This window comes from Podospora bellae-mahoneyi, chromosome 4, assembly GCF_035222275.1.
Source record: "Podospora bellae-mahoneyi strain CBS 112042 chromosome 4, whole genome shotgun sequence".
NCBI lineage: Eukaryota > Fungi > Ascomycota > Sordariomycetes > Sordariales > Podosporaceae > Podospora > Podospora bellae-mahoneyi.
The window spans coordinates 1,715,433-2,745,990 of record NC_085883.1 but is presented as its reverse complement, the minus strand read 5'-3'; the positions used below and the strand labels follow the sequence as shown (position 1 = coordinate 2,745,990).

General features: G+C 52.8%; 318 protein-coding genes and 13 non-coding genes across 331 annotated transcripts; 142 read left to right on the top strand and 189 right to left on the bottom strand.

The window, feature by feature from the left end:
* Window positions 1-13,263: 13,263 nt before the first annotated feature.
* QC761_0068950 (uncharacterized protein) lies at window positions 13,264-13,810 on the top strand (the record flags this gene model as incomplete). The annotated part of the gene is made up of 2 exons (XM_062872684.1): window positions 13,264-13,443; window positions 13,775-13,810. Exons 1-2 carry the CDS (start codon window positions 13,300-13,302, stop codon window positions 13,808-13,810), a joined length of 180 nt encoding a protein of 59 aa, XP_062732521.1. The 5' UTR covers window positions 13,264-13,299.
* A 108-nt stretch (window positions 13,811-13,918) lies between these two features.
* Window positions 13,919-15,426, top strand: QC761_407250 (uncharacterized protein; the record flags this gene model as incomplete). Its single annotated transcript, XM_062879007.1, has 3 exons — window positions 13,919-14,114; window positions 14,171-14,661; window positions 14,784-15,426. The coding sequence occupies 3 exons, from the start codon at window positions 13,919-13,921 to the stop codon at window positions 14,904-14,906; spliced, it is 810 nt and encodes a 269-aa protein (XP_062732520.1). The 3' UTR covers window positions 14,907-15,426.
* A 9,019-nt stretch (window positions 15,427-24,445) lies between these two features.
* QC761_407253 (uncharacterized protein) lies at window positions 24,446-25,288 on the top strand. Its single transcript, XM_062879008.1, has 2 exons — window positions 24,446-24,595; window positions 24,653-25,288. Exons 1-2 carry the CDS (start codon window positions 24,529-24,531, stop codon window positions 25,282-25,284), a joined length of 699 nt encoding a protein of 232 aa, XP_062732519.1. The 5' UTR covers window positions 24,446-24,528; the 3' UTR covers window positions 25,285-25,288.
* A 1,936-nt stretch (window positions 25,289-27,224) lies between these two features.
* QC761_407255 (uncharacterized protein) lies at window positions 27,225-27,716 on the bottom strand (the record flags this gene model as incomplete). Its single annotated transcript, XM_062879009.1, has 1 exon — window positions 27,225-27,716. The coding sequence occupies one exon, from the start codon at window positions 27,714-27,716 to the stop codon at window positions 27,225-27,227; it is 492 nt and encodes a 163-aa protein (XP_062732518.1).
* Window positions 27,717-29,128: 1,412 nt separating this feature from the next.
* Window positions 29,129-35,614, bottom strand: MLP1 (the record flags this gene model as incomplete). Its single annotated transcript, XM_062879010.1, has 3 exons — window positions 35,086-35,614; window positions 29,764-35,022; window positions 29,129-29,703 (listed from the first exon to the last, which is right to left on the bottom strand). The coding sequence occupies exons 1-3, from the start codon at window positions 35,366-35,368 to the stop codon at window positions 29,129-29,131; spliced, it is 6,117 nt and encodes a 2,038-aa protein (XP_062732517.1). The 5' UTR covers window positions 35,369-35,614.
* Window positions 35,615-35,769: 155 nt separating this feature from the next.
* QC761_407270 (uncharacterized protein) lies at window positions 35,770-38,753 on the bottom strand. The gene is made up of 6 exons (XM_062879011.1): window positions 38,324-38,753; window positions 37,922-38,256; window positions 37,845-37,851; window positions 37,483-37,785; window positions 37,275-37,430; window positions 35,770-37,224 (listed from the first exon to the last, which is right to left on the bottom strand). The coding sequence occupies exons 1-6, from the start codon at window positions 38,441-38,443 to the stop codon at window positions 35,956-35,958; spliced, it is 2,190 nt and encodes a 729-aa protein (XP_062732516.1). The 5' UTR covers window positions 38,444-38,753; the 3' UTR covers window positions 35,770-35,955.
* Window positions 38,754-39,318: 565 nt separating this feature from the next.
* Window positions 39,319-40,082, bottom strand: QC761_407280 (uncharacterized protein; the record flags this gene model as incomplete). The annotated part of the gene is made up of 2 exons (XM_062879012.1): window positions 39,319-39,826; window positions 39,880-40,082. 2 exons carry the CDS (start codon window positions 40,080-40,082, stop codon window positions 39,427-39,429), a joined length of 603 nt encoding a protein of 200 aa, XP_062732515.1. The 3' UTR covers window positions 39,319-39,426.
* A 446-nt stretch (window positions 40,083-40,528) lies between these two features.
* Window positions 40,529-40,973, bottom strand: QC761_0068880 (uncharacterized protein; the record flags this gene model as incomplete). The annotated part of the gene is made up of 2 exons (XM_062872683.1): window positions 40,529-40,834; window positions 40,896-40,973. The coding sequence occupies 2 exons, from the start codon at window positions 40,971-40,973 to the stop codon at window positions 40,529-40,531; spliced, it is 384 nt and encodes a 127-aa protein (XP_062732514.1).
* Window positions 40,974-40,981: 8 nt separating this feature from the next.
* On the bottom strand, window positions 40,982-41,896 carry QC761_407285 (uncharacterized protein; the record flags this gene model as incomplete). Its single annotated transcript, XM_062879013.1, has 1 exon — window positions 40,982-41,896. One exon carries the CDS (start codon window positions 41,894-41,896, stop codon window positions 40,982-40,984), a length of 915 nt encoding a protein of 304 aa, XP_062732513.1.
* Window positions 41,897-42,103: 207 nt separating this feature from the next.
* QC761_407290 (uncharacterized protein) lies at window positions 42,104-44,392 on the bottom strand. Its single transcript, XM_062879014.1, has 2 exons — window positions 43,834-44,392; window positions 42,104-43,784 (listed from the first exon to the last, which is right to left on the bottom strand). Exons 1-2 carry the CDS (start codon window positions 43,951-43,953, stop codon window positions 42,738-42,740), a joined length of 1,167 nt encoding a protein of 388 aa, XP_062732512.1. The 5' UTR covers window positions 43,954-44,392; the 3' UTR covers window positions 42,104-42,737.
* Window positions 44,393-44,548: 156 nt separating this feature from the next.
* Window positions 44,549-45,964, top strand: SEC13 (GTPase-activating protein S13). Its single transcript, XM_062879015.1, has 4 exons — window positions 44,549-44,735; window positions 44,845-44,892; window positions 44,964-45,079; window positions 45,142-45,964. Exons 1-4 carry the CDS (start codon window positions 44,733-44,735, stop codon window positions 45,887-45,889), a joined length of 915 nt encoding a protein of 304 aa, XP_062732511.1. The 5' UTR covers window positions 44,549-44,732; the 3' UTR covers window positions 45,890-45,964.
* An 89-nt stretch (window positions 45,965-46,053) lies between these two features.
* QC761_407310 (uncharacterized protein) lies at window positions 46,054-48,571 on the bottom strand (the record flags this gene model as incomplete). Its single annotated transcript, XM_062879016.1, has 2 exons — window positions 47,333-48,571; window positions 46,054-47,277 (listed from the first exon to the last, which is right to left on the bottom strand). The coding sequence occupies exons 1-2, from the start codon at window positions 47,657-47,659 to the stop codon at window positions 46,054-46,056; spliced, it is 1,551 nt and encodes a 516-aa protein (XP_062732510.1). The 5' UTR covers window positions 47,660-48,571.
* A 376-nt stretch (window positions 48,572-48,947) lies between these two features.
* QC761_407320 (uncharacterized protein) lies at window positions 48,948-49,943 on the bottom strand (the record flags this gene model as incomplete). Its single annotated transcript, XM_062879017.1, has 1 exon — window positions 48,948-49,943. One exon carries the CDS (start codon window positions 49,941-49,943, stop codon window positions 48,948-48,950), a length of 996 nt encoding a protein of 331 aa, XP_062732509.1.
* Window positions 49,944-50,373: 430 nt separating this feature from the next.
* On the bottom strand, window positions 50,374-56,088 carry QC761_0068820 (uncharacterized protein). Its single transcript, XM_062872682.1, has 6 exons — window positions 55,415-56,088; window positions 53,433-55,354; window positions 52,090-52,749; window positions 51,994-52,030; window positions 51,151-51,936; window positions 50,374-51,090 (listed from the first exon to the last, which is right to left on the bottom strand). The coding sequence occupies exons 1-6, from the start codon at window positions 55,618-55,620 to the stop codon at window positions 50,799-50,801; spliced, it is 3,903 nt and encodes a 1,300-aa protein (XP_062732508.1). The 5' UTR covers window positions 55,621-56,088; the 3' UTR covers window positions 50,374-50,798.
* Window positions 56,089-56,345: 257 nt separating this feature from the next.
* Window positions 56,346-60,853, top strand: KIN2 (Serine/threonine-protein kinase). Its single transcript, XM_062879018.1, has 4 exons — window positions 56,346-56,396; window positions 56,483-58,246; window positions 58,332-58,968; window positions 59,025-60,853. Exons 2-4 carry the CDS (start codon window positions 57,839-57,841, stop codon window positions 60,485-60,487), a joined length of 2,508 nt encoding a protein of 835 aa, XP_062732507.1. The 5' UTR covers window positions 56,346-56,396; window positions 56,483-57,838; the 3' UTR covers window positions 60,488-60,853.
* Window positions 60,854-62,474: 1,621 nt separating this feature from the next.
* srs2 (ATP-dependent DNA helicase srs2) lies at window positions 62,475-65,441 on the bottom strand (the record flags this gene model as incomplete). The annotated part of the gene is made up of 1 exon (XM_062879019.1): window positions 62,475-65,441. One exon carries the CDS (start codon window positions 65,439-65,441, stop codon window positions 62,475-62,477), a length of 2,967 nt encoding a protein of 988 aa, XP_062732506.1.
* Window positions 65,442-66,601: 1,160 nt separating this feature from the next.
* On the top strand, window positions 66,602-68,359 carry QC761_407370 (uncharacterized protein; the record flags this gene model as incomplete). Its single annotated transcript, XM_062879020.1, has 1 exon — window positions 66,602-68,359. One exon carries the CDS (start codon window positions 66,602-66,604, stop codon window positions 68,357-68,359), a length of 1,758 nt encoding a protein of 585 aa, XP_062732505.1.
* Window positions 68,360-69,285: 926 nt separating this feature from the next.
* On the top strand, window positions 69,286-73,392 carry CPH2 (Clr6 histone deacetylase associated PHD protein-2 Cph2). Its single transcript, XM_062879021.1, has 2 exons — window positions 69,286-71,015; window positions 71,078-73,392. Exons 1-2 carry the CDS (start codon window positions 69,972-69,974, stop codon window positions 73,208-73,210), a joined length of 3,177 nt encoding a protein of 1,058 aa, XP_062732504.1. The 5' UTR covers window positions 69,286-69,971; the 3' UTR covers window positions 73,211-73,392.
* Window positions 73,393-74,617: 1,225 nt separating this feature from the next.
* QC761_0068770 (uncharacterized protein) lies at window positions 74,618-74,889 on the top strand (the record flags this gene model as incomplete). The annotated part of the gene is made up of 2 exons (XM_062872681.1): window positions 74,618-74,659; window positions 74,714-74,889. Exons 1-2 carry the CDS (start codon window positions 74,632-74,634, stop codon window positions 74,887-74,889), a joined length of 204 nt encoding a protein of 67 aa, XP_062732503.1. The 5' UTR covers window positions 74,618-74,631.
* An 18-nt stretch (window positions 74,890-74,907) lies between these two features.
* Window positions 74,908-75,528, top strand: QC761_0068760 (uncharacterized protein; the record flags this gene model as incomplete). The annotated part of the gene is given in 3 exon segments (XM_062872680.1): window positions 74,908-74,935; window positions 74,997-75,202; window positions 75,208-75,528. Coding segments are annotated over 3 exon segments (555 nt in total).
* A 520-nt stretch (window positions 75,529-76,048) lies between these two features.
* On the top strand, window positions 76,049-76,735 carry QC761_0068750 (uncharacterized protein; the record flags this gene model as incomplete). Its single annotated transcript, XM_062872679.1, has 2 exons — window positions 76,049-76,413; window positions 76,465-76,735. The coding sequence occupies 2 exons, from the start codon at window positions 76,049-76,051 to the stop codon at window positions 76,733-76,735; spliced, it is 636 nt and encodes a 211-aa protein (XP_062732501.1).
* Window positions 76,736-78,525: 1,790 nt separating this feature from the next.
* Window positions 78,526-79,673, bottom strand: QC761_407388 (uncharacterized protein; the record flags this gene model as incomplete). Its single annotated transcript, XM_062879022.1, has 3 exons — window positions 78,526-78,876; window positions 78,953-79,113; window positions 79,197-79,673. 3 exons carry the CDS (start codon window positions 79,671-79,673, stop codon window positions 78,753-78,755), a joined length of 762 nt encoding a protein of 253 aa, XP_062732500.1. The 3' UTR covers window positions 78,526-78,752.
* A 627-nt stretch (window positions 79,674-80,300) lies between these two features.
* On the bottom strand, window positions 80,301-81,846 carry QC761_407390 (uncharacterized protein; the record flags this gene model as incomplete). The annotated part of the gene is made up of 4 exons (XM_062879023.1): window positions 81,535-81,846; window positions 81,103-81,364; window positions 80,940-81,045; window positions 80,301-80,887 (listed from the first exon to the last, which is right to left on the bottom strand). Exons 2-4 carry the CDS (start codon window positions 81,331-81,333, stop codon window positions 80,301-80,303), a joined length of 924 nt encoding a protein of 307 aa, XP_062732499.1. The 5' UTR covers window positions 81,334-81,364; window positions 81,535-81,846.
* Window positions 81,847-82,584: 738 nt separating this feature from the next.
* Window positions 82,585-83,744, bottom strand: QC761_407400 (uncharacterized protein; the record flags this gene model as incomplete). Its single annotated transcript, XM_062879024.1, has 2 exons — window positions 82,585-83,588; window positions 83,660-83,744. 2 exons carry the CDS (start codon window positions 83,742-83,744, stop codon window positions 82,585-82,587), a joined length of 1,089 nt encoding a protein of 362 aa, XP_062732498.1.
* A 2,697-nt stretch (window positions 83,745-86,441) lies between these two features.
* QC761_0068710 lies at window positions 86,442-86,521 on the bottom strand. The gene has a single exon. It is a non-coding gene; the product is annotated as a tRNA-Asp (tRNA).
* A 152-nt stretch (window positions 86,522-86,673) lies between these two features.
* QC761_0068690 (uncharacterized protein) lies at window positions 86,674-89,796 on the top strand. The gene is made up of 4 exons (XM_062872677.1): window positions 86,674-88,113; window positions 88,163-88,207; window positions 88,261-88,291; window positions 88,342-89,796. Exons 1-4 carry the CDS (start codon window positions 87,741-87,743, stop codon window positions 89,480-89,482), a joined length of 1,590 nt encoding a protein of 529 aa, XP_062732496.1. The 5' UTR covers window positions 86,674-87,740; the 3' UTR covers window positions 89,483-89,796.
* Window positions 88,984-89,568, bottom strand: QC761_0068700 (uncharacterized protein; the record flags this gene model as incomplete). Its single annotated transcript, XM_062872678.1, has 2 exons — window positions 88,984-89,301; window positions 89,533-89,568. 2 exons carry the CDS (start codon window positions 89,566-89,568, stop codon window positions 88,984-88,986), a joined length of 354 nt encoding a protein of 117 aa, XP_062732497.1.
* Window positions 89,650-92,743, bottom strand: QC761_407420 (uncharacterized protein; the record flags this gene model as incomplete). Its single annotated transcript, XM_062879025.1, has 9 exons — window positions 92,619-92,743; window positions 91,536-92,522; window positions 91,377-91,482; window positions 91,174-91,316; window positions 90,967-91,112; window positions 90,795-90,908; window positions 90,507-90,735; window positions 89,810-90,438; window positions 89,650-89,753 (listed from the first exon to the last, which is right to left on the bottom strand). Exons 2-9 carry the CDS (start codon window positions 91,868-91,870, stop codon window positions 89,650-89,652), a joined length of 1,806 nt encoding a protein of 601 aa, XP_062732495.1. The 5' UTR covers window positions 91,871-92,522; window positions 92,619-92,743.
* A 443-nt stretch (window positions 92,744-93,186) lies between these two features.
* On the top strand, window positions 93,187-94,600 carry saf4. The gene is made up of 2 exons (XM_062879026.1): window positions 93,187-93,931; window positions 94,187-94,600. Exons 1-2 carry the CDS (start codon window positions 93,381-93,383, stop codon window positions 94,503-94,505), a joined length of 870 nt encoding a protein of 289 aa, XP_062732494.1. The 5' UTR covers window positions 93,187-93,380; the 3' UTR covers window positions 94,506-94,600.
* A 76-nt stretch (window positions 94,601-94,676) lies between these two features.
* ubc8 (ubiquitin-conjugating enzyme E2 H) lies at window positions 94,677-97,756 on the bottom strand. The gene is made up of 8 exons (XM_062879027.1): window positions 97,417-97,756; window positions 96,445-97,344; window positions 96,130-96,262; window positions 96,028-96,068; window positions 95,781-95,944; window positions 95,629-95,731; window positions 95,379-95,560; window positions 94,677-95,276 (listed from the first exon to the last, which is right to left on the bottom strand). Exons 5-8 carry the CDS (start codon window positions 95,851-95,853, stop codon window positions 95,134-95,136), a joined length of 501 nt encoding a protein of 166 aa, XP_062732493.1. The 5' UTR covers window positions 95,854-95,944; window positions 96,028-96,068; window positions 96,130-96,262; window positions 96,445-97,344; window positions 97,417-97,756; the 3' UTR covers window positions 94,677-95,133.
* Window positions 97,757-97,977: 221 nt separating this feature from the next.
* ECM31 (cell wall biogenesis and architecture protein) lies at window positions 97,978-99,619 on the top strand. The gene is made up of 2 exons (XM_062879028.1): window positions 97,978-98,690; window positions 98,750-99,619. The coding sequence occupies exons 1-2, from the start codon at window positions 98,241-98,243 to the stop codon at window positions 99,359-99,361; spliced, it is 1,062 nt and encodes a 353-aa protein (XP_062732492.1). The 5' UTR covers window positions 97,978-98,240; the 3' UTR covers window positions 99,362-99,619.
* On the bottom strand, window positions 98,038-100,809 carry atg12 (Ubiquitin-like protein). The gene is made up of 2 exons (XM_062879029.1): window positions 99,769-100,809; window positions 98,038-99,712 (listed from the first exon to the last, which is right to left on the bottom strand). Exons 1-2 carry the CDS (start codon window positions 100,159-100,161, stop codon window positions 99,650-99,652), a joined length of 456 nt encoding a protein of 151 aa, XP_062732491.1. The 5' UTR covers window positions 100,162-100,809; the 3' UTR covers window positions 98,038-99,649.
* Window positions 100,810-101,075: 266 nt separating this feature from the next.
* QC761_407470 (uncharacterized protein) lies at window positions 101,076-105,219 on the top strand. The gene is made up of 4 exons (XM_062879030.1): window positions 101,076-102,924; window positions 103,024-103,451; window positions 103,510-104,275; window positions 104,338-105,219. Exons 1-4 carry the CDS (start codon window positions 102,871-102,873, stop codon window positions 104,527-104,529), a joined length of 1,440 nt encoding a protein of 479 aa, XP_062732490.1. The 5' UTR covers window positions 101,076-102,870; the 3' UTR covers window positions 104,530-105,219.
* Window positions 105,195-107,150, bottom strand: ICP55 (aminopeptidase). Its single transcript, XM_062879031.1, has 2 exons — window positions 106,657-107,150; window positions 105,195-106,601 (listed from the first exon to the last, which is right to left on the bottom strand). The coding sequence occupies exons 1-2, from the start codon at window positions 106,871-106,873 to the stop codon at window positions 105,307-105,309; spliced, it is 1,512 nt and encodes a 503-aa protein (XP_062732489.1). The 5' UTR covers window positions 106,874-107,150; the 3' UTR covers window positions 105,195-105,306.
* Window positions 107,151-107,167: 17 nt separating this feature from the next.
* DBF4 (Cdc7p-Dbf4p kinase complex regulatory subunit) lies at window positions 107,168-110,626 on the top strand. Its single transcript, XM_062879032.1, has 3 exons — window positions 107,168-108,175; window positions 108,241-109,575; window positions 109,631-110,626. The coding sequence occupies exons 1-3, from the start codon at window positions 107,711-107,713 to the stop codon at window positions 109,757-109,759; spliced, it is 1,929 nt and encodes a 642-aa protein (XP_062732488.1). The 5' UTR covers window positions 107,168-107,710; the 3' UTR covers window positions 109,760-110,626.
* Window positions 110,627-111,243: 617 nt separating this feature from the next.
* Window positions 111,244-111,341, bottom strand: QC761_0068600. The gene has a single exon. It is a non-coding gene; the product is annotated as a tRNA-His (tRNA).
* A 5,362-nt stretch (window positions 111,342-116,703) lies between these two features.
* Window positions 116,704-119,176, bottom strand: QC761_0068590 (uncharacterized protein). Its single transcript, XM_062872676.1, has 3 exons — window positions 118,999-119,176; window positions 118,350-118,658; window positions 116,704-118,288 (listed from the first exon to the last, which is right to left on the bottom strand). The coding sequence occupies exons 2-3, from the start codon at window positions 118,468-118,470 to the stop codon at window positions 118,188-118,190; spliced, it is 222 nt and encodes a 73-aa protein (XP_062732487.1). The 5' UTR covers window positions 118,471-118,658; window positions 118,999-119,176; the 3' UTR covers window positions 116,704-118,187.
* A 3,318-nt stretch (window positions 119,177-122,494) lies between these two features.
* On the top strand, window positions 122,495-123,610 carry QC761_407500 (uncharacterized protein; the record flags this gene model as incomplete). The annotated part of the gene is made up of 1 exon (XM_062879033.1): window positions 122,495-123,610. One exon carries the CDS (start codon window positions 122,495-122,497, stop codon window positions 123,608-123,610), a length of 1,116 nt encoding a protein of 371 aa, XP_062732486.1.
* Window positions 123,611-126,657: 3,047 nt separating this feature from the next.
* On the top strand, window positions 126,658-129,444 carry QC761_407510 (uncharacterized protein; the record flags this gene model as incomplete). Its single annotated transcript, XM_062879034.1, has 7 exons — window positions 126,658-126,887; window positions 126,953-127,029; window positions 127,106-127,191; window positions 127,392-127,757; window positions 127,828-127,970; window positions 128,027-128,684; window positions 128,764-129,444. The coding sequence occupies 7 exons, from the start codon at window positions 126,658-126,660 to the stop codon at window positions 128,962-128,964; spliced, it is 1,761 nt and encodes a 586-aa protein (XP_062732485.1). The 3' UTR covers window positions 128,965-129,444.
* A 517-nt stretch (window positions 129,445-129,961) lies between these two features.
* Window positions 129,962-132,339, bottom strand: QC761_407520 (uncharacterized protein). The gene is made up of 3 exons (XM_062879035.1): window positions 131,689-132,339; window positions 130,420-131,618; window positions 129,962-130,363 (listed from the first exon to the last, which is right to left on the bottom strand). The coding sequence occupies exons 1-3, from the start codon at window positions 131,920-131,922 to the stop codon at window positions 130,198-130,200; spliced, it is 1,599 nt and encodes a 532-aa protein (XP_062732484.1). The 5' UTR covers window positions 131,923-132,339; the 3' UTR covers window positions 129,962-130,197.
* QC761_407530 (uncharacterized protein) lies at window positions 131,693-134,836 on the top strand (the record flags this gene model as incomplete). The annotated part of the gene is made up of 7 exons (XM_062879036.1): window positions 131,693-132,733; window positions 132,789-132,915; window positions 132,969-133,074; window positions 133,127-133,385; window positions 133,436-133,481; window positions 133,531-133,904; window positions 133,954-134,836. Exons 1-7 carry the CDS (start codon window positions 132,582-132,584, stop codon window positions 134,834-134,836), a joined length of 1,947 nt encoding a protein of 648 aa, XP_062732483.1. The 5' UTR covers window positions 131,693-132,581.
* Window positions 134,837-135,545: 709 nt separating this feature from the next.
* On the top strand, window positions 135,546-136,944 carry QC761_407540 (uncharacterized protein; the record flags this gene model as incomplete). Its single annotated transcript, XM_062879037.1, has 3 exons — window positions 135,546-135,929; window positions 135,990-136,178; window positions 136,237-136,944. 3 exons carry the CDS (start codon window positions 135,546-135,548, stop codon window positions 136,744-136,746), a joined length of 1,083 nt encoding a protein of 360 aa, XP_062732482.1. The 3' UTR covers window positions 136,747-136,944.
* A 264-nt stretch (window positions 136,945-137,208) lies between these two features.
* Window positions 137,209-144,569, bottom strand: QC761_407550 (uncharacterized protein). Its single transcript, XM_062879038.1, has 5 exons — window positions 144,274-144,569; window positions 142,644-144,201; window positions 140,766-142,623; window positions 139,567-140,667; window positions 137,209-139,513 (listed from the first exon to the last, which is right to left on the bottom strand). The coding sequence occupies exons 4-5, from the start codon at window positions 139,652-139,654 to the stop codon at window positions 138,375-138,377; spliced, it is 1,227 nt and encodes a 408-aa protein (XP_062732481.1). The 5' UTR covers window positions 139,655-140,667; window positions 140,766-142,623; window positions 142,644-144,201; window positions 144,274-144,569; the 3' UTR covers window positions 137,209-138,374.
* An 11,939-nt stretch (window positions 144,570-156,508) lies between these two features.
* Window positions 156,509-159,165, bottom strand: QC761_407560 (uncharacterized protein). Its single transcript, XM_062879039.1, has 3 exons — window positions 157,391-159,165; window positions 157,223-157,284; window positions 156,509-157,163 (listed from the first exon to the last, which is right to left on the bottom strand). Exons 1-3 carry the CDS (start codon window positions 158,568-158,570, stop codon window positions 156,702-156,704), a joined length of 1,704 nt encoding a protein of 567 aa, XP_062732480.1. The 5' UTR covers window positions 158,571-159,165; the 3' UTR covers window positions 156,509-156,701.
* A 2,085-nt stretch (window positions 159,166-161,250) lies between these two features.
* On the top strand, window positions 161,251-162,288 carry QC761_407570 (uncharacterized protein; the record flags this gene model as incomplete). The annotated part of the gene is made up of 1 exon (XM_062879040.1): window positions 161,251-162,288. The coding sequence occupies one exon, from the start codon at window positions 161,251-161,253 to the stop codon at window positions 162,286-162,288; it is 1,038 nt and encodes a 345-aa protein (XP_062732479.1).
* A 727-nt stretch (window positions 162,289-163,015) lies between these two features.
* Window positions 163,016-164,858, top strand: QC761_407580 (uncharacterized protein). Its single transcript, XM_062879041.1, has 2 exons — window positions 163,016-164,061; window positions 164,111-164,858. Exons 1-2 carry the CDS (start codon window positions 163,413-163,415, stop codon window positions 164,479-164,481), a joined length of 1,020 nt encoding a protein of 339 aa, XP_062732478.1. The 5' UTR covers window positions 163,016-163,412; the 3' UTR covers window positions 164,482-164,858.
* Window positions 164,859-166,296: 1,438 nt separating this feature from the next.
* On the top strand, window positions 166,297-167,259 carry QC761_407585 (uncharacterized protein; the record flags this gene model as incomplete). Its single annotated transcript, XM_062879042.1, has 1 exon — window positions 166,297-167,259. The coding sequence occupies one exon, from the start codon at window positions 166,297-166,299 to the stop codon at window positions 167,257-167,259; it is 963 nt and encodes a 320-aa protein (XP_062732477.1).
* GPI18 (ER membrane glycoprotein subunit of the GPI transamidase complex-like protein) lies at window positions 166,642-170,136 on the bottom strand. Its single transcript, XM_062879043.1, has 3 exons — window positions 168,798-170,136; window positions 168,055-168,664; window positions 166,642-167,982 (listed from the first exon to the last, which is right to left on the bottom strand). The coding sequence occupies exons 1-3, from the start codon at window positions 169,204-169,206 to the stop codon at window positions 167,592-167,594; spliced, it is 1,410 nt and encodes a 469-aa protein (XP_062732476.1). The 5' UTR covers window positions 169,207-170,136; the 3' UTR covers window positions 166,642-167,591.
* Window positions 170,137-171,507: 1,371 nt separating this feature from the next.
* On the top strand, window positions 171,508-173,556 carry QC761_407600 (uncharacterized protein; the record flags this gene model as incomplete). The annotated part of the gene is made up of 1 exon (XM_062879044.1): window positions 171,508-173,556. The coding sequence occupies one exon, from the start codon at window positions 171,508-171,510 to the stop codon at window positions 173,554-173,556; it is 2,049 nt and encodes a 682-aa protein (XP_062732475.1).
* A 1,732-nt stretch (window positions 173,557-175,288) lies between these two features.
* On the bottom strand, window positions 175,289-179,337 carry GUT1 (Glycerol kinase). Its single transcript, XM_062879045.1, has 4 exons — window positions 178,689-179,337; window positions 177,332-178,635; window positions 176,199-177,199; window positions 175,289-176,139 (listed from the first exon to the last, which is right to left on the bottom strand). Exons 2-4 carry the CDS (start codon window positions 177,670-177,672, stop codon window positions 175,709-175,711), a joined length of 1,773 nt encoding a protein of 590 aa, XP_062732474.1. The 5' UTR covers window positions 177,673-178,635; window positions 178,689-179,337; the 3' UTR covers window positions 175,289-175,708.
* Window positions 179,338-179,340: 3 nt separating this feature from the next.
* Window positions 179,341-179,427, bottom strand: QC761_0068450. The gene has a single exon. It is a non-coding gene; the product is annotated as a tRNA-Lys (tRNA).
* A 375-nt stretch (window positions 179,428-179,802) lies between these two features.
* On the top strand, window positions 179,803-182,660 carry QC761_407620 (uncharacterized protein; the record flags this gene model as incomplete). Its single annotated transcript, XM_062879046.1, has 2 exons — window positions 179,803-180,187; window positions 181,170-182,660. Exons 1-2 carry the CDS (start codon window positions 179,981-179,983, stop codon window positions 182,658-182,660), a joined length of 1,698 nt encoding a protein of 565 aa, XP_062732473.1. The 5' UTR covers window positions 179,803-179,980.
* A 1,000-nt stretch (window positions 182,661-183,660) lies between these two features.
* TUB2 (Beta-tubulin 2) lies at window positions 183,661-186,127 on the bottom strand. Its single transcript, XM_062879047.1, has 5 exons — window positions 185,934-186,127; window positions 185,705-185,728; window positions 185,612-185,637; window positions 184,530-185,541; window positions 183,661-184,463 (listed from the first exon to the last, which is right to left on the bottom strand). Exons 4-5 carry the CDS (start codon window positions 185,403-185,405, stop codon window positions 184,434-184,436), a joined length of 906 nt encoding a protein of 301 aa, XP_062732472.1. The 5' UTR covers window positions 185,406-185,541; window positions 185,612-185,637; window positions 185,705-185,728; window positions 185,934-186,127; the 3' UTR covers window positions 183,661-184,433.
* Window positions 186,128-186,597: 470 nt separating this feature from the next.
* On the bottom strand, window positions 186,598-189,360 carry GCN20 (ATP-binding cassette, regulator of translational elongation). Its single transcript, XM_062879048.1, has 2 exons — window positions 188,084-189,360; window positions 186,598-188,032 (listed from the first exon to the last, which is right to left on the bottom strand). Exons 1-2 carry the CDS (start codon window positions 189,101-189,103, stop codon window positions 186,644-186,646), a joined length of 2,409 nt encoding a protein of 802 aa, XP_062732471.1. The 5' UTR covers window positions 189,104-189,360; the 3' UTR covers window positions 186,598-186,643.
* Window positions 189,361-194,260: 4,900 nt separating this feature from the next.
* QC761_407650 (uncharacterized protein) lies at window positions 194,261-198,969 on the top strand. Its single transcript, XM_062879049.1, has 2 exons — window positions 194,261-195,076; window positions 195,187-198,969. Exons 1-2 carry the CDS (start codon window positions 195,059-195,061, stop codon window positions 198,598-198,600), a joined length of 3,432 nt encoding a protein of 1,143 aa, XP_062732470.1. The 5' UTR covers window positions 194,261-195,058; the 3' UTR covers window positions 198,601-198,969.
* A 1,907-nt stretch (window positions 198,970-200,876) lies between these two features.
* Window positions 200,877-203,335, bottom strand: GCN4 (General control protein). The gene is made up of 3 exons (XM_062879050.1): window positions 203,229-203,335; window positions 202,261-203,172; window positions 200,877-202,203 (listed from the first exon to the last, which is right to left on the bottom strand). Exons 2-3 carry the CDS (start codon window positions 202,271-202,273, stop codon window positions 201,503-201,505), a joined length of 714 nt encoding a protein of 237 aa, XP_062732469.1. The 5' UTR covers window positions 202,274-203,172; window positions 203,229-203,335; the 3' UTR covers window positions 200,877-201,502.
* A 2,079-nt stretch (window positions 203,336-205,414) lies between these two features.
* QC761_407670 (uncharacterized protein) lies at window positions 205,415-207,094 on the bottom strand (the record flags this gene model as incomplete). The annotated part of the gene is made up of 2 exons (XM_062879051.1): window positions 205,415-206,975; window positions 207,039-207,094. 2 exons carry the CDS (start codon window positions 207,092-207,094, stop codon window positions 205,415-205,417), a joined length of 1,617 nt encoding a protein of 538 aa, XP_062732468.1.
* Window positions 207,095-208,830: 1,736 nt separating this feature from the next.
* QC761_407680 (uncharacterized protein) lies at window positions 208,831-211,559 on the bottom strand (the record flags this gene model as incomplete). The annotated part of the gene is made up of 3 exons (XM_062879052.1): window positions 209,978-211,559; window positions 209,158-209,928; window positions 208,831-209,107 (listed from the first exon to the last, which is right to left on the bottom strand). Exons 1-3 carry the CDS (start codon window positions 211,102-211,104, stop codon window positions 208,831-208,833), a joined length of 2,175 nt encoding a protein of 724 aa, XP_062732467.1. The 5' UTR covers window positions 211,105-211,559.
* A 3,365-nt stretch (window positions 211,560-214,924) lies between these two features.
* On the bottom strand, window positions 214,925-216,226 carry SRP40 (jun-like transcription factor; the record flags this gene model as incomplete). The annotated part of the gene is made up of 1 exon (XM_062879053.1): window positions 214,925-216,226. The coding sequence occupies one exon, from the start codon at window positions 216,224-216,226 to the stop codon at window positions 214,925-214,927; it is 1,302 nt and encodes a 433-aa protein (XP_062732466.1).
* A 2,465-nt stretch (window positions 216,227-218,691) lies between these two features.
* SCT1 (Glycerol-3-phosphate/dihydroxyacetone phosphate acyltransferase) lies at window positions 218,692-222,170 on the bottom strand. Its single transcript, XM_062879054.1, has 2 exons — window positions 221,161-222,170; window positions 218,692-221,097 (listed from the first exon to the last, which is right to left on the bottom strand). The coding sequence occupies exons 1-2, from the start codon at window positions 221,389-221,391 to the stop codon at window positions 218,950-218,952; spliced, it is 2,379 nt and encodes a 792-aa protein (XP_062732465.1). The 5' UTR covers window positions 221,392-222,170; the 3' UTR covers window positions 218,692-218,949.
* Window positions 222,171-223,256: 1,086 nt separating this feature from the next.
* On the bottom strand, window positions 223,257-225,467 carry QC761_407710 (uncharacterized protein; the record flags this gene model as incomplete). Its single annotated transcript, XM_062879055.1, has 1 exon — window positions 223,257-225,467. The coding sequence occupies one exon, from the start codon at window positions 225,465-225,467 to the stop codon at window positions 223,257-223,259; it is 2,211 nt and encodes a 736-aa protein (XP_062732464.1).
* Window positions 225,468-226,199: 732 nt separating this feature from the next.
* HIR1 (HIR complex subunit) lies at window positions 226,200-229,528 on the top strand (the record flags this gene model as incomplete). Its single annotated transcript, XM_062879056.1, is given in 4 exon segments — window positions 226,200-226,236; window positions 226,318-227,589; window positions 227,602-229,341; window positions 229,401-229,528. 4 exon segments carry the CDS (start codon window positions 226,200-226,202, stop codon window positions 229,526-229,528), a joined length of 3,177 nt encoding a protein of 1,058 aa, XP_062732463.1.
* A 223-nt stretch (window positions 229,529-229,751) lies between these two features.
* On the bottom strand, window positions 229,752-231,988 carry MPG1 (mannose-1-phosphate guanyltransferase). Its single transcript, XM_062879057.1, has 4 exons — window positions 231,541-231,988; window positions 231,431-231,474; window positions 231,090-231,236; window positions 229,752-231,015 (listed from the first exon to the last, which is right to left on the bottom strand). Exons 1-4 carry the CDS (start codon window positions 231,545-231,547, stop codon window positions 230,119-230,121), a joined length of 1,095 nt encoding a protein of 364 aa, XP_062732462.1. The 5' UTR covers window positions 231,548-231,988; the 3' UTR covers window positions 229,752-230,118.
* A 924-nt stretch (window positions 231,989-232,912) lies between these two features.
* Window positions 232,913-234,988, bottom strand: QC761_407740 (uncharacterized protein; the record flags this gene model as incomplete). Its single annotated transcript, XM_062879058.1, has 2 exons — window positions 232,913-234,541; window positions 234,958-234,988. The coding sequence occupies 2 exons, from the start codon at window positions 234,986-234,988 to the stop codon at window positions 234,198-234,200; spliced, it is 375 nt and encodes a 124-aa protein (XP_062732461.1). The 3' UTR covers window positions 232,913-234,197.
* Window positions 234,989-235,461: 473 nt separating this feature from the next.
* On the bottom strand, window positions 235,462-236,617 carry QC761_407750 (uncharacterized protein; the record flags this gene model as incomplete). The annotated part of the gene is made up of 2 exons (XM_062879059.1): window positions 236,516-236,617; window positions 235,462-236,433 (listed from the first exon to the last, which is right to left on the bottom strand). The coding sequence occupies exon 2, from the start codon at window positions 236,062-236,064 to the stop codon at window positions 235,462-235,464; it is 603 nt and encodes a 200-aa protein (XP_062732460.1). The 5' UTR covers window positions 236,065-236,433; window positions 236,516-236,617.
* A 2,832-nt stretch (window positions 236,618-239,449) lies between these two features.
* On the bottom strand, window positions 239,450-241,763 carry RAM1 (CAAX farnesyltransferase (FTase) subunit beta). The gene is made up of 4 exons (XM_062879060.1): window positions 240,811-241,763; window positions 240,623-240,735; window positions 240,432-240,565; window positions 239,450-240,365 (listed from the first exon to the last, which is right to left on the bottom strand). The coding sequence occupies exons 1-4, from the start codon at window positions 241,498-241,500 to the stop codon at window positions 239,755-239,757; spliced, it is 1,548 nt and encodes a 515-aa protein (XP_062732459.1). The 5' UTR covers window positions 241,501-241,763; the 3' UTR covers window positions 239,450-239,754.
* A 2,189-nt stretch (window positions 241,764-243,952) lies between these two features.
* On the top strand, window positions 243,953-249,243 carry QC761_0068290 (uncharacterized protein). Its single transcript, XM_062872675.1, has 2 exons — window positions 243,953-248,146; window positions 248,204-249,243. The coding sequence occupies exons 1-2, from the start codon at window positions 245,722-245,724 to the stop codon at window positions 248,302-248,304; spliced, it is 2,526 nt and encodes an 841-aa protein (XP_062732458.1). The 5' UTR covers window positions 243,953-245,721; the 3' UTR covers window positions 248,305-249,243.
* Window positions 249,244-249,932: 689 nt separating this feature from the next.
* Window positions 249,933-250,550, bottom strand: QC761_407780 (uncharacterized protein; the record flags this gene model as incomplete). The annotated part of the gene is made up of 2 exons (XM_062879061.1): window positions 249,933-250,141; window positions 250,172-250,550. 2 exons carry the CDS (start codon window positions 250,548-250,550, stop codon window positions 249,933-249,935), a joined length of 588 nt encoding a protein of 195 aa, XP_062732457.1.
* A 1,160-nt stretch (window positions 250,551-251,710) lies between these two features.
* UBI4 (Ubiquitin) lies at window positions 251,711-255,465 on the top strand. The gene is made up of 3 exons (XM_062872674.1): window positions 251,711-252,926; window positions 252,988-254,409; window positions 254,496-255,465. The coding sequence occupies exons 1-2, from the start codon at window positions 252,905-252,907 to the stop codon at window positions 253,881-253,883; spliced, it is 918 nt and encodes a 305-aa protein (XP_062732456.1). The 5' UTR covers window positions 251,711-252,904; the 3' UTR covers window positions 253,884-254,409; window positions 254,496-255,465.
* On the bottom strand, window positions 254,427-258,206 carry QC761_407810 (uncharacterized protein). The gene is made up of 4 exons (XM_062879062.1): window positions 257,263-258,206; window positions 256,175-257,212; window positions 255,816-256,119; window positions 254,427-255,767 (listed from the first exon to the last, which is right to left on the bottom strand). Exons 1-4 carry the CDS (start codon window positions 257,941-257,943, stop codon window positions 254,650-254,652), a joined length of 3,141 nt encoding a protein of 1,046 aa, XP_062732455.1. The 5' UTR covers window positions 257,944-258,206; the 3' UTR covers window positions 254,427-254,649.
* On the top strand, window positions 258,186-262,288 carry CEL74A (Xyloglucanase). Its single transcript, XM_062879063.1, has 4 exons — window positions 258,186-259,285; window positions 259,349-260,222; window positions 260,278-260,644; window positions 260,694-262,288. The coding sequence occupies exons 1-4, from the start codon at window positions 259,047-259,049 to the stop codon at window positions 261,908-261,910; spliced, it is 2,697 nt and encodes an 898-aa protein (XP_062732454.1). The 5' UTR covers window positions 258,186-259,046; the 3' UTR covers window positions 261,911-262,288.
* Window positions 262,289-262,711: 423 nt separating this feature from the next.
* QC761_407830 (uncharacterized protein) lies at window positions 262,712-264,499 on the bottom strand (the record flags this gene model as incomplete). Its single annotated transcript, XM_062879064.1, has 1 exon — window positions 262,712-264,499. The coding sequence occupies one exon, from the start codon at window positions 264,497-264,499 to the stop codon at window positions 262,712-262,714; it is 1,788 nt and encodes a 595-aa protein (XP_062732453.1).
* Window positions 264,500-265,605: 1,106 nt separating this feature from the next.
* On the top strand, window positions 265,606-266,982 carry QC761_407840 (uncharacterized protein; the record flags this gene model as incomplete). Its single annotated transcript, XM_062879065.1, has 1 exon — window positions 265,606-266,982. The coding sequence occupies one exon, from the start codon at window positions 265,606-265,608 to the stop codon at window positions 266,980-266,982; it is 1,377 nt and encodes a 458-aa protein (XP_062732452.1).
* A 550-nt stretch (window positions 266,983-267,532) lies between these two features.
* On the top strand, window positions 267,533-272,548 carry QC761_407860 (uncharacterized protein). The gene is made up of 6 exons (XM_062879067.1): window positions 267,533-268,498; window positions 268,566-269,811; window positions 269,864-271,593; window positions 271,805-272,024; window positions 272,096-272,233; window positions 272,297-272,548. Exons 4-6 carry the CDS (start codon window positions 271,836-271,838, stop codon window positions 272,339-272,341), a joined length of 372 nt encoding a protein of 123 aa, XP_062732450.1. The 5' UTR covers window positions 267,533-268,498; window positions 268,566-269,811; window positions 269,864-271,593; window positions 271,805-271,835; the 3' UTR covers window positions 272,342-272,548.
* QC761_407850 (uncharacterized protein) lies at window positions 267,797-268,888 on the bottom strand (the record flags this gene model as incomplete). Its single annotated transcript, XM_062879066.1, has 1 exon — window positions 267,797-268,888. One exon carries the CDS (start codon window positions 268,886-268,888, stop codon window positions 267,797-267,799), a length of 1,092 nt encoding a protein of 363 aa, XP_062732451.1.
* Window positions 272,549-273,749: 1,201 nt separating the features above from the next.
* Window positions 273,750-273,968, top strand: QC761_407870 (uncharacterized protein; the record flags this gene model as incomplete). The annotated part of the gene is made up of 1 exon (XM_062879068.1): window positions 273,750-273,968. The coding sequence occupies one exon, from the start codon at window positions 273,750-273,752 to the stop codon at window positions 273,966-273,968; it is 219 nt and encodes a 72-aa protein (XP_062732449.1).
* Window positions 273,969-274,543: 575 nt separating this feature from the next.
* On the top strand, window positions 274,544-276,439 carry QC761_407880 (uncharacterized protein; the record flags this gene model as incomplete). Its single annotated transcript, XM_062879069.1, has 4 exons — window positions 274,544-275,150; window positions 275,209-275,481; window positions 275,549-275,930; window positions 275,985-276,439. Exons 1-4 carry the CDS (start codon window positions 274,893-274,895, stop codon window positions 276,437-276,439), a joined length of 1,368 nt encoding a protein of 455 aa, XP_062732448.1. The 5' UTR covers window positions 274,544-274,892.
* On the bottom strand, window positions 276,299-277,618 carry QC761_407890 (uncharacterized protein). Its single transcript, XM_062879070.1, has 2 exons — window positions 277,171-277,618; window positions 276,299-277,043 (listed from the first exon to the last, which is right to left on the bottom strand). The coding sequence occupies exons 1-2, from the start codon at window positions 277,385-277,387 to the stop codon at window positions 276,730-276,732; spliced, it is 531 nt and encodes a 176-aa protein (XP_062732446.1). The 5' UTR covers window positions 277,388-277,618; the 3' UTR covers window positions 276,299-276,729.
* On the top strand, window positions 276,603-276,707 carry QC761_0068180 (uncharacterized protein; the record flags this gene model as incomplete). Its single annotated transcript, XM_062872673.1, has 2 exons — window positions 276,603-276,642; window positions 276,700-276,707. 2 exons carry the CDS (start codon window positions 276,603-276,605, stop codon window positions 276,705-276,707), a joined length of 48 nt encoding a protein of 15 aa, XP_062732447.1.
* A 281-nt stretch (window positions 277,619-277,899) lies between the features above and the next one.
* Window positions 277,900-280,628, bottom strand: MAK5 (ATP-dependent RNA helicase; the record flags this gene model as incomplete). The annotated part of the gene is made up of 2 exons (XM_062879071.1): window positions 280,044-280,628; window positions 277,900-279,981 (listed from the first exon to the last, which is right to left on the bottom strand). The coding sequence occupies exons 1-2, from the start codon at window positions 280,281-280,283 to the stop codon at window positions 277,900-277,902; spliced, it is 2,322 nt and encodes a 773-aa protein (XP_062732445.1). The 5' UTR covers window positions 280,284-280,628.
* On the top strand, window positions 280,189-282,253 carry TRM7 (tRNA (uridine-2'-O-)-methyltransferase trm7). The gene is made up of 2 exons (XM_062879072.1): window positions 280,189-281,122; window positions 281,172-282,253. Exons 1-2 carry the CDS (start codon window positions 281,020-281,022, stop codon window positions 282,224-282,226), a joined length of 1,158 nt encoding a protein of 385 aa, XP_062732444.1. The 5' UTR covers window positions 280,189-281,019; the 3' UTR covers window positions 282,227-282,253.
* A 42-nt stretch (window positions 282,254-282,295) lies between these two features.
* On the bottom strand, window positions 282,296-284,089 carry QC761_407920 (uncharacterized protein; the record flags this gene model as incomplete). The annotated part of the gene is made up of 1 exon (XM_062879073.1): window positions 282,296-284,089. One exon carries the CDS (start codon window positions 284,087-284,089, stop codon window positions 282,296-282,298), a length of 1,794 nt encoding a protein of 597 aa, XP_062732443.1.
* A 1,542-nt stretch (window positions 284,090-285,631) lies between these two features.
* QC761_407930 (uncharacterized protein) lies at window positions 285,632-287,167 on the bottom strand (the record flags this gene model as incomplete). The annotated part of the gene is made up of 1 exon (XM_062879074.1): window positions 285,632-287,167. One exon carries the CDS (start codon window positions 287,165-287,167, stop codon window positions 285,632-285,634), a length of 1,536 nt encoding a protein of 511 aa, XP_062732442.1.
* A 294-nt stretch (window positions 287,168-287,461) lies between these two features.
* Window positions 287,462-287,845, bottom strand: QC761_0068120 (uncharacterized protein; the record flags this gene model as incomplete). The annotated part of the gene is made up of 2 exons (XM_062872672.1): window positions 287,462-287,529; window positions 287,587-287,845. 2 exons carry the CDS (start codon window positions 287,843-287,845, stop codon window positions 287,462-287,464), a joined length of 327 nt encoding a protein of 108 aa, XP_062732441.1.
* A 506-nt stretch (window positions 287,846-288,351) lies between these two features.
* On the bottom strand, window positions 288,352-289,576 carry QC761_407940 (uncharacterized protein). The gene is made up of 2 exons (XM_062879075.1): window positions 288,911-289,576; window positions 288,352-288,855 (listed from the first exon to the last, which is right to left on the bottom strand). Exons 1-2 carry the CDS (start codon window positions 289,298-289,300, stop codon window positions 288,667-288,669), a joined length of 579 nt encoding a protein of 192 aa, XP_062732440.1. The 5' UTR covers window positions 289,301-289,576; the 3' UTR covers window positions 288,352-288,666.
* A 41-nt stretch (window positions 289,577-289,617) lies between these two features.
* On the top strand, window positions 289,618-291,537 carry NDH51 (NADH dehydrogenase [ubiquinone] flavoprotein 1, mitochondrial; the record flags this gene model as incomplete). Its single annotated transcript, XM_062879076.1, has 3 exons — window positions 289,618-290,263; window positions 290,320-291,307; window positions 291,368-291,537. Exons 1-3 carry the CDS (start codon window positions 289,928-289,930, stop codon window positions 291,535-291,537), a joined length of 1,494 nt encoding a protein of 497 aa, XP_062732439.1. The 5' UTR covers window positions 289,618-289,927.
* Window positions 291,538-292,207: 670 nt separating this feature from the next.
* On the top strand, window positions 292,208-293,281 carry QC761_407960 (uncharacterized protein; the record flags this gene model as incomplete). Its single annotated transcript, XM_062879077.1, has 1 exon — window positions 292,208-293,281. The coding sequence occupies one exon, from the start codon at window positions 292,208-292,210 to the stop codon at window positions 293,279-293,281; it is 1,074 nt and encodes a 357-aa protein (XP_062732438.1).
* Window positions 293,282-293,434: 153 nt separating this feature from the next.
* QC761_407970 (uncharacterized protein) lies at window positions 293,435-294,328 on the bottom strand (the record flags this gene model as incomplete). Its single annotated transcript, XM_062879078.1, has 1 exon — window positions 293,435-294,328. One exon carries the CDS (start codon window positions 294,326-294,328, stop codon window positions 293,435-293,437), a length of 894 nt encoding a protein of 297 aa, XP_062732437.1.
* Window positions 294,329-294,664: 336 nt separating this feature from the next.
* Window positions 294,665-295,923, bottom strand: QC761_407975 (uncharacterized protein; the record flags this gene model as incomplete). Its single annotated transcript, XM_062879079.1, has 2 exons — window positions 294,665-295,773; window positions 295,827-295,923. 2 exons carry the CDS (start codon window positions 295,921-295,923, stop codon window positions 294,665-294,667), a joined length of 1,206 nt encoding a protein of 401 aa, XP_062732436.1.
* Window positions 295,924-296,252: 329 nt separating this feature from the next.
* QC761_407980 (uncharacterized protein) lies at window positions 296,253-296,756 on the bottom strand (the record flags this gene model as incomplete). Its single annotated transcript, XM_062879080.1, has 1 exon — window positions 296,253-296,756. One exon carries the CDS (start codon window positions 296,754-296,756, stop codon window positions 296,253-296,255), a length of 504 nt encoding a protein of 167 aa, XP_062732435.1.
* Window positions 296,757-297,073: 317 nt separating this feature from the next.
* On the top strand, window positions 297,074-298,009 carry QC761_407990 (uncharacterized protein; the record flags this gene model as incomplete). The annotated part of the gene is made up of 1 exon (XM_062879081.1): window positions 297,074-298,009. The coding sequence occupies one exon, from the start codon at window positions 297,074-297,076 to the stop codon at window positions 298,007-298,009; it is 936 nt and encodes a 311-aa protein (XP_062732434.1).
* A 419-nt stretch (window positions 298,010-298,428) lies between these two features.
* On the top strand, window positions 298,429-304,867 carry ACF2 (endo-1,3-beta glucanase; the record flags this gene model as incomplete). The annotated part of the gene is made up of 4 exons (XM_062872671.1): window positions 298,429-298,691; window positions 298,765-300,023; window positions 301,936-303,804; window positions 303,881-304,867. The coding sequence occupies exons 1-4, from the start codon at window positions 298,553-298,555 to the stop codon at window positions 304,865-304,867; spliced, it is 4,254 nt and encodes a 1,417-aa protein (XP_062732433.1). The 5' UTR covers window positions 298,429-298,552.
* A 166-nt stretch (window positions 304,868-305,033) lies between these two features.
* On the bottom strand, window positions 305,034-307,210 carry QC761_0068030 (uncharacterized protein; the record flags this gene model as incomplete). The annotated part of the gene is made up of 2 exons (XM_062872670.1): window positions 305,034-305,952; window positions 306,145-307,210. 2 exons carry the CDS (start codon window positions 307,208-307,210, stop codon window positions 305,234-305,236), a joined length of 1,785 nt encoding a protein of 594 aa, XP_062732432.1. The 3' UTR covers window positions 305,034-305,233.
* A 1,172-nt stretch (window positions 307,211-308,382) lies between these two features.
* Window positions 308,383-310,229, bottom strand: QC761_408030 (uncharacterized protein; the record flags this gene model as incomplete). Its single annotated transcript, XM_062879082.1, has 3 exons — window positions 309,874-310,229; window positions 309,681-309,802; window positions 308,383-309,630 (listed from the first exon to the last, which is right to left on the bottom strand). Exons 1-3 carry the CDS (start codon window positions 309,947-309,949, stop codon window positions 308,383-308,385), a joined length of 1,446 nt encoding a protein of 481 aa, XP_062732431.1. The 5' UTR covers window positions 309,950-310,229.
* Window positions 310,230-310,760: 531 nt separating this feature from the next.
* Window positions 310,761-312,197, top strand: QC761_408040 (uncharacterized protein; the record flags this gene model as incomplete). Its single annotated transcript, XM_062879083.1, has 2 exons — window positions 310,761-311,468; window positions 311,523-312,197. 2 exons carry the CDS (start codon window positions 310,761-310,763, stop codon window positions 312,195-312,197), a joined length of 1,383 nt encoding a protein of 460 aa, XP_062732430.1.
* Window positions 312,198-314,823: 2,626 nt separating this feature from the next.
* QC761_408055 (uncharacterized protein) lies at window positions 314,824-316,270 on the bottom strand. Its single transcript, XM_062879084.1, has 4 exons — window positions 316,096-316,270; window positions 315,818-315,888; window positions 315,427-315,754; window positions 314,824-315,349 (listed from the first exon to the last, which is right to left on the bottom strand). The coding sequence occupies exons 3-4, from the start codon at window positions 315,549-315,551 to the stop codon at window positions 315,064-315,066; spliced, it is 411 nt and encodes a 136-aa protein (XP_062732429.1). The 5' UTR covers window positions 315,552-315,754; window positions 315,818-315,888; window positions 316,096-316,270; the 3' UTR covers window positions 314,824-315,063.
* A 4-nt stretch (window positions 316,271-316,274) lies between these two features.
* Window positions 316,275-316,346, bottom strand: QC761_0067990. The gene has a single exon. It is a non-coding gene; the product is annotated as a tRNA-Arg (tRNA).
* A 220-nt stretch (window positions 316,347-316,566) lies between these two features.
* On the top strand, window positions 316,567-317,709 carry QC761_408060 (uncharacterized protein; the record flags this gene model as incomplete). The annotated part of the gene is made up of 1 exon (XM_062879085.1): window positions 316,567-317,709. One exon carries the CDS (start codon window positions 316,567-316,569, stop codon window positions 317,707-317,709), a length of 1,143 nt encoding a protein of 380 aa, XP_062732428.1.
* Window positions 317,710-318,808: 1,099 nt separating this feature from the next.
* QC761_408064 (uncharacterized protein) lies at window positions 318,809-319,342 on the top strand (the record flags this gene model as incomplete). The annotated part of the gene is made up of 1 exon (XM_062879086.1): window positions 318,809-319,342. One exon carries the CDS (start codon window positions 318,809-318,811, stop codon window positions 319,340-319,342), a length of 534 nt encoding a protein of 177 aa, XP_062732427.1.
* A 2,724-nt stretch (window positions 319,343-322,066) lies between these two features.
* QC761_408067 (uncharacterized protein) lies at window positions 322,067-324,440 on the top strand. Its single transcript, XM_062879087.1, has 3 exons — window positions 322,067-323,515; window positions 323,602-323,882; window positions 323,933-324,440. The coding sequence occupies exons 1-3, from the start codon at window positions 322,585-322,587 to the stop codon at window positions 324,338-324,340; spliced, it is 1,620 nt and encodes a 539-aa protein (XP_062732426.1). The 5' UTR covers window positions 322,067-322,584; the 3' UTR covers window positions 324,341-324,440.
* A 21-nt stretch (window positions 324,441-324,461) lies between these two features.
* Window positions 324,462-327,932, bottom strand: DAL81_1 (Fungal specific transcription factor; the record flags this gene model as incomplete). Its single annotated transcript, XM_062872669.1, has 3 exons — window positions 324,462-326,387; window positions 326,490-327,303; window positions 327,559-327,932. The coding sequence occupies 3 exons, from the start codon at window positions 327,930-327,932 to the stop codon at window positions 325,251-325,253; spliced, it is 2,325 nt and encodes a 774-aa protein (XP_062732425.1). The 3' UTR covers window positions 324,462-325,250.
* Window positions 327,933-328,941: 1,009 nt separating this feature from the next.
* Window positions 328,942-329,578, bottom strand: QC761_0067940 (uncharacterized protein; the record flags this gene model as incomplete). Its single annotated transcript, XM_062872668.1, has 3 exons — window positions 328,942-328,947; window positions 329,124-329,329; window positions 329,494-329,578. The coding sequence occupies 3 exons, from the start codon at window positions 329,576-329,578 to the stop codon at window positions 328,942-328,944; spliced, it is 297 nt and encodes a 98-aa protein (XP_062732424.1).
* Window positions 329,579-330,984: 1,406 nt separating this feature from the next.
* ERG27 (3-keto-steroid reductase) lies at window positions 330,985-337,347 on the top strand. Its single transcript, XM_062879089.1, has 2 exons — window positions 330,985-335,979; window positions 336,047-337,347. The coding sequence occupies exons 1-2, from the start codon at window positions 335,909-335,911 to the stop codon at window positions 337,329-337,331; spliced, it is 1,356 nt and encodes a 451-aa protein (XP_062732420.1). The 5' UTR covers window positions 330,985-335,908; the 3' UTR covers window positions 337,332-337,347.
* Window positions 331,046-332,075, bottom strand: QC761_0067930 (uncharacterized protein; the record flags this gene model as incomplete). Its single annotated transcript, XM_062872667.1, has 2 exons — window positions 331,046-331,457; window positions 331,685-332,075. 2 exons carry the CDS (start codon window positions 332,073-332,075, stop codon window positions 331,198-331,200), a joined length of 651 nt encoding a protein of 216 aa, XP_062732423.1. The 3' UTR covers window positions 331,046-331,197.
* Window positions 332,225-333,667, bottom strand: QC761_0067920 (uncharacterized protein; the record flags this gene model as incomplete). Its single annotated transcript, XM_062872666.1, has 3 exons — window positions 332,225-332,546; window positions 332,594-333,543; window positions 333,602-333,667. 3 exons carry the CDS (start codon window positions 333,665-333,667, stop codon window positions 332,225-332,227), a joined length of 1,338 nt encoding a protein of 445 aa, XP_062732422.1.
* On the bottom strand, window positions 334,048-335,178 carry QC761_408100 (uncharacterized protein; the record flags this gene model as incomplete). Its single annotated transcript, XM_062879088.1, has 1 exon — window positions 334,048-335,178. One exon carries the CDS (start codon window positions 335,176-335,178, stop codon window positions 334,048-334,050), a length of 1,131 nt encoding a protein of 376 aa, XP_062732421.1.
* Window positions 337,348-338,224: 877 nt separating the features above from the next.
* On the bottom strand, window positions 338,225-339,892 carry mns1B_1 (Mannosyl-oligosaccharide alpha-1,2-mannosidase 1B; the record flags this gene model as incomplete). Its single annotated transcript, XM_062879090.1, has 1 exon — window positions 338,225-339,892. One exon carries the CDS (start codon window positions 339,890-339,892, stop codon window positions 338,225-338,227), a length of 1,668 nt encoding a protein of 555 aa, XP_062732419.1.
* Window positions 339,893-341,842: 1,950 nt separating this feature from the next.
* On the bottom strand, window positions 341,843-343,150 carry RAD10 (ssDNA endonuclease and repair protein rad10; the record flags this gene model as incomplete). Its single annotated transcript, XM_062879091.1, has 1 exon — window positions 341,843-343,150. The coding sequence occupies one exon, from the start codon at window positions 343,148-343,150 to the stop codon at window positions 341,843-341,845; it is 1,308 nt and encodes a 435-aa protein (XP_062732418.1).
* A 357-nt stretch (window positions 343,151-343,507) lies between these two features.
* QC761_408140 (uncharacterized protein) lies at window positions 343,508-344,734 on the bottom strand (the record flags this gene model as incomplete). The annotated part of the gene is made up of 1 exon (XM_062879092.1): window positions 343,508-344,734. One exon carries the CDS (start codon window positions 344,732-344,734, stop codon window positions 343,508-343,510), a length of 1,227 nt encoding a protein of 408 aa, XP_062732417.1.
* A 1,390-nt stretch (window positions 344,735-346,124) lies between these two features.
* QC761_408150 (uncharacterized protein) lies at window positions 346,125-347,322 on the top strand. The gene is made up of 2 exons (XM_062879093.1): window positions 346,125-346,462; window positions 346,530-347,322. Exons 1-2 carry the CDS (start codon window positions 346,136-346,138, stop codon window positions 347,256-347,258), a joined length of 1,056 nt encoding a protein of 351 aa, XP_062732416.1. The 5' UTR covers window positions 346,125-346,135; the 3' UTR covers window positions 347,259-347,322.
* A 708-nt stretch (window positions 347,323-348,030) lies between these two features.
* On the top strand, window positions 348,031-351,214 carry QC761_408160 (uncharacterized protein; the record flags this gene model as incomplete). The annotated part of the gene is made up of 2 exons (XM_062879094.1): window positions 348,031-350,066; window positions 350,131-351,214. The coding sequence occupies 2 exons, from the start codon at window positions 348,031-348,033 to the stop codon at window positions 351,212-351,214; spliced, it is 3,120 nt and encodes a 1,039-aa protein (XP_062732415.1).
* A 4,815-nt stretch (window positions 351,215-356,029) lies between these two features.
* On the top strand, window positions 356,030-357,667 carry QC761_408170 (uncharacterized protein; the record flags this gene model as incomplete). The annotated part of the gene is given in 4 exon segments (XM_062879095.1): window positions 356,030-356,064; window positions 356,077-356,655; window positions 356,806-357,106; window positions 357,182-357,667. The coding sequence occupies 3 exon segments, from the start codon at window positions 356,645-356,647 to the stop codon at window positions 357,665-357,667; spliced, it is 798 nt and encodes a 265-aa protein (XP_062732414.1). The 5' UTR covers window positions 356,030-356,064; window positions 356,077-356,644.
* Window positions 357,668-358,720: 1,053 nt separating this feature from the next.
* QCR6_2 (Cytochrome b-c1 complex subunit 6, mitochondrial) lies at window positions 358,721-359,449 on the top strand (the record flags this gene model as incomplete). The annotated part of the gene is made up of 2 exons (XM_062872665.1): window positions 358,721-358,807; window positions 359,027-359,449. 2 exons carry the CDS (start codon window positions 358,721-358,723, stop codon window positions 359,447-359,449), a joined length of 510 nt encoding a protein of 169 aa, XP_062732413.1.
* A 22-nt stretch (window positions 359,450-359,471) lies between these two features.
* Window positions 359,472-359,937, top strand: QCR6_1 (Cytochrome b-c1 complex subunit 6, mitochondrial; the record flags this gene model as incomplete). The annotated part of the gene is made up of 2 exons (XM_062872664.1): window positions 359,472-359,658; window positions 359,732-359,937. 2 exons carry the CDS (start codon window positions 359,472-359,474, stop codon window positions 359,794-359,796), a joined length of 252 nt encoding a protein of 83 aa, XP_062732412.1. The 3' UTR covers window positions 359,797-359,937.
* A 1,541-nt stretch (window positions 359,938-361,478) lies between these two features.
* Window positions 361,479-363,737, top strand: QC761_408180 (uncharacterized protein; the record flags this gene model as incomplete). Its single annotated transcript, XM_062879096.1, is given in 5 exon segments — window positions 361,479-361,524; window positions 361,584-361,606; window positions 361,624-362,321; window positions 362,446-362,907; window positions 362,985-363,737. 3 exon segments carry the CDS (start codon window positions 361,983-361,985, stop codon window positions 363,735-363,737), a joined length of 1,554 nt encoding a protein of 517 aa, XP_062732411.1. The 5' UTR covers window positions 361,479-361,524; window positions 361,584-361,606; window positions 361,624-361,982.
* Window positions 363,738-365,034: 1,297 nt separating this feature from the next.
* DBP9 (ATP-dependent DNA/RNA helicase) lies at window positions 365,035-367,430 on the bottom strand. The gene is made up of 4 exons (XM_062879097.1): window positions 366,971-367,430; window positions 365,751-366,894; window positions 365,609-365,696; window positions 365,035-365,550 (listed from the first exon to the last, which is right to left on the bottom strand). Exons 1-4 carry the CDS (start codon window positions 367,298-367,300, stop codon window positions 365,259-365,261), a joined length of 1,854 nt encoding a protein of 617 aa, XP_062732410.1. The 5' UTR covers window positions 367,301-367,430; the 3' UTR covers window positions 365,035-365,258.
* Window positions 367,431-367,659: 229 nt separating this feature from the next.
* QC761_408210 (uncharacterized protein) lies at window positions 367,660-370,927 on the bottom strand. Its single transcript, XM_062879098.1, has 7 exons — window positions 370,130-370,927; window positions 369,891-370,019; window positions 369,807-369,812; window positions 369,559-369,740; window positions 369,058-369,134; window positions 368,899-368,995; window positions 367,660-368,847 (listed from the first exon to the last, which is right to left on the bottom strand). The coding sequence occupies exons 1-7, from the start codon at window positions 370,179-370,181 to the stop codon at window positions 368,431-368,433; spliced, it is 960 nt and encodes a 319-aa protein (XP_062732409.1). The 5' UTR covers window positions 370,182-370,927; the 3' UTR covers window positions 367,660-368,430.
* A 102-nt stretch (window positions 370,928-371,029) lies between these two features.
* On the bottom strand, window positions 371,030-375,506 carry TRM8_1 (tRNA (guanine-N(7)-)-methyltransferase (tRNA(m7G46)-methyltransferase); the record flags this gene model as incomplete). Its single annotated transcript, XM_062879099.1, has 2 exons — window positions 371,030-371,493; window positions 371,599-375,506. 2 exons carry the CDS (start codon window positions 375,504-375,506, stop codon window positions 371,433-371,435), a joined length of 3,969 nt encoding a protein of 1,322 aa, XP_062732408.1. The 3' UTR covers window positions 371,030-371,432.
* A 462-nt stretch (window positions 375,507-375,968) lies between these two features.
* TRM8_2 (tRNA (guanine-N(7)-)-methyltransferase (tRNA(m7G46)-methyltransferase)) lies at window positions 375,969-376,894 on the bottom strand (the record flags this gene model as incomplete). Its single annotated transcript, XM_062879100.1, has 2 exons — window positions 375,969-376,680; window positions 376,752-376,894. 2 exons carry the CDS (start codon window positions 376,892-376,894, stop codon window positions 375,969-375,971), a joined length of 855 nt encoding a protein of 284 aa, XP_062732407.1.
* A 215-nt stretch (window positions 376,895-377,109) lies between these two features.
* Window positions 377,110-378,587, top strand: HOM6 (Homoserine dehydrogenase). The gene is made up of 2 exons (XM_062879101.1): window positions 377,110-377,310; window positions 377,372-378,587. Exons 1-2 carry the CDS (start codon window positions 377,274-377,276, stop codon window positions 378,430-378,432), a joined length of 1,098 nt encoding a protein of 365 aa, XP_062732406.1. The 5' UTR covers window positions 377,110-377,273; the 3' UTR covers window positions 378,433-378,587.
* Window positions 378,564-379,486, bottom strand: QC761_0067750 (uncharacterized protein; the record flags this gene model as incomplete). Its single annotated transcript, XM_062872663.1, has 2 exons — window positions 378,825-379,486; window positions 378,564-378,776 (listed from the first exon to the last, which is right to left on the bottom strand). The coding sequence occupies exons 1-2, from the start codon at window positions 378,930-378,932 to the stop codon at window positions 378,564-378,566; spliced, it is 321 nt and encodes a 106-aa protein (XP_062732405.1). The 5' UTR covers window positions 378,933-379,486.
* A 278-nt stretch (window positions 379,487-379,764) lies between these two features.
* Window positions 379,765-380,838, top strand: QC761_408270 (uncharacterized protein; the record flags this gene model as incomplete). Its single annotated transcript, XM_062879102.1, has 1 exon — window positions 379,765-380,838. The coding sequence occupies one exon, from the start codon at window positions 379,765-379,767 to the stop codon at window positions 380,836-380,838; it is 1,074 nt and encodes a 357-aa protein (XP_062732404.1).
* A 1,025-nt stretch (window positions 380,839-381,863) lies between these two features.
* Window positions 381,864-381,937, bottom strand: QC761_0067730. The gene has a single exon. It is a non-coding gene; the product is annotated as a tRNA-Val (tRNA).
* A 208-nt stretch (window positions 381,938-382,145) lies between these two features.
* QC761_408280 (uncharacterized protein) lies at window positions 382,146-383,979 on the top strand. The gene is made up of 2 exons (XM_062879103.1): window positions 382,146-382,867; window positions 382,921-383,979. Exons 1-2 carry the CDS (start codon window positions 382,537-382,539, stop codon window positions 383,880-383,882), a joined length of 1,293 nt encoding a protein of 430 aa, XP_062732403.1. The 5' UTR covers window positions 382,146-382,536; the 3' UTR covers window positions 383,883-383,979.
* Window positions 383,980-384,198: 219 nt separating this feature from the next.
* Window positions 384,199-388,161, bottom strand: ERG13 (3-hydroxy-3-methylglutaryl coenzyme A synthase). The gene is made up of 5 exons (XM_062879104.1): window positions 386,673-388,161; window positions 386,146-386,367; window positions 385,934-386,036; window positions 384,572-385,659; window positions 384,199-384,519 (listed from the first exon to the last, which is right to left on the bottom strand). Exons 2-5 carry the CDS (start codon window positions 386,203-386,205, stop codon window positions 384,382-384,384), a joined length of 1,389 nt encoding a protein of 462 aa, XP_062732402.1. The 5' UTR covers window positions 386,206-386,367; window positions 386,673-388,161; the 3' UTR covers window positions 384,199-384,381.
* Window positions 388,162-388,651: 490 nt separating this feature from the next.
* On the bottom strand, window positions 388,652-390,871 carry QC761_408300 (uncharacterized protein; the record flags this gene model as incomplete). The annotated part of the gene is made up of 1 exon (XM_062879105.1): window positions 388,652-390,871. One exon carries the CDS (start codon window positions 390,869-390,871, stop codon window positions 388,652-388,654), a length of 2,220 nt encoding a protein of 739 aa, XP_062732401.1.
* Window positions 390,872-391,542: 671 nt separating this feature from the next.
* Window positions 391,543-392,051, bottom strand: QC761_408310 (uncharacterized protein; the record flags this gene model as incomplete). Its single annotated transcript, XM_062879106.1, has 3 exons — window positions 391,543-391,608; window positions 391,679-391,940; window positions 392,005-392,051. 3 exons carry the CDS (start codon window positions 392,049-392,051, stop codon window positions 391,543-391,545), a joined length of 375 nt encoding a protein of 124 aa, XP_062732400.1.
* A 1,616-nt stretch (window positions 392,052-393,667) lies between these two features.
* QC761_408320 (uncharacterized protein) lies at window positions 393,668-394,429 on the bottom strand (the record flags this gene model as incomplete). Its single annotated transcript, XM_062879107.1, has 1 exon — window positions 393,668-394,429. The coding sequence occupies one exon, from the start codon at window positions 394,427-394,429 to the stop codon at window positions 393,668-393,670; it is 762 nt and encodes a 253-aa protein (XP_062732399.1).
* Window positions 394,430-395,850: 1,421 nt separating this feature from the next.
* On the top strand, window positions 395,851-400,650 carry QC761_408330 (uncharacterized protein). The gene is made up of 2 exons (XM_062879108.1): window positions 395,851-398,939; window positions 398,998-400,650. The coding sequence occupies exons 1-2, from the start codon at window positions 397,744-397,746 to the stop codon at window positions 400,367-400,369; spliced, it is 2,568 nt and encodes an 855-aa protein (XP_062732397.1). The 5' UTR covers window positions 395,851-397,743; the 3' UTR covers window positions 400,370-400,650.
* Window positions 396,431-397,143, bottom strand: QC761_0067670 (uncharacterized protein; the record flags this gene model as incomplete). The annotated part of the gene is made up of 2 exons (XM_062872662.1): window positions 396,631-397,143; window positions 396,431-396,553 (listed from the first exon to the last, which is right to left on the bottom strand). The coding sequence occupies exons 1-2, from the start codon at window positions 396,868-396,870 to the stop codon at window positions 396,431-396,433; spliced, it is 363 nt and encodes a 120-aa protein (XP_062732398.1). The 5' UTR covers window positions 396,871-397,143.
* A 964-nt stretch (window positions 400,651-401,614) lies between the features above and the next one.
* QC761_408340 (uncharacterized protein) lies at window positions 401,615-403,561 on the bottom strand (the record flags this gene model as incomplete). Its single annotated transcript, XM_062879109.1, has 1 exon — window positions 401,615-403,561. The coding sequence occupies one exon, from the start codon at window positions 403,559-403,561 to the stop codon at window positions 401,615-401,617; it is 1,947 nt and encodes a 648-aa protein (XP_062732396.1).
* A 3,479-nt stretch (window positions 403,562-407,040) lies between these two features.
* Window positions 407,041-411,913, bottom strand: QC761_408350 (uncharacterized protein). The gene is made up of 5 exons (XM_062879110.1): window positions 411,507-411,913; window positions 410,504-411,485; window positions 410,295-410,421; window positions 407,727-410,230; window positions 407,041-407,667 (listed from the first exon to the last, which is right to left on the bottom strand). Exons 2-5 carry the CDS (start codon window positions 411,101-411,103, stop codon window positions 407,119-407,121), a joined length of 3,780 nt encoding a protein of 1,259 aa, XP_062732395.1. The 5' UTR covers window positions 411,104-411,485; window positions 411,507-411,913; the 3' UTR covers window positions 407,041-407,118.
* Window positions 411,914-412,423: 510 nt separating this feature from the next.
* Window positions 412,424-420,430, top strand: CDC39 (CCR4-NOT core subunit cdc39). Its single transcript, XM_062879111.1, has 4 exons — window positions 412,424-413,285; window positions 413,429-413,759; window positions 413,822-419,787; window positions 419,842-420,430. Exons 1-4 carry the CDS (start codon window positions 413,019-413,021, stop codon window positions 419,884-419,886), a joined length of 6,609 nt encoding a protein of 2,202 aa, XP_062732394.1. The 5' UTR covers window positions 412,424-413,018; the 3' UTR covers window positions 419,887-420,430.
* A 433-nt stretch (window positions 420,431-420,863) lies between these two features.
* Window positions 420,864-421,085, top strand: QC761_0067620 (uncharacterized protein; the record flags this gene model as incomplete). The annotated part of the gene is made up of 1 exon (XM_062872661.1): window positions 420,864-421,085. One exon carries the CDS (start codon window positions 420,864-420,866, stop codon window positions 421,083-421,085), a length of 222 nt encoding a protein of 73 aa, XP_062732393.1.
* Window positions 421,086-421,267: 182 nt separating this feature from the next.
* On the bottom strand, window positions 421,268-422,786 carry CCC1 (the record flags this gene model as incomplete). The annotated part of the gene is made up of 2 exons (XM_062879112.1): window positions 421,268-422,402; window positions 422,764-422,786. The coding sequence occupies 2 exons, from the start codon at window positions 422,784-422,786 to the stop codon at window positions 421,268-421,270; spliced, it is 1,158 nt and encodes a 385-aa protein (XP_062732392.1).
* Window positions 422,787-423,112: 326 nt separating this feature from the next.
* QC761_408380 (uncharacterized protein) lies at window positions 423,113-424,637 on the bottom strand (the record flags this gene model as incomplete). Its single annotated transcript, XM_062879113.1, has 2 exons — window positions 423,810-424,637; window positions 423,113-423,758 (listed from the first exon to the last, which is right to left on the bottom strand). Exons 1-2 carry the CDS (start codon window positions 423,878-423,880, stop codon window positions 423,113-423,115), a joined length of 717 nt encoding a protein of 238 aa, XP_062732391.1. The 5' UTR covers window positions 423,881-424,637.
* On the top strand, window positions 424,330-426,498 carry LGD1 (L-galactonate dehydratase). Its single transcript, XM_062879114.1, has 3 exons — window positions 424,330-424,933; window positions 424,992-426,124; window positions 426,173-426,498. The coding sequence occupies exons 1-3, from the start codon at window positions 424,772-424,774 to the stop codon at window positions 426,198-426,200; spliced, it is 1,323 nt and encodes a 440-aa protein (XP_062732390.1). The 5' UTR covers window positions 424,330-424,771; the 3' UTR covers window positions 426,201-426,498.
* Window positions 426,345-426,415, bottom strand: QC761_0067590. Its single transcript has one exon. It is a non-coding gene; the product is annotated as a tRNA-Gly (tRNA).
* Window positions 426,499-426,529: 31 nt separating the features above from the next.
* Window positions 426,530-427,645, bottom strand: QC761_408400 (uncharacterized protein; the record flags this gene model as incomplete). Its single annotated transcript, XM_062879115.1, has 1 exon — window positions 426,530-427,645. One exon carries the CDS (start codon window positions 427,643-427,645, stop codon window positions 426,530-426,532), a length of 1,116 nt encoding a protein of 371 aa, XP_062732389.1.
* Window positions 427,646-429,962: 2,317 nt separating this feature from the next.
* Window positions 429,963-433,705, top strand: QC761_408410 (uncharacterized protein). The gene is made up of 2 exons (XM_062879116.1): window positions 429,963-431,966; window positions 432,058-433,705. The coding sequence occupies exons 1-2, from the start codon at window positions 431,455-431,457 to the stop codon at window positions 432,875-432,877; spliced, it is 1,332 nt and encodes a 443-aa protein (XP_062732388.1). The 5' UTR covers window positions 429,963-431,454; the 3' UTR covers window positions 432,878-433,705.
* Window positions 433,706-434,861: 1,156 nt separating this feature from the next.
* On the bottom strand, window positions 434,862-436,241 carry QC761_408420 (uncharacterized protein; the record flags this gene model as incomplete). The annotated part of the gene is made up of 1 exon (XM_062879117.1): window positions 434,862-436,241. The coding sequence occupies one exon, from the start codon at window positions 436,239-436,241 to the stop codon at window positions 434,862-434,864; it is 1,380 nt and encodes a 459-aa protein (XP_062732387.1).
* A 424-nt stretch (window positions 436,242-436,665) lies between these two features.
* QC761_408430 (uncharacterized protein) lies at window positions 436,666-438,751 on the top strand. The gene is made up of 2 exons (XM_062879118.1): window positions 436,666-437,060; window positions 437,166-438,751. The coding sequence occupies exons 1-2, from the start codon at window positions 436,945-436,947 to the stop codon at window positions 438,721-438,723; spliced, it is 1,674 nt and encodes a 557-aa protein (XP_062732386.1). The 5' UTR covers window positions 436,666-436,944; the 3' UTR covers window positions 438,724-438,751.
* A 469-nt stretch (window positions 438,752-439,220) lies between these two features.
* On the top strand, window positions 439,221-444,009 carry HOF1 (formin-binding protein). Its single transcript, XM_062879119.1, has 5 exons — window positions 439,221-439,299; window positions 439,322-439,717; window positions 439,785-440,431; window positions 440,494-443,159; window positions 443,215-444,009. Exons 4-5 carry the CDS (start codon window positions 442,520-442,522, stop codon window positions 443,385-443,387), a joined length of 813 nt encoding a protein of 270 aa, XP_062732385.1. The 5' UTR covers window positions 439,221-439,299; window positions 439,322-439,717; window positions 439,785-440,431; window positions 440,494-442,519; the 3' UTR covers window positions 443,388-444,009.
* Window positions 444,010-444,205: 196 nt separating this feature from the next.
* QC761_408450 (uncharacterized protein) lies at window positions 444,206-446,260 on the top strand. The gene is made up of 3 exons (XM_062879120.1): window positions 444,206-444,492; window positions 444,561-444,844; window positions 444,901-446,260. The coding sequence occupies exons 1-3, from the start codon at window positions 444,490-444,492 to the stop codon at window positions 445,955-445,957; spliced, it is 1,344 nt and encodes a 447-aa protein (XP_062732384.1). The 5' UTR covers window positions 444,206-444,489; the 3' UTR covers window positions 445,958-446,260.
* A 608-nt stretch (window positions 446,261-446,868) lies between these two features.
* On the top strand, window positions 446,869-447,333 carry QC761_0067510 (uncharacterized protein; the record flags this gene model as incomplete). The annotated part of the gene is made up of 3 exons (XM_062872660.1): window positions 446,869-446,968; window positions 447,064-447,162; window positions 447,194-447,333. 3 exons carry the CDS (start codon window positions 446,869-446,871, stop codon window positions 447,331-447,333), a joined length of 339 nt encoding a protein of 112 aa, XP_062732383.1.
* Window positions 447,334-447,336: 3 nt separating this feature from the next.
* QC761_0067500 (uncharacterized protein) lies at window positions 447,337-448,056 on the top strand (the record flags this gene model as incomplete). Its single annotated transcript, XM_062872659.1, is given in 2 exon segments — window positions 447,337-447,665; window positions 447,681-448,056. The coding sequence occupies 2 exon segments, from the start codon at window positions 447,337-447,339 to the stop codon at window positions 448,054-448,056; spliced, it is 705 nt and encodes a 234-aa protein (XP_062732382.1).
* Window positions 448,057-451,218: 3,162 nt separating this feature from the next.
* On the top strand, window positions 451,219-451,809 carry QC761_408458 (uncharacterized protein; the record flags this gene model as incomplete). Its single annotated transcript, XM_062879121.1, has 1 exon — window positions 451,219-451,809. The coding sequence occupies one exon, from the start codon at window positions 451,219-451,221 to the stop codon at window positions 451,807-451,809; it is 591 nt and encodes a 196-aa protein (XP_062732381.1).
* A 2,685-nt stretch (window positions 451,810-454,494) lies between these two features.
* QC761_408460 (uncharacterized protein) lies at window positions 454,495-457,257 on the top strand (the record flags this gene model as incomplete). Its single annotated transcript, XM_062879122.1, has 1 exon — window positions 454,495-457,257. One exon carries the CDS (start codon window positions 454,495-454,497, stop codon window positions 457,255-457,257), a length of 2,763 nt encoding a protein of 920 aa, XP_062732380.1.
* An 816-nt stretch (window positions 457,258-458,073) lies between these two features.
* Window positions 458,074-458,178, bottom strand: QC761_0067470. Its single transcript has one exon. It is a non-coding gene; the product is annotated as a tRNA-Glu (tRNA).
* Window positions 458,179-458,913: 735 nt separating this feature from the next.
* On the bottom strand, window positions 458,914-459,442 carry TVP18 (Golgi apparatus membrane protein tvp18; the record flags this gene model as incomplete). The annotated part of the gene is made up of 2 exons (XM_062879123.1): window positions 458,914-459,338; window positions 459,406-459,442. 2 exons carry the CDS (start codon window positions 459,440-459,442, stop codon window positions 458,914-458,916), a joined length of 462 nt encoding a protein of 153 aa, XP_062732379.1.
* A 1,221-nt stretch (window positions 459,443-460,663) lies between these two features.
* NTF2 (Nuclear transport factor 2) lies at window positions 460,664-461,774 on the bottom strand (the record flags this gene model as incomplete). The annotated part of the gene is made up of 6 exons (XM_062879124.1): window positions 461,534-461,774; window positions 461,287-461,307; window positions 461,123-461,187; window positions 460,995-461,066; window positions 460,836-460,934; window positions 460,664-460,774 (listed from the first exon to the last, which is right to left on the bottom strand). The coding sequence occupies exons 1-6, from the start codon at window positions 461,538-461,540 to the stop codon at window positions 460,664-460,666; spliced, it is 375 nt and encodes a 124-aa protein (XP_062732378.1). The 5' UTR covers window positions 461,541-461,774.
* A 1,694-nt stretch (window positions 461,775-463,468) lies between these two features.
* On the bottom strand, window positions 463,469-465,385 carry QC761_408490 (uncharacterized protein; the record flags this gene model as incomplete). The annotated part of the gene is made up of 3 exons (XM_062879125.1): window positions 463,469-463,873; window positions 463,947-464,311; window positions 464,365-465,385. The coding sequence occupies 3 exons, from the start codon at window positions 465,383-465,385 to the stop codon at window positions 463,469-463,471; spliced, it is 1,791 nt and encodes a 596-aa protein (XP_062732377.1).
* A 1,799-nt stretch (window positions 465,386-467,184) lies between these two features.
* Window positions 467,185-471,267, bottom strand: QC761_408500 (uncharacterized protein; the record flags this gene model as incomplete). The annotated part of the gene is made up of 3 exons (XM_062879126.1): window positions 470,747-471,267; window positions 469,130-470,675; window positions 467,185-469,079 (listed from the first exon to the last, which is right to left on the bottom strand). Exons 1-3 carry the CDS (start codon window positions 471,011-471,013, stop codon window positions 467,185-467,187), a joined length of 3,708 nt encoding a protein of 1,235 aa, XP_062732376.1. The 5' UTR covers window positions 471,014-471,267.
* On the top strand, window positions 471,199-476,659 carry dna2 (DNA replication endonuclease-helicase Dna2; the record flags this gene model as incomplete). Its single annotated transcript, XM_062879127.1, has 4 exons — window positions 471,199-471,693; window positions 471,750-473,089; window positions 473,149-473,239; window positions 473,291-476,659. Exons 1-4 carry the CDS (start codon window positions 471,367-471,369, stop codon window positions 476,657-476,659), a joined length of 5,127 nt encoding a protein of 1,708 aa, XP_062732375.1. The 5' UTR covers window positions 471,199-471,366.
* A 1,283-nt stretch (window positions 476,660-477,942) lies between these two features.
* Window positions 477,943-480,579, bottom strand: QC761_408520 (uncharacterized protein; the record flags this gene model as incomplete). Its single annotated transcript, XM_062879128.1, is given in 2 exon segments — window positions 477,943-479,521; window positions 479,540-480,579. 2 exon segments carry the CDS (start codon window positions 480,577-480,579, stop codon window positions 477,943-477,945), a joined length of 2,619 nt encoding a protein of 872 aa, XP_062732374.1.
* Window positions 480,580-481,296: 717 nt separating this feature from the next.
* QC761_408523 (uncharacterized protein) lies at window positions 481,297-482,577 on the top strand (the record flags this gene model as incomplete). Its single annotated transcript, XM_062879129.1, has 1 exon — window positions 481,297-482,577. One exon carries the CDS (start codon window positions 481,297-481,299, stop codon window positions 482,575-482,577), a length of 1,281 nt encoding a protein of 426 aa, XP_062732373.1.
* Window positions 482,578-482,786: 209 nt separating this feature from the next.
* Window positions 482,787-486,550, bottom strand: QC761_408525 (uncharacterized protein; the record flags this gene model as incomplete). The annotated part of the gene is made up of 2 exons (XM_062879130.1): window positions 483,333-486,550; window positions 482,787-483,284 (listed from the first exon to the last, which is right to left on the bottom strand). The coding sequence occupies exons 1-2, from the start codon at window positions 483,639-483,641 to the stop codon at window positions 482,787-482,789; spliced, it is 807 nt and encodes a 268-aa protein (XP_062732371.1). The 5' UTR covers window positions 483,642-486,550.
* On the top strand, window positions 484,054-486,504 carry QC761_408530 (uncharacterized protein). Its single transcript, XM_062879131.1, has 2 exons — window positions 484,054-485,385; window positions 485,445-486,504. Exons 1-2 carry the CDS (start codon window positions 484,568-484,570, stop codon window positions 485,938-485,940), a joined length of 1,314 nt encoding a protein of 437 aa, XP_062732372.1. The 5' UTR covers window positions 484,054-484,567; the 3' UTR covers window positions 485,941-486,504.
* Window positions 486,551-486,878: 328 nt separating the features above from the next.
* Window positions 486,879-489,977, top strand: QC761_0067370 (uncharacterized protein; the record flags this gene model as incomplete). Its single annotated transcript, XM_062872658.1, has 3 exons — window positions 486,879-487,813; window positions 487,881-487,946; window positions 488,214-489,977. 3 exons carry the CDS (start codon window positions 486,879-486,881, stop codon window positions 489,643-489,645), a joined length of 2,433 nt encoding a protein of 810 aa, XP_062732370.1. The 3' UTR covers window positions 489,646-489,977.
* Window positions 489,978-496,565: 6,588 nt separating this feature from the next.
* PMC1_1 (plasma membrane calcium) lies at window positions 496,566-500,900 on the top strand (the record flags this gene model as incomplete). Its single annotated transcript, XM_062879132.1, has 3 exons — window positions 496,566-496,624; window positions 496,711-499,977; window positions 500,036-500,900. The coding sequence occupies 3 exons, from the start codon at window positions 496,566-496,568 to the stop codon at window positions 500,898-500,900; spliced, it is 4,191 nt and encodes a 1,396-aa protein (XP_062732369.1).
* A 1,030-nt stretch (window positions 500,901-501,930) lies between these two features.
* SIR2 (NAD-dependent histone deacetylase sir2) lies at window positions 501,931-504,640 on the bottom strand (the record flags this gene model as incomplete). The annotated part of the gene is made up of 2 exons (XM_062879133.1): window positions 503,408-504,640; window positions 501,931-503,258 (listed from the first exon to the last, which is right to left on the bottom strand). Exons 1-2 carry the CDS (start codon window positions 503,835-503,837, stop codon window positions 501,931-501,933), a joined length of 1,758 nt encoding a protein of 585 aa, XP_062732368.1. The 5' UTR covers window positions 503,838-504,640.
* Window positions 504,641-504,888: 248 nt separating this feature from the next.
* ppk32 (Protein kinase domain-containing protein ppk32) lies at window positions 504,889-508,360 on the bottom strand (the record flags this gene model as incomplete). Its single annotated transcript, XM_062879134.1, has 2 exons — window positions 504,889-506,457; window positions 506,914-508,360. 2 exons carry the CDS (start codon window positions 508,358-508,360, stop codon window positions 505,004-505,006), a joined length of 2,901 nt encoding a protein of 966 aa, XP_062732367.1. The 3' UTR covers window positions 504,889-505,003.
* A 372-nt stretch (window positions 508,361-508,732) lies between these two features.
* On the top strand, window positions 508,733-510,754 carry BAT2 (branched-chain-amino-acid transaminase bat2). Its single transcript, XM_062879135.1, has 2 exons — window positions 508,733-509,503; window positions 509,570-510,754. The coding sequence occupies exons 1-2, from the start codon at window positions 509,260-509,262 to the stop codon at window positions 510,577-510,579; spliced, it is 1,254 nt and encodes a 417-aa protein (XP_062732366.1). The 5' UTR covers window positions 508,733-509,259; the 3' UTR covers window positions 510,580-510,754.
* Window positions 510,755-511,104: 350 nt separating this feature from the next.
* On the bottom strand, window positions 511,105-511,937 carry QC761_408610 (uncharacterized protein; the record flags this gene model as incomplete). Its single annotated transcript, XM_062879136.1, has 2 exons — window positions 511,390-511,937; window positions 511,105-511,189 (listed from the first exon to the last, which is right to left on the bottom strand). Exons 1-2 carry the CDS (start codon window positions 511,650-511,652, stop codon window positions 511,105-511,107), a joined length of 348 nt encoding a protein of 115 aa, XP_062732365.1. The 5' UTR covers window positions 511,653-511,937.
* A 444-nt stretch (window positions 511,938-512,381) lies between these two features.
* QC761_408620 (uncharacterized protein) lies at window positions 512,382-515,618 on the bottom strand (the record flags this gene model as incomplete). Its single annotated transcript, XM_062879137.1, has 2 exons — window positions 512,382-515,223; window positions 515,284-515,618. The coding sequence occupies 2 exons, from the start codon at window positions 515,616-515,618 to the stop codon at window positions 512,382-512,384; spliced, it is 3,177 nt and encodes a 1,058-aa protein (XP_062732364.1).
* A 1,759-nt stretch (window positions 515,619-517,377) lies between these two features.
* Window positions 517,378-518,293, bottom strand: QC761_0067300 (uncharacterized protein). Its single transcript, XM_062872657.1, has 3 exons — window positions 517,738-518,293; window positions 517,605-517,674; window positions 517,378-517,519 (listed from the first exon to the last, which is right to left on the bottom strand). The coding sequence occupies exons 1-2, from the start codon at window positions 518,016-518,018 to the stop codon at window positions 517,647-517,649; spliced, it is 309 nt and encodes a 102-aa protein (XP_062732363.1). The 5' UTR covers window positions 518,019-518,293; the 3' UTR covers window positions 517,378-517,519; window positions 517,605-517,646.
* Window positions 518,294-523,744: 5,451 nt separating this feature from the next.
* On the bottom strand, window positions 523,745-528,049 carry QC761_408630 (uncharacterized protein). Its single transcript, XM_062879138.1, has 7 exons — window positions 526,786-528,049; window positions 526,423-526,729; window positions 525,096-526,370; window positions 524,861-525,031; window positions 524,561-524,791; window positions 523,857-524,495; window positions 523,745-523,784 (listed from the first exon to the last, which is right to left on the bottom strand). The coding sequence occupies exons 1-3, from the start codon at window positions 527,883-527,885 to the stop codon at window positions 525,957-525,959; spliced, it is 1,821 nt and encodes a 606-aa protein (XP_062732362.1). The 5' UTR covers window positions 527,886-528,049; the 3' UTR covers window positions 523,745-523,784; window positions 523,857-524,495; window positions 524,561-524,791; window positions 524,861-525,031; window positions 525,096-525,956.
* A 180-nt stretch (window positions 528,050-528,229) lies between these two features.
* On the top strand, window positions 528,230-529,141 carry OPI3 (Phosphatidyl-N-methylethanolamine N-methyltransferase; the record flags this gene model as incomplete). The annotated part of the gene is made up of 3 exons (XM_062879139.1): window positions 528,230-528,438; window positions 528,501-528,540; window positions 528,607-529,141. The coding sequence occupies exons 1-3, from the start codon at window positions 528,372-528,374 to the stop codon at window positions 529,139-529,141; spliced, it is 642 nt and encodes a 213-aa protein (XP_062732361.1). The 5' UTR covers window positions 528,230-528,371.
* Window positions 529,142-530,128: 987 nt separating this feature from the next.
* On the top strand, window positions 530,129-533,260 carry SMF3 (NRAMP-like transporter smf-3; the record flags this gene model as incomplete). Its single annotated transcript, XM_062879140.1, has 2 exons — window positions 530,129-530,444; window positions 530,500-533,260. The coding sequence occupies 2 exons, from the start codon at window positions 530,129-530,131 to the stop codon at window positions 531,927-531,929; spliced, it is 1,746 nt and encodes a 581-aa protein (XP_062732360.1). The 3' UTR covers window positions 531,930-533,260.
* Window positions 531,976-533,667, bottom strand: QC761_408660 (uncharacterized protein). Its single transcript, XM_062879141.1, has 2 exons — window positions 532,948-533,667; window positions 531,976-532,885 (listed from the first exon to the last, which is right to left on the bottom strand). The coding sequence occupies exons 1-2, from the start codon at window positions 533,012-533,014 to the stop codon at window positions 532,146-532,148; spliced, it is 807 nt and encodes a 268-aa protein (XP_062732359.1). The 5' UTR covers window positions 533,015-533,667; the 3' UTR covers window positions 531,976-532,145.
* A 609-nt stretch (window positions 533,668-534,276) lies between these two features.
* Window positions 534,277-542,425, top strand: QC761_408670 (uncharacterized protein). Its single transcript, XM_062879142.1, has 3 exons — window positions 534,277-535,455; window positions 535,582-536,213; window positions 536,261-542,425. The coding sequence occupies exons 1-3, from the start codon at window positions 535,406-535,408 to the stop codon at window positions 542,149-542,151; spliced, it is 6,573 nt and encodes a 2,190-aa protein (XP_062732358.1). The 5' UTR covers window positions 534,277-535,405; the 3' UTR covers window positions 542,152-542,425.
* A 462-nt stretch (window positions 542,426-542,887) lies between these two features.
* Window positions 542,888-543,961, bottom strand: QC761_408675 (uncharacterized protein; the record flags this gene model as incomplete). Its single annotated transcript, XM_062879143.1, has 1 exon — window positions 542,888-543,961. The coding sequence occupies one exon, from the start codon at window positions 543,959-543,961 to the stop codon at window positions 542,888-542,890; it is 1,074 nt and encodes a 357-aa protein (XP_062732357.1).
* Window positions 543,962-544,646: 685 nt separating this feature from the next.
* Window positions 544,647-545,872, bottom strand: NAG1_2 (Glucosamine-6-phosphate isomerase (Glucosamine-6-phosphate deaminase) (GNPDA) (GlcN6P deaminase); the record flags this gene model as incomplete). The annotated part of the gene is made up of 2 exons (XM_062879144.1): window positions 544,647-545,603; window positions 545,660-545,872. The coding sequence occupies 2 exons, from the start codon at window positions 545,870-545,872 to the stop codon at window positions 544,647-544,649; spliced, it is 1,170 nt and encodes a 389-aa protein (XP_062732356.1).
* A 992-nt stretch (window positions 545,873-546,864) lies between these two features.
* NAG5 (N-acetylglucosamine kinase 1) lies at window positions 546,865-548,847 on the top strand. The gene is made up of 3 exons (XM_062879145.1): window positions 546,865-547,733; window positions 547,803-548,369; window positions 548,426-548,847. Exons 1-3 carry the CDS (start codon window positions 547,144-547,146, stop codon window positions 548,799-548,801), a joined length of 1,533 nt encoding a protein of 510 aa, XP_062732355.1. The 5' UTR covers window positions 546,865-547,143; the 3' UTR covers window positions 548,802-548,847.
* Window positions 548,848-549,104: 257 nt separating this feature from the next.
* On the bottom strand, window positions 549,105-551,487 carry QC761_408710 (uncharacterized protein; the record flags this gene model as incomplete). Its single annotated transcript, XM_062879146.1, is given in 5 exon segments — window positions 549,105-549,222; window positions 549,283-549,779; window positions 549,834-550,902; window positions 550,960-551,440; window positions 551,452-551,487. 4 exon segments carry the CDS (start codon window positions 551,091-551,093, stop codon window positions 549,105-549,107), a joined length of 1,818 nt encoding a protein of 605 aa, XP_062732354.1. The 5' UTR covers window positions 551,094-551,440; window positions 551,452-551,487.
* An 896-nt stretch (window positions 551,488-552,383) lies between these two features.
* QC761_408715 (uncharacterized protein) lies at window positions 552,384-552,647 on the top strand (the record flags this gene model as incomplete). Its single annotated transcript, XM_062879147.1, has 1 exon — window positions 552,384-552,647. The coding sequence occupies one exon, from the start codon at window positions 552,384-552,386 to the stop codon at window positions 552,645-552,647; it is 264 nt and encodes an 87-aa protein (XP_062732353.1).
* A 1,279-nt stretch (window positions 552,648-553,926) lies between these two features.
* Window positions 553,927-557,333, bottom strand: QC761_408720 (uncharacterized protein). The gene is made up of 5 exons (XM_062879148.1): window positions 557,164-557,333; window positions 556,951-557,069; window positions 555,618-556,892; window positions 554,250-555,562; window positions 553,927-554,200 (listed from the first exon to the last, which is right to left on the bottom strand). The coding sequence occupies exons 1-5, from the start codon at window positions 557,211-557,213 to the stop codon at window positions 554,183-554,185; spliced, it is 2,775 nt and encodes a 924-aa protein (XP_062732352.1). The 5' UTR covers window positions 557,214-557,333; the 3' UTR covers window positions 553,927-554,182.
* Window positions 557,334-557,718: 385 nt separating this feature from the next.
* Window positions 557,719-559,544, top strand: NAG2 (N-acetyl-glucosamine-6-phosphate deacetylase). The gene is made up of 2 exons (XM_062879149.1): window positions 557,719-558,340; window positions 558,399-559,544. Exons 1-2 carry the CDS (start codon window positions 557,951-557,953, stop codon window positions 559,386-559,388), a joined length of 1,380 nt encoding a protein of 459 aa, XP_062732351.1. The 5' UTR covers window positions 557,719-557,950; the 3' UTR covers window positions 559,389-559,544.
* A 797-nt stretch (window positions 559,545-560,341) lies between these two features.
* Window positions 560,342-564,236, top strand: QC761_0067170 (uncharacterized protein). The gene is given in 7 exon segments (XM_062872656.1): window positions 560,342-560,619; window positions 560,633-561,345; window positions 561,403-561,902; window positions 562,000-562,525; window positions 562,929-562,965; window positions 563,332-563,401; window positions 563,783-564,236. 6 exon segments carry the CDS (start codon window positions 560,882-560,884, stop codon window positions 563,944-563,946), a joined length of 1,761 nt encoding a protein of 586 aa, XP_062732350.1. The 5' UTR covers window positions 560,342-560,619; window positions 560,633-560,881; the 3' UTR covers window positions 563,947-564,236.
* A 3,443-nt stretch (window positions 564,237-567,679) lies between these two features.
* ERT1 (Transcriptional regulator of nonfermentable carbon utilization) lies at window positions 567,680-572,107 on the top strand. Its single transcript, XM_062879150.1, has 3 exons — window positions 567,680-569,765; window positions 569,868-571,603; window positions 571,666-572,107. The coding sequence occupies exons 1-3, from the start codon at window positions 569,504-569,506 to the stop codon at window positions 571,708-571,710; spliced, it is 2,043 nt and encodes a 680-aa protein (XP_062732349.1). The 5' UTR covers window positions 567,680-569,503; the 3' UTR covers window positions 571,711-572,107.
* Window positions 572,108-572,167: 60 nt separating this feature from the next.
* FMN1 (riboflavin kinase) lies at window positions 572,168-572,779 on the bottom strand (the record flags this gene model as incomplete). Its single annotated transcript, XM_062879151.1, has 1 exon — window positions 572,168-572,779. The coding sequence occupies one exon, from the start codon at window positions 572,777-572,779 to the stop codon at window positions 572,168-572,170; it is 612 nt and encodes a 203-aa protein (XP_062732348.1).
* Window positions 572,780-573,370: 591 nt separating this feature from the next.
* TSR2 (rRNA accumulation-related protein) lies at window positions 573,371-575,572 on the top strand. Its single transcript, XM_062879153.1, has 2 exons — window positions 573,371-574,909; window positions 574,960-575,572. Exons 1-2 carry the CDS (start codon window positions 574,891-574,893, stop codon window positions 575,526-575,528), a joined length of 588 nt encoding a protein of 195 aa, XP_062732346.1. The 5' UTR covers window positions 573,371-574,890; the 3' UTR covers window positions 575,529-575,572.
* On the bottom strand, window positions 573,521-574,231 carry FMP52 (Protein fmp52, mitochondrial; the record flags this gene model as incomplete). Its single annotated transcript, XM_062879152.1, has 1 exon — window positions 573,521-574,231. The coding sequence occupies one exon, from the start codon at window positions 574,229-574,231 to the stop codon at window positions 573,521-573,523; it is 711 nt and encodes a 236-aa protein (XP_062732347.1).
* A 297-nt stretch (window positions 575,573-575,869) lies between the features above and the next one.
* QC761_408780 (uncharacterized protein) lies at window positions 575,870-578,148 on the bottom strand (the record flags this gene model as incomplete). Its single annotated transcript, XM_062879154.1, has 4 exons — window positions 577,685-578,148; window positions 577,104-577,620; window positions 576,309-577,011; window positions 575,870-576,249 (listed from the first exon to the last, which is right to left on the bottom strand). The coding sequence occupies exons 2-4, from the start codon at window positions 577,290-577,292 to the stop codon at window positions 575,870-575,872; spliced, it is 1,272 nt and encodes a 423-aa protein (XP_062732345.1). The 5' UTR covers window positions 577,293-577,620; window positions 577,685-578,148.
* On the top strand, window positions 577,778-581,215 carry YAP1 (DNA-binding transcription factor yap1). The gene is made up of 4 exons (XM_062879155.1): window positions 577,778-579,435; window positions 579,492-580,176; window positions 580,235-580,529; window positions 580,585-581,215. The coding sequence occupies exons 1-4, from the start codon at window positions 578,983-578,985 to the stop codon at window positions 580,805-580,807; spliced, it is 1,656 nt and encodes a 551-aa protein (XP_062732344.1). The 5' UTR covers window positions 577,778-578,982; the 3' UTR covers window positions 580,808-581,215.
* Window positions 581,216-581,604: 389 nt separating this feature from the next.
* QC761_408800 (uncharacterized protein) lies at window positions 581,605-582,417 on the bottom strand (the record flags this gene model as incomplete). The annotated part of the gene is made up of 1 exon (XM_062879156.1): window positions 581,605-582,417. One exon carries the CDS (start codon window positions 582,415-582,417, stop codon window positions 581,605-581,607), a length of 813 nt encoding a protein of 270 aa, XP_062732343.1.
* A 1,366-nt stretch (window positions 582,418-583,783) lies between these two features.
* tfa2 (transcription factor TFIIE beta subunit, TFIIEB, Tfa2) lies at window positions 583,784-584,707 on the bottom strand (the record flags this gene model as incomplete). The annotated part of the gene is made up of 1 exon (XM_062879157.1): window positions 583,784-584,707. The coding sequence occupies one exon, from the start codon at window positions 584,705-584,707 to the stop codon at window positions 583,784-583,786; it is 924 nt and encodes a 307-aa protein (XP_062732342.1).
* A 415-nt stretch (window positions 584,708-585,122) lies between these two features.
* QC761_408820 (uncharacterized protein) lies at window positions 585,123-586,445 on the bottom strand (the record flags this gene model as incomplete). Its single annotated transcript, XM_062879158.1, is given in 5 exon segments — window positions 585,123-585,534; window positions 585,550-585,774; window positions 585,790-585,999; window positions 586,073-586,199; window positions 586,330-586,445. The coding sequence occupies 3 exon segments, from the start codon at window positions 586,443-586,445 to the stop codon at window positions 585,832-585,834; spliced, it is 411 nt and encodes a 136-aa protein (XP_062732341.1). The 3' UTR covers window positions 585,123-585,534; window positions 585,550-585,774; window positions 585,790-585,831.
* Window positions 586,446-587,439: 994 nt separating this feature from the next.
* Window positions 587,440-588,917, bottom strand: CAP1 (F-actin-capping protein subunit alpha; the record flags this gene model as incomplete). The annotated part of the gene is made up of 4 exons (XM_062879159.1): window positions 587,440-587,791; window positions 587,851-587,988; window positions 588,048-588,445; window positions 588,537-588,917. The coding sequence occupies 4 exons, from the start codon at window positions 588,915-588,917 to the stop codon at window positions 587,440-587,442; spliced, it is 1,269 nt and encodes a 422-aa protein (XP_062732340.1).
* QC761_408850 (uncharacterized protein) lies at window positions 588,588-594,153 on the top strand. The gene is made up of 2 exons (XM_062879161.1): window positions 588,588-593,679; window positions 593,740-594,153. Exons 1-2 carry the CDS (start codon window positions 591,275-591,277, stop codon window positions 593,861-593,863), a joined length of 2,529 nt encoding a protein of 842 aa, XP_062732338.1. The 5' UTR covers window positions 588,588-591,274; the 3' UTR covers window positions 593,864-594,153.
* On the bottom strand, window positions 589,044-590,861 carry QC761_408840 (uncharacterized protein; the record flags this gene model as incomplete). The annotated part of the gene is made up of 2 exons (XM_062879160.1): window positions 589,133-590,861; window positions 589,044-589,081 (listed from the first exon to the last, which is right to left on the bottom strand). Exons 1-2 carry the CDS (start codon window positions 590,361-590,363, stop codon window positions 589,044-589,046), a joined length of 1,269 nt encoding a protein of 422 aa, XP_062732339.1. The 5' UTR covers window positions 590,364-590,861.
* On the bottom strand, window positions 594,123-598,292 carry QC761_408860 (uncharacterized protein). Its single transcript, XM_062879162.1, has 5 exons — window positions 597,950-598,292; window positions 596,848-597,584; window positions 596,281-596,553; window positions 595,926-596,256; window positions 594,123-595,867 (listed from the first exon to the last, which is right to left on the bottom strand). Exons 3-5 carry the CDS (start codon window positions 596,521-596,523, stop codon window positions 594,966-594,968), a joined length of 1,476 nt encoding a protein of 491 aa, XP_062732337.1. The 5' UTR covers window positions 596,524-596,553; window positions 596,848-597,584; window positions 597,950-598,292; the 3' UTR covers window positions 594,123-594,965.
* A 3,973-nt stretch (window positions 598,293-602,265) lies between these two features.
* Window positions 602,266-605,152, bottom strand: QC761_408870 (uncharacterized protein). The gene is made up of 2 exons (XM_062879163.1): window positions 604,647-605,152; window positions 602,266-604,428 (listed from the first exon to the last, which is right to left on the bottom strand). Exons 1-2 carry the CDS (start codon window positions 604,825-604,827, stop codon window positions 602,462-602,464), a joined length of 2,148 nt encoding a protein of 715 aa, XP_062732336.1. The 5' UTR covers window positions 604,828-605,152; the 3' UTR covers window positions 602,266-602,461.
* A 483-nt stretch (window positions 605,153-605,635) lies between these two features.
* QC761_408880 (uncharacterized protein) lies at window positions 605,636-607,219 on the top strand (the record flags this gene model as incomplete). Its single annotated transcript, XM_062879164.1, has 1 exon — window positions 605,636-607,219. The coding sequence occupies one exon, from the start codon at window positions 605,636-605,638 to the stop codon at window positions 607,217-607,219; it is 1,584 nt and encodes a 527-aa protein (XP_062732335.1).
* A 3,147-nt stretch (window positions 607,220-610,366) lies between these two features.
* Window positions 610,367-612,147, top strand: VCX1 (Vacuolar calcium ion transporter; the record flags this gene model as incomplete). The annotated part of the gene is made up of 3 exons (XM_062879165.1): window positions 610,367-610,933; window positions 610,999-611,210; window positions 611,269-612,147. Exons 1-3 carry the CDS (start codon window positions 610,642-610,644, stop codon window positions 612,145-612,147), a joined length of 1,383 nt encoding a protein of 460 aa, XP_062732334.1. The 5' UTR covers window positions 610,367-610,641.
* Window positions 612,148-613,000: 853 nt separating this feature from the next.
* Window positions 613,001-614,497, bottom strand: QC761_408900 (uncharacterized protein; the record flags this gene model as incomplete). Its single annotated transcript, XM_062879166.1, has 1 exon — window positions 613,001-614,497. One exon carries the CDS (start codon window positions 614,495-614,497, stop codon window positions 613,001-613,003), a length of 1,497 nt encoding a protein of 498 aa, XP_062732333.1.
* Window positions 614,498-614,725: 228 nt separating this feature from the next.
* Window positions 614,726-616,671, bottom strand: QC761_408902 (uncharacterized protein; the record flags this gene model as incomplete). Its single annotated transcript, XM_062879167.1, has 2 exons — window positions 614,726-615,740; window positions 615,845-616,671. The coding sequence occupies 2 exons, from the start codon at window positions 616,669-616,671 to the stop codon at window positions 615,026-615,028; spliced, it is 1,542 nt and encodes a 513-aa protein (XP_062732332.1). The 3' UTR covers window positions 614,726-615,025.
* Window positions 616,672-616,995: 324 nt separating this feature from the next.
* QC761_0066980 (uncharacterized protein) lies at window positions 616,996-617,889 on the bottom strand (the record flags this gene model as incomplete). Its single annotated transcript, XM_062872655.1, has 4 exons — window positions 616,996-617,126; window positions 617,169-617,276; window positions 617,413-617,562; window positions 617,796-617,889. The coding sequence occupies 4 exons, from the start codon at window positions 617,887-617,889 to the stop codon at window positions 616,996-616,998; spliced, it is 483 nt and encodes a 160-aa protein (XP_062732331.1).
* A 25-nt stretch (window positions 617,890-617,914) lies between these two features.
* PEX14 (peroxisomal membrane protein pex14) lies at window positions 617,915-619,139 on the bottom strand (the record flags this gene model as incomplete). Its single annotated transcript, XM_062879168.1, has 2 exons — window positions 617,915-619,032; window positions 619,130-619,139. 2 exons carry the CDS (start codon window positions 619,137-619,139, stop codon window positions 617,915-617,917), a joined length of 1,128 nt encoding a protein of 375 aa, XP_062732330.1.
* A 635-nt stretch (window positions 619,140-619,774) lies between these two features.
* NDC80 (kinetochore-associated Ndc80 complex subunit ndc80) lies at window positions 619,775-622,079 on the top strand (the record flags this gene model as incomplete). Its single annotated transcript, XM_062879169.1, has 2 exons — window positions 619,775-621,816; window positions 621,878-622,079. 2 exons carry the CDS (start codon window positions 619,775-619,777, stop codon window positions 622,077-622,079), a joined length of 2,244 nt encoding a protein of 747 aa, XP_062732329.1.
* A 441-nt stretch (window positions 622,080-622,520) lies between these two features.
* QC761_408930 (uncharacterized protein) lies at window positions 622,521-623,045 on the top strand (the record flags this gene model as incomplete). The annotated part of the gene is made up of 1 exon (XM_062879170.1): window positions 622,521-623,045. The coding sequence occupies one exon, from the start codon at window positions 622,521-622,523 to the stop codon at window positions 623,043-623,045; it is 525 nt and encodes a 174-aa protein (XP_062732328.1).
* Window positions 623,046-623,531: 486 nt separating this feature from the next.
* Window positions 623,532-624,530, bottom strand: QC761_408940 (uncharacterized protein; the record flags this gene model as incomplete). The annotated part of the gene is made up of 1 exon (XM_062879171.1): window positions 623,532-624,530. One exon carries the CDS (start codon window positions 624,528-624,530, stop codon window positions 623,532-623,534), a length of 999 nt encoding a protein of 332 aa, XP_062732327.1.
* Window positions 624,531-625,541: 1,011 nt separating this feature from the next.
* Window positions 625,542-628,728, bottom strand: QC761_408950 (uncharacterized protein; the record flags this gene model as incomplete). The annotated part of the gene is made up of 2 exons (XM_062879172.1): window positions 627,365-628,728; window positions 625,542-627,303 (listed from the first exon to the last, which is right to left on the bottom strand). The coding sequence occupies exons 1-2, from the start codon at window positions 627,394-627,396 to the stop codon at window positions 625,542-625,544; spliced, it is 1,794 nt and encodes a 597-aa protein (XP_062732326.1). The 5' UTR covers window positions 627,397-628,728.
* Window positions 628,729-629,693: 965 nt separating this feature from the next.
* Window positions 629,694-632,159, bottom strand: QC761_408960 (uncharacterized protein; the record flags this gene model as incomplete). The annotated part of the gene is made up of 1 exon (XM_062879173.1): window positions 629,694-632,159. One exon carries the CDS (start codon window positions 632,157-632,159, stop codon window positions 629,694-629,696), a length of 2,466 nt encoding a protein of 821 aa, XP_062732325.1.
* A 566-nt stretch (window positions 632,160-632,725) lies between these two features.
* Window positions 632,726-634,234, top strand: QC761_408970 (uncharacterized protein; the record flags this gene model as incomplete). Its single annotated transcript, XM_062879174.1, has 1 exon — window positions 632,726-634,234. The coding sequence occupies one exon, from the start codon at window positions 632,726-632,728 to the stop codon at window positions 634,232-634,234; it is 1,509 nt and encodes a 502-aa protein (XP_062732324.1).
* A 295-nt stretch (window positions 634,235-634,529) lies between these two features.
* tbp1 (TATA-binding protein (TBP)) lies at window positions 634,530-636,730 on the bottom strand (the record flags this gene model as incomplete). Its single annotated transcript, XM_062879175.1, has 4 exons — window positions 634,530-635,761; window positions 635,826-636,252; window positions 636,355-636,430; window positions 636,483-636,730. 4 exons carry the CDS (start codon window positions 636,728-636,730, stop codon window positions 635,745-635,747), a joined length of 768 nt encoding a protein of 255 aa, XP_062732323.1. The 3' UTR covers window positions 634,530-635,744.
* An 18-nt stretch (window positions 636,731-636,748) lies between these two features.
* On the bottom strand, window positions 636,749-638,007 carry QC761_0066890 (uncharacterized protein; the record flags this gene model as incomplete). Its single annotated transcript, XM_062872654.1, has 4 exons — window positions 636,749-636,791; window positions 637,205-637,440; window positions 637,562-637,767; window positions 637,956-638,007. 4 exons carry the CDS (start codon window positions 638,005-638,007, stop codon window positions 636,749-636,751), a joined length of 537 nt encoding a protein of 178 aa, XP_062732322.1.
* A 2,224-nt stretch (window positions 638,008-640,231) lies between these two features.
* Window positions 640,232-643,268, top strand: ESC4 (regulator of Ty1 Transposition). The gene is made up of 4 exons (XM_062879176.1): window positions 640,232-640,499; window positions 640,561-640,994; window positions 641,050-642,487; window positions 642,539-643,268. Exons 1-4 carry the CDS (start codon window positions 640,362-640,364, stop codon window positions 643,181-643,183), a joined length of 2,655 nt encoding a protein of 884 aa, XP_062732321.1. The 5' UTR covers window positions 640,232-640,361; the 3' UTR covers window positions 643,184-643,268.
* Window positions 643,269-643,581: 313 nt separating this feature from the next.
* Window positions 643,582-645,067, bottom strand: QC761_409000 (uncharacterized protein; the record flags this gene model as incomplete). Its single annotated transcript, XM_062879177.1, has 3 exons — window positions 644,417-645,067; window positions 644,159-644,357; window positions 643,582-644,102 (listed from the first exon to the last, which is right to left on the bottom strand). The coding sequence occupies exons 1-3, from the start codon at window positions 644,777-644,779 to the stop codon at window positions 643,582-643,584; spliced, it is 1,083 nt and encodes a 360-aa protein (XP_062732320.1). The 5' UTR covers window positions 644,780-645,067.
* Window positions 644,755-646,811, top strand: QC761_409010 (uncharacterized protein; the record flags this gene model as incomplete). The annotated part of the gene is made up of 2 exons (XM_062879178.1): window positions 644,755-645,758; window positions 645,825-646,811. The coding sequence occupies exons 1-2, from the start codon at window positions 645,600-645,602 to the stop codon at window positions 646,809-646,811; spliced, it is 1,146 nt and encodes a 381-aa protein (XP_062732319.1). The 5' UTR covers window positions 644,755-645,599.
* A 1,798-nt stretch (window positions 646,812-648,609) lies between these two features.
* Window positions 648,610-651,146, top strand: GIT2 (glycerophosphoinositol permease; the record flags this gene model as incomplete). Its single annotated transcript, XM_062879179.1, has 5 exons — window positions 648,610-648,825; window positions 648,888-649,283; window positions 649,352-650,332; window positions 650,442-651,003; window positions 651,081-651,146. The coding sequence occupies 3 exons, from the start codon at window positions 648,610-648,612 to the stop codon at window positions 650,279-650,281; spliced, it is 1,542 nt and encodes a 513-aa protein (XP_062732318.1). The 3' UTR covers window positions 650,282-650,332; window positions 650,442-651,003; window positions 651,081-651,146.
* Window positions 651,147-651,271: 125 nt separating this feature from the next.
* QC761_409030 (uncharacterized protein) lies at window positions 651,272-657,720 on the bottom strand (the record flags this gene model as incomplete). Its single annotated transcript, XM_062879180.1, has 3 exons — window positions 656,927-657,720; window positions 653,060-656,787; window positions 651,272-652,897 (listed from the first exon to the last, which is right to left on the bottom strand). The coding sequence occupies exons 1-3, from the start codon at window positions 657,030-657,032 to the stop codon at window positions 651,272-651,274; spliced, it is 5,460 nt and encodes a 1,819-aa protein (XP_062732317.1). The 5' UTR covers window positions 657,033-657,720.
* Window positions 657,721-658,447: 727 nt separating this feature from the next.
* On the bottom strand, window positions 658,448-660,876 carry QC761_409040 (uncharacterized protein; the record flags this gene model as incomplete). Its single annotated transcript, XM_062879181.1, has 4 exons — window positions 658,448-660,248; window positions 660,322-660,542; window positions 660,637-660,706; window positions 660,804-660,876. The coding sequence occupies 4 exons, from the start codon at window positions 660,874-660,876 to the stop codon at window positions 658,870-658,872; spliced, it is 1,743 nt and encodes a 580-aa protein (XP_062732316.1). The 3' UTR covers window positions 658,448-658,869.
* Window positions 660,877-660,963: 87 nt separating this feature from the next.
* Window positions 660,964-661,597, bottom strand: QC761_0066820 (uncharacterized protein; the record flags this gene model as incomplete). The annotated part of the gene is made up of 3 exons (XM_062872653.1): window positions 660,964-661,059; window positions 661,234-661,350; window positions 661,580-661,597. 3 exons carry the CDS (start codon window positions 661,595-661,597, stop codon window positions 660,964-660,966), a joined length of 231 nt encoding a protein of 76 aa, XP_062732315.1.
* Window positions 661,598-662,319: 722 nt separating this feature from the next.
* Window positions 662,320-666,423, bottom strand: SAS3 (Histone acetyltransferase; the record flags this gene model as incomplete). The annotated part of the gene is made up of 2 exons (XM_062879182.1): window positions 665,079-666,423; window positions 662,320-665,018 (listed from the first exon to the last, which is right to left on the bottom strand). The coding sequence occupies exons 1-2, from the start codon at window positions 665,752-665,754 to the stop codon at window positions 662,320-662,322; spliced, it is 3,375 nt and encodes a 1,124-aa protein (XP_062732314.1). The 5' UTR covers window positions 665,755-666,423.
* Window positions 666,369-667,545, top strand: QC761_0066800 (uncharacterized protein). Its single transcript, XM_062872652.1, has 5 exons — window positions 666,369-666,573; window positions 666,628-666,692; window positions 666,766-666,858; window positions 666,988-667,087; window positions 667,140-667,545. The coding sequence occupies exons 2-5, from the start codon at window positions 666,645-666,647 to the stop codon at window positions 667,430-667,432; spliced, it is 534 nt and encodes a 177-aa protein (XP_062732313.1). The 5' UTR covers window positions 666,369-666,573; window positions 666,628-666,644; the 3' UTR covers window positions 667,433-667,545.
* Window positions 667,287-668,498, bottom strand: CTU1 (cytosolic thiouridylase subunit Ctu1; the record flags this gene model as incomplete). Its single annotated transcript, XM_062872651.1, has 1 exon — window positions 667,287-668,498. The coding sequence occupies one exon, from the start codon at window positions 668,496-668,498 to the stop codon at window positions 667,287-667,289; it is 1,212 nt and encodes a 403-aa protein (XP_062732312.1).
* Window positions 668,499-668,710: 212 nt separating this feature from the next.
* On the top strand, window positions 668,711-670,229 carry rpl8 (60S ribosomal protein L8). Its single transcript, XM_062879183.1, has 4 exons — window positions 668,711-668,900; window positions 669,162-669,233; window positions 669,291-669,800; window positions 669,853-670,229. Exons 1-4 carry the CDS (start codon window positions 668,898-668,900, stop codon window positions 670,051-670,053), a joined length of 786 nt encoding a protein of 261 aa, XP_062732311.1. The 5' UTR covers window positions 668,711-668,897; the 3' UTR covers window positions 670,054-670,229.
* A 1,688-nt stretch (window positions 670,230-671,917) lies between these two features.
* Window positions 671,918-672,679, top strand: QC761_409090 (uncharacterized protein; the record flags this gene model as incomplete). The annotated part of the gene is made up of 1 exon (XM_062879184.1): window positions 671,918-672,679. The coding sequence occupies one exon, from the start codon at window positions 671,918-671,920 to the stop codon at window positions 672,677-672,679; it is 762 nt and encodes a 253-aa protein (XP_062732310.1).
* A 963-nt stretch (window positions 672,680-673,642) lies between these two features.
* QC761_409100 (uncharacterized protein) lies at window positions 673,643-675,046 on the top strand (the record flags this gene model as incomplete). Its single annotated transcript, XM_062879185.1, has 3 exons — window positions 673,643-673,907; window positions 673,961-674,729; window positions 674,782-675,046. The coding sequence occupies 3 exons, from the start codon at window positions 673,643-673,645 to the stop codon at window positions 675,044-675,046; spliced, it is 1,299 nt and encodes a 432-aa protein (XP_062732309.1).
* An 87-nt stretch (window positions 675,047-675,133) lies between these two features.
* On the bottom strand, window positions 675,134-677,237 carry QC761_409110 (uncharacterized protein). Its single transcript, XM_062879186.1, has 2 exons — window positions 676,829-677,237; window positions 675,134-676,579 (listed from the first exon to the last, which is right to left on the bottom strand). The coding sequence occupies exons 1-2, from the start codon at window positions 677,200-677,202 to the stop codon at window positions 675,247-675,249; spliced, it is 1,707 nt and encodes a 568-aa protein (XP_062732308.1). The 5' UTR covers window positions 677,203-677,237; the 3' UTR covers window positions 675,134-675,246.
* A 605-nt stretch (window positions 677,238-677,842) lies between these two features.
* PAN2 (poly(A)-specific ribonuclease) lies at window positions 677,843-682,003 on the bottom strand (the record flags this gene model as incomplete). Its single annotated transcript, XM_062879187.1, has 3 exons — window positions 677,843-681,313; window positions 681,369-681,620; window positions 681,983-682,003. 3 exons carry the CDS (start codon window positions 682,001-682,003, stop codon window positions 677,843-677,845), a joined length of 3,744 nt encoding a protein of 1,247 aa, XP_062732307.1.
* A 779-nt stretch (window positions 682,004-682,782) lies between these two features.
* Window positions 682,783-685,925, bottom strand: MIC33 (putative mitochondrial 2-oxoglutarate/malate carrier protein; the record flags this gene model as incomplete). Its single annotated transcript, XM_062879188.1, has 2 exons — window positions 682,899-685,925; window positions 682,783-682,831 (listed from the first exon to the last, which is right to left on the bottom strand). The coding sequence occupies exons 1-2, from the start codon at window positions 683,843-683,845 to the stop codon at window positions 682,783-682,785; spliced, it is 996 nt and encodes a 331-aa protein (XP_062732306.1). The 5' UTR covers window positions 683,846-685,925.
* A 915-nt stretch (window positions 685,926-686,840) lies between these two features.
* QC761_409140 (uncharacterized protein) lies at window positions 686,841-688,789 on the bottom strand (the record flags this gene model as incomplete). The annotated part of the gene is made up of 4 exons (XM_062879189.1): window positions 686,841-686,977; window positions 687,034-687,932; window positions 688,053-688,583; window positions 688,645-688,789. 3 exons carry the CDS (start codon window positions 688,787-688,789, stop codon window positions 687,700-687,702), a joined length of 909 nt encoding a protein of 302 aa, XP_062732305.1. The 3' UTR covers window positions 686,841-686,977; window positions 687,034-687,699.
* Window positions 688,790-689,611: 822 nt separating this feature from the next.
* Window positions 689,612-692,319, bottom strand: SUP35 (translation termination factor GTPase eRF3; the record flags this gene model as incomplete). The annotated part of the gene is made up of 3 exons (XM_062879190.1): window positions 692,069-692,319; window positions 689,714-692,000; window positions 689,612-689,656 (listed from the first exon to the last, which is right to left on the bottom strand). Exons 2-3 carry the CDS (start codon window positions 691,850-691,852, stop codon window positions 689,612-689,614), a joined length of 2,184 nt encoding a protein of 727 aa, XP_062732304.1. The 5' UTR covers window positions 691,853-692,000; window positions 692,069-692,319.
* Window positions 692,320-692,443: 124 nt separating this feature from the next.
* YRB30 (Ran-specific GTPase-activating protein 30) lies at window positions 692,444-694,636 on the top strand. Its single transcript, XM_062879191.1, has 3 exons — window positions 692,444-692,695; window positions 692,770-692,804; window positions 692,880-694,636. The coding sequence occupies exons 1-3, from the start codon at window positions 692,516-692,518 to the stop codon at window positions 694,603-694,605; spliced, it is 1,941 nt and encodes a 646-aa protein (XP_062732303.1). The 5' UTR covers window positions 692,444-692,515; the 3' UTR covers window positions 694,606-694,636.
* A 2,055-nt stretch (window positions 694,637-696,691) lies between these two features.
* Window positions 696,692-699,970, top strand: QC761_409180 (uncharacterized protein; the record flags this gene model as incomplete). The annotated part of the gene is made up of 1 exon (XM_062879192.1): window positions 696,692-699,970. The coding sequence occupies one exon, from the start codon at window positions 696,692-696,694 to the stop codon at window positions 699,968-699,970; it is 3,279 nt and encodes a 1,092-aa protein (XP_062732302.1).
* A 49-nt stretch (window positions 699,971-700,019) lies between these two features.
* Window positions 700,020-701,385, bottom strand: EFM7 (Protein N-terminal and lysine N-methyltransferase efm7). Its single transcript, XM_062879193.1, has 2 exons — window positions 700,941-701,385; window positions 700,020-700,880 (listed from the first exon to the last, which is right to left on the bottom strand). Exons 1-2 carry the CDS (start codon window positions 701,120-701,122, stop codon window positions 700,268-700,270), a joined length of 795 nt encoding a protein of 264 aa, XP_062732301.1. The 5' UTR covers window positions 701,123-701,385; the 3' UTR covers window positions 700,020-700,267.
* Window positions 701,386-701,750: 365 nt separating this feature from the next.
* QC761_409200 (uncharacterized protein) lies at window positions 701,751-705,263 on the bottom strand (the record flags this gene model as incomplete). The annotated part of the gene is made up of 3 exons (XM_062879194.1): window positions 704,215-705,263; window positions 703,178-704,162; window positions 701,751-703,128 (listed from the first exon to the last, which is right to left on the bottom strand). Exons 1-3 carry the CDS (start codon window positions 704,519-704,521, stop codon window positions 701,751-701,753), a joined length of 2,670 nt encoding a protein of 889 aa, XP_062732300.1. The 5' UTR covers window positions 704,522-705,263.
* On the bottom strand, window positions 705,232-705,303 carry QC761_0066660. The gene has a single exon. It is a non-coding gene; the product is annotated as a tRNA-Gly (tRNA).
* A 666-nt stretch (window positions 705,304-705,969) lies between these two features.
* QC761_409220 (uncharacterized protein) lies at window positions 705,970-707,734 on the top strand (the record flags this gene model as incomplete). The annotated part of the gene is made up of 3 exons (XM_062879195.1): window positions 705,970-706,372; window positions 706,426-707,122; window positions 707,190-707,734. 3 exons carry the CDS (start codon window positions 705,970-705,972, stop codon window positions 707,461-707,463), a joined length of 1,374 nt encoding a protein of 457 aa, XP_062732299.1. The 3' UTR covers window positions 707,464-707,734.
* A 159-nt stretch (window positions 707,735-707,893) lies between these two features.
* RRD1 (Serine/threonine-protein phosphatase 2A activator 1) lies at window positions 707,894-709,391 on the bottom strand (the record flags this gene model as incomplete). Its single annotated transcript, XM_062879196.1, has 2 exons — window positions 707,894-708,692; window positions 708,745-709,391. The coding sequence occupies 2 exons, from the start codon at window positions 709,389-709,391 to the stop codon at window positions 707,894-707,896; spliced, it is 1,446 nt and encodes a 481-aa protein (XP_062732298.1).
* Window positions 709,392-709,790: 399 nt separating this feature from the next.
* On the bottom strand, window positions 709,791-713,739 carry HUL5 (ubiquitin-protein ligase (E3); the record flags this gene model as incomplete). The annotated part of the gene is made up of 2 exons (XM_062879197.1): window positions 712,556-713,739; window positions 709,791-712,498 (listed from the first exon to the last, which is right to left on the bottom strand). Exons 1-2 carry the CDS (start codon window positions 713,232-713,234, stop codon window positions 709,791-709,793), a joined length of 3,387 nt encoding a protein of 1,128 aa, XP_062732297.1. The 5' UTR covers window positions 713,235-713,739.
* A 659-nt stretch (window positions 713,740-714,398) lies between these two features.
* PAB1 (Protein phosphatase PP2A regulatory subunit B) lies at window positions 714,399-718,390 on the top strand. The gene is made up of 2 exons (XM_062879198.1): window positions 714,399-717,326; window positions 717,388-718,390. The coding sequence occupies exons 1-2, from the start codon at window positions 715,051-715,053 to the stop codon at window positions 717,524-717,526; spliced, it is 2,415 nt and encodes an 804-aa protein (XP_062732296.1). The 5' UTR covers window positions 714,399-715,050; the 3' UTR covers window positions 717,527-718,390.
* A 420-nt stretch (window positions 718,391-718,810) lies between these two features.
* On the bottom strand, window positions 718,811-719,221 carry QC761_409245 (uncharacterized protein; the record flags this gene model as incomplete). The annotated part of the gene is made up of 1 exon (XM_062879199.1): window positions 718,811-719,221. One exon carries the CDS (start codon window positions 719,219-719,221, stop codon window positions 718,811-718,813), a length of 411 nt encoding a protein of 136 aa, XP_062732295.1.
* A 342-nt stretch (window positions 719,222-719,563) lies between these two features.
* QC761_409250 (uncharacterized protein) lies at window positions 719,564-720,957 on the bottom strand. The gene is made up of 2 exons (XM_062879200.1): window positions 720,735-720,957; window positions 719,564-720,665 (listed from the first exon to the last, which is right to left on the bottom strand). Exons 1-2 carry the CDS (start codon window positions 720,822-720,824, stop codon window positions 719,802-719,804), a joined length of 954 nt encoding a protein of 317 aa, XP_062732294.1. The 5' UTR covers window positions 720,825-720,957; the 3' UTR covers window positions 719,564-719,801.
* A 254-nt stretch (window positions 720,958-721,211) lies between these two features.
* Window positions 721,212-723,122, top strand: BFR2 (rRNA-processing protein bfr2; the record flags this gene model as incomplete). The annotated part of the gene is made up of 2 exons (XM_062879201.1): window positions 721,212-721,384; window positions 721,445-723,122. The coding sequence occupies 2 exons, from the start codon at window positions 721,212-721,214 to the stop codon at window positions 723,120-723,122; spliced, it is 1,851 nt and encodes a 616-aa protein (XP_062732293.1).
* Window positions 723,123-723,420: 298 nt separating this feature from the next.
* Window positions 723,421-725,086, top strand: QC761_409270 (uncharacterized protein). Its single transcript, XM_062879202.1, has 3 exons — window positions 723,421-723,613; window positions 723,677-724,446; window positions 724,500-725,086. Exons 1-3 carry the CDS (start codon window positions 723,467-723,469, stop codon window positions 724,945-724,947), a joined length of 1,365 nt encoding a protein of 454 aa, XP_062732292.1. The 5' UTR covers window positions 723,421-723,466; the 3' UTR covers window positions 724,948-725,086.
* A 161-nt stretch (window positions 725,087-725,247) lies between these two features.
* On the bottom strand, window positions 725,248-725,318 carry QC761_0066570. Its single transcript has one exon. It is a non-coding gene; the product is annotated as a tRNA-Ser (tRNA).
* Window positions 725,319-725,800: 482 nt separating this feature from the next.
* Window positions 725,801-727,708, bottom strand: QC761_409280 (uncharacterized protein; the record flags this gene model as incomplete). Its single annotated transcript, XM_062879203.1, has 2 exons — window positions 725,801-726,945; window positions 727,012-727,708. 2 exons carry the CDS (start codon window positions 727,706-727,708, stop codon window positions 725,801-725,803), a joined length of 1,842 nt encoding a protein of 613 aa, XP_062732291.1.
* A 1,639-nt stretch (window positions 727,709-729,347) lies between these two features.
* On the bottom strand, window positions 729,348-731,912 carry QC761_409290 (uncharacterized protein). Its single transcript, XM_062879204.1, has 3 exons — window positions 731,821-731,912; window positions 730,836-731,747; window positions 729,348-730,774 (listed from the first exon to the last, which is right to left on the bottom strand). Exons 2-3 carry the CDS (start codon window positions 730,964-730,966, stop codon window positions 729,541-729,543), a joined length of 1,365 nt encoding a protein of 454 aa, XP_062732290.1. The 5' UTR covers window positions 730,967-731,747; window positions 731,821-731,912; the 3' UTR covers window positions 729,348-729,540.
* Window positions 731,913-732,198: 286 nt separating this feature from the next.
* On the bottom strand, window positions 732,199-733,399 carry PEX11 (Peroxisomal membrane protein PMP27; the record flags this gene model as incomplete). The annotated part of the gene is made up of 2 exons (XM_062879205.1): window positions 732,199-732,767; window positions 732,858-733,399. The coding sequence occupies 2 exons, from the start codon at window positions 733,397-733,399 to the stop codon at window positions 732,605-732,607; spliced, it is 705 nt and encodes a 234-aa protein (XP_062732289.1). The 3' UTR covers window positions 732,199-732,604.
* A 715-nt stretch (window positions 733,400-734,114) lies between these two features.
* On the bottom strand, window positions 734,115-735,609 carry QC761_409310 (uncharacterized protein; the record flags this gene model as incomplete). Its single annotated transcript, XM_062879206.1, has 4 exons — window positions 735,269-735,609; window positions 735,181-735,206; window positions 734,747-735,126; window positions 734,115-734,658 (listed from the first exon to the last, which is right to left on the bottom strand). Exons 1-4 carry the CDS (start codon window positions 735,309-735,311, stop codon window positions 734,115-734,117), a joined length of 993 nt encoding a protein of 330 aa, XP_062732288.1. The 5' UTR covers window positions 735,312-735,609.
* A 3,745-nt stretch (window positions 735,610-739,354) lies between these two features.
* Window positions 739,355-741,539, top strand: QC761_409325 (uncharacterized protein). Its single transcript, XM_062879208.1, has 3 exons — window positions 739,355-739,850; window positions 739,905-739,964; window positions 740,035-741,539. Exons 1-3 carry the CDS (start codon window positions 739,799-739,801, stop codon window positions 740,214-740,216), a joined length of 294 nt encoding a protein of 97 aa, XP_062732287.1. The 5' UTR covers window positions 739,355-739,798; the 3' UTR covers window positions 740,217-741,539.
* A 996-nt stretch (window positions 741,540-742,535) lies between these two features.
* Window positions 742,536-744,176, top strand: QC761_409320 (uncharacterized protein). The gene is made up of 2 exons (XM_062879207.1): window positions 742,536-743,352; window positions 743,442-744,176. Exons 1-2 carry the CDS (start codon window positions 742,879-742,881, stop codon window positions 743,886-743,888), a joined length of 921 nt encoding a protein of 306 aa, XP_062732286.1. The 5' UTR covers window positions 742,536-742,878; the 3' UTR covers window positions 743,889-744,176.
* Window positions 744,177-745,366: 1,190 nt separating this feature from the next.
* QC761_409330 (uncharacterized protein) lies at window positions 745,367-747,728 on the top strand (the record flags this gene model as incomplete). The annotated part of the gene is made up of 4 exons (XM_062879209.1): window positions 745,367-745,544; window positions 745,641-746,501; window positions 746,584-747,415; window positions 747,545-747,728. The coding sequence occupies 4 exons, from the start codon at window positions 745,367-745,369 to the stop codon at window positions 747,726-747,728; spliced, it is 2,055 nt and encodes a 684-aa protein (XP_062732285.1).
* Window positions 747,729-749,181: 1,453 nt separating this feature from the next.
* On the bottom strand, window positions 749,182-750,771 carry QC761_409340 (uncharacterized protein; the record flags this gene model as incomplete). Its single annotated transcript, XM_062879210.1, has 1 exon — window positions 749,182-750,771. One exon carries the CDS (start codon window positions 750,769-750,771, stop codon window positions 749,182-749,184), a length of 1,590 nt encoding a protein of 529 aa, XP_062732284.1.
* Window positions 750,772-751,548: 777 nt separating this feature from the next.
* POT1 (3-ketoacyl-CoA thiolase with broad chain length specificity) lies at window positions 751,549-753,574 on the bottom strand. The gene is made up of 3 exons (XM_062872650.1): window positions 753,218-753,574; window positions 753,070-753,161; window positions 751,549-753,009 (listed from the first exon to the last, which is right to left on the bottom strand). Exons 1-3 carry the CDS (start codon window positions 753,222-753,224, stop codon window positions 751,849-751,851), a joined length of 1,260 nt encoding a protein of 419 aa, XP_062732283.1. The 5' UTR covers window positions 753,225-753,574; the 3' UTR covers window positions 751,549-751,848.
* An 849-nt stretch (window positions 753,575-754,423) lies between these two features.
* FBP1 (Fructose-1,6-bisphosphatase) lies at window positions 754,424-755,848 on the bottom strand. Its single transcript, XM_062879211.1, has 3 exons — window positions 755,501-755,848; window positions 754,651-755,435; window positions 754,424-754,592 (listed from the first exon to the last, which is right to left on the bottom strand). The coding sequence occupies exons 1-3, from the start codon at window positions 755,626-755,628 to the stop codon at window positions 754,462-754,464; spliced, it is 1,044 nt and encodes a 347-aa protein (XP_062732282.1). The 5' UTR covers window positions 755,629-755,848; the 3' UTR covers window positions 754,424-754,461.
* A 444-nt stretch (window positions 755,849-756,292) lies between these two features.
* QC761_409370 (uncharacterized protein) lies at window positions 756,293-759,184 on the bottom strand. Its single transcript, XM_062879212.1, has 2 exons — window positions 757,700-759,184; window positions 756,293-757,640 (listed from the first exon to the last, which is right to left on the bottom strand). The coding sequence occupies exons 1-2, from the start codon at window positions 758,827-758,829 to the stop codon at window positions 756,884-756,886; spliced, it is 1,887 nt and encodes a 628-aa protein (XP_062732281.1). The 5' UTR covers window positions 758,830-759,184; the 3' UTR covers window positions 756,293-756,883.
* QC761_409380 (uncharacterized protein) lies at window positions 759,138-761,260 on the top strand. Its single transcript, XM_062879213.1, has 3 exons — window positions 759,138-759,562; window positions 759,628-760,748; window positions 760,804-761,260. Exons 1-3 carry the CDS (start codon window positions 759,228-759,230, stop codon window positions 760,944-760,946), a joined length of 1,599 nt encoding a protein of 532 aa, XP_062732280.1. The 5' UTR covers window positions 759,138-759,227; the 3' UTR covers window positions 760,947-761,260.
* A 351-nt stretch (window positions 761,261-761,611) lies between these two features.
* Window positions 761,612-762,560, top strand: QC761_409390 (uncharacterized protein; the record flags this gene model as incomplete). Its single annotated transcript, XM_062879214.1, has 2 exons — window positions 761,612-762,005; window positions 762,082-762,560. Exons 1-2 carry the CDS (start codon window positions 761,666-761,668, stop codon window positions 762,558-762,560), a joined length of 819 nt encoding a protein of 272 aa, XP_062732279.1. The 5' UTR covers window positions 761,612-761,665.
* A 24-nt stretch (window positions 762,561-762,584) lies between these two features.
* On the bottom strand, window positions 762,585-765,176 carry QC761_409400 (uncharacterized protein; the record flags this gene model as incomplete). The annotated part of the gene is made up of 1 exon (XM_062879215.1): window positions 762,585-765,176. One exon carries the CDS (start codon window positions 765,174-765,176, stop codon window positions 762,585-762,587), a length of 2,592 nt encoding a protein of 863 aa, XP_062732278.1.
* Window positions 765,177-766,137: 961 nt separating this feature from the next.
* QC761_0066420 (uncharacterized protein) lies at window positions 766,138-766,614 on the bottom strand (the record flags this gene model as incomplete). The annotated part of the gene is made up of 1 exon (XM_062872649.1): window positions 766,138-766,614. The coding sequence occupies one exon, from the start codon at window positions 766,612-766,614 to the stop codon at window positions 766,138-766,140; it is 477 nt and encodes a 158-aa protein (XP_062732277.1).
* Window positions 766,615-767,685: 1,071 nt separating this feature from the next.
* Window positions 767,686-770,850, bottom strand: RGT1 (Glucose-responsive transcription factor; the record flags this gene model as incomplete). Its single annotated transcript, XM_062879216.1, has 4 exons — window positions 767,686-768,680; window positions 768,735-769,801; window positions 769,853-770,247; window positions 770,269-770,850. 4 exons carry the CDS (start codon window positions 770,848-770,850, stop codon window positions 767,686-767,688), a joined length of 3,039 nt encoding a protein of 1,012 aa, XP_062732276.1.
* Window positions 770,851-771,643: 793 nt separating this feature from the next.
* Window positions 771,644-776,996, bottom strand: QC761_409420 (uncharacterized protein). The gene is made up of 5 exons (XM_062879218.1): window positions 776,755-776,996; window positions 775,944-776,593; window positions 772,415-775,731; window positions 772,221-772,352; window positions 771,644-772,145 (listed from the first exon to the last, which is right to left on the bottom strand). Exons 3-5 carry the CDS (start codon window positions 775,628-775,630, stop codon window positions 772,026-772,028), a joined length of 3,468 nt encoding a protein of 1,155 aa, XP_062732275.1. The 5' UTR covers window positions 775,631-775,731; window positions 775,944-776,593; window positions 776,755-776,996; the 3' UTR covers window positions 771,644-772,025.
* A 146-nt stretch (window positions 776,997-777,142) lies between these two features.
* QC761_0066390 lies at window positions 777,143-777,253 on the bottom strand. The gene has a single exon. It is a non-coding gene; the product is annotated as a tRNA-Leu (tRNA).
* On the bottom strand, window positions 777,247-779,283 carry QC761_409430 (uncharacterized protein; the record flags this gene model as incomplete). Its single annotated transcript, XM_062879219.1, has 2 exons — window positions 777,247-778,160; window positions 778,223-779,283. 2 exons carry the CDS (start codon window positions 779,281-779,283, stop codon window positions 777,455-777,457), a joined length of 1,767 nt encoding a protein of 588 aa, XP_062732274.1. The 3' UTR covers window positions 777,247-777,454.
* A 1,155-nt stretch (window positions 779,284-780,438) lies between these two features.
* GLO1 (Lactoylglutathione lyase) lies at window positions 780,439-781,957 on the bottom strand (the record flags this gene model as incomplete). Its single annotated transcript, XM_062879220.1, has 4 exons — window positions 781,613-781,957; window positions 781,479-781,545; window positions 781,381-781,391; window positions 780,439-781,328 (listed from the first exon to the last, which is right to left on the bottom strand). Exons 1-4 carry the CDS (start codon window positions 781,689-781,691, stop codon window positions 780,439-780,441), a joined length of 1,047 nt encoding a protein of 348 aa, XP_062732273.1. The 5' UTR covers window positions 781,692-781,957.
* Window positions 781,958-782,342: 385 nt separating this feature from the next.
* On the bottom strand, window positions 782,343-785,446 carry MAM3 (cell agglutination protein Mam3). Its single transcript, XM_062879221.1, has 3 exons — window positions 784,645-785,446; window positions 784,359-784,585; window positions 782,343-784,289 (listed from the first exon to the last, which is right to left on the bottom strand). The coding sequence occupies exons 1-3, from the start codon at window positions 784,899-784,901 to the stop codon at window positions 782,455-782,457; spliced, it is 2,319 nt and encodes a 772-aa protein (XP_062732272.1). The 5' UTR covers window positions 784,902-785,446; the 3' UTR covers window positions 782,343-782,454.
* Window positions 785,447-786,193: 747 nt separating this feature from the next.
* QC761_409460 (uncharacterized protein) lies at window positions 786,194-788,851 on the top strand (the record flags this gene model as incomplete). The annotated part of the gene is made up of 2 exons (XM_062879222.1): window positions 786,194-788,536; window positions 788,561-788,851. The coding sequence occupies 2 exons, from the start codon at window positions 786,194-786,196 to the stop codon at window positions 788,849-788,851; spliced, it is 2,634 nt and encodes an 877-aa protein (XP_062732271.1).
* A 455-nt stretch (window positions 788,852-789,306) lies between these two features.
* Window positions 789,307-790,970, top strand: QC761_409465 (uncharacterized protein; the record flags this gene model as incomplete). Its single annotated transcript, XM_062879223.1, has 5 exons — window positions 789,307-789,458; window positions 789,504-789,607; window positions 789,865-790,357; window positions 790,380-790,497; window positions 790,575-790,970. 5 exons carry the CDS (start codon window positions 789,307-789,309, stop codon window positions 790,968-790,970), a joined length of 1,263 nt encoding a protein of 420 aa, XP_062732270.1.
* Window positions 790,971-791,701: 731 nt separating this feature from the next.
* QC761_409470 (uncharacterized protein) lies at window positions 791,702-794,232 on the bottom strand (the record flags this gene model as incomplete). Its single annotated transcript, XM_062879224.1, has 2 exons — window positions 792,720-794,232; window positions 791,702-792,664 (listed from the first exon to the last, which is right to left on the bottom strand). Exons 1-2 carry the CDS (start codon window positions 793,890-793,892, stop codon window positions 791,702-791,704), a joined length of 2,136 nt encoding a protein of 711 aa, XP_062732269.1. The 5' UTR covers window positions 793,893-794,232.
* A 340-nt stretch (window positions 794,233-794,572) lies between these two features.
* Window positions 794,573-795,655, bottom strand: QC761_409480 (uncharacterized protein; the record flags this gene model as incomplete). Its single annotated transcript, XM_062879225.1, has 1 exon — window positions 794,573-795,655. The coding sequence occupies one exon, from the start codon at window positions 795,653-795,655 to the stop codon at window positions 794,573-794,575; it is 1,083 nt and encodes a 360-aa protein (XP_062732268.1).
* Window positions 795,656-796,400: 745 nt separating this feature from the next.
* On the bottom strand, window positions 796,401-798,252 carry QC761_409485 (uncharacterized protein; the record flags this gene model as incomplete). Its single annotated transcript, XM_062879226.1, has 2 exons — window positions 796,401-797,208; window positions 797,290-798,252. The coding sequence occupies 2 exons, from the start codon at window positions 798,250-798,252 to the stop codon at window positions 796,705-796,707; spliced, it is 1,467 nt and encodes a 488-aa protein (XP_062732267.1). The 3' UTR covers window positions 796,401-796,704.
* Window positions 798,253-799,480: 1,228 nt separating this feature from the next.
* QC761_409490 (uncharacterized protein) lies at window positions 799,481-805,135 on the bottom strand (the record flags this gene model as incomplete). Its single annotated transcript, XM_062879227.1, has 6 exons — window positions 804,149-805,135; window positions 800,961-804,096; window positions 800,762-800,904; window positions 799,750-800,711; window positions 799,569-799,696; window positions 799,481-799,515 (listed from the first exon to the last, which is right to left on the bottom strand). Exons 2-6 carry the CDS (start codon window positions 801,034-801,036, stop codon window positions 799,481-799,483), a joined length of 1,344 nt encoding a protein of 447 aa, XP_062732265.1. The 5' UTR covers window positions 801,037-804,096; window positions 804,149-805,135.
* Window positions 803,426-804,925, top strand: QC761_409500 (uncharacterized protein; the record flags this gene model as incomplete). Its single annotated transcript, XM_062879228.1, has 3 exons — window positions 803,426-803,974; window positions 804,028-804,102; window positions 804,290-804,925. The coding sequence occupies 3 exons, from the start codon at window positions 803,426-803,428 to the stop codon at window positions 804,923-804,925; spliced, it is 1,260 nt and encodes a 419-aa protein (XP_062732266.1).
* Window positions 805,136-805,276: 141 nt separating the features above from the next.
* On the top strand, window positions 805,277-808,078 carry COX15_2 (Cytochrome c oxidase assembly protein cox15). The gene is made up of 2 exons (XM_062879229.1): window positions 805,277-805,707; window positions 805,775-808,078. Exons 1-2 carry the CDS (start codon window positions 805,355-805,357, stop codon window positions 806,910-806,912), a joined length of 1,491 nt encoding a protein of 496 aa, XP_062732264.1. The 5' UTR covers window positions 805,277-805,354; the 3' UTR covers window positions 806,913-808,078.
* Window positions 808,079-809,732: 1,654 nt separating this feature from the next.
* Window positions 809,733-810,274, top strand: QC761_0066270 (uncharacterized protein; the record flags this gene model as incomplete). Its single annotated transcript, XM_062872648.1, has 2 exons — window positions 809,733-809,988; window positions 810,056-810,274. The coding sequence occupies exons 1-2, from the start codon at window positions 809,767-809,769 to the stop codon at window positions 810,272-810,274; spliced, it is 441 nt and encodes a 146-aa protein (XP_062732263.1). The 5' UTR covers window positions 809,733-809,766.
* A 621-nt stretch (window positions 810,275-810,895) lies between these two features.
* Window positions 810,896-811,716, top strand: QC761_409415 (uncharacterized protein; the record flags this gene model as incomplete). The annotated part of the gene is given in 4 exon segments (XM_062879217.1): window positions 810,896-811,038; window positions 811,099-811,260; window positions 811,315-811,533; window positions 811,545-811,716. 2 exon segments carry the CDS (start codon window positions 810,896-810,898, stop codon window positions 811,172-811,174), a joined length of 219 nt encoding a protein of 72 aa, XP_062732262.1. The 3' UTR covers window positions 811,175-811,260; window positions 811,315-811,533; window positions 811,545-811,716.
* A 2,957-nt stretch (window positions 811,717-814,673) lies between these two features.
* Window positions 814,674-817,161, bottom strand: QC761_409520 (uncharacterized protein; the record flags this gene model as incomplete). The annotated part of the gene is made up of 3 exons (XM_062879230.1): window positions 814,674-816,570; window positions 816,638-816,796; window positions 817,086-817,161. The coding sequence occupies 3 exons, from the start codon at window positions 817,159-817,161 to the stop codon at window positions 815,486-815,488; spliced, it is 1,320 nt and encodes a 439-aa protein (XP_062732261.1). The 3' UTR covers window positions 814,674-815,485.
* A 448-nt stretch (window positions 817,162-817,609) lies between these two features.
* Window positions 817,610-818,480, bottom strand: QC761_0066240 (uncharacterized protein; the record flags this gene model as incomplete). Its single annotated transcript, XM_062872647.1, is given in 4 exon segments — window positions 817,610-817,667; window positions 817,894-818,035; window positions 818,156-818,447; window positions 818,466-818,480. The coding sequence occupies 4 exon segments, from the start codon at window positions 818,478-818,480 to the stop codon at window positions 817,610-817,612; spliced, it is 507 nt and encodes a 168-aa protein (XP_062732260.1).
* Window positions 818,481-826,980: 8,500 nt separating this feature from the next.
* On the top strand, window positions 826,981-828,274 carry QC761_409530 (uncharacterized protein; the record flags this gene model as incomplete). The annotated part of the gene is made up of 3 exons (XM_062879231.1): window positions 826,981-827,032; window positions 827,101-827,167; window positions 827,234-828,274. Exons 1-3 carry the CDS (start codon window positions 826,986-826,988, stop codon window positions 828,272-828,274), a joined length of 1,155 nt encoding a protein of 384 aa, XP_062732259.1. The 5' UTR covers window positions 826,981-826,985.
* A 2,210-nt stretch (window positions 828,275-830,484) lies between these two features.
* On the top strand, window positions 830,485-836,835 carry QC761_409540 (uncharacterized protein). Its single transcript, XM_062879232.1, has 2 exons — window positions 830,485-836,045; window positions 836,098-836,835. The coding sequence occupies exons 1-2, from the start codon at window positions 831,837-831,839 to the stop codon at window positions 836,440-836,442; spliced, it is 4,554 nt and encodes a 1,517-aa protein (XP_062732258.1). The 5' UTR covers window positions 830,485-831,836; the 3' UTR covers window positions 836,443-836,835.
* Window positions 836,836-840,735: 3,900 nt separating this feature from the next.
* QC761_409560 (uncharacterized protein) lies at window positions 840,736-841,659 on the bottom strand (the record flags this gene model as incomplete). Its single annotated transcript, XM_062879233.1, has 1 exon — window positions 840,736-841,659. One exon carries the CDS (start codon window positions 841,657-841,659, stop codon window positions 840,736-840,738), a length of 924 nt encoding a protein of 307 aa, XP_062732257.1.
* A 687-nt stretch (window positions 841,660-842,346) lies between these two features.
* On the top strand, window positions 842,347-843,531 carry QC761_0066200 (uncharacterized protein; the record flags this gene model as incomplete). The annotated part of the gene is made up of 1 exon (XM_062872646.1): window positions 842,347-843,531. The coding sequence occupies one exon, from the start codon at window positions 842,347-842,349 to the stop codon at window positions 843,529-843,531; it is 1,185 nt and encodes a 394-aa protein (XP_062732256.1).
* A 469-nt stretch (window positions 843,532-844,000) lies between these two features.
* QC761_409580 (uncharacterized protein) lies at window positions 844,001-850,313 on the bottom strand. Its single transcript, XM_062879234.1, has 6 exons — window positions 846,732-850,313; window positions 846,601-846,672; window positions 846,468-846,541; window positions 844,914-846,409; window positions 844,729-844,796; window positions 844,001-844,673 (listed from the first exon to the last, which is right to left on the bottom strand). Exons 1-6 carry the CDS (start codon window positions 846,808-846,810, stop codon window positions 844,153-844,155), a joined length of 2,310 nt encoding a protein of 769 aa, XP_062732255.1. The 5' UTR covers window positions 846,811-850,313; the 3' UTR covers window positions 844,001-844,152.
* A 684-nt stretch (window positions 850,314-850,997) lies between these two features.
* Window positions 850,998-855,619, top strand: QC761_409590 (uncharacterized protein). Its single transcript, XM_062879235.1, is given in 6 exon segments — window positions 850,998-851,397; window positions 851,410-851,765; window positions 851,832-851,927; window positions 852,250-853,443; window positions 853,496-854,439; window positions 854,496-855,619. 5 exon segments carry the CDS (start codon window positions 851,650-851,652, stop codon window positions 854,942-854,944), a joined length of 2,799 nt encoding a protein of 932 aa, XP_062732254.1. The 5' UTR covers window positions 850,998-851,397; window positions 851,410-851,649; the 3' UTR covers window positions 854,945-855,619.
* Window positions 855,620-855,850: 231 nt separating this feature from the next.
* On the bottom strand, window positions 855,851-855,922 carry QC761_0066170. The gene has a single exon. It is a non-coding gene; the product is annotated as a tRNA-Thr (tRNA).
* A 144-nt stretch (window positions 855,923-856,066) lies between these two features.
* On the bottom strand, window positions 856,067-863,832 carry QC761_409600 (uncharacterized protein). The gene is made up of 6 exons (XM_062879236.1): window positions 857,558-863,832; window positions 857,444-857,466; window positions 857,371-857,381; window positions 857,276-857,305; window positions 857,128-857,214; window positions 856,067-857,053 (listed from the first exon to the last, which is right to left on the bottom strand). The coding sequence occupies exons 1-6, from the start codon at window positions 857,604-857,606 to the stop codon at window positions 856,339-856,341; spliced, it is 915 nt and encodes a 304-aa protein (XP_062732252.1). The 5' UTR covers window positions 857,607-863,832; the 3' UTR covers window positions 856,067-856,338.
* On the top strand, window positions 858,860-863,641 carry QC761_409610 (uncharacterized protein; the record flags this gene model as incomplete). The annotated part of the gene is made up of 1 exon (XM_062879237.1): window positions 858,860-863,641. One exon carries the CDS (start codon window positions 858,860-858,862, stop codon window positions 863,639-863,641), a length of 4,782 nt encoding a protein of 1,593 aa, XP_062732253.1.
* Window positions 863,833-865,892: 2,060 nt separating the features above from the next.
* On the top strand, window positions 865,893-869,627 carry ATG13 (autophagy protein 13). Its single transcript, XM_062871979.1, has 3 exons — window positions 865,893-866,594; window positions 866,645-866,746; window positions 866,806-869,627. Exons 1-3 carry the CDS (start codon window positions 866,400-866,402, stop codon window positions 869,203-869,205), a joined length of 2,697 nt encoding a protein of 898 aa, XP_062732251.1. The 5' UTR covers window positions 865,893-866,399; the 3' UTR covers window positions 869,206-869,627.
* A 312-nt stretch (window positions 869,628-869,939) lies between these two features.
* Window positions 869,940-873,079, top strand: HSE1 (ESCRT-0 subunit protein hse1). Its single transcript, XM_062871978.1, has 6 exons — window positions 869,940-870,452; window positions 870,513-870,673; window positions 870,757-871,560; window positions 871,617-871,689; window positions 871,743-871,964; window positions 872,046-873,079. Exons 1-6 carry the CDS (start codon window positions 870,410-870,412, stop codon window positions 872,909-872,911), a joined length of 2,169 nt encoding a protein of 722 aa, XP_062732250.1. The 5' UTR covers window positions 869,940-870,409; the 3' UTR covers window positions 872,912-873,079.
* A 119-nt stretch (window positions 873,080-873,198) lies between these two features.
* QC761_0066120 lies at window positions 873,199-873,270 on the bottom strand. Its single transcript has one exon. It is a non-coding gene; the product is annotated as a tRNA-Thr (tRNA).
* Window positions 873,271-873,660: 390 nt separating this feature from the next.
* QC761_001470 (uncharacterized protein) lies at window positions 873,661-876,039 on the bottom strand (the record flags this gene model as incomplete). The annotated part of the gene is made up of 1 exon (XM_062871976.1): window positions 873,661-876,039. The coding sequence occupies one exon, from the start codon at window positions 876,037-876,039 to the stop codon at window positions 873,661-873,663; it is 2,379 nt and encodes a 792-aa protein (XP_062732249.1).
* Window positions 876,040-878,746: 2,707 nt separating this feature from the next.
* On the bottom strand, window positions 878,747-880,645 carry QC761_403120 (uncharacterized protein). The gene is made up of 3 exons (XM_062878592.1): window positions 880,533-880,645; window positions 880,181-880,474; window positions 878,747-880,123 (listed from the first exon to the last, which is right to left on the bottom strand). The coding sequence occupies exons 2-3, from the start codon at window positions 880,376-880,378 to the stop codon at window positions 878,831-878,833; spliced, it is 1,491 nt and encodes a 496-aa protein (XP_062732248.1). The 5' UTR covers window positions 880,379-880,474; window positions 880,533-880,645; the 3' UTR covers window positions 878,747-878,830.
* CDC31 (Calcium-binding component of the spindle pole body (SPB) half-bridge) lies at window positions 880,588-881,744 on the top strand. Its single transcript, XM_062878593.1, has 2 exons — window positions 880,588-881,040; window positions 881,091-881,744. The coding sequence occupies exons 1-2, from the start codon at window positions 880,936-880,938 to the stop codon at window positions 881,529-881,531; spliced, it is 546 nt and encodes a 181-aa protein (XP_062732247.1). The 5' UTR covers window positions 880,588-880,935; the 3' UTR covers window positions 881,532-881,744.
* QC761_403140 (uncharacterized protein) lies at window positions 881,547-883,034 on the bottom strand. The gene is made up of 2 exons (XM_062878594.1): window positions 882,675-883,034; window positions 881,547-882,612 (listed from the first exon to the last, which is right to left on the bottom strand). The coding sequence occupies exons 1-2, from the start codon at window positions 882,725-882,727 to the stop codon at window positions 881,754-881,756; spliced, it is 912 nt and encodes a 303-aa protein (XP_062732246.1). The 5' UTR covers window positions 882,728-883,034; the 3' UTR covers window positions 881,547-881,753.
* Window positions 883,035-883,057: 23 nt separating this feature from the next.
* QC761_0066060 (uncharacterized protein) lies at window positions 883,058-885,420 on the top strand. The gene is made up of 2 exons (XM_062872644.1): window positions 883,058-884,028; window positions 884,083-885,420. The coding sequence occupies exons 1-2, from the start codon at window positions 883,444-883,446 to the stop codon at window positions 885,058-885,060; spliced, it is 1,563 nt and encodes a 520-aa protein (XP_062732244.1). The 5' UTR covers window positions 883,058-883,443; the 3' UTR covers window positions 885,061-885,420.
* Window positions 883,552-884,055, bottom strand: QC761_0066070 (uncharacterized protein; the record flags this gene model as incomplete). The annotated part of the gene is made up of 2 exons (XM_062872645.1): window positions 883,552-883,971; window positions 884,026-884,055. The coding sequence occupies 2 exons, from the start codon at window positions 884,053-884,055 to the stop codon at window positions 883,552-883,554; spliced, it is 450 nt and encodes a 149-aa protein (XP_062732245.1).
* A 98-nt stretch (window positions 885,421-885,518) lies between the features above and the next one.
* On the bottom strand, window positions 885,519-889,528 carry PCK1 (kinase C-like protein; the record flags this gene model as incomplete). The annotated part of the gene is made up of 5 exons (XM_062878595.1): window positions 889,360-889,528; window positions 887,859-889,277; window positions 887,496-887,787; window positions 887,394-887,427; window positions 885,519-886,862 (listed from the first exon to the last, which is right to left on the bottom strand). The coding sequence occupies exons 2-5, from the start codon at window positions 888,238-888,240 to the stop codon at window positions 885,519-885,521; spliced, it is 2,052 nt and encodes a 683-aa protein (XP_062732243.1). The 5' UTR covers window positions 888,241-889,277; window positions 889,360-889,528.
* A 4,494-nt stretch (window positions 889,529-894,022) lies between these two features.
* On the bottom strand, window positions 894,023-896,959 carry QC761_403170 (uncharacterized protein). The gene is made up of 2 exons (XM_062878596.1): window positions 896,487-896,959; window positions 894,023-896,414 (listed from the first exon to the last, which is right to left on the bottom strand). The coding sequence occupies exons 1-2, from the start codon at window positions 896,528-896,530 to the stop codon at window positions 894,608-894,610; spliced, it is 1,851 nt and encodes a 616-aa protein (XP_062732242.1). The 5' UTR covers window positions 896,531-896,959; the 3' UTR covers window positions 894,023-894,607.
* Window positions 896,960-899,374: 2,415 nt separating this feature from the next.
* QC761_403175 (uncharacterized protein) lies at window positions 899,375-900,157 on the top strand (the record flags this gene model as incomplete). Its single annotated transcript, XM_062878597.1, has 1 exon — window positions 899,375-900,157. The coding sequence occupies one exon, from the start codon at window positions 899,375-899,377 to the stop codon at window positions 900,155-900,157; it is 783 nt and encodes a 260-aa protein (XP_062732241.1).
* Window positions 900,158-902,639: 2,482 nt separating this feature from the next.
* Window positions 902,640-903,569, top strand: QC761_403179 (uncharacterized protein; the record flags this gene model as incomplete). Its single annotated transcript, XM_062878598.1, has 1 exon — window positions 902,640-903,569. The coding sequence occupies one exon, from the start codon at window positions 902,640-902,642 to the stop codon at window positions 903,567-903,569; it is 930 nt and encodes a 309-aa protein (XP_062732240.1).
* Window positions 903,570-903,629: 60 nt separating this feature from the next.
* QC761_403180 (uncharacterized protein) lies at window positions 903,630-905,587 on the bottom strand (the record flags this gene model as incomplete). The annotated part of the gene is made up of 4 exons (XM_062878599.1): window positions 903,630-904,216; window positions 904,280-904,484; window positions 904,640-904,882; window positions 904,978-905,587. The coding sequence occupies 4 exons, from the start codon at window positions 905,585-905,587 to the stop codon at window positions 903,730-903,732; spliced, it is 1,545 nt and encodes a 514-aa protein (XP_062732239.1). The 3' UTR covers window positions 903,630-903,729.
* A 953-nt stretch (window positions 905,588-906,540) lies between these two features.
* QC761_403190 (uncharacterized protein) lies at window positions 906,541-908,166 on the bottom strand (the record flags this gene model as incomplete). Its single annotated transcript, XM_062878600.1, has 1 exon — window positions 906,541-908,166. Exon 1 carries the CDS (start codon window positions 907,990-907,992, stop codon window positions 906,541-906,543), a length of 1,452 nt encoding a protein of 483 aa, XP_062732238.1. The 5' UTR covers window positions 907,993-908,166.
* A 771-nt stretch (window positions 908,167-908,937) lies between these two features.
* QC761_0065990 (uncharacterized protein) lies at window positions 908,938-910,436 on the bottom strand. The gene is made up of 4 exons (XM_062872643.1): window positions 909,629-910,436; window positions 909,523-909,547; window positions 909,231-909,463; window positions 908,938-909,171 (listed from the first exon to the last, which is right to left on the bottom strand). The coding sequence occupies exons 1-4, from the start codon at window positions 909,836-909,838 to the stop codon at window positions 909,127-909,129; spliced, it is 513 nt and encodes a 170-aa protein (XP_062732237.1). The 5' UTR covers window positions 909,839-910,436; the 3' UTR covers window positions 908,938-909,126.
* Window positions 910,437-910,809: 373 nt separating this feature from the next.
* On the top strand, window positions 910,810-912,104 carry HPT1 (hypoxanthine-guanine phosphoribosyltransferase; the record flags this gene model as incomplete). Its single annotated transcript, XM_062878601.1, has 3 exons — window positions 910,810-911,358; window positions 911,453-911,878; window positions 911,934-912,104. The coding sequence occupies exons 1-3, from the start codon at window positions 911,326-911,328 to the stop codon at window positions 912,102-912,104; spliced, it is 630 nt and encodes a 209-aa protein (XP_062732236.1). The 5' UTR covers window positions 910,810-911,325.
* A 366-nt stretch (window positions 912,105-912,470) lies between these two features.
* On the bottom strand, window positions 912,471-914,060 carry QC761_403210 (uncharacterized protein). Its single transcript, XM_062878602.1, has 2 exons — window positions 913,376-914,060; window positions 912,471-913,162 (listed from the first exon to the last, which is right to left on the bottom strand). The coding sequence occupies exons 1-2, from the start codon at window positions 913,858-913,860 to the stop codon at window positions 912,691-912,693; spliced, it is 957 nt and encodes a 318-aa protein (XP_062732235.1). The 5' UTR covers window positions 913,861-914,060; the 3' UTR covers window positions 912,471-912,690.
* Window positions 914,061-914,524: 464 nt separating this feature from the next.
* Window positions 914,525-916,588, top strand: QC761_403220 (uncharacterized protein; the record flags this gene model as incomplete). Its single annotated transcript, XM_062878603.1, has 2 exons — window positions 914,525-916,292; window positions 916,349-916,588. 2 exons carry the CDS (start codon window positions 914,525-914,527, stop codon window positions 916,480-916,482), a joined length of 1,902 nt encoding a protein of 633 aa, XP_062732234.1. The 3' UTR covers window positions 916,483-916,588.
* Window positions 916,589-916,883: 295 nt separating this feature from the next.
* QC761_403230 (uncharacterized protein) lies at window positions 916,884-917,590 on the bottom strand. The gene is made up of 3 exons (XM_062878604.1): window positions 917,326-917,590; window positions 917,195-917,263; window positions 916,884-917,114 (listed from the first exon to the last, which is right to left on the bottom strand). The coding sequence occupies exons 1-3, from the start codon at window positions 917,515-917,517 to the stop codon at window positions 916,953-916,955; spliced, it is 423 nt and encodes a 140-aa protein (XP_062732233.1). The 5' UTR covers window positions 917,518-917,590; the 3' UTR covers window positions 916,884-916,952.
* Window positions 917,591-918,816: 1,226 nt separating this feature from the next.
* Window positions 918,817-922,472, bottom strand: QC761_403240 (uncharacterized protein; the record flags this gene model as incomplete). The annotated part of the gene is made up of 2 exons (XM_062878605.1): window positions 918,817-920,589; window positions 920,649-922,472. The coding sequence occupies 2 exons, from the start codon at window positions 922,470-922,472 to the stop codon at window positions 918,817-918,819; spliced, it is 3,597 nt and encodes a 1,198-aa protein (XP_062732232.1).
* A 4,408-nt stretch (window positions 922,473-926,880) lies between these two features.
* Window positions 926,881-928,008, top strand: QC761_403250 (uncharacterized protein; the record flags this gene model as incomplete). Its single annotated transcript, XM_062878606.1, has 1 exon — window positions 926,881-928,008. One exon carries the CDS (start codon window positions 926,881-926,883, stop codon window positions 928,006-928,008), a length of 1,128 nt encoding a protein of 375 aa, XP_062732231.1.
* Window positions 928,009-928,389: 381 nt separating this feature from the next.
* QC761_403260 (uncharacterized protein) lies at window positions 928,390-929,987 on the top strand (the record flags this gene model as incomplete). Its single annotated transcript, XM_062878607.1, has 3 exons — window positions 928,390-928,816; window positions 928,889-929,038; window positions 929,096-929,987. The coding sequence occupies exons 1-3, from the start codon at window positions 928,788-928,790 to the stop codon at window positions 929,985-929,987; spliced, it is 1,071 nt and encodes a 356-aa protein (XP_062732230.1). The 5' UTR covers window positions 928,390-928,787.
* Window positions 929,988-930,125: 138 nt separating this feature from the next.
* On the bottom strand, window positions 930,126-931,333 carry QC761_403270 (uncharacterized protein; the record flags this gene model as incomplete). Its single annotated transcript, XM_062878608.1, has 2 exons — window positions 930,126-930,624; window positions 930,693-931,333. 2 exons carry the CDS (start codon window positions 931,331-931,333, stop codon window positions 930,300-930,302), a joined length of 966 nt encoding a protein of 321 aa, XP_062732229.1. The 3' UTR covers window positions 930,126-930,299.
* BPL1 (biotin holocarboxylase synthetase) lies at window positions 931,128-934,565 on the top strand (the record flags this gene model as incomplete). Its single annotated transcript, XM_062878610.1, has 3 exons — window positions 931,128-932,393; window positions 932,459-933,104; window positions 933,185-934,565. The coding sequence occupies exons 1-3, from the start codon at window positions 932,348-932,350 to the stop codon at window positions 934,563-934,565; spliced, it is 2,073 nt and encodes a 690-aa protein (XP_062732227.1). The 5' UTR covers window positions 931,128-932,347.
* On the bottom strand, window positions 931,646-932,246 carry QC761_403280 (uncharacterized protein; the record flags this gene model as incomplete). Its single annotated transcript, XM_062878609.1, has 4 exons — window positions 932,036-932,246; window positions 931,944-931,975; window positions 931,766-931,830; window positions 931,646-931,714 (listed from the first exon to the last, which is right to left on the bottom strand). Exons 1-4 carry the CDS (start codon window positions 932,140-932,142, stop codon window positions 931,646-931,648), a joined length of 273 nt encoding a protein of 90 aa, XP_062732228.1. The 5' UTR covers window positions 932,143-932,246.
* A 1,303-nt stretch (window positions 934,566-935,868) lies between the features above and the next one.
* QC761_403300 (uncharacterized protein) lies at window positions 935,869-937,440 on the top strand (the record flags this gene model as incomplete). The annotated part of the gene is made up of 1 exon (XM_062878611.1): window positions 935,869-937,440. One exon carries the CDS (start codon window positions 935,869-935,871, stop codon window positions 937,438-937,440), a length of 1,572 nt encoding a protein of 523 aa, XP_062732226.1.
* A 2,234-nt stretch (window positions 937,441-939,674) lies between these two features.
* Window positions 939,675-941,270, top strand: QC761_403310 (uncharacterized protein; the record flags this gene model as incomplete). The annotated part of the gene is made up of 1 exon (XM_062878612.1): window positions 939,675-941,270. The coding sequence occupies one exon, from the start codon at window positions 939,675-939,677 to the stop codon at window positions 941,268-941,270; it is 1,596 nt and encodes a 531-aa protein (XP_062732225.1).
* A 1,368-nt stretch (window positions 941,271-942,638) lies between these two features.
* Window positions 942,639-943,968, top strand: QC761_403320 (uncharacterized protein; the record flags this gene model as incomplete). The annotated part of the gene is made up of 2 exons (XM_062878613.1): window positions 942,639-943,712; window positions 943,774-943,968. 2 exons carry the CDS (start codon window positions 942,639-942,641, stop codon window positions 943,966-943,968), a joined length of 1,269 nt encoding a protein of 422 aa, XP_062732224.1.
* An 811-nt stretch (window positions 943,969-944,779) lies between these two features.
* QC761_403330 (uncharacterized protein) lies at window positions 944,780-945,934 on the top strand (the record flags this gene model as incomplete). The annotated part of the gene is made up of 1 exon (XM_062878614.1): window positions 944,780-945,934. The coding sequence occupies one exon, from the start codon at window positions 944,780-944,782 to the stop codon at window positions 945,932-945,934; it is 1,155 nt and encodes a 384-aa protein (XP_062732223.1).
* A 724-nt stretch (window positions 945,935-946,658) lies between these two features.
* Window positions 946,659-947,322, top strand: QC761_403340 (uncharacterized protein; the record flags this gene model as incomplete). The annotated part of the gene is made up of 2 exons (XM_062878615.1): window positions 946,659-946,920; window positions 946,987-947,322. 2 exons carry the CDS (start codon window positions 946,659-946,661, stop codon window positions 947,061-947,063), a joined length of 339 nt encoding a protein of 112 aa, XP_062732222.1. The 3' UTR covers window positions 947,064-947,322.
* A 690-nt stretch (window positions 947,323-948,012) lies between these two features.
* QC761_403350 (uncharacterized protein) lies at window positions 948,013-951,143 on the top strand. Its single transcript, XM_062878616.1, has 2 exons — window positions 948,013-949,422; window positions 949,478-951,143. The coding sequence occupies exons 1-2, from the start codon at window positions 948,490-948,492 to the stop codon at window positions 950,321-950,323; spliced, it is 1,779 nt and encodes a 592-aa protein (XP_062732221.1). The 5' UTR covers window positions 948,013-948,489; the 3' UTR covers window positions 950,324-951,143.
* Window positions 951,144-951,342: 199 nt separating this feature from the next.
* Window positions 951,343-953,059, bottom strand: QC761_403360 (uncharacterized protein). The gene is made up of 3 exons (XM_062878617.1): window positions 952,283-953,059; window positions 952,132-952,221; window positions 951,343-952,076 (listed from the first exon to the last, which is right to left on the bottom strand). The coding sequence occupies exons 1-3, from the start codon at window positions 952,595-952,597 to the stop codon at window positions 951,582-951,584; spliced, it is 900 nt and encodes a 299-aa protein (XP_062732220.1). The 5' UTR covers window positions 952,598-953,059; the 3' UTR covers window positions 951,343-951,581.
* On the top strand, window positions 953,047-954,160 carry PAM16 (mitochondrial import inner membrane translocase subunit TIM16). The gene is made up of 2 exons (XM_062878618.1): window positions 953,047-953,232; window positions 953,291-954,160. The coding sequence occupies exons 1-2, from the start codon at window positions 953,230-953,232 to the stop codon at window positions 953,711-953,713; spliced, it is 426 nt and encodes a 141-aa protein (XP_062732219.1). The 5' UTR covers window positions 953,047-953,229; the 3' UTR covers window positions 953,714-954,160.
* Window positions 954,161-954,628: 468 nt separating this feature from the next.
* On the top strand, window positions 954,629-958,133 carry QC761_403380 (uncharacterized protein; the record flags this gene model as incomplete). Its single annotated transcript, XM_062878619.1, has 3 exons — window positions 954,629-956,278; window positions 956,339-957,724; window positions 957,989-958,133. Exons 1-3 carry the CDS (start codon window positions 955,818-955,820, stop codon window positions 958,131-958,133), a joined length of 1,992 nt encoding a protein of 663 aa, XP_062732218.1. The 5' UTR covers window positions 954,629-955,817.
* Window positions 958,134-958,605: 472 nt separating this feature from the next.
* On the bottom strand, window positions 958,606-958,687 carry QC761_0065790. The gene has a single exon. It is a non-coding gene; the product is annotated as a tRNA-Ser (tRNA).
* Window positions 958,688-965,044: 6,357 nt separating this feature from the next.
* Window positions 965,045-969,202, bottom strand: QC761_403390 (uncharacterized protein). The gene is made up of 2 exons (XM_062878620.1): window positions 967,033-969,202; window positions 965,045-966,780 (listed from the first exon to the last, which is right to left on the bottom strand). Exons 1-2 carry the CDS (start codon window positions 967,330-967,332, stop codon window positions 966,046-966,048), a joined length of 1,035 nt encoding a protein of 344 aa, XP_062732217.1. The 5' UTR covers window positions 967,333-969,202; the 3' UTR covers window positions 965,045-966,045.
* Window positions 969,203-975,718: 6,516 nt separating this feature from the next.
* On the bottom strand, window positions 975,719-976,393 carry QC761_403400 (uncharacterized protein; the record flags this gene model as incomplete). The annotated part of the gene is made up of 1 exon (XM_062878621.1): window positions 975,719-976,393. The coding sequence occupies one exon, from the start codon at window positions 976,391-976,393 to the stop codon at window positions 975,719-975,721; it is 675 nt and encodes a 224-aa protein (XP_062732216.1).
* On the top strand, window positions 976,386-979,864 carry QC761_403410 (uncharacterized protein). The gene is made up of 2 exons (XM_062878623.1): window positions 976,386-978,354; window positions 978,415-979,864. Exons 1-2 carry the CDS (start codon window positions 977,816-977,818, stop codon window positions 979,661-979,663), a joined length of 1,788 nt encoding a protein of 595 aa, XP_062732214.1. The 5' UTR covers window positions 976,386-977,815; the 3' UTR covers window positions 979,664-979,864.
* On the bottom strand, window positions 976,783-977,836 carry QC761_403405 (uncharacterized protein; the record flags this gene model as incomplete). The annotated part of the gene is made up of 3 exons (XM_062878622.1): window positions 977,063-977,836; window positions 976,950-977,018; window positions 976,783-976,896 (listed from the first exon to the last, which is right to left on the bottom strand). The coding sequence occupies exons 1-3, from the start codon at window positions 977,738-977,740 to the stop codon at window positions 976,783-976,785; spliced, it is 861 nt and encodes a 286-aa protein (XP_062732215.1). The 5' UTR covers window positions 977,741-977,836.
* A 7,111-nt stretch (window positions 979,865-986,975) lies between the features above and the next one.
* QC761_403418 (uncharacterized protein) lies at window positions 986,976-988,583 on the top strand (the record flags this gene model as incomplete). Its single annotated transcript, XM_062878624.1, is given in 4 exon segments — window positions 986,976-987,324; window positions 987,444-987,994; window positions 988,062-988,331; window positions 988,347-988,583. The coding sequence occupies 4 exon segments, from the start codon at window positions 987,069-987,071 to the stop codon at window positions 988,581-988,583; spliced, it is 1,314 nt and encodes a 437-aa protein (XP_062732213.1). The 5' UTR covers window positions 986,976-987,068.
* Window positions 988,584-988,986: 403 nt separating this feature from the next.
* On the top strand, window positions 988,987-991,395 carry QC761_403420 (uncharacterized protein). The gene is made up of 4 exons (XM_062878625.1): window positions 988,987-989,424; window positions 989,590-989,650; window positions 989,731-991,178; window positions 991,238-991,395. Exons 1-4 carry the CDS (start codon window positions 989,141-989,143, stop codon window positions 991,344-991,346), a joined length of 1,902 nt encoding a protein of 633 aa, XP_062732212.1. The 5' UTR covers window positions 988,987-989,140; the 3' UTR covers window positions 991,347-991,395.
* A 341-nt stretch (window positions 991,396-991,736) lies between these two features.
* On the top strand, window positions 991,737-993,859 carry QC761_403430 (uncharacterized protein). Its single transcript, XM_062878626.1, has 4 exons — window positions 991,737-992,788; window positions 992,840-992,891; window positions 992,969-993,152; window positions 993,219-993,859. Exons 1-4 carry the CDS (start codon window positions 992,662-992,664, stop codon window positions 993,369-993,371), a joined length of 516 nt encoding a protein of 171 aa, XP_062732211.1. The 5' UTR covers window positions 991,737-992,661; the 3' UTR covers window positions 993,372-993,859.
* A 644-nt stretch (window positions 993,860-994,503) lies between these two features.
* QC761_403440 (uncharacterized protein) lies at window positions 994,504-996,309 on the top strand. The gene is made up of 2 exons (XM_062878627.1): window positions 994,504-994,706; window positions 994,770-996,309. The coding sequence occupies exons 1-2, from the start codon at window positions 994,639-994,641 to the stop codon at window positions 996,082-996,084; spliced, it is 1,383 nt and encodes a 460-aa protein (XP_062732210.1). The 5' UTR covers window positions 994,504-994,638; the 3' UTR covers window positions 996,085-996,309.
* A 90-nt stretch (window positions 996,310-996,399) lies between these two features.
* QC761_0065700 (uncharacterized protein) lies at window positions 996,400-998,226 on the top strand. Its single transcript, XM_062872642.1, has 2 exons — window positions 996,400-997,120; window positions 997,178-998,226. The coding sequence occupies exons 1-2, from the start codon at window positions 997,100-997,102 to the stop codon at window positions 997,430-997,432; spliced, it is 276 nt and encodes a 91-aa protein (XP_062732209.1). The 5' UTR covers window positions 996,400-997,099; the 3' UTR covers window positions 997,433-998,226.
* Window positions 998,227-1,004,801: 6,575 nt separating this feature from the next.
* QC761_403460 (uncharacterized protein) lies at window positions 1,004,802-1,006,150 on the top strand. The gene is made up of 2 exons (XM_062878628.1): window positions 1,004,802-1,005,575; window positions 1,005,632-1,006,150. The coding sequence occupies exons 1-2, from the start codon at window positions 1,005,147-1,005,149 to the stop codon at window positions 1,006,001-1,006,003; spliced, it is 801 nt and encodes a 266-aa protein (XP_062732208.1). The 5' UTR covers window positions 1,004,802-1,005,146; the 3' UTR covers window positions 1,006,004-1,006,150.
* An 18-nt stretch (window positions 1,006,151-1,006,168) lies between these two features.
* On the bottom strand, window positions 1,006,169-1,007,308 carry QC761_403470 (uncharacterized protein; the record flags this gene model as incomplete). The annotated part of the gene is made up of 1 exon (XM_062878629.1): window positions 1,006,169-1,007,308. The coding sequence occupies one exon, from the start codon at window positions 1,007,306-1,007,308 to the stop codon at window positions 1,006,169-1,006,171; it is 1,140 nt and encodes a 379-aa protein (XP_062732207.1).
* A 670-nt stretch (window positions 1,007,309-1,007,978) lies between these two features.
* QC761_403480 (uncharacterized protein) lies at window positions 1,007,979-1,008,224 on the bottom strand (the record flags this gene model as incomplete). Its single annotated transcript, XM_062878630.1, has 1 exon — window positions 1,007,979-1,008,224. The coding sequence occupies one exon, from the start codon at window positions 1,008,222-1,008,224 to the stop codon at window positions 1,007,979-1,007,981; it is 246 nt and encodes an 81-aa protein (XP_062732206.1).
* Window positions 1,008,225-1,014,091: 5,867 nt separating this feature from the next.
* On the bottom strand, window positions 1,014,092-1,016,567 carry QC761_403485 (uncharacterized protein). The gene is made up of 2 exons (XM_062878631.1): window positions 1,015,455-1,016,567; window positions 1,014,092-1,015,392 (listed from the first exon to the last, which is right to left on the bottom strand). The coding sequence occupies exons 1-2, from the start codon at window positions 1,015,797-1,015,799 to the stop codon at window positions 1,015,039-1,015,041; spliced, it is 699 nt and encodes a 232-aa protein (XP_062732205.1). The 5' UTR covers window positions 1,015,800-1,016,567; the 3' UTR covers window positions 1,014,092-1,015,038.
* A 10,410-nt stretch (window positions 1,016,568-1,026,977) lies between these two features.
* On the bottom strand, window positions 1,026,978-1,027,400 carry QC761_403488 (uncharacterized protein; the record flags this gene model as incomplete). The annotated part of the gene is made up of 1 exon (XM_062878632.1): window positions 1,026,978-1,027,400. The coding sequence occupies one exon, from the start codon at window positions 1,027,398-1,027,400 to the stop codon at window positions 1,026,978-1,026,980; it is 423 nt and encodes a 140-aa protein (XP_062732204.1).
* Between the last annotated feature and the right edge of the window lie 3,158 nt (window positions 1,027,401-1,030,558).

Genomic DNA, 1,030,558 nt, shown 5'->3' with positions numbered 1-1,030,558 from the left:
CCGGGGTACTTCTCATCGCCTTTCTAGTCTCACTTCAAATCTTCAAATCGTCACGACAGCAAACAAGAGCATATCTCAAAACTCAAGCGCTAGCAAATTGGAATATGGGCCTAGATGAATAACCAGAACTAGACTGGAGATCAGCGCGGGCAACTGACGGAAGCTCGACATGGGAGATATCTGGTCAGGCTTCGCCTAGAGTTAAGCTCGATACCGAAGCGCAGTCTGAGGAAATGGATGTGGTTCCAACACACACAGAAGCGAGTGAAGATTCTGAGTATAAGGAGTTGGAGGTATCATCTAGGCTTGACATTATTGAGGAAGATATCAAACCGGGAGTTGAAGGACAACATCATGCTCGCGAGGATGAGAACAAACATGTGTAAATGAGTGTAGGTTCTGGATATAGGGAACTGGATAGTGTTATAGGGGGGACTGACACAAATGAGAGCTAGGTGAAGCCCCAGATGATAGGATCGAGTGAGCATGGTACTGAAGTCCAATATCGCTTCTGAGCTCAAAGGATCGTAAGTCTCGCAAGCGGTAGAAAGAGCAATATTCACAAACACAGAAAAAGGATCACGGAGAGGAGATTAAAGGATAGATACATAACTGAGATACATTACTTCCATCTTCTCGACTTAACTTAGGGAAGTATGCCATGTCTTCAACTTGATGACGCGCTCCTCAGAGCCAGGTGCCATATCAGAGGCTCAGGGGCTCAGAACGCTTGTCGTAAGCTTACGGCACCGACTTCATACATCAACATCATTCAAGACGTGGTGACTGATGAAAGTGCAAGCTAGAGCGTAGAATACAAGGTCGCCTGCATATGATATAATGGTTCCTCCGGCACCTTACCTGCTCGTCAATCTTGTGTCGTGGGATAAAACGGTCTTTGTCTTCTTGCTTTCTTGATAGAATTCATACCACAAGCTTATGGGGCCTCACCGAACTTGGCTCCCTTATGCACTTTCTTAACAGAGCAACTATACTCCCAACAGCAGCCTTACTCAAATTAACTCCCTATTTTCAGCACCATCCCCATAAGTAAGTAACGTTTCCTCCTGCAAAGCACCCTCCAACCAGTCCGAGACTCTGCGTTGCGTAACCTTCCTTGCCCAAATCTCTAAAGCAATGCCGTTGTCATCTCGAGCATGGTCACGGACTCATTTCGCCAATCTAGTTACACAACCCCAACCCCGCGTCGAAACACCACAGCCATCTAGCATTCCCGACCTTTACGACACTCCCCAAATGCCATCTTACGAAGCCTTCCCAAACTGCTTCGTAAGAACCTCATCACGCGGCTCTCCTCGCTTCTCCACACAGCCTCATCCAGTCCCCAAACCTCATCGCCAAAACGCCCGCCTCACCGCAACTTGACATTTGTCCATTTCTCCATAAGGGACGCCGTGACTCAACTCGAACCGAACCGTCTCTGTCTGCCCATCAAGCTGGGTTGGTTACATCCCCCACTGAGCCTGTCACAAGACTATAATCACCCACTCCCGGGAAACCAAAGAGCAACAAAACGGTGGACAGTAACACCGCATATATTAACCTGCAGGCTCCTTACTGCCAGCACTTTTATCTCTCTTTCTCCGTAAACCCATGCGGGATCAAAAACTCCCTACCTACCACAACAGCGACTCAGCCCTGTGTCGTGCCCTCCAGCGGGCCAGTTCTCAGTTCTCGTGGCCTGGGTCACTGCAGATTGAAGCTGGGAGAGCAAGTTGTGATGTAATGCTGTTGATGTACCCGAAAACTTGGTCATAACTTCCGAGACTATCATGGAAAATATCATGTTGACAGCGAGCGGACGAACGAGATAGCCCTGGGAGAACAAGTTGCGAGCCAGCGAACAGGATGCTTGGGAGCTCAGAGTAGGTGCATGGAAGGACATGGTGTCCATTTGGTTACACTGTTACGGTTGCGGGCTGCGAAGCTGCGATCTATCGGCGAATTTTGGGGGCTTCTCCTCCTCTTCTTTCAGCCGCTTTTCCGACCGAACTACACCGTTGCACACCTTACCTTACCCCCATACCGACTTGACGTTCTGCCCCCAAATCATTTCTGCTTTGCCTTCTTCAGCTGAGCTGATGGGGAGATCAAGATAAGATTGGGTTCTGACTGTGAGCAAACTTGGGGTTGGCGTTCCACTGCGTTGGGTCTTACGTTATCATCAGATAGATAGGTAGATATATGGGATTCTTACCTCATTTTTGTTAAAAGTCCACCTTTGAGGATATATAGAATGTTGTTCTCCTCGTAATGTCCAGCCTCATGTTTCCAGCTCGCGCTGCCAGATCAAGTCATAAAGCACGAATCCAGCGGAATCCGACAAGTCTCCGTGTCAACTTACTCCGAGGTGGGAGTGGAGCTTCTATTCCAGTTGTTCAAGTCCGAGTAGTCCGCACGTGGCGTCACCACCATACCCAAGGGGAGCAATGGGAGCGTGAAGGACCAAGAAGGGAGAAGAGGTGTAGGACAAGTGTTCGGAGAAAGGTCCGCTTCGGATCACAAAGCCGTAGCACATGGGCCCTTGGAGCGAGAGTGCCAGTCAATCTGGAGATAACGGTTGCAAAACTCCATGCCGCGTGTGCGCCCTTGGGACCCAACAGCCTGATTCTGTGAGACCGGGCTGCTCATGTGCATGTGTAACACCAGCCTCGACGCCAACTTGTACTTTTGGAACATTGGTCGAAATGTTGCTGTGGAGGAGGGCACCATGATAATCATCGGCAAAGGGGCCCTGACATCGGAAACTAGTCGCCTGCTTCCGTCCCTCCCTGATGGAAACATCCGGCGGTCTAGGAGCAATTCATCACCAACATCATCATGGTGATGGTGGTGATGGTGGTGATGGTGGTGATGGTGATAACAACTGGCGGGGGAATACGGCGAAGCTGGCATGGATGGGCTCGGAGGGGGTTACACAGAGGTTCCGGTAGCTGCGGGGTGCTCGAATATCAGATTGGTGGCTGTGACTTTTGATATCACATCTTTCTCGGCACACGGGACAGAGCGGGCGCCGCGGGGTCGGGCGAGGGGCAGCAGCCATGTGCACGTTAATTCCCGCCAGCCATGTTGACGTGAGGGTGCGTGATCAGCGGGGATAGTAGTCCGAAATGGTGGTGGTGGTCGTCGTCGTCAGGATTGCGCATTCGGAGATGGCTTGGATTGTTGCTTGGTTGTTCGGAGGGTACGGGCTGTGATCCCTGGTGGTCTTCAAAAGCGCCCTTGCAGACAGTCCGTTATGGCAACTCTGAACAAGACCCGTTTTGGTGACCGAGGGGTCAAGCCGCACTTTTCCTGATTCGAATATGTTTTCCTGATTGGGAAGTTTCAAAAAGACCTCAGGAGATTCCAAGAACACCCAAGAAAGGTGTCGAGGGCCAAGACATTGGGACGCGGAAGCAGCAGGCCCTTGGCGTGCCCCACCCCGCTGGCGCTGGCACTGGGCGTGCCGCATTCTGCAGCGATGGACAAGGGGGCCTTGGACCCCTGTCTCTCCGCCCCTTCTGCTGGAATCCCGCTCTTTCTTGGTGGACGTTGGTGTTGGTGCACCCAGAACAGGCGGGAATTGCAAAGATGCTGCGCCCCTCTGGGGAAACGCCAATGCAGACTGCAACCTGCACTGCGACATGCGACGCCCGCTTCTCTGTCTGCGATCTCCCATCGACATCAACAGAGCCAGAGCTGTGCAGCTCCAGCCCCGTGGTCCGCCTGAGCCTCGCTGTTGCCAAGCACCCGCCTGACCCTCGGCCTTTGATACAGCTCTGCCCTGTCTCTGTCGCAGGTTCAACATCCTCGCGAGTACCACCGAGATATTCGCTTGCTAATTTACCCACGAACGACCCTGGACAGCTGTTCGGCCCTACGACTCGTCGAGATACGGGACTACCCTGACTGTCCATCAACACCCCCTGTAACACGATAAGCACTCTGCCCTAGGTGCTCGGCCGACTTTCTGCCGGGTGCGTGGCCATCGGGGATTCGGACAAGTTTACCAGCGGCGGGGTAGACGCGGTCCCTCACGGCGCTTGCCTTCAACGAAGGTCACAAAAACGCCCGCTTGTGCGATGTGTTCAGGCGCTCCAGAATATTGCCAGTTGCCACAGCCAAGGCTCGCATTATTCCGTCCAGAACCATGGCCCATCAAGAACTGCCGACGACACCCTCTCCTGGTATCACGTTTCACAAGCTGTTGCACAGGTACTTCATATCCTGTCCCACGCAATAGACGCCGCTCTCCCCTCTCGTGGCGTTTGAGTTATTGACGCAGCTCTTTGCTTTCTGGGACTCAAAACAAGAACACCGGTCTCCAGTCACCGCAATACCCGGCTCTGGATGGCCAGTCTGTCGCTCTATCACACTACGAAATGCGCTCAAAACCAACGCAACCAGGAGGGTTCTTGGTCCATGGCTTGGGATTAGTGATAACTGCGTCCTGGTGTGCTGCTTCACGGGGAGGTGCGAGGGCCTGACGCCGCCCTTCCGAGGGATCGGGTACGAGAGCTGTGAGGACGGGAAAGCGGGAGAGGCACAGAAGTCGTTCTTTCTCGCCATATGATTGGCCCCAGCGCTCCAGTTCCTCGGTGGTGGAAGCTTCTTAGCATGGTGTTGCGCGCCGGATATGCTCCCAGAGGTCGGTTCAACTGCACCATCACAACCGCCCGACGGTAGACAGGCACACCGACCTTCTAATGACGCTGCCGATGCCATTGACCGCCTCGGGCGTTACTGGATATTTGGGCCTGCATCCAGGCATCAATTCACCAGCTGCACGGGTCTCGAGAAGGTCCCACTGCAGCCCATTTCAAATTCCATCACCAAGTTTGATATGGCCTCTTCATCATGATAAGCATGAACGTGATGATACTAATGATATACGACTGGCTTGCGCTAACAGCCTTACGCAGGAGGATTTCCATTTGAAATGGCAGCAAGATACGCTAGAACACGGGATTAACATGAGGCAGTCAGGTACGTCTTGGCATCCATCCTCAGTGTATGTGTAAATTGTCTGGAGGTCGCCCCGTTGGCAAGGTCCTCTTGCATCCAGTTCCTGTCATGCGGTACTGGTTACTTCATCTCAACCCTCTCATGCAACTCATGCACGGTTCTTCATGTAACACCACCCTCCATCATGAACATCCGAGTCGTTTGAGGAACACGGTATTCTTCCACACCGCCAAACCACTATCAAGCATGCCAGATCAAGTTGGAAACTGCGCTGTCCAAACGAGATCTGCACCTCGCTGTCTGTAAATTACTGAGCGCTCGACGCCTCCGTCGTTGTTATCGCCAGCCGTTCGCCAATACAGCCCAAACTGGGCATCAACCCTGGGAGCCTTCTGGGTCGGCGGAGCAGGCGAGCAATGTAACGCCGAAGAACGGTTGTCTTGGCGAGTCAAACCGCACTCGGCCGCCAGAACTCAGTCACCTTGGAGTATCAACAGCCACGGAGTGGATTTCAAATACTGATACTGCTGCCAGACACTTGTTGCGGAAGTGCATCCGCGTCGTGGGGGAGTGCAGAGCTTACACGTCAAGCTTCGTTTTGTGGAGAAGGAGGCAAAGCCACCCAGCCCTATGAAGGTGTGAGCATGGGCATGATGAGCAACCGCTGTCAGTTCCCAGTCGAGGTACCGCTACATTCTCGGTTTTGAGGTGGGGTGTTGATTGTACGGATGGTGTGCGCTTATCCCCAACCCAATGCTCCCCTCCGTTATTCATACTTGCCATTAAAGTCCTCGGTATGAGGCCATCATTCTCATGTGTTGAGACATCTGCGTTTTCTGTGGGAGGTTCCAACATTTTGTATTTGTCGGGTCTTTTCGAAGCCTTTTAGCAATTCGGAGCCTCCGGTAGGTATTGTTATCTCCCAAAACGGTGGGGCTATCTTGTTATTGCGGCGTTTCTGCATGTTTAGTTGTGGTTCAAAAGCGGTGTTACCGAAAGCGGCTATTTTGCCCTCTTTTGCTTGACGAAACGGACATGGGACTGGATTCTGGCCCTGGCTCATTTACACGAGCGAGAGGTTCTGATTGGTGGTATCTTTTGATGCGGACGAGCCCATCAAACAAAGTCTATCAGACGACAATCTGAGTTAAGGACTCTACTTATTGTCGTCTTGCTGACCGATCCCACTACCGGTACACCCTTCTAACTAAAGCTCTCGACGGTTACTCGTGGATGGCAAGGGAGTGGCGTCTTTGAGTCTGGCTTGATTTCCTTCCGTCAACGCGGGCAGCCGGGTGTCCCCGTGAAGGGTTGCTGCAGTATCATATCACGTCTTCCCCAACCTCAACGGCTTCCTCCAGTCACATGGATAATGAATTGTAGGGTAACTAGCGTCAAGCGACGACTTCAGAGGACCACGGTCACTGGGTAGCAGACGAAGAGACAATGCGGGTACCTGGACACCGGTGGGTCCCAACATGATGAGGCTCAAGAATAGCAGCGTCGGCGGCCGCAACATCCATCACGGGCTTCGTTGGGTGCTATGTATGGAAATGTATCAGTAATACATAATTCATTTCGACTCATTCACCGGATGGCTCGTGGGCCGACGAACTTTGAACTGTTACTCTGGCACAGCCGGCCCGCGACGGAAATCTTGCCTGACAAGTAGTCAGAGGTTGTTTTCGAGATGTGTTATGACTTCTAGACCTGACAGCAGGGCGTTGGAGCTGGTATGAAGCAATGGCCTTGTGGTCAAGTCGATGTCTTGTCCACCCGACAGGATGGTTGTGGCGTTTTCCCGCCAACAATATACCAGAGCAAGGTATAGCCTCTCACATGTAAACCACATCTCGGCCCAAGATGAACTGGAGCGGCCGCCCAAAGCTGGGACGACAGAAACTTCGGGTCATCCTCTTGTCTTGTCTTGCGGGGTTCGGCCTTGTTACGGTAACGTTTACCGCCGGGACTATGAACTTCCTCTTCTTTCCTCTTCCTATTGTCTATTCCCCCATGAACGCCAAGGCTAAAAACTGTGCTTCTTTCTTGGGGTTCAATTAAATCTGCATGAGGTCGAGCCCTGCAGATGCTGACTGATGCCGTCACCAAGCAGCAGGTTCCGGCTGACACGCACTCACCCACCCCTCCCACCCTCCGAGAGAGCCTTAACCGCTGCAGGCAATAAGCATATCCTTTCGGGAACAAGACCTTTGCAGACCTGGGACCTGGAGATGGTTGTGGTGGCGCAACCCCCTTTTCATTGAGCGGGAAACGGAGGGTTGTTACCCCTGACTGCCAGAACCAGTCTGTTGAACAATCCGAAACCGGTCGAGGGCGCCAACATCTATCCACAATGGGGAGGAGGGACGCGTCGAGTGTCAAGTCTTTGGTTGTTGCAGATCATCAGCCGATGCGCCGTGCCTCGGCCGGTCGAGACCACTATTTCACCGTCAACGAGAGACAAACCCAACTATCCGAACCACCCACCACGGCCTCCTTGAACCCCTGAATAGCTGGCACGTCACCCATCTAGAGGTTTGCCTTACCGCCTATCACGGGGAGTTGGTTCTAGCAAAATGCATGCTCCGTGGTTCCCAGTAAGATATCAATACTTTGTGTGTTTTCCATGCATGAGCGGGCAGATCTCATATCACACCTCTCTAGGCATCAACAATCCGGGGATGGCAGCGGCACAGCTGTTATTTTTCTGCAGAAAGTTCACCACTTGGAAAGCAGATGGAAAGTCGCTATGGTCCCCGAGGGGGTGGTTGAAGATCTTTACCTGAAACTTGGGGGCAAGAGACACCATTCTATAAATGATGGTCAAGATCTAGTGACCTTACACACTAGCCTGATCTAAAGACCGCATGATACACCCCTAATGAATTCACCTACCTAGTGGTTAACAAAAAACAAAAAAAAACCCACCCTCTCCAAAACCCAACGTGACCAGTAGCCTTCCATGAATACTAAGACATTTAGCTACCGAACATAGCCGCATTTTTATATCGCTCTCTCATTGTCTCTGCATAAAGGCAGGATACTACCCTTCTCCATACCAAACCAGACCTTCCCTCCCGCATTCTGATTTGTCGCAATAAGAGAGCTGCGGAGGGTTTGTCGCCAAGATTTTTGCACTGCTACCAATCCAAGGTGGGACCTAGGTGATCCACAGTTAATGGCCGGCGCACGAACCACCGGTTTGAACCTGGCAGCCGTTTCCCGTTTTTTTTTCCTCCACATGATTAATGAACAAACTTGAGTGGGTTCAGAGCCCAGGAGGTGAAGTGGGCTAATTTCTGGGAGCGACCCTTACCCAAGAACAAGAGCGCCTCGTTTGAGTGGGTAAATCCACTTGATCATAGGCAACGAAATTTCTTGTTTTAGGACGGTGGTGTTTGAGGGGTTTTTATGTTAGCGAGTCATAATGCCACCTTTTCTTGGAGAGATATCAGGAAGTTGATTGAAGCCAGTAGTGTATGCTCAAGTTGGTGTTGGTGGTGGTAGCTAACTAGGTATCTATGTGGAAGTTGCCGGCAATGATGGGGGGTTGAGGGGGGAGATAGTGCCAGCGGTTCCAATTACCTTAAGCATGCTTAGCTACCTATTATTTTCCCATCTAAGAAACTGATCGACACTCCTCTATCTTTAACAGAAGCAATGACAGCTGACCTATGCGCGGGCATTTGCTGCCATTGATAGTTTCAAGACATGCCACCTCCATCAGTAACACCCATACTTCCATCAAGAAGAAGCGCCCACGGCGCTACTGCGAGTTTCCGTTCCACCAACCCAACCAACACCCCCCCCCCCACCTCTCCCTGCCCTAGCGAAAAATGTCACCTCCCTCCCCATTCAAATCTAGCCCACGTCCCAAGGTTCAAACATGCCGATATGGCTCAGTACTTTTGTCTGTACGAACTCTGGACGCGTCATCCGGCGTTCTTTTGTACACTTTTCCTGATTTGGTGCTTCGAGGTATCCTTTGTCGTTTCGATGGTTGGTAGCAGGTAGGAAGTCGTGTCAAAGTACGAGGTCAATGATACCATGGCGTGGGGATTGATGAACAAAACGGCTGCTCTGCCACACCATCGGTTAGTCCAACTCGTTTCTACCGACCATGTATGTCTCCGATATCAGCACTCGTAAAACAACCCCTCCAAACTGCAACCCTAACAATTCAGGTGTCTAGCATCAGTGATGCGATCGCCAAAACACCCCCTACCCACAGACCTCCGGCAAATATGGTTCGTCCGTTCGTAAGATTTTCTTGTCCCCTACTAGTGTTGGAGCCGCAAAACCACTTACTACATTTCCCATTGCTCCGTACCCCTCCGGACCCAGCAAAGTAGATTCTGGCATAAGCACTTCAACATTCAACCCAACGGCAGCTAGCCCCCTCCCCGCGCAAAGTGCTGCTTTGTGCGACAGCCAATTGTTGTGCCTGTCCCTCGAAGACGTCGCTCTCGGTCCTTCTTTAGGAACAGTTCACATTTCGGGGGCTACGGAGTCCAAGATTTGGAAATTGGGGGTTACCTAGTGGTTGATGTTACACCCGCTCTTGTCCGCTCGCTAATAGTCGCCTAGTGCAACAAAGAGTGTATGTAACCCTTCCCTGGTGGTCGTTCGACCTCGTGAATTTCTTGCGGGGGGCGGTTGAACCGTCCCCGTTTGTTGTGACGTGCGTGTGCGCTTGTAACCGTGATATCGCCCAAGAAAAAAAGTCCGCCTCGTTTTGTCAGGCTGGTTTACGAGGCTGTCCGGTCGAGATGGTGGGAATGCCCAGGTTTTATACGATCCAAGTGAAGGCATTGGCTGCTCGTTGACATGATGTGAGAAGGTCCCCATCGTGGTGAGAAAGAAAATGGTCCAAGGCAACGAGTTAGTCAGTCGCCTAGGAGAATAAGAAGATGGCCACGTAACTGGGCTAATTCTCAAACCTAGATCGCTTTGCGAGAATGCCAAGAATGCCAGGGACTCTTGCTCGAGGCCGCAACTGGAGATATATCAACCGGTCTGAGGTTGTGACTGGCCGAAAAGGACTCGACCGTTGCTCCTGCTTCATCCCAAACAGACGTCCGCATCAAATAGATTTGCCTCAGACAGATTGATGCCCCTGTGGCTTTCCAGACGAATGGAGGTATTGGTGGGCAGGTGAAAAGGTGCCTGATGCGGTCAGCACTTTATATATGGAGCTGAAACGTGGAAAGGTATCTTCTTAGTCTTCAACGGCAGAAAAGCGGTCAAAATGATACCCGGACGATACTTTCTCTATTAGCCCTACGAGCTTCCGTTCCAAGCCGGTGGAGAGACCTAACCGTGCCCTTGCACCGCCGTACGGCTACACCCTGGGTGAGATCTGTAACCTGTCAGCACAGAATTACCCCGTACATGTGTCGTGCCTGCCAATTTCTTGGGCTCATTAGGAGACAGAGGCTCATCATCACTAGCTGGAGATGTTACGACAGCATCGCTGAAGCATTTGCCATAGATTTTGGGAACTTTCGGAAGCTATCTGCCAAAATCATTGAAGCTGCAGTGTCATATGTTGCAGATGGATGTGTTCCAGATTGTTTGAGTTTAATCATGTCTCGCTGAATGGCTTGATATCTGTTTGCTGTCGCTGAGAATAGGTAGGTAGCTTCGATATCGCCCTCGCATTAGACGGCATCTCCGCAGAACCATACTTCAGGCACAAGAGATACTACTCGCTGGAGGAGACCCTGCGTAGTCCCCGACTGAGGCACCATTATAGTCAACTCCCCGGAGAAATTAGCAATAGGAATCGGCCGAGTGGATGAGGGTTGCTACCTCTCCCGCGTGGCACAGCTTCAGCATGAGGTTCGAGCGCCCTCCAATCATATCCATCTGTGACATGCGTTCTGTATGTTCCCGGCCTGCATTTTCCCCTCAGGAAACAGGGCCGCATGAAGCTGTAACCATCTCATGAACTGTTGAAACAAGCATCCTGTGGCGTCGGAGGGTATCTTGCGAGGACGGCTAGTAACAATTGAAATGCAACGATCGGCAAGCGGGAATGGTCGGCGGCCGACCTGTGATACTTCAACGGGGTTGATCCGGATTCCTAACGTCTGGACTCGAGTTCCCTTTCTGGAAAGTGTTCCACATCTGGACTGAGCAGGATGTCTAGACACTCGGAGCCAGCCAAGAAGCCGTCGAGTCGGTGATCGGCTTGACTTGTCACTCGGGGGTCGCTAAAGGAACCATGTGATGCTATATCGGGAGAGATGAGTTCCTCCTGGGGGGAAATATGGGTGCCTGTGATCTCTAGCGTCAAGGATGTAGCAAAGTCGTCAACCTCGAGGCCCGTCAGCAAGCTGAAGCGAGGGTTGCCGAATCCTATTGTGAATAACATCACATTGAACATCGTCGCCTTGCAAACAATTGGCCAGCCACTACTCCAAACTGCATAGAGGTTCGGCGACCCCAAGGCTGAGGGCCCTGGTTTAAGGTTAGGCATCGAGACAGATGCCAAGATGAAGGTGAAGCCAAGGCTCTGGGAAAAGCGGGAGATTGCGCCGCTAGGGATGCTCCCGATTTTACGAGCCATTTAACCTGATTGGATAATGGCGCAGAAAATAGCGGGTCTCTTCAACGACCTCCCACGCTTAATCTTCTGTAAACGCGGTTTGATGGAAAACTGCAGGTGAAAGGAGCACCAAACTTGACCCAGACAGCCTTCCAAGTTGTGATGTCGTGACCAAAACGAAGGATCAAAAGAGTTGTGGACTCGCCGGCCAGCGTAGTGGCCAAGCAGTATGATCGGACGATGGACACGATCTCAAACAAATGGCTGTGAGGACGAAGGTTGAAAGGGTGATGACTGATCACGACCGCACGCGCGGGGGCCGAAGAGGAACAACACTAATGTACAGTACTTTGTAGCGGGGGTCGGTGCGGGTCCTGGTTAGTTCTCTTTAGGAAAATCAATCGTCGACGATGATTGAATGCGGGGCGACGGGAGAGAGCTTGGTGATGGAGCCAGGGCAAGATTGAAACGATGATACCCGTCTGCCGTCGAGACCATCGACACTTCAAAACCAGGCAGCAGAATTCGGCCGATCAGGACTGGCTGCACGGACGCCACATCCACTAACCTGGATGTGCCAAGAGGCCACCAGACACAAAACCTTAATCCAATTACCCCAAGTCCTCTCAGCCAATCACTGATCGACAAGGTGCTTTGTCAGGACTCTATTTCTGGGCCAGCCTCTTATCAAGCACAGGGAAGCACGTGAGTCCCGCTGAGGCCGTCAACCTCACCCTCCGAATGTAAAATGTAAAACAAGCAGTTGCAACACTGCGATACCGGCCACCTCACCTAGCCTGATGCTCCTGAGATCCTGCGACTTCATTACTGAATGCCATTTCTTGGAAGCTTGTAGAGTCGAGAAACAAGAAGATCGACTAAACCACCCTTCGACACTGGCCCAGAGAATCGGTTCCAATCACGCAACCACCGGGCCCGACATATGCACAGACGGGCCAAGATTTGTTCTCGAAGCTGGCCTGTGTCACCGAGGGTTTGCGCCGCAAAACGACAGTGTGATCCCCAGCTGCACCATGAGGCTGCAAGCCGCCCCCAGAGATGAGTTCGAGAGGAACCTCCGGGTTGTCGGCGAGGGACTCATGAGAGAACCACCGAGTCTGCGAGCCTAGTTGTAAGGCTAGATAGATTTGAATCATCCTCACTTGACATTTCTGTCACTGCCACATCTGAAGTCTCCGGGGAAGGATCGGTGGATGTTGACTGAGATGGCTGTTTCTCTAGGATTGCCCTAGAAGAGACTAGCGCATAGCAACCCAGCCCTACGGTGGTGGAGAGATCCGGGGACGTGAGCTTAGGCCAACCGGCGACGGGATCTTGACCAATAGGAACGCAAGTTTGAGGGGAAGCATTTTCGGAAGACAAGGGACAGGGCACTTGGCTTGTCATTGGTGGCCCACTCACCGCCAGGCCCCCGAAAATAACCCTGGACGCTGCTTTTGCGGTCCTTTGCAGCCACCACCCACCACAACTGGGCTAAATGCGCTATCAGGGCTAATTTTACCCACGCCAACCCACGACCCAGAGATTTATGGCTGCCTGAAAACGGGGGGGGAGGGGGCGGTGATTGCTCAAACTCCACCGTTTCTTCTCTTTTGGTGCCCGTTGCATTCCACCCAGCTGTTGAGGTGCCTCGTAAACCGGAGCGGGCATGCGGACGACCCCGCTGAACCTCTTCTTTCTCCCTTCTAGGTTCTCTTTTCTCTACATGTGAATGTGTTTCTTCAGGTATCGAGTTTAGCCCAGGATCCCTAGGTTGCAAGATGAGCATCAGGCTAGGAACAAACCGCGCTTCTCTGCCCCATGAAGCATTTCCTCTCCTCAACCTCAGAGCTCAGTACCGGCCCAGTGGACGGAATGGGGGGAAGGGGAGAGGAGGGGGTGCGCAACACCACACCAGGCTTTGGGTACGTACCTCCACGGTCATGAAATGCTCGAAGTACCCAGGTACATCTTCAACAACCAACACGCCCAGTTCCATGCATGGCCCCATATTCACCCCCGGTCCAAGACACGACGACCCATGAACCCAAGGATCCTTGCGGGTGGGTCGGTAGCGGGTACCTCACAACCAGGCTGCAGAATAACCAGCAAGAGTGTCCAAGGATACTTACCAGTCAATTTGCCGTAGACCATCCATGGAATCCCTGCATGTGGGCTTGTGAGTACCTCGACTTGGTGAATCTTCTTGGGCCAGCTCTTAAGACTGATCTCCCCCTCCCTCCGACGTAGAGATAGACGTTTGACGCCGCACCCACCAACTTGGATATATAGTTCGTCCCATCCTCTCGGATCTGGCACACGGTTCTCATCTCACCTCACCTCACCACCTTACTTCTTCTCATCCCAAACCTTACCTGGCTTTACAAGACGCCGTTCACCATGGCCAGCATGTTCCAGCTCAACCCGCACACATATACCCATTACCAGCAGGCCCCAATGGCGCCCGCAAGACAATTCTCGCACGGCACCAGCAGCGCCTTCAGCCCCTCAGCCAACCCCGACGAGGACTGGACCAAGATCTCAGACCTTGCCGAGAGGAGGAGGATACAGAACCGCATTGCCCAACGCAACTATCGTACGTAGCCTCATGGGACGACACTCCAAGTGCAAACACTAAACAGCTGGGTACAGGCAAGAAGTTGAAGAAGCGCATGGAAGAGCTGGAGCGCAAGGCCGGAGTATCAGACGAATCCCCCTCTCCCGGCAGTGAGAAGACAAGCCCAACACCCAAGCCTGCGAAGCGCGCCCCAGCGACCAAGGCACGGAAGCAATCGCCACCTGCCACCGGCAGACAGGTTGTCGCTCCTCACTTCACAACTCCATCCTATGGACAGCACGATCAGTACCTCTTCAGCCACAGCTACGAGGATGACAGAGATCGATCCACCAGCCCAGTGGGCCCCTACTACCAGACTGGCTACCCTGCTCCTCCCAGCGACGAGATGTTCACTCCCTACAACTTCCACCAAATGCCCCAAGATCCAGTCGTAACACTCGCCGAGTACTCAAACACCATTTCTCTGCCATCCATGCAAGCCTTGGATAGCTACAACAACGGCTTCTTCCCAGGGATGCCCATGCACGGAGGCCACCCTCCTCCCTTCGAGCATCTGACCCCGAATGTGAGTGCCTCTCGGAACCAAGCTACTGCACCTCCTCCACATCTTCCTCCTCTTCAAAACCTTCATCGTGGCCCGTAAAAACTCTCAAGAAGATCACCGTTGCTGATGGGTGCCTGACACAGACTCCGCCTCTGTCACACTCTCTCGAACACTCGGCGGCCTGCTCGGACTCTGGTAGCTACACCGAGTACCCGAAGACGCCGCTGTCCATGCCTGGCTCGCCTGGTTATGGTCCACAGCAATAAGCATGGATTTTTTGTTTCGCTTGGAGATTGTTTGGACACCAAGGGCAAGGGAAAATAGGGGTACAAGAGAGGGACGCCTCAAGGCAAAGGATATACACATCACATATATACGCAACCGCCAACATAAAAACAACAATCACCACACAACAACAGATTATCGGTACAACTATGCCAGTACTGGCGTGGTGGGAAAAGGTCACCACTCTCAGGAGGGGTCGGCATCCCATACGCAACGAATTGATCGGCATTTTCACGGGGTTCAGGGACTTGGGGATATCAGGGACAGCATTCATCAGGGCCAGGCTGGTTGGGAGGGACTCTCTGCTTTTTGAGGTGTTTTCTGGGAGGAAAGCACGTGCTTGCCCGCAGCGTTTTTGTGGCAGCGATTTCTACGTTGCTCTTTTCTTGTAGCCTCTTATCAGGATTTTGGATTGCAAGTCCAAGTCTTCTCACATTTTGAAGAATCAACAAATTGTTAAAATACCACACTTTCCCCCCCCCCCCAATGAGTGATGATGGATCTTGGCGGAGGAGCTGGAAGTCCAAGTTAAACTGCTGACTGTGTCAGCATTCTCTGCATCAGTGCTTACCTCTTTGCCTTGTCGTTGGGAGCTCAACGGCTACCCGCCCGCGCGGAAAAGCGGACACTAGTGTTAAGACGATGACATTTAATGAGACTAGAGTCCGAATTTCTGCCGGATTTGACAAATGGTAGATATCGTGATTATGGACGATGGTGTTGTGTTGATGACAATTCAGTTTCTGACAAATCCAACACTCACCGTTTCTATCCCACATTCGCAATCATTCATCTTTTTCCACCTCGCAAAAGTTTGCGTTCTCCCAACCATGATGCCGACGCCCAAAAGCCTACCAAAACGGCCAACTGTACCAAACGACCCACCGCCCCGGACACCCCAGACTCGTACTCCCCGCGGTGCACAAACGTCCACTTGGAGAATGCCTCCAAATCCAGTTATATCCCGTCTCTCTCTCTCTCTCAAGCCCCACAACTCAGAACTCCAGGTAGGTACTCAGCTATGCTACGCCTCTCGCACCAGGCCTTCGCCTGATCTCGCAAAGCTACCACCCTCCGGCTCTCCTGCAAAAATCACAATGAACGTGCGAAAACACCCGGTTCAGAATACCACCCTCAAGTTGTGGGGCGAATGCACCAACCAGCCTTACGAACATTCGCCCATCCAAGCCTAGCCTCGGCCGGCGCCGGCGGCAACGAAAAAGAAGCTGCGGCGCAGGCTTCACCAGTGTAGACAACCCTCAAAAGTGGGGATGGACATCAAATTCCGAGTTTGATCGGAGAGAGAGTGGGGAGAAATCTGGGTATCTTGTCTCTGCCAGCCAGCCTGCTGCCCGAAGAAGAGAATACCGAGGTACACCGGCTCCCTTCCCATCCCCTCCCCATCTCGTAAATGTTTTAAAAGCAGCACGACGACCATCTTCGATATTTGCGGCCCAAAAATACGGGCCAGGGGCTCGTCTCTCTGAGCAGAAACCCTTTTGGGAAAGGTATCAAAAAGCACCACCAACCACCCTACGGAGAAAACTCCACACGGAACAGCGAGGCTCGGCCTTCCGCTTAAATAACCCAACGGCACAGCGAGAACGGACGAAGCGGAGCGGTTTTAGGTGAGCGAGAGTGGGGGCCGACGGCGCCGAACCAGAGCTGAAGCCTTGCCGCCCGGGTTACGATTCCAAGGATATTCTATCGGGTCTTCCATTTTCGCCTGTGCCATGCCTGTGCAGTAAGTGGGTGAAAAAAGGCCGATCCTGGTTTGGATGAAAAAAGGGCGTGAAGGAAGCTAAGAAAACGGTCCAACGTTGGGACGGTCTCCTGCTCCTGGAAACGGTGCCTGATAAATGGGATCTGATAGACATCAAGATCCTCGTTGGGTAGAAAAGGGCCTTAAGACAGTCTGCTATGCTGTGCGACTTGTCAAGTATAGATAATAATATACCTGGGAAAATACCAACGAAATGCAGTTGGTCGAGTCCGAAATGGTTGTTGGTCGAGAAAAGAGGTGGAACTGGGCGTTGGGACAGTTGGAGGAGACGTTACCAGGTTCTGGAACACAAGGACTCACAGGACCCAGAACCACTGCAAAATATCTCTGTCCCCTGTGGTCCTCGGAAGTTTGCGGTTAAGTTTGAAGGGGGGGAGGGAGGGGGCGGTCCTTTGAAAGAGAACTTCTCGGCCTGGATGATACGTCGTCGTCGTCCTTCACCGTGGATTCGGCCGAGTCCAAGTTGATGTGATGTTCAAGCATGGAACGTGCTCTCTCTCGCACTGAAGACCCTTGAAGTGAAGATGAACCCTCGGACCTAACAGAGACTGGGGGCTCTGATTGGTCAAAGTTAATTCCCGTTTTGACCATCGTTTTTACGTCGCACCTCCACTCACCAATTACATGCAGCTTCGTGACCTCGAACAAACCGCAAATTGGGAAATGGATTCTGGTCCTTGAGGATATGGAAATTCCCGGTTGAACCACGTCTTTCCTGCGCCCCTCTCTCCCCATGGCCAACAACACAGCACATGAACAACACACGGTCCTGATCGCATGGTTAAGTCCGCTCGCATATCCACAGTCCACGGCCCTATCTTTCCGAGTCGATTGGCTGCGTCGTCACCCCCAAACTCCGTATGTTGCTCCCCGTCTCTGGTGCTCCCAACAACCAACACAACCATGCCCAGAATGTACCCTCTTTCTGCCAACGTGCAGCTGATCCGGCACATGTACTCGCCGTAGGTATGTATGTACCGTCGTTGCAGCTTCTGAGCTGCTGGGCGGTAGCGGCACCCGAAAAAGAGTCTCGAATGTTTCAGCCAAAATCCCAACGGCGTTTTCCACTCTGGCTTGATCCACACCGCCAAATACCGTCGGGAATGTCCTCAAACACTTCATTTGAGCAGACCTGGAGTTACTCGAATCTTGTATCTGTAACAGGACACCTTCGGCACCTCGTGCCATCCTTCCGACGGCTTGGAGAAGGATTGGCCGCGAGGCCACAGCCAGGGCCAAAGTCCGAGCGAGGTTCTTTTTCGTTCCCCGGAAAGATCTCTGCATCGCCATTTTCACCCCCTACTTGCGAAATAAATCCACTTCAGATGGCCCGGATGTGGGGACATGGCCTTCCTTCCGCGGGTCCCCAGCCGCCATTGGTCAAGGGCCTTTTCAGAGTTCTGCGATCATCACTTTATTCCGACCGTCTATGTGTGTCAAGGAGACCAGGGGGTGGTTGTCGTTGAAGGATGAAAGTCGCAACAACAAAAACAACAACTGTCACATTACACAGCCTGAGGACGACGCGTATAGTACTGTGTAACTCGTGGGTGAGTGGCATTGACGAAAGGGCAATGCAGATAACCGGATGTTGTCATTTGCATTGTTTAGGAAGGACTGCCATCGTTCGAAGCGGTGTGTCTACCAATTTCTTCTTCGTGGCCTGTTCCCTTTCGGTTTCGGTTCCAAGGTCTGAAGCTGCTTTGGCACAACATCTGCACTCCTATTCAGCAGCAATGCTTCGTCAGTCAAAGTCTTGCAACCAGTGGCTCGCTCGTATTGTGCGATCACCTTCATACCTTCCTATTACGGTCAGCTGGATGGCCTCAAATCCCAGCGGAAATCATCGCGAGGGCGGTGTTTCGTGCCTCATCTGATCAGGCACACCTCGAGGTTGTGAGCATCGTTCGGTCCCAATCCTTCATTCACCCAATACCGTGGGAGTCCTCCGATAAGCCACTGCCACAGATCTTATCGACAGTGAGATGTCAGGCCCCACATTTTGCCTGCCAAGTGCTGACATGGAGAAGCCGTTCAACGGTGCAGTCTGACACATCTTGGAACATGAGACTCAGCCCTATGAGAAGGAGAATGAGGGAATGATCCAATAGGAGAACGTACCTGGTCGACATCAGTCAAACTGACAGACGGCAAGCCCCTGTCCTGCTGAAAGACATGCTGCGGGAAGGTAATGGGGAGACGCATGTCAGACTTTTACAGCCTTGTCACATGATTTTGGCTCTTTCCTGTCTCTGACGTCGGTTGCTCTTCTGCTTTGTTCTCCTTGTATGCCCTACCCAATGAAGGCATTTCGCATTTTGGCCTGTAATATCAAGCATCAGTAGAGACCTTGAGACGCTTCCCGTGAAATGACTCGGAGGGAGCTCAAGTAGCAGATACTTCACCGTTCTGGCATCATCATGGAAGGGTTCGGTCGACAAGGCGAATGCTTACCAATGCTGAGTACGCACATGCATGAACAATGAGGAGGTGGACGGGAAAAGGAACAAGACGAATGAACGTGGATAGAGGGATGGGCGTGGGAGGACGCAAAGACATGGATGGAATGGTGGGCAAGTGGAAAGGTAGACCCGGATGGGTGTGAGTGGGCTGGCATGGATGAGGCTCACTATCAACGGGTGAGTAAACAAGCTGGACAAATCATGAAAGCGGGCAAAATTACATCTGACACGGCATCAGCATCGTCAAGGAATGGAAGGGGGTTTAGCGGATCGAGTGGAAACGGGCGGAAATGGCAAGTTCATGTCACTGAGTCACTCACAAGTCAACCTCATCAGCCCTTCAGGGGTCAAATAAGTTGGACATGGTGTCGTGACGTCGGGCGGGTAGATGGAAATCGTTTATTCGGCCGTGGGATTCGGATGGTCAGTCATGTCCGCAATCTCGGCATCCTCGAATCAGAGCAACCAAAAGAACTATGAAGCAATGCCAGTCGAACAATCTCCACATCTGATGTAGGCAGAAATATATCCGGTCGATGGTCATTCGATCTCAAGTCACCGAAACAGAAAGGAAGGTTGTGGGGGCGTTTATGAGATGGGCCGGCAGACAATGGTTCCGGGCTGGATATAGCACGAGAGCTGTTAAGTTGACATACAACTGAGTTTGACCGGTGTCGATCGGATGGAGCATTGACAGGGCGGGACTGGGCTGGCAAAAATCGTGTCAGGTCTCAATGGTAGGCACCGGCTGGCCTGGAGAACCTGTGGTAAACGCTCGTCGGGGTGGTTGGGATGTTCAAGTTGGATTTTGGACCGGACTCGTTAGGTCGTGCGTTGACAGTTGAATCTCGATGGGTGGACTCTCGGTATGGGGGCCTTAAAGATTGCAATCTTGGTGAACTTGTTGAGTCGATTCCTGGTCAAACGCTCTTTTGAACGAATGGATCCCTCAGGGTTAGTGGACTCTTTGGAAGGCCTTGATTTTGGTTCTCATGACTTGGGCATACGCTTGACCCTGATGAATGCCTGGCTTTCTGTGAGACGTGTCGATAGATGGTCGCAGGCGTAGTCACTGGTATCCATCTCGACACATCGTGGGGTGCCAATAGAATCCGGCTGGGCATCCGCGTGAGTGCAGAAATGGACGGCAAAAAAGTTGGAAACTCGCATCTGTCGCTGTATGTCTCGTGGGGGGACAAAATAACCTGGAATTCAGTTGGAAGTTGCTTTGGGCTGTCCGTGACAAGGGAAAGCTGCTCTGAACGTTGCAGGGCATTCAGGGATTGCAATGAATGGAAACACTACAGGTAAGTGCCGCAAGGCTGAAGAATGAAGCTGGCGGGACCCTGTCGTTGAGAGAATCTGGGGCTGGAGAGAGTGTGGTTCCTAGTAGGGAGCAGAAGACTTATTATACACACGCTCCCCAAATCGAGACCGGAGGTCCATGAAGGCATCATCGATCAGGAGTGCCGAGGTCCGGAGTCCGTGATTCATACGGGTGGAGCTTCAGTAAACATTTGCACAATCTCATGTAACATATCGTCAACGTGGCGCCAGAGGAGATCACGCGTACCATGGATGAGCCCTTACCTGTGGAAAGATTAGATAACGAATGACGATGTCAGAAGGAATGCGATCTGTTTTGCTTTGGTGGCTGAGAATTAATGGAGCTGAGAGGATGAGGATTGTTAAGATATCAACTCCGTTCTGATACATCCAGCACATGACAGGCATCCCAAGGAACCCATTTCTTTGGGAATGGTTCGCTGACATACCCCCTTCCATCAGCATTCTCTCAACATGTCGACCCCCTTGCAGCGGGCCAGCTTCTCATGAACCCCTTTTGATAGACTCTCATGATGAATTGCTCTGAGGAAAGCTTCCTAATGACAGTAGTTGCGTGTGAGGTCATATAGAATGCCCGGGTTCATCATATCCTCAACGATCTTAAGTCGTCATTTGTTTGTTCTTAGAGAATTGGACCGCCCATCCAACTCATGCACCGAGCCCAAAGCTGACTACCCCTCAACTTCTCTTTGCCCTAGCTCCACCACCCTCTCCCTTGTTTGTAACTCGTTGACTTGCGATCTATTCTCGGGTGACAAAATGGCACCCTCTTTTTGTTTCCGGCGACGGTAGAGCCAAACTGCGCAAATGATTGACAGTAAGAGGATGGTACCAAGGATTGAACCCGCTAAAAGGCCTGGGTTGGGGGTTGGGATTATGACGTTGCATTTCTGACATAAACCCAGTCAGCAATCGCTCATGATAGGGAATAATGGGGGTTCCTAAGCAATCTGACTTGCCTAGAAGGGACGCTGTCGTACTTGTTAGGATCTGTGTGGCCATTGTGGAGTAGGTTAACTATCGAGAGGTAGTAAATACTGGGGACGATTCCCAAATCAATGTTGGTGTGATGATGATGCTGCTGGGGCTGAGAGTAAGAACAGACTGTTTCAGCAATGGAGTACTTGTCCCACGAGCCTCGGTGTTCTAGACTTGGAGAAGCTGGTCTAGGCATGGTTCAAGGAAAGCCCTAATCTCAACATCAACGATCTCAACGTTTGGGAGAGGATACAGTTTTTGAACGCAGTCCTTGCATGTGAGGTATCCAGGTTGCCAATCCAGGGCTTTCTCATACAACTCTGTCTGGTTGTCTCGAACCATGGAGGCAGTCCTCCATGGCACCCTTGATAGTCGTTTAGCAGCGAAAGCATATCTGCAAAGGGGAAACAAAGCTATAGAAGTCAAGGGATGGCCAATTCTGACAGAAAAAGGTAGCGGCGCGCTGTCTCTTTGAGCAGAAATACCATTCTTGGTGACCACAAGTCTATAAGGATATAAGAAACATTAGCCCAGAAGTGAAACATGTATCCATCTATCACCTGAGATCAGTTTGACCTACGGGCATAGCATTAATTGTCGAGAATTGACTGATGTCCAGACTATCACAAGTCCCTGAGGTCACATGGGCAGCCTTCTTTAACGTTCACACTGGTTGGAGAAATTTAAAGAAACAAGGCATCCAGTCTAAGCGACGTAACTGGTCCTCTAAGTCTACCCGATTCCCATTAATACTGCGCCCCCAATACTGGCTTTTGCGGTTACACATAGTGCTTTGAGGCAACCTTGCACTACTCGACGCGCCTCTCAAGATTCTGTTGAAGCTCAGCAAATTTCATCTGTATCTAATTCTGTTTGTGGTCCTAGAGGAAGCGGGTACTCCTCTGGAACAGTATGATGGCTGACAAATGCGGGCTGAAATGCAAGGAGCTTAACGGCAAAGTAGACACCTATACAAAGATCATGCGTCCTTCTCCTTGTTATTATCTTTTCCTCTTCCAAAAGTCTCAGGGTTTCTAGACCCAAAGCCCTGACTCAACTCCACGTACCCAAACACCACATCCATTTCACTAGCCTCATGTCCAAGATCCATCTCTACCCTAGACCCCGGTTTCCCATCTACCTCATGTATCGGCGTTCCATCCAGCTCAGGGATGGCTAGCGAATCTACACCCATCGTTGTTTCCAGTTTCTTTTCCACGTCTAATCCTATACCGTCTTTCTGTTTTGCTTCAGCATGGTGTGACGATACCGATCGTCTACGCCTGTATTTGCACCACCACACTGCAACCAGACACTGGTTTATGATGACCGCAGCTGACGAGCCAATAATGACACTTATGAGTTGAGAGTTGGAGAGCGTCCCCAAACCGACCGCTTCGTTTTGGGTGTTAGCATGGGGACTGAGAGTCGTCGAATTTATGTCATAGTTTGGGTGTGTTGTTTGGACTTGACTGAATTCAGAGTTCATTTTCGGCAGTGAACAAGCTTTACTTTTTTTTTGCGTTGGGTTATCAAAGAAGAAAACCAGGAGGCAATTTTAAGGTCGAGGATGTGTAAAGAACCCCACGAAACTGACAATACTAGGGGCATGCTTGAGTAGAAGGTTTGAGAAGAAGGTCAGAAACTCAGCGAAAGCTATTACGATATATCAGGCTGTAGTTGCCAGCCTGCAGGATATATTACACACCAGGCGCCCCGCATCTACAAACACCAATGCCATCCCTTTCATCACTACGGAAACTTTATGATTTAAAGGTAAAATCTCGGTGACTTGATCTGTTCCGCACTTGCCACACTCACGGCAGTTACCTTCGCGTGCTTGATCTAGGTGCAGCGTGTTGTCCTAGCTCCAAGTCACATTCCTAACTGTTTAACCTTCGAAACTTCAAACCTACGTACCATCTAGCTCAGCTTTACCAGATATCTAACACAAAGCTTGCAAGCAACAAACATCAGCGGCAGCAGGCACCTGGCGGAGAAAGGTCTCCACTCACCAGTACAATGTGGAACTCTAACCCCTGACCGCGCCCTAAAGTGGGGCACAAACACCCAAAAAATTGCAAAAACATACAACACCAGGGATTCCCCAGTGGTCACCCACCTGAGTACTAGTCTGGCGATCAGTAGCTTATCTAGGGGAGAGCGGACGGGATCCCGAGCTTTCTACTGTCTGTGGTCGTATGTAATAGAGCTTGTTAGAGTTCATACCTATTACTTGATCAGAGAACAAACGGCTACGAGACACAGTTAGACCACCGATATTGAGCAGGAAGGAATCAACATCCACCTGCCTGAATAATACCACCTCGCCCTGAAAAACCTCGGGTATCCCCAGCCTCTTTGTCTGGAAAAGGGACGTGAGGTTTCTCTGTCTCGGTCACTAACCAAGGGTGTAGAGCTGTCTAAGGTATCTCGAAGCTGAACAGATGCATTTGAAGTAACGAGAATTTGGAAGAGAGAAGAGCTGCAGAATCCTCATAGACTCAGTGCTAGACCAATGTATCCAAACTTCCACATACACCGTCATTCCTTTCCTCGTCTGTAGAGTACTCCTGGCTTTTCTCACCCAGTTAACAATCTTGCAACCAGCAAGTACCATGAAGCACCGGGCACTAAACCCCTGAGAGATTCTACAGCAGCCACAGTTGTATAGTTCAGTCGGGTACTGACGTCAGCTGCCCTTCGCCCGGCTAAGCACTACCTACCTACTATATATCATTCACGATGGTGAACTTGGCCCCCAACTCTTAGATTGCAACGCAACGTCGTGCTGTTATCATTGCTACTTACCTTATTATATCTTTCCCACATGTGGCATCTAGCCTTGTCGATATGTCTTCGGTGAATGCTTCGGGCCTGAGCTTCCTCTGAAGACCGATAGAGGTCGGCTGATTCATTTGAGCTCCATGGTCCATCTGTATTCGTATGTTCAGGATTGTCCACTCGGCTTCCTAACGCCCACTCACCATCAAATCTTCTTCCTCACTCTATCTTCAAAAGCCTTTCGATATCATGAGTGATCCTAACGGTATAACATTGGAGTTCCGAGATTTGCCGCCCCCATGCTGGGAGGTCTGCAGTACGTCTTTATCCGGCAGTCGTGTTCCTCAACCCCAATTGACCAGAAAACCTACAGACAAAGCCTACCAGCAAGTCCGATTTTTCGAGACATTTCCAGAATACTGCAAACCCGAATCTTCCTACCAGATCAATTACTCGAATTGTCTGGTCTGTTGCTCAACAACTCAGACGAACGATATCCATAAAGCAGCCAACAGCATAAACGCAACGCTGGTTTCCATATTTGGAGAGTACACCAATCATTGCAATGACTTCAATGGTGTCTCTGGGACCAATGCCAACAGACCTGAACCACAATCCAGCTCCGGTTTCACTCTCGCGCATATTATTGGCACAGTTCTCGGCGTGGTGGGAGGGATACTGCTTCTAGCTTGCATCGTAACTGCGTATCGAAACCGCTCTGGAGATAAGGTCGAGCGCAGCCGCTTGTTGGAGCAAAAGGCCGAGGGCAAACGGCGGGAGTTGAGGAGGAAAGACCTCGAATCGCAATCTACCACTGCAGAGGTTGATAGGCCATCAGAAATGAAGGCAGAGGTCTTTCCTATGATACGGGAAATAGAGGGACATCCTAGAACTGAGATGGAGGTTGAGGAGAGGGCTTGCGAGTTGGACTTGGGAAGTGGCTACAGCGAGATGGATGTTCAGCCTCCCAATGACTATTCGAAACTGAACGCGGGAAACCGATGAATCTACCCTACTTTACACTGTTTTTGCTCTTTACTCTGAAAGTCTTTGCCTGTGCTTTCCTCCATTCCCGTGCCAGTCACCCCTGGTTCCACACCGCTGGCCTCGTTCCACTCAAAGAGCCCTCCAGCTCTCCATACCCACTCTCTGTACTCAATTCTACCCGTAAACTCATCTCAATGATCATCTCGCCATGACCATTATCCAAGTCCAACTCACAGACCCCCAGAGTCAATATCCATTTCTACTCTTGGCGGCGGACTGCCATTTTTCTCCATCCAAGAGCTACCGTCTAACCCAGCCAAGGTGATTGTATCCCTGATGGAACTGTCATAGACATCTACAATGATAGACTGACATTTGAGAGAGCTCTCTAGATCCTTTTCTTTTCGTTTTGCTTTGTGCTCCGAGCGTTGCCCTTGGCTTCTTCTCCGACGGCGCTGCCAGTATACCAGACAACCTACAAGAAGCGCTGCTGCTCCAGAACAGACACCTGTGACGATCATGTGATGTAAAACAAAGCCAGAACTGTTGGCTGGACTAACGCTGCTGTTGAAAAAGGTGCCGTTGGATGAAAGATCGGAGTTGGTTGGCTCGGGGAAAATGGAGCTGTCAGAAGCTGAAACAGAGGACCGAGGCCGTGGTAGAAATTTGACCGGGAAGAACTGGCTCAGTGGATTTGGATGTCGTAGTGGTAATTGTTCCGGAAATTATCTCGGTGACTGTAACGCTGCTCTGGTAGTTAAGGCAGTGTCTGTTGTAGCTACCGAAAATTTCCTCCAAATACACTTCCACATCCTTCGATTCAGCGATGTCATGGTACCGCTGGTTCATAGCGCAGCAGAGATCGCAGCTCTTGTAGTTGATTTGATATGCTGATTCTGGGTTGCATATGCTGGGGAAGTTGTCGTTGATTTGGGCTTCTTTGTATACGCTTTCTGGAAATCCTGTTATTCAGTATCTTGCTGAAAATCAATGCAATATGCCATGAACATACCGCAAACTGCCCAGCAGCCATACGGTAATTGCTGGAGATGATACCATGATATTGTATCTTTTTTCTCTTGCGACAGAGTCATAGTATTAGTGAAGTGTCCTCTCAAAAAAAAATATCTAGTTGGGCTATTTGAGCTATCTTGTTCAGCAATTGACTTCGGGCGCCGGTCTCTTAAAAGACCGAGCGGAGAGTCAAACACAATACGCCTGAAGTCCATAGTTTGGTAGACCTAGGACTCTACAAAAATAGAACCAATCGACAGACATCTCCAAAACATAGCCTCACAGGCTATGTAAAGTTTAGGAGTAAAAAGAGTGCAGCCATAGCGATAGACAACTAGGATGTAATCCATAGGGTGAGGTCCAGGTGCCCGCCGCAAATGAAATCCAAGTCTATGTAGTTAGTCTACCTCGTTTCAGTTGTAGGATTGGTTGGAAGGCCAGGCAGATTTATGCCTGCGGTGTTCGGACTCGATCATAGGTCCTGTAAAGTCCGATGTCAAAAGCCTTCTTTGCTTTCTAGATTATCCCCCTTCCTCGATATTCCTTTCTAAGTGCTGATTTCTCTCAGGATGTCTCCTCCTATATAAATGTGAATTTCATGGGGTATATCCGTCTAATGCTACCAGGTACACAACAGTCTCATTTTCACACCGAACCATCACATACGACCATAGCTAGCTGAAAATACGTGATCCCGTCCGCTCTCCCCTCATCAAGCAGTTAAGGGTCAGATCAGTACTCAGGTCGGTGACGACTGGGGAATCCATGTTGTTGTATGTCTTCATCTTTTGCCAAAATAGATGAAATCATATATATTTCTTTTTGCTACTTACTTACTTAGGCAGCCTCCCTCTTAAATTATGCTGGTTTTGTGTGTTTCTTGGAGGACAGTAAGCCTTATAAATCTCCTTGTCGCCTTTTATCTAACATTGACCTTCATGTTGTCATCTCTCGTGACTAGTCTGATATCTTATTTCTTCCACTTGGGCGATGTCAGCTGATGTCCTTTTGCTCTTCGTTGTTTGTCCTCCATTCTGATCCACCCGCTCTTCTTTCCCAACCATACCGCCCGCATCATCGGCGTTTTCCTCATCTTCCCTTTCACCTCTCTCTTTGTTACTGCTTTGTTTAATCTCTTCTCTATCCACGCTGTACCTCTCCTCTTTCTCTGACAATCTCTTCTCCATCACGTCCATCTCCCCATACCCAAACTCCACATCCAGCTCCTTATAACCCCCCTCAACATCCATCTCCGCCCTCTTCACCACCGGCGTCCCATCCAGCTCTGCAATCACCATCTCCTTGTTCTCCACTTCAACAACCCCAACATCATTCCCAATAGTAGTACTACTCCCCCCACTGCTACTCCCGCGCCTATCCTTCCCCAGAGCCTTCACCCGCCGTTTATACCTCCCCCTCAACAACAGCACCCCCATCACCGCAACCACAACCACAATCACCGCTATCAACAACCACCCCAACAATAACCCCCGTATTAACCTTCTGCCCCCCATCATCCCCCCCTTCAACCACCACCCCCACCCCCGTAGCCCTAACCCCCACAGCCTGAGTAGTAACCGTAAAAGTAGCCGTCACGGCCGCCAACTCAGTGGCCGCATACACCCTTCCCGTCGTAGCAGCACTCCCCACCGCCGCTGGATCAGGGGTAAACACCGCAAAGGCGTCCAACGCCTCACAATAGTCAAGATACGTCCCAAACTCTTCGTTCAGCGCTTTATTCGCCCGTTCGAGCGAGTCAACGTTGGACACGTAGCGGGCGCAGCACGTTTTGCAGTTGGAGTGCAGGGCTCTAAGGTCTGAGCCGGGGCTTTGGCAGAGGAGAGGTTGTTTGCCTGTTTGTTGTGTTTTGGTGTAGGCTTGGACTGGGGACAGGGTTAGCGGGGAATGGGGAGGAAGGTCCGGGGGGGGGGGTTGACGTTACGGCATGTGTCTTGACAGAGGGAGGGGATGTCTAATGCTGAAAATACTGGCTCTTGTCTTGTGTTGATATGAGGGGGTTGCTGCTTAGGGGGTTGATAGTCTAATGATCCTTTGCCCAGCCCATGGTGTTGATATATCATAGCGAGCGACAAGTAGTGAGACGAAAGCGAGAGTGAGTGAGAAACAACAACAACAACAACGATAAACATGCCCACAATGGAAACCAACACTGGAAATATTCCCCTCTTAAGTCAGTCATTCCACCAAGTTTGCCTCATTAAACGCCGTGTCCAAACCCCCCAAGCCAAGCCTCATGCTGACACCAAGCTAATGTGACCTTCTTGCTCAACCCCTGGCATTCATCACAACGTTATGCTGATATTCGCCCGCTCGTAAACTTCTTACTTGACCCAACCATCTCACATAGCTAATCACTAGCATAAATGAGCGCATCATATCTGGGATTTAGCTAATCTTCATCAAAACACTGTTGCACAGCCTACCTACGATCCCAGCCAGGAAGGCGACTTACATGATGGACTGACTCTCGCGGGTTAGGGTTAACATGCTACCCCTGACTCCTTCAACACAACAGAAAAACAAACAAATCATTACTCCAGTCATCCAAGTTAAACAATATGCAACTAAAAAAAAAAAGTTTCGCTTTTCCCTATCCTTATCAATATCACAACATCCCATTTCATAGCAAAACATGCATTAAACCATCATCACACCCCTCCACTCCTCATTCTCCCAAAATTTTCCAGGTGACTCCATTCCCATGTTAAAAAAAAGTGCAAAGAAAATGATACAGGTTTCCTTCCCCTCCCAATCCCAATCCCCAACACAAGTTCCTCAAACCCCTTCGAAGGACTCAATAATACCCCAGCCGCCCACCGCAATAATACTATTGTTGCTGGCCACCAGCGCCAGCACCACCACCAACATTCCCCCCTCCCCTAGGCCTCTTCCCCCCCCGCTCCCCACTCCCAACCTCGCTATCATTCCTCGGCCTCTTGTTACCAGCCGATGGGTTCGGGTTGAACTCTCCCGCAGCAGGGTTCAAGTGGCCAGCATTGCCAGCAGCCGCTGCGCCTCCCCTACCCTGAAACCCACCCCTTCCGCGATGACCACCTGGTCCACCACGTCCCGGAGCCTGGTAAACACCTCCCCTTCCTCCGCGGCCAGCGGCAGCGCCACCTCTGGGTAATGGGATACCAGTTCTAACTGCTGGCTGTGGGATCTGTTGTTGTTGTTGCTGTTGAGGTTGAACAGGCTGGGCTTGCGCAGCTGGAGCTGGCTGACCGAAGGGGTTGACCACAGGCAAATTGCTCGGCGCTGGAGTGGTGGTAGTTGCTTTTTGGGCAAAGGCGGGACCTGTCGATGGAGCTGGGATTGCTGAGCCAGGTGCTGGGATGCCTGTGGATGCTGGCTTGGGAATCTGAGGAGCCGGAGGTTTAGGTTTCTCCTCCGTTGGGGTGGCTACTGTGGTGTTAGCATCTTGTCTTCGCAAAACGTCGACGGCATCAATAAGAAACATACCTGCAGGAGCAGCTTGCGCCGTCGCAGATGCAGCCGCAGCCGGAGCCGCAGGGGCCGGAGTAGGCGTAGGAGCTGGCGCCGGAGGCTTCGCGTCCTTCGCAATCTCCCAGACTTCCACAACAGGACGCTGAGGTGTCTCCTTCGCAGCCGTCTCAACAATCTGAATCTTGGCCTGCGCAGTCTTGTGTTGCCTGTCGAGCATGTTAAGACGCAGAGCTGATTTCTTCTCGGTCAGCGCAGACGCCTGTTCCTTGGCGGTGGCAATCTTTTGCTCATATTCAGCCTTGAGCGAAGCCTCAGTAGCCTCCTTTGCCTTCTCCACCAATTTCTTCACATTGGACTTGACAATGTTGGCCACAACAGTATTGTTAGCAATAAAGCTGCGGACTTGGCTCTCACTAATGTTCGCAATGTCGAAGCCAGGAGTACCAACGACTGGTGTTGCTGGTGGCTGCTCACCAGCCGGCTTGACCGGTGTAGACGGAACGCCGTTTTGGGGTGGTGCCGAGGTAACCTGTTCAGCCTTGACAATAGCAATCTCCTGCTGCAACTTCAATTGGTACTCGGCCTCCAGTTTGGCTTTCTCCTCCTGAGCCTGCTTTTCCAGGTTCTCCTTGGACTCCTGCAGTTTCTTGTTAAGGGCTGTCTTCATCTTTTCGGACCGGGTGCGAACGATGGCGTCGGATTGCTCCTCCAACTCCTTGGCCTTCTGCTCGAATTCAGCAGCCTTGGCCTCGGCGGCAGCAATCTTCTCCTCCAAAGCCTTGCGCTCCTCATCAGTGAGGCTGCCAACAGGGGCCGCAGAAGGGCCGTCTTCCATTGTGACATCACCACCAGAGGCAGCAGCCCTAGCTTGATCGCGCTCAGATACAGCAGTCGCGAGCTCCGTCTGCAGTTGTTGAATTTGAGCATCGGTGGCAGCCTTGTCGGCCTTGACAGCCTCCAGTTCTGACTTGAGGCTCTCGAGCTGCTGATTGAGTTGTGCAACCAGTTCGGAATTGTCGCCGTTTTCGGTTGGCTGCGAGAATACTGAAACCGGGGCAGCAGCCACTGGTGCTGGAGCCACAGCCTTTTGCTCAAGTTCCTTCTTCTTCTCTGTCACGGTGGCCAACTCTTGTTTCGTCGTAGTAAGCTCCTGCTCGACGCCCGCCAAGCGTGCGTTGAGGCCGTCAATCGTCTCCTGCAGCACAGCCTTGTCGTTAATAGCCTCATCGCGCGCCGTCTTCATGGCCTTATAGCGTCCCTTGAAGTCCTCTGCAAACTTCTCTCTGAGGGCCTTCCACTCGTTCGACTTGGTTTCCAACGTTTGCTCGGCCTCCTTGAGCCTCTCCTGCAAAGCCTGCCCCGAAGCCTTGAGAGCGTCACGCTCCGTCTCAAGCTCCATGATCGTGACCTTGAGCTGCTCAACCTCCTGGGGATCAGACTGGCCATACTTGCTGAGAATAGACTCAATTCTCTTCTGCAGGCTATCCCGGGCTTCCTGGAGCTGCTTGATCTCTTGCTCCTTGAAGTTGCGGTCAAAGTCAAGCTCCGAGATGCGAGCCTCAAGAGGCTGGATCTTGGCCTCCAGCTCCTCAATCTTTTGTGTCTTGCGTTCAAGCTGAGCCTGGGTACGTTGGTTCTCGTTGCGCAGTGTGACATTGCTTTCGCGGATCATGTTGAGCTCAGTGAGTTTATCCATAATCTCCTTGTGCGTAGCCGAGTTGCGTGAGCTATCCGAGTTGGATCTACGCTCCTGGTCAAGCTTGAGACGTGTCTCATCGAGTTGCGATTGGGAGTAATCCAGCTGTTGCTGTAAACGTTTGGCCTCCTGCAGCTTAATGTCGTACTGCACTTCCAGAATCTCCTTTTCGCGGCGCAGGTAGTTGTTGAGCTCTCTGAGGCCTTCGGTAGCGGTGTCAGCGATCGCGCCAGCGGAGACATCACCAGCACTGTCCGCGCGGTTCTGCTGAAGGGCGGCAATCTGGGCAGTGACACTGTCGAGTTGCTGGTGTAAAAGCTTGTTCTGCGCCGCGGCGTCTTCTTTTCTAGCCTTGATCTCAGTGATCTCCTGCTCAAGCTGTACCTTGCGTTCCTCCCAGGATTGTTCGCTCTGGCGCAGGGCCAGTTTAGCCGACTCAGCTTCAGCCTTCCACTTGCCAGACTCGATCTTGAGCTCGTTGAACTTTGTCCGAATATCTTGCAGGGCCTTGGCGGCCTCAGCGTGCTTGACCAACTCGTACTCATACTCTTGTTGAGCCTTGACGGTGATCTCCTGTTGAGTGCGCAGATCCTGTTGATGATACTTGGCGATTTCCCTGTATTTCTCCTCCTCGCTCTTGAGCCGGGCAATCTCACTGTTGAGAATGCGCTCCTTCTCCTCCGATTTCCGCGCGACATCGGCTTGCGAATCGCGAAGCTTGTTAAGCTCGTTATTCGAAGCACCGAGCTCCAACGTGAGAGCCTCCACGCGTTGCTCCAACTCGGTGATTGTGCTCACCTTAGCATTCGCGTCCTTCTCCCACTCCGCCGTGAATTCCTGTTGAGTCTCGAGCAGAGTGTTCAGTTCGTCCTCAAGGGATTGGCCATGTGTCTTGTATCGCTCGGCCTCCTCCTTGGCATTCTCCAACTGCATATTGACCAAATCCAACTGGTTCTTGAGATCCTGAACCTCGTTGTCCAGCTCATCAATGCGCTCCTGAGCCTCGGCACTGATACCGCCCTGGTCGTGTATCGTCCCTGGTCTGGGAGTCGGCAGAGGACGAAGCCTCTCGGCACGCTCTTGGGCGTTCCTGACCTCAATCTCCAGCTCGCTCACACGAGCCTGAAGATGGTCGCGACTTGTCTTGAGTTGGGCATTGTCCTGCTTGACTTGTGAAATGGCGCTTAAGAGTTCGTCGATGCGCTTCTGGGCTTGTTGGGCGTCGTATTCCTTCCGCTGTTGAAGCCTGCGTCCTTCATCTGTCTCTTCTGAAAGCTTTCGCTTGGTTGTGGTAAGTTCGGCATCCAAGGCATCGATTTGACCCTGAAGTCTGCGCTTGGTTTCCGACTCGCTAAGTTCCCGTTCATTAAGCAGCGATTGCTGGTTTGACAAAAGATTGTTAAGTCTGGTCTTCTCCTGCGCAAGACTTTCGTTGTCGCCGCTAAGCCTTTCCTGAATTGTCTTCCACAATGCCTTTTCAGCCTTCAGATTGGCGTTCTCGCTCCGCAAGCTTTCGACAAGCCCGCGAGCCTCAACGAGATCCTCAGCCACCTGCTGCGTCCGCAAGTCTTGCTTGGCAGCAGACTCCGACAAAGACTGATTCCTCTTCTGGATCTCCTGCTTCTCGGTTTGAAGGGCCTTGAAGTTAGACTCAAGAATGCTATAGCGTTCGGCAGCAAGAGTAAGCTGGCTGGAGACGCGTGAAATCTCGCTCTGAAGAGAGGCCTTCTCGGAGGAGAGCTTCTGGATCTGATCTTTGAGGGCGTTTCTGTCAGCAGACTGGTCGGCCCGGTATGCGTCATACTGAGCTTGCAGATCCCTAAAGGCCTGCACAAGATTGTCGTCGGTTTGAGCAGGTTGCTCGATGCTAGCAAGCACCTCACGCCCACCGTCCCCGGCGATACCAAGGGCTTGTCTGATTTCAGCAGAGTCGGCCTTTTGCTGCAGCATCCGACGGAACATGTCACGTTCTTGAACGTAGCTCCTGGACTTGACCAAAAGCGTCTGGATCTCTTCTTGAAGTTGGCGAATGGTATTGTGCAGTTCCTGCGGGTTCTCCAGCTCCAAGGCCTCTTCCCGTGCCTTGGTATTTGCTTCCTCATCCTCCATCTTGTTGGCGAGCTCGCGAGTAATTCTGAGAAGCTCCTCGTTCTTTTGCTGGAGCTCAGCAATGTTCTTGAAGACCACAAACCTTTCTGTGATAAAGCGGTGAGTGTCGGACATATCCTCAAGTGCGTTCTCGCTGATCTCTCCACGCTGCATCCGTTCAAACTGTTCTTGTTCGTCCGGAGTCAACATATCCATGCCCTTCTCCTGGGCATGGGCGTTGAAGACAAGGACGTGAACCTGGGTGCCGAGGTCACGGACCTGAGCACGGAATATCTTGTTCTCTGCTTGGATGGATGCGACAGTAGCCTCAGCTTTACGCTGGGCCTTCTTGGCCGCCTCGGCTGTTTCCCATGCTTGTTGCGACAGTTCGGTGTACTTGTCCAAATCGGCCTTGAGCTCCTCATTTTGAGCCAAGGTCTCCTCCAACTCTGGCGCCTTGGCCTCCAGCATACCAAGCACGTCGTCGAGATCCTGCTGAAGCTTTTGGTTCTTGCGCTGTTCAGTCGTGAGTTGAGCCTTGACCTTGAGAAGTTCCTCCAGAGTATCCGTAGCACGCTTGCCGCGAACCGAGAGTGGCGTGCCGAATGGAGATCCCGGACGAACCATAAAAGAACCATTGGCCCTTGGAGTTTGCGGCGCTTCGCCATGAGACTGTTCGGATTCGACGGCGGACACGCGCAAACGATCGATCTCGGCCTGCAGGTTCTGTGTTTGCTGCTCTGCTTGGGTGAGATCTTGTTTCGCCTGCTCAAGTTCCCGGCGCACACGGCGCATCTCCTCGGCATGGTCGTCCTTGACCTGCTCCAGACGATCCGTTACCTCCTTTAGCCTTTCGCGGTGAGTCTCTGATTGCTGATCCTTGAGGTCGACGAGACGCTTCTGGGACTCAAGCTCCTGCCTGAAGCTCTCTTCGGCACGGGAATTGGACTCTTGAAGCTGCTGGACCTTGCTCAAAGCCTCCTCCGCCTTTGACTGAGCTTCATCCAACCTCTTCCGCAGCTGTTGTTCAGACCGAGTGAGCGATTCGATGGTCGAGTTCGCATCCTCGTTCATTCGTTGGAGCTCGGCAATACGAGCGCCCTTCTCCTTTCGGAACTTGAGGCTCTCAGCGGCCTTTGTCTTGAGTTCGGCATCATACCACTCGTTGTTCTTCTTAGCAAGTTCAAGCTCCTGTTTGAGTGCCTCTTCCCGGTATTTGGCCGAGTTCGCGGCTGTCTGAGCCGATTGGACAGACTGATTTAGCGAAGAGATCTCCGAGTTAAGCTTCAGAATCTTCTGATGCTGCTTCTGGAGCTCTTCAGCAAGGGTGGCATTGGCGGTTGTCTTGGAGTCGACGATGGCCAGTGTCTCGCGGTTCGATGTCTCGAGGGAAGCAATACGAGCGCGCAATGTGTCAATTTCGGACTGCGATGCTGATCCGGATGACTTCAGGGCCTGGAGCTCATTTTCGATTGATCGTCTCGAAGATTCTGATGTTTCGAATTGTCAGCCAAGCTCAGCCTATCTGGCAGCTGAACAGCGCGCAAACAAACCTTCACTCTGCAGCTTCTGTCGAAGCTCTTCCACCTCCTTCAGCGCCTTCTCCGAGGTCGCCTTGAATTGCTCGCAGCGCGATTCCGAACCCCGGATAGCGCCTTCCAGTTCAATCTCGAGCTGGAATTTCTCTTGCTCCAAGTCGCGTAGCTTGGTGAGGACAGCTTGGAGGATGGAGGTGACAAGCTCTGGGGTCGGCGCGGTGACGACTGTGTTGAGGTCGAGCTCTGGGATGCCGGCGTTGGCCGTCAAGTACCCCAAGTCCACCTCGGCCGCGGCCATGGTGTTTCCTGCTCGCGTGTTTGCCCTGGGTCTCAGCGCATAGAAGGAGCTTTGTTGGTTTAAATCCGCCCGTGGTTAAGACCGATCGAGAAAGAGGGGCCAATCGAAGGCGGCGAGTCGTAGTCGATGAAGGTCGCCGGAGGGAGATGAAGTACTCCGTAAACGAGATGGGTGTTGTTGATTCAGATATGCAAATGGAAAGGTCGCGGGTTGTGGTTGGTGACTTCTTTTTCGACTGTTTTCGGAGGAAGGCTGCTGCTGCCAGGAACCAGTCGCGCTTTAAAGTGGGGACCTAGTGGAGTGTGTGACAGCACAGCGCTTGGTATGAGTGGTCTGTGCATCGCCCGTTCGACCACAGCCAGCCTCGCCAATTCTTTGTTCAAAAACAGCGCCAAGAGCTCGATAAAAGTAGGCCGTCTTTGAATGGTTTCTCAGCAGCACTCACTTTAAAATTCAACAACCACAGTGAACCATCCCAATATTCATTATAGAATGGAATTCAACTTATCAACCCAGTTCGCTAAATATCACACACTGAAATAGTCAAAGTCTAACCTCTCCTTCCTCGCATAATTACTTAGCCCAGATCACCTCCCCCGATGATAAGCCTCCCCATCCATCTCATACGTCCCCGGCACAGGGCCCGCCTGCCACGACGCCTGTCCAGTCGGCGCCTGCGGTTGCTGTGACTGTGGCGGCACGTACCCAGTCTGATACGGCTGGAACCCTCCTCCTTGCTGCCCTTGAGGCTGCCCATACTGTCCCCCCTGCCCATGCAGCTCCTGCGTCCCCGGCGCCGCAGGAGGAGCAAACATCATCCCCTGACCCTGGAGCTCCAGCCTGTTCATATTCACATTATGCAAATGTGACCCCTGCCCCTGAAGCTCCGACATGTTCTGTGAGTGAGGTTGCCCCGGGTACATCGCCCCTTGGCCTGCAAGCTCAGGTCTATTGGCCATCGGTGCTCCTTGACCATACAGTTCCGGAGCATGTGGTGGAGGCGGCACCATGGCTCCTTGCCCTTGGAGTTCTGGTCTGTTGGCTTGGGGGGCTCCCTGGCCGTACAGTTCTGGGGCTCTTGGCTGTGCTGGGGAGTGATATGGGTTTGGCGGAGCGAGAACTGGTTGAGTGTTCTGCGATTGAAGCTCGGATGTGCCCGGCATGGGTGGGTAGAGAGAGGAAGCAACTGCTTGGCCGTGGAGTTCGGGTGCGTTTGGTGGTGAAGTTGAATTGTACGGGCTCGGTGTTTGAGCGTGAAGTTCTGAGGTGCCTGGCGTTGGCGGGAAGAGCGCGCTGTGGACCGCAGATTGGTTCTGCGGGGGTGAGTATGGCCCTGTGGTCGAGATTGGTGATACGTTATCTGTTCTTCCAGGTGAATTTACTCGCAGTGTCGAGCTCGGAGCTGGTGAGTCCACCGGCGGAGGAGCAGCAACGACGTCAGACGCAAATGTTGGCTTGTTGACGGCGGCAATGGGACTCGCAAAAGGCCGGTATGTTGGGGGAGCAAGCTTGGGTTCGACCGACGGTTGGGGTGGTGGAGCAGCCAGCGCGGCCAAACGCTCTTGTTCTCGACGGTTCCGGGAGGACTTGCAGAGACGCCAGATCAGAGCACCCAGGAGAACTATGCCTCCGATGGCACCTGCCGCAATGCCGATGATCATGCCGAGATTAGTCCTGGAGGAGTTGTTATCTGTGTTTGAATCGCCACCACTACTCCCGCCTCCTGAGCTACCCGGGCCATCTGTTGCTCTGGGGACGCCGCCAGAAACCCCAGTTGCATATGTTTGGTCAACCGAATTTGTGACTCCGGCGGCCGTCACTTTGTTCTCGGCGGCACTGCAATAGTAGTTGTAAACCTACAAATATGTTAGCGGGCTTGTCATCTGTAAAGACTTTGAAAACCTACCGAGATAGCAGAGCTAATATCCTCCGTTGCTGTCGACCTGCAATATGCCTTCACGCTTGAAGTAATCTCCCTTGAGAGCTCCAGTGTCATCCCCTCCTTTAAGCAAGCGCACGAGGCCAATGCTTTGGGGCCAGCAGGACACAGCCCTCGCGTTTGCTACCAGCCATGGTCAGCACCTGTTCTGTCTCGTCCTATCCGATCTACCTACCCCTTGGAGAGCATAGCTTAGTCCTGAGGCGGCACAGGGAGCGAGCGTCTGGAATTGCGGCAAGTCGGTGACATAATATGTCATAGCACCAGGCGGGTCTGTCGGCTTGGGGAAGTTCGAGGTTCCGTTGTTCAGGCCGCAGTAGCCAGCAAACATGGCCTGGGCAGACGACACATCGGCCGCGTTGGAGGAGCACGCTCGCCTGACTGAGGTGTTGATTTCCTGGCTCACCAAGAGTGAGTTCTGGTTCTTGAAGCACGCGCAACTCGCATAGCCTGCGTTATCTGTTGGGCATTTCCCTCTCTATTCACCGGTTATCGTTAGTATCCAACTGCGTTAGAAAGACTGTGCATTTGGCCTACCAGGTTTCTGTTCACAACGATATCAGCAAAGCATCCCCAAGCAGCACGAGGAAAGTTGAACGTGCGACGAGACTTACCGAACAGCATAGCTTAAGGCCGTCCTTGCGCATGGGGCCAAAAGATCCATCTCAGCGATATCAGTGATTGCCACAGACACGGCAGTTGGAGAAGGGAACGAAACAGGTGTTGCCTGGTTGCAGTAGGCACTCAGGACAGTCGCCGCAGAGGACTGGTCCTCGGTCGCTGTTGATCCGCATGTTAACCTGACACTAGAGGATATATCCGACGCTATAGAGGCGAAGTTGTTGTTCTTGCTGCAAACACACGATTGAAGCTCTGTCACGGCTTGCGGGCAGGCGTTCCGCGTTAGACCCTGGATGTTGTAGCTCACAGCCCATGATGCGCATGGTGCCTGTCGTGAGTCGCAGTTAATCAGATATGGTCCCTATTCATTGGGAGCTGAGATAAGATGCGCGTACAAGAGAGTTGAAGATGGTCAAGTCTGTCACGTAGACAACCGACTGTGACACCACGAGCGTGATTGTCTGAGAGAGCAAAAGGGCGAGCAGCATCGAGGCCGGGGGATATCGGCGGCCCATTTTGATAGTCGACAACAAGATAAGACAGTATATTCAAAAAGATGGAAGCTGGAGTCGCTAATGCTCTCCCAACAGAGTGCCACCAAATCCCCTCACATGCAGATGTGACTTCTGCTATGTGTGAACAGCCGAATGGGTACCACGGTTGGTAAGGTAGAAAGAAACAGAGAAAAGGAGACCGTCCAGATTAGAGAACTTTTGCCCCATCCATGTTCATGTCACGAGGGAAGCGAGCAAATGCTACAGAAAGGGTGCCGCGTGGGGACCAGGCTGCTCCCCATCTTTTCTCAAAAGGACTGCAGACAACGCAGGTACCGTGAACCGCGGAGAGGCGGTTTGGTGTTGAGACCCCTGCAAGCTGAAAAGCCCAAACCGAACTTCAAGCTCATGCTCTTGAACGAAGCCACCAATGGGAGACTAGGTCCGAAAAGGCGGCAGCCCAATGGGGGGTCGGGCGGGAAGCGATAAGACATGGGAAAATGTGTGGCTTGAGCTTTGGGCTTAACTTCTTTTCGATTGCGGATGAAAATAGTCTGTGTTCCAAGAGAAGACATCATGACATCTGGTCTCGGTGATTATTCTGTTCGAAATGAGGTTTCCACTGAGCTGTTGGGAAGGCTGCTGCTGTGTGAGTTGAGATGCCCAAAAGACCCCAGTTTCCCCGTGCATGAGCGTGTCGATCTTTGCCTGTCAGCTGCGGGGGAAATTGACGCCGATAGAAGGAATCTTTGAGAAGCCAAAGCTGGTGCAACATCGAGCGGATGGGAACTCTTCAGCAGCTGAAGAGATCGGATTTCTGCAAGAGCACAGTCGGCAATACTCGCGCTTAGAGAAATGGCAGGAGCACCGTATCTGCAAGCCCTCAACCTGCAAGCCATGGTTATTTTTGTCCCATTCCCTAAACCCTAACCCGAGATCATCATAACATAACCAACAGTCGTTCAGTTCGTCAAAATATCCAACCTCGCTCCTTACAACACCGCTTACTCCCCCTTATTACTTTCTGCTCTCTTGAATGCCGCCACCAAACTCTTGAACCTTCCCACATCAAGCGGAATCCTCTCCCCCAGCCAAATCGCCCTCTCGGTATGATTCTTCAGCTCCCTCTCCAACTCATGTGGTACGTCATCCTCGTGAGTAGTGTTGGGGTGCACCAACACGGACAGAGGCCCTCTCCAAATCGCTAGCCACGGAATGAAGGCTCCAAACTGTGCAGGAGTGAACAAGTTCACCTCAAACATAGCGACCGGATGCGGTCCCACAGGGCGGTCCCAGAAGGTATAGATACGTAGTTCTGGGAATTCATGCCGGATTCTCTGCCAGAGCTCTCTCGCATATTGGGTTTGTTGAGGGTTGTTTTGGAAGTAATAGACATGAATGTCGCTGGGGATAGTGAGTGATGTGGGTCATGGTGAGGGAACAGAAAGAGAACTTACAAACCACCCCGTCGACCGTTATCCAACGGCTCAATGAACCTTTCATATGCCACACTCTTCACACCCGTCTGGTTGTTGACATAGCTCTTGCCGTCATCGGTGCGCTCATCGGGAAGAGGAGGGGAGTTCTCATACCCCGCCAAGGGTGATGTGTAGTTCCATTCGAGTGCGTCTGCCATTTTCTGTTCTGATGTCTCTGACATTTGCAATCGAGTGTAGAGAACACGATCGATATTCTAGAAGGTCGGCAGAAGGCGGTTTTATACTGGATTTGTGAGTCGACGATGAAGCTGAGTGAGGGTAATGCGTGGACAATTGTGGAGCCCTTCCCCGTGGGATCCTAGCGAATAATGAAAGTCTGCCATGACGCAATCCGTCCAGATGTTGTGCAACAGCGTGGAGAAGGACAGTTATTTGATGTCAAGGATGCAAATTCTGGCGAGATATGCGTTGGGACCTGATTTTGTTTCTGTTGCAAAAACCCGATGGTTTGTTTTGTTCTGCGTAGCTGTTTTGATATCTCACAGAAAAGTCCCCGATGGTCGGTCCGGTCCTCCGTTGCGGAGCGGGAGCAAGCGGAGCCGATCCGCCCCGCCGGGTTGGGACCGCCAAGATGCCGGGCCGAGACACTTGTTCTACACTTCACTACCTATAGAGGTATCTCAAAATACCCATCTTCCCTCTGGTACTGTTTTATGCCGTACCTTGGGCTCTGGACCGAGAATTCTAGTATAGCCGTCACAACCGCCTCGTAGGCCTCGATGGTCTTCTCAACCATCTCCATAACCTCACCTCCATGCTCTTCTTTCGCTCTTGCTCGGAAACGAGTAGCGAGATTCCGAAACTCACAGCCCCAATGCCCATAGTCTCCCAAAATCCCCCCCACAGCACCCGCGAGATCACGGTTCCGGTCGTGCATAGCTATCGATACCAAATTCATAGCCGCGCCATCTTTCTGCTCAACATCTCATATCAGCAACCTTTTCTCGACCCATCCAAGCACCCTCTCCACTCACCAATTCCTTCTTCAACGAAAACAGCTCATTCACCCTAGCCCCAATCATTAGCCTTCCCACTCTTGATCCATCCCACATCTCAAAACTCACACAACAAAAGACTTGATAACCATCATCTCCATCCCCCTAACCTCCTCCCACCCCCAAACCTCCCCCGACAACCCCTCACCCCCATTCATCACCCGCCCCATCAAACAAAAAGCCGCCACCCCACTCGTCCCCGTCCTCCAAGCCCAAAACTCCTGCTCCCCTACTTCATCCCCTAACAACCTCAACTCGGCAACCGTTGTTCCCGACATCCTAACACGATACTCCACCAAACAACCATTCATATAACACTCCAATACCCCCCACAGCCTCCTCACATCCCCCTCCCCCCACCCATTCACCCCCCTCAACCTCCCCCCAGCACTCTTCATCAACTCACAAACCTTCGTCGGCGCGTCCGGTTCCTCCTCCTCCTCCCGAAGTAAACACCACCTCACATACCGCTTCGACACTTCCACATACTCCCTCGCGTTTATACCCCCAGAAGAGTCAGAATCAATAGCATCATCCCAAAGCACAATCCACACCACCCACACGGCCACAGTTTTCAGCTTTTCAAAATCTTCGGATCCGGCCGCAAGAGAAGGGTACAGCCCACAGACCAACAAAGCGGTGTCATACTCGATAGCCTTTTGCAGCGCTTTTGGCTGGGGGATGAGGGAGGAAAGGATGGGGTTTATGACTTCCTCTGTCAGGCGGTTGTGCAAGGGGTGAGGGGCGGGAGGAGGGAATTGGGGAGGTAATGATGATTTCCAGGTGCGGAGGAAGTGGGTTGTGGGAGGGAGGAGGAGTGTTTGACCTGATAGAGATTCCATTTTTGGTAGGTAGTGAGTGGTGGTGAGGTGAGACAGGAGCAAGTGTTGATGGAAAGGGGAGAGGGTCTCCACCACAGAGATGTTGGGCTGCAGGTGGGGCCTCACAAAAGAGCAGTTGTGAATCCCATTCTCTGTCATTCATTTCACGGCACATGGGAGTTCGAAAAGGTTTCGAGAAGTGTGATATTCCGTCGGCCATGAAGCCTATCATCTATCCCTTTATCCTGTAAGCAGCCCAGGTTCACAATCCACCCTCGTTTTTCCCCCTCTTGAGAATAAAACGCCAAAATCCATGCACCCCCCATGCCATTTCGTCTACAACACAATGCGCGCGCGAGAGAGAGAAACAAACCCAGGAGTCAAGAGAGTCGACAACAACAACAACAACATTTATCCTACCACCATCAGCAACAACCAAACCACCATGACCCCCAAACCACCACCACACCCACGACCATAACAATGTTCCCTATGCTAATGCATACACTTATCAAACCACACCACCACCGCCGCCGCCACCTCAAATGCAATATCTAGTACAATACGATGCTAATGCTCTTCTGTAATGATGCTTGCTTGGTTGCTCATCATCATCATCATGATTCCCCATCGTCATCAACAACACATGCTCATCCTCTCATCTCCTCATCTCTTCATCTCCCCATCGTAACGAATACAATAAACAGGAAGAAAAAAATACAAATGTTTGATTTGAAGAACGAAAAAAAAATATCAGGAAACAAACTATGAAAAAAAAAAGAGCAAAAGAAGCCAAAAGCATGAACTCGCCTAGAGGTAAAAAAAAACAATAACAAAAAAATCCATAGGCAAAAACGTAAAATAACACTGCTGTAAGAACTATTGTCGTCAAAAGGTCGTGGGTTGTCGTGGTGGTGGTTGGTCATGGGGTCATGTCGACAGGACGTTGTTGTATGTTGTCAGTAGATCATCAAACTTGTTGTCGAAAATAAAAAGGAAATCAGGCGCTCGCCGGAGCAGTCGGCGGCGGCGGCACATCACCACCACCGCCCACCGCACCACTCTCCCCCTTCACAGGATTGCCGTCACCGCTGCTGCCGCTGCCATTCACCGGCCCCTCAGCAACCAAATCCCCCGTCTCAATCTTCTCCCCCGTATCCGCATCGATGAAATTCTCCTCATTCACCACAATCTCACTCGCCGCAATCCGTCTCATCAACTCCAAAAAATTCGAGTGCTTGAACTTGTCCGAGTTGTTGCCACTAACAGCCCTCAGAATATCCTCGGCCGCCCGAGCCAGGTCCGCATTCTCCCTCCGACGGGCGTGTTCCTCCTGCTCGTCGGCAATCCGCTCCATCTCCGAGTTGATCGCCCCCATCTCGGCATCGGTAGGCGGAAGGGCTTTGGGTCCATGCTCGGCCATCCACTTGGCTTGCTCCTGCTCGAATTCCTGCTCCTGACGCTGGTAGTCGGTCAGCTGGTCGGCTTGCTGCTCGTACTGGTCGAATAGATCGGCAAAGGCGTCCTTGACCTCGGCGCTTTCGACTTGTACAGCGGCGGCGGCGGTGGCTTCTTGACCTGGGAGTTGGCTGTGGGTCATGGGGGCGGAGAGAGCAGGTAGGTAGCTCTGAAAGGCCATGCCAGTTTGGTAAGGGGCGAAACTGTTGACACCTGTGGTGGGGAGCATCATAGGCTGCTGAACAACAGGCACACCAGGGTGGCTCATCGCCATCCCTGGGGTTTGACCAGCTTGGACCGAACTGCCGTTCGCAATCTTCATGCTGGCAAACTCATTGATCCAGGCTTGGTTCCCGACTCCACCGGTGGCGGGCGACTCGAGGCGCATAGCTGCATGATGCTCTGCGGCCAGGCGAGCAGCCATCGGAGCAGGAGACATGGCCATAGGAGGGCGATGAAGGGCAGCCGGGTTCATATCAGGGAGCAGAGGGCCGTTCTCAAAGCCAGCGTTGACCGGACCACCCTGCTGAAAACCCTCAAAGGCTCTCTGGGCAGCGTTGCTCGGACCGGCATTCTGCGACCGGAATGACTGTCGAATGGTTAGTAAAATGTCGATAGCAGTTGATGGAGATACTCACAGCTCCGGGACCAGCCTGAGGAGCATTCACGAGCCGATCTTGGTGCAGGGTACGATCGCGGTCGGTATGCGCGAGCAGGTTCTTAGCCCCGTTGGATGGGCCGCACATGGAGTCAGCCATCTTGACGACTAGAGAGAATAGTCGCTGAGTTGAACGGTTCGGAACTCGGATTTGTTCTGGAGAAGAGCGACTGGCTTGGAGGGAGAGAGAAGGAGAATTGACGATGTGATATGGGAACCCGGGGGGCGAAAAGCAGTGGTGAGGATATTCGCAAGTTACGAAAAGAAGCCGAGGTCCCTGGATGTCTTAGGCAAAAAGGGAACCTCTCTTTGAGAGGCGGTTATTACTATTGATGCTGGGATGAATAGGAAAAAGAAAAATAAGGCATTATTCTATTGTTGTGGTTGACCAAACCGCCATTGAAAGGGACCCACTTGGTCACGAGACTCTCCCGAGGCTCTGAAGGATGAGACGAGTGTTTTGGTCCTTCCAAAGTCGGTGTTTTGTGGTGTTGCGAACTCTTCGAAGAGAAAGGTCGGTGGCTCAGTCAGCTTGTGAACGCATGCGGGAGTGGAGGGCGAATTCCCAGGCCGGGATGTGTGTGGGGTATTTCGGGTGGGGCAAGGCTGCGGTGAGACCAACGCTGAGTCAAGGTCAACAAGGCCATACCGAGCTCACCTTGATTTTCTTTGCCAGCTGGACAGTGGGACACAGGGGTAGGTTCGAGCATTACGCTATACGCAGGGCACCAGCTCCTGGGCCTCCAGCGACCGACCTGTCCTCTCGATCCCATCTGCGACCCCAAAACAACCACAACACCTCCCGCATTCCTCTCACTTAAACAATACCTGATTGGGAGAACAATAAAATACCCCGACAAACAATAATAAACCTACAAAATGGTTCGCCCGCCCTCTCCTCCGCCCACCGCCCCTCTGCTGTTCGCTTCGCCAGCCAGGGGAGAGACCCCAACCCAGTGGACAAATGCTAACCATGGCCGGAGCTATTCAGACAGCGGGCGCCCAGGTTATCAGCAACACCGGTCACGATGACATGATCGTACGTACCCCGCGATTCCTCGATTAGCTCTACCGATTACCCTTGATTCTGGAATTTGACACGCAAGGCAGCACGATGCCGTCCTGGATTACTACGGCCGAAGGTTAGCGACCTGCTCGTCGGATCGCACCATCAAGATCTTCGAGATTGAGGGCGAGTCACAACGGTTGATCGAGACACTCAAGGGGTATGTTTCCCGTCACGAGCACGGGCAGTTTCCAATTCCCGATGCTGACAGGTCGTGGTTAGGCACGAGGGCGCAGTGTGGTGCGTGTCCTGGGCGCATCCCAAGTACGGCAACATCCTCGCGAGCGCGGGCTACGACGGCAAGGTACTCATCTGGCGCGAGCAAAACGGCTCGTGGCAGCGCATCTTCGACTTTGCCCTCCACAAGGCCAGCGTGAACATTGTGTCTTGGTCCCCCCACGAGGCCGGTTGCCTCCTCGCATGCGCTTCCTCCGATGGCAACGTCAGCGTTCTCGAATTCAAGGACAACAGCTGGGAGCACAGCAGCTTCCACGCGCACGGTCTGGGTGCCAACTCGGTTTCTTGGGCGCCTGCCACCACACCCGGCAGCATCGTCAGCAGCAACCCCGGCCCAGGGTCGGCCGGCAACAGACGCTTTGTAACTGGCGGTTCCGACAACCAGCTCAAGATCTGGGCGTACGACCCGGCTACGAACAGCTATAAGCAAGAGAGAGAGCCCTTGGCGGGTCATACCGATTGGGTCAGGGATGTGGCGTGGAGCCCAACGGTGCTTCAGAAGAGCTATATTGCCTCTGCGTCACAGGACAGGACAGTGCGGATCTGGACGACTGACTCTGCCAGCCCCGGGCAGTGGAATTTCAAGGTCCTGAACTTTGATGCTGCTGTCTGGCGCGTGAGCTGGTCCCTGAGCGGGAACGTTCTTGCGGCCAGCGGGGCGGATAACAAGGTTACCTTGTGGAAGGAGAACCTTAAGGGCGAGTGGGAGTGCGTCAAGACCATTGAGGAGTAATTTTGCGTGAGATGTAATGATTATGGCGGGCGTTGTGGTGCGCGGTTTAGAAATATTATTATTTACTGGCAGTGCGTTTGAGATGACAGCAAAAGTCAGGCTTGGAACGTCGTGTCGTGTATGTCAACCATCAACAACAGAGAAGAAGGGGGGGTGTCACCCCTCTAAGCAACAATCACAAAGATCCCCCCCACAAACGACAACACAATTGTCATTCCCATCACCACCCACCCCTCTGTCCTTACTGTTCCAGCCCCCTTCACTGCAGGATTAGAAGTCTCAGCCGGCTCCTCACCATCTGTTCCTGTTCCACCATTCCCACCACCATTCCCCTCTCCATCATCATTGCCATCATCCCCCCCATAATTCACCTCCTCCCAACTTTCCTCCTCCACATCCCCCGTCTGCTCCAAAACCCAAACCTCCCCTCCATAATCATTGCTAACAAACACCCTCCCTCGACCATCCACCTGCAACCCAACAGGCCTCAGACAAATCCCATCCGGCCTGCACCGGTGCACATCCCCCGTATTCAACAAATCCCTCGCGGCATTCAAACTCTTTGCGCTATGAACTGGCTGCCCCGTCCCGGCATCCCACTCCACCTCTGCGACTTTATACCCCTCCGGCTCATCCCGATTCCAGCTCCCATGAAACGAGACGTAAGCCCTCGTCCCCTCACGGTTGAACTTGATATCCAGTGGTGCCATGTGCGCCTTGAATGTCAGCCGCGGGGGGACATACTCCCGTGCGCAAGTCTCATCGTTCAACTCGGCGGTTTGATTCAGGGAGAACTGATCCCCCGTGGTCAGAGTGTTGAGGTCGGGGAAGTCGGTTCTGTTGTACAACGGGAAACAGAACGGGTAGCCGTGGTGTCGGTTTTCTGGTAGGGACCCGTTGAGGAAGCCGTGAAAGTTGAGTTCTTCGCCTGGGTTTTCGTTGTGGATGTCCGTGCCGAGGCGGGTGGTTTGGTCGATGTTGTTTTCCACGCTGAATACACCCCCGGTGATGGGGTGCTCGGCTATTCCGACTGAGTTGCGCAGGCCGGAGCCGATTAGTAGGCCCTGGGAGGGATAGCTGTAGGGTGGGCTCGTGGAGGTGAGGTTGGAGATGTTGAAGGCGCGGATTTGGGAGATGCCGTTTTCCAAGGGGATGGATAAGGGGTCGATGTTGGAGGCGCTGCCGCGGGAGACTAAGAGGAGGTCGGGGTGGGAGGGGGAGAGGAAGAGGGTGCGGGAGACGTGGTCGGTGTTGGTCATGTTGGTGATTATCTCGCGGCGGTTGGACACCGAGGCGGTGGAGGGGTCGTAGTCCCATGCCCAGACGCTTTCGCGGGAGGAGGCGTAAAGGGTGCGGCCTGAGGGGGAGAGTTCAATGCCATGGTTGAGCTGGAGGGGCTGTTAGTGATGGTGAGGATAAAATGGGAAATATAAGGGGGCTTACTCGTTCGTCTTCGATGACGGTGGTGTTGTTGATTACGTAGGGGCAGGTGCTTGCTCTGTCGGTGACGTTGAGGTGGACGATGCCGCTTTGGGCAGAAACAACGAGGAGACCGCCTCTGCCATCAAGCTTGATGCTACGGGCGAAGCCGAGGTTTCGAGCAAGCAGATGCGCCGTCCAGCCCTTTGCTATGGTAACATCATAACTCGGCGTCAAGCTGATGGCGCATGTCTCCGACGATGACGTTTCAGTCAGCGGAGGTGGCAGCGTAGTTTGCGCTTGAACACCGCCCAGCAGCAGCAAGGCTGCGGTGGTGGATTGGAAATGCATTACAAGTAAGTGAGGCTATCACTTGATGCTCAATTGCAGAAAAGCAAGAGCGTGGGGGAGCAACAAAGATACAAGATCCATAGTTCCAGCCTTGTTCAGCTAGTGCTTATTATACTTATTCCAGATAGCAATACAAACACAACGGCAGTGGAAGCCAAGCTGTGTTTGTCTTGGTGGGTGTATGCTGTCGTCGTCAGCCACCTTGCCCATAAAAGATATGGATTACCTGCCAAGGACAGCATTGTTGGTTGAAACCTCATGGCGCCTTACGCTCCCCTCTTTTCTCGTGCATGATGAAAGGATGTGACTGGAAAGGATCCCATCTGCCACGACTGCCCAGAGTCTTGGGATCTTATAAACGTTTGTTGTTGCCCAGAGTGTCTTTCCACGTCTTGCCTCTCATGCCATCGAGGGAAGCTGCCGCATAGCCGAGTTGGCCACAACTTGTCCTCACGGCCTCCGACAGCTATTTCTTCAGCTTCTTCTTTATGCCACAAGCCAGTATGTGATTCTTTACGAAAGCCCAGTTCTAGAGTAGCTGATACGACCTCTAGTCGGCCCATGCTAGTAGTGGAATTAGTGTGGGTTCCTGGGGTAGCTAGATTATTCTTCAGACGACAAGACAATGAACAAGAAGTCGGTTTATAGCTCCGATGTCATCGGGTGCTTGGTGGTTGCTCAGCTGCTGGAGTGGGATCTGTCCCGCCTGTACCTTTTTTTTATCTCCTGGCCTCGAAGATCCATTCCTGCTAGGCTCATGATAACCTCATTTCCTAGGTGGCCCTGCAACCTCCGAGACTCGACGCATCATCTCGATTTGACTCTACTAGAGTTGCGGTCAGCACTACATGCCCAACTGGAGAATGTGACGTTGAATAGTGAAACATGATTAGAACATAGATGAGATGAATAAAATCAGGACTTGGAGTCGCAAGAGATCAAAGACAGCAGAGGAAGGGACTGCCCGGGCTGTCAAACTCGGTGTTAAGCCAATGCCGCGGGGTAGCATGCGGGGGAGTTTGGGCTGGCCCACCAAAAATTGGATTTCATTGTCTTGGCATCAGACAGGGGTGTGCTTCCTTTTGACCTTCCGAGAACTGTGCCAGTGTCTGCAGAATCCATCACACTATATCGACAGCTAGGCGACCCAATTCTTATCTTCCAATTGTAAAGCTAATTTGACCGTTTATCTATATTTCTTCTGGGCATTAAATTCCCACCCCGTACCGGTCATTTCCCATCACAAACTCCACCCAACCTCAACACCACCCCAAAATCTCTCGATGTCTCACAACCCCTTCTCAATCTCATCCAACCCCTTCAACCCCTCCCAAATCCTCTCCCTCTCCCCCTTTCCCAAAGCCTCATACGGTGCCCTCATCTTAAACCTCTCCTCCACCCCCTCCATACCCTCCTGAACAACCCCAGCCCTCACCCCCGTAAACATCCCCGCCGCCAGCTTCGTCCCCGCAACCCCTAGACTCTTCAACACCTGCTCCCCCAATGCCGCCCTCCTATGCAACACCAACGCCTCCTCTCCCCTCCCCTCCTTCCACAACCTATAAACCCGTCCAATAACCTTGGGAAAAACATTCCCAAACGCAGCAATGCACCCGGCACTTCCCACACTGAGCCCCCCAATCAAAAAATCACTCTGCCCCCCAAAAACACTAAACCTCTCCCTCCCAAACTCCGCCGCCAACCTCGTCACCTTAGCCACACTCCCACAAGTCAACTTAACCCCCACCACATTCCCACTCTCCCTCACAACTCGTGATATCATCCCAGAGTCCATATCAACCCCATTCGTCACCCCGGGAAAGTTATACACCACAACCCCCATCTCCCTCCCCCTTTCCCTTCCTAGTGTCCTCACATACTCCCCCACCTCTTTGAAAAACCCTTCCACAACAGCTGGCTTCGCCCCAAAATACGCACACGGCAAGACCAGCACGTAATCTGCCCCTGCGTCCTGAGCGTCGGAGATATACTCCTTTACCTGAGCTAGACTGTGGCCGGAAACGCCAGCCATGATGGGGAATCCCGGGGGGCAGACACTCTTTGCGAGGTGCAACAGCTGGGAGCGTTCCTCCCGGGTGAGGAGGAACGGCTCGGCGTTTGTGCCGAGGACTAAAAGGCCTGTGAGGCCGACGTGGGAAGAGGTGAGGTATTGGAAATAAAGGGATTGGGATTCTAGGTCGAGGGTGTCGTCGTTGGTGAAGATTGTTATCGAGGGGACCCAAAGGCCGGGTGGCGGTGGTGGTGGGACGGTTGCTTCCGCCATCGTGGTCTTGGACAACACACAGGAGATGAGTTGGAAAACGGAAACTTGCTGTTGGGGAGGTGCAGAATGACAGTGACATGAAAGAAGGGTCAAGGTTGGTGAGAGACTGTGTAGGTTGGAAAGATGTGATGGGCTATCTGTCAATATCAAGAAGTCAAACGTGTAAGTGAGTGGAGCACAAGCAACTCCAAGTGTCACCCTATCCCATACAGGAAGGTGCCCAATCCTGTCAACAAGTTCCCCTCTTCTTGACAGAGAAATTCTATAGCGAGAATACCGACGACACAGGAACAAATTTGAGCCGTTGGGATATTAGGCAACCCGAACAAACAGCACCGTCCCGATGCCGCATGCCGAGGGTTGTTGTATCACCGGAAACAACTCGGACATCCGCTGTCCTTCCATCCGGGTGCTTCATCCACTTACCTCTCCTTCACCACTCACCATAATCCCCAAAAGCATTGCGCTATCATAGATATTATTACCAAAAAATACACTATCGTTTTCTCGCTTTATAGGACTCACCCCATCCTCCCCTCAAACTACCTAGGTATACCTCCCATTTTCGCATTCGGGATATAAAAAGGAAAAGAAAAAAAAACAATTGTGTGTGTGTGCTGTTTCGACTCTGGGGAAAAAGAACGAAAAAGTAAAATAAAAAACCAACAGCAAACTTCATTACAAAAAAGAGAAAGAAAACAGAAAACACCACAGTAACCCGCAACCTACACTCCTCAAGAGACTAACCAAACCCAACCCATGTGTCAGCAAGTTTTTAACAGAATCATCTCCTCATCCCTCCCTGCCTCTCATCAGTTTACTGGGCGAAACACCCCCTCCTCATACACCCGGGCCTCAACGCAACCCAATCACACTCATCTCCAAAGTCCAAACCCTCCGAATCCAAACCTTCAACTTCTGCCCCTGCGGCACCCCCTCCACCCCCTCCAGCTCAACCCCCTCCCACCAGCACCTCCTCGCCGGCTTCCGCCAGAAAAGCAGCAGCTTCTGCGCCATCCCCACAGCATTATTCCCCATCTCGTTCCCCCTGATATCCGACCTCAGCCTCGCAAGCGCCAAGCTGCAGATGACCGCCTTGTTGGGCTCGCCAGCCCGATGACCCCAGTGATCATCATGGTTAAAACCACTGTACCTCATCATTAGCATAATTTCTTGATCGCTTATCAAGGGGGGGGGGGGAACACACCCGGCAGTCAACATCTCAATCAAATGCGCCTCCGTCGTCCCCGGCTCATCACTCTTCTTCAAACCGCTAAAGATCCCCCCCTGCTCCAGCAACTTCTTCGCCGCCGCCCTCTTGACATCCATCATCTCTTCCTGACCGATGTCCTGCTTGTGCGGGATCGCATAAAAGTCAAGATCCTCCCTCAAGACAATAATGCCCGCGCGCCTGCTGCTGTCGTCCCTCTGCTCTCGCGCAGCAGGATCAACACCCACCACATCGCTGCCGTCTTCGCTGGTGGTGGCAGGAATCGAAGAAGCGACACCCCGGAAAAAGTCAAGCATGTACTGCAGGGAAGCCGGGTCGTACTGTGTGTGAGTATAATGGTCAGCTATGTATATTTCTAGATTGCGGAGGACACTGCGGATGTGAGAAGCATTCTGGCTGGTGGGGGTTGCGACGACTGTGACTGCGGCACAGGGAGCGGATGCGCCTATGTGATCGTCGTCCTCGTCATATGCATTTCCTTCACCCGGCGGTGGTTGCTGTTGATATATCGGATTGGAGAGAGCGCCATCCCCATCACCGCCATCATCACCAACAACACCAGCACCGTTGCCATAATAGCCCTCGTCGTTCCCGTAGTAATAATTGGAATCGGTGGTACCCACATCAACTTGAACGGCGTCGCCTTCTTGGAAGCCGCCGCCCATGTGCCCTTCCGGGAAGAGGCCATTGGGGAAAAGCGAGAGCAGGACGAATTCAGGTAACGTCAAGAGCTCATCTCGGGACAGCGTGAAGCGGGTGCCCCTTCGCAAAAGTTAGTATTCGATGCCCATCACCCCCAATCACCATGATCAATCTCACCGCAGGTCCATCGTTATCGTCTCATCGGCATTGATGTCTACAATCCCATGTCAGCCTTCATGTTCCATCTCATTTTCTCAACCCCAAAACACCAACCTGACAGGGTATTAATCGGCGGCCCCCCTTGCTGGACCTGAGTAATAATACTCGACTCTCCTCCTGCGGCAGCCATGAGGTAGGTAAAAGAGTGGAGAGGACTGTATCCCTCCGAATAGGCTGGTGGTGGTTCTGCTTCTTCCTCCTTGCTGCGCGAAGATTCGCCTTTGCTGTCCCGTGGGAGCGCGCGTTTGGTTTCGTCTTGGAAGCGAGAGGCGACGGACGCGCTGCTTTGGGATGATTGAGCTACCTGGTTGTCGGGCGGCGCATACGCTGGGGCGGCGGCAGTGTTGGGATTGGCTTCCTCTTCGTCGCTGTCGAGGGCGGACTCCTTGTGGTTTCCCGCCTCGGGGTTGGGAAGCGCAAAGAGGGACTGGAACGAAGGTGGCGGTCGAAAGTTGGAGCCGCTGGCCGAAGCCTCTGAAGCTGGGTACTGGGGTGGCGGCGACCGTTGGCCTGATGCTAAAGCTTCGTCGGGTGCCTGTCGGTGGTGGAGGAGTTCAACGTTGACTTCGTCGGTGAAGCAAACCAAGTCTGGGTCAGCCACGGCGTCGGATAGCTTGTCAATTGCTGGCGACGGTTGGGTGGGTGAGCGGCTGGACGGCCGTGAGTCGGACGAGGTGGTGCTAGTGTTGGTGTTGACGAGGCGGTCTCGTGTCACTGCCGTGGTGTTTGCTGGCCTGTTGATATGACTGTGGGGTATTTGTGCTGCGCTCGCGCGGCTCTATGTCTTGACACGGTGCAAGGTGAGGTCCCTGGGGATGTGTGGGCGCGACCTTTGATGGAGTTCTGTCGTCGGGAGGTAGCAGTGGTTCGGTTGGGGTACCTGGTCGCCTTGCTCAGGAGAGATGGGCGGATGAATGCTGGAAATTGAATGGATGGTATGCCCAGATTGGTGGCCCGCAACTGTGTTGCTTGACAAACCAGCCGAAAGTCTTATCTAACAAGCAGACGAGAAGGACGACTCATAGGAGAGATCAATACAATGGATCAGCAGAATAATTGTTTCTCTTCGAAGTATAGAACAAAGTAAAAAAGGTCGTTTGGTAGCTGAAGGTCCCCCGTTCCATGTCAGGGATTCCCAACATTAGGCCGCTGGGGCCCCTAAATTGCTGCTAACAAATTTCCTGGCGACTGCCTTGAGCATTCACGCTGCAGGTGGGGCCCATAGCCGCCCACCAGCACTGACCAATCAATTTGCATATCTGATCACCTCAACACAGGCGACGTTCCATATTGGACCAGGATCACTGTGAATGATGGATAGCTTCAGTCCATAGCGGAACATATAACGTACAGGATTAATAGTAATAGGTCTATCTAGTCGTCTTCATCACTGTCACCAAAGATGGCCTTGAACACATCCTCTCCTGCCCTTTTCCCTTCCAGCGCTTCATTTCTGCTGGGATCTATTACCATCGCTGGCTCAGGAGCAGGAGTTGACTTGCCAGAGCCGTCACCATTGGAACTCTCTCGACTTATCCCCACACCAACACCTGTTGTCAAAATCTCAGGCCTAAAGACCGGTTGATCGGGATATACATCAAACCTTGACGAGCCGCCAGGAGCCTGTTTGGTGGAATGCTCCTCATCTGGCTGGACATGCTCCGGTGGTCTGACGTTGAATCTCTTACACAGAAGGCGTGTAGGATGAAAGTCGGTAACAGACCTCGTCATGGGTCCAAACATACCAAGCTTCGCTGCTTCTTCGGCAGGGTCCTGGGGCTTTGGCGGAGGCTTGGAGAGGATATCCTTCTGACCAGCCTCACCTCTGCTGCCTGGTTTCGTTGTTGAAGACGTGGTAAATCTGCTGGCCATGAAGCCAGTCATCGGCTTGAAGATTCGAGCGCAGTTGTAAAACTCGGTCAGCTCTCTCAGCCAGTCCTCGCTGTTCATTTTTGGAGGCTGGGTTCCTGGGGTGGGTTTGAATCCAGCCTGATACTCGAGGAAAGCAATGTATCTCGCTCGTTTCTTCTCGTCGTCCGCATATGGCGCTCCACTGCTGACTCCCCTGGAAATAGCAGCGACAGCTGTCTCCTTGTCGAGTTTCGGAACGCGACTCAGCAACTCGTTCATACGCTCCTCTTCACTCAGCGCATATTCCGCTGGGACTTCGCCCTTGGCTTGAGGGAGATCGGCTCGGCCAGTAGCAGCAACCAGCCGTTCTCGAGCGGCAGGAGACAAGAAGTCGAAAACTGACTTTCCAGGTAGTTGTTTCTCTCCGAGGATGGCTGCGCGGGACTTTGGATCAAGCGTCGAGGCCTTTGCGGCAGCTGCTGCTGATACAAATTCCGCCGGACCGCCCGCTGGGGATTTGGATTTCTTCGAAGAGACCCAGCCTGGCGGAACCTGAGGAGGCGGGTACTTGCCTTCGCTGCTGATAGCCGAGGTCAGCGCATCTGGTTCCTTGCCAAACACAAAGCCACCGAGGGGCAGTCGTCCATCGTGACATTTTCGCACACCTAGAGCGATTTTCTCTAGGGCTGTCTTTTTCGACGGCCTAAACAGGGGCGCTTTGACAGCAGGATTGATCGTGGCCGTCGCCTTTTTCTTCTTTTTATCACTCCCTACCACTCGGTTGTAGGATATCTTGGGCCCAATCTCGTAGGGATCCTCATCATCAGAGCCCGTGTCGTTCAGGATGCCTATGCCAATGCCACCTCGCGGCTTGTTGTCCTTTTTCTTCTTGCGGTCTGTCGGAAGTGTAAATCGAGGCTTTCCAAAGCCACCCATAGTTTCGTCGTCATCCTCGTCATCTGAATGACTGGCGCTGTTGTTTTTGTTGGAAGATCCAATAGGTGTCAGTCTAGCATGGCCTCCATAACCTAATCCCTTGTGATCTGTTTTGCGCACAAAGGAGATCATCGGCACATTCTCAGGAGCAAACAAATATGTCTCTCCAGGGCCGCTCGAATCGCTACGAAGCTCGAGGCGAGCTTTCCGTCTGATCTTGGGACCTATGCCTTGCCCTTCTTTCCAACCCATTTTCTTCAGTAGCTTTTCGCCCATTGTCTCCCCGGTAGCTCGGAACAGGCCCATAAGCCCTGTGGCTCTTGACGCATCATTTTCGGTGGAGCCCAGGCCAGCAAAGGCTGCTTTGGTTTGTATTCTCCGATCCTCTTCGGCATCGGCAAGATCTTCTTCGTCCATGAAGTCCTCGGGACGTTGTTGAGCGGATTTCGGGTCATCTTTCCAACGGTTCGTACGTGAAGATACAAATGTCGAGGGCGTCCACCCTTCTTTGGAGCCAACTGTATTGAAATATCTGAGAAGATGGTCGGTGCCTGTTGGGCATAAGGGAACTGGGTAAGGGCTGGACGCTTACCCTGCACTGAAGCCTCCGGTGAAGGCGCCATGGAGCCTTTTGCGCCCGCGCTCATCCCTCACCTCCTGCTTCCATATTGGCACGTAGGAGCCGTCGTCTCGCACATCGGGATCAAGTGGTGGGAGCGGAGTCCCAAAGAAGACGTATGGGGATTGCTGGGTGGTGAGGTCGGCTTCGTAAGCGGCGCGCGAACGCTTGTAGGACATGGAGATGGTGATCCTCGATTATCGTTAAATGGGGTTGACTGTCGCAATGCTGTGTGTTGTGATGGTCAATGGCTGCCGAATGTTGAATGCTGAAGGATTCGATGGTGCTTGGAGACTGGCAATAATTCGACTGTGAATGAGCACATGCTGGCCGTTGCTCTAGGCTGACTCCAAAATGATAGAGGGTCAAATATGGAAGGCGGTGAGAGCTCTCGAATAGAGATTGTGGGGCATTTACCAACTCCAGAACGCGGGGGTTTAGCGCATCCGATCTCTTGGATTCCAGTGGAACACTGATCTCCTTTATTTTTTGGTTTTCTGGAAGCCAAATCACCAAGTTCTTTTGAGTCTTTCGGTGCGGGATAATGGTCTGGCCGTCTTACAGTACTTGTGAGAAGTCTTTGAGAATCTCTGACACCAGCCACAGCATGAGCCATCGAGCACTGCTGTACCATTATCGGCATAGCGTGAGATCGGCAGATCGCTCTAACTCATATCGAGGGTTCAATATGGGACTTTTCGAACAACGTCACCGCGACAGACTGAAACATCGAACATATTATCGTGACCCCTACAGACTTTGATTGATAACGGGTGGCTCGCTTGAAATGATCGGCCTCATGATATCATCTCAAGCGGGCATCCTGCTGTGCTCAGGGCCTTCGAGGACTCCTTTCAAGGCCCCGTGTCACCTTGTGTTATCCACACGAAAATTGAAGAATCTCCGACGGAGGACCTGCATCTTATTAGACCCGGGTGATCTCTAGGTTTCACCTGTAGGCCTTGCTGCTCAATAAAAGGCCCAACCGGTCGATTCGGGTCGCCGAACACGTGCAGAAGAAGCTGACGACGGACCCGATAGGACAGGAGAAGAATTGCGTCCCCGCACATTGGTTTTGGTCTGCTGGCGCCACCGCAGCTAGTGTGCATACGTCCTTTGCCTCCACGACGCATAACCAGTTGGAAAGGCTGACCCCGGCCTTGTGCTCCTGACCAGCGATGGCCCGCAAAGGCTTCGAGAACAACGACTCGAGTAGTACCAACGTTGGCATACGTTCCTTGAGCAGGCCGACGGGGTCTCGCTTTTGCTGGTGACCCGTTGGAGACAGACTATTGGACAAGAGCCGGTCGGCGGAAGGCTGCTTGCTATGAGAGTTCCCAAGCGAGCTGTTAGTGCAGCACACACACCACCCCATCTTTGACCTCGCCAATCAGGGCCGGTCGGGCAACCTGAAAGTCAGCCCTGCAAACCAAACTGCTGAGGTGAATTAGGTTGACGGTGAGCGAGCAACCGGTACCATCAGGCTGAGCCGTTTGTTAATACCACTCGGGAGGGTTGCTTTTTGAGGTGAGGGTGGGTTGATGAACATGGAAGTGCTGAGTGGGTCGCCGCTGTCTGCCCAGACATCGCCCAGCCCCCCTCCCCCCGGAATTGACATTGGCCAGAGCGGGGACCAACAGCAAAAAGCTACCATCCATCTTGACTGTCACGGACGCTGATATCACGGGTGAGGCGAGGATAGTTACCTAGACAGTAATAGAGTAGTCGGGGGATGAGTAAAAGAAAGAAAGGAGAAAACAGAGTAACCCGGATTGTGCATAAACCGGGCTGGAGACGCAATGCAATGCCATCATGGAAATGCCAGTTCACACCTCAGCTAGGTACCCGCTAGAGAAGGGCAGCCAGCCAGTCCAGCCAGCCCAGTCGAGCCCCTGGCTCCAGCCCAAACACCGACTTGTTCCCCTCAACTCACTAAAAAAGCTGCGTCGACTGCCCAACCTTGGAACGACACGCTGCAGGCTGGACACTACGCAGCCCACGCTTCTCCAACCAAATCCCGACCCCCAATTCCCGTCTTTGTCCACCCTCGCCCTCGCCCTCCCACCGCATCTCACGATCAATCCTGTCTGTTGTCTTTTTTTGTGTTGTTTATCTATTTTGCACCGCAACAGCAGACAAGAACCTCCACCGCCCCGCTGCCTGTCTGCCTCCTGACCGATTAATCGACTGACCGAAACCGTTGCCAAATCAACCAACTAAGCAAGGCACTGGAAGCCAACCACCCACCCTGGACGACTCGACTCGACTGCTTCTCTTTGTGAAATTGTCTTTGCATCATCACCGCTTCCACCAGCGCGCCTCCCTTCTACCGACGCCCTTCCTCTTGCAAGACTCGTACTCACCGTTTTCAATTGCCCGGGCTCCGGGAGTCCGACCATGACAACCACAATGCCAGCCGCTGGCACCGAAATGCCAATCCGGTCGCAGTCTGTCCGGACACGGCGCCCGCCCACAGGCACCCGCCCCGACCCTCTGCCACGCTCCGAATCATCTACGAGAGCCGAGGCGTCGCGCCCGTCACGCACGAGAAGCCAGCGCTCGACAAATGCCCCGTCTCCTCGTCACCCCCAGCAGCCTGACGCCTCGGCTGCTCCCCCAAGCCACCACGCCGAAGAGCACCGCGGCGATGGCACTTCAACCGACCCCCGGAGGCACCACACCTCCAAACACAAATACCGTACCATGATTCCCGCCCCTTCGGGCAATTACACCTTTATCAAGACCATTGGCCAGGGCAGCATGGGCAAAGTCAAGCTGGCCAAAAAGGAGGTCACAGGCGAACTGGTCAGTTATCACGGTTTCCCCACCGCCATCCTCGGCTACATTGTGGGTCAGCCTATCTAACCTTGGATCTTTTACCTGTCAATAGGTTGCTTGCAAGATTATCGAAAGAGTGTCGCCCGACGATGGTCGCCAGAGCAGGGAGGAGAGAGAGAAGGCGGATGCTGCCAGGGAAGACCGAAATGCGCGCGAGGCTGCCATCGTCAGCCTGCTCAACCACCAGTACATCTGCGGACTCCGGGACAACCTGCGAACGAGATGGCACTGGTACATGCTTTTTGAATACGTTAATGGCGGTCAAATGCTGGACTACATCATCTCTCATGGAAAGCTCAAAGAAAAGCAGGCTCGGAAATTCGCCCGCCAGATTGCAAGCGCCGTCGACTACTGCCACCGAAACAGCATTGTCCACCGGGACCTGAAGATTGAAAACATCCTCATCAGCAAGACGGGCGACATTAAGATTATTGACTTCGGCCTCAGCAACCTTTTCTCGCCGGACGAGGACAGGAAATTGAAGACCTACTGCGGCAGTCTGTACTTTGCCGCCCCCGAGCTGCTGCAGGCGAAACCCTACACTGGCCCAGAGGTTGATGTCTGGAGTTTCGGTGTCGTGCTTTTCGTGTTGGTGTGCGGAAAGGTTCCCTTTGATGACCAGTACATGCCCGCCCTCCACCAAAAGATCAAGAAGGGTGCTGTTGACTACCCAAGCTGGCTGTCTAGTGGTGAGTTGACCTCTGTGTCTACCATGTTTCACTTCTCATGCTGATATTGTTTCTAGAATGCAAGCATCTGATCTCGCGGATGCTGGTGACGGATCCAAGACAACGTGCTACCATGCATGAGGTCATGAACCACCCCTGGATGCTCAAGGGTTACAACGGGCCACCCGAGAATTATCTCCCGCAGCGCGAACCCCTGTCGCTCCCGCTCGACAATGAAGTTATTGCAAACATGACAGGCTTTAAATTTGGCCCTCCAGAATACATTAGGGAGGAGTTGACCAAGAGAATCAAGTCTCCAAAATACCAAACGGCTGTCAGACGGCTGGAAAGGGAGAGGGAGCAACCGCAGCCCATACCCAAGGACGTCGAGAAAAGACGTGGCTTTGGGTTTGACTTTTACAAGAGGAGGAACTCAGTCACCAGCCGGGACACACTAACAACCGCCAGCTCCGAGGGTCTTCCGATTGGTGATGACCCGCTGAACGCTTTTGACCCTCTAATTTCCATCTATTATCTCGTGCGGGAGAAGCTAGAACGCGAGCGTGAGGGCCAGGCCGCCCAGGCTGGTCCACCAGCGGCGCCACCCAAGGTTCAAGTCCCGCCATCACCACAGCAGGCCCAGCCCCCACCGGTGCCCCCATCTCCAATTGTACGACCCAAGGAGAAGCACTCTCTTGCCGAGATCGTACCCCCAGCACCAGCTCACACCGACGGCGGACGTGGAACCCGAACCAGGGCTAGGTCCCACAGCGAGGAGCAAACCAGAGAACCCGTCAAGAATGGGCTCTTGTCGCCTGACATGATTCCCCAAAAGAAAGAGAGCACTGCTGCTGGCATCTTCCGACGACTCAGCACCCGCGACAGAAAGAAGGACGTCGGCGATCCTACGGGCAAGTCTATTCAAAAGTCGGTCTCTATGCGCGCCAAATCGCTCGGCCACGCCCGCAGGGAAAGCATCCAAGCGCGGCGGGCGAAGCGGGAGGCCGAGGCAGCCCGAGGCGATGCGGCGCCTGCCACCGCGCTACCTGTGCGGGAGGAAACCGACGCTGAACTGGGCGAGCTTGACAATGACCACGGCGGCGAGACAAGCGGCGGTTCCCACGAGCGTCTTGAACCAGAGGATCCCGACCTTGCCAAGCCTGTCTTCCTCAAGGGCATATTTAGCGTGTCGACTACCTCGACAAAGCCACTGGTGGAGATTAGGGCGGATATCAAGAGGGTCCTGAGGGCGCTTGGGGTGGATTACAAGGAGATCAAGGGTGGGTTTAGATGCGCGCATAGTCCTAGCATTGCCGAGCGTCAGCCTCAGTATGACCGGTCAAGGTACAGCCATCAGAGCAGTGATGAGAGGAGAGGTGGTGGAAGCAGGGGCATGGACGATGGGGAGATCAAGTTTGAGATTTTGATTGTCAAGGTCCCTATCGTGAGCTTGCATGGTGTGCAGTTCAAGAGGGTGGGCGGTGATACTTGGCAGTATAAGGCGATGGCGGAGCATATTGTGAGGGAGCTGAGGCTGTAGATGGGGGAAACATAAAACGGGGTTAGGATAGAGTAGTTTTGGGGGTATACATGGATGTGGGTGGTTTGAATGGTGTAGGAGGAACAAAACAAAGAGGAAGGAGGGGGAAATTGTATTTGGCTTTTGTTCTCTTCTTCTTTGGCATGGCATACGGTGGCTTGTGGGGAAAGCGGCGGGTAGGGACTTTTTTTCTTGGTGGCTTTTGAGAGAAAGAGAGAGAGAGAGAGAGAGAGAGAGATCCATTTACAAGTTTTCATGATTTGAGAATTTTTATTATTCTAATTACTTTTTATTAATACGAGACTTTTTTTCTTGCGCCTGTATGGGATGTCTAGGCCTGCATATAAGGTTTCTGCCCTCATTACACTCTCTTGCCCTGGCCGTCCTACCAGAACGTCACCGCCTGACCGACGTTTCTACTTCTTTCATCAGTGATTTACCATGTGAGGACAGCCATCCGCCTGATGGGGACATGCTGATAGTTACTGATGACATTCCCAGCACGCTTCAGAAAAAAGCTGTCGTGCGAAGATTCAGAGCAAAAAATTATAGTGGGAGAATGCGTTGTGAATACCCGGTGATGAGATGGTTGCAGCGGGGGACGGGGGGTGGGAAGACGGGGAGGCATTATGCTGTGATTAATCAAGGTGGTGGAAATAGATGTGCTGGGTAGGTAGGTAGGTAGATAGGTGGTGACGAAGAAGTGGAAGAAGTTGGAGGTAAAGTGGTAGATGAGTCTGAGACATCAGGGCGGGTGAGTAAACGCAATCGATTAAGCTGCGGATGTGGACTGGTGTCTGCACTGTTTAAAGTACCTTATGTTCCCAATCGTTTCATTAGCGGTGAATATCAAATGTTAAATTGTCACAGAAATCTTTGTTCATGTTCTAGTTCGTCTGGCAGATCGTTTTAGATTACGCAGATACAGGAGGTTTTACATTATCCCACTTCCCTTCTACCTTCACACCAGTCCCACCCAGCGGCCGCCCATCCAGCTCCCGCCGCCGTTCCAACTGACGATCCCCTTCAGTCTCAACCAGCAACTGCCTCTCCTTCATCTGCCTCTTCATCCGCTTCTCCCGCCTCTGTCTCCGGGGTATTCGACAAGCGCAGGCGTAAGTTGGGTCGTAAGAGCGGATGAACTGACGGTATAACGCGAGGACGAGCAAGAAGGCTAAGATAAACCGTGGGATTGGTTGGTAAGGCATGGTGCGCTTTACTGTTTGCTGTGTTCAGTTGCTCGGTAGGTCATGAGACTGGAATGACCATCCATGAAAAGTTTTGCCAGGTTGCAATCCCCTCTTTGAAATTTCTGCGTATCAGAGGTGGTTTTGGTCGGCACAGTGTTTGAAACAGCGTCGTATGCGAGTGCGGTGGCGGGTAGCTCTGCTATTTTTCTCCCCAAGTTAGCTTCAACCTCCATCCGTTTTTTGCTGCCACGTCTCGTTGTTTCAGCTGCATAATCACCTCCTCCTCGATTTGCTTCTGTAAACGAACGGTATGAACCGCTTCGAAACCGCATAACGGGATTCCCAGCATGAGCGTGATTGTAGTGAGCTTTGGATCGAGGGTCAACCTCAGGCCCCGGGTCCATTTCGAAGAAGAATAGGCCCGTATCGACGAGGGACTACTTGTGAATAGCGGTGGAAAATCCAGGAGGTGACCTGGAAGACATTTTGGGTCACAAGCCTGGTTGGAAATAACCGAGTTGCGGAGGAAATGGGCTGAGAGTGGGATACGAAACGGAGAGTCATGCTTGTTGGGTTTGATGGTAGAGTTGTCTTTCGAAATGTCCCCCGTTCACACAAAAATGAATTATTTTCAAGAGCGAAAATTCTCTTCTTAGGGCAGAGCATAAAGGGAGCATGCATGTTTCACCTGCCTGATGGAAGCGAACAAATCATGACAACTTGCACAGTGTCCAGAAACCTCAAGCCGAATTGTGAGCTCAGATCATAAGTCATAATTCATCATTATGTACATGCCCTCAAGGCCGCTTAATCGTCAATGGCTTGAACGGTTTGCGCAGTCTGTCTATCGGTGCAATAGGCGTTCTTCCCACTTTACCCACCGGACTCGGTCTTGTCAGACCTCCTGATCCTCTCCCTGCCGTCAGTAGAGTTGGTCTCGTGAAGGTTGTGCTGTGAAGGCAAGCAGCCACTCTGGTGGGCTCTGGTAGGGGCTCATCATCTTCATCTGGATCCGGTTTGATGGCGTCGGGCTTGACAGGAGAGCTGGAGAAACAGGGATAGGCCGTTCCTTTGGGATTTTCATCAGGGGCTGGAGCAGGCCGGGCAGGACGAGAAAGCAGCGTCCCTTTGGCAGGTTTGTGTGTGGCCAGGCTGGGAGGAATCGCCTGCTGGCCTGGGTTGGCCGTCACTTGCGGAGGAGCAAGGCTGGCTTGAGTTGGAAGGCCATTATGAGACGTTGGCGCTGGACTGGGGTCGATACTCGGTTTAGTTGTAGACTTCACAAAACCTAGAATGCTCTTCTGGTCTGGAGGACGTCGATTGGCAAGTTTCTTCTCCTGTTCAGCCTTTTGCCTAGTCTCGGCCGCGGCGTTTGCCGCTGTGATAGCGGCCTGGTGCATGCCAGCACTGACGAACCCAGGTAACGATGAGACTGTAAAAGAAGAAGCCCCCTCCATAGTGGTTGTGTAGTCTCTGTGCCACTTCGCGTCTTCGCCTGAGTTCTTCTGGCCAGACATATTGGAGAGCCTGGGCCGCTTTGCTCGTGGCGCATCATCAGAAGTTCGAGCCTCAGTACCGGCAGCTGGGATCTCTTGGGATTCTTCTGGGTCCACGGGAAATATGTTGTCTTCCGGGTTGAACATGGACGGCAAGGCTTTGAAGACAGCATCCTCTGGTGGTAATGTGCGACCGAGCACCTTGGCTATCTCTAGCATGACCGGTCGATCGAAACACGGCCCCTTGGGTGCAAATACTCTGTGCAAAGGCTCCACAAAAGACGATAACTGGTTGCGCTCCCCATTGCCGTTGGTGCTAAACAGGGAGCAACTCAGATAGAGTAGACTTTGGGCTCTTGTCATGGCGACATACAAGAGTCTTCGCTCCTCATCGTTGTCGTCGGACCTCATATGCGGGATCGAGCCGTTATAGACGGCAGGGACAAACACGATGGGCCACTCGAGGCCCTTGGCTGCGTGGATGGTGGATATGGTGACAAGCGGCTTGTTTCCCCCGTCGTCCCCAGTCTGGACATCGGATGCCAAAGAAACATTGGCCAAGAAACGTGGCAGAACCTCGTCCTCTTTTGCCTGCTCGAGCCCCTCGAGTTCTGGAAGGAGCTCTTCATCACTGGACTCTTTCAGATTTCGCACGAAGTCGCCCGCAAGAGTTACGAACTCTTCTACATTGGCCCATCTCCCCTCGTGCTCGTTGGGGTGCGTATCCTTCAGATACTTTTGAAAATTGAGGGCTGCCAGAAGTTGCTCAATCATTTCCACTAGTCCAAAGACCGCACCACCAGGCTTAGCAGCCTCCTCCATTTTTCGACGGATATTATCCAGAGGACGAATAAGACCGGCTGCTATTCTTTGCTCCATGGGTTTCGGAATCTTTGTCTTTGCGGTACGATCTCCTCGGCAGTGCTTAGTCAATACCGCCCAGACACTCAATGACGAGCTCTCTGCTTCCTCTAGTAAACTCTTTATGGTCACATCTCCGACTCCTCGTTTCGGTACGTTGATGATTCTGGCCAAGGCATCGTTGTTTTCCGGCTGGTAGATGACGCGCAAATAATCCAGGATGGCTTTGATCTCCAGACGCTCGTAAAATTTCTTGCCGCCCACCATCCTGTAAGCGATTCCCGATTTGCCAAGAGCAGTCTCAACATGTCTTGATAGTGAAGCTGAGCGGAGCAAGATGGAAACATCATTGAAGGTCAGCATAGATCCAGACATCATGATGACTCTCCTGATCTCGGAGACGATCCAATCTGCCTCGGCGGAAGCACTTTTCAGCCTCCGCAAAACCGGACGAGGACCTCGGCCATGGACAGGCTTCAGAGCCTTCTGATATCGCTTCTTGTCCTGCTGTATCACCAACAGGGACAATCTGAGGATGGCGTCAAACGATCGATAGTTCTGCTCCAGTGAGATCTCGTCTGTGCCGGGGAAATCCTTCAGCATTCGCCATAGATTCTGAATCTCGGCAGAACGCCATCTGTAAATGCTCTGATCCGGATCCCCCACAATGGTAATTCTCTTGTGTCGTTGAGCGAACAACTTCATGAGCTCGTACTGAACCCCGTTGGTGTCCTGATACTCATCGATGAGGACGGTCTGGATGTTGGAGACGCATGACGGAAACTCGCGGAGAAGTTCAACACAACGAACAAGCAAGTCGTCGAAATCCAGCAGGTTCGACTTCTTCAGGTGAGCCTGATACTCCTCATAGCATTCGTCGAGGTCCTTCTCTCCTGACGTTTTTGTGGCCTTCTGACCAAGTGGCTTTGTCACCACTTCATCTCCCTTGGCCTTCTTTTTGCTGATCCAGGAGCGAACGGCCACAGGATCGAGATTGACTTCTCTTCGCTTGCATATACGAGCAATGATGGAGCGCGAGTCGCCGTCGTCGGCAATGCCAAATTTCTGATTGATTCCGATTTTCCGGCCGTAGGCAGCAAGATAGCGTCGAGCTATGCTGTGGAAGTTGCCCAGAACAATTTTCTTCTCCCTACCATCTCCGAGAGCCTTTCCGATACGCTCCTTCATTTCCCGTGCAGCCTTGACGGTAAAGGTCGCGACAACGACATCCTCGGGTCGGTATCCGACTTGATCGATGAGCCATACCACTCGAGAGGTCAGAGTGTGCGTCTTGCCGCTGCCGGGTCCAGCAAGGATGGCGACAGTAGCGGCATCTGAACTTACGGCTCGGCGTTGGGCATCATTGAGGCTGTTGAGGATGGGGTGGTTTGCTAACGGTGGAGGCATGTGCTGCAGTGGATTTTCGGATGACAAGGAAGGCGATGAAATGTCCTCCAATTGGTGCAATTGACGAGATTTTACAGTTTGGCCATTTGAGGAAAGAAACTTGGTGCAATTATTAGGCTTCGAGATACAGAAGACGCGTTGATACAAAACAGAGAGCGTGTGTCGAGGTGGGGCAGTCGCGGAAGCACGTGAAGGCAGTCCACCAATCTCTTGCTTACCTAAGGGTGATGGCTTAAAGGGGTTAGGGTTAACAGAGCAGGAGCTCCTCGGAAAGCATTTGGCAGCTGCTAACACGGACATACTCGTGGCAAGCAATCAATCTGTCGGAAGCGTGGTCGATCCGTTCATGCGCCGAGAGGCGCCCACCAGCGGGCGGCACACTCAGTGACACCTGTTCCGTCACTTTATGCCCTGTGCGTGACGGGATGTGATGTTTATTCAGAGAACGGACCGAATCCACTGCTTTTCAGTGATCAGAGGCTGATCACCGATATCAGAGGTTGATATCACAGCGAGCTAGCACAGGCGCAACTTGGCTATCAAGGGGGAAATGTGAAAGTTGACGCTGCAAGTGGTGGCCCATCCTGCATTTTGGGAAACGCTACTGCAGCACCAGTTGAGGTGAACTCGCTCTCGCATGAGAATCACCAAAAAAAAACCTCCTATTCTAGCACACACCAGCGCTCTCATGGCCTGTGAGGTCTCTCATCACGGCCCAATGGCAGTGGGAGGGTGATGGGAGATGCGAGGTGGATCCCTTGACAGCCAATCAGCAGGCCAGACTTAGCGCGAGCGTCGGCTCGCTCATGCAAGTGGTTGGGCAAGACATCAACGGGAGTTGAATACAGCAACCAATCGAGGGCCTCACCTTGAGATGGATCCAATGCAGGTCCAGAGTCGGCATGGGCTGCCCCCCCGCCTCCCCATGTCGGTTCCGTCGACTCTCGTCGCAACAGGCGCTGCTATATACCGTGATTGCTGCCATTTGCACCTCCTCTTTGTCCATCTCAATCACAAAGTGTTTCGGCATGGCGGATACTACGAGGCAGCCGTAAGTAAGACAGACCCTTTGGACGACACCACCAACTGTCTATCGCCACCCGTGGCCTCGGATTGGACCTCCCTCGACCCTCCCCCGACCCTCTCCCACCCCCATCATCATGCTGTCAGCTGGTGTGTCTTCATATAACAAAGCTGCCTTCGCTCTTCTCTTTGCGACGATATCTTGGCCTTCTTTTTGCGCTGCCTTGCCTTCTATTCAACAATTGCTTCGTCGAGGTGACCTGTGGCTCGACTATTCCTCTCCCACTCCTTCCCCCGAAGACGGACCTCCGCTATCCGCCAACGCCGTCCGGGACCCGGCCTACCTCCCAATCCATATAGGTGCCATTGTGGGAGCGTATGGTTTTGCGTTGGTGATTGTAGCTATCCTGTTGCTGGCTCTCCTCAAGACCAGACGAACACATATCAGGAACGGTGAATTACCCGAGGAGGAGAGGGGACTACTGGCTTTCAACCCGTTCACACAACAATTCCTGTCCGAAGAGGAATACAAGAAACAACTCGAGCAATACCAACTTCAGGCCGAACAATACCAGGCCGGGCAACAACATCCTCAGCAGTGCCAGCAAGAACAATTCCAGCCAGAGCAGCAACAGCAGTACCTTGGTCACAACCTAGGGCAGAAGCTCTCTCTCCAGACAGACCTCCCGGCGCACACAAGAAACTATTCTCTTCCTTCGGCTTCGCCCTTGACAGCAAGAGACAGACTCGGCGGCCCACTCAGTCCAGCCAAGTCACAATTCTCCATCGCAACAGCGCACTCGCCAACTTCGACGATCCTTGCTTGCGGAATCGACCTCTCGGTTGACCAGACAGTCGTCGGTCGGGACAGAGCCATGGCGCAAAATCAGCTAGAAGAGATGTACAGGCATGTGATGGAGCAGGAAAGAGCCAAAGCGGAGGGTAGGGCATATGAGCCTCCTCCAATGCTCACCTCGCCATCCACCAAGTCCGTCAACACCATGCCGCCCACCCCCGGAAGCACCAAAAGAGAGAGGAACAAACCTTCCAACCTGAACCTCGCCCAGGACACCAAGAAGGAATCCCGAAGCTCATCACTTCTCAACTTTCTCAAGTCCCCAAGGAAGAACAAAGTCCAAGGCTCAGGAATGGTTATCTCCTCCCCCATCTTGACCCCAATGTCAGGCACCTTCCCTCGCCAAGAGGAGCAAGAACTGAACACCATCCCACCCCGTCACTACGCTCCCCTAGCCCCTCCCCCATTGCCACAAGGAAGCTCCTCCGACCTCCCCTTCCGCCGCAACAACCACGCCGGCTCTTCTAGCCCACATCTCCCCACTCCAGACATCTCCCCCGTCTCCACCCAATCAATCGACTCTCGCATCGACGCCGCCGTCGCCGCCCCCCGTCATCATCAACGCGACAACTCCAATGAAGAACCCCCCTCGGCCACCTCCTCCACCTCGGGCCTGGTTGGCCTCCCCACCTCCCCCAAACCAGGCGTCAACCGCTTCCCCTCAATGGACTCCCTCCCTGCCTCTCCCCGTCCAGGACAAACATCCTTTAACCGACCCAACCCGCCTTCTGCCGTTCGCGCGGGTGGTGCCCTGCCTTTTAGAGCCTACGAGCCAGCAGTGACTAGTCCTTCTGCTGCGTCGTTTGGCACGACGAAGCAGACTGTTTTCACGAGGCCGGACAGGGATAATGGGTTGCCGACGGGGCAGAGGACGCCATGGACGGGGGCGCCGGTGCCTTATACGCCTTATCAGCCGTTTAGCCCGGTGATTCCGGTTACGCCGAGTTTGTTGAGTAAGAAGGAGAGGAAGATGATGAGGAAGTTGGAGCCGAAGACACCGACGCTGGAGATGGTTCGGGATACGGATGATGTTTGGTAAATCGTTGAGGTGACGGTGTGATGTTACGTGATGTGTTGGGTGTTGTTTAATCTTCGTAGATATCCCGTGTTTTGTCTTTTTTATATTTTTTTTTAGCTTTGATTGGTGTGTGTACCTGGCTGTTTTCTTTTGTTGCATTGATGGAGTGGATGGGGCGATTGGCTATAATGGGAGGACGGGTTAGTTAGCCTGGAAAACTCATTTTCTCTTTCTTTTACCGTTGGTTTTTGTGTAGGAAGTGGCCAGTATTGATATCCATGACGAGCGAGCGAGAATGAATTCAGTTCGTTGGCTTGGGCCCGTCTAGAAACGTTGGATGGCAATTTCTTGTATTGGGAACACCAAATAGCTTCATGCGAGTATCTGGGAAATATGTATGACAGATATGATGAAACCTATCGGCTCCTTGGTGAGTGATGCCTGCGGGCATTGTGTGGTGATGTTTCAGAATGCGGTGAAACTGAAAGGGTTGTGCTGGGCTGCTTTAGATGCTTACGCTGGCAGGCCCCTCGCTCGTTCACGTGCTTCTTCAGTGGATAACAGGGGTCCTTCTCGTCATCAGAAATCCCTTCGTTCAAAGGCAAGCTGGAAGGAGGTAGGGATTCCATATCAAAAAGGCTCAAAGTGCCATCGATCAGACGCAACAGAATTCTGGCGGCAAACCCGACCTTGGGCCGATGTGTTCGGCAATGGTCCTGAGCCTACGGTCACCATTCGCCAGACCCCGCATCCGCCTGCATCTGCATCCGATGAAGACCTTGGGTTGGAAGCTTGGAACCAAGAAAACGGAGAGCTATTGCTATAAGGCCCTCTCCACTTGATCCAAACAAAACTTGGAAGAAAAACAGGATTTCCGACTCTTTTCTATCCACTCAGGCCAAGTCGATTGAGTGGGATGAATTACTAAGAGTTACGGTTAAGTCTGTGTGCTCTCGTCAGTCCCGCAGCTGGTGGTCGCACTGATTCAGATAGCGAGAGAGGCAGATGAGAGATGGCAATCGGGCTGCCTCTTGGTCTCGTGTTCGTGATGTGGGTTGAGTCGACTGTGGCTCTTTCTTTGGCCGCCCGAAAGAAACGACGCCTTCCTCTGCATGCTCGTCGAAATAAACTTTTCTTCTATATGGGTCCGTACAGATATCTGCAAACTACTGTGCCCGACGAAGTGGTTGAAGATGGCAAATTCAGCTTTCTGAGGCTAGCGAGGTGGGGTGGTTAGTAACGTGGCCCGTGCTTCTGTGCTGAAAGGGGGCCGCTGAGTTCCGGGCGGGAATCATTCGATTCTCTCAATCGCATCGTATGTTTTTTAAACCCACATTCCCTTCCCATCGACAATCGAGAACAGCCTCCGCAGCCATCAGCAGGCCAGGAACGCGGTCAGCACTCCCCCGATAACGAATTACTCACTCTACGCCGCGCGACACCTCCGCGCGCAATTGGTTGTCGGCATCTGCCCCGGCCGCCCAGTCTCGCCAGTCGGCCCTCGACCCAGACTCGCTGTCACTGACCTGCGGCACACGCACACTGCCGGCCAGAGAGAGAGAGAGGTCCCGCATGCAACACCTGATCGCAAGCCCAGGGAGTTCAGGGCTCTGACCCTCGCAAAAAAGGAACAATGGCCGACCCCGACGCCGACTCGCCCGTGCTCTTTGCCGACCTGGACACCTTCGACCTCGATGGCAGCCTTACTGGCAACTTGGTGAATAGTGGCCTCGGTACTCCGGATCCCAACAACAACACCACCGCCGCAACCGTTGCCTCCTCCCAACCAGGTGACACGCTTGCTGCCACGCCTGGGTCCGGCCCCAGTGGGACTCCTGTATCAGTCTCGCCTTCCATTACCAACACCCACGCCCACCCACACGCCCACCCACACCACCTCCAAACCACCCAACCTGAACAGCAGCAATTTTTCAACCCAGTGCCCTCCTGGAACTTCCAGGATACACCCCCCTACGACCTCAACGCCGGTGACAATCAGTTTACTGTTCCTCCTGTACCCCATACCTGGGATCTCCCGGTCCACGTCAACCTGGGCCAACCAGTGCTGCATCAGCATCAGCAGCAGCAGCCACAGCATCAGCCCTTGTATCTCCAGTCTCCCGCTGCCTCCAGCATCGATCCGGCCTTTGATCACACTACCGCCGCCGCCGATCCGGCCAACATCTCGCTATCACAGGCTCAGGCCCACTCCCTCTCGAACGACCAATTTCGACCTGACAATCGCAACATCCAGAATACGCTGACCCCTGCTCAGCAGGAGCGGCTCAAGAGCATCGCCATGCCGCCTCACCTTCAGTATCACTCCCCCAATAGTGCCGGGAGCCCCGACTCGAGCGTCAGCGCCGATAAGGGTGCTGGCTCGTCCCCAGATGCCCAAGGCAACTCCAAGTCCAACAGTAGAAAGAGGAAGTCGTCGGCCGAGGTCGACGACGATGACGATGATGATGAACTCGACGGACAGCACCCCGTCAAGAAGACGGCACACAACATGATCGAAAAGCGGTACCGGACCAATCTCAATGACAAGATAGCAGCTCTGCGAGATAGTGTCCCATCATTGAGGATCATGTCGAAAAGTGCTCGTGGTGAAGACACCACTGAAGATAGGGAGGAGCTACACGGCTTGACTCCTGCCCATAAGCTCAACAAGGCCACCGTATGTCCGACCTATGTCGTCGTTCAGAACAAATCTAGACTTTATACTGACTATCAATCTAGGTTCTTGCCAAGGCTACCGAGTATATCAGACACTTGGAAAAGCGGAACAATCGCCTCATTGACGAGAACAGTAGTATGCAGGCGAGGATCGCTGCTTTCGAAAAGTTGTTCATGGCTGGCGCCATGACTGGTCAATTACCCAATCCTCTCCAACAACCGCCCACACCGGTACAGTATCCGCAAGATGCTATGCCCTACATGAATACGCCAGTAGCAACCACAAGAGGACCAGACCCAGCGGGTATGATTCCAATCCCCGACGACATCAAACGCATCTTGGCTTCACAGCAGATGAATGCAGGACGCCCTTATCCAGTGCCAGGTCAACAGTTCCAGCAAAACCCTGCCATGATCCGCCAGCAACAGCTTCAGCAGCAGCAACAGCAAACTCAATCCAGCAGATGGAACCCATATCTTGGAAAGCTGATGGTGGGATCACTGGCTGGCTTGATGTTGGTCGAAGCCTATGTCGAAAAGGAACAAAACCCCGAGACCACCGAGGGTCGTGGCTTGATGGGCGTTCCAGTGCATTTCTTGGCATCCTTTATCCGATCAACTCACTTCAGCATTGGCGGCTACTACGTCTCTGCAAGCCAGATTCTATCCCAGCTCAGATTTTTCGGATTGCTGGCGGCTTTCCTCTGGGCTACCTGCGCTTCCTTATTCAATATTGATATCTTCAAGCCATCCGAGAAGCCCAAGCATGCTACCTCGGCTCCTCAAGCGGTGCCATCTCTTGCGTCGCCTATTCACGTCAGGAGGCAAGCCTGGCTCACCGCTATCCAGACCGTCTGGGTACCCCAGCACAACTTTGTCCTGGAAGCCGCCGCGCTGGTCCTAAAGTCGTCCAAGTACGCCCTCAGGAATGTGATCGGACCTCGTGGTTATCTCATGCTTGTCGGCCTCAGCGAAGAGCAAGAAGCTGCGCGGGTCAAAGCATGGTCAATTGCGTTGGATGCCCAGCTCGCCGGTGGTGACGTCGAGATTAATAAGAGCCGTCTCACGCTCACCTTGATCGCTTCGGGCACTTTGCCGGATACTCCGCTTCGTCTCATGATGAAGGCGCTGCACATCCGGGTATTGCTTTGGAGACTCAATGGGGCTTCTTGGATCACCAACTTGGTGGCTGCCAAACTTGCCAGGGCGCGTTGGAACGACGCACGGGAACTCAACCGCATTCTCAACTCACTCGGCGAGAACCACAAGTCTGCTGACGAAATGCTCCCTGAGCATCTGGCAGTGCTTCTCGAACAGGACTGTGACGAGGTGCTCAATGACGATATTATCCAGAGAGCCCATAACCTGGCCTGGAACCAGCCCACCACACACAACGTTGATGAAATCATTGATGGTATGGACGCCGTGGTTGAGGATGCTGCCGTTAGGTCGCCCATGGATGCCGTTGCGGCCTGGTACTCCAGCCTGCAACTTCACCATATTCTGTGCAACAATCTGCCCAAGACCCGTGATGAGTCCGGAAGACTGGCTCTCGAGACTGAAGACAAGCTTAACCTGGCGACCAAGGTTGCCCCCATTGGTTCCAACGCTCACGTTCGCGTCTTGGTCGCTCGTGCGGTCCTCGGTGAGCAGAAGCGTGGTGCTGCCATCGTCACTGCTATGAATGCCCTCGGCCCGTCTCTGAACCCTGACAAGCACCCCAACTACAGCAGGGGTGTGCCGCCTCTTATCGACTCTCCTGTCACCACTATCACTCCTGACCCCGACGCCCAGATGGCTCTTCGCTGCGCCATGGGTATTGCTCAGCTGCAAAGGTTCTCCGATCCTCCTCCAGCCGCTTTTACCGTCATCGACTCCATCCTTCCCGCTGGTGCCGACATTGAGGGCATGTCTCTGTTGGGTTACACCGCAGCTTACCACCTGATGGAGCGCCTCCACAGACACGCCGTCGGCCGGGAGACTTGCTCGCGTTCTCTTGAGAGGCTTGCTGGCAGTTTGAGAATATGGATTGGCAGCGAGGCGGGCAACGAGGTGGGCTTTGATGGGCCGATGAGACAAAAGATGATTGATAGGTGCTTGGCTATTACGAAGAGCGTGGTGGGTATGGAGGCTGACCCTGGGTACGCAAGCATGGAAGAAGAGTGCACTGAGGATACGGCGGGTGGTGGATGCTGAATTTTTTGCAAGTGATTGTTTTGGAGTTTTTAGTTTTTGTGACAAAGGTTTTGAGCGATGGGTTGTTTTTTACATGGTCTGTTTTTGCTATGCTATATCATCTCTGACCAGAGGCTCTCAGTTGCCATATATTCTTCTTTATCTCGATGCGATTGCGTTTGGCGCATGATACCTCTACTCCTTGTTTTTTTCCTTTTCCTTTTATAGGTTTATATAGTGTACGCTGGAAGGGGGTTGGGATGATGGAATGAGTGGAGGTGAAGCGATGATAGCATGGGAAGAGGAGGAATGAATGAATGGATGGGGTGTTTAATGGGGATGGCGTATCAGTGGAAGTTATTCTCTTTTGGTTTTTGTTATAGTTTACCGTGTGTGGAGGGAAAAGAATCGGTTATGATTTATATAGTGGCTTTTTTTCATGTCTGTTAGAGACGATTAGCCAAGGAGTAGGGGGTTAAGGGGGGATTTCGGAGAGAAGAGAGAGAGGGGTAATATTGATTTGCTCTGATTTTGTCTTGAACTGATGGAAAACTAAGAATTGCTTGCGTGTGATATCCTGATTTTCTTTGATGTGCAAGAGTGGTATATTGCATGGAATATACACTGGTACACCAAAATCTCTCACTGATGCATTTAATTCATGCCTTGGATCCCTCGTGCTGTGATACAACGGATATTGCATGAGAAGAATGCCCTGGGTGATGTGCCACGGGGGGTAGAATCGATAAAATGGTTTCATCGTTGCAGTTTGTTCATATAAAAGTTCGGTGAAGGCGGTGATCAGCGGGATGGGCAGCCTTGTCCGAGGCCAAACACTAGCCCTGCGATTCGCCTGTTGTCTTCACTGTTGGCTGGCCGCATATTCCTGAGCCCTCTATGATGGCTTCAAAGGCAGTGGTTGGCTTCAGAACGACACTGCCGGGGGTGCAGTACCTAAAGCCCTTTTTTTTTTCTTTATTTTTATTGACGGGCTTGAATACCTAGGTAGGTAGGTAATATATTAGGTATCAAACATGGGGGAGGGAGGACAAAGCTGGAGGTTAGGGGGTCATGAGGTTATTAACAAAAACTGATCAAACATGTGTTTTAACGCAGCCAGGTGAGCATACATGGCATCGATCAGAGTATGCGTTCAGATACATATATGTTCCTTGAGACAAGGTCCTAAGCATAAGCCGCCTTGATCCTGCTATTCTTTAACCATCATTACATTGAGCTGTGAAGACTTTTATTGTTCATCGGCCCTTGGACAGTGATCCGGCTGTCACGGCACATCAACAGAGGGCAGAGGTTGCGGTTCATGCGATTACAGGCACCCCTGGAACCTTCCCTGACGATACACCTGATCGCAGCTCCACCGACAGACCGAGAATTCCCGCCGATGACCTCTCACAATTACCAGGTAGCCTCAGAATTCCTTCATGTCCCGGCAGTCTTCTTCAGCCTCGAGTGAGCTCTCGACCTGAGAGGCCGATCCGAGTTTGAGTCCTAACTTGACGCAAGCTGCTCACTCAACCGAACTGTTGGGTGAAGACGACTCCGGCGATCAGACTTCTGTCCCGGGTCCTGAAAGTAGCGAGACGCTGAGCCCCAGGTCAAGCAGCATTGAAATCGATATTTCCCTTGACGAACCGCCACCGACTGGTCAACATACAAATAGGACCCTTTGGAAAGTCTGAGCCGTTGAGATCGTGTGTATGATTGTCGGCTTTGCGTCATTTATTGGTATGTTGAAGTCCAATATTTATGTGTACCGAGGCAAATGCTAACATGTTAACTCTCTTAGCAATCGTGATTGTCCTTGCCACTTTCGACCAACAACAGCTTCCAAACTGGCCCCTTAAAATCTCACTCAATACGTTCCTCGCATTCCTGACTATTGTCGCGAAAGCAGCCTTTATGTTCCCGGTCTCGGTAGCTATCAGCCAAATCTCATGGAGCTGGTCTCACACAGTCGACCAATTTACGACTTTCACCTCATTGACCAAGCAAGTAAGGGACCCCTGGGGTCCGCTCAACTTGTCTTTCGAATGCGCCACAAGCATTTCATCACTCTAGGCGCTCTTCTCAGTATAGTCAGCGTCATTACCTCCCTCATTCCACAACTTGCCATTAGCTATCCCTTACGAACGGTTGTAGGTACAGAAGAGGCTTTGGTCTCAGCGTTACAAAGTCTGAACCACCTGACGGATGACCCGGGCCACGCAACAAGCAATGCAGTGGTGGAAGCTTCAAAGAGATGCCAATACCGTACGGAGGACTTTGCCCGACAGGAAATTGCACCTTTGGTCTTTACTCTTCTCTTGTTGTCTGTATGAAAATGGCAGATGTCACGCCACATCTCATTATTCATGAATTTCAGGCACCAGGACCTGACCAAGCTCCGATAGTGATAGTCAACAGGACGATCGGTTTGGGAATGGGGACTGAAGCGTTTGCGGGAGCTACACTTTGGAATGTATCAATTCCGGACAATCTTACCTCTTTGGTACATCAAAGCCGTTTCGCAGCCGCCGTGGGGTTATTGAACGGCCAATACAGCCTCGCTTTCCGAGATGATAAAAGCCTCATGCAAACAGAATCGCCAGTTTCGTGCTCATACACACTGCCCCGGTTATTGAGGACGAAAGCCACCGATTAGAAATTCTCCAGGCAACATATGGCGGGCCGGAGCTTGCAAATACCTTCCGGGACATCGAGCACGAAGCTTTCGAGGTCATATTCCATCTCTGCGTTCAAACATACAACAGCGCTGTCCAACACGGTGTGGCAAGCACAGCATTGGTTAATGCACTGGCTAAGCCTGTCCCCAATCAAAATCCGGATTTCTCTGTGCAAATGAACTGCACTACACCCCTCGAATGTATGGTTTTCTGTCACCATGGAGATGAAACAAAATGGAATAAAACGATAACCCTTCAAGGCCAGACAGAAAGACAACGGCTTTACAGCTCAGATCTCGGTTTAATAGAGCGGATTGCAGCAGAGATGAAATTTGATCTTGCTGGCGTGGGAAGAGATGACTTTTACATGAAGGATCGGGGGGAAGAGTCTTTAGAACCGTCAGTATACATCAACGGTGTTACATCCCCAAACCTATTTTACTACGGTTTATATACGGTGGAAAAATTGACCAATGCGACGAGACGCCATGGTCAGATATTCAACATGTACCACAACATTGCCTCAGCCATCTCGTACAGGTAAAGGCCAAAGACCTCCCTATATGTCTCCCATCACTGGTTTTTCTCAAGCTATGCCTTCCACATAGAGGCTCGCGACGCAACTCCTGAACTCAAAGCCGCCCGAAGTGCCTTCAATATAACGGGCAAGGCCTTCAAGGATGAGTCATACGTCGACATCACCTGGGGCTGGATCAGCTTTCTCGCTAGTGAGCTCCTACTAGCCACAATATTGCTTCTTTTGACAATCTACGCTCAATTCAGAGAGCGCAGACGGCATGCAAAGGATGATACAGCCACGCCCATGTTCCACGACTACAAGGATGGCAGGCTAATTACCTAGCTTGAAACAAAATGAAGGTATCTCGGTGCTTACATCATATTGTTTGTACTGAAAATTGAGTAATATTTATTTATGGCGGCCTTATTTACCTATCGACATTTTTGTTTGCTGCGCCCCTGAACGTCTGAACGACCAGCCCACTCGATCAAACACCGGCAACAAACCCCGACGCCATCACCGACCTACCCTTCAAATAGTGGGAATTCTGAGAGCAAGACAACAAACGGCTCTTCTGCTGAGTTCATCTGTTTCCGTAGCCGGGGGGCTACAGCATAAAAGCCTGGGATCACAAAGCCAAGTTCATCCTCTCTACCTTACCCAGTGCTCAACACCATCTCGCTCGCTGGCTGGGTAAGTAGTACCTTAGGGAAAAAATAAAAGTTCACACATGTACCTGTCGCATTAATACCTGCAGTACCCAACGCTATCCGGCCACTTACCTCACCAAGCGCACCCAGCATCTCGCCTCACTTCTCCATCATCAAACACTGTATACCCTATTCCCTCACCCATCTATCACATACGACCACAGACAGTAGAAAGCTCGGGATCCCGTCCGCTCTCCCCTAGATAAGCTGCTGATCGCCAGACTAGTACTCAGGTGGGTGACCACTGGGGAATCCCTGGTGTTGTATGTTTTTTTCGGTGCCTTTTTTATCCCGGGGGATCCACTCTGAGACTCCAAGCTTGTGACTGGCACCGACTTTTTTTTTTCGATTAAGGTTGCTTATATTCCCTGATAAGGTTAATAGATATTTGGAAGAGTCAATTTGATCGATATCGGCAGCCTGTCTGCGATCTTTGCTTGTCTTCACGGCTCGAGGGCTTTTCATTTGGGGAAAGTAGGATAACCAGCTGACAACCATCATGCAGCAGAACTTGTGCATTCAAGACCCTCGCGAGGCCCTCTGTGCCCCGCCTTAGATGGCTTTGAGATTTGTTTATTGCCAGGGGGGAGAAAAACCCAAGAGGTTCTCCAGCTTGGCATTTCCGCTTTCTGCAGCGGAGTTTTTGTGCTGCTTGGTTCACCTTAAGAAACTCTCAAATAACTACCTTGCTGGTTCTGCTGCAGGTCCAGGGACCCAGGGGATATAAAAACATCAACGTCAGTATCTCTCTCCTACATCCCTGCAAGTAACCCGCGAAATCGGGTGATATTGGCAAAAGATAGTTCTTTGTTTACTTCAACCCCTGAACCCATGAACAAAGGTCCCGCATAGCAACAGTCACGGAGTCAACAGTGGAACCCAAAAAAAGCATAAAAACATACAACACCGAGGATTCCCCAGTGGTCACCCACCTGAGTACTAATTCGGCCCTCAGCTGCTTGACTCGGGCAGAGCGGACGGGATGCCGTATTTTCAGCTGGGTGTGGTCGTATGTGACGGTTTGGGTCAGGGGATGGGTTCATGTGTAGACAATGAGACTGAGGGAAAAAAAGCATAAAAACATACAACACCGAGGATTCCCCAGTGGTCACCCACCTGAGTACTAATTCGGCCCTCAGCTGCTTGACTCGGGCAGAGCGGACGGGATGCCGTATTTTCAGCTGGGTATGGTCGTATGTGATAGTTGAGCTTGAATTTCTGGCTTATGTTTGAAGCACAATTGAAGTTCCAGAGTGTCTTGACCAGAGACAGATATTCAGAAGAGCACAGTAGCGCATTTGGGAAATACCCTTTCGTGGAGCCTTACGCCTGTGATGTTGATGGGCAGATACTAGGGTTAATGTCCATGGGTACAGTATGATTGTTTCTTGTGATTGGCAGGTTTGATACCCGGGGGGCTTGATGGAAAGTATGGGTTTCTGAGAAACTTTGCAAGTTTAATGGAGGAAAATACCGGTAATCTTTTACAATGTGAGAAGGCTTTGGGGGCACTGCAATCCGTTCCCTTTTCTTTTCTTGTGTGCGCGAAAGATTTCTTATTTTTCGAACAATGCTACTTACCTTATACCCTACACCTGGACAACTGTGAACCATCTCCATCCCAGACTTTACGATATTCCCCTAGAGCCTCAGAATCCACTGATATTGATCTGCATCAACCTGTTGGTAATGCAAATCTCGCTGCCCTTGACTGTGTTGTCCGCTCGGAAGCAGCTGTCAAAGATCAACCCGCCCGTGCGAGCGACATCCTGGCTAGATCACATACCATATCAGCCAGCGTCCCAGAAAACAAGGAAACGAAACATCGATAAAAACAGCATGGATATACCAATTGACACTTTGCGCCGCCAAACCGCCTCTGCTGGCAACAATCTGCGCACCACCAATTCGACACATCTCAATTTCGAAGACACGCGTCCCCATAGCACAGTGTTGACCATTAGCGCCCTTGCGAGCGAGATCATTAAGGCAGGCTGCTGCGTCGGGTGCCTATATATGCAGCCAGATCCGTTAGATATCTTGGTTCTTGTGCAAGCTAAGTCAAGGAGTAGGAAAAGGTAGGGGTATCATACGGGCGCATCTGGAAATGTCGGCTGACAGTTGGCTCTCTTTTGGAGACCGCCTGCCGTGCTGACAACCTCAGTAGCATTCGCTGCCGCGATTGCTTCGGCGGGCGAGAGGGCTGTGTCCGGATTGGCGATAATATCTTCAACCCATCGAGCGAAGGAGAAGGTGGTTGAAGAAGCGTCAGCTGTGGCTGGGGCAGCTGCCACTGAGGCCACCAGAGCCAAGACGGTGACGTTAAGGGAAAAGTTGACCATTGTTACTGATAAATCGATGCTGAGGTAAATGATGATGATGATGAGATGTGAAGTCGGCCTCCCAAGCTGGTTGACGACCGAGTTTGTAGAGATATCTTGCGATAGCCCTGGACCGTGAACCTCCGAAAGACGGCAAAGGAAAGCAAAGAGGCAAAGTAAATCGATCTGCAACAGAGTCAAGCCGAATTCCAAAGGCGTTGCTCTGAATTGCAACAGCGATTCTGCCATGATGACGTTGTGGCCTTTCCAAGATACCTACCTGCCCTTCCCCAATCCTCTGACCCCGACCTGCCCCAGTATGGCAACCACGATTGATGACCTGTTACCGAGATAGATTTCCACTCTCATGTGATGTCGTACCATCTTGAATCTGGTTTGGGGGTGAAGAAAGAGCCTTTGGTAGATGCCACGCCTACCTCATTTGGTTGTCGTTGATGGAAGCAGCCGACTGCTGTAGAATGGACAATCGTCCATTCCATTGCAAGCAAGTGGAAAGGGTGCCTCGGTAGGTAGTTTATGCAGTTAAAAAGTTCGAATCAACCGAGACAAGGGTCGGCATGCACTCGAGACTCTCAAATTACGTACGTTTGGAGTTTGTCTGGCACCGGGACTCTCAAAACCGTGATTGAGAGTGACTTCCCGGTATTATTTCTGTTAGTCTGAACTGTCTTTGAAATCCTATAAGTCGCCGATACTCCAAGATGCTAATAGGTCTAAACAGCCTCACCCTCTCTGAGAGTCTGCTGCATTAGGTCGGTGCCAACACTACTGAATATTGGTTCACGAAATAGATTTGAACATGGCAAGCAGACGTTAGTTAACATTCAACACAGCACCCATATACCCACCCCAAGTTTACACCTTCACCTCCTCCTCCTCCTCCCCCTTCACCTCCCCAATCACCGGCCTCAACAGTTCCGGCACCAACAAACTCGCATCCCCCTCAAACCCAAAATCCCCCTTCCTCATCCTCCCCCAGTCCTCCTCCGTAATCTCCAAATTAACAGTCACCACACTCGTCCGCCCCTTTGTCCTCGCCCGCTCAGCATACCCCGCCGCAGGATACACCGCCGAGCTCGTCCCCACGACCAAAACCATATCCACCGGCTCTTTCTCAATCCACTCCTCAATATCATCCAACATATCCTCATCTAGCATCTCCCCAAACCACACTACCCCCGGCCTCTGCAGTTCAGTCTTACAATCCGGACAATGCGGTAATTCACTCTCCCTAATCTCGGCCAACGGCTGGGCCGGATCTAGCAAAGGAAGCGGCTTTGTCGGGTCAGGATTGGACTCTGCCGCCGGGGCAAGGGCAGGACATAATGGATCGGCGATATTGTAAGGGTCTTTCCAGGAGCAAGTGGTGCACTTGAGCGTGAAAAGCGAGCCGTGAAGCAGAGAGAGCTGATCGCTTGGGTGGTTGGCTCTGACGTGGAGGTCTTGATTGGGGTTAGGAACAGGGGACGGAAAGGGGGGAAATGGCTGACATACTATCTACATTCTGAGAAAGACATTTAAAACCAGGTCTCTTTCTCGCCAGCTCGGCCAGGGCGTAATGAGCCGGGTTGGGCTTGGCTGTCAAGGCCATGTGTCGGCGCTGTTGATAAATATCAGACCTGTACATCAAAGGAAAACGGGGATGGAAATGGAGTACGTAGGCGTAAAACAGCCAGACCAAACCGGGATCGGCGTCAAAGGCTTCGGGGGTGGCAAGGTCGACGGCGTTGTGGTTCCTCCATAGACCTCCGGCACCGCGGAAGGTGGGAAGGCCGGAGGCTGCGCTGAGGCCGGCGCCGCAGACGGCGAGGATGCGGTTGGATTTGAGAAGTTTTTCGTGAAAGAGGGGGATGGAGCTAAGGGCTGCTCGCGAGGCGGAGGAGGCCATGGTTCTTGATTTGGGGTTTGTGTGCTTGAGACTGGTAAGATTTGTTAGCTGACTGGTCTTTTTCACGTAAGGAGAAAGTATGAGATGGGCAATGTTGGGTAAAGGCTTTGTGTTATAGACGTGAAAGTATGTGAAAAAGCGGCCCCTTTTCCATCAAAGGTTTAGACAGATAGGAGATCTATTAAATAGTTCTCTACAAACCTCTCACAAGCACAACTGGTTTCCAGTTTTCGTGTCTTTGTTTCCGGGAGATGACTTCGATCCAAGCCTCTCGGCTCTGGAGTCACAGTAAAAGGTCGTACACTCCAGTTACTGATATAAACCAAGGCCTGACAAGGCAGCCTGTTGCCTTGCTTCCTGGCTCCCAGCCTTCTTTGTCCTGTGTCTGAGTAGCTGAAGGGCTAAAGGGGTTCAGGTTCAGTGAGAGGTTCCCCGCATTTTGGAGCCTCACACCCTCCTTCAATCTGAATGGAGAATAGCTGCACGAGGCCCCCAAAATCGGAAGCGGGATGACCTCATGCATCTCACCGTTTTTTGCCCGGCATCTCGGATGCATGCAACGCTGATTGGAGATCTCGCATTGCCCCTTTGACCCCTGAAAATATTTTCCGATGAGGAACCCGGAATAGAGCCACCACTTTTACCCATGCCGTCTTGGGATCATCAACACAAAACACTTGAAAAAGAGCCTCGTCAACTTCAATCCAATATGTCGTCTTTCCAATCGAATACATACGTTGAAGTCTCGGTATCTATTTACAACAAAAACGCTTCCAAGCTATCAAATAACAAGCAGTCATGCCACAACTTCTAAACACGCCAAAAAAACCATAACAACATGCTCGCTCAGTATACAGACGCGCCGCCAAAAATCTTCATCTAAAAAACATTGCCTTGTCTCATCTAACAGATACCATGACTGTTTCCCATCCGTGTCGACATATATATCTCCCGGGGACCACCGGTATTAAACTCGTATAAACATTGGGCATCGGTATTTGCTCAGCCAGCAACAAGATCCGTCAGGGCGACCGTTCTCATCACAATGTCGTGCGCACATCTCGGGAGACCACTGCTCCGCAAGGACCCAAGAGAAAGCACGCAATAGGGGGATTGCGGAAGCGTACCCCTGCTCTCATTGCCAGACGCAAATGTAAGGAGTGTGGCGAAGACGCAAAATAGCTCCGGTGACAGGAGACAAAACTTGAAACAACCTTCTATCCTCTTATCGTGTCCAAATGGCGTGTGCGTTTAGAGAACAAGGTAGCCGAGAACAGCGGCGGCACCCATGGCGGCCATGTTGCTGAGGGCAACCTTGCCGGCGGCACCGGTGGGGATGGCAGTCTCGGTCTCGGTGACCTCCTCGGTGGTGCTGGTGGGGGTGGTGGTGGCATCAGTAGTGAGGGTACCATTAGTAGCGCCGAGAGCAGTGCTAGAGGTCACGGTCTGAAGAGTGGTGGCAGAAGTGGCAGTCTTGGTGGTGGCCTTGGAGGTGACGCTGCTGCTGCTGGAAACAACACCGCTGCTCCCAATAACCTTGATGCTCTGCCAGGTGCCAGACTTGTCGCCATACTGATATTCGGTAGCCTCCTTGTGGCCACCCATGTAGTCGATGATCTTGAGGCTCTGGTAGTACCCGTCAGAGGGTCCGTTAGAGAAGTCGGCAAGACCACCAGCCCACTCGATGGTGCCCTGGGGAGCATCCTTACGACCGGCAACCCAGGTACCGAGCTTGATCTGCATGGGGGACTGAGGATAACCAGCGCAGCCCTCAATGCCGGTGTTCTTGAGCGTGCGGACGACCTGGCCATCAATGATCCAGTCGAGCTGCTCCGAGGTCCACTTGATGGTGTAGGTGTGGAAAGCGCCAATGGGGTCGGCGACGGGAGAGAATCCACCGCGGTCGTACGTCTCGGTGCAGCCCTTGCTGAAGTAGTTGTGTTGCACCTGGGCATTATCCCCACCGAGCCACTCCCAATCGATCTCATCAAGGTCGTCAGACTGGAGCACGAAGCTGGTGACGACACCGGGACCTGGGGCAGCCCTCAGAACAACATCGACCTGGCCGAAGAAGATGTAGGCGTCGCTGCCGATCGTGGGGGCCTGGTTCTCATTGGCAATGGAGAAAACAGCGCCGAGATCCTTATCGTAGGTGAGCTTGGTACCCTCGGCCTCCTTAAAGAACTTGTTCTTGCCCTGACGGAAGTCAATGTTGACGGGCTTGGACCCAACGGCCTTGCGGGCAGGGCAGTCGGCTAGATCGGGGGTGTCAGCGATACGTTCATGGCGAGATGTGGAATGTTGTCTTGAGACAGGAACTACTCACATCTCTTGGTGGGGTCACAGTCAGTGTAAGTCTGGGCAGAGACCATGGAGGCGGCGAGCGCCAGAGTGAGAAACTTGGAAAGCATGGTGTGATAGTGTTGTGAGTGTTGTGAGTGTAGGTACAGCTGAATATTCCAAGAAAGAGGAGTGTGTGTTGTTGTTGTTGTTGTTGTTGTTGTTGTTGTTGTTGTTGTTGTTGTTGTTGATTAGTAGTTGGTGGTGATGTATGCGCTGAGGCGGGTCAAGTGATGGCTGATGACTGAAAAAGAGCACGAGGCAAGTGGTGATGATGAGCGAGTGTATAAAAGAGAAAAGTGCCAGTGAGGCTGTGAACGAGAGACTGAAAGAAGCGTGGGCAACACGAGCCTTGGTGTTGGCAGTTCGTGTATGCGTGAGTTTGTCTGCTGACGATGGGGGATGGGGATGGGGAAAAACGAGAGAGGTTGACAAACGGGGACCCATCATCACTTTCAATGTTCCTTCCAGCAGCGCCGAGCCCCTTTCCCACCGGGGTCCCAACCTCTCACGCCTTTGTTGGCCGCTGGGGGCATCTGAGCCGCCGATGGCCGAAATTCAGCAATGTCACCTGCCAACCCTGCCAAGGGAGCGCATGTTGTCTCCATTGACAGGCCAATCACGCCAATCAGAGGCGCGTATGCAGGGAAGACCCCTAGATGCTGCCCAGCCAGTGGCACTGCTGAGGCACACGCCCCAGGAAGGAAAGCTAGCCTTGGCATTCAAGGGGTGTCGGACGCTACTAACCCCATGTTTTGGGATTTTGAAGTGATGGCGAGTGGCCTGCCTAGGCTAGCCCAGTCTGGGCAAGATGAAAATACGAGAGAGTTAGTCACCACCATGATCTAGAGGTATTGAGATGAAATAAGGTCTGGACTGAGGATGGCCCAGAAGAAGTGGACAAAATGTCGTGTCCCAGAGATATTGCTCTGCGTTGTGCAACCATTTTTGTGCTCACATCAGATCGTGTGCAACGTGGGCGTGCTTCCCGTGGAAAAAGTCTTGGAACCAAGCACTCCAAGATGAGGCGGCAGCGTTGCTTATGAAAATTGAAATGAGAAGGAGTTGTTGCCTACCGAATTTCCCAAAACACGAGACTCGGACCCCGACGGCGGGTGAAAAACTACCGGCCACGTACCGGCGCTATCGAATCGCCTTTTCCCAGCTGATGGGAAAGCTGAAAGCAAAAGAAGCACTTGGCCGTGTCATATCAAAACTCGATATTTTTCTTCTTGTCATTATTTCAGAGGCCGTGGGCCGCACTGGCGCAAACAAACATCAATGCCGCATGGTCGATCCGGCCCCCTTGCAATGCCCGTGCCAGAAATGTTGTCTGTCGACCAATCCAGTGGCAGTTCGTGATCGATCTCCCAGCGCTTGGTGGTGGAGGACGGTTGGGTTGACGAGGTTGGTCGCTGCCGCCCCACGTTGCCCGCATCCAGGCCCGCTCTCCGGAGACCGACGCCCCCACCGGCGCCCTCCTGCACGCCATGCAAACAACCTCAAGTCAAAGGCCAGCGGTGAGACCAACAGGAAAAGCGTTGATCCCGCCCATTGCCACTGTACCAGTCACCGAAACAACATCTCGCCCTTGTACGAAACGGTGAGCAAATCTGCGGTGGTTCTGTGGTGTTCGCATCCTGGCCGCTGAAACAGGAGAACAGCAAGGGGCATCTTCCTTCTTGTAATTTTTCCTCGCACTTTTTCCCCCGCGGCCGAACGGTTCGTACGACGTTAGCGCGCCATCTATGGCAACGGAGCCGTTATTCTGGATGTCGGATCACATCCGCCGAGTCTCCGGTTTCATGGTTTCATGGACTTTCTCTTCTTCTTTGGTGCCCGCCGAGGAAACATGATTTATTTTAGAGGCTATTTCCGTCATAGCGAAGAGGGTCAGACTGCGAGGAAGGAGGCCACTTACAACGTTGCATATCCCTTTTCTGGTACATGACAAGAAACATGTCTCACTCGCAGCATGTCACTTGGTGGCTCTAGAAGGGTTGACTGAGACACCGACTTTTGTGCTCACTCAGTCAGCAACAAATTGTCTACCGACCAGCTGTCACTCATCACGCGTTTAAAGTGTGGCAGTGCGCTTGGGTTCGCATCGAAAACCTTCTTGGATTTCTCGGCCCAACCAAAATACGATGTCGCATTCAACGCACAAGATGTCGGCAATTCCCAAGTCTGTTTTCGACTGCGCCTGTTGCTAACATGATGCTAGCTCGGAGTATGCTTTCTGCTATGATTCTCGACAAAGATTTTTTTCGAGTTGTAGAGCTCAGCCCTACGAGACGGCAAGAAATGAAATCTAGACGAGAATATGGAGATAAGAGCTCTCCCGGTTTTCTGGGCCACTACGGGATGGCCGTTGCAGCGGGTGGATAACTGCCTCGGCGGGACGTTGTGAAAACACGGACTACGAGTGAACACGGGAAGCCCAGCTCATCGCATCTCCATCTCGATAGTGTCTATTTTTGGGTTGCTTCAACAGGTTGAGTGTGGGCTGATATAGATGCCTCAGTATCATATGGTTCCAATATTTTTTATTTACCGGGTGCGGCCTCCACGCCTTCTTGTGACTGGTAAGAAGAAGATCCTGAGACACATGCCAAGATGGCAGGCGGTAGGAAGTTCTCCATGAGCCAGCCCCCGTTACTTTTGCAGCGAGCAGCACATTCGACAAATTTGGATGGATATGGGTTGTGAATTCTGCAATGGCAAAAAAGACAGAGCAAGCTAGTAAGAAGGAAAAATATTGTGGTTGACTCTCCCGCCGGGAATTGAACCCGGGTCTCGAGCGTTGTTGGATGACAAGCTCACATACTGACCACTATACTACGGAAGATTTACAGATGTGATCATCTGTCGTAGCTGGTTTGCTGGGAATGGATTGAGGATTTAACCTCTATATCAGGACTCATCCCAACAACACTAGATAGTTCACATGCATAAACTTCGGTCCCTACCCAGACTGACATCATCGTCAACGACTTCAAACTCAGGTTGTTCTCACTCACACAATGAGCTCGGCAAGCATCAACCACCCTACTTCTCTCTCACGGGTGCAACAACACTATCCAAATATCTCTCGGTACAGCCCGAAAAACCGCCTGTCATATCACCACCCCATTTTTTCCAGGCCAACCACAGGTGCGCGTCAGGTTGCCGCGATGTCACAGATATTTAAACCAAACGACTCTGGGTGCTGCAGAACTTCAAAGATGTTACGCAACGCAAGACATGCATGGAGCCTGCTGATCGATGTACTGCAGGATCACGACCGCCGCATGCAGTCTGTCGTGACCGTTTGTGTGTCACAATGACTTGCCTGATTCTCTCTGGGGAAAAAGGGCGGGGATTTGAGGGTTTGAGCGTAAGACATGGCTGGTGATATCGCTATCTTTGCTCCCTTGGGTGGGATGAAATCATCGAAGGTCGTATCGCGAAAGTTCCCCCATTCTCACCTCACGGACCGATTCGGCCGGGTCGGGAACTTGGGATCAGGTACCACAGATTCAGTGACGGATTGACATTGGCATGATTGAGCCATCTATGACCGCAGCAGTTCAAACCGTCGAAACCTTATCTTCGTCTGTCCTTTCGCCCTTGGCGGCAAGATCTGGCAGCTTGGATGATAACACTGCATCAATCTCTGTTCTCCAAGCCAGCGCACAGCTGTCAGAAGAACCAGAGATGGCAGGTGAAGGCAATTGCCTGGACGATCACCACCATCACTATGTTTGTGTCGGTCGCACACATGCAGCGGAACGCTGGGTGAGCTTGTCTTTGGATGCCAATGTGTTTGCCCGCACACTCCGACTTTCCCCTCTCTAAGGTATCTCGCTGTTGTCTGGCTGGTGGTCGTTGGTAGTTCAACGTTGGAAGACAAGCTGCTCAACCACACTGTTGACAGCTAACCCCCCACCGGCTCTTCTCTTTCATGCCTCCCTTTTTCTGCTCGCCCGTCGAATTACCCCGGGTTTCACCGTCGGAGCAACTCCGTTGAGTTGAGGAAAACCAGCCACAACACTGCCATCACCAGAAAGTACCAGGACGATATCAACATGTCCGTCGACAGAATAAGAGCAATTGACAAGATTGAAAAGTTCCCACCGCCTGTGGACGACGATGAAAATAAGCATGAGCTCGGTGTTTCTCTCCAACCTTATACTTCTAGCCAACATGGACCCAGAAACCAGGATAGACGAGGCAGCACCCTACTGGGCGACGTCATTATCGAGATCGACCCTGTTGTTGAGAAGCGGGTCAGGAGGAAGTTTGACAAGACGCTGGTCGTGCTGGTGTTTCTGGCTTATATGCTTGCCTTTCTTGATCGGTCCAATATTGGGAATGCCCAGAATGCGGGAATGGGCGATGATCTTGGGTTTGACGATGAGCACTATCAGTGGCTGCTCACCATATTCTACATACCGTATAGTAAGTGCCTTATGCTCGTTTCTTGGACTTTGTGCTGACAGCTTCTCAGTCTTGTTTGAAGGCTTTGCCCTCATGTGGAAGATCATGCCTCCTCGTATGCCTGCCTCCTATTTTTTTCCTAACACATCAGATCCTAACCCAACCCAGATATCTGGGCCACCATAACAGTAGCAACCTGGTACTCCCCCCTCACCTCCCCCCTTTCCCACCCGCTAACCGTCCCCCCAGGGGCCTCGCCTCAACCCTCCAATCCGCCGCCCCCAACTGGCAATCCCTCATGGTCTGCCGCTGGTTCCTCGCCATGGCCGAAGCCGGCTTCGCCCCCGGCGTCCCCTACCTCCTATCCTTCTTCTACCGCCGCCGCGAACTCGGCCTCCGCTGCGGCATCTTCCTCTCCGCCGCCCCCCTCGCAACAACCTTCGCCGGCGCCCTCGCCTATGCCATAACCAGCACCCCTTCCCCCCCTCTCCCGCCCTGGCGCCTCCTCTTCCTAATCGAAGGCCTCCCCACCCTCATCTTAGCCATCATCCTCTACTTCCACCTCCCCTCCTCCCCCACCACCGCCCCGGTCCTCACCCCAACCGAACTTTCCGTCGCCAAAGCCCGTTTATCCCTCCACACCCCCCAGCAGGGTCAAACCCCCACCGGCTGGCGAAGCATCTCCCCCCGGGAAATCCTCTCCACCTTTGAAAGTCTGCAAACCCTCCTTCCCTCCCTAATGTACTTCTCCCTCAACGTCTCCTTCTCCTCCTTACCTGTATTCCTCCCCTCCATCCTCTCCTCCATGTCCCTTTCCCCAAACACCTCCACCGCACAGGGTCTCACCGCCCCGCCTTATCTCCTCTCCTTTCTCATCTGCATCCTGTCCACTTACCTCGCCGACAAAACCCAGCAACGCGGCCTGACAATCATTTGTCTTTCCCTCGTCGGTGGGGCGGGGTACGTGCTACTAGCAACCCTGCCAGAACACCTCGTTTCGGTCCGGTATTTTTCTGTTTTTTTGGCTGCTGGGGGTGTCTTTCCTAGTATAGCCAATGTCCTTCCGTGGACGTTGAATAACCAGGGGAGCGACACCAAACGGGGGGTGGGAATCGCGGTGCTGAATATGGTCGGGCAGTGCGGGCCGCTGTTGGGGACGAGGCTGTTCCCCGAGGGGGACAGGCCTGGGTATACAAAGGGGATGGTGGTCTGTGCGGTGTTTATGTTTGTTAATGCCGGGCTGGCGGCGGGGTTGAGGTGGCATTTTGCAAGGAAAAATAAGAGGCTGGAGGAGAGGGAGAGGGCTCAGGTGGTATTGAGGGTGGGGGATGGAGGGAGGAGGGAAGATGGGGAGAGGGAGGGGATGGTTGGGTTTAGGTATGTTTTGTGATGAGGGGCTTGTTGGAATACCCCCAAAGGCAGTGATTGGGGTGTACTGACTTGCAAGGGAAATAATGAGATGTGATGAGTTTTCATGACGGTAGGGATGGTATTGTTTCTTTGTTTATCCAATGGTTATCTGTTTGATGACAGTGCCTATGCTTGGGAGCCCAATCCTTAGTCTCTGAACTGCCCCTGAGGCAGATACTGCCAGTTCGAGACATATGCCGGTGTCGTCCCATTTCTCCCGTTATTCGTGGCATACACGCCAAGGAGCACCCCTATTTCAGCCAGTTAGCAACACAATGATATCCCTAATCTTCCATGGAGAACCTACCAGTAAACCCCCAACTAACAGGCTCATTACTCGCATACAACAAAGTCTGCATCAAGCTCTGTCTCCCCGCTGGCCCAACACTGAAGCTGTAATGAGTCCTATTCGCAGCCTTGATTTCCAGCCTCAGTTTTCCATCTCTCCAAGCCTTGGGCACAGGGGCAATGATGGGCTTCGGAACAGGTACGTAGGATTCCCCCCTGAACCTGATCTGCGGAATCAGAGCCTCCTCTTCTTGTCCCGCGGGCTGTCCCGGCAAGAGAGTCGCAGTGCTGGCACTTGGAGGCAGCAGCACGATCCCAATGTCGAGATGGTGGTTCTGTGTCAAGAAAGCTGATACACCGGCTTCTTCTTCGATGGCTGTGGGAGAAAAGTCAAGGTCGACGGAGAAAGTGAAAAGGGTGTCTTGCTGTCGGCGCGAGATGAAGCTCTGACCACCTGGGCCGGCGTAATTCCCATTCAGAGCGGTCAGGTTGATGTTCGAAGGGTTGATTCGCAGAGTGTTTGGCTTCTCAGGCGGCGAGATGGTAAAGGAGGATGGATTGGGGTAACGCCAGTGCGTGATATGGGCTGGGAGAGCGGTATCGTTGGAGAAGGTGAGAATTTCGGGTGTCGGATGGTTGACAAATGGCCTATAGCATGAGGAAAATCAAGATTAGCTAGGCACATGACGAGCAGAAGTTGCGAATTCACAACTTACCCCACCCCTTTGATATCCAGTGCCGCAGGCGGCAGGGGCCAACTGCTCACTTCACCGCTGATGGGTGTCCAAACTGGGTACTCTCCCTCAGGCCAGGATACAGCCGTCATGATGGTTTCCCGTCCCATGGGATAGTGTATGTATTCAGGACCTGAGCGAGTGGACAAAGCAACACCCCACCAGTTTCCATTGCCATCATGAAAGAGATCCGCATGGCCTACGGTTTGGACTGTTCACGGGGGTGTAAGTCAATCGAACCACTGCTGTTATGGGTTATTCGGCGCTTACAAAGACTTGAGGTATTGGCATTGGACAAGACCGGGTTGTTCACATATGACTCGTAGGGTCCAGAAACATTCTTTGAGCGAGCCATCGTGACCATGTGGTTAACACCAGTTCCACCTAGAAGATGGTCAGCTTAGTCCACTTGGACAGAATATATGGGTTGCCGTATTCTTACCCTCTGCAGCCAGGAGATAATACCATCCATCCTTGTGGTAGATATGCGGTCCTTCAGGGGCAAGGCCGCCGGTTCCGTTCCATATGACGTTCCATTCGCCAACTTCTCCTGTGTCAAGGTTGACTTCCGCTTGTTCAATGTAAGGTCTTTAACAGCCATGGTCAGCCCACACCATTTCAAAGTTCAAATAGTTGAAGCAGTACATACCCAACTTGCCATGCATGGGCGGCGTTGATGTAAGCCTTTCCATCCACATCCCAAAAAGGCTCAGGATCGTAACCAGTAAGATTGAAGTGGATGGCATTCGACCAGGAGGCTGGGTCGTACGGATCCTTGCCCTTGAAGATAATCTGCCAAGCAGAAAAAAGATAAGCATCCTCTTCGAAGAACAGGTGGTGGGGAAGACATACGTTATCCCATCTGGTAAAATCTGCCTGAGGGCGGTCATCATCTACCAGTGTCGTGACAAGCCAAAAAGTTTCATTGTGAAATCTGATGGTTGGTGCCCAAATGCCACTTTAGGCTGTCAGCCATGATACTGTCCTCAGTTAGATCGATTCAATTCCTACCTGGTCGATCTATTCGTCTCCGCCAGCCTGGGGAGTTGCTCCTTGCGGTTCAGTACATGCCCAATCAGCTTCCAGTTCTGCAGGTCCTTGCTCGCGTGAATAGGAATTCCTGGAAAGGCATTGAAGCTCGACGAAGCACAAAAAAAGGTATCATCACACTCAGGGACAAATATACAACTTGGATCCGGATAGAAGCCCGGGAATATCGGGTTGTAGATGGTGGAGTTGGCCGCGTGCCCCAACGAAGCTGAGAGACGGGCTGACAAGCCCAGTAATAAGAGTGACTTCATGGTAACCAACTTCAACGTTGTCAATCTCTCTGAGAAATGTCTCATGCCAAAGACGATACATGGTCAATATGTAGCCGAGTCGTCACCAGCAACCTGGTAGTTGGGCCCCGCACGTGGAGGAGATCAACGTGGGATTGCCGGATAAAGGGGGTAAACAGCGGGATGGCCCATCGCCGGGTATAAAATAGGTACCGAACGTTTAGGCAGCTGGTTAAGCATAAGGACTGTTACCATGCCGATCTGTGGTGTTTTGGTAAATCTCGTCGATGTAGAGAGATTGCTGGTTGTTGAATGAGGGTACGGTTTCCAAGATGCTGCCATGGTCGGTGAAAGCTGCCAGGCATCAATAGCTCTGCCATTCAACAGAAAAAAGAATTGAAGTTTCACAGATACTCCACAACTAATTCTAGTACATGTGATGGGGTTACCCATGGAAGGGCAGGAACGTGAGAAGTCGCAGGGCCGCTGCGGGGAAGGAGCCATGCAAGGTACATCAATATGGAAAGGGAACGCCCGTCTTGGCTATGCGTCATGAACTACAGCAGATCCGGATGAAAGCTCAAATCATTGTTTTAAGAGCCTAACGTGATCCTACTGGCTGTGTCATCCGGTTAGCTTAAGTCGCGTGGTGTGTGTGAGTTGAGGTCTCACAGAAGCTCAAGCATGGAAGCTCATGACAGTGCCCAGTGCAGACGAACTCAGCCATCCCATGTCAGTAAGAGATACCTCATTCACAACTTGATGGCACATGTTCCAGGGCAGGAAATACAATGATAAGGGAGCCTTCACTTGCCAGAGAACCTGTTGGTTTTGGCCAAGCTCGCCTCACTTCTATCAAATCTCTTGCATAATACCAACCTCACCTTCGAGACCTAAGATGGGTAAAATCCTGTCAAAGTTGTCCCGGTCGGTATCCGAAATGAGCTTTGGCAAGGAAAACAAAAACTCAAACAGCAACGCCAACCACCACCCCGACTCGGACAACACCTTCGCCATCCACCATTCCGTTCCTGGCAATCTCGAGGTCAAGTCCCAGAAAGTCAAATTCCGTGGTTCATGGCCTGATGGAGGATCCGGTTGGGGTGGAGGATATAGTGGGGGTGGAGGAGACGGAGAGGATGGTGATTGAGAAACAAGCTGGACACCAGACGTTATATAGCAACTCAGGAAATTCAAATTTGGTCGAGACACGAATGTTGATGTCGAATACACTACAGACAAAGGGTTAGGGAAAGTTAACATAAGTATTCTATGCCAAGACATATCTACGCTAGAAGCCCACTAAGAACGCCACCTATGCACCCCGGCCGGCAACTGGGTGTCAAGGGTCTGTTAGCTGCGTCACTCGCTAAACTTCCGCGCTCCTCAACATGGACGAAACCTCAACCTTTGATCACAACGCGATCGCCCACCGTCGAGCGCGCTGACCATCTTGAGTATTCAACCGTCAACTAACACAATCATCGAGCCTATCCATCCATCGCGCCCTCAAATAACCCACCAGAACCCCTTTACGCACCTACTCCCTCCCATCAACCCCCCGCCCACCTTCAAAATGCAAGGCTTCAACATGGGCCGCTACGTCCCCCCAGACCTCGAAGGCCTCCTCACCTCAGGCAACCCCCTCCACAAAAAACATCCCCTCGGCCCCCGCGCCTCCAAACCCGGCCTCCTCACCGTCCGCTTCGAGATGCCCTTCCCCATCTGGTGCGCCACCTGCCCCCAACCAACCCTCATCCCCCAAGGCGTCCGCTTCAACGCCTCCAAGTCTCGCTCCGGCTCCTACCACACCACCCCAATCTACACCTTCACCCTCCGCCATCCCCCTTGCTCCGGCACCATCACCATCCAGACCGACCCCAAAAACACAGACTATGTCGTTCTCTCGGGCGCCCGGAGACAAAACGTCGCTACCTCGACTGATGATTTAGTCACGACGAGCATCAAGACGCAGAGGGAAAAGGAAGAGGAGAGGGAGACGGCGTTTGGGAAGCTGGAAAAGACGATTGCGGATAGGGAACAGGCGAGGGATGCGACGGTTAGGATAGATGAGTTGCGGGATAGTAATGAGAGGCTGTGGGAGGACCCGTTTACTGCCAACAGGAGGTTGAGGGCGGAATTCAGGGAGGGGAGGAAGAGGCGGGAACGGGAGGGGGAGAGGGATGAGGGGATAAGGGAGAGGATGGGGTTGAGGATCAAGTTGCTTCCTGAAAGGGAGGAGGATGGGTTGAGGGCGGGATTGGTTGATTTTGGGGGTGTGTCCGAGGGGAACGAGGGGATGGGGGTGGAGAGGGTTTTGGCGAGGCCGTTGTTTGAAGATGGGAAAAAGAAAGAGGGGCTTAAAAAAGAGGGAAAGGGGAGGTTGAAGAGGGAGATTAAGGCTGACAGGATGAGGGAGAGTTTGGTGGAGGAGATTAGGACAAATACCAGGGCGATGAAAGACCCGTTCTTGGTTGCTTTTGGGGACAACAAAAGCAGCAGGGACAAGGGGGGTGGTTTGCTTCCTGGGTTGAAGAAAAGGAAGCGGGGGGCAGAGGATGAGGGTGATAAACCGATACCGGCACCGGCACCGACGCAGCCAGAAGATACCCTCGCTGGAGGTGGCAAAGGGGAGCTTAAGCCGACAGCACCTGCAGGGCAGCGTGCTCTACTCGTGAGTTACGACTCTGACTCGGCTTAACTCCCGGAGGGACGCGGAAAAGGTTTGCATTTTGTTTTATTTGCATAGCATAGCGATGATACCCCATACTCAAGAAAAGATTGATTGTTTTTCACTTTCCCAATTTGTCGGTACCTAGCGGCTTTGATTACAACTGCAACTACAACTACAACTTGGGATACTATTAGTCAAGTCATACTCTGTCTTATCGGCGCTGATTGGCTGGCTGCAGCTTGCTCCAGATCTGTAGCTGCTGCCTCACTCTACAACACTAGCAGTCGTTGTAAAAGTCGCTCTATAACCTTGCTCCTGAACATATATAGTGAAGTCGCCTAAACTGTGTGCAGTCAGGTTTATAGTCTGACTGTTTCTCACACAAGCCAACCTCAAACCCTTTGTTGCCGGAAGTCCGGAGCCAAGCAAACCAAACAACACATTCACAGCCTCCGAGTGTGCATCAACCTCCAAAAGCAAAACAATGGATATCAAAACCAGGAACCAGAACCGTTAGAAAACCCTTAGTACCGTACCAAGCCATTGCAACTCCCTTATCCACCCATACCTGTAGTCCATCCATGATTTGGTCAAGACGAAAAAGCATTCAACACACCGCTGGAGTACCCGTCGGATAAAAACGACGAATCCAACCCTATACATCATCCATCTTACCAGCTGGCTGCTGTTCCTCATCGTCGTCGTCGAAACTCGCCACCGAGGACAGATCGTCGTCGTCTTCGCTTTCGGCACCGGCATCGTCGGCTGCTTCTTTGCTGGCGTATTTCTGGACGTACTCTGTCATGGGATATCGTCAGCAATTTTGTACTTGTCCATTCACGACCCGAGGATTCCGGAAAAAGCGAGTGACCGTAAAAAGAGAGCAGAAAGGCTACTCACCCTTGACCTTGATATCATAACTTTTCGGCTCCCTCATCAACAGCGCCGCCGCCTCCCCATTCAGCGGATCCGTCGGGTTCGGGTAGCGCAGCAGCTGCGGGAGGAAAACTTCGAAAATATTGATCATGTCGAACATGGGCGACCAGGTTTGGTTGATGACGTCGAGGCAGACCGATCCAGACCTATAATCCCCCAGTCGTTAGCCTCTCATTCCAATCTTGCCTATATGCTTCCGTGTGGTCAAACTTACAGCTCATCAATATTAGGGTGAAAAATCCTGTTCACGAACCCAATACTCGGCGACTTATACGGGTACTGATCAGGGAGCTCGACATGAACCTTCCAGACACCACCTTCGAAGGGAGCTGCACCGTGTTAGCTATCCCACCTCTTTTATCGAGCAGATATCACATACTCTCAGTAGGCCCCTTGAACCGCACGTAAAACTCCTGCCTATCGTTCCCACCACTCGCATCAGTCATTAAGGTTCCCATCTTGCAAACCATCGCACCGTGTGGAGTATCGGGCCGCTGTAGCCATCGTCGTGGCGTCGAGCTTGACTTACACTGCAAATTAAGCATAACCTGTTAGCATCCCACCGCATCAAGCCCCTTGCTCCACGCTGTCGGGTATATGTATGTATACGTACTATTATCATTGACCAAGGTGACCTCATAATCGCTCATGAACCTATCGTCCCATTTCCCATCAGTCCTGATTTTATATCACCCTCCCTCGCAGGTAGACGTACAGCTTCATGACATCTGTCTCGATGCGGCGACGCGGGGAAGCCATCTTTGCCGACTTGGATCGCTACGTTACCAGTCGTTTGGGATGGTGCGGCTTTCAAAGGGACACGCCCGCGTGGAGTTTTCGGCGTCGGTCTTGTCAAAATCGAGGAGTTTGAGTTAGCGGGTGGCAACTGGCAGGGCGTTCGAGGTTTGAGGGATCGGTGTTAGGAAAGGAAGAGAGGATGTAATAAGTAGCAAGCAGAGCCACAGCAGGATAGGTATGGCGTAAAAGGAGGAGATCAACCCCAAAGGTGTTCTTATTTTCGCTGGCCTACCTTGATGGTTTTCTTTTTGGAGTTGGCAGGCGTGCACTTGCGAAAGAGGCGAGCGAGGGCTGCTGCTATTAGGTGTCGACGATCGGATCGGTTGACTCAGCTGGGTGGTGGTGGTGGTGGTGGTCTTATGGTGTACTAGCAGCGGTGGGTGTAGCACGTAGTGTTAATGCGGGATGCGGGGAATGGGGGGGTCTTTTATCTGTGGTTGTTTGATGTGTTGTACCTGAATGGCGGCTTCTTGTTTCTGCCTTGTTAGGTGCCGTTTTATGCAGTTACAGAGAGAGGCGTTGAAGGGCTTGCGATTTTATTGGAAAGGGGGCAAAAGGGGAAGGGAAATGATTGCTTCATGAGGTGGTAGTCCCTTTCAAAGGTCACGACGTCAGACAGTGGAAGTCACCCGCCTGCAGCAGCCTCAAGGTGGATGCGTTGCCCGCCCGCTCTGGGCCTCTTCCAGCCGCTCGGACAATTGCCAGTTGCTCCGAGAGAGAGAGATTCGATGAGGCCACCCAAGTACAGGAGGAGCAAAACCAAGAGTATCCCGCAATGGTTGGCTTTTAGGCCATCACGCCAATTTTGTAATCAACAACCCAACTGCCCGATACTGCCGATCTCTCTTATTCCTGGATCCCATTTGGATGTATGAATGGACATTCATGAGTATTCGATGAGGTGTCAGTAATCGGTGGAGACAGATGACGCCATGCGATTGGAGGGCCCAAGCATTTGGGAAGAGTTGATGTTGGCCCGATGGCGGTCAGGTCTCAGGCACGCCTTTGTCTTCTTTCAACGGGCCCCTTAATCCGGACTGACAGTCAAGTCTCCAACATACAGAATATCCAGGCTTTGGCCTCATGTATACCGATATCTTTGTCAAAGAGACCACTTTAAAGCAACCCGGGCCTGCCGGGTAGTCCCCTCGGAGTTAAACAGACAAGTACGGCGAAGCGGGGTAGGGAACAGCCATCTCCTCACCTTTTGTAGATGGGCATACGACACTATAACCCAATGGGCGGTAGCTGAGGGCGAACGGCAATGGCACAGGCGGAGGAGTCACGCGTGCCTGGCCGGTAACATTTGATCCTCAGAGCTGACCCGGAATCGGGCATGCAAATCGACGGCTTGGCTCCGGTTTTCTGGCTTTGCTGTTGCAAGTCCAAAATGTTGGAGGGGTAAGAAATCTTTGAACTCCGCTCACAACATAGTCTTATAAAAAGACTCAATATCAAAAGTACATCTGACACCAAAGCAACCACAATGGCCCCAAGGCTGAGAGTAGATAACACAATCAATAACAAGGCTGCCACTTCAGCTGATGGATGCATGAAAGTGTTGAAAGATGTCTGATGGAAAAGCACTCGGCGAAACCACTGCCTCGGCTCCAGCGGCCCCAGTTCCAGCTCACCGTTTATGACCAATCATGTTCCACCCCGATCGCCCGAACCGCTTGCAAAGAGCCGGCCTCAACCTTTTTTTCGGGGTAAGAAACCCGCCCTGTAGTTTTACTGGGCCTTTGGGTGGAGGGGCGCCGCAACAAACAAAACTCCAGCGGATTCAAGAGAGATACTCAATTGTACGCAGCAAAAACCATCATGACCCTGCTGATTAAAAACTGCGCGAATTCGCCCCAACCATGCTCATTTTCAGATTTCCAAAAACTCTTCTCTTTCTGTTCTTTGCAGAGGAAAAAAGAGAGCTGAGAAACAACCACCACTTTTTTCCACTTTGAAACAAGACGTCACCGTGCAGCAAGACGCACACGCACACACACACCTCTTCAGTGACAACAAGTACACCCTATGTACCTATCATCACTGTCCTCAGTTGCTCGGAGGTCGGGCGCTACCCTTTCCAGGGGCACACGACCACCACCAACAACACTATCAACAACATCAACACTCAACACCACAACACCCTTTGCCTCTGTATTCCGCCAAAAACATGCATCAAATCAGCAAACCAGAAGCAGCTCCCACTCCCCTATGGGCACGCCACCCACCAACCCCCGCAAAAAGGTCACCATCGGTACCCTCCGAGCCATGCACAAGAGGGGTGAGCCTATCACCATGATCACTGCCCATGACTTCCCCAGCGCCCATGTAGCAGATGCCGCCGGCATGGACATGGTCCTCGTCGGCGACAGCCTTGCCATGGTGGCCCTCGGCATGGAAGATACATCAGAGGTTCTTCTGGAAGAGATGCTGTTACACTGTCGATCCGTTGCACGTGCCACCCGAGCTGCCTTTACTGTATGTGTTCTATTCTGGTCCCGTCTACTCTGCAATAGACTGGCTGACATTCCTCCTAGATTGGTGACCTTCCCATGGGCTCATACGAGATCGCCCCGGAACAGGCTCTCGAGACAGCCATCCGGTTTGTCAAAGAGGGCCGCATGCAAGGCATCAAGCTTGAAGGCGGCAAAGAGATGGCTCCCACCATTGCCAAAATCACCAGAGCCGGCATTCCAGTACTTGGCCATGTAGGCCTCACTCCTCAACGGCAGAATGCCCTGGGTGGTTTCAGAGTCCAAGGCAAGACGTCTGACGGTGCTATGAAGGTGCTGGAAGATGCACTCGCCATTCAAGAAGCCGGGTGCTTTGCCATGGTCCTGGAGGCAGTCCCTGCCGAGGTGGCATCCATCATCACTGATAAGCTCTCTGTTCCAACTATTGGCATTGGTGCTGGAAACGGCTGCTCTGGTCAGGTGCTTGTGCAGGTCGACATGACGGGCAACTTTCCCCCTGGAAGGTTCCTCCCCAAGTTTGTCAAGAAGTATGGCGATGTCTGGTCAGAGAGTCTCCGGGCCATTGAGACTTATCGAGACGAGGTCAAGAGTCGGCAATATCCTGCCCCTGAGCACACGTACCCGATTCCAAAGGACGAGCTCGAGGCGTTCGCGGAGACGGTCAAGGATGTGTAAAGAATATTGGAATTTGGGGGTGTTGGATGCTTCGCATGGCGTGGTTGTCCCTTTTGCACTTGGGTTCAGCGTTGTGGTTTATTGTATGCATTGGCGGTAACTGGTTTTCTGTTTGGCCATTTGATTGCATTTTGGCGGATACCATGTTGTGTTGATAGGTAGTTAGGATGCCTTTGGTGCGTTTCATCAAAGGACTCTTCAAATAATACTCAAGGATAATAGGTTCATGCTTTTGACTGGGACACATAACTTTGTCGCGGTTTCGGTCATGCCAACATGGTAGACTTACTATCCAAACGCAGGAGTAATCGAGTAGGACACATTCAGTCTGTTTTCCGAGTCTTTGAAGCACTGCAGCCCGTAGTGTTAGCAAAGTGTCATGTCAGTACAAGTCGAGTATCGCTTACCCTCCATAAGTTGCCCACTACCTCGTCTAGTGACGGGGCAAAGGTGCTATTAATGTAGAGAAACACACTGTCTGTATCCCTGACCTTGAGAGATCTCCTCAGATGGGCTACAACACTCTCAAACTTGTAGCTGCTGGAAACCTTGACCTGCGCTCGAGGTACGGCCGGGGCTGCTCCGACAGGCCGGAAACGCACGATGACTTTCTCCTGAGGGAAGGCTCCGGCAGCGGCGAGGGCAGTTGTGGCATCACGGGGCAGGGTCATTAGAACTGTGGATGCTGTCATGGTGAGGGGCAGATCCGGAGAGTCACGACCTTCCAAAACAGGGGATGCCGGTGGTGACGTATTGGTGTCGTCCGCTGTCGGGCGGGAGGGTGAAGGTGAGGATGCCATGTTGGCTAAGATATCGGTTGCTGTCCTCCGCCCTTTGGCTATTTGTTGTCAGAGATGATGGACAAAGCGGAGTGGCGGCTCAGTAACGAGCAAACGGATGAGTATCTGTGTTTTTTGTGAAAGGTTTCCCAAAAGAGGAGTCGTAAGCTTTGAGGTTGTCCAGTGTATCAGGGCAACCAGGCAGCCCCACGATCGATCATCAATCTTGGCATGTGCTACTTGTGGGGAACCCCACCCCACCATGTGCTATCTCAGGGTTAGGGTATAGGGTGAAGCTGTCAACAACCACACGCTTTGCCGTCCATTTTGACGACAATGGCTTTGGAAATGTCAGCGGGCCGGGCCGACCTTACCAGGTTGGCTGGTTTTGATGTATAAATATCAAATCCACGCTGCAATAGCTCCGCGACGCAAATGGAACGAAATGGCACGGCAATTACGGCTCCCTGTTTCCATCAGGCTGCCGAATCGCCCGACTTTACTTACCTAGCTAAGAGATCTTTGCTTTTCTTCTTCTCGCCGCTGAGTAACAAACATGCAACACAACCTTGACAGCTTCAACACCTCAGTCAAATATATATATATATATATCAAGTGGCATCCGATGCTTCCATGACTTCGAGAATATCGTTATTCGTGATGTGGCAGCCCTTGCATTTAGAGCAGGAAAATCCATAGCCCGGTGCAGGTCCAGGCGGGACCAGAACATCCAGCCATGTTCCTTGGAGTTGTCAATATCAGGGTCCAGACCCTGTCAGAACCTTTTGTCGTAGGTAAGGCTGACACCCAGCAGAGGGGTTGCAGCCAATCACAGCACGGCACCGATCGAGCTACTGCCGGCTTGGCTGGTGGAGAAGCACGCACCCGCAGCCTTCTCCAAGACAAAAAGTGGCATGATTCTGCTCTCAAATCAGCCCAAATCAAAAGAGTCTGCGTCAGAGCTCCAATCCCCCGATTGGCCTCTGGCCGCCTTCCCAAAGCTCCCCAGAGAATCCGTAAAGTGTCTGAGTGAATTTCCCAAGCCCAAAAGTCAGGCCATCTCGACAGCAACAGAGATCCAGTAGCCCAATCGGCTTCTAGCAGCAACTCCTAGCGACCTCCTGGAATACCAGGGTGCCACACCCATCGAGATCTCAACGATCCCAGGCCCCTAGAAGCCATTTGCAGTCTCACTCACTTCACGAGGAGTGTTTGTTGCTTGTGATCACTGATTTTACCCACCTCCCACACGTTATCCCGCCGCCACGCTACCAGCAAAAAAAGTTACAGCCTCCCTCTGGTGTCCATCTGTCTGTGTGTATCTTCGGCCCGGCTCAACAACACCACCATCCATTTTTACCCTCTCTGGCCGTTGCTGCCAGTTGCCGAGACCGAGATCGTCTTCCTGCAAAGTCGTCCGTTACTGTCAGTCCGCCCCTGTCTGGCTCTAATAGGAAAGGAGATTCTGCCACTGGACCGACATTCAGTCTTCCTGATGCTGCTCTTCGACACTACTCGACAAGGGCCCTAGGTACCTCCCATATTCTCCTCGAGCCCGCTTCCGACTTCCCGCGCTCTCTCTGTCTGTTTCTTGTACACTTCCTGTACATAGCTCTCTCACACATACAACCCGACAACATCACCTCGCGCTCGTCAGCTACCGGCCTCCATAAACCGCATCTGGAGCGATACCTTCCGGGCCAGGTACACAGGCACTACGCTCGAATACGGATCTCGAAGGACTCGACGCCATAGGCGCAATAGCCCCCCTTTTCACTCGTTATCGCCGCTAAGTAATACTAGACCTAGCCGGTGTCGACTCGATTGTCACCTTCGTTGTGTACTTTTTTTACCTGTCTTCTTCTTTATCACTCCCATTCCCCTGTTGGAAACCCTTTCCGGACTGCTCGCAACACGGCTACTTGCATTGCAGCATTTGTCCCACGATAATAGTTCGCTGTTCGCCACCCTGCATTTCCCTAGAACCTCCGACTGGGACCTCTTAATTCAACCTACCTGTATTTGCCATCTTGGGGTAGCTCCAACAGCCCTTGGCTAGGTGCTGCCATATCCGTCAGTGTTCGTGGTCTTACTACATCTCGTGACTATCGGCACCCGACTCCGACCCTCACCGCCGTCCGCTGCTGTGTTCAACCGCCAGCTCATGAACATCTACCCACTGCTGCGTCTCTGTGGCTGCTGATCTTCTCCTCGGAAACCACCCGCCGCGCCTCAAGCATCCAAGCCAGCCCCCGCGCTCGATTACACAACACACTCACACTCACATTCACACTCAGTCACTCAGTCACTTACCTCACCGGTGATTTCAACCAACTCATTCTGTCGGCGCCTGCACACCCTTCTTGAACTAGTCCAAAGCAAAGCAACCTTTTCAATTTAATCCAGCAATTTTGCCACTCACTTCGGTCTTGGCACAGATCGCCAAAGTCTGAACTGCGCACCTGCAAGCATCCCGTTGTTCGTCTGGAGGCCAGACAATACCAAGACCGAAACGAGGCTTGGAGTAAGACGCCTCTCGTCTCTCGATTTGGGTAGACCTTTCGGCCTTGCCATCACTTGACGGACAAGACCCCATTTCTGCCAACAAATTCCCACCAAAGAAAACCGTTGAACTTCTGGACGAAAAGTTTCAACACCAACTGGATCCCGTCCCGGCGACTTTACCCCTTTTCTCTCATCGGCCACGCCAAACGGCATGCACACGCAACCATGGACTCGGACCCGCTAAGACATCTCGAGTTCTTCTCGATGCCCAATAACCAGGTATGACTTTATGAGCACGCACAAGACACTTTGCTCATCACTCCTTCTGGACCTGACCTGGTGGGCCCTTGGCTCTCTCTTGCTGACACATGGATTCAGACGGTCAACCCGGTCGACCAGCCATTCATGACCAGCACCTCGGCTCAGCCACCACCAATATGGGACACCACCGGTATGGGCCTGGCTGGTGGCATTTCTATGTCACCTTCCACAGCACCAACCCCTCTGTCACTGGATTCCATCGCCCAGCCCTCCTCGCTCACCGGCTTCAACAGTATCTCGCCAGGCATTTCTTCCGCATCCCAAGCTTCAGCCCACAGCAGGCAGCCGCGGCCAGTATTACCAGCACGAGGCGTGCGGAGGGACGCCCACGAGCGGAAACGGTCAAGGCTCAGTATGGACGCAACGCCACTAGATTCTGTGGATTACTGGCTGGATTTCGACAAGGATGAGGGGCTGGCCAGTATTCCCGAGGGCGTTGAGGCTTCTAGACGTGAAGGAGAACTAAGACCATCTGTAAAGCGGAGGTGAGTGTCGGTTGGATGGGCGCAATAGCAGGCAGGGCACAGCGACTGACACGAATAGTTCCAGAAACACTGCGCATGCGGGGGGTAGGCTAAAACACGAGGAGACGATGGACGACAGCGCGTTGGACAATGCTCTCTCGGATGACGACGACGACGATGACGGGTTTTCTTCGATTAATCTTGCCGACCACATGTCCAAGATTGAATCTGCGCCACCACCCGAGGTTCCGCCGCGGGAAGGGCTCTACTCGACGCCGCTTAGCTGGGAACGACCGCAGCCGGGCCTGCGCATGGACTCTTTGATTGGTCTTAACAATCAGGCTTTGAACGAGGCGGAGCAGAGGAGGCTAATAGCGATTGCCATGAATCCGGGGTCGAGCATGGGAGGGTTAGGGTCGAATCTGAACTTGAATTTTACGGGGTTGAACCCGGGGATGAGCACAGCTTTTACGGCAGGGGGTTCGGGCAGTGGAAGTATGGGAATGGGCATGGGGACGAGAATGGGGATGGGAATGGGGGTGGGTGGCGGTATGGGTGGTCCAAAACCAGTGTCACCGCCCCATTCGACGACACCTCACCCGAAACCGGGATCTTTGCACCAGCCAAAACGACAGGGCAGTGTCAGTGACAGCAAGGCCAAGGAGAAGGTCAAGGCGGCAGGAGGGGACCGGACGGCGCATAACGATATCGAGAGGAAATACCGGACGAATTTGAAGGATAAGATCTCGGAGTTGAGAGATGCTGTTCCATCGCTGAGGACGATACCTGAACATGAGGAAGGGGAGGACCCGAATCAGCCGTCGAGGGCGCCTAAAGTCAGCAAGGTGGGTTTAATATCGACCATGATCAAGCTCCTGCCAATAAAACTAACCAATACTGCTTGTAGGGTGCGGTCCTGACTAAAGCAACCGAGTACATACACTGGCTCGAGCGTCGAAACAAGCAGATCGTGCAGGAACACCGCGAGCTCTCGAGACGGTTGCAGGCCTTTGAACAACTTTTGAACGCGACGGCAAGACCGCAGTACATGATGCCGACGTATAGTAGGACGCTTTTCGATCCGAGAGGGTTCTGTTGATATACAAAAACTATCGCCCCCAACATCATCACCAATCAAAGCTTTCTTTTATTTCTTCAAGAAACACATTTCTTGTATATACCACTTTTTTTTTTATTCTTGTGTTACTTAATTCCTACTCCCATCAAAAAATTGGCGGCAAAGCGGCTTTCTTTCGTCATCTGTGTGTTTGTTGATTGAAAGGGATGTGGCGTTTTGGGGTGGGAGCATTTACATTTTTTTGGAGGAGGGTTCATTTTGGAAGCATGCTTAAAAATAGGGGTTAGGGGGTTGGATGGGTTGAGAAAATTACATGTTGATGTTGGGGTTTTTGGTCGGTTTCCTTTTGGGTTGGACCGGCCAGGTCTTATTCTCGGGCTATCATTGCCTTGGGAACTTGGGTCCCATTTTCATGATACCGATAATAGTTTACTTGGGATGAATCGCCATGAAGAGAATGGAGAATTGTATCTCAACATTGGTTTCTTGGTGTCGTTGAGTCGAGCGGTATGAAAATTGTGTATGTATGCCTTGTTACTGACGGCTCATGATCGGCAAGAGCAAGAGATTAATAGCAGTAATTGGCAAACCGTCAAACAAGGCAGAGCAAGTAAAAGGGGGAGGTACTTTCTCTGGCTCTGGTGGAACAGCACCTTAACTTAGAATACCTACCCATGAATCAAATGTTAATATCAAACATGGCCTCTTTGTTTCTACAGCTTAATGTATGTGTCACCTTGCTTTTATTTACCCCCTTTTACATACCCTCATCACCTATCGTACAACAACTACACCACCCTACCTCAGCGCTTCAATATCCTCGACCTCCTTAACCGCTTCGGTCGTAAGCACATGCGGCCCCTCCTCATCCACCGCAACACTATCCTCAATCCTGACCGCCAACCCCCTAAAATGCTTGGGAAACCTCTCATCATCCGGTACATATACCCCGGGCTCCACCGTCACGCAGTGTCCCTTCTTCAACGCCACCGACCGTCCATACCCGGGAACATCATGAACATCCAACCCGACATAATGCCCGACATGATGAGGAAACAGCACATCCATCAGATCCTCCCCTCCCTGCACCGTCCACCTCTTCGTCCCCGCTGTCAAGCCCTCAAACCCCAACAACGCCAGCTGCTCCCTCAACCCATTCTCCGCCGCGCGGTGGATCTCATCCAGACTAACCCCCGCGTTCTCCCTGCACAGCGCCACGCACTGCCTCTGAACGGTAAGCACAGCATTGTAGAGGTCTTTTTGAGCAGGGGAGAATTTTCCAGACACCGGCCAGGTCCGCGTGATGTCAGTGACGTAGTACCCGTACTCACCCCCCGCATCGACCAGCACGGTGGAGTTGGCGGGCAGGTCGGACGTGTTATGCACATAGTGGATCATGCAACCTCTGCTTGCGCCAGCAACAACAGGGACATAGGCTGGCCCGCTGAGGCCGTGCTGCGTGAAGCCGTAGTCGAGGTAGGCGTGGATGTCTTTTTCTAGGGTCCAGGGGCGGCGCATGGCCGAGGTGATCACCCTGCCCGAGACCTGGCCGGCGTGGCGCATGGCAGCGACTTCGGCGGGGGATTTTATCGCGCGGAGGGTGTTGACTAGGGTTTGTAAGGGGGAGGTGGGCAGGGAGAGGGATTTGAGGAGGGGCCCGATGTTGGAAGGGGTGGTGAGCGAGGGGGGGATGTCGGTGAAGATTTTGGAGGCGCCGCGGAGGAGGGAGGGGAGGGTGGTGGAGGCGCGGGAGATGTCGTAGCTGTTGTCTGCGTTGAAGACGTCTTCTGCTGCCGAGAGGCCGGACCAGGGGCCGGACCATTGTTCTGCGCGGGGGTCTTTGGGGCGGCAGAAGAGGGAAAACAGATAGTCGTCAGGGCCGGGGCCAGTTTTGCGGATTACGGCGAGGGATTCGGGCTCGAGGAAGCCGGTGAGGTAGAGGAAGTTGGAGTCTTGACGGTAGGGGTAGAAGACGGCGCCGGAGCGGTATTTGAGGTCGGCGGCGGCGAGGAGAGCCACGCCGTCGGGAGGGAGGGAGAGGGCTAGGCGAGAGCGGCGGGAGGCGTATTCGCGGGCGGTGATGCCTTGGGTTACTGAGAGAAAAAAGTTAGTGTATATATTTGTGAGCGTGTGAGGTTGTTTACATACTTTCGCCTGGTTTGAGAATGTGAGGGTGTGTCTCATAGACGGGTTGGCCGAATTCTAGATCGGCTGCTGAGACTGAGGTGGCATAGTTGCGAAAAGGTTTTAATCTTGCACCGGTAAGGGTGAGGGATTGTTGGAATGGTCGGTATATTTGGTGTCTATTTGGGGATGAGACCAGACTCAGTTGCCGTAAGGCAGCTCTGCCTCTTGATAATCTCATGATGTCTCTTTTTTGTAGTGGTCTTGTGAGCTTTGGTGGATGAGATGAGGCTTTGATAGGCGAGAGAGAATTTAGAACATCTCAGCAAATGAAATCCACACAAAGAACGTGGGCATATCTCAAAATTCCACACCCAATGCCTTCTCACAACACGCTATTCTTCGCAACTCAAGAAATTCTCAAGAGTATCTCACAGTCCAGATAGGAAAGCTGGATCTTGAACAATGTCGTCAGATGGGCTGTGCCAAGCTTGAAGATGTCGAGGTTGGCAGTGCCGACAAGTGGCAGTGGATATGCAACTGGGGGGCGTTGCCGTGCGCGACAGAGAGGGGCAGTTGGCAGCCGCGTCGGTGGACCCAAGTTTGTTGTGCTGAACTCAAAGTGGGCTTAGTCGCGGGAAAAGCTTGGACACTGATGTTGACTTGCCGCTGCTTTTTAGATTGCGCGACCTTTTCCACACACACCGAGAAACGCCCCAGTTGCCGACACACCTTCACTTTGATAGACCTTGGTTTGAAGACTGCTTCCGGGCAATCTTTGAGCCATTGAAGGTCTGTGGTGTTTCCTCATCCATCCCTCCAGCTCCAGGGCTTCTCTCAAGTCCTCAACTCCCAACGCGTCGCCATTTTCCGGCTCCATCAGTCGACGCGTCCATTTTTGGTGTGCACGCACGTCCACACTCCAGCCCGCGTTGGACGGTCGTTGCTGCCAGCACCCAGCCCCTCCACATCCGACTCGCACTCTCGCACAAGACCGCGACCACGACCGCCCTTTTCCTTCCCATACCTCACCCAACATCAAACAGACTGCCCCTTAGCATGTTGAGTGGGCTTTCGTATGGCCGCAGTATCTCTATCGCCCGCCCCCTTCCACCAGCTCTCTGCCATGTCGACCGTCAGGAGAGTTCCTCTTTCAAATAATCCCAATGTCGCCAATTCGCCTATGCGTACCTCGGCCGCCCTCAATGGTGCCAAAAAGGTTCGCTCCCATGCTGAGCTCCTTAGGGAGGAGCCTTATGGCCAACCTCCACCAGCAAAGCGCCAGATGATCGAGCGCGGTGTCGCATCCCCCAGCCGAACGAAACCATCCCGAACTATCGTCCACAGAGGAACCACCACCCGCGCTGCTGTCACCACCTCGCAAAAGACTTCACAGGGAGCCGTTGAAAAGGCTTCTCAATTGGAGCTCGCCGAGTGGAGGGCCACCTACAGCGCTCGCTTCCCGACCTGGGTCTTTTATTTTGAGAGTGTTCCTGATGAGCAGCGGTCCAGATTGGCCAAGCGGGTCACTAACCTTGGTGCTGTAAGTGATGGTGTTTGAGACTCGGATCAGTTGAGCCTGAGAGACTAACGTGCCACTTGGAACAGCGTGAGGAAAAGTTCTTCTCGATCGATGTGACTCACGTTATCACCACCCGGCCGATCCCCCGTGCCGAAAAAAGCTCGGCCCATGATCAGGAAAATGCCGCCGAATCCCATGGCTCCGAGCAGCCAAAGACGATAGACCCATCGCTGTTAAATCGTGTTGCGGAGGCACCTCCTGTGAGGAGGAAGCTTGTGTTTGATACGAGTCGGAGGATGCCAGTCCCAGGGCAGGATGCCAAACCACAAAAGTCACGCAGCACAGACATCTTGCTCCGCGCTCAGGACATGAAAATGAAGTTATGGTCGGTCGACAAGCTCACAAGATTTCTTGAAGCATTGGAGGCGGAGCCGCACAAAAGCACCAACCATGGCCGCACAGGGACCGGCAAAACGACGGATCGATCTAACCTTCGTCAACTTCTTCAGCAGGAGCGGGTACATGGCCCGTCAGATCGTGATCCGACGGTTGCTACCAAGGAGATGCATCACTTCAAGGGCCCGTATATCTACATTTACGATATGGAAGAGAAGACGAAACCGGTCATGGCCCGCGAATATGCCAAGGTTGCCGATAAGAAGGATGGAGAGTGGCCGCAGTTCCGTGTAGCTTCTGCTGGCCGGTGCCCATTTGTGCAGGATTATGAGGTCCCAGAAAAGGAGAACCGCGAAAAGACGAAAGCAAAGGAGCGCGCCGCCAAGGCAGCTGCGGCCGAAAATGCTGCCAAACTTCAGCCTCCAGAAGTGCCAGCACCCAAGCCCGCTACAGGAAAGCGGACTCTCGCCGTGATGGAAGACGGGCAAAACAGAGGCACCCCGCCAGTCGCCGCGGCTGATGCGTTGGATCGATCTAGGGTTTCCAACCCTCCCCAGATGGAGTTCCGCACCCAGAACGCCTTTATGAGCCATGCAAAGGCAGGCCGTCTCCTTGCTGGCGAGCCCGTTGCGTCTGGTCTCCAGCAATCCGCCGTAACATCGGCCATCCGCTCCCAGATGATCTCCTCCACTAGTGGTGTGCTAGGTGCCAAGGCGGGCACCAGTAAGGAGATCCACGGGTTGCAACGTAAGGTGCTGGCGAAGGCCGGTCCCCCTGCTGTGTCCCAGGACTTGAGCTCGCGCCGCATGGCTGAGATGAGCCACGATAGCACCACGTTTGTCCGGTCTGCGAGTGCTAGCAGAGCTACACACCGCAAGCTCGAAACTGTCGATGAAGAGGAGGCGGCGAAACAGAGAGAGAAGCTGCGTAGAACCGTCAGTTTGCCCGTTGCACAAAGACAGAAGCGTGATCCCAAGCCAGGGTATTGCGAGAACTGCATGGATAAGTTTGATGATTTTGACGAGGTAAGTATTTTATTATGATGTTGTTTTGCTGTGAAGCAATGCTGACGCAACCTAGCATATTCTTACCCGCAAGCATCGCAAGTTTGCAGAAAATGACGACAACTGGGTTCAGCTCGATGCCCTCCTCGCACTTCTCAAACGCCGTCCCCGTCACAGACACGAAGTTGACAACGACGAGTGGTAATTTGGTTCATACTCCCATTTCATTCCGCGCTCCTCCTCCGCGTGATACCCATTTCTGTCTCGATCCTCTTCTTCGCATATGGCACATCTTGGGCCTTTCTTTATGGGTCTTGGGTTGGGTTTCTCTTATCTCCTTTCTTTCGACGGGCTTGTGATCAACAACTCTAGCATTTGCATGGGGCGCGCTGTCTGTCTCATCCGCAAGAGACACCATTGGTAGGAGGCAACAATAACGTTACGAGCATATCTTTCAAGAGGGGGGGGGGTGGGGGGGTATAGCAAGCCAGGGTGGGAAGGAGTGAGCGGGTGTTAGGTGGAATTTTTTTTGGCTTGTGATGTTTGACTTATCTGTAGTTGGTGTTTGGGTTGGTTGGCTGTCCCCCCTTTTTTTTCGTTTTTTTGTTATCCAACTGGTCAATTTGGTTTGATCGGTTCGCGTGGTTCGTGTCCAGCAGTTGACGGGACAGAAAAGGGGGCAATCATTATCACGGGAAGGGGAGAGGGGCGCAAGAGACCAGATGACGGGATTAACTATGGCAGGCCTTTTGCTCTGCTCATTGGGCTTGGCTTGCCGGTTGTTGGATGTATTGGGAATGAGCTTGCCCATTGTTGTTGAGCGGACAAAACAAAAAGGCAGAGGGATAGGACGGTGACGGAATAGTAAGGAAGCCAGATGATGCTGTCGATTGATGATGGGTTGACAGCGAGGAGACGAGAAAGACTTTTGGAGGCTGCGGTGGTTGCGCGGCTTGGAAAAAGGAGGTCTCGTCGAAGATGGGTTCCGCAACTTACTATCTATATATTATGCTTTGGGCATGTGTATAACTGTATGCTAGGATTATGACAAGGAATTAAAGGGATTACTGTATGTTTGGATCGTCTGAGTGCTTTGTGTGATGTGTTGGAGGTTGCGCCGCGTTGTCTTGAATCTTTCCAACTCTGAGGTAGGCATCCCTTTACATTCAAGCTATGCCATCATAGTCTAGAGACAGGCCTGAGGTCAACCAACGTTCAGTATCAACCGTCGTGTTTCGCCATCCCAAGATAGGTAGTTCACTACATTTTGTGATACCCGTCTTCGGCGGTTGGGAAAATGGGTTACCCCTTACAAGTGTCATCTAGTTGCGGTAGTTGGAAAAGTCTTTTCCATAATAAAATGATTCACCATGAAGTCTGCCGTTTTGTCCATCCGGCATGCCTTGGTTCTAGCCATCGATAGAGAACAGCATAGGAAGGTAGGATTGATCATCTTGTTCTCCAAAGCCTCTGGGCTTCCCATTCGATGCTCTTTCAGCTTCCTCCTGCTTCTGGGCTATGGAGTAAGTAAGAGTGATGTATCACCTCTCTCTTCCCGGTCGGTCCACGTTTATGGCATTGCTGAACGCAAAAGTAAAAGTTTTTCACTGATGTGAAAACAAAAATGGAGAGAGAGAGAGAGAGAAAAAAGAAAAAACGCTGATGTGAGGCAGAATTGCCAAAAGATATTGGGCGACCCCGGAATCGAACCGGGGTTTCTTCGGATCGTATGTGATGTTATTGCGAACAACCACAACGAAGCGTCCTGACCACTAGACTAGTCACCCGGTGAGGTATTACTGGTTGATGGTGGGGATGGTGGAAGATGGGCATATGTAAGGGTCCGGCTAGGGACAGGCGCATTTTTTCCCTGAAGATAGGCAGCTAGCCACATCTGGGAATAAGGCTCCACAAATGACCTTTAAACTCTCTCAAAAGTCTTTAAGCATTACTATAGCCGAAAACGTGGATAAAAACAGGTGTGTATTCTGCAATGTATCTTTTTTCCACATTTCTTTGTATTTTATTACTTACTTATGCGCTTTAAAGTAGGTAGCTTATAGTAAAGGTTGTGGTAGGGTTGTGGTAGGGTTGTGGTGAAGGTTGTAGTAAGGGTTGTGGTGAGAATTGTAATGAGATAAAGGTGGTGGTGAGGGTAGTAGTATAAGGGTTATTAATAGATGCCTTATCTTTAAAATTATAGTTTGAGTAAGCTTGCATTTCTGAGGCTAGTTTTTACAGTGTTTTTGGTTGATTTGAGCTTTTGCAAGAAAGCCTTCTATATCTAATTAGCGTGCCTGTCTTCAGGGAAAAATAATGCCTGCTCCTAGCCGCGCCCCATATGTAAGGTGTAGGTTGAGTGGGGTTTGGGGTTGAAGGTTGGGTGTGAGGTAGGGTTAAGTGTGGTGATGCAAGGTTAACGCCTCTTCATCTGCAAAAAAACATTTGACTAGTTGAATGCAATAGAAGGACTTGAGGCCTCAAAAAAACTTGTAAGAATAATTGCAACTTGGAGGGGTTGTTAGCATCGTGTTGTGGTGATAGGAGGTGTGCTCTTCCAGGTGGCTTCCGAAGTCGACTTGGTAGGTTCGCATATGAGAACTCAAGATTGTTTGGCTGACTAAAAGAAAAATCAAGGATATACTTTGGATGGGTCCGTCCATGGTAGAATTAAGGTATGAAATAATCTGCCTGTTGTTTGCTGCCGTCTTTCTTTAAATTTGTGGACATGATGACTGACTTAAAGGCCGGCAAGCCCACAGCGGTGGCAGTGACTACGGCAAGGAACACTGAGAACTTCCAAGTGGGAACTCATTACAAAAAATAAAAGAGTAGTAAAGATGATAGAGAATAATGATAAACAGATCTGTTGTACATTCGCTAGTAATTTAGGTACACCCCTAAAGTTGGTGTGCTTTGCTTGTAAAGCGACTCACCACTCACCACCTCCCACACTCCACAGCTACTTTAACCCCTTTTCACCCCTAATTCCCTTATTTATTTCGCTCTCCCCTCGGTTGCCACAGCAAGCCTCCCCAACCAATCCCAACCTTCCCCCTCTCACTAAGCCTGGTACCCACATAATTCCTTGCTCTGACCTGTCTACTTCTCTGACACTTCCTTATCCCGACCTGTCATGTTCTCACAATGTAAGACCGGGCAGAAGCAACACCCATCAGCAGATCCCCCATCCCCAACAGCACAATGATGCCGTGTCACAATTTCTCCCTTTCAAGATCGGCACTTCCCATACTTGGCCCAAACCTGGTTCCGGCAGGCTGAGTACCAAGGAAGATGCCCTAGTCACCGGGGACACAGCCAGTCACGATGACGGGACTAGACAAGAAATTGGGGGTCACCGGACCTGCAGAAATGGTTACGAGCTTATTCTCTTCAGGGGCCGGTTTTCTGGGAGGTACTTGGAGAGACTTGTCGGCTACGGTAGGTACCTGGGCAGTACTAGATGTAAGTAGTGCGGTCGTCCCACGCAAGGCTGAGGGAAGTTGTCGTCCCAACAAATGAGCCCAACTACGCTCTCGATGTAAATAGGTAGTGGGTACATCCAACCTACTACAAAGTGATGATGAAAGCCATCATCGGCGATTGACTCCCAAACCCCCTTGTCTGATGAGGTGATCATCATTCTCACCGGTGAAGAAAACTTGCTTCCCCCTTCTGCACACTCCCATGTGTGATTAGGTTGACAGGAGCCCGCACCGCAGCCTCATGATAATTCTGACAATGGGTATCTCATAGCTAAATATCAATGTCAAGTCCAAATCCCTGTCCCATACCCAGCCCTTTCTGCATTCTTGCCCGACGAGAATATTTCGAAAGAAAAAAAAATTAGCACCAACCCACGCCCCATGACGTCGGCTCCCGTCGGGCATTCCTGTCGTGACCGTGGGGGCGGTTGTCCTAGTAGCACTTCCTTGTCTGAAAACATCTGAGATTAAAAAAGCAGCAAAAAAAGACCAACTTCCTCATTAGGAATATCCCAGACTGACTGCCTTGTCTTGCTTACCCCTGAGTAAGAAAAGCGGCTACGCAAGGGGGGGTTGAAGACAGAAAAAGTCTAGCTGCCGATGTTCACTTGCATGATGCACTCTTTCACTAAAGAAAAAAAAGAAATTCACGTTTGCCGCCGCCACCAGTCTCAACTTTGACAACGGCGTTGATGAATGAATGTGCTGTAAGAAAACCCCCACACTCTGCCCAGAGAAAACTGCCGCCCCGATGCCGGTGGGCAACAAACCCGTCATTCACAGGGGTCCGGAAGACTCAGGTCCAGCCCGGGCCTGCCGTGTCCTGTCATCAAAATTTTTCTTCCATCTCCCTCTACAGTGCAAACAACTTTTCCCTCTGACCCGTAAACATTGAAAATAGGATCGGGTATTACCTAACCATTCCCCGTCATCAAATATCCCCGGCCGTCATTGCGTTAATCTTAGTCATTACCCGTCAAACTTGCGGAGGGGAAAAGGTGGGTACACTTTCGGCCCCGATTCAGCGGAGCCCCCGAGTTTATTGTCTATCCACATTCCGTGCGAAACCCGAAGCATTTGTCAACGTCAGTCGGCCTGTGGGACATTAGACGCCGAAGCGGGGCGCGGTGGGATATAGTGTATATAGACAAAGCGGGGAGCAGTTGTTTGTGACAAATTGCCTGCCGGTGGAAAGAAATTGCTGTATAAACTCGAGAAATACATCTTTCTCCTCAGCTAAACCTGCTTTTATATATGGGACCTATATCAACCGAACCAATTGAACTGCTTTCCGGACTTTCTATAGGTACAAATCGGTAAAAATTCAGCTGGTTACGCTAAAAAATCTATAAAAACTAGCTGTAAGTAAACCTATAAGTAAAAACATAAATACACTAGACTTATTTATTTTAAAATATATAAAGCTATTAATAAATGCTTAAAATAAATTTTATATTTATCAATATCACATAACTAGTAAATTATAGATTAATTTAACTAGCAAAGTAATGTTCATAATATCTTTAAAAGAATTAAGCTTTCATTATAGTCTACTACAAGTAACTTTTCTAAATAATCACTCAACTCTTATAGTTATAATTAATAATGAAATAGTGAAAAAACATACAAAACAACTACAACACCACAAATATTCCCTCAACAGGTCTCTAAATAAATGCACCTGCGTGACAGTGACTCACTCGCAAGCCGCACTTCACGTAGGACAAGGAAAAGACGCTATAGGCTCGCAGGTTACATAATAAGCACCGGATTAGCCTGATCAGAGGGCCAAAATTGCATGCACGCGTGCAAGGCACAAAATTTGAAGATATAAAAGTCGATGTCTTGTCTAAAATAGAATGCGAGAAGCAGACTGCTTTTTATACATGACACCTGAACCCCCGAATCCTCCGTGAGCCCACTTCCTTACACATACCCTTAGGCCTGTAGCTGCAACCCAAACCAATAATTACTTTGAGTTTAAATACATTTATAAATATAGTAAATATAGTGTTACTACTTAAATACTTTTTTAATTTGAAGGTTTTTAAATATTGCTTTTAATTTAAATAGAACGTTTTCAAATAAAAAAAAGATTAAAATTAGCATATAATTAAAGTTTCAGTTATTACTAACAAAGTCATTCCATTATATAATAAAATTAACAAATAATAAATAAATTTTAACTATTAGCTTAAAATGAAGAGAATTTAATAAAACAATTAGCTATGTATCAAATTAAAAAAAAAATAAATAGATAAATCTACTCATTATTTTCTATAATGTAATTTTATTTTTAAACTATTTTTCTAAAATTGTCATAATACTATTTACTAAGAATCTTATGGAAATAACTTAACTTTTAATCATAATTATTACTATTGTAACTTTCCAGTTAAAAAGTCTAGGTAAAAAGCTCTTCAAGAGGTTTCCTAAAAGGCTTTATAAGGAGAATCTCAGAAAAAAGTTTTTAAAAAGCTTTTCAAGATAATTTGCAATCTAAATACCAGAGGCATACAAGAGTAATGTTTTTTAAGAAAGTCTTTAGTAAAAGAAAATATAGAGTTGTTTGAAAGAGTTAATTTTTCTATAGAAATGATAATTAAAAAAGGTAATTAAATATATTCCGTTATTGTAAAAATATAAAATTCAGTAAACAAAATAATTATATGGTATGAAAAATAATACAAATTAAATTGTAAAGTAATTTAAAAAAAATAAGCGGCTCTAAATAATATTTTTGAAGTAAAGCTTTTTAAACTATAGTTAGTCGGACTCCTAAACTTGGTGTGATTCCCTTAACTATAGCTTAGAAGCTTATAATATTTAGCTTTAGTACTTTAGTCGTTATATATTATACTTTTAAATCTACCGGAATTAATATTTAAATTAATTAACAAGGCATTTTATTATTAAAATTTATATAAATAATCTAATTAATAAATTTAGGTAAAATTAAATATTTTTAAAGCTGTATACAACTCTACGTAGTAGTACTAAAATAATGAAAACATATTATAGTAGTAATAAGCTAAAGTATCAAGTAGGTAGCTGTAGTAGTTTAATACTAAGGAAAAGTAGAATATTGGTCTACAAAATAATAGCCCAGAAGGTAGTTTGATCGGCTCGGTTGACACAGGTCCCATATATAACAGGGGGTTTGGCCAGGGAAAAAGACATATTCCTCGAGTTTATACAGTACTACAACTAGGTAGATTTGTTGGCAGCTGGTGATACTATGACCTCAAGAGAGACAAAACCTACACATAGCAGTATAGTCCTCCGCGGAAATGCCTAGTGCTCTGATCGATCAGGGGTAAGATTCAGCAAGTTTTCCTGCCCAGCTATACGAATAGCAACAAACTACTATTGCTGGGAAAACGCAGCCGCTCCCCCGCTGAGGGGGTCAACGACATTGTATTGGAGGGTGGGAAAAAAAGAGCCGGGACTCATCGAGTGAGACAGAAGCCCCTCCCCCGCTTCTTCCCCCTCTCCTCCCTCTCCTGCAGGCCATGACAAAGTGATTCCGGATTGTGTTTAGCTCCCGCTTTCCCGCCCTCGTGAAAATGTGCGTATTAACAGACACTACTGCGATGTATCGAATAGTTGAGACGGGTTGTCCTGACAGCGTTTTGCTGCATCGCCCTGCAAACTGCACGCCGGTGGAGCCTCCATGCGAATGGCAAAATTTCTGCGCGACCCGTGACAGCAAGCTGCAGATTCCTTTTGCAGATGCATTTTGGGCTGGCTGAAAAAAAGGTCCTTGCTCTTCCCGACTCGATGACTTCCCTGAGAGGGCGTTGTAAAGAGTGGCGGTGTATCCTCGATTGTTGGCACCACATACCTAGGCACCCGCTGCTCTGTGAATCCTGCTGATTCTCTATGTCCGGACCGGTGTGTGTGTGTACAATAACCTTGGCCAAAGGCAGCTAGTGGTGTGATGCATTTGCATCAATGACCCTCGGGGAGCACCATGGGTGCGTGGCCATGGTGGAATTTCCTTGGAATGCTGATCTGATCAAGGTCAACCGTACACATGCACTGTGCAGCTCTGTAGCAGTACCCCAGAATCGCGGCATGGCTGGCAATAGGGATCAACAGGACTTGCAGCTGTCAGACATGGGAAGACTTGTGAGGTCTGTCAAGAGGGATTGGTGAACTTGCAGTTTTGCTGGCTTGACGGTGAAACCTCACGTCGCCGAACGACGTGTCACTGGCCTCCCGCTCGGTGTGCAGTCGCGTCCCAGGTTAGGCAATCCTTACATAAGTCCGGCCTGACGACCTGTCATCCATTAATGTATTCTCTGACCGGCGTGGGTAGCTGTTGGGTAATGTGCAGAAATCGAATTGACAAAGTGAATTGGGTTCAAGTGCAGTCAACCGAAGAGATCAGCCTGGATGTGACAGACGAGAGGTGTTTCTGAAAATCTTAGAGCAACAACCAGCACGCAAGAGATGCCCAGCGTCAATAACGACGTACCTGGAATAGATGCCAAGACGTAAAGAATTCAAGAAAAAGCTGAGCCATGATTCTTCAGGCGAGGCCCAACAGGGCAAAGGAAACCCAGCGTACTCCGTGCTTGATACATTACTCTCCTGAGAGGCAACTGGCCTAGGTCTCGACCATGACTGCTCCCATGACAGAATGTTCGCTCGGTCTAAAAGAACAATGTGTTTCCCGAGTCCGTTGGTAGCCCGAGATTACGATATATCAGCTGATACTTATGTTGCCGGTGGTACAAGGTCCAAATTCTTTCCGAGTGAAGTCTTGTACAACATCTGATGGTGGGTTGGGTTAGGGCTCATAGCAAGAGGCGTCCTGTCTCGGTGGTCGTCGGATACTGGCGTTCCCGATGTTCGTCGTTCTGTGATCCGGTTCGTGTAAAAACTGAGCCATCGGATGAGGGGAGGCGGGCCGCCCTGGTCAAATACTTTTTGGCCACACCAGATGTCAGCCCGGACCCAGACTGCCACGTGGAATCGAGTCTTGGTTGCAGAGGAGAGGCGGCCAAGAGGTTGAGGAATCCTACCCTGCATCACATGGGCCTCAACCTACTCTAGTTATTTTGGACATGTTTGGCTGGAGGAAGTCCAAGCCCAGAGCATTCCCCGCGTCAGCGTAGCCAATAAAGGTGAAGAAATGGCCCGTCAAGGTGTGGATGATGCCTCCTTTGACCCAGGGGCGTCCTCCATCCCAGCGGTGCTGCGGTACATGGCTCGTGCCTCTTTCTGACCTTGTGACCGAACGACTGATTCCCAGTCAGCCAATTCCATCCCTTCTAGCAACCCAAGATCGAAAAAGCTGCATACGGCTAAGCAGAGCGGGAAGACTGTCTCGGCAGGGAAGACCGATCATATTGTGTGCCCAAGGCAACAAGGTGGACAGACAAGCCATCACCAAAGTATGTATGACATTGCTCTTTTCTCCCATTGGCCTGCCGAAGACTAGTGATGCTTTGACTCCGCAAGTGAGGGTATACGCTATGAGTTGACGGTCAACGAGGGATTGGAAGCCTTTGTCGATAGGCGAAGACCAATCTCTAGTCTCTTGGAATGGACTCAAGGTCGATCCATCTCGGCAGCTTGAACTTGGTGGTTCTGGGCCACCATCGAAACAACCTAAGAAATTGATTAGCTCGTCTAACTCTTGCAATTTGATTTCTAGTTGGCGAAGGGTCGCCACAGGCAGTGTATTACGAGCCTTGCATGGCAAGGTGAGATCGGTGAGATCGTGGGGAAACCCTGACAGCCCCAGAGTTGGAAACGCCACGTCCAAAAAAAAAGGGCTGATGCATGTTCCATCGGAGGAATTTTCCCAATGTATTTGCGAACAAGAACGATTCATCTAGGAGTGCTCGAAGGGCTGCGTAACAAAAACGTAACAAAAAGAGAGCGAGGCCAACCCGCTCTTTTTCCTCGATTTCTCCTGTCGTCATGAACAAGATAGAAACAGACATACAAAACGACACGGCGTTTTGCTCCAGGTACTCGGTACTTGGTACATCACCGGGTACTGCTCCAGAATTCTGACTACCATCAGCGTAAAAGCCAGTCTGGTTAATCGGATGCTAACACATCAGAAGAATTCTTCAGCTCAAGATGGGCACAACCTGTGAGACAGGTGACCATCCAGTCTCAGTCACACCGTTATCCCAGACCGCCGGATCAACCGTCAACAATGGTGGCTTGCATCTCGAGGTGTTGGTGATGATGGTTGCCTGTCTTGGAAGGCCGCTGGATGACAGGACTTCGCGGTTGCACGACCTTGAATTGGAAGGAAGTTGGAAGTTGGTGTGTGACGCACTGTATGGATCCATCCCACGGCACAGTGGGTCATTGCTTCGGTCTGAGGGAGTGTTTAGGCGAACGTGGGGGGTCAGAACCTTCGGTCCGGGAATTTCACCCTTACGGCAATTGAACGTCAACTCATCAAGAGCCAACGCCACCACAAGCTCAATATCAGATCTCAATCGTACCTCAATCTTCTGTGCCTATATCTCAATCTTCAGATATCAAATTGTACATTCGGCGAAACAAACACTCACACCTGGCAACCCGTTCTGCAAAGCTTCAGCTTAGAAACCGATCCAACCCTAGTCACGCGATCTTCGTACCCTCGTACCCCGACTGTGTGTGGGTCCTGTCTGGCTGCATGAAATACCTCCACAGTGCAAGCTGATATTGACTTCCACACTGGCCTGGTACATTGTCTTGATGAAGGGAGGAATAGAATAATTTGCTCCACGAGTTTCGAATTGAAAAGGTATGTTGGTGCTAGCCAACATCTAGACAGCAATTGGACAGACAGACAACCGCCGGGACTCCCCACGCCGCGATTTCGGAGCGACCCCCACCAAACCGATGGCCTGCAAAGTGCCAAAGATCCAGAACCGAGCTGTTGGAACGTGGAGTTTCAGCCCAGAGCGCGGGAGGGCGAGTTGGGGGTCTTCTTTTCCGAAAAAAAACCACCCGACCACTTCCCCCACATCTTCCCCATCGACAACATCCCATCACAGTGGATATCCTGATACGTCCTCTTCCTGTCCCCCGCTTACGGCAGGTCGTTCATTCCTACTACGATCCATTGCGATTATTTGAGGATGACACCAACCAAGACCTTGCAAGACCAAAGGCAACGTCAGCCACCTGCCCTCACAGCTCTAATGCAGACCGAAGGCCCACCTCGTTGTCGAAAAAGTGTCAGGTGCCCCTCCAAGAACCCCTCACTGCCCCTCCATGGGCGCGTCGTTGCACCCCAATTGATCCAAAAACAGCCAGACGCAGCACCCGCCATTTGCTATGGACGTCGTCTGGCCGTGCCTCATTGGCGCCAGCAACGAGTCCAAGGGTTGGCCAGACCGAATGGGTCTCCCAGTGCAGACGGGCCGCTGAGTTGTCGATTGCTTTGCTCCTCAGCCAAAAGGCTACAGTTGCACCCCAGCGTGCCACCAGTGTTTATATCGCTGAGCACTCGAAAGACAGATCGCATGATTAGCCTCTTGTTGCATCCCTTGCTGCTGCTGCAAGGCTGTCCTGATGACCTCGAGCTGGACTGCCAGCCGTGATGCTGCTAACCAGTCGACATTCGCCAGCATCGTGGTCTCGCCATTTCCCAATCAGGCTTTCCGAGCGGCTCACATCCGGGAATGGCGCATCGCAAACTTGGACCTGGCAGTTGCTGTGCACCAGTTCCGTGGTTGAGCCTCTTTGGACCGCCGCCGCTGTCGTCGACAGACGCCGGTAGGTACAGTGTCGCGGGGAGGTCGAAAGGCCCGGCCCATGATATAACACCAACTACAAGGCCAGTTACTGGGTCAACGAGCCAATAGGAACCGCACCACCAAGCTTTTCCCCGATGCTCCACGATACTGTAGATGAAGGACCTCGAAGGGCAACTGGACCGCGGCAAAAGATATTGGGAAACACTTAGTCGATATCTATTCGGCAGAATTTCTGACCCATGCAGCCCACGCTGTGCTCCCAACATAACGTAGTAGATGCAATTAGCAACAGCTAGAACCTCTTCTCTATCTGGGACAGCGAGAAGTCCGCACTGCAACCTGTTGCCGCCAATGCCACACAGCGAGTGTGCACGAGGACACGGCTGTCCCCGCGTGAAATGCTACCGTGGTGCCCGTTGAAATATGGTCTCAATTGAAGGGATGATTTACATCTCGGAGCAGGTCTCGTTGTCAAGCAGCATACGTGGAATTTCACCACACAGCCACATAACTAATCAACTCGCGTTGGCAGGACAAGAATCGATCTTGCAGTGGACACCTGATCAGCCTAGAGACATCGTGTAAATGTCGTCAACAGGTCACTTTGGGATAGGATCTTACCTGGCTTTTGGCTCTTCATACTGACCTCGCTTGCTCACTTTCGGGACCCGAGGCAACAAAAGACACCGGACGAGGCTTAAAGGCGTCTGGCGCCACCCGATGTCATAGGTGCTGACAAAAGGTGTGGTTGCCCGGCAGATGCACCTCGTCCAAGTAGGAAAAGGGGTTTCTTTCTTTCTCTTCTCTTTCATCAAGTCCAGCGGTAGAGGCTCCTTTGCATAACTGCCTGTCATACACTGGCACACAGATGGATGTTCTGGAAACTAATTCTCCGCATCGATACCGGTCAGAGGGCTGTCTATCCCAAGGCCCAAGGGAAGTATTTCCCGCCTGGGACTAGCGCCTTGACCATGCCCTGACCATTTACCTGCCGAGACTCTAGTGGTACCTGGTCAGGTTTGGCAAGCTAACCCCCACACAACACCCGCAAATCATTCGCTTCTCCAGATCCTGGGACCGCCGGGCTCCAGAAACACCCCAGGTTTTGCTCCTGGGGGCAGCCCGTCAGTCCGCACTGTGCTCAGGTACATGGTCAGGCGAGCCAAGAAAAGTGACCATTGACGAGCCATCATCCTTGTCGACGACGCCGAGTGGGCGTGCCATATGTTCTTGCGCAACAAATCATAGCCCGCCAATTCGAAGTCACTTCATGGCTCAGCTTGCTCACATCCAGCGCGGTTTGGTCAACGATCAGTACCTCGGGGTTGGTGCCCTCGCAAGTAGCTAGTATTCTGGGCGTTTTCTGCAGCAGGCGTCCGAGACGACAGCCAGAGGAAGAAGAAAGCCCATAATCATCACCGCCCTGGGACATCGACCCATCCATGAGCCATCCGTCACTGGGCCCCCATTCCCTGCCTCATCTCTCTTGGCCTTGACCAGCTCTCCACCAAGCGGATCCCATTACGATCAGCCTCTACATACATATATCAGCCTCCTCCCCAAGAACCACCATCTTCCCTTTTCCATCATCCTCCCAGACTTCACCCAACCACTACCAACCAACCCTTACACACAATCATATCAAGATCTTCCCCTCATCTCTTCTCTTCTACCCTCGCTCACCATCACAACCATATCACCCCGTCATACCATCATCATATCACAGCCCCCACAATGGCTCCTCACAATGACGCACCCTCGCCCAGTGGCAGCTTCACTGCCGGCTTCAACAGAATCCCTTTCCGCCCTGTCGGGTCCTCATCCCTCATGGCAGGCCACGAGTCGCCCCTCAGTAGCTCGTACAGCACAACTTCGGAAGCATCCGACCTCCATATGACCCGACCACTTGTGCCAGGCGTCTATGTCCCAACCATGTGCTTCTTTGAGGAAGGCTCGGAAGATGTAGACACGGACACCATCGCACGCCATGCAGTGCGACTCGCCCGCGCGGGCGTCACAGGACTGGCCACTCAAGGCTCCAACGGCGAAGCGGTCCATCTCACACACGCCGAGAGACAGCTGGTTACGTCGACCACACGGAAGGCCTTGAACGACTCGGGATTCTCCCACATGCCCATCATTGTTGGCTGCGGCTCACAAAGCACACGGGAGACCATCCAGTACTGCCGGGAGGCGTGGGAGGCTGGCGGCGATTATGCTCTTGTGCTCCCGCCTTCGTACTATGCCAGCCTCTTTGCTCCGGCATCCGAGACCATCATCGAGTATTTCACTGCCGTGGCAGATGCCTCGCCCATTCCTATCATCATCTACAACTTCCCCGGCGCCGTGGGTGGGCTTGATCTCTCCTCGGACATCATCGTACAGCTTGCCGAGCACCACAACATCGTGGGCGTGAAGCTCACGTGTGGCAATACTGGCAAGCTGAACCGCGTGGCTGCGGCCACCAGGAAGATGTCCAAGACCCATGACCCCAAGAACCCAGAGTTCCTAGTCCTCGCTGGTTCTGCCGACTTTTCCATCCAGGCCTTGGTGGCTGGTGGCCACGGCATCTTGGCCGGCCTTGCGAACATCGCTCCCAAGGCCTGCACCCGCACGATCGAGCTCTTCAACCAAGGCAAGCATGCCGAGGCTCAGGAAATGCAAGAGATCGTTGCCCAGGGAGACTGGACAGCCATTCAAGGCGGAGTCGTCGGAGTCAAATCCGGTCTTCAAAGCTGGCTAGGCTATGGTGGCTACGCCAGAAGCCCTCTCCCCAAGCCAACGGCTGCCCAGGAGAAGAAGTGGAAAGAGGGATACAGAGACCTGGTCATGTTGGAGAAGTCGCTGTAAGGTACACGGCACTACCCACACAACACAGCGTCAGGGATGCGGGCATCCGCCGAGTTCAACCGGGCCAAGGCGCCCGCAGTTTCTCCCGTCTCTTTCTGTCAGACGGAGCACAGCATGTTTCTTTTTTATCACTATTTTGAGGGGCTATGAACAGGGATATACCATTACTACTGCCTCTGCTGGATACTTTTGTTGTTGGGACAGAAGTTGGCGCAGAGGAAGCCTCCTGGTATGGGATAAAGAGGCATACGCAGGCACATCAAGGCAGCTGGCGTTTTCGGGGCGAGATATTCACTTGGGACAATTGGCTACCGGAAAGAGCTGGGGAAAAGGCAAGATAGAGATCATCATCTCTCGGCGTCATAAATGCACAGGGCACTTTACAGGGGTTACTTTATGGGAACTTTTCCTTGGATATCATATTTCTTTTCATTTCTCATCACCACGATTTAGGTATTTTCTGCTATGGAAGCCAGCAAAAGTTAATTGATTGCTTTACCTGTTTCTTGATCCATCATTTTTTGCTCTTGCTTACGCCCATTGGATTGTCCCTTTTCCCCTTGTACCAACCATGAGGGCTGCAGCATGAAGAGGACGGACTCTGCCCACTCAACTTCGATCATGTCAACTCACTCCTCTCATTCCGACTTGCGAAATCTTGTTGCCTCGTTGTTCCTGATGCCAGCTTATTATTAACAGGATGCCCTTTGGTCACACCACACAGCATGTGGTGGGCAGGAAGACGCCAAGATCCGTGTCACGGGATTAGCAATCTATCTTGCACCGAGAGTGTCAGCTCATACCAAGGCGGTACAATATAACAGCACGATAAAAAAGCTGCAGGTCCCGCTGCTTTCGACCTGGTTGGACAACGGCATCCATGCTCATCACTCGCCTTCACGACATGAAAAGTGGGCAGTCGGTTTTGGACTCGGATGGTCGGCACCGAACATGGCGAGGGAGGGCTATGGACTCATGCTTAGCAGAGGAGTCTTTTTGACACCGGACACGCCCATGAGCCCCTCATTGAATATCAATCACATGGGAATTGTATGGCAGCCGATCTCTTTCTCGACCCCGCATGGCAAGTCACTCCAGTTCAAAGGTGACAAACACCCTTCTTGCTCCCCTTCAAAAGTACCACGCCTTGGGACTCCTCGGTGCTGCGCAAACTTGTAGGATCTGGGGAATTTGTCCCAGTCCCGGAAGTCAACAACAGATTGACTTGGTCGGTAGATAGATACAGGAGATATCCAGGTGTCACAGACCACGTATCTGTATACCTTGAGGCGAGCCCCCTCCTTCTCTGTCCACCCCCGGTAGGCATCAACACCCCGAATGTTGCATTCACCACAAGCAGCTAAACCCACGCGTTTTGGCCCAAAAATCACAGTACATTTGTAAGTGCATTGGGCAATTAAAGGCACAGGGGTAGGTATATTGTTTCCCTGACATTGAACCCCCGAGCTAGGCGCGGATGCCAAAGCGGGAGAGCTAGGACTTCCCCGCGTTGCGGGAAGGGAGGGGCAGATGGGGGGAAGGGGGGGAGCTGCTGCTCGACGACAACCAAATGGCGGGGCAACTTTGGGGCCCCTTTTTTTGTTTCTTGGCCTTGGGTTTAAGGCGGCTAACTAGGATTTTGACTTCGGTTCTTCATGAGGAAGGAAAGTTCAGTGCCAAGGTGAGGTAGATACAGGTCCCACAGAGACACACAGCGAGTATTGTGTCACTATGTTCGCATAATGGGCGGTGTCGTTGCTGAGAGAAGACCGAGGTGTTGTTTAAAACATTTCAGACATAGGTAGCGAACTGGAGAGGATGGACTGTTCGGTCTCAGCGGGTTTCGCCGTTGGTGACTGACTCTCATGAGAGGCTGATGAGAGAGCTGATGTGCTCCTTCCATTCCCGACTCCGCTTCAGCCTAGACTGTTGAAGAACTTGGGAAGGAGCAAGCCACACTCACGCTTTCCTGGCATTGTCGGGGAGTTGGGCTAGCACACGGCATCTGCAAAGGCATTCGTTGGGCCCCGTGTCTTCCCTTATTTTTCTTGTTCTTAAATTTAGTCATTCCCTTACCCATCATGGCGTGGCTTTCCATCGATACAGACGTACAATGACGACGGGCCGAGCCCGGACCTATGGCCTGGCACAGGAAGCAAACTTTGTCGCCGTCACCCCCACGCTGTCAGCATGGTTCATCCAGCCTAAGGAGCTATCACGGCAGATGACGCCCGACGACAAGATACCAAGACGCCGGAAACACGAGGGGGAGAGCAAGGTAGTCATGGGATGTGATAACCCGTCTTCCATGTCGCTATGCCGCAGGTCCCGCCCGCCTTCTATCCAAACACCGCCTCGACGGGAGAAACGGTCGGCCTGCTTTCGTGTTGTGCCCTCGTGGGTCAGCCGTGGCCTTATCCTGTCGGCAACCAGCAGAAGGAGTGTGATGACAGCGCCGTGCTTGTTCATTTTGAAGCGCACAAGACATAGAAAGCGATACGAGAGGCCTGCAGCCTCTGGATCAATTATCCTCTACGAAAACCCCATTGCCGCGGGACGCAGACGCCCGTCCTCCCGGGGCCTGGTTACACTACACACCCCATAAACAACAACAAACAGAGGCGACAGCGGCGAAACATCGACACAGCCTTTCTATTCTCAGACATGCTTCCCTCTATCGGACATCCCCTACTACTGCTGCTCGTGGCTACCCACCTGAAGTTCGGACAACTGAAGTTCGGACACCGGAAGAGTCACTCATCCGTATGGCATGTATGATTCAGCGAGAAGGTCCTGTGCCCAAGACCACAAAGTTGGTGATATTGTTACAGTTTTCCCTGCAGAAGCGGACCCGACAAGAACTGGCGTCGTCCAGGAGGGCGGGTTCTTCGCCACTATGATAAAGCGGAAGAGGCAGCCCGCTTTCTCTCCTGAAAGGGCTTGGCGGTATAGTTGCCGAGTTCCCGCCTTCTTCTCTTTTCACTCCCTTTTGCAGTATTTTCATGCCTGACTGAGTCATCGGTGTGGTTGTATCTCTCTTGGAAGCAATGCGGAGGACCGCTTCACTCTGCATGGTGGCCGTGGCCCTCCCATGGGCTGCGGCTCAGTCGACAACCCCGGCGTCCTCGCCCCCATCATCACCCTCATCGTCACCTGCGCTAGCCTCCGCGACCCCTATTCCTGTGATCGGCGTCAGGACGGGCATTGACAAGGTTACAGGGAAACCTCCAGCCAGACTCAATATCAATGGGCTATGGGCAAAGGGAGGGGCACAATGGTATTACCATGACACAGAAATTTTGACAGCCGGGAGTCTGGGGATCTGATTTGTCAATGGTGTAGGCATCTCTACATTCTGGCCCTATCAGAATTACAGGCGCTCAACGAGACGAACGAGTTATCGTACTTCGCGGTAGCAGGTGGGTAATACATGACACCGTCTCGGCATCACAACCTCCCAAATTCGGCAATAGCTTGCTGACGGCTTTTGCCCAGGTATTCATGGTTATCCCCACAGTGCGTGGAACGGAGTAGGGCATGTAGATGGGGCGCCTTCTAATAGGGGGTTTTGTCCTCATGGTGTATGTATGCCCAACGAGGCTTTCGGTTTAGGATTGTGGGGGGTACTGAGAGTGGTTTGCTGATCTGTGACATAAAAGGAACTTCTTTTTCAAACTTGGCATAGGCCATATGTAGCTCTGTTTGAGGTACGTTGGTGGCATTGCATTTGCCCTGCTTGATTCCTTGACCCCCACGAAACTCACATGTTTTCTCTCGGTAGCAAATATTGGTGGCTCGCGCGGTTGACATCGCGTCTAGATACCCCCCAGATCTGCTTCCCGAGTACATGGCAGCGGCAGAGTCGTTGCGGCAGCCATACTGGGACTGGGCGATGAATCCAGCGTTGCCTGTAGCAGCTACCAGGCTCAACATGACGGTGCAGGCACCAGAGGGACGAAGAGTCATACCGAACCCGCTATACACTTACAAGTTTCAACGATTAAAGGTTGAAGAGGGATTTGGTGATAGCGCCCTGACGCACTACCCGCAGACAATACGATGTTCTCGATCTGGGGGTGTGCTAAATGATGCCAACGAGTCTAACGAGGGGTTACTTTTGGCGGCGAGGGATTTGACAGGGAGTGTGGTAAGGCACCTAGCTTCAGATGGCTTGATGAACATGATTGGGTCGGCGGCTAATGGGGAAGTTGTCGTAGTATGATGTCTTTACTCGGGTCACAACCTATGACGGGATGAGCAGCTCGAGCTTTGAGAATGCCCACAACTTGATTCATCTTCGTGCAGGGTGCAATAATGGGACCATGGCCGATATTAACTGGTCGGCCTTTGAGCCGCTGTTGTGTGTTACACCCTTTTCCCTTTTTCTTTTGTTGTCTTTGGCTAACAAGTCTCTAGTATGCTACACCACTGCAACGTCGACAGGCTGGTGGCCATGTGGCAAACAATTTACTACAACAACTCGATGTTTACAAGCAGCGCTTTGTCTGGGGGGCAGTTTGGAACTCCTGCCAACACGGTGATCACGGCTGACAGCCCGCTCAAGCCCTTTTTCCGGGCTCCATCTGCCGCCACCACCAATGGCAACAGCACGCTACTAGAGTTCCACACGAGCAACACTGTCGCTAATGTCAGCGTGTTTGGGTACACGTATCCGGAACTGCCCGATTGGAGTCTCCCGGCTGAGACGAGGGCGGAGCAGGTCAGGGCAAAGGTGAATGCGCTTTACGGGGACATGGCTGGGGATGATGGGGCGACGACGCTGGAGACGGGACCGTTGAACCGGATGGGCAAGGGGACGACGAGGGATTATTGGGTGGTGGAGATGAGCGTGGAGAGGGGGGAGCTAGTGGGGAGGTTGCCGGCGACGGTGAGTTTGTTTATCAGGGGGGAGAGTATTGGACGGATGACGCTGCTGGGGATGCCCTGTGAGGGGGTGGCGAGGGAGAGCGTTCCGGTGCAGGACATTAGGGTTGGGAATGGGACTTTGAAGGATTTGGACAGGGAGAGTGTGGTTGGGTATTTGAAGAGGGAGGTGGGAGTTGGGATTAAGGGGGTGAGTAACTACCCTATACTTTTTGAGACTTGTGAGGAAAGAAGAGAAAGATGCTAACTGATGATGATGGGGGGAATAGGCGGATGGGGAGGAGGTTTCGGTGGGGAATGTGCCTAGTTTGGGGGTTGTGGTGTTGGACATGGAGTATGCGCCGCGGACGAATTTGTCGAGTTTTCCGGTGTTTAATGGGAAGGTGACGAGGTGGCCTGTGGAGGTGAGACAGGATTTGGGGGTGAATGAGACCAGAAGTTTGAGGCGAGGTGTGGTGCGGTGGAAGTGACGATGGTGGTGGTGTTGGGCTTCAATGATGAGTGGGATGAGGCGAGAATGTTGTGTTACCGGGTCGGTCTGGAAGTTTTTTGTTCTTTTTTTTTTTTTGCGGGGAGGGGAGGGCTTGGTATCACAGACTGAGAAAGAAGGTGTGGTTACGCAGGCTGTCACCCTGGTGGTGGTGGTGGGTGGTGTGGAAGGGTAGTTGCTGTTACTCATTCTTTTTTTCTATTTGCCGTTGGGGGAGGGCAAGGAAATAGGAAGAGATGAGGGTGCGAGCAGATTACCTAGTTTGGATGGTGATGGTTGTTATTGTTGTTGTGTTACAAGGTACCTAGAATTTGACGGAAGGTTTGGGGCTCTGGGTAGCATTGATGCTACTGCCATTCATTTGAACTTTGATGAGAGTAAGAGAGAGAAACTGGGTCAACCAAGGGATATGATCAGTGATTTAGTAGGTTGGGTGTTCTGAAGTGAAGTTGTGCTTCTTCTTTTTTTGAAATGCTGCAGTTTGGTGAGGTTTTAAGGCTGTTGTGGTCTTTCAACTTGCTGTAGACATTTTGAACTTGTTGCAGTCTTTTAGGCTTTCTGTAGCCTTTCAGGACTGATCAGCAAGTCAAAAATCATTTCACGTAATTAGGGCGGAAGATCCATCAAGTATCTCCTTTGACCTTGGGGTGCAGGAGGATTATTTAGTCCTTTGACTCCCAAGATAATCTGGAGGCATGGGGACCCTGTTTGGCTATTGACTTGCGGTGTTGTGAAAGATGTCCCGTCCTGAGCTCTAAAGGGAATGAATAAGGGTGCATGGTCAAAAGACCAGACAAAAAGGACCCTCGATTTCGGCGATGCTCTAGACAAACAACGGGAAATGGTATGTGACCTTGTACCTTACAATATACTGTTCCGCCTCATTGCCCTCCACTCTCTCCGTTCCCTTGTGCATCACCGCCATGGTGCCGAAACTCCCCAAACACCATCATACCAAGGGTGCGATTGTATATATATATATATATATATATATATATTGATCTTGTTGCTGTAGTTCAAGTCGTTGGTTGTGATGCTGTAAAGCTTGTATCATAATAAACAGCGGTCGTTGCGGAAAACCTCATCCCTGAATATCCTAAATCAATCTAGATATCCAACCCAACGCCGCACTCATCTTGAAAAGTGAAAGTGGTGAAAGTCGTCCTGTATATACCCAAAGATAACCTCCAAGTACGCAATGTAGAAGCCGCAATCAAATCTTCCTCCTCTTGACCTCTAACGTGGCTTCCATTGGCGGAATAACAGTGGCGCCCACCCAGTCGTTCTGCGGCCTCTTCTCTATATGTTTGATGTCGTAATTATTTAGTAAATACGCCAGGATCATCTTCAACTCATGCGCGACAAAGAACCTCCCAGGGCTATTCTGAATGTTAGTGCATGCCGATACATAATTGCCACAGGATAAAAAGCATACCATGCGTGCCTCCCATGGCTAAAGGTCAAGTGTTCCGGACTCGTAGTTACCATCCCCAGTCTCTTGATCTTCATTGCCTCCTCGGGATTCTTCGGATCGAGCTGCTCTCTCAACTTCACAAACCGGAAGGCATCATACTTCTCGGGCTCAGGAAACGCTTCTGGATCAAGATGTACTCCAGCAAGATCCAGGGTGAGAAATGACCCCTCGGGCGCGTGCCATCCCTCTGTTGGATTCGTCACTCCTTCAGGTGCAATCACCTTCCTGTGGGTCAAGCACCTGGCGAAATAACTAACGCGCATGCTTTCCTTGATAGCGCTGTCTGTAAGATGGAGATTTGCCAGGCTGTCCTTCGTCCAGTGACCATTTCCTTCGCTCAAGGCCTGGGAGGTCTCTTTGCGAATGGCGTCGATGTAGCCCAGAGATGGGTCTGAAGATGCGAGGTCGAGAAGAACATTCGAAGCTGTTAGCACCGTTGTATGAATAGCGGCAAACTCGACGGGTAGCAGGCGCTTGGAGAGCATGACCGGGCTGAGTTCTTCTGCTGCGCCTTCGGCTTTGGCCTGTCGGATGAGCCAGGTGAGCATATCTTCTGGCACCTGCACGTCGGCGCCAGAGTCTATGCGTCCCATGTCCCGGAGACGTTGCTCTATGACAGGCTTCCCGATTTCGTAGGTCTTGCGCCATGCTCGGCGGTTTGTAATGGTGACAAGAGGGCCGACAATGGGGTGGAACACCTTCGGGAAAAAGTTCATGATCAAGCCATTGCGAACGATAGCGTCAGCGAAGGCCACCTGGTTCCTGAGGAACTCTTCATTATGGCAAAGCGGATCGCCGACCAGCATTCGGTTTGTAACTCTGGAGACGATGCCAATCAAAGAGTTCCAGATATTCAGCGTCCTCCAGTTCTCTGTATCTGTCCCATACACATCGTCGATAGAGGCATGAACCTCTTTCTGGATTCCAGGTAGCAAATTGACAATATTGCGGGCGAGGTGCTTGTGTATCGTGCGAATCGGAAACTGATCGTCAACTCCAAACTGGTAGTCGTTAAATAGAGAGTCGCGATGAGCTTCTTTTGTAGAGAGCACTCGGTCTGGCTGTTCGAGCATCCACGCTGTTTGGGACTTGGGAACCACAATCTCTAGAGGGCGGCTCGGGGAATTAGGAGCAACAAAGGCACGACCCTTCTTGTTGTACTACCGCACGTCTATGTCAGTAGGACGCTGCGCAGACGCCTCGCGGTAGGGATAAGAGTAGGGTGCGCACCTTCTCATAACCATCGGCAATCCAATCATTATAGCGCGAAACATAATACACCCAGTTCTTGACAGACGCGACCAGGCCTCGACCAAATCCCACGCGAGGGAGAGAGTCTGGACAGCTGGGTAACCGGGAAATGTCGACGATGAATGAGATCACCACAAACAGGACGGAAAGAAGAACCAGGCGCCCCGGGGTTAGCAGCGACTCCAGGACCTGGGAGCTAAGAGCGACAGCCATGACTTGGGGGATCAAGCGACGCGGAAGCCCAGCGATGGAGGGACAAAAGATGCAGTGATTGGGACGGGAGTTTGGATGAAATGTAGCATGGCGATGATGGATGGGCGGGCGGGCTGCTGTTCCTTAACAGCACCGGATATGAAACGGATCGGTGCCGCCAGAGAGCCGCCAGCGATAGCCCAGGGGTTGTTGAAGATGACGCTGATGCACCGTTGGCTGCCATCCTGGGAATAGCGGGGGCGCTTGGGCCAATGTTTGCTGGCCGTTTCTCTAATATTTCATCGGACATGCGTCATGAGTGCAACGCAGTGCAATGCGAGGAGATAGGGAAATATCCCGATCTAGCAGTGTGTCTCTGGAGTAGGAAATCGTGGCAGTCCAACAGATCATCCTAAACAATCGGTGGCTTGACAGAGCACAGATGCCAAGTTGAAGACGAGGAACTTTGGAAGGCCAAGACTGCATTGGCAGGCGACACCAACGCGGGGGCGGGGCACGAGCCGTTTTTAGCTTCGATAGCTTGTGTGGGGCTGGAGCTTCAACGACGGGCATCATCCTTTCCTGTCTCACCTGGAACTGCCAGGGGACACTCAGACGGCCATTTTGGAGTAGGAAAACAATCATGAGGCAGTTCACTTCTTCAGCACGACACAGCAGTCATGTCGACCTTCAATGGATTAGTAGCCGAATTTCCGGACATCAGGGTCGACTTCTTTCGCTCCCACCCAGATCTCCGCCCTCCTCTCGCCTGCTTTCTTAGCCATATCCACAGCGACCACCTCGCTGGTCTGGAGACTTTACGGTCACCATTGTATGTTTCCCTATGAATGCGCTCTCTTGGATAATTCTAACTTGGAGATGTCTAGTGTTTATTGTTCCGCGGCCACTAAAGAGATGCTCCTTCGACTTGAACGATTTCCATGTCGCATCAACTACGCCAAGGGCATCTTAGAGACCCGAGTCCAAACATACCGTCACCTCAAGACCCTATTGGTATGAGTCTCGAGTTTGTCCACTGGGCGACACGATTACTGAGTGAACTGTAGAAGCCGCTACCTTTAGAAACACCCACTGTGTTGGAGCTCGAGCCAGGCAACTGCATTCAAGTTACCTTGTTCAATGCGAACCACTGCCCCGGCGCTGTAATGTTTCGTACGTCTGCCAGAATGCTCCGCCATCTTATTCATAATACTGACAGTCGTAGTGTTCGAAGGTGGAGGCAAGGCAGCGCTTTACACCGGTGATATCAGAAGCGAGCCGTGGTTCGTGAGTGCCATAGCAAGATCACCACCGCTAATTGAGTATTCTTGTGGGCTTAAGACATTGGATACAATTTATATTGATACGTCTTTTGTCGATGACGTCGACTTTCCTCCAAAATCTGAGGGTATTCGCGAACTGCTGGAGAAGGTCTCAAAGTACCCTAAAGACACCATCTTCCACTTTCAAGCCTGGACATACGGGTACATCTTTTGACAGGAACCAGTGTACTACCTTGCTAACTCAAGCACAGTTACGAAGACGTTTGGATCGTATTGTCCAAAGCCCTTAAAACCAAGGTACGAGCTTCTCATTGTCAGCAAAAGGCTCTTGCTGATGCTGGGACAGATTCATGTGGATGACTACAAGATGTCAATCTATCGATCTCTCGTGGCCAAGGATACCGACAACAGATTCGGGACACAGTTTCACCTCTCCCATGAAGCCCCTGCCCTTGTCGGATTCATGTGTGGAAATACCTACCACTCAGGTTGTCTCACACTCGATCAGAACGTCCGACTGCATAGCTGCGAGAAGGGAAATTACTGCCCAACTGTGCAGAAAAACCTCTCTTCTGTGGTCTGGATCCAGCCCATCGTTACGCGTCTCCCCAATGGACAAGATATTGCAGAGCTCGGTGTCGGTGGCGGCGGAGAGGACCTGGAGAGGGAGGCAGAACTAGATTACCTATTTCTGGAAGATATAGGATCTCTTATGGAAATGTGAGTCGTTCTCTTGTGCTGAGAGCCGAGTCTTGACTGACATTTGCAGACTTTGTGATACAGAGGAGGTGTCGAATTCGATGCAAGAGCAAATACGTCATTTTCTCCTGGGTGCCGTTGCGAGTGGGCGAAAAGTACCTCTTGATCTTGAACTGTCAGCTCTCGAGGACAAGGACGAAATCAAACTTGCCGATGGGCTTCATGCGATCACGAAGAAACTGAAGCCACAAAACAAACAGCATTCACTGAATGAATCGAATGCAGTGGCGCTTCCAAGAACCATCACATTCCCATACTCTCGCCACTCATCATTCCCTGAGCTCTGCGAACTGACAGATGCCTTCAAGCCCAGAGATATTTGGCCTTGTACTGTCGATTTACGGCGGTGGATTGAGGAGGACATTACCATCGAGGATCTCTTTGGGGCACAGTGTTCTGACAGTGTGTTTCGACACGACAAGGTTATCCTCGGAAAACGTGCGAAGCTAGGATGCGCCGATCAAGATATGCTGGATACACAGGCCACGACCGCTTCCACGGAAAGTTCGCAACGACATATACTGGAAGTGCCTGCTGGAGAAACAGAATTGTCAGCAGTTCATCAACAGCTTCCAGTTATGGATGCCAACGGACATTCAACTTCAGCGCTTGATATCCAACCCTCTCCTTCTGGATCAAACTCGGACGATGATGTTGTAATGGACGACGATATCATAATCAGGGAACATGCGAGCTTCGAGGATTTCGATGGAATATACCCGCACAGCTCCCAACAGTCAATAACATCTGAAAATGCACTCGAAGCTCGTATCAATGCCTTCCAGGCGATGCTGAATAACGCCCGAAAACCCGGGGGCAAGAGGATCGAACTGATATCAACGACAGACCATCATACAGTCTTGGACGAGGAACTTGGATTTGATCAAACATGAATTAACGGCTGCCTTTTATGAGGAGTTGGGGTCGGAAACTCAATCACATGGAAAATGTCGAAAAATACAAAAGCAAGAACAACTATTGGAGCGCTTGTAAGTGGTCTTGAGACTTCGTCAACACGATGATCTCCAACTGCCGACCCCCGCATTGCCGCCAGCCATAGTCAAAACCGACCCTCAAATACAACTCGACAAACCCATCGGAAAATTATTCCACGAATCCATGCGGTCCACAGTACCAAATCTGCCAAGGATTCTTTCGATACATGACGAACCGTCCATTTAACTGTGGTTCAGCGCGCAAAAAAAAGTAATTCCAGCAATCGCAAGAAGGGGGATTCGTCAGATGGGCACGCAGTCAAACCAAAGCGGGAAAAGCCGAAACAATATGGAGAGACTTTAGCCATAAGGATCGAGTCGTCCTCCTCCTCAGTAGATGATGGCTAAATGTTACCCCATCTTTTCCCCGGACCACAGATTGTGGAGAATATGCTCTATACCGCTGACGGGAACGGTTCCAGAACCACATGATGGGAAGAGATGGATGGGAGCGCTTGCCTTGAGCTCCATATAAAGACCGTGGTCCAGTCGCGGCCGGGTTCCTGCAGGTCTACATCTGATCTCACCCGGGTATCTGGGACTCTTCATGTACGCCGGTCGTTGGGTACTTGTTTCGTGGTAACACTGTACCCGCCCCACGATTACCATGGTGCAGGCAACGCCCAAGGCTCTTTGGGCACTCGCTGCTCTCCTCTTTACTTGGTCATCTCTTGCGGCAAGCATCAAGAGCCGCGGTTCTGGGGGGCTGTTTCTCGACCTTGCCGACCTTGGAGTGGATGTAACAAAGCGACAGACCAACAACCTGGCTGGTTATCTGGGCGCCTTCTTCCTTGGGGCCGACCCCTATGTCTACTTTTACCTCAGCAACGGCAACGATGCTCTCTCCTTCAGAGCGTTAAATAGAGGACAGCCAGTTATCAGGCCGACCAAGGGGACTACTGGTGTTCGAGACCCTACAATTGTTCCTGGCGGCGGGAGCGAATCAGGGAGGAAGTGGTATATCATCGGCACTGACCTTCACATTGGGAGAGTATGTTCCAGCAAATGGACACCAAGATGCAAGTGCCTCAACAGACTGACAACAAACCAGACAACCTGGGATGCGGCCCAACGAACCGGCTCCCGAGGCATTTTCGTCTGGGAAAGCACCGACCTGATCAACTGGACCAACGAGCGACTCGTCACCGTCGAAGACGCCACAGCGGGTATGGTCTGGGCCCCAGAAGCAATCTGGGATCCTGCCAAGGGGCAATACCTCGTTCATTGGGCTTCCAAATTTGTACCTTTCCCCCTTTCCTCCCAACAAAATAAACTTCATCCTCACCACTCGCTCATAGTACCCCACGTCGGACCCCCGCCACACCGGCAACCCAACCAACATCCGCATGCGCTACGCCTATACTTCCGACTTTAAAACTTTCTCGGCTCCCCAAACCCTCATCGACAAGAACCCCACCAACATCATCGACCTTAACTACCTCCCCTTATCCCCCACCTCCTTCCTCCGATTCATGAAAGACGAGACACGAAAAACGGTCTTTGTGGAGGTGTCTAACAATGGGTTATTCGGCATGTGGACCAGACCGGGGGGTGACGGGGCGATTATTCAGTCGGGGGTGGAAGGGCCGGCGAGTTATCTGGACAATGTCGACCCGAGGAAGGTGCACTTGTTGTTGGACTTTTACGGGAGCGATGGGTACAGGCCGTTTGAAAGTACGAACCCGGGGAGTAATTCGGGGTGGGTGGGGAGCAACAGGAATAACTTTCCGAAAAATTTGAGACACGGGAGTGTTTTGCCGATTAATGGGACGGTTTATGAGGCGTTGAGGCAGAGGTGGGGGGTTTGAGTTGGACGATGGATCAAAGTAATGACTTGGGGAAGAAGAGGCGGAATACGGCAGAAAATGACGGGGGCGTTGATATACGTGAAACTCTACCAATATTTGAGACTAGATGAGATATTTCCTGATGAAAATACATACAAGCCCAATGATAACGTATGTACTATCACTAGAGCAACTACTAATTCCTACTTCCAAATCCATCCCATCATACTCACATGCCAACCTGGAAACCATCAACCATCATCCCAACCCCGCCGCCACCGCCGCCGCCCCGCACCCCCGCACCTAGGTTTGACAACCCGTCAGATTTCCACGCCCCGTCAAAAACTTTAATTCAGCCTCCAAAAGCCCGGGCGCCCTCTCGTGAAATGGCTTTCTATCATGTGGGGAAAAAGGACCGAGTCCATCCAAAGCAGAAAGTCCCAGCCATCGTGACTCAGCAAAGATAGGAAAGGTTCGTACAGTATCGGTCTCGGTCGATGAGTTGGACCCTCATCTACATATCTATCTAATCGCCGTTGATAGAAGAGAAAAGCCGCATCCTAGCCGTCCAATCAGAGCTAGCCAAATTAAATCCAGCCAATCACATAACACGGTTTTTGGGGGGGTCATCCTGTGCCAAACACATCTGCATTAAGCACATATTCCGCCTTTAAAGACGTCACATCACCAGGACACCAAGCTGCGATTTCATCATATATTAGCCCCATGCATGCGGTACCATATTTCTTACGGTGATTCCACCAGGTACTATTCTTTAATACCTACCAACGCTGACTAGGTATAACCCAACATGCACAGGACAGCTTCCTCAAAACAAGAAACCTCAGCTTCGGAAGCATCATCATCTTCCTTCCCGCTACTCACTAATTACATCCCCTTGATAGCTCTCCCTCTCTTGTAAGCATAATCCTTTTTCCCTTTCCCTTTTCGCTTTCCCTTGCCACCAGAAATAACCATAACCAAATTCGCGGAGGGGTATCACTCAAAAGCCAACGACCAACCCAAACTCGCAGCTTACTCGTTTGCTTCGCTAACATGACCTTTCTCCCTCCGTTCTCGGGAAACAAGTGATCTCTCATGACTTCGTAAAAGCGGTGGGCGGAGAAAGAGTGTGAGAAAGAGGCAGAAGCGATGGTTCCGTGGCGGAAGAAGTCGAAGAATGCCATGAACAAAGTGAAGGTGTGCGATGTTGGTAGTGGTGTTGAGTAAAAGTGTAACAAGAGAAGATGAAATATGAACCCTGCAAGAAATTTACACCGTACCCCGGGGAATCGTGCTTTCTTTCCTTTGCTCTCTCCAATGCCCATTTGCTTGACCGAACCCAAGACCCAACAACCGACAAAAGAAACCGACAGAGAGGATATCGTTTGCCTTTATAACACCGAGAATTCCAGACAGCCATTCAGTAAAATAAAATTAAAAAAAGAAAGAGAAAGTCCCAGCTCAAAAGCTACACTTGCACTTTTCCCACTTCCAATCTTATATGTAGTAGAACCGTGCACTCAATTTTCTTTTCCATCCAATGCAAAGAGTCAGGGAATACAGACGCAGCGAAAGGGGGATTAGTAGGCGATATACTCGCTGCTCAGCTCCGCAGGAGCAAAAGGAAAAGCCAGGCGGGTGAGCCCTTATTTCTCAATGTCGCCAAGGTCAATACCTGGGAGTGGAAGTGACAACCCCATGTCACCATGCTGAGCCATTGGCTGCTGTGCTGAAGTTGTCTGGTAATTCATATGAGTGGGCGAGCCATAGATGTTGTGATGTGTGTTCGGGTATTGGTATGCTGAGAGGGGAGACCTTCTCGTGCCTGGAGAGAAGCTCGTGCCTGGAGAGAAGGTTGACGATGCCGAATTCGGGCCGGCAGAGTGTGGCGAGATCTGCGTGTCAAGCGGATGCAGAGGCGGGAAAGCTGCCATACTAGGGCGCATAGAGATTCCAGAGATGGCAGGCTGTGTATGCACTGGGTAGCTGGTAGTCATGGGGATGCCGTTGGAAAAGGCAGCCGACACCATGGGCTCTGGTATCGTCCTAGGGTTTGGGTTATGATGGGTGTAATAGCCGCTGTCGTAGCCGGGGTGATTGCCGGCCGAGCTGTTGTGTCGCATGCGCTTGCCGCCTCGGGGGTCATATCCAAAGTCGTAGCTTCCATTGTCGAACTCCAGAGCGCTAGTCCTTCTGCCGTGGTGCTGCTGGCCATTGGGACTCAAGTCGTGGTTTCCGCCATGCATATAACCAATCGACTGCGGCTTCATGTCAACCTGGGGCGCACCGCTGGCACCGCGCTTTCTGCTCTGAACAACCGTTCTTGAGTCCTTTCGTAACCGTAGCCGGACACCCTGGTCGCTGAAAGTCCTGGTCAGAAATGTCGATTCCTGCAATCCAGGGAAGGCCTTGTTGGCATAAACCTGGAAAGTGTCCGAAATGCAGCTGGAGAGTTGCCAGCAGTCTTTGGTCTGCGATCTGAGTTCGAAGAGGGTGAACTCGAGTCGAAAAGAGCCCTCTCTTTTCACTGACAAATCCCCAAACACAAAAAATCCACCCTGGGTATTATCGGTATCCTTGAGGTTGTAGAGAGAGGAGACCACTGTCCCGGCCAAGTCGCCACCTTTGGTTTCGGTTCGCCGTTGTTGCTCATCATTTTCGCCATCCTTGGGAACCAGTTTGGCGATGAGGATAAGGTAAGGATTCTGGAGAAACCTCTGGGTGGGATCCAACCTCGGCGAGACCTTGAGCTGGACGATTGGAGGAGGATCCAGTGGCCGGCGATCTGTCACAAAGAGTGTAAGCTGCGTGTTCAGAGCAGCGCGCAATTTTCCATACCTTTTCCTTTCGTGAGGGCCACGCAGCCTGCCTTGGGCTGTTGTCTTATTTCCAGCTGATAATCCTGGGCTGCGAGTCCTGCCATCATCTTGTCGGTGGCCGGCCTGGCTACGCTCCAGTGCGATGCAGAGACGGGGCGGGAAACTAATTGGGAGTGGTAACAACGTCGTCCCAAGGATGGGTTGTTTCTGGTCGAAACTTGGTGGTTGAGTTTGGACGGAACCACAGTCAACCCGTGTGTGCGCGAGAAAAGTGTAAGGAGCGCTACGTTTCGGTGGAGTAGGGCAAGCTATCGCAATTGTTTGAGCTTGTGATGTGGAGGGATTGGTCACGAGGGGTTTTTTTTTTTTTAGAGTTGGTAGTGGCTGATATTGTCGACGACGCGGTGTCTGAGAAACTGCTGCTACACTGTGTAAGTCGGGGCAGGAAAAAGAACAGAAGAACCACAGAAACGAAGCCACAGCTCTGTGATAACGGTTTTGAGCCTCCGACGCAGCCCAGACTGAATCAGAAAGCAGCGGTACTGTCTACAAACTGGAAGGCGGGGGTTGGCAGGAGAAAAGGAAGGAGGAGAGGGGGGGCGAGGGGAGGGGAGGAGGTATAGGTATAGGTATGGTATAAAAGACACATACGAGACGTGAAGCCAACCTGAATGCTGGGATGCTTCAGGTGTATGCAGGTGAGCTGCAGAAGGTGCAGATGGGGGGGTACTTGAACGGTTGAGAAGGTAAGGTAGGTGGTAGGTGTGAGTGGAGGAATGCGGATTGGGTGAGAATGGGTGAGTGGATGCAACCAGACGGAGTCTCGTTCAGTGTGTATGTGTGTCGTTCAGTGTATCGCTCAGTGTCGTAGCTGGCCAGGCCCTTCCGGGTTCCTTCCCTCGTTTCTTCTCGCCTGCACCCCTTCCGTCCCGTCTTGGTGGTCTCAGGCTGGGAAGTCCCTCCTGGCCTAATTCCCCGATATCCGCCTCTCCAGAGTTGTCCTGTTTTCGGATTCTGGGGCCCGTAGTCTTTATCACCTCTAGGAAATGTCCCACATGCAAGCCAAATCAAGACAAACAATCTCTTGACAATCTTTTGACTGGCGTATATGCCCCGAGACCTGGACCGGCCGAAGTTAGTATCGCTTGTGGCGGCGGCGAGGGATGTCGATGTCGTCAAGGCTGGTTTGGAGAAAACCCAAGATGGAAACACACACACCAGGTCGAGGTTCTTGGGGAGGGTGGGAGGGGGGGCGGGGGTGAATAAACTTTGAGTGTTCAACCTAGCCGAGTCGTGGATGGTCCAGCGATGCAAGTGAACAGCGGACACTTTTGAACAGATGGCAGAGTGAAAATCCGGAGAACGGGACAGGCGAAGCCAAGGTGACAATGCCGTGTGTCTGATGTGGGCTGGCATATAAGGTGAGTCCAGTGGGCAGGGGACGGTCCGGTCGAGATGGGGAATGATTTTCTGGAACCGGTCACACGATGGAGAATGATGCGATGGGACAAGATGGGAAGATGGGACGGGGGAAGGGACCGGGAGGCAGATGAAATACATATAGCTACCTATCTCGGCATGCTAAGTCGTAGCGGAGGCATGACAAGAAGATACAGGGCCGAAGTGCCACCCACTTAGAGAAGAGCAAGACGAACAAGGCCCTTGAAGCAGGCAAAGTGAGGTGGTGGTGGATGTATAGCCGGGCATCAGTGGTATTGCCCATCACTGACAGCGTGGATGACCTGGGATGCCCGTCTGGGAACATTGCTTCAGGGGGGTACCCCAGCAGTTCGTTCCCGGCTTGATCGCGGCCGTTCGAAGAACTCCCAGGCGTGCCCTGTCGCTGCCCTGTCCTGCTTGGCTGTCACCCTGGCCTGTCCGTTAGCAGGGTCTCATGGGTCTCACCACCCCAACGTAAATCGAACCTGCCATTTCTTCATCTGCCATCAACCGCTCGCCAGTCAGGCAAGCATCCAGGATCGAGTAGTTCGGCGCACGGGAACGGGAGCCCGAGCAGCGAGATAGAGCTGCACACTAAGGAAGCGACATGGCCCGGTCCCAGACAGCCATTTTAACCTCCCGTCGCGAACGAACAAGACTGCCCTGCCGATTTGTCATAATTGACCTCTGCCTGTGAATCGAACGCAAGGCCAGAGTCACAGCTTTAACCTTGGCTACCTTGCCAAAACCACCTCTAAATACCAACCTTGCCCTACCTAGGAGGAGGGTGGGAGTTGGGAGGTGGGAGGTGCAACAGTGTGTGTGTATCCACGATCCGTAACATAGACCGGGGTGTCTGATGGGCGGATGGGTCAAGATGCCAACGCCGCAGTGGTGGTTGATTGACGATGGATGGAGTGCCATCTTGGCGCCGTTTGCGGTCCTGAATCTCGTTCCCCTCTGAGATGAGCTTTTTTCCATATTTTTATTTTTTCATGTCGGTTCCTGTTTACCCCCTCCCAACTCACCACAGTCCCGGGTTCAGGTGAGCTGGCTTGCCCTCCCGTGGATGCATTGAATGTGCAGCCGCTAGTGGCTGGCAAGGAAGTAAATTATATTTTTACTTTTCCTCTTTCTTGAAGTGATGCTGTGAATGAGTCCAGGGCACGGAGCTCTGAATGCAACCTTGGCATATCTGCGGCCACCGTGGTAGCAGAGGTGCGAAGTACCGGGTACCGCCAAGAGTCCAATGACATCTGGATAAATGTGCCGAAAGTGGTCTGCGTCTGCTGGTCAGAACCCTTGGCTTGTGGTTGAAGCAAGCATTCGACATGGGGGGAGGTACAGCTTCAAAAGTTTCTTCTACCTCGCCTGTCTCTTTCATCAAACCCCGTCAAAATCTTGCAACGGCACAGCTCCCAAGCATCATCCTGTGGATTACATTCGCTTTTCTCCCTACTCTCTTGCCGGTCTGCTGCCGGTGCTGGGAACAGAATGTGACCCAAACCCCTTTGATTATTACTTGCTTTCCTTTTCTTTCATCGTCGATTCATCATGGCATTGATATATAAGCCTCGACAAAATTCCGAGGAGGCGGTCAGCCGCAAGAGGAGAGGTCTGTTTGTGCTGTGCTTTGCTTTGCTTTGCATTGCTTTGCTGTGAGCTGCTTCTCGAACAACGGCCTGTCCCAGCATTAAAAACTGCAGGATGCCCGACAGTTCCGTTCTGAGCTCTGCTGTCGTCTGTGCGTTGCAGGTTGGCATAAACACGGAGTGGGTGCTAGACTTGTTCGGGCCCCCGCAACTGGCTTCCCGCATCTTTTTAGACAGGAACAGGTTCACCAGAGTCTTGCCCTCGTCACCCTGATGATCGTTTTCGTCTGTATGTAACAATGCCGAACTCGAAGGCTGCAGTTTCGACACATGGGGTTACTGAGATGGCAGGTGAACACTGGCAATTACGGAAGGCTTCGTCGCCGGCATCACGGAATCGGGGCTCCGGACACGTTGGAGCTCTCAGCCTGTAACTCTTCGCATCAGCAGCATCTTCGCTCTCGCACAACGCCAAAGTAGGTAGCGTGATCGGCCGAGCTGTTAGTGCAGTTTATGGTGGTATTCCCCAGACGACGCCCCTCTTCATTCGCTGTAGCCAGACAGAGGCCAGGGCTGCCAGGCCCTTCGACATGCCTCCAGCCCAGGACCGGAACATACACTATGTATGTAGTGTAGCAATCCTACAGCACCCCCTCACCTTAACCGGGCATCATCATGTCATCTGAACTTGGTGAACAGCGCCAGTGAAGAGGAGGCATCGAGTTCCACGTCAACCATGTGGGTGGCTCGATCGAAAAGTCGTTGGCAAGATCGTCGCTTCTTTGCTTGGGTTGGAAAGTTAGCACGAGTCAAAGTTTTATGCCCAGCCTTCGAGAATCATCACAGAATCCTTCCTTTTGCTCCTTCTCGCTCAGACTGTCTGTCAAAGCGTCTGCATCATGGCACCGGCCTCCATAAAACACATGGCAGATTTTCAGGAACAGGCAGAGGCAGTCCGCTAATGCAGGAGCGGCACTGTTGAGGAGCGGAGGTCCAGTGTTTCGTCTCGCCTTCTGCTCCTTTTGCGGTTGTGTTGTGGTTGTGCAGTCGTCCTGTTGGACATGGCAGCAGCCATGTCTGTTCCTTGCACACCACCTCTCGGCGATGGCTTGGAGGGGGTTGGTGCAACATCAACAGCAGCCTTCCAGCCTGTAAATGGAACCAATACAAGCTCTTCGCAGGAGCTGTTATATTAATTGGTGCCGGGGCGTATCAGCGTGCATGCGACAGCTGGAGGAGGTGTTCTCGCGTCCAGCTATCAGGCTTTGAACAAGCTCAGAGGCACAGAGCATCTGCTGACTCTCGGTGAGCCAAGAGGGATCTTGGAGTTCCGCAGTGGCTTGATGATGGAATGATATGTCATCAATGCCGCCGCCGGTTCATGATTGGCGTTTTCGAATATCTCGAGGAAGCTTCGACAAGAGGGGGTCAAAGCGACGACCGTCCAGATGACATATTGCAGGGGTCGGGGACAGGTTGACAATGGCCCTGCTGGAGATGCATACGCACGCACTCGATCCTGCCGCGTCGACCGGTGTGTTCCTCCTTCTCGTTCTCCAAACGAAGCTGGTTTGCTGTTGCTATCGCAAACGGAGACGTTGTTGATGTATATCTTCTGATTGCTGCGGGTGCCGTTCAAATGTCAACCAAGGAACATCTCTGGCCGTTTTCTGGAGAAGGTTGCTGCTGCTCACAGGTTCGACCCTTCAATGCAAATCTTTGGTACCCATGTGCCAGGTCCGTCCGACTAGGGGAGTTCAAGGTGGCATCCTCCACAGCACCAACAGACGCGCGCCGTTCAGCCCGCACTGCACCAAACCACGCTGACGGCGGCAGTCAGCTGTAGCACCTCAACCGCCGGCTGCAGTCACCCGTCCGAGTGCCGACGACAGTGCTTAAATTTCCTGACAACTTTGGCAGCGCCGTTTTGCTCTCTTCGCATAAGCTAAAAGTTCCTTCGTTTTCGTGAAGACAGGCGCTCGGTGTGAAGTGATTTGATAGATAGGCACGATACAAATAGGAGATAGGTATCTGTCAACTTCATCAATCGCCCTAAGCTGTCGTCATAGAGAGGGGAAGCTTTGACCAGTTGCGGGGAGACATCTCAGACACACGCTTGCCACTTTGGGAATCTTTGAGTGAATTCAGACCTATATCTCAAGCAAAGATGACATGAGATGGCATGTCAGTGCATGTCAACTTGAAATTTCAATGGACAAGGCGTCAACACCAATGCAGTCATCGGCAACTCTCCGGGACCTCTTCCTGCCGTTCGGCATCAAATGAAGTGAGCTTTTCGGTGGGATCTAACCGAGCACCCCTCTCCGAGGCTTGCAGCCCTTCCAATCGGCAACCTCCCGCTCCCTCCATGCACGCACACCTCTATCGGACAACACACAAAAGCAACGAGGTGTAAATATTGTCTTCCAACAAGAGTCCTGCGATCTGCAGAGCTTCATGCTCATCAATCCTCCCTCCTTGAGAGCGAGGAGAGGTAGCTTGTCCTCTTGCTCGCCTCTTCCCGTCCGCTACCACCAATGGAATCATACCGAGTCCATCATACATCTTTTGGGCCCGGCTACCTGAGCCGTCCTTCTGGCCGACATCTATCGGGTTCTCATGGCAGAGACACACCACCGAAATGCACGTTGGATTCGTCAGCATACGTACGTGCGCAGAGTACAGGAATGAAGGATGAAAATCGACAACACAGCTACCCCTCCTTCCATCGTCTCCGAAATCCACCATGTTGCATTCTCTGCTCAATACAGTTGTGTGCGACGTCTTACCATGCCAAATTCGGCCTTGGGTGTGGGCTACAGGAGCCAATGGGAACGAGGGTCCTTATCCCTTGGGACCAATATCACAGCTATTAAGATCACATCAAACTTTCGAACCCGCCTCAGTCAACCCCTCCATTTGCTGGACTTAGCCGTGCCGCCCTTTCAAGCTTCCCCGGTTCATGCCTGCTCGCTCTCTGTGCCCATTCCCAAGGCATACAGGCCGACAATCGAGAGGGGGGGCGGATCCGCCGATTCCGTCGTTGAATGAAACCGCATTTGCGAGCTCCCTTCCGGTCAACAGGTGTCAGTCTGCTTTTACGTCGAGAGTAGATCGCTGAGTTTGGTGATCGTCGGCTTCCCAGGCCATTGCGGTTTCAGATGGCTGATCTGATCGCTGGAAGGCATCTAGAAGACCCGTACTGGTTACGCTGAGAGCCTCAACTCTTGGCTGGGTTGTCCCCTTCATGGCATGAGTTTTGAGCCCTAGACCACGCACACGATGGCCAGGAACTTGTCTGCTGGTGTAAATTTGTGAAGTGTAGAGTGTAAACACACACGCTCGAGTCCTTCATCAAGCTCGCCCCCCGGAACCACAACCTCCCGTGACATGTACCTTGTACATGCATTGCATATAGGGTCTCTCTTCCGAGGATGAGATGAAAACTACCGCCTCGAAATGACTTTATATCGCAAGAATTTATGGGCATTGACTAATAGTGCTGGAGAAACCGCGCTCTATATTCTATCCCTGAACGGGGCTTATGCCGGGCTTGTAACACATTACAACAGTCATTTGATCTGACAATGGAGCTAACAAAAAACAGTTGGATCCATTCTGAAAGAGTCAGTAATCCTTATTCGAACCAGGATATCCATTCCGTGGGACATACGATATACTACTAGGCACCATAGCCACGGAATGGCCTGGGATGGTGGCCATGGCAAAGACAGTCTGAATGCCTCTCCCCCGGCTTTCCTACGGAGGTGGTATCGCTCCGCACTCTAGGACTTGCTGCTGGCCGGCCTTATACTGGCCACACTCAGAGCCAAGGCCCTTCCCGCCTATATCGGGGTCACTGAGCTGTGATTCAGCAGAGCCTGGGGAAAAGAACAAAGAGTCCATCAACCATTCCTGTACCAACTTTCCCCAAAGCCGAGGTCTCTTCTCTCGCCTACGGCACAACCTTCATGCTGGGCAATCTCGTCTACCCAAGAGGTCGTCGTCCTTCGGTTGCCCACTCGACTTGCCGCTCATCTTATTGCTGGGCATTTCAAAGTCATCGAGGGTGCGTCCCCGATCTGAATGAGCGAGTGTCTGCCTCGTTGGCTGTTCATCTTGGCCTTGCTGATTCTGCTTGTGCGAGTTAATTTGCGTCCCGCGGTTCACTACCCGCCTCGCGTCCAAAATACCGCTCATCTAGGGAGCCAAAAATATCGCCATGTATAGGGGTGACGGGGCGGTCCTGCATTGCAACATCGATATATTCTTGAGGCTCTTGTGGGTATAGCTGTAAGACGACACCTTGCTTGCGTGGTGGACTTAGCAAGTGAGATACGGTGGTGGCGATTATCAGAGAGGCAAATAAGTTTTCTGGACATGGTGACCGCACCGCTGGATGTTTGCGTGTGGCCCGTCATGCTTATTCTTGAGCGCAGGGTTCCGGGCTCCATCAAAGGTCCATCTCCGTCACTATCTCGTTCTCCGGGTTGTGGATATAATGGCATATTCCAACCATGCCGCTGAAGGTGTGCCCTTCACCACATTCCCAGCACCCCTGAACTTGGCAGAGAAGGCCGCGAAGCTGATGAGGCGAAGATGCTCACTGGATCCGGGCTGGCCTTCATGCCAGTCGGTCTCATTTGGCCCGATTGTGTCATCCCAACAGCACCACAAAAGCTTCGGCGGAGCAATCTTGCACCGAAATAGCTCATCATTGGTGCCAGTTCGAGACCAATGGTCCTTCAGCAGCTTGGCCAGGCCCTCGATATCTCGGTCGACAATGGTGAACTCATCACCAGCAGCCTGACTATCATCATCTCGGACATCTCCCCGAACCCAAGTTGGCGAAGAGCTTGGGTTCTCTCGTCCATGGTCCACCACTCCACTCAGGCCCCTCACCCACATGGCTCGATCTCATCTGACAGTCGGCTATCTCTGCCGATATGTCCACTATCTTGAGTTGGTTTGTGATCAATCAGGGCGGCCTCCTCGTGCAAAGCCGGCCAGATCGTGCCGGTTATGTTGGTGGCGTTGTCTAGACCCGTGAAAGCCAGGCACAGCAGGCAAGTCGTCTATGCATTGCAGCAAAAGAGGAGGTGAAAATACAGACCATGGGATACAGAGTTTACCTCAACGTCGGTGGCAGTGCCAGATGACGGACTTGTTTACTTTTACCATTGGCCATCATCGCCCTGGAGGGGGGTTCCTGCTCAGACGTCTTCCCTCACCCCCCCTTATTCCCACTTTTGGGTTTGATCTTTGTTTGAGTTACTTGCTGTTGCACGGCACTTCTTCTTCGCTCCGTCTTCACGCTGCTCCTTTGGCTCCTTTGTGCTGGTGGTAGTTTGGACCTGAGCATGGGCTCTTCAGGGGAGACCAACCACCCACTACTCTTCTCTCCCCCAAATATTCTTGCTCCGTCACCAGGCAACCCAGAATCTTTACACACATCAACGATTTTGTGTGAAAGAGGTGTCAAATCTGATCAGCCAAGCCAAGCTTTTTTTTGGTGCTTCTTCCATCAGGGTAACATCGGAGCGATGAAGGCTTGGGGTGGAACGGTGGTGGGAAGGTGTGCGTGCGCACGTCCTTATCAGATGGATGTTATAGACTTGTCTGGACCAGTCGAATCCAGCACCCTCCAACAAAAGCAGGAAGGCGTTGCGTTTTTCCCACTCTCACACCACCCAAAACCAAGAAGAAGATTGGTCTGGTTGCGGTTCCCGCTTTTCCGGCCGGCCCTTTCGGCTGGCAGTGCCGCCTCCGCAATAGTTGTCCCTTCCTTCCCCAGAGATTACCCCCAGCAGTTACAACCATGGGAGAAGAAAAGCAGGATGCGATGACTGGGGGGCGATGAATTGCAGCGCAGCAGTTGGAGAAGCAAATATCTGGGGAATGCCTGGCCATTTGCAATCTGAACAATATGATGGAGGGTGTTTTTCAATGGTACGCATATATCAGAGTCGAATATGATGGATGTCTGCATGTCCATAGTGGATGATGACAACGTGAATGCTTGTCATTAGGTACCATGGCAGCAAATCCTCCAGCGAAGAAAAGGATTGTCAATATCATCATAACTTAGTAGTTCTAAGATATACCTACACTACACTATAGCCTCGTATCAGTCCTTGTGCATATTCTGCCTGTTTTGCTTTGCCTTCCCATCAAGCCTGCATGTTTCAGGTATCGCTCGCTGCACGAGAAGACCCGATGCAGCCACACGCCAACGGCAACGTCAACGGCTCATCAGAGATACACACGTGGTTTTTTCCTTGCTAGGGCGGCACACGCACTACACTACACCAAGTTGAGAGAGAGTATTGGAGAACAACCATCCGTGTATGTGTGTGTGTGTGTGCTTTCCGATCTTGCTGGTTTCTAGCTGCAGAATGCATGCAGATTAGACAGGTGTGTGTTGAAACGCATTAAGTGGTTGTAGTAAGCAACCTTATCGCCACTTTTCTCACAGGAGAGTGGCAGCGCTGACAAAGGCAGGTCGGTCGTTGAGAAGGGTTGCTTGCTTGCTTGCTCTGCTTCCCTACCTGTCCGGCAGCAGCAGGTTGGGCTTCGCTACCAAGTTTTTTGATATCCCCCCCCACGATGCACGCGCACAGACACACACTCTCTCTTTTCTGTCTTTTCACAGCTAATGGTGGTGGTGATGATGTATGGCGTTTTGTTATTGTACTCAGTGCCAAAGAGACAAGTCGATGATGTCTGCAAGATAGGAGGTCCGATTTAGGAATAAGGGACAGGAGTAAACGTCCAGACAGACACGCCACATGTGCAGGCCTGCATACCTACCTACCGCTCGGACCCCCCCTTACTAAGTCTTTTGGCTGTTTACGCTTCGTTACGACACGCCTTCTTTGGAGATAGCAGGAAGGATTCTGGACACTGCTAAAAAGACGTTGAAGATAGTTGGCCAGAACGCACCTCCTCTACTCAGTTCACCCCTGGCCGTACAAAAACATCTCGATCAGGCCCTGCCCTGGCAGCAACAGGGCAGACAAAACTCAGATCCCAGCCCAGCCTCATACCTAGTGCAGGTCAGAGAAACGTTATCACCGGTGAGAAGGAGATCCGGGGCTTCAGTGCCGGGCCAAAACTGGACCTGTTCCCAAGCTGTGATTGGCAAGAAATGCCAACGGGGAGCTCACCGGTCTATGACTGCAAGTTCTGCAGGGGAGGGCATCCTTCTTGCTCGGTGCCTACACTAACAATTGTATACTACCTGTGGTGAACCTGCTGCTACAACTCGCTGACCCTTGAACAGACATTCAACCCCCCACCCTTGTCTATGAGGCTACTGCAGGACAATTGCAACGTCTGGCAAAGAACGAATGGTACAGCGGTAGTGCGTGCATTTCCCGTTAAAACAAAACATTCCCCAACAAGGGTGATCTCTACACTCGGAGTTGAGAGGTACCGAAGGGGGGTGGGGATATACCGCCCTTATGGTCCCCTTTTTGGAATATTCTCGACATCCATGATTATCTCCCTCCCTCTGGACTCGGAGTTGACAGGTACCGAGCGGCATTTGCCTTTTTCTCATTTTTCGGTCTTCTTGCTGAGTATGAAACTTTTTTGCCAATTAATTTATCTAGCGCCGCTTGTCGCTTGTCCCTTCCCGTTGCCGCCCATATGAATCCTGCCAGGAATAGACGCGCACCCCCTTCCCTTCCCTTGCCCATTAGTAAAAAGTGGCGAAACGGTATTTTTGGGTTCAAGGGAGGCAGCCCAGCAGGGTTTTTTGGTGTTCAATTCATAAAAAGGATCTTGAACACATGCACACAACGAAAAAAAATGTTATGCGGGGCAATGACAGGTGAGATAGATGTTTGAATCTGGAAATTGCGGAGGTGCGGTTGGCGCTATACCGGTGTTGATATACCTTCCCATTCTGGGGTGGCCTGCCTCGCTGGTTAGGAAATGTGTCTGTCAGTCAGAGCGGCTGTCAAAAGTGCCAACTGAGGTGTCAAGAGGTGTCAGATGTCGTGAGTGTTTACGAGTTCCTTGAAGAGAAAGTTCTTTGGGGACAACGGTGTCTTCTCAGACGTCGATCGAAGAAAGATACTCAATACTCTTCGAACGTAAAAGCATTCTGAGTCTATTGATGACGTTGATTTAAGAATTGTCCCACCTTCCACTGATCTAGAGATGTGACACATGATAGAACTCGGACCAAGCGAGCTGTGCGTATCGTTACCGAGTCAGCCAGCACAGGCATGCCTACTGGCATACGAGCTCCTTTGAAAACACTGAAGAGAGGCTACTCCCTGAAGACTTTCATGACACAACAGAGACAATTACTTGTTTTCACCCTCAGGTGTGCCACCCAATCAAACCCCAAGAGCCCCGAGCCGCCCGCGGAGAGCAACAAAATGTGGGAGCCAAAAAGAGATCTTAAAGATTCTCAAGACAACCAAACATTACACTTCACTGTAACTCTCCAAATGTCAATCCACGTCTATCCCTTTCTCCCGACCCTGAAGACCATCAGTGCACAAAATCTACTTTCCAGGCTTTCCAAGGAAAAATCATACCCCAGAACCATTTTGATCCCCCAACTTCGCCACCTCCCATATTAAAAAATCCCCAAAACCACATCCATCAGGATTCAGGTCCCTCCTCTTTTTTCCCCCTTCCTCCTCCCAAACCAGAAAATAGACGATCCCAGTGCCACGTCTCGCCTCCTATTTCTGGTTTTCGACTCCTCATTTTCAATCTAAAAACCACGTGGTAATCATCACACTCTCCCATTCAAAGTAACCTGAAATCCACTGATTTGCTGGTTAATTTGGAGAGACGCACCCTTTCCACGCAGCAGAAGGCAACCAAAAGCGAGCGGATAAGAAAGCCAAAGGGGAAGGGAAAGAAGAAAAACACCGCCCAGGCTGACATCATCCCTGGATTGATGCTACACTGGAGGTGAAACTAAGCCCTTTTCTCCGCCCGTCGCGGTCCGCCGTGCTCCTGTATCGTTTGACTCTTCGTTTTCATGCCAACGGCGGAGAAAGCTAAGCCGGCATGGCTTGCATGGCCGTCACAGCGAGCCAGCAGAAATGAGGCCGAATGCCGTAAACACCGACCGAAGCACAACAGGAAGGGAAAGGACACTGGTGAAAACCTTGATGCCAAGTAAACGTCAATCGATAAACCCGTCTAGGCATGCAAAATCGGACCCTAAATATGTTGAATCTTGGGCGAGAGGTTTCGTTCCAAGCCCAATTGTTGTTGATGTGTCTCGGACCATATCACACCTGATGACGGGTGAAGTGTGGGGAGTGATCACTTCTGGTACCGAACATGGGGCAGTTGATGGTTGATGGCTGGCTTGCTGACTAGTATCGACACCAACCTGGAAAAGGCTTAGTAGACAGACGAATTAAAAAAGCCGTTGCAACGCAACGGTCAAGACAAGGGGCCAGAAAAACTAGCATCTTACCCGACCGGACCAGTTCTGGACAGGGGCCGGTACTTGGATGACGGATCGGGCTGCCTAGCTGTTAATAAACCTGTTGGTTTTCACCAGACCAGACCGGACCAACGAATGAACTCGTAGACTGTGAAAAATAGAAACAACAACAACAAGAAGAAGAAGACACCAAGAAAGAAACAGTTAACCCCCCACATCATTGCTTGCCCGTGACCTCATCACCCACTCGTCATCAAGTGCAAACACGGAACTTCCCTTGTCCTCATCCTCTCGGTCGCAGTGAAATAGGTCAGATGAACAAGAGACAAGCCTGCCGGCTCTGCCTTACTGGTTCCTCTGGGCACGGTGGAAGGCGAGGGGTTGAGGGGGCCCTAGTTCGGCAGCCGTGATTGGGTTTTTTCTGCGGTCATGACGCGATGTAACAGCGGCACACGGAGCTCGTTGAAGGTGGAGAGCTCGACCCCTGGCCGCTCTGGCGGGAGAGGAGGTTGGACCCGATGTTAACGGCACACCACACACCCCTTGCCAATCTGCCAGGTGGTGAACATCGTCTCTCCACTCTTCACTATCGGCTGTGCAGGGACCGCATGTTGAATCAGGTAAATTTAGCATCACCGTGGCCGATTGTTAACATTCGAGATGAGTGCTTGGAGCTGTATATGAAGGGATTGGAGGACACTGAGTCATGTGGCAACCCGAAATGGGATGTCCATAGATCACGTTCCTGCACATCTTCAACGGTGGAGGGCGAGCGGTGGGTGAGGAGAAGACAAGAGGGCTTGTTGGATGATAAATGAGGGGAAATACTGATGTCGTCGTGCGGAGAAAGTTGACCGGACCTGTCGGGGGGCTTTACGCAGCGGCGTGGGTGAGCAGGAACATGGCGAGGACACTGTGAGGCTCCTCGATGGCCCATCACCGACCGTCTTCTTCAAACCCTCTCGTGATGGGTCCTTCCTCAAGTGGCCGATGTCATCAAGCACTCACTGATTTGATAACTGGAAGTGGGTGTAGTAGGTGTGCGGATGAGTGCCGGTCGGCAGCCGTATGTCAGCGAAAGGATCCGGGTTTGCGCGTATCATCCCGTATCGAACCCACCAGCATCGGACCTCAATATAAAAAAACCCTGGTCATCTTTCACCAGCTGAGTTCAAGTAGCGAAACTCGTTCAATAAAGGTCCTAGAGAGATAACAAGCCGGGGTGTCGGAACCGAGCTGGCATCCGACATTGGCCCTGACTGAGGAACCGAATGTGAACATTCTTCAAAGGGCCGTGTACTCGATGGTTGACATCAGTCGTCTCTGGTCTTTTCCCCCTCGATGGGGTCGCATTCAAGGTCGCATAGACACGAGGATGTGGTAGCCGTGTGAGACGGAGGGCCGTATGCGTGTCTTCCCCGTTCCCTGCCTTGGGTAGTCTAAGCTGTTGCGTGCCGCAGTGACATCGTGGACGATGGCGAAGGCGAGCGTTACGGCGAAGGACTATCGTCTTGCCACCTCAACTATGATTTGGCGTGAGATGGGCCGAGCTCGCAGGCCTGGTGTCCCGATCTGGCTTTGGCACGCAGCCCTCGCCAGCATAAGTCCGAATTAGGACTGCTTCGAGGTCCTGAACGATGCCGAGAGTCCAAGTTGGCTACGCTCGCGTATGCAGGCACTTGAACAAGCTGCAGGCCAAACCCCGTTCAGTCTTTTGCAGCCAGTAACCAAATGTCTTCATTTGTGGTTCCTTTGTGACGGGCCAGTATTGTTTGCATCTGTCAGACTGTCAGAGTCGAGGGAGTCGAGGGAAGACAAGAGTCGTTAGGTCAGTGGCAGCCAAGACAGGGCTCGCAAGCAATCGCTATGTTTGGAGCCCGAGTGTAGGTAGGTTGGGTGAGGGCTCTGGTTCCCTTCTCCCGAGGAGGGCCTTGCAGAGACAGACTAGGAGCTGTTTGGTCTCTGATGTGGTAACTGGCAGTGTTGTAGTACTGTAGTAGTGTATAACCGGACGAGGGGAGGGTGTGAAGGGGTGGCACGGAAACAGTTGAGGTGTCAAGAAACAACAAATCGGCCAGGGCCCTGCCCCGCAGATCGGATTCGGGCGGTGTCTTCCCTTTCCAGACAGCTTCGTTCACCGTGCAACTCTTTTGGTCGGTGACGAGACTCTGAAGAGTCGTTGCCAAGCGTCGCAATGGGAGCTTGTCTCTTGACACCTGCTGGCCAGTGTCATCTCGCACAGACCGGGTGTTCATTGGCCCTCATTTCACACCCTGTCTTGGGTTGCTTCCACGTCCCCTCGAGGACACAACCCGCGCGCTTTCAGCCCTGAACCCTGCCCTAGGTTGCGCCAGTTTCAAGAAAGTGCCGTCTTGATGGGCAGTGAGAACTGGTGATTGGCAACAAGAACCGATCGATATCGTCTCGGAAATTTGTCTCAAGGAATTTGCCCGCCGCTAGGGAGCTTTCAAGAGCCGTTTGCAACACTGACCACCAGTTCGCGATGGTCAACATTTGCAACCGTGACGTGGTGACTACTGATCCATATAGAGAGTGGATGACGGGAGCATGAACTGGGTAGCATCGGAAATCAAGCTTCAAAAAGACCACAAGCGAGTGCGAGCAGCTTTGGGGGCCAAGAGCGAGCGTTGTACTGCGGAGTGCGACATGTCAATATGTGGATGAAATCTGAAAGAGGATGTCACGATCCAAGCATCAGGATCATGGCTGTACCTAGGGGACCATCATCACATGGTCGACGCATTCTATCTGGATGGCATGTCGATGAAAAGAGAGAGGGTAGATGTAGGAAAGCAATCTGACATGTGAGCTACTCATCTCATGGCTTCTTATCTCCAAAGTAAGTTGAGAGTTCTTTGATGGGTTCTGAATACAGGTCGAGAGATATACATGTCTGTTAGTCCAGATCTCTAAGCCAAATGGTCGACTTAGTTCATTCAAACCTGCTCGTCCATGACAATGACCGCGACGAAGTATCTAAGCTAGCTATAGCCGGAATTAAGACAATGAAACATAAACTATACTTCCTTCATCAAATGAATGTGTCTGTTCAAGACTATCTCTTTACGGCATTTCAAGTCCAAAATATCGGCGACTTGGGAGCTTTACCACTCATGGTGTAAAGACAACAATAGTCCCTATTATATCTAGGGTTCCTATGGCCAGACACACCCGACTTTCCATTCTGCTTGAGCCAGATACAAGTTAAAATCAAAATCAAGCTCGTTGGAAGTGCTAAACCAAAGACGGCAGTCAATACATGAAGCTTATCGACAACTCGACTTTGCAGAGTTCAAATTATTTCATATGATAAGTGGATAAAAGAAGTAATATCCGGGGCAAAGCAACTATCAGGAGGATCCTTTCTAAAGTATGCTGCAAGTATATACCAGACACCTTCTGGTGAAGGGCGAAACCTCACCTGCCTTAATCATTGATTGCTTTTAGACATACAAGACTAAATCAATCAAAAGAGTATAGGCTGCATGATCTCTCGCATCAAAATATTTCTCGCACTTGAGTCGCAGTGTGGTGTGCTGTTGTTCTTCCTTTTTCCTGTAATCATTCAGAACAGCCCCTGAAAATATAGCTTTCAAACCCAACCTTTTCTACATCGACTTCAAAGACAGCAAGGAATGTATAGTGAGAGACAAAAGAACTCAAATTAGAAAATGTAAACTAAGGAAAAAAGGCAAAAGCTCACTTGCCCCTCGAGGGCAGGTGCCGAAAACCCAGTCGTATAGGGTTTTGCGAGGAACCGAACGGTCAGCCCTAATACCCGTACCATTTAACCACAAGGATCTTTTGATGAAGGTGCTGGGGCTGATTGAAATCTATCATGGTTGACCTAATACACTAACCATCAAAAAGCTTTGCAGGCCAACCCGGTGTGTTCCCGACTCGAGCAGTACCATGTCACCATGCAACCGTACTCGGTGTTGATAAACTCGCCCCCTCTTTCAGTTTTGTGGCATTAGAAACTCACATTTTAGACTTGTCTCGACATACTCTTGGTTATTAAAGTCTTTTGGTCGTAGGTCGTGTACGCGTGGGTCCGGTCAATGATGGGGCTTTTCATGCTTGGTACCTAATAGATTTCAGGCATCTTTCCATCATTTTTCATGACATATCATTCTACAAGTTGAAAGACCATTAAATGATATGCAGTCACGTACCTTAGGGCTCAGACGTCAATAAAGAAGGACGAGAGAAAAGCTGAAGATTATTCTTGGCCAGTTTTGACCTGACAGTCTTACCGTGACCAGGTCACCACTGCAGTAATCAAAGTATATCTAGTTCTCCCGTACGCCTGATGATCTTCTTGGAATCGTACGATTGATACACTCTCAAGATGTCACAATCCTTGAGACAGACTCCGGGCCTCGCTTTTTCCTTGGCCACTGTAATCACACCATTTTCTCTCATTAGCTTGCTGATGAACTACACTTAATGGAACAGGAGATGATGGAACACGTCAGAGAAACAAAGTCTCCAACTTGATCATTTTACAGGGAGGGCAGTTGTGGCACTTTAGAAGGGTTTTTTGATATCCCGATAAACACAATGTTCTGCCTCACATAAACCAACACCTTGTATAAATCAGCGCTGTTGTTTCCCCCCAAACTATGTGTACAAGCTTTTCCACACCTCTACCGCATCCGAAATTGCCCTCTTTCTCTAAGTGGACGACTCGCGCTTCACCATAGTCCCATGGTGATAATCCTCATCCCTCTGGTAGTCCGATACCAACCTACCGCGGTGATCTTCGTCCCACCTCCGCTCCCGCTCCAAATCCATCTCATTCAACAGTTCCTGTCCAACGCTGGTTTCGATTTCCTGTCCGTCTTTGCCCACAAAAACCGGCAAGCCCTCATTGAGCGGATTTGTAACTCGACGGACTCTTCGGAACTCGAGGGGTGTGGTGCTCAACCATTCCAGTCTGAACGGCTCGCTGGTGCCCCAGGGCAGGCTCTTCATCCAACAGGGCCGTGGGATCTTCGACGACGGTGCGGTTGTCATCCGGGCGTAGCCTTGAAAGTGGCCAGACTGGTTGATCGAAAAGAACAGGATAACGTTCCTACACTGGTTGAAGGCCTCGGTAAATGTCGAGCTGTTTTTGGCCTGCGTTGTCCAAATATTCTGCATTTTGTATGGTCAGCATGGCCTCCTGAAGCCATTGGATTGGGATGGGGACCTACATCTTCCATACACTGTTCGACATTCTGCTCATTAAAAGACTTGACGATGAAGAATCGAGTATCTGTACAACACAACACCAGGTTAATCAGTCCCATGGATCAATGACCGCCAGACAAAGACCTTGCTACGATGGGGACCAGGGAATGGATGAGACATCTTCTACTAACCACCTCGACGTCCAAAGTCTAGACGTCGTGATCTTCCGTTCTCTCTGTCATGATGAGCCGAATCCCGACGTCCTTTGTAGCTATCATACCTCGACTGAGGCCGGTCATCACCATATTCCCGACGGAATGAAGGACCTCTCGGCGGGCTCCGAGAACGCTGGAAGTTGGACGGCTCCTTGTAGTTATGCCAGCAGGGGGGCGGGCGCCCAAAATCCTGCCGAGGGTGGCTAGAACGACTGTCCGCGAGCTCTAGGCGTCTGCTCTCATCCACTGGGTTGTTGTCTTCTCTCTGGACATCTTGGTGGTTAGTTCGAGGAAGCTTATCTCTTCCTTGCGTGTCAGCCCCTTCCTCAGGGTGCGCTCTCTTTGTCGCCGTGTGCATGATGCCTGAAGTCAGAAACATTGCGCTAGTAATTTCTTTGCCCTCAGGCTCGGGTTTGTTGGGGGTGATGGGAGTAGGTAAGCTTTGTCTCGTCTCTGAGACACTCTGTACGCGAGTAACCAAAGGCGCGGGTGTGGCCTTGTTCTGAGGTTGCCGTGGCCAGGAATCATTCTCAGCTTCTTCCAAAAGCTTTCGTTCCTCCTCCTCGAGTCTCTTTTTCTTGGCCGCGAGGTCTCTTAAGCGCCGAAAACGGTCCAACTTTACTGTGCGAACCTCTGTGTTGTGGTACTCGGTCATTTCAAGCCAGTCTTTGATGTCGGGAGCAAGCTCGAGTAGCTCTTGTATCGCGTGGGAAGCTGACGATGAGACTTCTACATTGCCTGTGTGTGGCTGTGAGCCGGTGGAAGACGTTGTCCGTGTGACCAGTGTCTCTTGACAGTGTGGTAGCCCATGATGGTTGCTCGTCACGGCATTCATGAATGAAAGGGGCTGTGAAGTGTTCGTATAGACCTCCTCTTGTGAGGTGTACTTGGTTGAGTTAGCAGCATGGGCCTGATGGTTTCTTGACAAGGCATCGGACGACGACGACGAGGGCTGTGGGTTATCATCGTTGACTCCAGATGTAACCCGTATCGAGGTGATCAAGTCCTGAATATCGTCATCAGTCGCACCTAACGACACCTTGCTCGACTCTTTAGAAATGGTCGTGCTGTTCTGGCGGCGACTTCGACTGAGTTTCTCTCTCAGCGCAGCGGAGCGAGCATCCAGGCTGCTCAGATCAGCCAGTTGGCCTGGCATTTCGACTGAATATCGACTTCCTTGATTCGATATGTTATATGTCGAAATAGGGGCAGCTACTACTGCGCAAGATCAGCACGTGAAGATGGGACCGTGATATTGAGATGACTGAGGATTACCGACGATATGGTGCCCAAGTCTGTGTTTTGCTGCTTTCGCCGACCAGCGCTGTCGAATACGGTTAGAACTGTAGACGATGTGCTGTAAAACTGCTGAGATATCAAGAGACCGTGAGTTGGCATCGGATGTGAGTCAAGCGTGGGCAGAGAGTGTTCAGGGAACCCAACTCGAGGTTCAAATTCTTGAACTTTCGCAGAGTGGGGCGCTACTTCCAGTCATTGGCAAAGCCAAGCACTGGTTATGACAGATTGGGTTCAACTGGGAGGAGCAATCCGGGACGCAGGCGGGAGCTCTGTCTGCTTTCCTTTTCCGCCACAATAAAAGTGAAGTTTGGATGGAAGCTGAGTGGAAGGCGCAGAGAGATGCGGGGAAACTTCATCAGGTAGGTAAGGTGTTGTGATGGATACCTATGCTGCTGTACGAGTCCGATGAGCTGCAGCTCGGGACAGCAACTGAGTCAGTGTCCAATAGATCATTCACATCTTTTCTGACTTCGAGTACAAAACAAATGGAAACCCAAAGCTTTCAAAACATGGGCAGGTCCTCCCCGTTTTGTGGTCTTCAGCATCGATATATCAATTCGACGGATCTAACCCATCTCTGAACCCTAACCCCTCACTAGAGATCAGATAATGGAGCCGCCCCGCCCCACACTTCAGCAAGGCAGTGGCACGATGTCCCCTTCTCATCTCCGTTGCTCCACACACGAAACCTCAGCAGCGGTGGTGATGCTTGAGCATGGATGGATGACTTCGGACGACAGATTCTTGGAGAACCTGTACAATATCACGCTAGGCTATGCTGCGTAACGCACCACCTCGCCCATAGGATCGCTCGCTGCGCCCAGCACGACCGCTCCGGTACTGTGCCGCCTGGCGATGCGCGTTGATGAAGTCAGCTACGGTGCCTTCACATGGACCACTACCGGTAAGGCGGCGCCGATCGACATGGCCGTGTCCTGGGAAGCTGGTACCGAATATCCGTCGAACCCCGCTTGACCGTTGAAACCAGGACGGCGGATATTGGGCATTGGCAGCCGCAGACAAGAGGCGCTTGAGTGTTTCATGTGCCAGGCCAATACAGAGAGATTGCAAGCGCTGGCTGATGAATGGCATCATCTCGCCCTGTTTGCTCTCTGTACAAATATCACGACCCTCAGCAGCAGTTCTTGATCCGAATCCCTCGCGGGCCGGCTTCCCGCAATCTGGGTCATGTCGCCGTGGCGGTCAGACAACATCCCGGTCTGTCAACGGCGGCTACTTTTGCGCCTCCATCACAATCCCTGCCACCGTTGACCAAGAGCGTCTGGAAGGGCTGCCGAATCTCGCAAGCTACGGTGACGAAGTGGTCTTCGTGGGTTGTGGTGGGGTTTCCGGCTCGAGGAGACACAAGCGAGACACTGTCCCTGTATAAGCGTTCCCCTAATTCAACAAACCGTTGCCCGCCGCCGCCCACAACCCGTATCTAGCTTTCGACGACATCGACGGCGGCATCACAACCGCCCCAACTCCCCGCTTTCGTCCCATAACCAACCTTCCCCCTTGTTTCATGCCTTGACTGCGGGATCCCAGCCGAGCCCGCCAGTGGTCCCTTGAGGTCAGATCATGCGCTGCCAACCACCACTTCTTTGGATCTACACACATCCATGCCTCACATCACTTCCCAGCTGCATGGGCACACACATGGGCTGACCCCACCACTCCCTCGAACGCCCACACCAGAGACGACGTTGACGGTGAGTATCCGCTTGAACTTACCTGAAAGTGTGAATGCCTGGGTTGTCAATGCTCCTTAAACTCCACCATGGGAGATCAGCTCCAGTCGGGATGTCTCGTTGTCAAGGGCGTCAATCCTGTTTGCTTGCCATGCCGCCCTTGGCCGTCGCTTCACATGCCGCGGGCTGGTACACAGCGCCTTCTGGACCTGGACAAGAGAAGATTCTCTGGATCTTGGGCGACGATCTGACCTTGACGATAACTGAGGTCCTAAGAGTCAAGAGAACGGAAAGAGGGGAGATCCCGCCAGGGTGGGTTGGCTAGGTAGCTAATTTTGCTGAAACAGTATGAAGACTCCTTTCTCAAGTCCATGGGTGAAGCACTCTGTTTGCCTTCGTCATCACCGTTTGGCACCGGACGCACGATGCGTCCACCATTGTGGGCTCATCCTGGTCCCGGCGCCCACCCCCTAAAGTAGGCAAGCCACCGTTCAGGGGTCTGACATCCATCTTCGAGCAGGGAAGCTCATACACAGTCATGGGATAATCTCAGGATTGATCAGGTATATAACATCTCGACTGCTTCCCTCCAGCACTCACCTTTTCTCCTCACCAGGCGCAACGCGACCTTTCTAGCAAAGCCATTCATTTTTTGAGCCATTCCTTCGTTTTCTTTCGAACTACATTCATTGTATATCTACACTCACTTCATTGACTGAAGACATTTCTTCCGATCTCTTATCATCACCAACCAACACCAAGTTACAATCCACATATCCCCGCTAGACGGACCTGCTCAACGCTTTTAGCACCACCATCCTTGCGATTCGAAATCAACCCTTCAAGATGCCTTCCTTCACCTCCAAGACTCTCCTCGCCGCTTTGGCCGGTGCCGCTGCTGTCAACGCCCACGGCCACGTCAAGAACGTTGTCGTGAATGGTGCCTCCTTCCAGGGCTACGACATCAACAGCTTCCCTTACACTCAGAACCCCCCCAAGGTTGCCGCCTGGACCGCTTCCAACACCGACAATGGCTTCGTTGGCCCCGAGTCTTTCGCCTCTAGCGACATCATCTGCCACAAGAACTCGGCCAACGCTCAAGGCCGCATCGTTGTTGCCGCGGGTGACAGCGTCTTTGTTCAGTGGGACACCTGGCCCGAGTCTCACCACGGCCCCGTCATTGACTACCTTGCCTCGTGCGGTAACACTGGCTGCGACAAGATTGAGAAGACTGCTCTCGAGTTCTTCAAGATTGCCGAGGCTGGTCTTGTCAACGGTGCCCAGGCCCCTGGCCGGTGGGCTTCCGATGTCCTCATTGACAACAACAACAGCTGGATGATCAAGATTCCCGCCAACATCCGTCCCGGCCAGTACGTCCTTCGCCACGAGATCATCGCCCTTCACTCTGGCGGCGACCTCAACGGCGCCCAGAACTACCCTCAGTGCTTCAACATTGAGGTCACTGGTTCCGGCACTGTCCTTCCCCAGGGTGTCAAGGGTACTTCCCTCTACACTCCCACCGACGCTGGTATCCGCTTCAACATTTACCGCTCCCTCGACAGCTACCCCATCCCCGGTCCCGCTCTCCCCGCCGGCTTCGCTCCCGTTGCTCAGGGATCTTCCGCTATCGTTTCCTCTGCCACCGCTATCACCGGCGTTGCCACCAACGCCCCTGCTCCTATTGCCACCACCACCGCTGTCAACGTTGTCCCCAGCCCTACCACCATCGTCACCTCTGTTGTCCAGACCTCTGCTGCTCAGACCTCTGCTGTTCAGACTGCCGTGCCTGTCCAGACCAGCACTCGTCCTATCAGCACCCGCCCCCAGCCTACCCGCTGCCCCGGTCTCGGTCGCCGCCACCTCCGCAAGGTCGCCCGCGCTTAAGCGGTCAACCTCTTTTCGAGAGAAGGAACTTTTGATTTCGATTCTTTGATGTGCATACGAAGCAAACATTTTTAAGCCTGGTGCACCACAAATTTATGGGCCCCCGGCTGATGGCTTGCTCCCATTCTTGAGGGATCAGAGGCCAGGGATCCCAAAACAAAACTACAAGTTTTATTCTCATGTATATATGGCTTTGCTACTTTCTTCTTCTTTTCGTACACTATTAGGTTTCCTCCCGGGGACTTTTATCTGGGAGGAGACAGCATATGTAGTCAACGACTGGCTCACATGGATGACCCTGGGTTAGAAAAACATGACTTTTTGTTCAAAGTCTTTTTCCTTGATGTATGGTGATTATTTCTGTGACCTCGACGACTTTTGACTCCTTCAGTGATATCATCGAAATGTCTAAAACATGTTTACTAAATATATCCACGATGGCAGACCAATTCAAAATGCCGGGAGCCATCGCCAGATTCACCCGCAAATGAACCCGCATTGCTTCTGTCAAGATGTCAGGTACCGAAACCATACCAAGAGATCCCAAATGTCCGGATGGCTATGTACTACATAGACGTAGATGCGCACCAGTCGTCTTCCGGCTAAACAGCCGCTTCTGACGCCATTACTTTGGCAGCAGATGGCTTCGGATAGATGTTAGCAAAGAGGGGCATTCCTTGGTTGATTTGACAAAAGTCACGCTCAACAGACAGATCCTTCAAAATTAAGAGTGAAAGTAACTAAGAGAAAACAACAAAAAAGAGCAGAAGAGTACACGGAACAAAGTGGAACAGCCCTATGATGCGACTAGATGGGGGATTGTAAATGTCCACCAATCACCTCCCCCGAATCTTCCCAATTCGGCATTTCTCCGACTCGACGACCTCCCTTCACCCATCTTCCGCATGCAATTCTCCAGCAAGTTGTTCGGCAGCGGTAGCATTTGATGGCCCATCCGCCAAGATAGGTAAGATTCAAGATTTTCCGCGCCTTCACAAGATCTATCTCGCATGTGATCTACGGAGTACCGGCTTGTGTCTCTATAATACCACCCCATAAACCCTCCCGTGCAAATCCCCCTCCTCTTCACCACCTCCCCTTTCCCACCTTACCCAACCGCCAAAATGCACCTCCTCCTCCTCCTCCTCCCCCTTCTCGGGCTGATCCCCTCAACGGCAGCCCAATCTCGCACCACCCCCCCATCCTCCTCCTGCATCCGCGTATCCAAGACCCCCTCAGCCCACTCGGCCCAATTCTCAACCCTCTCCTCCGCCATCACCTCCCTCTCCACAACCTCCACCTCCCCCGTCTGCATCTTCCTCTACCCTGGCACCTACCAAGAACAAGTCCTCATCCCCGCCGCCGTTAAATCCGCCATCTCCATCTACGGCTCAACCACCAACTCAGCCTCCTACACCTCAAACTCCGTAACAATAACCCAGTCCAAATCCCAAGCCAACACCGGCGCCTCCAACGACGAGACGGGCACCGTCCGTGTAAAAGCCAACAACGTCAAGATCTACAACCTCAACATCGTAAACTCCTACGGCAAGGGGTCGCAAGCCGTAGCCCTGTCCGCGTACGCCGACAGCGGCTACTACGGCTGCTCCTTCCAGGGGTATCAAGACACCGTTCTCGCCAACCGGGGGAAGCAGTACTATTCCCGCTGCGAGATCGTCGGGGTGACGGATTTTATTTTTGGACAGGAAAGCCCGGCTTGGTTTGAGAGGTGCGATATTAGAGTGCTGTCGTCTTCGGTAGGATATATTACTGGTAAGTCCCCTCCCTCACCTCCCTTGAACAGGGCTGACATCGGGGGTAGCGTCTGGGAGATCAAACTCCGCCTCGCCAAACTTCTATGTCTTCAACAACTGCAACATCGCAGCCAAGTCAGGGCAGAGCGTGAACAACGGGGCGTTTTACCTGGGTAGGCCGTGGAGGGAGTACGCCAGGGTTGTGTTTCAGAATACGGCCATGAGTGGTGTTGTCAATGGGGCGGGATGGAGGATTTGGAATGCGGGGGATGAGAGGACGTCGAACGTTTACTTTGGGGAGTATGCCAACTCGGGCCCGGGGGCGGGCGGGATGAGGGCGAGCTTTGCGAGGAGGTTGGGGGGTCCGGTGGCAATCGAGACGGTGCTGGGGGGGGATTATAAGGGGCAGGGCTGGTTTGATGGGAATTATGGAATGTGAAAAAGTCGTAAAGACGTGTTGCTGGACCTGGTTAAAAAAATGTTTCCGAGTTGGAGGGTGCTGGTTTAAACGCTTCTGTATCGTTGAAAGGCAAAGCAAGCTCGATACATATCATGTCATCATGTTGTGACAGAACGGCAAGGGACTTTGACGACTCTATCACCTACGAATTTATTAAAGAGAAGAGATAGGAGAGAATTTGTTCCCGAGGGGGGTTTGTAGTCGTCGCCAGAAAGAGGAAGGAACACGATATGGCAAAGTAGCTGCTGTTACGCAAACATCATATGCCTCCGCAGCAAGCAGTGTTTCGCCTGACCGACAGCCTACGGAAACGGCAGTGGAAAGGCATGGTGCGGTCGCACCTATTCTGCAAGGGGTTGCAACCTCTAATGACCAGGAAAGAACGGGCAAGCAGTTGAGGAAGGATGGGTGATGGTTGCGGGCTTACAGTAGAGGAAGTAACCTCACAGCAAGCTTCTCTCAAGTCAGGGGCAAAAAGACGGCCGCCCCAAAAAGGAATCGAACCCTCAACCTGCGGCATTACAGCCTCAGGAATCACTGGGATGGGGGGTGGGTTTCCGAGAGAGCAAAGCGACCGGGCAGCAGGTGTAAAGGAATCCACATTGCGTCGCGGTTGACTGATAGGCCATACTGCCTGCCCACCCACTCCTTTGCTCTCAGATATCAGGGTGCGCGAAAACCTGGGTTATGAAGGGAGGGAAGGAGCGAGGTCGCATATGGCATGATTGGCAGGCACGACCGCTGGCTCTTTCCTACATTGATGTTGTTACTAGCCGATGCCTGTCTTTCCACAATTGCTTGTTTGAGTTATTTTTTCACCTTCATTGTTGCTGTTTACCCTATTGTTTTGCCCTCCACATCTACTATCTATTTTACAGTTTAATTTCTTTGATAGTAACTTACTTGGGTAATTTATTACTTTTAAATTTAATAAAAATCAAACCCATCGTCAGTCCTCTGCTGACACATGAGTATGCTACCCCAAACTCTCAAGGATATCTGCATGTTTCTGCCACGCAAGACTTTTCGAGAAGGTGATATGATCTCTTATCATTGTTAGCTGCTACAGTCCATATTTATACCTCCCTTGGAGGATGCAGCGTGTGAGTTGGATGAGCTCCAAGATGTACTTTCTATATCCTCGCATCATCTGGTTTTGCCTGTGTGGTCTAACATAACTCTCTTCAGAACGATATTCATGACAACCCTCGAGATGGCCAAGAAACGGCACGTCCAAGACCCCTGGCGCTATCCCCAAAATAAACAGCAATGTGGATCGCTTGTCTTCATTCCAACCAATCGGCCACCGAGCGCATGAACTGGACCCTGATCAGCAACGCCCCACCGCCCAACCTTGGCGTAGCGTCGCCAACGAATGCGCAACGGCTCAACCATTCAAACTGCTCAAACGGCGCATTCATCTCAGGCAGGTTTTATGTTGTAGGGTTGGGCATTGGGTGGCCTAGGCCCCTAGTGGCTGGGGGAAATTTCGATCGAGAAAGGGATGGGTTTGGTTTCGTGGATGGGAGAGAAAGAAAGACGCGTTTGTCATTTGGCATCACTCAGTCGACCTGTTCACGGGTCTCACATCGTCGCATGACGGAGATTTTGGGACACACACCGCTCTTCATTCCTCGCTTTTCAGTTGTCTGGTAGACAACCGTCTTCAAGTATCTTTCACGATTTAAAATTTTAGTGATATGATCTAGATCTTGTTTTTATCTTTCAGTTTTCCCCCTCAAGCTCACTCACCATCGCGACTTTGACGAACTCTTTTCATCACCAACAATCACAATGACACTTCCGAACCCCTTCTCCCGCAGCTCACCACCACCACCACCACCACTACCAACATCCAACATCACCCCCCCCAAACCCGACATTGAAACTGCCATCCGCCCCATCTCCCCTCCCGATAACGCCAGCCTCCCACCAAGCACAACCATCACCCTCTCCCCTCCTGCCCTTCCCCTCCCCCCAACAAACAAGCTCACAACCCCCCAGTTCATCTACCTCTTCCTCCTCGACGGCCTCGGCGCCCTGATCCTATCAGGCGGCATCAACTTTGCAATCGCCTACGCAATGTACACCGCCCCTCAGTACACCACCAGCCCTGGCACCAACCCAGACGGAACCCCCCAGCCCCCAGACAAGATCACGCTATGGTCCTTCCCCTCGACGCTGGCGGGCGACGCGGCGGTAACCATCATCCTCCAATGTCTCGTCACCTGGCTCATTGAGCTGTTCCTCGTGAACCGTGACCTCAAGACCGGGGGTGTACCTCCCATAGGAATGTTCAGCTCTTCTTCTCTGCTCAATTACAACAGATTGGTTAGGTGGCTTTGCTCGTTACCGGCGACGGTGCCGGTGGTGTCATCTGGGGGTGATGAGAAGGGGGGTAGGGGCCGTCCGGAAGAGGTTGTCGTCTCTGTGTCGCCTTACCCATCATCGGGGGCCGGAATTCTTGGATGGGGAGAGTTCCTCTTGGGCCAGGCGGCGAGGAGCATGCTTGTGGCGGTGGTCAGTTTTTTGATCTTTTGGGGGCCGACGGTGGGGTTGTTGATTGCTGCCGGGAAGGCAAACGGAAAGGGGGACTGGGAGTATGATGCTACTTGGACGCCGCAGGTGTTTAAGCTTGTTTTGGGAGGAGTGTTGGGGTTGGTGACTACGCCGGTCATGGCCGGGGTTTGGCTTGTTAGGGCTGGGTTGGTTATGGGGGAGGGCGATAATGAGGAGGAGGAGGGCGGAGAGCAATGAATGGGTTGATAATTTGGATATTGGGATATGTGAATACATGGGACTATTGGGTACGATAAACAAGAGATGGAAGTAATGAGGGAAGAGAGGAAACGCATCCAGCTTAAAGGACATGTGAACAGAAGAGATGGAAATAATGAAGGAATAAACGAAATCCAGGCTTAGAACTGGCCGGGTACGACAACAACGGCAACAGGATAATGCTTTCGAACGAAACGCAAATATATAGACGTAGGATCAAACACAACGGGATACGAGACTGGATATGGACGGTATATACCAACTAGATAGATACATAATATAATACTGATAACTCCCCACACACAGCACGCTCATGCAGGGGGCAAAAACGAAGTAAACAACACCCCCTGAATCAAGGCATACAAAACCATAAACTTGACAATATATCCACCCACCTTCTCGCCCCGAATCAAGCTCCCGGCCACCCACCAATACCACAGCGGATACCCAGACGATATCCTCGTGATAATCTGCACATGGTACATGGCAATAGCAAGCACAGCAAGCACCACTTGAGCCGCCGCTGCAGACTGAACAAGCGACGTCAGTTGGGCCGACTCGACGGGTTTGGCGGCAATCACAGGCTGCCGAGCCGATGTGGGTTGCTCCACTCCCGATCGAACTAGGATCGCCAGCATCGGGGTGGCGAGCAAAAATAATGGGAGATTAGAAATCGTCCAGTAGCGGAGGAAGCCGACATTCCTGAACGTCAAAGGAAAAATTTGAGTAAGCAGGTGATGTTGGCGGAAAATACCGGGAGGCAAGAAAACTTACCAATAGTGCTCCTGGACAAAGGTGAAGATGCTCGGTAAGTAAGCCTCACACCATGGCCGAGGATCTACCCCGGAATCACCGGAGCAAAACTGCCCATAAGCGATGGCCTGAGGGATTATGGACCCTAGAGCTACGCAGATACCCCCGATGCCCAACGCGACAAGGCGGCGGATGGTGTCGAAAGGCTTATGCGGCAGATTCGGGAGGTGCCGCAGAACTTCCCAGGCAAATGGGATACCATTCAGAATGCCGTTGCTTCGGAAGGCTGTGGCCAGACCAAAGAAAATCCCTGCGAGCACCAAATACACATCACGAGTAAGTGCACGACTCTCAGCTTGGCTACTCAGTGCAAAGAGAAGATATCCGGTAAAGGCCAGAAAGGCGTAGGAGCTTTCCATGTAAGGCGCCGTGAGAAACATGCCAGCAGGCGAGACGATGTGCAGCAGAGCCGCAACCAAAGATAGAGTGCGGTCCCGCCACACAACCTGTCCGAGGCGGAAGAGCACAATCACCGAGAGAAAATGTGCCGTATTGGCGACAGTGACGCCAATGACAGCTTCAGGGAGAACACCCCCATCTGCTGGGGGAGCGATGCCAACATGTCTTGCACCTACCAGATTGTGAATACCATGTGTCAGCATTCCATATTGATGGAGATATAGATGAATGGAACCAACAAAGATCACCAAACGCTTTATGGCCTCTGCATTGCGGTCCCGTTGACAAGTGTCCCATCAACTTACCTTGAAGAATCCCTCTGACCACGATGGGCAGGCCAGCACCAAAGGCCCATTCCTGTTCATATATATATCCTCGTTTTGCAGAACTGAGAAAGTAAATGGCATCCCAGCTGGCAAACCGCGAGACCAGACCACCAGAAAGACCCAATGGCTGCTGAGCCGGTCGTTGGCCCGTCGTTGCCGCTTCCACGCCACCGTGCACCAAGAGGTCGGCGGACGTGTCATAGGCGTCGCCCACGAGGGTGCTTCCCAGGGCAATGGCAAACAAAACAGCTTTCCATATCAGAAATGCGGTCACCAGCGTTCTGTATGGTTGGGCACTATTGATGATGCGGGTGCTGGGCGTGGTGGCGGTGGTGGTGGTGGGAGCATGAGCACGGGGGCTCTTGAAGCTGGGGGATGAGGCTGTCATGGTCGGGTGAACTAGAATGCCGGGTTCAACGTCCAAACCCACATGGCTCCCAAGATGCAAGTCTAAAACGGAAATTTAATTTCTCCAAAGACAACGCCACAGGAAAGCAGATTGCGAGATGCTGTGCCGGTTTCTGCTCGTTGTTGTAACGGCCGGCCTTTGGCTCATGAAGGACGTTTTAGCAACTCAGGTTTCGGTTGGCAGCACTGGATGTGGGGCATGCAATTGAAACAAGGTGAGGCTGATGGTCCCACTCTGATGTTCAAAGGGTGGCTTGGTGAGGTGGCTTTCACGTTTTTCTCGAAACTTGCCAGTTGAAGATGAGCGACCCTGAGCGCCGATCATTCGTCAGCCGTTCGGATCTTGACTGCGGCCGTATTCTTCGGGTTCAATAATTCACGTCAGGCCTTCCTTGGGATATCAGTCCTTCCAACAGAATCGCAAAAATGCGGTTGGTGTCTCCCACCTCAACATCATAATTATATCATAGTCTTGGAATTCCAAAGAATCCATCTTGAATTAATCATGATTCGTGTGATCATGGGTGTTCGAGGCCTTTTCCTCCAATATCTCGGCAACATTACAAGACTGCGAACGGGTATCGGTGTCGTGAAAGCTCCGGGTCCCGGGCGGGGCGGAGTGGGGCTCCCGAGCCCGTGCCAAGCATTCTCGGCACAGGAACCCGATGAATGACTTTGCAGGTTCATCCGATGACAATGATGAGCTGGCCGGGAAAGCTGGATGTCAATAGAGTGCAAAATACTTTTGACAGGCTGTGGCAGTGTGGGTGACTTCTACTTCGTAGGAAGTCCTTAATGCTTCGGTTGTCATTCCCCAGGGGAGGGAAAGGTACTCCCGCTTCCAGATGTCACCACACCATGCCGACTTGCCAAGCCAATGCAGCAGAACAACCTCCTGTGTAACCTGGAGTAACCTTGCTTCCCACGCTGCCATCAACTTGTTCCTGGTCTCGAACCAAAGCTCAGCTTCTTGTGATCGCTTCTTCCAACGTCTTACCTGCCCAGAAACATCGACATGTTTGATTGGAAGCAGAAAAAAAACGCATTGGTTCAGCCGATGCTGCGAGAACAACGCACCTCGCCGAAGGAACCCACTTTCATCCCTAGACCGAGACCCGGCCTCTCTGGGTACTGCCCGGTCTCCCTTGGTCGAGCAGGCTGACCGCCTCGCAACCTCTTCCCAAATATGCTTCTATTTTTCTCATTGTCGCGCAGTTGATCAAGTCTTTGTCGAGGGTATTTGAAGTCTAAAGATCGGCACCTCCCGGACTGTTCAACATCAATCAATATTGAAATCGACCCGGCCGCATGGTACCGTGGCCCTTCCACACTTCCCAAATCATCGGCACCTTTTGATTGCCCCAAACCCGTTCCAGCAACCAGAATCTACCGCGCTGTGCCCCTCCACCCACTGATTTTCATGGTCCCCACGAGCTGCAAAGAGCCCACAACGGAGCCGGGAAGCACGAGGTTTTCCGCTCCTCCCACAGCTTTAGCTTCGGCCTTATTGGCCACGCGCCAAATACACTGGCAGCCGCGCCGACTGGGCGTTGGACGGCGTTCAGCTAATTAAAACCAACGCCAGCTCCTCTTGCAGCGGCTTCGTGGTTCATCAATTCGGCCTCCCTCCTCTGAGGTGAACCATTGACCGCTCAACTGCTTAACACCTTCTCCAGCTTTCTCTATTCTCAACATTCTTTCGCTACTTATTAGCAAGCAGCAGCCACGCCATCCCGAACCCACAAACAGCATTACGCTCGCTCTCTTTCAACCACCAGGCTCCCACAGACCCATAGGCTCAAGATCAATTGCGAAGCCGGCATTGACTTGTGATACTGTCAGACGGACACGACAGTGGCACCAAAAGCGACGGGCAGCACGCTACATCTCGCACCGCTCGATCGATCGATGGCAGCTGCTGTAGCTTGCCGGCTACTGTTGTGACTTGCAGATTCGCTTGCCTCGGCAGCTTGGCTTGCCGCTCGTCACTCCTCCGTCACAACCGGTTGATCCTCCAAGAAGAGGAGGCAACTTCAACCAGTGGAGTTGCCCACTCCTGACGTCGACGCCCGGTGGAGGTGCTATCGCGAGCACCGCCCCAAGGTAGCTGGAGCTGTTGGATCACAACAGCTGGAACAGCCTCCAAACCACCAACCCCACACCATCTAACGCAGGGCCGGTCCTTTGCAGCTTCCAATCCCAACTCCACGTTAATTTTCTGTTTTTGTACTTTGCGCCGTCTTTTATCCTTTTCCATGCGTGTAGGAAGTAACATATAATAATGTTTCTTCACTCGGGCGCGAGCCTCCATGGCCATGAATATTCGAATCGCCCTTCACCATCTACACCTCCAGTCGCCACCCACAACCTACGAAGCCCCTTATTACGCTCCGCCTTTGCGCCACCAAAACAACGGGTGAACGTGGATGGCGCCTCCGCCCCCATCCGCCAACGTCCGGCGTCTGATTACATCCCCCGCGCCCTTTCACCCGTTGTGCGCTTTCGCGAGGACCCCGAGGAGGACGCCCCTCCTCAAACGCCCGCCATGCCAGAACCACCATCGGATTCGGAGCTTAGTGATGTAACGAATCCGAATGCTAGTACACTAACAGCCCGGTCCACACCACGGCGACATCGCCATAGAGTCCAGCGCAAGAGCACCACTTATGGCCTTGGATATCCCACCCCGAAGCTCCTCGACAAGACCAAATATGTGCGCAAGGTGTTGCCGAGGCTTCTTCTCCAGCTTCAGTTGGTATCGGCTGATGGACGGTCAAGACCAGTGCTTGAAGTGTTTCCATCGAGCCGAATCGCCGGTCCGGTTATAGCTCCCCGGTTGGCAAAGAGGTTTCCAGGAATATTTGGGGTCAAGCATTCATTGGCTTACGATGACATTGTTTTGGTGAGGAGGGACGACGATCATGTGGAAAGCGACAGCACCGAAGGTGACAGCGACGACGCGCTCGAGAAAAGGAGACTCGTTGCCGTCTATAGCCCCTTGCGCCATTCGGACGAGGCTGAAATCGTGTTGGATGACGGGACGGTGTGGGTTGCCAGGCCACTGCCAAATGGCTCTTGGGACTTTGCGCACACCGATGATAATGGCAACACCACCACAGCCCGATGGGCTCGCAGGCACAAATCGGCGCCAACATCGCATCCGACAGAGCCGAGTACACCATCGTCTACAACAGCGCCGCAAACCCGCTTCACATTCAGCATGATCAACCCCCTCACTCGCAGGCATCCAGTCATGGCATCTCTTACGCCTTCATCTCTAAACATCCGCGACTCCTATGCTTCTGTTTCGAACCCATCCAATCGATATCAACCCCCCCGGCACGGCCGCGGCCGCTCTCTCTCCAACGTAACCTGCAGCACTGTTCCAAATTCTCCATCTCAGCAATCATCATTGTGTTTCTCCACTGACGGTGAAAGCGACTCCGGTCTTGGGATGCCGGTTTCTCTCACCCAGGAAATGGCCGAGGGACCAGTTCACCTAATCGATGAAGCGACCAAGAATCTCATTTCCGTGACAGCTCTCTGGGTGGCTCTTTCTTCAGGCTGGTCACCAGCCCACACACCCACTAACAGCGGCCCAGAATCCGCAGCGGCCACGCCATGTACAGCGGCCTCACGTGTTGGGCGCAGCCGCAGGAATACCTGGGGCAGCAGAGCCTCCAACGCATCTGACGCCGGGCAGCGATCCGAATGCGCAGAGCTCGTCATGGGGATCACCAAGCGGAACTCGCTTCCCGCGCAATGTCTGATTGAAGAATCGGACCACAACAAGCGATTGGCTACACCTACCAGTACCCCGGTTATCTCCCGCTCGTCAACGCCCGTATCGAACATGTCCACCAACAACCCCAAAGCAGCCCCCCGCAGAGCGACAAGCACAGGCGCGGCTTACATGCAGAGGCGGCTTCAAGCGAGCTCCACCTCTGAAGCTACGGTAGCTGAAGTAGCAGAGATGAACGCGGCCAGGAAGACTGCGGTTTTGTCCCAGGCCCAAGCCCACCCCGAAGCACCAGTTTCCGCGCCCCAGCCAATTGCTCCGATCCGTCCTTCACTCAAGGCTGAGGGGAGCACCGTTCATAGGAATAGCAGTATCACCATCAAGGTTGTCTCCTCACCAGATAGGGAGACGCATGGAGTGATGGTGAAGAGGAGCAGGAGTTTGTTTGGCTCTTCCAAGACAGCGAGCAAGTGCGCTGTGACGGAAAGGAACCTGGGGGAGGGGTTGGATTCCCCTGGGAAGGAGAAGAAGAGGCTGAGGGAGAGGCTGTCGAGGTGGATGTGTAGACTCGGGGGATCTTCTTCGCGCTAGAGGATTGCGAAGAGGAGGGCAAGGGGGGCGTTTAGGGGGGGCGGGGGCGGGGTTGCTGTTGGGGTTCATGCTTGTGATGTGTTGTTCTGAGAGTGGATGTCAGAGTGACAGTGTGTATGTCTTGTGTGTGCATGTGTACTGCAAAATACCCACCTTATTTTGGCTCGTGCAGGAGGGATAGAAATGAAGGAAAGGAAATTAGTGAGATACCCCCATACAGTATAAGACTGTTGAGTAGAAAATTCAATTGACTCAGGATACCTATTCATTACTGTTCTGTAGATACCGGTGCTGCTGTGCGTGTGTGTTGTTGCCCTGTAAAGACAACCAAAAATGGAAAGAAAGTAAACAAATAAAGGGGTGGGATAAGGGGGGTTAATGCCAAGACTTGACCTGGTCAGCTTTGGCAACACCACTGTCAAAATAACAACTCTTGACACTTGAAACAAGAAAAGGACCATGTCCGACTCTGTCAATCATACGAGCTTTTTATAGTCTCGATCGCCCTCTTCCCACTATAGTGCCAGGCAAACCTCACAATCGCCGGTTAAAGACACTTGTGATGCAGTGCCGCGCATGATAAATAGCACAGCACAAAGAGAACTTATCAAGACCGTCCTGCCCGGACATTGTGAGGATCTGACCAGGCAACACCGACTGTAGCTTCCTGTTTTGTTTCCTTTAATATCACGGCATAAACCATACCTGAGAGGCACATGAGAAATCTACCCGAAAGCTTTTTAGACAGACTTTTTCAACTCACTTTTTGACTATTTGACCAAGTCCTCTGCATGTAAACGTTCTTCACAAAGCCAGTGGGCATCAAGTAGGCAAATATAACTGCTTGACCACCACCTTGCTGAAGTGGGTAGGTATCCCATCCAAAAGCCCCAGCTCCGCTCGGCAGTACGTACCTGAGCCCAAAACCTCGTATCTTGGACACCTCCCGTCAAGGCTCTCTCCTCCTCCAGGGACTCACCTTTTCCTTCTACTCCTTTTCTTTCTGCTGCTCTTATTCTTTCTATTTTGTCTGCTGCCCCTTTTCGACCCTTGCTCATTTCCTATCCAACGCAGTAAATCGACGAAGCATCTTATCAATCTTATCCAGCTCTGCCTCGTCGAGGTGATCAGGTACCTCGGCTCCGTGCTCCGCAAGCGCCTTCACCGGCCCAGGCCAAATGCCAGGACCAATGCCTCTCCACAGCCCTCGCCGATGCATCGCTCATCGCTTCCCTTCTTCCGGCCCGACCAGTTCTTCTCCGTCGCCTCCTCCAGCAACACCTTCGCACAGAACCCTTCAGGATCCCATGATGCCTTTATGAAATCCACTGCGGACGCCAGTAGAAAGCCCGTCTCCGACTCGCTGCTATCCGGGGGCGTAAGCGGCGCGTCCAGCTTGATCCCGTCCCCATAATCAAGCAGGACTTTCAAAATGTCGCCAAACATTTGGAATGCCATGTTGTAATGCGTGATATCGGCAGCGGCGCAATTGCCAACAAAAGTCCATCTCGTATGTCGTGTTTCCGTCGTGGTTGTTGTCTTCCTTGCGGGGGAAGGGTTCTAAGTCTTAATCGCACAGGGTGCACGACACCATTCTCACCTGCGATTGGGTTAATCCGTGCTGGGACAAGTTTCTATATGTGGTTATCCAAGCTCAGTAATCTCACCAAGTACGCCTTCATCCCCGTCTTTGGTTGTGGAGCTGTGGCTTTTAAAATGTTTGCTCATATGGCCTTGGAAGGCTTAAGGTTTTGACGGCTGGGAGGAGACAACCCCTCTCACTGATAAGCATCAGGCATCGAACCCCAAAGTTGATTTATCGAAGCAGTACTCTTCGTTGGAACTATCTCTCAAACACCCAGTTCCTTTCAAACCCACCACTCCCGCAAGGTTATGTACGTACAAGCCACCTCCCCACCGCATAAAAATACACACCAAGCCAAAGGGTATCCACACGATCGTGATCAGTATATCCCTTTCTCTCCCTTTCCATTCCATTTCGAGTCGAAAACATCGACCCAAACCCAAACAAACCATGATGCCGTGCCGCTTAGATTCACCAACCCAGAATGCCGCCCAAATTGAAAGAAACAACGAGACCTCCGAACCCCAACTCCTGCAATAACACCTTTCGAAACATCATATCTTCCACTCACTCCTCCTCACCATCGGCAACCTCATTAACCCACCCCCTGCTCATCTCAACAGCTTGCTCCCACTTCTTGAATAGCTTCTCTGCTTGTTTCCTCTCCATATTCGGCTTGAACACCTTCCTACCGGCCTGATTCACATCCTTCAGGTCATTCAACTCCTTCCAGACACCTGTTGCCAGCCCAGCAGCAATGGCTGCACCCAAGGCTGTCGTCTCTCTCATGCCTGGACGATCAACCGGGATGCCTGTGATATCGGCCTGCGTTTGCATGCAGAGGTCAGAGTTTGACAGGCCACCATCAACCGCAAGAGACTCGAGTTTGGCATTGGAGTCCTTTTCCATGGCGTCCAAGATGGCCTTCGTCTGGAAACACGTGGCTTCCAGTGTGGCCCGAGCAATGTGACCTTTTTGGGTGTGTTGCGTGATGCCAACTAGACGCATACGTTAGCAATTAGGGGGCAATGCAGAGCGGGGAGAGAGGTGTGCTTACAAATTGTCCCCTTGGCATCATCAATCCAATAGGGGGCAAAAAGACCACTGAAAGCGGTGACAAAAACAACACCGCCGTTATCCTCGACTGATTCAGCCAGCTCAGTGATGGCGCTTGACTTGTCAACAAATCCCAAGTTGTTCATGAGGAACTTGACACCGGATCCGGCGACGGCTATGCTTCCCTCCAAGGCGTAGACGGGCTTGCGGCCACCGCCAAAGTCGTAGGCGACTGTTGCCAAAAGACCATATTTTGAAATGACCGGCTTGGTACCAACGTTGTAGAGTAAGAAGCAACCGGTGCCGTAGGTGTTTTTGGCTTGACCCGGACTGAAACCACACTGACCAACCAACGCACTAGATTGGTCTCCCAGGCACCCGGCAATCTGCACTCCCGACAATGCGCCCTTGGCAATTTTTCCAAAGCAACATGGATCTGATGATGGAACGATCTTGGGAAGGTGGATCTTGCTTCTGTCGATACCAAAGAACTTGAGCAAATTGTCGTCGTACTGGAGAGTGTGCAGATTCATAAACATGGTTCTGCTAGCATTTGTGCTATCGGTGACATGGATGGGCTTTGCCGCCTTGGCCCCGCCGTTGAGCTTATATATCAGCCATGAGTCGACTGTTCCAAAGGCGAGGCGACCCTCCTCATAGGCTTGTTTTACGGCCTCGACGTTTTCGATAAGCCACATAAGCTTGACACTGCTGGGATATGTTGATAGCGGCAGACCACAAAGGTCTGTCAATGTGTCGGCCTGATCACGGGACTTGAGGTCCCTCACCAGATCTTTGGTTCTGGTATCAGGCCAGACAATGGCGTTATAAAGGGGCTCGCCGGTGTTGTTGTCCCATACTACTGTCGTTTCTCTTTGATTGGTGATGCCAATAGACCGAATGTCTGATTTTCGGTACCCCAGATCGACAAACTTGCGCATCGCCTCATCGATGCATTCCTCCACGGAGGCGAGAAGCTCCAACGGTTCGTGCTCGTGCCATCTGTAGATCAATACTGTGTTAGCAGAGGGGTCTCCGCAATGAGCGACACATGCGGAGGTGGAGGCGGATGAGGCAGGGAAGCGGAGACCAAAGCAACGGGATGCGGGTCAGGTGGCGGGCTCTTCAACATACCCGGATTTAGGATACAGGTTCTCGAACTCGAGTTGGTGACTGGCAACTGGGTCGCCTTCTCCGTTGAATATTAGGAACCGAGATGACGTTGTTCCCTGGTCGATACTGCCCACAAACCAGTGGCGCCGCTGTTCCTCAGGCGTCTTTTCAATGCCCCGCGGCAGGTGTTTATCATGGTGCGGATGTAAATTGGGCGTCTCGAGGGTGGGAATGTGGTCGGGGTACAGAGGGGTGATGGTTGCTTCGGGCTTCTTCAGGGAGTCGAGGTTCAGTGTGGGTATGTCTATCACCATGCCGCCTTCTTCGAAGCGAATGGGGTTGAAGTCGCCAAGGTCGCCCATGCTGTGTGCTGCTGCTGCTGCTGTTGTTGTTGTTGTTGTTGTTGTTGTTGTTGTTGTTGTTGTTGTTGATGTCTTGTTCTTCCGGGGCGACCAGGCAGTAGAGTGAAAAAGTCGAAGGGGTTTCTGCTGCAGAGGATTGAGTCGAGGGGGGATGATAACAGGATATGGCGGATGAATAGGATATGAATGCGGTACCGAACGGGGCACTGTAGGGGGTGGTTCTGCCGGGACTGATAAAGGAGAGACGGCGCGGGGTTGGAGGGACGGAATGCGGGCAGGCTGACAGACCAGGAGGGGTACGTCATCTAAGGCCTGGCCCTAGCTATTCTCACAACTCTGTTTAAGCCGAGCGCGGGAGTAGTAGACGGACAGCGCCCCAATGGGAACAGTACTTCGATTGGCTTTGTTGCTGTTGTTACTACAGCTACGGCTGGTATGGCTGATACAGCTGGGACGGCTGGTCCATGACCACGACCACGACCGCGAGATTTGCTGCTGCCACATTAGGGGCGTGTGTTGTGTAGACCTGGTCAGGTAGGTAGTAGTTTTAGTCCCCGTAACGGCGTTCCGGGGGCGGTCGCAATGCAATGCGCAATGTTCGTTTCGGTTCACCCTTTTTTTCCCCTCGTTGGACAACCTGGAACTGTCGTCGCACTTTTTTCCCATGTGTGTTCTGTGTGCTCTGTGCATTTTGCAAAAGCATGTGAGCACCTCACACAGGGGTCGGCAAAGGGCTAGACCATTGGTGGAACATCTTTGCGGGGTTGTCGCGGGGATCCTGGTCGGCCCTGGCAAGCGAGAGAGGCAGCGAAAGTTGGTGATAGCTCCCCCGCAAGTCACAAATATCTTTTCACTGATGAAGGTATGCACAATGCAGAGCCAATACGAAAAGGCCCGAGTTTCGAACCTTCCCAAGTAGCTCTCTCCTTTCCTCCGGCCTGCATATCGGACACAATCTCCACCCTGGACGCACATCAGTGAAATGCAACTTTCGGAGCCGTGTCCAGCCCACATACAGCTCACCAGGAGCATGTCCGTCGCCAGGCGTTTCCTGCCACTGCATACCACCAGAAAGTTAAATCCGAGCAAATAGAGCGAAATAATAGATAAAGATCCGAGAGGCCAGGGGATAACTCGGGGCTCCTTGTTTGGACTCGCACACTCCGTCTGCTATTCTTGCTTCTCTCGGAATGCCCGGTTGCCTTCGTCGAAGCCAACTCCACGTGTTTGCGGGTTTGATCAACAACTATGATGAAAGAGATATTGTAGTCGCCAGTCTCCCTGCGATATGACTGCACTTGTTCGATGTCAACCTTGGAGCAGTGTGGCAGTGTGCCACGCGTGTTTTATGAATCTCGATCCTGAACTCTACAAGGAGACAGGAAAAGGTCACCTGATGCTCCTGGCTAGATGATCGTCGACGTTTTTGTGGAGTTTGTGTCATCGGACTAGAGAGCCGGTTTCCACGTTAAGAAGGTGTCTATGGTGTAAGAGAGCATACGGGAGTGGATAACCTTCCTGTCAGACGCAAAAGATTGATCATATGTATGGTCCAACACAACCCTGGACGGATATCTCCGAGCGTTGTGTTGTGAAATAATACACACAAGCAAGAAAAAAGAAGCTAGAGATGAATCTAGCAAAAATAATCGTCTAAGACGGGAATTGAGCCCGACGTGGGGGTCGAACCCACAACCTTGAGATTTCGGAGTACTCCTTAAGAGTCTCACGCTCTACCGATTGAGCTAGCCGGGCGGCTAGTTCCAATTGATGCTACAACTGCTGAGATTTTATTTTTCTATAGGAATATTTGCAGGCCCAAACATCCAAACTATCCTTACATAAATCCGCTTATTTTCCAGCGGCATAACCCTCCAAGGTCCTTACGACGGCATGAACCAGTTGTGTCTCAGGAAAACTTACCTCAAGCAGAACCGAGCAGACCGCAAGCTCGTCAGAGCCGAATCTGACAGACTGGAACCCTGCACGCCACCACAATGAGAACACTGTGTGGTGTGCAAGAGCCCTTCACTGACTTCACAACATTCTCACATCTCATGAAAGTCTGAGGCTAATGAAATAATGTATAGTCGTATCTATTCTTGACAGGCTCACATTCCATCATATTTTCTCATTGCTCGTATTTACCAACAGTTCTGGGAACCACTTGCCCGGCTCACAGACAGCACCCATACTGATCAAAAGCCTCGGCCAACACGTATAGCGTAGGTACTTAGTTTGGATATCTGACTTCGGGTTAAAGTTTAAGAGCCTCGTCATTTCTCGCTATAAAGAATCCGCAAGAGTCATGATGCTCAAAATTTCAACATCTCAAGGCAATCGGGGTGGAACGCCTCCGGTCAGTGGAATGGGAGAGCCAAGATATACGTTCTTTCCGACATTGTACGAGCGTTCACAGCTGCAAAATTTCAAACCAACTATATACGTGGTCATCTGTCAAAGTTTTGGGTCACCTGCCTTCTCGGTGTGTATTTCGGCAGCGAGCAGAGCCCGTGTAAGTCGAACCACATTATCTCGCACCCTAACCCTCTACCCTTTCACCGTCGTCATCCAGGCCGGAGGAAGGTGCACTCTACTCAGTACCCCTCCGATTCTGGAGCATGGCTCAGTTTAAAGTTTAAGGTGTGATTCACAGAGCTTATTTACTTTCCACGTGTGACTGTTTACTACCCCGAACTTCCAAATCGATGGCGACTACCACATCAGGACATCGGTCAGGGTAGGCGTCAGATGGACCCCACCATCAGGCACCCATGAACAGCTTCAACTGCCGCTGCCACGCATGCATTGCGGGGCGTGCCACAGGGTGACAGGCTTAGGCTGCGCCCGGGCCGTTCCTTTTGAGAAGACAGTCAGATTCCAACCCGGTACCGCGCTGGACTTCCTCACGCATCTTCCATCCGGCACCTCACTCCCTGTAGGACAACCCAGGTACGCTCCAACACTTTCATTGGTCCCCCAGGACGGCCCTACGACCCAAGCCGCATTGCGCAGCATGCTGAATCACGGCGTCCATTGGATTGGTGACATTGGCTAAGGCTGTGTGTCCTCTCCCAAAACAGTGCCAAGCGCGTGTTTAGCTGACCACTGTTGTACACACATCGGTGAGAGCGAACAGACTACTACACAAAATCTGCCCAGCGAATTCTTGTCCGCCTCCCTCCAACCCGCCTTTTCGACTTCATTCGCCAGTCCTCCCTGTTTCTTTACCAATTCTAACCGTTCAGTTTTGCCAAACCGGCCACTCCTCCTCCTGTTCGTGCACCCTCACACAAATACTGAGCGCGGCTGTCATTGCATCCCCATTTCAAATCTTTTCTCCTCCTCCTGCTGCTGCTGCTACTACTACTGCTACTACTACTGCATTTCGTCACTCCACAGACACCCACCGGACACAGGACCTGGTTGTGTCCTGCGTTGCGGAGCCTGTCACACAGGCACTTTCCATGTCGTTCGATTCGGCCAACAGTAGCCAGTCTATCACCCAGTCACAGCCTATTACGCTTGATGAGTTCCTAGACTGGCGAGACGACGAGCACTTCATCTGGGACGAGGACGGCCGTGAGACGGGCGAAGCTTGGATCCGGCCAGTGGAAAGAGCAGGGCTTGATGATAGCAAGCACAAGGTCTTCCACCATGCCAATAAGGAATATATCAGGGCCCCCCATCCGTTCATTCAGATCGGCGAGCAGCTTGGAGAATCTGGAACCACGGTCGTATACAAAGTCAACGTCCCTGAAGGATATCCATACCGGCGGCCACTTGCCTTGAAGATTATCACTTGCAAGGATAATTTACGGCCACCCGGGCCTGACAGCCACGTCAGGATGCTGGCCTTGGAGGAAGTAAGGAACATGGCCTCGATCAAACACCCCCATATCGTCGTTTACGTGGCAAGCTTTGAAGATTACTGCATCTCAACTGGGGTGAGGAGGCAGCAGAGAGCGAAGGTCAAAGCTATCAGAGTTGATCAACAAATCAAGAAGCACATACTGGGCATCGCCATGTACCCTCCAGCACAATGCAACCTCCGCTTCTTCATGAACCACATCATCAACAGTCGCGAGCCGGAACACGAGGCCGCCCTGCACACGTATTTCGGATGCTTGTCACAAGCCGTGGCATTCCTCCACAGGAGTAACATTCGAATCCGGCACAAAGATATCAAGCCCGAAAATATTGTCATTGACGATTTTCTTCTTCCCGTATTAACCGATTTTGGCTTGTCAAAGCACTTTGAGACCGGTCAGCACTCGGAAGGACCCACGCCCAAGACACTCAAGTACGCCGACCCCGAGGCCATCAACGAAACCCAGCGAGACGAGCGGTCCGATGTCTTTTCCCTTGGATGTGTGTTCCTAGAAATGGCCACCACATTGCTGGGGCGACCGCCTGATTTCGCCGAGCAGCAATTGAGGACGGACAACCTGGGTGAGTTCAAGTACTCGGAGTCCCTCGAACGTCTTGATGCCTACCTCTTCCACCTGTGCCAGATTGCGGACCGGCTCATCGACAGCAACCCCAAGAAGGCCGAATCGGCGGCTGCGATCAAGGAGATATTGCCTGTGATTCGAGCCATGATGGATGCGGATTTTACTAAAAGGCCCATGGCTCATGACTTGTATCCGTTGTTTAGACGGTTGGCGATTGCAGGGGGTGCGGGCGCTTGTGGGAATTGTGAGGCGGAGCGTAAGACTGGGAGGGCCGTACCGAGGCTGCGACGGACTCGCACGGGGAGCCCGGTTATGACGAGGACGGCGACGATGAACACGACTATTTCTCTGGTTAGGAGAGGAAGCACGATGAATGGGTTGACTGGGATGGTGGTGCATGATAGTCCTACTGATGTCCAGCACCAACATCACGGGTATGAGAATGTTTCACCGCAGAGTCAGGCGAATGGGAACGGTGTGAATGGCCAGGCCAACGGGAATGGGACGTATGTAAATGGAAGCCAGGCTCGTTGACGGGTCCGACAAATGGTTTCATGGCGTTTAGTTTTTGTTTCTGGGTCGAGATAGTGGAAGGAAGGAAAACGGTGCGCGCATTTTGGCTTCTTATAAACAGTTGTGCATAGGGGCGAGGCAAATCACTTTGGAGTTTGAAGGGGGAAGGGGATTAGGGGGGCGAATTGCATGGTGGACAACCAAAACATGAGGATATGTACCGGGATGGAAAATAATAGCATAGGTAGCCTGGGATGGGCTATGAAGGGAAAGGGGGGTGGGGGGCATGGAAAGGTGGCCAAGAAAATGTCCATGTAAATATCTTCTTAGACAGGGGGTGTATATGTATGTATTGAATAGTACCACAGAAGGATGTTGAGGATTATGGGTCTCTCACGCAAGATGGTATCCAAAAACCGTTCCTTGATAGACAGTTGATAGACCTTGAAAAGTACCGACTAAATAGACTTTGAAAGATAGCTGAGAAGTGTTTTTAAAGAGAATTAGTTTGACCATCTTTTAAGCCCCCAAGCTTTTCTCCCAGCATCTATCTCCCTCTCCAAAAAAGCGCGGCCATCAACCCAAGTGAACTGCCGGCCCGTATCTTGCACACCTACCTGAACCTCACCGCAAAACCAATGATCTCCAGTGACCCCCTTCCCCCGGACACCATAACAACCGCCCTTTTCCAAGCCACACACCCTACCGGTTTCAAGCTCCTCCCTCCTCTGGCCAGAAAGCTCAAAGCCGCTCATACTCTCTCCTACCTCCAAGTCTGTCCCATTCCCGAAGTGATACCATAAACAAGTACCACACATCCTAAGGAGGCGGTCAGAACCCATCTCGTTGGCCACCAGATGAATAACTGTAGATCTTGACTCAAAAATATACACACACCTAGCCCTCATGCTAAGGTATGTCCACGTTAGAGACCACACCCAGCAGGTCCCCAGTAATCACAAACAACATCACACAGCAAGATCACACAGGAGTAACCCAACAGGCTAAACAAGCAAAAAAACCCCAATGGTAATTACCACCATGCGTGCGCATATATTTTCTAATGTACTATGTTTGAATAAAAGGAGGCCATCCCAGACGGACCCTGCCTCCATGTCTAGTATTTTGACCGGATCAACCCCCCACCGACGAAACACCGGCTCCATCGCAATAAAGAACTGAAGGCACGGGGCAAAAAGAAAGATGTCACAGAAGCAGCTTTTTCAACGGCGGGCCCAACTGATATAATCAATAATCCATTATCCACCAACAAAAAAGGGCTACACGTCAAGAACGCTTCCAAACAGGGTTAGTCATCCTTAAGCCAATAAACGATCCGTCGACAAGCCGCCTAGTGGATGATGCTCAATATCAACGCCGGCATGATCCTGTAGGCCAGCCGCCGGTAGTAGAGGGGACACGTCGTTGGTGTTCTACTCCTCCTCAGCGGGGGCCTCCTCCTCGTACTCCTCCTCCTCCTCATCAACACCAGCATCCTGGTATTGCTGGTACTCCGAAACGAGATCGTTCATGTTGGACTCAGCCTCAGTGAACTCCATCTCGTCCATACCCTCACCAGTGTACCAATGCAAGAAAGCCTTGCGACGGAACATGGCAGTGAACTGCTCGCCAATGCGCTTGAAGAGCTCCTGGATAGCAGTAGAGTTACCGACGAAGGTCGACGACATCTTGAGGCCACGGGGAGGGATGGAGCAGAGAGCGGTCTGGACGTTGTTGGGGATCCACTCAACGAAGTAAGACGAGTTCTTGTTCTGCACGTTGCGCATCTGATCCTCAACCTCCTTCATAGAGACCTTGCCACGGCTAGAAACAGAGTCAGTATACTTTGGAACTTGCTGGTCAATTAATGAAGCCTGGTAAAACTTACAAGATGGCAGAGCAAGTGAGGTAACGACCGTTGCGGAAGTCGGAAGCAGCCATCATGTTCTTGGGGTCGAACATCTGCTGGGTCAACTCGGGAACGGACACGGCGCGGAAAGAGTGGGCGCCACGGCTGGTCAGGGGAGCAAAGCCGACCATGAAGAAGTGGAGACGAGGGAAAGGAACCATGTTGACAGCCAACTTGCGGAGATCAGAGTTGAGCTGGCCGGGGAAACGGAGAGAAACGGTCACACCGGACATGACGGCGGAGACGAGGTGGTTGAGATCACCATACGAGGGGTTAGGGAGCTTGAGGGTGCGCATGCAGATGTCGTAGAGAGCCTCGTTGTCAATGCAGAAGGTCTCGTCGGAGTTCTCAACAAGCTGATGGACGGAGAGGGTGGCGTTGTAGGGCTCAACAACGGTGTCGGAAACCTTGGGCGATGGCACGACGGAGAAGGTGGCCATCATACGGTCGGGGAACTCCTCGCGGATCTTGGAGATCAAAAGGGTACCCATACCGGCACCGGTACCACCACCAAGGGAGTGGGTGATCTGGAAACCCTGGAGGCAGTCGCAGCCTTCGGCCTCACGACGGACAACGTCGAGGACCTGGTCAACAAGCTCAGCACCCTCAGTGTAATGACCCTTGGCCCAGTTGTTGCCAGCACCGGACTGGCCGAAGACGAAGTTGTCGGGGCGGAAGAGCTGGCCGAAGGGACCGGCACGGACAGCGTCCATGGTGCCGGGCTCGAGATCGACGAGGACAGCGCGGGGAACATACTTGTTGCCGGAAGCCTGAAGGAACAAAGGTGTTAGCCATGATATGGTGATGTGACAGCGGTGAAGGCATCGTGTTGGTATGTACCTCGTTGAAGTAGACATTCATGCGCTCGAGCTGGAGTTCGGAAGTGCCGTTGTACCTATGGGAGCGGTGAGTGGTTATTCGAATGATGCGAGGCCCGACGATAACACATACACGCCATTGCTGTCCAAGCCGTGCTCGCCGGAGATAATCTGCCTTAGAAGGTGTCAGTTTCAATCACTTGTAATATTATCGACTCCCAAGTCGCAAGCGTGGTTTGACATACCAGAAGGCGGCACCAATTTGGTTACCCTGAAAGGGCAGTGTCAGTACGGTCAAGCTGTGGTGGTAGACGGATTCGAGTCGACCGGTTACTTACGCACTGACCGGTCTGAAGATGGACCTGTTGAAGAGAAGACAACGGTTAGCTATCGTCGTCATGATATTGTTTACTGCACCATCGCCATGGCAGCCCTCAGTCGACCTGAGGTCGTCCCAGGAAGCTCTGCTGCGGCGTGATCCCGAGGGTGGGGTTTTGGGTCAGGGACCAAAAAAGCCACAGGGACGTGTCTTTTGGGTTCTCGGGCATGGAGCTGGCGATAACTTACAATCTCACGCATTTTGGCGGTTTTACTGGGATGGTGGTTTACGACTTTGACGACAAAAAAGTGAAGAAGGTCGAAGGTGGACAACAGGCGACGTCGGGTCTGAAAAGCAGCCGGTGGAGATTTTGGTAGGGGAAAGGAGAGATTTGTTGATTTTTGGGGGCAAGGAAATGAAAGGCGACGACTGTTCACCGCTGCTGCCACTGCTGCCAAGTGGGGATCAGGCACCACCAATGGAACGAAGAATCGGGGAAAGTCCCAGCTGCCGGGTGGTCCCTGCGTGGTCCACTGTTTACTCTCATTCGCCAGATTTGGGAGGGGGAACCACGACGCGCTAGTCGCGTTTGGCCCAAACTAACCTCACACACCAAGCCTCTGAGAACACCTTTGACAACACATCACCAGACTGGTTTTGAGGGATATGTTATTATTGATATCAGATGCTGGCTATGTGGATAGGAATTCGCCGTCATGCATGGATATGGCCTTTATAATCCGTATCACAAGTCGAGCAGCGGAAGATGTCCCGGCCAGGAACGACTCAGTTCTTTCGCCCGAGAGCAACATGGCAAATGATTGGACCTCATAATTATTCACCCATCTCAATATTATTCATCATTATCCGTATCAAACAAACTGCCTGATATAAGGCACACAATGCTTCAAAAAAAAAAACTTCTGATGTTCATATCATTTATGCTATATAATCAAACTTAAAGGAGCTGCTTCGCAACACCAGCTGCATCGGCCTGTGCAGTAATCCTCTTCTTGTAAGCCTGGACATCACCAGGGAACTTCTCCACCGTGCCATTATCACAAACCCACAACGACGTGCACACTGTCTGCAACATCGTAACGTCGTGAGAAACCATCAGCACACCGCCCTGGAACTGCTGTAGAGCCTCGGACAAGGCATCCATGGCCTCAATATCCAAGTGATTGGAAGGTTCATCCAGAACCAAGATGTGAGGGTTGGTAAGCGCCAAACAAGCAAAAGCAACACGAGACTTTTGACCACCAGAAAGAAGTTCCATCTTTTGTAGACCAGTTGTGCCAGTGATGCCAAAGGCACCCAGCTGGCGACGGTACTCTTCATCCGTCCTGCCAGGGTAGGTCTTGGCCATGAAGGTGACGGCACTGGCATTGAGATCAAGAGCATCAACGTGATGCTGGGCAAAGAAGCCAATACGAAGACGAGGGTTCTGAGTGATGGTGCCGGATGTGGGCTGTAGCTTTCCGATGAGAAGCTTGAGAATTGTTGTCTTACCAGCACCGTTGGGTCCAACAATACCAATTCTGGAGTCGAGCTGAACATCCAAATCAACATTTCTGAGAAGAATCTTGTCTGGTGTGTAGCCAAAGGTGACCTCGGACATTTGGACGATTGGTGGGGTCATCTTTTCGACATCTGGGAACTTGAAGTGCACGCTGTACTCAGCCTCAGGAGGCTCGAGAACAGGCATCTTCTCTAACTTCTTGATACGGGATTGAGCTTCCGATGACTTGGCGGCATTGTAACGGAACTTGTCGATGAATGCTTGGAGATGGGCACGCTGTGCCATCTGGTTCTCGTACTCTCTCTTAGCCACCTTTCTCCGCTCCTCCTTGGTGGCATAGAAGGACTCGAAGTTGGCACCACGGTAGTAGTCGAGACGCATGGAGTGTTGATGAATGATGTCGGTTGCCACCTCGTTGAGGAAGGCTCTGTCGTGAGATACGACAAGAACGGTGCTGGGGTAGCCTTGAAGGTAGTTGGAAAGGAAGGTGATAGACGGAACGTCCAACATGTTGGACGGTTCGTCGAGAAGCAAAAGATCAGGCTCGCAGAAAAGAGCTCTAGCAAGAGCCAGACGCATACGCCAACCACCAGAGAATGTCTTGGTGGCAAACTGTTGTCTTTCAGGTGAGAAACCAAGACCAGCCAGAATACTGGCAGCCCTGGATTCCGCTTTATCGGATTCCATTTCGGCAAGCTTGCCCTGGATATCGCCAAGCCGGCTGTCAAGGGCTTCACGGTCCTTGTCTAATCTCGCGGCATCCGTTGCAGTGTCTGCCATACCAGAACGCTGGGCTTCGATGTCTGCCAGTTTCGTTGTGATTTCCTGTTTGCCTTGTTAGCAACTGCCCTAATAGGTTGGGAAAATTAAACATACGGCCTGTTCCTTCAACAACACCTTGCGCCAAACATCGGCATCCAACACGGCCTGCAAGGCTGGGGTATCATCACCCATAATCTCTTGCTCGACGTGCAGAATAGAGATATGAGTCGGGATAGGTACCTCTCTTCGAGACAGAGCTCTCAGAAGAGTAGATTTACCCACACCGTTGTTACCAACGAGACCGTAGCGGTGACCATAGGCAAGAGTCAAAGTGGTATCGGTCAAGATTCTGCTGCCACCAATCGAGACATCGATGTTGTCGATCTTGATATCCTTGGACTTGCCGCTCTGGGCACCACCCAGCTGCAGCGGGTTGACAGCCATGTAGAAATCCTCATACGACTGAGTGTTATCTGGTTGGTTAAGGAGGCGCGAAGCCTCATACTCGACCGTCTTGTAGGTCTTCTTGCTCTGCTTGGCGGCAATCTTCCTCTCGGCCTTCTCGAGCTTCTTCTTATCGACCTTGGACTCGACCTTCCTGACATTGGCCGACTCCAGATCAACACCACCAGTGGCGACGGCAAGAGTCGAGGACATGTTCCTTTGCGAGCTCACTTGAATGGTCTGGTCCAGACGCCGGACGGCAGGGCCTCTCCTATCGAGCTTGTCGGTGGCGGCAGCATACTTGTCCACCCACTTCTGAACGAGACCTTGGATCTTCTCTCGCTGAGCAGGGCTGGGGTTGCCAGAGGCAGAAACGAGCAGGTCGGTGATAGCACTGGCAGCCTCGTCGAGCGGAGACGGGCCGGTGGCCTCCTCGTCCCCGGACCCGGACCAAGCTGTGGAGGCATGGGTCAGGTAGCCGGCCGAGTACTCGGAAATCACGGGGTCGATGTTCGGCACGACCGATCTGATTTCGGCGTCCATGGCGGGCGGTAAATTCTGGGGTGATGCAAATGTGATTGTGGCGTTGCTTATCAGATAGGGTAAAATCACCACTTGGCGAGCTTCTGATTGATATCCTTCAGTGTCGTTTGAATCGTATGCCACTTGTGCAATCGGGTGCTGTTGCATGCTGAGAATTCTCTGGAGCGGAGATTGTCGTTGTGCTGCAGCCGCCGGTCAGCTGGCGGTCTTGGCCGCTGATTGGTCCATGTTTGACAAGGAAGAGCTGTCAGCTCGAGTTCAATCTTCCAAACTTCCAGAATGAGAGGCATCTCCGACATGATCTTACTTCTCAGTCTTCCGTGTGTTCTCTGCAAGCGAGGTTCTCTCGGTGTTCACCTCATCACAACAACCATCATCCCCCTAAGCGCCGCCGTTTGTTAACGTCGCAGACAGGGAATCTTCATCACAGCTCCAACCCCAGCTCCAACTCTAGCACAGTACATCTTACTCCCCTTGTCGACACTGTCCAACCTGCCCTGTGCCCAGCAAGGCGAGCCTTGGCTTTTCCAGAAGTGGAATGACGCGATCGGAAACGCGGCTCAGGCCGCTTCTCTTCTTTTGCGCGACTGAGCGTGTTGCACCAATCGCTGCGTGTCGTTCCAACCCAAGACCACTCTCTCTATCTACAACGACGGCCCCTCTCCATCAATTGATTCTGCCTCTCTCGCATCTCGCATTTTGACTGGCAGGATCTGAATTAGGATTTCTCCCCATGTTTTCATGTTGGTTTTGTTGGCCCGTGAACCCCCCAGAGCCTCCTTTTCGACAAAGCAACACAACTCGGCTACTTATTCTTCCAAGCTCCTTGATGACTGCAGCAAAGACCCTCTCTCAAACAAGGAAACATCATACGAATACTACTACAGTCCTCGGTGAATACCCGGCGCAGGTGAACAACCGAGCCCATATATCAGAGAACAATTAATGTTTCTTGTTCCAACCCGTAAGGCCGGGAAGCAAGCTGTGGTGGCCCGGTTTCACAACCGTCTTTCCTTCCTTTTAGCCATGATCTTTACGAGGGAGGTTTTTTTGACAACAGGAATAGGTATCTCTACCACAACGTTGAACTTCCTCTCCTCCAACAAAGCATTGCTCAAGCAGCATCAGGCGTTTCATCTCCCCTTGTCCTGCCTTGCCTGCTGGCATGCCCTGGCTTGTCAATTGTTGGATGTTGGCAAGCTCCGGGGAGGGGTTCTCTCCACAGGGCAATCTCTTGGAAGTGTCTGGGGTTGTGACTACAACAACGTCATCGGGGTTTTGGGGGTTGTATCCGTAACCTTACCTCTCCTCACGGATTGATGCCGACAATGTGCGGAAAACCGATGAACTCGATGCCCGCTCCCGCTCCGAGATAGCGGCGGAAGTAAAACAAATCGTACGTAAGGACAATGGACGGGGCTGATGATCCGAGAAGGACGGTAAGCACTGGCTGGCAGTGGAGCCCAACTAGGCATCACATCAAAAGATCCCACAAACATCGAAAAACGGTCAAAACACACTAAAATCAACTGTAATTTCGTGCGGGGCCATCCAACAACGAATATTTTAATCACCTTCCACCGCAGTAGTTAATACTACCTATAACTATCTCTAACCACTACTGTTTCCACCCTGCCCGGCCTGTGTAGTAGGTAAAGGCTTTAAGGCTCGTATTACTAGGCTAGCTGTAATTGCAAGACTAGTAGCTGTTGAATTGGCTGTTGAATTGGCTGTTGAATTGGGTGGTAGTTTTGAGTTAGATAGTGTGGTGAGGCCGTTCAAGTTGTAACCCTGCCTAAGTATGCGTTTTAATATTTCTCGAAGCTGCGATGTATATTGAAGTATTTCTTATATTGAATCTCCAGGCCTTTTCCCTTCATTTTACGCTTATTTTGGCTTATTTTGACCGACCTTTGGCCTTGCAAATGTATGTGGTTGTCCATGTGAGCTGCCACTGGTGATTTTGATGTTTTTCGATGGAAATGCCAAAGTAGGTTAGGCCCGTGACCAACAGGAGGCTACGCCGTGATGCCTAGCCAGGCTCCTGGCGATGGGTGTCCCGGCGGTAAGCCGTAGTGCTGATTAAACCCCACCTTTCACCGGACAAGGGGTATTTTACGAGAGAGAGAGAGCCGTTGCTTGTTTCAGATTTTGTCCACAACGGCCGCGTTCTTGCTTTTTCCCTTTCTTGTTGATCTTCAAGGGAGTCTGAGCGTTAACCGTAATAAGAAATTCTAGAAAATGCTCGGCGGTGGTTTGGCATTGACAGATGTTGGATCAACCTGCTGTCTGAGGTAGGTGAACACTGAGATCGGTTGTCGAGGTGATGGGGTTGTGTTTTGTATCATGTATGTGTGTGTGTGTGCTACGCCTTACAGAAGGAGGGGGTTTTCTAACAATAGCCCGGGGGAAATAAAGCCTCAATGGTACTCTGAGTTGATGATGGGTGAGGGACCCTGACCCTTGCAGTTGGGTGCTTGCATTTACCTGCCTACCTCACCTGCCGAAAGCCTACACAAGATACCCCATACATACATATTCGTCGGGCTGAAAAAGGCTGCCGCGTAGATGCAGTTCCAAGAGGCGAGGATGAGCCTTGCCCCAGTCGATTTGATGGAGGGCAACCACCACAGGCGCCGGAAGTCAGGAGATTTCTCCGGGATGGGTGGATTGGGTACTTCCATTGGGCTTCGAGAGAGAACGAGGGTTGCACCAAAGGAGATATCCGATGGAAATGGGGGATGGGATGTATCTCTGGGGCACAGAGGAAAACCAAAACAAAAGTGGTCAAGTTAAATAACTTATGTATGTACGGAGCGAAACGGGGCAATAATAGCTACATATTGAACCCCCCGAGACAAGGGAACAAATGCGTGGGAAGGAAATGATCTTGCCTGCCGCCCACACCTCTCTCCCGGGCCGAGACGGGGAGGTCAGGGAGGCGGGATCGTCGCTCACTTTGCTCGCATGGCTGGGATGTCATGTCAGCCATGAGGGTAAGATAAGAGTGAGACTAGGACTTGCTGCGTAGCACGACCACATATCACGACCGACAAGGCAAGCACTGTGCACTGTCTGATGCAAGACATATCTCACTCGAGGGAACTTTTCTTTTCTGCCTTCTTTTTTTTTCTTATTCGATCGACAAAAAAGCACTGACAAGGTCTGAGGTTAAAAAAGTCCCTTAAGGCCCCAGCCCACGTTGATCTATGTCGGTGACGGGGAAAGGGCAGCATAGGGCTCAGATCTCTTTTGTCTCAATGGGTGATCATCTGTCTGTCTCATACAGAGGGAAAAAAATTCAAGATGACATCGACTTGTTGTTGTGCGTGATACCAATACACAACCTCTAAACAGAAGGGTATCACGGAAGAAGAAGCGTACCGCCGTAACCTGCTAGCGTGGTGTTGTGCACTTCGATGCTGTGATGCCTTGTGTATTGGTCAAACCTGTGTAATAGTTTGGTGTTGTGTAAGGGCAACTTGACGGGTTCATCAACTGGCATCCACTGATTTTTCAGACACTAGACGAAGGTTGAAAAGTTCTGGGCGGACAAGAACGGAAAACGGATGGGATGACGCCCTTGTGTCATCTGTCTTTTTCAGACTTGAAATAGTACTGCATGGTTGGGACACTACTGTCCTGCACGGTATTTGGGATGGCGTCTAGTGGAGTGTGTCAATTAATCAAGTTGGTTATGCATTGGAAGATAGTCTCTTTCGGGTCTAGGATTTTGCGGGGTATCACGAACATTTCCAGAACCTCCTTTGCCAATCCATTCTTGTTCCATGTGGATGGTCCTACGTGTCAGGAGCCCGCCAGTCTGGGAACTGGGAACTTGATAAACCTAGCAGAGAGCAAAAAACGGAGTAGTGTGGAGTGTGGGAAGGAGGGGAAAGAAAGCAGATCATCCGCATGCCTGTTTTCTCATGCAAGCAATGCAGGTTTGTCTGGCTGTCGTTGGCTGGTAGTCTGATCCTTCTTGTCAAGTGGGCTGGCTCATAGATGCAGCTATTCGCTGCAGGTCGCCTGGGCGGAAGCATCATGAAATCAGTATTTGAATACAAGTAGATAATTGTTGCAGAGGTATTAAATAAAAAAAAAAAGGTGACGAGAGAGTGTTTGGTACGGCTCAATACTGGCGCACAGATAGTTGAAACCCTGCAGACGGGCGAATGGCTCTCCCATGCATGTGTTTGGCTGGCCGAGATCTGGTATTATATATTGGCTGTTTGATATACAGCAGGTCAGCACCAGCGGCAAGAAGGCGGCAGTCTCGGCTTCTGGCTCGTGTTTAGTTTCGAAGCAAAGTACCCGGGTTTTCTGCTCTGTGGTGGCGGGTAGATTGGCCAACCGGCTGTTAGATGTCGGGGTCGGGTGGACAGTTGTTAAGGACAAAAGATATGTCCAAACGTCATACAAAGTAAAAGTGGGAAAAGGAGCGCTAAACGGACGAGCCTCAGGCCAACCAAGCAGCAACTGGGCTGGATTTGCATCGGATCTTGGATCGCCTTGCCTCGGGGCCAGTGCTGTTTTGGGAGCCGTTGCTCCTCAAGTAAGCTTAGCAACGTCGTTGCGTGTGGGGGGCGTTTTATCTGTAGATGATAATATGGATTTGATGCGCGTGCCTGTGCCTGACAGTGCCTGTATGTACCTGTAAATGAGTCTGCAACTGCATGATGTTCAGGCGGTCCCGTCCCAGGTGGTCCCAGCTCTCGAGTCCCAGCATCCTCCCTGCGGCCGGTTGTGAGGCCGGACGGCGTTTCTCTGTCTCCGGTGATGTGTCTCTGCTTCAGAGGAGGTGTTCTCGTTCGTCCGTGGTGGTTGGAGGGCGTACATATAAACCTGGGAGTCTCGGCCAGTTCCGCAGGTGGTCGGATGGCCAGAAGAGGGGAAGACAGACAGACGAGAGCCATGAACCAGGTTTCCCCAGTCTCAGACGTGAGAGGATCTCTTATCCATAAGCTCCCTTGACTGGCGGTATTTGTTGTTGCATGAGGTTGGCTGGCAGTCGGCCAGTGGCTGACTGAACTGCGCAATGGCGTGCGTCTGGGGGGAGTTGGAGGATGCGCGTACCCCAAGCAACCAGAGGCCAGTAAAAAGAGTGTGTGCACATCGCTAGGCCTCTCTGAGTCGCTCGCGCCGTACGGTACCCGAGAATGCTTGAGGTAGCGTGTTGCAGCAAGGACCTGGAGCAAGCCCCCCCAGGAAGCGACAGAAACGCCCGCACTGTCCGAGGGCCCCACAGTCGCAGCCCGCCCCAGTCCCAGTTCCTGGGCATCGCAGCAACAACCTACCGTCTATTTTCTCCCCTTCCAAGGTTCTCTGCTGGCTCGGCGTTCGTTGCTGCCGTCCCCAGTACCGTCGTCGGTTGCTTGTTTTGACACGACCTTTAATCTCTCCTTACTCTCTCTCTCTACTCTACCCTATTCTTTCCTTTTCGTCTTTTGTTTTCCCTTTTCCCTGAAGGAGGAGGAATTGCGCCTGCAGCTGCGCGTGTTTGGGACGAGAGAGAAGCTAAAGGCGGTGTTGTTTTGGCAAACGGCCTTCCACTCACAGTCCTCCCTTGCCCTCACTCGGGTTGCGATAGTCTCCTCTCGACGACCACAGCAACGGCCACAATCACGACCCGGCCACGGCCCATTGCGACCCCATCCTGACGAATTCAAAGGCTGAAAGCCCTTGTCACGCTGTGCTGTGGGTCTCCTCATTGTCAGCTGCAGCCCACCCGCGTTGACTCCACGACAAACGGAGTTGTCCTCGCTCTCCCCGTGCCGGGCTCCGCAACAAGTGAAAGCGACTTCGCATTAGTTAGGAGGAGCAGCTTTCTGCGCGCCGGCTGCCTTCCTACAGGCTCGGTATTGTTTCCCCAGGTGAACAACGGCGAAGCTGTTGACGGCAAGGACGCGACAGTGCCATACCGGGCCCGCATTCCACATTCCGCATTGCTTCAGCTCAATTTCTCCGACCCCGACAATCTACTCCCGCCCTCTAATGCCCTGACGATGCGAACCACGACCCGAACTAAAGCCGACACCCTCCCCGTCCTTTTCTTCTCTCGCCACGCTTCGCCGTCGAGATAACAGTCCGTCCGCAGCCAGGATGCAGGCTGTGCCGAGTGTAAGTAATCTGGACGACGAGGAGCTCTGGCGGAAGGCAACACAAGCACATGGATGGGACTACAAACAGCTCTTGAGATGGACTTGGCAACTGACAAAATTGTGTTATAGCTTGTGGGAACCGGCACTGCCATCGCGGCCGCCGCTGCTGGTCTGGTATTTGGTCAGCCGTCAGAGTCGGAAGTGCCGCTATGGTCCAGCCCGAACCCAGGAGTATTTTCTGCCGACTACGATGCCTTCGGCTCTCAAGCCTCGAGTGCGAGGCCTAACACGAGTGCCGCAGCTCTGCAGCAACGATGCTCTTCACCAGTCCAGGAGTTTGCCTACGGCTCGTTTCGCCAGCTTGTCGACCCAACTCCAAGTCCTCTGATGTCCCCTACCACGGAAGCGGCTCAACCTCAGCGACCCGGCAGCGCCGTACCGGTCACATCACCGAGAACTACCAGCGGGAGACAGTCCTTTCTTCGCCAAGATACCAAAGAATCAGTGCCGCGGCAGGATGTAGAAAGTGTTCGCGACTCCGTGTCTTCTAGGGAATCGTGGATTCGGCGCTTCTCATTGCGCCCGATATCACAACACGGGAGCCCGAGGTCAAGCATGGGGCCCGACTCGTCATCCTTGACATTCTCACATGGCTCAGGTGTCCCGATGCTTGGGCAACAATCACTTGCCAGCTCGGCCCCCAACAAGTTGGTAAAGAGGAATGCCCCTGGTTTCGGTGAGCCACACGGATCTCACCAACGGCGGGGCTCCAAGTCGCAGGTGTTGACCCTCCGGAGACCGGCTACTAGCCACCAACGGACAGCAACCATGCAGCAACAATCACAACTGCAAGGTAACTCGGTTGACCCTCCGCCTTCCGCTGGAGCTGGGGCTGGGCCCAAGTTTTCATATGAGCCTTCGAGTGTCCCAGAAACAGAAACACCAACGACTTCATCATTTGGCGGCTCTAAGCGTTCCTCCAGAAGATGGACGTCGTTTTTTCATGCTCGGCGGGCGGCGGGCCTTGGTCGTGACGCTTCAGGACTTACGAGTGGACAGAGCGCTAAGCTCGCTTCCCTGTTCCCCAAAAGACGAGTGTCTCTAACCCCAGGCCATGTTTCTCGAGCATACCTCACCAAGGCAGATTGCATAACAGACATTCCTGTGTTTGTGGATGAAGCTGAGCAGCAGGAAGAAGATTTCGGGCACATCGAGGACCTAGAGGTTCTGCAGAGTCCAGTCAACCCCACCGACTCGCCCGAAACATCTTCCGAGAAGCGACCGAAGAGGTCAATGTCGATGCATTTTAGTTCAGCCCAAAACTGGATTGCGAGAACCTCGAGCGTTCGGCGTCCTAGAAGGAGTACCGTTGACGCCAAGGGCGGAAATGATAATCGATATGCGACCGCCGACCTGACCGGCATGCTTCGCGACCCAATGCAGTCCCCGGGCAGCCCAACCACACAAGAAATTGTTGTGCCACCCAACTACCAGCCGCAAGCACCACAGCTTGAGCCTGCACCAACCCTCTCGGATGCTCCACGGAACCGCAAGAGAAATTCACCCTCTCCTCTTCCGTCATTAAACCGTCTATCCAGCTTCAACATCGACGTTTCACGACTTGGGCTGTCAAGTTCTTCCTCTTCCACATCGCCTCCAAGATCATTCCATACCCCGATAAACTACATGAACGGCTCCCAGAACCCTCCTGCTCCTACACATAGCCGAGGTCCTTCGGGGGAACGATCAATCACGCTGGCAGGCTCCGACTTTGAGGTCCACGATGCAGATGACGAAGACACAGATGTCCGGAGTGATGCCTACGATTCCTTCCGCACCATCGCCTCTTCCAGTCGGGTTCGGTCTGTTGAGACACCGCTAGACTCGATGTTTGATGAATCGCCACCGAGCACTGCCAGCAACGGCAAAACCAAGAGGCTATCGATTCAAGAGATGCTGGGACGTGGATGGGATGGCGAAACCAAGATCACTGAAGAGGAAGACAGTGCAGCCACGCCTGTTCGGAGCACTCACCTGGATGGCACAACAAAGCCGATCAAGTTGGACGGGTTTGGCTATGGTGGTCAGGGAGGTCTGATGCTGGTACACCGAGAGTTTGCGGCCAGGTTATCTTTTGATGATGACGACGACGATGATTGGGCACGAGACGACGATAACACTTTGAGCAATCATCTTTCGCCACCGAGCTCGACGAATTCGAGACGTGTCAGTCCGACACTTCGGCATGCGCTCAAAAATTTGAGTGGGAATGGGAGCCCCGATCTGTCTCGTGATAGTATGAGCGACCGGCCGAGGAGCAGCATATTTGACTGGTCAGAACCATCGATCCATGACAAGCTCGATTCTGATACAACCCGACCCAAAACGGTTCATGGGAAGCAGGAGATGGATTTGAGGATTGGTCGTTCGACAAGTCGGAAAGCCCCGAAAGCCGGGCATGTACGGAGCCAGAGCGTTCCTGTTGTTCCAGAACCTACTGATGAATCCAAACCGCCTCCAAAGTTTGGAACATGGGGGCTGAGTACAAAGAATGCCAGCGAGGACTGGGATGATGATTTCGATTTTGACGAAACCCCGCTTGATACGACCGGAGGAAAGGACTCTAGCACGAGTTTCATGGTCGTTCCCCCGTCGATTCAAGCCAGTCAGCCGAGTGTAAAAGCCCATTCGGGTCAAATACGGGAACTTTCCTTGCTCGTCAATGACTTGAAACGACTATGCCGCCATGGCAAAGACCTCAACATTATTCACGGGCCCATACAACCAAAATGGGTCGAGGCGGAAAATATTATTGCCCTGGCATCGCCCGATGAGGACGAAGCTGATGATTTTGGTTCAGTCAAGTTGTCACTGGACTTTGATCGAGATGATCTTGATGAGATTGATGAACGTTTTATCGACGAGGGGTTTGATGGCTCCATGCTTGATGACATTAACGATCCTTTCGAGATTCCCGAGCCGCAGATGATGACCCGGACGACAGTGGTACGAGAACGAGCGACTGTCCGAAGACGGTCGGTGTTTTCACCTGACGACGATATTTTCGGCGGTCAGTGGCCACTGCCCGACGAGCCGCTTAAGCCTCCACGACCACGAACACCAGACGGTTCGGTAAGCCCCAATGGGAGTTCTGCCGTTCTGGCCACCGTGATCCAGGCAATGCAGCAACAGCGGTCTACTTCCGATCCCATCGCCGCCACTGCCACCAAGACCCAAGACACCAAGCTGTTCTTTGACACAAACAGTCTCCAAGAGCTGGTGAAGAGGGCTGGTCACCTGCGAGACTCGCTGTCGGATGCAGTACGCAAAGCTGAACTGCTTACCCAAAGCCCGGCCGCCACTCCTCGTCGTGAGCGACTTTCGCATCTCAATCTGGATGGCAGCCCAGCCTTTACGCGAGTGTTTTCGGATCCTGCTGCGTCTAGTCCACCCAGGAGGCTTCCAAAGAGCCACAGCAGCAACTCTATCTTGGGCAGGGGGTCTGCTGACTCGCCTCGGATGCAGATGATGATCGTAAGCTAGATGGATGGGAAGTTTAGCATTGCCGGGACCCGCAAACACAAACACCCACCCACTCACCCACCCACCCACACACACACACACACACACACACACACACACACACACACACACAAACACACACACACACAACATTGTTCACTACGATACCAAAACACGATACCACAATTCTAAACCCGCGGAACTCTTTTTTTCATCCCCATCCACATCAACATACCCACGAACCTTTTGTGTATATGTACGAGTATTATTGGAGACGCCATCCATTCATCCGTCGATCCATCCGTCTTGGTTGCTTAAGGGGAGATGATGGAGATGGTTTACATATTGAGTTGGGGGAAGAGGGGCAAACAGAGAGAAGGAGTAGGCACATTAGGGGGGGGGGGAGGCAACAAGAAGAGAAAGAAGAGCAGAAGAGAGAGCGAGTGGCTTCCCTTTATTTTTTTCTTCTATAAACAAAACGGTTTTATTTTATTTTACTATTTTACTACTAACTTTTTTTTCTTCTACCATTCTCTTCGTTAAAGGGGGGGAAGGGGGGGTTCTTCTTTCTGGGGGTTGGGTGTTTCTCTCTCGTTGTGGTTCGGCGGCTTTTGGTCTTCGGGGGCATTTGATTCTGCCCATTTTTGGGCACTCAAGACAGAGCAATGATTGGGTGTGTGGGAGGGGAGGTATACAAAAGGGGGGGTTTACGTTTTCGTGGTAGAGAGGAAGGAAAGAAAGAAAGTAGTTTCATGTAGTAGAGCATACTGTGAATCGGGAGCTTTATTGTTATGTGGCTATGTCCTTTTCTTGTGTTGGTTTTTTTTCTTAAGCGTGGTTGTTGGTTTGTTGTGCTTTTTGTGTATGAGTGATGGTGCACGGGGATGATGGGTTATGATTGGTGTGCTGATTGGATGGAATGAGAAAAGTAAAGAAAAGATGATGAGGGGATGGATGGGGTGGTGAAGAAGAGGGAAGAGGGGGGTGATATTATTACTTTTTCTTGAACTGGGATACGATATTGATAAAAACTATTTGTGATTAATGCTGGGCGGTTGATGATGGGGATGGGAGGGGGGAGGAGAGAAGGGGAAGGGGTTGTATGGTAGTTTGAAGATAGGGGGTTAAGATAGGAAAGGGGGGCCAGTTGGAGAATACAAAATGACATGAGGCTATGCGCTACTTTTGGGGACTGATGATATGCGTGACTTTTCAATGTGACTGTTGATATACATACAGGAACTGACAGATGGACTGGCAACTACTGGCTGGTTACGGTTTGTTGCTCGTTGCTGTTGATATGTTGACGTTTGCTGACTGGATGTTGATGATGACTCAGTTGTGAGTCTGCTGCGTGGATGCTGGCCGGCTATGTCTTTTGAAAAACTATGATGATTGTGGGCAAGTAGTAAGTCGAAACGAGTCAACTTGAAGGAGACAGCTTGGACAAAACAAGTGAACAGCGGCAACTGGAAGATGGACGACCAGGCACCCTCACCACAAAATAATTAGCACTCAAAAGTAGGTTAAATCTACATTATACTATAAACCATACCTCGAAAGATAGGCGTTAGTGCTTTAAAAATAGTTAATACGCTGTGAAAGATAGTTAATAGTCTTTAAAGACAGTTAACAAACCTTTGAAGATAGTAAAAAAAGAAAACCTATTACTTTAGGTATGGTTTACAGTATAAGGGGTTAGCTTACTTACTGTGCTAATCATTTCGTGGGGAGGGTGCCAGGTAACAAACAGCACCTTGGGAGGGCAAAATGAGATGGAATGGCCAGAAATCGTGAATGGGGAGGCGGTTGGAGCAGGTAGCGAATAAGGGGGCTGTTTGAAAAGAGAGCACTCGGAAGAAGACCATGGAGGAAAGAACAGCCACAGAAGTAACCAGAGTGTAGCAGATCAGAGCAAGGACGAGTCAATACCCAGAACAGCAGATAGCACAAGGCTGCAACAAGAGCAAGGTATGTAGAAGTAGGCAAACATACACATTGCCTTACCACCACCTCTCATAATGCTCACTCAACCCACCATTGCATTTCGGAGCAACTCACCATACATCAAAGCAATCTACCTGCCATGAAGCCTACTTTGATCCTATCATCTCTGTTTACCTCAACTACTCGTGAGACTAACCTTCCCCAACCGTCTAGAATTTCCTCATACCTTCTACGCTACCAACATCTCAATAAACACACAAAGTCTACTCTTCAATTTTGTTCATGGTCCTTCTGCTATGAGCTATTTCAACTCGCCGAACAAGTTTACATGGAGCTTACCAACCTGGGTCAGATAGCCTAGGCAACCATCTGTTTCCAAATCGGAGACATCACACCACACCACAGTTGCCTTGCGCAAAGTCCATCGGAGAAGCTACCTGGACTGGTGGAAGAACGAGGCTCATCAGGCATCTGCTTTACAGTGGAAATAGTTGGAAGCGAATGCATCAGCAACATATTCTTGAAAGCTTGTCCCGTGTCACGAAGCAGTCAGGAGACAAAAGGTGTGAGAGTATCACTTACGAGAGCAGTCACCAACAGTACCACATACTATCTCAGTCACAAAAACTTCTGTCAAAGATAGTCACGCCAGAGAAATCAGGAGCACAAGTTCATAGGGTTTAATTGAGTCTATAAGAACACAATGAACCGGAAAGGTCAAGGGGAATCGTCAAAAAACAACTAGTTATTTCCTTCCAAGGAGACCAGATACTGAACGACAAATAACATTGCCTGGTCCGCTGACAAAGCTGACGACCGGCTTCCCAAGTAAAAAACCATAGAAAAGACAGAAAAAGAAAAATGAGAATCCGATGAAATCCCCTCCCCAATGTCCATTACAATGGGGGATAATGTGCCGTACGACGAAGCCGATTGCCTATTATTTTTTTGGTTGGTTTACTCCTGAGCACCAATTTTACTCCTTTGCACCTAGTTGCAAAGCCAATTGCTTCCAATGATCACGCTCAGCAGAGAGCTTCTCAATCTTCTCCTCAAGCTCATCCAAGCGAGCGGCCTTGCGCTCCCGAGACTTGCGAGCCGCAAGAGTGTTGCGAGCACGCTTCATCGCGACTGTATCCGTGGGATCGTCGACAATGATGGGAGGAAGGGGCTTGTCGCGGCGGCGAGAGTTGACACCGGCGATGGAGGAGTGGCGGGTTGGTGGAGAAGTGCTTGACTTGCGACGATGTCCCGATGCCGGCGACTTGACTTCGAGTTCCTCGGCGGTAATTACTGGGGACTGTTCAGGCTTAGGCCCAACAAGCGCCTCCTTGGGGGCTTCTGGTTCCGTGTTGGTTGTTGGGAAAAGGGGGAACCAGTTGTCCGGGTTGGAGTCAAAATCACCACCTCCTCCAAAGTGAGGAGAGGTCTCATAGCTGTCGCAGAAATCGGGGGAACCGTTATACAGCGATGGCGAAGTCAAAGCGGTGAAAGCAGTGGAGTTGGGTGCTGACATGAAGGGCTCGTTCATCATGAGCTCTTGAGGAGAGACGGTGGCCAGGTTTTGCCCCGTGCTCGAGACGCTGGAGCTCAGATCGAAGACAGTCGGGAGAGCTGGCGACGAGTACGTGGTAGACGCACCGCCCTCAAAGGCGGTGAAGTCGTCCAAATCCAGGTCTGATCTCATGTGTGAGCCTCTGTGGCGAGCAAGGTGGTGTTGCAGAGTGAAATTACCTTGAATGTTCATCTTGCCTGGTGGCACGCCGCCGGGACCTTGTGGAAACAGAGGAACGGGTGGGCGGTGCTGGCGTTGCTTGGGAATGTTCAAAGCAACAGACGAAGATGGAGCGGACGAGGCGTAGAACTGTTGCGGCGATGGGCGCGAGTTCTGTGTAGTAAACCGATTGGTGAATGCCGATGAAGTCGTGGAGTGGCCGGTTGCCTGGATGATGTTCGCAACTCGCTGATTCTGCAGTGATGGCGATGGGATCTGCTGCGGGAAGAGCGGCTGATTACGATATTGCTGTGGTTGATTTACACCTCCGTGGGCAGAAGGTTGCGATGTAGTACGGCTACTATGTGGACGATGATTGATCGGCGAATCGAACAAGACGAAGTCCTGTTGGGGCAAGCTGAGATTCTGTGGGGGCTGTTGATGCGCGGAATGTGCCGGCAGGCTCGAGGTACTGGAGGGAGTCCATGATGACTGATGTGAATCCGTGGTGAAGACTGAAAAGTCTGGGCCGGGAATGGCGGTGGTGGGATGTGAACCGGAGCGCGAGCTGGAAAGCTGGGTGCTGTAGTTCAGTTCAACCTGTGAAGGTAGAGCTGAAGGGGGGGGTTGAGAGGGGAGATTGTTAAAATTCTTAAAAGAAGAAATGTTGACGAGGCTCAAAGAGCAGTTCCGACGAGGGGAGGGGGTGATTTAACGCATCTTGGTAGATGCCTTGGGTTGTTTTGAAAATTGGTTGTTGTGAGTGGTTTGGTGAGAGAAAGAGAAAGCAGGACGGAAAAGTGGGCGCAGAGGACGTTTTAATCAGGCAGCGAACTGCCTGGGCAAGCAAAGTGGACGCCCCACCCCGACGCCTGCCCCAGGCCGCAGAGGCTTCCAAGGCGGCAGCGCGGTGGGATCTGCCATCTGATTGGCTGCGCCGACGGTCAGCCGAAAAGGGCAAGTGTGAGTCACAAACTTGAGGACCGACCGGCTCCAAAAAAAACCGCAGCCTTGACAGCGTTGCAGACTGCGGGGTTCCAAACCGCGTAGCGTCGCTGCTAGTTTTGAAGCCCAGCTTTGGCTTCAACACATTCGCGAAAGCTGATCTCCCATTGGGTTTGTGTCGGATTCGTTAGCTGACACAAATTTCATAGGAGCCAGTCTTCCTCGCACCTTCTTCAGCTTCTCCCGACATATAGACTCCAATCAAGCCCCAAGATGGTCCATTTGAATATTCTGTACCGTGGTACACTCTGGTGTAGCACTGCCCCACAGTGGATCTCATCACAAGGCTCCCATCCAATAACACGGGACCAGTGGGATTTGGGCCCACTCTGCCTTTCCGGTTGAACTGCAGCAAAAGAGCGACGCTCGGACGGGCTTACGCCGGCGGCACGGTTCAAGGTGTCTGCCAGGCCTCCCAAGGGCGCGGTGGGCTTGACATGTCAAAAATTTGACATGGAACCCGACAGCAACAAGAAGATTCGTAGAGCACACCGATAACTAGACACATATGAGCTGTGAGAAAAGAGCCGCATGGAACTGCAATGAATTATTGCAAATCGTCCATGTGGACATGTGGGTAATTTCCATGGGGGCGCACAAGGCAGGGCTGCGTAACCGTCAAGGGACCGACTGCCCGGACGCGCAACGCCTTGCGAAGTGCTTGCATGTGTAACATCGTCCAATTGTTGAAGAGCCGCTAGGACCGCGCAGCTACGGTGGTAGTCCTATCGACTTGCGGTCCTTTCTCCCGGCTGAAGAAGAAAAGGAAACGTTTCCAGACAGATGTCCTCGAGGGCTGTGAAGATTGGGCAACAACAGCGAGGCGGTCGGTCGCACAGCATCAAGATGGAAAAACAGCAGCCCTACACTACATTCGAGGCACAAGACACGACTCCACCTCAAAGCCCACCCACATCTGGATATATTGATGATAGCACACACAAGACCTCTGCAGTTCCCTTTCTCTTACAACAAGCTCACCTCTTCTTTTTGCGCCGTCGAATCAAAACCCCCAATTGCTTTGCTGACCACTTGCAACCGTTGTGTTGAATAGCAATTGAGTTTTGTGAGTCACTCGCTTCGGCTAATTCCACCTAGCCCTGCCCTTGCAGGGTTTCGTATGCAAAATCCACCTTATCCACTTCAACCAACCAACCCCACCTTCAAAACTTTTTTGTTCAGAATCCAGCTCCAGGAAAATGGAGATGCGGGACGATGGCGCCATCGGCTGAAACTTGAGAAACTTTGCAGAGATCCCACTGTGATATCCTCAATTGTGGAGGATGGGACTGTGATTTGAGTGGAATACTCCATAAATCCCGGTGGCATTGAGGAGGCCACAGGAAGGAAAAAAAAAAAAAAAACTCCTTTGGGGAAATATCCGGTTTCTCTAACCACAACAAGCGGATGTGGGATGGGATGGATGGATTCAAAACTGCACGTCAGCACTTATCAGCCATCATCAAAAAGTGATCGACAACATGGAACCTTGCAGTGAAAAAAATGACGCTTCTGGGTTTCCAGGCATGTTCCCTAACAGCTGGAAAATCTCAAGGGAAACCTGCGGAGTTTCTTGGCCAGCGCCGAGGTGAAGATGAGGTTCTTAGCCGGCCGAGACCCGGCCGAGATCCGGCCCCACCTCCGATGTCTCCGGGTTTTGGGGGTACGGCACGGCATGCCGCGGCACGTTTTCTGCTTCCTTTGTATTCCGAGGCTGGGCTACTTTGTAAATGGTGATGAGACAATGCCGGGGAGATTCAGGGGAAGAAATGTGCTCTTGCAGGCTAGTAGGTACATCTGCCATGTGAAGAAACGGGAGCCTAGTCAGTCTTTGAAGTAGATTAGGTTCATGAAAGCTCGAGCCAACTTATACAAAGCTTGTCGCGGGGTCCCAAGCTCTCGGGATTCAAGGGCCAGGCCCGGGCTGTGCTATGGGGTTCGGATGGAACCAAACGTTAACTCCAGCGTCGACAAAAGATTGTTTCACGTTTTTTGAAGGCTAGTGCTCGTGTTCGCGATCCACGTTTGACAACATCTCATGAGAGTCCTAGTATTTTGACCCTACCCAACCTTTTTCTATGATGATGGTCACTATCCTAGATCCAAACCAATGCTACGCCCAAGGCATCATGATATTCATACAACCCAACACCCACCACACAACTTCCCTCACTCCCCCCTCACAGTCCCCCTCCTCTGCACCTCCTGCGCAGGCGCCATCTGTTCCGCATCATCTTCGGCCCCCTCCTCCCTCATAATCTCCCCCTTCCTCCTCACCGCCTTCCACCCTCTCTCCCCCTTCTCAGCCATCTTCTGCGCCTCCTCTAACCACCTCTTCCACTGCTTCGTCTTCGGCATCGCCCCGCTCCTCTTCACCCACGCCACCTGCCCCTTCGTCTCCCTGATCGCATACCACATCGTCCTCGTAAAACTAGGAATCTCATCATCCTCCAACTGATCCTTCTCCCACTTATCCTTCCCCTCCGGAAAAGCATGCGCCCCCTTTGAGTCCTCCTTGGTCACATCCCGAACGGTATACCTCCTATCCACATCCCAAAACCTCTTCTCCTCCACCAACCCCATCATCCAATACAGCCCGTTCAAACAGATATAACCCCCCCCAATCAGCACCTGACTGTTCCACCCGCAGTTCCCCAGCAACACCACGCTCACCATCAGCAGCACCATCCCCAACCCCATGTACAGCCTGTACAGATCGCTCTCCACCACATACTTGCACTCCTCCGTCCCGGAATACAGTTCCCGCGCCACTTCCTCGGTGCATTTGATCAGCAGAAACGCCCCCTCCCTCGTCCTGATCACGACATCCCCCTCGGGCACCTTGCCCGAAGTGGTCCTGTTCATGAGAACAGGCTTCCACAGTGAGGCGTAGCAAACCACCGACGAGGCCAGCGACATCAATACTATGGCCAGAATGGCCGTGCCGTCTTCCCAGAGGGCGGAGAGGATGATGATTGCCAGTGTGAGGGCAAATGAAAAAATCGAAAGTAGGTGCACGGGGGAGCATAACGTTGCCGGGACGGAGGGTCTGATGGTTGATGTTCGGTGATGGGGGAGGTGGTGGGGGTGGTTATTATCAGAGGTTGTGAGCGTGGTGGTGGAGGAGCCGCCTCGTTCGAGGTCGTCGTCTGCCGCTGCTGTGGCGAACCGAACAGTGGGTTTACAGATGGGTGGTTTTTCGGTTGGGTTGGCGTTGGCTGGGCTGAAGAAGCTTGGTCGGGAGGGGGTGAGGACTGTGGTGGTATCAGTGGTAGGTTTGATATGCGGTGCTGTTGGTTTTTGCTGCCCTCTCCAGCCTCTTCTCCACCAGTTGCTGCCCTTGGTGGAGGTGGTAAGTCTCCCCTTTTCCTCTCTTGTTTTGCCCGCTTTGATGGCTTCCAAAGCTTCCTTCGTGTGCTTGATCTCGAGGACTTTGAAGGAGAAGGGCTTCATCTCGTCGAGGGGTTGTAGGATGTTTGCGAAGAAACCTACCGTGTCGAGTACCACCCCGCTGTGTACGCCTGTCATTTTGGCGTTGGCTTCTGGGAGTCGTTGAGGCCGCACTGGTTTGAGGAGGGCTTGAGGGGCGGGAATAATACGTGGGAGGAGGCAGAGACGGGATGCTGTGAGGGTTTGGGCGTGTTCAGCGACGCTGGACTCGCCGATGATGGCGAGGAGGGTGATGACGTCGAAGCGCCAACCTGGAAGATCTTGACGGCCGTATGGGAACCTTTGTTGAAAGTTAGTTACTCTGTTAAGGTAAGTTCTGAAGGGATTCGAGGGAAATACATACCAAGCAAGCGCTCCCGTGGGAGCATCCTCATCCAGATGCAGCGGAAGGCTGGACATGGCGATGATGCTGTCCAGAATAACGTATAATACAGGCGCTCAACGTCTCCTAGATACGACTCTGAAGAGTAAGAGTAAAAGAGAACCTTGACGAGACCGACACTGTATTTGTTTACAATTATTCAGAGAGAAGGAAAAAGTTCGTCACGCGGCCACATCGTCGACGCTCGAAACACCCAGTCAGGAATGATTGAAGGCTCAGCTCTAGTTCAGCTTGGCGCAAACAATCTAGGTGCACCGTATGGTAGCTGTGCGTTACACCTGTCTCGCCAATCGGTGGGGTGAAAACAGGCAATAGAAGCGACGATTGGAAAATACGTGTGTGAGAGAAACGCCCGACGAGTAAGGCAAACTTTGAGGTTGTTCGCTGGCGGTTTCACCGACACCTAGACATAAGACAAAAAGAAAAACGCTGCTGACTTCAGTCTATGTGCTAAATGAAGAAGATGAAACGAAGGTAAGCTGTAGTGGATTTAATACCACATCTTCAACCAGGGGTTTCATATTCCTTCGTCCCTGGACATTTCAGCCTGGTCCAGCTCCACGGCAGCGGTACCCAGTGATAGTAAGATCTCAGAAGGCCCAAAAACGGGAGCGGAGCGGGTGGAAAAGGCCCCTGCATAGAATGCATTCTCTAACCATCCACCCCGAGAATGATCTTTCATGTCCTGGAAACGAAGTCGATTGTTTACCGTAGAGCCTCTGCGGCGCGCTTACAAGCCTTGATTTGGACCCAGTCTATCGCCGACCTTGTCCAATTACGCTGACACACATTCCTCAGGTGGAACAATAGTGTAGGCTTCTTGTTGTAGGAAAGGGAAATCCCCCCCCCGGTCGTTCCCCCTTCACTTTCCTGAGGGATGGTGGGATGGGAACTATGTAATGCGAGCGATGTTGCCTGAGTGGTTGAAGTCGTAACCTCGCGCACGTCTCAGCCCCCCCTCAGCCTGATGGGTGATGGATAGGTGGATGGCTTGGTCCGCAAATCCGAGCGAAGGTGCAAACATGATGCAGCCAACAGTTGTATGGCAATGTAAATGCGGGGCGGCCTAAAATGGAGACGTACCTGATTTGACGGACTGCTCATGAGGCTCTGGCAGCCTGATCGCTTTGTCGATAACAGGCGTGAGAGATCAGGTGGGAATTGAGTAAAGGTTGACAGTGACAAAGGGAAGAGGGCCGAAGAAAGGAGAAAAGTTTGATCTGTCATCTCAGTCATCCGGGTATCCCCTTGAAACTGGTTGCTGGCTGTGAGAAATGACCAAGGTGAAGTTGAGGTGAGTAATGCCATAAACTCCAAATCCATTTCCATTGTCCCCGTCAACCGTTGTTTTGCCCGTCTAACAACCCAGTGTGTAACTCGCCCAGTAAACCAGCCCAGTAAACCCATGAACCAACCCTGCCTCCTAAGAAGGACTCACGAATGTGACATGTATCGCTTCTTCCATCCCGACCCCCAAACATGGCCTCGCGGCCCGTGAGCAGAGCCTGTCATAAACAAAGAAGGCCCAGAAAATCTTAATCTGTTCCCAAACATGGTATCATCATCGTCATATACCCCCTGTGCCCTGTCCTACCGTTTAAATCCCGTTTATGACCGTGAACCATGACATGATTGCAAAACAAACCCCAACCAGACACATTGCTGTCTTTGTCATATACCTGTCATATTCTACCGCCCGAAACCTTTCTTCCTGTTTCTCCATGTCTCTACTGGCCCTGGGAGAGGCCAAGAATCATGGGCCGGGCATAGCAGCTGTCTTTTTCTCGTTTCCAGCCACCCCCAAGGTAGCCTCGCCGTCTCTTCGCTGTTGCGGTTGGTCAAATTCACCCTTGACAATCCTCAGACAAAACTTCTCCCACATGTGGAGCCAAGCGGTATGCACCTTTTCCCTCTCCTTTGCATCCATGCACGAGTGCTCAAGACTCCACTCAATCAGCTGCCGAAGTCCATGGAGCGTCATGTCTGCCTTTCCTGCCAGTACTTGGTAAAAGTCGTGTGATAATCGCGATCTAGAGCACGTCAGCATACCTGGCGAGAGACAATATCAAAGGAAACCTACCTAAATAGTGTCCCGTTGTCGGTGCTCACAGTGCAGTGGACATTATTAGCCAGCAGGTTGTACACAGAGTGCCCGCTTATTCTCGGCGTGAGTCCCAGTATCTCGTTCGATATTGGGCACACTTCCACACAGATGCTGTGTTGTTTCATCTGCTCCATAATAAAAGGATGCCGCGGCAGGGCAAACCCGTGGCCAATCCGCTTGGACCCGAGCAGGAGAGCATCAAGCAGGTTTCTGTCCGTCTCATCGCCATGATCCAGAGTCTCACCGCAGTGCAACAAAAGCGGTATGGAGGTTCCTGCTAGCCGACAGGCTTTCTGGAATCGAAGCAGCTGCTTTGTGAAATAATGTAAGGGGTGACCTTTGCCTTCTTCGCCAACCAAGTCAAAACCGGCAATGTAGTTTGAGTACTTCTCTTTGAGCTTGAACTCGAGACACTCGTGAAGCGACTCTTCCACCTGCTCGGTGTCGAATGACCGTGGCGTGCAATAGATGATCTTGAGCCCCTGAACTACTTTTCGTTGATGCTGGCGTTGGAATTTCTCGTATTGATCGATAATCAGATCTGTGATTCCTTCATTGTCAAGTTTTTTGGACCCGTCATCTTCCCATACTTGGTTTGTCGACATGAAATTCACACGGATCTCGGCGTACTGGATGTTGTCATCGGCGAACTCCTCTAAGCAATGGCGTGTATATCTTGCGTATGCACTTTTATAGTTGAAGAGGCCCTTCATCATTTGCGTTCTCGCGTTGAACTTTTCCCATGCCCTGTACTGCTGGTTAGCAATGGTTTCACAAGGAAACGGAGTCTACGTACCCTTTTGCTGTTTGAAGCAAACCGTGGGCCTCCTCTTCTTCAAAGACCAGCTTGTTTTGTAGCCATTTATCAACTCTGTCAACGTCCTCCTGGGCGTACCTCCGACGGAATTCTTCCCGAAACCTAGAGAACTGCATCACAGTCCTGTTTTGGTAAGCGGCATCAAAAATATTGCCCTCGCCTCGCTCCTTCACTGCCGCTTCGTTCATAATACTGAATTGTACCCGGCATCGATCCAAAGCGGTCCGGTCTACCTGCCCCTTGTCATTCACCAGTGGCATGTTGCACCAAATATACATGCGGGTCATCTCCTTCGCAATATCAAGTAAAAAGTTTGGTAATAGGTTAGCGTTGAAGTGAATATGAAGATGAGCACCTTTGGGCATGGCGCGGAAGAGACTGAAAAGTTGGGTTTGTTGAATTAAGTCGATGTTGGAAAGGAAATGATCTCCGTAGAAACGAGGATGCTCCTGGCCCTGAAACCCCTGCCTGGGCGGAGCTGGCGTGTAATAGCGTTCGATGTCGTCCTTTTTGAGAGCCTGAAGCTTAGCGTTGGCCTTGATCTCGAGCACCGAAGCGTTGATCCTGCAGGTATTCTCAAACGAAAGTGCATCTTCGTGGTCCTTGAGTGCCTTCCGTAGCTCGTCATACGTCGTGATAGTTCCCTCAATGTCCTTATCTGCTGCGTCAAAGAACTCTCTCGGAGCTGAGAGCGTCACATTTCTTGAAGAACTCCGTAACGACCATGGTTTTGGTTTCTTTGTTTCTTCAGACGTCCGTCCAGTGAAAGCATGAAGCTGATCTGTGAGACAGGGGCTTGATGAATCGATTTCTGGATTCCGTCTTCTTGCAGCAGCCTCCATTGGCCCAACGCAGTCATACTGAGCCATCCAGCCTTCACCTCGAGTTCCATTACCATTAGACACCCCGTTGAGCCGAGTACAGGACTCAGCGCCAGAGCCTTGAGCCTTTCTTACAGCCATGCTTCTTGCGCTAGCTTCACTCACAACGTCGGGCCTGTGGACGAACAGGTCAGCCATCGATCTTGTAAACCAGCGCCGTGTAGGTGATATTGACTGAGTGCGGGTGCGTTTCTTCGGGGACTTGCATATTATTTTTTTCAGCATCGCTGTCAGACTCGACCGTGTCTATGCTGCAAGTTATACCCATGTGGACCTCGCTTGCCACCATGAATCGCCTTGATGAGTGTTGATGAAAGAAAAGACAGTTGGTTGTGTGAATGAGGTGAGTGAGATGGCGGGGTGAGATTTGGAGAGCGAGCTGAATGAACTCACAGCCGCCAGGCGGGCACGAGGAGGATGGATGCCTTTTGGCTGATGGCGGGGGGGACCTGAGCGCGCAGGCGGTGATGTCACGCGGGGACGGCCAGACCAGGCCGGAGGGAACTGATGAAGGTATTCACAGTCACCGGGTCGGTCACCGGCATGGTGAGGGAGTTGGACGGGTTTTAGCAAAGAAGCGAAATGCTAACACCATCCGCCATCCGAGTAAATCGCCAACGGCCAACGGAATGACCAGGTTCCAACAGCCCAGAGGCGCGGGGAACTTCGCGACAGTGAGCGCGCCCTGGGTGAGAGCCCTACGGCGGCACAACCGACAAGGGTACTTTGGGTACTTGCAGTGCCACTTTCGACCCACTGTTTTCTGAAATGGACAGTCCCCATTGGCTACCGACGATAAGGCTGACTGATTGGCTCTCTCTCATGACAGAGCCAAGAGTTGTGGCCCTGTCCCTGTCCCTTTTTGTCCTTCACCCAACACATCTCAAAGCTTACCACGTGGAGAGACGCTCGTGGTCTTACAACACATGGTTGCTTCGGCTTGATCATACACTATCATTTCAATGCCTCAATCTACCATAAAATGATGTTCTCATCCCAGATGAACCGCTCTGGGAGGACGCCGTCCCATACCAGCATCAACACGGGACCCGAATCTCCAACCCAGTGCTAAATTCCGAAGGGCGGTATCTAATTCCTCCGCATTGCCTCATCGCCCTCATAACTACGGATTAGGCATTTCCACCCCATCGAGTTTGAGGAAATGGATCTTGGCAGGCTTTTCGCTAAAGCCCCTCCGTGAACGGTGCCCTCTCCTCGGGTGCATATCCCGTTTGTCATAGGACCAGGCTTCACATCTACCGCACTACGGTCAAGGAGTCATGGCCATCCCATCAGCCACACTCGGGTCTTTTTTTCCTTCACTCGTGCTAGCATCAAACTAAACTGCCGGTTCTAGGACATTTCCCCTGGTTCCAGTTCCTTGGGATATCGCCCGTGCCCGTGCCCATGTTCCATCTGGAACCGTTAAATATCGGACCAAGCCACCACGACATCCATCTGAACCGGGATCTTAGTCTGATCTCTATTCCATAAAAGGCATGTCTGGTCAATGCTTGACTGAACTTTAATATTTTTTTTTTGGAAGTTCAGGGCCTCCGATATCAACTTGCCTACACCCTGGTGACCCTCATCTCCGGAATCACGCAAGCCGGCACCGAACCAGAGTTTCAATATCGAACTCCATAAAGTCTCCGCAGCGTTCGTACCGTCACCCTAAGATCTTTCTAGGCCCATATTTCGAACATGGACATCCAAACCTCATCAATCTGCCTCGCCAGTTTCAAGCATAGCAGTTCTCCGTTCGGCCTCCGCTACCTTGATTCAGGGCCCAAGTCCCTCGGTGGTTCTCAAATCTCGTCCAGATATGGAGAACCTGTGGAGTACACCATTCGCCGCATTTCTGTTATCGAGTCTAGTCTGATGGCTTGACTGAAGGTGGCAAGACGACCAGACAGCCATTTCACCCTACCTCGACTAACGTCCTCAACACTCGGCAGACCTTGGTGGCTGTTCCAATCTGGTCACCTTATGGGGTGCCTCACCTTTTCCAACTATATTCTAGAAAATAATCGTCTTCTCACCGCCTCAAGAGCTGGCAGAGGTGTTGCTACACGGGAGATGTTCCAGGCTTCGCCTTTGCACAGATGAGCAGCCTTCACCTCCCCAGTTCCACAAAATCAAACACTTCCTCTCTAACACCGTGTCAACAGCTAACATCAATAGTTTCGATCAATAGACGTCTTCTAGTTCAACTTTCAGCCCTTCAGCTGAAAGTTATAGCAAAGGGACCTCGGGTCTCACCGCCAGATATCTGGTGGCCGAGGAGAGACCAGCATCACACCAGCATTCCCGGTTTTCCCTCGTAAAGAGCAGCCATGTCCCGTCAAGAGATTTTCGCCCAAGGCACAACTGCTCATGCCTAAACCCGAGATTGGTGACATTTTTCATTCCTAGCTTTTCAGACACTCCACCTAAAACCCCAACCCTTAAACCCGGCGAACCACTTACACACGTTCAAACTCCCTTGTTTGAAAGTTCGCGGACAGGTGCCCCGCAAAAATGGACCCCTCCTGATGTGTCCCATTGCACTGTTGTAAGTCTGTCTCTTGCTTACCGCTTTTTTGACGTGTTATTTGAGGTGACCTCGGTCGGAAAAGGCACACACCTCAAGGTGAGATAAGGTCAAGTGCTGTTGAAACGAGCCTCACCGAGGGAAAGTGTGGCTGGTTAGTTTTGCAAGTGAAACTGTGGGGAATGAGACCGAGCTGCGGGAGTATGAAATTATGAATGTGTAGCAGTCCCCAATATGGAGGTGACAGGCCGCTTTGTGTAACCGTGGGTGTGCGTTTAGGGGTTGGTGGGTGAGTTCAACGGCAAACCACGAGGCTCTGAGTATGAACATAGATAGGATGGGAAGTTCGGTTAGCCGCCTCAGCCACAATTGCTCACCTTGGGGGGTCACCTTACATACACACCTGCCCCTTTCCATTTTCAAGTTAGATGGTAGGACATCGGACTGTCTAGTGTACAATACAGGCTGTTTTGCGAGGCACTCCTGCCGCATTTTCTGTCTTAAATTCTTGAGAGGTTGAGCACTGCCCGCCTCCCTTACTCATTCAACTTTTGATGTCTTATTTCGTCCACCATTAGAAGCAGCTTTCTGTCTGTCACGAAGCCCAGCATCCAGTTTGTCCGGATTGCTTGACACAGGTTCACTGGAGAACAGGGCTTTCAAGCATTGGAGAATGATCCTCCCGAGATTGGGCACCTTCCTTTCGATTTCAAGTCCCATCGAGAGAACTGTTTATGAAACAAACTATCATTGTCCTCGTGACCACACAACGTCGATGATTCTCTCTCTTCATCCACTTGATCTAAGAAACTCTTCATATGTGGAATTGCCTATCACGTCAGTCGCCATCTATCTCTTTCCCGCCCTCGGCTTTTTGCATCTCTGCCAGCAAAACAGTGAGCTCCAGTCACCTGTGACCCCATGATCCAAGCTTCCGGAAGCATGGTCTGCTTGAACATCACGTATTCAACATGTGTGCTGCCATATCTTACATCCCCTACCTCTTTTTCTGTCAATGGAAAAAGTTGGGCTACCCATTTGATTCCAAGCTACACAGTTCGATGTACATGCCTTGGCCTTGTTTGAAAAAGCAACACGAAACCGAAACAGACAGTCGCCATTAAATGCAGATACATCAACACCTCATCAAAGCTCAATATGTGTACACAAAATAAAAACAAATGATTTCCCAACTCCTCAAAGTATGTGCCCCTAATGGATATTGAGAAAACAACACCTTTTTCTCTAGGTAACTGATATGAAAAGACAACATAAAGTGATACACTAAAACCAACATCTACCGCAAAAACACCACGCCTTATTTTGCTGGCTCGCCTACCAAACACCCAAAGCTCTATAATATCATCTCTTTATCCATCCATTTCTCTTGATAGAATTATCTGGTTGGCTTCCCATACACCTTGCCTTATGACCACTCGACCTCTCCTCTGTGCCTAATTATCAACTCCTGAAATCTTTCTGCATCTATCCATGTACCCCCCATTGCTGCCCTTAGTTTCCGTCATCGTCGAACTTGATGCCCAATTGCAGGCCAGTGTCGATCCTGCCACCCCTGTAGCTGCCCTTCTTCTTCTTGTTCTTCTCCTTTGTAAAGCCCTTGCCCCTCGTGACAATGAGGTCCTCGTGCGCCTTTCTTCCCCAGTCCTCACCCGCAAACGAGTTGTCGGCAAACTTAGGGTCAACCTTGATGTTCCGGTTGACACGGGAAAAGGGAACCTTCTCCTCTTTTACTGCAGCGCCCTTGCCGCGGTTGTTGGTCTTCACAAACGGGTCGGGAGGAAGAGGGGCGAAGGTGCTGACGGGGAAAACCTTAGGCGAGGTGCTCCCGTTGAGGGTTGCAGAGCTATTGGAGGAACCGCTCGCGGAGGTGTCACTGTTCGCCTTGGTCTTGGTGGACTTCTTTGTCTTAGTCTTGCTCTTGTCGTCGGAGTCGCTGTCCGAGTCACTATCGGAGGAGGAATCGGATGATGAATCGTCGCTGGAGTCGGGGAGGGGGACCTTAGCAGCCTCCTCGGCTACGTCTTCGGAATCGGAAGAGTCGGAGTCAGATGAATCAGAATCGGACGAGTCGGAGTCTGAAGAAGAGTCGGAGGACGATGAGTCGGAATCGGAAGAAGAATCAGAAGAGCTGCTATCGGAGCTCGAAGAAGAATCCGAAGAAGAGTCGGATGAAGACTCAGAGGAGGATGACTCGGCCTTAGCGGCGGCAGTCTTCTGCTTCTTGGCAGCTGGCTTCTCCTTCTCGGAATCAGAGCCGGAGGAATCCTCAGACGACGAGTCGCTGCTCTCGGACGTGGCCTTGCGCTTCAAAGGATTGGAAGCGGCAGGCTTCTTCTCCTCCTCACTTTCGCTCTCACTTTCACTGTCGGAGCTGTCACTGTCGGAGCTCTCAGAGCTACTGCTAGAGTCAGAGCTCTCAGAGTCGGCCGGGGCGTCGGCCATCTCGACATCATCACTGTCGCTCTCGGAGTCCGACTCCGAGTCCGAATCACTGTCGCTGCTGGAAGAGGAATCGGACTCGTTGCTGCTGCTGGAATCGTCGTCACTAGAAGCCTTGGCCTTGGAAGTCTCCCAAGCCTGGAAGACAGACTCCAGAGTGCTGTCGGTTGCCTCTCCCTTGGCCTTCTTCAAACCCTTGGCCTTGCGAGCTTTGGTGAATTCGGTGTGGGCCTCGGTGAAATCATGCTCAGAGAGAAACTTCTCTACAAGGTCGAGGAGCTGGGAAGGCAGCTGGGTAGTGGCAGGGGTCGACTTGGTGACCTTGTCGGCCTTGACCTTCTTGTCTTTGGCCATTGTGGTCTTGTCGTTCGACTTGGGAGACTGAGTTGTTGTGATTGCCGCGGAGTTGTTAGAGAAGAGCCAGAATGGAGCTGACATGGGCAGTATTTGGTGAAAAGATGGCCCAATTGGTGAGGATTGGTGAATTGGGTGACAAACCTTGAACAATCCGAAAGAAGGCGTCGCGGGGTCAGAGTGGCTGTCGCAAGAAAAAAATATGGCTACGTTCCAGGCGCGATTCAATTCACCGCCCTTTTTCTGCCGCTCTTGCTCCACAAAATTTTCAATCCCTGCAGTAGCTACCGCACTGACCACTCCTCCACAAGCACCTGTCAAGTGAATAGCACCAGGACATCCCCGCCCTTCACTTGGATAAGATGAACCGCCTTCCATTGAGCTTCGGTTTCAACCATCACTTTCCAATGTTTCTTCGATATATCTACAACATGACCAGGCTTTACTTTGTTGGAGAGAATTTCTCACTGATTTGCTCTGCAAGTGCATGCTGCCAGAGGGCTGTACCCCAAGATTCATGCAAGAGATGATGCCATGGTCATTTAACGATTGCTTTCCAAACAGATTGCACATTCAATCTCTCTATTCAATCATCTTAGGTATCTCATGGGCAATCATCACCAGCATCACACTCTTCACTTCTCGTTCTGTTGCCTAACACACGTTGCCCAGTTACACAACACATTCTCCATATCCATTATACGTGTAGTCTTCCCCCATCTTCCTCAAAGCCTTCGTTTTCCAACAAGTGCTGAAGCTCTGTGTTTCCTCTAGAGCCCATCCACAAATCCCTGGCAGATGTTGCATGCATGGGCTTGGCCCAAGCAAGACCAGCATTACTGCTGCAAACCTGTAGGTGACGCGTCCGCACCCCCCCTTTCTCACCTTTTGAGACGATATCTTTCCTCATGTTCGTCAACCGCCCACTTTTCGTCCAATCAATGAGTGTTTTTGCACGTCCAGGCATCAGAATAAACAGCATTGGCATGTCGTCAGGACCATAGGAAACGGTCGACCCCCTCATGCTTTGGTCTGGATTTGAATGCTGTGTGTAACGGTGGGGACTCAGGGGCTGGGTTCTTGTGTTGTTGGTTGTGAGCTCTCTCAGCGAACGTGACGGAGGGTGCCGGGTTGATAAAAAGAGGATATTCCCCTCGCTGCATGGGTAGAAGAATAGTTTGAGTAAACACATTCCAATTCATCAATCTTCTCTGTCCGTCATGACCACCAAACCTGGGACCGAGCCTTTAATGTCATCCCCCACCCTCTCCCCCGGATCCTCACGACCTACCTCCGCCTTCATCACCTCCTCCCCTCCCACCATCACCACCGCAGGTCTTAACTCGGCAATGGCAAGCCCTCCCCCCCTTTGTCCCTTCACCACTGCGTCCCAAGCTAACCCCCCCAGGTCTACCCACCCCCCTCCTCCTCCCACGCCGCCTCCCTCACCAGTTCCTCCCCCGATGACACCACCTCCAAACATTGCAAACTCTCCACCCCCCTCACCACCCTCCTCCGAATAATCCTCATCATCCTCACCATAGCCTCCATCGCCGTCTGGCTCGCCGACGGGTACTTCTCTGACGGCCTCCTCGTCTTCAATCACATCTGGCTCTGGTTCCTCCTCCTCTCCAACCTCCTCCACCTTCTCTTCCCTTCCCATCCCCCACACAACTATCATCACAAAATCCCCTGTCTACCAACAATCCTCCTCCAAATAGGAGACTGCAGTTGCGTATTCAACGGGCTCTGACAATGAAAAGAAGCCAAGATACGGCGTTGCCCGGGTGACGGATATCATCCTGGGCATCCCCCCCATCGTCATTGCGAGCATTGATCTGGCCGGCCCGTCTTATTATTATAGATACTCGGCTGTAAAGGTGTTGGTTCTGAGTGAAACTGTTGGGTATTTCCCCGTCCCCGCAAACAACTGATGATGAATTCTGGCTAACATGGTCGGAAACAGAGCTCTGAGCATCTTTGTTGGTCTCTTCTCCTTCCTGACGGCCAGGAAGCCAGTCATTTTCGAGATGGGGCTTCTGATTAAGGACGCTGATGAGGAAAGAGGGGGGAGGTACAGCAGGATTAGACTTCCTGTTGATGCTGATGATAGAAGGACTGCTGGGGCTGTCTCTGTTTCAGCTTAATCGGGATGATCGCATAGAACGGAAGAACCTGTCGTGAACGGAGAGAGCTGAAACCTTTGGACAGTAGACTTAGCCCGACACGAGCCAGACGTGCCGGGGAATGAATGAGACTACACAGGGAAGAATCAATAGGCAGGAATACAAACTCTGGGGTATCATCAGCTGGGAGTTTTGAGTTAATTGTCATTATTCATCATTTCTACATTAGAAGAACAGCCTTGAAGCATGTCACCCAATTCTTCATTACAAGCGTGACTCAGCATAATCATCACACAACCATCACCAGATAGAAAAACCACAAAAAGAAGTAAATACAAATACACATCAATATAAACAACTAGAACCATCTCAGATTCGAACCGCAACCACAAAAAAAAGACTAACCCATACCAGATATTTTCCTTTCTCTTCCCCCTTAACACCACCAAAGAGCGGCCACCGGCTTGCCAGCCATCCGCCTTCCTGGGGGTATCTTACTCCCAGTTACAAAGTCTCCTGAGTAACGAATAAAGACAAAAAAAATAGACAAAAGAAAACTTAACCAACCCAACCTCTCGCCCCCCGCCCCCATCTTTCTCACTGCCCCTTCCTCCGATCACCAAACTCAACCCCATCACTGCCATCCTCCTCACTAGTCCCCTCATCCCCCGTCATAAACTGCCTCGCCTGGCTCTTTCGCCGTCTCATCTCCCCCCTCTCCTTCATCGCAGCCCTAATCTTTTTGCTCGCCTCGTCAAATCCCTCGGCGCTATCCAACGTCGTGAACCCAGCCACCGGGAAACCAGCCGATCCCGGCCTGCCCCCCGAGCTGCTTGCTCGACTGTGATTAGAAGGCGTCGTCGGCCTGGTAGCAAAAATCTGCGCTTGCGCGATGTTGCTGAATGATTCGTTGTAGGGGATGTTGCGGCTGGAGGAGGTGGTGTTCCTTCTTGTGGGTGCCTGGAATGGCGGGCTGTCGCTTCCGTTGACTGAGACGCTATAGCTGGAACGGCGGTCGTAGGAAGGCCGGTTGGGTGAGATGGGCGGGCTGTTGACACCGGCTTCCCTGCGAGCTGCTGCCCGGGCGGCGGAATCAGCTGGAGCCAACAAGCGACTGTGCTCAAAGTCGGGGAACATCTCGGGACCAATCGTGTTGATGATGTCCGTCACCTGCGCCTTCAGCTCGGCGCGTCTCTCCCGCAACTTGGCCACATTGTAGCTGGACGCAGGGTTGATGCAGAGGGCAAGTGGCCGCAGCGACTTCAGAATATCCATCCCAACTTCTCCAAAGCGCAATGCGGCAAAGGTGAGTAGGATGAAAAAGATGCAGCAGGCGATGTACACAGCCCAGAAGGGTACCCATTCGGGGACCCAGCCGTAATACCGGTGCTTGTGCACCATGTAAAGCGTGATGATGGCATAGGTGTTGTAGCAGAGAGGAGCCAAAGCCAAGGCGACCAGCAGTTTCCAAGTAGCAATGACGTCCTTGCCCTGGACTTTGACCACAGAGCCAGCGAGGGCTTCCTTGGCCTTTTTGTGACTGATGACCTTGCAGGCGATGAACACGGGCGCAAAAAGCAGCAGACCCGGAATCACACCCGCAGACAAAAGAAACAATACCACAACGCGCTGGAGGAACGTTGCGACAACGGTAAACCACGAAAGCTTCGCCTTTTCAACCTGGTGGTCCCGGATGTCGAGGTACCGGAGCTGCTTATTGTACTCGGTGACCGCCTCCTTGAGCTCCTTGACGCGCGGATCTTCCTTATACTTCTCGTAGCCCAAGGCCAGCCGCCTGTTAAGTTCGACGACCACAGGAAGCGGTAGTGGCTTGCCGGTCGGGTTGTAAAGCCGTCTCGCAGCCTGAATAACCATCAAGGTGTCATAGTCGGGCACCGAAACGGTGACAGCGCTCAGGGCTTCGTATACCATGTCCAAGACCTGACCCACCGCCTCACGTCTCCCCTCCGTCCCGCCGTTCGAATACGCGTCAACCAGGTTCCGCGGAATATCCAAAGGAGCCCCAAACTCCACAACGGCTCTCGAGCGGAACTTGTGAGCGTGGAAGTAATTCATGCCCACAGGCACAATCTTGAGGCCGCAATCAGGATGATCCGCCAGTGTTCCCAGCGCCATCAGCGCCACACCCGCCTTCAAAGGCAACAGCTCAGTCCGATCATGACTGCCTCCCTCAGGGAAGATACCAACGCAACCCCCAGACGCCAAACGATCGAACACGGCCTGGAACACTTTGGACTGGTCCACATGCGGCGCGATCTTGTACTTGATGCCCTGATACCCCTCCCTGGGCTTCTTGTCCTCCTTGTTGAGAAGCTTGCCATTCGCATCCACATCATCACGGCCAGTAAGCTGTGACATGGCCAGCTTCCCCTTGGGCGGCCGCTTGATGCGAACCTCCTCGGGTCCAATAACTTCGCTGATATCCAAACTTTCTCCGCTCTGACCCTTAGCCGAAGGGAGGAAGATGATACCACCCACCTCTCCAAATTCAGTGAAATTGGTGCCGATCCCACGAACAAGCGTAGGGTCATCCACTGGGTTGGGAAGGTAAACAGTGCCCCGACCGGGCTTCGCCGAGTCCTGCGGTCGTCCTACTGGCACGCAGCCCACCTGGCGAGATGCCCATCCGATGAAGCCAGACACTGACTTTTGCGCGATAAGCAGCGAAACTCGTCTTTTGGATTCCTTCTGTAGTGTTCTCAGCAAAACGAGAGCATCGACGAACTGCACCACATAACTTGTCAGCTATTGCGATTAGCCACTTCAAGAGAATAGGGAGAAGCTCACCTGGTTGGCATGCGGGGCAGCCACGAACAGAACAGGGCCATGTTTGGGCACTCTCCAAGCACTACGCGGATGCACCTCGCGAAAGAACGTGTCCTCCAGCAGCGACATTATCCAGAGGAAGCTGTCATACTTCCAGCCCACCATCGGATAGAGCTCCTTCGCGGGCTTTGGGTTGGCGGCACTCTGGGGTGCCGCCGCTTGCTGCGTCTGCAGCTGTGTTGTTTCGGACATGCTCACTCAAGCAATCCTGTTGTTGTTGTCCCCGCGCCAGGACAATGAGTTTTTATTTCGGGTCGCCCGGGGCAGAGCACGGAGATGGGGTTGGATTGGACTCGAGATTGCGCGCCGGTCGGTGGGTGGGATGTCGGTGCAAGTTACTCGGACAAGAAACGTTTCACCTCCCCCCCGAGGTAGGTTGTGAAGTCGCCTCGTGGCTTTTGCTCGTCTGCCTTTGTGAATAATGGCGTTTAGCCGTTGGGCCTGGTAGAGCTGCCCGCGGGGTACAAGATAAAATGGAGGTTGCCCCAAGATCAATCGCTTGTTGCTCGCCCTGCTTCGAAAATAAAGTGCGCGCTTCTGTTTTCTTATCTAAATGCCAGCGCGGGGTACAGGCATTTATGACGGGAATTGTTGGGTGCCGTTGAGCAAATGTCGATGAAGCTCGGGATCGCAACTCGGGGTCCCGCAGATTAGGCCGGTCGGACGGATGGGTCCCTCTCGGTGTACGGGGTAGGGAAGGGGGAACAACAGGAAAGAGATGTAGTCGTGTCTTGGGGTATAGGGTATCAGAAGATCAAGGTATGTTGTGTGAGATTTCAGAGAGTCAACGCTACATAGGAAGAGAGGAAATGAACAAAAACAAGGGAACCGAGGGATGGCAAGATACAGGTTCGAGCGAGGGAGAGGTTCTCGAAGGTGCCCGTAGGTACACACAGGGCACACGACAGGGTGACAGCACCAGTCCGGAAGCATGTGCGAAAAAAAGAGAAAATCAGCGACCCTTCAAAACGGTGGGGCAAAAAGCCGATGTCATCCTCTTTCTGGAACAGCGTCGACAGGGGTCAGGTTGATGCTCGCTGCTGCTTTTCAGTGACATTTCAACACTAAAAAGACCCCTCTTATTGGCTGATCGGCAGCTAGAAGCTGTCACGATTGATAAGAGCTACCTATCCGTGGCCACACTTCCAACCTGCAGCGCAGCACGCCTGCATGCAGCCACCGAAAGCAAGAAGCCAGCTTTTTTATCTTTGCAGTGACATATCCGTCGTCGCAGTGGCATGCAGAAAATACAGATACCTGATTCGTACAGTAGCAATCAAGAAATATGTAAACACGAGATGAGATTGACCAGGGGCATCAACACTGCCCTCGCTTCCGATCTTTTCTTATCAACTTTGAACCCCTCCATGACGATTGCGGGGGTGTGAAACCTCCAAAAACACGTGCTTGCTGATCTTGTCCTACCCCAAATCTGTGTTTGCTACCGCAGTGCGTAACATTCCTTTAATTCCAACCTTCCCACTGTGGAAGCCCCATCAAGCCACCAAGCCACCCAACTGCCCTAAACCATTTGTTTTAACGAAAATAGCCTTGACGACCGGAGATCGAGCGGCCATACGATCGAGCAACATGTCCGAGTCGGCATGCAACCTCGCCATCTCCCCTCGGCTCTCGGCGTTACCGCCAAGCTGAGAAGCACCAAGCCAGCAGGATCTGGACCCGGTTGGGGAGCTAGGCGCTGACCGTGTAAGCCGTCCAGAGGCCAATCAACATCCCAAGCAGACGATAGTCTTTGAAGAGTCTTGCGGATGGTAATATCTTCAGAATGGGTTGCATGTGAAGACGCAAGATGTCTTGCATCACCTGTTGCTTGACAGCCAAGACATGCTTCATGCTCTGCATCACCTCAGACCGGGGACGAGACACGGCTGTCATATGGTAATTAATTGTAGAGTCAACGCTGTATTCATATTTTCTCTGATCATACAAGATGCTGGCGCCGTCTCACACCTGGTCATGCCTCGTTGCTGCCACAGGGCTGAAAGTACGACAAATGTCCAACTATGTCTACCAATCCCTGAGAAGCCCCTGAGACCCTACTTCTTATTCTTCCCCTTCTTCTTCTTCTTACTCCCCTCGGCAACTCCCACCGTCCCCTCTTCCAACTCGCCCTCCTGTAGCTGCCCCTCCTTCTCCATTTCCTTTAGCTTTTCCTGCCCACTGATAAACATGGTCAAATCGTGATTCATCTCTTTCAGCCCCTCGTTCTCCTGTCTCAACTCCTCCACCAACGCCGCATTCTTCTCCCCCTCTTTCTTCAAATGTTCAATCCTCTCCATCAACCCCTTGGTGACCTGCTTCTCCTCCTGCAAAGCCTTGCCCAAACTCCTCGCCAACTCCGCACTCTTCTGCCCCCTAGCTTTCTCCCTCGCCAAATCCTTCTCCAAACCAGGCACCGTCTCCTCCCTCAAAACCCTACACTCCTCCCTCAGTTCCCCCAACTCCCTCAACGCCTCCTTCGCCTGTCCCGCAGCCTTCTCCGCCGCCGCCGCCGCCTTGGTCGCCTTATCCGCAGCCTTATTCACCATCTCCTCAAAATACACCCTCTGACTCTCTAACTGACTAGTCAGCAAATGCGTGTACTCCAACCCGATATTCTCCAACTTCGCCCTTGGCACAACATCCATATCCTCCCCCCTCCCACTCCCAGCAGTATTAGTATTACCACTAGGCAGCTCAACCACCTTCCCATCCCCCTTATCCCTAATCAACCTGTGCACCCACATGTCACCCGCATAATCCCACACGTGCTGCGTCACCAACTCCAGACTAAAACTGTGCGCCGTCTCCTTCCAATGCTCCTTCGCATGCCCCCTCTGGTACCTCCCGCACCCAACATTGCCGCATATCAGGCAGATCCAGAGGTTGTCGGGCGCGTCGCACACACTGCACAAATTACTAACCCCGTGCCCAAACGGCTTCGCGTAGGGGTTCCCTTCATCATCAAGCTCCTGCTGCTGCTTCGTGAGCGGGTTCGTCGCCCTGCAGATAGGGCAGCCCCTCGTCTTCCATGTCTGGAGACACGTGCAGTGAAACACGTGTTGGCACAAAATCGTCATCAACCCGGCCGTGTCGTCCATTCTCTCGAGACAAACCGCGCAGGTAGGCAGCTCGACTAGACTTGGTGTTGGTGGTGGGAAAGGGCGAAGGGAATTGATCATGCCCGTGTCTCCCTTTCCCACCCCGGCGCCTTCGCTCCCTTTTCTTCCAGGTGTCTCGACAGTGATGCTCTTGATAAACGTGACATGACATATCTCGCTCTCTGCCAAGGTATCAAATGGCCGCCCGTCAAACTCTTTTCTCCATTCCGTGGCCGTCTTTTGGTCTTTGAACTTCATGAGGACCATGTACCGGTTCATCCTGCTTGTCGAGACCATTCGGTAATGGCTTACGCTTCCCCTCCAGGGCTCACCGATGAACCCCAAGAAATCCGATGGTGACATGTAGGATGGCACCGCTGGGATACACAAAACTGTTCCCTCCTCGCCAACCCCGCTGTCTTGTAGTCCTGGTGGGGGTGGTATTGGGGGTGGTGAGTTCAGCGCCGAGAACTCGTCGGCTTCCCGGTATAGATGTACGATTCCCCAACCAGCTTCCGTGTTCTTTGTGTTTACTGCTGGGATGTAACGGCCTTTGGTGTTTTGTCCCATGCCGCCTAGGTTAGGACCTAGGCTGGCCGCCGGCTGCCTGCCGTGTCCCTCCATGATAACTTCTTTCGCCTTTCCGTTGTTTGATGGGAGAGACGTGGGATTGAAGCTCTCAATGTTGATGCGCCCGAATCGCCAGTCTTTGATTGCCTTGTTGGGCCCTATCCCTTGAATTTCGGGCTTGAGAGGGATGTCGTCTGAGGTCTCTCTCTCGCGCCACTGACGCTCACTTACGTGAACAATGTTGCGTCGCTTGGTGGCGGGGTTCGCGGTGATATCTTCGTTGGGCTCTACGTTTGTTGTTCCTCGGTGGCGGCCGCAGTCGATTACCTTGCCTGACGCGTAGGAAAAGTCTGGTGGGGGAACGGAGCTTGGTCCGGCTTCGTAGAGATGGTGACTCTGATGATTCGGTCGAAATGGAAGATGTCGAGGAGAAGGTGGGCGAGCACTGCGTGGAGTGTGAGAGGGGAGATCGTCAAAGATTGTCGGGCAGGTTGGGGTGGGGACCCAAATGTCGTTGATGGTATCGGCGACGGCAGAGGTGGTGGGATCGGGCGTCGCATAGAGCTCGAAGATTAAATGATAGGAATAGGACGGCATAGTAGCCACTCGCTAGGTGATGGCTGTGCTTCGTTTGAGCCCAGCCTGGAGTGGATGGTTTGATGTGCCAGCCAGGTCCAGGAACCCAAGGGGTAAGGGCTGGGGAATGAGAGAGAATGTCGCAAGCGGTCTTTTGTCCGGATGGCAGGTGAAAGAATGACGATGTAGGATGGTGGGCCATCAAGGTGCTGTGACAAGGGAGGGTGAGGGGTGATGGCTGCTGCACCCCACGTTAAAAATAAAGTTGGCAGCAGCTCAAAGGCGCTAGCCCGTTTTGGACCATGGTTTTGGAATTCCAAGCTGTTGGAACTTGGAACGAAATCAACATCAGGGATCCATGTGGATTGTACAGCGGTTAATGAATACACCATCAGACTGGAAATGTATACTTTGTCGAACCCCATAAGGAGTTGACCTGATTAAAGTCCTACGGATGCGGAAATCCGAGAAGCTTATGGCCTACACGAGAACGGGTCTTGCAGCTCCAAATAGTGTACCCATCTTGATTGACGGTGATGCAAATGTCCGATTAGCCGAGATCTCGATAAGAAAAAACTGGCCCAGCACTCCCCTCCGCTGGGCGCGCGCCTTACGGCCTTCTAATTAGACCTGGCTAGCGGACGCGGTCCGGCGCGCGCACGCGTGCTTCTTTCAACCATCACTATCCATATCGCCAAAACTTCGTCATAAGTACATACGTCCATCCTTAGTTACTGGCACACCCAACACAACATGTACATCATCAAGCCTTCGTGGCTTCGCCATAGTGGTGAGTTTTCTCTCTTGAATTCCCTCTGCACTTGAAAACACCTCGGAATTGCTGACCATCGCTGCGCGCGGCTGCCTACAGGCGAACAGAAGGACTTTGAGGTTTACAGCTGCCACGTCTCCCAGGATGGAAAGAGACTGGCCACCGCTGGCGGAGATGGCCATGTTCGCATCTGGTCGACCGATTCAATCTACAATGGCCATGTCGAAGGCTACTCGGCCCCGCGACAGCTCTGCCACATGAGCCACCACCTGGGCACCATCCATTCCGTCCGATTCTCCCCAAATAATCGCTACCTCGCTTCCGGCGCCGACGACCGTGTCATCTGCATCTACCAGCTCGACAGCAACCCTCCATCACACGCCACCACATTCGGCACCAACGAGCCACCGCCCATCGAGAATTGGAAAACCCACAAACGCCTCGTAGGCCACGACAGCGACGTCCAGGACCTCGCCTGGTCTTACGACAACTCGATTCTCGTCTCAGTTGGTCTTGATTCGAAAGTGGTGGTATGGTCAGGACACACATTTGAAAAGCTAAAGACACTTGCTGTTCACCAAAGCCATGTCAAGGGGATCACCTTTGACCCGGCCAATAAGTTCTTTGCTACCGCTGGTGATGACCGGACCATCAAGATTTTCCGGTTTACCCCTCCGGCTCCGAATGCCACCGCCCACGATATGGTCAACAACTTTGTTCTCGAGACTACCATCAGTGCGCCGTTCAAGAGCTCCCCGCTCACCACGTACTTTCGGAGGTGTAGTTGGTCGCCAGATGGCAATCACATCGCGGCGGCGAATGCAGTAAACGGCCCGGTCAGCAGTGTGGCCATCATTGAGCGTTCAAGATGGGACAGCCAGATCAACTTGATTGGTCACGAAGGCCCAACTGAGGCGTGTATGTTCTCGCCTCGTTTGTTCCATACCCAAAACCCGGCCGAGAAGGGCGCATCCGGATCACTGGTGACAGTCATTGCCTCTGCTGGTCAGGACAAGACGTTGAGTATATGGAACACAAACACCTCTCGGCCAGTTGTGATTGTGCAGGATGTAGCATCCAAGTCCATTTCAGACTTGGCATGGGCCCCAGATGGCCAGACCTTGTTTGCCTGCAGCTTAGATGGAAACATCGTTGTGGTCCAGTTTGAAGTTGGCGAGCTGGGGTGGGTAGCAACGGCAGAGGAGAACGACAAGGCTCTCGAGAAGTACGGGGTTGCCAGAAAGGGAATGGGAACTGCAGAAGATGTTGATGGGCTACACCTTGAGAATCACAGCAAGGCTGGCGAGTTGCGAGGGGCCGAGTCCCGGATGGGGGCTCTGATGGGAGATCTGCCTGCTGCTGCTGCTGCTGCTGCTGCTTCTGCTTCGAAGAGTGACACGGCTGCCACAACAAATGGCACCAAGTCAACAAAGAACGGCGAGGCAAAGAACGGTGACGCGGTCAAGAATGGAGAGACAAATGACACTTCTGAGCCCAAGTCAGGCAAGGAGACACCGGCCGCAGAGAGTGCCGACAAGGCTGCAGAGCGCATCAACGAACTGAAGTCCCGGGTGCAGGTAACGAAGGATGGAAGGAAGAGGGTTGCACCTCTGCTAGTCTCGTCATCCGGCACTGGCTTACTGTCATTACCACAATCGCAGCTAGTGGGCGCGAAGTCCAAGACTGCGATACAAAGTGAGACGCCTCAGACGGTGATTGATCTTTCAAAACCCTCCCATGGGCTACCAAAAGGCGGTATCGCCGCCTTGTTGCTAGGCACCAAGAGAAAAGCTGTTGTGCTTGACGGGGAGGAAGAGGATGAACCCAACAAGCGGCTAGCAACAGGTCCTGTACCAATCATGGCTGACACAGTCGACGGCCTTGAGCCAGCAACCCTCACATCACCCGCTCAAGGCCTCGTCCCAACGCCAGAGTTCCTCCGCTCAGCCGTCGTAAGCCCCTCGGTATCCTTCTCCCAAGTACGACTAGCAGTTCCCAAAATCCGCTCTCACATTGTCCGTGCCCTCGAAAAGGGAGTCCTTCAAGGGGAATCCACACTCGAAGAAGCCTCCAAAATCCCAGAAAACACCATCCTCGAGGCCAAAAACCCCGCCCGCCCCCGCGAACCCTCCCATATTACCGCCACCAAGCGCGGTGCCCTCCTCTGGCAAGACTACCTCCCCCGCGCCATCATCCTCCTAACAGGCAACAAGCACTTCTGGGCAGCCGCCTGCGAAGACGGCACACTCCACACCTGGACGCCCGCCGGCCGCCGCCTCTTGAACGGCATTATACTCGAGTCCCAACCCATAATCCTCGAGTCGAGAGACCACTGGCTCTTATGCGTAACATCAGTAGGCATGTGCCACGTCTTCAACATAAAAACCATGTCCGCTGCCCACCCACCCGTATCCCTCGCCCCCATCCTCGACATTGCCATCACTTCTTTATCTCCAGACGGACCAACAGCTGCCCCGGGAGTAACCTCCGCCCACCTCAACAGTCTCGGCACAATCGTGGTAACCCTCTCCAACGGCGACGGATTCTACTACTCGCCCACATTATACACCTGGCAACGCCTCTCCGAGTCCTGGTGGGCGCTAGGATCCCAATACTGGAACAGCAACGACTCGTCGCTTACCGCCCTCTCCTCAACAGCAGTTGGCCCCTCGGCGCCGGCGAAGAAACCAAAGTCAGGTGGTGATGATAAACCCGACATTTCGGCGGGTATAATCCCCCACTTGGAGCGGCACACGACAACAGAATTCCTCGTCAAGGGACGGGCGTACACCTTGCAGCGACTGATCAAGCAACTCGTAGCCAAGGACGGGTTTGAAGGGTTCGAATCGGTTGTCTCTGTCGCCCACTTGGAGAACCGCATGGCGGGTGCTCTGGCCTTGGGGGCAAAGGAGGAGTTTAGGTTGTATCTATTCATGTACGCCAAACGGATCGGTGCCGAAGGATTGCGGTCAAAGGTGGAGGAATTACTCAACACGTTGGTAGGGGGCGTGTTGCAAGACAATAAGGATGGGGAGGGAAAGGGAAGGGGCTGGTTTGATAAGGGAGAGGTGATTTGTGGTTGGGAGAGGAAGGAGTTGCTGAAGGGGGTGGTGTTGATTCTTGGTAAGTTTTTCATCGCCTTGCTCTTTTTCATGAGAACAGGGACTGATATGACAAAATAGGCAAATTCAGGGATTTGCAGAGGACGACGGTGCAATACGCTAGGATACTGGGGTTGACGGCTGGGAATGAGGAGGATGAGGAGGATGGGGAAGAGACGAATGGGGTGGTGGACCAGATGGAGGAGTAATCACTACCTACCATCACAAGCATCATCACGACGACGGGGCTTCGCAAAGGAGTTGGGGATAAATGCCTAGGACACCTATAGCAAGGGCTTCTTTTTTGTAGAATTATTCAGCAATTATTTATGGGCTTTTATCAGCACGGGAAAGGACGGGTGGATGGGTGGGTTTGGAGAATTGGCGCAACAAGGGCGAGGTTTTGCTATCATGGACTTGTGACATAAAAAGGCGCTGGTTGCTGGTGGTGGTGGTGATATATTACCATACTATTCTTTGCTAATCCTTGCCCTCCTATTGTCACCGTCTGTATACATTGGTTCTTCAACACCCAATTACCCTTCACCAAATAGCTTGAATATATCTCAACATCAAATGTGTGTGGAGTGTTTCCATTTCTCTCTCCCTCTCTCTCTCTCTCCCTCTTTTTTTTAAAAAAAATCTTATAACATCTCAAACGAAAAAACAATTCTTCTTCTCACAAGAAAAAAAAATAACCTGGGCCCCTTTCCCACCCAACTGCTCCCAGCCCTCCCAGAATACCATGAATTACAATCCCATATAAATCCCCCATTTCTGTCCCCTCAAAACCCCGCCCTTACATAATAATAGCCGGCACATCCACATTGGCCTTGATCGTCTTGTGAGGCAGCACACTCCCCCCATTAACATAAACCTCATCACTAATCGTCACATCATCCCCCAACACCGTCACATTCTCCAACCTCGCCCACCTCCCCACCACACTGTTCCACCCCACAATCGTGCTCTTCACCCAAGCGTGATCCTTCACCTTGGCCCCCGAGAGCAGCACACACCTCTGCAGCCTCACCCCATCCCCCACCACCACATCCGGCCCAATCGTCACGTTGGGCCCTATTCTGCAGTTCTTCCCAATCTTGGCGCTCGGGTCAATCAGCACGTTCCCCCCGTACACAAACGGCTCCGTGGTCGGGGTCAGCAGCTTGCTCTGCTTCTTCGCCAGGCTCGACAGGTACAGGCACGTCCCCGTCAAGAAATCCTTTGGCTGCCCGACGTCCATCCAGAAGCCCTCCAGGTCAAAAGAGTGCAGCTGCCCGTCCTTCACCATGGCGGGGAAGGTCTCCTGCTCGATCGAGGTGGGCCTCAGCTCGATGCGGTCAAGGACCGACGTGTTGAGGATGTACATGCCCGCGTTGATCCTGTTGCCCACAAACTCGACCGGCTTCTCGACGAAGCGGTCAATCTTGGTCGGGTGCCCCGGCTTGTGAACCACGACGCCGTACTTGGAGGGCTCCTCCACCTTGGTCACGACAATGGTCCCCTCGTCGCCGTGCGACTTGTGGAAGGCGGCGAGCTCCTTGAAGGGGTAATCGCACGTCACGTCCGAGTTGAGCACGAAAAAGGGGGTGTCGTCCTTACGGAGCACCTCCTCGGCGAGCTTGAGCGGGCCGGCCGTGCCGAGGGGCTCGGATTCGATCGAGATGGTGATGTTGATGCCGAATTCTTTTTCGTACTGTGTTTTGAGAAAGAAGATGCATCTTAGTGGGCTTGTCACTTTGGTATGTAGTGGTGTGGGACTGGACAAACCTCGGCCAGGTACTTCTCCATAATCTCAGGGCGGTAGTTGACAGCCAATACAATGTCGGTAACACCAGCAGCTGCAAGGGCCTCGATCTGGTGCAGGATCATCCGCTTATTGCCGAACTCGACCAGAGGCTTGGGGAGGGTCAGAGTCTGATGAGCGATACAAAGGTTAGCTACTCGAGGTTTCCTGAACGGTGAAGTCGCAACGGTCTCTCGTAATCAATGGTGAAGGCCCGCCGGTGTGGGAAGGGAGGGGGGCTAGATCGCCGGTGTTGGTTCGTGATGTGTTGGGCACCATCGAAAGGGAGCGTGGAATGGAGGGAGGGGAGGGCAACAGAACGTACGAGAGGGCGAAGGCGAGTGCCAAAGCCGCCGACGAGAATTAGGGCTGTGAAGAAGGACAAAGTCAGCTTCCCGTCCATCTTGAATAAGTCCGTCTAGAAGAGGCACGTACCCTTCATGATTGCTTGTTGAGGGGGATAACTCGGTGTAGGTTTGCTAAACCGTGAACGATGGACTCGACGTCTGACGATTGCGTGCGCGCTCTCGGGGTAGTGCGTAAAGCGGGTAGTTGCGGTGTATTAAAAAAAAATGGTTCGACTTTTACAACGAGCGTAAGAAAGGAAGTTGGTGAACGAGAAAAGCAAGCTGGCCCCTTCGAAGTTCTTGTTGCTCCTCTCAAGAAAGCAGGTTATAATTGGGAATGACACGCTCCAACTTGGGTAGGTAGGTCACGAAGCTAAGGTCCGAGAAGAGTGGGGGTGGTGAGTTAGGCCCAGACTGCAACTTGAGAATGAATATAGTACGCGCGGATCACGAGAGACACGCACACGACGCACAATTCAAAAATTAAGGCCGAAGGAAGTTCGTGATGAAGATGTCGAAGATGATGAAGAGAGGACAGGAAGCACAAAAAAAAAAAACTAAGGACACCTACTACTACTGACTGACCATGCCACAGCTGCTGCCACAACACAACACATGGCGCCCCTCCCCCTGGCGGGCAAGCAGCTAAGACAACACAAAATGGGGCCTTTGCTGAAGGTTGGTCCGTGCTTTTCTCCTTAGCTCTGCGACCAATTGTCTGGGGTACTCCTTGGCCACATGCCAGCTGAGCAGCCAATCAAGCCGCATAATTTCCCCTGGCGAAATTGGGGGCAACATTCATCAGCTCAACCCTGTGGGAGAAATGGGGAATTCAGGGGAAGGGGGTTGAGCTCTTTTCTTCGGAGCAAGCTGAAGCTGTCAATCAGACTCTGTCTGCTCTTCGAGTGTTGCTCTCCTCTAGCTACTCCTTGCTCTCTCACATGTTATATACTCCGCTACTATGGGCGTCTTCACCACCTATCCCTCAAAAACCCATAAACCTCCCTCCCCAGCCCTGCCCTGATCTACATCATACACCCAAAAACCTGGTTCATACCTTCCCAGATCCCTCAAATCATGCACATCCCAATTCTGCACAGCCACCTTTTGTTGTACCTATGAAACAAAACGAAAGCCCATGTTTGACATAAGCTTCACCAGGAGGTCACCTGCTGCTCCCCAAGACCTTGTGACCTTGTGCAACCAACAATATAACGTGACTTTCCGTCCCAACAACATAAAAAGCCCCCTTAGCGTGCTCCGTATTCTCATTCGTCGGCCGGCTCCGGTCCCGGTCCGACACGGCGTATATACAGCTAGTAATACTGTTGCGCGGCGCCGGGTTCGGACCCCGTTCCGGACCGGTCGGATTGGAAAGGGGTTAAAATTTTGGCATCCGCCACATTACCATCACCATCGTCACCATCATCACCATCACATACTGAAAACATGCAAAGAAAATCAGGAGATTCAGCCATGTGCTCAAATCCGTGTATTCGTTTCTCCGGTGATAAATCTTTCTTCTCAAATCATCAAAATTGTCTCTGCTTTCTCTGATCAATCCACCTCTTTTTGTCATCATAAACGGTGTCGTTAAAAGGGTCATCATATTCATCATCATGTCGTAAACGTAAAAAGAAAAGAAAGAAAAAGACTAAACCACTACCATCATCATCATCATCATCATCATCATCATCACCACCACAATCATTCAAAAAGGGGGCATAGAAAAGGCGGTTCTTAATGGTGCCTCCCGCTGATGCCAGAACGTGAATTCCTCCACCTTTTTCTTTCCAGTCTTTGAAAAAACTCCTCGCAACTCCAGCGTCCAATGCCCCCTTCCGCTACATAACAACGGCCCTCTCCAGAACATACGGCCTAAAAAAGCGCCCAGTGAAATGGTTGTGAACAGGTTAGACGTTCAAAAAATCCTCTGTCCTCCTCCTTGTGTGAAATAGGAATCCGGCATTGACAGAGAGAGGCTGAGCCCAGGGTGCGAACAAGGAAACCGAGTGTGCAACAAAAAAAAAGAGTAGAAAACTCCAGACCAAATCGTAAGCCAGATCCCTGGTCCAAGAGTAATAATCCATCCAGAGGCAAGAAAACTCGATATGTTTGCTGCCCAGTGAGGTGTTTGCGGCCACCCAGAGTTGCCCCCAAGTGTCCAGTTAGCTCAGACCTTCTCCCACAAACCCAACCGGCTGGTCCTGTCATACCCAGCTGGAAAAGTGTGTGAAGAAAAAAGTGTCTCCGTGTCTTTTGTAAATGAAGCGAAAGTCATCAAAACAGAAATCCAAAATATGCACCGTGGATATGATCAGGGAAGCCAAAGCCGGAACCAGGCAGGCTCGGGATGGGGTAAAAAAAGGTCGCTAAAGCTCGAGCTTGTCTATGTCGTCGTAAATATCGTTTCGTCATTTCGTGAGAATGCAAGAGTGGTTTTTTTTGTGGAAAATTCCATCAAGTCCGCTGTGCCGCTGACCAATTCAACGATCCCGGATGAAAACTGGACAGTACCATCCAGGTATCATCTGCGGGTCTCGCTCACTGTGTTTCGCTGTGAAGCCTTCTCCGATTTTAATTGGGGGAATAACAGTCCAATGTCCAGGTGGTAGTGGTCGCCCGGGATCTGTTCCACAAGCTGGGCAATGGTTCGGTCCAAAAGGGGGCAGGCAGACATGGCGATTCAGCGAATCCCAACGTCCACCCTGCTCCCACCACGCGGAAACGTGGCTCCTCTGGCAATCACTCCAAAGAGGTGGTCGAACTGCTGCTGGAGTGGTGTCCAGACCTGCGGTGGCTTGTAGACGGGTGGTGCCGGCTGCTCTTCCGAGACTTGCGAACGCTGCTGTCGTCGGCAGGCAGCCCCTGGACGATCCCGTTGCGGGCAAGCATGCCACCATTGACTGAAAAATTCCGGCAAACCATAAAAGCACGCATGGCTGCGTTTTCCTGGGCCAGGTTCCCGGATTCGTATGCAAGGTCCGTCTGGTACTCACGGCCATTCACCAGAACCAGGCAAGTGTAGCCGCTGCTGTCGCGGTAGCACTCGTAGCTGGGGTCGTGCCATCCACGCCGGCGGCAAAGACCTGCAAATCATCCTCGATTAGCACGGCCCTGGAACGATCCCATACTCAGCCGTTGGGCATTGTCGTTTCCTACAGGGGGGAGAGTATTGGAGGAGGGGGAGGTGGTAGCAAGAACGGCCTGGCATGAAGTGATCTGCATGACAGCCCAACCTGAACCCCCTCAGCCCTATGGGGTGCAGCAGGTATACATGGTGTGCCAGATCGAGGGATGAATGACCAGGGGGTGGATGGATGCTGTGCCAGGGGATCTGAAGTCTGAAGCAGGAACATAGGTAAGGTGTGTGTATGTTGTGGGAAGATGTCGTGCAGGGGGGGTGGTCAACAACGACATGCCACCACAACAGAAACAATGCGGGAACGGTGTTTAGACGGCAAGGCCAGAAAGAGAGCTTCCAGAAAGTCAATGAAGAACTTACTCTCCAGGTACTGCATGTAGAAGCCAACCATGGTGACAAATTTGCTCGTAATGAGACCCCAATGTGACAAGCACGGCAGGTTCAAGACGTGGAACAGACGTCTGGCAGGTCCCGGGAAGCCAAAAAAGAAAATATGGGCGATGCAATAAAGCAAGAATGGACGGCAAGGCTGGATCCGGGACTCGGTGCGATATGCGATGCAGTCGAGCCCAACTTGGCTGGGGGTGGAAGTGGTATAGAGAGAGGGAGGTAGGAGAGTAAGAGGCCGGAGGTGGAAGCTTGTCCTACAGACGAGAGGGTGGTGTGAGTTTGGGTGGTGAGAGAAGTCAGGGCTGATAGATATGCTACGTATCAAGGCTCGGACGCAGGAAGGGAAGTCGTGGACCAGAAACGGCGAGACATGTGTGCTTTATTGCAGTGACGGACGGTGGTGGTGCGGGGCACGGGGGGGGATGGCAAAAGTCCAGATACAGACACCAGACGCAGCAGGGAAAGGTCGGAAAGCTAGACGGACAGAGTGGAAGGGTTGTCGAATGCATGTCGACAAAAGATGCGGCTCAAAGTGTGACCCTCTTGATGTGTTGGCGTGTGTCGTTGCCAGTTGATACAACCGCTGAGACCGGACCAACTCCACCCCATCAACATGGGGGGATGCATCGACTTGGAGGGGAAGATCTCCTCTGATAAGTCCGACCAGTGTGGTATGGGGAAAGGATATGGGTCCTGTTGGCTCATGATGCACTTGCTCATGCTCGATGTTGCTATTCTTCTCTCAGGCTTGGCCCTGCTCCGGCCTCCACTCCCGCGCCTGTCCAACCCCCCTCCGCTCTTCCCTTTTGTTTTGGTCCGATCTGGGCGGGCCCGCAGGCCTTTTTTTGGGTAAAAGGCGCGTTTGTATGCAGACATGGCCTTCTCAGAAGGTGGCAAAAATGGAACCGCCGAAGGCCAATGTCTCTGCTTCTGCAGGTAGACCGGAAGGGGAAACGGACAGGACGACTCGTCCACCTCGGCGGCACTCTGGGGGATATCGCCGCTGGGCTGGTGCCGCCGGGGGCATCCAGACAGACAACGGTGCCCTGTAGCTTCTGGAGGGAAATGCCGGCTCATCAGAGCACCGCAGTGACGGACTGGGACACAAGGAGGGACGAAGGGAGACTTCTCCGAGATCCATATGCGCGGCCACTAATGCAGCTGCAGTCGAATCGACCAAGTAGCGGTTGGTAGTGTACACAGGAACAGCGTTGGCCGTGGACAAGCTCTCCGAAGAGCACCTACAGATAGATACATTGCAGGGGGTCAAGCATCTGTGACGATATCTCGATGTGATGATGCCAGGTATCCGTAGCCGTCGCTGGCCGTCACCCGGGCCATGGCGATTCGCCCACGGCAGGTTTCCGTCATCGTCAGCAGAGAAAACAAAAGTTTTTTTTTTTTATTTGATGCGGCGCCGAAGAGTGGTGGTTCGAGAAACAGTTTCTGTGGGGCCGCGTGTTAGTGCACGGTAGGACGGACGAATCAGGGACGGGCAATTGGATCTTTGGGACGACAGTTCACAAACAAGGTCGGTAAGAAATGAACGGCGGCGCTTCGAAGAAGAGAAGAGGACATTGGAAGTCGGTGAGGGAGGGAATGAGGTGCATGAACAGTGGCTGGGGGGGCCGGCAAACCCTTGCATCGCCTGCGTCTGTCTGCGTCTGGCCCTAACGACAACTCGGCCTTTTGAGTGGTCAGCGACGTCGCAAGGCAACTAGGCACTGGCCGACCTTGACACTCATGCAATGATGAGTTGGCAATGCTTCTTGATATTAAACAAGAAGCCAAGTATGGGTCGGGGCGCCGAGGGGGCAACCGACGAACGAATCGATACCGGCGACAACAACAGCGTGCAGCATGAACATGGCTCGTACAGAAGCGGGGGAGTTGTGAGAAGGAATGGAAGGTGAGTGTTTTTTTTATGAGTTATTCTAGGGAAAAGATGTACCTGTCTGACAGGATAGGAAAGAGAGCATTAATAGGTAACCACAGCCTTATCCTTATCGTACCTTCCATTAGCCACGGGCAGCCAGACGAGGAAGGCAGGACAGGGCTTGTTCGACTGCCCACCATATTCAAGGCAAGAACTCAAGAGCCTGGAGCAACCAATTGGGAAGGCTGGATGGGTACCTATTCAATAACATGAAATGAATCCAATGTCTTCACCACAAACCCAACCCCAATCCGGACAACCGAGACCCATGTGCGAGATGAAACTGAATGGTGTGCATCTCCAAGCCGAACGAGACGGATGGCCAATTGGGATAATTCTGGAACTTCCAGCCTTCGGCACAGAAGGCAACGGCCACACATCCAACATCCAGCACCGCGGTCCTCATATTGTGCCGGCGGAATCACCACGGCCGGGTCCGTGTTTGACAAATTGGGAGACAAGACCTGAGCAGGAGGAGGAGGGGTCCTTTCACACCCCGCAGTAATCAAGGGAAAAAAAAAAGATGTTGGTGAGGGGGAGGGGCAAAGCTGACCCCTCATCCTTCATGGAACGTCCCAGCAAACGTCATCTCGCAACAGCGCAGCCTTTGCCGGCTCTATGTACCAGACGGCGTATTGACAGCCCCTCCTTTGCTTGGTCTTTTTCTCATGGCGATATCTGGGCTGGGCCTTCATTCGGGCTGCATACTGGGTCTGGGTCCGGCTCGACGTGACAGCGAAGGTGAGTCCTTCTGTTTTTCTCTGCTCACATAATAACCAAAACAGATTACACAACAGAATCTGAACGTCCGAATGCATGAGAGGCCCTGCCATGCAACCTTTTTTTTTTTTCGTTGTTCTTGTTCCCCCTCGGGCGACTGGTAGCCATCAACTGATATCGTCCGGGACCCATCTGGGGGAGGGCCCATTATCGAAGCCCATGGACAGATCCAGCAAATCGACAGGTCTGGGACGCCGGGAGAAAGAAATGCCAGCAAGGACAATCCTCCTCTCTTTCTCCTGCTTCCCCCGGAAGAGCTGATGTTAGACACCGCTAAACGTTGGGCTCTCAGCTGGATTCCAAACGGGCATCCATCTGCCCACGCCCAGCATCCAACTTGGGTCTGCAGATGAAGGGAGTCACGATGAGCGACCACTCACTTCAACTCTCAACACTAAATCATTGACCCACAACCTGAACATCCTTCTCTTCGTTTCCAATGCCGGGCTTCCACGTCAGGCGTCGTCAAAACATGGGCAATGGAACCAACCAACCATCTGATTCCAGAAACCGAATCACGATGAGATCTTAGACACCCAAGCCGGTGTGGATGCTTCAATCCCAGCTTTTCTCACTTCCCCGGGCTTCGCTGACCATCCCTCTGAGCCGATCCCATGGGAACATCAAAAGAGGGGGAGGTACTACCAGTACCAGTCGGGCGCGGAGAGGGTGGTAAGACACATTCCTTCTGTTCCCATTTGTTTGACACGACTGGACGAGGAAAGAAGCAAGAAGCCCATCTGTCTGTCCGGGGCGTCGTGCATGAGATAGACATGCAATGGTACTATTGGGTGCGCCTCAGGATTGCCACGTCTGTCCATCGCTCGCTCATCTTGACCGTTTCTTGCTCTTTCTAGGTTTCAGATTTGCCGGCATCGATGGGATAATGAGAAGGCTAGAGATAGATGGGCCTGCAGTGGCGATGTCTATCTATCTTGCTATCTCATGATTCCTAACATCGTCCATCAGCCTCTGGATCTGGACACAGAGTAGGACAGATAGCATGAGCACGTGTGACAGTTCTGTAGGCTTCACCGTCAGTTCCAGATCCAGAGTCGGGGGCAGATTGGTAGATGCAGGTCATCCAACAGGCAATACACGGCTACCATGGCTCGGGATCTTTACAAAGTAAAGCATTGGGGGAACACCAGTGACACCATCACCTCCTCCGCTGCCGGCAGAAGAAAGAAGCCGAAACATGAGTAAACCTCCGAGGTCTCCTTTTTGCCTCTGATAGCTAGCTGCAAAATGCACCACCTATGTCATACGTGCATTGTGCATGTCCCCCGGCCCCAGATGGGAAGGCACGAGAAGTCAGGAAATACCTGCATGTTATTTTCATTCTAGACTTGAAGTGAAATCGTGACTGCTCATTTCTCATCTGACCATCATGGCAACAGGTTGCTGTTGCCATCCGTATTCGTCCGGCGAGCTAACGATTCTCACATGTACAGAGAGGCCATGAAACAGCCAATCAAGTACCCTTGTTTTACCGGATTTGGACATCCTCTCTTGCTTTGAGAGCGGTTGGTTTGGGGTGGTCACGGCGGAATAGATGTGATTAGACACGTGATATCTGCTCTGCTCTTCTCTTCTCTTCCTCGCCAGACTGAAGGTCAACTGCAAGCAACTTTAGATTTCACTGCACTCGAAAACTCTTTGATTTCCTTCCACATTCTCTTGGAATTTTGACGTCCCCTACTTTGCAACATATCATCAACCTTGTTTGCAACAGGTTGCCGATGGACAATCCAAAGAACGTTTCCACTCCGAAGCTAACAACAAGCAATCCACAATTTTATCTGCCCTCGCCATGACAACATGCGCGTTGTTTCTCGACAGCATTTTATTCTCATTCCTCTGTTCAGTGACCACAAGCAAAAAGCAACTAAAATAACTTTGTGACACCGTGTTATCCCATTTGCAAACGTTTATCCCAGTGGCCCAACGACCTACACCAAACATGCACATATCCTTATTTATTCCCGTACAAACCCTTCCAGACTCAACACACATATATCTTCCAACCACATCATCACCAAACACAAGACTCAGTTAAACCCCCCCTTCTCCCTAAAATACCCCCTCATCGCCCTCACCGCCCCTTGCGGGATCACATAAACAGGATGCACCGGCCTCACCCGATCCGCATTCTCAAAAACCTGCTCCCCTTCCAAATAAGGCAGCACTATCCACTCCTCGTCTTCCAACACCCACTGATGCATCCCCGCGCTCAAACCACTCAGCACATAACAGCTATGATACGCGTCACTCATCTTGCCCGGCTTATCCCTCAGCCCCCCCCTCTTAGTCTCATCCTGACAACAGTTCAGAATATAACGTATCAATCCCTCCCGACTGAACAAACTGTCATTCACCGGAGTTGGGGAATTGGCCAGAGCGGCCTCGATCAAGGGGAAGCACGCCCCAACCCAGTGGGAATAACACCCGTCAACGAGCTTGTTGGTCCGCCCCGAGAAACCTCCTTCGGGGGCGTACTGCCGGCTAGAGAGCCATGACAGAAGGGAGGGGAGGTTGAGGGTTTGGGGCATGGTGATACTCGGGGGGCCGAGGAGGGAGAGGCACCCCAATGCGCAAAAGGCGTAGGCGCCGTGGGCTTCGGCGGAGGGGGAGGAGGATATCCCGCCTTCGTAGGTTTGGCCTAGCAAAATGATGTTGGTAAATTCGTGTGGGAGAGTGGGGGAGGCTAGAACAAAAGAACACTCACATCGTCGAACGTAGTCAGCTACTCCAGACAGGAGGTTAAAACTCGGGTCGTCGGGTTTATATGCGGGCGATTCGGGAGTTAGATCGAGTGGCAGATCGAGCAGCGTGATGATAACAGCTGCACAGTACGCCCCTCTGTATCCATCATCAGCCCTTTACCCCTAATCCATTCCCAGCATAGCAACAACGTACCTAATGTCCTCCTCCCCCCCCCTACAGACCTCAAACCCACCATCCCTCTGCTTCAACCCCCCCAGCCACCTCCACATCTGCCTCCTATCAATAACCTCAAAGCCTTCCTCTCCCTATTTTTTTTAAAAAAAAGTTTTTTCATCATCAGCAAACAAACACTCTTTAATTTTTTATTCAGTAAAACTCACCCCAACAATCGCCAACGCCAGCACCACCGCATAAGACGTAGCAAGATGACTCAGCTGCCCACCCCCACCACCAAACCCCCCACTCCCATTCTGCATCGACCTCGCCGTCTCTTTTACACTATCCCTATACCGGCTCACGTCCTCCCCCAACATGGCCAACCCGCTAAGACACCAGTACAAAAACCAGGGCCTGCTCGCGTCCGCGGCGACAAACTTCCCTGGCAACCTACCGAGCGAGGCATGAAGAAAGGCAATGTGAGCCTCCCGGCGGAGGGAGGGGACGTTGTAGGCGTTGTAGGTGAAGAGATCGGGGGGGAGGGGGGAGGAGGAGAGGAAGGGGAGGATGTCGGATAGGGTCTCGTCTTGGAGGGTGGAGGTTGGGGTGATGAGGGGGTCGTGGAGGGGGGGTGGGGTTGTGAAGAGGCTGTCTATCATCATTGTGGTCACGGAAGGGGGGAGATTGGGGGTGGAAAAGGGGATTTCCGAGTCGATGGAGGAGTAGTCGCTGTTGTTGTCGTCGGTTACGACTTCGAGGTCGTCGGGTTGTGATGAGGTGGTGACTTGGGGTGGTGGTTGATGGGAAGGGCCCGGTGGTGATGATTGTGAGGTTGACATTGTGGTCGAGGTAGTCTTCTTTTCCTTGTTCTTCCAGTTGAATAATACTCTTTTTTGTTGCGATGGGGGGCTCATTTGTGAGTGAGAGCCCGGTTGTTGTGAGTGAGAGTCTTTGTTGTGAAAGCGTGGTTTTCAGGGGTGTGCTCAAGTCGAATAGCGGGGTGAGCGAGGTGATGAACAATCGTCTGTGCCGGTAATATTGTTCACCAAAAAAAACTACACCGCTTTTGAATTCATCACCGGCCGCATAATGAAAAGCCACTGATCGTTTGCGGCGTTCTCGCACAACGGTCGACTGGGTATGTAGGTTCAATGTGTGTGAGGTTTTGCCTTGTGGCTGCCAGATGCCAAGAACGTCAAAGTTGGGGATGGAGAAAAGCGGGTCATTCTTGTCACTTGATCACTTGGAGAGCTTGGTATCTGTGAACGGCTGAGAATAAACGTCTTCGCCTTCGTCTGGTAGATCTTCTGATTGTTTGAGTTATGTTTGAGCCAACTGACTGAAACGTATCCAATGCTGTTTGGACCTTATTTTCTCTCTTGGATCTTGGGGCTGTCCCACCGGTCAAGGTGTGCCAAGACCACCGAGCCGAACAAGCTGGTAGTCCCGGCCCAAGGCCAGCCGGAGCGGAGGGGAGCTCCGGTGCTTAGCAGTCAACTCCGCCAAACGCCGGCCGCAAGCTCCGGGTAGCTTCTCTCTCCATCTTCGATCTTTACATTTTATTCAACATGGCCTGGTATTCCGCCCATCTCTTATAAGGTAAATATCCGATGTTCGTTACAGTACAAACCGTCCAAATATCACATCAAGTTAATCTTTTACAGCACCTAATCTTTTGGTGGAGACCGAAAACAATCTCTACCACCGTCTACTTAACTGAAGCCATCGGGGTTGTTGCTAGGGAGACCCGGAATTAACCAGCAGCAGATCATCAACTGAGCTGAACACATCGGAGCTATCTTGTGTGATCGCCAACCTCTCCAGAGTTTGTCCGGCTACGAAAGCCAACTAGTGGGTAGTTCCGCCACCATAGACCAACTGTCGGCGTTTTCAGTCAGTCAGTCAGTCTTCTTCCCATCACCCGTACCATCAACCGACGAACGACACGAATTCCCGCCAGCAAAGCATGCGAACAACACCACGAAAGTGGCGAGGAAAACCCCGGTGCCCGGACGACTTCAGACACAAAGAAAAAGTCTTCATCGAGTACGAACAAGCTAGGACGAAAACGACAACGTCTTGGCCTTCAGTGGAGTCATGTCGTGTTCTTGACTTCAACCGTCCTTGGAAGACATCCCGGCAGGGTTAGCAAAACAAGCATCGCGTCCGGCCGATGGCACAGATCCGGATAGATCGGTCAGGGGTGACCCGGGTGTCCCTCCGGTAGACAGTTGCCGGCCGTCAAACACCCACACCTTTGCTGCAACCCTTCCTTTTGGAAGCACAAGAAACAATAGGGGGATTTCCTGATTTGGATCAAGATGCACCATTAGCATCGACTTCGCCCCTCGAAAAGATCTTGGGTGCCTGTGGGACAGAACAAGCGCTTGCTCGGCGTCTCGTGGTCGGAGTCGTGTGGGAGTGTGGCTGATCCTCTTCCTATCGCTTGTCCAGAACCGGCGGGCCATGTGGCCAGGGTGCGGTTTCCCCTTTCTAGACGCATATGTATGTGTTGGACAGGAGTTGTGGCGGATATGGCACATGAATCTCATGAGCACTGATCCCAAGCCTCAGCGGTCAAAGGATGTCCATTGTCTCCTGTGTCGGAGTTGACTTCAGCGTAACTCTACAGGAGAGCACGGAGCAGGTCACTGGATATCAGTGGAAAGAATTCCGAACCAGAACCCCCTTCCGGAGTTGTTCGGTTCGTGGGGGTTGGTGTGGAGTTCAGAAAGAGGAGGAGGTTCTCGACCGAGTGTGGGTTTTATTTTCTTTTTAAGACAAAGCATGGGCGATCGTCAGAAACGTGGCTTGAACTTGTCGTTTCTGCTGCCTTTGTATGGAGTGATGAGGTCGCGAGCCGGCCTCGTTCAACGCCTCTTCCGATAACCCTGGGCCGGATGCTGATCCCCGGCGTCGAGGTGAGGATGTTTGACGAGAGGGGCCCATGTCGCTGACCGGGATAGCAAAGGGGTTGACGAGGGTTCTGGCGAGAAGGAACTGTTATCCCCTGTTTGGAATGTTTGTTGAATATTCCCAAAGTCCATGTTGGCACAGGATTGTTTGGGGTATCACGATCCAATCCCTTTTGAACTTTTGATATCAAAGCCCCCAACGGCCTTGAAGTCAATTCAGGGTCCAAGGTGTTTGAGAGAAGAGCTGGGGGCCCCGCGCCCGCACTGGGCAGATCAGATAAGCGCGGGGAAACGGCGTGGATCAACGATTGGCCCCTGCAAGGACTTCGCTGTGCCCTGACCAGCAACCCTCATGACCGTCCACCATCCATCATCAATTCAACACTCGCCATCAGAGCCGAATGCTACCATTGGGCCCGAATCGCGCCGCAGTGCTGCATACGACACGGGACCGACTTCTCACTGTGTCTGTACTTCCTGTGGGATATCTCTGGCAGCTGGCAATTGGCATGGCCGCGGACTTGTGGTTGTGCCTCGTGGTGTCCTCATGCTGCGAGATGTTGTACAAAACTATTAGGAGCCACGCACCACCTTGGACATGACGAGGCGCATGCCAACGATAAGTAATCGCCCACTGCCTGCTGCACTCCCCTCTTCCCTTGCGTCCAGGGGCTCATCGGACTCGCTTCGCCTGGAAATCCAGCAGTTTTATGCCAGTCCAGTGAACTGACATGGAAGCCTGAGAATGTCTCAATGGGCCGGCGGCGGGCGCGGGGTCTCACCGATGACATGAAACAACCATGCTGGGAAGACGAGCAAGAGAATTCAGCCAAAGCCGGGCGAAGGGTATGACGAGGCGGATGGCAGCATGAAAGCCATCTGGAATGCTCTCATATGGCAGCACAGCGCCGGGGAGAAAGAGAGCAGCCGCCAGTCCGGGCCATCAAGGAGAGAATTGATTCGGTAGAAGCCGAGATAGCACGTTTGCATCGTTACTTGCCACCACTGCTTGTTGCAGTGCATAGGGTCGTGATGCTGTGCTGGAGCCCTGCCTTGCTGATGAGCGTCCGAAGGCTGTCTGTCAGTGACAGGTTGTTCGACGTCCATGGCAGATGGCTCAACGGGCCAAGCCGCCGGGCCCACAAGACCATATGGGCGACACCTGATGCTGGAAAGCTGGTCTTGTCGATAGTGCAAGCACCAAAAGAAAATTCCGACCTGGATATCGACTGGTTCGGCTGGGCACCTGGGCAGCCAGCCTCTTGGGATCTGCGAGAGCAAACTGATCATCAATATCAATGGCTGTGCTGGCGTACGGGATATGTATGTCTTGCTTTCCTCTCGATATCGTGAGCGTCATCTCCTAGGCATAGGGTGGTCAGCATGGTCCATACGCTTAGCTATCCCGTCCCGTTCCCCGTCCCTTCGATCCCTTCAGGGTTCTGTAGACCTCGCACCATCTTGGACAAACTCTGAGATGTCTGGAGCTGGCAGCTGGGTGAGGGGTTGGGGATCCAGGCTCTCGGCAAGGCGAGGAGGTCCCTGTACAGTGCGGGAAGGGGTTGACAGGACGGAGTGGTGCTGGCAGCAGCCCACTGTCAACCAGGTTTAGCGCCTCAATGATTGGCCGGCACTTGAACTTGTACCCACCTTATCCGTGCACGACCCACCCAATTAGCATCGCCGACGGGACCGGGGGTCGATGCATGCTCACCGCCTCTTCAACGGACTGCTGTGGAGCGGGTTGTGTGGGAAGAGAAGTGAGAAGAGGGAGAACGAGCCACTGGTCTTGTCTTGGTGGTGGTCCCTCCTCTTCCTGCAACTCCCCAAAGACAACCACCGACAAACACCCTCTGGCTCCCAAGGACAGGACAGGACTGGACCCAAAGGACGACAAGGCCGTGCAGCACTCATACTCGGCCTTGACAAGCTTCTCGTCCTCTACCAGCCTCACCTCTCATCTTTGTCACGACGTTACGACTGGGAGTCTTCGAGAGACCACGAGTACAGCAGAGGAACGACAAGCCGCGCTTGATGCTTGTTATGACATGAACCTTTCCTGACCGACAAATATCGATACGCCCCAAAAGAAAGAGCGGTGGCGGTCTGTCCACGCCCGCCCCTGGCACTCACGCTACAATTCCATCCGAACAACAATCCCCTCTTTGCCAACCTCTCTCTAACAATTCTGGTTCCGGGTTCCGCTTCTGATTAGCCACCATGAACTTCGAGTTCAACGACACTGTTGGGGGGGACCCTTTGCTGGAGCAGCTCAGATATGATCATCGCGACCGCTACTCCTATACCACTGCCGTCTCCTCCTCCGCTCCTCTCCAGAACATCACCTCCACCGCCTTGACAACCATGTCCCAGTCAAGTCGTCAAAGCCTGAGCCCAGTTACGAGCTGGCTTCCACTTGACCTCACCGGCACCATGAGCGCGCCTGTGTCGGTTCACTCTCCCAACTCTGCCAGTGGAGCAGCTTCATCGCCCGATGACCACAGTGCCCATTCACCGACTCACCAAAGCGCCATGTCGAGCCCTCTTCAACAGCAGCACTCCCCATACCACACAGCTGCCCACCAGAACCCAACAGGTCTCATCTCGGACTGGCCTCTTCCCACCCAGCAAGCGACTACTGATCTTTCTCAGTTTATCCAGGACTCGGCCTTGATGCACTTCAACCCTTTCATGACCGGCTTTCAGCAGGGCGCCATCGAGTATCTTCCAGCGACCACTCAGGGCTTGGAGAATCAAGGGTTACAGTTGGAGCCCGCGTTTGCCATTTCACCAGTCGACGACGGCTCCCAGGCATTGCAGTGGGGGACCTCTGGCATGGCAAACTGGCAGGATTTTGAGCCCATTGGTTTCCACCCCGACGGTCTTCCACGGGGTGTGACAAGCAGTCTGGGAAGCCATTCGCCCACGGGGACATACTTGGAGGTTTTGTCGCTTGGTGGCAGCAGCGACAACGGGTGGACAACAGTTGACCCGATGTTTCCGAACTACACCCAAAACGCTGCAATTTTCAACCCAAGTCAAACCCTGCACTTGCGCAGCGAGTCGGGGTCATCTACATCAGACAGGAACTCTCTCGAGTTTGGCAGCTACGAAGAGGTCTCCTTCCCACCATATTCCCCTTACTCGCCTGGTTCCGACAGCTATGTAGACCCATCATCGAACCACCGAAACTGTCCCCCTGGTGACCACCACCATCATCATCAGCACAACCACCAGCACAGCCACCAGCAACATCACCCTCATCAGTCCACATCAACCGAACTGATCAGTCCAGCCGCTGCTGTTGCCCCCATGTCTATCAAGACCGTCGCCGCCACCAGCAGACCAGTTGCCAGCGGTAGCGGGGCTGGGTCCGTCTCACCTCCCGCCAGAAGAAACTCTGGGACGAGAAAGAGCCCCATTGCCAAGGCCACCAAGTCGGTAATTCGGAGGACGTCAACCGGCAAGAAGGATGGGACGGGCGAGAAGAAGGTTGGCAGGCGTCGTGGGCCTTTGCTTCCTGAGCAACGCAAGCAGGCCAGTGAAATTAGGAAGCTTCGCGCTTGCCTTCGCTGCAAGTTCCTCAAGAAGACCTGTGACAAGGGCGAACCTTGTGCTGGTTGCCAGCCATCTCACGCGCGTCTCTGGCAAGTTCCTTGCACTCGTATTGACATCAAGGATATCGGCTATTTCATGAAGGACTGGAAGGCTGATTACGAGCGTCATCTTGGCCGTGGAATGTCGGTTTTCAACGTCAAGGGTTTCGCTCAAAAGGAGACCCTCATGTGGATCACCCACGGCTATGGCTTTGCTCTTCCGGTTATGGTCCGCGAGGTGTATGTGGCTGATGACAGCTGCTTCCAGGTTGACTGGGTTGAGTCGACTTTGACCGATCAAGAACCTATTGAGTTTGACATCCGCACGGAGCACCTTGATGTTGGCCAGGAGGGTATCTCGTCCGAGGCTCTCTCTGAATACCTTGACAAGCACATTGACGAGGGCTTCGAAAGATTCATTGACGACCACTTTGAGGGCACTCCTTTCATCACCGACATCTTCAAGACCGCATACCGCTACTACGCCAAGGAAAGGTCGCCGGTCATTCGCAAGGCTCTCAAGCTTGTTGTGGCTTACAACCTCACCCTTCACATCACCATGATCGAGCAACCACAAACCGAGGCTGCTATGGAGGGCCAGATTGATGACGAGGACTCAAAGTACTATGGAAAGGTTGTGGCCCCTGTCATGATCAACTTCCAGATCAAGTGCGCCATGGCCGATTTGTGGCGTGAGCTTCAGAAAGATGTTCTGGAGGAACTCTCTGCGCTTTATTCTAGCGTGTACAGTGGTGAGCGCTTGAAGAACTGGCCAACCATCTTCATGCTCGCTTCCATCCTTCTTGCCGTCTGGGAGGAGATCCAGTTCGACTGCCACTACCGCGTGCCGGATCCAGTTGCCGTTGAGAAGTTCTGTACCGACATGGAGACTGTCCCAGTGGGTGTCATTGTTGGTCTTTTCCACGCCATCTCCCAGAAGCTTCCATCATTCACTGAGTGGGACACCCGGAGACACGGTCAGCTCTTGAACAACAACCCTGCGGTCTGTGACGCCATGACCGAAGTCAGACAGCACGTCATCAAGCATGGTGAGAATACCCCTATCATTTATATCCGTTACACAGAAGACTAACTTGATTCCACAGAGTCTTACCTCCGGACGCGTGCGGACTCCAAGTTTGACCGTTATGACTTTGATTCATTATCAAACAAGCTCCTCTCAAAGCTCGTCATCCGTGCCAACTAAGTGACGCTCTGCCTTTTGAACACGCACAAAAACGTTCCAGCATCGTCTCAGCATGGACAAAAGCGTCCCATCACGCCATCACGATACCAACATCTGCGGTGGTTGATCCGGATCTTACATGTGGTTTTTTGCTTTTGGTGTTGTTTCTCCTGATTTTTCATCTGATGATTTTCTTTGGGGTTTCTTCTCAAGCTAAGCGACGGCGTTTATTGCTTTTTTTGTACTGGCTTTCTGTTATCTCATGTCAACAACACCCTTACGCTTCCAACTATTTTTTCACGACGGCACGGGCAAAACGACGTTACTCTCACTCACGAACGAAACTTTCTTCACAAAACTTCTTTACTGTCTTTTAGAGAAAGGCCCTGCGGATGCGGAAACGAACACAACGCAATGCGATCACGACTCTCTACATCTTTTTTTTTCTTTTCAATTTTTTATAACGGAAATGACTCCTCAATGCGATCGAATTAAGTTAATCACAACAACAACATTCAATACGACAGGGCGCACATCATGAACCAATTGTGATGAGTTTCCCCCCCCCCCTTCCCCAACAATGACATGCTTGCAAGCGAGCACAAGAGCGAACTGTTATTACTGGGAGGAAGAGAAGAAGAAAATGGGCAGGTAGGGGAGGGAGTTTGGGAGTTTCAAGGGGGGTTCCAAAGGGGGCGGTTGGATAGTTGATGGAAGTTTGGGAGGAAGAGGGTGAAGATATGTAGCTGATGTTTTTTCAAAAGAGGAGATGATGAATGGAAAGATAAGAGGTTTAATTTTTGGTACCAAGATTTGCTTCGCGCAAGTGAGGTAGATGGGGTGAGATGTGCTGCTGGGGATGATAAGCCATATAGAGATGAAGATGTGATGTGATGTGGTATGTGAAATGGGACAATGGGACAATGGGAATTTTGGTATTGATCAAACTATTTCCATGCGGTCTTGGTGATGTTGGTGACTTGAAGGCGGTGTTCAGCATAAAAGGGCCTGAAGCCAACGCTGCCCCCGATTTTACTCATTTGGGGGGGTGGTCGAGGGGGAGGAATAGGTAAGAGCGAGGCACACTCATTCACTGACTGAGCAGTGGCACGTTGTCGTATCTACCTCACCCCTCCGAACCTTTTTAGCCTCGCCGTCCATCCCGCCTTACTGTACAACATACACTAGCAGGATCCCACCGCCGCATCCACGCCTGCAAAATGACGGGTGAGGCTTGAAGTATTGGCAAAACGTTAGTAATCGCCCGATCATGCTGCAGAAACTGGGCTTGGGACCAGAATTTATCTCGGCCATTGTGTGTTTCCGATTCAGGAGACCGAAACTGAGGGTCTTGATGGGTGTGGGTGAGGTTGAACCAAAGGGGGTTCAGAGGGGGGTGTTTAATGGGGGGTTAGGGTTCGTGGGCAGGTAAGGTAGCTGATGTCAAGGCATAGTTGCGTGCCATGCATAGACATGATCAGGTTCACACAAACTGTAAACAAACAATGTCGAGAGGGTAAAGGAGCGTGTTATTCAGCCTATCCAGCTATCCAGTACTGGGTACCAGCCCTAGTACGGTTCATACCAATCCCCCAATCCACCCTTTACTTCAACCCCCACCTCAACTATCAACCACATTAACTTAAAGCTTAAGCATTCGTCCCCCGTCCTCTCCCGGCCCCCTGCCCCTGCGCACCACCCCTGCCCTGTCCTCCATCCCCCCTTCCAGCACCACCAGAGGGAGCGACATAATCCGGATCCGGGCTCCCGATAGCATCCGCCTCGGAATCAGTCTCGCCGATAGCGTCCGCCTCTGAATCTGTCTCGCCGATAGCGTCCGCCTCTGAATCTGTCTCGCCGATGGCATCTGCCTCGGAATCTGTCTCACCAATGGCATCCGCCTCAGAATCTGTCTCGCCAATGGCGTCGGCTTCTGAATCCGTCTCGCCCTCGGCGTCCATATCGGAATCATGTTGCGGCTGCTGAGGGGAGGGAGAGCGGTCGCTCCCCGAGTCGACCTGCATGGGTGAAGAACGGGGGGAAGACCCATCAGAAAGGGGCCCGGCCGGTTGTTGATATGTGGGATCGGCGGCTTCCGAGGAGCCGCGTTGGGCGCGCTTGGAGAGGGAAGGGGTGATGTGCCTGGGATGAGCAGGGGCGCCGGAGCGGCGGTTGATACTGGAGTGGGAAGACGGGACGGGGGTGGCGACTGAAAAGGAAGCGAGGGAGAGGGCGAGGGTGAGGAGGAGGGGGGTGTTGGTCTTCATTTTGTTGGGTTGGATAAGGGAGGTGTTGGTTATGGTGGGCTGGGTAACCTGTTACCGGAAGATGGATAGTGTGCTGATACTGTTTTTGCTTGAAGGAGTGCGTGATGATGAAGTGGTTTGCCAGAAACCCAAAGAGAAATTAAGATGAAGGAATGCTGAATTGAAAGACACTTGACCGGCAAGTGGATGAGTTGAGAAGGAATGTTGTGATGATGAGAGAAAATCTTCCACTTGAAAGGGGGTGCTGGATGCCCTTTATAGAGATTTTGAGGCTGTTCGGGAGTCTTCATCTTGCCTTATTCTCAAGGGCTTCAGAATATGCTAACGGAACTCAAGATCCGAAACAGCATGGCACGCCGAATACTGGCCGCTACGGAAGCTATCAAACATGGTTGAATCGGAGATGATTGTCTCAAGAGCTGGTTAGTGGGAGCAGGGCGCTGATAGATGTGTAGCAATTTTGTAGCTGTCCTAGCCCGTTATCTACCGAACATCTGGTGATCATCATGGTTGCGACTGGCTTCTGAAATCTGGGGTATCGGAGATAAAAGCGACCTAAGCCTGACTTTGGTAGCTACCCCGAGAGGACTACGGCAACGGTCTTGTCAAGGCTGCAGGAGGCTTGGGCCACAGAGCCGCCCAAAGGCAGTAAGTGACCGGGATCACTAGGAACTGGCTTTGCTTTCTACAAAACGTTACTACATTGAAGTCGTCAACATCAGTTTGGTTGAGAGAAGGGTATATCACAGCAAACCATGTCGAAACACCGAAAGCTCTTGAAACAAGATCTGGTTTACCGGCATAAACAATTAGTCTCGAGTAATAAATTATTCGGAGGTCTGGTAAAAATAGTGTTTCATGTAGCCTTGTGGCCAGCTCCTTTGACGTTTTTGGTCATGTTGGCGAAGGAAGTGTTGTTAGCTGACCCCTGTCGATCTGGCGTTGTGGGTCGAGGCACTGGTGGAGCGGAAAGAGGGTCCCGGCCGATGACGTCGTTGGAGACAACTGATGATGGTGACATTTCGCTCTCTCATTGCAAGTTGATGATGCTATTTTTCGAAGGTTTTTTGGGAAGGACTTTTCGGCATGAAATTCGGGTACTGGAAACTACAACTGTCACTTGGACTATGCCTTAAAGTTTCACAAGACGTCGGGCGTTCTGGTAGCCTCTCTGTGTCAAGAGTTGGAGCGGCTGTTGTGTTGGAGTTGGTGGAGCAGGGCGGGCGATCGCCAGTGGATATGCATAAGAAGGCTGAGGTTGTGTGTCGACTTACAAGAAGTCGAAAGCCTTCTCATCTGCTCATAGCCCGCACCATGTGAAGCAAAAAGCTGCAGGGAGTAGGCGATGTTCGATATGACGGGCACTGTATCTCTCCAGATCCGGCAGAGGGCCGAACCTCTTGTGATCTGGCCACCAAGCACGGCAAGGCCCGGGTTGCACGCTCACCGCCTGCCCCGCTTTTCGGGAAGGTCGGGGGTCGGCCCCAGCTGACCAACATTCAGTGATGGGAAGTTTACAGATATTCCTCAAGAGGCTTTACATGATTCTACTTACTCAAAATCTGGAGGAATAGCTGATTTCGACAGTTCGATAGCTATAACAGCAGTAATTCTCAAAGGCATCTGTTTGTCCTTCTGTTGCAGGTCAGTCGTCATGATGCTATGCCAGTTGGATGTACCAACTCGTCCACGTCACAAGGCCCCTGGTCTTATCGGTAAATGCGGGGGAGGGCCCAGCAGCAAGGTTGGAAGGGCTTGGCAAAACTGAGGACGAAGAGTGTTGGTCACGAAGGGCAAAGACCCAAAGGCGTCAACCATGTGGAATTGAGACAAACAAAAGGCGAAACAGAAAACCGTGACCATCACGGACTCATTTGCTGCACAAGTCCGCAAAAGTCGGCTGGAACTTCCAGTGCTTATTCATCAACTCCGGTTGTGGCAAGAGCTGCGCGGCGAGGCTGGTGTTATCAGACGGACCTGATTGCCCCCCTTGTTCGCCCCACAGCAACAAACCACCGAACTGGCTCTGACTGGCCCGTTCTGGCGCCTTCCCTGCACTTCGCTGCCTCTGCCTGGGCCAGAAGGTGGCTCCTGCCCCGGTCTGACACATGAGCTCAGCCACCCCGCGCCCGCCTGCTTTGAACCGGCAGCCCTACTCTCTCTCTATCCTGTTTGCTCATTGACCGACCGACCGACCTATTTAACTTCCGCCCGCTCCCATCCTCCATATCTTTCCCTTTTTCCTAAAACCACCACACAACTCACCCTCTTGAACCAGCCATCAAGAAAGGCCATCTCCCTCCATCAACGATATCAACTCTCATCACACAAGAAGCGAACCATCAGTCGCCACGATGCAGATCTTCGTCAAGACTCGTAAGTTGCCTTCTCCGCCCTGTCTTTGACGACCCCGCGGTCACTAACTCATCTCCCACAGTCACTGGCAAGACCATCACCCTCGAGGTCGAGTCGTCGGATACCATCGACAATGTAAAGGCCAAGATCCAGGATAAGGAGGGCATTCCACCTGACCAGCAGCGCTTGATCTTTGCCGGCAAGCAGCTCGAGGATGGCCGCACCCTCTCCGATTATAATATCCAGAAGGAGTCTACGCTCCACCTCGTCCTCCGTCTCCGCGGTGGTATGCAAATCTTCGTCAAGACACTGACCGGCAAGACCATCACCCTTGAGGTGGAATCTTCCGACACCATCGACAACGTCAAGGCGAAAATCCAGGACAAAGAGGGTATCCCACCCGACCAGCAACGTCTTATCTTTGCCGGCAAGCAACTTGAGGATGGTCGCACCCTCTCTGACTACAACATTCAGAAGGAGTCCACCCTTCACCTTGTCCTTCGCCTCCGCGGTGGTATGCAGATCTTTGTCAAGACTCTGACCGGAAAGACCATTACCTTGGAAGTGGAGTCGTCAGACACCATTGACAACGTGAAGGCAAAGATCCAAGACAAAGAGGGCATCCCGCCTGACCAACAGCGCCTCATTTTCGCTGGCAAGCAGTTGGAGGACGGCCGGACTCTGTCTGACTACAACATTCAAAAGGAGAGCACCCTGCACTTGGTGTTGAGACTTCGTGGTGGCATGCAGATTTTCGTCAAGACCCTCACGGGAAAGACGATCACATTGGAGGTCGAGTCTTCGGATACGATTGATAATGTGAAGGCCAAGATTCAGGACAAGGAGGGTATTCCTCCTGACCAGCAGCGCCTGATTTTTGCTGGCAAGCAGTTGGAGGACGGCCGGACTTTGTCCGATTACAACATCCAGAAGGAGAGCACACTCCATCTGGTGCTCCGTCTCCGCGGTGGACAGTAAGCGGGTTTATGGTTATGCATCTGGGATATGAATGAGGCGTTCAGCGTTATGGGTGGTTGACCGACATGGCAGCCAATGGTTTTTTTGGGTTCATCTAAGCACATGACCATCACAATCCCTGCCTCAAAAGAAGGCTGTGTTGCAATAAATCATGTTTTGGTTTATTACCTTTTGGCCCGATTGCAAGTGAGAATGCCTATGCATAATTGAAATTGTGTCCAGACTTGTCCTTTGATCCCTTCGCGACGATTGCTGTTGGGCAGCACGTTTGTTCTTGGAGTCGCTACGTGTGTCTCAGCTGATCCATTTTGCCACCGATGACTGACGACAACCTCCCTCTAATCTCCACACCACTGAGCTCCATCATTGTTCCATGATGCTATGATGCTATGATGCTTCGATGCTTCAGTCGAGAAGTTGGCTTCCAATGGGTCCCGGTCGTGAAGCGAGCTTGGAGAGATTACCCATAATAACACCCATCACGGCGAAAGGCAAGTAAAAAGAATGGCGATAACAAGCGACGCAGGTGAGCGGTCGATGGGTGCTGGCCATGATGGTGAACAACATTGGGGCAAGGGCTCCATAGATTGGATCAAAGGCTGACCTAGACAGACATTTCGACACACATGTACCTAAAGGACTTTGATAAGACTAAACAAGGAATAAATCAACATCTCCCCAATCAAATACCTTCGCCCCCCTTTCATCTTGAACCATAGACACTAAAGATAACCACCCTTCACCAGCACATATCCCTCCAACCACCTCAGTACAGCAAAACCTCCATCTCATATTCCTTCCCAGCCTCAAGGGTATACTCCCTCAACGTCTCGGGCCCACAACTCCCAGTCCCCAACCCGTGATGCCACCAATCCAAATGCACCACCGTCTCCCCTTCCTTCCCCTTATCCTCCAACTCAAAAGGATGCTTCGCCTCGTCCAGCTCCCTTGTCGAATACCTCAACGCGCTAAAATCCCCCATCTCCCTTCCTCCCTTCTGGGCCTGCCAATTCTGCCAATCCACACTCAACAAACTCTTGTTCTCCTTGTTCCTAAACCTGACCCATCTCACATCCGTCCTGTTCCCCGTCTCCTGCGGGAATTCATAATCCGTCATCAGCTCCCCCACCTTCGCACCCCACCACCCAACCAGCTGGCTCATCTTCTTGTCTCTGTACCCCTCCCCTGGGCCCCGTCCAAACCACTCCACACTCTCAACCCCCTTGAGCTTCGTCACCAGTCCCAGTCGCCCCCATGCTCTGGGGAGCAGGGCCCCTGTAGGCTTCGCCTCCACCTTGATAGCAACATCATGCCCGCCCAACATGTACGTAATCTTCAACTCCAAAGCCCAGTTCAACACCGGAGGCGCCATCCGTCCCTTGACCACAATCTCCGTCGCTGCTCCCTCATGCAACTCCTTCCACGTCGCCTCCACTAAATGAAACTTTGCTTGGTGCAACCGTCTGTTAAACCAGTTCCTGCCAAAGTCGCATCCCCGATCATTGTCCGTCATGGCGCGATAAATCTCAAACCCCAGCGGCTCGGCCAGGATATTCTCATCAGACTGCTTCGGATTTTTCCAGCTCACCAGTTGACCGATAGTAAGGTCAAAATCCCACGAGATCCCACCCGACCCAACGATGGAGAGCAGTGACGGGTTGATCAAACTAGTCTTGACAGCCCCAATCCGCTTCATTTTCAGAGGCAGTGTCTGCAACTGCTTTGGAGGGTGAACCGCAACTTGACCTGTGGCAACAAGATGACCGGCATCTCCCCACATGCCCGTTGGCGCGGCCAGTCGAAACTCCAGTGTCAAATGAGATAATGGCCGTGTAGATGAGGGGAGTTCAATGCGAATGATGCCTTCAGAATGGGGTTTGATGCCTGATGACAGTCAGCTTGATTCGCCACCATACAACCAGAACTACTCACCTTTTGGAACTTCTACCATGCCGAGGTTATAGGAGCCCGAGCCGTCTACCCACGACAAATGGCATATCAAATGATCAAGGGTAAGGAAATCGTATCGGTTGACAATTCGGACGAGACCACCCTTCTCAATGCCCAATGTTTGAACAGGTTCGATGGCTTTCTTGTACTCAATGAGACCGGGGGTCGGAGTATGGTTAGAGAAACAGAGTCCGTCAAGAACAAAGTTGTAGTCGTTGGGGTCGTCACCAAAGTCACCGCCGTATCCCATGTACTCCTTGCCGTCCTTGGTCTTGGTTCTCAGACCCTGTGTGGATGTTAGGTGTTTGTGAAGAAACATACCAAACCAGGACTGCACTCACATGGTTAGCCCACTCCCACACAAAACCGCCCATGAGTCTCGGGTACTTGTAGAACAAGTCAATGTACTCCTTGATAGCACCTGGCCCATTTCCCATCGCATGAATGTACTCGCACAGAACAACAGGCTTGTCCCACGAGCGGTCCTTTGCATACTTCTCCGTGTCTTGTATGGAGTGATACATTCTGCTGATAACATCTGCGGACTCGGCTCTCCAATCACCTTCGTAGTGGATAAGCCTACTCTTGTCAAGGCTCTTGATGAACTTGTACATTGCCCTGTGATTGCGGCCATAGCCAGACTCGTTGCCCAGAGACCAGAGGATGATGCTTGGGCGGTTGAAGTCCCGCATGACCATCTGGCGAGCACGATCAATGTAGGCTTCCTCCCAATCCGGATTGTCGGATGTGAGCTTGTTACCATCCACACCCACAACAAACAAGCCATGACACTCGAGGTCACACTCGTCCAAGATCCACAAGCCAAGCTCATCTGCCAGTTCGTACAGCCGGGGGTCATTGATGTAATGAGAAGTTCGGATGGCGTTGATGTTGTGCCTCTTCATGAGCAGGAGGTCCTCCTTCAAAAAGTCAAAGGGAACTGCCCGTCCATGATCAGGATGATGTTCATGTCTGTTGACACCGCGGAGCTTGATAGGTTGTCCGTTGACACAAAAGACTCCATCAATGAGTTCAACTTTGCGGAAGCCAACCCGTTCAGCAAGGGAACAACCAGGCATCGAAAGAGCGAGCTGGTACAAATAGGGGGTTTCGGCCGTCCATTTGTGGGGATTCTTGACATGGACATCAAAGTGTATCATTCCCTCGCCGGCCTTTGTCTTTCTCGCAATCTCGACATTGTCCGCATCCAAGAGACTCAGGGTGACATTGGCGTCGGAGTTAACTTTGACCCCCACATGGAGTGTTGCATCTTTGTACTTGTTGTGTAACTCAGTCTGGATCTGAACGTCCTCAAAGTGCGTCTTGGGAAATTTGTGCAGCCAAACATCTCGAAAGATGCCACTGAGCCACCATTGATCCTGTGGAGGGGTTAGATCACAGATTTGGGAGAGATATAGGGACGACTGACTTGGTCTTCGATGTAGCTCCCGTCACACCGTTGGTAAACCTCGACCGAGAGAACATTGATGTCTTCAAAACGGACAAATTGTGTGATATCAAATTCACTTGGATTCCTGGAGCCCTGGGAGTAGCCAACCTGTTGGTGGTTGACCCAGACGGTAAAGGCAGCATCGACGCCTTCAAAACGTAGCCTAAGCTGATGGCCCTTATCCTGTTGGTCAAGCGAGAATTGGGTTACATAGCGGCCACATTCATTGTCATCAATTGGTACGTGAGGAACATTGACAGGCCAGGGAAAGTTCAGGTTGGTGTACTGTGGCCCTTTGCCGTGGCCTTGGAGCTGCCACATTCCGGGTACAGCGACGGGTACCCATTCGGGTGTGCCTGCCAGCTGCACGGGAGACTGCTTGTGGAAGTCGACAGGACCCTGCAGTGGTGACCTGGCAAGATTGAAGAGCCATTTTCCGGACAGGAGCTGTGCTTTGGAGAGAGAGACATCGCGAGATAAGGCATCCCAGGCGTTTTGGTACAAGAAGAAGTGGGCTCTGGGCGGCAGGGTGTTCCGGTGGATGATCCTGAGGTTATTCCAGTCCGGAGTAGACGGCGGGAGTTTGCGGTCTTGGTTTGGCCCCAGGCCGGAGGAGGGTGCCTCTCCCAGGGGCACGGAGGGGACGTTTCCATGAGACATCGGAGCAATTGCCTCGTCAAGATGCACCGGGCATTCGATGTGGGGGATGGAAGCCAAGGAACAGTGGACGTTGAGTATCTTATGGAGTCATGCAAAAGGAGAGCAAAGAGACGATGGCAAAGGACTCAGTTGAATGACGACAGAGGGGAACGGAGGTCACATCTCGAGCTTATCACTGGAAGAAGCTGTTGTCCTCCAACGGGTTTGTCCGAGGAAGGAAGCACGATTCAGGTCACCTGGCACCTGCAACCATTGCCCCACACCTTGATCAATCTGGGGAAGCAGCAAATGCGGGGGATGCTTCATGTGAACCACAGTCTTGGCGGCCATGGCCTGCGGGTTAGGGTTGTGCGTTTCTCCCTCATTCAACCATCATCACCACCAATCGCAAACTTCCTTCATCTTAGATGTACTCTGTCATCTCAAAGTGTCCTTGATTTCTGGGCCTATTTTACATGTGTACTGCGGCTTGATATTTCGATCTGTTTCATACAAACTGCTCGCCGATATTGCCTCCCATCCATCGCATGTGTTGTCGAAAACCGTACATTTTGCAACACCAGACCTCTCTTATTTCACGCTCCCCCGGATCTAGATCCAGCTGCTTTGTCCGCTCACCGTCTCTCGGCCAGATGATCTCGATCAGGCACCGTCCGCCACCGTTGTACCGCAGATTCTCGCCGCTGCACCAGGGCACCCTAGAAACACGGAGGGAGATGCTCCTGGTGCGCCTAAAGCAGCGTCGTATCGACGGCAACTCGGGAGTGGTAGACGACAACGTCCATTTCCAGGTTCGATCTTGACTGGCGAGCGGGACTAGCTGGGGTTGGTTGATATTTTTGGCCTCTCCACCACAAACCATGGTCCTGGACCACAGCTTCAATTTGCACCAAGTGGTACGTCCTGTCGGAATGTCGACGGGAAGACGGCCAGAGCCCTCGGATGGTCCTCGATGGACCGCCAAGTGGCCCCATATCCCTCGGATGGAGGGCAAGAAAGTGTTGATATATTAACTGCCATGCATCCCGCCTCTGTTGACGTGCTTGGGGCTCTGCTCGGTGCGCGCCTGCAACACTTCTTCAACCGACGTCCTCTCTGCGGCCATGAAGGTCTCGTCGCTCGTCCACCTGCTTGTGGCTGCTGTGGCTGCTCCTGCTGCCGCCGAGTTCTCGTGGAAGAATGTCAACATTGGTGGCGGTGGTGGCTTCGTCCCCGGCATCGTCTTTCACCCGACTACCCCTGGGGTGGCTTATGCCAGGACCGACATTGGTGGTCTTTACAGGCTGAACCCTGACGACTCCTGGACTCCCATCACCGATAGCCTTGGCACTGATGAAAGATGGTAGGTTGTCTTCCGGGACCGAGTGTTTTTAGAGTCGGAAATATCTGACATCTCGTGAGATAGGGGCCATTGGGGCATCGATGCTGTCGCCCTGGACCCTCAGGAGCCAAACAGAGTCTATGCGGCGGTGGGCATGTACACCACAAACTGGGATCCCAACCCAGGCGCCATCATCCGCAGTGACGACAAGGGAGCCACGTGGGTGTCCACCGACCTGCCTTTCAAGGTGGGCGGCAACATGCCTGGCCGTGGTATGGGCGAGAGGTTGGCTGTCGATCCCGCCAACTCCAACATCATCTACTTTGGTGCTCGCAGTGGAAATGGTCTGTGGAAGAGTACCGACGGTGGTGCCACCTTCTCCAAGGTGACCTCTTTCACCAATGCGGGATCCTACATCGTGGACCCCAGCGACCTCTATGGTTATAACGGAGACAGGATCGGTCTCACCTTTGTCACCTTCGATTCGACCTCGAGCGTCAGAAATGGCGCCACCTCGCGCATCTTCGTCGGTACTGCTGACAACACCACTGCTTCCGTCTATGTTTCCGACGATGCTGGTGCCACCTGGGCCCCAGTCGCCGGCCAGCCTACGAAGTACTTCCCTCACAAGTGCAAGCTTCAGCCAACCGAGAAGGCTTTATACTTCACTTACAGCGACGGAGCTGGTCCGTATGATGGTACTTCTGGCGGTGTGCACCGCTACGACCTCACCACTGGCACCTGGAAGGACATCACCCCCGTCTCTGGCGGTGATCTCTTCTACGGCTTTGGCGGCTTGGGTCTTGACATGAAGAAGCCCGGCACGCTTGTCGTGGCTAGCTTGAACTCCTGGTGGCCGGACGCCCAACTTTTCCGTTCTACCGACTCTGGTGAGACCTGGTCTCCTCTCTGGGAGTGGGCTGGGTATCCCGACATGAACCTGTACTATAGCATTCATGTGAGCTTATGCGTCTTTTTTTAAACCCATTGGCCTCGGACTAATAATCCTCCAGACTGATAAAGCACCCTGGATCAACACCGGCTTTCTCTCTCAGGACAGCAAGCGCCTGGGATGGATGATTGAGGCCCTCGAGATCAACCCCCATGACAGCGACCACTGGCTGTACGGCACTGGTTTGACCCTTTTCGGTGGCCACGATTTGACCAAGTGGGATACCACCCGCAACATCACCATCCACTCTCTTGCTGCCGGTATCGAGGAGATGGCTGTCCTTGGCCTTGCATCTGCCCCCGGCGGTTCCGAGCTTCTTGCCGCTGTTGGTGACAACAACGGTTTTACCTTTAAGGAGGCCGCCGATCTCTTGACTTCTCCTCAAACCCCCTGGATGAACCCCATGTGGACCAGTGCCACTGACGTTGGTAAGTGGCAGAGACCATCCATACAGGAGCTTCACTAACAAGTAAGCAGACTACGCCGGCAACAAGCCCAACCAAGTCGTCCGCGTGGGCAACTCCCCTGGCTCTCCCCAGATCGCCATCTCCACCGACGGCGGCCTCACCTGGTCCCCCCACTACGGCGCCAGCAACACCGACCACAGCGGCACCCTCGCCTACTCGGCCGATGCCTCCACCGTCCTCTGGTCCTCTGGAAACGCCGGCGTCCTCCGCTTCCACACCTCCACCGCAACCACCTACAACCCCGGCTCTGTCGTCCCCTCGGCTGACTCGGCCGAGGGCGTCTTCACGCCCGTCGACTCCCTCCCCTCGGGCGCCGTCATCGCAGCCGACAAGCGGAATAACTCCATCTTCTACGCCGGCTTCGAAGGGACCCTCTACCGCAGCTTGGACGGCGGCGCCACGTTCTTGACAGTTGCCGTCGACCCCAGAAGCAGCACCACATCCATGACTGTCGTGGCCATCAAGGATATGGTCGCCCACCCCGTCGTTGCTGGTGAAGTCTGGGTTTCCACCAACATCGGTCTCCTCCGCAGCACTGACTACGGCCTCAACTACGCCCAGGTTGGAGAGGGCAGCATCACCAACACGGAGCAGTTCGCCTTCGGTCTCGGTGAGGGAGGGTCGAAGTGGAATATTTATGCTTTCGGCTACGGCTTGAATGGACCGAGGTTGTATGCCAGCTCAGATAATGGAGAGTCGTGGGTTGATATCCAGGGGCTGCAAGGATTTGGGGCTATCAGTGCGAATAGGGTTGTGGGAAGTGCCAGTGTGGAGGGGCAGGTTTATGTGGGTACCAATGGGAGGGGTGTGATGTTTGCAAAGGGGGTTGTGGAGGGTGGTGACCCGGGTAACGGAGGTGGGGAGGATAGCGACGATGATGAGGAGGAGTGGTGTGATGCTACTACGACGACGAGTGCTGTGCCGACGACTTCGTCCGTGGTGATCCCCGCCACTACAAGCACGACGTTGGTTACTAGTGTCAGGCCTACGACTGTCTCTACCTCTTCGAGGGTTACCACTGCCAGCACGTCTTCCACCTCGACCAGAATCAGCACCACCAGCACTTCCACCAGATTCACCACCACCAGCTCGGCGCCCATCACTCAACCGACTGAGCGTGCGAAGAGGTGGGGACAGTGCGGCGGGATCAACTGGACTGGACCGAAGGAGTGCGAGGCCCCATGGACGTGCCAGAAGCTTAATGATTGGTACTTTCAGTGCTTGTAAACACTGAGTCGTTGTCATCATGAGGGAAGTTTTCCGCATTTAGCAGTAAAAAGAGTGAGTAGCAATGGTGAGATGCAATGAAATATAACATCTCAATTGCAGTATTTTGGGAGTCTGATCTGATGAATGACGTGAGCGGGGATGAAAGATAAGTCGAACATTGGAGATGGGATGGCAGCTGCACGCCAAGGCCCGGCCCGATCTGCAACAGGGGTTCCCCAGATTGATGCCAAGAATGACGTTTGTGGGGGGGGGGGAGAAGAGTAGATTGAAGGGATATCAAGTGCAGGAAACTAGACATGTAGGAGACAGTAGCGTGCAGATGGATGTCAGCTAAGGGGATATATATATACATGATCGAAGGGAGTAGAAGGCTCGATTAAAATATAGAAGATGAATTGTAGGTAAGGAGCTGTGCTCCATGATAAGCTCTGTGTTGAGGTCACCAAGGGACTTTTGTTCCATATCACGCTTTACTAGATTCCCGCCGCAAGGTAACACATCTTCAACCTAGAAGTGGTTTCTCATTACTGTTATCTACCATCCAAAAACCAAACCAACAAGATATCCAGCGACATAAAGTCGTTAATCCCCCACTATCCTCCGCTGTATGCTGTGATGTACCTAAGGCATATGAACTATAGTACTCTATAAGATGCAAGTTATTCGTCCAATGTTACTTCCCTCTCCGTGTATATATATCCAAAAATGCTGTTGCTCTCGTGTGATCTTGCACACAATCAATCCCATCACGGCGGGTGACCGGCCACGTGTATGTATGTACACGTGTGTGCCACCCTATCATTTATCCCAAGAATACAACTTGTAAAAAAACTCGTCTTTTTCCTCCTCAGGGGTATCCTCATAATCCTTTCTCCAGCTCTCAGGCAAGATCTCCCCCCACCACGTCGCAAACTCCATCCTCTGCCCCGGCGGCATTCTTGTATTCGCCCAGTTATTCCCACTCTTCCCCGCCCTCTTCCCCCCAACGCGCAGGACTTGCATCTCTCTCACACCGCAAAACAACCCCGGCCTCCCAATGCGAGTAACAACCTCCCAGTCCTTTCCGTTCCAAATCTCCTCCTCGAAGGTCTCCCCTGGCTGCACCGTCCTCCAAGGGTTCTGCGCCACCGGCTCAAACAGCCTGGTCTGAAGGTCATAAATGATCCTGATCAGCTTCTCCCACACCCTCACGACATGAATCATCTTAAACACCCCCTCCTCATACGCCACACGAATATAAGGATTGACATAAATCCCGCTCTCACTCCCCTTCATCGCCCCAGCCGGTAAATCCCCCTGCCTCTTCGCCGCCTCGGTCAAATCTGCCGAAAACAAACAACACTCACACGCATCATAATACGCCCCGGGCTCATGCCTGAACCTCACCGGTCCGGTCACAGCAGCATCAGCATCAGCATCAGCACGGGTATGATTCCCCGGATCAATCGCATGTCCCGCCACCACCCCCTCCTCCCACGCTTTTCCTCTTGGTTTTTCCTCCTCCACATTCTGAACATACCTCCCCTGCATAGCCATCATGCCCCCCCAGCAACTCTTCACTCGCACCGCATCCTTACTCTCGAGAACATCCTTCCGGGACAGCCCCCTCCCCCTCTCCCCAAAAAAGGGATAGATGGCCTGGTAGCTCGCGTACCCGTCCGCGTCGCGCATGGCGTAGATGTCGTACATTCTATGTCCGAACCAGAAATCCATCGCGCACGCGGCGACATAGGCCGCCCGCCCAGTTTGTTTGTCTACATTCGTCCCGAACAGCAAATTCGCCGCGTCAATGGGGTCAAAAACGATGTCGTTCAAAAACAGAACCTTGTCAAACTTTCTGACCCCGTTGATCCTATCCTCCTTTGTCCTCTGATCCAGCGGTCTCAGGGCCCGGTTTCGAAGTTCGGCTAGGTAGGCGACCCGCTTTACTCGGGGTGTGCCGTCGGGGAGGAGGACGGTGGGGAAGTTATCCAGGGAAACGTGGTCGTCGGATGTGACGGCGTGTTTGCAGGGTACCCGGGATTTGAGCTCCTCGAGCGCGGCTTTGCCCTTTGGGCCGGAGTCGTTTTCGTAGATTGACAGGAACACGTTGTCGGGGCCGAGGATGCGGATGAGGCGGAGGAGGCGGTCGGAGAAGGGGCCTGAGGCGAGCTTGCCGTTTTTGTCGTACAGGATTGTGGCGATGAAGACTTGCTCGTTGAAGAGGTTTGCGCAGCCTTCGCGGGGGGAGGTGCCGCGGCAGGCGTGGAGGGTTTGGGAGTAGTGTATTGGGGGGTTGTTGTAGGACGGCAGAAAGATGGGGGTGAGGATGAGGATCGAGGTGAGGAAGAGGAGGAGGGATTTGAGGAGGAGGATGAGGGGTCGGGGGGTCGCGCGCCAGGCTGTTCGGCGGAGGAGGCGGAGGCGGGAGAGGAAGCGTTGGGCTTTGAGGAGGTAGGGTTTGGTGGGGGTGATGTATTTGGTGTGGAGGTGGGTTAGGTTGCGGTGGTGGTCGTCCCAGCTGGAGCGGCGGAGGAATTCGTGGGTTTCATGGTCGTCTGAGTCGGTGTCGTAGAGACAGTGGTCGTAGTTGATGGGGTCTTTCATTTTTTTTGCTTTTGTGTCTACTGGGTGAGGGAGAGTAACGAGGGCATGTCGTTGGACATGGGAGGCGGGGGGACGAGGGGGAGGGGGCCAAAAATATTTACAGAACAAAAAATAGAGACTCTTATAGAATCGAGTCGAGGTAAGGGAGAAAGAGGAAATGCGGCGGTGGAAAAGGGAACGGGTCCTTTTTCGGCGGCTGTACAACGGGGGACAGCCTTGTCCAATTGATCGCCAGCTGAGTCGGTTTTGAAGGTGAGGGGAGCACAAGGCGGACGAGATGGACTATATAGTAACTTGGGCGCATCACACCGCTTGGCCACCACCACCCAGCCAGGCCTGCCCAGTGGAGGATCTCGTGAGAAGAATTGGCATCACTTTCCGACATCCGATCATCCCCCCAGTTGTGGTTACACGTTGGGCAGGACGCGTAGCCGTTGTTTCTCCACAAAGAACCAACATCTGGAAAACCGGCACTCTCTTCTTTTCAACATTTGGCAATTGGAGCATTTTCCTTGCACTGCCGCCGGGTACGCCACTCTCTTCCTTGGCCGGTGTCTTGGCATCAGCCGAAACATCCAACAGTTTGCAGCACCGGATCCCCTTGTCGGGGAGAGACAGCGCTATTCCCTTCTGGAACTAGCCGAGAGAATGCTAAGCTCATGCGGAAGCACGGGCCACAGAAGCTTTGGATGGACCCTTGTGGCTGGTCTGGATTGGCCTATGCTAGATGGGTAAATTATGAAGTGGCTCCAGAGGGTAAACGACGGGGACCAGGTACAACATTTGTTTTCTTTTCCAGTTGAGCAATCACAAAGGCGCGCGGCCATGGAGCGCCAGATGAGCATCTCGCGATAGCTTTCCAGAGCTGGTCCTCAGTCTTTTTTTCTGTCTTGTCGTTCCCTCTCTCCGTCATTCTCCGCCAGTTCTCGGCAGATCGATATATACCCCTTCGCTACCGGGTGACCGCCAATTACGATTATATACCACTCCTCCCGACGACGACGACGACGACAACTACAACGACGACAGTTCCCTCACAACAAAACCAGGAAAAAAAAAATCCCCCCCCCAAAAATCCTCAAATCCCAACCTCCTGACCCATCGAAATGCTCTTCCCCCCATTAACACGCCCCCGTGGCCCCCTCCGCACCCTCCTAACCCGCCTCCACCCCTACCGCATCCCCCTCACCCTCCTCCTCCTCGCCCTCCTCACCGAAGTCTACCTCCACAACTCCTACTACACCATCCACCACCCCGCCCGCGACCTCGACGTCCCCTTTTACACCTCATGCCAAGAACCCGACCTCTCCCCCTCGGCGCCCCGCGAAGCCGCAGCAATAGTAATGCTCGCCCGCAACCACGAAGTCGAAAAAGCCCTTCGCACCGTAATCTCGATAGAAAAACACTTCAACCGCTGGTTCCACTACCCCATCGTCTTCCTCAACGACGAGGACTGGGACCCGGAATTTGTCTCAACCATGAACGAGACTGTCTCGGGCGGCGCAAAGTTCGAGGTCATACCCAAGGAAGAATGGGGCTTCCCCGCGAATATAAACCAAGACCGCGCTCGAGAGGCGATCAACAGGCAGGGCCAACAGGGGGTGTTGTACGGTGGGCTGGAATCATACCACCACATGTGCAGGTTTTATTCGGGCAAGTTTTACACGCTAAAGGCGCTGAGGGAGTACAAATGGTACTGGCGGATTGAACCGGACGTGGAATTCTACTGCGCGCTGACGTACGACCCGTTTGTGGAGATGGCCAAGCATGAAAAGGTGTACGGGTTTACCGTCGCGCTGCCTAAGGAGCCGGCGACGTGCCCGGGGTTGTTTCGGGCGGTGGCTGACTGGAAGGAGGAGCAGGATTATCGGACCACCGAGCTGTGGAAGGCGATGGTGAGCCCGAGCTGGCTGCCTTGGCCGATCAGGAAAATGATGAGCGGGTTGGGGCATAGGGACGGGCGTGGGGACGGGTGGAATTTGTGCCATTACTGGAGCAATTTTGAGATTGCGAGTTTGGACTTTTTCAGGAGTAATGCTTATCAGGATTTGTTTGAGAGGTTGGACGAGAGGGGGGGGTTTTATGAGGAGAGGGTGAGTACCCTAACCCCCTTTTTCCGACTTGGAAAGAATTTGATGCTGATCATGAGAAAACAGTGGGGAGATGCACCGGTGCATTCGCTCGCGCTGGCGATGCTGCTTGATTCGCACAAGGTTCACCACTTTGAGGATATTGGGTATAGGCATGATTGGTACTTCCAATGTCCTGCCAACGCTCCGGGAGGACAGTTACCGCAGAGCGAAGTCCTGGGGGGGCCGGCGTTTGAAGTCCGAGAAGAGAGGGAGGATGGGATTGGGTGTCGGTGTGAGTGCGATGGCAGCCGGACGAGGAACCATGCGAGTTATTGCCTGAACCGGTTGACGCAGCCAAACAAGAGCAGGAGGTTGGGTACGTTGGGGTGGGTGAGGAGTTGGTGGGCCTAGGGGGAGGGGGGGGTGGGGTTGAGAGGTAAATATTGTGCTAATGTTTGATGTACATGAGAGAGAGCATGGTGGTTTCTTTTTATCGTTGAAAAGCGATAGCGAGGAGTTTCTGGCGTTGAAGCAAGGGATGGGGGGCATGGACGAGGAGATGTAATATAAAGGAGGCCAAAGATCTCATATACCAAAAAAAAGATCAAATCCTGTAATTTTAGATAATACCCAGAAAAGAAACCGCCAATCGCCCATACCTTCGGCCGATTTGATCATACGGATATTTTCTCGGACTTGTACCCTACCTACCCATCAACCCACACAAGTACCATGCATAACCAACCTCAAGCCTACACAAGTTTTCCCATCACTCCAATAGGGGTCAGAACAAGAAACACTCCCATCTTGGCACAGGCCTCAACCTACTTGTTCCTTCTTTGTCAAAATATTATATCATTATCATTTGTGTATATGTGCTCTCTCTTTCAAAATGTACAAAAACCAAAAAAAAAAAAAAAAAAAAAAAAAAAGACCAAATAAACGAACGAAACAGTTCAATGCCATACTGTATATAAAACCGTCGGAGGGTCTATAGACGCGCGAGATAAACCTGGGGTATCTTTATCAAGATTCAAAAAGAGAAAAGAAACGGAAGAAAAAACCAACCGCTACCATGCTCCTTTGTCCCAATGTCCAACACCGCCACTTCCCATCGTCATCAGCCATTAACAATACTCTTCTTCCTCCTTTGCCAAATCGCTCACCTCCTAAAAAAGACCAAAAACGCCGTTTCATGATATACACAAACACCTCCTCAACCCCATCATACATCATCCTCCAAAAACCTCCTCATCAACAAATTAAACCTCGTATCCCTGCCCCGCACCACCTCGGGCGTCAACTCCCTCAAATACCTCTCCCAGGCCATCTGACTCCAGGCATGATACGCCAGCTGGTTCGTAAACAAGCTGCCCCCATGCCTCTCAATCTCGCCCTCCCAGTACTTTGCCTTTTCCTTGTCCAACCTCTCATGCATCCAGTCAATATGCCTCCACGTCCATGTCGGCCAGAAAAACGCATCGGGCGCCAGGGCGCAAACCTCGCTTGGGTGCTCCTCGGCGAGCTCCTTTGGCAGAATCACAGAGTGGTAATTCCATTCCTTGGAGAGGTCGGTGTTGTTATAGGATTCTAGCCATCTGGTGAGGAAAGTCGAGTTGGGCCGGGCGGCGATGACGGCGTTGCAGAGACCCCAGCGGTTTCCGCCTTCTGCGCCGAGGATTACATCATGGGGTGAGGGGTTGGCGAGGATGTGGTCAAAGGGACGGAGGGCAAAGGCGTCGATGTCAAGGTAGATGCCTCCGTCTGTCAGGAGGGCTTTGAGGCGCAATGTGTCCGAGACGTGAGCGTAGTGGTCGGATGAGGAGGTGGGTGGGTGGTGGATTAACGTGATGTCTTTTGACAACCGACGAATCCAAGGATTGGTTAATGGGTCGGCGTTGGGGTCCGGCGAGGGTGGTTCGGAGAGGTAGGTATAGTGAAGATATACAGCGTCCGGTTTGAGAGATACGATGGCTGACCTGACTGCGAGGTAGCTGAGGAAATCAAAGTGACCTGCGCCGGGGTTGTACAGTGGGTTCTTCAGCCCGTAGTTGAAGTGGACAATGTTTGGTATTGGTTCGGAATCGTCGGTGGTATGGTGGTTGTGATGGTGTTCAAACGAGGAAGACTGGCCGTTGAGGCATGCCAGCTCGGCTTCGGTCGGGACGAAGGCTTGCTCGATCCATTTCTGACCCGAAAATGGGTTGGTCTGTCTCACATGGTCCCCGAATCGGTAGAGGTAGGGCGCGGATATGTAGATGACTATGCAGCCGTAGACGATAGCGACGAGACGGTAGGCATTGCGCGACACGATCATCTTCTCGGTTCTTGGATCGCGTCGTCGATGTTAGAGGTCGTCGAGTGAGGAATTGGTCGGAGCCGCAAAAACGTTATGTTGGCGGCGGTGGCAGCTTTTTGCAACCCCGACGTTCGAATGGTTGGGAAGGTCAAAGCCGAGACCGAAGAAAATATTAGGTATGAGGAATACAGGGGGGGGGAAGCTGAGGTGTCAGGCAAGGCTAAAAGGGGCTAGGTCATGTCTCGTGGTGGGCTGTTTGTTGCAACCGCATGTGCCGAAGTGAAGAACAGGAGGAGTCGATGATGCTGTAGGTTGAAAGTTTGGATGTTGTCGGGACTTGGTTGGAGTGGGAATGGTGGAGGCCTGGAGGGGCAAGGTTTTATTGATTCTGGCCATTCGCCAATTCTTCGCGAAAGCACTTCTTCTTCAGACAGCCAGGAGGTGGTCAAGTTTTCTGGGCAAGGCATCGCAAGGCACAAGGCAAAGCTCCCGTCATCTGTGACAGCAAGAGCTGGGGCCAAGTACCTTGGTACCCAGTCCGAGCTTGAACCAGGAACCAATGCAAGCCCAAGTAAGCCCCCGGCAGGCTGGACCCACCAACTCCCTTCCCCGCCAATCCCGTCAAAAGAACAAGGCTTGGCGCTGTGCGGTGTAAGGCGCGGGCGGCGGCCCACTCCTCGAGCCTGCATCTCGATGCCCAAAACAGCAACACAAGAATGCGGTGCTGTCATCCAAACTGTTTCATCGCCCAGGATTTCTTCTAGATCTTTTTTTTTCAAGAGTCATTGGCGTCTCAAAACAAAACACCACGGCAGCCAGCCTGGGCTGTCGACTCTCCACCGTCACTCCAAGCCCCATGTGGCATCGAGTACAACCTGGAACTAAATATCGCACGAGTGCGAGTGTCGTTTGGTCCGTGGCTCGGAGATATTGGACCGGCTGTAACTATTATGCTGCAATACCTACCTTTGTCCTAGCGCTGACGAGGCTCAGAAACAGGAAATAGACCATAGCCAAGAGCGGCTGGAAATCGGCATACTACAGCACGTCGGACAGTGACATTCTGCCTCGGTAGTACAACGACACCACCAGAACTGGGACTATGCATTGCGTGCTGCGCAGTTGGGTCGCTGAGAGCGTGGCTATGCTCTTGTGCTGTTCTGATGCAGCAACTCGTACGGCTGAAGCCAGTATAGCCTCCTAGCGTAGCAACAGTGCTATGTAACTCGCGCATTACAAAAGGACCTCGAGAGTCGTGTGATGTCTGAAGATCTCTTGTCGGATTGGGATTGGGATTGGGATGCGTGTGATGCGAGTGTGCAGAGTATTGATAGGTAGAGCCCAGAGATGTGACGTGCCGGGATGCCGAACCCCGCCTCCAACACCACCTTGGGAGAAATATTGAGTGTTGGGCGAAGAACAAAAAGAAAATTGGATAGAATGTTGGTGGGTTTTCCTGTTGCCTGCTGTCTTATAGCTTGAGGTTACGCGGCAGGCTACGTAACGCAGACTTGTGTCTGCTGGCACACATTTTCACATCTCACGGCCGTTGAAACACTGACACGCTTAGTGATCGAAATCTGCACCCTGGCCATCTGCACGGAAAGCTGCCACCCTCGAATTCGCGTGGGGGATATGACTGAAACAGACATTCGGCAGTTTTGAATTTGATATTAATCAGAGTTGTGATCAAAATATGCATCTCCTCCGCATCATGCCAAGCTCGGACACTGAAGCTCTGATCGAGCTCTGAATAGCTTCAACCGCCAAGTACCACCCTAAATGCGGGGTGACCAAACGGCGTTGTGGCTGGCCGCTCCCGAAGGTGGGTGGTGGGTCCGATCTCCACAGCGGTTGACCCACGCGTCATGGCGTGCATTCCCAACTCACAAGTTGACAGACGCAGGGAAAGTCAAAGTTGGAAAAAACAAACAACTCAATCTCCTTCTTCCTACGATTTTTGGAAATTTTGGGTCACCCGCCATCGAGTTTCGTCTTGACAACCTCAAGATGCTCATGAACGTCACCACTTCAGTTTAGGCGGCCTCAACGTCCTGTACCACGAAGCCAGTCCACCATGGTCGATTGAACGCCCGCCCGGAATGCTGCAACTGGCCCAGAGAGTCGGGCAGAGCCTGGACTCTTGATCCTGTCTCTCTCTCGGCGGGGGCGCTGTCTCGTCGATCGCCACGTGTTTCTGCTCCTTGGAACAATATCGTCAGCAGACCTCTCTCCATCTTCCTCTTCAGCAGGCGCGCGGCAATGCCGAGCAGCACTCGAGCAGCAGCACAGCATCCGGCAGGCGGGCGAGATCCACTGGTTTGGACAGCTTAACCCAGGGCGGCTCTCTTTGTTTATGCCCTAATCAGCAAAGCCGGCGCTCTAAACACACGATGGAAGCCCAGTGGTACTGTCTGACCCCTGAACGCTGGAGATTGGAGGTTGGAGAGATTGCTGGGTCGGTACGGAGTAGCGGTTGCGGCAGAAAACACAAAAAAATGATAATGGAGGTGTGAGTGGTGTGTGGTGTTCTGCTTGCTCACCCACCGCACCCCAACCCCGTTGTTTTTGTGCCGCCCACCTTTTGTTTTCCTTGCGACATTTCGACTTTTGGCCCTTCCTATCGTTTGCCCTAGACAAGTCTCTATCTCCTCTTTTACGCCATTTTGCTTCATTCGCTGCGCTGCGCAAGTTCGTCGCGTTTTTGCTGTCCAATTTTCCACGTAAGTTGGGCTGCCCGAACAGTTTGCGCCGCGAGAAAAGCTGAGAGCTGCTGCCCGCGCATGTGGTCTGCCCGCGCATGTGGTCTGCCCGCGCATGTGGTCTGCCGAGCGCATCGTGCAATTTTTGCTGCTTTCGCGTCGCATACACACAGTTGAAGCTCTCGCGGGATCGCGCTTCACTTGTGTATCCATACTGACTTTTTTGGAGCAGATAATCACAGGTTAATTCCACATTATCAGCCATGGCTCGTGAAGGAACCCGTTCGTCCACCGGCAACTCCAAGCCGCGTGTCTTTCAGACTGTCGACACCGCTCCTGCCGTGAAGAGGACCACCAAGCCCAAGGCTGCGAAGGGGGAGACCAAGGGCGCCAAACCCACCGGTGTAACCAAGAAGAAGGCCGCCCCCAAGAAGGAGACCGTTGCGAAGAAGGTATGTCGGCTGCGCCTCAGGTTGTGTGGAGGATATATCAGGCACAACCGGGCTAACTCTCTGACTTTCAGGCCAAGGCTGCTATCAAGAAGGCCGCGCCCAAGAAGGCAGCCGAGAAGGCGGAAAAGACGGAGAAGGCCGACAAGCCCGAGAAGGCTGAGAAGGCTGAAAAGGCCGAGAAGGTTGAGAAGGTCGAGAAAGCTGAGAAGGTGAGACAACTCTCTCTCCTCCTGGCATAACCCAAGACACAACTAACCATATCTTCCTGATAGCCCAAGACAACAACCAAGAAGAAGGAGGCTGCTGCTGCCAAATAAACGGTAAACCGGCGTGTCCCATCTCTCTTCCTCTTCCCCGTGCAAAGCTACATCAACACACGGGAACTCTTCAGTGCACATTCTTTGGATGTCAGGGTCTCTTATCTTTCCCGAGTATTTAATCCCCTTGCCTCTATATATAGTAACTGGCTTTTTCTCTGTGTGTAAGGAGCGTCTTGGTTATATATTTCGGTTCTTTTTCATTTGGTTTCTTATTTTGTAGTGTAAAGGAGTGTGGTTTGAAGAATAGGCAACAGAGCTGTCTTTTCTTTATCTTAAACTTGGCATCCTGTGCTGATGTTATGGTTGACAATTGTTCCTAGAGCTTGCTCATGTCAGATATTGACGATTGTGAAGAAGACCTCCATCAAGAAGCAGTCAGGTGGGGATCGAATCCATCACGATAGCTGAACTTTGCTTGGCCCAGGCTTCAGAGACGAGCTGTCATTGGAGCTGTCTCGGCACAGACGAGATTATCACCCATCGAAAGACGTATTTCGTCAAGATACAGACCCCCCCGGATCTACAACCGATGACAGCATTAGTTAACTTACCACCGCCCAATTTTCTCCTCAGTTAGTAGGTCTGGTCTATTTTCTATCGAGAAATGTTTCTTTCCCTTGATACGTAAAATGGTCAGTCAGGAGCTCTGCACGAACGGCACGCTGTTGACCACATTCAAGCCATGTCTCCATAAGTAAGTTATACGAAGGAGATAAGCCTTGCGGCGTCTGGAACGTCATGGAACTTTCAAAAGGTTTGGTATGTGGCTTGAAGCATGTCTAATCATCACGTCAGTTGGAGTGTGGGGTGAGATGGGAGGCAAAAGCCATGGATCGAGACTCGGAGAGAAATGAATGTGGATAACCTACCCCCAGAAAACCAATAACCGGTTGCTGGAAACCTAGTTTTGCGACATGTCACTGCGTCTGACCCAGTGTGCAGAGAGAGGTGAAATCACGGCGTTGATGATACCAAGAAGGATCATGGTATGCGGGGCACTTTCAGATGGGGTATAGAGTTCGGGAAGGGCAGAGAGGTGATATGAGAGGGCTGAACAGAATTACGGCTACTTGCGTTACGGAGCGAGCTGTTGAGTGTTTTGTGGTAAACCCTCGAACCTGCGAAAAGTTTGAAAAAAATGGGTCATCGATTATCTGACCTTTGTGGTGGAGGGTAAGCTCAAAAAGCAACTGGTCAACCCCCTCCGTTGATTTCTGCCCCTCCTCTCCATGTGGAAGTCAGATGGATGGATATGGCATGGAGCACGACAGAAATAAGCGGGCAGCGGACCGCGACAACCACATAAAATTGCTACCCTCCCCTCTTTTCTTTGCTTCTTCTCTGCCCTACCGTCTGACACTCGATCCGATCTCTTCTGGACCGGGGTCTGGAACAGGGTCGTGACATGGCAGTTGCAAGCTTTCCCCGCCTTGGTGTGGCTCGCGTGGTTTGCTGGGTAGGGTTGCAGGGCAGAATTGTGAGGTTGCAGTTCCTGTTTACCCATGATTATGTGATTGAACCTGTGAGAGAGATGGATGTCAACGTCGAAAATAGACACACTGCGTGGGATGTTGAACAGCGTGGACAAAAGGGACACGCCACCTTCTCAGGCCGGTCAAGATGAGCCAGTCATGGAGAAGGCTCTTGATCGGGTAGAGCTGGAATGTGCCATACATTATACATATGCAAGGAAGCACGACCTGCGCACCTATAGCATATCTCTTCTTGAGGCAGCGGAGGAGGTGTGATCCCGTGGGCATCCCGTGTCCATCCCTTCCGAAGGATCAGATCAGCCGGCAACATACAGACCGAGTCTCGGATAGTGTGCACCCAAGTGTTTAAAGATGTAGAAAACAGAAAGAACTTGGACCAATCCAATAACACGATAGCCGAGAGCATGACTCTTTTATTATCCAGATGAAGAAAGTTACACACACGTCTAGGTGGTAGACGACTCGAGGGTTGCTATCAGGGACGGCGAGCAGGTGCATGATGGTTACACAGGAGGCTCCGCGTGTGTGTGCGTGCGTGCTGTCGTCAACGCTGCTGCCCATTGCCTTGCCGGTGGGCGAGTGGGTGAGTGCATCGTGTTTGCTGTCGAGGGGAGCCTATCATGTTGGAGATAGTGAGACGTCATGTGGTGGTGGTGATGCCGTTCCACCATGTCGCCCCTCCCCCATCCGACTCACTCGCGCCTGCCTCTAAAAGATAAAACGGCGGCCTTTCATCCTTGGGGAACCGGAGGTGTTTGGGGGGAAAGCTGGACATGTCAAGCCTCACATCATCACATGCTTTCTCGTGCCTGCGGCCTGCCTGGCGCCATCTCGTGCCAACCTAAAAAGAGGACCCCGGGGCGTCTCGTGTATACTGGTCGTGGCTTCCTTATCTTGGTCGCCAGCGTCACACATCGCCATCATTAAGGTTTCTTGTGTGGGGAGGCCCACCACAAAAAACTACCATTGTTCTTTCCCCCCTCCTCCCACTCTCTGCTCTGCTCTGCTCTCGCTGCCCTCTGCCCTCTGTCATCTGGAAACATCGGACAGCAGCCATGGAGCGCTCTGATTGCCTGATCCCCAGATGGGACGAGAACAGAACTGAATTTGACAAGTTCGAGCTCAACTTCAAAGGATGGTGCTACCTTAGGCCTGACAAGGTTTACTCCGCCACGACAATGCTCGCCGACTACTTCATAAATGCAACTTGGACTCCGAGTGTCGACTGGGAGATCACCGTTCAGGAACCCACCCCCGAGACCCCAATTTCGCCCCTGCCTGGTCGAGAAGGCCTGGCCTATGTGGCCCTCAACGTAAGTCTCAAACCCCTCAAACTCTGTCGAGCAAAACGCAGACCTGATATCCTGTCAGCTTCTCTTTACAACCACCGACGGCGGCTCCGAAAAGCTCGCAAGCGAGAGCAATTGCCGCTCATACTTCAACGAGCTATCGAAACAGCTTTTATGGCCCTGTCTTGATGCATCTCGCAACAAGATTCAGATTGACTTTGTGACGTGGAAGTTGGAACCCAGTTGGGGCTATTCCACTGCCTTCTCACGGTACTGGCTCAAGGGTTGGTCGCATAAGCCCACCCAGGAGCAGATGGAGCTCCCAGCTTACAACATCAGTTACGTTCTGCGCGATGTAAGTCGATCTTCTTATGCTCTATGCTAGTTCTGTATGCTATGCTGATATTCGATCCTCACCCCAGCTCACCAACCTCGAGGGCCTTCGTAAAGGGGATACTTGTCACGATTCTTGTCCCAAGGGGGCCGTGGTGGAGTGCACCAAGCACCTCTTGCGCCAGGCTCAGCAGGAGCTCGCCGAGGTCCGCAAAACTGCCAGCGGCGCATTGAGGCAGCCGTTTGGTGCAGAGGAAGAGGAGAACGTGGAGGCTCTGATTGAGGAGAACATCCGTCATGCACTTGCCACCAACAACTCAATTAGAGCCATCCTCAACATTCTGAATCGGAATGTTGGCCTGGGTCGCAGCCGCTTTTTATTCATGCGGATCCTCCGTCGAATCCTCAACCGGCCCAAGTACTTGAACATGGTCATAACCGACAAGACCTTCGGGAGCAAGAAAGAGTCCAGTAAGTCCGCCTCCAAAAGGAGCATGTGAAGCTGTACTGACTCGTATCACCCAGTGTCTGGTGATGTTAATTTCTTCGAATGCATAGCCAGGACTATGGCTGGCCACATTCGTTTGAGGAGTGCCGCTACTCGTCACAAGCTCCGAGGCCATGTTCAAGAGGCCGTCTCGGGAACCCTGGAGGAAACACAACTTGTCGGCTACTTTGGCCTGGTGGCTGCGAAGGTCGGTCAGCAGGCTCATCATGATGCCGCTCTCGACAAAGTCGGCCAGCATTACTTCGACGCATTTTGGGATGTTGAAGCGGATATTAAGGCCCTTATTCAGATTCTGGACAATGAGTATGCCGCGAATGGCGAGAAAATGTTCAGAAAGAAGAGAAAGGCTGTCCCGAAGGGCACACCCAGGTGTCTGTTGGAAAAGGCTGCTCTGAATGAGAAGCTGGACAAGCTGGAGAACGACTCGGACTCGGAGCTGGAGATGGACGAGGAGTATGTTGAGAAGTACTGATTTTGGGGTAGCGATCTCTGGTGACATGAAACGGAGTTTATTTACCGGGCTAGCTTTGCGTTGATATGCTGCCGAGCGGCCAAGGGGCAGCTTGAGGAAGCCTGGTGCTCGTGCTGAAGATATTGGGCGAGGTCATGTTGGTTGCTATTAATCTCAATTCAAGATGGGCGGCCACGCTGGCAATGTTGTTCGTTATTTGACAAGTAAGTTTGCAAATTCGAGACAGGTAACATTTTGTTTACTCATCAAGCTCACGCAAGATTACTGATTGTTTTTGGTGCACTATCATCTCAGTGATCTGGTGCCTGGAAGGTGTTTCCGCCACCGACTCTCTCCATGCAGATTAGCTTTCCTGTGCCGGTCTCCCTCACGTCTTGTGCCCCGAGGGTGTGTTTGTAGAGCTTGGCAGCTTCCTCGTCTCGGGTAAAGAGGAGTAAGCGTCTTAGGTGCTCGTCCCATTCGGAGACTATCTCGTCCAGACAGGACATCATGAATCTGGCCAGTCCTTTACCTTGGTGGGAGGGGAGGACGTAGACGTCTGTGACGTAGGCGAAGGTGAGTCGGTCGGTTATCAGGCGGCCGAAGCCTATTAATTCTTTTTCTTCTATATAAATACAAATGGTGTCAGTTTGTGTAAGTCTCTTTTTTCTTTCGTTTTTTATTATTTAATTTTTATTTTTTTCATAAAAAAAAACAAAACTTGGGATTGTGAGGTGATTTTGGGGTACTACCATCATAGAGACCGAGGCAAAGTGAGTTTTGGACTAGAGTCTGGAGATGGGCGTGGGTGAGGGGTTTGGACCAGTAGATGAAGTCTGAGTTGAAGGCTGCGGAGAGGGCATCGAGGGAGATGAGGGTGGGATCGGTGGAGACTGTGCATGTGAGGCTCTTGCTGCTTGTGGTGACGACAGTCTTCGTCCATGATTTGTGCTCAGTTGGTTGAGACATCTTGGAGGTCGGTGAAGCTGATGAGACGGGATGAACAATGAGATGGGATGAGTGGGGATGGAAAGTTCAGAGTGATGAGAGAGTCAACTGTTGAAATGAGATAAGACCAAAAGTCTTTGTTAGTTGAAATTCCAAAGCTTTTATAGTTGCAGATATCAAGCTGGAAGGAGTCATATATTCATCACGCCCTAACATTGACAAGGAAGGTGGGAGGGTAGCGAATCTACAAAGTATGGACCTGCATTCATGCATGATAAAGCCTTGGTTGTTCTAGAAGTATTCCACATTCCCGTTAACCCGCCGGGACGAGCCTTGGTGACTCACCCTGAACACCTGGCATCGGGCCGGGGTCTTGGCAGGATTTGCCGGAGACAGTGATGTTGATGAGGCTTGACTTGAGGTAAGAGGCAACTCTTGGGAAAATATCCACAATTTTCAAAATTAATTCCAGAACCACTTTGCTATTTGATTAAAGGACACATTATTTTTCAACCCCCCCACAAAAAAAAACATCAAAGCCCCAACCCCTCCACCTGCCCCAAAAACTCACTCCTCACCCCCCTCAGCAACCCCTCCACATCAACCCCATTCAGATACTTCTCACTAACCCCCGTGTTCACCCGCTTCTTCAGCAATTCCTTCAACTCCCACCTCCACTTCTGCACCTCCTGCTTCCCCACCGCCCTCGCCTGCTTCTCCTGCTGCTTCTTCCCGCTCCCCTTCCCCTTCCAGCTGCCCACCTTCTCAAACTCATCCTCGTCCAGCTCGATCCCCAGCTCCTCCGCCGCGTTCTTCAGCCAGTCATCCTCCTTTGCGCCCTTCTCCTTGGCAATCGTCGTCTCGGTGATCTTCTTGGAGAGCGTCACGCGGGGTTTGAGGTGGGATACCAGCCGCCTGTCGATGTCAATGGTCTGGACTCCCAAGAGGTCCTTCTTGGGCTTGCCGCTGGAGGCAGCAGTGGAGGCGTGGACCTTGGTGATGAGGCGCTGGGTGGGGATGTCCTCCTTGGGGCCGCAGAGCATGATCGACACGCCGGATTGAGTCGCACGAGCGGTACGACCGGAGCGATGGACGTAGTCGTCTGCGCTGCGGGGGACGTGGTAATGGATTACGAGGTCGACGTTGGGGATGTCGAGACCGCGGGCGGCGACGTCGGTTGCTACCAGGATGGGAGCCTGAACGGAGGAGCCGGGGTTGGCGTTCTTGGGTGGGTCGGCCTTGAACTTTTCGAGGGAGCGGAGACGGGCTTTTTGCTCCATGTCGGAGTGGAGAGAGATGGCGGGGAGACCGAGGTTTTGGAGGAAGGGGGTGAGGCGGCGGACGGTGTTGATCGCATTGGTAAAGACGAGGGCACGGCGGGTGGGTTGGAGGAGGAGGACGGCGTAGAGGTAGAGGTCCTTCTCGAGATCACCGCAGTGGATGAGACCTTCTTTCAGCTTGTCGGCCATCTGGGAGACGGGGTTCGCATCGATGAACTTGGGCTTGGTCTCCCGGAAGTTGAGCTTCTTGAGCAAGTGCTCGAGGGACTCAGCTTCTCCCATGAGGTTGTAGCGGGCCTTGCCGGCGAGCTTCTGCTGGAGGGCCTTGTTGAAGGTGGCAGAAAAGACCAGGGTCTGGCGGTGGTGTTTGGGCGTAGGCTCTTCGTCGGAATCCGAATCTTCCTCAGCCTCCTCACCGGGACGCGTCCGGTCCAAGGCCTTGATGATGTCCTCTGCTTCCTTGAACTGGCCATCCTTGAGCAGGCGGTCAGCCTCATCCACCACGAGGAAGTCGATCTGCCTGATCGAGTTCATTACGGCAATTTCTGTGCTGATGACCTCCCACAGACGACCAGGTGTTCCGATGATGATATCTGCCTTCTCCAACTGCCTCAGCTGCTTCTGAATAGCCAAACCACCAGTGACTGAGCAGATGTAAGGCGACTCGGTAAGGCCATCGCAAAGCTTCTTCAAGTGATCCGAAATCTGATGAGCCAATTCTCTTGTTGGTGAAAGGATCATGGCGATTGGGTGTTTCTTCTCGTCCTCCTTTCCCTCTGCCTGCTTCGCAAGCCACTTTTCCACGATGGGAATCCCAAAGGCCAAGGTCTTGCCGGAACCCGTGGACGCTTTACCGATAACATCGTGACCGTTGATTATTTCTGGAATAGCGCGTGCCTGAATCGGTGTTGGCTTGCCGAATCTGAGGTTTCCAATCGCTGCTACCAGGTCAGGCGACAGCTCAAGTGGCGCCCATTCGGATGTATCAACGTCTTCCTCTGGTTCGATATCGGGTAAGGTGTCGAGGCTGGTGAACAGATTCGACTCCAATTCGGGATCTTCCGTAGGTTGTGGCGCTGGTTTCTTTTGCTTCTTGGCGTCTTTCTTTCCATCTTTCTTTGCCTCCTTTGGCTCCTTCTTTTGGTCCTTGGCGTCCTTCTTCTTGGTCTTGGGTTCCTTCTTTTGGTCACCGGCCTTGGTCTCTACTGGAGTTGACTCCTCCTCAGGTGTGTCGTCGAAGCCTTCGAATTCATCTTCATTGCCCTCCATTTTTTGGTCCTCAGCCTTCTTGTCATCCTTCTTCTTGCCAGCTTTGCCTTTAGGCACAGCAGCCACCTAAATGAGCGTGAGTAAGACCTCTTATGAGCCTCAAGATGAACCAGGCCATTGAAACTCACAAATTTGACAACATCGCCCTCTCTGACGACATCAACACCCTGGATTTCCTCCAGGCCGTAAAACCCTTCGGCGTCATCAAACATCTCAGGAACTTCGACAGTCTGCCATGGCAACTCATCGACGGGGACAAAGTGTTTCTCCGTATTTTGCGTCTTTTGGCGTTTTGGGCCGCCTTTCGATTGCGAGCGCTTGGCCTGCGTTTGCTCGCCGGAGTGCTTTCTCTTCTTGTCGAACGCCATTGTATGAGACTGGCAGAATCGGTAGCGCGGGAGTCGGGCAAAGTTGAGAGAGGGCCTCGATAAAGATTGGAGCTGCTGTGCGATGTTTTGCTTACATCAACAGAATAAGAGCGCCTTGATGATATGTGAGCGACCGTAACGTACTTATCGATGTGTTTTGAGATGTGATGTCGAAGGTGAAGTAAATATCCCTGCAAGAAAAGTGAAAAATCGATGGGAAACTTACAATTGGCGGACCCACTTTTTAGGAAGTTCAGTTCAGCTGCCGAAGAGAAGGATGGCTCTCAGCCCGGCAGTACAAAATGGTCATCAGTGGAGAGCATTGCATTCTCATCCAAACTGCTGGAAGATTCACTTATGAGATCTTCAGTCTCGACATGAGCATTTATATGCCGTGGCTGACAACTTGCAACTGTCATGCTAGAACCCTAACCCTTGTATTCCCTCACCGCCTGCCGGAAACAGCTAGCCAGAATTTCAGTTACACCACTACCTGCCCCGCGATGCACTGAATTTGGCATCAAAAAAGTTCAAGCTTCATGTAAGCCTGCATTAAACACTCACATTCCAACCGGCTACTTCGTGAGGTCCCAAATCGAATCTCACTCGACTTTCCAATTCTGCTCACAAGATATTATTCTGGATCTATCTCCAATTTCCTGGAATCTATTACCTTACTTAAACGAAAACTCACCTTCGGTAACACACACATTGCGGGGTTCATATTTCTGCCAGAATGGGAAAATCGTCAAAAGACAAGCGCGACGCCTACTACCGGCTCGCCAAAGAGCAAGGATGGCGCGCCAGAAGTGCTTTCAAGCTCCTCCAGTTGGATGAGGGTATGTTCAACGACTTGATACCCAAACTCATAACTAACTTGTGTTTCAGAATTCAACCTCTTCGAAAATGTCACCAGAGTTGTAGACCTGTGTGCTGCCCCGGGCAGTTGGTCTCAAGTTCTCTCCAGAGTCCTGATCAAAAATGAAAAATTCGGCCGCTGTGCCTGGGAAGACCGTGAAGCCCAGTTCCGTCAGAGGATGCTCAACTTAATCCCATCAGCGTCCTCCCAAGAGGACAGCCAGCAAGAAACGAAGCAAGACGTTGGAATGGCCAACACACAAGATGAAACCACCGCCAGGCCAGACGTCAAGATCGTCTCCATCGATCTCCAGCCCATCAGCCCCCTCCCGGGCGTCATCACCCTCCGAGCCGACATCACCCACCCCGCCACCGTCCCCCTTCTCCTCAAAGCGCTGGACCCATCTTACGACCCCGAAACATCCACCAACCAACAAGCCCAACACCCAGTCGACCTCGTCATCAGCGACGGTGCTCCTGATGTCACCGGTCTACACGACCTCGACATCTACGTCCAATCCCAGCTCCTCTTCGCCGCCCTCAACCTCGCCCTCTGCGTGTTAAAACCAGGCGGGAAGTTTGTCGCCAAAATTTTCCGCGGCCGCAACGTGGACCTCCTCTACGCCCAGCTCAAGGTCTTCTTCGAGAAAGTCCACGTGGCCAAGCCAAGGTCTTCCCGTGCGAGCAGTGTGGAGGCGTTCATCGTCTGCATCAACTTTCAGCCGCCAGAGGGTTTCAAGGCCAGCTTGGAGGAGCCCTTGGGCGTGGGTAGCCGGCTGGCTGAGTTGCAAGAGCAACAGCAAGACCCCATCTCGCAGGCTGAGCCATCAAAAGCGGATGATGATGGTATCACTGAGGTTATCCTCGAGGACCTTTCCGGAAGCGATAACAAGAACAGATGGATAGCCCCTTTCATCGCCTGCGGTGACCTTTCGGCTTTCGATTCTGATGCCTCTTATAAGCTCGCAGCCGGTCACGTTTCTCTGCCTCCTGTGCAACCACCTACTGCGCCGCCTTACAAACGGGCTATTGAGTTGAGAAGGCAGAATGGAGGTGCCTATGGGAAGCCGGTAGTTGCCAAATAGTCAGCCACAAAAGCATCACATGCCAAGACCAACTCATGAGCTTCGAATGACTTGTCCTATTCTTTTACTTCAAAGAGCCTTGATCTTCATCCACTCCGTAGTACCCAGGCCCAAGTTCAAGCCGTTCTCCGCCCACCATCTCCTGACCTTTGTCTGGTCGCCAAGAGAATCTTCCAGCGCCTCTTCCACATCCATGGTCTTGTATTCCACCCTCCTGCCCTTCTTCCCATTCATCCCCGGCAGCTCCCCATGAGCATACTTCCTCCACCACTCCAGCACATGAATATGCGCATGATACGTCGCCTCCATCAAGATCTGATTATCAAACTCCAGCTTGTCATCCCCCCTCAGCCGCCTCCAACACTCCAGCACCTCCACCTGCCCCCACCGACTCGCCATCTTGCAAACCGCCTCGTGATGTCCCGTCGGTATACCGCTCTCTTCCCACCACCTAATCACGTCCACCATCCCCCACTGCGCCGCCCCCAGCAACGCCTTCCCCGGCTTCAGCGCCACGGCCGAGTTCTGCAGGCTCGCCTCCCTCCACCACTCCAAAACATGAATGTGCCCCTTCGAACTCGCCCCCTCAAACGCAGCCTCGCTATACTTGAGCGGCAGCCCGCTCCTCCTCCACCACTCCAGCACGTGCACGAACCCCCTCATCGACGCCTTATCCACCGCCTCGCAATCATACTGCTTCTCCAAAAAGCTCGGGCTTTTCCTCCACCACTCCAAAATATCCGTCCTCCCATAGTAAGCCGACGCCTTTGTCGGTATCGTCTTTCCGTCAAAACACTTGAACAAATGAGGTGAATTCCCCTCGATCCAAGTCAAGACCCCCGTCAAGGAAAACTTGAAGATGAGGTGCACAGCCAACGCGCTCAAATCACAAAATCCCGCCGGAGCCTTTGCCAGCTTCCTACAGATCTCCTCCGTATCCGCGCCCAGAAGCGTCCACTCCAACTCATGCATAAAAACGCCCACCAGATCCCCCTTATCCCTCGGCTCCCTCCTCCACCCCTCCCCCGTGGGCACCTCGAGGGTAGTATAAACCCCCAAACTCGTCGCCAACTCCCAATCCCCCAAAAACTCAAAAATCATACTCCACAGCTCCGGAGGAAGCTGGCTCCTTGCCTTCTTCTGTTTCCCCTTCTTCACCACCACCACCGGCAAACTACCACCCCCAACATCAACATTAAACCCCACCTTCAACAAATCCGCCTGGTTCTTGATGATCCCAAGCAGCTCGTTAAACCCCTCCCACTCCACCACCCTCTTCCCACTTCCATCCCCGGCATACGACCACAACACCGGCGGCAGCACCCTCACCCACCCCCACTTCCGATGCAGCTTCCCCATCTGCCGCCTCGTAACCGGGCTCTCCCACATCTGCTTCGTCATCCCGGGCACCATCAGCACCCTCTTACTCGCGTCCCACCCCCTCAGCACCTGCAACAATAAATTGTCCGCAATTCCCACCATCATCTTCGCCAGTGTATCAGCATCTATCGGTGCCAACACCAGCAAATCCGCCCATTCGATCAGTTCCGAAGCTTGCTGCTCATTCGTGGCAAGGGAGGCGGGTTTGTTTTGGTGAACCATGATCTCCTGCGCCAACCGATGCGTCAAATCGTCGACGATGGCGCGGGTGGTGATTTGGGTTTCTTTGGAGAGTCGGACGGCGATGGTCTGGGCGTAGGCCACGTCGCGGGGGCCGTTGGAGGCGACGAGCAGGTGGAGGGAGCGGGGGCGGGGGTTGAGGTCTGCGATGATGGGGGTGTCGTCGAGGTGGTGGTGGTGTCCCAAGCGGCGGGAGGTGTAGTAAGGGGACGGGGAGGGGGTGGAGGGGTAGGCTTCGGACATTTTGACCGTCTGTCTCTGTTCGTCGACTGTGATCAATCCCCCTTGTGATGTCCCAATCCCAAATCGAGTAAATAAACCTCCCTCCTCCTCCTTCTCCTGTGGAAAGTTGAATTTGTTCTTGGCGAACTGTTCCCCAGACCTGGGTTCTGTCGTTCTGCGCTTTCCGTTCGAATACAATTTCCTCTCTCTCTCTCTCTCTCTTCTCTCTCTCTCTCTCTCTCTCTCTCTCTCTCTCTCTCTCTCTCTCTCTCTCTCTCTCCTCTCTCTCTCTCTCTCTCTCTCTCTCTCTCTCTCTCTCTCTCTCTCTCTCTCTCTCTCTCTCTCTCTGGTCCCAAGTTGGAAATAACTTTGTCGGCTGCAGTTGATCAAACGTAATAATCGTCGGCCTGAACAAACATCCTCTTGTTCAACACAAAAACCTCTTGTCAATAAACAAACAAATCTTTCAAAAAGTCGAAAAAGTGAAATCAGCGCTGGGATGGGATGGAATTCTTAAACCTGACGTCTATCTTACCCCATCACCACTCAACAGGGATCTCCCAAAAAACCAATCATATTCATCCAAGTGGGGTATACCCCAGATAAATAAGTGGGGTCACTGAGGCGAAAACCCCCATCGGGACGGCTTGGCTCTTTCTTTCCAGGTGGTGACATAACCAACCCCCACCTAGCCTACAAAGTAATCGAAGACACCAGACAAATCAAAAAGCGGCACTAACACAAAAACCATCGATTTTAACCTACAATATATCATCTATATCACTACCAAACCCCCTGAAGATTTTCAATAGAAGTACTTCCAAAAGCCTTTGATAATTGATCTTATTTTCGACTTTATAATGCTAGTATTTGGGGAGAAAGTTGTGTATTAAAGGTGCTCTGTAGTTATTTGCATGTCTCGATTAATTTTTGGGCCGGTTGTCCTCCACCTGCCTACACTTCCCCAGCCGGTGTCTTTGCTCCGGGACGCAGGGGCCCTACCAAACAATACATGTTAAACTTTAGGGCCTGCCTCAAGACTCTTCATAAAGCTCAAACCTTCATGAAATCTATGATCCCATGAAACCCTCGCAGCAAAGTATATTCCTACCTTCCCCGATCCAGCCATGGCCTCATCAATATGCTCATCCATTGCCCGATCCCGAAGCCTGACCATAGCTGCCTAGTCTACCACAAGAACCCCCCAATCTCGGACCTCCTTCCCACTATCAACTGGCCCTCTGTCCGTCTAGCTGCCTACATAATTTTTCCCCTCTTTCCCGCTCATTCACGTGCTCCCACATTGATTACCTCCCCTACTCCATGTCAACACATCACCCATCACAACCCTCACAATCACTGGCCAAAAGCTGCAACCTCAAACATAAAAAACAAATCAAAACTTTTTTTTTCATCAACTCACGCTGATGAATACTCTCTCAAACCGCTATTTTCCCTCCCCCACAAACCCTCCAACCCACGCTTTCAACAACCTCCCCAAACACACTATATTCACACCACCTCTCACTTACAAAACTCCCTTGCCGTTAATCTCTCCAACCTTCAGATAGACTTCTTCCTACTCCTATCATCCTTCAGACCCTTAGACCCAGCAGGCCCTGCAACCCCCAACCCATAAGAAACCTTCTCCCCCATGCTAGCTATCTTCCCAATCCAGCTCTTGCTCTTAGTAAGCTTTGGCCGACAAGACCTGCTCCCCTCCTTCGCCTCGGCCGCCTTCCGCTTATTCTTATCCTCAGCGTTCTTGACAGCCTCTTCCTCCTCATCCCCCCCAACAGTTTCCTCAATCTTCCGGTTCGGCACCCCTACCCTCCCATGATAGGCAGCCTGATCCCATCTGGCCATCTCATCATCGCCCCCCTCCAATAAACCCAACAACCCAGGCGGACAAGGCGTGTCCTTCGCCTCCATCTCGGGCGGCGCAATCCTTGGTGTATACGTTTCAGGGGCCTGCCAAAAACCCTCCTTTCCCTCCTGCTCTCCACCCCCCTCTCCTTCATTCCGCTCCCCGCTCCCGCTCCCCTCCTTATCCTTCCTCCTCGGGCTCAGCTTCAACGAATCCAACAACCCCTCCACCGCCTTCCTTCCCTCCCTCTCCTTCCTTCTCTCCTCCTTCTCCCTCTTCTTCTCCTCTCGCCTCGCCTTGCCCTCCACCACCAAATTCTTCTTCATCGCCTCAAAACCAGACACCTCATTCGTGTACCCCCCCTTCCTCGAAATCGCCGCCAGCCTCTTCCACAACTTGTGACAAATCCCCTCCCCAATCACCGGCGCGCGCACCAACTTCTGACACTCCTCTGTCCCCTCCTTCTCGTCCAAATTCCCCAGCTTCAGCAGGTCCGTCCATGTCTTTTCGCACTTGATGGTGATGTGCTCCCTCTCTTCCTCGGACAGCTCCTCGTCTTCTTCAAACACGACAGAGTGGATGAATGCTCGTGCGCGCTCGACGGGGAGAAGTTTCTGGAAGGCGGGTGTCTGTTCAATGGGCATGGAACCCGAGGGGGTTGGGGGAAGGGACGAGGATCTGCTGCCAGACATGGTGGTGACGTAGAAGTGGTTGTTGGTGTGGGAATGCTCGGTGGAGTAGTAGTGGTGGTGGTGGTGAGGTGTGGAGAAGGGGCTTGGGTGGCTGTCGTTGGAGGGCGTGATGATATTCTGTTGTTGTTCTAGGTAAAGGTAAGGCGAGAGTGGAATGGTGCAAGAGTCGGATAGCTGGGTGGTTGTGTTGAAATGTGCTGCTAGCTGTAGGCTGGAACAAGAGAGGGTGTCGTCAGAGAGTCTCCAGATAAGTTGGCTGCTGGTGGTGGTGGTGGTGGAGGAAGATCGTCGGCTGGTGGGTCGAGAGTGAGGCAACGACCGAGGGGGAGGAGGAGAAGTTGGATCTCGGTGTTGGTGGGAGGATGAAGATGCAAAAGATGTGCTCGGTGGTGGTGAGGGTTGTGGTTGCTGCTCGGTAAACGCAGATAACAAAATTGACTTTATGAATATTTTCTTGAAAGGCTTCTTGATGAGCTGTCTGGTTCGTGCTCTTCTGTGGCCTGACAGAAAAGCCCAGCTTTGGTTTGGGGTAGAAGCCATCGTTTTCAAAGCGTGCGGTGGTCTGAGCCGGCGGCTGGACGAGGGGAGACAGCAGTGGTTTCCGCTGGGTCTGTTCCGCTCTTGCTAGTGTCCCGACCGAGGGTGAGGGGACTGATGGATGAGGAAGGCGTGTGGTGGTGAGCTGGTACCTATGGAAGCAACGGCGACCGAGAACATGCCGGTATTATAGCAACAGTCCCGCAGTCTCATACGAGTGCTGGGCTGCCCCGTCCCTGTTTGCTTCCAATGCCCTTTCATGCTGACTTCTTCTGTTTTCCGACATTTCCATGCTCTCTATGTCGTGGTTTGCCTCCATAGTGAGTGTCTGGAGGTGAGGTCAAAAGAGCCGATTAGATCGGGGTCTGAAGAGATGATGTGCATGAGCAGGGCGGTAGGGCTGACAGTGCCTTTACACTTACTTGGGTTCTGGCCCCCCTGCAAGGGAATCGCACCCGAATGGTTGAGGATTGTGCATGATGGGCCAGATTGCATGCCCCGGTGCCTTTCGAGACGGCTCCCAGCAGCTGCGAGCTGCAATGTCTCTTGCGGAAGCTTGTTCCGACGGAAGTCGGCCGGGGAAGGCAGCTGTCCTTCCGGGACCGGCCACAGATGCCAAAGGCCGAGACTGACTGGTTTTTCCTTCTCCCACAGCGACTGAGAAGTGAAGAAACCCACCATGACAAAGACTGTCCGGATGGAAACTTGCACGATTTGTGAAAACTGACACAACTCCAGCTCTGGTCCCAGATTCTAATCAAACATGTGATGTAAGTGGGTACAGGCATGATTTCTGTTATGGAGACAGGTACAACCTGGGGGAGAGAGCAATCGGGCTGTTGCCAAAGTCGATTTGCTTCTTGGTCCCACCTGCCAACCCAGATACCTACCTAGGTCGTGAACGGTAAGAGATATAGGCCTTCGCCTGTCTGTTCTAAGACACGCGGTCAATGTGAAACGTTGCGAGCTACACCTAACCCTGATGAAGGCATGATGAAGCCCTGATCCTGTTGCCAGAACGAGGCCGGCAAGTAGACCATACTAAAATAAAATAATCAGTCAAGACTTTTCTTGGGCTCCAAAAAACCATGGGATTGTGGGATGAGAAAGTTGATTTGCCCCTGGAGACCAAAGTAATTCGTTCATTTTTCATCACACCAAACAACATCAACAAGAGGCTATGATCTCCAAGTGATCGAGGTGGTGTCGTGCCCTATACACCTTATCTATTCCACTTCCGGACCTCCGTGAAAAGTAGCCGAGTCAAAACACTGCTCGTTTCGATAAAAGGGCAATTCCATCGCACTCAGGGCTGCCTTGTCTTTTCTTCTCTTGGGTGGCCTTCTTTTTGGTTTCTTTCAAGGTCGTGAAAATAATGCGCCCAAAGACAGAAGCTGAATGCGAACGGGCATTCTCCATTTCCATAATCATCACAACGGGTATTGTACCCTAGTAAAAAGAAAAAAAAACCTCATCATGTATAACAACAAAAAAAAAAGTAATCAGGCAAACTTGGCCGGATTAGTGGGTATCATCCTCCTCAGCACATCAATCTGCCTCGCCTGCCCCTTGTTCTTCAGGTCTGCCACCCCTCGCTTGTCTATCCTCCTCATTCCGTTGGAATAGATGACTGTGAAATCGGGGATGACCTCGCCGGCTGGGACTTCGGTGTGGGGGGTTAGGGTGCAATGCTGGTTTGCCTGTCAGCATCTCCTTTGTGTCTACCTGTGGGAAGATGAAACAAACCTTTCCTATTACCGCGCCCGCCCCAACTTTTGAGCCAACTCCAACTGTGGTTCCCTCCCCGATGATGGTATTACCAGCTTCGATGGAGGCGGCCACTTCGACCGTCGCGTAGTCTCCGAGGGTCACGGCTTGTTCGGTTACTTTGCCCGATGTTCCGATGGCACCGATCATGGTGCGCTCGTGAACCACACAGCGACGGCCAATGGTGATGCGCCCGGCGAGAGAGTCGAGTTTGGCGCGGGGATGGATGACGGACTCGGAAGAGATGGTGATGAGGTTTGTACCGGTGAGGAGGGCCGATTCAGCGATGGTGATGGAGGAGGAGAAGTGGACTGGTGGTTTAGGGCCTGCTGAGACGGCGGGGAGGATGGAGTGGCGTTTGGAAGACATCTTTGCTAAAAGTCGAGAGTTTTGTTTTGTGATGATGTTTGGTGGTGTTGATCACTGGCTAAGGCTGACACTGCTAGATTGTCGAGAGCTTGGGCGCATGGCACAGTATACGTAGTTGCAAGGAAGGGAGTGGTAGCTGGACAAAAACAATATAGCATTGACTGATAACTAGAGCCACACGCAGCTCCTCGTCCCGAGGGCGTTGTGGGCGGACGGTCGAGGCTGGAGCGCAAGGTTGACGATGGTTTGTCGAGACAAAGAAATGGTGTTGTTCAGGGAACTTTTTGTTGAAGCTCTCGGAGCTCTTCAGCGAACAGCTTCCCCCACACTGCGTCAGCGATCTTGGCAACTCTCGCCACAGGCGGCCCAAGTGCCTGCCCGCCACATCCCGGTAAATTTCAGCCAATCATCGACGTTGCGAAACCAAATCTCAAAGAAGCCGCTCACAATCGCTCAATTGAGCCACAGGCCAACCTCAACCTCCCTCGTCGTGGTCGTCCCCAGGAACGAACGAACCCCTCGACGACCTCTTCTCCCTCTTCTCAACCCACCACCCCCCCGGCCCCGGCCCACTGGCATTCCGCCTCCCTCTGTCTCTGCCGAGCAGAGACACGAATATATACCAACATGTTGTCCCGCACTGCTGCGCCCACCAAGGCGTCGGCCAAGACCCTTACAAACGCTGTCGCGGCCGCCACGACGCAACAACAATGCCGTTCGTTCGCTACCGTCCAGGACGGCGCTGCCCCTAGCCGTACCTATGGTGGCCTTCGCGACCAGGACCGCATCTTCCAGAACCTCTACGGCCGCTTCCCCCCCGACCTCAAGAGCGCCAAGAAGATGGGCGACTGGCACAAGACCAAGGAGATCCTCCTCAAGGGCCACGACTGGATCATTGGCGAGATCAAGGCCTCCGGCCTCCGCGGACGTGGTGGTGCTGGTTTCCCCTCGGGTCTGAAATGGGTGCGTTTGGAGCTTTGGACGACAGAAGACGTAAGCTTACTAACGCTGTTATGCAGTCGTTCATGAACTTCAAGGACTGGGACAAGGACAACAAACCGAGATACCTGGTTGTCAACGCCGATGAGGGTGAGCCGGGAACCTGCAAGGATCGCGAGATTATGCGCAAGGACCCCCACAAGCTGGTGGAGGGCTGCTTGGTCGCTGGCCGTGCCATGAACGCTTCGGCTGCTTACATCTACATTCGTGGAGAGTTTATCCACGAGGCTGCCGTTCTCCAAAACGCCATCAACGAGGCTTATGCCGACGGTCTTATTGGCAAGAACGCCTGCGGTTCCGGTTATGACTTTGATGTCTACGTTCACCGTGGTGGCGGTGCCTACGTCTGCGGTGAGGAGACCAGCTTGATCGAGTCTCTTGAGGGCAAGCCTGGCAAGCCCCGCTTGAAGCCTCCTTTCCCTGCCGCTGTCGGTCTTTTCGGTTGCCCTTCCACTGTTGCCAACGTCGAGACTGTTGCTGTTGCCCCTACCATCTGCCGTCGCGGTGGCAGCTGGTTCGCCGGCTTCGGCCGTGAGCGCAACCAGGGCACCAAGCTCTTCTGCATCAGCGGTCACGTCAACAACCCCTGCACAGTCGAGGAGGAGATGAGCATTCCTCTCCGGGAGCTTATTGACAAGCACTGCGGCGGTGTCCGTGGCGGCTGGGACAACCTCCTGGCTGTCATCCCCGGTGGTTCTTCCACCCCTATCCTGCCTAAGCACGTCTGCGACGACCAGCTCATGGATTTCGATGCCCTGAAGGACAGCCAGTCCGGTCTCGGCACCGCTGCTGTCATCGTCATGGACAAGAGCACCGATGTTGTCCGCGCCATCTCCCGTCTCAGCCACTTCTACCGCCACGAGTCTTGCGGCCAGTGCACCCCTTGCCGTGAAGGCAGCAAGTGGACCGAGCAGATCATGCAAAGATTCGAGAAGGGCCAGGGTCGCGAGCGTGAGATTGACATGTTGCAGGAGCTGACCAAGCAGGTGGAGGGTCACACCATTTGCGGTATGTTTCTTCCCTTCTCCTGATTGATAAATAACTACTTTTTGCTGACCCAATTCTTAGCTTTGGGTGAGGCTTTTGCCTGGCCTATCCAGGGTCTTATCCGCCACTTCAGGCCAGAGCTTGAGGCGCGCATGCAAAAGTTTGCTCAGGAGAACGGTGGCGAGGCGCTTGCTGGTGGGTGGAAGCGTGACTCTAGGGAGAAGGGTGTGCTTGTCTCTCCTGGTATGTAAGGGTATAGAGTGTACAGCTCGTGGGAGGCCTTAGATAAAAGGAGGCATGAAGTTTGGAATTGAGAGAGAATTTGTTGCAGCCATTGTGTACATGTGCATCATTCTCTCGCTGGGCGGTGTTGTATTTACTTGAAGATTAGGGGGCATATGGAAGGCAACGAATACATGTGGTGTTTGAACATTTGCGTGTGTTTATCCCTTGCCACAGGAGTCAGGGGCTGATTCGAGGGAGCTGAACGGATGCGCGCTAGGAGATGCACCAACCATAAACAGCAAAAACCAGCCACCCAATGGAGCGACATTTGTGCCTGAAACCCGACAGCTCATCTCACGATTTGTCGATTTTGTTTTTCACCGACGCGATTCTTGAGACCCGAGCATCTTTTCATCTCAACTTTACTTTTGATACCGACTTTAAGACGACCGTTTAGTTCTTGCAAGGACACGCATACTTCTCATGAGTGAACAGCTTGCCCGACCCATCTCGCCCTCGTAAAAAGATACACCGCCAAGACATTGAATCACCCACACTTCACGTCTCACTCTCACCACCATCAGAGCAACATCTCACAACAACCACGTCCAAAACAAGCCATCACAATATTCACGCGACACAACACAACCGATTCTTACCGCCCACCCTCGTGACGATCCCCTCCCTTCCCTCAAAATGTCACAAAACACCTTCCACCAATTCATCAAATTCTCCACCGACGCCTACGGCCTAGAACGCACCCTCCGCTTCCTCCAATCCCTCACCCAGCTTTTAATTTCTTACCCCTCCCTCCCCCTGGCCCTCCTCCCCTTCCTCGGCTTCCCCGCCGAGAAAATCCCCCGCACCCTCTCCCCTCGAAAGAAACTCACCCTCACCGAACTCAAATCCCGGCTCTCCCTGGGGCGGCGCTACTTCCGCCTCTTCCGCTTCCTAGAGTCCTTCTCCCAAGCCTTTGATAAATACATCGAGGCCTCGGCAAAGTCGAAAGCGGAAGGGAAGCCACCATCCTCGGGCGCAGAAAAGGCCAAAGCCGGGCTGGCAGTCGGCCTCCTCCTAGGCGGCGTCGGCATCGAGAAATGGCTAGAGATACTGAGCAAATCCTTCAACGGGGTCTATTACTGTGCTGAGACGGCCACGTTCGTTGACGAGCTCAAGGTCGACGGGCTGGGGGTCTGGGGCAGGGAGCTTGCAAGGAAGGTGATGAAGGAAGGGAACAGGATGTGGTTTTTTGCGTTGATTCTGGCTGTTCTCGCCGGGGGTTGGAAGGTCGGCAGGTTGGGGGCCGAGATTGCGCAGACGAGGAGGGAGGTGAGGCATCTTGAGAAGGAGGTGAGGAGGGAAAGAGGTGCCGCAGGGCCAACGCTGGTGAAGCCCCCTCCTCCCCAGACGAGTAGCAGGTCGAAGGGGGGGCACGGGGGGTGGGAGGAGCAGCAGCAGCAGTGGAGGGAGCAGGAGACGAGGTTGGAGCGGGTGAGGGTTGGGGAGGAAAAGTTGGAGGAGTTACGGACAAAGTTGGACAAGTTGTTGGACACGAGGTATAAGGCGGGGAGGCGGGCGGTGGCGGATGCGTTGGATATGGCTGTGCCGGGGAAGGCGGTGGGGTGGGTGCCGTTTTCGACGGGGGTGGTGTCGGCGTTGATGTTGGCGAGTACGTGGTTGACGGGGTTGGAGGTTTGGGAGAAGTGCGGGGAGAGTGTTGCCAAGTCGGAGGCGAAGGGGGAGGCGAAGGCTAAGCCCAAGAGTGAGTGAGTGAGTGGAGGTGGTGGAAGGGATGATGTATCTATATATATATATATATATATAAATGTGGGCAGCGTAATCACAGGGAGGTCACAAGGGGGTGGTAGCATAAAGCAGCAGGATACAGACATCATGGTCGAACATAATCAAGCACCAAAACTTTCAAACAGCCATCATCACCCTCAACCCCAATATTTCTTTGCAAAGATACCACAACCCAACCACAACCCCCACCCCCACCCCAACATTCCTCAACGCCCCCAATATATACCTCCTCGCCAACCTCCTCTCATGCCCAACCCACCCCTTGGCAGCATTAACATGAGGAAACTCCTCCTTCGGAACCTCCTTTTCCAAAAACTCGCAAAGCCGCCCCCACCCATCCTCCACGCTCCACTCCAGCAGCCTCTCCTTGGGTACCAACCCTCGAACCATGGCGTAATGTTCCCTAGCCACCCACCTCCCATTTCCTTTGACACCCCTTTCCACATTCCCGTCCAAACACCTAAACAAACCGGGCCACATGAAACGGAGATAGACGTGCCAGCTCCAGAAACAGGGTCCCGAAGTCCAGGACATGAGCCAGAGGTGCCAGAGGGACTCGCCGCGGGCGATGGTGGTGGAGATGCTGTTGTGCCAGGCGTCTTCGTCCGGGCGGTGGTTGAGGATTACTTTTGCGGAGGGGTAGGCTTGGATGAGCTCGGCGGCGAAGACGGAGGCGGCGGCATCGGTGAGGGCGGTGGAGTGGCCGATGAGGGGGTCAAAGTCGAGGGGGGTGAAGGTTGTGCGGCCGGAAGGGGGGCCGAACCATTTCTTGCGGCAGAGCTTGACCCATTCTTGGGCGTAGTTCGGTTCTTCGTAGATGATGTCCCAGCCGTGGTAGGTGTGGTCGTAGCCGAGGGTGAGGAGGGCGTGCTGGAGGGATTCGGTGCCGCTTCTGGGGAGGCCGACGCAGATTACTTCTAGGGGTTTTGTGCGGATGCGAGGGGGGGGAGGGGGGAGGGCGTAGATGTAGTTTTCGAGGATGTACCAGATTGGGCTGCTTAGGGGTACCATGTTGGTGGCGGTAATGAACTGGGAGATGGTGGGATTTGAGAATAATGGGTAGGAGGAGCGGGGTGCTCAGGATATATGAGAGAGGAAATGTGGCTGTGAGGATCATGAGGTGTGAGAATGTGGTTGGACGAGTCGGTCTTGAGTTTCTGGCTGGCCAATCGTTTCTCGCGGATATGGTACTTTTGATGATGGTTGTATCATTGTATTGTGTTGGTGCTGACTGCCTGCCAAGTTGGTTGGGTAGATCAGTCACAATCAAATATGTAAGCAGGAACATGTTCCTTGCATAGATACCTTATGGTATCTCGATGCTTTTTGGAATCAAGAACTCGAAACTCACTGCCCATCTTCTACAACATACATCAGACTTATCCCCATCACCGGCGCCAACCCTCCCCCGTGTACCATCGGCGCGTGCTTCGTAAAGTCATAGTTCGCCTCGACAGTCCACTCGTCTCCCTTCTCGATCCGGCCTGGGAGGGTGCAAGTGCTGATACTGGAGATGTGAAGACCCTGTCTCGGAGGAGTGGAAAGCTCCTCGTCACCATCATCATAATCAGGCACTGTCCCCTTGTCTTTTCCCTTTTTCTTCCCCCTGCTCTTCCCTTTCCCTAGAGCTCTCCACTGCCTTCTATCAACACGACCATCATCTCTATACCCGTAGCCTCCTGAATGACCTTCGTCAGAGATATACCCCTCCGTCTCCCCATACTTCGCCCTCCCATCACAAACAACCCCCCCATTCCTCCTCACCTCCAACCCCGTCCCCCCATCGTGGACATGCCCTACGACATACACAATATCCCCACTTATATCACTCCTCCAAGCCGGCTCCATCTCCAGACTAAACCTCTCCCCTACCCCCCTCGGCACCGTGACAGCTCCCGCATCAGGCGAGCAAGTCCCGTCTACATCCAGCCATACCGGCGTGACCTTCTTCATCCCAGCCTCAACAGACAGATCGGACAGAGGAACAAACTCATAATCAACCGCAATGACCGCTTCCTGTGTGATGTGGGCTGTGTTCATCAGTTCAGGCAAGAGGAACAACAGATCGTGGGGGTTGATGTAATACCCCGCGGATACCGTCCCATCAAGCGAGATCTTTGCCTCGGTCCTCTCATTCCCGCTCGCGAATACGATTTCTGCTCCGTCTGGGCAGGTGGTGGAGGACTGGACTAGGTTCATGATTGCTACGTGGTGCAGCCAGAGGGAGGTGTTTGTGTTGGCAGTTGTGCCGTTGGGGTACTGGAGGGTGGCTTTGATGGCGGTGAGGTAGCAGTCGTAGCATGGGGGGTTGGTGCGGAAGTAGGTTTTGAAATGGCCGTTGTTCTCGTGAGATGGGGGGGTGGTGAAGGGGCCGTAGGAGATTCGGAGGCGTTCAGACTCCAGCTCAGGGAAGAATCGTGGTTCGAGAGAAGAGACGTCGTAGCAGTAATCCCCAGCTTAGGTGTGGAGATTAGCGGTTGTTTGAAATTTGTGAAGTGAGGGCACTTACTGCATGGTTGATAATGATATGGCTCAGGATCACGGGCTACCAGGGCTGTGGTGGTTGCCGCCCATAGTAGTGTTTGCGTATGCCACGATGCCTTCATTCTGACGATAACCACACATCAGAAAACAACAGCATTGCAGGAATAGACAAAAAGGTGGTGAAACGCGGTTTATATATAGTATCGTTCCTCTCTGATCTCGACGTGGTGGGTGGGTACATCAAAAGTGAGACTGGTATGCAGCCGTGGTGATATTGCTTCCCCCATGCCAACACCGAGGCGTGAGACTGAGACCTGTCTCGTCATTGTTTGTTTGAAATGCGGGACAGTTCCGGGTCCATTGTTTATGATTCCCATGCTAGGAAGAAGAAATAGCCCGCAAGTCTGATTGGGGAGATAGCTGGTCTGAGTATAAGTCCTTGTTGGCCCGGTCAGCTTTTGATATGTCCGGCCGTGGCAACCTCGAGGATATCCTTCTCGAAGCCCTCAACGGCAACAACTTGAATGCCTGCATCTTGGAGACTCTTCTTGCCCGTGTTCTCGGCGACAAAGGTCTCGGGCTCCAAAATACCGACATGGACTGTCTTGATACAACCCGCCAGCCTCTTGACTCTTTCCACACAGGGGAGGTTTCCGCTCAGCCGCTTGGAGCATGGCTCGACTGTGGTGTACAAGGCCAGGTTTGTCGGCAAGACATCTCCCAAATTCTCTTCAGAGACACCATGTTTCTCGGCCAGTTTCAAGAGACAGCACTGTTCGGCATGGGTGTTACCCGGAAGCTCCAAGGTGTAACCAGTTGCGAGGATCTCGTTGGAGGCTGTATCCACGATGACAGCACCAACCCGGTAGTTTGTGGGTTTTGGTGGTGATTTCTTGGCTTGCTCCAGCGCGAGCTGCATGTAGCCTTTGTGGTCAGCGGGCTGGATGTAGGTCATGTTGAGGCTACTGAATTGATTTTTTTTTCTGGCTGGCAAGAGAGGCTGGGAGGAGGAGATGCTCCGTGATAGCTTCCAGCTTGTCAGTGTAAGAGTGGGGAAGATACCAGGTAGCTTAGAGGGGCACCTGAGATCTAGCTTGGCAGCGGCAGATGTTACAGTGCAGATAGCATGTGCGACACCGTGTACATCCCACTACCGACAGCTGACGCGACGCGACGTGTGCTGGGAATCCATTAAACATTCCACCATCAGGAGCAGGACAACCCGAATTCAAGACATCGCAATAGTTCTTTGTCTCCCATCCCAAATTCAAAATGCCCCGCCCAAAACGCCCAGTCCTCCCCTCCGACTCCGAGTCCGACGACGAGAGAGTTGACGACCTCACCACCGACGAGCCCCCAACCATTGACCCCTATGAAGTCCTCTCCCTCGAGCGCAATGCCACCCTCGATCAAATAAAGTCTGCCTATCGAAAATCAGCCCTCAAGCACCACCCAGACAAAGCCACTCCCGAGAATCAATCCTCTGCCAAGGAAAAGTTCCACAAAGTCGCCTTCGCCTACGCCATCCTCTCCGACCCCGTCCGTCGGAAGCGCTATGATGAAACCGGCTCGACCTCTGAAGCAGTCGTAGACTCGGAAGGCTTCAGCTGGACAGAGTTCTACGCCGCACAATACCAAGATGCCATCTCCGAAGAGGCCATCGAGGCGTTCCGCGAGAAATACAAGGGGAGCGAAGAGGAGAAGGAGGATTTACTAGCGGCATACGAGGATTTTGAGGGTGATATGGACGGGGTGTATGAGAGTGTGATGCTGAGCGATGTTATCGAGGATGATGAGAGGTTCAGGAAGATAATTGACGAGGCGATCGAACAAGGGAAGGTGGAGGCTTATAAGAACTATACCAGGGAGACGAAAAAGTCACGACAGCAAAGGCAGAAGAATGCGAAGAAGGAAGAAAAGGAGGCGGATGAACTGGCGAAGGAATTGGGCGTGTATGATAAACTGAGGGGGACCGGGAAGGGGAAGAAGGGCGGGAAGAAGGAGGATGATCAGGCAGGGCTGGCAGCGCTGATTCAGAGGAATCAGAAAAATAGGATGAACATGTTTGATCAGTTGGCGGAGAAGTATGGGGCGAAGCCAGAGAAGAAAGGGAAGAAGAGGGTGGTGGAGGAGCCGGATGTCGATGAGGAGGCGTTTCAGAAGCTGCAGGCGGATATGATGAAGAAGGCCAAGAAGAGGAAGGCTTAGTTGCTTGATGCGATTCGCCAGGAAGGATGGAACATGGGAACTGGACGTCTAATGATCATCGGGTATGGGTATGCTATTCAGGACATGAGCAAGGCGTTCACATGTAGGTTATTGTATGGGAACAATCAACATCAGCCGCAGAACACTGCGATGCCTTTTTTCTTTCAACGCGGTCCTGCACACGAGACCACTTCCCCAGACTTCGGGCCGATCTCGCCAGTCCCATGACGTTGGATCTCTCATGTATGTATGTCTTGAATTTCTTTAATCAAGGAGGGCATCGTCAGTCGATCATCTGGTAGATATGCTGCGCCAGGGCAAGTGGTGGGTTGTGATTGGCCAGGTAGCGTCACCTTGGCAACCAATCTGGGCTTGGCAAATGTTGGTTTCTGGCCTGCGGCGCGCTCCTGGAAAATGGCACGCGTCCTGCCGGCATTGAACAATGACGTTGGGCGTGCCGTATCAACCTCCTTTTGATCAGGCACGGGTCAAGGGATAGTGCGAGACGGGGTGAAGCCATCTACATCTTTTACCACATCGACCATGGCCAACTCAGGCAGCGCGTCACCAGAGTTGGAGTTCTACCCACAGTTCTGCTTCCACCTGTCGCCAACAGCAGGTCGTTGGTGTCACTTGCAGGCAACAGACATTGCAGCCTTGACATTCAACCCGGGTTTCGAAGGTGTGTACCAATTGTCGCAAACAATTGCAGCCAGCAGCCTCCTCGTACCGTCGCTTACCCACTTCCCCTCCAGGCCAAGATGTCTACTTCTACCTCAACCATCCCATAAAATGGGCGCGCATTGCCGGCGTCGTGGTCGCCATACAAGAATTTTCCCACAGGATAATCTACACCATTGACGACAGCAGCGGTGCGACCATTGAATGTGTTGTCGCAACCCCGCCCCAGTACCCAGCCGTTACCAACTACAAAAACCCTAAAGACCCCGATACCTCAGCCGATGGGAAGCCTCTTCCTAAAACCGATGGGCCAATTGATATCGGCCACGTAATCGACATCAAAGGTGGTATATCCGTCTTCCGCGATGTGAGGCAAATTCGCGCCGAGAAGATCACCCATCTACGTACGACAGAGCAGGAGGCGGTATTTTGGCAGAAGATTGCCTTGCTAAGGAAGGAGGTCTTGTGCCGACCATGGGTGGTTGATCCGAAGGAGGTCAGGAAGCTCAGGAGGGAAGAAGAAGGAAGAGTCAAGAAATCGAAGCTGACGGGGCTCGAGCGGGAAAGCAAGAGGAGGAAGCTCGAGGAAGACACAGTGGTGGAGGGAGAGGGTAGGCCATCACGGGTCTCTCGCAAGACCGGTTTGGAAAATGGCACGAAGAGCGGTGGTGTGCTGGTGGCGGAGGTGGCGACGGATGGCCGCCACTCTCACCACCACCGGACAGGACTCGAGCGGCGAGCAACGACGAGGGCGGAAGTGCTGCATCACGAGTCCGGCAGCCCTGACCGTCGTCGGCGGAAGACGGGATTGGAACCGCGGCGTCCGTCGGTTGGTGATGGAGGACGGCCGACAGCCCGGCTTAGGCAACCGCTGGAGCGACCAGATCTTGATGAGACGATGTCTGGAAGTCACAGTCAGCTTAGAACTGGACTGGAACGACGAAGCACTCGGTCAAAAGCACAGGATCCGATACCTAGCAGTCTTCGATCCCGCCAGACTGGCCCGGAGAAGACAAGCATCTTGGAGGTTGCTGACCATGATACAGCTCTGAGCACAAGCCGGCTGACTGGTCTCGAAAGACGCAGCTTATTGAGGAAAGCAGAGCTCGGGCCAGCAGTCCGTGAAATCAAACACCGAAAGACTGGGCTGGAGAAATCAAGCATATTGGAGGCCACAGACGACACGACGCTGAGCACAACATGGCCAACTGGTCTTGAAAAGAAGAGCTCCCGAACGATCGAACAGGCGCCTGCATCTGCTTGTCGGTCCCATAAGACCGGCCTGGAAAGGACGAGCAGGCCGAAGAGGCAAGAAATGACAGAAGACGCCACTGTGATATCAACCGGCAGCCGCCTTTATAAAACTGGCCTCGAGAGAGCAGCAAGTCAACGCACAGGAGACCTTGGTCACAAGACTGGTCCTGAAAGACAACGTAGCAGAGACCTGGAGAAACAGCCAAATACCCATTATCGCGCCGCTGGACTAGAACCACGGAAACAGGGCCAGCACAGCTCTGATCCCAGTCAGGCCCGAATCACAGGTTTGGAAAGGCAGGGTTCTAGGAGAGCTCTCGTGGAGAAAAGCTCCCAAAATTCCCAAAATTCCCAGTCTGACCAGCAGCTGCAAGAAGACAAGTGTGAGCCTGGGACTACCACACTGCGCTCGAGCAGCATTAAAAGGCCCGAGAGCCCGGTTTTGGTGAGGGGAAAGATAAGGTTAACTGGGTTGGAGAGGGTGACAAAGCCTATCACAAGGAGCTCTCCTGTGACAAGCAAATACAACTCTATGGGTCGGTAAAAGAGTGAGAGCTCACAATGTACAAGACACTGCAACAATAGCATTGCATCGTTCCAGACAGCTCGGCTGCACTGTTGGTATCCCTTACCCCATGACTCGGGAGATATTACTGCTAGAGGAAGCTTACCGCCACCAGCCTGACCCCTCGTTGATCCTATGAATGTCACCAGCAACACGCACATGTTTTTTGCACCCTTCTTCTTCCATCTCATCACCATCAACACTCGAGATGGACGTGACCATCCAGCATTCCGGCCCCAACCTTTTTTTTCCTTGGGAGGTGATTACTTGAAATGTTCTCTCTCTCTCTCTCTCGGAATCCTGGGCATTGGAGGCTTGGCGTCTGGGCTAGGCCTTAGTCATTATGTTTTCCGAAGGAGTGATCTGGTGAAGAATCTGATTTTTCTTATTCATTTCGCCGTCTGAAGTCGTGATACCAACCTCCCACATGGCAGCTGTTGCAGCTTGAATCCCTGACGTATCCGCATCCCCACCGGCTCGGGAATCGCCTGACAGGGACGTCCTTCCTCGCGAATCTACAAATAGTAGCTCCACTCCAGGCCCGGTGAGAGAGAAGGCACCAAGAGCACGCAAAGAAGAAGTTCCACTCCCGCTCGGGGGATGACTGAAATGCTACCTTTCATCTGCAAATCATCATTGACTGCCGCAACTCTATTTTGTTGACCGTGTTTACAATAATCTAGCTCTGGACAACCGTCATCCTTCAGCATCACTACACGCCGCCACCTCCCACAGCGCCACCTAAAACCCTCGAAATACCTGGATCACTCGAATTTCATCATCTACAACCGCCCACGACGCCCTCATCCTTCTGAATCGAGTCATTGTCGCCCTTCTAGAGCTGTCTCGCTGGCCAGCTGAAACCCAGGACCTTGCCTCCAGCCATTCCGTTGACTCTCGGTTCCACCGCGAAGCATTCCAGCCTCACAGTTCAACGATTACACGCAAACATAGAGACTCCATATATATATATATATATAACGAATAGGTATGAGGTCCAATGTCTCATTTTTTTCTGGGTCCTCCTCCACAAAGACACCACACTCACTATCCCGCACCATCATCACATCATCTCGCTTGTATCATATCTGTCTCTCTCTGTACATACCAGTGACGGAGAGACCGCTTGTTACTATTTCTTGTTTTGGGTCTTCCAGCCCAAGTGACGCACATGGAAGACATCTCCAGACGGGAAAGCATCCTTCTTATTATTATTACTGCTACTTTTTGTTTTCTCCATCATTTATAGCCAGGTTGGGACTCTGCTGTCAACCACCACTGGCTTTTTCGAGGGCTATTTCCTCTTCTTTCCCTCTCTCTTTTTTCCAACATATCCGACATCTCCATTCTTTCACAACCGATGGTGGAGCGGATGGATACCACCAAGATGAGGTTTTTCTTGTTCGCGTGGCTGACCTTACTTCAGGTCGTCCTAGCTGTCCCACCACCAGACGGCCGGAAGTACCCACGACCTTGGTTCCCGATCTGGAGGACGGTTACCGTCACTGCTCAGGGTCAACCGGCAGCTGCTACTGGTGCTTGCGTGGCGGTGACAGGAGATTCGAGCTCTTCTACCGCCAGCAAGAGGAGCCACTCTATCCCCTTTGGATCGCCTGGGTGGACAACGGAACGTCCTTCGGTCATCATCAGCACACGTTCTGATTCGGGATCGGAGGCGGAGCAGACTATCCAGGCCGTTTCCGAGGAGAGTCCTGACGGGGACACGACTCTCTTTTCGGACGAGACGAGTCCCGCTTCTGGTCAACAACCTGCTAGCAGCACCGGCTCGGGCGAGGTCGCCCCTGAAGTGACACCAACCCCTGAGGTTGTCACACAGCCAGCTTCTCCTACCAGCAGCACGCAACCAACATCGACAACTGACCTCAGTGACACCAACACTGTCAGTGTCATCACCAGTGTCAACCCCTCGGGAACGCTTCAGATCCTGCCCACGGACGTTCCTATCGAGTCGACCAACACGGGCACCATTCCTACCGACGCTCCGTCGAGCGGGTATCCTACCTCTCAACCGCTTATTACTTCCCCTATCCCGTCTCCGACAGAGCTCATCTCTGCCACGGCGTCGGTTCCGACCGATCAGCCGTCCGCACCCTCAGAAACGGTCAGCATGATTGTCCCCAACATTTTCGCGGCGCCGATTTCTACGGACCCGCCCCCGTCTCAGATCCCCCAGAGGAAGGACCACCCCGCCCCTAGGATCGGCATCAAGTCGGCTGGTCCCATTGGGACGAACAAGTTTTACAATAATTTCTTCTTGGGGAATCAGACCTCGCCTAGTTACCTGTTTCCCTACAGTGTCACCTGGGCGAGGGGAGGTGGTGCCTCGGGGACGTGGGGCATGGCCATTTCGCATGTCGATGCTAGCCAGAGGGTGTATGGGCAGAACGACCCTAGTTCGGGAGCGGCGAGGTATTACATTAATCCTATTGGGATCCACTCGGTGTGCTTGAGCGCGAAGGAGCTCGGGCCGGGGACGGTGTTGACTAGTGACAACCTGACGGACTTTTCGAGCCTGGTGAGCTTGAGGGCGCGAGAGGGGGGCCAGGCGGTGATCCAGTTCCCGCTGGTTCAGGGGGCGGGGTTCGTGACGGGGGTGTACAACGGGGGCCAGCCGGTGGTTCAGACGGGGATCTTCTTCAAGACCGTGACGAGGGCGTCCAAGGAGGCGAAGGAGGGGGTGGTCAAGTATAGACTGCATTTGGAGGACGGGACGACGTGGTTAATGTATGCTTATCACACGAAAGGGGAGGGGTTGAACTTGCAGGTTGTGAACAATGGAAGGGCGGAGTCGACGGGGCCGTTTTATGGCATCGTTCAGGTTGCCAAGGCGAGCGATGGGGAGTCGGAAAAGGTTTACGACCAGGCTTGTGGGACGTATGCGGTGGGGGTTGACCTGAGCGGGGGGGTGAATGGGAAGACGGGGACGTATCGATTTGGGTTTAGGAAGCAGGGGATGTATCAGAGTCCTGTCGCGCAGTTTGCGCTGCCGCATCATCTGAGTTCTTTCGATGATGGGACAAGGGGGAAGGTGACGGGGGTGAAGCTGCAGACGCCGACGAAGGGGGTGGCGTATCTGGTGCTGGCGGACAGCTGGACCATGGTGGAGACGGAGCTGCCAACGGGGGTTGGGTTTTTGCCTTGGAGCCCCGAGGCGGGGGAGGTGAAGGGGTTGAGCGAGGGGGTTAGGAGTTTTGTGAAGGGGGTTGCGTTGCAGGAGGTGAGCCAGGATATGCTGCAGCAAAGCGATCAGAATTCGATGTATTTCAGTGGGAAGGTGAGGTTTTTTTTTTTTCCCTTCTTTTTTCCGATACTGGCTGGTGAAGAGGAAGGGGTGCTAACGAGTGAAATAGGCGTTGGCCAAGTTTGCTAGCATCATCTTGGTTATTCGGGACATGCTTGGTGACGAGGCGCTGGCGTTGACGGCGCTGAACCAGCTCAAGCAGGCGTTCGCGCGGTTCGCCGAGAACAGGCAGCAGTTCCCGCTTGTGTACGAGGGCGGTTGGGGAGGCATCGTCTCTTCGGCGAGCTACGTCACGGGCAACTCTGGCGCCGACTTTGGCAACTCCTACTACAACGACCACCACTTCCACTACGGGTACTTCATCCTCACCGCCGCGATCATTGGACATCTCGATCCTTCCTGGATCCCGGCCAACAAGGCCTACGTCAACACGCTGGTCCGGGACGTGGCCAACCCGAGCGCGGCGGACCAGTACTTCCCCGTGTGGAGGAACTTTGACTGGTACCACGGCCACAGCTGGGCCCATGGGCTGTTCGACACGCTCGACGGCAAGGACCAGGAGTCGAGCTCGGAGGACACGATGGCGTCGTACGCGCTCAAGATGTGGGGGACGGTGAGCGGTGACCAGAACCTGGCGGCGAGGGGGAATCTGATGCTGGCTGTGCAGGCGAGGTCGCTGAACTCGTATTACCTGTACACCGAGAGCAACACGGTGCAGCCGAAGAATTTTATTGGGAACAAGGTTGCGGGGATTTTGTTTGAGAACAAGGTGGATCACACGACGTATTTTGGGACGAATATTGAGTATGTGCAGGGGATTCACATGCTGCCTCTGTTGCCGCACACGCCCATGGTGAGGAGGAAGGAGTTTGTGAGGGAAGAGTGGGATGCGTACTTTTCGGGAGGGAGGGCGGAGCAGGTCACTGGGGGGTGGAAGGGGATTTTGATGGGGAATTATGGGACGATTGATCCGAGGGGGGGGTATGACTTTTTTAGCGGGGGAGGAAGGGGAGGGGAATTTAAGGGGGAGTGGTTGGACGGGGGGGCGAGTTTGACTTGGTATCTGGCCTATTGTGCGGCGCTTGGGGGGTTGTGAGTGATGGGATGGAAGTGAATGTGAGATGTGAGGGATGAGGGATGAGAGATGAAGAGATGAGGCGAAGGGAGTTTAGTTTTGTTGCTACTTTTTTTCGCTTGGTGGTTTGAAGGATACACAAACATCATTGTTGGATTGGGATGGGAGTTTGGGTTTTGCTTTTGTGTCTTGGACAAAGTATATATTACTTATTCTCATGTATTTTATTTTGTTGGGGGGGGGGTATGGACAGAAGTATATACAATATGAATATGTCGAATATTATTATCGAGTTGGATTGGTGGCTGTGATGTGGGTATCATAGATACATGTTCATCATGGTAGACAAGCCATAATGCTTGTCTTTTGTCTATGTGGTGGGTGGTTCTAGTGAGCAGGAACAACCACGGCGCTCTTTTCTCCTGCTCCTCCCTCTGAATCATCCGCTGCCTTGGCTCTATGCCGTTGAATCTTTTTCCAACTCAGACCACACGCCGCCACAAAGGCACCACAGGCGCAACCAACGGCGATGTAATACGTGTTTCTCAACCCCTGGAGGTAGGCGTTCAAGACGATATTCACATCATCTGGTCTCCCCAGCCCAGCGGGGGGAGGGGCGGAGACCACCTGGCTGACCTGAGAGGCGCCAATATTGAGAAACAGTTCCGCTGGCAGGCCAGGCGCGTCTTTAGCCAAGGTGTCAATGAGGCCGTTCTGGAAGACTGCCTGCGCAACGGCGATGAAGATGGCGCCGCCGATGGACTGGAAGAACTGGATGCAGGCCGTGGCGACGGGGATCCACTCGAGGGGCATGACGTTTTGGACTACCAGAACCCCGGTCTGGAAGCCGACGCCGATCCCGAGGCCGGCGAGGACCTGGTAGCCGAACCAGGCGCTGAAGGGGGTGGTGAGGGAGAAGGTGGTGATCATGCCCGCGCCGGTGGCGAAGAGGACCATGCAGGGGAGGATGAAGGGGTTGTAGTAGCCGACGACGGTGACGAGGCCGCCGGTTGCGACGGAAGTGATGACGACTGAGATGAGGAGGGGGAGGAGTTTGATGCCGGCTGTTACGGCGGTGTCGCCTTGGACGGCTTGGAAGTAGAGGGCTTGATTGACATGGAGAGTTAGCCCCCTGAGCCCCTGAATAGATGTAGGTAATGTCACAACAACAACAACACAAGATAAAAAAATAATGTAAAAAAATAAAAAAAAAAAAATATAAAAAAATAAAAAAGAATATCAGTAAAACCCCCCCCAAAAAACAAGACAAAGAAAACAAAAAAAAAATGGAAACTTACCAAGATAATAAACCAAAGGAAAAAACCCCGCCCCAAAGAAAAACGCAAACAACATCGCGCAGACAACATCCCTATTCTTGAACAACCTCGGCGGCAACGTCCCCCTATCCCCCTTCCAAACCTGAATCACAGCAAAAGCCCCAATCATCAGCGCAAACCCGACAAACAGCCCAATAATCACCGAGCTGTTCCAGGCGTGCTCGGTCCCGCCCCACTGCAGGGCGAGCAACAAGCAGATAACAGCCGGGATGAGCATCGCCGTCCCCGCCAGATCAAGCCTCAAGATCCTTTCCAGAAACGTGAGCCCCTCAGGGTTATCAACCCGGTTGATCTTGAGGAAGAAGAATATCGCCGCCATGGCGAACGCTCCGATGGGGAGGTTGATGTAGAAACACCACCTCCACCCCGGGTTGGGCGCATCACTGAACGCCCCCCCCAGCAACGGACCGGCGACGGAGCTGATCCCCCACATCCCTCCTATCAACCCGAACGCGGCCGGCCGTTTCCTCAGTGGCAAGGTGTAGCTCAAAATCACAATCGATCCCGAAAACAGACCCGCGGTGCCCATACCGGCAACGGCCCTCCCAGCGATAAAGGCGGTGGAGGTGGGGGCGACGGCGCAGATGAGCGAGCCGATTTCAAAGATGAAGACGGCGACGAGGTAGGTGTACTTGACGGAGAACATGCGGTAGAGGGAGCCGTAGCAGGGCTGGAGGGCGGTGGTGGTGAGGAGGTAGCCGGCGCCGTACCAGCCAATATCCCTCACGGAAGAGAACTCGGTCGTGATGGCGCCGAGGGCGGGGGCGATGATTGTTTGGTCGAGGGCTACCAGGAAGACGGAGAGGCAGAGGGAGGAGATGATCAGGTAGAGTTTTAGGCCGGTGGGGTAGACCATGTTGGAGTCGTCTCGGGGTGGTGTTGGGGGCTTTTCGGCATCTGAGGGGAGGGCGGCGGCGGTGTCTTGGATAGGGGTTGGGGAGGGGGCTCGGTCAGGGGATTTTGAGGTGGAGGGTGGCTGGGTGGAGGATGTGGTGATGGCATCTTTTTCTTTGTCTTTGTCGGCCATTTTGAGATTTGATGGAAGATATCGAGGGGGTATGGTGATGTTGAAGTCAAAGGTGAAGACGAGCCTTCCAAGGCTGTCAGTTGGGTTGAGATGAGAGTTCAGCTGTTGCTGTGTCGGCACGCTTGCATACGCAATGCTGGAGTATCGTCAATCTGATTCCTTGTCGTAAAGCAAACCGAGTAACTCTAAATCGAAGTCTCAAGTCCAATCGTCTCAAGTCGTGCCAAGGATCGTGATGCTCACACCACCATCAACCAATGGTGTTTTGCTGGTCTCGCGTCTATAAACGCTCTAATCAGAGTTGACAAAAAAAAACACTCGCAATTCGAAAACGTCACAATCTTTTCGTCAAAGACGGGAGTATATTCTATGACTTGTTCCTAAGCAGATAATAAAAAAAAACCCAAAAAAAACCCGGGCGTGTCGAGATCTTTATTCTTTATCCCTTCCCCCTGTCAACCGTGACCTGACGTGCACGTCAGATGTCCAGGCGGGCGGCAAACGCCAAGGCCAATTGCGGTAGGCACTTCGCCGGCTTAGCGCAGTAGCAGCAGCAGCAGTGTTGTATTCGGGTGTCCTCCCTGTCGGGTTCTAGATCTGTGCCGAGAGATCCAGATGAGATTTCCGGGAAAGGGAAATCATAGTCGTCAAGGTCGAGGAGATACTGGAGTGCTGATGTCCCTTGATCTGAAGCCCAAAGCTCTGAGCTTTTCGTCCCTCCCCGAGTCCATGACGAACAGAGTCGAGAGAGAAAGAAATCGGCACAAAACGACCTCCGAGTGCCGAATGCTGCAGCCACTCAGCAGTCACTCAACTCATTCAGCCGTCCCAAGTCGGAGTGATGCATCGTGCAGTACTAATTCGGATGCGGCTCGAGCGAGGGCGGGTGGACCAGGGTGGCCACGAGCCCCCGTCAGCCAATGACATGATTTCTCGATCGTGGTGACAGCTGCGTGGAGACGTGAATCAGTGTTCCTGTGTCTCCCTTCCAGAAGTTCCCAGCGTCGTGGTGAGCCAAAAATAAAATAAAAAGCTCCATTCAAAATATTTCCCTCCTGGTATCGTACCTAGTTAGCCATGATATAAAACCCATCATTCCCATCAATCCAGATGTTCTGTATGTACACCAACCAAACAACCTGACCAAAATATCAAACAAACAACAGACAAGTCTACTTCCTGTTCCTCGTCTTCTTTTGTGTCGTGCCAACATCCTCTTCCACTTCGTCCTCTCCCTTCTTCAAGTCTTCTGTCAGGCCCCACTCCTCCTTGTCGTACCAGTCTTCCCCGTCCGACATGTGGTTGTTTGGTCCGCAGTGCGCCTCTGCCTTGGCCCACATCAACACCTGTTTCCGCAGCCTGTCTGCACGAAGGAGCTGTTCATAAAGCTTCTTTGCACCCCGACACACTTCTTCCTGTTTTTGCACATATGCTTGTAGCCATCGCCGCAGCTCTTCTGCCTCGTGCTCGGCCAGTCCCATGTTGCGATCCTGGCGAACTTCTCGAGGAGCGATAAACATGGGATGTATAAAAGGGGCGTCTGGGCCGAACGGGTCGCTTGTGGGCGCCACGGCTGGTGTACCATTGCTGCGCGGCGGTTCTAGTCGAATATCTGGTCGGTTCAGAATATCTCGTCTTTTTGGCGCCTCGGCCATGACCACGTCTTCGTCGTCTTCTTCATCCTTGGTGGTGTCGCCCGAATGCGCCTCCTCCGCTGGTCTTTCATCTGGTCTGCTGTCGCCATTCACTAGTGGAGGCTCTTTCGGGCACTCTGCTGGCTTCGGCGCCTCTGTATTTGTTTCGCCGTTTGTAACAACTGGGGCATCTGGTAATGTTTCTCCATCGACTGTGTCTTCCGAAGCTGGAGCACTTGGCCCCGAAAGAACGCCCTCGATCCTTTCACGTACAGCCGACTCGGCAAATGTGCCTTCATGAGCCGACATTACCCCATTCGTAAGGGCCGCAACAGGGGGCGCTGCTGGGCGAAGACGCTGCCGGTCGGGGCGATTGAAAAACCTTGTAGGATCTGTAAAGAGGAAAGCGTCGCTGGGACCGCTCATAAGTCCACATGGAACCCAAGTATTATCCCCAACCAGCTTGGTCAACAGAGGCTTGACTTTCCAAAGCGCCTTATTTTCGCTCTGCATGATGATGCGCGCCTGGTCAACCAATTCGGTAAGGGCTTTCGAAGTGAAGGGTTTCGACATGGCCGGATGTGTAGGCAGGTCGGTAACCGAGGTTAATGGGGCAAAGATCTGTTCGAGGTGAACATCAGAGTACGGGTTGTCATCCATGGCGCTCGCGATGGCCTCCTGAACCTCCTGTTCATCGTCGTCGCTCGTGATATCGTAGCCGTCCTCGTCAATCAGCGGCGGGTTGTGGTTAATGATGGCTCTTTGGTAGCCTGCGTGCTCGGCGATCTGTATCCAGTCAGCCTTGGGTTGCCAGGGCTTCGTCCCGTGGTGCGCACTTCTTTATATGCAGCGGGGCCCGCGGAGCCGGTAAGCCTCCCTCGCGCGACGAATCTCGACCTCTTTTTGAGTTTGTTTCCGCGGTTAGTGGGTTGGTCAATTGAGGAGTCGGAGTCGGAGTCTGTCGACACGATGCTGTTAGCACATTGTGACAGCAGCAGAAGGAGTGTCACTCGGAGGGAGGGGGCGTACCGTAGGATTTCCTCTTAAGCTTTTTCTGGATGCCTATTATGGTCTCCATGACCAAAGCTTGCTGCTGGTTTGACATTTTGGCGGTTTCTGGCCTGGGGCGCCCTCCTTTGCGGATTTCCGGTTCCTGTTGGCCGAAGCTCCCTGGGACCTGGGCGCAAGCAGTGTATGGGGAGAAGATGTTGGTATTAAATGAGATATTGTCGCGCGGTTTCAATTTCTTTTGTTTTATTCAAGAAAAGGGCTTTGGGTGTGGTGACGAGCGTGGCTGGCGAAGCTCAAATGCTGTCGCGAAAATGATGGCGACTGGCGACGACGTGAACGGGGATACCCAGAACCCCAGCTTTGGCGCTTGTTCCTGGAACTGATGGCGGGCAGCCACGGCAGAAAGTGGGGAAAGACCTGTGCCGAGCTCACCGCCTTTGGATGGGAATCTAGGGTTAGGGTACTCAGCTTTTGTGGTCATTTATCCACCAACCCTGAGCCTTCACCAATACTGACAACCCTGACGAGTATTAACCGCACCATCCAAGGGAGATCGAGAGACATCACAGGAACCGCGGGCGGTTTTGTTCGCTTCTTGCACATATATATCACCATCAATTTTATTTCCCGTTCATATTTTCTTTCCAGGAGATCCGTGTCGTTGACCAACCAGAAACTCCAAACCCGCAACGTCACAGCCTCTCACCTCTTTGCCGTGCCTTCAATATCCAAGCCGGGTAATTGACCACCACCACCACCACCGCCACGTCTACAATTTTCGTAAAGGCCACTTGTTTTGTTTGACCATTCGGTCATCTCTACCATCACATATAGTCATCTTTCATCATCCTAGTTGATGACACTCAGCCCTCATCCTCAGTCTCACCAATGTCAACCCCCCCAAAATGTCCTCCATCTACACCCTCAACCTAACCGCCCTCCTCGCCCTCAACGCCGCCCTCTTCTACACCCGCCAAAAAGCCCACCCCACCCCATCAACATCAAAACCCTCCCCCAAACCCAACCCCAAACCCCAAAATGCCTCGCCCCTCCAATCCCTCCTCACCTCCCCTCTAACCCCCTTCCTAACAGTCTACACCCTCACCATGACTTCCGACTGGCTCCAAGGACCCTACCTCTACCCCCTCTACACCTCAACCCACCTCCTCTCACCCTCCTCCCTCCCCCCCCTCTTCACAACCGGCTTCCTCTCGGGCGCCATCTCGGGCTCCTTCATCGGCTCCCTAGCCGACACCTACGGCCGCAAGAAAGCCTGCCTCGCCTTCTGCCTCATCTACGCCCTTTCCTGTCTCTTAACAATCATCTCCCCTTCTTTACCAGTCCTCTTTCTCGGGAGGGTACTAGGAGGGCTAGGAACAAGTCTCTTGTTCACCGTCTTTGAAAGTTTCTTGGTTTCGGATTTTAAAAACAGGGGGTTGGAGGGGAGGTTAGGCGAGACGTTTGGGGTGATGAGCACGTTGAATAGTATGGTGGCGATAGCGAGCGGGATCGGGGGAGAGTGGCTTGTGGCGGGGACGGGGACGAATAAAGCGCCGTTTTGGCTGGCGGCGGGGGTGTTGATGGTTGCGGGAGGGGTGATGAAGATGACTTGGGTAAGCTGCCTGTTTTTGTGGTTGTGGCATGGAATTGTGCTGACCTGATAGCAGAAGGAGAACTATGCCCTGAACGAGGGGCCAGATAAAAAGAGAGATGAAGAAGCCAAGGAAGAGAAGTCGTTGTTCAAGACGCTGTCTGACCCGAAGATACTGGCTCTGGGGCTGTCGACTACCGTGTTTGAAGGGTCGATGTATCTGTTTGTCTTCTTCTGGGCTCCCGCGTTGCAGTCGTCCTCCTCCTCCTCCTCTTCATCAGGGACGTCACTGCCTTATGGTGTCATTTTCGCGGCGTTTATGGCTTCGACGCTGGCGTCTTCATTGATCTTTGGCAAGATCACAGAGAGACTGCCGTTTGGCTCGCTGTTGTCCTCCCTTTTAGGGGTGTCATCGCTTTGCTTTTTCTTAGCGGCGTCGTACACGTCCTCTTCGCAGTTCACCTTCTGGGTGTTTTGTCTGTTTGAGGCTTGCGTGGGGATGTATTTCCCTACTATGGGGTTTTTAAAGGGGAAGTTGATCGATGATGGGGTAAGGAGCCAGGTGTACGGGTTTCTGAGGATACCGCTCAACGTTTTTGTGGTGGTGGCTTTGCTGGTTACGGGGAGGATGGAGAGCGACAAGGCGTTTGTGGGGGTGTTTCGGGTGTGCTCTGGCTTGCTTTTGCTGGCGGCGGGAGGGTTCTGGGGGTTGGTGGTGAGGAAAAGCGGAGGTGATGTGCAGGTAGAGTGACTGATAAGGGGGGTTGAACAAGCCGTTGACATGAAGACTTTTTCAACTCAAGTCTCCAGGGACGAGTATGTCTCACTCCTCGATATCTGCCTCCAGCTTGATGACCTCTGACGATCTCAACGACTGAGCTTCCTCCGGGGTGATAGTCAAAAACTTGACAAAATCTCCCCGTCCCGCCCATCCCCAGAGGTATCAAGAACACTGCAAAGGGAATCAAGCGTCCAGCCCCCGTTGAGCAGTTTCGTCCACGTCTCCAAGGCAGCCAAAAGTTGCTTCGGGGCTGTCAGAACGGCTTCGTACCATCGAGAAAAATCTTGAAAAAGCGCAAGCAGTCACTCGGCGCTTTGGAAAGCATTTGGCAAATTACGGTATGCCGGTACAGAGCCGAAAGACTGTCCGAGGTAAGCAAGGCGGTTACATCTCCCAGGCCTGCTGCCTTCCTAAGTGCTGAAAAGTGCTGCTGCGGCCATTTCAAAACCTGGCAAACGCGCATTTCTATCTCGTCGATGGTAAGGTATTTGCCCTCACGCTCCAGAGGGCTTATGCTCGCCGCTCTTTGGCTGGTGGACAGCCGTGGAGAGTCGCTCAGGTGCGGCCGGAGGGAGGAGTTTGGTGGGCAGAAATGACCTTTCACTGAAGAAGTCCATGGGGTCCCCAGAGAGGTGGCAGCGCAGCGCGGGCAATATCATACTGAGTGCCTAGCTTGGCAATAGCAGACAGGCTCTTGATCACAAAAGGGGTGGTTGCGGAGAGTTCAAGGGTTCGTAGTGGCGCTGAAGACTTCCCGGTGGCGGTTTGTTGAAGCTCAAGATTTCTCAAGCAATATGCTGCAGCATCCAATTCCTTGATCGAACGCCCCAGCTTGGATTTGAGACGAATGGAAGCCTGTAATCTCCAGCACCAAATCATCGGTCAGTGGGTTTGGTCCGCTAGCCAGCAGACGCAACTCTTCGATAGAGCCAGTAAGCTTCGCAGAACCATCTTTGCTGACAACGGCAAGGTCCTGGGAGAAAATCTGTGTCTTGACGAGGTCTCCATCGTGAAAAGTCTCGACAAGCTTGGGAGATAAACGTCCGAAGCTGCGGAAGATCTGCAGAGCTTCGTGGTGGGACTTATTGAAAGGGAACACTAAGAAGGGTACAGCTGCTGAGATATCACCTTGTCATACACAAACTAGTCGGTGTTGCCCGTGTCACGATAGGTTGGAACTGCCTATGCATCACCATGGCACACGATGTCTGTAGGGATTGAGAGCTGCCAGCTAGCGACCTGGAATTTGGTCGGAGAGTCCTTGTTGGCTTGGTAGCGGATATGTGATTCCAGAACCTCGTTGACGAGACTGATGTGAGGTATCTTTGTCCGAGAATCGGCACATGTAAGTTCGAGAGATATCACATCTCGTCTTCTGTTTGCATAGTATGTCGAATTTAGTGGGCTCCTGCTTCAGGTTGCCCATCATGTCTGCAAAGTAGGCTGACAGGCTATTTTGGTGGTGGCAAATCTCACACGCACCGCCCTCCATGAGGAAGAGATCTGTGAGATTCTGCCGAGCATGGAGGCCCCCTTCCATTGTCATTCTGGGTTCGAATATGTCGTTCCCAACACCCAACCCAAAGGCTGGACGGCGCGGAAACTGGGGGCGAGCCTCCATTGTGTCCATCCACAAGTGCTGGTTCTGGCTGCTTATTTGCTGTGCTGAATCATGTATTTTCCCGATCCAGCAATCATCGTCTCTGGAGGAACTGTTTCCTTGCCATTTTGACGGCTCAAGCAGAGCAGCTTTGGACACTTTGGAAAGAAAGGTACCGGAGTTGATGAAAAAGCTGTACGGCGCAGGTAAAGTCGAGTCTGAGGTTCACCGAAGCCGGTGCTGTCTGTTTGTGTTCGGCAGCCACAGCTCTAGAAAACAGATCGGGATCCCCAAAGTGCATACCCCGGCCTGGCGGGATGCAAGGCTCGCCGAGAAGCCAAGCGGCAAACTTAGCACAGGTAACGGTCACGCCAGATGGTGTAAGTTCTTCGTCGGCGTTCCATCTCATCAGCGCTTGGAGAGAAAAGAAGGGTTCTGCTTCGAGATTCTTCTGAGAGAGCCTTGCCCTCCCGAAGAATCGAGTCTACCAGTCTGACGGCAGTATCGAGTGTGCCGTCTTTGTCAACCTGGCCGAGATGACGGTCATAAACAGCATGAAGGTTGTTGGTTGCCATGAAGCCGGTTGGCGTGTGTCTCCAACAGACTTGGGGGGTTCCAAAGATGGTAGAAAGAGGGTATGAAACGGAAGTGTTTGTTGATGCTTGTTCAAAGAGCTTGGGTTTGAAGGAGTGTGGATATCAGGCAGGCAACAGTACACTCACCCCACACATACATAGCACCCATCTCAACTGAAAACATGTTGGTGAGGTGGGAGCATGCCACATCGAGCATTGGGAAATCGATAGTGCTCATGAGAATGTCAGGATGTGACTAGCACCTTCCTCCCACCTAGGTACACTGCCCAAAGTGCAAGAAGGTGAGGTGTACCAAAACACTGTATGGACATAAATAACCGCGCTGTATATTTTCTGGCTGGTGGTTGCTTGGCAATCAACCTCGTCAAGTTGAGAGCAATGAAAAGAGGACAGCGACAATGCCCGAGCATCAAAGAGTCGATTTTAACGAGTGTGTGGGGTAGTCTGGGCTGCAGTTCCCGAGACCACACCTTGACCTAAGTGAAAAAAGGTACATGAGGTACCTAGGTGGTTATTCTACCAATCTCCCCCATCGGCGACTCGACAACAAGGTTCCCGATGACCCCCAAAGCCGTACAAAACCAAGCACCACAGCTACTTGATCGAAGCACCCCTTCCTCTCATTCACTTTCGTCACCAACTAGCATGTGACTCTGAAACTCCAAAACTCCCATCCGGCCCAGCAAAGAAGGCCAGTGGTGGTGGTGGAAACGACAGTGCCAGGATTGCAGTTGGTCGACGAATAGAAGGTAACAGTGGCCGAGGAACCACTCCACAAAGCACGTCTGAAAAGTTGGGCGGCGCCAGAACCGTGGGTGTAGCACTGGCCGCTGTTAGGGTTGGTGATGACTTGACCGGCAGTTCCTGTGCATGTTGTAGAGGATGAGGTCCAGGTACTGAGGGAGCCGGAACAGGTGGCCCGCTTACTGTGCGTGCCGGATATCTGGTCAGTTACGTGTATTCTTCGGGGAGAAATCTGGGAGGAGGGAGGGCGGAATCCTACGCAAGCAATTCGTCAACCACGGTGGTGTTGCTGATGGTAGGGTACTCGGGTTCAGGGGTCGGGGAGGCGATGCTGGGCCCGCTCAAGACCAAGAGGACCGGGGCGATAACGCTGAGAAACTTCATGATGGCAGAGCTTTGGGTGTCTGTGTTGTCGTTGTTGTATCTGGTGTGTGCTGATGATGAAAATGAGACATGTTGGGGAGGACCATTTCTTCTATTTATGCTTCTCCTGGCACAGCAAAAAGCTCAAAGACAATCCCGAAGTAGTTATTTGGCTCAACTAGGTATTAGAACCAATTCTGCACTTCCCTTTTGACTGCAAGACGCTGAATCATTGAGATGTTTGTTTAGTCAACATATAAACACGCACACGATGCCGACATAGGTACCTAGATGGTTCATGAACCTCGCTGTCCTTGAAGGCAAGTAGGCTTGCAAGAGCAATGTCTTCCCTAAGTTGCTATCCATTGATCAGTATTCATGCTCTAGCTTGGATTAGTGACGCTGCAGTGCCATGTCCTTAGTATCGCCCAACTTATGCGGCCACCGTATATTAGAGCGCTGCATGTCATCAACAAATGCAATATGAACACCAAAGCGAAACGCTTGATGTCATAACCAGGCTGAGGATGGTACTCCGACGAGTACTAGTGCAAGCTACACTTACTCAGCGTATGACTTCCGAGACAAGGGGTCCACACACAAGACACAGATCATTTTCATCCACCACATCTCCTGAAGAGACAAAAAGGAGATCTTTCTGGTGGTGTCAATATCCAGACACAAATGTATATATATGTAAAGAAGATGCAAAAGTGATAGCTGATACCAGCTTGGATCAGTTTGCACCCGACGTGGGACTCGAACCCACAGCCTTAAGATTAGAAGTCTTACGCGCTACCATTGCGCTAGCCGGGCTGAACAATTGCTCCTTGTTGGAGGTTAGTACGCTGGAGATAGAGTACTTAGTGGAATCAAATAGGTGATGATCGGCTAGATCTGAGAAGCTTGGGCCACTTTACCGACGTCAGACCAGATCTCGGTGGGGGCTGGAAGCTTGGAGCTCTCAAGAGCTCTACCTTGCATCATCAAATTGATTCAAGCAACTTCACTCAAATTTACTCACCGAAACTACAAAATGCCTCTACCAGACGACTCGGTGGCCGACATGGGCTCTTCAGACGATAACAACCAATTCGACATGGGCGATGGCACCCCAACCAAGCCGTTGCTCGACAAGAATGGCATGCCAAGGATAGTCATGACACCCGAGGAAAGGCATCGCATCCTCCGACAGCTTAGCTTCCCCGTCGAGAACCTCACGGCCCCGTTCTGGGTGAAGAGCGGCGGCGACAACTCTCTTTTGGCCAAGCAGATCTCCGTCTCACTCAACATTGCTCACATCATGGCAAAACGCCCTCTGAGAACCGACGAGGCCAACGCTGTTGCCAACTTCAGAACCACATATGTCAACACCATGGAGCTCGAGACACCTGTATGGATTGCCACCACCATTGCCCTTGAACGCCGGGGCCGTGACAAGCTCCGTTTTCCTCATTACACCCCAAGCCCGGAAAAGTACAACATCAATGCCTTCCCATCTCTGGCCAATCCCAAGTGGACAGGTGAGGCTGCCGTTCGAGCTTGGCGCCTGGCCCGTCTGGCTGCGTACGGTTTTGTGGTCAACATCTGGACCACTGTTTTGTTCGCAAGCTTCGCCAATACCTCCTACAGCGTCAAGCTGTTGAGAATGTTCAAGGAGTCAGACGAGCAGCAAAAGCACCGCCCGGAGATGGGTGATCTTTACGGGCAGGACCGTGCGCCACAGCAAGACTATCAACGAGGGCAACAGCAAGAAGAGACACCACAGCAGCCAGCCCAGTATCAACGACCAAAGTGGGCACAACAGGCGGCCCAGGCAGCGTCGAAGCCTGAGCCCCCACAGAGCTGGGAGGACGACGATGGCTTCCTCTTTGACGATGCCTCACCTGTTGCACCTGTTCAAAGAGATGGCGCTCGTTCATCAACGGGTGGAAATACTGGCCATTCCCCTCCGAAGCTGAGCAACTCGTGGGACAAGATCAGAGAGGCGGCAAAGTCGGGTGAGAATCCTGCCTCGTGGGGCAAGGACAATCAAGCAGCGCCGGTGCGCAAGTCAGAGTCGTATACTTATACGGAGAATGAGAAGGACTATGCGAAGAATCAGGCGCAGAAGGAGTTTGATGCCATGTTGGAGCGTGAGAGGAGCGGTAAGGCAGATACTGGGAATCGAAGGTACTGAGGGGCGCTGAGGGTGGTCGAGTAAGGGAGGCTGTACAATATCATGGTCAACAGTTATTTAGGCAGTTGCTTTTCTTGATGTCGGCTGGCATCCACATAGCACTCTGAACAAAACGTAGAGGCATTTCTTGGAGAAATCTCAAAGCGATCAAAACAAAGTTTCTGCTCAACCCTTATAACTGTCAAAAAAGCCATTTGATGTGATAGGTCAGACTGGTATGAAACAACGAATGGCACTTCACCTCTACACTTTGAGCACTGGCTAGATCTGCTGATTTTTGCCGAGAGATTGAAGAGTAAGGGAGATGCGCCAGGTGCTCACCTAGACAAAGATGACGGCTGCAAAGTCCCCGTTCCAGGAGCATTGGGCTCAAGCTTGAAGAAAAAAGAATCCTGCGAATAATGTTGTTATTGAGCATAACAATGCGGTTGTGTTTGACTAGTTGTGGTTGAGAAACTCTAGGGGATGCTTTTGAATCAGCCGTAGACTGTATCCTCGCTGTATCAACATAAGGTGAAAACAAGAAGTAGACTCGGTGTATAGCACAGGCTGGTTGTGGAAGAGATGTATTGTCAGGTTAATCTGAATTAGTTGAGTTCAAACCACTACTACAATCAGTGAAGACCGGCATAGATAAGGTGCTGAGTCTACACTTGAGGTATTGTGATCCAACAGAGCCAGTGTATATCAATATAAACCAGTTGTGGTCAACACACACTCGCCTTGTTCCGCTCATGAGAACCTCATCACCATGGTCTGTTTAATCAGGCTTCATCCTCAACAGCCTCAAGAAGACCTTTCCTTTCCTCATCGGACTCCCATCATCCACACTCACACATCACCAAAACAACACTCACCACCACCACCACCACCACTCCCACCATTCACCAAGATGGATTCCACAACCCCCAACAACACCCGTGAGATTCTCACCCTATTCTCCCAACTCGTGGCTCACACCCACGACCCCAAGGTCACCATCAACCGCCCGATCGTCAACTGCCACCTCTGCCTCGAAGACCCCGAGATCCTCACCCCTTTCACCCCCGCTCATCTCTGAGCCACCACCCTCCCGGGCGTGGTTCTCCTCTGCGGCCACATGGTCTGCAAGCCCTGCTTCAAGGGCTGGCACGACTCCATCCGCAACCGCCAAACAAACGCTACCCCCGCCAACTTCACCCCCTCCCCTGGGGCCGCCCTCCCACAGATCCCCGCACCCCCCGTGGTGCCCTGCCCCATCTGCCGTCGTTCCCTCTCCCTCCTCAACTCCTCCCACTGCAGGCACCTCCTCTCCCCAGTACCCCTCCTCCCAATCTTCGCCGTGCCGCGCATGCTGCCGGACGGGGGGCCGGCCCCGAAAATCTGCTCCGACTGCTGGTTGCTCCGGGGGAGGAAGCTAGGGGAGCTGGTCTGCACTTTCAAGGAGTTGAACGTTCAGGCTGACGAAATCGAGACGGAGGTCAGGCTTTGTTTTCCACACGTTGTCAACAGCCGGGATCCGGCGGGTCATACGATGGGAGTTATTAGAGGGAGGATGGTACAAGAGGAGCTAGCAAGAAAGACTTGGGCTGGGAGCAGTTGGCAGGCGATGGGGAGGGATTTTGGGGAGGCGAGGGGGGAGTATATGAAGTAAGGAGGTAATCGTGTAAATAATGTACATCTTTCGCTTGTCATTGTGATGGCGGAGGAAACAACATGCATGATGATGACTCTCTCATCATAGTCTCATTGGGATAGGGAGGAAGTAGGTTGGATTGGAAAGAATGGTAATGTTCGGTAGATGATATTAGGAAATGGTTTTATGATCACCAAAAAAAGAAAAAAAAGAAAAAAAGAAAAAAAAGAAAAAAAGAAAAGGAAAAAAACAACAACAATAGAAACATTCACAATCTCAAAGATGTTTTTTTGTACTCCTTTGGGAGGGTTTTTTTTGGTTTCGGGGTTCGTGTTGTTCAGTGGATAGGACAACGGGACAGCAGAGCAATGGCTTTGTGTGAGACTGAAGCTGATTGGATCGCTCACTTATCCCCTGAGCTCTCGACAGGACTTACCCAGTCTCTTCCAACTACCTCTCGCTACTCACCACCACCTTCCTTAGTTGCCTCAAAGCTTCAAAGCATGAGCGACCACCAGGGTAGCACTGGGTACCTAGGTATATATATCCATCGGGTAGGTGCCAAACAAAACCATGTCTCCAGTGAGATCGATCCCCTACCCCCATTCCATGTGCCTACTACCTACCTGTCCAAATCCATACTCCTGTTTCCCTCCTCTTCATCAACCCAACCCTCATCCTCCAGGTCTCAGAACTAACACAGCATCTCTGACAAAGGCAAGGTGCGCATGCCAGGACTGACCCAAGTACTCAGAATCAACCGTTGTCTCACATAATACCTAAAATCACCATCAACAATCACATACGACCATAACCAGTTGGAAACTCGGGATCCCGTCCGCTTTCCCCTAGATAAGCAGTTGAGTGCCACTAGTACTCAGGTGAGTGCTAGACCAGTACTCAGGTAGGTAACCACCAGGGAATCCCTGGTGGTATATATTTTTCCCCTGAAGGTTTTGCTCCACTATACTCCCTCTGCTTAGGTGTTACGACCTTGGCGAGAAGCCCGGAAAAAGTAACCAACTGGAGTAAGGAAAAGACTAGCTAATTAAAAGGGATTATTGAATTATAGAGATAATTTAACGATCCGGATTTTTAAGAAATAAGAAAGATCTAGAATACAGATTATTAAATTTTTGAAAACGATCTAATAATCTGGATAGGAGATCACTAAGGGAGTATAATAATTCTAGTAAAGCTATAGTCTATATATACAGAAGAACTAAGTACCTTATAAATAGTTCCGTAGTATATAATACTTATAACTTATATTTACAATGTCTCAAGTATTTATATAAGATATTTCATTATATATTATTTAACTATATCGATGTATTATGTAAAAATTTGGCTTTTACCGGTATTTCTTTTTAAAGATTCTAAATAGGAGATCGTTATATTAAAGTACTATGACGAACCTCTATCCAGAACCTCTGAAAAGGATACTCTGGTTCGGTACAGCTAAACAGTGTACAACAAAATGGCTTGTCTCAATCACAACAGTCTAGATACCAACGATTGTGAGTTGAATTGCATACTGCGGAATTGTCTATCTACACCAGCCAGTTCCTCCGTATATATAGACTTCCATCCTCCAGGTACCTCCGTACCAAGCTCACCGGCTCACTTTGCTAATAGGTGAGCGCCCCATCACCCTGCAGCCCCGCCGTTACATTTTCCTTGATTGGCTACCACGGCCTGCTGCAGTTCCCACTCGTTCTTCCTATATGGTTGGTCAGTGACAAATTAAGATAAGTCATTTATTGTACACTATTTCGCTATACCGAACTAGGATTGTTCAGAAGTGCCTTCGACTAGTATCCCTTTCAGAGGTTCTAGATAAGAGTTCGTTACAAGAAGCGATTTACTATAAAAAGCTCGCTGCTTAAAGCGGACCAGATATCTAACTTTCTATCTCTTCGGAATTAGTAAACTTACCGGAGTAGTTACGCTGGAGGTAGGACTAACGCTAAAGATATAACTAATACTAACTATATTTAATCATAAGCCGGCCAAGAGCTATTAGCGCGATCTACACATCTAGAACACCTTTCACCTACTTTAACACCGCGGTATGGGCGTATCTATATTTTCTAATCTATAACGGTTAAGACGGGCCAAGCCTGTCCGTTCACGAACCGTTTAGCGGTACCCTTTCTTCCACATGTTGAAGTAAACAATATATCCTTTTTAGAGTCGCTCATCCTCGCAGTCATGCTACATGACCGCCGAACTAGTACTCAGGTGAGTGACCACTGGGTAATTCTCAGTGTTGGATGTTTTTGGCGGGATTCTTTAACTTTGGGTTCCACAGCTGATTCCCGTCCATGTTGACTGACGTCTTGGCATTGCCCCCCTTTTTGCCCCTATTCTCACCACTCATGCTGTGACTAAGAAACGGGAACTCAAAAGATGACCAACAGGCCCTCATAAGAGTGCAGAGATATTCGGAAGAGCTAACTAATTACGAAAGCCATTCTTAGGAACCTCAACCCGCAGTCTCCGTTTCCTTAGTTTGACAGCTACCGTTGGGCGTTCGACGAGATGCCGTCATTACCACAGTTCCGTGGTTCATTCCTCTATGCGTGAGACATTTTCTCTAGTGTACCTTGCAGTAAGATGGCGATCCGAGACATAGGGTGGCTATCATCTGAATGGTGAAGCTCAGGTGAAGCTGACTGGCTGGCTGGCTCGATACCTACCTGGTCGTTTCTTCTTTAATGTTGTTGAATTGTTGTTGCGGGAGTGAGGGTGATACAATGGGAGCAGTTTTGTATTGTATACCAATTTCCCTGACGTGCCTGTTCCTGCATATTTCCATACCTCCTGACCAGCATAGTTCAGGAATGCTGGACAGAAAGTCGGGCCGCAGCTCACATGCTGAACAGTCGGCAAGATCTGCAGGGATGAAAAGTTGGAAGAGTGGAAAGTGAGGTTGGTCACCGAATTCCACGGCATATTATACGGTCCGTTGGTCCACCCCTGAACCGATTCTCCATCGTGAGCTCGATGGCCCAGTAACCACGAGAGATATGGGATTCTGGATAGTGGCTGGTCGCTAGCTTGAGTGAGGTTGGTTGTATCGTGTACTCTGCGGTCATGATCATGATGCCAACCATTCCGTAACCGTGATAGAATAGTCGGAGAATAAAACCCATACCTTCTTTCCTTCCTCCTCGTTGATGTAATTTTCCTCTCCTGTGTTGTCATCGGTCATCCTTTTCTCTTCCTGACCGAGCCCCGGGCTCTCACTCTTCACAATGAAGTCCCTCACCCTCCTTTCCCTCCTCTCCTCCCTCACCGGCGCCCACGCAGCCGTAGCCTCGGAAGCCAACACGGCAGAGATCGCCGCCGACGCCATCGCCCTCAACACCTTCAAAGACGCCATCTGGTCGGCCGAATCCCTCCCCACCCCCCTCCGAGGACCAGGCTATAGACCCCTCATTCCTCCCTCGTACGAACGCTGCGCCGTCGACCCAAACGGGCCTCGCGACTTCACCTACCTCACCCCCAACGGCCTCGCCGTTACTCGCGACCGGCGCACCAGCCGCGCCATCGAGGAGACCGATCCCGACGACCAATTCCAAGGTCTCGTCTTCGAACCCCCCAACAACGTCTTCTCCCCCAGAGGCGTCTTTGACGTCCGCCTCCCCGGCCGGGGCGACAGACCATCCCGCTACCTTGCCATCTTCAAAAACGGGGAAGTAGGCTGGGTCCTCCGCAGCACAAACGGGCAGACCGCCCTCCGCGATGAACGGGGCCAGCCCTACGTCACCACAGTCTTCTCCGTCCAGTGCGACGGTCTTTCCACTGCGGGTGTGATCAACGGGCTAGAGTTTGAGTTTGCCGTCAAGGACGGCAAGCTTTACGCTCGAGGTATCTCCCCTACCAAGAAGCACTCCCACGTCTTTTCCAAGCAGCAGGAGAACGGTGGTATCCAGATTGCCGAGAGCAGCGGGGGTCGGCCGAGCATCACGGTGGGATTGTACGTCCTCCCACGACTCCCAGACGGCATCGCCGACCCCCCCGTCACCAAGACTTGCCCCAAAGGCGCAGACTACACCACCCGCGACCCCGCTCCCCCGGTGACGTCCAACGGATGCGGCCCGACAGATTGGTGGAGGTGGTATTTCGCGCCAAAGCTGCACGAGACGTTTGAAGATGCCTGCAACTGGGTGGATGTCTGCTGGAGTGAGTCTTTTTCACCCCTTTTCTCTCTCCCCCCTTCCCCCCCCCCTTCCTTTGTGTTCGAGATAATTAACCCACCCACCTGACAGCCGACTGCACCCAAACCTTCACCACTTGCAACTCGGGCTTCGCCGCCCGCCTCCTCGACCGCTGCAATGAGCGCTTTCGCACCGAGTCCTCCCTCTCCTCCTGCCGCAACCTAGCCTCCGCCTACGTGGCCTACTACAGCATGGCCAACGCCGCTCTCACCTACGAGGGCGTCAAGGACAAGTACTGCGGCTGCCAGTGCGCCGATCCCGAGCAGCACCTCTGCGGTGACGTCTGCGTCTACAAGAACGACCCCAACAACTGCGGTCGCTGCAATAAAGTAGTACGTCTTACCCCCTTCCCCTTCCCAATCCCCTTACCAACCCTATATAGTGCCCCTCCGGCTGCATAAACGGCGTCTGCGCTTCCACCTGCCAAAACCCCTGGTCCTGCAACACCCCGGGCGACCTCTGCTCCGCCGACGGCGCAACCCCCAACCCGGAAACCATCGACGACTACACCGACCTCTGCCTCTGCGCCGAGGCCGCCGAGTCGGCAGGCAACGTCTGCGCCTGGGCCGGCGACGTCTGCGGCGCAAAGGGCTGCGCCGTCAACTCCGACTGCGAGTACGGCTCCGCCTGCATCCTGCTGTCCTGCTGCCGCGGCACGCCCGGTGTCTGCATCAGCGTGAGGGACGACTACTGCAACAACCCTGCGCTGCCCAGGAACGGGCTGTTGAGGAGTCCGCCTGAGGGGAACAGGCTTTTTGAGGGTGCGTTCGCGAAAAAGGTTGTGGGTTGAGAGAAAAGAAGGGGAAGAAGCTATGGATGGGTAGGTAGGTAGGTAGGTAGGTAGGTAGGTAGGTAGGTAGTAAGTTAGTTAGTCTAGCACGTAAGCAAACATCTTTGTTTTCCTTTGGAGTAGGAAAATAAATCAACACTGTAACAATAACACGACTGACTCTCTATTCTATTCCAATCTCTCTTTCATAAAAATCTAAACATCGTTGCCATAACATCATGCCAGTCAGTCTATCCTAATCCTTCCTACCTATCATATCAAGTTATATCAATCTTTACCATCCCCTCCCTTGCCATGATACCCTTCGGAAAAAAAAAAAAAAAAAGAAAAATTCCTACCCGCAACCTTCTATAAAAACATATAGAACTCGGGTATCAAAAAGAGAATCATAACATGTGTTTCATCAAATCATCCAAGAAAAGAAAAAGAAAAAGCCCTCCCTTACTCTCTCATGTGATGGTGACAGTTCCCCTCACACTTAATGCACCTAGGGTCCTCCCCCCAAAAAAAAAGAAAAATGACGCTATTACCTGCTGGCACATGACATTCCCCACAAACCCTGTTGGTACAGAAAAAGTAGAACACGTAGAAAGCGGGTAGATCGCGTGCTCCCCATCGCGCAATCTTTGCATCTCCGCGGAAGTTTTGAGGGGATCAAATAAAGGCAGTTTCCAGCTCTCTGACTGCATCGTCAAGCTGAAAATCTGCCAATATTGTGTGTTCCCAAATGGGAAGTCATGGCGACTGCCACCTCTGCACCACCACTCTCCACTTCCTTCTTCCCCGTATGGCAGGGAAATTCCCGTCTTGAACCCGAGCTCCCCCATATAAAGCAGAGCGCAACTCAAAAATCCACACACGAAACCCCCGTCTGACCTCTCCCCCCCCAGTTCAAAACCGTCAAGCAGGCTCAGTTCCCAACCGAATAACTCCCATACCCCCCCCCTTCCCCTTCCCCCTCCCCCTCCCCATCATCCTCACTGTCCATCTCCTCCCCCTCCTCCTCCCCAATATCACTCCTGGGACTCTGCATCCCCAAACTAAACCCCCCTCCCGTCCCCCCCCTCCCACCGCCCCCAGCCATGCTGTTCAAACTCGCCGAACTCCCCCCCGCATGCCCCAAGGCAAACAAGCTGCTCCTCCTCACTTGATCCACCCCCCCTGGCCCTCCAAACCCAACCTCACTCCCGCTCCGACTCAACAACGGCTTCTCCGGCAGCTTCTTCAACAACCCCGTGCTGATATCCAGCATCCCCATCGCAAACTCGGTCAACCCCTTGCTCGTCCCCTCCCCCGGCTTGCTTGACACGCTCAGCGTCCACCTGTACTCGCCCAGCCGCCGTCTATACCACTCAGCCTCCTCCCTCCCCGGGCTCGTCCCCCACAGCAAACTCCCAAACGTCCCGATCAGCGCAAAGTTTGTCTTGGAGGCAAAGTACCAAAACGCCCTCAGGTGGGACGGAGTGAGCCGGTTGACAAAATCCATTGCGGAGATGAGTCTGGCCTTGGCGGCCGAGCGGCAAATGTGCTGGATGTAAGGGTCGATGGACGGCGTGTTGGCATTGTTGTCCTCCGGAAGGGTGGACATGGACCTGATGATGCGGCGATGGAGCGTGATCTCGGTTGCAAAGTAGGCCAGGTGCAGATAGCCGATCGGGGAGAACCTGCTCCCCGAAGAGGACGAGGGTGTGGTCTGAAAGGTCGAGTCCATCCTGACGAGGGCCGGGAGGGCGGAATACCACTCCTTGAGCTTGAGCTGGATGGGCTTGGCGAGGGACAAGACGAGCTGAGTGCCCTGCGGGCCGGCGTTGGCGATCTGAGAGGTTGCCTGCAAAGTGTAAAACGTGTCCAGGATTTCGGCCAGGATTCGGGAAAGCTGGACCATTTGCCTGAAAAGGACCCGACCCCTCTCAAGCTCGAGCCGTTCCTCGGAGTCGGTCTCGTCGAATTCAATGTCGGGAAAGTCGTTGGGGTTGAGCGGCTGGACGGCCCAGTTGGACGCAAAGATGTGGGAAGGTCGGCCGTGGACGAGGGCGCCCCATTTATCCTGGACAAAACAAGTCAATATCATACAAGTCATACACTACGAGAATGAAAAAAAAATTGAAAAAGAAAAAAATGAGGAAAAAAAAAAAAAAAAAAAACTAACCTGCAAATACAGAGCCCAAGCCAGCCTCTTCCTCAACCCCCTCTCCCAAGGCGGAATCTTCCAGTTCGTGCAGTCCAAATGCAACCCCAGCTCCTGTCCCACCGCCACAAGCTGCGCAGTTGGCGCCCACTGATCCCCCTCCGGCCTCTGGCTCAACAGCAGCCCCGCCTGTATCGTCGACAGCTTCGGCCTGTACATGGCATCCGCCAACGTGGTCCTCACCAACCTCTCCAGCTCCCTCACATTCGGCTTCGGCAACCCCGCCAGCTCCTCCTCGTGCTCCCACCAGTTGATGGCCAGGATATACACGGCCGCCAGCAACGGCGGCGAAAACTCGCGATGGCTCCTCTCGTACTTTTCATAAAACACACTCCGTTGAATGATGGGAAAGCCCGGGTGCACTACCCGAAAGTAGAGGTCGATCAGCCTCCTCCCGTGCGGCGCCACAATGTTCTCAATCTCGTCCGCGTCCTCGACGATGTGATCATACCCTGGCGTGTTGTTGTCCGGCAGCAACAAGAACGTGTCGTTGTCGCTCACCCTCCTCAACGTCCCCCTCGCGAGCAGACTCTCATCTTGCGGGTCGAATGATGACAGGTTGATGAGCGAGGGTTCAAAGTCAGTGGTGGGCCCAATGTACTGGCAGTACCGATCCGCCTGCAGCCCCAACGTGCGCTTAAGCAGCGTGGGCCCGCCAAAGTTGGCCATGTCTTCGATTAGGGAGCTGCTGGTCGTGGTGCACGAGACGCTGGGTTGCTGGTGGTGCTGGTTCTGCCGCCGACGCTGCGATCTGTTATCAGACCGTCCTGGGGAACTATTGACCAATCAACATGTCAGGTAAGTCCTGGTAGAGACACAAGATCTCGATGGCCTATCTTGGCCTTTGGTGGGGGTGGGCATAGGTAGGTAAGAAGTAGAAAAGAAAACAGAAAGGAATATGATGAAGAAGAAGCAGAAGAAGAGAGCCATTCACATAAAACGTGGCCCCCACCCCTCCCATCCTGTCATCAGCAAAAAGAACAAAAAAAGAAATTTTTTTTTTTTTTAAAAAAAAATTGTTCTGTCTCACCTCCTCTTACTCCTCCCCTCCTCCGCCCCATCCCCTCCATTCAACTTCCTCTTCCTCGCCCCCAAAGGGCTGCTACTCCCACTGCTCTCCACCAACGAGCACTCGGTCCCACTATACTGACAAGCCACGCAGTGCTCCTCAGTATCCTCACCCATAACGCACTCACTCCTCCTGTTCCGGCAAGCCTCGCACGGCGGCGTGTTCAAGCTCAGCACCGACCCCGAATCAGGCGAGTTGAACCCGCTCCCGTAAGAGTCAAAGTTGTGGCCGTGGTGGTGCACACTGCCCTGTCGACTCGGTGGGAAGCGTGCCGCGGGGGGTTTTGGCGCGATAGCTATTGGGGCCGTCCTTGGGACGGCGATCGAGGTGGACATGGCTGCTTGTTAAAAAGGGACGTCTATGTTCGGGAACTCCCGAATGTTCAAAAAAAAAAATTAAGTCCGGGCAGCCCCCAAAATCAAAACTTGCGTGTTCCAACAGTTCCGAGGAAAAAAGACGGACGGGAGGGGGTGGTGGTATCGCAAGCCGTGTCTGGTTGGAATATGCACGAAAATGACCTCTCCTTCCGCTGTCAGCCTCTCAGAGAGATGGATGGACAAGAAGACAGTATTTTCCCCCGCGGAATATCTAGTCAATGACGGCGGCCCAGAGAATAGACCACACTACTCACAACTCCACTTTCCTATAGTCAAATCCTTCAGCCCAGAAAAGGATGATCAGACGGTATGTCACCACCCCGCGTGGAGAACCAAACAGATTGATCGAGCTTTGACCGAATTCCTTAAGCCGAGAGAGAGAGAACAGGGTCCGCGCCTGTGGTCGTCACGAGATGGAATCACACACACCCCAACGAGGAAAACCGTTATGTCAGCAGTTTCTCAAAGAGGCAGGCTGGTAAAAGGTGTTGCTGGTTGGTGGTTGGGCCGAAGTCGATAACTGATAAGAGATGTGTAATGAACAACAGGGCCTTTGAAGATAAGGTTGCCTTGCCTTGCCTGCTGCTCGGTTTCGGCACAGTTATCGCAGGGGGGCTATAGGTACTCGGAAAGTTTCCCTATCTCTCTATCAAGAAAGAAGCACTTGGGTGGATTGGTTGAGCTGTTGCCGCTGCTGTTGATGACACAACACAGGGGCGTACTGTAAACACAGAGGGGGGGGCGTGTTGATGACCGAATAGTCGTCCCGATGTAAGAAAAAAGCCGTTGAATATGTGAGCTTATCTCTCGCCAGTTGATTCCAAGGTTTTCCCGTGTTCCCGTCCGTCCCCAGACGACGTTCACCTCGGTATGGGGGTGGTTGGCGGTGTAGTAGTACTTCCGTCCGTATGTATGCGGTGGTGAATGATGATGTCTCGGGAAAGATAAAGAAAGAAAACACGGCCACCTAGCCCTGTAAATGAGGCAGGAATATCAGAGATGTGGTGTTGTCTTCAAATTGATGTGGGGGATAAGGATAAGAAGGGGGGGAAGGGGAGGATCTAGGTGATGATCGAGACTAGGGCGAGATAAGCCAGGCTTATCTGCGTCATTTGCGTAGTCGTCGAAGAATGGTTCAAACGTACACACACGCGTGGGAATCCGTTTTGAAAGTGATGTGGGCAGGGGTCCCAGTTTGAACGTCGTAATTAATAAAACGTTGTGGTTTTCTCGTTGTTGTTGTCGTTGTTGTTGTTGTTGATTGTTGCTGTTTGTTTTTTCCGGGCTGGTGGTGATGGTGGTGATGGTGGTGATGGTGGTGGTGGTGGCTGCTTGTGACGTTGGAGTCCTCCCCACTGATGGATAATGTAAGGAACAACGAACGGGCGGTCTGTTCTGGAGCCAGGCCAATGGGTAATAAGGAATGGCTCAGACAGCAGCAAGATGGAAGCTCGAGATGTCCCAGAATGTGTGAGGTAACGAAACGCAGAAAGTGGACTGTCAGAACTGGTGCCCAGACATTCGGAGACGATGAAGGCGGAATTAGCGATGGACCTCTGTGGACCAGGATCCGCTGCGGTGGTTCTTGGTGATGGAAACGTCATTCACTAACACCTACACTACAGTGTACGACGGGAAGAGCACCCACCCCCTCCTTTGAAGACTGGGCTTCCCGTGAGATAGGTAGATGCCGCCTGTAATAGGTGGCAGATAGGTAGGTAGGTAGGGTGATAGTGTAGGTGTGTCCATCACCCATCTATTCCCGTTTCTGTGGTCGCTTGTGCTTGTGTCCTCTGGCTGTTTGATGATATGCATGTCCAACCGATAGCGAAACGAAACAAACAGCCTTATCACAGGCCCCCTCTCCGAGATTCAATTGCGAGAAACATAATTGTAAGCCGGCGATAACGGTCGCGTGTGTACGTACCCCTGGGGAAAAACACTCGCTGCAGCCCGCTGTGGGGCGGCCAACGGTAAGCCCAGATCGAAAAAGAGCCGGGCCTGATGACTGCCCGGCGCCGGAACCTGGAATGTCTTCCGCATGTAGCTGCGGGGCCCCCTGCTGCTGTCCGCCCGTTTGGGAATACTTGTAACGTAATGGTTCGAGTCAGTCACTCGCTCTCTCCTCCAGAAAAACAAAAACAAAATAAAAATGCCGACTTGTGCTGCTATCGCAGCCAAATGCACGACACACACGACACCGACACCACACCAGTTTTGAATCGGAAAAGGCGGTCATGAAACGAACTTGGCAAGCGCTTGGGGATTTCTTGGATGGCATGGCCCTCTGCCGATTTTTGCTGATTTGACGAGGCTGGTGTTACCATCCGACTCTTTTTCGTTGTGGTGTTCCATTTGTTGTCTGCGTAGTTCTGTTCGTCAAGCATTTGCTGTCAGTCCCGTCTCTATCATCATCATCATCATCAGTCTTCCCCCACAGAACATCATGTCACAACCCCCTCCGAAAATTTTGACACCGCCATGTTGCCTGCCGGAATCTAAAAAACAATTGGATGAACAACAATCCGTTGTGGTGTGAAAGAAAATTGACGAGCATTCGATATGCCATGTGCCACCCTTCCCTTCCCACTCATCATCATCATTCCGCTGAACCCCTCCATCCATCCATCCATTCATCCATCCTGCCCCCCCCTCCCCCACCCCGCAATGCGGAGAGGAGACATCCACAGGGTCCCCCCCCCCGGCTGCTTTGTGCGGTTGCACGCACACGGCAGGGCCGCGGGGGTTCTAATTCTGGGGTTGAACAGGAGGTCTTGTTCAACCCCAAGGCTGAATCTCAAAAGAGGTCAAGTGATGCAGAACATATAACCCGTCCTGATCCTCTACTGTCGTGCGACACATGTGTCGGGTGGAACCTTGTTTCTCTTTTGTTGAAGGAACAGACCCTATATTGGAGAACTCGTTGTTGGAGTCCAAAAGCACGTGTCGAGGGTGGAAATCCGGGGTTGTTTTCCCCAGGATGAAGCCCGTCATCAGGGTGTGTGTGGGGGGGGGGGCGGGTTAGTTAGCAGCCAGCAGCCAGCAACCGTTGCCTTGATCCGGATCTAGTGTAAGTGTATCAGTTGGAATCTTCTTTTTGTTCAACGCTTTCTGAAATTGGCCAATCCGAGGCCGGATAATATCTTTGCTACTATCGACTATAATGTATGACCGACATTGGGAAAGGACCGATTCGTTGTGTGTGTTAGTCGGCCGGGAATTGCTATCTTTGGCCAGAAGGGTACCATATCATGCACACCTCCTTGTAAACCACCCTCTCTGTCTCTTGCCGGCCCGGAATTTGCATTTCGAAACTATCGATAGCATGGAATCCAAGTCGTTGATAAATGGAGACAGCCACATCGGTGCTCTCCAGGTAGACCGCCAGGTTGTCCTCCTCGGCCAGCTCCAACACCTTCCGAGTCAACTGCGTACCTATCCCTCTACCCTGATATTCAGGATCCGCACAGACAAAACTCAATCCTAACCCGTACAGTCGATTAGCTTTGCCTGATAACATCGGAGGAGGCGGCCCGACCCGGGTGACGATTATCATGAAAACGGACGTAAACAAGGCTCCCCTCGGACGTTCTCGGAGCCAGATATTGATGACGGCATTGCAACTTCCCCAGACTTTGCATATCTGTCTAGGATACACCCGCGCCGCCAAGCAACGCCAGCACGGGATAAGATGGTGGGAGCACACTTACGGTAGCAAGGCGGCTCATCTCGCATCGATCTCTCCTTGGCTTGCTCGGCGAGCGAAGCGTATTCATCCAAAAATCGACGGCAGCATCCATCCAGGTGGACAATATCGCCCCTTTCAAGCTTGACATCCTGGGGATGGGATGGGGAGGTCCATTTCACGAACCCAGTCACCGGTCCATCTGGGCCATCCCGCGAGACCAAAACACCAGACACTGCGTCGCGAATCTCGTCGAGCGTCTCGGCCTCGAGAAAGCGGCGAAGCGCCTGGAGACCTTCTGGCGTGGGAAACTGTGCATGCAGGAGTGGGTTCGAACCCATGGCGGAGATGTGGATTTCTGCGATGCGCCCAGCATCAGCCTCGGAAGGGCGGGAGATGACGATATCGTGACCCATTGCGGCGGTACACACACACACACACACACACACACACACAACGTTGGTCGTTGAGGTTGTGGTGGAGCGGTGGGTGACCGACTGGTCTCAGGCTGAGATGGTCCAGTTTGCCCAGAGAAATCATGTGACATAGGGCACTGTGTAGCCACTCATGGATCGTCGAGTCCTGAATGGCTCCAGGTTGGCAGGGGTGAAGCCGAGGCGATGCTGGTAGCAGAGGACCGGGTGTTGAGTTTGTCCTCCTCCAAAGACTCCCGCAACATTTGACATGGCTTCTCCAACCAGGCCGACCACTCTGGGCCGAGCTGGTTGAGGTGAATGGCAACCGACGTCAACAGAAACTGGCCCGAGTTTCCAATCAGCCAGATGTCACGACAGAAATGCAGGGCGACATAAAAGTAGGCGAGTATGGCCAGCGCTTCAGGCTTGCCTACCTCGACAGCATCGACAAAGGGTCTAGGAATCATCACACTGCTAAAGTCAGTCGTCGTCTCACGATTCGTGCGAAGTCAACTTACGCAAAACTGCACAACATATGAGCTCGGCTGCGATAGTTGGGCGTGGCATCAAACACCCACTGGAGATACTTGAGGACCTTGAAAAACGCCTCCCGCTGCCCATCATCCAGATCTGGGGATTCCCGAACTCGTTGTTTGATGTCGTCGCAATCCGAGCCGCCGTCATTATCACTGATCTCATACCAACGAGGGACGATGTGGTCAAAGAGGATGCTAAGCTCCGTCTTCTTGAGATCTTCCCAGTGGCCTTCCATGACTGAAAGAATGCCTCGATGGAGACGAAAGTATCCTGTAAGCCTGGCCAGGTTGGAGGGATAGGTGTCGTCTTGGTACGCCAGCATGTCGCACAAGGCATGAAAGCCTAGGATCGCAGAGAACAGGAAGACGGGCACTCGTCGCTCGATCGACTGGGCAAAATACTCGACATCGAAGCTGTTGAATAGAGACAATGCTTGCGTCTGAAGCTCAATGGCAAGGTCGTGGTAATAGGCCGTGTTGCCGGTTCCGGTCATACTCAGATGCCGGCTTGCCATTGCGAGGATCGAGTGCAAAAGAAACGGCTCTTGGAGGGCAACTTCGACAATGATGCGTTTCAGTCCACCATCGTAATCGACAAACGGATAGATGTCCGAGTGGTTGGTCACATAGTGATAAAACAGCTGCATGTGCACGATGTCGACTTTGCCGTTCATGTCCCCAGTGTGAGGAAAAGTTCGCATGTCCAGCATAGGTGGTGCCGGTGCCTCCGGCGAGAGAGCCGGAGCGGGCATGCTGTGGTCCGAGGCCGCCACCGAGGCAGGGGTCGAGACGGAGCCTGGGAAGGGCGTCTGTTGAGATACCGGCGCGGGACTCCCTGAGGTCTCGGAAGGTGATTGGTATCCAGGGGTCGAGTACTGGCACTCCCTCTCCACAGTCGTGCAGTTGATGCACCGTGGCCGGGTTTCATCGCACTGCAAACCGTTGTCGGCGGTTGAACATGTTTCTGTATAGTGACCGAGCACAACTCACCTTGATATGCCGCTTCTTGCACTCCAGACATCCCCGGCGTGATTTCTTGTGGCGTCTGCGCATCATTTTTGAAAGCTTTCTGCCAAGGTAGACCTTGTAGGCGGGATTAAAGGTGGTCACGACTTTGCTGTGTTTGTTTGAGGCGATTGAGCTTCGTCACGAATGCTTCTATCGTTATATGTCAACGGAAGCCAATCCCTGTGGACCAAAGCCGCGTAGTCGTAATTTCCCCTCTGACGCGGAGGCCACGCAAAGCATGTTCGAAGAGTCCATTCACAGCCACGGGAGGGTCTCAGCAGCTGGACCGTGCCGCCAAGACCGGCGTTGACAGGGGTATGCGCGCCCAGCAAATGGAACCACCTCCGGCGGCCGTCGATATCGTCAAGAGCTTTCGATGACAACACCGCACAGACAGGAAATGCCTTACTGTATTCCAGGGTAGAAGCCTAAGGCAGCTGGCTATCGTCGTCTGGTGGTCGTTCCCAACGACGCTTGGGGTTGGCCGGCTTGTTCTTGGACTTGCCCTGGTGCCGGGCACCACTACCGACAAAGTTCAGAACCCAATCTCGAACCTGGCGTGTCTTGTCCAGCTGGGGATGCCGATTGGTGGTGGACGCCAGATCCGATGCTGCGTAGTGGCCGCCGCTCTCTTGGGAGTCGAGTTTCACGCGGTAGAGAAGGTGGACCTTGGAGAGATCCTTGCGGAGACTGGACCCATAGACCTTTTTCAGAAAAACATTCAGCCCAATGTTCTGCATTAGGACAATGTCTCCGGGCCGCAGTCCGGCAAGGCAGCTTTTCTCAACATCATCTGATGGTAGCCAGTAGGTAACGGTGAAACCAGCTCTGGTCTCATCACCAACCAAAATCTCTACCAGATGCTTTGAGCCCCATCGGGTGTTGACAACTCGAGGCCGGGCAACCGAGATGATGCCTGCAATCAAGTTGACGCTCGCGGTCTGCGGCATGATCTTGGTAAGACACGAGGCTGGTGGGATATCTTTCAGGTCGGTGAGGTGAGAATCTCCCCGAAAAGGCAACGGCCCCCTCGCAGGCTCGTGTTGGCTGGGGCCATCAGACAGAAAAGAGGTAGTCTCGTTGCTGACACAAGAGTCTGACTGGTCGCTTTGGCTGTGGTGATTGACAAGGTGGGAAGAGGGCATTTCCTGATGGATTGCTATTGAGTGCTCGTAGAGCTGTGACAACGCATGGTTCTGGGACTCGGCCCGAGACTGAAACTGAGATTGAGATTCTCCGTTTCTGGTCGATACGAAAGAGGCAGTATATACTGTTGTGAAGAAGTCGGTTCCCGTCCCTGGAAGAAAGTCTGCTGATTCATCGTAGCAGGGGTCAAGAGCGACCTGCTTCTGGCGGTCGTGTGGGATATCAGTCCTCTCCAGTGTCAACGACCTCCAGGCAGCGTGATCCTCGATTGCTGGACGAGGCTGTTGGCTGTCTGTTGTGATTCCTGCAAACCGGGCAATCGGATCGGAAAAGGCTGACAGCAGCCCGGATTCCCAATCAAGCGTGCTACTCTCGGGAGCGCCAGTAAAGATCAGGACTTTTGACGGCATCATGTCGATTGGATGTTGTTGTCAAGATGTCAGATGTCAGTCTTCAGTCTTGTTAGATTGGGGGCACAAAGTTAAAGTGGGGATGGCACGGGTGGTGCCGCTGAGTTAACAGGGTGTGATGGGAAAGTGGGGACAACAAAAGTCCAGCTACACCAGATGCCGATTATCGAGGAATTGTCGAGTAATTGTCGAGGAGTTGTCCATGCGGCCGGTCAGACAAAACCTGACTGTCTGCTCAGATGGTCTCGGGCGGTCTCAAAGCTCTTTGACTGTCTTGATCAGGGAATGTTGCTCGGTTGCTTGATCCATCGAGTGATCCGTGCTCTAAGCTGAAAAGTCCGAAAAGAGAACACTCTGGGTTAGACTGATGATGTCCGCCTTACCTTGCTCCAGCTGCTGATCGATCCACCGGGAAATTTGGCAGTTGGGATATCAACAGCTCCACCGACTCGGCCAGCAAACTAAACTTTGTTTTGTACTGTACCACCACCACTGCTGACCTGACGACGTATCACCAAGGCAAAAAGAAGTCATAGCTTTGCTGTCACGGCGGCATAATATTAATACATCATTCTGGACCAGTGGTTTTCAGCCACCAACCTACTCCAAATACCGGATTCTCTCCACCTTGTACCGGATCCAAAAAGGCAGCCCGACCAGCTCTTATAGCTCAGCGGGCCCCCCGATACTTCTTCGACCACGCTTCAAACACTGTTCATCTTTAATCGACACCATGGTACCACCACCTTGGGACCGAGCTCCTGAAAAGGACACTTTATTTGTCCTGGTGACAGGTGCCAACAGGTAAGTCCCAATCCATCCCATCTCGAACATTTAAGCTCCCAGCGGCCCCTGACATCTGTCCCAACAGCGGCATCGGCTTCGGCATCTGTCAACGCCTCATCGACGATTACCTCTCCACCCGCTCTCTGACCTCCCACCTCATCCTCATTCCCACCACCCGCTCGGCCAAAAAGTCCCAAGAAACCGTCACCGCCCTCCGCGCCCACACCCAACAGTTCGCCGAGTCCTCCCCCGCCCTCCGCTCCCGCACCGGCCAAAACTACGACCCCCACCAAGCCACCCGCCGCATTCACATCCTCTCGGTCCAACTCGACCTCTGCAACCTCCCCACCATCACCGCCGCCGCCGACCAGCTCCTCCATGGCACCTTCTCCTCCTCCCCCTCCACATCCCCCGACTTTGAATCCCTGGAAGACGTCAAGATCCCCCGGTTGGACTCCATAATCTTCAACGCCGGCATCGGCAGCTGGTACGGTCTCAACTGGGGAAAAGTCGCCCACAACATCCTCACCAAGGGCATCGTCTCAGCAACAACATGGCCGACCTTCAAGGGGGGCAACTCGGGCCAAACCATCGCCCCCGTCCCGGGGAGCAAGGAGACAATGGGAGAAGTCTTTTGCGCAAACGTCTTTGGCCACTACCTCTTTGCGCAGAAACTGGTCCCCTTGCTCTCCCGCCCCAAGCCATCCGCCCTGCCCCCCGGAAGAATCATCTGGGAGAGCAGCATCGACGCAGACTGGGACACCTTTTCCCTGGAAGATTTTCAAGCCCTTAAAACCGAGGCCGCCTACGAGTCGACCAAACGACTGACTGACGTTTTGGCGCTGACGTCGTCCCTCCCGACGTCGAAACCGTACGTTGATCAATATTTTTCTGTGGCGGAAGACGAGACGCCACCCAAGATGTACCTAGCGCATCCGGGCATCGTCCAGACGACGCTTTTTCCGCTCAACGCATTCATGTTTTTTTGGTATCAGGTTGTGCTTTATCTGGTAAGGTGGCTGGGTTCGCCGTGGCATCCGATCACGGGGTACAACGGGAGTATGGCGCCTGCTTGGCTGGCGCTGCAGGAGCAGGAGGTGTTGGATAGTGAGCGGGCCGAGAGGGTCAAGTGGGGGAGTGCGGCGGATCGGTGGGGGAATGTGTATGTCAGGAAGACGGAGGTGGATGGGTGGGGGTGGGAGGGGAGGGTGGAAGATGTTGAAGAGTTGAAGGAGAAGGGGTTATTGAGTGGACGGAAGGGGGGGATGGAGATGGTCAAAGAGGAGAGGTTGGTGGAATTCAAGGAGTTGGGTGGAAGGGTGTGGAAGAGGTTGGAGGAGTTGAGGGGGGAGTGGGAGAGGAAGGTTTGATAGTTGATGAGTGATGGGTGCAGGGGAGGGAGGGAGGGTTATTTTTCTCGGATATTTACTTTGTAATAGTAATGATGAGCCGGTTCTTGGTGGTTGCCGAGCAAATCTTTCCGGTCAAGACGCGCTCCAATATTGTTTTTTTGACGAGGTATGATGTACCTTTGATGAGGTGTGCTATCAGAGCGCGTCTTGACCGAAAAGACTTGCTCGGCAATCATTGGTAACCGGTGTTGTGGAGGTGATGGTGATGTTTTCTGTTCTGATAATTATGAGAAGGAAGGGGGTTGTTGGAATATATGAATGACTATCAAGATGGATGCAAGACAGCGGCATCCTCACTGCAAAACAGTTGATACACACAAGTAGGTTGACCCCATGTCATGTTGTAAAACTATGACTTCAACGATGGTCATTACGCCTTTTAAAGATAGTGGTAGTAGGGGGGGATGGGTATATGCCCGGTATGGGACATTGTACCGACTAGGTAAGGTACGCCAATGACTGGTGTAACCTAATAAAGAAATGCGGCCAAGATGGATGGAAAACTGGGTTGGGGAAATGTTGCTGAAGAGAAGAATGGGAGAGAATTTTTTTTTAAATGGGTGAGGGGGGGTTTTGTTATCAAGTAAAGCAAATCCTAAAACGCCTTTCCTTTATTATTTGAACGGCGCCGGAATTGTCTACCTAGAGCAGGACTGGTGCCTCCTCTTGTAAACTTTATACTCCACCATCTCGTCCGCACTCACTCACACTCACCACCCCCCCACGATCCAGCATCACCCCTTCTTGCCTATCTATATATCCCTTGTTGACATAACAGTCTCGTTCAACCCAATCTATACCTCCCCACCCCCCCCAACCCTACCTATCCCTCCCCCCTCTTCTCCCTCCCCTTACCCCCTCCACCCCCCATACTTCTCTGTTCCGCCCGCGACCCTGATCGGATGCGCCTCGGTATTAAACACAAACCGATTCTCAAGCCCGGCCTTCACCTGCCACGGCGCCTCCTCCGCAAAGACCAAATAAGCATACTTCATCACCTCCGCAAACCAAAAACTCTCCTGAAAATCCGTCCACCCACCCCCCTCCGGCAAGTTGACATCCATCAAACTACTATACCCGCTCCCGACCCTGCACGTGGCATTCACAGCCAAAAACGCCTCCCAAACCCACTCCTGATATTTCTGATGGCCAGTCGCCCGGTAGGCGTAGTAATAGCTCTCAATCACCTCAGGACGCAGCTGATACCCCCCGTTCGTAACCCAGAACCCAGCCCGGCTGTACATGAGTTTCTGATGGGCCGGGGGAGGGGAGTTGTTGCTTGCGTTCAGGGGGGCGGTGTTATCCTGCCATTGGAAGATTTCCGGTCCTATTCCCGTGAGGGTGCCGGTATAGGTTGCTCTGCACCCGGCGACGAGGTCGAGGCCGAGGCCGAGGTAGGCTGGGGAGTCGAGGGTCAGGCCGCCGAGGATGAAGTTTCCCCCGCTGAAGCAGGCGAGGTGCTCGGAGAAGTAGTGCAGGGTGCGGTTGCGCCACATGGCGAGGAAGGTTAGGTCGGGCCGGGTGGTGGGGTGGGATGTCAGATACCGGATGGAGCTGTCGGCCGCCAACACCCAGCGGTCGCGATAGACGGAAAAGCGGGAGGGGTCGTAGACGTACATCTTGATGAGGTATTCGTAGAAGCTATCTGTGCCGCCGCCCCAGCCGCCGGCACCGTCTTCAAAGAGGCCGGTGTCGAGGTTGAGGGAGGAGCCGAGGAGGCCGGGGAAGGGTTCCCCCATGGCTGGGTTTTTGGGGTGGAGGAGGTACTTTTCTGCCTTTTGGGCCAGGCGGGCGTATTGAGGGTCACCGGTGAGGTCGGAGAGGCGGGTCCATTCGAGGACCAGGGTTCCGGCTGTGGCGAGGCCGTTGGAGGTTGAGCCCTTTTTGCGAGGGGGGGAAAAGAAGAGGTCGTTGTCGGGGATTCCGGTCGGGGTGTCGAAGGCGACTTTGAGGTTGTCGGCCAGGCGGACAGCCTGGTGGAGGATGAGGGAGGTTTGGTGGGTGCTGTAGTCGAAACGGGGTTTCAGGGGGCCGGTGAGGAGGTCGTAGGCAGATAACAGCCCACCTAGATATCGAATCGTCGTCTCAAACAACGACACCTCACTGTCGGTGTGGTTGAAGTTGATGTCGGGGATGTAGCGCAAGATCTGGTCAATGATCTTGTGTTCCCCCATGATCAACGCCGTGCTGAAGGCGTCGACAGCACTGGCTCCCCATCCGTTCCTGTCATCCTCGAACGAATTCGACACGGGCCTCAGCGAATCATGAGGAAACGCATGCTTGTAGTAACCATCCCACGAAATCCTGAAAGCCTGCTTGACAGCATTCGCCCTCTTGCGGTCAGGGCGGTACTTTGGGTGCCGATAAGATGGGAGCTTCTGGTTTGCTGATGCTGGCTCCGTTGAGGGCCAGGCCATATATTGTCGTTGTTGTGGTGTTTCTGCAGCAGCCACCACCACCACCACCACAACGGAGTGGCTTGCCGCCAGAAAGGCGGCCACTCCATAGAGGATACGCATAGCTGTTTATGCTTATTCCTCTCTGGGTTCTGTGAAAGGAAAGGTGACAGTTCAAAAAGGAGGGAGGGATGTCCGTCTGGCCAAGGGCGAGAAGGCGAAGGTAGGTATAAACCGCCAATATAGCCTCATGAAGCACTGATAACAAAAAACAAAACGACGAGGCTCAATCAGCAAAACCAAAACCTAAAGCGAGAGGAGTGCAGTATGATATAATAACCCACCACCGCAAGAAACACACCCATCCAAAATCCCCGGTTGGCAATGATGAGACAAGAGAACAAGACCCAAAATTTGGGAAGGAAAAGGAAAAGATGGTGGTCAGGAATGCCACCCCGGGGCAAGACATCATTAAAACCAGAATCAAACCACTCACTCCCCCCTCCTGCCCCTACCTTACTCAAGGCAGGCAGACGCATGGTTACCTACCTCCCCTACTCATGGTAGTAAGCAACCTGACAAAAAAGTAGATCGCCCATCCCATCCCATCTCACCCAACCTCCTTCTCCTCCTCCTCCAAAGCACCCACGCACACACACACATGCTGGCGAGTCGGACGACATATGCGGACCAACCACCGTCCTGCAATGCAAGAGTGGTTGACCCATTGCTCGCATGCAGCAGGTAGGAGGCCGTTACACACTCCACCACACGAAGAGCCAAGGTGAAGCGTCAAAGTTAAAAAAAAAACTGCTGTCCGGAAAATATCATGTGTGTGTTTCGGTCGAATCTTTTGGCGGCTCGTCGATGTTGTCGTTGACGATGATGGTCTGGCTCCGTGTAAGCCAAAATAAAATGCCGAAGGGTGTAAGAGTATAGCTCAATGGAAATAGATCATGATTGGTCAATCCTTCTCAGACCTGCCTAATCCAGCAGGAGCTCAAAGAGTGAGTGAGACACAAGCAAGCATACACGATAGAATTCGAATGGTAGCACTGAGTGGTAAATGATGATGATGATGATGAGATAGTCTTCTGACCTAGCCCATATGACGAGATTGCGCCGTCCGATTTACCAGACGAACTCGATGAGATGACCAAAACTTGAATCCCCCGGTGCCTGACTAGACAGCTAGGTCCCATCCCCTTCGGATGGTGTTTTTTTTTTTTTTTCGGATTGATTTGACAGGACCTTGCTGAGATCCAAGTACCGCAGCAAAACAAGCATTTCAGGTATCAAACCTCGCCTGGGATAGAACATGTGAACAACCCCCATCCAGCCGTGTCACCCTGCGTGATAGATTGCTGATCAGTCCCCCCCCAAAAGAACGTGCTTATATTCCAGAGTTGTATGACTGACAACATCACCCTGCACCTTTCCTCCTTCTTTAAACCCGCCTCCCCGCAGCAGGAATCCGACGTGAGCTTCATGCATGAACAGCGTCACAGGGCGTCAACCATGTGGACCACCCTCTCGATACTACTGCAGCCACCCGCAAGCCCTTCCCGTCCAAACTGGTACTGGGCAGATGATCAAAGTCTCTTTTCCAAGACTCATGAACTCTCCCGAGGCAAACCCAAATCCATTCAAAAAAAAAAAAAAAAACCAATGTTTGCCGTCTGAACCTGATACTGTCCATTCCTTGAGCAACACCAAAAACCCCATATGTATCCCAGCATAGTTCCCAATCTCACATATCCACGTAGCTGATCTCAGCTTTGGGACATGATTACTCCAAGATGGGCAAACCGCCGATACGGGACCTCCCACGGCAGGTCCGACCTGAAGAATAACCCAACCTACTTTGGTTGTTCAACAGGCACCGCACCAAAGCAGAGAAACCTGAAAAGCACTACCATGCCCCTGACTAGCAAAAATGCCGAACAACACATTTCGGTGCTAGCAGCATGCTGTGTCGAGGTGTACAAGCCCAGGGTTCCGCCTGGTGCTGTGACGTGCAGTGCTGTTGTCACCGAGGATGTTCCAACCCGAAGCCACCCGAAGCTCGCCCATCTAACCATTGTTCCTGAGCTTTGCCAACGCAGCAGCAATCCCCTCACTGAGCTCAGGCTCCTTCCTCTTCGCAGCAGGAGCCGGAGCCGGAGCCGGAGCAGAATTCGAACTCGCCGCAGCCTGACTCACCCCTTGCTGCCCCCACTCCCCCCCCTCAACCACCCTCATAGCCTCCTCCCCCTCCTCATCCTCATCCTCATCCTCATCCTCATCACTCCCAAACCTCACCTCCCCCACCACCTCCAAGCTCTTCCCCACCCTCCTCACCGCCCCCCCACTCGTCTTCCTTGCCCCTCCCCCCCGAGCCCCCCTCACCCCTTGCGTCCCCCTTCCAGCACCACCACCACTCGGCACCCCCCCGATAGAAACCGCCCCCCTCAACACCCCCTTTCCTCCCTCCCTCTTCCTCCCCCTGAACGGAGCCTCCACCGCCCTCCTCCAAGCCTTAACCTTCCTCTCACCCCACCCCCCCACAGTCCCCAGCGTATCCCCATCAGCATTAACCGCTCCCCTCAAACTCCCAAACGTCCCCACCAGCGCCACCGCATCCGCCTTGTTCACCACCCTTGGCACAGTCACAAACTCCACCAACCTCTCCGCATACCCCGTCGCCTGCTGCCCCTTTATCCCCGCCGCGCTCGCATGCTCATAGCTTTTATACAGCTCGAGATACCGCCCCGCCTCGGCTGCCGACCAACATAAAATAACAGTGACGTTATTCACAAGGGAAGTCTTGGAGAGCTCGCGGAGGGAGTCCTCGTGGTTGGGAATGTCGACAAGCACCAACAAGATCCGGAGGAGGAACCTTTGTTGGAGGAGGCGGATGCGGGTGTAGATGTATTCTGGGTGGAGGCGGTGGTATTTAAGGCTCAGGAAAAGGGCGCAGGTGGTCGCCCCGAGGGCATAGTCGGCTGGTATGTCTGAGTACTCCCACGGTATGGACTTTATGCAGGCTAGCACTGGGTTTCCTTTTTGCCGCGGGGATACGAGGATTGAAGACCCCGAGCCGCTGGCTCGGGAGGGGAGGGGTTGGGGGGTTGGTTGGACTATTTTTGGGGGACCTGACGTGGCGGAGGCGTGCCGTTGCGGTGGTGGTGGTTTTTCTACTCGCTGGGGGGTGGGTTGTTGGATTTTGGGTGGGAGAAAGGCGGGCGGGCCCGGGGGTCGCTGTTGCTGCGGTGGCGGTGGTAGTGGTGGTGGTGGTAGTGGTTGTTTGTTGGGTTTGTTGCTATTCAAAGAAGTGATGGCATCGGCTGAGGAAGCCAGGGCATCCAAAAACTCGGCGTCGGCGCCAAAATCGTCGTCCATTTTTGTGGTGGTAGTGGTTGGTGGTGTTCTCTCTGTCTGGCGATGGACGATGGCTTCGTTCGTTCAGTGACGCGCCGGGTGGGGCTTGGAAAGCCGCGCTAACACGTGCCAAGGATCGGGGCTCGGCAGTTGGCCGAGCGAGAGTGGAGACGACGTCACAGCAGTCGCTAAAAGCGGGGGGTTGAAGGTGCGGGGGCCATGAGAATCATCACCAGTGTCACTCTCGAGATATTGAAGGGCAGTTGATATCATAGCAGAATATTTGTGCTTGTGATGTGATAGAAGCATGCCAAAAACGCCTCGATATCCAACCATTCCCAGGGCATCACTTTCCAGTTCTAATCCAGGTCCTCCGTCTCAAAGCTCCTCCCCATAATCGCTCTCGCTATATCGATCACCCCCCGTCAAATTATCATGTATCGAATACAACGCCCTCAACCAAAAGTTCAACATGCCCTCCAACGCACCGTACTCCTCGCACCCCAGCCCAGCACTCCCCAACTGATCCCTCAGCCGTTCATAAGCCTCAATCATAACCCAAACCTGCAGCGCCGATGTCTCCGAATTAGTCCTGCTAGGCCGACTAGCCAGCGCAGAAGCCAAATCCCTCGTAAGCAAATCCAGACATATCTGCAGACTCAGATTATCAGGCGCCGGCGCATTTGCGATGCTGCCGGGCGGTGGTCGGGGTGATGGTTCCGGGGAGAAGGACACAGGCTTAAAGTACACCGTCTCCTCCTCGAAGCTCACCAGCGTCCCATCGTCTGATATCGGTGAGCCAGAAGCCGTATCCACCCGGCGGGGGGCTCTCGATTCATCCCGCAAATGGTCTGAACTTTGTCGGCGTCGGATGGATAACCGCCTTTCTTGGCGAGATGGAGGTGGTTCTGAATGGGATTCGGAATGTGACACCTCACGAGCTGCGTTGTCTGATACCAAAAGGGCCCGGTATTGTTCTGCGATGTGTTCAACGGTCGATGCCCTGGCCAGCGCGTTGCTTGGTCTGGGAATTCCCTCCAGCTGTCCTATTGAGAATATGGGTGTCTTGGCTCGCCGTCTCATGGCCGTCCTGGGACTTGCTGGGGCTTCCGAGTTGGAGCACATTGACATTCGCTTCTGGGCGTCACTGTCGCTGATGACGAGGTGCGAAAGTTCGGGAACAATCTGGCCTTCGTGTAGGGTATCTCGTGATTCTGCTGGCTGCAAGGCCTTCGAGGGCTCTGAGAGCGAGGGTTTTGTAGCCTCCGGGGACTGTGAAGGCTTCGAAGACTTCAATGACACCGAAGTCTGCGATATCTGCGCGGGTTTCACGGATTCATCCTGTGGATAAAAGCATCCCCCATTCTTGAAGAACTCTGACCATTTTGGATCGCTCAGGTCAGGAGATGGCAACGACAAGACCGGCGGCTTGTCTGCGGTTTCGGATTGATCATTCTTGGTGGATGCTGAGCTCGAGAAGCCGAGCCGCCAGGAAACGGTGCTTCGTTGTTTTGACACGCTCTTTCTGAGCTTCTTTCTGAGTTTCGACCCGGTATGTCCTCCGGCGGGTGAGGCGACCAACAAACCGCCCTTGAGTTGCTCCATTGCTGATCAGAAGGAATTTCCAGTTTTAGGCAGTAGAAAACGTGAAGAATGCGGGTTGGTATCAAGGTAAGTGTGTGAGACACGGGTAGAACTTCCAGAATGACGGGTCAAGATAAAGGCTCATCTGTGACTTATAAACTTGGACGGGAGTGTGGTGGGATTCGCATATGACGTCCACACCAGCCCGGGGTCCAGCCCACCGACCCACTCATCAAGTGGTCTACTCGGGACTTGGGGCCCGATCTGGATTCTTGGAACACTGGACGAGCAGCCAACACCAAAACAGGATGCAGGCATAGTCCCTGCAAATCATCATGAGATTGAATCGTGGAATTATTCCTGTTGGACCCCCCAGAGCGTCTGAGAAAAAGCCAAGACCCCGCATCATGGGCAGGTGGCCTTGCCGCTGGAGGAGCGATCATGGTAGAAGAGTAGCCTGCACAAGGGCGTCCACTTAGCCGCTGCAGACTGTCGGCCGAGATCTTAATAGTTTCCTTTCTGAGCCTTATAGGGCGGGACGCGACCCTCAACCCGCAGTGGAAGGGTGGGGGGGGTGATGCGTAGGTGGATGGTGGCAGGAAACGTTAGAGCCATCCATATATGGTCTCGCGAGAGGCTAGGGATCTGAGTCGAGGAAAATGGCACCGCCGATGTTTTCTGCCGTCCACGAGACACTTTCTGAAAAGGGACGAAGGCTGGGGAGCCCATCGGAATATGTCGTTAGATCTTTGAAGAGGAATGCCCTCTGGAAGCCTTCAGTTCTTCTTCGGGTCTCAGGGTTCTATTCGCTTTAACACTGCAGGGCTCAAAATGCGGGGAAAGAGAAACCTCTTGATGGAAAACAATGGTTGGAGCCAATGCCGGCCATTTGCTGAAACGCGGAGTGCATGCATGCATTTTACCAAACTTGGGATTTCAAGGGCTGGTGATGGATAGCTTGTTGTTGACCCTAACCCTACGACTACACTTGTGCAATGTCGCTCAAGGGGCTGACAAAGGAAGAAAGAGACCGATTCGGTGCCGGGCATCCCGATGTCTCGCCCGGCAGTGACGTCTTGTACCGCTTGTGGATTTCTGTCAGCACCTTACTGACCGCAAATGTCAAGACTGACCCCGGAGTTCCCGATAATCCACTTTACGCTTCAACATCCGACTCGAATTCCTAGACATCAGACTGTTTTCAACACCAACCTAAGGAAAACACATAACCCCGCCCCCGCCAAAAGGCTGGCCACCGGGACCAGCTGAAGGCCAGCCGCATACCGGGCACCCTTACCTCCGAAAGTCCGACCCGCCGCCGCCGCCGGGAGCTCACACCCTTGGCGCCTGTCACCCTTAGCTCATGCTTGACTAGCTTCTTTGTTCGTTATTCCAACAGCTTCGCTACGGTCAACAGACACGATGGCGAGCGGCATCAAATCACTCATCAACAGCGCCAAGGCCCTCTACATAGGCAACTCGGGCAGCAAGGCCGAGCTCCCGGACCTTTTTCCCGTCGTGGACAAGGAGATCGACGGCGAGGATTGCGACCGCGACTGCAGCAATTGCGTTGTCCAGTACCCAAAATCATTCAAGATTGACGAAACCGATGCGCTCTACGGCTTTGTGAAAGGATGGAGCACGCATGTTCTGGTTGCGACGGGCAAATCAGACTGGGTGCGCGATGTTGCGGATGAAAAGGGGAGCATCATGCAGGCCATCTCGCATGCCAAAGCTCCCAGCAATGGTGTACGCTCCCGATGGCTTCTGTCAGCTGATGGACAAACTTACTGACACGCATGTGACCACCTTCCAGCGCCTCATGGTCTCTGCCTCCAACATTCCCACACCGCATCGGACCACCTCGTACTCTGAACCGACGACCGTCCTCGTACTGCCTGCCTTCGCCGTCGTCGAAAACGTCACACCTGCTACTGTGCCTACATTGGTGTCCATAATCAACGATTCACCTACCAGCACCTCGCCACTCGAGCCAATTTCCATCCCCCCATCCATGACAGCCCATCTTCCAGAACCAACGCCTGCCATGCTGAAGGACATCACAACACGGCCGTCACCACATCGCGCTCTTATCCTGCTCTGCTCTCAAAAGACCCGCGATGCACGCTGCGGCCAGAGCGCGCCTCTTCTCCGAAAAGAATTCCAGAGGCACCTAGCACCACTAGGTCTCTACCGCGATTTAGACGATGAACGACCAGGGGGCGTGGGCATCTACTTTATCAGTCACGTCGGAGGACACAAGTACAGCGCCAATGTGATGATTTATCGAAGACCAGACGCATTCGGTTTGGACGAGGTGGAGCTGGGCAAGCTGACCGAGGAGGAGAGGCAGCGCGTGGTGCCAATCAAGCCACAGGAGGGCGAGGACGACTTGGGCGCAGCGCAATGCATCTGGCTGGCGAGAGTGAAGCCAGAAGACTGCGAAGGCATCGTCAAATTTACGGTTTTGCAGGGCAAGGTGGTGAAACCACAAAGCCAGTTGCGAGGAGGGTTCGATAGAGGAAGAGGGTTAATGAGTTGGTAGTAGAGCTTGTAGATGGATGGTGTTTGTTTACTTTTGGTGCTTGTCTAGAGCGGTGGTCCCTGTCTGTTAATCCAAGTTTTGTTGTTGATTTGCTTTGTGGCCAAAGGGTACAAGGGAACAAAACCATGGTGGGGTCAAATCGCGGGGCATGTACTCTGTATCTATCTTATCAAACGGCCTCGGCACGTCCAAGCGGTTCCGGTGTTTCGGGCCTTGATTTCGAGGCGCAATCACCCTGGCAACGGGGCGACCCCGGTAAACAAGCACACAACCACCCTCATTGGGCCTACCAGAAGCCGGAACTGGGAAACTTCCAGCCAACCTGAGCGCAGGAAACATCCCTACTTTGTCCACACCCACTTCACCCACTCACTCTCCACGCGCGCGTTCGACGTCACCCGAAGCAACACGCAGCAGCAGCAGCAGCAGCAGCAGCAGCAGCAGAAGCGCAAAGCATGGCATAACTTTACGACCACGACCAGCACCGACACACCACACGACACGACGAGAGTATTTTTTGTCTTTTCTTTTTGTGTGCATTTTTTCTAGTTGTCGTCGTCGCCGGAGAGAGAAATTACCATTTTTGCATCGCGAGCGACCTAAACCGGGTGTGTTTTCAAGTCAAGCCCAGTTCAAGTCGAGTCGGTATTTCACTACCTACCAAGCATTTCTTTTCCATCTCAACGAAACGCGGGCTTTCAGGGAGAAGGATACAGCATTCCGAGGAACGACCTTGAGTTGATTGAGAGAGACAATTGGGCATCTCCATACCATGGTGCCCCCGCCGCTGGACAACAACAACAACAACAACAGCAGCAGCAGGGGAGAGGCATATGATGCTGCTGCTTACCCTTCCTCCCAACACCACCACCATCACCAGCGCAACAAATCCTCCGTCTTCCGCTCCTTCATCAGCGGCAACAGCAACAGCCACAGCACTCCTACCCCCCCCGTCCACGGCCACCACCATCACAAGCGCAACAACTCCGACGGCACAACCACCCTCCCCCCACCAAACATAGCCACCAACCCAGGCTTTTACGCCTCGGAGCAAAACCTCGCCGCCATCAACCGCGCCGGAGTGTACCACGTAGGCTGGGAACCGCCCACCTCCCCGGTCATGCCGCCGACAAACCCAATCAGCACAAGCCGTTACCCCCCCATAACCCGGCACGGGTACGCCCTGGAGGAATTGGTTCAGAACCGTCAGGATAACACCCGCTCCCCCGCTGCTGAACGTCCACCCCCCGTTCCAAGAGGGCGGTTCGACCCGCAATACACCTCCAACAACCCCCCGCCATCCTCGCCGACAAAACTCTCTTCTTTTTCTACCCTCAAGACGCTGGGGACTTCCAAACCGCCCAAATCATCATCCTCGCCGGTTAAGCCGAAAAAGGCGAAATCAGCCACCAATCTTGGGGGGTTGCTCCTCCGGCCGAAGAGTTATAAGAACCTCAAGAACGGGGAGGATGAGAGCGGGCAGGGGAAGGACAAGGAGAACCGCTCACCGGGGGGAGTGGAGAGTCCACCCCCGATCTACGCCCAGTTTGCGAGCGGCGGGTTGAGCACCAGTCCGCCGGTGGAGTTGCCTATCAGGAACAGCAGCTCGGGGACTCATTCTGTGATTCCAGGTGGTGGGGATAAAGGAGGAGGGAAAGGGGAAAGGGGGGGGGATGGGGTCTCGAGACCGCCGATCACGACGAGGCCGGGGGGGATGGGGGTTAGGCCTCGGCCGAAGAGCTTCACGAGTTATGTTACGGGGAGTGGGCTGAGGGATAAGAGTAGGGAACGGGGGGAGGAAGAGCGGGTGAGGGAGAGGGAGAGGGAGAGGGAGAAAGGGGTGGGGATCAGTTTCAAGAGGTTGACTTGGGGACGGGGGGGGGATAAGAACAAGGATTCTGGGGGAGTGGTGGTGGGGGAGAGGCCGCCGGCTGGTTTGAATAACCATTTGGGTGGAGGGTCGGGGAGTTCAAACAGGAGCAAGAGCACCACGCGGGTTCCCAATGGCGGGAGCGGCGGGAGACCCAGGGGACGAGCGGGGAGCAATACTGCCGACTTACCGGCTATTGAGCCGCAGGATATTGACAGGCATCTGGAGGCTATGCTTGACAGGAGGAACATCCCTGAGAATCAGCGGTACAAGATGAGAAATTTGTCCGACACGGTGAAGATGGAGTTTATTCGTCAGGATTGGGCCGAGATGGTGGCCAAGAAGAATGAGGAGGTGGGGATGGAGGGGAGGCAGAGTGTGAATCTCGCGCGGGGGTCGATAGATGTTGGAGCGAGGGGACGGCCGACGGAGAGGGAACTGGATGAGGCAGCGGCCGGGGATAAGTCGACAAAGAAGAAGAAGCACGGGAGGGGGTTGTCTTTGACGCTTGGGAGGGGGGGAGGTGGGAAAGGGGATGGGAGTGGTGGTGGTGGTGGGGAGAAGAGCCCGACGAAGAAGAAGGGGGATAGTAGTCTCGGGAGGCATTTTAGAGGGAAGAGTAGCAGTGAGAGTTTGGTTGGGGGTGGGGAGAGTGGGGGGGAGGGACAGCAGGGGGGAGGCGGGGATGGGCAGCAGCTGACGGGCGGGGGGCTGTATACTGGCTTCATAGCCAAGGTGAAGGGCCAGCAGCTGCCGGGGGACTTTGTGAGTTATTTGCGCAAGGTTCAGAAGCCGGAGCTGGTGGAGGTGGGGAAGCTGCACAAGTTGAGGTTGTTGTTGAGGAATGAGACGGTGGCGTGGATCGAGGAGTTTATCAGGCAGTGCGGGATGGAGGAGATTGTGGATTTGCTGAAGAGGATCATGGCGTTGGAGTGGAGGTTTGTTTTCCCCTTATTTCCCGCCCCTCTCGGTCGTGTTACTAACACTTTTTTGACTCGCAAGAGAGGAACACGAAGACGCGCTCCTCCACGAAGTCCTCCTTTGCCTCAAGGCGCTCTGCACCACCTCGCTGGCGCTGAAATACCTCCACACCATCCACGCGACCCTCTTCCCCTCTTTGTTGCATCTCATCTTTGACCCCGAAAAGAAGGGGCCGTCCGAGTTCACCACGAGGAACATTATCACTTCCATCCTATTCACTTACATCCAGCACGCGCCCTCTCCCGGCGAGAAAATCACCCGCGCCAGCACCGTCCTGTCTTTTCTCCGCGACCCTGACCCGATAAAAACAAGCCAGACAATCGAGTTCATCGCCCAGATGCAGAAACCGCGACCTTACCGGGTCTGGAACAAGGAGGTGGTCAACGTCACCAAGGAAGTCTTTTGGATCTTTTTGCACAACCTCAACATTGTGGCCTTGCCCCCTCCACGGGATGAGACCTCGCCTGAGATTGTGTTTACTCACGAGGGGTACATGGAGCGACATTTCCCACAGGAACGACCTCCCGTTCCGGCGGCGCCCTACGTCGGGGGTGTGGAGTGGGACGCGACGAATTATTTGGCTTCTCATTTGGACCTGCTGAACGCGATTATAGCGTGTACGGGGCCGACGAGAGAGGAGAGGAATCAACTGAGGGAAGAGCTGAGGGTTAGCGGGTGGGAGAAGGCGATGGGGGGCACGATGAGGATGTGCAAGGAAAAGTTTTATGGGGGCGTTCACGATGGGCTGAGGACGTGGGTCAAGGCGGCGGTGGAGGACGGGTGGGATGTGAGGGATGTGAGGTTTGGTCCGCCGGTGGAGGCCAAGTCGAGGGGGGCGAGCCCGGCCAAGAAGCAACAGCCGCCTGTCCAGCCGCCGAGGTTGGAGATGCCCAGGTTTGACTTTGGGCCGTTGCCGCAGGTTGTTCCGGCTGTTGTTGGGGATGGTGGTAGTGGGAGTCAAGGGGTTGGGTTGGGGATTAATACTTCTGTTGCGCATGTTGGTAACGGTGGTGGAGGTGGAGGTGGTGGTGGAGGGATGACACCAAAGATTGGGACGCCCAGGGTGGGGGGGGTGGTGAAGGCGGATGATTTTTGGTTGTCTTGAGGGGGCGTTTGTACAAAAAGTTGTATGAAACCGAGGGTTAGGGGTGTGAGATCAAGAAAGGGTTAGGGTGGGATGACCTAGTGTTGGAACAGCAAGGAGGAGGGTTAGGGGTTGGACATGAAAGACCAGGAGATGGACAGAGACGAGGAGGAACAGCACCACACACACATCCGCATCTCACATCACGAAACGACATGTACATGAACTGGAGTAAGGCTAGGGAACTTTTTGCTTTTTTTTGTTAGGATTAATTCAAACCGGTTTATTGCCAACCTTATGCTGGCTTGGTATGGACTTGTCTGTAGAACTGGGCTCCGTGTGTTGGCCAGCATGTGAATGGGCAGGTTTGCTCGTCCTCTTACTGTCACTGCTGTTGTTGTTATTGCTGCAGTCGTGGCTGTGGTTGTTGTTGTTGCAGCTGTGGCAGCGGTGCTGAGTTGTCTTGACCTCGCCTACAATTTCATGATTTCTTTTTTTTTTTTACCTTCTCGCCCCTCTCTACCCCCTTCGGCAAACATTCGCCTCCCAAGACGTGCGTCTCAAGGCATCTCCCGTATGCTCGCCACGGAAAAAGAGACACGGCTCCTGTTTGATCTAGGCATCAAGGCCCATCATATCATACATGATCCCAAAACGGGAAGGGGTATCGAGCCGTTTGCGTACGGGATTTGTGTCGTCTGGGTGGTGGGTGGCTGACACAGACCGCTGCTTGTCTACGCCACAATCGATGTCCTTGTGTATTTTTGAAGAAGTCCTAGAGGAGGGGCGAGATGGCAAGGACGGCAGACCTCCCCGCTGCTAGGCTCCCAAGTCAGCAGTATTGTCCGCTCTATGGGGTTGCTTCCGGCTATGGGGCACGAAGGCTGGAAGGTGTGGGCCACAGTAGGCTCTGGGGCGAGAACATAAAAAGGAGATTGCGCATTCATCGGGGATGACTATGACTGGATTGACCTTGTTTCCTTCCCCACACACCCCCTCCCTGATCTCCAGATGCCGGGGATGTTTCTCTGTGTCATCGATATGATCATGGTTGGGAGTTCGGAGAGGCGTGTTTGGCTAATGAAGCTCTCGTCATGACTGTATGGTTGATTGAAAATTCATCATGTATTTACCACAAGAACCATTTTACCGAGACTCATCAGTACAACGTGCTCACCTGCCTCTTTCGATGCTCTTTGATCCGCTTTCCAGGAGGATGGGCCCAAGAAGCTGACCTGCCTGTCGAGGAATCCACATATTATGCTCTTGAGCTGGTGTCCGGGATAGCCGATATTCGAGTGTCCATAGGTCGCTAACGGCCTCGTCGGGGAGCAGGGACAACCGCCACATGCATTGACAGGGAGGTCGGTGGGGAGGAGATTCTGTAGGTGCCCAAAGACCCAGCCGGGTGTTTCGACCCCCTTCTGAGAGTCAGCTGAGCCGACAACAGACTGCTCTTGCTGGCCCGCAGGTGCTCCCTTCGCCATGATGCCCAATCACACCGGCAGGTCGTATGGACGGGAGTAGAGAGGGTGTGCTTGCGATTCCAATCAGTGTCTGCCTGGGGTGAGTTCGGTATCACCAACTCGAACCACCATCCCCCTGTTGCCCATGTCTGCCCGACGCTATAGGCTGTCTTGACCCTTGGCAGCCGGGAGAAGGGCCGGAGAAAAGGCAGGCCTTCTGGGGATAGAAGTGACTGATCACCCCCTCCTGTGGGAAGCCGAGCTGGCTTGCAGCTGTCGGAGAAAGATGTCCTGACTGAGGCGAGTTCTTGACAACGGCAATGCTTCCCGAGAGTCCCCTATACTTTCAGGCAGCATCGATCCCAGGCACAAACATGCCCCAGCTTCTCTTTGTGCTGCTCCCTCTGACAGCGGCAGGTACGGAAACCACTTGACTCCCGATGACTCGAGACAGACAGGATCTCCGCGGCTATCTTCTGTCGAATGCGTGCCAGCTCAGTAAATCTGTTCAGCCGCCGCTTATCAATCTCGGAGAGTGTTGTCCTTGAAAATCCTCTGGACGCAGTAGATTGTTCTCGCCCGTCTTGGGGGACCACGCACCCTCTTATAAGGAGAGGGATCCCGAAACGAGGCGTCTCTTCTGATGACCAATACATCCCGATAGGGAAACACACCAGGAGAAACGGCTGTCGGGCTGCGCGGTCCTGTGTAGCGGATGTGTAGTGTGCAGGCACAGTTACGCAAGGATCCGCCTCCCGACAGCCCCAGAGCTAAGAGGCGATGTGCTGAAGATCAGGTCTGTGTTACTGTCAGGAACGGTCAACATCACGCTCTACTACTGCCGCATAACACTTAGCCACGAGTCTTACCGCCCGAACAACAAGATCGTTCCAGGGGGGTGTCGACAAGCAGTCCGGACGACCGCAGTCCGGCTTTCCACATTTGGGGGGGTGAGCTGGTGAGTCTGACGATGAACGAACGTGACCAAGCCGTCAAGATGCAGCCATGTACAGCACGGTCGTTTCTCGAAGCACCGAGGCAGGTTCTCGCAAAAGCGGTAGGAAGACGTTGGTGCATGAGCTTGGCAGCGGGTCTCCCCTGAATATGATGAGGCTGTGGAAAACCTGACGAACAGCGTCTAGGGCACCCGGAGACGTCGCACTGGCGGCCATCATTGGAGTACAGAGGATGCAGGTTGGGTGATCCTGCGCAAATCTCAGGAACCATGTCAGACTGGAGAGGCCGAACTTGCGAGGCGGATGAGCAGTGAGGTGTGTCGTCGAGCGATGCGACATGAGGCGCCGGCTGATTGCATCTTCTAGCCTGTACCCGGGGATAAAAGTGGCTCGAGTGTGGTACGAAAAAGAAAAGCAATGACAAAATCATGCCCGGAGAAGCACTAGAAAGTTTTTCATCTTGGACCCAGAGACGATCACTGACAGCAGGGCTGAGATCTCCAGACACCTCAACACACATTGTCGTCAAAAGCGTGGAAAGAAGAACATGATCGGCCGGAAGGCTGCTGTCGTCCTGCTGCAGGAGAAGAGAGAAAATCTGTACGTGTGTAAGTGGCACGGTGTTAGAACCGCGGTAGTTCATTGACCCGGGCCAAGGGCCCCAGACTAGGTATCTATTGGTCCGAGCTATGCTCAGTTGTTGTAACGGTGGTGGGCAGGACGTGGGCGAGACCAGACGGGTCCCCGGTTGGAAAGACAAAAAGACGTCATGCTTCAATGGGCAGGCAGGCAGTCGGCATGAATGATGAAGAAGAGGTGATCGGGAAACCCCCTGGAGTGCCCCACCAAAGGTACCGACGTCGTCGTCGGAGCTGGCCCCTTGTGGGCCTCATGGCAACCGTTTCACTGGCTGGTGATTCGGGCGGTGAGCCTTCCATTGGGTTGGAGAAGGCCGGGCCCTTCGGGAAAGCGCCCTGCGGCCCCTGATACTCGGTGAGAGATCCGCAGTCTTGATAGGTGGCAAGGCGAGGCAAGCAGGGACACCAGCGAGCCCAGCTAGTTGGTACTTACTTGGCAATGCTAGCCCTAACGCAAGGTCTGCCAGGTCTGCCCTTGGCGGTGGCATGGTATGTACTCCGTACTGCAAAATGTACTCCGTACCGGGACAACAGAACAGCCCGGGGCAGCGACGCTGGATATTTGACGAGAGGGTGCAGAGGTCACAGCAGAACAGAGCATTGACAAGTGGCTCCCCTCCCGCGGACTTGCAGATTGGGGGTTCTGGTCCAGATATGGGACAAGACGGAAAGGGGGTGCCCACCATTCCCGTCACCCCCGCGGCGCACCAAGAGGCTGGCCCGTGTGGGCGTCCCGGCAGCCAGGGACAGGGGTGCCTGTGCAGCTCTATCAGAGATCTGTTTCGGTACAGTATTTTTGGACGACCACCACCTCTCTTCTTGGGGCTTGGCCCTGGATTGTTTGTAGTAGCTGTCGAACTGACCATTTGACCACTGCCTGGAGAAAGAAACGACAAGAGGCTCAAACAGCAGTGAATTCCCAACGGTCGCCGGGGACAGGATGGGAACGGGAGAGATGATGGAGGCTCCATTACAAAACTCAATTGACGATAAGCAGGGGGACGACTGGGAGTGAGGTTACATTCCAACAGCAGAGAGGCGGCGTGTACGAATAACGACGGGCGAAGTTTCGTCGAGCGCGGGGAGCATGAGCAGGGCACCTCCAGTCTGACTTGCTTCTCCTGCCCCTAGCAGCCGGTACTCTATTAGCTGGGAATTAGCTGGGACCCCCAAAGAGGGGAGTTGACCTGCACGTCGCGCGTCGCCGGCTGTCTGTACATACATAGATGGGCAGGTAGTAGTGTAGTAGTAGTTCGCTGGCCGGCAGATGGCGTTCTTGCTTGGGTTCGTGGCCATCGTGCGACAAGAAAAAAGCATGGAACTTGCAGGTCTGAGATTGGACTGATCAAAGAGAGCATTGCCTATTCTAAGGCAGATACCGTAGGTAGATATCAGACCAGCAGCCTGGATGGAATGCTCCTGCCTCCAGCGTGGGTAGGGTAGGTGCCCTTGGTGATGGGAAGGTGGGTTGAGAGAATGACGTGGGCAATGCAAGGTTGACTATATCCCGCCTTCCTTCCATTTTTATCACCGATTGTCAAATCAGAGAGGGATCTAATGGCTTGAGCCTGAAACGAAATCATGAGATTCCAGCCGGGCCTCTGACAGGTTGATAAATGGCTGTAGTGCTGTGGTGTACTGTAGGTACTGTATCATCGGTTTGTTGCGGTCAGGCTGAAGGTGAGAGGTCCCACTGGTTCCCGCCGCATTGGCCAGCGCGGGGTTCTAGTGTAGTGTACCCAGCGGGCGGACGGTTTTGTCTTTTCCATGCCGCGCCTCACATGAGACCCTAATACTACCAGGTATTGTAGGTAGTTGTGTAGGAAAGCTCCGTTGTATCATCGCCATCCGCCTTCTCGGGAAGATTTATCAAACACCGCCCCCTACCTTTTTTAGCTCCCGCCTCCTGAAGCCGATCTGATCTGGCAGCATTTTTGCCATCACTGGGCCGGCTGACTGCCTCTGACCTCTCTCGTCTTCCCGTCTGGCGACAGCTCACCTCACCTTGACCACCCACCTACATACACCCATCCATCTGCCAGGTTGGCTTGCCGAGGTGCATCGCAGCATCAAGTCGAGGAAAGAAAGCATAGGCTAGCAGCACCTACAACAGGCTGGGCCCGGTCCACTCAAAAATACCACGGCAGCCGTACAGTAATATTCTTTGACACCATCCATATAGGTAGCTTACCAGATCGAAGCCGCTAGTTACCATTAACTGTGTAAACCCTGCTGCCTGCTAGCGACCCAAAGCAACGAATCGAGACCGAGCCCCATCGAGCTCTCTGCCCCCCCCCCCTACCTTGGACCTGGTGTGGGACGCACCCAAGACCACCATCTCTGCGGGTAGCGGGCCATCTGCAGCCGACTAACCACACCCGCCTCCTCATCATGTCAATAAAGTAAGTGTGCTTTGCCCTTCTGACCTGAATCAAGCCCTCCTCATGTCTTCTACTCTTCACCTACCTTCTCCCCCTGCCGCGCCCCCTTACCACCTCCCTCTCACTCATCCATGACACCGCTGCCGTCTCCTTCCCACCTGTCGTGAACAGTTTTAAGCCAGTTCCTCGCCAACCCCACATCCAATACACATTCTTTTCTTCTCGCCTAATGGATCAGGCCTTGGCCGAGCAGCATCAATGGACCATCTTGCGATATTCTCGGTCTAACGATGAGGACAGCTGGGTCATGCTGACCCGTGACGGCGAGATTGTGCCTATCCCCGGGGAGAAAATCCTGCACACCTCACGGCCACGAGTCTCGCTGGAGATCACGACACCGAAAGAGCTCAATATCGCCAACCCATACACTCTCAAAGTCGATAATGGCATTGCCTACATTACCAACGAGCGGGTAAGACCATCCATCCCACCGCCCCCTCTCCTTGTTAGGAAGTTGCTCAGAGCTCACCGGTCCCCCCTCTCACAGGTGATATATCTCCCTATTAGACCTAGCGAGAATTTCAAATCGTTCTTTGCGCCCGCCTTGAACTTTACCGACACCCATGTACAGTCGTCATGGATTGGCCCCTGGAGCTGGGGTGGCACCGTCAGGCCTGTCCCCGGCGGCGGCATCCCCATGCACATCCCCCGGATCGAGGTCAAGTTTGTCTTCAGGGATGGGGGTCACAGCGACTTCCAGAACAAGTACGAGTGGCTCAAGGAACGTCTTCACCATGCCCGGGAAATGGGGCTGAACCCCGGTTCGAACTTGGAGCCTCCTCCGCCCTACGAGGACAACGCGCCCGGACCTTCCTCCGGCCCGGCCGGCAGTGCCCCGGCCGGCACTTCTGATCAGCCTCAGCCGTTTCCACCCGTTCCCGACGAGCCGCCCCCGGACTATGTCGAGGCGCAGACTCAGGCTATTTCGACGCAGTACGAGGAGCGAGTGAGGCAGGATGCAGAGCGGCAATGAATTTGAGCTGGGGAGTAGCAAAGGGACAGGTGGGAAAACGTGGTGAAAATGGGACAACTTCTTTGGACCGCATTCATGCTTTCTTTTTCTTCTTGTATTTCTTCTTCTTGTTCTTCTTCTTGTTCTTCTTCTTGTTCTTCTTCACCTGCGTGTTTTTTTTTGGTCAAGCCCTGCTGAATAACGCAATCCCTCTTCAACCTTTTCTCGATACCAACAGTTTACGGATACTCAGATTCTTTGGTGGTCTTGTAGGGTTTTTATTCTAATGTGTGATTGCTTTGTTTTGGTGCTTGATGATTGGGGGAGTGAGTGGGTATAGGAGTGTGGAACAGAAACAACACGGAAGGTTTTTTTTTATCTGCATTGCGTTGGGCGTGTTATCCTGTCTTTTTGTCTTTTTTAGTTTGATGATTTTTGCATCTACTTTTCTTTTCCCCTAAAACAAAGAGGCCTCTGGTGGATGGAGGGGGGACGTGGAGGATTTGGTATGTAAGCTGGAGTCGGAAGAAGAAAACATTGCTTTTTCCAATCAACTCAGAGATCCGGGAAACCTGCGGCTTACTCGCTTGGAGATTGCGTCGTGTGACTTGAGAGACAAACTGGGTTATTCCCGTTTGGTATTTGTACATCGTCTTCGGTACAGCAAAGGTATGAATGAGGTAAGAGAGGGCTGTGTAAGGTAGGCTGTGCCTTTTGCTGTCACGGAGTCACAGTTACAATTACGAGATCCTTCAGGCTTCCCATGGGTTGGTTGCCTTGCTGATGATGGATCTGATCAGGAGGGCCTCTCTCTGCTGTGCTCTATCTTGTCATTAAAGGTCACAAATAATTACCTCAGCATTTCACGTGATTGGGCGGAAGTAGCCGGGTGCAGCTCGTCACTCCTCCTCGGGCGGGCGGCCAATCAAAATCCCGCAATTGCAAGCCCGGCCGGTTTTCGATGCGGCCGATTTTTGCGAGCTTCCAACGTCGCGCGATACCTTGGAGGAGGCACTTGACTGCTCACGCCCATTCTTGCCATTGACTATCCACCAAAGGCCCCGGCTTGCAACAATGGGTTTCTGGGATACCATCACTGACCTCGTCGAGGCTGCCACCCCTTGGTCGGTGGCCGAGGCCGAGGCTCCCGCTCACGAAACGGTATGCGCCCTTTCTCCTTGAGCCCTGAAGGTTAGCTGTTTTCCAGCTGCCCACCACCTCCGGGGGGTTGCTGGCTAACCCCGGGTGATATGGACCGACAACAACACTTTCATGTCATGCTAGAGAGGATCGAAAGCTCTGGAAGCTATATATTTATTTTTATTGTTGCTTGTTTGAAACAGTTGACTGACTAGCGGGATAATTCGACGACGTATACAGACCGAGGAGACCACCGCCGAGACTACCCAGGAGGACACCAAGACCAAGGCCGAGGCTGCTGCCGCTGAGGAGGAGCCCGCCGCTGAGGAGGAGCCCGCCGCTGAGGAGGAGGAGGATGAAGAGGAAGAGGAGGAGGAGGAGGAGGAGCTCCAAGATCCCAAGGATGTTTTCGAGGAAGGTGGGTACATCGCTGCTGCTACCCCCGTCGCCGTCGCCGCCTATGCCGTCACCAACAAATCACCACACACCACCACCACCACCACCACCACCACCACCACCACCCAAACATGCACACCACGGAGCCGCCAGCAGCAGCGAGCTATGGTTGTCGAGGAGGAGGAGCAAGAGATGTGGCGTGCTGCCATGTCGCTCTGCGAGCTGAGCGGGCAGGCGTGGGCCCGCAGTGGCCGACCGACTCGATGACACATCTGCCGCTTCTGCTGGCATGCTGTTGTGCCCTTGCTTTTTTGTGAGAACAACTGCTGACGCTGGGGGTTGTTTTTTGATGTATACAGAGTGCCGGAACTCCAAGGAGTGCGCCCCTGCCAAGCACCACTTTGACGAGTGCGTCGAGCGTGTCACCGCTGCCCAGTCCGAGGAGGGCGGCGCCAAGGAGGACTGCGTTGAGGAGTGTAAGTTATATGTCTTGATTGTCCATGAGTTCTACATGTCCACGGCACTGACTTGGCTGGTTACACAAAACAGTCTTTCACCTTGCCCACTGCGCTACCGCCTGCGCCGCGCCCAAGCTCTGGTCCGTCCTCAAATAAATTCACACAAATTTATCAACCCTTCTCGATGGACCCCCCGTCTCTGTTTACCAACCACCAATCACGGACCCGGCTTTCTTCTTCTAGACTCTTAGGATACGGATGGGGCGCCCTTTTTTTCTCGGCACATTGCATGCATGGCTTTGATAGAATGGGTTACGGTGTTCCGATAGACAAATGCGAGAGAGAGGAAGGGAGGGGGGGGAAGGGGGGAGGCACGAGAAGGGGGGAATTTGGGCCTGGAAAAAATGGCTGGGTGGAGGGGAGGGAATTCTCTCTTTCTCCCTCTCTCTCTTCACTGTATAATCGAATGAGGTGTGTGTACCTTGGGGGGATAGGTGGAAACTGCTCCAGCTGTTTGTTTGTATCATAACTATCTCTCTCTCTCTCTCCCTCCCGACATTGTCACTTTACCATGACTCACACACCTTGTAACGAAAAACGGAAAACGCATTAGATTTTTGGGGGTAAATGATTGTTTTATGAGTGTTTTTGCAGGTATTGGCAGTGTTGATGGTCTTTACTGGACCGCTTACATAGCGCATACGACAGCCAAAATCGGCCAAGCAGCCCAAGTTCAGGATACAAGCAGAGAGCACACCTGCTGTCATCGATTGGGAAGAGCAATGCCGACTACCTAAAAGACAACTGCTATCATGGCCCGAAGGACTGGACCAAAAAAACTCATCAGGGAACATATGCAGTGTCGCACACATATTTGTCCGGTTTGTGCTGTTGACCGGATCTGACGTGCTCTGTGAGATGAGATGAGGGGACCCCCGCGGTTTTGGGATGTACCTACGCGCATGTGTTTGCTGGTACCACAAGGCTTTGAACAATTGAGCAATGGATGAGGCCACTGTTGACGCAGTCAGCACCTGGGCTGTCACTATCACTTGAAGTGAGACATAGATGGTCCCGGACATGTACATTCGACCACATGACTTTTACATCCGCTCTGGGGTTTACCCTGATGGGGTTTTGTGAGGTTGTAATGATCTGCTTGTGGTTACACGGGTGCGGTTACACGGGGGCTAGACATGATGATGGTTGCACGGTTACGGTGTTTGGATGAGCATGACGGGATCGTGGAGGTTGTTTGTGCAGCGGTGGCGGAGTGGGTGAGTTAACCAAGACCCTGGGAAAGCTGGGAGTTGGGATGAGAGCCATCGCTCTGTTCAGTTGGGGTTTTTCCATCTCATCTTCAACTCGGATCGAACAGGGAGCAAGCTGTTTAAAATCAGAGAGCTTTTCGTCTCATCATGGTAGTGAGCAGCACTGACTTTGTATGTAAGATCTCGTTGTGTGCTTTCGTCAATTGATTTGAGAACTTTACTTCTATTATCATTAATTAACAACTGAGCAGTGAAGCAAGAGAGGGACACTGCCACATGAAGCGTACTTTGCCTCTTCTCTTGCCCCTTGCAGCATCTCAAAGTCTACCGCACGTGGTTTCACATTTTACATTTTGAAGGCTTTTGGGGTCCCATTGGTGGATATCTTGGAGGTGGAATCTCAAGACCATACATATACACACTTGTACCACAAACCACATGAAACTACCCGCAGTTCACTCATGCTCAAAACATCCCAGCCAATCACCACCCCCTTATAGAACCACCTACATACTTGATAAATAAACCGTGATTTCTGTTACTATTGAGGATATCACCCCGTCTCAGGTGGTGACCACCCCCCTCCTTTGACCTCCTACGTCGAACAAAGAAGGTTAGACACTCCCCTCCGTCTCCAATGTCACCCTTCCTTCTTTACACACAATCCCTCAGCTCAACCTGGTTTAGTCGCCAAGACATTTACCCCAGAGAGAGGTTTCCCCCTCCCCTTTCATCACCTGCGCACCTTTCCCATGTGCAAGGAAGCGACGTCGAGGAGGGGAAAAACAGCCGTCTCATCTCCTCCGATCTGTATCTATTTCCCTTCTCCTTCTCCAACCTCTCTCGCGCCTTTTTTTGACCAGACTGAAACCCCACGCACCCCGCGGACAGCGACTGAGCCCAAACACATTCGCAAATTTACCGACCCCAGCCAGTCAGAGCGCAGGAACACGGTCGTGTGCCGCGGCCGCCGTTTCCATCCTGCTGTGCCTTGCATACCGTACACTACCAACTTATTGTTGGGCCATACATTTGGCGATATAAGGGTCGCGCGTGCCCTTCTTTTTCGTAATGGCGAGGAAGGGGGATGGATTGACATCGCCGACCACACAATCGACGGCGGATGAGAAAGAGGTTTTGACACCAAACAACGACGCGATGAACACCACTGGGACTGGGTGGCAAAAGCTATCAGAGGGGGATGAACGACGAGGGGCTGCATCAGGGGAGGAGATGCAGATTGAACTAAACGAAACTGTCGCGACAACAAGGGACACAGCAGAAAAGGCGGATGCCGGTTCGGGGGGCGCGAGTGTGAGCGCGGCGGAGATGGTCGAGTACAAAGTCTACAGGAGGAGGTGGTTTGGGCTGGTGCAGTTGACGTTGCTGAATGTGATTGTTAGTTGGGATGTAAGCCTATCTACCTCGTCGGGGCCAGATCTGACCGTGTCGTGACCTTGAAATTGAATCCCGCCGTTGGGTTGGACCAAGCATGTCCTGAGCTGGGTAGAGTGGGTTGCTAACATGTCACCAGTGGCTCACCTTCTCCCCCGTCGCCAGCCACGCAGCTCGGTATTTTTCCACAGACGAGAACACCATCAACTGGCTCAGCACGGCGTTTTTGTTTGCTTTTACGGCCATCACCCCGCTGGTGATTTATGTGTTACATCTCGGGCCGAAGCCGTCGATTGTCACCTCGGCGGCCTTGATTCTCGTGGGCAACTGGATCCGCTATGCGGGGTGTCGCTCTGGTGAAAAGGGGTTGTTTGGGGTGGTGATGTTTGGCCAGATCCTTACCGGTCTTGCTCAGCCTTTTGTCCTTGCGGCTCCGGCGCGGTATTCGGACTTGTGGTTCACCAACCGGGGGCGGGTGGCGGCTACGGCCTTGACCTCGCTTGCGAACCCGTTTGGGGCTGCGCTGGGGCAGCTGATTATTCCGTTCTGGGTTGAGGGTCCGGGGGATGTTTCGAGGATGGTGTTGTATGTTTCTGTGATTGTGAGTTCCACCTTTGTATCCTCCCTCCCCCCCGCCGCCGTTTGCCTGTTTATATCTCTAACCCTGAGGTGGCAAAGTCGACGGTCTGCGCGCTTCCCGCCTTTTTTATTCCTGCCCGCCCCCCTACACCGGTGGCACCTTCTTCACAAACACCGAAACTGTCGTTGATATCGTCGGCCAAGTTCCTGCTTCGCCAAACGGAATTTTATCTCTTGTTCGTCCCTTTTGCGATTTATGTCGGTTTGTTCAATAGTATCTCGTCTCTCCTCAACCAAATCTTGCTGCCACACGGTTACAACGATGAGGAAGCCGGTGTTGCTGGGGCACTGCTCATCGTCGTCGGCCTTGTTGCTTCGGCCATCACATCGCCTTTGATCGACAAGTATAAATCATACCTCTTGGCCGTCCGGTTCGCTGTCCCCATTGTTGGACTTTGTTACTTGGTTTTCATCTGGATGCCTGGGACTAGGGACAGCGGGGGGGTGGCAGGGCCGTATGTGGTCATGGCTGTGATGGGGGCGGCGAGCTTCAGTCTCGTGCCGGTGGTGGTGGAGTTTTTGGTTGAGCTGACGCATCCGATCAGTCCCGAGGTTACGAGCACGTTAGCCTGGAGCGGGGGACAGGTATTGGGGGGGATATTCATTGTTGTGAGTGGTGCGCTGAAGGGAGAAGGAGGAAAGATGGAGAGGGCGTTGGTTTTTCATGCGGTTTTGGCCTTGGTTGCGGTGCCGTTGCCGCTTTGTCTGGGGTGCTTTGGACGGGGGGAGAAGTTGGTTTTGAGGAGGGTGAGGATTGATGAGGTTGAGGGGAGAAGAGGGGCTGAGGCGTAGAGTGAGTGGGTGTGGGTGTGGGTGTGGGTGTTGTGGTTTGTGAAGATGAGCGTGTACTTGTTGATGATGATACCCCCTATCTTATGATATGACTTATTCTTTTATGCTTCAATTCCTGTTTGGTTTCGCGGAGTATAGAAGATGTGGGATGGTGATGGTGATGATGATGACGATGCAAAAGAGACGTAAACATTCATGATGAAACATAACCTTTATCTATATCCCCTTTCACTGCCCCCTGCCCACCGTTCTCCTCCCTTTTTCCCTCCCCCCTTTTTCACTGAGCACCCTGCACCGAAACAATTGACAACACACACACAAAATCAGTTGGCTCATATTTTATTGCGGACCATACCTTGAAGAATGACTACCAGACTTTCAACGATAGTTAATAGGCCTTTAAAGATAACTCAAAGGCCTATTGACTTTCTCTAAAGGTCTTGTACTACATTATTATACTAAAGGTATGCTCGGTATGGGCGGGATGTTGTACCCGACTATGCGAATGACTGGTGTAAGCTGAAGGAAGCGTGGCCACGGCTGATGGAGACTGGATTGGCGAAATGTTGCCGGAGAGAAGAATGGGAGAGAAAATCTTCAAAAGGGTGAAGAAGGGCTTTCATCAAGAGAGAACTTTTACAGAGCCCCTTACATGTCTTACCAGCGCCCCCCTCCCCCCAACCCCCACTACCTATTTACCTACCCATCCTCCTCTCGGTGGCACTCCAAAGGGCACAAGCATCGGTACCAATTCAATGCCCAGTACACCCGCCACTCAGCCTACCTCTCAGCCTGTCTCGACTTGCATCAATGGCCACGCCATCTCCGCCCTTACCACGATTCTCAACACGGATAGCGGTTTGCAGAAAGTGCATGGTGAGGTCGTGATAAAAGGCAATCAATGAGGACCCGTTAGCTCCTGTGGAATGAACTGAAGCCGTCTTCACGTGTTCCGAGGTTGGCCTTGTTGTTGGGACATCCCCCTTCTGGAGGTGTTGATCAAAGGAAGGCTGGTGGTTGGTTTGGGTCGGGTGACGCTGGAAATGATGGTGGTGGTGGTGGTGGATTGAGGAGTGGGGGGTAGTGGGATTGGTAGGCTCGTTGAGGGGGGTCATGGTATTCTTGGTTTGATGATGGTGGCATTGTGTTGAGTGGTGAGAGCGAACTTTCTGATCTGGTTTGATGTGTTTGTTCTGGCCCCGAGTCAACTCAGGTGAGATTGTGATTGATGGTTTGATCCGATCCATCCATGAGATGAAAGAGTATCAAGTTCAAGTCCAAGCAAAAAGAAATGATTCAAAGAACAGACGTCTTATACGTCCCCTCGGACTTCTGTGCCAAACTTACCATACCCCTCAAAGCCGAATGAAATCTGTCACAAAATCTGTCTTGATCCTGTCAGAAAACAAGAGAAATTCCCATTATACACAGAACCCAACAAAATGCCACATGGTATAAACTCATCTCTTTTTTAACCACATAGCCCTCAGCCTCACCCACTCGCTCGTGTCCTCGTGCTCATCACTTTTTCCTCCTGACCTTGAACGTCTTCAACGGATCCCCCTTCCTCCCCCCACCAACCTTGAACGACCTCCCCTTCCCCTTCGCCCCAAACTTGCCCCTGTGCTTCTTGTCCTTGTCCACCTTCTTAAACGGCACAAACCCGACCGACCCCTTCGTGATCTCCTTCTTTGCCTCCTTGGGCAAAAGATAATCAGGGACGTGCTTCAGATGGGCCTGCTGTCTCGCCTTGTGGCCCAGCTCGCCGTCGTGACGGAGGTGGGAGAGCTCGGCGGGGTTTTCCTCAAAGTATCTATCAACAGAAAATTAGCAATTGCTACTGATTGGGGGCGCAAAGGGGCAATACATACCTCTTCAAAGTCTCACTCCTCAACAGCTCCTGCCTCAGTTCCCTCGTCCTCGCTTCTCTGATCGCCACCTTTGTTACCGCGCGGAGGGCTAGATAATGTCAGTGTGACGACTTTAGTTAGAGCAGAAAGAGGGCAAACACACCATCGTTCATCCGATACCTAAACGCCTCCATCTGCTCCTTGCTGAAATTATACGGCTCCAACTTCCGATTCATCTTCCCCTGCGCCCTCACAATCTTGGCCAGCACTTTCTCATCCTTCTCGCAGCTCTTTATCGACGTCGGCTTGTGCTTCCCAAACAACTCCTTCGGCACCACGAACGACATCGCAATCCCCGTCCTCCCCGCTCTCGCCGTCCTCCCAATCCTGTGGGTATATGATGACGCAGACGTGGGCAGGTCAAAGTTGACAACTGCAGCCACATTCTTGAAGTCGATGCCTCTCGAAACACCATACTCCTCATCCCTCTTCCCCTTCCTCCCCCCCTTCTTCTTTCCCTTCTTCTCCTCCCCTTCCCCTTCTTCCTTCGTCTCCTCCTCCTTCTCATCCCCAAAAACCTCACTCCTCTCATCGCTAGCAATAATAATATCATAAATCCCCTTGTTAAACTCCTCAATCACCTTGATCCTCGTGTTGACTGGCAGCTCCGAGTTGAGGATACAGCTCCTGATAGAAAACTGCTCAAAAAACAGCTTCAGCCGATAACTCCTGTCAATATCCGCCACAAAAATCAAGCAAGGCCCCTTGATCAGCTGCAGCTTAAAGATCAAGTAGCTAATCAGCCACTTGTCATCCTCCCCGGTCCTGACATAATACTGCGTCAACTTCTCATCCTCCTCCCCAAACTCCTCCTTCAAATCCAGCAGCGTCGGGTTCCTGCAGAAAATCCCCTTCAGCGTGTCCAGCTCCGCCGACAAAAGCGTCGCAGACATCATGGTAGTCTGCACCCCCTTCGGCATCGACCTCGCCAGATTCTCCATGTCCTCATCATACCCATAAGACAATACAAGATCTGCCTCGTCAAGCACAAGGTACTGAAGATTCGCGACCGAAAGCGCGCCCGAGTCGACACTCTTCCACGCCCGGGCAGGCGTGGAAACAACCACATCCGGCACGTTGGCCAACAAGCTCCTCTGAACAGCATCAGAAACATTCTCCGTCAGCTTCGCCGCCGTCACATCCTTTGCGCAAAAGGCCGAAAACTCCTCGATCGCCTTGTGGACTTGGTCGGCGAGTTCGCGCGTCGGTACGAGGATCAGGCCCGCCGTGGTGGGTGTGTTATCGGTCTATCATCCACCCCCACCCCCCCAAGATTAGCATTCCCTTCCAATCCCTCCTCCCCTTTCCCCCGAGAAAACGTACCTTCTTCCTCCCCAAAATCCCCTGCAACACAGGCAGCACATACGCCGCCGTCTTCCCACTCCCCGTCTTGGCCTTGCAGAGAACATCCTCCCCCTTGAGCGCAAGCGGGATCGCTTTCCTCTGCACCAAGGTCGGCTTCTCAAACCCGAGCTTCGCAACCGCCTGGACCAATCTGGGATCTAGTCCCAGCTCGGCGAAGCTCAGCTCTTTTTCTTCCTCGACCGCCTTCTTTTCTTTCTTTTCCTTTTTTTCCTTTTTCTTTTCTGGTTCGGCAACGGCGGCCGCATCGGTCGCTGGTGGCTCGTCGTCTTGGTTGAGTTTGCGCTTCATGGTTGCGTTGTGAGGGAGTTAGTGTTATGGATGGGATTTTGTTTGCGATGCACTGCAAAGAACGTTTTTTTTGGGGGGGGAGGAGGGAGGGAAGTGTTCCAGCAGCAGCGCGCAGGCATTCGCCAACCAGAGGGGCCCCGAAAATTTTGGAGCTGTCAGTCCGCTGAATTTCTCTTATCGCGCCTGGCCGATAAGATAAGATTACACAGTTGACCCACTAAAGTGCATACGGTCCAAGCCTGTTCCCCGCAAAGCTTAATTAACCCCCTGTCAGCTGGCCACCAGGGTCCTCACTTACAATGGACTGCACGGCTGATGATGGTCTAATCGACTACAGAACATGTATATAAATATACATGAGGATATCGAATCACTGACGATCACTGCTGTCACTACTATCACAGCGCAAAAGTGAAAACTACAAAATCAATTGAAAACTACCGAAACCCATCGCCTAAGCGTACATGAAAGACCGGGACGAATCCCATCAAAACTATCATTACCACACGTTGCCGCGTTGCGTTTCCGATAACTCCACCGTCGTCCAGCTGGTCCCGATCCAGACCAAGGAAAGTCGAGGGTAACACGAACAGTGTGTGACCACAAGAGAAGCCATCGCCGATAATACTTTTCAAAGACCGACCAAGAGAAAGACTCCCACAATAACAAACTGATCCAGAGCTCAACCGTGCAACGCCTTCCGAATAACAACAGAGAGCTTCTGAGCCGAAACTCGCCCAATTGTGCCGTCTCTGGCCCAAGCCAAAACCATCCAATCCAATCATGACTGCTGCCGAAAGAGCTGCAAACCACTGACCAAAACAACATGCTCCATACAATTGCTCAACAAGACTTCAAGGAGAGATATCACCGGGAGGAGTTCCGACTTTTGGAAACTCAGATCTGATTGTCAAAGATTCAGATCCAGATGACCGAGGACTGCGTCGAGGGCTATGTCGAGACGAGACAGGCGACATAGGCTTCTTCAGAGGCACCTTGGGCTTATCCCGAGGTGGGCTATACTGAGGGTTCAGGGGACCTATATCCATGCTGGCAAGAACCTACATCGAAATGTTTAGACCTATCGCGAGGTGATGTAGGGTCCATGGAAGCTGATGTGACGGCGTCGCCTAATAACGCCGATCATACTCCCGAGGGTAGGGCTCCCGGACATAAGGGTCCCGCGGAGCAAAGTCCCGAGGAGGAGGAGGACGATCATAGGGCCGTCCGCCGCCATTCATGTACGGGTCAGGAGGAGGGTAGTCCCGGGGCGGCCCACGATAGGGGTCATCGTAGCGGCGCGCCGGCGGGTAGTCATCCATTGGGGGTCCACGGCGGGGAGGGGAGCGGTAGGGCCTGGCACGGTCCTCGTAGTAATCGCGCCGAGGAACAGGGGACCGGTCGCGGTAATCAGGCCTGTAGTCCCCGTTGCGGTGGGGACTGTATGCGCGAGGCGGACCCCGGCGATCGTAGTCATTCATGCGGCCCGGCCCGCGACGAGGTGACATGGATCGCCCGCGGTCTCCACGGGGAATGTCAGCCTGAGTCTGTGTTTGTTAGCAACCAGCGCAAACTCGGCCAGCGGCAAGGCTACATACGTTGGCAGTGCAAGTGACGCGAACACCTTTGAAGTCGCGCTCGTTCAGCTTCTCGACAGCTGTGCGGAGGTCGGCAGCCGTCTCGAACTCGACAAATCTGCACGTCGCGTTAGTCACTTGCATTTTGCATGATGTGTGCGACGCATCGGAATGACATACCCTTCGCTGCTGCCGTTGCGCCCCGTTTCACTGTAGACGACATCAAGGCCGGGTGTGCGAGCAAAGTCTTTGAGATCCTATAGAGCCAGTCCCATGTAAGTGGAAGTCCAGGTAGGTGCGTGCCGGGATTTGTCAGGTTCGACGCGGAAAGACGAAGTCCAGAAAGCCCGGTGCCGCCAGCCCCGGTTTGATCGTAGCTTTGGAGCTCTATGCCATCCCAACCGCAAAACAGACATTGCAAATAAAAACAAGAGTGCTCGGGCAGTGAGTGCATATCCTTGTGATGCAAGGACGGGGGGCTGGCCGAATGGGAACATCACCATCCAGGAGACGGAACCATGCCAGGGGGAGGGACCAAGCGGGGGAGGAGGGGCAGAAAATGCACTTCGAGTCCAATGCTGACCAAACCGGTAAACTGAGGGGCAGAGGAGTCCTTCATGGCCAGAATTTTCGGCCCGGTCCAAATGTGTCCAAAGGGGGAGCAGGAGAGAGGTAACAGACCTGCCAGCTGGTGTCTGGGGGAAGTCCCGAAATCTGCAAGCGGTGCGGTGTGCGGCGCGGTCGGGGGGCACTGCTGCGGTCGTTGTTGAATCCGCCGCCGCCGCCGCCGCCATTGTTTTCGCGGTGTCGGTTACCACGGGCGAATTGGACAGTCAAGCGCTCGCCAAGGAAGGTCGAACCATCTTGCACATTATCGTCGTTAGCCACAGCAGTACGAGGGTCAGTGGGAGGGGTAATGGTGAACATACGGAATGCTAGAAGCACGCGCAAGACGTCAGCATGATGTTTACGACTAGGTAGAATAACCTTGGGCGAGGGTGTGGGTAGCTTACCTGGAACAACATCGCGTGCATCCATGGGATCCTTGTACTCGATGAAGCCGAAGCCGTTCATGAGCTTGATCTCAGCAATGTCACCGGTGCCATGGGTGGAGAAGTGAGCTTCGATATCGGCTTTGGTAGCTGTCATGAGCAAAAGTGTCAGCAAAGCACGCCCAGGTGGCCACCTCGCGAGCAGCTCGCTGCGCCGCTCGAGTTTGTCGAGGAGGAGCGCGACGCGAAAGCAAACTTACCATTCCGAGGCAGATTGCCCAGGTAAAGACGAGTAGCCGATACCTCAGTCATTGTCGCTGATGAACGACCGGTCGCGTGCCAAGGTGAAAGCTATTCGACAGAGAGAGAAAGAGAGAGTTGAGATGAACGAGCAAGAGGAGGGAGGAAGCTCTTGGAGCGTGGAGTGATACGGAGGTCTTGTGCCTGTGTGTCAAAGGGAAGGCTCCGTCCAGCGGGTGGGGTTGACCTGGCCTGGTGCCCGGTGGTGTCCTTCTGGCTGGCTGAAGTGTAAATAAATGCGCCCAGAACCAATTCCTCCCAGCACCTGGTAGCTTTCGGGGTGACTGGGTGGGCGGGCGATGCGGGCAGGCTACAAACAAAAAAACGAGGCGCGCGTGGGGAGAGACGCGATGAAAAGGTAGGTACGGGCACGATGGATGGGGGGGTGGTGAACGATGATGCGCAAATGTGGAGGGGAGAGAGTGGCGATGACAGGCCTGGGGAAAAAAGAGATGGAGAAAAGCTCCAGCTGATGGAGAGGAGATGGGTGGATGGAGGGCGGAGATGGAGCGAAGTGGAAAAGAAGAAAAATTGGCTCGAGCACGAGCATGAATCGCTTGAGAATGACGGGGGGTATTTGGGGGGGGGCTACGCAAGACCTCACATGCCCCCCCACCCCCAACTTCCAAACGCACACCACTCGACACACTGTGTGGGAGCCAATCACATGGCCGAATCCCTCCAGAGCCTGCGCCAAGTCCTTCGCTCACCCAACGGGAGGCTCGCCGCGAAAGATCCCTGACACAAAGCTCCCGTCTGGATGGATGATCCAAGCGATGCAGAAGACTCCTTTCACTTCTTTCTGCCTTCTTGCCCATAAGATGCTGTTTTTGTTATTGAAGGGTGCCACGGCATAATCTGGTCCGTACAACAGTTTCTAGAGAAGCAGCCTTTGTGGCACGATCAACACTTGGCTGTATCACTTCTCACACGGTACAAAAAACACTGGCTGGTATGCATCTCACTCAGGACACAGTTTCTCCAGCCTCGAGTCTCAGATCTGCGTCTCACCTGAATTTTGTCTGATAAAGTCTTTGTACAGTTTTGTCTGCCGCGTTTCCCGTGGCGTGTGTTATGGAGATAGATATCTACCCTCTACTATGAAGCAATCGACAACATCATAGCCGCCAAAATAGTAAAACGCCATTTGGCTATGCAACTAAGTCGGAAATCCCCAAGGCCGCATGACCTCTCCTGACCTGACCAGTCCATTACTACTAGTGTAATAAATCATATGCAGGACATAAACCATGTTCTCAAGTCCTAGGCTCTTTCGAAAAGGATGTCGATGATCTCGTCCAGAAAGGTAAATGCCAGATGCGCGCTACAAGAAGCAGAATGCATGTTAACATAGGGTACTCATTCCTCAGCCTCGTCCATGCATGGGCTGCAGCCTTCCACCCAAAAACACTAGAAAAAGAAAACTTACTTCAACCTCCCATTATTCAACGTAGCAAAAACCCTCCTGCTTGCCGCCTGCGCATTCAATCTGCCCACCACACTCCCCGCCAAATCCGGCACCAGCGTCGCCAGCATCAAGCTCGCCTCCGTCCTCGTCTTCAACTTCTCCTGTTTCGTCCTCGGAACCTTGTCCCTCACCATCTCCCCTCCAGGCCACATCACCCCCTTGACCATATCCACATACCGCAGTATCTGCTCCTCCCCCACCAGCATCTTGACATTGTCCCTCAGCTTCCTCTCAATTGTGCCGCCCAGCAACTGATGCAGCACCACCACCACCGCTCTCCCCCTCAGCCAGTTGTTCCCCTTGTTCAACTCAAACACCTCCAAAAAGATGTCGCAGATGGGCTTGACGAACGGTTCCAGTTCCTTCCCTGCCCCAGTGCCATTCTCAAAAGCGTTCAGTTCCGCCTCTGCTTCTGCAGCATTGAGCACCACCCCTGTGCCCGAAACCGTCTCGTCGTTCAGAGGCAGCTGTGACAGTTGGCTCGTAGCAGCAGCAATGAGGTTCTGTCCCGCAAGACTGAGCTGGTCCAGAACCGGAATACTCCCTAAAATATCCTCCATCCCATCCGCCACACTGTCATATAACCTACTGATCATATCCTTCCTGCTCCCCTCCCCATTACTCCCCCCATCAATCACCCTCTGGCTCAGAAACGCCCTCAAGTCCCTGCTCCTGCAAACATCCGGCAGCAACAACAACTCGCTCAGATACCTCTCCAACCCCGCCCTCCTCTTCTGCAAAAACCCCTGCTCCAGCTTCATCACCATCCTCCGCCTCGGAAACTCCAACCCCCTCACGCTCGGGTACCCCCCCCTCAGCTTCTGATGCAGCTCCAAAAACTCGCTATACCTCCTCTTCACCACCCACCTCGCCGCCGGCATCTTCTCCCCCGCGTTCCTCGACACCTCCACCGCATAAACCGCAAACTCCTTCCCCTCCTCGTCCCTCCCCACCTCAATCTCCCTCAGGATCCTCACCGTCGACCTCCCATACAAGCTATTATCGCTCTCCTGAATCACATACTGCCTCCTCTGCAGCTCTTTTCGTCTCAGCTCCCTCTGCAGCGACGCCTTGCTCTTTCTCAAGATCCTCAGCTCCGCCGTATTATTCGTCAACTCCGCCTTCCTCAGCAACGAATCCACCACCGCCTCCTGCGTGACCAGCTTGTCAATCTCATTCGTCAGACTGGTGATCGCCTCCGCCAGGCCCAAATCCCCCGGAGCGGCCAGGTGAACAGCAGCAACGTCATCCTCCGAGTCTTTAGCTTCGTCAACGTCCGAGGGCTCGTCCGACAAGAACCTGTTCTCGTCACCAAACAAGTCGTCATCCACAAACACCCCTATCCTTGACGCTGCCGACACCAGACCCAACGATGCGAGTGACGGTTTCTCCATCTTCTTGTTGTTGTTGTTGTTGTTATTTGTAGTAATAGTAATAGTAGTAGTAGTAGTAGGAGTAGCAGTAGTAGTAGTAGTTGTCATGTCCAACGACCCACGTGATGATCGGGTAGCCAAGTCCATACTCCCACGCTTGTTAGCGGCAGACCTATCGTCTGACGGAGCCCGCTGTTTCCCTGCTGCGGTGGTAGAAGTTGTTCCGAATAAACCCCCGTCCATGTTGCCGTTGTCGGCGTCTTCGTCCCCAAATAAACCGCCATGTAGGTCCTCCACCTTTAGTGGTGTCTGCTGGCTGTCCTCAAGAATATTATTCAGCGCCCTCTCCATCGCTTGCACGACTTTTGTGTCTGGCACATTGTTGTTACTGCCGCTGTCTTGGTCCAGGCTCGCGATCGAGTCCGCCATGGGGTCGTTATCCCCTGTTCCTCCTACTTCGTCGTCAAATAAGGGGTTGGGTGAATAAGACCCCCGACCCTCGTCCAATGAACCTGACCGGCGGATGTCGCGGAGGTCAGGGACCGAGCTCATCAAAGGGCCGAGGTCGCTCCCTCCGTTAGAGTTGAAGGAAATGGCCCGGAGATCGGTTGCCGAGCCCGCTCGTCGGTTGTTGTTTTGGGGGTTATTGTTGGTTTGTAGCCTGGGGGCTAGGCGAGACACGGGGTGTGGTTTTGATGATGATGATGATGATGGGGCGGCATATGAGGCCGCTCGGGGAAGTGCTGTGGTGGGAACAGAGGCGGTAGTGCGTCTTGAGGCCTCCTCTGCAGCGAGGGCCTTGTAAAAGATCTCGGACTTGCGGAAGTTTTGAAAGTGTTTGACGCGCATCTCTTCCAGAACCGCGCTCTGAGCCCGTAGAATCTCACGACGAGCGCGGTAGTATTGCTCAGGCGTGGCCCGCTTCCCAGCCTTGAGGAAGTCGGAAATGATCCTCTTGCTAGAGTCGGGGACCTTGAGCTCAGGCCGGCTGAGGTAGGCAGCATCAATCTGTGCAAGATCAAGGCGATCCGACTCTGTCCATGGCGGTAGCTGCAGCGGCAGCTGTTCCCCCTCAAGCCCATCATCCTCGAGCGGATTTCGAAACCCATCCACCACGAGCCAGAACTGGACCAGCGGCATCAACCGCTGCCTATCCATATACTCCATGAAATAAGACAACCCCGACGGGTCCCTCAACAAATCCGTCAGAGAAGCCTTCTCCAGCTTGGAATCACTAGGCACGACATTGCTCCCCCCCTGCTGCGGCTGGAACCCCCTCCTATCCCCAGGAGTAGCCAAATGCTGCACCTTCTGATCCAACAACCTCTTCCCCATTTCCAGCCGTCTCATATAAACCTGATCCACCCCCTCCTGTTGTGAATCCCTCTTCAACTGACTAGCAACCTCGCTCCTAAACCTCCTCGCATCCGAAAGGTTATTCACCTTCCTGATCGCCCTCACAAACTTCTCAAACCGTCTCTCGCTATCCCCCACCCCCAGCCTCGGAAACGCAACCACCTGCTTCCCTCCCGTCTTCGGCGCAGGAGAAGCATGCTGATCCAACGCCGCCCTCAGCTTCCTCACAGTCGACCTATCCTGCAGCATACTCCTCCCATACCCCTCCATCAACTGATTCCACGTATCCGGCTCCGCCAACAACCCCATCACCGGCCCCAACACCGCACAAGCCACAATCTCCCTAACCACAATCCCCACCGCCCTCGACCCCAACACCTCCCTCCCCAGCACCTTTGGCAAAACCCGTCCCATCAACCCCCTCAAATAATCCTGCTGCGCCGTCTTGACATCACTAAACCCCAACCCCACCGCCGGATGCAGCCTCCCCTCCCGGTACTTACTCGCAATCGCCAAATCCAACTCCTCCGTCTCCGTCACACTCCTGTTCAGCTTCCTCCCCCTCACCGACTTCTCCGCCTCCGCAAAGTCCCTCAAATGCGCCGTCAAAATCGGCACCAACCTCATCGTCACCACCCCCGCCAAATCAACCTCTGCCAAACGATCCCTAACCCTCAGCAGCGCCCCCCTGATCGCCCTGTCAACCTCATTCTCAAACACCGGGTTCGAACTGATACCCCCGTACCAAACCCGGATGAAATCCCTAATCACAAACCCCAGCACCTCATCCACCGCCGCCGCCACCTTGGGACTGTCAGGGCAAAGCGAGGCTTTCTCATAGCCCTGTCGTTGTCTAAGAGCCGCAACTTCCCTCCTCCAGTTCTCTCGTCCAGTGAATAAAGCGCCATTCGGTCGGCTGGTGATACTCCGCAGTTTTCGCAACTGGTACCCGCTCCGGGATGTCAGCACCGTCAGGGCAAGCAGTGCCGCGAGTGATAGTGTGATGCCAGCGATGAAGGCATACCCGGCCCATCGCAAGGCAGGGAGGAGGTCGACTGCGTACCCCCAGGCGACGAAGCTCGCTGTGGCGGCGAGGGCTAGCTGTTTCTTCTTGTCGATGCCGTAGTAAAGGGCTGCCATGGCCGATGTGAAGACTCGAGAGGGACAGAACCAGGCATGTGTATTGCAGTGGTGTTATCGTCGTCGGCGCATCGTATGTTGTTTTCGTTGGATGCTTGTTCGAGGGGTGGTGGTGGGAGAGAGAGGGGGGAGGGAGCTATCGATAGCAGCGGGCAGGAAAGCGGGTATCGCGTCAGTGGTTGTCAGTAGCTCCATGCAGGGTAGCAGTGACAGGGGTCACCTTGTACCACAGGTCGTTGTGGCTACTCTGACATCAGATGTTAACCCTAACCCTTGGATCATGCTAGACGATCGGGAAAAGGAACATACGACCAAGTTATAGATGGCCTATATGTCCCGTCCAGGGCAGTATGTTCCATGAAATGATGAATTGCCTGTCCACAATGTACAGCCATCCAATCAACACCCCCAAGTCACTCATTATTGGGTATCAAAACAAGCCTTCTTCTGTTCTATCCCTTCCTAAAACACAGGATCCTCCAACCTCCTAAACAACGCCACAAACTTCTCCCCCTTATTCCTCTCCACCTTCTTCCCCTCCTCCGTCGCATTCCTCATAATCTCTACACACGGATCCCCCTCCTGCTCCTCCACCCCAACCCTCTCAAACATCGGATGCGCCTCAAAATGCTGCACCATCCACCCATGCAAATCCGGCACGTCCGTAATCGTGTACACAACCCCCCCCGGCCTCACCGCATAAGCATACTCCGAATTCAGCGTCGTGCTCACAATCCTCTGCTTGTGCTTCCTCGCCTTGAAGTGCGGGTCGGGAAAACAGATGAAAATCTTGGACAGCTGCCCCTGCCTGAAAAAGTTGGGCAAGAACTTCATCGTGTTGGCGCGGAGAACAGACACGTTTTGGTAGGCTTTGCTTTCTTCGTTTTGCCGACGGAGGACCTTGATTCTGTCCTCGACGAACTGGGTGACGCTCACGCGGATCTCGAGGCCGAGGACGAGGGTCTGGGGCATAACGGGGGCGAGGGCGATGAGGAGGCCGCCGAAGCCGCAGCCTATGTCGGCTACTTCGACGTCTTGGGTGAGCTTTTTTACTTTGACTGGTGCCGAGAGGTCTTCTGTTGTTGATGATGGGGTGGCTTCTGGCTGTGACTCTTCTTGGGCGACATAGGCTGGATAGAGGGTGGACCAGTCCATTTGATCAGGGTGTGGTGGGCTGGTTGTATGTTAGTATTGAAATCTCAATTTTTAATTTTTTATTGTTTTTACAAGGTAGGAATGGCTCACTAGACTAATTGATGGTCGGAGAAGGGGTTGGCGTGGGCTCTTTGGCGGTAAAACTTCTTGCGAGGCATGGTGAGGACATCGTCCTGCTTCATGGCGGCGCGATAGTCCTCGCGCTTTTGCTTCTTGTTCTTTTTGGCGGCCATTTTGACTAATGTTTGAGTCTGGTTGAGTTTGGGGATTCGTTCAATAACAGATCTCAAGGGTGCTGTGTCTTGTCGTCGGCGATATCTTGACTTGATAGTGTCGCTGTATGAGTTTGATGCAGAGCGCAAACTTGTGAAGCCAATGACCAGGAACCAGCACCTAAAAGTTCAACAGTGGGGCGCCATCCCACCTCCAGGGCTCCACCCGGCGCCATGCAAGGATCACGCCCCGCGAGTCCGCTATCGGGCCAGAGCTGCATGGCGACATTTTAAAGTACCCCGCGATGCAGTGTGAGCAATTGTTGTCGTATTTTGGGTCCCGGCCTGTAGAATTCCATCTTTAATCCCAAGAACCATCCCGTTCCTCGCTCAATTCACAATGGCTGCCGCGAAACAGGTCAACATTGCCATCATTGGTATGTGTACTCTCTGTCCAGTGTTACTCCTGACCTGATGCTTACAGCTGTGACCCTTCAGGCGCTGGCGGGGTAGGAAAGTGCTTCCTCGGCCAGCTCGAGACGCTCGCCCAGCGCAGACCCAGCCCCAAGCTCGTCCTCACCTACATCAGCACCAGCAAGAAGGCTATCTACAACTCGGACTATGCCGCTATCACCATCAACGATGTCTTCTCCAAGCTCGCCTCCTCCTCCCAGGCTCCCCTCGCCCCTCCCAAGTTGATCGAGTACCTGAAGTCCTCCGGCTCCAAGACCGTCCTCGTCGACAACACCAGCTCCCAAGACGTCGCCGACGCCTACCCACTCTTCCTTGGCAATGGCATCAGCATCGTCACTCCCAACAAGAAGGCCTTCTCTGGCTCCTACAAGCTTTGGCAGGAGATCTTCAGCGCTGCCGAGCAGTCTGGCGCCAAGGTCTACCACGAGTCCTCCGTCGGTGCCGGTCTCCCTGTCATCTCGACCCTCAACGACCTTGTCAACACCGGTGACGAGGTCACCAAGATCGAGGGTGTCTTCAGCGGCACCATGTCCTTCCTCTTCAACTCTTTCGCCCCCACCTCCGGCAAGGGCGGCCAATGGTCCGCCGAGGTCAGGAAGGCCAAGGAGCTCGGTTACACTGAGCCCGACCCGCGTGACGATCTCAACGGCTTGGACGTTGCCCGGAAGCTCACCATCCTCGCCCGCCATGCCGGTCTCGAGGTTGAGTCTCCCACCTCGTTCCCCGTCCAGAGCTTGATCCCCAAGGAGCTCGAGTCTGTTGCCACCGGTGATGAGTTCCTCGAGAAGCTCCCCGCCTTTGACTCTCAGATGGAGGAGACAAAGGCGGCGGCTGAGAAGGAGGGCAAGGTGGTTCGGTTTGTGGGCAGCATCGACGTCGCCTCAAAGCAGGTCAAGGTTGGACTCGAGAAGTTCGATCTCTCCCACCCCATTGCGGCGCTGAAGGGCAGCGATAACATCATTAGCTTCTATACTAAGCGGTACGGAAGCAACCCCTTGATCATCCAGGGCGCGGGCGCCGGTGGTGAAGTCACGGCCATGGGCGTCACCAGCGACCTCATCAAGGTGCTCTCTCAGGTCGCTTGAGCAAAATTCCAGCACAATATTTCAAGCCACATGGCTGTCGAAAAAACAAGGTTGTTTTGTGCTTTCTCTGGCTATGCTGTGTCTCCTCCTCTGCCCCCTTATCCCGCCCTATCCAATTACTTGGGCCCTTGTTACTGTGTCTTTTCGGACGGTGCATGACCATTGGGAGTCGATCCATTCCCGTTTATAGGTAGTTTCGATTGTTGTGGTTGGGTAGCTTGGCGAGCTCGCAGCGCGTTCGTAAATGTTTCGCAGGCAGAACCGGTGAGTCTGAATACGTAGAGGGTGATGTCGTAGATGACGAGGCAGATGATTGGTACGATGAAGAGAGAACCAAGGGTCATCTGGAACAGGTTAGTATGGTACGAAGGTCCAGCGGTCCCTGTACTTACAAAGAAGCCAGAAATGCCATGTAAGAAAGGATGAAACTGCGACGGGATCCAGCTCGGCTCCGTCATGGCGTAGTAGATCCAAGCCATTACCTCCAAAAGGCCAGCCATCGCGGATGTGTTCCTAAGACTGGTGATGGAGATGAGGCAGATAACACGGAGGTCCGAGTAGGTAAGGGGGTAAGCAATGGGGTATCGTAGTAGCAATGGACGCTCGAATGCCGGTCGCGTTGTCAAGAGGATGAGCTATGCAGCAGGGGCATATCTAGTGTATTATATCGTAAAAGGAGCGTAATCGTATCGAGATTTAGGAGGAGCAATGCGTAGGTAGGGAACTAGCTGTTGGGATATGTGCCGATGGTGTTCTTTCCTCGGTCGCGATCCACTTCCATCAGGGCCACCTATGTCAAGCTTATAAAAGAGAAAGGGAAGAATGAAAAAAGGAGTGGGCAGCGCGTGGGGGTTAACGAAGGGAGGCCACGAGGCACCAGGGTTTATGCGGGTTAGATACCGTGCCGTTCTCTTGGGTCTAGTCTGCGCAGTTACTAGGGATGAAAGATGGCGTGCCGGTGCCAAAGTCAAGTCCGGACGACGGTGGAAGAAGAGCTCCGAGCCGAAGCATGCTTGTGCGAGGTGGCCGAGATGCATGACGACGGAATGTCAGGCGCACGCTGGGTGAAAGGTGCCAAGATGCGCCAGCAGTGCTAGCACCCCTGTTTTAGTGCCAGATCCACTGTCTGGGGAAGCTGACGGGAGCTGGGCGCGCACTGTGCGATCTCACTTCATCTGAAGATTCACTTTGACATAGCTCACCTCATCAACTCATCAACATCTTTCTGCTCCGACAACTGACGATTCAACTCATACAGTTGCTCACCAAATAAACACCCACCTCTCACACCGTTCTCACCACTATCAGTCACGTTTTTACACCACCACAACCATGCCCCGTCCCCAAGACCCTCACTTATACGGCCAACCACCCCCCAAAAAACAAAAGATATCCTCCCCCACCGACCTCTCCGGCTCCCTCGCCTTCACCTCCCAACTCACCTCCCTCCTCGCCTCGTCCTCATCCACCCCGTCCACCGGCCGCCCCCGCCCCTCCAAATCCAAAACCGAAGACCTCTTCAAATCAGTCAAAATCAAACGCAAAAACCGCCCAAAAGACCAAGATGAAAAACTCACCCTCAAATCCCCCACCACCACCACCTCCTCCTCCTCCGCCGAACTCGAAGACTTAGCCCGCTCCCGTCAACGCCTAGAATCCAAATCCCGCCTCTACGCCGCCATGCAAAGAGGCGACTACATAGGCAAAGAATACGGCCTCGTAGATTTCGACCGTAAATGGGCAGAATCCAACCCCGGCCCCCCAGAAGACCTTTCCTCCTCCTCCTCTTCCGAACCAGAAGAAGAAGAAGAAGCCACAATCGAATACACCGACACCTACGGCCGAACCCGCCTCCTAACCCCCTCCCAAAAAGCAGCCCTCGACCGCGCGGCCGCCTCGGAAATCGACCTGGAGAAAATGGCCGGCCGCCCTGTCGCTGTGCCCTCTGATCTTATCTTTGGGGATACCATCCAGGCTCGGGCGTTTGAGGAGACGAATCAGATGGAGGAGTTGGCGAGGAAGAGGGATAGGAGCGCTACGCCGCCGCCGGAGACGCATTATGATGCTAATTGGGAGATACGGACCAAGGGAGTGGGGTTCTACAAGTTTAGTCAGGATGGGGAGACGAGGCAGAAGGAGATGGAGGGGTTGGAGGAGGAAAGGAAACGGACGGAGAGGGAGAGGGAGGGGAGGGAAAGGGAGAAGCTGAGGAGGAGGGAGGAGATGGAAAGGAGGAGGAGGGAGATTGAGGGGAGGAGGAGGGAGATGGGGGTGAAGAAAGCGGAGAGGGAGGCCAGCAGGTTTTTGGAGGAGTTGGGGGATGTTCTTGTGGGAGGGGGTGGTGATGATGGGAGTAGTAGTGTGACGGAGAAGAAGAAGGAGGCGGAAAAGGAAGGGCAGGTTTAAGCAAGAGGCTTGATTCAAGGCTTGGGAAAAAAGAACTGTGCAGTCTAGGCTGTTTAAGCGAGTAAATGAACAAGCAAGCAATTATCATATCGACGATGTGAGTGTTGATACTTATTTGAACAATTGGAGACTTTTGTATGTGGCTTTTCCTGTGGACAAATGGATCAAACAAGAGTGAGATTGAAAACACCACACGTGGACATTGCAAGTCAGTAGAACAACAACACCAGAACTGTAAACTACTACAGCAAGAGAGGTGACTCTCTAATAACCAGGTCGGATAGCTTGATATTTTGATATGAAGAGCAGGTGCATGCAACTCTTCTCCTCTCTCCCTGTGCCTCCAACATCTCGACATTCAACTTCACATACAGCTTCACAAGCAATAACCACCTACAGACACCAACCCAATCTTCCTCATGGCCCAACAAAAGTCAAGTCCATAACGAAAAAAATAAAAATAAAAAAAAACACAAAAAAAAATAAAAAAACAAATAATAATAATAAAATTGATCTCTCTTCAAAGGAGGAAAAAGCCAACAGAAATTATAGCCTTGAAATACACCCTTCCCAAAGGTCAGAGCAATTCAATAACGACCCCCAATCTGAAAGGGAAAAGGACAGAAAGAGCAGATGGGGTAAAAAAAAAAAACAAAGAAAGAAAGAAACCAGTATCATCATGCAACGCCCAAGAACGTTCTTGATCTCCTTGGGTTGCCGGCCAGTAAATCTGCTGCAGGATACCCCTGGTATATGAGGACAAAAGGAGAAAAGAGAAGGGTGTGGGAGGGTGTTGAAGAGGAAGGAGCGAGAGGGTTGAAGAGGAAGGCGTGAGGGTGTCACAGAGGAAGGCGTGAGGACGTTAAAGAGGAAGGACGGGGGAGGGGAGGAGCCAAGGTATAGGTGGAACAACTACAGTTTGGAAGGAATAGCAAAATCGAGAGTCAGAATCATCTCACGCTGGCTGGCAGGCAAAAGGAAAAGACTGGTCTCCTATGTAGAGAGGAGGCAAAAGACATGTGGTTTGATTCCGTCCAGGCTCGAACTGGAGACCTTCAGTGTGTTAGACTGACGTGATAACCAACTACACCACGGAACCTCATAACTGATTGAAAACCGATGACGGCTTTTCAATTCAAGTCTGTGCTATCCTTGCTGTGCACTACTCTCAAAGCTTTGAGGAACAAAACACTCCCAACTGACAAAGCAAACCCATCGGCTTCACAAGTCAAGTCCCTTCTGCCCGTTTTCCGGGCCCGGTCCCGTTGCCGAGCGGAATTTAAATCCGGGGAAGCGGCCGTGGGTCTTGGTTTTCCCGCGGGGCGTTGCATGCCTCGGCACTTTCCCATCTGGGGTCTCCCCAAGCGAACCTCACTGTTGGTCGGCACCTATAACAGCCTGCCTTGCATTGATGCATCTCAACCTCACATGAGCTTCATATGAGAGAGAGATACGGAATTCGCGGGTCGATGGAATCATATATCAATTGAATCTCTCTTGTGATTTTACGACTGCCAACCAGTACATAAAACCACCCTCTCTCACTCGCGTAGACTGCCGTCCACCTTGACCAAGCCACATAACCGAACTAAACTGAACGGGTAAACTGATCCTTGACTTACATATGCAACCTCACATCTCACAAACTCACCCTTCACTTCTTCTCATTGTTCACTTCCAACCCAGCCAACCGCCAAAATGGCCTCTTCATTCCTGATCAAGAACCATACCATCGAATCCCAACACATCCGCGAATACCCCCACGCCACCGCCCACTCCCAAGAAGAACCCCTCCTCCTCGCCGTCAAACAATACATCCCCCTCAACAACCTCACCCCCTCCCCCGGCGACGTCTCCATCATCGCCGCCCACGCAAATGGCTTCCCCAAAGAACTCTACGAGCCCCTTTGGGAAGACCTCCTATCCCTCCTCAACAGCCGCGGCGTCCAAATCCGCGGCATCTGGATAGCAGACGTAACCCACCAAGGCCAATCCGGCATCCTCAACGAAGCCAACCTAGGCAACGACCGTATGCCCACACTTCCACCCAATCCATTGTTCATGGTGCTAACAATCGCATAGCCTCGTGGATAGATCACACCCGCGACCTCCTCCACCTGACCAATCACTTCCGCCACTCCCTCCCCCGCCCCCTCATCGGTGTCGGGCACTCCTTCGGCGCAAACATCATAGTCAACCTCTCCCTCCTCCATCCCCGCCTCCTCTCCTCCCTCATTCTTTTGGACCCGGTCCTCTCCAGGTTCCAATCCAAAGGCCCCAAATACGGCTTCGCCCCCATGAAAGCCTCCGCCTTCCGCCGCGACATCTGGCCCTCCCTCGCCGCCGCCAAATCAGCCTTCCAATCCAACCCCTTCTACCGCACTTGGGACCCCCGCGTGTTCAACTCCTGGCTCGAACACGGCCTCCGACCAACCCCTACAAGAATCTACCCCGATGCCCCTGCTGGCTCAGTCACACTGTTGACAACCAAACACATGGAGAGTTTCACCTACTACCGCCCCATCCGTCAGAAGTTGATGGGAGGGGGTAAACACGAACTTGACTGGGATCTCATCCCCGACGCAGACGAAGTCGTGCATAAAAACCCCGACTTCCCCTTCTACCGTCCCGAAGGCGGCCCAGCAACGGCGAACAAGCTCCCCCACCTCCGGCCGGGCTGCATCTGGATTTTCGGCTCAGAGTCAAACGTCAACCCGCCCGACATCCGGCAGGAGAAGCTCGACCTGACCGGAGTCGGTCCGGGCGGTTCTGGAGGCGCGAAGAACGGAAGGGTGAAAGCTGTCACCATCGAGGGGTATGGCCACCTTGTCCCAATGGAGAGGACGACCGAGGTCGCCACCTACGCCGCTGACTTCCTCGTCGAGGACCTCGAGCACTGGAAGAGGGAGCAGGAAGAGTTTGAGCGGTGGGCCAAGAAGAGAGACGAGGAAAAGTGGGTGATTAGTGAGGAGTTTGAGGGGTGGATGGGGGGACGGCCGGTGAGGAAGCCCAAGAAGGAAGGGGGAGACAAGTCAAAGTTGTAGTAGATATCAGAGGACAAAGAGGTTTAATGTTCCCATTTCCATAGAACAACTCACAATAGATATCAGGACACTTCAAACATACAACCGTTCCATCCCATCGTCCATCGACACGACACCCGATCCTGACCGTACATTCAACAATATCCAGCAACACCAAACGTCCAGCCGCCCCACCACCACCCCCTGAACGCCGGCTCAAACCTCAGGCAACAAAACACTCATGATACACCAACAACCGCAAGAATGAAATCATGGTATTAAACGCTCTATTACGTCCTCCCACCCCACCTTTCCTATCCCGTCCCGTCCCGTCCAACCCGTATCCCAGTACCATTCCCAATATAATATCCGACTACCGGCATCCGGCCGGTCCTCCAGTCGTCGTCTATGGGTATGTAATGCCGCCTCCTGTCTTTTGTCTTTGAACACAAAATATTACGTCCTCCTCTCTTGGTATATATTCATCATCCATGCTTTTTGTTTCGTTTTACTCCTTGGTTTACTCCTTGACGGCGTAGAACCTCTTGAACATGTCGTCGACCTTCTCGAGGTAGTAGGTGCCGGGGGCAATGGTGGACACCTCGCCGGTGGGGACGTAGTCCTTCTGGAGATGGGCCTTCTTGCGGAGGTCGCACATCTGAGACAAGTTAGCAATAGTTACCTGACAGTCAAAAGGTGAGGAGACATACCGAGTCGTAGGTCTCTGGGGGGACGGCGCGGCGAGCGACAAGTCTCTGGGGAATGTCAAGAGTCTTGGAAATGGTCTCGGTGCTGCCGTTGATGCGGAAAGAGAAGAAGGAGGCGGCAAGACCGGAGCCGTAGGAGAAGAGGGCGATGCGCTTGCCCTGGAGGTTGGCGCTGTCGACGTGGCCGATCAAGCTGGCAAGACCGCCCCAGACGCTGGCGCAGTACATGTTACCGCAAAGAGTAGCAACCTGGATGGCGGGGTTGACGCGCTCCTGGAAGCGCTTCTTGGTGAGGGTCATGAAGGTCTTCTCGACAACCTTGTCGGTCAGAGACTTCTTGTAGTCCATGTCGCGGATGTCGGCGGGAACCTCGGCGAAAGCCTTGTGCTCAGGGTCGGCAAGGTAGTCGTGGTAGAGGAGGCGGGCATACGACTTTTGCACGAGCTTGCAGGTAGGGGCGTGGAAAGCCATGTAGTCGAAGCGGTCAAGGGGAGTCTTGAGGATGTCGTCTGTTACGCCGTTGGCGTTGCCGTTGGCATGGCCGTTGACGCCCTTGGTGAGCTGGGCCTCGCGCTTGCAGTAGGCGCGGTAAGCACCGTCGAGGGCCTCGGAGTAGCAGTTGATGGAGTAGTGGCCATCAACATAGGGGTACTCGGAGGTGAGGTCGGGCTTGTAGAAGTCATAGGCGTGCTGCATGTAGCTGCCACGCATGCCGGGCTCGAAAACGATGGGCGCATCAGGACCAATCAAGAGCGCAACGGCACCGGCACCACCAGTCGGGCGGGCATTGCCCTTGGCGTAGAGGGCAATATCACCGGCAACAACAATGGCATCGCGGCCATCCCAGGCAGAAGACTCGATCCAGTTGACAGAGTTGAAAACGGCGTTGGTGCCGCCGTAGCAGGCGTTTACTGTGTCGACACCCTCAATGTTGGTGTTGTCGCCAAACAGCTGCATCAACACCGACTTGACCGACTTGGACTTGTCGAGGATGGTCTCGGTACCGACCTCGAGACGGCCGATCGAGTTGGTGTCGATGTTGTACTTCTTGAGGAGGTTGGACACGACAGTCAAGCTGAACGAGTAGATATCTAGAAAGGCGGGGCCCGCATGTCAGCCCCTGAATACCACACCACAACACAACGAGCCCCCACTGCCATGGATACCCCACTGTCCGACGCCTGCCGCCCAGGGGCTGGGGAACAGGAACCCGGTGGTGGCGCAACGTAATAAAGACAAGGCACCACACATTACAGCAGGGGGTAAAATTCTCTGTGTAACGATGGGGTGTTGTTGAATTTTGTTGGGGAGGCAAAAGTGAAGTGAAGTGTTGTGCTGTTAGAGATGGAGATAATAAACACATACCCTCACGGTCGTCGCAGAAGCTCATCTTAGTCTGGCCGAGACCAATTGTATACTTGCCCGTGCTAACGCCATCGAACTTTTCAAGCTCGGTTTGCTCCACATACTATGCCCGTGACAGCTGTCAGCGATGTTGGGTCCAAAGCCAGAGCCAGAACCAGAACCAGAACCAGAACAGTTTGTTGACTCGTCGTCTCTCAGTAGCGTAAACTGACCTGGCTGGGGAAGTAGATTTCGATGGCCTTGATGCCAATGTTCTGGGGACGGGAGGCCATGGTGCTGAGAGGAGGTGCTGGGAGGTAACTGGAAGGTGCTGGAGGGTGCTGGAGGGTGCAATTGGGTTCGGCGAGCGTTTGTTTGTTGGGGGGGGGGAGTCGTGTCGTAAAAAAAAGGGACGAGGAGATGGGACGTGAGGCGGGAGACGGAGGGTCTTTAGACTTTTGGAGGGGTAGTCAGCTAGCGCTCAAAGTGGGCTCATCTAATGTTTTGCTGGAGCTGTCCTGGTCACCGCCTTTTGTTGCCCATTGAGGAACGAGGAACCACCTAAGCAGACCCCACTATCTCTTGCCCCAGCAGTCTTCCAATATCTGTCCAATATTGGCTATCGATTTTTTAGGAATGGAACAACAGATGGCGGTGATGTGGTAGATCTGCATATTCGACAAACCAGAGTGTCACGAATGTCTGTGGCTGTCTGAGGTGACAGGAACAAAAAAAAAAAAAAGAGTGGGGGCAACTGTACCTGTCTCTCGTCTTATCTCTGTTTTTCCTCTGTTGGGGTTGGGAATGTTGGAGAAGGGTATGTATACAACAACACAGCACCAGGAACTAGGATTTCGAGAAAGAATAAAAATAATAGGGAACACAAGAGACAAGGCACAACACCGACAGAAAGAGGATGCGGGAGGTTCAAATACTTTGACCACAGCGGGGACGGCGACGCGGACAACGGCGGGTGACAACGGGGGGTGGACAACGGGAGGTGGACAACGGACAGGGAACAATACCTCCTGCCGGGTTCCAACACAATACTAGCAAGGACGTACGTGGGCATCTCCCCGCCAGACACGCCATACGATATTTCTTGGGACGATGTCGGACGCGCAACCACCACACTCATGTCGTCTCGAGTGCCTCACCAGTCACCACCAACCCTCGACTCTCTCGTGGTCCCTCTCTCGGCCTTCTCCCCCCGCTGTGGGTTTCCTTCGTCGGCCTTGCGCGGATCTAATCTCTGAAGTGGAGGTTTCATGCAAGATTGATAAAGAGAAATCCCCACCAGCCAGCCCAGTTTGACGGAGTTGAACCCACTGCCCAGTCCGACGACGTTGGAGCTTGCGGTCGTTTTCGATGTTGGAGAGGCTTGTGACTGACAAGCCTCGCCGGTGACTACTAAAAGAGTCTCTAATTACTAGATACCCATCTTTGCTCTGGTGATACACTGACCGGACAGGTCGAAGAGCACAGCAGCTGATCCGGTGTCGTACTCCAAAACCATCGACAGCCGTTGAGGTTCACGCCGTCGATATCCCTCTCTGGAAATCCCTCCTTCGGGAACTGCAACGGAGAAAATAGCCGGAGACAACCCAGAACGGGCCCACCATCACCATGTCCCAGTCGTCCGGGTCTTGAGTTTTCGTGCTGGAGCATCAAAGAGGGAATAAAAAAAAATCTCATTGTACGTACGTATGTACAAGGTCCCTCGGGTCGTGGCAACGGTAACCGCGACAAGAGCCCCTTGTGCCCGCCCCTCGACCAACTTTTCCTTGTGATTCAGGGTCTTACAAAAAAAATACTACAAAACCCTCCAATTCGCCAGATCGACACGGCCACCCCCCATCATCGTGTCGTTCGCCTCTGCAGGAACAACCCAGCCCGCGTCCCCCGATGCATCCCACCATCCCCTCCCTTCAGGTGGCTGAGTTGGAACCGAACCGGTCAAGTTCCCATTTGGGAGAATACCCGCCGTCTCGATCACCATCATCAGAGAGATATTCACCGAGCATTTCGAGTTTCCATGATGATGATGATGATGCGTCTCTCCTACGTCCTCACTGTGGCTTGGCAAGGTCAACCTTCATCAACCCCACTATTTATCGTATCGATCTTGAGGCAGCAAAGGCGGGCACGAGCCTTTTCTTATTGCAACCACCCTCGCGAGGCGGTGGAGCTGATTGCGTGACATGATGGTGGTTCCCTGGCAGAGATACTCTTATCAATCTACAGGGGGGGTACCGATCACGGAGGGTCTTCCAGGTAGCCCTCATTTTCATTTTCGTCAGAGACTGTCACACACAAGTGTCACTTGGTCATTCACACTCACTATACACTCTTGACATTTACAACCCTCTCTCACACACTCATCATCTCTCATTCCACTGATCCTCTTACACACTCACACACTTTTCATCCTCTCACTGCCCTCTCACAACCTCTTACACGCTCAGCACACTTTTCGAAACTCATGCTCACAAAAACATATCACTCACTCACGATTGATCTCCACCATCCATTGAATCATTTTCATTTTTGTTCGTAATCTTCCAGCTCTTCTAGTAGAATGCTCAACACTCGACGCACGTAAACGTAGTATGTATGTAGTATGCTAAGAAACGCCCCCTAGATGCACATGAAAAGCCCAAGGCAAAATAAAGCCTTCCTTCCTTACCCATCCCATATCACAACCCATATTATATCATACACCATCCTCCCTCACGTTTCTCAAGCAACCACCTCAACGGGAGCAACAGCATCCCTCTCAGCAGCAGTAGCACCATACCCCGAATCTCCCGACACCTGCGCCCTTTCCACCTCCTCCTCATTAGCCTTTTTTGTATCAATCGTCATCGCCTTCGCCGGAGGAGCAGCAACAACAACAGCAGCAGCGGGCTTCTCATCCAGCTTGAGTCCAGGCACGGCCACCTTGTCGGCTTCAGAGCCGCTCGGAGGGGGTGTATCAACCCTAACCTCCACCGCCAGCTTCTTCTCCTTTTCCTTCCCCTTCTTCTTCTTCTCAGTCCTCTTCCCCTCCTTATTCTTCTTTTTCGTCTTCTCCTCCTCACTCTCGCTCCCCTCACTATCACTCTCCTCCGCCTCACTCCCGCTCTCACTGTCCGTCCCGTCCTCACTCTCAGTGGTATCATCCCCCCTCCTCTTCTTCCCCCTCGCCTTCCTCTTCGCAGCCTTCTTCTTTGCCTTTTTCGCAGCCTTCTTCGCCGCCTTCTTCGCCTCCTCCTCCTTCTTCTTGGCCTGTTCCACCTCTCTTTCTTTCTGCTCCTTCCTCGCAACAACAAGCCACTCCTCCACCCCCTCGACGGCCTTTTCAGGGTTGCGTTTATTTTTCAGGAGAAAACCCTGGATCTCGGCAGGGGAGAACTCCATGGTGGGGATTTTGGAGGCGAATTCTTTTGCTAGGGCGTCGACTTTGTTCAAGACCTCTTGTTTTTTCTCGTCCTTTTCTTTCCGGGAGGCGTCGGAACGGGGGTTGAGTCTTTTCTCGAGCGCGGCAAGAGCAGGGGATTGAGATGAAGATAGCGGGGCGGGGGCGGTGTCTTCTTCAAGGGGGGCGTAGATGGCGCGGAAGATGGCGGCAACCATGGAGGTGTCCGCCTTGTCGAATTTGACTTGCATGTCTACCCTGCCGGGGCGGATGAGGGCCTTGTCGAGTTTCTCGAGGTGGTTGGTCGTCATTATCAACACGCGGCCTTCCTGGCTGGCGACGCCGTCGAGGATGTTGAGGAGGCCTGAGAGGGAGAGGCGGCCGGGGAGGGGAGTGGGTTTACTTTTCGGGTCTGGGACTGGGGGGGCGGCGAGGAGGAGGGGGGGTTCGCCGCCGGGGGAGGAGGAATCAGGTTGGGAAGCAGGGTCGCGGGTGTGGGTCAAACCGGCCGTGTCAATGTCCTCCAGCAGCACGACGCACCGCCGGGGGAGTTCAGCGAAGAGGGAGGCGAGGTTTTCTTCTGTGGCGGTCATGGACGACAAAGAGACGATGTAGATTCTCATTTTGAAGAAGCCTGCCAACGCGAGGGAGAGGGATGACTTCCCTGTGCCTGGGGGGCCCCAGAGGAGATACCCGCGGCGGTAGGGGATGCCTCGGTTGGCGTACCACCTCCTCGTGGCAGGGTTGAGGTAATCAGTCACATCGTCGATGAGCTTCTTCTTTACGTCCTCATTGAGGATGACAGTGGAGAAGGGGCGGGAGGTGCGCGCCATGCAACGTTGCCAGGTGGGCTCCAACCCGGTCCCCTTAAGTGCGCCGCGGTAAATGAGAGTTTTGGCCTCGTCGCGCTTGAGGTACATGCTTCTCGCTTCGTTGAGTAACTCCTTCAACACCCAGGGGTTTCTCCCAAAGCAAGAAATGGAGATCTCTTCCCTCTCGCTGGCGGTGTAAAAAGGGCTTTGTGTCGCGGGCTGCTGGCGCTTGAAGATGAGCAGGCGGCGCTTGTAGATAAACCAGTGACTCCCAAACGTGGGCGTGTAAGCCAGAGCCTTTTTCTTCTTCTTGGTGACCACACAGCCGGATTCGTCAATCTCGGCTCCGTCATCTTCGTCGTCGTCGTCGTTGGACCCCCACATCCACCAGTACATCCTCGAGTTGAGGTTGGTGTTTGCCACGAACCGCCGGGCGCCTTGGGAGAAGGTCTGCTGGGCGACCCAACCCATGAGCATGTTGTAGATTTCGTCGTCGGTGCGGATGTCGACGACAGACATGAGATAGGATTCCATCAGGTCGTTGAGGTATGACGACAGATAGCGCCATGCGGCGGCGACGAAGGAAAAGGACATAATAACGGGGATGTAGAGGTTGAGGTTGATGCCGAGGTGGGATTGCAGAAAGTTGGCGAGGAGAGTGAAGCCGGGGAAGAGGTAGTCCAACATGGCAATGGGGCTTAGGGTGGCGGACTCGCCGCCGATCCCCGGCGGGATGAGAGTTTCGTTCATGGTGGTTACAGTGTTGAGTGGGAAGATGGGAGTGGTGACAACAAAGATGAAGGGAGGAGAAAAAAAGGAGGGAAACAACGGTAAGATATAGACAATCAATTCGACACCACAAGGGGGAACGCTTGATAAGGTGTTGTGCGTGTGGTGTGTCAAAACAGAACAACGTGAAGACTTGAATCTTGCAGATGAAAGAAAATAAGACTTGTCCTGTAGAACTCAAGAACTTGTGTGAAGTGAAAAGAACATAAAAAGCACCATCTTATATATAGCTAATCAATCCCCCCTTCATGCCCCCCTGTCCTGTCCAGACCAGAGCCTCATCATTGTAGATCCCCAGTCGACTCACAAGGCAGCACAGCCAGGCCGGCAAGGCACGCCTACGTATGTTGAGCATGCGTATGATACCTCTCCAAAGGTGCAACTTTAATCCCTGCACTGTTCAATGCTTGTCAAAAGAGGCATCCGCCATGTGCATCGTCAACCCTCCATTGGCTCACCACCTCCATGCAGCTTACTTTTCTCTCGGTACAGGTCCCAGGAAGGTGAACTAGGTAGGTTGCCAGGCTGGCGGCCTTGCGAGGAGAGAGAGAGGGAGCGAGGGGCGCAGGCGGGGTAGCCCAAACCCGTAGGATTGGAAGGCTACAACCAACAACAAGTGAGGACGAAAAAGACTACCTAGCATCCATCACGGTCTGTCTGTCTGTCTGTCTGTCTGTCTCTGCCCTACGGCCCGCGCCCTGTAGGGAGATCCACTCATGGTTTCAACACATCGAATTGGGACTAAGAACCAGTTGCCAAGATAGGTACCTTGAGTTCGACACCACCAACAACAAACTTGTTGTTGGTAACGCCGTTGACATGTTCCACTCCCTCGCACTTGAAAACATTTTCCTGGAGCTTTCTCTCATCCTGTGTCTCCCTTCCCTGTCTTATGGCAAAGCGTTCGTTGGCTGTCTTACCAAATCCCCGGACTGGAGTTGTCCTCAGATCTAAACAAAGCCACCTACCCAGCCAGATGTGTAACACGCCGGGATATACATAGACTGGTAGTATCCACAAGGCATCAGTGCTATTCACGGCGTCAGTCACCGGCAAGAAGAGTATAGCACAAGAGTTTGGGCTATAATACCTACAAACGGCGGTATCCCAACAAACAGCATTCGAACAACCAATGGTCCATGTTTGCGAGGACAAATGCTTGGTATGCTTGGTATGCTTGGGTGAGCGAGAGGTAGCTGAGTGTTAGTGAGAATTATAACTCAGCCTCCTCCCCCACGTACCTAGTTACGCTGGTTGCAAATCAAACAAGACGTCACTTCCAACCAAGAGGACTGGAAAACAACGCCCTCGAAATCGCCTTGCCGCAATGTGCAAGAAGTCAAATCAATGTTGGGAAAAAAAGAAGATAAAGTTCTATTTCAACCCATGTCACGCTGGGAACCTTGTCAGATCCGGCCATTGCTGTAGTTAAAGTCTTTCTGGTAAGTCTGGCTTTTGCGCAGCTGTCAGGCATCAACTGTGCTGACGGTTGAATTGGGCAGATTTTCTGGTTTTAGATAGCTTTGCAGAGAAGACGAGTTGGTTGATAATCTCAGGGGAATACCTACCTACTTACCTGTTCACCTACAGAAGCTGCCATCAAGGTATCCCGCCAAGAGCGGGTGTAACAACATCACAATGTCTCGCACACGCCAGCCCAGAACGTGGAGCCAGCCGCCCCTGTTGCTGTGCAACAACTCACTCTTCCACATCTAGTTCGGTGCCTGCTTGTGAATGAAGAACAGTGAAAATCCTCGTGCAAGTGCGGGAAGGACGTGAAACCATAGCTTTACCCCGCCATAGAAGATCGATGCCTGTGAAAGATGGTAGTAGACTTATCTTGAAATGCAGGCACTTTCACCTGTCTGCCTAGAGAATCGAGACCGTGGTGTACTTCAACGGCGGTTGCGGGGTAGCTGCTAGTCTTTGGTCCGCGAACTGCGGACGAATGCGGGGCACACCACTTCCTGTGAGGGTGGTGGTGAATGAATTGGTGTGTGGCTTACTACCGCAGCATCTCCAGATGGTTGGCTACCTACTCGGATGAACCGGTCAGTGGCCGTCGCAAAAGTTCAGATCATCAGCAGCTGCCGGCTACACCGACAGTGCCCCTCCTGCACAGTCATTAACTCTCGGGATGCACCCTGAAGCAGTGCCTCAATGGCTGCCTCATCACTTTGAGTGAAGTGAATGATTCCGTGACGCAAAGTCCCTCAATTGGAACCGTGGTGATGCTACAGCGTAAGCGCTGTGATGATTGGCCACATGCGTATAACCCCTTGAAGCCTTGGATGGCGCTTATGAGATGCTTGAATGTGATATCGTAAAACTGCAGAACACTGGTGTCGTGTTGGTATCCTGAGAGATTAGGTGAGCTGTCAGGGTTAGGGCTCAGTGATGAGAGCATCAGGATGTCATACAAGACAATGAGCAACGGTAACGGAGCGCAAAAGAAGTAACTTCATAGTGCATCAGAGACAATAATCGTTAACCATAAATAGGTATGCTCCAAGTGTCCAACCGTCGTCCCCTCCCCTTCAACTCCAGAAACGCCATGAAAACAGCACCCGGCCTTTTTTTTCTGAATCCAATTCTGAGATTTGGTCTTCGAAACCAAGTACGTCCGTCCTGTTGTCCAGACCAACCTGTGATGTGATGTTACCAGACACCTAAACGCCGTTTCATAACTCATATTCCATGCTTGTAAATGCCTTCCCTGTCACGTTGATCACCACCTCCCGAAAAGGTAAGAGATCCTTAGTGACCGCCTGGGAAAGGTCCAGGATGACCAGCTCCTGGAGGTGGAGGGGGCATCCCCATTCCTATCGGGGGTCTGAATCCTTGCGGAGGCGGCATACCATGTGCTGGGGGAGGCATCTGCGGATGAGGGGAAGGTCGCGGCATTCCGGCAAAGCCTGGTGGAAATCCTCCAGGTGGAGGACCCGGAGGACCGCCCATCGGAGGGGGGGCGCCCATCATGGGAGGGCGACCCATTGGAGAAGGACCCCCATTGGGCATTCCCATCCTCATTGGACCTGGAGGTTGGGCAAAGGGGCCGGGTTGCTGATGCCCATACTCAGACTCACTGCTGTCGCTGCTGCTCCCGTCGTCTGAATCGGAATCATCATCCCCGTTGGCATCCCGAACACTGGCGTTTCTGGCCCAGGCAGCTGTGGCACTCGGCTGGGAGACTCTGCCACTTGGCCTTGACTTGGTGTTTTTGCTTTGCTCTGGGTACTCAGCGTAGTAGAGCCCCTTGGACTCGACGAGATAGTATTCGACATTGCTGCGGTTGCTGGTCCACGAGGACCACATGGAACTGTATGAGCCGTTGCTTCGAGTCTCAAAATCATCGTCGTAATAGTAGGCCCGGACGCCCTTGACTTTCCTGGGATCCCGCCCAGTGAACCATATCAGAGTGTTGACAGCTGGGGTTTTCGGAAGCATCCGCTGCTTCATCCGTCGCGAGCTCGAGCTCGAGCCGGCGCTGGAGCTAGAGCTGGAGCTGGATCGAGGCATGGCGAGGGGGCGAACTAAAATATATGTGACCGAAACGTAGAGGGGGGGGGCAGCTAGGAGCCTTGCTGCCTAGATTTGATGTGTGGAGAGTAGGACAACAACTGTCCTACACCGAATAGATGAGCCAAGCAGTAAGATAGGCAAACTTGGGCAGCCTAGAGTGAGGGCATCACCGCCAATGGGGAGCGTCAAGAGAGTTCGAGGTGGAAGAGAGTTTGAAGTTGGCAATTGGATTTTCCAAGAGAACGGGAGATCGACGGAAGAGACGGGCGTAGAAGTAAATAGGAGACGTTCGGGGAGCTTACTCCCCCGAGAGCATAGGCGCGTGTCTAGGGGTGAGAAAGAGACTATGGGTGACACTCACATACGAGGTGGTGCTGCACATTCCTCTCTCTTGGAGTCTCTCCTGCAGCTGAGTTGGGCAAAGCGTGTGCTCGAGGCTGCAGAAGTGCATGGTCTCACACATAGAAACCGGGCCCAGGTGGGAGGATGCTGAGCTACTCAGCGCTGGACCAACAGGTAACCAACCCTGTGGGAGGCCGGATCCGACTGGTCTGATCTGTCCCAAAGCCATGGAGCCTCAGAGTCGTCCAGCTGTGATAGGCTGTGGCAGATCGGAAAGCTACAGCTGGCGCACAAGCCGGGCAACGATGAAGTGGCGATCCATCTGTAGAGCGGAATGCTGGGTGTGTCTCGTACATGTTGGATTCCAGCAGGCGGGTGCCCCGGTTTGCAGGTGAAGTGTTGTGACAGGCTGGGTGCGGGCATAGAGTGCTCTGGTTGGTGTTCACACTGCATCACAGCTTGGCGGTCAGGCTGCGGCTATCCGTCGAACTTGCTTCTCTCACCTCAGTCAGCTTGGGCGAGGTCGTGAGGGGCAGGAGAGTGAGGGGCAGGAGAGTGAGGGGCAGGAGAGTGAGGGACAGGTCATGTCGTGTTCGGTTTCGAAAGTAGAGGAGAGCACTTTGGGCATCAAGGAGCCTCTCGGAGCCTCTCGTCTTATTAGAAGCCAGCAAACATGTTGATCAATTTTGAGCCGCACCACACACAGGCTAAGAGGTTAAGAGTGATCCTTTGGTTGAGGTTATGGTGATGGTGCAAAGCCGGGCGTATCCAACGACGGGAGCGGGGCAAGATGGGTTGCTGACAACCACCAACCATCCAATGCCAGTTCTGGACACAGAGTCGGAAGGGTGCAGATGATCCTCTCGGCCATAATTGCCCTCAATGGACCTGGCGGGCCCAGGGCCTCGCTTCCTTGATCAGAGATTCTGCCATCTGCCTTTCTAAACAACTGTACCACGACGATGTGTTTCGTAGAGAGCTCCTGCATTCGCCCGAGATGTGGACGAAGTACAGCAGATGCAGCAAGACAGAATGGTTCGATTTTGACACTCGTAGAGGTGATGTAGGTCGGGATTGTTGATAAGGCTGTCAGACCAAGGCCAGCACCGTCCCAGAGATCGAGGCCATTCCGTGTCACGATGACTCGGGGATGAGAACCCGGTGATAAAATTGTGCGGTTAACATCCAAGGCTGTTTTTGAATCCGACTACCCCACATTTCCGCTGGTCGTGGAATAACAAACTACTGTGTAGTGTAGAACGATTCGCAATTGAGGGCGGTAGTTTGTCGAGATTGTCGTGATGACCCATCAATACTAATGAGACTCTCCCACCATGGCCGCCACTGCTTTTCTCATGAGGGTAGTCTTCAAATATCAACAATATACTGGCTGTCAAGATGCAATATCTGATGCTGTTGGCGGGGACAAGACACTAGAAGCAACCGGCAATCGTGGCACCCCTGCCAGCCGACAGGGGAGTGGTAACTGCCGCGGGCTATGTGCCATAACCGTGCAACGGCCCGGCAAGCCCACACTACCACACGATCGAGCTTGGCCGCAAAGAGGCAAGCTTCCAACGTTGATAATTGACCTTCCTGTCTGGATGTCTCTCGGTTTATTTACAAGAGAACGCTCCAGACCTTTTTCCCCCCCATTTAATTATAGCAGCCACCTGCCACCTCCTGCCTTCTCTCCTGCGGCCTGCGCATATCAACCGAACGAACGCTCTGCATCAGATGCTCCGCTCCGGCAGCACGAACTACTGCGTACACAGGTACCTAGCTCCTAACACTAGCATCGTCTCGGATCCGGAGTGGCCTCCCCATTGGGCATGGACAGCCAGGAACAAGCTCACGATGTCATCTCTCCTGATCTCTTCTCGTGGCTTTGCGCAATGCCAAACGTTTCCTTCACACTTCATTTCGCCATAGCACAAATCTGACCAGCCGTCTCGCTTGTCCCACACTGTCCGGTGTTGCGTCCAGCTTGGGAATACTACCCACAGGCTCAAATCATCCAGGCGAATCCCGATGCTGCGAGATATTGCCCTCTCTGCGGCCTGTAGATTGCAATGTCTACCCCAGATTTTTTCCATTTCTCTTGCGAAAACGGCGGTTATTCACTGACATGACCAGTCAGTCCCAGGAATGGATGGGATGATGCCCCAGGGATACCCAGGACTGGCATCAGGAATTGGATGACTGTCTTCGGGAAAGCGGCAAGCTTTGGCCTTTTGGATGCTCCAGACGAACTGAGAGTCGCTTGAGTTCGTCCGACGACCGGTTTTTGCTTGGGCACTCGAGACGAAAACGGCTCTGCCAGGACGCTTGTTATAGCTGCAGCCAGACACTGCCGGACCGTGAGGTTCCTTGGTTTGTCCGATGAAGTGATGAGGAACGGGCGAGATCCAAAGTCCCAGCCAATGGCCATGGTTCACTCTGCACATCCCTGCCGCACACAGCAGCTTGCCAAGCACCTTGATGCTCCCGCCAGCGCAAATCCGCCCCGGAAGGCCCTGGGGGGTGCCAGGGCATGTCCCCCGTGAACAGCCGACCAATGACAACATGCGCCTACGTGCCCCCCATATTGAGTCCGAAACGGTGCCAGTCTGTCTTGTTCCTGGCCAGTCCGACAACCTTTGGATTCTTGCGCGCTGTGAGTCCGGCTGTTGACCAAGGAGTGGCTGGACCTCTTGCTGCAGAAGCGCACCTCTGATCCTGCTTGTCCCTTTTCAGCCGGAGGACTGGAACCTCACCTGCCAATCACCCTTGCAACTATCAAACAACCAACATCACCTCTGTCTACAAACCTTGAACGCCACATCCTAGGACGATCCGAGAACCAAAGGAGTCGATGACTCCGCTGGTCACCCTCGCCAGTCAATGAATAGTTGACGGTGCTGGCAAGCGGTTCATCTAACTCTTAGACCCGGAACAGCGCCAGTCATCGAGATACAGAACCCGAAACCATGGATCTTCCACCAAACAAGACTGATGAGCTGGAGAGGAGGTTATCGACGAGGAACTCGCTGAGGATATCAGTCATTAGTGCGGATGAGGATCCAGAGTTGGCCGCCATGGGAATGGTGGCAGATGGGTTCAGACCAGTCAACTCCGGCCCCGAGATCCAACCACCATCGACGCCATCACTCGCCTCCGGATCCAGCACACTTCTTGGCGATGGAAGTCCAGAGTCGGCACGAATAGGTCGCTCTCCCAGCATATCGAAGCCACCCAGGCCACGAGATGCATCGTCGACACGGCAAGATGGAGGGCCAGAACAGGCTGACGAATCCTCGAGTTTGAGCAGGCAATTGAGCGGGTCTACCGAATCCACAGCCTATCTAGCACCCGAGAGCCCGTACAGGGGACCGTCTGGACCATCGCATCCCTACCAGATGTATCCGCAGAACGTAAGGATGGCAAGGACAATGAGCACAACGACGACCTCGTCGACGCTACCGGCGTCAGAATTGTTGTACACTGGGCCTCGTGGACCAAGTCATCCGTATGGTCTCTATCCTCAGAGCGACGGGGTCGAAACGGGCGCTATGCCAGACACCGTTCCACTAGGTTTTCACGGTCTTCCCGATCAGTACCGGCGACGAGTTGGCGCAGACGGGGAGGAAGCTGGCGACATCATCGGCCCAGACGGCCATACCGAACAGCTTCCGCCATACACGCGATATCCGGATGAGGCATATGCTCGCAAGGTAGCGGCTGCCGATGTCTCGACCCCAACTGGAGTAGCACAAGCAACGACGAATACGCCAAATACAGCGGCAGCCGCGGTAACCGCACCACCGTCCATCACAACGTCCGGTTCCACCATTGTCGGTGCGGGAGGGCTTGGGCTAGCCACACGAAATCCCGAATTTGATTCAACAGACGATCTCGGGTCTCCCCAGTCCCGCCACTCGTCGCGAAGTTTCACCTCGGACAGCACCAATCGGGTCATTAAGCCGTATGAAGAGGTTGTCAACGAAAAGGGGCAATTGCCAAAGGGGTGGAAACTGTGGATGAGGCGGAAGCTATGTGGTATCGTCCCATATTGGGTTATATGCCTGACGTTTCTGATATTATTGGTGGTGGGAGCAATTTTGGGCTCAGTTATCGGCACATTCTTGTCCAAACAAAAGCAGCCAATGCGCAAGGATGGCACATGGTGAGCATCTCAACAAGATGTGAGTAATCGTGGTTTGGTTTGTTAACTCGGTCTATAGGTCACCATTCAACTCTCCAGCCCCTGTACCAACGTTTGGTGCCGTTCCAATACCAAAACCAGCCGATCTTCAGCCACTACCGGTGGGCACCTTCAGCATGCCACTTACAACGAACCGCGGGTCCAATACTTGCTTTCAAGACCCGACTCTCTCGCAAGCATGGAACTGTTTTCTCGTCATCGCCGGCTTGCATCTAACAATAGCTGAGAATCACGGCGAACACAGCATGATGCTCAACTTTAACCATTCGTTCACGTTGATGAATAACGTATACTCGTATGGTGAACAGCCACCACTGGTAGAAAAACCGGTTCCTCTGACACTGGTCAACGACACCTTTGAGCCAACACGGGGCCCGGCATTCTACAACATGCTGACCTACGACAAGACGGTCATTCTCCCCGAAGCTGCCCTCTCACCGACGACTCCTTCTGTGACAAGAAGAAACATTCGCAACCTGGCCGGCATGACCGACTTTAAGCGCAAGAATATCGCCAAGGTCGGGGACAAGCCGTGGGTGTGCAGATGGCCAGACACGTACCTCGAGATGTTCATCTATCCCCATCAAAACTCAAGCTGGTCTGGGATCCCGCCACTGTCAGCAGGGGGCCCGGGCGGTGGCCCGGGAAGTCCAGGGCGAGGGCCATATCAGTCCTTTCTCACCTCGACAACAACATCAACATTTTTCGAATCCTCTTCCGCCACACTATTGGCACAGACATCACCGCCAGGTGAAACCCCACCACCACAGACATCAACACTACCAGGCCCCATCGGCGGTGAGAATCCCAACAACCAACCTCCTGCCCCTGAGGGAAACCAATCACCACCACCACCACCAAGCGAAGGCCCCTCCCCAACAAACATCAACAAACCAAAGGGTTACTGGCCTGAACCACGAGACTCGAAGACGCTTGAGTTCCCCCCCTTTCCCACATCAACAGGGGGGTTCGGGTCAGGGTCAGGATGGGGACCGATAGATGAGAATTTTACGCCGCCACCACCGGGGTATCCAAGAGTTATCAAACTAGCAGAGAGGAGAGTTCCAACCATAACCACAGGAACGGCGGTGGCGAGAGTGCCGGAGTGCACCCAGATGGAGATTACGGGTTATGCGCAAGAGGCGAAAGTGGTGGTGGACGGGAAGGGGAAGGCGGTGACGATTAGGATTGTGGAGAATGAGCAGACTGTTGTTGGGCCTTTTGGCAGCGCCAGCCGGCCGGGGGGGCAGAAGAGGAGGAGGAAGAGGGAAGGAGAGGAGCGAGCGGGGCGTGAGGGCGGCGGGACGGAGGAGGGGGTCTTTACTCAACAGGGAGGAGGACCACCGGCTGCGGATATGAGTCCTTGTGGGTGTATGTGGTTTGTCACCTAATCAAGTCGGCTTTGGATATTTTTGGCGGACGGGGCACCCCCTATCGTTTTCATGAAGCATTGTGGCCTAATGGCGGTTTATTATTTCAACTGTCGTTTTTTTGTACTTTTGTATCGGCATCAAAAAACGGCATTTTCTTTCCCACCAAGGCGGTTGGGTTGGTTTGGGTTGGGTTGATGGCGTTTTATATCGGGGAAATTCCGTGGTGGATATCTGGGACAAATATATAAAGGATATCATGGACATTTATGGGGAGGATATGGGACAAGTCGGCGGGAAGGAAAGGCAAGGGGGGGGGGGTTCAAAGACAACTCTCAACTGTCGCTTTTGGATCTGTTGATTATACAAGATTTTTGGCATATGCTCTATTTCTCTCTCTCTCTCTCTCTCTTAGTTGGAGAAGCTCTTATGGCAATGTTTTCTTTTTGCTATTTGAAAATAGTTTTTTCTTTTCAACTCGTGGATACCAAATTACTTTTTCATCTTTTCTCTTGATACGAAAGACACTTTAGCAGAGGGCAAAATTGTTTACACATACACGCACGCACTATCTCATTCCACAACCTGTGACTTGAGCGTGGTGATCGAAACGGAACATTTCACTTCAGCCCTCTTCTGGTTGACGAGTTTATTTACAAGAGAACCTTTACGGAGCCCCCTGTTTATCTTGCAAACACCCCCCTTTGGTATAGAATTGACTATACTTCAAAGGGTGAATATTAAGGGTTAAAAGATATTTAATAGGCTTTAAAAGATAGTTCAAGGACGTTAAAGGATAGTCAAAAGGCTTTAGAAAACGATTCACAAGGCTTGAAAGATAGTCCAAGGGTCTTAAAAGATAGGTAAAAGGTCTCTTATTATAGTATAGGAAAGGTAAATAAATCGGTGGATAGGGAGGGGGGTGGGCGCTGGTAAGGCAAATAGGGGGCCCCGTATAGGCCCTCTTTTATTTACCTACCTACCCACGTTCACAGTTGTTACATGTTGAAATGTATTCAGTTTCTTCTATCCTTCACTTGATCAACACCTATCAGCATGCACCAACCCCCAGAAAACACTAATGACCCAAAAAAGAAAGCTTTTGTAAAGGCCATGCCCGCCAATGGAAAAAAACATATAATACATCATTTCAACCCTTCAGTCTAGATATAACCTTTTTATATTCAACTAACAGACCTCCTCCCCTTCCCGCCCCCCCTTCGCACCCCTCCACTCAACCCCTCTTCTCAACCCCAAGAGCAACCCCTAAGTCATATAGTACTTCGGCCCCTCACCCCCCTGCGGCACCTGCCAATTAATATCCTGCTTTGGCGCCTTAATATCACAGGTCTTGCAGTGAATGCAATTCTGCGCATTGATCTGAAACCTCACCCCCTCCTCCTTCCCCTCGTCCTCCACATACTCGTACACCCCCGCCGGGCAGAACCTATTCTCCAACCCCTTCCACCTCGGCCACGTCTCCCTCGTGTGCTTCTCCCAGTCCTTGACCTGCAGATGCACTGGCTGGTCCTCCTCATGGTTCGTCCCCGTCCTGCTCACACTGGTCAAGATGTCAAACGTAATTTCCCCATCGGGCTTGGGGTACTCAATCTTGCTGCAGTCCTTCGCGTCCTTGGTCGCGGCGTGGTCCTGCGTCTTGTGCTTCAGCGTCCAGGGAACACGTCCCTTCAGAACAAACGCCTCGAGGCCGGAATACAGAATCCCGCCGTAGATTCCCAGAGGAGAATGAAAACTAGGGCGCATGTTCCTCACTTCTTTCAGCTCCTTCCAGATGCTCGACTTCCTCAGGGCATCCTCGTAGTCATAGAGGAAAATGGAGTTGTTATCCGGAACCTGCAGCGCGTTCCACGCCGCTTCAGCAGCCAACATACCACTCTTCATGGCATTATGCGTCCCCTTCACCTTGGGCACGTTAACAAACCCAGCCGTATCCCCAATCAGCGCCCCTCCCGGAAAAGCCACCTTGGGAATCGACTGAAACCCCCCCTCCACCAACGCCCTAGCACCATAGGAGATACACTTCCCCCCCTCCAGCACACTCCTGTAAAGCGGGTGCTGCTTCAGCTTCTGAAACTCCCCATACGGCGACAGCCACGGGTTGTTATAATCCAACGCAACCACCTGCCCAACCGAAACAAGATTATCCCCAAAATGATACATCCACGCACCCCCATACGTATCCATCGGCAGCGGATACCCCATACTATGCACAATTTTCCCCTTCTCAAACTTCTCCGGCTTCACCTCCCACACCTCCTTAATCCCCAGCCCATAAGTCTGCGGCTGCGACTCGGACCTCAAATCAAACTTCTTAATCACCTGTTTGGTCAACGACCCATGACACCCCTCCCCAAAAAGCGTAACCCTAGCATGAAACTCCATCCCCCTCTCAAAACTATCCTTTGGCTTCCCATTCCTCCCAATCCCCAGATCATTCGTCGCGACACCCTTGACCGACCCATCAGCCTTGTAAAGAACCTCGCTAGCCGCAAAACCGGGATAAACCTCCACCCCGACCTCCTCCGCCCGCTCCCCTAGCCACTTGGTGAATTCGTTAAGGGAAACGATGTAATTCCCGTCGTTATGCATCTGAGGCGGAGTAGGGCAGGGAATGGCCCATTTTTTGGTCAGGAAGCTCATCGAGTCCTTCCCCGCGGGTGTGGCGCCGGTGAAGCGGTTTTCATTGTCTTCGGAAAGCCAATCGGGGATGAGCTCGTCAATAGCGGTGGGTTGGATGACGGCTCCGGAGAGGATGTGGGCGCCGATCTCGCCGGCTTTTTCGAGGAGGAGGACGCGGAAGTCGTCGTTGCCAGCGGCGTTGGCAAGTTGCTTGAGGCGGATTGCGGCGGAGAGGCCTGCGGGGCCGCCGCCGATGATACAGACGTCTACTTCGTCGGATTCGCGGTCGATGGAGGCTGGGTCGAAGGAGTCTTCTTCTGCGGAGGTGGAGGAGTATAGACGGGTTGAGGGGAGCGTAGGGAGGGTGGTGGCTGTCCTTTGGAGGGGATAGGTTGGGCGGGAGAGGGTGGGAGGTCGTAACCTGTTGGGGGTTGTGGATGATATGCCCCTAATCCCGCGCGCGAGCTGTGGTGTCTGTACCCTTGTCGTCGAGGTAGCTGTGAGAGAGGGGGGGGTTGCAGTTGCGGCTGCCCGCCGGCAGAGGGTCGAGGTGAGTCTTGAAGAGGCCGACATGATGACTGTGTCTTTTGGTCTATCCTATTCAAATACAGTGTCTGTCTCGGTCGTCGAAGCGGGGGGGGGGGGCAAGGGAACAATTTCGGCCGAGAGAGTATAGGTCTATGACCACATACGGCGTTCTTTCAGTCAGTCTCCCCAAGAAAATTCCACAGCCGCGGGCAAACAAGAAACAAACAAGACAGCAGCAGAAAAGACGAGGGAAAGGATTGAACAGTCAGGGGAGGAGAAAAGAATCGGACTTGGTCACTCCGGCTTCCTCTCACACACAATTCAACCCGCTTGTCTTGTTCCAGCACTCACTCCACTCTCCACTTCGTCTCGAGGGCCGGCTCTGATTTCATTTTTCGGCCAAGAAAGCAGCCGTTCAAATGACGTCCCGCCCGAGGTGCAGCCACTCAAGCCTCTGACATTTGAAAACAGGGTGGGGCATCATTTTCGTGGGGTAAGGGACCCGCCCTAACCCCGCTCAGCCGAGGAAAGCCGCACATGGGAATTGAGGGCATTTGACGGCCAGGTCAAAAAGCTGAAAAGCAAAAACATACAACAGCAGGGGTTCCCCAGTGGTCACCCACCTGAGCACTAATCTGCCGATCATGTAGTATGACTGCGAGGATAGGCAACTCTAAAAAGGATATGTCATTTACTTCAACCTGTGGAAAAAAGCGTGCCGCTAAACGGTTCGTAAACTATGACGAATCCTGATCCGGAACCTCTGAAAGTGATACTCAATTAAAGGTACTTTTAGACAATGGTTCAATAGTAGCTAATCAGTGCACAATAATAGCTTATCTTATTTATATTAGTCTTTAATACTAGCGAATAGAATTTACATTATATATTGCGAAAAAAATTTCTGTATATATAAACTATTACTCTTTTAAGTTATTATCTTTTCCTAAGATTTTTTTAAAGCTAAATCGTGAGATTACGATAACGATCTTACAATTTTTTTTCTAAATTATACTTTTAACTTAAATTTTTTTAATAAATGTATTTTCAATTTGTCTAATTAATTATTTCATTTTTTTCTAATTAGCTGATATTACTAAAAGTTTGTATTTAAAACTTAATATATTTCCCTTTTTTTTTAAAAAAAAAATCGACGCCCCAATAACTTTAATTAAATTTTAACTAATAACTATTTTTTCGGTTTTTTTTTATAGATCCCTTTTTTTCTATTTTTTTTTCTTTTTGTAATATTTAACTATATAAATAATTAGAAATATCTTAAAATGCTAAGCTAGTAAAGCTTTATTATTACAATGCTGTCCAAAGACTAAAGTAAGTATTTTATTAGTGCGCAGAGAAGAGAAAAAGCGGAGCGAAGCTCTCGCCAAAGCAGTAAATAAATATAAGTCCAAGCGCCATTGCCTAACTAGTGCTCTACTACCGCGACGCTAGCGTATCGCTTTCATACCGTAATAGTACCCTTTTTTTTTAAACTGTAATTATTTTTAAATTACTTTTAAATTGATCTTCTAGCTAGCCGAACGTCCGTACTACACTACTTTACTATCTATAACGAACTCCTATCCAGAATCTCTGAAAAAGATACTAGTTAAAGGCACTTCTAAATAATCCTGGTTCGGTACAGTTAAATAGTGTACAACAAACAGCTTGTTTCAATCACAACAGTCTAGATACTAATGATTGTGACTTACATTGCATACTACGGAACTATCTATCCACACTAGCCAGTTCTTCCGTATATATTGAATGGTGAGAAAACCCACAAAACAACTACAACACCACAAATATACCCTCAGCAGGTCTCTGAATGAACACACCTGCGTGAGAGTGGCTCGCTCGCATGCCGCACTTCACGTAGGACAAAGAAAAGACTCTGTGGGCTTGCAGGCCACACAATAAGCACCGGATTGGCCTGATCAGAGGGCCAGAATTGCCTGCACACGTGCAAGGAACAGAATAAAAAGAAAATAAAAGTCGATGTTTTGTCTAAAATAGAATGTCTAAAGCAGACTGCTTATATACATGATCCCTGAACCCCCGAATCCTCTGAGAGCCCTACTTCCTCACTTATATCCCCCGGGCCTGTAGCTGCACTTCAAACTAATACTGTAATTAAAGTTTTCTTCGCTTTTAGTATACTGTGATGACAGCTATTTGAGTTTATATCCCACAAGCCTCAATAGCACCTATTTTAACATACCTTAAACCTCGCTTATATTTCCTTAATTAAAGATTAAATAAGTAACAACGTTAATAAAAATATAATTATAAAAACTTTTTTAGTATTCAGCAAAAGAGTTTAGGTAATTAATACAGAATTATACATTATCAAGATTAAGATAAGTTATAATATATTTTTAGTTACGAATACTTTATTAGATATAAACCGTTAAATATAGTACTTCGTTTATAAGTTTCATCGTTATTAAAGTCGGGTATAAATTTTTTCGACTTTAAAGTTAAATTCATACGGATAAAAAAAAACTACGTCAGTAGCTTAAGAGCTCTATTAAGCGCAATAACGTTTAGCGTCTTTAATTAACTATTGTAGAGGCAGCGTAAGTCTTAGAAGTAGCGCAAGTCGTAGGAGCAGCGTAAGTTGTGGGTGTTGAAAGGGCGTAAAGACGACGAGCAGGCAGAAGCGGGAAAATAGAGTATTAATTGGGGCGTGTATGGACGACGATAGGTAAGAGCGGAAAAAATAAGTAATGCTAGGCAAATAATAGGTAAAAATACTATACTACTTTATATCGGGCCTAAAATATACCGGCTATAATAGGCAGCTTGTCACGGTTTTGGAAGACAGTGGGGCACACTGGACCAATCAGAGCTGGACCGAGCGATCGAGCGGGGCTCACGGTCCAGTCGGACGGAATGGACCAGTAAGATGGGGACCGGGGACCGCGGTGGGTCTCACGGTCCACGGTCCAGTATCAGCCAATCAGGAGGGGACCGAGGACCGTCTGTAAGTCAACGGTCCACGGTCCACTGGTCTATATATACGGAGGAGCTGGCTGGTGTAGATAGACAGTTCCGCAGTATGCAATTCAAGTCACAATCGTTGGTATCTAGACTGTTGTGATTGAGACAAGCCATTGTTGTACACTGTTTAGCTGTACAGAACCAGGATTGTTCAGAAGTGCCTTCAACCAGTATCCCTTTCAGAGGTTCTGGATAGGGGTTCGTTATACAGCTGCAACATAAAAGTAAAAGAAATAAAGCTAATAAGACAGTAAACTCCGTTTTAATTGTAGAAAATAGTACTGTTAAGTCTTTTGCGGAAATTAATACGTTTAGATACTAACTTAGCGAAAAAGTAGGCCTAAAGTTATCCTAGAAAATAACATTACGATTAACTATTTGACTGGGGGAGAGCGGACGGGATCCCGTATTTTCGGTTATCTATGGTCGTATGTGATAGTGCGGTGCTGAAAATGGCCCTATATGAGGCGTTGGTAATACCTTCTGTCAAGACCCTAGTCGCACAGGCCTTGAAGATTTGTTGAAGGCATTTCTGTGAATGTATTATTTTGGATTACCATTACCTATCTCTATCCATCTCTTCATAATCATCATACATATCACCCCCTCAACGTCCTCCTATTCTGCTCCGGAATCTGATACCTAATCTTCCTCTGATTCTCCTTCACCTTGTCCCAAAAATCATACATCCCATCCTTATCCCACGCGGTCTGCTTCTCCACATACTTCCTCTTCTTCTCCTGTCTCCTCCTCCGTTTCTTCTCCTTCCTCCACATCGGCTCCAGCTTCTGGGTATACCCCTTTTTAACCTTCTTATAGCCCCCCCTTATAATCTTGTATATCCCCTTAAACCCTCTCTGGACTCTCCAGCTGAATGCTGCAACCAGCGAAAAAATGATTAGGAGGATCGAGGTAGGCAGGGAGATCCAGCCGACTTGCTCGAGGTCGGGCATGTGTTCTTCTTGCCAGTTGGTAACGTTCATACCGAATAGTCCGGTAAAAAAGGTGAGCGGGAGGAAGATGACGGTGAAGGTGGTGAAGATCATGACCGAGAGGTTTTGGGACGAGGCGAGCTCGGCTTGGAGGCGTGACCAGCGGACCTCGTCGACTTGGGCTTGGCGTTGGACCATTTCGAGCATTTTTTCATACTTCACATTATTCGTCAGCTTACTGTTTGGTCACGGTGTTTGAGTAGGGGAGAACTCACATCATTCCTCGTCGTATTAACCCTTTCAATCATCTCATTCACCGTCCCCTTAAAATCATCCAAATACTCCAACGCATCATCCAGCGGCTCCTGCCAATTCTTCCTTGTCTCCTTGCAATGGATCTCGTAGAAATCCTTCATTTGCTTGACGGTTGACTCCTGGTTCTTAAACAGGGTCTGTAGTACCGTTAATTCATCCTTGAGATCTGCCAGTTCGAGTAGAGCAGACGTGTTCTCTCTGTTTTCCCTCTCGGACCTTTCAAGCTCTTTTCTGTGCCGTTTTTTGATCGAGGCTGGGCTCTCCCCTTCCCAGTCAGAGTAGTCGGTGCCCTCGTCGTCTTCGTCATCGTCCATGCTGAGAGATTGGAGCCGGAATTGTTTCATATTAAGCGTCATCCTTTCGGCCAACATGCCAATGGCTTCGTCAAAGAGACGGAAGATCTCCAGGTCTGGGTGGGTGGAACGGTCGAGGAAGACGATGACAGCGTGGTAGACTATCAAAGCAGCCAGGTCGAGAGCGTTTTCGGTACGGCCGGTGAGGTCACCGTTCAGCTCGTTGTATACGCTGTTCCGTAGGTCGGCCTGGTGAAACAGGGTGCCCTCTGTTGGGGTCGAGTACCGGCGAGGGAAGAAGGTGGTGAGGGTGGTCTTATCAATGGACCAGAGCCAGAGCTGGTCAACCATCAGTACGTAACCGTCTCGAAGCTCGGCCTCGGTTTCTTCCTCGTATTCATCGTCGTCATTGTGGGAGCCGGCGTTGCTCCCATTGGAACCTTTGTTTGAATACATCGAGCTTCCAGCCGGCCCAGCCTGGGACTTGGTAGCAACACCATTGAGCTGTTTCGTCAGGGAGAAGGCATCCTTTTTGGTGAGCTTGTACAGCATTTGGTCATCATCGCGGGAGTTGGTGTCTCTGAGGGAATGGTGGCCGAACTGGTCCAAGGTCCTACGACAATTGAGAGGAGGATCGAAGCCAATGTACTCCCAGATCATCTTGAGCTCAAGGCAGTCCTCATCAGCCACATGCTTCGGAACAGGTTTCGCCCTGCCACGCTCCCGGCGCTCTCTGATGATCTTCCGGCGCCTGATCATGCTTCGGTAGGTGTCAAAATGAAGGTATGGCATGTAGACAAACAGGCAGTTCGGTGTCAAGAACGATGAAGATGGTCCAACAAGAGGGGTAGGGCGTGGCGAGGTTATGCCTGTATTGGTCAGGTACTTGCAGGTTGGTTTGAGGAATGCTGGCTGAGATTCGGAATGGCGGTTCTGAATGTGCTTCGATTGCCAGTTGTCATAGTCAAAAAGCTTGGAAAAATCGTGCCCTTGGATGTCGGAAAGAACATTAAAGATCTCCTTAACCCAGACCGGGTTGTTGAAAGGCATATGAATCCACGTGAACTTTTTGAGTTGGGGATTCGGCCGGGAAAAGCCAGCAGACGCCCCGAGTTCATGCTCCTTGAGCATAATTTCTGCTTGTTGCCTGGCCAGCAAATCCACGGTCAAGGGCCCATCTCCTGCAAAGTCCTTCCCTTGAATGAACAACGGGTCCGACGCCGTGGTTGATACACTGGCCAAGCTCTCGGGGCTTGGAGGCCGTAGCTCAGGCATAGTTCGAGCTGGAACCCTTAACAGAGCCGGTCTTTCGAGAGCGACAGGTGAACCTCCACTGATGATGATTTCTGGGCCGATCCCAGCACCGCCCTGATGTCCAACATCGAGCTGGCCCTGCGTGATACCGAGGACGTTGGCATCAGCTGTAGTTTCCTGAGGCAACTGAGGTGGCCGCAAGTCTGTCCGCCCGCCAGCCCGATTCGGGCTTCGTACTCTTCTCCTCTTCCATTGCGATCGATCATGTAACCGTTCAGACAGGCACTTCTCTGGGCCTTTCTTCAAGAAGTCCTTGTAGGGGTATTTGGTGGCATACAAGCGTATGATAGAGCCCGATTCGACACTCGCGTCCGACCCTTGACCAGCATACCGCTGTGTAGCAGCCATCCAGCCATCTGGATCCTCATAGAACCCAATGACTTCGACTTGGACATGGCTCTTGAGGTATAGTGGGTGGTGAACATGATCCCGGCTAAGCTCTGCCGCTTTCAGGACGGCGCCTGCCAAGTCCCCAAGATATGAATGCAAAATCTCCTCATTATCGGGACCAAAAGCAGCGAGATGCGCGTGGTCACTTTCGACGCCAAAGATATCTTCTTGCCAGATTTCGAGTATAGCAGATTTCACCGAAACCAAAGGGGCAGTAAACTGTACTTCGTTTGTGAACTGGGCACCAGATCCGGAAAGCAAACACTCCCGAGTCTCGTAGAAGGACCAAAGACGGAGCTCGCTGGCAATGTCCACGAATTGCTCGTGCAGCTGTTTTAGCTTCGGATTATTGACGAGGATTTCATCTGTAAGGGACCTGGGGAGTGGCGATTCAAGCTGAAGAAGGTCTTGAATAGAGTCCTTGAGGTTGGGCATCGACATGTAGCTTGAGCCGCGATGTGGTGTTCCTGTTGCTTTGTCAGCCTGGTTTTACCAAACGCCACAATATCAACATCATCACAAGAAGCCTACCAAAAAATGTGACACCATGACAGTCGTCCATTATATCCTGGTACTTTGTTTTCTGGCTAGCTTTCACCAAGGCACTCTTAACGACCAGCCCGCCAATGCTATGCGCAATGAAAAACAAGGGCCGAGACTATGAGATATTCATAATCAGCATCTGATTTTTGGGAAATACACACACGGCAGAAACGAGACAGAAAGATGCATGCACTTACAGATCCCTTGCGAATGTCCTGCACTTGTTCAAGGAGATCATTCGCCAACGACTTCAAATTCATTCCCTCCTCAAGATGCCGGTGCCTGTACAAGAATACCCGAGCAATGTTGACGCGCTCCCGCAGCCTCAAAGTGACCCACGGGCTTGACCTGCGAAGAGAACTCTGGGAGCTGCGGGTGCTCTGGTTGCTGCGGGTGATGTGCGATCCAACCTCGACATGATAGTTGGATTCGGCACTGCTGGAATCGCTGTCGTAGATCCATGTCTGGATCGGATCCGCCCCAGGACAGGGAATGGCAATGATATCTACCTCGGTCTCATCGTAGCCATGGCCGCCCACATCACCCCTATACTCTGCAAATCCAGCGCCAAGGTTGATACGGGGCGGGCTGGGGCTGCGTCCTTTGCTGATGCTTCGGCCGCGTTCCGTAAAATCTCTGGAAGACCGACTGGGAAGGGAATCTTTGAACTGAATCCGTGTTGGTAGCACTTCGAGGGCTATGACCTCTTCGGCCTCGTCTTTCTCCTGACGTTTCTCCGCCCCCCTGTCGATGTCAGCCTTGTCTGTGGGGTTGTTTGCATCAGTGTTTCCGTCCATCGCTCTGTTGACCCTGAAAGATGCCGAGATGGGCTCAAGACGCGAGAGGGAGCTGGTCCAGCGTCCAGTCGGGGTGGTGAAAGTCACTAAACCATGGATCACCAGAAAGATGAAAAGAACAAGAGCATGGGAGAAGCGAGAAGTGATTAAAAGCCTGCCAAGGGCTCCGCCAAGCACGGGCAGGCTGATGAGGGGACAACGGCCAACAACGCTACATATTTGAAATGGACCTTGCCATCCATGAACATCGAGACCGAGCCTGGAAGTCTGTGCCGGACGAAACAGACGAGGGATCTCCCGCTTCTAACTATTGGGCCTGGCTGGCCATTGTTGCTACGCAGCGAGGGCAATGCCATTGGTTGCTGTACCACACCATGCAGCCGGGGGGTGACAGAATTCTGGGGGCGCTAGGAACAAAAGAAGCAGCTCATGAGCCGCCTGTAAGTGGGTTATTCTGCAACACTGGACCAACAGCCATGTCGCAATTATGGTAGACTGGGTTGGATATAGCGGCGTGTGGCAGTGCGAAATGGATAGGATCATGCGTGTAACTGTGCTGTGCTGTGTATTGTGAACCAAAGACAAGCATTCTGATCAAATCAACTGGCGCAAAAACAAAAGAAAGCTTGACAGGACGACTGGATGTCCTGTGGAAACCAAGAAACGAGGAAGAAAGCTTGACCTGTCAGGGGGCATAGTCGGAGGACCCACTAAAGTTGGGTATCAGCACAGTATGATGCGGTGAGCACAGGAACTTTGCAGGTTGCAGATATTGAGTGAAGCCGTCTGCCATAAAACCCGACTAGACCATACATTTTGAGATGGAGATTGAGGAGGGATGAAGTGGATGGGTATGGGTCAGCAACTTTTATGCAATGCCTTTCTCAACCGGGCACACACCCTCACCACAAAATAGTTGACTCACAAAAGTAAGTTAACCCATGTTACGCTGTAAACTATGCCTCGAAGTAAATTAATAGGCCTTTAAACGATCTCTCAAGGCCTATTAACTATGTCTAAAAGCCTACAGACTATCCTTCAAGGCATGTCGACCTACTTTAGTGTCTTAATTATTGATTCAAGTGACCCTACCTTTGCAAATGAACCCTCACTATACGATTTACACCTCGTGCAAATGCGTCTCTTCCAAGAGATGTGTCATGTCGAATTAGCATCTGCCACAACTGTATATCAGGCTCGCCCAAGTGTAAACAAGGCCATTGGACATTAGTCTAGGCCTATCTACCTTGGCATTAGAACATACCTTTGACTGCCTTGCAAATGCCCTTTTAACACAATCTTATTCCTCACACTATGGACAGGCCTCTTGAACGGACTGACATAACCATTGTAGGCCTCGGGTGAATCCGATGCGTGCAGCCGCCTAATTCCTCAGGCATCCAACGGTCGGAGCCTTGTCACCCCACATTTTGCTCAGTGTCTCCAGGTACACTCTCACGTGATCACGCCGGTTCCGTAGCTACGATTGGCCGTGGGTGCCAAGCATCTCAGCGCCCCAAACTCAAAGGGATACCTAGCTCGGCAAGCAACACTTGCCATTCAACAACGTCGTAAAAAAGCGACTTTCGATCTTCCATCACCATCCCTATCTCACCCACCACCGTCCCTGGCCCCCTGCCGAGAGCCTGCTGCCAATACCATCCACGATATTACCAGACCGCGACCAACGTCACAGGCCTTACAAGCAGCAGCCCTCGTTACTTCGTTACCCCAGCAGAGATCCGCAAAGAGACGGGAGAGAGAGAGACCCCTCTGCCGTACCACACACGTCTACAGAATACCTAGTAGCGCCTCGCGCTCCCCCCTTCACCACCAAAAAAAGAGTCGCTCTGTCCCGCCTTGCCCTGGATAGCAGCACCGGCGATTCCACACATAAATTCCTACCTGGTAATCCATGGTCCCCCACTCCAAGAAGGGAACCTTCACACCCAATCCCAATTCTGCCTCCCAGCCCCTCCACACTGGCCTCGCCCACTCGCAGAGTCCCTCCCATCATCACGGTGCGCTGAGTTCGGGTGCCAACCCCAGTACCAGCAGCCCCACTGGCTCCAGCTCCCTGGCCAAGATTGCAGTTGCCCAGGTTCTCCTGCTCCTGAGCACCATCAAAGAGGACAAGGGCGATCCGAGAAGGTGGAAGTCACAGACTGACGCTTTGCAAAAGGTGCGGTGCCAATCGCCCTTGATGCCGCTGTCAGCCTTCTGTCCTCCGCTGCCCCTTCTGCCCCACTGTCAACTGCCATATCCCATACCTACTCCTGCACCCTATTGACCGACTGCTAACCTGCTGTTATGGCTTCTCCCCAGCTTATCCATGAGCACGGCATGGATGTCTATTCGAGATACTTCACGCGCCTGGTGGCCTCCAATGCCTCTCAGATCTTCCCCGGCGCGGGGCGGCCAGTAGCGAATTCCAACAATAACAACATGCAACTCCTTGTTGCCGAAATGGAGCTGCTTGCCAGAGACTTCAGCCAAGCGAGGAAGATCGCCGAGTCGATCGAGACCGGCACCGAAGATATATTCCACACTTTTGACTTGTCGACTTTTATGGAACACTTCCAACTCGATGCCCTCGAAAAGACACTGTTGGCCCTGGCCTTCAAACTAGGTAGCAGGGTTGACCTGAAGACCAAAGGTAAGACGCCCTTGCGCAGCGTGCCTACTCCCTCTATTACTGACATGGTTTCACTGTCGCAGCGGATGCCATTTTGTCTACCAACTACCCAACCTTTGTGAATATCTTGAGTCGACCGACTGGGGAACACATGGACATGCCCGCCGAATTCGTTGCCGAACTGCTCGACCGATTCATACAACTTCACCCGCCAAACTTCAATGCTGCCGCCAAGAAGGAGTTGGAGTACAAGGTGTCGATGCGGTATTCACAAGGAGGAGACGGAAAGCCGCCCCCCTCTCAGGTTCTGGCGGCCCTGGACCTGATTCGCCTCCTCGCCGACAGGCCACCGAATGCACTGGCCCTCTACATATACCGTGTCGGGTCAGCCTTCACCAAGGACGAGGAGACATGCGTGACTTACCTCCAGAACCGACCTTCCAACATCCAACTGTCCGAAGAACAAGTATCTGCCGCGCTTCTTTACACCACCATCAGCCAGACCCCGCCACACAAACCCTCGATTCTCGTTGCGGCCCTGAGGCGGATACTGCCCGACAGCTTCCAGTGGCAGGATGTCGTTTCGTATTTCGACCATGCGAATGCACGCGTAACTTCGGCGCAGTTTCTGCGGTTATACAATGCATTATTACCCATCGCGCTCGAGCATCTCGACAGGTTCAACATTCAACGGCTGTGGGGCGGAGAATGGGAGAATCCCGAAACCCAGCTGTCCTTCATTTGCGCCTATGCCTCACTCACCCCGGAGCAACTGGATGCCACAACCATCCCAGGCCTCAAGCCGACGTTTACGGTGGACGAATACGTACAATCCGACCGGGCAATTCAGGAAATAGCTGCCCTCGCTGTTAGACACCCACTGGTATCCGAGGCTGCTTTGTCTGCTGTCTTCAATGTGGCTCTGCACTCGATGCATGCCTCACAGAGCACAGAGGCGAAGCGCCTGTTTCAAGACGTCGTTGTGCCTAATCTACATGTCTTTGTCACCTCAGCCTTTGGGGTTCCTAAGCCGTGGCCCACAATGGCCGAAGAGACGCTGGCATCGCTATTTGAGGGGTTTCTGATCAACAAGACACCGACCTCCGACTTTGTGATGGAAAGCCTCTGGAGACGGGACAAGGTGTGGGTCATGCAGCGGCTGGAAGAACAGCATGCTCTCAAGCCTATTGTCTTGCCAACCATCTTCGAGTTTGCGGTGAGGCACAAGTGGCTCCAGGAGCTGGTTTTCCTTCCCACTGGCTTCGGGCTTGATCTCGTTGCCTATGCGCATGCGCAAGGTTTTCTGAACTTGGAGCAGTGGGCAAGCCAGAACGCTGAGCGACCCGGCGAGATGGCCAGGGCCATAAATCAGTTTCTGTTGATAAAAACGAACCTGGAGCAGACGTATCAGCGGAGCGGAGACAATGGACAAGCCCACACACCCTTGCAGGTCAAAACAGTCTATATGATGCTCGACATTTTGGACAGGTTCAACCTGAAAGCCCCTGTTGTGGATCTGATTAATGTTCAGAGACACTGCATAACAGCTTACCCCCGCCTGATTAACTATGGGGAAGGTTACGACGACATCATCGATGACAATGGGCGGGGCGGGAATATGCTTGCACCAGCAGCCACGACCAGGATGGAAGAACACTACAAGAAAATGTACGGCGATGAATTGCAGGTTCGCAGTGTGGTCGAGGTTCTCGAACACTACAAGCATTCGCGTGTGCCGCTGGAGCAGGACATTTTTGCGTGCATGATTCACGGTCTGTTTGACGAATACGCCCATTATGTCGACTATCCTCTCGAGGCCCTCGCCACTACAGCAGTGCTCTTCGGTGGGATAATCTCTCACAAGTTGATATCGAGACTCCCCCTCAAAATTGGTTTGGGTATGATCTTGCAGGCCGTCAAGGAGAATCGTCCCGAGGAGCCCATGTACAAGTTCGGTCTTCAGGCCCTCATGCAGCTCTTTGGCCGGCTGCGGGAATGGCCTGCGTTCTGCAAGGACTTGATCCTGATACCTGGACTACAGGGAACGGAGGCGTACAGGAAGGCGGAAGAGGTGGTTCGAGAGCATGACGAGGAGTTGGCCCGAACCCTTCGCAACGGTCTTCCAGCCATCGCCGGCAGTGACAAGCAACTGACCAATGGCGGTCTGGAGGACAGTCTCAGCTCGGAACAGCACCCTCCCCCGTTCCTGTCCATCAATGTTGGCCCACCTCCCGCCGGGATCAACTACGAAGACCCCACGCCCGATGCCCAAGGCAAAATCCAGTTTGCTCTCAATAACGCCACCGACACGACCCTGCAGTCAATATTCAAGGAGCTCCAGAAGATGCTGGATGTCAAGCACCAGCAGTGGTTCGCCAGTCACCTGGTGGAGGAGCGCGCCAAGATGCAGCCGAACTACCACCATGTCTACCTCGAGCTGGTGAAGCAGTTTGAGGATAGGCTGCTGTGGACCGAAGTTCTGAGGGAGACCTATGTCAGCGTCCAGCGCATGCTCAACTCTGAGCAGACGCAGTCGAATTCGACCGAGAGGACTCACCTCAAGAATCTGGGTGGCTGGCTTGGCCTGTTGACCCTTGCTCGTGACAAGCCTATCAAGCACAGCAACATTGCCTTCAGGCAACTGCTGATCGAAGCCCTCGATACCAAGCGTCTCATTGTCGTCATCCCCTTTGTCTGCAAGGTCTTGACCCAGGCAGCCAACTCGAACGTGTTCAGACCGCCGAACCCCTGGCTCATGGACATTATCCACCTCCTAATTGAACTCTATCACAACGCCGAGCTCAAGCTCAATCTCAAGTTTGAGATCGAGGTGCTCTGCAAGTGTCTCGATCTCGATCATGAGGCGATCGAGCCATCTGGTGAGATCTTGAACCGGCCTCCTCTCGAGGACGTGGGTGACTTGGTTGGGCCAGATAATCTCGACAGTTTTGAGAGCCTATCCCTCAACGGCATGACGGGAGTGAACAGCTCACTTGTCTCGCACCCGGCTCTTGCCATCCCCGACTTGGGGCCCAACCTGAGCGTCCCGTCCACCGAGGTTGTCAGCGCCGCGAAGCTGCACGACATTGTCCGTCAAGCTCTCACGCGCGCGCTGCAAGAGATCATCCAGCCTGTTGTGGATAGGTCTGTGACCATTGCCGCCATCTCTACGCAGCAAATGATCCGCAAGGACTTCGCAACCGAGGGCGACCCGGACAGGGTTCGGATGGCTGCCGTCAACATGGTCAAGTCTACTGCTGGGAGCTTGGCACTTGTAACCTCCAAGGAGCCATTGCGCGCCAACTTCACCAACTATCTCCGCCAGCTCGCCTCGGAGCTTCATCAGGGTCTCCCAGAAGGTATCATCATGCTGTGTGTCAACTCCAACATGGAGCTGGCTTCCAGCATCATCGAAAAGTCGGCCGAGGAGCGCGGTGTCCCCGAGATTGAGGACTTGCTCGCAGAAGATCTCGAGGCGCGCCGCCATCACCGCATCAACCGACCCAACGACCCATTCATGGATCCCCGCCTGAACCGCTGGGCCTGGACTATCCCCGCTCCTTTCAAGCTGCAGCCCAGCTTGAGCGGCCTCAATGATGAGCAAATGGCCATCTACGATGATTTTGCTCGGCAATCAAGGGTAACTGCTGCTGCGGCTGCTGCCGCCGCCGCCGCCGCCGCCGCCGCCTCTGTTACGCCTTCGCACGTTCCTTCATCGTCGGATGCGAGATCAATTGCAAACGAAGTCCTCGGTGACCAGTACAACTCGGTGTCCACCATTCCTACCCCTGCTGAAACCCCATCGCTTCCCCACATGGGCGTCCAACCTCAGCATTACCCTCCTGTTCATGCTGGCATGGTAAATGGCCGACAACCTGGCATCAGCCCTGTCGACGCTCGGAACGTGGCGGAACGGGTGAACAGCTTGTTGGAAAAGCTGGCGACTGCCGTCAGCAACACGGCCGAGGAGCACTTTGAGGACCTCCCTCGGACCCATGAAGTTATCAACATTCATGACGCCGTCGTCCAGCTTACAATCAAGACTCAACAGACATCTGATGAATTTGCAGTCTATGTGGCGACCCAAATCTCCGGGCTTCTCTTCCGCCCGCAGCCCGAACCCACTTCCCTCCTCTTGGAGACTCTGGTTCACGTGCTGGAGACGCTGCGAAAGGTTGCGGGCCCGGCGACGAGTCAACAGATCCGCTGGCTGTTTTACCAGCAGTCAGGTAGTACTTTTTTGAATCTGCCCCTGATCTCGGCGCTGCTCAGAACGGACCTCATTGATTGGCACAGCATCGATGCAGCCATGGCCAAGGCGTTGAATGAACGGAGCAGCGGTTCCATTGAGTTTCTGGAGTCCTTGATGGATCTTACGCTGTTCAGCGAGGCCCCTGTCAATCTCTATACCGATTTCGTTCAGAGCTTGGAGGAAGCCTGGGCGTGGATAACTGAAGAGCCTGAAGTGCCAGGTGGCCAGCGGTTCAAGGCCAAGGTGCTGGGGCCTTCGCCCGAGATTCATCCTGACCGAACCCCCGAGGCTCAGTTCGAGCAGTTTGACTACATCTTTGAGGAATGGGTGCAGCTATGCAACAACGACTGCGCCTCGGAAAAGGCTGCCACAAAGTTTGTGCAACAGTTGAACTGGCGGCGGCACATTGTCACCAAGGAGGACTTTTTCGTCTTTGCGAGGCAAGCAATCGACAAATCCGTCGACCGTGCTGAGCAAAGTGCCCACCTAGGTGAAGGCTTCAGCGACGAGAGCTTCCAGGCAGTTGACGCTCTCGTCAAGATGATCCTCATCTTCACTCAGTCCCACGACGCTCCTGGCACCAGCGAATCATCGCGTGTCGCCTTCCTGGACTCTGTCCTTGCTCTTGGTGTGCTTGTGTTGAACAACCACCACGTTAGACGCGGGGACGCTTTCAACCCACGCGTGTTCTTCCGCTTCTTCTCCAATCTCTTCCACCAGATCATGAACCTGACGGAAAGATTCTCAGACAGTGAAAGCGAAAAGATAGTGCTCAACTTTGCGGCACGTCTATGGGACCTTCGGCCGGTTGTGTACCCTGGCTTCTTGTTTCAATGGATGGGTCTCTTGGCTCACCGCGCCTTTCTCCCAGCGATCATGCGCATGCCCAACCAGGCAGGCTGGGAGCCCTTCACCAAGCTCCTCACCCATCTCTTCTCTTATCTCTGCAACATGCTGAAAGCTTTCGAAGTGTCCCTTGCCGCTAAGGACCTGTACTCGGGCACGGTGAAGCTTGTGGCTGTGCTTTTCCACGACTTCCCGGAGTATCTTTCTGCCTACCATGTGCAGCTATGCCAGTGCCTGCCCTCGCATGCCACACAGCTCATCAACATGATCTTGTCGGCGTCCACGACGCCGTTCGACAAGGTGCCCGATCCCTTTCGGCCGGGACTCAAGATTGATCGGATCCCCGAGATGAAGGACCCGGTGGTGAGCCTTTATGACTGCGCCGGCCAGCTCAAGGAACTAGGGCTCTATGACATCCTGGAGCAGTCATTGCAAAACGGACCCTCGGAGGACGCCATCGCCCAAATTACGCACGCGATGCACCACGCCGATACCGACCTGACCACGTTTGGCTTTGTGCCTGTCAATGTCGACCGCCGAGTTGTCGACGCCGTGGTTTCCCACATCGCCAACGCGGCCTCCCAACGCGCTGTTAACAACAGTGACGCGCCCGTGTTCGTGTCCGGGGCTCCCGACGTCAAGACTCTGCACATGCTGGTCACCGAGGTGCCGGCCGAGACACGGTACTATCTTCTCAGCAGCATGGTCAACGAACTCCGGTTCGCCAACGCGTCGACAAACTATTTCAGCCATGCCATCGTCGAAATTTTTGGTCACGATCTTGACGACCCGGAGGAGACAGAGATTCGGCAGCAGATTGTGCGAGTTCTCTTGGAGCGCATGGTTGGGTACTGGCCCCAGCCATGGGGTCTCGTGGTCACGATCCTCGAGTTGCTCAAGAATGAAAAGTTTCATTTCTTTGAGCTGCCGTTTATCAAGGCGGCTCCTGAGGTACGTCATCCTTTTTTCTCCTCTCTTGAATCTCTTCTAACATGGGTTTTCTAGGTTGCCGCCCGCTTCGAGGCTATCCTCCGCCCCGTTGTGGCGTAGAACGTTGTAATGTAGTACACAACTCCGGCTTCTCAAACCTTGACGAAGGAGGAACCTCGTGCTTCTGCACGGCCAAGGCAGAGTTGCATTGCACGGCTGGGAGGGAGATTTTCCAAGAAACACCCAGGCGGGTACCGGAGGGAGTTGTTACTTGCATAATGACATGGCGTAATATTTTTTTTTTCATCACGGATGCGCGCGTTTATGGTCATTTTGGGGCGTGTCTTAGATACGTGAATCATGGATTGGGGCGTTTGGGTTGGAAGAAATGTTTAAGGGCGGGGAGTTTGTTGTGGCTGTGTAGTATTAGGCTTTAGGGTTGAGCGCTCATATAAGCGGGGTGTTTGCGTTGAGGTTTTGAGGGGTTGTGCTTGTAGAATTATGCCATGAGAGGGAAAAGCGAGTGAGAATAAATAGTCTTGTGCTGTGCTGGAGTGTCGGGTGGTGTGACTGATGATGTGAGGACATGATGGCTTTGTTGAGATGCTCTATATTCAAGTAAGTGGTGTAGGTAGTCTTTTGAATCTTCCTTGAAGGGGGTTGAAGGTGAGGTTGAGACTCGACGAACAAAACCAAGCCCACCACCCACCATTTTAATTCCCATCTCCGCGAAAAAAGAGACGACACTCGAGTGTTCTTGGATATAGCCTCTACCCAAGTGAGGAACTTGACATGACAAACAGTTCTACCCAACAACCTGCTGTGGAATTCTGGTTTTGGTCCCTGAAAATGCGGGATCACCCGCTATAACCCACCCCCCTCGGAGTCATCTTCAGCGCTCCGTCCCAATGCTCAGTTGGGCAATTACGCACACTGTACGCCACCTTTTGCCACCAGCTCTCCCTCACAAAGAGCTATAAGAAGACTTCACAACTCACCACGGCTTTCACAACACATCATCCATCCATCACACAATACACAAACTATCTGCTACCTCTTTTCTCAAAACATTACAAACAACCAAATAAAGAAACGTCATGTCCGACAAAATCACCTCCTCCACCTCCTCGGCCCCGTCCAACAACCCCTCCTCCTCCTCCAACATCAACCCCCAGCAAACCTCCAACGTCCCCACCGGCGCTGGCGTCAACACTGGCGCTGGTGTCACCCGCCCAAAGACCGAAGCCGAAAAGGAGGCAGACAGGAAATACGAAGAGGCAATGGAGGAGGAGTACGCCAAGCGGGAGGGTGGTGCCTAAGCTTTCCCTCGTCACCATATCACAACCCTGGAGAGAGGTCACACATGTGTAGGATATGCAGGTGTAAATGAAATTCACACAAACGCCTTGATAACAAAAGAATAACCCCTTTTTAAAACCCACTTTATATCTCTGTACTGACTGTCTATATGAGCTCTTCCGATTTTGTTTTCTCTCGTACATCATGACCCAAACGTCCCAACCCCTTCAAACACTTTGACTAAACCCATAGCAGCCCCGGCCGCCATCCCCCCTACAATCACCATCTGCACACCCCCTAGCACACTCTTCTTTGCGTTCTGCCTTCCAAACCCAACCACCACAGCCGTCTTGACATAGCCAAACGTGAACAACGCTACCCCCATGACTCCGATCGAGATGTACAGCCCCGCCATCAACTTTCCGATATGTCCGGCCACGAAAAAGTACGGTATAAGCGGTAGGAGCCCACCGAGGAAATACCCGGCCGCTATTGTGACGGCCGATTGCATTGCTCTCGTCCTGCTGTCATCTCTCTGTCTCCTTCTCCTCCGTTTCTCCTCGGCCTTTTGGTCATGGCTTTTCGTACAGTCGTCGTCGGTACATGTTGAAGGAAGGGAAATGCCCTGTAACCTCAACAGTAACCCCACCCATTCTTCACTCTCGCCCTCGATAAGCTGGTGTTTCAGGTCCAGTCTGTGTACCTGCAGAGGAAACAAGGCTTGCTGCAACGCCTCAATGACAGCGTCTTGGCCGGCGGTGATGGCGGACTTGGTAGGCGGCCCAGGTTCTTGCAGGAGCGTCATCAGCCTAGAGTGTGACTCTTCGTATGCTGCCAATTCTCCCCTTGCTCCAAGATAACCTCCTAGTCCCATTGAGATGGCGCCTGCTATCAGTTCTGCCAGACCACCATAGATGACTGTGCGGGTGTCTCCTAGCGCGGTAAGTCCTGCTGTGAGAGCAAAGGGGACAGTGAGGCCGTCTGAGAGACCGATTGTAGCGTCGGATATAAGACGGGGGTTGATCAATGGCTTGTGAGCGTCGGGCCCCTGGGCATCATCTATAATCGCAGAAGCGGGAAGCTGAAGCTCTATATCCGTCGAGACATTGTCAAGACTCGGTGGTGGTGGTGGTGTTGATGACTTGGTCGATGTTGCCAGCTTACGCCTATTTTCCCTTATCTTTCTGAATTCCTCTATCGGCACGGCGAACATTTTGGTCTGAGTCTCGAAAAATATCAAACCGAGAACGGGAGGACAATCTTTCACTTTGGGGACTTTGGAGGCATACTTGAATACCGACCTGACATGGCCAGCGTCGACTGCTAACCCATGGAGTCTTGGGTTATGGGGAGTGTGCAACTTGCGTACTTTCGAACAGGACAACGGGATTGCCAGAGCTGAACAAACGACGTGAAGATATTGAGGCTTCCCGAACTGTGGGGGTTACTGTTGAGCAGCGTAAAACAGAGCACGGTATATGGCAATCTCTGTGGCTCGGTAGATGGGGTGGACGTGTGTACGGCAAGACGAAGTACGTGTCCTGGTGGTTCAGGTGGAACCTGTCAGTTCTGAGATGAGGATTGGCCAATCCTGCTCGAGATCGGTGTCTGGAATCGATCAACCGCTTGCTGGTGAGAGCGTAAAAAGGGACATGCCAGGTTTGAAGTGTGATGAAATTTTTCGTTCGGACGACGTACCGTTGTACGTGGACGACTGTCATGGCTTTCACGATATGACGCGAAGATGGGATAGCCGAGTGCACCGTTCAACGAACATAGTGATAAATGTTGGATTCGTTCAACGAACATGGTGATAAATGTTGGATTGTGGTGAAGGGGCATGCGGCAGCCTTGGATGTGGGAAGGGAGAAAGGTTTTGAGAGAGTGTGATCCGATCAGTCGTGACTATTTGAGCGAGTGGAACGTGACATCAGCCCTCAGCTGCTCCTTCTCCCATTGCCTAACTATCGTCATGTGATACCTCCACAGCAAAGCACGGAAGCTAACACGAAGTCCTGAAGCAAACAAGCCCAAAACGTCCAGAAGATCACAGCTTCCAATCCACATCCTTGTAATCAACGTCTCTCACGGGAACGCCTCCCACCCTGGCCATGAACTCAACCAAGGAATCCTCCTCTGTAAGCGACTTCCCACCCCAAACCTCCCTCTGAAAGGCCGCCACCATATCCGTCCCATTCAGCAGAGCTCCACTCGTCCACAACTTGCCATCGCTCGCCCAGCGTTTCTCAATCCAGTTCGTTCCTGGTGCCAGCTGTCTCAGAATATCCAACATAAATCTCGGTCCCGTGGCAGTCTTGCCCTCCAAGATGCCAGCTCTCAAGGGGACCTCAATGCCGCCGCAGATGGTCATAAAGGCAGAGCAGTTTTCGTACGCCTTGCGGACATAAGCCAACTCTGCCTCAGTCGGGTTATACCCAGCGTGGTAGGCTCCGATGAGAACAACGTCCAAGAGAGGACAGGTTGCAAAGGAGTCGGTCGGCACGATGGTTGTGCGCGCGGTAAGGTTGCTGACTGAAGGGGTTTTGCCTGTCTCAGTCACCCAGTGAAATTCCATGTCTATGGCTTGTTGCAAGAGATGGGCCGGAAGGAAAGCGCTTGACAAGGTTTGAAGAAACCTGGGCGTGAGGCTGTTGAAGAGGTCGACAGGTGCCACGTCGAGGAATTCGGTGAGACTGATACGATCTTGTCAGTGTCAGATTCTAGAACTGTTACAAGGGACGTACCCGCCGAGAAGGATCACACCGACTTGCACAGTTCGGTCTGGCTTGGAGAGGTTGAAGGTCTTGGAAGACATCTTGAAGTAGGTTTGTGCAGTGAGTAGTGTGATCTTGATGCGGTAATGAGGTGAGTGACGGGCATCTTAGAAAGGAGATGATGGGACTATTTAATCTTATTCTCGTCGAAATATCACTGCCTACATTATCATCTGGCCAAAGATCGTCGGAACTCGACCAGCATTGTCTCTGACCAGGACGCTCCGATCTGAACACGGCTTATACACAAAGTCCGAGGGTCCGCGCGTCCACCCTCGCAATATTTTACTACCACCAGCAAAAGAAGCTGTGGTTCATCTCAGAGAAGTTTGCTTTCCTGCCCTTGTAGGAGCTCAAGTTTTCCACTCGTTTGTCCCGAGTCGCCTTCGGAACTTAGCCTACTGGTGTTGCATCAGCAGCAGCAGCCCCTTTTGACCAAAATAAACTCCGTAAATATGTCGGACTCTACTTTTGCTCACTTGGGGTAGAAGCAGCCGTCCATCCACGTGCTATTCGGTAGGATACCAAGATCACGCTTGGGACTTACTACCCCTGAATTGAAAAGGGGCAATCCACAATCACAACCTCGTAATCAATTGACCCAACCCCCAGTCAACGGTTATGTCATGGAGCAGAGTACCAACCCCCCACGATTTATCCGTCAATCAAACGGCGCTCCTTCAACTGGTGTTTCCCCAGTTCACCCCACTGTTCCCCTCACAAACCCGAGCTATCCCCAAGCTGCCCCGCGTTCCTGGATCAGAGCTGTATTATGATGAGTTTCTGAATATGCTTACTTGGCTTTCTTCTAACTTTTCAAGAATACGCTCTTTTAGACCTTACATCCTAGCCACCATCTCACAGCCTCGTACACAGCTCAAAACCGCACACTCAAAGAGCCGGATATAGGATACAATCTACACCCCCCCAAGATGGCCCCCAAAGAAATAACCATAACCTCCTTCTCAACCCGCGATGTCCGCTTCCCCACCTCCCTAGACAAAACCGGCTCCGACGCCATGAACGCGGCAGGAGACTACTCAGCCGCCTACTGCATCCTCGAGACCGACTCCGACCTCACCGGCCATGGCATGGTCCGCTCCCCCCCCCCTTCCCCTTGTAAGCCACCCTTATTGCTAACCCCCATCACAGACCTTCACCATCGGCCGCGGAAACGACCTCGTCTGCGCCGCCATCTCCTACCTCGCCCCCCGCATCCTCCATACCCCCCTCTCCTCCCTCGTCGGCACAAACTTTGGCGCCACCTGGCGGCACCTAGTCAACGACTCCCAGCTCCGCTGGATAGGCCCAGAAAAAGGAGTCATCCACCTCGCCCTAGGCGCGGTAGTCAACGCGTTGTGGGATCTATGGGCCAAAACCCTCAACAAACCCGTCTGGAGGGTAGTAGCAGACATGACCCCAGAAGAATTCGTCGCCTGCATCGACTTCCGTTACATCATCGACGCCATCACCCCAGAGGAAGCCCTCTCCCTTCTGCAGTCAATGCAAGAGGGTAAGCCCGAACGAATCGCCCAGGCGGAAAGAAACGAAGCTGTACCCGCGTACACCACCTCCGCGGGCTGGCTTGGTTACGACGAATCCAAAATGAGGAGATTGCTCCAGGAAACAGTCGCACAGGGGTACAGGCACTTCAAGCTCAAAGTAGGCGGGTCACTACAGGAAGACATCAAACGGTTGACCATCGCCCGTCAAGTCCTCGACTCATCTCCCACCCCGGGAGAGAAAATCCTCATGGTGGACGCCAACCAGATCTGGAGCGTGCCCGAGGCGATCGAGTACATGAAATCCCTTGCGGATTTCAAACCTTGGTTTATTGAAGAGCCGACTTCTCCTGATGATGTCCTGGGGCATCTGGCTATAAGAACTGCGCTGAAACCCTACGGCATCAAGGTCGCCACGGGGGAGATGTGCCAGAACAGGGTCATGTTCAAGCAGTTCCTCATGTCGGGCGCCATAGACGTTTGCCAGATTGACGCCTGTCGGCTGGGTGGTGTCAATGAGGTTCTTGCGGTGATGCTGATGGCGAAGAAGTTTGGGGTTCCAATCGTGCCGCATAGTGGTGGGGTCGGGTTGCCGGAGTATACGCAGCACTTGTCGACGATTGACTATGTGGTGGTGAGCGGGCAGAAGTCGGTGTTGGAGTATGTGGATCATTTGCATGAGCATTTTGTCTGGCCGAGTGTCATTGAAAAGGGGTATTATGTCACGCCTACGCAGCCGGGGTATTCGGTTCAGATGCGGGGGGAGAGTATGGAGCGGTTTGGGTATCCGGGGGAGGAGGGGAAGAGTTGGTGGAGGGGGGGGGAGGCGAGGGGGATTTTGGAGGGGGAGAAGATTTGACGGTGAGGTTTTGTCGTCAAGAGGGATCAAGGGTGGGATTTGTGGTGTGGTTGAAATAAAAGAAAAAGAAGGTGAGGAAATAAATGCCCCTGAAGGAGCGTAGATGAGAGAGAGGCAGGAAAAAATGCAAAAGAGAAGTTGAGTTGCATCAGCCGTGAATCGAACACGGGGCCCATCGATGGCAACGATGGATTTTACCACTAAACCACTGATGCTGTTACTTGATTTGTTGCAGAGATTGCTCGGAAGGTGGGTTCATGTGTGGAGGTATGCGGAACACACCCTACTCGCACCAAGAAAAGGGGCAAGGTACGGGGGATGATTGAAGTTCACCTGGGGGAAGATTTGACATAAGGTATAAAGGCCTTGAAAGATGTTGCAAGACGTCCAACTAGTAGTAATAGTCCTGTTGAATTATACATGCCGAGCTCTCTTGGAGGGCCTCTCGTCCGGATCATGATCTTCCAACCACTTGCGCACCTTTTCGCCTTGTCCCTTATAGGCTTTCTCTCCCAGAACCACTCGTCTTTGATCGGCTCATACTTTTCTAACTCCTTCTCCGAGCCGAACTTGTCAATAAACCACTCGTTTGCCAACTCCTCGTTCTTTTCCCAGGCCTCTGGGAGCCAACGACCGAAAGGATCGAGGAAGCATTTAGACCAGTATCTCTCATTCGGAGACCTCATCGGCCTCATCTCCGCCGCTGGCACGCCTGAGTCCCACCGCCCATCATAGATCTGGTTTGGGTGATCCTCCGTCTCGTCAAGATAGCGGTACACCTTTGCCTCTCTAAAAGTGATGAACTTGACGGATCCGTCGTTGCAGACAAAGATATTCGCCGTATTGAGCCTCGATTTGCAAGGTGTAATGCTAATTTCGACGTTCCACATCATCCTGATTTCGGTTTCGATGATTTGTTTCATGATGGAGAGACGGTCTGCTTCGGGGGGAGTTTGACCGTAGTCGAGGAGGGTGTTTGGTTCGCTGTAGTCGTCGTCGTCGTCGTCGTCGTCCTTGGGTATGACTTGTTTGCCCATGATTTTATCCATCACTTCCCCTTCACAATGCTCCATCAGCACCATCCTCACCCACCGAGGCTTGACAGCCTGATGCGTCGGCAGGGCAAACGTCCAACTGCCATGGTACGTCGGAACGATGTGCTTGAATTTCTTGTTCCCAGGCGCAGAATAACCCTCATAAACAGCTGGTTCCATCGCGTAGTCCAGATCTGCGCGCGCTGTGCAACCCGTACACTTGATGCATGTTTCCCGGGGGCGGAGGTCACAGTTTGGATCACCCATCAAAGGGTGATCCAAAGCGTCGAATATTTTGGCCATGCGCTTGATTGTTGGGTCGTCATCCGAGTAGCATGTGACTACACGGGGGCCTCCTTTACGCTCGACATTTTTGAAGTCGCGGGTGCTCAGGTCGCCGGTGATGGTCATGACGGCCTCACCAGGAGTCTGGGGGGGGGTTCGGTTACCAACGGGGGGTTGTGAAGGACAAAGTTGACACGGCCCTTGAAAGTAAATTCGTCATCGTCTGGGCGGCCAGAGCCTCGACATATTTCGCGCCTGGGGAGTAGTCCCCTGTAATCGAGCAAAACGGCTCAGGGGCGCGATGTTTGTGGAGCTTGAATCTGGTTCCCGCAGCGTAACGCTCATGCGAACCAAGGTTCGCAGTTGCGATTGAACTATGGCGATGGATTGATGTCGGAGGATGCTGTGTTAGTCGCGCCCTATTTATTGTGTGTGCGTGTAGGGTCGAAACACTTGATCAGATATCGGTTCCCTTGTTGGATGTGGAGCAGGAGACGATTCGATAGAGAGAGAATGGCAAGATCGAGGTTTATATAAAGGAAGTGACTGTTTACAAAGTTGTTCTTTCAAAGTTTACAGACTCTGCAAGCCCAAATTTCCACATCCGAGTCGTGAACCAAACTTAATGTAGAAGCCATCCAGAAGAAACTTTGAGTCTTTCCCGGCACGTGCAGGCAGACGGGATTTGTTCAGTCAGCCCAGTTCAGAAAAGAAGACGTATAAACCTGGAACCCAGATTTCATGACAACCTCAACATGACAGTTCAATGGCTGTAAGTCAGAACGACGCTGGCGTCACCTAATTCTCATGAGTACTTGGGTGTCACATCTCCCAAATGTTTTCCTGTCATCATGGGTTTCCCTTTGGGGGGCTTTTGCCTGGCATTTTGTGCTTCAAGCGTGCTAATAACTTCCAGAGCGAGGCTTCAGACTCAGACATGAGAACTGATGTTCCAAGGTTGTGGCCCTACGCGGGATGTCTGGTGTTATCTCGACCACAAGTCTGACACACAGGCGCTTCTGAAGTGTAAGTTGTGAAGACTTGCATAGACAACCTTACTTGAATGTATAAGTCAAGTGCCGTGTGAGCCGTTGGCTGGGGACAAGATGCAGCAAAGCCAAGACCACACATGAGCCTCCGGCTTTCCCTCTCCAACACTTGCCAAAATGAACCATCGCTTGCAAACTATCATGATATTATCTCTGCCGCTACAAGCGACTCAAATATCTTGTCCTGTTTTGTTTACTTCCTCGCTGTCCTCTCCCCGATCACATGAATCCAGACCGTTGGAGTTCATACTGCCACGACTACCCACATGCGCATACTACTTTAACCGACCCTTATTTAGCTAAAGATACTTAACCCTAGCATTAGCGCTTAAACAAGGAAAAAAAGACCGGATTGTTGTCATGCACCAACTAGCCCAATCGTCTTGTAAGGCGGTGAGCGAAGGTGGTGTGAAACTTGATCGATGTGTGGAAGCGGGATGGATGGTGAGGGGAAACCCAAAAAAAAAAAGATGGATGAGGGGGAGGGGAAAAAGGTCCAGTTCCCAAAGGCGGTGAGTTTCCGAGAAAACCCCAAATTTGTTTCGAGTTCGGTGTAATGTAAATTCCTAACCAATATTTGGTCGGGTTGATTGGTTCCCCGAAGCCGGGACGGGCTGAGAAGAAGAATTCGGGGTGCAGTGTCGCGTGTAGTTTGCTGCTGTGACTGGCTGGGTAAAAAAAAAGAAAAAGTTGGGGTTGCCATGCTCTCCGTTCGTAGGTGTAAGTGAGTGAGCGGCACACTACTGCCAGCCATCTCTTTTCTCTCTCAGCTAAAGTGATCAATTTATGAGATCGTTCGTGTAGGGGATTGGAATGGGCTAATTGGGCTCAAGAGATGAGCGAGAGACAGTGTTTGATGTGGGTATCCTTGAAGGTGGGTTACAGCTGGGACGCTCTGGGTCAGACTTGCATCTGTTGCATCTGATTGCTCAATCTTGTCTATCGGCAACAGACATATTCACATTGATTAATTGATCAACTGGTCGAGACTCTGACTTGGAGTTTAGGGATCTCGGGGTCTCTCCTCTTTCTGAATCAGGGTCGAACATCTGGGACGGCAGTGGGAAATGTCTCATGATGGACGTAAGGGTGGTGGTCGGGTCTCACGTAACGACATCGGCGGTGGTCGGTGCGTTGAAAATCTGAGCGGGGTATGATTGGTGCCCCGCGGCCAAAGAGGAAATCCAGTCCAATAGACATGCCGTGATTGGCCAGATCTAATTTTCTCGCCGTTCTCTAGCCGGACCCACTTACCGCAAGAAGCGCCATGGCGAAGGTGGGGGTCTGGGTGTGTGTAAAAGTGGGGGGGAAGCTGTTAATAAACTGTGGTCCGTGGCAACCAGGCAAACGAACGGTTGACTGGGGGAAGAGGGTTGGTTACCAAAAACTTTGGCGCGGCTGGCGCAGTATATGCCACCAAGTTTATCAAAAATACATATATATATATATAAATTAAAAAAAGAGTCATCCGGGGAAGGCTGGTGGTGCTTGTTGCCTGCTGGTGTGACCGAGTACGGCGTTGGAACCGGTGCTGTGCTGCGGACAAATCGTCGCGGCAGAATAATGGAGCGCCGTTGAAGAGGCTCGGTGATGGGATGGAATTGTTTGCGCTTCGCGTGGTCACGACAACCAGAGTGAGCGAGCCCGGTCTAGTCGGCTTCTGGGACATTCGTTTTGTGGAGAAAGTCTGGGATATTGCATCAGGGGCGAAGGGAACACTGACAAGGACAAAATCCACCTGCCATCCACTCCGATGCGGCCTTTTCGTCAGTTGTTGGACCCCGAAAAAGTCTTATCATTATCAATCATTCATCTGTCCACCCGGGTCCCGGACGCGAAACACACGACAGCACGTGAGACTCTCGCGAGATTTTGGTCGAGGCTGCTTGTTGTTTGGTCTGTCGTGATGGTTCTGCCGGTGCTCTTTGTTGATGGCGGGGTCTTGATGTCACAGATCAACGCCAACAACAGGCTATGTATGCAATATGTCCACTGATGCTCTGATGACGGAGCAATTCTGCCTGCCATCGTTCGCCGTGCCTCGGATGAGCGAGAACAGGGTCCTTTTTTGTTTCGACGGGGGGCGATCAGAACTGCCTTTCCTGGTTAACTGCCTCATCTTATTGGCGGGTGTCCATTTTCGGCGTGACTGCCCCTCGGAGGCCATGCGATTTCCCCGCGATAACCAACAAACCCAGTCGACCAGAGTTGGTGGTGGTGAGCTCTGACATCGCGAGGGAACACAGGATTCGTGACAGTCAGAAAAATTATGTGGGCCCGCGCAGCTGGATGATGAGGAAGAGCGCAGTCGAGCGCAGCATTGCAGGCAAGAAAGTGCATGCGACTGCAGGTTTTTGCGCACGTCGGGGAGCTTCTTCTTTTTTTTACCCCACCTCTAGCGCCGATTCCCTAGCCCATACCGCCTTTTTAGACGGATTGTGATACCATCCCTGCCGTATCCTGCTGTGGCCCCCCTGTCGCAGCGGTCGTCTGGGGACTTGGCTGCCACTCGCTGGGGTCGCATCGACTGCCGTTGCCCCTTCCATCATCCAAACAGAGCCGGGGAGTCCCACCAACTTTTTTTTTCTGCCGTTTTCAATGAAGGGTTCATCCACCACATCCACCACCTCCACCACCTTCCGAACCCTCCGCCTCTCTCCGCCCGCCCATTTTGTTGTCTTGTCTTCCCTTGCTCTTGTCTTGTTCCAACAAGTGACGGAACGGGTATTTCGTGCTTCCTACAGGTAACAAAGTGTGAAGCGCGGTTGCAACAAAAAAAGAAAAGAAAAAGAAAAAGAAGGTTTGGTCTGGAGATAGCCTAGTATCTACTACCTACCCACTTCAAACCCTCTCGTTATCTTTTTTAAAGTCTCGCTGTTGCCCCCGATGGCCCCAACCACAATCATGCGCCCCGAGCGTTCGGAGCGTCCATACAACACTCGTCGCAAGTCGTTGTCGTTGCACTCGTTGGGAATCCACGTTCCCGTAACTCACGCTGCCCGCGCCGCCGCTGCTGCCAGCCGAGCTTCTTCTTCCTCCAACAACAACAACTCTTCTACTCAGTCAAGTATGGCTTCATCAAATACAAAGGAAGCCCCCTCCAGGAGGCTAAAACGCGCGCACACTCAGGATGACGATGATGCGCACACCTCAGAGCCGCTGCCCAAGAGGCGCGATAGCCAGACAGTCAAGTTCGAAGACACTCCCCCGCCATCCCCTCCTGCTGCCCAACAGTCCATCGAGATGGACGAGGAGGACTCGAAATCAATCGACATGGACGCCATCAACGATGAGATCGTCGAGGCTGTCATCGTTCAGCTCCAAAACACGGGCAACAGACCACACTTGGTGAAGGAGCTCGCTGCTGTCCTCATGCAGCAGCTCAAGATCGTTCAACAGTATGTTTCCCCCCTCTCTCTTTCTCTGAGCCGTTTAGAGTTTCGGTCTCCCCCACCTCAGAGTCACTCTTGCTCACCATTTTCCTCTCAGGTCCGCCAACCCGTGCGCCATCATTTCATCAAGGTTAGCCACCTACTTGAAGCGCAGCGGCTGGTCAGCTCAGTCGCCTTGCCCGCTGGCCAAGGAGCTCGAGTCTGTCCACCCAAGGCGCACATACTTTTACCTCACCACCTGCCCGCACCAGCCGCTCCCGGACCCGGCGCAAGCGGCCACTTTGAGCCACCTTGCGCACAGTCGCACCATCATCTCTCCCTCTCTGTCCAGTGGAGCTTCCAACTCTGAGGACGCCGACTCCGACGCCATTCGGCGCCGCGAGCTGTCGCCCAGCCCGGAGGTGGATCTCTCAAGCCCAGAGTTTGATGATATGGATGACGAAATGCCGAGCACGCCTATCGGCTCTTATTCGCTTCCCGGCTTCTGCCTGCCCCCAACCTCTCGCTTCATTGCCCACCACGGCAATGGCCGCAGCAGCAGCCGTCGTGCGGCCTCGCCTCCTCTCGAAAAGGACGAGAAGGAGTTCACTCAGACGGCTACTGGCCTGCAAAAGAGGAAACTCAATGGCGATCTGCTCAGGGCCAACCCGCCTACCATTGTCGAGCCATTGCCCGTCTTGGATCTTGAAAAAGAAGAGGGATCGCTCTTTGGCGGGAACAACACAACCAGCAATAACAATGCGACCAATCTGTCGTTTGTTTCAAGTCCCGCGATCCGGTCTACAATGTACTTCCCCGTCAGCAGGAAAGACCTCGAGACCGAAAGCTGGAATAAATGGGACAGCATGCTGGAGTGGGACCGGAGCCCTGAAAATATTGAGCTTGACGAGCTTGATGGGCTATTGAGCGATTACTGAGCGCGAAGACGCGCAAGGCTCCGGTTTGGTGTACGTATGACAGGATGGGAGCATGCATGACGTTGTGTACGATCTGGGGGTTGGCAGTATTGGCTGTATCCGGGTGATTGCCGGCAGCATTTCCTTTGGGTCACATGTGGCCTATTACGACTTGTCCGCGATGCTTTTACGTTTTTTACCTTTTCATTATTTCTTTCTTGTTTTGTCTCTCTTGGGCGGTTGGTCGGGAACGGACGGCAAAAATGGGCCAGGTCTCCCCATAGACGAAGCTATGTCGTTTGGAACGGTACCATCATGGCGATATTGCATGGCATGGCGTTTTATGACTACTTAGCTGATGTGGGTTGCATATGGCGTTACAGGGGATTTTTATTATCTTGGCTTTTAGTTGGGGTTGGCTTTGCGATCGGTTTCTTTATATCCGGCGTTTATTGTTGGCTTTTTGACGTGTGCTTATGCAGTTTCGACTCTACTCTTTCTGCTCAATCTGGTACCACAAAAGGGGGCGATGGGATCAAAAAAGGAGGGTTTTGTTACGGAGCAGGAAAGGGAGATAGAAGAAGCTCTTGATCCCGAACTCAGCTCTCTCCGTTATTTTGTATTATTATTCAGCCCTCCGAGCAGGACGATGGTGATGGAGTCGTTTTCGGAGGCAGTTGCTAGATACCACCTACTGGCTATAGACGACAGAGGACGGGAGTGCACGGATCCTTTCTATTCATTGGAGTGATGATGATAGAAAGGAGAAGAAGTGAGACCTAGATGTCCGGCTTGGCTAGAGGCCGTTGGTGCCAAGGGAATGAGGGCGTTAGAAATACAATATAGTCTCCTATCACTTTATCGTTCTCTCAATGACGTCCTTTGGTCGGAAGCAGTACTGCTACCTATCGTTGGAGAGTCCCCTTCCAATCTCCGACGGGCCTTATTCTTGCTGTCCATTTTGTTATAGGTCTCTTTAACATGAGGCCCATCAACTGTACTCTGCTTTCTTTTCCAACTCTATAACAGGGTATGGAGCACCCAAGCAAGACTTGAACAAACAAGTTTGGTTGCATTTTGAAATTAGACGGGCATCTTTAGAGTCGGAGTTGATGACTGGGCACGTCAATGATATTGCCCACAAGCATGTTGACCAGAATTGTTTGGATCATTAACAACTAAAGCATAACCAACCCACCACCTTTGCAGATTACAAACGGCTTGTTTGATGACTCGAAAACTATGTCCCGTCTGAGAAATCCATACTTGACAGCGCCAGCGGGGACAAAACTCCCGCGCGCCTGCGAACGCTGATCGAACAGGAGCTGTTTGTGAGTGTTCTGTGGCCTCCGGATCCAGATGGACGCAACTAGCTACAACGGGACCAACTCACCCACCTCAATTGGACTCTATTCTCCGAGGATCCTACCGTGATGCAACGAAAGATAACTAGCACGTTCGCTCTCCAACCAGCACTGCCCTAGACTACGAGTTGAGGGCTTTTACAACTATGGCAGATTCACTGTCCGGGACGTAGTAACAGGAATAACCATGCACATCCTGGGAGGATTCTTGATGATGTGTGCTTCGTCCATGGCATGGAGGCCAAACTTGAAAGGGTGGTGCGGCGCAGCAACCAAGGTGAGGCGGAGGCGTGGACCTAGAGAGTGTGTCATGTGGGGGTCAGAGATGCCTGATCCCCTTTCACGACGACAGTTGCTTGGTAGCTCGGATGGTGGAAAAGCGTCGCTGAGATGGGGGATCTTGGGCTGCTGTTTGGTGGATGGTACGGGTTTGCGGGTGGTTTTGGTGGATAACTTTGGTTGGAATGAGATGGTGATATATAGGGGATTTTATCCGGTTTTTTGATTTTGTCTAGCTCAGAAAACTTTGGATCGTTTGTCTATTTGCCAGTGATACAAATACACGAGAGTACTCCATCACACATATCTGCCTTTTATTATTCAGATCGTACACATTTGCTGATCACTCCCAATCCTACACATCACTTCCCCTCCCCCTCCTCCTTTACCCTCAACTCCAACACCACCGTCGTACCCGCATGATACCAAGGCCTATCCATCCTCACCACCTCCAACCTCCCCCCCAGCTCCTCACTCGCCCCCTTCACCAACCCCTCAATATCCCTATTCCACCAACACCCAAACTTCTGAAAATGCCCCGGCGCGTACTTGTCTAGCAGTCCATTAATCCACCCAAACCAACCCCTCCCATGCTCCAGCAACAAAATCCTCCCCGTCCCGGGCACCACCCTCCCCGCCATCTTCACCAGCAACCCCTGTGGATCCTTCACCGAACAAAGCCCGAAACTCTGAATAACCGTATCATACCTCTCCCTCCCCCTTGGCAGTCCCGCCTCTGCATCCCCAAGCAGTAACTGAACCCTCCCATCCAGCGCAGCAACCACCGGCACGACCTCCTCAGGGTTCGTCAGTTTTGGGTAGGGCTCAACCCTCTTCTTAGCCATCACCTGCCTCAACCCCGGCACCGACTCCCTTAGTCGATTGCGTGCAACAGACAACATCTCAGGCGAGACATCCACCGCCGTATATGACAAAACCTCACCCTCCATCCCCCCCACCCTCCTCTCACCAGCCGTAACCTTGGACTTTGTCCCATACCCCCACGAACTCCCCCTTTTAATATCCAATATCTTCGCCATCCTACTCTTCGCCTTGGCGAGCTGCTCCTCGGGGGAGTATTCCTCGAACGGGTGAACTACATACTCCCAGCTGTAATACGGCAGATTTCTCCCCGTGCCACAAGCTACTTCCAAGACGTGGCCTTTGGCGCGGCTGGCGAGGTAGGTTCTGTTGGCGGTGATACGGGAGAGACTTTCGGAGGTGTTGAGTGAGGTGTCGAATTCGAGGGCGGAGACGGGGGTTAATGAGGGGGGTAGGCCAGTTGGGGGGCAGCAGGAGGGGTGGGGTTGGGGGAGGGATGGGCCGAGGGGGGTGAGGTCGGAGACGGGGGGTTTTTTGAAGGTGTTTGTTACTACTGCCGAGATGTACAAGGAGGCGAGGAAGGCGACTGCGAGGGCGCCGTAGAGGGGTATTTTGCGGTGGCGTTGGATGTTTTCTTCTAGGGTGAGGGGGGGTTTTGAGGTGGGGGTGTCGTCGCGGTAGAGGGAGAGTTTTGGTTTTGGGGGGACGAAGTTGTTCGGTGGGGGAAGGGGGGACTTTTTGGAGCGGATGGGGCTTTGGGGTGGCGAGGGTGGTGAGGATGGGTATGGTTTTCGTTTGGCGTATTGGAGGGCTGAAGAGAGGCTTAATTGGCGGGAGTAGCTGGGCAGGTTGGAAGGTGAATAGAGGTGAGGGTGTAATGAGAAGGGTGTCCTTGAGGACAGCCTTAGTCGAGAGGCCATGGTTGTGGTGTGAGAGAGGGGTGATGAGTGTTGCCCAGGTCTCATATAAGTCCGGGTACGGGATCCGGTGGTGGCCTGGGTGGGTGTGGTGTGAGCTCTCACTCACCCTTGATGGTCACTTGTGAAGCTTGAGTGAGCCAGAGCTTTCCAGCCAATCAGACTCTTGTTGAGTGTCAAATGTGGAAATTACATAATCAACGCTCACCGCGGTGAAGGCCCACCTTGTCAGGTCATGGACACAATCATTAATGCCTTGAAAGATAATCAACAGACCTTAGAAGATGGTTAGCATGCCTCCTGACTGTCTTTCAAGGCCTCTCAACTCTATTGAAATGCCTGTTAATATCTTCGAAGGCCTATTAATATGGTTAGAAGGCCTTTTTAATATATTTTCAACGCCTTTTGATACGTGTTCAGGCCCTATCAACTATCCCTAAAGGCCTTTTAATTATGTTTGAAGGCCTGTTGTTGTCTTTCAAGGCCTTGCTATCTTGTTGCAGTCTTTGTCAACGATGCCACCCCCCCACCTTCCCGCACACGGCTCCACAGGTGCCTAGAGTCCCCACACAAAGCTAGCCAGGGGTATCCTGATTCGCCCCTTCTCCTGGCACTCACACGCAACCATCACTTCGTCTTTACGACATTTCTCACGAAGACGTCTACCGGCCTCATCGTTTTCCAAGCAGTCAGTCACATTGCAAAGATGGCTACCCAACAGGATCTCCAAGACCTCATACGGCTCATGACCGTCACAAGAAAAATACCCATGCTCCAAGCTATGACATCAATCAAAGCCCTCCAGGCAGTTGATCTCAGGAGGTGAGCTATCGGCTTGATTTTGAGCCTCGACCTCATATTCCACTGGGAATATACGACTTTATCGACATCTATACCGATTCAATATCAACTAACAAGTCAAAACAGCATCAAACAAATATCCGAGGCGTCCCTCCCCACCGTTCAGGAAGCTCTCAAAGACGACAAGGTCGCACGCGCTCTCCAAAACGCCTGCAAAGCCGTCATCAAGAGAAATGCCACACAGTCTTCATCACCACCCTCTGGCGGCGGTGTTCTCAAGCGTGGATCATCAATATCATCCACATCACCGGTATCCAAACGCGCCAAAAGCGACGTTTTCATGACTGGCCCTGTTGAAATGAACCCCCAGGAATTGGAGGCTTCCCTGGAGCTGCCAATATGCACAGACGAGGATACTATAAAGGAGACGGTCATCGAAACTAACCGGGCGCCACTCGTACTTGCCTTTGCGGTGGAGATGCTTAGATATACCATGCCTGAGCAGCCGTTATCGAGTAGACTCAGCCTCGGTCAGGCGGTGGTGAGCGCCAACTCTCGGTCCAAGGCTGTGAGTTTGGGACTGGACAAAGGCCCCAGTGCGGATCAAGAGGGGTATGGGGAAGGTCAGCCGAGGGTGAAGGTAATGGGTAGGGAGGTTGCGGTTCTCAAAAGGAGTGGGTATGAGTGGAAAGGTGAGGAAAGGTCCGGCGACGAAAAAAAGGATGGAGCGGGAGGGTCACAGGCAACGAGTGCAACGACAGCCTCGACGCTGGACCCGGCGCCTACACCTACGGCTACTTGGTCTACGAGCCCGCCGATTATTATGAAGGACTCCAAGTTTGTGGCGAGGGCCATTCATTTAACGTCACCGTCGCAGAGGAAGTACTTGATGGAGAGCTTGATGCATAATCACCCTGAGTTGAGGAGTGCAACGCATAATGCCTGGGCTTTCCGGCTGAAGCCGCCAGAGAATGCGAATTGGCTCACTCAGAGGACCATGAGGGAGGAGTCGTTTGATGATGGGGAGACTGGGTGTGGGGATCTCATGCTGAAGGTTATGCGGGAGGCTGGGGCGGTCGATACACTCGTCGTTCTCACCCGTTGGTTCGGAGGGACGATGTTAGGGCCGGACAGGTGGAGGTTGATGAGAACTGCGGTTACGTCTGCGCTCGGTGAACGAATGCGAAAGACGGGAGGAAGTATTTCACTCGGAGGCGAGGCTCTTTGGGGCCTGGATCTTGAGGCCATGAGAAAAGCCCAGCCTGGGACCACAGTTGGAGGTTACGGGTCAGGCAAGCAGCTGCAGCCGCTAACCCATGTGGTGGGGATGCATATTCACCGGCCCGAGGCGGCCAGATCGTATCTGCTGAGGAGTTTTGGGAAGCCATCACCACCGCCAGCCGACGAAACAGCGATGAGCCCTTCAAAGAAAAAAGCGGTGCATAAAACGGCCAAAGTACTGGAGGCGGAGAGGGAGGAGAATTTGGGGTTGTTGCTTGGGGCGTTGAGATTGCTTTTTGATAGCTGGGCGGATCATCTTGATGTGGCAGAACTCGATAGGAGGACGTGGGCTTGGTACTGCGCCATTCGTCCAGAGGTGGATAGTGGCCCAAATGGCTGGGGTGGGAAGGGGTCGGTGAAGTTGGTGGATCTTTTAAAGTTGAGACGAGGGGATCAGTCATGAATTTTGAGATCAGGAAAGAGAATCCCAACTTGAGGTTTGACCATACTGTGTAATTGTATTGAGTTTTGGCAGAGCCCCCACCTCATATCCTGAAGATTTCATGATCTGATCAACCATACACATCCCAAATCAATGTCCAAAGCGCCTCTCTCTATAATCCAAACATCTCTTAAACTAAACTGGACAAGTCATCCCGAGCCCTTCAAAGCCATACTGTACTAAGTCTTAAGCTTTCTTCATATAAGTAGTAAACAAGGCTGAATGGGAGAGTACGGTGTTTTTACGGCCTTGACCAGGATGATTTGGGGGAAAGAACGAACGAAGGGTCACTTTGGGGAAGGAACGAACAAGGTCGTATTTAAAGGAAGGAGCGCACTGTGAAAAGCCAAAAGCAAACAAAGAAATGCAGTCGTTCTCCTCCCTCTTTTCGTATTCTGCAGCTATCACGATTAACAATCGCCCGCAAGCCCGAAATTCCTCGCCCGCAAGCCCAAGATGATGCTGTTGGGGGGTGCGTTGACCCGATTGTTAAAGGCCTGGGCGACTGCGGCAAGAGACGACATAGTGGGCTTGGGGGCGAGAGATCTTGAGCTTGCAGGCGAGGGATCTTTTGCCATCCGCCCAAGCACCCATAAGCCGAGCGACTTGGTTGCTGCGACTCAACTACCAGTGATGTTGATTGAGCTGGAACCCGAGCGATAGACGTTTAGGACCCGTCAATACCTAAAGAAGCACAATTCTGACCTTGGATAATGTGCCCCTTTCCAAAGAGAAGGCGGATCTGAGCACCACGTTGTTAGCGCAGGACAACCAACGAATAGGGAGCAATCGAGCAAGGCTTTCCCAGCCCCTCCTTAACACATCATCAGCTTGTGAGGGTCTTCCCACTTTTCTGTCTGACCCACGACAATTCCCTCTCGAGAAACCATCCTCAATCTTGACAAAAGGCCTTGAGATTGGTTTACCATCGCCAAAACACCACAAAACCAAGAAAGTGAGTAAAAGTCCCCCGCTAACCATCATTTCTTCAATGGTGGGGGAGGGCTGATCATGCAAGTCAGAGCGGCTCGGCGCTTGTGCAGTGTGGTTGCCCCTCGCGACCAATCCATCCAACCCGGCGTCAGCGGCAAAGGAAGTCAACACTTGTGCAGCAGGAAACCAAGAACTGTTGCTCTCTTTCCCTTTCTTCAACACCTATTATACATTCCAGATCCCACCCCCCCTTCTTAACTCACCCGGCATATTGAAACTGTCTTTACCAGCCCTTTTACCGCAGCGGCAATCTTCCTTTTGTGTGTCTTGTCTCGCTGGCCGACTTTCCGCGCGGGTTTTCCATATCGATTTTTACAACACTATATCAGATTGAAGAGCACATTGCCCGCGACGCTGCGGCGGCAAAGCAAAATTTCCTAGTGTTTTCCGGGGATTTTCACTTGAAGCAGAAAGGAGAAAAAACTAGGTCAATCTCAGTTTCGCTTCTCCGTCAGGCGCCATGACGGCCGATTACAACGATGGGCCGGCCGTCGCCCTTTCTTGTAAGTTTGATGGAGCTGGACAGCTTCCGAAGGGGGATTCAACGACTGACTTTTTCCGATAATAATAGTCGCCAACAACTTCTGGGGTAAAGACGATGCCGGTGTCGGACCCCTGCTCGAGCGCATGGCAAACGCCAAGCTCACATGCGATGAACTCAAGAACTTCTACAGCGGTGAGTTTCTCTCCTTTTCAGGCCAGGTGAGAATCGACTGACAGTCAGGAAAAAAAAAACAGCTCGCGCATCTATCGAAGACGATTACGCCCGAAAACTACTCTCGCTATGCCGCAAGAACCTGGGTTCGCAGGAGACGGGAACTTTGAGACAGTCGCTGGATATTGTCCGGGCTGAAGTCGAGTCGATGGGCAAACAGCATCAGCATATCGCGCAGCAAATGAAGAGCGAACTCGAGGAACCCCTGGCTGCGTTTGCTGGTGGGATGAAGGAGCGACGAAAGATTGTGCAGAACACGGTGGAGAAGCTGCTCAAGACCAAGGTGCAGCAGACGCAGATGGTCAACAAGACGAGAGACAAGTACGAACAGGAGTGTCTCAAGATCAAGGGCTACCTCGCGCAAGGGCACATGGTCATGGGCCAAGAGGAGAGAAAGAATAAGGCGAAGTTAGAGAAGACACAGATCAGCTTGGCTGCCTCCAACGCCGAGTACGAGGCTGCGGTCAGGGCGCTGGAGGAGACAACGGCGAGGTGGAACAGGGAGTGGAAGGCGGCGGCTGACAAGTTCCAGGATTTAGAGGAGGAGCGCTTGGATTTCACCAAGAGCAGCCTCTGGCAGTTTGCGAATATTGCGTCGACTGTCTGCGTTAGTGACGACTCTTCCTGCGAAAAGATCAGGCTGTCCCTGGAACATATGGAGGTGGAGAAGGACATAATAACATTCATCACCGAGAAGGGGACTGGTCAGGAGATTCCGGATGCGCCAAAGTACATCAACTTTTGCCGGGGGGATATGGATTCCCAGTCGGAGGTGTCGGACGATGATAATTATTCGGTCGCGCAGTTTTCGAGGAGTATAAACCCGGCTTTCCGCTCTTCGTCGCCACAACCCTCGACTTTTGAGTCTCATCACGATCCGAACTCGGCATTGGCACGGAAGCTTCATGGTGATCCTGAGCCGGCACGAGGCCAAGCGGCGGCGTTACCTCAGAAGGCGATTGCTGCTGCGGTCCCGGTTATTCCCCAGCAAGACTTGAAACAAGATCAACGGAGGGCAGCGCCTAGAGGCTATCAGTCTCCTCAAGCCAGCAACATGGACTACGACCCCAACGAGTTCGCGCCTGTTCCTCACGATCCCTACCCAATGGATGGCATGACCATGCTCTGCCGGCCCACAGCTTCAGACCTCAGCACGGCGCCATCTGCCACATCAGCCCGACCCTCTAGCAGAGGCTCCCACAGCGAGACGTCCTTCTCTAGTCAAGAACCGCCCCAGCAAGCCATGGCGCCCGTCAAACAGCAGCAGCAGCAGCAGCAGCCACTAGCCCAACAGCGCCAACCCCCTGTCCAACAACAGCAACAGCAACCACCTCAACAACTCCAACAACAGCAACAGCCCCAACAAGGCAGTGAGTCCCCCGACAAAAAGGTCCTTAAGAAGAAGAGCGGGTTCTTTGGAAACAACAGTCCCTTCCGCAGAAAGAGCACCAAGGAAGTCGCCCCCAACAGCAGAAACACCTGGCACCCCAGCAACAACCAGCGTCCCCAGCTCACGGGGGCTTTTAACAAGAGCAACGACCAGGTCATCACCCCCGACCGAAGCGTCAGTCCCGATCCCATTGCTGCCAATGCTAGCCTCGCACTCAACGTGGGAGGAAACGTCTTCCAGGTTGACGACACTGCTCGTCAAAAACAGCAAGCTTCGCCGGCTACACCAGAAGACGACCCAATTGCTATGGCGCTTGCGGAGCTGAAGGGGGTGACGTCGGGGAGTAACAAGATGAATGGTAGCGGTGGGGGAAGGGTGTCGGCAGATCACTATCATGGTATTGCCACGCCCGCTCCTGGAGGGAGGTCGGGGGCGATGAGTGCAAGCGGAAACAGCGCTGTTGTTGCTGCCATGAGGGGGACGCCGCCGCCAAGTTATGATCAGCAGGTTCAGGTTCAGCGGTTGGGGGTGCCGCCGCCGGCGGTTACGTCCAAGGCGATGAAGGCGGCTTCGGAGAAGTTTCAAACGCAGACGAGGAGCTTGTTTGATGGGGGACGGCCGGGGTCTGGTGGGGGTGGTGGGGGGATTACGCTAGGAGTATGTCGAGGCCCGGGACGAGGGGGAATGATACGGTCAGGGCGGCGAGTCCGGCGCCGACGAGGAGTGCTAGTCCTAGGCCGGGGTCGAGGGCTAGTCCCAGTGTCGGGTATGGGAATGGGAGTGCGAGTCCGAATATGTTTTCGAGTTCGACGGGGAGTCAGCATCAGAGTCAGCAGCATCGGGGGTCTGTGTCGTCGCAGCAGCAAAGGGGGAGTTATTCTGGTCGGTATGAGCAGCCCGGGAGGGGGTCGCCGAGCGTGATGGGTGATGGGAGGAGTGCGAGCCCGGCGCCGTATAGTCAGCGGCCGGCGAGTAGTATGTCGGGACACCAGAATCATTCGATGGCGCTTTCGGTGGCGGGGTCGATCCCGACGGGTGGTGGTGGGGATGAGGGGAGTTTGTATGGGGGGAGTCAGAGGGGGAGGCATGGGAGGAGCAATACGGCCGGGAACGTCAGGGCGGGGAGCAGTGGGAATGTGGTGGCGAGCAATATGAGTTTGTATGAGGGGAGTGGTGGGAATGGAGGGGCGAGCAGGGCGAGGAGCAAGAGTGTTGCTGCTGGGGGGGCTGGGGGGAGGGATAGGCAGGTGGGGGATCCGGGGACGTATACTAGGGATGGGAGGGCTATTATGCATTTTGGTGAGTTTAACGGTGACAAGTTCATTTGGGGGATGTTGGCTAACGTTGGTTGTAGCTCGAGCACTGTATATGTACCAAGCGGCGATTCCGGAGGAGCTGGGGTTTGCAAAGGGGGATGTTTTGGCTGTGTTGAGGCATCAGGATGATGGGTGGTGGGAGGCGACGGTGCAGGGTGGGAATGGGCAGGTTGGGTTGGTACCCAGTAACTATTTGCAGCCTCTGAGTTAGGGGAGTTGCAACAGGGCAAAGGGGATATGATGGGGAAAGGAGAAGATGGCGAGAGGAGGATAGTAGGAGGTTATAGGATGGAGGTGGAAAAGAAGATGTGGGAAAGGGGTGAATCCCTCCGACTTCTTCACGGCGGTATGGTTGGGGTTGGGTTGGGTTGGTGGATCTGTCATGATTTGTTTTATAATGATGGGGGATACCAAGGGCTTGGGTTGGACTTAGGAGGGGATAGCGACGATTTGGGATGTCTGAAATGTGTACACGGAACGATGGGGTTTGTATTGAGGATTTTTGCTCGAGCGAGCTTGTTCTGATTTTGATCGATGGATTCTTTTTTACTTTTTTTATTTTTCAGCTTGTTTTCTTCTGCTTTGATCATTTTCCGGTTACTGCTACTACGACTACCCCATTGCTATGTTGTTGTTTAGTTTTAAGACAGAGATGGAAATAAACGTGGTCTACCCAGTTGCATGTGCGTCGGGAGAGATATTTATCTTTCCTGCTGCCAGGCCGGTAGTAGTTCGTACCATCGGAGTCATCAGTTGTTGACAGATGGGCGTTTACGCCATCTGCTTCTGTTCTTTAAACACACTCAGACGACCATGTTCCAGTTACGCCTTCATCCAGCCACACCAAAGGTTACCGCAAGGACGTGAAGTTATTCGCAAGACCCAAGTAGTGGATATCGGATATCGGATGCCAAGACCCATGTGAAGCGCTAAGTTGGGATGACATCAGGCGCTGCAGGGATGCCAAAAAGTGGGTGGGGGAGGGGGGGTGAAAGCTCCTGGTCCCTAGCTCTTCCCCCAAACAGCCAGCTGCAATTTCGCACTTCACATGCCAATGAGAATGCGCCTGACATTTTTCGTGTGTGAGTGAAGTTACCTCAGTTGGGCAGGAACCACGGAACGGACACGGTATGTGGTAATAAAGAGAGGGCAGCGAATTCCTCCAGACGATTTCAGCATCACATCTTAATATTACATCCGGAGAATGGACCACGTTTGGTAGAGAGAGCGACAAAAACCACAAGCTGGAGATACGCTAGGTTTTTTTTTTTTTGATCCACGCGAGGCCATTGGATCCAGGTAATTGTGACAAGATGGTACGCATCACCCTCCCTTGAGTTTCATAAGTTCTCTATCTGGATCGCTAACCTTTTGATGTGGCCAGGCCCAACGCAACACTGTTGCCGCCGGCGAAGACGACGAATTTGCCCTCCTATCCCACCAATGGAGCCAGATCACGACCGGGCTCCGCGCGTTGTTGAGGGAGACGAAGAAGGGGGTTGTTTACCTGTTGACGTCTAGGACTGTTCAGAGGAGTTTGATATGGTCGATTTTGCTACTCACCGCGGCGGTCATACTATATCTTGTTGCTGTGGTGGTCTACGTGGCCTCTTACTATGTTTACCTGCCCAAACAGGTGCATGAGCAGGAGGTTTATCTGCATTATGGGTGTGCTCTCCCGCCTCTGTTTTTCTTAAAAGTCTGCGGCTGACTGTTGATGGCAGATACGGCCAAAACCCGGTCGCGTTAACAAGCCTGAAGCTCCTCCCTGACCAACCGTACGATATATCGGTTTCGTTGACGCTGCCTCTGACGCCGGAGAATACAAAGAGGGGGAATTTCATGGTGCTGATCCACTTGCTGGATACGGACCTGACGGAGCACACACCTGCTGGGGGGGCGGGATTGTATAATCCTGTTGTGTTAATGGATAAGACGACTGGGCAGACGGATTTGGTGACGAGTCTCAGTTTGGGGCCGTTGATGAAGACCTCGACGGTGTTATTGACAAGTGCGAGGCCGGCAATTATTCCTTATACTGATCCGTTGGTTTCGTTGGCGAAGAGAATATTGTTTTTGCCGTATCACGTGTTGTTTACGCAACGGGCGGATGCGACGACGTTGGAGGTGAAGATGGTGGAGGGGGTGGCTTTTGGGAGTGGGAGGGGTGACTCTTGGTTGAGAAAGGGGCAGGGACAGGGGGAGAAGATGCCAAGGAGTATGGTGGTGGAGGTGCAGGCTGGGCAGGGATTGGGGGTATATGAGTGCCGGGTCGAAATTGTGGCCAGGTTGAGGGGATTGAGGTGGGTGATGTATGAATGGCGTATCCTGTCGTTTTTTGGAATCACGGGGCTGTTTTGGGCGGTGGAGATGGGGTGTTTGGTGTTAGGGATTCTGCTTCTCGGGGGTATTCGTGCTAGCGATCAACAAAAGCAGATTGAAGACTGGGAACCGAGGCAGGAACCGACGCTGGAACAGAGTCTGATTAAGGAGGAAGATGAGATGTCGGATACGGAAAGAACATTTCCTACTGGGACGGGAGAACCGCCGTTGAGGTATGAGAGTTCGTCGGGGCTGGAGGGGAAGATTAAGAAGGAGGAAGGCGAGGAGGGATTGGACCTCTTAATGACCAAATTGCCAGATTTTGGTGAACTTGGGGATGATGAGGAGGATGGGGAGGGGAGCGATTGGAAGGACTCGGGCATTGGTACGAGTACGAATTATAGTGATGCTGCAAAGGGGGAGGCAGGGCCGAGGAGGAGAAGGGTGAGTAAGTCATAATGGGGGCTTATCATCTTCATTCATGGAAGATTAGGGGAGGTTGGAGCTTTACGGTCAGACCTATACACAGCCATACGAAGTATAGCGATACTCTTCACATAGCGATACGATCGGCCAAACGGTGGTTCAGTGTGTGGCCAGAGCGATATTCTGGGCATTCAGAGAGTCGTTAGTTTTTAGTGCCAAGCCCTCATAATGATTTATCTTGGTTTAATTGAAGAGGTAAAGAACTAGGTGGCCTGCCGAAGTGTCCGCCGCTTATTTATACACTGGGATACTAAATGGCAAACGAAACGAAGCCCATAAAGTTACAGGTGTTTGCAAAATCATGTAGGTTTATCAGTCTAATTCTAACACATTCTAGCATCTAAGCTTAAGACAACAGTGCGGCAAACCAAGCTATCTATTCCACCACTGAAGGTTTTCTCTCTTCCTTAGACTTTGATTCTGTGTTGAACTTTCTCATGTGCTGGACTTTCCATAGTGGCTTTGAAGTCTTTTGCTCTCTGTAGAGTTTAGCAAATCTATAAAGCCACCCTTCCTCACACCCAGCCCACATTTTTCCTTCTTACCCGACACATCACACTTAGCTGCCTCTCTCAACTGCCAATCTTTTCCATACCTGACATCTTCCCACACTATCTATCAACAAGACAAACCCGTCCGTCACCATGAGCACAGACAACACCATCACCACCACCTCGCCCGACCGCCTTGGTCCACATGGACGCTACCGCCCCGGCCGCGCCCTCACCCTCTTCAAACATCGAGCACCCTGACCATGGAGTACACAATACAATAGGGAACCTCCCCGTCGTTACCCTCACGTCGGCCACAACCACCAGCAGCACCCCGGCCCCAAAAGCAGCTCCCTCACCGACCGTATCAACTTTGCGCTTGACAACCCCCCCATGGAGACAAAACCTATCGACTTTGGGGATATCTACGAGATCACCATCCCTCAAGACATCGCCACCCGCAACTTTAACGATTTGGAAAACGAAGGGGGCTGTACGTGGTGATTTGCTACATGAACAACAAACCCAACAACACGTTCGTCGCGAAGATATATGACGGGGTGGATTATCCACCCCATGGCAACCCAGGGTGTGATCTTCGGATGGAGGGGAAGGCGTGCTACGAGTATCTGGACTGCATGGCGAGGGCGGAGCTTGATTACGCTACCGAGACGCACGCGTACAATTGTTTTTCGTCTTTTTTTTTTTTTTGGAAGAGGGTGGGGGGGAGGAAAGGGTCTGAAGGTTATTGTCCCCCAGTTTAATGGGAATTTTACTTTTGAGGTGGAGACGCACGTCCCGGAGAGGACGGCGAAGTGGGTGAGGATGGTGTTGATGGATCATTACAAGGGGGCGTAGACGATGGAGGAGAAGATTGAGAGGGCTCGTACCATTGATGGGACGGTGGATCATGGTATGCTTCCTGATGAGAAGACTCGGTTGGATATTCTACGGAAGGTGTCGGAGGCGAGTAATAAAATGTGGTGGAATGTTGAGATTGGGATCAATGTTCTTGGCCCGGGCAAGGTGTTGATTCTGAGTGATGGGAATGTCAAGGTGTTTGGGTTTACTTGTGCGCTTGTGTGCAGATGGGTGGACCAGGATGTTTTTGCTCATCCTAATCACCGTGGGGATAGGGCGATGATGGGCCTACCTGCGGAGAGGTTGAAGCCTGAGTCGCCGATTATTCGGTGCTGACCTGATAGGGGGACAGGTGCCCTCGGTCCGGAAGGTGCACTCCGGCGGTGGGTTCCCGAGAGGTGGCTTGGGAATGTGAATTTGGCTGCCGGATGGTTGTTGAATACGTTTTCTGACTTGAAGGGGGAGGGTTTTATGCCGCTGCCTCCTTGGCTTTTCCCTGCGGAAGTCTCACAACGTGGGATTGGCGAGGTGGTGAGGAAGCGGGTGGAGGGGATAAAAGGGAAGCAAATGCCACGGGCTAGTTTCCCTTCGCCTAGCACCAGGGACGTTGACGAGTCTGCTGAACGGCTGGCACGGCTGGAACGGCTGGAACGGATGGCGGAGGAGGATGGGCAGTACGAGGAGCGTATGGCTCGCGAGTGTGGATATGGGGGTAACTAGGAGGGCGGCTCTGACTAGGGATTATAAAGAGGACTGGTATCTGGGAAGGAGCACGCCCCAGATAATATCAGCAGTGCTGCAAGTTAGCAGATGTACTTAGATGGGCGATCGACTTACGCCTCCTTACGATACAGATAGGCTTGTTTACTATCATTTAATCGTTATTATTTATTGTTGAATGCATCCTCAAGACACGGATAGGCATGTCCACTATCTTTGAATGGCTATCACTTATTATTCAAGGTCTATAAACTATCTTGAAAAAGCTATACACTATCTCTGGGGGAGTTTTGGCCAACCTTTGTCACGCAATCTAGAGGACGATGACATGTCAACTTACTTTGCCACCCCAGTCTTTACATCCAGAGTATTGCAGGTCAAGTTTGACATGTTGACGATCCCCCTTCTCTTTCTCATGCTGCCCAGAACGTATAAACAATCGGCATTCCCGTGAACTCATAAGGCAGACTTGGTCCATAACACACATTCAAGTGCACATCCTCTTCACCCCCAGAATACGAGTTACCCTTTCTGATTCTATCACCACAAAATCATCAGTCGGTATTCCCTGACAGCAACCGGAGTTTACCAAAACAGCGTATTCCCTCCATACACCTTCTTCTCTTCGCTTCTAAAAGCATCGAGATCAACCCATTCATTGCTCCCCTTCTCCGCAACGTTGCGGCCTCAGCTCGAAAGATATACCCCAAATCGGGCTGTAGAAAGCCAAGGCCAGGCTACAATACAACCTTCGTGTGATGCCGTCAGCCAATTCAACGCCAACCGCCGTAGAGATGAGTAAGCTCGCGGGCAGATAAATGTAAGGATGAATCATATCTGCATTTCAAACACCCATGTCCTGTAGAGAGTTTCTAAATCGCGTTGAAAAAGTTCGTGTATATTGTTGTTGATGTCTTGGTTGTTGGCTTTCTGTTGGCTCGCCGCCTTGTTCCTTGTTTCCAGTCTTGCCCCATCCCCCCAAGTGATATCAAGTCCTGACCGTATACCTCGCCGCCTTCGGACTTCGCCCCCCTAACTAACCCAATACCCCAAGAAACACCACCCATGAATAAGAAACACGCCTCTTGATCCTCCCGTCGACCCAATGAAACGGGCCATGCATGTCTGCTACCACCGCACTTTCCAGGAGGAACCGGACCACCTGTGACGGTGATAATACCCGTCTCCGCCGCAGAAGCGTCCTAGAGTCTCCCTCCCATCTTTTGCTTCTAGAAGTAGTTAGAATTTACCAACCCCCCCCCCTCCCCCCCTCCAACACACACACACACACTCCGCCCTTCCCTTTGCCGCCGCTCAACCCCACCGGAATTGATCCTTCCCGTGATGATTCTTGCTCCATCCGGCCACGAGATTCGAAGAGTTTTGGCGAGAAATGTGTGTGATTGTGGTGAGTTTCGTGATGGTGATATCCAAACCATTGGACCCTCTTCAGTCATCCTCCCCCAATTTGGATTAGGCCCTGTCCCAAAATCAAAGAAACAATTCCAACTGGAGAGTAACTCCCACCCTGAAACCTATAACCAAGTGCCAAAAAACCGCCCCATAAAGACCCAAAAAAGAACCTTGCCTAAGCGAATGAATTAGTCCCAGTACATCACTACTGCTGACTTCTACTTGATTCAAAACGCAGCAGAGACACAAAGCGTAGGGCTCAATTGATGACATGCAGCAAAAGATAGACTTTCTCTGCAGTGTAGGCCGCATCGAGTGGTCACATCTCTGGCAGTCATGATTGGGTTCTGCCACGCACCGGAAAGAAAATGAGATTCGATTAGGTACTGCCAAGTATGCCGTCATCTGTCCACACCCGCTGGTGCTATAGCCCTACGGACGGGAAGAGGATGTCACTTGTGAGGAGGAACCCGGTGAGCTGGATGACCCCGGTGGCGTCGAATAGAAGCTTCGGGCGTAGTTACTCAGATGGTTCTGCAGATAGGTCTCTTGAGATGTAGGGGCTTCATTGCAGGCGGAGAGAAACACGATGCCGAGTGGTGAAGCTGGTGAGGATACCCATTGCTGCTGTGAGAGTGATGGCCGAGATGAACCAGAGGAGTTTGTGGTTTGGTCAGTACTGCCGCTCATTGTGGTGTCGCGACGAGTGGGTGGCTCCCGGGTAGTAGCGGGCGTGGTGGTATGATGATGCTGATGCTGGCTGCGCTCGATGTGATGCCTCTCGATGTTCTATTATCAGAAACTTGCAATTCGATTTCCAAACAAGGGAACAAGTCGGCAAAGTATCTCGTTACTCATCCCATCAGATCCCAGGAGCAACGCCCTTTTAGTACTACTGCCCTTGTCACCCATTCTCAAAATGCTCCATTTTGAGACTAACATCTCGGACTTTGGTAGTGTCCACAGCTCGGATTATAAGCCGGCTGCAGGCTAGTGAAGGGTGCTGCGGTAATGCGAGGTTGCTTAGGTGCGAACGAGACCAACCAATGTGACCCTTTTCCGCTGGCGGCCAAGCGTCCAATCAGATGTCATTTCCGCGGTACTGAAAGCTCAAGGCGTAGTCCTAGAAGCTTTCTCCATCTTCAATATCAGGGGTTCAAGGTCAACAGAGGAGAAGTGGATATATATGCAGAATGCTTCTAAAGCTGCCCAAGACGCATAGCCTGTCAGGGAATCATCTTCTCTTTTCCTATTTGAATCGAGCGTCCCTCGCCCTACCAGCAAACTCGTCAGCGTATTAGTCACTTACACCGAACCCGAAATCATGACAGGTCCGAGTCAAAGAATGCATTGTTTGGTACTTGACCGGAAAAAAGAACTATCCGAAGTGCGTTGATGCTGATGTTTCCGACTCCAAATTGCTACCTGGGCTAACACTGAATTGATGACAGGCTCTTGAGATCACAGATGACTGGACTGGAGTAACTGATCCGGCAGAGCGTAGGCGTCGTCAGAATCGGCTTCATCAGCGGGCATGGCGTAAGTCTTCAGAGTGGTGGTCCTAACTCGAGGACAACCCATATGCTTTGAGTGACTGACACAAGGCTTTTGATATGTTGTGCAGGCAAGCGTAAGGCAGCCGCAAAACAAAAAGACCAGGACCAGACAGGGGTACCACGCGAGGAGACGGCTGCAGAATATCCATTGCCGGCAGATGCGTCCGATTTCTTCGTTGCACCAACGGCCCCGATGACTAGTCCAACCGCATTCTCCGACTTCAACCCATCCTCTATCGCCGAATTCATGCCATTTCCGGCCACCTGCATCCCGTCAAGCAGCAGAGCCCCAGTTCAGGCGGCACCAACAAACATCTACAATGCGTCGTTCCCTTGGTCTTCGTCGGTCTCTCCTGACTCCTTCCCGCTTGCAGACTCTGATTTGGCGGACCGTTCCTGGATACCGCTGGATCAATATAACTCGTCGAGGGTGTATATGACCGACGTGGTCGTGAGCGTCTTTCTCATACCCTTAAATATGGACCGAAGCTCCCTGCGGCCGACATCATTGCAGAAAAGCGTTCCACACAAGAGTTGGATCGACTCGGTGCCTTTTCCCAAGCTTCGAGATAACCTGATCATGTACCAAGACGTGTATAACACGACTGAATTTTACAATGACATCGCGAACGGCGGGTCTCAGGGGTGTCAGGATGACGAGGTAGATATGGTGCTGTGTGATCCGTGGGGCGAGGAGGGATGGGAGATGAGTGAAGGCTTTGTAAGAAAATGGGGCCCCCTACTGGAAGGCTGTGAAATGTTGGTGAGGGTGACACAAGTATAGACTGTCAGATGAGGTGGGATGTAATGGATGGTATCTGATTTTAAAACGCAGAAAAGATGGAGATGCACTTGCATCGTCTGAGGTGACCCTGCAATATCTGATAACTAATCAAGCCTTGATCTCAGTTGCCGTAAGTGGTGATGCTCCTTGAGCGTGTAAGTGAGATGGTCCGTGCATTCCTTCTAGAAGGATAGAAATAAATCCCGGGCAGGTGCAAGGATGGTGGTTGGTGGTTGAATGAACCGCTCCCTGTGTGACATCAGGAGGACATCCCACTCGGGCTGCTGCTGTTGTGTTCCCAAGGTCCTGCAGGATATCAACAATGTGTCGTTTCTGTTGCTAATCGTGTTGCCACAGAGTACAGTATACGGCGTGGGCAACGGCTGCCACGAGCACAACGAGGATTGCGTCATGAATCTGCTGAGCTGCTTGGATTGACGGGTGCGGTATTTCTTGGCACGTTAGACTGCAGTTCTCCGCAGGGACTCGAAGGAGCACGAAGGAACAGGAGAAGACCCGGTCGGCCCTACGAATATCGTCGTCAGTTCGATGAGATCTGGGTGGAGTTTCGATTTTTTTCGACCTGCTGAAAACGCCCAGGCTGGATAGGAACGCCAAGCGGACTGGCTTGGATGCCGGCCGGTTTGTGAAGGCCTAAAAAAGATGCTGGAAAAAAATGGTGTTGTATCATGGAAAAGGCGGTCACCGGGGGACGAGGCCGTGGGGTTGCCGTGATTGGCAGGAGTTGGAAGAATTCTCTGATTTTGCATTAGCAGACTGCAATATTATCAAAATAGTAGGCAACAATGCAATATGCCACAAAGATGATGGATGGATGGCCCGGAGTTTTTCGTGTCTTCGTCTCGAGGGAGGCATCATCACACGTGGATCTCAGAGCGGGCCAATCACATCACGTGAATATCCAAGCTCGATCGTCCAGCGGGCCCCGCACGTCAGTGAAAGATTCAGATACCCCACCATTCTGGAGAAGCGGTCCTCAACAGGCTTTTTTCCAACGGTGTATCTGCTATGCTAGAGGGAACAGCTCATCGATCAATCGAGCAGGTCTCGTCGGTGAGAGGAAATCTCTTCTGGTCATTTGCATATTTGGGCAATTCCAGAACTTCTGTCCGCCATCTTGGCCAGCACGCCAGGTGGATGCCCATCGCGAGGTGGAGAAATGGTGGGGAAGAAATGACAGACCTCAGCCCAGATGCCAGGGGAAAAGAGCACCTGGGTCCGTGCTGCTAGACTGTGTACCTAGATGTCTTTTGGCAATCTGGATTATTATTCGATGTTTATTGTGTTCAAGTCGTGATTGTAGTCTATTATGCTGTGTCTCGAAAGCAAGCAAAGGAAACAAGCCAGCTCACCATCCAGATTTAAACTTGCGGGATCAAAGACGTTGGCGGGACGAGAGACTATGATCGGGCGAGGAGAGCTGAACTCTAACATCGCCTCAAACGACGTGGCTGCTTCAAGGTACGAGGTGGTACGTACATGTACATACAGGTCTCTGCTGTTGACTCCTGAGGAGAAACAGGAGTAGTCACTGGGTCGAATCAATTGCGGACTTGCTAGCCGGTTGAAGCGGACAAAACAGACCACGAGATCCCGGTGGTGCAAGCGTCTGCCGCTTTGGAATTTGGAGAGCTTCTCTCGTAACACAGTACGAACTCGAGTCCCGCACCCCACAGCTGGAGACCGGATTTGTACCAAATGACGAAGAAGGCATCCAAGTAGCGATATAAGTGGCCCGCCAGCGCCGCCCGGTTTGAGAGCACAACAAGTTTCACGTTCTCATTCAACACCGCTGTGATTCTCATAAATCATTCAATTTGCATTTCTGTTCTCTTTTTAATCAACGGCAACCTCACCGCCGACCTCCTTCAAAGTAAGTATTGACTCGCGGCCTTTCCCCACCACCTATGAGGCAGCTCCTTGCCCCTCCATCAGCCCCTTTTCTCCCAGTCAGATAGATGCAAGCGGTCTGCCAAACCACCATGTGCCCAGTTGGGGATGGACGAGTCGTTGGTCTCCCATTGTGCGACATCGTGGGCCATTCCGGCTGTTTCCTTGGTTGCAGCAGGTCTGAGGCACACTTATATCCGCGATAGCAGCATGCCGCTTCTCCAGCTCGCTCTGTAACACGGAGCCACATCTTCCTGCCATGTAACCGCATTAGCTAGAAGCTGTTTTTTTCTCTCCTCACTATCTCTACCTGCCTCGCTTCTTATCGACCCACCATTCGTTTCGGTCTGGCGGTGACTCGTTATCTGCAGGCACAAGGCTGCGCGGCTCATGTACCGTGTTATCACGGCTGTCTGGGGGGCGGTCGAACATCTTGGGTCGGATTGTCGAGAGCTTCAACCGTTGGGCGCGCTTATCTCGCATCTGCTCCAAGCCTTCTCTCTACACACTCACCGATCCTCCTGCTGCATGTGCTAACCTAGTCTCTGCCGTTGTTCCAGACGAGCTACCCTAGTGTACTTCCCCAGACACCACACACAGGACTGTCTTCGTGGTACCGCACTCCGCACGAACCCGATCCTACCCATCCTCTCCGTCTTGCCTGCTCGTTCTCCCTCTTTCCGCTATCGCAACCGAGCCACCAACGACACCTCCCTTGACACCACCACGGCACAACATATCTACCAGCCCGACCCTCCGCCGAGCTTGCCCACCATGTCCGCTACAACGGCTCAGCAACCTCCTGTCATACCCCCGAGACCCTCGAGGAGTCAAGAGAGAGCACCCCTTCCAATGGTCCCTCCACGCCCTGCCAACCGGCGCTTCCAGCGCTCAATAAGTCCCAACCCGGACCGATTTGCTCCCTCGCCGCTCAACGAGAGCCCCCTCGTCAAGTCCAAGTCCCTCCATCCTGGCAGCCGCACGCATGGCGATCCCATTCCCCGTTCCACCTCCGTCGACCTCCCCTCTCTCGGCGAAGAGGGTGCCGAGTATGCCAACCTGGCCCAAGAATCGAGCCCTTTCAATGAGGAGAGCACCAATCCCGAACACACCCGCACCGTCGGCGAGGATGTCAAGCTTCATGCGCCCAAGCCATCTCTGCCTGCCGCCAGCGCCAAGCAGCGCGTGATGGCGGTTACCCGTACCGACAGCGACCGTGCTGCCGCCTTTGGCATTGGCAGACCCAGCAGCAACGACGATTCCGCCGGCGCCTTGCCCTCGAACCGAAGCCTCAAGAAGAAGGCCAGCACAACCAGTCAGCTGTCCGCCAAGAGTGATATCGATGACGAGCATGGCATTCCCGAGATTGGTATCCAGGTTCCCATGCTCAAGCATGCCGGTGATGTCCAGGCTCCTTCACCTGCTCCTTCCACCGTCGAGAAGAAGCACCACAGTCGTCGGTCGTCCAGTCGTGGCAACCTGCCCCCTGGTAGCTACGGCTTGCACGGCCATGGTGTTGGTCCACAGGACAAGCTCGACAAGGCCTACTTCGAGAAGCACCCCGAGCTTCTCAAGAAGGAGCATGTACTCCACCACTATGATCGTGTCAAGGACTTTTCCATGAGCAGTGAGGAGCTGAACAAGATCGTCCGTGAGACCATCACTCGTGGTTCTGGTCTTGGCGTCAAGAACTACTCTGGCACCCCCACCGATCAGGTCGCCTGGCAAGCCCTGGAAGAGTCGACCTCCCGTGTCGCCTCGCCTGGCCCTGCTTCTCCCAAGAAGCCCTCTTCAGTGATCTCCGACTCAGACAAGGACAAGGAACCCCGTCGTCCTTCTTCCATCAGTGACGTCATTCACGTCGAGGAGCCCAACCGCCGGAGGTCTGTGATGTTCAGCGACAACGAGTCGCCCGCTGTTGAGGAGGAGGCTTACGAGGCGCCCATCCTGGCCGAGGACGAGGTTGCCAAGGACCCGTCACCCTATGTTCACCAGCCTGCTGTTGAGCTTCCCAACGAAGATCAGCCTACTAGCCGCCCCACCAGCAGGCCTGCCAGCATCTACAAGGAGCATTCCTTTGAGCACCGCTCCACTCCCCTTGAGGATGTTGAGGAGTACGAGCCCCTTTTTGAGGACGATGACAAGTTTGTCAAGAAGGAGCCCGTCAAGGAGGAGAAGCCCAAGAGCGTCAAGAAGCAGCGTTTCCCTAGCGCGGATATCTGGGAGGACGCACCCAGCTCCGTCTACTACACGGCTGAGGTGTCTACCCCGGATCTCTTTGAAGGCGAAGACAAGTCAGAAAATGCCGCCAGCATTGTTCCTCCCACCAGAGATGGAGAGACTCCCGCTCAGGCATTTGCCCGCCACCAGGAGGAACTGGCCGAGAAGGAGGTCAGGGAACGTGGAGCCGATGGCTTCATCCCCGGCCGGAGCGCGAAGCCACTCTGGGTCAAGCACCAGCCCCATCTTGCCAGCGAAACCAAGGCTGCGGGCCGTCCCGGTATGCACAACCGCTTCCCTAGTCGGGACGTTTGGGAGGATACCCCAGAGTCCCTCCAGCTCGAGACCACTGTCTCCACTCCCCAGCAAGACGACTCTGTTCCTTCGCCAGTTGAAACCTCTTCTCCTACCACTGCCGCCAAGAAGCCCGAGATCCCCGCTCGCCCCAAGCCCAAGGTCTCCGGTGACGACAACAAGCCCGCCATCCCTGAGCGTCCCAAACCGGCGATTCCTGTCCGCCCCGTCAAGGCCGGCCCTACCTCTGGCGGGCTAGAACCTGCTGAGGCGGCTGCGCCCCCAAAGCAAAAGCCTGCTGTCCCAGCTAGACCAGTTGGTGGCAAGATCGCGGCGTTGCAGGCCGGGTTTATGAATGATCTTAATAGACGTCTGCAGCTCGGCCCTCAGGCGCCGGTGAAGAAGGAGGAGCCGGCGGAGGAGAAGGAAGAGGAAGAGAAGAAGGAGAAGGCGCCGCTTGTTGATGCGAGAAAGGGGAGGGCTAGGGGTCCGCAGAGACGGGCACCCAGTGCCAAGCAGGAGCCTCCCAAGGAAGCGCCTAAACCTACTGTCATCTTTGGTGTGTCATCGGCGTTTACTTTCTTTGAGATTGATCCTGAAGAGGGTGAGCTCAGTGTTGGTGGTGGGCATCCCAGTCTTGGAGACCCTGAGTCGCCGGTTGAGAAGACGGTGGAGGAGCAGGTTCTTGTTGAGGAGAAGAGGGAGGAGACTCCTGCTGCAGAGGAGAAGAAGGAGCCAGAACCGGTGCCAGAAGCCAAGGTTGAGGAGACCAAGGCCGAGGAACCTAAGGCTGAGGAGCCCAAGGAGGAGCCCAAGGTTAAAGAATCCAAGGAAGAACTGGAGGAGAAACCAAAACCCAAGGCGGAGCCTGAAAAGGAAGAAGAACCCGCCTCGAAACCGGGCATCATCGAGACGGTCAAGTCTCTGGTCACCAACATGGCTGGGGAGACGATTGTCCAGGAGAAGGTGGAGCAGGATGAGGAGAAGAAGACGGTTGAGTCTGCTACTGCTGAGGAGAAGTGATTTCTTCTGGCAGATGATTTGTGACGACTTTGTGATTTTTGAAAGCTGTTGAAATCCACTCCTTTGATTGCTTTTGTTTTGTTGTTTTACTCTGAGCTTTAGCGTCGAGTGGTATTTGGTTGTTTTAGGGAGGGGATTTTGAGAGAAAAGAAAGGCTTCGGTCGCTGATTTGTGTGGGGGTGCGGTATAAAAAGTTGATATAATCAAGATTATTCGTTCTTTTGTGAGACATCAACTCTTGTTTGTTCTCTGTGTTATATGTGTGATGTGTGAGTTGCTTATGATGGGGCTGGGGGTGTGGGATGGGACTGGATAAGCTGTTAGGCTAGGCATGAAATGTCGGAGTATTTGGATCGATGAGATTTGGTCTTGAACCTTGGAACAAGCCTTGCTTGCTGCGCCCGGTCTTAAAACGTTGATATTGCTGAAAAGTATATGTATTGCCCACACAGTAAGGTAGATACGTCTGAATCTCTTTCACCCCTGGCCTTCAACATTGCCACTGATGAATCCACTCTCCAATCTCAAAGCAACATCGAGCTACCCACCGTGCCGTCTTCCCTCACACCTGTGATCGTTTTGCCATTTCGCAGATTTCTTTAGCAGTCTTTTCCCCTCCCAAATGGCCCAAACTCGCCGGTAATGGCTCCCAACACCCCTTACCCAGGGAAGAACCCCCCCTTCCTTCCTTCCCTTCCTTTTCCCCACCACCCAGGCAGCCAGCCTTCTCTTCCTTCCCTCCCTCCCTCAACAACCCCATATAATCCAATCCTCCTCACCTCCTTCCATCCCAAAACCAAGAAGAAGGCCGCAGAGTCCCATATGGTGTAGTGGTCAGCATATCAGGCTTTCAGTCCTCCTTGAAATTATCTCAGGATCTGATACTCCCTGAAGTCCCGGGTTCAATTCCCGGTGTGGGAAATTCATTTTTTATTTATTATTTTTTATTTTTTATTGCTTTTCTTTTCTCCCCCCATCGTTTATGCTTTGCGGGGTTGAGGGATAGGTTATGAAATGTGCCAAGATAGATAGATATACTCACTATGTAAGCTGTGACCAAATGATTCCCAGACACAGATAGATCAATATATACGCCTGAAAACTGGCTGGATTGGCAAGTCCCTTGCTAGATATTATTGGGTGGGCATTGAACTCTGATAGACTCGTTGAACAGATCCAGCTGAAATATCACATCTTCAAACACAGTACCTGGCAGAAGGTAATAAGAAAAATGCTCCCCCATTACCCCTAAATAAAAAAGCGAAGGTATTACCCAAACCGTACAAAAAACAACTCAACTCAAAACAAGAAACAAAAACACGAAAACAAAAAGCCGGCGCCAAAAACACTAATATTCGTTGGTTCCCTCTTTTTTTTTTCCTTGCCTAGCGAAAAAAATAATCCATATTTGAGGTTCTGTCTCTGCTTCTTCTTCGTCTTCTTCTTCATCTTCATCTTCTTCTTCTTCTTCTTCTTCCCTCACAACTAAGCATCTCGATAGTAGTAGCAATAACAATAAAAGACAAGGAGCGGCTCCTTCATCAACATCACTTTACCATCCCCGTCCCCTCTTCTCATCTAACTCCCCTTTAGTAATCATATTGAACTTTCCGGCCCAGCCAGCTTCTTCCCCTCCCCCATCATCCTTCAACAACCTCACACAATCATCTGCGCCACCCCCTGCCCGCCAAGCGTCTTACTCCCAACAAAAGCCTGTCCCTTCGCCCCCGCCAACCCATAACATGCCCCCGTCAAGGTCAAGAACACCGCCGCAGCGATCAAGCTCGTCCGGGTGCTGATGCAACTCAGCCAGATCACCAGCGCCATAACCCCGTACGCGCCCGCACGCATGTAGTTTGTCGAGATCTTGCGGATTGCCGCGTCAAAGGAGGAGGAAGTAGGACAGATGCGGAGGAGGAGGGGGACTTCGACGAAGAGGATAACAAAGGAGAAAACCATGGCGAGGATGGAGAAGGCGATGATGACGATGTTGAGGGAGAAGATGGAGGAGATCATGTTGGAGAGGCCGAGGGCGAAGCAGAGGATCATGGAGAGGATTCCTAGCCATTGGCCGTAGATGCCTACACGGGGGGGGGAGGGTCAGTAAATTGGGGAAAGGGGGGGATACTGGGAGGGGAAGGGACGGACTGAAGTTGCGGGTTTGGAATTCTTCTTTTAGGGTCATTTTGACGGCTGTTGGATCACCGGGTGGTGATGTTGAGGATTGTGGTGGTGGATAGTGGTGCTCCTTAGCGGTTCGAAGCTCGGTAGCTTGCTTGCTTTGGCGGGTAGTTGCAGTAGCTATTCACGAACTATTCTTGTCCTGTGTTTTTTAATCCGCCTATCCCTTTTCCTGTCGATACAAATCGTGCAGTTGATTATCCCTCCTGAGAACGTATCTATGCCCTTTGTCGCTGCTGGCGGTGGTAGTGGATTCGTGTTGCGACGGGCGACGGCAACAATTGACGACTCGTTCGATTGCGCCTCAATCCAGAAGAAATATCGATGGGATAATTAAAACGTGGCTTCGTTGATCGCGTTTGTTCGGTCGTTGAGGGGGGGGAAACTGCTCTCCTTTGTCTGTCTAGCAGAGGGAGTGAGCCAGTGTTCTAATGGTAGGTAGGTAGTAGAGCTAGAAAGAGAGAGAGAGAGAGCTATTGTCGTACGTAACAAACACCTTCACACTTTCTGAAGCGAAAGCACTGACACACACACACCGTTGGTCTTTTCGGATTCCCGGTACGCAAGAAGAGGTCCAAAGTGGGGCTAATGGTGAGGTTCTGCAAGCGCTGATTGGATAATCTGTGGCTGTAACACTGGTGACAGCAGGCCTGACAGGGATCGGTGCAATGCTGCCGCGTCTTCTTTTTCTGTTGAGAACGGAGACGGAGGGAGCTTCTATTCTTCAGAGGTATTGATGAAATAGTGGTGTGCTGTTTGGTTTGGCTGTTGGTATTTATTCCACAGTGTTCTCTGAGGAATGCTGGCCCTGACAGCGAGCCAACTGACAACATCCTTTTCGCAGACCAGACCAAATGGCCAGCTTTTAATAAGTGGCCGCCAAACAGGCACCCGATTTCCGAGGTCCCCTGCTGACGTACCTACCTGGCCATGAGGCTCAAGAGGCTGCGCGGCATAGCTCCATCAATGCGAATTCACCTCTTGACGTTTAAAAGGTTTAATTAACCCCAAGGTGTAGCTACTGCTGCTTAATGCTGGCGAAAAAATCAAAATCCCCTCCCTCTTTCCCGTCAGTCCATCTCCAGACGCCGCCCACAGCAAACGTTCAGATGCCGCCGCTTCCTTTTCTGGTATCTTCACGTGTTTTTGGTGTATTTGGCTATGATATGCTCAAGGCTCCGTCTAAGTGGTGTAAATAGCGCTCCATCATACTCGTCACAACCGCTTAACCGAAAACGAGCTTGAAGATATCGTTGAAAACGAACCACTGGCCCTGAGGATCCTGAACGAGCTGGAAAGCCTGGGAGAACTTGAGAGGGTTGGCCTCTTCGTCAACCTGTGTGAGAAATTCGTATCAGTATTCAGCCTCGCTTCTACATATCATGTTTGAAGCATACCAAGAGCTGGCCGGTGACCAAGATCACAATACCACCAGTGGCGGTGGGCTGGGCATCAGCAGTGTCGAAGTGGTGCTTAACCTTCTGGAATGGGAGGTTCTGTAACAAATCGAGTCAACGACCGTCCTCATCGTGTCGCGTGATCAGAGCATCTCTTACGGTGAGCTTCTCAGCAATGTTGGCGGTACCGAGGGCTTGCGTAGACTCAAAGGTCAACATGGAGTTCTCTCTCTGTTTACTCCATTAGTCACCAATTCCCCCGACAGCTCGCTCGATCGAGAACATACGTAGAGACCAGCCAGGGCCTTGCGGTCGGTATCAAAGGTGGTGTAGTAGTGGGTGACGAATTGCGCTGTTGCGGGGGGAACACAAAAACAGCGCGCGTTAGCTTCTCTTCTCGCGATCGTATGTAACTGGCTTCATAGGAGCTCTGGTGGTGGTGGAAACTCACTAGCAATTCCCTGGAAATCGACTGTTTACCATTTTGTTAGCTTTTGCCTCATTTAAACCTGTAAACAAGTTTGCGCGCGCAAAGAGGAGGGCATCGCAAACACATCCGCCCTCTCCTCCTCGATAGCGCGATGGCGGGGTAACCCGAATATCTTCGATTTCCCAACCCCTCCTCCAGCTCTCCTTTTGCGCGCGCGCACAACACAGCCTTGTCATATTTCCAGAGGGGAAGTCGGTATAAAACTTACAATCCATCTTGACGGTATTAGATTGCTTCGTAGCAGACTTCAACCTTGGGATTTTTTGTGATAATGTAGTTGGCGAGTAAAGAAAAAAAAAGGCGGCAAGTTTCTCAGGAGGGGGGAGGAGATATCAGAAGATCACTTTCGAACCAGGCACCCGGCCAGCAGCAGGAGCCCAGTCCCACCGCCCGCCGCAGCCCAAGTTCAAAAGTGGGGTTTCCTGTGTCACTCACAAAGTGAATCTGACAGCCTTATTGATCAGGCACCGATCGAATAAAAAAAAAGAGGATTAAGCTTGGTCACCCCTCCTCCCCGGTCCCCCCAGTCCGCACTTTTCCATTGGATATAAATTTCAACTCCAATTTTTTTTGGAGACACTTTCTTCCTCTCTCTTTCCTTTCTTTTCACGCACCCGCATCTTGAATGGTAAGACAGCACCCTGTTTCCTTTGCCTTTGCAACAAACAAACACCATTTACCATGATGACAAAAACTGCTCTTAAGAACGGCCAACAGAATAAATCATGTTGATTAAAAAAAATCATCAAACTCAACAGTCTGACATTATACCCAACACACACTACACAGTTCACTGTTTTCACATTGAAAACAGTAGCGCTAACAATTGGATCATTAGATCGCATATACTTCGGCATCTTGACACCGCCGGTCTGGATTGGGACTTTGAGCAAGGCAGGAGTTGGGTTTTGGAGGAAAGAGGCAGTCGAACCAGCCCAACAACCAACCGCCGCGTTGGGCCGGCCCATTCATCAGCTTGTGAAACCCTTCACTCGCGTGGGGTGGACATCCAAGTCAGCCTTGGTTTTTCAAGGTGGAAGGGGGTGTCCATTTGCTTGTTTTTTTGGGCTTAATCGCTGCGGGTTGGAATTTTTCACTGGCTGGTGGTGGGCTGGATTGGCGTGTCGGTGTTGGGCAAGTTCGATGCTCTCCCGCTCGTGTGCTACACCATGGATAATAATAAACCAAATCTTTCCACACTTCCATGTCTTGTTCGCTTTGCCTGGCCGTGATATTGTTCTCTTGTGCAGCCCAACGGCCAAAGGCATGCCTGTATTACTGATTTTGGAATCTCGGATGAGGTGTTCAGGCCCATGGTACATCGGCCTGGTCAAGCTCAAGCACCCATCAAGGCCCTCGTAAAACTGATTACGGCACTCTTGATCATGCTTCAGGAATCTCACTCGCTTCCTTCCCTTCCTAGTCTCCGGTCCTCAACCTTTCTCGATACAAGAGGTTGAAACACCTCTCCAGGATAGCAAGCCTCTGTGCTTACAAGATGGTGTCGAGTTCCAAATTAACCAAAGTTTCTAGTCATGAGAGCCAGCATATCTTCCACACATCACGAGTAGCTACATCACCAATGACATTCAACCCCCCCTTGATATTCCCTTTTACACACACAACAGACTACTCTACATAAACCCAATTCCCTCCCCATTTATCAGCCCAACCCCTTCCCAAATCCCCAAACCGCAAGAAAAGAAAAAACCGCTATGCCTTTCCCCCCAAACATACACACCTCGACCAACCAACCACCACCACCATCAAAGCAATTTCCCAGCATAGCATAGCAACCCTCCCAACTCCTCCCAAACTCCTGTCCTTGCAACATCAGCTTATTCTTATCTCAAAATAATATCTCCTAATCAGTTTGCGATATAACCTCAACCCCCACCCCCCCTCCTCTCCCCCTTCCCCCACCCCCCCTCATGTATTTTCAATTTCCTTCCACTTTATCACACACACCCGACTGTCGTAATATATGCTCTCAAGAAAAAACTGAGATTCGCTGGGTCGTCTTCTTTTATATCTTGTTTTTCCTTTCCTAGTTTGTCCCCCCCCTCCCCCGCCCCCCCGCCCCAACCCCCACGCAGACAGAACGTACACACACTCGCTTACAACCACAAATGCTCATATCCACTCAAAGCTCCTCCTCCTCCTCCATCAACATAGGCGGCGGCTGCGCTACCTGCCCCGCCGCAACCCCCGTTTGACCCTTGCTTGCCTGAGCAGCCTCAGCCTTGGCGAGTATATCACCGAGCGCAGACGTGAACCCTGCTCCGCTTGTCGTCCCTGGGCTTCCACTCCCCCCCAGCCCCCCTTTTAACTCCCCGATATCCCCCAGACTAGGCCTCGCCTTCTTCATCGGGCTCCCAATAATATTCGTGTCATCTGGCAGACTCTTCCCAAACATGGCCGCCAACCCCGTAGCCATGCTACCAGCGCCAGCAGAACCAACGCCAGTTCCGTCCGGAGGGGTTGCGGCTCCCGTGTTGGGTAATTTGCTGGGGCTTGAGGCGGCGTCTGGTTCGGCCGAGTGGGCTCTCTTGAGCTATTTTGCGGAGAATAAGTTAGTAGAGTGCAAGAAAGGAAAATGCAACAGAGTGGGAAAAACATACCCTGATCCTGTTTACACCATCCGCCAGCTCGCCCGTAAACTTGGCGTCCTCCGGGCCCAACTTTGACTTGTCATACTTGGTGTCAACATCCTCCATCTTGCCCAGGATCTGCTCGCTCAAGTCCTCGTCGTCGTCATCGTCATCGCTGTCGGCATCTATGCTCATACCCCCGTTGCTCTTCGTCCTCGACTTCTTCGGTCTTGCTGGTTGAGAGTCCCTGTCCCGGAACGCGGAAAAGCCCACAGTGCCGCTTGTCTTCAAGGGCCCAAGGCCAGAAAAATCGAGCTGGCCAGAGCGTCTCTTGAGGTTGGGCGAAGTGACTTGGGGCTTTGGAGGGGCGAGGACTCCCATCTTTTGTAGTTGACCTGTTTCAGCGTCAGCGCCACGACCATACAAGTCAGAACAGTCAAATACTTACGTTCGCCTCTGTAAAAGAAAGTGAAGACCGCAAAAGGCTTATCCGGCCCGTCGATACCGGTCACGGTCTGAGTACTAATAGTCTTCGGATCAAGTGTCTTCGGCTTCGCGAAACTAGTCGTGTGCTCAACATCGGCATCGACCCCATTGTTGTTCCCCTTGCCCTCCTCTTCCGAGTCGTCGTGAGCATCAAACTGAGGAGAATACTCCCCCTTCTTGATCTCGCCCGACGCAATCACCCTAAACATGGCCACCTTGATCTGGCCAGTAGCCTCGGGCGGCTCATCATCCGAATCACTAGACGAAAGAGAGTCGTCGACAGCCTCCAGCGGGGCCTTATCATCAGCGCCATACCTAAGGGCAGCACCACGAGACCCATGGTAGGAAGAACCCGCCTCCTCCTCGAGCTTCTTTTGGCGTCTTCTGCGCTTCTCAAACTTCTGCCTTCTGCGCTCCAGCTTCTCAGCAGCATCATGTCCCTGAAGATCAAGACCATTCAGCCAGCGCTCAAGGCCAACCTCGCGGAACAAAAACTCCCGTTCAGCCAGCCCGCCGCCTTCCGACTCAGGAACTTGGACCCATCTGCTGTTCACCCACGTTTCCTCACCGGGGCGAAGAAGCGTAGCGACCTCCTCCTTGGCACGACCATCAAAGTATATATAGGCGGCAATTGTCTCATTCTCGCTCTGAGTCATAGGAATGTAGGGAGCCACGATGCCGTGGAACTTGCCCCGCTCCCCGGTGCTCGAGGGGAGAGCGCCGACATATTGCGGCTTCGGGTACGGGTTACTTTCGGTGGCTTTGGGGGCAGAGTAGGGTATCGCGAGGCCGGGGGTCAGGAGGGTAATGGAAATGGCGAACTTGGCCGGCTCAGGCTTGTTATTCTCTGGGTTGACCTGGGGCTGCGGGACCGGGATGTAAGTGTTGATACGTGACAGCCGAGACTGTTTTTGGATGCCGTATTCGGGCACCGGGGCACCATTTGCATGGATGCTCACCGCGATGCCCTTGTAGCAGGGCATGTTTGCGGTGGTAAAGGTGGCGACTCTTGTAGAAGAAGACGAATGAGGCCCCGAAATCCGGAGCTGGTTACTTTGGTAGTAGGTAGGTAGGTATTGGCTATGAACCCCGCACACGATCTGGTGGTCGGAATGGTCGGGAGAGAGTCGCCCTGGTATTCTATGGTCCGACTCTTGCTAAATTGGTTTTGTCCTGTCTATGATTTCCTCTAATTTGTGTGCTTGCCCGTGGGAAAGCGGTGACGCTATCGTACAGTCTGGGCGTAGCGAGGGGTAAGGGGAAGCGGTCGGTCGTCGATCGAGGGGTAGGCTGGATCTGTTTTGTTGTCTGTAGTAGTCGGTCGCCGAGCAAGAGTGGCTCTGCCGACGATTAATCGAAGCGGGTCGCCGAGAGAGAGAGAGAGACGGTGTAGGAAGTAGAAGAGGGGGGGATATGCTCAAGCTGAACCAAAAGTCGGCCGAATGAGATCAAATTTCGGAAGAATGGTCGCCAGCAGAAGAAAATAGGACCTGGCAGGTGCACGGTGCCGAAACTGGATCTGGCGGGGGTCTGCGTTGGCAGTAATTGAGGGCGGTTGGGCTGGCTGCTGCAGGCAAGGCGAGCTGGATATGGTGACCTGGAGGGGATGGCGGATGGTACCTGAGCAAGCCGAGGAATTGATACGACGGTGTTTCTGATATCTTGTCGATCCAGAGACCAACCACATCTCCGATGTCGCGATTCAGTTGACAATTTCTCTCTTCCTGTCGTTGCCAGGTTGAGGGGTGTCCAGATGAGGCTGACTACTCAAGCAGCGGAAAATAAGAGCCCGGAGTGGTGACGCCTGCGGCTTGGGTTGCGCTGTGTTTCTCGCTGGCCGTGCGTTGGCTCTCACACAGGTAGCAGTAGCGGCTGTTAGCGGCAACGCACGGCCCACCAGTGAATGTCTGGCCCTGTGTTTGTTGGCATTCAGGCACTGTCAATCACCTACCTGTTAAGGTGTTATTGTCATTCACATTTGGGCAATATCTCATGTCCACAAATTGCTATTGTGGAAGAGTAAATGGAAATTGCCAGCGGATGACTCCCTTTGAGGTGGTGGAATTGGAATATGTTTCGAGAACTCCATGTTTAATTACGGTTGAAAGAACGATGAGCATGTGGCAGTGTGGATAGCATCTTGTTGTTTCTCACCTGCAAACAGCAACAATTTGTGAGAACTGATTCCTGAAAAAAAAGATACTGGTCTGGTGTACCAGCTACACATCCAAAGTACTAAGGGGTTATTCAGGGGTATAATTTTGGCTGGTGTGGATAGATATGCATGGACATTTCTAAACTCACAGGGCATGATGAATTACGTCTACAATTACATATCGCGTAGAGGACTAAATAAAAGAGACCTTGACCTAATCTGAAGACCTCAAGATCTCATAAACATGCCTCCTAATTGTCCTAAAACACCTGTCAGTTGTGTTGTAAGGCCTATTGATTATTTTGAATGGCCTATTAACTATCTTTTGAAGCCTATCAATCATGTCTAAAGGCCTCTTGATGATTTTTAAAGGTCTATCACTTATTTATATCGAAAGGCGTGTTGATCATGTTGAAAGGCATATCAATCATGTTAAAAGGCCATATTAAACATATTGAAAGGCCTCTTAACTACACTTCAGGCATCCATTCCACATAGCAGTTTCACTTCCGTGCCCACAACCTGCTACGCAATATCTACGTCTACAAATCTCACTAACATGTCATTCATAGGTATCTCAAACTAGCACAAAACCAAACATCTACACCATCACTCTCTCTAACCCCCTTACTCCCCCTTCCCATCCCCCCCCTCCACCTCCCCCCGTCCCGGAATCCAAACCTCCACACCCCCCTCCTTCGTCCCCCTAACCCCCTCACCCCCGGGCACAACCCTCAGCACCTTCTGATAATACTTATCCCTAACCACCAACCCAACACCCACCCACCTCCCCACCTCCCCCAAATCATCAAACGGCACCAACCTATACTCCACCCCCCTCCTCTGCACAGGCAACAAGCTCAGACTAGTCTGCTTCGGCCCCGAAAACGCAAACTCGTCACTTGGCTCCATCGTCAGCCCAAACGTCAACAGATGATTCGACGCATTCTCAATATACACCGTCAAGACCACCAACGGGTGCGGTGTAAACATATGCGATACCGTCGCCAAAACCCGCGGTTCTGTACCAAACAGATTGAACCGTGGCACTGGTAAAGTAGTGCTGTTGATTTGATCCGAGACCTCCGGACGGGACCATTTGATGACGAGGGAGACGTCCAATGGTGATGGACCTCGCTCGTCGAGGGAGGCCTTTTGGGCTTTGAGCTCAAAGGCTGCTTCCTCGATGGTTTTGGGGGCGACTAGTCGGCCTTCGCCCGAGGAGGGGAGATTGTTGTGCTTGATTGCGTGGCATCTGACTGATGGGAGGGAAGACAGCACCACGTCGATGTCTACCACCCGTAGTGGCTCTGATGCAAAGGAGGCATAACGAGTCAACAGACACCAGGACTGAGATAGACCCTTGAAGGCTAAAGGAACGTCATCGTCTGGAGCGGCACTCCGGACACCATCCGCATCAAACAAGCTTGGCCATGGATCTGGGTGAACCCGCGGCAGGAGATCATAGTTTGCTTCAAACGGGTTGACAATGTTGAGTTGAAACGTCGTAGTTTGGGTGATCGGCGTACCAGGGTTGGTAGGGAGAAAGTAAGTGACCTTCAAGGTGAGGTCGTACTGGCTGGAGCGATCAACTGGTGGAAGTCGAAGTTGAACTGATGAGGTCTTGGAGCTTTCAATGGTGCCCAGGGGTGCCCCTATCAGTTTGCTCTCTTCGCTGCGGGAACTGGATGATGTCTGAGACTCATGGCCTGCAATATCAACAGTGAACGCTGGGGGATTTTCGCCAAAGAGTGTAGCATCAAGTTTGGCCAGCGCCTCGATATCTTCGCCATTGGTGAGCTGGAATTCGAGGACGATGGCCTCATCCGTATAGTACTGATCCTTCCAGACCGGGCACTTGATCTCCAGCTTGGGTGGCCTAGGCTGCACCCTGATCGCGAGTGGATTCGGACGCGCAATGAGTTTCGTGGCAGAGCCAGAAAGATACCAAAAGTTGGTTTTTGGCGTTTGATGAAACTTCAGCTCATGGTGCAAGTCGAACTCCTCAGTGTCCAGGTTCACCACCAATGACTGAGCTTCCGTCTCGCCTGGTTCCCGTAATGGAATTTCAAGGTTGAATACCCAAGTCTGGCCAGGGGCAAGCGTCAGGTCAGCAGCGCCATGAAGTATGACGCTTTTGCTGGCAGCGCCCAGGTCTGTGACTTCGGCCTCGGCATCATCGCGCGTTAGCGGGACCGCAGATATTGATGTGTTGCCCCTCTTTTCCTGTACCGCAGCAGCATCATCATGCTCTATAACTACCCGGTCCAAGCTGCCGCTGAAGTTGAGGTAGAGACTGGTCAGAGAGACAGGAGTGGACCCCTGATGCGCATTGGACTTGATCGTGAGCTGACTTCGCACGTTCTGGCCCGCTTTGCCTTCCTCTTCTCGGAAAAGAAAAGACGTCCAGATGAAGGGGAGTACTTGACCGTCGGCTAGAGACACTATTGGCTTGGACTCGGTATCGATTTGGTCAAGAGCTTTGGTAATGTCATACTCCCAGTTGGGACGTTTTTGGAAAGCTGCAACAAAGTCAGCACAACGTAAACGTGAACCTGCCGTAAGAACGTACCCTGGTTCAACAGCTCCCAATCAATAGTCACCACCAACTCAGCATCGTCAAGTTCCACTGCGGCAGCCCGGAGATTCCAGCTCAACAATTCCGCAATTGTGGTCCAACCCTCACTTCTGAATGGCAAGTCTTTCCACAACGGACGCAGCAGCTTGACAATACCGGACCACTCCTCAGCCAGGCCGAGTTCTCGGGCACATTCCAGGGACACTTCTGCGGCCAGACGTACTTGTTCCCGCTTGAGAAACTCCGAACGTGCCTTCATCAACCTCTCCACCACAAACCGGCCGTGATCAAAGCCACCACGATGTAGAGGATACTCTTCAAAAGGATCCGGACACATGTAAGTGTCATAAGTAAACGCTGATTTGGCCACAAAAGACGCCGGCGACATGCTTGGAGACCTCCTATCGTCTTCGGGTATCGCATGTGCAAAGTCCCTCCTAGCTTGCATGTGCTTTGCCGACAGACGATACCAATATCCCGTGTGATGCAGAAATTCCCATGGCTGCAACCGCTCTCCCATCACATTCTTCTCCGGCTGGAGGTACAGCTTGTGGGTCACCGGAGCCAACTCGGGGATGCTGGCCTTTTCCATCAGATTGGCCATGAGAAGCGCCCATCGAGATTCCCAAGCTTCCCATCCATAGTTTCCGGTGCCCCGACCTCGACGGTCGAGAAAGTCGGCTATCCTCTCCCGGTGGGACTGCCATCGTCGAGCAGCCGCGCTGTGCTGACCGTTCCACAACAGACATCGAAGACAGCGCACAGCCAAGACATCGGCGAGAAACCTAGCCTCGTTCCACCGTGGACTCCAACTTGGAATCACTTCCATCAGCTCCGAGCTGAGCAGGTTCTCGTAGGCCTGCTCATATGATCTTAGGGCAACATCCATCTCCTGCCGATATTCCGCGAATACGGCGCTTTTGAAGTCATAGCGCACATTCCATCCCGCCAGCGAGAGTGTTTGTGATGTGCCCGAGGTCGGTGGTACCGTCGGCTGCGGTGCCACTCCCCTGCCCCTTTTCTTCCGTGAATGCCTCCCAAGGTCCCGGTAGTAGTCCAGTGAGGCTGTGTAAAGCGTTGTCAGCATGTTCTCAGCCATGCGCTCAAGCTCCTCCTTCGAATCACCGGGCGGCACAAGAAACAAAGATTTTGCATCTATGCCACATCCTCTTCGGAGACTCTCCAATCGGTCCTGCACATGATCGCCTGAGGCAGATGTCTTGTCACTCAAGAGCACAACAGCCAAGCGCGTTTTATAGCCGGACTGGCTGAGAAGGGCCCTGATGTTGTTCACGTCCGTCTTGATTTTGTTGTCATTAAGCGTCGCAAGCGTTGGGTCGGAAGTAAGGGTATAGAAGCACAGTAACACACTGGGGACGAGGTCCTGGTGTTTGCGAATCCACTGCGTATCGATCAGACCGTCGGGGTATAATGGTGAGATGGGACTCAGGGGAGAGTAGGGAGAGTGTAGCACAGCAGTCGGTGAGGGCATGTCGATGCCATCTGGGAGGCGCGCGCGGCGAGGCGGTAGGAGTATTGACTAGGTATGCACATAAACATCAGGTCCCTATCTTGGACAAGATAGACATTTGCGCGGAATCGTCCACCTACCCTCTCGGCCGTCTTGACGTGGAATCGGTGCTTCTTTGGCGCATCTCGGCCATTACAGGGCAGGTTTGACGCATCGCGGTTCTGGATATATCGCAAGAGGGCATGCGCCTGGTCTGAATCGAGAGGTGGGAGCTCGGAACGGATCAGGATGGCCTGTTCCTTGAGGACTGCACTCAGGCCTGACTGGTAAGTTGGATCGCCAGATGTGCCGAGTGTGAGCAGGAACGGAACACTATGGTCCAGACTCCCAGCTGGGTATTCGTCCATGGTGTAGTGCTGTCGTTTGGTGCGCGAAACGAGGTTGACTAGAGTGGAGGTTTGGTACTTCCCCTCAACATGGAACCCCTCAAATTCGCCCACGAGAAATGACCCTAGAAGCTCGGCGATGCAAGTCTGGTGGGTTTCATCGGTAGCGTTTGACGTTTGCAATGTGTCCCAGATTTTCTGGTAACCTTCAGCAGCCACTGTCTTCAGCCATCTTCAAAATAGAGGAACCTTGAGGGGTTGGTGGTGCACACGGGGCAACTGTCCCTGCCAGCTTCTGTGGAGTTTCCAGGGACCCCTGGTATTTGCTTATCTTATCAGTGGCATTATACCTGGCCAAATGTTAGAGGGGCAGCATGGCAGCACGTCAACACACGCGACCCCGACGCGTACCGTCTAAGTGCGTCGTCGAAAAAGGCACTTCCTTCCCCCGGTCTCCAGGCCACCAGGACAAGACACAGACAGGTCCCGTCGACTCAATTGCTAGATACTTTGAACCTGGCTTTGCTCCATACACTTTTGCATCTCGAATTTGGTCCTCCATTCGTTTTGTCTTGCCCACTTCTGCACTGTGTTTTTTTCTGGTCTTTATTTATATCATCCATGTTGTGACGCCCCTACCACACGATACCATGCCTCCACTACAGAAGTCCTATTCGGACAGCAACAAGTTACCCTCCAAGGTTGGTCTTCCATCCCAACCGCACATGATTGCAGATGGTAACTAACAGGTGAATAGCGATCGCAATGGCAAAGATCGAAGACGGACCCCAACCCTGCTCCACCCAAACCTGCCCTCCGGGTCTCCTCCAAAACAAAGACCAAGCTCAAGGCATTTCAGTTTGATGCCAAAGACTGCGAGTCAGCCGCCGAGTCCGATTCTACCGTCGACTTCCTCAAGAAAGAAGAGATCGTCGACTCGATTCCACAAGTAGCTCCTCAGTCCTCGCCTTCCCTGGATGACGTCCCAAAAGCCGCCCCAAAAGCCGACCAAGAGGACTCCCCTAGCGAACGGCTGATGTGGGCAAACGACATTAACCCCCACGAATCTGGAATATCGACTATACTGCTCTATCAAAATCGGAAAAGGCGTGCTAGAAGCTCGTCACCAGTCTCTTCGCCCATTACCAAGGGTACCACACCCGCCGCTGGTGTCAGGAAGACCTACCAAGGCCTCGGGCCTCTTCGTGACGACCCAACATCAGCGCTCTGGGGTTCCTACAACATTATTGGGACAGACGCTAGTCCATCTCGCCTTGCGAATCCATCACCTGCCGATCTGATGGTGTCTTCGTCTCCTCGCCCCGCCCGGGATGGGATGGCACCTGGCAGCCAACGGTCTTTGAGGAAAACACTCAGTCTGGGTCGGAACTGGCCCAAGAGACGGAAGCTTGGGGGACTGGACGAAACAGAGCTTGGCACCCGAACGAACGCCTCACAGTCCAAATCGGTCATGGTTGAAGAAATGTTGAAAACCGTTGGTGGTGAGCTTAGTAGATCATTCGAGGTCCAAGCCCGAAAGTCGTCCTCACAAGGATCGCAAACTGTCGACACCAGCAGAAGCCGATCTCCTTCACGAGAACCTCCTGCAAGTTCTCCACTCGCCCAGAAGCTCTCCAGAGTCGCCCCGGACGCAGCCCCCGCAAGAAGTAAGACTTCCTCGGACTACGGCGATGACGATTTCGACGATGATACTCTCATGGAGCTTGACGCTACAATACTTCCTACGAAAGAGGTCGACCCTCCAAGGGAGGAAGTCCCAAGCGCCAAACCACAGCCGAAATCCGCAGCTGACAAATTCGACGACGACGAGTTTGATGATTTTGATGTGGATTTTTTGGAGGGTGCAGAAAATCTCATTACACAAATAGAAGCACAACATGCTTCCCAAAGTCAAGCCCCAGCGCAGCAGCAAGCCCAGCCCTTTCTTGATGACGGTGGGGGGGATGATGATGATGATGCATATGGGGGTGGCTTTGATGACGATGATTTTGATGATGCCGACTTTGATGCGATGGAGCTAGCCGCCACACAAGGGGCATCTGCCCACACCCTGCCAACACATGTACGTATCATACGGTAGCCAATATCAAAACACCGCGACGAGGTATGCTAAGACTTTCTTTGGTGTAGCCAAGCCAAAAGCCAAAAGCTATCCAGAGGTATTTGATTACAAATGTGCTGGAGAGCTCCTATGTCGATGACCGTGGACGTGAATCCGAAGAAAAGGTATGCCATGTGCTCAGAAAAGGTGATTATATGCCGCTAAGACAACAATAGGTCCTTTGGGTAGAGCATGAGGGCACCAAGACGACATACATGGTCCATCTCAGGGGTGACTGGGTTGATACGCAGGCTAACCCCAAAGCCTATGTTCATATCATCGGTGATTTTGAGCCTTCTCGCCGATGCATCATCGACAACAACCACAACATCATCATTTTGCACCCAGACCAGCTCATTTCCTCCACAGTGATTGCGGATTCTTTCACGTGCATGCGACGTGCTGTCCTCCAGGATCGCGTCAAGGCAACCAGCGAAGCGACGCCTGCTCTGGTCTATGGTACCATTCTCCACGAGGTGTTTCAGGCGGCTCTGATGGCCAACGAATGGACTATGGACTATCTGCGGGATGTCATCGACAAGACGCTCCAGAAGCACATGGAGGATATCTACGTCATCAAGGTCAGCATGGACGATGCCCGCAATCATCTTGTTTCGAAGATGCCGGAGCTCAGGTCCTGGGCCCAGGCATTTGTTTCTGCGGCACCCCAGGCGAATGCCAACGTTCAAGGACGAAACGGCGAAAAGATCAACATGTGTGTCAGCAAGCTCTTGGATGTTGAGGAGCATGTCTGGTCTCCCATGTATGGCCTCAAAGGCAACATTGATGCGACAGTGCAGGTCACAATGCGCGAAGGCAATGTCTCACAGACGTTGACTGTACCTTTTGAGGTCAAGACCGGAAAGAACGCCACGGCCAACCATCAGGCTCAAACTGTCTTGTACAATCTGTTGCTGTCGGATCGATACGATATTGAAATCGCCTACGGTATTCTGTACTATATGGAGACGTCGCAGACTCTCCGAATTCCCGCCATCAGACATGAGCTTCGGCATATGATTATGCAGCGCAACGCGCTGGCCTGTTATATCCGCGAAAGAAGTGTTCAGCTACCGCCCATGAAGAGAAGCAAGAATGCTTGCGAAAGATGTTATGCTCAGACGTCCTGTTTCATCTACCATAAGCTTGCCGATGGTGGAAATGGCGACACGAGTGGGCTGAACGAGAAATTCGAGGCTGCCGTTCAACATCTTTCTCCGAGGCATCAAGAGTTCTTTTTGAAGTGGGAGGATCTCTTGACCAAGGAAGAAAAGGAAAGTCAGAAACTCCGCCGCGAGCTTTGGACTATGGTCAGCACCGAACGCGAGAAGGTCGGTCGATGTTTTGCTAACGTCATCATCGAGGAGGGCTCGGCGTTTGAGGATGAGAACCAGGCCAAGATTAACCGGTTCACGTACACGTTTATTAAGGAGAGTCCGGCGGCTGGGTTTTCTTTCATGGACTCGCAGCTTCAGGTTGGAGAGCCGATTGTTGTGTCTGACGAGCAGGGGCATTTCGCGCTTGCGTTGGGGTACGTTACGGCTGTGAGGAAGCAAAGGATTAGCGTGGCGGTTGACAGGAGATTACATAATGCCCGCATTCGACAGCCTGGGTTCGACGAGGTGCATAATCAGGTGTTTGCGAGTATCATGGAGGTGGCGCCCGAGGGGGCAGCTCCGGCACAAAGTCAGGGGAAGATCAAAGAGCCCCCTATTCGGTACAGACTCGACAAGGACGAGTTCAGCAACGGAATGGCGACGGTGCGGAATAATCTTGTTCAGATCATGACGAATGGTCCTCAGGGCTTTCAGCGGATACGTCAGCTTGTGGTCGATTTGATACCCCCCAGCTTCAAGTCTGCTCCCACTCAGTATTCCGTTCCGGGCAAGAACAGCTTGAACGTCGACCAAAAGGCAGCCGTGGAGAAGGTGATGAGTGCCAAGGACTACGCTTTGGTTCTGGGCATGCCCGGTACGGGCAAAACCACTACCATCGCGCACATCATCCGGGCTCTCATCGGTCAAGGCAAGACGCTTCTTCTGACGTCGTACACCCACACCGCTGTGGACAATATTCTCCTTAAGCTGAAAGACGATAAAATCCCCATTCTGCGTCTGGGAGCGCCAGCCAAGGTTCACCCCGAGGTTCGCGACTTTGTTACTCTCGCCAGTCAACCCATGTCCTCGTTTGACGAGATCCGCAGAGCCTGGCATGGCACCCCTGTGGTGGCCACCACCTGTCTAGGCGTCAACCATCCCGTCTTCAACGAGCGGGTATTCGACTATTGTATTGTGGACGAAGCATCTCAGATCACCCTGCCCATCTGCCTTGGCCCGATCAGAATGGCCCGCACTTTTGTTCTCGTCGGTGATCACAACCAACTCCCGCCTCTGGTCCAAAACAACGAGGCCCGGATTGGTGGTCTTGATGTCTCCCTCTTCAAACTCCTCTCCGACGCCCACCCATCCTCAGTGGTCAATCTCGAGCATCAATACCGCATGTCAGAAGACATCATGACCCTTTCCAACACGCTCATCTACAAAGGCAGACTCAAATGCGGGACTGAATCCCTCCGCAACGCGGAACTTCACGTTCCTCATATCGAAACCTTGAAGCAGCGGCATCATGACGCGGAGACCTTCTCTCAGAAACCCCCCGCCGGCACCCACTGCTGCCCTGCGCCAAAACCAAACAGCTGCTGGCTACACGATCTCATCACACCCACCACCCGCGTCAAGTTTATCAACACTGATCTCCTCCCCGATAGCCAGGAGCAAGCAAAAGGCAACCGCATCGTCAACCCCACCGAAGCCAAAATCATCACCCAGCTGGTCGATTCCCTTGTTTTGTGCGGTGTCCCCGCGGAAGAAATCGGAGTAATGACTCACTACCGCTCTCAACTCGCGCTACTGAAGTACCACCTGAGGGGAAGCACCGGGGGGAGAGATGTCGAGATGCACACCGCCGATCGTTTTCAAGGTCGGGACAAGTCTGTTATTTTACTTTCTCTCGTCCGCAGCAATGACTCTGGCTCCATTGGCGAGTTGTTGAAGGATTGGAGGAGGATCAATGTTGCGTTTACCAGGGCGAAGGTCAAGTTATTGGTGGTAGGGAGTAAGAAGACGCTTTTGGGGGAGGGGTCAGAGCAACAACAGGGACAAGAAGGGGAGAAGGACATGATCAAGCGGTTTGTGGAGTTGATGGTGCAGAGGCAGTGGGTGTATGATTTGGGGAGGGAGCAGTTTGAGGGGCATTATTTTTCGTTTGTGGAGGATTATTTGAGTCCGGCGAAGGGGAGGACGCCGGTGAGGAGGTCGGCGGTGGTGAAGAAGATGGTGGAGGAGAGTCCGTTGAAGGGGAGGAAGTTGATGGAGAGGTTTGTTGCTGGGGGGGTGGGGGGGAATAGGGTCGGGGATAGGAATAAGGAGAATGTTAGGGGGGGGGTGTCGAAGCAGCCGACGATGGGGAGGAAGAGGATTGGGGAGCGGATGTTGACTAAGGGGGGGCCGGTGGTGAGGGATATTTTGAATGAGTTGATGGGTTAGGATTATGGGTATGGTTTGGGGAGGGGGTTTGTTAGGGTATACTGTTGTTCAGGTTTGGTAATCATTATTGGGGATACAGTCTAGGATGGAGGTTATCAGGTTAGAGTTTTGTATTATATAGGGGTGTTTGGGTATCATTGGCAACAAGGCAAGGGAAACAGGTATAGCAAGCGGTCTCATGGGATATACTAGAGCATGACAGCATGACAGCATGGCATGAGCGTGGAGGAAGCATACACTGGCATGAGAATACCCTCATATATCGGAAGCATTGTGGTGTATAGTGAGCATACCTTAGGAAATGCATCATCAGCTTTCGAGAGCCCACGTATGTCTTTGTTCGATGTCTATACCTACTAGGTATTTTCCTTTACAGATACTTTTCAAATAAATACGGCCTTGGTTTTACAGGTACCCCGCAGAAAGTCAACATCGTCATCACCATACAGAGAGCTTGGAAGAACACCGAGTCTTACCCCAACTTCTCCAAGTAGGTACATCATGGCACAGTGCGATGAAGCAACCAATCATTACGCTGAATTGAGGAGGAGGAAAAATCCAACTGACCTTGTGACCACTCTCACATGATGTTGAGAGGGGAGTTCAATGCTGTGGGAGAGGACTGGGAGCTGGATAGAAATGCAGATTAGACCCCCACGGATGACGTTGGTGCCTGCACGTGTACCTGGCGAAGTATAGAGAAGTCAACAGGTTGTCACTTTTCCTGAGTAAGTCACCATGCTGCGGATAGAAAAGAAATAGACCTTTACTAGCCAGTATGCCTGAAAAAGATCGTCAACAGGACTTGAAGACAACATGATAGGTATTCAGTAATAGTTAATAGACCTTTACAGATTGTCGAAAGGCATTAAAAAGAGAGCCCAAAAGCCTTGAAAAGATAGTCGAATATATTTTCTATCATCTTTTAAGCCCTTCGTTATGCGTTGCAGTCTGTATTATTTTGTCCACGACGTGGGGTCACCAAGCAAACCTCACGTCACAGAAGTCATAGTTGAGCACTCAAGTAAACAATTCACAGAAAACATCATCAACGCTTCCACACTCTGCTTTATACTTCAAAGCTCTACCAAACAATGCTTGGACCATGCAAATCCCCAACATCAAAAAGCTCAAACGCCATGCCAACCACATGCAAAGTCGTAATATACAAACAAATGTACCCAACCCCAAAACCCAGAATAACGGCCCATGGATGCGCTGTGTATCTACTCTGTGTGTGTTGCTGTATCATAAACATCTTTTTCTACCCCCCTTCCTCTCTTTCACTTGACAATAATCAAATCATCGTCATCATCATCATCCAACATCACACGCCTCCTGCTCCTGCTCAACACACTCGCCGCTGGCAAAGCTGTCCCACTGCCAACCGAAACCCCCAACCCTTCTCCCAAACTATCCCTCCCCGCCTCTCGTATCCCCTTCTCCGTTACAAATCTCGTCTTTTTTCTGACTGGGGATTTGTCGTCTCTCGCTGCCCTGGAAGCAGCAATCAACGTTTCCACTTCCATTTTTCTCCCATCAAGGCGTTCCCCCTCCCTCATCCTCCCCAACTTCGTCGTCAACCCCGATCCCCATCCCAACGCCACCTTTGGCTGTGCCTTCTCCGCCACCCCCTGGACACTCGCACTCATAGTACTAACCGTCGAGCTACTGGCCGAAGACACCGGTCTCTTCCTCTTGACAGGACCCAGCTCCACCTTCGGCGCGCCCTGCCCTCTCCTCCCCGTCAACCCTAACGCGGCAGCATCATACCTCCTCTCCCTCTGCTGACTCCCCATCACAGCCCCCCCATCCCAACTCCCAAAACTCGTCCCCACCGTCGACCCAAAGCTCCCACTCCCATTCACCGAGCTCCCCGTTTGCGGTTGTGTTTGTGAAGACCCAACAGTCGAACTAGTAAAACTCCCCCCTCCTTGCCCCCCCTTTCCAGCGGCCCTACTCATGTAATCCTTCCCCGCCCCACCCCCCCAACTCCCCAACTGTCTCGCAATATCCCTCTCCTTCTCCCTCTGCAACAACCTCCTCTTCAGCGCCTCCTGCCTCTCCACCCGATCCGCCATCCCCATCTCATCCCTATCATCCCCATCCGCCGTCCCCCTACTGACAAAATACTTTGTCCCCGTAAACCTATCATACCCCTGGTTCACATCCTTTTCCTTCTTCCCATACCACTCCCTCGAATTAGCCTTCTTCGCCCCATCCATCCCGCTCCCAACAGTATTGTTCAACTCCATCCTCCCCCCCCTAGCCTTCCTAACCGCCTCGTTCGTATGAAATTCACAATACTCCGTCCTCCTCCCATTCACCCACCCATTACAAAGCTGCCCATCCTTCTTCACCGACTTGCAGTACCCCAAATCCCTCGCCTTCCCCACCTCCAAGATCGTATCCTCATCACTATTAATCACCAGCCCAAACCTCCCCGTATCCTCCCTCCCCTTCGGCGGCGGCAAAACACTCGGGTTCAGAATCGCCACCACCGTCCCGGGCGTTAGTTTGTAGAACCGGTCAAACCCGCTGTTGAAGAGAAACAGCTCGACCTCAAACTGCAAATCAACCAGCGTGAGCACCATGTACTTCCCCCTATCAGACTGCGTCCCGCTCGGTCCGGGCCGGTGAGACCTCGGGTCGGATTTCGATGCCAAAATCGCAAACACGACAATATCCGACTCTATATCCGGCAGACTCCAATCAGGGGCCTTGACGTGCTTGAGTAGGTCTTTAAGCTGGTATATCTTCTTTGACGAAACCGCCCTCGCCAAAACAGGGTGGGGTAATATCCGTTTAGAGAGGTGAAAGCTAGAAAAGATCTCGAAAGACGAGTCACTCGCGTTGTTGTAGTTGTTGTTGTTGTCATTGTTGTTGTTCGCCGGGGCAGAAAACGACGAGCTGACTGATGACGGGCCAAGAAACAAGTCTGACGAGTCCGCATTTGGGTTCTTCGTGGTGATGGTGTTGCGCAAGTCAGAAGCAGTCCGACTTCTCCTCAGGTATCCCGTCGGTGCACTGGTAGGCGCAGTGGCAGTGCTGTTTGTTCTCCCAAGCGCAGACAACAGCTGATCTCGCGAGAGCTCATCCGGCTGATACGGCACCTCTGGCAAGTCCTCCGCTTTGGCTTTATACTCTTCCATTTCCTGCCTGCCAATGCTGAACGCTGTGCTCCTCGCTTTTTGGACTCTCTTCGCTTGTTCCTGACGGGTGGCTTCCTCTGTCCTGGCTGAAGCAAGACGCTCGTTGAAACTGAGAGGGCGGGCGGCTTCTGGTGATTTCGCGCGCCGGGGAAAGTTGGACATGCCGCTCCCGCTCAGGGTCTGCTGGTGGTTGTTGGTTCCCAACTGCCTCTGACTTGCCGGTCGCTTCAGTGACATCTCGGTTGCTTTTCGTCCCTTGTCAATACCTAGCAGAACTCGTTTCGGAGAGGCGTCCAGATTCGACATTGTCGCCGACTTCCGGACTGGCGAGGCTGGAACTTCAACAGGGGCTTGTGTTGGTGGTCTTTCTATCCTTTCCCGGGCCAATGCCAGTCTTGACTGAAAGGGAATCTCTCTTGTAACGCCTGCTCCAACTGCTCCTCCATTTTGTGGCCCAGGTTCTGCCAGGGAAGACGCTTTTTTGTGTGCCCTTGCCGCCTGGAGCTTCTTCAGTTTCAGCTTTGCCTGGATCGCCTGAAGCTTGAGCTGCAACATCTCCTCATCCTCCTCGTCGTCGTCCAGGTCCATTGCGCCGTCGTACATTGGTTGTTCGCCCATTCCCAGGGATGGTTGCGATCGCGAGTTTCGGAGTTTGGAGGGTGATGGTGAGGGAGAGGAGCGGTCAGCCAAGCGACGCAGTTTTTCTCGTCCGCCGGGAGTGCTGAGGAGGGCTTTGTGGGGCGATCTCGGGGGCCACTGGGCGGCCATAACTTTGGGGGGGTGATAGTCGCACGCCGGACTGCGTCAAGGGCTGCCTTGGTGTGGATTTCGATGTGCGCAAATAACCAACTATTCCTTGGGACTTGGTCGGGAGAGGGTGGGTGAGGTGAACTTGGGCTTGTTTATTCGGGACAGATGTATGTAGTAGGTAGTATGCAGGAGCAAGCGCATATGCAGGAAGAGTTGTTCTCTGCCAGCTCCTGCTGTGCCAGGGTTACTGCCCGCTATATCGACCAATTACTGTGGGACATGAACGACATGGCCGGCGGGCTGCAGAAGATCATGTACCCAGGCGATAATCTGTTTTCAGGATTGTGTTATGTTGTTTACTTTCCAATAGAGGTATCGAAAAAGCCGCTGTAGAAAACCGATAAGCCCAATGGCTGGGTCGATAAGGTGTGTGTTCTGGGTACGTTGTGTGGTGTGGGATGTCCGGCGGGTGTGATGCCAGTGGGAGGAATTCGCGAAAAGCTGGCTTAGCTTTAGTGCGCCCGCTTGACAGGGGGTGGAAGCACTATAGCGCGACGCGCCTTAAAACGGCCGAGACGCGTCTTCTCTTTTAATTGCAGGGATTGCGCTTAAGCAGTTACTCTTCTCCGTACACTATATTACAACAAATCTACCTGCGGCACATATCTTGGACCAATGCGATAGGTATAGAAGGGCGATTTTGGATTTTGGACTTCACATTCATTCAACCGTACTATGGCGCGAACACGATCAAAAGGCGGCCCTGCCTCGACGAGCGCCGATAAAACCGCTTCGACAACAGCCAAAGCCGCCTCAACATCAACATTTACTCTGCCCGCCGAGTCATCCAACCCACCGAAGCTCTTCGTCCTCCCCAAGAACACCTCCTCCTCAGTACGCATCATCACCCTCGAGAACCCTCGATATGGCAATCCAACCCGATATCTCGTCTGCCCAGAAACCGGCTCCTTCTACGAGTTCACCAAAGCCGCACCCCCAAACAAATCCACCCCCCGAAGCTGGCTGCTCTCAAGCGAGAAATCCGAAAAGGAGCCCGCTCTAGAATCTCAAACCATTCAATCCCCCGATCTCTACCTCGCAACCCCCTACGACCCCTTATTCCTCCTCCTCCCAGCCCTCTTCAAGTCCTCCAACTCCAAATCCGACAACCAACAACGTCAATACCTCTCCCTAGACGACTACCTAGACCTAATCCCTAACACAGACCGGCACTTCTCCGAGATCCTCACCCTCCCCAACAGCCTCATCGAAAAAGTCCTCGAAGCCCGTCTAGCCAGCGTATGCGACCTTGTCGAAATGGGCGACGACACAATGTACCGCCCCAACGAATCCAAACTCTCCGCCATCATCCTCTCCAAAGCCAGCAAAATGGCCGAGAACCTCCCCCCAAGCATGGAAGAGAAGTTTATCAAAAAGGCGTTGGAGGCGCCAGTCATGGGGGTAGTCAAAGACCAACCACCACCACCACCACCAACCTCCACCTCTTCCCCAGAAGAAACCGCCTCCCCATCCGCCTCAGAGTCCCAATCTACCGTCACCACCAGCAGTGGTACAACCCCCTCAACAGCCGTCACAACCCCAGCCACCGAAGAAGCCCCCGAACCAACTTTTGCCCCAGCAATAACCGCCTCCTCAGCCACCATCTCCCTCCAACGACTGCGCACATCCCTCAACTTTATTCTTTCGTCCTACCTCCCCCCTTTCCTCTCCAAAACCGTGCTATCATCCCTTCCATCTGAAACGTTCACAGAATTGGAGGAGTATCTGACAAAACTGTCCAAACTCCGGACCGAAGCGGCTGCTTCGAGAAATATTGACATTAATGGAGGGAAACGCGCCAGAGACGAGGACGATGATGAGAGGCTGGAGAAGAAGCGCAAGATGGAGCAGGAGGAAAAGGTGAAGAAGGCGAATACGAGCAGGGGGGTAAAGCAGCTGGCCAAGGTTAATACCGCGGGGATGATGAAGTTGTCTGCGTTTTTTAAGAAGGCTTAGGTTGTATGATGTGTGTAGAGGATCAGGTGTATTTGTTCGGTAACTGTACTGGATAAGGCGTTTGGACAGGATTGATTTATTTTTATTTTTATTTTTGGAGGGGGGGCGCGAAGGGGTAAAATCCGGTGTTGAAATTTGTCAACCTGATCAAAATAATATTATTCCAATTTTATATTCTTCCTCAACATTTAGGTGTGATATGACCTCGATCAAGTCTCCTTCTTAGCCCCCCTCGTCCCGGGCGCCGCAACCCGCCCATACCCAAAACCCCCCCTCCCAATCCCACTCGTCCCTCTTGAGGAGGTACTACTCCCCCCCCTGGCAATCCCAGTTCCTGTTGTAGTCCTCCCAGCAGAAGAGGTGCTCCTAACCAACCCGGCCCCCCTCCCTCTTCCCGTCGTGGTCCCCCTAGCGAACCCCCTCCCCCTTGTCGTCCCACTACCTGCTGACACCGTCCCAGCAGCGCGCTTTCTTTCTTCCTCCTCAGCCTTCCTCCTCGCCTCCTCCCTCCTCCTCTCTGCCTCTCTTGCTCTGCGCTCCTCTTCTTGCTGTTTGAGGAGGGCTTCGTGCTCCATGTCGGCTATGTCGCCTGATGCGCCTTTCCAGTTTGGGTTGAGGATCAGGCGTTGGTTGTGTTCGGTTTGGGAGAGGATGCGGGTCCAGGTGTTGAGGAGGGTGGAGGCGTTGGTGACGGTTTGGGAGACGGTCTGTCGGAAGTTAGCCTTGTGGGTTTGACCTAGGTAAGGGGTACATACACCCATGTTGCCTTTTGCTCGCTCGAGCGTTGAGATTATGGATTCGATGGCTGTGTTGATTGCGCGGACGCCTTGGAGTTCGCGTTGGAGGGTTGCTTCTTTTGTTTCCGGGTCGTACGGGGATGAGGGGGCGGCATTGTGGGTGATGGGGGTTTTTGGTTTGGAGGGGGGGTATTGGGATTGGGATTGCTGGCGGGAAGAAGGGGGTGGACGGGAGGGGGTGGTGGATTGGACTTCGGAGAAGGAGAATTCATCGTCTGAGGAGGGGGGTAGTTTGGGGGAGGAGGGATAGCGGTGGTGGGAGGGCATGGTGATGTTTGGTTTGTGTGTGGGGTTGTATGTTCTTGTGCTGTGGTGGTGGTGGTGGTGGTGGTGGTGGACAAGGCTGAGGCTGTCAATTGTATGTCTCTATTTCAGCGTGTGGCATCCATAAGGCTGGACTATGTCTCGGTTTTGATAGTGATTGACGGCGGGCAGGTCTGATTTTGGTAAGGCTCATGGATGACGTTGATGTTTTTGCTGCAGGTCCAGTTCGACCACCCCCCACAAATGCGCTGTTACAGCGGTATTGGCTAGCCAAAGTGGTGGGGGCTGGCCGCTGGGGTTCCATTGGGCAGGCAGGGCTGCAAAAAACGCGAGACTGACGCGTCGAGAACGCGTCTTAAGAGAGAGGACAGGGATGGAATGGATATTATTGTCCAATCAATCCTCATCATGGGCTCCCAGTCCCACTTGTCCCAGCCCCTTCTTTGCATCCGCCCGTTTTCCTGCTCCAACCTCTCCATCCAGCATCACAATTTTCCAATCGTGTCAAACCCTGAGACTTGCCAAACGCTTCAGTCCTCCTCCATAACCCTCCCATATTTTATTTTACTAGGGAATCCTAGGAGTTGCTGTGTTTGTTGCCCCGGTGCGAGTCGCTTGTTTGACCTGTCAACATCAACACGATCACCTGCTACCTTGCGCGATTTGTTGATTTGAACATCGCTGTCGCTGTCACGCAACCTCACCTCGCCGTCCAACCTCTCACCTTGCGACTCTTGGGCTCTTGCGACTCTCTTTGATCCGTACCACCACCCGCCGCCGACCACGCATTTTCATCCCGCCTGGGAGCACCTTCACTTCGTGCCCACTCCATTCTGCGCCCTCACAATAACAACAACAACGATAATAGTCACCTGCTCCCCACTGCCAATTCAATTGACGTTTGTCTCTTTATTCAAAGCAATCGAACAATGGCGGAAATCATGGAACCACCCTACCCGGCGACTCCTTCTCCCAGCTCCAGAGTCAGAACTCCTCCTGCCCCTCACCTGGGCTACTCCGACTCCTACGAGCCTTACACTCCTCGCAAGTCATCCCGTATTGCCAACCGCGCTGCCAACCGTACTCCCTCTCCCAGAGTTCCATCATCGCGTCGCCAACATCAGCAACATTCCGACCGGCCCGAGGAAACTTCAGAGGGTTCTCCCAAGTCAATCAACCAAAAGAAGAAGTCGACCATGGGTACACCAAGCGTTTCCCCTCAAAAGAAGCGTATCGCCGCCATGGATTCTCCTCGTCGCACCCTCACCGCCGCCAGTGTTTCCGATGCCGCTTCTGCCCTTGGCTTCACCAAGAAGTCAGCCGGCCTTCTTGCGCCTCGCACCACTGTCGCCAGCAGCAGCACCGGGATGCTAATCACCCCCGCCAAGACCCCCCAGAAGCCTCCTACCGAGGAGTCCAAGGCCAAGGTGGAAGCGTTTGCCCGCACCCTGTTCCGCGCTGAGGATGAGGTCATGCCCTCCCCTAGAAGGGCCCGCACCCAGGCCCACACCTTGGACAGCTTCACTGAGCAAGGCTCGGATGAGTCGTTCCATATTCACGTCGACTCGCATGAGCGCATTCCCGAGGTCGACCGCAGCATTGACAACCCCTTCTATGTCGAGCCCTCAAGGGCCGCTGCCCCCTCGGCTCCTCGTCGCAGCCAGCGCCAGATGGTCAGTGTTCCCGGCGAAGGCCAGATCACAATTGAAGAGGCCATTCAGCGCGAGGATGGTTTGGTCACCGTATTGTAAGTCGTCGGTCCCTGTTTGTGTTCTCATCAGTGCACTCGGCTAACACAAGAAACAGCCGTGGCAAGAAGCAATTCCACCTTTTCAAGAAGCGCGCCTCAGAGAATATCGAGGGTGGTTTGGAAAGTGCTGTCGAGGCGCCCGTGAGAAGACTCACCCGCGCCAGTGTCAAGCCCAGACTCCTCTTCCCTGTTGCCAAGCCCGATGTGCCCGCCATCTCGATTGAAGATGAAGAGGCGGAGACCGACATCGAGGACCACGTGGTTGAGGAAGCCGCCCAAACTCTCCCAATCACCCCAGCCGAAGCAGTTGAGAAGGTTCCCGGTACGCCCGAGGCCCCGCGTTTTGCTCCAGCCTCGCCGCCCACCACAGTGCGTGCCACTCGCAAGAAGGCCACGCCAACAGCGGCGTCGAGGGGCAAGCAAGCTAGCAAGCAAGCCACCATTAAGGGCTGGCGCCAAACCAAGGCTGGCGTTTCCCCCACGACCACCAGCCAGAAACGGTCTGCAGAGCCTCTGCCTGTGGCCGGCCCATCAAAGCGTGCTAGGATTTGATTTGGCTTAGGTGTTGTTGGCGCAGGTTTTCGGCAGAAAAAACTCCCATCTGAATATTCGACGACAAAGTTTGGCGACATTGGTTCGGAGTTTGGCAAATGCAATTACGGGTTATCTTGTTTTGGGTTCTTTCTTTTCGGCACAGGTTAACAGCATGCATTCTACATTCTCGTTATTATTCTTCAGCTGGGTTGTGAAGCCATATTAAGCTCACGACATAAGAGTTTTATTGCCCTTTTTTTCGTTTCTTTTTTTTTCCTGTCCTTTCTTCACGACGACGACGGGGATAACCTTGATGACACTAGTACGTAAGGGTATCGAAAGGGGATGGGGGGAGTCCTTGAACACACTTGGTTGCTATCACACTTGAGGGTTTTGGGCTTGTCTAATCGTGGGACATGGGGAGTCTATGAAGGGATGGATGGGATTAATTGATTGTTGGGTCATGTCAGAATTAGGAAGAATCGGGTAGCTGGGAATGCGCTACGTCAATATTTGTAGATTAGTTGAAGCACAGCAACAGAAGCACAGGCAAGCCAATCAAGAACATTTTTGTTGTTGTCACTTGTACTCACTCGACTTGACTTTGATCCCCACTCGGGCGTAATCGATTATGAGTGACCCCACCCCCGCACTTCTCCTTGGGCTTGTCAACGAACAACGCTGCCCAGTCGACCCGACATGACCGGGCTAAAAAAAAACGTCAATGGAGGGGCAGCTTTCGTGTTGCTGTTAAGTAAACCTGACAAACCATTAGATAAAAGGCCGAGTTTCTTTTCTTCTCTTTGTTCACCTTTTTTTTTTCTTAACTGAGCTTTTCTTATCAAAAGAACTGTATACTGCTTGTTATCTCTCTGGCCCTCTTGCTCGTTTCCCGTTTGTAACCCCTCAACACCAATCTCGAGTTTCAACGATAGCAAACAAGCAAGCAAAGAAAAATGCACATCCTAGTCACCAACGACGACGGGCCTCCCTCTCCTCACTCGTCCCCCTACGTCCACTCCCTTGTCCGAACCCTCCAGGACTACGGACATACTGTCAGCGTCTGCCTCCCGCACACCCAACGCTCATGGATAGGCAAAGCGCACATGATCGGCCAGACGGTCAAGCCGCTCTACTACCGGCCCCCCCCCCTCTCCGAGCCGGCCGCGGGGTTGGTCCACGAGGACGAACGGAACGACAGCCACGGCACCACGCACACGAGACCGTCGTCCGTCCCTGGGACGGAGGAGTGGATCCTCGTCGACGGGACGCCTGCGTCGTGCGTCCAGATTGGACTGTACCACTTTTTTCAAGACCGCGGTCCGGTGGATTTGGTGGTTTCGGGACCGAACTACGGGAGGAACTCCACGGCTGTTTTTGCATTGAGCAGTGGGACGTTGGGGGGAGCGTTGGAGGCGGCGGTTTGTAAGCGCAGGGCGGTGGCGTTGAGTTATGCCTTTTTCACGAGAAATCATGATACGGAGATTATTTTGAAGGCGTCGAGGCAGAGTGTGAGGGTGATTGAGGCGCTTTGGAAGCAGTGGCCGGAGGATGGGAGTGTGGATTTGTATAGTGTTAATGTGCCGTTGGTGGAGGGGTTGGAGGGGGGGAGGGTGCTCTGGACGGGGATGTTGCAGAATTATTGGGGGGAGGGGAGTTGTTTTACCGAGGTGGATGGGAGTGTGGATGGGGAGGTGGAGGATGAGGAGAGGATTAGGGAAGGGGAGAAGAGTCCTGAGAAGGAGGGGGAGGAAGGGGGGATGTTGGTGAAGGGGGGGGTGCATACGCATAAGCATTTCAAGTGGAGTCCGAGGTTTACGGATGTTTACAAGAGTGTGGATGAGGCGGGGCCGGGGAATGATGGGTGGGCTGTTAAGGAGGGGCATACGAGGTATGGTTTTTTTTTTTTTAATGGGTTGTGATGGGTGTGGATGGAAAGCTAACTTTGATGATGATAGTATTACTCCCCTGAAAGCCAACTTCTTCCAGGCTGCTACCCACCTTCATGGCGGAGAGTTGCAACTGTAAGTGAACATACCCTGGTTTGTTGAAGCACGCAAAAGAAAGAGACAGAGCAAAAGAGAAAGAGACAGGACAGATGAAGAGTCGGATATGAACAGTACGGCAGCAAATGAGGGATGTTTACACGCCAAACACAACGCCATAATGATAATCAGATAGAGCATAGAGGCATTCTATCCAATAGAAAAGACTCAAACCAACCGCTCTGTCCTTTGCTTTGCTTTGGAGTTTTCGTAAAAGACTATATTCTTACCATTTCTTTTGTTCAGGGGTCCATCTAGAAGCTCAACTTTTGGTGTCACCGCCGCCAATGAGCAGGAGTCAACCAACAACACCAAGACTGAGGCAGAGTCGACCAAAACCGAGGATGCCCCCCCTACGACGACGACAACTCTCCCGATCCACCCTTCCGAGGACGCCAAACCGCCAGTCTACGCCCTCATCAACTACGGCGACACCTACGTCCAACCACTCATCACCTCGGCCCTCTCCTCCCTCCTCCCGGAGGGGTCACTGACATACCTCCCCACCCCGTCCACCTGGGACGCCAACACCAACCCGGACATCTCCCTCCCTTCGCTGCTTCCTTTTCCCGAGGCCAAAGTCCTGCAGATTATGCCATATGAATCTCTTGATTTTGACTACATCTCCTCCCACCCTGCCACTTCTCTTGTTAATAGTTACATGATCCGCAAGGCGCTCATCAGGAAGCATTACCTGGCCAAGACAGTGGAGAACTATCTCGTCAAGAACCCGGACTCGGTGCTAAAGGATCATGTCCAGAGATCTGAGGCATTTGAGGTAGATTTTGCCGAGTTTTTGGACGATGCCTTGGTTGAAGCGTGGGATTTGAACGAGAGTATGGAGAGGAACGCGGAGAAGGAGGAAGAAGAGGAGAGGGAGTGGTGGATTTTGAAGCCGGGGATGAGTGATAGGGGGCAGGGGATCAGGCTGTTTAGCACGATGGAGGAGCTGCAGGGGATTTTTGATGGGTGGGAGCCCGAGTCTGATGACGAGGGGGAGGAAGGGGGTGGTGAGGGGGGGGAAGAGGAGGGGGATGGGATCATGACGAGCCATCTGAGGCACTTCATCGCCCAGCCGTACATCCACCCCCCTTTGCTCCTCCCTAGCATGGGAAACAGGAAGTTTCACCTCCGGGTGTATGCTCTGACCGTCGGGGCGATGAGGGTTTATGTTTACAGGGATGTGCTGGCGCTTTTTGCGAGCAAGGGGTATTCTTTTCCTCCTGAGATGGGGGTGGAGGGTCTGGAGGGGCATTTGACGAATACGTGTTTGCAGGGCGAGCCGGAGTATAATGATTCTGTGCGTCGGTTTTGGGATCTGAGTGTTGATGATTTGCCGGATGGGCAGAAGGAGAGGATTTGGGAGCAGGTTAGGAGTGTGACGGGGGAGGTGTTTGAGGCGGCGGCGAGGGAGATGATGGTTCACTTTCAGCCGCTGGAGCAGGGGTTTGAGGTTTGGGGGGTTGATTTTTTGGTGGATGGGAAGGAAAATGTGTGGTTGTTGGAGGTGAATAGTTTTCCGGATTTTAAGCAGACGGGGAGGTTAACGGGGGTAGTGGAGGGGTTTTGGAGGGGGGTGGTTGATAGGGCTGTTAGGCCGTTTGTGACGGGGGAGGAGGGGGAGGAGGTGAAGGGGATGGAGTTGGTTAGGGAGGTGGATTTGGGGAGGAGGTTTTAGAGTTGGGGGGCAAGGTGAGGGTGAAAACGAGGTCATAAGGGGTTTTAACGGTCAGGTAAAAGTTTGCTTTTTTTGGGTGGGAAGCTACGGCTCTTCGGTCTTGGGGAAAATATAAGTAGTGAAGGTTATCCGAGTTGGAAGGCATGTTGAAAGTATAAGGTATCAACAGAGAGGCCTGAGAAGGCACTGTTCTCATGCACTCACATGCCTGCGAGATTGTGGTTATCGTGTTGTTGCGACGAAGATGCGGAGAGATGTGACGTTCCAAGAGAAAGACGATCAGAGAAGAGAAGAAAGTCAGGTGAGATGATCATTTCGACGCGATTTATATACAGAATGAGAAAAAAGTATATTCATGATATTTCAGCCACCAGAACTCTCTGCGTCCCAGGTTCTATCAGCGGTATAACAGATTTCAAGACACTCTATTGTCGCAGAGTGGTAGATGGAAATGACTTCAACTCACAATCCAATGGTACCTGCAGCCCAGTCAAAATAGCAAAAAGGCTAAAACCGACGCCTCAAAAGATGGAAATATATGTACGCCTTTGAAGATATCAAGTAGGCCCGAAAGACAATAAGTAGGCCCTAAAAAATAACAAGTAGGCCTTGACAAAACATAACAACTAGGTCTTAAATGATGAAGGCCTTAAACTACAATCTTTAGACCCCAAAAGATAATAGGGGTGCCTCTCAGGCATGATATTATTCTTTGATGCTTCCACGCCTTTCCTTCAGCACCGGCTAATCATCACTGTATAACCCAAAGCATTACTTGCAGAGTGTCACGACGATGTCCACAACAGTTCCAATCCTACGGGGCACCAACCAAGGTCTTTGTGGCCGGTAGACCTCAGACTTCCTCGTCTGCTGCCAGGAGGCCGAGTTGCCGATACTCAGCCATCACGCCATGAGATATTTAGTTAACCCAAACGCCTCATGAATATGGATGTCTCCTAACACGAGGGTCGCGATTGCACAGACATTGAGTCCAATTAGATACTCCCCTTTTGGCCTATTTTGTATAATCCAAACGCCACAAAGAAACTTCACATGTATTTCCATTTCTTCAAAATTATGTTTTCTTCCCAAAAGAGCAAACTTTTCACTGACCGTTAAAAATCTTAGATATATGCCTACCCAAAAAACACATCCCTCAAAATAACCGACAGGACATGAAAAGGATAGGTATCTAGGTATCCAGCTCAAAGCTCATCATCATGACCCGGCGGCAAACCCACAAGTAGAGACAATTCATGTACCAGGTTTGTGGGACGCATGCCAGGCAAACCAGATATTGTGTTGCAGGAATGGGTTGCTTGAAATACTGGCTGGGATATCTCTTCCTAGTCTGCCTGTCAACATCCACGATCGAGATGTCTGCCCGTCAACCGATGCACTCAGAGGCTGTGCCATTAACCGCGCCGATCTCCAAGGCGTTTCGACAGGCAGACTGAGAATTTCCATACAGTCAAGACCTGTCATGCTATGGACAGGAAAACAGAGACTGCGATGAACTATCAAGGGTGTAGGAGATAGTCCATACGCCTTTCGAGTAACTTTCATGGCCTTCGATTATGTTCGAGGGCCTTAGCTTCACGTTACTATCTCCACTAACCCGTCCACAACATGCGTGTGTATTCAATATTCCTCAAGCCTACACCACGACAGTGATCTCCAGAAAAGACGGCTCGGCCAACACCTCAAACCACTGCTACCTACCCTCCCCTACCATCTATCTCCAAGCCAGACCACGCAAACCCAGGCTGTGCAAAACCCATCTTCTCATCCTCCTCATCGTATGCCAGTCACACCTTCCCATCTTCTCTTGGCCCAGTGGAGAGATCCCCGGATGTTAACACCACCCCGAAGCGCCCATCACAATCCAGCAGCCAGGGACCCCTCTTCTTCCTCGACAGCAAACAATTGACATTTCATTCAGGTACCTATTGAACGAGGCAATTTCCATCACCAAAACGGCAGTGCCAACTACATTCCCCCCTCATCCCAGCCACATTGCTCCATTCCATCACCCCTTCGCCAAGATAGAGTTGAGCTCGTCACCGGGCATCGAAGCGGGTACGCAAGAACACCTACCCTGCCCAAGGCCAAGGTAGACTACCACCAAAAGGAAGAGGCAGTGCAAGAGATGATCTCCGAGCTCTTGCATAAAAAAAATACCAAGCCAGTAAGGCAGTTGGATATTGCAAAGTTTGAGCTTTCTCTTGGCTACGGTGACAGTGACCGGCGGGCGGCGTGGTGGTTTGTGTTATCACCCCACCCTGGTGGTCAGGAAGAATGTGAGGTCTGCTATCAGCTGCCTTTTGAGTAGGTAACGCATTGTCTTTGAGGTGGCAGCACTCTCTAATACAATAGAGATATCAAGGTTTGACCGTTCAAGGGTTTGGGTGAGTTGTGCTTGAGGTAACTGCGTTCTGATATCGACATGGTGTGTGTTTGACAGGGTGCCCTTCAACAAGTGTCTCGACCTCCGCTTCCCATAACCTATCATCAAGCGGTCGGAACACACACACACACACACACACAGAGAGAAAGAGAGAGAGGCAAGAGGGCAATGCAAATTAGACATAGTTCATCATGAACCAAAGGAGTTGTCGCACACAGGTCAGGTTGTCAAGTCCCCCCGGCAAAGAACGAACGCGTGGCGTCTTACTCTCTCCTCCTTCTCCTCCTCCCCAACCAGCCCAAACTTGCGCCGACCTCGACACGTGGAAGATGGCAAAAGTGAACAAGAGAAACAGCATTGGCATCGTGGCTTAGACTTTTTCTCTCCCCCCTCATCTCATTCCCAACCGGTTGTTCGGGACTTCCGGTTTTGGCAGTCCAGTCCAGAGCACTTACAAGGAGCCGGAGGATTAAGTTGAGTGATCCGAGACGGTGGAGATCGATAGCCGGGATCGGGTCCGAGATACTGATTGTTGGACATTGACAGTTGTAACATGCAATGCTGGTTTTGGTCTAGACTTCCCTTCCCAAGAACTTGAGCGCAGTTGTCCTGGTCAGGAACCACGTTACACAAAAAACCCACTCTGTGGGACAGTTCTGCATGAGGACTAGATTGCCTGCCGCCGCTGGTTGATGTTATGTGATCTTGAGTTGATATTCTCATCTTCTTGTTGGTGCTCTACTCTCCCCAATCCCCACGTGTCTCTCCCTAGCTAGCTCCCGAGTACGAACACCACCATCTTCGCTGTCAGCCAACATCACGACGAACAACACCCCATCCATCTTTTCCACATCTCATCATCATCAGACATGCCGCCATCAATCTCTCCAGATTTCCGCCCATCATGCCATGCTTTCACAGTTCCATTCCAGCGGCTGTTGGCATTCGTGTGCCAAGAAATCCCCTTTCAAGTTGTTTGGTGGTGGTGAGCGGAGCTCGAAACTCTTGTCTGCATTTGCACAGCCCCCTTCGGTTGCGAGCGCGGCGTTTGTCTTTTGCCTCTTCTGGCCAAAACTCAGAGAGAAAAAATTCGCCGTTCCCGCTGAGGGAATTTGAAGTTGCAAAGTCCGAGAGGGCTGGTGAAATGGAGACCCCCCGTTTTCTCCATCGCGCCCGGCGGTGAGTGAGTGTATGTGATAGCTTTAGGAGACGATGGTGAGAAAGTTAAAGTCCGATATTTGATATGTATACATGTGTGAGGGTCTCCTTACACCTGCAGTGGTGATCGCCTGACTGACTGCCGATGTCTATCCCATCGGATGGCTGTGCCAATCAGGAAGCTCGTGTGGATTTGTATGCCTTGCCTTGGGAGAGACTGACGTCTACTAGTAAAGTGATAAACCTTGCATCGCAAACGCTGCGCTCTCCGTTTGACCGGGAGATTCCCCGAGAATACACATGTAATAAAAATGATCGGTACGTTCCGGACATTGAGCTTATCGCTGTTGTTGGAACATCTCGATCGTCTAAGCCTCAGGCGGCGACTTGCCTGTTGAGGCAGCTCGTCTTCGATGTTGTTGTCGGAATCAAAGAATTAATGTGTGTCTGCAACCTTCTAGAAGGAGCATGAGTCAAGCTTATTCTAGACCACACGTGCCTGGATGGCCAGTAACCATTGTTCAGCAGAGTTGCATCATATGCCTTGGAGACTGTCTCGGCAGATATGCCTCAGTCATTCAAGCTTTTCCCGGTTTCCCAGCCCCGCCTGCCTGAGGAAGTGCCTTGATGATTCTTTGGGTGGTTCAAAACTTCTTTGTCAGTGCCAACGGGCGGGGTGCTCCTTTATAGTCAATTGGGGATGCCTGGTGCCTTCACCAGCAAGGCGGACCTGGTATGAGGCTTGGATTTCGAGCACGCGCATTATTGTAAGATATCTTGAAGATGCTCCGCAGTGCCGCCCCATAGCTGCCTTGCCTATGGAGTATCTGGACGGTTTGGAATTTGAGACGGCTCAGCCATCAAAGCCGCTTGGATTACCGTTTCGCCCACCTCGGAACGGTCGAGAGCCGGTAAACTCGATGGTCTGGATGGGACCAAACCTGGCGCTAGAGTTCCAATCGAATATCCAACCCGTCTCGGTCTGGGAGGGAGGTGTTGGATGTTGACGGTATGAGACTGTCAATGGTGATCGAGAAGCTGTGCCGTCATCTTGCTTTGAAGCCTTGCGTTGTGCCCCGCGTTTCATTCTCAGGCTTTGGAAAAGTGATGCTATTGGGCGATGGTTGATAGCCAGATATCGACATCTAAAGTTTGGAAATGCCGACGACACAAATATTGATAGGCCTGGCAATATCGGGCCACCTACATTTGCTGGCAGCGCAGACAGATTTGGGGGGGTGGGCTGTCGGGTTGGGCCCACAAGGCCAAGCGGCCGTCATTGTGCATGATGGAGGGCACCCATATGATGGTTGGCTTTGTTGTTTGCTGTCAAAGCCAAAGATGTAGTCTGTCATGGGATAGCTCCTGTCTATGATCTGCTGTCAGTTGATGGGGAGTAGGATGTTTGTCGAGGCGTCAGGTGCTGGCCAATCGGTAGTGAGAAAGGGGAAGTCTTGTTTCATGCTCTCCTTGAGAGCAAGTCGAGCCGATTTCTGCATATTCAAGTTCAGACGAACCCCTCACTCAGCCAAGAATATCGGATGCCCCGTCTGTGCAAGATGTAACAATTCGGAACATGGTGAGACGGGCATCGATGGTTCTGCAGAAAAAGCTGGCGGTTGTGCTGGTCGAGTGTTGCTTGGACCGAGCGCATGCATGTGTGCATGTTTCTGTGACGATCACCCCCGGACTGTGGGGTTGGTACCAGACTTGGGAGCTTGTTTCTGCTGGCTGTGTCTCTGGAAGGTAGAACCCACAGTATGGCTGAGGGCGTGACAGGAGTGCTTGGTTGTTAGAAAATAGTAGTAGTTATTATTCAAATTATGTTTCAACTCTTGTTGCTATGATCGAGCTATGATCAAGCTGTGATGTTGTACCACCGATGCAAAGGGGAAATGTTCAAGGACGATGCAGCGGGCACGCTAGCATCAGGTCCACCAGCCAAATTACACGTCAGGGAACGTAACTGACAACACACCGTTTTGTTGGAGATGTTGAGATTCGCGAGACGGGACTCCTCTCATGATGCAACCAGATGAGCCTGGTCGTGGCTAGTGTAGAAGGTGCCAACTGTCCAAATTCCAAGTCGATTTCGATGCTGGTAGCCCATGCATGGGTGGTGGCAGGTGCAACGGAGCTTCTTTTTGTATAATTGATGGAAAGCACTGTGCGAAACGGCGGTCTCGGCAGATTTGCGCACGGGGCAACCGTCCAAAGGGTGGCATCTCAGAGCGGCTGATGCATAACGGCGGCACAGTTTTACTTTTTAACTTAGTGGACTGGGGTTTTGGATATCACCCTCCTTGGGCTCAGGAGCACAGGAGTTGAGAAGTGCTCGCCCTGCTGTCGTGGTAGGTACATACTGCGGTACTCCCCGAAGGTCAAGCACTGCCCGGTAGTGGTGGTGACACAGATAGAGGCAGGTAACCTCCCACCAACATGATCCCTCCGAACAAGGTGATCTCCCAGGGAGAGTAGCAGCATGCCCTTCTGCCGCAACGCATTGGAATGAGTCGCCGTGGTGAAATGGCCCATTGAGCTTGTCGTGCTTGGCATTCTGTTTTCACCCCACACTGTAGGGAATGGGGAAAATTGTACGCAGGTGCTAAAGTGACATGGCAAATCCACGCTGCCTCTGATTCGTCTGGCGCTGCACAGCCTCTCTTGGCACCTTTTGGGTCCCAACAACAGGGGAAAACACAGCTCCCATCTCATCCCAGGCCATCCCGTCTCCAGGTCAGGTCAGGTCCAATTTCGTAGCCGCTGTGTCGTCAGTGGTTCTACGCGGCTTCACTTTCCCTGCTGCTTCCTGCTTTGTTTCGTCCCATTTCCCATTCATCACGCTCCTTTTGCTCTTTTGTTGGAGTGCGACCTTGGTAACTGCACGCGCCAGACATCTTGGACCTCGAAACAAGTGTTATAGCGTTGCTTGCACCGCCTCACCCTCAAAAAACTCCATAACAACCGTCCAACTACCGCTCTGGACCCAGGGGACCTCCCCGATTGCCTCACCGACTCTGCCTCATTAATCCAATTCCAATTCTCAATTCTTTTACCTTTTCCCCAAGGGAGGCCTGCAGATAGCACCCCGCAGATCGAGACCTGGCGACCTCAACTCACCTCACACTCCATGAGTCTCCGTTCCTGAGACCCGTTTGTGTTTGCCGACCCAAGTGTGGCAGTACACACAAGGCAGAGAACTCAGAGCTGACGACCTAACCGTACATCTGCGCAACACCACCCCTTCGCGTCTCCCATCGCCACTAGGAGAGGCTTTCTAGACCTCGTGTCACCGTAGGCGCAGCTCACATCCGTCGCCCTCGCTGACGACTGTGACCCGCACCATCAGCTGGACATGGCGGAACCACAGGATGGTCCCAAGGAGGGAGACTTCGCCTCTGGACGCCGAAGAGCGTATGTATTCCCCTTCCTGTCTGCTCACAACGTCGTGGGAGCCGCAACTGCTCTCTCACAACCATCCACCTAACAATGTCATACAGACCAACAATTAACATCGACACGACGGCCGTGAGCCCGAGTCCTGTCACGAACGAGCCAGAGGTGGACGCCAACTCACCAATATCACCCGGCACCACACCAGAACCATCAACAAATTCTCACAAGAGGAGTCTCTCTGGAGAGAGCAGGCCGACAAGTCCTCACAATGTGTCAAACCCCTTTGCTTCCTTCCGCGGTCCAAATCCGGGACTGCTCACCGTCCCTGGCGCCCCAAGACCTCGCCAGGACTCTGTCAACTCTGACGATGACCGCTCCATCACCTCGTCCATTGGCGACACCACGGTAGCAGGGGGTTCTACGTTGGGGGAGAAGGCCAGCCGAGGTGCTGCCGACAACGACAGCATCAAGAACGATCCGGATGCTTTGAAGCCCGACCAGGGCAAGGAGGCCGATTTCCAGGTCAACGACAACCCCTTCGCCTTTGCGCCTGGCCAACTGAACAAGATGTTCGACCCCAAGAGCTTGTCTGCCTTCTACAAGCTGGGTGGCCTCGCCGGTATCGAGAAGGGATTGCGATCCAACCGGTCGACTGGTCTTGGCGCCGACGAGGCTACTCTTCCTGGGCGCGTCACGTTTGAGGAGGCCACCGCTCACGTCGGCTCGGCCGACACCAAGCTTGCCCAGACTGATAGCCATGCGACGGCTTCCGGCAGGCAGGACTCGGGGGCTTTCTCCTCGAGAAAGCGCGTCTTTAGCGACAACCGGCTTCCTGCCAAGAAGGGCAAGAATCTTCTCCAGCTCATGTGGATCACGTATAACGACAAGGTCCTGATCCTGCTGTCCGTTGCCGCCGTCATTTCTCTGGCCATTGGCTTGTATCAAACATTCGGTCAGGAGCACGACGCCACAAACCCCGGTGTAGAATGGATCGAGGGTGTTGCCATTATTGCCGCCATCACCATCGTGGTTATTGTTGGATCTTTGAACGACTTCCAGAAGGAACGCCAATTCGCCAAGCTGAACAAGAAGAAGCAGGATCGTGTGGTTCGCGTTGTTCGATCCGGAAAGACTGTGGAAATCTCGGTTTTTGACGTTCTGGTTGGCGACGTCATGCACTTGGAGCCCGGCGATTTGATCCCCGTTGATGGTGTTCTCATTGAGGGTTTCAACGTCAAGTGCGACGAGTCTCAGGCCACTGGTGAATCCGACATTATCAAGAAGCGTGCCTCCGATGAGGTCTTTGCGGCAATCGAGAATGGCGAGAACCTGAAGAAGATGGACCCCTTTATCCAGTCTGGCGCCCGCGTCATGGAGGGTGTCGGTACATTCATGGTTACCTCGACCGGTGTCTACTCCAGCTATGGCAAGACGCTCATGTCGCTCAACGAAGACCCCGAGATCACCCCCTTGCAGTCGAAGCTCAATGTCATTGCCGAGTCCATCGCCAAGCTCGGCGGTGCCATCGCCCTCCTCCTCTTCCTGATTCTGTTCATCATCTTCCTGGTCAAGCTTCCCCGTCAATTCGCTCCGCTCACCCCCGCGCAAAAGGGCCAGCAGTTTATCGATATCTTCATCATGGTCGTCACAATCGTGGTCGTCGCTATTCCTGAAGGCCTTCCGTTGGCTGTCACTTTGGCCCTCGCTTTTGCCACGACTCGCATGCTCAAGGACAACAACCTGGTCCGCCACCTCAAGGCTTGCGAAGTCATGGGCAATGCCACCACCATCTGCTCTGACAAGACGGGTACTTTGACTCAGAACAAGATGCAAGTTGTTGCTGGCACCATCGGCACAAGCCACCGCTTTGGTACTTCCACCATCCCGGGCGAGAGCCCTCGGAGCGAGAAGGATGTGGAGGTCCAGGAAGTGGTGAGGATGCTCAGCCCCGAGGCTAAGGATCTGCTGCTCAAGTCTATCGCGCTCAACTCGACTGCCTTCGAGGGGGATGTCGATGGCGAGCACACCTTCATCGGCTCCAAGACGGAGACCGCCATGCTTATTCTGGCTCGCGAGCACCTTGCCATGGGCCCCGTTGCTGAACTGCGCTCCGGCAGCAAGACCCTTCACCTCATTCCTTTCGACTCTGGACGCAAGTGCATGGGTGTCGTGGTTCAGCTGGAGAATGGCAAGGCTCGTCTTTATGTCAAGGGTGCGTCCGAAATCATGTTGGAGAAGTGCACCCAGATCCTCCGCGATCCTTCTCAGGGCTTGGCCTCGGCTACTCTCCACGAGGAAAACCGCGAGACCATCAAGCATCTGATTGAGACTTACGCCCGCAACTCGCTCCGTACCATCGGCCTGATCTACCGCGACTTTGACAAGTGGCCCCCCAAGCCAGCCCGCCGCGTCGATGCCGAGAAGGACGAGATTGTCTTTGAGGATATTTGCCGCAACATGGTCTTTGTTGGTATGGTTGGCATCAAGGATCCTCTTCGCCCTGGTGTGCCCGAGGCTGTGAGAGACTGCCAGCGGGCCGGTGTCGTTGTGCGCATGGTTACTGGTGATAACAGGTTGACTGCCGAGGCTATTGCCCGCGATTGCGGCATTCTCCAGCCGAACAGCGTGGTTCTCGAAGGCCCCGAGTTCCGCAACATGACCAAGGCTCAGCAAGATGAGATCATTCCCCGCCTCCACGTTCTCGCACGGTCCAGCCCCGAAGACAAGCGCATCTTGGTTAAGCGGTTGAAGGACAAGGGCGAAACCGTTGCCGTGACCGGTGACGGCACCAACGACGCCCCGGCGCTCAAGACGGCTGATATTGGCTTTTCGATGGGCATCGCCGGCACCGAGGTGGCCAAGGAGGCTTCCGCCATTATCCTCATGGACGACAACTTCAACTCGATCGTCAAGGCTTTGAAATGGGGTCGTGCCGTCAACGATGCCGTCAAGCGTTTCCTCCAGTTCCAGCTCACCGTCAACGTCACGGCTGTCGTTTTGACCTTTGTCTCCGCCATCTACTCTGCCGTTACCCAGTCGCATCCCGAGGAAAAGGCTACCGCTGTGCTCACCGCCGTCCAGCTTCTCTGGGTCAACCTCATCATGGACACTCTTGCTGCCTTGGCTCTGGCTACCGACCCCCCTCAGGACAGTGTGCTGAACCGCAAGCCCGAGCGCAAGGGTTCCTCGATCATCTCACCTACTATGTGGAAGATGATCCTCGGACAGGCCGTGTTCCAGCTTCTCATCTGCTTCCTGCTCTATTTCGGAAAGTCTTCCGTGTACCCTGGACCCGAGATCATTCCCGACAGCCAGATCAACACCTTGGTCTTCAACACTTTTGTGTGGATGCAGATCTTCAACCAGTGGAAGTAAGTCGTGCCCTTCCACAAATTGCCCGTGGGCGGATCGTTTACTAACAGCAACTAGCAACCGGCGTCTTGACAACCAGTTCAACATCTTGGAGGGTCTCACCAAGAACTGGCTGTTCATTGGCATCAGCGCCGTCATGTGCGGCGGTCAAGTCCTCATTGTCATGGTTGGCGGTACAGCTTTCCGCATTGCCGATGAGGGCCAGTCACCGACCATGTGGGCGACTGCCATCGTTCTTGGTCTCCTTTCCATCCCCGTTGGCGTCATCATCCGCCTCATCCCCGATGAGATCATCGTCGCCTTGGTCCCCGGCGTTCTCAAGCGCAAGCACAGCTCCAAGGTTCCCGGCATCAACGTCTCCGACGACGAAGAGCGCTTCACCGCCTACCCCGCGCCCCTCGCCGACATTCACGAGGAGCTCGCCTGGCTCAAGCGCGTCAAGGGCGGCCGTCTCAACAACCTCAAATTCGCCATGAAGCACCCCCGCGAAACCTTCCTCAACCGCAGCCCCGTCCCGAGCAGGGAGCACTCCCGATCCAACTCGATCCACCGCCTCCCCCAGACCCCTGTCCGCGAGGACAGCTATGGGTCTACCGCTCCTACTCCTGAGTCCCGCCGCCGCAGCAGAAGCAACCGCTCCCGCTCCAACAGCGTGTTGGGCGCGGCGACGGTCATGACTGGTATTGTTGCTGGTTCTATTGCGGCGGGGTGGTCACCGATTGAGAAGAGGGGCGAGCCGGATTTTGGCCAGTTCCCGCCCAAGCCGTCGCCTCTTGGTCAGGAGATTGGCGAGGATGACCAGGCGGGGAGGGTGTCGACGGATGAGAGGAGGGAGGTTGAGGGGTCGTCTTCATCCAGTGCCCAAGATGTTCCGATTATTAATGTGCCCAAGCCAAAGTCGCCTTCTACCCCTACTCCTTGAGTAGGTAGAGAGGAAAACAGATAAAATGTATTATTAATGCCTGTGGAAGTGTGTATAACAAAATCACAGTGTCAGCCCTGCTGCTGTAGGGCGTTTTCATTTCTTTTTTCTATCGTTAATATTTCCTCTTTTGAGTCAACATGTCTGTTTTTCTTTTTAAGGCGTTTTTGGTGGTGGTGGTGGTGGTGGTGGTATTGCTGTCATGTATCTCTCTTTTTCCTTAATCATGGGGGCGTTTGAGCGAAGAAAGTGATAGATGAAATTTGGGCGTTTTTTATCTTTTCCGCTGTCGTTCGTTACAAATCTTAGATTACAGTATCATCATCATCATAGTGCGCGCGCACGAGTGTTATACATACATATATATATATATATATATATATATATATGTATATCTGCGCCAAAAAAGTTGGGAGTGTGGTTGGTGGATGGGGGATAAGAAGAATACAAAAGATGTTATGTGTGTGGACTTGTGCTATTTACTGTGCGCCTTGGTGTTTGAGTATTTTGACTAAAATCGGTCGTTATGTTCCCGCTAGTTTGTTCACCACGAACCATCACGTAAAGTTAAAAGGATTTACAGAAAATGGGTAATCCAACATTATCTAAAATACCTCTTCTTCCCGGAATGAAAGCAGAAGAAGAGAGAGAGGTAACCCCCCCCCCCCCAAAAAAAAAAAAAAAAAAAATTAATACTGTTTTTTTTTTTTTTTTAACCGAAAAAAAAAGGGAAAAAGAACAGCAAAAAGCTAAGACTAAAAGAGGTAGTAGATGAAAAAAAAACCCGGGTATCATGTCTGTCCCCTCTCTGCTTTTTTGTCTGGAAAAGAAGAAAAAAGACACCTTCGCCCAAAATGTTGTCAAGCTTCCTTCCTCCCAGTCAATTCGTAGCATGTTTGCCTTACCAACCCAACCCAACCATCCAGACAGACAGTCCCAACCGTCCATTCACCAACTCCACCCTATGCATTTCTTCTACCGGACCATAATAAACCTGCCATACCCTATCTCAAGTCCCACCCACCCCAATTTACTTCTTTCCCCCGCCGCCATTCTTCCCCCTCTTCTCCTTCCCACTCTCCCCATTCTTCTTCATCTCATCCTTCACCCCATCCTTCACCCCATCCTCCTTATCCCCTTCCTTCACCTCCTTAAAAACCCACCTGCTCCCCCATCCCTCCACAGCCTTAACCTCAACCACCTGCCCCTCCGGCACCATCTCATGCCCCAACTCCCACCCCGCCCTCCTGCACAGCTCCGCCACAACAACATCACAATCCCCCAACAAGTCAATGTCAAAATTATTGTGCCCAATCGCCTCCCGACTGATGTAAATCTGCGGTATGTGGCTCGGCAGGTACGGCACCACCTCGCTCACCGGCGCAACCTTCAAGCTCGTCCCAATGACAATCACCAAGTCCACCCTGTCGACATCGTGCTGCGTCAGCCTCTGACTAAACTCATCCGGGAGCGGCTCCCCGAAAAAAATAATATCCGGCTTCATCACCCCCGCTGATGAAGAGACAAGATCAAATTCCGAGTCGGAATTGCTGTCCCGGTCGAAATCCCGGCGCCGTTTCGAGTTGGAAGAGTTGGCCGTCTTTCTCTTTCGTGATTGAGATCGAGACTGCCCAGAAGGACACTTCCTGCACCGAGGAATCTTCCCCGCCTTGATCTCCGCAAAAATACTGTCGCCCACAACCTTCTCCCCACACTTGACACAACTCGCCGTGGCAAAACTCCCATGACACTGAACCAGCTTCTCGGGCAAAATCCCCGCCTTGGACTCCAAGTTGTCAATGTTCTGCGTGTAATTCGTCAACAGCTTCCCCCGCTCCTGAAGCATCCTGATAAACTGATGCGTCGGCGTGTACCGGTCCTCGCTCGGCAGGATATCCTTCGCCACCGAGTAAAAAATCGTCGGGTCTTGTCTAAAGACCGACAGATCAAACACTTCCTGCGGATCGTTCAGTCCCAAATGGGCGAGTTTGCTGTAGAGGCCCGTGCCGGCCGAGCGGAAGTCGGGGATGCCGAGCGAGGTGGAGATGCCCGCGCCCGTGAGGACGATGATGTTCTTCTTTTCTTTGAGGAGGGCGACGGCGTCGTCGACCGTGTTGTACCGTGTCAGTTTGGCGCGCTTTTTGAGCTCCCTCGTGAACGCATAGCTCAGGAGAGAAAAGTAGGCATCGTCGTCTTGGCCTTCCAAAAAGTCCGGTGGGCGGACGCCAAAAGCTGTGAGAAGCTTCTTGGCTGTGATGCGGCCGGCATCGACGGTGCGCTGGACAAAGATCTCAGGACCCAAAGCGCGGAGCATCTGGCGGTATTGGATTGCCTCTTCTGGGGTGCAGGCTTCGGCGTCTGGAGGGGAGTTAGCATCTTGATCGTCATCATCGGTAGAGTTTTCCTCATCATCTTCATCCTCCCCGGCCCTGGGAGAGGAGGGCCTCGGGAGAAGATAGTATTTCCTGGAGTGAAGCAGCCGGGGTAGTAGGCAGGGTTTGACAAACCATCGGTGAAGAACCTATCCTCGTGAACATCGCCAAGAATGTCGTTCAGCAGAGACTCCGTCTCCCACGAGTCGCCCAAATCCTGGACGCGCTCCTCGAGCTCAGTGAGGCCACTGCCGTTGCCAGAGTTGTGAGCAGTCTTGACAGCAGCGCTGCCGTTGCTGCCATTCTGGTGAGCAGAGGGGGGGGACTGCCGGCGGGGAGGAGGAGGGGGGACAACAGGATCGCTGTCTAAGCCGACAAAAGCCCTCTTTTCGTCGTAGTCGACAACATTCCTGACACGAGTGCTCGACTTTCTGGCGATTTCAGATGATGCGCCGTTGGAAGTGGTGGTGGTGGTGGTGGGCGACTTGGGCGACTTGCTGCGACCCTTGACCTTCTTTTTCTGACCGCCGCCATCAGAGAGGGCGGTGCGACTTGTGGCCTCCATTCTGGGCGCGATAAAAGTCGCTGACGGGTGGGTTGTTCTAATGGCAAAGAACAGAAAAAATAGTCGGAAAGTGAGTGGAAGCTAAGTGAGAAAAGGCAAAAGCGGAAAATGCGAGTTAAAACACAAATAATGACAACAACATATGCAGCCAGTCAACCGTGGCGACGATAAGTCGCAAAAAGTTGTAAGGTGTTCAAAGAAAAAAGACCGGGGTCGGCAAAAAAGACAGGTGATTTGTTGTTGTTGAAGTGCGTCCCAAACGCGGCTGATGTTGTTGTTACAGAGTGAGGTTTGCCAGAGTTGACGAGAGAGAGAGAGAGAGAGAGAGAGAGAGAGAGAGAGAGAGAGAGAGAGAGAGAGCAAGAGGAAGTGAGAGACAAGAAAGTCGAGGAGGAAGCTAGGGAGTTCCAAGGTGGGTCTTGGCAAAAAAGACCCCAAGATGGATGGTTGTTCAAAGTGAAGTGAAGTGAGTTGCGTGGCAATCGATTTGACAAGTATGCGAGGGTCCCAATTTCCAAAGTCGCGCACGCGCACAAGGTTGTCGGTCGGGCAGCCGGTTCCGGGTTTTGTCAGAAGAAAAAGCTCGAGTTTCGGGAAGAGAGTGGGTTGTTGACGGCAATGCCGGATTTCGAGGGTGGCCTGACCGGGCGCGCGCGAGAGAGAGCGAGCAAAAAAGAGTCGATCTACCTTATTCTTATGCGCAAGCAAACTCGAACAAAACGTTGCAGCAGCGCCGCTGCCCCGGATGTACGTGGGTTGCGGAGGCGACAAGAAACGGCAGGCACCGGAAGTGAGTGTTTCGGGCTCTTAAAAGGTCCACCAGAACCGGTAGCTATAGCTGGGTTGCAGCTCTTCGAAATCACTCAAAAATTTGAAAGGCAGTGTGAGACAAGAAAGGGGGAAAAGGATCACCGGCAAGGAGAGCTTCACAGAGTAACGCACGAGCCAAGCGACACAGGGGGCCCATACTTTGTTGATGTCACTCACACCACGCAAATCTCTAACAAGCCGCCAGCTGATGACGTTTAGCCAGGCCAACATGTCTGTTAGTTATTAGAAGATCAACGCCTTTCGAGGTTGATAAGTGTTTTCAGGGAACCTCGACAGACAAGGTTCAATGATTCGCTATGGGTATATATATAATGACTACACCCCTGGAAAAACAACTACAATAGGCTTTCATACTTATCCAAACCCCCCTTCGGCTGCTGTTGAGGCGGTTTCTGCTGCTGGCTCATGCCTCCCATCATGCTGTTCATGCTCATTCCCATGCCTGTGCCGGTCCTGTTGGCAACCCCAAGTGATGCCAGACTATTCATATTGCTCGTTCCGCCCAGGCCTGAAGTCGTGAAGGATGTTCCTGGTGGCCGGGGCAGACTGAAGCCCGAATTTCCCGAGCTAGCGCTAGGCGCGCCAGGTGGCGGAGGCAGGGCGAAAGAAGAGGATGTTGTTGGCTGCGGACGCTGTTGCTGCTGCTGATTCAAGCTTAGAGAACTAAAGGCCGACGTGGATGGTTGAGAGGCCCAGGCATTCGGATTGGGCTGGGTTGTAGATGATGCCCATACATTGGAAGTGGGTTGGGCACTGGCGGAGGGGGTCGCCCAGATATTACTGGGCGTGGTTGCGCTGCTGGCACCGGACCAGTTGAATGACGCCGGCTGCGGCTGCGGCTGCGTTGATGTTGTGTTCGATTGTGGTTGCAAAGGCTGTGAGAACTGGGTGATTGTTGGGGCCATGGGCTGGATGGCCGCTAGGTCTGGGGTTACCGTTCTGAAGCCTCCGGTCTGAGCTTTGAGGTGTGAGGTGGCTACCGGTGAGGATACCGGTGGTGTAGACCAAGAAAACGTGGGCGTGGGTGTGGAATTTCTCACACTGGAGGAAGACGCTGCTGATGGCTTCGTGTCCCAGCTGTCCAGTGGGTTGGTGTTGGTCGTACTTGCCCTGCCTTTGACCAGCGCCTCAAAATCCGTCTCCGATGTCCCGTTCGCCTCAAGAGAAGACCCCGCAATCGCCCCAAACGACAGAAAATCGTCCTTGAGGCCGGGCGATGTGACAGCGCCGCCGGTGAGCTCTTGTAGTTTCTTTGTCTGTTCGTCCTCCACTCTGCTTGATAGTGATTTGATAAGCTCCATGAAGGCCTGGAATTCCCGCAAGTTCAACTGAGGGTTCAACGACATGCTCCAAAGCAGTGGAAGCATCTCCAGTGCCACGAAATCCCCATCAGCCACCCTGCCGACGACCTTCAGAACGTTCAGGGCAGCCATCATGACGGCTGGTTCCCTGGTTTTAATGGCCTTGATTAGAGGAATGATTTTTTCTTGCATGGTGAACTTGTCGAGGGCCGTGGAGGATGTGGCCTTCTTCTGTTCTGTAGCGAGCCCGTCCAAGCCATCGTCACCGCTGCCAGTACCTCCACAAAGTGTGACAAAGGCTTCTAAACCACGGACCTTGATGGCCAGACTGTTGGTTTTACTGAAAATTGTAGCAATGACTGGAAAAAGCTCTCCCTTGATGGTGCTGAAGTCCAACACAGGCAGGACCACTGGTAAACTGGTCAGGGCGGCGTTGATCAGGGACGGGGTGGGTGATTCGAGGGCCGTGTAAAATATGGGTAGGATATCTAAAAAAGACATAAGTTAGCACATATAGGGGGTCAGAAGATAGTTACAAGGCATCTGAAGACAGTGAGAAGATGTAAAAGATAGTGATAAGGCGACTAAATGAAAACACAAGGCCTATCACTATCCGAATCAGGGGTAAAAATATGGTAACAAGAGGTAGAAAGATAGTAATAAGGAGTTCGAGAGAAAGAAAAAGGCCTTTAACTATCCAATCAAGGGGTATGAGGATGGTAACGAAGCGTCCAAAGCAATTGGTCGTATATCTCAAATATCTCAAAAGAGGTATAACAATCACCAAGGCCTTTAAAATAGGGATACGGCATTGAATGATGATAGTTATGCGTCTCAGCCATGGTAGAAGGCCTTCACAGATAATGGCAAGGCACACAAAGATAGTGATGAGGCTTTTGGGGTGCCAAATAGGGCCTTAAAATGATAAAATAAGAGGTACTTACCATCCTTGAACTCCTTCCCATTGCAGTTGCTAGCTATAACAGACAGCTGCTCGATGACAATCATCAAACCGGCATCACGATTGGCATCCTTTTCCTGAGGTTGTTTGGCGTTGGTAACAAAGATTTCCTTCAATTTAGGTCTGACTTTTTCGTTGAAAGCCCTCCTCCCCGCTGGAAGAAGACCGACAATCTTGAAGGCGTTGTGGAGGATTAACGATATCAGCTCCTTATCCTTCAGCTCCTCCAGGAGGGCCGGTAGAAGCTTCTTTTCCATGACAGCCTTTGGAAAGTTCGGAAGCACTTTGATCAGCCCTCTCAGGAATTGCTGCTTCTCATTGGGCGTCTTGGCGGGGAAGCCCTCGAGGAAGCGGATGGTAGAGATGAGGACGTTGTTGAAGTATTCGCTCTCTTGGAACTCCTTCGCTGTCATGCGTTGGGCCGGCCGGCGTGTAAGCAGTCTGGGTAGCACATGTTGACCGAGTTCCTTGGGTAATGGCCGGGAGGACAGGTAGTTGTTGGTAGCGGTTGGGACGCTTTGTGACGATTGGAACACCCGCTTATAAGCTGAGATACTGGTATTGCACTCGATTGGCGACCGGTGTGGGGAGTTGTACAAGGCGATACAGAGCAGGCCCAGAGAAAACATATCGGCAAAGGTCGTCAGGTTGTTATCCAGGACGAAATCTGGCGATGCGTAATCCAGATTCAGCTGTACAGTCCTTGGTATTCTAGGATCTGGATTCAAGACCTCGCCCAGGATGATCGGTTGAATAGTCGTGGGGATCGTTGATGGCTCTGGGGGGCTGCAGAACGCCAGGCCGCTCAGCTTCCAATCCGATTTTGCATTGACTAAAATGGCATCCGGCGTCAGATTTCCATGTACTAGCCCGGCGTTGTCGTGCAAGAACTCCAGTGCCTTACTGACTTGCAGCAGACCCTTTTGGATTTCTAGTTCGTCAATCTCGAGCTCTCGCCGTCGCCGTGTGCCGTTCGCGTCCTCGGTAACATATCGGCTCGACCTGCCTCCAAACCCTCCGCCCCGTTCCTGGTCATCCTTTTCTTGCAAAAGACCCGAGAGCGAGGCCGTCACAGGCTCGGCGACAAATTGCAGTCCTCCTCCCCTCGTTTCTTCGACCGGTTCGACCAATTCTAGCACTCCCGGATGCCGTAGCCTCGCCAGAGATGATGCCTCCTTCTTCAGCCTTTCCACCACCTCCTCCACCACTCTCTTTTGCGACGAAGCCGACTGTCTCCCTCCCAAACCATTGTTTCCTGCATCGAGGGTCTTTTTATCGAATACAAAGACGGAATATTCTTTGCCCGTGGCCTTTCGTTTCGCCGAATAGATCTTCCATGGCCCAGCGGTGGCTGTCAAGGTGGAGGAAATCGAATAGTTGGTGTTGATATTGCTGGAGGCGCCTATCGATTTCAAAGCGTTGGCGAACATGGTTGCACGGCTCTAGCTGTCATCGCGGGGCTATTCGGTGGACGTGGGAGGTGTAATATGCTCAATTAAGGCGTACTATTGTCAAACAGACACCTATCTTTTGCAATTCAAGGGCTGAGGAGATGCGCGCAAGGCGTAACTGTCGATCATGGATGCGTTGGGTTGGCGCAACAAGGTGTTAGCTTCGGCATGTCTGGGCGCTGGCCAAGCACTGACGCAGCTTGAATAAGGCTGGCTGATTAGATAAGATTTTGATATCTACTTATGCCAAGCCTTACAACCGCAACGGACGTGGCTCAAAGGTTGTTTGCCATTGGACTTGAGAAGATCATAAGATGGCATCTTCAACTCGAACCATAACTGAATGATGCTGTCAAATTGTCAGTATCTCTGCAGCATTGGTCCAGTCTCTCGGGCTGGTCTAACTTCCCACGTCGATGCCAGACATGCAGCAGCAAATTGTTAAGAGATACCTGCCCCCACAGCATACCCGCACAGATCTCGACGAACTCGTTATCTGCCGGGTCCACCCGCGACGCCGTTGCAAGCCGCTCCTTGATCAACGGCCAGGGTCCAGAGCTGGCTCAACAGGGGCGCCCTGATTGGTCAACTGCTGTCCAGCGACCATGCAACCTCCGATCCAACTCCGAGACGAGAGAGCATCCAGGGCTCCAGCTGCAATTACTCGCCAGCGTGGTGTGCCCGTTGTATGAGTCTTTGCGCCTTGCTCTCTGTTTAAAATCTGGGGTTTGCCATTCGCCATTGCGCGCCTTCGCGTCCAGGAGTCCGTCTGTGCCGTTGCCGTGGCTTACAAAATCCAATTGCTGCTTTTCGGTGTTTCCTCAGTCATTATCAGATTTCATCTTTTACTACACCGGCACACACACGCAACCTCCAAAATGATGCGCCGCCTTCTCCCAAGATGCGCTCCCAGGGCAGCCTTCAACGCCCAGCGCTCCGCAGGCCTGGGTGCTGCTATCCAAGCCCAGTCTGCTGTCCAGCGTCGTCAATATAGCATCAACCCCCAGTCCTCCACCTCCCAGCTCCTCGACATCGACCCCTCCAAGCTCGTCGTTGAGAAGACCTCCAAGCCTAAGGACCTCCTCCCCTCCAAAGATCTCGTCTTTGGCCGCAACTTCACCGGTCCGTCTCCCTCCCCTTTCCTCCTCATCTTATCTCCAGTCCCCCCCAGCTAACCTGCCCCCCTAGACCACATGCTCACCATAGAATGGACCCAAGAATCCGGCTGGTCCGCCCCCAAAATCCTCCCCTACCAAAACCTTTCCCTCGACCCCGCCACCTGCGTCTTCCACTACGCCTTCGAATGCTTCGAAGGCATGAAAGCCTACAAAGACACCAAAGGCCAAATCCGCCTCTTCCGCCCAGACAAAAACATGGCCCGCTTCAACAAATCCGCCGCCCGCATCGCCCTCCCAACCTTTTCCCCTGAAGCCCTCACCTCCCTCATCGCCCAGTTTGCCAAGCTCGAATCAAGGTTCATCCCCTCGGAACGCGGCTACTCGCTCTACCTCAGACCAACCATGATCGGCACCCAAAAAACCCTCGGCGTCGGCCCCCCTGGCTCCGCCTTGCTCTACGTCATCGCCTCCCCCGTTGGCCCTTATTACCCAACCGGCTTCAAGGCCGTCAGTCTCGAAGCAACCGATTACGCCGTCCGCGCCTGGCCAGGAGGTGTGGGCGACAAGAAGCTCGGCGCCAACTACGCGCCTTGCATCGTGCCGCAGAAGGAGGCCATGTCCCGGGGCTTTCAGCAGAATCTCTGGTTGTTTGGGGAGGAGGAGTACGTCACCGAGGTCGGCACGATGAACTTTTTCGTCGCGATCAAGAACAAGCAGACCGGTCAGAAGGAGCTCATCACCGCTCCGCTGGACGGTACTATTCTCGAGGGCGTGACAAGAGATAGTGTTCTTGCGCTGGCGAGGGAGAGACTGGCGCCGGAAGGGTGGAAGATTGAGGAGAGAAAGTACACCATGGGCGAGCTTGCTGAGGCGTCTGCTGAAGGGAGATTGATTGAGGCTTTTGGCGCGGGAACTGCGGCGATTGTGTCTCCTGTCAGGGCGATCAGCTGGAAGGGACAGCTGGTCAACTGTGGGTTGAAGGATAATGAGGAGAGCGGGGAGATTGCCATGAAGATGAAGGAGTGGATGGAGGCGAGGCAGTATGGTGATGAGGAGAGTGATTGGAGCTATGTCTGCTAGTTTTTTGTTTCTAATGGGTTTGTGGAGACAGACAGACAGGGAGAGAGAGAGAGAGAGAGAGAGAGAGGTGTGTGTGTCTTTTGGGTTGGGTATATAGGATATAGGTGGGGAGCAAGGCGAATGGTAAAAGCAAAAAGTTTATACCCACTGAATTTCGATGTCAGCGTTCACCCTGTGAATATAGATCTTGCGAACAAACACATCGTTACACCTTGGGCTCTCTCTCTCTGTCCAAGTTACGTCATATCTCCAAAACACTGAAAAAAGAATAGAATTTCCCACCCCCGTCTAATTCTTGTTTGGTTGGTTGGTTGGTTGGTTGGGTGGTCTGTGAAATTGATCCTCCTCTATCGATCGCCCTGTTCTCTCCCGTCTGCCCGTCTGTATTTACATATATCCCACGCCCATCTCCCAGCTTTTTTTTTCGGTTCAAGTTGCTGTCCCTTGTTGCTATGCCCTCTTGTTGCTGCCAAGTCGTAGTCGTTGTTTGCTTGGAGTTTCGAGTTGACCGATCAGAAAAACATCCTAGTTCTTCTTGTGGTCGGGATCCTCAAGGATGCCCTCGGCTTCTAATCTCCTCCTCGCCTCTTCGAGAGCCCAGGTTTGGATGCTGTGTGAGCGTTAGCGAATCTTTCGTGTCTTTGTTTATCCCCCACTAGTTCTTTTCCACCACTACTCCCTCTCGTGCTCATTCCGCCCACCCACCACCCCTTCCACTCTGATCTTCCCTTGCCTATTCCTTTCCCCCCTCCCCCATCCAGCAGAGTGTGCTAAAAATAGCAGGATTCAAAGAGATAGATGATGACCTACGAGGTATCGGGCTTCCAAGCATAAGCAACCCCGAAAACAACAAAACTCCCCAAAAACCCATAAAAGTACAGATTCTCCCACCCCTCGTTGACATACTTCTCCCCAGGCTTCACACCGAAAAGCCACCCCGTCGGCGGGTCGTACTGGGGGCTGTGGCCCCCCTTCTTTGCCGCCGTCGCGGAGAACGCCCGCTTGCTTGTAGTCGTCGCCAATCCCGCCGCCCTGCGGGTCAGGGGGAGGAGGGTGGTGCGAAGAGCTGACATTGTAGATCGTTCGAGGTTGTCGTGTTAATTGGTGGTGGTGGTGGAAAAGAGTCAGAGTTGACCACCGCAAGCAAGGTAGGTAGGTAGGTAGGTGAGGTTCGTCGTCGGTCGTTCGTCACACGTAGTAGTGGAGTCCGAGAGAAGGCCAAAAACGCCCGCAAAGCGGCGACAGGGCAAAATGCCAAGAGAGAGTGACTGCTCCTTGGCGGGGTGTGGTGGTCAAAGCTCGGCTTTTGGGAAAGGTCACGTGATGCCCTTTTGGCACACTCAGACAGCACAGGGGGGATGGGATTGATGTCAAGAGAGTGGGTTTACGTTTGATCGGAGGTCAAATTGTCTGGTTATATGACCCCTGATTTCAGACCAGAGGGGAAATGATAATGTGTATCGAGGTGGGCAATTGGAGACATCAACATCATACCACCACCAAACATCACCATCAAGCGACGAGTATACCATCATCAAGTCAATTCATGATAAAATAAGACTACATCCCATCCCTATCCGCTACCACGCTGCCCACCCGCAAAGCCACCAAAAGCACCACCCTCGTACCTTGCCAAGAAATGCTAGCAAGCCAGAGGACAGCGATTTCAAAGACTATGTGAATAACCGGCTTGGTCTACATCCAACCCACAAACCCCACTGAAGGGAAAAGATGAAAAAAAAAAGAAGTGACATGTCGCACGAAAATGTCCCAGATATCCCCTGCCTCTTCAACATCCACGCTCAAATGTAGTACATGGAATTCTCCAAGCTCGGGTGCACCTTCCTGCTTCCAACCGTGTTTCGTGCCCCGGAGGCAATGGTGCTGGAGTCATCGAAAAGCTCGTGCTTATGGATCCGAGCCCGATCACAGACCAAGTCTGCGTAGAACGCCGGGGGGCAGATACTAACTGCCTTCGTGGCCCGACCATACAGGTAACACATATCATGCGTTACTTGCTCGAGGTTGTTCGCCGCCTGAGCACCATATGAAGGCCGGAAAATCTCATCGATCAACACCGTGTAGTGGGCCGGACGAGCGGTGCCCTGCAGCGAGGCGTGGGCTTGGAGGAAGAAGTCCCAGTATCGCACATTGGTCACTCCGCGGTCAACAACGGTGCCCTCCTTGGGGCTCTTCGACCTGACGTGCGTTTGCTGGGGATCAGTCGGGTAGAATCGAGTCTGGTGGCGCTTGACTGACACGATAAGGGTGATGCGTGGTTGCTGCTTGCCATACATCTGGCTACAAGCCGTCCGGATGTGCGGCAGCTCTGACGTCAGAACCATGTTGAACTGCCCTTCACTTACACCATCGCGGTAAATGAGGATATTTTCAGGTAGTTTGGCACCGTTGTGCTTCTGCCACAGACGCAGCCGAGACTTGAAGTTCTCAACCAGCTTGACGTCAAGCTGCTCCACACGAGCCGGGTTCTGCCAAGCGATAGCAGGCCACTGTCCGAGATCCGAGTCGATGCTGGCTACAAGACCGACCAGACTGGGCGCGTTCTCTCCACCACCTGTTGGAAGATTGGTAGGATGTGTCACATCGTAACCCACCACCATGGTCTTGCCACCCTTCAGCAGAGGATGAGCGTTCTGCAGTTTGTGGTTGACGCCGCCAAACTTGAGGTTGACCTTGAGCGCGACGTTGGTAAAGTATCCCTTATTGTTCGTTATCTTGTTCCTCACCACGCACACCGTATGAATGCCGAACTCGACATCGCCTAGCTTCTTCACCGTGTTGTATACGTTGGCGTTCTGGTCGCCAAGCACAACGATCACCAGATCGGGCTTGGGCTTCATCCCCTGAAAAGCGGCTCTCAAGTCTTGCTCACCCATGGAAGCGACCTCATAGCCACTTGCCGGTGTGGCATTCTTATTGATAGCCATGCCCATGCTCTGCGCCATGAATACCGCAAACTGGCCCATGGTGGCCTTGACATGCTGATCAGCCTGGCCTTGTACTTCCAAGAGCGTCCAGTTCTTGATCATCCTACCAGGCTTTGAAACCCTGACACCCTTGAGCAGCCAGCCGCCATCTTGGGGCTTGATTATCTCCACCAAATTCTCCTTGGGGTACGCCATGGCCGGGGGTGGAAGCATACGACCCTTGACTGTGATGAGCTGCTTATCGACACTCACTCCGAACTTATCCAGGAGTTTGTTGTTGTCCAGTGCAAGAACAGCTCTGGCATTGGTGGTAACGGATACAGCGTTCAAGAATGGCTTTCGGCATGCAAACTGTATCATGCTCTGAGACTCGCTGGCACTGAGCTTAGCCTTGATAGGCTGTCCCGGTAAAAGGGAGCACCACTCAGCCAGCAGGTAAATGGGCCTAGCTGGACTGCCCGCGTTGATCAATGGGAAAGTCTCGACCTTGCGCACCCCGTGGGAGTCGCTGTATTTGGCAATGTGATAGTCAGACACCAATACCATGGTGTCATACTTGAGCCCCTTGGGTGCCGGTCTCGGCTCTTTGGGCGATCGAAGAAAAAACTTGACGTTGGTAGGCTTGCCGAAGTACTCGTTGGGTTCCAAAAACTCGGGCCTCCGTTCCTCGCCGCTGCCATCTCTAACCCCGCCGAATCCTGCCATAGAGCGCTCAACCTTCACCCACTCACCAGGTTTCTCGGTGGGAACCCGGCACTGGATTCTCGATTTGGCCAAGAGCCCATGCAAGCGCTTGAGTGTATTCATGTTGAGGTTACCAACCCTCTGAAACAGGTCAGGCAAGGGCATCGGCGACCGGAAGACACCGTGGGTAACGTTGACGTTCAAAAGCAGACGACCGGTGGCCAACCGCACACTCTGAACGTAACCGCGAAGGATATCGATCATACTGCCTGGCGATACGGGGCCGACTTCGGAACGATTGGCGTCGAAAGCAAAAAAGCGACTCTTGCCAACGGCAGCGGTGTTGGGGTTGCTTCGTGCGGTGTGGCCGAGCACAACGCCCAGCGCATCAGCTTCGGCCGCGAACTTGGGAAAGACAGACTCGTTACCCTTGTCTTCAAAGTTCTCAATGTACTGCTTGAGGCGTCCAATATCTAGCGAGACAGGGTCGTTGAACTTAATATCCCAGCGCTCCTCACCACCATTGGACCTGGGGATGCCCACAGTAATAACTGAGTTGGGGGGCAGAGGAAGCTTCGCCTTGGAGACGACGCTCATCTTCAGCTCGGTTGCAACAACGACGGTAGGCGGGAGTGTGTCGAGCGCAGCCTTGATGATCTTGGCAAGTTTGGTACCCTTGGCTTCTTTGGTCTTGGACTCCTTGGGCTTTCCCTTGCCCTTGCCCTTAGCAGAGCTCGGTTCGGCCTCTTTCTTCTCGCTAGATTCCTCCGGGGCCACCAGCACATTGTAACTGAATAGTGAGGCTGTGTTGACGTTCAGTTCAAAGTAGTTGGCCCACAGTACAACCGGAGCACCACCAGTGCCAAAGCCAGGCCGGTGTGGGAAAAAGCTGGACCCATCATTGAGGGAAAGCTTGCTCAACTGTCCCAACGCAGAGTTTTGTTGCTGGACGACGCGGTCTTCCAGAGCTGTGATATCGGGATTTGGCGGGGGGATGACGTTGTTTGGTCCTCTTGATTTGATGTTAGCGCATGTCATTCATCATGACAATGTACGGTGCCGTGATACTTACGTGTAAACATCTGGACCACCAGCATAACCACCACCACCACCACCACCTCCTCCTCCTCCTCCTCCTCCTCGACCTCCACCATAGCCACCTCCACCTCTGCGCCCACGATCATTGAAGCCGCCACGACCACCTCGGAAGCCGCCGCGGGGGTCACCACGACCGCCTTGATCACCATTGCCACCGCGGCCTCCACCACCGCCTCCTCCACCGCCACGGCCGCCTCTATCCCCAAAACCACCTCCGCCTCGGCCGCCTTTATCTTCAAACCCACCGCGGCCATGTCCCCCGCGGCCACGTCCCCGGCGGCCTATGCCACGACCCTGAACGTCGGACATTGTAAATGTTGGGCATCAATATGCCGGTAGGTGTTGGAAGGTGAGACCTCAGCAATACTGCTGCGGACTACTTTCAATCCCTTCCAAACACCACTTGATGGGTTGGCAGAGAAACAGAAGCTCAAAGGAGAGCTCCGGGATAGAAGGAGGAAGGAGTGAGATAGCTGTGGATTCGGTGGACACTGGGCTGAAGGGTACCACGCATTAGTTTAAATGGCGGGGTGGGCTGCTGGGCTGGTTGCTTTGTTGTCTTGAGGGGTGAGAACAGCAGATGGCAACGTGAAGATACAACAACAGGATAAAAGAGTGGGGAGTATATATAGTAGAAATTTAAATGAGTGATTGCCCAACGTCAGGCAGCGACAAGAGCTGCATGCCAGATGCTGTTTTCTTGTAGCCTCAATGCAGTAAGTGGGCAACAAATATCATTGACGTCGCAATAAACGATAAATGGTGTGTGGTCTGTGCGTCAACGTAGGAGCGTATCTTGTGTACCAGCTTATTATTGAATTAAGCTTAACGGTTGAAAATGCCCCCCAATCTTGGCACACTCGAGTGGTGGATTCGGGAGTTACCACAAGGTCGCTCGTTGCGTCAAGAAAATCCCTATCTTCTACCGTGGAGGGACGAGTCCCAGCAGGGCCTTGCATTCTGTAGAGAAGGCTGTCTTCTGATGCTGGTATGGGTATGGAATGAATAAATATATCATAAAACTTACTAATTGCATACAAATCAATACAAGCTGAATGTTGACCTCCATATGATTCCAGGGCGGTCTTGAGCGAGTGTAATGCCAGTCCCCTGTGAAGCATCTTACAGCTACCTAGGTGACTGTTGGCTGAAGAAATAGACGCAAGAAAAAGGGGTAGATGTCTGAAGAGATGAAGAGCTGAAGGGGTGACGTTGAAATGGGATCTTACTCATCCAGACTGTATAGGCAGACAAAAAAGTTCTTATCGTGACACACTAAACTTAATTCCTTCCACAACCTTTTTTCTACTCTGGCCGGGTGTATTCGAGTTTCTGTGATCGCAATATGCGTCATCATCAGCCCTCCTTCTTTGAATGCTATCCAATTGACATCAAGCTTCACACAGGGTGGGCAGTAAGTCAAGTCAAGTCAAACCAAGTAAGACTCCAAACTTGGCTTGACTTGACTTACTGCCCACCCTGACTCCACATGACCTTCGATGGGTGTCGGCAGCGGCGGCTCAGTTGGTTTTCATCATTCTGCCACTTCGTCATGTTCAGGGGAGGTCGGACAACGAGGGTGAAATATCGTGGCGGTGATCATCTTCCGGACCCACTTCGGGCCCGACGACCGGTCATCCGCCGGTTCTCTTTGGTGTTCAATAATAGAGTGTCGTTTGTTGCGGTGGATGCTAGGGGTCGCCATGGTGAGAGCTTTGTGGCTGTGACATTCTAGGGATGGGTTGAGAGATATGATATGGTTCCCCGAAGATTTGGAGTCATATCAAGACAAGCTGGGATTGTCGTCTTGTAGTACTGTGCTGTGGAAGCAAAGGAAAGAAAGAAGGGGAAAGAAGGGGAAAGAAGGGAAGAATCTCAAAATCTTAAGTCTAAGTGTTTTTCTCGAGTGGCTTGGCAAGTATTGTAGGATATAAACGTGTAGTGGAGAAGGGGGTTAAAGATTCCCACTTGTCTAAGTTTGACAGGTTTAACTTGTTAAAGGTATAAACCCTAGTTTCTGAGTGTCTAGGTTCAAAAGTAAGGGCACTCGAGAGAGAATTGAAAGATAGGCATATCGTACACTCTCCCATTTCCTATCCTACCTACACTGTCCCACTCAAACCGTACATTCACTCAACATTTCCACCTAGTGCCCTATCGTACTGGTTCTTCCGGTGATTACGAATCGACTTGTAGTTGGTTACCATAATCTAAGAATATATCCCAAGAACCGTTAATGAAATCTGTGCTGTGATTTTACTCAAAAGTCAGAACCGAGTCTTTTTTGCCACCCACCAGGCTCTGACCACAGACTGGACCCTCGTGACCAACAGCAACTCAACGATCTTCATGATTTAGTGGTTTTCTATGACAGCGTCAGATGTAATTCCTTCTACGCGAAGAATCAAGACATTAATTCTGCACCTACCTATCCTTCTCGCGGAAGTCGTCCATGAGACAGCGTGGTCGAACAACGCCGGTATCCCAATCCTTCTTCCAAACCAGCGGACGTCCGGTATGTCGCCAGTTACGCTGGTAAAAGGTCGGGGGATTGACGGTGCTGCCGTTCGGAAGCGAAGTTGACGTGATGGCCATCGTGACCGTGGCCATGCGTTTATTAATTGCTTCGCATCCATCCCTCCCACACTGGCAGCGTGGCTGATGATCTTCTGAGACGGACATGGATATTTGATCATGGAGATCATCCATCAAGTTGCGGGGTCGGACAACACCGGTTTCCCAGTCCTTCTTCTAGCGGACCGGGCGACCGGTGTGTTTCCAGTCGTGGGCGTAGAAGCCGGGAGGGACCAGCGTCGCGCCGTTGGGTAGGAAGGCCGAGGCAACGGCCATCGCGATCTTGGCCATTCTCCGATTTCGTTCTTCACACTCGGTTCTGCCGCATTGGCAGCGGAGCTTGTGGTCCTCGGTGGTGTTCGCGGTCATTTTTGGGGCTACCTTATGTGGGTGAAGCAACTGAAGTTGCGTCAGGAAGTGTGGTTGCAAGCACCAGTGTGATTGCCGATGGGAATAGTTCTTTTGCACTAACAAGTGGAGGGATTAATAAAAAAAGGAAGAGTGCTCAGATGAAATATTGACCGGAAGCAACAACCGAGCAATCTAGACGCAACGATGCACGTGCTGACAGACCAACAGCAATTCCTACGCGGATGTTAGCAGTCCGGTACAGGTCTTTGGAGACCTGGCCCCCGGCGTAACAGTAGAATGATAAACAAATGCTCAGTCACAGTTATGAATGATGACTCGACAAACCATATGAGACGTCTAGTCAAGCTCTCGAATCTGAAGCAAACCACATAAGACGTCTAGTCAAGCTCTCAAATCTGAAGAATCCCGATGTCTCTATCCTTTCAGTCATAGCTAGTTTCACGCTGTGATGTGTGAATAAACAAATTGAAGTCATTGTTTACTTTGGACTCTCGAGGTCCTCGTCATTGAAGTTATCTAAAGTCAAAGTCTTCTACCTGTCTTCTCCAAGTGATCCAGCGAACAGGACATCCAATGCCTATGCTGCCAATCATGTCTCCAAAAGCCAAGGTGAGGTGGGCAGGTCCCCCTCGGAACTTGTGAAAGTGAGAATGGCGTCCGACGATAAGCGCTGCCCAAAGACACATTTTCAGTCTCTTCTTCTATGTCCCAGGTTTTCGTGGTCCTAGACTCCTTCGGCATCTCCTTGATTTTCTCGATAGTGACGACTTTGCTCGTAAGAGAAACTGAAGGTACCTTAGGCGGGCTGAAGCTGGGTTGCATCCATCTCTTATAGCTGCGCGGTAATGGTGGCCGTGGTGAACAGGGCTCGAGATGATCCATGCGATTGTCTGTTCTGGACATGTCGAGCAGACCGCACTTTTAGGATTGTGCGTACCTTACGGAGAGGGCAAAATAGAAGAAACAGGGGACTGTTGGCGGGTTGATGTAGTTATGAAATGCAAGGCCGGTGTAAGGTAGGTAGGCAATGTCGCACACTCATTCTACAATACAAATTTCGCAAAATGGAAAATACAACATGCTGGGTGCTGTTATCAAATGCTCTCTTGCTCTCAACTCCCAGACTCCTCCTCGAGCTCCTTTTTGAAAACAACCTGAAGCTCATGCCTCTATGCAGTTGATTCAGCGTGGTAGTTCAATTCTACATATTATGGTTAGGAAATATGCTCAATGAAAGTTTAATTGCTTATTAAATTGAGGCGATACGTACGTAGAAAATGATTTGGTGACACTTTTGGTGGCTTAATATCCGCAACTTCGCGTTGCCGCCGCTCCGAATAACCCAAATGGAAAATAATCTGATCATTCGTCACTAGCCTCTGATACTCGGCCCTCAACCGATAGTTTCTGATGATGTTGACTTACCAGAGGTCCGAATTCACTCCTGCTTATCCCAGAGGTCGTCCATCAGACATCGTCTGCGAATCACCCCAGTGTCCCAGTCCTTGATCCAACGGACGGGTCATCCGATGTGTAGCCAGTCGCGCGTGGAAAAACTGGGGAGAGTGACGGTAGAGCCATTAGGCTTATGAAGTGATGAAATCGTCATCATTAGTATCGCAAGGCGTCGCAGATTTCTTTCACACTCATCACGGTCACACTGGCAGCGGCGCAGGTGCGTGGGGTTGTCGGTAGTTAAGGCCATGTTGTGATGAAATCTGTATTTGTGTGTAGTCGAATTGGAGTTTTCTTTGCGTGGTTGGAGGTCTTGGTGACAGTCGCGAGGAAACGGACAGAAGGGGATAAGAGCTGCTCAAGAGCACTGCTGGACGGAGGGAATTGTGGGGACAGGAGCAAGCCCGCAGGACAAAATTCACTTGACATCGGACCCAAAATAGGATCCATTCCCTTGAATACCTATTTATATGCCTGTTGCGATAACAAGCAGTTCAGACTAGATACATTGGACGCAAGTTGAAACCAAAGCCAAGAACGCCGCCAAAACTAATATCAGGTGGCAGTGGTTTGTGGGTATCTTCAAAAGAGAGGTGATGTACTTGCTGTTCTGATGTTAAGTCGCTCTTCCTTTGATATTACTGTCAGTTTACTTCACAATCCGCTGCATCAATAGCTTGCTTACCTTGTGGTTATTGAACTTTGGTGGTAGTTTTGAAGGAATAGAGATATAAACTCTCGCTGGCAATAAGTTTGCTTTGCACTAACAAAACTTCGTCCGGGAGTCTCACAACTGAGATACAGGTACCTTCCCAAGTAAGAAGGATCTAGTATATTTGAGAAAGGAGCTCATAGACATATACCTATACCTCCCCATCCTATTTCTACCTGGAGTATGTTTCCCTGTGTCAACACATTGATAGAGGGTGCTCAAGATCTAATTTCATAGACCAGAGTTAAGACGTCACACGAATGCAGCAGACAGCCCCCCACCAAGGCTCAGACTTATTCTAGAAGTTAGCTTTAAGCCGCAAATATACCATGCATAATTGAAGGTCCGAGGACTTGTGCAACACATGCCTATCTGGATACTCAAGGCTACTATCAAGCAGCTTACCTCTATTGCAGTCATCCTTTTGTATATGTCCTTCTTCATTGTCAAAGTGACATCCTCGACGACTCTTGGTTTCTCAATGACCTTGTCTAGTAGGATCGCTCTATCAACTACGTCGATTCTCATGTCCAAGCAATCGGCCAGCTAAAACAAAAGCATCCAAGCTTACCGGTACCTTCACACCTTGTGAGAATCGTCTAACGACCTCCTGGGCCTGTCTCCCGGTCCTTGATCCACGGTATGGGGCGCGAGTGTCGATTCAACCTCGTCGTGTACCAGGGAGGAGAGAGGGTACAATGATTTTCGTCTTGCCTTGGCCCCTTGGATTTCCCATCTGGAGTCGAATACGACAATCTTCCTTCGACACGATTCAGTGTGAGAAGGGGATGAGATATGCGGTTTGGATCATGACCATAGAGTGACGTGGGGAGGTGCCGTGGGGTAAGGGAACGGCAATCGAACTTGGGACTGAGGCCAGAAACAGTTGTCAGGTTACATAGAGGTAAGCCAGGTAGGTATGGAGCACAATCGCCTCTATAACGAGCTGCTTCACTGTGTTAATATACCCCATTATTATGCGCGTAGATAGTATATAAGGTCAATAAGAACTGTAAGGACTAGACCTTTAGAGGTGCAGCAAAATAAAAAAAAAGGCGACGATATGCAAATTTTCAAATTGCTTGCTGGGATGAAAGAAAAGCCGTCGGGCTGCCCGTACTGTGAAACCTGGTTGCGTGGCCTTTAGATTTCGCGCCCTGCACCCATTTCTTTTGAAATCTAGTCTTTTGACCAGGCCGAAATCCCTGAGGCCACTTCGGCCAGCATTTGACCCAACGGAGTTCCCATTGCATGCCTTCCCAAGGCATTCAAGAGACTACTGAGGCTTTTTATTCAGGATCGTAATGTCCATCGGGGTAACCAGATTATATACATGCACATGCTGAAATTCAACATCCCCAAGTCACCCGACTCAAATTCGTCTCGTCTCGCTGCTCCGTTGGCCTCCAGCGTGGGTAGGCGCAGAAGATTTGTTGCTCCTTCCTTCCCGCACCTATTGAGCCCCGAGGTAGGTTCAGACGAAATAGTGATTTTTCTGGCGACGAGCTGTGAACGATATGTGCCATTGGACACCCTGTCCACAATGCTGGAATCTTTATGAAAAGGAAGAGAATGATAGTTGATGGCAACAATCCCATTGATAACGGCCGGATCTTAATGCTGACGAGGGCAATGACGAAGAGAGCTTGGATGATCACCTTGAAGTTCTTAAACTTCCTTCTAAAGAAACAAAAATTTATTTAAATCCTTCTCTTGGTTTAAAGAGTAATCTGACTCGAAATATTCTGCTTCCTTCCTCTTAACCTTTCGCTTAATAGACAAAACCCTGATCCCAATGATTTCAAAACATTCCTTCTATCACCCTCGCTGTCTCGTACAGTAACCTAACCCAACCATTAACGCCTTGGCACTCAGGGGAAATAAGGGGCAATGTCAACATTGACTTGGCACAGCCAACAGAAAACTTACAAGTGTTAAAAACAAACCCAAAATACGACATTCAGCGGGAATCGTGGCATCCCAGGTAGCACACCAAGCAGTAAAATGTGTCCAAATATCTGTAATCAATCCATGTTGGCCCTGCGACATGGGGTTGTAATGAGCTTGCCAGCGCCAATGACCTGATGACTGCCGACAACTTGCTGCAGGAGCTGCGTCCACAAGCTGCTGACTTCACTGTCCTCATCGAGACTTGCAACCAACTGCTATCCAAAATAAGATGTAAATGGGTGGATGGACTACCTCAAAGTAGTAGTGCACTACCTCGGCTTTCTGACCTTTGCCCAAGACTCCAGAGCAAGAACTAGGTTGTTGGGCAACGGCCTAGGAAAGTCGTTGCCGGCGAAAGTGAGGTCAGGAAAGCAAGAAATTGATCAACAAAATTGGTATTACAGAGTTGTTCTTAGTTAGAGTTCTGAGTGTAAAAGGTAAACAGGAAAACAGCCTTAAAGCAAACACCAGGTGTGGTGTCTGGTGAAAGGTGGGCCTTGCAGGTGCCCCCCACATAGGTAGGTACGTATGTCGTTCTTGTCACTGTGTCAACCAGCACTCTTGGTTATGATTCCAGTCGGCGGTGCGCATCAAGGATCTTGCCCTATTTCAAGTCAGTACGAAAGTGAACTCGCGCGACCAAAAAAGCTTCACGTACTAGGAGCTGCCAAGATATGACAGCAACTCGGACGTCGGAAAGGTTTCTCAGACTTTCCACGTAGACACTTTGCTTCATGCCCAGGGTAGGTATGGAAAGGCCAGGTAGGTGGTTCTGCGGCCCGCGCCTTGAATCTTGAACTCGGTGTCCAAGAATAGGTAGTTATGAGACCCAGACTGCTTAATGTCCATGGGTAGGCTGAAGCACAGAGAAAGCTCATCCAAATCTGGCATGGTTACCAGTATGTGTTTGTTCTTGGATGGGGTTTACGTGCCCGTAGCCGTGTTGGTTCCACTTTGTCCTTCCACGCTCAGTGCGACGGCACTGCGGAGGCTATAATTGCAGGTAGGTAGGTGTAGGTCAGGTTCGTGTTTCGGTTCCAAGTGGCGGGGCCTGACAGGTTGGGCATGATCACGTATGTGGCGGCCAGGTATGCCTTTGTGTAGGTAGGTAGGGTGAAGACAAAAGTAAAGTGTGCTCCAACGAGGCAAGTGAAATGAAATCAGGATAAGTATAAAAGAATCCGGAACTGAACAAGAATCTCATTATCCATCAGTCCCCAGGTCCGTGTCAGAGGAAGTCTTTTGGCCATCAGCTCCTCTGTCGGAAATGTGTCTCGATAAAACACGTAGTTGGTAAATTAGTTGCCACGACTCTGGAAAAGTTCCGCCAAAGGGTCCTGTTGAGCCTGGGAGCATATCCTGACAGAGTGCATCGTACAGCCTGTGTATCGGGCTCTTGTTACCGGTTCTTTCTTTGAAGGCAAGCGGCACTGCAACTAAGGGAAGGTAGATAGGAATAAATGAATGGGAAAGAAAAGCCTCCCCCGCATGTAATGGGCCCCAGACTCAACAAGAAATACAACTTCTTCCTGGTTCTTGGTAAGACGATGTCTTGCCGACCAGAGGTTGACCCATTCAACCAGGGGAACGACATCTCCCGATGGTTCTGTTTCAAGTAGTTACCTGACATCCTGAAGCAGATCTTGGTGCTGGGAAAAGTTGAACACTCGGTGCTTGGTGGAGGATATCCGCAGAGGTGGCATCGGTGGAAGCGGTTGGCTTGTATGGTAGGAAAGATAAGGTAAGACGGTATGGATGTTGGTGGTTACTGGAGACCGTCAGAGTGCGAATACCATTTGACATAGGGAAAAGGGGGTTCTACATAGGCACTGATGTGTGTTGATGGTGAAATAAGGTAAGTTGTGAAATCCCCGAGAAGCAAAAGTGGTGCCGTTGGGCTTGCCCAGTGACGAGATAGTCGTCATGAGAATTGCAAGTTGTCGGAGGTTTCTTTCGTAGTCATCACGACCGCGCTTGAAACGATACAGGTGTATGGTGTATGATTCAGAGACTGGAGGGAGGCTGGTCCTGGTAAAGGCTAAGTCTGCCAGATTCAGAGTCGTCGGAGTAGACACTCGTGCGGCATTATTCTGCAGTGGAGACGATCCTGTATAGCAAGACCTCTTCTGTTGGCGAGTAAGTAGGTGGAACAAAAATGAAGAAGATCAATATATACAGGTAGCCATACTTCGTTTGGTGCTAACTGTGGCGTCAAATACGCTGGTTGGTAGGTTGAACGCAGACAAAGGCGGCCTGAATTTTGCGGACGGAGCTGCAATTCTGAAGATGTCGAATGCGGTGTGCTTGTTTAGTTGGTAAGATGTCTGATAGCTCAAGCCAAGGACCAACAACGATGTGCACAGCGTTGCTCCGAAGGCGCATTCCATTAGCCAGTACGTATTCGTCCAGTCATCCCGCCCTAACCCATTATTAGCCCCCCAACCACCACAACTAACGCGCTCATCACAACTCTGCTAGAATCACATACTGGTACTCAAATGCAGAGCTGACGGGCTAGGTATATGGCCTTGGATTTGGATCGGTATTGTGGCTGCTAGGTGACGCCTCATCCTGAGCCTGCTGCACTGGATAAAGTCTAGCCGAGGTGAAGGATGATATGATAGCCTCCTGGCTCTCAGACCAACTCCATACCAGAGCTCTGACACATTCCAGGCAAGTTAGCAAAGTTTGTAGGTTAGTAACGCACCATTCGGTTTACACACCCTAATTGAACTCCTGTCCCTAGTTCCTCCTTGGCCTATTCTCCTTTGCTGATTGACGGATGCTCGGGGTCCAGTCGTGTAAGGTGAATTGTTGTTGGGTGGAAGGTGAGGTGAGGTGGCTAGGCAAGGTGAGGTGGGATCTGGTGGATGAGGTAGATGTCTGTGTTGTTGAGATGTGAATTTATCTAAAACTTCGAGCCAGCATAATCAATTGGTCGATAAATCGAGGGGATGAGAAGGGTATCTGATTTGGCCAACTCTGTTCAGGATGCAGTGGATGGATGGATTGAGCGGGGGCAGCTGGGGGATTATATGCTCTTTACCGGGGGCCCAGGCGGTGTCTGCTTTACGTCACCACTTCCTAACAAGCGTTGATTGATTGCTGGCAACAGGGTGAAAGCGTACGGTGTGCCATGAGAGTTTGGCATTGGAACTTGTTTGGTGGCAGCGTTTGTGGTGAGCTGCAATTGGCAGAATGATGGCGCTTTGATAGAAACCTCTTTGTCAGGTGGAAACTGAGCTGCTGGCTGGGAGAAACAGTAGTGAGTTTGGCGACACGGGACCACATAGCTCCTGACCAGGAGAGAAGCAGCTGCAAAGCGAGCTAGCTGATCTTTCAGTCCGCTGGCAAGACGTTGGGGAATCATAGACAAGCATGAAAGGATTGCTCAACCCGACGATATCCAACAATGTTCCAATAGTTACATACCCAACAAACGAAGAACGCCCCAACGCCCCTCAGTTCAGCTTCGCCAAACTGACCAAACGCACAACATCCAAAGCCAGCACGGTGACAAAACAGAAATTACCTCCCCAAATCCCTTTTACACAGAATTTACAACAAATATCCTCGACCAACACTCACCACTCCTCCCAAACCGCATCCGGCAACACAGTTCTCATAATGCCCCAGTGCCCCATGGCACTGCTTTCATGCCACTTGACCAATCTCTCGGTATCATTCGCCCTCAACACTCCCTCAGCCTCTCCCTCAGCCTTGACAAAGTCCTCCTCTTTGACTTCATGCTGAGGATACAAGAACGCTTGTCTCGACGGGCTGTTTAGCAGGTCTCTGTTGTTAGGATGCCTGAACTTGACTTCTCCAGAAGGATCCTTGGTGCAGAACATGACCATGTTGGTGAAGTCCCTCTGGTTCTTGGTGAAATCCTCCATGTCGCGCGGGTGCTCACGGAAGGCACGGCAAGCGGGGAAGACAGAGCGGATAGTGTTGGTGACGATGCGGGGTGGGGGGAGGGCGAAGTCTCCGGCGTAGTTCTGCCATGGTGTTAGCAAGTTAGCAAGAGTAAAATAAGAATGTGTTACGTACGATGGCAATGACTCCGTTTGGCTTGAGCAGCGCGTTCAGGTTCTGGAGGAACTCGAGAGTAAAGAGGGGAATGGGTTCAGCGCCACCGGTGAAGACGTCATGGACGATGTAATCGAAGCGCTGCCCTTTTTCGTCAGCTGCCAGACGGGAGGTGTAAGTGACCGCATCCTCAATGACAGCGGTATGGTTCTTGGGGAGCTGGAAATATTCGAGGGCAAATTCGTGCACCACAGGATCGATTTCGACGACAGTGGTGTCGATGCCATGTGCCACAAGAGCAGCGGGGGTGGTGCCGATGCCGAGACCGCTGATGAATGTTAGCTTTCCACCGTCCATGGAGCCACAGACAGCAACATCACTTACATGACGAGAGCTTTCGCCTCATGATCCTTGATCTTCTGAGGGGTCTTGACCAATCTCACTGCCTCGAGCATGGCAAAAACACCATAAATAGGCTCAGCAACCTGGTTGCCCTTGAACTGTCCCTGGTTCAAGAACTTGACCCACTCACCACCCAACAAAGAGTGATCACATCTCATGACCCTGTATCCCTCCTTCGGGCTGTCCACAACCGAGACGTATCCCGTCAAGCTCTCCTTCCTGTCCAAAACCACATAACCAACGCTTTCCAAACCCTTGTTCAAGTTAGCAAGCGCATTTCCAGTAGGAAGATGTGTGTTCAGCAGCGCAGTATGCAAAAGGGCTGGCAAAGCAAAAACCAGCAACTTTGATGGCGCCAAAGCCGCATAGCTTCCGGCCAATGCCAGCTCCATGCCCACTCTTGTGTTTAACACTGACTGTCCAATATGCTCCTCGGCCAACCCGCCCAGAATCTTTTCTGAAAGCTTGTAAAACCCATAACTGCCCAGTCCTGGCAAGGCGTCCCGAATCCAACTTGGCAAGAACCCGGGCAAATCTGCACCCTCGAGGTAGGTAGCCACACAAGCCGCACTGATTGTCACCAGTGGTAATAGCGTCAGTCCCTCCGTGATCAAAGGTCCCCAGTGTGCCGTCAGTGTTGAGCTGACCTTCCCCAAGAAGAACTGGACGATGGGGACATAAACGGCCAGCAGGGACAATAGCTTCTCGGGCTTGAACGGCAAGACCCGGTTGAGAGTGAGGTTAGTTGACCAACCAGCGAAACACCCGGCCATGATAAGCTTGGAGTGCCATTTTGATGATGGAATGGAGCCGTAAGTTGGGGAGAGATTGAGCTGAGAGACGGTGGAGTACAACGCAATGAGGGAGAGCAAGGCGGCTGATTTGAGATAGATGATGGATTGCTCTGTCAAGTAATGCAAGGTTGTCTCAGACTGTGCTTTTTGAGCGAGAGACTCGAGTTCCTTCTCGAAAGATTCGGGGGTGAAGGAACTGTTGGGGTCGATATGGGGGATGGCTTTTGCGGGGGAGGACCCCGAAGCTGAGGAGGACCCTGGGGTGGGTTTACGTTGTTTAGGCGCCATGGCTTGTGGTCATCAAGGTCTCATCGAAGCACGACAGTAAACAAAGACAAGACGAGAAAAAAGAACGAGTGAGGTTATTCCATGATGTTCAATCGATGAGTGAAGCGCAATCTGGTCTCATTATGTCCAAGACTTGGAATGATTGGCTGGTGGTTGGTTTTGAGATGCGACATCAAGGAGCTCTTGGTCCCGCCGCGCCAGGTTGGGAACAGCGGGGTCGGACCGCTGTAGCTACCCCTGTCATTTGGGCGTTTGCCTGCCGCGGGGAAGAGTGTGGGGGGGACGATGACGCTTTGAGAAGTTTTTGTGGAGCAAACAGCATCACACAATTTTTAACGGGGACAGCCCGGTTAGCTTCTTTCTGCCCGTGTCCATCCACATCCACCTGTGATCTGTGCCGCTCGTGATCACAAGCTTCTTTTTACTTGTTCTTTTCCCTCTGCAAATTCCATCTTGTTGAGAATACCACTGCCAGATCTGCCCATCATGTCTATCCCTCAGCTTCTCACCGAGTTCGTCAACTACGTTGACTTCAACCAGCGCAGCTTCTTCAGTATGTTCATGCGCTTGTGCCAAATAGCTATGCCGGACAATCATCTCTGACCGCTGCGATAGTCTCTGCTGCTGCCATTGCCTTCAACCCTACCTTCTGGAAGTGAGCTCTCTCCTCCCTTTGGATCCAACGCCATCCGACTGCTGCTAACAGCTCAACTCCGAACAGCATCGTTGCCCGCAAGGAGTACCGTGACCACTTCATCACTCGTGCCTTTGGCAGCGCCCAAAAAGGATGCTACGCTCTCGCCGCCACCATCTTCTCTCTCGGCCTCGTCCGCGACTTCCTCTACGAGCGTGCCCTCCGTGACCAGCCATCGCACCCCGCCCTCGAGGGCGAGAATGTCACCTACGCTGCCTACGCTCTCTTGGCTCTTGGAAACATCTTGGTAATCTCTTCGACATGGCAGCTTGGCATCACTGGCACCTTCCTGGGTGACTACTTTGGCATCCTGATGGACAAGATGGTCACCGGTTTCCCCTTCAACATCACCAGCGCCCCCATGTACTACGGTTCCACCATGAGTTTCCTCGGCAGCGCTCTGCTCTACGGAAAGCCCGCCGGTATCCTTCTGACTCTCCACGTCCTCATCGTCTACATTATCGCCATCCAGTTCGAGAACCCCTTCACCTCCGGTATCTATGCCAAGCGCGAGCGCGAGAGGGCCAAGGCCGGTGGCTACGAGGAGAAGAAGGAGCTCTAAGCTTGCTGCTGCCACGGCGGAAGCAGCCCAGGTGTACTAGACGCGGGAGAAGCGCTGGGCTTCGGAACAGATCCGACAGCCGGCAGGGCACGCCGTCTGCATTCTCGACGCTTTTGATGACGCATTTTGCAGACGGCCCTTGCGGCCCAGCGAGCAGGAATTATTTAATGCCAGGTTATTTGGCAGAAATGATATGGATAAGGGATCTCTCCCCTCAACGATGGTGGTTGTGGTGCAGGAGCACCCGACAGAGGACCGGCCATTCCGAGGGTTACTTACCTACGAGGAGGGCCGGCCCGATGTCGCTGGTCATCAACTGGCCCAACGAAACCAAACCAGACAAGTTAGATATTCAGATAGATTGAACATGATCTATTTGCCCATATCTTTTTTGTCTCAACCATTCTATGCCGGTAAATGTCCGACATATGCAGGGCCTCGGACACAGCAGCATCACAGGACACAAGGTTTGCGCTACACGGACCCTGTTGACGACACTGCAGTTGGACATGTTTGCTAAATCGTTAGCTTTGGGGCATGACGGCATCATTTTGGAGGCTTCCCCAGGTGACAATTTTGTTTCTTGATCCCCATCTGGTGGCTGTGGCTGACTGTTGGAGGCTTGACTTTCGTCTTCTAGCTCCGAATCCGGAAGTGTGATGAGCGAGAGCCGCATGTTGCACACCTATCCGAGTGTACTCAGTCGTCCCTTCTCTGTTTGGGGAAAATAGCGAGGGGGTTGAGTGGCTCGGGGAAAACTCCGCGGTTGGGTGAGCGGGTGTCCGCCTTGCTCTTGATTTTCGTCCCTTCTCGTGATCTTTTTGACTGGAACATCAGGAAGGTGCGCTTTTTGTCTGCTGCCTTTGACGCTGTACAATCGTCGACTGCGACATCGCGAACGCCGACGACGAACTTGGACGATAGTAGCTGCCATCACGAACCATCATCCCACGACAGCAATCTCGCACAGAACAGAGATAGGCCACAATGGCCACCGCCGCCGTTCCCGATGACCCCGGAGGCGGAAGCCCGGCTGTCTCTACCCCAGTCATCAGCACCGCAGACGACCCTACCCCCAATAACACCAGCAAAACGACCCTCCCCAACCCCGAAGGCGACGCCCTACCCCTAATCCGCTCCCTCCACCAGCGCCTTTGCACCGCGCCCCCGCCATCCCTCTCACCACCAACAACAATAACAACAACCTCCTCCTCTTTCAAGTCCAAAATGTCCAACCTCAAAAAAGCGGTTGTTACCTTTGCAAAGTTTGTCGGCCCAGGGTTCATGGTTGCTGTTGCTTATAGTAAGCCCCGTCCCCCTTTCCGTTTCATCAGCATGTTAACAACCCCGGAATGTAGTCGACCCAGGCAACTACGCAACCGACATCGCAGCCGGCTCCTCCTACCAGTTCAAGCTCCTCTTCATCGTCTTGCTCAGCAACATCTTTGCCATATTCCTCCAAGCCCTCTCCATCAAACTCGGCACCGTCTCCGGCCTCAACCTAGCCGAGGCCTGCCGGGCCTTTTTGCCGTGGTGGTTAAACATACCCCTCTACCTCCTCGCCGAAGGCGCAATCATTGCCACCGACATCGCCGAGGTTATCGGGACAGCTATAGCGATCAATTTATTGATTCCGCAGATTCCCCTCGTGGCGGGGTGTGCGCTTAGCATAACAGAGGTGTTGCTTATACTGATTTGGTACGCACCGGAAAAGGGGATGAGGGGGCTGAGAACGTTTGAGTATTTCGTCGTGGGGTTGGTGGTGGCGGTGGTGGTGTGTTTTTGTTTGCAGTTGGGAATGGTCAAGGGGGTGGAGGTGGGGGAGGTGTTCAGGGGGTATGTACCGTCAAGGGAGCTGGTGGAGAGGAGGGCGATGTATCAGGCTTGTGGGATCTTGGGGGCGACGGTGATGCCGCATAGTTTGTATTTGGGGAGTGGGGTTGTGCAGGCTAGGTTGTGGGAGTTTGACAAGAGGATGGGGTTGGTGCCGGCAACGAGGGAGGGGGAAAGGGAAGAGGAGGATGGGTTGAAGGGGTATATACCCAGCCTTGAGGCGATTCGACACTCGATGAAGTACTCTGTTGCGGAGCTGGCGCTGGCACTGTTTAGTTTTGCGCTTTTTGTGAATAGCGCTATTTTGATTGTGGCTGGGGCGGCGTTGTATGGGGAGGCGGTGGATGCGGATTTGTTTGGGATACATGATTTGTTGTCTAGGAGCATCGCGCCGGTGGCGGGGACGGTTTTTGCGTTGGCATTGTTGTTTTCGGGGGTGAGTGCCGGGATCGTTTGTACTATAGCTGGGCAGATGGTTAGCGAGGGGGCGTTGAGGTGGAGGATGAGGCCTTGGTTGAGGAGGTTGGTGACGAGGGGGATTAGTGTTGTGCCTAGTATTGTCATCGCGGCGGCGGTGGGGAGGGAGGGGTTGGATGCTGCGTTGAATGGGAGCCAGGTGGCGCTGAGTGTGGTTTTGCCTTTTATTACGGCGCCGTTGATTTATTTTACGGGGAGGGATAGGTATATGATGGTCAGGCCGGGGATGGCGAGGTTTGGGGGGCATTTTGGGGGGGAGGGGGGGGAGGTTGCTGGGGAGGTGGAGGAGGAGGAGGAGGAGGGAGTTAAGGGCCGGCTGAGGAGGTTCTTGAGGAGGGGAGGTGGGCAGAGGGAGGGGGGGGTGGTGAGGATGGGGAATAGTTGGTGGATCACGGGGTTTGGGGTGTTGGTTTGGTTGATTATTACGGTGATGAATGTGGCGAATTTGGTGTTGCTTGGGAAGGATGATGGGGAATAGATCGGGGGTTAGAGGGGTTTAGACGTGGTCACTTTTGACGGAGGGATGCATTTGAGAGGTCTATCATTGGGTGGGTTGTTTGAATGTTGTTTATTCACGCTTCATCGTGTTGGCATACAAGGATACCGGAAGCTCAGGAGTTCCTTCTCTTTTTCATCATCAAATACTTCCTTGACTCATAAACAAGCATAAAACTTTTCCATTTTTCACCACAGCTCAGTTATCATCCTGCTTCTTCTTCTCTGGAGCCAAGTTTTTCACCGCTGCGAGCTCAGCATACTCCTTTGCGTCTTGGTTCACCTCTTTCCTCCACTCCACCAACGTCTTTGGCACCTTCTCTGCCAGATTATACTCTGCCACCTTTGGCTCCCCAAGCACAGTGTACACCGGGACCGTCCCAACCCACACCTTCTCTCTCACCTCCTCATTCTCCAAATCACCCTTGTCATCTTTCGGCGGCCCGGTCCTCACCTTGGCGCTGCCGGTATCAATCTTGACTTTCATCACCGCCGTGGCAGCCATCTCGCCGACCGTCGGCGGTGTCCGGGCCTCGTTCCACCGGTTTGGAACCACCTTATTCGTGATGAGCTCCATTGCGTAAAGCTTTTCTGCCGGGTCTGTCACGACGGTGGCGTGTCCGAACAGGACGGCGGAGCGGAAGTTGTACCCGTGGGAGAAGGGGGTGAGGGAGAGGAGGAGGCCGTCGACTGTGGAGGCGGAGACGGTGATGGGGAGGCCCGAGGGTGTGCGGGTGAGGTTGGTGAGGCGGGCCGAGATGTAGCCGTGGATGTAGAGGTCTAGGACGTCGCCTAGGTCGGCTGAGGGGCGGTCGAAGGAGCCCATTTGGCCGATCATGGGGATTGTGGCTGGGTAGGGGGTGTTGGGGGTGTTGAAGGAGATGTGGAGGAGGGGGGTGGAGTTGATTATGGAGTGGATTGTTCGGAGGGAGTATTCAGCTGGGGGGATGGTTAGTTTGTTGGTGTTGGTTGGAGGGAAAAAAAAAAAAAGGGGAACTGACCTAGGTGATTGTAGCGCTTCACGGTGTTATGAGCTTCTTTTGGGTATTCGAGGTCTTGACGAGGCATGTCGGCGGTAGTGTGAGGGACCTTGAGGGAGACAAGGGGTTGTGAGATGATTGGGATGGGTATAAACAGGCTCGTGAGTAGGAGAGGATGACGAGAGTCTTATACGTGATCCTAATGCTTATGAGACAGACGTGTGGTTACAATGAGTCACGGAATACAGTCATTTATCCCCGTCGGTGTTGGTGATGTGTAGATGTGATACGAGATTTGTTGGTCTGATGCCAACTCGGTTACCTCGAGACTAACACGGACGGTTAGCATCACCGAGACAGGTAAATACTAAGCAAATGACACAGTGGCTCAAGATGTATTTGTTGTGGGTATCTATTTTATCTTCAAGCATGAGATAACATCATTCATAGAGATGTAGGAACTGGAAATGGCGATAAAATGATTGGTCCCGGATGCGAACCCCTCCTCGGGAGCCATCGGCTGCTCCGTGGACCGCTGCTTTCCGAGAACACGGCGTTGAGATGCCGATGGGGCTGGCCTACATATCGGTACGCCTTTCTGATGACTGCGGGGTGGTGGTGGGATATGTGGCCAGAATTGAGCCTTTGTCATGACTTTGCCGTCGGCATACAGGTCATCGGATTGGCCTACCGGTCCGGGCCGTTGGATCGTCGACATAATGAGACTCGGGATGAAATAGGCCTTGTAGTTTACTCGGGTCACCTCCTTTTACGAAGTAGGTATTCCAGATAGCTACGACTTGGAGCCTCAACCCCTCATTGTTACCCCTCACTCATGACAGGACTACGAGGGACACTGTGTGAGGGTTGCTGTTTCGTTTCGTTAAAAGACGTAGTCAAGGCTGATAATTGTACGCGGCTGTTGTGACCTTGATGTGTTCATGTTTGAGATCTCGTCGGCGAATGAATCTCGTGCCAGGCAAGAGCGGTTAAATCATGACACACTCCATCTTGAGGCTATTGGAACACCTTGGCTTTGAACGGCAGGCGGCCGGTGACTAAATGATAAGTTGGGGGTTAAATTCTTGGTGACTGAGAATAATCCTTGGAAGCTGTATACTGAGATCAATGAATAACACTGATCGGAATTGCAAGGCGAAAAGTTCAAGTTTCTAAAGCCTTAGGATGTTGTTGACTTGGATGTCAAGAGATAGTCACTGAAGCTTATCAGTTATCCACAGCTTCCTTATCAGTGCAAGCAGCAGAAGGTCCGTGCACTGCTTCGATAAGCTCTCTGTTAACGACCGGGAGGGGTGGTCCCGCTGCTTAGACGCGTCCAACATCGTGCACCAGAAGGCTCACCTCAGTCATATACATGAGCCTTTGAGTAGGCCCTCGGATGGATTCTGGAGATACACAGCATATCACTCCAAACAAAGACCAACCCAGGGTGCGTTGCAAATGTGTTCCATTCCCGCCAACTCGGCCACGGGCGATGACGAAGAAATTATCCTATCAACGCTCATAGACAGACACACACATCGTCACATCATCCAGCGCCTGATGGCTGTTTCGCCGCCCTTTTACAGTTAGCTATCCTCGTCACAAGTCACAGCGTCTACCCATCCAAGTGGCATCCTCCTCCCAGCTGCTTGGGCACACGGACAGCCCGTTCGGGACGACAGACTGGGCATCCCAAGCTCTGGAGAAAAGAAGCGACGACGACAGGGTCTCCCCTCTTTTTACTCTTTTTTTATCGCTACTGCCAGATGCTGAAGTTTCTGCAATGAGTCTGTGCGAGATGCGACATCTCAGGTTTCAAGTGAAACACCAAGGACGGGGTTACGATGCAACCGCCGAGCATTGGCCTTGTCAGCCTCGCCTCTCGTCCAATGCCTGCCCATGCCTCGCGCCAGCATGAACAACAGATGGCGAGACTGGGCTTAGCTCCCGTTTACCAGAGGAAACGATTTTGCAAGCGAAGTCCAGACGGAACTTTTCGCCGCGGGCCTTGACTGGATGGCGATTAGGGGGGGCTCTGTAACAAGCGCGACAAGCTCTGCCTTGGCAGCCTCTCTGCTACCTCCTCTCATCAACCCCTTCTCCACTGTCCCATGTCCGCCATCCCACCCCGCGAGGAACCCAGCTGATCCGGGGGCGTTGACCGTCAAGCGTTGCACCAGCAGCCCCGGCCGGGACTCTCTTCGAGAACCGCCTCTCTTTTCTCTTTTCCTTTGCCTTTTGCTCTCCTTCTGTTTGTTTGGCACGACACGGCATGGGCCCTGACATGTCTGCCTGTCATTGACACTATTCACAACATCGACGCCGTGACGTGCGGGAAACGATCACTATGAGACGCTCATTCAATTAACATTCTATTCTATTCTTACCTTAATACTTTTGCCCCCCATTGATTGGGCCTTTTGAGTTTCTCTCTGTACTCGTTCTGTCTCGTTTATACTGCTAATCATCGTCCATCATGGCGAACAACGGTACCACCACGCAAGCCCTCATTGGGGCCTTTACCTTGTCAGTTCTCTCGCCACTCTATGTGTCCTGTCCCGAGTCGAGGTGTTGTGTGTTGTGGGCGGTGGTGAAGAAGACAAAGGATGAGGATGGACATCGTGAAGGAGGTTAGCTAACATACTGGTATAGCGGAAGCGTTGTCTATGCTGCCTCGGCGGCTCTCGTTCTTTACATCAACGGCCATGGTGCTGCGGTATTCCGCGACAGCCAGAGGCTGGTCCTCGTATTATTTCTTATTTCTTCGGCCCTATGGGCTGCCATCGATTTTGCTACGACGCTTATCGATACCACAGGCTCATCGATGCCATGTCAAATCGGTGTTATTTTCGCTTCTATTTTCGACCAGTTGGCGAGATTCTCGATCGAACAGTTCTTGCTGTGGGCTTTGAATTCTAACAAGGGGGGCAAGCTTTCGGTGGTGCAGTTGCTACCCCAGATTCTCGTTTTGGCCCGGTTCCTCGCCGGTGCCGTGTTTGTCGGCTTCACTCGACCTCAGACCGACGACTATTGCCTCGCGACGACCTCGGCTCTCCCTGTCGGCGTTTCTGTGCTGGCTCTGGATGCTATCATCATTGTTCTTCTGATCCAGAAGGCCTACTCGAGTGGCGGTGCTGCGAAGACAAACTCCAGGTCTCTCACCTCAGTTTTGCTAGGTCTGATTTGCTGGACAGCTGCCAGCATTGTGATGCTGCTCGGCATCACCACCATCCCATCTGCCGCTAGGACAGCTCTCCCTGCCGGCGGACTGTTGGTGCTGATCGGTAAGTTGTACACTGCCCTGCTGGTTCCTTCAACTGACAACCTCTAGTTTTCATTACGGCTGGCGCCATGACTTTGATCTCGTCTAGGAAATCCGACTCTGGGCTTCCCGAGGCCCCTTCACCGAGACGCATCAACATCAGCCGTGATATTTCGACCGCTGACTCGGAATATCCCCCAAGCCGGTTTGAGGATTTGAAGGAGGCCAACATCCGCTCATCGAGGAGCTTCGTCAACCCTAGAGAGGTGCCAAATACCAAGGATGAGACCAGTGCTGGGTTCCCCTTCGCCATGAGCGTCGCTACCCAAGGAGTACCAGCGATGCCGCCACCAGTGAGCTCCGAATATGTCCGCCAGTTGGAGAGATCGGCTTCTCAGAAGAAGGGCATGTGGGGCGATTTTGGAAAGAGGACATCTTCCACAGGGGGAAGGCCAGTGATTGGCAAGCCAGTCCTCCAGTCTAATGAGGACGGTAACCCATTAAACAAGATCACGGTTATTGATCTTCAGTCGGCGATCATGGCGGATAAGGAAAGGAGACAGACCAGGATTGAGGAGGAGGGAAGCCTATCGGTGCCGCACCGGTCCGTCATGCAGTCGATGCATTTGACTCCCGAGGAGGGCGTCAAGCGGGCTGCCAGCATGAAGAGAAAGGAGGTGGCTTCAGTTTCATCCCGTCAGAGTGCCTTCCCTGGAGGTCTGCAAGCCGACAGCTCTGCCTCCACGACCTCGGCCCAGCTTTCTCCTGCCAGTGATGAGACTCGTCGTAGATCACCACGCCAGCCAGAGCCAGAGGAGCAACGGCCCTGGACCCCTGAGAAGCTGACTCCTGCCCCTCAACCTGCGAGGGCATCCCAAAATGACGTTCGTCCAATAACAGTGTTGCTGCAAGCCAACGTCCCTCAGCCGATCCAAAGACCTGGCATCCGCCCGTCGCGACAGCTGCCTCCCTCGCCCGACACCCCTCCTCAGGAAGCAGCCAAGACGCCGCTCCAGAGAAGACCCACGATTGGTCTCCCAACCAACCCAAGAGCTCGCGGCATCCAGGTTGGCAAGGAGATGGGTGCTTCGTCGCAGCACAAGACCATCATGTTCATCAACAACATCGAGTATCACGACCCGGTTGCTGTTGGAAATATCATGAGCAGGGCAAACACTCTGCCCTCGAAGCCAGCCCCAACTTCCAAGGCTCCGGCCAGGGTTGCTTCAGTCGTCAACCGTCCGCGACCTATCCCACGCAAGCCGGATAACATTGCTTCTCCCAGCCATCGCAGAAGCAAGTCTGCCAGCTCTCTTTTGGGAAGGAAGTCCATTTTGGATGCGACTTCTGGCAGCCCTACTCAGCTCCCCCCGCTCCCACCTGCTCCCAGAAGCGTGGGATTGCCTACGAGGCCACAACCCAACAACACCAAGAGCATGACCTTTGACGAGAAGATGACTCTCCTCTTCCCCGCTCCACCAAGGTCAAAGTCCGTTAGACGTAGATCCTCCTCCGTGCCCGAGCTCCCCAGAATTCCCATGTCCTACCTGGATACTACTTCCTCTACCAGTGAAGCCGACAATCAGACGGTGTCCAACCGCACCACCAAGACATCTGTACGGACTGATAGCATCCTCGAAGTGGACGAGATTCCGCGGAAAGAGTCAAATGTCCAAGCCACGGACGAAACAAGCAAGGCATGGATTAGTGCCTTTGAGGCTGGCAAGCAAGAAGACAAGCGCAAGTCTTCGCCAGTCATTCCTGCAATCCGAGCCTCAGCTTGGACCGAGACTACTGTGGACGATTTGGGAACAGCCACAAACTGGAGCTCCATGAATTCTCCAGAGTACGCCATGCCCATGGCCATCATGCCGGCTCAGGGTCTCCCTGCCGCTGTTCGGATGCCTGCTAAGCAGGTTGCTGAAGAGCCCAAGGAGAAGACCAGGGTTGTCGAGTCTCGAAACAGCGATGACGTGCCTTTCATGCTCGACACGTCTACCTTTTCCAAGTTCGGTATGCGGAAATCCTGGCTCGTGGACGATGAAGTAACCATTCCGGCCCCCGAGGAGCCTGAGCCTGAACCAGTCCCCGAGCCTGCCTCTGCGCCCAAGCCTGCACCTCAGAGCCAGTGGCACAGGCGTGTTGGTGACGAGTGCCCTGCGTTTTCCAAGGACTGCTTGAGCAAGAAGGGATGCAGAAAGACACCCCCTACTCCCCTTTCGCTTCGCACCCCCAACAAGAAGACCGTCATCGTTCACGCTGAGCCTTCCCCTCTGGAGTCGCCAGAACACGCTCTGCAGCAGATTCAGGCCCAGCTCAAGAAGCTGGAGGAGCCTGAAGTCAATGCTGACACGCCTTCTCAGCGTTTGGCCCTGCTTGAAATGATGGAAAAGGAAATGGGCATGCAGGTTGATCACTGGAAGGAGATGAAGCACGACATCGGTCGTGACTCTCTCTCGAGCGTCCAGACCAGCTCGCCCGCCGTCAAGCGTGACTCTGTCGCCAGCGTTGCCAACATTGTCCCCGAGACCGCCAACACCAGAGTGAGCATCGGATCTGACCGCAGGGCTTCCCGCATTGCTCGCCTGTCCAAGCACAGCAGCATGTCCAAGATTGAGGAGCAACCTTCGGTCCGCAACTCTGGCAGCGCTCAGATGAGCAAGTGGCAGAAGCGCTTGACTGAGGCGCAGATGGAGTACATGGACGCCCGTCTCCTCCGCGAGAGCAGCGTCAACTTCTTGCAGCTCACCAGAGCTCAGCTTGCGAGCCCAACTCCCCCGGAGTCTGACGCATCCTCCATCAATCTTCCGGAAGAGGAAGAGGTTCCCCCTGTCCCAGAGCTCCCGGCGAAGTGCCTCGAGCAGACTCCCGAGCCCTCTCCGGAGCAGCCCAAGGCCGAGTGGCTCTGGACCCCGCCAAGCAGGTCTTCCGCCCCTGCTGGTCTTTTGTGGACTGCTCCCATCAAGGTTGCCGAGACCGAGGTTGTCCTCCCCAGCCTTTCTGTCCGCCCCATGGCCAGAAAGGAGCCGGAGCCCCTCCAGATTCACAGCACCCACCTCTGGCGCAAGCCTTACACCAACACCAGCCGGTCCACCACCGGACTCTGGAAGCCCGTCTGGGCCTCAGCTGCTCCCCCAGCTGAGCCAGTCAAGCGTGTCTCACAGGTTGCGGCGCCTCAGCCCCAGAAGGCTCCTCGTCCGGTGACACAGCGCCCGCCTCGTCGCAACAAGCGCGTCACTCTTCTCCCTGATATCATCGAGAACCCCGAGCCCTTACCTAACAAGAGGGGCACTCTCGGCATCTTCCAGTTCCCCTGGGGAGAAAAGTCCGACACGGCCTCCGTCCAGGCTCGCCCTCCTGTCTTGATGGCCATGCCTGGTACCATGGCCTCTGGTGCACCTGTCCGTTCCCAGCAGACTGAGCTCAACGAATACTCTTCTTCGTTCTTTGATGATTACGATGACGACGATGACGTCGTTGACGGCATGAATTCTGATGAAGATGGTAGCGACGATGGCTTCGATGAGACCACCCTCTGGGAGATTGCCAGCCTACTCAAGGTTGACAACGTCCCCTCTAGAAGCAGCTTGGTTCCCTCTGAGGACTCTGTTTTGGGTGACTATGTTGAAGAGCTCGAGTCCGATGATGAGGACCAATCTTCCCGCGAGCAATCCATTGTCATTGGCCTTGCTGAGCCCAGCGAGCTTGTTGTTAGCCGCAAGCGTGATTCTGCCACCCTCGAGAGCGATGCCCTTACGATCCTCAACGATGCCGTCTATGAGCCCGAGCCCCAAGTTCAGAAGAAGCCCGTGTCCAAGCCTGTTGCCAGGATTGGCCTGCCTTCCAACCCCCGCCCAGCTCCGCCCGCCCCCGTCGCCGAGTCGCAAGTGCCGGCTGCCCCGGCCTCGGCACCCAAGCAACCCCAGTTTCCTCGCCACCCCATCAAATCCACCCAGGCCGAGACCGCTGTCAAGCAGGTCTCTGCAGGTCTGTGGAGCCCACCCGTCACATTGGATAAAGATTCTTCGCGGGGTGGGTTGTTCGCCGTTGACTCGAACCGCACCGTATATCGCACTACCACCGAGGAGCCTGCTGCTCAGTACATGAGCCGCAGCCCCCGTCCGGCTGAGCGCAAGTCTCTCGACAGTTTGGTATCGACTTCCCTCTGGACTGCTCAGACTGAGGCTCGCAAGACCGAGCGCAACTGGATTCAGAACAAGACAGTCTCTGCTGGCTTGTGGACCCCACCTGTCACTGATAGATCTTCCTCGCGGGGAGGTCTGTTTGTGGTTGACCCCAGCCGCACTGTCTTCCGGACCACCACTGAGGAACCTGCTGCTCAGTACATGAGCAGAAGCCCTCGCCCGGCTGACCACAAGCCCCTCGACAAGCTTGCCTCGACCTCTCTTTGGACTGTTGAGGCTGTCGTCAAAACTGAGCGCAACTGGATTCAATCCAAGCCAGTGTCGGTTGTTACTGGTGTGTGGAGCCCGCCTGGCGTTTGCAGATCTTCTTCGCCTCAAGGTCTCTTTACCGTCGACCCCAGCCGTACCGTCTACCGCACCACCACTGAGGAGCCCGCTGCTCGTTCCATGAGCCGTAGCCCCCGTCCTGTTGAGCGCAAGCCACTTGAGCAGCTCAAGTCGACTTCTCTTTGGACCCTCGAGGCTGTCACCAAGACTGAACGCAACTGGATTCAGGGACAGGCCAAGCCCAAGAAGACCACCCACCCTGAGTTCAGCCTTGCCGATTGGCGCGCCGCTTTGAACGAGGCCGTTGCCGCTAGCTACCCAAAGGTTACTCGCACCGCTGCCACCGCCGCCGAGTGGGACGCCGCTCTTGAAGAGGCCCTCGCCCTTTCTTATCCTGCCAAGTTTGACTCCTCGGTCCGCCACCCCGTCTTCGCGGCCAAGCGCTTGATCACTCGCTCCGAGTGGTTCCACCCCGCTGCCACTGGTTACACCTACGACGTAGCCAACGTTCACCCCGTCTTCTTTGGCTCTCTGGCCATCACCTGCCCTCTTGAGTCTGTCCACCCAGCTATCTCTTCCTACGCCGCCAAGAAGCTCCGTCGTCAGGCTTCCAAGACCAAACGTGAGCGTTCGGCCTCTACATCTACCCGCAGCAGGAGGGACACGATCCAAGCCCAGATTGAAGCTTTGGAGCAAGAGAGGTTATTCGCCCAGCAGTTTGCCCAGGCTGAATACCGCCGCCGCAACACCTCCATCTCCGCCCCCTTCCCACCACCTCCCCCCATCCCAACAGAGGAGCCCACCATGGCGACGACAACGTTTGAGACGGTGCAGGACATTCAGCGCCGGTTGAGCCATCGCATCCGCGAGTCCCTCGTTATTTCTCGCCAGACCACGCCTGAGCAAACCCCCGTGTCCACCCCTGCTAGGACTCACTCCCGCCCCAAGACTTCTGTTTCCAGATCTCACAAGTCGAGCAGGTCGAAGGTCCCCGCTGTTGTCCCTACCAAGCCGACTGCCACCCTCTGGGCGCCCCCTGCTGCTGTGGCTGTGATCCCGCCGCAGCAGATGTGGGGGTTGGCTAAGGGTGTTAACACCCCTACTGCTGACGGCGCTGTTGAAGATGCTGAGAGCGCTCCTAGGAGGCAAAAGGGAAGGAAGACGATTCAGAAGAAGGCGAGGAAGGTGGAGATTTTGGGGCAGATTAGGGCTGTGAAGAGGGGGGAGGATCCTTTTGAGAGGTTTGAGGGGCAGGGGTTGTGGGCGGCTGTGCCAGCGGTTGAGAAGAAGAGTGAGGTTGACTGGTTGCACAAGGTTTGTGTTGCGAAGCCGGTTGTGGAGATGAAGGTTGGGAGGGAGAGGAGGAGGACGAGTGTTAGTTTGGTGCCGATTCCGGAGAGGAGGGAGGTTGTGAGCGAGGAGGAGAGTTGGAGGGCGGGGCATGGGAGGGGGGAGAGTAAGGGGAGCAAGGTTGTGTTGAGGTATTAGCTGGGTGGATGATGAAGGGGTAATTTTCTTTTTTTTTTTTTTGTTCGGACAGGAGGGGGGATAACAACATCCGCCGCTGAGACTTTTTTGTACTTGATTTTGGAGATATTTTTTTTTATTTTTTTTTCGGGTACGTATATTTTTGTTGTTTATGTAGCCTTTTTGCGCGAGGGACAATACCTATCCTGTGGAATGATGGATGGGGGGTGCTCGCTGTGTTTAGCTATGGAAAAGGATCGATGGATTGGAATGAAAACTCATGATCTTTGGAGAGAGCTTTTTGTGTGTGCACTGATGGTGATGTGATTTGTGATGATTTTGTGAGGGCTCTGTCTAGGTGAAGAGTGAATAGGCCGAGGAGAATGGGCGTTGGAGAGATGGGGCTGAGAGATGGGATGGAGAGATGGGATACGGAGATAGGATGGACGGAGATAACACATGGGATGACCCCTGAAACCAGCCCGCATTTCCCCCAGACAAACCATCCGAACGTTGAGGTGTTGTTCCTGCATCAAGCATTGGCGTCAATGGCATTTCGGCCTGTTTTTTGGTGGGGATTGCCACTGTCATCCGTTCAAGTCGATGCGCTTTATCACGCATTCAAGCAATGATACATGGAATAGTTTGGCTCACCATCCTCTCACCAAGAAATGCTTCCAAGATAGTAATACAAACCTAAAGAGCCCTTCCCATCCACTCTTCACTACCTAACCATGACATTAAGGCACCTGAAGAATTAAAAGTTCTGCGAAACCGAAAACCTCCTACTACTCCTCACCAACAACCTCTCCCTTTCCTTCCCCTTCTCCCCGTCAAAACTCTGCCTTGGTATCCCCAACCCCACCCCCAGCCCCAACCCCAGCCCAGGCCTCTCCCACTTGGACGCTGCTGCCCTCTGTTCATCTGGGTGGTTGTATTCCAACCTCGTCACTAACACCGTATTCTTCTCCCTTTCCCTCTGGCGCATCTCCGGCTGGGAAGTTGACTGCGTCAAGCACCGCTCTTTCGACAGACTTGCTTGAACGCTATGGTGCGGCTGCTGCCTCATCTCTGGCTGCGAGGCTGATTGTGTCAAGCTTCGTAGCTGAGCGTAACCATGCTGAGGGGGTGGTTGGAGCGCTTGGTTGGGGTAGGTGTTCCGATTGGGAGCTCTGTACGGTCGCGGAGGGGGGATTAGAGACCTGGTGTTGTTTGGTCTCTGGGAAGTTGGGCTAGGTAGTGGTGGTGGTGGTGATAATACCACTTCCGACGGCACTCGTGGTACTGGTGGGCTGGGAGGAGGTAGTGGTCCGAAGTTCGCCCAGACCAGCGCGTTCGTCAATTCCCCTCCCACTCCAAAACCAGAAGATATACCCTCCGGCATCCCCATTCCCATCCCCATCCCCATCTCCCCCTGCAGTGGTGTAGTCTCTCGTTCTCTGCGTACCAACTTCAGTGGCGGCGGCGGCAACTCCTTATCCTCAGTCCTCCCCCCCTGCTTCACCACCTCTCTTCTCCCCTGTTCCTCTTGTTGTTGTGTCTTCATCGTCACACTACCACCCCTCTCACTCCCACTCTCACTATCCACCCACCACTTCCCCCCCTTCTTATCCCCCCCCTCCTCCGCCAGCGCGTACTTCCTCCTCCAAAAAAACAACACCATCCCCATCAACGTCCCCAAAACAATCAACCCAAGCACCGTAACCGCAGGAACGACAATATGAAGCTGGAGCATCGACTCTGGCAAAACACCACCACCACCAGCCTCCGCCGCCGCTGTACCATTCAAACACGCAGCTGTGACAAGCGTCTCATTACAAAGGAGCTCCATTGTTCAAAAAAAAAAAAAAAAACCATTTGGTTTTTCATCAAAATGAGAGATCGAGAAAACCTGCTGAGGAATGTGTTATTGAGCCGGCTGGGTAGTTAGAGTACAAAAAGTCCATGACCACCACACCACACCCACCCACCACCTAGACCACGCCCCATCACAATACCCTTTTGTTCGCATAATCACCACAAACGGCCACAAAAGTTGCCTGCGTGTGACCATGGCTTATACTTACCGACTATGGGCAAGACTGAGGCCAGCTGTGGTGGTGCCTAGTGAGGCAGTGGGCAAGCCACAGTGCAAATCAGCTGGCAATGCTTGATGTTTGATATGGCTCTCCGACGACGGCCATCTTTCCAATCGTTAAGGTGGGCTGCCAATTGTGCCCTCAGACCACAGCAAGGCGGCCGAGTGCAAAGTTGGGGGTCGTGGGGGCCGAATCTTCACTTTCAGGGGCACACCAAAGAAAGCGATGATATGCGGCGCGGCCCGCCGACTACCAGGCTTCCATCCACACTCATGCATTTGAGCCTCAATACTCGGAAAAAGAGCTATTTGAAGTGCATTTTTAGGGCAGTAGACAAAACTTAAAAGTCACCTCACAAACCAGAACCCGCGGCAGCGGCGGTTGCAACTCCGACCCCAGATGCCCAACTCCCCGTGACTGACCCAGTTACCATTCGTTTTAGTCTGTTGTGCCGCTGTGGCCATCTTTGTGGTCTTGCAGTTGTAGCGGCAAAATAAAACGCCATAGGCTGTCGGAATCAGGCGCCCGATCATGGTCGGAGTGATCAGCCTTGTCACTCTTGAGCCGACTGGACATGGCATCAAAGCGCGGTGAAGGGCATCGTTCGTCTTTCTTGATTCGAGCCGACATGGAGTCTAATCTGGGAGAAGGGCAACCGGACTCGACCGTGTACGCCGACTCGCCAAATAATTCCGCTTTCGTGGGGATTCGCATCCTGAACCGAACAGGGGTCTGCGCTGGGGACGGTGGTGTATCATGAAGCGTGGGCACATGACTGGTGCTGATTTTGAGAGGCAGGCCTTGCTCAAGGCCATTGGATCGAGCAACCTGCTCAATACTCTTGAAGTACTTGACCGTCTTTACCTGCAGCTCCAGTGTGGCGTCCTCGTCGCACACAATCAGAGGATATGGATGCAACTGCAAGGCAGACAAGGTCCACATGTGATTCACCCCTTGCTCGATGCAGTGTTGGAGAGCAATGGCCTTCCGGGCACCGATGACGAGGGCAACCACTTCGCGGGAGTCGAGAATAGTCTGAACTCCAACAGTCAAGGCCATCTTGGGTACCTTTCCCACGTCATTAGCAAAGAAGCGGCTGTTGGCGAGGATGGTGTCGTAGGTAAGTGTCTTGACGCGAGTACGAGAGGCCAAGCTTGAGCCGGGCTCGTTGAAGGCGATGTGGCCATCTTCACCAATGCCCGCCAGGAAGAGGTTGATTCCTCCCAGAGCCTTGATCTTGGCTTCGTAGTCGGAACAATGGGCCTCTAGGTCGGAGGCGTTGCCATCAAGCATGTTGATGTTGTCCGGATTGATATCAATGTGCGAGAAGAAGTGTTTGTGCATAAACGAGTGGTAGCTCTCGGGATGGTCTCGTGGGAGTCCAATGTACTCGTCCTGGAGGTGATGGTAATCAGCCACGCGATCCGGTATAGAGAGAAAGGTCGGCTTACCATGTTGAAAGTCACAACATTTTGAAACGAGACCTTGCCGGCACGATGCTTCTCGACAAGAATTCGGTATACGATCTCAGGACTGGATCCGGTAGGAAGACCTAGTACAAAGGGATTCGTTGGGCCAGGGCGGAAGATGTTGATTCTCTCGACAATGTAGTTGGCGGCGTATCGGCTGGCAGCCTCTCCGTTGTCTCTGATGATGAGTCTCATTTCGGCCTCTATTGGAGCTTCAGAGCACAGCAAGGCGTTGCGGGTAGGTTGGAGGGCAGAGAGTTCTTAGGATTGCGGAGGCTGATGACTGATGGCCCAGAACAACACTTGTGATATTCCACGCCGAGTATGTCCGGGATTCGGAGGGCTCAGTCACTTGAGCAATGTGATACCTGTGATGAACTGTCAACGGTAGTGGTAATTGGTAATGATGGCAGTGGATGAAACGTTTATCATAGGACCGGGGACTTGAGGAGCAGTGGTGGCACAAGTTGCAGGTTGCGATGGACCTGTGCCCCGATCGCCCGTCATCCACTACTCCCTCCATGGCAAGTATGATGCCCCAACGCCTTCCCTTTTCAACCTGTCCCTGGGTTGTGCTTGCTGTTTGTGGACGGGAGGGAGGTTAGAGTTCATGTGGCCCGTGCTATCACGAGATTCCCACGGTGCCCAGCCATACCGCCCACACTGTGTGTTCCTCTGTCCAGGTTACAACGGCCACGAACGGCCTGCTGATGATGTGATGGCCCCCGTTGGACAGGGCTTTGGCGAATGATTGAAGTCAAATCTACGAAACCCAATCGTCTTGACAGACTTCAGTTGCGGCTCCCTCCAGGGTTACTCTCCGCTGACAGCCTCCCCCAGCCAAGGAAGGCATGGAACGTTACTTTCCCACCCACCTCCCTAAACCGACAACGAGACGAGGAAATGTTCTGCAATATTCAGCTCCAAGCAGCCGTGCCAGTCAATCTCCAAGATCCCTCCGTCATTGGTCCCCCACGACTTTGCCATTCCTCACCCACTACCGGCCATGCTTCTCGTCTTGAATAGATTGGTCGTTGGAGGCTCAAAGGTCTTTCCCGCCAGTTTTGCTGGCGGCAATCTACCGACGCAACCGCTGGAGTTGGATGCCTGTTAGGTCGAGACAACAGGTGGCTAACAAGAACCTCATCTTTCGCCCAAGTACATTATTCGTTTCTATTAAACAATCTCCAGACTTTGCGTAGTCGTGGTTTCTTGGAGAGCGATACACCAAGAACAACTCCCACAAGCCCGTTGCTGCGCGGTATCGAGTAATGTCGTGCACGAGTCAAAAGTAGCGAGCTAACAGCCATGCCAGTCCAGGAAGGTAGCTCTGATCGCCAGCCTTATTCCACCTCATATGGGACCTCGTATTGAAATTTGGATGTCTGCTTTTTCATCAGCGTCCCATAAGTAATAGAGACAGGTCCCCAACAGGGACCTCTTTCTTGCATTCGTTCATTTTCGCCATGGCATCTCTGCGTGACTTACTCCTGGCCGTCATCAAATCGCTTTTCCGAGGCCGATCATTTCTCCAAGCTTTGTTAGCTTTCTGGACAACCTCGACTGAGTCCTCACCAACCCTACGTGAACCACCCAGCAAGGATGGCTCAACCTCTATCAGCGATTTCCTCGCAAAAGCCGAGAGTTTGCTTTTGGATCCTACTCAACCAGACAAGCGTAGAGCTCTGTCACAAAAGCTGAAGCTTGAGTTTCGTGAGGGCCTCCTCTCAAATCCGGCTTGCATGCTTCCCTCGTACCATACCGAGCTTCCCACGGGAGATGAGTCGGGTCAATATCTGGCTGTTGACGTTGGGGGCTCAACCTTGCGAGTTGCTCTGGTGGACCTCAAGGGCAGGGGTTCTTCAGGAGGTCCAGAGAGCGTCATCGTCAGCATTGACACCTTCAATATCGACAATGATATCAGAGCATTGAAGGGCAGAGCCTTTTTTGACTGGATGGCTGAGAAAATCTACCAAACTGTGGCAAAAGACAGCAGGCAGGGTCACTGTGCTGATGACCCGTTATTGCTTGGGCTGTCGTGGAGCTTTCCAATTGAGTATGCCATTCCTCCTCGTATAATGTCTATCCATCCTCTCAAACACACCCAATGCTAACATCCACGCAGAGAACCCGCCCCCCAAACCTACCTCCTCCGCCCCATGGGAAAATCCTTCCACGCCGCCGACGGCCTCTTGAACCAAAACCTCTACTCCATACTCCAAACCTCTTGCCTCCACCACAACCTACACGTCTCCCTTTCAGCCATAGTAAACGACTCCTCCGCCACGCTCCTCTCCGCAGCTTACTCCCATCCCTCAACCACAACCTTCGGTCTAATCCTCGGCACAGGCGTCAACATCGCCGCCTACCTCCCCGTCACCACCATCAGCCCCTCCAAACTCCCCCCCCGTCCCCAAACCCTCGCCACTCACGTAATAGTAAACACAGAACTCGGTATGTTCGGCGGCCCCTCCCTCCCCTCAACAAAATGGGACAAGGCCCTCAAAGCCTCCCACCCAAGACCAGACTTTCAGCCCCTGGAGCATCTCGTCAGCGGGTTCTACCTCGGCGAGGTGGCCAGGTTGATTTTGGTCGATGCAATCCACGAAACGGGGGCATTCGGCGGGGTTGTCCCGGATTCTTTAGCGAGGGAATACACCCTCGATGCAAAGACTCTATCTCTTCTCGAAAGGTGCTTCCCGTCCCCTGTCCCTCTCTGATGCATCATGTTCACTAACACCCCCCCAGTGACCCCCTCCACTTCCAAACCCTCCACCCTTCCCCCTACCCCCCCTCCCAAACCGACCTCTCCCTCCTCACCTCAATCGCCTCCCTCATAACCCAACGCTCAGCCTCCATCCTCGCCGCCTCCCTCCACGCACTTCACGAAATAAACCTCGAAGCTTCTTCCCCTCAAAAACAACCCCAGAAGACAACAACAATAGCCTACACCGGCTCTGTGATAGAGCACTACCCCCATTACCTCTTCCACTTGCAATCCTACCTCGACCAACTAACACTCAACACACCCACCACCTTTAAGCTCGTCCCCGCAAAACAAAGTTCAGTTTTGGGTGCAGCAGTGGCGTTGGCTTGTGTGGACAAGCAAAGCACGAGATCCTGAAAAGCCAAAAAGGCCACAATACAAAAAGCTGATGATTAACGCCCCCCGTCCCCTGAGTGTGATGTTGTCGTACAATAATACATCATTCCCCCCCTGAAACGCCCAGCCAAAATTCCGTACCACAAACACCAAAAAACTTGCACAGACATCCATCCCAGGCCGTGCCATCATTCACCATTCTCCCATATACTTCACATCGCCCCATCTCCTTCGCAGTAACTGTCCCTGGTATATATAACTCTACATCCTCCACCCTCTTCAACATGCAACCTAAATCCCATCATGGCCCCCCTCTTCTTGACCTCAGTCAGCAGCGAAATACCTCTTTCCCTTACTCCTCAGTTGCTGCGCCTTCACCTCAGGCGGCACAATAGTATGATGAACCACATGCGGTCGATAAATCGCATCCACCGGCGGCATCCTATGATTCCGTCAACACTTTCTCTCCCCTCTACTCCCATCTCTCCAGGCACAGACTTACCAGTCATCCACACTCAATGGAAAATACTCATACAACATATCCACCTCCGTCTGATCCTGCGGACTGTTAAGCTGCTGCGCACCCCCACTCTCAGTCCTCTGGCTCTTGTGTCCCAAACCCGGCCTGCTATTCCCCGCTTTTGACGATGACGACATGGAAAAGTGCTGCTGTGGGCTTTGAGACGATTCGCCACCCGAGGAATTAGATCGATTCAAGTTTGGTGGGCTGCGCTCATCTTCTGAGAGGGAGAGGTTGATAGGGAGGTTGTTGGACTGGGAAGTAGAATGTAGTCCGCGGGTTGGCTTCAAAAGGTTGCTAGTGTGTTGTAATTGTTTGCCGGTTGGCAATGGAGTTGCTAATGTGGCATCTATTGGCACCCAGGGCGGTACTGGCGGCCGGTTGAGACTTGGAGAGGACAAAGCTAGCTTCTTACTGGCGTGCTGTTGCTGGGGGTTTGGTGAGAGGAACGGTCGAGGAGTTGACCAATCTGTCGTGGACTGCGTGATTGTCAGCGTGTGAAACAAAGAACTTGATCGGACTTGGAGGCATACCGGTAAACTTCCCATCCCCTGATATCTATGAAGAAAACCTTGCCCAAAATCTTGACTCTGGGGCTGGCTCTGTGGAGTTCCCGTATGTTGCTGCTGTTGCTTCGTAGTCGTAGAGCCCGAACTCAACCCCTCGATGCTTTTCCTCTCCAGTAGCCTCTTGTCTCCTGATAGAGGCACGTCTTTCCTACTGTCAAAATTCCTGGGACTTCTGCCTCGCACAATGACCGGTCCCGACTGAACTTCGGCAACCTTGACATACTCTCCACCCTTCCCCTTAACCAGCAAATTTATCTGCACCACGTAATGCTGCTGGAGTCCCTTCCTCCGCCCATTGTTCGCGGTGGCATGCTTAAACTGCAGTCTCTTCCACGACACCCCCACCGTCACTCTGTTCGTCCCATCAATCTCCTGGCCCGACCCCAAGTCCAACACAGTTATCGCTGGCGCCCCTGCGGACTTTGTCGATTCCTCAGTCACTCCTCCTAGAGCAGGATTGTTACTCTTCCACGGGATGGAAATGATCTCCGTTTGTTTCCCTTCAATACTCTCGAGCGCCGTGATAGATGCCGCTAATTCCACCACTGGCATCCGTTGCTGCCCATCGGCCACAGCATATTGCGCCACTTGTCTCGGGAGAGTAATCTGCCCCGAACACTGCCATAGATTCCTCCTGTAGCAAGTCAACTCCATCGGACGTCGGTTATCGCCGCCGTTATCTGCCCCAAAGACGTCCTCGGCGACAAAGAACATGCCGTATAACTCTGCGCTCATCATAGGTTCGATAAACTGTCCCAAGGGGTCGATCAGGGTGGCTTTGCCTGGGACAACCGCGCCGAAGCCGAGGAGTTTGTTGTCGAGTTCTTGTGGGGAGGATGACCCCTCGGCGCCACCGTGGTTGCCATTGTAGCAGCTTTCTGGGTCGACGCCTAGCCCTCCCAAATTTCCCATGAAAGCGGTGTTGGCGACATCGTTACCGAACGGTCTGGCTGGGTAGGAGAACGGGTCTTCAAATGTTGTGCTAAGGGTGTCAAAATCGTATGCGGCTGTCGGGGTAAATGGGAGGTTGTGGCTGTAAGAAGATGAGATGATTAGTTCTCAGTTGAGCTCCCGCGATTGTGATACTCACAGCAACGGGTCGTCAAATGTCATACTGTGCGGATCAAAGCCGTCGATGCCGAGCGATTGCTGGCCTTGATGTCCCAGGGCGTCAGGACCCGTGGCGCCGGAGGACATGGCCGGCATGCCATTGTAGCTGGCCATATTTCATGGCCGATCACTCACGGTTCATGCAGGGACTCGGCGGTACTGCACTCGGGACTCGGGACGGGTCGCAGGTTGTACTTGTAAAGGGGCCACAGGATTGAAGAATGTCGAGATGGAATCCGATCCGACAGACTGGATGACATGTGAGACGTGGAGAAGAAGAAGAGTAAGATTAAAGTGAGGTGGCCCCGTCAGTTGCCCGCTCGGTGTGACCCTGTGGTTGCTCCTTCCCAATCGACTCTGGCGAGATCTTGTGCCCGCGGCCGAATGCAGATCGCAGGTGACCCTGCAGAACACGCCTGCCGATATTAAGTGCATTTCTTCTTCTTCTTCTTCTTCTTCTTCTTCTTCTTTTCTGGACACATCAGATAGCAATACATTTCCGTTTCTCTCTCAATGTCATGGACTCATCAAGCCTAGACTCACCTTGCCCGGAAGCCAAGCCGCCCAGCCGCTACGGAGGTTTACCCCAGACGGCATCTCTTCTTCAACGGCCCTTTCCGGGGTATCTAGTGGCGCCGCTGCAGGGGACTTTCAAAGCTTGGCTTTTGTCCAGGCACCACAGTCCACCATCAGTAATGGCGTTGAGAAGCGTGGAAGCTTCAGTCATGTGTGGATGAGAATGTGCACACTTAATACACGGTGCCAAAGTCAGGTAACGTCGATAATTCATCCATCTACACATACTCATCATGGATGCTTAAAAGGTCATGTCTCCCAACGACGCCCTAGGGCGATACCCCCTCGGCACGACACTGAAGATTCATCCACACACATCGCCCATGCCATTCGGCCGTGAGTATGAAGTAAAGATAGGACAGTTACGGTGACAACCACCTTCATGGTACCTATGCGGTTCAGACTCCATCGAGCTCGCCCTCAATTTTCCTCCCATGGATATCGAACCCTTCGACCCAAGCGAGGACACGGCAAGGGTACTCACCATCACCGGCGACAAAAGTAGCCACGCATTCAAAGATGTGAACGACAGTGAGTGAGGTGACGGAGGACCCCACGTGATGACTTGCCACCTCGAAGACGACCCCTCGATGGAGTATATTGCCAAGATCTACAATGGCGTCGACTACAACTTCTTGAGCACTGCGGAATGTGAATTTAGATGCGTAGATCCCTGTGTAAAATTGCGTTGACTGCATGGCATGTGCAGAGCGCGACTATGCACTCGAGGCCCGCGCCTACATGGCCCTGCAAGACACACCCGAGGAGGGATCCTGGACTTTCCCGCTCGAGACAGATCACCCAGAGAAGCCCGTCCGCTGGGTCCGCATGATCCTCTTAGAGCGTGGGGAAGGAGAAACCATGCAAGAACTGCTATCGCGAGGGGAGCTAGCAGACGAACCAGTTCGTCTCGCCGTTCTCAAGCAGCTTCTGGAAGCTGTCACCAAGTTCGATAGGTATTCAAAGATTCGTAGCATAAGCAACGGCGCTATGTTTCCTCCGGGGAATATTTTTGTCAACAGCAAGAACGAGAGTATGAAGTTAATCAGTTTTAAGGATGTCGAGTTATTGGGCTACTTCGAGGGATTTTAAGAGTCAGATGACGACGATGACCCTGGCCCATATTGGATTCTGAAGGCTTGGGCTGAGAAGCAGCATTTGGCAGCCAGGTGGCTGATCGACACGTTTGTCGATTCCCCCGACTATAGGCCGCCAACCAACTATTACCGTTTTTAGGAATACTGGTACAACCGTGCAGATGGCACTGAGCGCTTCTGGCTGAACTACTGATGTCGTTGCTGAGGATGAAGATAGTGGCGTCGCAGACTCCAAGAAGGATACTACCAGCGAAGACAAGGACACGAAGACTGTCTCCGGAAAGAAGCGCAGTATCGAGGAACAAGAGGAAGATGGCAGCCCCTCTCGCAAGAAGCAATGCGTTTCAAGTCCTAAAGAATGAGGACTGTCTACCAGGTAGAAAGGAGGGCATTATCGGTCGGAGGGCAATCTCACAGCGGGATTTGTCAACTGTAGTCTGGGACTAGCTAGGCAGTTATAAGTGTTAATTTTACTGTCTACCTCATACATCCTGATGATTCTAGCCCACTTTAGCCCACAAGTCACGATCATGCCGCGAAACCATAAGTATACATGACTGACCATTGACCCTGGTACCTCTTAGTTGCACGGAACCCCCTGTATTTTCTCTTGGAAAATCTTGCTCCTACCCCCCACACCTCTCAGAAAGAAGCACCTGCTCACATACTCTCATGTACCTATCTAGCCACCATCCACTCCACACTCCACACCAGGAGAGAAACACCCCGCTCCATCAGCTTACCAATGGAGTTTAGGGACCGGACTTTGAGCACGAAATAATCCGGAAGGTTCGAAAAGTCCCAGGGATGGCTCAGCCCCATTGCAAGCGGCCGAGTCTGGTTGCAGAGAGAAAAGAGAAAACAGAGAAAACGTAAAGAATCAACGAGACCTCTCCCATCCTCGGGATCTGTGTAACTACTCTCCTTCACAGTTTCACAGGTGGTGTCCTTCTCATGTGGAAGAGACTACCATCCCTGAAGCGTTGAGTTGTGTAAAAACTCTGAAAAAGAATTAAAAGCCTCTCTGCCTCTTTGCCTCTTCTTGTTTTTGTATGTCCACAAGCATCCAAACTCTACACTGTTTCCCCAGCCTCCCGAGCATCGCCCTGTTCTTGGATCATCCGCGCCATACACCACACTCCAGCCGTCATTGCCGCACAGCTTCGTCGGTGGTTTAGTGTCAGATTTAATCTCGTAGGCAAAAGGGCCAATGTGTCTATACATCAGCGCACGGCGGCGGGAAAAGAAGGCATCTCTGGTCCCGATTGTAATCGTTCTGGTCAAAGTTACTGTCTGAATAACACCACTTCACAAAGTAGAATGACAAAATCACAGTCCAACGATCTTGGAATACACGCAATAGGATACAAACGAAGCAAACCCCAGACCCTCTTCGCCCCAAACTGACCCTCCCAAGCTGACCTCTCGAACTGACCTCTTAAACTGACCCCTTAAACTGACCCCTTAAACTGACCCCTTAAACTGATCCCTTAAACTGGCCCCCTTCCAGCACCTCGACGCTCAAATCCCCTAAGCAAGATCCTGCCACTATTCAACATCAGCAACACATCTCAACTCACCCCTCAAGAAAACTCACATTCTCAACTGAATTAGTAAACTCCTCCCACCCCTCCAACACCTCCCACCCCATCGCCCCCAACCCCTCCATCCCTTCCTCCCCCACCCAGCTCAACACGCTCCTCCCAGACTTGTGCGCCTTGTTCTGCCTCAACCCCATCAATGCGAGCCCCTGAATCACCAACAGATCCCCATTCCCAGGCGCCACAACCGGCGCAATGATCCCCCCAACCAACACCTCCTCCCCCCCCTGCAAAGCCGGCACATAACCCGCAACCGGACTCCCAGGACTACAAATAACCACCGTCCCCACCAGCCCTCCCCTCTGGCACTTGGCCCTAACAACCCCACACGACTTTGTCTCCTGCAACGCCAAACGGTACAGCTCAAACACCTCCGGGTTCGCATTCCCGGCTACATGCGCAAGCACCGTCTCGGCGTTCTCCAACCCATGAATAAGATCAAAGCTCATGTTCGCCCGTTGGATGCTCTGCAGCAGACCCTCTGGTGCGCTCCAGCTGCTCAAGTCAGCGATCACCATGTTGGCCAACCGTCGCGGAAACTGCAAGTCCCAACCGCTGTTGGAAAACCACGTCTTGAGCCCGCCGTCGTCTGTCGGGATGCCCAGAAACACACCTGGGAAACATATTCCCAGCTGTATCTTCTTTGTGCCCCTCTTCTGAATCAACGCTCGGAGGGCCCGGCGATGGAGAGAACGCCCAATGGCAACGTTGCGCTTCGTAGGGTCCACGAAGATCGCTCCGATTATGCCGGTCCCTTGGGTGTGATACGTCGCGCAGAATCCGTACAGCGCCTGCGTGCTGCTGTTGCGAACCACAAAGTGCGACTCCTCAATGTTTGGGTTGAAAATCTCAAACGAGTGTGCCGTTGTTGTGGTCAGAAACCGATGGTTCGGGGCAGCAGCACGAGCAAGAGCGCTCAAAAGATCGTTGAGACCGTTGGAGTCGCGGTCCCTGTCATAGGGCTCAACAAGCCAGTGCTGCCTCGACTTCACGGCCTTTCTGCTTTTTCTCAGAGTCCCCGGCAGCGTCCCGCGTGCTCTCGAGCTTCCGCAGAGAGCGCGCACAAGAGCTGCCATGGCCATTTCCGTAAAGTCAAAGGTGCAGATACAGGTCCCAATCGACTTGTCCATGGCGAAATCATAGGGCGAGCTGACGGCCACCACGACCAGGGATTTCTTCTGGCCACTTGCCCTCAACATTGAGCACATCATTGAGACATGCTTGGTGAACCCGGCCTGGTACAGGTTTCGATTGGCATCGGCCGTCACAATAACGATACAGGACGCCCGATGTATCAAGTTTTCATGTACTACCCCATGTTAGTCATTGTATTCTCTCCCATCACAGCTGCCCAAAGCACTCACCCGGCCTAACACCATTTGCAGTGTAAGAGGTATGTAGCAGCTTGCCACGTCGAGCGCGGGCAAGTGACCTCCCAAGCTCCCGAAACACCCCCTCGCCACTCATTATGACGCCCCGATCCCGGTGTATCCATTTGTCGTGTTCCGACGGCGCGCTATCGGACTTGTTCTTTGCCTCGAGGATATTTTTGGTCAAAGACGAGGCTGGCAAAGGCTTGACCAACGGGGTGAGGAGTAGCAACTCTTCCTCCTGATGCATCGACTCATTCAAGGGCAGAAGCTTTTCGTTATCCCTAATAACTGTGATGGAGTCATCATATGCCTTGATTGAGAGGTTGAGATGACTCGGGTGAATCTTGGACAACAGAGAAATTCCTGGCGGGTTCAGCGCTTTAGCCCAGGACGTGCACGCGTTCTTCATCCTGAGAACACGGCGGAGAGAAGTGTAAATACGCTCCTTGGTGAGCAGCTCGTTTTCCACACCAAGCTTGAGGCCAGCTATGGCTTCGAGCTGCACGTCGTAGGCCCGACACAGCAGAACCAAGTCACAGCCGGCTTCTACCGCCATGACCGTGCCAGTCTTGACTCCGATTTCACTTCGAAGAGCTTCCATCTCCAAGCATTCCGATATGGCAACACCCGTGAAACCAAGTTCGTTTCTGAGAAGGTCATCAACCACCTGATCGGAGAGGCAGGCGTGGTTCACATTCATGGACGGGTTTGTGATGCCACAGCCGCCAACGAACATGGCATCCAACTTTCCAGTAGCAATAGCATTCCGAAAAGGCACGAGGGCGCTCAGGGACAACTCCTCCAAGGTTTGGGTGATGATGGGAACATCCAAGCTGGACCCGAGAAAGTCGAGATTCCCATAAGAAGGAAAGTGTTTTCCACAAGTGGCGACCCCAGCATCCTTGTAGCCGTTCATAGCCGCGATGCCATATTGTGAGACCTCTTGTGGATCGTCCCCGACAGCGCGGACACCGAGCGGCTGGTAACGAGCGTTTGTCAGAACGTCGAGCACGGGTCCGAGAATCAGATTGACCCCCACGGCCGAGACCTCGGTGGCTGTAGCTTTGGCTACTTTGTATGCGAGATCAGCATTACCAGCGGCAGCTTGGCCCATGGCGCTGGGAAACTGGCAAATGTAGTCCTCATCGTACAGGCTGTTGACGCCGCCATTTTCCTGGTCCAAGGCAATCAACAGCGGTTGAAGATGGCCGGCTTGGTGAGCAATCGTCTGAAGCTCCTGCACGAGCTTGGCCGTCTGGTGGGCAGCTGCATTGACGAGTTAGCATCCATTGCACCCGCGCACCTCTCTCGGACCGAAAAACACATTTGAGATTCTTTGCCGTAAGAAGGATGGAGCCGAGATGGTGTTCCTCGATGAGATGACGAATCTGCGGAGTGACTTCGGTGCCATCCCATCCCATAATCACCATCTGCCCTATGGCCCTGAGAGAGAGAGAGAGACAAGACAGTCAGCGAATGAGGAACTCAGAACGACGACAACAAACAGCATGGCAAAAAGCAAAGGAGAAACGGTTACCAGTCGAGATCTTGCCATAGTGGGTCTAAGTCACCGTCCAACTTGACCATGTTGCCGGTGCCGGATGCCAGTGGGCTCTTGGGGAACGGGATACGGGATACGGCGGGGAGAATTGTCACGTTATGGAAGGCGACATATTGAGGGATGGTTGGGGAGCGAGCAGCCGGACGGGACGTGTAACCTACAAACCTCAGCACCACCATACAGGCTCCTTCCGGCCGGCAGAAGAAGCACTGCTGTTGTCGCTGTCACTGTTGCTCGGGCCAATCACATGGAGGAAGACGTCTGGAAAGGGGCCATTTAACGGTCCGCTAGCCGAAACAGGCAGGCAACCGTTCAGGCTTTGGTTAGCCCCAAGCAGGAACGTTACATCTGCTCCCTCCCAGGAACTTTTGAACATTTGAAAGTCCACCTACGTTTACTCGATCGTGAATGATAGTAGCCATCTTTGACGGTGCAACATGACCTGAGACATCATGAAACCACACACTCGCTGTTCACTATCATCATGACAGCGACGGCACCGATAACCGGGCCTCCAATGACATCGCCGTGGATAGCCACGGGTTTGGCTTGCTTGCTTACCTCCGCCCGAAGCCGCCAGATGTGCCTTCTTAGAATGACTGATGAAGTCTATTTGGCAAGCACGATGTTCATGATGGAGGTTTATGGCTCGTGGATAGCCGCCGCAAACCGCATTTCAACCTTTCCAAGTCCTCTTCCCGAGCAGTATCTTCTAAGGTAGCCAACCTATGTCCTAGAATCAGCCGCCAGCACGAATATCAACATGTCAGCCCTGCGCCCGTCGTTCTCGAGTACTCCATCCTCGAGAGCGCAGGATCATGGAGAGCCTGAGATCATCCAGTTCGTCAACTGCCGCCTACTCCGAGACGGCAAGCTCGTCAAGGGAGATCTCTGGATAAACACCAAGAATGGCACCATTGGCTCTTCCAAACGAACCTCAGATGCTGTCCGTGACCTCCAAGGATGCATCATAGCCCCAGGCTTCATCGACTGCCAGATAAACGGTGCTATTGGATTCAACTTCTCAACCATCCCCGACGACATCTCCGACTATCCTAAGCAACTTACCAAAGTCAACAAATGGCTTGTCCAGACAGGAGTGACATCTTACCTGCCCACCCTCACGAGCCAGCACAGCGAGGTCTATCATAAGGTGCGAAACCATTTACGATCCCCGTCGTTACCAATCTCACTCCGTCTGACAAGCCTAGGCTATCCCATTCCTCACCCCCACACCCCGATCATCCCCAGACCGCGGCGCCTCAGTCTTAGGAGCCCACCTCGAAGGCCCATTTCTAAACCCACGCAAATGCGGCGTCCACGACCGCTCCGTCCTCCGCACGGCCCAATCCTACCAAGACCTCGACACGGTCTATAACCTCTCCCGAGCCCCTCCCCACTCTGTCAAGATGGTTACCCTAGCCCCTGAAGTCCTCCTACAGGAAGGACCGGAAATCATCTCGACACTCACGGGTGACGGCATCGTCGTCTCGTTGGGACACACGGCAGCCTCGTACGAGAAAGCCCGTGAGGCACTCGCTGCTGGCGCGAGAATGGTGACACACTTCTTCAATGCCATGCCCCCTTTTGGTCACCGCGAGTCGGAGCTTAGTATCGCCAACATCATTATCCCGGCGGGGAATGAAGAAGCTCCCAGTTATGGCATTATTGCTGATGGGGTTCACAACCACAAGTCAGCGGTTATGCTGGCGCACTCGGTGCATCCAGAGGGGCTGATCTTGGTGACGGATGCGATGCATGTGCTGGGGTTGGGGGACGGGACGTATCCGTGGCGGAATGGGACCGAGAAATCGAGTGTTGTCAAGTCTAGGGGGAGGGTGATGGCTCCGAAGATGGATGAGGAAAAGAGAGAGAGGATGGTGTTGGCGGGGAGTGCGGTGACGTTGTTGGAGTGTGTGAATAATTTTCTGGGGTATATTGATACGACGAGTGTTGGTTTGGAAGGGGAAGAGGGGGAGAATGAGCATATTGTTTCGGCATTGATGGCGGTGACGGAGCGGCCGGCGAGGTTGTTGGGTTTGGAGGGGAGCATTGGGACTTTGGAGGATGGGACGGATGGGGATATTGTTGTTTTGGAGAGGGTTACGGGGGAGGGGGATGGGGGGATTGTGCTGAAGTTGAGGGAGGTGTGGAAGCAGGGGAGGATGGTTTTTGAGGGGGAGAATTGGGGTGGTGTCTGACGGCTTTAGGGATGGGGGTTTTGGTTGATCGGCATTGTAGGATAGATTGATGGGTTTTGAAGAGTAAATTACTGGGCTTTGGAGGACACTCGATAGGCCTTGAGAACATTTTAAAGAGGCCTGGAATCCCATACAGACTGTTTCTAAGGCTATGCGGGATATTGCAAACCCCTTTTCTTGTTCTCTTTCGCGACATGGTCAGTTTACTCAAAAGGAGCGCCGAAAAGGCCGGTAAGCACCGTGTTTCACCGGAGCCGACATATCCTGCCCTGCCCCTCCGGCCGGCCGGGAGCTGACGGCGGTCGATGCACGAACGGAGGGACGGACGGACCCATGTCAGGTTTTAAATGCCGGGAAGTAAGATCTGCAAAGGTGAGATCTGAAACATTTTATTTTTCTCTTGTCCTGTCGCGTGGCTAGGGGGAATTTCGGCATTTGACCGACGACACTCCTCCGGGAAGGTGTGGTTTCACCGGCTTTGGGTGAAAATGGTTCTTTGACGGAAATAAGCACCTAAACTACCTGGGCTTATGCTATCATTTCCTAACCCCGGGGGCGACGAGCCGAAAGCGCGAAGGGGTGTGTGTGCCTTGCCCATTGTCATTGGGCTTGTGACAAAGGGTAGCGGCCATGGCATGGCAGGGCCGAAGGAAGGAAAGGAAGAGCTCTGCCGGGTGGTGGTCGGGGTGACCCTCCGCTTTTTGCTCCGCTTTTTAGGGGCCGGGGGCCCGGTTTGGTTGGTTGTTGGGCTGGGGTGGTGTCGATGACGGCAGTTTTTTACTGGGGGGGAGAGTGTTTTTCCATGATGTCCATGATCATTTATTCCCATGAGGGAGGGTTTTCTTTGTTTGGGTTTGTGGTACTGGGGATGGAGGATGGAGGTTTCGGGGGATGATGGGGGGGGGGAGGGTGGGTGCTGACAGATGTGGTGGGGATGGGGATTATGACTATTGGGAACCTGAGCAAAAGGGAAGGAAAAACGATACTTCATACACAAATTTTTGCAAGACAGGTTGATGACTGACGGGAGGGATGGGATGCCCCCAATGCCGGTATTCGGCATCTTCTTGTGTGTGTTTGCTGGGGAAGTGGAGGGGGCAAGGCAATTTAATCATATCCATCGTGACTGCTCGAAGGGTCCTAGTTCGTCCCAAGAAGGGTTAAGATGAAGCTGGGTCCCTCCCCGCGTAGGCCAAAACAACTCTCTGTTGCATCATTTTATTTTATTTTATTTTGTTTTGGTGTTTTTTTTTTAAAAAAAAAAACTTTTATTACTGAGTGGTCTTGGTTGTTTGCTGTTGTTGTTTTGTTTGTCATCATCAGACGAAAGGGTTCCATCGTCGAGCAGCGGTGACGACTGCCGAGGTCGACTAGTAAAGGGTAGTGATCCCTGACGAGTGACTGACTGTAACGACCGTGATTCAACATCACCTTTACACCTTTTCAGTATCTCACAGTCGCGGAATTATTGCCGGGAGGAAAGGAATTCAACAATGGCGACAACAACAACAACAACACCAACGACAACGACAACAACAACAGACGAAAAGACTGCCAGATATGAGAGGACAGACGATGAAGACAGGTCATCATCGCGGGACTCATTGTCCTCTTCAATCAAAGGCCCAACGCTAGAACCCATCCGTCCCGCATCCCGAATCAGTCGGAAAAGTCACGCCAGCCAGAACAGATTGTCGCTTCACCGGGAGAGGTCGAATAACGGGTATGGGGTTGATGATTTGGTAGACCGCTCATCGGAGGAAGATGGTGTTGCTGGTGGTGGTGGTGGTGGTGACATTGAGGCTGTTTCTTCTCAGGTTGATGCCCCGGACGCGTTGACTGATCCGTACGAGGTTACGTGGGATGGGGGGGATAACGACCCGATGTGTCCAAGGAGTATGCCGCAGTGGAGGAAGTGGTTAGTGATTTTTATCACCTCGGTGGGATCGTTTTGTGTGTGCGTTTTGCTCTCCTGGGGCAAGTTTTGGGTGGATGGCTGACGATTGGGATTTAGAACGAATGGTTCGGCGGTTTACACCGCTTCTTATGCGGACATGATGTCCGAGTTCAACAGCAGCCGGATTGTTGTCACGCTTGGGTTGTCGTTTTATGTCCTGGGGATTGCTCTCGGTCCGTTTTGGTCGCCGCTGGCCGAGTTTTATGGCCGACGACCCATCTACCTCGCGTCATTTTTGTTCTTCATGATCTTTCTGATTCCTTCGGCGCTGGCGAAGAATATCCAGACCATGATCGTCTCGAGATTCTTCCAGGGTTTGGCTGGGAGTGCGTTCTTGTCTGTGTCTGGGGGTACGGTTAGCGACATGTTCACCCACGACAAGATGCTCATGCCCATGGCGATTTTCTCACTCTCACCATTTGTTGGACCGTCGACTGGGCCGCTGATTGGAGGTGTGATGGTGATGTTTGTTCAGTGGAGGTGGATGCATTATTATCTGCTTATTTTGAGCGGGGCCTTGTTTTTGAGCATTGCGTTGCTTGTGCCGGAGACGTACCGTATGTTTTTTTTAACTCCGGTCTCCCCCCCTTTTTTGGCCTCAATCCCCCTTTTTTTTTTTTTTTTTTTTCTGACAAAAGATTGCATATGACTTAGATCCCGTTCTGTTGAAGAGAAAGGCAGCGAGAATCAGAAAGGAGACGGGTGACGAGAGGTATTATGCGCCGATTGAGCGGTCGACAAAGTCGATTCCAAAGACTGTTGGTCTTTCGCTGTTGCGACCGTTCCAGATCCTGATGTTTGAGCCCATGGCTTTGATCTTGAATATATACACTGCCATGCTCTTGGGCCTGCTGTATCTCTTCTTTGGAGCGTTTCCACTGATCTTTACGACGAATCATGACTTCAACCTGTGGCAGGTTGGGTTGACGTTTACGGGGTTGTTGGTGGCCATGATTATTGCCTGCTGCGTCACGCCGCTGTGGAACAACTTTCGGCATACGTTGAAGGAGAGGAGGAGGAGGAGGACGGGGGTGCTGAAGGATGAGCCTGAGGATCAACTGCCGCAGGTTATTGTGGGCGCGCCGCTCATTACGGGGGGGTTGTTTTGGTTTGGGTTTACGAGCACGCCCGAGATTCATTGGATTGTGCCGTTGATTGGGTCGGGGGTTTTTGGACTTGGGTGAGTGTTTTCATCCCATTCATCATTTTGCTTTCATGGAGAGGGAGAGGTTGGGATCTGCTTGAGGCGGCTTGGAGGCGGTCTCTCTGCATTCTGTTCTTCTTTTTTCAACCCCACGGGCGGAGAAAAAAGAAGGCAGAGACATGGAGGAGGCGGGAGACGCGTCTTTGCAGGAAGCAAGGCCCCCAGGAAGGGGAAAGAAAGGGCTGCAGGTCTCTCGGTTCTGTACGCCCTTACGCAAGCCTGGCTTTGGGCTTGAGGTTTAGTCATGGCTTTGTCAAGATGGGGTTTCCTGATGGCAGTTGGATTTGGAAGAAAGGGGGGGGGAGGGGTTGTTATGTGTTGGTTGTGTTTTTTGGCATGCAAGGAGTTCAAGCGGCTAACTGGGCTTTTTGCGTCGTAGGATGTCGTTCGCTTTTACGGGGGTATTTACCTTTCTGGTGAGTCTTGATCTTCTTTCCATTTCATGGCACCTACCCCTTGTTCTTCCCCAAACTTTTAGGCAAGTTCAACCAAGAGAGGGGGAGAGTTATAAGTGTTATTGACGTTTGCCTGGCTGCCTGCCTGCCTGCCTGCCCTGACGACGGAGCTCAGCCCGGAGTATAGGCAGCTAGGTGGTGGTGATTTTTTGAGGCTGCACCAAAAAGCAGGGCCCTGCCAGCTGCACTCCCCCTCTTTCAACTCCCCACCCCCCCCTCCCCTTACCCTGGTTTGGAGAAAATGTATTGGACAAAATGCGAAAAAGAAGAGAGTGAAAGAAATAGGTATGCTGATACGAGACGGTGGCGTTTGGTTTTGTTACATAGGTCGCAGCCTACCCGCGGTACGCAGCCAGTGCTTTGGCATCTAATGCTTTGGTGCGGTGTTCATTTGCTGGTAAGCAAATTCTTTCTTTCTTTCTTTCATTTTCTCTTCTTTCTCTTCTTTCTCTTCTTTCTCTTCTTTCTCTTCTTTCTCTTCTTTCTTATCGTTCATTCCCCTTGGATGGGGGGTTTTTTATTTATTTGGTTGGTACCACGACATTTGAGGACCGGCCGGGATGATATCTCTATCTATCGATGGCAGGGGAGAGAGCTGTTGTCCTCTGCTGTCTGGTCAGGCGATTCTCTTGGTTTTATGATTCTTTTTTGTTACTTGCTGGGGTTGGATTACCAGGGAGGATCAGATAAACTACCATGTTTTGGGGCGTTGTTCCATGTACCTTGATGGCCTGGGAATGACTGGACGATTGCTAACGACACTGGTGGGGGGAAATAGCCGCCTTTCCGTTGTTTGGGTACCAGATGTATGAGGCGCTGGGGTTCCAGTGGGCGACGGGGTTGTTGGCCTTTATTACTTTGGGATTGATGCCTTTTCCGTATATATTTTTCAGGTATGGGAGAAGGATTAGGGAGAGGAGTCGGTTTGCTAGTGCTACGTAGGGGTTTGGGGGGTTAAAAGGGGGGATGGGATATAGACTATTGCCTGTGTTTAATGGATGATGTAGACATTGTGGTGTAATGGCAGATATTAGATGAGCGACCTTTTATTGAGAGATGGATTGGACGAGTGATGTTTTGGTCGCTGTGGGGGTTGGGAAAGTCCTGGCTGGCTGGCTGGCTTGTTGCCCAGACGAAAAAAGAAGGTGGTTGATGGGAGCTCCCGCCCGTTTCTGAGACATTTCACTGACACTAGTTGAGAGCTAAGAGATTAATTTCCCCCGCGAAGAGAAAAGCTTGTTGTTGGTGGTTTGTGATTGATTTTGTCTTGGCCAAGTTTTTGAGTGGGGTGTTGCTTTGGGGACGAATGGGTTATTGATATGTGAGAGACTTGAACCGGGCCGGGCAGGGGGAGGGATAGGGACGGGAAGAGGTTGGATCGGCAGAGGCGACTAGTGAAATGCGGGATTTGGCGATGGGGGACTTGATCGAGTCGGAATCAGGCAGTGGATATTCACGAAAGACAGGTTTGTTTGAGGACATGGGTCTGGCCTAGGTTGCTTGTGGACGACGTGAGAAGCTGGAGTGGTCTGACTATGACGATCGTGCGGGCTGGGCTCTGGGACTTGATGGATGCTGTGTCCGGGGACCTTACCTACTTGGACTGCGAAGAAGGGGAGGGAGATATGTGGCCCGCATGTTGATCTGGGGGAGTGACAAGCTGGGTAGGTAGGTGGTGAGTGACATCAACCAAGGGGCAAAAGAGTGAGAGGGAGAGAGAAAACCTCAAGCATGGCTTATTGTTCTTGTCACACCTAGGGTATGTATGTTGCCAACTAATCTTCAACTCGTGATCGAGAGCACCAATGACTGTGTGAGATAGATTGTGGGGAGGTGGGAAGGGAGGGCAGGGAAGTGGGAGGGACGGGTGATCAGAGGCTGGTGGTGGCAAGGAGGTAAGTATATGGCCAATAAAGCGGCGATGGTCAAGTGCAAGAAAAGAGCAAGGTATTGACCATGGTGTTTGTTGGTGAGAATATACATGTGTGCTGGGAGAAATGGTGGGTAAGCAATAAGAGTACACGCAGGTTCTCTCTATTGGTACCTGGATCGATACGGATGGGTGCGTGAGCTGCTGGTCAAGACGACGAGTTTGAAGGCGGTGAAAGTTGGGGAAACACACGCTTGAACTGTACATGTAAACCGTAGGCAGGTGTGTGTTTCGTGGTGTGGGTGCCCGTCATGGAGGGAAGCAGGTGCCGCCGCCTCCCCGTGATACCGGGTTTTTGGGACGGTATTGGTTGAGGGTCTTTACCCGCTGCACATGGCTTGCTGGATGTTGGTGTGGGTGGGTGATCAAGATCTGGTTAGGGGATTTTTGTGATCGTTTGGGCCCATCACCAGGGATGGCTGTGGGGAGAGGGCGGGCAGCCCACAACATGTTGTGGGAGTTAAAGTGCTGACAGCGTTATAGTGTTGGCGGTCACGTTAGCTGTTTGGACTACGTGGGATGGTGTGGAGGTGGGCCAATGATGAGGTTTCAGCATGTCAAGCACATGAAATGTATACACCTTGCTGACATGGGCCTTGGTCCTGTGCAAGGTAATCTATCCGAGGCGTCATGGACCAGCGATGATGTAAAGGCTGTGTGGGCTTGGATGAACGTGCAGTAGACACGTATGGTCCACTCGCGAGCAGCTCCCGGAACAGCAGCTGAAGAAGGAAAAAAGTAAACCAAACACACTGTCTACATCTGCTGTGCAGTTTCGTTCCAAGCTGATGTGTGTAGATCTGATCTGATCTAGCGTAGCATTTGATGCCCAACACACTGCTCTTCACGGTGTGCTCTGCATGTTTGTGCATACGGTACCCCTGAGGGGCTGGCTGGCTGGCTGGCTGGCTGGCTGGCTGGCTGGCTGTTGCTGGCTGTGGTCGCCTGCCTTGCCCTTTGCCGACGATGTGATAATGTGAGGTGACGATACCCGGAAGCCGGGCAGATATGGGGAGGACCAAGGGCGTGGGCAGATCGATCTAAAGGTGCGTCTAACCACATCTATCGTTTCGGTCCGCGAATGGTAGTGGGTAGCAGTGATGGATGAAGCCGGGGAGAAAGTGGATAGTATGTGATAGAATAACGGACACTTTCATCCGATTCGGACGCTTTGCCTGTTTACGTGCAGGTTGTAATATGCTGCAAATGTGACCATGTCAATTTACGTAGGGCAATGGAGGCGGGCACCAGTACCGGCTTTTTCTTTGCTTCTTCTGCTCGTTGGTGCCAAGTCACAAACTTCAGGTCCTATCCTCAGCCAGCCATCCCATGTGGGATTTGTTGGATAACGCTCAATAGATCCACGGAGAATTATCCCAACATGGCCGGCCATGAGGCAGATATGGGCTGATCAACGGCCATCACACGCGCCTGGCTGGGCAGCAAAGGCCTAGCCAGAGAGCGAAAGAGGGACGGCACGTTCAGCCTTGAAGATATATGGTGTTAGATCGAAATATCCTATCATCGTGATGGAGGAGGGCGGATGTGAAAGACATGCGTCCCCGGACGGGCCGATCGATAGTGATCAAGATTTGATGTTCATCGTTCACGTTTTCAGCACCAGCCCATACCGCCACTTGATGCCAACAACAACAACAACAACAACAACAACAACTAGTTAGGGGTTGTGTGAAGGGATCTGCAGATGGCCGAGATGTAGGCTGGCTTGCGTGCTCTCAGCACTTTTCTTTTCTGGCAGTCTTTTCTGCATGGGGAGAGTGGATGGATTTTGACAGATTGCCATCTCGTTGTTGATTGCTGGCCAACCCGGTGTGGCGCGGCATCGTGGCAGGCGGGATGAGGGGGCCATGAGGTGGGCGGCGGCGGGCTGGCGTTGAAAGGTGTTGAAGTTTCCTGTGATCAAGCTGGTGTGCTGTTCCTCTCCGTAACAAGAAGGAGGTTGAGGCTGCTGTGTGCGCAGTGAGGTTGCTTGTCAATATCTGCGTGCATTGCCCTGCCTGCCTGGCTTGGCGGTGTGAAGAGTTGAAGATTGGTGTCTGAGAGTGGGATTGGGTGGATGAAGAGGAGATAGACAACAGGAGAGAGCTGAGACATTGATCTTCGGTGAAGAGAGTGAGACAGACATGTGTCGAAGAAGAAATGAAGAAGTCCCTCAGGAAAAGAGAAAAGAAGAAAAAACAATGAAGCCAACTCCGGTGACGCGATGCGCGCCAGCCGCTGTCAAGATTGGGCTAGAAACAATATCTTGTTGACTAGTCTCCCAACTGTGCTTTGCAATGGCTTTCTAATGATCTGGATTAGGGATAGCTCAAGGTAGCTGCCGGTCTGGATGGGAGGTTGCCCCTGCGTGGTGCTTGATGTCGACGATGGTACCTATTCAGTTCAGATGTCGTTGCTCGTAAATTATTACTCCTAGGTGCTTGGTGTAACTGTTACTTTCTCTCTGGAGATGATCCACGGTTCCCGGGCTGCGGTCCGCGCGGGCCAGTGGGGAGATTTTGGTGTATGTAGGTAGGTAAGAGGGGCGGAGAATTGAGAATTGGCAGGGACCACATGCTAAAGCTGTGCGGTCGATTAGCTAAACCTCGTCGGGTATCGTCTTAGGTCCCTGGTACCTGGTCGAGGCGGGGGCTGCAGTGTCCAATGGGAGTCCGGTGTAGTGTCTGCCAGGTACCGAGTACCCGCAGCCAAGGCCTGATGGGACGAAGGTCGGCAAAGTTGAGAGAGCAAAGGATCTCCCTTCCATTCGAGCTTGTGAGCCATCCGTGACTCCTACTTTACACATAGCAACAAGCAACAGTTCCTATTTCGAGTATTCATCATCAGATATACCGTCCATTAGGTAAACAGGGCCGGTTCCATTCAGCGATACGTGATCGATACGCCCTCGCAGCAAGCCAGCCGCGGCCAGCCACTGGGAGCCAAGAGCAAACTCGAGTTTTTCACGGTCAACTCCAACATCTGCCATGCCAGCAAATACCGGCCTCGACTGGGTACACCTGTCTGGGAACGGCTGCAAGGACGGGCGATTGGAAAGTGACTGATTTGCACCCCACTTGCCCGCATCGCGCCTTCGATTCCAAGCCCCGAGGCTCCTCACCGTCCACTGTCCAGCCTTTTGCGCAATTGATACTTGACCAGACTCCCTTTTTTTCCCAGTTTGGCCGCCTTAACCACACACCTTACACCCATCCCGCGCCGACAGTTCCAGAAGAAACACCAAACCCCGGCCCTTGCGAATTGCGAATTGCGACTCGACAACGGCGCTTTCCGTCTTGCGACAAATACCCAAAGGATCTGCCCTAGCCACGGCGGGCCACGGGCTGGACCGTTTTGTTTTCTTTTTCCTGAGGAGGCGCCAGGAATCGAAAGGTTGGCAGTAGAAGGAAGAAAGGTCCTGGGCCGAGCCCCCACCCAAAAAAAAAAAAAAAAAAAAAAACGACGAGTAGGAAACGAGAGGGGGGTTAATCTCAAGTCTCAGTCAGTGAAAGAGAAACAGCTGGAGATCGATTCGCTTCGAACGAGGACCGAGTCACTGGAGAGTCCCGCATCCGCCGCACCGAGTTGCCCTGCTTTGAATCCATACTGTACGGTACGGTACCTCGAACCTAGAACCTATCATAACCAGGTCCAGGCTGCTGCGAGGCGGCGCCAAGGGCTCATACAAGCATAAGTGACGGATAGCTGCACCTGAATGCCTTCCTATCACTGCGGTGCAACGTGCACGACCCAGCGCTCGAGAGCTTCCCCAGACGACATCAGAGTGCTTTATCCGCCCCTCCGCCTGTAGCTGCCGCTGCCGCTGCCGCGTGACCAGGACCAAGAGCCTTCCCCTCTGTCGCCATCAACACCAAGCTTTCCTCTGGCTTGCTCCACCGCCGGCGCCTCGATCCGGCCAGTCTTGCCTTCGTGGTACAAGGACGCCATCTGCCAGCCGGCCCCGAGCTCATTGGCAGGAAGCCCTCCAGAAACTGCTGCTCGTAGAATACGAGACAGCCCGCGGTTGTTGTGTATCAGGCCTCGTCAGCTGGCGCAGGTGCCCCCTTTTCTATCTGGGAAGGACGATCAGCATCCCATATTACGGGAGGCCACAGGGCCAAAAAGTAGAGAGCCTGAGGGGAGAGAGTGTGTGAAATCAGGAACGAGACGAGAGAGAGAGAGCGTCTGTTTGATGCCACATCCGGTCTCGCAAGTAGCCAACTAGCCTGCTCTGCTGCCGCCTCATTGCCGCTCACCGCGCTTTAATTAGACGGCTTGCTGGGGTTCGCCACGCACATACCACACTCACGCAGTACCTGCTGCCCTTCCTCTCCCGTCAACTTGCCGGACATTTCTTTTGTCAACAGGAGCGCCGTGCAGCGCCAATCACTTTTGGGGTGGGTGATACTGCCGTGGGGACTCCTGCAGGAGGGCTTTCAGACCCCCTGACCCCCATCTCGGAGTACGTCCTTTCCCTGGCTGTGAGCTGCGGTCTGGCAGAGATTGGGGTCCTGCATTGCCGTCCCGTCCAGATAGAGACCTGGTCAAGTATAAGAAGCTCGAGGCACAATGCCGGAAGACGGTGGGCCTTTCGGATCAGAGGCAGCAGAAGCCTCGGGTGCCATGTCTGAGACCGAGAACGAGTACGACGACCACGAACCGCATCATAAAGACGAAGACGACAGGATGTCTGAACAAAACACGACTCCAGATGGCGTCGACGCCGGCGGTGAGGTCAAGAAGAAGTATGATCCAAAAGACCCATTACGTCCTCGGCGGAAAAAGGCCAGGAGAGCCTGCTATGCCTGCCAGAGAGCCCATCTCACATGTGGTAAGTCTTTTGTCGTTCTTCACAGCCGTTGCAGTTGTTTTTCTCTTGAATACCCGAGGGGGCAGAGGGCGGCGTTGTTCGTCGGCTGACGCTGTCGTCTAGGTGATGAAAGACCATGTCAACGCTGTATAAAGCGCGGATTGCAAGATAGCTGTCAAGATGGGGTCAGGAAAAAGGCCAAATATCTCCACGACGCACCACCAGAAGCCTTGAGGCCAGTTTTGGGCCCCAACTACAACCCCAACGCGCCAAGTTCACGACACGGCGGCCAGAGGCACCACAGCGTCTCGACGGACGCATCTACCGTCAGGACATTTTTCTCACATTCAAACGCTTCGCAGTATCCTGTCTACTCATCGACACAGAGCATCCCGCATGGTCTGACGGAGAGTTTACCGTTCAACAGTCAACAGTCACCTGTCTCCCCAACATTCCAGCAGACCTCGAGCAACCCTCCTATTAGTGGAATGGTGGCGCCTCCAGTTTCGAGTCCAATGACACCCTTCGGGCTACCCTTCGACCCAAGCGACCCCAACATCTTCAACTTCAACATCGATGGTTTGAACTTTGGGAGTCACTACGGAGCGATGGAGTTTGGAATGCTGGGCCACATGTCATCAAGCGCTGCCGATACCCCACCGCAAGAGTCTGGCATGGGTCAACAGCCAGGCGATGTGCATTTTGGGGCCGGGTTGTTTGGGAGCCATTTCGACAGCCGCATGCTGCCGGAGTTTCTGGGTCTGGATGCAGGCGCCAACGGCATTTACTCGCAAGGGAACCTGCAACATGGTCTCCCTCACGCCTACGCGATACCAGCTGGCCCAACTAGTCTTCAAAGTCCCAGCACCGAGAACAACAGCCCACAACCTACCACCTTTGGCTTTGACGACCGACCATCACCGACCATGTCACAATACCCCAACGCTCCCGGAGCCAAGAGCTCATCAAACAGCCGTCCGTCAAAGCTGAGAAAGCTCGACAAGGTGGCCATTCTGCAAAAACGCCAGCGCGACCCGTCGTACATTTATGACACGGTCAAGAAGTCGTTTGACTATGTTGGCAGCTTCCACAAACTCTTTGAAGTTTTGTCCAGTCGGTTTTCCCAACCTCATGCTGCTCGCATAGCCAAGTCGTTAGCTGCCATCCGACCAGCCCTCCTCGCGTCCACACGAAACTTGACGACGCAAGACCTCATCTTTATGGAGCAGTGCTTCCAACGAACGCTATTCGAGTACGAAGACTTCATGACGCAGTCTTCAAGTCCCACCCTTGCCTGTCGGCGCACGGGCGAGATCGCGGGCGTGAACAAGGAGTTCACTGCCCTGACAGGGTGGACCAAGGACGTCCTGCTGGGGAAGGAACCAAACCGCAACACCAACCTCGGCGGGACAGGGGTGCGGACCACCCCGCGGCTCAAGAGCCTCAACGAGAGCAGCGCAGAGAACGGCGGCGCCGCGAGCGGTCCGAGACCGGTGTTTCTTGCTGAGCTGATGGACCACGAGAGCGCGGTGGAGTTTTACGAGGATTACTCGCAACTTGCGTTTGGGGACAGCAGAGGGAGGATGACGAGGAAGTGCAGGTTGCTCAAGTACCGGACTGATAAGCCGGCTGCAGGTGGCGGTGGTGGTGCGGGGGAGGAGGAGAGGAAGCCGGATCCGAGCGCCGCGCCGCCGCAGCAGGAAAAGGACTCGAGGCATAGTATTTTGAGCAACAGGGTGGCGAAAATTGATGGGGAACATGGGATTTCGAAGCTGGAGAGGGATGGGAAGCTGGAGTGCAGTTATACTTGGACGATTAAGAGGGATATGTTTGATATGCCGATGTTGTTTGTTATTAACGTGAGTTTTTTTTTTTTTTTTTACGACTACTATGGAAGAAGGCATTGCTAACGGGATTCTAGTTTTTACCATGTTACTACCGGAATCATAACCAATTGGCGGTTTAAAGAAGAGGCGAAAGCGCAAGCGTGAAAAAAAAAAAAGGTGGGGGAAGAAGGGGGGTAATATGAAGACTAGTTTATATATTTCTTGGGTAAGGAAAGGGATACGTATTGGATGGGTATATTCAAAAAGCGTGACTGGGTGGAAGAAGCGGTAGGGAAGGCGGTGGGGGGAAGGTTGGCATTTGGATGGTGTTGCTTTTTCGTTTCTGCGTTTCGTTTCTTTTCGCTAAACGAAGTTTGGATTCAACAAGTTTTGGATATGTTGATGGTTGGGTATATAAAAGAGAAGAAGTGATTTATATACATTTGTTTTTCTGTCTCGTGATCTATACCTATTACACAACTCGCGGAAAACTGTTCATAATTTTTTGGGAGAGAGAGGAAAGGGAAGGGGGGGGGGGGGTTGAATGCTCAATTATTGAATCGCTTGCTTTTTTAAGTCTATAAAAACGCTTATTCCTTATAAACTCGCCTTCTCGTCTTCTTGCTCAACCAGCCAACCGCCCTCAAACTGGCCCCCATCCCCTAATTCTTTGACTCTCCACCCTGGTCTCGAGAGGGACTGTCGAGCGACCCGACAGTCAAAGGTGATGTCCTCGACCAGGTCGTCAAGCCCCTTGTAGTCCTTTTCGTCGCGGATGTAGCCCATGATGAGGAGGCGCATGTCTGTGCCGTAGAAGTCTGCCTGGAACTCATGCAACACGTGGACTTCCGCGGAGCGGGTGTCGTTTTTGTAGAAGGGGTTGTAGCCTATGGACATGACCATTGGAAACATGCTCCAGTTGGTGTTGGAGGCTGGGCTGTAGTTCGGGTGGCTGGGGGGTAAGAGAAGAGACGCCCAACCAAAGTAAACGCCCGATGGGATGGAGGAGATCCAGGGGGTGAGGGAGTTATCAACGGGGAGGTTGGCGGTGGGAATCCCGAGTTCTTTGGAGCCGCGGCCGAAGCCGGAGATCACGGGGCCGGACATGCGGTACGGGTATGGAGGTTCGGGACCGGAGCTGGGGCCGATGAGGAGGGGGCGGAGGCCCGAGGCGGCGGTGGTGCCGGTTGGTATCTCTTCTTTGGACATCTTTTTGGTGTGGTGGTGGTGGTGGTGGTGGTTGGTCAAAGTGAGTGAGTGAGTGAGTGAGTGAGTTGTTTGTGTGGTGATGAGTCAATATCAACTCACCCCCTCTGGCAAAAAATGAGAGAAAGTATAAAGGTGTATATATGAGACAAATCAGTCTGCGTGAGTGAGTGAGTGATTGATTGATTGAGTGAGTGAGTGAGTGAGTGAGTGAATGGCTGTGGAATCACACTAAAATGTCTCGATAGACCAGATAGATAGATAACCGGAGCGGGTGCCGCGGCGTGGGTGGTGGCGGGGTAGTGGGGCAGCTTGGTACGTTTCCCGCTCTCACACCATCCGTTCAGGGGGAATGGTTGACAGCGGCCAATATGGGATGAGATGAATAATAATATAATGGTCCAACGATTACCCGATAGGAGGGGGACCACGGACGTGGATTTAAGCTTGTTTTCTAGTCTTGCTTGGCTTGGTGTGATTATCGGGGTGACACAGCGTGGTGGTGTAATTACGAATTACGCTGTACTGTGAGATAGTCTGGGAGATATGATTGACCTCGAATTATAGTAGAAAAGAATTATTCCTATAGGATACCCAGCACGATACAATCTTCACCGGTTCCAGTTAAAACACAGCAGCCCGGACCCGAACGCCACATCCATCCAGTACAACAGTTAGCCCGCCCACACCTATATCATCTCCCCTATCTTACCTCCTCTCCCCATCCACATCGCTTCCCTCCCCTTACTTCGTCTCCCCCTTCCACTCCTCCCTCCCCAACCTCACAATATCATTCTGCTCCAAAATCCAGTATTTACTCGGCGCCCTCCCCCCCTCAATCATCTCCACCGCCTTCACCGCCGCCCGCGCAATAACCTCCCCCTCCTGCGCAAACCTGTCCACCACCCCCCTCCCAAACCACCGCCCAATCGCCTTGACCACCCCCTGCGCCTGCCCCTCCCCAAGCCTAGCCTGCTCCCTCTCCCCCAGTATCAACCCCGGCCTGAGTATCACCGCGTGCTCAAAACCCAACTCCTTGATCGTATCCTCCACCCCAATCTTCATCTTACTGTACGGCACATAATTGCTGAACAAACCCCTCGTCCCACCGCTAGACACAAAAACAAAGGTTTTGGTTCCAGAATCTTTCGCTGCTCTGGCCAGGGCGACGTTGAGGTCGTGGTCGATTTTCCACTGGTTTGCTATGCCGCCTGCGGCGGTGCGGGTGGTGCCGAGGGCGGAGATGACTGTTTTGGGCGGGGGGGCGAGTGAGGAAAGGGAGGAGGTCCAGAGGTCGGTGTTGGATTCGATGATGGGGGTGAGGGTTGGGCCGGGGGTTTTGGGGGGGCGGCGGGAGATTGTGGTGACGGGGACGGAGGAGGAGAGGAGGGTGGAGAGGATGTGGGAGCCTACTAGGCCTGTTGAGCCGATTAGGAGTGTTGGTTGTTGGGACATTTTGTGGTGGTGAGGTGGTGAGATGATATCAGGTCTCCCGGATTATTGTGGTGAGGAAGAGACGTTCAAATAGGCGTCGGGACAGATACGCAACGAGGGACGGGGGAATCACGGCAGTCCACGGTGCACCACGGAGCTCTTGATTGATGGACGTTGGAAACGGCCAGAACAAATGCGAGCCCCTGTCGTCGCACTGTTAACCGATGCCGTCATTGCGTCTTGGCATATTTGACGCTCAGCCGAGCTGTCATGGCAGCAAATTGAAGGATTTCGGGACAATGACAGTGAACAGAAATTCGGGATAATATATTACATGGCCGGCGCAATCAAGATCTTTAAACCCGTCTCAACCATGGGCTAAACCTAAATCCAAGTAAAAGTCCGGTGGCACAAGATCAGTCACACCCAACCCTAACCCAGAACAGATCCATCAAGGTGCTGTCGCAAACTGAGAAAAATGGCGGGGCAACCCGCAGCAGTGCGCAAGTAAACTTGGGCGCTCCAAAGAAAAAAAATCCTAGAGTGAACCCCTCCATGAACCAGCATACAACTATCACCACCACCATCACCACCACCGCCGCCGCCAATTCCCGTCGTATCATCTTCTCCCGCTTCTTTCCAGAGTCGCATATTCTTTCTTCACATCAAAATTACCCAAAATGGAGGCCCCATCACCAGGTACTTACCCTCCCCCCTCCTTTGCGTACCAGATGCTAACTCCCCCCCAGCGCAAACCCAAACCACCTTCGAGCGCGGCATCTCCCTCCTCCTCAACCTCTGGCCAGCCCTTACCCTCGCCGTGCAAAACAACTGGGGCGGCCCCGACTCCTCCGACAAACGCGACTGGTTCGCCGGCGCCGTCTCCGAGCTCTTCCCCCCCCTTACTACCTCCACCTCCACCTCCACCTCCCCATCTGCCCCCTCAGAAGAACCAGACGCCGAATACATTGAAGAATTCCTCCTCAATGTCATGCTCGACGAGTTCGAAGTCAACGTCGACGACGACTCCGCCTTCGAGGTAGCCGAGAGCATCATCAGGATCAGGAAGGACTGTCTAAAGGGCAAGTTTGACGAGGTGGAGCAGCTGGGGAGGCGGTATACCGAAAAGAAGGGAAGTAAAGTGGTTTTTGCAAAGGGGGAGGACCAAGAGGAAGAAGGGGAGTGGGATACGGATGATGATGAGGAGGATGAAGATATGGAGGATGCGCCTGCGTTGGTGCAGGCTCCAAGAAGGGAAAAGCAGGAGCCCGAGGTGGATGAGGATGGGTTTCAGACTGTCACGAGGAAGAAGAGGTAATGGTAATAGAGTGGAAGGGAAAAAAACAAAAAGGGGGGGGGGGGCAAAGAGGGAGGGGTGAAATAAAAAGCGAGATACCCAGTTAAGAACCTCTGTTGAAGGTCTGCTCCAAGGGGGTTGCTATGGAAAGGAGAGCTTTTAAACGTTGAAGAAACTATAACAGAATTTCCGGACAAGCAACAAAATATTCTGGCTCCTTGATGTTGCAGAGTGAAAATACCCATTATAAACTCCGCCAACTAGCAAAGCGATAAACCCAAAAGTTATTCAACAAATCAAACGCCGTCCACCCATGTTTCCCGCTGTGATATCTCTCAAATGCTGACTCCCAATCTGGCTTCCTACTCCCAATCCTCCTCATCACTGCCATCACTGTCATCGAGCTTCTTCGCGTCCTTGGGACTGTTGGGCGCCTGACTGGGTACACCAGACGCGGCGCCGACAACATCGTAGCTGGTGTCACTATCCGCCATCGATTTCCTGTCGTCAGACTTGCGAGGCTCTGCCGGCTTGGCAGCAGTGGTAGTAGGGTTGATCGTGGAGGCAGAGTTTGAAGAACCAGGGCGCTTGGCCTCAGCAGTAGGCACAGGTTTGGCAATGGCGGGTTTGGCGGGGGCCGACTCCTCCTCATCACTGGACTCCTCCTCGCTGGAATCCTCCTCCTCCTCTTCTTCTTCGGAAGAGTCCTCGTCCCAGCCAACTTCCTCTTCAGCCGAGGCAGCTGGTTCATGTTAGCATAGGTACAAGTTTCCAAGTGGACAGGTGGGCTCATAATCTTACCCTTGAGCAAGTCCCTACGCCTGGCCTCAGCAGTCTCAATACCGTGTCTGAGGAAGTAGTACCTCTTCCAGAAATCCGCATAGGGAACCGTGTCGGGAACCAGCTTCTCCATTGTCGTTCTCAACTTGGGGTACTTGGCGAGATCAGCAGCGATGTCCTCCGTCTTCTTATCGACATCAAACTCCTTGGCCCAGGTCTCATACTCGGCGCCAGTGCCATCCTTGATGAAGTTGTCCGTGGTGGTGTGGATGACGTGAAGCTGCGCATCGAACCGCGAGGTGTGGATCACCCTCTTCCCAGCGGCATCCTTGCTTTCGAACAAAACGGTGTTGCCCTGGTTGTCTCCCTGATCGTTGGTGGGTGGTGCGATTTGGATGGCGTCGCGGAAGAAGTCGCGGAGGTTGGAACCGAACCTGAGGAGAGCTTCGTCGGCGGCGTCTTCGGCTTTCTGGAGATCCTTTAGGCGTTTGGCGGCTTCTTCTTTGAGACGGGTGAGTACGGATTCGGATTCGGCGAGGGCTTCTTCTGATGAGAGGGCTTTGGCGCGGGTGGGGGTGGTCTGGTCGCCTGTGTCCTGAGAGGAGGAACCGGCGTCGGCTGGTGGTGAGGTATTCAAGGAGAGCGATCGGGTGCGGTTGATGATAGTCTGGCGCAGGTCGGTGAAGCCGCGGGTCGCATCTTGGCTTACGGCGGAGAGCTCTTGCTGGGCTTCATGATAGATAGTCTCACCCTGGGAACAAACACCGTCAGTCGAGCTGTGCCGAGGTTGACCACCCGAGAGAGAGAAACACACACCTGCTTCACCACGCTACCAAAGAAACCTCCAATCCTAGCGCCCCAAGGACTGTTGGAAAAGGCGCGGTAAGCATCCTGGAGATCCTCGTTCAAGCTCGCCTGTGGAGCGGCGGGCTGGTTCTGTCTGTTCTGGGACTCGCTCTTGTCCTCGAAGTTGGACTCGAGGATGTGGTCGTAGGCGATGTCCATGAGGGACTGTACGTGGGGGTTATCGTTGAGATTACTGGATCTGATATGCTACCAAGTGGTCACTTTTGCTAGAGGTGGTTTGTCTTGGATACGGCTGGCCGGCAAGTGATTGCTCTGTCGTCACCTGGCGTTACACAAGGCTGATGGCATGATGTCGCCAATCCCACTGCCGTGAGCGGACGGAGCAGGCACAAACTGCGCGCGGGGCTCCGCTGCTTGCGCCTAAAACGGGGGACAAGCTGCACGGGCCCTCCACTGCACTGTCATCGCCACGCATGCGTCCAGGCCATCCAGAGCTTTACACTAGAGAGCGGAGATGTATACATTCCTGCAGTGAAGTGGGACTATTAGGTCGATGGATGTACAACTGACACTTGATATCGGAAACATACCCCAGATGAGATGCTTCATGGTAGCTCACGGCATATCGACATATTGCACAAGGACTTATGCCTCGGTCATGAATATTATCTCCGAGGGTTTCTACTGTAGGAACCAGGGCATGCGGTGAGAACAGCTGCCTGGAGATAATGATTCAGAAACAATCAGTTCCACTTCCCCTTTTATTGAATAGTCACCCGTGTCGCTTGAAAGGCGCAGGCAGTCCTCTATGCCCACATACCCCTCGGTCCTATGAGACAGCGCTGTTGGGTTGACTCAGCACCTTGTAACATGCTCGTCGCTACCAACAGAACCGGATATTAAACGGCCAGAGGTAAATCTATGGCATATAGAATCCCATCACCCAAAATGCAAAAATGGCGTGTGCTTGCTGATCTCTTGTCTATTGTCCGTTGTCTACACGGGTCTACCGCAGTAGGGTCCCCAAGATAGAGGGGCTGGGCTGACCACCCACAACCCGATCGGGGTCAACAAGGTGGGGCAATCATGGCCGACCTGGGCCGCTGTTGAAGAAGACCACACGCCGAAGGACCCCTGTCGGTTCGCGCTCGCTCGGACCAGCTTCCGTCCAACATCTTCCATTGACGGCTGACAAATTGATGGAGCTCACCAGACCAAGGGCCCCCTCGACCTGTAGTCTTGCTCCCAGTTTCGCCCATCGGTCTGACTCTTCGTCCTTTTTCTCGTTTCTCCCATCCGTAGAAAGTCCTTACGTACTCGTACATACCATACCATACATACCGAGATACTGCTGCCAGCTGTCCATCCAATTCCAGTCCAGGCATCCAGAAGAACACGGCGAGGCAAGCATTCGAGTTCCGCCGACTCCGAATTCCCGACCCGTTTTCCACTGCCCTGCTGCTGCGAGCCCTGCGTCGCACTCGAGTGGCCTGCGCCTAAACCTCTTCCCCCAGTCTTGGGAGGCGAACTCTATGGTCTCTCTTCGTCGTGGCCCCGACCTGTCCCAGACACCCCATCTCCATCTTTTACGCCGTCTGTCACCAAGGGTTCAGTGATTCATCAATCTGAACCAGCCTTTAGACTAGTGGAGAAACACTCTGCGCTGTCCCTGCGCTCGTCTTTGTCTTCAACGTCAGATACCCCGCTGTCCGCCGTTGGGTGGGCGGAGATAAGCAGCCCAATCATCACTGCTCCCGCCACCTACGTCTCCGACAGCAATCGCATTTGGCATTGGGGCCTGTCTAATCTGAACTTCTCGAGGGAAAGGCCCAAGCCTTAATTTTCTTCAATTAGTTGTCCAAAACGTCACGCGAGTCAAGCAGACACAATGACGTCGACACGCAATCCCGTTCAGGACCTCATCCTCACGCCGCAACAGCAGAATTTGTTGTATGCCGCCCTCAATTCCAACCGCAAAGGAAACACTCCGGTTAATTCGACCATGACCGTGTCTCCTCTCCAGTTCAATGGGTCTCCGCTTCAGGAAAACTTCGGTAGCTTCCAAGGCAGCCCCGACTTCGATTACGACTACGATTTTGCCGGGGCCGATTCAACTCTCGACTTCTCCTTCAACGACGGCAATCAGCCCAAGATGATTCCCGACTTGCCCGGTACTTCAGATGGCGGCAAGTCCGAATCTCCCGACGATACAGAGTCTCCCGACAAGCGCAGCCATCCAGACGATGAAGAGGATGAAGCCCGTGGAGCCAAGAGGCGAGAGAGTGAGGATAGGGTTGCCAAGAAGCCGGGAAGAAAGCCACTGACGACAGAACCAAGCTCAGTAAGTAAATACAACCCTTGAGCGAACCACGTTGGATTCTAACTGTTTCGCAACAGAAGCGCAAGGCCCAGAACCGCGCTGCCCAACGGGCTTTCAGAGAGCGCAAGGAAAAGCATCTGAAAGAGTTGGAAACCAAGGTCGAGGAGTTGGAGAAGGCCTCTGAAACCCACAACAAGGAGAAGCAGGCTCTCCGCGCGCAGGTCGACAAGATGACGGTTGAGTTGAACGAATATAAAAAGCGTCTGTCAGCTCTCTCAAACGGTCGCCCAAATTACCAAGGACCCACGAAGCTATTCGGCGCTCCTTTCCTTCAAAACATGAACGATGTCAACTTTCAATTCGAGTTTCCCAAGTTCGGCACCCTGCCTGGGCCCAACGTTACCAATGACACCAAGAAGTCTTCCACATCGACCGCAGCATCAATACCGCCGAAGCGGAACAATTCAGATACACGGAGCCCGTTGGACAAGTCGAATAGCGGCTTCAGCCCTGATCACTCGAGCACATACAGCCCCCTCGGCCTGAACTCGCACAATCTGGACTCGCAGTTCAACTTGAACGGCCCGACAACGACAAGCTCGCCGTCAGCCTCATCAAATTCCAACATGGGTGGGCCGAACTCGTCGTGCGGGACATCACCCGAACCGTTTACGCAGTCGCCCATGGGCTTCAAACCCGTGGACACGCTGGCCACCATCGGGGAGGAGCAGTCTGGTTTCAACGTGAACGGCTCATCACAGGGTGAGAATTGCAGTGCAATATCGCGGTTTTCGGTTCGATAATGCTGACAAGCTTGCAGACTTTAGTCATTTCGGTGATGCAAATGACTTCAACTGGCTGCCCCAGACAGACTTTCAGTTTGAGCCTCAGTTGTTTGGGGACTATCGCGAGCCACAGGAGAACATCCTTTCTAATGGCTTCGATGACAGTTTCTTCAACGACGCCCTTGATGCTGACTTCATCACCCCATACAACCTGCCACTAACCACCGAAGTACCAGCGCCAAAGCCCGACCTCCTCGCCCAAATCGATGCCGCCAAAGAAGCCGATCAAGTTACGCCCAATGGGCAGCTACTGACCTGCACCAGTATATGGTGAGTTACATGCAACTCCTGCTTCGGTGACGGGGGTAACTGACAGGCAAAACAGGGAGAAACTGCAAACGTGTCCCAAGGTGCAAAACGGCGACTTTGATCTGGATGGCTTGTGCTCGGACCTTCAGAAGAAGGCCAAGTGCTCTGGCGGCGGCGCTGTCGTGGCTAAGGAGGATTTTGAGCAGGTCATGAACAAGTATCTACCTTGCAAGGACAGGGCCGGGCAGGCCGATCTCGAGGCGGCTGTGAAGGAGGCGACGGGCAGCACCAAGATTTGATTCGGCATTGTTAGACGTCGATGTATACCACAGCTGTACAACACCAATCACCACCCGGCAGATAAAAAGCAGGCAGGTGTTGGCCCAGAGGGCCGGGGCGGTTCGGAACCACAGGTTTAGGGAATGCACCTAATCAAGAGGAGGAAAGACGGAAAATTGGGAGGAAAGTTTATAGGGGAAGGAAAGGGAATATCTTTGAGGGTTTTAAGGCAAGGAGTTTTTACAAGATATACCACACCAGGCGGGGCCATCTGAATGTGAAAAAAAGGGGCACGTCGTTTATTTGATGTTTCATTTCTTTGGCCAGATATGGGTGGAATAGGGAATGGCGCTTAGTTAGTTTTTCACTATCTGGGGTTCTTGACTGGGAGAATCTCATCTATTTATTGTTGATTTGTTTGGGGGTTTTGATGTTGCTGATTTGTCTCGCATCGTGCGTTGGTTTTGAGGTTTAATGATGTATGATCAGGTCGATAGTTTGAAGATGATGTATTGGGAAAGTCTGGTATACTTGCTGTGATGGAAATGAATGCGTGAGTGTTTGGGAGAGTTGAATAAACCCCTCATCCCTTTTTCAACAGCCCCTGACTCTTGTCCAAGAGGCTGCGTATGTAAGTCCATCCTCTTTGAGCATTAGCCACAGCATGTCGGGGTCTACCTCGACCCCATTATCTGTGCTGTTCGGTTGATGCCAGACCATCATAACCAACACTGTAACAGTCTCTCTCTCGCTCTCTCTCTCTCTCTCTTTTTTTTCTTTCTCCCAATTGCCACCTCCCCACTTGTTTGCTCCCCCCCTATGTGTCATTTTCGACAGCAACAACCCTACAATTTCCCCCGTGCTCCTCCCTCCTCCCAAGCTGCTCCCCCTTTTGTTCACCACCACCCTGCAGCTGTAATGTGGGCTGTCGCATGATCTTGTCAAACAAAGACAGCCACACGACCGGGTCTTGCATCCCCCCCACTACGTACTTTTTGTTGACGACATAGCTTGGTACCGCCCTGACGCCTATTTCTCGCTTGGCTTTTTCGCATTCTTTGTCGACCTCCTCCCCTAGAGCCCCCGAGTCCAACCATTCCAACCCTTTGTCTACCGTCCCGAACAGTCCTGCCTCCACCCCTAGTTCGGCGAGGGTTTGTCTGGAGGAGATGTCGCGGCCGCGTTGGAAGCTGGCTTGGTAGAGGCGCGACATGAAGCGTTGGAGGTTTTGCTGGGAGGGGGATGCTTGAAAGCGGGATTGTGCCAATAGGATCAGCCGGTGCGAGTCCCTGCTGTTGCCGGTCCTCCCCTCCCAGTTGAACTTGATGTTGTAGGTGCTGGCCAGATTGTCGAGGTGGGTGAGGATGGAGGTTGTGCGGGTGTGGGAGGAGTAAATGTATGTGAGTGCGGCGCCGAGTTTGCGGGAGGAGGGGCGGGAGTTGGGGTAGAGGATGTAGGGGTGGTAGGTTAGGGAGAAGGTCACCGGGGTCGGGGGGGAGAAGGAGGAGACGGCGGTGGTAAGGGAGAGGAAGCCGAGGTGGGAGAAGGGGCAGACTGTGTCGGTGTAGATGTCGAGTTTGAAGTGGAAGGGTTGGGGGGTCGTCGTGATTGTGGTTGGGGAGGGGGGCATGGTGGTTAGGGCTCAAAATTAGAGACGGTTTTGGTAGAATAGAGTGAGTGAGTTGGTTGTCTATCTCGGGTTGTCTCTTGAGGCTTGGCCTCTGGTAGATACGTTGGGCCTCGCTCTGATGGAGTGAGCTGCTTCGTCGTTGCGTTGACCGGCAAGGCAACAACCAGCCACTTTCTTTCCGTCTTTCTTGTCTGTTTGTTGCTAGTGACCCCGTATCCCGTGCTGTAGCTGGTCATGTCGAGACGAGAACAGCGGGCAAGTGGCCCTACTGTCTGGTTGGTGATGAAGACGAAAGACGATGAAAACTCAAATCAATCAAATCAAGAAAGAATGAAAAGAAAACAAGAACAAACACCCCCGAGACCTCCCACGTGCCCACCACCTTCCATCCACCACCTTAATCAAATACCAGGAGACGCACACCACTTGCATCAAGGAGGTCCGGGTCCATAGCCCCCTTCCACTTCCAGCCCTACGCTACCTACCTTCACCCACTGCCCGACCTCGGCAACCACGCGCCACCTCACTCTCGGCCCATACTTTCTCTCTGTCCAAAGCCGTAAGGGTTTTCTCGTAACTGCTATACGCAGCAGAAACAAAGACAGAAAAAACCTGCCGCTACCCATTCAATCCGTCTCCACTTTCTAGGTCAGCAAGGCGGGCTCCCAACATCATGATTACTGATCACGACAAATACACAATTCGAGTCGAGAGGCGTTACATAAACACCTCCCACAATGACGGCGAGTGATTAACCCTTGTTCTTACAACTTGTCTTGAAGACAAGGCATAACTTGTGTTGCCCGCTTTCCTCAAGCAAGACAGGTAGCTTTGATTCGACATGGGAGTCCCGCCATTGAAAGCTGGACTTACGAGCACTAATACCACCAAGAAACCATGATTTTTGGCATAAAGCCTCATTTGGTTATTATCGCTATCCTGCCCTCTGCCAAATCCGTCCTTGATAATAGCAACGGCTCCCCCAACCTCCAAAACAGCATCTCTCCTGATAAAACAAAAACACTGTAGACTTTTTTTTGGTCTGTCGTAAAATATATATCAAGAGCCCCCCCCAACGCCAAACGCTTAATGCAATGTTCCATCCCCCATCCTCCTCTCTTCTCATATCAATTTTTCGTCCCCATTGTCGTTCATCTCCCCGTCTTGTCGTCCCGTCCCCCCATCTAGTATGTGCCCCATTCTGAAACTCATAACCCCCCTCCTGAAAAAAATCTAATCATCCCTCCCAAAAACCAAGCCCCAAATCCACAAAACGCCATCCCAATGCTTGATATACCCCTTTTCCCCAGTCCACCTCTTCCCCCCCTTCACACACACATCTTGCCAGCCAACCCAGAACCCCCATCTACCTCTTCATGTGACTATAATCCTTCAACAAATGCTCCATATGCGTATTCGTGCTCTTGGTCCCCTTCCTCGCCGCCCTCTTCTTCTTCTTCTCCACCTTCGGCATCTTCTCCGCCTTCAACCTCGGATCCTCACTCGCCGGCTTCTGCCCCGCCTGTATCAGCTTCTGCGCAATGACATCCAGCGCCGGCAGCTCAACCCTGCTCCACGCCCTCACCAGATCCGGCTCCACCTCGTGAAACAAACTCGGATCGTCCAGCCAAACCATCCTTGCCGCCCCGTCCTTCTTGGCTCTAATCACCAGCACCTTATGCTCCCTCTCGAGCTCCGTAATCGCCGGCTCGCAATCCGGCCAGCCGTCCTTCAAGTCCTTGACGCTCACCCCAGACGCATCGGTTTTCTTTTGCAGGTACGCAATCAACTGCGTCTTGTTCCTCACGTTGGGGATGGTGGGCCGGTGCATATACGTCCCCGTCTTCCACGTCTGCTCGCTCAGATTCGGGTCCGGGATCCATTGAATCTGCGGATGGCGACGCATCTGTTCCACAAAAAACTCCTGCTCTGAATCTGACCGGCCCGTGGCGCTGAGGTACGAGAGGACGTCGTGGTAGGTCTGCGGCTCGTCCTTGCTCCTAAGCCAGGTGACGGCGTAGGCCATTTGGGAGATGACGCTGTCGCCTGTTCCCGTGACGGCGGGTTGCGAGTACACAATGTTCGCGCCGGGGAGCTCGCGGTCGCGGCGGGAGGGGGTGCCCACCGCCGCCGAGGTGGTTGATCCGACAGAGGGGGATGGCGAGGGGGGTGCGAGGTTGCGCTTCACGGCCGAGGACATGGCCGAGGTGCCAGTGGTGCCCGTGAGCTTGGAGGCTGCCGCGGCCATGGAGGCGCGGAAGGCGTCGGCTTCGCGGTCGAGGCGCGACATGGTGATTGATCTGCTGTTGTGCAATTATCTCGGGGAGGGGGTTCGGTTCGGTGGGTTGATTTGTGAGAGTGGCGATGGGGTTTGTTGTCGAGGTTTTGCAAAGGTTAAGTTTGTCGCAGGAAGAAGAGGTCGAAAAAGAATGACGGAGGTTGCGGCGCTGAAAAGAGACGACCGGGGTTGTAAAGCGGATACTTTTGGTGCGGCCGCGCTGAAAGTGAATTGAGGCTGAGAGCCAGGCGGGCGCTTTGTGGTTGCCAGCTGGAGGGAGGCAGCCGACCGGCAGAACGAAGCAGGCCACAATTTATTTTCATGGTTATTTATTGTATTCACTCCAAGTACAACGATGCTCTTGTTGCTTCAAGCAGCTCTCCTAGATTGCAAGATGTATCCAAAAACAAAAAACAAAAAACAAAAGGCCAAGATGTGTCAAACTTCAGAGTGGAATTCCACCGTCGCTTATCGAACCCAGCCTCGATATACGGGTTTCAACCAACAACGCCTCAACACATCAGACGAAACGAAAGATTCAAAATTACAAGTCTATTAAACTATGTGCCCAATTCCAGCCAGCATTGCAATGCCTCCAGACCACCAAAGAGATAGCTTGCTTGCCTGCTTGTTGCCCCCCTCTCGCTTGCAATATAGAAAAGATAATAACACATCACACACCCCGGTATATCATTCATCGTCCACGAAACCCGCCAACGCATTCACATTTCGTTTTGTGTCCTGTGTACGTGTTGAATCGAATCCCGGTCTGGGAAAAAAGCAGAGTGTTATTGCAAAGATATGCAATGCCACGCTCCTCCCCCCACTACCACCACCACCACCACTACCACCATCATCATCCTTTCAGGATGTGGATCGCATCTCGACCTCTTGTGTGTTGGGCAGCGGCTGGAAAGCGGTGTGGACCCCCATCCCACCCGCTCCCAAATGGCACAAAGGAAGGATCCCAGACCCTGACCCTGAAACTCCTTGCCTGTACCTCCCCATTCTTTTCCCGTCTCGTGTCTTGTCATGTCAAACCCAGCAAAAAAAAAAAAAAAAACTAAAAAAAAAAAAAGCTAAAAAAAAAGAACGCCCCCAGTGTTGAACCATTTTTCCCCCGTGGCTGTGGTTGCTTAAGCCTGCTGGTTCTGTTGTTGCTGGAGGTACTGGTAGGCACCGAAAGCAACGAGACCGCCGAGAAGGACGACGGCGTAGAGACCGACGCCGAGACCGGCGCTGGAGTTGTTGGCGGCGGGAGAGACGGCACCGGGGAGGGGAGTCTTGGGCTTGGGGTCGCCGGGCTGTAAAAAAATCGCGTCAGCAATCCAGTTCGGGTTATCACGCCGATACAAGAGCACAGGGGTATAAACTCACGTTGCGCTTCAGGGTGCCGACAAGAAGGGGCTCAAGAGCCTCGCGGGCCTCGTCACTGTGACCAACATCCTCGAAAGCCTCGGTGGAATCCTGACCGGCAACATCGAGAAGGACCTCCTCGCCACCACTATATATCATCCCTTGTCAGCCATTCTGTGTTTGTTTGCGGAACCTGCATCTGTCCATGCGGGGAGAAGAGGGGGAGGGCAGAGTCCGATCTCGATAAGACGCGATCTACTCTTTGGGTCAAAACTCACGGGTGCTCATCAACGAACTTGGTGATGTCGTAGATCTTGTCGTGGATCACAACATAGAGGTCCTTCTTGGTGTTGTGCTCAGCAACATCTTGGTAAGTGAGCTCCTGGAGGGCCATTTTGACTGATCGTGCGTGGGTTGGGTTGATTTGTCGGTGGTGGATGTGTTCTATCAAAAAGTACCAAAAAAAAGAACAGCTTTCGGTTAGCAAAAGATACACCGATAAGCGCCATACTTTGGGGTAACCGGTCGCGCAACACAGGAAAAGTGCAATTGACCCCGGGGTAGTTGCAAACTTACAAACGAGAGGCTCAAGTACGCAAAGCAATAGAGGCTGGCAGTAGTCCGGAGACGGTGTTTGTGTGGTGGAAAAGGGGGGGGGGGTGAAGAAGAAGAAGAAGGGAAAGAAAAAGTCCCAAAGTCTCGGCTCCGGCTATGGAGAAATCTCCCACGTTTCTCAACAAGACCGGACACGACAGACGGCACTGTGCCACTGGGCCTTGCTTCAACAACAGGCAGCTCCCCAGAAACCCTGGACGGGGGGACCATCAACAGATTTGCGCTTGACAGCCCCCCAGATACCTCAGCAGCCAATCGGAAGAGGTCAAAATTATGCAACGCCTCCTCTGATTCGCCGGACCCCGGGCTCGTTCGATTCGGAACAACGATATCCACGAAACCCCGAGTAAGGAAAATTGGGGCCGAAAACTGGGCTCTTCGCTGCAAACTTGGCCAGTCTCCCAGGTTGTTGAAAACCGCAACTGATCAATCGGTCATATAATAAATATGCACGAGCTGCTGTGGCATCTGGATGCGAGCATGCCTGGCGGTCACCGTTATCCGAAAATCTGCGAGTGAAACGGCCTTGAGTCGGGGCTTATCGGGCATCATGTCGGGGCAAAGTGGGCGGGAGCTCCCTTCAACAACCCCACCCCCCTCTCACCCACCGGCCTTCTCATTCGGGAGGGACATGCACCTTGATAACCGTCTGATCTTGACCCCTCCTCTTTCCCTCATTCATGTGAATATCGACATGTGTTCTCTTTTAAAGAGACATACATTATTGCTCTAGACACTTGTAGGCACCACACTCGCTCATATCAACAACACCCCTATCTCCTCACAGAACCCCCCCCAATATCCTGCCCCAACCTATAACTGGCCACCTTGTCCCACTCAATCTTCTGCCTCGTCACTGGCAACTGCCTCCTCAGCGCCTTAAACGCCCCCTCACTCAGCTGCGTAAAACTCCTGTTCAGATCCTCCTGGTACTTCTTCTCCGCCGTGGAAATCTCCCTCGCGATCCCATCCGCAGCCCGGCCGGCAGACACAGAAGCATTCACCTTCTTGTCCGTCAGCAGCCTCACGTTTCCATCCTCATAGTAGTGCACATCAACCTTGATGGATCCCTCCAAAGAGTTTGACGAAGGATCATAAATGTAAAACGAGCGCCAGCGGCCGTTCCTATTTCTTCTGTTAGCATGCCGTGCCGTAAGGGGATTGGGGGGCTGAGAGGGCCATACCAAAAGTTATGAGGACTATACTTATTAGCCACAATCACCACCGCGACCTTGTTGTCGTTCTCGATCGGGTAAGCCCCGTACGCAGCGTTGGGGTAGTGCTCCTTGACGTAGGTGCCCACAGTGTTGAGGGTTGATTTCCTAATCATCACCACACATCAGCACCCATCCCCTCCCCTCTCCAACCTAGGAGTACTCACACCAACGAGGCTTGCTCCCCCTCCAGAACATGACTCTGCACATTCGCCGCCTTGCCCGTCGAGTGATCAAACTCAAACGAGCTCTGGCTCTCCGAATCAAAGTACCTCCCCTCCCCCAGCGCGCTAAACTCGCTGATGATCACCTGGCTGCTTCCACCCGGGAGCTTCGCGGTGATGAACTGCTCTTCGTTGTACTTTTGGAACGCAGGAGAGAGGTTCTTGATGAGGTTGGGGTCTGGACCGGTGATAGCTTTGATGTCTACTCGCACAGTTAGTCGAGTCGTTCTGGACCAACATGGGTGAAGATCAAGGGCAGAAGAAGGTGTCGCTCGTTTCGGTAGAATCGGGAGTTCGGGGACCGGTTGTAGCAAGAGACGAGTGCAGAAGAAAAGACATGCCTTCGATAACATTTGCGAGCTACATGTATCCAACAAAATCGTTAGCAACGGAATACAGCTGACATGGCGGGTTGGGCATCGAGGTACTCACCTCTCCTGGCGGAGCTCCCTCCACAAAGGAGGAGATGATGGCCGTGTTGGAGGACATGACTGTGTCTGTGAATCGCCAATCGAAGCTTGGCCAAAGACGAAGCTCTTGCAGGCGAGAATCGTCGTCAAATGCTTTACTGCAGGCGAAATGATGGAAAGCAAGCAAGCCGTCGTCAGTTGGCGGGCCCCTGGGCAAGCAAGCTGGCACTGCTGGCTGGCAGTTTGATGAAACCCCAAAGATGCGGGGCACGCTGTGGAAAATGCGCCGGCCGCCAAGACCAGGGATGTTGCCTGCCGACAGACAAGTGGCAGGCTCCATTTGAGATGACCCTCCATGCTTTTGATATCGAGACTTTATTTCATGGTTTTCCTTCGTCGTCATATGCCACTAACCAAAGACCTCTAGATACCTACCACAGATATATATACACATCACGGCCTTTCAATGGCCACACGCCCAACGCCACGCTTGCTCCTTATGCTTGACCCTCCAGGCTCAATATCCACCTCAGAATCCCAACACCTTCTTGATATTGTCATATATCCCTAGGTAACAATGTCAGCTTCCCTCTTTCAACTTCGTCAGAGTCAACTTACTAGCAACATCCGGAGCATTAAACTGCTCGTACAACAACGGCGTATGAATACTCCACCCAGCCACCCTCGCAACCGGCGCCTCCAACCTCACAAACGTCTCGGCATCCTCCTGAATCACCGCCGCCACCTCGGCTCCCACACCCGCATTCACCATCGCCTCGTGCACCACCACGCACCGCCCCGTCTTCCTCACGCTCTTGAGCACCGTCTCCTTATCCCAAGGGTAGATCGTCCTCAAATCAATCAACTCCACCCCTACCCCAAGATCCCTCTCCGCCTGCTCCAACGCAGCCATGCACTTGTACAACGGCTGCCCATAACTCACAACCGTCACATCATCCCCCTTCTTCAACACCTCCGCCTTCGACAGCGGCAGCTCATAACTCCCAGCAGGCACCTGCTCCACCGCCGCCCGGTACAAAATCTTTGGCTCCATAAAAACAACCGGATCATTGCTCCGTATCGCCGCCAACAACAACCCCTTTGCCTGCAACGGCGACCGCGGCATAACCACCCTCAACCCAGGAATATGCGTAAACAAACTTTCCGGGCTCTGGGAATGATACAACGCCCCGTGTCCCACACCTCCGCAAGGCATTCGTACCGTCAACCCCCCCGCGCTCCTCCCGCACGCCCCGTCGCGATACCGGTACTTGGCCGCCTCGTTGACAAGCTGGTCAAAAGCAGGGTAGACGTAATCGGCAAACTGAATCTCGGCCACGGGCCTCATCCCCTCGGCCGCGGCCCCGATGGCGAAACCCATGATTCCTTGTTCTGTCAAGGGGGTGTTGAACACGCGGTCTGCGCCGTACGTCTCGGCGAGCTTGCCGGTGCAGCGGAAGACACCCCCAAAGGCGACGTCCTCGCCAAAGATGAGGACTGATTCGTCTTCTGCAAGGGCGGTGGCGAGGGCGTCATTGACGGCTTGGAAGAGGTTCATGCGCTTGGTGGTGCCGTTGCGGGTTTCGGGGGGGAGCTCGGGGTTGGTGAGGGCTGTGGTGGTGGTGTGGCAGAGGAGGGGGGTGGTGGAGTAATCGGTGGGAAGGTTGAGTTTGGCGTTTGGGGGGTGGGTTGAGTAGGTTCTTTTTGGTGTGTTCAGAGGAGAAGAGGTCAAGAGAGCGGCTAGTAGTTGTTGTCCGCGAGTGGTGAATAGCGCGCGATGATGATGATGAAGATGATGAGGGCGGCGTGTAAGTGCCCGCGATAGCGATAAGGCGGATGGGCCCCTCATGGTTGGTTAGGTGAGTTTATCAACAAAAAAGACACACAAGCAGATGGAGAGGACTATGTTGGGAATAAGCTCAGTCGCATTGTGAGAGAACATATGCAAATCAACAGAGCCATCTGTGTAAAACAGGAGGTCATGAGGAGGAGGAGGTAGAAGGGATGACGGGCGTGTCGGCTTGCGGCGGCTTTGGCTGCCACCGCCCAGCCCACCAGGCCTGTCCTTTTCGCGGGGTCCCCGCCTTTTGGGGGGAGAGCTGCCGCACGGACGTCACACGCTGCAGGGCACTTTAGGTACCGGCCGGTAGGCACTGGAGGGTGTTCGACAGCACGCTAGCCCGTTTTCCCGAGGGCCCACGCTCAGGTGCTGGAGCATCATCATTTGGACCGATTATCAAAAAAGCTCCGGTTGGAGGCAATTGACGCGCTGAAATTGGATTCCCATCGGGGTGGAAGACCCCTCCCAATTTGATCGAAGCTCACACTCGATCCAATCTCTCAGAAGTAAACCAATGACGTAGCATTGGCGCCCAGGCGGAGCCTCACTCAACCAATCCCTTTTGTGTAGACAAGCAAGGATAAGGTTACCCAGCCAACTATCAAGCCATCTTTACAACAATTAGCGTTTAGGAAGCTGGGCTGGGCCGGGCTGGGCTGCGCCTTGGATGTGGGCTGGGGAGGAGCGCACACAAGCGTCGCATCCAGTCGCAGTGGGATCCTGATGCCAGGTTTTTTGGATGCTGGGCTCCTGGGCATGAAACTGATTTCACATTTGAGCGCGCAAAAAAAAAGAAAGAAAAAAAATAATGTGTTTACTTTTTGTCTCGTTTGTATTCCAACGTCGCCAATTGAATCTGTACACACACCGCCGGAATGCCATTTTCTTGACCGCCTAACCACCAGCACCACCACAGCAAAATGCCCCGTGATCCCTCCACCGACCGCGAAGCCCGCGGGGAACGTCGCAGGAGCACCCACCACGGACACCACCGCAACCGCTCCTCCGCCAAACACGGCCGAGATGGAGATGGAGATCGCGAAACTGACGCCGAAAGGGAGGAACGTCGTCGCAAGCGCAGGAGTCAAAGTAGACGACCCACCAGCACGCCACGTGGGGCAGGAGGAGGGAATGAATCCGATGCGCCATCTTCCTCCCAGGGACTATCAGCAGCGGCATTGGCGCAGTTGAATAAAGCCAATGCGAAAGACAAGGCAAAGTCGCGATCGCGACCTACTTCGCGGCAGCCGGAGCAAAGGAGGAGGTCATCACGCGCTCCGGCAACAGAACCGGAAATTAGAGACGCGAGAGATTTGGCGTTGGAGTGGGAGAGGTCGAGAGGGAAAGGAAGATTTGCGCCGCCGGAAGACAGCGAGGATGCTGAGCGAGAGGCAAGGAGGGCTGCCAGGCGAGCAGCGAGGACGAGGGAAAGGAGCAGAGCTGCTGGTTATGAGAGTGTTGGGCAGGGAGGCTATGAGAGCGGTGAGCCGCCTGAACGGGAAAGGAGGAGGGGGCGGAAGGGGTACGAAAAGGTTGATGGGGGAGGGGGGGGGCTGGCTCCCAAGGTGATCACCGTAGCGGGACCCTCCGGCGAACGATACGAGCGGGACCGCACCACCAAAGGCGGGAGGCGAGTCGTCAGCGGGGCTCAGCTGGAGGAGGGTATCGAAAATGTCCAGAGCCGCAAACCGCACCGCTCTGGCCTCCGCGGCGGCGGGTTTATGGGGATGAACTTTGGTGTCAGCAGTGAAGACAGCATGCTCCGCGCGAAACCCCAGGAAACAGAATCTGAGCTTTGGAGAGGGAAGCCCCGGCCGTGGTACAAGCAGAAGAAGAAGCTCTGGTGGCTGGTTGGAATTTGCACCGTCCTCTTGATCATCATCATCATCGTTGCCGCGGTGGTGGTCCCCAACTCGGGCAAAGACGAAAACAAACGTGACGACGGCAGCGGAGGAGGAGGAGGCGGTGGGAAGAGTAACCTGGGGTCTATATCCCCCGACAGTATCCCCAAAGACGCCCCCTCCTACCTCAACCCCTTCGTCTGGGCCTCCACCGACGACTTCAACCTAACCTACACAGCCGAAACCGTCGGTGACCTCCCCCTCATGGGGCTGTTCACCTCCTGGGACGACTCCGCCCGCGCAAACGACAAGGTTCCCCCGCTAAACAAACCCTGGGGCGACTACACCAAACGCCCCGCCCGAGGCGTCAACGTAGGCGGCTGGCTGTCACTCGAACCGTTCATCACCCCCAGCCTTTTTGACTATGACTCCCGCTTCGGCATCGTAGACGAGTACACCCTCTGCTCCTACCTCGCCTCCCGCTGCGCTTCCGTGCTGGAAGCCCACTACGCCAGTTTCGTGACAGAGTCCACCTTCCGCGACATCGCCGCCGCAGGGCTCGACCACGTCCGCATCCCCTTTTCCTACTGGGCAGTCCAGACTTACGAAGGCGACCCCTACCTCTTCCGGACCAGCTGGCGGTATCTCCTCCGCGCAATCGAATACTGCCGCAAGTACGGCCTGCGCGTGAACCTCGACCCGCACGGGCTACCAGGGTCGCAGAACGGGTGGAATCACTCCGGTCGGTTGGGGGCAATCAACTGGCTAAACGGAACAGAAGGCGACCTCAACGCGAGGCGATCCCTCGAATTCCACGACCGGCTCAGTCGATTTTTCTCCCAGCCTCGCTACCGCAATGTAATCTCCCACTACGGCCTCGCCAACGAGCCAAAGATGACGGAGCTCAGCGTTCCCGCCGTGCTAGAGTGGACAGCCCAAGCCAGTTCCATGATCCGAAAAAACGGCATCCCTGAGGACGTCATTCTCGTCTTTGGGGACGGGTTCAGAGGGCTGGGGAACTGGCAGGGCGAACTTCAGTCCCTCCCCAACGCGGCACTGGATGTGCATCAATATGTCATTTTTAACGAAGAACAGATCGCGTACAACCACTCCCAGAAGATACGGTTTGCATGCGAGGGGTGGGCACGGCAGACGAGGGAGAGCATGGATAGATCGACGGGGTTTGGACCTACGCTCGTGGCCGAGTGGAGCCAGGCGGATACTGACTGCGCGAAGCATTTGACAAACGTCGGTTGGGGGAACCGCTGGACTGGCACACTCGGGCCGGGGGGGACGAGGCCGAAGGACGTGAGGCCGAGGTGTCCTGCGCTGGACAGGACGTGTAGCTGTGAGGAGGCGAATGCGGGTCCGGAGAGGTGGAGTGATGGGTACAAAAGGTTTTTGAGAATGTTTGCGGAGGCGCAGATGGATTCGTTCGAAAAGGGGTGGGGGTGGTTTTATTGGGTTTGGGATACGGAGGATGCGTAAGTTTTTTTTCTCTCGGACGAAAAGGGGGTTGTGATGCTGACTGACAGTAAAAACAGAGCGCAATGGAGCTACAAAAAGGGCATGGCGGCCGGTGTCCTGCCCCAAAAGGCCTACGAGAGGGAGTTCAACTGCGATTTGAGCAAGATTCCTAGCTTTTCCGACTTGCCAGAGACGTACTAGATCATGTATGACGAGCATAAAAGGGGGGGAAGATTGTAGATTTGACGAGATGTATATATATATACACATGTATATGGGACACGGGAGTTTTGGTGTTTCGGGTTTGGTTGGTTAGTACCTAAAGGTGAGAGACAGAGGCTTGGATATCATTGCCGGTCGAGCACGAGGCAGTATGTTTTGGACACATAAAAGAGCCCGATAATACGGCACAGTAAATCACATATAAATACACATCACAGCACATCATCAAACACCTCTATTCAACCCTCAAAACAAAACCCCACAATTTTATTCGCATGCTACCGCGTTCGTTGCACACTATAAATAAACCCATCCACCCACCCACACACAGACCCCATTTCTTTTTCACCCCATTTTGACTTTTCCCCCTTTCCGCTGGAGAAAACTACATGACTGAGCGCCATAAAACTGACAGAATAATAAAAGACGAACCAATCCATTTCGTGATACCAGTCTAATAGTGAGGGAGAAAAAAGAAAGAAGAAAAACCGACGGAGAAAGAGAGAAACTTTGTGTTGCATTCGTGATCGACCTTGTGTTTGTTGCTGGCCTGCCTAATGGGTCCCCGAGAGAGAGAAAAGAAAAAGTGCCAACCACCCCAAAGCACGCCGAAAAGAAGAGCAGTTGAATAAAGCCCGCCCACTATGATTAAAGTAGTTCACGCCGGTCCTGACCGTCTTTATTATAGAAACACACAGAGATATAATAAGCCTCCCAGCCCTCCCGTGACGCATGCACACCCGTATAAGAAGATTTTGCCAATCCAGTCCAGATATACGTCGGCAAGTTATTAGGTACGGCTCGTGAGCCAGTAGAGTTGAGATAGGGTGGGCCGAGCGGTCTGGTAGTCATCCACAAGGCCCAAAGTCCTGAGCTGTCGCTTCAGAACAGGCTGTTACTGATAGTCCCAGTGAGCCGGGTCAAGTCCCGCACCGGTGTCCCCATCAGTTTCCACCTTGACAGGATGCCCATAATAAGCATCGAGCTCCGAGAGCGAGGCGGAGGGGGTAAAAGCAGTCTCGGGGGAGGCGGTCTCGGACGAGCTGGTATCCGGTCGAGTGGGATTGTGGTGGGCTTCGACCTACTGACCCGTCCACATCTCACTTGGCCGCTGTCCTGGCTCCGTGCTCCCGGGCCGACGACCCTGTGTCGCAGCGCTGGCATAGTATATCTGGCCCATCTGAGCCGTGTTCTGATACGATGGTTCGGGGTCCGGATAGACCGACGCACCCTGGCCGTGGCTCTCGGTAGGGGACCCAACAGGACCGGGGGAAGCCCAGCCGACACTGCCAATGTGAGGGCTGCCACTCGCGCTACCGGGCCCTTGCTGAAACTGATCGAGACTGGGCTCCAAAGGCGGGGGGGGAGCATACCCGCCGCTTGGGTGCGATGTGGGACGCATCCCGTTATTGTAACCAGAGGAGGCAGTAGAAACGGGACTTCCTCCGTGGACATCACCACGAATGTGGGGTGGGAGCGAGGTGTTGGTCAGATACTGCTGCATGTTGTTAATGTTGGCGAGATCTTCGTTGGGAGACATGGACATGGGACGCTGAGCGGGAGAGGGTGTCGTGATGGGCGACTCCTGGTTGGACGCCTGTTCGCTATCTCCGCGCTTGTTCCTAATAGCAGCGGCGGCCAAGGCGGTGTTGGAGCCTTGCGCCAGAGCCTCGTTGCGAGCCCGCTGCGAGTCTTCCACTGTCCCGGTGTGGTGGTTCTGATGCCTGGTCAAGGTTGTACGGCGCGTAAAGGTCTTTTGGCAGTCAACATAAGGGCACTTGTATGGCCGCTTCCCCGAGTGAATTCGACGATGACGCGCTAGAGAGCTGCTGTCACTGAAGGGCTTTCCGCAACGCTCGCACTGGTGGGGTTTCTCGCCGGTATGCACACGTTGGTGGACGGTCAGGGCAGATCGCTGGATGAACTGTTTCCCACATCCCGGGTAATCGCAAACGTGGGGACGGATTCCGCTATGAATGCGCTCTGTTCAAACATCGTCAGTAAGCAAGCCTCGTCTCAACTCACATGAGTTGTTACTCACCATGGCGCGCAAGATCGCTCCGCCTGGCAAAGCCCTTCCCACACGTCTGGCAAGGGTACGCCTTTGGGGGCGGTTGCTGAGGAGCGGGAGTAGGTTCGGTCTTGAACCCGGGGTGCATGACAGGAATCATGGACTGTGGCATGGGCTGCTGCATGGTTTGTTGCATGGGAATGCCCATGGGCGCAGGGGCCATGTTCGCGGGCGGCAATGGCGCGCCCCCCATCGCGGTTGGGGAGGGATATGTGTATCCAGAATGCTCGGAACCATGCGGCGAGTTTGGTCTGTTCATGGGAACCTGCTGTGGAATGGTCTGACCTTGTTGGTGTTGCTGCTGCTGCTGAACTTGTTGTTGAACCTGCTGCTGAACCTGTTGAAGCGGTTGCTGGGCCTGTTGAAGCTGTTGAGCCTGCTGGACCTGTTGAGCCTGCTGCTGGACTTGCTGTTGGACCTGTTGAACTTGCTGCTGAAGCTGCTGCTGGACTTGCTGGTCGACAGGCATGGCTCCGGCTTGTTGGAGAGCTTGGGCGGCGGCGGCACCTTTATTGTTCAGCACACTGCCAATTCCCATCGCACCAGAGGCTGATGGAGATTGTGACATGTTTGCCCTGTGGGTTCAAGGGTCAAGAGTCTAGCTTTAACGGTCAGCAAAACTCGCGACGAACTAGAGGCGGTGAGGCGACTCGAAACAGGTGACCAGGCTGCCTATCAAAGAAGACGAGGTCGCGACAAACGCGCGATTTCCGATAGGCAAGCCACGACATGGGTAGGTTCTTATTTACTCTGCGACCACAGAGGTTACGTTGAATCAAACGATGGGCACAAAGGTTCGGGTGTAGGCGGCAGGCCATGAGATGGAACGGCGAGGACAAGGATTTTAGGAGGAAAACCCGTGCGGGGTCGGCTCGTGCAGATTTTTTCTTACCTCAGTTGAATCCCTCAGGATGAGCCTGACGGAGGCTGACACGTCAAAAAAGACGAATCTTGATGCCTTTATTCCCGATATATAGCGGCACCGACAGCTGGTGATGGCCGCTTGATGTCGCTTGCGAGGGTGGTGAAGGCACGGTTCAGGTGCACGGTTCAAGTGTGGGCTTTTGTTGCTGAGCAGAGGAACTGCAAACGCGCCTTGGCCACAACGCGGTAGTGACTTAAACTTTGGGGTCGGTTGGGATTACGTCGCTCGACTGCTGCTCGACTGCTCGACTTGCGCCACTGTCTGGTAGCTGCACCACGACGATGGGATGGGATGTGGTGTGGGCAGGAGGATTCGGATTCCGGTCTGCTCTTGTTTTTTGTTGTGTGAAGGGGAAAAAAAACAAAAACAAAAAAAAAAAAAGGTCTACAGCCGGCCGCGACGGAAATTTCTGTTGTGGAAAGAGTTGCGGTGCGGACTGCGGTCTGGCTGGAAAGAAATTCCACGTCTATCGCTCCTTGCTCCAGTGGGTCCCGATCTGAATCACCCAGCTAAGGTACGGAGCAAGGTATTGGCACCTTGATGTCAGAATCTCGCCTGAATTTGCGATGACCAGTCACAATTCACCCCCTCGCTATGCCAAAGAGCTGCCGGATGCCTGTCCGCAGCCTTCAAAGAAGTCGTCAATGGCGCGGTAGGGACAAAAAAGTAAGTCGTCGGAGGGAGGGAGTCGTCGTCAAACGGACCTGCAGTATGCCAACCGACTGTCAGCTTCTTCAAATCACAACGCAACAAGAAGTGTAACGCAAAGCCAAATGATCCAACAGATGAGGTGTTTTGTACAACGGAGGGAGCTCGAGGTGGGATCGCCATCTTGAACATGTCGATTTCAAGAGAAGAAAAAGTGGGAGAAAAGCCGAGAGCGACCAGAGACCAATGCTCCCATCTCTCCAGCACCAGCACCAGCACCAGCAGAAGCACAAGCACCGGCGAGAGGAGGAAACAATGGCGGTGGGTTGAGCCGTCGTGTGGTTTGGTGGTAGCACGTCCCCTCCACCTCAGCACTGGTGTTTATGAGATCCGTGTGTTGTACGGTTGCTTGGTTACGTACCGTGAGGTGGCTTGACAGGTGTGGGATCGCAGAGAATCTTGTTTGAAGACGTATCTGATGTGACGAAATGAGATGTGGGAGATGTTCCTTTTGTGAAGGGAGAGAGAATGGAACAGAAGGATGAAAGACAGATCAGATCAACCAGATCCCGTGACAGAGGTTCTGACGGCGGGAGAGAGAGAGAGGGTGAGGGTTCAGGATCAAAAAATAATGGCAAAAAGAAAATAACGTGGCTCGGCACGCAGGTGAGGATCCTTGCGTGGATTGGGGACTTCCAGGCTGGAGAAGTGTGCAGGGGCGAGTTGAAACGAACGGTGAACAGCACAAGGGTGGGCTCCTGGTGGGTTCGCTGTGGGCTGCTGCCAAGCCCGCGTAGCAATCGCCTTATTTTGTCCCGGTCGTGCAGGGTACTTCGGCTGCCCCAGCCTGTGCCACCAGAACATCATGTACCACGCTAGCCCTCGAAGCTTCAACGCAAAATGATCACCTGCACTGGCCCCTTTCAGTCATGATTCCCGTCATTCTATTCGATGCCATTGAGATTGACGATTAAACCTGTTCTCGATGAAAAACAGATGCCCCAACACAGCCCACAGTTGGAAATGAGATGGATGTCCCTCATTTAGACTGACAAAAACACCCTACCCAACACCCAACCCAGAGGCAAAACGGCGGCGCCGTGACGATTCAGGGACGGGAAAAGCTGCTCGCTCTCCAAAGGGTACCATCTGCCCACCGCTTCCACCCCCTCACAACTCCCTCAGCTGGCCGCCTTCGAGCCAAACCCGTCGGCTCCCCGCAACCTGGCCGTGTCAGCTAGAATGCTATGGTGTTGTAATTTGTGCCATGGTGGGCGCTCGGACTCGTCAATGATGATGCTCTCCTACCCCGGCATCCCACCTCGCTCAGCCTTGGAAGCCCTGGCCTCTGACGTTGGCCCTGGTACCAGATATACTAAAGGCGATCAGTGCGAAACCACAGCAAAAGCGGCAAAGAAGAACAAGCTTCCTCAGAACCTTCGATCGCCCCACGGTGGTGGGCAACACAAGAAAAGGCTTCGTGCAACCTCGATATTCTGGTTCCTTTGTCCCCTGAAATCAGCCGCCGCCGACTTGCCATTTACTATCTTGTCACCTTTATCTACCGGTACCGTAGAGCGGGCCATTCAGTAAAGGGCTTGATCATTACACTGCACACACACGGAGAGGGCCCACGAGGAACGATACGGCAGAATCCGAACAGGGGCTTCCTCCGAAGTGTTGGGAGCTGCAGTCAGGCACGCTTTTTGTTGATCGAGCACCCAACTGTAAGGATCAGAGGGAATGACGAGCCAAGCAACGGTCCCCCAGGACAACGATCTGCATCCAGAAATTCGGGCCGGCCACCTCATCGCGATCACCAACAGGAGGAGGGGAAAAAGCTCGATGGGGACTTCCTTAGATGACTTGCAACTCGGACCATCCACCTCACCACTGGCCGCACAGGCCACCCTGCCTGCACCCAGCGATCAATTCAATCAATAAATAGCCAATCAGACTACACAAATTTCTCGGGCGCGCACACACTAACAATCAATCAATCAATCAATTGGGACTCACCCGCATCACAAGCTATTGAAACGCATGCAAGTGCAATTGGCTTTCCCAGCAGTAAAAAATGCTTAGATTCAATACCACTTTTTACATATTTATGTGGCGGTGTCGTGCCTTTAATTTTGAAACTATGGCTTGTGTGGTGAACTTCATGCTCAAACTCCAAAAATCTGGGCTGCGGTGCTTGTCAAACGCCCTGTTGGGCCTAGTGCTAAAAATCAAACTTGGCCTGATTGGGTGTGTGGTCAGGTGACTTGCCTTATATCATATATGGGGAGGGTGGTCATAGTTGCAAGTCATTTAGGAAAGTCTCTCGATAGGGGGGCTCGCTCACAAACATCGAAGCGGTGCCGGAAGCAACGGCGAGATTGGTTATGGTCTTTTGAAATTGGAGATTTCCAAGAATAACGCCGCCAGGGACACACTGTGCTCGTGGAGTTGCCGATGGTCAATGCATGGGCAGCCAGCCCATTTCGGAGCCCCTGTTTTGGGGTGGGACGCTGTGGGAACCCCCCCCCCCCTTTGCGGTTGTGAGCAGGGGAGTGGCACCTGAAGCTGACGCTATCCTGCTTGGGGAAGGATTCTGGAATCCTTCTAGAATGCTTTTGGCCTTCCAAGCCGCCAGCTCAGCGCTTGGCGGGCCGGGGGTGGAGGTCTGGGAAATGCAACCACCTCCAAACCTCCTGTACCACACCGCACACCCCCTCGCCAAGCCAATGCATTCGCTGCTCAGAGGGCAAGGATTTGCATAGCTGAACGGCCCTCTTTGGCTTCTATTGGCTGTTTGTCAGTCCCTTTAACGAGCAGAGCCGAAGGGGCTCTCTTTGCGTGTGCGTGGCATGCAAAGATGGCAGACGGCTTGCTTCACAGTCTGGAATCTGAATCGCTCATGGCGGATGCTACTCCGGCAGAAGGTCCTATGACTCCACCTTTGACATATATCTGCTGACTGCTCACTGACAAATGGTAGGAAAGTGGTGTGAAGCTGGTCCAAGAAGAAGACGAGAAGAAAACTGAGCATCCCAAGGGCGGTGGTGGAAATTCATGTGGCACGTTCACGACGGGCGCTTGGACACTTCATCAAAAGCTTCCACCATCGTTCTCTGAAGCTTCTCCCGCAAGCCCTGTGGATCCTGGACCCTGACGGCGACCGGGGGCGTGATGAAGTGTGCCAGGGCCATGACAGGCTGACGCCCAGTCCACATCGCTTCGCTTCGCAGACGTCGGTCCAGGGGGCTTTTGTTGCTCAACAACACGAAGCATTTGCTACAGAAAACGTTGGCCAACCTTTTCTCTCATCAAGGCAGGCAGAAAGGCATCGTGCAGCTTCTTCGAGTTTCATATCCACCGACAATGGGCGGTCGAATGCTGGCATTGGTCAGTGAATTTCGGTCGCCTGCATGCAATTGCTTGATGGCTGCCGCCGCCCGGTTCCTTTGGGGTTGCTCCGCCGCTTACCCTATGTCAGGGGGTGATAGTGCGAAGCCTGGTTTCCTCCCGGTGTTGATTCCCAGGCAAAAGGAGAGGTTGGGCAACGGGGAGTTTCTTTCTGCAGCAGGATACATTGTTGCTCTGAAACGCCGGGCACAAATGTTTGCCCGAGTCGTTCGACCTCTCTTCCCAACGTCTTTCTCTCACGAGCACGAATCTCCCCCGTAAAATCCCACGGAAATATCCGCCATATCCATTCGGCAGCGAAGCCACTCCGAAGCTGTATTGATGACGTCCGTTTTCATACTGAACAAGATGTCCGGTGGATGCCTAGCAGCTGTCAATATGGAGAATGGTTTAATTTCCTTCTCGGTTCCATCAGCCGAACCAAGATGGAGTTGAGATCTGGGAATAAACTGGAGCTACCTCCCTTGGCCAAGATAAGCGGCCTCATCCTCGCTCTGTCGGTATGGCCGGAGAGGAAGAGGTTGATAACGAAGTGCATTTTGAAAGATGGCGAGAAGCTAACTTTGTACTGTAAGTTGCATATTCTCCAGGTGACTCACCAACAAGATGCTTACATATGTTTGGTGTTCTTCGAGGTATGTCGATCTGAGGTCTCTCGCACACAAGTCTCATTAACGGTTTCCTCGGGATGATTACATCGCCTCCTGGTCATTCCACCCCTTGTTCGGTCAATCAATCCCGTGGACCCCCCCCCCCCCCACTCCCTCTTTCCTTCATCGGCGGGAGCTTCTCCCCGGGTTTTGACAGCCGGTCCCTGGCTGGCGGGTGGGGCCGGTAGTTTGATAAAGGGAAGCATGCAACGTTTGTTTGAGATGCTGGTTCGTGATGGATAGATGAGACCTGCTGTTGGGAAAGGGTCGTTATGCTTGGGAGTGGTGAAACACGTGGAAGCTTAGCACCCACTCGCTGACTTGGAGCTTGGAGCAGAGTTTGGAAAACGTTGGGAGCATCCGAGACTGGTGAGGGCTTGTGTGGGTAGTAGCTTCTCTAGAGGTCTGAGGAACTGGTTCTAATAGTATACACTGACGGCGCAACTTAGGAGTTTCGATGACGACTTGGTAGCACACTTGCTGTTCGCTAGCGTCCAGCTCCAAAATACTTTTGCGTTCAACCCAGTTCGAGAGTTATACATCTCTGAACTCACATCTCAGCATGCCCTCGGTTGGTCTTGAGGGTTTCATGTAGACTTGCGTGAACTTAAGAATGAAGTGCTTGTATAGGTAGGTGTTGGAGTATGTTTCTGATCTACCTAATGGAGGTTATTTATTATCCTTGTGGTGGATTTCTTTACTTGGGTAAAAACATATATACCCTTGGCCTATGGCCTACCTTCAAAGGCCCCTTTCGCATATATTTAAAGCCTGTCAATCATACCTAGGCCCCTTTCTATCATCTTCAAACGCATAAGTTACGCAGTAAAAGGCGTCAAATCATCAACATATCATCTCCCAAACCCCCTTCCTCAAAGCCTAATCCCCCTCAACTCCTCCACCACCCTCTCGGTAAACGCCTCCTGCAGCACCAAATCCCCATCAACACCCAACAGCCCATCCGCCACACCAAACCCCCTCTCCCCATGAGCCCACAAGCACCTCTCCACCACCCTCGCGTACCTCTCCCCTACCAACCCCCCCAACTCCGCCAGAGGGTTGATCTCAAACGGCGCCCCCTCTTCCCTGACACCCAAAAGCCAATCCCTCACGTTTTTGCTCTCCTCCAAACTAACACTGGGATACCCCTTTTCTTCCTCGCCCTCGACCACCTTGGCTTTCCTCCCCTTCCCCAACCCCATAAGAACATGGAGTTTCTCCCAGTGCGCCACCTCCAACAACACCAACCCCAGAGAATAAAGATCATATGTCTTTTTCGAATTCCTCTCCGTAGGCCGCTGCCGCTGTATCCCCGGCCACCGATACAAATCCCACACTATATCCGTATCCCTCGCCGTCGTAGCCGTCCCATCGGGACGAGAAAACTCAAATCCCGAGAGGATGGGCGAGGTAGGGTCGTACGCCACCCGCCCGTCATCAAGGCAGAAAAGCACATTTTCCGAGAATATCCCCTTGTGCAACCAGTTGACCGCATGTATGGTGAGGACGGTAGAACAAAGTTTTTCAGCCAGGACCACCCGCTGTGACAGAGACGGGCGGTAGGTCCTGTTGCCGAGGAGGGAATAAAGTGATACAATCCGGGTGTCGTAGTCAGAGCCCTCGGGGAATTTGAATATCCAGGCGTACCGCTCCGTGTCGTTGTAAGCCCTGTCGTCAAAGTACCCGACGCAGGTGGGTAGCGAGCCGGGCTTGGGGAGGTGAAGCATCTCGGCCAGGGCGACGGTGCGAAGGGCGGATTGCTTGTCTTGGAGGGAATTGGGTTTGAAGGCCCCAATCGATTTCCACTCTATCCACACTGGAATGTCGCCGTGGGGGGTGGTGAGGATGCCGCGGGGCCGGGGGAGGTATTCGGGGTGGGCGGTTTCGTCTTCGTTCCAGCCGAAGGAGGTGTCGAGGGCGGCGGGGGTGTACTCGGGAACCGTGATTGTGATGATGTCGGAGAGGGAGGAGAACTTGAGGGGTTGGTTGTCGTCGTGGAGCTGGGAGAGGATGGCGTCTGAAGTGCGGGAGAGCTTTTTAAGTTGGACAAGGTCTTGCAGGGTTTTGTCGTTGTGGTTTGGGGCGGCAGCGGTGGCATGGTTGCGGGAGGAGGTGGCAACAAGGCCGGAGACGGCGTCAAACATGTCACGGAGGTCTTGGATGTCGTTGCGGGTAAGGATCATCTCCCGGTAGGTCTTTGCGGTGATGTCGTCGATGCGCTTGTCACGGTGGTCTCTTATGAGCTCATGGAGACGCTCGGTCAGGAAGTGGAGGTCTTCGAGGAGCTTTTTGAACTCCTCGCCGTCCATGACGAGCCACCGCACTCGGCCGGGGTGTGTGAGCATGTCTTTGGTGTGGTAACCCGCCTTGGAGAGGAAGCCTCTGATATGGTTGGTTCCCTTGAGGTGCCTGCGCTCCTTCTTCTCTTTTTCATATGACACCGCCAAAGCCGAGACATCCTTCACAATGTCAGCATCTGCGGCCGAGGTTGTATCCGTTTCGTCAATAGACGCTCGCTTCTCCTCGTCTCGCTCCAAGCCCCTGATTTCTTTTGCTATTCGCTTGCCATCCTCGTCATAGACGTATGGGTTGAGCTCATTGCCGTACCGGGCATTGTAGTCGCGGAACTCAGAGAGCAGCCACTGTATACGGGCGAGTACAGCTGCAAGCTCGATACCTTCGGCTCCCAGTACGGTACCCAGAGTCGAGCCTTCAGGCACATCGATGAGGCCGGCCGCCTTACCCCAGGCCAGGACGCGGTTGTATTCGATGACCAACTGCAGCCTGTATTTCTCGCAGTCTCTTGGCATCTCAACCATGGCCGTGAGGAACCGGAATACTAGGCCTTTGTTAGTTTTGCTGATGCGTGTGGTTTGGAGAAAACAAGGCCTGGTCGTCATGCCAATAGGTCTATACGCTATCCAACCACGTGTTTCAATGATCCAAAGCCACTTGAGCTTCATAGTATTAGGCCTATTTGCATGACGAACAGGCCCCTATAATATTCCAAAGAGGTGTGTTTGTTAGTCAACTAAAGAGGCATGAACGTGTACACACCTCTGATGGTGCTGTCGAAGACGTCCCAGGTGAGGGAGATGATCCCCCCTGCGACTTCCATGGTTGCAGTTGACAATGCCTTCCAAGCAAGGTAGGCCTTTGGAAAGAGCAAGGAGGCCTTTGGAAAGTAAAAAAGCCTCCAGCAAAAGTAAAAAGGCTTTGAAAGATCAAAGGAAGGCATGCGTCTTGAAGGGCTGAAGTGACAGGCCTGCTCCACTGGCTCAGGCAGCAGCGCTGATTTGCTGGTGCTAGCAACTGCTGTTGTGGTCGTTCATTCGGTCGTCGAAATGCGCCCAATCAGTTTCCTGCATCTTGATCCCCAAGAACTTCAAACTGTCAATCTGCCTGAACGAGGCACTGCTCAGAGTCAGTCTGTATACAGCAGCGTTACACTGCATACTCGCATTTTGAAGCACAGCTTTATCGATATTACAAGAGCACGTCTAGGCTCTTCTCGTTCCTGCAGGTCTCCTCAGTCAACATTTCACCTGACTTTACCCACTTCGTGAGTCACCTACACGTCTTCTTAGCAAGCCGCCAGTTTCCGATATCATTGTCAGTATCACTACTGCACAACACACCCACGTGAGGCCCTCTTCTCGCGGCGAATGACATCTCTGCACATCTGAGCCTTGCCAAGCCTCGCCACGGCTTGCACTGGGACACCCGGAGCACACCTCGTCCGGTGAGTCCAGAAGAGACCACACACGACCACACACACAACCAACAGCCGAGGGCCTCCAGAACGAGAGCGTGGGAAGCGTGGGAGCCACCGCGGCGTGGCTGGTTTGAGGCTGGCCCCGGAGTGTCAGCAGGCCGGGCCATGCCTTGGTAATCACACCAGAATCATCTTGGGCGTTCCTCAGCCCGCCTAACGTCATTGAAATACCACTGTTTTTCTCACCGAAGCAATCTTCCACTTCTTCAACAACCTCTTGCCACAGCGCGAGCTACCAAAGAACAGAGTGTGTGACTCTTTCGCTCTCGAGATGACAGACGTCGTCAGCGCTCCTCAAGAGGAAGACGAGCCACGTCCTCCGTTACCAAGAAAGGTGTCGTCGCTCCGAACCAGGCCGGCCGCACGTCGAGTCCCCACCGCGAACCGCGTCACGATAGCCATCCCGAAACCTTCCCCCATCAGCGATGTCACCAGCGCCCGCTCCGCTTCTGGGGCCGGTATCCAGTCGCCCGAACTTAATGTCACATCCACGCCATGGTCCAAAAAGCTTATTCTGACCCTCGACGGCGGCGGCATCAAGGGGTACTCGTCTCTGATAGTTCTGCAGGCGCTGATGCAGGAGATTGCGCGGGTTGAGCAAGACCTTGACCCGCGCGCCTCATCGAGCGCCCAGACTGAGCGGATACCCCGCGATCAAATCCCCGAAGACGTCTTCAGGGAAGATCAATATCTACCGTGCCACTATTTTGACTACATCGCGGGTACCAGTATCGGAGGTTTGATCGCCATCATGCTGGGAATGCTTGGGAAGAGCGTCGATGAATGCATCAGTGAATTCCACCGCCAGAACAAGAACATACCTCTAACCACGGACCTTGCCGGCGGTGCCACGATCGATTTTCCACTGCTTTATCGCCGGAGCACCTGGCCGACCAAGCGCACCCGCGCCTTTTTCGATACGTTTGCCAAGTTCAGCGTCAGCTCTACAACCAGGAACAAGGCCGCCGTCGCTGCCACTCTCCCAACACCGGTCTCTTCGAGATCATCCACCCACTCGAATGAGTCGACCGGCTTCCGGAAGGATGCCTTTCAATGTCAGACCCTGGCGTGGTGTACCGAAGTCGAGCGTCACCAACCGCGCCGTCCATACGCTTTCTGCACGTACAAAGAAGAGGAGGAAGATGACGCCGGCAGTCTGGTCTCGATTCCCGAAGTCGCAAAGGCCATAACGGCGCCGTCGTCGTATTCCTTCAAGCCGTTCAAGCTAGGCTCGGGGTCGTTTGTGGACGGCAGCAAGCAGATTCGCGACCCTACTCTTGAAGTGCTGAAGGAAATCTCATCGCTGCTCGACGACGGCGAGCCCTCTATTGATTTGCTGCTGAGCCTGGGGACGGACGAGCACCAAGCCTGGTTTTATGAGAAGTTTCGGGCTTTTACCTCGTCTGCGTCTACGCCTCTTTCTGCGAACTCCACCGCTTCGAGGGAGAGTCTTTTGGATCAGGAAAGGGGGAAAAAGTACAAGACTTATTACCGGTTTGAGGCGCCTGATGTCAAGCTGGGGATGAGGAAGAAGTACTACTTGAGCGAGATTGAGGAGGCCACGCGGGAGTGGTTGAGTTCCAAGGAGCAAAAGGAGCAGATTGCGAGGTATGCCCAGTGGCTGGTTCAAAGAAGGAGGGAGAGGGCGAGGACGACGAGGTGGGAGGGTTTTGCGCTGGGGGTGAGATATGTCTGTCATCATGGGGACTGCAAGATGCCGGAGAGGGTGTGGGAGTCGAGGGGGGATTATTATGATCATTTGGAACGGAGGCATGGGGTTGGGAGGTTGAGGGCGGAGGAGAGAGAGGGGGAGTTGGATAAGGGGAGGAGGTTTGGTGTTGGGGATGGACTTTGAGCTTTGCGATTCCCATTTGATTTTGGGGTTTTGGTTTTTTTTTTTTTTCTTGCTCTTGGATTGGGAGCATCAAAAGGAGGTTTGAAGCAAGCATGGAGTTTTGGAGTTGAATACCTAGGGGGGGAATATCCGGTACTGGATAGGTATCAGGGATTATTACGTTATGAGTTAGGATGGTATGATTATGGGGTATGAATATGATGGTATTGTTTATTTGATGAAGATATGGGATTTGGAGTGTGAGATTATGATGTGAAAGGGGGGCAAGTGAGTGTTGCAGCATGCTGACAGTTTGCAGACTGAAAGAGAGACAACTTGGATAGGGTGAGGGGAGTAGAAGAGGTCTGGATTTACGCGAGCGTGGTTGGTCATGACACAGGCACCGTATATTCTTTCTTTGTAGACTGATTGTTGCATGTGTAGGTCTTGCAGTTGATCGTATACAGTCTCGGGCATCCATGCCGATTTTTAACACAACGTTGTCTTTGACATTGTAGACATGACCACACCGAATACCCGGTTTTGCTTTAACAATTACCGAAATGGGTCTTGATCTGTCATACAGGAATAAATGGAGGGGCAGACGTGCTCTTCCTCCCCTTTGCCCCTGGATTTGATCCGAAGGCTAGACTCTAGGTGCTAATGATAGCCGTTACTTGCCCGTATTTAGTGGCTTGCTTCCCGAGTTTTGCGAATGCAAATGCCTGGTATAGCGATAAACTTAACTGAGAGCGTTGGTTCTCTCACAGCGGGCGTCGATGATTTCTTCCTCCACCACGAGCTGATAGTCTCAAACGGCGAGCCATCTTAAACTATTGTCAAGCGCATCGACTTACCTATCTTACCTACCATGGACAGTAGTCCCACAAAAGATATAATCACCATACTCCATGCCGTACCGCCCACCCCCCGAAACCCCGTTCCACAACAACAACAACAACAACAACAACAACAACAACAACAACTAGGGCAAAATTCTAGGCTCTCGAGTACCCTGTGTCATCGGAATCGGAAGATCGGGTAGAAGTAAGGAGGCAGCCTACGCCCTTCTGGGAACGGAGAGATCGGAGACCTACTGCACCAACCCAACTCAAATCCTCTCTCTCTCTCTCTCACACACACACACACACAACAACAACGCACACACACGACCACACACACACACACACACACACACACAACAACACACACAACAACACGCACACAAGACAAACTGCGCCTCAAAGCTTGCGTGCGGTGAAAGTCTTGTTTTTCAAAAAGGTGAGAGAGGTTGAAATTTGATAAAGGTCACACAGACCAACTGATGAGAATGTTCTCAATAAGTGGGGGTCAGTTTCAGTGCTTACCCTTAACCCATGTGCTCACGTCACATTATCATTTCTTGCCAAGCAAGAGAAATCACGGAGGCCTCCTTTGCGCACGGGTCAGTTGTGGCCTGTGCCTTTTGGTGTAACATGTTGGTACAAAGTTGGTGAATAGGATGAACGGGGAAATGTGGAAAGTCAATTGGAATTTGTTGAACAGCGTGTGGCCGTTTTGAAGAGCGTTTTGCTGAGGGATTTTGCCTGCCGGTGATTCGCTTCTCGGACTGTGAAGAGGAAAGGAAAGCGAGGCGCGAAGGGAAAACGCGATAGGATGGATGTCTTGTCGAGATTGGGCCTCATCAAACGGTTGATGGGGTGACGTTGGATGATACCTGCATTTATTTAAAAAGTGAAATGGAAATGGGAAGTTTGGGATCCTTCCTTTGGGGGGTCCTTCTTGCTGTTGACGGTATTGTAAGATCTTGGAAGGAGGGTTGTGAGAGTTTCCAAGACAATTGTCGATCTCTTTTGAAGATGGCAATTGCGTCGAGACACATTCGTCGAGCCAGGATCATGACGCAACCAGAAACGTCCAAAAAGCCAGGGTGTTCGCTTATCGATAGCCCGGGCAAGGCAGACCCCTAAAGGCATTCTCCACGTTTCTCCACAGGCTAGACAGGGGCAGCTCAAGCTTTTGGAGCTAGGAGCTTGTTCTCAGCTGCCCTGGTTACGTCGTTGATGCTGTGCCCAGTTTGTGTTGTCTTGGAGGAGGCCGTTGAGGTTGCCAATTTGTTGGCAAGAGTTTTTGGTATAACTTGCCAGGCGGTGAATCGCTCAGTTGAGCAAGGTAGGTCCGACTAACTGTAGTGGAAACAACATCCCATCTATACTCAGCATCAAAAGTTTCAAAATCGGGCGGCTACACTCGAGGCCCGCATCGGCACGGCAGGCGTTGAACGGCACGGACCAAGATCAAGAAGTTGGTACCAAAATAATTCTCAGGGGCACAACATACCGTACCTGTCTGTCGACGTCAACAGCAGAGCAGATTCCTCGTCTCTTCTCCAACATCGCGGGGTTATGTTACCAGCTTTCTTCCCGTCGTTCGTTCTCCAGCACAGCAAAGCAAAATCCACATCGGAGCTTCCCTCTACGCAATAAACTTCTTCACAGCCACGCTTGGCAGAGGACTCGATTCGTTCGCCAAACCGCAGACCGCTCCGACTCCGAAAAAGACGTTGCCATCCGAGAGTCTAGGGACAGTCCCGGCACCTGCGGGAAACAGAGACAAGTGTGTTAGTGTGGTAGTGTGGTAAAAAGTGTGACGTGGTACGTTCCTTTTCCCTTTTGCTCTCTGTCCAAGAAGGGACATTCGTAATGTTGATTCGGGATATTGGAATTCCTCGATGTCGGGCGGTGGTTGACAAAGGGGACCACCTGCTTGGGGCAAGCTGCAGGTTGCAAACTAACGCAGGGCAAAACGGAGTGGTGTTTTGACAAGTGGTGGAAAGTTGGGATGGCATTGGACTGACGGTTGGTTTCCAGGGACGCAACACACAGAGAGAGATTCTCATACCTCGAGATCGCTGTTCTTGGGTGCGTTTGGCGGTTCAGCAGACAGCGTTTGGCCGGGCGGAGACTTTGTCTTTGTATCCCGAACCGGCTTAGGGGCAACCCCACCTTTGTTCCAGCGGTCCCAGCCAGTCCCAGTCTGCCGTTCGCCCCATTTTCGCTGCCGAGTCCAGGGCCCCCCAACTGTTCCCGATTCCCCCTGGTGACTGCGACGTGAAAACGCTCTCGCGCCGCCATCCATCATGTCCTGTAAGTACATACATCTTGCCAAGTCACTCCTACCTTTTATCATCCTTCACACCACTCCCGTCTGTCTTCTTGGACAGCTATGAACCGCTCCCTTTCTCGACTGTGACACCGACCAGTCGCTCCCCTACTTACCTACCTTACCTTACCTTACCTTACCTACCTTCATCCTCCTGGAGAGGTAATTTGTCTTCTTGTCAGCTCTCTCTCCTACCGCTACTGTCCGCGCATCGCCATGAGAGTCAGTGACCGCGGCGACACCAGACAGCAGCATCTCACTCTCCAATCTCACCCATCATCATGGGCAAGGGCTTGATCAATTACTTATCAAGCTTGACAGTTCACGTTCAAACCCGCCAGATCTTGCGCCGAGTAACCACCGGCAAAGCACCTCACGAAACAGGCTCGCCCAGCATGGATGACGAGGAGAGCCCCCTCTTGGGCCATAGGATCGCTAATGGCGGCTCCGAAGCCAACTTTTGGAAACACCTTCTTCTTGATCGCACCAGCAGCCCTGGAACCAAGAGTCCCAACGCTCTGGTCCGGCTGCCGGCGCATTTCTTCAATGTCTTCAAGATCACATTGCTCAGCTGTAAGCACCTACCTAGCTTGACATTGAGCCATATCATGGAGGTTTATCTAACAGCGGCACACCAGCTTGGATAAACGTTCTCCTTGTTTTTGTTCCCTTTGGGCTCATCGCCGGCACGTACGAGTGGAACCCAACATTGGTTTTCACCCTCAACTTCTTCGCCATCATCCCCCTCGCCGCCATCCTCTCCTTTGCGACGGAGGAGATTGCTGCTCGGCTTGGCGAGACTCTCGGTGGCTTGGTCAACGCCACGTTGGGCAATGCCGTCGAACTTATTGTATGTCCTTTCAGCACTATGCTGTTCATCCAGCCGGCGCGTGCTGACGTCTGAGCAGGTCAGTATCGTGGCCTTGAGGGCCAACCAGGTGGAAATCGTCCAGGCCTCCATGCTGGGCTCAATCCTCTCGAACCTTTTGCTTGTCCTGGGCATGTGCTTCTTCCTCGGTGGCCTCACCAACATGCGCGACGCCGACGGAAACGCGATTGAGCAGAGCTTCTCTGCGGGCACGGCCCAGACGACATGCTCTCTCATGACGCTTGCATCGGCAACCATGATTCTGCCGGCCGCTCTGTACGGCGTCCTGGACAGCGGCTCGGACAAGGAGGAGGTGGCCCTGCTTCTTTCTCGCTGCTCGTCGGTCGTTTTGCTCTTTCTCTACGTCATGTACCTGATCTTCTCTCTCCGTTCACATAAGCGCCTGTTCGAGTCCGAGGCTGGACCCAACGCTGGAGAGGAGGAGGAGCACGACCCGCTCCTTGGCCCCTGGTCGGCTGGTATCGTGCTGTTGCTCACCACCCTGGTCATCAGCTTTTGCGCCGACCACATGGTCAACAGCATCGACGCCGTGGCTGAAAGTGGTGCCCTCAACAAGACGTTTATCGGCTTGATTCTCATCCCGATTGTCGGCAACGCGGCGGAGCATGTTACTGCCTGTGTGGTGGCTGTGAAGAACAAGATGGATCTGGCCATGGGTGTTGCGATTGGGTCTAGCATCCAGATTTCGCTGCTGGTGACTCCGTCGTTGGTTCTGCTTGGCTGGGCGATAGGTGTGCCCATGACACTCAGATTCGAGACATTCCAGACGGTGGCTTTTGCTGTGTCGGTGCTCGTGGTGACATACACAGTGCAGGACGGCAAGTCAAACTACCTGGAGGGAGCCATGTTGCTGGGGCTTTACATGATTATTGCCTTGGCTTTCTGGGCGAGTGGGTAAACTCGACTGGACGCGCACTGAGATCTGGACATGGAGTGTCACAACCGACTCTTGGCAGAGTTTTTGGGGAACGAAGCGCAAACACACCACGAGGAACTCCCACGAAAAAGAACACCACACCATATCCCCGTGGATACACAACATATGATGGACATCACGTTGGTGATGGAACCACATCGAAGGACCAATACCACACTGTTGGGAACGATTATCAACAATTACATTTAACATACCTCAAGTCCTGACGGACATTTTTTTTTTTTGTTTTTTCCCTCTCGGTATCTTCTCTGGAGGCGGTGGGCTTTGACTGTTTGGTCGAAAAGATTATTTTGTTTTTACGTTCTTGTCTATATCATTTGAGCGCTCTGGCGACTGTTCGGCCTACCTATTCTTACGTTTTAGCTACGAAGGGGAGGGGTGAGCGCGGACAACCAAGAACAATTTGTACGATAGGCGGCAGAGGTGGATGAGAGGAGTGGGTGGTTATCTATTATGCTTGTCTTTTTTTTTTTTTTTTTTTTTTTTTTTTTTTTTTTGGCTTTTTTTGGTGCCTAGGGGCGTGTTTTGAGTATTTTCGTTTGTGTTTTTGTTTTCGTTAGGCTAGTCTGGGGTCCGAAAAGGGGGTGAACGAGAGGAGTGAGAGAAATACAAGGAGTAAACTCATATGTGTGTCTTGACTGAGGTTGCTGTTTGTGACAGGGAGTTGTATGAAGAATCAAAAGTGCTGCTTGGCCGGTTTATGTTGTCTGAATGATACAAAGTAGGATTGTCTTACATTATCCATACCCATTCTAGTCACGTATATTTATTATCTATCTATACAATATCAACACACACTCCCACCCATCACCGCTCACTCCTCCCCCTTCCACTTCCAGGCCGCATTCCGATGCAGGAAATAATCCTTGCTCTGAATACTCTTCCAAATACCATAAAACCCCCCCAGCGGCACCTGCCTCTTGAGCCAGTGCCTCTTCTTGTTCCCGGCCGCCTCGGGGTCAACGTGGACCTTGTCCCAGACGCTCGGCAGGTGGCCGGCGTTGTACTTTTCCCTCAGCTCGTCATACCACCCCCTGCCGTTGTACATGTCCCAAAACTCGTCCGGGGCGTAATACGTGTGCGCATACAGCCACTTCATGCCCCCCAGCTCCCTGACTTTTGCCTCCAACTCCCTGTTCTTTTCGACAAACCTTGCCGGTTCGTCCGGCCCCCATCCCCAAACGCCCACATTGAGCATCATGTCTTCTTCTTCCCTGACGACCCCCTCCGGAACAGTGGTAAAAGGGTGAAACGTCGGCGGAGCCCTCCGCCTGAGCGGACACAGCCAAAGAGGCCAGATGTTCAGCGACTCGGCGGTGTAATCCACAAACGCCTCGGTGGTCTCGAACGGCATGGCGACATCCTGCACAACAAACCTCGCGCTCTCGCCCGACCCGTGCAACGCGCGGTACATCATCCTGGTGTGCAAAAAGTCATCCAGAAACCAGCGGAAGAACCTGGTAAAGGGGACGAATTTGAAGTACTCAAAGGCCGCGGCGCCGACCCAGAAGCCGCCGCGGTCGTACCGGAAGAGGTATTCCGCCAGGGGGATGTACTCCTCGGACTGTTGTTGGTTCTGAGCGTGGAGGTAAAACCACTCGTCCCACGCGCGGGAAAACGTCCGTGGTTCTGCCGCCCGGGGCTTGACATCGGTGAGCTCGCCCGTGACGACCACGCCGTGGTCCCTGCTGAAGAGGATGCCGTCCACGTAATCGTTGTCGTCGTTCCTGACCTCCCGCCTGATCACCTCGACCGCCTCGGCCACGCTCCTGGCACGGTGGTATCTCGTCTTGACATACTTTTTCGCGTCCATCAGCCGAATCTCCAGACACGTCGTGACCCCCAGCGTGCCCACCGCACCGGCCGCTGCGCGGAACAAGTCCCCTTTTTCTTCGTCGTCAGGTCCGAACCGTACGATCTTCCCGTCTCCGAGAACCATCTCCACTTGTCTGACTGTGTCGTCGAAGAAGCCGTGCTTGAAGCTGGAGGATTCCCCTGCTGTGCCCGCGAATCCGCCGCCGGCGGTGATGCCTGGGAACTCCATCACTACCGGGGGGATCAGGCCGTGGGGAAGGGTAGCTTCGACCAGCTTGTCCATTGGGACGTTTGGTTCCACGAGGGCGGTTTTGGTTGCTTTGTTGACGGATAAGACGTTGTTCAGGCTGGAAATGTCGACTGTTGCTGTGCCGGAGGAAGGGCGTGGGCGGGTGGAGTTTGTTGAGCCGTGGTTGATGCGGTAGGGGGTGCGGGTTTGGTGGAGGGTGGTGAGGGTTTTGGAGAGGGAGTGGAGGGTTTTGAGGTGCTTGTCCATTTTGGGCCGAGTTGGGGGCCACACCGGAGGTGGGAAGGGGGGATGGGGAGTGGTGGGTGAAGGTGAAGGTGAAGGGTGAGAGATGGGAAAGGTGAGAGTGAGATGCAAAAGAGTGTTGCCAAGAAATGATACCATGTGGGTCCCGGCTCATGGTGGGATTTTGGGATTCTTTCTGGGGAAGGGCCCCTGTCGAACGGTTGAGGAGAATGTAAGTGAGGGAAGAGAGAGAGAGAGAGAGCGGGTGAATGTAGAGATGGTTAGCCTGGTTGACTGGTTGCTGGCGCTTTCCAGTTAGCCGACAGAGTAAACCTGAACTGGCTTGGATGTATCAGTACAGATTCAAGCCACCAGCCAAGATGAAAAGACACCAAGATATCTGCCTACTAGGAGCTATCGGATTATACATTATTATAATGCAGGTATTTTTTTTTTTCCTTCCATGTACGTCAAAAAATCCCCAATCCCCAACCCCCAAACCAAAACGCCCGCTTCCACTTTTCCAAAACTCCCAGATCATCAAACCCCCTCTCACAACTTCGCAACCGCCTCCGGCCCTCCCCTCAACATCCCCTCCATCCTCTTCCTGATCACCTCCCCCCTCATCTGACTAACCTCCTCCCCCTTCCTCTCCACCTCCTCCAGAGTCCCCGCCCTAACAGTCAAAAACCTACTCCCCCTCTCCCCACTTCCCTCAACAACCTCCTTAATAAACCCCCCCCACCCCGAAAAACACCTCCTCGCCTCCTTCAAGCCCGGGAAAATCAACCCAAAACAGTGGGGCATGCCCTCGTACTCCTCCAACCTAACCCTCACCCCGTCCTCTTCCCACATCTTTTTCGCGAGATACTTATCCTCATCCGCGAGCAGCTCCCAGCCTGTACAGATGTAAACCGGCGGCGCTCCCTCCCAGCTCTTTGCCAGAACCACCGACACCAGCGGGTGGGTCATCAATTCGTCAGAGACATAAATGTGGCGACGTTTGGGGGTAGAAGGCCAGATGGAGCAAGCAGGGCGTTTGGATTCTGCAGAGTGGAGAACAGATGGTTCGGGTAGGTAATCAAACGGTGCGTTTGACACACAAGACGGGGAGGAGTGGGTGACGTCCGTCCAGGGGGAGTTCAACGCCAGGCCTGCCGGGATTGGGATGTCGACTGTTCTGCCGTTGTACAGCACTTCCTTCCGGCCTGATCTGTGAAGGTGGAGGATGAGCTGCAACAGCGACAAGCAGAGATTGCCACCAGCACTAGAATAGGGGGAAAAGGGAAAAAAAACGTTAGTGATATGTGGGAGAAGGGGGAAAAAAGAGAAAAAAAAAGGGGGGGGGGTGGGAAGGGAAGAGGTACCTACCTATCACCCGCAAAAACAATCTCCTCCGCCGGAACAGCAGCGTGAAAAGCCCCCTCTTCCGGGTATAAAAGCCCCAGGTAAGCCACTAACCCGTCCATCACCGCCGCCGGAAACGGGTCCTCTGGCGCGAGACGGTACCGCACACTGAAGCACCTCCCCCCGGTGACTTTGGCCAGTGTTTTTGTTGTGGGGCGGTGAGTGGCTGGGTCCATGAGCCAGTAGGCGCCGCCGTGGAAGTAGAGGATTGTTGACTTGCCGGTTGCTTCCTTCATCATTTCGCTGTACAGCTCCCCCTGTGACAAACCCTCCGGGAGACGGCTGGAGGAAGTGGCGTTGGCGCGGTAGCCCGTCCATTCACCTTCCACACTCCTCACCTCGGGCATTGACGGCAGATGAGTTTTTCCATCGTGGGAGAGGGCGGTGATGGCGCTGGCAAAGAGGGATTGGATGGCGGTTTGGGTTTCTGGGGTGGGGGTTGGGATGGAGTAGGTGGCGACCCAGATCTTGCCTTTAATGCTGGGGAAGCGGTTGAGGAAGTGTTTGGTTTCGGAGATGGTCTTTGGGTTGGGGGGGTTGATGTAGGCGCGGAGGACGCTGACGATGAGGGCGGTTTTGAGGTCTAGGTAGGGGGACTGGGGGGAGAGGCGGAGGAGGTGGAGGACGGCGGTGCGGAGGATCAAGGGGAGGTGGGGGAGCATGGCCTTGAGGAATTTGTAGGTTGATGGGTCCGAGGTTGGTGGTTGGGTTGGGGAGACGGTGGGGGGGACATCGCCGCCTGCCAGGGAGGCGGCGGTGAGGGTTTCTTCTTGGAGTGTGGTGGTGGTCATTGTGGTGGTGAGGTAAGATGAAGAGAACTGAAGGAAAAGGGGGGGGGGCGGCTGTATCAAAATGATATTGACCAAAAAGAAAAAGAGGCAGAGTGGCCAGACAGACTGAAGAAGATAGAATAATGGTTGAGAAACCGAGGGATGAAAAAAGCAGCGAGGTCGAAATATATCAATACATCCTCCGTCAACGGCGTTGTAGTGGTAGTAGAGTTAGTCGCTCTGACAGGGGTTCTTTTCTTTCAGATCTGGCCCACCACCCACCAACCCATCCATCCCACTCGCAAGCAAATCCCACTTTGTACAAGTTCCCTTCCACCCCCTCCATCATCCAATGATTCCCCTCCCATCCCAAAACACTCCCACTACCCCAGGCAGACATGGCGAGATCCGCACGTCATGGTGAAACCCAGCAGCCATGTCAACATTGCTATGCCCGCCAAGAACCTTCTTCCTGCCTGTCTATCAACGAAAAAAGTTGGGATGAAAGAGAGACATACCACCACTACCACCGTCACCACCAACAACCACCAACACCACCACCAAAAACCTGTACCTCGGCTTCCACCCCCCTCTCCCCGCCCCGGCATTGGCAACCTTTGTTTTCGCTAGTACAGCTTTGTCAGCCTACTGCACCTCCCGCTTCCCGCAATGCCAATGTGGTGCCATTTGTCTCCCCCCGAAACCTAATCAGCACATGCCAAACTTATGTAGCCCTCGACATGGGAAAGTTCATACACTTACCGTTCGCTCCCCACACCTGTCCAAACTGTCGGGTCAAATGCTTCCCTCCTCCGTTTGTTTGTTTGTTGATGTCGAGTCGATCGGGGGGGGACACCCGCACTCTTATAACAGCCCGCGAGTCCGGAGAAGAAGCCAGAGAACCATACCAACCTGCATAAGTCAAAACAGCACTATCCATCACAATTGCCCCAACATGAATCACATCTCATGAGATGACCAGATGCTTAAAAAACCTGATAATGCCCGCTGCAAAATATTTGCGACACAATGTTGGAGCGAAAAAAAAACACTCCAATGCTGTAATATAATGTTACTGGTACAAAAGCCACAACCCCCCCATAACACTACCCCGCTGACCGGTACACATTAATCATATATCCAACTGTTGATCCTCCTCATCACATGCTGCCAGCGACATGTCGCCGGCTCTTCCTCCTCCTTCTTCTCCTCCTCCTCCTCCACTTCCTCTTGTGGCATCCACCCCAGCACCCTATAGCCCCCCCTATGAGCTCGCAGCAGGGGTATCAGTGCTGTTCCCACTGCTCCCCGCCGCCGCCTCACCACCCTCCGTCGACGACGACGACGACGGCCCCGCCGCCGCAGCAGCAGCACCCTTCTTCGAAGCCATCATTTGCCAAGCCGGAATCGACGCCTTGGCCGTCATCCCGCTGTTAAAAGGCGACGAGGCAGAAGCGGAACCGGTCCGGTTGTGGTTACCAGTCAAATAATCCGAATACGTCGTAGTCTTGGGAGCCTCATCCCCATTCTCAACCGTAGCCGGGGCCACGGGCGTCACAGCAGCCGGGCTAGCAGCAGGAGTGGTTCCGCCGGTGGACGGGCGAAGATAATTATTCACACTGGTCGAAGTGGCAGTCGGGTTCATCCGCTGCGTGATCAACGTCTTCAAGCTCTTGAGCTCAGCATTGACCTCCCTCAGCCTGGTGTCAGTGAGGTCCTTTTGGTTGTTCAACGCGCGGGGGATCGAGTCCTTGAGGCTCTGGACGTCATCCCTAACCCGCTGCGCCTCGTCGTCGCGGCGGCGGTTGGCCGACTTGAGGTCTCCGATAACCGTCTCGAGTTCGTTGAGGGCCGTGTCGAGCTTTTCGGTGCGTTCCGTCTCGGCGGCCTTGAGGGCTTCCGTGTCTTTGGCCAGCTGCTCCACCAAAGCAAACGTCTTTTCGAATTGCTCGTCGATGGATTTCTTGTCTCGCTCCAGCCGTTCGGGGGTTGGGGGGGCGATGAGGGGGTAGACGTAGCGCTTCCCTAGGGAGAAGAGGCCGTAGGAGACGCCGCTGACGACGGTAGCCATTATGAACCAGTCACGCCAATCACGCCGAGGTGGGACAGTTTGCTGCTGTGGTTGTGGTTGCCATCCGTATGGGGGGTATTGCTGCTGTGGGGGGTATTGCTGCCCGTAGTACTGTTGGGGTGGTTGGTGTTGTTGTTGTTGTTGCTGTTGTGCTGGGACTACGGCCTGGGATGTGTATGCTTGTGGCGGCGCTACGCCAGCACCGACGCGAGCGAGGGCAGCGTTTACCTCTTCCTGGGTCAGGTTCTTTGCTTGCAGGAAGGCGACCTTCTTCTCGATCGGGGACGCGGCGACGCTGGGGTCTTGCAGGACTAGATGACAGTGGAAATCAGCATGCATCCGGATGTCTCGATCCTGGGTCGGTCTAGGTCAACCTACACGTCGCTGCCGAAGCGACAAGCTCCTCACGAATAGCCATATTCATATATGTCGTATCTCCCTCCTCTTGAGATCAAGCCCCTTTTCTGTGGAAGAGCAGGAATTGATGAAACTGGAGGACGCGTTTGGGGCTGAAGAAGACCAAAAAGTAGTAGCTGATGACGACCGTTTGGGAAATGCAATGGCGCGCGGGAAGCCGAGGTTCATGCCGGCCCGTGCCCCTTGTTTCCTCTTTCAGCGGAACTCTTGCCACTGGTGCTTTCCCCCCGGATTTGCATGGCCGGCGTCACGTGTCACCTGCCAAGCCCTTTCAGAGCAGCGGAGGGCGGGGCCGGCCAATGAACTGCCCCGCCCGCATGTTTTGTTTACCACAGCAACTGAGCGCTGTACAGCAAAGTGTCGCTCTCGCCAGTTGTCGCAACGCTCCTGTCGCCGCTGTTGCCCGGCGACTTGCCAAAACGACCTTGCTGCGAACCTCGACGACAAACCTCTCGATACCTCGACGAAAGTACCGACTCACCCCTCGTTTGCGCATATCCCTCGGGCCAAGCAACCATCCCGCGATACACCGGCGTACTGGGCAAACTCACCGTGCAAAACAACAGGAGGGGCGTGTGTGAGCGACAGGGGGGGACCAGCCCTCTAGCCCAAATTTTTTTTTTAACATCACCAACCATGTCGAGCCGTCGACCGCGCGAGACCCTCGGGGGTCTCAACCTCAACTCTGCCATCCCCCAGCCCCCCTCCGCCATGAAGCGACAATCCCACATTGGCAGCATCGGCGGCCCAGCCAGCCATGCGCGCTCCATGTCCGGCTCGCGCCACTCCCTGGCCCTGCAACGTCCAAACCAGCCCATGTTCCAGCGTTCCTCCTCCGGTACCAACCTCGCCGACGTAGGTCTCTCCTCGGTCAAGCGCGCCTCGGTATCGGCCTACACCGGCGGCGGCAGCAACACCACCTCCCTAAAACCGTCCTACCACACCGCCGGCGGAGGACCCTCGAGCAGTCAAGACAACGACCGCCGCAGCAGCAGCGTCTACCGGGCCCGTCCCTCAGGCGTCGGCGGCCCGAGCAGCAGCGGGATGGGCATCCCAACGGGCGGCCACCAAAGCTTCTTCCAACAAGCCCCCCAAGCAGCCGGCGTCCCCCGCGACCCCCGTCCCCTCCGAGACCGGTCCTACCAGAACCGACTGGGCCAGGAACTCGTCGAATACCTCGCCCAAAACAACTTTGAGATGGAAATGAGCCACAAGCTTTCGGACAACTTCATCAAGTCCCCCACCCAAAAAGACTTCAATTTCATGTTCCAGTGGCTCTACAGGCGCATCGACCCCAGCTATCGCTTCCAGAAGAACATTGACCAAGAAGTGCCCCCCCTCCTGAAGCAAATGCGCTACCCATACGAGAAGAGCATCACGAAATCCCAAATCGCGGCCGTGGGAGGACAGAACTGGAGCACGTTTCTGGGTTTGCTGCACTGGATGATGCAGCTGGCGCAGATGCTCGATCGGTATGCTCACAACCAGTATGATGAGGCTTGTCTGGAGGCTGGGGTCGACGTCACGGGGGACACCATCATTTTCAACTTCTTGACGCGAGCATACCAGAACTGGCTCAACATGGATGATGACGCGGGGGATGAGGATGTCGAGGCCGCGCTGGCGCCGCATGTGGAGAGGATGGCGGCCGAGTTTCACGACGGGAATGCAAAGTACTATGAGGAGCTCAAGATGCTGGAGGCGGAGAACGAGAGGTTGCAGAAAGAGATTGAGGAGCTGGAGAAGAGCACGCCTGACCCGGCGGTGCTGGACAATCACTTCAAGATCATGCAGGAGGACAGGGCCAAGTTTGAGGAGTACAACACGTTGGTTTCGGAAAAGTCCGACAGGTACGAGGCGAAGAATCGGATTCTGCAGCAGGAGTTGGAGAAGCTGGTCGACGAGGTGAGGGAGGCGGAGGAGGAGAGGAGGAGGCTGCAGAGGGCGGTGGATGAGCAGGGGATCAGCATGCAGGATATCGACCGGATGACCGGGAACCGGGAGCGTCTGCAGAGGGAGATAGAGTCTGCCAATCTGCGGCTGGAGGACGTGAAGCGGAAGGTGCTGGATCGGGAGCTGGAGGCGAGCAGGAGACTGGAGGAGCTGGAGAGGGCGGTGGACAAGTTCAACACGGTGGCCTATCAGATCGGGCTGATACCGGCCACTGCGGTTAACGCCAAGGGGAAGGAGTACGAGCTGCAGGTTACGGTGAATGATGGGCCGTCGGACTTTTCGTCGTCGCTGGGGCCGTCGTCGTCGGCCGCGGCGGGACAGGGGGGGGGAGGGGATAGGCTTCTGCAGGACTCGACGACGGGGTATCAGCCGGCACATATCTTGAACTTGGACCTGCGCGGGGAGGTTAAGAACAGCTTCTTGGTGCTGAGGAAGGAGGTGTCGGAACGGAGAAAACAGGCGCTGGACGTGATGATGGAGGATCATGACCTGCTGGACCGGGCCAAGGAGGCGATTGAGGACAAGAGGAACGAGGTGGAGGCGCTGCAGCACCGGGTGAGGGCGGCGGAGGAGGAGTATGAGAAGACCAAGGAGTCGACGAGCGCGCAAAAGATGGCGAGCGACGCGCAGATTGAGAAGATGGAGAAGGAACTGGCCAAGATGAGGGCGCAGCTGACCGAGAGCGTGCAGCTGATGGAGCAGAGGGAGATGAATACGAACATTGAGTGAGTTTTGACCCCAACACCAAACCAACCCTACAGAGATCGTTTTGCTGACTATCAACAGGTACGAACAGTTGACGCTGCGGGCGAACGCGCTCAGGGAGGAGCTGCATACCGAGACGATGCGCATGCTGAACGACGTGATCAAGTTCAAGATGCACGTGCAGAAGAACTTGGAGGAGTACGAGAGCTTCGTGGCGGACGAGCTGGAGAAGGAGTTGGGGAGTGACGAGATGAGAGATGATACCCAGGCTATTGACATGTAGTTTTTTGTGTGTTTTTTTTTTTTTTTTTTTGGTCGAGTTTTATTTTACGGATGTTGTTGGTCTATGGGTTAGGAGTAGGATATGGTTAGGGATCAGGATATACCGTGTGGGATTTTTATTTTTTATTATTTTTTTTACTTTTGTTATCCTGATGATGAATATCAAAAGTCTACCTACTGCTGCTTACGACAAGCTTTTCCCATCTTCATGATGTGAACCTTGACGGTCCAGTCAGAAGAACCACAACCCCGGCATGCAAGGCACAAGGTCTTGGCACTCTTTACTCCATCCATCCAACCCCACCACCACTTTCACACCAACCCATCCCATATACATTTCCCATCTCATCAACAACCAACCTCACCCATTCCCTTTTTCCTTTACACTCATCTAACCAATCCAAACCAGGACTTATTTACAGCAGCCAAACACCTTCCCATCATGACCACCAACCCCCCAGCAGCAGCAGCAGCAGCAGCAACAGCAGCATTCCCCTTCCCAAAAGAGCACTCCTTCCCCCCCTTCTTCACCCCCCAAATCAACCTCTCGACCCGGCACGCCCAGCTCTCCAAGTGGTCTTCCCTCATCTTGGCCTATTGTCGACACCACAAGCTCTACCGCATCTCCCTCTCCGATGCGACCACTTCCCCTGCATCGGTTATCTACCCCCTCTTCAACAACGAAACAATCAACCGGCGGCTGGAAGTCTCTTACATGAGGGAGATAATCGATTTTATGAAACGACAAGGGAGGGCGGAGTGGTATGGAGGCAAAGAAGGGGATCTGGTCTGGGTGTACTGGAGAACGCCGGAGGAGTGGGCGGGGTTGTTGGAGCGGTGGGCTGACGAGACGGGGAATAAGGGGGGGGTGGTGACTGTTTATGAGTTGGCTGAGGGGGAGGGGACGAGGGGGTCCGGTGAGTTTCTGATGATGGGTAGCAAAAAGGGGTCGTGGCTGACAGCGTGACAGAGTTCTGGGGTTTGGATCAGGAGTTGCTGGTCAAGGCGGTGGGCGTGCTGGTCAAAAAGGGGAGGGCGCAGACGTTGGGGGGGGAGGAGAATTTGGGTGTCAAGTTTTTGTAAGGCCTCAGTTGGGATTTAAAAGGCATAGTGGGGGAGGGCGAGGGAAGGGCAACTTTTACGTGCTGGCTGCATTTTGGGAGGCGTTAATTCATTTTGATAGGCATGGAGTGGAGCTTGGGAGGGAAGAAGGGTGTGAATGTTAATCTTATGTGTGTGATTTGGAGTTTTGGGAGGCATATGATTGATATTGAACCTGGGAAGTGTGGCGGAAACATTGGGGACATGATGAACCCTTGGTAGGTCGAATAATACTGCTATGCATGTAATGGGATTTCCATGTTGCCCTGCGCAAAAAGGGATGCACGGTACCGGTATCGAACTGCCCAACAGAGAGCGACAAAAGCCATCACAAAAGACAGCCTCCCCACTTTCAACTCCCCCCAAACCTCTCCCTAACCAACCCTCTCAGCCCCTCCATCACCCTCTCCTCCCTTTCCTTATACCCCCTCACCCGTTCCTCCCTCTCCTGCCGTCTCAGCATCTCCTCCTCCTCCCTCCGACTCTGCCTCTGATTCTGCCTCTCCTCTCTCAACTTCTTCATCCTCTTGAGTTCCTCGATCGCATCATCACCACCCATCAGATCCCCTTCGTTCACCTCCTCCACCCCCTGCTCCTTGTCCTGTCCGAACCCCTTCAGCTTCTCAGTCACTTCCCTCTTCCTCTCCAGCTTCCGTTCCCTCGACCCCGGGTCCGCCTTTGGAACAAGCTCGTCAAGCTGTTCCCTGTGGAGTTTCCTAAAAGTTTTCCTCTCGTACCGGTGGTCATCAAGAGAGCGCCCCCTTTCCGTCTCCAACAGTTCGTCGCGGTGGGTGAGGTCATCTCTTGTTGGGATTGCTGGGCCATGGCGACCATGTTGCTGCGCTTGATTTTGGTTTGGTAAAGGAGGGATGTACTCATCGTCATCGTCGGATTTGTTGGTGCCGGGGTTCAGTTCTGGGATTGAAGGGGCAGGGGAGAAGGAAGGGGTGTGTATCTTTGATGATGGTGGTGGTAAAGAAGGGTGGTTATACCACTCCTCGCTCAACTCCCCCCGGTTCCATTTTCCAGTAAAACTCTTCCAGCGGCCTTTTGCCTCCGTTTCCGAGAGGGAGCCCAAAGACAAATTCTTGACGGTGGAGAGGTAGGATTGAAAGAGCTGGGTGTGGGAGTGCAGTGAGGTTTTGGTTAATGGGGCGCGGTGGAAGGGCAATGTTGGTGGTGACGAGTGATGGTAACGGGAGGGGTGGAGGTGAGAGCGGTGTCCATCTCCCCGATCGCGGCTCCTCTCTCTGCAACGCTCCCTCTCACGCCTCCTTTCCCTGTCTCTGTCACCATCTCGTCGTGATGGTGAGCGAGCAGGTGATCTTGATCGTGTTCTCGAGTTGAGCATCTTGTCCTCTTTTTGTAGTTGTCTTCCCAATCTGGTTCCGAAATAACACAAGTGAAATAGCTGAAATACCGAGTACAAAAGCCCAGCTTCTTTAAAAACTCTATTCCTCTTCTATATTTTTTTGCGATGGCCAAGTCGTTGGTATATACTGCCCGGAGACTCTCACTCACCGCGCGCCAAATTGTCACTGCGCCCTTCCACATCCTCCCCCAAAAGAAATGTTAACGCTCCCCCCCAACCCCACTGTTGGCGCCGTCTCTCCCCCGTTTCCAATTATGCACCGCCAAGACCCTGTGCAACAAAATCTCCGTTTCCCCCTACCCCGACCCACCATTCTTATCTCCGACACCTCAGACAGCTGCCTGACGGAGATGCTGCCATCCACCTCAACCAGAGCCACACCTTTCCCATCCACGGTCCAACAAGCATAACTACCCAAGCCCCCTACCCGAACTGTTCGTAATCGAGGTAAGTTCAGTTAGCATCTTGTGTCCCCATCAAACTCAAATACTCTCACGGCACATCATCAAGCCACACTGATAAAATCTATTGACAATCAACAGTGTCAACCCATCTCCATTTTGCCTATCGTGCCTATCTCTCAAGCCGTGTAACAACCCCTCAACACAATTCATAGCTCTATTCACAGCGCTACCCACCTTGCCCAACCCCTTCACTGTAGGTTATCAACTTCTTGATACAGCTGCCAATGCCCGCCCTCCTCTCGCTGTCATCAATCCTGTGATGAAGCTGGCAAATGTCCACTGTAGGGTATCACCTCCTCAACACAGCCACAAATGCCCACCCCCCCTTTTCCTGTCACCAATCTCGAAATCAACCCCTACCCCCCCCCTTTCTTGCCTGTGTTACCTTTCCCCTCTGAAAATGAGCATTGACAACCAGCCCATGGGTATCTCGAAATAGAGTGATAGCCAAGGAAAGAAAAAAACAAAAACAAAATGCCAACCCAAACTCAACACACGATAAACCACCCATCCCTGAAACAAAAACCTAAGAGAATCCCCCATCCCCCTGAGGGAATCCCGCAGTGTTATGCACCAAACACCCCACACACTCGCAAGACTCGTCGCAAGGGCACATGTCCAACGCCCCCACGCACAAAGCCGAAATGGGCAAGTGGACAAAATAGTAATCCAGCGCCGTCAGCTCCTCCTCGTTCGACAGAGCCGGCGATCCCTCGTTCGGCGGAGTGGGTGCGTTCGACGAGCCATCAGACTCGTTCGCGTTCGGCCTTGGTGGTGGCTGCGGTTGTGTCTGGTGTGATGGCGGCAGCTCCGGCCCGCTGGGAATCTCCACAGGACTCGCTAGGTTCAAAGGGTTCGCGCTGGGACTGGCATTGGCGCTGGAATCCGCGCTCCCGCTGTTGCCGTGGCTGCTGTTGGGGCTGTAGGCGTTCTGCACATACTGAAGCATTTGCGAATTGAACGGATGAGCCAGGCAGCCAACACACTGGCAGCCCTCACCACAGCCGCACTCGTGAGAGTTCCCGCCCACGGTCCCGTTGTTGCCGTTGGGAGCAGTGGCAGAAATAGGCGTCTCGTGTTGCTGCTGCATGGGCGGCCGCGAGACAACTTGCTGCCAGATGGCTGGGTTGATGGGCATCTGCCATGAGCCATACTCGGCGGGATAGGTGAACACAGTCTGACCGGGAAATTGGAATGGCTGATGGTGGTGCATGTTTTCCATCTTGATATCGATCGGAGTCTGATACTGGGGCATGAATCCCTGACCAAAACCCGGCTGAGGGGGTGCCTGCATAACGTTGGGGCTCATCTGGGGCATGGGGGGTGGCTGCGAAGATTTGCTGCTGCAACAGCTGCCGCCTCCGCCTGACGGGGCGTTCTGTGGTTGGCGTGGTGGCATTGTGTTCGGCATCTGCTGCTGAGGAGGGGTAGGAAGAGGAGCCGGCACTGGAGGAGGCGCCTGAATGGGGGGTGCCTTCTTGCCACCACCACAGCAGCCCCCGCCTCCCGAACCTCCCTTCGGCTTGGACATGGCCGATGGTTCGAGAACAGGATTGGGAGGTGGTGGCGGCGGCGGCCCGTTGAATGCCTGCATTCCCTGTGGGTGAGGGCCATCGACAAAGGCGGGAATGGGCACTGGCGAGACAAAAGTCCCGTTCAGCATCGGGACGAATCCGCCATTTTCCGTCTTGATATGTTGCGGGATCTGAATATGCGGGGGATAGTGAGGCGGTGGCATGTGTGGCGGCATGTTTGGGGGCATGTTGTATCCCATTGGGCCACCAAAATCCGGTGGTGGTGCAGGCACAAAAGACTCCCGAGGTCCCATGGGTACCATCCCCATCGGATGTCCAAACGTCGCGTCCCTTGGGCTCACCATGGCCGTGATTCCAATCATTCCATTTCCATTGGGCGACGGGATCAGGTTGATGGAGTTGGGATCCATCCTCTCCAAGTTCGCAAGCGCAAGCGATTGCCTTCGGCTGGCTGACTTGGACCCCGAACCTGACTTGGTGACTCGATTCGAAGAGGTGCGTGATGCTGGTGAGATGGGTGTGTCAACTGGCGAAGGGTCGAACTCGGAGCTGGTAGCACTGTCGACAGTCCCAGCTGGACAATGGCACTTTTGCTTCTTCGGAATGGCAACTCTAACGCCGCCGCATACACATGGTTTCCCAGGTGGGCAGGGGCAGGTGCTCAGGGGGCGACCAGGCTTCCTCACCGGCACCATCACCCGCTCGTTATAGTGGTTGCATTTCGTAGAGCGATGCCCGCGAATGCATGGCCCGCTATGTCAAGGCATGAGCGTCAGCAAGGAAACCTCGGGACAAACAGAAAAGCAAGACATACCAGGCCATTTTTTGCCCGTTTATGATGGGCATCTTGTGTGTTTGTTTGAGAGGGAGATGAGGGGGAAAAGCCTGTTCTGTTTCTTGCTCAGCAAGGTTTTCTGAGGCGTTCAAGGTTTCGGACAGAGCCTGTGTCCCAGCCGCTGCTGGAGACAATGTTGTGAGTAGGATAAGCAAGACCGAGCTCGCAGCTCATACCGCCGCAGGCAGTGACAAGGCTGGCGAGCAATGCGTCGAATGGAGAGAGGTTATCGCCAGTGCTTTGGCTGAAGCAACCGAGAGCTTCTGTGTGGTCGGATGGTACAAGACTTGTCGGATGCTGCCGAGGTCTGGTTCAGGAGAGCGGAATTTCCTGTTTATAACGCGCGCTGTATCGCCACAGGTGAAGAGACCGAAAAGATCGACACCGTGTGCTTGAGGCTCTCTCAACGTTCTAGACACCCCAAGAGCTGAAACCGACAGACCCTCGAGGCCAGCAAGCGGTGGGACGAAGATGAAGAAGACCGTCCGTGAGAATGTCGAGACGGATAATAAGACGAACTGTCAAGCCGTCGACGGTTGAGGTTGACAAGAGTCAGTCAGGACTCTGGACGAATCTTGTACAGGCGACTCGGCGGACCTGGAGAGAGAGAGAGAAAGGACGTCCACAGATTTGTGCAAAGTCCGAGCGGGTTTAGTCTGTCCCGTCAGCAGCTCCAACATTCAGAGGTCCCCCTCCAACCGGCACGCGATGTCAGCGGCGCTGGCCCGCAGCTTAGGCACAGGCACGGGGCTTTTTGCTTGTTGGGTTTTGGCGGTGGAAGGTGGACGAGGTACCAGAGCTGGCTCGGCACTTAGAGTTGAGCCGAAGGGACGGAACGGTGGTCGATGGTAGCAGAGCCGACAAAGAGAAGAAGCATAAAATAAAATAAAAAGAAGAACAAATCCAGGTCCCAGGGTCACGCCATTCTAGGGCTAGCGCCGGTGGTTCTGCTGGAGCTTGTGTCTCTTGCAAAGGTGAGTGAGAGATGGAATATGCCGGTGAGCTATCGAGGTAGTAGGTAGCACACACAGCTTTGCTCGGAGCTGCTGCTGGACCTGGGGCGAGGGGAGGGCCGGGCCGGAACTGAGCGAGGCAGGGCGGAGATGGAGACTGCTACCACTGGGCTGCCGGGCTTGGATTGTGACTGTGCTGTGTAGAGGTGGTGTAGGTTGCAACAAGCTGGAGTCGGTTGAGTTTCCTGAGGAAGAGGCACGGGTGGAGAATGCCGGAAACAACTGGGCTTGGAAGGCTTTCGTCTCGACATTCATCACAACTGTCACCTGTCACAGCTCGGAATTCTCCAAGGTAGCATTTGTAGCCATCGCTACTCCAGGCCACAGCACATCCTTTCTTGGAGGTCAGGGGCCTTTCCCCGGGTCTTGATGAAAAACAACCTTCGCTCTTGCAGATATGGGTGGGTAGGTGGGTGGCCATGGCTTGAGATGGGAAGGTGCCAAAAGTGGGGTGCGCAAGTTTTTAGTCAGCAATATAACCACCACCCACGTTGGTCCAGCCTCGTAGCCAAGGGACACTTTTATGTACCGTGTAATAAAGCTGGTGACTACGCTCGGGTCTTTTGAGATAGGTATGTACACACACAAAACCATCTCCGCCGCGTTCATCATCAAAGAAAATAATAAACTCGAGATAACTACGCCCGACACTCTCATGTGCACCACAATCATCCACACCACAAGATGGGATGGCAACGCCGCATGACAGGTGCGCAACATACCTTAGACCCTAAGCTAGACAAACTTTTTACTATCTTCTCTCCAACATGGCGTGCATGGCTTGATGGAATGCAACCCAACAGCCAAGGAGCGGGCAGGTTGGGGGACTGCGCGGGATCTGCTATACGCATTTAGTAATTGGCCCTTTTGGGAGACGCCCTCTGGCTGTCGACTACTACCTTGCCATGCTTGCTGTGATTGCCTCCCTCCAAACTCGTTCACCTATTCGTAGACTTGCGTGACTTGGTGCTTGGTGTGAGCCGAACGCATGAACCCAACCTCAATAGTGCCGTTCCTCTGCCGCCCATTCCTGTCCCAACCCCGTGGATAGCGCATGCCTCGCATAATGTTACGCGAGACGTGGGTGGGTAGCACCGCCCAGTACCGCCGAGCATTGTCTATTTTCCCTTTGCCCTTTGCCCTTTGCATTCACGCTTGAGACCTGACGATGTGATGTGGGTGGCGTGGCGGCGGCGGCTGTTATGGATATAGGGGCCAAGTCAAAAGGGCACTTTGATCTCTTGGCGATCTAATCTTATCTTCCCCAGATACGCCTCCGTTTCTCAGGTGGCCGTCTAATCAGAGTCAGACCCCGCAAACATGTCCACTGCACGCATCCGCTTCTTCACTGGCGCAGCCTTCGCCGCCGACATGGAAAAGCCTCCTATGATCTTGGTTTCCACCTTATCTGCTGGTGGCTCTGTCGTTGTCGGTTGCGGCATGCTCACATCTCCGCTGACCCCATTCTCGTCGTCGTCGTCGTCGTCATATGGGACACCGTCGAGGTCCAGGTCAGAGAACTCATCCAGCACCGAGGTGTAGTACATGTAGGGTGACTGGAGCTCGACATCACCATCACGAGATTCCAAAACATCCTCCAAGTAGTGGCCATTTTCGTCGTCCTGGTCAGTCGATAGCTTGGTCGAGATCGGCAAAAAGCCGTTGTCCTTCTCTTTTGCGCCAGCTTCTGTCTCCACTGGCTTCCATTTGCCCGCCTTTTGCTCTGTTCCGCCAACATCCACCGGCTTCTTCAGAGTTGGTGGGTTGTTGAAACTGTTGACGAAATATTCGTGGGTTTCAACCGGAAACACGCACCAACTCTCCCAGAGGCTTAGCACCAGTTCTACGGCGCGCTTCCACCTGTCGGCCCGGATCCGTCCCCAGCCTAGCTTATCCACCACCATTCCCAGCTTCTCAAACGTCTTGTGGGCTCGAAGCGCGTTCTCGAATAATTGACGATACCGCCATGCATGGCGGATGCCGCTGGTGGATGAAGAGGACAAAATGTCACTGACCACATAAAGGCCGAGAAGTGACGCTGCGCTAGTGTCAAGTCCATCGGATCCAAGTTTGCCGTCTGGAGCAGGGGAGGCATCGCGCGAGCCCTCGTCCTTCTCTTTCCCATCACGTTTGTAGTCTGGATTGGCCGAGGTATATGCGAATGGTTGCTCGATGTTGGACACAATCAGTTCGACAACTTCATCGGCTCCTCGGCTGGCGTGCGTGATGGCAAATGTTGCTATGCGCGCAATGTCTCCTTTCCTGATCTTGGTTGTTGTTGTTGGTAGTCGAGACAACAAGTGAGACAGCTTTGACTTTTCAATGGGGTTTAAGAATGTATCCTCCTGCTCGTTGTGCTCGCCCTGTCGACCCTGCTCGTCATCGAAATCCTCATCTTCAGAAGAATCATACTCGGGCTCTGAGACAAACTCATCGACACCTGTGACATATTCGTAGGCAAGCCGTTGTGCTGGTGCTTTCCAGGCATGGCTTCCCTCAAACAATGGCCAATACTTGACCTTGTCTGTGGACTGCAAACCCGTCACAATTTCCCACAACCTCCAGCGGTACCAGATACCACCCTCACTGCGCGCATCCCATAGCCATGCCCACTTTTCCTCTTGTTGCACATCCGGGCGAGACATAAGGAGGGCCTCCAGCTGTGGCCCATGCTCCAGGACCGACTCGATGACTTTGTGTATCATGCGAAGTTGTTTGATATCCCGTGGCGGGCTGACAGGAACGTGGAGGATCCCACTTCGGTTGACGGAACCACCCATGGGAGGGCCATAGTGGGTAGGGGGCGCATAGCCGCGGTGGGAGCTCACCGAATGTGAGCCATGCGGCCTCGAAATTTCGTCGACCTTCTTCGCCCCAAATGGGTGTGATACCACTGAGGTCGAAGGGTGCAGAGCTGTAAACCCTGACGCAATGGCGGCCGAGGAGAGATGTCTGTGCAAAGAAAGAAAAAAACCGAAGCCTAGATAGCGATTCTGCAGCGCGCTGACTGCGGCATCAATTTCAGCAGCAGGGGTTTCCTTTGACAGCGTAACTATCGCTGATACCGACTTTCTCTCCGTGTCACGGTCAGCACCGGTCGGTCCCGCTGGTGGCACGATCTTGACATCCTCCACAGTCAAGTTTGCCGGTATCAGAGACTTGATGAATGCCGGTGATCTGCCTGGTGGCAAGTTGGACAAACGTAGGGTAGGTCTTGAAGCCGCCTTCTCCTCGGCACGGCCGGAAACAGCCGTTGCCTCCCCTTCATCATCACTGGCCTCGAAAGCCTTGGACACGGTCAAGGATCCCGCCTCTCGATCTTCGAAGCCCGACCTATCCCAGTTTCGTCCCCTCTCTCGATCTCGGTCCTGCTGAAACCCATCAAACGTTCGCTTCTTGCCGTATGATGGCGGAGGAGGTCCCAAACTCCCAGGACCGCTCTTCAACGAGGGCCCCGAAGGAAGGCCGAAATGTCGCTTGCCTGCACCACCTCCAAAAGGTGACGGGCTGTTGAAAGCTGGTCGAGTGGGTGGGCCATTCCCAAATCTCGATGTCTGGTGAGAGCCTCGAGGAAGCTTATCCTCTTCATCGTCGCCTCCAAATTCCTTTTGGAATTCGGCAAGGGCAGCTGCCGTCTCGGCCTCTTCGCGCAGGCGCTTCGCCTCGATCTCTGCTTTTTGTCTCTCGAATGCTGACTTTTCCTTTGGCTGCTGGAGTTTGGCCTGAACATCAGGAAATTCGGCAATGTTGTTGTTCGACATGTTTCGCGTTTTGCTCAAGCATTGCTGTTTGACGAAAGACAGTTGTTTGCGAAGACAAAGACGGCGGCACCTTGACGGCAACGGTCATAGCGTTCCTGGCTTGGCGTTGCTTGGCCCGTGCACAAACTCTAAGCACCTTGAAGGTTGGTTTGTAACACATCGTGCCCTCGCTGGAGCAGACCGGTTATTGGGCATCAAGATAAGACCAAAACATCATGAGGGTGGAATCATGGAAGTGGAGGACCAGTATAAAGGCCGTAGTCTAACCGCATGTGGCAACTTACGGAGAACCATGTCAAGATATCAAATCCCGAGATAAACCGCAGCGGGGTCAAGAGAGTTCAACAAAAGATACATCTATGCCCAAAGAGCATGGCTTTTCCCTTTCTATCTGAATACTTAAATCCTCAGTGAATCGATTTAGGTCGGCATCCCTTTCCCTACCTCTGTGGACAGCCCAGCCCTTGCTCTCGAAAAGAGTCTCGTGCACGTGTTGCCAGCTGTCTCGGCTGCGTAAGTAAAGTTTGGGTTCGCTTCAACTTTGTCACGGTTATTATTCTCCCGCCATGACTTCTTCCCTTCCTCAACATTCTTCCTCTTCCACTACCACCACCACCACCACCACCAGCAACAACAACAACAACAACACGAACCTCCCGTCCTCCATTCTCATTGTTGGCTCGGGTCTTTTTGGCCTCTCCACAGCCTATGCTCTCACTCGTCGCCATGAGTTCATCAACACCTCCATAACTGTCATTGACAGGTCCGACCCCTCTTCTCAGTCTACCTTCCCATCCCCCGATGCCGCGTCCATTGACACGAGCCGCATTGTCAGGGCAGACTACGCCGACCACGCGTATGCCGCTCTGTGCGATGAAGCTCAGCTGATATGGCGCCAACAAGACAAGCCCACAGATCTCGGCGCCCAGGGTCGTTACCACGAAACAGGTCTCCTCGTCGTCGGCGATGCCACCTCTGCCGCGCCAGTCGCGGACCCTCCCGTAGAGGGTGGCGCAAGTGAGTCTTCCCACAAGAAGCTAACCGGCATGGATTATGCCCGCAAGAGCTGGGAGAACGTTTCATCTCTGGCCTCTCGTGACCCAATGCTCGCCGAGCGCATCCGAGAGCTCCCGAACGCCGACGCGATCTGCGAGGTTCTCGGGACCGGTGGCAGCTCTGGAGCTTGGGGATACATCAACTACAACAGCGGCTGGACAGACGCCGGCGCGTCGATGGCATGGCTCTACGAGCAAGTCAGACAAACCGGACGCGTCAACTTCATTGCTGGCACAGTGGAGTCTCTGGAGCACGATGACACCGGTGTGACAGGAGTGAGGCTACAAGACCAACGCGTCTTGACCGCGGACCTGGTCATGGTGGCAGCAGGGGCATGGACAGGAAGCTTTGTCGACCTTGACGGCCAGGCTGTCGCCACGGGCCAAGTCTTGGGGTACCTCAACATCACCGAAGAGGAGCAAGAGATCCTCGGCAAGATGCCCGTCATCCTCAACCTCTCCAGCGGTCTCTTCATCATTCCACCAACCAACCGGGTCCTCAAGGTAGCTCGCCATGCCTACGGTTATACCAACCCACAAACTGTACATTTCCCTCCCCTTCCCGTCTCGCCAACTGCCACAAGCAACTGCCTCGTCTCGATCCCCCGGACATCGTTGCATGACCCCGACCTCGTCATCCCAGCAGAGGGGGATGCCGACCTTCGCGCTGCTCTCCGAGAGATGACGCCGCTGCCTGGGTTGGTAGACCGTCCCTTCACCAAGACGAGACTATGCTGGTATTCTGATACCCGGACGGCCGACTTCCTCATCGACTACCATCCTCACTGGAAGAATCTCTTTGTCGCGACAGGAGACAGTGGCCACGCCTTCAAGTTCCTCCCCGTCATTGGCGATAAGATTGTGGACTGCATCCAGCGAAACTGTCCACCCGAGTTCAAGGAAAAGTGGGCTTGGAAGGAAGGGGAGGGAACCAAAGCATTGTTTACAGAGGACGGCAGCAGAGGGGGAAAGCCTGGGCTGATTCTGGAAGAGGAGCTCCTCAAGGCTCTGTCTGTGTGAGGGGTATTGATGCGATGGAGGGGTAAAATTAGAGACACCACAGGGGCGTGAGGCCTTGAAAGGGGCACAGCTGGATACACAACATGGAACAAGATACGGAAGGAGGTAAATCGATCAAACCGTGCATGTCGCAACAGGTAGGGCAAGGCAAAGCAGGGCACACTACAACACAGTGCGGCGTGGTAAAACTCATGTCTGTCAAATAAGACGATGGTATTGATAGCCTTGTTGCAAAAAAAAAAAAAAAAAAAAACGAAACCACAACTAAAAAAACGCCGAAGCGAGCTTTCCATCTTTCACCCAGATGAAATTATTGCTCTCCAGTTGTCCATTCTCACCCAATTTGCGAAAGGTTGCCCAAAGGATCTCACCATCCTTGATGTTCTCCCCTCGCTCAAGGCTTGAAATACCGGAAAGCTTTTTGTTTCCTTGCGGATAAAGAAAGCTCAAGGCAGTCCTGTAATGTGTGCGGCTGTCGTTTTTCTTGTTTCTTGCAAAAGAGCCCACCACCAATCGTCTTTCTTTTCTTGTTTGTGTGTGTGTGTGGTGCAAACCGCAGTGGCCGTCGCTTTGCTTGCGCCAACAACAACACACCTCGAGTAGTTTGAGGGGGTCATGTGTTCTTCATCTTGCAGGTTGTGCCTCTTTTTTCGTCGTCGTGTCCGAGAACCAGACAACAACAAACAGACAAAATCAGCAAACCAGCTTTTGTTCCGCGTGATTAAAAAAAACAAAAAAAGAAGAACCATGATGTCAGGTTTGCCGGATCATGTCCCAGATCCCACCCGTAAAATCCCCCAAATCTCACTCTCTCTTCTCTTTTTCTTTTCTCATTCCCACCATTGGAAAAAAAAAATCTTGAGATGATCGACAAACACCCAGAGATTGAGGTGAGCCGTGCGGCGTGGAAATTCCTTTCTCGCTCCTCTTTTTTTGTGATTGTTTCGCACATTCATGTCGTTCCCACCGCCTCATTGGTAACCCGCTCAAATCCCAGTTGCCATCATCCCGAGCCATTAAAACAACGACGGTGGCAGGAGAAAAAAAAGAGCCAGATCCCCCTTGTGCGCTGCGCAAAAATAAACCAGGCCCCCAGTTCCTCTTCGCCGATCCGTCGAGTTGTTGCGCGCGCCATCTCCAGAAAAAATCTATGTACTATAACCCGAATTCAGGTAGAAGTCAAATCCGCGCGTGGATCCTTTATCGTCTGTCCCCCGATTGTTGATTCCCCCGGAACGCCATTGCAATGCTGACAAAAAAAGAGAAAACAAAAACAGCAAAAATACAAGTTTGGGTGACCGAAAAAGGCGAAACCGATGGGCGGTTTTGTGCTAGTCGCCGACGGTCGGTGATCAAGTGCTTTTTGGGAGGGGTATGATATTCGTAATACTCATTCGCGGCCAGAGGGTTTTCGGTAAGGGTGAAGTGGGGGGTAATGTACAAGTCGTTCACATGGGTGCCCAAAGTGGGATGGAAAGTCCACGTGCCAGGCGCAGTGATGAGACGAAATCTACATCTTGCGGAAATCTGGCGGGCAAAGTTAGTACAATGACGTCATCATGGAAACTGGCAATCACATGGCAAAACATACCCTGCAGCACGGGATAAATCATCTCGAAAGCTTGATAGATCTCCTCGCGAACTTTCGCGCCTGTGAGAACAATCTTGCCGCTGACGAATATGAGGAGCACAATCTTGGGCTTGATCATGCGGTAGATGAGACCGGGGAACAACTCGGGCTCGTAGGAGCTGAAGTTGTGATGCTTGGAAGCAAGACCCTCCAGACGGATGGGGAACTTGATGTCGCAAGAACCCACAATGTTCTGGATCTTGAAGTCGGTGAACTTGGCGTTGAAGCCGAGCTTCTGAATGATACGGGCATACTTGCGGGAAGCAAGCTTGGAGTCATCTTCCGACTTGGCGCCAGTGACGACCATCTTGCCCGAAGCAAAGATCAAAGCGGTGGTCTTGGGCTCACGGATACGCATGATAACAGCGGCGAAACGCTTGGGGTTGTACTACAGCATGTTAGACCTGGCTTGGCAAAATTGTTGACGATAAGGTCATGGAGCAAAGTCGCTCAAAAGAGCTGTCTGCCCAGACCAGATCGCAACACGTACCTCAGCATTGCGAGCGTGCAGCGCAATTGTCTTCAGGTCCAGACGGCAGTCAAGATTGACAGTCGCGACAATGTTCCTTTGGAGGTCAGCCTACATTTATTTGCAAAGCAATGCAAAGGTGTTCCTACTGAAGAGTGGGTGTGATACCACTGGGTCCAGCTGAAGCGGCGCCCGGCGTCGCAGCGGGGGTCGCGGGAGTCACCCCAGCACCGTTGGTGGTTTGGACGCCCGACTGCTGTGCGCCATTGGCGACAGTGCCATTGCCCGCGACCGACTGGTTCAGATCGGCATGTCCGGTGGGGAAGGAGAGAGAACCGGGGGCAGTGAAGGCTTTGGCCTGGGCAGCGCTCGTGGGGTGGGTTTGAATCGCATCCATGATTGCGGTTGTGAGATCTCAAAGCGACTTTTTAGATGACTTTGTCTGCGCGCGAACTAATCTGCGGGGTAGAGCTGTTAGATGACTTCCTGAAGCGTGCAGATTGTGATAATGCGCAAATAAAGAGTGCTTTGTAGTCGCAGAGTGAAATGGCAATTTACGATCTCGCGGTGTTGTTTGGCGTAAAAGACGGAGGGGGGTCAGAAGCGGCCAATTTATAGTTGCGCCGTTGAGGGAAAGTGGGCCCGAGCGTTGTGGTGGTGAATTGGCAGTTTGCTCTGTTGTCGGCGGCGGGGTTGTCGAGGCAGCAGCGAGAGCAACTCGCAAGAGTGCGGGAGTGAATGGAAGCAGAGAGGTGAGTTTCTTACCGGAAGATGGGAGATAAACAACCTAATGTCTCCCCCTCAACTACTGTTCGCCGACACAAGCACCTGAAACCCGTCAAGACCTCTCGACCGTCGACCAAATATTTACTCGATGAGATGACGAAGTCGTGGCTGTTCTGGCGACGACGAGAACGAGAACGAGTTGATGCGATGATGTATCGAGGTGGTCCACACTTTCAAGCACACGGCAGAGAGAGAGGGGTCTTGTCTTGTCTTGGGTTTTGCACTGTGACCTGTGCAAATGATCTTGATCTTTTCTTTTTGATTAAGGTGGTCTTGGTCGACGACGACGGAATCGATCGGGTTCCTGTATCGACCGGGAGTCTAAATGAGAGTATTTGGCTGTGCGTTGTGGCTACACAAGGCAGAGGCAGCGAGGAGTGAAAAGAAAAATGGGAAGTTATCACGACAGCGAAGTTCGTCGGGGTTGGCGACGGTTGCTTACGCTATGGTGCGGGAAGTGTGGCTGGAGGAGAATATGTGGGGCGGCAGAACCGAGCAACTTCTTCCAAAGGGCGAGCAAGGTGGGCGATGGTGCCTTCTTAAATATTTTTTGTCTGCCAGCCGTGTCTGCTTGCCTCAGGCCAACAAGAAAACTCAACCAGCGAATCAGCGGGCGGGGACGGCACACACGGGCCTCCTTGATGCCCCCTAAGTAGCGGTACTTGGCACATCCCCACAACTCTAAAACACGCCCCCCTTGTCACTGCGCCGTCACGAAGGGCCCTTTTGCTCTTGCATTTATCAACCAAAAATATTGATGATGGCAGCATTCTTTTCCTCTTTCCTCTAACAACAGCGATGTAACAATATTCAACAAGCACCGCAACAACTCTCACCACCATGTCCGGCCTCGCCCAGCGCCATCATGTCCACACTGCTCTCAGCCATGGCGAGCCTGACTGAACCAACTTGGCACGCAGCAAAAACTTTTCAACAAGACCCTTAGAATGACGATGAGGACATGATCGCCACTGCCAAATCCAAGCCATGAAACCTCTGTCGCCTCTGTCCATCACAGCCCAACCACCAGAGCCTGACGCCCTTTTGCCCACGCCGGAACACATGGCTATCGTACACGGACAATGGCCTTTCAATACGAGCAAGCTTTTCATCGCAGGAGCCACAAACCCATCACGCGAGCCAAATCAAAGAGCCACAGCGGCCTTTTGGCTCAACTTTACTCCTCTCTTGTTGAGTCCAGGCGGTTACACCTCGGTTGACGATGACGCGTATCGACCTCTTTGCGGCGACAGACTTTGTTGTAACTTTCAAGGCCACCCCGAGAGCGCTCTCAAGCTTACACCCACCAACCCAGGTATGCACATCACGGCTCGATCAACGCCAGCGACATCATGGCATACCGAAACCCCAACAATTGCACGGACTCGAGGTTCGACATTTGATGTTGCACATCTTGACAGCTTTGTCCAAACCGAGTCCCAGTCCAAACAAACGGCTGTAGCTCACATCCCGGCACAGGGCTCGGGCGCAATCGCTGTCCGGCATCTTGCCTGAAGTACTGGTACATGTCCCACCCTCACCCAAGCCACTGGTGGGCCGCCCTGTTCAAGTGATGACTCACACAACAACATCTTGCGCAAACAGAGGAACTTTTGACCCCGATGCGAACAAACACCATGGCGATAACACCGACTTGTTGCTGGTGATCATTTTTTGTCCTTTTGTTTTGCATCTTTTTGAAGCTTTTCCTTTTCATTTTCGTGCAGCGACATCACTCATCCATCCTCATTTCATTTTTAGGATCGACACATGCACCGAGGTGGCCAAGGGGGGCCTAAAATTCAGCTGCGGGTCAATTGCGCCACCCACTCACGTTCAACCAAAGAGAGCCCGACCACAACCCAACTCCTTCTGGCCTCTTCCTCCTGGTTCTCTCTCACATGGCAGCGTTGTGTCGACACCGACTTGAGGACGAAAGCCATGGATGCACACGATCCGAAAAGGCGGGATCCATCAGGCTACAGGCTGCCCGCATGGAGGTCCTTGAGAAAAGCTGAGATGGTTGGCACGACTCATTGGTTCTTGATTGTTGCTTTTTTACACTATCTTGCGTCTGTCCGGCATCCAGCATCAACGATTCGTCGCGATAAGGGGATGGGCTTTCCTGTCGGGCTGTTTGTTAAAGCTACCCCGCCGTGGCTGAGAGAGTCCGAGGCACGGGGGGTGATAGGGCGCTGATTGGCTGCATCGTGATTTCGCAATTTTGGCGTTTTCACATTTGCGGCGCGCGTAGGGGCAGCGCGTCACGATTGCAACACCATAATTTCCCCCATCACCAAGCTCGGAGGACACAGAATATCGACGATGTGGGTGTGCTCATTATGATGATGGCTCTGTGCAGATGTCATTTTAGCTTTAAGCCGGACCCGGTGTCACGGCACGGGGTTAGGTGGGTCGTACAATAGTCGGTCTGGTTTGACTGTTATCACTGGCGTTAGGCTTATTGAGTTTGTTCAAGAGGAGTCATTCTTCGATCCGGAGGCTTTGGCTTTGGCAAATCAATAATCCACAGAAAATCGACTCTGATAGGTGGCATTTGACTTGTGCAATACTCCGGCCATGAACCATGAGCCATAGCCATGGTTGGTATGGGCGTTGGCTAAAATCTACCAAGTCCGGCATTTATGCCAGATATGCTGATTTATCGGCATGTAGTTTGCTTTAGCAACTAGATACCTTGAATAAACATATGTATCGTCTGACATTTAAATGTAATGGAATTGTTTGTTTCGGCGGAGAAGGTGCTTCGAGACCATCTCTTCGTTTTGACTGCAGACAGAGTCTGTGATAGATTTCCTCTTGTCCAGTCTGACCTTCTGGCGGCGACCATAACTTGCAAATGCTATTGAAAGACTTCCAACACAGCTCACACATCTATCCCTAGCTCTCTCTATGCTTGTGCCAAAGCAGTGCTTCTCCAAGACAGGAAGTAGAAGGCCATGCCGCATCTTGTGTCAGCACCTGGCGGAAATATCTTGATCTTCGATGTCATCAAACACCTCAGCTCAGTGACGGCCCCACTTTACGGCCAGGGTTTAAATGGGAAGCAAGCTGCTTGGTGGGTCATGTGAGTCGCGGTTGTCTCGCGTCTCTCCTTGTCCTGGTGGATTTTCGAGACGCGTCTCGGCCACCCACACACCCACACAAGCCACAAAGCACCACCACAACCTACCACTATCCGTACCAGCTTGGGCAAACAGACTTCGACGGTCCACCACTTGATGCATACCATCACCGACACGCGCATGCGACAGCCTGCTTTCAACATGGCGGAACAGCATGAGAAGGCCCCATTGCTCGCCGACTGCGCTATCGCTTTCGTGCAAAGCAAGCAGCTCTCGAGCCAGCTAATCTCCATTGTTCGTCCCGTTTGTTGTCCAGCTTCGTCTGAAGAACCCAAGCAACTTACTCAGCTCGTAGCTATCCGATGTCGCAAGAGAACACGGCGCCGAAGTGCTAGAGCCAGATCGCCAGGGAAAGATCCGGTGGAAGAAAGCCACCCACATTATTTCGAACACGATTGACTTTGAAGAATACACCGAGTCGCTGGCCGCCATGGTGCCCGTGGTCAAGTCGGACTGGATCAGAGTCAGCATTCATCGCAGAAAGCTGGCGCAGTTACGGCCCTACTCGCCAGATCCCCGCATGATCTTCTCAAGCGTGACCGTCACTTGCGCCGACATCCCAACCCTAGACAGGGAGGCAATCTGTGGTGGCGTTTTGGCCCTCGGGGGCATGGAGTCCAAGGATCTAAACAAGTTAACCACCCACATTTGCGCTCTCACACTGGAACACCCAAAATGTCAGGAGGCGCTCGAGAAGAAGTTGAAGGCCAAGATTGTCCTTCCTCATTGGTGGGTTTTGGTGTGCAACTGTTGGCACGGGCACCTTCTAATCATACATCTTTAGGTTCGACGACTGCTTCCGTCTGGGCAAACGAATCGACGAAGGTCCATATCTCCTCCCCGACCCGGAAGTCTTGCGCACTGCCTCCGAAGAACCGGTGAAAATCCCAAGTAGCCAGCAACTTGAGGGTGCTAGCTCTGCTGTCCCCAGTGGCCCATACGAACCGCAGGGGGGGGAGAAGCTCGTGGTGTTTTCGCAGAAGAAGGTTCTGTTGGGCGACGACCTCCCCATCAACGACTCGACCCGTAAGACCATTGGCGAGAAGATTGCAAGAGGTGGAGGCGAGGTTGTGGGGACGGTTGAAGAGTGCAATACCTTTGTCGGTCACTACCGTGATGGCGAGCAATATGTCAGGGCTTCGCAAATGGGCAAAGACGTCGGCAACTTGGCGTGGCTCTACTATTTGATTGTGTACAACGAGTGGACTTCGCCGCTTCGGCGCTTGCTTCATTACCCAGTTCCAAGAGAACCTCTGCCAGGATTTAAGGACCTAAAGATCACACTCTCCAACTACGGTGGTGAGGCCCGTATCTACCTGGAGAACCTCGTCACGGCTGCCGGTGCTACATATACCCGAACGATGAAGGCAGAGAATACACATCTCATCACGGCTCGCCTGCATAGCGAGAAGTGTGAAGCCGCCAAGGACTGGAACATCGAGATCGTCAACCACCTCTGGATCGAGGAGAGCTATGTTGCCTGCCAGGCTCTGGCTCTCAACGACGACAAGTACAAAGCATGGCCTCGGCGAACGAATCTTGGCGAAGTTATTGGCAAAACCTTCCTCGACGAGACTGTGCTCCGCAATCTGTACTACCCAGGAGGAGAGGAACACATGGATGCGGCAGCAAAGAAGAAGAAGAGAGTGGCCGCAGCGGCGCAAAAGAACGCGCTCACCATGAACCTGGACAAGGACTTTGGCACCATGCAAGACTCGTTCATGACGGATTCGAGCCCAGCGCCTGCTGCACCGGCAACGGCGAAGAAGGGGCGAAAGCCAAAGGCGGCGGCTGCTGCCGCCCCAACCGCGCCCAACCTTGTCACGCCAGCCAAGGGTCGTCATCTTCGCACAGGGAAGGAGAATGATACCCCCTCCGTCCTGTCAAGCGGCAGCCGGAATGCCAAAGCAGCTGCGCTCTCCAAGCTTCAGGACATTGCTCCGGATCTGGCGTTGTATGAGAAGGAAAAGAGGAGGCCATTGAAGGATGGGGTTTGGGGTGGTAAGAGGGCGATGGATCAGATTGACAAGGAGAGAAGCACGAGAAGCTCTAGTCCGGACGGCCATGCTGATGCGGATGATGATGAAGAGGAAGAGGAGACCGGTGAGAAGAGCAGGCCGTCCAAGAGGCCGAGGTTGTCGCTGCCGAATGTCGCGATGAGGATTTGCGCGACGGGGTACAAGAGATGGGTAGGGAATAAGAACTTGGAGGATTCGGACCGGGTAAGCTTGCTTCCCACATCTCTTTATCGAGCATTGCTAACACCTCCGCAGAAGAAACTGCGCAACCTCGGCGTCACCCTGGTGCAAGACACCCAACCGTGCGACTACCTCGCCGCCCCCAAAGTCGTCCGCACGATGAAATTCCTCAAGTGCCTAGCCAAGGGCGCGGAAATAATCAACACTTCGTTCCTCGACGCCTGCCTCGAGACGAACAAGCGTCCGCCAGTGGAGGACCACTTTTTGGTTGACGAGGAAAACGAAAAGAAGTTCAACATCAACCTCGGGACGTCTGTCGGGCGCGCGCGCGCGAATAAAGGGAAGCTCCTGTGGAATGTGCCGATTTATTGCACGGCGGACATCAAGAACGGGGTGGAGAATTTTAAAGCCATTGCGGAGGCGAACGGGGCGATATTCAAGATTTATAGGGCGAGGAGCGGGACGACGATCAAGCCGACGACGGCGGAGGAGGATGGGGGGGCGGACCCGGACCCGGTGTATTTGCTGAGCGGGACCACGCCGGGGGAGAAGGCGCTGTGGCCCAAGTTTGAGGAGATGGCGGTTAATGGGCACTGCGAGCCGAGGGTGGTGAATGGGGATTGGTTGTTGGATGTGGCGATGAGGCAGGAGTTGACGTTTGATAAGAAGTATCTTTGGAAGGGGCAGGAGGAGGCCGGGAGGGGGGACGTGATGGATTGATTTATCATTGAGCGAGTTATGGTGAGGCGTTTTTGGTGTTGTTAGCCGTTAGGTTAAGTTCAAAGTTATTGTTTTTGGGTGGGTTACAAAAGAAGAAGGAGAAGAGGGTAGTAAGTGGATGTACATTTAGGGATTCGAAAAGGAATGAAAGCGTAACACATAGATGTTGATATTATTATGTGCATGTCTCATCGTGCTTGATTAAACCCAGTATATATATATATATATATATATATATACTTGGGTAGTATGTGTTTGATAATACACAAGAAGAGCTGTGATGTGGGCTCTCTACAACACCAAAACGGTGTTTTTGTTCAAAATACCAACCCATAACGCCTGAACCATCGCACCATGCCCGCTAATCAAGAAAAAGAAAACCACTAGAACAAAAGAAACTAAACCTGTCCATCCCGCAAACTTGGCGGTCTGCTGGAATATACTGGTGGGTGCTCCGGCGCCCTCCACCCATCAGATACAAGATAGGAATCAGGATCAACAGACGACACGGTCTCCATTGACGCTCGAGCTCTGACCGACGGCGCTGACCTGTAGCTTGGGGGACGGCCGGCTTCTGTTGCTCCGGAGCTGGATCGGGAACGGTACGACGGCGGTGGTGATGGGCCCCTGGATGATGAGGAGACAGGAGACTGGGAACGGGATGGCTCGGCAGCTGGCGGGATGATCATCGTGCCCTGCTCGATGTCGACCGCACCCTCCTCCTTGGGGTAGACCTCGACCTGTTGCTGGTTGGTGGCGCGGCGGATGTTGCAAGTGGTGGCGATGATGGAGGCGATGTGAGACAAGGCGGGGATGGCGCCGAGGGTGAAGATTGAGTCGAGGAGGGCGCAGGTTAGGTAGCGTTCTTTGTTAAATTGGCCTTTGCCAAGGTAGGTGAGGATGCCTTGGTTTTCGTAGTCTATGTAGGTGTTGGTGGGTTGTGATATGTTGGCGTGGCGGGGGGGGAGGACTTACCAAACTTGCGGGGGACATCGTAGCAGTAGTTGGTGTAAGAAGGATGCAAGACTCGGAGGATGTGAAGGAGGGACCATGCCATGAGCAGATCACCGAAGAAGGTGTGGATGCCGAAGAGGCGCCACTTTTTGGGGTCGAGGTTGCGGAACATGAGGGAGAAGATAAAGGTTATGAGGATGTAGATTAGGTTAAGGAGAGACTTGGAGAGAGGTGTTAGTTCATGGTGCACACCAAGGATGTACAATGGCATGAACCTACCAATGCCCGCGCCCAGCGCATGCCGGCTTTTGATCGCTCATCGTCACCTGGGGAGGCGTACCATGCCCACATGCCATTGTAATAGCCAGTCTGGTCGAACAAGAAGACTACGGCGTGGAGATGGGCAAAGTAGGCCAGTTGACAGGTACGGATGGCGGTCAGCCAGAGAAATGGCCAGTTGCGACGACGGCGGCCTGACTTGTTGCAGCATGAGGTGGTGCTACGTTTCTCATTCTCGTTGTTGCTTTGGAGAGTGTCAGTAGCCATTTCGTTGGTTGTGGCGGCGGCCTGAAGAATAGTTTCTTCTTCTTCTTCTTCTTCTTTCTTCTTGCAATAGAGACGAAAGTAGAGAATGGCGACCATTATCAACACGCCGGAGGCCGCCGCGTGGACAGTTACAGAGAGGTAAAGTTGTTTGTTGGGATCTAGGCAGCAATAAGATGGAATGCGGCTCTCTGAGAGAATCTCACAGTTGCTGGCAGTTGTTTTTCCAGTGAATAACTGAATGAAGGGAAAGGGGGGTGGCCAATCACCGAGGGGCTTGGCAGCAATTGGGAGGCTGTGTGGCTGTGTTGGGATGACGCGTCTCCTCAAGTGGGGAGACTCTCTCTCTTTTCCTCTTATTCACTTGTACGAAGAAGATAAGATGGCGCCCAGAGATGCATCTCTCATCAGAAAGCCTCGCGACGGCAATAATTACCACGAAGCTACTACCATGACCTGAAACACACCTTCTCTCCCGAACCGGAGCTCGTCCAGTCACGACAACATCATGGAGATGCTCGTGTTCCACCGCAGATCAATCTCATTGGGTAGCAATTGGTGAAGATTCCCTGCTTGCTTGCATGGAAAAGGAAGAAGAGCTCGCAACAAGCTGGTGCCGTAGTGCCGCAGATGTGGTTCTTTTCGATGGCCGCTGAATGGCTGCAACCCTGCTGCCAACCCATCGCCAACCTCTCCTCACAGCGTCCCCCGAATAGGGCAGATGTGCCCAGGGTACACAGCCCCTCTCTCGTTTCTCAGCTCTGGACTGGACATCCACATGGGATGACGGTCTTTTTTGTTTTCTATTTTTTTTTGTCCGAATGCTCTGGCATTGCAGTTGTTCTTTTGCAGAAAGAACCTCGCTTGTTAGGTTTATTCTGCCTTGTCCACCACCATAGTTTGGTTGGTGAAGGAATCAATGATGGGTTGGGGGTCATCTTCAAGATGGCTTGCCATCGCCCGAACACTGCAGCTTGCTGCGGCTTTAGTATCGACCGCTCTACATGGCTTCAACACCATATGGATTCATGTCAAGAAGCTCGGTATGACACAGCACATGGTCATCCTTGAGCTGTTGGTATGTTTCCTTCTGTCTCCAATTGTCCCACCGACCTAGCTCGAGTTAAGGCTGACACCTTGTCAGATCGTCCTCATCACCGTGTACACCACCATCGCCATTTTGGTTCAACACTACAACTGGCGTTCCATAACGGAGCCATGGCTGGTTGCTTTTGTGGTTCTCGACTTGATCTTTTGCGCCATGACGATGGCCATCATATCCTTGCTTGCCTGGAATGGCCTTCCTGTCAGCTGTGTCGGCCTCACGCGGCCAAAGGAGTATCTGGCCGGCGATGCCCCGAACGGGTACCCAAACGGGTTCTCGACTAATGGCTTCACTGACGGGAACCAAAACATGCCCGGGGAACTAGACAAGTTCTGCCCTCTGGAGCGCGCATATTTTGGGTTCGCCCACGCTTTGGTCTTCTTTTACATTGCGACCATTGTCCTCAACGTCGTCCGCATCTTGGAGCTCAAGTATATCAAGATTGGCAATTCGGGGGAGGACGAGGAGGTAAATCTTAAGGCGGTCAAGGACCTCGAGGCGCCATCACCCATCTCCAGCACCGCAAGAGTCGATCTGGCGCCACCAGCACCACCAAGCGAAGGCATCGTTTCACGCACTGCTTCTCTTCGAAGCACCACGACGGCCTCAACATCGCGCCCCACTTACTCGGCGGTTCATGCTCGGGCTCACACAGCCGCCATCCCACGGCGACCCGTGGGAGCAGGCGGTGCGGTGCCATCGCCACACCGACGGCCGCAGTCGGATGCTCTCAACCGAGTCTCTTTGGACGAAGATAGCGATAATGCCGAAGCAGCGTTGGTTTCAGACGGCATGAGGCATCAGCACCGGCAACCACCTTCGAGAGACTACGTCCCTCACCCACCACATCAACAGCAGTACCCGCACCCACACAATCACCACCGGATGCCCAGTTTGCTCGAGGAGGACCAGATGACGACCACGTCTGATATGGACCACGCGTTGGTGTCGGATGGGATGAGGCCATCAGCACCCATGCTTCCACCGTATGAACCGGGCAATAGACGGACCAGTATAGGTGGTTAGGGTGGTATTCTGAAAGAACGGTCAAAAATGGATGAATTGATGATACCAATTTGCTTTTTGGGTTTTGGTGTTTTGGCGTTGGGGAAGGGATGGGATTGACTGGTCGGGATGTGATGAGCACAGCATGTCGTGCGCGGGATCACACGAGGAGGAGTGCGGCCCGTGGAGAAAACATGGGACACATGTCTAATTTCAGCTTGATTCAATGCTTCACTTATACAGAGGGGGTCACACTGTGTGTAATGGGGGATTCGTGGCCTCTGAAGATAGTCGAGCGACGCTTTCGAGACAATCGAGGGGTCTAAAAAGATAGTCAAGGGGCATGCCCATCATTTTTAAGACATTGACACTTTTGTACCTGCTCCAACCTCTCCCGCGCTCTCCGTCCCTATGCCAACTGTCGCTTTGGCCTCCTCAGATATTTCCGCAATACTTTCCCAAGCTTCTCACGTGCCGGGGTATGAAGAAAGAACCGGTCCAACTTTTTATATCCCGCAGGTAGCCACATGTCTCGACCAGCCATCCGACAGCCTCTTCCTGATCCTGAATAAACCTCTGCGGGATGTAATCGGTGTATTTGGACCTGGGCCCAAATATATATACCCTTCCAGAGGGGCTCCAAAATGAAGATCTTGAACAGAAACGTAGGAACCATCCAACAAGACCAAATCCGAGAAGCAGAGTCCAAAACATGACGCCTCACTAGTCAGCCTGTCCCCCCACCTCCCGCCCAGAGTCTCTCAGCTGTTTAGGTACATGTGCAGTACATTGTCACCATCATGAAGGCGCTATTGGTTTGTGTTTGAGGCCTGTCTGTTGGTTTGTGTTAAAGATCATCTTTAATAGAGCAATCAAATGCCGGGATGCATGCCGAGCCGGACGGTGCTGCGGGCCGTTTGACTCGCAAAGCTTGCTTTACCCCCGAGCTTTCTATTAGTGCATGTGACCCCGACGTCACCTGCTTTCCTTCAACATCTCGAAGGCAGGCATCATGTAGAGCAACACCAGAAGCACACCGCCGATTAGCGGAGAGAGCGAGACATGGGACACAAACAAGGATGTCGGTATCGGATATAATGTTGGAAAGACAAGGTATAAAAAAAACCTGTGCTTACTGAGGGCAGCACGGTCAGAGAGAGGTATACTTGGAGGGGGGAGCGCCTCGACCTTGAACAGAATCAAATAACACGCCTACGAAATATGAGAGACCCATTGGTTTTATCTTTTCGACACTTTCTTTCCAAGTAACGTGTTCCTATCTGAACTGAAGGAGAATACGTGCTCCCTTCCACCGCTCCTGCCTCATGCATTCTCTGCCACTTGCAGCCCACTGGCACGACAGCCCCCCAGCTTAACCAAGCAACTCCTGTGGCTTCTCCTAACCTAGCAACCGTTATTCTCACCGAGTCCTACTTCACAGCCCATTCTCGATTCTGTTGACTCGACTTTCCCCAGTTGACCTTTCGACTCAGCACACATTTATTACGTAGGTGAGTCCGCGCTCATATACACCGAATCAATCTTTTTATATATTTGATTATTCTAACAACACACCCTCATCTAACTGACAACCATCTAACCTACCCTAGCGTAAGTCAAGGGCCTTTCAGCCTCCGCGACCCATCACACCGGAAGCTCACAAGCCACGCCGACCGTTCGGCCGGCCGGCGTGCAGCAACGTCGCAGCGCTCTCCCACTTTCCCCCTTTTTCATTCAAATTTTTTTCTTCTTTTTTTCATCCTTCACTTCTTCTTCTCCGTCCCCAAAGCCAATCCCCGATTGAGAACGCAGAGAAAGAATGAAGGAAGAAAGCGCCGACTCGGGCGCCAGCTCGGACCAAAACCCTCCTCCGAAAATCCCCCTCTCCTCGTCAAGCCCACCGACTCATACCCAAAACGAGAACCCCCTCGCCGCCAGCAGCAGAGAAGCTCCAAATGACAAAACCCTCTGGCAAAAGCTCCTCCCCGTTGTCGCCTGCGGAGCAGGGTTGTTTTCTGACGGGTATATCAACAACGTAACCTCTCCCCCTTTCCCTACCTTTCCCCACCAGTCAGTTACTAACCCGCAAGGGGAAAGGTGATCGGCTCCGTCATAACCGTCCTCGCAATCCAGTACGGCCCCCTCTGGTCCACCTCCACAGCCAAATCCTACCTCAGCGCCATCGCCTTCGCCGGAACGGTGGTGGGGCAGTTGCTGTTTGGGTATCTGAGTGATAAGTGGTCGAGGACAAACTCACTGTTGCTGTCGACGCTGATCCTGATCTTGTTCACGGCGTTGAGCACGGGGAGTTACTACAAAGGGGACGCGGTGGGAATGTTCAACGTGCTGACGGCGTGGAGGTTTTTTGTCGGGATCGGGATCGGGGGGGAGTACCCTGCGGGAAGCGTCGCGGCGGCCGAGTCGTCGGGTGAGCTGAGGAAGGGGACGAGGAATATGTGGTTCATTTTGTTTACGAACAGCATGATTGACTGGGTGAGTTTTACCTCTGCTACAACAAAAGAGATGGGGGGGGGGGGAGGGGTGTGCTGACAAAGGGATAGGGCTTCGTGATGGGGGCTTTTGTCCCCTGGCTTGTGGCGGCCGCGTGCCACAACACCAACCTGGAAGTTATTTGGAGGACGAGTCTCGGGATCGGGGTGGTGTTTCCGCTCAGCCTGTTTGTCCTGAGGTTTTTCCTCAAGGAGCCAGAGGAGTTCCAGAAGCACTCGATGAAGCACGCGTGCACGCCGTACAGGCTTGTGTTTAGGTTTTATGGCTGGAGGCTGTTTGTCGTCAGTTCTATCTGGTTTCTGTACGACTTTTCGGCGTACTCGTTTTCGATCTACTCGAGCACGATCCTGGCGAACATTTTTGACCGGGACTCTGCGCCGCTGACGACGGTTTTTGGGTGGAACACGGTGATCAACCTGTTTTACATCCCGGGCACGATGCTGGGCGCTCCGGTGTCTGACTTGTTGGGTCCTAAGAGGGCGCTTGCGGTTGGGGTTTTGCTCCAGGGTGTTGTTGGGTTTGTGATGGCGGGTTGTTACCCCTATCTGGCGAGGCCGGAGGTGGTGGGAGGGTTTGCGGTGGTGTTTGGGATCTTTCAGAGCCTGGGGGAGCTGGGGCCGGGGAACAATATTGGGGTTTTGGCTGCGAAGACTTGTGCTACGGGGGTGAGGGGGCAGTATTATGGGGTTGCGGCTGCGGTTGGGAAGCTGGGGGCTTTTGTGGGGACCTATGTGTTTCCGTATATTGTCAAGGCTGGGGGGAGCGAGGTGCTGTCGGCCCAGTATCCGTTTTATGTGTCGAGCGCGGGGTGTGTTTTGAGTGCGGTGCTGTGCTGGGTTTGGGTGCCGAGGGTGGAGCAGGACATGATCAGGGATGAGGATGAGAGGTTCAGGGGGTTTTTGGAGGAGAATGGGTATGATACTGGGCAGCTGGGGTTGAGGAAGGATGGGGCGGCGGTTTTGGTTGAGGAGGGGAAGTGATTGTTCGAGTTGAGAGCTCGGGGGTATGGGGGGAACGATTCAGGAATCGGGGTATGTGTATATATATATCAGTAACGGATTTGATCTATACAAGTCGGCTTGGTCGAGAGCGTGAGTTGCTGTGTCATGTGTTTGAGTGTATGTATGGTATCCATGGTAGGTAGGTATCCTTCATGGACATGCCAGAGAGGATGTTTCTGCTTCAAAAATCGGCATGTTGTGCATATCACTTCTGGAGCTTGCTCCCTCGCAAGCCCCTCTAATATCGTACACACCATTTGTGTATCAACCGGTGGGGAAAGCCTTAGGAGAGACACTGGACCAGGTGCCTGCCTACCTATCGATAAACATCAGAGGACTTGTCGACAGGAGGAAACACATGGGACCTTTATGTCTGCAATTGTATTCGACAAGCCTGTCTGTCCACCCTCGACATCCAAGTTACAACGATCTAGATGAAATAACTGGCACCGCAAAAGCAAGCCAAGGCAGACCATATTCCGAACCATGCCTCAAAGGAACGTCAGTAGGCCTCTTGACCATCTTGCGAGCCATGTCAACTGTCTGGCAAGGCCTATAACCATCTTTCGAGGCCTATCCCCTTTGCAAAGAGACCCAAGTTGACAATCATGATATATTGTGTCCCTATATTTCACCGAGCTTGTCATTCTGTGGGAAGGGTGATTCCTCACAGGATCACAACACAAGAAGACACACCACAAGTTAGAATCATCCACCCCCTTGATTGATTCAGCTACCTATACTAATCTGACTAACCCCCCTCCCCCCTCCCTCAAAAGTAAACCCGCTACTCATCACTAAATGCTCACAAACAAAACCAATATCGCTCCCCCCGTTTTTCCCCAAGTAACAAAAATCCCATTAATCCCTACACACTACTGATAATACAAAAACAAAAAAAAAAACAAAAAAAAAGACCAAATTAAACCCCCTTTTCCCTTCGTTCCTATTTTCCCTGGCAAAATCAACTCACATCTCCCCCAACACCTCCGCCCTCCTATACCGCCCCGCAACATCCCTCGGCAGCAACCCATAGAGCCTCGCCTCCCCCCCCCTAACCCGAATCAACTCCTCCGCCATGTCCGCAATCGCAGCCTCCTGCCTCAAATCCCCCCTCGCCATCCCCCTCAGCGAAACCAACCCATCAAATAGCCTCTCCTCCATCTCATCTAGTTTGCTCTTCTTTTTCCCCTTCTCCAGCCTAACCAAGGGGTAAAGCAAATACACCACCGCCGCCCTGTCCCAGTCCGAAATATTCCTCTTCACCTTGAACAGCAGCTGCGCATACGTCGCCAGCTTCTTGTACTCCCTCCCAATAACCAGATCCGGCCCGACCTTTGTAACAAAAGCCCTGTTCGCCTCGGCAAAGTTTTTCGCCCAGACCAGCGCGAGAAACTCCTGGTGGGTTTCTCCCCTAGCCCTATAATCCAGCGCCTTCGCCTCCCAGATCCATGGTTCTGGGACTCCAAACTTCTTGAGCTCACTGAACGCACTGCCCGGGTTCCTCGGCGCACCAATAAAACTGGCGTGCCTCCCAAGGTGATCCCTAACAGCCTTCTCCCTCGCCTCCCTCTCGCTCAGCTGCAGCAGCACAAACGCCGCAGGCACCCAATCCCCCATCCCCGTCAACGCCCCCGCAAACCCAACACTCGCCCTGTCCAGCCTCCCGACATCATCCTCCCCGAACCCAACCTTGCCGCTCGCATGAATAGCCCTCGTCATCAACCACCCCAACCGCCCATCATTCCAGTCAAACTCCTGGTTCGCAAACGCCTTCAACAAACTCCACATCTGACTCCCCGGCTCCGGCTCCCTGTCCTGCTCGACATCCATCTGAAAACTCTTGATCGCCCCCTTCACGTTCGGCGCCCCGTCCTCGGCGGCAGAATAAAACAGCCTCAGCCCAAAAGCCTGCTCCCAAGTCAATCCGAACCGCTGAGAAATGGTAAAGGAACTAACCCTACTTTCAATCGGCGCGTCCTTGACCCCGTCACAAACACAGGCATTGCCGGCCAGAAGTTCATAAACCGCGCGGACGGGCTCGGAAATCTCAGAGAGAACATTCGACTCCCTCCAGTCCCTCAACTGAGCCTTGATATCCGCCTGCTGACTCCCGATCCCAGCAACCAGCACAGCAAGTCTCATATCCCTCCCCTTGACAAGCTGCGCACACGCCTCCGGGACCAAATTCCCAGCCAAACAAATGATGGCCTTCTCCTCCGGCGACTCAGCTCTCGCAAGCGCAGTCTTGGTCGATTCCAGCACCAGTTGCCGCCAGAAACCAGTCAGTCCAACGCCGTTCTCGTCAAAAAGCAGCGACGCCAGCTCCCAAACGGCATCACCCTGCGCCACCTTCTTAAACTCCGGGCCCGAATCTCCCTGATAGCCAGAAACGCTATCGATATACTGCTGAAGCTGAGCCAGAATCTTGGGGTTGACCTGCGCCTCCCCACCAGGAGTGATCGTGCCGTCAACAGCCTGCAGGCTGGCCTCGCCGTCGTGAGCCGTCACGAGAACCCCGTCAGGGCCCCAAGTGGGACGAGGGACCGACTGAGTCTCGTCGTCTTCAACCTTGGAACGCGTCTGGTATGGCCACTGTAACACAAGAAAAAAAATTGTCAGAAAATGTTTCAATTCATTATACGTAGAATTACAAAACCGGGTGTTGATGCAATTTTGGGTACTGAGACAAAGAATGTGTGTGTGTGTGTGTGTTGTGTGCAAAAAGAAAAACTAGGAGACAAGCGGGAGACCGACCTTCACGAACCCCTTCGCGGGCGATGCCTGCGAGGACTGAGTCGGCCCGCCTTTCGTTTGCTGAAACAGCGACTTCATCAAGTCCAGACTGGTCGCAAACCCGTCGTCGTTATTATTCACCGCCACGTCCTTGGGCGCGGGGCTCCCGCGATCCTTCATATCCCAAACCGCCCCCGTCTCGTTGAGTTCCCGAAGCGTGGCCCGATCCACCGTCCTGGGCGCCCGCACGCTCGCCTGCAAAATCTGAGTCCAATCATCACCACCGGCCACCTCAATCTTGGTCGGGGCTGTCGACTTCTTGAGCGCCCGCATCCGTGCTCTCACAATGCCGGCAGGGAGTCGCTCAGCGTTGTCGTCGTAACGGGAGAGCTGGAACTCATCCTGAGCGCCGTCGACTGACCCTTGTTCGTACGAGTCGTCATAGGCTTCGAGCTGGAAGTCATCGGGTCCGTCAGCCATGCTTTCATCTTCAGGCCACTCCCGTGATGGTATGGGGGTGTCAGCGTCCAGGGGCTCATGAGGTGGCGTACCCTGGTGAGAGATATCAGAGTCCTCTTCTTCATCGAACATGGCGGCTTCATCGTCGTTGAAGGCGCCAGGCAGAGTGCGGCGGCTGCGCTTGAACTCAAAGGTGTCATCGGGGTCAACAGGAGACGTGGACGAGGCCTCGACAACCGGGCTCGGGATCTGTTCAACGTGCTGAGCACGCTTGGCAGCTTGCATAGGCTGGATGGCTTCCTCCTCAAACTCTTCATCGTCGGAGTCATCATCATCCAGACCATAGGTAGTGAAGTGCTCTACAGAAAACTGCCAGACGCCAGTCTCCGGGTCGTAGTCTTCAAAGGTCGTGTCGGGGATAGCCTTGAGCTTCTGAATGTGCTTTTCAAGACGGCGGCCACTGACGTCCCTGCCACCACGGGGCCATGAATGCTCGAGCGAGATCAGCGCAGGAACGTTCAGGCCCTTGCCAACGGGCGGCTTTTTGGCCGCAACCGGGTACACGGTGGCTGAGCGGGGAACCAGGATGACGATATTGTCAATGATTTCATCCACGTTGATGTTGCTGAGATCGACAGGAACCTTGAACTGGACATTACCCACGTGGACGCGACCAACAGTAAAGTCGACAACCTTTTGGCGCTGCGTCCTGTTCATGGCACGGATGTCCTCGAGCGACGGGCTCATCCAATACTCACCAGCCTCCTCAGAACCAGCGGATGGGGAGGCGGGAGCTTTGGCAGCAAGCGTAACCCGAGCGGCGGCAGGAGATTCTTCCTCATGGACGATGGCAAGCTCATTGCCCTTGACTTGTGTCATCTCGGGAGCGGCAGAGGCCGGAGAAGCCTTGCTACCGTTGGCGCCGTTGTTGGTGGAACGAATGGAAGGCCTGAGATAGCCAAGATCATTCTCGCTGCCATCCGTAATCGCAGCGACCTCGTCGTTGCTGGGACTATCAGCTGTGCTGGTATCGAAGCTCACTCTCTTGGCCAACTTGCGAGCACCGCTCGCATCTTCCTGAGCTTGCTTCTTATCACTGCTACTGAACAGATCGCTCCGCATGTCCTTATTGATAATCAGCTTCTTGTTGCTGCTAGCGCTGCCAAGAAGACGCATGCTCGAGTTGGCCGAGAAGGCACCTGGCTGCAGGATACTATCTTCAACGTTGAAGCTGCGGCGCAGGTTGCTGGCAGAAATGCTCTTGCTCAAACCACGGTTGACACTGCTGGCCAAAAGACTCTGTCCAAAGCCGCCGGGGGTGCTCGAGATGCTGGAAGGCGTAGCAGGCGACCCATAGGCGCTGTACGAAAAACCGTAGCCTCTCTTCTGCGGGGTGACGAAGCGGGAAGCGTTCGCGGGGCTGAGCTTGTACATGGGCAAAATCGACCGGCTCTTAACCTTGGGCTTGCCACCTAGAGGAGTGGCCAGGGGCCCAGGATTGACGATCTTGTCATCACTGAGACCTGAGAACAAGGTAGCGGCACCATAAGCGGAAAGGTCATTGATGCTAGTAGACAAACCCTGCTGCTGCTGCTGTTGTTGGGAAGCACCAAGCAGAGAGTTGCCCAAGCCGAGCTGGGGCTGCGTCTGAGAAGCGCCGAATAGCGAACCGCCCTGCTGTTGTGCCGGCTGGCTAAAGAGACCGCCACCAGTGGTGGTGTTGCCAAAAAGAGGCTTTTGCTGGTTATTCTGGCCCAGGCCGGCGCCGAATCCTGTGGCAGCAGGCTGTTGTTGAGCATTCCCGAAGAGACCACCGCCGGTCGCGGCAGGCGTCGTGGTTGTACCGAAGAGCCCGCCAGTTGCCGGCTTCGCCCCGAAGAGACTCCCGCCCGCTGCGGGCTGGGCGGCAGCTCCGCCGAATCCTGTGTTTGTTGTCGTTCCAGTCGCACCGAACAAAGAGCCGCCCGTCGCCGGTTGAGCGGTTGTGGTGGCAGTTCCAAACAGACCAGTGGCAGGCTTGGCTGGTGCGGTTCCAAAGATACCTCCTGTGGCAGCGGGTTGGGCCGCGGTTTGGCCAAAGCCGCCAAAGCCCGACGTGGCAGGTTGCTGTTGTTGCTGAGTGCCGAAAAGCCCGCCGCCGGTGGCGGCAGGTTGTTGTGTAGCGGCTCCAAAGAGTCCAGTGCCGGTGCCAGCAGTGGCGGTGCCTCCAAAGCCGGTATTAGTAGTCGCAGTGCCACCGGTTCCAAAGCTGAAGCCGGAGGCGGGTTTCGCGGCAGTTGCGGTGTTGGTGCCGAAGAGACTAGTACCGGTCGTGGCAGCTCCACCGCCGAAGCCACCAGTAGTTGTTCCCGTGGTGCCGAAACCACCTCCACCACCTCCAAAGAGACTGCCACCCGTAGCGGCAGGTTGCGCGGGGGTGCCTCCAAACATGCCAGTGGTTGCTGTTGCAGGCTTAGCACCGAAGAGACTGCTGCCGCCGAAGCCACCGGTATTGGCAGCTGGAGTAGTTGTTGCTGCTCCGAATCCTCCGCTTGTTCCACCGCCACCAAACAAGCTTGATCCCGTGGTGGCACCGCCACCGAAGCCAGTATTAGTTGTTGTTGTCCCGGTAGCGCCAAAGCCTCCAAAGTTGGTGCTTCCAAACGTCGACCCGGTAGCCCCTCCAGATTTCCGACCCTGGTTGTAGTCGACCAATCTAAGCTCCTCAGGAGACCAGCGCTTGTAGGCGTCCATGAAGCATACGTTCTGGAATGAGTTGCTCTGAGACACATTGTTGGGCTCCTTTTCTACCAGGGGGTTGAAAGCAACAACAGCTGTCCCTGGAGCTTCGCCAGTCGCGGTGCCGATCCCGGGGTTGGTCGTCGCACCGAAGCCGGTCCCCGTGGTACTTGTGCCTCCACCGCCGAAAAGGCTGCCGCCAGTCGCCCCGGCGCCGAAGCCCGTGCCTGTCCCGCCAAAGCCGGTTGTGGCAGGCTTGGCTGCGCCGAACAGTGATGATCCACCGCCGCCACCAAAGGGTGTTGACGTGGCAGCAGTGTTGGCAGTGTTGCCAAAGCCGAACCCGGTGCCGCCGGCGGTGGCAGTTGTGCTCCCAAAAAGGCCTCCACCGCTTGTGCTGGCTGGCGTGCCGAATGCTGGCTTCGCGGCGCCGAAACCACCACCTCCAAAAGCACCTCCAGTGGTGTTAGTACCAAAGCCGCCAGTAGTACCGCCGCCGCCGAAGAGACTGCCGCCAGTGGTGCCGGGGGCAGCATTGTTGGTTGCTCCAAAGCCTGTGCCTGTGCCAAACCCTAGGTCATCAGTCAGTAATCACTCGCGGTCTCGAAAAAGTTCATCGTCGGTAGCAGTGGTGATCACCCAATGAGACCGTCGATCGATGTCGCAATGGAAAGTCGTCCTCGAACAAACCGAAAAGTCGTTGACACGTACCTGAAGATGTGTTGTTTGTAGCACCAAAGCCGCCGAATGTCGAGCCGGTGGTGTTATTATTCTGGCCGAAACCGCCGCCGCCGCCGCCAAAACCGCCGAACGCCATCGTCTGGGTGATGATCGATGTCGCGCAGTGGCAGGCAGACGAAAATGCTGGTGATGTAGTTGCTTGTTTGTCGTCAGTCGCGCTCGGTGACGAGGCAAGCGGGTGTTGTTGATGATTGGCCGCCTCGTTGTTGTCGGCTCAGATGGTTATCTTGGACAACGAAGTCGGGGGAAAAAAATCGCGAGGCAGGGACTGATGTCTTCTCGATCTGCGCGCGTAACGTGATGGATGTTATTTTTCCCCCGAAAAGAAAAATAAAATTCAATGAGATAAAAGGAAAGTTCAAATAAGGGCAGGTTTCAGATGTTGGCCTGCGCTGTTCGGGGATAGAGAGAGGGAAGGTAAGGTAAAGAAAATGGGCGACCTTGCTTTCCTTGACCCTTGTTCGTTGTGGTCGTGACAGGCGCGATGGGGAATCGAGTTGGCAAGCTCACGAAAGTTCCGCTATTATTTCCTCTCTGTCTCTTCTCTCTCCAGCCCTGGCCCGTTTCTCTTCCCTAGCCCAATGCTTGGGTGGGGCGAAAAAAGAGCTCAAGTGACCAATCAGATAAAGAAGAGTCCTGGGTGAGCCGTGCGTCACCTGCGAAAAGAGTGGCCAGGGTCACAGCTTTTTTGACAGAACACACGGACCAATTATCAAGCACCCAAGCAGCATCATGCTCCTGTTTGGTCTTTCAAGGTCAACTTTTTGCTCTGAAGAACAAGACATCTGGAACACCAGCGCAGTCTCTCCCCCTACATATTTATGGCTCCTCTCATCCGACCGCTCGATTTTAAGTTCATCAGCCATCATCCTCAAATCCTTCACGTGCCCAGCCCAACCTGCCAGCCAACGCCCAATTCCCCCCTCTGATTGGCCCACAGGCTACAGCTTAGTAATTCTACAAGTCTGCCTTGCAAGCTTGACGTACTTGACGCACTTGACAACTGCAAATCATAGACCGTTCCCAGCAAAATATTGGACACCTTGCTATTTCTCAGTTTTAGACCTTTACCCCTGATGAATCACACAGCTGCCTGCTTCCAGGAAAGACTATAAATCCCCCAGACACACCAAACCTTTGTTCCGTTTGTCTACTGTCTTTTCGTAAAGCATGCCACAATTCCACACCTCACAGTTGACAACTCGGTGTGAAATAGGTAGGTTCGTTGTGAAATCGGGCAGTGACCAAAATCATATGAGACTTGTCCATGTACAATAAAACAGCCCACCTCAAGGGTTTCTGCTATAAATATATATGGTTGTCACCCTTCACTTTTCAACATATCCATATTCCACCTCTCTCACATATCACATTGCTCTCCCTCTTACTGCCCTTTCAAAGCCAACCAGCCTTGACACAACAGAGCCGTCCACCCAAACTTTCTAACATGGACTTTTGACCTACCTGCCTATACCTTTACGTCACGATAAACTTCACACAAGACACAAAAACATCACCATTTGTATCACACAAACACTCAAACTCTGAAGCTCAATGTTCCGAATGATAGAAGAAGAAAAAGAAAAGGACAAAAAAAATAGGTTGCTTAAGTAAATCAATCCATCCATCATCACCACCACCACCACCATCACCACCACTTCACCACGTCAACATCCACATCAAGCATCCACAACTCTCAAACTTCTTTCTTCCAACCCCTATCCTACCCCTTTCCCACTCCTCTTTTCTGTTCCCTCAAACCCACCAAAACCAACTTAACAAATACCGTCCCCGTCGAAACTATACTCAACCGCCCCCCCACCCCTATTACTCCACCCTCCCCTTGCTTCTCTCTCATCATCCTCACTCTTCAGACTCTTCATTCTCTCCCTTCTACCCCCTCTTCACCCCCCTTAAAACTGAATCAAATCCCCCTGCTGCTGTTGCTGTCCTCCACTCCTCTGCGCAAAAGGGTTGTTCGCCCCTCCCCCCACCCCACCAAACGCCCCAGGCCCCGTCTGCTGCTGCTGTCCCCCACCACCATAACTAACCGTCGGCATCCCCGTGAACTGCTGCCTCAAGAACGGATTACTCCCCGTTTGATCAGCCGTCATCCTTCCCAACCCAGCCCCCGCACTGTTAACAAACACCCCCGGAGCCGTATGCTGCGCCGGAATCCTCAGGTTACCCGTGTTACCAAACGTATCCAAACCCTCGCCCGTACTCAATAGCGCGTTCAGTCTCGCCTCGTGCTCCGTCATCTCCCTCTGGGGCTGCTGCTGCTGCTGCTGCTGCTGCTGAGGTGGCTGCAGTTGGAACGAGGGCTGAGACTGGAACTGAGGCTGGGACTGCGATGCTGGCTGCGATGTGAAGGAGCTAAAGGTTGAAAGCGTCTTTTGCTCTGGGAGGCTACCCAGCGAGGAGGTGGCCTTGAATGCGGAGGATGGTCGCTGGGCAAATGGGTTGTTTGAACCTGTGGGCGTGGGCTTCATGGCCTGAAGACCGGTGCTGTGGTTGCTGGCCCAGGGGTTATTGCTACCTGGCTGGAGAGTGTTCTCTTGAACCTGTGGTGTCAGGAACTGCTGGGATGTTTGCTGCTGCTGGAACGGCTGCTGCTGTTGCTGCTGAAGGTAAGGGTTGTAACCCGTCGGCTGGGGCTGGAAAGCCTGCTGTTGTTGCTGCTGTTGACCGTACGGGTCAAAAGCATTTGGCTGCTGGCCAAACCCGTTCTGGAAGCCATTCTGATAGCCAGTTGGCTGCGGCTGCTGAACCCCGTACCCGGTAAACGCGTTCTGTACATAGCCCGTTGGCTGCATCTGCATCTGGCTCTGATCAATCGGGTTGGCAAAAAAGTCAACCGCGCTCCCCTGCTGATAGCCCTGGTTGAACCCGGTGAACTGAGGCTGAGCCGTTGGCGTCGGTGCGTCATCAAACAGAGCAGCAGCATTGGTCGACTCCAGTTCCCGTCGCCGTCTTTCCTCTTCCTCCTTGCTGAGCTTGATCGCCTTGGCCAGATCGTCATCATCCTCATCCACGTTCCGGCTCTCGCGCTTTCTCCTATCCTCCTCCTCTTGGGCCTTGCTGGCCTCGATCGCCAGCCTGTACTCGGTGTCCTCCTCATCGGTCGGCTGTCGTCGCTCGCGGCGGGGTTGCCGCTCTTCCCTGCTCTGCTGGGGGGCGTATTCCTCGAGGCCATTGACACGAGACTTCCAGATCCTCCTATCGGCTCGCTCAGCTCTCAGTCTCTCCTCGTCAGCGATCAGCGCAGACAGCTCCTTTGCGGCAATGCGAACTATCCAAAATCAAAGTCAGTCAGCCAACCCATCCCCGGCAAAAACGACAGAAGCATTTCCAACGCCACCCACCATTCGCTCCCACATCCTTGCCCTCCTCATCAATGTAGATAAACTCGCGCAGCGTCTTGATGATAAAGATATTCTGCTTGGCCCACGTCACAACCAGCTCGGAGCCCTCGTGCAGGCAATAGTCCATAACCTTGAGCGCCTTGAGCACGTGTCGCCAGTTCTTGCCCTTGTCATTGAGCCGCTTGTCGAGCATGTCCATAATCTCGTAAAACTCGGTCGACCTGTCGGGGGTTGTGTCAGCAAAATTGGTGGTTGGAGACACCTTGTGCTAGCACAGCCAGCGGCCGGCACCGGTGAGGTTGCGTATGCACTCACGAATTGTACGTCAACTGAGCGATCTCGCTCATCTGTGTTCCTGTCGGTCCCCATGGGTCATTGCTGGTCGCTGCATTGCCAGAAGATTAGCTAACGGGCCGGGTTCGATTTGCGCGCATGATACGGCGCAGTTTGGGACGACGTTGACGAGGGAAGAGGGAACCCACCTTCGCGCACCTTGACCTGGACGCTGGAGTAACCCTTGGTGACATTCTTGACGCTGCGAATGACTTTCGACATGTTGGGCGTCGGTGTGTGAAGAAGAAGACCCGGCGGTAGCGGATGTCGAGAGAGTGGGAGGCCGGTAATGTCGCAGAGGGAAGAAAGCTAGGAAACTGAGAAGTGGTGGTGGTAAGTAGCAGCAAGCAGTGGGTGGTGCGTGTCGCCGGCCGGGGGAGGGATGCTGGGTGGTGCCGACGGGAGCTTGGCAGCCGATTGTGTGAGCAGTAACCTCTAAAAGGACGCGCCACCAACCTTCCAAGTTCAGGGGATAGTAGGTCTTGGTAAGGCGAAGAGCGTCAGTTGGTACGCTGCGATGATAGGAGACAGTAGGGACCTGCGATCGTGTCGGTAGCAACAAGTAATCGTGCAACCCACGTTAAGCTTTTTCGCCTTCTCCTTCAGCCCCTGATTCGCACTGTTTAGGTAGGTTAGGTACCGTATGTTGGGAGTGGCGCGCGCTCGGTGGTTGGAGCTGCGTGTGGTGTGTGAGACCTGATTGATGTATGTGAAGAGGGGGAGAGCTTGTTCCAACTGCTTAAAAAAAAAGAAAAGAAAAAGAAGAAAAGCCACTGACTACCTGGAAACTCAATTGCAATTGGCACTGTATCCTCTGCCACTTCAAACATTCATCAGCGGCACAAGGAAAAGATGAGAAAAGATGAAATTGTATCTCGCGCTTTCCAATTTCAAGATTGGAGAGATGACAATAGAGTGGATATACAGGAGATCTGTCGGCCATTTACCGAGATTCCAGCATAACACAAGTTCAACGCCAACCTTTGCGCCTCGGAAAACTAGACAAGCCCTCACCAGGTCTTCATCAGACCTTAACTCGGACCTTTCTGCCTCCAACAAAACTCTATATGAAGCTGACAGGCAGTTGACAACAACAAAAATGGCTTCAAGTGCAAGTGGCGGCTGCTGCAGTGTTGAAGCATGCCAAGACATTCCAGAAAGCCTCCAGCCTGCGCTAGACTATTCTGGGCAGCACATCATAGAGGAACCACCTGAAGGTGGACGGCCATGACGTAAATGTTGCTATCTCGAATGCCACACGATCTGTGACCGTGGCATGGCCACGTCGTGGAGGGCAGGTACCTGAGAGACATCTATGTAGTGGACAGCCATTATTCTTGTTCAAACGCTCTTGTCTAACCTGCTGTTCACAACCTTTCAGCTTCCTCAAATATCTTATAAGAAAAGAACCTCTACCACACAACCCTCGAACAAAAGTGGTTAAAAGTACAATTGTGCAAATAGTTCAAAGCAATACTCACGCACACAGGCCTTCCTTCCACCCAGCTCCCCCCCCCCTCCTGAAAAGAAAACGAACCCAAACACCAAATGTATAACAATAATATTCCCTCGCTTCAAACAAAAAAACGCCGTGGTATCAATAACCCCCATCCCTCCCCTGCCCTTACCCTTCCCAGATAATACCAATGCTTAACCCCCCCCCAATCACTCCTCCCCTTCCCCCGCCCCCCCATCAACAACCACATCACTCATCACCAAATCGATCTCCTCTTTCCCCTTCCCCCCAGGACTCTGCACCTGCACCGTATCCATCACCCCCTCCCCACCCTCCTTCTGCCGCTCCGCAATCCACCCCGGCGGCAACCCCGGCCCACTATCCGCATTCCCATAATCACTCTTCTTCGTCCCCTTGGGCCACCTTCCCGGCCCCCTGCCCGTACCACCCGGCTTCCTCTTATTATTCGCACTCGAGCTAGCCCTCGGCCTAGCAGCAGCAGGACGTCTCGCACTTCCCCCTGACCGTTTTGGCCTTGGCCTCGCAGCGCTGCTTGCCGTCCTGACAACCGGGGGCCGGGAGACCACAGCTCTAGAACGGTCTGTTCGTCTGGGGTTGAGCGGTGGGACGACTTCGAATCGAGAGGGAGGAATGCCAATGTATTGGGACATCCAACCGCTAGGATCTTGTTTGGGTTCGGAGTCTTGCTCTTGTTGCGTGCCTTCTTCCACATCGGCTTTGGCCTGTTGGGGGTTCTCGTCGTAGTAGCCAGGGAAGTTCTTGTTATCTTCGCTTTGTGGTTCATCCTCCAACTCCCCGTTTGCATCTTCTGCAGGCTTGACCTCGGCAGAACCATTCGACTCCCCCGTCGACGACTCCGTAGACTCAAGAACATGACCTTCAACCGGCGGCGGCTTGACATCTTGTCCCGGCCCCGCTTCCGACTGCGTAGTAAACGACCCATTCCCATTGACCAAACCGTCCCCAGCAACAATCGGTTTCTGCCCCTGGTGGTCCTCCTCCTCCCTCGGCGCAATAGCCGTCAACGCCGGCCCCAGCTCAAAATTCGTCGCATTGCTCCTCCCCATCACATACGGCGTCCAAGTCAGCGCCTTCTCGTTCAACTGCACATACCCCTTCCCCTCCCACTTCTCCACATACTCCCTACAAAACCCCAAATCAACTCTAAACGCATAAAGTCCCGTCACCGGATCCTTAACCAAACACCTCAACCCCTCCAACGCCGAAACAACATCATCCGCCGTCAGCCCTGTATCATCCGAAATCTTCTTGATGCTCAACCCCTTCTCCTCCCGCTGCTGCACAAAATACTTGCACATGATCAACCTCCAATAATTCCTATACGACACCAACCCCATGTCCGAAAGCGGCTTCTCCGGTGACCCCGTCTTTTGCTCAACCCTCGTCAAAAGATACGAAAAGTCAATCAGCAAATTCCCATACCCCTTCCGCTGGTGAATCGGCAGCGTCAGAATGCAAGAAACATTGTTCTGACTGCTCGCCCGCTTCTCCTTTGAAAAGTACCCCACAAAATGATACCCCAAATCATCATACTCGCAGAGGACATAAAACAAAAACGGCTCCACGTCGTAGTAAAGCGTCTTGGATCCCAAAAACAGCTTGGCGAGCAGGCAGAGGTTTTGGCAGTAAACCGGATTCTTGCGTCCATCAACCTCAAAGACTGAAATTGACCCGTGCCGGTAAATTTCATCCCCAGGAGGGTGCTTCGCCGGACACTTGAGCTTGTGCCTCGAGGTGACATAGTCCGAGTTCATGTACTTGAGGCAAAACTGACAGATGTAAAGAATCCGGTTCCTGCTGTACTCCTCGGGATACGGCGCCGCGTACCACGTATCGATCTCCCAGCCTCCAAACTGGATGCACTCGATCTGGCTGGCCGGGCCCGACGCCTTCTTAGACTTTTTGCTCGGCACTTCAGTCTCGGCTTGCACCTGCAGCAGCCTCTGTCTCCATTCTTCTTCGGCCTTTTGCTTTGCCTCGTCGAAGCGACGTCGGTCTTCGGGTGTCGGCATCGTTTTGGACGTGTCGGCTTCGGGTTCGGTCAAGATGCCACCATATGGTTTTCCCTTTAGCTCGTCCGTCTCCCTATCGTAGAAAGAGTAAAATGGCTGAGAGTAGCTCGTGCTAGTAAACGGAGTGGCTATTGGGACTTGGACCGCCCCAGCACCGCGAGGCCCGTCATTTCTAGATGGTCGCCTTGCCGATCTTCCCGATCTCCCCGACCTCTTAGATCTATTAGGTCGTTTCTTAAGGCCCTTGGGCTTTTCAGATGAGATCCGAGCGAGTTCCACCGCATTCACGCGCATCTTGACGATGATGCTGTTCCGTGTCTTCTTCGTGACAGAAGCAGGACCGGAGCTCTGTAAAATCTTGAGCCGTAAAGATCGGGACACTGGTCTAGATGATCCTTCCCTGCTGGCTGAGGCTTCCTCGTTGCTCGCCTCCTCTGTTGTCCGACGCCTCTTTCGCAGGGCCATAACGTGCTCGTCAGGCTCGATCGATGATGTTTTCCGCTTTCTAAGCACGCGCGATCCGTCCATAGGATCCTCGTCGAGGACGAGTTGGTTGAAGACAGAGTGTGATTCTGGCTTGACAGCGCCCTTTTGTGACGGAAGCAGGTCCCTCGCTAGTTTTGGCGCATGTGCACGCCGGGCAGATGGAGGAGCACTGGTGTCAGTGATGCCATCCATCTCGACATCTTCTTCGTTATGGGCGTCGGATTCTGATTCAGTGTCTGCGCACTTGGGGCACTTCCAGCTCTCAGGACCTGCAGCTGTTGTCAGCACGGTTCTATACGATGTATTCGTAGACCACCTACTCGTTTCGCCATCCAATGCCTTGCTGTCACGGGCACATTGTTGGTGAGCTGTACAACTGGTTGTCAGTAGATGGCAAACAACGACTCATAGCCAGGGAGTTCACCGACCGTTGTCCTGACACCTGGTGCAAGCCAAATATACCTCAAACTCTTCTGCCGGATCGTTTTCTTCACTCTGCTTACAGAAGATGCAGTGTCCGTCATCAGTCTCATCCTCATCCTCCTCCGCTTCATCATTATTCGCGGGCTCCCACTCCTCCTCGGCACCAGCATCAGAGTCATTGTCACTGACACTGGCAGAATCCGCAGAGTGGGCACTATCCGACTCATCATCTGTCTCGCCAGGCTTGATCTTGACCGCCCCGACACCCTCATCATCTTCCTCGTCCTCGTCCTCTTCAGCATCCTCATCCCTTGTTGTCCTCCCCTTGCTCCCTCGTCGCGACTGACGGCCTCTGGCAGGAACAATCTCATTATCCTCTTCCTCCTCGGCATCCTCCTCGAAAACCCCATCCTCTTCCTGCTCCGAGTCGCTGTGTTGGGCACTGCTGTGATCGTCGTGTTCCTCCCCGCCGTCGTCAGGCTCCCCATCGGCATCCATATCCATCTCCGCATCCTCGTAATGCTCACCCGCCAGACTCCCAACGTCAATCTGACTCTGAGAAGCGGCCGCACTGATATCCTCCCCCATGATCACATCCCCATCTGCGGCGAATTCAGCCTCACGCTCTGACTGCATGACGCTCAGTTGTAGCTGCTCCTGCATGAGCTGAGCCTCGGCCATTATGATCCCGTCTCTTATTTATTCCCCTCGGTTGATCTCAGGCTCCTGCTTCCCCTAAACAAGGGATCTCGGTGAAGCCCACGCCCGCCAAGTTGTATTCACAACCCGCGGCGCATGCCAGCCAGCCAGGTCACCTCGGTCTTTTGCGTGATGATTCCGATCTTCGGCGGCTATAACACCCGGCGCATCGTTCGGGGGGAACAATCACTACCGACTGGTATCTCGCAGGGAATATATCTCGGTTTTATATGCGCCGCGCCGCAAAACACGCAAAAACAAAAAACAAAAAAGTTGAGTTCGATTCGTGGGTCAAGGCTTTGGGGTGTTGAACGCGCGGAGGAAGGTGGAATTCGGTAGGAATATGATTATTTTTGGCTTCTATGGAGACGCTCTGGGGTAGAGACGCGTGAAAATGGCAGTTTCTGGCCGTCAATGGTTGTGGATGTGGTTCTGGAGCGAGTCGAAGTTTTGCCTGGGTTGATCGCGAAAGTGTTCAGGTTGCTGGCTACTGGAGTTGGACCCCCCCGGTTTGCTGCAATGCAAGGTTGCATTTGGACTGATTAGTCAGTGAATTTGAAGGTGGGTCTGGTGCTTGGCAGCCTTGAAGAGGTGATCCGAGCTTTCGAGGGAATTGGTTGGGTGCCTGAGGCAAGAAAGTGAAATCATCCACTCAGAGCTTCGCCAATTGGAATTGGGGAGAGCCACAGTCCAAGTACCGCTATCGCCGTGACGAGAGACCTGGACCTTGGGCTTTGCGCTTCGAGGTTGCGCAGTTACAGACACCACACCACCACCACATAGATTGGACAGAGGCTTCGGGTATGCTCCCTTGTTTTGTATTTGCTGTGACATTATCACTAACTCAATTGACAGGCCGCACAACCGTCACGATGCCCGTTCCCTTCGAGACTCTCATTCCCTATGTCATCATCACTGCCGTAAGAGCTCCTCGAATTCATGCGCCCACCAAACATGAGGAAGGATCATAGATGCTGATGGGCGGGGGGACAGATGTTTGGCGTGACTGGCGCTGGGCTGAGCGGAATCAGACACTACGCCGGTGGCGGAAAGAAGCACAGATGGTCCCTTGATACCTGGGACAGGGTATGTTCGCCTTGTTTAGCTGGATTTTGGTTCTCGAGCTAACATGTTTCTCTTAACAACAGCAAAGTATGAAGCAATATTTCTCTACAAAGAGGTCCCGCTCTTGAACCTATACTAACGATATATGAACGCAGTGATGGACCGCGACAGACGACTTACAGGAGTCTTGCGAGGGCAAACAGACAATGCCATAGCCCCGCCAGGCTTCGAAGTCAATCAGCCTTGGAGAGTACGTGCTTCCTCAACAATCATCTTTCTCGCAAAAAGCTTACAATTTCTAGGGCGAGAAACGCTTCTCCTAATCAACAAGGATGGAGGCGGCGTAAAGAAGAAGGCACTGGTGTCGAAAGAAGAGGGCGCACATATGATAGACCGCGAACGACCTCATTCTCATGATCCTCTTCGACACCATGGTGGTGTACAAAATGTTAAATCTGTATCTGGGGCCGGTTCTTGTTCAGCCCCTCCAGGAGCGTGCATGCTTGACATATCTCCTGGCTTGACATGTACCCGCAGCGCTTACACTGTCCTAGAACCTGTCGTCCTCCCTTTGATGGAGCACTGGAAGTTCTGATGGGTAGTTCCTTTTGTGTCTCCTTCTCTCCTTGCTTTGGCTTGGGTATTGTCTTTGTGACGTCGACCTCTAGCTCTGCGTACTCTTCGTTCTCCCTGAGCTGCTTATCCAAGGCGGCCATTTCACCTCCTGGAGTGCGGCCGTTTGTTGACCCGCAACCACCTATGCCCTCTTCCACAGCAGTGGCCACATGTGCTTGCGCTTTCTGTCCTTTGCACCCGCAAGATGATGGTGACTCTCCGGGCACCAATCTTGCCATGTCCTCTCCACTTCGTACAATATCCAGGATAGCGCTTGGTCGTACTTTTTCCAGCTGCTTGATGAGACCCCGGGCGCTTCCACGGAAGGCCTCGGGACTGTAGATACACTCAGTGCTGAAGTACTCGAGCTTCTTGTGGAAGGCATACAGCACAATCTCCTTCTCGTATGCGTACTTGAGTGGCTTGCTTCTCTTCACCTCAGACCTGTTGTCTCCTGTCACAATACTGGTGCTTCGCGAGAGACGCGACAGGTCCGCGCGCAGCAGGTTCATCATGACCGTCTCGGCCACATCGTCTGCATTGTGCCCGGTGACAACATGCTTGATCCCTAACATCTTTGCGCCCCTGTCGAGAGCCTGCCGTCGAAAGACACCGCAGTAGGTGCAGTTCCCCTTTTTGCCGATGGTCTGGACGACCTCGTCCATGGTCCAGTCGTATAGCTCTTTGTATCCGACTATTGTCAAGGGCATGCCGTATTGGACGGCATTGTTCTTGACTGTTTGGAGAGAGTCGTCTCGGTAGCCGGTGATGCCCTCGTCTATGCTCAGTAAGACAAGATCTAGTCCGTATCCATATCGTTCGTTGAGTGTCTTGAGAACGGAGGCCAAGACTGTCGAATCCTTGCCACCGGAGGCTCCAATGGCAACTTTCTCTCCGGGGTAGAATAATTTGGATGATGTGATGGTGTGGTGGATTTCGTCCTCGAAGACTCTGATGAAGCACTCTCGGCAGAGCTTTGCGTGGTTCTTGGGTCGCTTGATGTATGCCCTTTCGGTCTTGCAGATGGCACATAGTGATGGCGCCATGCTGGGCTTTGTCTGGTTTCTGTTGAACTGGAAGGGTTCCTAAAGTATTGTGCTCTAGTATTGAGTGGCTAGTCCTTCAAGAACTGAATATGTGAATGTCGAACATGGGGTATCAAACTCATACTACAAGTTCTCACTCCAACCTTGAGTCAAAGGCCCGAACTTGATGCCAAGGTCAGTCTACGGGTGGGGTGAGCCTAGATCTTCCACCAGCTGCCCCACACTTGGTTGGCGCACTGGCTCTCAGCAATTCTGCCCCACTGAACCCTACTGGTGGCCCGAGCTTTTTTCATCAATCCACAATCCTCTTTTTCTATTGCAAGCTCCGCCAAAATTTCTTTTCTCCAGACTTCTTCTCATCGACAAGCTCCCGGTACAGAGCCAACGCCCAACGACAAAATGGTAAGCATATTTGCTGGTTAAGATATAGGCATGGCGGTGCCATCTTCGGATGCGCACCTGCTACTGCTATCAATTCTGCGCTCGACTTATCGAGTCGCATGGATATTTCCGCCTGTTGGTCGCAAGACCGCAGGTGATGATATGGCTTGAGCTGGATCGTGGTGTTTGGCTGGGAACGCCTCTCGCCCGTCCGCTCTTTAGAGTTCTAGAAGACCACCAGTCAATGTCGAACATTAGCTGATGTCTTCTTCTCAATGATAGCCTCCCAAGTCTGGAAAGAGAACCGCCCCCGCCCCCTTCCCCCAGGGAAAGGCTGGCAAGAAGGCCCCCAAGGTTAGTCCCGTCTTCTTGATCGATCGCAACCTGTTGAACGCGCTGACACGCAGTTAGAACCCTCTCCTTGAGAAGCGTTCTCGCAACTTCGGTATCGGCCAGGACATCCAGCCCAAGCGCAACCTCTCGCGCATGGTCAAGTGGCCCGAGTACATCCGTCTCCAGCGCCAGAAGAAGATCCTCAACCTCCGCCTGAAGGTCCCCCCTGCGATCGCCCAGTTCCAGCAGGTTCTCGACAAGAACACCGCTGCCCAGGCTTTCAAGCTCCTCAACAAGTACCGCCCTGAGACCAAGGTCGAGAAGAAGGAGCGTCTCCTCAAGGAGGCCACCGCCATCAAGGAGGGCAAGAAGAAGGAGGACGTCTCCAAAAAGCCCTACGCCGTCAAGTACGGTCTCAACCACGTCGTCGGCCTCATTGAGAACAAGAAGGCTTCTCTTGTCCTCATCCCCAACGATGTCGACCCCATTGAGCTCGTCATCTTCCTCCCCGCCCTCTGCCGCAAGATGGGTGTCCCCTATGCCATTATCAAGGGCAAGGCCAGACTCGGCACTGTCGTCCACAAGAAGGTATGTTTTCTGTTTTTTTTTTTCACCAAACTCTTTTCTGACTGCTATTTAGACCGCTGCCGTCCTCGCCCTTACCGAGGTCCGCTCCGAGGACAAGAACGAGTTCTCCAAGCTCGTCTCCGCCATCAAGGAGGGTTACCTCGAGAAGAACGAGGATGCCCGCAAGAAGTGGGGTGGTGGCATCATGGGTTACAAGGCCCAGCAGCGTATCGCCAAGCGCGAGAAGGCTCTTGCCAACGCCATCAAGGTTTAAGGAAGCATAAAGGGTCGATTGGGCGTTGTTGCACTTACGAATGGCGTACGGGACTACCAAAACCAGATCAGGGTGAAATAAACAGCCTTGCTTCCGCCAAGATGCGGATAATGAATTGTTTCTTCGGATGGGACACGAATGGATTGCTTGATACCCCCCTTAATGCGAAAGTCTTCTAAACACTGTTCACTGTGCTGGGTCCTTGGTGGTGAAGGGGGTGAATGAGCTCCTGGTGCCGCAGATGTGGGGGAGCACAGAGTTGGGTACTAGTAACGTCCCGGCTGTGACTGCTCTCGGCGGCAGGATTGGCTCAGTGTTTGGTGTTTCGAAGACTTGGCCGTGATAGCTGTGTATGTTATGCAACACCAGTGAAGGATCGACAGACCCGGGAAGAAAGTTTCCATGGAACTGACCCCCGCGGGATGAACTCCGTGTCTCACCGCGTCCATCATTCTGTTTTTGGCCGTGACATGTCCGGCTGCACGGCAGGTTCAGCCAGCCTTTCTTATTGTGCTTCGGCTAACAGTTGATAGGGATAGAGTTTCAGCGCGTTGTGTCCAATCAGTTGCTGTAGATATCTCTAGACCTCGACTAAAACTGTCAAAATTCACCCCGTCCTGTTCCCGGAAGCTTGGAAATGCTTGGAGTGATGAAGGAGCTGACGGCTGGGGAATGGATAGCTTAGACTCTTTGACTGCAGCTTCATGTTTCAACTTTGCAGGGGAGGGGGAATTGGCGATAAAGAAGGAGATGCTGTTGTTGTGCTTTGCCCATGATGGAGGACATGGCAGAGTTTCATGTTCGATTTCAGATTCGGAGGGGAGGAGGTTAAGCTTGACAGTGCCAAGAGGGGGTCTGTTCGAACTGATCGGGACTTGTTTGCAACCCCCGCGGGATGGCGGAGTGAGGCTTGTCTGGCCATGGGATGGTTGCACTCAACCATTTTTTGGTCTGTGCGGCGTATCCCCTATCCCCGGATCGGTCGGTTACCTACAAGGCTGGTTTGTTGGTGAACGTGGGATGGAGCTACGCTGGCGGAGAGAAGGAGGGGGAGCTGAAAGGGAGCGATGACACACTGGGAAGGATGGTTTTATTGGGGGGAACAAGGTCAGCAGGAGGGAGCTGGCGCCAGATGCGGTTGAAACCTGGGGGTATTGCTTTGCTTGGAAAATCCTCCCCTTCCCCTTTCCTTTTGCAAGGTTGGGATGAACCGAGCCAGGGGGGAAAAGGCAGGCGAGCTGTGACCTCGAGTTGCGGGTGCGGCTGCTAAAGCTGGCGACACGATCACACGGACTTTTGGGAGGGGGAGAGGGGAAAGGGGGATCTGAGTTCGGTCCATCCCGACGAAGAGAGGGAAGCTAATCCGAGTTAGGAGGCAGGGGGACTGATTCGAGGGAGAGGGGGAAGTGGTAAGGTTATACTTGACGGTTGGCTACATATAAAAATACCGGGTGGGAAGGCCTTTGCTTTCCCTCCCCCTCCCCCCCTCATTCCATCGTCTGACTTGAACCTGACTTCCCTGACTTGGACCTTTCACTCTCAGCCCACCCCCTCAAACATACACTTTGTGTACCTGACCACAATCCCCGGACGACCCGACTTACACGCCAAAAATCGCGCGCTGCCAACTGGACTCTTGTTTTATATTCTGGGAACCATCCTTCCTGATTTTTAGGTTTCGACTTGTTTTCTCCAGTCTCTCTCTCTGAGCAGTAGCACAGCAGGAGCTACCTACCTTACTTCGTACATCACCGACTTACTTACTTACATCACTTACGTATATCTTCAACGAATAAAACGATGGAGGGTAAGCGAAACCTCGTTGATATTCCCTTTTCATATCCTTGAAAAGCAGCCAACTAACATGCCCCTCCACCCAGACGACCACTTCCTCTACGCCCTCAGCTCCAACAACGCCTGGGCCGGGTACAAATCCCACCAAAACCCCCACTTCTTTCCCAAGCTCGCAGACGGGCAAACACCCCAGATCCGTAAGCCATTTTCCCCTTTCTCAAACAGTCCTCAAGCTAACAGACTCCCACCAGTCTGGCTAGGCTGCTCCGACTCCCGCTGCCCGGAAACCACAATCCTAGGTCTCCAACCCGGCGACGTCTTCGTCCACCGCAACATAGCCAACATCATCGCCCCAACCGACATCAACACCTCGGCCGTGATCGAATACGCGGTTGCCCACCTCAAGGTCAAGCATGTCGTTTTATGCGGGCACACTTCCTGCGGCGGTGCCGCTGCTGCCCTGGGCGACTCCAGGGTTGGGGGGGTGCTGGATACATGGCTTGCACCGTTGAGGGCGGTGAGGTATGCTAATAAGGAGGTGCTGGATGCGATGAAGGATGAGAGGGCTAGGGCGACCAAGATTGCGGAGTTGAATGTTGAGGCGGGGGTCAATGTCTTAATGGCGAATGTAACGGTGAGGGAGGCGATCGAGGAGCGGGGGTTGCAGGTGCATGGGTGTTTGTTTGAGATTGGGTGTGGGAGGATTAGGGATTTGGGGTTGGGGACGAAGGGGAGGGGGGGACTGGGGTTGGATGGGCAGGAAGATGTGGTCAGGGGTAGGCATGCACAGATTGTTTTTAGGGGGGGGAGGGGGGAGATGAGTGTTAAATGAGGTGTTTGGTGGTGTTTAGTTTGCTTTTAGGTCTCTGGGGGCGTCGTTCATGGCGGTGTTTGGTTTTTTTTTTTTTTTTTTTTTTTTCTTTTTTGTTTATTTGGTTCATTGGTATTGGGAGTTGAAAAGGAGTTGGCACTGGGATGGGATGGACTGCATTGCTAGGACGGTAGCTTCATTTGATATTGTTATATGCATTGCTTTTTGTCAGTTTAGCTGCTTTTATGGTTTTTAGTATCCGTTGATGGGATAGTTATCATGCGTCTTGCGTCGAGCTCTTGAATTTGCTGTTGATTTGACTGCTTGGGACCAACTTCAAGTCGATCTGGCTGCTAATAACTGATGCCCCTTGCAGAATACCGCCCTGACATGCCCGAGCCCGAGCCCGAGTCTGAGCTCGTAGCACCCGCTTCTGCCGTCTGATTATTGCTAGTTTCCCAACTGAAGATGACGAGCAGCTTCTTTCAAGGAGGTGACGTCGGAAACAACTTGTGGGGAAAGCGGGAACGGGAAGAAGTGGGGATTGTGTGTGGTTGACATGAGGACGAAGGCGCGGGAGGATGGTGGTATTGCATTTATGCAGTTGGGGTTTTTCTTTTTGCTTTGATATCATCATCATCATCATCATCACTTGCCCAATCGGCTCTGATACTGCGCCAAAACACTCAAACTCAACCACAATTCATCGAGAGATTCCACTCCTCTACGAGAGCCAGAGCCACGCTTTCTGTCAAAGGGCGCCAAGACCTCCGCTTGTACCTGGTCGAGCCGGCTCTATCCCTCCACCGACCAAGTTCACTTGCAGCCTTTTCTCCCAAGCGAGACTTTTGCTCCGGACACACCGACGCCGGGAGCTTCGGGGTTTCAGAATAGTTGGGTTTGAGTTTCCAAGAATAGCAGTTGATCGACAGACACCGAGAGAGAGAGAGAGAGAGAGAGAGAGAGAGAGAGAGAGAGAAAGAAATGACTCTCACCGTGTTAACCGACGACCAGATCTCGGGGCTGGTCTCCAACTTGACCAAGGAAGAGCTCCAGAGGTTTATGGGGGTTTTGAGAGGGGCGTTGCACGAGTATTCGACCTCCACGACTGTCCCCTCTAAAGAAAATGCTGCCGTCACCGCCGCCCCGGAGATCCACCAGCCGGAGAGGACGGCGATAAACAGCAAGGCCACCGGGGCTACGACGTTGTTCATGCCGAGTTCTAGCTCTGTCGGGACGGGGATGAAAGGTATTCCAGCCCCTGGTTCTACTTGTCAGGGGGGTTATGCTAATGCGATGTAGTCGTCACGTTGACCTCCCCTTCTGCCGAAGGGGATGAAGACGCACGCCCAAAGGAAAACATCAAACCCACCGGCGCGATAACGTTGTTCTCACCTCACGGCACGCCCCTTGGATTCCTCCACGCCTCTACTCTGACGGCCTTTCGCACCGCGTTGGCTTCCCTGCTGCTCATCTCGAAGCGAGACCCCTCGTCCCATTTGAAAACCATTACCGTTTTTGGGACTGGCGCCCAGGCGTACTGGCATATCCGGCTCTCTTTGCTTTTGCTGGGGCAGCATATCCACCAGGTCAACATTTTGTCCCGGTCGTTCTCGCCGCCGGTGTCCTCCCTCCTCAAGTCGTTTTTGACATGTCCAAACAGGGAGAAGGAAGGCTGGGAAAACACCCAGTTTTCGGTTTTGACGCCGGCGCATAATGAGTATGAGAGGTTGCTGAAGGAGCAATTGCTGGAGTCAGATGTGATTATCTGTTGTACTCCGAGCACGAAACCGCTGTGGGATGGGGGGATTCTGACCAGTCATGAGGGGAGGCAGAAGGGGAGGTTGATTGTGGCTATTGGGAGTTACAAGCCGGATATGCAGGAGATTCCGCAGGAGGTGATACAGCAGGCGTTGAAGAGGCATCATCACGGGGTGGGGGGGAAGCATCACTGGCATTGGCATAAGCATGCCGAGGAGGGGGGGGTTGTGGTTGTTGATACGTTGGATGGGGCGTTGAAGGAGGCGGGGGAGTTGATTCGGGCGGGGTGCAGGCCCGAGATGTTGGTTGAGTATGTTTGTTTTTTTGTTTGTCATCGCTGAGCACTGCTAATGTGGTAATAGGTTGGGCGAGCTGGTGATGCTTAATGATTATCACGAGCACCGTCACCATCGGCATCACAGGGATGAGAAGGAGAATAACAAACAAGAGGTTGGGGAGAAGGGCGAGGAGCAGGATAAGGATCACTGGAAACTGGCCAAGTGGCTTGCGGAAGGGAATGTCATTTACAAGAGTGTGGGCTTGGGGCTGATGGATTTGAGTGTGGGGATGGAGATTGTGAGGTTTGCTGGGGAGAAGGGCGTGGGGAGTCGGATCGAGGGGTTCTAGGGGGGCTTTTTGAGGCCTGGTTCGCTGCGGTTTTAGACACCTCATCGCTTTCAGGAAGGAATGGATTAGTTGGGGGAAACAGAACATGGGTTTGTTGTGGGGGGTGGAGTGAATTTGTAGTTACTTGAAAGGTACATGCATGACACATTGTCTGGTTAGTAAGGGCTCTCTTTTCTGTCCACAGCGTGGCGGTATACCCATCACCTACTCGTCTTGTCTGTTGCTCCAAAATCTCCAAACTTTCTCTCATCCCTCACGCTCACCTTGACCATCACCCTCTCCTTGGGCTCCAGGATATGCACCGGCAGCACCCCGTCCTCCTTCTCCGGGAGCTTCCCGCCTACAACCTCGATATCAAACTTGGTCACCACCATGGCAATCAACAACCTGACAACAGCAAGGGCAAAATTCCTCCCCGGACAGAGCGTCTGCCCCCCACCAAAAGCCCTAAAGTTCTTGAAGCTGACCCCCTTCAAGAACCTCTCCGGTTTGAATTCCGTTGCGTCCTCCCCCCAGTTTTCCTTGGAGGCATGTATCGTCCCCCCCGAAATCTGCACCACCGCGCCCCCCTGGAACCAGTACTCTTTTCCTTTGACTTCAACCTCGACCCCCTCCTTTGGGACCACCACCCTCGTGGAGTAAGTGTCGCTCCCAAGCCTCAAACACTCGTTCACCACCGCCTCCAAGAGCAGCTTGACATCCCTCAACCTTGCATCGATCGTCTTGCTGTTGGGATCAACAGCCAACTCTGCCCTTAATCCCCCCAGGAGTTTTGGGTCGTTGAACGTCTGCAGTACACCCCAGAAGCTCGTCGTGGCGGTGTTGACGATCCCGGCGAATAGGAAGCTCACTTCGGACCTGGCTACCTCTTGTAGCTCCCACCCGTGTTTCGCGGCCATGGCTACCCGGTTGGCGATGATGGGTGCCACGTCTGCCTCTTTGTGTTTTCCGTTTCGGAGCCAGGCCGCAAAAGACTGGACCAGTTTCTCCCTTCCGCGGTAGGCCTTCCTCGCCGTCACCTGGGGCCAGATACCGACCAGTAGCCCGCCGAGGCCGTGGTCGAATTCCCAGAATGACCCCTCTAATCCCTCAAGGGGGTTTGACGCGCCGTAGAGGGTGCGGGCTGTGGCCAGGGCGACGAGGTTCCTTGTCCAAGCGAGGAGATCGACTTCCCGTTGGGAGGGAGGGGGGGGGACGTAAGCATTCAGTAGCGATTTGAGTTCGTGCTCCATTCTGGAGAGGAGAGCGCTCATTTCTTCTCCGGGGGCGAGGGTTGATTTTACCAGGTCGGCCATGTCGGCTAGGAAGCCTATGTGCTGTCCTGGGAGGGGGTCCATAGCCTGGCTGATGACGTCGACGGTGTGGGGGTTTAGACCGAGGACTCGCTTGGTTATGCTCGGGATGAGGGGGGTGAAGGAGAGGGTGGAGGGGGGGAGGCGTTGGAGGGGGAGGGCGAGGGTGGGCGAGGTGATGATGTAGATGCGGGAGAGGGGGATGGGGAGGGTGAAGATTGGGTGGTGGGGGTTTTGGAGGCTGGAAGGGAGCGGCAAGGGTTAGTATGTATCAGACGGTTGTAAGGACAGAGATGTTGAAAGTACAAAAAGGGGAGAACGGTAGGTGGACCTGGGGGTTGGAAGATGGCTGCTGAGAGGCGATCCGTCCTCAGAACAGACCACTGGGTGTCTGGACTATTATTCAGTGCTTTAGGCAATCTTGCGAGGCTTATGCCAAAATAGCACAGTCTCGTCGGTTTTCTCAGAACCTAGAAAACACCACACTCACCCCAAATTCTTCACATATCTGCCCCCCTGAAACAGCATCCCAAGCACATGGCCCAGAAATGGGATCCTTGACGGGATGATGGGCGGTTCATTCTTTGACAGTGGAATCGTCTGAGCAAAGTATAGAATCGCATAGGTCGTAAAGAGAATGGCAAGAGCAGTAACGGACAGAGACTCGACGAGATTCCCTAAAAAGGGGACCTGTAGAGACGAGGCCGTCACGGTGGAGGTGTGGTTCCATACCATTTTGACGTTGAGTTGGTGAATGGTTAGGTGACTTCTTTTGCTGCGCCGTATCAACAATGGCAATGCTGGCACGACGTGAAAATGCGTTGATGTCAACCGAAAACCCCCATCACGAGCTCGAAAGCTCATTTTGAAAAGGAAAGATGACCTTTAATAAATTTCCAAAACGTCTTACCGCAGAAGCCACCCCAGCCTTCACCTCCAAATTAAACCGTCTTGAATTCCCAGCGAATCACATCTCATACTTCTCCCCTTGCCCACCACCTGCAGCAGATGCCGTTGACCTATCAGATGTCACAGGCCATCTTATTGAAAATGCAACCATAGGTTCGCATGAATGATACCTCAAAGGAGAGATGCAATTCACAGCCATATCGGATCTCAACCACTACACAGTCACACAGACTACCCTCCGAGTTTAATGCACAAACGCTTACATCAATTCAACTCGCTCGTCTACCTAACCTGTGACTGTCGCCCAATCTACTCCAACTTCTGAACCATCAGAAGACAACCCGCTTTGAAGAGCATTCGTCCTCCGTCTCAGTATCCTCACTCGCTTGTAATCATCGTCAGAGAACCCACTCCCAAGAGTGCTCTCCCTCCGTCTCCGTATCCTCACCCCCCTATACAGATTTCCAACACCGCTCTCCTCCTCCTCCGGACCGCTCTCCTCCTCCTCTGAAGCGTTCTCCTCCTCCTTCGGACCGCTCTCCTCCACCTCCGGACCACCCGCCTCTCCCTCCTTCCCTTCATCGCCCAGTGTCGCCTATCTCCTAGGCGACCCAGTACTGCCCCCCTTCGTAGGCGTAAAAGCACCACCGCCACCACCACTACTCCCGAACCCTCCCGATCCCACCATCCCAACACTCCCCGCCGTCCCCAACACCGCCGCCTTACGGACAGGCGTCGTCGGCCCAGCCACCCCATCCGCCGCCCCAACAGCCCCCCCAACTGGAGGCGTATCCGTCCTCTTCACCATCCCTCCCCCTCCCATGATACCATCCCCCGACCCTTCAAACTTGGCATTGAACCCGATAGCCTTACACCTCAAGTAAATCTGCTCAATCTCCCTCTCCCACAATCCGGCATCCACGTACTCCTGATGCTTTTTATACAACCTCAACGCAGCCTGCGCATCCTCCACGGAATCATGCTGCCCCTGCTGAATCTTCTGCTTGAGCACCACCCTCGACAGCACACTCAAGCTCAGTACCCTCCTCCAGGCCGACAAGTGATAGATGACGGCCGTGTCAATCACCTGCGCCCTCGGCACATGGATATTCATCACCCTGAAATCCTGCCTCAACCCATGCCCCAGGAACGTCACCCCCAGGTTCAGCAACGTCCAAATCTTCCTGTACGCCGTCTTGAGCGTCACAAGCGTGTGCTTGCTCGTCCTGCTGTCCAGATCCCCGGCCGTGATGCCAGAGTACTGTGTCAGATAATCGTGCACCGGCTCCCTGATGGTGATCCAGTCGTCAATAAACGCCTCCCCCTCCCTCTCCCCCCGCGCCCTGATCACGCTCACCCGACCCAGCGCCAGCCACATCGGCCGAAGCATCTCCTTCTCCCCGTTGGAGTTGATCTGGATCTCCTGGTCCTTCAGCGAGACATACTCCGTGTCCAACCCCACAATCGTCCCCGGCCCCGGCCTCTCCGTCGCCTCGTCCAGCAGCCGATACGTCTTTTTCTCGTCCGAATGCTGCTGCTGCTGCTGCTGCGGCGGCGGCCCGAGGTCCTTGTACAGAATCGACGTATCCAGCCTCGTCCTCCACTCCATGTTGCTCTTATTGTTCGCCTGTTTGATCTGGTACATCAACACGCTCGGCAGCTTCCACGCCGCGTTGAACGTCAGCGCCTCGGCGCTCGACACCCTCCTGACGGAAAAGTCATTGAACAAGTGCCACTTGCTCTCCGCCGGCGCTGTCGGCTCCGAGTGCGCCACGTTGACCATGGCTACCAGGTGCGGCTTCTGCGGTGGCGGGTGCTCAATGTTCACCACCATGCCCATCAGCGAGTACACCGTGATCTCGTGCGCGCCCCGTTGCAAGTGAACTCTCAGGTCCTCGCCTTCGTAGCAGAAAAACTGCCCGCCGCTCACTATGACGCCGATTTCCTCCGGCAGCCACCCCGGCGTGGCCCAGAGCTTGCGGTTCTCCTGCACAATCATAGTGTTGATGGTCAGAACCGCCGGAACGCTCTCGACAGTCTTGCGCAGCTGCAAACTCTGGTACCGCTTGCAGTTGCCGCACCAGCCCTTAGTGCCCAGCTCCTTTTCCACCCCCATCTTGAGCACCTGGGAGAACGTCGTCCGAGGCGCCCTGGCATTCCTAATCGCCGTTCTTGGAGGGGGGTAAATAAGATCAATGACTTGAGCATCTCCCGACCTTGCTGTTTCCGTCCGGCAGTTTGTGCAGTTGATTCTGACAACCGCAGAGGTGGTTAGTAGTTTTGACGTCAATTCCTTCGGGCTCGGAGGGTCAGGCAGCTTCAACAGCGTCCGCTCCAACGCGGTGGAGATGGGCTGAATGCTCTGGTACTCAACCGTTGTCTTGTCCATGAGAAACCTGCACAAGTTCTGTACCCTCGTATGGGGGGCAGGACCTGGCTGAGCTCCGCCCGTGGTCGAAGATACCCGGTGGCTGTGAAGATCTTCTTCGAGAAGGTCCAGAGGCTGTGATTCGCTTCTACCAGTAATAGTTTTGAAAAGATTCGTGGCATGACACGTCAGGCCGTCTGCCTTTTGGAGCATGTCAAAGACAAATCCAAGCTCGCACAGGAGGCAGAGGTCTGTGACGCACGAGGTGGCGACGTGCTGAAGGGCCATGTTGCGGATAAGAGGGGTGTAGTTCATGACCTGCAGCAAAGAATTGGCGTACGAGTTCGGGATTTGATTCTCGAGACCGGCATATTTTGTCTTGTTGAAGAAGCCAAAGTCGAAATCGTCAACGCCAAACCGGCTGTACTTGATCTCCAGTGTGCCGTAAATGGGTGGCGGTTCCGGCTTCAGGCTCTCTGCGGCATCTTGGGCCAATGTTTCCTGATCAACATGACTGTCTGTCACCGGGCCATCTCTTGCTCTTTCGCTCAAGAACTTTGGTGCTTGCAACTTGTTGGATGCTTTGGAAGCCCGCGTGTCTTCGATCTGATTGCGTCGAAGACCTGTTTTGTTGGGACCAAAGTATCCAAACTCTGTCTTGTTCAAGGTGGCGAGCAAGGCTGGGTCAACCTGTGGTGGTGGAGCGCCAGCATCTGATATGATGTCGGCCGGCCAGGCAGAGAACAGCATTGTCCCGTAGTAATATGGCATTCCCACGGTGCTCAAAGGAGCATCAACACTCCAGTCAACATGCGGCGCCGGCTCCTCGGGTTCAGGAAACGTGATCGGCGCCCCGATGTTAGTAAACTGTATCCCGTCCGATGGCGACCCCCAAAGCGCAATATTCCTGTCATTGTCCGCAATGACCAGCGCTCTCCCTGACGACGCGATCTCGAACAGGTTGATCGACGCCTGCAGATGCGCATACCTGATATTCGTGGTGTTTGGATTCATAATATCCACCACATGCATCTGCCCCTGTTGCGACGAAACAATAGTCGTTGTCAGCATCCTCGGATGCAGCCGCACATATGCGGCCAAGGGAGGGAATGGCATCGGTTGTATCGACGTCATGTTCCTCAAGTCATACACATTGACATAAGGATCTGGCACCCTGCTTGACGAACCCGGCCCTTGCTGCTTGTATGATCCCCCACAAGTGACGATATAATCCCCTGACGCATCCATATCGTTGATGTAGCTTTGATGCGCCTGCCACTCCTTCTCAACCTTGAACGTCGTCGGGTTCACAATGTCGATCCGCCCCGTCTCGGTCGCAGCACAGATATACCTTCCCCTCTTCATGATTTTGTAGTGGTGTGGCGCCGGCACTTGTTTTGTGACCTCTCCCTTGACCACGTCGATAACAAACATGGTGTCCTGCCACCCGGCCACCAGAATCTCGCTCGCCCCTTTGCTCGTAAAGCTCATGCAGCGCAAGTCCTTCATCCCCTCATGCCGTATATTCCACAGGACCGGGCCTCTCCTCATAGCCATATGCACCACCCTCCTCCCAAGCACAATCACCCCCTTTTCGTGAAACAGAAACTGCTGTACTGGGCCCTCGGTCGGATCGATCTGAATCTTGAAGGCCGTATATCGTCGGAGCTCTCGGTTCGCAAAAGAAGTCACCCGTCCCTATCCCAGCCGTCAGCCTCTTCCCCCCTCTATTTCCCTTCCGGCATAAACCTACCTTCCAATCCCCAGCCCACAACAACTCAGCCTGGGGATCAAACGCCAGCGCCGTAGCAGGCTGCAAACCAACCACCCCAACACCCCCTACAATCCCCCCTCCACCTATCCCCGGCGGAGGCCCCCCTCCATAACCCTGACCGACAACCCCCTGATGTAAACCTCCATGATGCGAATGCGGATGCGCCGACGGATGGGTGGTGGGATGCCTGAAATCATTCGGCATCGGCACCGGGTAGGTGATGCGGTTGACCTGTGGCGTCCAGTCGGAAAAGTAATTAGCCATCTGGTCCCTTTCTCTCTCAATCCCCAAACATATTCTCTTCCCCCGTCGCGTAAAAGTGCAGGTCGCGAGAGTCGAGTCGTGATTCCTCCCCCCCAGCCAGCCAGCCAGCCAGCAACAACTTCATGGCGGGGCATCATCCACACTCAACTCCACTCTTCCCTTTCCTTCTTTCAACCCATATCCCAGCTCAGTATCAAAAGACAACAACAAGAACACCAACAAGAAGAACAACAACAAGAAGAACAACAACAAGAAGAACAACAACAAAGACACACACTCTCTCTCTCTCACGCAACAACAAGAGAGAAAAAAAAGAAAAAAAAACTCACCTCGTTCCAATCTGGATCCATAACTTAGGTTTTTTGCTTTGCTGCTTGCTTGCTTGCTTGCTTGCTTGCTTGCTGGCTTGCTTGCTTTCCCTCAAGCTCACATTTTCTGCTTCAAAACTGTCACTCAACAAAAGAATAAAAGAACTGCCTGCCAAATCAATGCTTAAGCCCGCCAAAATCATAAAAGAAAGAAAGAAGCAAATCCGAACGTGGAAATGTGCAGGCAAAAAAAGGAACAAAAACCACCCAAACTTATTCATGGAGGGAGTAGCAGCTTCGCTCGGTTGGAGATTCCCCACAGTTGCACCTCCTGCCCCCGATCATCAAAGAAGCCCGTGCACGTCCCGTCCCTGCATTTCCTTATCCAATCAACTCCGATGTTTTACCGGCAAAGAATTTGGCTCGAATAAGGGAACGTGACCCGTGCACTATCTATCAATCTCCAATCTCACCATACCCCATCACCAACAACATCTCTCGTAATTTTCATACACCAGCTCAATCTCGGATTGTGAATAATAGCCAACTATATACAGCCTTGTCTCTCTCACACTCACACCCAAGGCCTATGGTATACCTAAGTATAAAAACAGAAAAGAAAGAAAAAAAAAAGAACCCCCCCAAAAAAACTGATACCCTCCTAAACAAGAAAACCAACATGAAAATTCCAAGCAACGCCAGAGACAAAAAAAAGAAAACTCTTGATGCACCCTGACAATGATTTTATAGGAAACCAACGCAACCAACACCCACAACCGCATCCCCCATTATCCATCTCCCATCACCCATCACCCTCCCTCTTATTTGGTCAGCCACCCAAGGTAATCAGCCACAATCAAAGTGACCATCCTATATAACACACCAGTCAGCATCGTCTCAAAAGACCGTCATCTTCACCCAGGGACGAATCACTTACGCATGCGGCGCAATCCTCACATAATACGTCCCAAACCCTCTATAAAACCTCATCACCCCCTCCTGCTTCGCCACCTTGGCAAAGCAATCCACCATGCTCTTGTAAGGCAGCTTCCCATCCGGCCCCCTCGACTGCTTCTGCAACCTCGTCTTGACAAAGTCAAACGGCAACGAGAAAAACGAAGCAAAGAACCCAGCCACTGCGCTGGCCGTCAGAGTCTGAGCATTGGCCGACCACTGCGTCCGCTGCTTCAGCTGCGCCTTGGCCTCGCTGAAGAAAGCCAGCTGCCCAAAGTTGAGCGCCATGGCACGCACCACCGTCGGAGCCGCACCGGCCCAAAGAGCACCAACGCCCTCGCTCTTCGCAATCGAAGTGAGGGCATCAATCACAGACTTGTAATTCTTCCTTTCGGCCACCGGCTTCAACCCATCACTCTGCATGCGGATCAACGCCAGATCGGCCGGGTTGCCCAGCATGGCAGCCAGACCACCGGCCGACAAACCAGCAGTGGCACGCTCCGAAAAGCCAACCTGCTTTCCGTTCGCCTTGGCCCGGGCTGACAGGCTGCCCATAAAGGTGTCGAAAAACCCAATGCGGGCGGTCGTGTACACGGCCTGTCTGAGCAGACCGGCCGAGAGTCCGGTATACAAATCGAGCGCCTTTCCGCTGGCCAAGATGTCGCGAGTCACCGAGATGGGCGTCGGCTTCGGTCCACCAGCCACACCCTCGCCCGCAAGCTGGATGCGCACCTTGATCATGTCGACGGGCTGAATCACCGTCGTGGCAACCATCCCGCTGAGGCCGCCATTGATAAAGGGAAGCGCCGCCCGGACGAGGGGCGTGTGGAGGAAATCGCTGGCGGCGGGGAGGTTGTCGTTCTTCATTGATCCCATTGCTTCGGGTCCCCTAGTCCGACCAACTTCAGCTTCTTGCTTGAATGAGGACATGACGGGCGGCCGGCGTTGTTGTATTCAAAAACGACAAAAAGACCAAAAACAGGCAAATATAAACCAAAACAATGGGGAGGGAGTGGTTGAGGAAAGGGGAGGAGAAAAAAAGGGTTGCTGACCAGCTCTTGTTTTTGCTTTCCAAGTTGAAACCTTTTACCCCAACTTATTATATCACAAAGCAAGTGGTAGAGCAAGCAGCTCGCGATTCGGTAAACGTACACGGTCGAATAGGCAGTCCTTTCAAAGCGCGAAGCACAACAACACACTCTTCACACACATCAAGTTAGCCGACCTGGTTTGTTCTTCTTTTTGGTAAGATGTGCAGAAAATCCACCCGGGCAACAATCCGGCAATCAACTCGTCCCCCGGACGCATGGGGGGAAGGGGGAGTGACCAGCCGACGTCAGTGCCGTCATGGTGGTTTTGGTTCCAGTGAGTTGTTGACGGCGCCAAGAAGGGGAGCGGGGCCCCCCCCTGCCCCCGGTTTTGGTCGGCAACAAGCGCTCGGCGTGGTGGGCATGCGGTCGCGGGCTTGCGGTCGCGGGCTTTTCGTCACTTTGTTTGGTTCGAGTTGGCCAGAGTCTCGGAAAACGAAGGGGGGACTGTCCGGCATCAAGCCCCGGGAAACTTTAGAGCCGTCTCCGGGCCGCGGGTTTGGTGGAGCTCGATCCCATGTATAAGTGCGGGAGTAGGGGTCGGCAATATATCCCAGGGTCCCAACCAGTCTTGTATAAGATGCCATGTGAAGAAAGCAATAACCTACCTGGAGATGAAAGGTACAGTAAGTATCGGTATAATTCCCCTAGAAAAACAGAACGTTGTGATCTTCGGTCGCTAGAAAGTCCCGTGACGACAAGAAAGCAGAAGCTTTCGGTCTGATGGTAGCTCGGTTCGTCCTGTGACAGCTGCGAAGCTAGGGTAGCAGAGGTACAACAAGCTCGTAGTGTTAGGTACTAGAATGGGAGCTAAGGTAGAAGCGGCGGGGTCGTCGCGTGTGTGCACGCTAGAAACGGGACGCCGGCCGTACGGACTTGGTGGTTAGGATGATGGGGTTTTCTTTTGTTGGGATAACCGGGAATGCCGTGGCCAAGGAGACCGCACACGTCGCGGTGAAATGGAAATGGGGGTCAAGAGTTTCTAATGTGTGTAGCAATTGATAGGATAAAAGGAGGCCAAGTTTCTTAGGATAGTCAAAAATTGAAGTTTGATCTGGGAGTTGTGTGTGTATGTGTGTTCCTTATTTGTCGTGTTCGGGCAAAAAGGAGTCAAGAACAAAGGATGGGGGGATGCTGCGGGCTGAAGGGGGGGGATATTCAGTCGAGCTTTTTTAAAAAGAAAAAGATATGGCCGGTTCCCGCTGGTAGGTCGGTCGGTCGGTCGCAATTTGTATTTATGGAATGAAATGGCAGCAGCAGCGACGACGGAATGTAAACGGTGTGTGGTGTGGTGTGGCCTGTCTGGGCTGCAACAAGGCGTCCCTCCCGTCGGCGGCGGTCCGGATGTGCTTGTGTCAGGGAAGAGTGAGGAGGAGCTTCTTGCCAGTCAGTGTAAGTGAGGGGGTCCTTGGGTTTTGTGTTTGACGGTGGCTTCCTGGTCGACCTATTTCTCAGATTTAAACTTTGGCACCAGGTACCTTTCCATTATTCATTGCCTCAGGTACACACGTTCTGTATGGAAAGAAGAGAAGACTGTGATATCTGTGACCTCTCTTCTGGCGCGGTGCTTGGGCCCGTTTCGAGGTGACCATATCCTGATGCCGTGCCTTTCTCACAGGCTGGCTGGCTGGCTGGCTTGTGAGAGAGTGTGCATTCGCGTCCACCATTATATTCAAGAGCGGGGTTTCTCGGTATTTATCTGGTACATATGGCAGCACCCGTCTCTAGATATCTCTTCTGTTCGTATCAAATATTTTGTGGTGGTTGATGTCAATCTGATACGCCCCCGTCATCGGACTCCCCAACGTCATTCCATTCATCGGAGCTTACACAAACTCCCATCTTATCCGGATGAGAAAGTTTGTGGAATCAAAAAAGAGTATACATACACTGAATGCCCGATTTGGGGAACCGGGAGTTGGTAGGACAACAGCTCTCCCTCGAGATGGAGGGCAGAAGAGGGGAAGAATGGGCAGGTCGGCAGGCAGGAGGACACCACCATTTGAAGATGAATGGTTCCTGTTCCTGCCGACTGCCATGGCGTTTACCCCTCCTTTCTCATCTTCAGATGTTTGACGACAACCCATTGAGCAGCGAGCTCCCCCTCTGCTGATCAGCACTTTCGATGTTGACGTCTTCCTCCTCTGGCACATGCAACCCCACCAACATAAGACTCAACTACCCACGACCACCACGCTATAACTATCAAACCGGCCAGTGGATATCTCCCACAAAGCCACTAGAACACCCTCAATTATAAACCTTCCGCAAATCTCTTATTCAGAACCTCAACAGTGGACCCTTTTGATAATAGTCACCCGCATCTCCGGACCCTCCCACACTGCCGGGGTCGTCTCCATCAGATACACACACACACACACAAAAACGCGGGGCCCCGAATCGCCGGGAGTGAGGTGGGTCCCCGCTCGGTTGGTTTCCCTTGCGGGCAGATTGCGGAGTCCTTCCTGTCTAGCGCTTCGCCATTTCGCGCCTCGTGCTTGATCGATAAGGATGTCCATCCTGCCAAACGCAACGGGATCACTTACCCGTTCCCCCGTCGCGCGAAATCTCCTAACTCCTATCGTATTTCCTTCCAGGAGCTCCTTTGATACCAAAAGCCCATTGTTTGTTGGCCCAGTTCTTATCGGGTCGGTTTGGCTCTCAACCTTTTACACCAGAAACGGCGTTTCATCCATCGGCTTACCTAATAGGGTGTGACGTCACCCGCAAAAGCTGACCCATATTTTCTGTACTTCTAGCGCACAGGGCAGGAGGCGGTCTGTGGGTTTCGGTTGAAGACTGGTAGGGTCCCCAAGAATCTTCAACAAAAAAATAACACCGGGAATTGTATTGTGATGGCTAAGATGAGAAGGTTCAACAACAGAACAAACCACCGCGACCGGACCTCTAGACCGAACTTCCCGGACAACCCACCCTGAGTGATGTTGAACATTGGGGAGTATATACATCAAGACTATGAATGTCTCTCGTCAGCTCCGGGCTCCGGCCCAAGAAAAAAAAAAACCCTACCAAAATATGCATAAAAGAAGGGACTCTGAAAAGCTTGTGCTACCGGACTACATTTCCCCCCCCTGAGAGGTGAGGCTTCTTCGGCGGGTACAATTCTCAACAGTTATATGAGTAGGTATTTAGTACATCTACACCACACAGCAGTACCCAAAAAGAGGCACAAGATTCGTCACCGGGTGTCCGATTATGCCGGTGATGGGTAGGTGTCCGGTCAGCCGGGCAGGGCGGGGATAGAACGGGAGCGGAGATCTAACGGGAGGGAAGAAGATCAACGGTTCAGGGGTCCACGACATCACCCAAGTTACATGCGAACCCCTATCTTGATTGGGCTGTGTAGCCGTAGGGCTGACGTTGGTGTCTTCGAGGGGAGGGCGGGGCGTGAAAGCTGTGTGGAAAACTGTGCATATGTAAAGACGCTGAGACATATTCTCACTATCTTGCTTTGCTCATCACCTGAGTTGTGTAACAGCGAGCTTGAACCACATACCTCAACTACAGATTTGGGGGCAAGGCTTTGAAAGACAGTTTTTGAGACCAATTCAAGCAGAGTCCCACCATCTAGTCTTCTCATGACAATAGACGCTCCCACCACCATCACCTACCTACCCACATATATACCCCAGAGTTCTGTCAACATGCACCCACGACACCCCCCGAGGTATCCCCCTAATACCCAGCACTGGGAAAAGTCCCCAACCTCCCCCCATCAACCAAAACCACATTCCCATTACAATACGCCCCCGCCCTCGAAGCCAAATACAAAATCTGCCCCGCCATATCCTTCTCATCTCCCATCCTCCCCAAAGGAACAACGCTCTTATCCAGGGGAATCACCCCACCCCCCGTCATCGACCCCCCAGCCGCTTCCACAATCGGCGCCGCCATCTCACTCGGGAACACTATTTCCTGTCAGCGGCCCAATCTCCCCAACACCAGGTGGCCAAGGTAAAACTCACACCCCGGACAAATAACATTGGCCCTCATCCCCCACTCAGTAACCAACCCACTCAACATCTTACCCACATGCGTAGCCGCCGCCTTGCTCGCCCCATACGCCCAACCCCCGGGTGCCTTTTTATTAAACCCAGCAATTGAACTCACAACAATAATCTGAGAGCTCACACCCCCCTTTCCCCATTCCGTATGATTCCCTTTTTCCAACAGCGACAAGAACCCCATGGCCGTGAACCACACCCCTGTCACGTTTGCCCTCATTGTTTCCTCCCAGCCAGCCACGGTGTCCATCTGCTGTTGTTGGAACTCTTCCAGGGAGTTCGGGGTGGTGGAAGAAAGGAGGACTTGCGGGCCGCCGATGCCAGCGTTGCAGATCAGGAGGTTGATGTAGCCTAGGTCGGAGGAGATGACAGAAACGGTGGACGAGATGGAGATGCGGGAGGTGATGTCGCAGTATAGAGGGATTACTACATTCTTGCCGACGAGGGCGTTGACAGACGTCGCGGCGGATTGAAGAACGGGAAGCCGGCGGCCGAGGATGTAGATCCTTGATGCGCCCCCGAGGGCGAGGGTGCGGGTGAGGATGAGGCCGATTCCTATGAGGGTTGGTTAATACATGGTCACATGAATAAGGGAGGGTGGAGATAGGTAGGATACCGGTGCCGCCTCCTGTGATGAGGGCTACGATGCCTTTGACGGAGAAGAGTTGGGATACTGGGTCTGGGTTGGCGGCGGCAGCGGCATTCGGTGCCGTCGTTGCTGCTGGGGCCGCCGGAGCTGGGGGTGGTGTGGTGGGTGACATTGTGAAATGACAATCTATGAGCTTTTGAATGTAAGTAAAGTCCACAAACAAAAGTGTCATAAAAACAAGCGTCAAGTTGAGATATTGATGGATGATGAGGTTCGCCAAGCGGGGTTTAAGTCCTACCGTCATGCCTACCTCCAGTCCAAACCAGGCAGGCAGATATCTATCTATCCTAGTGACTCACTCACCTTTCGGTTCCCCTTTTCCGTTCTCCTTTTCAAAAACCTCAGGGATCAGTTTCTGATTTCCAATCCTCTTGCCACTTTTTCCTTTAAGTGCAGTCGTCAATATGCAATGCACAAGCACCCCGAGTCCACACCCGAGATGGGACGAGCCCCGCCTTCAAACATACCTCACATACACACCATTGCCCCGCGCTCTGCACGATGGCCACTCAACAAAGTGCATTAGAAAAGAATCCATATTGCCTGCCTTATATATATCTCTGTAACCCTAACATGTAACAACCCTCCAGCTGTATCGACATCCTTAGCATTAATCATCAATACCATCATACCAACAGAACAACCCCTGCTTCGTCTTCCACGCTAGATCCCTATCCCTATCCCGCATGCCCGTCTATATCCCTTCATAAAAAACATGCGGCAGTCTCGCACACAGTTGAGCATATATGATCAAACAAAAGCACTTTTCGCATTCCCAAAAAAAAAGCAAAAGGCCAAATCTATCATAGAAGCTAGCCTTGACATAATTCATAGAGGATACCACGAACCCAAAACCAGCATCCACTACGCCCTGCTCACAACAAGACAGGATTCATCCATATTTTTCTTTTCGTTCCCAGTTTAAGCAGTATCCTCAGTAATGAGCTTGGTGATCTTGCCAATGGCAATGGTTTGACCCTATAGACATATCAGCGACAGTTAAACACCGTATAATCAGAAGGGCTCAAAAACATACCTGATCACGCAGAGTGAAACGACCCATCTGGGGGTAATCCTCAAACCTCTCCACGCACACCGACCCAGCACCGCCAGTCACCTGCAGACGGGCAATGATGCTGTCACCCTTCTTGGCATGGGATGGCGGCAGCTTGCTCTTCCTGTTGGTACCCTTCTGCAGCTTGTGCAGCAGAGCCGCAAAAGTGACCTCCTCAATGGCAGCGTGGACGTGCAACACACAGTTGAAGCCGGCAGTGAGAATGCTCTTGAGGTCAAGAATGCGGATTTGGGCCTCGAACTGGGCAACGTTATGCACCAAGCGCTTGGGCGAGCAGAGGACGAAACCGGGCATGATCTCTTCCTCTTCAATGCCGCGGAGACGGAGACGAACCTGGTCACCACACTGGGCGAGGTTCACTTCGTCTTCCGTCTCGCCGTAGACGGCCGCAATGTCGACCGACTGCCTGTTGGGCATCATGGTGACGCTCATGCCCTTCTTGACCACACCGGCCTCGATCTTACCCTCGATCATGGTGCCCATGTCACGGTACTTGCCGGCAACGGCCATCATGAAAGGCGCGTTGATCTTGCGCTCCAGAGCCTTCATGCCATCAAGGTACTCGAGAAGCGAGGGCCCGTCATACCAGGGGCAGACGTCCTTCGGCACGCGGTCCTTGATACCCATGGTCTGCTGAGCAGCAATGGGCATGAAAAAGACATCCGTCTTAAGGTTGTAGCCAGTGCCCTTCAAGAATTGCTGGAGCTTGGTGGTGCACTCGAGGTAACGCTCGTGGGACCAGTTGACAGTAGGGTCGTCCATCTTGTTGATGGCAACAATGAGCTTGTTCACACCCTGAGTCTTGGCCAACATGGCGTGCTCTCTGGTCTGACCGCCCTTCTCGAAACCGGTCTCGTACTCACCCTTGCGGGCAGAAATGACGAGAATACCAACATCGGCCTGCGAAGCACCACCGATCATGTTGGGGACATAGGTCTTGTGGCCGGGAGCATCCAAGATACTGTATCTGCGCTTGTCTGTCTCGAAGAAACCACGGCCAACCTCGACGGTCTTGCCCTTGGAACGTTCCTCGTTGGTCAGATCAAGAGCCCAGGAGAGATACCAGGTCTCACGGCCCATCTCCTTGGCGTCTCTCTTATACTTGTCGAGTGTTCTCTGGTCAACCATGCCGGTGACGTAGAGAATGGCACCACCAAGAGTACTCTTGCCAGCATCGACGTGACCGATGAAGATGATGTTGACGTGCTCCTTTCCGTAGACTTCCTTGAGAGTCTCGTCATCGACATCGGCGCTCTGCTCCTTCTCGACAGCATCGGCGTCGCGAGCAGCAGCCTTGGCGGCCGCGGCGCGGGACGGGCTGGAACGGCCAGAAGAGGGAGCTGGCGAAGTCTTTCCGCTGGCCGCCTGAGAATCTGTCTTCTCTACCGCCTTGGCCGCAGCAACCTTCTGAGCCGCCTGGGCGGTGCCCTCATTCTTCGCCTCCTGCTTCTTCGTCTCCTCCGTCTTGGGCTCCTCCTTCGCGGGCGCAGGGTTGCCAATCGAAAGCACCTTGGCCTTGGGCGCCTCGTCTTTAGCGGGCGCAGGATTGCCGATCGAGAGTACCTTGGCCTTGGGCTTCGCGTCGCCTCCAATGCTCAATACCTTTGCACCAATGTCCTTGGCGGGCGCTGGCTTGGAAGCTTCGCCCAGGGCTGGCTGAGCTGGCCTCTTTACGATGGTGGGAGTAGGCTTGGGGGCCTGTTGCTGGTTCTGCTGTTGCTGAGGCTGGTACTGGTATTGTTGTTGCTGCTGTTGCTGCTGGTAGCCTTGCCATTGACCGTAACCTTGTCCCTGGTTGTAGCCGCCCTGGTTTTGACCGTAAACACCACCGTACCCCTGCCCGTAGCCTTGCCCTTGCTGGCCATATTGACCATAGTAGCCCTGGCCTTGGCCGCCATAGTATTGCTGCTGCTGGTTATACTGGTTGTAACCACCGTAGCCCTGGCCAGGCTGGAAGGTCTGGGCTGTTGGCTGGAAAGAGGCAGCACCGGGGCGGAAACCACCCTGCTGGTTGAGGTTCATTTGCTGAGTCTGGCGCGCCAGGTTCTCGTCGTGGGCGGAGGCATCATCCTCCCACGATTCTTGAACGTTGTTGGACATTTTGACCGTGGTTCAGCGGTGTTCTACGAAAGGGCTTCTGGGTCTCGTGGTGTCTAGGGAGATTGGCGGGGTCGCGGGCGCCAACTTTTTTAAACTGCGACAAAATGCGAATTCGGACTGCGCTGGGCTCTGCGACAACGCCTCGTGACTAGAACCGAGTTAGCTTCTGGATTCTCTGATGAGTCATCTCGAGAACAAGATGGGCTTGCGCCGTACCTGATGGGACACCTGTGAGTCAAGAAGGCTTCTTCAGGTGATCGAAGGAGAAGAAGTCGGGAAGATTTGCTGGTCGCTGCCCCACCATTGCCTGGTTGATTGTGGCGGCCACGGCGGGGAAGAGGGTTCGAGTTAGGTGGACAGTGAGATGGCTGATCGCTCGCACTGTTAGCCCCACTCTTATCGGCATTGTCCTTGCGGTTCCTGAGCCTTATCCCCAAAGATTGGAACTGGTTACAGGGGGCTTTTCCAGCAACATCCGCACAGTGCGACTAAACAGCAATTCTAAGCGGCAGACGGTTCACCGTAGCCAGAAGAGTAAAACAAGCTGCCTGACGGGGCCTTCTGGAGTTCTGCCTGACCAGAACATGGATCGAGTCTAGTAGCAGCCATAGAAATAATTAATGTGTACTTCTTTCAAATTGAAGCAATGGACAGTGAGAGACGATGGACGCACTTTTAACCAACCTCGGATACCAGACGGTCAACTTCGCCATCAAATCAGGGATTGCCCTCACGTCCAAGTATGCCGTCCAGCAATGCGCCCGCCTGCTCAAGACGGTCGATGATAAGCCGGTCTATGCAGAGCTCAAATCTCTACAAAAGCTCCTCAGCACAAAAATCAAGGTTGGATCTCCCAGGCACCTCTCTCTCTATCTCTCTGTTACACAAGACTAGTTTGACTGATATTCGACTCACAGATTGTGTCCCCTGCCATCGACCTGATCCTTCTCAAGTACGTCAGCCAAGAGATCCTCCCTTACTCAAGGAGTCACTTTCACACGTGCCCTCACTAATACCCTATCGCCAGGTCTGGCCGTGGAAACTCATTTCTCGATGCAGCCCAACCATTAGCATCTTCGTTACACCGAGAGATTGTCCGTCTTGGGAAGCGTCTTCAGAATGCCGCCGCCGAGGAGGAAGCCTCTGGGGACGGCCGCCGTCCTCGGATGACAGAGGCTCACCATGCTGAACTGACCATGATACTCAGCGATATCAAACGCCTACTGGACAGGATCGACCGAGATATTCCCTTCATCCAGCTGGCCATCACTGCCTCTGGTGAGAATATGTCGACACCCATGAACCCTCGCGAAGCTACCTTTTCTCCATCGAGACTCATGCAAGCTAGCACCTTGGTTTCTTTTGGGGATTTGCACTTTAACGGGACGCAGCCGATTCAGGTTGGTCCGTCGTTCACACTGACCTTGTACATGCTCTTTGTCGGCCACTCCCAAGTTGAAACACAGAACGATAAGCACCAGGAGCGGAATGGAAACGTGGCCAAGAATGGCTCGCCTTCGGCCCTACAACTTGTCGAATCCTCAGGAAGTAGATCAACCGATGGGGGAAATGGCACAGAAAACACAAATGAGGTTCCCTACGGGATAGGAGAGTCCGACAGGAAGCCAATCTGGCAAGAAGTCATGCACAAGGCCAGGGTACGTCTCTTGCGGACACCCATGGGCTGTACATTTGATTCCCTGCATGGGTACTGCACCCTGAATGGCCATAACCACAAGGCAGGGTTTAATGGACCGGCCAATGGATACAGTTACCACTTGGAGATCATTGAAGATCTGGACGATGGACGTATGCACGACGACAAGGAACATGGCTTCAAGCCTAAGGAGTTTGAGGGTTTAAGGATGGCAGGCATTCGCGAGGCCATACCGATCCATCAGTTCTCCAAGATTTTCTACACAGACACCGGGGTCATACTTAACATCGGCGACGCACAGAATGGATACAACAATCCAGTCTTGTTGCTGAAACGAGACCTCAGCATGGTCTCCCCGCACGAAATGCCGCAGCAAGCGTCTGCTCAGTCAGGCATCGTCAACCATGGGTATTCGGATGACGAGTCTGACGACCAAGACGAGATTGATCGTCAGTTGTGGGAAGAGAGCCATCTGTCACCAGATCGGTCTGACGGTCAACATCACCCAAACTCGACGAATTTACCGCCTCATCTTGACCCGGAGTGGTTGGCTCTGGAGGTCTACATGGACGACGACGGCGATGATTCGGGCTCAGAGACAGCAGACGAAGAAGACAGCAGTATTGGCTCGCCCCAAAGAGGTCTCTCAGCCGACAACCACCACCTTGCCAACAACAGCCTCTCGGCCGACACCAACCTGATGCGGCAGTTTAGACAAATCTCGCTCCACTCTGACTCCCCGGCCGGATCTCCCATCCGCCAAACAAGTCGCGATATTGAGAGAAGAAACCCATCATCACAACAACAAGATATGCCAAGGTCTCCGTTTGACGCCGTCACGTCTTCCCTGTCGCTGCTAGAGATGCTGATACGGCTCACGAGCCTCCAAGAGTCCCAGCAGGTCTCCCACTTGGCGATCCCGGATGATTTTACGATGCATTTCTTGCAAAACACCACCACCACTGGCTATGTGGGTGAGATGGCGCGGAGGATAAAGGATCAGGCAAAGAGGAGGATGGGGTTTGATCCGTATGATGATGGGGATGTCGAGTCGGAGCCTGGGAAGGAGTTGGGGGTTAAGAGGATGGGTAGGTAGATGAAATACAAAGCACGATTACTACATAAGACAAGACAGCGGTGAATTGCGGAATGAGAAGTGGAGGTGATCCATTTTCTACAAATAGGTTGCACCGCAAAGTATGGAAAACAGACTATTGCTCTTTCCATCTACCTTTACAAGACTTGCTTTTCGTTCCTCTTTGACAACTCTCCCCATTCTCTCTTGCGTCGATTCGACAAAACCGGCAAAATAGACACATAGGTAGACGGCTGAGCAAAAGTAAAGGATCAAAACATAAGGTAGTCGATCTTTGGAAGATAACGAAACAGCCAAGCTCACCAGGCAACCCCGACATTATTCTGAGGAAGGTGACCTGGCTACGAAAACCCTCGCGTTTTACTTCGAATCGAACTCGGGGCTTTGAGGCGTGGGTAGGTGGCAGCACCAATACCCTTACTACTTGACCATGAGGGTGTTGTGCGAGGGTACTGGGGCTGTTGAGAAGTATATGGCAGATCTAATACATACACCTCGTTAAGCAGGAGACAGATGTTCTGCTGGCCTCATTGATATGGCAAGCGTGAGTCCTACCTATGATGTTTCGCAACCAATTTTAACCGTGATAGACGACTTCTTCTCTTGCTGCTAGGGCAGGCAACCTCTCATAAATACTTAACGCCGGCTGGGCACGGTATTCCCAATCTTACGGCTCTTCTTCTGCTACAACCACATCTCGTTGCTCAAGAGACCCTGTTGACCACCAATCCTTTTACACATGTTTTACAATTATGAAAGGCTTAGGAAGATACATGAAATGCAAGGAGCACCTAACTTTTCAGAGACATTTCGCAGTTCACAAAAGCACAACTCACGGCGGTGGGGGAAGGGAGGATAGAGTTTGTAGGTAGAAGCCTTCACTTTTCTCTTGGCATTATACTCTAGTATTCTTTCTTTCCTACTTTTATTCTGATAGCTGCTTGTTCTAGATTCCATCTTATGGCAGTTTCCTCTTCTTGTCACCTTCACCGCCCAGCTCAACGCTCCAATATCCTTTCGGACAGACGAAACCATTTCTTCCAACCCCCGCGGGCCCTGAACCCATCTCCCATGGTTGTCTTCTATGTAGGAATATGGCTTCCTCAGTTTCTCATAAGAGAACTGAACTTGGTAGGCACGAAGGTTACCTAGCCATTATGAACAGTAAAAGCAGAGACTCCGACATGGAGCAAGGGCTTTTGAAAATATAGAACGTGCCCTTTCAACTATTCTTCGAACCCTAATGGCCATTTTCCAAGGCCAACTGAATATCATCAGATGCCTTGGTATTGACAAAGTTACAAAGATGTAATCCGTTGAAGGGGGAAATATGGCTGCCGAGCGTGCGCCTTACCTTTCTAAACCATGAGGTTTCGCCTACCAAACACCGCTTTGCGGATTTCATGTTCTGAAGCTGCAAGATCAGTCGATTTTTGACACTGAGGTTACCTGCCACTGCCTGCCAGGAACACCGCCTCAAAAGCTGTCACTCATACAAGTGACTGATAGAGGGTTAGGGTTGAAATTACCAACCCCTGAATGGCGGGGTTGTTTGACAGAAATGCGGGGTGCCGTGGTTGCCTTGGTGCCCAGTTCCAAATTCGTCCTCGCAGTAAACAGGCAACAAAGCTCCCAATTACCCCATATCGCCGCGACTCGGAGCGCGTCACAATTTAGGCTCTGACACTTCCCTTCCCCACAACCTTTGGGTCTCGACATATTTTGGACATTGTTCCTACTGGCCCCCCTCCCCCGTGTCCTGGCGGGCTTTCGATGAGGTACCTTACCACTTCTCCCTACTCCAAACCCACTGGTGGCAAACAAAATTGAGCAGCCGATAACCAGAGACCACTTTGCGACAGAAACCTGAGCTCCAACTCAGCGGTCCGCCAACAAAACAAACCCGCGCCCGAGACTGACAGCAGCCCGGGCGAGACTACAACTGCGGCTGCCGACCAAAAAAAAGACACGAGCAGAGCTCAGGCAAAGCTTTTACGACCTGATCCAGCCAGCAACAATCAGCTATTCCCCTTCACCAACCACCACAACAACAACTACAACCCTCACCACCAACTTGACCGCAAAAATGGTCCGCCCCGCAAGAAAAGCGTCCTTCAGCGACGACGACCTCGAGTTCCTCAGCTCCCAAGCAGCAAACATGTCCATCGGCCCAACCGAAACCCCCGCCCGCCGGCCCCAACCAACCTTTGGTACCAACACCTTCAACACTCCCGTCCGACGACCCGCCGGTGGTCAATCCGCCTTCGCAAACAGCAACAACAACAACTTCAACACCCCCGGCACAGTAATCGACCTAACCGACAGCCCCGCCGCGCCCGCAGCCCCAACCCCAGTCCCGACCTTTGGCCACCCAACCCAGCTCCCCTCCCGCTTCGGCCCCAAAAACAAGAACTCAGACCACCTCTTCATCCAACGCAAAACCCGGCCCGAATTCCACGCGGATCTGTATAGGAACTCTGGTCCGCTCAAACCAAAAAATGTGCCCCCCAAGAAGCCGGAGCTGCCAATGTTTAGCTCGCTGAGTGAAGAGGCTCAGCCGGTGTATCAATACACCAAGCCCGGCGGCGGTGGTGGTTATGGGGACACGACATTTTATACCGATCCCGCCAAGGCGAATGCCGATCTCAAGGCTTTGCTAGAGGGGGGGATGGAGGATGAGGAAGAGGAAGATGATGCCCCTCCTAAAAACAAGGAGGAAAAGAAGACAGCAGGGCCAGAAGAAAAAGAAACTGAAGAGGGAGTCCAGGAAGATGGTACCCTGGCCGGTATTAAAGTCAAGCTCTTACCTCATCAGGTTGTTGGTGTCAAATGGATGAAGAACCGGGAACTGGGACCGCTGAAGAAGGGACGGGTGCCAAAGGGGGGGATTCTAGCGGATGATATGGGGTTGGGGAAGACGCTGCAGAGCATATCGCTCATTGTGTCAAACCCCATGCCGGAAGAAGGAGGGAAGGGGTGGAAGAAGCATTTTTCCGAGGTGAAGAGGGGGACGCTGGTGGTGGCGCCGCTGGCGTTGATTAGGCAGTGGGAGGCCGAGATCAAGGAAAAGGTTGACGGGGAGGTGTTGGGGTTGAAGGTTTGTGTGCACCATGGGCCGAACAGGACCAAGGATGCGAAACAACTGGCAAAGTTTGACGTGGTGATTACGACGTATCAGATTTTGGTGTCGGAGCACGGGAACAGCCACCCGGATCCGGCCAAGAGCCCGCAGGTGGGGTGTTTTGGGGTGTATTGGTATCGCGTTATTCTGGATGAGGCGCACAGCATCAAGAATAGGAATGCAAAGGCGACCAAGGCGTGCTGTGGGTTGAAGGCGGAGTACAGGTGGTGCTTGACGGGGACGCCAATGCAGAATAATCTTGATGAGCTGCAGAGCTTGGTGCACTTTTTGAGGGTGCCGCCTTATGATGAGCTGGGGGAGTGGAGGAAGGATATTGATGGGCCGATGAAGCAGGGGAAGGGGCATGTGGCGATCAAGAGGTTGCATAATCTGCTGAGGTGTTTTATGAAGAGGAGGACGAAGGAGATTTTGAAGGAGGAGGGGGCGTTGGTTGCTGGGGGGAAGAAGGCGTTGGATGCTATGAAGGCGAAGATGGAGGAGGAGAGGGGGGGGGATGGGGAGGAGAGGGAGATGCCGAAGCCGGCGTTCAAGATCACAGAAAGGAAAGTTGTGACGGTGGAGACCAAGTTTTCCGAGGCGGAGAGGGAGTTTTATGATGCGTTAGAGGCGAGGGCGGATAAGAGTTTGGAGAAGATGATGAAGGGGAGGATTGACTATGCGAATGCGTTGGTGTTGCTTTTGAGGCTGAGGCAGGCTTGCAATCATCCTAGGTTGACGGACACGAAGCTGGAGAAGGATCAGGAGGCGCTGGCGGTGGATTCGACTGCTCAGCCGAAGGGGAAGGCTGGGGATGACTTGGATGATTTGGCGGATGCGTTTGGGGGGATGGGGATTCGGACGAGGAAGTGCGAGATGTGTCTCAGTGAGTTGAGCAAGAAGGAGATGGGGAGCGGGCAGGTGAAGTGCTCGGATTGCATTGATAGTATGCAAAAGGTTATCAGTGTGAGTCCGAGCAAGAAGAAAAAGAAGTATGGGAGGAGGGTCAGTGTGGTGAAGGAGGAGATCAAGATCGAGAAGGTGGCGGCGAGCAAGAAAAGATCAAAAGCGAGGAGGATTGTTGAGGACAGCGACGAGGAAGAGGAGGGGAGCTGGTTGGTGGGTGAGGATCAACAGGGTGCTTTGAGACTTGGGAAGTGCGGAGGTTCAGAGGATGAGGATGCCGAGGGCGGTGGCGACGATATCGCTTCCGAGGACTCTGAGCACTCGTCTGAAGAAGATGACGATGACGAGAGCCAGCTCGACAGCTTCATTGTCAAGGATGACTCTCAGGCTGACTTCCACGGATCCGGGTCAGAATCTGATTCCGGCTCGGAAGAGGATGAATCGTTTGTGTCGGTGTCTAGGGTATCGCAGTCACAAGTCGCATCCCAGGATACTGAAGGTTCTGGCGAAGACGAGGAAGAGATCTCCGCTTCTGAGTTGATCTCTTCGGACCCGGACGACGACTCAGACGATGACCTTCCCATCCGAAGACGATCCCGCCGTCCTGGCCAACAAGAACCAGAGCGGAAGAAGAAATCCAAGTCGGCCAAAAGTTCCGGAGGCATTACTCAATCCGCCAAGATTCGGGAGCTGCTCTCCATCCTGCGCAAGGAAGCCCACGAGCACAAGTTCATTGTCTTTTCGCAGTTCACCTCCATGCTCGACCTCATCGAGCCGTTTTTGCGCTCTCAGCCAGGCATGAAAGCCGTCCGCTACGACGGCAAGATGCCCAATGACGCTCGCGAAGCTGCCCTCAAGGCCCTCCGCACCGACCCTCACACCCGCATCCTGCTCTGCTCTCTCAAGTGCGGCTCCCTCGGCCTCAATTTGACGGCCGCCACCCGCGTCATCATTGTTGAGCCGTTCTGGAACCCGTTTGTGGAGGAGCAGGCTATCGATCGAGTCCACAGACTGACGCAGACGGTGGACGTGATTGTGTATAAACTTACTGTTCAGGATACAGTCGAGGCTAGGATACTGGAGCTGCAGAACAAGAAGAGGATGCTGGCGGAGGCGACGATTGAGGGTGGGATGAGGAAGAAGGGGAAGAACCAGCTGAAACTGGGCTTGCAGGAGATTTTGGATCTGTTCAAGCATGATGCTCGGGCGAGCTTGGGGGTGGATGGGTTGGAGGGGAATGATGGGAGGAATGTGGTGAGGGATGTGGGCGAGTTTGTTGGTGGGAAGCACGGGGTGAGGAGGCCGAGGAAGGAGCATGATGTTTATGGGAGGAGGTGGTAGGTGGAGGGGATGGGAAATGGGCAAATGTGTATGGGTTGGATTGGGGGGCATGGAATGGAAAGGGTTATGATGAATGAATTTGTGCGCATAGCTATGAGTGTTGATATATACATTGTATGTGTCTTGTTCACCCCGTTGGGGTTGGTCACATATTGTTGACCCAAGAATTGTCTTGATGTATGTGGTATTCATGATCCTCACACGTCCTACCCCTCTCTCACTCGGCCTGTCATTCAATTATTTATTTTTTGATTTTTCCAACTATACCACTTGCACCCTCTTCATTTTCTCATCCCCTCACGCAACCCACTCCTTCTCAGGCCAACTAACTACCCACCCCGTAACCGTCTTGAGGATCTCTTCGTCCCCCGGATCCTCCTCAAAAAGCTTCTTGTCCATCTTCTTTTCCAAGATTTGTTCCACCTCGAACCCATCCTCCCTGCACAGGTCAAAAAACTTGAGATCCTTCTCCCTCAGCCAGGGGCGGTAGCTGCAAAAGACGACATAGGCTTTTGCTTCTCTTGTGCGCTTGAGAGTCTCCCTGATGGTCTTGATCATATTGCCGTGCTCAGAGTGTCTGAAGAGCAAATCGGCGAGGATGAGGACGTCGAACCCGTTAGGGGAGTGACGGAGGAGGGTGGAAGGGGAGGCGCCCCAGACAAAACCGTCAGCGACGATGTTGAGCTCGTCGTTGTCGTGGGGGAGGAGGTGGCACCCGTCAATGTTTTTTTGTATGGTGGCGATGAGGTCCGGGTCGGGAAAGTCAGTGCAGACGACGAGGGAAGCGCCCAGCATGGAGGCCACGAGGGAGGGGAGGCCGGCGCCGGCGCCGAGTTCGCAGACTGTGCGGTTTTTCACCGTGGTGGTGGGGGTTGATTCGAAAAGTTGGGATATGACTCTTGAGCCATTCCTAGGTGAACCAAGTGTCAGAAATGGTTTGTGTGAATGAGAACAAGGGAGGGGGGGTTACCATAGGTGGTGGGCTTCGAGGGGGGAGTGCCCGACGAGGTGGAGGGTTATGATCTCCCCCGTCGCGGTGGTGTAAGTCTCTGTTGTTGGTGGGGGGGAGGGAGGGTAGTAATCTGTTGGTTCGGAAAACAACCCAAGCTCTCCGCCGCCGCCTGACTCGTTGTCTGAGTCGTGGGTTGACATTTTTGTTTTGGTCTGTGGTTGGTGAATGTGAAAAAAAAAAAGAAAAAGAAAAAGAAAAAAGAAAAAAAAAAGAGTGGTGATGATATATCTTGGTGTTGAGGGGTAGTAAGTTTTTTGATGAAGGAGGGGTAGAAAAATGTCCCGTCTCACACAAAAAACTTTGCCAATGTTGCGCAGGGTGAGATATTGTGAGCTATCACTCAAAAAACGAGGGATTGCAGAATTGTGAAACTTATTCTCATAGCAAAAAGTTTGAGCATGAAATCATGGATTTTGTAATACATAAAATTAGGCAAAAAAACTGCTGGCTTGGAGAGATGGAGCACATCATGTGACCACCCGATTGTCACCACTTTCCTGGGGTCTCTTGATTATCTCGAAAGGCCTGTTGATATGTTTTCAAAGCCTCAAATATGTGTTTAAGGCCTATTAAAGCTGTTCTGGGCTCTGTTGATATGTGTTTGATGCCTGGTGATATGCATTTAAGGTCTGGTGATATGTGTATAAGGCCTATCGAAGCGTTTTTAGTCACCGACACCTTGAAGATGCACTTCACTTATACCTCTAGCATTTATTTCTTCTGCTGCCCTATATACATCCCCAACACCAAAACCACAAGAAAAAAAAACTATCTCCCCCTCCTCCCCGCCTGCCTCTCCTCCTCCTCCGCATCCACCCCCTCCACCCCCTTATTCCCATCCCAATCCCCAAAATCCTCATCACTGTACCAACTAGGCGGCCTACCCTCCTCCCCCCTCCCCCACTCCTTCCCTTCCTCCTCGCCCACCACAAACTCGAGGATGCCCCCCTTGATAAAAAACTCATGCGTGATCCAGTTCCTGGTGTATCTCCTCCCGTTTAGGGTGGCAGATTGGATGTATATCCTCCTCCCCTCCGGATCAAAGTTCTTGACCCTGATCACCGCCCACTTGTTCCCCCCCGACTTCGCCTTGATCTTTACCTCCCTAAAAAAGGGGGGCGTGAGCAGGTAGACGTCTTGTCCTGCAACGGGGAAAAACCCCATCATTGCAAACGCCGAGAATGCACCCATGGCACAGTCGTCGTTACCCGGGATGCCGTTTACTGAACTGTTGAACAGCGAAGGGATGTAAGAGCGCACCCAGTAAGAAGATATCGCCGGTCGCCCGGCATAATGGAATTGAAAAACAGGTAAAAAACCCTGTTCATTCCCCATGTACGAAATCCCGCTCGTGTGGAAGTAATTCAACCTCTCCACAAACGCGTCCGGCCCCCCCATAAGCGTGATCAAGCTGTCCATGTCTTGCGGGACAAAGAATGAGTACAGCCACGGTGAGCCCTCGTAGGAGCTGAGATGAGTGTCGTAATAGCAGATGTGCATGTTGTGCACCGGGGAGCAAGCTCGGGTGTTTTCATAGCGGAACGAGCCGTCTAGTTTGCGCGGTTGCATGAACCCCTTGAACTTTGTCTTGAGCACCGGACCATCTGGGTCTTCCCGGTAGAGGTCAGCCTGTTCCGGGTTCCAGTAGTTTCTCCAGTTGGAGCCACGCTGGTGGTATTTTTTGGCGTCTGCGTCGTGGCCAAGGCCGGAGGCGAGGAGGGAGATGGCAAAGTCATCGTAGGCGTATTCCACACCGCGGGAAATGGAGCGGGACATTGGGCCTGTGCCGTTGGTGTCGATGTCATCCCAGGGGATGTACCCCAGTTTATGCCAGCTTTCCAAGTTGCCTCTGCCCTCGACACCCCACATTTGAGGCTCTTCTTCCGCGTCGGAGAGGACAGCTTTGTAGGCGGTGTCCCAGTCGATATTGTCGGTGAGGTTCTTGACAAAGGCGTCGGCGAGGACGATGTCGGCGTTGCTGCCGCCTTGGGTGTAGCCTTTGCTGAAGGACATGCGGCAGTCGGGGAGTTTTCCTTCGTGGCGGTAGATGTCGATAAGGGCGCGGATCATGTCTGTCTGGGCTGGGGGGTCGATGATGGTCAGAAGGGGGTGCTGGGCTCGGAAGGAGTCCCAGATGCAGTAGAATCTACGGCATGTTAGTTGTCCTGCATCTGCTGTCTTGGGCAAAGACTTACGAGTCAAAGTATGGCTCGGTGGAATTATTCCACAGCTGATTCTCCCCCGTATAATTCTGTGGCGACAGCAATGTCCTGTACAACCCCGACCAGAAAGTGGTCAGCATATCCTCACTCACTCCCGTCCCATCCACCTCAACCACCTCCAGCTTCTTTCTCCACTCCTTTCTCGCCTGGCTCTCCACCCTCTCAAAGTTGTAGTCCGCAATCTCTCTCTCAGCATTGTCACAAGCTTGATCCACGCTGATAAAAGACACGCCCACCCTAGCCATAATCTCATGATTATTCTCAACCGGTTTTTCAAACTGAATCCAGGCACCGGCCGAGCCAGAGGGGATGTAGAAGCCATTACCGACCCCGTCCAGAAAGTTGACTCCTTCAGTGGCATTATTACTGATAAACGTCCCCGTCTTTCTAATGGCAGCACCTTTGAAGTCGGCACAGAAAAAGGCGTTGTATCTTCCTGCTCCAAAAGAAGGCTGATACTGTCCTTCACCGACGATACGTCCAGACTGATTGTACACCTGGATCCCGCCCGTTGACCTGCTGTTCATCAGATCAACCAAATCAACAAGGATAATAGGCGAGTAAGTGATATCGACATCCTTCTTCCTGAGCGGGTCGTCGCTCTTCAACGTGAGGGTGTCGTTTCCTGGGAAGGAAAAGCGGTACAGAGCTGTGTGTTCAGTGACTGTCATCTCTGCGCGCACATGGTTGGTGAGGTTGAGGCTGAAATATCCTGGGGCGGCAAAGGCGGAGCCGTTGACTCTGGCGATGGGGCGGTCCATGAGGGAGTAGACGCATTGCTTGTGATCATCCTCTGGGCAGCCTGCATGGACGAAAAGGGGAAAGTTACCCATGGATGGCTGGCCGCCTGTCCCAGAGTCGTGCATATGTGAGAAGCCGAGGATCTCGCTGTTGTCGGACACGAAGCCGGCGGCGTTTTCAGCGTGACTGTTTGTGTCGGCGACTGCTTTGGCCATGCCTAGAGCTGGTGTTAATTATGGGGCCTAGGAAAGATGAGAAGAAGGGCTAACCATAGGGCAATGATGCTCCAGGAAAAACATGACCACCATTCGTCGTCCCGATCAAGGGATCAACATATCGCAAGATATCAACCTTGTGTCCAACCCCATAAGGTCCAGCAGCCTCAGGAGATATCAAGAAAAACAACAATGTCCCACCCATACCCAAGTGCATCCTCGGTATCAGATACAAGAAACTGATAAATACCAACGCATACACCAAAAAGCGACTCCTCCGGGGCATCCCCCTAAAACGTAACGGAGCAGCCGCCATGCTGAACGGCTTGCGAAATGGTGAGCTCTCTTCAGCTCTCCTCATCTTGGTTCCATAAAGATGCCGCAACCTATTAACTCCCCCTTGATATCCTGAAATCGAGTTGGTAAGCAATCAATGCCGCGAGCACATCGTGTTGTTTGTCGTTGACATCAAGGCAGCGTCATAGTCAGATGAGAAAAGGCCGAAACAAAACAAACAGAGACGGTCCCCATGATACACTCATGATGGCAAGCTCAAGAAAAAGACCCTTCAAAAGGCCACTTGACAAGAGTCCAAGAGTCTGCTTTGCAGGAGCTTGTCCTCCCGCCTCTCAACCCCCCCCAAGACCCCAGACAGTGGCAGCCAAGCCAATACAGGGGACGCCCTGCAGATTATCCGATGCCAAGTTCTGCAAGGATGCCGATAATCCGCCGTCCAGAACGAGCCGCCCCTGGAAAATGCACGGAAGATTTCCCGTGGGATGATGCGGGGTTGATCATGGCATTTGTTCTTGAAAGAGGGGAGGGGAGAGCTGTCAATTGTGGCGCGTATCGAGTGCTCTTGTGGAACAAAAAAAAGTAGGAAAATGGGTCGAAAATATGTGTAGATGCAAGAAAATGGAGGGGTTCTCTGTACCAAAGCAACATGTCATCTCAACCTTGAATCTCGCCGCCAAGCCATCCCAAAATCATCCAAAATGGTAAGGGGCCAAGCAAACAAAAGTTACTGGTAACTCCTCACACTGTGCTTGACAGCAGAGGAGTGTCTTTGAATGCGGCCATCGGGAATCGAACCCGACTCTAATGCTTGGAAGGCATTAATGCTAACCACTACACCATGGCCGCTTGTTGTTGGATGCAAGTAAGAGTGGAATCTGGCTTGACGTGTCCACCCACTATGCCTCAACGGCCACGCTGTCGGCCTGCAGGAACACATGTCAGTGACAGTGTGTTTTTGTGCGGTTAAACACAGTGCAACATATTCCCCTCCACCATCTTTTCTTCAGCTTCCCCAAACCAGGTGCTCTCCCGCAAAGCCAAGAGGTTCTCCATTCAGCCAGATCTTTTTCCGCTGTCATGTCGTCCACGGAACGCAACTGCCGCCCGCTGCAGAGCTAAATTGGGGTCTATGTCTCTGAAAATATCCTAATACTCTAGATGATGTTCCCTTGCCTAACCTGGGCATTCTTATCATTGACATTTATGCTAGTCCACCCCCAAGTGTGGCTCACGCGAATGTTCAAGTGAACATGTCTTTTTTTATCGTCTGTTTGGCCCAAGATGAGGGCATCTATTCTCTTAGTTCATACTCTTGCTGTGCTTGCCCAAGCTCAACCACCCAGAGCTCAGCTCACCCTTGAACCAGAACCTCGAAGTTGCCCCGATTACTCTGCCTATTCCTCCACCCATCATGAACCAAAGTCAACAGGTCGTTACAAGCTCTCTTATCAAAGACCACGACCATCATGTCGAACCTTTACCCTCCCAGAGGTGGAAGATACCATCATCTCCATGAAACAAGTCATCAAAGACCCAGACTTGTTCCGTCTGTTTGAGAATTGCTTCCCCAACACCCTCGACACAGCCATAACCTGGAAGGGACTCAGCTGGAGGAATGCCTCCAGCTATCTCCCCACAGACATCAACAGCCCAGACCCAACACCCAAGCCGACAGGAAACAACGACCCAGAAGAAGAACTCACCTTCATAACCACCGGCGACATCCCCGCCATGTGGCTCCGCGACTCAGCCCACCAACTAACCTCCTATTCCCCCCTCCTCACCCCCTCCAACTCCACCTCCTCCCTCGCCTCCCTCTACCGCGGCCTCATCAACCTCCAAGCCCGCTACATCCTCACAGCCCCCCACTGCAACGCCTTCCTCGCCCCCCAGAATCCCTCATCCCCCCTCCCCAGTCAGACGACTCCCCAACCGATCACATCTACCCACCCCTCCCCTCCTCCCCAGGCTCCCCCAAAACCATCCACGAATGTAAATACGAACTCGACTCCCTGGCCTCCTTCCTCTCCCTCATCCACACCTACCTCACCCAAACCTCCGACACCCCCTTCCTCACCACCTCCCTCAACCTCCTCCCCGCCCTCAAGAGAATCCTCTCCATCACCACCGACCTCCAAACCGGAACTTACTCCCGCACCGGCACGGTGTCCTACGCCCCCTACCAATTCCAACGCCTAACCACAACCTCAACCGAAACTCTCCCCAACGCCGGCTCCGGTCCGCCTTTTCACCCTGGTACCAACCTAGTCAGGAGTGCCTTCCGCCCTAGCGATGACGCGTGTACCTACCAGGGTTTCATCCCCGGAAACATGATGTTCTCCTCCTACCTCTCCCTTCTATCCCCTTACATCTCCCCCATCTCCCCCTCAACATCCAAAAAAATATCCAAGTTGGCGGCGGAGATCAGAGCCGGGATAGAGGATCACGGGAGGATAGATCACAGACTGTACGGCAGGATCTACGCCTACGAAGTCGACGGCTACGGCTCCCACAGCCTGATGGACGACGCCAACATCCCCAGTTTACTCTCCGCCCCTTTGCTAGGCGGCTACCTCGACCGAAGAGACGAGACGTACCAGCGGACGAGGAGATTTGCGCTGAGTAAGATGAACCCTTACTACATGTTTGGGCCGGTTTTGAATGCGTGAGTGTGCATATGAATCTCTGCTCCGGCGGTGTGACAGTTTTGGGGCTGACGAAACGAAAAACAGAACGGGAGGGCCACATATCGGTCCGGGGATGGCATGGCCCATGGGTCTCATCGTCCAGGCTCTCACCAGTGATGATGACGAGGAGATTTACAGCTGTATCAAACAGCTCCTGTCGTCGACAGACGGGTTGGGTCTCATGCACGAGAGCGTTAACACTCACAGCGTCAGCGTCTGGACTCGTCACTGGTTTTCCTGGGCGAATGGGCTGTTTGGTCAGTTGATTCTTGATGTCAACAAACGGAAGCCGCATTTGCTAGCGAGGAGTTATCAATAACTTGTACATATTTAGAGAGAACCTACACGGAGCCCCCTATTTATCTTACCATCACCCCCCCCCTCCCACCCAACCCTCCACTTAATATAGGATTTAACTATATTGCAAAGAATAAATATTTAGAGTTGAAAGGTATATAGTAGGCTCCAAACGATAATTAAAAGACGATAAAAGATGGTTATGAGGCCTTAAAAGATAGCTGAAGGGCTCTAAAAGATAGTTTGAAGGCTATTCAAAATAATTTAAAGGCCCTTGAAGACGAATCAAACGCTTATTATTTTTCTTTTAAGGCTTTTAACTATATTATAGGAAAGGTAAGTTAGTAGGTAGGGTGGGGGTACTGATAAGATAAATAAGAGGCTCCGTAAGGTTCTCTCCATATTTAATCGGGTATCTCGTATACAGCATAACAAAACAACCTCTTTCATGCTCAGTCCTTTGCCCAAGGAGCCTTGGTGACACTAAACTGATTCCCCCCAACCCTATCATGCATCCCCCCTCCCCGGGGAAAATTTGTCTGCTCCATCGGTCCTGTATTCGGTATCCCGCCCCTCGGCGTCCCCATCCCAGGTTGCCGCCCCGGAAACCCCGTCGGCGCCATCACCCCCCCATCCATCGGCCTAGGCATACTCACCTGCCCGCCAGACATGCCCCCCATAGCCCCCCTCGCCCACGGAGCCTTCGTCCCCCCCTCCCCTCCGCCCTGCCCCAAACTCTGTGCTTGATTTTGCACCGGCTGACTCTGCAAATGCACACTCCTCTCCCCGGCCATCTCCGGGTCCACCTCCCACGCCCACAACCCCCCAAACCCAAAATGCTGCACCACCGGAAACTTCCCCAGCACCTCGGCCCGATACATCTTCACCATCCCCTTATTAATCTTCCCCCACCCATCCTTAATCCCACTAATATCAAACAGCATCGGGCTATGCTCCCAAAAAGGCCCCCTCTTCACATCGTAGATGAACCCAATCGCCCCAAAGTACATATTACTCCCCCTGTAATCCTCCACCGTCTGTTTATCAACCGCACTCGCCGGCTTCGGCGCCCCCGGACATGACCCCTCCACCGGCGTAGCCTCCGTCCTACTCCCCAAAATCGGTTTCGTAAACTGCGCCGACCCAAAAATATAAGGCACAAAACTGTGGTCATCCAACCCCCACACCCCATGCGATCCCGCCGGTTCAAGCGTGTAAGTCGTTATCAACTTCCTCACCACCTCCAAATACCTATTTCACGTTAGCCTCTCCTGCCGTTCCCATCCTCAAGACAAAAACATACATCTCGACAACCCCAATCACAACCTCCCTCTCCCTCTCCCCTTCTTTTTCCTCTCCCCCCCCGAAAAACCCCACCTTCCACAACCCGCCCAGAAACGCCAAAAAGCTCAGCTCATGGCCCGTTCCATAGTCAAGTCGTCCTTTATCCCCCCAAGCACCCATGAAATACCCCCTCAACTCCTCCTTCACCCCCCCATCTACCACCAAACCCAACCCATCAATCCACCCCTGAATCCTCTCCCCCAATTTCCCATGCCAGACCCTACAAGCCCCATTCCCAAACCTTCTGTTCTTGTTCTCCTCGGGCGGCGCCTCCAAAATCAACTCCTCGCACCCCCTCAACATTTCCCTTAACCTTCTCACCGGCTCGCTCCACCCTCTTCTCCCCGGTTCCAGTGGAAAACACACCGGTCTCGCAGTATCGGGCGACAGTCTCGGAATAAGCGAGTGATTCAACTGCATAATCCACACCATCAACTCTTTATACGCCCTCGACGTCAGGAAAAACGACACGTCAGCCCCAGAGTTGATCCTCTTTTGCAGGGGGCCAAATGCTTTCTTGGAGAGCTCGTCAGAGGTGAGGATGGGTAGCCTGGGGAGGGAGACTGCTCCCGTAGCTGAGGGAGGAGGGGGTGGTGGTGGTTCCATTTTTTGTCGTCGGTTGTTGAAAAGTTTTGTCTAAATATTAAATAAAACAGAGTGTCAAGTCGCCCGACAGAAGTTTTGTTATGTTCCAGTTTGAATGTCAAGCTAGGAAAGGAATAAAAGTCGGGCTGATACATGCAAGCAGCAAGCGGCGAGCGGAAGCAAAAGGTGGGGTCAATAGGGGACTACCCCGCTGTCGTCATTGGTGGAGCCTATCAACCGCTGCGCAAGGTGGGGCACATCCCATAGCTAGTATCAAGTTCCGTCACTCAGGGGCTCACGCACCTCCATGATATCCTCATATACAACCTCATGCCATTCCCACAATATTCTAACAATCCTCTAAATATATCCGCTTCCAGCCCCTCCCCCCCCCTCCTCCTTCCCCATCGCTCAACTCAGTCAACTCAAATCAAACCCCGCCCCACTCTTCACCGCATACAACAACTTCTCCCTCAACACCCCCTTCCGACTATACCTCGGCAGCTTCAACAAATTGATACACGTACTCGCGCTCGGCAGCCTGTCCTCATCCTGCCCCCCATACCCAATCGTAAACCTCGGAAAAAGCTGGCTGAATCCCAGCAGCGGCGCCCTCGGCGTGCTCGTCACATACTGCAGCACTTCCCTCCTCTCCTCGTCCCCAAACTCCTCCATTACCTCCCAAAACAGCTTCACCGTCTCGTGCTCCTGCCCGTCGTCCCCAATCTGGTAAGGCCCGCTGTACACCGTGTTCCTCCTCAAATCATCCACATCGATCGCTCCGCTGTCCCCGCCCACCAGCCGCTGAAGCTCGTTCTGGTTGAACATGCTCAGCCACCCCGGCTCTATCACCATCTTGAGACCCTTGAGGAAAGCCTGCGTCTGCGCAAAAGGTTGCAGGGCGAGCTTGTACTTGGCCAGCTGGACAATGTACTTTAACCTGTTTCCCTTCGTGACGGGAATGTTATTGCCATTGGGGCAGAGCGGTCGAGAGACAATATTGGGCTGCTTATCCTCTGGCGTTGAAATGTCGACATCCAGGGAAAAGTTCAAGCCCATGTCGTCCACCTGGTCTTCGTTGTTCTTCAAGAACAGCAATCCCCGGTAGAGCTCTTCGTCCAGCTCTCTCAGATCATTCAGGCTGGCTTGTTTGGTATCCGCTGTCGTCCACTTGAGCAGGAAGAAACCGGCAAAAACGACATTGATGAGGATCCCCTCATACATGCATTTTCCAATGAGCCGTCCGGCGAACTCATACTGTCTGAGCAACTTGGTCCTGGTCTCGGACTCACTGAGACCACGCTTCCTCGCCAAAGCCAACCACTGCTCGACTATCAGAGGGTTTGGGTAATATGCGTTCTTGCTGTTGGCGACGAACAAGCTGGTGTCGGACAGCATCTCGGCAATCACACTTGTCAAGAACTCTTTCGTCACTCCGCCCCCGTCAATCCCCGCCTCCTGCATCCCCCATTGATCCAGAAAAGTAATCTGCACCGGCTCCTTGATTGCCTCTTCCAGTGGGTACAGACTTCCCTGCGCATCCCGGAACAAGCTCCCTCGCCTGATCAGGGCTTGGTGCCTCGCCAACAAGTTCCTGGTGGGATCAGCCTCCAGCATCATCATGCGCCAGCTGTCCGGGTCCGCATGGCCACTTCTCCTCCGCAGCTTGTCAAGAGTGATAAACTGCCGAAAGATCATCACCCGCTGGTCAAACGGAACCACAAACGGAAGATTCTTCAGAACCTCCAGTTTCGGTGCCACCTTGGCCCGGGCCTGTTCCCTCGCGGCTAGCTTCTGTCGCGCCTCAAGCAGCGCTTGTCGACCCACAGTCCGATGTGGTCCATGCCGCCAATCCCGTTCCTCTGGCTCATGCTCCTCCTCCTCACCCATCCCCTCATCTTCCTCCCCCTCAGCATGCCCAAGCGCCCTCTGCCGCTCCGCCTCCACCACGACCGCCTCCTTGAACCCAGCCATATCAAACTTCTCCGTCATCAACCAGTGGTCCTTGGGCAGAAAGGGTCTCCGAGAATCCCGCTCGTACAACCCCCTCATAGCCGCCAGGACCAACCCCCTCACCTTATCCAAACCCACCCCCGCCGTCACCACAAACATCGACGGCCTACTCAAACCCCTCAAATTCCTTGACGAAGCCCACGAAGCCAACAACTCAGCCATGTTGTAATAAAGCACGAACCCCAAGTGCTTCAGAAACAACGTCAGCTTCTTGACACTCTCCATGTCCAAGCCACTCGACCTCGTCCTCGGCAAATCCTCCCCAGCCGTTCCATTCCCCGGCTTGTCACCCTCCAGTATCGCAAAGAAGTCGGCATCATCCGTCACCTTGAGCACAAACACATAAAGCTCCAAAAACAGCAAAATCGTCCTCCACTGCTGATGCCACGAATCATTTTCCCCATGCCGATTCGATGTCTGCGGCGCCGACTTGAGAATCCCCAACGCGGCTTCCGACTCGGACGCGATGCTTCTAAACACCGCCGTCCGCTTCATCACCTGCCACAAATATTCCAACGCAGGCACCCTACCCGTCCTTGTCGGAACATTCGAGTAAAACAGACGCATGCGAATTTCTTCGCCCGCGTTGGGGAAGCAGGATAGCAATGTCAGAACATAGCCAGCATAGGGACTAGCATCGCCGAGTGAGCTTGACTCGTGGCCCAGGGAAAATGGAGCAGAAGTCTCGAGTAGCCCAGTAATGGCCCTCGACGTTGTCAGCAAGGCCAGCTTACCCGAGACATACGCCGGCAGGGTCCCCTGAGCCACGTCATCCTCACTATCAAGCCCAGCATCGGCAACCGGTTCCGCTGCAAGCTGAATCTGGTCTGAAAGGACGGATAAAAGGGAGCAGAGGACGCCAAGGTAGCTGGCATGTACGTTTTGCTGCTGCTTTGCCTCTTGAAGTGCAATCAAGTGCGCCAAAAGCCATAGCAATCTAGCTCTGGGTACGTCTAACTGTGTGGCCTCAAACTTCTCAGAGGCGAGCGTATCCGAGAGGCGGTCTAGGTCGATATCGGCACAAAATAGGTTGAGGTTGTTCTCAAATATGTTCAAGTCTGGTGTTGCCAAGAAGTCAAAAGCAAAGGCATGATAGGCTTTGCTCAGGAATGCTTCTAGACGATTGTCAGTCAATCAGAATCGTGTTCTCAAGAGAATGTGTAGCTTCTTACCTGGGAAGGTCCCCACTGATAGGGGTTTTGTGACCGCCTGGCTGAGCAGCGTAAACGGCTGCTGCAAGCTCGAGGCAAGGTTACAGTAGTTAGCCATCACTCTGTAATATTGATCGAGAACATGCCCAATAGCTTGTGGTCGAAGGTCCATAACTTCCAGAAGTACGGAGAGCACAACGTGGATATCAGGGCCCAGATTTAATTCTTTCTGCAGTGCGCCTGTGAGCTTCCGAACAAGCCTGTCAAGTTGAAATCCTTCCGCTCCCTGGGACCGGAACAAATGGAGGCTCGAGTTGCAAAGATCGCGACAGAGCCACACCATTCGTCGACGGTCATTGTGGTTCTTACTTTGGAAGGACCTCAGCAGTAAGGGAAGTGCTTTGGCGGATCTCCTTTCGAGGTCGTTCTGGTTATGGTGGTACAGGTCGTCGATGGCGGCGCGATCTTGGGCCCTGAGATGTTGCCTAATCTGACTGCCCCGCCATACTCTCTGGATACGCTCAGCAGCCCTGAGCTTCTCCTTTTCTCTCTGCCTCTTTTCGCGTTCGGCTGCCGCTCTTGATACGGTGGTGGAGGCACCTAGTGTTGCCGGAGCGGCCCATGGATTATGTGCTGTGTTTCCACTGAGGTTGACGTTACGACGTCTCCCGGTCGACTGACCGGTGAAGGTAGAAAACATGGTTGTTGATGTTGCCCGAGACGGGGAGATCGAAGGAATGATGGGTGTATCGATCGGTTATTCAGCATAAAGGAGGGATGATGGGGTAGATGTCGGGCAACAGTCGTGGTGGGTTTGGTTTGTTGGAGAAAATTAGTAGATTAGATAACTGCTATGCCGCTTCTCACGTCTTGGGAGCTCCAAATAAGCGCAGGTGCAGCGAGAAGTATGTGGTGTTGGTGAATAGGGATGCCGCCCCAGAGCTTCGAGAACGTTCCCACTCCGACCTGGAAATGCCGTTAAGGCACCACTAGGAGGCGGTCCTTGAGCGCCGAGCTGCATCGACCGGAGATAACTAAATAGGTAGGCTGTGGCTGCAGGATCGACCAGTGGGAACTGGAGGGGAGTCTCAGCCTCGGGCAGCCCAGAGGTCTTTGAAAATGATCAAGATTCAGGTACCTACTCAAGTGCAGCGGGGTTGAGTGAAGCCGGAGCTGATGTCACTGCTTCCTAGCTGCTGCCCCCGGCAGACCCTGGATTACTCATGCTGCATTCTCAGAGGGCAGGAGCGCTGCTGCAGTGTGCATCTGCAACAGCGACGGGACCCTGATCGGATTTTTAACACCTACCTAGATATGCACGGGCAAGGGAATGGAATACACTTCTACGGCGCACAGTATCTTGTAGCTTCTATTTTGCAGACACAGCATGACCTAGTTGCGCAAGACTGCCCTGCACAAGCCCCCGAGCTGTCAAGCCATCAAAATGGAAGGTGGGGGATGAGGCGTCCACCTACGAAATGCTGATTGAAGAGCCCCACTGATAACGATAAGGCGACAAGCCCCGCCACTTCTGTGAGAAAGAAAGTTTGAAGTGAAGTTTGAAGTTTGAAGTTTTGCGCTAGCGGCGGTGTGCTGCGACCCGATATAGGGATACCTTAGATATACATATCCTATCCTCTTCGGAGACCGCATCCAGCGTTTCTGAGCCATAGGATGCTTAGTAGCTACCTTAAGTCAGTCATTGAGTTGCCTGCTCTCTATTGTGTTGGCACCTTAGCATTGTTGACAGGCTGGCTGTCAGTTGCTGTCTTTGTTGGCAGGTGAATAGCTGGCAGGTGAAAGTGGCCTCTAAAAGCGGGGTGGCATTCGGTTAGGGCGATATTTGCGGTTTGTGGGCAGAAACCATGACCCCGAATTGGCAGAAAAAATCTGTCTCCGCAGGAGCCATCGAAGCCCTCTTTTCCCTTTCTTCATCAATCGATCAAAAACCTTTATCTCTGGATTCTTTCCACAACACCACCAGAAAAAGGAGCGAGACCAGTACGACACCACGTATGTTCTTGTCTACTTCTTTTCTGAGCCTCCCATAAAACAGCCAAAAAAAAATTTGAAAAAACCAATAAAAGTAGCCCCTACGACACCACCACGACCCAAAACCAGACAGAAAAAAAAAGAAAAAAAAGAAAGCCCATCCTCTTCCGCCGCCCCGCCGACCATCCGACGACCGCGTCCGACTTCTCTCGCGACCTACTCGTCCACCTCCGCAGGAAAGGAACCATCTTCTTTGTCTACCGTCGCTACACTTTGCGTACGGTAACTTATTTGCAGGAACACCTCATTCCAAGCATCAGGTACGTTTTAGACTCGCGGACAAACGACTAACTTTCCCACACACTTTTGCCTCGAACTTTGAGACAGCAGAGGACTGGAGTTAGAGTTTACTGCAGGCAGCAGTGTTGCCTACAAAAGCCCTCTTTCTTTCAAAGTGCGAGAGTCACCACATTGCCCTTCTTCTATCCATCCATCATCACGTTTGAACATTTTGGAACCTCGAGATGATCGTCCACCCACCACCACCATCGCCAGCGACCCCTCCGCTGGCACCCCCACCACCCAGCACGCGAACAACAAATTCTCCACAAAGACACAGCTCCCACAGATCACTGACCGTGTCCACTCATCTTCTAGACCCAGCTATCATAATGGCCGCTCCCGTTGCCCCTGGCGCTGTCGACCAGCTTGCCGCTGATCTCGGTAACACTAGCCTCAACGGCGGTGAGAACCGCAATGCCCCCGCTATCGATACCAACGTGGCTGCTGGCCAGTTCCAGAACGAGGACCAGGAGGGCGCCGGCCCTACCCCCAACTCGGCCGCTCCTCACCCCCAGTCCTCGGCCTCCCTCTACGTCGGCGAGCTGGACCCGTCTGTGACTGAGGCCATGCTCTTCGAGCTCTTCTCCCAGATCGGCTCCGTTGCCTCGATTCGTGTCTGCCGCGACGCCGTCACTCGTCGCTCTCTCGGCTATGCCTATGTGAACTACAATGCCACTGCCGACGGCGAGAAGGCCCTCGAGGACCTCAACTACACTCTCATCAAGGGACGCCCCTGCCGCATCATGTGGTCTCAGCGTGACCCTGCTCTGCGCAAGACTGGCCAGGGCAACGTCTTTATTAAGAACCTTGATGTCGCCATCGACAACAAGGCGCTTCACGACACCTTCGCTGCTTTCGGTAACATCCTGAGCTGCAAGGTCGCCCAGGACGAGAACGGCAACTCCAAGGGTTACGGGTTCGTTCACTACGAGACCGACGAGGCTGCCGCCAACGCCATCAAGCACGTCAACGGCATGCTTCTCAACGAGAAGAAGGTCTATGTCGGCTACCACATCCCCAAGAAGGATCGCCAGAGCAAGTTTGAGGAGATGAAGGCCAACTTCACCAACGTCTACGTCAAGAACATCCCCGCCGAGGTCACCGACGAGGAGTTCCGTGAGCTCTTCGCCAAGTACGGCGATGTCACCTCCTCCTCCCTTGCCCGCTCTGACGAAGGCAAGAGCCGTGGCTTTGGCTTTGTCAACTTCACTACTCACGAAGCTGCTTCCAAGGCTGTTGAGGAGCTCAACGGCAAGGATTTCCGTGGTCAGGAGCTGTATGTCGGCCGTGCCCAGAAGAAGCACGAGCGCGAGGAGGAGCTCCGCAGGTCTTATGAGGCTGCTCGCCAGGAGAAGGCTAACAAATACCAAGGCGTCAACCTCTACATCAAGAACCTCGGAGATGATGTTGATGATGACAAGCTCCGCCAGATGTTCTCCGAGTACGGCCCCATCACCTCGGCCAAGGTCATGCGCGACAGCGTAGTTGAGTCCGCCGCTGAGGATGAGAAGGACAAGGAAAACAAGAAGGAGGGCGAGGAGGAGAAGGAGGGCGAAACCGCCGAGAAGAAGGCCGAGACCAAGGAGAAGCGCAAGCTCGGCAAGAGCAAGGGCTTCGGTTTCGTCTGCTTCAGCAACCCCGACGATGCCACCAAGGCCGTCACCGAGATGAACCAGCGCATGATTGACAACAAGCCCCTCTACGTCGCTCTCGCTCAGCGCAAGGATGTTCGCAAGAGCCAGCTCGAGGCCAGCATCCAGGCCCGCAACCAGCTCCGCATGCAGCAGGCTGCCGCCCAGGCTGGTATTCCTCAGCAGTTTATGCAACAGCCAGTTTACTATGCTCCCGGTCAGCAGCCTGGCTTTATGCCCCCCACCGGCGGCCGTGGCATGCCCTTCGCTCAGGGAGCTATGGGCATCCCTCCCCAGGGTGGTCGTCCCGGCCAGTACCCTCCCTATGCTGGTCAGCAGGGCGGCCGTGGCGGCATGCCTCCCCAGCAGATGCCCATCTACCCAATGGGTGCTTTCCCTCCCAACTTTGCCCAGCCCAATAACCCTCAGTTCCTTGCTGCCATGCAGCAGATCCAGGCTGCTGCTATCCAAGGTGGCCGTGGCGGTCCTGGCCCTCGTGGCGTGCAGGGCATGCCTCCTCAGATCCCCGGTGGTCCCGTCGCCGGCTTCCCTCCCAACGGCAGATCCCAGAACGGCATGGGCCGTGGTGCCGGTGGCAACCGTGGTGGCTTTGCCGGCGGCCGTGGCGGTGCTCCCTCCGCTGGTCCCGCCGATGTGAACATCGCCGCTGTTCTCCACACCCAGCTCGCCGCTGCCGCTTCTCCTGCCCAGCAGAAGCAGATCCTCGGCGAGAGCCTCTTCCCCAAGATCCAGGCCATCCAGCCCGAGCTTGCTGGCAAGATCACCGGCATGCTCTTGGAGATGGAGAACCAGGAGCTCATCAACCTGTAAGCTCTTCCGCTTGTTTCTGTGTCATTGAAGAACATTGTGCTAACCTTTTGACTCTAGCATTGAGGATGAGGCTGCTCTCAACGCCAAGGTCGGCGAGGCCATGAACGTCTATGACGAGTACGTCAAGACTCAAGCCACTGGCGAGGCCAAGGGTGAGGAGCCCAAGGCCGAGGAGAAGGCCGAGGAGAAGGCTTAGATGCGGCGACACGAATACGAATGATTCACACAGCAAGCCCGACTTTTTTCCTTTGGGGATGCGCTTTCTTATCTGTTTCCTTTCGGTTCTTCTCGGTCGATCTTGCGCAAGGGGGTCGGGAAAAGTTTTTGATACCAGCTTTAGCAGCGCAACATGATGTTCTTCTCGTCCAACGTGCCCGGTCGAGGAGGTTCGGCATCGGAAGGGATTTTTCTTTCGGGAGGTTATGAAACGAGGGCGCACAGCTAACGAGATGATTATCGTGGCATTTGCTATGACATTGATACGTTATGGTCATGTAACTTGCGGTAGACTTGCTTATGATTTGGCTGGTGGGAGTTTTTTTTAGTATGGGAGGGAGGGGAAGGAAGGAACATTTTTTTTTCCTTTTTCTCTTTTGTATGTTTGCAAAATGGCGCGGCCATCTTTGCAGACTATCACCACTACTACTCACTCACCAGCAACATCAACAACAACAACAACAAGGATTTGGGGCAGGGGGACGGGATAATTGTGTTTTTTTATTTGTTTTTATCTCATCAACCGACTCTCGGGACTGGCGTTCTACGGTTGTTTTTCCTGGGGTGGTTGGGAATTTTTCGGGAGCTGTTATGGGCTCGGATGACAAAGACAAAAATGGCATCACACAATCACCAAATACCCCCCTCTCGGTCGGTTCTTCTCTCTGTGTATCAGTGCGGTTCTCTGGTGATGGTGTGGAGGACTGGCTCTTGGTGGATGAGAAGGAAAACTCAGTGTTCTGGAACTTATGTCAAGTATGAAGATAGGACAAGATTGTATTTTTATGATGATTGCGTTCTCGGGTGCTTGATGTGTTGTTGTTATTGGGTAGGGGATTGGTAGGGCATAGAGAGGTTTGTATCTGATGTTTATGGTGATGTATTGTGACACCACTCGGCGCCAGTGTCTCATGATTTTATCTTTCTAGATGTCTGTGATGGTGAGGCGTTGATCTCGGAAGCTAAAGTTGCACAACATGTCTCTGCCGTGCCACAACTTTGCATTTTCCACGACGGGACAGTCTTTCGACCTGGGGTAGAATAAGAAGGAAACCTTTGACTCGGTAAAAGGTGTGTGACGTGCCGTCTTGCACTTTTTTTTTTCTTTTCTTTTCTTTTTCTTTTTTTTTTTTTGGAATAAACAGCGTGTCTACCAACCATCTTTGAAGACCTGTTTGCCTACCCTTTCAACCCCATCACCTATCTTTCATCCACAACCAAGAACCCCGTCCTGTCAAGTCACTTTCACCGTATCATTGATGTCTCACCCCAGCCCAAAAACCCCACTCCCGACCAGCGAAACTAGACAAAAGACATGAACCCAAAAGTGCACCACCGGTCCCCCCAGGACTTTCTCTTCGCTTTCCTTCCTCCCTTGTACGAGGTTGAGCCGGGCATAAGCCCGGTAGATAGGCCAGATGTGGTAACTTCCCAGTGACAGCGCCACAAGCGCAGACAAAGAGTCGAAGTTTGGTCGGAGCAGGAAGATGAGGGTGATTAGGTTGGTCGAGAGGAGGAGGCCGCCATAGTTTTGGAGGATGAGGAGGGCTTGGGGGGATGCGGAGGGGAGTTGGGAATGGGGGAAGAACAAAAAGGAGAGGGAGGCGGGGGTTTCGGTCAGGAGGTGAAGGAGGAGGGAGAGTTTAAGGAGGGGAGTAGGGACGGGGGTTGTCATTGAGGAGGGGGGGCGGACTGACAAAGGTTAGTGAGGGGGGTGGAGTGATGAAATGGAAAACTTACAGTATCTCCTGGATTAGTGCTGCGGAAAAGTAGGCTTGTGGTGGTGGTGAGAAATGTGGAAGAAAAGCCGGTGGAAAGGTTGGTGTTTACTTTGGTGAGATTTAACTGTGTTTGCCAAGATACACACATATATATATGGGGAAATGGTTTGACAGGGGATGGGATAAAACTGGGGTTTTATGTAACACATCCCCGAAAATTGGATTGCTCGTAAAAAAAAAAAAAACAATGTTAGATGAGAGTAAGGAAAAGGATAAGGTGATCAGTGTCACCATCTTGTGGTACCTAGATTACCTTTTACATAGTTGCTCGCAAGTCTCAAAAGGTGTCTCTGTACGTATCTTTGAGGTTTGAGGAGCCTGTTTCTTAGTTGCCTGGTAGAATAGATGAGGTTTTCGGTCTGGACATAACCATTTCACAGACACCAACCAATCTCACAGCGTCTGTCTCCTTTATCAGTCACTTATACAATATTATACACCCCTCATCCAGTCACATATCCTATATCCCCGCCCTCACGCTTTGACTCCCATCACCTCGTCCCCCCCCCCTCCCAACCCAATCTTCTCCCCCAACCTTCTCGCAACATCCATAAACACCCCCGCCCTCTCCGACTCCGGCTCCGCCACCACCGTCGGCTTCCCTCTGCTCGCATCCTCCCCGATATTAGGATGGAGCGGTACATCCCCCAAAAATTCCATACCATAATCCTCACACATCTTCTTCACCCCCTCCGTCCCCCCAAACACAGGTGTCTTTGTGCTGCAACAGGGACAAGTAAACAAACTCATATTCTGCACCAACCCCAAAACAGGTACATCCACCTTTTCAAACATCTCCACCCCCTTCACAGCGTCCTTGACAGCCAGCGTGTGCGGCGTCGTGACGATAACCGCCCCCGATAGGGGTATCTGCTGCGTGATCGACAATTGAATATCACCCGTCCCAGGCGGTAGGTCAAGAACTAAAACATCCAACCCAGGCGACCAGTCCACGTCGTGTAGGAGTTGTTGTATAGCCTTTAGAAGCATGGGTCCTCGCCAGACGATGGGGGCGGATTCGGAGCCGATGAGGTACCCTATTGACATTGTCTTGACGCCGTAGTTGGTCAGGGGGATGAGCTGGTTTTTGGGGGTGAGGTTCGGGGGGGAGTTGAGGGAGAAGAGGGTTGGTACGGAGGGGCCGAAGAGGTCGGTGTCGAGGAGGCCGGTGCGGTGGCCTAGGCGGGTGAAGGCGAGGGAGAGGTTGGCTGCGATGGTGGATTTGCCTACGCCGCCTTTGGCGGAGGAGATGGCGATGATGTGGGCGACGGAGGGGATGGGGCGTTTGGCTGGGAGGCCGCGTTGGAAGCGGGGGATGGTGCCTTTTTGGGGGAGACCCTGGGAGTTTGTTAGTGGGATGGTGAAGAGAGAGAGGAGAGGTGTGGTTTGGCTTGAGGGTTGACTTACAAGGGGGTTCTCATGGCTATGTTTTGGCGTGGTTGATGAGAAGAACCTCCTGGGGACCAACAGGGTCGAGGGGGGGAGTTTTGTTGGCATTGTCAAAGGGTTTTGGAAGTTATGTGGTTATCATGGCGGGTTCGACTGCTAATTTTTGAAGAATTTTAAATATTAAGTCGCCAAAATTATGTCGTGATACCCATCATGTTGTTCCCATACGAATTTACCTACATCAACCAAATGCTCAAACCAAGAGCTCTCACCCCTGCACCTCTTCCCAGTGCGCGCACAGTAACCTCCACACAGTGACCCCACTCCCCTACATGCAGCAAATTCTGCCTTTTTCCACCGCCAAAATATTCTCGATCTGCTCTACCAAAAATTTACTTGCAAGTGGATGCACTGCTTGCGCATTGCAGATTCAGATCCCCAAAAGCTGCAACTTTTTCCCAGGTAACAAGCAGTGTGCCTACCAATCAGCAAACAATGGCGCCAGTAGCAAAGAAAGTAAAGCCCTCGAAGCGGTTCGCGCAGTTCGACGAGAAGGTTATCGCAAGGGATTTCGACATTGAGAACGAGCCTCAATCCGAAGATGAGCGCAGTGGGAGCGACGAGTCGGAGGATGAGCTGGCGGGGACGGAGCACTATGTTACTGTCGGGTATGTTAATTGGAAACCGAGTGTTTGGCTGCGCAAATGCTGACGGTGGTTATGGAATAGCAAGAGTAAACTCCGCGAGAAAGAAGGCATCATGCTCGGCCCTGAATACCGCGGCGCGCGGGTGAGTCGAGCGGCGCTGGAACAGAGTAGTGATGAGTATGATGTTGAAGAGGATGAAGAGGATGAAGAGGAAGAAGAGTTTGACGATCCCTCCATGGCCGACCTCGAGCGCGATCAGAACTTTGACGACGACTTCGAGATTGTTAGCGACAATGCACTTGGCGAAAGTGATGAGGAAAGATTCAGGGACTATGTCTTCCGTGCTAGCTCTAAGCCTAAGTTAGAGAAGGCGAAGGCGAATGGGAAGGCGAAAGAGGAGCTGAAGACCAAGGGGAGGATTTCCAAAAGGCCGACGGCTGCTGATTTCATGACTTCTTCGGGTGAGGAGAATGAAGGCGAGGAAGAAGATGAGGACTCTGAGGAGGAAGATGAAGAGGAGGACTCTGAGGAATATGACTCTGAGGAATACGACTCGGTGGCGGATGGAAACGAGATGTTTGACTTGGAGGCGGGAGAGGGGTCTGACGACTCAGAGGAGGATAGCGAAGAGGGTGAGAAGGGCAATGACGACGAGGATGAAGATGAGGAGGAGGAGGAGGACGAGGACGAGGACGACCAAGACGACTTCCGCAGGGCCCTCAAGAACGACAAAAAGTTCAACGAAGACCCCGACAGTTCCAAGCTTCGCGAAGCCCTCAAGGAAGACAAAAAGTCGATTGTCTCTGCCATGTCCCAGGCTGCCAAAGCAGACGCTGACAAGGGGATGGCCGTCCGCGTCCAGCGCCGCGCCTTTGACTCCATCCTCAACCTCCGCATTCGCCTCCAAAAAGCTCTGGTTGCCTCCAACACCTTCAACGAGGTGGAAAACAACCAAGAAATCTCCAACAAGCCGTACCAAGCAGCCGAGGAGGCCGCTGTCAAGCTCTGGAATACAATCGATAGTGTCCGCACCAGCTTCCTGCCCGAACAGGCCCGTGCCAAGGTTGGCGAGAAGAGAAAGAGGGATACCATCGATGTCGACACTTCCAGCCAAGAGATATGGGAGAATATGCTTGCCACCGAGGAAGTCGCCCTTGCTCACAGACGCAAGGTCCTAGAGAAGTGGTCCGAAAGAGTCAAGAAGAACACGACCACCGGCGCCGCAACCCGCAACCTCGTCAAGAACGAATCTCAAACTCTTCTTTCCGCCCTCGACAGTCAGCTTGTCTCCTCGGATCGTCTTGTCAAGCGCGCCCGTATCCCCCGCTCCTGCGCTCCTGCCCAAGCCGCCAAGAAGGTGGAAGAAGACGTCGAGATCTACGACGATGCCGACTTTTACCAATTGCTGCTCAAGGAGTTGGTTGACCAGCGCTCTGCGGACACTGGTGCTCCAGGAGAGTCGGTCACTACTGTGAGATGGGCTGCCTTGAAGGAGGCCAAGGTACGGAAGCAGGTGGATAGAAAGGCTAGCAAGGGGAGAAAGCTGCGGTATACAGTGCATGAGAAGCTCCAAAACTTCATGGCGCCCGAGGACAGGAGACAATGGGAAGAGCATGCTATTGATCGGTTGTTTGGGGCACTGTTTGGGCAAAAGCTTGCACTCAAGGAGGAGGATGACAAGGAAGAAGAGGAGGAGGACGACGAGGAGATGGGTGGTGTTAGCCTTGAGGAGGCGGGGTTGAAGTTATTTAGGAGCTGAGCAAACTTTAGAGGTATATAATGCGCGCTGGAAAGAATGGAAGATATAATGGAGATGCCTCCTTGTGGATAAACTACATTGGTTCGTGAACTGTCTTTTTTCAAGCTGTGTTTGCTTTGGCTCACCTGTACTTTGCCTCAATCTGGAAATCTTTCTTTCTACTGGAGCTGTCTCAGTCTGCCTCTTTAAATAGCCACAGCTTTATGCCGTACTTTTCAGGATAATTCTTGAGACAGGAGACTTTTGCCTGTCCACGATAGTGCGAGCACCGTGCGAAAACCCAGTTCAAGTGAATCTAGAAATGGTCCGTGCGTTTACTATTCTGGTCTCCCATCCTGGGTTGAATGAGCATCACGCGCCCCGCCAACTTTTCAACCGTCATCCTTCGACACGACTGCAAAGTATCCATCGACTTTGGATCTTCGCACGTGCAAAACACAGTCAACATGAGCGCTGAACTAGAAGCCGAGAGACAAGAGTACGAGAATCAGGTATGTGCAACCCCTACCCATCCCCTGCTGCTTGAACCGTGTCACTAAGCCGACTGAATCCAGCTTGAACTCGTCGTCACATCGCTCAAAGATGATCCCGATAACGCCGAACTCCAGACCCTCAAGGGTGACCTTGAGGGCATGATTCAGATGATCAATGATTCCATCGCTGAGTTGAAGCCTAAATCCGCGCCCGCGCCGCCGAAGCGACAGGCCTCCCCACCGCCAGCGCCAAAGGAGAAGTGGTCGCGAGAGAACCACCCAGCCTTCAAGAAAGCCGGCCCCGAAGCGGCCGAGGAGAAGGAGTCGGACGTCGTTGTAAACTACCAAGTCAACGACACAGTGATGGCCAAATGGGCGACAGGTGACAAGGGCTTCTACCCGGCGAGAATCACGTCAGTTACCGGCTCCAAGACCGCGCCGATTTACACTGTCAAGTTCAAGAGCTATGATACGGTTGAGACGTTGAGAGCGAAGGATATAAAGCCCATGCCTGCCCAGAAGCGCAAAGCTGACGGGATCAGCACAGCGCCTACAGCCGGCCCATCTTCTTCATCATCTACCCCAGCCTACGGTTCGGGTTCTGCGACGCCAACAGTGAACAATGGGATCGTCAAGTCTGCTCCTGCTGACATGTACCCCCAGGCGCAGGCCGCGGCGGAGAACAACCCAGACGAGAAGCCGAAACCGAAGTTCAAGAAGATAAAGGCGACGAAGGAGCTGGAGGCGGGGAAGAATAAGTGGCAGGAGTTTACTCAAAAGGGAAAGTTTGGGAAGGCTGCGAAGAAGGAGAGCATGTTCCGCACGCCGGAGGGTGTCAAGGGAAGAGGTATGTCTTGTCTGATGTCCACTTGCATGGGAAACCGATTGCTAACTTGCTGCATAGTCGGGTTTACTGGCTCTGGCCAGACCATGCGCAAAGACCCTACCCGCAGTCGGCACATCTACCAACCCAACGAAGATCTGGATTGAGCAATTCTTCAAAAGAGTCTTGGACTAACTTGGGTTGTTTTCTACTTTCAGAACCTTTTTCCGGCCCCCCATGGGAGACTATTCATTCTCGTCCCGGCGTTCATAGCGGCATCATCATTCGACACATCATCAGCAAGGAGGACATGACGGCTAGCGTTGGGATCAACTGGCTGAGATCACTGGGAGGGAATTTGGCGTTTATGGTCTTGCTATCATTCGCTCGGGTTGCTCCCTGGTTTGCCCTGCTCTTGATTCTGTTTCTAATTTTGAGAAGAAGATGGATGGCTAACAGTGGTGCTCCGCAATATGTGACCAAACCAGCTACTTCACCAATAGAGGCTCAGTTGGCCGACCTTTGTTGAGTATCTTGCGCATAATCACGGGGCAAGGGGCTAATGGAAGGCTGTACATAGATTCGATTGGCCTGGGAGATGGCGGGTCATTGGGGCTGCCATCTCACTTGTTGCAGTTCTGTAGTAATAAGATACCCTACGCTATCCATCTTGTTGAGTCCTGCTGTTTTGGGGCCACGGGAGCGTTGGGGGTTGAAACTCCACACATGTCACCGCCAACACCCTCATTGTCTGGCACTACTCCACGCCACAACCAAACTTTGCAGTCTGCCTAGGCATTTGATTTTGAATTTCTGGCAGTGTTTTCGTGGCGCGGTAGTATAGCGGTCATTACAGTCCCGAGTTTGAGCGAAGACCCAGGTTCGACTCCTGGCCCGCCACGCAACGTTTGTCTTTCCAGCGTTTGCTTTTTTTTTTCTTTTTTTTCTTCTTTTTTTTTCTTCATAACATTGCTCAGCAATCGGGTTGCTGTTTTGGATGATATCGGATATCTTTGTACTGTTCTACCTTGTATATGCTAGACTGAAACCTGCACTGTCCCTGTTTGTCCCTGAAAGAAAGAAATGAACAAGACGCCATCCATCATCACCACACGCGCCGCCTCCAGCCCAGGGGTATGTTTGTTTGTAATGTAGAAGATGAAAGAGAACTCCCGGATAGCCGAAAAATCAGAAATGATAGCAAGGAAGATGTCTCCCAGATCCAAACAAAAAAAAATAAAAAAAAAAAAAAAAAAAAAAAACCATGTTAGTTACCCTGACCAAAGAAGTCCCATTGCCAAATATCACCACTGGTATCAAGCATGTCCGAATTTCCCAAACAAAAAGAAAGAAAAAATAGAAAGCCCCCCCCCAAAACCCCTTTACACATCCCCAATCTCAACAATCGTCTTATGGCCCCCAGCCCCTGACCCACCTCCATAAAGCATCTCCATCACCCTCCCCTTCTGCCGGCTCCTCACCCCCTCAAGATACCCCCCCGCCTCCTCCAACCCCCTCACTTGCTCCTCCAGCGTCAGGGTGCTAGAGTTGATACTCCTCACCAGCGGACTGACAAGCTTCCTCCTCAGCGCCTCCAGACTAGCCTTGAGAGCCAACAACTTCTGGTTATGCTCCACCAGCACACCCTTATTTCTCACCGTCTTCTCCCTCACATCCTTCAGCAGTTCCCGATTCTTCTCAAACTTTGCTAGTTCCCCCTTTTTAGCGCCTAGGAGACGGACCCAGAGGGAAGAGAGGAGGTCGTTGTGGAGGGACTCCTGATTTGATGACTCGCGCGTTACGGTTCGGGTCAGGGTTAGGAACTGGGAGTCTATTGAAGAGAAGAGTCGAAACAGGGATAAGGAGTGGGAGAGTTCGGATTCTACCGCCTCTTCGAGCACGTTCAGTAGTTCGTTGAATGTGCGTTGGAGGGTTCGCTGTGTCCGCTGGGGGTGGGTCGGGCCGAAGATGGAGGGGATGAAAGGGAGGGATAAGATGTTGTTGATGAGGGGAGACGGGGGGGGTGAGGAGGAGAGGGTGGAGAGTTCGCGACGGGCCCAGGACATGGTGATCAGAATCCCGTCAATGTCCCCGTCGACGTTGGCGAAGAATTTGGTCAGCTCCAACGACAAAATCTGGAGGGAGTCGGCCAGGTCGTCGAGGGTGGAGACGATTAGGGGGGCCGAGGTGAGGTTACTTGTTCTGATGGATTCGGACAGGTCCCAGACAGCGACCGAGGTGGCTTGGAGGGATGTCACTTGGGCTGCGCCGTTTTCGGAGTAGTAAATCAATGGCTCGAGCGAGCGGGCGACGGAGGCGACTTTGACGAGGTCGGGGACTGGAGGAGGGGTGAGGGGGTGGGTGAGGTGACGCGTCACGATGAAAGAGAGGAGGGCAATGAGGAGGGAGGTGAAGAGAGAGGTTTTGGACCGTGTGACGGATTGGGAGACGCGCCGGAAAAAGTTGATGGTGGCATCGATGGGTTCGGTGCGGTGTTGGACTTCGGCGCGGACGGCGAAGCGAATGTCTGAAGACACGGCATGAGATTTGCGTTGTGCGGTGATGGGAGAGAGGAAATAAGAGCAAAACTCACAGTTATCAGCAATTTCTTCTTCTGGTTTTGGCGTCGTCACGGGTCCATCCCGAACTGGCGAAAATTCTGGAATCGCACTCAAAGCCACCCCTCTTCCTTGCTGCTGCTCCTCCTCCTCCCAGTCCTCCTGTTTAATCTTGATGGTGGTCTCGTCGATGCTCCCCAGCTTCTTATGCTCCTGCTGCTGGTTCTTTCCGTATATTTGATGATTCTTCCAGTAGTTGTCCTCCAACTCTGGACTCCTCTCCTTCTCCGGGGACACACTCTCCGGCAACCTCGTCCTGATCGCCTCCTGCAAGATCTCATCATTCAACCAGTGTGCATCCTCCCCCCTTTGCCCACAACCCCATCCATACCCCGCCAGCCTATCCATCACACTATCGGGACTATCCTCCCTCATCGACCTCCCCAGCAAATCATACTGCCTGTTAAACTCATCCCGCTGGCCGTCACTCCTGATCACCGTCTGGGGCTGCCAGAAGCCGCTGCTGCGACCTCCGTCTCCCAGCCGTCTCCACGCCGGAGGAGAATATCCGCCCCCAGAAACCTCCAGATCCTCTAGATCGCTGTCCCCCTCCCCTATCTCTGTCTCGCTCAGCGGATCGGTCGCGGCCGAGTGGTACCCGTACGACGGTTGCAACGACTTGGGTTGTTTGTTGCTGCCGTAGTAATCTGCCATCTTTGCCGTGTCCACCATCACCGTCGCTGCCGTCTCTTTCCCTACTATCCCGTTCCTTATCCCTCGACGACCGCTTCTCACTCTTACTCCCGCTCCTGATCTTCAACAGCGACGACGACGTCCTCTTCTCCTTTTCCCTCCTCCGTTCGCTCCCCCAGCCAAGTTCCCCGATAAGCTCCCTCCCGGGCAACAACCCCGGCCTCAGATCCTCAATCTCCTGCTTCCTCTTCTTGATCCTCCGCCTCCGTTCGTACTCCCTCTGCTCCTCCCTCTCCTCCGCGTCAGGCTCCTCGATAATGGGCTGGAGCACCGTCTTTTGAAACTCGCCGTCTTCCTCCTCGGAGTAGAACGGGCCCCGCAGAGAAAAAAACTGCTTGATCCGGTAGAAGAAATTGGCCCTTGACGCGGGCGTGGATGATTTGATTATAGGCGGGAGGTAGAGCAAGGCGAAGAAAAGTGAGACGACTAGGGACGCGATCCAGGCTGAGGGCGCGATGGTGATGCTGATTAGGGAGACGTTATTGTTGATTGTGAAGAGTGAGGGCATTAGAGATGAATGAAGTGAATGAAATGATTCGGTCAGGAAAAAAAAGGGGGAGGATATGGATGACCGAAGCGGAGCTAGGGAGATAAGTAGGTAGACTGGTGGTGTGGTAGGGATGAGAGGAGGAGGGGTGAGGAGGGGTGTGCGGGCGTTTGGTTTGGCTATCAGTTCCAGGCAGCGGTGTGGTAGTGTTCTTGGTAGTGTTCGTTTGGGCTATCAGACAAGCTGAAATAAAACGAGCGATGCGAAAAGGCCTGCTTTACTTTTGCGTTCTGTATATGTTCTGTGTTGTTGTTTGTATTTCCCAAGAAGAAGATGAAAATGAAAATGAAAATAAAAATGAAAATAGAAATAAAAATAAAAATAAAAATAAAAAATCTAGAAAACACAAATCTGGAATGAGAGACCCCATTCAATAATTCCCTTTTGGTCTCCCCTCTCAGCTGTGACTCTCACCCATCCCTCAGTCCACACAACGCACACTGCGAACGTCCCTCATCCCTCAGGCCGCGCGCGCACGGCCAGCTCATAAAACCCCACCAATATCATCGCGTGGTAATAAACCTATCCCCCCAACACCCCGCTCTGCCCTAAAAAAAATAAGAGGCTGGGATCCATCCATTGCCTCCTTCTTCGGCACTCAAACCAACGCCCTGTACACGAGTTGTCAGACACCTCTCACAAACCAATCATCTTCCTCGCGCAACGCGCTTTGAACAAGGTCGGTGCCGTTTCAGGTTGTGTAACCGTCGGTCCAAACAAACTTTTATGGGCGTACTTCTCTGGTTGGTTAAACGTCTTGACTTGTTGTTTGAAGAGCACGCGCGCTGCTGTACAAAAAGCCGGTGAAGGTAAAGAGGGCGGGGGGGGGGGAACCGTGTGCCTAAAGGGATGGTGGAACTATAGTGGGGAAAATGGTTCTTATCACCCCGCGTTTGGTCGTTATCAGTTTAATTGATTTTGGCTCCACACCGTTCGATGACCTGGTCAGCATCATGGGTTCAGGAAAACAAAAAGGCCAGGATTTGGAAATGAGGGTGAGATGAGTGAGTGAGAGCGGCGATTAGTTAGAAGAGAGAAGCTCCATTTCAATGTGCCTGTGCCATATATCACCGGGAATCAGGAAAAGAAAGATTGATATATGGTATCTGTTGGGAAAATATACATATCTAGCCCAAGGCCCGTAGGTACTCCCCCCCCCAATAGTCGGCCGCTGGTCCCCAAGTGAGGTCGCCATACGACTCGTTTCATGCCGCCCGCGGTTCAACACACCACATATATACACCCCCTTTCCTCACCACCCTCCTCAGTCCAGCTCTACACTCTCCAACGCCTTAGCTATAAACGCCTCCTCCTCGCTCCCCTTCTTCTCCTCCTCACTCACCTCACTCCCATTCTTCTCCTCCTCGCTCAACTCACGCCCCCCCTCCCCATCCTCACTACTCTCCGTCTCCGGCGGCGTCTCCATCCCCTTCCTTCCCCCTTCCGTCCTGCTCAGATTCCTCCTCAACAGACACATCTCCACCGTGATCCCCGGCCCAAAAGCACAACCCACAACCAACTCCCTCGCCCCCCTCCCCCCCGGAGCCACCCCATCCATCTCCTTCCCCCTCAACCGATTCAGCACGCTAAAAATCGTCGCCGAGCTCGAGTTTCCATGATTGACATACGTATCATAGCTCGCCCTCATATGTTCCGGCTGTATCCCCAGCACCTTCTCGGCCCCCGTCAGAATCGTCGCTCCCCCCGGGTGCATCGCCCAGTCAAAGTCCTTTGGCGAGCCATACCCCTCCGGGAGCTTCTTTCCCGACATTAACGAGTTATACGTCGGTTCCAAGACCGACGCTGTGAGGTTCGGGACGCGAGGGGAAAGAACTACTTTCCAGCCTTGGGGGTGCGTGTCAAAGCCGAGGTCTTGTTCCGTGTCGGGGACGGTTTGGTGCCTCCAGTCGAGAAGACTATAGACTGGTGGCGGTAGCGGTTCGGTTGGTGAAAAGGGGATGTCGTTTGAGACGACTACCGCCGAGGCGCAGTCGCTGAACAAACAAACCCCAATTCTCGTCTCCTGATTGCTATGTATGGATTCCAGCTCCGAGCGGACTAACGTCGTGGAGATCTCCAACGTAACAACCAATATCCTCGCGGGCAATCCCCTCATGCTATGGCCTAGGCAGAGATTGGCTGCTGTTCTCAGCGCTGCCAAGCCACCTGAGCAACCAACGCCATGAAGCAGAGTTTTCTCAACGAATGGAGAGAGACCGAGGGCTTTGGCGACGTAGTGGTCGTATCCTGGGTTGGCAGAATCAGTGCAGGTTGCTGAGACCATGTGGGTGATTTGTGATACGTCGTTGATGTGCGCTTCGGCAAGTGCTTCTTTCGAGGCCGAGATGGCGAGGGGGACACCGTCGGACATGAAGACATCGTGGAGTTGGGCGATCGTTGGTGGTTCGGGTTGGTTTACGAGCCAGTGGTCCGGTCGGCCTATGGAGGAGCGCTTGTCGATGCCGGTGAAGCGGTTGATGGCGAGGACTTTTTGCATGCTGTGAGGGAGCAGTCAGCCAATGGTCTCGAGAGTAGGAAAGTGTGAGGGACGACACATACGCTGGTGTTTCCGGATAGTAGCGCTTGCTCAGTTCCTCGACCGCGCGGGAGTCAAGAGTATAAGGAGGGTATCGGGTTCCCAGGCCCAGGATGGAGAGACCCAGCTCTCTGGCTTCCGTCGAGACAGACATCTTCGAGGTTGGAGGTAAAAGCAGGAGAGTTGACGGATTGTCGGGGCGTCAGTTGGTGGTAAGTGAGGCCGAATGGGGTATTAAAATGATGCTGTTCGCGCTCCGGGTCAAATATGTGCCGCGGGGAGGCCTGGAGGGGCAAACACGGTATTGTTGGGAGGCAGATATGCAGGTTTCCAACCTCGGTTCTGTTATTGCCCGTAGGTACTCGTCCAGAGGACAAGCGAATGATTACTGAGCACGTGTCAAGTCACAAGTGAAGCTATCACGATGCTCAGATCCTCAACAGTGCCAATCCTCAGCAGAGGTTTTTGTTGAAGGGCCCAAGCTCAGTGGCAGCAGTTCCGGTTGCGGTTAGGGAGGGTCGTCAATATGAGATGGTCGTCAATATGAGAGGGGCTGGGTGGCGGCGGGACCAAAACTGGACGAATGCGGGACGGGACACAAGAGAAGGAGGGAGGAACTCTTTCGTAGGACCAAAGTTTCCCCAAGATATAGATCAGGAAGCATTCAGCGCCAGGCACACCAACCAGCAACCTGGGAACTGTAAGCGGGGTGCTAGCCAACTTGAAATACGAATACAAAACGTCACGACTGGATCTAGCCGCCGCCAGAATGGAACCTCAGCCCGGCCGCCGTTGAAACCGAGAGGATCTGAAGAAGGTGCCGAGGGGTTGGCTCCCCTGATGAAACAGGCATTTTGAATAAACCCCGTCATCCCGCTGCTGCTGGGAATCTGTCTGGAAGCGTCTTGGCTCGATCACTGACCGATTGCTTGGGCCTGTCGCATCGCAGATGTGAGTTGTAGGATCCCAGCATCGTCATCCAACTTTGGCGGGGTTGAAGTCACCGACATGGCTGGAAATGTGGCACGTGGTGACACCTATGCAAAGCTGTCTACGCTCTTCGTGATATCTCAGGCTCTCAACATATTTGCGACATCAGCATCATGCCATCTCATTTGTTAAAGGCATTAAGAGTGACACCGGACGTTGCTGTCGCATTTGATAAGAAGTTTAGCAGGGGGGTTTGGGTTGGGGGGAGGGGTCGGCGTTCACTGTCTCGTCCAAGCTTCCGCAACGAACCCCACCAAACTCCGGCAGCTTGGGGTTCGGTGTCCACACGCCCGGGACCGAAATGGAGTCATCGGCTTTCGGACAAGGATTAACACTTCCAGCCAAGGGTTCTCACGAGGGGTTCAATTCTCTCAAATCATGGAGGGGTTCAATAAGTGCTACCGTGAATGGAAATTGCATTGCAAGACAGCTACCTGCGTAAAATAAATCAAGCCTGAAACAGCTTCACCAAAGCATTCTAAACATTACCCATCGACCTCATCCAAAACCATGCAAACACAACAAGCTGAACTTCCAAAGCTGACATGTGAAAGAGCTACCACGAGTTACACGTACAACTACAGCAACGAAAAACCACCAAACACAACTCTGAATCTCAAAAAAGAGAAAAGGTATCCAAACACCGCTCGTCCTACCAACTCATCCACCTCCTGCCAAGACACATCTGCAACCATCGTCTGTCCATTGCTGTTCCGCCAGCCAGCAACCCCCATTCTGTAAATTTTGTCGGTTTCCCCGTCCCCTCTCCCAATCCCCCTCAATCATCCCGAAACCTGACTTCCTAGGCGGTCTTGTTCCACTGCGAGTACACACCCAGCAAGCTGCTGACGGTACCAGCCAAACCAACAATGCCATCATCAAAGTTGACCCAGGCCAGAGCAGAAAGAGGAACAGTAATGTCGCAGAGATCCGAAGTAAGCTGCAACCTGCTAGCCGCACGTTCCCTATTCCCATCGTTAGCATCATCATCATCATCATCATCATCGTCATCATCATCATCCTCGTCGCCCATCCACCCCTTTTCAAAAACATACTTGGCAATCCTCTTCCCCTCCACCACCCCCTCCCCCTCCTTCCGATCAACCTTCTCCTCCCTCTTCTTCAACTGCCAAAGCGTATACAGCTGCCCAACAATACTAAACGTAATCCCCGCCGCCCAAAACCTATACGCCTCCTGCTGCAGCCTCTTCGCGTTAGGGCTCTTCTTGATCCCCGTCGCATCGAGCAACGTCAGCAGATCCATCGAGAGATACCCCGCGTAACCGAGCTGTCTCCCCACGGCAGTGTATCTCAGCACGGGGTCCATCGTCTTGTTGTCCGCCGCCAGCGCGGCAGCCTTGAAGTGCTCAACGTTTTTGCCCGCGCGGAGGACCTTGCGGACGAGGCCGAACTGCTTCTTCATGGTCTCCCATGGTTGGATGGCCGTCTTGGTCGCGTTGGTGCGGAGGAGGTACCAGGCGTAGAAACGGGCAAAGTACTGGAGCGTGCGGAGGAGCTTGTCGCGGCCGACGGTGGTGCCGACGAACTTGAGGTAGTGGGTGATGGTGGGGTGGTAGATTACTGCGTCGGCGACCATTTTGTCTGACTGTCTTCTGGAGCTTGTCGCGGCTTGCGATTTCTAGATGGTTCGGTTGTCGTTGCTGCGAGTGCGGTTGTGAGCGAGCGCAATTTACGTCGGTAGGTACTTAGCTGGCTTGCAGTCGCAATGACGGAGAAACAGAAAAAAGAAGAGAAAAAAGAGAAGAAAGATTTTGGTCACGAGAGCTCGGAAAAGGAAGGGAGAGGAAGAGAAGAAGGTTAGTGTCGCCTCTTGATGAAAGAAAGACACAGGTGAGAGGGATGACCCCTGGCCTTGGAATCCCACGGGCTTGCGGGATGGGTTCCAAGTTGCGCTGCGCGCCGAATGGCGTTTGCCGGGGGAAGAAAGCACAGCCGAGGTCGGGTTTGGGGGGGCACATGAAGAGGTGGGGTTGGGTCGGTAGTTGGAGCTAACGACTCGCTAAAACGACGCTTCCAACGGTCGGGGGTTAGGGTATTCTAGGAACCTTCGTCTCGCAACCCCCTCTATGACCACAGAGCTAACTATGAATGAACATGGCATATTGAACATGATGTGTCATGATCTTCATGCTGACCATGAAGATCATTCTCGTCCTATTATCCAGAAGTCATAGTTCTGTCATACAAGATGCCATCAAGACAAGACAAACAAGCAACCTGCTAACGATTCATGGCAACCTCCCAGAAAATGCACCGCCTTTTACTCTAAAAGTACAGTCGCAAAACATGCTCTATAGCTTAGGCGCCGGCTTAACCAACGCAAGTCGCTCCTTGAGAGTATCCTCGGCCTCCTTCTCGATTCTCGCAACCAGGTCCTTGCAGGTCGGGATGTCGTTGATGAGACCGATAACCTGACCAGCAGTCCAGACACCGTACTCTGGGTCTCCGTTGATGAACACCTCTCTGCCGCGCTTTCCGCTGACATAGGGAGCAATCTCGGAGAACTCGCCCGTCTTGCTCTCCTGCTCAACCTTGAGCGCCTGTTCCGTCACCTTGTTCTTGTACAGACGGGTGGTGTTGCGCCACCGGCGGAGGACGAGCGTGGTGTCGGTCTCCTGCGCCTTGACAATCTGCTCCTTGATGTTGTGGTGGATAGGGGACTCGACCGTGCACAGGAACCGGGTGCCCATGTTGACGCCGCAGGCACCGAGGCACAGGGCGGCGGCCAGACCTTGGCCATCAGCAAAGCCACCAGAGGCGATGAAGGGCACCTTGAGGGTCTGGCGCGCCTTGCTGAGGAGGATAAAGTTGGTGATGTCTGATTCACCAACGTGGCTGTGACGTCTGTTAGCGCCTGCTCGGCAGGGGAAGGATAGACCATGGTGGGAAAATCCGGGGAAGTGGAGTTTGTCTGAACACGTACCCAGCGCACTCGAAACCATCAATGCTCAAAAAGTCAACACCGAGCTTAACGGCGGACTGGGCATGCCTGATCGTTGTGCACTTGTGGAGGACAATGCAGCCGGCCTTCTTGAGCTTGGAAATCACAGGCCCGGGAGAGTTGCCGGCAGTCTCGACGATCTTGACGCCCTCGTCAATGATGACCTGGGCGTAGGCCTCGTAATTTGGGGGGACGAGAGCAGGCAGGAGAGTGATGTTGACACCGAATGGCTTGCTGGTCAGCTTCCGGCACTTCCGGATCTCCTGGCGGAGGCCCTCGGGCTCTGGGAAGATGAGGGCAGTAATAATGCCCAAGCCGCCGGCGTTGGACACAGCGCTCGCCATCTCAGCGTATCCAACATGCTGGCCACTGTATTAGCAACCATATTTACATGGCAAACTGGAGGTGTGATTTACCTGCATGCCACCCTGAACAACAGGGACTGTAGAAGGTGAAATGTCAGTTTGATTTTGTCCATCACCATGTCGAGTGAGGGATACGTACCAGCGATGCCGAGCCGGCGGGTCAGCTCCGTGTCGAAAGGCATCTTCAAATACGGCGTGACAAAAGTTTCAGAGTAAATTACGGGAGCGGATCTGGGCTGCGATGGTACAAGAGAGAAGGCCAGGTCGGACAGGAGGTCGGGGAGATGCTGAGGGACGGGTGATGATATTCATATCACCGGCAGTGGCCAGTCAGATGAGACACAGCCATGTCCTGGCGACGTCGTGCTAGGCCGTTGCTGGGCAGGGTCCAGCCGAGGCACAAAGTCAGGAGGGTGGTCAAAGCCGAGCGGTTTTGGGAGTTGGAGAAGCATGTGTAATAATTACGCGCTAAACAGAGGGATTACGGGTTGGGGTAGGCGTTTTCGGCGAGAAAAGGCAGGATTGGTGCTGGTAATTACAGCCCCAGGATTTCAGCTGCGCGTGGGGTGGGACGGCTGTGGGTCAGATGACGACAGCTGACATGCCTCGCATTTTTGGGGATTCTAGGACCAGGAATCAACTCCAACTTCAGCTCCATCCAACGGCAACGTTCGATTTCGCAACGGTCGAGCTTCTTCTTACTTGGATGTACCTTGTTCAATCCGTAAGTTTTCAATGATTCTCGCTTGATATTTGATAAAATCAATTCCTGGGCCTCTCTGCTTTCCACCTCATCGCTTTCCTTGCTTTCTATACCTATCCATCGCGCCCATGGGATTTTCGTACAGCTGTTGGTGAGAAACAGCCCCCACCAACGATGATCCCAACTTTTAGTAACAGCCAATAGCATAACACCAAACTTCAAGGCTCCTTAGGGCGGCTCTCTGCGATGACACTGACACGGCGCTGCAGTGACACGCTCTGCTGTGTCACGAACTCTGGATGTTTGAATGCTCGTCCTCACTCACCAGCCCGACATGATGGCTACCGCGATATGGGTGTAGGCCTGGAGAAACATCGCACAAGCAATGAGCCACAGGGCCGGCCAATCACTTGTTCTCTTATTCATATTGATGTGCCTCAGTCAAGGCTTCAGATGTCGATTCGCTCGCCTGCCATTTCACGGCAGCGGCCCGTGGTGGCTGCAACGAAATGACTTCATCTCGTCAACATCTATCGATTCCTAATGGCAAAAGAGGACAGTATGCCGTCAATGCATAGACACCCAACCACGGCAGTTGCAGGCCCGCCTCTCCAGTTCCTGGTGCCAACAGTCGAGAATGCGATGCCCAAGCGGCGATGTTTGCAGCCGCAACGCATGGTAGTGTGCCACATCTCTGTCTTGAGTCGCCGCCATTTTCCCGAAGAGCCTCATGGCGATATATGGCAGCTGCTCCTCGACTGGCTGCCTCTGTCCACATTTAAACCCTCGTCATCCTTTGAAGTTCAAGACTCGTTCTTCAACCATACTGTGTTGCTTGTCACATCTCCCGGGGCTCTTTGCAGGCTCTGTCGGTCCCCCGGGTGACAGAGCACTCTCACGGGATGCCAATTCTTTTCCCCGACCAATCCAGGGCTGTACAGGAACGGGTCACAACAGGTGTCGCCCTCCTTTTGAAACATCTTTGACCTTACCGCATATATGTGGCACTATGCTTCTCCGGCTTTCTCTCTCGCCGGTCTTCAATTATTCATCATTTGTACCCTGCAGTGCCTCCACGCCGTTTATACCCAAACGAGGAGCTGTTTGTACACCGCATCTACTGCCGTGGCACAAATATGGTCCACTCAGCGCTTCTCATTGGTTGATATCGACTCACTGGCCAAGCGCCGGCCGCATATGGTTCGCTGTTCCACTCCCCTATTTGGCCTGACAAGTCTGGCTGACTTCGTAGCATCTCTCGATCTGATCTGGACGCTTCACCTTTACTTTGCACATCTGAGCACATCGCGCCCTTTTGCCCAGCTTGCAACCGATGCGGGAGTAAACCGCATGCCACACGAACCCAACGCTGCGGGCTGGCCAGACACTCTGTCTTCACTAGACTGTAAGGCTTGACCGAGACACTCGACGGGGGACAAGGCGTACGCGGGACGACGCCACGATTCCCGGTTTAGGCTTCGGCACATTTGATGGACATCCCGAATGGTGCCATGTACCCGTCGTCCTGGTTCGCTTCTGTGTAACAATGGTTCGTGAGCCAGGGGGGCCGCTGTCACCATCTGCCGCGCCCATCTCGACCGTCTGAGATCTGATCAAGAGCCATGGCTCTTGTCTCTTTTTCGGAACCACCGATGATATACCAAAAGCCTGAAGCACGATGAGTCTCCAGCAACAGTATGCCATCTGGCGAGCAAAGAGCGAGATCTCTGCCCGAACGGCTCGTGGAATTTACACACCAACGGCCTTGTTCCACGATACCAGAAGATGCTGCAAAGATGCCGTTCTATGACATCGGCGAGGAGGGCGAAAACGGGGACGTTTTGGTTGCCCAAAGCATGGACTTGGGCTTTCTCCATTTCCCCAAGTTCCCCAGCCTGCGAGAATGAGGCTCAACAAAGCGGGTAACATCCTTGGATTCAGAGTTCGAGGACATCAGGGGTTTCAGGGCAGGCGGCTTTCGTGATTCGGCGGTATTGGCTGTACCTCCACAGGTGCACTAGCCGTCGCAAGTTCATTCCTTCCAGAACCCGAAGGATACTCCGGCTGCGTAACATACCTAGTTTCCGACGGGCCGGTAGCGACGTCCCAAGTCCCTTGATGTACTTGCCGCTCGACAAGGCACCTGTTTGCAAAATCAGGGCGTCTCGGAGTGTCCCGGCTGTTTGGTACCCGTCATTTATGAAGACCCCGGCTGCAGACCAGCATCAACAAATGTCTATAGCCGGAAACAAACACACAGGTATCCGATCGTAGCGATTGATTGCTCAAGACCGGCGAGATTCAACGGCAACATTCGGCGAACAGAGATCTGAAGTTCCTCTGGAGAGAGATTAGCACCACTCCGCCTGTCCAATCACAGACCGACAAGCCAGAGAGCAGCTAGAACCCGTTCCCGCAACGCACCTGATGCTTTGGTACCTAGTGGTTCAAGGTGAAGCACAATTGCCCCCACTTACTGAGGGGCTCTACCAGCATCAACGATGCTCGGATGTGCTTGATTTAGATATGGGGATCCATTTCCACATTGACAACTCAGAAACCAAGCTCAAAAGCTCTATGCTTGGCACCCGAAGATGATGGTATTTCAGCCCAGCCCGAACTGCTGTTTCTGCACATTTTGATGCACCATCTGGTGTTGATGAGGATGTTGCCATCGACCACCAGCTCACCTTCGGAATCCCCTGCCATTCCCCAGCGTTAGTACGTTTTTGGTAGCTTTTGGCAATCTTTGGCGTTTGTGTGGGCTTGACAACGCAGCAAGCAGCCACTTTTCGAGCCGTCTGGTTCCTATGCTCCATGGCTGGAGCATGGAAACATTGCTTTCCCCCCCTTGACCTGTTTCTCAGCATTCTCATCACGATCTGGAAAGGGAACGCCAGTGGTGACTGAGATTTTCGAACACTGCGCTCGACAAATTTGTCTCTACACCCAGTGTACAATGTGTAGCCCACTGACGTTTGTGTTTTGTTATACTCGGCTGGGGTGCCCTCTAGCTTCTGCAGCCTGTGTTGCTTCCTTCACACCGCAGTCCCAACTTGGGGCCATGCTCTTTTCTACCTTGGTCTGCTGGATTGCCCACAGTCCCAAATTTTTTGTGGAAGTGTGGATTCGGTCCCGAGTGGCATCGGGTTCTGATCATCAAGGATTGATGACCTGGCAGCACAGAACCGCAGAGGCACGCAACACAAAAAGAAAAGACATACCGAGGAGAGAAAGTGAAGAAGGGTTTACTTGCTATCCACCACCTTGAACAGGCCCAAAAAGGAACAGAAGGACTACGTAGTTCGTAAATCCGGCCAGTCCTCAAGGTGGACATGTCAAATACCCTTTGGGTATTTTGGTGTCACTGGTCTTTTCTTTCCATCTCCCGGCTTGACCACTTGTTTCTGCCAGCAAAGAAGCTTTGCAAAAGCATCCTTCCTCTGTTGATTCTGCCTATCTGGCTGTGTTATTCGGATGATGCAGCTGTCCGCTTCTTTCCTCTAACGTCACTCGCCGAGTTTCTCTCACAGTCAAACAGGCCCATATCCACGCCCCTTCAACCGGGGAAGACAGCACAGACCTGACGGGCCAGGGCAGCCTGCATTTTTTTTTCTTAATTAAGCATCAAATCTTCTCGAATCTGGTTCGGACACGACATTCTTTTGCTTCTAGCCTCTGTCACAGTCTCTGGGAGCGTATCCAGCTTCTCCTCGCCGGACCGTTCCGGACTATAAAACCAGACCGCCTGAGCCTATTTCTTCCCCCACATTCATCTCAACACCTCACCCTTCACCGTTCGAAACAAAACAATTTTCATCCAAACAGCACATTTGACGACACGATACGAATACAAATATACTCGACTCACACCTGATACAACACAGCCCATTCGAAAATCACCACTTCCTCTTCGCAAACTATCACACTACCGACCGTTTCACTTCAAGTCCGGTCCTCCGCAAAATGGCGCCCAAGGCCAACACTAGCAAGACTCCCTGGCAGGATTCCCTGGAGAGTGAGCTCCCCCAAATACAGAATGTCTGCTTCATGTAGCTAATGACGCCGTCAGGTACTTGCCACGACCTTCAAATTGCCGCGCCGGTTTTCCAAATTGTGTCTGACCGACGAGGTATGTGAATTTCTTTTTTTTTTTGTCCGGGAGTATGTCTTGCGAAATTTGAATGCTGACCGGAATACAGGTGGACGTACAGCATGGTCCAGCAGGGTTACCGTTTACGGAGTGACTCACGATGCCCGATTTTGGTACGATGGCAAGAACGTCAACAACGCCAAAGAAGATGCTGCTGAGGTTGCTTACAAATGGTTGAACGGCGCCTCTTCGAACCCCAGCTCACCCTCCACCACCCGAAGCGCATGGTAATTCGTTGGCTTGACAGCAAGTTGATGACGGGACGAAGATTGATGGTTCGGCTGCGGAACAGTCAGACGGCCGTCCGGGACCACTTTAGGATCCCGTGATGAGTGCTGCTTGGAGATTCCGAGTCAAATTGTCTCGAAACCCCGTTTTGGTCTTGCGTTTCAACACACACCTACCATTCACCGCCACCGCTTACACGATCACGGCTACTTTTCACGACACACGGATTCTCGGGCTACACTTTCGGATTACTTATATTTAACGACACAAACCATTCCTCTTCGTTGTACAATAACGACCCACACAACACACGCCGTGCTTAATACTTTCGACCGACGTACACAAGAGGAGTTTTTGGAGGGAAATCGACATTGCCACACGGCACACAACGGAAACTCTTATCATGACCTGGCGCAGACTTGCTTTGTTTTGATGTTCTTTTTGGCTTATGAAACAGATTGACTATGGTTTTGGCTTTTGTTTTTGTTTTTGTTTTCGGTTTCTTTATTTACTTGGGAGGACACTTATCAAAGGCACATCTGACGATGATGTACGTCTACTTGGGAGTTCGCTGATGGCCAGATACCACTGGGAGGCATTGCTGAGTGGGTGGTTCTTTGGGCTGGAAGGCTTGTCTTTTTCAGCACATGAACGGACACATGGCTTTAACTCGAGAGGATCTGGAGTCTTGGTGGAACTCACTGGCGGCTCGAAATTGTTGAACTTTTATGGAAAATGGGAATTGTAAAATATTGGGGCTTTTGGGTGGTTGTTCTGGCTGCTTGGTTTCTTTGTCTTTTCCTTGGCTGGCTTCGAGTTTCTCTCTTGTTTGGATTTGACGGTGGGGGGCGGAATGAGGATGCTTGGGAGGCGGTATGGAGGGCGGGTTGGTTGGTCTTTTACTGCGATGTCTACTTCTCTTGTGGTCTTGGTCGGTTACAACTCCGTGACCTTGAGCTTGGCCCGGGTGGGATGGATGTAGCGGTGTTGGATCGCACTACCGAAGCACCATACTGTTGAACAAAGTATTCGACATGTCACCTATCGTCAAGTCGAAAAGCAAGGGAAAGATTACCGGGCCGATATCGACGACAACGGATCGAGCTTCAGCACACCGCTTCGGAACAACCCAACGGAGAACGGTTTTAAAAACAATTAAAAAAGGTGGAACTGGGCTGGGATATAATGCAAGGAGGCTGGGAACAACTTTTTTTTATTGGTAAATGGTGGAGGATATGTTGGAATTTGCTTTCATCTATCTCTAATTTTTTCACGTTGATATCCGAGTTGTTTTCTGTTTTTTCTTTTGGTTTTCTTGATGACATGAGATTGGAAAAGAATTTTGTTGTTCTAGACTGTTAATATTTACTGGTTTTTTTTCTTTCTTTTTTGGTTTATTTGAACTCTTGTCTGTATGTATGTATGTATGTATGTATGTTTGTGTGCTTGTATGCTTGTATGCTTGCTGGTATTTATAGATATTGAAACTTACTAACATCTTCACAAGAAAGCAAAGAGTGGAGGAGGAGGTAAGGGCGGTTTGTGGGAGGTCATTCGTGGCCAGGATAGGAAATGCCAAGCTTCTGACTTACACCGCTTCAAACCAAGGCTTTTTTCCCGTGTTGTCGGGTCTGGACTAGGGGACGTGAGGGATCTTCGGGCCAATCAAGGTTGTTGAGGTGGGGGGTGTGCTGGGCTGGAGAGGGTTGGATTTTGGGGAGATTTTCGGTGACGTGGTGGAGGAATGGGGGAGGTGGTCCCGTGATGGTGGTGAGAGTGGTGGGAGTGGGAGAGGAGGGGTTTTTTTTTTAATGTTTTGGGCTAACTTGATGGGAGAAGTGTGTACATGAATGCATGCAGATATATATATAAACACCGATGTTGTGATTTGAGTGTCATTCTTGTGTGTCTGATAGAGAGGATTCGGCTTCCTGTGAGATGTATCTACCTACAATTAGGAAAGGTGTAGCTGAGGCAGCATCTCTGGACGTTCAACAACTAGATGCCATGAGGAGAAGGGGTCAGCTAAGGAGGGTAGACCTGGGCTCACCTGTTCATGGGAATGACGGTAATTGGTCTCTGCAACTCCCACTGCAATCACAACAACCACACAACATATGCGGTGTCACAAGACTCGAAGAGAAGAAAAAGAAAAAGCTCGGATGGGGGACAGTATGGGGAAACTTGGAGGAACTGTTGCTCCCGTGACCCGATGCCCCTCCCGCTGTTGCACGTCCAACCCACCTGTGAACCACTCATTTTCACCAGTGTCGTTGGCCGGTTCGTGGGGGTCACACACACACACACACACAACTTTGCTGTGTGGCTGGATGGCAAATAACGCTAGTCTTCGGAGGTTGTTGATGTTTGGCGGGAAGGGGGGGGTTGTGAAGTTGATGGGTTTTGGGGTTATTACAAAAGTCAAAAAGCACAGACCAGCTTTCGAGAAGCTGTAACTTGCCCCACTACTCCAAACCCAAGACCGGGAAAACACCGGGATAGTTTTCATTTTTTCGAGAACGGCGCGAGAGGGACAAGGCGAATTGGGTGGGTGAAAGCTTCCGGGTTTGCGATTTGACGAGACGACGACGACAACAACCCTCCCGCTCCGTCGTCGACGACCATCCCACCCCCCACCACACACAAAACCGCGCATACAGCAACGATGCCCCCAAGGCTGAACCTCGCCTCGGCCTTCCGAGCCCTTTCTCTCCGGACCACCACCCCCGCCAGCCAGCAGCCGTTATTATCACAAAAGATTGCCGCCGCGGTACCAAAGCTTGCCACGGTCCCAGTAGCGAGACGGTTTTATTCCAACAACCTCACCCCCGAGAACAACAACAATAACAACGAAGATCAAGCACCCTCTTCCGAGCTAGCCCCCCCCAGATCAGAGGAGGAGGAAGTGGTCAGTCTCAGCCAACAACAACATAAAGAAGACAACCTCTATGCTCTGAACAGGCTGGAGCTGGTGGCGTATGGACTCAAACCATTTGACGCCGAGGAGGAGGGGCACAAGTACGGGTTGCCCAGCCTGCCGCTGCCGAGCGAGCTGCACAAGGATCATCGGTATGATGATGTGATGGGGCAGATCACGAGGTTGTTGATGAAGGATGGGAAGTTGTCCAAGGCTCAAAGAGTTCGTTTCTCCATCCCACGTCGGTTTGATATATATATATATATATATATATATATACATATATATATATGCTGATATTTCTGTTCTAGGACATGGCAATGATCCTCAACCACCTCCGAACCTCCCCCCCACCAAAACTGAACCCTGCCCGTCCGTTGATTCCTGGTGCCCCGGCCCCGAATTTTCTTCCCCTCGATCCGGTGACTTACCTTCGTGTTGCGATTGATTCTGTCGCGCCGCTGGTGAAGATTAGGGGGTTTAGGGGTCTAGCGGGTGGTGGTAGGAATCTGGAGGTTCCTGCACCGTTGGCGGCCAGGCAGAGGAGGAGGACGGCGTTTGTGTGGATTTTGGACGCGGTGCAGAAGAGGAAGAGTAAGGGGTCGGGGAGGAAGATGTTTCCGACGAGGGTGGCCGAGGAGATTATTGCGGTTGTGGAGGGGAGGAGCGGGGTTTGGGACAAGAGGGCGCAGGTGCACAAGCTGGGGACGGCGACGAGAGCTAATTTGATGAATAATCAGATTAAGAACTTTTTGTAGGTTCTTGGGTGAGGCACAGGGAGGGAGGAGATGGGGGAGACTTCTACATGCATGAAAGGGGTCACATATGGATGGGTTGGTAGGTTGGGTGGTGGAAGGAGAGTGTACATTATTTTGTATCATGCAAATTACAAGACAGGTCCCGAGCATATGGGATACGCATTTTGAAAGGATGGGTCAGGAACTGTTCCAGAAAGATCGATCGATTGGACTAGACACTAAGGGTGGTATATATGCAAGTGAAAGTCAAAGTCAAAGTCAGATGGGGATCGTATGTATAAGGGTGAGATGACAGGTTGAGTTTCGATAGACTTTGGCCAGTAGCCTTGCGCCGTTTTCTAAACGTTTGACGACTCGACTCAGATGCTCGGCGGTATGGCGCAGCAGCCGCGTAGTCTCTCGGCTCCTATTCGTGGGGTTGTTGCGGGGGGAGGGGAGGGAGGCAGTGCTATCATGCGGGTGGATTTGTCTATGGAAAATTGTAGTGTCTGACGTCTTTGTTACACTGGGATGGGAGGTCTTTACTACTGTGAACGATCAGACTGGGCATAGGATGTTAAGAAAGGCTGTGTCCACTCAACGCGGGGTCATCCTCTCGTGCCAATACCAGCCGAAGACGAAGAAAAAAAACAAGATTCCAGTTACACAGCCCAGAGTCTTGGTTTTCATTGGCTTTGGGAAGGAAGCTCTCGTGAGGTGATCCAAGACGGCGCCTCCAGACCCCACGCTCGGCGAACAGCAAGTTTGGACTTTGGTCGGCGGCGGCAAAACCACAAGGTTCCGCTGCCACTTCGTCAGAGCTTCCCAGAGCTCTCTCTCCCTTCCCACCCCGCACATCGTCATTCAATCAGGCCACAGGGCACGAGATGCTATAGCCCGCTGACTCTGCGCTCTCACCGCCCAGACACGAGGGCATGTATTCACTTGATAGTAGATCTGGCAGTGGGGTGATAAGGAACAGCTGCAAAAGAGAGAGGGAAAAAACGACGGTTATCACTTGAACAAGCAAGGATTTCATAAACTGCACCTCTTTGGGGCAATGGCCGCAAGCTATATCCACAGACATTCTGCAGCTGGTGAGGTAGCTTGGGTCTTGGCGCTCTGGGCCGAGTCGTAACTCCTCTTCGGAGGCGTCTTGGCAGCGTCCTCAGCGGGACGACGCCCCGCCATCTGATGTTGGTTTTACCGTTTGACAAAGACCAAATATCGTGTCGGATTTCTTGCCCTTCTCCCGTTGACACCGACCGACTCGACCAACTTTTTTTTCTTTTTCACTATTTTGTTGCCTGCCTGTTTGACAACGCTACACACTACGAATAAACACGCAACTCTGCGTTCTTTTCAATCTGATCTCGAAGAAAGCCGTGACCCCTTGATTTGAAACTGCTGCCACCCACTCGTTGTATATATACCTTACAGACCACACTTCGAACAAACAGTACACCAGAACAAAAAACCACCAGCAACTGTCACTCATTATGGCTAGGCACCAACCAATGTCGATGGAGGCGATGCTCGACGAAGAGCGGAGGGAAGTGCTTGCGCTGCTCGAGGGGCCCCAAGCATCACGACCAAGCAGAGCCCCAAGCAGCATAGGAGGCCGGTCGCCATCTCCCTTCACGCCGCGATCCCCAGTGCGGTCCATGTTAGACATTGGTGACGACGCTCCTTCTCCTGGCCTCCTCTATCCTCCTTCCCCTCCCTCTACCCGCTCCACGTCGAGTTATCATACTAAGACCTCCTCTCCTATAGCGCCTGTTAGAAGCATGCTCGATGTCGACACCCCTCCTCCCGCGCCAGTACGAAGCATGTTGGATGTGGACTCCCCACCAAGCCAGAAGCATGTCCTTAGCACACCCTCTTCGCCAATCGAACACACCGGCTCTCGAAGCCTTCTTGCCCCAGCCCCGTCTGGGCACCCCCGGAGCATGTCCGATGCCGCCATGAGACCCGCCGACTTTGGCCCCCGGGCCAACCCTCGACACGACCCAACACTCGACTACCAGTTTGGAGGAATCATCACAAACCATGCAGGCGCCGCCATGCCGAAAAGAGTGACGATGGGCGGGAAGCGCTCCAGCGCCATGGCAGAAGTTATGAGAGGCAACGATGTGTCGGGGCTTGTTCTCCCTGGCGACCGTGGCCGTCACTCGATTACTGGACCGGCGTACAGCAGCCGAAAAGCCGGGAATAAATCCAAGTCTCCCACCAACAGACTAGGGGTGCGCTCTCACTCGCCTGCCTTGCTCGGGCGAAATCTCAGCCCGGCCGGGCGCGCCATGCTTGGGGATAACCAGACTGTCGACTACAACAATGCGTACCGCCGCTTATCAGATGCCGCCTTGGCTAGGTCCGGGGGCTCGCTGGGTGAGCTCGGAAGAAGGAAGAAGTCGGATGATAGCTCGAGTAACGGCAGACTCGCTAAGGACTATCTGGGACCTGATGGGGAGTTTGTCGAGGAAAGCAGTGACGATAGCGGAGGAAACTCTTCGGAGGAAGATGAGCGGGGTAGGAAGGCCGCTCGAAGCTTTGATAAGAAGCCGCAGGGCAGCTCAGAATCACCGGAGGCTAAGAGGCAGGTGCGGAGCTTGCTTGCGGCTGCGGAGGAGGAACGTAGGTCGTTTGCTGATATCCACCTGTTAGTTTGACTGGATACTGGGATTCCGTTGACTAACTTGAATTCGGTATACCATAGGGATCCATGTTGCCTCTTCCCAGCCGGCTCACAAATACAGGTCTTTGCTGGACGAACCTTCAATTACTGTTACGAATCCATCCGGCGAGAAGGAACGGGTCAAACACAGCAGCAAGAACGTCATTCACCCAGCAACCAGCTTCGACACGCCGCCTAGCGGGACGCACACGCCAATGTATACCGACACGGAAGAGGACATCTCGGACATCAAGAGGGCGCAAAAGATGTCCTTTGCCATGACGCAGGTGATGGAAACGCCCGAGTCCCACAGGACGATCCAGATTATTACCAGAGGCGACTATGCTAAGCTTGTCAAGGACGCCGAGGAGGAACACCGACCTGCGAGGAAGTATTTGGTTGCTACCGATATGAGTGACGAGTCTACCCATGCGCTCGAGTGGGCTATTGGGACTGTGCTCCGGGATGGCGACACGCTGCTTGCGATTTACTGCGTGGACGAGGATGCTGGGATTGAGGCGAATCCGAACTCGGTGGTGCCGGATGAGTCCAAGGCGATGAAGGAGCAAGCGGCTGCCATCACGGCCGTGACGAACAATACCAGGCAGCCTGCTACACCGGGGGGGACTGCACTGCCTCTTAGGATCTCTTCGCTGGGTCACCAGGCGAGCGAGGCTAGTTTGAGCCCTGCGCCGTCGAGCATGGAGAGGAGCAAAGCGGAGGAGGAGAGGTATAGGGCGGTGAAGGATATTGGGGACAGAGCGATGAAGCTGCTGAGGAAGACGCGGTTGCAGGTCAGGGTGATTGTGGAGGTGCTGCACTGCAAGAACCCGAAGCATTTGATCACGGAGGTGATTGATTTGGTGAACCCGACGTTGGTGATTTTGGGGAGCAGGGGGAGGAGTGCTCTCAAGGGGCAAGTTTTTTCCCTTTTTTTTTTTTTTTTTTATGTTGTTGTTCTCGCCTGATGAAAAGAAGAATGTTGCTAATATGGGGAAAACAGAGTGATACTTGGCTCCTTTTCGAACTATTTGGTAACTAAGAGTTCGGTTCCGGTCATGGTGGCGAGGAAGAAGCTTAGGAAGCAGAGCAAGTACAAGAAGATTGCCGCCGGGGCGAGCCAGCACCAGGTGAACAATATTAACAACCCCACGGCGAGGAGTTTGGCGCAGGCCAAGATTGATTAGAAATCATGGCCTTGGAGGGATGATCAGTATTGAGAGAGGGGCTAGGAGTTGGGGTTCGGGGTATGGAGGGGGGAATGTACAGGAATTAGCGGACTTGCTGTTGTTTTATTAACCTGTGACTGTTGTGGGCATTTTGGTAATGACGTTGATGATCAAAGCAAGCGGTTTTTGTTTCTTGTTACAAGAAACAAAGTATATATTATCAGTCTTCTCTGTTTGGGCTTTCATTTCTTTTCTGCTGGGCGGGGGAGGGGGCTTCTTGAGGAGACAGTGGAAGTTGGGTGTTGTGAGTTTTGAGAGGCAAAGCGGGTGATGTTTTTTTTTTGGGGGGGGGGGGAAGCGGAGGGGGAAGTTAAGGAGGGTAATGGGCTGGAGGAGAGTAAATATGAATATACTATGGTTCTCTCTCTCTCTTGTGGTGTGCTGTGATGAAGTGTGATGAATGGTATGTATGATGACTTTGCGAGGTGGACAGAAAAACATGAAGCCCGTCACACATCAATGTCCCCATCAACTCGAGTGATCACTTGAAGCTTGGGACATACCAAAAAGAACATCACGAAAAGAAAAAAGAGACACTGCTCAAAGCAAAGTGGTGGTCATAATCAACTTTCGCTCCTTTCACCCTTATAGGCATCTATCTATATATACAGCCTGACCTGCCCATCACGCAGTGTCGTTAATCCCACACCAAGAATTCTTAAGGCCAAAAAAAAAAAAAAAAAATCATATTTCATTCCCAATTCCATGTTCGCTGTCAAAAAAACACAAAAGCAACACCCCCAAATAAACTCGAAAGAATCACTCGCTATCCTCCCCATCAACCTAAAAACTATCCCACCCACCCACACTCACCCCCCATAACATCCTCAAGGGGCTTGTGGGAGATATCTCTAAACACCCGACAAAGGCCTCTCAACCAGCAAATCCTTCGGGGGCTCCGCATTAGAGAGCCCCCCCCCCTCCTCCTCCTCGACAGTCTCTAAGTTGCAAACCGACAACCCCGACCCCCTTGGCTGTTGAGATGATGACCCCCGTGATGCAACCAATGTCTCCTCCCGCTCAGCCACGGCTCTCTATTCCTGGCTCGCGCTCAAATCCATGCTCTGATTCCACATCATCTCCAGCTGCGCCCTCGTCGCGGCATCGTTCCCGCCGTCCACCAGACTGGCACCGCTCAGTCTCCCCTTTCCACCACCACCTCCGTTACCACCACCCAACCCATCATCAGTCCCCAAACTGCTTGCCGCGCTCTCTCCAACCCTCAACCCGCTGGCCGCTCTACTCGGTGGCCTAGTGCCCCCTCCTTCAACAGCCAACCTCCCCAAATCTCCTCTTCTAGTGCTCGCAGCCCGACTAGGCGGCGGGATCCTCTGTGCCTTGATCTCCATCCCAGGCAGCTGCCAAATCCTCGCCACCGACCTCGCAATCGGGTTTTGATGCCGTCTGACGCTCAAATACTGCATCCCCGTCTTCTCCAAAATCTTCCCATGCTTCGGGTTCGCCGTCCCATAATTCGAAACAACCCCCCACCACCCCCGGCAGCTCCCATGAGCAGGCTTGGTGCACCTCCACCACCAACAGGCACCATCGCCTGCCCCGAAGCAGTCGGCTCCAATCCCGAGCTGGCCCGTTGCAGATTCAGCTTCTGCTGCGTCCGGTTCATATCCCGCGGCACTACATAGCCGTTTCCATTGCGCCTTGTCCTCGCCCCATTAGACTGGTGTTGAACCCCTTCCTCTTCGTCAGTATGTTGCTGTTGATCATATCTCCCCCCATTAAGCTGCTCATGTGCATGCGACAGACTCCCCATCGACCGCGGCCGACGCGGGATACCAGCATCCGCCTTGCCGCCCAGCGCAGCTCGAGAAACACCCCCCTTGTTCGCAGCAGCAGCAACGATAAAAGAGTCAGCCGCTATGCCCGAGCCGGGCTCCTGGCTGCTCCCACCCACAAACCTCGACGTGAGCAGCTCCGCCCTCCCGCTGCTCCCAGGTCTGGGTCCCACCCCTCCCGCCAACTGCATCAGACTCGCCTCCCCGGGCGACATCCTCTGTGACGAACCCGGCCGTGTAGGCGGAGCAGACGGCAGTCTCGGCGCCGGCGGCCTAGGCGCAACAGCAATCTCGGTCGACATCTTTGGCGCAGCACCCTGAGAAGGAGCCCTGGACAATATCCGTGAAGTAATCGTATTAGCAAGCGTAGCGTTCCGGGTAAAACTACTGTCTGCACTATGCAGTCCGCTCCCACTCTCGGGCGGCGCCTGTTGTTTACTCGGAATATCTCTATGCGACGTGGGAGACGGAGGCGACGCTACAACCGTAGGTAGTTGCTTATTCTGTATTTCGTTTGTCGGGGGAGGAGGAGGAGGATTCGGATTCGTCGGCTGTCCGTTCCCACCAATAGTAGAACCTCGTCTCGAAAGCAACGGTGAAGCAGAAGTGCTAGCATCAACCCATTCCCCGTCGTCCTGACTATCGTCTTCCTGCTCGTCGTCTCCCAGATTAAAATGAACCTTGGAACCCCCCCGCGAAGATTTGAGTTTGTTCACGTTTGGATTCGAGACGGTATGTCGATGCAGACTCGTCGTAGACTTGCTCTTCTTCCCCACATCCGCCTGGGACCGATTGCGCTTCAGGTTCGTCTGCGACACGTTCTTTTGTATGTGATTGGATGACGTGGTAGCATCCCCGGTGAGCTTCAGCTCCGAGGTTGCTCGGCGATGGTGGTGACGTTTCGACACCAAAGTCAGTCCCTCCCCGTCTTTATCTGGTGAAATCGAGCCGCTGCCGTGTTGTCGGTGGTGGTTGTTCAGTTTGGTCGTCGAGGCTGTTGCACCACCGTGGTGCTTGTGAAGACCCTTGGAAGACGGCACTCGCGCATGCAGCCGTGAGCCACCACCCACGATGTGCTTTTGGCTCTTGACACGGTGATGCGGTTGCACCGCGGTGTGTTGCTGTGTTTGATCGCTGCTGTCGAAATGAATCATGGATGACCGTTTTGATTGGCCGGCACCTGGCGCCTCATTATTCTCTCTCGCCATGACAGGCCCTTTTGCAGTGCCCTATTTCGACCTAACGTCCCCTTTTTTTTTCTGTCCTTCCGAGACAGTTTCCTGCACCACCTGCCGCGGGGCACTTCAAAGAAACCTGTCCGGCTCTGAAAAGACGCACTGTGAACAACACCTTCTTCCCTAGGCCGTTCACAGCCTTGCTAGCTCTAAAGCCTGTGTGTGGTCAACAAAGCCGATAACGGCGTAGTGCCAATGTATATTTCTCCCCCTCCAACCTTCAATTCGTCATAGAGCACCCGAGTACGAGTAACGGGGGAGTATGCGGGGTTTCGAAACTTGCAGGGCTCGCAAAACCGCAATCGGATTTATCTCAAATATCGAATCGTGAATATCGGGGCGTGTAACCAATCGAACGCCGAGAATCCTAGACCTTGCACCGTGAACCGCAGGACCGGGAAGCTTTGGGAACCGGAGGGTACCGGGATAGAAATCGATGCCGAGGATTTGATGGGTTTTCCGTGAACGCTGCAGAAATGTCGAGGTTGCAAAATACTAGACAAATGGAGATGTTGAACTCCACGAAAAGGTCCGGAAGCGACTGGGCTGGCCTTCTAGTAATTCCAATTGAGAAAGAGGACTCACATCCCAGAGCAGTGACGGCAACCCAGAACAATACAAGGCTTCTGATTGGCCAGATTTCAAGCCATCCCCACTACATCTCCTACCCCACACAGTAATTATCCACCATTTGTCAGTTACTTCTTGACTTCTCGAGGCCAATGAACTTGCTCCTGATAAATTCACATGCAGAAAACACAACGCTCCAAAAGATAATGCCTTGTAACTGTGTGTATTTGTCCAAGCACACAGTTGAACTCTTGCCCGTCCCATACTGTAGCTACCTAAGGTATAACCAACTCTGTTCCCTGTTCCTTTGAAATTGCCCTCTAGAGTTACACAGCCAGACGAACGTGACGACACGACGGCCTCCTCTCATTAATCGAGTAATACAAAAAGGAAAAAATTATCATGAAAAATGCCCAAAACGATTTCGCTTGCCAAACCAAAAAAGAATGATGATTTTGTTCAATCCTTTCCTTCTTCCACTTACTCGGCAACCCAGACAGCAGCCATACCCATACCAGTACCAATGCACATGGAAGTGACACCAATCTTCTGGTTTGTCCTCTTGAGCTCATAGAGGAGGGTAGACACCTGTCTGGCACCGGTGCAGCCGAGGGGGTGGCCGAAAGCAATGGCACCACCCTTGGGGTTGATCTTCTCAGCAGGGATGCCAAGCTCGTTGGCGCAGAAGAGGCACTGAGAGGCGAAAGCCTCGTTGATCTCAAAGATGTCAACGTCCTCCTTGGTGATGCCAGTGAGCTCGAACACCTTGGGGATGGCCTTCCAGGGGCCGAGACCCATGAGAAGAGGGGGCACACCAACGATGGAAGCGTTGACGTACTTGCCGAGGATGGTCTGGCCGAGCTTCTCGGCGGTGGAGCGCTTCATGAGGAGAACGGCGGCGGCACCGTCGGAAACCTGGGAGGCGTTGCCGGCGTGGATGCTGCCGTCCTTGGCGAAGGCAGCACGGATCTTGCCGAGGGACTCGACGGTGACACCCTCACGGATGCCATCGTCCTTGTCGACGACAATCTCCTTGGTCTCGCCGGACTTTGGGTCCTCGTACTTGACCTTGAGGGGAGCGATCTCCTCCTTGAAGAGACCAGCCTTCTGGGCCTTGACGGCCTTCTGGAAGGAGGCGGCAGCGAACTGATCCTGGACGGCACGGGTGACGCCCTTGGCCTTGGCCATCTGCTCAGAGAGGACACCCATGGGGACCTTGCAGTTGGCAGCCTCGGGGTGGCTCTCGAGGAGCTCGGAGAACTCGGTCACGGCGCCGGGGCCATACTGAGTAGACATGGACTCGACACCGGCGCCGATGCCGACCTCGATCTGGCCGGAGCGGATGGCGTTGGCAATGTCAACGCAGGCCTGGAGACCGGAAGAGCACTGGCGATTGAGGGTGTGGACGGCGGTGGAGTCGGGGAAGCCGGCAACGAGAGCGGCAGCGCGCATCTCGGTGGCGCCACCACCGGGGGCGAGGACAGTGCCGACAACGATATCCTCGACCAGGGCGGGGTTGATCTTGGAGCGCTCGATGATGGACTTGAGGGCACCAGCCATCAGGTCGGCGGCGGCTGTGTCCTTGAAGCTACCCTTTCCACCTCTTGTGATGGCCGTCCGGAGGGCAGCGGTAACGACGATCTGTTGAACAAGGCATGTCAGTTATGCGCCGCGGTTGTCATGTGTCCAGGTCAAACTCACATCATCGGGGTTCTTCTCCAGGAGCTTGGCCTTGCCGCCTGCGGAGGCGCCGCCGGAGATCTGGTTGCCCAGCTGAGAAAGTCTGTCGAGAGCTTCACCACGGAATGTCAGCCGTCATGCGCCGGTCATCGGTAGGAAGTCTACTCACCACCCATTGTTGCGGTTTGTAGATCTTGTAACGAGCCAAGGGACTTGAAAAAGTGGTGGAACAAGGAGTTATACAGGGTCAGAAGTTGTAGGACACAACAAATAGAAGGGAAGGATAGTTTTTAAAAGGTAGTGGCACGACAAACAGAGAAACGGATGGACGGGGGCGGGGGTTGGAGATGGTTATAATTCAAAAAGATACCTCGGAGTAGCGGTTGTTTCCCTCGCTGAACACAACAGCCAAGGTCGAAAAGCGCATTCCACAGCGAAACTGTCCACCCACGGCGCCCGCGTGAGGCGAGGTTTCGCTGCCGTGTGCTCCGTGGCCAACCGCGGGTCCAGGTGATGTCAGAAAAAGGCCGAGGCATAGCCAAATGCGGCCTAGTGCGACCCGGGGTGCGTTTTCCTCTGATGCATCCAGCTCCTTTCACATGCAAGATGTTTTCCGCCGCCTGGGCCATCCCCGGTTCCCCGACTTTTTTTGGTTTGTCTGTTCAAAAAAAGAATCTCCATGGATTCTATAATCATGGGGTAGTAAGAAACTCTGGGGAAGAAACAAAAATAGCCCAATTGGCATGTGAGATATCCCTCAAACCCTCTCTCTGCTAAGGTCTTGTCGATCGCCCATGCCCGCTGCAACTCCAAAACCGGACTTACTCAGTCACCATAAACAGCCACCCTTGCCACAAGATAATTGGGGATACTTAAAGTATGTTAACATGCCCCTACAGGATAGTCCATAGGCCTTGAAAGATGGTTTATAGGCCTTTAAAGATAGTTAATAGGCCTTTTAACTATCTTTGAAAGCCTATGAACTATTCTTTTAGGCATGTGAACATACTTTTTGTGTGTCAACTATTTCGTGGTGAGGGAGACAGCCTCAACATCGACAAATAACGGTCAGGAAGTTGTTTTGCTTTAGGTTCAAGCGATTGACTCTAATGGTCAAATAGTACCTGCATACACACACACCACTTGTTGCAGAACGGTTTCACCGCGGGGGCCGGTGTCGAGTCCGATTACATGTTCTCAGAAGAACACGAGACATTACACATCAAACATCAAGGAACATTCTCATGATATCGAATTCATTCATTGAAAGATTACCAAAAAGAAAAAAAAAGAAAAAAAAAGAAAAAAAAACACCTCGTGGTGAATGCATGTAAAATGAGAAAGAAAAAAAAAGAAATACCCAAACTTGACTTCTATCGCTTCAATCATCTCATGATGTTCTTGTCATACCCCTCATTTGTGGAAGGACTTGACCTTCTCAATCTCATCCCAGCTGCCCATGAAAATTCCACTCTTGTCGTGAATATGCTCCGGCACCACCTCCATTAATCTCCTCATCTGGCTGTCAACCGCCTGGCCACCAGCTATAATCACTGTCAGCATCATATCTCCCTTGCCCATAGATCCATGTGTGAAACTCACCGTTCTCAAAAACCATCGCCATCGGCGCACACTCATACAAAATCCTCAACTTCCCCTTCGGACTCTTCTTGTCCGCCGGGTAGGCAAACACCCCCCCATAAAGCAACGTCCTGTACGCATCCGCCACCATGCTCCCGATATACCTGGCACTATACGGCTTCCCCCCCTCCTCCTTCGCCTCCTTCAGACTATTAAAATACTCCTTCACATTATCCTCCCAATACAAACTATTCCCCTCATTCACACTGTAAATACTCCTCTTCTTCGGCAGCCTCATGTCCGGATGCGTCAGAATGAACTCCCCCACCCCGTTATCCAGCGTAAACCCGTTCACGCTCCCCCCCTTCATCGTAATCACCAGCTGGGCGGACGCACCGTACATGGTGAACCCCGCCGCGACAAGCTCCGTCCCGGGCTTGAGGATGTCTTCTTTTGTTCCCGTCGACCCCTCAGCCAGCTTGTGAATCGCAAAGATTGTCCCGACGGAAACACCAGCGTCGAGGTTGGAGGAGCCGTCGATTGGATCGCAGGCTACGGCGTAGCGCGCGTCTTTGGCGTCTTTGAAGTAGATTACTTCCTCCTCTTCTTCCGACACTAGCAAGGCGCATTTACCTGACGAGCGCATGGCCTCGATGAAGAGGTCGTTGGAGATGACGTCGAGCTTTTTTTGGTCGTCGCCTGTCGTGTTGGAGCTGCCGGCGAGGCCGGTGAGGTTGACGAGGGTGGCGCGGCGGATGTAGTAGGCGATGGACTTGAAGGAGAATTGGAGGGCGTGGCAGAGGAGCCTGAAGACATGAGATTGTTAGAGGTGAATGAATATGGGGGAGGGAATTGGTAAGAAGAAACGTACGTAAAGTCACCGGTGGCCTCCTTGTGCTTGACTTGCTCTTCAGTCAAGAACCGGGTGAGCGTCACAATGTTGGTGTTGATCTTCTCCGTCTCGCCCTCGGAGCCGTTGCTGGTGTATGCTGAAACCATCTTGACGGTAGTTGTTATGTTTTGCTGTTTGTGAGAGAAGAAAACAGCTATGTGAAAGTTGTGATGATGATGTTGGTGGTGGTAGACCTGGAAGTAGTGTATAAGTCAAAGCGGGATCTACTTTATGACGCCGTCAAACCAATCGGGTGAATGGAAACCGAAGCTTGACTTATACACACACAAGCAAGCAAGGTGGGTATCAAGGGCTCTTGCTGGTGATGATGCCGTCAAACAAGATAACAAGATATGACGAAGTGGATTCGAGTATGAGTGGAACAACCAGGTATAACGGGGAGAAGAAAAAGAACAGGAACAACAATGAAAGTTCGAAACGGCCAGAACAGCCAACTTATCTATTTTCCTCGACCGCGCCCCCAGGCCAGCAAAAGACACACTCCCCCCCGCCCCCCTTGGAGCCAAAAACACCCGACCCGACGGCACAAGGCACCGGTATCTGTGATTGTGTGTCTAACGAAACGTATTATCCCACGTTAATTCCGCCCGTCCTTACCCATCCGTCCACCCAGGGATCACCACCCCCCCCCGGGGGTGTGTGTGTGTGTGTGAGCTTGTACCTTGTTGAACTCATCTGCAGGAGGTTTGTCACTTTTGTACGGGGCCGTGCCCCTCGACCGGCCGCCGTCGGCAGAAGCACGGCTATGGCGGGGTAATGTCTGACATCACATTTGATCATTTCAAGCCTGGGCTTCTTCGCTCTTTATAAATCCCCCAAACCACGCCTTCTTCCCCAATTCTCCCCTTGCAGACCTGTCTCAGGTTGGTTCGATGCTGTGTTGGTCCCAACTCTGTATGTAAATACTGTCTAACATCTCCAAAAAGATAACATCCCAAATAAACGATACTCCAAATGTCTGATGTATTCCCGACAAGATGATTTCCCGGGTCGCAAGTGCATGCACGTCCGTCCCTCGTCCCGAGCACGACCCACCCCATCCGTTCAGATCCGGCAATCCCAGAGAAGTCTCGGCATTTGTCTTAGCCTTTTTCAGCCCAGCTTTGACGTAGCCAACCAATCGGGTCACCCCATTTCCCCAGTTGTTAGCTAAGCCGCACCATCCCGGCCGTTTTCTCCAGGTTCAACCACTGTTCATCTGACCTGGTCAGCTGGGGAACAGAGGCTTCTCAGCATGCTGTTCCTGACATGGAAACACGAAATGTTGGGATGTTGGCTGTTTTGGAATGCTTCAGGGGAATGGTCCCGTGATATGTCCAGTTTTCTATCCCTGAGGTATGGTCAACCCCACACAAAGTCCCCCCTTGTCTGATAGTTCATATCGAGTCGGTGATACTTGGAGAGCTTCAGTATCGGGCCAGACCAGCTCGGAGGACCACCACAGTCCTGCAGCCTGGGAAGCAGTATCGGTCTGTCGTTGTGCTTGTATGCATAACCGTCCCCAATCTCCATAAGAGCCGGCGAGACCTGTCTGCTCATGTACCCGCTGCCATCTGCCGCACGTCCTCTCCAATCTGGGAATCCAAAATTAGGGTCGGTAGTGGGTCGGTCCGGTGGGTAGTTGTTTGGACACGGTTCCAGATTGGCTTCGATAACTCCACCCGAAATGCCAATGTAAAAGTTGGGCGAGATGTCTGACCCTCGGGCAAGCGACCAGATGCTGGCGCTGCTGTTGATCAGCGACCTGGAAAGGTAAAACTTGGCGTTCGGTCGATAGTAGATGTGTTTTGAGAGCTCGTGGTACTGGCACGCTCGTCCTTGCTTGCACCTTTCATTGCCGAGATTTGACTTTGTAGGACTTTTCAAGAACGCTTGCGAGGGTCCTGGGAATGGCGAAGAGTTCAGACACGGAAGACCTGAGGTGTGATGGTAGGGTCGTTCCCAGCGAAAGTCGAATATCTTGACGGTGAGGCCATCCCCGCCTCCGGCAACGAAGCGCTCTGTGCCGTATGTCATGAGGGCCTCAGCATCAACCCATGGATCAACATTGTCTTGATAGACAGCGTCAAACGGTGATGGTGTGCGTAAGTCTTGTAACCTACAGACGGTGTTAGTACCATGGCCAGACGCAGTTCGGAAGTTGTTAGGCTGACGCACCTGATAGTCCCATCTCGCCACGCGCTGAGAAGTAGACTGGTTCTGCAGCCTCCAGTCCGACAAACAGGTTCTAGAGAATTGGGACAGATATTTCCATTGTCCTTGAGCTCAAACTGAGCCCCGATTGATGCATTCTTGGCAGCTGTGTGATGAGTGATGCCCGTTGGTGTCAGGGAGAGGTAACGGAGAGGATCGGGAGAGCCACTCAAAGCCAATGCAATGGTTTCGCCCTGTTCCATCCATTTGGCACGACTGAGTCTCGAGGTGTTCAGGGAGAATATCTCTGTTTTGAGATCAAATGTAGCAGATGGTTCTAGTTCGGTTGCGGCGTCCGCAGGAAGGTCGAATACGGCCAGGCCATTCCTCGTGGCAGCCGCTATTCTTGAGCTGGAGCCGTGTTGGAGAACATCCAACGAACTGAGATTTTCCGGTTCTGAGCCGTTGTTTGTTTCAGATGTTTCTGGAGGACCGAACTTGAACTCCGAGATGGGCTGGCCAAAGCGATCTGGTTCCGCTGATATGAGCGACAGCGTTCCATTGTGCCTTCCAGTGACAACAGCTCGTCCGGTGTGGTGATTGACGATCTTTACCGAGTTGACATCATCGTAAGCCGCTCTGAAGCCCAGTTCCTTGCCATTAACGCTGTGCCACGAAGACTTGGACGGCTTGTCCGGTCCCTGGCGCTCCCTATACCGGCCAACGATGTCTTCTCCGGCACCCCATACAACGAGTTCTTCATGGGTGGCTGGGTCGAAATGAGCATCAACAACAGAGTGGAATAGACCTCTCCCCCTCGCATTCCCTCGATGCCGTCTCACCTCATCGCCGTGTGGTGAGTGTAGTAGAACTTGGAATTGCAGAGCTCGCCGGTCCCAGCATCGACTTTGCCAGGTGAGTGATTCGGCAAGTTGTTCCCAGGTGTGGCGATTTCCGTTTGGAATGGGAATAGACAGAGAGGGAAAACTGCGTTCCACGAAACGTCGCCATCCATCGTTGTTGACAGCGCTATGCAGCTTCTTGCAAGTCAAGGCAAGCGCTCGAAGGTCGCGTGCACAGTCAAAGTTGGCGAAAACCAGGAACTGGATTTCCAGCGGAAGGTCGATGAAGCTTCTGGGCACCGAGGACCCCATTGCTTCTGAAACTAAGAGCGGCCAATGAAATATACGCAGTTTGCTGTTTGTAAAGCAAAGGTTGTATCAAGATGAAGAGACGTTGTTGTTGAATATCAACCGTCTGCTGCTTGCTTTTGACTTGGTTGACAGGAACCAATGACACAACACTGGATGGAACTTCTGAAGTGGATTCCGAGGGTCATCTATGAATGCCGTGACTCAACTGCCGCACTAGCCACAAACGGACTAGCGTAAAAGTTTTGACCAATAAGACATTTGCGCGAGTCTCAATCGGGCAGCCAGATTACCCGGCCAAGGCCAATTGACTCCCAACCTGTCTGCAGTCATCAATCTTTCATGCACGTTGAAAGCGAGCCTGCATCAAAAGGAAAAAGTCAGAGACGTTTTGGAAGCCTATGAAGATGGCTGGTGGCTTCACAGGGCTGAGTTGCGCCGCAGCCGCCTTGTTTGCTTTTCTGACATATCGTTTCATCTTTTGGCCTGCATTGTTATCCCCTCTTGCGCGCATTCCCAACGCTCACTGGTCCGTCCCGTTTTCCCGCCTCTGGATCCTGCGGATTCGATTCACCCATCGAGAAAATAAAACACTCTTTGCCGTCCACCGCCGTCACGGTCCCATAGTCCGAGTTGGGCCCAGCGAACTGAGCATCGATGACGTGGACTGTGTCCGCACTGTTTACCAGGGTGGATTTGAGAAGACTTCGTGGTATTCTGTTTTTGACAACTATGGGTATGGCACGCACAGACAGCAATCAATCGTCTTGCTTTCTACTTGTGCTTACACACTTTCTAAAGCGCTGTCTGCATGTTTTCGGCAAGACCTTCTGCCGAGCACTCGGCACGGAAGCGGTTGATATCCCATGTCTACTCCAAGTCATACATACAGTCAAGTCCGGCGGCTTCAGCCCAAGGGCACGCCATTCTTTCCGAGAGGATTCTGCCGATTCTTGAACGGTCCGCCAAAGATACCCAACTTCCCCATGGCATCGATATCTATTCGGTGTTTATGGCGGCAACGATGGATTTTATCGCCGGCTACCTCTTTGGGCTGAGGAATGGAACCGACTTTCTAGGCGACAAGGCCTACAGAGAGCACTTTCTCGAGCTATACAGGGCCCGCCAGGGTTATGGATATTACGATCAAGAGATGCCACAGTTCACCAGATTCTGCCGCAAGATTGGCATTCCCTTTTGCCCCAAGTGGGTGGATGCAGCCAATAAGGAGCTTGGCGACTGGTGTCTACGGCTCTGTGATCAGATATCCGCCTCTCCCGACACAACTAACACTGACCCAAGGGATGAGCCTGTAGTATGGAAAAGTCTAGTTGGTGGGCTTCGGACAGATGAAACTACGAAGGGCAAGGACTCGCTCCTGTATCCGGCTGTGTCCAACTTCCGGCTGTCAGTTGCATCAGAGCTTTTCGACCATGTGCTGGCAGGCCAGGAAACGGCTGGCTTGGCCCTTACATATCTAACCTGGAGGCTATCACAGTCATTGGAACTGCAAGAGAAGCTGAGAACTGAACTTCTGGGCATGACACCAAACATGCGACAGCGCCCAGATGGAACGATTGATATGCCGGATCCCAAAAAGTTGGACAGTCTCCCTCTACTTCACGCCGTACTGACAGAAACACTACGCCTTCACGCGCCAATCCCTGGGCCACAACCACGTCAAACTCCTGAGGCGGGCTGTCGTCTAGGCTCGTACCATGTACCGGGTGGCGTGAGGGTGGCAGCTTTGGCCTATACTCTCCATCGTGACGAGGTAGTCTTTCCAGATGCTGAGAAATGGGACCACACTCGGTGGCTGCCGGGGACGGGAACAGAAGACGAAAGGAAACTGCAGAACAGGCAATTCTGGGCTTTCGGCTCAGGCGGTAGGATGTGTATTGGGTCCAACTTTGCAATGAATGGTGAGTTGTGCTCATGCTTTTGATGGCATCTCTGCCTGTCTGACGTTTTCAACAGAGATGAAACTCATGATCGCGGCCATCTACTCCAACTACACCAGCCACATTGTGGATGATGAGGGTGTAGCGAATCAGTCAGATGGGTACACCTCACGTCCTGCAAACGAGCAGCTGTATCTCCGGTTCGAGAAGGTTGTATGACGCCGAGCGCGCGAGCATTGTCTTCCGTTACACCATCCCCGAAACAACAAAGCCCAATATACAACAATCTGGATAGCCTCTTCGCCCAAGACTAATTTCCAGTCTTGGGCCAGACCCGACTGTACGATAGCGATAGCATTTCCAAGACATTGTCGTCTGCGAAGTCGACTTGTACATACACCTACGTCGTGGACATAATAACTGGCACTGCAAAATACTGAACCAATCTTCGAAAAATATTTGGTAGCTCTTAAAAGATAACTAATAGCCTTCCTAGCTATCTTTTTAAGTCTGTTCACTATCCTCTTAGGCCTCTTTAACTATCTTTTTAAGGCCTAACAATACATAGTTAGGACTTATCAATATACAAGGCATTTAAGACGTATTTACCATGCCTCAAAGCCTTGGTTTTACCTCATGATCTCTGTTATTTGGTCTATGTGTGCTCACTTATAGCCATCACAGATCGGATCATTGCATTTTATTTATTTTATTTTCTTTATTTTTTTTAATTTTTTTTTAATTTTTTATTTTTGTTCAGGAACCTGGAAATGTCAGCTTGTCCCAGAGTCTGAAGATTGTTGCAATGTCGCAAGCCCGGCAAAACTTCGCACTGACCACTTCAACTTAGACTTCTCATTTCCATCTCACAACCTGCTTCACACCCACAGAAGCAACTCTCATCCACCAACCACTTCCAAAGACATTATATCACCACCATGTCAGAAACCCGAAAAAGAAAACACCCCGCCAACGAGTCCAGTATAAAAAGGACCAAATCGAGTAAAATGCCGAAAGAAACACCACCCTCAAAACCGCCATCACAACCCACGCCATCACAACCCACGCTATCCACCACTCCCAGCAACGACGACCCCTTTCCCGTAAACTGGCCCAAATCCCTCCCTTATCTCACTACCCCCGCCTACTCCCCTCAAATAACACCCTCCCAACTCTCTCTCCTCCGCACCCTGGATCCCGACCTCCCCACCATCCCGGGATCTTTCCCCCTCGGGCCAGCACCTCACGTCAAAATAACCCCCATCACTGATCCAAAACGTATGTCGCGTCCCCCACCCCCCCACTTCCTCTTCACCCTCCCCCATTTTTATTCCCTCTTCTAAACCCCATTTAGATCCCGCCCACGGCCAATCCGGCCTCTTCGCAACCCAACACCTCCCCCCAGACACCCTCATCCTCCCCTACCTAGGCCACTACCACCTCGGTTCCGGCCCCGGCCTCCAAGACGAAGATTACGACTACACCAAATCAGACTATGACCTCTGGCTAGATCGCGACGCAGATGTCGCCGTCGACGCAGCCAGAGCTGGCAACGAGGCTAGGTTCGTGAACGATTACCGCGGTATACCCTTCACCCCCCCGGAGCCAGTCCCCGGGCAGAAGAAACCACCAAAGCAACAAAAGGGGAAGCCAAACGCCGAGTTCAAAGTCGCGTGGGATGAGAGGACGGGACAAAAGGTGATGAGCGTGTGGGTTTTGCCTAGGGGGAAAAAAGGGTTGAATACCGGGATCGAGAGGGGGGAGGAGGTGATGGTGAGTTATGGGAGGGGGTTTTGGGAGGGACGGAAGCAGGAGGGGGAGGGTGAGAATTGAAATCTGGGATTGAAAAAAAAAAGGCTATTCTATCACGAAGCCGCCGCCTTCTTCTTCTTCTTCTTCTTCTACCATGAACCCACCCCCTCCCCCTTCGTCATCGCTGTCGAGGTTGGTGGATGGGAAGAAACCACCCCTTCCGGCTGAGTCTTCATCTTCGTCATCGTGAAAGGGGGTGGCGGTGTCGTCGAAATCAGGCATGTCTACCTCTTTGCCTTTACCCTTGTCTTCTTGCTTTCTGGCCTCGGCTTCCGCCTCAGCCTCCTCATCCACCCCATCCATGATCCTCTGCCTAATCCTCAACCCCTTCAACATTCTTCTCCAGACGGCGAGCAACATCCTCGTTTTTCTCTCCTGCTCCTCCTCCACCTCCATATCTTCTAGTCCTTGAATAACCGCCTCCATCGCCCCCTTATACTCAGCCGCAACCACAACGCCCCTCAACACCGCCGTCCCCTGCCTCCCCCTAAACTCAAACCCCGTCAACGCCGGCGCAGCATCGATCCCCAGTACGAACGCCGCCCTCCTCGCCCTCTCATGAGGTAGATGCACCCCCCCCCGTGGAACCATACTCGGCACATAGACATCCACATTCCCAAACCTATTCCTCGGCACCCTCCCCCCCACCACCGGAGGCGGCACATACACCTCCGTCTGACTCTCAATAAAAACCGGATTCCCTGCCCCTTGCTCCCCCTCCTCATCATCATCACCATCACCCAACCGCCCCTTTTTCTTCCTTTTCATCTTTGGCAGCACCTTCACCGGCACCTCCCCACCCTTCACCACCCTCCCCAACCTAAACCACCTCTCCCTCGTCCTCGCCACCTTGACATCCCTCCGTCTGTAAATCCTCTCCAACCCCCCCCTCCCCCCCGCACTACCAACCGTCCCGCTAACCTGCGCCCCTGGCACCAAAACCTCATTCCTCCTGAGATGCCTCTCCAAAGCATAAACAGGATGATCCCTAAAATCCATCACATTCCTCGGCATAGGCTCCTTCAGCTCGGCCGCTTTCAGCTCGTTGAGTTCAATCTGCAGTAAGTCCGTCACGGACGGGGGCTGGTACCTCCTCAGCGCGGCCCTCAGCCAGCGTTCCCCTTTCAGGCCGTTGCGTGACGAAACTAAGCCGTCGATTCTCCACCGTCTGGTTTTTGAGTTGTACGCTTTTGCGTAACGGCGGGTTACGTCGAGACAGGAAGAGTCGGGGTTGAAAGCCACGGCGTAGGTGAGGGAGTTGAGGAGGTCAGAAGAGGGGGGTTCGTAGACCTTGGGATTGAACTGGGAAAAGGTGACTAGAGGATCGACGGGGTGGTATTTCTGGTGGGCGTGGTCGAGGATTTCGACCCAGCAGATTGGAAAGGGGGATTCGCCTTTGATTTTTTTGACTTGGGTTTTAGGGGTGGGTAAAGGAGGGGAGGTAGAAGGAGAAGGGGCGAGGAGGGAGGGGATTTGGTAGGATGTTGCGTCTGGGTGGCCTAGACGGGAGCGGGGGATTGTGCCAGGGGTGGTGGGGGTGAATTTTGTTTCGTGTTTGGCCACGGCTGCTAAGTATTGCTCTGCTTTGGAGGGTTGTGTAGCTTTCGGCATGGTTTTGGATGATGGCTTGGGCATGGTCGGCGCCCCTGCAACGCAGGCGAGGGGTTGGAGGGAGCAGACCAGACGGGCTTCTACTCCTACCGAGCGGAGGAGGGCGCAAAAGAGCTGGGCGCCGACGTCGCGGGAGCCGCGGAGGGTTTGGGCTGCTTTGAGAAAGTCGGCTTTGTTGCGGGTGGTTTCCGCGTCTGGGGGTGGTTTGTAATCTTTCAGTTGGTCCAGATTTTCCGCCCAGAGGGCTCTCTGTAGCCCTCGCTCGGTGATCTCAAACCTGGTTCTGAACACCTCCTTGGCCTCGGAGATACCCCTTCTCAGTGATTCAGTCCGGCTGAATTGGTTCAGACTTGCCCTAGGACGCAAAAATCCTACTGTTTTCCGAGACAGCAGCGGACGAAGAGCATCTTGAACCTCGGGGTCGTTGCACCACCGGTTCCTCAACTCTACATGAGCCAGCAGACAGAGAAGATGAACCTTGTGTGTCTCTATACGACGGTCCTTTTCCTCCCTCCCCAATGCCTTGCGACGGTCTCCTTTTTTCGGAGCCAACGAGGTCATATAAGCAGTGAGATCAAGATCCAACGTCTTCGGCCCTTCATATCTTGTGTTTGCTTGAGCACCGTTGATATTGATGTCCTCAAACTGGATATCATCGTCATCGTCATCGTCATCCTCCTCGTCATCCGTGTCTCTAACCATGGTCTGGATGGTCGGAGCAGGTATTGGAACATCTTCAAACTCAGTCTCCTCATCATTGCCGTCATTCCCAGCGTCATTCTCCTTGGATGGCTTGGCGGGTTTCTCTCCGGGTCGTTTCCGCTTTCGTGGCGGTTCTGTTGGAGTGTCTTCATTTTCTGCGGCAGCTTGTTTCGCTTTCCTCACTTCAACCACCATTTCTTTGACCACATCGGGAATAACATCATTGTCATTTTTGGCAGCTGTCCTGCGAGCGCTGGAGCGGGTGGCGCGGGTGGTCCGTGGGCTGGGGTTGTCGATCGGGGCGCTTCGTTTCCTTCCAGGCATGATGCGAACAGCAGCGCTCACATGGGATCTGTGATCAGATCAAAGTCAGGAGGCTGAGATGCACGCTGATGAGTCTGCCTGTCGCGAATGGCCGTTTGGTTGCGTGGCACGGAATATCGCGAAATCACGTGTGTCTTCTCAGTAAGGAACTGAGTGGTATGACGTAGCTGACAAATGTCTTGACGGATGCTCGCAGACCGGTGGCCAACTGCCAAGCTGAAAGGGGGACTCACACACCAGCTCTTTCCTTCTTCGACGACATGTCTTGTTGTATGCGTGGTATCAGTTGATGGCTCTTGCTAGTCTACGGCACGAAAGTGATTGATTTAAATTTGAATCGGAGTTCACAAAACCCCAAACCGTTCTTCTACAACACTCCTTACAACCGATACCTCCCGCTTCCCATTTCTTAACCACTGAGTTTGATCTACATCCAGTCTGGTTTTTGGGCGGTTTTCTTCTTGTGTTATTTATAAGAGGCCCTGGACATCTCCTAGCGAGTGTTTATCATTTCGGAACCAACATTTGGTCCGTGTACGGATTTAATCTTTGGATTTCATCCCAATGCTTGGAACTGTTTCCTAGGCTGGACCTGTCAGCAAATATAACAGGTCTTCAGAAAGCGGTCTGACTCACCATTTGCGACATTCCTTCTCCTGGCTACTCATATCCCTCGGCTAGCCATATCTCAGCGGCTTGGGAGAACGGGCTGCCTTTCATCCCTCGACCCGCCACCGTTGTCTTCCTTTGACTAGCCATGACAAGCATGAGGCTTCTCTGCCCCACACCCTCTCGAACCATTCTGCAATGTTCCCGGAGCCATCTGATCGCCAAGTTGCTAGCTATAGAGACAACAACGCTGATATGAGGGTTGTAAATGCCAGGCATCTTCTCCATCGACGCTTCGACAACCCTCAAACTTTGATCGGCCTGTCAACCGCATTCAACTCATCCTGCGGTTTCATCCACCGCCACCCCTCCCTCTCTGTCGCTTAGCCTTCGGTTCATCCTCCTCCCCCCCTTCATGTTTCCGTTTATGGCTCTCCAGAGCTTTCGCAGCCTTATTATCAACCTGCTTCTCCAGCTGCCGCCTTTCTCTCTCCCTTCTCCTCGCCAACTTGAGCGCTTCCTCCTCCTGCTTTCTCTTCGCATCCTCTGCCCTCCTCCTAGCCTCAATCTGAAGCCTTTTGATCTGCGCAACACGCTCTTCCTCCGCCCTCCTAGCGCGCAGCTCCATCTCCCTTCTCACCCTCTCGGCCTCGCGGGCGGCAGGGTTGGGGTCTTTTCTCTTGCAGTCTGCGCAGATATCTTGCACGTGCACCTCGTCATGGTCGCCGCCAGCACCAAAGCAGCCGTGGCCGAGCCTGGCGCAAGGCTCGAAGCGAAAAAAGGCGCGGTGATTGCACTCTAACCAGACTTTGTCTTTCTGCATGCACATAATTTTTCCCTTGGGTTGGTTTGGTTGGTGGATTTTTTGTTTGCCTGGAACGGGCAAGCAAGAGGGAGGCAGGGTGGGGTGTGTAATAATAGGGTGTGTGGAGATGGTACAATGTACGCTCCGTCGCCTCGGATTTCTTGTGCTAGCTTGGGGAGGTGATGGTGCCATCAAAAAAATGTCATGCAAGGTGAGTTTTTTGTTTGCGTCGGGGAATATATATACATATATATTCTGTTGTTTGGTAAATATATGCTGTTGTTTGAACTTGTCTTTTTTGGTGATGGATGCGGATCAGGAGATTTGGGGAGGCCCAGGCAACTGAAACGACTAGGGAGGAGTTGGGGTTTAATTGGAGCTTTTCGAACAGAGAGAACAGAAGAGCTATTTTCTCTCGCCGTTGTCTCAATGCCTGGTTTCTTGGAATGGAACTAAATGGGATTTGTTGGCCCCCCTGGTCTCTAACATTACTCGGGGGGATTGGTGACAAGTTGTCATTGGCTTTTTTTGTCGCGGTGGGAAAAGCTTATTTGGACGACGTCCGCTTCTTGAGGTGGGATGGGGAATCCGGGTGGGATTGGGGGAGTTTAGGGGTGGTGTTGCCGCTGGGGGGGTTATCTCGCCTGGTTTGCTACAGCTTTTGGTTGCACCGATAATACTGTCATGATCATTTTCTGGGGTAGGTAGGGTCGCTCAATGATAAAAGAATGCGACTGATATCTTGAAAAGGTAACCTTAAACTGAAAGCAGCTTCCAACTTACCTCCTTACAGTCCCTTGCGAATCAGACCAACAGATACACGACGGGGTTCAAGTGGGGACATCATCAATGATGATCCTCATCCCCATACGACCCAGCATCTTCCCATCATTCAACAAGACCAACAGTAAAAACACAAACAAAAGGGTATGATGTATTCTCCTAACCTACACTCACCACCGCGCCCCGGCGCTATCCCTCGCTCTTGGTATATATACTTTTCACCAACCGCCGCCCCCTCCGCAATGACTAAACATTCATATTATACCAGAAACTCCAATCCACTACCTCTGCCCCACCAGCATCATTACCATCCTAAACAGCCGCCGGTGGTGGAGCCACCCCCAACGCCATCTGCAGTCCCAACCCAATATCCGCTCCTTGATGCCCTCCTTCTACCTGCGGGTGAGATTGTAACTGCTGCTCTTCCGTCTTAGACACACTACCTTCCCCAACCGGAGCAGGAATCGTCTCCGCCTCGCCAGCAGCAGACAAGCCAGCACTGTTGATAGCAGCAACAGCCGCAACAGCAGCAGCATGAGCAGCTCTCTCCTCATCCTCCTGCGCTCGTTGTGCCTGCCCAGGATCCGGCTCATCATGCATGACCACATCCTCCTGCTGTCCTTGCTGGGCCTCCTGTAGTGGGGCCACGGGCTGCTGTACCTCCCCATGGTGCTGCTGCTCCTCCTGCTGACCATGCCCCTCTGCCTCTTCTACACGACCCTCCTCATCACTCCTCTCCCAAAAAGATAAATACCCTTCCCCCAACACCCTCCCCATCTCCCCTCTCCCCTGCCCATCCCCCGTAGCCAACTCCGCCAACCGCCTCAACCCCTTCCCCCTCCTCACCCCTTCCAACCCTCTCCTAACCTCTTCATTCCAACTCGAAGCCGCAATCCTATACTCCAACAGATACCCCACCAACTCCCCTGCCTCCCCTTCCGTTTCCTTTACCCTTCCCAGCTCCACAAGCGCCACTCCTACCAGTCCCAAAAAGTGATGCGTCAAAGGACAAACAACCTCGTGACTATTCGCCAGCAGCGATACCTGGCTCTTACACGCCTCCAAAATCCGCAACGGTACGCGAGAGGCACCCACCAGCTGCCGTAAGATTTGAACATGCCAATAGGCCATTTGCACCACAGGGCCAGTGCTAACCGCCCCCGTTGGAAACGCCAGCCTCACCATCTCCGCTGCCATAAGGGCATAGTTCTCCGTCATGACGAGTGATGCCGAAGCCGCAAAGGGATCGAGAGAGCTTCTCATTGTGGAGATCGTAGGGATTAAGAAGCCCAGCACGTGTGAGAGTCCTGTCCACATGTTAGTCCATAACCCACCTCAAGAAACGGCACAGTGCAACTCACTTATAAGCTCCCACACCCCCTCCCCAACCACCGCCTTCAACCCAGGCAACACAACAACCGTGTCATTCGGCATAAACGTCGGCCTCCCCCTCCCCGCCGCATCCCACCTGTCCAACGTAACCAGCACCCACCACGCCCTCAACCCAACATTATCATCACTGTTCGGATCAAACCCCTCCTCCTCCACCTCTGGCACCCGCCTCGTATGCAACCCCATCGCCCATCCCAGACCAACCGCTTGTCCGAAGACCCCATTCTTCCATTTTGCAGTTCCAGCTGACACACCCTGGCAGTCAGAAGCAATAATCAACATTATTAACCCCTGCAACGTAAGTAAATCCTCTGGCGGTGACCTCCCCCCTTGAGCGAGTTCGGCGGAAAGAAGCCGACTGGCTACCATCAAATCCCCTCCTGGAACTTCTGGTGAGAAAGGCCGTATCATTGCAAAGAAAGCCTGGTGGAAGGCATTTTGTAATGGAAAACTCGCTTGCCAGAGTAATGACTGTACACGAGCCTTTGTAGAAGCCAAAACAGGAAACGTAGGGTGAATAGACTCGAGATATTTATCAAAGGTCGCGTCATCGATTTCGGGAAGTTGCTGCTGCTGCTGCTGCTGCTGCTGCTGCTGCTGGTGGTGGTCAGGTTGATGACTTTGATCAGTGGTTCCATTGGGTGATATTGAATCCATCAACCCATCTGCTGTCTGAGACTGTAGACCTAGCTCGTTGCCCGAAGGAAAGGTAGGCAAAGGGGGCATAGTCTTCAGCGCCAAATCATTCGCGCTGGCTGGATTCGGCGGCCTAAAGTCTGGGTGAACATAGGGTAATATTGGCCTGTGTTCGGTACCATATGTGGTTGGGATACGATTTGGAGAAGCAGCCGTAGCGTAGGGATCGGCTGAGATGCTCGAAAACGGACGCTTCCGACCGTCGTCACCCAGGACTGGGGAGGCAAAGGCATCAGAGGATGACCTGCGGGTGGTATCTTCCAACCCGTCAGCAGCCACGTTGCTGTTGAGCTTCCCTTCGATGGAGTTGATCCTGTCGGCCAGTTCTTTGATGTACCTACTACATGTCAGCCTTGTCCATGTATCCTGATTAGTATGACGGATTACTTACCCTTTACTCGGACCACGCTTCTGAGGGACCCGACTGAACAGACACTGAGCACTAGACCTTCGACAATTCGAACACGCTTGTTCACTCGCTTCCGACTGCGCATCACACTTGATCTTCTTCCTCCTACACTCATCACAGGCCCGAGATACCTTGGATCGCTTCCTTGGCGGAGTATTATCCGGCATCTGATATGTCGGGTGCACACTGGGCATGTGCTCCATAGACAAATGCGTCGGGAGATGTGGCGGCGGCGGCGGATTCTGAGGAAAATGGTGCTGTGTCTGAGTCTGCTCATGATGCGGCATCACATTCTCAACCTGAAGACCATGGTTCTGCAGCTCATGGTTATGAGCCTGGAGTTCATGTTCATGGCCCTGGAGCTCGTGGTTGTGATCCTGGAGCTCGTGGTTGTGATCCTGGAGCTCATGCTCATGGTTCTGGTTCTGAAGATTATGATTTTGGTTTTGCAGTTCCCGCTCGTGATTCTGAAGCGAGGCCTCGAGCTGCTCCTGAAGGTTCGGCACCGATGGAGCTTGCACCTCCGCTTGCTGCTGCTGATGCTGCTGATGCTCCTCCCCCAGCTGCTGCGGCAACGGTTGCTGTTCCTGCACCTCGCTCTCCACAGTCGCCATATCAGCCGGCGCCATCATCTGGTTCATCCCCTGCGTCAAGCCCTGCGTCAACTGAGCCGCAAGCTGAAGCTCATCCGCGCTGACCTGTGGCCTCGAATCATGCTGCGGTGTAGGTGGCTCCTGCAGCTCTTGAAGCTCATGCAAATCGTGATGTTCCTCGTGCTCATGATGCTCCTGATGCGCCGCCAAGTTCGGCAATCCATCCGGCACCTCCTGCCCCCCTTGATGAGCAGCCATCTGCCCATCGTGTCCGCGGTGGTTGGCAAGCTGGTAGTACTGGGCATCGGCGCTGTCGACCATAGGCGAGGGATAACTCTGTTGCATGACGACACCCTCGGCATCCGGGTCTGGTTTTGTGACGTCCATCGCGGTGGGCTGGTCGTAGTGCCCCAAAAGCGCCGTCCTACACCAAAGCTGAAGAAACCTATCCGAGCCTCCTTCCACAATCCATACAGTAGAAAACTCTGCTCGGTGTGCTCTAATGGTCGTCGTGGTCTAATCGGAGCATGTGACGCTTGGTATAAAAAAGAACAGGCTAGTCAATAGGGGTCATCAGTACTCGAAAGAAATCAGTGCATAAAAGTACAATGGCTCAATTGAGGCTTGCTATCGCGTCTCGGTATACGACTACATGATGCTGGCTCGCGGAGACAAGAAGACGACAACATGAACAAGACAGAAAAAAGTATGCTATGCCGTGACGGCGACAGCAATGCCCCAAAAAGATGGGTTTGCGGCATTGCGTGGCAGGTATTGAGGCTGGTGCTATGGCGATGTGGTAGCGGGAAAAGGATATGGCTTGAAACATACCTTGATTCGTCAAAGGAAACTATTCCAAGTCGGATGCGATTTCGTCGCTGCGGAAGAACTGACAGCTCCGAGAGGAACGGAAGGAGTTTTCACCGCGTTGGCAGACCCGAATTATTTTTTGGGGCATGCCGAAAATTTTGCACCACCCCACCACCACCCACCAGCCTCGGCTCAACCGAGCTTCTGCTGGGCTGTGGCTGGAGCTGGGGCTGACTAACAAATCAGGGGGGCTGTTCCATCGATGATGACTTCACCTCACTGTCCTACAGCATTGCATTAAAGCCAAAAGATGTTGTATGTGTGTGTGTGTGTGTCTGTGCATGATCAGTGTAGCCAGTCTACAAAATAATAGATACAAGAGACAAACTCCCGTATTAGGTAGGCCCCCCTTCGACTTCCTGCCTTGAACAATACCTCACCTTCTTCCCCCATTTCCTTCCAGCATCCAAACATCATCTCCTCTTGGCAACAACAACAACAGCCGGCATGTCCCCATCACCAAAAAGAAACCCGCCCACAAGCATAAAAAGCCGAAGGGTATAAAATAGCAACTAGCTGAATGCGAATGTACACAACGATCGGGCAGCCTTCCTGACCTCGGCCGCCCCCCCGCCGTCCGCTGGAGAACCCTCCTCATTACAAACTTTCCCAGCTGCCGCCCATCGCTGGAGCAGCCGGCTATAGCAACAACAGATAAAATCACAAAGAACCACAAGCCGAGCACCGTCCGACTAGGCTGATGACGCCTGTGGCACGCCGTCCGTGATGGACTGGAGGATTCGCTGGTTCGACTTGGCAATGTCGTCGTCCAGCTCGGCAAGCTGGCTGATTCCCGCCTGGGCTTTAGCGATCTGCATCACCCGTCCTGCGTTAGCCAGTCTCAGCCCAAGAAAGAGAGGGTTAGAGAAAATATTGGTAGCTCGCACCGAAGCTAGCGCCGCCGAAGAGTTGTCCAGCTCAGGCTCACCTTCCGCTGCGGGTACTCCATTGCTCCCATTCTCCTCCGCCGGTTGCGCAAACCGGCTCGCCGCGAGGCCCTTGGCGGGTTCGCCCTTGGTCTGCAAATCGCCATCCACGTTAGTGACTAGAACCATGGACCCCGTGGTAAGACAGCTTGTACCTTGACCTCTGCAAGCTCGGCCTCCCGGATCTTGAGCTGCGCCGTGAGCTCTGCAACCTCCTTGTCGGCCTCGGATACCCGCTGCTCCGCCTCAGAGAGCCGCTGTTCCACCTCGGATAGACGCTTCTCCAGCTCGGCCTTGTCGTTCTCCAGAGCCGTCTTGCTGTTGCCATGTTCCACAAAGATATCGTGGAGATCCTTGTAGTCGGCCTTGCCAACCTCGACCTTCTTCTCTGCTTCCTCGAGATCCTTTTGAACAGCAGCAAGCTCCTGCTCGAGAGCGGCAACCTCAGCACTGGCCTTGCTGGCAGCTTCCTGCGCCTTGGCCACATCCGCGTCGTAGCGTGCCTGGAAAAAGCTGACCTGCTCGCGGAGGCCATTAATCTCACTTGTATCTTGTTTGGCATTCTTGACAGCGTCCAATTCCGCCTGGGCAGTGAACTTTTCCATCTTTTCCATGGCAAGCTGGCCACCCATCTCATCCACCTCTTGCTGCAGCTTGACGTTCTCCGCCCTCAGAGCTTCAGCGGCCGCCTCAGCATCCGCTTTGGCCTGTTGCTCCTTCTCCAAGCCCTTGAGCTGGGCCTCGGAATCAGCGGCATACTTGGCTTTGATCTCGGCAAGGAGGCTGTCGTGACGAGCATTGACGGCTTCCAACTCGAGATTGTGCTTGGTCACAGACTCGGCGTTCTTTGCCTCGAGTTCGGCATTTTTCGCTTGAATTTCCTTGACCGATGCCTCCAGTTCAGCAAACTTGGCTTGAAGCTTGGCCATTTCTTCCTCGCGGTAGTCAATCAAGGCCTTGGCCTCAGCCCGTTGCCCCTCGCTGTCCTTCAGCACCGCTTCCAGCTCCTCAGCCATGGCTTGGGCAGCTTGCAAGTCGCCTGTCAGCTTGGCAACCTCCTCCGCATGCTTGGCCCGGACCTCTTGCAGCGCCTGCTCCAACTGCTCAGCGTGCTTGGCCTCGACTTCCCTCTCGAATTGCTCCATTCGGGTTTGGAGGCTGACATCTCCAGCGGACCGAACGGCATCGAGTTCGGCGGCGTGGCCTGCTTCAAGATCCTCGAGCGCCTTGGCCAAACTGGCTTTGCTCTCCTCCTTCAATATCTCAATCTGCTTGCTGTGGCTCTCCTTGAGAGAATGAATCTCCTCCTCGCCCGCCTCCTGGGCCTGCCTTGTGACGCTCTTGGCGCCTTCCAGCTCTTCGGCATGGCTCGCACGCAGAGCATCCAAAGCTTGTTGATGTTCTTCCTCCTTGGCCTTCAGCGCGTTGATGGCATTGTCGCGTTCGGCTTTGGCAGCCTCAAGAGCTTGTGCGTGACCTGCTACGGCCTGCTCGTGAGCCTGAACAAGCTCGGCATGCTTGGCCTCCAATTCTTCAAACTTTCTCTTGAAAAAGGCATCCCCACGGAGATCCTCAATCTCCTTTTCGTAGTCCTGGCTGATCTGTTTGAGTTGTTCATTGTGGTGGTCGGTTTGACTGGCGTGAGCAGCTGTCAGCTTGGCATGATCCTCTGTCAACTGGGCATGCTCTTCCTTGAGCTTGGAAAAAGCAGCCTCTTTGGCAGCAGCCTCCTCCTTCAAGCCGGCCATAATCTTCTCGAGCTCAGCGTGAGCACTCTGGGCCTTGCTGAGCCCGTCCCGAACGGCGGAGAGTTCAGACTCGAGCTCAGAGTTACGCGTCTGCAAGGCAACGACTATTTCGTTCTTGCCCGCGATCTCAGCCTTGATAACATTTCCCGCCTCCTCGGCAGCTACGAGCGCTTCCCTAAGTCGCGCAACCTCATCCTGCACCTCCTTGTCCAAACGCTTATTCTTCTCACGCAACTCCTCGAGCATTTCGTTTCCTCTCTCCACCAGTTCCTTCTGAGTACCGGCAGATTCGAGCTTGACCTGCTGGATTTCCTCCTGATGCTTCTCCTTCAATGCGTGAACATTTGCCTCGTACTGTTCACTCAAGGATTTTCGTAGTGCCTCCAGCTTAGCAGTATTCTCCTCTTCCGATCCCGAGAGGCTCTCCTTGGCGTTCTTGAGCTCAGCCTCGTGGTCCGCCTGCCGTCTCTCGAGTTTCTGCTTGAGGCTAGCAATCTCGGCCTCGGCCGTTTCCTTGGCGCTTGCGGCAGCAGCAAGCTCACTTTGCTTGGCGGTAAGCTCGGCCTGGACGGAGGCCAGCTGTTCTTCGGTTTCTGTGACCTTCTTGTTCAATTCCTCGATCACGGCGGCATGCTCTGTCTTGAGAGCTTCCAAGACATCCTGATCGATGGCGGACTCGGGAGCTTCCTGCTTCGCTTGCTGGGCGGCACTCAATTGCTCTGTGAGCTCGTCAATCTTGGCCTGGCGAGAAGCAATCTGAGCCTCGAGCTCCGCGATTTCGGCCTCACTAGACGACAGCTTGACCTTGAGCTCCTCGGTCTCCTTGGCAGACTCGGCAGCCGCAGCGGCGGCTGTGGCAGATGTGCCCGAGGCCAACGAGGGACGAGCAGCATGTCGGGGAGCGGCACCAGCAGTGGAGACTCCGACCGTCGACAATCTCTTCTTAGCATCGGCAACGGCGCCGGTGGTCGGTGGTCTGGTGGCAGTGCGTGTGGTAGTCGGGGGAGCCGAGCCGGTCGTGGCTGTTGTTCGAACCGTGCCAGAAGCTGACCGGGATGCCGTGGTGGTGCCGGCGGCCGCAGGCTTTCTGGCGGCGGCAGTGCTACCGGCAATGGTACTTGTTCTGCTGGCCTTACCCGGAGAGTCAGCGGCACCGCCGGGCAGGATCGAGGTGCGGCGTGTCGCCGAAGCTGTGGGCCTTTTCTTCTCATCTTCGGACTGGGAAGGCTGGGAGCGATGGGACACAGAGGAAGCGGCGGTGCCTGGGCGCTTGGGAACCGTAGAACCAGCGGCCGTCCGTGTCGTCGAGGGTCTAGTCAAGCCACCTGCGGTGCCTATTCGTGTTGCGGTTCCAGCAGCTGGCTTGCCAGTGGCACTGCTAGTCCCGGTTGGACGGCGGACACCAGCGGTAGAGGTCGAAGCGGTACGTTTCTTTGCAGCGGCGGCTTCTGCTCCTGCTCCAGCTTTCGCCTTGGGAGAGGTATCGGACCCAGACGGCGGTGCTGGGGGAGGTGTCGGGGTGGCCTCTTCTCTTGGAGCCGCTTGCTGCTCCTCCTGCTCCTCCTGCTCCTCCTGCTGCTGCTCAGGGGCAGGAATCTGATCTTTGATCTCGACGTCTGACATGATGGATGGATGGATGGATGGTGTAGACAGGACGGCAATGGATGCTGTTCTGAAAGAACAGGAAGGGGTAGGTACTAGTAGTTAAGAGATGGCCGTGTCAACTGTCGGTCGAGCTTGGTGTCAGTACGTAAAAGTGGTGGTGGGGACCAAAAGAGATTATGTGCAATTAAAAGACTCTGGCTTAAAGAACAGGAGAGAACCATAAAGGGATGCCAAAAGTAAACAAGACGATGGAAGAGGTCAGAGTCAACCTGGCAGCTTGAAGTTGACCTTCTTATGAAAAAAGCATGTGGAAACAACAAGAGAGACTCACCTGTAATTGCTCTCTTCTCAAGTCGCAATCGATGTTGAATTGGCTGTTGCCGCGCAGGCCGCAGGAACAGGAAGCTTTGGCCCCAACTGCCGCCGCGATGGAATCGGACGATGGCGGATAACACAACAGATGAGGTACAAGGTAAGGCAGGAGCACAGCACGCACCGTACCTGAAAGAGGCCAGGCGCGAGAATGAAAGTATCCGTACCTGCTGGGCGATTCGTCTTGGAAGGTTCAACAAATGCTGTGAGGAGGACGAGGAAAAAAATGAGGAGCTCAGTGACTGGTCACTCGCTTCCAGAATGCCTCAGATGCTGTTGCCCGCGCCCCCAGAAAGGGAAAGGCGCGGGTCCAAAGTGGGCGACCCCGGGGGAGCGGTGGAGCGGTGGGCAACAGCCAGTGGACCCGTGGAGAATCAGCAAGGAGGGACCGAACAGGGGTAGCTCCCTTTTCTCACCTCCTCTTGAACCTGTTCCAACCGTTCAGAGTTTCCATGTGAGCATCCCACCTGCTGGATGCATGACAAGTGACTGGCGCGGTTATTCTGATCCATTCAACGGCGGCAGTTCACATGGTAGTACTAGAGTACTTCAGATTCCAACGTTTCGATGATGACTCGGAACCTGTCCTGCAATGCGCGGCTGAGGCACCTGCGGATGTGTCAGAATGGTGCTACCCAGCCGGGATTTTCGTGGTGATGCTTTTTGTCAGTTTTTGCCATCAGACCGGGAAACCTGTTGCCCCCTTTGCACGACACTCAAACACACTTCGCCATTCCACAACAGAAAAAGGAGAATAAGGGATCACGAACTATCGCGCACGCCAATCACCCATCCTGGCCACACCAGTCCGAATCGGTGCCATTCTACGCGCAAGCTTCCCAGCTCCCCGGGTCGGCACGGACAGGTCCAAGTGGGTTCATCAGGGACGAAGCGAAGTAGTCAACAGAGAGCCCTGTGAAGATCAAAGTCGAAGATGAGATGAATATGAGCATCGTTCTGGCCTCGCTGAACCCAAACGTGAGATCAAGAATATTTGCAACATTTGCTAGGTTCTGAGTCTTGATGAAACAGTCATGTGAAGATGAGGGGTGGAACTCATCCCTATCAGTATCATTTTCCTGGCTGATGCGCCGCCACCTTTCTCGATCTCGACGATCATAAGTGCAACGACCAGTCTAGATCTTCAACAAATCATACGGTGAGATGGCCGAGCGGTCTAAGGCGCCACGTTAAGGTCTTCCTTAATCAACATCTTGTACAAAGATTCCGTGGTCCGAAAGGGCGTGGGTTCGAATCCCACTCTCATCATTATCTTTTGCCAAATTTCTCAAGTATGCATATGAATCTTTTTGGTTTCCACTCTGAGCCTTATCAAGAACATCTTATCATTTGTGGAGGATCTCCAATCTTGACCTCAAGGTGAGACCTGTTTCAGCCTGCCACTGCTTGTTGAAAACAAATTGGTACCTTCAGAGAACTATATGGATACAGAGGATAGCAGCAAAAACCCTACAATCTCACCACACTTACATCCAGGATACCTTCAGCCTTGCCCAGCTCTTCAAGCAGCTCACCAGTCACGTCTCCTCCTACTCCCAAAATCATGAGTGCCTCCTTCAACCCGTTCTCCGTATTAACCGGTCCATCAACAACAGCCCGCCTTGCCTCTTGATTCAGTCCCGCAACCTGCATGAAAGTGATGTTGATCCCATGCCTACCCAAAACCATACCGACATTCCCAATCTTGCCTGGCTCGTCATAGTTGTGCAAGATCAGCAGCGTCCCTTCTGGCTGGAAGTTGGCCGCAAACTTGTCCAGCTTGGAGATGAAGACAGCGTTCCCACTGACATAGCCCTCAATGATCTGCTCTCCCCCGCTGGCCCCGTCTGTGCTGATGCTTCTGAGAGTGACAGCACTGGCGTAGGTGCTTGGAGCCGAGGACCCCTCGTCACGAACATGCCTCTCATCAATGGCGATGCCCCTTTCTTTGGCAATGATTGTAGCGTTGACAATATTCACATCTCGTCCACCGGCGTCACTGATGGAACTGACAAGACCCTTGACCAGGGCGGCAAAGAGCGGACGGGTGTTGCTCACGCTGGCAAGATCGCCATGGTAGACGAGTTCGAAGCGCCGGCCGCCAATCATGCCCCCTTTCTTGTCGCCTGCGTTGGTGGCGTAATGTTGGGTGTAGAGACTGCCAATCTTCTCGACCCTATCATACCGTCAGTTTCCGACGGGATGTTGGTAATGGGATAAAAGGGGGTCAAAACTCACAGCTTCACAAACGGCTGCAACCTCCTGTACTCCTCGGGCAAGATCAGCGGGGCGTTTACTGCTGCTGTCGGGAGGCCACCACCTAGGATTACAACCACCTGCTTACACACATCGATCGAGACGTTCTCCTGTGCTTCAACCGTGCTGGCCCCCAAATGCGGCGTGCTCACAACCTTTGGATGCTGCGCCAACCTCGACGGCACACTCCCCTCCTTTGGCGGCTCCTGAGTGAAAACATCTATCCCCGCCCCCGCAATCCAACCCTCATCCAGCGCCTTCAACAACGCCTCCTCATTATACACCCCACCCCTCGCCACATTCAACACCCGTGCAGTCTTCTTCATCTTCCCAAACTGCTCCTCCCCCAGCAGATTCAACGTGCTAGCCAACAGCGGCGTGTGAACAGTCAAGAAATCCACCTGAGGCAACAGCTCCTCCAAACTCCCCACCAACGTCACCCCCGCAGCCTTGGCCACATCAGCCGAAGCATACGGATCAAGACCCAAGACCTTCATCCCCAACCCCCCGCTCGCAACACGTGCTACTTTGAGCCCTACCTTCCCCAACCCAACCACACCGAGCGTCTTCCCCCCTACTTCCACACCCACGAGCTTTCCCCTCTCCCACTTTCCTTGCTTGAGCGTCCCGTCTCCGCGGGGGACGTTTCTCGCCGTGGCCATGAGAAGAGCAATGGTGTGCTCGGCCGCGGCAAGGATGTTGCCGCTGGGGGAGTTGACAACGATGATGCCCTGCTCAGTTGCGGCCTTGACATCGATATTGTCAACCCCCACCCCAGCCCTGGCGACAACTTTCAGCTTGGAGCCAGCTGCCAGCAGGGCAGCCGTGACTTTCGTCTCGGACCTCACGATAAGCGCTTGGTACGACCCGATCCTGGCCGCGATGTCCGCTGCGGAGAGGGACCCGGGGCAAGGGTTGTCAATTATGAAGCCCGAAGAGGACAGGAGGGAGAGGCCTTCGGGGGAGAGCTTTTCCGGGACGAGGATACGGGGGGTGTTGTTGTTGGGGGAGGAGGAGACGGGTTCTATGGCGGAGGGGGCCATGATGGTGGTTAGGTGTGGCAAATGCCCAAGAGATGTTATGCTTTTGGAATAAAAGACGAATGGAGCTGGTGGGTGATTATTAGCAATAGTTTAACACACAAGACAAGAAATGGGGAACAAGAAAGGGACAAGGTCGACGTTATATACACCACACCTAGCTACCTTACCTACCACAGCCAGCCAGCCAGGACAAGTTGCGGGGTTCTAGACAACCCTCGCCTCGTCCCCCTCCCCTTCCCCCCTCTCTCTCATACACACAACAGCAAAGCGAGGTAGGTAAGCACCGTTTCACGGTCCGGCCCTTTCTGATCTCAAAGTCACGACATATGCGGGATACCCAAAACAGGACCTCTTCGCGTAGGTGCCCTGCAGGACCAAGTCGTGAAAGCCAATGGATGGATTGTACCGATGACCGACATACATCTCATCTCCAAAGGAGAATGTGACAGGACGGGATGAGACGGGGGGGAGGAAGATGGGGGTCGGTGTCGGATGTGTGTCTCCCTCTGCCTGCCGAGAAAATGAGAGCATAAAGAACCAACCCGGGAGTGAAGTGAGGGGCCTTTACACGACACCATATTGCCCAGTCTGTAACATGACAAAGACACCTCCTCGCCCGGTTCTTGAGAAGCTTCTGATCAAGAGCTGTTATTGGTGTGTGACCCATCAGTTATCCAACCTGTCCAGTAATAGTCTTGGAATAATTCATGTTATTCGCCAGTCTCAATCAGCAAGTTCAAAATGCTTCTCATAGCTCCTCCTTTACACATGGAAGGAGTGGAACCCCTCACTTTGCCCTTTCCCACCCATTTCCCCCACGTTTGGCTAATGCAAGCACTACTGCACATGTTCCCCGTCGAATAAGCTGTCAGTATCATGATCCTAGATGTCTGGGGAAGTCCCCACTGCTACCTTGCCGGCTCACAGCCACACATGTCACGTATACACTGTGCTGTTCTCGGTCTTCTCGGTACATCTGCATCTCACATCTCTGATGAGGGGGGACCAAAACACACAGAGAGTGGGAGAAGACATCTTACTGGCTACCATTTCAACCCGGAATCGCCCCTTCCACCAAAACGTATAGATCTACCCATCACGCGCTCAAACAACCTGCATATCCGCCCTTCCCCTCATACCACCAACTTCCTCCCCTCAAAAGTTAGCCTTATCCGCAAACCTCTCATTCTGCACAATCTCGACCCAATACCCATCCGGATCCAACACAAAAGCCACATTCTTCATCCTCCCATCCGTCAACCTCTTCTTCCAGCTCACCCCCAACCCCTCAAACCTCTCACACGCCTTCTCCAAGCTATCAACCGAAACACAAATATGCCCAAACCCCTGCGGCCCCTTGTTCCCATCATGGTAACTAAACCCCTCCTCCTTCTCCGTCCCGTAATTCCAAGTCAGCTCCAACAACCCCTCCCTCTTCGCCGTATCACCACCCTCAACAACAGCCCCCTGTTCCCCTTCATACCCCAAGAAATAAAGGTTGAACCCGGCCTCCTTCGCCTCATGAGTCCTAAAAAGCTTCATCCCCATAACCTTCTGGTAAAACTCAAGCGACCTCTCCGCATCCTTGACCCGAATCATGGTGTGATTCATCCTATACGTCCCCAAATCCGTCTCCCTCACCCCCTCCGTCTCCTCCACCGGCCTCTGTCCAATAATCTCAACCCAGTACCCATCCGGATCAAGCGCAAAGGCAATATGCCTCATCTTTCCATCCGTGAGCTTTTTCTGGAACTTGTAGCCCGCGTCCTCGATCCTCTGGCAGGCAGCCTGGATATTGTCGACGCTGATGCAAGTATGTCCGAAACCACGGTAGGGCTCAACATTGCCATTGTTGATCTTGTACTCGGGGTCGTTTTCGGTGCCGTAGTTGTGCGTCAGCTCGATGAGGCCTTCCCTGTCCCAGAGATTCTTCCCGTGGGAGACGGCGCCGGGGGCGTCGTAGCCGAGGAAGTAGAGGTCGAATTTTGCGTCGGGGAAGGAGAGCTTCTTGAGGAGGGAGAGGCCGAGGTGGTTGTAGAACTTGACTAGGGGGGATGTTAGTGGTTGTTGAGGATAGAGAGGTGAGTAGATAGTGACGAGCCAGACTCCTTGGGGTCCTTCACACGAATCCTATTTTCTTGTGTCAGTTCCCAGCGCTTATTGCCATCTTGGGATGGGAGAAGGTAGGTACTCACATCGTGTGATTCAACTTGAAGTTCTTGACATCAGTAGTCGACGCCATGGTTGCGAATCCTCGGAAGACTAAATTCTCATTCATTAGCAAATGTTATTCTTCAATCTCGCATTGTATTCTCGAGCTACCACCTACTTGGTGGGACAAACGACGGCTTCTTTTGCAGTGACGGAACAAGAAATCTCAACCGCTGCGACGCCCGCAACGAGTTCATATGTTGAGCGAAAAAGGGGTTTTTATCGGGCAATCAACTTGTAAACGTGAGACAAAAGTCCAAGCGGGGGAAATTGGGGAAGAGGAGGAGGGGCTGTTGAAGCTATCGGCAAATGGGGTGGGGAGCTATATAATAGCTGATAGTGACAAGTTGTAATTACGTGAAATCGGCGTAAGCTATAGATCCCGAATAATAGCTCCATAGAGGGTAGGTCGGTGAATTTGGCAGCTCCAAGTAATTCTGTCATGTGTATGATAATGATTGCGAGATCCAAACGTTTGGAGATAGCTTCACAGCCCCTCCCCGACCGAATCTATCCTGTCAACCAATCTCACCTAACTCGTATCATTATGAAAATACATAGTGGGGATAAGCATTAAAAGAGCTCGACGACCCCACCAACCATCGTCACGAATGCTGACGTCAACGCTTCACAGCTCCCCAAACCAGCACTATACACCCAAAGCACGAGAGCAATGCCAATACGGTTCAACCTTGATAAACAAACTCCAGCTAAACTATCGCTACATTACAGCCAACCCCAACCGACGCCTGTAAACAATGCAACACACCCCCTTTAATTCCCAACCCCTCCAAAAAAAAAAAATATTAACATGCCTTGCCCCCCGCCCCCCCCCTTTTGGTTCCCAGATATGCTAATTTCATTCCCACCTATTCCATTAACACATACCTCAAGAATCCTCCTCCGCTTCCCCATTGAACACTACTAGTACACAGAAAAGTACTCGACCAGCCCGTCAACCTACGACTTGCCGCCCTTGCGCTTCTTGCGTCTGTTCTTCTTCTTCGCCCCTCCCCCACCACTACTTGGCCCACCGGCCGCCGTCCCTGGAGCACCGTTCCCCTTAGCAACATCGGCCCCCTTGCTCGTCCCTTCCTCCCCAGTCTCTGGTGATAAAAGCTCCTCCTCCTCCTCCTCCTCCTCCCCAGCACCCTCATTCTTAGTGGAGGCATCCGTCCTCCCAAATAACCCAAACGTACTCCTGCTCTTGGGCTGCTCCGGAGAAGTACCAATTACGGCAAACTCATCCTCGTCATTGGAACTAGTAGTTTCAAGAACCACCTTCCTGACTCCTCTAGACTCAACGATGTTCTCCGTGATGCTTCCGCTGCGGACGTAGGGCTTGGCGGGAACCAGGTTGCCAACATCGTTCCGTGCGCTGTGGGTACTATCCCCGCTAGAGACGGACCGATGGCCAGCAGAGGTGGATTCTGTTGGACTCTGCTTTGTGTTTTGCATACTGGACTTGTCGGCTTGATCTGGTGTTTCGAGCGTAAGAGTAGGTACACCGTTGATGGGCGAAGCGAGCTGCACGGTTACGGGGCTGGTGGCACCATAGGTTTGCTGCAGAGCCTGAATGCCGTCCTTGCCAGTAACTTGGGGGTTCAGCAGACTCGTCGTCTCGTCTCCTTCCTCCTCCTCGGCATGCTCACGCACATGTTCCAGCGGCGACTCTTCAATCGCACCCTCGGCGACAGAAGAAGAACGGCCGGCCGTGTGTAACAGACCGGTGCCAGGCTTGATCTTGACCGTGGTGGACTTTGTGTCTCTGGGGTTTGTAGCAGGATTGGAGGGGCCAAGATGCTTCAGATGTTGTCTGATGTCTTCAAAGTTGGCCCGAACAGGAACTGTCATGTGGTGCCCTTCTCTGCCAGCTGAACTTCTGCGCATCATGAGAGTGGCGAGCTTTGGGCTGCTAGACAGCACGGGTGAGTCGAAAGATGTTGTGCCAGTAGTGTCAAACTGAATCAAGTCGCCGCCGTGATCTGCGAGTCCATTATGTTCCGCAAAGCGGCCTGCTTGGTCTTCAGACTGGCGACGTTGGACGCGCGCCTTGGGAGCAGGCTGAAGACGGCGAATGGCCTTGTGCACGTCAATGTACACATCGGACTCGTCGATGATTTCCTCTCCAATGAGTTCCTCAATAACGTCTTCAAGGGTAACGACACCCAATGCGCCGTGGTCCTCACCAGGGTATTCCGAAACGAGAACCATGTGGGACTTGCCTTCCTGGAAGAAGTTGACAATATCCAAACAGCTGGTCTCGGGCCGGGTCTCGGGCAGGGTAGCGAGTGGGAAATCCTTGACAAGCTTGGCATCCTCGGGGTCGTAGGTGATCAGAATCTTGACCAAAAGCATACCGACGAAATTGGTAGGGTTCCCAGTTTCGTGGATGGGAATGCGCGAGTAGCCTGCCGAAAGAATCATGTCCATGGTCTTCTCATCCAAAACAGTGTCCTCTGCCATGACAAAAACGTCCGCCATGGGGGTCATGACATTGGCCACTGGCTTCTCCTTCAGATCCAACACGGCGCTGATGATGGTGACCTCGTCCTGGTTCAAACGCTGAGACATATCGCCCAGATTCTTGTGCAGGGTCACCAGGGTCTTCAACCCACTCTTCTTGTATACGGTGCCATGATCCTTTCCGAGGATCTTGTCGAGAAGGATGGCGATCGGCCAGGAGATGGGGGCGGTAAGGTACATCATCGCAAGGACGGGTTTGGACATGTAACCTCCAATCTGGAGGCCATAGCGAACACAGACAGACTGAGGAACAACCTCACCGAAGATCACTGTCACGTGTGCGCGTTAGCAGTGAGTATTTCGAGAGCCATGCTGTCTGGCTCGAGATGAGCACGTACCAATGAGAACGGTCGAGCCGATGACGGCAGCAATGCCGCCTCCGAGACATCGGTCGAGTACGACGGGAAGGGTCTCGTTCACGATAACGTTGGCCAAGAGCAGTGTGACCAAGACCCAGTGCTTTCCCTTTTCGAGAAGGTGGTAGACCCGTTTGGCATTTTTTTGCTGAGGTTCGGTGGCATCGCCGGCCATCACTTGGAGGTAGATGCTATCCTGCCCCATCAAACTGGTCCTTGTCAGCAAAACCACAGGCTGGGATTTGTTTGTGATCCAGAAAGGGCTTACGCAATCGTCAAACCAGCAAATGCGCCGCCGGACAAGACGAGGATCGCAGAAGCCAAATAGAGCATACCCAGGCTTGCGCCTCCAGCGTCTGGCTCGTCATTGCCACCGCCGCCATGTCCCAGGCTGACTATCGGCGCAGCATAGGCTGTTGAGAGTGTCAAGGAGAGAATTCGCGCGAGGCCGACGAAGCCTGATCGAAGCGCAAAGAGTGAGTTGGGGCGTGCTGCTGTCACGCCATGTTGTCGCATTGTCGTCATTTACAGATGATGACGATGATGACGATGACGTTCCCGGGCGCTACGCGGGCGCGGGTTCCGAGTTTTTTTTTTTTTTTTTTTTTTGAATTACTGTAGAAAAGGATAGGCCGTAGTGTGTGTCGGTAGAAAAGTGTCAGTTCATTGTCGTCGGGTACGGTTTGGGAGCGAAGAAGGGCTGCTGGCGTCGCAATGGGGCAGCAAAGAGACGAGAGATTCGGTGGGTTGAAAGGCCGAGTGTGTGGACCTGCATTTAGATTTTAAACAGTGGATGAAGCTCCCCCAAGCTTTGATGGGGCTTTCGAGGTTGGAGCTCCCCCAGTAGCGTCTTGGACGGTAGGCTCCGATATGCCCGATGACGGCCGGTTGCCACTGCAGACGGACAAATGATTGGAGGGTTACAGCAGGTGCAGCAGCCAGCGTCTCAGTGAGAACCTCGATGTCCTTGGGACTGACCTGGTGGTTACACGTATCAGCCACTATTGATGTCCTGCTGAAGACCGCGGAATGAAGTGTGACCCTCTTCCGATATTATATAGTCTTCAAACCGACCTCTGGAAGCACTTCAATTATCTCTCATCCGACATGATTTTTCAGTGGAAGCTGTGCTGTCTGTCCAGTGCCCGACTCAAGAAGGAAGGCGAAGCTGAAGTCCAACCGAGAGCCCTGCTAGCGGCGTCATCCCCGCCCACAATAGCCCTGCCGAGGCCCTTATCATCCTTGGGAGGCTAGAAAACTTTTTCTAGTTGGTAACTCCATTTTGATGCCACCAGATATTCTTTAGAGAGAGCCACTTACTGTTTAGATTAGGCATGTTTTACAGACAACCTACCCGTTGCAGGAGCACTTTTGTTTCCTATTTTTCCCGTTGCGACGGTTGACCAGAGAAGGAACGAAGAAACGCCTCAACCCGGTCAACAACGTCATGTTTCACTCCCCCATCAGCCACCAGCACCAGCGGCCCCCCGCGTTGGCCCTACCGGCGTGGCACGGATCTGGAACCTTGGCGATCAGAAGCTCTAGTGTGGCAACAGGGAGGGAGCTTGGGCCACATAAAACCCCACTGGCCAATTCTGCATCTCCAAAAGTGCTTGAGGGGCTTCACCTCACGTGTCTTCGCGTTTCTGCGCGTGGCTGAACCATCGACCGGACTTGGGAGTGCAAACAAAGCAAAGCCCCGGTTGCCGTCACCAATTTTCTCCAATCTTGATTCTGTTCCTTTTGCTTTCTTTTGACCTGGTGTTCAAGTAACTCTCGCTCTATGACCACGACTACGGTATCCAGGGTGCTCAATCATGGTCCAAACGCGAAGCAGGGTCGCTGCTTCGCGCAAGGCCGTTGCCGCTGAACCTGAAGAAAGCAGCTCGGATTCTGACAGCGATGCATCCATCCCGGCTAACCCTCGCCCTTCTAACATCAAAAGCCCAGTCACCTTGCGCCCCAGCAAGGCGTCTTTGCCTGAACTGAACAATGGGGTCAACAAAAAGAAGCGGAATGCCAGTCCAAGCCTGGAGACGCCAGCCAGGAAGAGAGCCAGGGCCCATGAGCCCACCGATCCGGAGGACGATGAGGGGGTAGACGAGACCGCCATGCATGTCATCAACGCGTTTAGCAACCGCCAGACGCCGAATCCGAAGCAAAAGGGTATTGAAGTCCTGCTTCGAAGCGGCGGCAAGCCTGCTCGACGAAAACGGGACGGGACCAGTATTGAAGATACGATTGACGAGACGCCTGAGTCCGTCAGGAATAACCGAGGGCCGGCGCCCGTTGTCGAAGAACCTGAGCCTGCGGAAGAAGGATTGGTCGAGGGGGAAGATTCTGACCATGATGAGGTCCATCGAAGAGTCGCCAGGGAGAATGGTAGCCCAGAGCTTGACTCTTCGCCCCCAAAACCCAAACAACCACAGCAAAGCCGACGTGTGGCATCTCGAACCCTACAACCAGTCGCGACTGCTTTAGCCGCACCTCTTCGACCTGCTACTATCAACAATTTGAAACCCCCGGCCCCGCCCAGACAATTGGGCGAAGAACAAAGCTCCAGCTCGAGTCACAACATTCTGCCCACCGTCGAAGCAGAAGATGAATTGTTTGTGGATCAAGCCAATACTAGGCAGGCAGACTTGGAAGAGGAAGCGGAATCGGACGATGTAGATGAGCAGGATCGGCGCGAGGAAGAATGGGAAGAGCTCGAAGAAGTTGGGGCACCAGATAATGGGGTTCAACTTGCCGTTATGGAGGACCCATATGATGTGTTCGAAGACGAGGATGAGGACGACACCGCACTTCACCCAGCCATCCATATTCTAGTGCCGGAAGTAGTGGACAAACGATCAATCGTAACTCTGGACAGCGAGCACCTGGACACGCTACGCGGGATGATGGGCAAGGAACAGTGGTCCGACTTGGGCAAGTTTTGGGAACTCCAAATCTATAGTGCAGATGGCTTCCGCTTCGACTCTGAGTCACCAGCCACCACGCCTGGAAATCGTTGTCTAAGAGCACTCTACGCCTTTAGAGAATGCCTCGTTGGCTTAAAGTGTCCCCGTGATCTCAGCAGACAGAACAAGCATCTGGTTCGCGTGCATCGCCAACTGAATGAAGAGCTTACCAACGTGGCAAGGAAAATCGTCAGGGTCCGCAACTCGCTGAAGCAACAGACAGGAAACTACAAGCAGCAGGTCTCAGCTGATATCCAGCAGTTTATCATTCCGACATTGATCCTCACTCTACGGGACCTGTTTTTGCTCGGCACTCTGGGTTATAAAGCGCCACGGCACCAAACGCTTCCCCCCCTCCCCAAATCAGGCCAGTTTACATGCGTCACCGTGCAATACGTTAGCTCGATCACGAAGCGACTTTCATTCTTGATCCGGGATCTCATGCAACACTGCGAGAATGAGGTTGCAAAAAAACAGTTGGGATGGAATGATTTCTCTCAGGTCTTTGATGAATGGAAGTTTGAACTACAAGAAAAGATTAGTGCCGTCAACGAGGAGATAAGCCGTCAAGAGAAGATTGATCGGGATAAAGCAATCAAGCAGAGGAGGAGACAACTGCTGGAGATTGAAGCTGCCAAGGCTACTGAACAGTGGAACAGAATGGCGGTGTCGACGCAGCGCTTGAGGCACCAACCTAGTCCGATGGCGGAAAAGCAGCGTTTGGCGGACAAGTATATCTCGCCTCCTCAGGATCCGATTTCTCCGCCTCGGCCGCGCCCCGATAGCAGCAGCCGACCGTACAGCAGCTACATCGAGACTGTCCACACAGTTCCCTCCACATTGCAACGACCGCGGGTGAATGCCTCCCAAACACGAACTCCAGTAATACGAGCACCATGGCCTCAATCACGGCGCCGTCTAGGGTTGGTTCAGTCTGATCAAGCTTCATCGGCGTCATCGATGATGCAGTCTTCTGCGGTAAAGCGCCCCACGAATCAGCCTCTGATAAGCCAACCTTGGCCTTTGCTGAGACAGGCTCCACCGCAGTCAAGTCCAGTCCGGCATCAGAAGAAGGATGTTATGGTCATTGATTCTTCGCCGGAGCCGGAAGTCTTTGCTGTCCCGGATCACATTGATACCCCTAGCAGGCAAGCGAAGCCGCGGGTCGAATTAGAGGTTGAAGAAGTTGAGGGGGCAGAGGTAGAGGAAGAGGAGGAGGAGGAGGAAGAAGAAGAAGAAAAAGAAGAAGAAGAAGAAGAAGAAGAAGAAGAAGAAGAAGAAGTGCGTGAAGATGTTGAAGAAGATGAGGACGATGAAGAAGAGGAAGCATTTGGCAAAGTCTGGGATAATGGGGAGAGGGCGTTTCTTGTTGAACAACTTGAGGAAGCGGCGGTAGAGGGAATTACCAGGGAGAACTTGGAGGAGTGGGCTGAGTGCTTTGAGTGTTCTGTTCCAGAGGTTCGGCAGCAGATATCGAGCTTGCAAAGGGAAGGATTGTGGCGGGGGTCGCTGTGACAAGAGATTTCGTTGATCCGGGTTCTCATTGCTAGCTATTGGGAGTTGGAGGAAAAGGCAGCGGGGTCGCGATCTTGCTTGTTCAATTATTGATACCCTTGGGAGAACGAACGTTGATACCCACCCGTTGCGGGTTTGCAGTTGACAGCTCGGGAAACATATATTTTGGCTGGGTAGGTAGCGTAGTTAGTGTGTCGGCTGAACAAGAATCTTGAAGTTCTTTTGATGACTGGGTTCGCACCTGGTTATCACTTTGAACATGGCATTGACAGTGCGCGCAGTGACATGAATGAGTATGAGTAAGAGCAGATTCACAGGGCTCCTGACTGTTCAGTCAACAAGTCAACATACCTATATCACTCCTATCCTATTCCCGCCCGCTTTCTCAACAAACAATTTGGTTTGGACTACGTTTGCGGATCTCTCAAGCCTACGACCTTCTGGCCGCAAACACAATGACACGTCCCGAAACAGCTACGGATCCCAAGACAGCTACCAATGGTCATACCAAAACAACCCCCGATACCGAGACGGCATGGGATGAGCTCAATGAGCCGTACGCCGACCCTCTGTATACCTGGCCCTGCGGGCATCAGAACACTATCGAGTGGGACGACTATTAGGATGAGAAGGGGAGAGATGATGGTAGTAGGGAGGATCAAAAGGCTGCCGCTGGTGAGGCTGGTAGTGGTGGTAGGGGAGAGAATGGAAATAACAGCAAGAAGAGAAACAGCAAAGATAATAAGGGGATGAAGTGTAGGACTAGGTGTAATATAGTTTGAGTAGACAAGACAGCCGTATCTATCTCTTTTCGTTGTAGTAAGTCGTGGTCAGGGTTGGGGGTCCAAAAGCACCCCTGTCACTTACCCCAAAAAGCCCGTGCATCATCACCCCAGACCCACCGATTATCGATAAGTTCCCGAGAGCCCGGGAAGCTTGACACAACCTCTCTCCTGGCTACCCTCTCTCATCAGCTCTGACGTCCGCCGCATAATCCACTTCCCCCAAATCAGCCTGCCTTCCCCGCTACCAACCACACCTTGAGGGATTCAACGGATACACACCAACCGAAAACAAAGTTTATTCCCACTTGCCAATTGCGATTCCAACCACCCACCATCGCGACATCGCGGCCACCTTCGATATCAACCCCCATCGCAACACCTCAACCCCCCCCCTCTCGAGCCAACAATGTCCAAACCCTCCCCCCCTCCTCCCCCCCACCACCCCCCTCCTCCTAACAAAACGCGTCACCGCCTTTCTCCGCGCCAATTTATCCCCCTCCATAACAGCAGCAATCCTCACAACACCAACCGGCTCTCTCCTCTCCCACGCCTCCTCCCTCCCCGCCTCCGCCCTAAGAAGGCAATGCGCCGTCGCAGCCTCGATCTGGGCCGTCCAGTCCTCTTCCTCCGCCTCCTCCCAATCCTCCCCGCAACACACCCATAAAACCCGAAAACACAAATCCACCCCCTCCCTCACTGTCCAGCTTGACTCTGGCCTGGTGTTTGTAATCCGAAAGCTAAAGTGCGGTATGCTGTTTATTTGCATGGGTGGTCAAGCTCAAGGTCAAGCTCAAGGTCAAGCTCAAGGTCAAGCTCAAGGTCAAGCTCAAGGTCAAGCTCAAGGTCAAGCTCAAGGTCAAGGTCAAGTTCAAGTTCAGGGTCAGGGTCAGGGTCAGGGTCAGGGTCAAGGTCAAGTTCAAGTTCAAGTTCAAGGTCAGGGTCAGGGTCAAGGTCAGGGTCAGGATCAGGGTCAGGGTCAGGGTCAGGATCAGGATCAGGGTCAGGGTCAGGGTCAAAATCAGGGTCAGGAGCAGCAGCAACAACAACCGGAGGAGGGGAATGGGGAAGGGATGGAGGGGAAAACACCAGTCGGGTCACCATCCGCAAATTCAGAAGTGGGAAGGGCGTCCGTCATGAGCGGCGGGACGACATCGGGGCAGACGGTCACGTCCCAAACAAGCGCGAGCTCGGCGGGGGTGGTGATGATGAGGAGGCAGGTGGAGGAACTAGCTAGGTGGTTGGACGAGAAGCTGGCGGGGTTGTGCATACCGGAGGAGGGGATCGGGTTGGAGAATCTGAGGAGGGCGGGAGGGGAGCAGCTGGAGATGAGGTAGGCGGTTAGGACAGCTGGGAGAGGGGAAGGGGGTGGTGAAATAATGATGAGGATGGATACGTCTGCACGGAAAAAGAGGGAGGAAAGCAGCAGTACTTTTCCGGCACGGAGAGGAAATGTTGGTGAGACAGAGGGAAGGGGAATTATACCACCAACGGTGGAAAGCGAGTAATTATTTAATAAGGCCTTTTTATTTTACTTTTGTTCTTTAAAAGATATATCCCAATTGCGAAACGAATCTTTCAGACAAAGCTCAAATCTGCTGCTGGATATGTTCAACCTGTTGTTGTTGTTGTTTTGTATATTTATAATACCCAAAATTATTTATATACGACCCAATCTTCTGTTGGTCCAGCACCACCACCACCAGCACCAGCACCACCATCCCCATCCCATCCCACTGCATTTATATGCTTATGCTCCGACGCCCTAAACACCTTTTGAAAAAAAAAAAAACCCTCCCTGGACCAAGAAAATGAGCATGTACGCTTATAGCTTTGTGTGTGTGTGTTCCAACCCCTATTCATCCGCTTTGATATGACCGCACCCCCCTCCTTCCCATATATGGTATGATTGTTCATTTGTCGTCACGGTTGGTTCCCCAACACCCCCAAATGCAAATGCTTAAAAACTCCCCCTGCGCAAAACCAAAAAGAGAGCATATGTGTATGATGATGACGGTCGTTGCTGTGAATCGTCCGCTTGCTTGCTTGCTCCCCATCTTCCCTCCCCTCACTCAATACTCAACCTAGTAATCCCATCGTTAGTATCCACCATCCCCTGCAACCCAACCCTCCCCCTCTTATTATTACTCCCCGCCATCCCATTATTCCCACCCTCGCCACCACCACCAACGCTACTCCCCGGCCTCGACCCTCCTCCCCCTTGCCCTTGCCCTTGCCCCTGCCCCTGTTGTCCCACCGTAGTAGTAATCGCAGGCCCCAAACTCAACGCCCCCCACCCTTGCTCCCCGCCCCTCTGCAGCGGACTCTGCAAGACCGGGCTCCCGTGCGCGCTCATCCCCGGGCTCACCGCCCTCCGCTTGATACTGATCGGATCATTAAAATCATCATCCCCCCTCCTCCTCTTACTATTAATCCGTCTCGTAATCTCGGCCGCGCTCGGCATGCTCCCCCCAGGAGGCTGGTGCGGCGTCCCGTTCCCCGAGCTGCTCGTCCCCGTCGTCAGAGGCAGCACGAACGGGTTCTGACTCTGCGAGTTAGAGCTCGGCGAGTCCATATTCACATCATCCAACGACACCCCTGAGCTCGAAGCCCTCGTTACAAATGATGGTGGCGGTGGGGTGGTTGTCCTTGGTCCCGCGCCGCCGTTGGAGCTGCTTTCCGAAAAGGTATCCCAAAACACCTTCCCCTTGGAGTTTTTCAGCACTTGTTGCTTGAATGTTGCCGGGGAGAGACCGAGGGCGTTGTTAGTCGGGTTGTGAGACGCAACCGGTCCCTCGATCATCATGGCGTCGTCGGGCATCATCTCGTCAGGGTGGACTTGGGAGTCAAGGTTGGGGCTGGACAAGGCTGTCGTCGCAGCCGAAGGGGCCGGTGGCAGTCGAGGTTCGAGGTCCATGTCGCTCTCACGGACTTGTCGTACCACCTCGGCTTCGCGGCGGAACTCGGTTTCTATGGGAGCGCCCTCTTCAGCGAGGGCGGCGCGGATACGGGCGAAACCTTTTGTTTTCGGCTATGCATGATCGTCAGCAAAGGTCGCAGATGTCAACAAGGCAACAAAAACGCACAAGAAGATTCCCCCTCCTCGTCACAGCCCGTCGTACGATGCTCGGCCGTGACGGGCTGTCAAGTCCCTCCAGCTGTCCATCGCTCTCGTTGCCCGAAATGTGCAGCTGATTCGCAGCCCAGCTGATGCTCTCCCTCCTAGTGTGAGGCAGGTCGCGGGAGTTGATCAGGTTGTTGGGGGGCGACTTGGAGATGGCGCCGGAGGCTGCGGGCGAGTGGAACCCCAGTCCCAGAGGTCCCCGCATTTTCTTTTTTGTTGATTGTTTGCGTTGTCGCTGGCGTTGTTGGAAGCTGAGAAAGTTGCTGACCGCTGGCGACCCGGGCATCCATCCGGGCGCCGATGGCCCCCCGGCCATGTGACCCATGCCCGTCCTAGAAGCTTGAGGTGTCATGATGTAGGCCTCCTCCATGTCCTCGTCCATGTAGTCGTCCTCGTCAGAGTCGGACGAGCTTTCGGACAGCACATGGTTAGTGCTGCCGAGGGAGCTCGAGATCTGCATGCGCTCCTGGTGGTGGTGTCCCATGGTGCCCCAGTGAGACGAGGCAGCATGGTCGACGCCGGCGTGGTCGCCACTGCGCCGGTTGGGAATGTTCATGGCGCGGGACCCGATGGTGGGCGAAGAGTCGGGATCGGCCTGGTTGGCGAGGGTGGAGTGATGCAGGCTCGTGGCGGCTCGGGAAAAGTCAAGGCCGCGAGATCGACGCGGCAGAATGTTGGTGGGTGAGGCATAGATGTGTGAATGGTCCAATTTGGGCGAGAGCGGGGCCTGCTTGACGTAGCCAGCAGCTTGCGGCTGAGGGGCCGGTGAGGATGGTTCAGTCGGGGCCATCTGGAGAGAAAGGCCTCTCGTGGGGAACCCAGCTCGGATGGGAGTTGACGGCGGCAGTCGGAGGGCTGCACTGTCGGTGTCTTTGTCGCGTATGGCAATGTCGTCTTGGCTCTGCCGGCGGCTGGCCTCGACTATGCAAGGCGAAGGTGAGAGTTTGGGCGCGCCTCCACCGTCCGATAAGGACCTGGACTTGGATAAGGGGGACCGAAAGGCACTTGGACCTTCTCTGCTTTCTGTTGTTGCTGCTGCCCCTACCATCCCTGGCCGTCTCCTGTTGGTCGAGGGAGTAGCGTCCATGATGGCAAAATCGCTTTCCATGTCCGACATCCTCGACAGGTCGTCCATGCTTGCTGCGCTGCTTGCTGCTGTCACCTGGACGTCTGGAGCCGCGCGCAGCGGGGGACTCTGTATTTTGAACGCGGCGCGTACTCATTCGATCGCGACTAAAAATATTGGCTTGTTTTTGGCAGATCCGTGCATACGTCAAGCTGTTGTGGGTGCGCAAGGTCAACAGAGACAGGGCCAGGACGTCTAGATCTTTTGACGAAAGAGCCGTATAGGCACGCGCTGGGCGCAAACAAGCTGAAGATGAACAGTTGAAGAGATCAAATTCACCTGTCGTCAAAACTGATTGCAACCCTTTGGTGCGGGCTACACCCTGGTTAGACGCCCGGGCCATCTCCACGCATCCCGCCCGCGTGGACCCGGCACAGGATCCCTGTCGCTATTCCCGGTTCTTGACCAGACCCCGCTTTTGTTTTTCTGGAAGCGCCATCGCACCGGCTGAGCAGCCGCTTGCATAGATTTGCATTCCAGCGATTGTCCATAGTTTATGGCCAACAGCTTTCTTTCATTGTACTCGCCAACACTCACATATACTTTGGAGGGCAAAGAGGGGACAAAGACATGGCGGGCCAACAATTGACCAATCATAGTAATTCATCTTTCACGGTTGCAAGTCGTTCGTTCAATTATCTACTGCTACACTATAGATGCGATTGCTCTTCACTCTCTCTGTCCACCACCTATTTCCCCGCAAACGCCTTGTCGAAGCCCGTCAGAGTAAACCGGTACTTGACATTACCCTCCTTGACCTTTTCCACAGCCTCCTTGCATCCCTCCTCCGAAATCTGAACCGTCTGGACAACCGGCCTGACACCCTTCTCCGCCGCCAGCTTGAGCATGGCATCCATCTCCTGATGGTTGCCCAAATGGCTTCCCGTAAGCTTCACACCGTTCTGCACAAACGCCATCGCAGTCATCTCAGGAAGCGGCTCGTTGGGAATGCCCACCATGTGAAACTCCCCACCAACCTTGAGCGTGCCAAAGTAATCCGCCATGTTGAACTTGTGCGTCGCATCAGCGCAGTTCAACAGCATGTCGAACTTGAACTTGTTCTTATCCGCCCAGCCCTCCTCCGTGGTGACAATGACGTCCTTGGCTCCGAGCTTCTTCGCATCATCAACCTTGTGAGCCGAGTGAGTGAGAGCATAAGTCTCAGCACCAAGAGCCTTTGCCCACTGCAGTGCCAAATGTCCCAAGCCACCGATACCAATAACACCCACCACCTTCCCAGGGCCAATATCCGCCCTCACAAGCGGTGAGTAAGTCGTGATACCGGCGCAGAGCAGTGGTGCAGCCTCGGCAGAGGGGATCTCATCTGGGATCTTGAAAGTGAAATACTCATGCGCCCGGATGTAATTCGCCCAACCTCCATGAGCGTCACTGCCATCCTCGTACTTGGCGTTGTAGGTGTCGACCATGTGAGGGCAGTAGTTTTCGTTTTTGGACTTGCAGACGTCACACTTGAGGCAGGACCAGACCTGAGCGCCGACACCGACGCGGTCGCCCTTCTTGATGCCCTTTACGGCCTTGCCGACGTTGACGGCCTTCCCGACGACCTCGTGGCCGACGCAGAGGGGGCCTTCGAATTCACCCCAGCCGCCGGTTACCGTGTGGACGTCGGAGCCGCAGACGCCGCAGCATTCGATCTCGACGTCGACGTCGTTGTCGCCGAAGGGCTTGGGCTTGAGGTTGGCGAGGTGGTATTGGTTCCACGTCTTGGGGGAGTCGACACAGAAGCCGGTGAAGGTTTCGGGGTAGCCCATTTTGAAATGTATGCAGTTGAGTGAGTTGTAATTCCAGGGGTGGGTTGGTAGGTCGATCAGACGAGACAAGAATCAGATGAGTCGAGATGATGGGATTGGGTGTGAATTTGCTTCAGATTAAAACTGCTCTAGAGAAAAACTACGGGAATGGTTCTTATACTTGTTCGAAGTCGTTCCTGATAAACGCTGCTAAACCGAGGCATTGGGACAGACTGCCGCCAGCGTGGAAGGGGCGAGTCGGGTCATCGCCATGGTCATGACGTCTTTGACTCCACTCAACCTCAACCAGCAGAGTTGTCATTGATCGAAACAAGATGTTGGTTGGCCTTCTTTGTGATCAGAGCTGCGCAAACAAAATCGGGCAGCTGGGAGGGAATACCGTTTTTATGACGGCATTGGAAAGTTCGTTTAGAGTTTTGGAGGTGTGCTGTTGGCAAGCTCCGTGGCAACGGGTGTTGGCGATGTTTTGGGAAGAGGTTGCGTTACCCTAACCCTGGCCACTTACACCTGGTGATTACCAGGGGAGATCACACTGTCACAGTGCTGCTTCACTCCTGACTGGTCACAAGCTTGATGGATCACAGTGGCATGAGCCTCGATGGATGATAACGATGGATTTCGGACCTCCAACTCATCCAAGTATAACAGGTTTGGCACAAGCAAGGCACGAGCAACGGGTCCTTCAATACTCATACCATCTGTCAGGACCACGTTTCAACAACCCCAGTACCCTATCCATATGGCCCTCTGATCCAGTGGTAAGTGTACTGGAGTTGCTCCAAATTGAAGGATTGGGTCCAACAGCCTTCTCGATGGAATCCTATCCGGAGCAAAACCCACGGCTTTTTCGGAGCCGAGTCACCCTTCTCAACATAGAAACGAGAAAGGTTGGCCGGTGAGCTTTTTGCTTGTTTTTTTATCACTGTGTATTTTCAACAAAGACAGAATTCTGATTCTAAGCAAGCAAATGATTGACTGACTCCCTACTCCCCCCTCCCCCTCCCATTCCATTGAACCCTACCAAAACAAAAAGACAAACCCAAGAAAACCTAGATAGCCACATTCGGGTTGAGGTTTCTCCTGACCTGATAAGCCATATTATTCGTCCACTCAGGCACCTCGCCATTGATCTTCTCCTGGTTCTGCCTCCTGAACAGAATATCCTCATAAATATCCCGATACGCCTGTCCATCCTCGGTCGTGCGAGTCCACGTTTCATACCCCTTCCACGCCGCCTCCATAGCCTCGCTCGCCGACCAAGTCACCTCCCGGTTGCACCTCAACAACGCACCCACGACCTGCTTGAGCTCAGTCGTGTAGCCAGTGTTGTTGAAGCATCGTCTGATGTCGGTATCCGGCCGAGGACACCCATCGGTACAGCCCGGAAGCTTCTCAGCTTCCTCATCCTTCTCAGGACCATCGAACAAATGGATGCACCCGCAACCTTTGACAGGACACTCTTCAGGGTTGACCATCTGTGTGCCCATCATCATGTGGTAGAGGATCGCTCCTACAGAAAAGAGGTCGTTGCCGGCGGTGTATGGTCTTTCAGTCTGCCATCTTGTTAACCCCCGTCCCCCCCCCTCCCCACCTTCTCCATTCCGAACATCAAGTCAAAAGAAAAAAAAACATACCTTATCAGTCGTTGCCGCATCCTTCCACCACCCCACCATCCTCTTCCTCAGCTCCCCAATCCCATTGATGTACGCCCCCCCATCCTTCTCAACATACCTCCCCAACTCCTGCACCCTCTCCGGCGCCACAACAGGAACCTTATCCAACCCAAACCCCCCCTCACTGACCACCGTCCCGCTAACAGCACAATACCTTAAATCCCCCAGCTTGACCATCCCGTACGTCTCCGTGCCGAGAGGGTGTTGAAGAAAAATCTTACTAGCCCTGATATCCCTATGCAAAACAGGAAACCAATCATCATCCCTCCTCGCCCTCTTCCACCCCCCGTTCTCCCCCTTTTCCGGGATCGGAAGCGTCATCCGATTGACAATCCTCAGCCTCCCCGCCCTCCCCCTCTGCCCCGGATGTTCCACATATCCCATCCCATACCCCTCCCTGTCCAGCTCCACAACCCCATACGTCTCCCTAATCCCCTGGTGCAACCACTGCAACGCCCTGAGAACACTGGTGAGAACATGCCAGCAGAAACTCTCAGGCATGAACTCCCCCCCGTTCTGCACCTCGGAGATATCAATCTCCTTCTCGCTCTGTTCCAAGAACTGTTCTAGACTTCCCCCATCGCACCAGTCCCATAAAAGGAGGACCTGCTTGGCTTGGACGGGCTTACCGTTCACTTTCAGAGGAACCCAGTTCGCGGCCTCGCCGCGCAAGGAAACCAAGTTTTCGTGGTTGAGCACTGCGGCGGCGCCGGCGCCGGCGCCGCGCTGGACGAGGGTGTGGACGGGGGAGGTGCTGGGTTGGTAGTATTCTGTCCAGTAGTGGCCCAGCAGAGGGAGACCGTCGTTGTTGCGGCGGAGGAGGAAGCGGTCGTTGCCGAGGGATTTGATGAGGGTGTAGTCCGGGGAGGGGAGGGACAGGAGGGATCCCCGGGTGGGGGCGCTGATGATTTTGTGGGGGGGCATCTTGAGGGTTTGGGGGTGGTTGGTGATGTCGTGGTTTGATGGTAAACCGCCTGGGGGTAAACACTGAAGCCAGGATTCAAGCTGAAATCAACAAGAGGAGCCCTGGTGAGAAAAAATACCTTGTGGTGTTGTGTTGAAAACAACTGAAATATGTGATAGTAGTCAGAGAGGTGAGAAGAGAAAATGCTTTGTTCTTTGTCTTTGAGTAAGGATTCCTAATCCGGTATGTCAACAGGCCCGACCCTCCACCACCCACCCTTTGTTTCTCGCTCCTACCGCCCAACCAAGTCTTTGTTGTTCCCACAGTTGACCGAATTAGATAAAACAGACTCACCACATTGTTTCCTCGATGTAAGCAGCTCCTTTTCCATCTCAGGGGTTGTTTCCACCCACCTCACCCAGTTTTAACACCCTTTGTCTGCCAAGTCCATGTACACAAGCAGTCAATTGTTTAATCATACACTACATCCCTCCAGTCAAGTCCTCACTTCCCGTTTAAATTTCAAACGCCCAATGTCCGCTTAGATGATATAAACGCCCAACTTCCACAGGATCAGAACCTCCCCCTATCCATCTATCCACCCCCAAGCAAAAATGGCAACCATAATAGTGATATAAGATATAGTAGTCATAGGCTCGAAACACCAAAAATAATTTCTACTGAACCAAGAAATTGACTTTGATTTCCCCCCTCCCCTTTTTCCCTTCTTCAGCGCTAAAAAAAAGGAAGAGAGGGGGCTCGGCCCAAAAGAAAAAAAAAGAAAAAAAAGGAATGATTACAAGACAAATGGTATATAATGCGCCCCTCCGTCAAAGTGACTATTGCTGTAGTAAAAGATTAATGAGAGTATATATAATATTAGTCACACTTTGGTATCATTCGTTTGCCCTGTGAATCCTCATCCCTTGTTGTTGTTTTTTTCTGGTCGTGGTAAGGTAGTGTGGGTGGTGGGTGTGTTTGGTAGGTAGGTGATTTGGTGTGGTCTGGCCTTCTCATGAATGATGATGCGATCGGTAAAAGTCGGCGGAAACCTCGTCTTTTTCTGGTCGTGTGTGTGTGTGCCCGGCACAAAAGTTGATATTCGAGGAAATTGGTAAAGAATGTCTTTCGTGTCACGCGCCATTTCTATTTCATCCCCTCTTCCTTACTCTGATTTCGTTGTGGTCGTGACATCGTGGGTCGGTCGTGGTCTTATCATACACTGTCTCGCTGGTTCTGCGTGTTCGTTTAGGCAAATGCACCGACAACGGACATGCCGGCAGCTACAAGACAGTCAGCATCAAACAAGAAATGAGAATATGCTCTGATTTCTTACCTCCCAGTAAAACCCACAAGAAGGCGTCCCTCTTCTGCTTCTTGGTCAAGGTCCTGTCCGCCTCCTCGGACAAGAAATCCTCAGCCAACAGATCGACAAGAGAAGCGTACAAAAGAAGACCAGACGAGCTACGGTATGCGGGTTAGTGTTCGAAATGCTACTTGGAAACAACGGCACTCACATGGCATTGAAAACACCAACAATAATCAACCCGAATGCACTGTTGGGATCATATGAATCCTTCACCATCAAGCCAATAGCCTGCCCAATTGGGCAAGTGCAACCAAAAGCAAGCACCAGCATCCAAGGCCTAAGACTGCCCTGCTTGTAGGGGACAGCAGCAATTCTGGAACCAAGACCGAGACCCTCAAACATCTGGTGGAATAGGATAGCCACCAGGAGAATAATAAAGCCGTCGATGGTGATGCTGATGGTCATACCGACAAAGACCGAATGAAACAAGATACCGCCCTCCAACAAGGTAATATTCATCGACATCTTCTTGAACACGGCCGGATCGACAGGCTTGCCAGTCTCGACATCGATATACGGGGAATCGGCAAGGGACGGGGGAGGCGCAAGCATGCTCATGCGTTTCTCAGCTTCGGCGTATTGATGTTGTTGTTCCTTTCTCAGGGCCGCATGGCTCGACTTGATCATGTTGACCATCTCCAACCGCTGGCGGACATACTGCTCGTAAAAGACCACAAACCAAGGCGGCATCTCGGAGCGAACCTCCAATTCGTTGATGTCGTCAAAGGGGTTGTCGCTGCGCGGGTAGGTGTTCATCTTCTCGCCGTACAGCTTCTGTGCCATTCTCTTCTCGTAGTCCATATCCTCAATCTCGAACTCGCTGTAAGCGGTGTATCTCGGCGGACGAGACGGAGCTCTCTTGTGGTCGGGTGCGTGTGTGTGTTGGTAGGCCGGCTTGGACTCTGGCTGTGGAAGGGCCGGCCCAGAAGCCTCGAATCCCATCGCACCTCCGTGGGAATGGCCACCCATCTTGGCATTGAGATACATCTCCAGAACAAAAAGACAGAACATCGATCCCATCATGATGACACCAGGCATGGCGGGATACTGAGTGGTGAACAAATCCGGAAGACATGGGTCTGTCAGGTTACCGAACGCAACAGGGAGAAGCTGTGGTCTGTCAGAAAACGCTATTTTCATGAGGCCACAGAACCACTTACATGAACGAACGCTGTGGCGATCAGAACACCAGTACCAAAATGCTTGCAAGCGAAGAACACCGAGGTAGGCACCTTTACCCACTTTACCTTCTTGGCCACCACTGGGAAACCGGCACCAAAGATCGAGGCAGCCAGCACCATGACTGGAAGACAAGTCAGCCTATGCATCCGTTAAATCTCACTTGGACACAGAACTTACAAAGACCCGCGACGTGAAGCGGGAGGTCATACTCTCCGACCTCCTCACCGCTCCCACACTGCGGCTTTTCATCCATTTTTCTTATTTTTTTTCCGCGTCAAGCGGTTTCGGTATACCAGTACCTCGTGTGTTAAAGACAGAACGACTCCAGGTCTATCCCAAAGAGAAGATGAAATCAAGAGTGTACGTAGAAGAAACCGCCCGGCAGCTGAGAAGAAGAGAAAGGAGACTAGGAAAGGAAAAGGGGCGGGTTGGGTGCGAAATGCACCATCACCGGGTTGAGGCGATAACGATGCAAAAAGAAGAGAAAGAAGGAGAAGAGAGAAAAAGTAAACAAAAAGCGGTAGCGATAGAAAGAAAGGCTTATGTCCTCCTGAGGACCAAAAGACGTGACAAGGGTGGGAAAAGAGCCAAGAGTCCAGAATCCAAGTTCGAGATACTGCCGTTGCTCTTTAGTAAGTACGATTTCCAAGACCGCACTGTGGATCAATGGGGTAACACCACGGCAAGATCTGCCGCGACTCATGCCCCGAGAGAGCAGCAGCCGAAGAACCGAAAGGCGACATGGGAATCCACGCCCAAGTCTGTCACAGACAAGAAGGCCAAGACGAACCAATAGACTGGCTCTGTGATCAAAGATTGCTGGGATGAACGAGTCCATGCAACTGTCGCTCCCAGGTTTCTGACGACCGTGAGACTCTGGCTCAAGCTGATCGTTGCACCAAGCAATCCAGCCTAGACTTCAGCTGGAAACCAAGTCGTAGTCCTCTCGACGAGCATCTAGAGCCAAACAAGGGAGACAGGGAGGCCATGTCCGTGTAGCAATGGTCAAGCTCAAACTGGAGCCTCGGTTTGAGCTTGGCAAAACCTAAAACGGATTCGCAGAGGGGAGTCGTCGAAGAGCCTAGATCTGATTACTGGTAGCCAGTGATAGCCAGTGATAGCCAGAGGAAGGGAGCATTGTTTTGTTCGAAGAAGGGAACAGAAGACGGTGTGAAACAGGTTCCACCTTCTCCTGGCGACTGTTGAAGCGTTCAAGATTAAGAGTGACACTCGGGCATTTTTTTTTCAATATATCAAGAGTCCATGATGTCTCGGTATGCTGCCGAATCTGTGGCGTGGCAGTGCAATCGCAAACACTCGAGAGCCGCAGATCTCCAAGGAGACGGTGCAACTCTTGGGTGCAACTCTGGCAACTCTGTGCCAGTCATCATCTTTCTCAAAACGCCCAATGGACGCTGATTTGGCCCTTCACTGGAACCATCGTTGAGCTGCTTTAGGCAAGTCGCCAAAACCTGCCCTCTCACCCCAGAGTTGGGGCAACAAGAGCCGAAAGAGAGGGGTTCAGGCACTGACCGCTTGGCAAGGAACCCCTGGAGACAGGGGTTCTCTGCAGGGTGCTGCGACAAGACGGGGAGATCCGTGCAATCGTGGGGTTTTGCTCCTTGGCCCAAGTCTAACACTGGCCCTGCGCGAGAGATCATGAAGGATTGCTATATAAAAATACAGTTGGTCGTGTTCAGTCCAGGTTGAAGTTTTGGCCGGGAAGCTCGAGTATCTAGCTGTTGTTCAATTGCTCTCTGTAGTATACGTCCAGGCAACATCTGGAGAAGGTGGCAACTGTAACTGGTGAAGCGGAGATCTTGCTAGATGGTGGTGCATTAACCGTTAGGGGTTTCCGGCTTCCGCCCGGTTGAAACATTCCACCAGCCAACGGCGACGGGGGACTCTGGTGTAGTGGCGCTTTTGGTCCCGATGTCACCTTGTCAAGTGACTTCGTGGCCCGTCCATGGAATATTCAGAGGGCCTAGGCTAGAGCTCGGAGCTTGTACCGTGGAACCCAAAAACTGGATGCTCGGCACAGAGCTTGGTCTTGGAGGAGGTGGTGGTCTCAAGAGACTAGCTCCCGCTTGATCTTTCCCGCACTAGACCAACAAGTTGCTTTCTCGGCTACGCATGCTGTAAACAGTACAAGCTTGAGCACCAGCCGCTCCAAAACTCATAAGGGGTACATAATCTCAGGTGGCTGTGCCGTTTTCGATACAGTAGTGTCTGTGGTGATGTGATGGTGATGTGAATGGAATTGTAAACTTGACCCTTTCTTGCCCAAATCAGGAATGGGTTGGATGTAGGTTGCAAATGTGACATGGTGAAATCCCGCTTGGTGGATTGAGGCCGCTCTCCTGAGTTGTGAAGTGGCTGGTTGCTCAGTCCTATAATACTGTCGCCGTCTCTGGCGCATCTCTTGATAGTTCCTGCCATAGGATTTCGATTGTAATTCAAGCTTGTCGAACCCAACCGTCCCACTTCAGACCCAAGATCGACAGTCCAATGGCAGCCCAGGGCACTTCAGATGATGGCTGGCCGGCAGGTACGTACCCATCTGAACCTCGAAATCATGCTGCAAACAGGCTTGTCTTGTCAAGTCGTAGGCTTGAACATCATGAAGCTTGGGAGTCTAACACATGGTAACAGGAGTCAGCCCCCCTGAAAATGCACCAGCTTCCACCTCCCCCGAGATCCAGTCGGATGCCCAGCCCGGAGCAGATCCAGCCAGTACAGCAGCTGAGAAAGAAGTCGCCATTCCAGCCGGTCCAACCAGACAAGCCACGACAACCTCGCTCGCGGATCCTCTCGATATTGCTAGGCACCGTCGTGAGAACATCAGTCAGAAGCAGATGAAGATTGAGCATCCTAAAGGCAACAAGCGGAGACTCAAGAAGTACTATGCCCAGCAGAATGCTCTTATTGACGACTTCCTGGGTGCCGATGATGAAGAGCAGGTTGCCATTGAGAAAGATGCGAAATATGCCCCCAAGATCAAGTTTGCCATCAGGGGCTCCTTTATCATCAACTTTTGCCTGTTCATCATTCAGCTGTATGCCGCCATCTCGACCGGATCTTTGGCTCTCTTCGCCACCACGGCCGATGCTTTCATGGATCTTGTTTCGTCGTTCGTGATGTTGATAGCCTCGTGGCTTGCTGCGAGGCCCAGCGTGTACAAGTATCCTGTGGTAAGTTGACGTGGTGGTCCCTGATGCAGAGAATTGTAGCTGACAATAGGCAGGGCCGTACAAGAATAGAAGCCATGGCCATCATTCTGTTTTGTGCATTGATGACTACTGTTGCTATCCAGCTGTTGGTGAGTTAGCATCTTGAAACAAAGTGTCAGGCCACAATATCCTTACAATGTCGTAGATTGAGTCTGGCCGAACACTAGGGGCCGGAGCGCCAACAGAATCCGAGGAGCTTCACATCGTCCCACTGGTCTTCATCGGTGTTGCCAGTATGTACATCGCATTCGGTCAGGTCATGAGTGGTACTGACAGCTCATAGTCTTTGCCAAGGGTAGCATGATGGTGTACTGCTTGATGTATCGCAGGTTCCCAACCGTGTTCATCTTCTACATCGACCACCGCAACGACATTGCCATCAACAGCTTCGGTTTGATCATGGCGGTCGTTGGCGAAAAGATTGCGTGGTACCTGGACCCCATCGGCGCCATCCTCGTTGCGTTGATCATCCTGTTTTCGTGGGTGTCCAACGCCTTTGAGCACATCTGGCTGCTGGTGGGCAAGTCGGCGCCCAAGGAGTTCATCTCCAAGCTCATCTACATGGGCGTGACACACGACGACAGGATCCTCAAGGTCGACACATGCCGAGCGTACCATGCCGGCCACAAGTACTTTGTCGAGATGGACATTGTCATGGACGAGGGGCTGCCACTAAAGGTGACGCATGACGTGGGCCAGGACCTGCAGCGTAAGCTCGAGGGTCTGGCTGATGTTGAGAGGGCGTTTGTGCACGTCGACTATGACCACCAACACGACGTCAACGAGGAGCACAAGCCCTTGTTTGCGCCTAAGAGCAACGTCAAGCGAAGCCTGAAAGATATCATCCTGTTCAGGAAACCGAAGATGGCCGCTTCCGGAGACTCGTCAAGCGAGACGACCGCCACTCAATGAGGCTCGTAGGTGATTGTAGGATACACACGATGGGATTGCATTTAGGCTGGCGTTCAGGGCGGGTGTATAATAAACGATATATAAATGTGTGCTTCAGTCTCTCAGTCTCTCAAGATGTAGCGAGAGAGTTTGATGTTTCAAAATTCAAAATTGAAATGAATTGATCAAATATTTCGGTGTGTGCTCAGCTCAACTGAGGTTCATCCGCTCTTTCCCTTGATGTTTCTCAGGGAAGGTCCACCCCTGATGGCCAAGCTGTGGAGCTGTGGTGGGCAAGGCACAGGCCTTCATCTGGCCAGTGCTTTTCAACGGTGGGCTGATTATCAAGCCAATGGAGAGAATCGTGATTCCAACGTTTCTCAGGTGAGCTCAGCAAAGCAAAGAACAGCTCCAGATCAGCTCCGCCATTGCCGGCGCAAAGGCATAGCCATGTCCCTCTTTCAGCTCGGGCTGCGTAGAGCAGCTACCCAGCTATCCAAATCTTCATTCGCTTGCGGTCAATGTCTATGTCAACAGGCATCACCTCCCCCGCCATCCCACATTCTCAAGCTCGTGGCGGCCAGAGCTCCGGCGATCCGTAGCTATGCCACCAAGACCAAGTCCCCCATAGCCTCCCTCAGCAAGAATATCCAAAACGAAAAGACTTCGAATAAAACCTCTGAAAAGAAATCCTCATTCCCCGCAACCAATGCCAAATCCGTTGGGTACTGGCTTCTTGGTAGCGCCGCTAGTGTCTTTGGTATTGTCGTCTTTGGTGGACTTACACGGTTGACCGAGTCTGGGTATGTCGTCTGGCTGCGTACTTGGCTGTCCCCGGAGACACCAGGCTGACATATAGTTCCGCTGTAGTCTGAGTATCACAGAATGGAGACCCCTCACGGGCTCACTGCCGCCCATGTCCGCCGAGGACTGGGACTCTGAATTCGACAAGTATCGCGCCTCCCCGGAATACAAGCTCATCAACCCCCACATGGACCTTGACGAGTTCAAGAAGATCTACTTTATGGAATGGACACATCGCCTCTGGGGCCGCTTCATCGGCCTCTCCTTCGTGATCCCGACTATCTACTTCATCGCTCGCCGCAAAGTCACCCCACGGATGGCTGCCAACCTGGTCGGAATTTCTGCTCTTATCGGATTTCAAGGCTTTATTGGTTGGTGGATGGTCAAGTCTGGCTTGAAGGATGATCTCTTTGCTCCCGGCTCGCACCCCCGTGTCAGCCAGTACCGCCTCGCCACTCACCTTGCCGCCGCCTTTGCCTGCTACTCCTGGATGCTTCTCGCCGGTCTCAGCGTCTTCCGCACCCACCGTGCTCTCGGCAACCCCGCGTATTATACCGAACACTTTTCCGCTCTGAAGAACCCGGCCCTCAACATCCTCAGGCGCTCCGTTCTCGGCCTCACTGCTCTTATCTTTACCACGGTCCTTTCGGGCGCTCTTGTCGCTGGCCTCGATGCCGGTCTTATCTACAACGAGTTTCCCAAGATGGGCACGGGCTACATGCCGCCCAAGGCCGAACTTCTCGACAAGTTCTACTCCCGCAAGGAAGACGGCTCCGATATCTGGTGGCGCAACATGCTCGAGAACCCTTCATTTGTTCAGCTCGACCACCGCATTCTCGCCATGACCACTTTTACTGCTGTTCTCGCCCTGTTCGCCTACTCCCGCACCGGCCGTGTCCAGGCCGCCATGCCTCCCAACGTCCGAAAGGGTGTTTTGGGACTCGTTCACTTGGTTTCTCTCCAGGTCGCTCTCGGAATTACCACGCTTATCTACATTGTGCCTATCCATTTGGCAGCCACCCACCAGGCAGGTGCTCTTGCACTCCTTTCGGGTGCCCTCGTTTTGGGTCAACGGCTCAGAATCCCCAAGAATACTGTGGCGCTGGTTCAGAGGCAATTGAAGCAGGGTGCTCAGCCCTTGAAGACACAGGCGTTGAGCCAGAAGATGCAGGAGGTCGCAAAGAATGCTGCCACCAAGGCATAAAAAGGATTTTGGAAAAAAGAAGTCGTGTATAAAGATGTAAGACTATATATGACACGAGATACCCCCCCCCCCACAACTACATGATGACAGACAGGAGATAGGAGTCCATAGTTGTATTATATTTGTGCAAAATAGGAAGATAGAAAAGGGAAAGGAAATTCAACTCTGGTTTAAATCACGGATATCTTCACGTGTGCCTTTTGGGCAGTCGGGGTGTTTTACCATTTCATAGTTGTTTAGGGGATGTTTGTCCAGTCAGCGTATCTTGTGGATGTCTCTGGTTCCTTGTTGTCTGAGCCGATATGCTGTGTCACGTTGTTGGTGCCGGCGGATATGGAAAGGCAAAAGGACATTTAAAAAAGAGAGATGATAGGGGTGCATCCCCCCTCCGGATCGCGGTGCAGTTCCCCCCAGTGGGGTTAGGGCTATATGCTATATATGGCCCCTGAATCTGACATGACATTCTCCGACGCCTTTTCCCCATCACTACCATCATTAACGACCATAACTGCCACGATATTGAACTATTATGTCTCTGTAAAAGCTAGTAGGTGTGTATTGCCCTTTCATTCCCATTGCTGATGGTCTTCCGACACCTGGCTGGTCACGCTCGTAGGTGTGAAAGCGAAGAGGTGGGCATGTTGATAAACCATAAATGCTAGATAAGGCTCTGTTTTCACGCCGAATTCGCTAGATTGAGATGAGACTTCTGATCCCATGGTATTTGCTCGAGGGTGGGGAGCGTTAGGAGGCATGTCATCCAGGTGTTCATTAGAGGGAGTGCGGGTTGGTGGAGTTCTTCTTGTGATCTTCAAATCTGGTGTTCAGCATGGCTGAGAGACAGATCTCCGAATCTTTCTACACAGAAGATGATATGCGGGGTAATAAGGGGGTCTGGGACAAAACAAAGGGAGCTTACTGAGTATTGTACTGTGTGGCGGAAGCTGATCTGGGATTGGGGTCACTAGAGAAAAGAGGAAGTCTGTTTGCTGGGCATTGCCTTCCGTTGACAAAAGTTATCTACTCAGGTTTGGAAGAGAGCTATTATTTAGGTACTGTGATGCTCAGATAATACTTCCACATGAAACTCTGCTGAATTGAGTTGTTTCTACAGATTCTCAGGCGCATTCGACGACAACTCAGCAAATTTATCGGCGGGGATTGCTGCTGAATGGTCTACGTAGCTAGGAGTATCAGAACCTAGAATGCAAGTGAACATAGATCAGGTGGTTTATGCTTAATTCCCGGTGCCACAACGGTTTCTACGTACAACACCTCCGCTCCTGGAGCCTGCGGCCGTTGACATGAGCATGGAGTAGCCTTCCGTGTTGACGGCGGGACGGGAGCGACCTTGTTGCCCTGGCATTTGACAGTATGTATTCTCGGCGTTGAGACTGTTTCTATTTTGAAATGAGGCATATGGGATCTGGCGTGAGTTTCAAGGGTCTTGTATGCACAGTCCAAGACATTCGAGGGTCTATACGAGGCATGCGGCATGAAGAGCAATTGTTTGTCCATGATGACCCTGATTGTTAGAGGATCCTCAGATAGTCCAAGCACACCCTAGTCACGGTTGACTGCTTGAAGGCGGCGACAGACATGAAGAGGCGACCGATAGACACGCGAACTACTGTGTTTTGGCATGTCAGTTCACGCGGAGCTGAAGACATTGAGGCTACCTGCAGCATCAGTGCGCTGTTGTGCGACAGGCAGTGGTAGCAGGTCAATATCCTCCGTTATACACAACCTGACCTTCCCTTGAGCCCAGTACCATGGACAGGCAACGGGATGAAGTCGGGTCTATCGGCAAGTCAGTGGAACGAGTCACAGAGACTACTTTATTTGCCGGTCAGTCAGTGTGACTAAAGGGGAGGGAAAACGGTATTTGGCTAAAACCCACATGTTCTCCGTCTCCCCGAAAGCAGAATGCTGTTTTGGGGGAGATGGGCAAGCTGGGCGAATTGTTGAGGTGTGACAGGGTCCAAGACAGCAGCTTCCCTCCCTCTTGTCCCTTCAGTTTCAGCGCCACTGTAGTCGGTGTCTGCTTTGGTGGCGGATAGCTGAGGCTTGAGCCAAGTCACAAAGTGTTTGACAGTTGACACATGACCCTGAAGTAGGAGGCTGACGGCAACACGCAAGTAGTGGAGGCGAGAGGCGACTTTAGTCGTTTCCGCCTGAAAATGGTCAGCTCTAGTGACACCGAGGAGATGGGCTTGCGGTTCACATGACTGATCTTGAGGTTTTGTGGCCTGATGCAGCGTGTTGTCTACGTGAGCATCTGAGTATGTGAGAGAATCGAATCCAGAGGTCTAATGAAAGGGAGTGAAAGTGGGAAGTCAGACCACCGAAACCATGGTGAGCCGAGCCGTGGTCTCGAATTTGTAGGAGTCTCTTTGTTCGAGTACCTGCTCTTGACCACACTCCCAGGGTCCTTCTTACATAAACCGAGGGTCTGGTCCCATGGAAACGGGAAGCGGGAGGCGAGGAATTTTGATGAATCTGCGAAACTGGCAAAGGTACCCGAGGCGCTGGGCTGGGATGAAGTGAGACGGGATGAAAAAGTGAGACGGGACGGGAGGGAGGGAAGGAAGCGGGAAGGCTTGCTGAGATAAGTCAACATACGACCTTCTTTCTTGTGATTCATATCTCATCGACGTTCTTGGTGGAGAATAGGTAGAGCTGATGGCTCCTTATTTCGCTGCTTTCTATCTTGGTTGGTCAATGCATCATAGATTGTAGGCAGCGGTGAGCCAAGAGGAAGGAACATGGGAGCAGGCAGGCTCGAGGCAGGTTGGCTGCAGTCTGCATCTTCAATCGAGCTTAGCTTCTGCATAGCATTCTTTCAGACAATTTCATGATCCGACGTGGACCTCTCAGAGCGAGTCTCGCACAACATCACAGCCTCAAGCGGATGACTGCATTTTCGTCAGAGCCGCCAATTGTCATCGCAAAGTTGTTTGCTCCAAGAACTCGAGGTTCCCCGCAGCAGGCCTCGGTCAGCTGCACCGACAAAGACATCCATGATCACGACCGGGTTACGTCAACCCGGAGGCCACCTCAGAACTTGAGGCAAAAGGTCTGGACCATCCGGTCTTCTTGCTGCTGTACATACGTTAGCGCGGCACAAACTGATTGGCATGCAGGTCCGGCCCTTGAGTTGTGATGTTTTGTTGCTCTATACCCTCCCCAGATTTCCTGGCAAACACCACGTTTTCCCTGTTACATATGCGCGCCTCTTTTCTCTTCGGCCGACGGAAGCACCAAGGGATATCCAAGCCTTGTCGAGATATCATCCAAATGTGAGGCATCACTTCCCTATCTCAGTGATACGAGAGAGACTTTGCATATTGTCAAATCACTAGTGGGCAAGCAGCCTTGTAACTTGTCTTACATGTCTCTACATGCACCAGTGCGCATCGTCTACACTCGACTTCCCGCTGGAGACACTTCGGAGGGATGCGTGTGTTACGCAGGAGCCCTGGCTTACACATTTCTGTGACCTTGTCCCTGTTATCAATGTCTTGGTGTCCCCCTCTCCTTCTGTCTCGTTTTTCTCTTCAACAACATCAGAGTTGTCTCTGTACCCTGCTACCTCGCAGTATCCTCACGAAAACATTGCTACTGACTGCCTCTCGCAATTGGGTTCTAGATTCCCCTGTCGACAAGAGACGATGTTAGTCGTCTTGGCTCCGTGAGCTACGGTTTCCCGGCCGCTGAAGAGCACTGCTGTTATTAGACAGCCCTTCTTGCGTTGCCTCTGAAGAGTGCCATCACCGCCTACGTTTATAAATACCTGTTACCAACTTTGAAGCTGGTCGCCATCATCACTCCATTGTCTGCAGCACACTTTGCTCATCCAAAGACAGCTAGCCGACGACTCTCGGTCATACCTCCTACTCCGCTCTTCTCCGAGCACCACCACTGAGGCAACAGTTACATATCCCTTCGCCTTCAACACAGCCAAACCCAGAACATAGTCATAAATGTGTGTGCAATCTGACTGGGTGTTTACCTGCGGCCACCGGGCCTTTGCCAAGTTCGACAACTGTCCCAAGTTTGGTCGTGGTTGTTTTGGTCAAAACGGAATACATCAAGATGTGTATGTGCAAGATATATGCAGTGACTGGTAGGCTATCCCAAGCAAGCGAGCACTTGCGGTGGCGGTTGACAAATAATTTCTTGTTAGCAAACTTCGACCACTTGATCCCAACCCGCAGGCCGTGTCGAACGACCCGTACAGGAAGAAGAGAAAGATCAGGTGAACATGCCGCTGTTGGCATGTTTGTAGCGAGTCATTGTTGCCTGACGTTGGGGTATATGAGGGTACATAGTGGGATGCATAGATATCGTAGGTGATTTTCACTCTTCACAAGACCGAAGGCTTGCTAACATGATGGGTTAGGTAAATAAGTGAGCACATGGTGTTATGATGATGCTGATGATATAAGGGGTGGTTCAATTTGTCTTTGGAGTCAGGCGAGAATTATAATGAGAAGCCCTTGCCAACTAGGTACTGTCCGCCTTGTCGACTTATCCGCCGTGACTTTGGCTGTGTCCATCATCTGCTAGCTCTTCCCAAGAGAGACCATACCTGGCATTCCTCGGCGTTACACTCCCCCTTTTTTTTCTCTTTTTTTTGGTGCGTTCTGCTGACTTGTTTGCTCACAGGGTGACTTGTGGCTTGCATTCGAGGTTCCCAACCACCAACACTACTGGCCTCGAGTTGCTTTCAGTGAGGGTCGTTTGTTGTTGGACGAGATCATACAAACCATCCCCCTGTTTCTTCAACTAAACCAACTTAGCCAGAATGATGGTGATGCCGAGTCCGAAATATGATCATACGGAGGTGGTTAGCAAGACTTGACACAGTTGGTGAAAGATATTTACGTTAAAAGACTTTATTATCACGACACCAGCTGGTGGTGGACATGAAGAATAAATATATAATGGTTATCATTTCCTCTCCAAGAGGTGAGATGTCTTGATATCACTACCGCCGCAGACACACACACACACACACGCGCGCGCGCGCAACTGCAAAAAAGCAACAAAACATTTCAAGTGAATACAATAACTACCCAGGAGCTACACTGTGCATCCAATACAACTCGCTATTTACCCTGCGGCTACCGCGTCTTCCGCCAGTTGGACAACTGCGCAAACTTTGGCAGAGGCTGCTCTGGTCAAACGGAGGCCATCAGGATGTGCATGTTCAAGATATCTGCGATGACTGCAAGATAAAGCCTTTGGATCCGAACCCGGAGCTGAACCCTGATCCGTATGAGGAGAGTAAGGAGAGGGCTAGGAGGAGGAATAAGAAGGCTTAAGCGGGGGAGATGTAGCCTTTTGGAAGATGAGTGATCATCAGTGGGTTGTTAAGCTTCGCAGTTACGCAGCTCTTTGTTGTTGTTGATGATAGTTAGGGTGTTTAGGAGGCAGAAAGCTGGAGAGGTTATCTAGGTACTTAGATGATAGCTCTGTTCTCTTGACAAATCAACCATCTTTCGCCGCACGTGTGTGTTCGTCGCCGATATCTTTACTATTGATCCAGGGCAGGATAACCTCGTCACTTCGACCCGGAGATATTGTGATGATGATGCAAAGAGAATGAACACAATGTAGGTGCCTTGGGTGATCACTGGACGGTCTCAGCTTCAGTTCACATGTCAGGGGTAAATGTCTTTAAACTGTCTTCTACTCTCAACCGCTTGTTTCTTATCTGCTTTATAAAGCCAGCCCAACTCCGACTCAGGGGCAACCTACCTAGGGGGTGGCTTTGTTGTTGTTGTTGTTGTTGTTGTTGTTGTGGCTGACTGTGGCTAGGGGTTAGGGACTATCTCACCCCCTCCCTTTATATAAGCACCAGCAGTCATGCTGATCCCCAGATCTGCCGCGGAGTATAACTTATCATGACACTATCCATCAACCCCCCCTACGCCCCCCCTAATTATCCCTTTTCTCTGTGAAAAAGAAAGTAGATATAGGGGTTAGGGTTGGAACTACATTCACCCGGTTGGTTCTGTGGTCTCGGTCTTGACCCGGAGTTCTTCCTCCTCCCACTGGAATATTGTGGATCTCGGCGCCAAGGCTGAACAAAACCTCAGATCACAATCCGGTAGTTTATCAAAAGTGGCGAAGTCATGAATTCAGGGTCCTGCCCCTTTTTCTCTGTCTTGGTTCCTTTTCTTTTTTGGCCCTGGCCGGAGGCCCGGCCAGGGCGGAGCTGCTCGTCGGATCCGGGCAACTCGGGGGAACAGTCGCCTGCCACCTTCTCTCTCCGACCGGGACTGTTTGTTGTATCGGACCATGACACGATGTTTCCTTCCTGGTATCTAACCAAGGCGCGACTAGCGAACGGGATATTAAACAGGTCGGCGATCATCCAGAGGCTACACTTGTAGGCAAATGGAATGGCTTTATTTTGTTTGTTTGTGAGGATGCCCTTTCGGAGAGGGCTCGGGCAATGCAATGCGCCGCCCGCCGCCGCCGCCGGCTTTGACTGCAACGGAGGGGGCGGGGGCGGCTACGGAAAGAGTGGATTCGGCACACCATCGAAACCTTGGCTTCTCTTCCCCTCCCCCCAATCGATGACGAGAGCGGGCACGTGGAAGGGGAGGCGGATGCGCTACGAAAATGTTCAAGATGGCAACGACATTTGTCGATTCGAAGGGGGTGGTGTTGACCATGTTGACTCCGCTTTGTGGGAGGGATTGGCTTGGGTTGTGTTGTTTGATAGCCAGACAGGCGAGTTGAGGTAAGTGGGGATTTTTTGTCCAAGAGGTTTACATTTCTGCTTTTTTTTAATTTTTCTTTTTTAGATTTTGGCGATGTTGTGTTCGGCAACGGCGGCTCATCATGTATGTATCTTCTCTTGCTGTATGTATGTCACGGTGCCAATATCAGCCATCGGTTGTTCTTGAATCTTTCATGCGTGCATCGTCGCGCGCCGAACAAGAGGGAAAAAAATGGCACTTATGCAAATGCAAGATGCAAGTGTACCTGAGCTATCGTATCGGTTGTTGTGGATCGGTTTCTTTTTTTCTTTTTTTTTTTTCCACCGTCCGGAAAGTGGGAGGCAGGGGGGAGGGTGAGGTGGGGGGGGATGGATTTTGTCAAGGGAAAGGGTAGAAGGATGTTCGGGCCGAGGAAAGGGTTTCCCTTCCTCGCTTTCGTCCTTCGGGCTTTGGGGTTCCGCAGAACCGCCTTCAGGTCTCTTATCTGATCGCGATGGACAGGGAATGTCGACCGAGGGTTTAAGGGTTTTCTCCATTCTTCAGCCCCTGGAGCAACAACAAGATCGAAGACGGGCCAGTGAAACAATAACGGCGACGGGGGAAAGCGCGGCAATGGGGAGGTAGGTATAGGAATGCTGGATCTTTGGACAGATGTGTCATGTAATACGACCAAGACGGCCAGATACTTACTTGCCTGTGAACTCCGGGCAAAAGAGCTGTGTGTCGTAAAACGTACCTACCACTTGGCATTACACAGTTGACGCGAGGCCGTTGACCACGTCAAAGCAACTCTTTCCTTCTCCCGTATTCTCTTCCAGGACAGGGCATGTTGGCTATCTCTGCCCAGGTTAGTTGGGCAAACCATGACCTAAATGTCATGCCATGTTCCAGACTATCAGACCTGCCGGGCTTGGCTTGATAGAGTATCGGAGGAGGCTGGCACTTGGGAACCCTGGAAACTATTTGTGAGAAACGCAAAAGACGCCGGCGGATTCGCTTGCTCGTTTGTGACAAAATAGGACGGGCATTGATGGGTATCCAAACTAATATGCACAAGAAAAGACAAGGCAAAATATGAACAGAGTCGAATAGCCAAAAAGGTCTTGTTTCAAATATATACTCGAGAAGTGAAGTAAAAACAACGTGATGATGCGCGTAATGAAGTCCTCACAGACAGGTATTTCCAACGTTGAAAAAAAAAAAGCACAAAATTGACCGCCCTCCAAGTCTTCAATGTAAAACGTAAAAAGCAAATTGTGCCTGCCACCAAGAACTTTTTTATCGTCTCTTTTAAATGCCATGTCAAAAACACCCAACCAAAAAACCAGTTTGAAAATGCAACTTGTGCTGTCAAAAAACCACCAACCACCACCAGGGAGAAAAACAGCCCGAATAAAAACCAAAAGCCAAAGAGCGGGTAGAAGAGAAAGAAAAAAAAGTATTTGCACCTTGTAGATCATGATCCTGCCAGAGAAATGCATTCATGTCATCTTTTGTGTTTCTTTCATGCCCAAACAAGAAAACAAAAAAATCCCACCAGCGCCTGCCGTGAAAGAACAAGACTTCCAGAGCCGCCCCCATTCAACGAGAGTATAGAGTATGTGTGAAAACCGATATAAAAGAGCCCGACATGCAAAAGGAAATTCTCGAAACACAAAATTCGCCGCCGCGTTGAAACCATCGCTCCCTGCCAAATCTATAAGCGTTTGGGGTATCCGAGCAAGGCAAGAAATCCGTCGCAACGTTTCGTCGTCATCTAACCGAAAAGTCGTCGTCGTGTACTGAAAGTCCGAGTGCGTGTGCTTATTCGTGTGCGTATGCGTATGCGTCACTCGTTTGTCATTGGGCCTCCGCCCAGAAAGGCCCGAGGTTGTTCTCGGTGGGGGAGTCCGTCATGTTGGGAAGTCCGTGGTAGTCGTTCATCCAAAAGGCGTCGTCCTCGAGCGCGAAGCCACCGAAGCCCGAAGCGGCGCCGGCCAGAAGGGTCGGGTCATCTCCGGCCATGGACGAGGTGGCGTTCATAAACTTGGCGCTAGTCTTCTTCATGAAGCCTAGTTCGTCAAACTCGACACTGCCGAGATCCGCACTGCCCATCATGCTGTGGGTGTGCCCGAGAAATCCACCCGTGGGGAAAGGGCTTCGGAAAGTCTCAAAGTCATCCAACGGGTTGGTGAAGAAGTCCTCGACCTCGGAAACCTCGCCCGAGTTGGACGTGGTCGTCGTCATGGTGAGCTGCTCCGACCCACCGAAGTCAAATCCACCGTAGCTTTGTGGTTGGCTGTAGCTAGAGGGGGCGAAATCGTGGTTGTTTTCGCGGGCAAACTCCAAGCCCTCATAGTTGTTCCAGTCGACCGAGGCCGCACTCAAGCCGGCGCTGAAAATAGGCTGCTCGTGGTCCGACATGTTGCCAAAGAACTCGGCGTGGTTGGCGACGTATGGCTGATACTTGCTGATCTGCGAGAGGTCAAGCGGCGGAAGCTGGGCAAAAGACTGCGAGCCTGTCATCAGGGGGGAGGCAGCTTCCGACCGGCTGTGCTGCGATGGCGGCATGCTGTCGCCGCTGATGCTTCCGGTCGCGGACGCGGTGCCACAGCCTTCGACATCTCCAAGGAAGCCGTCCAACGAATGGTCGCCCAAGCTTCCCGTGCTGTGCATCGAGTTGACCCTGCTGAGCTGGTAGGGGCCGCATTTCTGCGAGACCTTGTTGTGCTTGTACGTCGGTTTGGGGTGGCCGTTGACTTCAAAGGCAAGCATGCCGTCCGAGCTGGTGGTGTTGGCGCGGCGACGAACTCGCGAGCTCAGCTTGGAGATCTTGTTCTGCGCGGCAGCAGCGCTGTCCGAATCCGACTCGGGGACGGTCTCGAGTCCAGGCTCCTTCTTGTGGCAGCAGGTGCAGCGGCCGCCATGGTTACAGCAGCAGCTCTCTGTAGGAAAGATGATACGAGTCAGAGGGAGCAAAGGCCTGGATCAGTCAGACGTGACAATGCTCACCCTTGTGACCCTCCACCACCGGTCTCAAGTGAATACACTTGTGTGTCTTCTCGCCGCAGTCGCACTTGACATGGGATGAGCGGGACTTGCGCATGGCCCGGCAGTGCTGGCATTGCGACACCGGCCGGCCCTTCTTGTTGATGTGCTGGAGTGGGCGCTCTGTTGTCGCACACCTAGCCGTTAGCAACTGGGCTGTTGGAGATGAGATGAGGGACGGGTGTTTGGAAAGTTGGAGTAGGTGAGGGGCAACCGCCCCCCAACCACCGCTCAGGGGCTACCATCCAAGCTTCCGTTGCTGCGAGATGTTCCGGTGACCCTCGGCAGCAACCGGGCTCAGCCAAGCAGTACAATACGTAGTTGTGCATGTGCATGCAGAGCAGCAGCAGATAGCATCTGCACCGACGTCGAAAGAAGAACAGGAAAAAGAAACAAGGCAAAATTGACTCACCGTGATGCTGGCAGTTGCTGACCCGATGGCCCCGCACGCAGGCTTCGCAAGCCCACTTCTCGCCGTCGATGATCATGGTGGTGATCTGATCTATCTGATGTTTGATGTGATCCTTGGGAGTTCGAAGTCCAGTCCAGTCCAGGTGCAGCCGGAAGTTCGGTGCTGTGCTAGGAGACAGGTATGAAGCAGGTCAGTTGGGGGAGGAGGAGCTGACGGTCCGTGATCCGGAGCGATATGGCCAATCCAGGAGCTGCACGGAAGCTGTTGCTGCGGTGCGCTTGGGAAGGCGGGCTGCAGCAAGCGAGCAGCGAGGTCGACTGTTGGTGGTTGGTGGTTGGTGGTTGGTGGATGGTGGTTGTTGCTGTGTACTCGAGTTAGAGACTCATCGCTCGGGGCATGCTGGGTTCATATGTAAACATCTGAGGAAGATGCCGAAGACTCCGAGTCGATTTTGGGCAAGGCGACTCGGTCGAGGGGTCGAGGGAGGGTTGAGAGGATCCCAGAGACCAGGGAATGAAATAAATTTATGTGGGCTGGGTGGAGCCGGTTTGTTGAGAGAACAGCTGGAGGCGCCACTGGAAGCTGAGGCCGTGTAAGTGTGTGTGAATATCCAGGTGTACCTAGCTTGCAAAGCCTCGGTGGTGGCTCAAAATTGGGCTGCAGAGGGCACAGGGTAGAGGGCAGAGGGCAGAGGGCAGAGGGCAGAGGGCAAGGGGTGGGGTTCCTTTCAGGGCAGAGACCGGGACGGGATGACTTTGTCGGAACGAGACAGGACAAGGTTGGGTACCTTTTGGACTTGGAACCTCACTCCGTAACGGTAACCCAGAATTCAACAACCGAATCTGCGAATCCAACAAACTCCTTTTTTCCTCTGACAGCTTCAGCTTCGGACACGGTCGGCGTCAGGGCGTCCCAAGGTGAGGTAAAGTGACGGGTCTCAGCTAGCTTAGCTTTGCTATGGGCTGGCTAGCTGCGGGCTCCAGCATGACGTGCAGCAACAGCAGCACAGAGAAAAAAAAGAACAACAGCTCGGTATCTGGTATATCCAGGTCCCAAGGTCCAGGGCAAACGTAATGCCGGCGGTCTGAGTAAGGTGATGGACGGAAACGCAGCGGGCGTCGGCGGCTGACGGGGCGCAACAATGGACGATGGATAGGCCTCTTGTCTACCGAGGGCAGAAACAGGAAGTCGGACTGGACAGCTTGTGAAGCGGTGCAGAGGCAATACGAAACCAAAGTCGTCTGAGAGCAAGATCCGGAGCAGCACCTCGAAGGGGGTGGGCTCCTTTAATGTGCTTTGGTTGTTCGGCCGCGGCTGGCGTGGGTTGTTGGAATACCCAAGGCCCAAGGTAAAGCCCGTCAACTAGTAGACACAGTCCACACTTCCCTGGCCCATGTGGGACTCACCATTCCATTTTCCCCCCTCGCCGGATGTGTGGATGGATGGAGGGGGGATGAACGCCAGACTTGTTTCCTGCCCTGAACCCAGCGTGCCCAGAGGTGACGATTGACAGGCCGCAGTGGCTGCTACAAAGTACCTTTTCGTACATGCAGAGAGGTACTTGGAGGGACAAGTGCAAAGTCTCATATGCGTCTCTTGGTAGGCGAAAGACGGGTCGCGGGATGGCCTGAATGGGAATTAGCTGGGTCTGCTGCACATGCCTGTCGAAGAAGCATCAGCAAAGTTGGGGAGCAGGGGCCCCAGCAACGTGAGGGTTGCAAGGTGCGGGTGGTTGCGGAGAGGGGGGGCAGAGCCTGGGGGCGTGGGCGTGGGCGGCGTGATAGGATTGTCCTCTGGGTGTCCTATTCAATAATGGAATTTAGCATCAGGTAATCGTCCTTGATTCCACTGGCCAGCAGCTTGCCCGGTTATGCTAACCTCAGTCTATCAGTTAGGGTAGTCGACTTGATCCTCGAATTTCCTTCTCCCTTGCCCTCGATCTGATCTATTCTAAGACGAGACGACCTTCCTCACTGGGCCAGCAAGAAGTGTTATTCATCAAGTAAGGAAGTTCTTGTAACCTTCCACCTTGATGTGCCTGAGGTGCCCTGGTTTGGCGCTGTTCTACTCTGGGAAGCTCGTTCAGCCTGGAGAGGGGCCGTACTCGATTTCTCGATCAGGTACTTTGCATCCACTCCACGGTTCATCCTCCATCGCACGTCACAGGTCGGAGCAGAGCACAAGAGTCTTGGGGTCTTGGTTGGTTGGACCCCAACGAGTGTCCCCCAGCCTCTTTTCCTTTGCCCATCCACCACCGGTATGTACGTACAGAACCCCAGTGACCTCCCTCTTCGATTCTCGCAGAGTCATGGAGAGAGTCTGCAAGTTCCTGATATCGGCCCCATCGGCCTCCCCCGGCGGTACTCTGGTTTTCTGGGAATTGCACACGACCTCTTTTGCGCCGAGCAGCGCCCGAAGGTGCAGTTGCCGGAGGGTTCACGGCCAGACTGCCGTCTCTGCCTACTTCTGCGACAACAAGGGGTGAGCATCTCCATCTCCATTTGGCTGTTAGATCCGCGGCCTGGGGGGCGGATCGGCTGTGAACGACCGAGTTCCTCCCGCGATCACGGCTTCTTCTCTCCAAAGCCCTCCAACATAAAAAGCTCGGCGCGCATCTTTGGACGGGCTCACGGGCGCAAGTGGCATCGCAGTGGCATCCACGGGAAGCTCTGCGACGTCAGCTCCAGCAGCAGAGTGGGGTGTCGCATTCCCCACGCCGGCGCTTCTCGAGGATATGGGTAAAAGCCCCAATCAAAGGGAAAACAAAAAAGGCAGTCCCCGGTCAATTTCGACCTAGCCTGCCGCAAAAAATGGAATATGTAATTACCTACTACCTTATGAGAAACCAACTGGACTCCTTTCGGCTGCTACACTCTCGGTCTCTTGCTCTCGCTCACACTCTCCATCTCCCCTCGCTGATATCTCTATCCCCAACCACTGCCCTGTTCCCACCCGAGCCGCCCCCCAGGACGGCCGTGGAGGGGTTCGCTTCTTCCATCACTAGCGTCCGATGCGGCGTTGACCATGACGCGCTTCTCTCCGAAAACCCTTGCGAGGGTTCGACCGATGTTGCAGGGCTAGCACAGCAATAACCAGACTACCGCAGTACACACTCCACCACACCGAGCAAGAAACGGGCATCCACTCACACCTCATCTCACTTCACTTTCACTTGACTTCAAATGACAAAGACTCTGTGGCTTACTACCTAGAAGACGCTCTCTGAGCTGTCACTTCCGTATCGTCCATGCCCTCTGCATGCAGTTCCTAGGCAGCTTCTTGTTGGGGACGACATACACGTGCTGCTTTACTTATACATGGCATAGCCGGTGCTTCCACTTACACCGCCGACAGCCGAAACTCAACAACGACGGATAATCTGCAATATCTGTACGGCGAATGCGCAAGAGGCCACGACAGGCCGACCGGCCGCTTTACGGACATTTCTCTTCTGCCATGCTCTGAGAGAGTGTACGGCTCGAGAAAGCTGCTGAGACTACCGAAATCGCTTGTGTTGGGCCATGTCTGCTGCGATGTTCGCTGTCCCACGGCCGCACCCAATTTGGGCCTTCGACATCCCGCGCCAGCCAGCCGACATAAGCCTATTTTTCCAGTCTGCGGTGCGTACAGCCTCACGAGAGCCGGGGGGGGGCACCATTCGTGCGAGATGATGCCCCGCGGAACGTCTGCCCTGGCGAGCCTTCTCAGACCATCTTGGCAAGCAGCAGACCCGGCTAGCGAGGGCGCTTGAGCTCTCCGTTTCCGCCGGCACGCTGAATGATGGACGATTACGGAGTATTAGAGGCAGAATGCAGACTTGATATCCATAGGTAATTGCCAGCCTCTATCCGCCGAGCCGCGATGATCGCCCTTGTCTCAGAGGCAGGTAAGAAACGAGTCTCTGACCACATACAACGTGTCATGACGATTTGAATGTTGTCCGCCAGCTCTCGGCCGCAATAGCCCACGGCTATCGGGATCGTCGCTGGAATATGAGACCGCCAAGTGCATGGGACTTCGGACAGGAGAGAGCACAAAAGTGGCTTCTTGTGGTGTCGTTACCTAACCACCTACTAACCAGCAAGTGTGAACCTTCTGCTGCCAGGTTGTTTTGGTCGGCGATGCGGGCCAGGGCATGCGGCCCACTGTTGAAGAGAGTGGAGACCCCACTGCTGGAAAAACCCCCGGTCCTCGAATCGGCCCTAGCGGTCGTTGACGTCCAGTAGCGCACAGGGCAGCTGCAGCAGAATTTTTTTTTTTAGGCCACCCACACCAATTACTGCCAATTCACACAGTCCCAACCATCCATTCATTCCTCCAGCAGAAAACACTTCTCAAATTTGATGCCATCACATCCATCCATCCTATTTCATCCTATTGCATTTGCAGTCACAGCCATCCATCATTACCACCACCTCGACCACTCACTTCTCTCTCTTTGCCCCAACCGGCTTCGCCATCTGCTGGCGACTCACTGCCTTGCTTCATTAGCCCATCCAAAGATGGCCTTCTGCAGCCGGTCATCACGCACTCGACATATACACTACAGACACATCATGACGGCCTCCATTTACTGTCCGTGGAAAGGATAAACAGCCCCAAGATCGGCAACCAAGTCTTTTCATCCATCCTTCCCCCCTCTTCTGTCTCTACACAGACACCCCCACGTTTCTCTTCAGAGACACCGGCAGGGCAGGGCAGGGCATGGCATGGATGATGGATGGCTGCGAGACAACAGAAGCCATCAGGTCCTGTTCCTGTTCTCTGTCTTCACCTTTCCACCAACCAACGGCTTCGGCGGGAGTTGCGGTGTCAGACCGCCAGCTCTAAGCAGCCGAAATAGGAGCCAATATGGCTTTCGGCTGCTGCACCTGACCCCGACTGTGTCGTACTGTCAGCGCTCTCTTTTCTCAACAAGGCCCGGCAGCAAAATGGCGGCCATATCAAGATCCGGGCAGCGGAAATATTCGGTTTCCTTTGCGACCCAACGCCACGGGCCCAAGACCCGGCAGGTAGTTTTGACTTTGTCCTACCATCCATCACTCAGCGCCGCCATCTGGCTGCCGTCATTTGCCAGGTTCGTCAGTCACTTGCGGTACATCGCCCGGCCGCACGGTTAAAATCACGAGGACGCATTGGCCCTCGTTCCTGATATGTCACTTCTGGCATTCGGCAACACTCTTCAAACTAACGACATTTGATCGATATCGATCGTGTGCACCGCCGAGACTTGACTACTGTTGCCCTCGGGTGTTCTCTCTCTCCATGCGGTATTCCTATCGGACAGGCGGAACGCCTGCGCTGCAACCACCACCCTCACGAACACCTTCGCAGGTGGTGGCGCTCAGTTCGAGGTTCTCGAAGACGACGAGCTGGGGTGGGCTGATACTCCCCTTCCCCCAAGCATGTCTCATTCGGCCCTTGCTGAAGAGCTCAGAGTCGATCTGTTTGTGCAACCAAACAGCCGGCTTCGGTCAACGTTCTAGAAGCATATCCCCGCAGCTTCCATTGGGGTTGCGGGTTTCCGGGAATTTATCGGACCTCACACCTTGCCCAAGAGCAATTCTTGCGCGGCCAAGTCCTCTGACCAATTTCACTCGCGACCCTCGCGACAAGTTCATCACGAAGATGCATCTCCGCCGAGGGATTACCAGTACCCCAACCCTCCAAAGGACCCTTGCACGTTTACGACTCGGGGGATTTTTGCGGTAGTGGAAACCATCGAACCACTTCATGCTGTGCTTGATTAGTCTTGTTTGGACGATCACGGCTGCCCGGTTCTCGGCTATCGCAACGCCTGGGCGCGTTCTTGGTGCGCGGGGTTTGCCTTTCCCCAGTGGTGATGGGTTCTGAACATGGCCAGCGTCACTCGTCGAGTGTTGCCCTGCAGGTGGTGTTGGTGCCAGGCATTAGAGCATGGAGCTCTCCGAGCTTACCTGGTGGTGGGAGACGGTCGGACTAAGCCGATTGCCAGTGTTGGTGATTGGTAGGTATGTCGGTGAGAGAAAGATTATTGGTCGACAGCCCTGCAGCTCAAGCGAGTATCGGGCGCTGAACTTCTGTCAATGACCCCTCATCCTGATTTTACACACGCTTTCATTTTTTCTTTATCGCCCCCACGCCCCGAGCCTCCCACGTTCGTTTTGAATGTGGGCAGACCCCCATGGGCAGCACCGCCATGTCGTGGACGAGCCTCGATGGCTCTTCTTTCTCGGTATTAGATGGGTATGCTTGGCTTGGGCTGGTCGCATGTCGCAATGGGGGTCACACGTGAGGCCCGGCCTCGCCGTCTGCTGTGTGAGAAGATGATAGGGGCAGCGTCGTTTGGCGGTCGGTGATGGACTGGCTTCCGTGGTGCGATCGAGGTCAGCCAGCTCCTTCAAGCATGTGTCCTACATCGGCAGGAGCTGAGTTCAGGAGATGCTGCAAGATGCCGACTTGGCTAGAACCCTGGTGACATGGGGAAGCAGCCTCTTGTCCTGTGTACATGGAGGTACTTGGCCGCTGAGCCTTTGAATATTACCCATGTTTCATGATGGCGTCGACTTGTGTGCATGCAAGATGCAGGTCAAGACGTAAGTGGAAGTCTATCTGTTTTGTCCGAGTAGTTTCTGCTCTCAATGTTCTTGCCTTCGTACACTTTTGCCCTGGCAGGATCTCGCTTTTTTGCGTTTTCTTACACCGCAGTCACTACCCCATTGACTCGGCTGGATGCCACAGGGCATAGATGAAACATTTTGACCCATTGCTGGGCGCCCGCGTTGAGAAGACGTTTTGCTCTTTAAGGATATTCGGGAATCAGTAGAGGTTACATTTTATTTTGCTTTCTTTTTCATGGCATTGTGTGCATTACCGGGCATGAATGAGGATGGGTACGAGAAAGGAAGTTCGAGAGAGTTTGCATCACCCACACTTCGTTAGTTTTGTCTGCAGGAGGCTGCAGTGTATGACGAGGAGGTTATCCAGTTGCCCTGGGAGCTGTCCCACACCCTCGGCCGATCCAGTGTGGGATAGTTTTCCGAGTGCCTTTGCGACAGGGGTGTCATGGAAGACTCCTGCGACGCTGTTGAAGCTCTGACCACATCGGAGAGGAGCGGCTGTGATAGCTACTCGTCGAGGAAGGGCTCTGGATGTCGGATATGACCGTCAGCGATGTTGTGGCAGACGGGGAAACTTGAACAAAAGGGGAAAGTCGTTGCTATCATAGAAAGCTTAACCAAAAAGCAGGCGGAACCGGCACGCATGTATCACTCTGCAGACGGCCGACGTCAACGATCGGAAACACAACGGTTTCTGGTTGGCAGGTTGGGATGGTAGAGCTTGTTGTTTAACCCCCTTATGCTTGGGGATATGCGAAGGCGGAATTCGTAACGTTCAGGTAGGTTGGGTAGCAGTAGCGGTAGGCCATATGTAGCACACATCACAATCGCAAGATAAGCAGCAAGACAATCCTGTCGGTTTTGTATATGTTGCACAGGATGGATACCCCGCGCAGTTGTGACAGCCATCTGGGACCGATACGCGACGCTTGTTGACGTCGCACAGCTGCATGTGTGTGTGTGTGTGAAGTGCGGTTGTGTTGGATGCGAAGCTTGTGTATACATGAACAACGTCGTTCGAGGGGCAAGCTGACGGAGGGGAGCTGGCGTCATGTGTGCGAGGGCGATGCACATGGTTCAAGTCCGCCGTTCGATTTGCCAGCGAGAAAGCTGGTAGGTAATAATCCAAGAGGAACTGATGACCTCTGTGTCTGTGGACTGGACCCGATGCAGTGGGAGAGACAGAGAGGGTGGTGGGGGGGGAGGAGGGGCGGGGAGGGGGGAAGCTTTTGAGGGTTGCGTTGCTGTGTTGGACAACAGCTGTGGGTGGTTCGTTCTCTTTCGGTTTTGTATGTCTTTTTGACTTGGAGTTTGGTACCAAGTGGATGGTGGCTTGAGTTTGCTCCAGACAAGTACCCAGTACCTTACAATGAGTACCCTTTTTTTTTTCGTTTTGGGCCATTGTGCGTGTGTGTCTCTGTGTGTGTATGTGTGTGGGCATGCCACTTTTTGCTTTTTCTTATGGAGAGGGCTGACTGGCTTATGGGGTTGAAAGAAATTCGGGGTCCTTCAGGCCGAGGCGGCGAGGATGGGGAGTACACGTTGTTTTACTATATGGGATGGTGATGAAGTTGTTATTTCCGGTGATAATGGGCGGGGGGATATAACTTTTTGTTTGCATGGGAGGGAGGTTGACCTGGTGGGTGAGAAGACAGTGTTTGGGTGGTTGTTGTTGTTGTTGTTGTTGTTGTTGTTGTTGTTGTTGTTTCTGATGTTGTTGTTTTTGCCGATGTTATAGGTGATACACATATATATATATATATGATTGTATAAGTAGAGGTTGTCCTCGCCCTGCCCAGACATCGCCAAGCCGGGCATCTAAGGGGACTGCCGCTCGCACAGTTGAGGAAAAAAGAATGGAAACTTTTTTTACGGACCAGTTCTTTCTCCATGATGCTGGCCGCGTTCGGCACCGGTTCCGTTGGGTTGGTTCGCATCGTCCATTCCATCCTATCCATTGTTTGTTCGTGTGTGTGTGTGTGTTGCTGACCTCCCTCCTCTCCTCCCCCACTTTTTCCCTTCAAACTTCCCCGCAGTTCTCCCTCGGAGGGAAAGCAGTTTTCTTGGCGATGAACCGAACCGCGGTTTCTCCACACCACCACTTTAGTGACGCCATTCACGCCAACCACACCACACCTTTCTCTCTCCTTTCCCAACGACCGACTGACTGCTGCCCTCCATCCCATCTTGTATGCGGAGTTTTGCGTGACGTGATCAATCAGCATCTGTTTTGTTTTCGCCGCTGGTGGTCAAGGTTGATTGATGCTCATTGCTTTTTTTCTTCTTCCTGTTTTGCTTCTGACCACTAAATTTCCGAAGAGAGGGAAGCGGGTCTAAACTCCAATCGGCGACCGATCAACTACTACACCGAGACTTGTGGGAGAGACGTGGGGGATTGGATTGGATTGGGACGCTTATACAAGACTAAGGGTAGCCACAAACCACCGAGGGCTTGAAAGACGTCGGTTTACGAAGGAGAAAGTGTTTTAATTCCGCGAGCGAGCGAGAGGTGTGAGGTTGTCAGAAATCAGATTACGGAGAGGAAATCATTGAGGGAGTCCTGGTCAAGAAAGTTTGGGGGATTAAGAGAGCCGGGGTTGAGAGAGTTTTGGTTTGCGGACGGGCGAGAGATACATGAGCCGGCTTCTTTGAGGCAAAGGGTTTCTCAAACGGGACCATCATACTACAGAACGAGGCGGGCTATCACGGCAAGTGTTCCCGGTTGACTACACTTACTTGACACAGCTTGGGTTGGTAAAAACAACACCAAGGCCAGTCAGCAGTAAGGACAAGAAGGACGGTGTCAGCAACAAAACACAGAGAATTAGTCTCATAGAGAATTGAGCACAACACGCACTTCGGGTCTAACGGCAGCGCATATTACGAGGTGAGGGATAAACAACCCTCATCATCAACAACAACAACAGCAGCAGCAAAATCCTACTCGGAAAATCAGGTTTTCGACAGTTGGGCAAAAACCAACGATAGCAACAGTTCGGGAAGCTTTTGCTTTTACGGATTTATCTGCTGAAGGGAAGTAAGGGGCTGTTGACCTGAAGAGAACCGACAGACGGGAAAGGGTATACACGGCTGAACGGCAAAGGGAACACCAGAGGCAATACGCCGGGATTCCCGTCGGTTATACAGCAGACAGGGAAAGAAGAGGTAGGGTCAGGAGAGAGGGGGTTACATACATACTGTTCGGGAGTGAAGAGAGATAAGGCGGGCTTTGGGTTGTTGCACGGCAGTATTTTGCATTTCCGAGGTCGTTATTTGTTTTTTGAGTGAGTGAGGGAGGATAATGAGTGGGTTATATCGTGCTCCGAAGGCGGGGGAGGATCCGGATAGGTGAGTTTCCTGGGGGAATATCAGGGTTGAAAGGTGAGGGAGGTAAGCTGACCGTGTGCTGGGAATAGGCCAGTGAATGTTGTTTTTGTTGGGGCTGGTGCGGTTGGTTGTTTTTATGCTTCGAGGTTGCATCATGTGAGTTTTTTTGGGGTTTGTCTTCATATGAGAGAGAAGGGTGTTTACTGATGATTTCGGGGAAAGCCTGATCATAATATTCACGTGTCTCTTATCGCACGCTCAAACTACCGCGCCTTGGAGGAGTCGGGGGTCAAGCTCCAGACTCACACGTTTGGGGATTACACCTTTTGCCCTGCGGCTGTTTACCCTTCACCGGATGCTGCGTCCAAGGGAGCAGTGAAGCAGTGGGACTACATCATCGTCACGACGAAGGCCCTCCCAGATGTGTCAGACGACTCGGCTCTTATTGCCCCGTTGGTGTCGGAGGGGTCGTGTATAGTCCTCATCCAAAACGGGGTCGGGGTGGAGGAGCCGTATCGACTGCGCTTTCCTGCCAACCCGATTGTGTCTGGGGTGACTGTCATCTCGGCGGAGCAGATCTCCCCTGGGGTGATCCGGCAGAACCGCTGGACACGCCTTCACCTTGGGCCGTACTCTGATAGTGCGAACTCGACTAGCAACAGCGTCGAAACGGGTGACGGCACAACGGGGGCTTTGGTGCCCCCTTCCCCGACCCCAACCCCGGATTCTGACTCTGACTCTTTGAACGAGACTCTCCTCTCTGTCGGCCTGGATCACTGCGACAGGCTGGGCCACTATTGGACTGCCTTTGGCTCGATTCCTGACATTACCGTGTCGAGTGAGATCGACCTGCAACTCATCCGCTGGCACAAGCTGACTATCAACGCGGCGTTCAACCCGTCTTCTGTCTTGTCGGGCGGGTTGGGGAACGCGGATATGGTGCGGGATCCGGAGCTGAGGCGGCATTTGTACGGGGTGATGAAGGAGATTTGGGACGCGGCGCCGAAGATACTTGGGAGGGGGTTTCCGGGGGAGCTGGCGGGGCCGGAGAAGATATTGAAGAGCACGGAGAGGAATGTGGGGAGCAAGCCGAGCATGTTGCTTGACTGGGAGGCGGGGAGGCGGATGGAGCTGGAGGTTATATTGGGGAATCCGGTCAGGTTGGGGAGGCGGAGGGGGGTGGAGTTGAGAAGGATGGGGACGCTTTATGCTTTGTTGAGGAGTATGCAGATGGTGAGAGAGGGGAGGAAGGCTAGGTTGTGAGGGAAGGCATGTATATATATATATATATATATATATTGCTGGTGATGTGGACGTTGAAGAATGAATCTTCTTTTTTTGTTTTGCTGAAGTTACGTGATGGGTGTGTTGACTTGACAAGTGGTTCATTGTAGGTATCTAGTTGGCAATCACATCTGTATGTGCGCGAGGAGCTTCACTTGCAGGGCCCTTGTCGTCGCGATTCTCTTCATAACTCTTGCTCATACCTTGACATCTCTTGCATGAAGTGTATTACTTCCAGACATGACTCAACCGATGGCTTTTGGAAGCGCAAATATCTTGCCAAGCGGTCTTTGTCTGAATAGGCACATCTGTTTTCAGCTCTCTTTTTACATCCCTCCGCTTTGTGTATGATGTAGGGCGGGGGGGCCTACATTGCGAATTGAAGATAGTACTCGGTGGAAACTTGTATCGCAAGGTCCTGGGTCCCTTGGGAGGTTTGTGAAAGATAGCTTCTGACCAAGGTAGGTAGGTAGGTGTCTTGAGAGCCCTCTCGATGAACTTCAGAGGTCTGTTGATATAAATTTGGATGTATATATCTTGGATGTATTACGTGTTCTTAACGCCCTTTTTCCACTCTTTCTTTTCGGCACCCTCGTTTCGAGTACTTTTGGCAGACTCCAAGTTTATTGTGCACAGCATTCTGGAAGACTTTTGGCATGGGACAGTAGGTGGTTTGGCTTACGCTGATACAAACCGCGTGTAAAAAAGATGTTGCTGGAGTCTCATCGTGGGTATCGGGAAGGTAGGTTGTTGAGGAAAGAGTTTATCATCGGGTAGTTTTATAGGTTATTGCTTAACATCTTTGGAGACGTGTTTCAAACATGGAAACATTATTCTTGGATTTCACGGCAGCGAGGGAAAGGTAGTTTTGAAAGAAAAAAGCGAAAAAAACTTTCATTTTGAACCCTGATGGGTTGAAGGGGTTTCCTGTATTTTTGTTAGTAGTAAAATGGGGGAGAGGGACTTACCTGAAGACTAAGTGCTCTACTCAAGAGGATGCTGCCGCTTGTTTTTCCTGTTATTTTGTTGGTGGTTTGAAGGCGGGGGGTGAATGACTTACCTGGATGTTCTGTAAGTTAGATACCTATGGGTTAGTTGTCCTTGAGTTGGGTAGATCTGAATGTTAGTATTGTATCGACCTCTCGATAAAGAGGCTGGAAACGGGGTTCCCTCGAAATCGCGGATCCGCGGAGGCGGGAGAGATCTGTTGTGTTAGCGATATTCATATACACTTGTTATCATCCTGGGATGTATGTCGTGTCAAGCATCATGGTTAGATATTCGGAGAAGTTCTTTCGGGGTTCGGTATCGGCACGGACGATGGTGATCGGTTTGATATCGGTGTGGTGTTCCTGGAAGATGCCTGACCTTGGTCAGTAAATGGTTAGCAGTGCTCGGCTTGACATTGACATGACAGGCTCTTCATGTAAGACCTTGAAGTTAATGCATGGGTTTGAAGAAGAGGGTACGTAAGGCTTCGAAGCCAAGACGTGAGCTCAGATATTGAAAATTAGGGGATTACATGATGGAATGAGAGAATGCCTGTCAATCCAGTGATGTGTAGTAAGGATCGAGTCATAGAGAGAGTGCCGCGGCGCGGCGTATATACTCCGTTGGAGATCAAAGAAGAGATCGGATGGCAGGGGCCCCGGGGCTGTGTTGTTCACATGTCACAAAGGGCATTGTCTCGATATATGGCCAAGTTCGAGATGAATGCTACTGTTAGAGTTCTTGTTCCCATCGAAGCCATTATCTGCCGAGAATAGAGGCTGCATCTGACAAAGAAATTGGTGTCCGATCAAGCCCCTGTCTTAACAGATCTTGGCCTGTTAACGCCAGATCTAACCATCGCCGCTTGGCCGTGCTCAGCTTAGCTCCGGGGTCGAGATTACGTTTTGAGCTGCAAGTGAGGCCCATCGAGAGGTCTCTTGGCAGAAAGAAAAATGCTTGTCAGGTTCAGACGAACGGGATAATCCGTTATGCCCGAGACACCACTGAAGAATTGCTCCTCTCTGCCCCTCCATGTGCCCCTCATCACCTCCCAATAGCCTTAACCAGCCATTCCTGTGTAGCCCGGAGCATTTTGTCCACATCCCCTGTGATTGGCTGAAGGGCAAGCAGCCATGCTACGTCATGCGTCTCGGTTCTGTGTGCTAGGAAATGACGTCAATGTCAGATAATAAATCCCTAGAGGGATGAGGATATTGAGGTTTCGGGGCAACTTTCTCAGGGTCTCGGGGCTGGGTTTACTACTTGATATTTATGGAATCAGACACCACCAAGCAAACGGTTTCCTGCAGGAGTTTTGGATCGGACTGTGGAGCCGATCTTCAGCGGGGCCGATGAAACAGGCCCCGCTTGTTTCTTCTGGAAACCTGAATTGGGCGATTGGGAGCACACCGGGAGCTCCAAGGTTTTTGTTGAAGCCAACAGCTTCACAGCTGTATGTAAGAAATTGGGGGGTAGATCTGGGCTGGGATGGGATGTCTCGGCAGGTAACCTTACCTACTCCAAAAACGTTACCTAGCTGCGCTATGATACGATGCAGGAAGCAACGCCGTTTTAACCGCACGAGGTGCGATGCTCACCCATGGGCCATGGACCACCATTCATCATCAGTTAGGCACTTCTGCGGGCTCTTGGAACGTCTTGGCGGAGACTATTCCATTTGATGAGACAGAGAGAGGGAAAAGTCCTCGGAAAAACATCCGCCACTCGGGGGTCCTCATTCATCTGTTCTTTTTGCGCTTACTTGCCACCCAGCGTGTCGACCGAGCCCCCAGTCCCCTCTCTCCCGTCGTCAAACACTCCTCTCTCCCACATCCAGCTCCCTTGGGACGCACACTTGAGCGGGAGGCGCTTTCCCGGCGGGTGCCCCCTCTACACTTGTCACTAGAGCTCTAGGTTCTAGCTTCAGACCAGGCCGACACCTCGACAGTCTCCATCGGTCTTTTGCACTTGCGGCACCCATCGACACGTGAATCGCACCGCCCGCGGCACCGAAACGAACCTGGCGATTGACAACAAACGACCATTTTGTCCCCTCTGTTCCCCCTAGTCCTCCTGTTACCATCCCACCGTCCTATATTCCCTCCTCCCACAGCCGACCTGATCAACATCCGACAGTGGCTCAACTGGCTGCAAACCGACCTTGGAACGATCAGAAAACCTACACTTACGTACTGTGCTCTCTTTTGCCCCGCTACTCGCCCAAAGATCTGCAAAGCCAGGGGCCAAGATCAACCACACCACCCTGACCTGGTGTGCGACCCGCCTCTACTCACCTGCCCGCCCTGTGATCAGGTTTTGACATCCATTTGTCACAATCCCATCCCCCGTTGCTGGACCCTCTTAATTACGTCTCGTGAATTGGAGGGCCAAGGTGCTTCGCTTCGTAGGTCCCTCGGTCAAAGCTGCCATCCCGCACAACACAACTACACGACAAAACACACTCCGGTCTTGCTTGACACGCCACACAGCTAGAAGGAGTCTGACAAATATTTTTTGGCGACGGTATAATTGATCGAGCCGTGGTGTCTTGATGTCCGAGGGGAATGATTGTATAACTCGGTCTGCCGCGGAAGCTGGTCCTAACGACGAGGCTACTAGGTCTCGCGACGACGTCTTTCCCGGCATGGATCCAAAAGGATGTGCCCAAGAGGATGGGAAACCGACACTTGACAGAATCGCCACCGACGTGGGCGACAAAGAGGAGGTATGCACCGAGTCATCGACAACTGGAACCACCCATGTTGACACAGGCACTTCCATCCCAAGTGATGTTACGCATTCGCCGACGGCCATGTCGACCGCCGTGTCATCATGGAGTGCGTCTGAAGATCGCCAGCTCGGCCAGGGGACCGCTCAGGATCCCACAGATCGCGTCTTTCCCATCCGATCCGTCATCAGTGTTGGGGAGCCTGGGCCGATGGGGAGAAAGTCGAGCGAGCAGGAACCGCGACGGAAGATGTCGCTTTCAGAGCCAGGACACACGCCAATCCCTCCGACCCCAGGTTTCGGCAATGGGAAACAATTGGAGCTACATTCGGAGCGTACTCCATTTGCACGGGGCCGGTCTGCAGTTGCGGCTTCGCTGCCTGTGACTCCGGCAGCCGCTCCGTGGTCGCCGCCCGCTCCCACTGCCCGAGAGCGTCGACAACAGACTGTGTCAGGGTCGCTCTCCAGCATTCAAGCGGACGCAGAAAGATACGGCAATCCCATGCCGCTCTCTCTGGCCGATTCATCCGACGAGGAGCAGGCCGTAACCGAAACATTGAGTCGCGCCGAGGAAACCCTATCAGAGCGAAAATCCTCCATCGCCCCGTCGATTCCCGACTCGCTCTACACAACTCGCTTCACGCATGTCATGACGGATGAGGGACACGCCGTCATCACGGGGCGGGACGGAAAACTGCAGCGGTGCGAAGATGAGCCCATTCATACCCCTGGCGCGGTCCAAGGGTTTGGCATGCTTCTGACCCTGCGTGAAGACGCCGAGGGCCGGTTGCAAGTACGGCACGTCAGTGAAAACTCACAAAAAATCATTGGGTACCGACCTCAGGAGCTGTTCGCACTCGGCGATTTTCTGGATATCCTCAGCGACGAGCAGGCCGATAATCTGCTGGACCATGTCGACTTCATTAGAGACGAGGATGCAGATCCAGCAACCAACGGTCCCGAGGTCTTCAGTCTGTCTCTCCGCCCGCCAAATCATGACAAGTCTGTCAAGCTGTGGTGTGCCATTCACACTAACCCGGCACATCCCAATCTCATCGTGTGCGAATTTGAGTTGGACAATGACCTTCAAAATCCATTACGCCCTGTCGATGAAGACACGCTTAATCTGCCAGAGGATACACTGCAGTCGAACCCGACCTTGGAAGAGCTCACCGAGTCCACCGAGATTTTGAGCAAACCGTTGCGGGTGTTGAGGAGCGCGCGAAAACGTAGGGGAGAGGCCGGCGCCATGCAGGTGTTCGACATTATGAGCCAAGTGCAGGAACAGCTCGCCAACGCGCCAAATCTAGAGATCTTTCTTAAAATTCTGGTGGGCATCGTCAAAGAGTTGACAGGTTTTCATCGCGTCATGATTTACCAGTTCGATTCCATGTTTAACGGCAAGGTGGTCACGGAGCTTGTCGACCCAGCACTCACCAGGGATCTGTACAAGGGACTGCATTTTCCTGCCTCTGACATTCCGAAACAGGCGCGTGAACTGTACAAGCTCAACAAAGTTCGCCTTCTCTATGATCGAGACCTCGAAACGGCCAGAATTGTGTGCCGGTCGACAGAGGACCTCGAAGTGCCCCTGGACATGACCCATTCCTATCTCCGGGCCATGTCACCAATTCATCTCAAATACCTCGCCAACATGGCTGTTCGCTCCTCCATGTCGATATCGACTAATGCCTTTGGTGACCTGTGGGGGCTGATTGCCTGCCACTCGTATGGCCCCAAGGGCATGCGAGTCTCGTTTCCCATCAGAAAGATGTGCCGGCTGGTCGGCGACACAGTTTCGCGCAACATTGAACGCCTCTCCTACGCATCGCGTCTGCAAGCTCGCAAACTGATCAACACAGTGCCCACCGAACACAACCCGTCGGGCTACATCATTGCCTCCTCCGACGACTTGCTCAAGCTCTTCGATGCCGATTTTGGAATGCTTTCTATTCGAGAAGAGACCAAGATTCTAGGAAAGGTTGAGCATTCTCAGGAGGCCCTGGCAATGCTCGAGTATCTCCGGCTTCGGAAATTCACCTCCGTCCTCACCACGCAAGACGTCAAGGTTGACTTTCCCGATTTGCATTACCCGCCCGGGTTTCAGGTCATCGCTGGCCTGCTATACGTCCCCTTGAGCATCGGCGGCAATGATTTCATCGTTTTCTTCCGCAGGGGCCAGGTCAAGGAAGTCAAGTGGGCGGGAAATCCGTACGAGAAAACCTTTAAAGAAGGGACAGAGGCCTACCTCCAGCCGCGGACGAGTTTCAAGGTGTGGAACGAGACCGTGGTGGGCAAGAGCCGAGACTGGTCTGAGGAACAGGTCGAGACGGCCGCAGTGCTGTGCTTGGTCTACGGCAAGTTCATCGAGGTCTGGCGGCAGAAGGAGGCGGCGCTGCAGAGCAGCCGGCTCACAAGACTCTTGCTGGCAAACTCGGCCCACGAAGTGCGCACGCCGCTCAACGCCATCATTAACTACCTCGAGATCGCGCTGGAAGGCTCTCTGGATCAGGAAACCAGAGACAATCTGTCACGCTCCCACTCGGCGTCAAAGTCGTTGATTTATGTCATCAATGACCTGCTGGATCTCACCAAAACCGAGGAGGGCCAGGAGCTCGTCAAGGACGAGATTTTTGACCTGCCAGCCTGCGTCCGGGAAGGGACGGAGCCCTTCAAAAACGACGCCAGGCGGAAGGGCATCGAATACGAGTTCATCGAGCATCCCGGGCTTCCAAAGTTCGTGTATGGGGACCAACGTCGCGTCCGACAGGCAGTTGCCAACGTGACAGCGAATGCCGTGCAGCACACATCGGCCGGTCATGTCAGGGTCGAGCTGTACCTGGCCGAACTTCTTGAGCGTCGAGTTCGGGTCGAGATCGTGGTGCAGGACACGGGCTCGGGTATGAGCAATACCCAGCTCGATGCCTTGTTTAGAGATCTCGAACAAGTCTCTACGGATGAGGGTGGCGATATGTTCAGTCCGCTCGAGGGCGTCCGCGATAAGGAAAAGCCGGAAAAGGACAGAACTCTTGGGTTGGGGCTGGCAGTAGTGGCGCGTATCTTGCGAAACATGGACGGCCAACTTCGGCTCAAATCTGAGCCGGGCAAAGGATCTCGCTTTGTTATGCAGTTGCCGTTTGAGCTTCCCGAGGATGCCGCCTCGGCAGACGGGACAGCGACAGCCTCGGGTGCCCTGTCAGAGACTTCCAGAACTGGATCCGTCGCGGCAGCGTCGACACCTCGACCCACCGACGGAGAGGTCATCGTCGTCAACAGGGGAAGCGGCGGATCCACCCATACCAACCAGTCGATATCAGCAAAGAAAAGCTTTGATGACTCCAAAAGCACGCACAGCCACCGTAGCATAGCCAGCAAGAGCAGTGTCAAGAGTGGGATGAGCGACGCCGAACGGTTAATCGATGCTATCCAAACACCCATCACCTGGGGCGAGTTGGATCCTGAATTAGCCAAACGACGACGGAGCTCCCGAGGCGCATATTACAATCCACCAGCACCAGGTACCAAAGACGGCCATGCAACACGCTCTCTGAGCCCTACAAGGCGGGTCAGGCCATCTGAACCTACTCGGTCAGGCTCTTCTCCCACCAACATCAAACAGCAGTCACAACCTCTCACCGAACCCCCTGCCTCTCACGAAAGCCCACCGGGAGTGCGGTTCATCAACGACTCCAGGACCCCGCTGAAACCTGTACGCATACCAGACGAGTACCATGACAAGCCATCGCTGCCTCAGCAGAGCGAGACGTCGGGTATCCTTTTTGAAATACCGCCCACCCCTGACGTTCGAGAGGACACCCGGGAGGTTGCCGCCTCGACGAGTGCGGGCGAGGTTGTTGCCACGCCAGGCTTGGAAGTCCTCGTTGCCGAGGACGATCCGATCAACCTCAAGGTTTTGAGGAAGCGGTTGGAAAAGGCTGGGCACAAGGTTTCCCATGCGCTGAACGGCGAAGATTGCGCGACAATGTATGGGGAGAAACCTAGGGGCTATGATGTGGTGCTCATGGATATGCAGGTATGTTTCTCTCATCTTGCCTTGGTCGCAACCCTTTGCTAATAACGAGCAGATGCCCATCGTGGACGGCCTTACTAGCACCAAGATGATCAGGACATTCGAGACATCGAGCAGCCGCCCCCAGCCCCCCGAACTGTCCGCCATTGCGCAGAACCATGGGAGAATACCAATCATTGCGGTCTCGGCGAGCTTGGTGGAGAGGGAAAAGGACACGTATGTTGATGCGGGATTTGACGGGTGGATTCTGAAGCCCATCGACTTCAAGAGGTTGGAGGAGCTGTTGAAGGGGATTGTGGATGATGGGGTGAGGGAGAGGGCGTTGTATGTGCCGGGAGAGTGGGAGAGGGGGGGCTGGTTTGCTGCGAGGAGTGGGCAGCAGGAGGCGATGGTGAATTAGGGGGTCACTACTGCGAAGAGTAGAAGGGGGAGTGGGTACTTTGTCTGGGATTGAGAAAGGTTACGGCTGGTGGGATAAAGGGTGTGCTCGGAAGAACGATGTTGTTTGTTGTGTGACCTGAATCATGAGACCCGCTGCCACACTTGGAGGGTAGAAGAACAATGTTTGGAACAGTCTTGGCTTTAGAGGAGGGGAGCGGGAAGCGAGACGTTTTTTCTTTTGTGTGTGTGTGTGTGTCTGTTTCGAGGATAGGTCACAATAAGGAAGGGAGGGAGGAGTTGGGAAGGATGAAATTGGATTGGGGCTGTTGCTTTTGCCCGATTCAAAAGGCTGATGATACCATTCATATATATTAGCTGATTAAAACCATAAACCTATTACCTACCTATGTGGCCGTGTCTTGTCCAAGAATCTGGGGTTAGTGAAGATTGTCGGAAGATAAAACTGCGGATGGAGTGTAGACACTTGGGCTATTAGATGACAACTTTATGGTGTGGAAGGTGAGACTGTTGGTTACGGCTGTTTGATGCTCATTCAGTAATCCCCATCTCCCAAATGTTTCCTTTTCCACTAGGACCTTAACCATATCACGTCTCTGAAGTCGTATGCTCTCCCTACCCATTATTTTTTCCCCTCTGAAACTTTCACATCCCAACATACCGTCTTCGGTACCTCTCAGCTCCTTCCCTCCTCATCATCAGGGCACCGCAAGACAGCGGACAAAACCCCGATTATTTTTCGGCCGGCAGCGGCCTGGACATTCGATATTTTCCGCCTTCTCCCATCTCCACCTCCACGGCCTTGGCTCTGGATTCATCCATCTTTGTCAACTCGGTCGGCTCCTCCCTGAACCGGGCGGCGTCTAGTTTTTTTTTTTTTTCTTGTTCGGGGATGAGTTTTCTTTCTGTGGTGGTTGGTTTATTAGTTGAAACGTGAATGGGAAAGAGAGGTAGACTATTTGCAGAGTCATTTCCAAGCTGCTGGGAGGTGGTGAGTGCCTGTTTGTTTGCCCCTGAGAGTGGGGTGTGATTCATTGTATTGTTGTAGGCTTGGAAGGATGTAACGAGTTGTGTCATGTTGCTAGCATAATCCATAATCAGGTATTCTTGGGGGGAAAGTAAGACGGTGAAGAGGCAATTCATCAAAAGAAGGGAATCTATGATACCCAGCAGACACGTATCTGACCTGACAGTCAGAAGGGTGACTGAGAGCTGAAGAGAATACCAGTACTCTCTCTCCTCGTGTTTGGGATCTGTCACAGCCTCCCTCCTTTCTGTACCAGTAGCAGCAAACTTCATTGAGCCCTAGAAAGTGAACTAACTGACGTATGCAGGTTGCGTGACAGCTGCAGTTCTGAACACGACACAGAGCTATGACTTGATGTCAAGGCGGTGCAGTGCCTCCTCCTCCTCAAACAAAATATTGTCAAAAAACGCGTCCCAACACGAACACGGGCGGGAATCAATTGAACTCGAAACACCACCAACCAAACCAATCCCATCGCCCCAAACCACCCCAAGGTGGGGGCGGACAAGGGGGGTTATGCTTATCCCTCACACTGGAACTTGGCTTTGGCAGCTTTGCCCCCCGTTTCAGAATATCAGCGGTCTGGACCACCGGCAGAAGCTGGACCCCTTCTGCAGCATCAGGACCCCGAAGGGTGCTGCTATTCATGCTTGATATATATATATATATATAGCGAGAGAGAGAGAGAGAGAGAGAGAGAGAGAGAGAGAGAGAGAGAGAGTGAGAGGGAGAGGGAATATCATGTTAACCGCCCGTCATCCTAATATTTGGCAATCTAATATCACCTGCGCCCGCCGTTGAAGTTGCAGTTGCATCGAGATCGTCGCTAGCCCGTCGCATCCAAAAGGCAAGCCTTCGTATTTTCGTGGGATGCATTTTGACATTTCGCTTAGGCCTTTTTTGGTACCTTTTTGTGATTCCGTCACCAGGGATTTTGTGGTTGTAATCTGCATGCTAATAACATTGAAGCTTTCCCTCTGACAAACCACACTTTGCATCATTGCCCACCTGGGTGTCGTGACCCTCCCGTTCAACAAAAAATATCAGTGTGTGTGTGAGAAAGAGAAAGAGAGAGAGAGAGAGAGAGAGAGAGAGAGACAGGCCATCCATGGGAACCCATGTCTGTCCGATTGCGGGGAAAGTGGATTTTCCTCTTTCACAGATGTGGTGGAAGCTTTTGGCCTGTCTCAGACTGTGGCATGTGTACCACTGAACAGAGAGAACCCGGAGCTGTGAATTGGCTGTCAAACTTGTCCCCGCGCCCTGCCTTCATCAGATAGGTGCATTGGGGGGTCGGTGCCACAGACCCGGGTGATTCTTCAAGGTCCTAGTAGGGAGACATACCAAAGCAGGTCCGAAACTTGATAGAACCTGACGGCCTTGTTGATGGGGGTATCCTATTGTTGTTATATGTGTGGTGGTTGTGGTTGTCTGATGAGGCGCGGCGGCGCGGGCCACGATGATCCGCTTTTTTAAGGGTCACACCCGCCTCACATAATAAACCTTGACATTACTCTCCAGCCGCCTTTTTCCCCTTTTCTTCCTTCTTTCCTTCTCTTCCTCTCCTCCCAGCTTGCTGCAACCACGGAAGTTTTTCTGTTCCACTGCTTCTTCTTCTTCTTCTTCTTCTTCTTCTTCTTCTTCTTCTTCTTCTCTCCTCTCTTCCACACACGAGCACGACAACGCCCCAGCCAGCTTTGCGACAACGCAGCAGCTTTCCTTCATCTTCAACAATAACTGGACCAGCATCGTTAGCTGATACTCATCAACCACCGCCATCATGCCTGGAATCCGTAAGTTTCCCCATCACATTGGCTTTATCTCCTCGATCATCCATCGCGACGGCCTTGTTTGTCCACCTCGGCCATTTTGATGGCGTTGCCTCGTGTGCGACTATGCTCGGAAGCCATGTGTCGCGTCGGACAAGGCAAGAGAAGCGAGAAGCGAGAAGCGGCTGGAAAAGAGGAATATCGTGAGCTAACCGCTTTTGGCGCATAAACAGCATTCGGCGCTCTCGACAACCTGAAGGGCAAGCTCAAGGCTGCCTTCAAGAGCCGGGCCGAGAAGAAGGCGAAGAAGGACGCGGAGAAGGCCAAGAAGGACGAGGCGGCCCCGGCTGCTGCTACTGGTGAGAGCAGCACTGCTGCTCCCGCCGCGGCCGCTGGTACCGCTGCCACTGCTGGCACCGAGGCCACCAAGACCGAGACGGCCCCTGCGGCTGCCCCTGTTGAGACTCCGGCTGGTGAGTTGTGTCTGATTTCGGAAGTCAGAGGAACCTTGGAAAAAAACTAACAAATAATAGCTGCTACTGAAGCTGCTCCCGCTGCTGCTGCCGAGGAGAAGAAGGAGGAGGCTCCCGCCCCAGCTGGTTCGTATCTTTGTGACGGTAAAAAGAAAAACAAAAGTTGAGATGTGCTAACATTAAGGTTTAGCTGCCCCCGCTGCTGAGACCACCGCCGCGGCTGCTGCTCCGACAGCTGCCACCGAGCCGACCCCCGCTCCTGCTCCGGCCCCAGTCGCTGCTGAGCCGGCTCCTGCTCCCGCCGTGGAGACCCCTGCTCCCGCTCCCGCTCCCGCTCCCGCTCCGGCTGTCGAGGAGAAGAAGGAGGAGACGGCTGCTGCTCCGGCTGTCGAGGCCACTCCTGCCTCGGCTGCTGCTCCTGCTGCGGCTACCACCACCACTACTGCCTAAGTGCCCATCACCCCGGCTTCCATAACGAAACGAACGAAGTCGACGGTATAACGAAATACGAAAATGACCATGCCTTTGGTTGCGCGGGAAGCTTGGCGATATTGAGTCGAGTTGGGGTTGAATCTGTTGTCCCTTTTTTTTTATTTTTCTTTTTTTTTTTGTGTTGCGGGGCGCTTTTGTTGCTTGGGAAAGGGAAACCAACGGTAATGAATTGCCGAACGAGATACCAATTGCCTTTTTGTTGTTTTTATACTTTTGCTGTTGAAGCAAGGAGGGAGGGGAACCAGGTAGCTGAGACGGTTATGTGTGTGTGCTGCTTCGATACCCGCCACCTGCCGGCCGTTAATAATAAATGTGATGGAGTGAGTTGGCGTGAGAGCCGCCGCGGTTTTCTCGAAGTTATTCTAGATGAGCCAAAAGAGCAGCTGTGCGTATTCCATGGTTGGCACATCTTGCTGAATCACGGACTGAAGTCCAAAAAAACAGCCGTCCGAGCAGCTCATTCTCATAGTTCGAGAAACTAGGGGCGATATCCATACGCTGCACTTAAAAAAACTAGATTATATCCCTCCTTTTCAGCCGACAAGCGAGTAGCCAACCTCTCCAGCAGCCCTCCCCATCTCGACCAACCTCCTCCTCATCCCCTCCGCCGTCTTTCTTTCTTCCCCCTCCCCCAAACAAGAAAAATCGGCCCGCTCAACCCAGCTCCCAACCCCGTGCTGCAGCACATTCCTCGCCCGCTTCTTCATCCCCTCCCCCCCACCATCCGCCCTCCCAACCGACCCGTGGAGCGTCACCCGTTGCTTACCCCCCGAATACACCCCCCGATGGAGGATGTTGTTATCGTAAAACACCAAATCGCCCGCCTTCAGCTCCACCACCACTTGCCCCTCCAAATCACCCCCATGAGGATCAGCCTCTCGCTCCGCTGCCGTCCGCGGCCGCGAATGCGACCCCGGCACCAAAACCAAACTGCTGTCGTCATACAACGGCAAATTCCACTGCGTGTGAGAGTACACCTCCCCCGGTTTACACACCCTCTCCCGTTCCTCCTCCTCCGTCGCCGAGGCGGGAATGTCGTCCCTATGCCAGGAGAGCTCGAACCCTTTCCCGTCGCTGGGCTCACACAGCAGGTTGAACAGTTCCATCACCAGGCCGTCAGGCGGAGGGAGGGAGAGGATTTCCCGGGAGAGGGAGAGCAGCGCGGGGGAGAAGTAGAGCTTGACAAAAGCCTCGCGTTGGGAGGGGGGGAGGGGGAGGGAAGGGTGGAGGAGGTGTTGGACGCCCCAGATGCCGGCCGAGTGTGGGACTAGGGAGGGGTCCCAGGGGGGGAATTGTTTGCCTGTGGTGCGGACGTGGGGCCATTGGCCGGCAGAGGAGAGGGAGATGAGAGTGGATGAGGCGGTGCGGAGGGCGGAGAGAGTGGAGGGGGGTAGGAAGGAGGGGATTATCACGTAGCCGTGGGTTGTTAGCCGGGTTAGGGGGGAGGGGTTGGTCATGGTGAGGATGGGAGAGGCGAACAGTGATTGGAAAAGGGGTGGGATAGCAGGGATGGGGTTGTCAAGCGGGATGGATGGCTGAGGATGCGGGTTAGGTGAGGTTAGAAAGCAGAGTTGGAGATGCGCGGGGGAGGCTGGGGGTTGGGGAAGTTCTTAAGAAGAGAAAGTGTGGGGTAGGTAATGCGCGATGATGCAGGACGAGAATTGCTTGTCAGGAAATGTTCAAAGAAAGAAGGAAAGAGAGAAAGCTTTTTGTGTGGGACTATCCGGGGGCTGTTTGGGGTAGTTTCTGGGGAAGATCCACGCACAAAAGATCCTCGACGGGGCGTACGTATGTATGCTCCAAGGGTGGCTTTCCCATAGCTGCGATGCTACCCTGAAGCATCCAGTGTCTTCACTTTGATGAAGCACATAGATTTGTAGCTCGACATCTCTGGTCGGTGATGGTAAAGGAGGGGCAAGTGTTATAGACGACATAATCCAATTAAAGAAGAGGCACGTGCTTTCGCGACACAGAACACAGAACACGGCACTGCCATGACATCTCCGCTCGTCTGGAATATTCCTCGGATCGCGAACGTCATCGAGCAACCGTCACAAAGATCAGCTCTTGTTTGGAGAGAAATTGACCCCTAGATCGATTGGCCCTCACAACCCTCATTCGGTTCTTTCTCAAATCATTTCAGAATGGTCGGCCGAAAACGCAAATCTGCCGCTGCTGCCGCAGTGGAAGAGCCAGTATCAACGTCAAGGCCCCAGCGCGCAGCGTCATCATCCACAGGCAAAACCAGCAAATACTTTGACCCCTCCCCTTCAGACTCCGAATCACCAGACCCCCTCGCCAAAGCCAAGCCAACCGCCCCAAAAAGACGCGGCAGAGGCCGTCCAGCAAAGAAAGCCAAGAAGCAGCTCGAACCTGAATCTGATCCAGACGACGACAACGAGTTCAAAGACAACCCCCAAGAGGAAGCCAAACCAGAATCAGACTCCGACTCCGACTCCGACGCCCCCCCAAAAGTGACATACACCCCCCTCCCTACCCTCCGACCCGAAGGTACCACCCCCTACCGTCCCCACGCCCTCCACCCCAACACCCTCCTCTTTCTCTCGGACCTCAAAGCCAACAACAAGCGCTCCTGGCTCAAGCTCCACGACAAGGAGTACCGCCGCGCTCTCGCCGACTGGGAGTCTTACGTCACCTGCTTAACCGAAAAAATCACCTCGCTCGACCCTACCGTGCCTGAGCTCCCTTTTAAGGACGTCAACTTTAGAATTTACCGGGATGTTCGTTTCAGTAACGACCCCACACCTTACAAGCCTCACTTCTCGGCTGCGTTCAGCAGGACAGGTCGTAAGGGCCCCTATGCGTGTTATTATGTTCACGTGGAACCTGATGGGAACAGTTTTGTGGGTGGGGGGCTGTGGCATCCTGACGGGGCCGCTTTGGGGAGGCTGAGGGCTAGTGTTGATGAGCGGCCTGATCGATGGAGGAGGGCGCTCACCGAACCGGCCTTTAGGCGGATTTTCCTCCTGCAAGGGGAAAAGAAGGGCAGGGGAAAGGGGAAGAAAAATCGGGAAGAGGAGGAACAAGACGCAATGGCGGCGTACGCCGAGATGAACAGAGGGAACGCGCTCAAGACCAGGCCGAAGGGGTTTCATCCCGAGCATAGGGATATGCGGCTGCTCAAGTTGAGGAATCATACTGTTTGGAAGAAGGTGGATGATGGGGTTTGGACGAGGGAGGGGGGCTTGGAAGGGGAGGTGATGGATGTAGTGGGGGGGATGGTTGGGTTTGTGACGCATTTGAACAGGATTGTGATGCCTGATCCGGGGGATGAGGATGATAGTGAGGACGAGGAGGAGGAGGAGTGAGTTCTGCTGGAGGGTCGGTTGGGAAAGCAACTGGCTCTGGGTTTGTTGTCTGTATACTATTGTCACGGCACCATAGCGAGGCTCAGAGGAGAACAGGGTGTGGGGCTCGGGAGGAGCAGCGCCGCTTCGGCTGTATTTAGACACCGCTTCATAGTGAGCTTTGCTCCCCTTTTCCTTGCCCTCGCGCATTAACAAGACACTTACCCTTGTCCTTGGTCGGCACGGTGACAACTATTTCATTTATTTATTGATTTTTTATTTTTGTTTATTTATTGATTTTTTATTTTTGTTTATTTATTTATTGATTTTTGTATATTTTTTTAATTTTTTTTATATTTTGTTTTTCACTGCTTGAGTTGCTGTTCTGGATATTTTTCGGCTGGTGATTTAGAAGGATACCCAGCTTGATACACGCGCAGCTTACTGTTTTTGGTTTCTGGCACTTCTGTTCTACAAGCAGAATCAGGGTTGGGAAAAGTCAGCATGATGTATTCCAATTTATGTCATCCAACTCCAGCATCATCAAACTTACCTCCCACACCCAGCTCCAGCGTTGAAAATCTACCTCCCTTGACCAACCCCTCGACCCCTAACCCCCCCCCTACATGATCTCTATGCAAACTAAGCCCTATAAACCCCAACATTACTCGCAAAAGTGTTCCTGTTCTCCGCCCACCCACTGCCCCCCACCATCCCCCCATCCCTCGTCACCATCTCCCTCGTCCCGATCGTGTTGAGGTTATAAACCGCCACATTCTCCGCCCTCCCCTCCACGCTCGTGATCCTCTGCTGGCACGTCTGCCCCGCATCAAACGTGCTGCAAGCCGTGGAGTAATTATCAAAGAAAGAATACAACCCCGCTCCGTAAACCAACACATTCCTACTGCTCATCACCCTCAATCCCCACGCCGCCGGGCAGTTCCCCGCGATCCCCACACACTGAGCGCGGTAGTCGGGGTCGGAGTACTTCGCCACGGGCGGGAACGGAACAAGGGAGTTGGGAACGGGAGCGAAATAGGGCGACTCGGTCTGGATCTGGCCGAGGAAGATGTCCGAGGTGGAGGTGAGCTGGTATTGGTAGAGGACGTGATGTTCTGAGCCTGTCCCCCAGAGCCAAAGGGGGCCGGTGGTGGATTCGATTACTTTTTTGTTGTCAGCAACACACCATCCAACAGCGTACAGATGAGGAGACCTTACGTAGTCCACGACCAGTATAAATCGTAATCTGAGTGTTCAACTGCTCATCGATATCGTGATCCGCCGTCCTATCATCATCGCCATCTCAGTCAGCATTTCATCGCCCCTTGACGGTAGGAAGGTAGGTGGGTAGGTAGGTAGGTAGGTGGGTGGGTGGGTGGGTGGGTGGGTAGGTGTGTGCTCACCACAGCCAAACATTCTCCATGTACAACCCCCTCGCCCCCTTGGTGACATGCATCGCCATGAACGCCACAACACAGTTCCGATCGACACTCCCATTCCCCGGCTTCTTCAAACACTGCCCAATCTGCTGCTGTGTGCCCGTAAACCCTCCAATCCGCACGTGCACATCCCATATGCCACTCGGCTGGCCCCCGTTGGTGGCAAGGTTATACTCTATGCAAATCGCCCCAGCCTGCGCATTCTGCGTGGCGACGATGAAATCACTCAGCTCGACATACCCCTGCTGACCAGACGTCGTCCCCACCTGAACAACGGGCCGGGGGTTGCTCATGTCGTTAAAGTAACCACCAGAAGATAAAATAACAGGGTAGGCCTCCCCGACGATCTTGGCAGAAGGAGGGATGACGATGGTGGAAGTGACGCGGTAGAGGCCGTGGTCGAGAAGCAAAATCTTGTTTTGGGCAACAGCCGTGTTGATTGCGTTTTGGAGAGCGGATGTGTCGTCGGCTGCCGCGTCGCCTCTGGCGCCAAAGGCGCGGACCGAGAGGAACGACGAGGCGGGGACGGATTCGTATTGGGGTTTGGACCGGACGTAGTACCGCCCGTCGGAGGTCAGGAGGGAGGCAGGGCGTGGGTTGGGGTTGATCGGTCCCGAGAAACGGGGGGCGTTGGTGCCGCGGTCGAGGAGGTGGCCTAGGGCCCAGGCTGGGATCGTGGTTGAGCCTGATGTGCCGCCGAGCATGGTCCCGCTTGGGCCTTGGACTGCGACGGCGACGTTGTTGAGTTGGATGTTCTCGATGACGAGACTCCCCCCAGTTGGGGGGTTGGCGGAGGGTGTCCAGGCCGTCTTGATGGCGACCGGGGTGTTGCTGAAGGTGCTGTCAAAGAGGGTGACGGAGCCAACGTTGATGTTGCTTGGACCGCCGGCAGAAAGGTCAAGACCGACACCGCAGTTGTTTATGGACAGCCCATGGTATGTCCAGCCCCAGTTCCAGATCTGGATGATGGCCGTCTTGCAATTGTTGAATTTCATGTTCCGCATCGTGTATTGCTGGTTGCCCATGCTGGCACCGGTAGCGCCGCCGTTGAAAGTGAGATCGGCCATCATGCCTCCGCTACCCTCCTCGATAAACAGACCAACGTGGACGACGTCGGGCGTGGATGGCATGTTGAACACGATGTTCTGCAGACTGGTCGCCTGAGAGGTAGGCCAGTGCATGCCTGTTGCTGCCCTCCCCGGGGCGATGGCAGTGGTGTCGATGACAAAGTTACGGACCTGGCGGAAGAAGACATTGACCGCCTTCCAGTTGAGAACCTCGGTGTAGTACGGGTTGCCGTCGATCAGCCCGAACCCCTGGAAGTTGGCCGTGGCCTTGAGGGTAGGTGGAGCGGAAGCATCGCCGACAAGATGGGTGAAGTACGCTGGCAGGATCGAGGAAGAGATGAGGTAGGTGCCTGCCGGGAAGTAAACGATTGCAGGAGTTGTGGTAGTGGATGCCTTTCTTGTGTGTTAGCATTGCTTCCTCGGAGCGTAGGCCCGCAACAGTTCGACATACACATCCCCTGTTGCAAGGATTCCCAGCATTGATGGCAGCATTGATAGCAGCAGTATCGTCAGTTATTCCATCACCTGTTGTTAACAGCACGAATTAGCTTTCCGTCTTTTCTGGCAACTTCAAGATGTCTTACCCCTGGCGCCATAGTCCCTCACATTGCGGAAGACTGGATAGTTTGGCTGAGCAAACGGCGCAATGCCTCGATCTGCCTCGCACGTTAGCAGCCGTCCTCAACCTGATCAGAGCAGATAAAGAGAAGCTCACGAGGAATATCTCCAAGCCAAAAAGCCTGCACCGCCGAAGCAGCAGTGGCAACAGCCACCAACAACGAGCTGGAACGCATGACAAGCAACAGCACCTATCGTCCGCCGGTGCGTGGAGGAGAAGCGGAAAAGAAAAGTCTGTCCTGCCCTTACTTCCGACTGACTTTTGTATGTGTCCGCAGAGGCTGAGTGCCGTGGTTGACAAAAGTGAAACCTTGTTTCTCGTCATTCCCCGGTTGGCCAGTCTCAGGGGTAATCATACCTTCAGCATTCCGGGGAGCCAGGACAAGACACAACAACCTGGCCTTGCTGAGCCCGTGAAACAAAACACCAACGCACACGTGCATGGTTCTGAGATGGTGGGGAAGAGGAGAAAGTGACGATGTTGTGTTCCAATACCAAAGCCCTCGGGGCCAGCCACCTCAGCCATGGATGGATGGTGATGACGCTAGTCAATGCCACACGGTTCCGGGCAAAAGCAACATGTGTCTGTGATTTTCCGTGTAGTTTGTTCCCGAGAGCCCTCGATGACTGTCTCATGTAACCATCACCTCCGGCAAGCCAAGCTTCAGTCCTGCCATCAACTGAGATGTGAGGTTACCGCCAGGCCACCGCCCGACCCCGAATGAACACGTACGCGGGCGCCATACCGGTGTATATCCCAAAAACAACCTTCAACCCCGATTAAGTCTGTCGATTGATGTCTGAGGAACTTTGATACTGGCACTTGTTCCATCGAGGGAGCATGAACGAAGTCAAATCATTGGACGGAATTCCTGGCCATGATCCAGCCCGTCGTCGGTTGCTCCGCCCGCATTACCCGAGTACATAATCGATACTCCCGCGTGAACAAGCCATTTTCGATTGCTGAGCATGTTTCCATGTTTCTTCATGATAGAAACAGAGGTAAAAAGCGATAGCTCACTCGAGTACGGCATGCCTCACGGCTGAGGGTGTTGGGAATAACGGCAGGTGAGCGAGCTCAAAGGCGTCCTGTGATGTTGGTCCGTCTCGATCCAGATGCAGTCTCCTCGGGACTTCCCAAGACAAGGCGCGGCAAAATGCGGAAAGAAGCGAATGGTCTGGGGTTAAGAAATGGATATGATGGGAAACGTTCAACTAGATGAAGGGGTCAACTACAACCCCTGGTCCGGGCCGCAGCATTTGATTCGCTCGGCCGGCCGAACTTCCCAGCTAGAGACGAAGGTGAATGCAAGAAATAAGGCCGGATACTACCAGCCAGAAGGCCCCGGGTGACCTGAACAGACATGTGGGGAGTCGATCAAAAACCCCTTCTCGAGAGCTAAGGGGTTCTGTTCTGGTTACGTCTGACCTGTCAAGGTAGCTTACCAAGTTAGTAAGGTAGCACGATGTGTAGGTAAAGTTACTTGGGAGTGTTACACCAAATGATCACTACCTGTCAGCTTTTGCTGCAAAAAGATTCCTGCAGAGTAGGAGGTGTAGATGCCCAAATGACCTCGATGATCTCCTGAGACAGGAAATCTCAGGTTCGCGGCGGGAATAGGTCCAGTGGCTTTATCATCCCCCACTGTTACGGACCGTCGTCGGCGTATTTTTTTATTTTTATTTTTCAGCCTGAGGCTCACATTTCGATCCGAGGCTCTGCGACATTTTCACATGGCTCTTTCTTGCTTAGCAAAATGCTCATGGCCGATGAGGTTATCGGCCGAAGCCTTCTCCCCTCCTCGTCCGGAGATCATCCAGCTGTCTTAACCAGAGATACTTGCAAACCCCTGGTCATTGCAGGACTAATGTCTCCTGATAATCCAAACGAACCGAGCAACAGGCCGTGGGTGCTGAATAGCCATGTTGGGCTTGTTGAAATCATGGGTAGTCAACGACATATGACGAGTCCAGCTTCGGATAACCCTAATCGCATCCCCGGATCAGGCTTGCCGCGTGACGGAAATAAACACCGAGATGTATGCATCATCTCATCTATGGGAAGAGGGGGAATGTGGTCAGGCCGTCCCGAGATGGTGTTGTGCGTGATGTTGACTCCATTGCATAGGTCGGTAGTTAGCGTGCTTCCCCTCTCTCTCTCTCTCTTGCTCTCTCTCTCTCTCTCTCTCAACCCATGAGCTTGGGCATCAACCTATGATCAACGAGCACCCCTCAGGCCCTGGATGCCGAGCAAGCCGTGGGGGAAAGAGGAGGTCTGTGTTCTCAGAGGTGTCACACGCTCTGAGAAGGGGCTGTTTTTTCATGGATACACCACCAGTGAGGCCGGGAAGTTATCATCCACCTGGCGATATTCGGCTCACGACCGGCGGCGGCAGGCAGACAGTCTTGGGTCTCCAGACGCAGTGCATTTTGCCTATTTTCAAAGACGCAGGCGACATATTGGATGCGATAGTAGGCTCAATACCTGGGGAAGACGACGGGTGTAGGCGAGGTGTTACTATCGGTGCAGATTCCCCATGCTTCTCCAACCCACACACGCCGCGAACACTTTTGTTACCGCCGTCAAGATAGTCCAGTACGTAGTCTGTCCAGGTATCTATACTCACATGCGTCTTGCTGATCTGAACCTCTTGAACCTGCCGCCCCTGGCTGCTCCAGCTGTTCGGCGCGGTCAAGGTCCGGGACGGGCAACCGGCCATATCATAATGTCCAAGAGTTTTCAGGGTCGGAAGAAAGGATGTTTTTCGTTGTTAACAGAGAGAGGCCAGTGACGAGATGAGCGACGGTATTTCATGTTCCGCACCACAATCAGACGTGAAGGGCGAAGGGCGGTGAAGTTGATGAGGGCTTCATCCCGCCAGGCCAGGCACGTCCAAGTTTCTCTCCCGTTTCTCCGCATTTTGCGAGCGGATTTCGCGGGGCCCCGCACTAATAATCCGGAGCGAACAGGGGGGTTGAATTCTCCAAGCGTTTTCCCCAAAGTGGCGCCCGCCTCCACACCTCCAACACCTGCTGACGTCGAGACTAAGGCACTCCGCGTTTGTGAACGTTGGGATCCTCCGAGAGAGATTTGTTTGGGGATCTTGGGATATCATGTGAAAGTTGACTTGATGATTCTCGTGTTCGAGATAGTTCGCCATACCTTGGTATGTCTCTATCGTTTAGCAGCTCCGCTGGATCTACAATCCTGACTTAGACATCCCCACGACCCCGGACAAGACTGGTAAAGTTTGAGCTCCGAAAACTGACCAGCAGGAGGTTGGAAAACGGTTCCTCGGTTCCGTGGCTTTCAGATGTTTGGTGCTTTGGTTGAGATGCACCCCGCTTTCTAGTGTAACACCCACAGAGCTCGGCTCTTTCCCCCGTCGATGGTACCGTCAATGGGACTGTCATGATGCGCTTTGTTGCGGGTGGTTCGCTGCAAGATGACCAGGCAAAGCCTGCTTTCATCGACAAGACTGGGAACAGGGCAGCGGTTCGTTGGGAAAGATTGACGTAGGCATAATGCAGAGTTCGAGTCCGGAGAGAAGGAGGTCTGAGCCCTGGGAGACGCGACAGAAAAGAGACTGAAAAGCAATGATACAAAGAGTATCGACAAATAAAAACGATGGGAATACCGGTGTGCTATCCTCAATAGATCCCCTCAGCTGTGTTCGAGAACAATTTTTTTGGGGGTGGATTGGGTGAGAAGATGAGATGAGATGGCGTCGCGGGGCTACAGCGGGTCAGAAATCTTGGCAGCTGTTGAATGCGGAGATGAGAGAGAGCACAGACCACTCAGTGCACCAAACACCCACATTTCCCCAGATTTCTCTTTGAGTCCCGCAAAACAACTTCCAGCTGGGCTGAAGGTGCCGTCATCCTGAGCAATCAGCTACCTAGATACTCATGCTATCTGTTGCTGTTAGGTGGTTGTATCTATCTGTAGATAAGCATTGAGCTGGCTAGCTATAGCTGAAATCATGCCATGTCATGTACTGTCAATTCCCATCAGATGCTGCTTTGACATGTCCACCTAGTGTAGGTCATCTCTGTCACAGACGGTTGGAGCCCAGAAAAGGGAAGCTGGTCGCGCCGCCGCCGTTCTCCTCTTTGCGGCTTCTTTTTGCAGCTCCTCTTTGCAGCTCCTCCCCACACTCCGTTTCTTCCGACTACCGAAGTCCCTCTTTTTCCCCGCCTCCGCGTTTTGTTGGCGCTGGAAACGCACCTCTCCCGCCCCCCTGCCTCGCTTGTTGCTTGTGTGCCTGGACCTGATCTTCCATCGTTGTTTTGTGTCTTTTTTCTCCGCTTCTGTGTCTCTCTCCACGTCTCTCCATCTCACTCAGAAGACCTTACCCATCCATTCATCCATCCAAACCCTCCAAGCAGCTACAGCAATCTTGACATTCACCTTTATCCAATCCAGGATTGCGCCACAGGAGTAGGAGAAACGGTACACCCACGAGCGAGTCAGGCCCACCGCTCCCGCACACCGTCTCAGTTCCCAGTTCGACTTCTCGCCCACCCCCGCAATCTCTGCGGAACTGTTTCCTTGTCGTCATCTGACGTCGGGCTGCTCCAAGGCCTGCTTTATCTTTGAAGATTGAAGCGTGGTGATTTCTCAGGGATCAGAGAGGGGTGACGTCCAGCCAGCAAGCAAGCAACCAGTTAGGATTCAGGGGAGAGCATCTGGCTGATATCCTACCGACACCACACAACACACAAGCAACAGGACCAAGCATGTCTTGTGCTGCTTGATCCAGATCCAGATCCAGATCCAGATCCAGATCCAGATCCGGCCAACACATTCCTGTCCCTCCCTCACGCCGACACAGACACGGCACCAGCACCCCGCAAACCTCGCAGTCTAATTATTTGGCCCCAGCTCCCCCTTCCCACCGCCCCCCTCTTCTTCCCCCTTTCCCCCTCCCCCACACTCTCCAGCCTTTGTGGCTTTCTCCTCCCTCTCCACCGGGCCTGCTGTATACAGTACAAGCTGTCTGTACCTTCACGCCATGCGCCCCCTACAATCCATCGAGACTCCCGCCCCAGCCACTGCCGACGAGAATGGGGAAACCCGGCAGCAGAAGCCCAAGACGCTGCCGTGCAAGTACTGTAGCAAATGCTTCAGGTCGGTACCGCTTTACCTGGGACCTAACAAGTGTCGCATATTGACTTACGTTACCTTCTGTATTAGGCGCGTGGAACATGTTCAGAGGCACGAAAGGACTCACACCAAGGAAAAACCCTTTTCCTGCGAGTGGCCTAGGTGTGGAAAGCACTTTGGACGACGGTAAGCTGCTCACTATCTTTTATCCCACTATTCAGAACCCCTCAGTTTGGCTGCTTGGTAGCTTCTGCTGGGCCGCTGTCCTGGTGACCTCGCTCGTATGCTTCTGTTGCCGCAACTGCATGCGTTTGGCGCGCATGGGACGTGGGTTCACACTACCCCCTCAGCACCCCCGTGCCCCATGCCCCATGCCCCATGCCCCATGCCCTATGCCCTTCAGGTCACCTCCCAGTCTCAACATCACCGCATCGTGTCTGCCCCGTCGGCGTCGCACCGACCTGCCTCCCGTCTTCGAGAAAGCATAGCATACTGACATGGACATCAGAGATTTGCTCTCCCGTCACCATAAGCTTGTCCATTCCAACGAGGCGGGTAGCAACAAAGATGGCGGTGGCCACAGACCGCGGAAGCCCTCGACGGCGGGCGCTGGCATGGGACCTGTTGATGACCATGGTGATGTCAAGATGCTCGGTATGCAACCACAACCGCAGCAGCAGCAGCAGCAGCAGCAACCGCAACCACCACCGCATCAAATGTATCGACAGGAAGTCTTGCAGCCTACCGTTGTCTCGCCGATCGCCCCTGACCCGCGCATGTCAGCGCGGGCGCCAGCCTGCAATCTCGACCTCTTATCTGACGCAGCTACGCATCTTGCTTCGGCCGGCGAAGTCAGCAACATGCAGCCATCCATGATGTCCGGCATCTCGGACCACCAGCCGCCTCCGCCGCCGCTTGCTCCGGTGAAAACGTATCACGACAGTAACCCTTACGGGGATCGTGTTCGGGAGCAGGACCCGGGTGTCATGTCTGGTGTATACCAGACCCAGCCGGCCCCTTTTGAGGATTACAATTTGTTTTTGGATGATTATGGGACGCAGCATTTCCTCCCACCAGGGCTTGAAATGGACCAAGGTTTCGGATCGTGGTCTCGTCTAGGGGGCGACATGCGTGGGCCGTCGAAGCCTGCTTCTGCCTTCCCGTCTCGATTCCCGTCACTGCAGCCTGATGCCCGAGATCCAAATGACGGTTCAAGGATGCATGAAGATGGGATGCAGGCTCCCAACTGGAGAATTGCCGGAGCGAATCATATCGCCGTCAAAAACAGGCTGGATGAGTTTTCGTCGGTGCTTCCCAACGACTTTGTGTTTCCATCTCGACATACTCTCAACAGGTTTCTCGACGGATACATCAGTGGGTTCCACGAACACCTACCTTTTCTCCATTTACCAAGCCTGGCACCCATAGATTTGGCACCCGAGCTCTTGCTGGCCGTCCTCGCGGTGGGAGCTCAGTACCGTTTTGAAACAAACCGCGGCCATGCCCTGTGGTATGCTGCAAAGGCTGTGGCCATGGAACAGATTCGCCGAAGACATAGCCATGAGGTACATGGATTGCTTCCGACACCAGCCGCCTACAGCCCACACTCGACTCGACCCTCCCCAAGCTCCGGTTTCAGGCACTCGTTTCCGTCGGTACATCAAGACCGCCCCATGACTCAGGAGACGCACAGAGAGCCTTAGTAATGATCCCTTCCCTGCATCTGGTCTGAAGTTTGCTAACAAACACTCCAGTTCTCCAAACACTCCACACGCCCGTCTTGAGACCATCCAAGCCATCCTTTTGCTGTTTTCGGTTGGGCTCTGGGGCCCCAAAGCCATCCTCCAGGAAGCCCTTGGCTTGCAGAGCCAACTCGCTGTGCTAGTCCGGGAGGAGGGACTGGTCGGGGAGTCTAACCAACAGACAGTTGACCACGAGACCTGGGTCCGACATGAATCGGCCACTCGCACGAAGCTTGTCGCATTTTGCTTCTTCAATCTCTGCAGCATCGCTTACAACACCCCGCCAATGTTACTAACATCCGATGTTCACCTCTTCCTGCCCAGCCCGTCTCGACTATGGAGGGCAGAGACAAGCTGGCAGTGGCAAGAAGCACGCCAGACTTGCCAATTTGTCGACATCACCCTGCAAGACGCGTTTATGAGGCTTCTCAACCGCTCGTCTCAAGTTCCACCTCCACCGCTTACCTCGCTCGGAAACTATGTTCTCATCCACGCCCTCATTCAGCATATCTTCCTTCTCAAGCAGACATCGTTTACCAGCCTCTCGCCGTACGACTTTCGACGGGGGATGAAACCGGAAGATGTCGAAGACGTTACTCACGCTTTGCGGGTGTGGCAGACCGGAGTAGAGCAGCATCGGCAGATCAGGGCGAATGAATCAGGAGGACCAGCATCGGCAGACAACTTTTTTGGCGGACCAGTGGCTTTCAACTCGGCAGCGCTGTTGAGGCTGGCGTACATCAGGCTTTACACCGACCTGAGCCCCAGCCGGAGTCTGGAGACGAGGGATCATGTTTTGATTGCGTCAGCGTTCAGTGACGCACCGCTGTTGGTGAGAAACAAGAGGCTGAACGGAGCGGTGGTACCGGCTGTGCATGCGCTGGCCCATTTGGTGAAGGTAGGGGTGAACTATGTGGCGAGGACGAAGAGTTTGGAGTGGAGTATGCAGCATTCTTGTAGGTGTTTCTTCGGTTTGACTCTGATATGAAGTGGTACTAACCGAGTGGAATAGTGTGCAACCTCGAATGCGCCATCCTTCTTTCCAAGTGGCTCTTGACGCTCTCCGCCATAGGCCCGGCCGACCAACCTCTGTCAGTGGAGGAGAAACATGTTTTGGAAATGGTTTGCCGGATGCTCGACGAGACAGAATTCGCCGTGCCGATTGATCCTTCGTTGGGTGGCGGGAATGGGGGAGCTTCGTCGTCGGCTAACCACCACGGCGGGGGCCATCACCAGTCCCGTTCGATCGACATGAATGCTTCTGCTTCGACGGATAGCACAAAGCTTCGACAGCTAGCTTGTGCGGTAGTGAGGCTGTGGGCGGAAACGTTCAAGGGGGCGCATATGTTTGAGATTTTGAGGATTATGGCGGCGGGGCTGGACGGGTATGGGGATCTGATTGAGAAACCGAGGGATCGGACACCGTTGGGAAAGTTTGTGGGTGGTCAGGGCTTGGGGTGAGAGGATAGGAGGGGTGGATGAGTGTTGAAGGGACGCCACGTTGGGGATTAACCAGGAGGAAGCCGCCCGTTGGAGGAGGCGAAGCCGAGCCGGGTCTGTCAGATTTCCAACAAAGACGCATTTACCGGTAATGTGGAAGTCGAGAAATGGTTGAATGTGGCCAAGCTGGATGGCGACGAGATATCGGGCCCTATCGCCCTCCATGGCACGACCTTTTTGGCATTGCTGCTACACCGTCTTTGCCTAGTGGAAGGGGGCATGCTGGAGCCGGTTGTGGAGGACTTTCGGCAGGGAGTAAACGGACTTGGTTGATGCCGATTCGGGAGAAGGCGAGAATTGTGAAGACGTGGGAGAGATGACAGGGAACAATGGCTTGGTGTAGTGCGAGAGCTCGCTGAGTTGCTGATACCACTGCTGTTGTTTCGAGGAGACTGACATTCGAATCGCGATGGCTAATGGGCATATGCCTGTTTGTCGTTCAAGCACTTTGCACACATATCCATCCTATTATCTATATACCATGAATTCAAATCTTGGGAAGACGCATTTTGTTACATTCCGATTGAGAAGGCCGAGGCTCAACCAAGGTGGGAAATCCACTGGGCTGGTTGTCAACCCTATCTTGATCGATGCCATTACGGAGATGCCCCTTCTTCAGTCAATTGCAATTTTCTTTACAATTTTTGCTCAACACCCCTGTGCCTTGTCCTTCCAGGGTGAGTTCCCCACCACAGACACCAAAACCATCAAACTGACAAACAGTAAAAACAACAACAACAATAACAACAAGGTGGTTCCTTTACCTGTTCTCCTACGATTGTCTGTTCGAACAATGAAAAAAGAATTTGGCACTAGCGAGATAGGGGTAACCGCCGGAGAGAGTCTTCATCAAATCACCAAACAAAAGCCCGCATGGCTCAGTGGTAGAGCGCATCACTAGTAATGATGAGGTCGTCAGTTCGATTCTGGCTGTGGGCATTATAACTCCATCCTTTGACTGGGAAGTCACACATTTCTTTTGCTCAGAATGACACTTGTTCTGATCAATTTTACCCCCCCTTCTTTTTCATTCCTTTATATAGCATAACATTCTCACGGAAAACATTATTGCAATGATCACAGCATTGCAAAACATACGATTTTGTCTACGCAAAATATCAAAATTCAAACCCCCTTTTTGGGTGTGCTTTCTAGCCTCTCTGTGTGAATCTGTATCTCTAGATGTATTGTGTATGTACAGGAAAATTGTATGGAAAATATGGGCAGTTGGTAAAAACTATTGCGCCCGCCACCACTGTTTGCCGCTTGCCGCCCTGGGGGTATCTATCATCCCTTTTTCATTCTCCGTTTTCTGAACTCATAGCGCTGCGTGCGTGCTTCACAAAAAGAGCAGTTTAAAGACCCTTGGCCTCCCTCATGTTGCGGAAAAAGTCCATCACCCCGGTGTACACGACCAGGAGGATACCGCCGCCAGGGCCGAGACGGAGAACCTTGGGAACAAAGCCCTTGTACAGAGCGCCGAACCCTTCCTCCTTGGCGATGGTGGCGACGCCGGGCCAGGCCCAGTTGTACTTTGGCGTCTGGCCAGCGACCTTGACGGTGTTTTGGATCCTGGACTTGACGACGTCCATGGGGGTGTTGAGGATGGTGCCGACGGTGCCGCCGACGGAGCCGGCGATGATGTCGTTTGTCATCTGGCCCTGCTTCGTCTCAGCCTTTGGGATGAGCTGGCGGACCTGGAAGATGCAGCCAAAGTAGCCGGCGTTCCAGAGGATGTGGCGCCAGAGTGTGGACTCGAGGCCGTTGTACATGGCGAGGATGCCCTCGTTGCGGACCGTCTTCATGACGACGTCGATCATGCCGTTGTACCGGCCGGCTGAGGCCTTGTCTTGGAGGCGGATCTTGACGAGCTCGAAGGGGACGACGACGAAGGACTCGGTGGCGCCGGCAGAGGCGCCGGTGAGGACGGAGAGGGATTGGGTCATTTGGGTTTGGCCGAAGAGCTCACGGTAGAACTTGCCCCACTTGTCGTTGGCGGCGAACTTGGTGGCGCGCTTGGGGGCCTCCATGAGGATGGGGGCGGTGATGCCGCGGTAGAGGCGGGAGAAGCTGGGGAGAGGGGGGAGTGTTAACGGGGTCTGGTCATGGTGTCTTCTCATTATGAAAAAAAACTTGGCGCATACCCCTCGTTGCGGATGATCTTGGAGAAGCAGTCGAACATGCCATTGTAGGTGTCGGCGCCGGCGGCGGCCTTGCCGGTTTGGAGTTGTCTGATTCTCTCTTGTCAGCTTGCCGGGCAGGATTGGTGTATATGTGTATGCTTGGTCTTACACTCTGGTCTTGACAACGTCAAGGGGGTACCTGGGGAAGTAGGGCGGCGGTTAGCATCGTGGGGCACGTGAGCAGCAGGCGTCAGAGCAACTTACATGACCAAAATCTATGTGTGCTTGCATGTTAGCAGGCCAATTGACTAGAGTATGGTTTGTTACAACAACTTGCCTCCGACACGCCGGCGATGGCGCCTGTGGTAGGCAGTCATGGTCAGCATCTCTCGGTCTTGGGTCTTGGCTGAGTTGTTTTTGGCGGATGGGCCGGACGGCAGCAGCAACTCACCAGCCATGAAGGTGTAGACAAACGGGAGGGGGGCCTTTTCGGACGCCATTGTGCAGATGTGTTGGGGGTGGACGGTGGTGCGGGAACGGCTGCAGGCTGGCTACGAGTGAAAGGGAAAAAAATAAAAAAAGGGTATCACGAAGAAAATGTGAAGCGAAAAAAAAAGGTGTCGTTGACTGCTCCTACAACCCGAACTCAGTAACCGACCGGAGAGCGCTACACGCAACGCCGAAGTGTGGTTCTGGATGCGGCGGGCTGCCACCCCACATTTTCACAGCCAAACCCACGCGGGGGGAACGACATCGGAGGCTCATCCCAGCCTCACATCGCGACAGGGGGGTTTGGATGTTTGGTGGGATTACCTAATGTTGAACTGTTTTCGAGTGACCTATATAACCTCATCTATGTTTTGACTACCGGCATAGAATAATGTCATATATCTCTAAGCTATCGTCAAGGGAAGAGGCTGAATGCATCGGATCGTCTGCATTTCTCTGCTGCATCCAGTGACACCGCAGGGCTGGGACATCCATCAGCCATTGGATTGGATCAGCCATCAGCACAGACCTCATCACCCAAAGCTCCCCCAGCTCCCACAAGCGCCATCAAGAATGCCCCGCCAGACTAGATCTTGACATGCATGGACAAGAACCGACAAGTTGTGTGGACCAGCCGCACGTTTCCAATGCTACAGACCGACAGGCATAGGTTAGTACCAGCAATGATTACCTATTGTAGCGGTTGCAGGCTCTTGATGGCGAGAGCTTGGAACATACCCCTGAAGCATGGCACCCGATTGGCTGGATAGCGGCGCATTCCCGACCAGGGGGCTGCCCGGCACTGGCGCGGGGTTATCAAGATGATGGTTGCGCACACGATTCACGGAGGCATTATTCCTCAGCAATTTGCCATTTGTCATCTCCTTTTCCTAGACACCTCGTAGCCACCGCGTCGCCGGCTCCTATTTTCGACCAGACACTCACCGAATTCGAGAGACACTGCACCAGACATCGACATACTCGACTCTTATCGCACCCGCGCGTCCCATATCTGACCGAGCTCCCAAAGTATCCGCGTCATTACGCCGAAGTTGCCACTTGCAACGAAATTCTCACTCTGCATTGTGTTTCTGACGAGGGCCATTGACCGAGACATCAACGCACGTTTCCGGGGGACGTCTTTCTTGCGCTTCTACACAGCACCTTTAAAAAAGCCGTGATCCACAGAGACCACAGCGAGGTGCGCAAACTTCGAAGCGCCTGGAGGACTCTCGCGGCCGGCCTCAGCCATCATCCACTGCTAATGACTCATCTCTTGTGGAAATCCTACTGGGAAGACGATGTCGACAGGTTTCGACGCCTCCTCTCACCCGCCGGCCAGGGCGCTCAGAATGCCGCGCGGAGTTCGAACATAGGGGCTGCGGGGAGTCCTGGCCATGGCCATGGCACGCCACCGAGACCGACTCCAAAGTCGCGCAAGACTCAGGGGCATGGGAATGGATCGCTTGGTCGGAACGAAGTCAACAGCCGTGACCATGCCGGTCTGACGATATTGCTGCGCGCAGCCTCCTCGACCGCCGAAAACGCCGTTTCTTTTGTCGAAGCTCTGCTCGGGCACCCCGCCATTGACATCTACGCCCAGGACCCGGAGAGTGGCTGGAATGCGCTCCACAGGGCTCTGTATGCGGGCAACATTTCCATTGCGAGGATGCTTCTTGAAAAGGAACGCGCCGACTTGACAGGGCACATGGTTTCGGTGAACCGAGTGGGACAGCTTATCAAGACGAAGGACCACGAAGGCAACAGTCCGTTTGACTTGTACAACTCGACCATTGGAGAACGTAATTTGAAGGATTGGGATAGTGCCCAAGTGGCTGACGATGGGTCGGATAGTGATGACCCGGAGGAAACTGTTGAGAGCATCACAGCCGCGAGTCACCGGAACGGCATCGGAGAGGACTTGTATGCCTTTGGAAGCAACAGAAACCTATCCTTGGGCTTTGGGGACGAGGACGATCGTCAGTTTCCCGAGCGAGTGTTTCTGAACCGCCCAGACCACCTCCTGCAACGATTTTACAATGAGTATCTCGAAGAAATCGGCGCCCAACGACCGGCGTCACAGGATCTGTCCAAGATTCCTGCTTTGGTCCTGAACCGGCCATTGATGATGCAGGATGTCGTGCTCTCCAAGCTCCACAGTGCAGTTCTAACAACAGATCCGGTTTCTAACCTTTACATCTGCGGTGTTGGACGTGGTGGCCGGCTGGGTCTCGGTGATGAGAACACGCGCTTCACCTACGTTCCTGTGCAGGGCCCTTTTGTCGATCGCAGGGTTGTCCAGGTGGCTCTGGGACAAAATCACACCATGGCTGTTGATGACACGGGTGCTTTGTGGACCTGGGGCAGCAATGCCCAGTCACAACTAGGGTATGCGCTTCCCGCTCCGGCGAGGAAGGACGAGGAGCCCATCAGCACCATACCTCGTCAAGTTTTTGGTGCCTTGAAAAAGGAGGTTGTTCTTGGCGTCGCTGCCTCATCGGTACACTCGGTTGCTCACACGGGTGCATCGCTTTACTGCTGGGGCAAGAATCTTGGCCAGCTGGCCTTGATGGATGCTGACTCGAGATCGCTGGAACACCAGCAAACCCCTAGAAAGGTGGCCGCGTCCCTTTTCTCGTCGCCGATTGTCATGGTCAGCGCCATTGACAAGGCGACAACTATCCTGCTGCAGAACCACACAGTATGCATCTTCACGGGCTATGGTTATCATATTGTCAAATTCCCATTCGCGAGCTTTGACTACATCGGCAACCTCAGATTGTCAAATCGGCATGAAGTAGGTTGGAATCAGGTCAGCTACATCACCTCGGGCGGAGAAACCATTGCGGCGTTGACGAAACGGGGTGATTTGTTCACCATGAATCTGGATCACAAAATGGAAACGAACCCACCGGCCACATCGACGACGAACCCTTCCAAGCTCAAGGGCGCCGTGACGGCACCTCAACGGATCTGGAATGCCAGTAAGGACGGGGTCTGTTCGGTTGGTGTCGGGGAAAATGGTTCGGTGATTCTCAGCACCAAGTCTGGAGCTGTGTGGCGAAGGATCAAGCGTGTAAAAGGCAAGGGCGCTTCTTCCGCCAACAACATTTCGGAATCGAAGAGGAATTTCAAGTTCCAGCGCGTCCCTTATATCACCAAGGTTGCTACTGTTCGGGCCTCTGCGTATGGGGCTTTTGCTGCTATCCGGGAGGACTCGGAGGTGATGAAGCAGCAGCTGGCCGTGGATGAGCAGGCTCTGTGGGATGATGTGGCGCCGTTGAACTGTCTGGAGGGGTTTGAGGCTTCTGAGGATGGGGAATCCACGCAAGAAAGCCGGAAGTTTTGGGAGAACCCTGATCTTGAGGCACGACTTGGGGATATCGCTTATGAAATCTTGAGGTCCCCGGATCTGGAGAGAGACTTGGCTCAGCACCTGGCCACGTGGGGATGCCGAAACGAACCATTGGACACGGTCGTTTGCGTGTCGTCCGCCCCTGAGCTCAAAATTCCTGTGCACAGCTGGTTACTCTCTGCGCGCAGCTCGGTACTCCGACGAGCGTTGTCAGAGTTTCGGGCGACGGGCAGCTACGCACATGAGTTGTTCACCGTTCACAAGGAGGACGACGACGGCAGCAAAACGGTCGTTTGCCTCCAGGGCTTGGACCTGCTCACGCTGTTGAACCTGGTGCTTTTTGCCTACCGGGACCGGGTGGTTCCGGTGTGGAACTATACGCGGCATGCTCCTGCGCTGGCATATCGGTACCGTCAGGTGCGGTTGGAGGTCATGAGACTGGCCGCGCGACTCGAAATGCACAACCTTGAGGCTGCAGCGAGGCTGCAGGTGGAACCGCAGAGGTGCATGGATGAGGACTTTCGGGCTGCGCTCAACGGGGACAGGAGGCGGTTTTTTGAGGATGGGGATGCGCTGCTCGAGCTTGATGGGACGGAGGTGGCTGTTCACAGCAGGTTTTTGTGCAGGCGGTGTCCGTGGTTTGAGGGCTTGTTCTTTGGGCGGTCCGGGGGGGCGTGGCTTGCTGGTCGTAGGCAGCAGGAGGAGAGGATCATCAGGCTTGATATGAAGCACATGGACTCTACGGCGTTTGGGTATGTGTTGCAGTATCTTTACGCAGATGCGGGGGTTGAGCTGTTTGACTCGGCGGTTTGCGACACGTTTGATGACTTTTTGGATCTGGTCATGGAGGTCATGTCGACTGCGAACTATTTGATGCTGGACCGACTGGCACAGATATGCCAGAAGGTCATGGGACGGTTTGCGAATATTCGGAATATTGCGCATTTTCTCAATGCGATTGGGCCGTGTTCGGTTACCGAGTTCAAGGACGCGGGGTTGGAGTATATTTGTCTTCAGCTGGAGACGATGCTGGAGAATCACTTGCTTGACGAGCTGGATGAAGACTTGTTGCTGGAGCTGGATGCTGTGGTGAGGGATAACCAGCTGGCGCATTATCCTTATCTGGCGAGTTATCGGGCGCAGCTGAGCAGTCAGTTGGATGATGCGGGGTTGGCGGAGGATGTACTCGAGGAGAGGCAGGTTAGGGTTAGGGAAATGGGGTTCAAGGTGCAGAAGGAAGAGGAGAGGAAGATGGGTGTTGTGAGTGGGAGGACCAAGTTTGGGAGTCTGGAGGAGGGGAGTTTGTTCACGCCTACGCCTGATAGGGTCAGGAAGGGGAGGAATGAGCCTTTTAGTCCGGATTTGAAGGCGAAGGGGGAGCAGGGGGATATGATGTTTGACATGGAGGGGGAGGAGGAAGATGATTCCTCGCCTATCAACAGTCCCTCCCTGCGACCCCGAAAGACTGGTGAAGTACCCGCGGAGGACAAGATCGCACCGCTGGGGAGCTCGGTGAAGGGGAAGGGGAAGAAAGTCTGGATCAGCTTTGAGCAGTCGTCGCCTCCGGTCAGCCCGTATTCCGCGCCTAGTCCTGCAAAACCTACACTTGCTGCTACCCGTCCCGTGGATGTAGGTGGTACTACTCCAGTCAAGACGGGGACTCCGTGGGGTGGTGCGGCTGCTGTGTTGACGGAGAAGCTTGACCTGAGAGGCATCATCCAGTCGGAGAGCCCCAAGTCGGCGCTGTCGGCGGGGTTGGCGGCGCAGAAGGTGAAGGAGGGGGGTGCCCCACGGCCTGCTCAAGGAAAGATGAGCCAGAAGGAGAAGAAGAGGCAGCAGCAGGTGGAAAAGGACGCTCAGTTGGCGATGGCGGCATCGAAGGCGGAGCAGCAGTCGAAGAATGCGTGGGAACGAGCCAAAGATGAGTCCGCGTCCGCGGCACCGTGGAAGCTGGCTACTATCAAAGGCCGGGGTGGACCTAAACCTCCTGCTCAGCCATCACCACAACTCCTCCCTCCCGCCGTCAAACCGGTACAGACAATAAGGAACGCCTCCCCCGACACGAGGTTTGCGGGTCAGCGTTCTACTCCTTCATCCAGCGCTCCCAAACCTGCTGTCCCTGCAAAGAAGGAAGAGCCCCTGGTGCCGCACTCGAAAAATTACATTGTGCCTGCGCACAAGCTGGAGAGGGACTTGATGGCGGGCTTCACGATGGAGGATATCATGCAGCAAGAGATTAGAGTCAAAGAGAGCGTGAAGGAGGCGGCGGCGAAGAGGAGCTTGGAGGAGATTCAGCAGGAGCAGGCGTTTCAAGAGTGGTGGGATGCGGAGGAGAAGAGGATGAGGGAGGAGGAGGAGAGGAGGTTGGGTGGTGTTGGGGCGGGGGGGAGTAAAAAGGAGGGTGGTAACAAGAGGGGACGGGGGGGGAGGAGAGGTGGGGGTGGTGGTGGTGAGGGTGAGAGGAGGGATAAAGCTAGGGGGGTTGGTGAGAGGAATGCTAGGGGGGGAGGAGGAGGGAGAGAAAAGAGAGGTGGTGGTGGTGGGGGTGAAGGTGGAAAGGGGGAGAAAGGGGGTGGTGATGCTGGCCCGTCGAGGGAGAATAGAGGGAGGGGAAGGGGGAGAGGCGGGAGGAGGGAGCAGTCGGGTACGTCAGGGCCGGCGGCTGCTGTAGCTGTTGGTGAGGGGAGCTGAGGGGTGTCACGAGTTGAGTGTTTGGTTCTGAATGCACAACAGCAACGCATAAGTGGAGTTTTGGGAGCGTGGCAACTAGCACTTGAGTATTTGTACATGGTTTGATTACTCTGCTCTGGCTCCATTTTTCGCTTGTATATATATATATCTTGGTTTGGGGAAGAGAGGTATGTGGCAGATTGATGGGTGGCCACGTTGGTACGTACATACTATGGAGAGATACCTATGCAGCACATACACACATTTGAGTTATACATTTCCACATGGTGAGCAAATCAGCAAGTAATTGGTCGCGAGATCTGACCTGGTTGAGAGATCCGTTTGATACCTGCCTATCGTGGTTTCAATGGCCTTTCAGTTGGTGGGCCGTCGATGTATGGCTAGGTACCTAGGTGGTCGCGGTGTTCATTGGCGATGGAGAATTGCGCCGTCTTTGAGGACATCTTATCTACACTTGCACTCTGTGGATGGTGGGTGACTTGTCCTCTCTGAGATAGGCACCGTGGGTATGCAATTGTTGGTCAATTGCGCGGTAGTGTAACATGGTTTGCTTTGAGACTTGACTTCAGTGGAAAATCTAGCATTATACCACGCACATCCCAACACATACCTACCTATGCATATTCTCTTGCTGTCCGAAACCATCTTCCTTACCTTACCTACATATGAGGCTTAGCTATCAAACGCTAGGTCTGCGAGGTTGATCTGTCCAATGTCTACCTAGGCTGGTTCTCCCGAATGCCAATTGTTGGTCAATTGCCACTCAGGGTTTGGACAATCCCACGTTGTGGTGCATTGCATATCTTTGTTTTTTTTTGCATGAGAGAAGGCTGGCATGTGATGGGTTGCTGTGTGTGTGTTTGTGTGTATGTATGTATGGACAACTAAGCAGGAGGTATGCAGACGGACAGCCTCGGATCGGATTGAGGTCCTATTTGCTGGGTGTGGGCTATTTTTGCCGAGGGTAAAAAGTGCAAGTTGTTTGAGAAGTGTGAGTGGCTAAGTAAGACCTGGTTCATCTCCCTTATTGCCGATGGGTGGTTCTCTATGTTCTGTATGACAAGAGAAGAGTGACGTGTGACATGGGAAGTAATTAACATTGTGGTGTGGAAAGGCTTGGTTGAGTCCATTGACCAGTGGTTCGGGGAGGCAGGTGTGTCTTGTGTCCAATGCAGTGCGAGGTTGATCCAGAGACTGACACAGGCACACCATACGGAGGCTGAAAGGGGTAATCCGGTGGGGATGCTTTTGGGGTTTCGAGGTCTGAGAGTTTTTGTTGTATGCCTGGAGAAAAGAGAGCACAGAGAATGGATATCGTGATAAGACTGGGAGAGGCTCAACTTGTTGTGTGGTCATTGGTGAGTTCGGAATGAGAGGAGGCAACAGGTTACTGGTGACCAGGCAACTTCTTAGACCGTAAGACTGCAAGCCGTTGGAGGCTGATACCTAGACTTAAATGCCACACGTTGGACTGTGGAGAGAACCAGTGGTGACTGAAGTTTCTTGTGAATGAGTTCCCAGCCATCGATATTTATCTGTCAGCGGAGAACGGCGCAGGACCAAGATTGCAGAAATATATGCAAATGATCTAGGCATCTCAATGTTTTTAAAGTCAAAACAAGAGAATTAGCTCTAGGCAGGTGGTGAGCGGGAGGCTGGCAGCGAGGTGCATTTGCCTGCCGATGAGCGATGATACGAGATAAGGAAATCAACCCAGTTACATTGCATCATCGCTCGTCCTGGTCGTGCTTGGCGGTTTTGCGTGATGTGATGACGAAAGAGAGGCTTGCACTATGTACATACCAGCACACCAGTTTCAACGGTCACGGGGAAGGGGGGGCGGCACTTGTCTCTTTTTGTTGAGTTCTCTCTGAAAAGAAAGTCGATGATGGACTGATGACTGAAAGATGGTGGTGGTGGTAGACCAAAACTGCCAGCTGTAAGCTCCCCGTTATGCCGGCACTTGACAGACGACTGCCAGTCTTGTAGCGCCCGTTTTGGGCTAAGCTTCCTGCCAAAGAACCCTTGTTCCTTGACCACGAGGTGCCTGCTTACGTTAGTCGATGCAGCCAGGAACAAGTGAGGGAGTCAATCCTTATCTCGATCGCCTGGCGCATCGACCATGTTAACCGTGGGTTCTCTTCCGACATCGCCGTCTGTTTATGACTTTGAGGTGACTGACGTGACTGTCGTTATCGGGAGAAGAGCGCACGACATTCTCTGTAAAAAAAGACAGACAGTTTCGTGCCTCTCTAGCTGCAGCTGCACGCTCCCGTTGCCTACTACGTGGAAGCACACTGGGGGAGCCCTAGAGCCTCAGCCGGCCGTCTGCCTTGGGACTGGGACTTGACCACTTATCACTTTGTCGCCGTCGCCGTCACCGTCACCGTCACCGCCAACCAGCATCCTCCCTCCCCCCTCCCCCTGAGATCCGCCTTGGGCCATCATCCCCTCTTTCTCAAACTTCCCATCCTGACCTATCTCGCCGCCTAAAACGATGGATGCAAACACCCGCTGGAACCCTCCCACCTAAACATCCACCCATCCACCATCCATTATCCACCTCCACATCTGTCCCGATCCGAACTTCTTGACAAACAACACTCGACACTACTTGCTTGACCTTGACTTGTTTCTCGATAGCCATCCTGCAACATTACAACACATTAACAACCTACCTACCTACCTACTACACAATATCCCCGTACCGATGTAAAGGCCATTGTCCCGACCCCAACCTCCATCCTTAGCCGCAGCAATGCATCAACAATCCCGTCACCCGCCCCGGGTGTCCTCCCCGGCATCTTCTCCCCAGACAAACCCCACACGTACCAACAACCCGAGGGACCGCATCCGCACCGGCTCGGACGCCGCAGCCCCGGGCAGTCCTCCGGCATCTTCTGGCGCCGATACTCCCCGGGAGACCATCAAGAAGCTGGACCAGATCATCCAGGTACGTGGGTGTGGAAAGGGGAGGACAGGACAAGGCTGACATCATGACAGAACGTCTACCTCAAAGCCGCTGTGCTCATTCTAGGGTCTCGCGTGAACCTTGGGCCGACTTCCCGCCGGAACGCCGATGGGACCAAGGTGGTGAACAAATGGGTAAGTTACGGCCGGACAGGTTGTTTTGCATGTGATATACTCCCGCTGACAGCAACCAGTTTTCTCTAGACACCGACGATACCGATGATTTTCGGCATGAACTTCGAGTATACAAGACGTCCGGCTCTTTCGAGAGCCCTCCGCCGCCCCTAGTCATCGAGACGTACATCGATGCCTCCAGCTTAAATAGCAGCCAGAGCCTGGTGCTCATCGACGACAACGGAAAGAGGTGGGATGTTTTGGAAGCCCTGAATCCTTCAGAAACAAGTGACGATGGATTTGGAAGCCGACGACCGCGAGCGCAGAATACCGAGGTCGTCCTGGAGCGGTGGGCGATTGAGCTCAAAGATTTATCAACAAACGGCCTTGGCGATTTTGCCCCAACATTACCGACATTATACAAGAGGGCCATCATGTTCTTTCGCACACTTTTTGTGGCAACACGCGTCACGCCCTGCTGGAAGTACTCGCAACAAGCGCTCGCCAAGGGAGTCCATCCGGCACTTCAAGTCAAGTGTCGGGTGTCGACTGCAGAGCCCGAGTATCTCACCACATATGACCCATTACGACAGCCACTCCGCGAGGGAGATGGGAGGGAGGCGGTGACCACATATGATTTTGGAGATCTTGACATCCCCGTGGGCCGATTTTCCGCCTCGGTCACTTATCGAAACGATTGCAACTTTCGGGTAGACGCTTCAGAATCGTTGCTGAGCTCGCGCTTCATGGTGGAGGAGAACTTCTTTAGGCCAACCATCCAGCACCTGTCACGCAGGCATGGAAGATCGGACACGTATGCCGAGCCGGGCTCACTCCCAGCTCACAGGCTCGGTCGTGAAACGCCGGGTCCCCAGCAGACGTATGGCAGTCTGTCCACCTTCCATGGCGAAGGGGCGCTGGGAACAAGCCCCATCACTGCACTGAGACAGGTCCGCCCTATTGGATCCGACACGAGCTCCCCATCAGAGTCTACTTCAGCCAGCGTGGAGCGGCCAAGTGCGCCACATTCATTACCTATCCGTGGCGCTCTGACCCGACCTCCGTTGAGAACTGGGGAGGAAGGCTCTCGGAGGCCATCCGTTTCTTTCCAGCCGTTCAAAGCTGGCTCAGTTTCAGGCTCTCCCAGACTTGCGGATGCAGACGTGCCACCGTCCCCGCAATCACTATCGCGCCCGTCAGGACTCAGCCAGTTTAGTCGGTCTGGCAATCGATCATCGCTGACAGCCGGAATGGCTGCATCATTGCGGGGTCCCTCTGTACCTCCACAGGATGTGCCTGTGGTGTCGGGATCGCCCAAGCCTGGGAACCGGTACAGCAGCAGCTTTACTCACCGACGAGGGCGCCTTTCATTTGGCGGGCAGAGCAGGGGCGATGACGATCAGGCCAGCAGCGGGAAGCAGAGCTTGTCATCATCCGCTCAACCTGGATCGGGCCTTCTGACCGAAGCCGGAGGTATCGCCAGCTCGGGTTCTTTTGTGACTGATGACGATAACATCTCGGAATTTCTCAAGGCCCTGGACAGCCACAAGACGCTCAAAAGCTTCGAAGTCAACAGCAAGGGCGAGTCCTCGGCCTCCAAGAGGACGGCCAACCAGCTGTCCAAGTATCAGATGATGCGGGAAACGAACAATGCCCTGACAGACTCGATGGCGTCGTCGATGCATCTGCAGCGTTCTTCCAGCACGTCAAGCCGCCAACTCGGCAACGTGCCCAGCATGGCAAACCCGGCTTCCATGTCGACGTCTACCTCTCCTGGCAAGCCACTCTCGCCACACACCCCTCACACGCCAGCGATTCCGTCTCGGCTGAGTGAGAATTCTATTATTGATTATCAAGCTCCGGGGCAGGTGACCCGCCGTGCTGGTAGGAGTTCTGGTGTCACTGTTGCCGAGGAAGACGAAGCCGAAGATATGGAGACTCCTGTCGCGCAGGAGGGCGGGCGAGGCACGGGTGCTATTGACATTCCGCTATCGCCCAGGTTGTACCATGTAGGCAACCCGAACCGGCGATCTAGCTCGGTGGTGCAGCAGCACCGTTCACTGGCGGCTGATGTGGATTCGTATCCTGGCCAGCGCAGCGCCAGTGTTGAGGCGGGTGCAGACAAGGATGTACCGACATTGAGCACGCTGCTTGCCTATCAGGGAGGTGCAGGCGGGCAGAGTTCTACTGCGGCAGAAGGCAGTAGCGCGGGAAACAAGGATGGGAGTGAGAGTCTAGGAGATGTGCCGCCGGCGGCTATCGCCAGTCCTTTCGGTGGTCGGGGCGTGCGATATCCCGTCAGGACGAATAGGCCAAACTCATTTTCATCGGCGAGGCTGGGCACCAGTGTGGATGGCCCGGCGGAAGAGCCGTTGCTCTTTGAACTGAGTGAATTGGGACCTGGGAGGAGGAGCCTAGAGGACGGAAGTAATGAACGGGAACCGGGGTTGCGAGGAGTTTTGAGGAAAGGATGGTCATGATCTTTTCCTGAGTTGTTTGATTGGTCATGTCAACTGTGGGCTACCTTTTTGTTTCTCTGGCGTTGCAAAGTGGATTGTATGTTATGGGGGACTTAGGGGGGGGATCAGGACAGGAACAACAGCGAGCGATTGCTTTTTAACATGGGGTTTGGTTTGTTTGAGTTATGTCTCCAGAAAGAATGAGATGCTAGGGATATTAGGGATTGGTGAGGTTGGGATGGGTGGGTGGCAAAGAGATTGTGAAAACCAAACAAACAGCAAGAAGAGGAACGGCATAGCATCGGAGCGAGCACATGGATGTTTGGAAGCGATAGAGATGGAGGATGCATGGAGCATCAGCATGAGGTGTATTTACAAATGGCATTTGTATACACCATATATTTCTATTATTGTATTGTATATGATCTGGTGGGGGGTGTGTGGACATAGCTCCCAATTTTTCGTTGTTCCTCATGGTTCATCTGATCTGATATTGTTGCTTCCTTGATTATGTATGAGTGATAGAGAATGGTAGGAGTCTGGCTTTTGGCCAAGACACCTCGAGAGGAAATCTGCCATGTGCTAGCTTGACATGTCCAAGAGCTGTCGGCCAAGATGGAGTTTTCTTTTCGTGGCTGCGCAAGCTGCATACGCAATGGGGGGGCGGCAAGTTGAAGCGGCGGCTGTTGTTACGGCTTTTACTGTATATTACATGTGATGCTGCTGGTTAGCGCGCAGTGCGCGGCAGTATTTACGTAACTATACCATTCTCTTGGTGGGAGGCCTGACCAACCACGCGGCACATGCGCACTGCCCACTTGACCTTGAACCTTGCCCTTTGATCATCATCGATACCAACCTTGTGCAATCAACACACCTCACCTAGAGAGGATATCCTCCGTTTGAGATATCAGTCTTTCCAGCAAAAAGCAATACTATCCAGTTCCTGGCGAGACAGAAAGAACAGCGACGAACTGACGGGCGGGAAGCGGGGGAGCTTATCCATCCCCGTACCTTGAGCAAGCAATCGAACGCCGACGTCAGAGCTTCCTTTCCGGAACCCCTCACCACCACCTACCAGCAACGCCGAAACCGCCAACCCTAGACAAAAAACTGCGCATCTTCTCTGCCGAAGGGTCGGGATAGCACAAGAGTTTTCTTTTTGATCGAGTCGCATCGGCCTTTTCTGCCAGGGATAGCAAGCTTAGCAACACATTCGCCCAGCATGTTCCGAGCGGCGGCGGCCGGGCCGTATGATGAGGCCATTAGTATGTCTTTCTCTTCTGTCCATGATTGATGAAATGGGATGCTGACCAAGTGAACAATAGACAAAGCCACGGATGAGAATCTTACTTCCGAGGACTGGGGAGCCATCATGGAGGTTTGCGACCGGGTAGCGAGCGATGCCAATGGGAGCAAGGATGCGGTGCAGAGCATGATTAAGAGGCTGGCTCATCGGAATGCGAATGTGCAGTTGTATACTCTTGAGGTGGGTTATCATTTTGCTTCTGTTACTTGCACATACACACACACTTGGCCCCTTTGCTAACAAGTAATGATTTACCTGTGCAGGTCGCAAACGCTCTCTCCCAAAACTGTGGAAAGAACATGCACCGCGAGCTCTCCTCCCGTGCGTTTACCGATGCCCTTCTCAAACTGGCCAACGACCGGAACACGCACAATCAAGTCAAGGCGAAGATTCTGGAGAGGATGAAGGACTGGAGCGACATGTTCAAGTCTGATCCGGATCTGGGGATCATGTACGATGCTTACTATCGCCTGAAGCAGAGCAACCCCACGCTGCACCCTCCTAGCGCGCCGCAGAAGAATAGCTTGACCGAGGTGGATAGGCAGAAAGAGGAGGAGGAGTTGCAGATGGCGCTCAAGCTGAGCTTGCAGGAGGAGGAGAGGAAGAAGGGGAAGGGAGTTGGTGGGAGTAGTTCGGCTGCTGCTGGCCCCAGTGGGAGTGCCGGTGCGGGTCAGCAACAACAACAGCAGCAGCAGCAGCAGGAGGAGGCGGCAGCGCCGATCCAGCCGGTTGCTTCTGGGACTACGGCGGCGACGGTGTCGAGGGTGAGGGCTTTGTACGATTTCTTGCCGTCGGAGCCGGGGGAGTTGGAGTTCAAGAAGGGGGATGTGATTGCCGTGTTGGAGAGTGTGTATAAGGATTGGTGGAGGGGTTCGTTGAAGGGGAAAACGGGCATTTTCCCCTTGAATTATGTGGAGAAGTTGACCGATCCCACGCCGGATGAGCTGCAGAGGGAGGCGCAGATGGAGGCGGAGGTGTTTGCTGAGATCAAGAATGTGGAGAAGTTGTTGACGTTGTTGAGTGCGAGCAATACTGGGCCGAGGGAGGAGGATAACGAGGAGATATCGGTATGTTGGGCTGGATTTTGGAGGGTGGAGAGTGGAAGGCTGACTTTGCGACACAGAAGCTCTATCACCAGACGTTGGCCATTCGGCCTAAGCTTATCAAGCTGATTGAGAAGTACTCTCAGAAGAAAGGTATGGCATTCCAGGAGGGTGTTCGAATGGGGATTGGCTAACTGGGTGTGCAGATGACTTTACGCAGCTGAATGAAAAGTTCATCAAGGCTAGGAGAGACTACGAGGCTCTGCTTGAGTCGTCCATGTCTCACCCTCCTGGTCCCACGTATCACCAATACGCGATGCGCCCCCAGATTCCTGGAGGCTATCCTCCTGCCGGCCAGGGCTACGCTCCTGGTCCATCTGGTCCTCAAGACCCGCAGAGATTCTACACTCCTGCCCCTGCTCAACAAGGTACGGCATTGGCCAAGTTTGGCGCTTAGGAGGGATTGCGAACCTAGAACTGAGCAACAGCTGATTTGTATATACGAGTAGAATCATCTCAATACCCATCATCCTCACCTTCTCCCAACTTCCAGCGTCCTCCTCAGACGGGAACTCCTGCGCCGGTGTATTTCGCGGGTGCGGAGATTCCATCCCAGCCAAATCAAGCACCACCACAGGCGCCTCAGCAACAGGCACCACCACAACCTCCTCAGCAGCAGCAAGCGCCACAACAGCAGCAGGGATACCCTCAACGTCCGAACGAACAGAGGGTGCCGTCTAGCGGGCAGCAGCCGGCCCCGATCCAGACTTCTGTGTCGCCTCCTCCTCAGGGGCAGTACGCGGCTTATCAGTCCCCGTCAACAGGGGGCCCGGGTGGTAACCCTCGTCCGCAAAGTTATGGGGGGCCGCAGGAGTTGTCCACCTCGGTTTATGACTCGCCTGTTGCGGCGCATCATAATCCGAGCGGGTCGTACGCTTCGTTTTATAGCGCCAACAACAACGACGATCCTTATGCGGCTGCCAGCCCAAGTGCGCCGAGTGCTCCGGGTGCTCCCCCGCTGGCTGTTCCCGGGGGAGTGCAGACCAATCCTTATTATGCTGCTGCTGCGAATGCGGGTGGGCAGTATGGAGGTGAGGGATATGGTGGTGCGCCGGATAGTCCGTACATGTCAAAGCCGGCGGTGCCGGTGACCACGATGTCGCCCCCGCCGTTGAAGCCGAGCGGGCCGGCGTTTGATGCTCGGCAGGGGTTACCTAGTCGGATTGGGGAGGGTGCTGCTGGTGCTGGTGGTGGTGCCGCTGCTGGGGGAGGGGGAGGGGAGGGGAGGTATAAAGCTTATGTTCCGCCTAGTGCGCAGGTTGCTGGAGGTGGGGATGATGCGGCGGGGAATTATTATAGGGGGACTGGGTATTAGGAGGGATGTGTATTCAATTTTTGTGTGATGTGGGTTGAGGGTCTGGTACGTAACTGATGGTGAATGTATGCGTTGCGTTGTGATTTTTGTGTGAGCTGGTAGTATGTGGTGTTGCTGTGAGGGAAGGCGGTGGTGCGGGAGCTATGGTGGGTCGGAGGAATGAACGCGGAGGGCAAAAGGGGGGAGGTAAAGGGGGGAGGTATAGGGGTGGTGGAGCAAAGGATGGAGGAATGGTTACAATGATAAGGCGTGGGTGGGGTGGGTAATACAACAGCAACAACCAATAGGCCCGCATGGCTCAGTGGTAGAGCGCATCACTAGTAATGATGAGGTCGTCAGTTCGATTCTGGCTGTGGGCACATGTGATATTTCATATCTTTTTCCATTCACGTTTAACTTGAATTGTTTTGCTTGTCTTTACTTTTTTATACTCGAAACAAAATGATTTGTTACTCACGATAATAGCAGAATATTTGTAAATCAACGCATTTTTGTTATTGGCAAAACCCCGTTAGATAATATAAACTAATTACATGAACTCCGCCCAAATAAATGACCTATAAATCCCACGAAATTTCAACGTTAACTCCCATCCCACGCAGCATACATGATATAACACCCCATTTGCCCCTATTTGGCACATGATATCCCGTTAAATGCAACGTCTCCTATATGAAGCAACAAATCAACGCATATCAAGATGAAAATCAGTCCCATTCCTACCGATTTACGCCCTTTTCAACTCCCATTTATTCATTCCTCGCCCTCTTACTGGGGCTACCCTCGTCCTCACCCCCTGCATCATCGAGCCCCCGCTTCTTGCGTGAGCTAGGAGGTGGTGTTCTGAGCTGGTTCGCATCGGGTGTGTCCTCCTCCTCGTTGTCGGAATCGGCGTCACTATCGCTGGAGATGACACTGTCCTTGTCATCGTCGGTGTCCTCGTCGTTTTGCTCGGTCAAATCCACGATTTCGGAGGCGTCGTCGTCCCGGGTGAGATCGATCTGCTCCCCTGACCTAGAGGGGTGGATTATGGGGACGAGGGTGGATGACTCCCGCTTTATGGAGGGTGTTGATGGTGCCAGGCGGGGAGGAGTGGGAGCGGAGGGGCGAGGGGTGACGAAGAGCCCGCCGCTGGGGGGTTGGGCGATGCCAGGGGGCAAGGCTGCCATTGAGGGGGTTCTTGGGGGAGCTTGAGGAGTTGGTGTGCTGGAGTTTTTGATAAGAGGGGTGTTGTAGCCGCTGACGAAGAGGGAGGAAGTGGTGGTGGAGCGTCTTGGGGCTGTTGAATGGGGGGGTTGCATGCTACCTTGAGCAGAGGGGCTGGCGGGGGGGAGGTCGTCTAGCATGGCTCGTAAGCGCTCTCCGTCGGCGGCTTCGGTGGTTCTGTTGAAGGACATGGGCCTCGAGTCTAGGATGACCAGCTCGCTGTCGTCATCTGAGCTGCCTACAAAGAGCGGCGAGTTGGCCCTGGAGTGGGCAATCGAGGGAGGGCGAGCAAGGTTTGAAGAGTTGGAGTGGAGTTGTGAGAGCCTGGATGACAGGTTTGAGATCCTGGTGGATAGGTTCGATGTGTAGCCTGTAGTGGTTGTGTGCGTTGCAACGCTCCCTGAACGCCTCCCTCTAGTCATTCTACCTCTTCTTCTTCCTCCACACCTGCTGCTTCCCAGCGCGAAGCTGGCCACATCGGCATCATACTCCTTACTTCCTCCCTCTCTGAGCTCATCGTACGAGCACCGGCCGTTCTCCAGACTGTAGGTATCCCTCACGAGCTCCCAGTCTTTCTCGGGTGGCTTCCACTGGCCCTGGCTCGCACGAGCTCCGCCACCACCGCCATCACTCCCACCACCATTCCCTACTCCTCCTTCTCCTCCTCCTCCTCCTCCTCCACCATCACCCCTATCGCCATCCTTCTCATCATCCCCAAATGAACCCCTTCCAACCAGCCTCCTCAGCTTCTCTAACCGACTCCCCTCGGCCCTAATTGGCACCTTGGGCATGGCGACCACAGTCTCAATATCCCTCTCAAAACTCCAATCCTCCACCTCGTGCCTCACCCCACCACCCGAACGGACCGTCTTGTTCAAATCATACCACTTCACCCGCTCCATCCCCCTGAGCTGGTAAATATAATCCACCCCCTGAACCGTCCTCAAAGCCCTATTCATCCTGTAATTAGGCTGCCCCTTGGTCTTGTTCCCCAGCAGCCCCTTCATAGCCGGGTGCTCCGTCCCCCTCCGCATACAACTCTTCTGCGACTCATTGATATGCACCACCAGGGTCTTCAACCTCTTCATATCAACCAGCCAGCTCAACGCGTGAGTCCTCCGCGAGAACGGCATCATGGGCGCGCCAACCTCCTCGCCATTCGCCGCCACCCGCCTGTATGTCGGTGCCGTGAGGTGCTGGTTGCCCGTCCAGACAATCTCAACATGCTGGATCCTCTCCACCCTCGCAACCCCGCTCCCCTGACAGAAGCGATGAAACTCGCCCAGGGATGAAAAGGCGAAGGTGTTGAGCCCGTAGAAGACGTGCGTGCCCAGAAAGAGGAACCGTTTGGAGACTTGGAGTAAAGCGAGCACCTCGGCGGGTTCGTGGCCGTCGGTGTTGACGCAGCAGTCTTTTTCCGGACCCCAGAAGAAGAAGTGCCGCAGTCCAGACCGTCGCTTCAGCTCTTCCTCGGGGGGGAAGGTGGAAGGGGGGTGGAAGGCGTCCAGTCGGGAGACGCAGTGGATCAGCTGACCGTCTTTGAAGAGGACTTTCTTGAAGATGTCAAGCTGGATGAACCCCGGGAGCTTCTCAAAGGGGAAGGGCTTGGCGTACTTGACGACAACCTGGTGAGGGGTGCGTGTCAATATGCCCATCAGGGGGTCCAGCATTGCTCCTGGCAGCTCGTTGTCATCATCACCTCCTTCCCCCTCCTCACTCTCCTCCTCCTCCTCCTCCTCCTCACCCTCTCCCTCCTCACTCCCACTCTCACTCCCCTCCTCACCACTCTCCTCCTCACCACTCTCCTCCTCACTCTCCTCCTCCACCACCGCCCGCACCCCCGGCACAAACCTCAAATCAGGATGTCTCCAAGTAACCAGCGTACTCATGTTCTCCTCCTTGGCACTCTGCTTAAAAACCATCCGATACGTCAACCCCGGCACACCACTGAGAAAGTCCCTGAGCAAGCCCTGCCACGTCTGTATTCATTGTTGGTTAGCCCCTGGATTTCCCCCTGAATCAAAGCAAACTTACCCGCTCAGTATGCAACCCCCCCGGCCCCAACCTCGTCTCCAACACCCTCACTCTCTCCCTCAACTTCTCCTTCTCGGCCCTCTCACCCGCAAGCTCCTCCCTCGCCTCCCTCAGCTCCCCGTGCAACCGCTCGTTTTCCCTCTGCAGGAGTAGCCTTCTCTGAGCCTGCCGCTGGTTACAGCCTGGCATGACGCAGTACCTACCCCCAGGTGCCTCTCCTCCCCCTGCATCACCACCACCACTATTATTGTCGTTATTATCCATTGTTAGGCCTCTTTCAAAGATGAAAAAGACCTACACCATAAACAAATCAGGCCTGAATTGCAAGTTGATACGCCTCGGTTAATAACCCTGATGTCTTGTTGGATCCGTCGATACGCGTGTGGTTGATGGTTTAGGTGGGTAGGTAGACCCAGACAGAGAGATCGAGTTGAAGAGATGGCAAAGGGAGCTGAGTAGGCCTCGCTCAGTTGAAAGCAATAGAAGGAAGTAATAAGACTTTTGAGAGAAGAAATGTGGGTTAGTAGATGGTCGTGAGATCAGTCCAGAGGCTGAGGAACGATAACAAAGCTGGAGGGAAGAAAACGGGAGATTCTACTGATATGAGAGCCCCTCCTGCCTGTTGTTGCGATAGTGATGGGCAGGATTTTTGTCGTTGGGAACTGCTTTGGAGGATGATGTTTCAGGGGGCAGGAGCAAGGTGAGAGATTGGATGGCGATGAGAGAGGGTTGTCGAGATGAAGACTGATGGAGTAGGTCAGAGACTGGACCTCGCTGTGGAGGTAGGTCGGCAAAAGTTATGGAAGTAGGTTACCTACGAAAGTCGGTTGTGGGAGTCGATAGGGAGTGTGAGTAGAGATAAAATTGAGGAACGAGGATGGAAAGGTAGAGTGTAAAGATAGGCCACAGAAGCCCGCGGTGGTTCAGACTGTCTCGCGATCTAGGACCCAAGGCTGTTTGTGTGAGAAACTTGAGATGGGACGGAGAGAGGAAGTATTTGTAAGGCGGTGGGAGAAGAAAGAGTTTGGCATCAAGCCTGAAAATAGATTGGGAATTCAACTGGCATGAGGAAAGTGCGATTCTGCCTAACTGGGTGATAAGAGGAAGGGGGTAAGTAGTTGGTTGTTCAGACTGTTTGAACGAGAGCACAAGATGAGAGGTGGGAAGAGGAAGTATTTGTAGATATGTGGAAGAGGAGAGATTCCGGCATCAAGCTTGAGAAGAGACTGCCAATCTTCATGACGAGAGAAAGTCTTTGTAGGTGGGTGGAAGAAGAATGAACTTCAGCATCTATTGAGAGAGACTGCAAATTTGACTGATCTGAGGAAGGTGCAATTTGAATATGGCCCAGTGACGAGAGGAAGTCCTATTTACATTAACCTGTGACCCAGAAGTGCTTCGGACTGGCAGGAACGGCTGCTTCAGTGGAAGGTTTGAATCTGAGAGGCAATTCAGATAGTCAAGCAGAAGGTTCTATTTGAAATGGGCATTTAGCTCAATTTGTCAGTATCTTGTATTTGGATCCCCAGCTGCCATGGAGCCCCTTTTCAAAAGAGACCTTGTGCAGATTCTGGCAAAGCTTAGGGAACTGAGTGAGTCTTACACCTCAAGACAAGGATCCAAGCACCTGCTGACCTTCTGTATATCAAGTCTTTAGAAGTCGTGACTGGAAAAACTTCTCATCTGATATATGCAAATTCAAAATCTGGGAGAGAACGACTGTCGCGCAACATGAACATCCTACAGTACCTTGAATCTAGAAAATAACATAAAGCGATGCATGGGTCATATACCAGCTAAATTACACATTAGCGTTACCTATTAACTGTTGGAGAATAGGTGATTTGTGCAAAGTCATAGGGAGAGTCTTCCTGCCACTCCACCCCCTATGTACCCCTATTTTCGTCGTTAAAGTAATAAATCCCTTTCCTCTAAATCCTATAATCCTCTTAACTATATTAATAATATAACATATACTTACCATACCTTACTTATATTTTAAAATCATTTTATTTCTGACTTACTTTAATTTTAAATAATTTCTATAAGTATTTTAGCCACGAATTTTTTTTCAGTTGGCTATAATTAATAGGCCTTTTGCTTTAAATATATTTAATCATCCTTAAACATAGATTAGTACGCCTCTACAGATATCCAACAGGCCTTCGTACCTCATTACCAGACACACTCTGCCTGGCATTTTCAAATATCCCTTCTCATAGCGCACAGTGTGCTTAGACACCTACCTACCTAAGATCTCCCTATCCTCGATACTTAAGCTACCGGGGAAAAAAGGGGGGTCTAGGGGAGCCAGCGTTTGTTAGCTCATTTTAAATGAACTATATACGTCAGGCTTATTGATAAAAGAGACTCAAATAATGAAGCGTCTGTAACTCCGCGCCCTTTATCGAGCGAAAGCCTATTGATATCACACTCAACAGCTCTCAAATATTTCCCAAGGTCTGTGGACTGCCTAACGAAGCCCACATGCACGCGAGGGCAAACCTGACACTTGATGAGGGGCGTTTGGGACAGCAAGATTTATACTTGCTTCTTAGTTCAGTGGTACACCCATAGCTAACATCAAGACCGACTTGATTCATGATTACTTCCGTCCCTTTCTGATCGTGAGCGACAGCAACCTGCAGGCTACCTCTCATCAGAACAATCCAACAAAACTTAGTCAAAAGTGATCTTCTTCCCCTCAAACGGAGCAGTAAGCTTCTCCTTCTCCTTGGCCAACCTCCTCGCCTCCCAACTGGGATGCAACGTGCCAAGATCATCTCTCTTCCTATCCTTCTTCGGCGGCTCCTCCTCCTTCTTGACAGCCGCATCGTTCGCACCCGTAGCCTTGAAGGGGTTCTTGATACCCTTCTTCCACGGCTTGTTGTCTCCATCCACAGCACCCCTCTTCAGATCCCAGCCCGAATCCCGCTTTTCCTGCTGCTTTTTAAGGTGCTTGGCCTGTTCCTTAAACTTCTTTTCCCAGATGGCCTGTCTCGCCCGCTGACCACGGCGGTTCTTGCGGGTGGGAGCGAGGTCGACGTCCGAGGCTGATTCCGAGCCCGAAATGTAACCTCCCATTAGGGACGGCAGAAAGGTTGAGCCGTTTACTTCGACCTTGGCGGCTCTTTTGCTCTTCTTTGGCGGCGGAGACTGTGCCGATGACGAGGCGTCGCTTTGTTGGTCTTCCTCTTCCTTTTCTTCTTCACTGTCGCTGTCACTGGCTGAGCTTTGGTTGGAATCACTGAAGCCGCCAAATTCGTCCTCGCTTTCTTCATTGTCGTTTTCTTCGTCGGCCTCATCGTCGGTTATTTGCATCGGGTCGAGGTCGTCATCGGAATCGTCGTCGGAATCTGCCTCGTCGCCACCTTCTTCGTCGGACGTGATTTCCATTGGATCCAGCTCTTTTGGTAGTGCTTTCTTTGTTTTGGTTTGGCGTTTTGCGAGCTTCATCTTCTCTTCTTCGTCGTCTTCGTCTTCTGAGCTTGAGCCGAGGAGGTCGGCCATGCGGGAGACGACAGTTTCGTCTACATATTCTCCGTAGTTGATATCCTCGTCCTCTCCCTCGCTGTCATCTGCTACTGGGAGGTCCTTGACCTTATCCTGTTTGGTATCCTTCTCTTTCTTTTCCTTCCTGTCGCTCTTCGCCTTCTTCGGCTCTGACGTTTCTTTTACTCCCTCCTTCCCTTCAAGCCTCTCCTTCTTCCCCCTGCCCTTCTTCTCCGGAACGGAAACACACAGCGCCTTGCAGACATCTTCCAGCGCCTTAGCCACCGCCTCTTTCACGCCCGCATGACTGTACAGCGCGCTGGTGACATTGTGCAACGCCGCTCTTTCCTCCTCGGTGAGCTCAGGTTTTGGTACACCGCTTTTGATCTCGTTTGGTAGCTTCTCATGTTCGGCGATACTCTTGACTCGGAGGAGGGACGAGCAAAGGTGGGCATGGGCGGTTTGGTGAAGGTCCAGGGACTATACTTGCATCAGTATCATGTATCGCCTCTCACAAGAATATCTATCAAAACCCACGTTAAGAACAACAATCTCCTTCTCTATCCTCGCCTTCTTATCCGGGGTCGACCTCGCATCCTTCAACCGTTTGCTCTGTCGCTGGCGCTCGCGGCCTTTGGCGTTCTTGATGGCGCGGAAGACCTCGTCGCGATGCTTGAAAAACACAGCAGAGACATTGAGAGAGGAGTCGTCATCGCCGCGTTTTCGTTTAACCATTTTTCTTTTTTTTACTGATTCTATCGTTGGTAGTTTTTATGTTCTGGCGCAATTCATGTTGTTTTTGCTTCAAGCTGCGAAGCTTCTCGATGGATCCTTAAAGTAAATTTCAGCGGGGCTCCCACAGCATGGCGGCTTGGCATAAATCACTGACCGGGGGTTTGTGCGAACGCGTAAAGTGGGCAACGCGCGCGCGTGCGTGTGTGCCCAAGCAACAAACCGTTCCGTTTCTTTGTTCTCCATCTCCAATTCTCCATCACATTTTTGACGAACCCAACGAACCGTTGTGGAATTCTAGACCAAAAGCAAAGCTCGAAAGCTTATAGTACCGAAAAGGGAACATCGGGATAACCCGCTTTCAGCTACACCGAGAGACGACAGCATTCTTCCCTCCCTTTCGCCTCGCTAGCTACACCAGAGAGCTCTCTCTTGTCTTTAGCGAACCCAAACAACCTTCTTTTGTAACAATTGTTTAGTTTTGTTCAAACACCCCGGCGCACAACCCAACCTGTCCTCCGCTTTTCCCATCCAACCCCCAAAAAAAAAAAACGGCAGCAATGGCCTCCTCCAACCCCGGCCGCGGCGCAATCCAATACGCCACCCCCTCAAGAGAAGACTACAACAAGCTCTCCGACGAGCAAAAAACACGCGTCAGCGAAGCCGTACTTCCCCCTTCCCCCCATCCATCCCCTCCTATACTAATTCCCCACAGTTCGACCTCTTCGACTCGAACAAAGACTCCTACCTCTCCTACGAAGAGTTCCGCTTCGTCCTCCGCGCCCTCGGCTTCGAGCTCCCCAAAGCCCAGACCTTCGACCTCCTCATCCGCCACGGCCAGAAACCCCCCTCCTGGACCCACGACCAGGACTGCCCCCCCATCTACCGCCTCTTCAGCCTCCCCGTCGTCCAGGCCATCGCCGGCACGCTAATACGGCAGCGAGATCCCCGGGAAGAGCTGAGAAGAGCGTTCAGACTGTTTGACGTGGACGGAAAGGGCATGATCACACAAGATGACCTGAGACGAGTGAGCAAACAAGTCGGGAACAACATACCGGACGCGGACATCATCGCCATGGTGGAGGAGTTTGACGCGAGTGGCAAGGGGGGTGTGGACGAGGATGAGTTTTTGAGGTTGATGATGTCCAAGAAGTGATTTTCTTTTTTTCTGTGCTTTTTGTCATATTGATGCTTTTGGATTGCATGGGCTGTAAGATGCATCTATGTATGTATGTTGTTGATACCCAAGAACTGAATTATGCCCCGGTTGGCCAGCCATCATGGCTTTGTAAACTCGGGCCATCTACGATCAACCCTCCCAATATATGATGTCTACTGCCCAATACTCACACCATCCCTATCCTACAACCCTTTCTCCCTACTCTTGACTCCCCTTCCTCGTAACAATAATCCAATTGACATACCCCACCCCAGGAATAAACCTCTCCGTCCCACTCCTAACCTCCCACTTCCTTATTTCCCCCTCCCCCAACCCGCAACTCCCCATTAAATCTTTCACCTCCCCCACCGTCCTCGTCCTGAGACTAGACATCCACCCATCAAAAACCAAGACCGCCGGCAGCGCCGGCACCAGATACGTCCACACCAGCGCCAACGGAGCCCCCCACAAAAAAGCATAGTAAGGCGCCATGACCATCGCCCCAAGACCGAACAAACAGCACGCCAAAAACCCCGACAGAGACCGGTCCTGCAGTTCAAAGATGCCAAACCCGTCGCTGGTCTCGAGCGTGTTTCGGAGGATTTTTCTCGCGAGGGTGTCGTCAAAGTGGTGAAAGGCAAGGTTGAACAATCTGAAAACCTTCTTCCCTTTTTGCTTCTGGTCATTGATCAAGTGCTGGGGGACGTTGCTCGCGTCGACAGAAGACGAGACATAAGACAGGTTAGGGGAGGCAGAGGCGGCGGCGGACCAGAGGGCCGGGTGGGGGTGGAGGTCGGTGAGGATGAATTGGACCGGTGGGGGGGCGGTGGCTGCTTCGGCGTAGGAGGGGGGGGAGGTGGAAATGGAGGCGTTGAGGTGTTTCTCTATTGAGGGGGTTGGGCCGCCGGCACCGGCGCAAAAGTCGATGAAGGTGTAGTTGTGAATAGAGGGGCCGAGGTGGTGGGAGAGGAGACGGGCGACGATGCGGGCGGGGGAGGAGGATTGGAGGAGGGGGATGTGGGTTGTCCAGGCTGCTGTTAGGGCGGCTTGCATGTGGGTGCGGAGGAATTGGGGGAACCTGGATAGTTGTTAGATCGATGTTGTGTGTGAGAGAGCGAGGGAGGAAGGGGATGATGATACCATTCTTGGTCTGCTATCTCAAAGACCTGCATTCGGGGTAGGAGAGGTGCCATGGTGGGCTGGTTGGTGGGCTGGCTGGTTGGTTGGTGTAGGTTAGTTGGAGATGGTTGGACGTTGAAGGGATTCGAATGTTTTGGGACCGGGTCGGGAATGGTAGGTATCACAATGGGAATGAGGAATTCCTTCCGAGGACCAATCGACGTTTTTTTTCGTGGTTGGACAAGAATAGGTAGCTCAAGCTGTGGTGGAAGAGTCAATCATGGCCCTAGCTCCCTTGTATGACGTTATGGATGAGAGTGGTGGAAAAGGAGCAACACCTCCAAGCTTTCTGCAGTGAATGCATCCTGCTTTGAGCCCTGGGCCACCCCCTGTCTGCCCCCAACCCGTGCAAATCTTCCTGCAAGCGATGGCAGTTCGTGCGACCTTGCCAAGCCTGATGTCAACCGCCCGTTAAGATCCCACACCCTACAGATGGACAACCATCCAAAGTCGACCTTCAACTTAACACGATACCCGGGATCAATTGGACAGTTCAGATCGGATTTTCTGTGCAGCCACGTTTGCTATCGAGATTCATTACCGCTGCCGCAATTGGCTCGCCTAAACACCTTGCATAACCTTTGTCTTATAAGTCCAAGGGCGGGTTTGGTGAGAGCAACGTCAGCACTGTTGGTTTACTGAGACACCGTCATAACCTAAGAACTCCTCCTTAGGTTCCCTCAACACACACACTCGCACTCTATGCGTCCCAGGTAGCCATATCCTCACAATGGGCCTCTTTCTAGGTTCGGCGCATTACCTCCTCGCGGGGGTAGTCTTTGCGCTGCTAGTCCGCGCACTCCTAGGAAAGAAAGCCATACGACGCAACGGGGAGCCTCTACGGAACCCACCCGACACCCTCCCCCTCGTGGGTAACGGCATACAATTCCTCCAACCCCGCTGGAACCTCCTCAGCTGGTTCGACAAATGCCAGCGCCAATTCGGCTACGAGACCCTCGCCCTCACAGTCCCAACCCTCCCCCCAGGCGTGCTCATCCACGATCCCAAAAACCTCGACTACGTCTTCAAGCACGAAGGTCTCTTCACCAAAGGCAACTTTGTCAAAACCCGCTCCTGGGACCTTTTCGGGAATGGCATCATCAATGCGGATGGTGACTTTTGGAAACTCCAGCGCAAAGCCGGCCTGAGCTTTCTCAACACGGCCAACCTGCGGGTCTTGACCGATGTGGCTCTCCCGCAGTATTTGTCTGAGAGCGTCAAGGAGCTCGAGACGGCCAAGCCAGACCAGGTGGTGGATCTGCAGGATGTTTTTCATGAGATTACCACCAAGCTTATGGGGAAGATGGCTTACAATGTACCCCCTCATTCCTCCCCTTTCCATGTTCGTGGTGACTGACCTCCCGTCCAGATGGAAATGCACTTCTCCTCCCCCTTCTCCTCCTCCTTCGACCACGCCTCGGGCTGCACAGCCCAGCGCTTCCAAAACCCCCTATACCCCCTAACCGAGTTCTTTTTTGGCCACAAGTTCCGCCAATCCATTTCCACCGTCAAAAAATTCGGCCTCGAAATTGTGTCCCGCGCCATGCGAGACGCCAAATCCATTTCCTGTTCCCCCCCGCCTTCCACCTCGCCCGATAGCGAGAAACTAGACTCCATCTCAGGATCACTAATCCAATCCCTCTTGTCCGCAATCCCCGACTCCCCCTCCACCGTCGCCGACGCGGCCTTGACGTACCTCTCCGCAGGCCGTGACACCACAGGCCAGGCACTAACCTGGACGTTTTACTTGCTGCTCTCTCACCCAGAAGTTTTGGCCAAAATCCGAGACGAGGTCAGGGGTGTTCTTGCTAGAGAACAAGCCCCGCTTGACACCACCTCCTCCTCCCTTCCCTTTTCCCCCGCAGTCCTGACCCCCCTTTCAGCACCGTACTCTCTCGCAGTCTTTTACGAATCTCTTCGCCTTTACCCCCCCATCCCATTTGAGATTCGCCAAGCCCAGGCAGCTACCACACTCCCAGACGGGACGTTTCTCCCAAAGGACAGCGTGCTGGTGTGGTGTCTCTGGGCTATGCAGAGGAGCAGGCTGACCTGGGGGGAGGACGCGGATCAGTTTAGACCGGAGAGGTGGCTGGATGAAAATGGGACAATCAAACACAAGGGCGCGGCCGAGTTTCCGGTTTTTTACGGGGGGGCGAGGAGTTGTTTGGGAAGAAAAATGGCCGAGGGGATTGCGGTGCAGGTTATTCCTGTTGTGGCTTGGGGGTGGGAGTTTGAGGGGGCTTGGGAAGGAGGACAAGAGAGGAGGAGTGGGGATAGCTTGACGCTGCCTATGGAGGGGGGGTTGCCTGTTTTTGTTAGGAGGAGGGGGGAGACGACGGGGAGATAGATGGATGGATAGGGGTGAAATTTTATTTGGTTTTTTGGATAAAGTTGTCTGTTGTGGGTATATGATGTGAAACGGAATCACCAGGAATAAAAGCTCACAATCACATCACACACAACGGTCAAAAAGTGTTCCGAACTGACTTGATTACTTCAACACACTATATATATAAACAGAAAAGGCCTCACAAGAGCGCCCCTGGTCCAGTAATGACTGACCCCTTCTCTCATCTAATCCCCTTTTTTCCTAAACCAAAACGAGAAAAAAGTGTTCTCATATCAAACATGTAATTCCCATCATCTCGCCGCGTACTGCGCGACAAAAAAAAACCAGGCTGGCGTCGAAAGAGAAAAGAAAAAAAAAGCCATATGAAAGAAAGGGGAAAAAAACCCATGCTTATATCCAAAGCAGTCTCAAAAAAAAACGCCATCTCATGCTGGTAATGCTTTCCCGCCCCAAACTTAAACAACCGGCGCAGCAGCCCTCACATCATCCGTTGCCTCGCTCTCATACTTTTTGAAATTCTCCAAGAAAAGCCCACCAAGCTTGGTAACCTCAGCCTTGAAGCTGTCGGCCCCCGCAGTCCAGGCATTCTGAGGATTCAACAGCTCGTCCGGCACGCCGGGGCAAGTCTTGGGAACCTGCAGGTTGAAAACACCATAGTTCTCATACTCCACCTTGGCCAGCTCGCCAGAGTGGATCGCGTCGAGGATGGCGCGTGTGTACTTGAGCGGGCAGCGCTTGCCGCCCTGGGAGAAACCGGCGCCCACCCAGCCGGTGTTGAGCAGCCAGGCGTTGGCGCCGTGGGCCTCGATCTTTTGCGCGAGCATCTTTGCGTAGCGCATGGGATGCAGAGCGAGGAAGGGCTGGGCGAAGCAAGACGAGAAAGTCGCCTGGGGCTCGAGGATGCCGTCTTCGGTGCCGGCCATCTTGGAGGTGTAACCGGAAATGAAGTGGAACATTGTCTGGGCCGAGTTGAGCTTGGAGATGGGCGGGAGGACGCCGCGGGCATCGCAGGTCAGGAGGATGATGTTCTTGGGGTGGTTGTTGGACAGGCAGGGGATCTTGGCGTTGTTGATGTACTCGATCGGGTAGGCACAGCGCGTGTTCTCGGTCAGAGTGACGTCGTCGTAGTCGACGATCCTGGTCTCGGGGTCAAAGATGACGTTCTCGAGGACAGAGCCGTACTTGATGGCGTTGTAGATATCCGGCTCCTTCTCGGCCGACAGACCGACCGTCTTGGCGTAGCAGCCGCCCTCGATGTTGAAGACACCGGTGTCGGACCAGACGTGCTCGTCGTCACCGATGAGGGCGCGGTTGGGGTCGGCAGAGAGGGTGGTCTTGCCGGTACCGGAGAGACCGAAGAAGAGGGTGACGTCGCCGTCCTTGCCCTCGTTGGCCGAGGAGTGGAGGGTCAGGATGTTGTGCTTGACGGGGCCCTCGTAGAACATGACGGTGAAGATACCCTTCTTCATCTCGCCCGCGTACTCGGTACCGAGGATGACCATCTCCTTCTCGGCAAAGTTGATGGCGACCGAGGTGCCCGAGGTCATACCCTCAGTGTAGCGGTTGGCGGGGAAGGAACCGGCATTGTAGATGGTGTAGTCGGGGTGGAAGTGCTCGAGCTCCTCGCGCGCGGGGCGGATGAGCATGTTGCGCATGAAGAGGGCATGGTAGGCGCGGGCGCAGACAACGCGGACCTTGATGCGGTACTTCTCGTCCCAGCCGGCATAGCCGTCAACGACGTAGATGCGATTTCTGGTGTTGAGGTAGTCGATGGCACGCTCACGGTTGATCTTCCAGACCTATTTGGGCAAAGGGTGGTTAGCATTGGGGTGTCCACGTGATGGTCATCCGGAGCTGGTGGAGAATGAGGAAAAGGAAAAAGGTGGGGTCTGGATCGGCCCTCGGGAGCGGGGTGCATTTGGGGATTGCCAGGGTATGACGAAAACGACATGGGGCTGTCAAGGCTGCAATGACGCTGCCGCCCGCCAAAATTGCCGAGAAACTGAGCATCGTCGTCTTCCGGGCACCCGAAAAAGAAACAAAGAAAGAAAAAGCCATTGTGGATGCGCTCATCGCCAAGGACAATGACGTCCATGGTGAATTGACATCAGACTTTTGGTCTCATAGGACGCCGAGGCGCGCAGCAGACATCACGCTGGGGCGTGCTCGTAATGTCGGCCACATGTCGAATGTCAAATGTTGCATGTCGCCTGTCGCATGTCGTATGGCCGCATGTTTGGCGCCGCCCCCTTGGGGTCCGGGTGCCATCGGCTGAAGAAACATAAAAGAGAGAAAGAAAAAATAATAAAGGAAAGGAGCAAAAGTCTCACCTCAGGAGTCATGGGCTTGTTGACAGGGCCCCACCTATCGGATGCGTTAGCGGACTGTGTTCAGATGTTGTCTCAACAAGACAGTCGAAGAGTAAAACATACCAGATTTCGTTCTCGGAAGATGGTTCCTTGACGACACGCTTGTCTGATGGAGAGCGGCCAGTCTTCTTGCCGGAGTAGGCGGTAAGAGCACCGCTGGAGGTGATGGCAGTGCCGGTCTCGTAGACCAAAGCATCCTCGTAGAGGGCGGCCACTGATGGGTTGGCGATGATGGCAACACGGTTGTAGTCGATGTGAGCCTTCTCGTGGAGCTCCTCCTCGAGCTCGGTGTGCTCCTGGTGAGGAACGACACCGCCGGGATGGAGGCCGGTCTTGTTTACTGTGTTGACGAGCACTGTGTGGGTGAAAAGAACGCCATGGTCAGCCACAGAAAGCCTGAAAGGGGGAGCAGAGGAGAATACTGACTGTCGGATGGTTTGGTCGAGGGACGTTGGGAAGAGAGAAGATGGCTGCGAGGGCCTTTGACGGATGGATCAGTGTAGGGAGATGCGGTTCTGGCAACGGGGTCGTTCATGGTTCTTAAGTGCTTTTCGCGGCCGTCGTGTTGGCTTAGGTTTGGGCTGAGCGTCGACAGGGAACACGGGAGCTGGGACGAGCTTGACGATGGGGGCTTGTGGGCAATCCACTTTCTGCAGGGTTGACAACCGGAGTGTATGGAGCGTATGGGGTATGCGGCAGGTGTTGACCGGGAAGTGCTGATAAGACAGACCCGAGGCAGAGGAGTGAGAATATATAAAGACGTGGGGCCCTTAAACAGGGCAGATCCAATGAGGCGTGACGACAGCATTCCAACTTGTAGAACTTGGCGATTTACGGCTCCAAGCCCGGGACTGAACCGGGTGCGAGTGGGTGCTGCTTCGGGCTCACAATGATTGGGCCGCTGGGCCACGAATTGTTTCCGGAGAGTCTGAAGGAAGCCCCTGTCGCTGCGTGTCGCCTTTCGGGACGGAGAGGCGGCGATGCATCGATTCCTCTCTCTGGGGCCGTTCCGCCGGGTGGATTTGTGATTTGTTTGGTGCGACAAAGATACATCCCAATCCGGAAGCAGGCGGCCCTGTTTCACACAAACCTGAACCTACCTACCTCTTCTGCTTGTCTGCTGTGCAGCCGTCTTGCCTGGACCACTTGGGCCACCTCCTATCTGCTTTCCGTTTTACCTTCCTCTCCGAGACTCGGACTTGTACCGAGTATTCTCTATTAAATCGCACCGTAAGGCAAGATATCCTCGGGTAAAGTAGGAAGGGATTCGTTTCAAGGTCTTGCTGGTTACCTGCCTTGTCACTCCGTACTGTCAACAACTCTTCCCCGGAGGGGTGGGGCTTGCCTCACTTCAGAGGCTGAGACCCCGTCCAGCCTGGCACATGACGCTCCTCCGCAGATGGCGGCCCCAGCCAACACGGCGCGGCGTCATGGATACGGCTGTTTTGTTTTGCTAAAAACGGTGTCGTGGATATGAGCGGACAGGGCTGAAAGGGGCTCTACCTGGGCCCGCAGCCATTGGACGGCAGCAGCAGACGGCTGTGGGACGACGAAAAGTCTGGGGCATGAGCGTGCCGAGCCCTTGGCAACCTGTTTCTCCCGGGCTGAACCTGTTCTCGAACAGTCAACGCCGTCAACCCTTACCCCGCGGTTCCTCCTCTCTCTCCCACAACGAGCCCGCCGAGTGACATGCATGGTGCCGGGGAACACCACGAGGTCAACAGAGACTTTACAGGGCCCTCCTCTCATGACGCGCGCCGTTGAGGATTGAGGGTGGTCCCAAAGGGCGAAGGGCGGTATGAAGCGGTCGACCGTCCTGTTGGTCTCCGTTGGCCCGGCGCATCTCTGTTGATCAATTCAGTCACATTCTTTCGACAAGCAAGTATCTGTTTTGGATGAACTGCTGCTGCACTTGCAGTGAACCTACAGCATCTGATGCTGCCGAGAGCCACGAGCCCACAACGGATGCCCCGCTATGACACAAAATGCCATTCTGCTTTGCCGACCACATTCCGTCATCGTACCGGGCGGGCATTAGTATCGGCGGGGCCCTTCCGCAAATCAAAGGTCACAAACCGCAGTTCCGACTCTTCCCGACCGCATTTTTGACTTTTCTATTTTCTTGCCGTTTTCGCACATCTTCCAACAGGTTGTGATCGTGATGGTATGGTTGGTGCCTTGGTGCTACTACGAAAGCAAAAACTTTTCTCAATTCCGTTGTCCAGGGGTTGGCCGTTGAAAGCCCGGGCTTGATTTGGTGCCTTGTTTGGTCTTGAATTTTCTGGGGTAAGAGAGCTTGTGTCTTACGTAACTTTCCGCCAACGTGACCTGGGGCCTGGCTCCGAAGCCTCGCCCATGTGATTCCGGCAAATCCGTATTGTGCTATTGGCCACACCCCTCTGCTGAAAAGCGAAAGAGAACTAATAGCATTTTTTTCCAACTGAAGAGAACTTCAACAAGTCACGAGGACGGAAAGGAGCGGTAAAGACCCCTGGGAAACATTTCGGTGTACCGAATAGAATTTTTCAAGTTTGCAGTCTTCGGGCGAATTACCTAAGCCACGGCAAACCCAACAGCTTGGATGCTGCAGCAAAATGGCAATAATACGTCAGCCATGACAGCAATTGACACTTATCGTGACTGGCCGATGGGGGACCCCAGAAGCTCGCCAAGCTGCCACGGGCGACGCAGGCCAAGTCCATCGCCAAAATGCTGTGAAACGGCTGTACCAGAATTTCAAGAAGCCAAGAAGGCCATCATCGCGGGAACCAAGGGTGTGTGTGTGTGTGTGTGTGTGACCCTGGCCCAGCGGGTAGGAACAACCCCTGCATCACCAATCTGCACGTTCTAGAACCTGTCCCGGTTTTACCCATCGCTCTTTTCCTTTTCCGCCGGCAATCAGCTTCGGCCCCCCGGGGGCGCCGGCCATTTCGAAGAACTTCACTCACACACAACACCTGCCGATCCTCCGACATCCGCCGACTCGGGGGACTTTTCTTGGCAGCCCGCCCGTTGTACGCCAAAACATTCACCAACGGGGGAAAAACCTCACCCGATGCTGGCCGAATGCTACACTTTCAAAAGTTGATATCACGATTTTTCTTCCTCTGCTTCCCTATGTTTCGAGGCCTCCAATATCAACCCCTTGCTGCTTGCTTGCCTATATCATGCTGATGATGTGCTTGGCGATTTAGCATAATCAGTTCCGCCTTCTCACCCGGCTATGTCGGATCGGGCTGGGAAACAAGAGATACAACCACCATTTCGGCTACTTTCCGCAACAGTTGTCCAACGGACGGAAATAGGTAGGGGGCTGTAGCCGACCCTGTGAACTCTTGTCATTTGAATTGCTCGAGGATGGCATGGATGGTGAGCAATAAATATACAGAGATTAAAAAAAAAATCCGGATATCGAACATTTCTCGGTAGAAGTGCCCAGACGGGTGAACCCGCTAGATCTAATCCACCACAAGCCACTTGTGACAGAATTGGCATCTCTGTTCACCTTCCCCCGTGGCGGTGGGCGGCGGTGTCCACACAGATCAGATTTATTGCCCATAGGTGCCAAGAGATGGATGGTTCGCTGAACACGGGAGTGTATCATCATCACTTCGGGAGTCCCCCCCAGTCAGCGGAGACAGGATCTGAGTGATTCGTTCCAACAAGAACCCCCTGGCCAGTGGCCACCAGCACCAAAGATCTCACGCGCCGAGATCTCGGTCCCCTGTTTTGTCGTTTCGTCAGGCGTGACCAGAATTACACTATTTTCTCCCTGTTTTGTTGCCGAGGAAGGCTCCTCTTCTCTCAGATCGAACAAGTGCCGGGTCGGACCGACCACCTATCGGACCTGTTTCCTCCGGGACGCTGTATACTAGAAACTTGCTGGTCTCACAAGGGAAGGGGAGAGGAAGGTACTTGACCTCTTTGAGAAACGATCATCCTTTTTCTATTTTATCACCAGCAAAAGCGGGATCGCACCGGCCCGGTTGGTTGGTGGTGGGGGCGTGTGTATAAATGTCTGGTGTGATGCCGCTTACTGCTGGCGGCCCGTATCCCATCCGACATTCGCCGATCGTTGTTGCACGGGAAGGGTGGTATGGGAAGGGAAAAGCTTCGCTATGAAATTCTTTTTTTTTTTTTGGTTCGTGTGACGGTGGTGTTCTCCGAGGGTGATCATTTGTTGGAGGTATACGAGATGGAGAATTTCAAGTCTATCTTGCACTTGGAGATCGACGTTCGGCAGTTAGGGGTGAGCAAGATACACTGTTTCGAGGCTCTGGGGACATGAGAGGGAACTTGGAGCTATTTACAGAGTTGTTTGCTTCTCCAGGGTTGTTCTTGCGAGGGACAATAGGAAACGGGTAGGTAGCCCCGTTTGGGAGAGGTCACTGGTGAGGTATATGCCAATGTCTCGAGTCGGCAGTCACTCGCGTGCCGTTGTCTAACCGATCGACGATGCTTCTGTAACGTGCTCAGCGGACACGGGATATGGACGGCTTGATATCACTCAAAGCTTGACCAGAAAGCTTGACTTTGCTTGTTTTGTTGCCTGCATGCTTCTGTTTTGATCGATAGGCAGTTTCCGGGCTCGGCAATGGATGCTGAGGATGGGAGATGGTAGCCAAGTGGTGCGGAACAGGATACTCCAAGAGGAGAATGCGAGACGAGATATCGAGCCGCCGTCGGTGAACGGCAATGCAGGTGATGAGGTCGATGAGACCGAAACATGGACTCTGGACTGGAGGTACGACAGCTAACCCGAGGCTCTCTGCGGAGATCAACGCCAAGGTAGAGAGACTTGAGCAAGTCGTGGGGTAGAAAACTTGAGGCCGCAAATGTAAGAATCAGGACCTGAAAGTATTACTAGAAACGCGCCTAACAATATTACAAACCTTCTCGCCTATCTTGGAAGCCCATCAATCATTTCAACAGCTCTCATTCCTAGAAGCAGTCTCTATTCTTTGCCCATAAGGTGATGAGCAGCGCCGTTACCATAGCAACTGTTCAGGGGGTGAAAAAGGGGGTTCTTGGCGACCGAGAGTTCTCTGGATGCTCATTGGTTTATTCTTATGTCGGGAGCATTTCCTCCTTTTTCCCGAGATACATGGTGGCCCTTGGGCCCGTGGAGGAGGAGCTTCGCTCCTGCCTGTTGTGGGTGCCGTAGGCAACCATAGTCAAGGTATCTTGTATTTGGCAATATCTCAATAGGTATGTTTACACATGGGCAAATAACAGGAAGTGATTAAAACATGCTGACACAACTCTTCCATCATCCCTTCAAGCTCTTCTCTTCCAGTCGTCTCTGTGACGCTTTCGAGGCCGTAAGATTGACTAAGTTTATGATTGGTGCAATCCCTTGTTTAGTTCTGCCGACGGAGAATGGACTTAACTAGCTGTAGTAATACACTATTATAGATATCCCAGGTAGCCTGATTTGGGTACTGGAGGTCTGATTAAGTAGGACTCATTGACCACCGCGCCGTGCTGTACGAGCCGTTCTAAGAGGAGAACCTAGCACCGTTCGATGAGGGCTCATTCATCGGTACAAACCAGAGGGATCTGTGACATGGCGTTAGCTGCTCGGACTTGCCGACTTGGAATTCAATGCCAGCTTCCTTCGGCCATCAGTTAACACTCCGAGCTGGAACAAAAGGAGGCCTCGAAGGCAGCGAGCTCACTGTTCACTGTCCAGAGCGTTTGACCGGCCGGCCGGCAATCAGATTCATAAAAATGTAGCTGTGAATTTCGTTCATTTCTCGTGGTGTAAATTGACCGTATCTTAGAAAAGGCTATCGATCTAACGTCTACTTATTTCTGGTTCGTCAACCAACACTACATTACTGGTTCATACTCTAGACATACTCCTTCCGCTATATCATCGCCTTAACTCACACCACTCATGCCATATCCTTCGCACAAACAAAAACAAAGTAGCTCAGCGACTGATTCGTTTCCTTAACCCTTTCCACTAAAATAGGTAGCCATAATCAAAAAGCCTTCTCAGTCCTGCTCTATGTTTCTCTCTTATCACCCACAACCTGGTAAACGTTATAGTAAGCTTGGGTACTTTATCTGCATAGGTAATACCCGTAACACAAAAAGCATGTGTCTAGTCCGCCATGATTGAAAATCCCCCTTTTTTCCCGCCCCGCAAAAGATTCCGTTTTCTTGCCTCAATTTATAACAGTCTACCCAGGGTGTAGTCGCTTGTCCTGGATTACGCTTTGTACTGGGATAGCTCAATATCGGGGCATTTATATGATTAATTGCCTGTATGTAATATTTTGGGCAGGCGGGTAAGCAGCCAGTGCATGATTAAGTCCAGACTTATATAACCAACAGTCAACTTCTATGGGTGAAGGATATTCAGTCGAAAAGCCTTTGGCTGTACTGAGCTTTCTCTAGGAGGATGTCTTGTTGGGTTTTGGGATAGGGTGGAAAGAACAGACGACAGTGTGTATTCTGCTCATAAAACTGGAGAGACTGCTATCCGGATGGGGGTTCGAACAGGTGGTTGATAGGTGTTCAAGGAAAAATTTGGACAATTATAAATATTTTTAACATGCCTTGATCATGTCTCGGAAGGCTTTTGAACATTGTATCAAGTTCTCATGACATTAAATTAGTTTAATTTGTCTGCGCAACAAAATGCCCAAACGTGCTAACGTGGCTGGTATGGTAGGGGAAGGGGGTATCCGTGAAAATCTCGAGCAATACACATCTGTGAAAAAGAGAAAGAGAAAAACATAAACAACCGCTGGCTAGGCCAAACCCTCGTTCTCATCCTGTCATATTCCCCAGCCGACCTCCTATCCACAAGCCTGATGATCCAATCTCCGTGACTACCGCCGCAGTGTCAAATCCCCGCCCCAACCCCCACCCGATGAAGAATGTGAAAAAGATCCAGCTCAGATGTCTTCCTAGATTACAACCATTATATCTCAAAGATTGAAAGGCATGCGTCATCACCACCTCCAGCTTTGACCTGTCCTCCAGACCCTCTCTTCCGCCTCGACCTGTTTGACCAGCTCATTCAAGGCATCGAGACCCTCGCTTTCCCTTTCCTTGTCCCGCACATTTTCCTTCCTCTCGACCTCCTTCTTCTTTTTCTTCTTCCCATTAGTTCTCTGGTCACCCTCATCCAAGATATCTTGCAGGGAAAGCAGAGACGTCTCCTAGACAGGCCTCATGCTAATCCCCTTTCCGCCCTCCCTCACCTCAAAAACTCCCGTGCCGCCCTCGCTGTCCCCAATGAACAAGAAGCCGCCATCGGCAGAAAAACACATCTCCGTCACCTTGCTCAAATTCGCCAACTGGCTGAACCCAGCCATCATATCAACGTCCGCAGCAGTGGCATCCGGGTCCGGCCAGCACCACAGCTGCTTCCCCGTCATGGCATCCAGCACCGCCAAGCATCCTCTCGCTCCCGAGTCAACCCCCCTAGAGTCACAGTAGGCGATAAATCTGCAATCCGGGCTGACGCACGACATGGCGTTGGGGATGCGGAAGGTCTTCGTGGATGACGCAGAAAAGTCCCATACAAGGACATACCGGAAGGGGACCGAGGCGGGGGCGAGGTTGTACCCGTTGCCGCCTCTCGCGGCCGGGACGGGGATGGCACGGTAGGAGGCGGGGATCCAGATTGATACGGCGACTGAACCGTAGGTGGCGAGACCAGATGGGAGGGCGGTGTCCAGCTCGGCATGCTGCCATGGTGTCACGACCTTGTACGGTGTTGTCATTTCGGCGCCGTTGTGGATCTCCCAGGCTATGAGGAGCGTCTCTCTCTCGGGAGGAGGGTGCCCTAGTCTGGGTGGCCGAGGCCCGGAGGCGGTGATCAGGAGGGGTCCAGTGGCGGAGAAGGCGAGTTCGGGATACTTTGGCAACACCGGGAGACCCGCCCTGGCGAGCTCAATCACGCGCGTCTTCTTGAATGGCTTCTTGGAGTATGTCGCTTCCCACAGCTCGATGGTGTCGTTGTCTCCTCTGTAGGTGACAAGGGGGCACCATCCGGCTTCCATAACGTTGGAGCGAACGGCGGCCCAACGGTCTGCTTTGTCCATGGACTGCAGCTTCTTCTTCTTGCCCCAGTCCCAAATCTCGAGCGAGTCACCGAAGCCGGTGGCAATGGCTATCATGTTGGAGGGCTCGGAAAGAATGGCATGGCTACGGACGAAATACTCGCGCGACCGAGGCTGGGCGGTTGTGTAGCAAGAGATTTTGATCTGGCTCTGGACCTCGCCTGAGCCGACAGACCACACCTTAATGATGTTGTTGCCATGTTTGCTGGCCAGGGTGGCAGACGTTGTTGAAATGTCAAAGAAGTAGACGGATGGATCCTTGGGGGCCTTTTCCTGGTGTGTGAGAGATTTCCAGGGCACAACAGTCACAGCCTTGGATTGTGATTCCTGCCGTGTCCGATATTCCTCGGGCACGGGAGGGATAGCCACGAAATGCGCATTGGTGTGTGGAGACGTTGGTGTTCCGTTCGTGGGCACTCGCTCGAGCCCACAACCCCTGGTGGAATCCGAGTATCTCGAAGTCTCGCCCGATGCGACTGAGCTGCTGTCAAAGGAGCCCTGGGATGAGATGCGGCGTGCAGATTTGTTGGAGGGAAGCGCGGGCAGCGGCTGCTTCGGCGGTGGCGGACGGGCTGCGGGGTACAGGCTGAAACCGGCGGACGAGCCTCTCGAGGGCCTTCGGTCCGATGTATGCGAGTCTTTTCGGAAAAGTGACGACTTGCTCCTCGACACCGGACGCTGCAGCGGCAATGCGGCAGCGTGCCGCTGGCCAAGCTCATAATTCGGGACTCGAAAAAGGTCATCGGTGGGACTCCATTGCGACTCGGGAGTCGGTGGCAGCGGGTAGCCGCTCGAGGGGGGTCGTAGTCGGGGATCGTAGGCGTCATAGGACCGCCCGTCGAGCAATGGGGCCGAGTCACCATGCCGCGAGTCCGCTGTGCTTAATCGGTTCAACTTTTCTCTGTTCCCAGCCGTTAGCAACCATTTGGTGAACTGAGCGGTTCAACGGCGGTGTGGCGGGTGTCTAGCTTACGCCATCTCATCCAACCCTTCGGCAGGGTATGCATAGGGTTCCATCTTTGATCGATTGTAACGAGGTCGCGATCGTAAAGGAGATGATGTTCGTATCTGAAGGAGGAAAGCTGTGTGGGAAACGCCGGGCAGATCCAAGCCTCGGATGATCGCAAATCCGGCTACCAGGTCGGCGGGCCCTGGGTCTCAGAGAGCAATGGGAGCAATGGGAGCAATGGGAGCAATGGGGGTGGGAGTGAAGACGGAGGTGAAGCGGAAAAGAGGACGACAGGGTCGTATCGCAGGAGGTCGGAGAGGGGACAGTCGCTGGGGGAGGGTCATCTTGTATCATGGGGAAATGGGGATCCCTTCATGACCTGCAGGATGGATACCCCTGGGGGGGACAGCTCCCGGCTGCTCCCCGAGGCCCCCCTCCCCTCATTCCCCACGAGCCAATGGTCGCGATAATGGAGCACTCCTCCACAAGCTGACAGGCCATCCCAGTGGGGGAGTGGACCCAAACCGACAATAGCGTGATTCCCCACCGACCACGCCCACCTCTCTCCCGTCAAAGCTTTTTTTTGCTTTCTGTTTTATCAACCTTTCCTTTGTGAGCCTCTCAAGTCTCCCCGTTCACCGTGAAACGCAGGGCTGCCACGTTTGTTTGATCCCCTACCGTCTCGTCCGTGCCTGGTTCCCATCTGGCTGCTCAAAGGGCGCTCTCTTGGCACGGACATGGCTCCCTGTTTTCAACCTGCAGCCAACAGTGTTGCCGCTCGACTGCATCTATCCCGTCCGTCATCCGCGCGAAATGGGCAATCAATCCATACCCCGCTCAAGACTGAAAGCTGGTCCTTGCCCTCGTCATATCTCAAAATGGACAAAAAGACCCGGGGTTGTGGTTGATCTACCTAGCGGATGGATGGTATGCTACTACACCATGTAGCAGTCATGAGAGAGACGGCCCGATGGCCTTCCTCTTATGCATCGACACACCCTTTCGGAGCCAGCTCCGGTATCACGTCGGCGCACTCGGATACGGCTACAGGTCTGGGAGATTGTCGGCTCTTGGATCAAACTGAGCAAACTAAAACGCCATAACGAAACACGAAGCGAAGAATCCGACACTGTCAACCGGCTAATAGCGCTTGTGGACTCGGCCGTGTGAAGCTAAACAAGCCTTCTCCACCACAAAATTCTTGGGAACTTTTAGTTACATTGCACTGTTCCAGCTCCAGACTGCTACACCTCTTGGCTGTACTTTCGGGCCATGCTTCGGGCCCAGCTTCGGTTGCTCGGCTGTGAAATCTGACCACTTGTGACTGGCACCGCACAGATGATTCGCCCCATCTTGCCCTTTATGGATGTTCTCTTCAGCTGGTGAAGATACCTATACCGCTCATTCATGATCAGGAGAAGGGAGAAGGCAGAAAACTATCTACAGAGTATATCTCGCGAAGTCGACATTGTTACACGTCTCGATCTCGATTGGGAAGGAGAAACAGTGGCGTTGAGAAAAGAAGAAAAGAAAGCTGCAGCACATCCAATCAACCTGGTCAACGGCCCGTGCCCAAGCCGTGTCTTGTCTCAAACTCCCTGCAAGAGCTGAGAATTCAAGATCAGAATGTCTTGGTCCTAGAACCCCTATTTTTTGCATCCTAACAATGATATACATACTGTACATACGCCGCACCTCTGCAGCAAAATGATGCAATAATGCCATGCAGTACACCCCTCTGACAGGTGCTGACTTGTCTCGCCAAGCTGCCCTCGCGAATGCACGAAGATCCGGATGGACGCGAGCGGACCGTGCTTGTCACTTTGCCTTTCCCGTTGTAGCCGAGCAGATCATTTTGCTTCTTTTCTATCCACTAGGGATGGGCAGACCTCATGCTCACATAGCATTCATATGTTGATAGAATAGTCTTGCAGGCTTGTGGGGGATGGTCGCAATACTCAGAGTTATTAATCAGTGCTCTTTCATACGTGAGACAAGTTGAATCCTGTCTCACCTAGTAGGCCTGCTGCCGTGAGGGAGCAGAAAAGGAAAGACTACAACAAATTTAAGGCCTGAAGAGATAGCGGATACCCCTTTTAACATGCTTGAGATGCCTTTCCGCATAAGCAAAATATCTTGAAGATTGTCAAGAGATATTCAAAGCTGCGTAACTTCATGACGTGTGGATTAAGGTGTCATAAACTCAGTTGTAGCAGCTTCTGAAACGATTACGGCTTCTCTCACCAGTATTACGACTCAACGACTTTCAAACATGACAGTTCTTTCTACACACATATATTGACTGGATGGAACGTCACTGACCCATAACATCACGGTAACTTGATCGACAAACGATTCATCGACTGGTCAAGCACGCCATTATTCAAAGATGTGGATGTCACAATAGCGTTTGTCTCCAGACAAATAGAGCTAACGAGTTGCAAAGTGACTTATTGTGATTCATTCAACTCATGTCATATAATCTTGGACTGTTATTATCTACCTCAGAGCTCTACAAAAAGGCCTACCTGGGGCAGTATGTTTGACCTTTCAGTATCTACCCGGCTCTCACAGGATTCCCTACTTCGCAATTGAATAACCATCATGCACAGATCTTCCAAAACATACCCAGTGCCGAATGAAACATCATAGCCTGCAGTCCCTTATGCCCTATGCGGGGGAAAGAGCACATTGTTTTGTGCGTATCTGTGCTTGTTCTGGCAGATTCAAATGTTTGACTCACCGCTCCAGGTAGGTAAGGTAGTCGATGGAGCACCAGCTATCGGCCATTTGCACTGCGACTTTTTCACCTTACTGTCACCTTCCCGCTGGCAAGAGATCCGTTTCTTTTCCCTGTACAGCACATACTATTACCACCCGCGTACCCTCAAATCCCCGCAAACGTCGCAGACATGCCCTCCTCGGCAGAACAACCCTCCTCCAAGAAAAGGAAGTTGAGCCCCGAGCTTGAGAACCACAACCCAACAACCACAACAAAAGCGACTACAGCCGCATCTTTATCGACCGACAACCTCCAAGACACAACACCGCCCGACGATACAAATCTCGTTCAAGGCCCAAACAATGAACCAAGCGACACTCAAAGTCGACGAGAAGTGTTTGAGTGTCTAATCGACTTCTACAACGAAGGCGACCTCTACGACGACGACGACGACGACAAAGACAAAACCCGTAGAACTTACTCCCTCCCCCCACCACCAGGTTCCGCCCCGACAGAGGAACTGCTGTGGGAAGCCTTCCTGGCAAAAGTGGAGGAGGCCGACGACCAGCTTATCGAGCACATCCGCTGCCACCGTGAGCAGCGTATTCAGATGACTGTCTTGGAGGAGCAGAGACAGACGGACCAGAGACGGATGGGGGAGTTGGCGGTGAGAAATGGAGAGTTGATCACGCAGTTAAGGGAGCAGGGCGATCGGGATGGGAAAAGGATTGAGGAGCTGGAGGAAGGGATTAGGGAGGAGAAGAAGGAAAGGGAGGGGGATTGGAAGTGGATTAAGGAGTTGGAGGGGCAGTATATGAGGGATCGGAGACGGATAGGGGAGTTGGAGGCCGAGATTAGGGAGTTGAGGGCGGGAGGGAGAAAGAGGGGGAAGTCGAGGGTATTTTTGCCGAGGGTTGGATCTGGGGGGACGGTCGAGATTGAACCGGAGGAGTGGAGGGGTGGTGGTTGTTGATAAGGGGGTGGTGGAGGTTTTGAGGGGGGCTTTTGGGATGGGTAAGTAGGATGAGGAGGGGGGTTCGAGGGGGCAGCTACCTAGTGAGGTGTACCTTAGTTTCTACGTCAAGAAGGCGGAGGGAAGGGAACTGCGTTGGCTATATATTTAGTGGATTTATCTGACTGTAATCTGAGGAAAACCTTTGCTTTGGCTTTGTGTTGCTTCCTGCTATTTCTGTCATCCAAAGACTTTCTCTTATCGTGAGATTCACTCTGTCGTGGGCGACTAGCACCACCCACCGATTTCTCACTACAACTATTCTTCCCCTTGGCTCGGTTTTCAATTCTTCAGTTCACCGCCATCACGCTTCCCACTGGTACAAGCTAAAAATTATCAGTCTTTCTCTTATAACTCGAGATCATATCGGTAAGTGGCCAATTCATTCCCGTCAAAAACGAGAACCCGAGTTGTGTGACCAACCAACATGCCAACCTTTATTACCAGCAGAAGTCAAGCCATCCTACCTCAACTTATTTTCCCACATGTCTCGAAAGCAAGACGGCAGCATGCCCCGCTACGACAGAATGCCCAATCGCAAGCCCAGCCCATTCGGAAACTTCGAGCTTAAAGCTCGACTTTACAGCTCTTTCGACTGCAATACCGGCCCCACCTCCTACTACCTACAGCCGATCCTCTCTGATCCTATTGGCACCGAGGCTGAGGTTATGATCCTCAAAGATATCGAAGAGCGCCTGACTGGGAGCGGCTGAAAGTGCCCGGATCCTCCACGATCATTCCAGACCGCACCATAGTTACGTTTTCTGGAGCCGACATCGTGGCGATTGGAAAGGCCCTAGATGTTGACTTCGCTCCGGACACAAGAAAAGGCTTTGTGCGCTCAAAATCTCCTGACAAGTATTTACCCAGGGATAGCGCCTGTGGTGAAATTGACAGCCCCTCTGTCACACCAAGAGAGGTCCCGTCGAGCAGCTCTGTCATGACGGACTGGAGACGGCTGTTGGGACAGCTCGAGCCGTGGCCTGAACAGAGGGTGTTTCGGGATTTTGGCAAACGGAGAAGGCCGCCCGGTGGATGGGGGTGGGGGTGTTGATTGGTAGAGCACGGAGATAATCTTCCACAGGGGGATATACGGTGGTTCTTTATGGTTGTGTTCCTTCAGAAAGGCGTCTGACATTTTGTTGATAATTTCACAAGAGCTAATGGGATCTCTTTGACACCTACCCAACTACATGCTTTGATTTCCGTACCTCATGGATGCCCGCAACTGCAGTTTCTCGACGCTATTTTGCTATTTACATTCCTTCATTGCCTTAATATCTTCTTTGACTATCTTCACACCTTGTGTAAGTAACTGGTATTTCTCCACCACATGTCTAAGCTCTCCCCAAATTGCCTTCTTCCCGACTTAGATTCCACATCCACCGTTCACTTTAACCTCACAACCGACTCTTCAGGCACATCTTACAAAGGCCGAATATTCCATCGGGAATCTACTAGTAGTGTCATCTTGTTTTGCCATTCCCTCGCTTTCATCGAGTTGCTGCTCCAATGACATCTTCTTCTCTCGATTTGCTCTGCATATACAAAACCTTACCCTCAATCTTCCTCAGTGCATTGGAGCGTTTGCACAGTCTCCCCGACAACCTGCATTCCAATCCAAACTCCACACCTCGACAGAATTCTTCAAACCTCGCCTTTCATCCAACAGACCCAGCATGAATGCCATCCGCCTTATCTCCAGCCTTTTTTTGGGACTTTCAGCGCTTTCTCGAAAATCGGTGGACCGCGAAAATATAAAAACTCCGCACCCGGGTTGCGATCGGCTATGACTTGGAAGAGCAAGAGGAGGGAGTACTTCCATCTCATTCCATCAACTCCGTCCCTGAAATCACAAATACCGAGCCCTCCTGGATCTTTCGAAAAGGCAACATCAGGGTTTGGGAGATGATGTGGATGGGTAATTCCGGGTCAGTTACATCGTCTTTGAGATGCAATGGGATAATGAGGTTGACGCTGGCCTATAATGATTGTTTGGTTGCCGTGTTGTGAGCTCTGGTGCGATGTTATGCTGTGACCTCCGGCTGGATGACTATTATTCGCTGCTGAATGGTGGATGTTGTGTGCCATTTTTGCATTTTTGAATACCATTGAGTGTTTGATGTCACAGTGAAAGGATGTCAAAGAAACAATCCCAAGAGCCAGCCAGTAGTTGGTGATCATGGACTTGAAACATGCATGTGAAAAGAGTAAGGTACCTACCTACCTATGCACGTTCCCTTAATCAAGCAACAAACGCTGTATGCAAAGTTTCAAGTATACCGATCTAGATCAATCACTATGACGTAGAGCTCTCTGACCATATGCTATACCTATCCAAAACAAAAACGCAGGCACTGAATTTTTCACTCAAAACTCAACACTCCATTCAGGAAAACTTTCCCAATCCCACTCTCATCAACCTACCATTGGCACCAGCGTCATGGCAACTTCCAACCGCAAATCTACACCAGCGGTACCATCACCACCGCCATACCCACCAGTCCCCCAAACATTCCCCTCCTCAAGCCCCTTCTCTTGCGCCCCCCTCACAACGGCACTGAACCGCATCCGCATTCTTGAAGCACAAGTCAATTCCAACAAACCAACCATCGACGCTCTCAAAGCCCAGAATCACCAAAACCAGCAGTATATCAACTGCCTAGAAAAGCGGCTTGCAGATTTGCGAGATGACATGGGGAAAAGCAGTTCGTCATCATCACCACACGAGTCTTTCTTCACCATTGCCTTGCCATCCACAGAGTTATCCATCTGCATTCCGCCCGACGATGGCGACATTGTGGTTGTGTCGAAATCCGCGGTGGAAGTCATGGCCAAAACCTTTGGTCTTCGAAGCGGGACAAGCAATGGCATGAATGCCCCCATGTGTGGTGGTGATAGTACCTCCGAAGCCAATGACAGCTCCCAACTTAGTAATGCCACCTCCCAAACCAATACCATGCCCCGAACGGATGTTGCCTCCTCGCCCCCATCTTCCGCAGGGTTGCCAACACCTGCCTCATCATATTCAAACGGGGTGCGAACCCCTGCATCATCATCAGACTGGGAAACAGCTTTCTTCCCCACCCCCACGCCCGCATTATCAAACACAGCAGAATCTGGAGAAGCAACAACACCACCGGCCCTGAGTGAACACTGCTGTGAATGTGGCCAGTACATTCAGCATGTCTTTGTACGGCAACCATCAGCATACCGCCTTTGTGCAGAGTGCGAGATGGGAAGGTCAATGGTGGACGAGTTCCCGCTGGTAGGAGTCCCAGCCCAAGCGTATGAGGCAGGACCGTGCTCTAGTTCTTATCAGAGTGAACACCTTCCTGTTTCCTGGGGCGAGTCGGCGATTCGTAGATACTGAGGCTTCAGTTCACTATCTCCGTGTTCGGTTGGGCAGAGAGTGTTGGTGTGTGTAATGTAATCAGCATGATGAATAATATACTTTGATTTCATCACCTATTTACACAGTTCCGGTGGCACTTGCCGTATTTCATTTCCAGATGGATAGGCCCCTCATGTCGTCATGGTTCATCAGACCCAGGACCCCCTCCTGCCTGCAGCGGTTTCCTAGCATAGATGACATGAAAAGTAAAATACGCATGCACCTTTGGATCCATCAACGCCTTCCTCACATTGACCAACACCATCTCGATCTGCAGCGGCGTCCACCCCAACGCCGCCATGGGCCTCTGGCTCACACCCCTCAGCCCATCCATCATCGCCGTCCTCAAAAACAACCCGCAAAGTCGTAACCTCTTGTCCTTGGGCCACATCCCTATGGGCGCTTTGTGTTTGGATTTCTTGATGTCTTCGAAGCCAGCCGCTTCGAGCTCATCGGGTAGTTTGTGGACGGCGTGCATGTGCGATCCCAGGGCTGCGAGCCCGGCGGCCATGTATTTTAGAAAATCCCGTAGGGCGTAGGGGGTCGTGGGGGTGAGGGTGTCGTCGTCGGAGAGGGGGGTGATGTCTAGGTCTTGGATTTCGATGTAGCCTCCTGGTTTGAGGTGGCTAACAGGGGTGGGTTAGACGCAGATAGATGGTGGAAGGTGGGAGGGGGGGATCCAAGCTTACCGCATCACCCGCGAAAGCAGCGCTTTTGTATCCGTTACGGAGTGCATCACATTTCGGATGTGGATAAAGTCGTACTTGTCGTCCGGGTCGACCCATTCTTCGTCAAAGTCGTCGACGAAGAAGTGGACGTTCTCGGGGACGTAGTTTGGCTGGATGGGGGAGAGGTCGATGCCGGTGACTGTGGTGTTTGGGTATTTGTCGCCGACTAGAGAAAGTCAGTTGTCAGCAGTGTTTTCGGAGGTGATTGATGCGGTTGCCCTTGTCATGTGAGTATGCTTCTCCAGTGTGCACTCATCGACAACTACCGTTCCTGCAAGTCTCCGCACCGATGAATCAAAGGAAACTTTTTGAGCCACTTACCTTCTATTGCCCATATGCCCGTTCCGGTACCTGCCGTAACACACAGCTTGGTCAGCTTCGAGATTTTCTTTTTTTTGCACTTTCGTGAAACATAACTGGTCGCAACGACGGACAGGAAAAATTGGTTGCTTGACTGCCCACAGCGGGCATCATGAATGAACGACATGAATCTGGAGCCGGCTGGCCACGAATTGTCTGATTTTGCTTCCTTGTTGAAGCAGCCGCTGACTTCCTGGAGCGTAACTCTCCCCTTTGCATCCCTCCAGCCCGCCTGCCTTTGCCATTTCGACCGAGGTCATGTCGTACATGAATTGATTCCCGAAACGAAAAAAACTCACCCAGATCCAACACCTCGGCCCCCTCCTCCAACCTCTCCTTAACCGGCGCATAAAAAAACTCGCCCTGCATCAACAACAAACTCATCGAGTGCTTCATATCATCCCGGTTCTGCTCAATCTCATCATTCGGAAAAGCGTACTTCCCGCTCTTGTACGCGTGATATCTCAACCCCCCCTCATACACATGAGCCTTGATCGAGCTCGTCATCGAAGCCGGGTAGCTATCCGAATTGACGCTGTCGATATCCTCTATCGCCAGGTTGGCGGCCGAGTCAGTCGGGCTTTCATTGAGGCTGCCTCGTGGGCTGATTTGGGATGATGGGGCTGAGTCGTTTGATGTTGTCGTCGTCGTCGTCGTCGCCCTCGCTTTTCCTTTTTCCAATGTCGCTGCTGCTAGTAGCGAGAATCCTGTTGTTGAGTCGGTGCATACCGCCGCCAGCAGCTCGTCTTCATCTTGCGAGAGGAGTGTTTCAATTGTCATTTTTGATGATGTGGAGGGCCTGAAGGGAGGGGGGCTTCGGTTTGGCTGTACTGGTGATAATGGTTTTGTTTTTGTCTTTGGCGTTGTTGGTGACATGGCGACGTCGGGTTTGGGTATGGCACCCGTCATGGTGGTGGTGACAGATGATGCGTGTGTGGTGGGAGAAGCCAACCAACTCGTGAGTGTGAGAGAGGGACTAGATCGAAATACTCGGTAAGGGACGGACCCGAGAGAGTGGTAAGCTGGAAAAAAAAACCTAGAAAATCAGATGGCCGGGGTAGGGGTAGGGGGGCGGTTCCTCTTTCTTTTACCAGACCTCTGGTGCAATGTTGCAGCCGCGATGGGGTCAGGGTGTGAGTTGGTCCCAAAGCGGGAGTGGAGCGGTACATATTGGCCACCAGGGGGTCCTTGGCATGGCATTTAATAGCAGCCCAGACTATGCACTTTTCGGAAATGAATGGTGAGGTCAGTCGGAGGTGTTGTCCCGGTGAAGATGGACCATTGCTTGCCCTGTGCCCTTGACAAAAGCAGGCAGCAGGTCAAAAGGTCAGATGGCAACGGATGGCGGTGAGTTTCCCCCTCTGTCCCAGCAGTTTGGTTAAGTGCTTTTTGTCTTGGCAAGGGTAGTGCCGCTTTGAAGAGAGTGGGGCAGCCAGCCCGAGATGGACCCAGGTCCACATGCTCGGCTCCCGGCTGCGGGAATCCCGGCGCATCATCCCTGTGTGTGCCGGACCCGGGCGCCTGGAGCGATGCATATCATCATCGAGGACAGTCGAGGACAGAACGGCGGGAAACGGGGAAACTGGCAATTTATTTCTATCCCACAGCAGTCAACAGCAAACTCGATGTGAGGGAAAATGCTCAATGGGGCAGCCAGATCGAGTGGGGTTGGCCCAATGGGGCCAGGTAATGATCATCGCCAATCTCATATTCCCGTGTTATCTCCATGGACAAAGCATAGATCTCGTGCAACCCAAGCGCTCCAATCTCGGACGATACATAATTAGACCCTCTTCACAGATGCCGATTCCAATTCACACCATGATGTATCTGCCTGAAGTGAAGTGGCCATCTATGATCACTCAACTCAGCCTCCCCTTGAACCTCTTCTTCAGCCTTTCCTCCGTAATCCTAAAGATGTCCGGAAACCACTTTTTCAGCTCCTCCTCCTCCGTCCCTCTCATCATCTTCACCAAAGCATCCGCACACATCCAGCACAGCACCATCCCATGTCCCTGAAAGCTGGTGCTCACCCATAGCCCTTTCTGGTTCGGAACCTCCCCTACAAACGGAAACCCATCCGGGCTGAACCCCATAATCCCAGTCCACTCCTGTCTTATCCGACCCTCAGCATCATCATCCCCCCAATCCCTCCCAAAATACCTCGCTGTCGTCTCTCTCAAATACTCACTTATCCCCTGATTCAACCCCGAATCATCACTCACCCCAAACTCCCTCAACCCATCCTCCGCCTCCCCCCTCACCAACCCCCCTCCCATGATGACATCCCCTTCCAGCTCACTCCCCTCCGGCCTCGTAATCATGTACTCATACCCCCCCTCATAAATAAAACTATACGTCGTGTCCAAACACCCCTTCTTCGCCATCTTACTCCCAGGTCTGTGCGCCGTGATCTGCCCCCTCAACGGCACAACCACCCCCTGAAACACCTCCGGCATCACCCCCGCAGCATACCCATTCGTAGCCAGCACCACCCTCCCCGCCCTCACCTCCCCCCTCCCCGTCTTCACCACCCATCCGCCCCCTTCCCCATCCCTCTTTACCTCGCTAACCCCCGTCTCGGCCTGAACATTCAACCCCTTCCCCTCCATTGACCTCAACAACCCCATAACAAACTTATACGCCGACAACCCCCCGGCCGCATACCTCACCCCCCCTCTCACCTCCTCTTTTTTCCCCTCATAATCATAATCATGAACAAAGTAGTCCCTTTCCAGCTCCTCCTTCCCTAGCAAAATATACCGTCCCACTGGATCATCCCCAGGGAAAACTTCCCTCATTTTGTGCACCGCTTCTTTTGCCTCGTCCCATTGCGCCGTGTCGTAGATGATGTCTGTTGTATCCCCTTCAAACAGATCACATTGGATATTGTTGGTCTTGGCGAATGAATGCACTGCCTTGATGTTGTTGTGCTCTAACCTCGCGATTTTGATCGCTTGGTCTAGACCGAGGGAGGAGATGTGGGAGAGGAAGGTGCGGTAGGAGGCTGCTTTGGTGTGTCCTCCGTTTCGGCCTGTGGCGCCGGAGCAGAGGGTGCGGGCTTCGAGCAGGAGGATATTTGGTGGGGAGGTTGTTGTTGTTGTTGTTGTATTATGGGATTGGAGAAGGTTGTAAGCTATTGCTGCGCCTGAGATGCCTGAGCCGATGATTACTGTGTCGCATCGAGACGGGAGATCTGGGGTTGAGCGGTGGGTGGGTGATAGGGTGAGGGGAGGTGGGGTTAGGGTGTGCCAGTAGGAGGTGGTTGGGTTGGGGACTGGGAGGGAGACGGGGAGGGAGGCTCTTTCGTCCATGGTGAAATGAGAAAAGACTGTGATGCGGGGTGTTGAGGATAATGTTGAAGAGAGATTGTTTGTGAGATGTGTAAAGTTGGAGAGTGGAGGGGAGCTTGGTCATAGTAGGTGGGGTAACGTAGGGTGAGGTAACACAGGTGGGGGTACGACGGTACATCTACATGGTGAGATACGTTCGCATTTAAAGGTTTCATGCGTTTACCATATGCATTACTTCTAAGGATGCATGTTGGAGCAGCCTCAGCTGTGGAGCTATGAATGCTTCCTGATAACTTACCAAAAATCATAAGAGAGGTGCCGACTAATCCTGATAACGCAACCAACATAGTATATGAAATTTGAGCAGAAGCATACCACAATGTGACATGTCACTAGGTAAAAAGGCCTCTTACCATAACAGAATGCCTGTCTGTCCAGTCAGTCAGGGGCCTGTTCCTTATCTCCGACAGCATGTGAAGATTGCAGAGGCATTTTCAACATTGTCGAGAGGAGTGTTCGTTATTCTTCGATGCCTGCGAAACTGCGGGAGATATTGTTTGAAAGGATCGAGAGGTATGCTTATTATTTTAAGACTTGGCAGAAAATAAGGATACCTCTGGAAGCGGTAGAGAGTTGTGCTCATGATGTTTAACCCTTTATGGATAGCAGGATACCTACTAGGAAGACCGAGAGGCATATTTGATATCCTCGGTGCTTTGGAAGATAGTAGCAATGCGCTACAAAGTGATAGCCAAGAGGTAATGTTCACTATCATTAGGGCCTAAAAAGATAGCTGCTAGATATGTTATATAATGTTGATGCTGGGATTAAAATTGCTAAATGCTTGGATTGTAACATTCATTGCTAGGATTGTGACATTCAGTGCTGGAACTCTGACATTCAAGGCTGGGATTGCGACATTTAATGCTGGTATCATGTCCATTTAGTGTCCATACAATGCTTAGATGGTGTTTGAGAAATGCTGGGATTATAGGTACCTTAACTACTTAGTGTTACCTTCTTCACTACAGTGAAGTTTCTGCTGGGCATCTGGGGGTTCTCATAATTCCATCTAAACGCGCTCCTAATTCCATATAAATGCACCGCCACAGCGGAGAGGCCAATCAAAATATGGAATATCTGATGCGATGCCCCCTAGAAATCAAATATTCCGGGCTTCCATCTTTCCGGGAAACGAGTCTAGAAACACGTGACGGTGAGTAACTCGTCGGCTCGCCTGTTACACAGGGGCAGCTTACGATGTAGAACACAACGCCGATCAGGACGATACCTTCCTCGATGTAGTAGTGTCTCAACCCAGCCTGCTTATCAAGTTGGTGATATGGGAAGATGACAGCAGCGTGAGTTATTGGAGCAAGGGCCGAGAAACCAGTGACTACGAAGCTCATGGTTCTCAAAATCCGATATCTCGGTGACTGTGAAGATACGGATTCACCAAGATGAATCCTGTGACAACCGATAAACCGGCAATCTGTTGTGGGCCAGGGTAATCAGCCTCAGCCCTCCGATGAGTGAAGAAGGAACTCATACTATTGACCAATAGACCGTCTGCAGCCTCACAATAATACCCCAGATAAATACCCGACACAAACGACACCAGAATCTGGACAAGAATGGCGAGGTAGTCTATATGTACCATAGATCGTGGTAAGAACGCGAGTGGCAGAGCAAAGTGTGGTACAGAGAAGAGATTGTGAAGCAAATGACTGAACTTGACGGAATGAGTGACGGGGCGGTGGGCGCTGAAAATGAAGGAGTCGGTGTACCAGTCTGGTACCTCTACGTTGGTGAGAAATTGCCTTGATGTTGCGTCGGTTGTGGCTGCCGGTGTTGATGGAGCCGCCATTGTTAATGGGGGCTACGACTGAGTCTATCGTGAGTTGTTTGATGGTGTTGCCATGTTGGGGCCAAGGAGAGTGGCACTCGGGATGATATTCAGAAGTTGTGAGGCGTAGGAAAGCAACTCGATGGATAGATTTAGCTGTAGAGAAATGGCGTGCAATAGTGCACTGTTATCTACTAACCCCTCTGGACTTTAAACATGACTTCAGATCAAAATGTGCTTTGAAATCTACACATCGTCATGGCCCTCTCATCCGCTTATGATCTTCTGCCACTTACCCATGTTGGCGACATCAAGCTTTCTCGACTGACATGGAAGGAGAGCTCGTACTCATGCATTGCAACACTGCTGTATGCATCAGTACACATTACGGGATGGAACTATTCCTTCCTACTCATCTCGAACAACGTCTTTGGCGTATCTCGAGTTCTTCTCTCATTGACATAACTGTGCTTTTCTGGTTCGTTGAGACTCTGGTCAAAGGATACTGGACTGGTGCTATCGAACTGAGTTTTATGCTCCTTTTTCTTGTGGAAAAGAAGTCGCCGGGGAATGAGTTGGCTGTTCTGTCCGACGCGGAAAACGGTAGAGTGAAAAGATGTTACCATCACCATCATATGTCAAGACTGAAACAGAGGTCATCGGCGAACTCCGCTTACCCACTCAGCTGCCGCTGAAACGCTGAAGCTCTATATCGACGGTCTACGGATTATATTTTTGTGGTCTCTAACCTATTGGGGAAATGCAGCGCGATATCAAACACCACCACCACCCCCTCACCACTACACCTTCACCGCCGTAATATCAAGACCCTCACTCAAAACCTTCAAAAATCTAACTCAGCATCGATTTCTAGGAACGACTGGCACTGTCTTACAGTCATACAAGCTGCACGCAAATTTACCTGCGGTTTGCATTGTGGGGAGAAACGGGTAAAATCTGCAACGTTGAACCTAACGAGGTTAGAACGCCGTGAAAGTATAATCTGGAGGCCGTAAATATAGAGGTCCCGCTGAAACCCACCTGCCGCTTCCCGTTAGCGCATTCTGGAACATCGTCATCTGGGGACCCCTGGCCTGGGCTCAAGCAACCACGAAAAAAAGGCGCGCGGGATGGCGGACGGGGGAAAGCCGTTTTGGACGACTGCGGGGTTCCAGAATTTTTTTGGAACAATCCCATTCCCTGGTGGGGTGGGGTTCAACTGATTTTCAGATCCAAACTTTTTTTCTTGCATGCTTTCTGACTGATAATTTCTTACTTTCTCCCTCTCCCTTCTTTTGAAAACTGTGAACATTATCCCCCTCGTGTGAATTCCCACGTCCCGAAAGAGAGAAGAGCATTCGCTTATCGGGTATCATCGCAGCGTCGTAAACAACCCCGCCTGAAACCGCAACTTATAAAACCCCCCCACCATTGCCTTCCAAGTATCCGACGAGGACCCTCATCAACGGTCAAACACCGACACAAAAAACCCAAGAAAACCAGTCAAGATGGTCGAGAAGCTCTACGTCACGTACAACGATGTTAGTCTACCCGTTCTTTTACCCGCCCACCTACCTTGTGTTCCCAGTCCACCACACTACCCCACACCATCACTAACATGCCCTCCTCCAAAAGGTACACAAACTCTGCCAAGAGTCCGCCATCCCCATCCTCTCCGAGTTCAAGCCCGACCTCATGATCGCCATCGGCGGAGGCGGCTACGTCCCCGCCCGCATCCTCCGCTCCTTCCTCAAGCAGCCCGGCAGCCCAAACATCCCGATCCAGGCCATCGGTCTGTCCCTGTACGAGCAGCTCCCCAACGCGGCCGACCAGGTTGTCGAGCAGGTCGGCCACAAGGTCACACGCACCCAGTGGCTCGACCTCACGGCGCTGGGCTCCATGAAGAACCTGGTCGGGAAGCGCATCTTGATCGTGGACGAGGTGGACGACACGAGGACCACGCTCGAGTACGCCGTCAAGGAGCTCCAGAAGGATGTCGAGGAGGTGAGGGCCAAGCTTGGTGTGGATGAGAAGACTGAGTTTGGAATTTTTGTGCTTCATGTAAGGTTTCCCTTTGACTGAGAAGTGAAGTGAATGGTGACTGACAGAAAAATAGAACAAGGACAAGCAAAAGCGTGGCACCCTCCCCGAGGATGTCACCAACGGCCGCTACTGGGCCGCGAGGACGGTCGGCGACGAGTGGATCTGCTACCCCTGGGAGGCCATTGACATTGACGAGCACGATGCCAATGCTGCTGCTGCCTTGGCCAAGAAGTCTCAGGCCTAAATACGGGGATGATAGCAACCTAACAACATAAAAAAAAAAGAGAGAAAATACCCGAAAAACAGAAATAGCATTGTGTTCCCGTGATGATACCTACGGAGTAACGGAAGAATGGGGAAAGCCAGCGGGAGTTTCCTGAGCATTACTTGGAGATTTTGACAGAAGGGGACATGGCGTCTGGGGATGATTACACGGGGACGGAGAGGTCATAGATGGGGTGTTGATCCTATGACATTGGTTCGAGGAGTTGGAGGACAGCAGCCAGTTCAGGGAAAGCCTTGGATATATATAAACATACTTGCGACATCAGCCTCCCATGGACATACATAGCAACCCGTTTCAAGAATCACGATGAACTGAGGCCACAAAACTGAAAGACGCGCAACCCGCGTCAATATAAAAATTACCCATACCTCCCACCGCAACTTGGCCATGAGATCTACAACAGTTCGCAACTTCCATGGGTATTCAACAAACAAAAACCACCGCCACCACCAATAACAAAGGGACTCTCTCCAGAAGGGTGGACAAAAGGAGGAAAAAACAGTTCCTGATATCGCACAGCATCCTCACACGTCTACCCACAATCTTAACCCCCCAAAGTCCCCTCCCGAGCATGCTTCTCCTTCAACTTCTTCTCCTGCTTCATAAACTCCCTAATCCCCACCGGCACGTTCTTATACAGCTCCTCATCCCAAAGATCTCTAGTTGTTTTCCCATCCGCATCCCAATTCGCGACCGAGCCACCGCCATCATCCTCTATAGTAGTACTAGTAGTATTTGTGCTTTCTATACTGTCCTGCGTAACCCCCCCCTGTTCTCCCACTTCTGTCGCAGCCTCCATCCTCGCTTCCGCAAGTTTGGACTTTGCAGCCCAATCCTCCATCTCGTCACGAAACCGATCCCAGACGCAGTTTACACACCCGCTCATGCAGCAATTGTCTGGTTCTTCTGGTTTTGGGGGCACGAGGACACCGTTGATGAGGCGGGATTCGGATTTTATGCGGGCGAGGCGTTCGGCGCGCTCGGCGGGGCCGGCGAGGGAGGAGCCAAAGATTACTCTTGCGCGTTGGGAGTTCTGTTCGGAGGCCGTGTTAGAAGGGAGTTCTTCTTTCGAGGAGGAGGTTGGCGGTTGGTCGGAGGGGAGGAGGATAGCGGGGTTGGGGCCGGATTTGGGGTTTGGAGGAATTGTGGTGGATGATGAAGAGGAAGAAAGTGGTGATTCTTGGGCAGAACAAACAGCAGAAGAAGAATGGGGGGAGGAATCAACGGACTTGGTTCCGGTGCTTCGTGGCTTGCGGGTGCGCTTCAACGGCTTCTTTTCCTCGGCGATGGGGGCCTCGACTGGCTTTTCTTCCTCGACGGCGGCGGCTTTGGGGGAGGGCTTTGGCTTCTCCTCCTTAGGGGGAGCGGGGGCGGGTTTGGTGGAGGGTTTCTCCTCGGCGGCGGGGGCTTGCTTCTCGGTCGGCTCCTCCTTTTCGGCGGGGGGCTTTTCGGCCGGGGCCGGGGCGGGATCGGGCATGGACTTGGGGTTGGATTGGGAGGTGACAGGGGGCTCTTCCGGCTTGACCTTGGGGAAGGGACCGGAGGGGGTGCGGAGGACGGATTCGTAAAAGGGACCGATCGGGTGAGCTTGCTCCTTGGAGGGCTCAATGGGGGTCGCGGGGGTGGAAGCGAATGCACGGCGGGTGGGCTGGTTGCTCAGGGCCCGGCTCATAGCGCGCGCGGCGGGCTGCGCAGTGAAGATGGATCTCCGCATTTTTTTGGGGGAGTTTGAAGTGTGGGTGCGAGTTTAGAGTTTGGGGAAGGCTGCAGCAAGCGGAGGAAAAGAAGCGTTGGCGGTTGGGAGAGGCACCCGGGGACTTTGGGGGAGAAAACGGTTACTTATCGGACGAGATTTCAATTGTGGTCGAGGCAGGGGTCCATTGCTCTGCGGGACACCGGATTTCAAGAATTTGTGCCGAGGACATGCCGCTAACGTCATGGAAAGCACGGATCACCTGTCAAGAGCAAATCATCCACCTTGACGACTGCACGTGTCAGATCACGTGAAGTCTGAGAGGTTCAACATCAGTGTTTACATTGCCATGGCGGCCATTGCGATATGGTAATTGAAGAGAGCGTCAATTGACCTGAGGCATACAGCACTTCATATTCTCTCAGTAGCCTCTATATTGTTAGAAACAGTAGGCCTTTTCATCACATCTTCAACCCGTGATACAGTAGCTGTACATTTAGTCCATCAGACAGCCTTTTGGCCTGGTCTTGGCAATTTTCCAGCACAGCAGCGCAAAGCAACATCCCGACAACATCAACCCAGCGCGCAAGCACAACACAGCAGATTTGACGTGTCCGCAACTGTCTTCTCGCGCCAAACCTGTATGCGACCATGATTAGATAGACAACATCTGAATTACGCCACCATGGAAACTTCAGCGCCCAAGAGAAGGAGAACCTCACCTCGAACCGCTGTTCAGATACAGCCCGAGTCGCAAGTATCACCAAATGCGCCTCTGTCCGCCGAGACCCCCGATAGCACCGGGGGCTTAACACGAGCGCTTAGAAAGCAGCTCGATCTACGGTCCGCGAAACGGGATGCGGCATCAGCAGAGGAGAGGGGTCAGAACACCGGAGCCAACGTAGGCGAGGAGGATAAGGGCCTCCGTTCACCAGCAAGACGACCGAAAGCGAAAAGCGCACTTCCAAGACCCGTACCACGACCACTCCCACCCCCGGCACCCGAGGAGGCTGCCGAAGCAATCAACCCCTTTGCTCGCCGAGGTCTCCGGCGATCACCACCCCTCGGCGTGCTCCCCGAGGTTGTAGTTCCCGAACCAGAGCTCCCGCCAACCCCCGAACGACCCGATCCCGTAGTCAGCACGCCTCCATCAGGCATACACAACACCCCGTCTAGAAGACCAAAACGAAGCAAAGCCCTAGCGGAGAGAATCAAGAGCTCATCCCCCCTCAAACAGCCCCCCCTTCGACCAGCAGAACCAGGCCAGCTCGACGATCCCACCCAACAACCGCCCCCATCCCCCGGCAAAAAGGGCCAGCAAAGCTCCCCTCCAGCACCCCCTGAGCCCACAACCGCCGAACTACGAGGCCTAAGACCCATCGACCCCGACGCAGACAAGAAGAACCTCCTCAACTCCCTCCACGCAGAACTCGCCTCCCTAGAAAAGGACCTCTCCCTCACCACAGCAGAAAACGAGCGCCTAAGACAAAGTCGTCTTGCCAAAAAGGAAGCCTCCCCACCACCAAACCCAGAAGAAATCCTCTCCCTCCTCCGGCGGCACGCCCTCCCCCCAGAGAAAGAACCCCTCCCCACCCCAGCAGACGACTGGCTCGCCTCGGCGCTCAACCCTATCTCCTTCCTCCCGTTCAGCAAGCCTCTTTCTTCTTCTCCTCCCGAACAGGCACCGGATAACCTGGACAAACCGATCATATCCCACCACCCTCTCCCCATGTCAGCAGCTGAATCCCTCCCTTTTCTCCGGGCGTTCACACCATTAAGTTTTACGTCTCAAATATTCCCTTTGCCGTGGGAAGAAGAAGGGAAGCCGCTGGTGCAGCAGCATTTTATCACTGTTGCTTCGGCTAAGCCTTGTAGGGGGTTGTTCACTGCGAGGATTGAGATGAGTGTTAATACCAAGACTTTGGGGGTGACGGGGATTGCGGTGCCGAGGATGGATCCGGCTGGGGCCGAGGGGGAGTTGGGGCCGTTTGTGAGGAGGATTGTTGACGGGCTGGGGGATGGCGGGGTGGCGAGTAGTGGGTTGGGGAACAATATTAGTGTGTTGACTTGGGCGATGGGGGAGTGGGTGAGGGTGGGGGTGGAGAGGGCCAAGGTTTGGAGGATTTTGGAGCGGGAGGTGGGGGATAAGAGGCGGTTGGGGGGGATGGTGAGGAAGTTGAGGGAGAGGAAGAAGAGGAATAGGGTAAGGAAGATGGGGGGCGAGGAGGAGGAGGAGGAGGGGGAGGGGGAGGAGGAAGAGGAGAGGTATGATACTGGGGAGCTGCTTCCGTATATGGGGAAGACGTGCTTGGATCTTGAGGTTCCGGTGTTGAATGGAAAGGGGGAGGGGGAGGGGGAGGTGTCGGGGTTGAGGGTGATGTGGAAGATTGAGTTCGACTGGACGGGGGAGGCGAGGAGTGATATTGGGGTTTTGGTGGGGATGCCGGGGAAGTGTGAGTTCTCTTTTTTCTTCTGCGAATGTCGACTAGTGACTGACAAAAAATCACAGGGCGTAAACATGACGAAAGGGGGCAATTGTCTGGGATACCGAGGCTGTTTGACGAGCTTGTACAGGGAGGTGAAGATCCTCTTATCGCTGTACGGACGGTGGTGTCTCTGCTTGCTGGGGAGCAGACATCATGAGAGCAGGAGACAGCACCAGAGCTGTGTAGGTTCCAGAAACACACATGTATTTATCAGCATCTTGTAGCATGAAATGATAGCTCGTGACATGCCTTATCTGCGACGCTCCTTCCGCTATAACAGCTGCTCCCACGGTATAAGTACTAGCGCCCCGCACCTTCCCCCACCGAACAAGACTCCCAACCCGGCTCTCGCCAAATGGCGTAGCAGTATTGGGAGTCGCGGCGCCGACCTAGGTAAGGCCTTACAATGTAGCTACCAAGGGGCGTTCGTTCGAGTCTTTGTCAAAGTAAAACCTTTCGGGGTTTTTCGTAACCAAGCCCGGGAGGGAGGCTTGGTGAGCTTTTTGCCTTCTTGGATCTCAATACTTTTTGTATTATAATCTTTTTCATTTTCCTACCTCTTTCCATCCGCGCCCCCCCCCCTCCCCCCTCAAACACCCGTATCCTTTTATCTGTAGTCGCCACATTTTAATCAACATCCACCCCCCTAACCCTCAAATCCGCCTTGGCCAGCTTAATCTCCTCCATCAACTCGTCGTACGCCTCGGGCGTGTCCTTGAAGGTGAGCATGCCCCATCCCAGCCGGAAGAGCAGCCAGGCGCCAAACGTGACGAGGGACCAGAAGGGGAGCTTGTTATTTACTTTGTTAACCCACCACCACCACCACCCACCGCACATTATAACCCCCAAAAGGGGTGGGGGGGACTCACCACAGGGATAATCTCGTCCTGAACAACAGCTGGTAAGGGGATCAAGCCCAAGTAGAGGGAGAGGTAGAGCTATTCCACCACACAATTTATCAGCAATCGTTTGTGGAACTGGCAAGGTCGTGGGAGCGTACCGAAGTCACCAACAAGGCGAGGGAGATGGTCTGCTGGGCGCGCGTCATTGTTTTCGTTTTGAAAGGAAAGTTGTTGCTTGATGGTTGGTGGAAACTCGTAAGATAAAGGAGGGTAGAAAATGGAAATCTGGAATTAGAGAGGGAACTGTTAGTTGATTGGAATTGGGAGGATTGATTGGAACGGGGAGACATGCCAAAATGAGCGCGCGGGTTGGGGTGGTGGTGATTGTCTGTCGTCGTTGAATTGCAAAGGGACACTTTGGAGGCTGGTGGTCCGTCCGGCGCGCAAGCAGTTGCACACCGTGGCGCGTCAGGGGTGATACAAGGGTGCACCGACCAGGGGGTAATTTCTGTGGGGCCAGGTTTAGAACTTGGGGAAGGGGGAAAGTGTGGGGGTTAGGGTTATGTGTCATGCTCTTCTTATACACGGCCGTTGAATAAACGGTACTCCAGAGAAGAGCAATAGAATAGAGGGAGGATGACGTGAATATTAAATGCTTGAAGACGGGGAAGGACATTTGGCTTGTACTCCATCCTGTATTTTTGCTACCAAAACTACCTCGTATTTTCAGCACCTTCTAAGCGGTATCACTTCAAGCATCTTCTCGGGTGTTGGCAGTCCCATCGTCCCGTTAATCTCGTCGCTGCCGTCATTGCCTCCAAATCCCTCAAATTGTTTCCCCCCCCTCCCTTGACCCTCTCTTCGCCTCTCGCCTCTCCCTAAAATGTTGAGAAATCTTTCCTGTCAAGAACCAAACCAGTAGGCCGCCAACAGCAGCCCCTACCGCAACCCCGACCATGTCTTTGGGTTCCATCATGTTTTCAGCTAGGGATGATTGTCGTCCTGGTGATAGGTCTCATGTTCTAGCGGTAAGCCTCGTCTCGTGTCGGGTCTCAATGGCCGTTGTCAAATTTGCAAAACTACTGAAAAGAAAAGAAAAGAAAAAGACAAAAAATCTCAAATCATCACAACCCGCCTCTGCCCAAACCCAAACCCAAACCCAAACCCCGGCGCCGCCATCCCATGTCACGAGCAAAGCCACGAGCTGATTTTAAGAAACAAGATTTCACAAAGCTTTTCGACAATGTTGAAAATGCCTCGTTGCCCTCCTGCCCTACCCTACCCTACCCTACGTACACGTCACATCAGATAAGGCACGCCTCAGCCCCCTTCAAGCCGGGTAGACAAGCCAGACAAACCAGCCCAGACAGAAGATAATGATACACAATTAAATACACTCCCTACACACCGCCATCACCCAGTAGAAACAACCCCCAAGAAATGGTATCAAACATACTCGGCCCCAGAAAAAAAAGAGAGCCCTAGCAAATGATAACCTACAAGAAACAGCAAACCGCGAGTGAGAAGCGAAGAAACAAGACAAACCTCGCAGCCCACAGTTAAAAATAATATCCCACCAAACCCCCCACCGGAAAAAACACCCCCATCAGAAACCACACAACAGAAAACCACCTGAACCCTCCAAACAGTCAATCAACCTCCTCCCCCGCCCCCTCCCCCCTAGCCGCCTCCCCCATCTCCGCAACCGGCACCCGCCCCCTCAACCACCGCAGCGTAGCCTCCGTCCCCCTCTCCAGCACACTCCACTTCGGCACCCTAAACCGATTCCCGCTCACCTCCAACCTCTCCAGCACACCCCCCAGCAACCCAATCCTCGGATTCAAATGCGCAATATCATTATTACTAGCATCCACAACCCTCATCCCCCTAATCGACTCCGGCTCCAGCTCCACCAGGTGATTATTCGAAATGTGCAGCACCACCAACTCGGGAAACGCATCCCTCAGCGTCGTCCCCGGCGGCAGACACGAGATCCGGTTGAAGCTCACATCGACCTTTTCCAGATTCGGCGCCATCAGATGGGCCACCAGTGGGCCCAAACCGGTAATGTGGTTGTGCGAGAGGTTGAGTTCCTTCAGAGCTGGGAGCTCAATCTTTTCGTTGCCGCTGGCGCCGCCCAGGTAGGATTCCCGGACCAGCTGGTTGTGAGCCAGCGACAGCGCAGTCATCGTCTCGGCAAAAAAGGTCAGGGATTCCGGGAGGCAGGTAAACAGGTTGTGGTGGAGCTGGATTTCCTTGACTTGGTTGCTGGCCGCAACCTTGGAGCTGATGAGGGGGTGCAGAGAGGATGACTCGGTGTTGGACCGGTCCAAAACGCCGCCGGGCTTAACGGGCCACATTTGTCTGGTGATGGTTTGAGATCGTGATCGAGCAGGAGACGTCGGCGCGGACGTTGGCGGGGTCGCAAAATCGTCCATATCGGAGCGACTGTCGTCAGCGTCGTCGTGGGAGGCAACAGGCCCCGTCACCTGGGGGACAGGCGTCTCTTCTGCACCATCAGTTTGAGCTGGCTGGGCTTGGGGTTCAACCCGAGGTGCGGCTTGGAGTTCAGGTTGAGGTTCGATTTGAGGTTCAGGCTGAAGTTCAGGTTGACCCTCGGCTGGGGGTTCAGGTTGAGCTTCGACGTGGGATTCGGGCTGTGGTTCAAGCTGAGGTTCGGGCTGCGTCTCAAAATCTGCGGGTGGCTCGAGTCTCTGAGCAAGTATCTCCTTCATCTCCTCGGTGCTCATGGTACTGAACTTCTTCTCTCGCAAAGGGTTACCACTCAGCCGAAGCATGGCAAGACTCTCCATTTGGCCAATCTCGGCAGGGATGACCCGAATGTCATTGCTAGAAAAGTCAACAGAGCGAAGCTGAGACAGCTTGGTGAATCCTTCAGGGATAGCATTGATGCTGTTCTCGTCAGCCGCAATGGTATGCAAAGCGGCCCAGTTCCCAATGTCGGGAAGCGACTGTAGGCGATTCATCGAAACACACAGCTGGTGTAAAGCAGGCATGGCAATCGAGCGACCCGTCGAGCAAATATGCGCCAGTTGGTTGGAGGAAACATCCAATATCTGGAGGGTTGGAAGCGATTGCACCGGCTCTTCCACGAGTGTGCCGCGCAGCTGGTTCTTGCGTGCAATTAGCTCTGTCAGGGGCAAGGCCGCAAGCGTCTCGAAAGGCAGAGTCTCGAACCCGTTCTCGCCAATGTTGAGAATCCTAAGACGAGAAAGGCTGCCAAAGTTGGTAGGCAATGATGCAATGTTGTTGCCATGAAGATCCAAAATTTCAAGGTACTTCAAGTCGGAGAAGCAAGGTTCAAGTGGCCCGTACAAAAGGTTGCCACCGAGTTTCAGGTCGCGCAGAGAGGTGATCTGAGATATAACCTTGAGCGAGTTGTTCGCCAGTCGGTTGACAGACTTTGAATGGTCGTCAGCAAAGGACCAAGTGATATCTCGACTGCATTGTGCAAACTTACCAGATTGAGCGAAGTGAGCAATGATAGGCGTCTCAACCCCATCGGCAAGGAAATGAGCATGTTTCCATGCAAGTCCAGTGTCTCCAGTCCCAAAAAGATATTTCCTTGGCTATCCTCATCATCCGCAAATTCCTGGGGGTCGACATCTGGGAACACAGATTCGGCAATCATCTCCAGCTCGTTGTCAGCAGCAACAAACCTGGTGAGATCAACACTCTCGGCCCAGGCACCGCCAGATTGTCCAACCAACTCAAGATTGTACATGTTGAGAACGTCAGCTGGGATTTTTCGAAGACCCATGGCGGCAATGTTGAGCCGACCACTGGTCCTCGCTGTCTCCAGCCGGCTTCGCAGCACCTTTTCCTGCGATTTATCATCACGGTGCTGATGGAAGGGGTCATGGTGTAAGCCAAAGTCAAAGCTGTTGTCAGTCGGCACCAGAGGAGGCTCCTCAGGTAGACTACTTCCAAGCTCAGAAAATGCTTGCTGTGAAGCAGCAGCTCGCTTCGCCGCCTTTGCCTTGGCGATTTGCTCACGCAGAGCGGACGAAGCTTTGCGGTATGCTTGTCCGGGGGTGGAATCTCCAGAATCTGCTGTGAGTGCAGTGCTTCCTGATACAACCGAGCCGCCAGACGGGTGCGTCCCCTCGTTTGAAGTGGCCGAAGACATTTGCGATGCTGGAGAGGCTTTTCTAGTTGTCTCAGTTGGCGGCTGTTTGCGGAGTGCAGGTGTGGACGGTTTCTTCATCAGCCCATTCACTGATTGCCGTTTCCTCAAACCAGTAGCCACGGTCTTTGCGCCAAACCGTGATACTGCAACATCCGGGGCCTGCTTCTCAGGGCTGGGCGTGCGAGTGCGAGGGAAGGAAATGGTGGATGGGGACTTTATTTCATAAACCGAAGTCCGGACACCCTTTGATGGTGTCTTGACAGAGTGTAGCTGGAATGATTGAATGCTTCTCCTGCCACGTAGGGGTATGTTCTCAACAGTGGAGACGGTCGTCTGATAGGTGGCAATTCGTGATCCGAAGGTTGATGTTACCGGAGAATCCAAGCCCACGCGAGAGCCTGGTCTGCTGCCGCGTGAATGGCCATTTGAACCCTCAGACTGGTGACTCGATCCGGGCCGAGAGGACCGACTCCCAGGTCGTGACGGCGACTGTCTGCCGTTACCAGTGACATCGAAGAAGGATGCCGCAGCTTTTCCTTTGACCGAGGGCGAGGAGGGTAGACGAGACAAGGTTTCCATGGTTCTCTCGGAAAGCGAAGGTCGTAGCTTTGCTGAATCGGGGGGAGACTCCAACTCCACATCATTTCCAACATATTCCACAGTTACAGTATGTTCGGGTTCCTCGATCAGCGGCTCGTCGACCGTAGCGGCAGAAATCCACTGCTGAGAAGGCTGACGTTTCGGGGCACGGGAAGTTGAGGTCGAGCGTGTGGACTGGTTCGCGGGCTGTCCTCCTGGTTTCAGCAGCCTCATGGGCTGGGGGGTGAAGCCTGGGTTGGCCTTGTTCGCGGCATTCCTAGCATTTCCAGACGTGTGGGAAAGCGATGTCCTGGTATGGGGTGATGATACGGAGCGAACCGGAACAGGTGAGCTGGCTGCCGTCGCCAATTGATCGCGAGAGGCGGCGGTCCTGAGCTTTGGATTGCGTAGTTGTCCGGTGGTGGTACTGGGTTTCAGGGATTCCCGCGAGGGCGATGTTCGTACAGAATTAGATCGCGGTACAGGAAGCTTGGATGTGGATGTTGTTTGGCCAGAAACAGGTATTTTGGAGAGCCTAGGAATGCCGGTCGGCTTGGTCTGTCGTGGCTCCTCCATGGCGAGGTGTGTGTGGTGCTGTTGAAACTTGGAGCTTGCTTGGCCGCTGGGGTGGGTATCGGAAAAGTCAATGGCAGGAATGACGGGACAAGCACCGAACCGTCAACGCACAGGTTCCCGCTGGTGGTGTCTTGTGTGTCAATGCAAGTTGGGAGCCGGCGTGTTGACGGCGCAAAGTTAGATACCACGACCCATGCAAGAGTTGGCGAGATAGGGGCAATTGGTAAGCAGAAGCGATGGGCAGCAAATGAAGGTGGAAGAAGAAATCGGGAGATTAGAAAAATGTGTGTGTAGTAGGTAGCAACTCTCGTCTTTTGCAGAACAGAAAAGAAAGAAGAGAAAATTAAACGGCGCTGGCAAGATGCGGGTCAGCAACAAGATTGCTCTGGAATCGCCTGAAGAAGAATCCCAGAAAATGCATGAGCGGGAAGTCGGGAACCAGTTCACGCGGCCCCCCTTCCGGAGGCTCGTGCACCGCGTCTCGCCTCATTTAGCGCGAACCCGATGCTGCGGTTGCCAAGTGCTGTCAGGGGCTGGGTGGGGAAAACAAATTCGTAAATCAAATCTCCCCTGAATTAAATCCGAATATCGTGATTATGTAATGCGACGTCATTACCTACTGCACCGGACACCTAAGATTGACATCCCGACGAGCCTGAGGAATATCTTTTCGAGGCTAGACATGTTCAATGTGATGAGTATGTGCCTAGTTAATGAAGCTTGCCCGGATATCATGACCACATGGCTCATCGAGGACTGCCACTGTCACAACACCGCCAACACCACCTCGCTCTGCTGCCGGCTCGGTCGACATCAACACAGCACAACATCACATGACATGCTGCCCTCCCACGCTAGCCCAGCAATCACAACAGACACCAACTGCCAACAGACCCTTTATGTATAAGGTCCCGCATGTAGCAGGTATCAAATAGCAGAGACAACTACCAGTCTAGTAGTGTATTGGTACCCTTTCTTTATCCTGTGGAAAAGGTGCTCACCACTCGGTACCGGTGGCTAAATTGGTACCACTCTCTGGGTTTGACTCCCAGTGGTACCGTTCAAAGTAAAACTTGAACGAGTTCAATAAGGAAAGCAACAAATAAGCCTTGAAGCCTCACTAGTAAGAGCTGGTCCGGCTAGGTGGAAAGGAGGGAGTAAAAAGGCTAAGAAGCAAAACCTCAACCGCAGGTAGGAGTTGTCAGTCCGAATCCGACGTGACTGGTTGTTCTCTCATATCTTTTTTGAGATTTTGTGGTGGTGGTGAGGTTGGGTGGTGATGGTTGGCTTTTGGTGTTTTGGTATTGTTGCTCCTGCTGCTGCTGCTACTGTCTGTCTCGGCCTGCCAGACCAGCCCGTCATCCGCCGTCACTGGAGATTTGTCGACAGTGAGGCTGAAGGCTGAGTCACGATGATTGATGATGCTCTGGTGTTGCTGCTGTTGCGTTCTATTTGTTGATGATCATCACTCCTAGGACAACTCCATCATCACCACCAACACCACTACACTATCACAATCACCACCACAACATCCATCACTATCATCACTATCATCCACTACTATCGTCATCACCAACCCCACAATTCACATTACTATCTCTAGATTTTCAGAAATAAATCATATTAGTGTTGTGTAAGTATATATCCTCTGTAGATATAGTTGCAAGGCAGGGATGCACCCCTTGGCCTGCATCTGAGTTGCTATATATGTTGCATTCTACGAAAATGTCAGCATCGCTATTGATGAGGTTGGGAATGCCTTCAAAACCAGGAGGGCAGCAAAATCACATGACCTGACTGAAAACATGCACCGTAGTTGTTTACACTATGTGATATGTCATCTCCGTTCTCAAATCGGGCTGCGATCCGCTACCATGTGAAGCAAGCTAACAAGACAATGAAGATCCGCCGGTAGAGAACTCCCCGTAAAGAGCGGCCAGGTGGGGCACCCAAGAAAATGATTAAGTCATATTCTGAGGGCGCATGTTGGTGAGATATAAATTCCCAAACATATAACACAACAGTAGTACCGTCATAAGGTGGGAAGTTGCCGCTAATCACATCTATTATGTCACCAGATATCTCCAAAGAGGGCGCCGAAACTAGAATTCGCCTCAAGCGTGGAGAGCAAAGCCGAGACTCTTCTTAAAAGACGATGGCATATCGTGAAGTAGGTAAGAGTTCCAACAGATACTGTTTCATGAGGTACCGTACGCCAGTGTGTGGAGGCCATTACAGGAGCTTGCTGTAAGCCACATGCCCTTAGCTCTTTGCGACTGTCGTTCCCCGCAGGGAGATGATCTGGTCCCGTCCGACATCGTCTATCCTCATCTGGAGCTTGAGGCGTCCGAATCATGGTACAATGCCGACCAGCTTTGGTACTACTTAAAGGACCAGATGATCAACAAAGTATTTTTGATCATGAACGTGGATTCCGGTCGTCGACACGTATGCCTAACAGGGGAACAGCCAGCGCAAAAGTCGTTGCTAACGGGAACCCTGCTCAAAGGATGTCCTCTGTAATATCAACTTGTGAATCAATTTCCTTGCCTTTCTTGGCCCTCACTTTTCGCGGGCAGTGACTTTACTAGGCCACCGCCCTACAGTTGTTCCTGTTCAGTATGGGCTTTGTTACACCTACCAATAGGTACATGATCTGTGGTGCCCCCGGTTCTAAGGACATGTCATAGTGGATGACTCCCAATCCCATGATCATTACCTTAGAATAGAGTGCTTGCGTGTCTTTTCTCTTCTTTCGCGATATTACAAATGTTAGTGCCTTAGTTACCCATAGCCGTGCAGGTTTGCCTCTTCTGACCAATATCTTCAGTGTAGAAGAGCCGCCGATATTGTATTTCCTCTATACGTTCTATACGAAACGTCGTTTATAACCGTACATTTTTGCTACCGAATTAGAACTATCTGACTCGCTACTGAATTGCTATAAAACCGAGGATCGATAATTCCCTAAAAATAACCTATAATAGACTATATATAATATTTTTTATAATCTCTAAAACTATAATAATCTTTTTTCTATTATAATTTAATATGTAATAATATTTAATATTATGTCACAGCTAAGCCAACAGGCAAGTTGAACAGTATGCGGGGCACGGGGTGTGCCTTGCTAATCGTTAGAGAAACCAATAGGAAGTGGAGCGACTGGGAGCGCCAGAGGCGAGGTGATCCAAGTGATTCTAAAGTGACAGAAGTGATCCAGAATTACTCTTGGCACCGTGATCCATGGTGAGCCTACGCTGGAGGAAAAGATCCGCGATCACACTTGGCATAATGATCCAGGTAATCTACTAGTCTATATATACAGAAGAACTGGCCGGTGTCAAACAAACAGTTCCGCAGTATGTAATTCAAGTCACATTCGTTGGTATCTTTGACTATTCTGATTGAGACAAGCTATTGTTGTACATTGTTTAGCTGTACCAAACTAGAATTGTTCAGAAACGCCTTTGACTAGTATCCTTTTCAAAGGTTTTAGATAGGAGTTCGTCACATTAATTAAACTTAAGAACCGTATGTAATTTATAACCTAGGGTAAAAGTAAGAGAAACAACGGTATAACTTGCCTTTAAACTAGAATATAGATATATAAGTATTGAAGTTGATATTATAGTAAAAATTACTTAAAAAAATATATAATAATAGCTTTATAATAATATGGTAAATTAATAAAAGTAATTAAAACAAAATATCATGGTATTTTAATTTCCATATAAAAGTAATGGAAAGTTAAATAATTACAGATCTTTGGCAAAAACGCACGGTTACAAACGACGTTTCGTATACAACGCACAGCTGATAATGTATGTGATCAACAAGCCGCGGCACTGTCCGCAAAGTGCGGGCGGAAGTGGACGGGAAAAGAACCGGTGGTGAGGAACCACTCACACCTCCCCAACTGCAGAAGCTGGTTGTAGCCTGCAGCAATGCAATGAAACCCAGTTGGTTCCCGCCATTGGACAGGTGCCCCTTGGCGAACTCCCAAAACCCCTTGTTGACCCTCGCAACCCTGGAGCGGATTCCCAAAACCGAGTAAGTGGTGCCTGCATTCACGTTTCCAGAGTCCGCTAGTGGGGTGTTATCGGTTCCAGTGCAGCAGGAAAAAGCACCTTGATGGTCCAGAGTCTGCAACAGATCATATTACCCACTCCACTGCTTCCTATTTCCGTAACCACTTCGGTGCTGTTGCGCAGTAGCGTGGGGTTGCGTTTACGACCCAAGGGCTGGGAGAAGGGGGCCTGCAATGAGGCAACGGACCCTCGGTCTTCCACCGGCGATGGGGCGAATACGGAAGATGGGCGACTATGAATAGAGAGGTTGTCCTCTCAGGTTGCTTGCTGTCCCAGTCCCATTTTCCATACATCCAAACAATTCCCACACGATCAAAATGGCCACCGAAAGGATCCTCCTGACCGGCGCGACAGGTTATGTCGGCGGCACGTTCATCGATCGGTTCGTCAAGAGCGAAGAACCCATCCTCAAGGCCATCACCATCGACGCCCTCACCCGCACCGACGACGTCGAACAGAAACTGAAGGAAACCTATGGCGACCGCGTCAATACCATTCGCTGGCCTGGCCTGAGCGACCTCGAGTTTATCGAACAGAGAGCAGCCAACTACGACATTGTTGTCAATGTTGGTTCAGGCTTCTTTGCTGACGGCGCAAAGGCTTTTGTCAAAGGCCTTGCTCGTCGAGTGAAGCCCAAGGCACCTGCTCCATGGATCCTCCATATCTCGGGCTGCACCAACCTCGGCGACAGGCCTCTCACCGGAGTGGCGCATCCCGGACGTGTATTCGACGACGCCAACAGCAGAGCCACCTATGATTGGTGTAAGGAGGAGGACGAGAGAAGACCATGGCCGCAGCGGACAACCGAGATTGGCGTTCTCACGCTGGCTGACGAGCTGGGTGTGAACGCTGTAAGTCTCAACGCACCGGCCATCTTTGGTGAAGGGACAGGTCTCTTCAACAAGCAGGGTATCATCGTTCCCGTTCTGATGCGTTATACCGTGATGAACGGGTACGGCTTCAAGCTGAATGACACCGCCAATTTCGACTGGGTTCACGTTGAGGACCTGGCCGATGCCTACATTCTCCTGGTCAAGATCATTCTGGAACGGTATGACCGCGGGATTGGGTACATTCCGTCGGGCAAGGACGGTATCATCCACCCTTCGGTCGGGCGGGTGCTTCACACCGAGATTTTCGAAAGGTGTCTGGATGTTTGCTTTGCTGAGGGGGTACTGCCTCGGGAGGACACACCCAAGGAAAAGAAAATTGTTCTCAAGAGCCTTCAGGAGATCACTGACGATGTTGGGTCGGGTATGGTGGACCTGGCCGAGTTAGGATGGGCTGGAAACAAGGCGATGACGGGAACGGTGCTGCCGAGGCTGGGGTGGAAGCCCAGGCATCGTGAGGAGGCGTGGGCCCAGGATTTCTATGACGAGTTGAAGGCGTCCAGGGAAGGCAGGAGAGGGTATGTATTTGACAGCTGTATTGGCCGCAAGGCGTAGAGCGGTGTACACTAGAGTGCCCCTTGCATCTGGCGACGCGTTGATGACGATGGAGATGGATATGTGGTTGGGCCTGTCAGTGCCGCGTCACTCATAGCATGACCATACTAGGCAGCAATAGAACATGTAATGATCTAAATATGATATTTTCCGGTCGAGACAGATAGATGCGTGAGATGTTGAAGATAATAGCTCGAGCATTCCAGCCACGATAAGACATGGATCAGCTGAACGGGAGGCTGGAGTCTGTGTCTTCCAGTGCCGGACAGACGCGGCTTTAGCGTGGTCGACCCCGCATTACGTCGTTGCTTATCGGCCTTATCGGGCATTTGGGATGCACCGAATAGTGGGGTTCTCTGCATTTACCTCTCCCGTTAGCACCTCGAAAAGTCGAAAGGACACCAACTGTAAGGTAGCAGCTGGTCTGCTGAGCTGTTCCAGCTAGGTACCTTATGTATGCTCCATGTCTGAGGTGGCCTCGTGCTGCCCGACAGGCTGCCCGTGCCGCTAGCTGATCACCGCCTTGTTCGGGCCTCATGTTATCAGGTCGGGTCCCGTCATCTCTTTATTAACTTCAACTCTACCCACTTTTCGGCGCCTTCGCCTTCTCTATTGTTCCCCTTTTCTCACGTCCAAACCCCCGCGACACCAACTTCCCCCAAGACAGCCGCCGGATCAAAGGGTGATCGCCAACATACCGGATCAGTCCGTCTTTCGGAATCAAGATCAAACGCAGCGACTGTGATTTGCGCCGAGATCTGTTGTAATACTCACCCAGGATGTTTGACATATTTGCCAAGCTCCTCTCGTACGTCATTGCTCTCTCTGCCAAACAAATCTGAACATGGCACTCTAATCAGTGCTTCTCGATCCGAAACAGCTCTATAGCATCCTTCCTCTTCCCGTTATTCGCCAGCTATAAAGCCCTCAAGACATCCGACCCAGCCCAACTTACACCATGGCTCATATACTGGGTTGTCCTCGCCTGCGCGCTCCTCGTTGAGTCCTGGACCGAGTGGTTTCTCTGCTGGTACGCCCACCCTCTTGACCCCCAACTCAACCATCCCCTAACAACCATCCCAAACAGGATCCCCTTCTACGCCTACCTCCGCTTCTTCTTCCTCCTCTACCTCGTCCTCCCCCAAACCCAAGGCGCCCGGTACATCTACGAGGAATACGTCCATCCGAGACTCGAAGAAAACGAAACCGCCATCGAGGAACTGATCGCCTCGGCCCACGACCGTCTCAAAGCAGCAGGTGTCGCCTACCTCAAGCAAGCGATTGAATACCTCAAAACCAACATCCTCGGCTTCCCCCCTTCCCCCGACGCTGCCTCCTCCGCTTCCGCCTCTCAACCTACCCAACCTCAAACTCCGCAGTCATACACCCAATCCCTCCTCGCGAAATTCACCCTCCCCTCCGCCCGCTGGGGCAGCACAGCAGACGCAACACCCCCTTCTCACACCGCCAGCCTCGGCTCGGATTTTTACTCTTTCCTCGCCTCGGCCGTGTCCGCTGCTGCCTCGGCCTCTGCTGCTCCCTCAACCCCGACACCGCAGCAACAGCGACCAGACTCATGGTCAAGCATCATCCCCCCTTCTGTCCGTGGAGCGGGCGCCTCAGCTCGCATGTCGTTTATTCAAGCTCAGCGAGAGAGACTCAACATTGTCATGTCGGCGCTTGACCGGGAGGAACAGGCAGCTTTGCATGATAACCGGCCGGGGTCGGTGTCGCAGGATGGGTCCCCCGGGTCGGCCAGCGGTTTGTCCAAGAGCCGGTCAGAGCAGGATTTTGAAAAGCTAGAGGCCGAGAGTGGGGAGGAGGATGAGCCGAGGGTCCACAGGAGGCAGGTGCCGGAGAGGGGTACTTCGACGGGGGGTTGGATGCCGTGGGCTTGGGGACAGGGGGGAAATACTGCCGGTGCTGGTGGGAAGAAGGAGGAGCAGGGGAGGAGCTCGGGGTTTGATGGGGGACAATAGACGTGAGATGGTCTTTTTAACAGCAGCATCAACAACAAGATTTCCATATCATTGGTTATGATTAGGTTGGAGTGCTGCGTTTTGTTGGATTTTTTGGTTATTTTCAAGACAAATACACTACAGAGGTAGATCTGAGGAGCTTCGCTGCGAGGAAAAAACGGGACTTGGTCTCTCTGTTCTCCATGAATACATGGTGTATAGCGTGATTGGTATAATATGAACATCGACTTCAAACCAAAACATCGATGTGCCATGCAGCTGTCTATCGTTTACAAACCCATCCATATCTTACAATTCTTCTTTCGGTCTGTTTTATACCACCGGCCCAAGATCATCCCTTCTTGCTGATGAACTCGATGTCGTTGCACCCCCCTTGGAGACCTTGTAAGGATACATGGGCTCGCCGTCCTTTCTCGTCCAGACTTTTCTTTTTTTTCCGTTAACGACGTGCTCGACCCAGATCTCGTGGCAGTGCTTCTTTTTGAACTCGCGGATGAACCTCGGGTCCCAGAGCTCCGAGGCGATGCCGAGGTCTTTGCAGCAGCGCATGAGGGCGTTGGACTTGCAGCCCTCGCCGGCGGTGGGGATGTTGTCTTCGCCAAAGTATTGGCATTCTCCGCGGGCTTGGGCGACGAATCTTTTTTTTTTTTCCATTTCATATCAGCACAGTATTTCTTTTGTTTGGGGAGGGGAAGGGGGGCTTACCGGCCGTGCACGACGAGGGCGTATTCCCGCGTTACTACCTTTTCGCCTACCACGAGTTCGCCGCGGGGCGCGAGGCCCCAGGCGCCGGGACCGAAGGCTCGGTTGAGGATGCGGCGGTATTTGATTTCGGGGAGGTAGATTATCCCGTCTGGCTTCATTTCGACGTCTATCGGGTCGAGGGGGGCCATGAGGATGGAGGAGGTTTCGGGGGAGAAGGCGATGGTGCTGAGGCCGTGGAAGGAGGAGGACCAGTCGATTCCTGAGTCGGAGGGGGGGAAGGGGCGGGAGGGGGAAGAGATGGCGGTGGTGAAGGTTTGGGAGGGGGGGGATGCGGAGGGGTTGTGGATAGGGGGGTTGAAGGAGGGGTCGAGGTCGTGGGTTTGGGGGGCTTCGGGAATGAGGGGTTCTTCTTCGGCGGTGGGAGCGGGGGAGGGTGTTTGTGGGAGGGTTTTGGAGGTGAGGGGTTTGGAGATGGGTTTGCGGATGTAGGGGTTTGGTCTTGGGGGGGTGGTGGTTGAGGAGGCTTGTCGGGTGGTGGTTGATGGGGGGAGGAGGCGGGAGGTGGTTGATGGGCGGGTGAGGGATTGGACGCCTTTTCGGTAGGCTTGGAGGGCGGTGGTGCGCATTGTGGGTGGTCGCATAGGCGATGCGCGGGGAGGGAGGAGGAGGAGAGGTGATTGTTTTGGTGGTGATGGTGGTGGTGTTGACACGATGATGGTAGAGTGGAAATTTTGGCTGGCAGGTTTGCGCAGAAGCTTGGGCCTTTGAGCGAGCGCTGAGCAAACGGTTGCAGGGGGTGTTGGACAGGGCAATTCAGCCTTCCAGTCTTTTCTCAGTGGCCACAGCAGTTATTCTTCATGAATCGGGCCAAAATAAATCATGAGAGAGAGGTTAATATCATGATACATAATGTCAAGGTTGCGTCCAGGTGAAATGGCCATGTCTTGTCGTTATCAGACATCTTTGCTATCAGTCCGCTTATCGTTGCCCTGCATCTTCCAACACTGCTTGAACATCTCCATCTGTGTCTTGTAAGTCTCGAGATCACTCAATATTACTGATTGATAACATACCTCTTCCTTGCATTGCCTCCAGTCCTTCTTTTCGTAGTAACAGTCGGTCAACTTTTCATTTTCCTCTGTGTTCAAGCACATCAGCGGCGGGTCATCCTCAACCAGGTCCGTCCAGCAATCACCGGGATAACGACATCAAACCCCAAATCACACTCTCTCCAAAAAGACCAAAACGTACCTGCGCAGCCGGTGCTGAAAATACGCTTGTCCCTGCATGGTTGCCGCAGTCAGTCATCAGTATCAACCGCTTCTCAACTTTGAGAGACTCACCACTCGTCAGGCTCATCATCCTCCTGCTCCGCCGCCGCCGCCGCCGGCGGTGTCGGCTGCTCAACCGTCGGTCTCTTGTCGTCGTCCTTGGAAGGTGCTGAGCCCATTGTATCTTTTCGGATCGGCCGAGCCTGTGTTGCACCAACAAAAATATTTTGTTTTTTTTTGTTTATTTTTCAGACTATTTGACAGAGTAAAAAGGCTTGGACACATATCCGCCACTACCTTTATCGTTATTTTTTGCTCCAGTCCCGAGCTGCCGCCGAGTCACACCCCTGCAGCAGCAGCAACAACACACTCACAACAGCTGAAATGACTTCACGAAAGCTCAACAAGCTCAATGTCTTGGTCTACACAGGTGCGGATTTTTAATCGTCCCTTTAGAATAACAACCTTCAACTAACAATGTCTACATCTCCAAAGGCACGGGCTCAACCCTCGAGTCAGTCCGCCACTGCATCTACTCCCTCCGCCGGCTGCTCTCCCCCAACTACGCCGTGATCCCCATCACAGAAACTGCCATTCTCAAAGAGCCATGGGCACCTACCTGCGTTCTGCTTGTTTTCCCTGGCGGTGCTGATCTAGGGTACTGCCGTGTTCTCAACGGCCCTGGAAACCGCAATATCGCTCAGTATGTCCGTCGCGGGGGGGCGTATTTGGGCTTTTGTGCAGGTGGTTACTATGGAAGTCAGAGGTGTGAGTTTGAGGTTGAAAATGCGTCAATGGAGGTTGTGGGGAGCAGGGAGTTGGGTTTTTACCCTGGGATTTGTAGGGGTGGTGCGTTCAAGGGGTTTGAGTATCATAGTGAGCGTGGGGCAAGAGCTGCTGATGTGAGGGTGAGGAAGGAGGGATTTGATGGGGATCGGGAGCTTCCGGAGGTGTTTAAATGCTACTATAATGGTGGTGGTGTTTTTGTTGATGCTGAGAAGCTTGCGGGTGAGGGGGCCGAGGTTGATATTTTGGCTGAGTATGAGGGGGATTTGGATGTGGAATCGGGGGAGGTAAAGGCTGCGATGGTGTACTGCAAGGTTGGGGAGGGAGCGGCGATTTTGACTGGGCCTCATCCTGAGTGGGTGCTTTTTTCCTCTTTCTTTTTTTTCTTTTTTTTTTTTTTTTTGGTCTCTAGGATGATGGACTGATATGTGCCAGGTTCGACGCCGTCAATCTCGGCAGACACTCCGACCTGCCCGAGTATGAGAAGCTCATTGAGGAGCTCGCTGCAGACGAACCATCTAGGACAACGTTCCTCAAGGCCTGTCTAACCAAACTAGGACTGGAAGTAAGCAGAGGGACAGCCATTCCCAGTCTTTCCAAACTTCACGTGTCCTCCATCCATCACAACGAAGTAGGGGAGCTCCTCCATTCGCTTGACGACATCATCACAAAAGAAGACGGCGAGGAGTACATCAAAGGCGAGAACGACCTCTTCCACCTCGAAAAGCCAGAATCCCGCTGGGACCTGACATCCCTCAGCCGAGCCCTCCAGAGTGAGCTGGAAAGACCAAGAATAAGCCCCAGCCGGGGCTCCCCAGACCCAACAACAAACTACAGCCACATCCCCAAGCGCATCGTATCTCATGAAACAGCCTGGCCGGAACCCAAGGAGACGCCTTACTTCAACCACGCGGTTTACTACTCTAGTCTTCGCCAATCCCGCGAGCAAAACCCCGGGGCGGAGGAATGGGGCGATGTGCTCATGTACGGCGAGGTAGTGACAAGCACAAACACCCTCCTCGAGAAAAACCACAAGCTCCTCTCCCACCTCTCCACGGGTTTCACCCTCGCAGCAACAACCCAAGTCGCTGGCCGAGGGCGCGGGTCAAATGTTTGGGTTGCCCCTCCGGGGTCGTTGATTATGTCGACAGTCATCAACCACCCTGCTCACCTCGCCAGTACCAGACCAATAGTCTTTATCCAATACCTCGCCGCCATCGCCATCGTGGAAGCGATCAAAACGTACGACGTGGGCTACGAGGATTTTCCTGTCAAAGTGAAATGGCCCAATGACGTCTATGTACGCGATCCTAACAACCCTGACTCTGTCACGTATGTCAAAGTTGCTGGGATTTTGGCAAATTGCAGTTACACGGGAGGGAACTACCAGGTTGTTCTGGGGATAGGAATTAACACGAATAATGCGAGACCAACTACCTCGCTTGATGCGGTTATCCCGCTCATGTCGAACAAAGACAGCCTTCAACCGTTCAAAATAGAGAGGTTGCTCGCCAGACTGTTGGCAAGGTTGGAGGTGTTGTATGGGGAGTTTGTGAAAGGGGGTTTTAGCAAGGAGCTGGAGGAGAAGTATTACCGGTATTGGCTGCATAGCAACCAGGTTGTGACTCTGGAGGCGGAAGGGGGTGTGAGGGCGAGGGTGGTGGGCATCACGAGGGATTGGGGGATGTTGAAGGCGGAGGAGGTGACGGAGGGGGGGATCAACGGGGCGTTGAGGGGGACGGGGAGGGTTTGGGCACTGCAGAGTGATGAGAACAGTTTTGACTTTTGGAGGGGGTTGGTGAAGAGGAAGATTTGAGGCTGGGGCGGGTGGCGGGTGAGGGTTGATGGGGAGATGGGGGGAGGGTATGACGATATCCCAAGGTCGTTGTGCCTTGAGGAACGGTTGGAGATGTCAAAGACGGGTTGACAGATCGGTAGTTGTCTTCCTCCACAAACGCACTGCTGGGTGAGGGTTGCATTTAGCTGGGAGAGGCCCGCGCGTGGGTTCTCGATGAGCCAGGCCGGGCAGTTGACCTATGCCGTTTGGTCTGCCGAAGGACAACAGATTGTCGAGTTCCGGTGGGGTGATGTTGGAGATGGCCAAGTTTCATGAAGAACTGGGCTGAGGTGCGTGTTGGAGAGGTAATAGATCCATGCATCTCTTCCTTTTCCTAACTTTTGGTTTCTCTCATAAAATAGACATTTTTGTTTCTGGCATTGGATAGACAACGGATTGGAGACAAAAAGTTGGTGTTTCCTAGTACAACCGAGCCATGGCTGGCCATGTCAAAGCAACCGTCTGCGAACATCCGGCAATTGACCATCTGGCCTTGCGTGCTTCAGCACACACCATGGCGAAATCGGCCCGTGGCCGCCTTTCCCGCCTGTTAATATCGACAGCTCGACGGCAGTAACGGGACATGGCTTTATTCTCTTGATTGATGACCAGAACAGGGAGAGAGTGAACGGACGAGGTGGGATCTGCCTCCACCCCCGCAGTTTTTGTCTGCGCTCTTGCATATGCAGGTCAATTCTGCCGTTCATGATTGCCGAGTTGCACTGTTTGCAGTCAGCCAATGGGGAGGGGAATTTGGAGTTGGGGGAGAACGGAGAGGGTGCATGCTGCCGTCGGGTTAGGGTGCATGGCAGATTCCTGATATAGGTTTTGTTCTTCTTCCGTGATCCAGTGCAACGAAGACGGGAGAGGCTTGGTTTGGGGATGGGCCGGACTGTCTGGGTGGTGAGTCCGTGTGGGTGGTGTACCGGATCTCTCTGTCGCTTGGTGGTCGGTCATGTATGTCTCGTATGTACAATGCGAGGGAGCGAGGAGGGTGGTGGTGGTTGAGAGGATCGGACAGTGCAGATCTAGGGATGCGGACGGGTGTTGTTATATGACACCGTTGCCCTCGATTTAGTTATTGCCTGGTTGCTGTTTGTTCCTTTTTGTGTTTTTTGTGCGACGGAAGGGATGGATGCGAATTGTGAGCAGTGAGAGAGGATTTAAAAAGGAACGCACATTGAAAGATCACAGATCACAGCAAGGCCGAACCGATGATGATGTCCGCCAGCCACTCATGACACCAACTCGAGAATCCTAAACACTCACCACCGCCGCCATCATGGCCGCACAAATAGGCCTGACCGAACCAGGCCACACCAAATTCAACCTCACCTTCCCCTTACTCCAGCCCTCTAGCAACATCACACCCCCATCCACAACTGACGATGCATCTTCACCTTCTCCCCCCCAAAACATCATCCCCGGCATCCTCTTCGGCATCCTAACCCCCCACATAATCGGCACCCTCTTCCTTCTCTCCCGGCTCTTCTCCCGGTTGTTCCTCCTCAAAAAATGGTTCTGGTGGGAAGACACGCTCATCCTGTCGTCCTTCCTCTTCTCAACAGCAGTCTGCGCAATCTACACCATCACCACAACAACCACCTCCTTCCCCACCACCCATCACGACCGCCATTATACGCTACGAACCTACCTCGCCCTCATCTTCTATCAACTCTCCCTCTGCCTGACCAAACTCTCGATTCTGTCCTTTTACCTCAGGATCTTCTCCTCCTGCGCCTCCACCCGCCGGTTGCGACTCCTCACCGTTCTGACCATCACCGCTGTGATGTGCTATGGCATCCCACTATTATTCATCACAATCTTCCAATGCCACCCCCTTCCCGGCCTGTTTTTCAACTCCCCCACCGCCGTCCCGCATTGTTTCGACTTCAAACCCCTGCTCATCGCCAGCACGAGTTTACACACCGCCACCGACGTCTGGCTCATCATGCTTATCATTCCCGTTATCCTCCGTCTTCGAATCCCCCCCCGCGAGCGGGCCATTCTCGGCGTGGTCCTCAGTCTAGGCGTCTTCGTCGCTGTGGCTAGCCTGACAAGACTGCAACTCAGTCTCAAAGCCGGCGGCTACATCCACACCCATCACACCGGTGGCGACGACGAGGAGGATGAAGGTGTCGAGGTGGCGAACACGCTCGCGTTTTTTGTCATGACGGTGCTGGAGTTGGATGTGGCGGTTATTTGTGCCTGTGCGCCTGGGGTGGGGGTGTTGATCAGGAGGGTCTGGCCTGGGTTTTTGGGAGGCGGGGGGAGGGGGGGTACAGACACCAGCGACAACGAAGGGGGGAGCTTGGACTTGGGAACGCTGAGGGTCGTCGATGGGGAAGGGGGGAAGAGCGTCACCGAGTTGTATTTTGCGGGCGAGAATGGGGAGGTGAGGGAGCCGCCGGCGTTGTTGATTTCGAATCATAGGACGCCGCATACGACCACTTTGAGCTTGAGGAGCTTCATCAGTGGGCTGGGGCCGCCGAGGTCGAGAGGGAAGGGGGTGGAAGGTCGGGGGGAGGGGAGGGGGTTGTTGTTGAGGGAGGATTTTACGACGTACGATGACATGGGGACGCCGACGACGACGAGGATGAGTGAGGTTGGGTTGGAGGGGTGTTGTGATCAGTATCGTGTTGGGTTTGATCGAGGTCAGCCACCCGCAGCTGGGGAGCAGATGACGCCTGAGAAGAAGAGGGGGGATGGTGTGAGGCGTTATAGTGGGAGGTGGGGGGATAGTCAAGAGAGTTTCGTGCTGGGACTGAATGATCCCAACAGCCCAAGCCGGCTAACACCGGTCGACCGGGTTAGGAAAGGGGAGGGCAACCGACAAGGAGAAAAGAAGGCATAGAGACAAGATTTGTTCAATCTTGCCTGTTCCATTTTTCAGAGATGTCCGGCTCAGTTTCACCTTCACCAACCTTCACAATTTGTGGGTCGCCCCCTGCCCTTCGGCACCAGCTTCCTTTCCCCAAATAATTCTATGCGGGGGTGATCGTACGACCCCGAACTGTCAAGCTGGTAGGGCAACCAATAAGTGATGATTGGGACCTTTCCAAGAAGTTTTAGGTGCCTTTTCAAGGGTCGTGATGCTGGGAGGGCTGCATATGTCAAACGGTTGGAGCTACGACGCCACGCAGTACATATAGCCCATCCTGTCACCATCAACAACGAGCTGCCTGTTTTGCATATGCTCGACATCACAGGCCAGACAGTCACGCAGTATTACCAGGGTCTAGACAAGAGAGCCGAGGCATCTCCGAGAGATAAATCAAAGCGGAATTCAAGCCATTTCCACGAGTCAGGTGTTGAAAGTGAATGTTTGTGACTCAAAAGAATTTGTTTTCTCTGCCGTATCTCCGGATATCTGGAAGGTGAAAATTGTTTGCTCGGTCAGAGGGGAACTCCAGGCTGAATTCTGGCAATGTGTTGAGAGCTGCCTTTTTGCCTCGGGCCGATTCCCGAGCCCACCTCCTGGCAGAGCTATTCAGACGAGTTTGCATATGTCAAGCTAGTGTTAGGGACGGTGGAGACATGTTTGCGGTAAAGGCTGACCAGCAGATCCTAAGCAAAAAAAAAAGGGAAAAAAAGGAAAAAACAGATAGTAATGTTGCGTTGCCTCTGAGATGATCAAGGCCTTCCACGTGTTCATAGATGGACAGGCCTTTGAACTATGTAACAAGCTTTCTGAGATTTCAATAAGTGATTTCCAGATGTTTGAGATCTACCACCCTACCTAGGTGCTCAGCATGATTCAGGCGATGATATTGCGTTGCAATTCTCTATCATGAGCGGTGTACTGGTTCTTGCACCTGCTCTTCGTTTCACAAGGAAGGCGGTGGGTGGGTTTGGGTGACGTTGTCCAAGAGTCATAGAACATCGTGAGAGACTTGCCAATACTAAAAAATCCAGGCGCAAATAGGGGAGAGGCGGCAACGGGCGGCAAAAGTTCCCACCAACCCAGGCCGGCGTCGGACTGGTCCCACTTGGCGAGAATTACCCAACAGCCAGAAGTTTGACCAGTGAAAATTTGGAAATTGGAGATGCCCAGAGGAGACTAACGGGGGACAAAGACTTATCCATTTGGGATGCGGGGGTTTGATGCTGGCTTTGGCGCTGACGCAGCTTTGACTACAATGAGAAGAGTCTCCATAAGTTTATCGGCAGTGAGTTGGATGCCACTCTTTATGGATATCAGAATGGAGCAGCTATCACAAAGACACCAATCGTGTCAATGGTGAAAAAGTAAAGTGGACCATCAAAAGTTGGGGTAGTTGGAGTCTGGTGGAGATGGCGTGGATGGTTCTTCAACCCCGCGGGGTCACTCTCCACCTCCTCCGCATTTCGAAGTTCCATGATCCATGTCTCTGGGGGAGTTGGTGGTGAGGCAAGGACAGCCCGGCCACGGTTGGGCGCGTTGGCAGTGGTGGGCAACTTCAGCTTCAAGCAAATGCAGAAACATGCTAATCGCAAAACGGCAACATGACCGGCCAGCGTGCATCCTTCGGACTGCACTAGTTCCCCAGGTCCAGAAGCACACCGGCGGTGGAACCAGTTGGCCATCCGCGGTAATGCCCCCCCCCCCCCCCCCCAACCAACCAAACCCCGGCCTGGCCTCCCACAGTCCGGAGCTGGTCCCCCGCATCGATAGGCAGTTGCTGGCCACTCACCGCACCAGAACACTCAGTTGGAGGAGTTGGGGATTGCCGACTTTCATTGCCGTTCACTTAAAGTTTGCGTGCGGCTCCCACCGGATCGTCTTGGAAGCCGTCGAGGCTACCTTGGCTTGTCGTGTAGGGCCCCAAGTTCCCCAGAAATGTCCTGGATCTGTGACATCTCCACCCGTCGGATAGTGTACGGGGCCAACGGGGTCACCGCATCGTGAAGACATCCATCCCCACGGGTGGAAAATCCCACATGGCAAAACGTCATCCACTCCTACCTTGACATGGGCCAGAGACTTTTGGATAAAGAGCAGCTCTTCGTCCCCCCTTCCTGCCGTTCTGTTAGAGGACCTCCTCCCCATCCCCTCTTGCCCACTTCCAACGGACTTGACCTGATCGCCTCCCCCCTCAAACAGCAACCATGGGTGAACAGAGAGCTATTACCCCCGAGGCCAGCTCGTCTTCGGACGAGAAGGCCGTCACCCACCACGCCGAGGGTCACGGAGAGAACCACGCCGCTGCCACAGACGAGTATGTTTTTTCCACATTGCATTGCACCATGGATAGAGCCAGCACCGTGCTAACCCAGCGTGACAGATATGGCAACACCCTCATTCACATCGATCCTGAGGCTGAACGCAGGCTTCGGTGGAAGTTGGATCTCATGATCGTTCCCACTGTTGCCTTGCTCTACCTTTTCTGCTTCATTGACAGAGCAAACATCGGCAACGCCAGGATTGCTGGTCTCGAGACGGATCTCAACCTTACCGGCTACGACTACAACGGTCTCCTCTCCGTCTTCTACATCTCCTACATTGTTTTCGAGATCCCATCCAACATCGGCTGCAAGTACTTTGGCCCCGGCTGGTTCATCCCCACCATCTCCCTCGGCTTCGGTGGTCTTTCCATCGCCATGGCTTTCGTCAACAACTTCGCCCAGGCCGCCGGCGTTCGCTTCCTCCTCGGTGCTTTCGAGGCTGGTATGCTTCCCGGCATCGCCTACTATCTCTCGAGATGGTACCGCCGTTCCGAGCTCACCTTCCGTCTCGGTCTCTACATCGTCATGGCTCCCATGGCCGGTGCCTTCGGTGGTCTCCTCGCCTCCGGCATCCTCCAGCTCGAGAGCTTTGGCAGCCTGACCACTTGGCGCATGATTTTCGCCATTGAGGGCATCATCACCTGCGTTCTTGCTCTCATTTCCTACGTCACCCTCACTGACCGTCCCGAGACGGCTCGCTGGCTCACCCAGGCGGAGAAGGACCTTGCCATTCTCCGCATCAAGTCTGAGCGCGTCGGCACCACCGAGGTCCTCGACAAGATGGACGTCAAGAAGCTCATGCGCGGCATCCTCAACCCTGTGACGCTCAGCACCTCCTTCATTTTCCTGCTCAACAACATCACCGTCCAGGGCGTCAGCTTCTTCGCCCCCACCATCGTCCGCTCCATCTACCCCGGCAAGTCCACCGTCATGACCCAGCTCCTGACTGTGCCCCCGTATGTCGTCGGTGGATTCTTCACTCTCCTTCTGCCCGCCATCAGCTGGAAGATGGACCGTCGCCAGATCATCATCATGTCTTGCACACCCCTCGTCATTGTCGGCTTCATCATCTTCCTTGCCACCACCAACACCGAGGCCCGCTATGCCGCCATCTTTTTGCTCTCGTCGTCCATCTTTGCGCTTGGTCCCATGACCAACTCGCAGGTCAGCGCCAACGTTGTTTCGGACACGGCTCGCAGCAGCGCCATCGGCATGAACGTCATGTGCGGAAACATTGGTGGGTTGGTGAGCACTTGGTCTTTTCTGCCTACTGATGGGCCGAACTATCCTATCGGTAACGGCCTGAACCTGGCGGCCATTTCGACCATCTTGATTGTTGCTACTGCGATGCTGTTCTGGATGAAGAAGGATAATAAGAGGAGGGAGGCGTTGAGCGTGGAGGAGGAGCTGGCGGGGATGAGCAGGGAGGAGGTACAGGATTTGGATTGGAAGCACCCTGCTTTCCGGTGGAAGCCTTAGATGGTTTCTTTCAACCAGGATGGGGAATGGGAATGTGTAGTTTGTCATAAGTTACTGGCAAGTTTTTTTTATTTTTTTTATTGGGAATTTGGTTTTTAATGATGTGGGTTTTTTTTTTTCTTTTTTTGTGTATCATGGAATGGACATGGATCATGATGATGTATAGATGATACCCCCTGCTGCTTGCTATTGAAGAGCGCCGTTGGGATGTAGCGGGTGAAATATTTATTTGAATGTTTAAAGAAATACTCTTCTCTGGTTTGTGACCTGTTGGTCCATTATCAAATTGGTTGTCATTATCACCCGGTCAAGTTCCCCTGCCAAGACCTCCTCTCCTACACCTTTGTGAGCACGACGTAAATTAAGTGCCCTCGGGGCGAGCACTTGGGGCCTTTTGGTCAGATATCTTTAAGCGCGTCATGTGTGTGTAACGGCTTGGTTTGCTGATGTCCTCCATCAGCAGTGCTCGTGAACCCAGAGGGTTTTGGTCGAGGAAGTTCGTCTGATGCTTGGGCTAGGGTGTTGTGTCCCTATTATGCGATACAACGCTGGGATGCACCCTCCCCAAGACTTTCTTTTATGCCGCTATACCCGCCAATGCCTGCTGTTGGTGGAGTGGTACTCGTCTTACCAAATGTTCTCGGGACGGGAGGACGGGGAGGGACAGGCAAACACGGGCGGTTTTCAACTCCCATTTTACTTTGTTGATGTTTTTTCTTCAACCATGCCTCGTCGGTTGTCAATTGTGTCGATCGTGATGTTCGCTCTGCGCGATTGAGTTCACATGGTAGGTAGGGTGTTGACGCTGCTGTTGTTTTGTCGATATCTTTTGACAGCGGACAGACAAACAGACAGTGGGCAATTCCCCGCACCTCACCGGACGCCGGTCCGCAGACAGCCCCCCCATCCGCGAAGATGGTTCTTGATCGGCGAATGCGCCGGCTCCTGCTTGTCACTGTCGTGTTTTTCTTTTTTTTCTTCTTGTTGAAGCCGCCGTCTGCGCGACGATCGTTTTACAGGCCTGTTCCCGACGACTTACCACCACCACCACCACCACCATCACCACCACACTCCCAAACCTCACCACATCCTCCCCACCAAGACACCCCTTCCCGATCACCCGCCAAACCCGTCAAAGAACCATTACGTCCCCTCCATCCAGTTCAGTTCTTTTTTCCACCAGGCTACCGCCCAAATAACATCTCTCTCTCCCGCCGCGCCGCCGTCAAGTCCGCCTTCCTAAAGTCATGGACGGCTTACAAACTCCATGCTTATCCCTCAGACGAACTCGCTCCTGTGTCAGGGAGAGGAAAAACGACGTTGGGCTGGGCGGGGACGCTGGTGGATAGTTTGGATGTGTTGTGGGTCATGGATTTGAAGGAGGAGTTTTATGATGCTGTGGAGGAGGTTTGCAAGATTGATTTCGCGGGGGGGAAGGGGGGGGTGGATATGGGGAGGTATCTGGGGGGGTTGATTGCTGGGTATGATTTGTCGGGGGAGTGGGGGTTGTTGGAGAGGGCGGGGGAGTTGGGGGGTTTGTTGATGGAAAAGGGGAAGGGGCGAGAGGGAATGAGGACGGGGGCTTGGTTGGAGTTTACACGGTTGGGACAGCTGATCGGTGATAAAAAGTATTGTGATACTGCGAGGGGGGAGGTGGATGTTTTGGAGGAGGGGCAGGAGAGGACGAAGTTGAGGGGGTTGTGGCCTGTGAAAGGGGCTGAAGGTGATGAGGTTTTTGGCCTGGAGAAGGGGGCGGAGGGCGTTTATGGCAATCTACTCAAGACGGCGGCTTTGCTCGGAAGGAGGAGAGAGGGGAGGTTGGAGAGGATGTGGAAAGAAGCCATGGGGGTGGCGGAGGATTGGTTGCTCTTCCGGCCCATGCTCGCGGAGGAGGATAGGGATGAGATGGGGGATAGGAGGGATGTACTGTTGGTTGGTGAGGCGAGGATGAACGGGGATGAAGTAGAAACGGCGCCAAACGTTCAGCATTTGGGCTGCTATGCGGGGGGGATGTTTGGGCTGGGAGGGAAGCTGTTTGGAAACGAGGAATATGTCAAGATTGGGGAGCAGCTCACCCGGGGTTGTGCGTGGGCTTACGGGGCGTTTCCCACGGGTTTGATGCCAGAGGTGCTCGAGGCAGTTCCTTGCGAGGGCGACTGGAGGGACGGGCCGTGCAAGTTTGATGAGGACAAGTGGCGGAAAGAGGGCAGCAAGAAGCTGAGGAAGCCGTTCAAGTCGGTGAAAGACCCAAAGTACCTACTCAGACCGGAGGCTATCGAGAGCTTGTTCGTCATGTTCAGAATTACGGGAAACAAGGAGTACCAGGAACTGGCATGGGAGATGTTTCAGAGCGTGGTCGGGGCTACCGAGACGGAGCTGGCGTTTTCTGCAATCAGCGATGTCACTGTTCATGGCCTACTGAAGAAGCTGGATTCGATGGAGGTAAGCGCCACTCAATCTCAAGGCTTGCCACTGATTACTGACATATCCTGATCATGTTCAGAGCTTCTGGCTAGCCGAAACACTCAAGTACTACTACCTCATCTTCTCACCACCAGACCTCATCAGCCTGGACGAATGGGTCCTCAGCCCAGGAGCACATCCCTTCCGCCGAGACAGCAGTGGGTTCATCACCCGAGGCTTCGACGAACCCCCACGCCCAAAAAAGAAGAAGAAAAAGAAACCAGGAGTACCATGAATGCCAACCTGGTCTACAGGGAACTATTACAACAATAAATCTTCAGGGTCCACGGGCAGGCCCGTCCACATGGATGGGTTGAGATATTTGTCGGGAGTGGACCTGAGTTCTTTTTTCACGAGAAGCCTAGCAGGAAGGGTGTCCCTGGACGAAGGACGTCCATTACGAAGGGTTCGGGTCCGGCTTACCTTGGCTGTGCCATATAGCCGGACGTGAGGAAGTTGCTGGACGGCCTCTCTCACTGCGTCCAATACTAGGTACATAATTCGAGCGTTGGACAACCCGAAAGACTGGCGACGGAGATGATGACAGACGCGTGGAACAAATTTCCAATTACAAAAACACAATGAGAAGGCGCATCTACGGAGTTTCGTTGGGAGTTCAAATGGCTTGCGGGTCTGAGAATGAATCTTGGAAGAGGAGAGGATTGGGCTTGGTTCAAAGCTCCGGATACCCTTGGGTTTGTGGTTTCTTTTTGGCACTGGATGACCTAGGCGCTTGGGCGGGATAGGCAATGTACGGTAGTTGTACGGGCAGACCAAGATGGCAGATGGTGGACAAGAACACTGCCAATCAGAGATAAAGAGTTTCATATTCCTGCTTCATCGGCAGTCTCCAAGGCTGGTTGGTTGAAGTCCCGTCGAGAATATGCGAACGAGACATACCATTGTCTACCCTAACCCTGGGCCAAGCAAGTCTGTGATGGCTGAAAATTCCACTTTGAGCTCGACGCTGCTAACCACTGCAGTTCATTTCACGACTCACACCTCACCCCATCTCACACACGAACTCACACAGAAACTTTCTCACTATGCATTACATAAAACTACTGCGACCACCAGTGGTCGAGTTCGTCGGATCAGAACGATGCCTCCGATTAGTACTCGCCGTCACCACCGACCTCGGGGACTCGTTCTTCTCACCCAAAGACCCAGTTGAGCTCCTTGTGGTCGGCGCTTACACGACGACAAAAGATGGAAAAGAGCAACTGGTACCAGTTATCCTCACACAACGAAATATGCCAAAATGGAAGGCTGGGATGAGAGTTCTCAAACTGGATCTTCCACTGCCTCCACACCCCATCAAAACGATCCAGATTCGGCCGGCAGACCGCCAACTTACAGCTCTTGGAACGACAGACATCTACCCACCAACGGGCCAGGGACTCATTCTAGCGGCATTCTCTGATGTCTCGCTGGACAGGAACACAGCAGTACCTCCTGTGTGCTTTCGGAGTTTGAGGCTGCCAACAGCCGATAACCAGACGCTCCAAGTGGAGGAGGATATGGGGGATAGCATAGCCCGGCACATCTGGGACTCTGGGATTGCCACTGTGTCTCTCCTGGCCGACATGTTTCTGAGCACCAGCCCGAAGGGAAACCCAATGCCCGCCTTGAAGCAGCTCCTTCAACAAGACCGGGACAGGCCACTGAACATCCTCGAAGTAGGCTGCGGCATCGGGACACTAGGCATAGGGGTGGCCCGGCTGCTTGCTTTGAAGAAGGCTCCCAGACAGACGACAACTCGTATCCTCATGACTGATCTCCCCGAGGCTGAAGAACGAGCCAGAGCGAATATCGCCCGGCAAGCGGAAGCTCTCAGCCAAGCACCAGCACCCTCGCTAGACTTTGAGAGCCTCGACTGGATAGACGGGCAGAATGGCGTGTTTGGAGCGCAGGTCCAGGATAATACTTGGGATCTGATTGTCGTGAGTGACTGCACCTACAACACGGATACTTTGTCACCGTTGGTGCAGACGCTTTCGGCTCTTCATGGCCATTCCGGCGAGCAGTCGGTCAGGCCAAAGGTCTTTTTGTCGACAAAGTCAAGACACTCGTCCGAGAGAGAGTTCTGGGATCTAATGGCTGCTGATGGGTGGAGTATTGAGGAGGAGGCTACACTGCCGCTTCCTCATATTGATGGGGGTGGGAATCCTGTTGAGTTGTATCTCTTTGAGAAGAAATGAAGAGATGTTGAGTCTTCTGTCCTCGCGGTTGTATCCTGCCAGTCCAAGCCCATCATGTCACAAAGGGCAGCACCCCGATGACTTCAATAAGGTAGATATAGGTCCGACCACAGCTCGCGGTACCTGCATCAACCGTCCTGGTGGATGACCGCATGTGTGACCACACTGGCCAAGAACATCGTGACATCCCAACTCAACAAACAATGGACCTCCCAGTCACCAAAATACTTGTCGCCTGACAAATCTCCAGATCTTCCACCCGAGTCATCCCATCTTGTAGTACACCTTTCCACCAATGGCATCATCTCAAAATAGAATATCGAAGCGGATCTTCAAGATGGACAGTTCTCGACCCATCTCGACCGTTGGAAAGCCGTTGCAGATTGCCCAGCGATGTGAAATACCTCTTCTCTGATTGGTCGACAGGAGGTGTAAGCAGCCAATCAGCTCCGGCCAATGACCCAATCAGGTGGTTCCTGACCAAGCCTCGCCCCGCAGGTCTCAGCTTGCGGAACAGCCTTACGGACCAACTGCCAGTTGATGTCAGGTCGGCAGTTGGATACTGAACTTGTATAAGAGAGGCGGTCCTTTGATTGTCTTCCATTCAATATCACACATCACACAATTAACAGTCGGCAACTTATTTGAACTATAGTTCTCACCAACCAAGTACTCTTCTCTCAACAACAACCACCATCACCGCACTACTTACACCACCACAAAAATGACCGCCCCAACAACCTGCTGCCGCTCCTCCAACAACAACGCCTCCTCGGCCGAGTGCGTCTGCGCCAAGCAAGCGACCTGCTCCTGCGGGAAGCAATCCGCCCTCCACTGTTCCTGCTCCGCCGCCGCGACGGAGAACACGGTCGCCGGACCGAGATGCAGCTGCCGTGCTAGACCCGCGGGCCAGTGCACTTGCGAGCGTGCCGCTTCGGAGAATGTGACGCCTGTGAAGGCTTGTGCTTGTGGTTCAAGACCTGCTGGTAAGTTTTGGATGAGAGAGAGAGAGAGAGATTGGGAAAATGGATTGTGGCTAATGAGAGGAATAGATGCTTGCACCTGTGAGAAGGCTGCTGATGGGGGGTTCAACCCGGAGGATGAGATTGATTTTACTACCAAGAAATAAGTTTACTGAACTTGTCTCTATGGGAAGGTCTTTCTGGGTTGGGGTCTGAGGAACAGCATTGCATGGCGTTTGGGGGTTTGTTATGGGAATTTGACATGACCGGGACAATATCTCGACAGAGGCCGGGACGGACAGGACGGAAGGGGCATGGAAGGGTTATGAAGACCTGGTTGTCTGAACTGGGCCATCAAACTGGGTTGGGTAAAAAGAGAAATAGGGATATGATAATAAAAAATGCTTATCGACGATTCGACTTTGACAGGAATCGTGGACCTTTGCTCGGATGCGCTTGAGTGTGGGGAAACTGGTGGCTGTCTTTGAAGACAGCTCCTGTTGCTGACCAGTTAGGCGTTATCAAAAGCCTTCGCAACTGTCCTTGAAAGTATCAGGTTTCAGAGTCTTTGTCGAACTCCCCAATTCTTGATTTAATGCTCACAGCTGCCAACTTGGTCCCTACCGCAAAGCAAGAATACGTGGGGTTACAGAGAGGGGTAGTAGGGGTGTTTGTTGGACCATTGATAAGAAGATCATGATGCTATCGAGAGAAAGAAATCGAGTGGCGGGTGAGTTCTGCAATGCAGGCCATCAGATCGGGAACAGTGTTTGCAACGTGTCAGCTCCAGCGACGCACCGGGCAGCGTGATGCCAGCCTTCAGGTGCTGATGGATAGCGCCGTATTGCTATCAGATCTGGTGATATCTTGGAGTTGATCATCAGATGAGGGGACTCCTCTCCTCACCCTGGCAACTGATGTCGTCGCGAACTGGCGCGCAAAGGAAATCACCGAGGCAAGGGAAGCTCGCCTCTGACCGCCCGGCAGAATCTCCCCAAAGCTCTTCAGGGGGCCGGCGCCACTGTTGCATTGGCTGACAGGGGTTCATTAAGAATTCTCACGGAGCACGTCCCTTATGAGCTCATCGAATTGGAAAGGTCGAGCTGCTGACAGAGTCAACAAAAGCGACGACAGCAGCAAGGGAAATAAAAGTACCAATTGTATAATGGTATTGTTGGCAAGGTTACAATTGATCTCGATGGGGCAGTAGAGTAGGCAAACACGATCAATAAGGGCACAATTGAAGAATAATAGGGCGCACCATATTGCGGGCCCCATTGTGGAAGACCAACCCCCCTGCAAAAACAAGAAAAATAGCGGGAACCCATCCAACCCGAGCCCAAAAAAGTCGTGCGCGCCGGCCCAAAATTCCTCCCTCGAACCCTTAACCCTCTCACACCTCGACACCCCGATCCATCGACTGTCAACAAAGACACCAAAAAAAAGGTCGCGACTCTACCACCATCTTGTCCCTGTTGAGCCTCACAAGCACCATCTTTGCCCTCTCCACGTCTTTCTCACAGCCCTCTTTACCTCTCCCTCACAAAGCGCCTACTCAGGACATCACAGACCATCGCGTCAACAACACGAGCCATGCCTCCCAAAAGAGCTGCCGCGACAGCCGCGAGCGCTGCGACCAAAAAGACGGCTGTCGCTACCACCACCACCAAGAAGACCACTGCCACGACGGCTACCAAGAAGACTACTACTGCTGCGGCGACCAAGAAGACTGTCGCTACCACCAAGAAGGCTGCTGCCGCGCCCAAGAAGGCCGCCGCTGCTCCCACGAAGGCCGCGCCCAAGAAGGCCGCGCCCAAGAAGAAGACTGTCGCTGAGGTTGCCCCCGAGTCTGATAAGGAAAACACGGAGGAGCCTGAGAAGAAGGTAGTTACCACCAAGAGAAAACGCACCCGGGATGACGAGGAGCAAGCCCCAGTCGCGTCGAGTTCCGAGGACGAGATTGCCCAGGAGCCTGTCGACGCGCAGGCGCAACCGGCCAAGAAGAGAAAGGTCGCCGCTCCTAAAGCCCCCGCTGCGAAGCGCCCTGCCCGCGTCCTGAAGGCCATCAACGAGAAGCCCGAGCGTGTTCTCGACATGTTTGTGTTTGGCGAGGGCACCGCTGGCGAGCTCGGTCTTGGCAGCGTCAAGGTGGACGGCAAGAAGCCCATCGATGTCAAGCGTCCCCGCCTGAACCCCAATGTCTCCAATGTTGTTCAGATTGCTTGCGGTGGCATGCACGTTGCTGCTCTTACCAAGGACAACAAGATCTTCACCTGGGGTGTCAACGACCAGGGCGCTCTCGGACGCGACACCACGTGGGATGGTGGGCTCAGAGATGTTGAGGATGAGGACGATGACAGTGATGACGAGGACGACACTGGCATGAACCCCAAGGAGAGCACTCCTGCCGAGATTGACACGAGCGGCCTCCCCGAGGGTATTGAGTGGGTTCAGGTTGTTGCCAGCGACAGCGCGACTTTTGCTCTCACCACCACTGGCCAGGTCTATGGATGGGGTACATTCAGGGTAAGACACAACAACTCTCTGTACGACGCGATCTTGTTCTAACATTTGCCTCCAGAGCAACGAGGGTGTACTGGGCTTCAGTCGTAGTGTTGGCATTCAGAGGACCCCAGCCCACGTCCCCGAGCTGTCCAAGATCAAGCAGCTTGCTGCCGGTCTCAACCACATCCTCGCCCTCGACGAGAAGAATAAGATCTACGCCTGGGGCGCCGGCCAACAAGCCCAGCTTGCTCGCCGTCTCCTCGAGCGCGACGACACCGCTGCCCTCTACCCTGCCGGCGTTGGTTCTCTCCCCGGCCGCGCCAAGGCCGTCAAGCTTGCCTGCGGTTCTTACCACTGCTTCGTCATTGACACCAAGGGCCGTGTCATCAGCTGGGGTCTCAACAACTACGCCGAGTGCGGCCACGAGGACTCTGTCGGCGTCGACGGCGGCTACGTCATGCGTCCCCAGATTGTCGAGTCGCTCAGCGGTTACGAGATTGCCGACATTGCCGGCGGCGAGCACCACTCTTTGGCATGCACCACCGATGGCAAGCTCCTCACCTGGGGCCGGATTGATGGCCACCAGGTCGGTCAGCCAACCGGTTCGTTCACCGAGGACAATACTATTTATGACGACCGCCAGAAGCCAAGAATCCTCGTCGTCCCTACCGAGATCCCCGAGGTCAAGGATGTTGTCCAGGTCGCCGCTGGCACCGACCACAGCTTTGCTGTCACCAAGGATGGCAAGGTTTACAGCTGGGGTTTCTCGGCCAACTACCAGACTGGCCAGGGGACTACGGATGATATCGAGTCGCCAACACTTATTGACAACACCGCCATCAGGGACAGGAAGATCGTCTTTGCTGGTGCGGGCGGGCAATACGGTATTGTTGCTGCCGAGAAGGAGGAGGCTCAGAATTAGGCGGCTTCTGATGAGGATGAGGAGACTGCCCCTGAAGATGAGGGTGTTAGTCCTCCTCTTCCTGAAGATGAGGGTGCCACTGCTTCTGATGAAGAAGCTGAAGGGGGTTGCTCCTGATGGGAGTCCCTTCTGATGATGACGATGAGGGGCAGTGTTTCTTCTGGAGGGTCAGGATCAAGAAAGAGGAAGAGAGACAGCGACTCGGAGGATGAGGAGGATAGTGCCCGTCCACCGACCACGAAAGAAAAGAGCGAGGGATGTGCTGCGCTCGTAGGACGATGCGGAGGATGAGTTTGCGAGGGATGAATTGACGAATTGAGGAGACTACCGTGAGCTAGGAAGAGGTTGAGAATTCTCGAGATTTTTGGACGAGATTTGAAGGGGCATGTCGTCTTTGTTGTCTGTAACGGTCCAATGGGTCATGACGGCCTGTTGTGTGGTCAGCGAGGAGAAAAAGGGGGGAGGGGGTTGTTTGTTCAATATATTAGGGGTGTTTTTTTCTTTCCTCGGGCTGGGTTTCCATCACGGCACGGGGGATTCTTCATACATGGTGTTTTCGGTGGGCGGTGGGGAGGGGAGAGGGGGCAAATGGTTTTTTTCAGATGGGTCGGGCTCGTTGTATTTGACGTTTTCACTTTTTGCCGCTCTCGGGTCTCGTGCTACAAAGCATAGAATATAATGGTGGAACAAGAAAAGGGGGGGGGGTCGTGGCAGGATAACTACCACACAGACTTGCGGACTGGACATGAAAGCATTTGCATTAGCGGAATCAAATCAAAAGAGAGAGCCTGAATAAAAATTTCAAAAGCGGGAACGTGTTTTTATAATATATATATTCTGTTTTTCGCACTGTGGTGTTTGGCTTGGGAGGTACTAAAGGCATTCAGATAACAGGTGCTTCTGTAGATGGAGAAAGGACTTGGGATGACGAATGAAGATTTAACCAATATGCAAACCCATAACCTCTTGGCCATAGTTCAACGTGATCAAAAGCAGCACAACTAGCAGCTGGACGTGTCAACTTGGCCAATATTCTTCCATCAATACAGCGCTCTCATCCCATCTGATATTCAATATCATCTGTCATTATACTAATACACCAAAATAAACCCCTCTCCCCAACTCCATCACACCGCCCCCATTTTTAGCAATAATCATAATAATATCAACATAATCACCGCGCTATATTTCTTCCCACTCCCCAGCCTCTTCCCCATCTCACCAAATTCAACCCTGCATCCTACCCCGTCTTCCCTTCCTACACCTTCCCTGCCTTCCCCCCCCTGCTACTAAAAACGCCCATGATCCCAAACCCGACATAAAACAATGCCAACGGATACGCCACCAAAAACCTCTGCCTGTTCATCCCCCCCACCGAGCAAAAGATTCCACTGGCGGCATAACTGCTCCATAACACCGCCAAGGTAGTCAAGAAAATCCCGAGGGGTGTCGCCATGGGCATGACGATTCCGACTAGGGAGGTGGCTACCAGTGGGAGGAGACAGTACCCTAGTACCGAGGCGGATCGGGCAAACGTCAATGTGGTCGTGGCACCGGATTGGGACTGGGAGTGGTGGTGGACGGGCGCGCCGGGGTAGGATGATTGACCGGGGGCGGAAGGAACGGCGGTGGAGGGGTCGACGGGGGGTGCCATGAGGGAGAGGATTGTGTGGAGGGATACTGAGCCGAGGACGGCGAGGCCGTAGATGAAGCCGAAGTGGACGGAGCCGGAGAGCATGAGGAAGGTTCCGAACTGGGAGAAACAGGTTAGAAAAGGATGAGGGGGGTGAAAAGGAGGGGGGACGTACAAGGAAAAAGAAGAGGACGGGACCGGCGAGGTCGGAGTCGTCCATTAGGTGTTGGTCTACGCGGGAGAAAGGGTTTAGGACGGCGAAGGTCTGGGGAGTAAATATGTTAGTTTGATCATGCCTGAGAGATGGTGAGTTGTGGGCTACTGACCTTGCGCTGGATCTTTGTGAATGATACCCCCAACTCCTCCAATAAGGGCGGCTCCCCGTCGTACCCCTCTGTTGAAAAGGCGGCGAGCCAGCCTGTTCTTAGCCCACCTTGCTCGTCCATGCGGCCTGATACTCCTGGGGCGCCGGCGAAGCCAGAGGTGAAGCTGCTGCCGAAGCCGCCGGAGGAGGGACCGCCATAGCCGTAGGATGCTTGTGATGGGGTCGCGTGGCCAGATACTGGTTGTGCGTAGTTGGACTGGTAGAACTGGAGGCCAGGGTTTGGCTGGGCGGGGCCGCCGCCGTAGTAATTTGACATTTTTGGGGGCTTCGAGTGTTCGCGATGTGGTGATCTGGTGTCCCTGTTCGTATGTCGTGTTCAGGGGATCGTCGACGGGGGAGCTGTATGCATGCAAGTTACTCGGTCGTGGAGGTCACTCGAGGTTGTCGAGTTGGATGCTGATTGTCGACTCGTAAGTCTTTGAAGCTCTCGGTATCGCTCGTGATGTGTCAGTAAAGAGCGTGGTGGTGGACAATTGCGTGGACAATGACCAGGATTGTTAACTGACAAAGTTGCGATGTTGCATCTTTCAGATGTCAAGCTCCCTGCGCCAGCACTGGCCAGGCGGCGTCACCAAGCCGCTTGGCGGGACGGGCCAAGCGTGAAGGGTGCCAAGACGGGCTGTTGCCAACTGTTGGCTACGATTTAAACAGCTGTCACAACAGCTTGCCGGCAATCGGCGGCGCGGCATCTCGAAGGCGGACAATTTTTCGAAGCATGGGTTCGGTCATGTTGCTGTCGCTTCTGTGAATTTCCACACCACTACCACCACCACCACCACCCACTGCCGCCGACGACCACACAATCTCACCGCCACCTTCCCTCCTCCCTTACTCTCACCCAACACAAGGAAGGCTTGCAAGGTCGCCGACGCCTGCTTGTAGTTCAAAATGGTAAGCATCGGCATACCTTGTTCTCACCACCCTTGCAACTAACCAACACCCCGCCCAGGCCTACCGCCTCATAACCCAAGTCGTCCTCATCGGCACCCGCGTTCTCGGCCGCTCCTTCGCCGAAGCCTACAAGCAAGCCGCCGCCTCCTCGGCCTACCAACGCGCCCAGGCCCAATCCGGCAATGGCACCGCCGGCCGCGCCAGCCTCAGCAGCGGCATGACCCTCGACGAAGCCTGCAAGATCCTCAACGTCAAGCCACCACAAAAGGGGGAAGCCAATATGGAGGAGGTCATGGAGCGATTCAAGCGCTTGTTTGACAACAACGACCCCAAAAAGGGCGGTTCATTCTACCTGCAGAGCAAGATCCTGCGCGCGAGGGAAAGGATCGAGGCCGAGGTGCGCCCACATATGGAGAAGGCGGAGCAAGAGGCCGAGATAAAAGAGGGGTGGAATCCAAAGCTGTACAAGGATAAGAAATAAGACGTTTTCTTTCTCCAGGGGGAACGACATATCGAGCGAATGGGTGACAGGTTGGGCCAAGACGACTGACAACGACTGCTCGAAGACGGTATCGAAAGACGACACTTGCACCACAGCCTGGCCATCGACCGCATTGTATACAACATCTTCACTCGACTTTTGTTTTTTTTTAAAAAAAAATGGGGCAGGCAGGCGGGCGTGCATGCGGCGGGCAGGCCAGGCGTTATGAGGGATATTTTTGGGTAGAATTTGGGCGGCGAGGAGCATTTCATCAGCTATGCATTGGGTTAGAACTGCCACGGCCCCGCCTTGTGTTTTTAATACTGTACATTATGTAGGTAGCGGGTATGGTGATGAGCTACGAACTGGAGGGGCGCATCCCTGGACGAGGTCTAGTGGACGGCTTTTGTGGTGGGGAGGGAAAAGCAAATCCGAATCAGGTTCACAAACTCGGTCCGATTTATAATGTGGTTTTATTGCAGAGAATGAGTTTGGGAGTTCTAGAAGCTTGCTGACATCATGCAATAGTCTGGTCGTGTTGGCGTTGGTACCCTTCCGGGGACTCGGGACCTTGTCTGATCTTCGTCGATCACGCAGTCGCTCAGCATCACGGCTTGAGAACTATCAGCACAAGGACTTGAAGTTCCCTGCCATAGCAACGGTACTAAACTGTGCCTGACAGCAAGGTTAACTTGGAGTAGACCTTTTGCTTGGCTAGGTCCGTTGTCTCGACATCGTCATTGTCGGCAAGGTGACTGGCGGCATATTGGCTCAGGAAAAGCTCAACAATTGAAAGTGCTCAAATCGAGCACGAGAAAGGTGCTCTTAGTGCTATCTCACCCGTGTGACTCGGACGGCGTGTCATGCCAGTTATGCCCTCATTGAGCGTGAACCGAGATAAACGTATCCTCGCTCGCCAAGGAACTCAGGGGAGTAGCTTTCTCGACAACTTGGAGATCCCGTGGACAAACTTTGCTCTTTTTATTTACTGTCCAACAAGAAGGCAAAACACACCGACAAGCCGCTTTCTGACCTCGACAGGGATCAGGAAGTATACAATCGGATCCGATGCACCCGGCCCCCCGCATGAACCGCAACACCTGCAGCTGCGAGATCTGACCGCATGTCATCTCATCACCATCGCTATATGCCGGCACCCGCCGGTCAAGAGCGCTCAGACGACAGCTCCACTCCAAGATGACATCCACACAAGTGGTTCACTTGCAAACCTGCGAGAGAATGCACAAACATTGAAGATGCATATGCGGCCAGCAGATGGCCTGGGATCATGACAGCTCCTATCAACGTCGCGATGTCATCAGTCGCAGCTTCTCGATATTCACTCTGTCAGGGCGAAGATATCGATACCAGTGACAGGCCTGGGCTGTCACCTATGCATAGCAATAGATGGGATGTCTAGGTCAACCACACCTGGCCATCCCATCTATCGACCACCACCCCATTGATCTCATTCATACAGCAGCGGCTCGAACCCCAGCATTAATAGGCTTCCCCGTTCATCAAGCTTCCAGAAGCTTTCGAGGCTTCGGATGCCGGTCAGAGCCTGACCACAAGAAGGCTGGTTCAGTGCCATCCAAGGCTCCCACTGGCTGCTCCGACCACGAATCTGTGGTACCAGATCACTGTGGCTCCGCGATCGCCCTCACACATCATGCCTTGGCTACCCAGCTTCAGTTGCACGTCGTTCTTGAGCTTCGGTCGACAGCTTGGCGTCATTTCGGATCAAGGAAGCAGTCTCTTCCCATCTTTTTCTATCGTTCTGAGATCAACACCTGATGCGGAGTGCAGAGTGCAAGGCACCATCGCGACGGTTCCGCTACCGTGGGAAACACCTATCCTCCACGCCATATCCCCCACACTCCCCGGAATGTTCCTATTTTCTCTTTCGCCCTATCTCATCAAGTCGATCTATCTCGTTCTCCCCACACGAGGCTTGATGTCCGTTCATTGCGTTTCTTTCTGACCACAGTCGATATTTATCCAGGCCGGCACTGACCAGCAAGGCTTCCACTCTTTTTCATTTCCTTCTAGCTTCTAGGAGCTTCACCTCTTCAGCACAAGGTACTCGGGCCCATAATGCCATATGTTGATGTTGAAAACCTTGGGCAGCCTCGTCCTGGGACTCACAACTGCGGCGCTTGGGAATACTCAACGGCTCTCAGGTCCCTCATCTGAGCTAGTTCTTGGTGATATACGAATAAAAGCACACAGTTTGGTAGATGGCGAGACAAAGCATCAAAGAGCTATGGGGAGAATTGGGCAATTGGGAGACAGTTACACGAGGCCAACGGATATTTGTAGGTCCCTCAGCGAGAAAACTACAGAATCTTCATCAAGACGACCAAGGAGAAGGAGACAAAACACAAAAGATACAACAGGTGATGCAGATTCGACACGGGCTGTGTGTCAAGGCAAAAATGGCACAACAATCGACTGCCTGGAAGAGATTGGATGCTGCATGTTGCCGACTGGAGAAGCAGCATGCTGTTCAGCGGCCGGTGTCACATGTGACGAGAGTGACTGTGTTCAGACAACTGCTTCGATGTAAGTTACTTCCCGCAACTAATATCCAGGCTGGCAGTTGAAGACTAACAACGACAGCAGACCGCTGCCGGCAGCATCCAGTTTGGCCATTATCACCGTCACACAAACCATCACCAGCACGGTCACCTCCTTTGCAGAGACCAGACTTGCTATTATTACCAGCACCCAGCTTCTCACTTTTATTAATCCAACACAGCGTACAGCTACTTCGACGGTTACTGTAACGTCTTTCGTAAGGAGGGCAAAACGAACCTTTGGAAGCCTTGTTGAGATTACGCCGGTTCAAACGCGTCTTGTCCTGGCGCCCACTAGCAGTCCGGAACCCCGTACAACCCCAATACCGAGTAGAGAGTATATGGGAGTCAGAGCTGCGGTCGGGAAACGGCAAGAGGCAACGCTCACTTCCACGGTCGTGATCAGAACGACGGTCTTTGTTCCTGGTGTCACGACAAGAACACTTACCAATATCGTTTTCTCAACCACGCTGGCGGCTCCCAACGCAGCTACCACAGTCTTCGTCACCACAACCGTCTTTAGACCTTTGTCCTCGAGCACAACGACCGTACCGGAGGCTACAGTACCGATGGACCAGTCCCCAATAGGACCCACACCCTCCTCAACGACCGGTTCCGAGTCAGCTACTTCTCTCACACCAACAGACTCAACAGAGACCACACACCCAATTGAGCCCACGGAACCACTCCCCACCGATTCTCCGGCTCTAAGTTCAGCCACCCCCTCTTCACCGGCGCCAACCACTTTGGCATCTTTTACTGATGTCACCACCACCACCACCATCACAACCTTCCCGTCATCAGAAACCACCACCACTTCCGTGATGGAACCAACAGGAATGGAAACAATGTCCCTCTCCCCAACTCCCACAGCGGGCCCCAACACCCCCCTCACACCCCAACAACCAACCCTCACCCCCGCCCAAATAGCCGCTCTAGTCCTAGGCATCATCCTCGCCCTCTTGCTATTCATAGCCCTCGCGTTCATCCTCCGCCGTCTGGTCATCAAAAGAAGACAAGCCCAAGCAAAGATCCGGCAGCATCTCTCCCCTTCCCCTCCGCCCCTCATGTCTGGCGGGGGGCCATCAGCACCAGCACCCACAGTCCCAACCGGCCCCTCCTCCAACAGCTCCTACAGCGGGTTGGCAGGCGAAGGGGAAGTCAGAATCGTCATCCGCCCCGCACCCAAAAGAAGAACGCAATCGAGTGGGATTGGGTATGGGCAGGGGATGGTGTGGCCTTTGCCGCCTGGGAGATTGTCCGCTCAGTCAGGGGAAGGGGGGGGGGAGTATTCTATTTTTGTGGATTCCCCTTCGGAAAGGGGAAGGGAGAAGGAGAGGGAGTGGAGTATTGCTTCTGAGAGGGGGAGTTTGGGGGATGATAATGGGCAGCAAAGGGGGGGGAGTATGTTGAGTGGGGCTGCTAGTTCGGGGTATGGGTATGGGTATGGGTATGGGTATGGGTATGGGGGGTATGGGAGTGTGAGGGGGGAGTCGTACCCTGGGTTGGGGACGCTGTTGACGCCGCCGCCGCCGCCGTTGACGTTGGCGGAGAGGAGGGAGATGGAATTGGAGAGGGAGCGGGAGGTTAGGGGGTTTAGGACGGGTTTGTTGGGGGGGCGGGATACGGATGAGAGCGCGGGGGAGGGGGGTAGTGGGAAGGGGAAGAGGCCTGTGACAAGGGGGACGGAGGATAGTGGGTTTAGGGGGGATGAGAGTGGGAATGGGGGGAGTAGCAATGATAGTCCTGAGTCGAAGAAGAGTGGGCAGAGTGGAAATGGAGGAGGCCGAGGGGCCACGCTGGGGAAGAAGGGAAGCTTTGGGGTGGGAAAAGCTTGGTGACGGTTGTACGGCCCAGCTGGGGGGTAGTAGGGCCAGTGTTGGAAGAGAATTAGGCGGGTTTAGGGGGTCCAGCTGGCTGTTGACTGAACCTGCTGGCACGGGGGGGCTGATGGTTGTCATGGAGCTACATACATACCCAGGGAAAAGTGGCTTCTGAGGAAAGGAAGCAGGTACGAAATGGAAGCATTGTTGGATAATTCTGGGCTGGAGAAATAATGGAACATCAACTTGGAGAGAACAGCTCCAAGGTCAGGGGTCTGGAGTGTGTATAGAAAGTGGTGCAGCTGTGTGCTCAGGTGCGCAAATAGATACCCCTCATACCCTGGTTGAAGAGATGAAGAAGACGAGCGTTTAGATGCCGTTGGCTATGGAAAGCAGTGCAGATTTTCTGCTTCGAGCAAAAGAAGTGTATCATCCGGGCGCCGTCCCAACATAACTCCCATCTCCGGCACCCATTTCACTCAAGTTCAAAGGCGTGGTGGCGGAGTGGTCTAACGCGCAAGACTAGAAATCTTGTTCCTTCGGGAGCGTCTGTTCGAATCAGGCCCACGTCGAGTGACATTACATTTTTGTCTCGTTTGGTTGTGTGGTGGAGTGAGGTTTTTTTTTTTATCGCTCATGATAGTGTCAGAATAGTCAATGAGGCCCACTACTAAGGAATTAATATCTTGGCAGTAGGATATGAGCTGCCTGGGTCGGTTTTATAGAGGCTCCTGGGCAACTCTCCCACGTATAATACCATAATTGACACTTCTGACGACCCCATTACCTGATTTGATAGATGGCAGGGGCTGAGATAACGGTGATAACGCCATCGCTATCCGTACGTAGCTCGCTTCACTCATATCTTGAACAGCGGTTTTGTAACAGTAGAGTTTGTTGGTATTTCTGGAGTCGACAGCGTATCTCTCATTGCACCGAAGCATCTAGCTCTTTGTCTGTTGTCACGATGTAGTAGTAGATAACTCCTCATGTACCACTCAGGGGCGAGTACATGGAACGGACAAAAGCAAGGGTTAGGGTCCTGGGCTACTCCGGTTAGCTGCGGGGTTTGGCGATCTCCGTTGCATGCTGCACGTCTGCCCCTCCCCCGCGATCAAGACCCAACCCCGCCCTCCATGATCTTGAAGTTTTTTTACTCGCCAAACGCGTCTATTCTTGCCGAACTTGATCAGAATCAGGACTTTTTCGATCAGAAATTAAAGCAAAGGGTTCGTTTTCTTTGACGTAATAAATCTCCTGACTGGGCAGCGAAATCAATCCAGGTGTGGGGAGATGGAGTGTTGGACAGGGTAACCTCACGACGTCATGCAGCAAGCGCCGGACGAACTGTTGCATGCCCAGAAGAGCCGTTAAGAGATGCCCAGTGTTTGCCATCAGCTGAGCAGTTATGGTGGCTTCGAGGTTGGGCTCTGAGCGAGGTGCTGGGCAGCAGTAGAAGAAGTACGATTTTGTGAGCTTGGGTGAGGCGCCTGAACTTTCCTACTTACCTTGCCTGCGGGACACTGCATGCAGTTCGTGGTTCATGAATCTTAATTTCTGGCAAGTTCCCGCTGAGCACGGCATATCACATCGGCCCTCGATCCGGTCAGTCTGCAATATCATCGGCCATCAGCTGCAACGTGAGAATGAGACAAGTGCTGCCGGCACCCGTTGAGAACTCTCTCGGTGCTCGGTCTGCTGGTGAATCCGGCAACAAAAGGAGTGAAGGCCGAGTAATTATTAGGAGGCAGGTCAGCATCGTAACCGAGACATCCGCCAGAAGCGGTAAAGAGGCAACATATTATCATCTTTCTGTGGAGGTCAACCCCAAAGAGGACAGCACCGTGTGTGAAAAACAGTACGCTGCCATACATTCACGATGGGGGAATACTTTCCTTTTCTCCAACCAGAGTACGGAGTTGGACGTCCGCGCACGCCTTCACCTTGGAGAGAGGAGGGGGAATGTTGGAAGGGGGGGTGTACATACTGACCCCTCCTTCAACGATCGCGCTTCCATTGCAACGCTGCTACTGCACTGCGCCTAGCCCAACAGCAGCACCCGGTAAGCCTGTGGTTGAGAAGACACCGTCATACTGACTAAACCCAGATCTTGTGTCTCGCCCACACCTAAAAATACATAAGCAGGCCAGTTTCTCTGCACAATTCCTGACATGCAGTCTTGAAGGCATGCTCGTGGATAGGTTGCCTAGAGTTGTGTGTGGCTGTTTTTCCCTTCTAGAAGGGTTATGTAAGTGTGAGCACGAGATGGCGGTGCTGGGACTGCGATGTTCCAAGTTTCGGGTTTCATCGTGTGGGTGTGAAGAGGGAAGGAAGCCTGGAGATGGGATGATTCAGCAAACTTGAACTTCACCTTTCCCCAGGTTACCTTGAAGATATTGTCAATCATCCGTGAGGTGAATAACACCGTAGACATGGCAAGGAAGCGCAGCATGACAACCCCCAAATCTGGATCTCACAAGAGTCACCATCACCAACACCCCTTCACCTCACTGGCAACATAGACGCGCACGCATCATCACCACCCCAATCTATCACCCACCCTAAAATACCCAGGAATGGAAAGAGAAGTTTTTTGCGCAACAGCAAAAAAAGAATGGTGTGAACACCCATCACGGCGAATCACAGGCAGATCACAGTCACACGGCCTCGCTGATTGGCTCTGTTCCACGAGAGTGCAGCAAAGTTGGATATGCACGACATTTTTGGCGGCACTAATTTGGGGCGATGCTGAGGGTTTTGGTTCAAGGTTAGCCGCCCGCTGAACACACACTGTCAGCAAGCACTATATGTGTGGGTGTGGTGCGTGGGTAGTTCTTGCACCAAACATGGGCGGTTGAGGTGATGATCATAGGGATGAGATTATCACAAGGCTGGGATTGTGCGATAGTGCTTGTAGTGAACTTTGGGTATGTTCGGTGAGTCAACTTGGGCGCTTTACACTTTGGCGATGGCTTCCAGAAGGCTGTGTGAGATGGTGCAAAGTTGGTATGAGAGAATGTCTTGGGGTCGAAGGGTGACGCCGTGAAGGAGGACACCAGAGCTTGAGTATGGTAAAATGTGTGCACATCGGATAGGATCGCGGTGCAGTATTGATTGTCAGATGCTTCTGATCAAGCTTGGAGTCCGTCCAGATAGGTAGGTCAGGCAAGGTAGGATGAAGAGGCTCTGCTGAGGCTACTTCTGCCCCATAAGCAAACCCGCACATCTCACGGACCAGGACTGCCGTCAATATTTACCTGCTTCCAGCAGATTAGGGGTCGTAGCTAGCCTTCAGCTCATCTTTTGTTTCTCTAGTCTAGGTACCTCGGTTCTCGAACCTTACTTGACCCGGAGTGACCTCAACGTTATACTTTAGCTGGACCCCAAGCAGCACCTTCTATGGGGAAGACAGAATCCCATCTACAGCTCTACACTCAGGTATCTCAGCCACAATCTGATATCTGATCCTCACATCCATCAAGAAACATGAAACAATCCCCCAAAGACTCACCTAACGCCACCACCGATCCCATAAGGCTGAAGCTGAACCTTTCCCTTCTGCTCAGCCTCGATCCCCCAAACCTCCCCCAAACGCCCCATATTCATCAGTGGAAGCCACCTGCGGGCCATCCCATGGATTCCCCAGGCCAGATAATGCACCTTCCCAATTGTTTCCTTTCCCCCTCCCACGGGACAGTCGGCAGCCACATCCTCGGACCAGGTGGTGTGGGCATGTGAGAGGCCACGGATGCAGGTCGACACGGCTGAAGAGCATAACCAGACAGAGAAAGGAAGGCTTCCAATGCAACCCCTTTCAACGTGCAATCCCACCCAGCCACGCCAGGCCACAGTGATGGAAGGGCTGCCAACTCGTCTTTACCCGAATAACCCCAACCGAAGCCGGAGCGAGCATCAATGGCACTCTGCTCGGAAGGCTTGGGGTCTTCCCGTCTCTAGTTTCCAGCCAAAACTTCAGAAGATGGAGGACAGCAAAGGCATCATACCCAAACAGAAGATGAAAGCCAACCAAAATAACACTTACCACCCCCAACACCATCAAGAATACAAGGCTCTGGCCCAAACATACCTGCCACGAGGGCAAACCTGCACCCCCAAAACCCACCGAGAATTGGTGATCATGGTAGGTAGGGTAGTATGGCACTACCAATAAAACCACTGGCATATATAGTCCCCCAGCGTTACCTTTTCTGAGCCGCCGTCCGCGTCCCCCCCAAGACCAAGCAAAGCATGAGGCGTGGGTGTGCGCCTAACTTTTCCATCTTCTCACGCGACACAACATGCTGTGCCTGTGGGCAACAACCACTGGCTGGTAGCACACTGTTGCAGCCTTGCTTTCATTCACCATTCATCCAATCCATCGTGCCAGAACCACTACAGCTCAACAGTCAAAACATCATCATCCAAGGTAGCTGCGTTAAACCCAAAATCCCTTGGTCCCAAGTCTGCGCCAGAAAGTATATAGGACCAAGCACCGTCATCTTCGGCCCTTTCCTCACCAGCGAGAGTGGTACAAACAACCACCCCCGTGCCCCAAAATAGGGGTCTGGAAAATTCTGACCTGCTGTAGTAGCCACACACAACTTCCGCCGCCGCTGGGAAAGAACGTGGTAAAGATGCTGTGCCGCAGGGGCAGAGAGCATGAGTGTGGTGAGCAAGATTGAGGCGCAGTTTTGTCGTTCACACCCGGAAAAGAGAAAGAAAGAAAGAAAGCCACACCACGAGGATTTACTGCAAGAGATGGATGCACGATTGGGATGGGACGGGACGGGGTTACCGACCACCGGCGTCATCCTTCTCGGGGTTGGAGCTGACAGGAGGGTTCGGTGATGTACATGTTCCGGCACCGAGCAGAAAATCCGGTGGAAATGTTTGACGCCGTCAAGGTGTGATAGTGATTGTTTGTTCAGGAAAGGGCAGACAACTTTGCCCAAACCCCCACTTCGCACTTTCACTCGGCCGGCGGCTGGAAGAGGCTGTGAAAGGTGAAGTTCGTTGGGTTGGTTGGGTTGGGCAGAGGGCAAACCCACTTGTAGGGCTGGATAAGTCCACCCACCACTCATTCATGCGGTGATGGAGTTGTGCAGTCTGAAGCCAGAGCCAAACCTTTTCTCAACGTCCAACGCCCGGATCACCATGTGCCCTCCTCTAACCTTACTTGCTGTGGCCCAAGCGCACACTGCTGCAGGGAGAGAGCCGGTCGGTCGCGATAGTTTCACCCCGGCAGATCTCTCATGAGATGTTTCAGTCCCATCACCGTCATCCGTAGCCCGAAAGAAAAGAACAAACATACGCCCCCCCAAACCGCGCCTCATCCCTAGGTAGGTAGCTATCATCTGCCGGTTTTTATTCTTCCCAGATGTTTCAACTCTGCACAGTGCACCTCGACGCATTGGGGGCTAGATCTTGACTTGTCCCTTTTACACGCCCAATACCTAGCTAGGTGTTCAAGTTAGAGGATCAGATAACAGGTTAATCCTTCTCCCATCCTTCACACGGGAAAAACTCATCGGCGTGGACAGACAATCCCAAACCCACCGACCTCTTTTTTTTTTTTTTTTTTTTTTTTTTCCTTTCCCTCCAGCAAAATCGCAACCGCGTCCCGTCGCACGGGTTGGAATATTCCCCGAGAATCTGTCCGACTGCGCCTCCCAAAGAAGGTCAGATCAGGAGTCACCAATGAGAGACCAATGTCGTAAACTTCGTAAAAGGAACATGGGCAGGCAGGAAGGTGAGATGTTGTCGGCCGTGGTTTATACACGGATACCGGCTGTATAATGACACCCAACCTCCCGATGACCCGTCAATAACTGTGCGCTCGACTTTGTGCGACGAGTTGTGTCGTGTTGAGTTCGCAGCTTCTGTCGCTACCCGTGTCCAGGAACAGGAGGTGATCACATCATCGGGAGGTGACTTGCATATCGGGTTTGAGAGTTTTTCAGCTTCTGATAGATCGGCCTCTGGAGCTGATCAGAAGCAAAGATGTTTCTACAGTGTGCGAGGGAGAAAAGAGTTTAATCGAAAAAAAAAAAAAGAAATCTCGGCTGAGAAAAAAGAACGGAAGGAGGCGAACCGGCAAGATGGAAAAAAATGGCGGCCGATGCGGTCCGAATTCTTCTGTTTATCTGACCGGATGGAGAGAACGGAGGGACGTTCCTGCCATCGAATTGGTGATGCCCGCCTGGTGACACCCAAGAAGTTGTCACACTGTGCTTTTGCCTTATGTCTCCAAGCATACCCCGTCACTGTCATTAAAGTTGGGAGTGGATTCCTTGTTATGTTGACAAGTTCAGACGAACCGTCCAGGAAATAAAAGTTGGAACTGCCATCCTGACAGTGGAGGTCCCAAACTCCGCAGATGACATTTGATAGGTAGCCCTACTGATGGAGTCTTTTGTGAAGATTCTTGAAAAGCGGCATGTTCATCATGGATCCCTTGGATTAGTTCAGTTCCAATTCCAGCATCAAACTTTCATCTCATTTTCCAAAGCCAGGGGGAAAGGAAATTCATGTCATGAATCCAGATGATTGACATCCATCATCCCCTGCCACTTGGTAGTTACAAGGCAGACGTGTGTCCGACACAAGCCATCTCATTATTTTCCCTCAACCTCCCCTTTTTCCATGACATTTTGTGCGAGTGTGATGAACAAAAATCTGAGCGGCGCAAGTGAAATGTCAAAATATTGAGAGGCACAGACAAAGGAGATCCCGATGCCCTGGTGAGACTGGAACTTGCCAATAACACACTCGCATACGCGCACATACCACAAAGTGTTAGGGCTCGGATTTAGGGTTCCTTTTTATCCCCATTTTATTGGCACAATGTTTTCCAGCTGTGAGACATTACAAAATATTTTGTGATTTTTAACATGTTCTACATTCATTTATGGGCGAAAATGAGGAATGTGGTGAGATTCCCAAAAAAAATGTTGAGGCACACAAATCACAAGAGGCATGAAAAATTATTATTCAATAAGTGAGAGGGGAAAACAAAATAGTTGAGCTGTGAACTAAAATCCATATTATATCTCAAAACGTCGAACCCGAAATATTTCCTTCTAATAATTGCTAAACCGCTATTCTATTTGACCCTCGCTGCTGTCGCCCTGCCAGATATCTTGTCACAACAACAAAAACAAAAAAAATACTAAATAGAAAATGGGTATATCCATCTCGTGGGAAAGAATAAAAAAAGGTAAAGAAATGAAAGGAAATAGGGCGCGTGTAAAAAAATTCGAGGCGCCCTTGATGACAGTGTAAATGATCGAGGCTTCTTGGACGCCCAGCGATGCCGACCACCCCAAACCAAAGAGACAAAAAACAAGACAACCATTACATGGCGACATACCGCCCCGCCCCACGCCAACAGACTTGATAGTAAAAAAAAAAAAAACAAATATCCTCCGAGATCCAAAGACCTGCCCCGTGATCCATCCAAGTAGAAAACCAAAAAACCACCGGTACTTTTTGTTATCCGTGTCCCTCTCTCTCTTGTATAAAAAAACAAGTCGGCAGCTCTTCTGTTGCTGCGTTTCAATAGTAGTAATAATAATAGTAAATAATCATGTCCGATCCTGCCTCGTTTGCACATTGGGTATTGGGTATCGCTGTGGAAAGACCGGAAAAAGACGACAACACGACGCTAGGGGGAGTGATCCCCGCCCGTGTTTTATAAAGACCCCGGATGACCAAAAGAGTTGGAAAGAGACCTAATCGTACAACCTGGCTCCTGTAAATCCTTTTCGGGTTTTGTTTGTTTTGGTGTTGTGTTGTTGTCATGGCGTGATAACCATATGTGATGTGATGTGATGTGATGTGTGTGTATGTGTGTGTGTGTGTGTGTATGTGTGTATGATGTGGGAGGGGAGCTGACGCGGGAGGAAGAGGAGAAACCATGATGGCAATAATTTTACACGGTCGGGCTCCGGAGGATCTCCTCACAGTTGGTGTCGAAGCGCAGGTTCCAGAGGCGGACGGAATGCATAAAGCGCTCAGTCTTCTCTAGCTCACGCTCACGGCCGAAGAGGGTCTCGACAAACTCTACACCGGCATTCTTTCCGAGCTGGGGATCCTTCTTCTGGGTGGTCTTGACGCGAAGCATGGGGGCCTCGCACGCCTTGAGGAGCTTGCGGAGCTTGTCGGTGAGGCGGTCGCCGGCCTCGATGAAGTCCTCAACCATCTGCTTGTTCTCCAGGGCACGGATCTTGGGAACGGACTCCTCGGCACGCTTGATCTTTCCGGCCAGCTGGATCAGAAGAAGCCAAAGCTCTCCGGCCATGTCCGAAATGGGGGTGGAGGGTCCATGGTGGTAGACGGTCCAGTCATAGATCCACTTTCCAAGGGAGTTGGCATCGAAAACACTACCCAGCAGCATGATAGGCTCCTCAGTGGGATCCCAGTTCTTGAGAGAGTATCCGGGCGGGATCTTGTGCCGCTTGGCATCCGCCTCCGTGGCAGCACGGGCGGCAGGTGGTGGTGGTGGCTTCTTGTGGGGGTTGGCGGTGGGTCGGGCAGTCTGAGGTCTCTGGGGAACCGATGTTGAGCTGCGGCGAGCATGGCCGCTGATGGGAGCTGTACGGCGCTGTTCCTCAAAGCGCGGCGACGCGAACCCCGCCTCTCTCTCTCTGTCGAAAAAGGGACCGCCCTGCTTGTAGTAGTGGTAATCAGTTGCATGCCCTCTCCCAGCGTTGACAGTGAAGAAGTCCTTGCTGCGCTTCGACTTGGATGACCTCCCCGGCAGCAGGTAGGTGACACCATCGATCTCGATGAGCTCGTCCTCGTCCGACTCTCCATGCGCGTCCACGACCGGATAATAGGAAAAAGAGGTGCTGCGACGCTCCCTCCTGGGAGGCGATGCCGAGAAACTTGGCTTGCGTGAAGACCGCGATTGACTCACATTCACATTGGCAGTGGCGTACTGGCCTTCGCTATTGTACCGAGGCGAGAACGAGGGCGTCCGAGGACTGGGGAACTCGTGCCTGAATGAGGCGCCAGTGGTGCTCGGAGTGCGGAAGTGGGCGCGGGTGGCCGGTCTTTGGACCGGAGGAGGCCCATAGTAGCCGGGTCCCCGGGGTGATGGTGTCGGAGAAGGGCTGGGAAACTTGTTGTCGTCGTAGAAAAACTCCGCGGTGCGTGCGGACGCATAGGGTGAATAGCTAGCCATCGTCTCCGGCTCTTGTGATGTCCTTCGAGACATCAAATCCTATCAAAAAGAAAAACCTCTTTCTCTCTCTCTCTCAAATACCCCCTCGCCGGATGCCAAGGCTGTTGTTTGAGTCGCTTCTGCTGGGTTTTGTCGTCGAATCCGTTTGCTGTGTTGGGCGCTGAAGGGGACCAATTCACCTTGGTCTGTGGTCGGTAGGAAGAAGAGGGATGCACTGTCTTCTGATTTCTGACATATCAAGGGATCTAGCGGATGGTTTTATGCGCTGTCCTGATGGGAGCCACGGTCACCAAAGTTGCGAAGAACTCTGGTGGTTGCGAGAAGGAACTGGACGCTTCGTGGAGGTCCAGTGTTCGGCTGCTTTGTAATCGAGTGTCGGATCTCGAAGACTGTGACTTGTGAATTATTTCATGAGAGGGTTTTTTGGCGAAGCCAAAGGTGCTAAAGCAGGACGACGAGTTTTCGGGTGTGGGTGACCTTTATAAAAATGGTGGGCAGTTCCACTTGCGCACCGAAAAACAGGGGCAAGGTCTGTTCTCAGTGACCTTGAGAACTTTTCCGCTCGAGGGCTGGGGGCTGATGTGATGGTGGGGGCGTGTGCGTAAATGGGATGTGGCAGGGGGAAATGTCTCAGGGGGCCGTCTATAATCACTCCTCCCCTGCCTGACCAGGATCGCAATGTATCCTGCCCAGTCCCAATTGAATTTTCCAAACACTGTGTCTTTCTCCAGCGCAAGCACGGCCCGTCTTGCGGCCAATGGATTTCCGGATAGAGAGAGAGGAATTTCTCTGCTTCTCTTGCGTAACGCTCTCTGCGATGTTGAGATGAATCACGGGTGAATCACTCAACAAGAGTCTTCCATTTCTCTGACAGGTCCCAGGTCCTGGATTTGCGAAATTTGCGAACGGATTGCAAAACGGGAAGGCGTGCGATGTTCCCCTTCTAAGCGAAATTGGTCCACACAATGACTGGGAATATTTCAAGGTCTCTGTCCAACGTCGCGTCGAGCCCAGGCTTCATTTCAAATTCCCAACGGCCCGTGAAAATTTTCAAGAGGCGTCGACGCGGCTGTTCTGCCTGAGTGGTGTAAACGAGGCCGGGGGCGCAGGGGACAGGAAGGCTGGGAATCCGGAACAGCGGCTTGGGCCACCCTGGCCTATCTGACCACGAGAAATGTCGTGGCCTTGTGGACGAGGCTGCAAACAAAGTCGCTTAGCGCTTCGTATCAATTGCGTTTCGGGGTATATGTTGCCGCCGGATAATACTCCGTGCCTGCTGAGCTGTGAGCAATCTTGGGAGAGATGATTGTGAACCGTCGTCAGCAGATAGGTGCCTTCAACCATGTGTGATGGTGATGATCAACGGCGGCGTTGGGCTTCATCATCGAGGAGGTGCAAGATGGGATGGGCGCGTAGAGACAAGAGTCATAGTTGACGGAGTGCTCGGAAGCAGGCGAGAGGCTTGATTATGAAGGCGCCAGTTCGGTGACGTTTGCTTGCCTTCTTTCGCCCCTCTAGTGTATGAATGATCCGCCAGATTGGGATGGTGAAATGCGGGGTTGCATGTGTGAAGCTGTGACATGTTGATGATGCACACAGCGGCATCACCACCCAGATAACGTATGTAGGTCCAAGGTCCAGATGACCGTCATGTGGTTGCTGGCCACCACGTCCCTTTCCCCAACCTGGATCCCGCAGATAGCCTGGCCGGAGATCATCGGAGCCCGCCAAGCGGGAACGGTTGTCAGCGTCGTCCGGCACGGGGGACCGATTGTTCGGCGCAGGAGTGCAGGCGTTTGTAGTTCACGTGTCCCAGATGCACCAACCTGCAGGCCCGTTTGAGGTGGGGGAGATCTGGCGGGACTTGCATGCGGCCGCCTCGAGGGCCAATCACGAATTTCCATGGAATATTCCACCCCTCCACTTGCCTTCTTTTTAAATCATGGAATTTCTAATCTTTCGACATCTCCTTCGATATCCCATCCACACGTTTCTCGTTTTGGCCACCATCCACCGCTTCATATCGACCGTTGTGCGATGTTCAGCAAAATTCCAGCATCTTAAACGGAAAATTAACGTGCGACCTCGTGTACGAAGACGATCTGGAGCACGAGCTTTTCTGTCCTCACAAACAACACCAACCGCCAATCATTCTTGATTCTGCCGGTACCGAGATCATATCGCCTGAATAGAAACACTGTCACAAATCCAAGCAGCTCTGCCGTGTGTGCGTCGGAGGACGAGCGGACGGACGGCCTGGAAGATACCCATGGCATACGACCAGACCGCCCAAAAGGCTAGCAAACATTTACAATATCGCTGCCGCACCTCGCCTATCACGGTTTTTCTCAACAAGACAACAGCTTACCCAAGCCTTCGGCACGGCATCCCTTTGATCCCACTTGATGACACATCTCCGCTCACCGTGTCCTTCGCCAAAAACACCCCGTAGCATCCACAGTGAGGACACAGTATCACGGCACGGTCAAGAACAGCCGCGGGCCAATCCGTCAAATCAAGAAGCCCTGCCCATCATGCACGAAGCAACACACCATCACACGGCCTTGGTATCCTAGCGCCGTCAATGGAGCGCACACCTCCCTTCACCTTCATTTTTCGTCTCGTCTTGGCAGGCTTGGCAGTCGTACTGCCCAGTGGTGAATCCGGGCACGCTTTGTTTTTTTCTAGAAGAAGCACACCCCTACCTTGCTCGCGTCTTAACCCCCGGTCGAGGTGCACGGCACCGACCCCCGTCCATCATTTTCTTTTCTGATTGATTTGCTCCCTTTTGGCTCACCGTAAAAAATTTTCTTCCCCGAACCAATGCGATTTTCCTTTGACCCCTGGACCAGCGCCGTCGGCGAAAGGGGCGAAGCGAAAGCGACAAGTGTCGAGGGAGGACGGGGAGACGGCGAGAGACATGAGATGAGCGGCATCCAACAAAAAGCACACTTTTCCTCCCCTTCGGTGGGTGCCATCTGCCCTATGGCAACTGGTGAGTCACGATATCTAGTATACGGGGGAGTGTGGGAGTGGCATGTACGGTTTATGCTTCGCTGCCCTAATGGTTGCTGGACCCATTGTCTGATGCGTTGATGTCCAATATCAGCAGGCTGTTTGGGTGCAGACCGCTGAATGGCCAATGGGCCTGCGTCGGCACCTTCAGGATGCAGATGCACCCGGCCCCCGATTGGATTCTCGTGGATCCGCTGAGCACTGACTGGTCCATCCAAAAGCACACCCCATCACCAAACAGGTTGCCTGGTGAAGAATGTATCGATCCTCGCAGCCGGCCTCTCGATCACCTCGTCAAGAATAGGCAACTTTGAAGCGGCTATGGGACATCACCAACCGATGCTGCAGAGTTTGTCCCTCACCGACACTTCTCGACGATGGCGAGCATCCAGAAAGCGGCCGGGGTGGCATGGAAAGATTCCTCGCCGTACATATTTCATGCCGGGAGGGGGGTGTAGAATGTGCGAAAGCGTCTTATACGCCGAGGAGCCGGTGTGATCCTGGACGCCGGCCTTTGACGTAGCCCATGCCCACAAAACTTTTGAGAATTTTGCAAAAAAAAAAAAAAAGAAAAAAAAAGTCAATATCTCTGTCCAATGCCGCTCTCTGCCAACCGCGATTGCAGGAGAAAAAGATAGGAACGAAGGGTCGAACACTCAAGAGCAGTCAGGCGGACGGAAGCAGGAACGTTGCAAAGCAGGGACTGCCGTCCCTTATCCGGTCCCTGTTGCGATCGCCGTGGGCTACCGAAGGCGGATTCTAGATAGGCGGAACACCAACAATGGCAACGGCCTTGAGGTGGATCAGGCATCACTAGCATCGACCGACCTCGACCGCAGCCCTCGCGTGCCCTCACACACAATGTACGAATCGTCTGGCACCACACCCGTTTTCTTTGACAGAAACCCTCCCGACAACCCAACATCCAGTGAGATGACCAAGGCGCTGTTGACCCGCCTCACTTCTCACTCGTCCCGCAGAAGTTTGTGTCACCAAACCACGTCTGTCTTGTCCCTATAATCGAATAGGGGCTACGGAACACTTATCAGGTGTCCCACCTCTTTGAATGCCACTCCTGCCAGTGATGTAAAACAACAACGTTGCGATGAATATCGGCAATCAGGCGGCCGCGCATTTTCAATCAGCTGCCTTTGAACACAGCACTCCTTGGCCAGTCCCGCCGTGCTCGCTCTCCGAAGACACCGGCACCCCGGGTGGGAGGCCTTCCAGGTTTGGAAGCCGGAGCCAATGACAAGCCGAGCGCAAACGGGCCTCGTCAGCGGTGAGCATCGAATGCTGTCTCGCTGGCCTTGCTTGCCCAGTCCGCCAATCCCAGAGCTTTGATAGCAACGGGGACGTCACGCAGGCGCTGTGGTTTTGTTTTTACCCTTGATGAATGTCTTGCAGACGGAGAGAATGGCTCTTCTGCACCTTGCCTTTTTCCTTCACAGTGTTGCGACGCTTCAGGGGCGAGAGGAGGTTAGCGCAAACGCAGCAACTTAGACACTTTCTGTTTCACATGGCATCGCAGCGCAGGCTGTTCCAGCAAATGCACAGGCCACAGGGCAATCACCGCCAAGAGCTGAGCTTGCCTGAGGTTGCTTTGAGGCAAACGACACACCAGGGAAGACGGGGTTAGAGTCGGTGGAGCACTCAGCTCTGAAGAGTTGTTTCTTTTTTTCCTCCGTCTCGACTTTCACATGCATCACAGCAGCCAGGTACGGTTGGACAGAGTGTGACAAAGTACAAAAAACCCGAGTGTCTGGGACCAGCTTCTCTCGAGCCACATGGTGGCGTAGCTGGCTGGAAAGATCTTCGTGATCTGGTTTGGTTCGTCTGATTGGCTGTTTTACCTCTTCGGAACATCCCGGCTCCTCGTGCTGTGGCGAGTGCATCCCTAGCATTAGCCATCCCGGGACTGTGGCACGCCCGGTGGAAACTGTGGATGGTGCCTGGGTGCTGACAAACGCACGGTCCAGCACTCTCTTCCGACTTCTTCTGCCGGCATCAGGCCGAGATGGAACTTCAAGACCCAATTCTTGCCCAACTTCCTTCCAACTTCTCTTCCTTTCTGTTAACGAATGCGACGATTTCGAGGCCTCGATTATTCCATTTCGCCTCAGAGGTAACCTGCCTACGTCAGAATTCCTTTTTCATTTGTCATCCGTCGGATATCGACACACCCCAGCCAGCACTCTTCATCTGTCGACCTCAGGCCTCAATATCCCACACTTTTCTCTGCTGCCCTGCCCTGTGGCTGAGGCAATCTACGTATCCCTATTGCATGGCAGTTGGCATAGTCGGCAAGTTTCAGCAGATGGCAAACTGAAGCGGTAGCTACAATGGAATTGAGTCACTGGTGAATCAGCTACAGGTCGAGTGTGCAGCTATCGTCGATGCTACGGTCACGGGGCCAACCACATGAGCTTTCGATATCCGCCCCCATATGTGAGGTATCGTCCACTTCAACGGCCATCCCACGCTCTAAACTCGCGGTCCCTCTCACGGCGATACACGACTGGGGCTCTTGCAACTGTTTTATCACTTTTCATTCAGCATCCCACGCTTTGGTCGTCCGTGGTTTACCCACTCCCGACTGCCTCGGGCCTCTCACATATCCTGCTCACTCACACGCCTCCCGTACGTCTTGGGCGAAGGGCCGATACTCCGCCCACACTTCCGACAGCCTCGGCGGTAAGCTGTATATCAGCTACCTTCACACTTGGAGCACGCCGGGCGAAGGCTATTCACTTAGCTCATCTGTTGTCAAGGTGAACGGGCATGGCAAGCTACACAAGCGCGTACACGAAAACCTGCGATCTGCAATCTGGCACTTTTATATCTTTTCTGTCGTGTTTCTGCGATCCGCGTTCGCCACTTTGGGCACTGTGTTGGACCGAAAGGGGCAGTGCCATATCGTTTTTGCGTTGTCTCTTCGCGATGCCACACCACTGGCTACGTCAAACCTTTCTCCTCTTTTTTCCGGACAAGCGGAGACGGAAGACTGGCAGTGGTGAGATCGGTCTTATTATCTGGGTAATATTACACACATGCTATGGGTCGTGGACAGGCGTGGTCACAGATGATCAGCACGGGGCATCATTTTGAGCGTTTTGTGGGAAGCACCGGGACCCCAGTGGGGAAGAAGGCTTTTGCAACCCAACGATGGGTGCCCGGATCTTGTTCCTGCAGCAGGGACGCCGTGGTTGAGAGCCTGTTTGTGGCTTTGCTCTTGTTTATTATTCATGAATCTGGACTGCTCGATGAACGCGAGTGCATCCCATTACATTACATCGTCTCGATTGATGGTCCTCTCAGGTCGCAGTGGATCGGGTTCCGGCATATTTTTCTGGCAGACTGAGACCAGTTGATCATGGGTTGATTCCCTCTGGTGCTGCCACTTTGCCCGGCAGGCAATGCTGCTGAGCCTTGGGCATAGTGCTTAGTGTCGGGTCAGTTGGGTTGAGAGATCAGACCTGGGGTGAGTCCAGGTCCTGGGCGACACACCAGCTCTTTGCTTTGTCGTCTTCACTGGCGTCACTTTTGATCTCGAAGAGTTTCGAGATCGACATCATGTGTCCCCAGAGTGTTTTGTGTAACAAGGTTGACTGTATTCTGGAAGGGCCCTACGGAAAAGCAGGGTCGGTTCCCACCTGATATGTTGGACACGAGTTGGGAATCAGAATGATCGTCAAGTGACGTTATTTCCCGGCAGCGGTTATCTGCTGTGTATCGTGCGTCGGCCATGTCAGTGGGCGTTTCTCGGTGGGAGGGGGGAGGGCGTGTGGGATATGGGCAGAGCCTCGTTGACTCGACTTTCTTGAGTCGAGTCGAGTCGAGTCACGGCTAGCCACACCCCTCTGCGTCCTTTCTCTCTTCCCTAAATGCAACGCTCTCGAGGTCGGGTTCGGAAAAGGCTTGATATGAGAGGCCAACTTGCGCAGACAGTGTTGTTCACTGTGGCATTTTTGGGTTGTGTACATTTGCTATCGTCACTGCATGTGTAACAGGTTTGATAGGTTTGCTTGATATGACAAGTCCAAGTTCTGGGGGGATATGGTGCTAGTCATAGGACCTATGCTTCCTTACTCTTCATTTGTCTCACGACGACGAAAGCAAAGGACGAGGCTTCCTGTCACACAGACGTCCGCGGCACGAAGGAGGTAAGCAAACGTTGAATTAAGCTTCTTCATAGGCTGATCTGATGTCTGTTTCTTCCTCACACATGCGGTAATTGATGAGTCTTGTGGGCATGGGGTCGCCAAGCGCCGAGGGGTGTAGGTACCCCTGTTTCACGGCGTCAAGGACGGGCATAGTGTACAGAGCTTGCGTCATGTCTTTTTTTCGGAGGGGAAATTCTCGCTTGTTTTGAGGCTCATCCTTCTTGTTATCTTATATTCTTCACTCATCTCGGACGCCTTTTTGGCGGAAGGGTGTTTGGGCCAATTATATGTGGCTTGGGGGAGATGTGAGTCACCGTACCACACCTTGGTTGATGGTTGGTGTTTATTGGATGATGGGGGTTGATAGGTCTGTGAGGCGGCCCTTGCTAGGCAGCAGGCGGTTGAGGGACATAAAAGTCAAAAGTTGATTCCTGTGGTTGTTGTTGGAGAAGAAGCTGGAGGTAGGTCGTGTAAGTGGCGGTTGGTAATCACGGTGCATTGCATAGAACTGCCGGCCAAGCACGCACGTCTTCCGGAGCCTCATGGGAGATCTTGGATATAGAGGTATTAACGTGTGAACAAGGTCAAGGGGTTGATGCAGCATCGGGATTTTTTTCTTCTTGGATGTCTCGGACATGGGTGGGGAGTGATGAGGCTTATTTCTTGTGATACTATCGCAGTGCTATGCTTTTTGGGTGTCTTTGGTTTGGGGTAGTTATTGCCTAGAAGCTAATTATCTGGTCGAGCAACTCGCCCGCAACCCTTCATTTTGCCGTGATGTTCTCGAGAAGGATTGGTGAGAGTTGACGAGGAAGGTGATAGGGGTTACACCAGGTAATCGGCCCATGTGTTGTTCATCGGGACGATGTTTAGGAGTGAGACAGGCGATAAGATGATGCACGTTGTTATGGTTAAGAGGTAGCTTCTTCGCCAGGATAATTTGTATTTGAGACATCATGGAGTAGATGTAGTAATCTTTTGTCCAAGGTAGACTGAGGATCGTTTGAGCATGTCATGCTTGCCCCATGGTCAAATCTGCGAGCGGACAGCGAGGGTAATCCCATATAACGGCATGGAAAAAAAGAGTGAAGTCAATTTTGACAGGGTATCGTTGAAACCTGGAAAAAGCAGCCGAAAACAAAAGGAAAAGTGAAAAGCCCCTCCAAAAGAAAAACCGTCCATCATGATGACAACCAACTTGTCCCGTCTCCTCACCTCCTTTCCCAGCAGCCATCTCCCCTTTACTTCCAAACACTCTCACTCCCCACACCCTCCGCCTTGCCCTTCTGGTACGTCTCACTGAGCGCGTCATATAACCCCTTTAGCCTCTTGACCTCCCCCCTGAAGTACTCCCTCTCCTTCTCATCCTCCACCTCCTCGATCAGCTCCCCTAGACTCTTGCTCTTGAAGAACTTGTTGTTCTTGTTATACAACCCCCGCCTCTTAAACTCACCCTCCCCCTCATTTTCTCCCCTTACTTTGAACACCTCCTCCAGAATGTCAATGTCATACGGGATATTGAACGCGTCTCTTGAGTCCTCGTAGGTGAACAAATAGTAGAACTCATTGAACCCAGCCCAGGTGATTCCAGACAGACAGAGGGAGCAGGGCTCGTGTGTGGCGAAAAAGATGCAGGAAGAAGGGGAGGGGCGAGAAGAGGGGGGGATGGTGGTGAAGAATTGCTGGATGCAGTTTATTTCGCCGTGGAGGAGGGGGGAGAGGGCTTCGTTGTTTGTGGCTGCTGTTATGGGGGACAGGGTGTCGCGGGAGAGGATGGAGGCGCCGAAGAGTTTTGAGCCGGAGGAGACGCCGGTGGTGGTGAGGGGGATTATGGTGGACTCGGTGAGCGTGAGGAGGGTGGTGAGGAGAGTTGAGGGGGGGTGCGGGTTGAGGGGGGTGTTGGCGTTGGTGGACATGGTGGTGGTGATGATGTTGTTGTGGTTGGATGTTATGGTGTTGGGTGATGATGTGATCTGTTGTAGAGCACCGGTGTCCTTTTATCAATCGCCGTGTTGGGCTCTCCGGGGCCGGTGACGGCGACGGCCGAGGGCGCGCCAAGCATTCTCGGCGGCTCCCGGAGGGGTCCGGGGCGGGGATCGGAGGTGCCTATCGGCGGTGGCAGGACTATTGATAATTTGCATGTTTGATGGAAATTGAGCTAATGCAGAATTATTTCGGTGGAGAAATGCTTTCCAGCAAGGATGATGCTATTGAAACAAAATGTTGTGCAGTGGATGACAAGCTCGGGGACCCCTAACCCAGCGCCCTTCTGTTCAACCCCACATGCTCTGTCCAGCCACAGACCTCAAATCTGGCAAGCTTCAACATCCCATGCGTAATTTTCCTCTTCAATCATGACTTTCCCGTCGTCACTACCGCGATAACCACTCCACTTCTTTTGGTCCTTTTCTCGCAATGGCTGACACGGTGTTAGCACCTGGTTCACGTTCGGCGTTCGTCCATGGCACTCACCCAGAGTCTACTGTACTTGATGTAGACGCCACCAAAGAACAACACTTTCTTCTCGCCTTCCTGGAAATACTTCGTCAATGAGCGGCTCTGGAGCTTCAATGAGGGTGTCCTACCTCAGCCTGTGGCTTATGCCACTCCGTAGCAGTCTCACCAACATAAAACTCAGTCGAAGCATCAATCTTCGCAACATTATCAATCTCAGCTGAGGCCCCAATGACAACCGATGTGCCCTTGGTGGTCCAAGTGGTGATCCGGATATCCCTCGCCGCTATGGTCGATGTGATAACATAAAAACCGCCGTTCTTCTTGATGTCAGGGAACCTCCTCAGGAGATCCTTGGCATTCTTATTCGCCCATGTGCTGAAGGGGTCTTTGACCCCAAACGATCTCTTCTCGACCGGATCATTGCACAGGAGAACCGCCCCAAACTCCCCCTTAAGCTCATATCTGTAGGCAGAGGAGAAGGTGGCAGGAATGTTGGCTTGAGTTGCGGCAGATGTTGAGATCGCAACCCTGCTGACGGTTTCCGTTATCCTGGGACCCCATTTGGAGCTTTCTCGCCGCTTTTCCCACGTTCGTCCTACGAAGGGGCTTAGGCCAAAGGCTTTGAGTTCTTGCGGCTTGGTCACGTCGACGATTCTCTGCCAGTCGCCCCTGTCGTCGATGAAGCCGCAGACACCGGGGTAGGCGTCGATATCGGAGGCTGGGTTGAGCAAGGCATGGCCGAAGCCAGACTTTCGCATCCCATAGGCGTAGTCCTCGAACTGGAAGGATTCTGCTTTTATGGTCATGGTTGAGGTGATGTCCGCCGCTTGACTGTGGTGAGGTAAAGGTGCATGAGGTGAAAGTATCTGTCATTGGGCTGCATGGAAACCTTGGAAGTGACGTTAAGGATACTTGAGGGGCTTTTGGGACCAATGGATAACAGGCGCAGATGTTTGAACCACACAGGGAACAGACCCCTCGATTGGGCTCCGTGCCCAGCAACGGAGCAGCCCAACCTTGGAACACCATGTCGCCCAATTTGCGGCCGGCATTCTGCTTCTCTACACTCCACAACACAGTGTATGATGGGTCAACAACAGTATCAGAATGTCTTGGGGCTGTTCCTCGCCTGGGAAGAAGATGGAGGAGAGCATGCATCTACGGGGGAGAACCCGTTTCACACGCAACTGGAGGAGTTTGTCCACACTCTTCAGCTGGGATACAACTATGACATTGAGCAGTGGCTCATTCCGTCAGAAAAATATCCTCGTGCCTTGGACAAGAAACTCAACGAGACTGTCGAGCGGATCAATGAATGCAGTAACAAGGAGGAGGGCGCATTGGACCTGCTCATCATCTACTACGGTGGTCATGCGGTGGCCAACCCCTACGAACCCGATAATGACCTGTTATTAGTTCCGTAAGTCTCCCGAACTTCTTTCTCGAACGAGCTAGCTGCCTTCGCTAACTTGACGACAAGATGCCCAAAAAGCAAGGACGTATCCGTTTCTTGGGCGACGGACGTTTTATCAAGAATCCAATATGTAGAGGGTGCTGATATCCTGATTCTCTTGGACTGCTGCTACGCGCAGAGAGGCCAACATGCGATAGATCACATGCATCGGCCACCGCCGAGACCAATGGTCACTCTCGCGGCTGTTGACATTGATGGCAAGGCTATCCAAGATGGGGACTATACGTTCACTCAAAACCTATGCGCACAACTTGAGGAGTTTGGAAACAATACGGAGACTTTCAGTATCAGCCAGTTTCATCGAGCCCTTCGACGAAGGACCGCTAGTTGGAGACGACGTCAACCCGACGGCAAGATTCCAGATCCTCTGATGTCCTCCAACACAACTCATGAGTTTGGGTTGCTGGGACCGCTTGAGCCGCAAGTAGACCCGGCTGAGACGTCGACCGTGGGAAGAGCTATATCCGCCAAACCAGCTGGGCATGCCAAAGAGGAACGGTGCCCCGTAATCGCAGAGAGGTGTTCATCTGCCCTTGCCGCCTCTCAGCTCAAACCTTCAAGTCCTCGAGCCATCAGCGCGGGAACCCATTCACCAGCTTCTCTCAAGAATTCATCGTGGGAGGACAATATCAGTTTCTGCATAGAATTCCATGATGTGGATGAGGCACGCCCTCCTAGTGCGCCCTCTTCAGTTCTCAGCTCCCGTTCCCTTTCGCCAGCCTATTCAACAACCTCTCAAAACGGGCGTCTACGAACCGGAAGTCCTGATACTCGCCCTTGGGTTCCTAGCATCGTCGATATGCCCGCAACCTCACCCCACGACAACCTCAACATCTATGTCAGTCCACCTGACGTGGAAGCAGTTATGCCCACCGCTCCGATGAGTTGTTCCCCTGCTGCTTCATCGAGCTCCTCACAAGAGTCAATTCTGCCGCCAAGAAACAAGAGAGATCACCAAAAGTGTTATGATGTGCGACTGTCACCTTCTGCTCCGTATGAGCGTCCCAGGATAACCCCACGGGGAAGCAAAGAAAGGACAGACAACATGCCATACCCTCGACATTCGCAGACAGTCATGCCAATGTTGCAAAATCGAAGGTCACAAACATTTGACAATGCTGATTTTGGCCGGGCAAGGGATGGCTATGGAGGTCCGCGTTGGCAGGCGCAGGCTGACTCTGACTCCGAGGATGAATTTTGGCCCCCGGTACACTCGGGACCTCGTCATCAGTTGTATGGTGGTTATCGGCGGTGAAAGGGGAGGTTGACAGTTCAGAGGTAGCGTGATTGTTGGTTTGTTATGACTCCGTAGGATCCGTGTTGCGGACAGTGACTGAGCACAACGGAGGAATGTTTCTGACAGATGTCTTGATGTATTTAAGCTGGAACAATATCTGGTTTCTTCATACTTTTAGATGAACAAGACAATATAGATACACGTATTGAACACCATTCTTCCAAGCTACCTCCATCGACACACTCTCTAGCTGTAAACCACCATCCAAAACCACCTTGATCCCCACAGCAACCCCCAGACTCTTCCCAGATCCCCACAAACACCCCTTCGTAACACCAATGACCTCAGCACTTGTATAACACTCGACCTATCGGGACCAATATCCCTAGGTCTTTCCTTCCCTACCACCCACGAGAGGTGGGGGATGGGTGTGTGATTGTCATCACAGGTCTTGTTGCATGAAAAGAAAAAATACTACACAAAGTTATCTCCCAGAGTGAAAAGCCTCAGACCTCAGACTTTGATGCTTGACCTGTGAGAAAAGAAACAACAGGTCACCCTCCCGTGAGAGAAAGAAAAAAATGGATAAAGACCTCAGACTTGGAATACTCGATCTGTGGAAGAAAACAAGACAAGTCTCACTCCCGCGTGAGAAAAAACAAAACAATGTGGGGGTGATTATCATCATTGGTCTCTGATAGTATCGGTGTCAAAAGGAGAAAAACGTTGTGAAAGCCTAGAGAAGGACAAGAGGGAAGGGTAGTGTAGACAAGAAAATGTGAAAAAGAAGGAAGGGTAAGGACAGCAGAAATGAAGGAAAAAAAAGACAAATAAAGGTAGAAGCAAAAGTGTGGTTGTTTGACGAAGCCCTCTCCAAACGTGAGCAACGACCAGGCGAAAATGACGACCTCAAACTGTGTGTGGCACTAGACCTTCGAGAAAACAAACAGGTCTCTCTCCCGCGAGAGACGAAACGACGGGAGGGATGTGTGTGCATATGTCATCATCGGTCTGTGAAACTCTTCGTGTTTGGGTGAAAATGGCTGCGCTAAGACGCATGAAAGAGGTGTGGTGTTGTAAGATAAAACGGGGAACGGGAAAGAGAAAAGTAAAGACGACAGAGAAGGGTAAGAAGAGCAGAGAAATGCGAACAGGGGAGGAAAAGGATAAAAGCAAAGAGAAAAGAGGTGAAGAACGATTGAAACAAGGCAACGAAGGGTAGGGAAGAAAAAGTAGGAAAGGAAACAAAAGCGGACATGAGAAATAAAAATGGTCCTGATATCCACCACCAACCCCACGTGTATTCTTCAAATCCGTACGCCCTGTATGTCGGGCAACTGCGCAAGACCTCAGACTAGGAAACCAAGCCCTGTATAGGTCTGCCATTGTCATCGGTGCCATATCTCACAGTCGAACGTCACTGACAAAAGCCAGTCTGAGAAAAAGACGAAGAATTGTACTTGCCTAGAGAAAAAAACAAGCAGGCAGCCAAAGTGATCCCCCAGGGCCCACAGAGAAAAGTGAAAAACCTCAGAGTCTCGGCGAGACACTTTCATCATTGGTCTTGTTGAGCGTCGGTGTTGAGCTTCGGTAGTTCATGGAAAAATATAACGTAAGAAAAGCAGCCTGGAACAGGCATAAAAAAACTAAGAGGGGAGAGTAGGTGAGAAAAGAAAGAGCCTCAGATGTCTAGCCATGGCTGACAAACTCATCATGGGCTACATGATGAAAATGCAGGAACTGAAGAGAAAAATGAGGGAAAATCTGGAAAGAAAACAAGAAAAGAAAACAGAATAAAAGCGGGAATAAAAACTGAAAAGAAAGAGAGAAAAATGAAGGAAACAAAAGGTAAGAAAAGATAAAAAAAAAAAAAAAAAACAGGCCAAAACAGAAGGAAAAGCGAAAAGAAAACAAAAGAAAAAAAGAAACGGAGCCTCAGATGTCCCAACCGTTTGGCCGACATATTCAACACAGGCAGCAGTGAAGGAAACGCAAAACCGCAGGGGCAGAAAAGGGAAATAGAAAAGAAAATAAGAAGCAAGATAGAAAAGAAAGGCCAAAAAGAAGCGGAAAAAAACAGAATGAAAAGAAAAAAAAAGGAAGTAAGCCTCAGAAGTCTGTCAGCCTCTTGACTAACATATCCGTCACAGGCCAAACAAGGGGAAAGGCAAAAACAGGAGGTGTGTGAAAGGAAAAGACAAGAGAAGAAAAACGGTTGGAAAAGACAGGAAAAAAGGCTGAAAAGGAGAGGAAAGAAAACAAAAGAAGTAGAAAGAAAAGATGGTCTCAGAAGTCTAGTCAGTGGCAGACATTCTCATCATCGACCAGAGAAAAGAAAGACTGAAAAACGGCAGGGGAATAAAAGGAATCACCCCAGCAACATTCATCGCCAAATCCAGATGCAGAAGACTGAGAAGAGAGACTCATCTGCTCCAGGAGAAGCCCTCAGGATAGACAGATTGTTGCGTTTGCAGAGCAGAATGTCGTGTCATCATTGGGCCAGAAGGCAGGTAAAGGAACACCCCGAACAACACCCCGACTGACAACACCAACTGAATAGGGGCAGATAGAGTGAAACCCCAACCGACAACACCAACTGCAAACAGGGGCCCGAATGAAAAGAAACATCCCAACAACAACCGACAAAAAAGAAGAAACACCAAGCCCAACTAGCAACAACGACGGGGAAATAGAGAAAGAAAAGCAACACCCCAACAACTCTCGGGGAAAGGGGGAATAGAAAGAAAAAGAAAACCCCCCCAACAAACTTTGACAGGCGCGAGACAGACCTCGGAAAGCCAGCCGACATTGTCAAGCAAGTGATTTCGTCCTCAGTCTTAACCTCCGCGCTAGTGATAGCCCCGAGACGCAAAGCACCATGCATGTGGCGATCTTGATGGTGTTGTCCACCCATTGACCACCAGCCAACAGACGAGAATCCATCCGGGGTGAAGATCTTCCAACCCGTCTGATACACACTGTACTGCGCTCGCAAGGTCGAGGGAAAACCGAGTTTCGAAATGATATCCGAGTTCAACGCTCCCTCAAGCGAACCAGAGAGTGCTCCGGCGAACGAACCTGATGATGCCCCCGAGCGCGTGCCTGATTGCCACCCAGTTAGGCTCCTTGATCGCGTCTCAGTATGAGAACACATCAAGCCTTTCCACGCACACAGTCGTTTCCTCGCGCCGGCAAAGCGCTACAGAACGATGGGTAAAAATCTGCCCTCAGCACGTGCAACAGTACTCCCCCGCGTCTGCAAAGGAGCTTGCCCACCTCATCATTATGAGGGCAGAAAGAAATGGAAATGTGGGCTCCAGGGACCCAGGAGGATGACCTACGCGGGGCGAAGCGAGCCCGACAACGAACCCACGTCCTCAGCCACCCCCCCTCAAAGAAAACAACTCCGAAAACGTGGTACAGTAACCCGAGTTGCGGCCAGGAAGGGGAAGCCCACGCGTCGGGTGTACCGTCCTGGCTTCCCCTTGGCCCTCAGAAACAGGGCTATCAATGCCGTGCCAAGAGTAAAGACAGGGGTCCTGTTGTGCCATCATTGGGCCGGTGGGTGGTGATGGTGATGGTGATGGTGATGGTTGGGAAGGGGATGGGGGAAGAGAGGCAACGCTGGCTACCGGTGGTGAGAAAAAGGGTGGCAACATGAAGGGAATGAAGAAAAGACAGGAAAAGTGTGATCGAGGAAGGATGGACGGGAAAGGAAGGCTCGGTGGCAGCGATGTCAAAGAGCCGGCTGTGTGGTTGGAAGCACAATGCTCAGGGGCTTGGCAGCAAAGACAGCTCGCTGAGCAAGAGCTGCGTCAACTGCCGAAAAGCCATGGCCGCACAAGCAGCTGGTCTTGAACCTTAGGGAAGATGAATCAAGGAGGATAAACGAAGCTGGGTAAACGAATGAAGACGAACAGAGGAGGAGTGTCGAGAGGACAACAGGAGAGTGTTGCAAAGCTGAAGAGGAGATGTTGTGAAATTGTGACCCTGATAGTGCAAAACCAGACAAGTCAGCAAATGAAAAGCAACGTGGTGAAGTGAAAGAGATGACATACCAATTGCAATAGAGTAGGCAGTCGATGACCTAGTCGTTTCTGCAGTTAACCGGAAATAATGTCAGTAATGTGGACAGAATACTCCAGAAGGAAAGGTTGATGTGGATCGTAAAGGCCAAATCAGATCTGTGCTCTGTAGTCCCATTTTTAACGATATTCGAGTCGAATCAATTCGTTGTGTCATCATACCCATTGGGCTGGGGAAGAAGTGGAATAGAAGGAATGAACATACCAATAGCAGCCGAACGGGCTTGATTGAAAGAAGGTTGATGGTAAGTGAAGCAGCCGAGGGGCATGCCGTGGTGAGGTATCAAACCAGTGTCCAGGTTGCTGCGGCAGTTCGAAGATGAGGTGGGCTCTTGGCTGTGAATAGACTGACGACCTTGAAGAGAACAAATGGTTAGCACATTATACCATAAAAATGCAGAGGTATAAAAGGCAAGGAATGAGGAAAGGCAAATTAGATTAATGCCAAGAGGTGGCTTTCATTATCATTCAAGCACAGCATTGTCATCATGCGTAATTGGAGTGGGATGAGGTGTCAAATGAAGAGTGTACATACCGCTTGTGAACATGGCCAGTGGCCTAGAATCAGCAAAAAGAAGAAGTTGAACTGTGAAGCCCTGGAAACACCGTTGACGACAGGAGGTTGGGGCCGAGAACATGTCGGGTTGATCAAGCTGGCATATGCCTTGATGGACCTGATATGCACATGAAGTCAGCGACCGCAAGGAATCCCGGAAAATATAAGTGTCAATGGAAAAGTACCTCTCAGATCGACGAGTCAAGCATCTTCTTTCTTTTTTTCATAAGTGGCATCAAAAAATAGAAGAAGGATCATCATGCGGGTTGTGTGCTTGGGAGATGTCAAGACGTACCAAGAAGAGGCTCCAGTCCGCTGGAAGGAAGATGGTAGACCGGCTTGATCTAGTCATCGAATGTCAATAGTTAGCGATGTCCGCGAATCTGAAGTGGATCAAGAGAAACAAGAGAAGGATATGAGGGCAGTGTCAGAACAACAACACGTTGATTCTCATTGGAAATCAAGTAATCGAGCTTGGGTATAATCATGGAAGCCTGGATGAGAATGGGGGGGAAATGACGAGGGGAATACGTACCAGTCAAATAGGTGACCCAGAGCGCAACGGCTGATATGGGCAAAATGCGCTGTCGGACTCGAGTAGATGACTAGAGGTAGATAATGGTGATTGGTGAAGAAGACGAAGAAGAAGACGAAGAAGAAGACGAAGAAGAAGACGAAGAAGAAGACGAAGAAGAAGACGAAAAAGAAGACAAAGAAGAGGACAAAGAAGAAGAAGAAGAAGAAGGCGAAAAAGAGAAAGGGGAAAACTAAGAATAGGTAGATGAAAAAGAGGAACAAAAGGAAGAAGCCCGAGCATAAGTAGATCGGCTTGGTGGAATAAGCTTGAGGAGGAAGATAGAAAAAGACGAAAGTGGAAGAGATGAAGAAGACGAAGGTAAAGAAGAATAGAGGCAGAAGAAGTAAAGAAGACGAGTGTTGTGAGGTTGAGGGAATCAAAAGGTAGAAGCAGGAAAAGATGAGAAGGCTGAGGGCAACGGTCAGAAGAGGTAGAAGAAGAGAATAGTGCGGGGTAATGTGTGAAATAATATTGACAGTGTGTGGTTTGTGCGCGACTCGAAGGGGAAGAGTGCAAGGAACGATGCCATAGAACAGCATCGAAGTCAGTCGCCTGAGCCTTCAAAGTGCGTCATCAGGGTAAGAACGCGCCAGAACGCGTCAAACTGGTCCCTGAAGCACATCCGACTCGAAGGTTCGACCTGTGAGGAAAGTATTGGAGGGCGTGCGTCGACTGCTTGGTAACCCAAGATGAAGAAGAGGGTTGATTTGCGGCTACTGAGTCGACCTGAAGGACTTTGAAGTCGAGTAGATGTGAGGATTTGATAGAGCAGAGTATATCGGTGGTCGATAGAGTGACAGTAGTAGTAATAGATGATGGGAAGGATGAGAAGATAGGTAATGCTATGGAAAAAGAAAGGGCAGAGAGGAGAAGAAATGGCAGAGAGAGAGAAGTGCGAGGGCAGAGATGATATGAAAGTTGTGATTGTGGGAGAAAGACTGACAGGCTGGTCGGTGACGAGTACAGCACACCTTGATGGCTACTTGGGCGGTGAAAATTGGCGAGATGCCACAGGACATCCTAAGAGACTTCTAGGTTGATGGGGAGATTGAGGGTTCCCTTCGAATGATAGGAGTCGAGTAAGCAGCTCATCGGCTCCCTGACGATGAGTGAAGCCTGGTAACGAAGCTGGAGCTGAAGAAAGTCGGAATATCAAGAGATAACGAGGGTGATGATGAGAAGAAGTCAACGAGGGCAAGGTGGTGGAGGACATGAGAGTTGCTCTGAACAAGCAGTCGTTAATACAGTGCGGATAAACAAAAGGGGGCGCTCGGGCCATGTCAACAATCATCACCTTTGGGCAAGGAAGGGGCAATTGATATTGATGGTGAAGTCGCTGCAACTGGCGTTGTTGAGGCCCTATGTCGTCATCAAATTAAAAATTGTTTATCCACACTCTAAGATATTCCTATGGTGATCTTGTCTGTTGCGTTATTATCAAGAGCCGGGGACCTACATATGGTGAATGCTTCAATGTGCAAGTTTTGATACTTACAGTGTGTCCGTCTGATGAATATCAATACCCGGCATCTTAAAGCTGGCCAGGACTGAACTGCATGCTGAACTACAGACCACAGCACGTCGCAGACGGTAGACAACACCACAGAACTACCATATTTACCGGAAACCACGTCACATATCATTACTTCAGAGATTACCCTGCAAACATGCATTGACACTCTGGATTAGAAGTCCACACAGACAACCATTCAGTTGTAGGACAACGCCTGCGGATCACCACGGGGAGTAGCAGGTGTTTTGAAAGGAAAAGTTGATAAAGGAACCACTGCGTACCCCTTCCCCCTGAAGTCAGAGTTCCCGGTGACGGACAGCTCGGCGTTTGCCCTGAATCGGCCGGGGAACCAACCGGCCGAAAGTAAACAAAGACCGGAGCCTTTGAGCACTGACCGGACCGGAGACCGGACGTTGACATTGAACACAGAAGTGATCCAACCCCGGCTCCATCAGAACATGGTGGATGCCGGTTATTTTACACAAAAAATAACCGCATGCTACCTGTGATCCACCGGGGCAGCCCGCCAATGCCAAGACCTACAGGCGAAGAGGGGGCCGGGAATGGATTTCGTCACCCAAGAAATGCATTCTCATTCACCTGCAATCCCGATATTGAAAGCTGTTCACGCGCATCTCAACATCATCCATCTTGCAGAAGTTCCTGCACGTTCTCTTGCGCCATGCTGCAGAATGCAGACATACTGGGGGCAGGCAGTGGGGGGCCAAGGTGAGCAGCCACACTCCGACGGGGAGCCAGTCCTGCCCACCACCATCCTACCTGGGCTTGAACTCCTCAACTCAGCTGCCAAACAATCCCAGTGCGGGGGTGTGATGAATATTTCATCTATTCCATCCTCGGGAGCCGCTTACCTTGCCTTCCTTTTTCTATGGGTGTGGTGGTGTGGGCGCACAGCAGCCATCCCACATCGACAAGGACCCTGGGCGGGTAAGCCAATATTTCAACGTGTCTTTTTCCCCCTTCACGATCTCTCCCATCTCGTCAGAACAACACCTCTTGATTTTCTAGCAAAACAATAATAACAGAACAAACTTCACAAATCACAGGCCAAAAAGCGGTGACAGGCGCAAAAGAAATCCCCACTCAGGCTTCACCGCATACCCACTTGGTAGGCCACAACTGGGTCCAACTGGAACCACTACAGAGACCACACCTCAGCACTGCATCTGGCGCTTGTCCAGGATTAGCTGGCCTGGGTGGGCCAACCCCTCCCATTTTCTTGCCAGTCACCTCACTTTTGACCATCGTGAGCGCCACTTTCACGAGGGGTTTGTCTCTCTCATTATCATTTTCCTTTTGGGCTGGATGTGCGAAGACGCGAACCCGCTGGTCGGACAGTTGCACATTTTCTTTGGAGCGGGAGAAGGGCAGAAGGACACACACGACGGTATCCATCTGGTCCCATCTACGGCAGTTGAAAGGATTTTCAAAGGACGACATCAACCACACCGCCCCGGACGCTGCTGCTGCATACAATACATCATTCAAGACCACAGCCATACCATGCCCCGCAACAAAGGTGACATTCTGGTATCTAAGCGCTAGGACAAGAGGAATTCCCCGAGAACCCAACTTCTTTTGTATAGACAAAAACCAGGTATGTCTCACCCCTCTGCCCTGTATTTACTTGACCATTTTCAAACAAATCTCTTACATCCTTTTAGAGACATAGTTTTTTTCCTGAAAGCAAGGACAAAAGCAGACACGCGATGCCCAACCTCTCACCCCCCAACACCCTCCCCCTCGCTCAGCTCCTCACCACCTTCCTCTCCTCCCTCACCGACCTCTACCACATGTTCCTTGCCTCCCTCCAAAAGCGCTTCAATCCCCACGCCGCCCTCGCCGGAGATGAGGATCATCTCCTAAACGGCATCTGGTTCTTTCTTTTGTTATTGGAGGCCCTGATCGTGCTCGGGGTGCTGTTGCAGGCTGTCGTAAGAGGATTGAAGTGGAGGATCAAAAGGAGGAGGGCGATGGTGATGAGCCGGCCGGGGAGTTCATATCAGTGGGAGGGGCGGGGTGGTAGTGGGCAGGGGTGGATGGTGCCGTCTACGCCGTCGAGGGAGAAGGGTTTTGTGAGGAGGGATAGTAATGCTAGGTGGGAGCAGGATGGGTGGTGGCAAGAGGGGGGAGGGCACGGGCTTGAGAGGGATTATGGTGTTGGCGGGCACGACAAGGGGTATTGAGGGATGGGAAGTGGATGACGAAGTTATGAGTGATGGACATTTGATACCACTATGATGGAATGTGACTTTGGGGGGCAAGCATTGTGGCGTTTTGGGCGGGCAAAGATTTGATGCATTTTAGCGGCGCTTCTGGGATTGTTTTTAGAAAAAGCTTTGCATAGCTAGCACTTTGATTTTAGAATCAATATCGGTTCAAATTCAGGCATACATGTCCCACAGATTGGTGTTGCTTGATAGTGCGCAAGTCTGGGTCAGGGTTGGTCTGCTTGATACCCAAGGTGCGAGGTGGCGGTTACACAGGCCATTTTTGAGTTGTAACCTCTTCATGTGTGATCGCTAAGCCGCCTATCACATGCAACTGAGTGAAACCTACGACAGAAAGGGGTTTCAAAGGACGGGTCATGCACATGTAGTGCGACGACGGACCTCCGGGCAGCTTCGCGACTCGGGTACGTGCTATCCCGGCATCAAGCTTGCATGTGGCCTTTTCCCACGTCCACCAGGATGCTCTTCTCGCTTCCCTATTGTGAACACCATAAACAAAAGTATTGAGCATCATGACCCTTACCGCCCCCAAGCCAGACAATCATTCCGGCACCGAAGCCAAGTCCACTTCGGCCACCCAACACCGCGATTACAGCTCCCTCCCCGACGTCACAACCCACGACCGCACCTCCTTCCCCTACATCCTTTCCAAGAATGTATCCGTCCCCGTGTCCGGCCTGGCCACTGGCCCCGGCCTGATCCGGTGCAACATCTACCGCCCTCACGACTCCGACACGAACCCCGTCCCGGTGTTGGTAACTTACGGCCCATACGGGAAGGATATTTCCTATAGCGAGTGAGTTGCCCCGCACCAGCGATGGTCATATCGATCGTGATTCCCTATCGGGAAAAAACCACCTGGTATTGTTTCACTTCGTCAGAGGTGGGATACAACCCGGTCCGGGCCATGACCAAGTTCATCCAAGCATGATTCTCGGCTAAACACTCGTACTATCTACAGGTTCAACCCCAAATCCTTTTCCGAAGTCAACCCAGCCCACAAATCCGTTCACTCTTGCTGGGTAAGCCTTCTCCCATCCCCCCTCCCCCCTGCCGCCCTTCCTTGGTCCCAGCCCCTGATTCACAAACCTCCTTTCCCCAGGAAACCCCCGACCCCTCATTCTGGACCGCCCACTCCTACGCCCTCCTCCGCGCAGACGAGCTCGGAACAGGGCAGTCCCCAGGCTTTCTGGATACAATGTCCCGCTCCACCTCGGAAGCCTTCGCCATTCTGATAACCTGGGCCTCGTCCCAGCCCTGGTCCACGGGAAAGGTAGGCTTGCTAGGCGTGTCTTACTACGCCGGCTCCCAATGGCGAGTAGCTGCCCGCCAACCGACAGGTCTAGCAGCCATTATCCCGTGGGAGGGAATGAGCGATTACTACCGTGACCGGTGCCGGCACGGGGGGATATACAGTGATGGGTTCGTCAGGTGGTGGTGGGAGAGGCAGGTTGTTGGTAACCAGTACGGACTCGCGAACAGAAGGGGGGGGAAGACGGTGGATGAGAATGGGGAGAAGGAAAAGGGGGAGTTGGAGAGGGAGAGGAGGGATCAGACGGTTGATAACCGAGAGAACAGGTACCGGGATGAGGGGTACTATCGGGAAAAGGAGTACGATATGGGGGATATTACCGTCCCGGTTTTGAGCGTGGGAAACTGGGGTGGGATTTTGCTGCATTTGAGGGGGAACATACAGGGGTATCTACATGCGGGGAGCGAAAAGAAATTTTTGAGGATGATCACCGGGAGGCATGACCTGCCGTTTTATTATGATGAGGAGGTGGAGGTGCAGAGGAGCTTTTTGGATGCGTTTCTCAAGGGGGAGGATGGAGGGGGTTGGACTGATGGGAGGAGGGCGAGGGTTGATTTGGTGATACGGAAAGGGGATGCGGGCGTTAATGATGCCCAGCGGGAGAGGGACACGTTTGAGAGGAGAGAGGAGGAGGAGTGGCCGATTGAGAGGACGGAGTATGCGAGGTTTTATCTTTCAGGGGACATGGCCATGACCAGAATGGACAACTGGGTTCACGAAGGGGGGCAAAAAAAGCTGGGATATCGGGCCTTGGGGACGATTGATGAATCTCAGGGGCTGACGTTCAAGACTGTCCCTTCTGACATGGGTCCAGGGCAAGAGATGGAGATTACAGGGCACATTGTCGCCCATCTCAACGTTTCTGTCTCCCCTGATGTGGGCGGACCAACGCCGTCGGATATCGACTTGTTCCTGACGCTTCGCCATATTGGCAAGGATGGCAAGGAGATCTTTTACACGGGCACGGCGGGCGATCCTGTTCCTTTAACCAAGGGGTGGCTCAGGGTATCACTGAGAAAGGTCAACGAGAAACACCCAAAGCATCAGCCGTGGCTGCCGCATCGGGATTACACCAGCAGGGATGTACTCCCCGTGATTCAAGGCGAAGTCTACGCTGTTGACGTGGAGATGTGGCCGACTTGCGTTGTTCTTCAAGAAGGGGAGAGCTTGGCTTTGGAGGTGGCGTCGGGGGATACCCAGGGGTCTGGGATATTCTTACACAATGATGCTGTGGACAGGTATGGATGTTTTGTTTTCTTGAGGGGCTTGATGACAGCTGATTGCTAATAAGCGGCAGATCTCCGGATATCTTCCAAGGCACAAATTACGTCCATATTTCGAAGCAGTATGCGAACTATCTGCTGTTGCCGGTAATACCCAGAAAAGAGGATGTAGGGCATGTTTGAGTAGGTACCCAGGCTCGTAGATAGTCAGTGAATCGATAATTGTGAAGCAAAAGCGGACCACCGTGCACCCGGAGGTCAATCAATGGCCGGCGTTTGATCCGTTTTATGCACTAACAAGGGGCCATATGCACTTGGGAACTTTATCCCAGCTCACGACGTCAACAGTGGAGCCAGCTTGACTGCCCGACCTCCTGACACATCTAGACTGCAACGAACTGAAGTATATCGAAGAGGGGGAGAGAGCTTCCCCGCTCTTTGACGAAATTCCTGTTACACAACCACCGGTGCTGTGCCTGAGTTGAGGGGTTGATGCATTGGCACAAGGGCTGATCAATCGGGTAAAACAGGACCTTTGATATCTCCCCTCCCGAGCTTCAGCTTCCCCCTCTTCCCAGCTCTGAGCTTGATGCTGCTGATGAGGCGATGAGCGAGGCTTCCAGGTGGATGCTTCATCAATGCTGTGGCCCCTCGGAGGATCTGGATGTCTTTTTCGTGACATGCCCTGACAGCTGGGATGAACCATGACCAGAGGTGAAGGCCATCCCCGCGGAGGCCAGCCCCACATTGCTGCGCCCCACCTGAACCACGGCTGGCTTTGTGTCGGGTGGGACGGGACCGGGCAGCTTCGAAGAGCTTCTCATCAGACAAAGGTTCGAAGAGGGGGAGCTGTTAACGGCCATGTCACTCGAGCTCCACAGCCGGTGTTTGGGAGGGGATATCATCACAACAGACACTTGCAAAAACAATGCAACTTCTCCCACTGTCTTTCCAAGCGCCTTCTCAATGCCGGATTGTGTTTCTTGTGTTTTGATCTCCAAGTGTGAGGTCGAAACTGGGCATGTCAGCAGTGGGTCTCTGGCCCTGCTACCCCGGATTTTCCCCAGATTCCTTTGAACCTCCCCCCCCTGCTGACGGCTGTTAGCGTGCTGCAAGACGCTTGGGCCAGGTACCTTTCCTTGTTTGGACAGCGCTGGGGTGAGCCTGCTGTGTCGTTCCATGATGATGTACTCGTCACGCGATGCTGTGATTTGGTCAACGTGATCACTCGACTGACATTTACCCCGCCCGGTCTGACGAAACAGTCGAGCCAGGCACCATACGAGCGGCAGCAGATCACAGAACAGCTATATACCCCTTGATTTCCCCGCCTGAGCCTGCTCCCGTTCCTCCTCCTCCTTCTCCTCTCTCCCTCTTCTTTCTTTGTCCACATCGACATCATCCTGCAAAACAACCATCATCAGCAACCTACCAGGACAACATCAATCTTGTCCCTACCATCTCCAACAAGCCAGCTAGCTTATCAGCAACACCAAACATGTCCGGCGAACCACTCACCAAGGTTGACTCTGCCGTCCAGGGCCTCGGCACCTCCCCACCCAAGGAGACCAAGCACAGGAGAGCATCCTCCAGCGCTGCTGGTGTGATGAACATCAATGACCTGGGTAGGTTTCCCAATTTTTTTTCTGCAAGCCCCTGGCTGACACCAATGGCAGAGGCCCAGGGCATTGAGCTCCAAATTGCAAAGGAGACGCAAAAGACGGGGTGGTAAGTGTTGGATCCTTGATGATCTTTGTTGATAAACCCCTCCTTTCCCCGCTTCCTCGGAGCTAACAGCCTCGTAGGAAGATCAACACTTCGCCAAGCACAATAGAGGAGAAGGACACGCTCAAGAAGCTGCTCACCACCCCCCCAGTCAAGAAGATTGACCTGCACTTCCCATTGGGACTCGAAGTAACGGCAAGGAACCTCAAGGGTGTCACCATCAAGGATGCGCTGGACGCTATCCACAAGCAATTCAAGAAGAGGGTATGTTGACCTTTGTCCATCAGTTAGCTGTTTATCCCCGTAACTAACACGTCTCCCCTGCACCAGGCTGACGATGAGCTCGATGAACCATACCTCAAGGGCTTCGAGTGGGACAAGGAGGAGTCATGGACCAAGCTCATTGTCCACCTGTCCAAGGATGCCGGTGTAGCGCCCGGCGGCGGCTCCAAGAAGAAGAAGAAGCAGGCTGCTGACGAGTAATGAAGAGACACGCCCCCATAGCGCAGTTACTCTCAAACGACGCCGAGAGCATCCTGAAGGTTGCATCTCGAGACTGGGCTATTGCCGCAGACTGCACGCCGCGCACCCTGGGAAAGGGTGGCAGGCGACGGGCGATCTGAAACATTTGCCTTCTTGGTGTAGTTGGTGGCTATTAGCAGGCCATTGCTATTGTTTTGACTTGATGGTGGCCTTTTGCGAAAGGTGTACCCTTTTTTTTGACAGGATGGCGAGGGAGGATCACCATGGGACCAGTCCATAGCCTGCTCGTCAATGAAACATGTCACCCAGTTTGTTTTGTTCCTATTTGTAGTTGATATCTGTGTCTGATGTCTGTGGTTGTGATATCTGTGACTAGAATACTGTGATCACGATTCAAGTCCGAGTCCTTCGACTGTGATGTCCTGCAACCTCAGCACTGGTGAGTGGTGGCTTTCCAAGACTCACCAAGCCAATGCCATGACTCCAATTGAGCGGTACCTGGATTATCCCCGATCATTGTCATCATATGGGCCGGAGATCTCGGGGTTTGGTGACGTGTGGTGGTGCGGTGGTGCGGTGGTCCGGTGGTCCGGTGGTGCGGGACATGTGCGGGGCTGGAGCTCTGGAAGCTGTCGAGAGTGGCCTGACCTGGCTGAGCTGCTGAAGGTTTGGTGGTGTGGTGTCGGTGTTCATGCCACCAAAAATAACAAAACCCCTGCCAAGAGATGAGCCGTTTGCATATAGCTCCGGGATGTCGCAACCTTTTCTTCTCTTCATCACTCTCACCCCCACACCTGTCTCGATGATGTCTTCTTGGAAGCACAATTGATGGTCGTCAATAGTGGGGACTTTGCTCATGCCGTTGGCAGCGGGTCCGATCCACTCCGCTGGGCAGGGGAGCACGGTCCACTTGTCACACAGAAGCCGAAAGGTCCACTGCGAACGGTGGTTCGCTATGCCGGTGACGGTTCGAGCGCATATTCTCGGCTAGGGACGGCTCCGAAACGGCTCTGACGACCGCGGAATTGAACCTGAAGCGTTCGTACCTGCCTTTTTGCTGAGTTCCGATCTGATCTACAGGCCGAACTTTGACGGGAGATGACGCGGTGGGTATTAACGGCGGGGAGGTATTAATGGGTGTGGTTCGCCCGGCTTTTGGGGGGAGGGGGGAAGGGAAGGTTGAGGTTGTTTGGTTGTGTTTACTTGACCTAGAGTAAGGAATACTGTTTGTTGCTTGTTACGCGATTGATCAAGAGATATCGACACAATGCCAGTCACAAACTTCTCCATCCCGGAGAAGTACGAGTACCTGGTTGGGTTTGACTCTTATCACCAGTTTGTCTCTCCTTTGCTTCCCGTCATCTCTTGAGATTGGTTGACTGACTTGTGCGTCAACAGAAGCGAAGCCCACCCCTGCGCCCTCCCCCTCGCCCAAAACTCCCCCCAGAAACCACCTCTCGGCTTGTACGCCGAAAAGCTCTCGGGCACAGCCTTCACCGCGCCCCGGCATGAAAACAAGCAGACGTGGCTGTACCGCATCCTGCCTTCGTGCGCTCACCCGGCGTTCGAGCCGGTGACTGCCCACAACGAGGCGGTGGAGACGCAGCATGAGAAGAAGCATTACATCCCTAACCAACTCCGTTGGGACCCTTTTGACCATGACGAGCACGCCGAGCATGATTTTGTCGATGGGTTGAAACTGGTTGCCGGGGCGGGGGATCCAACGCTCAAGCAAGGGATTGGCATTTATGTCTATGCCTGCGGACGGGATATGAAGGAGAAGGAGGCGTATTATTCTGCTGATGGGGACTTGTTGTTGGTTCCGCAGGAGGGGGGGTTAGATGTTAGGACTGAGTTTGGGAGGATGCTGGTTAGGCCGATGGAGATTGCGGTTTTGCCTAGGGGGGTGAAGTACAGGGTCGAGATTGTGGGGGATGGCAAAAAGGCGAGGGGGTACGCGTTGGAGCTGTATCAGGGACATTTCCAACTTCCTGAGCTGGGACCGATTGGATCAAACGGTCTTGCGAATGCGAGGGATTTTCAGGCGCCCAAGGCGGACTTTGAGGAGGATTATGGTGCTACGGCGCAAGAGGGAAAGAATGAGTGGAGGATCAAGGTCAAGTTTAATAATGGGCTCTATGAGACGGTGCAGAGGCATAGTCCGTTTGATGTGGTGGCTTGGCATGGGAACTACTACCCTTTCAAGTATGATCTTGGGAGGTTCAATACCATTGGGACGATTAGCTATGATCATCCCGATCCGAGTATTTTCACCGTGTTGACGGCGCCGAGTGAGAAGGTGGGGACGGCGGTGGCGGACTTTGTGATTTTCCCGCCGAGATGGTTGGTGGGGGAGGATACGTTTAGGCCGCCGTGGTATCATAGGAATACGATGAGCGAGTTTATGGGGTTGATTCAGGGGGGTTATGATGCGAAGAAGGGCGGGAAAGGGGGGTTTGTACCGGGGGGAGCGAGTTTGCATAATGTTATGAGTGGGCATGGGCCGGATAGGGATAGCTATGAGGGGGCTAGGCAGGCTGAGCTGAAGCCGCAGAAGGTTGGGGAGGGGAGCTGCGCGTTTATGTTTGAGAGCTGTTTGATGGTGGGTGTGACGGAGTGGGGGTTGAGGAGGTGTAGGAAGGTGCAGGGGGGGTATAATAAGCATAGCTGGGAGGGGGTGGAGGTTCATTGGAAGGGGAGGAATAGCCAGTGAGTTGGGGAAGAGTAGAAGAGTGTAGAAGAGTGAACAGCAGAAAGTGCTTCTTGATGTGTTTCATCCGTCTTTGCATCCCCTGCTAACCATGGTCCATGATCAGACTGCCTGGCTTCGCTCCCGTCTTGCCCCTGTGCCAGCTGACCTGTCAGCTCTGGCCGCCTGGCTCCTCAAGTCTGTTCCGCTGACTCCTCAATTCCGCTTCTTCCAGCAATTCCACACTGGGCATTTAACATTCATGAATCCTTGAGCGTGCCAGACATTTGGCTCGGCTTTCCTGGTATTTCACTGATGAACAATTTGTCTCTTGCAGGAATACCGTCGACGCCGTCACACTCCAGAATTGCACGAGGATCATGGGTTGAAGACATAGAGGCGGGATCTTGGTTCCTGCTGATATGTCGCTCATAAGCAGACTGATAACCCAATACCCACGCGATCTGCCTTGGCTTCTGGATCTGACGATCGACGAGGCTGCCGAGGGCCTCCGGTCACGGCCGATTCACGACTCTGGGCCTCACCAGAGCATGCCTGGCGAGAATCAACGAAGCTACTAAGTTCAAGGCTGGGTTGCAGATCAATCCAGATGCTCTATCGGTGGCCCAGGAACTAGACAATGAGCGGAAGCAATAGAGAAGCAGGGGCTAAGCTGAACCAGCGAATCGCCGGTTAGATTCGTCATCGCTGACAATGTCTATCAGGTCCTCTCCACGGTATTCCGATTCTCGTGAAGGATAACATAGTTACGAGCGACAGATTGGACGTATCTGCTGGTTGGTTCGCACTTTTGGGGGCGAAGCCCTCAGCCGAGTCCTCAGTCATCGGAAAACAGCGAGAGGCCGGAGTTTCGGATCCTAGGCAAGACGAACATGTCTGAGTGGCCAACCTGAGAGGGTTAAATATCAGTTCTGGATGGAGCCCCCGGGGTGGCCAAACGTCGGCTGCATATTATTCCAATTCTACACCTGAGGGTAGCAGTTCTGGCTCAGCAGTTGCAGCTGCCCTAGGATTGTCAATGGCTGCCATTGGTACGGAGGTCAGTGGCTCCTGTCCGTGCTAGTTATTGCATCAGAACCACTGACACCACCTACAGACGTTTGGCAGCATTCTGGAACCGGCCGAGCTCAACAACGTCATCGGACTGAAACCCAGCCGCGGCCTGATTGCGAACGATGGAACTATACCTATATCGGCGCGTCAGGACGTCATGGGAACGCTCACTAGAACAGTGAGCGACGCGGCGCACCTGCTTACAACGATGGCAGGTCGAAGCGAGAACGATGAGGTTACCTGGAATATCCCTTTGCAGTCCCCGACTTCACCACCTATTGCAAAGACACGGATCTAAGTGGGATCACCATAGATGTCCCGCGCAGCACCTTCACTGCCGACTCTACATCACCCATAATGATATCTTTAGAGTCCGCGCTCGAGACCCTACACCGGGCTGGAGCAAAGGTGGTTGACAATGCCGACTTCCCGGATGTCGAGGAGTTCATGAAGCTCAACCAGCAGATTCGTGACATTGTACGGGCTTCAGAGTTCAAGAGAGATATAGTTCGATATCTTCAGACCCTCGAGGCCAACCCAAATCACATCCACTCTGCTGAGGACATCATCGGGTTCACAAAGTCTTTTGCGGGCGAGGAGCATCCAGACCGCGGTATTGGAAAGTTTTTGTGGACCTAAGCTGAGGGAATCGACGTCAACACCGATAAGTACAGAGAGATGGTTAGCCAAGGGCAGTTCTACGGGGGCGAAGTTGGGATCCTCGGCGCGATGGAGAAACACGGTCTTGACCTCCTCACCGTCCCTTCTTCAATGGGCATCACAAAAGACTTGGCCGAACCTGGTCAGGGTTGCGCCTGAGATTCCGTATGGCATCTACGCTGTCGCTGTTTGAAGTCATCAAGAGGTTGCTGAGTTTTGTCTTTGCAGTTACTCATCGGCTCCAATCTCCAAGGCTTTCTCGGATAAGATCCTGATTCGAGTAGCCTATGCATTTAAGCAACCCAGTGGGGTGCGTCGGAACGGGCCATTACCGTGGAAGGTGCCATCTACCGAGCCTGGGGATGTTTGAGTGATCAAGGGTCAAATGTTTGTTACCTAAGGTACTTTATCTTCAAAAGTCACGGTATTCTCTGGATGGATTGATACGGTAGTATTCTTCTCGTGAACCGCTCAAACCAAAGCAACGCTTTCAGCAGTCCTGGCGCTAGGCCGCCTCTGGTAGCTGCTTCCAAAACTGAAATGAACCCTCCTATGCTTTGCCAAACAGCCTGCTGTTCCGTTCAACCCCCTCCAAAATTGACACTGGGAATTTTGACGTTTGTCTTCCTTTCTCCATCTATACCGACCATAAACACTACCGCCTGACTGACATGCCGTCTTCCTACCTAATAACCATACTTCTTTCTCGAATGGCTCTCTGAATAGCCACAACCACGGCTTCCATTCTTACGGCTGCGACTCTCATCCCCCGAGTCTCCTAATAGTCTCGGCTCCCACTCGCACTCTCCGTGCTCCCGCCACTTTTAGGCCAATCAGTGCGAGTCCCAAACTTGCATTGATGAGGAGGGCATCTTCCACATTTTCTTGATTGAGCCCCTGAAACTCCCATGGTCTTTGCATAAGCTTTTCCCAAAAGAAACCTGATATTCGAAAGCCAACTGTCGACAGGGGTCTTCCATGTTGAAGTGCACTTTGATCACCGTGATTGAGCAACACCTCAAAGGTACTGCGTGTGCTACCGATAGTCTGGACGACATCAAACATGGGAAAGTAGGTCATACCATCTATCTATTATCATGAGCTGAATTGGTTGTCAATACCGCCCCGTCTCTTGTTAGTAAACAGACCCTTGAGAACACACCCCCTTTATATGCCGATCCATCACCACCAAGGTCACATCACTAGTTACAACGACAGCCAGACCAAGCGGCTAAGGTAAGGTATTCAAATCGCATATATTGTATTAAGGATCTCGCATTGGCCACCCGTCAATCGAAGCGGTTTTCATGACGACTGCCACGTACCTAGGTGGATGTTGACAGTGATGTCACCAGGGGGTGTCCCACCGGGTACGTACTTAAATTACTGGGTGCTCAGCCAACTGGGTGAGTGGGAGCATCATCCATTGCCTTTTACGCGTCTACAGGCACTGGGACCCAATGTACAATATCGGCCTTATGCTCCAGTACCATATTGCCCTGCTGTGGTAGGTATAGGTGGGTAGGTAGCAGGTTTGGTACGAGGTAAACCTTGATCTGGGAGCTCGAAAATGATACCATGTGGAACCTATCTTTCTTTGCTGGACCCCTACACCTGCCTTCGTCAGATATGAAACTCGAGCATTAAATCCATCCCTGACTCATACAATGGGCTCAATTAGCGCCTTTGGATGCCTCTCCTTCCCTCACAACACCGAACCTTGGAAGGGACAAAACTGGCTTCTATCATCAAACCGGCAGTTGGCGCATGTGCTCTGAATTTGAACGAAACCGCGTGTCCATGACGATACGTTCTGTAAAAGGCCCGAAGCCTCCGCTGCAACGCGTGCATGGTGTCGGGGGCAACTTGCCCGCGGGTTTGCAACACTAGGGCCGTAATGTTGCTTGGTCTCTCATCAGTTGTAAACGACTTACCCGTGAGAGTCTCTGACAACCATGGGCAATAAAAGCTGAGATAAATGACATATAAGGGATCGATAGTGAACATCCAGACTATCATTTCGAGGGAAATCTAATGCTGATTCCGGAAGACATACTGCCAAAATCTGAGGAAGGTTTCTTTCCTCGTTTCTACATTCACTCCCCTCCACATTAATTAAATTGTAAACTAAAGAAGAAAAGAAGAAAGTAAATAAAGGTCTAGCTACGAATGGGTCTTTTATAGTAGCTGCAAGCCATGACCTGTAAAAGCTATCCTAATCGGGCGTAGTGCCTTTCCTTATCGTATCTCTTCATAACACTAAGCCCCACATAGCGAAAATCCACACTTCCTCTTCTGGTACAAGACATGGACGGCGTACCGAGCAGAGATGCTCCAGTGCACAACCACCCACAGAGGCAATATTTCTTACTATCTAGGAGGGAAATCGCCGTCGGATAAAGAATACTGGACTCCGAACGTCGAGGCCGTTTGGGCAATAATTGGGTTCGTAATAATTACGGGCCGACTCGACGCGAACCAACCGTAGCAGGCTAACTAAAATACCTAACTGGCCAACCACCACTCTCCACCGACCCTATACCTATCACCTCGTGCCACGGATAGCAGGCACCGCTTCAGCCGCCGAAGATAGGACGTTGAACACTTGAGGAACCGACTTTAAACTAGCCTACTAACAATCCTACTCACCTATAAGAACCCGTAGAGAAATGGTAAAACAGAGGGCATAAGCTAGAATGGACTTTACCTGGGGTTTAGGGAGATCAGGGTATGTCTTGGGGAATGTATGCTTCAATTAGTAGTAGCTGCCCTTTAGGTTTACCCGCCGGGCGATAATATATTGATTGATTGATGGGTTAATTGATTGATTGATTTATTGATTGATTGATTGATTTATATGTCGGGTGCCAGCTGTTATAGTGCCGACTAAGGACTAGGTAAGGCTTCTTGTTATTGCATGAAGGAGAGAGAAAGAGGAGCGAAGTGGGACGACCCCCTGATCAGAACCTCTGAAAGGGATATATAATTGAAGGCGACTTCTGAGTAATGGTTCGGTGTAGCTAAATAGTGTACAACAAGACTGTCCGAATGTAAACATAAGCTTCCGTGAATACAAATTGTTATTGCATACTGCGGAACTATCTACAAACTATCTAGTTCCTCCGTATATATAGACCTCCTGCTAAGACTCCTATCATCCTGGATCGAGACTTATACTCCTGGATCCAGTATCCTTTCCCCTGGATCGATGCCATCCTTCATCGATCTATATTTGATTGGATAATCCCTATTGGCTCTCCGTTCCCTAGGACCTATATTTATTTCCTGGGTCGTGATATGTTGTTATATAATTTACTATTAGAAACGGCGTTCTGGTTAAAACGACTTTTAACGAAGGAACTATAAAATAGTTGTCGATAGGGAAGTACTAGTCTTTTAACTATCGTAGCCCCTTTATTGTTACACGGTAAAAGCTATATACCTGTAACTATAACTAATAACACTGTCGATACTACCGTAAGGAGGGGTAACTGTAAGTTGTAAGCCTTTCGTTCAAAGTGAGGTAGATAATCGGAGGTATAGCGGTTATCTAAGGAAGCCCACTGGCCCAGTAGGATATTGAAGGACTTAGCGATGGCCTGAGGCTAACTAAGGCACGGGCTACGCGAGGGAGGATAAAATACGCGTTTGGAAACACCAAAACTATATCTCTTCTTCTTCTTTTCAGTATCACGCTCTTCGAGGCCATCAAAGATTATTAGCCTAAATTGAACTATAAGTTCCAAGCCCTGATATTACAGCCCTTGTTACATCTATAGATAGCCCAGTACGACCCTTCTAGGCTAGCAGGTGATGCACGGGAACCGAGTAGCCTTTAGTACGTTAATTTAAGTTAAATAGTCGAAATAAAGCTTATTATCCGCTAGAGAAATGCGGAATAAGGTTCGGGCCTCTTAAAGACGTAGGGACGCTATGCTTGGAATGCGGATTAGCCAGACTTGTAGGCCCCGCCCTTAAATGAAACCCTCGTAAAGGCTAAAGTGGAAGGAATGAGGGTATTCCTATGTGGAAAAATTATACCTACGGTAAGAACCCGAGGCCTACGGCCCGGGGCACTTAAGCCTCTTATTTATAATAGCCGTTAAGGATTAATAACTGGTATTTGCCCTTTGTACGAGATATTATATGGAAATAGAAGTACCGAATCTAATCTATACCTTTCTCATTGGTAGTCTATCTATTTTCGGTTATTGCAATACGCCAGGTAGCTAGTAAGTTACACTTTTAATACTAATTAGCAAGGTAATATTTGTAAGGGCAGCGTATCACACAAGGCAAGGTGTTACGACCTAAGTGATAATTGTGGATTCTAGGAGTCGAGAGATAATAAGGCTCGAAGACGCTCCCGTCCTGTCGTGTGGAACAGGCTAATTAGGATGAAGAAAGGATCGTTAATAGAGAATAACCATTCAGCATAGGATCGTTGGTAAAGAATAGCGATCCAGCACAGGATCGTTGGTAGAGAATAGCGATCTAGTATAGGATCGTGGAATCTTGGCTACGAGCCGAGGAGGACTATGATTTATATATATACGGAAGAACTGGCCAGTATAGATAGTTCTGCAGTAAGTAATATAAATTTAAATTATTAAAACCGAGACAATTGTTCTATCTTATTATATACCTTTTACTTACACCGAACCGTTATTTATAAGCAGCCTTTAACCCAGTAAACCTCTCAGAGGTTCTAATTAAAGGCTCGTCACACTTAGGGCTTAACGTCTCATTTAATTATATTGAAAGTAAAAAGATAGCCTACTCTGCTGGACGGGGGGCTATAATAAAACCCTACTTAAAACCTCTAAATGTGATTCATAGTGAAATGCAATTTCTGAATAATGGTTGGGTACTGCTAAGAAGGGCCTAATAAGTAGTCTTAATGTAAATACAAGATGCTGTAAATATGTTGCCATTGAGTACTGCGGAACTATCTACAAGCCGTCTAGTTTCTCCGTATATATACACCATGGATTTTTCTGAATCGTTGCCAAGCCGTAATGATCCAGTACCAGGATCGATGGATTATTGTGATAATCCCACGATCCTATTAATGTCATTTACATAATTTCTCAGTACTCGCCTTTTATAGTTTCTTAGTAAACTCCCATAATTGACATTAATAATAGCAAAGAGAGTGGGGTGCCACTTGTTATTGCGATACCCCATAAGCGAGCCCGAAAACGGCAAAACATTTTCCTCGACTGGAAAGAACAGCTCGTAAATACGGAAACATGACAGCGGGATAGACCGTCCCCATAGCTGAGATCATATTAGATGTGACTTCTACTTTTTTGAGTTACCCAGCAGCATTCAAGGAGGGAAGAAACCACTTCCAAACTCTATACCAATTGCAAAATTTCGCCGTGGCTGATGTTACCAGACTTTGATGGTTTCACCAGACCTCCCGTAAAAAGTGAACAAAACCTTCACCGTTGAAATCTCTTGATCCTGTATACGTATTAAGTAAGTTCCAACAACGGCAGTAACTTTCTCTTCTCATTCAGAAATCTCTTTCCCTTATCATCACAGTCAGATCTTGACTCGATTGCACCCGCCACCAACACCAACACATCATTCCTCGCCCCCCGGCCCTCAACCAAAATGGACACCCCGGTCAAGACCAAGTTCCTCATCCTCTCTGACACCCACTGCTGCAAACCCACAAAGCACACCATCCCAAACGTACCCATCGACGTCGCCATCCACTGCAGCAACCTCACCGAGAATTCTCGACTCACCGAACTCACCCACGCCCTCTCCCACCTCCGCACCATCAACGCCTCCCCTCAAACTTTTCATCGCCGGCAACCAAGACTTCACCCTCAACCTCCTAGCCTTCCTCCCCAAGACCACCTCCAGCCAAGGCGTTTTCGAAGCCCGGCGGGAGCAGCCACCTCCCTCCTTGAATCCGCCTCCTCAGAAAAAATTTTTTTCTTGACGAAGGCACTCGTACTCTTGCCCTCGCAAACGGCGCCCTGCTGACGGTGTATGCAAGCCCTTACTCCCCCTCAAGGAACAGCTCCAAGGCGTTCACTCACAACCGGAAGAAAGGTCATACATTCAAAATCCCGAAGGAGGTGGATGTGGTGATCACCCACTCCCCACCGCGTGGCATCCTCGGTAAAGACCCCAACAGCAAGCAAGCCGGATGGGACTGCATCTACGATGCCATCGCGACAGCTAGGCCAAAGCTGCACTGTTTTGGGCATATACATGAGGGCTGGGGGGGCTGAGGTCATTTCCTGGACTGGGGACAAGTCACCGGTCAAGATTGAAAGTTTATCTACTTTACTTTCAACCAACAAAGACCTGCTAGCCGTTACCCAAAAAAAAAATCAAAAAAAGGAGGGGCGGCTGAGGGAGTTGAGGGATAAGGGGTCGAGACGAGGCACTGTCATGGTGATGAGCATGAGATTGTGCGGGGGAGGAACACCCTTTTTGTGAACGCGACGGTCATGCCTTATGGGGAAGGGAGGGAGAGGCAGTTGCCTTGGGTGGTGGAGATGGAGTTGCCTGCTGCTGCGGAGGGGGGCGACGGAGGTGAGGAGATCTAGGAGCGCAGTGAGGAACATGCGGAGGACGAGACAGGGTTTGTTGAGGTGGGCTTGGAAGGGCTGGAGGCGAACACCTCTCAGACGATGGCTGATTTAAGGGACATGACGGCTCAGCTGTCCATCACATCGGCAGCTTGTTTCTCAGTTTTCTGGTTATTTCAAGAGCGGTATATCGATAGGTTTCCCTTATGATTTATTGGTGGGTAGGCGGTGTCCTATTCCAGATATATCAAATAATCCCATTGGTTCTCCCAGGCACACATGCATCGGCCGCCGCTCGTGCGTCGGGACCGAGATGCACAAGTGAAACACTGGTCCGCGTAAGCTTCCTTCCCAAACTTTCATCATCCCTACCACACCTAACCCATCTGTTAGTTAACTTCGGGACCGTCCCCCCCACCAACGGCCGTTCTCAACCGTCCACCCGTTCCTGACCGTAGTTCCTGAACTGAGACCCACCCAAACGCCAGCGGACCATTCAAGAATGGATTGATCAGCTTGAAAAAATGCCGGCATCGGTCACTTCTCCCAACCGCCGCCCGAACCCGTTGCCCCAGTAGCTATTGCATCTCACAACATGATACCATGCCGAGTTATTCGTCAGCACCACTCCGCGTAATACATGCTTGTCTCGGCGATTGATATAACGCAACCTTGCATTTCTTGATCTTGTTATTTCTGGAGACCTCTACCTTGCCCCCTTCCAGCCCCTTAAACCCCTCGTGAACTTTTGTGGACTACTCCTTTTTCTGTCCCACCCCTCCATCCATCCCCACAATGTCAAGGATACCAGCCGTGAATGCAAAACCAAACCCCCTCGTCCTCAGCAGTCTCGTGCTAGGGATAGCCTCCACCGCCTCCGCCCAAAATTACTATGGCTCTCCCGGCAACCCTTATACCAGCGGCGGCAGCTCCAACGGTGATGGCTCATCTTCCTCCGGGTTCAACAACTTCAACGCCGGGGCTGGCTTCGACATAAACGCTGCCATGCGCACCCGCGCTATTCACGGTATCCTCGCTGCTTTGGCCATGGCGATCTTGTTTCCTTCCGGCTCGATCCTCATGCGTGTTATACCAGGCCGGTTCGCAATCTGGGCGCACGGAATCTCGCAGGCTGTTGCGCTGGTGGTGTATATCGCTGCTGTCGGACTGGGTCTTCATCTTGTGAGGGAGGTCGGTAGGGCGAGGGGGAACAATGGTGACATGGTTTGTCCTCCCGTCACTTTGGTCTGACTGTTTGAACACAGCTAACAAAAGAACAGTTCTCCGATCCGAACAGAAGCTACCACCCCATCATTGGCATCGTCGTGTTGGTCTGCCTGCTCTTGCAGCCAATCTTCGGGTTCATCCACCACGCCAAGTTCAAAAGACTCAAAACGAGGCAGATGTGGTCATACCTCCACTTGTTCAACGGTCGTGTCTTCATCACGCTCGGTATGGCGAACGGTGGGCTCGGGCTGTGGATGGCGGGCGCGAGCAAGGAGCTCAAGACGGCGTATGTCGCTGTGGCGGCCGTGATGTGGGTTCTCTGGATGTTGGCGGCTGCGTATGGAGAGTGGAAGAGGTGGAAGGCGAACCGTCTGGGATATCCGCCGAGGAATAAGAAATTCCATGACGGCGAAGTTCCGTTCTAAGATTGCGCTTACTAGGAACATGTCTGTTGGATTGGAGGTATGTTGAGACGGGTGTAAACGGCGCATGTAGAGGTTTTGGATCTGTTGAGAATTGAGATACCATGCTTTTTTTGTCGATTGGGATAAAGTCTGGAGGTAACAATGAATAATCCAAAAGGCATTGATTCAATTGGGCACTTGTACGTTGACGTTCAAACCGTTCAACCGCATGTACTCCAGCTTGGCCGCTAGTTCGGCCTCGACACCCCGCCATGTCCTCCCTTTGAGGTGCCGGAGACACAGATGCTTCCCTTCGTCCGGGTAATACAGCCAACAAGCCCACTTGTTCCATTTTCCTTGCTTCATCTCGTCCCTTGCCAGATGACCGACGGTGTCCTCGATGAAGGCGCCCCTCTGGATGGCGATTCGGCTGTAAAAGACTTGGTTGAGGTAGTGGCTGGTGGAGGCTAGGTGTGGCTTGTCGTGCCAGAGAAACAGAGGCGTGAGAGGAACCCTCGAGGTGACGGCTGTCCCGTCCTCCGACTCCGACTGAACGGTAAAGTTTTGTTTGTGAAGCTGGGTCAACGCGCGAAGAGCAGGGTAGAGCATGACATGGTCTGAGGTGGCGTACTCCATCATCCGTATCGACGGGAAGCAGACATATTCAACCGGAGGTCGAACAGCTTCCGGCAATATTTCGTTATTCTCTTTGTCCTCCTGCTCTGCTGAAGGCGGGGCCTTGTGCTGCTGCATGATCTGCAACAGCGGCCCAAGAGGAATGTCCGTCACCAGCGCCCAGTCATGCTGCTGAATCCAGACATACGGCGTAACCGTCATCCTCAACGCCGACCGAACCGCCAGCCCAAATCCCAACCGCTGCACCGGCTCAACAAACGTGACGCGCCCGTCTTTGGTCGTCGTGATGTTCATCACCACCGCATTGTCCTGCGATGCATAAGCTGCCGCCCCGGAGCCAAACTCGGCCTTCTCCTGCGCCTTGACCAAATCGCCAGTGCCGTAGGGCCGTTCGGTAGAGGAGTACTCCTTGAGAATGAGCCTCTTGGCGTTGGCCTTGTAGTCGGCATACTTTGCTGCGCTGTCGGGTGTGACATGGCCCTTTTTCAGTCGCGGCTTCTTACTGACGTGATCGTAGGTGTCGAGGACGACAATGACACGGCAGTGAATCAGAGAGGCGCAGTGCTTTCTGAAAGAGGCGGCAATCTGCTCCAAGAGCTCGGTGGATGGCGCAGAAGGCGTGGGAGAGGTTGTGATGATGACTGTGACCAGCTCTTCCGGGGCTGGTCTTGTGGGAGATGCCATCGTCATCAAGTGACGAGAATGGTAGGTGTTACCTCAGGGAGAAGGCCATGGGTCATGAATGACAGCGCTGCTGTGATTTGGTGCCGTGGAGTTGATTTCTTTGAAAATTGAAACCGAGCATGAGTGGCCAGTCGTCGTTGGACCGGACCCACACAGTGCGTTGCTGGCTCCAACTGTTGCCTGTCACTGTGCCACTCTTGTCAGTCACGGTTATTAGCCCTTGATTCTTGATTACTGCTGGTTGTCTCATGCATACTGGATAACCTGATGCTACCGCTCATCATCAAATATCAATGTCCCCACACAAGCCAAGTTCTCCATATCCCAGTTTCCCGGTCCATTCACTCCATATCTGTCCGCTTGCGCCCCGGTCATTCCCACTAGCCTGTCCTGTTTCTGAAGCACTGCGTCAATATCATTCAGCAGTTCAAGACGGGCGGAAATCTTACCAACACAGTCACAGTCTCTCAAAAACTGGATATGTCGCGTTCGATCTCAGGCCGTGTCTCGAAAGCATGTGGTATATCCACGCCGGCTCGTTGGGGAACCATTGTTCAACCTGGCGTGCCTGGGTACAGGCAAGGGAACTGGTGTACATTGGCCAGACAGTGAGTCTCGCTTTTCAGAGGGAGACTGCAAACATAGCAGAAACACCAGAGGCCAACTCTCCGCATGATTACCCTCCAGTTGTTTGCTTGATTAATTGGTCGTATGTTGTGGGCCTGTTGCAGTGCCTGATGAGAGTCCCGAACAAACGTGCCTTTGCATTGCTGGCGGGGAAATGGCATCTGCCACGACGGCTGGGTCGAAGATTGAGAAAAGGGAACGCCCTTTCCATTACTGTAGGCCGGGTGTCAGTTGCATATTTGCTTGTTGTGATTTCTTCTTCTCGGAGCACGGGACCGGGATGGGGGTTGGCCATCTTGATTGAATGATGGCTGGGCTGCTGTGTTGGTGTGTAATTCTGCTGGTGCTGTGGTACATACCCCTTTCGATAATGTAGTCACGTTGTAGTGCTGTTGGTGGTTTTGATCAGTGTAAAATGTTGAAGGGAGAGGACAAAAAAATTGGAAAAGCACCGACATAGCACGGCGCCGCGTACTTGCCTGGGCAGCTGACCATCATTCTTTTAGCTTTTGGTAAAGGGGCAGATTCAGGCGTGAATTATAGCAGCAGACCTGTGCACCATACGTGCCACCAGCCATAAAACTATGATATTTACAGGCAGTAGAATGAAAGACCAAACATCCCGGTCCGTTAAAAGAACATGTCCCCTTTGACCATCTCAACACCGCAGTAAAAGACGCAACGTACAAGCAAACAAAGTAAAATACATTAATATACAATATCCCCATAATCAATCACTACCCCACATGAACCGATAGATTTACAGAAGTTCATTACAATAGTACAGTACATACTCTCCCTCTACCACTGAATACTCCCACACCTAAAATATCCCATTTACCCCCAACCAAAGGCAATAAAATCTCCCCGGTATAGACAAACGTCAATAAACACCAAAAATCTAAGTCATCGCGCAATTAACCAAGATTATTCCCAAAGATTGTCCTCAAATTTTTCCCTCAAGTCACCCATGTCGGTCGAGTATCTTTGTCCAAAGAAAAGACCTTGGAGGGGCTCAACCACGCTTTTCCTGCATCTTGCGACGCTCGATTTCGACGACCAACTCTGCCCTGCTGTGATAGGTTGGCAGGTTCGAATCAATCAACGAGGGTTCCATATCCGGGCTTCTGATGATTGTAGGTGTCTTTACCGGGATATTATGCGGTCTGGCCGGGACGGTCTCGACATCTGTTGTCTTGGCATTGTTATTGGCCACACGATCTTCGACCAGATCCAGCAGGTGAGCGGGATAGGGATCGAAGGACAGATTGGGCTATCTGGATGTGCTGGGCAGAGGGAGGAGGCCGGATGTGATGACGGTGGTGGCTATGCACCGAAAGAGGCCATGGAGCTGGGGAAATCTAATGAAGCCAGTTCAGTTTGAGTCCGAGCTAATATTGATAGGGAGAATGCCTACAATCTGGTGTGTGACAGATTGGTGGTTTGAATATTGATGTGTGTTAGGCCCGTTTTCAATTTCTTGTCATGCCAAGCCTGATGAACAGAACCCGGAGGACGTTCATGTGTGCCAATTTGGTGTTGTGGTCCGTTGGCATGAGTTTGATCACCAGGCAATATATCATCAAAATTGAGGAGGAAAAAGCGGTTTATATTTTTGTTAAGAAAAGGAATCACCCTCCAAAGCTCAGCAAAGCCTATAAAAATACCGTCCTCCACTATCCCCACTTATCGCCCCACAGTGTCTTCGTTTCGCCCATCTTGTCGCGAAGTCTCGGAGACAAAATGTTCCATCTGGATATAAAATTCGGCAAAAATATCGAGACCGGAGTTCATCTAAGCTTGACGACCATTTAGGGCCGCCAGCCGGGCCTGGTCCATCTCCAGGCGGACCGCCGAAGCCGTGGCTGCTATAGTACTCGTAGTCTGTGAAATTAATGTTAGTGAAAAAAAGTCGAAAATGATTGAATGCCAAGTACCTCAAGTTGTCGACCGGACTTAGCGAGAGATTCCTACTCTTCTTATTGACTCGGATGATAATGGTAAGGCTTGTCAGTTAAAGTGACGGTGAAAAAGGATCGGCATAATAGAGGAGAACAAAATAAAAACAAAAGGACTTACACGGTAGGTCACTACGGTCAGGGTAAATTGCCATTGAGCACAGGGCAGTACTCTGGGTAGTGAGCAAGGCGTTGCAGTGTAAGATAATGGTGCTAAGTTGCGTGCCTGGGCTGTTTAGATCCTAACCTACTGGGTGTTTGGACATGTAGAAACCGCACTCCATGTTGTCATTACACACGGAGGCAAGTGTGTGTAAGTTAACAGGTTACGCCAACAATGATATTATATACGAAGCAAAAGTATAACGAGAAACCCTCCAGGCAACAGCCAGCCGGCACTGATTCGTTAAAACAAACCAGTAAAGGGCAAAAATGTCAGATTAAAAAAGCGAAATCCAAAAAAAAGCTTTATTATAGTGCAGATACCCTATGTTTATAAACATAACATCAAAGGTAAAGTTACTTCAAAATCCATCTATAAAGTCTCAAAACACAAAGACAGCATTATCCGAGAATCGAAGATCTAAATACTAAAAGAACACTCGAAATGACTCCTAAAGTAGGTAGAGTCCCTAGGACCCCCAGCTGTCATTAGAATAAGGCTAGTTATCCAGAAGGCCTTGCTGCTAAATTATATGGCAAAGCTGAGTTTAGTAAGCTCCTTGAGGCTGGGTATACCTTACCATGCTCTTCTACAGCCTAGGAGTTGCTTTCTTGCGGCTAGTGACATTCTGCCACTGATGATGAATAAAGACCGCGATCTTTTCGAAAAGTCATTGAATCGATTCGGATGGATTTTCCTGATGAACTTACATTCTCCTTAGACTTATTTTCACAAGGCTGTTCTCTCTTAGTCATCTGTCTATGGTGCATCACCTTTAACCCAAAGGCCTCGGAAAGATGCCTGATATAGTTGCCTTACACCCAGTGTTCTAAATATAAACAATGACACAAGGAACAGCTGTCTCTTGAGTTTCTTGTGGGATCAGAAGTCGAATAACGCTTTTCCCAGTTCTATCCATAGGCTATGTTAGCTTAAACCAATTTTGAGCTGCAAACAACTTCGGCATACTTTGGTGGTCTGTCCTGGGCTTTTTTTTACGAGCAATAGTTTTGTAACCCCTCGCGCACTACATTATGGCAAGCTGGACAGAGCCATGGCCTTTCATATGGGGATTTTCCATAATACTGTCCATTCCGACATACCTACCAGCATATCCCTGCCCTTTTAACAGCTTAAGGTGTCAGCTTCGGTGACATATTACCATCGTAGGTATCTCAGCTGTTACAAACATCACTGTTCCACTATGATCCATAGTTAAGAAAACTTAGAAGTAAGGTTATTCATAGATATTTAGCGTAAAAGTCTTATACCTTTTTCTTTTTTGAAAAAAGAAAGGCGTAGTGTGGGCAAAAGACATATGATCTGGTTAGGGATATATGTGGCTAAGGGGGTCCCAAAATCGATTTGGAGGGTCCCAAAACTATTGCTCTTCTTCACCACCTTCGACCCTCGGGTGGGCTTGTTGGCCCAGGGGAGGCTGTCCGTCCCCAGGTTTGTGTTTCATTGTTTGACATCTAGTCAACCTGCTTGCCCAACGGGCCAACGCTAACCGAGGTCGACAATTGTGAAATCAACGCCTCCTAACACAAAGCTACATCGAACTTTTTGCGCAAGACAGTAGTCATCTCTGCTCAAAGCCTCAAACTAACATTCCGGGGCAGAGTCTGATCATCTGATCCCTGGCAGCGACGGCGATGGTGATAACTTTAGCACCAAGCCATCCTCAGAGCCGTCTCAAAGAATGCTGAAGCCCCCCATCGTCACACTACCACTGTGGAACAAGCGCCGTAGAAAAAACGAGGAGGATAAGTATGCCCATTCTATCTCTCTCTTGTTATTTTTGAAGCTGTGGCTGACTGTTTCTGCAAAACCAACAACATCGGAACGGTACATATATAAGCCTTCGGTCGATGCTCAGGGAAACAAGGTTTGCAAGAGAGAATGAGGATTGATGTCTTCTGGCCTGTTGTTTATGTTAATAATAGCTGACACGTCGTCCGGTGTTTGATTCATGACCCTCTATGTGGTAGTGGTCAAGAGATATGACCAGAAGGCTGCCACACTTGGATTGCGAAGAGATGAATCACCTTGAAAGAAGTAAAAGGATATATAACGTATTTGATAAGCGAGCGGATCGGACAAGCGAGTGGATCGATTTCTACTACCCTATTACAACCATAATTAATTGCAAAATAATAATATTATCAAGTTACTATAATTACATTAGAAATAGCTAAATCGGACTCTTTTGTAACCTCCTAGCACGTACGGATATTATAGCTAGGCTTACCGCACATACTATAGTACTAAACCTTTATACGACCCCTCCCTATACTACTACTACCCTACTCCTTTCCTTACACCACTTCTCCACCTATAGCCTTTTAGTCTAGTAAATCCTATATATTTTATATAGTAAGTAATCCTCCGAGCTATACGTATATTTTCTTTGCTCTCCGGCGTTTATTTAGTACCTCATTTGTTTTACGAAGTTATAGGCCTAGCGTTTACTAATAGAAGGCGCGTCGTATATACGTAATAATTAACTAACTTTTTTTTTATGCTACTTAGTTTAAGTAAAAATATACGTATAGATAGCTTAAGAACGTACTAAACTATTGTCTTTTCCTTTAGATCCGTTAAATTACGTAAATTAGTTAAAATATCGCGTTATATAAGTTTATTAGCGCGCCGGCGATAGAGGGTAGTATAAGGCATAGAATAGAGCCTCGCTGTAGCTTTAAGGCTTAGCTTAAGGTCATTTTTAACGGCTTTAAGTGTAAGAATAACTTTTACTTTAACTAGAATCGAAGATATCTTAGTATGATGGAGGAAATTAATGTTGCAGGTAGAGAGCTGTATCGCGTGCGAAATCGATCCACTCGCTTATCCGATCCGCTCGCTTATCAAATACGTTAACAGGCCGACAATGTTTCCCAGCAATGAGTATAACACCGTTTTGAAAATTAAACTCTCCACCAATCTATGCAAGTTCATACACAATAATTCCACAGATCCATCAATGCTAATGAATTTCTTGGTTCAAGCGCTCGTGGGCAGACAATTGGGTGTCTTCGGGCGACGGTGGGATGCCATCAGATTCCAGATGGCCATCGACCTCAGCACCAGCCCTGAAGTACTCCACAGGGTACTCGGTTCCCCAAGGAACCACCTTCATCGCGGCATTGGCGAAGGGGTGGGCAGGATCCTCCGGTAAGAGACGCATGGCGGCAGCCTTGCGCCACTCACCATATACTCTTCCGAATCGGAACGTTCATCGGGTAAGTCCCAGGGAGCGGGAGGGGTTCCGGCCGTCTTAGTGGCAACCCAAGTTGGCGGCGGGTGGGGGGGAACTGGGCGCAGGCAGTACTGGCGATCTGGTGGGGGTCAGCTATATTTCCCTAGTCTTCATTCCTCCTTGATACAACTTACTTGTTACTTGTACAATTTTCTCACACCAGTTCTTGAACCCCGGCTTCATCTCAGAGGCGGAAGCATTCAACAACTAAGCCCATGCTTTCATGGGGCAATCTCATGCTGAGGCAAATCCGGATTGATATGACTGTCCGGGATTCTTCCTATAACAATGTCGCCATTCTCAGAGCCGTCCCCGCCCAGGATTATCTGAGGATCGTATGGGTCTTCAACTGGCGACACCGCGCCTGGAACCGCTGCTTGAGCCGGGCCCTGCGTTTGTGTGAGGGGCCACAAGGGGTATGGCTCGAAGTAGTCGCTGTTGGTAGGCCACCAGCTCCGGCGGCATACCCTGCGACCGGGTTGGCTCCATGCATGTGAGGTGGATTCGGGGCATGGTGAACATGAGGGATACCCTCTTCCCTTGGGAAAGCCGGTGGAGGGTGGTGTATGACATCACTGTCCAATCGCCGTGCAGCTGGGACGGACGAATTTGTATGGTCCCTGTGAGCTTCACATTGTCCGGGGCCGGAAGAGAACGCGGAAGAGAGTCGGCGGCCCTAACAACTCTTGGTGGCTCCAGGAGCTGCTCTAATAGAGAACGCTGTGTTTGGTTAGATGAGTGTGCTGGAAGGTAAAATACGATGGTGTTAGAAAGAAACTAACCCGGGGGACTCTCTTCCGTATTCTTCGTTCGCGGGAAGGATCTTTGGCACCCTTCGGCTCTTCAAGTCGGTTCTCCACTGTCCCAGTTTTCTTGGTTCTCGGCCGTGACAGCTGACGTGGTGTCGTCGAACATTGGTTCGCCGTTTCTAGATTCTTTGGCGATAGAATTGACAGCGGTACACCTACTTCCCATCCTCCTCCATCTCGGGTTCCCCTTGGTCGTCGGGATTTTCCCAGTTGTGATTTTGCCGGGTTGGTAGTGCGAACCATCCTAGCCTGGGGGTGGTGGCCCACCACCCCCAGGCCCCCGGCTCGAGATGTCATGATCGCCGTGGATTCCATCGTTTTGGTATCGGAGTATGCCGAATGGTGATGGTTACAGTTATGGTTGTGGTTGGCTGGAACTGTGGCAGGGCTTTGGCTGCGATGAGAGAAAAGAAAAAACTTCCAAGACGGTCGGAAATGGGATAGTGGGGGATGTAAACAAACAGCGGAGGGGGCCAGGGCAGAAATACGCGCTTGACCACGCTCATATTGAGCTCAGGGCCGTCAACGAACTTGGCCACTTGCGATTGTTCAATTGGCACCCCCTATCGTAATGTGGTGCTGTCCACCATTTTTAGGAGTTTGTTCAGTGCTTTGGCATAGGGACTGGGAGTCGATAAAATGAAAACCAGCATGGGACCAGGCATGGCTCGAAAAGCAAAATGTCCAGAAGGGACCGTTAATCCTCCTTTACAGTCCACCACATGTGATATACCACATTAATCCTACAACTATTCTCCCTTATGACTGAGTGACTGACCGACCCGTTTCATTCCCTTCACCCTAAACCCCAATATCTTGATACACCTCATTCAATATCGTACAGTGATAAACATTGTTCTGGCGTCTTGATAACACACCAGGCAAACTTAACAACTGGGCCCTGGACGTGGGGGCGCACTCTAGTGCACTGGAAGGGTCGGGTCGACCAAGTGATACGGGATCGAGCCCCGGCTCATGTCGTTGTTGTGATCGGTTGACAGGGGACCCTCTTCCAAGGAAGCCTCATTCAGGCGTTCCTCCTCTTCATAGCCTTGTCCATATCCATGGGCTTGTGACACCCAATCTGGTACCTCAACAACTGCGCCATGCCTCTCGAGAGGCCACAAGGGGTACTGGCTCTCAAAATGGTCGGTGGCATACATCACATGCTGTTGCTGAGCTGGGATGAACGGCGGCGCGGCTGGAAGCGCTGTCTCGGCGGCTTGCAAACGGTTGGGTGGCTCAGCGGTCGGTTGCTGCTCGGCTAGTGAACGCTGTTGATACCAGTTAGTTTAGATGACTTTGCAAAGTTGAATGAAAAAAGATCGAAGCTTACACTTGAGGCATCCCGAGGAGCTCTGGCCTTGCGAGGCTTCCGGACCTTTCTGGGACGACCTTGGCCATTTCCAACGTCGATGGCCCATTGATGGCGGTTCCGGTGGTCACGGCCATGACAGATGATGTGATGTCTTTTTGTGTTTGTCCGGCGACCTTTGATGGCCTGTTGGCAAAAACGGCAGCGGTAGTAGATGTCCCCATTTTCGTATTCGGTCTCCTCCTCTTCTTCAGGGTCGTCCCAGTTGTAGTATGGCCCAGGATCGTAGCGATTCCCGCGGCGGCCGCCTCCAGAGGGAGGGGCATCACCGCCTGGGGCACCAGCTTGCATAAACATGGTCGCCATTTTGTTGGGCTTGGCGGGGCTGGCTGGTGTTTTTGCTTGAAAAAATGGGACGTTGTGAAAAAGGTGAGAAAAGAGAAGAGTCACAAAGAGAAGGGAGCAAAGTTGAAGGGAGGAGAGAAGAGAGGCACAAGGAGAAGAGAAAAAGGTTGTAAGGTGCTCGGAAAGAAAAAGGCCAAGTTAAAGGTAAACAAGCAGTGGAGGGGCAGCGCAAAATATTTGCGCGCTGCTTGACCTTTCTGTGGCAGCCCACAGTCGACGAGCACTGGACCCCCTTGTTATTGTTGATTTCACTCCTGGTGTCGCATACCATTGTGTTATTCACTTGACCAAGCTCTGCTTCTTCCCCCACTACTAGCGGGTCCAGTTGGGTTACCATTTTGAAGAAGATGATGAAGGATGGTGGTCCCTTTGGGAACGAGGTACATTGCGTAAAAGCGGCAAGGAGTTGTGGGCTTCAAGAGGAGGCTTGTGTAGGTAAAAAGTAAACAATCAATGGAAGAAGTGATGAGAATATCTGTATGTCGGTTGACCGTATTTCTATTGCTCAGACCTTGGGCTCTCTTGTTGTTATGGTCCTTTACCCCTATCACCAACTGCTTTATTTACCGAAAGACCACAGGTAACATAAACGGTCGGTCCTCTCGACGATTTTGGCAACCAGGGGCCAGACATTTTGACCATGGCTGGAGGAGTGAAACGGTAGGACGCAAAGCCGATTTGAGATGGACTGACAGGGCAGGTGAGAAGCTACATCGTGAGGGGTTCACGGTGGCGGAAGAACTACCCACAAAGTGAAAGTTCATGGGTCCAGGATTTGCTGTGAGATTTAAAGTCGAATGTCTCCTGGGCCGTTGTCATAATTGTAGTCACCTCTGCAGTCATCAAAAAATAAGCCTCAAGCATTGTGCTCCTCTGATCACTTTGACTCAGAGATCTGTAACTGTTCCCAGAATACACGTAGAGTATTCGCTGTCACCGCCTGTCACTGTCCGTCATCGCCTGGTTGAAGTGGAGGACACCAAGACCTCAGTGACTCCAGTCAGAATAAGCACCATCTGGGAAATGCAAAGATCACCTCTGTTACCGGGGTGGGATGATGGATCTTCGAAATCACTCATGTCTTGCCACAATGACTTGACGCAATTGACAACCTCATATAGCCGTGATGAAGATATAACCACGCAATCCTATTATACATACTCTACAAGACAAATCCTTTTTTTCTTTTGTCCGGTATCCTTCCTCCTTCCCAACCCCAAACTCAGAAGGTGCTCCTCCAATCCGGCACTTCTTCTCTCCAATATCCCGAAGCCACCTATTTCCTCCTGTCAAGCCCAGGCGACGTTGTTGAAAGGTCGGACCGTACCTTCCCGGATGATATCGATGCGAAAGAGTCCCTACCCGTACTTGGCCGTCGGCCGTTCCTCAGCGGACCACATTCCCGCACCCATCTAGTAATTCAGAGCGATCGGTTTCCCAAAAGCCGACCGTCACAACCCTGGCACCCTCTAATTTAGAATGCAGCTATAACCCCAGCTCCTAGGGGCCCGGCCGATGATATTGTCGAGCTATGAGGTGTTTATGTACCAAGTGTACCTATCGGCATCGACACAGAAGAGTCGTTTCGTACTCGGCAAATTGCCATTCCAAAGCCGACCACATTCCCGCATCCATCTGGTCTCAAGCAGTTGGTCACCCAAAAACCCGAACGCCAAAACTCCCCGATTCTCTCCAAATTCCATCTGCTAGCCATCTGAGCCTTCAACCTTCCCCGTTGAATTTCGTTCGGTCTTGAAGTTGCCGGCCCTGGGTAATGACCAAAGATCTTTCTTCGATATCCCACAAGTCTTTTGTGAAGATGTGTCCTTGTGAATATGTAATGCTGTTGATAGACCCCTCAATGTTCCCTGCCTGCTTAGCGATGGAATGGCTGAACTCTTGATGCTCGGTATGATATCCGCAGTGTGAGCAAAGCTCATTCGTGTTGATAACTCTGCTCAGTGCTGGCTGGGGCGATTAATCTTGATGTTGTATGCTGACATAACGAGCCTGTGAGGTGCCCGGTTTGATGTTGGTACAATGTTGATAAATGTGACGCGGACAATGTCAGTCGTAATTGATGAAGGGGTTCGAAAGATCCTCTTCATCGCCCTCCCTCGCTCTTGCGCAGACCCTGGTTAGCTCCCGCGGAGGGGTGCGCTTGCCGCTGTGGCTCGCTTTGGCCTGGCTGATTGAGCTTGGATGACCACCCACGGTGCTGAGGGCTGGATCCATGGGAATTGGAATCTGAGCTTGGGGAGATGGCCCAATGTTGAACTCGCCCCTTGAGACATAAGGGTTCCAGTTGTTCACATCTTGCATCGGGCCATAAACTTCTTGATCCAATCGATCATATGCAGACAATTGGCGAGTTTCCGCGGACGACGGCATAGCGTTGGGAATGCAGATTTTGAGCACCATGGAACATCTGAGGGTATGATAGGTGCCTGCATGTGGAGATTAGTAAGTTGGATGACAAGGAAGTGGGCCACATATGGATGTGGCCCAGGTAGGTTTGAACTACCCAAGCCATCTACCCACATTAAACCCTCCACAACCCTGGACCTCCGAAGGCCCCCCGATATTGATACATACTGAAATGGTGAGAAAACACACAAAGCAACCACAACACCACAAATATACCCTCAACAGGGCTCTGAATGAACACACCTGCGTGACAGTGGCTCGCTCGCAGGCCGCACTTCACGTAGGACAAACAAAAGACTCTGTGGGCTCGCAGGCCACACAGTAAGCACCGGATTGGCCTGATCAGAGGGCCAGAACTGCCTGCACGCATGCAAAGCGCAAAAATACGAAGAAATAGAAGTCGATGATCTGTCTAAAATAGAATGTCCAAAGCAGACCGCTTATATACATGACCCCTGAACCCCCGAATCCTCAGAGAGCCCCACTTCCTTACTCATACCCTCAGGCCTGTGGCCGCACCCCAAACCAATATAAGCTAGCGAAAAGCGTTAATAAGTATAGGATTCTGATCTCTACCCGAAAGTACCGTATTAATGGTACTTTACTAGGGAACCTTACCTAAAAAAACTAATAGCGATTGTTTTACGGTTAAAAAACTTCATTATTTAATAGATTTTTCGTTAAAAAAGTTTTAATTACGTTTTTACCTATATTAATATAAAAGCTTTAACAGCTAGTTTATTAAGTAAATGAAATAGTGTTAACCCCTTTATTAAGTATTAAAAAATAAATTTAAAAAGAAATTAATTATATTAAAATTAACAAAATTACTTTAAAAAATATTAATCAATTCTTTAATTTATAATTTACCGTTAATTGAATTAAATTAAAGGATAAATATAATTATAATAAAGTGAGTATAATAAAAAGCTAAAGAAAAAATAATTTATTCATTAAACTTTTAAAATAAAATAAAAACTCTATATATATTATAAAAAACGGAAAGAGAATTTAAATTATTATATTTCAATGTATTTTATAAAATAGGAAAGTTCTTTCCCTTAGGGTTATTTTTAAAAGTAAAGACTTTTAAAGGTAATAGTTTAAAGATTAATTAAATAAAGATTAATATATAGTTATAATGAAAAATAATTAAACTAATAATAATTTTATTATTAATTAGTTTAAAGAAGTTTTTATACTAGTAACTAGAATTAAAGATTTATTAAAATCTTATTTATTTATTTATAGTAATTTAGTTTATATATTATTAGCGATTTTGTAATCCGGTATTATAAGAGTAATATTTATTTTCTTTTTTTACTCCTTTATTACTTTTACGTCCTTTTACTTTTCTATATTAATTATTCTTTTAATATGAACAATATATAAAAAGTTTATAATTATGAATAACGTTTTTATTAATTATATATTTAATAATAAAGTCGATTTGATCCGGATATATAACTTTACCCGTAAATAAAGCTTTAAGAAAGAAAATATTATTAGCGGTTAGTGCCTGATAGGATTATAGTTTATACGTAGCTGTAAACCGCTTTTTCTAAGTTAAATAGTAATCCCTATAGTACCGTTAAATCTTTCTTTAAAAATACTTATTTTTTATACCGTAAGGGATTCCTAGGTAATTAAAAAGGTTAGGGACTTACTTAAGAACTATATACCGGCCGGAAAACGGTTTTTAATAAAGACTTTTATTAGTATTATATTTATATTAAAATCAAAGGTATTTATCTATAAAGCTAATACGGTAAGGTACTAATAAAACGTTTAGAAGGCCTGGGAAGTAAAAACAAGGCGTAAGTTAGATAAAAAGACTCGAATTCTAAGTGTGTAAGGCTCTGTAAACTGGAAGAGGCCTACATTGAAGGGAGGGTGGTGGAGGAAGAAGTGGTAGCTAAGGAGGATGTGGAGCAGCCAGAGCTAGCCCAGCCTGTGCGGCGTAGCCCACGTCATCGGGTTCAAACCAGACGCAAACGAGAAGCAGATGCAATGTCTGACTCTGACAGTGAGTGAGCTACATTCTGGTATAACTCCCATAGAAATTTACCCAATATTAGTCTTGTTGTGGCCAGTGTGAGCATTCAGGGGTAATCTCAACAAGGTTGTGTGGCTGGTGTGGTGGTGGTGGACCAGATCCACATGCGGTCCATTTCCTGGTCATCCAACCTACCCATTCCCACACACAACCCCCTTCTCATGTCGGTGCTCACAGTAAACCTTTGGGGTCTTAACCCCACCATCAGCTTGGGCGGACTTTGCTATTTCTTTCTCGTTTGTTAGCGGTGGCTTGGCTGACAAACGGGCGGGGGGGTTGCGACTTTGAAGCTTTTTTTTCGCGGGCGCGGGCAAGGTTTCCGAGACAGAAATCGGTGAGCGAGAGAATGCCGGGGACTGAGCCCTGGCAGGAAACACGCCTTTGACTGTGGGTGAGTTTGTCGGGCTTGCTAGAAAATGAAATCAGTAATGAGATTTCGATAGTGCTTGGGAGCTTGGGAGGTTTGAAAAGCTGACGGAGGGGTACGTAGCTTGGAGGCGGAAGCTGTAGGCAGAATGAAGCCGTGGTGGGTGCTGCCCTGTGCTTAGTTGATTTTATCTTGAGAAAGTCGCACGCTTGGTGTCTTCAACGGTGATGCTGACAGGTGTGTATAACAGAGCTATGAAGGAAACACTTGACGTTTGTCTGTTGCGGTGACATTGTCGACGGCGAGACCATACAATGATGGCATGATGATAGATAGCGGATCTAGATCACGTTTCTGATGAACCTCGGCTTCTGCTTATATCCAGGTTGATATCTCTGACTGGATGTACTGTTTGTGTTAAAGGTTTTGTGGCTGTGCAACACGCGTCGTCTTTAGATACCCATACTCAGCTATTTCCCAGAGTAGTCAAAGGGCCTCGAAGAGCCTCAGAACATCAGTTGAATGGTTTCTGAACTGCTTGCTCTTTTCACCCCACCACCATACCCAACCCCCAGCTTACAAGTTGATATCCATCACCCCTCCGTCACCGACCATCCTCCATAAGCCCTCCATCGTAACCCCTCCTCCATCACCCCTCCTCCAACGGACCATCATCACATGTGCCACCATCACCAGTTCAGAAACTTTCCAAACAAAAAAAATATATACGTATACACCTGGGCTATCTTTACACTAAAGTACCATGAATAACTGCCTATCGAGCCCCTTTGGAGCCTCATGCTTCATGCCAGGGCTTGTGTCCAGGCTTGAAAGTGGCGATATATGTGGGAATATTGCCCTAAGTGTTGGATGCCATCATGTATATACTATATAGCCACCACGGCCCCAACCTATCTTCAGATAGGATCTACGTGTTCAGCAAGCCGGGCGGGCCAATAAACGTTACACACACACACACATCAGGGCTTGTGTCTCTCTGTCAATCATCTCAGAATACATAGGAAACCTTCACATTCCTAATAACTGCATCCCTGAGAAAGTCCTTTCCCTCATAAACAACCACCATGTCCCTAGTCAACTCCATTATCCTCAAAATCACCGTGCCCCTCCTGATACTGACTGATGTTGACAAATATGATACACTCCCATCCTCATTGGCAAATCCATGCTCCCGATAACTCCTCCATATTGCTGAACAGCAAATTCTCTCATTCCGCCGATAAACAAATTCTGCTCCGCTGATATCATCCATACACCTTGTTCTGACCGTACAATACACCCCCCTCATCAAAATTCCTCCAAAAAGAAAACTCTGAAAAGAAGCTCTGTGAGAATTCCTTGGACCTGAGTCAAAGCCAGGGAGAAACTGGACTGCAGCTTGGATGTAGCTCACTCCTTTTTCTCGGAGTCTTCGCCACCATTATCCTCGTCATCCCCATTATTGCTCTCGTCATTCTAAACGGCAGCACCATCCCCCCTCATTGCTCTCAGAATTCTAAACAGTGGCACCATCCACATCGTGGCTCTCTCGGTAATCAACCGTCCCCATCGCTGTTCTCAGCATTCTGAATGGCAGCACCACACCCACTGTTGACCAGAGACTCACCGGCCTCGTTTCGCGTTGGAGAAGGACTGGTGACTCTGGGCCGGGTCAACAGTCGGGGATCGACAAGTTCGTCGCCTGCTCGACGCTTCCGGAATCGCATCTGGGGGACCGCTCGAGTTGGAGAGAGGCTCAGGATTCCTGAGCTGAGGCGTCCAGCAGGAGGTTCGTTGGTCCCAGCGGCACTGTCGTTGATGAGGTGACCGTAGGCATTGGCGTGTTCGGCATTTCTCACCGTGCGCCCAGCCTGTTGGGGTCATTGAGGTAACACCATTTATTGATGTACACGCTATGCGGCAAGTTGTCCGTCCTTTGGTTGCTGAGAGTCACCTGGACGGAGGCTTGATGGCTCTTGTAGCTGGAACAAGGGGAGGTTTGATGGTGGCTCATCGGGCCAGCATTCCAAGTTCCTGCCGGTGTACCCGCTATTCGAGATGTTGGCCATGACTCGGTTGTTGTGGTTGATTCCGTATGGAGCTTGGTGGTTAAGCGGATCAGCAGCGTACCGAGAAGGCGCGGAAGCTGGACGTTGACTAACCAGAGCATTGTCTTGGGTATACCTGCTACTCGGCAGGTTCCCCGACCCCTGACTGTTGGCATTCAAGCCATAGCGGGTTTGATGGTTCGCCGCATAGACGGATTAGGCGGAATGAGCGGACGTGGGGCGTGGGCTCATCACGCCAGTGCTGTTGCCGATGTACCCAGTACTCGGGAGATTTTCTCCGTGGCTGTTGACATTCATGCCGTATGGGCTTGATCGTGGGCCGGATTATATATAGGGTATCCAGAGGGGGCGGCAGACGAATGGGCCAGAGCAGGAGTAACACCGGGAAGTTCAGCAGTGTTCACTGCGGCCGGCTTGTGCCAGGACCTGAGGCACAATTCCGGAAGACCCAACAGTTTTCCCCGTGGCCTGTGTTGCGAACTGATGCGGTACGGGGTTTGCAGCAGCAGATTGGCTTTGCTCGGCTTCCAAGGCCTCCTGCTGTACTCGGCGGCGCGCAAAGAACCAACTGTCTTGGGGCTTGTCAGGCCCGGGCCGGCCATGGAACTTCCTCTGATGTCGACGACGATTTCGTGTCTCGGGCGTAAGGGTGGGGCTTGTCGCAAAACTCGCATAAAAATGGCGGTCCATCTTCATCAGATTGGTAGTTTAACCAATCGAAGTCTTCCACAACAGTTGGTGGGATTCTAAGTGACCGATCTATTAACCGAAGTTAGAATAGTTCAGAATAAAAGTCAAAATTGTAGCAAAAGTATGATAAGACCGGATCGAAGCCGCTAGATATCATGGAAGCATCTCTCGGGGTGGTGAGCGAAGGAAGGAGTCCTTACTTGACGACTTCTTGCTGCAGAAAAGCCCAATTGAGCGATTTGCGTGATGATAGCAACACCGGAGGTCAAGTAGGAGGTAGATGTCGAGCAATGAACTAAGATGTCCAAGTAGGAAGTGAGTGCCTTGTAGGTAAAAATCGCGATCAAAACCGAAAGGCTATGTATGTGGGATGAGAAGGCTTCCGTAGGATCAGACGACAAAGGTTGCGACGGATGAAGAAAGCTGTGTGAGCTACGACGATGGTGAAGAGTAAAATAACTGGGCCAAACAGGCAAGAAACATTTTATATGGGCCTCACACAGGTGAATACTGTTGCCGCCGAGCTGAGTATTGTCATCGACAAGATGGATACTGTCGACAAATGTGGGACCAGCTAGCACAGGGCTAGGGCTTATTAGCAAGACAGAGGGGAGCGCAGGGGACAGAGACTTGCTCCGATGATGACCGGCACGGAGGCTGATGGTGTCTATGCTCCATGAAGAGCGAAGTAATTCGAACAAGATATGGGCCTGAAGTCTGATTAACAAGAAGGTGTATATAAAGCATGCCTAATCTCCCCATCAGCCACTGCCACTGGTAGAAAGTTCCCAAGTCGCTGATGCTTTGGATGGTAATAAACCTTTTACCGGGCTGGACACTGCTATTTCTCCTTTGTGGGCTGATATTTGACAAGAAGTAGAACAATTTCGACAAGGACATAATGTCAGGGAAACGTTGAAGATCCTGTGCTCTGCCATGACAGTCCACACATATAGCCAACCATCTTATGACAACTTCCTTGTGTTTATTTTCCTCACCGAAAACCTTCTGTGAGCAATAATAATATGGACCAGTACTGATCTGTCACGGCCATCAATGGAGCATGACAGGCTCTGTAGCATGCCAAAGACCAAGTACCAAGGGATGCTCATCACAGCCGGAACTGTAAACCTTGAACAGGCAAACATTATGTATTCATAGTATCACCTGGACAACCCACGAGGGCAAGGAGTTCACAGCCCTGAATCATTCACAAGTTGCTATTCATACTTCCATTGCCGTACTCAACCGAGTCCCGCTACTGAGACCCTGTCTTTTCAGACCTATGTATCACCGTAATTCCCATCGTCCTTCAGGAAAAGGGTTGGACCACCTCATGAGGGCGAGAAATACTCATCTAAACTTGACGACCCCTCAGCTCTATCATCTCTCTTCCTTCACATACAACATCCACCTCAGTCCCAGTCCTCCTCTTCGTCATCGCTACATACCCGACGTCGCGGCCGAAGCCCTCTCCCAGCCGGCCCTTCATTTTCAAGCTGCCGCGCCAGGTTGTCAATAATGAAGGCCTCCCTCTTCACCCTACGCACGTTCAAGACGTGGCGCCACCCCAGGGGAAAAAAACTCGATCTTGTCCGGGTGGTAGTACCCCCCATCCACAAACCACTGCCGAAGCCTATCCGCCCCCAATTTCTCTGGTTGTTAATCGACGTCAACATTCTCTTCGCCCTTGACTCGCTGCAGTCGTTGCAATGTCGCGGGATGGGGACCATCAGCTCCTCCTCAGTCCTCCTAAGCCAATCCGGAAGCGGCATGGGCCTATGGTGAGACAGAGTTTTGGGGATGTTGTAGTACGGAATCTCACGACCGATGCCATAGACTGTGAGGGGGTGTCTGCAGTATTTGTCGTCGAGAAAGGACGGCTAGTGGCGGCAGATTGGGCAGAGCACGACGATGGGGGGGTAAGGGTCGTCGATGTCTGGAAATGTGCTGTACCCTTCGATAGCATTCCAAGTTGAGACCTTTTCCCTTGTGAAGAGCGCACGGGGGGGAATGGTGGTGACTTTGGCTGGAAACCGCGGAGCGTTTTAGTCAAGGTAAGTATACCAAGGTCGAGTATACACCTCGACTATGAGACAGCACGAAGTCGGAATCATGGCCGTATGCAGATACTGAGTATAGACGTAGACCGCCCTTTTTTCATGTAAGTTGGATTCTTTCGTTCTGTTTTTCTCTTCATGCTATCATCGTATTCTCATCTGGCATATATGTCCGCTTCTGCCGAGGGTGGACTTGCATAAGAGGAGACAATGGCATTGTCGGAAACCGAAGATTGACACCAATATGCCCTATGAGTCTTTGCTGTAGCATCCGAAAGCCAAGATTTCTCGCGCTCAAACCGTGGGCTTTGACCCGAAGACAAAGAACCACTTTCCTCAGTGCCGGGCTGGAGGAAGAGCTGTAAATCAAATGAGAATCAGTGACAAGTTGTATCTACCGACGAATTGAGGGTAGGTAGGTCAGCTTCCAAACTCATTTTCAAAAACTGCCCAGCACAGCTCTCATACATCAGGTGCCTCGTCGAGGCTGTTTAACACCCCCAAGCTCGAGACGTTGTAATGAGCAGTCGAATAGTCCAGGGCGTTATCTTAAAAGAGGAGAGTCGTAGATGCTTGCGGTTGGCGGATCTGTGGATCGGAACCTAGTACAGCATGTCCGCCAGTTTTTCGATGATGTCATCGCAAACAAAAGTATAACATCTTTCTTAAGTGCGACATCAGAGTCAAGTGCAGCATCAGGAAGATTTCAGGCCACATCCAGGAACCAAGCGACTCCACCGTCACATACAAGCAATCACCTTCCTACCTTAGCTAGAAGATGGCAGTTACCCGGTCGCTCCTGCCTCCTTGATGAGGTTCTTTATCTGTTGAGCTTGCTTAATAATGGAAAGGATCTACCAGCGTCTCGGTAGACCCAGAATTGGAAGGAGGTGACTGAAATACTCTCCCAGCCCCAGCAGCCATACATGGAGGTTTCAAGCAGGGTGTGGAAATTCAAGCGGTCAGTCAGCTTGGGCAGAGAAAGATGGGTGTCTAGAGCGAAGGGGAGGGGTAGTGGTGGTGAGAACATGGAGGGTTTGAGATCCAATCAACAAGTACCTAGTGGCTTCCCTTTGGATGTGGTGTTGTTCGAGGGCATATTGATGGAGATGAACTGGAGTTGATGGTGGTGATGCTGGTTCGGCAAAGTCTAGTTTGGAATACAGGGCTAGTCTGTGTTTTGATGCGTTAGACCTTGGTTCAGTAGGTTCATGAGGATCACAGAGTTTGACATGCTCTCGGAGACTTAACGAATTACTTGGATACTCTTCTGAAGAAAAGGCCACAAAATACTTCTGCCAGGCATTTAAGGATGGCTTCTCCGCCCACAGCCTGTTCCTCAACACCCAAAAGTCGATTCCCCTGCTTTTATCAGCTTGTTTCCATGACAGCCCCGCCAATCATTACACCTCCTCCTAAACACAAGACCATCCTTCTCCTATCAATCTCGCTCCATCGCTTCTCCGCCTCTCAAACCCACCCCTCAAACCCCCTCACCCCTTGCTTAACTGTCTCAATCCCCACCATGACATTCCCCTCCACCGCAAAGAAAACCCCCATCTTGACTCTCTCAACCCCCCTAAGCAGCAGGTCAAACTCCCCCCTCGACTCCACAGCAGGTCGTGTCAGCGCCGACGCACCCCAGCCTCCCCAGCCATATTCTTGAGCCCGTTGCCGCTCCTGCTCTTGTTGCGTCCTGACATCGTGCTCCAGCTTCATGATCCATGCTTTGGCGATGTTCAACATCTTGTTTACCCTTGAAACGATGAAATCGTAGGTCTTGGCGTCGTCCTCAAAGTTGGAGTAGTCGGGTCGGAGCACGAGGTCGCGGAGGGAGGCGACTTGGGTGGTGAGGTCAAGGAGCATTTCTTCGAGTTCGTCGGAAGGGGACATGTTTTCGGTTTTGGGTTCGTGATGGGATGTGGTATTCTGGTGGTTGATTTTGGAGAAAAACAAAAAGTTAAGCCGCGGAGAAAAAGATTGGCTGGATGACTGTTTAGGATTGAGTCTTGCACTTAAGGTTGACTTGACTGCCAAACTGCCAGAAGCCTGCCCTCACTCCAAAAATGAAGCCCCAGAATCAGATGAATGAGAATGGTAGGCCTGGGTAAAGCTACGGGGTTACCCGCCCCGGCTGCGCACTCCAACCTCTACACAGGACGTCGATTCTAGTAGTCCCGTCAATGATGCTAAGCTGTGTCCTTTACGCCTAGGGTCGTCATTTTCAACTCATCACCCAGATAATGCATGTACCGCCCAAGGTACCTTAAATTTCAATTGAAGCTTAAAGACATGCTGCCTGAAAACCGAGGGTTGAGGACGACTTCTCTCGACTGACAGCGTCATACTAGGTAGGCTGGTATTGTATGTAGGTAGGTAACTAATGGGAAGTTGATTCTCGAGGTATTGCCGCTGGGTGGTTCAGGTCAACGTAGTCGGCTCCAGTCTGTTCGTGAGTACCAGCTCTGTCGTATCATTCTGATGTTTGTTTTGCACCATGTTACAACCCTCGTTCCTACCTGGGATAACACAGCAGGTGGTATGTTTAGGACACCCAGTGATCCAGGCCGATCACAGCTCGTGCCTGGGAGTACACCTTCATCAATCCGAGCCGATCTCAGGTCTTGCAGCTGCTCAAGGTAGCAGAGGTCAGTTGATCCAGCACTTCACTCGAATTCCAGACTGGATCCATCCCCGCTTCCCCAGCTCTATCCGCGAGCCTGCTGGCGACATTTGCCCATCCCACCAACGATAGCCAACACTTGAATTTGAATCCCACCAGCTATGGCGCCTACTACGTGTATCTGCCCCGCATGTCTCAACCTAGACTTTGCCAGTTTTGATGCAAGCCCGGACGGCAGTATTGACGAAAGGCTCTAAGTTCTTGCCGCTGCCGCGCTACCGGGTGATTTCTTTGGAAATGGTCACGGATGCTGCCGAAAACGGATGCGGTATCTGTTGGGTTTTGGAGCAGGGTATATCCCATTTTTGGAGCGATATGTATGGGGATGAGCATGAGGATGAGCATGAAGATGAGGATGAGGGTGAGGGTAAGGATCCATATCATGACAACACCGTGGCCGGCGGGGAGCTGACTCGCAATAATTCTGGGGGCTCAACCGATGGTCCTGCTTCACAAGACGGAGAACACTAAGCACAGCCGCTAGAAAAGAGCGCTGGCAGACGGGAAGCGTCGCCTCCATGTCTGGCGCGAATTACGACCGGGGAGAAACCTTCAAATGACGCGGGTAGGTCCTCGACCCCGCCATAACATGCAAAGAGTGGTCAGGCCTCGGCTGGACCTTTTTGATGAGCCCAGCACCTATCCAGCCCGGGCAACGGGATGTCAAGAGTATGTCTGCGGCCTGGTTTTTTGGATTCCTTTGGGAAGGCATCCATCGTGCCGGGAGTGACTGATCTCGAAGACAGCAGCAGAGTGAGACAACGGTGGTTAGACGGGTGTAAAGATTACCCTGTCTGCTCCGAAAGGTCGGGGTATCTGCCGACGCGCCTTTTTGATGTCTCGAATTCGACACCAAGGTTTGATGGAGACTGCCAACCTGGCTGGCTCGGCGGCTCTGCGTTAAATCACATTGAGCCGCTGTTGGGGCAAACCAGGCTTGGACGCACCTCCGCTGCGCACGACGAAAGAGACGTACAAATCAACAGAGGGCATCGAGTGATCCGACATCCCTGTTTTGTTCCGGGATAGCATCTCTCTGGCGCGCGTGCTCGGTTGTTACTTTCTCCGGATTGATTCACTTTGTATTATCCAGGACGACATGGACGACTGGCTCACAAAATCTGCCGAGATGGCCGATATTTACGCCAATGGCTATTTCAACATTGCAGCTGCAGCTGCTACAAATTCTTCGGAAAGCCTATTTAGTGAGCAGCACCAGTTTGTATGACAAAAAAGGGAATGTGAATGTGCTGGGCTCCTCTACAAACCTCTGGCTGCCCATACCATAAACTTCCGATCAGACGGGCAAGAATCCACCGCGGAAATCCACGTCCAACCCTCACACTCGGTCACCCAAAGTTGTGTTTTAGGGACTTGCTCTATCGGTAAGAAGACCGTGAGCCCATTGTTTTACTGGGCGTGGGTGTTTCAGGAGAGAATGCTCTCACCCCGCATCGTTTATTTTTCGAAATCCGAGCTTCTCTGGCGGTGCAGACATACCATGCATTTCGAGTGCGGCGACATGGACAACATCTCAACGAACTTGACGCAAATCGAAAGGCTGCATGTGGCGATGAGAAGGCAAGAGGATGGTTTCAGGCCCCCCAGCTACATGAATTGGGCTCGACGTTGGAGGACCACAACTAACAATGAATACGGCAGCATTCACCGAAAATTTGCCGAGATGGCAGAAGGGAAGTGCTCTTTGCAACGGGCGCGTGACTTTTGGCTAGAGGCCATGTCAGAGTACTCAAGCATGGCGCCCACGCATGAGTCGGATCGGCCCTACTCTCGTGCCGGCATTGCGCGCCGGGTTCACCAAGTGACGGGCGACAGGTATCTTGCCGGGCTGTGGTTGGAGGACTTGGCTCGAGGTTTACTTTGGGTGGGCATTGCACATCCAATCATCAGGAATACCTCGAGAATACCTGGAATTCCGTCGGGCTCCTGGATGTCATTGACAAACCCTGTTACCAAATCAACTTCCGCCCACTTCTGCATCTCTAATTTGCAAATGGATTCACGTTTGAGCATTTGTCGGGGAAGAACCTTTGCGCTGACGAAGGCTGATGACAACTTCGGGGCTGTTTTGGATGGCCAAATACATCTCGTTGCCCCGGTGCGCGGCGCCGTGGTACACGAGGACGTCCACGGTCATCTCTTCTTTCATAATAAAGACGAACACGTACCAGTGTAAATGGATTGCCCACAGGACAAAACGGAGCCAGTCAGTGGTCGAGATGTTTTATATTGCTATTGATCGGAACCGGGGACCCCTCTTGGCAAGGCGCGTCAATTAAGGGCTTTTGAGTGCTGCGGGCTATCGAAGGGGAAGATTCGGTCTATCGCCGCGTGGGGGTGGGCTTAA

What these genes read in the sequence shown, in the direction of transcription:
- QC761_407253 (XM_062879008.1), top strand. Translation starts at nt 24,529, where the DNA reads ATGAGTGATCCTAACGGTATAACATTGGAGTTCCGAGATTTGCCGCCC. An exon ending in CCCATGCTGGGAGGTCTGCA is followed by an intron (nt 24,596 to 24,652) that starts GTACGTCTTTAT and finishes GAAAACCTACAG; the next exon opens with ACAAAGCCTACCAGCAAGTC.
- QC761_407270 (XM_062879011.1), bottom strand. Translation starts at nt 38,443, where the DNA reads ATGGGCCGCCGATATCCCCCGGCCTCGATGCTGCTCGCCCTTTTGCTC. An exon ending in TAAGCTATGCTCTCCAAGGG is followed by an intron (nt 37,431 to 37,482) that starts GTAGGTAGATCG and finishes CATGGCTGGTAG; the next exon opens with CAAACGCGAGGGCTGTGTCC. An exon ending in ATATTAGCTCTGCTATCTCG is followed by an intron (nt 37,225 to 37,274) that starts GTAGGTTTTCAA and finishes ACATATTTGTAG; the next exon opens with GTTTACAACTACTATTGCAG.
- QC761_407290 (XM_062879014.1), bottom strand. Translation starts at nt 43,953, where the DNA reads ATGGCTGACTCCATGTGCGGCCCATCCAACGGGGCTAAGAACCTGCTC. An exon ending in CTCAGGCTGGTCCCGGAGCT is followed by an intron (nt 43,785 to 43,833) that starts GTGAGTATCTCC and finishes ACCATTCGACAG; the next exon opens with TCATTCCGGTCGCAGAATGC.
- SEC13 (XM_062879015.1), top strand. An exon ending in CCGGTCACGATGACATGATC is followed by an intron (nt 44,893 to 44,963) that starts GTACGTACCCCG and finishes CACGCAAGGCAG; the next exon opens with CACGATGCCGTCCTGGATTA. An exon ending in TTGATCGAGACACTCAAGGG is followed by an intron (nt 45,080 to 45,141) that starts GTATGTTTCCCG and finishes GGTCGTGGTTAG; the next exon opens with GCACGAGGGCGCAGTGTGGT.
- QC761_0068820 (XM_062872682.1), bottom strand. Translation starts at nt 55,620, where the DNA reads ATGTCCTACAAGCGTTCGCGCGCCGCTTACGAAGCCGACCTCACCACC. An exon ending in TGTGTTCAAGGCCATCTTTG is followed by an intron (nt 52,750 to 53,432) that starts GTGACAGTGATG and finishes ACACCACGGCAG; the next exon opens with TGACACGAGACCGCCTCGTC. An exon ending in GCCGATTAATACCCTGTCAG is followed by an intron (nt 52,031 to 52,089) that starts GTTGGTGTTTTG and finishes ATGGGATTGTAG; the next exon opens with ACATCAATGCCGATGAGACG.
- KIN2 (XM_062879018.1), top strand. Translation starts at nt 57,839, where the DNA reads ATGACAACCACAATGCCAGCCGCTGGCACCGAAATGCCAATCCGGTCG. An exon ending in AGGAGGTCACAGGCGAACTG is followed by an intron (nt 58,247 to 58,331) that starts GTCAGTTATCAC and finishes ACCTGTCAATAG; the next exon opens with GTTGCTTGCAAGATTATCGA. An exon ending in CCCAAGCTGGCTGTCTAGTG is followed by an intron (nt 58,969 to 59,024) that starts GTGAGTTGACCT and finishes TATTGTTTCTAG; the next exon opens with AATGCAAGCATCTGATCTCG.
- CPH2 (XM_062879021.1), top strand. Translation starts at nt 69,972, where the DNA reads ATGGCCGACCCCGACGCCGACTCGCCCGTGCTCTTTGCCGACCTGGAC. An exon ending in ATAAGCTCAACAAGGCCACC is followed by an intron (nt 71,016 to 71,077) that starts GTATGTCCGACC and finishes CTATCAATCTAG; the next exon opens with GTTCTTGCCAAGGCTACCGA.
- QC761_0068690 (XM_062872677.1), top strand. Translation starts at nt 87,741, where the DNA reads ATGTCCGTCGACAGAATAAGAGCAATTGACAAGATTGAAAAGTTCCCA. An exon ending in GTGGAAGATCATGCCTCCTC is followed by an intron (nt 88,208 to 88,260) that starts GTATGCCTGCCT and finishes AACCCAACCCAG; the next exon opens with ATATCTGGGCCACCATAACA. An exon ending in ACCATAACAGTAGCAACCTG is followed by an intron (nt 88,292 to 88,341) that starts GTACTCCCCCCT and finishes CCGTCCCCCCAG; the next exon opens with GGGCCTCGCCTCAACCCTCC.
- saf4 (XM_062879026.1), top strand. Translation starts at nt 93,381, where the DNA reads ATGCAAGGCTTCAACATGGGCCGCTACGTCCCCCCAGACCTCGAAGGC. An exon ending in CCGTTTACTGCCAACAGGAG is followed by an intron (nt 93,932 to 94,186) that starts GTTGAGGGCGGA and finishes GGGAAAGGGGAG; the next exon opens with GTTGAAGAGGGAGATTAAGG.
- ubc8 (XM_062879027.1), bottom strand. Translation starts at nt 95,853, where the DNA reads ATGCGAGTGGTGGGAACGATAGGCAGGAGTTTTACGTGCGGTTCAAGG. An exon ending in CACCCTAATATTGATGAGCT is followed by an intron (nt 95,561 to 95,628) that starts GTAAGTTTGACC and finishes GGGGGATTATAG; the next exon opens with GTCTGGATCGGTCTGCCTCG. An exon ending in TTATGATATCAAGGTCAAGG is followed by an intron (nt 95,277 to 95,378) that starts GTGAGTAGCCTT and finishes ATCCCATGACAG; the next exon opens with AGTACGTCCAGAAATACGCC.
- ECM31 (XM_062879028.1), top strand. Translation starts at nt 98,241, where the DNA reads ATGTACCTATCATCACTGTCCTCAGTTGCTCGGAGGTCGGGCGCTACC. An exon ending in CCACCCGAGCTGCCTTTACT is followed by an intron (nt 98,691 to 98,749) that starts GTATGTGTTCTA and finishes CATTCCTCCTAG; the next exon opens with ATTGGTGACCTTCCCATGGG.
- atg12 (XM_062879029.1), bottom strand. Translation starts at nt 100,161, where the DNA reads ATGGCATCCTCACCTTCACCCTCCCGCCCGACAGCGGACGACACCAAT. An exon ending in TAGTGGGCAACTTATGGAGG is followed by an intron (nt 99,713 to 99,768) that starts GTAAGCGATACT and finishes TACGGGCTGCAG; the next exon opens with TGCTTCAAAGACTCGGAAAA.
- QC761_407470 (XM_062879030.1), top strand. Translation starts at nt 102,871, where the DNA reads ATGGACTCGGACCCGCTAAGACATCTCGAGTTCTTCTCGATGCCCAAT. An exon ending in TCTCGATGCCCAATAACCAG is followed by an intron (nt 102,925 to 103,023) that starts GTATGACTTTAT and finishes ACATGGATTCAG; the next exon opens with ACGGTCAACCCGGTCGACCA. An exon ending in GGGCGCCTAAAGTCAGCAAG is followed by an intron (nt 104,276 to 104,337) that starts GTGGGTTTAATA and finishes TACTGCTTGTAG; the next exon opens with GGTGCGGTCCTGACTAAAGC.
- ICP55 (XM_062879031.1), bottom strand. Translation starts at nt 106,873, where the DNA reads ATGAGATTATCAAGAGGCAGAGCTGCCTTACGGCAACTGAGTCTGGTC. An exon ending in CATTCTCAAACCAGGCGAAA is followed by an intron (nt 106,602 to 106,656) that starts GTATGTAAACAA and finishes TTTTTCTCTCAG; the next exon opens with TAACCCAAGGCATCACCGCC.
- DBF4 (XM_062879032.1), top strand. Translation starts at nt 107,711, where the DNA reads ATGGCCGCAGTATCTCTATCGCCCGCCCCCTTCCACCAGCTCTCTGCC. An exon ending in GGGTCACTAACCTTGGTGCT is followed by an intron (nt 108,176 to 108,240) that starts GTAAGTGATGGT and finishes CACTTGGAACAG; the next exon opens with CGTGAGGAAAAGTTCTTCTC. An exon ending in AGTTTGATGATTTTGACGAG is followed by an intron (nt 109,576 to 109,630) that starts GTAAGTATTTTA and finishes GACGCAACCTAG; the next exon opens with CATATTCTTACCCGCAAGCA.
- QC761_0068590 (XM_062872676.1), bottom strand. Translation starts at nt 118,470, where the DNA reads ATGGGAGAAAAGAGCAATGTCATACATACTTTGGTGATGGCTTGTCTG. An exon ending in TCTTCCCGCTCTGCTTAGCC is followed by an intron (nt 118,289 to 118,349) that starts GTATGCAGCTTT and finishes ACTGGGAATCAG; the next exon opens with TCGTTCGGTCACAAGGTCAG.
- QC761_407520 (XM_062879035.1), bottom strand. Translation starts at nt 131,922, where the DNA reads ATGGCTGTCGCTCTTAGCTCCCAGGTCCTGGAGTCGCTGCTAACCCCG. An exon ending in TTGCCGATGGTTATGAGAAG is followed by an intron (nt 131,619 to 131,688) that starts GTGCGCACCCTA and finishes GACGTGCGGTAG; the next exon opens with TACAACAAGAAGGGTCGTGC. An exon ending in AGCCATGGGAGGCACGCATG is followed by an intron (nt 130,364 to 130,419) that starts GTATGCTTTTTA and finishes CATTCAGAATAG; the next exon opens with CCCTGGGAGGTTCTTTGTCG.
- QC761_407550 (XM_062879038.1), bottom strand. Translation starts at nt 139,654, where the DNA reads ATGATGGCAGGACTCGCAGCCCAGGATTATCAGCTGGAAATAAGACAA. An exon ending in GGCCCTCACGAAAGGAAAAG is followed by an intron (nt 139,514 to 139,566) that starts GTATGGAAAATT and finishes TCTTTGTGACAG; the next exon opens with ATCGCCGGCCACTGGATCCT.
- QC761_407560 (XM_062879039.1), bottom strand. Translation starts at nt 158,570, where the DNA reads ATGCCAGGCCAACTGGCTGATCTGAGCAGCCTGGATGCTCGCTCCGCT. An exon ending in AGACTTTGGACGTCGAGGTG is followed by an intron (nt 157,285 to 157,390) that starts GTTAGTAGAAGA and finishes TGTGTTGTACAG; the next exon opens with ATACTCGATTCTTCATCGTC. An exon ending in TCGAACAGTGTATGGAAGAT is followed by an intron (nt 157,164 to 157,222) that starts GTAGGTCCCCAT and finishes TACAAAATGCAG; the next exon opens with AATATTTGGACAACGCAGGC.
- QC761_407580 (XM_062879041.1), top strand. Translation starts at nt 163,413, where the DNA reads ATGCACCTCCTCCTCCTCCTCCTCCCCCTTCTCGGGCTGATCCCCTCA. An exon ending in TTCGGTAGGATATATTACTG is followed by an intron (nt 164,062 to 164,110) that starts GTAAGTCCCCTC and finishes CATCGGGGGTAG; the next exon opens with CGTCTGGGAGATCAAACTCC.
- GPI18 (XM_062879043.1), bottom strand. Translation starts at nt 169,206, where the DNA reads ATGACAGCCTCATCCCCCAGCTTCAAGAGCCCCCGTGCTCATGCTCCC. An exon ending in GGTCAGAGGGATTCTTCAAG is followed by an intron (nt 168,665 to 168,797) that starts GTAAGTTGATGG and finishes ACAATCTGGTAG; the next exon opens with GTGCAAGACATGTTGGCATC. An exon ending in TTTGTCCAGGAGCACTATTG is followed by an intron (nt 167,983 to 168,054) that starts GTAAGTTTTCTT and finishes TTTGACGTTCAG; the next exon opens with GAATGTCGGCTTCCTCCGCT.
- GUT1 (XM_062879045.1), bottom strand. Translation starts at nt 177,672, where the DNA reads ATGGGCGACCTTGGCGACTTCAACCCCATTCGCTTCGAAGAAGGCGGC. An exon ending in AACCTGTATCCTAAATCCGG is followed by an intron (nt 177,200 to 177,331) that starts GTATGTTGAAGA and finishes ATTGATCTACAG; the next exon opens with ATGGCACGAGCACGAACCGT. An exon ending in TGATGCCAAGGGGACAATTT is followed by an intron (nt 176,140 to 176,198) that starts GTAAGCACACCT and finishes GTATGCGTCTAG; the next exon opens with TTGGCATCACGCAACACACC.
- TUB2 (XM_062879047.1), bottom strand. Translation starts at nt 185,405, where the DNA reads ATGTCTACTTCAACGAGGTACATACCAACACGATGCCTTCACCGCTGT. An exon ending in ACCTCACTTGCTCTGCCATC is followed by an intron (nt 184,464 to 184,529) that starts TTGTAAGTTTTA and finishes CTCTGTTTCTAG; the next exon opens with CCGTGGCAAGGTCTCTATGA.
- GCN20 (XM_062879048.1), bottom strand. Translation starts at nt 189,103, where the DNA reads ATGCAACAGCACCCGATTGCACAAGTGGCATACGATTCAAACGACACT. An exon ending in TGTTGTTGAAGGAACAGGCC is followed by an intron (nt 188,033 to 188,083) that starts GTATGTTTAATT and finishes CAAGGCAAACAG; the next exon opens with GAAATCACAACGAAACTGGC.
- SCT1 (XM_062879054.1), bottom strand. Translation starts at nt 221,391, where the DNA reads ATGTCCGAAACAACACAGCTGCAGACGCAGCAAGCGGCGGCACCCCAG. An exon ending in CTGCCCCGCATGCCAACCAG is followed by an intron (nt 221,098 to 221,160) that starts GTGAGCTTCTCC and finishes TATGTGGTGCAG; the next exon opens with TTCGTCGATGCTCTCGTTTT.
- MPG1 (XM_062879057.1), bottom strand. An exon ending in GCACTCGCCTTCGCCCTCTC is followed by an intron (nt 231,237 to 231,430) that starts GTACGTTCTGTT and finishes ATCGCTCATCAG; the next exon opens with ACTCTGACCCTCCCCAAGCC. An exon ending in TGGAGAAGTACCTGGCCGAG is followed by an intron (nt 231,016 to 231,089) that starts GTTTGTCCAGTC and finishes CTCAAAACACAG; the next exon opens with TACGAAAAAGAATTCGGCAT.
- RAM1 (XM_062879060.1), bottom strand. Translation starts at nt 241,500, where the DNA reads ATGAGCCCCCCATCGCAACAAAAAAGAGTATTATTCAACTGGAAGAAC. An exon ending in TGGCGTTGGCGATTGTTGGG is followed by an intron (nt 240,736 to 240,810) that starts GTGAGTTTTACT and finishes TAAAAAAAATAG; the next exon opens with GGAGAGGAAGGCTTTGAGGT. An exon ending in GGGGGGGAGGAGGACATTAG is followed by an intron (nt 240,566 to 240,622) that starts GTACGTTGTTGC and finishes TGATGGATACAG; the next exon opens with AGGGGCGTACTGTGCAGCTG.
- QC761_0068290 (XM_062872675.1), top strand. Translation starts at nt 245,722, where the DNA reads ATGAACTTCGAGTTCAACGACACTGTTGGGGGGGACCCTTTGCTGGAG. An exon ending in ACAGCACGTCATCAAGCATG is followed by an intron (nt 248,147 to 248,203) that starts GTGAGAATACCC and finishes TTGATTCCACAG; the next exon opens with AGTCTTACCTCCGGACGCGT.
- UBI4 (XM_062872674.1), top strand. Translation starts at nt 252,905, where the DNA reads ATGCAGATCTTCGTCAAGACTC. An exon ending in GCAGATCTTCGTCAAGACTC is followed by an intron (nt 252,927 to 252,987) that starts GTAAGTTGCCTT and finishes CATCTCCCACAG; the next exon opens with TCACTGGCAAGACCATCACC.
- QC761_407810 (XM_062879062.1), bottom strand. Translation starts at nt 257,943, where the DNA reads ATGTCTCATGGAAACGTCCCCTCCGTGCCCCTGGGAGAGGCACCCTCC. An exon ending in GGAGCTACATCGAAGACCAA is followed by an intron (nt 257,213 to 257,262) that starts GTCAGTCGTCCC and finishes ACCCCTCCACAG; the next exon opens with GATCAATGGTGGCTCAGTGG. An exon ending in CATGGTAGAAGTTCCAAAAG is followed by an intron (nt 255,768 to 255,815) that starts GTGAGTAGTTCT and finishes GACTGTCATCAG; the next exon opens with GCATCAAACCCCATTCTGAA.
- CEL74A (XM_062879063.1), top strand. Translation starts at nt 259,047, where the DNA reads ATGAAGGTCTCGTCGCTCGTCCACCTGCTTGTGGCTGCTGTGGCTGCT. An exon ending in CTTGGCACTGATGAAAGATG is followed by an intron (nt 259,286 to 259,348) that starts GTAGGTTGTCTT and finishes CTCGTGAGATAG; the next exon opens with GGGCCATTGGGGCATCGATG. An exon ending in GACCAGTGCCACTGACGTTG is followed by an intron (nt 260,645 to 260,693) that starts GTAAGTGGCAGA and finishes ACAAGTAAGCAG; the next exon opens with ACTACGCCGGCAACAAGCCC.
- QC761_407860 (XM_062879067.1), top strand. Translation starts at nt 271,836, where the DNA reads ATGGCTCGTGAAGGAACCCGTTCGTCCACCGGCAACTCCAAGCCGCGT. An exon ending in AGGAGACCGTTGCGAAGAAG is followed by an intron (nt 272,025 to 272,095) that starts GTATGTCGGCTG and finishes TCTGACTTTCAG; the next exon opens with GCCAAGGCTGCTATCAAGAA. An exon ending in AGGTCGAGAAAGCTGAGAAG is followed by an intron (nt 272,234 to 272,296) that starts GTGAGACAACTC and finishes TCTTCCTGATAG; the next exon opens with CCCAAGACAACAACCAAGAA.
- QC761_407890 (XM_062879070.1), bottom strand. Translation starts at nt 277,387, where the DNA reads ATGTCTCAACCAACTGAGCACAAATCATGGACGAAGACTGTCGTCACC. An exon ending in TTGCCTCGGTCTCTATGATG is followed by an intron (nt 277,044 to 277,170) that starts GTAGTACCCCAA and finishes GTATTTATATAG; the next exon opens with AAGAAAAAGAATTAATAGGC.
- TRM7 (XM_062879072.1), top strand. Translation starts at nt 281,020, where the DNA reads ATGGGAAAATCGTCAAAAGACAAGCGCGACGCCTACTACCGGCTCGCC. An exon ending in GCTCCTCCAGTTGGATGAGG is followed by an intron (nt 281,123 to 281,171) that starts GTATGTTCAACG and finishes CTTGTGTTTCAG; the next exon opens with AATTCAACCTCTTCGAAAAT.
- QC761_407940 (XM_062879075.1), bottom strand. Translation starts at nt 289,300, where the DNA reads ATGTCTTCCAAACGCCACTCCATCCTCCCCGCCGTCTCAGCAGGCCCT. An exon ending in CGGGCGCGGTAATAGGAAAG is followed by an intron (nt 288,856 to 288,910) that starts GTTTGTTTCATC and finishes CAGGCAAACCAG; the next exon opens with CATTGCACCCTAACCCCCCA.
- QC761_408055 (XM_062879084.1), bottom strand. Translation starts at nt 315,551, where the DNA reads ATGAAGTTTCTCAGCGTTATCGCCCCGGTCCTCTTGGTCTTGAGCGGG. An exon ending in GTGGTTGACGAATTGCTTGC is followed by an intron (nt 315,350 to 315,426) that starts GTAGGATTCCGC and finishes CGGCACGCACAG; the next exon opens with TAAGCGGGCCACCTGTTCCG.
- QC761_408067 (XM_062879087.1), top strand. Translation starts at nt 322,585, where the DNA reads ATGAAGTCCCTCACCCTCCTTTCCCTCCTCTCCTCCCTCACCGGCGCC. An exon ending in CTGGGTGGATGTCTGCTGGA is followed by an intron (nt 323,516 to 323,601) that starts GTGAGTCTTTTT and finishes CCCACCTGACAG; the next exon opens with CCGACTGCACCCAAACCTTC. An exon ending in GCGGTCGCTGCAATAAAGTA is followed by an intron (nt 323,883 to 323,932) that starts GTACGTCTTACC and finishes AACCCTATATAG; the next exon opens with TGCCCCTCCGGCTGCATAAA.
- ERG27 (XM_062879089.1), top strand. Translation starts at nt 335,909, where the DNA reads ATGGTACCACCACCTTGGGACCGAGCTCCTGAAAAGGACACTTTATTT. An exon ending in CTGGTGACAGGTGCCAACAG is followed by an intron (nt 335,980 to 336,046) that starts GTAAGTCCCAAT and finishes CTGTCCCAACAG; the next exon opens with CGGCATCGGCTTCGGCATCT.
- QC761_408150 (XM_062879093.1), top strand. Translation starts at nt 346,136, where the DNA reads ATGGCGAGCGGCATCAAATCACTCATCAACAGCGCCAAGGCCCTCTAC. An exon ending in CCAAAGCTCCCAGCAATGGT is followed by an intron (nt 346,463 to 346,529) that starts GTACGCTCCCGA and finishes ACCACCTTCCAG; the next exon opens with CGCCTCATGGTCTCTGCCTC.
- DBP9 (XM_062879097.1), bottom strand. Translation starts at nt 367,300, where the DNA reads ATGAAGCGCAAACTCAACCAAGACGACGAGCCACCAGCGACCGATGCG. An exon ending in TAGGTATCGGATGAACGATG is followed by an intron (nt 365,697 to 365,750) that starts GTGTGTTTGCCC and finishes GACATTATCTAG; the next exon opens with CCCTCCGCGCGGTAACAAAG. An exon ending in AGGAGTGAGACTTTGAAGAG is followed by an intron (nt 365,551 to 365,608) that starts GTATGTATTGCC and finishes TTCTGTTGATAG; the next exon opens with ATACTTTGAGGAAAACCCCG.
- QC761_408210 (XM_062879098.1), bottom strand. Translation starts at nt 370,181, where the DNA reads ATGACTGAGGTATCGGCTACTCGTCTTTACCTGGGCAATCTGCCTCGG. An exon ending in GGGCAATCTGCCTCGGAATG is followed by an intron (nt 370,020 to 370,129) that starts GTAAGTTTGCTT and finishes TGCTCATGACAG; the next exon opens with CTACCAAAGCCGATATCGAA. An exon ending in CGCAACGGCAGCAGCGAAGG is followed by an intron (nt 368,996 to 369,057) that starts GTATGTCATTCC and finishes CGCGACGTGCAG; the next exon opens with ATTTGTCGAGTTCGAGACGG.
- HOM6 (XM_062879101.1), top strand. Translation starts at nt 377,274, where the DNA reads ATGGCTGCCGCGAAACAGGTCAACATTGCCATCATTG. An exon ending in GGTCAACATTGCCATCATTG is followed by an intron (nt 377,311 to 377,371) that starts GTATGTGTACTC and finishes GTGACCCTTCAG; the next exon opens with GCGCTGGCGGGGTAGGAAAG.
- QC761_408280 (XM_062879103.1), top strand. Translation starts at nt 382,537, where the DNA reads ATGGCCTCTTCATTCCTGATCAAGAACCATACCATCGAATCCCAACAC. An exon ending in AGCCAACCTAGGCAACGACC is followed by an intron (nt 382,868 to 382,920) that starts GTATGCCCACAC and finishes ACAATCGCATAG; the next exon opens with CCTCGTGGATAGATCACACC.
- ERG13 (XM_062879104.1), bottom strand. Translation starts at nt 386,205, where the DNA reads ATGGCCTCCCGTCCCCAGAACATTGGCATCAAGGCCATCGAAATCTAC. An exon ending in AAATCTACTTCCCCAGCCAG is followed by an intron (nt 386,037 to 386,145) that starts GTCAGTTTACGC and finishes TCACGGGCATAG; the next exon opens with TATGTGGAGCAAACCGAGCT. An exon ending in CCCCAGAGACCTACGACTCG is followed by an intron (nt 384,520 to 384,571) that starts GTATGTCTCCTC and finishes AACTTGTCTCAG; the next exon opens with ATGTGCGACCTCCGCAAGAA.
- QC761_408330 (XM_062879108.1), top strand. Translation starts at nt 397,744, where the DNA reads ATGGATCTTCCACCAAACAAGACTGATGAGCTGGAGAGGAGGTTATCG. An exon ending in ATGCGCAAGGATGGCACATG is followed by an intron (nt 398,940 to 398,997) that starts GTGAGCATCTCA and finishes CTCGGTCTATAG; the next exon opens with GTCACCATTCAACTCTCCAG.
- QC761_408350 (XM_062879110.1), bottom strand. Translation starts at nt 411,103, where the DNA reads ATGGACGGAAACACTGATGCAAACAACCCCACAGACAAGGCTGACATC. An exon ending in TCATGGTGTCACATTTTTTG is followed by an intron (nt 410,231 to 410,294) that starts GTAGGCTTCTTG and finishes ACAAAGCAACAG; the next exon opens with GAACACCACATCGCGGCTCA. An exon ending in TTAATACGACGAGGAATGAT is followed by an intron (nt 407,668 to 407,726) that starts GTGAGTTCTCCC and finishes AATAATGTGAAG; the next exon opens with TATGAAAAAATGCTCGAAAT.
- CDC39 (XM_062879111.1), top strand. Translation starts at nt 413,019, where the DNA reads ATGGTCCCCCACTCCAAGAAGGGAACCTTCACACCCAATCCCAATTCT. An exon ending in AGACTGACGCTTTGCAAAAG is followed by an intron (nt 413,286 to 413,428) that starts GTGCGGTGCCAA and finishes GCTTCTCCCCAG; the next exon opens with CTTATCCATGAGCACGGCAT. An exon ending in GGTTGACCTGAAGACCAAAG is followed by an intron (nt 413,760 to 413,821) that starts GTAAGACGCCCT and finishes TCACTGTCGCAG; the next exon opens with CGGATGCCATTTTGTCTACC.
- LGD1 (XM_062879114.1), top strand. Translation starts at nt 424,772, where the DNA reads ATGGCCCCCAAAGAAATAACCATAACCTCCTTCTCAACCCGCGATGTC. An exon ending in ACCTCACCGGCCATGGCATG is followed by an intron (nt 424,934 to 424,991) that starts GTCCGCTCCCCC and finishes CCCCCATCACAG; the next exon opens with ACCTTCACCATCGGCCGCGG. An exon ending in GAGAGTATGGAGCGGTTTGG is followed by an intron (nt 426,125 to 426,172) that starts GTATCCGGGGGA and finishes GGGGGAGGCGAG; the next exon opens with GGGGATTTTGGAGGGGGAGA.
- QC761_408410 (XM_062879116.1), top strand. Translation starts at nt 431,455, where the DNA reads ATGGCCCCAACCACAATCATGCGCCCCGAGCGTTCGGAGCGTCCATAC. An exon ending in CAGCTCAAGATCGTTCAACA is followed by an intron (nt 431,967 to 432,057) that starts GTATGTTTCCCC and finishes TTTTCCTCTCAG; the next exon opens with GTCCGCCAACCCGTGCGCCA.
- QC761_408430 (XM_062879118.1), top strand. Translation starts at nt 436,945, where the DNA reads ATGGCTACCCAACAGGATCTCCAAGACCTCATACGGCTCATGACCGTC. An exon ending in CAGGCAGTTGATCTCAGGAG is followed by an intron (nt 437,061 to 437,165) that starts GTGAGCTATCGG and finishes AAGTCAAAACAG; the next exon opens with CATCAAACAAATATCCGAGG.
- HOF1 (XM_062879119.1), top strand. Translation starts at nt 442,520, where the DNA reads ATGTCGAGGCCCGGGACGAGGGGGAATGATACGGTCAGGGCGGCGAGT. An exon ending in GAGGGCTATTATGCATTTTG is followed by an intron (nt 443,160 to 443,214) that starts GTGAGTTTAACG and finishes CGTTGGTTGTAG; the next exon opens with CTCGAGCACTGTATATGTAC.
- QC761_408450 (XM_062879120.1), top strand. An exon ending in GAGGTTTATCTGCATTATGG is followed by an intron (nt 444,845 to 444,900) that starts GTGTGCTCTCCC and finishes TGTTGATGGCAG; the next exon opens with ATACGGCCAAAACCCGGTCG.
- QC761_408530 (XM_062879131.1), top strand. Translation starts at nt 484,568, where the DNA reads ATGGCGGAAATCATGGAACCACCCTACCCGGCGACTCCTTCTCCCAGC. An exon ending in GATGGTTTGGTCACCGTATT is followed by an intron (nt 485,386 to 485,444) that starts GTAAGTCGTCGG and finishes CACAAGAAACAG; the next exon opens with CCGTGGCAAGAAGCAATTCC.
- BAT2 (XM_062879135.1), top strand. Translation starts at nt 509,260, where the DNA reads ATGATGCGCCGCCTTCTCCCAAGATGCGCTCCCAGGGCAGCCTTCAAC. An exon ending in CTTTGGCCGCAACTTCACCG is followed by an intron (nt 509,504 to 509,569) that starts GTCCGTCTCCCT and finishes CTGCCCCCCTAG; the next exon opens with ACCACATGCTCACCATAGAA.
- QC761_0067300 (XM_062872657.1), bottom strand. Translation starts at nt 518,018, where the DNA reads ATGGATGATCTCCATGATCAAATATCCATGTCCGTCTCAGAAGATCAT. An exon ending in GACTTCCGCGAGAAGGATAG is followed by an intron (nt 517,675 to 517,737) that starts GTAGGTGCAGAA and finishes ACGCTGTCATAG; the next exon opens with AAAACCACTAAATCATGAAG.
- QC761_408630 (XM_062879138.1), bottom strand. Translation starts at nt 527,885, where the DNA reads ATGGCGCCTAAACAACGTAAACCCACCCCAGGGTCCTCCTCAGCTTCG. An exon ending in GAGGCGAAAGCTCTCGTCAT is followed by an intron (nt 526,730 to 526,785) that starts GTAAGTGATGTT and finishes AACATTCATCAG; the next exon opens with CGGTCTCGGCATCGGCACCA. An exon ending in CAAACGGAGTCATTGCCATC is followed by an intron (nt 526,371 to 526,422) that starts GTACGTAACACA and finishes ACACCATGGCAG; the next exon opens with AACTACGCCGGAGACTTCGC.
- QC761_408660 (XM_062879141.1), bottom strand. Translation starts at nt 533,014, where the DNA reads ATGCCTCGTCAAGACCTCGAATACCCAAAAGAAGCTCATAACACCGTG. An exon ending in GAAGCGCTACAATCACCTAG is followed by an intron (nt 532,886 to 532,947) that starts GTCAGTTCCCCT and finishes CCATCCCCCCAG; the next exon opens with CTGAATACTCCCTCCGAACA.
- QC761_408670 (XM_062879142.1), top strand. Translation starts at nt 535,406, where the DNA reads ATGGCGAACAACGGTACCACCACGCAAGCCCTCATTGGGGCCTTTACC. An exon ending in CTCATTGGGGCCTTTACCTT is followed by an intron (nt 535,456 to 535,581) that starts GTCAGTTCTCTC and finishes ATACTGGTATAG; the next exon opens with CGGAAGCGTTGTCTATGCTG. An exon ending in CGGACTGTTGGTGCTGATCG is followed by an intron (nt 536,214 to 536,260) that starts GTAAGTTGTACA and finishes GACAACCTCTAG; the next exon opens with TTTTCATTACGGCTGGCGCC.
- NAG5 (XM_062879145.1), top strand. Translation starts at nt 547,144, where the DNA reads ATGGCATCTCTGCGTGACTTACTCCTGGCCGTCATCAAATCGCTTTTC. An exon ending in TCGTGGAGCTTTCCAATTGA is followed by an intron (nt 547,734 to 547,802) that starts GTATGCCATTCC and finishes ACATCCACGCAG; the next exon opens with AGAACCCGCCCCCCAAACCT. An exon ending in ACTCTATCTCTTCTCGAAAG is followed by an intron (nt 548,370 to 548,425) that starts GTGCTTCCCGTC and finishes ACACCCCCCCAG; the next exon opens with TGACCCCCTCCACTTCCAAA.
- QC761_408720 (XM_062879148.1), bottom strand. Translation starts at nt 557,213, where the DNA reads ATGGTCAAGTTGGACGGTGACTTAGACCCACTATGGCAAGATCTCGAC. An exon ending in CTATGGCAAGATCTCGACTG is followed by an intron (nt 557,070 to 557,163) that starts GTAACCGTTTCT and finishes TCTCTCTCTCAG; the next exon opens with GGCCATAGGGCAGATGGTGA. An exon ending in TGCAAATGGTGTTAGGCCGG is followed by an intron (nt 555,563 to 555,617) that starts GTGAGTGCTTTG and finishes AACATGGGGTAG; the next exon opens with TACATGAAAACTTGATACAT.
- NAG2 (XM_062879149.1), top strand. Translation starts at nt 557,951, where the DNA reads ATGTCAGCCCTGCGCCCGTCGTTCTCGAGTACTCCATCCTCGAGAGCG. An exon ending in ACAGCGAGGTCTATCATAAG is followed by an intron (nt 558,341 to 558,398) that starts GTGCGAAACCAT and finishes TGACAAGCCTAG; the next exon opens with GCTATCCCATTCCTCACCCC.
- QC761_0067170 (XM_062872656.1), top strand. Translation starts at nt 560,882, where the DNA reads ATGGCGACAACAACAACAACAACACCAACGACAACGACAACAACAACA. An exon ending in TCGGGGGTTTTTGGACTTGG is followed by an intron (nt 562,526 to 562,928) that starts GTGAGTGTTTTC and finishes TTTGCGTCGTAG; the next exon opens with GATGTCGTTCGCTTTTACGG. An exon ending in CGGGGGTATTTACCTTTCTG is followed by an intron (nt 562,966 to 563,331) that starts GTGAGTCTTGAT and finishes TTTGTTACATAG; the next exon opens with GTCGCAGCCTACCCGCGGTA.
- ERT1 (XM_062879150.1), top strand. Translation starts at nt 569,504, where the DNA reads ATGCCGGAAGACGGTGGGCCTTTCGGATCAGAGGCAGCAGAAGCCTCG. An exon ending in GAGAGCCCATCTCACATGTG is followed by an intron (nt 569,766 to 569,867) that starts GTAAGTCTTTTG and finishes GCTGTCGTCTAG; the next exon opens with GTGATGAAAGACCATGTCAA. An exon ending in CGATGTTGTTTGTTATTAAC is followed by an intron (nt 571,604 to 571,665) that starts GTGAGTTTTTTT and finishes ACGGGATTCTAG; the next exon opens with TTTTTACCATGTTACTACCG.
- YAP1 (XM_062879155.1), top strand. Translation starts at nt 578,983, where the DNA reads ATGACGTCGACACGCAATCCCGTTCAGGACCTCATCCTCACGCCGCAA. An exon ending in TGACGACAGAACCAAGCTCA is followed by an intron (nt 579,436 to 579,491) that starts GTAAGTAAATAC and finishes GTTTCGCAACAG; the next exon opens with AAGCGCAAGGCCCAGAACCG. An exon ending in CTGACCTGCACCAGTATATG is followed by an intron (nt 580,530 to 580,584) that starts GTGAGTTACATG and finishes CAGGCAAAACAG; the next exon opens with GGAGAAACTGCAAACGTGTC.
- QC761_408850 (XM_062879161.1), top strand. Translation starts at nt 591,275, where the DNA reads ATGCCCCGTGATCCCTCCACCGACCGCGAAGCCCGCGGGGAACGTCGC. An exon ending in GTTTGGGATACGGAGGATGC is followed by an intron (nt 593,680 to 593,739) that starts GTAAGTTTTTTT and finishes CAGTAAAAACAG; the next exon opens with AGCGCAATGGAGCTACAAAA.
- QC761_408860 (XM_062879162.1), bottom strand. Translation starts at nt 596,523, where the DNA reads ATGTCACAATCTCCATCAGCCTCTGGTGCGATGGGAATTGGCAGTGTG. An exon ending in TTCAACAGGTTCAGCAGCAG is followed by an intron (nt 596,257 to 596,280) that starts GTTCAACAACAA and finishes GTTCAGCAGCAG; the next exon opens with CAGCAACACCAACAAGGTCA. An exon ending in GAGCGATCTTGCGCGCCATG is followed by an intron (nt 595,868 to 595,925) that starts GTGAGTAACAAC and finishes ATGTTTGAACAG; the next exon opens with AGCGCATTCATAGCGGAATC.
- QC761_408870 (XM_062879163.1), bottom strand. Translation starts at nt 604,827, where the DNA reads ATGCCTTCCTTTGATCTTTCAAAGCCTTTTTACTTTTGCTGGAGGCTT. An exon ending in CTTCGACAGCACCATCAGAG is followed by an intron (nt 604,429 to 604,646) that starts GTGTGTACACGT and finishes ACAAAGGCCTAG; the next exon opens with TATTCCGGTTCCTCACGGCC.
- ESC4 (XM_062879176.1), top strand. Translation starts at nt 640,362, where the DNA reads ATGCATACCATCACCGACACGCGCATGCGACAGCCTGCTTTCAACATG. An exon ending in AAGATTGTCCTTCCTCATTG is followed by an intron (nt 640,995 to 641,049) that starts GTGGGTTTTGGT and finishes ATACATCTTTAG; the next exon opens with GTTCGACGACTGCTTCCGTC. An exon ending in ACTTGGAGGATTCGGACCGG is followed by an intron (nt 642,488 to 642,538) that starts GTAAGCTTGCTT and finishes ACACCTCCGCAG; the next exon opens with AAGAAACTGCGCAACCTCGG.
- QC761_0066800 (XM_062872652.1), top strand. Translation starts at nt 666,645, where the DNA reads ATGCCCGTTCCCTTCGAGACTCTCATTCCCTATGTCATCATCACTGCC. An exon ending in CCTATGTCATCATCACTGCC is followed by an intron (nt 666,693 to 666,765) that starts GTAAGAGCTCCT and finishes GCGGGGGGACAG; the next exon opens with ATGTTTGGCGTGACTGGCGC. An exon ending in CCCTTGATACCTGGGACAGG is followed by an intron (nt 666,859 to 666,987) that starts GTATGTTCGCCT and finishes ACGATATATGAA; the next exon opens with CGCAGTGATGGACCGCGACA.
- rpl8 (XM_062879183.1), top strand. An exon ending in CTGGCAAGAAGGCCCCCAAG is followed by an intron (nt 669,234 to 669,290) that starts GTTAGTCCCGTC and finishes ACACGCAGTTAG; the next exon opens with AACCCTCTCCTTGAGAAGCG. An exon ending in GCACTGTCGTCCACAAGAAG is followed by an intron (nt 669,801 to 669,852) that starts GTATGTTTTCTG and finishes ACTGCTATTTAG; the next exon opens with ACCGCTGCCGTCCTCGCCCT.
- QC761_409110 (XM_062879186.1), bottom strand. Translation starts at nt 677,202, where the DNA reads ATGAGCTTTCGAGCTCGTGATGGGGGTTTTCGGTTGACATCAACGCAT. An exon ending in AGATATGTGAAGAATTTGGG is followed by an intron (nt 676,580 to 676,828) that starts GTGAGTGTGGTG and finishes GCTCCCTTCCAG; the next exon opens with CCTCCAAAACCCCCACCACC.
- YRB30 (XM_062879191.1), top strand. Translation starts at nt 692,516, where the DNA reads ATGGACGCACTTTTAACCAACCTCGGATACCAGACGGTCAACTTCGCC. An exon ending in TCCTCAGCACAAAAATCAAG is followed by an intron (nt 692,696 to 692,769) that starts GTTGGATCTCCC and finishes TTCGACTCACAG; the next exon opens with ATTGTGTCCCCTGCCATCGA. An exon ending in ATCGACCTGATCCTTCTCAA is followed by an intron (nt 692,805 to 692,879) that starts GTACGTCAGCCA and finishes CCCTATCGCCAG; the next exon opens with GTCTGGCCGTGGAAACTCAT.
- EFM7 (XM_062879193.1), bottom strand. Translation starts at nt 701,122, where the DNA reads ATGTCAACCCACGACTCAGACAACGAGTCAGGCGGCGGCGGAGAGCTT. An exon ending in CTCGAAGCCCACCACCTATG is followed by an intron (nt 700,881 to 700,940) that starts GTAACCCCCCCT and finishes TGGTTCACCTAG; the next exon opens with GAATGGCTCAAGAGTCATAT.
- PAB1 (XM_062879198.1), top strand. Translation starts at nt 715,051, where the DNA reads ATGATCGTCCACCCACCACCACCATCGCCAGCGACCCCTCCGCTGGCA. An exon ending in AACCAGGAGCTCATCAACCT is followed by an intron (nt 717,327 to 717,387) that starts GTAAGCTCTTCC and finishes TTTTGACTCTAG; the next exon opens with CATTGAGGATGAGGCTGCTC.
- QC761_409250 (XM_062879200.1), bottom strand. Translation starts at nt 720,824, where the DNA reads ATGCCAACAAAACTCCCCCCCTCGACCCTGTTGGTCCCCAGGAGGTTC. An exon ending in ATAGCCATGAGAACCCCCTT is followed by an intron (nt 720,666 to 720,734) that starts GTAAGTCAACCC and finishes ACAAACTCCCAG; the next exon opens with GGTCTCCCCCAAAAAGGCAC.
- QC761_409270 (XM_062879202.1), top strand. Translation starts at nt 723,467, where the DNA reads ATGAGCATCACGCGCCCCGCCAACTTTTCAACCGTCATCCTTCGACAC. An exon ending in GACAAGAGTACGAGAATCAG is followed by an intron (nt 723,614 to 723,676) that starts GTATGTGCAACC and finishes GACTGAATCCAG; the next exon opens with CTTGAACTCGTCGTCACATC. An exon ending in GGTGTCAAGGGAAGAGGTAT is followed by an intron (nt 724,447 to 724,499) that starts GTCTTGTCTGAT and finishes CTTGCTGCATAG; the next exon opens with TCGGGTTTACTGGCTCTGGC.
- QC761_409290 (XM_062879204.1), bottom strand. Translation starts at nt 730,966, where the DNA reads ATGTCTGTCTCGACGGAAGCCAGAGAGCTGGGTCTCTCCATCCTGGGC. An exon ending in TACTATCCGGAAACACCAGC is followed by an intron (nt 730,775 to 730,835) that starts GTATGTGTCGTC and finishes GCTCCCTCACAG; the next exon opens with CATGCAAAAAGTCCTCGCCA.
- QC761_409325 (XM_062879208.1), top strand. Translation starts at nt 739,799, where the DNA reads ATGGCGCCCAAGGCCAACACTAGCAAGACTCCCTGGCAGGATTCCCTG. An exon ending in CTGGCAGGATTCCCTGGAGA is followed by an intron (nt 739,851 to 739,904) that starts GTGAGCTCCCCC and finishes TGACGCCGTCAG; the next exon opens with GTACTTGCCACGACCTTCAA. An exon ending in AATTGTGTCTGACCGACGAG is followed by an intron (nt 739,965 to 740,034) that starts GTATGTGAATTT and finishes ACCGGAATACAG; the next exon opens with GTGGACGTACAGCATGGTCC.
- QC761_409320 (XM_062879207.1), top strand. Translation starts at nt 742,879, where the DNA reads ATGCCCCCAAGGCTGAACCTCGCCTCGGCCTTCCGAGCCCTTTCTCTC. An exon ending in AGTTGTCCAAGGCTCAAAGA is followed by an intron (nt 743,353 to 743,441) that starts GTTCGTTTCTCC and finishes TTTCTGTTCTAG; the next exon opens with GACATGGCAATGATCCTCAA.
- POT1 (XM_062872650.1), bottom strand. An exon ending in TGGAGAAGAACCCCGATGAT is followed by an intron (nt 753,010 to 753,069) that starts GTGAGTTTGACC and finishes CTTGTTCAACAG; the next exon opens with ATCGTCGTTACCGCTGCCCT.
- FBP1 (XM_062879211.1), bottom strand. Translation starts at nt 755,628, where the DNA reads ATGGTTTCAGCATACACCAGCAACGGCTCCGAGGGCGAGACGGAGAAG. An exon ending in GAGGCCACCGGTGACTTTAC is followed by an intron (nt 755,436 to 755,500) that starts GTACGTTTCTTC and finishes TCATGTCTTCAG; the next exon opens with GCTCCTCTGCCACGCCCTCC. An exon ending in GGCGATGGTTTTTGAGAACG is followed by an intron (nt 754,593 to 754,650) that starts GTGAGTTTCACA and finishes CAGTGATTATAG; the next exon opens with CTGGTGGCCAGGCGGTTGAC.
- QC761_409370 (XM_062879212.1), bottom strand. Translation starts at nt 758,829, where the DNA reads ATGGGGTCCTCGGTGCCCAGAAGCTTCATCGACCTTCCGCTGGAAATC. An exon ending in TGGCGAGATGGGACTATCAG is followed by an intron (nt 757,641 to 757,699) that starts GTGCGTCAGCCT and finishes CACCGTCTGTAG; the next exon opens with GTTACAAGACTTACGCACAC.
- QC761_409380 (XM_062879213.1), top strand. Translation starts at nt 759,228, where the DNA reads ATGAAGATGGCTGGTGGCTTCACAGGGCTGAGTTGCGCCGCAGCCGCC. An exon ending in TCTGTTTTTGACAACTATGG is followed by an intron (nt 759,563 to 759,627) that starts GTATGGCACGCA and finishes CACTTTCTAAAG; the next exon opens with CGCTGTCTGCATGTTTTCGG. An exon ending in GTCCAACTTTGCAATGAATG is followed by an intron (nt 760,749 to 760,803) that starts GTGAGTTGTGCT and finishes CGTTTTCAACAG; the next exon opens with AGATGAAACTCATGATCGCG.
- QC761_409420 (XM_062879218.1), bottom strand. Translation starts at nt 775,630, where the DNA reads ATGTCAGACGTCGAGATCAAAGATCAGATTCCTGCCCCTGAGCAGCAG. An exon ending in CCGAGCTTGCAGAGGTCAAG is followed by an intron (nt 772,353 to 772,414) that starts GTACAAGCTGTC and finishes GGCGATTTGCAG; the next exon opens with ACCAAGGGCGAACCCGCCAA. An exon ending in CTTCGGCGGCGCTAGCTTCG is followed by an intron (nt 772,146 to 772,220) that starts GTGCGAGCTACC and finishes CGGGTGATGCAG; the next exon opens with ATCGCTAAAGCCCAGGCGGG.
- MAM3 (XM_062879221.1), bottom strand. Translation starts at nt 784,901, where the DNA reads ATGACGACAATGCGACAACATGGCGTGACAGCAGCACGCCCCAACTCA. An exon ending in TTTGCTGGTTTGACGATTGC is followed by an intron (nt 784,586 to 784,644) that starts GTAAGCCCTTTC and finishes GACAAGGACCAG; the next exon opens with TTTGATGGGGCAGGATAGCA. An exon ending in CGGCTCGACCGTTCTCATTG is followed by an intron (nt 784,290 to 784,358) that starts GTACGTGCTCAT and finishes CACACGTGACAG; the next exon opens with TGATCTTCGGTGAGGTTGTT.
- COX15_2 (XM_062879229.1), top strand. Translation starts at nt 805,355, where the DNA reads ATGTCCCTCTTTCAGCTCGGGCTGCGTAGAGCAGCTACCCAGCTATCC. An exon ending in ACACGGTTGACCGAGTCTGG is followed by an intron (nt 805,708 to 805,774) that starts GTATGTCGTCTG and finishes GTTCCGCTGTAG; the next exon opens with TCTGAGTATCACAGAATGGA.
- QC761_409540 (XM_062879232.1), top strand. Translation starts at nt 831,837, where the DNA reads ATGTCCGAGGGGAATGATTGTATAACTCGGTCTGCCGCGGAAGCTGGT. An exon ending in TGGTGCTCATGGATATGCAG is followed by an intron (nt 836,046 to 836,097) that starts GTATGTTTCTCT and finishes AATAACGAGCAG; the next exon opens with ATGCCCATCGTGGACGGCCT.
- QC761_409580 (XM_062879234.1), bottom strand. Translation starts at nt 846,810, where the DNA reads ATGCGTTCCAGCTCGTTGTTGGTGGCTGTTGCCACTGCTGCTTCGGCG. An exon ending in ATGGAGAATGTTTGGCTGTG is followed by an intron (nt 844,797 to 844,913) that starts GTGAGCACACAC and finishes CGATGATGATAG; the next exon opens with GACGGCGGATCACGATATCG. An exon ending in TTATACTGGTCGTGGACTAC is followed by an intron (nt 844,674 to 844,728) that starts GTAAGGTCTCCT and finishes ACAACAAAAAAG; the next exon opens with TAATCGAATCCACCACCGGC.
- QC761_409590 (XM_062879235.1), top strand. Translation starts at nt 851,650, where the DNA reads ATGCGCCCCCTACAATCCATCGAGACTCCCGCCCCAGCCACTGCCGAC. An exon ending in TACTGTAGCAAATGCTTCAG is followed by an intron (nt 851,766 to 851,831) that starts GTCGGTACCGCT and finishes CTTCTGTATTAG; the next exon opens with GCGCGTGGAACATGTTCAGA. An exon ending in GAGACGCACAGAGAGCCTTA is followed by an intron (nt 853,444 to 853,495) that starts GTAATGATCCCT and finishes CAAACACTCCAG; the next exon opens with TTCTCCAAACACTCCACACG.
- QC761_409600 (XM_062879236.1), bottom strand. Translation starts at nt 857,606, where the DNA reads ATGGCGTCCGAAAAGGCCCCCCTCCCGTTTGTCTACACCTTCATGGCT. An exon ending in GACGTTGTCAAGACCAGAGT is followed by an intron (nt 857,215 to 857,275) that starts GTAAGACCAAGC and finishes AGAGAGAATCAG; the next exon opens with ACAACTCCAAACCGGCAAGG. An exon ending in AAGATCATCCGCAACGAGGG is followed by an intron (nt 857,054 to 857,127) that starts GTATGCGCCAAG and finishes CCCTCTCCCCAG; the next exon opens with CTTCTCCCGCCTCTACCGCG.
- ATG13 (XM_062871979.1), top strand. Translation starts at nt 866,400, where the DNA reads ATGCATCAACAATCCCGTCACCCGCCCCGGGTGTCCTCCCCGGCATCT. An exon ending in AGCTGGACCAGATCATCCAG is followed by an intron (nt 866,595 to 866,644) that starts GTACGTGGGTGT and finishes ACATCATGACAG; the next exon opens with AACGTCTACCTCAAAGCCGC. An exon ending in CCAAGGTGGTGAACAAATGG is followed by an intron (nt 866,747 to 866,805) that starts GTAAGTTACGGC and finishes GACAGCAACCAG; the next exon opens with TTTTCTCTAGACACCGACGA.
- HSE1 (XM_062871978.1), top strand. Translation starts at nt 870,410, where the DNA reads ATGTTCCGAGCGGCGGCGGCCGGGCCGTATGATGAGGCCATTA. An exon ending in AGGATAACGAGGAGATATCG is followed by an intron (nt 871,561 to 871,616) that starts GTATGTTGGGCT and finishes TTTGCGACACAG; the next exon opens with AAGCTCTATCACCAGACGTT. An exon ending in GAAGTACTCTCAGAAGAAAG is followed by an intron (nt 871,690 to 871,742) that starts GTATGGCATTCC and finishes CTGGGTGTGCAG; the next exon opens with ATGACTTTACGCAGCTGAAT.
- QC761_403120 (XM_062878592.1), bottom strand. Translation starts at nt 880,378, where the DNA reads ATGGTTAAACGAAAACGCGGCGATGACGACTCCTCTCTCAATGTCTCT. An exon ending in AGGAGATTGTTGTTCTTAAC is followed by an intron (nt 880,124 to 880,180) that starts GTGGGTTTTGAT and finishes ATGCAAGTATAG; the next exon opens with TCCCTGGACCTTCACCAAAC.
- CDC31 (XM_062878593.1), top strand. Translation starts at nt 880,936, where the DNA reads ATGGCCTCCTCCAACCCCGGCCGCGGCGCAATCCAATACGCCACCCCC. An exon ending in AAACACGCGTCAGCGAAGCC is followed by an intron (nt 881,041 to 881,090) that starts GTACTTCCCCCT and finishes AATTCCCCACAG; the next exon opens with TTCGACCTCTTCGACTCGAA.
- QC761_403140 (XM_062878594.1), bottom strand. Translation starts at nt 882,727, where the DNA reads ATGGCACCTCTCCTACCCCGAATGCAGGTCTTTGAGATAGCAGACCAA. An exon ending in GAGATAGCAGACCAAGAATG is followed by an intron (nt 882,613 to 882,674) that starts GTATCATCATCC and finishes ACAACTATCCAG; the next exon opens with GTTCCCCCAATTCCTCCGCA.
- QC761_0066060 (XM_062872644.1), top strand. Translation starts at nt 883,444, where the DNA reads ATGGGCCTCTTTCTAGGTTCGGCGCATTACCTCCTCGCGGGGGTAGTC. An exon ending in TGGGGAAGATGGCTTACAAT is followed by an intron (nt 884,029 to 884,082) that starts GTACCCCCTCAT and finishes CCTCCCGTCCAG; the next exon opens with ATGGAAATGCACTTCTCCTC.
- QC761_403170 (XM_062878596.1), bottom strand. Translation starts at nt 896,530, where the DNA reads ATGGAACCCTATGCATACCCTGCCGAAGGGTTGGATGAGATGGC. An exon ending in GAAGGGTTGGATGAGATGGC is followed by an intron (nt 896,415 to 896,486) that starts GTAAGCTAGACA and finishes GGCTGGGAACAG; the next exon opens with AGAAAAGTTGAACCGATTAA.
- QC761_0065990 (XM_062872643.1), bottom strand. Translation starts at nt 909,838, where the DNA reads ATGGCGGCTCCATCAACACCGGCAGCCACAACCGACGCAACATCAAGG. An exon ending in CGTTCTTACCACGATCTATG is followed by an intron (nt 909,548 to 909,628) that starts GTACATATAGAC and finishes TATTATTGTGAG; the next exon opens with GCTGCAGACGGTCTATTGGT. An exon ending in AGACGGTCTATTGGTCAATA is followed by an intron (nt 909,464 to 909,522) that starts GTATGAGTTCCT and finishes GGCCCACAACAG; the next exon opens with ATTGCCGGTTTATCGGTTGT.
- QC761_403210 (XM_062878602.1), bottom strand. Translation starts at nt 913,860, where the DNA reads ATGCGGAGATCCATCTTCACTGCGCAGCCCGCCGCGCGCGCTATGAGC. An exon ending in CCACGAAGCACCGGAACCAA is followed by an intron (nt 913,163 to 913,375) that starts GTCCGTTGATTC and finishes CCAACGCGCAAG; the next exon opens with AGTAATCTTTGGCTCCTCCC.
- QC761_403230 (XM_062878604.1), bottom strand. Translation starts at nt 917,517, where the DNA reads ATGTCTCCCCGTTCCAATCAATCCTCCCAATTCCAATCAACTAACAGT. An exon ending in TCGCCTTGTTGGTGACTTCG is followed by an intron (nt 917,264 to 917,325) that starts GTACGCTCCCAC and finishes GTGGTGGAATAG; the next exon opens with CTCTACCTCTCCCTCTACTT. An exon ending in AGGACGAGATTATCCCTGTG is followed by an intron (nt 917,115 to 917,194) that starts GTGAGTCCCCCC and finishes GTAAATAACAAG; the next exon opens with CTCCCCTTCTGGTCCCTCGT.
- QC761_403350 (XM_062878616.1), top strand. Translation starts at nt 948,490, where the DNA reads ATGCCTCCCAAAAGAGCTGCCGCGACAGCCGCGAGCGCTGCGACCAAA. An exon ending in ATGGATGGGGTACATTCAGG is followed by an intron (nt 949,423 to 949,477) that starts GTAAGACACAAC and finishes ATTTGCCTCCAG; the next exon opens with AGCAACGAGGGTGTACTGGG.
- QC761_403360 (XM_062878617.1), bottom strand. Translation starts at nt 952,597, where the DNA reads ATGTCAAATTACTACGGCGGCGGCCCCGCCCAGCCAAACCCTGGCCTC. An exon ending in TCACAAAGATCCAGCGCAAG is followed by an intron (nt 952,222 to 952,282) that starts GTCAGTAGCCCA and finishes TTTACTCCCCAG; the next exon opens with ACCTTCGCCGTCCTAAACCC. An exon ending in CCGTCCTCTTCTTTTTCCTT is followed by an intron (nt 952,077 to 952,131) that starts GTACGTCCCCCC and finishes TGTTTCTCCCAG; the next exon opens with TTCGGAACCTTCCTCATGCT.
- QC761_403390 (XM_062878620.1), bottom strand. Translation starts at nt 967,332, where the DNA reads ATGTCTCGAAGGACATCACAAGAGCCGGAGACGATGGCTAGCTATTCA. An exon ending in ACGCCACTGCCAATGTGAAT is followed by an intron (nt 966,781 to 967,032) that starts GTGAGTCAATCG and finishes TACTACAAGCAG; the next exon opens with GGCGGTCCCTTTTTCGACAG.
- QC761_403410 (XM_062878623.1), top strand. Translation starts at nt 977,816, where the DNA reads ATGGAAACCTTGGAAGTGACGTTAAGGATACTTGAGGGGCTTTTGGGA. An exon ending in AATGACCTGTTATTAGTTCC is followed by an intron (nt 978,355 to 978,414) that starts GTAAGTCTCCCG and finishes CTTGACGACAAG; the next exon opens with ATGCCCAAAAAGCAAGGACG.
- QC761_403420 (XM_062878625.1), top strand. Translation starts at nt 989,141, where the DNA reads ATGACCCTTACCGCCCCCAAGCCAGACAATCATTCCGGCACCGAAGCC. An exon ending in AAGGATATTTCCTATAGCGA is followed by an intron (nt 989,425 to 989,589) that starts GTGAGTTGCCCC and finishes TACTATCTACAG; the next exon opens with GTTCAACCCCAAATCCTTTT. An exon ending in AATCCGTTCACTCTTGCTGG is followed by an intron (nt 989,651 to 989,730) that starts GTAAGCCTTCTC and finishes TCCTTTCCCCAG; the next exon opens with GAAACCCCCGACCCCTCATT.
- QC761_403430 (XM_062878626.1), top strand. Translation starts at nt 992,662, where the DNA reads ATGTCCGGCGAACCACTCACCAAGGTTGACTCTGCCGTCCAGGGCCTC. An exon ending in GAGACGCAAAAGACGGGGTG is followed by an intron (nt 992,892 to 992,968) that starts GTAAGTGTTGGA and finishes ACAGCCTCGTAG; the next exon opens with GAAGATCAACACTTCGCCAA. An exon ending in ACAAGCAATTCAAGAAGAGG is followed by an intron (nt 993,153 to 993,218) that starts GTATGTTGACCT and finishes CCCCTGCACCAG; the next exon opens with GCTGACGATGAGCTCGATGA.
- QC761_403440 (XM_062878627.1), top strand. Translation starts at nt 994,639, where the DNA reads ATGCCAGTCACAAACTTCTCCATCCCGGAGAAGTACGAGTACCTGGTT. An exon ending in GGGTTTGACTCTTATCACCA is followed by an intron (nt 994,707 to 994,769) that starts GTTTGTCTCTCC and finishes GTGCGTCAACAG; the next exon opens with AAGCGAAGCCCACCCCTGCG.
- QC761_0065700 (XM_062872642.1), top strand. Translation starts at nt 997,100, where the DNA reads ATGGCTGCCATTGGTACGGAG. An exon ending in TGGCTGCCATTGGTACGGAG is followed by an intron (nt 997,121 to 997,177) that starts GTCAGTGGCTCC and finishes CACCACCTACAG; the next exon opens with ACGTTTGGCAGCATTCTGGA.
- QC761_403460 (XM_062878628.1), top strand. Translation starts at nt 1,005,147, where the DNA reads ATGTCAAGGATACCAGCCGTGAATGCAAAACCAAACCCCCTCGTCCTC. An exon ending in GGGGGAACAATGGTGACATG is followed by an intron (nt 1,005,576 to 1,005,631) that starts GTTTGTCCTCCC and finishes ACAAAAGAACAG; the next exon opens with TTCTCCGATCCGAACAGAAG.
- QC761_403485 (XM_062878631.1), bottom strand. Translation starts at nt 1,015,799, where the DNA reads ATGGCGACCATGTTTATGCAAGCTGGTGCCCCAGGCGGTGATGCCCCT. An exon ending in CTCCTCGGGATGCCTCAAGT is followed by an intron (nt 1,015,393 to 1,015,454) that starts GTAAGCTTCGAT and finishes TGGTATCAACAG; the next exon opens with CGTTCACTAGCCGAGCAGCA.